Consider the following 1,108,270-nt stretch of genomic DNA (forward strand, 5'->3'; position numbering starts at 1 on the left):
CCAATGTCACACTCAACAAGGACAAGTATGAATTTGAAAAATAAACTCTGAAATTATTTGGCCACATATTTTCTGACTAAGGCATGAGGCCGGATGCCGAGGAGGTCAAGGCACTACAAGAATCCCCTCGCCCAATGGACGTGTCGGACCTCGGTCATTTCTGGGGCTCACCAGCTACTGTTCACGCTATCTGGCAAAGTTTGCGACAGTGACTGCTTCATTTAGCGAACTGACCAAGAATGGCCAGGAATACATCTGGACCGCTGAATGTGAGGCTGTTTTTGCAGACATTCATGCTCGCGTTGCCTTGGCCTCTGGCATGGCCTACTTCAGCTCTGCCAAAGACCCAGAGGTGACTGTGGACGTCAGTGCCGTAGGATTGGGTGGACACTGGCGTAATATAACCCCAGAACCCTGCATATCAAGAAAGTGGTGTCGTACACCAGCCGCAGCCTCGCCACCACCGAAAATAAATACTTGCAGGCAGAGAAGGAAAGTCTGGCGGTGGTCTGGGCCTGCGAGCACTTCCATCTGTTTCTATTCGGAAAAGCATTAACAGTGGTCACCAAGCCCTGATCTCCATTTATGCCAACCTCCAGCTCAGATGCCCCGAGGATAGAAGGATGTGGACTCTGTCTCCAGGATTACAAGTTTTCTATTTGTCACAGGCCGGGCAAGAATAAGAATCCAGCAGACTACCTCTCCCGCCACCCCACGGGGCCATCTCTTCCGGAACATTCAATCGCTGATGCATAACTGCAATACATTATCCACCAGCTAAAACCTTTCCCCGTAGCGTGGAAGACGCTGCAGCAACAATCTGCAAATGACCCAGTGCTGGCCATCCTCACCCAGTGCATCAGCCAAGGTAAACTTAGGCATGCAAGGGACCGAGCAAAACACCTAGAGGAGTCATTGAAGAGTGACATAAAAGCAATTCTGCTGGTCCAAGAGGAACTCACAACCACAGAAGACCAGATAGTCATGAAGGGCTGTCGAATCGTCCTGCCCAAATCATTGCGCCAACAAGTGGTCGATCTGGCCCATGAGGGACACTGATGTGTGATCTCGACAAAGCAACTTCTGAGACAGAAAATTTGGTTTCCAGGGCTAGACAAACAAGTGGAGGACACCCAATCTGCAGCGCCATAACGCCAGCTCCACCCCCAAACCCACAACAGATGTCACCACTCCCTCAGGGCGTATGGGAGGAACCAGCGGTCAATTTCTTTGGACCTCTCCGAGATGGCACGTATGCCCTGGTGGTGATCAATGAATACTCAAGGTACCCAGAGGTACAAATAGTGCTGTCTACAGCAGTGACAGCGGTCATTCCAGCTCTGGGCCACATACTCATGGCCTATTGCATCCCTCAAACAATCAAATCTGACAACGGCCCACCGTTCACCAGTCTGGACTTTGAAAATGTTGCCCAGTACATGGGTTTGAAACACGGAAAAATTACACCTCTCTGGCCTCAAGCCAATGGCATGGCTGAGCGCTTCATGGGTAACCTCAAGAGAGCACTGCAGGTGGCGCAAGTGTCCCACAAAGCATTTGAACAAACGATGTACCAGCTCTTACGCTACTACAGCCACACTCCCCACAGCACCACGGGCAAATGCCCAGCCAACGTCCTGTTTGACCGTAGGTCACAGACACGACTGCCACATGGGCCCCTGGAGGGTAAAACCACACTGGAGGATGAGGAGGTCCGGACAAAAGATGCTGAAGAAAAACAGGAAATTATGATTGCGGGAGATGAGAGGATGGGAGCCATAGAACACAGCTTCGAGGAAGATGACAGGGTACTGGTGCGTCAGACCCAGAGAAGGAAGTGAGACTCCAGTTTCGCACCTAGCCCCCTCACAGTCACAAAAGTGAAAGGAACCATGGTCACGACGGTGGACTTGGAAGGACGGACAATCACAAGAAACGTGTCACACTTCAAGGAATGCCATGGTGAAGTGTCACCCTGGCAAGTCTTGGAGGAGTAACAGGAAGTCTGTGAGGACACCTGGGCTTGGATATATTCTGAGGACCCATACTGGGGAGATGAGGAAGTCTTAGGTGGGGAGGTTGCAAAAGACAGTGGTGAGTGGTTTACGGACAGACCCTCCCCGCCCCTCCACCGATACAGACCAGAACTGCCAAGGGCAAGCTGCCCCGTGCGGGCAAAGACTAAACCCATAAGACTCATTGAGGAGATGGGCTAACACCCGACTAAGTGTTTAAAAAGGGGGAAGGTTGTCATGTTCAGACTTTAAGTTCCGTCCACATCATTATGTGGAAATTGGGTTAGGGCGGGACCCAAGGGAGGCGAATTGAGCAGGACAGGAGAAGGGTTAGATTAATAAAGTTTGGAGTTGAAACCGACCTATCCGTGTGGGCCTTCTCATTTATTATGAAGCCGTGTGGGCCTCCTCATTTATTATGAAGCCATGTGATACGGACCGGCCGTATCCCTATGAGCGTTGCTCATACTGATAAGTACATGGGCTCATGAAGCTGCCATTGGCCTTCAATTGTTTACCTGGGCATCCGGTGGATGTACCTGGGCAAGTAGGGATGTGCCTGAAGCAGGTTTTAGCCAGCGTCGCGCAGGGGGAACCCCGTAGCTCCAGGGTGCGGGCCAGTAACCTGTTCCCCATGGTAGACAGGTTAGGGAGAGGGGGGCAGGACACACATGCTGTACGAAAACCCCCTCTCCCTCTCCTCTCTGTCGCAAAGATTCCTGGAGCCAGGCAGGAGGAAGGGCAAGGTGGAAGCAACACCTTAGCCTCCACACCAAGTAGGTGCTAAGCACCTAGGGCAGGGCAGGCAGGAAGCAGGTAGCCAACAACAAAAGAAGCAGCTCAGGGTGCAACATGCCGTTGCTGCCAGCCGCCCAGGGGCTGGACAACCAGCCCCCACACATGCAGAACAAAGCCCAGGGACAGCCTTTGGGACAATATAAGGATATGCAGTTGCAGCAAGAAATCACAATTCAGTTTGGGACCCTGCAAGGAGACACAAACAACAAGTACCTTGCTTACGCAGAGTACTTTTTCTTTACTGAACATTGCCCTGTTCAAACCAAATTCGAGAAACTTGAGCTTTGCCCTGCTCTGTTTTTCACAACTTGTGGCATTTTTGTTTTCCGTCTCCTATCAATGAATCCGGGGCGGGTGCATTTTTCATGCTATTGCTGTCAGGCATCGAGAAGAAGTATTTGGCGGCCATCCACCAAGTGGAGACGAAAAAGCAGGGCTGGCGTTGACTTGAGACAAGGCTCGGGTAGCTTGTGTTCGGTTTCCTGCGGCATCGCAAAGAAACAGCAGGAACTGGCAAGCAGAATCACAAAATGGCTAAAATCAAGACCCAGCACCGTCGGGACCCGAAAGAAAGACCACTCCCCCTTGAAGCGAACTCGCCTGGGCAGGAGCAGTGTTTCCAGATTTCCCGGGAAAAAAAAGAGCCGAAGCCGGCAGAGGGCAGCGACGGATCGCTAGGTGGGAGCTGGAAAAGGGGCGGGTCTTGATCCGAACACCCAAACAGAGACACATTTCATTGTTGCAACACAGAAAAGAAAAACAAGGCCCGGCAGAGGTTGCCAAGCAACAGGTAGCCCAGCCAAGGGTTTTTATGAACCACGTTTATTCTGATACGAAGGAACGGGCAAGTGTCTTGGAAGCAGGATGACAAAAAACAGAGTGCTTTTTTGCACAAGAACACATGCAGCATAAGTCAGCCACGATTTACACTAAGAAAGCCTGAACAACAGAAAAAGACAAATTAATGCATTTGTTTTACCAAACCAAAAGAGCACGAAGAGCACATGGTTTTTTGTTTAAACCACTGATATTTCAGTACCCTGAATACGGGGCACAACAAGTTGTTGCCAGCCCAAGCATGGCAGCCAAGAAGCCAACAGCAAAGAAGAAAACTAAAATGATGCTGTAGTCGGAGGAAGCTGAAGAAATCCATGGGTGGCCATGGGTAAGAAAACGGCTGAGTGAGGCCTCAGAGGACGAAGAAAATGTGGACATCACAATAGTAGGAAACCCTGCACCTCCAGCAGCAAAGCAAGCCAAAGGAGATACAGAGGCAAGCAAGCAGACTCCACTGCAAGAAAAGAAAGGTAAAAAATGTGGCCAAAATATCTGAATTGTTTGATACCTTTGCAACCAAATATTTGACACAACAGAATGAAAACATTGGGAAAATTGAGCAAATGATGTCTGAAATGAGGGAGAGACAACAAATACCTGTAGAGCTAGAAGTGATTGTAGAACAAAGGGGGGTGAGGGGCCTCTAAAGGCATGGACCGGCCTTAACCCTCCACTGGTGCAAGCAGGGGCAACGGGACCTGGTCTCCCAGGCACCACACCAACAAACCCCACAACAGTAGTGGCATTAGTGCCAAACAAAGAAGGCGAGGCAAATATAATAGCAATTCCTGCGCAGAAAGAGGGCATATTGTTTACAAGTGGGCCACTAGGGGAAATGTTAAAAACTTAAGAAACTGGGATTTTAAACAGATATAAAAAAATCACTAGCCTGGAACATTGATCAAACAGTGAAGGAGGCAATCTGGAAAAAGGGATACCTAGAAATATTTTCACTGATAGAAGCCCAGCGAAAGGGCCTGGATGCTTTTAAAGATCCCAAAAAGACAGAAGAGAAAGCAATAACAAGAAATGCATAGGTTGAAAGCACCTGGGAAAATTGATTAAAGGAAAAAAACAGGGGCCGGTTTTAAGATACTAACTTACATAGACAAAATCAGAGAGGTGAAAGTAGTCTACGGGTGGGAAGGGGACATGGCTTGAATATGATGAAAGATTTAGGAGGGCCATGTCGGAGCGACCAGAGATTGACTGGGATGAGGTCCAAAATGATTTATACCTAATGAATGGGAAACCACCATCAGAAGGGGAAAAGGCACAGTCCCACAGCAAAACAGCATATGCTAGCAATAACAAAACTACTGAACCTGAGAAACACAGAAAGGGAGAGCAGCCATTTCGGAAGAAGCAGCCATGGGGGGCTAAGTCATTCACGATCATTCACTGCAGTGTCCCACAGGGATCTTGTACTGCCCCAACACTATACAATCTCTTCACAAAGCCCCTTTTTGACAAACTGGATGCACTTGGGATTGCATACACAAACTATGTTGATGATACCCAAGTGCTCCTTCTACTAACAGGCTCATATCACCAAGATACCACAGCCTTAGAACAAATCTATTCCACCATCCAAGCTTGGATGGCCACAAACGGCCTATGCCTCAACGGGGACAAGACTGAGATTCTTATTCTTGGTCAACTGTCCACCCTAGCCAAGCTTGACTGTCTCTACTCCAACTTCAACATTGACAATTGCATCATCCCAGTCCTAGCCTCTGTCAAGACTCTAGGGGTCCACATTGATGCTACACTGTCCATGAATAAGCAAGTCAGTGCCATTGCCTCTGCCTCCGCCTTAAGCACCAAACTCATCAATGCCATAAAACCTTTCCTAACCAAGGGCAACTGTCTCTAAATAGCAAGAGCTACTATAGGGGCCAAGTTGGACTACTGCAATGCGCTCCTAGCCAGCACCTCCATAAAAGACATAAACAGACTCCAAATCACCCAAAATAATTCGCTTAGAGCAGCCCTACGCATTCCAAAAAGAAACCACATCTCACAAGCAAGAAAGAAAGTTAATTGGCTACCAGTCAAAGACTGCATTACTTTTAAAATTCTCACAACCACACACAAATGCTTTAACCTTGCTTTAACCTAACAGCCCTGTCTTACCTTTCAGACGCACTAGCCAGGGCTATATCAGCTAGGCCCACTCGAACACGCTACACTAACCGACTCATCATACCGCGCATCAACAGGGCCAAAGCAGGAGGGATATCTAGCTCCCAAGCTATGGAATGCGCTCCCCACAGCCCTCAGAGCAGAAACTTCTCTCACCGCCTTTCGTAAAAACCTTAAAACTGCCCTCTTCAACTAACCCTCTCTTTTTCCCACCCTTTCAGCTTACAATCATCCTTCTGATTTACAAACTGTGCTACACAATCTGTACATTAAGTATGCCTGTTTGTTGTTATATGTAACTAAGCTCTGCTCACTCACTGTAACAATTGCCAGATGCCTGCTGGCTGTTGCGCGCTCTACAAATATGAATGAATAAATAAATAAATAAGTAAAATACCCTCAGCCATTCCAAAACACAAAATGCCAGCAAGACTCCCATTTGCTGGAATTTTGAAAAAGGTCAATGTACTTAAAGCAAGGAATGCAGATACAGACACAACTGCTCAAACTGCAGGGGAGACCACCCCGGCAGTAATTGCACCGCCTTCCACTTAAGGGCACCAAAAAGAGGAGTATTGAACCAGGAGAAAAATTTAGAATGGCAACAGGGAAGTCCCCAATCAACATAGAACGGTTTAAAACAGCACTAGGTGCATGCCCAGACAGGAATATCAGCTTAGCAATAGAAAATGGTTTTAAGGAAGGTTTCCAAATCCCATTCCAGGGAGAACGGTCACCAAAAATCCCCAAAAAATCTGAACTCAGCAAGGGATAACCCAGAAATAATGAGGGCAAAAATTAGGAAAGAATTAGAGCTGGGAAGAATCAACCATGGGAAAAAATGCCTTTAAAAAAATATATGGTTTCACTGTTGGGTTTAGTACCAAAGAAGGAACCAAGGAAACTGAGAATGATACGTCATTTATCATACCCAAAAGGGCAGTCTGTGAATGATGGAATCCCAGAAACTGAAACAGCAGTGACTTACACGCATCTCCAAGAGGCACTTAGAATAGTCAGGAAATGCGGAAAGGGGGCTCTGATGGCAAAACTATAGAGTCGGTATTTAGGCTACTACCGTCCACCCAAACTCACAACAGTGGCTAGGTTTCTCTTTTGATAGCCAGTTCTACGTGGATAGATACCTACCAATGGGGTGTGCAGTTGTTACGCAGTTGTTGGTCGTGCAGAGTATGGGCTATCCCTCTGTCCCCAAGTATCAGACTGACAACCACGGTAATACCGCCAGAGTGATGTTTAGGGCCAAAGGTGGTAGTCCGTAGAGTCAGGACGTGGGAACAACCGGAAGAACCCCTGGAGCGCTGCAAGGTAAGGTATATGGTTATGTAATAGTACAGAGTGCAGTAATCTAAGTGTAAACATCCAAAGCACTGAAATACCTGTGAGTGCTGGAGCGTTGTCCCAGGGAGACTGACGTAGGCGTCAGACAGTGGTTTGAAAGTGGCAGCAGGTCCGGGCAGATGTGGCAGCAGGTCCGGGCAGGTGCCCACCTAAGGCAGGACCGAAGTCCCGATGTAACACGTGATCCGTAGAGTATACCAGAGCAGTCCGAGGTCAAAAACAGGAGATCCAAGGTAGAAGAAGGGCTAAACACAAGGCAGTCCGTAGGGCAGAGCGTAGGTCGGCAACAGTGGATCCAAGTTCCAAGCCAAGGAAAGGGCCAAGACACGAAGCAATCCGTTAGGGCAAAGTAGTTCGGCAGCAAAATATCCAAGGTTCCAAAGCAGGCAAGGGTTAGGCACTGAGCGGTCCGTAGAACAAAGCCGTGGTCCGACAAAGGAAAGAGTCCTGAAACGAAGCGTGAGCAACACGTGATCCGGAAGAGAACAGCTGTGAAGCAACGCTTTCCGTAACCGGACTCCTTTTATCCATCGAAAGGAAACACGTGACAACTGTCACGTGACGCATGTAACCAAAGCGTTGCAGTATTGCTAGGCAACGAGTCATGTGCTCCGCGCCGCGCTGTGTCGCGCAGTTCTCCGTGAATGGTGTGTGTTCCTGTGATGAAGGAGCCTCCAGTTCGCTTGCCACAAACGTGAAGGGCGATACACTCCAGCCTTGCCAAGCATGCCATGCCGTGTCCTATAGCGTGAAACATGATGAGGCAATAAGGTACCCCTGTCGGGACGTGTGTGTTTGGGTGCTGGTTGGGAAGAGGCTGTGGACGTGGAGGGGGCGTGTCTTCATAGGAAGAGTAGTAGCCTGTGCGGGGAGCGGTGTGACAGAATCCCCCCACAAGGGCCCACGACCCCGTGGGCTAGCCGGGTTATCCCTATGAAACCGCGACACCAGAAGTGGGGCCTGGACGTCACGGGAGGGAACCCAGGAGCGGTCCTCGGGACCATAACCCAACCAGTCCACCAGGTACTGGAGGCGACCCCTATGGAAGCGAGATCCATGGATGGCACTGACCTCAAAAACATCCTGGGAAGACACAGAGACGGGGGCGGGAGGAACAAGGACACGAGTGGAAGCAAGGTATGGCTTAAGGAGGGAGACATGGAAAACCGGGTGGATCCGCCAAGCACGCGGAACAGACAGTCGCAGGGCCACGGGATTCAGGATTCCGATGATCCGATAGGGGCCCACAAAGCGGGGCAACAGCTTGCGACAACCAGGGATTTGCAAGTGTCTGGTCGATAGCCACACCCGATCGCCCACATGATACACCGGCGCCACAGCCCACTTACGGTCCGCCTTAACCTTCATCACCGACTGAGCCTCACGGAGGTGGACCAGAGTTTGTGCATGAACACCGGCTAGATCACGCACGCAGGCGTTAGCAGCAGGAGTGGCAGAGGAGAAATCAGGGAGCGGTAGGGCGCGTGGATGTTGCCCATGCAGAGAATAGAAGGGAGAGAACCCAGTGGCCGAATGACGGGAATTGTTGTATGCGAACTCAGTAAGGTAGAGCAGCTTGGACCAGGAGTCCTGGTATTGAAGGGACAGACAACGCAGGTACTGTTCTAGGGCTTGGTTAACCCTCTCCGTCTGCCCATCGCTTTCGGGGTGGTATGCCGAAGAGAAGCGAGCATCGATACCCAGGAGCTTGGTAAGAGCACGCCAGAAGCAGGACGTGAACTGGGATCCCCGGTCCGATATAATGACTTGTGGTAGACCGAAAAGACAAAAAACCGTCTTGAAGAACAGGCGAGCCAGTGTTGGGGCCGATGGTATGCCTGTGCAGGGAACGAAACGGGCCATTTTGGTGTATGAATCGACGATAACCCATATGGTATCGTAACCCTGTCTGCGGGGCAGATCAGTGATGCGGTCCATAGAGATGGTGTGCCAAGGCCTGGGAGGTATGGGTAACGGCAGAAGCAACCCCAACGGCCGTCCTCTGTGTGTTTTGCATTGTGCTCATATAGAACATGTGTTTACATAGTGTTCTATGTCCTTTCTCATGGATGGCCACCAGCACCAGCGATGTAACAATTCAAGGGTGCGTTGTTGCCCGGGATGGCCATTTATGGCAGCATCATGTGACCAGGCAAGCGCCTGGTTGCGTACATCGCATGTAGGAAGGAATAGTTTGCCCTGGACGAACGGCAGCCCGTCCTGGAGTATAATGTCCCATTCAGTGAGTGCATGAGGATGTTGAAAAACCCATTGTCTGATGGCAGTGAGCATGGGTGGCGAGGGCGTACACATGCAAACAACATGGCCTTTCCCTAATAGTGTGTCTGGAAATGAAACCAATGATTCTCCGCCGGGAGATCTGGTCAAAGTGTCAGCCTTGCCATGGATGAGGCCTGGTCTGTGTTTTACAACAAAATCGAAGGCAGCAAAAAACAAGTGCCAGCGTACTTGCCGGCTGTTTACACACTTCAGGGAGGCCAGATCTTGCAGGTTTTTGTGGTCTGTATAAACCACCGTTTGATGCTTTGCCCCCATGAGATGATGTCGCCATGTCTGGAGGGCGTCCTTGATGGCCAGCAGCTCTTTCTCGGTTACAGTGTAGTGAGTTTCGGCTGCCGAGAATTTCCGAGAAGGATAGGCCACCGGATGCAAACTAACCGTGGTTGGACAAGGCTGGGACAACACCGCACCTAGTGCAAACGAAGAGGCATCTGCCTCCAGGTTTAGGGGAGGTCGGGATCGGGGTGTTGCAGGACAGGGGCAGAAACAAACCTGGACTTGAGTGCCTCGAATGCCTTTTGATGCGTAGGGGTCCAAGAGTAAGGGACAAGAGGACTGGTCAAAACGGTCAGGGGGGAAACGATAGAAGAGAAGCCGGCGATGAACCGTCGGTAGAAATTAGCGAAACCAAGAAAGGACTGGAGGAGTTTAATGTTAGCCGGAGTCGGCCACTCCATGACAGCACGAACCTTGGACTGGTTCATGGACAAGCCCCCGGGGGAGATGTGGAAACCTAGGAACTCCACTTCCTTCGAATGGAACGTACATTTCTCAGGCTTGGCGAACAAGGCGTTCGCCTTAAGGCGAGAGAGGACCTCTCTGACATGACAGACGTGTTCCTCTAACGAGGATGAGAAAACCAATATATCATCCAGATATACCACCACGAACATATCCAAGATGTCAGAGAATACGTCGTTGATAAATCGCTGGAAAGTTGCGGGAGCGTTACAAAGCCCAAAAGGGCATTACGGTGTATTCAAATAACCCCTGCCGGGAGCAGAAGGCCGTCTTCCACTCGTCCCCAAGTCGCATACGGATCAGGTTGTATGCCCCTCTTAGGTCCAACTTGGTGAAAATGGAAGCCCTTGTCAACCTGTCCAGCAGTGTGGAGATGAGCGGTAGAGGGTACCTGTTTTTTACGGTAAGGGCATTCAACCTCCTATAGTCCACACATGGACGCAAATCGCCTTCCCTTTTTGGCACGAAAAATATTGGGCTGGCAGCCGGGGAACACGATGGACGGATGTGACCTAATTGTAAAGCCTGATGGATGTATTCTTTGAGGGCCCGCTCCTCTGATTGTGACAATGAATAGATCTTACCCCTGGGTATAGGAGCATCCGGAACCAGATCAATCGGACAATCGTACGGTCTATGTGGGGGTAGACCCTCCGCAGTGGCTTTATCAAACACCATGTGGAATTCATGATACTCGATGGGAATATTAGCCAGGATGGCCCCCACGGTATGCGAAGGCCCAGTGCCTGACGTTACGTCATCAATGCGAGTAGAGGCCATGGCGCCAAGGATCGTGGCAGGAGAGGAGAGCGATTCGTCTTCTACAAGACAAAACTGCTGACACACCTCCGACTCGAACGTGACTTGTCCTGTCCCCCAATTAATCAATGGGTTGTGTTGCCGTAACCAAGGTATTCCCATTATAATACCGAATTGTGGTGTAGTGATAAGGTCGAATGACATGATTTCCCTATGGGTGCTCTGAATCAATACTTCCAAGGGGGCAATCTGGAACTGGATGGGGCCGGAAGACAAGGACGTGCCGTCAACCGCATGTACGGGTTCCGGGTTTTCTTTTCTGACCAGGGGCAGATTGAGACGATGGGCCAAGGCTATATCGATAAAACAACCTGTGGCCCCAGAGTCGATTACAATATGAACCACATGTGTGACCTCCCTAGTGGGTTTCATAAGGGCATGGACTACCACTGGTCTGACAGGGCCGAAGGCGGGTTCAGAGGGGTTTGTAGACAGGCTCGCCGGTGCCCCCTGAATCATGGGCGAGCCCTCTGAAAACCCGGGGTTTTGTTCTTAGGGCGTCGGGGGCATTCCCTTACATAGTGCCCGTTTAACCCGCAATAAAAGCAGGCGTTATCCGCCCTCCGGCGTTCTCGCTCGGATGGTGTTATCGGGCTTCGGATACCACCTATTTGCATGGGTTCGGAAGGGGTGGTAGAAGAGGCTTGGCCGGACTGGCTAGTGAACATTGTTTCTGTCCTTCTCTCGGATCTCCTTGCGTCGATCTGTAAAGCGAGATCCACCAGATCCGAAAACACCGAGGGAAGGGCAGGAACCACTGAAAGCGCATCCTTCATGGTGTTACATAAGCCACGGTAGAACACAATCGCCTTTTTCCTCCTCTGGCCAGGAAGTCTCAGCGGCGAGTTGGTTATACCGAGCGATGTATTCTATCAATGATAGTTTACCCTGTGTTAGGTCCAGGAGTTCCAGATTCCTTGATTGAGCCTTATAGCGTGTATCAAAGACTTTGGCCATTTCTGTAATGAGAAGATCAAAATCATACAAAGCGGGATGATCGTTTTCCAACATTGGATTTGCCCAGGTGGCCGCCACCCCAGATAAATGCGACAGAAGAAATGCGGCCTTTGTGACTGAATCGGGGAAAGCCAAGGGTCTGCACAAGAAGTGAAGCTTGCATTCATTAATGAAAGTACGATACTTCCGAGGGTCCCCCTGGTAGCGTTCTGGGGCGGCAAGAGGAACGGGTGTTGGAAGTAACACAGGAGTGGGTACAGAGGCCGGAACAGGTGCTGGCTGATCCGGGGGGGCTGAGTCCCCGAATTTGGCGTCTGGGGGCAATGGGTAACGCGTGCTCTGTAAGGCGTCAAGACGGTCATGTATGGCGGTCGTGGCGGCGGCCATGTCGGTCCTGAGGGCCGCCACTGCTTGCATCAAAGCGGTCACTGGGTCCCCGGTGGAGTGATTCATACTCTGGATGACCAAAAAAAGGCTTCACAGTCTGTTACGCAGTTGTTGGTCGTGCAGAGTAAGGGCTATCCCTCTGTCCCCAAGTATCAGACTGACAACCACGGTAATACCGCCAGAGTGATGTTTAGGGCCAAAGGTGGTAGTCCGTAGAGTCAGGACGTGGGAACAACCGGAAGAACCCCTGGAGCGCTGCAAGGTAAGGTATATGGTTATGTAATAGTACAGAGTGCAGTAATCTAAGTGTAAACATCCAAAGCACTGAAATACCTGTGAGTGCTGGAGCGTTGTCCCAGGGAGACTGACGTAGGCGTCAGACAGTGGTTTGAAAGTGGCAGCAGGTCCGGGCAGATGTGGCAGCAGGTCCGGGCAGGTGCCCACCTAAGGCAGGACCGAAGTCCCGATGTAACACGTGATCCGTAGAGTATACCAGAGCAGTCCGAGGTCAAAAACAGGAGATCCAAGGTAGAAGAAGGGCTAAACACAAGGCAGTCCGTAGGGCAGAGCGTAGGTCGGCAACAGTGGATCCAAGTAACAAGGCAAGGAAAGGGCCAAGACACGAAGCAATCCGTTAGGGCAAAGTAGTTCGGCAGCAAAATATCCAAGGTTCCAAAGCAGGCAAGGGTTAGACACTGAGCGGTCCGTAGAACAAAGCCGTGGTCCGACAAAGGAAAGAGTCCTGAAACGAAGCGTGAGCTACACGTGATCCGGAAGAGAACAGCTGTGAAGCAACGCTTTCCGTAACCGGACTCCTTTTATCCATCGAAAGGAAACACGTGACAACTGTCACGTGACGCATGTAACCAAAGCGTTGCAGTATTGCTAGGCAACGAGTCATGTGCTCCGTGCCGCGCTGTGTCGCGCAGTTCTCCGTCAATGGTGTGTGTTCCTGTGATGAAGGAGCCTCCAGTTCGCTTGCCACAAACGTGAAGGGCGATACACTCCAGCCTTGCCAAGCATGCCATGCCGTGCCCTATAGCGTGAAACATGATGAGGCAATAAGGTACCCCTGTCGGGACGTGTGTGTTTGGGTGCTGGTTGGGAAGAGGCTGTGGACGTGGAGGGGCGTGTCTTCATAGGAAGAGTAGTAGCCTGTGCGGGGAGCGGTGTGACAGCAGTATCATGCACGCTGTTTGAGCAGTTCAGTTCATTTTTTCAGTGTGCTTTTCTAAAACGAGTACCAGAGGCACATTTAGTTCACCATTTGGATGACTTCATGCTAGTGGGACAACCAAAAACAGGAGATTGTCAAAGGGCACTGACAAAAATGATAGAAATGGCTGCACAATGGGGCATACCATTGGAAACGGAAAAAACAACCAAACCAGCAACAAACAACATTTTCTTGGGAATAGAAAAAGATACCAAATCAGGTTTTTGCAGAATACCAGGCGCGAAAATATTAGAACTGTTAGATAAAATCAGGAAAATTAGAAAAAGAGAAAAAAGCTCATTCAGGGAGATACAATCGCTGGTGGGAAGTTTGAACTTTGCAGCCAGGGTGATACCACAAGGCAAGGCTTTTGCAAGAAGCTTAGAGCTAAGGACAAAAGCCTTTAACAAACCCCATCTACACATCAGGCTGGCGATAGAGAGGTGACAGACTAGGCACAGACTGTGTCATCAGAGAATGGCCAGCCGCATGGCATCCAGCGGGCTGGAGTAAAAACATTACGCTCCTGGAGATCATACCTATCTGGGCAGCATTGCACATCTGGGGCAGGTGTTCGGCAAACACTGGACTAACCGCATGGTCCGACAGTGGTGGGAATTTTCAACAGAAGAACAACCAAGTGCCAGCTGGTACTGAAAGTTTTAAGAGCCATCACCAAAATTACGTTGTTTGAAAATATCGTGGTCAGAGCAACGCATATTGCAGGAACAGACCATAACATTGCTGATGCTTTATTTTTTTTTATTTTTTTTATTTTTTTTTTTTTTTGTATTTAATCAAAAGATTTTTACAAAGTTTGAGGTTTCTGTCTTTGTCTGTGAGCATGGCGAAAATAAGAAAAGAAAGAAAATGAGAAAAATGAGAACAGCTCTCTAAAAATGTGCCTTTGTCGGCCAGTTTATGACTTCCAAGATTTTGTAGGATGCTATTTGCCATGATGTTTTGTCACCTCCAATCAAACGAGACCAACATATTTCTTCGTCCTCTATGATGAAATCTGAGAAAGTTGCTTTTAAGTATCTTCTTCTTATATGTTGGTTTGAGGCACATTTTAGGAGCAAGTGGCGGATTGTTTCCTTTTCTTGTATCTCACAAAATCGACAACTGTTGTTCTCCGACTGGCCTCTAATTGACAAGATCTCATTTGTCTGCAAGACATTTAAACGGGCTCTCATCAGCATGTCTCTCCCTTTCCTGGATGGAAACTTCTTTATGTATTCCTGGAGTTCATTGAGTTTTTTCGTGATTGGCGGCAGGTGTAAGGTTAGTTATCTCATTTTCAGTTCACAAAATGTTGCCACAAAATGTTGCCAAATGCACAAATAGATATGACAAAGATCCCAAAGGACTGCTGTGATATTCTGGAAAAGTAACAAAAACAGCATCAACGCCGAACGGCCGGGGCAGGGATGCAGAACAAGCACCAACAAACACCTTACACACGGGTGAATGCAGTCAAAAGCTGCCAACGAAAAATATAGACCCTGACACAGGGTTACTTTTAGAGCTGGCCAAGAAAGCCCTGGCAGACAACACCACATTACAACATAGTAAGTGTCTGAAAACGTTACTAAATGTGACTGGCTTAACCCATGTAGAGATGTTAACAACAAAAGATATTTTTGGGGTGGGCGTACAGACAGGGCTTCAAAAAGGAATGGGCAAAAAGGCACCTGACAGCAGCAGCTTATTTTGCAAAATTACAAGGGGGCTCATACCCCACCCAGAGGTCCCTAATTTTATATGCCTTAAAAGGCTGGGCGAAGGTGAAAGGACCACAAATAGACAAAAGACGCCCACTAGATTTCCAAAAGCTAGTTAAAGTAACAGGCCTACTGGAAGAGATATGTTCACATCCATATGAAATCTTGCTGTTTAGAACAGCTTTCTCGTTAGCAAATTTTGTGGCATTCAGAGTGACCGAGCTCACAGCATCAAACACCAAAGCCAACAATGGGCTAGGGATGATGGACATAAGGGTGAGAGCAGACAGCGTCACCATTGACGTCCAGAAGTCCAAAACTAGGTACAAAAGAGAAATAAATATCTACTGTATTGATGATGCCAACAACTGTCCATTATGCACCACAAAAAGATATTGCTTGCAGCGCCCTCTAGTAGGAGGCGGATTCCTAATACGCAGGGATACATCTGCTCTGAGCCACTTTCAGTTCAACGGTCTACTGATGAAGGCCATTGGTAAAGCAGGTTAGGATCCAAAAGAGTTTCGGACCCACTCATTTAGAATTGCTGCAGCGACAACTGAAGGGCAAGGGGGCCTGGGAACCCAGCAAGTAAAAGGCATAGGGGGTTGGAAATCAGAATGTTTCAAAAGATACATAAGACCAGAACTAATCTAAAAACCAACCTTTGTTTTTTCACAAACAGATCAAGATGCCCCAATCAGATCAGCCTGGATAATAGGGTACTCTTGTGTTCAGAACAGGGAGATGGGCTGAGGAAACAAAAGAGGGGACAACATTTAAGAACGCCATCACCTCATGGTGGGGCTACAGGGGGCTACTGTGGCCAGATATTCATGAAAAACTCTCAATGGGTAGGAGAAATCTATTGGAAAGCACATGCACCTCTTTAGCAGGCATAGCCCACAATTGGAAGGACACAGCCATTTTTTATTCAGCCATTTTACCCAGAAAAACCTGATTGGGCAAACCCATTTAAAGCAATAGACATTGCCAGGAAATAAACTGAATAGAGGGATAGAGAAATTCTGCGCAGCCAGGGGGCTGGGATTCATAAAACACAGCGCAATATCCCTGGCTAACCCGGAGCTTTTTCACAAAGACGGGACACATTTATCAGTGGCAGGAATGGAGCATTTCCACAGAGAAATAGTGGACAATCTGGCAGCTAGGGGATGTCAGTAGCAACTTTTGGGGGAACCTGGAATGCCAGTAACCCGTCCAGGTGTGGCGGCACAGGCCAGAGGGTGCAACCTCAGGACCTCCTGCCCAAAAATACACATTTTGGATGGCATCCCATGGTCTCTGCCTGGCCAATATCAACAAATTAGGCACAGACTATTCTATGTTTAATATAGACGGCAATAATATCAAGGTCTCTAGGGAAGTAAAAACACTTGGTTTTTATCTTGATTCTACTATGTCTTTCACTAAAAAGGTTAACTCCTTAGCCTCCACAACAGCATATACCTGCAAATTAATAAGAGCAGGTAAGCCCTTCTTATCCAATGATAGTTGCATGATCCTGGCGAGAGCCCTAATATTATCTCGACTTGACTACTGTAATGCCCTCTATAGCGGTGTCAACAAAATCATCACCAAAAGGCTACAAATCTTACAAAATAATGCCCTAAGAGCTGCTCTTGGCATAAATAAAAGGGAACAGATATCCTCCATTAGACACCAATATAAATGGCTCTCTACCGACAATAAAATCCACTTAAAAATGATCTCCCTGACTCATAAAGCTCTCAATAATGCTGCTCCTCAGCTACTTGATGGTGGATAAAAGAAAAAGAAAAACCTCTAGCAGACCGACAAGAACCACTAACTCCAACTGCCCGGTAGTACCCAGATTTAAACTTGCTAAAATTGGCGGTACTAGTTGCCCTGTGCTAGCTGCTAAATGGTGGAACGCCTTGCCACATAACCTGAGGACAGACCAACCTTTCTTACACTTCAGAAGGAATTTTATTGAACACATCAACGCCAATAACGTGTACCGCTAGATACCGTTGTTGTGCTAGTATATCTGGACTGTATGTATGTATTATTAGACTCATTCCATATATGTAGATAATTTATTAACACTGTATATAACTCACTGCTTCATTTCATATCAGTACCATAAACCACTGATTAGGGCTGCATTAGTGTCAAGCATGTACCAACCTTATCTCTGTACCACTGTAAATTATGTAACTTTTAATTATGTACATTATGTAAATTCCTGTAACATTGTAAGCCTTGCATATTATTTTTGCTGCACCCAGTTACCCTTGGGTCTAGCGCGCATTACAAATAAATAAATAAACAAACAAACAAACATTATGTTTTGGTTATTATGATTATGTGTGTGTATTATCACATAATGGTGTGCAATAAAAACCCACAGCCTTTTTATTGCCAACACTCTTGTTGTGTGTGGTACATGGGGGGGGGGGGGGGGGGTATTGTGGGTTTCCAGCTGTCTAACTCTGGGTCCACCGCCGGTTACCTCATTTCGGCTACTGTGTCACTGTAATTAGTCCTTGGGGCTCAGATTATGTATGATGTGGCCATGGTTGAGAACCACTCATCATCACACGCTCCTTTTCAGATCGCCCAGGGCGCCTGCGGACCACTCCGGTGGTGACTGTGCGCGGCACAAATAACATTAACATTACATGTATTTTGGGATAACTATTAACAATGTGGTATGCGCCCTTATTACTTTCCTGTTGCCTATTGCTTATCTTCGGCATTACTGTGGTTTACAAATGTCTAATATGACCACGATATAAAAAAGACCTGTATGTGATCAACACACGCAAGCTTTAATCTAACGACACGGAATCGACCCCATACTGCCTTCGTCAAGGGCGCGCTTGCCAGGGACCCCGGAAGCACACGCTGGAGAGCTACGCCACCCTCGCCCGGCAACGCACTGGCAGCCCGGGAGCTGTCCATGGTGCTGATGCTGCCGCAGCCCCTCATTCAAAAGTGAGAGCCAAGGACGGCCGTGTGGATAAAAAAGGCGGAGAGTGGAGCGTGGCAGCCAATAACCGTGCAGACCCCACGCTGACACGCACGCCTCCAGTGGAAGGGTTGACACGGGCAGCCCCCCTGTGCAGTGGCGATGATGTCACTGTGGGTCCAGCCCCCTCCTCCCTCCACCTCGAATTGACTCAGCACCGGGCAGCGAAGCCTAGAAGCGGGGTGCATATGGCGGGGCGTGCGCCTACCTGCGCTTGATGTGTGTGTGTATCCATACGGTGCGTGAGGGGAGCACCGCCGCCTAGGGCCGCCCTGTAGCCAGAAGCCGGGGTCTGCCTGCTCGTGAGGGGTGGGGGGAGATCAGGCGTGCAGGCGGCGCTATGGATCCCGATTACCCGGCCTTCGAAAACCCCCTCTGCAACGAGCTGAAGCATTTTTGCAAACGGATTAAAGACACGTACCAAGAGATCAGAGAGGACCTGACCCCGTTCAAGGATGACCGCTACTACAGGTAAGCGGGGGCTGGGCGGTGTGTGTCGCCAGGATAAACAGAGGCCCTTCTTGCATTGACATGTCGGGCCCCCTCGATAGAAGCATATGCGGTTTCTGTATTGCATTGGGATGTTACCGCGAACCGCCCCCCACAACCCCTTTACCATTGCTTAAATAACAACAGTATGGGTGGGGGCCATACTGGGGCAAAGGTGAATCAAGGGGGCGTTACGTGTATCTGTCTGGCGAGGGTTGTTGCACTGGGGCAGGCTGTTGGCGAACGGCCAGCTGCAGGCGGCGGGTTATTTGGGGGGGACGAGGGGTTCTGGCCTTATCACTTGGTTTCAATGGGGTTGTTGGGGCCCGCTCGCGTGACGCGAGAGCAGCAGAGACTTCCTGGCCAACAGCTGCAGGAAGAGCGAGAGGGCTTCTGTCAATGCGAGGGGGGGCGGCTATTATACCCAGGTGCTTTCTGCTTGACTGGCTGATCAGCGCGGCGCAGGGAAAGCTATTTTTATCCAGTAAAAAATAAACAACAGTGTGGACACGGGCGAGCAGGCTTGACCAAAAGGGAGGATAGCTCAGCGGCAACGTACTCGCTTTGAAAGCGAAGCAACGCAGGTTCGATCCCCGGGTGCGCGCTTAGAAACATCTGGGTATTTAAGCGTGTTATAAATGTGCAACTAAGACAAAAAAAATTTACACAACTAAAAAATTCCTGTAGCAGCACCTCGATAGCGGGCTGTGTGAGCGCGCTTTAAAAATGCAAAACAAACAAATAAATAAATAAAAAGCCCTGCGTCCTGCCAGGCATTTTCAACATGCTCCACCTACAGGGAACGAGTGCAACAACGCTGGACCGAGCTATAGGTTTACATTCTGGTGACGTTAAGTGGGGTATTCCCAAAGGGCGAGAGATACCGCATGTTGGAGCTCTCACCCGCAGTTGTTAATTACGCACTGCCCGCATTAAGGTTGCCAGTACTGGTGAATAATCAAAGTACTCTTGAAAGTGAAGGGTGGTTGGTCAGCTTTGTATATTCTTAAACCTAATATTCTAGGCCCAGTAATGAAAAGGGAAGACTAATTCCATTTGTTCACGCACAGCAACGGTTGTGAGAGCAGGTGCACTTGCCGTGGACGGCCTTACCGGGCAACCACAAGATGCAAGCCTTGTGTTTCTCCGCGTGACACCGCTGACACAACAAGCAAATAACCCCAACACTGCACTGCCTGGCAAGTGCTGTAGTGTGGAGGCAGGCCTGCGGCACCTAGTGGCTCTAGACCCGAAAGTGGGGGAGTGCATGGAGTCAAAGCGTGCAGGCTGTGCGTGTACGCGCTCGCTCAACAGGAGGCGCATGCGTTGACTTGAACTCATTGGCCGCTGAATCAAAGTGCCTCCTTGACCAGCGAGTTCAAGTGCAGTGGATGCGGCTGACATGCGATCTGGCTGTGTTGCCCACACAGCCGGATCACATGTCGACCGCATCCACTGTCGTGAGGATGTGTCATGGCCGGGAGCCCAACCAGCAAAGATCTTCAGTGCCCCCCCACCACCCCCCTTCATTGGCATTCCAGGATGAGTCATAATGCAGGCTGCCAATCTGCACCCGGGCATGGTCGCATCCAGAAAGAGACCTCGGTTTCCCCCAAAGTGTTTGCGGTCTACCATTTGTGTTCTCGCCTGGTTTTCCCCATCACACGTATTGCACCCCCAGTAAGGGAGTACTTTATTCCATGCATGCAATAGTCTGCAAGAGGACGCTATACCAACATAGGATAGTTACACTAATCTTGAACCCACCAATTGGCTGTGGTCCCCCCAGGGTCTCTATACCAATCATCTAACTGCATAGTTTATACCAAAAATAAATGATCTGTTCAGATCTCCATTTGCGGCCATTCCTACACAAAACGAATTATACTAGCCTTGCTGCATTGCAACTCCACCACGAATCATTATGACAGTGTAGTTTCATGGTAATGTGTACATCTGTTTATTGTGTCACTTTCTGTACCACAAAGAGGCGGGCTGTGGCATGTACACAAAAGCAAATAATGTATAAATCTGGGGCGGCGAGGCTAGCTACGGCTACCCCCTATGGATCCCATATAACTCCTGTGCTGCGCTCTCTCCATTGGCTCCCCGTGGCACAACGTGTACAGTTTAAGGCCCTCTGTATCGTTCATCGGGCTGTGCACGGTATAGGCGCTGAGTACCTTTCTGCCAAATTTGAGCGATATGTAGCCAATCGCCCTTTCCTCTCATCCTCTGCCGGTATGCTTTGCGTACCCCTTTATCTCCGCTCTCGAATGGATGGCCGTGCTTTCTCTGTCTCAGCGGCACTGTAGTGGAACGGCCTTCCTTCCTTTATTAAACTCCTGCTTAATCATCTGGTTTTTCGGAAGGCTCTTAAGACTCACCTTTTCTGAAACTTCTTGTCTCTGGTCCCGCTCTATTTTCTGTTTGTTGTGTTCCTGCCTCTCTTCAGCACCAAGATACCGCCGGGTGAAGGTGCGCTATATAAATAACCATAACAGAACATAACAGATTGAGAAAGTTGCTTCAGTGTACTTCAGTTACTGTGGGGGATGGCCTTTCAAACGCTGCGATCACTACATTTGAACAATAGCCTATCTTACAGCTCGGCATTCACGATGTCCTGGAATATTACTCCCACAATGCCTCAGCATTGACTGCTGGTGGCAGTTGTAGTTCAAAACATCTGGAGGGCCAAAGTTTGAGGGCCCCAGACCTATCTGGACACCTCAATGTATTTACACAATGATTTCAAGTGTAGCAGGTCCACTATTGTTTTGTGATAATAATAATTATATATTATTACCTCCAATTCTAGAATATTTGGGGAAAGTGTTTGATTGTCTGGTGGGTGCATTTTTAGGCAAATGCCGCCACCTGGCGGCCATTTTCACAGCGCCATTATCATAGGATACCTGTTTTGCTAGGTCTACACGCTGGTTAGGCCTTCAGCTGGATAACGGCACTACTGCACAGGCCATACTTGGGTGACCTGAATAGGTCCTTAATTGGGAAGGAACACCAATGGATTTACAACCCAGATATGGCCCAGCATTACTTCAGTGCGGCCACAGAATAGCATCCAATGAATGCCAATTTCTGGGTGTACATGGTCCAATCCGGCAGCGTCTGGATGTGTAGGTTGACAGGGCAAGGGGGTGGTTTAAGCGGAGCATGCCTTTGGATAGTCGAGACCTGCTGGTCCCTTAATTGGTTCTTTGTTGAAATGTACGCTTCCGGGAAGCAGTGGAATGTACTGGACTAGCCCCTCTAGTCCAGTAGGACTTCACAAATGCTTGTGCTGGCAGCAGGCTCAAGTTCAATTATTTGGATGATTGTGAACATCAGCTCGGCAGTAGTTCGAGACTACTGTTACTTTGCAGAGCCTCTACATCTGTGTGGATAGTTTTTAGGCACCCATTTGGCAGAACATACTAAGCTACTGCTAGATGCACCTATTCTGAATTCTGGCCTACGGCTTTGAGATGCTATTCAAATTGTGAATTTCAGTACCATTATGCGCCTTCTGGGCTGCTGTGCAGCTCTCTTTTTGCATTTGAAATGAGCAGCCTGTTGCTTTGGGGTTGGAAAGGCCACGGTTCAAAATGGCTACCTGGTCATGTTAGAGGAATAGAACATTGGCTGGAAATCGCGTTTTGTGCCATGTGGTGAGGAGAGTGGGATTGAGCTTGTAGGGTGGGTTTACAGTGAATGCGGGTGAGTAGAAGGATTTTGCCCCTATATGCATATATATATATATATATATATATATATATATATATATATATATATATATATATATATATATATATTCCAGAGGCATTGCACAAATGACCTGAGGAGCCCAATGTGCCCTGCTGTGTAAGTGTGAGTTTAGTTCTTTTGCAAGACTTTCCCTTCAAGGTCTTATGTCTGAGCTACCGTGCAATGCACAGCCAGGCCTCTAAAGTTCGATCATTATACCAATCGACCAGACGCCCGAGGTTGGCCTTCCCATCACCTGCCAGGTTTTCTCCACCCAAAAGGTGTACATAGTGCAGTCACCATGGCGCCTCCTTCTGGTGCTGCATCAGGACTTTGAACGAGAGACTGCATGACGTTCAGGCATCCACCAAAGACCGCTCCACTTTCAGGCCCTCATTGCAAGTTGGATGGTAAAATTGGTGATAATTCCGCCGGCAGGATTAGCGCCAAGCTCTAAATTGGCAGTGTGGTGAAAGTGGCGGTAACGGCATTACCGCCACTTTCACCCTATCCCGCCTAACTCCTAATGAGGCCCTCTGTCTTTAGACTTCAGCCCTAGCTTTCTCTCATCACCTCCCCTTCCTCCCCACTCAGTTCCTTCTCTTGTCACATAGCGCTTTGAAGTAAAGCAACTTTGCAGCGCTGTGCCAAAGTGAGATGTATGTTTTTTATATGGTTCAGTACTCCCATAAGTCTCCTAACCCACTGCATATCTTCTATAAACAAAAGAGTATACATCACAATACATTTAACAATATTATTGACAATAGATTTCTAATGTTGTTTCAAACAAACAGCAGAACATCTGAAGGGCAATTTGGGATTTTTGTTTTCCGAATCTTTTGATTGCATTGCCATCACATGCAAACATTCCGTCCAATACACCATTTTACCATGCTCAGTTATCACCTACGCTAAAACATCGCGAAGTATTTGTATGTAGAGACGGATCTTTGCGTGAACATCGCTTGCATAAGGATGGCGTTGGAGAAGGCCTCCCTCTCAAAGGCCGCCATCTCCAAGGCCACTTTCTGCATCCCCACCCTCCTCCTCTAAGCTTGGGGGGGGGAGCGGGGTTCCCCCCTTTACCCACCTTGCATACTCCATCCCGCTCCATGGTCCCCAACCCCTCCCATCACGCCCACGCAACGCCCACGTCCCCAACAACCCTTCCCTGTTGCGCTTAGTCGTGTTTCCCGCCCACTGTCTCTGCATTCTGCTCCGGGGAAGCAGGATGTTGCACTATTGCGTGTTAATCTTTTTCCAGCGTTCCTGATGCTTGATTGTCTCCCACCCATCTCCAGTAGCTGCAGGGATCATCTGACTCCTTGCACCAATTGGTGCCTGCCTTTCCACTAGGAGGTGGTCTGCCCAGCTGGGAAAGCTTAAAAACCCGTCCAAGCCCCTCCCCTTTCCAGCGCGGTTTATACGACAGTCTCTGGTGTTTCTCTATCATGCTGCATTGCGGGAACTAGGGTTTTCTGTTGGCATGGTGAGCTTGCCGCTTCTCTGTAGGGCTGGAGGCTGTTGGCTTGGGGCGCTGGTTTGCAGTCTTTATGAATGGCTGCCTTTTGGGCTTTGCGGTTGGTTGGCCCCGCACCTGGTTTGCCTGGGTGTCTGAAAGTGGAGTCTGGGAGTCGTGGTTCTGAAACAGAAAAGAAAAAAAGAGTGGCCAGTAACTGTGGAAGCAGAATAGAGGTGTCAGGATTGATGTTGCCGGCACATGGGGGACAAGTTTCAGGGACTGCGGACCCCCCCAATATCCACTTCACCTATCTCGGGCAGGGCTAGTTCTGACTTTTTTGTTGGAATCCCCCCACCCCCAACTGTATTTAATATCTTTGTATGTATTTTAACTGTTTCCCATCCCCTTGTCCACCCCCCTGTTGCCCTGTGGGCGCTTTGAAACAGTATTTACTTCCTGTATAAGCGCCTAACAAGCGAACAATAAATAAATAAATAAGCTTCCTTCCCCAGGCTGAGAAGGCCCCCTCTCCATTTGGCAATGTCACGGCCTTGACCCTGTCACAATCCAGTCATGGTCTGGCCGACTACCTTTTGTCTTTGATCTCTCTATATTCCCTTGATGCCTCCATCAGCCTGCATCTCAATTCACTTTACTTTACTGGCTCCAAAACACTGGCACGCCTTCCATTCTTTACTTACACATGCTCTTCTCTCTTCCAGAGTAATTCTGTTTATTGGTCGCATTCCTCAGTTATTGTTATCACATTCATTATAAGTGTACCGTTCCTATTTGTAGGGCGCATTGGCAAGGGCGCTCTATACATTCAATCTAAGGAAATTAAATGAAATAATACCCCACTCTCCCTACAGTGTTCTCCTAGTCTTCCATGAACTCTTCTAGGAATCTCTTCGCCTCCTCCAGACAGAAAGAACATACTGCCCTTCACTCTGTGACAGTAAGTCTAGCTGGACAACACCAAAAAAGTGGGAAGCCAATTTACAAAGGGCCTCTATAGATACGCACATCAGATGCGCTGTTTGGCTGCGCTTGGGTTCATAAGGGAGCATTTCTGCGCATTTCAACGCGCATCTCATATTCACAAACAGGATCTGCTTTGAAATGCGCAGACAAAAAAGACATTGCCCCGTGTGTATCTGGAACAGGTGCAGAGGGAGATGCAATGCACGAGAGGTTTCATTGTTGACCTTTCATGCATTTCCTTTGAAGTGAAACTGCAGCAGTGTAAGCCGCTGCATCCCCCACCTAACTTTCTAGTCTTCAAACAAGCATAGAAATGTGCTTTTCTTTTCCTTGACTTTTTACAGTGGCCCGACATTGTAAAATGCGTCCTCTGCACCCATGATGGCCCTGAGGACCTGCCCTACATTATGTGCGGGAGAGGGGGCGGGGAGAATGCAGCACAGCACCATGGGAATGCGCGGGTCTGCTTTGAGAATAAGGTAACCTGGGCATTTCTCAAACTAGCGCAAATATATTTCCCCTGCGCATTTTTTTTACTCGTGGCAGTTTCTGAACATGCTGCCCTCTTGTGATTGGAAGTGCACCACTTAGCAACAAGTCGCATTTGGGAGAAAAGGGGGTTAGGATGGGAGGTGGGAACAAGGGGGTGAAGTACAGGGAACAAGAGAGACTTAGAAAAAGCCATTGATGAAAAGAAGTGGTTTGCGAGGGGTTCCTGGCTTTACTGCACAGGCTAGCAGATTGGAGGAGCATCATTCTAGCTAGAGCCGGGTGCATTCGAGCAGGCGCCATCACCACGTCCTCTGCTAGATATATAGTATGTCCATTGTGCAACACCAGTGGAATAATGTACACACTATGAAAACTTACTGGGAAACCAAGGAGTTTAGATGGAGAAATAGATTCCCACTTTGAGATGTCGAATTCCTTTCAGATGACAATCAACTATAAATCCACCGTTTTCCATGAACTCATGTGGCACCTTGAAATGTTAATTGCTACCATGTACACACGAGAGAACGAATGATTGCTTTGCCGAGGGGACATGAGCTGTATTTAGAGGTCCGAGGCATCTGAGAGTGCACAAAGATGGGGTTTGCACGTCTCTGTGGGGCTTCCAAGGACATCTCTACCGCGATAGGTGGCCGGGAAGGAATGCGCTCCAGCGAATCGGGCCCTTTTCCAAGAGATCCGATGCTCTCACCTGGGCCACAATATGGCAACACAAGCAAAGACACTCTGGAAAAAGATGTAAGCCAGGTTTTAGGAAAAGACTGCAACCACCATGAAGCATCATCTTGGGGTGGCTCCTAAAGACCAGGAGCCGGCGAGTACTACTGTTCGCCTACTTCCCAGGCACTGTCTAACCGCCCAAAAAACAAAAACAAGCCACCACTGCCAAGAGACCCAGACCACAATACAACCACCGCACATCACACAACCCCCCTACTCAATACCTCATTCAAATGCTCCCTCGCAAAACCGACAATGCCCAAAAACTTCTCGGCTGCCTTGACTATTATCATAATTTTCTCAGTCTTATTCTGCGTTTGGAAGGAACAATTAATAACCTCAATCATAAACAGCAAAAACGTCTCCTTCGTCACCATCACACAGTCCCAGGCTCTGAGTGCCAGTGACCGTTGAAATACCCTTAGGACCTTAAGGGATGGCTAAAGATGAAAGGAGGACATAACATATCTTCTCCATTAACAATAGTAATATGGTCATAATGACGAGTATTCGCTTGGGCCTTTAATGAGGGCCCCTGCAATTACCATCCGGAACACCCGGGTAACTTGTCATTATGGCCATTAGCACCCCAGGTTAGGCCTTTATTTGTTTGAAAGAACGGGTCGCGACGAGTGCACGACCCGTTCTTTCAAAGAAATAGTAATCTAACATGGCCATCATGGAAATGGAAGCAAGGCTCCAATCATAGTCTCTCTTCCATTTCCATGGTAGCCAGCAGACATGAGAGAAGCGATGCCACTCTTCTCATGTCGAACCTATTCAGGTACGTGGGAGGTGCAGGGGTGGGGAGTGAAGCAGAGGCGTGGGGAGGGAGGGTATAATGGCAGGGCGGGCGCCGGCAGCTCTGGCGTTGCTTGGAATGCAGGCTTATACCGTGAGGTTCAACCAGCATTACGAGCAACCTGATTAGGTGAGGCGCCCATTCGGGGTGCTAAATATAAATAACAGTACCACTACAAAAAATGCTGGAATACTTAAGAAGAAGAAATAATATTATTAATATTATTGGGTGCATGGGGATGATACAATTCATCGCCCAAATGGAATTGAATTCGAAGATCAAATAATACTTAATCTGGGTGATAGCGTGACCGCCGGATTTAAGGATTACCGCCAAACTCGTGATGAGGTCCTTAATCTGAGATGGTCTAGTAGAATTGCATAACAGACAAACTGTAGAAGATGTGGTGATGACAGTGGAAGCGAACGCTTGCTGTGTTGTGGTTTAGTGTGGTAGGAAACCTCATCCACGATTACTGTCCTCCAAAACATCACCAACATCAGAGTGATTGTGCACCCCAGCTGAAGGCACTCGTGAGACAATACCCTGTAGAATTGCAGGTGACCTTGCAAGACGGCCAGCCCTGCATCTACCACTTTCGTCAATACGTGCACTATTTCTGGACGGAAGGAACTGAGCTTCCCCTTCTCACCTGGTTGGGATGCGCAACCTCAATGTCTGTCATATCATATCATATCATGGTATGATTGGCTGCTGTTCTTGTACTCCTTCCCTCATCTTATCCTGGCAAGCGCTGGCAAGACACCGCCCCTTGCTTATATCATGCGGCCAACACAGAACCAAGGCATTCATGCATGTGCATAGCAAGGAAACTAAAGACAGATTGTGGCCGGCAGCCAGGCGGATCCCGCACAATCCCTAGCAGTAGGTGGAGGCATTGAAATGGATGAAAAGCAACCTGAAAGGGTTAAAACAAGAACCCCCCAGAGGACATTTGCCTGGTGATGAACAGGGAGGAGAGAGAGGAGGCAAACCCCCCAACTGTGAGACATGGTGCAGAGGGACAGAGTTGAATCCTTCCGCTGTGGCACTGTTGGGCATTTTGCCACTGCCAAGAAACGTCCTTCTGCATGGGCATCTCACCTACATGTTCTGTGTGAGGGCAAGGAGGCGGGTTCATTGTGGATAGTGTGACTGGCGAGGATCTTGTCTTGATAGTAAATGACAGCGACAGGGTATGTCGTATGCTTTATCCATGGTGTGTTGTTCCTTTTGGGGAGTGAGCTGATTCTGGAGCAGAACATACCATATTTCCAAAGGCAGTGTATGTGTGAGCAGCGCGGCAGGGGTACCTCAATTGTAGGTTGGGTATGGCAGAGTACACTGAACATCTGATGCATTCTGGGCAGAGTGTACCTGGTCTTGGCTGTGTGCCATGGCAACGTTTCTGAGTTTTTTGGTAAACATGCTGCAGTATTTTCTGGTCAGCCATGGTGTCCGACAGGTTGCCAACTTGAGATCAAACTAAAAAAAAAAAGTGCTTAAGCAATTGCTTGCAAGCTGAGGGAAGGTCCAAATCAGTGCAGAAAGGTGGTGTGATCGGTTAAAAGATCTACAAAACAATGTTGGCTTTGAACCTACAGCCTCCTTTTGCTTAAATGGTAATATTGTTTTTGATTGCCATCAGCTGCCAACCATTCATCAGTTGTCTTTACTGAGAAACACACCTTATTTTTCAACCTTGGATATTGGCAAATTGCTCTTCACTCAAAGCCCACGGGCTCCTCTGCACCTACTGGCCCATTTAGTCTTAAGTGCATGCCCTTTGGCCTGGCAAACGCATCAGCTGTTTTTCGGAAAGCCATGAGTCACATGTTCAAGGCGATGGCTGGCATAACCGATTCATATTTTCCGAGATCTTGCTTTAACGTTGTCAAGTTCTGATTGCTGCATTGAAACAAATGTCGAGCAGTGGACGAACGTGTCAGTTTACAAACTAGTCTGTGGAGGAGTTGGGTCACTCCTTATCACAGGAGGGTATAACACCTAAAGTTGAATTGCTTTCTGGTGTATAGAAAGCCCCACCAGGGTTCGAAATTACTGGGAGCTATTTAGCTTTTCTGCTTCTATGCCTGGAGAGCCTGCTTAGTTTGGCACCAAAAGCAACTAGGAGCTACTTTTGACTCCAGATGCCAACTGGTGCCATACAAACATGCCAATGTGACATTAACTTTCTGTATTTGGGAATATGTGTAAAGGGGCATTTAAAGCCATCATGGATTGTAAAGGTTAATATTTGCAGCTCTCATAAATGTCTTTTTGGGGCATGCTATGTCCTATTTCCTGGTTCTCTAGAGTTATCTTCTCCTTAGTAGCAGATGCCCAATACACAGGAGCTAGTTTTGGCCCCCGCCCATCCATGGAAACATAAGAAACAATTGATGATTTTTTGGCCTCACTGAACTTCATACTAAATGTAGTTGTTATTTTTCAGAAAAAAAACAATTACTTTGGAATGAAATCTTAAATGTGCCTGCCCTCAAAAATGTTCATGCGCGGAGAAAGTCTAAAATTGGTGTTGATGCCAAGGCAGACGGATTGGGAGCAGTGCTAATGTAGGTTGCCAATTGCAGAACATACACTTTCAAGTGCCAAATATCAATAGCCAGTTATTGAGAGGAAGGCTGTGGCATGTCCTGGAGCAGTACACCATGTTTACATGTTCTTATGAGGTAAGGAGTTTGAACCACAAACCATTGGTCAAAAACTTAGCTGTGGATGGCAGTAGACACATTTCACCAAGACCCGCAAGGGTGTCAGTGAAATTGCAGCCCTACGTTTACACTTATGCATGTTAGATGAACACACAGGCTAATTTCCTATGTAGGCACCTCCTGAATGCCAATCAGGATGACGAAGATGTCGAAAAAAAGAAGTGTCACTGGTGAGCAACTGGGTGTTAGCGATGCAAGATGCACCGTGGTGGGATTCTGGTGTAATCAATCCAGATAAGGGGGATAGAACAGGTGATGACCTGGAGTTATCGGACGTAAGGTCACGTTGTGGTAATGGATGACCTGCTGAAAGGAGTGTCATTGCACGTTTACAGTCGAACTGGAAAGTTTCATAGGACTACATGAGGTAGGTGAAAATGTGTTTAGAGTTATCAGTTTGTGCCGAGTCATCTCAGAAGGCAAATTGTGGATTTTGGACATTCTGCTCATTGTGGGATGTGTGACAAATGACTACTGCTCTGCGGGAGCCGAGTAATGGATAAACCTCCTACTCATTCCCACACTACTCCTAAGCCAGCAGTGATCCCACTGATAAGGTGTAAACCCCTCTTTATGGTAGCGTGGGCCGAGGGCTGGCTACACTCTTCAGGAGGGATATGAGCTGGCACAGAAGCAGTCCAAGCAACAATAGTACTGCAATACCAAATTAAAAGAATATCCAACCAAGGTTCTATGAAAATACGAACTTTAAACTAAAAAATACACACAACTAATCAAAAACACTATAACCGACGGGCATGTATTGCAACAGCAATGTCAGTTCACTGAAGGTAGTGAGTGGGGTCTTACAAGGGACTAGGGCCAGTTAACGGTGGGCCGGGGGGCAGAACCACTTCAAGTACTTGTAAATGCTTGTTTATTGGGCTCACCTGCATCGAGTCATGCTTCTAGACAATTTAAATGGGTTGAGTTGACATGCAACCATTTCAAATCAGTGATTCCACTGGATCTCAGGAGTCAAGACTATCAAGTTGGCTCAAGAAGGTCCAACAGTGAGGTGCAGTCCAGTGGGGATTATCGCCTTGAATCGGGTAAAGAAATGTGCAGTAGCACCTGGAGTGTTCCAAGTGCCAGATGGGATTACCAATAAATGATCTCAGGCCTAAATAACCGGACAGACTAAAAGAATATGGCAAAATACTACTTTATTATCAGCTCAATAAAGTAGGGAACCCTGGTGAAGAAACAGATTGTAGCTCTCACACACTTGAAGCATTTCAATTATAGAAAAGTCTTTATACCTCAATGTACATCAGATTGGTTAAGAGAACATATATATACCTATAGCTTATTCAGGTGTTAGTAACATCATTGACTGTCCCTTATTAAGTAAGCACGCCTTGAAATACCTCTAACTGCGTATAATACAGATAATTGCAGAATAACAGCAGCAGATTGGCTTCTGCAACAATGTATAATCCATCATTACATAGGCCCTCATGATTGGTTGGCATTCTCTTCCAAACTTGAACATTCGGCTCATTAGCAGCACATAAGAAACAACACCCAGGTGCAAGGGAACAACGTCAGACAACTGCCAACTTGGCCAATTAGCCTACCATCTCTCATCAGGTAGGCCTTCAGCAAGGCTTCGTCTTTGTAGTTGACCTTGCTGACTGTGTTCTCATCCTCTGAACTTTAAAAAGGGAGTGAAGGTACATTTCTATCTTTGGCTGGAGCTTTATGAATAGGCCTTATTTCCTGGTCTTATACCATGTGTGAGGAGACCACGATTTTGTCCATCTTGCCCTTCTATTTAGTGCTATTTGATTTAATTATACTAGGTGCTATTACTCCTCTTGGCCTCTGGGGACTTGGTTGCTCCATCTTACGTATGCTTTCTGCATCTTTGATTTGTTAAATATTTGGCACCTGCAATTGTTCACTCCTTTGCTTAACCGAAGAGAAATATGTCCTATGCACATGGCTTATCCTCTTTGACTCCTTTCATGCCTTGCAGTTACTTCTTGCTGTGGCACCCTTGATCCCAAGCCAAGCATATATTCTTTGTTCTTGCACAGACCTGTATTCCAGTGCCTGTCAGCTCTGCAGCCTTGGTCTCTTTCTCCTTCAGGCTTCTCGCATACTATTTATACAGAATCAACGTCCATTTTCTCATCATGGCTGCTTTACCCTTGTTATATTTTCTACTGCAGCAAGCCTCCACATATCTTATCTACCTTGCGTTTCTGCGTATATACATCTGCTGCATCTCTTCTCACTTTTCTTTTCATTGTATATGATTTCTTTATATTCACATAAATGTTCCCTTTGTTACTTCAGTCACATCTTCATTCTTCAAGTATTTGTATATAGTTTCAGTGTGTTGTAAGAAAGGCATGGTATCAAAGCAAGACACAAGTGATCACAGTTCAAGGGAGTTTATTAAACGGTAAAATGGGTGAGATAAATGCCTAATCTAAACCTAAATCTAAGATGGGAGCAAGCTACGACCATCAAATAAAAATAATACTGTCCAACTGCAGTCTAGTCAAATAAAAAGGGCCTATACTAAGAAACCTATTGCCAATCCTTAACAGCTATGTTACAAAATAGTGTGGGATAATGTTCATAAGAAAAGAAGGAAGTGTTCACAAAAATGATAAGTCAGGATATTATGGCCGGTGTCTTCCTTCCCCACGTTTTAAGCACAGGACAAGGTGGGACTCTTGAGCACAGCACACTCTTGGGCTTTTCCAGCACGAGGTTACAGTTCCTTTTCCAGTATCATGGCTTAAGTTTCTACTCATGCAAAGTCTCTTGCTTCCGGGGGCCTGATACGCCAAAACAACAAAAAAAAATTCCTTCGGGTAATCTTTACATGGGGTGAATACCTGTTACACTTGGATCCCCCTCAGCCGGGTTCCGATCCTTCTCTCAACCGTCAGCCTCCCTCAGTCGGGTTCAGACAACCACTCACTTTGGACATCCCTCAGTCGGGTTCACACTTGTCATCACAATGTACATAGGTGTTTCAACATGATGCAGGATTCACTTCCCTTGGTTTTCCAGCACCCAGTCAGGCTTTCTCTTAGCCCCCCTGTCAGGATTCACATAGTTCTATCATCACTATGCTTTTTGCAGGCATCCCTCAGTTGGGTTTACATCTGCCACAGTAACACAGTTTCCTTCGTTTAACTTTTATTTTCCCCTACAATAATCACAAGTCTTAATGGCCCTCATTACGACCCTTGCGGAAATCGGAAAACGATGGCGGAAATGCAATACCGCCATCGAATAGCGCTCGGTGCGACTATGACCCGTCACTGCAAAGTACGAAGCCATTAGCGACACCGTAGTGAACGCCAACGCTAACTGCACCAAGCACGCGCGCGCGCGCCATGCGAAACCGCAAACACCACCATGGCGCAAGGGTACGCCAATTCCGACCCTAGCGGACATGTACCTAACGCCATCAGGCATGGCGTAATGTACCATTCCGCCATGGTGAGAAGTACGGCATCGCGAATCAACCGTAAACGGCCCCACTGAGTGCCTGTACACCGCCCCCTGCCCACAAAGTACAACTCCCCGTAGGTGCAATGAAGTCACAATGCAACCAGTGAAATGTACAAGTCACCCATGCATGGCAACGAACAAAAGAAACACAAGAGGGGCCAATGGGAGCTGCAGGGCACAGATGGCACGAATACAGAAGCCATCCCAATGGACATGACCACAGTCCCCCACCAAGAAACGCACGCAAACACAGGCACCTGTGACCAGCAATATTCCGAGAATCACATCATTCCACCAGTCCACCTGGCTGACCGGCATCTGTTACACAAAACCCAATCCCCCGCCCCTGAGCATGACAACATTCAAACTGTCATATTGGCAGCCCCCATCCCTGACCTCACGGGCTTAGTAGGCAAACGCGCCCAGTACAGTACCACGCAACTAAACTCCGAAGCTGGAACCCAATGCAGATCTCCTCACAATACATCGCCCCCCAAATAGGCATATGCCACATCACTTGCAAAGAAAAACGCTACACGGGCCAAATCAGAATAGAAATTTAATGCACATCAAAGTCACCAAGCCCATACAGCCATCAGGCCATGAACTCCAAAACACTAATCACCATTGTGGGCTGCATCCGCAAGAAATGACCAGCCACTACTTGTGTGTCGCCCTGTTCCCTCATGGTACACAGAGCCACATTCAAGTACGAAAAGGCAACATGGAAGCGCACAGAACCGCAGGGCCGTCCCAATGGGGAGGCACTAGTCCAGCTGAAAGGCCGAAATGTTGCTCCGAGCCACCAGTACTGCGTAAGGGCATGTGGGCCATTGGCGATCGTCCCATAAGATCGTAATGCTGCTCCACTGATTAACACGAAGCAGCAGGTGTCGGGAGTAAAAGCCATCTGCAGGAGTGGCATACAGATGGCAGTGGCAAAAGGGGAGGAGATACCTGTCAACCAAAAGAAAAGAAAAAGAACAGAATGGCCATCAGAACCACATTCCAACAACTCACTTCAATGATCACACGAAATCCACAGCCATATGCATGCTAGCCCACTCCAAAGGATCATCACCACCCCAAAACCACTTGCGACTCATAACCATCTATATCGAGGTGCAAACACCATCACAAACGAGTGTACCTGTGCATGCGTCTGTCAAAACAGAATCCATCAGATGGGAATGTTAACGTGCATGGACACAAGTGTCTGAGGGCGCGTCGAGACAGGGAGGGCTCAACAAGGCCAGATAGACGATGGTCCCACTATGGCAGCCCTGCATCACATAGCGTAGGGGAGGCGGATAGATCGCAAGAAGCCCTGTACATGGCAAACTCTGTATCAAATCACCTGCCCATGCATCCATTCATCATTCCCTCATCCCGGAATCAAAACGCCTGAATAATTACTCACATAACATTAGAAACATCCATTGAGTCTGTGCGTTATGCAGCCTGCAAAATCCACAGTGCCCCAGCCCGTAATTCCAGTGTAGTGAAGTAACATGTATTTGGGAACGTCCGGCCTCATCGGCCACGTAGCAATTGCGCATCCCAAACTATTCATATCAATCATTGCTTCCTCGCCATGGGCCCTGTCTCAAGGACATTGAACAATAGAACGTTATATTTGCAGTCAGACCTGTGGGCATCTCCTCGCCGCTAGCTGGAAACCGAAAGCGCCGCCCTTCGAATTCCTCATTTGCAACATCACGCCGAAAAGGCATCTGTGGCCGTTTGAAATCACTAATTATTCCATCGAGTGCGGCTGTGTGTGAAAATGGCAACTGCCTTCACCCACAAATGGGACGCCCCGCCCGTCGTTGCAACTCGGTACAGTGATGCATGAGGGCCCACCGTTACTCGAGTACTAAGTTCCACTGACCCTTCACAAGTCTGTTCGCGACTGCACAGATAGTATGTGCAACAATGGGACCACAGCAGAATGAACATGTCAACCAATGTTACACGGCCATCGGGTACAAATACATGATAGCAATAGCAAGATGCCATTCCCCGATTTGCAGCGTTGTGCGCGGGACGTGCTCGGCCAAAGGGGAGAGCAGTTTGCACAGGTGGAATTAATCACCACAGGTGGAGGCCATACAGCCTGAAAACACATAAATTGCACACCCAGTCTCCTCCCACAACCACACCGAAATGCTACCGGCAGGACTCGCGATGTTGGCCCTGGGGGACCTGATAGCACTGCAACTACTCCAACTCCAAGAAGAAGACGAACACCAACTACAACCGGCCGCACGGAGGAGACGCAGGAGGAGGAGGAGGCCAAGGCAGGGCCAGCAAGGGCCGCCAGCACAGCCACTGCCACCACGCAGGCAGCCCGCAATCCCACGCCTCCGAGCACATCCGTTCGACCTCACTGCTGAGCAGATCCACACCCTCTACCGTTTGGACCGGGACACCATAGCCGCCATTGTGGACATGACACAGGCTGACCTTGTCAGCATGATAGATAGCCCAACCGCCATCCCACCCCTACTGAAGGTGGTGTCTGTACTCCACTTCCTGGCCACAGGCACCTACCAGCACACAGTCGGACAGTTGCATGGCATTTCTCAGCCACTGTTCTCACGGACACTATTTCAAGTGCTCGATGCCCTCCTGCAGCACGCAGACGACTACATCTCTCTACCACGCTCGGAGCAGGAAATTACCAACACAAAAGTGGGATTCCATGCACTTGCCGGCATACCGGGTTGCATTGGTGCCATCGATTGCACCCATGTGGAATTGGTCGTCCCACATGCCATGGAGGCCCAGTACCGCAACCGAAAACAATTTCATTCCCTGAATGTACAAATGGTGTGTGACTCCAACAGGATCATTACACATTGTTGTGCCCGATTCCCTGGTTCAACCCATGATTCTATGGTCTTGAGGAACTCTACAATACCACGCTACATGGAGCGACACGCAGGGAACAGATCCTGGCTACTCGGTGAGTCTCATTACATGCATGATTATGTGGGGTATGTGATTTGGCAATGACCTGGCAGGAAGGGGCGGGGGTGTGCGTACGTAGCAATGGCATTCCACATCCTACGTTTCTCGTCCACATACAGGTGATGCTGGATATCCACTGAAGAGATGGCTCCTCACACCAGTCCGGAACCCACGGGACCAGCATGAGGAGGACTACAACCATGCCCACTCACGTACCCGTGTGGTCATTGAACAGGCATTCGGCCTACTGAAGACTCGTTTCCGCTGCCTCAGCAGGTCTGGCGGGGCACTCCTGTACCGCCATGAGAAGGTTGCAAAGATGGTCATGGCATGTGTCATGCTCCACAACATGTGCGTACGTAGAAATGTGCCCATGCCCCCTGACGCAGAACTGCAAGCACCTGATGATGGTCATGATGAGGGTGGGGATGTGGCAGCACCTCATGGAGTCTGCGAGGCACCGGAGGCCCGTGACATTCGTCAGCATCTCATTGATGTATGCTTCTAGCACTCACGCCTGGTGGCTGATACATGGACACGGGACTCGTGGCACTGTGTGTGTCTGGGACATGCACAATATGGACTGTACGCCTATGATGGCCTAGTACACAAAGATCAATGTCCACACATCTCATTGGTTGATCGTGCACTTTTTATGGCATATGTGATGTCATGTTGAACACCCTATCGACCCGCCACCCAAGTGAGCCCAACACACCCCCTCCACCCTCCTACCTCCCCCCCGAACACCAGTGTCCAAAGATGCTCATTGTCAGTGGGCTGTCGCTATTGCAAGCCCCCTCTGCGGGTATCAGGGGCACCCCTGCCTGTGGAGCGCAGGTTCCTTCCAGATCTACGTTGGGGGCTGCCCTGGACGGAACTTGCAACGGATGATGTGTCTGCCTGCTCACGTCCATGCATGTCCCTAAGGGTTTGCGAGAGCTCAGTGAGCACACGGCGCACTGCGGCAAGTTCGGCACATACGTCTTTGGACGTCGCATGCAGTTCCCCCCTCAGGCTCTCGGTGCTTCTCTCCATTTGGACTCTCAGGCTCTCGGTGCTACTCTCCATTTGGACTCTCAGGCTCTCGGTGCTACTCTCCATTTGGACTCTCAGGCTCTCGGTGCTACTCTCCATTTGTGCCCTTAGCGTCTCTGTTCCTCTCTCCATTTCTGCCCTAAGTGTCTCAGTTGATGTTTCTATGTCTGCCTTAGTGCCCCCACATTCATCGGCATGGTCCTTGAGGAGTGTGGCCAGTTGCTGCTGTTGTACGATTACCTGGTCGAGGGACTGTTGCCTCTGCTGGGCCATGGCCATTTGCGGGGGTGTCACAGAGGGGCTGTTGTCCTCATGTTGCCTTGCCACAGGGCTTGTGGGGGATGGCCAGTCGTCGTCTTGTGGGTGCCCCTGCGTGGTATCCTCATGTTGTACGGGATGGGACAGACAGGGGGATTGGGACAGGTCATGGATGGATCTGACTTCGACATCCCCGTTTTCTGTGTCCGAGCATGCTGCCATCAATGGGGTGTCACCTATGGTGCTGCTGCCACCAGAGGCAGTGCCTTCTGTGGCATCCATTGGGGGGACCTGTGGTGGTGGTGTTGTGGGCATGCTGGCTGCTGGGGTGCCTGTTGATGTTCCCTCCTCTGTGCTGCAACCTGATTTGTGCTGCTGCCGTGTCTTGATGCGTGCAGCTGAGGTGGAGGGTCTCTGGCCGTTGGTCTTAGCCCTCTTTGCAGGTGTGCTGGTAGGGGTGTCCTGTAGCTCGTCGTTTGGATCGGACCCTGTGGTGGAGTAAAGGAGGGCGAGGGTTATTGATGGGTCTGTGGGAATTGGAATGGCATTGTATCACATGCATTGGGGTGGTACCTGAGGGCGATTTGGGTCGGGTCCTTGGAGGTGCTTTGATTTGTGTGTGGAGTGAGGGTGCAGTTGTTTGGCAGCCTGCAGTTTGGGTGTGCCTGCTGCACGTGTAGTGCGTGTATTAGGGGTTTTTAATTATTTATGTATTTATTGTGGGTTTTAACGTGCGCTATCAGGCCGATGTGTGTGGACGTTCTCCTGGACATGTGTTTCTGTTGCACTATGTGGACGCATGGTACTTCACATGGATGGACTGTGTGGATTTGGCATTGTTTTATCTGGCCCACCTACCTGAATCTTCGGATGTCTGCACTCCTTTCTCCATCCCTCCGACTCCCTCTATGCTCTCCATTCCGATGGTGGAGGCACAGATTTCTTCCCAGGGGGTCAACTTGATGGGTGATTCAGGACCTCCCCCGGTGGCTGTGGCAATGTTGCGGTTGGCAGAGAGTATGCTGCGGACGCGTATCCGCAGGTCGTCCCATCGCTTGCGGCATTGCTGTGGGGTGCGGGGTGCGGTCCCCACCGCACTTACCCGCTGTGCCACCAGAGCCCATATGGTCTTCTTGTTTGCAAGTGCCGTTCTGGTCATTTGCGTGGAGAAGACGACGGCAGCATTCTCCTGGAGGGTCTCTGTTAGCACGGTGAGTTCCTCACGGGAGAAGTGGACCTGCCGCTTGCGGTCGCACGCTTTCTTCGCTACTTTTCCCATTTGTCTTGGTTTCGCTAGGGTGGGTGACGGGTTGGGGTGTGTTTCAGGGTAGTGATTTTAGTGGTTGTGTGGTTTTAGTGGTTTTATAGGTGTACGCCGGGATGTTTCCCGTTCCGGGCCCATGTTTTTACTTCCGTTTCCGTATATTTCCGGTCACCGTACTTTCCGGTAGGCGCACACTGCGGTGACCGCTAAGAGGGGTGGCGGTATTGCACCTAGGGCGCCGTACGGCGGCGGTGTGGGCCGTTTTGGGGTCATTTCCGCCATCGCGGACTTTGCACTTCCGCCGTGGCGTGGTGCTCGTGCCCGATGGGTCGGAATGGGCCGCACTTTGCTCCTTCGTGCAATGGCGGAAACGCTATTTACGCTGTGGCGCTCCGGTCAGTCACTTTCCGCCAGGGTCGTAATGAGGGCCAATGTCTTTTTAAACAGTAGCACATGGTTCAGATTAGGTCCCCCTCATCTAGACTCAGACCAACCAAAGCGCTTGCTGATTCAAACAGAGACTTCTGAGGGCGATCTCGTCTTGCTGGGTCACTCTGTTAGCCGAGGGGAGGTGTGGGGTTTTTACCAGCACAGTTCACACAGTGTTCTCCTCAGCCGGGCACAAATGCCAATTTGTAACAACAAAAACGTATGCAATGTGTCAAGGACTTTCGATTGTACTTGACCTTTGTATGACCAACTTAACACCTTATAGCAGGCCCTTCCCTATGTCCTCTTAGCACTTGTAGTTTCCCTTATCTGTAACATTCAACGCAGTATCTTTGTTCAGGAGAGGGGTACCAGCCAGAGACCTTCGACTGAGGGCCTACGTGACGCTGGACTACTCTGACTCCGGCACCCAGTTTGTTTGTTCACAAACAACCTTTGTCTACTTTATCTTCTTACGGCTGCTACTGCAACCTTGAGCCTAACAAGCCGGCCGTCTATCAGGTGCTGCCGGCTCACTGGCTGTGTTGAACTCATTCTGTCCCATTTTCCGCTGGTGTCAAGGACGGTACCTCGACGGCTACTATGCTTCCCGCCTTGGCAATCAGTGCGGGAGGAGACCATGTACCTCTGACATCCGTCACACCACCTGTCAGCTGCGATTCCCTGTTTTACGTATCTTTCATCAGGGACTTTGCTGATCTGGGTTGGCAAGGGCAACTCCCTCCTTGACATCGATTCAGGTCTTGCTGCCTTTCTCTTCCGTTTGAATTGCAGTCCTGGAATGGCTGCTTCCTCGTGCATTCGGCCTTGCTCGGAGTGTGCCCGTGTGCTCCGCCTTTTATCCCTATGAGGAAGGGAAAGGGTGGTCAGGTGTGTGTAGTTGTCGGTAATTGCCTGACTGCCCGACCCTTGTGTTGGGATATGTCAGGTAAACGGCTCAGGTATTAGTCTGTTGTTGTTCACGCTGTGGGAAATTGTTTGTGTTAGAAAGGGGGGTGGGGGTAGAGTTTCTGAGTATCCTACCGGGCAGGATGGGGAAAGGGTGTCATATGGAAGGGGATACCGCGTCTCACCCTTGAGTGTCCCAATTCCACTCCCGAGGACCCCTCATCCAGTTGATCCTCCTTCACAAGTCCACCCCCAGGAACTGGATCCAATAGCAATGGCCGTGTCCTGGCCACCTGGATGACAGGTCCCCGGGGACTAGTAAGTGAGACACCTTCAGGTTTCTCACAGCATCCTCGAATCTTCTCTTTATGACACCACTTTACACTTGCCAGATTTCAGTTATAGCTCTTCTATGTTCAGTGGTGTCTGCAGACATCCTTCTAACACCTCAGTACGAGGGTACATTCGATACGGTTGTCTGAGCGCATAACGTCTCTCATATCTTCGATGTGGTATAGGGATGATATCTGGTGTCATGCACAGTGTCTTCTTGTTATTCTTCCAATATGAAAGAGTGTTGGTGTTAGGGTTGCACCTGTATGTTTTTAAATCATTGCACCCCCAATTTTGGACGATCGTCTTGTTTTTAACATATTTTATATATGTGTAGTACTATTTACTTTATTTCTTTGCTTGAACCTAGGGTCGTTTTCAGGTGCCGTTTTAGAATCTTCTGCCTGGTGATGTCCTGCCCAGAGTGCTTTGTCTGCAGCAAAACTGCAGCAAGTGGGGCAAAGGAACAAGACAAAATGCGAGCACTAGGTATTCCTAAAATAGTGGAACCCTTATCTTACTGAAAAGTCCTCAACCAAGCTACTCTACTTCGCCCCCTCCCCATGTCTGCCTACATCAAAGAGTTTCTGTTAATTACTGCACTGGTGTGATTTCATTTGGCCTGGAAGTGCCTGCCCTTTGAAGCGCTGGGCTTCTCTCTTCCCCCAGAGGGCAGTTTATGTCTTCTTAGGAGGTAACCTTCCCTTTCCAGGGAAGACAAGACTGTTGCTGGGGGAGAGCCCAAAGGGTTTGTTTTGGGTGCAACTCAGTAAAATGCACAGGAGGCTTTGATATGAAGATCACTTTAAACCAAGCTATACATAAAAAGACACCAAAAGGTTTTGGCCAGTATAATTGTGCAGTTCCAGAGACTACCTTGTAATAACCAGACATGGCTTACATTTAATTTCTCATCTTCCACCAGGTCATGGGGCCCGCAACTATAGGATTTAATTTGGATGCAGGACTGGCTACGGTTAAAGCCACAGATCCTGGATGCTGATAGTTTGGTCCCAACAGCTTCTGGCAGGAATGTAAATGTTACCTCTTCACTGCCATGTTGCTAAATCACAAGGCAGCTGCTGAGAGGTGTCAGTAGACAGGCTCAGCAGAAGTGCATGTGTCCTATGCTTTTTAGCAGAGAGCATTATGAAAGAGGGTCTAATTAACAGATATCACATTCAGAGACTGAGCTACCCACATCAGTTCATAACTAAAAATCTCAGGCCATTCTGCCCTCACAGATAGCATTCCATCACAGATGTCTGCCCTTGAAAAACATTTATAAAGACTCTTTGTGGCCTAGCATGGATCACACTATTGAGCACGTTGTTATGTGTTGTGTAGTCTGTTCTGCTAGCGATATGACCTTCACAACTATGGTTTGTCCTTTAATTCGTATAGAGGTTCCATCCAGGTCATGAGAAAAGTGAGAATGGATATATTGTGCATCCTTTCAATACTTTGCCTGAGGATCAGGGGTTTATATATGCAATTATTGACTATTATCATGGCCTTTTCTTGTTCCTGTGAAGAACTTGTTGTATGTTTTTACACTATACTGAATATTTCTGATTTGGTAGTTTTATAATAAGTATGTGGTTTCTAGCTTGTAACGGTTTGAAAGGTCTTATAAATTCTTTTTTAAACCAAATACAATTTAAAAAAAATAAATGATGGACTATTGGACATGTTGGCCTTATGTTTGGTGTATGCCAGTGGGTAACTATTCCTGTCAAATCAGCTCTGGAGGATTTACTGTCAAAAACTGTTACAGATAATTGGGTGCAGTTTGTCACCTCTGAGTTTAATGACTTTTTGAGGATGAGGGGATGTCTGCACCACTACCACCATCAAGGTAATTAAATGATGGAATGATTAAACTGTGCCTTAAAATATCAGGTTATCCTAGCAGTGGATAATAGGTGGATATGGAAAAAAAAACATTGCAGATATTTCCATTATCTTACCACACCACGCCCCAATCTGCCTAAGGGGTTTCCCCTTTTAAGTTACTTCATGGACACTTAGCTTATAATATCTTATCTCTTTATACTTAGTCAGGCTTCATGTTCTCAAAGCTAGGCAAAGAAGATCAGCTGTGTACTCCACAATGGATTCAGAACTGCTTCGTTTCTGAGAGTAAAACGTGACACCACATTGGTCTTGCCCTTAAACCTGGCTTCCAACCTTTTCATTGAAATTTCATACTCGTTCAGGCCAGCATCACCTACCTCCGGAGGAAGATGTTCAAGCCCCGAACAGTGTTTTAAAACAGCTTAATATTTTTTATATGCACGAATCTCTTCCTCTATTCTGAGCCTCAATGTATGCCGCAAAACAATTCATGCCACACCACCAAAGATGGATGTGGTAGGCCTAGCGCTGACAGAAACATACTTACTCACCTGTTCAGTGAGTAACAATATCCATTGATGAGGATGACGACTGAGCCTCCACTATACTACAGTGTAGTCCACGCTACATTACTGCTCAGTAACAATTTCCTATGTCACACTTCAACACCCAGAATGTGCTTACAGCTCTTCAAAGCATGTTAGTGCATTGGCACAGTACACAGCCTGTCACATCGCTTGAATAGGCACAAGGGTAACGCAACAGCGTCTTATGAGCAATGCTACAGCTGACAGAACGGTCAACCTTTATGCACCTCATGTGTGTCTGCAACAACAACCAACTCACTCCGCTCCCTAACATAGTGATAGGCTTAAATGCGTAACTTCCTGGGCAACGAGTTCTCATCATTTCCAAGCGGCAGCTCCGACTGCTATAGCCAGCACACCCAGTCACCTGACTCGAATGAGGAAAAATACGTAATGGCTTCACCAACACCATGAGGTGAGCATCTTGGGTACAGCACTCATCATCACCATAATATTTTTTTTTTATTTAGTTGGTTGATAAAATCAACCTTTCAAAGGTTTTTCTTGACAAACAAATTAAACAAATTGTGTAATATATCAACAGTAAATCTAATAGTTGTGTATAAAATGAACAAAGGCATCAAAACATCAATCAATCATATCACGCCCAAAATCAAAACATCAATAAAATCAATAGATATCTTCCATAGTTCACAACTTCATATACAGTAAATTGTGCACAATTATGCAGGATCATCAGGAAAGATGTGATCTAAATACTGTACTATGGCCACTCTAACTGCTAATTTTGTGTTACCAAATAGCCATTTACACACATCATTTAGTTCTATTGCACAATTGTTAACAAATACATTTTTAAAAACCAGCTTACGTTGTTCAATTCGTTTTGAGCAAAATACTAGGCAATGTTCCAGTGTTTCTTTTTGTGATTCATTTTCACAAAAGCGACAGATGTTATACTCTTTCGGAATCAACTTTCTTTTAGCCATCACATCTAAGGTGGGCCAGAGATTTAGACGAAAGTGTAAGAATTTATTGCGAATCTGTGGCGAAGGGCATTTTATTAGGTAATCCGCCATTTTGCAATATTGTTTATGGCCAAATAGTTTAGAGTCAAAATCCTTATAAAGTAAACATTTGTCTCTATTCATGATCCAATTTTGGCTCGCATTGGGTTTTGCAGAAGGAGCTCCACATAGTGTGTAACGGCACCAGATTTTGGAAAAAAGCTGGTTCTGGGCAAGTAAATGGTGTGCCATTACACCCAAGATGTTCGGAGAATCTAAGCCCATCAAACATTTTCTTAGCAAGGCACAGAATTTCCAAACTACATGTGAATGCAAGGTAAGGTATTTACACTCTTTAGGCTTTGCGGCTTCTATGTCATAGGTTAGTATTGGGATTACCTTTTGCTGATAAAAATGCATCACATGTTGTATTGAAAATGTTCCATCTTAGCATAAGGATTTTTGCCTGCAATATTAGGCATGTTGGTTTGCCGTTTAATTCTTGCTCATGGGACAAACTTGACACAATGTCTTGTACTGTTATACCTACGTATTTGTATTGGTGTACTCTACTGAGCTCAGCATTCTGTATTTTCCAATTGTAGAAGCGTACTGGTTTCGCCACATTTGGTTTACAGACCAATATTTGTGTTTTGTCTGTATTGATCTCAAGATAATTTTTTTCAACATATGCATTTAGATCATTCAGCAGGTTTTGTAATCCAGCATGAGTCTTGGACATAAGAACAAGGTCGTCTGCGTATAGCAAGTAGCAGATTATTTGGTTACCCAGACTAGGACTGTCACTTACAACCTTTCTAAGCGAAATGCCCAAATCAAACAGGGACATATTAAAGATTGTAGGGGCAAGAATACATCCCTGTTTGAGACCACGATAGGTGGGCAAAATAGATGTTAAATGTCCTGCCAGGGATAACCTTACTTGCAGAGATGTATTCATATGCAATAGCATAATAAGAGCGCAGAGTGATTGAGGACAGTTGTAATGTGCCAATTTCTAATAGAGCTTTAGGCGATCAATAGAGTCAAAGGCCACTCGGAAATCAACAAATGCTAAATATAGCAGTTGATTCCGAGTGGCATAGTCCGAACGAATCATGTTTATCGTGATGATATTTGGGATCGTACCAAGGCCGGCCACAAATCCTGATTGAAAAGGATCTCTTAGTTGAGCATGGAGCGACCAAGCATTTAGCTCTTTTAGAATTATTTTCGAGAAGATTTTCCCCGGTGCATCTAGTAGAGCTACAGGTCTATAGCTACTAGGCAATTTTCTATCGCCCTTTTTATAAATAGGGACTAGGATAGAATGTCTCCACGAAGGTGGTAAGGATTGGGTTCTATTACTAGTTGAAAAAATTGTGAACAGAATATTTGCCCATATCTCAGGATGTTTCTTCAAAGTCTGATTGGATAGACCATCCGGGCCACACGCTCGTGACGGACTAGCTTTTTTAATATAAAGACGAATATCTTCTAGATCGAACTTTAAGAAGAAATTCTGGGAAACTTGGAGCAAATCTAGGCTTTGAGCCCTCTTTGGTAGTGAATATAGGTTTGTAAAGTGAGTGATGCAGTTTGATTCTGAGACCCTGTTACTTTGTACAATAGCTTGCGGGCCATGATTTGCTTGATTCAATAAAGGCCAACTTTTAGCTAGATTCTTAGTTTGAAGAGCACTTAGCATATGCGCGCTGTCAATTTGATATAACTTAGTACGTCTTGATTTTAACCAATTTTTATATTTTGTTTTGATGTTAATTAATAGGCTAGATCTATATTTGTAAAGGTTGTAGCATAGCATCACATTTTTGCATTCTAAACAGTGCTTTCCTAGCTTGGACATCATGATTGTACCTATACATATCAGGGTGGATGGTACTCTCTATTGTACAGTGCACAACGTCATAATTCCCAAATATCACGTAACGTGACAAGACAAGGTAGACATTATAAAAGAACCACTTTCTACTATCCAAATATCAAAAAACAAAATTTTATTATAATTGGATGTCACCAAAAACATATATATCTATACATAAAAACAATCAATATTTCACAAATTTATAACACATGATAAAACACAAAATTGATATATGGAGGGGGTATTTGTCATTGGTACAAACAAACTACTTTGAGTTGTAGCAGTTAATTGTAAGACTTCCAGTGTTCTCTAGTCTTGTACGGTAGTCGACATGTTTCGGCCCTTGGGTAAAGTTGGGCACTATCTCTAGTGCTTGTCGAACCCTTAATTTTATGGCCTTCTTCAGGACAAATAAATTTCTTCAAAATAGTGTTACTACGTTCATATACCCCATATACAAATATACGTGTATATAAGATAAAGGCGTGAGTGCACCTAGGCTCGATTGTAGCCCGTGCTATTTTATTTTCAGGAAAGCTGCTGTTCATCAGTAAACAGACAAAGTCTTTGCTTCATGGATGTATTAGTCCACCCTCAGTTGGATTTCTTTTACCATCTACATCTGGGCGAATCCTTCAGAACACTATAGAGGTCTCTTAAGTCTGTATGTGTGTTCCGCGTGTAAGCTCATCAATCAACGGCGACTTAATTCACCCACGTTGCTGTGTTGGAAAAACCTCCTTGCATTTCCATTAAGGCTTGATGAATCCCTGCGGTCTCAGTGTCACCGTAGACAGGAAACGCAGGAGCTTTGGCAGCCGTGCTTCTGTTCTTTTTCCAAACGTGTTGACGTGGCCTCAGAGTTCTAGTATATTTAGTATATTTAGCTTATTTTGGCTCTCCCGTTCTTGAAACAGATCCCTCTTTAACAAAAAAATTAGGGAGATTACCTTAGGTGAGGTAAGCATCATGATTGTATACATGGAGCTTTGGGTGTGAAATGTTACAATCAATTGTTCTCGCTTTAGTTGAGCCTTGAAAAACCTGCATCAGATCAGAATAAATCACTTTGTGATTGAATTCTTCACATTCTAATTTTTTTGATTCTGCTGTAAGATACAAATAAAGATTTCCCAAAGACTCCTCTGACCATCATAGCCTATTACATTTGACATGTGTGGTTATACAGCCTTGGTGAAACATTGGTCTAGGATGTGTGCTACCCTTGTTACAAGCCCATCTCATAGTCAATTGCAGATGATCACTAGCTGTTGTTTCTAAGATTGTGAAATCTATGATCGCAAAAAACAGTTCTTCGTTGGTATACATGTAATCAATTGTCGAGGAACTTTTGCCTCTCAGCAAGGTTGGATGGGGGGGAGGTATATCCGTTTTAAATGCTCCATTGACCCTAAATAAATTATAAGATCTATAAAAAGGGTGATTGGTCTTTACTATCTAGTTACAGACCAATCACCCTGCTTGATGCTGACTCAAAGATCTTTGCGTCCTTAGTCCTGGAACACATCCAGGTTTGGATGGACGAAGAGGCAGTACTCTCACCACAGCAGTTTGACTTTAGGGAAGCTGTTGGTACTGATGCGGGAGGGCTCCTATTGACTATCATGTAGCATCAGACCAGGCCAAGAGGTACCCAACCAATATACTTGGTGCCAATTGATCTTTGTTCCGCTTTTGATTTAGTTGATAGAGCCACACTGTGGCGTAAACTGTCTGCCCTAGATATTCCAGCACAGCTCTTAGCTATCTTATACCACCTCCATGTTGAAAACAAAATCAGGGTACGACTTAATACTAAGGGAAATCTCTCGGAGGAAATCACTACAAGTAATGGTCTCAGGCAGGGGTGTATATTCGCGCCAACTATCTTTAATTTGTATCTGTCGGATGTTGGTCCGCATTTGGAAGATGCATCCTTTGCTGCCCCAAAAGTGGAGGGTACCAAGATAGTCTGGAACGCCTATGCGGATGACATATTACTGTTTGATTTAACCCCCTTAGGCCTGCAACGCGTATTGTCATCATTTAAGAAATACACTGTGGAAAATACATTAGCTATTAATCGTACAAAAACATTTATCATGCGATTAAGCTATAGGAAGGAATATCTTCTACATCTAACTTTAAGAAGAAATTCTGGGAAACTTGGAGTGAATCTAGGCTTTGAGCCCTCTTTGGTAGTGAATATAGGTTTGTAAACTGAGTGATGCAGTTTGATTCTGAGACCCCGTTACTTTGTACAATAGCTTGCGGGCCATGATTTGCTTGATTCAATAAAGCCCAACATTTAGCTAGATTTTTAGTTTGAAGAGCACTTAGCATATGCGCGCTGTCAATTTGATATAACTTAGCAGGTCTTGATTTTAACAAATTTTTATATTTTGTTTTGATGTTAATTAATAGGCTAGATCTATATTTGTAAAGGTTGTAGCATAGCATCACGTTTTTGCATTCTAAACAGTGCTTTCCTAGCTTGGACATCATGATTGTCCCTATACATATCAGGGTGGATGGTACTCTCTATTGTATTGTACAGTGCAGAACGTCATAATTCCCAAATATCACGTAACGTGACAAAACAAGGTAGACATTATAAAAGAACCACTTTCTACTATCCAAATATCAAAAAACAAAATTTTATTATTATTGGATGTCACCAAAAACATATATATCTATACATAAAAACAATCAACATTTCACAAATTTATAACACATGATAAAACACAAAATTGATATATGGAGGGGGTATTTGTCATTGGTACAAACAAACTACTTCGAGTTGTAGCAGTTAGATGTAAGACTTCCAGTGTTCTCTAGTCTTGTACGGTAGTCGACATGTTTCGGCCCTTGGGTAAAGTTGGGCACTATCTCTAGTGCTTGTCGAACCCTTAATTTTATGGCCTTCTTCAGGACAAATACATTTCTTCAAAATAGTGTTACTACGTTCATATACCCCATATACAAATATACGTGTATATAAGATAAAGGCGTGAGTGCACCTAGGCTCGATTGTAGCCCGTGCTATTTTATTTTCAGGAAAACTGCTGTTCATCAGTAAACAGACAAAGTCTTTGCTTCGTGGATGTATTAGTCCACCCTCAGTTGGATTTCTTTTACCATCTACATCTGGGCAAATCCTTCAGAACACTATAGAGGTCGCTTAAGTCTGTATGTGTGTTCCGCGTGTAAGCTCATCAATCAACGGCGACTTAATTCACCCACGTTGCTGTGTTGGAAAAACCTCCTTGCATTTCCATTAAGGCTTGATGAATCTCTGCGGTCTCAGTGTCACCGTAGACAGGAAAAGCGGGAGCTTTGGCAGCCGTGCTTTTGTTCTTTTTCCAAACGTGTTGACGTGGCCTCAGAGTTCTAGTATATTTAGTATATTTAGCTTATTTTGGCTCTCCCGTTCTTGAAACAGATCCCCCCTTTAACAAAAAAATTAGGGAGATTACCTTAGGTGAGGTAAGCATCATGATTGTATACATGGAGCTTTGGGTGTGAAATGTTACAATCGATTGTTCTCGCTTTAGTTGAGCCTTGAAAAACCTGCATCAGATCAGAATAAATCACTTTGTGATTGAATTCTTCACATTAAAATTTTTTGGATTCCGCTGTAAGATACAAATAAAGATTTCCCAAAGACTCCTCTGACCATCATAGCCTATTACATTTGACTTTTGTGGTTATACAGCCTTGGTGAAACATTGGTCTAGGATGTGTGCTACCCTTGTTACAAGCCCATCTCATAGTCAATTGCAGATGATCACTAGCTGTTGTTTATAAGATTGTGAAATCTATGATCGCAAAAAACAGTTCTTCGTTGGTATACATGTAATCAAATGTCGAGGAACTTTTGCCTCTCAGCCAGGTTGGATGGGGGGGTATATCCGTTTTAAATGCTCCATTGACCCTAAATAAATTATAAGATCTATAAAAAGGGTGATAGGTCTTTACCATCTAGTTACAGACCTATCACCCTGCTTGATGCTGACTCAAAGATCTTTGCGTCCTTAGTCCTGGAACACATCCACGTTTGGATGGACGAAGAAGCAGTACTCTCACCACAGCAATTTGGCTTTAGGGAAGCTGTGGGTAATGATGCGGGAGGGCTCCTATTGACTATCATGTAGCATCAGACCAGGCCAAGAGGTACCCAACCAATATACTTGGTGCCAATTGATCTTTGTTCCGCTTTTGATTTAATTGATAGAGCCACACTGTGGCGTAAACTGTCTGCCCTAGATATGCCAGCACAGCTCTTAGCTATCTTATACCACCTCCATGTTGAAAACAAAATCAGGGTACGACTTAATACTGAGGGAAATCTCTCGGAGGAAATCACTACAAGTAATGGTCTCAGACAGGGGTGTATATTCGAGCCAACTATCTTTAATTTGTATCTGTCAGATGTTGGTCCGCATTTGGAAGATGCATCCTTTGCCGCCCCAAAAGTGGAGGGTACCAAGATAGTCTGGACCGCCTATGCGGATGACGCATTACTGTTTGATTTAACCCCCTTAGGCCTGCAACGCGTATTGTCATCATTTAAGAAATACACTGTGGAAAAAGCATTAACTATTTATCGTGCAAAAACATTTATCATGCGATTAAGCTATATGAAGAGTGCAATTAAATGTGCGTGGTTCTTAGATCAAGCCAAACTCTCAATATGTTACGCCTTTTGTTACCTTGGCTACCCTATTTTTCAGTGTGTAACCAGGGCAAACGTGGGTACTTGGACAAAAAAATAACTCCACTGATATCCCAACTTCATAAAATTGATAACAAATACGGGAAATTCTCTATGTTACCATGTTTAAAAGTGTACCGCGCCAAGACCATTGCACAGTTCTGCTATGGGATGGAACTGGTTCCGTCGTGGTTCAGGAATGAATTTCCAAAATATGAGGCACATTTGTTAAGGTCTTTGGTCTGGTGCCTTCCGAAGTGTGTCCCACTGGCGGCAATACGCTGTGAACTTGGGTTATATTCCCTGTCAAGTATAATTCTCTGCCGAAGAGTAGCGCTTTATAGGAAGTTGCTCGTTGGTAAGGACTCTAATCTATACAGAATCCTGGGTCGGTGCTTGGCTGCTGGCCAGGACTCTTCTGTGGTACTACGGGAATTGGAAAGGGAGGTTCAGGAAAGCCTTGCAGAAGTAGGGGTTTCGAAAGAATCACTTATCAGGAACCCCATGAAGGTTAAGTTACTCTTGCAACATGCAGACTGGAACTTGACGGTTAATCTAATTCAAAGTAAAAAATTGTATGCACATCTGGTCCACAACAACAAAAAAATGGGTACAACAGAACCTTTTCTCATGAAATTCCCCTGTATAGGGCTCCGACAGGAATTCATGCGATTTCGCTTCAATGTTTTGGCAACTGACCAAATTATGAGTATAAGGCGATGTCTGTCTACCGGAATGGCTGAATGCCGATTTTGTAACCTAGACATCAGGGAGGTAACTTTGCAACATCTGCTGACTCCATGTGTGGGACTTAGACAAGCACGCATTGATTACTTTCTTAATTATGTGCCCAATCCTGAGTGTGTTAATCTGGAAGCACTCTGGATAGATATGCTCCATGGTTACAGGGTTAAACTGCAATTGGCAGTGTTACTTTTTTTAAAACTAAATGTAAACTGCAAGGATGAATGCTGGTTGGAAATCTTGGTTGCTAATCTAGCAGAGCAATTGGTCTGAGTGCTAATGAAAACTGGGGAAAAAAAGTATTGCATCAAGGACAAAGATCTTACCAGATATGTAATATGAAAGATATGTAATATGAAAGATCATGGAGGAAAGAAAAAAGTTATTAGACATGTAATATTATTTCTTTTTATCCGTTTATTGGTATATAGTATGTGTTCTGTTATATATTATGTACTGGATTCCATGTATTGTAATTTTAAGGTATTTTATTATGAATTTCTATTTTTGTAAAGGTTACTGTGTAGCCAAAACAAATGAAAAAAAAAATATAAGATTTTACAAATAAGTTCCACTTTGCCAACCGAGGTTTAATATTCGGGGTTTGTTCCCTGACACAGTCTAGATTCAAATCCCCAGCAATAATAACGTTCGAAACTGTTGAATCAAGTGTAATTAAATTCAGTAATTCACTCAGGTCTTTTAAAAAAAGTGTATCGGATATACCCACCGGATTGCAGTAGACATTCAACATTGCATATTTGACAGTGTGGATTTGAATTTTCACCAATTGCATGAAATTATTTGGGGTAGCCTATAGCTTTGCGCTAATACCTGGGAGCATTTTCACAGCTGTTAACAGGCCAGAGGTGGGTCTTCCACAAACTCCCTTTTGTGCGGGATTTTAAAAGATGTCATTGTTGTCCCATATTGGGCTAGTCGAAAGCCAAGTTTCCTGCAACTTGAGTATATTATATTTGATTAAGGCGCTGTTGTCATTGTTAACCAAGTGGGAAAACCCTCTTGTGTTCCAACTAAGCAAGCTAATTTCACCTTCAGTCAGAACTAAGCCTAGTTAATTTTGTGCAGACTTACAATTACATTGAGAACCCGTTTGAGTGTGTAAATCTTGATTGTGTTGCGGAATTTTGGCACTACCGTTGTATTGATTTGGTAGCGCTCGATTCTGATCAGAAGGAGAAATCTTCATCGCTGTTTCAGCTAGAATAAGTAAACCAATCTCATACAATTGGTTTTTTGCCATCCATATTGTATTTTGAATGACCCTGGAATTCATCCATAATCTAACTGAATTGAGGTTTTGGCTATTTGGAAACTCAACTAAAACAATATCGGTAGAAATAATGTCTTCCAGCTGTGGTAAATCAGAAAAGATGGCCAGGATTGAACGGCGGTTTAGATCATATTGGGTGAATGGACTTGGTCTACATGTTACATCCAAAGAGTAGGTTGCCGGGCGTTTCTCTACTCGCTCTGCAGCTTTTTCACTTTTTGCAGGTTTGGACTTTTGAGAGATCTTTGTTTGAAGGATCGAATTTGTAGAATTTTTGTTTAATACCATTTGCATCAATTGAAAAAGCTCAGGTGCAACTTCCGCAAGCAGCATGCGATTTTTCTCTAATATAGTTTGTGAATCTGTGCAAACTTGTGCCGCCACAATTGGATGTTTCACCAAAGTATCATGAATCTGAGGTAGACTATCCGTATGTGTTTGCGGAATTATTGGTGTAGCAATAGTGGGGGACTTAACTGCACTCTGAGTGGTGGCCACACATATCAAGGGGATCTTGGGCAATGGTTGTTCAGTTGGAGTTGGAGACCTATTCACTTGCCTAGTTGAATGAAACCCATTGTTTGCCAGAGCCCCCCCTAACGTTGGAGGTACAGAAAATCCAGCCATGTATGCATCAACTGCACGTCTGATTTCTCGACGATGATGTTCTTTTACCGCTGACTCTGAGGTAGCTATACTGTTCGTAGGCTGGACACTAGATTGTATCGCTGAGCACCGGATCTTATTAAAGCCTACTGTTTGTTCATGATCACTTACCTCACATACTAGTTCATCTAGCGGAGGATAAGATGGAATAATCTGCTTTTGTTTTGGGAGAAATCAGTGCGGCTCGAGCTTGGGCCTGTTGATGGTATTTTTTTGTGACAGCGTTTGATGCAATTGTCACACTTTTGGTGGGTGCATTTATGCTTTTTAAAAATTGTTTGGTATTTGTGTTATTCTTCTTCAAATCTTTCATATTCTTTTGGTTCATATTTTTTGGTAATTTAGTTTGCGCAGTTGTACATGATTTTCTTTTGTCACTCTTAGTGAAAATAGTGTACGCAGTTTTCTGAGTTTTCCCATATACAGAATGTGATACAGCAACATTTTCTGTACCAGACATCGGGATATTATTTACTTTGGGATAATGTATAACACATTCGATCCTCGGCGCCAAATTATCCCGGTTTGATGTATGTGATTTTAGTGATTGCATTAGCAGGGGTTTTTGCAAATCAATTTGAGTAAATGCAACAACAACCAGCGTTTGAGGTTTCAGAGCTGTGATCAGTTCCATGTTTTTTTGATTAGTCTTGCTCTAGCTTCAGGATGCCACAAAAGCAATTTGTCATATTGTTCTGTTTGAACAGATAATAATTTGCTGTCCATAGATACAAACAATTTATACAAGGATTGTAGAGCTACATTCATCGCATTTAGCGTAATTTCCACCAAATTTGTCTCTGATTCGGTTTTATTTGGAAGACTAGGCGCTACTAAGGGAATTATAGGGCGCCGTGGATTTGGTGCAATAAAAGAAAATTCAATGTCAGAACACGCATTCTTGATATCAGAAAACATGATAGGAGATTTTGAAAGGCCATTTGACAAATGGTTTGACAAGTGTTGGGGTTAGAACCAAGAGTTACCCGGGTTAAGGTCTATTATAGCAACATCAGAGGATGAAGATTTTGCTTGGCTAATATCATTGTTTCTGTTTGCTGTAGCAGGGACATGATTCAACAAAACACTATCCGATACAGAAGTATTATTTATCACCCCTACAGCTCCTTTTGGAACAACTTTAGTTAAAGGTAGATTCAACTTTTCATCCGTACATACAGCAACAGCTTTCGATGTTATTTGTTTAGCAGAAGAACATTTCAGCACAACCCTAGGACATAAATTAATTGGCAACAGTGTAGGATTTAAGAGCCCATCATGTTTTGACATTGTTGAGTTAGCAAAGCAAAACCTACGAATGTCAGGAGCCACTAGATCTGTGAACAGAAATTTGGACAATTTTCGAACTCTGTGTTCAATTGGCATAGAGCATGTTAAATTTAATGGTCGTTTCTAAGATTTCGGGGTGAACGTTTTTTTGACTTCTGGTGGTTGTACAGGCAGCATATTTTAAGGCATGCCTGTTTTAAGTGATGGAATTCGCAGCCCCGACATATTCGCACCGAATTATTGAACAATTAGCAGAGAGGAGCGGAAGAGCCAACTCGCCACAGCGCCACAGCGAAGCGGCAAATCGGTACTTACGAGTACTTGCTCGTGTGCGAGCGTGCTGTGCGCGGGTGAATTGAGTTAAGTAGCAAGGCAGCCTGGGAGTGTTCCAGGAGCCAATCCCCACAGTTCAAGGTGGAGCTAACAAAATGTCAATCAAATTCATAAAACGTTGTTTGAAAGTTGCTCTTGTGAAGTCCTCACTGATAGACAGTAAATAGCAGACAGACAGGAGGCAAAAGGTCCAGCCCACACGGCAAAGCAGTACTTACGAGTACTTGCTCGTGTGCGCGGGTGAATTGAGTTAAGTAGCAAGGCAGCCTGGGAGTGTTTTGGGAACCAATCCCCACAGTTCAAGGTGGAGCTAACACAATGTCAATCAAATTCACAAAATGCTGATTGAAAGTTGTTCTTGTGAAGTCCTCACTTTTCACAGGGAAGATGGCAGGATACACATTTTGTGGGCGTCACACCATTGCAAGGGTGCTATTATTGTGGCGTATTATCCTTTCAGTTGACACATGGGCTCATGAGTCAGGTTTGCCATCATCACCATAAATATGGGGCAACACAAACAAATGCACTCAGGTAAAGATGTATGTCAGATTTTAAGGAAGTTACAGGATAAGAGCACGTTCACAGGCTCTGAGTGCCAGTGACCGTTGCCACACACCGTTGGCACCTTGTGATACAGCACACAATTTTGCAAGCCACTCATTAGCATATATGTGCGCACTAATATCTAATAAAGGGCATGGGTTCGCAAGGGAAGGTCCATGATTTAAGAAGCTAGGCCCATCGCCCATCTTCAAAAAACATCTCACCAATTTCTGATCACTCCACTCAAGTCTACGTCTCCCCCTCTGGAGGTTCCCCACTGTTGGCCCTTCTACCTTTCCCAGCTCCTCTGTTACCCCTGACCCCTGTCACACAATGTTATCTAATTTGCATATTCATGCGCTGAGGCTCATGTGCCGAGGTACCCTCTGGTCCAACACACCCCTACCACAACAATGCCATTGCAAACTTCTGGGACAAGAACCAGGCTGCTTTTGAAGGACAAAACTACACCATCCAGGTCTCTTGGGGCTTAATGTACAGATAGACGGTATGGCAAAAGGAGAAAGATTACTGGGTGACACGCTAGGCCTTGATTCATTTTCTGAAAACAAGTTCATCAATGTCCCTGATGGTCAGAGGAGAGGAGTAAGGATTGGGAAGTCATGTACACCAGGCACGGCTTTGCAATCCTGAGAAATCAGCAGGAGTTTGTTGGACAAAGAGAAACAGGGTTTGGTTGCAGTGTAGTATTTTCTGGGGTTAAGGAGCAGGTGACTTAAAGCACAAAAGTTATTTTCACTGCACTGCCTTTCCATTTTGAAGAAAAGGTATTTGTGGTGTGAGGAATCTGTGGGTGTCATCACTTCTTTTTCCCCAGATATCCTCCTCCCATGTGGCCACAGAAAGGACGTTGCTATCAGATCCTGACCCTGGGGGTGTATATGCGAAGGAGGACTACCTGGATGGAGGAGAATTGGGGAGTGGAGGTGAGGCACCCTCTGGTGAGATGGAGTATCCCACATTTCCCTTTCATAAGGAGTCTGACATTCCCCAAGCCTTTATAGGCTGTTGGCAGTCCCTTCCGTATTTATCCAGTAAGATATTCCCCAATAGATACCAGTTAGTTACCGTGACGAGACAAACTAGAGCAAGCAAGCAAAAATACACACACACACACCACCCCCCACCCCCAATGCTGGAAGTTTAAAAGCGGCAAGTACGGTGAAAATGGTGGCAGCTGTGAAAGCAGACCTACGGACTGCGGGACAAGAGCAGGCCTCTCCTGGAAGGCGGCGTGGCAGACAGAGCGCTCGAGAAGCCTTGTGAGATGCAGGGTGTATGCAGCTGGAAGCGAGGCTTAAGGAAGCTGGAGCCCTGTGCCGAATCATGGAGAAGGAACCAGAGTGAGCAGGCAAAGTTGCAGAGTGAAGCCTGAGCTATGAGAGATGCATCAGTGGTGGGAGCGAAGCCATGGCGAGCCGCTGTGGAGACGGAGCGAGGCATCGCACGAGAGAAAGCTTGTGGCAGCTGGAAGCCTCACTAGAACGCCCTAAGCACCAACCAGTGAGTCGGGCTGGGCAGGGGGACACCGGTACGGCAGGTGAGCATATCAGACTTGTGAGAACTTTAACTAATGTCAGTGTAAATGAAAACAAGCACTTTTGAATGCCGAACCAAATGAAAGCAAGCATTTTGAACACCGATCTGAATGAAAGCAGTTTTGTGGAATTTTACAATTTAAAAAAACATAACTTTGAGAGAAAAAGTATGGCAAGAGCCATGAGAATATAAAGGAACTATGTAACTTTGAGAGCAAGCATTGGTAAGAGTCACAAGAGTATGTGAAAATGCAACATTTGAATAGTGTATTTGGCAGAAATCAGCAAGTTATCATTCAAATAACTGTACTAAGTCACTGTGGCCACACCAACCAAGAAAGACTGGGGACTCTGGGGGCCAGGGAAAGTCACTGGCCCCTAACGGTGGTAAATGTGGGTTTCACCAGTCCTCCAAAGGCTGGCAAAAGAAACCTAGTGCACACATATCTTCTACAGATAGCTGGCAGAGATTCCATAGCCAGGTGTGAACCCCCACCCCGAAGAAGGGACAGAAACGTGCATACCTTATGTTCCTGAGGCACAGGACTCCCAGCATGGCCTGTGCCCGATGGACAAAGCCCAATATAGATTGCTCACAGCACCCTAAAGCAAGGAAGCATAGATAGGAATCAGGAATTCTGTTAAAGGTGCATGATCAGATAAGAGAGAGCAGGTTGTCCATATCCTTGCCAAGCAGAGTGCTTGGTTTGGGAGAGCCAGTTCCCATTGAACTTTCCCAGACAGATCAGTAGTTCAGAAAACAGCCATGATAATCCGGCCTGTCCTTAACAAGGTTGGCACATGAACAAAAGCAGAAGGGGAAGGTCGGCACATGGGGATAGAGCCACTCGGGGCAAGGGAAGCCCAGGAAAAATCTGAGGTGTCAATCAGAGCTCTTATTGCCACAATCACCCTGTTATCCACAGTAAAAAAAGAAAGCCCCTCTCCATTAGCTTGGTGGAGGAGAGGGCAGAGTTACTGAGAGCTGGTGTTACTGAGAGAGAAGGAGACTAGATAGAGGTTGGAGGTGGCAGCATAGGAAGTGTGGAAGACAGAAGATTGGTTAAAAGAGGAGAAGGGAGAGCAACAGCAGGAGAAGCAGTAAAAACAGAAAAAGGGGGTTTTGATGGAGCAAGAGCAGAAGGAGAAGGTGACCCAGAGAATAAAGACCAGATGGTCACCTGAGAGCAGAGCTAGGGACTAGGAGGGATCACCAAGGGCCGGCAGGTATCCACCACACAGGTGAATGTACAAGACAGCAAGAGGCCTAATGAGGACCTTGGGACAGCAGTTTACAGGCGTCAGTACTAGAACATTTGCTGAAGTGAGTCTGGGGTGCTACATCCCCATTCATTAGCAATTCCAGAAACACAGGATGGGGTTCTGTGTAGGTTTGCAGTGAGCAGGCTATCAAAATTACCCCAAGACCCTAGAATAAAACCCAGGTAGAGGGAGTGAAAATTCTACCCATCCTAACCCAAGTAGGGAAGAGATCTTACCAAAGTTGTCCTGGGAGGGACAGCTAAGCCTAGGAGATCCCTAGCCCAAAAGGGGCAACTACGCAGCTGCCCAGTCCAGACACCGGAGGACACAAGTGGTCAAACAACCACTGGAGGTGGTCTACAGACCCAGGCAGCACTATTCCCAAGACTCAGATGACCCGATAAGAACAGGTTCTTGGAGGACCAGAACCCACCATGACTAAAGTGCTCAGGGACAGTTTATTTCCCCAAGTCTGAGTAGCTTTGTTGGACTCTATCCTCCGAGAGGACCTCAGAATCCTTGCTTTATAGAACAAGATGTGCACTTTAGGGCTCAGGACCGGTGGACTGAGAGTAGAGGATATTGTGAGGGGTCAGAAATGTGAGGCGGCCAACTTTGTGAAGGTTTTTCGAAAGATGCCATTTTATTAAACTCCAAAGGTTGGATAAACACCTCACTATCGGTTACCCTGATGAGGATTTCCCTGCCTAAAATAAACTAAGGTAAACACTTGAACAAAGGGTTTCTGTCCCTCACACTTGTATACACACCAAATCAATAAGGAAATATATGGCAGTTCAACAATAACAAATATATCAGTACAATTCACACCACAACAGCTGCTTCTTTAAATAATCCGGGTGAACTCCCAAACCCCAGATTCAAGCCAGCTTTTCTTTCAATATTCACAAAGGATAAGGAAATACTGTATCATAACAATAAGGTCCACTTCAGTTCTCTTTCTAATCCAACTTGACAGCACAAAGTTCCAATTTGGATTGCAAATGTGATTCACAATTGCTAACAAAGCTTTCCTCTTTCCACTTGTAGTCAAGGTCTTGACATAGCTTCTTGTCATCAAAATTGCATACTTCATAAAACAGTTTCTTGTCATCGACAAAGAATATTTCAGAACTTCATTAGTTTCAAAACAAATGTCTTTGTCAGGATATTTTGGCACCACTTTAGTTTCATTACTACTTCACCAAAACACTTCAATTACTCTTCAGTTACTTCGTCATGAGCGTTACCTCGCCACAGTACTTCATGAGTTTCCACCTGGCTTGCTCTCATGCAAAGGTTTACTACTAATACAACTCTCTGCTCTGGTGTTCTCCTGCCACAGCAGAACCAAGGGTTACAAAAGCACTTGGTCTGGTAGTTCTGTGTTCGGGTATACACCTCTGCCCAAACAGAACCAATTAAGTACTTATGTGGTAAGGATCAACTTCAAAGGTTTCAACAATGTTTTCTGCTTCACACAATTTGGTTTTGATAATTTCCTCACGGGAAACAAGAATCACACTGGTGATGTTTGCCAAACATAAGACAGGCAATGCTTCCTTCCTCCTGAACCTCTTATCAGAAGGGCAGCCCTCCTGCCAATCCTTTTCCACTTTTGTATTGTTAACCAAATGCTGATAATAGCTCTTTCTCTCCTTCACACTTTGGCTGTTGGTGTAAGACATTCTCTAGACCTGGGCAATATTCTTCACACACTCCGTTATGCTCAATTATGTTCTTTTGGTTAAGGAAACCTGGTGTGTTTATCAATTGCCTTAGTGTGTGTCCCTTTTGGCTTTGGTAATAGTGATTTGGGTTCCCTTCTCAAGATATTTCCCCATTCGTGTGAGTGTCTGTTATTATTACCCACTATATAACAATCATCTCCTTCAGGTGGGATCAGTAAAGTCTCTTTATGCCAACTGCTTTGGTTTACATCAGCTTGGTATGCATCAAAATAATTAACTTGGTTAATACTAGGTCGGTATTCAAAATGGAGTCTGGCAACGGGTAGTCACAGAGTGCTTCGGGGTCCCAATAGAACAGTGAACTCACTGTGTTTGGCGTGCGCTTCACTGTACCTGGCTGCTTATCGTCTGCTTCAGTGCTCCTAAACGACCTGGCAACCTCACCTGCAGGGCTTCCCACATCTCGCACCTGCTTCTTTCAGAGCCCTCGCGGCTCACCCAGCGCTCCGGTGCTCACCTGCCATCACTGAACGCTTCGCAATGGGGAAAGTTACAGAAAGGTGCGCTTCCCGCTGCGTGACTCCTGCAGCTGAAATCTGGAGCCCATATGACCCTCTCAGGACTGGGATACATTTCTCTCGTCACTCTGGTCCTGGCTCTTCTGCAAATTCTTCCTCTTCTGCTTTGTGGAGTGTTCAGAACTCCTCCACACTCTACTATTACTACTGCCCACCTGCTGCTGCTGCTGCGTCCCCTTCTTCCACCTTGGTTTCATGGCCTGCACCTGAGGGGGCCTTTTATGCCTCTCAGTCACCCTCAGGTGTGGGCTATCAATCATAATGGGCTGCACACTGCAACCTTGTGCCTCTGCAGCCCTCTTCTTCGTCCGAGTACGCTGTGAATTCTGGGACTTGAAGTCCTCAACACAAAAGTTAGTTTTCTCAATAATATTTTTTCCACCAAGTTCTTTTCTCTCCTTAAACATATTCCGTAAAGGAGTATCATAAGGATTAAAAGACAGATTTGGTTTTACACAGGATTTTCCCGATTTAAATTGGTACATTGTAAGGACCTCTCTGCATGCTTTTACTGGGATCATAGGTTTTTTTTTTAATTCTAGGTGTGTTATAACTTTGGCAAGAGCTTTTCTCACTCTTAATACATGGCCGGTTATACTTGTCTTCACTCATACTGTTACTGGGAGTAACCATTCTCTTTGACAGCATGCTATTGTATGTGTGGGCATTAATCATATTCCCCTGCTTGAGGTAGGCAAGAACCACGTCTCATCCCATGAAGTCCTTCTGTTTCCCTGGGGCCCTTCTCCTCCCAGGCGATCCTCCTGGGCTAATACGACCCCCAGGGTCAGGATCAGGAAGCGTCTGCCTTTCCCTGGCCACCTGAGAGGAGACTTTATATTACGCTATAGAACTACGACAGAAAAGTCGATACTGTTTCCCACAATGAAAGCGAAATGTGATTAATCTCACCTTGACAGAATGAGGAGACCACCAGGAAACAATCAAGTGCAGCTGTGAAAGCTACCCTAGGACAGCCCTGCCCTCTCCGACCCGGAATGAGATTAACCAGGGGAGAGAACAGGGTAGCCAGGGAAACCCTCAATGGGGAAGAAAACCCTGGTCGAATCTGGATGTGTTGAGAATCCGGATGGTAGCTAACTGTCTTCAACAAGTGGCTGTGGGCAGGAAGGCTTCGTCAGCGGAGGGAATGAGAGGATAAATTATTTAAGGCTTCGAAGGAGAAGAGATCGGGAGATGAGAGCTAGCTAGCGGGTGTATCAGCAAGATGAAAGTTGATTTTGGCGAAACCGAGACGCCGAAGGATATCTGGAAGTGATGAGAAATCCCGAGAGAAAGCGAGACCGGACTGGGAGCAGGAGCCTGGAGATGGGAAGGAGCGTCTGTAGAAACAGTAGCGACGCGAGGAATCGCCGGCTTCTGTGTTTGATAAAGGATCACGTGAGCCAGCCGGAACGTCTCGGAGAAACGTGAAGAGTCTAGACCGCTACTTTCAAAACGGAAGTCATCTTGAGAAGGATTATCGGGATTAGCGTAGAGAATGTTACTACACAACTGGTTGCAAAACAACCGATTGCGAGCCCATATTGACCACCTCCCACGATGTGTAACAGTTTAGGCAGGGTTTTCGTGAGGACTCCATAGGATTCATCACAGTATCCTGTGTTGGGCCCATCTGATGCTTTGTTTTGATTGTAGAAAAACTCCTTGCCTCTGTTTAAAGGAACCCACAGGTTCCATGGGATTTCTCCCACACCAGTCCCTGTGATCCATTCTGTCTGGGTGTTGAGTGTGATGAATCTAGGGAGATAGCCACCTCTCCCTAAGGGGTAGTCAACACCTTTGGGATTAGGGGAGTGAGCCCCCTATGCTCAACATCCAATGTGGGACAGGGTAAACTGGATGAACAGGAAGAGAGGAAGAGAGGGGTGTGCCCGGCGAGAGAGAGAGAGCATGCCAATGTCTGCATGTCCCAGTGGGAGATGCACACCAGAGTTCAGTGCTGCGGAAGGTCTGCCATCAGGAGGGCTTTGGAGAACCGGCATGGAACCGAGCTAAATGGACGTGTAGGCAACGCTGCCTAGCCTAAGGAGCTTCAAGAGTGAGGCAGGAGAGCTTTGGATAATTGGTGCTGAGCCCAGCTGAAAAGATGGCGTAAGGGACTATGCCCAACCCTATCCACTGCACTTGAAGTGGGGACAGTATTAGCAATATGTCCGTAAGGAAGGTGTTTAGTATTCTCTGACAGAAGATTGTTGTTGAGGTTCTATGAGAATGTACAGCATATAATTATTGACTGCAAAATATATTTTCTACAAAAATATGAACTATAAAAATATCTACTGGCGTGGCCAGGAGCACCAGCTATGTGGCAGCTCCTCTGATGGCCTCTGTTCAGGACCCGTGGCACACGTCGAATATATAAGGCTTCTGCTGTCCATTTAAAGCTGATGTCATAGCGTCAGCTGTTGGAAGGTTCGGAGCGTCCTCCAAAGGCAGAATGGGTTCTTAAGGCCTCCGAAACGGAGCCGGTGAACCTAGCGCCCCCGTCTGCTGTCCTGAATTCAAAATGGCAGATGGGCCGAAGGGAAGCGGCTGTTGAGCCTTACCCACAGCCCACAAGTGAGGAGAGAGCCCGACACAGATGATCGTGGCCCATGAGTGAAGTGTGTGCTCAGCACGGAGGATCGGGGGTGACGGGACCCCACCTGTTCAATTTGCCCTACTCAGAGCCGTCTCGGCACCTCTGGCCACCCGCAGGCACATCCATGGAATACTCCCACTCCGTTGCCCCTGCCTTGACCCAGACGGGGATTCTGCCTTGCTGAAGCAGCGACGGGGGGGGGGGTGGCAAGGATCACAGATCCCACCAGCGCCCTGAGGCGACCTCCTGTTCTCCCGCGGCCCCGCACAGACTGCATCTCCCTGGGCGGTCCCCGCTTCCTCAGCAACGTCCTCCTCTGAGCCCGATAAGGTGCCAGTGGCCTCCAGCGTGGCTGGCGCTGGCTCCATGATTGTGGAGGCAGCCACCTGCAACGCCGGCTTCCAGGCACGACTCATGAAGGAAGAGCGCCCCAGTGAATATCTCTGGCCCCGCCTCCGCTTTGAGACGGTCACATGCGCACCCGCAGCCCCACGCAGCCTACAGTACCCCGGTGGGCCCCAACGTGTCTGACCCTGGCCCCTGAGTCTCTGAAGTGGCCACCGTCAGCAGCAGCTCTCAGGCCAACTCACAGCCTCACCCGCCACTGGCTGGAGCCTTCTGGTAGCCGGGCTCTTTACTCCTTGATCTTCCTCACAGCTGAAGTGCTCCGGTGGCTTCATGATACCCCAAGCCAGCGGTAATCTCAGCAAGCCGCACCACAGCTCTAAGGAGGCCTTCTCCCTCCCCCTAATTTGGCGGGCTCCCCCTGCCAGGCTCCGTCTCCCGCAGCCAGTTCTTGGAGGTGTCCGCCTCACCTTCTACTTCCTGGGGCGCCCCGGCCCACTCCCCTGTCACTGCCTGGAAACCTAGGCCCAGCGCCTGCCTGCCTAGGGAGGGATTATTTCCTCCATCCCCTGCAAGCCAGCAGTAGGAGGTGGCCCCCTTTGGATAACCCAGCAGCTGTCAGCCAAGCCCAACGGGGTCCTGAAACCGAACGCCTGATCCCACAGCCTTTAATAACAAGTACCAAGGTGACCCAAGACTTACTTCCAACGTCTGACGAGCGCTAGCCGTGGTTTCTTCCTCCATCTTATCACCTACCCTATGGAGACTTTGTCTGGGGCCTTGCCAATCACCTAAGCTCCTGCCCCACCCACGGTGCAGTACCCCAAAACCCAGCTTCTCACACCTGCTGCCTTACTCTACTACACGGGGCGGAACGGAAGCCGCAGATCTCGCCCAGTGGCCTCTAGTGACAGTCTCCTCCAGGACCCCCTCATCTTTTTCTGCCTGAGCAATGGCTAAACATCTCAAACCGCCTAAGAGCTCAGACATTTCTACCATGTTTCTTTCGGCAGACAAAGGGAAGAAATCCGATCCCCCCCAAACTCACGCCTCAGAAGATCCCAGAAGAGAAGGGAATGTTAGCAACTAAAGAAGACATCCAGTCCTTCATGTTCAGATCCTGCATGTCGGACCTCACCACGAAGCTGGAGCGAACTGATCAGAGTCATGGAAGCGGTACAAAGACTTGGAGAGGTCGAAGACCTGACCCAGGGACACGCTGCGACTCTGTTGGAAATTGTCGATCCGGCCCTGCAGGACAGGAGTGAGGTTCTTGAGTTTAAACAGGAGGACCTTGAAAATACGGCCAATAATGCCGTAACAACCTCTATGTGGTGGATAAGTGGAGGGTACTTTACCCCAATGAGTGAACTATTAATTCTACTCATATGTCCACAGGACCTATTCCCGAATTGACCTCCTATTGGCCGCCCCCCCCCCAAGTTTTGGCCTTCACTTACCATGTCACCATTGGACCTAGGGTGCTCTCTGATCATGCCCCAGCAGCCTTAACACTCCGGGCCTATGACCCTGACCCTCGTCCACAACGTAGATGGAGCCTGTACGACCCTATTCTTGGGGAAATGCCGCTGAAGGATTCCATAGCGAAGTCCATTAAGAATTTCTTTAAAGGAAAACCGGAGCGAGGATACCTCCCCGACTGATACCTGGGATTCAATGAAAGCAGTGGTGAGAGGGGCACTAATTGCCCAAAGAGCAGCCTTTCACAAACGCAGGTGGCAGGCCTGCCTGGCCCTGCAAAACGAGGTCCACGAGGCAGAGGCAGTCTGCAAGGCCAAAAGTTGGACCCAGAGATCCCTCCGGGCCCTACAGACAGCACGAAAGAGGCTGGAAGCACACTATGGGGGTAATTACGAGTATCGCGGTAGGGGGTTAACGGCACTGGTAAGGATGCCAGTGCCTTTAACCCCCTACCACCATATTCCCAGGTCCCTTAGCGGGTCCCACAAGGAATCGGCTGGTCTGACCAGCCGTTCTTAGCGGGACCCGTTAAGGGACCAGGGAGCTAATAACGGGACTGCCATTAGCGGGCCCGTTATTTGCTCCTTCCCCATTCCCATTGAGCCCTATGGGGGCTCAAATGGGAATGGGGAATGGTTTACTGAATGGGGACTTACTGGGTCCTCCAAGGTTGGAATGACCGGGTAAGTCCCCATTCAGTGAAACCGGACCCGGGTTTGGAGGCAGCCATGGCGCTAATAGCGCCATGGCTGCCTCCAAACTCGTAAATGACCCCCAATGCCGAGGACACGGCCCAGCTACTAGCTAAAACTAAGTAAGGCTACTATGCCAAAAGCAATAAGGCGAACAAACTTCTGGTAGATAAACTCACCAAGGCTAAGAAGCGGAATACTATTTTGGGCCTGCGCGACGCTCAAGGCAGAGTCCAATTTGCTGATCAAGACAAGCTACAACTGGCAGTCGCCCACCTCACAGACACCATGTCAGCAACCCTGCGGATGCTTGAGGAACAACAGGACTACCTACGTGGCGCAGCCCTCCCTCGTCTTGAAGGCGCAACGAGGGAGAGCCTAGAGGCTCCTATTACAGGTGAGGAGGTCGGCGCAGCCATCAAGAATCTCAAACCCAGGGCCGCAGGTCCGGACAGATATACAACCCAATTCTATAAAATCTTTCGCCCCCAACCCTTGGCCCCCTTGACAACTCTTTTCAAGTACTTTGCCACCTCGGGGACTATCACTCCCTCGATGCAGGAATCAATCATAGTCCTCGCCCTAAAACCGGGAAAATACCCCAGGGACAACACTTCGTATAGGCAATCTCGCTACTAAATCTCAACGCTAATATATACTCCAAGGTCCTGGCAAACCGCTTGGCGGGTGTTCTCCCCAATATCATAGACTCAGACCAGATGGGATTCATAATGCATAGATAGACCGCAGATAACATCCGCAGAGTCCTCAATTTGATAGACGTCGTGAATCAGGATTCGCAGAGGCTAGCCTTACTGGCCCTAGACGCAACGAAGGCATTTGACAAAGTGCACTGGGAATTCCTGCAACTCACCCTCGAGTCCTTCCACTTTGGGCCCACCCTCCAAAGATTGATATGGCCTCTTTTCCGATCCAATTCCGTTGACCTGTGGAACCAGACAGGGGTTCCCCTTCTCCCCTCTACTCTTTGCTCTAGCCATGGAACCCCTCGTCCAGCGAATCCGTCTAAACCCCCGGGTCAAAGGCCACCAAGTGGACCCCTACCAACACAAGATCGCACTTTATGCGGGTGATGTGTTGCTATCCATAACGGACACTTCTGCTTCACTCGCGCCAGCCCTTGCTGAGATCGATAGGTTTGGGAGGGTATCAGGTTTTACCATCAACTTTGGGAAATCGGCAGCATTGGGGATTGGGCTGGAGCCAGGGGACCGGGAGTCCTTTAGATCCCTATGCCCGATTCAACTGAGCGAGAAGTCTATTCCCTACCTGGGGGTCCAGATTCCCGCCCGCCTGGAAGACATCTATCGGGCAAACTTCCCTTCACTTTTCAAAGACTTAGAGAGGGACCGCAACCGATGGCTTCTGCAAGAGCTCTCGCTCCAGGGTCGTATCATGGCTTGTAAAATGAATCTCCTCCCACGATTTCTCTATGCTTGCACATCCCTCCCCACTAAAATCCTGCAAAGGAAAATATTCTGCTTCATTTTCAGGGGTAGAAAGTCGCGGATCCGCCAGAGGACCATGATGAGCAGTCCCAGGCTGGGAGTCTTAGGGGTCCCTGACCTCCAGAAGTACCAGGTGGTGGCACAGAAAGCCCACACCCAGGCCTGGGCCATCGTCTCGTGCCATCCGAAATGGGCAGAGATTGAACAGTCTCGCTTGCCCCTCCCCCTACGCTTCCTTCCACACCTCCCCGCTCCCCTGCGCTTCCTTCCACACCTCCCCTGGCCAGGCACGCTGTCCTCCACTAGACACACCTTGAGAGCATGGGATTGGGCTCGCAAATGTAAAGGCATCCCGGGAGGCTTAGGCCCTTCTGCCCCAGTCTTTCACAACCCAGCCTTCGCACCAGGATCTTGCCCCTCGAACTTTAAGAACTGGATTGCGGGTGGCCTTAGTTCCCTGGGTCAGCTTTTTGAGGAGAACCAACCACGCACCTTCGAGCAATGCAAGAATGCTTTCTGACTAGCAGAAGCAGATAGGTTCACCTATTCACAACTCCGACACTGGTGCTCCCATCCGCTGACCCGCTCAGCTGCATCACAAGCCCTTAGCCCCCCCGAACTCACAGTCGCAGACCCACCGGCTCGGGGGGAAATTTCGGCCCTCTATATGTTATTACAGGTAGACTTCCTCGTCGCTAGGTCCTCTTATATGTTACAGTGGGAAGCAGACCTGGGGAACCCTAGAGAGGACCAGACCTGGGTGGACATCTGGTTGAGGACACACTCATCCTCTTTTTGTATCAGCACCGGGAGTGCGCACATAAACTACTCCTACGATAGTACTACCTCCGCTCCGCCTACACCACTTCAACCAGGCCCTAGACCCCTTATGCTGGTGCCACTGTGGCCTCCCCGGGTCCTACCTACACATGTGGTGGACATGCCAAGTGATAAAGGAGTTTTGGTCCCAATGCATTGCTATCATTGCAGACATCATGCATGTGGCGATTCCATTGGAGCCGGAACCTATCCTCTTGGGAGTCCCAATCCCAAGTACCTATCCGAGAACCGTCAGGAAGGCGGCCCTCTTAACACAACTCCTCCTTGTCGCTAAGATCACGGTGGCACGTACTTGGAAATCTCCAGGCGGCCCCCTGATGATCCTATGATGGCTAAAACTCTGGGACATTTTGATAGCTGAGAAAATTACAGCAGCTAACAGTGGCCTCCTCCACCCCTTTTGAAACACTTTGGTGCCTGTGTTGGACCATGACCAGAACTTCACGGCATTAACTTATAAACCACGTCTGGTTGCAAGGGCCCTTCAATCGGACGGCAGGGGGCCAGCCCTGGCCCTTGCGACGTTGGATCCCGACAACGGCTGGGGGAGGGAGCGGGAGCAAGGGGTCAAGGGCATGCTTGGGTATTGAACTGGAGGCGACTGGTTGTCTAATGTCTGTTACCTAATTGTCATCTGTGTGCTGGTTTTAAAATAAACACGTTTAAAAAAAAATCTACTGCTTATTTTTTATTTGAAAATTCGCCAAAAACGTACTTTTTGAATTGTCTTCAAAGCCAATCAATTCTATGTACCCCTGTGTTTCACTGTTAACTCCTTTCCCCCACATTTTATCTCAAACCCATTGAAGCTCCTTCCCACCTTCATAGATAACCATGAACCAGGGTGGCGCTTTGTACCCCTTGTCAGATCACCCATGCTCCTACATTTTTAGATTTTGTGTAGGTCAATATATCTCTCTCGATGTTTTTGTAGTTTTTGTGTAATAGTCACGATCTTCAGGGGATACTGTTGCTGACGGATATCTTCTAACACAGAACTAACTAAAATATATTTTTCTGAAAAAAGAGGCTCTGTGTGGAATGTGAACTCCTCAGATCAAACACCCTGGTGGGCACGCGGGCACAAGGTTGTGTAGTGCCCCATCAGTAGACTCCAACATCTCCCAGTCCCTGTGTGCTCTGGATGAATGGAGGGTCCGCCTGGGGGGATAGTGTTTATGAGGGTGAGAGAAAGCAATGACTGCTTTACGATCACAGCCACAATGAACTGACCTTGGCTGTAAAATGTCCCCTAGGGCTATAGTTAGAGCACTTACAGAGTACTGGCTGGCTGCAGATAGTTTCCCAATAAAAAGGCTGAAAAGAAATAGGACGTCTACTGTTGCTGCAGGCTCCTGCAATTAAGAAGTATTGATTCACTCGAAGCCGCGCCACGATTCGATATCTGTGGACAGCAGCTGTTGTTGTACCACTGCATATGTACATTTATGCCATGAAGGCGGCAATGCTTAACCAACGATATGACAGCGCATAGAGTTGCATTCCATTTCATAGAAATATTGCCGCTTCCCACGCATGTCAGCAAATATTTTTGAGAATTTTATCTGGAAAACACAGACATCGCCAATAGAAATAAATCTCGTCAAAACATAGATTCGGGCAAATGATGCGTCCCTTCCATTGGTACCTGGCCTTGAATGATTTCGGAAGAGAACCCAAATAGTATTTTTATAGTGGATTGCGTACAGCTCATTAACTTAAAGCCAAAGCAAGTAAAAGGTATGTCCATGGCATACATAACGCTACACGGATTGAAGAAATGCAGGGATAACTGTGTCACTCTGTAGTGTTTGTGAAATAATCGCAGAGCCTAGTTTTTAAAGATTCATACACGTATGTGATTTGCTTACAATGTGCTAGCCACTGAGTCACAAAGTGACATGCGCGTTGCGAGTTGAATGGCAGGACTATCTAACGATGTGCATCACTCCCCATAATGAAAGTGAACGAGAAGGGCTTATGATCTCTCCTCCCACACAGCTATTGCTATGTGGCCATGGTGCTTGGAGCAGCAAGCCAATCTCCATGAGCATGCAGACGCAAAGGCTCCAGTGGGGGCTGGTGAATTATTTTATTGGAGCGGCATAAATGTATTCCATGAATGTGTGGAAGTGACTGATTGTAGTGAGGAAGCACGGAGCAATGCATGGGGGATTGGGGAGAGGTGGGGGGGTTCTCCCCGCAAGAGAATTTTAATAACACTGTTTATTGAATTTTATAGTAAACAATATGAACATGAACAAGTAGCAGGGTCAAAGGAAATACAACACGTACTACCAATCTGGAACAATTCTTAATAGCACCAAAGTCCTCAGTCGCCGGGGGAGGGGTCCCCTTCCCCAAGGGCTGTTGATCTTTGTTAGGAATTTCCTTAAAGATCCGGGCTCCCACCACCATTGGGGTGCTGTGGGCTCATCAATCATCCGCCCATTTCCCCCAAATTTTCAGAAATGTTTTGGGGCATCCTCTTGCTGTGTAGAAGCGTCGTTCCATGGATGCACACCTGCTTATTATGTTGGACCATCGGTTTATGCACATTGTCTCTGCAGAGCCCCAGGTTGCAGCAATGAATCGCTTCCCCACCCCAGTGCCACCGCAAGGAATGATTTTTCAATTTGGTAAAGTCCACCTCTCCCCTGGAACCCAGTAATATCAATTTCGGGTCTCGTGGAACTGGGGAAAACCCAATGTCCTGGAAATCCTGCTAATGGATTTGTTTGTTTGTTTAATTTATTTGTAGAGCGCTCCGGACCCGTGGGTAGAAGGGCGCTATAAGGATACGGTTACAGTCATGAAATATGCATTAACATTTACAGGGTACATCAAATTTATAAAGAAGGATTTACATAATATGACAATTTACATATAATACAGGTGTGGTTGGAGATGAGGGTAAAAGCTACTCATTGTTCAGTAGCCAGCCAATAACCAGTTTCCTAAAGATCGGGAAGGACTCAGTGGTTTTAATTTTGAGTGGTAAGGTGTTCCAAAGTTGGATGGCTAGCACAGTGAAGCTAGCGCCTCCTGCTCTTGTTAAGGCAAATCTGGGCACTAGTAGGCTTAAGGAGTTGGTTGATCTGGTGGTTCTGGATGAAGATTTTAAAGTAAATGTGTTGGAGAGGTACGGTGGGGCTAGATTGTTTAAGGCCTTATAAGTGAGGCAGATAGTTTTGAGGTCGATTTTTTGCTGTATGGAGAGCCATTTGCATGCTTTCCTGGTTGTAGAGATGTGTTCACGCCTTGGGATGTTGAGTGCGGCGCGTAGAGCATTGTTCTGGAGAACCTGGAGTTTGTTAATTATGGATTGGTTGGCTCCTAGGTACAGGCTGTTGCAATAGTCTAGTTTGGATTGAATGAGTGCTCTGGCCAGAGTGAGGCAGCTGTCGGGGGATAGGAAGGGTCTGCTAGCCCTGATTAGCTTACCTGTATATGCAGTGGCCGAGGCGGTTGAGTTGATTTGTTTGGCGAGGTTGGTGTTGGCGTCAAGGTGGAAACCTAAGGTTTTCACACTTTTAGCGATAGGGATGGTGTTACCGTCTATGATGATGTTCTTGTAACTGGGGCTGAGTTTAGACAGGTTATTAGGAGAACCGACCAGCAGAAGCTCCGTCTTCTCATCATTCAGGCAGAGGCCGTGGGTGGCCATCCATGCCTGAATGATGGAGAAGATTTTGTTAATCTGGGTGACGTCCGCATTGTAGTTGCCTGAGATGGTGAGGAGAATCTGGGTGTCATCTGCATAGTTGGTGTAGGTGACACCCAGATGGTCCAATTTGTCGAATAGAGGCTTCGTAAATATATTATACAATGTGGGGGAGACACAGGAACCTTGTGGGACTCCGCAGGTGATGGGGATCGGGTCAGCAGCGGCTATTGTGGAGAAGACTTGCATGGTTCTATTCGCTAGGAAGGATTGTATCCATGCGGAGGCAGAGTAGGAGAAGTGGGCAGTGATCTCCTCCCAGAAGGTCTGTAATACGTCACAAGCCCAGATCATGTGGATAAAGGTGCCTGCTTCTCTTTTGCATCAGAGATTCCCCTCCATCTGTCCCGCCCCTTTTAGCCAAGATTGTTCGGGAGTAGTATGACCGGTGTAGTATTCTAAGCTGTATCAGCCGTAGCATGGCATTAATACCCATGTCTCGGTGGGAACATCAATGCGTCCACCCATTCCTCCGATTCAAGCATGTCCAGATCCCTTTCCCATTTTTCTTTCAGCTGAGTGAGTTTGCTGGTACCAAAGGAGTTAAGGGCCTGGTAAATCGTGGACGTAACCTTGGAAGAGATGCATTCCAGGAGAACATTAGCCTCTAGTGGGGAGCAGGTGGGTATATCAGCCAAGTTCGGGAATTGGGCATTCATGGCGTGAGTGAGTTCTGTATGTCTAAACCGTTCTATCAGTTGTAACCCTTATTTCCCATTCAGAATCTCAAAATCCAGAAGGCGCCCCTCTTGGACTATGTTCGCTAATGTGCATATGCCTTGCTTTGTCCAGTTCCCGAAGTATCCCATTCTCTGTATTTCAGGCAGGTATGCATTGTGCCATAGGGGTTGAGTCAGTGTCGGTTTTGCGTCCCATCCAATGTGTCGGTGTGCCTCCCTCCAGATTCGACGGATATGGATGGTCATTCTTGGTATTCCCGACACAATCTTAATGTCGGAGTATAGAGTCTGGAGTGGGAGATGGAGTTCATAGCGCCCAGTTCAGCACGGATATGCGGGAGTGTGGGGGTTGCTGTGTTGCCAATCATTACCACCCCCATTTGGGAAGCCCAGTAGTAGGTGCGAAGGCTTAGCAGTCCTATGCCGCCCTCCCATACTGAGCTCTGCAGCGACTTAAGAGCGACTCTGGGTTGTTCCCACACCCCCCCCAAAACAGTGTCCGTAGGGTCTTGTCTATTGCTACGAAGGTTTGAGGGGGATGGGGAGTGGAACATTATGTAGGACGTATAAAAGTCTCGGAAGCGTCATCATTTTAAACATCACCGCCCTGCCCATCGCAAGAGAATTTTAAAAACAATAGTTTGATTTGTGCAGCAGACTTTCTGTGAAAAATTGGGTAAACAGCCACATAATTTACAATTGATTTTGTAGGGTAATACATGAAAACATCCAATAGACTCCATTCACGAACAATGCACATGAGCATTTTCCAATGCATTTCAAGATACCTGTTCCTGCAATATATGCCAGTATAAAACAAATTTTCATGCTGGCTGTACCAATATATGCTACTATTCCCATATAAGAACATACTCAGGTTTGCTTTACACTTAAAGCCGGTAATGATACTATAGTAAAACATGTCCATGCTGAATCTACCAATATAGGCCAGCATCCTTAATTAAGAACATACTCCTGTTGGCATTGCCAGTAAAAATTCCGCACCACAGTAAAATTAAATGTCCAGACTGGCTGCACTAATGTAGGCCCGAATGGCCACGTAATAATACTCATAATTTTTGCTTTACCCTCAATGTCCAGTAAAAAATGCCATGCCACAGTAAGAAAACGTATTATGCTTGTTTTACCCTTGATGCCCAATATTAAATGCCATGCCGCAGTAAAACATATTTGGGCTGTCACTGCACAAATATGACCCCATGCCACAATCAGAGTCCCACTCCCTGGCACACATACTCAGGTTTGCTTTACACTTAAAGCCGGTAATGATATTATAAGAAAACATGTCCATGCTGAATCTACCAATATATGCCAGCATCCTTAATTGAGAACATACTCCTGTTGGCATTGCCAGTAAAAATTCCACACCACAGTAAAATTAAATGCCCAGACTGGCTGCACTAATGTAGGCCCGTATGGCCACGTAATAATATTCATCATTTTTGCTTTACCCTTAATGTCCAGTAAAAAATGCCATGCCACAGTAGGAAAACGTGTTCATCCTGCTGCACCAATGTAGGCCACTATAGACACTTATTAAAACGTATTATGCTTGTTTTACCCTTGATGCCCAATATTAAATGCCATGCCGCAGTAAAACATATTTGGGCTGTCACTGCACAAATATGACCCCATGCCACAATCGGAGTCCCACTCCCTGGCACACATGAAATTATACAGCCATTAATTGCTCTCATTCACTTGAGCTCATATACAACACAACACTCTCTCATTCACACACACAAACACTCAACCACAGGTACACTTACAAACACAAATGCATACACATACCTTTTTTCTTTTTTACCTGCAGCCCCGGTCCAAACTTTAGATGCTGCCTGCAGCGCAGCTACTCTGGCTCCAGCACAGCATGCAGCAGGAACTAGGAAGCAGGGAGAGCTTCCTGGTTCCTGCACATGAGTGGTGGAGCCCAAGCGTCTCCATCACGCTCCCTAGAGAGACTTAAATATGCGGGTAGGTGCAGGGCAGCATGTATGCACATTTAGGCCTGCAGTTCTCCAGTTTACATCCCTTTTGGGCCATCAGCCCATTTCTCGTTTGACAGTTAAAGCCAGCCAAGGGCCGCTTCCTAAGCTGCAGCACTCAGTCTTTTCAGCGGGCTGGATTTGGCTCTTACATAATGGGTGACGGGTCTGCACCAATGACACAGGTTCAGGCATATAGGTGCAGGGAAGAAAGCAGAATAAACCAATAAAAGGGTTAACAATATTACAGTGGTGTATTCAACCAAATTACAATTTCTATTTTTACTCATCTACATTGAATATTTAATGTTTGTGATAATTGATTTGTGCATATCAGCCTGGAAGAAGACCTTGTGGTCGAAACACGTGTCGGCTGCTTTCACCTTGATTTAATATTCTTTTCAAGTTGGCTGTTTTCACCTTGATTAAATATTCTTTTCACCTTGTATCAGTGATCATGCGCAGTGTGGTTGTGTACCTGTTGTAATTATTTATTGTGCGCCTATACACAAGTGTTTCAAGGTGCAACTAGTCAAGGGAGGGGGGAACGAAGGGAGGACAAGACAACAATCCTACTAGGCCTCGTGTCATTGAAATCTTGCAAGTGCACAACAAGAAGTGCAGAGGGGAGGGTATAGGGGGAAGTGCACCAGAGCAGCAGGGCCCTGAGTTAAGTGCAAGGAAGGTTGGGACTACATAGGGCAATCCCAGCCCGGTAGTTCAAGGTTAGCCAGGCGGCTTTGCAAGTTGGGCCAGGCGGCAAGTGCAGGGGGACTCGTGGGGGAGGGCCTAGTGTCCTGTAAGACTCAGAGGTCACCAGAGCAGCCAGTCAGCAGATGGAGCAGAAGCAAGGGAAGGTTAGCAGGGGAGAGAGGGTGAGAAAGAAGAGGAGAAAAGGGAGGTCTTGAGGAGCTTCCGGAACGTAAGAAGATCCGGCTCAAGGCAGAGAGAGGCAGGGAGGCCATTCCAGAGGGAGGCACCTGCAGAGGAGAGAGATCTAACCCCCATTCTCTGCTAGTGGAAGCGACTTACCCACAGAGAGTTAGAAGTAGACGAGCAAAGGGCTCTAGGAGAAAGGTACTTCGGAAGAGAAAGTTGAAGGTAGTGAGGGCCCCAGCCCCAGAAAGCCTTGTGGACGATGCAGAGGGTCTTGAACCTGATCCTTGCAGCCACCGGGAGCCAGTGGATGGATTTCAGGGCCAGAGAGAGGCGGTCCCTGGGCTTGAGGCCAAGGATAAGTCTTGCAGTCCTGTTCTGGATGAGTTAAAGAGGGCAAAGAGTAGAGATAGGCAGATTGAGAAAGAAGCTGTTGCGGTAGTCCAGCCTAGAGAGAACAGGGATCTGGGGACAGTGAGCTTCTGGGGAAGGTGAGAAAAGGGAGAATACCTCTGAGGAGGAAGAGCTGGAAATGGGCCTCCTTGGCAAGGTCTGTGATGTGTGGAGAGGAGAGAGTGGAGTCGAAGATGACTCCAAGGTTTTTTGCCTCACAAGAAGTAGGGCGGCCAGAGTGAGAGAACATAAGTGGGAGATGGGGTCCCAATGAGAAGGTTCTCAGTCTTACTGGCGTTAAGGCAGAGATCGTTAGGGGCGCACCATGCCTGAATAGCGGATAGACAGGGATGAGCGAGGAGGACGACGCCGAGGGTAGCCTGAAAGAGAGCTTTATGCCATCTGCATAACACTGAAAGATAGAGGAAAAGGTAGATATCAGCAGGGCCAAAGGGGCCAGATAAATATTGAAGAGCTATGGGGTCACCTGTTTGGATGAGACTTTCACAGACCGGTCTTGTCTGGAAACATCTTCAGGTGTTACAGGAGAGAGGAAGGACAGGAGGGAGGCAGCGAAGGAGGGCCTGCGAGAGGTGGAGGGAAAGAGAAGAGGAGGAGAGTGCTTACTGAGTTTTAGTGGTGAAATGAGAAGACGAGCCATACAGAGGGCCTGGGTAAGTGTAGAAGAGGTAGATACTGCAGTAGGATTGCCAGTTCCTTGCACATTTTGAAAGGTTTGGCCGTGTTGTGAGAGGCCGGGGAGATTCTCAGAGAAGATGGAGAGTCTGTATTGCTTTTGGAGCACGTGGCAGACCAGTTTGTCAGAGGGTGCACCCGAAGCTCCCCACTTCTGTTCAGCTACTCTGCACTTGCGTTTCAGAGCGGCCAGATCGGAGTCATACCAAGAATTGCACTTGGCGGCAGGCTTCAGGCGGATCCTCATAACAGGGGCAAGGGTATCCAGAGTGTTAGAGATGGAAAGATGAAGGTTGGAAAGGGCTGTGTTAGGATGGGAGTCAGCCGCAGGAGTAGGTGGGGGAGAGAAAGTGGAGGCAAAGGCGGCCACTGACACTCGCTTCATCGGTCGAATGACCGCAAAGGAAGGTGGCAGTGCTGGGAGGGCCTTTCTGAAGGGAACAGGAAACTTCAAGTGAGAAGAAAGGAAAAAAGTGGTCAGTCCAGGAGAGAGGAGTAGTGATTGGATTAGAGAGGGGATGTCTGAAGAGATGAGAACATCCAAGGTGTGGCCGGCAGAGTGAGTCGGACCAGAGGGTAGAATGGAGAGGGGAAGAGAGTCTAATAGGTTGTGAAAAAGCCCAGAGGAGTCTGGGGTGTCCAGGCGGATGTTGAGATCCCCAAAGAGGAGAAGCTGGGAGGTAGAGGAAAGGAGAGAGGAAGTGAGGTCAGCCTATTCAGAGAGGAAGAGTGTGGTCTGGCCAGGTGCCCTGTATATGGTGGCCAAGGTGAGAGAGAGGCCAGGAGAGATAGAGAGCCTGCAGACCAGGCATTCAAAGGAGGAATAGGTCTGAGTGGGGATGATGGAAGCAGGGATCCACTCAGGAAAGATCAGGGCCACTCCGCCTCTGGGCCTATTGGACATGTGCTCGGAGAGGATCTTGTAGCCCCTGGGGAGTAGTGTGTCAAAACTCATGATAGAGATGGCCTTGAGCCATGTCTCGGTAAGAGTGAGAACATCCAGGTCTAGGAGTTCAAGGAGGTGACAGATGTAGAGGAGTGTTTGACAGCAGAGCGAGAGATGAGAGTAGCCAGCCACGTGGAGCAGGTTTCTACTTTCCAAGTCTTCCGGGGGTGGGGGGCAGGGGAGAGGGATACCACTCGGAAGTAGCAGAGAAGTCAGAGAAGTGGAAGGAGGAGGCAGAAGAGGAGCCGGAGCGGTAGTGGATGACAATTGAGCTAGAGAGGTGGAGAATGTAGGTAGCCGAAGAGCCAGAGCGGTAATAGATGGCATAGGGGCCAAATGTGGCACTGGCTAACATTCACAATCCTGCCTAGAAGTGACGCAAGCTAATATTTACAATCCTGTCTAAATGTGATGGAGGCTAATATTCACAATTCTATGTAGTTGTTAAGCTGGTTAGTATTAACAGCTTGGCGGCTATGTTCTGAGGGTAGGTAGAGTGGCAGGGCTTCCGGAGTACAGTGATTGGTCTGCTCCCCACACAGGCCACATCTACCTTGATGGTCGCTATGGTTGACAGCTGGCCCTGGCATCCCATGCTGACACCTGCAGACACAGTTTGGATCCACTGCTGTAGGAGCCGCCCTTTGCCTTGGGGCCTGGGACAAGAACGGGCACGACACTCACCTACACCAGGAAACTAAAATGGTCAGGTGGGTGTCGTAGATGGCAACAAATCCTCTCGTGCAGCTAGCACAGAACTTGGTCCAATCAGGGGAGAGGGGAGGGACGGGAGGCGGGATGAGGAAGGGAAAACACACGGGCAGCGACCCGGAGAGCGCGCGGAGGCTGGGGGAGCCTAAATACTTTTTAAAAACCCCAAAATGGCCGGGACAATAACGGCACACCACTCACCTGCACCAGGGAACTAAAATGGTCAGGTGGGTGTTGTAGATGGCAACAAATCCTCTCGTGCAGCTATCACCGACCTTGGTCCAGTCGGGGAGGGGGAGGGGACGGGAGGCGGGATGAGGAAGGGAAAACACATGGGCAGTGATCCGAAGAGCGCGCAGGGGCTGAGGAGCCTAAATACTTTTGAAAAGGCCAAAAATGGCCCAGACAAGAACGGGCACGACACTCACCTGCACCAGGGAACTAAAATGGTCAGGTCGGTGTCGTAGATGGCAACAAATCCTCTCGTACAGCTAGCACAGAACTTGATCCAATCAGGGGAGAGGGGAGGGACGGGAGGCGGGATGAGGAAGGGAAAACACACAGGCAGTGACCCGGAGAGCGCGCAGAGGCTGGGGGAGCCTAAATACTTTTTTAAAATCCCAAAATGGCCGGGACAATAACGGGCACAACACTCACCTGCACCAGGGAACTAAAATGGTCAGGTGGGTGTTGTAGATAGCAACAAATCCGCTCGTGCAGCTAGCACCGATCTTGGTCCAATCGGGTAGGGGGATGGGACGGGAGGCGGGATGAGGAAGGGAAAACACACGGGCAGTGATCCGGAGAGCGCGCGGAGGCTGGGGAGCCTAAATACTTTTGAAAAGGCCAAAAATGTCCCAGACAAGAACGGGCATGATACTCACCTGCACCAGGGAATTAAAATGGTCAGGTCGGTGTCGTAGATGGCAACAAATCCTCTTGTGCAGCTAGCACAGTCCTTGGCCCCATCAGGCGAGGGGGGAGGGACGGGAGGCAGGATGAGGAAGGGAAAACACACGGGCAGTGACGCAGAGAGCGCGTGGGGGCTGTGGGAGCCTAAATACTTTTTCAAATGCCAAAAATGGCCGGGACAAGAACTGTAACGCTCACCTGAGTATGCATCATGACAAGAATGGGCACAACACTCACCTGCACCGGGGAACTCATTTAAGTACACATTATATCACTGGCTCTCAAACTATAAAGCCCTTCGTTATACGGCCCTCTATAATTGGTTGGCATGCTCGTGCTATGTCTGAAACATTTGCTTCCCTTAGCAGCACGTAACCCAGACCCAGGTGCCAGGAGGTGGACTTGGCTCTACCTCCCCACCCTATTAGCTCATCATCTCACATCACCCATGCCTTCTGCCATGAAGATTTGAACTTGGCCTTGCAGAGTATTCTTGTCTCTGGGAATATAGCACGCACTATCGTTGCTCTAGAACTCCACGCTCAACTCTTTTTCCATCCTTGGCTCACGTGACAGGAAACCACGATTTGGTCCATTTTGCAGTATTTAAATGTCTTAATTGAATAAAACTTGGCAAGATTGGTGTTCTTTCTTTGCACCTTAACAGGGGATGATTGAGCTTCTCATGTTCACTGCCTTCAAGAAGAGATAACCAGTTTTGGCTGCTTCAGCTTTGACACCAGGCCAGACAGCCTCGCCATTCGTGTCCATATCATCAACTTATTCTTGCTTCGACAACGTTCTCGGCCTTTCCTCTCCATGGATCCGGGCTTACTAAATTCATGACACCAATGTGTACTTTCTATACAATGGTGGCTTCGCCTGCAGACTATTCAATACATATAGCCAGCTTCTATGTTCACTTAGTCTACTTGCGTTACAGCATCTGTACAGTTATTGAACGGCTTGCATTTTCTGCAGTGCATCACATGCGTGTAATCTTCTTTTCACATTTGAAAGTTTACTCGATTCTTGACTTTGTCATTAGTTTCTATACGCTCCATGCATTCTCTTCAGTCAGTATTCTCAGGGCATCACGTTCGCCTTTCGTGACGTCGCAAGCTCCTCTTTTGCTCTTTTTCATATTCCTTCAGGAAGTTCCTCCTTCAGATTGTCATCTCTTCAGGAAACATTTGATAAGGTATTTTTTAGTGGATGCCTTCTTTCGAATATTTGCCGTGGTATGGTCACAACTGCTGGTGTCAAGTATGGCACAATCTCAGGCTTCCAACATGCAGGTGGTAGGGGGATGGGATTCCCTGCAGAGGCTTGTAACTGCTCCTCTACATTCGGCCCTCTGGTGGAGTCATCGACCACCTCTCCAATGGTCTCCACATCTTGGTATTTTCTCTTGAAGAAGTGCTTCTTCGGAGTCCAGATCTTCATCACCCACCTCAGGGTGCTGGCTGATTTAACATGTTCGTCCACACTCCAGGTCATGTAGTTGCACTGTCCATTTGGATTACAATAGACCCATATGCCACATACTTATTATGATTCTTTGGATACAGGAACTTCGTTCCCTCAGGTGCTACTATGCTGGCCTCTATGTATTTTCTGACATCTTTATCAGTCAATTCCTAAGGTCCAAACACTGATTCGACATTGATCATGATCTTTATTCCTACTGCTTTCTTTGCTGTCTTCTTACATTGTGCAATTATTATCCTGATCACACAGAATCCAAAACATCACCATCACCAATATTGCTCCAAGAAACTTGAAGATGTTTGCCATCCACTGCGCAATCCATGAGAATATGGAAACAAACCAATTGTCATCTGCAATGTCCTCTGTCACGGCTTCCATCTTGTTATGCAGATTCGTCAGCAATGTTATGGCCTCTGTCAGGGTCCCATTCTCATCATCATGAGAAGGTATGAATGTGCAAGGTGATGGCCTTATATTGGCGCAAACTCCTGCTTCCATTGCTGTGATCATGACAAGGACTTGCAGGGTCATTAGTCGTATGGCACTCAGCTCTTCTTTGATAGCATTGAATACCTTTATGGTGGTGTTGATTGTCTGCAGAAGCTCCTATCTCGTGATCTGCAACCACTTGGCATTGGCCATCGTCTGGATCCCACGCATTAATATAGTCGTAAATATTGAACATGTCTTGCTGAACAACCTGTGCTCATAAGGAATAGAGTCAAAAGCTTCTATCGATTTGGCTGAGAAGTAACTCTCTCATCTGGTTAGATTGAGAAATTCAAGCGCTCTTCTCTTTCTCCGATGGGCATCTACTGTTGGAAATTCTCCAATGTCCAGGTCACTCTGAGTAATCACTAATGCAGGAACATGGATGTACACCAAGGAGCACGTCCCTCCCCAATCCTTGGGCAGCTTCATATAGGCCCTAGGCCCACAAGCCCAATATCGATCCATCAGGACGGCTGTCCCTGCACCCCCATTCTGGAAACGTCAAATGTAGTTCTGCAGTTCTTGTTGTCTCCCACATTATTCTTACCATGTCTCCAGAAGCACATTCACCAATGGGATCACAACCATTGGACCCAATTCATCTTCTACCCATGTCAGCAGTTTGCCATGCTTACTTCAAACATCCATCGTTCACTCTCTGCACCTCTTGTACATATTCTGGCTTCGGCATGAGCTGCACAGGACATCAGTCCTTCTTCCCACCCCTTCTTGGACTTTGTCATGATGTCTACCCCCGGGGACCCAGACCAAGTCCAGCAACCCCGGAAGCAGGCATCATGTTATCCCAAGCAAGCCCAACAACCCCTGCTAGGGGCTATTTGGGTGCAGTCCTGGCATCTATGGCGCCAGGCTCATATGGAGAGTCAGTCCTGGCGCCATAGGCGCCAAGCTCATAGATTAAAACTTACCTGATGCAGACCATGCTGCAAACTTACCTGATGCAGACCATGCTGCAAGAGCTCCAAGCCAAAAGGGGCTTGGAAGGGACTACTTTACCTAGGGACTATTTTGTTTACTCGGGTGGGGCTGGGGAGGAATACTTACCTGGGACTACTTTGGAGGCTATTTAAACCACGCCCGAAGAGCAGCACACTCTTCGCGTTATTCTGCATCCAGCAGCGTAACGCTCACCGTGCCTGCAAGTCTGCATCCAATCTTCTGCCACGCCCGCCTCGAGTTTGGAGCTCCTAGAAAAAGGGAGAAAGAAGGAGAAAAGGTTAGAACAAGAGTAATACCTTTGATCCTTACCTGCATTCCCGATCCATCGCGTCTTCGAGCTGGAAGAAAGAAGTTATTTTATGCGCGTCACCTCGCCTGCTGCAGCGCTGCGCTGAACTCACCGGCCTTCGCAGCATCTTCACATTCCACCGCATCCTCCTGCATGTTCCCGCCTCACTCCGCCACCTAAGGAGAAGACAAGAACAGCAAGGTGAGCCAAGGGAATACACAGAGGAATATTAGTTACCCCCCATATACTTACCTGATTTTACCACCGGGGGTACTATTCCTCTTCACGGGTCGGCGCAGCTTCCACTGCATCTTCGCCGAACCCCGGCCCCTAAGGGGAAACAAAAGGACAGCAAGGTGAAACAAAGGGACTAACAAGGGGAACCCTCCTCACCACAATAGACTTACCTGATTTTACCGCCAGAGGTATTATTCCCCGAGACTTCATACTTTCTCTCAGCGCCTGAATAAGGGAGAAAGCAACAGGTTAAATATTGACATTATTTTATCGAACTGTGTTGGAAAATACAAATCCTTACCAGAATATTACCGGTTGCCACGAGGAACTCTTCACTAGGGTCAAGCTGCAACCTGCAAGGAATCGGACAAGAGTGAAAGTCAGGCATTTGAACTCTTACGAACTACATACTTACGACGTCTTGCCGGGAATCTCGGAGTCAATATTGTTCTGGAACTCACCAATTCCTTCGAGCCAGTGAAGCAACTGGTTATCAACACGCCCCTGCGCTCAATGCAGGATGGAGAACTCATCTTTTCAAACCATCAGGTGAGACTATAAGAGGGGACATCAAAGGTGATCTGTGGGGAGAACAGCGGGGGTGGAGGGATTTACGCTCAACTCCACGGGTGGTTAATTCCCTTTCTCCATTTGCAGAAGAATATTCCTATGGGCCAAGCAAACGAAGCTAGGTGGGCCAGTCCAGTCCGTCATCTCGGCCCTAAGCGTCACATTGGTGGAGACCGCAGCTGTCCAGTTCAGATCGACGCCTCTGTGGGAGCCAGGTGAGCGTAACAGACTTCACTCGTCCATAGACTAAGACTTGATTTAGCGCCCAACATCCAGGCGATCCAGCTATTTCTGTCATATCAGGACAGTTCATTCTCTTCATCTCTTCAATTACCACCTTGTCCTGTCCTGCTGCAGGATACACAAGCATCTTGCTCTTTCATCCAGGTTCCTTTTCCATCTGTGTAGTCTTGCTATAATCATCTTGGTATGGAAACAACCAATTCGATCTCCATCGTAAAGTGGGCCAACTTCCCTGGAATTGTCCTCTGGTCCTACATGCTGCAAGATGAATGAGGCATCTGGCATTCTATTCTGAACTTCTCTGGAGATGAAAGTTTGCACCGTATTCATGGCATAGGGTATAAGAGCACAGACGTAGCAACTCTCCTTAGATGTTCGCTCTCCCACCTTTCTCATGTGCTGATACCACATGTTATTACCCAAGTGTGCTGCATTGTCTAGATAGGTATTTACCCCCTCATTATCTTCCTCTGCATTTCTCTTATGTCTCCCATTTGCAAAGTTTGTGTAATAATCATTAAGCAAATAAAAAGCAGTTCTCATAGTGGGGAGAGCCATAGGGGCCTCTGCCTCAGTGGAAGTACAAGTACTAACATGATGAAACTGTGAAAAATGAGGAACAGAAAGACAAAAAAGTAATCATACAGGCATACATTATGCACAAAAACATGGGCCTTCACTTTTTCGCGCCATCCTGGTACTTGTTGCACATTTTCATTCCCTAGAACCGTGCCAGCTACTTTATTTCTCATTTTTAATACAATCATCAAATTTGTTTATACTTGTAACTGTAAAATGTGCTCAATTATTGCAACGAGGAACCTTCTAATCACAGGGCCATTTTTAGGATCCTGTAAAAAAGTGAGAATATCAACGTCGCTTCTGACAAGAGCAGGATACGCTTGAAGTATACATTTTAAAACAGCAAGCACATGCCGATGAACATCACTGTCAGTAAAAACCATATGTTTAACTGCTTCGAACAGGTATGGAGCACAAAATAAATCTGGATATTGATCTCGTTTCCAATTTCTGATCAAGAACAGACGTTTAGGCATAACTTTGATATGTCAATGTGCTTCTAAGGTTCATTTTTGGCCTACATTTCTCAGCAAGTCTTTGCACTCCTGCGAAGATATCTATAAAGAAGTGTCCTCCGAATTTTAGTCCAAGCTAAATCTGTCTCATCCACTGGTCATTGCTTTATCGTCATCGATCGAGTCTGAACACGCTGAAATTCTTCTTCTTGTTTTGCTTCTTGCCTTGCTTCTGGATCGGCAATGGTGGGAGGGCGGATCTTTACATGCCCTAAGTGAAGCCAAGCTCATCTCCCTTGGACCTCCACAGCTGAAGGGCTTATATTTTAAACACAAAAGGGGCTGTTAAATCGAGGCTCATACAACTTTATAGTAAAATTCTTGATTAGCACTAGGTCTCCAACATATAATTTAAGTGCTGATAGTAGTTGAACTGGGTTGTTGTTGAATTGTCTTCTTCTGGGTTCTGAGATCAACCTCCCTTGCGCTTGACTTGATCTGAAATGAGAGAGATGCTAGAGGTCATACATGTCAAATAGTCATGCAGTTCATCACCTAAAGTTTTAGCTACACTCTGGGCATCACTTCTACTTCTAGATGGAGGAGTGAGAGGCATTCTCATACGTCACCCTGTCACTAGTTCATGAGGGGTGAGGTGATGGTCTGATCCTGGCTGATTCCAAAGGGCATATAAAGCTAAGGGTAGGCAGTGTAGCCATCCCTTCTTTGAAGTCAATTTAATCTTGGCAATCCTTTCTTTAAGGAGGGTGTTGAGTCTCTCATATATCCCGTTTGATTGCGGGTGACAAGTAGAAGAAAACTTGTGTATTATATTCAATAGAAGCCATATCTGTTCAAACAGCTCATTAACAAAATGTGGCCCATTGTCAGATCTCAGCACTTCACACACCCCATCTCGGGAAAACTTTGCATACTAAAAACTTTGCTGCACAAGTGGCATCAGGGTGTGTACACGGACTTGCCTCGATCCACCTAGAGAAGGGACACACCACCACTAATAGATACCTATATCCATTACATACTTGCAGCCTATAGACATTGTCAATATGTAAATGCTGAAACTGACCATTCGGTCAAGGTATTACTCCTCTAATTGTTCTCAGTGCATGCCCAGCAGTAAATTTTTGACACACAATGGATGCAGTTTACCATAAATAGTGTAACGTCTTCTAACAAATTTGTAATGAACCAGTCTTCCGCAATTGTAGCAGCAAGACTCTCCCTAGTTACATGCGCGGGGTAATGCAGCTGTTCAAGTGCGACCTTTAATAACGCTTCTGGCATCACCAGCTTTCCAGTGCTATCTTGTTGACATAATGCTTCTGTAGGAGATAAAGAACCCCCCTTCGTTTCCACAATTCCTGCTCTTGCTGCGTTGCACTCCCTTGAATCTCTATTAGTTGGGTTATCCACAATTTATTAAACCTTTCTTGCACTAACATGGTTGTAACTACTTTTTCTTTAATCCTCTCAGTATCAAAACTCGACATATCTGGGGAATATGCAACCCTTTTGGCTTCTGTGTCTGCGGCTTCATTCCCGCAAGAGATAAAATCTGTTTGCTTAGTATGAGCTGCGCATTTAACGACTGCTATGGCTACTGGGAGTTGTAGTGCCTTAATAAGCCTATCCAATAAAGATGCGTACTGCACTGGAGTGCCGTCCGCACGCAGGTAGTCCCTCCTTTTCTAACGTGCTAATCCTGCGTGTACAGTTGACATCATGTAGGCGGAGTCACTGTACACCATCACTTCCTGCCCTTCGTGTTTCTCAAGTGCGACAATAAGCGCCACTAATTCTGCTGCTTGCGCTTAAAAGACGGTAGTCTGGCCCTTGCTACAACTTCAAATTCTCCATTTAATCTGTGTCTCACTACCGCTACGCCTGAATGCCTTTCCCATTAGTCTGGTCAATAAAGAGAATGTCCCCTCGTACTAACACATTTTCCTTCACAAAGGGTATATCATCATAAAATTCAACATAATTAACACAGTCATGCACATGATTGCCTTCTGCTATTGGTTCAGCTATAAACGTGGAGGATTCATTTTTTTACATCTTACAATCTTAAACATTGGGTTTGAAATCATTACCTCTCAAGCTGAAGCTCTTTGGGATATCAATGTACCCTTTGGTTTATCTAAAATGGCAAACAGAGCATGCTCCACGAAAAGAATCATAGAGCAGCCCATAACAATACTTGTAGACTTCTCAATTGCGAATGCGGCAGCTGGCAATGACTGTTCGCACAGAAAGTATCCTCTCATAACAGGGTCTAAAGTCCCGCTGTAATATGCTAAAGGCTTGTAGCCCAATTTAGTTCTCTGCGTAAGCACTGCTGTCATTACTGTCCCATTTGTGTGCGAAATAAAATAAAATTCCTCAGCATAATTGGGAATTCCTAAAACAGGGGCTGTACAAATTGCTCTTCATCTCTTCAAACCCTTCCTCCATTTATTCAGTCAATTCTAGTTTTACTTTATCCACTTGTGCTTTCCTTAATACATTTATACTAATCATTGTGGATTCATTCACAAAAATGGCTCAAAGTTACCCTCCGCTTCGACCTTGGCACAATAATTTCTATAACACGTGTTTCGATTACATGGACTTCCTGTAGCCATTGTCACTGACAGGGTACTCCGTTTGTGTCTGAGTTTTGGAAAACGGTGAGCAGGACAATGGGAATTGAGCTAAGCTATTTATCAGCTTACCACCCGCAAAGCGATGGGCAATCAGAAAGGGTGAACCAAGTCACCAATCAATACTTTAGATGTTATGTTGCAGCCTGTGGTGAAGATTGGGTTTGGTTATTACCCATGGCGGAATTCGCTTATAACGATGCTCATCGCACTTCCCTGCAGGGACTCCGTTTTATGTGTTTTATGGATACCATCCGGTTTCCTTCCCTCTCTCCCACATGAAGAATACCCAAACTCCAGCCACCAGTGACAGGAAGATCACTCTGGTGCAACTATATCAGAAGGCAAAGGTGCATCTTCAATATGCTCAGGAACAATACCAAAATAACGCTGACTGAAAACGCCAACCAGATCCACTGTACCAGATCCAGGATCACGTTTGCTTGTCAACCATGAACATCCACTTACCATCCTGCCATAGAAAGTGGAAGCCCAAGTACATAGGTCCTTTCGGGATCAAGAAGGTGGTCAAATCGGTAGCGATGAAACTAGACCTACCCTCTAACTGCAGAATCCATCTGGTCTTTCATGTTTCCTTGTTGAAGCCTGCCTCTCAATCCAAGATGTACGGAAACCAGCCTTTGCAACATCCCCCGCCTGTTGACTCTCAAGACGAATACGATGTCTGTAGGGTGAAAGACTCATGTCTTTGGAGCAATTTGGTGCAGTACTTGATTGACTGGGTGGGGTATGGCCCAAAAGACAGAACCTGCATCTCGAAGAAAGAGGTGTTTGCTCCCGACTGGTCCAACTATGCCATAAAACTTACCCAGGGAAGCCAGGGGGGTGGGCGTTCTGTCCTTTTTGGTACTCGTGGGGAGGGTTTTTTTGCAGGGGGACCTAATGTCAGGAATCCAGTTCCTGACATTGGCCTTAACACTCAGGTAAAACAGACTGCTTCTTATAGCAGACTATTGCCTGGCCATTTGTGGCAACCTAGATGGACCTCCAGGTATGGACCAAGATAGTTCCTAAATACAAACATTCAGAGTTACCCCTTCCAAGGTGGCAGCATTGTAGAACATCCAGGCCCATAGAAAGATGGCCACCCTATCAGACTGTTGACCTTCCCATACCCAGGGTGCCACAGACATCTAATTTCCTAAAGGTCTTATTTAAATGTGTTGCGGCAGGAGCCCAGCGTCTTGCAATCCAGAAATCTACGATCAACGATTCCCGCCTAGTGATCTACAAAGGACACAGACCCGACTTCCAGGCTTTAGGTAATTAGCCTGGTACTTAGTTTCATTTTGTTCTTTGCGAGTGCGATGTTACATGATCTTGTTTGTTTAAACACGTTGCAAGAAGCGGCGTCGGCAGAGTTCATTATACTCACTGCTGTTACTGCAAGTCCTGCAGTACTCATTATAACTGTCACTATTCCCTTGCCATAACAACCGGATTTTCGAAACACACGGATTCCTTACTTGTGTAATCTGCAAAAGGAAGCTCAAGTTAATTAAAGGGACGTACTCCAAGTTACGGCATCCACAATTCCTGATGGTTTCTTCTTATGTTTGTTCCACATATAATTGCTTACTGGCAATTACATGTGAAGCAACGATCTTTGGAAAGTCTTTTATCCAGTGGATTGACAGTCCATATCAGGTAGTATATTATACAGGGGTTTAACATATCAAAAAGAAAACACAGACCCATTCTTACCATTGTCCCCTCTCACCCGTCCTGTGTAGATGCTCAGCTGATCCGATCCCTTCTCAGAGAGCGCCCAGCTGATCCAACATCTTTAACAAAGTAAAAAGAAACTACCACTCTTCAACTTCTGCAACCCCTAACACGCAGTCCAGATCAAGGGAAGCCAGGGCATCTGGTTCATAATTGTTGCAAAGCTCTTGTTTTTCCATGGTTTTGGCTTGTGTGTGCTTTCTTCATGGTTCCCGGGAGCAGGTATTGGGATCTGACACAGATCAGAAGAGACCTCCTGGCAGGAGAGTACACCAGGAAGTTGTAATTGAGTAAAGAATCCTGGCAGGAGAGTATATCAGGAATTTGGAATTGCATAAAGAATCCTGGCAGGGGAGTATACCAGGCGATTTGCAAAGCTACCAGAAATAAAGAAGAACAGTGTTTTCTAAACAGAGGAGAATTTAACAGACTATTACAGAATGTTGGTGCTTAAACAGGAACCTTGTGAATCAAGTAGAAAACACAAAATTACTTATAGTAAGAGACAATTGCCATCCTACTTAAGAATCCAGGTGAAGGTGAATACCCTCTGGATCCAAGCTGTTCCACCTAGGAGAACATTTCTGTTGGAAGCATTGTTATTTTTAGTTGTGAACACTTTATTTGCCAATATCAGGTTGAAGACATGTCCTTGCACATTTGTTTTGTTTTGTTTGTGAGAGCCAGGATAGGACGTTTTGGACACAAGAACGGCTTTTCAGTTATTGACATCCTGACACAGACAGATCCTTAGTTTTGCTTTTTAGATAGGGAAACACCTCTTTAGAATATCATCAGCAAGGCATTTTCCCAACCCATTTTCATTTAATAAAAATCTTTGGCCAAAATCTGGCAACCTTGTGTCCAGCTCTCATTGCGGACTCTTCACACCACCAAAACATAATTCCCTCTGAAAGTGGGACCATTAGCTATAACATGGCTTGGTTATGCAGATGACATTGGCCCTCATTACGACCCTGGCGGAAAACGATGGCGGAAATGCAATACCGCCATCGAATAGCGCTCGGTGCGACTATGACCCGTCACCGCAAAGTACGAAGCCATTAGCGACACCGTAGTGAACGCCAACGCTAACTGCACCAAGCACGCGCGCGCGCGCCATGCGAAACCGCAAACACCACCATGGCGCAACGGTACGCCAATTCCGACCCTAGCGGACATGTACCTAACGCCATCAGGCATGGCGTAATGTACCATTCCGCCATGGTGAGAAGTACGGCATCGCGAATCAACCGTAAACGGCCCCACTGAGTGCCTGTACACCGCTCCCTGCCCACAAAGTACAACTCCCCGTAGGTGCAATGAAGTCACAATGCAACCATTGAAATGTACAAGTCACCCATGCATGGCAACGAACAAAAGAAACACAAGAGGGGCCAATGGGAGCTGCAGGGCACAGATGGCACAAATACAGAAGCCATCCCAATGGACATGACCACAGTCCCCCACCAAGAAACGCACGCAAACACAGGCACCTGTGACCAGCAATATTCCGAGAATCACATCATTCCACCAGTCCACCTGGCTGACCGGCATCTGTTACACAAAACCCAATCCCCCGCCCCTGAGCATGACAACATTCAAACTGTCATATTGGCAGCCCCCATCCCTGACCTCACGGGCTTAGTAGGCAAACGCGCCCAGTACAGTACCACGCAACTAAACTCCGAAGCTGGAACCCAATGCAGATCTCCTCACAATACATCGCCCCCCAAATAGGCATATGCCACATCACTTGAAAAGAAAAACGCTACACGGGCCAAATCAGAATAGAAATTTAATGCACATCAAAGTCACCAAGCCCATACAGCCATCAGGCCATGAACTCCTAAACACTAATCACCATTGTGGGCTGCATCCGCAAGAAATGACCAGCCACTACTTGTGTGTCGCCCTGTTCCCTCATGGTACACAGAGCCACATTCACGTACGAAAAGGCAACATGGAAGCGCACAGAACCGCAGGCCCGTCCCAATGGGGAGGCACTAGTCCAGCTGAAAGGCCGAAATGTTGCTCCGAGCCACCAGTAAGGGCATGTGGGCCATTGGCGATCGTCCCATAAGATCGTAATGCTGCTCCACTGATTAACACGAAGCAGCAGGTGTCGGGAGTAAAACCCATCTGCAGGAGTGGCATACAGATGGCAGTGGCAAAAGGGGAGGAGATACCTGTCAACCAAAAGAAAAGAAAAAGAACAGAATGGCCATCAGAACTACATTCCAACAACTCACTTCAATGATCACACGAAATCCACAGCCATATGCATGCTAGCCCACTCCAAAGGATCATCACCACCCCAAAACCACTTGCGACTCCTAACCATCTATATCGAGGTGCAAACACCATCACAAACGAGTGTACCTGTGCATGCGTCTGTCAAAACAGAATCCATCAGATGGGAATGTTAACGTGCATGGACACAAGTGTCTGAGGGCGTGTCGAGACAGGGAGGGCTCAACAAGGCCAGATAGACGATGGTCCCACCATGGCAGCCCTGCATCACATAGCGTAGGGGAGGCGGATAGATCCCAAGAAGCCCTGTACATGGCAAACTCTGTATCAAATCACCTGCCCATGCATCCATTCATCATTCCCTCATCCCGGAATCAAAACGCCTGAATAATTACTCACATAACATTAGAAACATCCATTGAGTCTGTGCGTTATGCAGCCTGCAAAATCCACAGTGCCCCAGCCCGTAATTCCAGTGTTGTGAAGTAACATGTATTTGGGAACGGCCGGCCTCATCGCCCACGTAGCAATTGCGCATCCCAAACTATTCATATCAATCATTGCTTCCTCGCCATGGGCCCTGTCTCAAGGACATTGAACAATAGAACGTTATATTTGCAGTCAGACCTGTGGGCATCTCCTCGCCGCTAGCTGGAAACCGAAAGCGCCGCCCTTCGAATTCCACATTTGCAACATCACGCCGAAAAGGCATCTGTGGCCGTTTGAAATCACTAATTATTCCATCGAGTGCGGCTGTGTGTGAAAATGGCAACTGCCTTCACCCACAAATGGGACGCCCCGCCCGTCGTTGCAACTCGGTACAGTGATGCATGAGGGCCCACCGTTACTCAAGTACTACGTTCCACTGACCCTTCACAAGTCTGTTCGCGACTGCACAGATAGTATGTGCAACAATGGGACCACAGCAGAATGAACATGTCAACCAATGTCACACGGCCATCGTGTACAAATACATGATTGCAATAGCAAGATGCCATTCCCCGATTTGCAGCGTTGTGCGCGGGACGTGCTCGGCCAAAGGGGAGAGCAGTTTGCACAGGTGGAATTAATCACCACAGGTGGAGGCCATACAGCCTGAAAACACATAAATTGCACAGCCAGTCTCCTCCCACAACCACACCGAAATGCTACCGGCAGGACTCGCGATGTTGGCCCTGGGGGACCTGATAGCACTGCAACTACTCCAACTCCAAGAAGAAGACGAACACCAACTGCAACCGGCCGCACGAAGGAGACGCAGGAGGAGGAGGAGGCCAAGGCAGGGCCAGCAAGGGCCGCCAGCACAGCCACTACCACCACGCAGGCAGCCCGCAATCCCACGCCTCCGAGCACATCCGTTCAACCTCACTGATGAGCAGATCCACACCCTCTACCGTCTGGACCGGGACACCATAGCCGCCATTGTGGACATGACACAGGCTGACCTTGTCAGCATGATAGATAGCCCAACCGCCATCCCACCCCTACTGAAGGTGGTGTCTGTACTCCACTTCCTGGCCACAGGCACCTACCAGCACACAGTCGGACAGTTGCATGGCATTTCTCAGCCACTGTTCTCACGGACACTATTTCAAGTGCTCGATGCCCTCCTGCAGCACGCAGACGACTACATCTCTCTACCACGCTCGGAGCAGGAAATTACCAACACAAAAGTGGGATTCCATGCACTTGCCGGAATACCGGGTTGCATTGGTGCCATCGACTGCACCCATGTGGAATTGGTCGTCCCACATGCCATGGAGGCCCAGTACCGCAACCGAAAACAATTTCATTCCCTGAATGTACAAATGGTGTGTGACTCCAACAGGATCATTACACATTGTTGTGCCCGATTCCCTGGATCAACCCATGATTCTATGGTCTTGAGGAACTCTACAATACCACGCTACATGGAGCGACACGCAGGGAACAGATCCTGGCTACTCGGTGAGTCTCATTACATGCATGATGATGTGGGGTATGTGATTTGGCAATGACCTGGCAGGAAGGGGGGGGGGTGTGCGTACGTAGCAATGGCATTCCACATCATACGTTTCTCGTCCACATACAGGTGATGCTGGATATCCACTGAAGAGATGGCTCCTCACACCAGTCCGGAACCCACGGGACCAGCATGAGGAGGACTACAACCATGCCCACTCACGTACCCGTGTAGTCATTGAACAGGCATTCGGCCTACTGAAGACTCGTTTCCGCTGCCTCAGCAGGTCTGGCGGGGCACTCCTGTACCGCCATGAGAAGGTTGCAAAGATGGTCATGGCATGTGTCATGCTCCACAACATGTGCGTACGTAGAAATGTGCCCATGCCCCCTGACGCAGAACTGCAAGCACCTGATGATGGTCATGATGAGGGTGGGGATGTGGCAGCACCTCATGGAGTCTGCGAGGCACCGGAGGCCCGTGACATTCGTCAGCATCTCATTGATGTATGCTTCTAGCACTCACGCCTGGTGGCTGATACATGGACACGGGACTCGTGGCACTGTGTGTGTCTGGGACATGCACAATATGGACTGTACGCCTATGATGGCCTAGTACACAAAAATCAATGTCCACACATCTCATTGGTTGATCGTGCACTTTTTATGGCATATGTGATGTCATGTTGAACACCCTATCGACCCGCCACCCAAGTGAGCCCAACACACCCCCTCCACCCTCCTACCTCCCCCCCGAACACCAGTGTCCAAAGATGCTCATTGTCAGTGGGCTGTCGCTATTGCAAGCCCCCTCTGCGGGTATCAGGGGCACCCCTGCCTGTGGAGCGCAGGTTCCTTCCAGATCTACGTTGGGGGCTGCCCTGGACGGAACTTGCAACGGATGATGTGTCTGCCTGCTCACGTCCATGCATGTCCCTAAGGGTTTGCGAGAGCTCAGTGAGCACACGGCGCACTGCGGAAAGTTCGGCACATACGTCTTTGGACGTCGCATGCAGTTCCCCCCTCAGGCTCTCGGTGCTTCTCTCCATTTGGACTCTCAGGCTCTCGCTGCTACTCTCCATTTGTGCCCTTAGCGTCTCTGTACCTCTCTCCATTTCTGCCCTAAGTGTCTCAGTTGATGTTTCTATGTCTGCCTTAGTGCCCCCACATTCATCGGCATGGTCCTTGAGGAGCGTGGCCATTTGCTGCTGTTGCACGATTAACTGGTCGAGGGACTGTTGCCTCTGCTGGGCCATGGCCATTTGCGGGGGTGTCACAGAGGGGCTGTTGTCCTCATGTTGCCTTGCCACAGGGCTTGTGGGGGATGGCCAGTCGTCGTCTTGTGGGTGCCCCTGCGTGGTATCCTCATGTTGTACGGGATGGGACAGACAGGGGGATTGGGACAGGTCATGGATGGATCTGACTTCGACATCCCCGTTTTCTGTGTCCGAGCATGCTGCCATCAATGGGGTGTCACCTATGGTGCTGCTGCCACCAGAGGCAGTGCCTTCTGTGGCATCCATTGGGGGGACCTGTGGTGGTGGTGTTGTGGGCATGCTGGCTGCTGGGGTGCCTGTTGATGTTCCCTCCTCTGTGCTGCCACCTGATTTGTGCTGCTGCCGTGTCTTGATGCGTGCAGCTGAGGTGGAGGGTCTCTGGCCGTTGGTCTTGGCCCTCTTTGCAGGTGTGCTGGTAGGGGTGTCCTGTAGCTCGTCGTTTGGATCGGACCCTGTGGTGGAGTAAAGGAGGGCGAGGGTTAATGATGGGTCTGTGGGAATTGGAATGGCATTGTATCACATGCTTTGGGGTGGTACCTGAGGGTGATTTGGGTCGGGTCCTTGGAGGTGCTTTGATTTGTGTGTGGAGTGAGGGTGCAGTTGTTTGGCAGCCTGCAGTTAGGGTGTGCCTGCTGCACGTGTAGTGCGTGTATTAGGGGTTTTTAATTATTTATGTATTTATTGTGGGTTTTAACGTGCGCTATCAGGCCGATGTGTGTGGCCGTTCTCCTGGACATGTGTTTCTGTTGCACTATGTGGACGCATGGTACTTCACATGGATGGACTGTGTGGATTTGGCATTGTTTGATCTGGTACACCTACCTGAATCTTCGGATGTCTGCACTCCTTTCTCCATCCCTCCGACTCCCTCTATGCTCTCCATTCCGATGGTGGAGGCACAGATTTCTTCCCAGGGGGTCAACTTGATGGGTGATTCAGGACCTCCCCCGGTGGCTGTGGCAATGTTGCGGTTGGCAGAGAGTATGCTGCGGACGCGTATCCGCAGGTCGTCCCATCGCTTGCGGCATTGCTGTGGGGTGCGGGGTGCGGTCCCCACCGCACTTACCCGCTGTGCCACCAGAGCCCATATGGTCTTCTTGTTTGCAAGTGCCGTTCTGGTCATTTGCGTGGAGAAGACGACGGCAGCATTCTCCTGGAGGGTCTCTGTTAGCACGGTGAGTTCCTCGCGGGAGAAGTGGACCTGCCGCTTGCGGTCGCACGCTTTCTTCGCTACTTTTCCCATTTGTCTTGGTTTCGCTAGGGTGGGTGACGGGTTGGGGTGTGTTTCAGGGTAGTGATTTTAGTGGTTGTGTGGTTTTAGTGGTTTTATAGGTGTACGCCGGGATGTTTCCCGTTCCGGGCCCATGTTTTTACTTCCGTTTCCGTATATTTCCGGTCACCGTACTTTCCGGTAGGCGCACACTGCGGTGACCGCTAAGAGGGGTGGCGGTATTGCACCTAGGGCGCCGTACGGCGGCGGTGTGGGCCGTTTTGGGGTCATTTCCGCCATCGCGGACTTTGCACTTCCGCCATCGCGGACTTTGCACTTCCACCGTGGCGTGGTGCTCGTGCCCGATGGGTCGGAATGGGCCGCACTTTGCTCCTTCGTGCAATGGCGGAAACGCTATTTACGCTGTGGCGCTCCGGTCAGTCACTTTCCGCCAGGGTCGTAATGAGGGCCATTGTGTTATTCAATCTTACACCAAAAGGGTTCATGTATTATTAGACTTACTGATGGCTTTTGCAAAAACACACAATCTCAGAATGAACCTGAATAAAACCAAGATCACTGCTTTGCAGTACACAAAACAAAAGGAAAAAAAGAACATACTTCTGAACCCGACTAGAACAAGTGGATGAATACAAATAATTGGGAGCAACCATCGACAGCCGATTAAACTGGGCAGCTCACATAAACACATGTAGCTAGAAATAAAGCAACAACTAAGGGCTCTAAAAAGATTTGCAACACATTGCTCGGGCTACACTCTAGTTGCCCTAAGCGCGATATATGAAATGAAGCTTTTACCAAAGCTCTTGTACAAGGCCATTGTTTGGTGTTGGAAAAAAGACAAAGACCTACAAAGAATTGAGAACTACTGTATTGGGTCACTATTGAATACAAATACACCCATGAAATTCCCACTTTGCAAATGTTACAAACACAGAGATAACATGGCCTTAACAATGCAACAGGCCATGTATTATAAGAATGTTACATACCAAAACAACAGTCCCTGGCGATTGTCCTCAATAGCAGCCACAATCAAATTGTTGGACTTAAATAAAAAGACCACCTGTACCATCACCTGGAAGACCGGAGCCCGGTACGAAACTAAACTGGGCTTTACTTCTATTGAGCCCACAAGTGTATTTTATCAACACACGTTGAAGTTCCTTTTACAGGAACACGACAGAAAGCAGACATGGATCCACTTAGCTGCACAAAGTACCAGCAAAGATGATATTAATAGTCAACATGCGGCGCCGGCTCCAGAGCGCTACATTAAAGAATTCCCCAACTAATTAGTACGTATAATAGTATTTAAAACATACTCCTCACCATCGAAGCCTGCTGTTCAAAAGAATTGAGATTCACCGGACCAGTCAGTTATCTTCTTGATGTCTTTCAGGCGGACTACTACCTAGAACGCTCTGGAGGCCATGGCAACCTAACCGAGTGTGCATCGAAATGGGACAAGTCCACATCTGGTTGTGCTAGTGTCCATCTCACCCTGAGGGCCAGCATCGGAGAGGATACTGCCCTATGGGGCTTCCTGATTACAATAAGCAGCTGTTCCCAGAGGTCTAATATGAGAGTCTCTGTCATTGATTCATAAGCTTTGAGACATTTCACAACGCACAACTTAGGGTGATCACGAAAGGTTGGATAAGAAATGACTTTTACAAAGAATTACATTTAGTGCGCTCACCTGGAGAGTCAGGTTTTTGTTGTTTTACTTGTAATCTTGAAGATTTGAGAGTCTAGAACACCTGTGATTGGTGTAATGGCAATCACTCACCCTTGAGCAAAGACTCTGCTGCCACTGACCATTTATAGTAATGTACCCAATTTGACTGCAAGGTTGAATTGATGTAAACTAGACTGTATATACTCACCATTACACAGGGTTTTTATAATGAGAGTGTAAATTAAATTATAAGTGTAAAAATGATGTGCCTCTGCATGATTACGCACACAGCACAGGAACTCTGAAAAATACAATTGTGCAATGCTGGTTTGTTTTCACTGGGAAAAAAAGCAGAACTTGTTGCAAAAGATTAATTCTCAATTGCCACTTAGTTTTCCATCTTGTTAATTATACAATCCTAAAATGTTAGGAAAATAAATATGCAGAGTGCCCCTGTTTGCTCCATGAGCATCTACACAAAACAAAACAGATGCTGAATGGAAAGAAACCATTCCTTTTATCAGAGTGTGCAGTTTCTTTTTTTGACAGGGTTCAGAGAAATATATTCTGTTTCAGAGGCTTTTCTCCATGTAATTTTCTTGCAATTACATCCATGTATATAAAAATCAAAAGAAGTGTTCTGGTTTCTGTCAAGTACCCTGACCTTTGCAATGCCCTCTGCTCTAAACGTGTGCATAAATGTACAGAGGAAAATAATAAAGCTGTTGTATTTACAAGATTTTCATGCGTAAAAAGGCCTTGTACGAACCTTATCTGGACGCCTGTATATACATGTTTTAATATAAGTAGGGTTTCGAGTGGGACTATGGTAATAGTCGTAGTAGAAGGATTAGGCTAAGTGAATGAGGTAGTTAAGGCTCTGGTATAGAGTGGTCAGGTAGGTAATGACCAGCCAAAGGTCATCCTGGGAGAGGGGTCACCCACTGGGACCATCATCTGGCCCCACACCTATGTGGCTGGAACAGGATAACATAACAGGGTATGTTCACCCTGGGAGTCCCACCTTGACTCCTTTTACGGGGGGGGGGGAGCTGACGGAGCAGGACCCTGGTAAAGGGCTTACACAATTGAAAGATATTTTAGTGAAAGGTGTTTAGAGGGAAATGAGACATTTGAGTAAGATTATTATTAGTATCATTATTGGTTTAATAAAGCAAAGGCCTCCTTTTGGTGTAAAAACATCACCTTGGTGTCATTTGTGTAGAGAAAGGTAACAACACAGTAGTGTATCTGTCGGTGTTAGACCATTTTCTGCTTGTGCAACATAGTTTATTTTGCACATTCCTTAGGGCACGTTTCTCTGCCGCTGGCTGTGGGAAGGCTGGTCTCACCCTGGTCTGGGGCAGGGGTGCACAATGGCCGCCAGGCCAGGGCAAAAACACCAGGGTTATGCTGCCATCAAGTAGAGCAGGGGGCCTGGCAGGACCTCGCAAACAACTTTTCAAAACATCTTATTGTGATCAGCTGCATGTTAAATGGAATCGTGTTGCAGAAGGACGTCAGCCACAGACCAGCATGAATGCTGGATGATCCTACAAGCGTGAACGCTGGGTGATTTGGCATCTATCAAGCCAAACAAGTGAATTTTAATTACAGAATCCTTGCAGCTAAACTCAGCTCAAGGAAGCTGTTCTTAATCCTTCATGAATTGGAGGGTAATTCTGCGCTAAAGCACCCATTTTGGTTGACACAAATCCTGTCCAAATGTTGAGAATAAGTTTTCGAGGAAGGTTGTGATTCACCAAAAGGCTATTGCCGAACAGGTTGTACTGCTTGACAAATCTGCTGTTCTTTGTGACACTCCAATAGATCCAGCATCTCAGTCACACTCTTGTTTTTAAAGAGATGTCTGAGAGGGAAGTTCAGAGTATTATTCAAAATATGAGACCTACTCCATGTCAAGGAGATGTTTTTCCTGCTTCCCTCTTTAAGAGCTTTCTTGCTCCACTGTTACCAAGGGTCACAAAAATAGTCAACACCTCGTTTGACAAGCACAAATGCCGAACTGTCTCAAGGAGGCATGGATCTCACCACTCTTAAAGAAGGATGGCTGAGACCCCACGATTCCTGCAAATTACAGCCCGAAAACAAATATTCTGTTTATTTAAAAGATTTTAGATCAAATTGCCTACTATCAATACAGTGATTTTACCAAGCAGCATCCAAGTCTGAATGTTGGTCAGTCTGGCTTTCGTAAAAAGCATGGAACTGAAATGGCTTTGTTAGACCTTAAGTCAAACATTGTCAGGATTGTTGAAAAAGGTCGTCTTGCCCTACTTTTGTTGCTGTACCTGTCTGCAGCGTTTGACTTGGTCGACCACTCCCTATTGATCGACAGACTCTGTAAAGTAGGCAAATGTTCTAATAAGGCTGCTCAGTGATTCAAGCCTTTTCTAGGTCCAAGGAAAGCTATTGTTACTAAGAATGAGTTTCTCTCCTCTGCTCCTTAAATTGTGGTGTGCCACAGGGATTCTGTCTTTCACTCTTTTATTTAATGTTTTGTCACGTGCTTCCCCCCATGGCACCCACAGAGCACGTTGAAACCAGGGCGCCATTGATTGTTCAGTTTCCTTTTGTTGCTTCCTGTTGTGTGGGTCTAGTCTTTTTCCTCACGAATGTTTCGTTTTCCTTAAAGCCATGACCCACCTTCTCTGCGGTGCGTTGCAACCGTACGCTTTCTCCTGGGTTTTCACGCTTTATCCTAGTGCTCTCTTCCGTGTTTTGCTTCCACTCTATTTGTTTTGTATTTTTGCCTGCTTCCTCTCTGTCATAGTGGCTCTCTTCCCTTCTAGTGTTTAGTTTCTTACCGCGGCTCTCGGAGCGGGACTTTCCTTGCGCCCGCGGTCGCGTTCTTCTTTGCTCCCCTTCCAGTTCTCGTCCCGCCTCTGCTTCTACCTGACTACATTCCGCTACCCGTTAGCGGAACTTTCCTGTCTTGCTTCTTTACTTGCTTTTCTCACTCCCCCTTCTGACCCTCTTCTGTGCTCCTCTTTCACCCTCGCTGGATTCATCCTCCCACAGCCAAACCACTCACCGTGTCACCTTTGGGTCCTCATCCCCACGAACATCCTTCCTTGTTTCTCCCTTGGTGGTTGCTCCTGTACCATTGGTATACCTTGGAACTTCTCCGGTCCTCTTACCTTCTGCAGACAGTCCCTTACAGGAAACAACAAGCAACAAACAACTCTGCCTTGCTACTACAATCAGCCAAGCACTGCAACATACCTGAGAGGTTTTTTCTGCCTTTGGCTTTTTTCTCTCACTGGCTCTCTCGGGTGGGGGTCCTCTGCCTGTCAGTTCAGAAAAGGCGGCAGAGTGGCTTCTACCCGAGGGAGGCCGTACCTCTGCAAGGAAAAACATCAGCCTCGAAGGAAGAAAGTTCAACATCATCAGAAGATACAGGTAAGGAGGAGGGGGAAAACAAACTAAGTGACGACCAAGAGGTCACCAAGCCTGACGAGCGTGACATTTTGCAACACCAGAAGAAAACCATCATGGCCACAGTGGAGAAGATCCAGGAACTAGTGAACGCAGTACAGGGCCTATCTCAGGAGGTTCAGACCCTTACAACAGAGAACGCTACCCTACGCCAAATGATGGCCAATCGTGACCAGCTACGGGCTGAACTCCCATCCATGTCGCTAGCCTCCGGGAAGTATGATGGGGCACCTCAGAGATTCAAGGAATTCATGGAAGCCTGTATAATCCACTTCAACTTCCGGCCCCAAACCTATGCATCAGACCAGGCCTGAATAGGGTTCCTCATTTCCAACCTTACAGAGAACGTCCTGGCATGGGCTACCCCTCTGGTTACCAGCACCAGTCCGCCTCTACAAGACTAAAGACTATGCCACCTTTACGACACAGTTCAAACAAGCCTTCGAAGGACAGGAATCAGTCCAGGTTGCTAGTGAGGAACTGCTGGATATCCGGCAAGGATCGCTGGATTTGTTAACATACATTTCACAGTTCAAGAGAGTTGCTGCCGAGACTGGATGACCGGAAGCGGCTCAATACACAATATTCCAGCGGTGCCTCCGGGAGGAGCTTAAAAACGAACTGGCCAGAACACCTAGACCTACCACATTCGCCAAACTGCTGTCTACAGTCGTACAAGTGGACTACCGCCTTGCCGAAAGTCCTACAAGTGGACTACCGTCTTGCTGAAAGAAGGGCTGAGCGAAAGAAGGGTCGCAGTCCACCCTTCCACCCTGATCCCCTGGTGTCGATACCCTCCTCACCTCGACCAGCCAAAGAAGAGCCTATGCAGATCGGAACCGCACGCAGTCTCCTGAGCCCCGAGGAACAAAAGAGAAGAAAAGACAACAAGCTTTGTATGTACTGTGGATCAGACAAGCACATGCTACGCGACTGTCCAGAAGTCCCACCACGTAGGCCGGGAAACAGCCATCCTCAGAACTAGAAGGGATGAGTTTTTGAGGAGGACTCTCCAGTCCTTACTTTTCTATGTCTGTTTCTTCCATGGCCTCTACCGAAGATAACCGGCTAATGGTGGTAGCGGTACAGGTGCATTATGAACACAGAATCATAGATGCCTTGGGTCTTGTTGACTGTGGAGCAGCCGGTTGCTTTATGGACACAGTTTGGGCTAAAAAGACGGCAATCCTTCTGCTGGAAAAAGAAGAAGACCAAAAAGGGAAGGGTGTTGATGGGAGACCTCTGGGCTCTGGATTGATCACTCACGCCGCGACAGCTCTCACCATGACAGTACTGCAACACACAAAAGGGATACAATTCGACCTTATAAGGGCTGCTCATTTTCCTGTCATCCTTGGTGTTTCATGTCTTCTCAAGCACAACCCCGCAATTGACTGGGCCAAGAACCAAATGGCCTTTACCTCGGATTTCACGGAACCAATTATGTCACTGTAAAGACTCTTGCGGATTCCCTACTACCACAGACTGCTTTGAGGGTCCATAATATTCCCGCCAGTTTATGTGAATACAGTGAGGTATTCTGTGATAACGACCCACAAGAGCTGCCTCCACACAGACCTGAGGACTGTGCAATCAACCTCATACCTGATGCCCTGGTGCCCTTTGGACTCATGTTTTCTTTATCCTTCAAAGAGAAAGAAGTCCTACGGAAGTATCTTGATGACAATCTGCTGCACGGTCTCATCCGACCATCGTATTCACCAGCTCGGGCATCTTTGTTTTTTGTCCTCAAGCATGACACTCACGAGTTGAGACCGTGCATGGACTACCGTGGCCTTAACCAAGTGAACATACGGATAGATATCCAATGCCAGTTAATAAAGACATTCTAGAAGCAGTGCAGGGGGCCGTGGTCTTTTCAGAACTTGACTTGCATAGAGCATACCATCCGCTCCATGTCCGTGCGGGGGACGAATGGAAAACAGCCTTCCGCACCCTGTACGGGCACTTTAAGCACCAGGTCATGCCATTTGGGTTAGTGAAAGCCCCATCCATATTTCAAAGATTCATGGATCACCTGTTTTTGGATCTTCTGTACCACAATACCGTTGTGTACCTTGCAGATATCTTGGTTTATTTGTCTTCTCATCAACTTCATCAAGAACACCTCTGTCAGGTGCTACAACAGCTCAGAGATAATCATCTACTGATCAAACCAGAAAAGTGTGCGTTTCAAGCTACCACGGTTCCTTACCTAGGATTGATACTATCAAGCGCCGGGGTTCAGATGGATCCGCAGAAGGTAGAGGCTATTCTCAAATGGCTTGCTCCTGTTTCAGTGAAGGAGGTTCAGAAATTTCTAGGACTACCGAACTTCTACCGCAAAGTTTTAGCAGCCTTCTCTGAAACCGTCTTGCCTATCACTGCTCTTCTGAAGAAATCCTCGGAACCGTTCATTTGGACCAGACCGGCGGATGAGTCCTTCCTCCAATTTAAACAGCTCTTCTGTGCGGCTCCTCTCCTTTGGCAGCCTGATCAGGGACGGCCTTTCATTGTAGAGACGGATGCCTCGGCAGCAGCTCTAGGAGCCGCTTTGTTACAAGAGTTCCAAGGTAAGGAACATACGGTGGCCTATATTTGAAAAACTCTCACACCCAGTCAGACCAACTATTCTATAATAGAAAAAGAACTCCTCACCATGAAGACCGCCTGTGAGGAATGGCGTCATCTGCTCCAAGGTGCTGCTTACCCTTTCATCCTAAGAACAGACCATAAAACCCAAAACCAAAAAAATCATTCAACAGATGGAATTAACCAATTCCAGGCAAGCTTGGTGGGCGCATTTCTTTGCCCAATACGATTTTTCTATTATGTACCTACCCGGATCCAAGAACGTGCTTGCAAATGCACTCTCCTGCGAACCTATACCAGGGGTCTCCTTGGAGCATCTACCTGAGCCGATCATCCCTTCATGCAAAATAGTCAACCATGTCTCTACCGTTCTGCAACAGGTAAGGATGGCTACTGGTCGTATTTCCATCCTTCCAGCTTAAACTCATCAAGAGGTAGTCAACAAACAAGACGGTTTGCTGTTTGTCAACAAACGGTTGTTTCTTCCGGATCTTGACACTCGGCGTCTCGCTTTGAAGTGGTGCCATGACAGTCCCTTGGCTGATCATCGGGGAGGACCCAACACCACGGAACTCCTCAAAAGACAGTTCTAGGGGCCTGGTTTAACTTCAGACGCCAACAACTACGTCCAGTCCTGTCCCGTTTGTTGCTGCGCTAAATACTGCCTCCAAAAGCCTATCAGTTTGTCGCAACAAGCGACCCTTCCAACAAAACCCTGGAGTGTCTGGTCTACTGACTTTATAGTAGATCTGCTGCCCTTAGTGGGCTGTTCTTGTATAATGGTCACGGTTGACATGTTCACCAAGATGGTACACTTCTCTCCACTACCCGGACTCCCAACCACCACAGAAATGGCTGCTGTATTCACCATTTTTCGTCTCCATGGACTACCTGAAAAGATAATATCCAATTGGGGTAGCTAGTACACCTCACGCTTTTGGGGGGCCCTCGGTTCCAAACTAAGAATAGAAAGGGCATTGTCCTCGGGTTTCCACCCACAAACGAATGGGCAAACGGAGAGGCTTAACGCCTTACTAGAACAATATCTCTGATGCTATATCAATTCACAACAGGACAATAAAGATTACCCCTGCTAGCTGCGCAGGGAGTATTAATTCTATTAAAGACTAAGGAGGCGAGCATTATGCTTCATCTTCATTTATTCTACTCTTCAGCAGTTCAACAAAAACACAAAATCAGAAAAACTGTGAAAAGTGTTAGAACAAACTTTTCTCTTCTTTTTTTTTTTTTTTTTTTTTTTTTAACTACAACCCCCATGAGTCTCTGTAGTCCATGCTCCATCTACCAGTCACAACCCACTTCCTGTGCTTGGACTCCTCCTCTGCTTTTACTCGCTCTGACAGCTTCTCATGTAATTAACTTGTCCTCGCCAACGTAGCGAAGGTCCTCTAGAACTGTTAAACTCAGCCGCTGGTGCCTTCCGGACGTCTGTCGCTCTCCTCTGCTATACAGCTTTCAGCTATTCTTCTGGTCTTCTCCTATGCAAATGAATAACGATAGGAGATATTAGGGTGGTGTGTACGAACGTACTTGTTCATATAATGCACTGACAATTATACAAGTACCGAAAAAAAAACATGGGCGGGAATTTAATGCTCGCCTCCTTAGTCTTTAATAGAATTAATACTTCCTGCGCAGCTAGCAGGGGTAATCTTTATTCTATGGCAAGACTGGAGGCGAGCATTATGCTTGTTCAAAGCTTCCCCATCACTGTATTAGCTAAACTCTCAGATGGCTTAAAATAAAATTCTTTAAACGTTTGCTCACTCGACCAATCTGCGGCTAGCATTATCTCGCTCAAAGGCACTCCCGCTCTTGCGGCCGAGGAGGCCATTGCTCCCCTTACTGAATGAGCTCCATACACGCTCACATTCACACCAGCTGCTTGCATGATCTCTCTAACCCATCTGGCGATGGTGGCTGTCGTAACTGCTTGAAAAGGCTTTCTGCGCGCTATTAATAGCTGAGTGGTATGCGCTGCTCCGTTCTCAGCAGTTCTATTCTCGTACTCCTTAATACACCGTGCTACGCACCATTTTGAATTGTTCGGGAAATAAGGATAGTGCACTGTGGATGTTCCCGTCTTGGTCCTCTTTACAATAGAGAACGTAACGCCTTCTGGGCCAAAGGACCGTCTATTAATCTCTAGTGCTCTTACGTCCGATACTCTTTTGCAAGACACTAGACATAGCAACATAGCTAACTTTCCTGATAACTGCTTGCTTGACAGGAAACTATCCGTCGGCCAGCAAGATAGTAGGTTTAACACAGATGCAACCTCCCAAGTCGTCTTATACCTGGGCTCTGGAGGAACTCTGAATCTTGCACCTCTGATGAGCCTCACCACTGCCGGATGTTCCCCGGCGGGGACGTTGTCTATCGGTATGTGCCCGGCTGAAATTGCCGATCTGTAAACTCCTATTGTGCGAAAGGCTTTCCCATTCTGCAACAGGCTCGCTAGAAAGTTTAGAATCTCCACTAGAGGTGCAGAAACGGGATGAACACTTCTGTTCTTACACCAGCTCGTCCATTTTGCCCAAGCTGCGTCGTAGCTCCTCCTAGTGGATGGAGCCCAGGATTCCGCGATGAGCTGAGCAGCCTGATCCGAAATTCCCGGCAGCGCCCAACGCTTCCTGATATCCTGCACGCGACTAGCGGGAGTGTCCCTCTCACTCTCAGAGGATGACACGATCCAGCTGGGTCCGTGAGGAGTCCCACTCCTTCGGGGAGAATCCTGGGGACGTCCGTCACTAACTCCATTAAGGCGGGAAACCACACTTGAGCCTTCCATAACGGTGCAATCAGTACCAACTCCGCCCTCTCCCTCCGACATTTCGCTAGTACTCTGCTCAACATCATGAAGGGAGGGAAAGCGTAGTGCGGCCCTCCTGACCACTCTTGCAGGAATGCATCCGATCCCAGCGCTCCTGGGTCTAATCTCCAACTGTAATAGCGGCTCGTCTGAGCATTGAGGCGGGATGCGAAGAGGTCTATCTGCAGCGGTCCCCATCTCGTGTTCAGCTTCTGAAACACCGCTGGGTCCAGTTTCCAATCGCTGGAGTCCGTCAGGTAGCGAGAGTTCCAATCCGCTACTGCGTTCAATGACCCCGGTAGGTACTCTGCCGTCACTGACGTCCCTGATTGTAGACAGAAATGCCACAGGTCTTTTGCCAGCTCCGCTAACATCTTGGACCTCGTCCCACCTAGGTGGTTGATGTATCGCACTGCTGAAATGTTGTCCATCTTCAGCAGGACACAAGAACGCACTCTCTCTTTCGTAAAAACCTTGATCGCGAACGATCCTGCCAGAAGCTCCAGGCAGTTTATGTGCAGCTGGAGTTCCTCTTCGCTCCACTTGCCTCCGGTCTGCAGCTGACCGCATCTGGCTCCCCAGCCCTTTCGGCTGGCGTCCGATTCTATGATTAGATCCGGCTTGTCCCCGAATATGGCGCGTCCATTCCAAGCATCCATATTCTTTAACCACCACTCTAGTTCTGTAATGGAATCTTGATCTAGCGGTACTTGATGGTGGTATTTCAGCCCTTGCTGCAGGTGCTTTATCTTCAATCTCTGCAGCGCTCGGTAGTGCAAGGGACCCGGAAATATGGCCTGGATCGATGCTGCTAGCAGCCCTACTATCCTCGCTAAGGTTCTGAGCGATACTCGTTTCTTCTCTAAGCATACTCTGATCTCTCTCTTGATATCTTTCATCTTCCGAGCTGGAAGTTCCAGTGTCGCTTTCTTGGTGTCTAAAACGAACCCCAGGAAATCCAGCCTCTGTGCTGGTGTGGTATCCGATTTCTCGGTATTTACAAGGAAACCTAGAGAGGTCAGAAGGTCCTGTACCCATCTCGTCTGGTATACTAACACTTCCCGATCCTCCGCCATAAGTAGGAGGTCGTCCAGATAGACAATTAACCTGACACCTTTCTCCCTGATCGCTGCTGCCACCGGCTTCATCAGCTTCGTAAATGCCCAGGGAGCGGATGCAAGACCGAATGGCATTGTCTTGAATTGCCAGAATTGACTCCGCCAGCGAAAAGCTAGGAACGGTCTGAACTCCTCGAGAACAGGAACCGTGAGGTAGGCGTCTTTCAGATCTAATCGCGTCAGCCAGTCTCCTTCTCTTAAGGAGTCTCTGAGCTGATGGACGCCTTCCATCTTGAAATGCCGGTATGTTATCCAGCCGTTCAGTTCCTTGAGGTTTATCACCGGTCGAACCTTCTCCTTCCTGTGCACTAGGAACATATTGCTCACAAACTTCGGTGCTGTATGGCATTTTTCTATCGCTTGCTTGCTGGCTAGCTGCGCTATCTCGTTGTCCAGACACGCTTGCTCTGCCTGTGCTAATGTCTGCCCCTGTGGCTTGCGCTGCTGCACCGGGGTCTCTATAAAATCTATCTGAAGGCCTTTGACAGTTTGCAAGACCCAGGAATCGCTTGAAAGCTTGCGCCAATTCCTTAAAAATATGCGCGTCCTCCCCCCAACTGGCGCGTAGTAACTCTCTCTCACCTGGTGTGAATCCCTGGCCTCGTCCTGAACCTCTGGACCAGCGACCTCTCTGGGATCTCCCTCTGGATGGGAAGAACGAGTCTTGACTTCTATTCTCCCAGTATTGCGCCCTGGGGTTATGGGGTCTTCTTCCTCCCTGACTGCGACCAGCTGCGCGACCCCTGTAGCGGCTGGTCCCTCCAAAAACCCTACTTGGGAAAATCTTTCGGATTGATGCTTGTGCCTTCTCTAGGGAAGCGAAAGTGCCGACAAACCGGCCCATCTCCTTTCCGAAGGTCTCGCCGAACAGTAGGCCTTGGGCTCCTTCCCCCGCTTCGTATGAAGATAGATCGCTAAGCTTCGAGTCTATCTTGAGTAATAGGCCTTTACGCCTTTCGGACGCGATGGCACAGTTTGCGTTTCTGAGCAGGCAGACTGCTCTTTGGGCCCATCCTGCTAAGGCATCTGGGTCCACTTCCTCTCCTGTGTCCTTCGCTCTTTCTGCGAGGTCCATAATTTTGGCGAGAGGGCCTGCTAGATCTAAAACCTTCTCCTGGCAGCTCTTCCAGGATCTATCTATGCCCTGGCGGGGGTCTTTGCTCGTCTTCGACACGAAAGTCAGCATTTTCGGGTCTAGCTCTGGGGCTTCCGCTACCTTCCCCGGCAATTGGGGGCGTGGGCACTCCGCTCGCAGGCGCTGCCGCACTTCTTTGTCTAGCGGTTTACGTAACCTTGCTGCCATATACTGCGTTACTCGGGGGGAAGGTTGCCACTCCGTGGATCTAGGATTGTGGATGGCGTCTGGGTCGAACATATCATCCTGAGCCTCTAGGAGGTGCTTTTCCTTCTTAGCTCTCTTTCCTCCGCTGGGCTTGGCCCAGTCCTCCTCCTCGGCCTCCTCTTCCTCGAATGAGGCCTGATCCTCAGTTAGCTCCTCTTCCGAGCCAGGGTCTTCTCCAGTGTTGTCCTCCCCTGGAGCGGGGGTCGTGAGGTTCGGCACTGCCTGCCTCTGCAGGTAAGCTTCTTTAAGCTTCGCAAAAGCGTCAGGCACCTCCAAGGCCAAATCTGTCGCCTCTTCCAATGGGCCCCGGGGGTCGTCAGAGGGTTTCCTCTTGAGGGCCAGCTTACTCCCCTTATGTCCCTCCTTCAAGGGTTCCGTGGGCGTGCGCTTATCGACTTTGGTGCTTGTATTCGGCTGAGAAAGCATAGCTTCCAACGTCTCCAGCCTCTCTTGTAGGGGTCTTACCCCTTCCGCCACTGCATCCGTAAGAGAGCTACCCAGCACATGCTTAAAGCTGGCAGCGAGGTCATGGGATTGCTCTTCCTCGCTCCATTCGAATTCCGACATTCTTTTCTTTTCTTTTTTTTTTTTTTGTGCTGTGTGCCTAGTGTTACCTTGAACAGGTGTCTCCGGCACGCCCACTGCTCTCTTATGATGTCCTTATAATTTTATTATATATTTATTTCTTTTAGTGGCTGCACCGTCGTCCGTATTTCGCCTTCCGGCTCCTGTGAGGGATCTCACCCTCACTGCGTCATATATGCTGCTCCTCGGCAGCGTCCCGGTCTACAGACCTGTGTCCTCTTAGAGTTCGCTGGCTGCTGAACTGCAGGGACAGTGCTTTATCTAAGCCTTGACGCACGCGACCGAACGATCGCTGTAATCGTATGACCGTCTGTCTTTCGACTCACAATGCTTCTTGCTCGGCTCCTGGGATTGCCTGTTATGTAGAGGCGTCGCCGGCATTCCCTGAGATGGTACAACGCGATACTTCGCGCTTAGCTCCGCCCACCCGCGGGTGGGGGTCATGTTGTGTGAGCGCGAGGCTCCATGCTTTGCGCGCTAGCTCCGCCTCCTCGAGGGTGGGGGCTGTACGCTCAATGTTATGAGCTTGGCTCGCTGCGGGCCTCCGCTGTTTCTGACTGGACAAACCCCAAAGGTGTCGGGCATTCGACACGGGGCCGACGGCCTCGCGGCCGGGAATATGTCTAAAAATTCTCCCGAGAAAAACTTTCTCTGAGTTCCGCGACAATCCTCCGCGGCTAGCGAATACTAGACTTCTAAATCGCTGCGCGGACGCGCACCTGTGAATAGATACCAATAAGGCTATATTCTCGCTTTCAAATAATCATTCTCACGCTCACATTGAAGTGCAATCACTCTCAGCTCCTTATTCCACACCTTTGACTAAAAATTCTCCCTCTCACTCAGTCTGCTTTGCGCGGGCATACGGAGAGGAAAGAAATAGTACTTATCTGCTTGAAGAGCAGTAAAAGAAGAGGAGGAGTCCAAGCACAGGAAGTGGGTTGTGACTGGTAGATGGAGCATGGACTACAGAGACTCATGGGGGTTGTAGTTAAAAAAAAAAAAAAAAAAAAAGAAGAGAAAAGTTTGTTCTAACACTTTTCACAGTTTTTCTGATTTTGTGTTTTTGTTGAACTGCTGAAGAGTAGAATAAATGAAGATGAAGCATAATGCTCGCCTCCAGTCTTGCCATAGAATTGGGTGGCCTTACTCCCAACCACTGAATTCTCCTATAATAACTCCAAACACAGCACCACCACCCTGAGTCCTTTCTACTGTTTCTACGGTTTTCACCCTCGTGCTCTGTTACCCGAGACTTGCAGACATTCGCTGTCCCGTCAGTGGACGCTATGTTCTCTAATATCTCTGATGCACATGCCATCCCCAGTAAAGCACTCCAAGCCACTCAGTTCCGCTACTCTATGCAAGCCGATCCACAAAGTCAACCCTCACTGATTTGGGAGAAGGGAACCAAAGTCTGGCTTTCGACTAAATACCTTCCGCATTGGTTGAGGTTGTCAAAATTGTCGCCAAGGTATTTGGATCCTTTTCCGATATCAGAGCGGATCAATCCAGTGGTTTATCGTCTACAGCTGCCTAAGCACATGAGACGCATACATCCAGTCTTTCACTCATCGTTGCTCAAAGAATACCATCCCGATCCTTACCAATGTCCATGTCCTTGGAACCAGGTCATCAAAGATGTCACACCGGATGAATACGAGGTGGCCAGATTTATGGACTCCAGATATAGAAAAGGTTGCCTAGAATACCTAGTTCATTAGAAAGGATACCCTCAATCAGAAGACTCTTGGGAGCCCAAGTCCCACTTGCATGCCCCTAGGCTGCTACACAGATTTCAACAATGCCATCCCAGAAAGCCAGGTGGTCCACCCACAAGGAGGGCGTATACTGTCATGCGCTTCCCCCCCTTGGTGCCTATGGAGCGTGTGGAAACTAAGGCACCATTGATTGTTCCGTTTTCCTTTTGTTGCTTCCTGGTGTGTGGGTCTAGTCTTTTTCCTCATGGATGTTTCATTTTCCTTAAAGCCACGTCCCGCCTTCTCTGCGGAGCGTTGCAACCCTACGCTTTCTCCTGGGTTTTCGCGCTGTATCTTGGTGCTCTCTTCTATGTTTTGCTTCCACTCTATTTGGCTCGTATTTTCGCCTGCTACCTCTCTGCCCTAGTGGCTCTCTTCCCTTCTGGTGTTTCGTTTCTGGTGTTTCGTTTCTTACCGTGGCTCTTGGAGCGGGACTTTCCTTGCGCCGATCGCGGTTCTTCTTTGCTCCCGCCTCCGCTTCTACCTGACTACATTCCGCTACCTGTTAGCAGAACTTCCCCGTCTTGCTTCTTTACTTGCTTTTCTCACTCCCCCTTCCGACCCTCTGCTGTACTCCTCTTTCACCCTCAGTGGATTCATCCTCCCATGGCCAGACCACTCACTGTGTTACCTTTGGGTCCTCAGCCCCGCAAACATCGTTCCTCGTTTCTCCCTCAGTGGTTGCTCCTGTACCATCGGTATACCTTGGAACTTCTCGGGTCCTCTTACCTATTGCAGACAGTCCCTTACAGTGAACCTGCCGGTCCCTTCTCCTTCGGGGATTGATCTGCAACAAGCAACAAACAACTCTGCCTTGCTACTACAACCAGCCAAGCTCTACAACATGGTGTCCAGTCATAATTTCGGAAACATAATTTCGAAAGTAAAAAAAGTCGAATCAAAAATGTCGAAAAACAAAATGTCGAATTGTTTTTTTTTTCGATATTTTTTTTTTGGCTCTAGTTTCTGTGAAAAAAATAGGTAAAAATAAAAAAAGGGGGTTGGGGGGAACCCCCCCATTTCGAAAAAAAAACGTCATTAAAAAAAAATTCGACATTTTTTTTTTCGACGTTTTTTTTTCGACTTTTTGACTTTCGAATATTTTGTATTCGAAATTATGTCTATGAACCCTACAACATAGCTGAGAGGTTTTTTCTGCCTTTGGCTTTTTCCTCTCACTGCCTCTCTCGGGTGGTGGTCCTCTGCCTGTCAGTTCAGAAAAGGCAGCAGACTGGCTTCTACCTGAGGGAGGTCGTACCTCTACGAGAAAAACATCAGCCTTGAAGGAATAAAGGGAAACTACTTTCAACATCACCAGAAGATGCAGGTGAGGAGGAGGCGGAAAACAAACTAAGTGACGACCAAGAGGTCACCAAGCCTGACCAGCATGACATGTTTACATTAGGTCCCTGTGTGACCTTTTGCGTGGCCTGGGTGTCCAATTTCCACATTACGAGTATGATACCCAGGTCCTCCTCAAGCTTTCTGGGGATTATTTCCAGGATGTGGTTAGAGTGAACCAAATGTCTCAGGCTATCCAGTCTTGGATGGCATTTAATTATCTTGCCCTAAATGACTGAATTGATCCTCATTGGAACTGAGAAGAGGTTGAGGAACTTGGACCCTCAATATGATCAATTTATGATTGCAGGTGAAACTATTCCAGTTGTTCTCCATGTCAAGACGTTGGGTGTCTACTTGGATTTGCAACTAACGGTTACCAGTCATTTGGTCGACAACCAAATGGTCGAATGACCATTTGGTCGACACCAAATGGTCGAAATCCAAATGGTCGAATTTTTTTTTACATTTTTTTTTTGGGGGGTTCCCCCACCACAAACCCCCTTTTAATATATACATTTTTTTTTAACCGAACAACACGGAAAAAATATATATAAATAAATAAAAAAAAATGCTAGACCATTTTTTTCCGACCATTTGGTTTCGACCAAATGGTCATTCGATCTTTTTTTTTCAACCAAATGAGCAGACACCGCAACTAACATCTAATAAACAAGTGAGATACCTCAGATTGTTTTGTTCATACTTGATTAGCCTACTGTGGCAAATTCAGCCCTACCTTACCGAGAAGAATAGGGCGCTGGTGGCCTCTAACACCATTAAAACCTAAAACCAAACTTGATTATTGCACAAGCCTTTTAGCGAATACATCTAAGACGAATCTAAACAAATTGCAAATTATTTAGAATGGGTCTGCACGAGCAGTCTGTGGACTAGGGGAGGGAGCTCATGTCTCTGAAGCACGTCGGAAGTTGAGCTGGCTCCCGGTGGAGCAGAGAGTGCAATATAAAGCTCTCACTGACATGTGCCTATTTGGTAATGCACCTTGTTGCATTACTGCACGAATCAAGAAGGCACCTATTTGGCGAACTCTGCTCTCTAATAAATATCTCCTTCTCAAGTGTCCCTGGTGCTCTTTGAAACTTGGCTGCTCCAGTTTTCAGGTCTGGCCACCTCTCTTTGGAATGCCTTGACATCTGCTCTGAAAGGGATTACTGTTTTTGGGCAGTTTAAAAAAAACATTAAAACCTATTTCTTTGACACAGGTAAAGACCAGCTACCCTGCTGAAATCTTTTCTTCCTCTTTTGGGTTTTCTTGTTTGTGAACGCTCTGAGGCCTTTGGGTGGGTGGCGCTATAGAAATAACAAATAGAAATACTCTTCCCAGATCCCTGGGCAACTAACCATGCATTCTGCCAGGAAAAAATGCTGGGTTATTTACATATCTGCTGTTTTGACCCAAGCACACATAGTTTGCTTTTTGAAAAGTGCATTACTGTGTCAAACAATTACTTAAAGTAGGTGACCTTGTTACAAAATGTTGTTATTGTTGTGGGTCTAAAAGTATTACCCGTACCACTGCAAAACCCAAGGGGGCAAGTTATCAGATTGCAAAACTACAATCATACTCGTTTTGCTTCATGTAAGGATTTATATGTTCATTAGATTCATTTGTAATTGGATTTGTATTCTTCCCAGGACAGGGCACAAAATAGAGTATTATTTTACCTTAAGAGCTGAGACTGTACGTGGTCATACTCTAATGTGCCGAGTGGGTTCAGAACCCAGCGTCATCTCCTAACCAGAGTGTGCGATCCTGGCAATCCGTTGTATCTCACTGTGCATTATCTGATATACTTAGAAGGCCAGTTCCATGATTTTCCTTCAGTAGGGAATGTCGATGGAGGATGCCCCAGGTGAGTTATGTGCTATGAGGGATGGGGAGGCATGACGCTAGGTGCAGATTTTGTTTTGGAAGGTGGGGATGTTGGACATCCGGTATGGGTCTGGAGTTGTGGGGGCCAGGGATATTGATTTTGCGTTGAAAGTACTGGGGGCAGGGCGTTGTCAGGTATAGTGCTTGCATTCAGGGTTAGATAGGCAGGATGCCTGGTATCATTGATTTTGTGTGACTGTTTCCAGGACAAGACAGCAAAACGTCACCATCGATCATATACAGCTACGTTTCTTATTGGCTCTCAAGAGCCAAGCCAAAGACCCTGGCTCACTGTTGTAATGTGACTTGGAGAGTAGCTGTGTGTGATGTCATGAGCTGGTGCAATGTTAGTGTTGGAGGTTCTACTGGGTGACCGTTAGACAGAGAGAAAGCTGAGAAGTATGGGTGTGGGGGTGAGCCCGGTGTTTCCCTTGTGAAGTTGTGTCTTCAGTGTCCTCTACCATCCCCATGTTTAATCTGATGGAGTACAGGACCAGGACAATAAATCATCATGAACTTACCTTTGGTATCCGGACATCCACTTTGTTACACTGGTGACGAGGATGGGATGGTAGGTGGATTGCCTTCTCCATCGGTGCTGCTGGGGGTGGAGGGTGCAGCACTCCTGGAACACCGCCCCCGATTAGGTCCCCCCAGACCCAGGCGGGTCCGTGTTGGCTGGCCCGCCGTGTAAAGTTTGTTGCCCCTCACGTGAAACGAGGGGCACCCTGTCGGCAGTTGGTACCTGTGGAGTTTGTGAGTGCAAACTCCCTGCCGCATGGTTGGCGGCGCTGGATGGTGAGCCGTGTTGGAGCCGGCGCTCCCCCGTCCTGAGTGGGTTGAGCGATGCCTCTGCTGTTCAGCACGCCGCAGAGTGAATGCAGCCCTGCGCCACCTGCGTTTTCCGGATCATCTGAGGGGCAGTGCCCTGGCATTGGAGATTTTAGTGTTGGCCGCAAGAGGACCCGTGCTCACAACCGGGGAGAACAGTGTCCTGGCATTGGTGGGTGCCTGGCGCTTTTCCAATGGCGTTGCGCAGATGCCAGACCCTTCCCCGCCGGTGCCAGCTGGCGTAGGGGTGCCGGATATCTTCAGAAGGTGAAATGCTGCGTTTCATTTGGCTGCCGGGCACCCGGGGAAGCAACGTGCCGGCGTGCGTGGGTGTCTGGGGTCTTCTCTTGTGTTGCGCTGATGTAACACACTTTAGCCTATGCCGGTTGAAGGGAGCGTAGAAGTGTCTATAGTTAGTCCCGATGGAAGTTGCAGGGACTGTGCCCTGCTGTGAACTAGTGACGTCGCAACTGGGAGAGGCGTCCCCAGTGGTCATGTGTGCAGTGATCGTTTGTTTTTCTGAGTGTCAAGCCTCGTTCTCAGCGTTTCGGAAGCTTCTGAGAGAGAGCGTATCATTGGAGCATAGACTGGCTGTTGTTAGGTGATGATCGCAATCCAGTCAAACCATCTTGGAGCAATTTCCTGTAATGTTTGCTGATTTCGGACTAGGCACAAGAGTTTCGGAGCTGGCCTGGTATTCATCATGCCTATGGGGCAATGGTCAGGTTAGTGCTCGGGCCGTGTGAGTGGGTGTGAGTACAGAGTACATGTTGTGGCCCATGTTAATATGATAGGTACCCAGCGCCCTCATTTAAGTCCTGGGGGTATTCTATTATTAGTGTTTGAAGGCCATTGTTTGTTGCCTGTGGTGTCCTTTGTTGTGGCCTTCTGTGGAAGTATAGGGCCCTCGGTAGTAGGGAAGAGTGCTTCTGCCCCATTTCATCCCCAAGGTAAGGGTGGGGGATGAAATGTGATGATTTTTCGTAAATTACTGTTTTAATTCTTTTGTTCCATTGAAGGGATGGAATGCTGTTCCAAAGAAACCGTAACTTCAGGGAGTGTAAAACCGTAACTTCAGAGAGTGTGATCAGAGGTTTACTCGTGAACTGAGTAATTTGAACATAAGTTCTTTAGGTGTGGTTTCTTTCATATGGAACTCAGACTTTCTTGCAGCGTGGAACATCCTCTCATGGCATCCGGTCATCCCAGATATTTCGCCGGATGGAGTTACCCAGGGTTGGGTGACATTTCAAGTATTGTCTGCGCATACCACACCTTGCACATTTCGAGTGTTGTCTGCACATATATTTTATTTTTTCCATGCATTATGTAATGAAATGTGCATTTCATAGCTGTGTAATCTTATTTGTGTGTGCCTTGTAGTGTGGGTGTGGTGAGTAGGTGCGTGTGCAATGAGTTGGTGCATGTGTGGGGTCGCATGTTTATACTTCATTGGGGTTCATAGTGCCTGGTCCTAGTGCCAGGGTAGGTCGCTATGTCTGTGTGCTAAGGCATGTGTTGGAGCAGTTAGAGTGTAGGTGTTGTCTTTTCCCATAGTGCCCGGTTCTAGTGCTGGGGTAGGTTGCTATGTGTTTTGGTGTAGGGGTTTAGTTTGATTGCCCATGTGTGTGTTCAGAGTGCTTGGTGTGCCTGTTCTCATTATGTTGTTCTGTTTACGTAGTGCCTAGTCTAGTGCCGTGGTAGGTCACTATGTTTTGTGGTGTATCTCAGGGCGGTGTTTTGCTGTTGTTCCATAGTTCCTGGTTTGTCCCCGGGGTAGGTCGCTATGGTGTTGTGTATCTCAGTTGTGCCTGATTCCTGAGTGTTGTGGTTGGAGTTGATTTAGTGTAGCTCTGTGGTCATAGTGCCTGGTGCAAATTCAGGCCAGGTCGCCATGGGTGTTGTTCTCAGGGCAGTGTTGTGCTGTTTTGTTTCATAGCACTGGTTTAAGTGCCGAGGTTGGTCGCTATGCCTGAGTATGTATTTAAGTTTCTTGTTGTTTCGTAGCGCTTGGTCTAAGGGCCGAGGTAGGTCGCTATGTTGAGGGTCATCAGCTTTGCCTGTTTCCATAGGTCCTGGTTTTGCACCAAGGAAGTTACTGTGTTGGATCTAAGGTGTGCAGTTTCCCTCCCGATTCCTAGTTTGGTAAATCAGGTTGTCTTGCTGGTGTGTCTAGAGGTGGTGTAGTGAAGAGAGAGAAAATGGCCAAAGGTTTAGTGGTAGTGGAGCAGTATTGTGGGTGCGGTTCTTCGTGGTACTGCAGTCAGAGTTGTGTTGTGTGGGTCCCTTGGTTGCTGTTGGGCATTTGTTGTTGTTCCGTTTAGGGGGCGGTTGGTTTGTGCTCAGAGGTGCAGCTCTGATACTCCTGGGGGCAGACCGGAGTGGAAGGTGTTTAGTTCGTAGGAGGGTAAGTTTGGTTAGGTAGTTGTGTTAGTGTTATCTAACAATAGTATGTCTAGGGGTGGCAGCCCTAGGTTCTGAGGGGCATCTCAGGACAGGCGTAAGTGCACAGTTTATTGTTTTTAGTTCTCGAGGGTGAGAATCGAGGGATTTGGGGAGTAAGTGTCGAAGGTCGTGGCATGTTGTTGTCATGGAGTTAATGTGCCGTTGGCATTTTCTACGTGGTCCGGTTTGGCCTGTGATTGGTTCCCTTTGTGTGTGGTTCCTATCTGCTGAGGTTGCCAGGGGTTCTGGGCATAGTCGGCCGGTGTGCGGGATTTCTGGTACCGTGTTTGTGTTTGGGTGGCCAGGGTTTTGGTGCTGGTCGCGTTACCTTAGTCATTCTCTTGTGTTTCCCTCGGGAGGGAGAGGTGCTGTAATGTGACTTGGAGAGTAGCTGTGTGTGATGTCATGATCTGGTGGAATGTTAGTGTTGGAGGTTCTACTGTGTGACCGTTAGACAGAGAGAAAGCTGAAAGCTGAGAAGTATGGGTGTGGGGGTGAGCCCAGGGTTTCCCTTGTGAAGTTGTGTCTTCAGTGTCCCCTACCATCCCCGTGTTTAATATGATGGAGTACAGGACCAGGACAATAACAATAAATCACCATGAACTTACCTTTGGTATCCGGACATCCACTTTGTTACACTCACCTCTATATGTTAAAGGAATGGTTCGGTCAGACATTTTTATTGTCCCTACGGGTTGGCCATGTGTTTTTAAGCCTAAGTCGGTCAATATTGGAAATATTTCCTATGGACCTTACCCGAGTTTTTGTCCATTAAACACACGCAAAAACAGGCAGTAGGGCGCCGCCATTTTGTGATAATCTTATCACTTTCCGCATCGCCCTGTGTGACCTGCTTTTGCGGCACTAAATCATATCCCCCGCCCCTGAGCCTGACATTATCAAAACGTTCATATTCCCCGCCTCTCTCCGTGACGTTACTGTGCTGCGTAGGCAAACGCACCCAGTCGTCTTCTACGCGACTTCACACAGAACCCGGAAACCAACACAGATCAACTCACAACACAGCGCGCCACAATTCGGAATATGAAACTGTACTTTAAAATCAAACAGCAAGATTGTACATTTGGTAAAGTACTTTATTTGACATTAAATGTTTAGAGAATATTCAGCAATTGGCTTATTAAATCGAATGGAATTTTTTTTCTTTGCTCTCGATCCGCAAATCCGCTAAAGTTTATCGTGAGTCACGCGCTGTTCCTTTATGGTACATAGGGTGTTGGTTTTCGTTAAAAGAAGCACTTTGGTCGCACGGTGAATCGCAAGGCTGTTCCATCAACTAGGCACTAGGCCACCGTAAAGGTTGATATGTTGCTTCTAGCCGCTAGTACTGCGTAAGGGCATATGGGCCTTTGGCGATCGTTCCATAAGATAGTCAATGTAGTGCAGTTGTTTACAAGAAGCTGCAGCTGTCGATTGAAGAATCCGTCTGCCGGGGTCTGGAATAGGTGGCAGTTGCAGTACGCTAGGATGTACCTGTTTGAAAACATAAAAATTGAAATTAGTCTCGCCAGCCGATCTTTATTACTGTTATTCATTTTATTTATTAGGGCCGAGGTGAAACTATTTGCTTGCGAGGATAGTGCAATGGAGTATGTTCGGCTCTAAAAGCAATGCGAAAACTGACGAAAGAAATCGGGGTTAACACACAAAGTAATGATTTATTAACATTGAACCACTGAGAAACGACTATTTGTCTACATGCGTGTCGAATGGGCAAATGCATGCCCATGTGCCCGGTAGAAAGACGATCCCACAAATGTTTTACTTGCTCTTCATTGTAATATGCCACCCAGAATGAACAAGCACAACTTAACCTGTCTTTAACTGAACGCTATTGTTATTATATTCCCGTATAAAATCGTCTAAAGAGTTACTTACATTATATTTACTATTTCCATTGTCTCTGAGTATGCAGTCCGTAATTGCACTGTTTGTGGCAACGATTTTTCATATACTGAACTAACATGAAATTCGGTGTAGTTTCAGAATTTTCAGCCTTATCGGCTCTTACGTTATTGCACCCCTCCTTCAAATTAAGTCCTTTCGGCATGGTCCCTGTCTCTCAAGGTCAAAAAACAATAGAACCTTATACTGCCAGTGCGAGTAGTGGGCCTCTCCAGCCCGCCAGCAAAAAATCAAAGCTGCTGACCTTCATTCTGCATGAGCATACATTCTTACTTTGCAACATCCCGTGTAAAGCCATCTGTGAGAACTTGAATTTTCGACTCCATCTTTGTACTAGGCCTCACTGTGCTAATGCGAACTGGCTTCTCTCCCATCTGCAACGCCTCGCTTGGCGCGTTCCAAGGCCCCCAAGTTTGTCCTCGTTGTCCGCAAGCTTTGCAGCCCTAGAGAACCATAACTATGGAGACATTGGGACTCATTACACGGATGGCGGTGGACCAAGGTGCTATTAGCACCTTGGTCCATGCTGGTAAAATACCGGCACCGCCTTGGTGGAAAGGGGAATTGCCGCCCTATTCCAAGGTTGGCGGGGCGGTCATTTCCCTTTCCCCCATTGCCCTTCCCCATTCCCATTTTTGCCCCATAGGGCTCTATGGGAATGGGAAAGGCGCTAATTACGGTGCCGCAAATTGCGGTACCGTAATTAGCTCCCTGGTCCCTTTGCGGGTTGGTTTTTAACGCCTGCAAAAAGCAGGCGTTAAATTCTCCAACCCGCAAAGGGACCTCGTAGTAAGGCGGTATGGGTTTAGCGGTACCAGTAAAATACCGGTACCGGTAAACCCTTACCGCCTACCGTGTAATGAGGCCCATTGACTTTTTGGGGGAAGGTGAGGTAAAGTATAAAGTACTCGAGGAGTTGAAAGTGAGATTTATTGTTTGTTTGTTTTATTATTTGTAATGTGCAAGCCTCCCCCCAGGTAACAGTGTGCAGCATTTACATGAGATTGCGAAGCTTAGTTACAACAACAAAAATATATTCATACACATATTGACATGGTCAGCGATATGAGGTGAATAGACAGAGAAGTCAAAGATGACACCCAGGTTGTTCGCCACCCAGGATGGTGAAGGGAGGGGTTAGGGTTAGCATACTTTTTATGTACACTGTACAATAACATTTCTTTCAAAAAGACAATCAGATCATAATGATTTCAACCGGGATTTGTACTTCTCAACAAGCTCTTCTTTGGGTGGACATGGCACAGTGTCAATGTTTGGTGGCAATGTATCTGTGCTCTGCACAGAATCGCTCAAAATTCCATGTGTGCGCTTCTCTAGTACATTAACAATAAGGCCTTTAACAAAGTTGAACTCCATTTCCTCATATACTGGTTTGACCACCCATTTCTTACTTCTTTTTGCAAAGGCCGTAGTGTAGCGAAGCATCCCTACATTTCCCGTAGTCCTAGATTGTTCACGGCACACATTCTCGTTATGGGCTAAGACCGCTAGTAGAGTCCTATGTTTCATGCCCTGTATGCCGAAATGCAATCGCTTTGGCCTGTACTTTAGGCACATATTGTGGAACACCTCCAAACCTCCTGTGTGACAGAATTCTGTCAGTCCCCTCAAATCTCTTGATAGAGTTTTATCAAAAACAATCTTCTCAATGGCTTTGTGTGTAGGTGAAGATGGAATCAACCACTTCTTCTTCCGTGCCTCCTATGGGGACAAAGGGCCATGTTCACATTGGTGGAAATGTTGGTTTTCTGTCCAGCGTTGAACGTTGGTACAGTGGTGCATCAGTGACCGCCATTTTTCAAGTAGGATTTCCACTGACCCCTCACAAGTTTTGGAGCTCCACCATAGATGGTTGCTGATAGACTGTGACCACTGTGAAATACTTTCCAAACTTTTTTTCCCTGCAGCCGAGATTTTCTTATTGATTGATTTAGCAAGGTGCCATACGTCAAATTGATGTTTAATATGTGGGAACTGCTCTCTCATTGTCTTGGCTATTGAAACGTGTCTGTCCGTAGCTATGAGTTCGATGTGCATTCCCCTCGATTGTAGACATTCCAATGATTTTATAAATCCTAGTTTCTCCATGGCCACTGAGGATTTACATTGGGACATCTACACCACCACCGAACTAACAATTTTCTTACTATCCATGTTGTGAAAGTGGTAGGTGCAGTACTTGGCAGAAAATCCAGGGCTGAATCGTTTGCCTTCGAATGTACTTTCTAGAGACAATTGTTCAATTTTCCAAGCATCACTAATGGCCGGAAATAGATAATCATGTTGGAATTTGTAGTACTGCGTTTTAGAAATGAAATGGAGACCCACAAACTGAAAGAAAGACTCGGACCCACTAAAAAATGAGGCAGCTGCACACAGTAGATTGCCTGCTGGCAGTTTCCCCAGCATCGGCTGTGCAGACCATGAGAACGTATGATGTAATGTACAGGCAGCATGTATTTTGACGTTACTGCCTTGTGTTTGACGAGTCACATGAATCAATGTCTTCCCACATACTTCCCCTCTGCCCACATTTAAGCATACTTATAAATATCCATCAAACAACTGTCGTATACTATGTATTTGCTCTCTTGCATTTGACTGTCATCCTGCATCACAGTTGTTTCGGACTGTATCGTTGTATACATATCACCAGAATTGAAACTAATATCGCTGATATCATGTTCTGATGCATCGGTGAATAGTGCTGCCGGTTCATTCTCTGTCATTTCAACATCTGTTACTTGAACATTGATGGGAAAACACAACAATGTCGATAGCTTTTTGGGTTGCATTTTTTTTGCTGGTGTAGATTGTGTGAATTGATCTGCGACTACTTCAGAGCTATCGTGAATACCTCCAGTATCATCTTCTTGTGGTGGTGCAGTCGCACTGTAGCAGTGGTCCAATAAAACTTTGCTGGATTCTCCGGACACATTCAATTCATGTTCTGGCCATTGGACAATCGCATCTCGAGTCTGAACACGCCACGCCTGAATTATATTTCCTCCATAGTGTAAATGGTCTGGCAAGCAAAATCTCTCATTTGCTTCACTGTCTGTGTATGTATAGTTCGTACACCCACGGGTAACTAGAGGACAGATTGGAAAAGGGATGTTCAGTTTAAACACAAGATAAAGTATAGTACAATTGACAGAAAAAAACATAATATAGTCCCCAGCACAAAACAATGTATAAAAATATGAACTGTTTGTAACTAACCTTATTTTGTTTTCTTTTCTTTGCAACTTTCTTGACTCAAACTTCAATATCTGCATGCTGTTGCTCCGATTGGTTTCCACATGTCTTCCCTTCCTCTTGCGCTGCAACGACTATATTTTCTGGATCCACATAGACAGCACGGAATGACGCTTCATCGACTCCCTGAAACATAGTAATTTCATTACTATGTATCACAATATTGAAAACATAAAACACACGTGAGGACGACCACACAGGTACATCTCAATCGCTAAACACAAATTAAACATTGTGTAGAACAATCAAACGACAAGTATTCGAGCTCTGATGATCTAGTTCGATGGAACTGTCAGTTTCCATACCTCTGGCTCTGCAAAGACTGCCATGAATGATTTTATTGGAGAGGACGCCTCAGCAACTCCCTGAAACACAGCACTAGCATTAGTATGGTTTTCAATTTGTAAACATAACACACACTTGGGGTTGACGGCACAGGTACATATAAAGAGATAACCACAAATGATGCATTGTCTAAAAGAATCAATGGATATCTAAATATGATCCGATTTAATTTACTTATTTCTCCGATTTATTTACATCTGCAACATCTAAATTGGATGTTGTGATTGTAGAGGAAGCTCCGTCTTCTCCCTGAAACACAGTACTTGCGTTAATAAAGAAGAAAGTACAGCAAATGGAATAACATTATATGATCATGCTCGATGGAACTGTCAGTATCCATACCTCGTGCTGCTATGGATGTTGTAAATGTAGTGCGCACTTCCGAAAGCTGTTGCACCGATTCGTATACGCATGGTCCCGCTTCCACTTCCCCTGGAATTACTTGAATGTCAGGCTCCGCATCAAGTGCAGGGGTTGACGCTCCATCTACCGCCTGAAACATAGTACTTGCATTAGCAGGATTACAATATTGAAAACATAACACATAGTTGGGGTCGACCGCACAGGTACATATCAATGGCTAACCACGAATGAAACATTGTGTAGAACAATCAAACGGCAAGTATTCCAGCTCTGATGATCTAGTTTGATGGAGCTGTCAGTATCCATACCTCGTGCTGCTGAAGAATATCTATGGATGTTGTCAATGTGGTGGATGCTTCAGCATCTCCCTGAAAGACAGTACTTGCATTAGTATGGATAACACTAATTATAACTGAAAACAAACACTAGGGGACGACAACTAAGGTGTATATCAATTGGAAAGCACTAACCAAACATTCAGTAAAATAATTACACGATACATACAAACTATTACTTGACATGCATAAAACAAGTCTGTAGCATAATAGCTAAGTAAGATTACCTAATACGCGCTGGAAGTGGTTGATAACTGCGAGCACGTCACTGATGTAGAATGTTCTTGCTTCAGATTCAGTGGATAGTCAAGCAGTTGTAAAAGTAAATTATTGTTTGATAATGAAATGTCAATATAAAAAATTGCCACGTAAGGCGACAGAATACTTGAGAATAATGCTATTGAAAGTCTGCAATATAGCACAGTTCCCTGTGCTCATAAATAGATTTCTTTTGAGGGTTTTAAAATCGAAAAATAATTTATTAATAAATGTCATTATTCAAAAAGCTATACACGCTTATAAATATCGAAAGTATTACAAGGGACACAACACCTAAAATATCAATTAATCCATTTGGCTACCTACACACTACCGCAAGGCCTAAAGCTAAATCCGGAAACTTGACTCACCAGTGGCGGAATGTGGACGAATAGAGTGGGAATAGCATTTGCAAGCAATTTTCGTGTCGTTCGCCGTTTATTCTTCTTTGTTACTCAAGATGTGGCGTACATGTTTGAGGAAAAGTGCCGGCTGCAGATGCGGTATCGATCACCCCTCTTGTCCTCAAAGATTTGTTGGACTCTACTTTCAAGCTCTTTCGGTGGATATCCGCAATTTCTGACCCATTCTCTTAATCGATCAACAGTTTTAGGGAATCCATGCATTGTAGTACCTTCAGATTTAGCATGGGTCTTCGAAGGGCAGCCGCTAATCGAACAGGCAGGCATTGTTGAAAATTCTGAAAAGTAAATATCAAGATTATTATAAAACCTTGATGGATAAAAATGCCATAAAAAAATAAATGAACCATACAATGTTCAATGCAAGGTTTGTTTTGGTCGCCGAAACTATACTAATTCATCAAGTGCAGATTAGTATTTGCACTACTTTCACAAATTAAAAAATGATGGAACTAAACTCTGAACATGTGACTCGTCCCTTCGATGTACTGTCTTGCACGAGAAGGAAACATGCTTACATTATAGACAGGACCCGCGAAGGATGCAATTCGATGACAATTGACACAGATGAAAATAAATAGATCTATTGATAGCAAACTCAAGTCAATAGCAATGAGACCAATGAACATAGCACTATTGAGTACTCTACTCGCAAATAGACAGAAATTTAAAAATGACCGAAATATGACTGTGATACATGGCCTTACCTTGACCAACAAACAGTTAGATTCAGCAAGCCCAGTAGTTTGTGGCAGGAGAACAGGTAAATGGCCACAGCTAGCACACTGACGAGTTTGCTCGAAGCGGTCACAGAAGTTCACAGATAGCACGACGACGAGCAGATTAGCATCGATCTCAGTGGTTCTCAGGTAGCACGTTCAGGAGTTGACTTGCAAAGCACAAAGATGTTCTCATGAGACATATCAAGTGGTTTATAAAGTATTAGAAACAGGGGTGTGTTTGTGAATGAATGACGTGAATATGTTGTGGTATTACGTGGTTTGCTGGGGGGCGGCCAGCGTGAGGGGGGATCCTGGCCGGAGACACAGGGTCTGAGGAGGCCATGTGAGCAATGGCCCCTGGGCATGGGATACCTTTTGAAGTGTACATGCTGTTTGGCACCTTGGCCGTTTGCGCCCCTGACAGCCCCCCATGGTAGCGCACACCCACTGGCGCGAACCGCCTTTGATAGAGGGTGGTGGGAGGGATGGGCCTGGGGCGTGCAGACAAGGCACAGGAAGACTGCTGAATGGAGACACACTTATGTGGATTGCAGGGGGGCGGCCTGTTTCAGGGGAGGCCTGCCTGGAGACACAGGGTGTGAGGAGGCCATGTGAGCAATGGCCCCTGGGCGTGGGATACCTTTTGAAGTGTACATGCTGTTTGGCACCTTGGCCGTTTGCGCCCCTGACAGCCCCCCGCATCCACTGGCGTGAACCGCCTTTGATAGAAGGTGGTGGGATGGATGGGCCTGGGGCGTGCAGACAAGGCACAGGAAGACTCTTAAATGGAGACACACTTGATTCATTTAAAAAAATCGAAACAACCGTTGTTAAAATATATGTGGTGTTTTATTTTGTTTCTTATTTTGATGGCACAAAAATACAAAACTTTACACATTGTAAAGGTCAGGTTGCAGCACAGCGAGGGAAAATCCCCTGTACTGACCGCTGTCACTGGGGAAAGTTTGTCTTGTGGCACGAACGGCACAGGCGGGTATTACTCTTGGAACGCGGTATCCAATCCTCCCGTGAAGCCACCATGTAAAGGAACGATAGGCCACCAGCCTGTACCACCTGTGAAAAAGAATGATACAAACTGTTTTTAAATGACCAAGATAAGTTTATTAAACCTTTGTTGTCAATGACAATTCTTGTAACTAATGGCATTCTGCTCAGACAAATGCTATCTAGACACTGCACACTATTGAACGACTTTCATGCGTTACAATGATATGTAGATGTAATTTTGAATATAGGAGATGACTATGAAATAGTAGTGGCATCACAACCAGAGTATACTTACTCGTTACTCAGATTACGAGGACGAACAGTTGCGCGAGGTTTGTGCATAAGCACCATCATTATCCTCATCACGGACCGTGTGAGGCAGGCTGCCCTGAAGTCTGGCAGCTTGGTGATGCATTGCGGCCGTGGCTCGACTTCCGAAATGTAGGCCACACATCCAGAGTTTTCACAGCAGCAGCAGTTCTCGTCCTCGGTTGGCATTACCTCGCACCGATTGCATTTGCACCAGGTGGAAACACCGTCCATGCGATTAGGTCCAGTGTCTTCATCCGTTGATTCGTCCTGCCAACTGCTGTCCGAAGCCCCATCGTTTTCGCATGTTTCCCTTTCCAGTAGTTCCTCCTCGGTATACTCGGGCTTGTACATGTAGGGCATTATTGTAGCCATTGTGTGGTAAACAAACTAAAATAATTTATAGCAATGGTACTGGTATCTGTTCACACGGGCTACAAGCGGCGAATGTAGCTGACCAGAGCACAGAAACGAGTCACAGAATACTCAAAGTAACACAGAGAGAGGAATGGAATCGAAAATCTGCTGCTGTGTGTTGTCAAACGGTCTGTTTATACTTATTGAGTAAAGAGGCGTCCTGCCATTTCCATGGCGACACGTCATTAGCTGAAGCGCAGCGAATGTTGACATGAGACGTGCTTTTGCGTTGTGAAATGGGCGGTACGCGTCTGCTGATGACAGGCTGAGGGGCGGGGGATATGATTTAGTGCTGCAAAAGCAGGTCACACAGGGCGATGCGGCAAGTGATGAGATTATCCCAAAATGGCAGCGCCTCACTGCCTATTTTCGCGTGTGTTTAATGGACGAAAACTCGGGTAAGGTCCATAGGAAATTTTTCTAATATCGACCGATTTAGGCTTAAAAACACATGGCCAACCCGTAGGGACAATAAAAATTTCTGACCGAACCATTCCTTTAATTCTCTGGCTACTGACTCGCTATTTATACTTGAACTACACAGCTTTACACGATAAGAGTAAATAGCTCTCACAGTAGCAAGACTGTAGTAGAGGCAATTTAGTATTTATGTAGGCCCATCTAAAATGCAATGGGTTGGGAGAATACTTGTGGGCAGCAGCACAAACCTGGCCAATTTTAAGACTACGAATTTTGGTTGGCTGGGGACTCTCATTCACAAGGGTCTCTTGAAAGCCACTGCGGTCTGGCTTGAACTTCTCCTAGAAAGACTTTAAAAACTGCCAGGTCAGGTGCATGTTTCACTGTCACCTGTAAAGGTTTAGAAGGGGGGGTAGCTGGGATGAGGCCTAGTGGCCCAAGCCGTCAACGGACTTGTGACTTTGGCCTGCAATAAGAGACCAAACTCTCGAGGACACAAACACTGTCAGGAAACCTGTGAGCAGGGCAGGCTGAGAAAAAAAAACATCATCACTTACTTAGTGATGATCCTTTTACATGCAAAGCGAGTGTACAATGGATTTGCCAAGGTCAGCCATAGATGTTTGATCTCTTGAGACCTCCTAATGTTTGTAGATTTCACAACCCAGAAGTGTATAGCCTTGCTGTCACATCTCCAAAAAGACAATGTAAGTGCTTTGGGTAGCAGGCACACAAGTTATTGGTGGGCATGGGTTTAAAAAAAAAAGAAAATTCTGATTTGTGAAAATAAACCATGCACTGACATACAAGTGTTTACAATTCAGAATCATGGTAATAAGATTAAGTGTTTGTCAAACTAAGCACAGGTAAAGTCAACTGGAGAAATGTCACCTCTACAGCTGCAAATCCACGTATCTACGCTATTAAACACTTTTTAAAAAAGTCCAATAAAATGGAATTCTGCTGGTTTTTAATACCAATGAAATTGTCCTCAGTATGGTGGATTCAGACCACATGTTGTCCTTGCAATGAGGTAGGCGGGGCTACATTTTTGGAGTGTGTGCAAGGGATATGTGACACTCAAGCCCACTGCGAAAAGTTGGCATCTATGAGTGGATAGGTCTGCACGCACACGGGAAAGGTTTCCACAATGCAACTGAACCGAATCTGTTCACCTGCATGAGGTATGCGCTGACCTCAAACTGTTCATACCAGGTGCAGGTGCGGCATAATTGCTCTCCACAGCTCGAGTTTGGGAAAAACCCGCCCTCCCGCTGCTCAAGGCGCGGTCTGTCAGAAACAGAAGGGGCCAGAAACAAGAAACGTCCTAGACAGGTTTCACCCTGCGGCCGAATTAGGTGCCGAATGGCGACGTTTGCCTTTGCCTGCAGCGCCCATTGCGATTGGCTGCCGCTCCCGGACGACGTAGGGTGACGGCAGCACGCTCCGGGGAGGAGGCACGGATGTGAGGTGGCGGCCTGAGAGACAGAGTGCAGCGGGGCCGGCGCCGCTCCGTCAGCGCAGATCGCGATATGGAACCGTGAGTTTTTATAAGTACCTATGTGGCGCAATACTGGGAAAGCCTGTTGCCTGTAAGGTGGCTCTGGTTAGCTGAGCAGGGTACATGGGCCAAAATCGCCCAGTTCCCCGGAAAGTTGGATCAACAGTGATAACTGACTGTGCCTTTGCCGTGCCCAAAGCCCTCACCTGCAATCAATTCAAGTGTAGTGAACGAATTGAGTTCTCGGTCTGGCATGTCCTACAAATTTGTCGAGTTGCTCATCAAATCTTAGTCTCGTTAGATAGGAGCACGAAGCGTCCCTGAAATCAAAGAACACCTCCTGGACTTGAAAATGATCTCGTGCCCGAAGTTATTCCTGCAATTAACAGCATGCAGTGGATAATGTAGACATCTGCAGTTTTTTCAAGCTACAGCTATATACGTTTGTTAAGTGATACAAGTAGCGTGCCATTAAATCGGTTACTAGCATTACCGCCTTACTCCAGAGATCTTAATTTAAGCGACTTTTAATACTATCTTGCGAGAGGTAATGGCTACACGCGCACAGTCTCTGGCAAGTCTTATTTATTCTCGGCCCATGCATGAAACTGTCATTATTTAGTATTGTGTCTAGAGTTTTTTTTTTTTTTTTTTTTTTTTTTTACTGGGGTTAATACCACGCACCATTGTTCACTTTTAACATGCACAACGTGTTGTAATGAAAGTCGATGAGTAAATAACACTGAGCGTTTTCTTTCACGTTCTGCCCCCACTGGGTAGTCCCTAATTTTGGCATGTATGATGATGTGTTATTTATCTAGCGCTTTAGCCAAGGTGCTTTACATAGAACCTATGTATATACAATATCGCAGAACTAAACTTGGTACTCATTTATCGACCTCGGAAGAGAGTTGGCCTTGTCAGCATTCCAACCTGCGACTTACAGATTACACACAGATCGCAGCAGTGATGGCTCAACCAGCTGAACTATCTTACAGAATGACAGTGTAATGTGTATGGGATATCATGCTAGGAGTTTTCGTGTTCATCTTGCTATCTCGGCTATTGTCAGTCTGCCTCACATCTCACATCTCTAGAAATATCTGCTCAGCATCTTCATTGTCTTGGCAACAGGACACGTCCCGCTCGGAACCCTTATTGTTCGAGCTTTGGGCAGCAGAGCTGCTCTCCAAGGGCCTGACACGTGCTCTGTTTAAACAGCGCTTTACAGTGAGAAGCATTAGGCAATGATTGGAGGGACGGGATACTATTAGCCAGGACTTTTGTCCCTTAAGAAATGTGAATGGGGGTGATCAGAAAGAGAGAAGGGTGCATAATGCTTTATGCAGTTTTTGAAATGGAAAAAGTGTAAAAGGGAGGGAGTGGAGAGGGGCGTCCCACAAGGGCCTGGGTGGGAATAGATGGCAGTTGAACGCCACTCGAAGGAAATGTTTAAACATGGTGCAATTTCTTTCAGCTGCTTCTTTCCAAATTCCACACTGTACGTCAATTCCACTTGAAATCCTTTCCATGGCAGTGTTGCATTTAAAATACTGTTGGTAATGCAGTGATTTTTAGTGCTTTAAGGGATCTATACCCACACTCTACAGTAGAATGCTAACAGGATAGCTCAGCAGGTTGAGACTATTGCGAAGATGTTATATATTAAAAACCGGTTGTTAATCGTATGACTTTTTGCAATGCTTTAATAAACCAGTGCTATAAAATGCGTTTTGCCAGGGGATGGGTTGGATGGTCGCTTGCTTGTATTCAGGTGGAGGAGGGGATATTTCAAAAGTTGGCAACCATAAACCCACAGTTTAATTTCCTAATAAGTGCTGTCAGCACAAGCAAATGTGTGCTTAATCAGTTTGACAGGGATATAACATCTTTTATAAATATAACCTGTGATAAAACACAAAGGAAGGGGCACACAAATTACAGGGTATTTGTGTGGCAGTCCGACAAAAAAAAAACACAGTTCAAAGAAAACTAGTGATTGTATGAAATAATGACTTGCTTTAAAACCCAAGGGGATTTGTTAGGCTCACGTTAATCTGCATGATGCTATTGTAATTGTGCATGCAGGATGGGGACAATAAAACTAAAGCCATACTCTTATATTTCTATGATGTAAAGTTAGTTTTATATGAAACGCTAGTTTATTATGTAATGTGGTTTGCTTCCAAGACATTGCTATAAATAAAGTATTATTTAAGCACATGAAATGCAAAGCAACACCTTTAATAAATATCTATATCAGCTAGACCTGTGAATATGTGTTCAGTTGCTTAAATTGCCCACGTCCTGGATTCACCATTTACATAAAGTGTGTGATCCTGGGCAAATCATTTAATCACACCATGTCTTATCTGCAGCTCTGTTAGTGATTCACTTCATAGCTTATGTTAATATATCATGCAATTTTTTTTTTTTTTAAGCCTAATGACTATAGAGTTGCTCCATATATAATAGTGCAATTTAGGTATTGTGCACCAGTTATTTGCCACTTGGCTTACTTATGGCAATTTATTCTAGCCACCATGGTTCCTCAAGTGTCAACGACTGATGATTCTCTTTGCAATGTCCTTTTCTGTGAAGTCACTTGGTGCAATCCATATGCAAATTAGGAGGTTTGCATGTATTTTCCCACAGAGCCTGCCCAGGCTGTAATAGATGAGTTTCCTGCGTCTGTAATGGTCCTGCAGTTTTTTGTTTGTGTAGTTTTTTGTTTGTGTATGTGTTAAAATGCCATCTGCCACTAATGTTACCAAAAAAGTAGGTTTGGGGGAATGCGAATGATGCTGTATGGAATTGCGCGCACTGTCTGTGGGGTGCTTCTGATGCACTACCACATACAAAGTGTACTGCAAAACCATTTTGTAAAGTTGGTCACCCTAACCATGACAGTGCTGCCATTCGAGCAGGAGCAAATGGGTGTCCATGTCCCACCCCGCTCCGGGCCACTGCTGCCTGGTGCTCTGTGCTCTGCTTTCAGCTCCAGTCTTCGTGCACTCACTAGTCGGGACTTCTTAGTCTGACTTCATTAAGAAGTACGGGTGCGTTTGGGTGGGGAAGTGGCTTAACACCCTACTCTTGTAATGTGGGATAGTCCCCTGTTAACTGCTTAAATGACGATGATGTGAACATCTCCTACTTTGCTTTGCACGCTAGGGTAGCTGGTCCTACCTATGGCAGGAATTCCTACCCTGATAATGCGCCTCTATTAACTAAATCCCATTGCTAAGAAGTAAACCATTTCTCTTATATCTACCCCATGTACTACAAGGTGGCCTCATACAAAATATGTACATTTACCCTCGAACAAACTCTCTATGGTAAATACATTAGGCAATCTCTGTGTGGACCCCATGCACCTTTTTGTAGGGTTGCCATCCGACCAGTCTTTTACTGGTATGTTATGGCTGGCACACAACTTTGGGAAAAAACAGATAATCTAAATGATAAATATATAGCAAAATAGAGAATTGAATATACATAGTTAACAGGAAAGAAGGATTTTATGAACAATCTTATTAAATGATCATCATCTGGCCCGCAAGAAGAAAAGAATACCAGCAAATAGCTTATTCACTTCTTCCAGAAAAGTGGCAACTGTTGGCCCAGCTGCGATAGGCTTTCGACTAATATTAGGGAGACTATCTGTGGAGATGCCAGCGTTCGTTGCACTCCTTCACCTTCTTGTCTGCAATGTTGTCTTTCATAGAACATGTCCAAGATCGTCAAGGACATATTTTGTCTGAGTTGCTTCTACTACCGTGCGGCATTTGGAGTAGATGGAATGAGCAGGGCATACGACGGTGAATGCGAGCCCGTACCCACACGTTATTTAGTCACTTTTCCAGTGATTGCATCAAATTGTCACTCCCTGCTTTGAACAACAAGGAAATCTTTATCTCAGTGGTGCACAATATGCGAGCCAGATGCTGCCCTTCAGGACACCATTTATGGCCCTCCAGGTCATATCTTTTCCGGTCATATCAGGTGTGAAGCCTCTGTTGTCCAGTTTTTGTCTTTGCATCATGATACATGCACTAATCGAAGTGGTAATGCTATTATAAGAAAATATATTACACAGGTTTCAATTCTACCAGAGCAATAAATTAAAAAAGTACATCTCAAAACCATCTCGTGGGTCTTGATGGACGTGCATGCAAATATTCTGTAACCAGTTTGTACAGACATTGTTGCCTGGAAATCGGTACCATCCTTTTGTGACGCCTGCAGGGTCTATGGTACATCAAGCCAATCTAAAGTTCTGATGTTGGTGTCTGCAGTTGTTTGTTCCCAAATGAATGGACTTTATTTCTTATGTGTCGGTTCCGGAATAGCCTTCTGCTTTTGACCTTTCTGCTAAACCTTCACATTCTCGTATTCCTCACAGAAGTTTGGTGAAGGCTGCATAGTTCCATCTTTATTCTCTCACACTTTGGCCTTTTAGTTGGCTGTTTCGCAAATATTTAGGGAATTCTGTGTTAGCGGGTCTTCCTCAAGCCTCCCTCTCTCCCCTAAAGGTGTTTTTCCGTGCTGCCTGCTGGTTAGTTGTTTGGGTCTGGAAATTTGAGTGGATTTTCCTTATCTGCACCAGCTTCCTCTGGCTACCTGGTTTATGTTAAAAGTTGTGTGCTTGCCGACGCACAAGGCCATTCACTCTCCTACTTTCAGGTATTTGGCAGCTAAATTGGCGGTTCTTAGTTTGTTTGGAGACAAATCCCCCTTGTCGAGGATCCTAGGTTTTGGTGGGCCTCCAGATTTGTCACTGGAAAGGCTGTTTGTGTTGGAACACCCTCTTCTCCTGGTCTTCGCAGACCACTACTATTTTGAGATTTCAGAAACGGTTGAAATACGGATTTTTGAATATATATCTTTTAACGTGTTTTTTTTAACACTATATTTTCAATTGTTTATAAAATAGATTTGTCTTGTTTATGCTTTGATTCTTTGCTGTTTTTGTTTTTTATAATTCTTTATGCCGTGCATCACTAACACACCTGTACTATATTTGCCCTCAACAATGAATCTGCAATTTGCAAGTCTCTCGCGCCTACAATCCTGCTCCCTAGAAAGGTATGTTTTATGTGCGTTTTACGGATAAAGCAACATTTCTTGATGCCTTTCAATGGGGAGAATTCAGGAGTCAATGCTTCCTCTCGCTTTCTGACTTGCTGGCAGTGTATAACCGGCATATGAAGTTCTCCTGATACGCCGTTTACAAAGAACTTGCTTAGATTAAGAATTACATGAAATTATTTGCAGCACCGTGTAGATATTATTTTAAGAGATTGACTCTCGGGGTGTAATTTGCTGGCCACCCTGATAAAAACGCCAAGAACATTGGTGTCAGGGGGTGGGTGGGGACCAGCCTTTGTTGATAAATTCCCTACTCTATTCAAGCGTGTGGCTGGTCAAACGTCCGCTTTACTCTTGGACTCTTGGGGCGGGGGTGGGTTCGGGGTTGGGGTGGGTGTTTTAATGTGAGTCGTGTTCCGGTAGAGATTCCACAATCCCCATGCCGTGGGTTTAGCTTTTGCCCATTAATCGCGTCTCGTTTTCCTCCGCTGCGGTGACTATATCCCAAGTCGGGTGCTTGTGCTTTGCCTCGTTGGTGGCACTGCACGTGTTCTGCAGCGGAGGTGTCAGCCTTCGCTGACGTGTTCCATAGGAAAGAAAGCTCACACAATCACCTGTTTGAACAGTGTTTTTTCTGCGTTATTTCCACCTTTTTAATATACTTTACTTGTTTTCTTTCATCAGACGTCACTCTTACCAAGGTGTCTCCGTTTTCCGAATATGTCGCGCTTGGTGCTGTGGGGAGTAGGACTGTGCTTTTAACAGGAGGCATTAAACCTGGTTAGTGAAGGCAACTCCCACTTTTTGAGGCAAAGCACCGCATGCTTTTAATACTTGGCTCATAAAGGGCACGGCTCTCCTCTAAAGTTAATCGTGCCGCACCCCGGAGAACCCCGGCCACGCCTCGTGTTTTTAATGCCGCCTTGAGGAATATCTGGGTTCAGCGGTTATATAAAAATAGACTTCCTATTGTACATTAGACACTTTTGTTTCTCTGTGACACGTCATTACATATGAATAAAGCGCCAAGAGCGCCAAGAGCAACAATGGTGCCGAGCTTGGTCAAACTGACAGCTGCTAAACCCGTTTTCCTTGTCTATCAGAGAATCGAGACAAGATGTCATGATGTGGCAGCTCTCTGAATACGCGAGCAAAATGACGTTATGAAGTTATTGTTCAATGTTACTAAAACTGATCGCCTTCTAAAATCTAATGTGGTGTGGGGAATGAGGTGAGCACAGCAATTTCTTCTTTAAGTACATTTTATTGAATGGGTTCCAACAAATGCCCCTCTCCACTGCAAGGATATAACTTTCCCAGCTTCACCAAGGGCATCACTTTTATACAGAGCAAATTCTACTAAAGCAATAGAACCCGAGGAGGGGGCATTACCAGAGAGTTACAAGCCAGAGCAAATAACGTAGCTCGGGGGGCATTACCAAACTGGTAATGCCCCCTTCGAGGGTCCTATTGCTGTCAGTACCTTGGCACGTTGTACTGGGGTAGTAGTAGCATTTTTTTCTCAAGTTGGAAAACGGCGTGCAAATCGTTGCGCAACTCGAGAAAAAAAAATGGCTGCCATGGATCGAGGCAAAGGGGCAACATCTAGTCCCTTCTCCCTTTCCATGGCGTCTAGACGCAGATCAGGAATGGTCAGCGATGCACGTGGCCACAGCAGGTACATCTTTGTGGGGCTGGTAACCACCTGGCGAGTGCCCATCGGATCGACTAACAATCTGATTTGTCCCTCGCCGGGTACTAATATGTGATAATGCAACAGGCTGGGCAGGAGCCCCAGTCTGAAGATAAACCACTTACTTTAAAATAACGCATTATGTCAAATCTGTCAAGTAGCCAACCAGGGAAATTTAAATATAAAAAAGGATAAATACATAGGTGCAGACAATAGAACACATATCTCCTTTTTTCTAAAACTTTTTTTTGTTGTTGTAATTCTTTACACACCCGGGAAGAAGTACTCCTCTCCTAATTGCCACACTGGCGTTATCCTCCAAAACTACAGCCCTACTCAACTCTCATCATTGTTATGGGACCTTTAAATCTGCTGTCTCTTTTGGATACAAATCCAGGTTTCTGGATCCAAACCTAGTCCTCTTCTGACACACTAATAAGCCTAATCTTTTTCTGGACATCATACCCCCTCTTCATTGACTACCTCTTGCAATCCACCTTATCCATCAAAGCACACAGATCCCACTCAACAAATGTTGACCGTCCCAACCAAACGAGACCTATATAGTCAAGGGTTACCTCAACGGCACTAGCCTCGTCGTTGAATATAGAGCTGCCTCTATGTGTAAACCCTATTGTCAACCTCCTCTTCCCAGACCTTGCCTTCTATGACCACCATGCTCACACCCTGCATGATCGTACTGTTGAATCTTTCGGCCATTCTGTTGGTCGCGGGATGGAAGGGAGATGACCTGTGATGGGTGACACCTGTACCTGCCAGAAATTGCTTCATCACACGGGAGGTAAATTGTACACCATTTATCTGAAAGAATCTTGCTGGGAAAACCCTCCCTCTGGAATACACGATCCAGAAATTACACAACTACGCTAGTCGGCCTCATGAACAACACAAGTCTCAACACACTTGGAGTACCTGTCCAAAAGAACAAAGATATATTTCGTCACTCTCTGGGCTCTTTTATTGGTTCCAAAATGTCAATGGCCACAAATTCCAGAGCATCTTGGGAAATTCCAAAAGCTTCAAAGGCTGGACACAACACTGAGTTTTTTTTTTTATCAGTCACCAACAGTCCTTCACAAACTTTCCACCTGTCTTTGTCCACCAATAGTCAGCCCCCAGTCACCCTTTGGTTTTTGACACTCCAAGATGACATTTGTGGCCAATTTCCATAAGCTTGTCCCTGATGCCTAACAACATGACCAGACCTTAGAAGACCACCCTCCTCTTCACTGAGTTCATCCCTAACTCTGTAAAAAGCGCAAAGACCATCCTCACTTTTGCAACCTGACCAGTCATTAAGGACAAAATCTTTCACCTTGCTCAATTGATCATCCCTTCCCTCAGCTTCCTTCCACTCATTTTCTGAAATGAAGGTCCCGTAGATATCCCCATCTGTCTTCTTCAACACCTGTTTCACCATCAATACAACAACTCTTATTTCTGGACAGAAAATCTGCAATCACATTATCCTTGCTGCTTATATATTCTACAATAAATTGATGTCCCTGTAATGCTGTGACCAATCTGGTGATCATCTTTGGTGTGCTGGGTATAAGTCTTAGAAGGGCACAGTGGTGGCACGAGTTATTGTTGCTTAGCTTTCCATGGCGAATTTCTGTGGTTTTTCAAGTTTTACTTGAAACCATAACGTCCCTTTTTTAACAATGTGTTTTTACCAGTACACCATAATTTGCTACAACTTCCTAATATCATACTTGCCCCTAATATAGCCGCCTTTTCAGCCGATATAGAAAGTGTTAACTTAAAACTGTGGCATTCCCCACCTCCTAACATTTTTAACACTTCTATAAACCTTTAGCAAATTTTTCCACTGTTTTCATGTTCGCTGACTTTGCCACACACTTTCTGATAAGTGTCACGTGACCTTGCTTGCGCATGGCATGATGATGTGCATCACTTCACCAACGGGTCTGTGCTTCGCGAACAGTACGAAACTGCATTTTCAGCTGATGTGGGAAGTTTTAAACTGAAAATGTACCCTTACGCAGCTCCTACACCGATTCTTACTGATTATCCATTTGCAATCCAGAACATAGCACATGCTTGGAAGAATATTAGCACAACTGCTATTTATCTTCAAAAATGGCATCAGCTATTGCCATCCCTCCTCCCCAGGAACCACCACCAGCTGGCGGGTCTGGACAATGGAACAAGCACAATAATTCAAAAAACAATTGAGAGGTTCCGGAAGTTGAGATAGAGGAAATGCCTAACTCTAGCACCCAGAGAGAATCCTGGTTGTGGCAGTTCTTTACCAACTTTGTGGATGTACCTAAGGCTACTCAGTCGTGGACAACTTGGGCAGTACTCCTATGGGACTACCTCCATGCGCCGTTGCACCAAATTCAACCACTGGGATGCTCTGAGAAAGGCTGTCCTTTCCCGGAAATAGTAGGCTGTCTTCCTCGTCCAATACTATCACCTTACAGGCTCCTCCTGTGGGGGCGCAATACCCCCCCCCCCCCCCCCCAGCTACCTTTCAAACCATAAAAGAGGCTGTTGATCCATATCTTTCAAAGACAACTGTACTCTGTATATGCTGCAGCCCTCCACTCTGGAGGGGGGAGCAGTTCCTAAGTGGTTTTGAGGCTGCAATCAAAGAGCATGAGAAACACTGCCCACTACCTCTTCCCCCGCCCCTCCATTTCTTTGCTTGTTGCCCCTTCCCTTATTTCCATCCCCACCTTACTTCCTGGCCTCTTCTGTAAAAAAAAAAAAAAAAAAAAAAAAAGAAAATGCATTTTTTAAAAAAAGTTTCCTCAATAGACTCCTAAATGTTTCTCTAAAGTAGTTGGACTCAATAAGATGCCCCAACATCCCCATTAGCATTTTCTACTATGCTAATGGACAATTGTATACTAGAGAAAAAGAAAAAAGCGCAAGTCTCAAATACTTTTCTCTAGCATACAATAAGGACCATAATCCATGTCCCTTCATGACTATCCTCGGTCTCCTCTGTAGGCCATGCTTTATAAAAAAAAAACAGATTGCACATACCCACCATTGTAAAAAAACAGCCATTCTACCTTTTTTACTGTTATGCTTGTAGCACTCCTTCATTCCCTGCTTTGAAACAGTCACACATATCTACGAATCAGTTTAACAAACTCTACATATAACCCTTTTCAACGTATTAAACTTCCACACACCAACTGTCGCTTAAAAATGTTCACACATCTTTTTCATATGCATTGTGCAATAAAGTAAGTGCATGTAGGGAAGTGGTCATAGAAGTGCCAAGACATGCCAGAGTGTCTTACCACAGACTACCTGCTGGGGCAAACGAGTCCCAAGGGTGTGGTACACAGCCGCCAGGCGGTACACCTGGAAGGACCGTGCTGAACGGTGTAGATGTGTACTGGTGACGACTAGCTATAGGACCTCGATCCTGTGAGGTTTATGGCGCACCAGGCCATCGGTCTCGGTGGCAGTGGTATCAGTTAGCAGGGAATGCATTAAGTAAAACGGGAACACAAAAGCTTGTCTTCAGAAGTTTTCAGAACTTGAACAAGTCCAGTTCAAGTATAAACAGAGCAGGAAGACTGTTCCAAAGAGAGGCACCGGCCGAAAACAGACATGCCTCCCGCTCTCTGTTTCAAAAGCATTTGGCAAGCAGAGTATTGGAGTTACAGCAGCGGAGGACTGTAGCAGGGCAGCAATTGACATATTGTAGTCCTTGCAATTAGCACGAGCCAGTGCACACATCTAAGGGCTGCAGGAATACTATCCCTGGGCTTGAGGCCAAGGATAAGTCTTGCAACCCTAGTCTATATTAGACCAAAGGGTGGGAATAGACAACAAAGGGGGAGGTTAAGGAAGAGTCTGTTGTAGTAGTTCAGCCTACACAGGAGCAGGGCTCTATAGACGTTCAGCTTCTGGGGGAATGCAAGGAATGGTACAATGCCTGTGTAGAGGAGCAGATGTATAAATGCACAGGAGATCCTACCCGTCTGCCCCCCTACCTCCCCTATATTGGAGACATGAGACCGTAACCTATCTAACACCAGCTTTTGTATTGTATTTATTTATATAGCACCTATACACATGAAAGTGTTTCAAAGCGCTCTGAGTGTGGGAACAAGGGGGGGGGGAAGTCGCTCAGAGCCCTTGAAAATCTGAGACGATAATAGTCTGCCTAGGCAGAACACGTGCTTAAAATACATTTTAACAGTTGAGACACAGCAAATGGGCCTGACGGCGATTCTGCAGTTTTACCAGTGCAATTAAGGACAGAAGACCAAGGATAACAGACTCATCAGGCACGTTGAATTTGGGTCGTGCAAGTGCATAGAAGGTTACTGGGAGGGGAGAGGTCCAACTGCACCCAGGCGGAGACTGGGGTAAGTGCATAGAGAGCCACTCTCTTGGGTTATTTAAGTGCAGTGAAGGTGGGTGGGAGTATGGCCCTGAGACAAGTGCGAGAGGGGACTGGTTGGGGTGCCCGGGACCGGTGAGAGACTGAGGTACACCAGGCGGCCAGTCGGCAAGCTTTAAGTAAGAGGAGGGAGAGATGGAGAGAGCAGCGGGCTAGGTTAGCAGGGTAGAGGGAGAACGAAGGAAGAGGAGAAGAGGATGGTCTTGAGTTTTCGGAACTTGTGGAGGTCAGGCTCAAGGCAGAGGGTAGCAGGGAGGCTATTCCAGAGGGATGCACCTGCTGAGGATAAGGATCTCCCTCCAAATCTCTGATTGGAGAGCCGGCTCACTCGCAGAAGCTTGTAGGTAGATGAGCGGAGGGCTCGTGAGGGACAGTATTTAGGTAGGTAGCATTGTAGGTAGGTCCCAGGCCCCAGACCAGTACCATTGGTACATTGCTGCAGTATTGGTGCAAGTATTTGGAAGACGGTATCCGTTAAGGCAACCATATCGAATGTACCCTTGAGTTGATGTCAGCCTACAGGAGGAGATTTCTGAAGCCATAAGAGAGAGCTAAGAAAATGGACTGATGACATCATAAGAAATTGTGCGCAAAGTTCTATGTATGAGTCCTAGAGGAGAAATGACGAAGTAACGAATCAAGTGAACCATAAACGTGTAAAAGAACATTACATAGTAAAAAGTGCTGCAGAAATCAGAAGTATAATGAAAGTACATACGCTGAAACGCAAGATGGATCAAGTCATCGTATAGGCTAGCTACAAGTAATGAATAGATTGCAGACGGAGCCACCATTGTACGTAAACTGGACATTGGTATCAAGTAACGAGTAAGCCAAAGAACCATGAAGAGAAAATGGAAGTCTGAGTCGCAGTAGGCTAGCAGGTTGTTGGAGATACGTTGGGACGCTGTCTGGCCTGAAGTCAAAAACAGAGAAGTTGAGGTCAGCTATCTACGCTGAAGAGGAACATGTGTTGAGAAGATGAATCCTCTCACGTTAAGGTACAAGGAAGAACAAAGAAGATGCCAAGTCCTAATTCATTAAAACATTTGAAAGCTTGCAGAATGAACATAATCATGGTAGCTTGTCATGTGAGTCGAGGCTGAAAATAGGTCTTGAAGGAGTTGCAGACACGATAGCGAGTGCCCTCACTCCCATTGCGTTCCCAGGACAAGAATACTCTTGTCCTAGGAATCTAGGAGCCTGCCAGGATGTTGGTGCTATACAGAAATTCTTTAGAATAGACTCTGCAAGGCCAAGTACAAAGAGAATTTCGTGGCAGAAGGCATGGGTGATGAGAGTTGTTGGGCTAATTGGGTGGTAGTGAAGCTTCATGTCCTATATACTTGCACCTGGGTCTTTGATTATGTGCTGCTAATTGAACCGAATGTTCTAGACTTGGCACAAGTGTGCCACCCAATTGTATTAGTCCATATAACGAAAGACCTCATAGCTTGAGAAACCAATGAAACACTGTGTAACTGATTTTTCTTAAATGACACGTGTGAAGAGGTTGGCTACCTGATATTTGACAGCTAATAACAAACCTAGCTCCTATATGGTTGTATATCTAGATGTGACCATTAACCAATCCCAAACCTTGATGATTTTTTTGTCTTAAATGTTTGTTTACTATTGCCATGTAGCATGATGTCATTCTGACGCATAAGTATATAATTATATTTGATGTGTAAATCGCTGAGCGAATGAGCGTACCTCCATTGATGTTCGCTGTAAACTCCCTGTTTTAGATTTTTGCAACCAAAAAAAAAACAGCAACTTGCCACCTTGAGTTTTTCTGGGTATTTGGACTCAGAACTATTCCGTTGTAATCCCACCCAGTAAGTATGCTGAAAGAGCAGGAAGACCCATTACCCCAAAACAATACACTGAAAGAATTTGTCCAGAGGACAACATTTGGTAAATCCATATCAATAATAATTTAACTTTATACAAAAATTTCATGTATGAATCACTAGTAACAGCAGTTAGATTGCAGGTAAAATCACATTAAAACAATCTAGATAACATTACTCATTTCTACACCAAAAGATGCATTCATTCATTCAACACACATCCTCATACATACATGTACAGTAATCCTTTCACATATATTTTGTATGATATTCAAATGACAAGAGAAAAGTGCCAAATATTAAGCAGTTATTCAATACGTCATCATTTGGAGTGGATCTTAATGATGGTTATAATATACATGATGCACATCCCCGATTAATTTCCGTTTCTGACCGATTTCGACGTGTGGGATTATTTTGACCACGTCTTCTTCTGGGAATCCAAATAGTATACTGATTAGTCTGCCACTTACTCCATGGAGCTGTGGCTGTGGTGTATTTTCTGCAACCATGACCTTGACATTTTACATGAGGAAAGACAGGACGTATATTTTGGTATCAATGGCATGCAGCAGGCAGTGCTCCAGATAAGATTTTGAGGTGGGAGTATTTTACTCCCCATTTTTAAACTTTGAGAGTAAATGTGATTTTAAGAGAGTAAAAATGACTTTTCCCCTTTGCAAGAGAGTAAATTGTAGGTGACACCCTGCAGACGTCTGCAAAAAAATGCATTGAAATCATTACTATACGACAGCTTTCTGCATTATAGCCGGTCATATAGAACAGCGAGTAGAGGGCATGCTTTGACATCCTTACTTTGAGGGCCAAACTCAGCCTTTCATCCTTCCGAGGTCGATAAATGAGCACCACACTCTGTGGGTAATTAGCAGCACTCGGATGCCTGAGGGTTCATTGCGCTATATAAATGCAAATTATTATTATTGTGACAGGATACACCTTTCATTATTTCTCTATGGTCTGGCCATTTGATCGCTCCTGTATATGTGTACATGTTGATAACACAAAAACCTAGCAAATTACATAGTGAAGCAAACATGAATTGTACTGTGAAAGCGCTGTACAGAGAACATATTTATCACCATTATCACCAAACCGAAGTCGGTACTCCTTTATCGACCTCTAAAGGATGAAAGGCTGAGATGGCCTTGCTGTGATTCGAACCTGCAACCTACAGCTCACGCACAGATTGCAGCAACAAGTGCTCAACCAGCTGAGCTATCTTATTGGCTAACATCCTTCAGAGGTCGGTTAACTGAGCATCGTCTCAGGTATAAAAATCACAGAACCTAGATGTTGGACAAACCATGTATGAAGTGCTACATCAAGATAAATACCTATCTGGATTATCACGGGGACAGGTTTTGCTGAGTTTCTATTTCAATTACCAATGTAATTCATTTGTTTGTTTTTGAACAGAGCTTGCTGGAGAGTCTGGTTTTGGATGTTTTAATTGTAGTCTTGAATATTTGAGAGGCTAGAACACCTGTGATTGGTGTAATGACAATCACTCACCCTTGAGCAAAGACTCTGCTTCCATTGACCATTTATAAGCAATGTATCCCATTGACTGACTGCAAGGCTGAATGAATGTAAACTATACTCTGCATATTCATCATTTTACATACTATAGACTGTAAATTAAATTAGAAGTGTAAAACGTGTAAAAATGATCTGCCTCCGCATGATTATGCACACAGCACCAGAACTCTGAAAAATACAATTGTGCAATACTGGTTTGCGTTCACTGAAAAAAAAAATAGCATAATTTGTTACAAAATATGAATTCTCAATTGCAACTTAGTTTTCCATCGTATTACTTATACAATCTTAAAATGCTAGGAACAAATATGCCAAGTGCTTCTGTTTGCTCCGTGAGCATCAACACAGCAGAAGCTGAATGGAAATAAACCATTCATTTTATCACAGTGTGCAATTTTTATTTAAAGGCTTCAGAGAAATTCATTCTGTTTCAGAGGCTTTTATCCATGGCTTGCACGTACAACCATATAGATAAAAATCAAAATGAAGCATTCTGGTTTGTCTCAAGTAACCTGAACTTTGCACTGCCCTCTGCTCTAAACTTGTGTGTAAATGTACACAGGAAGATAATAAAGCTGTCGTATTGACAAGATTTCCATGCGTAAAAAGGCCTATTACGCACCTTATCTGCGGGCCTGGCAGCAGGTGTTGTCAGCGTAGGAGACGCTGTTAATGGGATATGGGTCTGCTTGCTATCAATGGTGATTTATATGCCAAATAAAATCAAGCATTGTCACAATTGCAGTTAAGCAAGTGCTCCATAACTGGGGAACATCTTGTGAATGTTCCAAACGCATGCAGTGTCCGTCCTGTAAGGAGGTCGAGCTCAAACGATGGGCTTTTTTTTTATTTTACAAGCTGCAAAATGTAAGGAGAAAAGGTACTTAAAGATAACCCCAAAGTTTATGGCCTGACAGAATGTTGCGAGTAGAGGGTCCAAACACAACGGCCAGAGGGTATGAGAAAAACGGGTCGCAGGTGTCATAAGAAAGATCTCGGTCTTCCTAGCATTGAGACCGATTGTTAGCCGCACACAATGCCTCGATGGCGGTGAGACAATTGGGGATTAAAAAAACAAGGCGAACCATTTAGGTCAGGAAAGTTTAAACAAAGCTGTGTGTCATTAACATAACAATGGAAATAAGAAAAGAAGAAAGATATCAGGTGAGCCAGAGGCACGAAACAGAATGGTTTTTAAAGTTATCTTCGAATGGATCTGGAAAAACCACAAGCCACAATTATAGGATAAAACCCATGGGTACTCTGCAGGTACACAGTGAGGTGGTGGAGTACCAACAGCCCAGTTCCAGCTGGGAAAGGCGGTTAGGGAGGAAAAGAGATCAGCCAGCCTGTGCCCGGTCAATGATGCTAAAGGTGTTATGTAACTGTTTAATGAGGATGCAATGGTTGACCGTATGAAAGGCAGAGGAGACCTTGAGGAGCACTATCCTCAATTGTACTACAATTATGAATACCATATACACTTATATCATTCCACATATTACAAATACTGTATTCCCCCTTACAGTACCATGATTACTATACACCTATTACTATACTATGTGCTCCCAGTGGCCAGATTCTTGGGGCATTGCCACGGCCATGCCCACAAGAATCTTATCACTGGCCACAACCACCACAATATAAACCATATAACAAGTACGTACAATACACTTTCAAATGACAAAGCTCACCCGGAACCCCCTGCAATTGAAATGTCTGCGGACACAAATCTTGTCTGCGAACTCGGCGGAATCTGCAAACACCTTTTTTCACCCAGAGAAACAACTCCATATCATCTTTATTCCACTCCTCTGCCCTTTCCACGCCCGCTTTAAGCCATCAAATAACTCCAAATGTGTTTTCCAAACTATTTGTTCACAGCGCTGTCAGTGTGCTACTGCGGTGCCCGTGGAGCGGGTGGCACCCGCACCCACTTTTCTCACCAGGAAAAATAGCTCCATATAATCTTCCACTCCACCACCCTTTCTAGACCCTCCATCGGGCACTAAATGACCCCAAATGTGTTTTCCAGACATTTGCCCCACCGCACTATCCGTGGGCACCAGCTGCTGTCCGCGGATCCAACATGTCGACCGTTCCAAAAAAAAAAAAATGTCGCACCTCACACTTTTCACCATCCAATCAGCGGGCTAGTCCTCCCTGGACATCACAACTCCCCCTAATTGGTGCAGGGGGATGCCTGTGGACAGGACCCAGATATTGGTACAATCTACTTTTGGCCTATTAAAAAAGAGAAAAAATAAAGAAAGACTGAACTCATTTACACCAAATTTACAAAAGCACGCTTTCGGGACCAAGCCGCCGCTCCTGCTGCAAATTTGGTGAAAAATCTATCCAGCGGTTTGGCCTCTAGGTGTGAGCAATTCTTTTTATTTTTTCCCATTACGTCTGCGGTTTTCCATAACTTTGGGACCCCCCCCCTCCTATATCTTTGCCCTCAGACTTCACAGAATCAGTCTGATGGTGCCCCCATGAGGGGACGAAGTTAAAAGCCACCCACAAAGTGCTCTTCCTATGGGTTGAGCAACATGACCATAACTGCAGTGCCGCTACCGGAATCTCTGTTTTGACTGTATGAAAGGGAACCAATATGATTTTCTATAATGTGCATGGAAGAACTTGTCTGCTTAGGTGAAAAATGCCCAGTGCAAAACCCTAATTTAAAGCTTCAAAAAGTACTGGTTTATGAATGAAGTGTGATTGTGAACTGAATATATAAAATGATGGACTTCCCCAGAAAATCTCACACATTTCAGATGAGAAAGGTCACAATTGTTAGTCTCTGTGAAAACTACGACCTGCAACCATAACCATTAGTGTACCCAATGAAACCTGAATGAAAGGTTATGGTTTCACTGGGTTTGGGAGTTCGCTTTTGGGAAAATGCATTGTCAGAGTAGCTATCAGATGATTGTACTGCTGTCTGCATGATGCAGCGCCTTGTCCCTTTAAAGGGAGCCCACACTTAGTCTGGCATGTTTTTTTCATTGGAAGTGGTTATTGGTTCTTCCAGTGTTCGCTTTCCTAGTCCCTTTGCTCATAGATGGGAAGAGTCCTCTGCTTATGATCGTATATATTTGGGAAGATTCAGTCACCTGCACCTAGTCCAGATCGCTCCTTCCAATCATAGCAGAAGATGCTTTTGTGTTCTGTTCTTTTTGAGCCCACTCGTGGATGATGAATCCTGCAACCCATCCCCTCTGTACATAGCCCTTGTAGGCTACATCATATTCTTGAGGACCAGCCACACTGGATGATGTTGAACAAAGCCCTGTTGTCTGGACGCTGTCTAGCATAGGATGACAAGTGCCCGAAAGCTTGCATTAAAGTCTTACTTGTCCATCACTGCCGTCTCCATTACTGTGGACAAGAAACTCGCCCCATTTGTCTTAGACCATTGCATCCTAAATGTTAAAAACTCTACATGTCACGATGATAAAACAAAGACATTTTATTATTTTCATTATATATGTATATATGTATATATATATATAACACTTGTGTATATTGAAACTACAACATCCATTTGGCCTTGTGGTTCAGTCGTCTCGCAGCCCTGCGTGCCAGGGGTCGCAACTGCACCAATTATTTTAATTCATTTTTTTAAAAAAAGACTGACATTCCATTTCGTCGCACCAAGACCTACTGGCACAGTAACATCCCTGCGCCAAAATGCGCACCAAAATGGGTTGTGCGTCCTAATTGGCGTGCCGAATCGCCCCACCGAACTGGTCACGCCAAAATGTCCTGCTTCGACATCTGCATGTAGATAATGTGGGCGATGAAACAGGTATGGTATTTTTTTGGGCAGTTATTAATGTCTTTTTATAAATGTATTTAGGTGTTTTGTCAGCAATAAAATCACATATAACCATTCTTTCCCAGGCACCCAATGTTGGTTTTGAAATAACCAAAGCACTAAATTCGTGCACCACCATATGCACTCGCCTTTACTTTGGGTTTGCAAAGAGATTCTTCCTTGACTCTTCTTCCATACGTTATAATCTAAATGGCATAATCTGAGCCAGAGACTATCAGCATATTCAGTTTCCCATTGGCAGGGGAATGTCCACGTGGGGTTTTATCCCTTTCTTATTTTTAACACCCACTTCACTGACGGACCAGGCAAACCGTACATCCAGGGCTTCATCTTTCTCTTCCCCACTCTCACCATTGAGACCAGTAGATATTTCCTTGATAAAACCCTTTGTAAAATTCCTAGAACACCTAGCAAAGTGGCCTTTCTTGTTGCATCTCAATCCCACAACAGTTAATGTTGGACATTCGACGGCATTGGGATAGTAGGAGAAGCTACCACATGTAAAACACTTCCTTGCTTTGGAAGACCTAGACATCCCTGGGCTGCCTTCCATGCTTTGGCAAGTTCTGTAGGTTTGTTGCCTTTATTCTTGGCAGCAAAAGGCTGAGTTTTCTTTGTAGACCGAGTGTTCCGGACGGAATTCACCACATTCACAGTGCTCGGAGTTGAGTATTACTATTTTTCAAATCCAGCTCTTTAACACATGCTGTTGTGTGTTCTGTTCTTATAGCTATGTCCAGCCCTACAAATAAGGGGTGTATTGGTGCCCTTTACTGCCGAAAAATAGGCAAATGCTCCTAAAAAGATGATTATGGAGTAAAAATACACCCATCAAAAATAGGAAACGGACACATAAGGTGCCTGCCCTCCTGCATTCACCTACACAGCACCATGGATAGATTTGGAATAGTGGTACATGTAGCACCACAGGATAATTACTGCCTGATCTGAAGAGGTAACAATGTACATTTTAATCTTTATGGAACACAGGGTGAAAATAAATATTTACAGTTTAAACATTTTTACTCGCTAAGAAAATACTCTAATTAGAAAGGGCACTTACATTTTTAATCCCTAAACTTCATTTTACTCCTTACTTTTTAAGAAATGGCGAGTAAACTACTCCTGATTCAAAATCTTATCTGGAATACTAGCTATGTCAAGGACTTCATCTAAAGGGGGGGTCCACCTCAGTCCCAATTTCTTCTGATTCACCTTGAGCACAAACTGGTCTCTTAACTTGATCAAAATTGCCACATGCATTATTCCTATGATCAGGCATTTATAACACGACTATACACAAGTGTTTCAAGGTGAAACGAGGCAAGGGAGGGGGAATAGAGGGAAGACTGAGACCACGATCTTACTAGGTCAGGTAACAATGAGATTGTGCATGGGAGGAGGGAAGGGGAAAAGTGCGAGAGGAAAGGTGAGGGGCAGTGCAGTACATAGGTTAAACGGTGAAATAAAAGGTGCGGACAGCTGGTAAGTGCAGACATCAGGTGTCAAGTGCTGGTAGGGGGCTGTAGGGATACAGAAACGGGCCCCCATTGCAAGGATTGCCAGGGGGGCAGTGCAGGTGTGCAACTGGAGTGGAGGGGACCTGTGCCCGAGATCGGAGGGTAGACAGGTGACCAGTGCAATTTCAGTTTCAGCCAGGAGTTCAGCAGGGGAGAGGAGGAGAGAAGGCAGAAGCAAAGAGGAAGCTCTTGAGGTGCTTCCGGAACCAGAGATGGTTCTCCTCAAGTTTCAGAGAGGCAGGGAGGCTGTTCCAGAGGGAGGCCCCAGCCAAAGAAAGAGATCTACCACCAACTTGTTGCTTGGTGAAGCAACTTACCCTGAGGGAGTTGGAGGCAGATGAGCGAGTTCAAAAAGGAAGATACTTGGGAAGAGAGACTTGAGGCCTCAGGCCACAGAAGGCCTTGTGGACAATGCAGAGGGGGTTTGCACTTAATCCTCACAGCCACTGGGAGCCAGTGCAGAGATTTCAGTCCTGGAAAGATACAATCCCTGAGCTTGAGGCCAAGGACCAATCTCCCAGTCTTGTTTTGGATGAGTTGCAGAGGGCGCTTAGTAGACGCAGGCAGATTTAGAAAGGGGCTGTTGCAGCAGTCCAGCCTAGAGAACACCAGATCTCTGGAGACAGTGAGCTTCTGGGGGAAGGAGAAGAAGGGAAGAATACCTCTGAGGAGGTGCAGCTGGTATTGTGACTTCTTAGAGAGGTCAGAGATGTGAGGGGAGTGTGGAGTTGACGATGACCATGAGGTTTTTAGCCTCTCTTCTGGGAGCAGGAAGAGCGCCGAAAGAGGCCTGTCGGAGAGTGACCGGAAAGGAGGGAGCAAGTGTGCCAATGAGGAGAATCTCTATCTTACTGGCATTAAGGCAGAGATCATTAGCGGCACACCACGCCTGCATAGTAGACAGACCGTCAGAGATGAGAGAAGAGGTGGCTGAAAGTAGCCTGTAAAAAAGCTGAATATCATCTGCATAGCACTGAAAATTGGGGCAGAGAGTGGCAATGCGGTGGGCAAGAAGGGCCAGGTATTGGTTGTACAGCCAGGGAGAGGGGTTAGACCCTTGGGGAACACCACAGGTAGAGATAGAGGAGAGGAAGGACCCAAGTTGAACCTGGGTGGGTCGATCGGAGAGGAAAGAAGTCTACTGAGCCAGGGCCTGATGGTGATGCCCGGGTTATCACGGAGACGGTTGAGCAGGATGGCATGGTTGACTGTGTCAAAGGCAGGAGAGAGATCAACTAAGACAAGGACACAGGGTGTTGGAATCGAGGTTGGAGAGCAGGTCTTCACAGAAGTTCAGGAGAGCAGTCTTGTGCTTCTGGCAGCTCTGAAGCCAGACCGATGGTCATGGAGACAACCAACAGATTCAGTGTGAAGATTATGCTGGGAGATGGCGTGCTTTTCCAGGAGTTTGCCCAGGAAAGGTGTGATGGAGATTGGGTGATAGTTAGCTGGGCAGGACGGGTCAGCAGAGGGTTTCTTAGGAGGAGGAGGCACAAGGGAGTGCTTCAGGCGGGAGTGAAGACTCGAGTGGCGAAGGAGTGGTTGCAGAAGTCAGCCAGAGCAGGAGCCAGGGTGTCAATGTGGTCCTTGGTGGTTTTGGAGGCTCAGGGTGAACCTGTTTTGACGAGATTTTCATAGCTCAAACTGGTCTAGAAACCTTGTCTTAGGAGAACAAGGGAAAGGCTGAGAAGGAGGGAGAAGAGGTGGCTGAAAACGTCCCCGAGGAGAGGGGGAGGAAGAGGACCGGATGTCCTGAGTTTTAGAGATGAAATGAGAAGCCAGGCCCGTGCAGAGGGCCTGGGAGCGGACATGAGAGGTAGACTGCAGCAGGATTGTCCAGCTCCTTGCAGATTTTAAAGAGTTCGGCCAAGTTGTTAGATGCCGCAGAGATGCAGCCTTGGATGTGGGCTCTCTTCTTGGTGTGGACAGAGAGCCGGTATTGTCTTTGGAGCAGGCGGTAGGCCAGTTTGTCAGAGGATGTACCGCAAGCACGCTATTTCCTCTAAGCCACCTTGCACTTGCGTTTAAGGGTGACCAGGTCTTAGTCGTACTAGGAGGTGCTCTTGGCTTTGGGCTCACCATATTTGCAAGTTCATGAAGAGCTGTAATAAACACTTCCACAGATTCACCCTCCACCAGGTCCCTGGTACTGAAATGGTACCGTTGCAATCTAACTCTTTTCTTGTAGTGTTTGTCCAGTTTTTTGATAATGGTGTCAAAAACATTTGGGGCTTCGGCAGACTCGTCATATCCAGGATCATGAACACTTAAATTTGGCAAGCTTTTAAGAATCCGCCTGCCCTCGAACCCCAGGCTGTGCTGAAGTTGGGGCCATGAACAGCCATAATGTAGTCCAAGAAATCTTCCTTCCATGCATCCCATTTATATAGTGCCTACTGCCATAGTTATTGCTTCGAAGTGCTGTGTGGTGGAAGGCCCTTTGGAAGATTACAGTCTGTGCAAGCATTGACCTAAAAGGAGCATCACATTGTATGCGATTCGTAAATAGAATGAAGTGACTATTCAGCTACTTGCAGACATGGCTAGTTTGAAACATAAACATCATGCAAAGCATGGTGTTCAGGTGGAGAAATGGCTGTCAGTGACTGACATATTTTCGTTACTAAGCTAACTATTAACCAGTCAGTATGTGTTAACTTTCTTTTTTATTAAAGACAGTCCTGCAATTAAATTCCTAAAAATGTAAGTTATAATACTACTGTTGTTTCCATGCTTTACAGTAAAATTTAGGTTAGTGTATCATCTCAGCGTCCACTGTATTTCATTTCTTATGGGAAAGGTGCATCATATAACACTTTTGAAAAGGTGTATAATCATATAGACAAATGCTTTTGATGGCAAGCCTAGTTCTGTAGCCTACTGGTTGCATACATCTGGGCAACTGGTGCTCAACCCATGAGTTGCTCCCATAGTCTTTGATGTTCTCTCTTATCACCCTGTTGCTTTATACCAGCTATCAGAAAGTGAGATGGCCACAAACTACAATGTTCCACCTAGTTTACCCGGTTCGCTGTATTCTACACCATCCGCTCTGCTTGGTCTCTTACTTTCTTCCCTCTTACATAATGAATACACAAAGCTAACTAGATGTGTATGCAAAGTAGCGATCAATAGTTCCATCCGCTCTGTACATTTACAAACCTACTGCACTACCAACACTGTAGTTAGCATCCAGAGCTTATATTGGCACCGACACAAGAGAGCTGGCCAAACTGTTTTCAGAATATTCACAAAAAGTTGAGTAGGTTACCCTGTCCTGAACAGCATATCGGAGCACAAGTTCCCATACATTTCTTTTTTGGCAGATTTAGTCTGGTCAAAAGGGGCTCATCCCATCCAATTCACAGATAAGATTGTTACATATAACCTTTATTCATTTTTAAGATGGCAATGAAAAAATGTTTCATAAAAACCATATTGGACAATTTTTTTAAAGTATCCCAATGTGATTGAAAGCACATCAGTGTTAGTAACCAGAAAGTGAAAGTGCGTCGAAGTGAATATCAAGTATTAACATGCAGCCTTTATTCATTAAGAGGAAAGATGGGTATCTCAGCCACCATTCAGGCATAAACGCCGTATTCGTTCTTACATAGCCCATACAACACACACATATTATTTCAAAAATGTCTCTGGTATGCCTGGTTTGTTAATTACAAATGCCACAAGATCATATAAACAGTCTTATGGCGCCAGTTTTCACTCTGTATCTCAGCGTCATCTTTAGATACAGTAAGCGATGTTGACGCTTTTGTTTTTAGTCGATTTTATTATTCCCCCACCCCCAAGAAGTGCACCTATCCTTGGTTTCCCCATGTACTGTATAGCACGGCCTTCATAAGCGCAAAAACTATAGCTTTAAACCAGATTGAATCCTTAACACTCCTTGGTGTGGAGACTCTCCAATTCCCCAACCTTAGTTAGTGCTCCCTCTATGCGACTGGCTGCAGAAATAAACCTTTTTTTCATTTTGAGGGGCATCTGTATGTGCACACGCTCCCAGATGCTGTCATGACTCCTGTCATTTATTATTTCTTCACTGCACTCCTGCTTAGGAACAGGAATCTGTATGCTTAAACCAGTGGTCTTCAAACTTTTTTGGCCTGGGTCCCCCCTGAGCAAAGTTTGGGCAGGACACCCCCCCTCCCCCCCAAGTGCCAGATGGACAGTATGTAGAAATCGCAATGAACCTTTGTGTGCCGTCATCGCACCCTATACCCAGTACGGACCCTGGGCTCTCCCCACCCTACTCCCACCACTATCCTAGTGCTGCCGCCCATCCTGCTCCCACCACAGTCCCATAACACAAGCATACACGCATCCATGCACATTTATAAATCGCCATAAACGTACCCTATAAACCGGGACCTAGAAGCTGGGCGGCATGGCGATACATGGCTGCTTGGTGAGTATAATTGCATGCATGTCAGATACTGAGTAATGTCACAACCCCACTAATGATACCCATCATCACCTCCCCAGGGGACAGTGCCTACCCTCTGAGCACCCACATGATGACGCCAATTTGGAACCCCACCACAGCACCTGAGGTAAGATACAACACAGCCCATATTGCAACCCGGGGCATAGTGGAGCGCACATTCAGAGTGCTCAAGTCACGCTTTCGCTCATTTGACCGCTCTGGTGGGCAGCTGCTATATGCGCCCCCAGTAGTGTGCGTGATCATAGTGGCAGCATGTGTCCTGCACAACGTTGCAACCCGCCGGGGCCTGCGGGTGGACATGGTGGGGCCCCCACATCCCCAACCACATACACGGCTGCTGCGCATGGGAGGTGAAAGGGCACGTGGTGAGGCAGCCCGTACATAGCTGGTGGCTAATTACTTCACCTAAAATACTACCCCTGTGGAGTGCACACAGCCCTGGCACATACCAGCTGACAATCAATGATGATGACGTAAGGGACAGTCAACTGTCACAACCATAACAACCTGAGATTGGTCACCTGGCAGTGTTAAATTGTGTGCATCCCTATCTATTTAAATACAACCAATGGCGTGTTAAAAAGACACACATTCATGCTGCATGAATTACTACCCCCTTGAAAAATACACCATGAAAATAGTGCCATGTCACCCAACCCCTCCCCATCTCAGCTACCCAACACACCATGGCATGTCATGCAATGTGAAAGCTACAAAATAAATGCACAACACATGACACAAGTGTCACAAAGTGCACTGTTCCAAATGTAAACAGGCCACAGACGATATGCTCCCAGTAATCAATAACAGCACACATGAACAAATACTTACCAGCAACACAGAACAGCAACACAGGATGAAACGGTGTTAAAATACGACAGTACAAAATCAAAGTAGTGCAAGTCTCACAACCTGACTAAGCCAGCACATCGACCCCTTCCAGCTGCAGAGTGTTGCTGTCCGGTAAATGTGTCAGTGTACTGCATACAACATGAACTGCATCTGCAAAGTAGACGGCTTTGTAAAGACATGAAGAAGATACATGTCAATAAGGAGTAAGGCATGAATGCACAAGCACATATCAATACACCATGCAGTGTTCAATCCAACAATACCCACTAGGGATGTACATACAGTTTTGTCTACAGACTGCCCACACAACTCATGGAAGCCCAATGTCACTGTGTAAGTTACTGTCACTTGGTCACACCCTTTGCAAGCCCATGGAAAGGGGAAGCAGGAGGGGTGTGTGTGTCAGGAACCCAAGCATCTAACCCAAAGACAGGACAAGCCTGCATGTGCCCAGCTGGAATACACAGTGGATGCCCATGGAAGCCACACAAGGCAACACACTGTTAAAAAATAAATAAATAAATGGCCATGTGTGGACCAGGGGAGGGGGGAGGCCACCCAGGAGGTTTGAGGACAGGGTGCACCCCAATACTCACCTGCGTGGATGTTGCGGGTAAAAAGAAATACCTCCATGGGCTCATGGCCTGCACGGCTACGCTAATGTGGGAGAACTGGTGTTGCCCTCTTCACCCTCTGCTGCTACATCAGGAGGTGCCAGTGCTATGGGAGGCAGCCCACGCAAAGCCCTGGTATGGTCCTCCGTGGCAGCAAGCATGCGGGTGTGGAAGGTCTGGTTCTGGAGGATGATAGTACGGAGATCCCCATGCAGCACCTCACGGGTTGCCTGCATTTCTGCATGCATGGCCTCGCGTGATGCCCGGATCTCCTCACGTGTTGGCTGGAGCTCATCTGAGAGTGAACGTGTGAGCTGCTCCAGCTGCTGTTCTGCCCTAAAATTTCGGGAAACCTCATATTCAACCAGATTCTCCCTGAGGAAATGGAGTTCTAACCTCAGGGCTTCCCTATGGCCCTGGGACTCTACAGATATGGCTTTGCGCAGAGTCTCCAGTGCCGCCCGTCGGTCCCTGTTGGACGCCAACATGTCCTCCCTGTGTGATTGGCAAATGGACTCTGTTGTCTACTGCTGGAGCTCCATCTGCCTTTCAGGGGGGAGAATGGAAGTGCCCACCCTATCCATTGCCTGAGCCATCATTTCAACCAATGCTCCCTGTTGTGCTGCTATACTGTACATGGAGTTTTCCCATACAGTATTGCCTGGTGGCGCACGGCCACCGCGTCGGTGGGCACCACACCTGTTTGGGGCAAGGCAATCTGCACCTTGCTGTGCTGGCAATGCCTGAGGCTGCAGGACTGCATTCCCCTTCTGATCTGCTGGAACAGGATCAGATGATGTGGAGTGTGACCCTGCCTCCGTAACCGCCAAAGGCGGAGTTACCAACACTGACATCCCCATAGAGGGGTCTACCCCTGGTGCAGGTGGGTTGGACAGAACCGCATCCCTGCCAGAAACACTCACCTGCGACAGCACATAAGTCTCATCGTCCGATTCAGCACCTGAATCATAGAGGTCTTTGGATGTGCACCCAGAGACACCCCTGGACAGTATGGTCGGCAGGAGGATTGGGTTTTCACCCACCACCACCCCACGTCCTCCACTGGTGCCCGGTCGTGGCTGAGATTCCTCCTGGGTCTGCACCATCTCCTCCACCTCAACAGCATCAAGGGCGCCATCACCTGCAAAAACGTGAAAGGCAACAAATGGAAACAGGCATGAGCACCACAGCGCACACATAGGCCTGACAAGCCATAGATCCAGTACATGAATTACACATGTTCCACTTGACTATAACCCTGGTATGCATGCACTGTCAATGAGTTGGAAGGGGAGGCAAAAAGCAGACACTGAGGACTCCAAGATGGAAAAGCAACACATGTGCTGCATGCTGGATAGCACTGGCAGCACATATTAGCCTGTGAGTGGCATGGGCAATCTACATACATGACACATGCCAGCACGTAGCATAGCCATGGTACATTTGACAAGTAATGACATATGTTACTGAATGAGTACTGCCACCCAGCCATGTGAGATGGACATGATGAGATGGAAAAAAAAAGCAAAATTGTGTGACAAAATACGCATGAGCCACACACTGCAACACATCCAGTGTACTATTATACATTGATGGCAGGCAGATGGATACATCAATGGCTGGTCACTTCAACATGACAGGAAATGACAATCATGTTCCACGTTCAAACGGGCCCCAAAAATCTATGTGAGCAGGCCCTTACTCATCAGCCTGAATGGTCAAATCATTCCCATTACAAGGTAATAAATGTCGCCCATTGTGGGGTGTAATATAGGACAGAAGCATGTCACATATGTGGCATTGGGGCTGAAAAATGCGTTGCAAAAATGGGAGGATTGAAATAATCAGGCTGAATGAACACTGAAAATTCTGAACAATGTTGTTGCAAGATGACAGTTCAAGGGCAACTGCAGTAATGTGGTGCTAATTGGCTACTGTGGTCAGAAGGGATACTGTCATACCCAAATCCAAGGGCGGTGAATGGTTTGGAAGAAGCACATGGGTGACCCATACCACTCAGGACTACACACCCTCACCTGGCACTCAATTAGAACACGTCACCCAAGCAACATACACATGGATTACACACACATGCATGGGCACTCGCCGGACAATGCTTCGTAATCTGGCAGGTCTCCCACGCCTTGGATCTGTTCCCCTGTGACGAAGGTTCCAGCAACAGACTCATGGTCAGTGAGTTGGTCGTCCTCTGGTGTAGACCCACCGCCAGTCATCAAAGTAGAGGCATGATTTGAAGCCAGCTTGTTCTTTGCTCTGCGTTTCAGGTCATTCCACCGCTTGTAGCAATCATCAGCTGTGCGCCTCACAAATCCAAGGGCACTAATGTGGTCCGCGATGGTCTGCCAGTGGGCCCTACGTTGACCAGGCGTAGTCTTGCACCCTGCAGTCACCACCATTTTGCAGCTATGTGCCGACACATAGGCCACAAGTGCATCATGTTCGGCGTCATTAAAGCTAGGCTTCCTTGACGTGCCAGAGTCTGTAGCCATGTCTGGGGTCTCAGCCTGTAGTGCTAGAGCACCCTTCTTCTTGGAAGGTGGTGCGGATCCTGATTGGCTTAAGCCGCTCTGGACAGTAGGGGCAGAAGCGGAGGTGGACTGGGTACTTGAAGCCTGTAAAGGCACAATGACCAAAGGTTTTGGTGCAGGCATTGGCTGCAGGGTGATGTTGGCAGGGCCAACGTCGGTGTGATGGACCTGGACCAACACAGTCCCGGCTGGGAGATTCGGAGCTGGGGTGGATTGAGCTGCAGCTGCCCCTGCAGCCTCCCCACCCTGGCTACTTGGGCAGCAGATGACATTGCTGCCCCAGATCCACGTGGCCTGGTGACAGCAACTTTCACCGCCACATGTGGCTTGGACTTGGTGACCTGGGAGTCATCCTGTGCCTGTTCAGTTGACAAAATGGGCCCGTCCAACAATGGCTGAGCTGGGATGGTGTCAGCTACGTTTTCCCACAACCATTGCGGGGGGGGCTTAGGTGGCCCCGATTGGTCCTCCACACACGGGGCTCTAGGGGCACCCTGAAAATCCTGGCCATGTCCCCTACTGCGCCCACCACGCCCACCTCTTTGAGATCGGCCACCTTTGCCTCCCTTACTGCTTGGTCGCCTCCCAACCATGGCACTGATGTTGTTGTGCGTATGGGAGTTGCAGTAAACAATTGTCCTAGGCAATTGGGGTTAAAGGGGTAGGGTACTAGATGAAATTCGTACCCTAGTGCTCTAGCAAGGCTGTCTGTGACCCCTGTGGGAAGATGACGGGTCACGCAACGCACAGACACCCCAAAAACAAAAGTGCACGCAACCCCTGGTAGATCACATGCATGGAAAAATGAATCCGCACTACGCTGTGGCACCCAGAAACACAAAAATAAGCGTACACGTGTTACACACAGCCTACAATGACCTCTGAAGGGGTACACGACACACGGGGCAACCACAGTTGGAAAATATGTGCGCGACTCACTGTCTGCCTTGAAAAAGACGTGCGTGTGCGAGTTGGCAACACCCCCACCAAAAGAAGAAAATAATGCTGTCTGAGGAAACGGAGTATGAACTGGAAACGTTGTGAAGTAATCGCGTGTGAACCGACAAGAAGTACAAGAATCGCCCGCTCGCTCTCCACAAAAAGCACGTACAAGAAAATAGCGTGCTACTCGTACCTTTTAAGCCAGCCCACATGTGCAACGTCACTTACGCGCTAAGGCCCTTTTCCCCCCAATAGCAAGGTGACGTGCAGTTTTCTCACGTGCTGATTCACTATGCACCCGTGTAGTGGGGAACGCCCACACGCGTAACGTCACTTACGCGCTTTGCGCTCAGGGCCTTTCCTCAGATTTCATGCTGACGTGCAATTTTTTTCACGTGCCAAATCACTCCGTATCAAGCTGGCCACGCAACAACAAACGGAAGACCACGCTCCTGCCCAGAAGGCCGAATTACTGCCCCTCTGAGCCCTGAGCACGCTCCCACCTGCCATCTGCTGCTGCGCGCCTGCTGCCTACGTGCCCTGCTATTTGGTGCCTGCACGTCAGCCAGGGGTGCAGTTGCTGTGACCAACCCTGCTGCAACAGAAGACTCCTGACTGGGATACCATCGCTCCACAGCCCAACCCCAGGACCCAGTTGTCCACCCACACCTGCCTCTGGGGTTGCCATGTCGGGCACATCATCTGGCACCACTGGCAACCCACAGCCAGAGAGGCAGAGGGCCACCAGCTTCAGTGCCAGGGAAGTTGGTGTCCTGGTGGAGCAAGACCTGGGGCAGTATGATGCCCTCTTTGGAAGTTTGCGCGCCGACAATGAAGGACGGATGAGGATCTGGATGGACATCATGACTGCCATCAACGAGGAGGGGGTGGCAGTCCGTGACATCAAACCTGTCCGGAAGCGCTGGGAGGACTTCAGGTCCAGGATCCTCGACAAGGCCCGGCGCCTCTTGAAGGCAGCGGATGCCAAGGGGTGCCGGGACCACCTGTCCGACCACCAAATGAGGGTCCTGGAACGCATACGCCCAGCGCTCCACATCCAGGTCCTTGAGAGGCAGACCCGTCTGGAGTCGAGCGGTAAGTGTACATGCCTACTGATTGGACGCTGTGCGTGTTGTGGTGTGCTAGGAGTGTGCAGGGTTAACATATGTCTTTGTAGGGCCATGTATGGATGCATATGTACAGGGACATGAACCAGCCACATGTGATTCCTCTCATGTGTGAGACACATGATGGTGTATGTGTTGGCAAGCATGCTGGCCAAATGCATGTGTGTGTGTGCACATGTGAAAATGATGTGTATGTACTGTGGCATGGTTGTGGTCTCACACATGGATGGGGGTTCCTGCTGCATGTATCTGCACGGTGTACATGTGTATGTGACAAGTGTGCAACTGTGATGCAACATGGATGCATGTGACACTGACATGTAGGAGGCTGATTGCCAGATGTGACATGGATGGTGACGTTATCACTGCAGTGGTGATGTACAGGTGCATGTCAGTCTGGTAGCGTGTGTGCATGTGTTGTGCCCTCCCTGTGTTTCATGTGACGTCAGGCTCACCTTCACCTGCTCCTGATGTTGTTTGTGTATGGACGGTGCTGCCTGGCGCAAGAGTCCTGTTGATTTGCTCATGTGTGTGAGTTGAAATGACATGTGTTGGGGAGTGTGATGCCATGTCTGTAGTTTTACACTGCCACTCATGTGCAACTGCCATGTGTGTATCGTCCATTGTACAGTGCCCTGATGCCTGTGTTCTGATGCCTGTGTTCTATCTCTCCCTGTCTGCAGCGTCAACTGATGAAGAGGGCGGAGAGGGTGCTGTGGAGCAAAGCGGCAGGGATCGCACCACCAGCCGGAGACGAAAGGCCCGGCTCCCCTCCCAGGTTGTCATCTCGTCGGGGAGTGAGGAGTCTGGTGCCGCGTCCCAGGCCGCAGCTGCCGAGGGTATGTCCAAGAGGCAGAGTTCGGAGGTGGACTCCTCTGCAGCAGAAGGGGGAGCTGAGACCCCACAGGGTCCAACGGAGGAAGATGGCATGGAGTCATCCATGTTGGTGGGGGGGTTTGGTGGAGGAGGAGGCCGTTGAAGAGACACACACGGGGTCTGGAGGTGGGGATTGCACTGGTGCTAGTGGTGCAGTGCAGGGACAGGAGGCAGCACAGGCTTCCGCGGAGGTGCCTGTGTGTAATCCTGTCCCCGATCCTGTGACTGCATCATCCTGCACCAACAGGGATGCCTATGTCCAGACCTGTTTTCAGGGAGGGGATGAGCGCACAACAACTGGCCTTCCTCTCCCTGCGGACGTGGCAATCCGGGATCGGGTTGAGCCTGTCCTGTCTGGCATGGCGTTGCATCAACAGGGCATGCGAGGTGACCTGCAGTGTTTTCGTGAAGACACTGCACGTCATCTTGGATGCCTCGTTGACCTACTGGGACGGGTCAACAGGGCTGGATTCCTCCATAGGCTGGACCTTATTCCGACCCCCTCCTCACCTGAACCCCCCCCCCCATGCGCCAGTCGTCCATGCCATCTTCCCACCCATGTATCACCTGGGTACCCTGTGGAGCTGCCTTTGACCCTGCGGCCAGGCTGGTGGAGGACACATCCCTGCCACAGTATGGAGTTGGACGTCCAGCAGGGATGGCCACCTCAACAACTGTACTCCAGCCGGAGGAGGACGTGCAGGCAGCAAGAGCCAGGGCACAGGCATAGGCACATCAGCAACAAGGTGGGAGCCATGACATCCGAGGGGCAGGCATCGGCCAGAGGGCAGGAGGACCCAGGATTGGAAGTGTCTTCTGTGTGGCAGGGGTTGGGCCAGTCCATAGATGCGGAGCGTCGGCGGGCGTAAGAGGCACGGCTCACAATGGTCAGGGCGGAAAACTCTATGTGGAGGGCACTGAGGCGGGCTGAGTGCCTCGAGGCAATTTGCAGGGAGTTGGAGGTCAACATGGCATCGTCCCTGCGAACCCTCGGTGCCATGGAAGAGGACCGCCTCCAGGACATTGAGCAGGAGTTCGATGATGCCCTGGCCCGGGAAATCGGAAAGTGAGCCATCGGACTAGCCCGCCGCCATTGTATATAGTTTTTTGTGTTTCTGTTTCGTTTTCCTTTTTTTTGGGGTGTTTGGACTTTGCCCCACACATTTGTATATCGTTTTTTTATTAGGTAGTTTTTTTCATAGGTTTCTGTTCTTTCGTTGGGCTCATGGACCCTTGACAATGGATTATACATAGTTGGACAATGGATTTATTGGAACTTTTTCTTTGGATTTCACCATGGATTAATGGATTTTACTTTTTACGGTTCCTTTGGATTTGCTTTGGTGGGGAGAGTTTGGAGGGAGAGTTTGGACTATTTTTCTTTTGGATTTCTTTGGATTGGTAATACTCTTCATGTACTCATCTTTTGGACATGCTTTTCATTTCATGTTTGCAATTTTTTTATGCTTTCATTTCATTGCTTTATTTATCTCCATAATTTTGATATTTTACTTCCATGTGTGTAATTCGCTCATTGAGTTCATGCATGTGAAAATGTGGGTTTACACACTCAATGCCAACCAGTGTGTGTGACGGACATGTGTTGATGTACATAGTTGACTTTTGGTTTGTGTCTTGAGATAGGCATGTCAATGTGGGGTGGATTGGGAAATAATTGCGTCTCAAGACTGGGGTGGCGTGCTGTGGTATTTTGGTGGAGATGTGGGCCATGATTGTGCATCTTTGTCATGTAGGGGGGGGGCATGAGTCTGGGCCTGCTGGCAGGTGCCCGTCAATGGTGGGTGGGGGTGCTGGGGGACCTGAGTCGGGGCCTGCTGGCAGGTGCCCCTCACTGTTGGTGGGTGGGGGTGCAGGGGGACATGAGTTGGTGATCACTAGTGCAAGGTGACATGTGGGCTGGCTGGGGGCATGCCCATGGTGGATGGGCTGCCTGCGAGACATGACCAGGGGTGCTGGGTAGTCCCCTGTGGTGTGGGCTGCCTGCAGGGGCCATGGAGGGGGGCAGAGGGCACACCTGGGAGGACCCACACTGCCAATTCACGTGTGGGACTCCCCGTGAACCCCAGTAATACACGTACCCCGCTCACACAGGGCCACTCGCGTGTGATTCTCCCCGCGCTGCGCGGTACGTGTATTCGGAGGGGTGCGCGGGGAGTTTTACAGGTGTTTTCGTGGTTGGGGGCCTGTATGCTGGTCCACTGGCCTGTGTGCCATGTATGGGATTTGTGCGCTGTACATGGTGCACGGGGAGGGGTTGGGGTTGTAACTGGCGCTGTAACTGGCGATGCTGCAGGGTCCATGCGCCACGGCTGATAATGGATGTTAAAATCCATCAATACTCTGTGCGCGGAAATGGATTTTGGCGCACGCGGCTGCCGCAGACTGTCGCACGCGTACACTGTGCGCCAGCCGCGTGTGCCACTTGTGCGCTGAATTCTATGAATTACCCCCTTTATGTTTAAAAAAAAAAACCAGTTTCATTGTCATCTGAAAAATTAATAAAGGTTGTATGTAACATGTTAATCTGTGGATTGGATGGTTGTTTTGCTTAGCATACATTAAACTATTAAATGCAACTAGTTATACATGAACAAGGACAAACACAACAAGTCTACATCGCCGTTAGGGACAAAGCTTCATCTCTGCCTGATGCATCTCGGCGGAATGCGCAGGCATCAGGCCTTTTTTATCCAAGGAAAACTACCTAACAATTGCATGAGTCATAACTGTGTCAATACTTGATTACTGTAATACCCTCTTCTTAGGCACATCATCAAAAAACATGGAGAACCTGCCGGGTATCCAAAACTGCACTTTCTGTGCAGCTTTAGACATCCATAAAGGGGAACACATCACTGCAGCCAGGAAACTGGCACACTGGCTACCCATTAGAGGGCGCATCCTCTTCAAGACCCTGGCTTTGACCCGCAAATGCGTACACCAAACTGCCCCTCCCTACCTGCACCAAAGAATGCACCAAGCCACGTCCACCAGACCAATCGGAACTCCCTACTTCATGCGAACAGTTCCCAGAATCAAGAGTCGGAGCAGGCGGAGCCAGCTTCCCATACCTGGCAGCCCAACATTGGAACACACTCCCTACAGCCTTCAGAGGAGAAAATTCACACATCACCTTCCGCAAAGTGGTCAAGATGCTACTATCATCTAATCACCTTGTCTTGATCCCATCTGTCACATATACTGCTTCTTCAAAAATGTACTGTATGTAACTAACCTGTATTGATGCCAAATGTGTCCCTGATGCCCCTGTAACTAAGTTCCTTGCATGTAACAGCACCTCGATGCTAAATCAAATCATCTCAGCGCAGACAACATTGCCATCGGACGCAATATGGAAAGCACCCAGTTTGGCATCAATGGAAGTTACCATGCAGACTATCCATAAGGACTGATCTTCCGTGTTCACATGCTCTAATCGCCCGCGTCACGTGTTTTCGGCTGTTTCGCTGATTGTGCGTGACATGTAAACCCCGCCTTCATACCGTTTAAATCTGGCGCTGGCGTTTACACAGCGCTTCTAATTGTGGCGTTACTCTACCACTTGTTTTGCTAAAGCTATACCTGACCTAGCGATTGCATCTGGATTCCTCTACATCCTAAACCCTATTGTTGCGACGCTTGGAACTTCTGACCCGTCTTCGGATTGGTTATTCTTCAGCGCTTCCATACGCTGTTATCCGAACTTCCTGGTTACCGATTGCAGACCGTCACCGGCCTGCTACGCATATTGCTGACGCTGCTTTTCTTGAAGCTTTGTTGCCAAACTCTGAGTACATTCCGGATTGCTTTGAGACTGAACAAAGTAAGTTCTTCATTGACTCTGACTACTGCGTTTTATCTCGTTTTCCTTACACCTACGCAGTTTGCTAATTCAATATCTCTCCTGCTAAACTGTATGACTGGACTCTAGTGGAATTAACACTTCTTTGAAGAGCATTCTGTTTGGGAATTAACCAACGTACTGCTACTTTGAACCTATTTTGTACTGGATTCCATTTACTATCCACAGCATAATGCTTTGCTGCCTAGTGCACCAACCCGTCACTAGTTCGTCCCTCGTGCTGCCCGGGTTAGTATTCCTTTACTAATATTCATGTTTGTTATTTTGTCCTTTCGTTTTCTGTTTGGATTAACTCACTTCCCCAACTCAATTCTTCAGTAGGTAAGATCCTGTCATCGCGTTAGAGTTGTGGATTAGATATTAGATCACCTTACCCGGGGTTCAATATTTTGTATTCCTCTTTTATAGGCTCTGTTTCTACCCCTCCTATCAAGCTATATTCAACAGGTATTAATGTAGTTGGTCTAGGGGGATTCTTGACCTTTTTACTTTGTATTGGTATTAATAGCTGTGTGGATTCTTGCAGCATTGGTTTGGCGGTGCTTGTGTTCCCTGCTCTTTTATACGATCAACCTCTGTCTGTTTTTGATAGAACAGTAGAGGGGTATATCGTAAAGAAGAGTTCCCTCAGGAGGTTGAGGTGGTCAGAATTCTTGATTCTTCTCGAATTCAGACTGAATGGTGTTCTGGAAGACATCTACTCACTGTTCTACACCTTGATCCACTCTGCTGATTTGAGGACGTCTAACCAACAGCCCCCGAGCATTGTAGGAGTGGTGAGTAACTACCACAACACCACCCAGTCCCAAGGCATGTAAGCGGCAGAGAGATATTTCTTTAACTAACGGATTCTGGAGCGGGGCGTCCTCCTCTCAGTGAGACTTCATCACCCAGGGTTCTAGTTCTGTCACCTCATTGGACTACCATAGTGCGCTCAAAAAATTGATTGTCTTAAAAGATGTGCAATAATAAAAAACATATTAAACCTCTTCTTATAGAAAGTTCCTATGTAAAATTTTGCACAAATAATGTTTAAACCTTTTAATTTCAAGCACTAAGAGGCATCCATTTTGTGACATGGATGATCCTCATGTGATTGTGTTAATCTCTGCCCTTGCAGCAATAATGAAGCAAGTGTCACCTGCTGGTAGCTTTTATTACAGCAGCTTTTGCTTCATTAGTGCCGGAGAGCAGAGAATGCAGGCAGGCAGGAAGGCTGCTGCAGGTAAGTGCTTATTTTCTTTTTATATGAACACCAGGGCATACATAAATACAACATTGTTGTAGTATTTAGAAATCCCATGGTTTTCTTCTCAAGTCTCCCGGGCTCCCCCAGTCCGGGGGAGCCTGGGAGACGCAAAGCGAAAGCCACTGCAATTATAAATACAACTTTGTTTTATTTATGATTTCCATGGTTTTCTAATCACGGCAATCATAAATGCAACAACGTTGTATTTATAAAAGCACGTCTTTGCTCTCCTGCACTAATTAAGCAAAAGATGCTGTAATAAAAGCTACCAGCAGGTGGCATTTTCTTCATTATTGCCGCGAGGGCAGAGAGTAACACAAGCACAAGAGCCTCCTCCATTTCACAAAATGGATGCCTCCTAGTGCTTGAAATTAAAGGGGTTGAAACGTTTGTGCAAAATTTTATATAGGAACTTTCTATAAAAAATGTTTTTTTTTGTTATTGGCCATCTTTTAAGACAATCAAATTTTTGAGCGCACAAATCCCTGCCCCCCTTCTGTTACCGACTGGCCCCGGCAGAAGGACAGACCGCAAGTATCGGAGCCAAGAGAGGAAAAATCGAGACAATGGAAAAAACCCATCTCGTCTCCCGCGCCCTCGGTCCCAGCACCACTTATCAAAGCACCCGCATATCTCTGACTCCCCTGTCGACTCGTCCTTGAGCGAGCATTGCGAAAACTATTCTCCACAGTAAGCTCATCTGCTTCACACTAAAATATCCTAACGGTTGCAGAAATCATGTCTGCCTTCTACGTGAGCTCACAGAAACGTAGACTTTCATTGCGGTTCGGAAGTGAATGTTCAAAATGGCCCCCACAGGCACCCTGTTTTTAGCTCATTTTCGCACACGCACTACAATGGTTTGAGCCTCTTTTGACCCGATAGAATCTGGCAAAAAAGAAATGTATGGGATCTTGTGATCAGATATACTGACAGTGAACTACAGAAAAAATAATTCAATAGAGGCTCAAGGAGTGGTAGGGGGTTGTGGCCGGCAAATTCTCAATAACTATTCATTTATTGATATATATATTTTTAATTTAAACAAATCACCTGCAATATATTAGCCTATTGTGCAAACAGTTGCAATACAAATTGTGCAATTTCGCAAAATATATATGCCACCAGTATTCAATAGATGAAGGCTAAAAGCATAAACCACACTGTACCAACATACATACACTATTCTAAACAGCACTGCTTAGAAAACTATTAATCTAAAGTGCAAACAAAACCCACTCAACTTTCGTCAACTAAAGTTTGTCAGGAGGAGGAGAAACCTCCAATTGGAACTGCTCCTCAACATTCGGTATGTAGACCTCCCGTTCTCTTAGTTTCAACGGCAAAACATCTAATTCAACATTAAAGCAGATGCTAGTTTTCAGGACGTAAATGTAACCTGGGATGATTCCTTGTGTTTTCTAATCCTCTCACACCATCCCGTATAGTCACTATGAATGCTAGAATGACCTAAATAAATGTACAAAACATTAAAATCAGCCATGCGTTTTCACAAACGCCACACTCCCTCACTGGCTGCCATTATTCAAATTACAAGGAGCCTTTACCATTCGCTCACTCGTGATTATATAGCAGGGAACATCTCCGTCTTCAAACAAGCACGAAAACAGACCTCCAACAACATAATGCCTAAAATGGGTATCAACCTCTAATTTGCATTTGTGGTATCCTAAAAATGCATGCATGCATACCCATGTCACTAACCTCCACTGCAACCATTATTCTGCAGTTAATATGGTATGTTCATATTGCTTTTTCTTCCTTTCTCTTGGCAGCTCATATGTCAAAGGTTCAGTGGCAATAAGCATATATTCTCTATGCAGCCATATTAAGATCTGTAATGACAAATTCCAGGTGCCTTGTAACTCATCCCATAAATCTATATTGTAATCAGACCCTCCAGAAAATTGCGGCATGAAATGGAAAATATTGCGGCACAAAAAAGAAAAAGATTGCGGCACCCAACTGCGTTTTTTGCGGCATTTTCTAACGTTGAAAAATATATCATTTAACATCTTTTTTAGCCTAAAACCAAGTAATTGCAAGGCTTTTGTTAGTGAGGAACAAAATGTGTTCTGTCTGGCTGCGCTCTGTAGGACAGCCAGGTCGAGTCACCACAGCCTAACATTTTGGATTGTGGTGGGGGAAGGGGGATACAGCCTGATGAGCTCCAAGGAAATCGTGCTGTGCCACTACTTCCAGCAGACAAGTGGAAAGCAAATAAACAGATAGGCTTGAATTCAAAAGTGTAACCCTGGTTGAAGCCCATAGGTTTGCTTTACGCTTGTCCTATGACCCCAGGAGAGAGGGGGAACAACTCTACACTTCTCCATGGAAGGAATCCATGAGGCCAAGACACAGGGGCAATGCAGTGGCAGTAACTGCAAGCCCATAATACCTAGCCAAACAATGAACTCTCTTGGGTGGTCATAATTCCTTGGTTATGCCACCCACACATGGTGACTAAACACAGCCACAAACAGAAATGAAACATCACAACACTACCAGGGGTCAAGTCCTACAAATTAAAGTGGGGGAGGGAACTCATTAACAAATGCAATGGCAAGTGATGTCATCAGAAATTACCATATCAAGGTGAAATATGCATATATCATTAAATTGGCTTTGCATAACCACCAAAATTGCACAGGACGAATGGCATTTGCCTTTCATAAATTTTAACACCCAATTTTGTGCGTAATTGGTGTCATACAGCCCAGCCTTGATTCAAGGCTGGGCTGCATGATACAAACGCTCGTAGCTGTATTCATTTCAAATTGCTTTACGATTATTGTAAAGCAATTTGAAACGAATACAGCTACGAGAGTCTTCAATTGGCATCATGCAGCCCAGCCTTGATTCAAGGCTGGGCTGCATGATGCAAACGCTCGTAGCTGTATTCGTTTTCAAATTGCTTAACAATTGGTATCATGCAGCCCATGATACCAATTGTAAAGCAATTTGAAATTAATACAGCTACGAGAGTCTTCAATTGGTATCATGGGCTGCATGATACCAATTGTAGACGAGCGTCAGGAAGCATTAAGTTTATGCTTTCTTTTCCGGCGCTCGACAGGAAAGTAATTTACTTTCCTGTCGAGCGCCGGGAATGAAAACAGTCCAGTGGCCTCTTTGGGTGCTCTGAGTTGGGGGCAGATGAGTGGACAGGCCAGTGCTTACCTGGCTAGCTTCACCAACTGTCAGCTCGGGCACTCAATGAGCCTTGGAGGTGCCTGGTGTCACAGCCAAATGCTGTGCATCTCCCAGGCCTGCTTGACCCTCCCCCAATCCTGGGCCTGCAACGCAGAGCCGAGGTGTTAACCCTCAAGCTGCTGCAATCAGCAGCCAGCTGTGTTCGCTCTAAATCATTAAATGAGCGCGAAAAAAGACACACTAAGCTAACATGTCTTTTTTGCGCTCATTTAATGATTTATAGCGGCAATTGCGGGAAATGGCAAATTTTGCGTTTTTTTTTTTTTTTTTTTTTTGCAAATCGCCATAAGGTGGATGGTCTGTGTAATAATGAGGTATTATGAGTCGTACTACACCCTACAGAAATACATACAAATAGGACCCACCAGTTGTCAAAAATTAAAGACCCACTCATTTAGAGTCAATAGGTGGGTATTCCCTTCTTCGCAGGTATCTGGGGCACAATACTAATGAATTACAGAAGTGATACCTCCCGGAACAAACAAGTTATAAATATTCAATAGAGGCTCAAAGATGGATTGCCGGGGGGGGGTGGTTGTGGCAGGCAAATGCTCAGTAACTATTATATCTTTTTTTGTATTTAAACAAATCACAATTCATATAAAATCCTGAATGCTTACAAATTCACAAACCATGTGTCCACACACGCCTATATTAGCATGTTATGCAAAAATGTGCAATACAAATTGTGCAAATCCGCAAAATATATATGCCACCAGTCTTTAATATGTGAAGACCTAAAGGCATACCTAAGTCGCTAAGCTCCACTGCAACCATTGTTCTAGTTGCTGAGGCATGTTTGTATTGCTTTTTCTTGCTTTCCTCTTGGCAGCTCATATGTCAAAGTTCAGTGGCAATAAGCCTAGGTTCTCTGTACAGCCATATTAAGGATCTGTAATGACACATTTCAGATCCCTTGTAACTCGTCCCACGAATCTATATTGTCTCATTTATTCAAAGTAAAACAGAAATGACACTACTGCATGGCTAGTACTGCGCTAACTCTATTCTCTATTTTACATCCAACTCCACGTCTCTCGTAGTAAATGAGCACCAATTCACACAGAAATCACGGTAGTAAACGCTATAACTCTCGTGTTATAAGAGGGACTTGGACTCACAGAAGTGTGGTCAAAACTAACTCGCGATCAGGTGCGCCATGTTGAAACATCATTGCGCTCATTTATTTCCATAGGAAATAATTCAGTTGCTCCCAAAATACTAAATGTATAGAGCAAAATTTTAATGAGGAACTTTGTTTATTTATTTGTAATGCGCGCCAGTCCCAGGGGTAACCGGGCGCAACAGAAAGAATATGCAAGACTTAGAGTTGCAGGAATATACACAGTACATAATTTACAATGATGCATAAAAGATGCAATTTCGTGATACTAATGTCAAAGATACAATGGGTTATATAGTGTTGATAGTTATTTACATTTGAGGTACAAATTCTGATAATACATATATACAGTTCAGATATGCTAGCACAGCAGATATACACATCTAATAGCATATTTACAGGTTGTTAGAATTGATGTGATTAATGTAATTCCTTCTGAAGAGTGAGAAGGGTTGGTCTGCTCTAAGGTAGCGAGGCAGAGCATTCCACCATTTGGCAGCTATCACAGGGAAGCTAATTCCACCAATTTTGGCAAATTTAAATCTGGGTACTACCAGACAATTCGAGTTGGTAAATCTTGTTGGTCTACTAGAGGTTTGTCTTTTTATTTTGTCCATCAGGTAGCTAGGAGCAGCATTGTTGAGTGCTTTATGTGTTTAGGAGATAATTTTTAAGTGGATTTTGTTGTCAGTAGAGAGCCACTTGTGTTGGCGTCTGATATTGGATATATGATCCCTTTTATTGATGCCAAGAGCTGCTCTTAGGGCATTATTTTGTAAAATTTGAAGCCTTTTATTAGCACCCCTGTAGAGGACATTGCAGTAGTCGAGTCGGGAGAGTATTAAGGCTCTCGCCAGGATCAGGCAACTATCATTAGAAAGGAAGGGCTTACCTGCTCTTATTCATTTACAGGTATATGCTGTAGTAGACGATGGGGGAATTAACCCGTTTAGTGAATGACATGGTAGAGTCAAGATAAAAGCCAAGCGTTTTTACTTCCCTAGAGACCTTAATGATATTACCGTCTATGTTAAACCTAGAGTAGTCCGTGCCTAGCTTATTGATATTGGTCTGTGTGCCTAGGATAATCAGCTCTGTCTTATCATTCAGGCAGAGGCCATGGGATGCCATCCATGCCTGAATGATGAGATGCACCCTATTCACCAACTCCCCATCCCTACTGTGATCCCCAGAAAGCGGGAGGAGAATCTGTGTATCATCTGCATAGTTAGTGTAGGTGATACCTAGAAGGTCCAGATCGTCAAAGAGGGGTTTGGTGAATGTTGTATAGAGGTGGAGAGACACATGAGCCCTGGGGGACTCCACAAGTGATGGGCATAGGGTCTGCTGCTGCCGAGGGGGAAAAGACTCTCATGGTTCTCTCACTCAGAAAGGATTCTACCCATCTAATAGCTTGAGTGGAGATGTGGGCGGCTGAGTCCAAATGTCTACAAAGGACTTTAATGTTCACAAGATCAAATGCAGCAGAGAGGTCGAGTAAAAGGAGGAGTGCTGTCTTTCCTTGATCTCACAGCTCATCTATCTGTGTCTTTAAGTCAATGAGGGCAGTTTCAGTCCCATGGAGAGGGCGGAAGCCAGATTGTCTAGCTCCCAGTCGTTTGTGTGATTCAAGGTGTCTTTGAATTTGTGTATATGCAACTTTGTCCAGTATCTTCAGAAGAAATGGTACTGTGGTAATGGGATGGTAGTTGGTAGGGATGAGTGGGTCTAATGTCTGCTTCTTGAGAAGCGGGAGCACCCATGATTATTTTAGGTTGGCCGGGATGTTGCCTGTAGAGAAGGAGGCATTGATAAGTTTGCAAATGAAGGATGAAAGGTCTCTGGCAGCGTCTTTTATTATTTATGCTGGGCAGATGTCACCCTTGCAGTTGGAGGGTTTAAGAGAGAGGATCATTTTCTCTACCTCTATAATGGTAGTTTTGGTGAAGGAGAATTTGTTGGTAAGGCCGCCATTATAAGTGTCAATGGACGGAGAGTTATTTGGGAGATTAAGGGATTCTTTTTTTTGTTGGATTTTGTTTTGGAGAGTGTTTATTTTATTTGCTAAGGCATATTGATATCTGTACACCACGTCTGATCCTTAGTGCAGGTATCTGGTGTGGCGATGGGGACTCCAGTTCTTTCATTACGGAGAAGAGTTCCTTCATGCGAGTTAGACTTGGTAATGCGATCGTTATAAGAATTTCGCTTTGCTAGACAGATTTCATTTTTATAGTGGCGGGAGATCACCAGGAGATGCAATTTACTTTGTTACACCAGGAGATGCACTTTACTTTGCATTATCTCCAATGTTGCTTAATACGTTTTCGGCAATGTATTGTCCCTTTCGTTAATTTGTTTCAGACCAATTATTTGTTTGTGTCTATTCCTGCAGCTAGCCTTTTAGATTTTACAGACACTCATCCAGGGCTCGCAAAGTCTTTTTGCTCATTCTTATAATAGAGTAAAATTCTTGAAAGGCGCGTACCATTTGCTGTGTATGTTTGAAACTTTTATTTAACATTTACTTTGTTTTCATTAAATGTCAAATAAAAGCTGGCCTCTGGTTGGCAGTAGCGTGCCAAACATAAGGTGGGTTTGTGGTGACATGCACCATTTTACAAAAAGCACATTTAAATATGTTGCCATTGGTCGAGTGCATTTCTCTTAGGTCAAGTAGCTAAACTAATGTACCCAACCCGCATGTCTAGCGGAATATTAAATGTGCAAGGCCGGAATCATCGCACTGTCTTACTTCAGCGGTAAACAAAACTGCTGAATTGTTTGTCTTGGGTACAAATAACTCCTGGTGATAATAAAAATGAGTACAACATTGCTAATCATGGGTTTGTTTGCTAATCAAGAACATCCTAATTGGCAAACTCCTAATCAATTTTTGAATACTACTTTATCCCTTGGAATATACAGCACCCAAGACGCACTTCATTTCAGTTCACTGGAATGCTACATTTTTTTACGATTTGACAATCTGGCTTATTTTAACTGAACTTTAAGGAGCCTACATCATAATCTAGTATAACACAATATTGTACTACTGAACAATTGGCCCTGGCCGTGCTGCTGTGGTGCCAGTCATACTACTTAAACTGCAATCCGCCTCTGCCCTGAAATACTCCTTGCACACACCCACCCCACTAATGGAAAATCCCTTAGAAAAGCAAACGACGATGGGTGGAAATGCTTGCTCCAGCATTTCTTAACCACTTGGAATGTCTGTGGATGCTTGTGTTCTTGTACAGAGGGAACGTAGTCTTGCAGTTTGCAACTTTTCACCCAGAGGATGTAGTCAAGACTGTACCGATTGGCCTATCCTTTCTGCATAGGACCACAAGCAACCCAAGATGTTACCAGTGTTTAAATGGGTGCAGAGTTGCTTCCAGCCATTAATTTCTGCTTTGCACCTATTGAGTTAACTCGTTAAGTGGCAAAAATTGGCTAGTGGTGAATCTTAGTTGTATAATTGAATACATACATTTTGTTTAAGTACTATTTGTTTCCAGCCTCTTGTTTTCAAATGCAGTACTCTAAAAATACGTTTCCAATTGCTTAATCATGGAGATTCACGAGAAACTTGCATTTCGAATATATCCATCCGTGCATTTATCCAAGTCGGTAGTAAAGAAAGTTCTGCAATACCAGAGATAAAATGGGGAACTTGACCATTTTGTAGTTAAAATGGCTCCTTTATGCAAGTATCTTTAGCTGAAAAATGAATAGTAGGCTGATTGCTTTACAAAGTGTGTACCTTGTATATTTGTTACGTTTACTGTTCTAGACGTACTCTCCATTCTCTAGGCTACCCTTGCATGATGTGCACTTGCTCAAGTTAAACATGTTTGCGTGAATTAAAATGCTGATCGTTTAAGCATTGAAAATGTTACATTGCATAGGCCTCTGTAATGTTCAGCATCTTCACCCTGCCTTGCCTTTTCAGTCGAAAGAGCTTTGCTCTTTTCCCTACGAATATAAAGATAGAAGTCCATGCATGCAGAGAGCTGATGGTAAAAGTGATCTATTGTGACAAACCAGATATTTTAAATTCTATGGGACTCTGACCACAGGACTTTGCACCTTCATTGACAGTAGCCAAAGAAGAGCAGGATTGAGAGGAAACCATTATCAGCATTTGAGTGAGAAGACGTGTGGCAGGAAGGCTGCCCTTCTGACAGAAGGTATTCAGGAGTAGAGAAGCATAACCTGCATGTGGCAATCAAAAGTGTGGAACAAACTGCACAAATGTCTCATGGCTTCCTAGTAGTAGTAGTCCAAATTTGATGTTGTGGAAAGTCAAGAGACTATACGTTGTGTGAAGTAAAACTGTACCACTGAAGTACTTGTATTCGTTGGTTTATAGTGATCACATTGAAGAAAAAAAAGACAAACCAAAGCATCTAATAAAAAAGGATTGAATGCCAAAGCATCGACAGGCTACCATTTATATGTGAAAGTGCCTTTCCATCTAAACCAGTCCACCGAAAATAGAAATGGACTGGTTTCAATGGAAATGCACTTTTACATGTAAAAGATTGCATTTCAATCCTTTTTTGTAACTTTAAAATGTTACATGGAGCTGTCCAGTGCAGAAGTTTCGGCACTGGCCAGCTCCTTGTAATGTTTGAATTTTATTTTTGTGTATATTGGGGGGTGCAGGGGGTTCTTCCCCCTAACCCCAATGTAACCCTTAATCTGACCCTAGCCCCAACCCTAACGTAACCCTAATGTAACCCTTAATCTGACCCTAGCCCCAACCCTAACGTAACCCTAATGTAACCCTTAATCTGACCCTAGCCCCAACCTTAACGTAACCCTTAATCTAGACCTAACCGTAACCCTTAATCTGACCCTAGCCCCAACCCTAACGTAACCCTAATGTAACCCTTAATCTGACCCTAGCCCCAACCTTAACGTAACCCTTAATCTAACCCTAATGGTAATCCTAATGTAACCCGCCCTAGCCCTAACCCTAATCTAACCCTAGCCCCAACCCCACCCCCACTAATTTCGATGGATCCATCGAATTATTATATACAACGAAATGGCTATTCGTTGGAATGGAATTTAGTTGCATATAATTCGATGGTATGGATGTCGATGCTTTGCTTGGTCAATGGATTGACCAGATACGTATTCGTTTCATTAGTCCTGGCAGGAGAGTACACAAGGACGAGAGATTATGTAGTTGGCGACCTGGCAGGTGAGTGGACCAGGTGGAAGTCATTGAAGTACTGTGGTATGGTTATGTGTTGAAGACCAAGTGCTAAAACCACGGAAGTACATTGTGAATAATTGTGGAATCCTGACAAATCAATATTGCTGATGCAAGTATTTAGTGAACTGTTAGAGAACTATTTTGACAGAAGCCTTTTTGTTACTGATGACCTGTGGAAGTTTACTTTTCTGAGGAGGAGTTTTGTAGAACTCTCTGCCACAAATGGGGAGAAGACTTGTTGTACATTTTGAACTGTTGGTCAAGTCCATGTGAGAGACTTATTGGAGCAACAGGTACTTTGTTGGAACTTTGTTGCAAGACGGAATTTCCCTGTTTCTTTTGAACTGTTCATTGAAATCCTGTTTTGAATCTTGGGAAGGGGAAATCGCCCAGATTACATGGAGATAGTTATCAGGTTTTGTACATGCATGGCAATTTATTTTACAGTTATTACCATGTTGAGTTTGTTGGATGTACAAGTGTGAGGGATAGAATCCTTTTGTTAAGAGTTTCCTTTAGTTTATTTTGGTAGGCAGGGAAATCCTAGTTAGGGTAGTGATAGGCATTTATCCAACCTTATTGAATTAATAAAAGGGCATCTTATGAAAAAAACTTCACAAAGTTGACCGCCTCACATTTCTGACCCCTCACAATAGGTTCATGAAACGCCTTTGTCCTCTGCGTAATGCTTTTTTCTTCCCTGCAGCAAACTCAGTGTTGCTATCCAGGGCCTATAAATGGGTATTGAAAGCATGTTTTTATTGGGTTTTTTTCATGCTTCTGTGGGTACAATTAGCAACACAACGGAGGTGATGGCTGGAAGGTTTAGAATTAATCCTAACCTCCTGGCATTGCTTTGGTTAATACACCAGGCCATCATTCTTCAGCGTAACTAAGTCATTACAGAAAGGGGACAGGCCATATGCAAATCAGGCTTGGCTCCCAAAAGAGGCAAATCCAGCCCAAATTGCTTGATGCTTCTGCGGTTACTTCCTCCATCGTTCCTAATCAAGAACTGTTGTGACTGGGTCAGGGATCTGATCTTGTTGAGGGAATGGGAACCCCACTCCATCTGGGGTGGGATGCTTACCAGTGTGTTCACCATAGGCAGAGTTTGGTGAGACGTCTCTAGTCCTTGTCCTTTTACCTGTGCTTGCATGACTGAAAAAAGTACCACCTTTTCTTGCCCCATATGTATATTGCACAATGCTGGTCAGTTTCTCTGTGTCCTGTAGTTCTTAATAATCCTGGGGGTGGAGGAGCGAGTGAGCAACCCAATGGGGAGCAGGGCAGTGAGTAACTTTGCACCGGAGAAGCAGTCCGGTCATCAGACCAGTGATTCCAATGCACCATGTGCGGAGGACTGACACTTCTTTGACCTTCACACGTGCCAGGGAGGAGATGCGTGTGGAGTCTGTATCCCAGACACTCGGCTGAATGTCAACTGCAGCACTATTGTTCACTTCAGCAGGACCACAGAGCAGTCCCCATACCAAACTGGCACAGCAGAGACTCTGTTCTTCCTTCCTATGAACTCTGCCTTTGATGCTCGTTTGAGGGGTGGGAGTCCTATTTCCAAATGCCGATGGACCAGCATTCAAGGTGTGGACAGGGCCACCCCCACCGCTATTATGTTTTGCTTACGTGTAAATCGTTCCCAGCTGGAACAGCAAGCCAGAGGTTGGCCCAGGGAACCATCTGAGGGAGAGAACCAACAGAGGAGTAATTGGGAGGATAAAAAGGGGCACAGAAAACTGGAAGGTTTGGGTTGCCCAGGTGAGGTCAAGGGAGAAGAACGAGCAAGCAGAAAAGGGACTGTGCAGAAAAGCATGAAGAAGGATTACTGAAGGAGTGGGCAAGGCGAGGTATTAGTTGGTGGGAGAAAGTGGTACTTCCGTGTATGTGTGAATGAGTGAGGCTAATAAAGGAAGAGTAGAGTGACGGACGGACTGAGTAGAAGGAGGATGACTTGGCCAAAAGGTGTGGAGGGTAGTGTGGTAGTATTAGGCGAGAGGAGGAGTATTGGTGGTGAGGGGAGAGGGTGGTGGAGGGGGAGTAGTTGAGGTGGAGGGGGAGTAGTTGAGGTGAAGGGGGAGTAGTAGTATTAGTGGTGGTGAAGGGGGCGAGTAGTAGTATTAGTAGTGGTGGTGAAGGGGGCAACTAGTAGTATTAGTAGTGGTGGTGAAGGGGGCGAGTAGTAGTATTAGTAGTGGTGGTGGGGGGATTGGTGGTGGTGGGATTAGTAGTAGTGGTGGTGAAGGGGGGCGAGTAGTAGTGGTGGTGGTGGAGGGGGCGAGTAGTAGTAGTGGGGGGCTAGTAGTAGTGGGGGGCAAGTAGTAGTAGTAGTGGTGGTGGAGGGGGGCGAGTAGTAGTGGTGGTGGTGGGGGGCGAGTAGTAGTAGTAGTAGTAGTAATAGTGGTGGAGGGGGAGAGTGAGAGACGGACACAGAGTTGGGTTGTTCTTGAGGCCATCTATGATAGCGTTCAAACATGGTTTTCTATTACTCAAAATTGGTATGGTATGTGAGGGCATCCATTCTAATCATGATGATATTGGAGTTACTCATTATGTTATGAATTGGCTATGCATCATTCTAATCATTCAAACACCTTGAATTTCATAAACTCTACAAATAATACTGGCTCCCCTCCTCATTTGTTGGAATTAATCCTTCAATCACATCAAATTCTGCCCTAAATTGACCGTTTCATTAATCATTCCTTAGACGGGGCTTTCTGCCAGCAGAACCAAAAGGTAGTTGTTTCCCTACTACTGAATAAACTATCTCTAGATAGCAAAGAGTTAAGTAATTATTGCCCCGTTTTCAATTTGCTTTTTTTCTCAAGTGCTGGCGCAAGTTGTTACTTTGTGAAATACAATAAGATGTTGGATACGTACCAAGCAGGTTTTACCATGTGGAAATACTGACCTGTTTGTTTCAGTACCAGATCATTTGAGGTTTTGTAATAAGATAGAGGTCTGGGTATTCTGGTTTTACTTGATCTATTAGAAACCTTTGACACCATAAACCACCCGGTATTCTGTCTGGACTAAGAAACCTGTGCATTGGAGGAGCTGTTCTACAGTGGTTGGGCATCATTCCTCCCAGATCACAATCAGGGTGTTGCTGTCCCTGCATTCTCTTCTACCCCTATTCGAGTGACTTGCGGGGTATCTCGGGGCTCCGCCCTATCCTGATCCTCTTAACATGTATCTGTAAATCTAGATGGGACAGAAGATCCTTTTAATTTTTGGCTTCTCCTTTGTGGAATAATAGATTATATAGTGCTGCACACCTAGAGGTCTTGGAGCACTGAAATAAAAGAAGACCGTATTATCCTATTTATTATCACACAGTGTGGTACTTCATTTATCGACCTCTGAAGGATGCAAGGCTGCGTTAACCCTGCCCGGATGAGAACCTGCCACAGCAGGCTGCACACAGATATCGGGGGTTAGTGCTTGGCTCACTGTGCTATTTGACTAGCTATAGTCTCATGTGTGGTCTATGAATGAAAATAACTTATTTTAGGAAAGTGACTTTTTAAAAAACACTATGGGTCTCTTTCTTGTGATCGTTCTTGGCACCTTGAGGCCAACGGATGAGCTCAACAAGAACTCTGTCGCATAACGTGTTGTGCTCCAATATTGTTCAGGCCTCTCCTACATCAAAGATGTTACGCAGGTGGTATGCCGTAGGGTAATGGAATTGCCTTGTAGTACATTTGTTTTTGCTTGAACAGTTACATTCTTGCAAAAATTGAGAACCTTAAATATATATATTATTTAAACATGGAGATCAAAATCCGTAGCATCATGGAGGAAGTGCTTTAGTGAATTTTTGCAGTGTTGCAAGAAACTGGTATTTATTTTTGTAACTGAACTGCTGATTTTGTCCTCCAAATGCCGACCCCTCATGTTATGTTACAGAGATGAATTGTGTTCTTTATTGGTTTTTTCTTTTTTCTCCGGAACTTCATGTGGTCTTTGTAAGGCCATTAGCCACCTTTCTATGACCACCACAATCGCATTTGTTTCAGGAAGTAAGGACCGGATCAAGCTTTCTGTGTGCGGCTTAGGCAGCTGATGACCAGTCGTTATTAATAAATTAATCCCTTTCCTTATAAACAGGTTTACTTCCAATGTATTGGCATGCTAAGGTTAGCAACAGAGAGGGTACAATTTGACTTTTTAATGAAGCAAGCAACAAGAGTAATTTACGTGTTTTTCGTGGCCTTGTATATCGGATTCCATTGCTAGGGCTTAGTGTGTGAGCAGAGTTTACCACTACTTTACTTGTCCTTGCCATAGTGCAGACTCCCCATGAAAAAGATGAATCACACATGACATGAATGTGTACGCAATTATTATTTTTAGTTTTTTTTACTCGGAGTGGCACCAAATGTAGCCACACCTAAAGCTGTAGAATTGATAGAAACGATATGGCATGGAGCGGACTATGCACACTTTAGTTTGCGTTGGTTTCACTGCATGCCAAATATTTGAACTATGGGGAGCTTAGTGATTTATCCTGGTGACCATGTCTCAGCAGGTTACGTGCAGCAGGAGAAAAAAAGATAACTGCGGGGGAGGGTGGCTGTAGTAGAGGCAGGTCTGGGTCACTCATGGGGCACTCTTACACTCTGCCTTGCTCCCCTGTGGACTGCTTAGTATCAGAGGAGCCACTCTATAATGCACTGCATCCCGGCTTTTTCCATGGTCTGCCTGTTATGCAGCCAACGTTTGCAGCACTGGGTAGATTTGCAATGCAATAAATGTATGTGCTCACACATATATATATCTCCATCAACAAAGGAAAATGAAAGCCCTCTTATGGTCCTCTTTGTCTACGAAGTCAAGGCCTCCATTCAAGCAGGCTCTCCTCGCTTGCACGTTACTTCGAACAAACCTACGCTGTTTTCCCTCATTTGACTATCACTATCTAGCCCATTCCTTCATCCGCTCCTACCATCGTTTGAATATGGCTCTCACCAGCTATCCAGTAGCTGAGGATTACCATGCACCTCTACTTACTCTTTTGGCACCAATCTTGCTACCCTACTTTCCTTCCTCTCATCCCTTCCCTAGACCATGCCAAGTACTCCTACGTTAATCATGTATCCTCTGTTCAGGTTCTCGAAAGCTGTTCATGACGGTGCTGGTCATGATTGCCTCTCCAAACTTCACCACATATCATCCTCCCTATCTGCTGATGGCTCTGCTTCTTGCTTCTCCAAAATGACCAAAATATGAGGGACCCTGTCCACCCCTTTAATTGAAATCCCTACTTCTCTCCTCCACTCTACCCTCACCCTCTTCTCTATTGTGCTTTTCTCCCACTTCTCTTGTCGAGTCGACACCATCTCCATTCAGCGAACCCATCCTTCACTCCTAGTGATCCCTTATCACCCCCATCAATGAAAGTGGCGCTTGTTGTTGCCACCTTCTCCCTCATTAATCATCTATTCAACTGGCATCTTCCCAGCCTGCTAAAAGGAGGCCACAGTCATAACCTATCTTCAAAAAACCTACTGTCGACCCTAGGAATCGCTCACTATGCAGAACTGTCTAAACTCTGCCCCACCAAAATCCTTAAGAGAGTTGTCTTAAATTTCGTTGTCCTCTGTCTTGAGGCAAACGCACAATACGCAGCCTCTTCCATCTGGGGAACGAATCCCTGGTTGGCGCTAAGCTACAATCCAGTTTTTAGTACCTTGTGAATCCTGCAACAAGCTCTCCCGTTTAAACCGGCGGTTGACCGTCCAGCGGTGATCGGCGCGCTGGTGAACTCCAACTTTATTATTGTAACAGCTTGCTTTTGGGTATCCCATCCCATCCACTGCCTGCAAAAAGCACAAAACACAGCTGTGAGACTTCTATTTGGAGTACCAAAATTCTCCCCGATATTTCTATACTGGCTCACCTTAAAGGATATAATTTATTTGTCTTGTTTGGTTTTTTTTTTTTTTTTTTTTAATACGTTTCAACAATCTGGCCCCTTTATACTTATCTAAAAATAACTCAATTTCTCAACCCATCCATCGGCTGCGGGCAAGTGATAAATTGCTGCTGGAAATTCCGCCTTCCAATTTTGTGTCCATAGGGGTACAGCAGATTTGGAGTATATGGACCGAAACTGTGGAACGGTAAACCCCTGAAGATTTTTGCTCTCCAATCTCTCCTTGAATTTCTTACTGCCCTAAAACCCACCTGTTTAAGTAATACAGGGGTGGGAACTCAAGGTTGAGATGTTCGGCGTTCTGATTTCCTTCTTCACATGTGGCTGTTACTTTCTGCAGTGTTTGACTCTTTCCATTCTGAGCCACATACCATTTAGTTTGTCAAGTGCACTATACAAATGCATCGAGATCAAATCCATTTGGGTTTGGCTTCAAACCTTACACAAACTGCTCTGTCCCATGTCTTCAATTTTCTCATCACTGCCCACCACTCCCACCTCGCCTTCCTCCTAATTCGACTTAATTTGTCTTCTGACTTTTAAGATCCTTCGTCCATAATCTTAAAAAAACATTGACCTGAAATAGGTTGCCTCTTAACTATGATTTCTGCTTCTCCATCTCCTGTAACTCTAATCGCTCCTCCATGTTCCCTCCCAGCCACCCCACCAACTCCCCTAAACCCTCCTAGTTTGGATCAGCCCTGTGTCCACTCCTCTGCACCTTCTCTATGAGAAAAATAATTTGCTTCTGTTACTACCTCTTTGCCAATAGACACCCGAATCCTCTTCTTTCCTTCCCTGACCTCTTGGAGCACACCACCTGCTGTCTGACATTCGTCATTGGCTGCCACTAGATTGCCTGAGGCTAAATTTCCGGAAGACTGAAGTTCTCTTTCTGCCCAGCCTTCAATGGCTCTTTCATTCAGATCTCCTCACTACTTTGATATGATAGGTTATTTATAACCCGCTTAATACCCAGAGGTTTCTAAGCATGGACCCGGGGATCAAACCTGTGGTGCTCCGTGCCGTCTTGCTTCCAAGGTGAGCACGTTGCCCCTGAGCTACCCTCCGTAGACTTTACCTAAGACTCTCAATTTTGGGGTCCTCTTGGACCGTAAACTTAAACTAAATCACTACATCTTTGCCATTGCAGCCAGTAATAACCACCTAAACCACACTCTGATTTAAGGCTGCCAAGGAGTATTTTTTGCAAGTTGCAAAAATAGTTTGCAGATACGTGCCAGTCATTATCGTTCTAGCTTACAGAAGGTGCTACAGGTGAGTATGTATGTGAATGTACATGTGCTTCTACGCAGGTCTGCAGAAGTCATGGAGCGTGTTTCTCCTCCATAGGAAGGAAGTCTCACCGCTTCAGTATCCCCCCCCAATCCCCTAACTACCACTATTTTGCTTTCCTCATTGGTTCTTTTCTGGCACTGGCTATGCACATGAGTCCAGACGTTTATCGAATGGTAAATTTGAACATCACGTTAGTGTTTGTACACATTTGTTTTTAAGTTTGAGAGATCTGGACAGAGAAAAGCTATTAAACTATAAAACAAATCTAATGTGTGAAAAATGAAGCTCCAAGACGGTTAGGAGGAAGTAAGGTCTCAGGGCCTGCTGGGGGGTTTTGGGGGGGGGAGATTAAGGGCGACAAGAATTGAATTGCCTTAATTTGTTCAGGTTTGGGAGATGCTGGGGGTGCCTGCAAGCAGTACAGGTAATGGGTGGGGGAGGGCTGCAGTAAGGAGGCAGATGGTCGGAAACCACAGCTACCTCCACACTAGAGCCCCACCTAACCTGCCTGCTCTGTCAGGCTTCTGAATTGAAACGGTCAATTTGCATGAGAGAACACGCAACCTCAAAGTTTTTTTTTTTCTTTTTTTTTTTCCCCTCTCCTATTTTGGGGCCTACATCATTTAGTTGCTTGTGGTTGCTTGCTAGCTGCAACAGACCTACTTTTGGGAGGCAGCGCTGAGAGCTTTATAGTTGCCCCCCCCCCTCAATAATGGCACAAAAGGAATGCTATTACGCCCGTTGGAATTCCAAGCGCTTGTGATTAATTCGTTAATTAAAAGGTTTCCATCCATCCCTTTCCGGTGTTTAGAACGCATGCTTCAACGTATGTAATATAGCATGGTCCGTTAAGGAACCTCTTGCAAAACTTTGTAAGCGACTGTGGGTCACAGGCTTCAATACCCGCAAAAGTTAAGATGCCTGCTTCAGACCTTTGTTTAGCCTACCGGAGGTCATTCTATGAAGGCTAACTTCACCTGTCGTGCATACGGTTTGTTGTGTTCCCAAATTAGTATTTCCCTACTTGTACTTAGCTCTTAGACACGGGCTTTGGGGGCAGTACAGTATATAAAACCGGGCACTCAGAAGGCTCAGTCCCACTAACCACCTCACTCCAAGATGTGAACGAGTGTGTACGTTGTTGCTTCCCCACTTGATATACGAAAGTATTTTCCCCATCTTTCCCACTTAACAAATTTGCATTGTCGGGGACAAAGCATGTTACATTGTATTGTTTATTTGTATAGCACACCAAACCCTCGGGTATCTAGGCGCATTATGGCAGTTACATTTGTACACAAACAGTTACAGGTTACATAAGTACATGTAAATTGTATGCTCTTAAGAGGCCAGTCAAATGCTTGTAAAAAAAAAAAATGGGCTCTTCCCTGGACAGACCAAGTGCACAAACTCAACCGTATAAGCGTCACATCTGTAAATTGTGTACTACCTATTTTTTCAACTCTCTTAATAAAACACAAAACAAGTATACATGCTCAATAGCCACACACTTTTTTCCGTTTTATAAAAGCCAGATCTGTTGTGTTGGCCTATGCTTACTCCTTATCAACTACAGCTGGACTAGCTGGTGGTGATCATAAGGTTTGTTTAAGATTATGATAGAATGGTGCAGAATCTGTTCACGAACCCCAAAAGGACTGCTTGCAACAGTATGTGATGATCAGAAGATGAAGTAACTACAATGATGTTAGGAACGTAAACATTTGCAGGCCGATTCATGGAATTAATGTGCGCCGAAAATTCCGGCGCAGAGGTGCCAAAACGTGCGAAAATCGCAGGGAAACCAGCGCACATCGATTCATGGAAGTCTGTGCGCGAGAAAAATATTGGATGTGCGCTGAAAAAGTGCGCGGCGCACGCCGGTGCACAGGTCATCCAACAGCGTGCGCCACGGCCACAGCGAAATCGCACATAGCGAGGCGCACATAACAAAAGTAGGCGTACCACGAGGCGTAACACTCGGAATGGGGAACAACGCGTGAAAATATGGGCGTCACGGGGGAAGTACAGGAGGCAAGTGCGCAGAACGCCCACACGCTCGCCTACAACTCGTATTCATGGAATCGAATAGGGCAAACCAGCGCACGGTCAAAGATGCGCACAGGGCCAAACAAGTCCGCCACAAGAAAGCAGGCGGTAGCGTCCATGCGCCTGAAATAAATGTGCGCCAAAATGTGCGCTTACAAAAAGCACCTATATACAGCTATGATGAATGATCCATACTGTGGTCCTCTAGGACAAATGAGGTGCAAAGGGGTACCGACAAACACGGACACCCGCTGTGTGAAAAATAGCGTGTGCGTGTATTTCGGGGTGCGCAGGAAATTCCACACGCAAATCCAGCAGCCTACGTGTATTTCGGGGGTGCCGGGGAGTCCTACACGTGAATTGGCCGTGTGGGTCCTCCCAGCTGTTACCTCTACATCCTCCACGGCCCCTGCAGGCGGCCCACACCACAGGGGACTACCCTGCACAGCAGGCAGCCCATCCACCATGGCCATGCCCCCCAGCCAACCCACATGTCACCTTGCACTACTGCCCACCAACGCATGTCTCCCAGCACCCCCACCCCCCAGCATCCAGGGGCACCCTCCACCAGGCCCCCACTCATGTCTCCTTCCCACCCCCCACCATCCAGGGGCACCCTCCACCAGGCCCCCACTCATGTCTCCCTGCACCCACACCCCCCCAGCATCCAGGGGCACCCTCCACCAGGCCCCCATTCATGTCTCCTGCCCCCACCCCCAGCAGTCGGGGGCACCCTCCACCAGGCCCCCACTCATGTCTCCCATCCCCCCACCCCCCAGCAGTCAGGGGCACCCTCCACCAGGCCCCCACACATGTCCCCCTGCACCCACACCCCCCCAGCATCCAGGGGCACACTCCACCAGGCCCCCCACACGTGTCTCCCAGCACCCCCACCCCCCAGCATCCAGGGGCACCCTCCACCAGGCCCCACTCATGTCCAACTCATGTCCCCCTGCACCCCCACGCCCCAGCAGTCAGGGGCACCCTCCAGCACCCCCACCCCCCAGCATCCCCACCCCCAGCCTCCAAGGGCACCCTCCACCAGGCCCCCAAGTCTCCCTGCACCCCCATGCCCCAGCAGTGCGATTTGCCTGGGTACGTGTATTTCAGGGGTGCGCGGGTAGTCTTGCACGCGATTTCATCAGGGTACGTGTATTATGGGTCCGCGTGAACTTCCACACGCGACTGGGCCTGGGAGAGCATGTTACGTGTATTCCTGGGGTGGGCGGGAAGATTTACATGGTCGCCTCCAACGCGCCAAAAAAAGGTCCAATCCGGAAACACGTACGCCAGCATGAAACAGGCGCATGTCCCGCGCAGCATAAAAGTGTGCGCAAACAACAAACAAGCTCAGACGCCAGGATGAATATACCGTTCCTAGCAGCAGTTGCCATGGGATACCGCAGGAGGAGGATAGTCGGGGCCAGAATCTTCACACCCAGAACCAGCCTTTTTGGTATGCCTGATGACCAGGTGTATGGGAGGTACAGGTTTCCATCTCACATAATACTCGACCTGGTCAGTGAGTGGGAGGATGACCCTCACATCACCCACCCTGTGCTCCCAAGCACTGAGCCCCCTGGAGAAGGTCCTCAATGTACTGCACTTCTTGGCTACCAGATCATTTCAGCGGACAAGTGCCATAGTGGGGGGGGGTGTCACAGGCCACACAGTCACGGTGCCTACACCAGGTGTTGGCCATCATCATTGCACGCCCATCAGTCCGCAGGCACATATACCTGCCCAGAACGCCCAGAACACAAGGCAGGCTGTCAGCCAGGATTTCTACAGGGTGGCACAATTCCCAAGTGCTAGGTGCCATTGATTGCACCCATGTGGCTCTACGTCCCCCCCAGGGCATCTGAGCACATCTATAGAAACCGCAAGCACTGGCATTCCATCAACGTCCAGGTAGTATGTGATGCCAAGGGAATGATCACCTCAGTATATGCCAACTATCCAGGGTCCACCCACGACAGCTTCATTTACAGGATGTCAACCATAAACCGGGACATGGAAGCTGGGCGGCATGGCGATGCATGGCTGCTTGGCGAGTATAAATGCCACAGCACATGCATGCATGACAGATACAGAGTAATGTCACTACCCCACTAATTCCCACCACCACCTCCCCAGGGGACAGTGCCTACCCTCTGAGCACCCACATGATGACGCCAATTCGGAACCCCATCACGCCTCCCGAGGTAAGATACAACACAGCCCATATTGCAACCCGGGGCATAGTGGAGCGCACATTCGGAGGGCTCAAGTCACGCTTTCGCTCCCTTGACCGTTCTGGCGGGCAGCTGTTATACGCTCCCCCAGTAGTGTGCAGGATCATAGTGGCAGCATGTGTCCTGCACAATGTTGCAACACGCCGGGGCCTGGCTGTGGACATGGTGGTGCCCCCACATCCCCAACCAAATGCACGCCCGCTGCGCATGGGAGGGGAAAGGGCACGGGGTGAGGCAGCCCATACGCAGCTGGTGGCTAATTACTTCACATAGAAATCACACCCCTGTGGAGTGCACACAGCCCTGGCACATACCATCTGACAATCAATGATGACTCAGTCTGACAATTCTGATGAATTACGGGACAGTCAACTGTCAGAACCATAGCAGCCTGAGATTGTTCACCTGGAAGTGTCACAATGTGTGCATCCCTACCTACACAAACACCACCAATGTAGTGTCATCAAAAGACACACTTCTATGCAGCAAAAATGAATACCTGCTTGCAAAATACAACATGAGAACAGTGCCATGTCACCCAACCCCTCCCCGGCACCGCCAAAAACACACCATGGCATGTCATGCTATGTGAGAGCAAACAAATTAATCCCCACAACATGACACAAGTGTCACAAACTACAGTGTCCCTAATGGAAACTGCCCACACATGAAATGCTCACAGTAATGCAGGACCAACAACACACATTACCAAATATTTACCAATAATACTAATCACCTACACAACCTCCAACCTACCATAAACATGACAGTACGGATTTAAAAAATTGGTAGTCTCACTACCTGATAATGCCAGCACTTTGAACACTTCCAACTCTACAGTGTTAGCGCCACGCAAAAGTGTAGGTGCACTGCTTACAACATGGACTCCATTTCCAAAGTAGACCGCCTTGTGAAGACATGAGAAATGGACCTGCAACTTAGGAGGATGAGATGGATGCAGAGGCACATATCAATACACCATGCAGTGTACAATACAACAACAATATGCACTAGGAATGTATACACAGTATTGACTACAGACTGCCCACACATCAAATGGGAGTCCAACGTCCCTGTGTAAGTCAATGTCACTTGGGCACACCCTTTGCAAGCCCATGGAAACGGGAAGCAGGAGGGGTGTGTGTGTCACACAAACCCAAGCATCTAACCCAAATTCAGGACAAGCCTGCATGTGCCCAGCCACAATACAGCGTATGCCCACAGGAGCCACACAAGGCAACACTGTCAAAAAAATAAAAAACCCAAAATCATAAATGGGCCGGGGGAGGGTGGGGGAGGCCACCCAGGAGGTCCGAGGACAGGGTGCACACCAAAACCCACCTGTGTGGATCTTGCGAAAAAAAATGGGCTCATGGCCTGCACGGCTACCCTATTGTGAGAGATTTGCTGCTTTCGCTCTCCTCACCCTCTGCAGCTGCATCAGGAGGTGGTGGCACTATGGGAGGCAGCCCACGCAAAGCCGTAGTCTGGTCCTCCATGGCAGCAAGCATGCGGGTGTGGAAGGTCTGGTTCTGGAGGATAATCGTGCGGAGGTCCCCATGCAACAACTCACGGGATACCCGGACCTCCTCCCTAGTTGCCTGCATCTCAGCTGAGAGCGTACGTGCAAGCCTCTCCAGCTGCTGTTCTGTCCTCGTGTCAGTTGATGCCTCAAGCTCAACAAGAGTCACCCTGAGCTGACGGAGTTCCACCCTCAGGGCTTCCCTGTGGCCCTGGGACTCAATAGAAATGGCTTCCTGCAGAGTCTCCAGTGCCGCCCGTCTGTCCCTGTTGGACGCCAACATGTCCTCCCTGTGTGACTGGCAAATGGAGTCTGTTGCCTGCTGTAGTTGTTCCATCAGCCTTTCTTGGGGGACAATGGAAGTGGCCACCCTATCCATGGCCTGAGCTATCACCTCAGTTGATTCTGCCTGTTGGTTTCCCATACCGTATATGGATTGCTCCCATGCGGTATTGCCAGGTGGCGTACGGCCACCGCGTCGGCGGGCACCTCACCTGTCTGGGGCAAGGCGAACTGCGCCTTGCTGTGCCGGCACTGCCTGAGGCTGCAGGACTGCATTCCCCCTCTGATCTGCTGGCCCAGGAACAGGATCAGATGTTGCAGAGTGTGACCCTGCATCCGTAACCACCAAAGGCGGACCTACCAACACTGACATCCCTATTGAGGGTTCTACCCCTGGTGCAGGTGGGTTGGACAGTACAGAATCCCTCCCAGAAACACTTACCTGCGACCGCACATAGGTCTCATCATCCGAATCGACACCTGAATAGAGCTCGGGGGAGGTGCACCCAGAGACACCCCTTGAGATAATGGTCTGCAGCAAGTGTGGGTTCTCACCCACCACCACACCACGTCCCTCACTGGTGCCCGGTCGGGCCTCAGAGCCCTCCTGGATCTGCACCATCTCCACAACCCCAGCAGTATCAAGTGCGTCATCCCCTACAAAGACATGAAAGAAAAGAAATGGGAACAGGCATTAGCACCATGGCACACAATTAGGGCTGAGAAGCAACAGAAACAGTACTTCATTGACAAATGTCCCACATGACTACAACCCTCCCATGCATGAACCGTCACTGCGAATGAAGGGGAGGCAAATGGCACACATTGATGACACCAAGTTGGAAGACCAACACATTTGCTGCATGCTGGCTAGCAGTGCCATCACACATTGGCCTGTGATTGGCATGTCCAATACACATACATGACACATGCCATCACACAGATGGCATGTACCATAGCCATGTCACACATGTGACAATAGGACTGAGAAATGCCTAGTGAAAGTGGTGGAATGTAAACAATCAGCCTGAATGAACACAGAATAATACGCAACTATGTTGTGGCAAGATGACACTTCAAGGGCAACTGGCATGAGGTTGGGCTGAATGTCTACTGTTGCCAGAAGGGATACTGCAATAACCAAATCCTGGTGCGCAGAATGTATTGGATGAAGCACATGGGTGACCCAAACCACTCAGGCACACACACCCTCATCTGGCACTCAATCAGAAGCCCTCACACACACACACCATGCACATGGATGACACACACATGCATGTGCACTCACCGGACAATGCCTCGTAATCTGGCAGGTCTCCCACGCCTTGGATCTGTTCCTCCGTAACGTAGGTCCCAGCAACATACTCATGTGGAGTGAGTTCAATGTCCTCTGCTGGAGACCCACCTCCAGTCACTAGAGTTGCGGCATGACTTGAGGCCAGCTTTTTCTTTGCCCTGCGCTTCAGGTCATTCCAGCGCTTGTAGCAATAATTAGCTGTGCGCCTCACGAATCCAAGGGCACTTATGATGTCCGCGATGGTCTGCCGGTGTGCCTGACGTTGTGCAGGTGTGGTCTTGCATCCTGCAGTAATCACCATTTCGCTGTCATGTGCGGACACATACTCCACAAGTGCATCAAGTTCGGCCTGATTGAAGCTGGGCTTCCTTGGTGGGCCGGACTGTGTAGCCGTGTCTGGGGCTTCAGCCTGTACTGGACGAGCGCTCTTCCTCTTCCGCTTGGAAGGTGGTGGGGATCAGAGTGTCCTACGCCGCCCTGGACACTAGGGGCAGGAGACCCGGTGGACTGTGGGAATGAACACTCACCATGGGACTTGGTGCAGGCATTAGCTGATGAAGTGTGATGTAGTCAGGGGGAACGTCAGCAGGATGGACTGGGACCGACACTGTCCTGGCTGGGAGACTCAGAGCTGGGGTGGATGGAGCCGCAGCTGCCCCTGCAGCCTCCCCACCCTGCCTACTCGGGGCAGCAGATGACATAGTTGCCCCTGATCCACGTGGCCTGGTGACACCAACGTGGACCGCCACACGTGGCCTAGACCTGCTGACCTGGAAGTCAGCCATGGAGTCACCCTGTGCCAGGTCTGGTGCCACAATGGGCTGGTCCAACAAGGGCTGAGCAGGGATGGTGTCAGCCACGTTACCCTCAACCAGGGGGTTGGCATGGGTGTCCCTGACTGGACACCCACACGGGGGGGGGGGGGGACTAGGGGCACCCTGCAAGTCCCGGCCACGTCCCCTACCGTATCCACCACGGCCACCTCTTGAGGCTCGGCCACCTTTGCCACCCTTACCGCGTGCTTGCCTCCCAACCATGGCACTGATGTTGTGTAAACTATTGTCCTGGACAATTGGGGGTCAAAGGGGTAGGGTACTAGATGAATTCGTACCCTAGTGCTCTAGCAAGGCTGTATGTGACCCCTGTGGGAAGATGACGGGTCACGCAACACACAGGCACCCCAAAAAGGGAGATAATGTGCACGCAACCCCTCCTAGACCACGTGCGTGGAAAAATAAACCTGCACTACGCTGTGGCACCCAGAAACACAAAAATGAACGTATGCGTGTCACACGCAGCCTAGACTGACCTCTGAAGGGGTACGCAACACACGGGGCAAGTACAGATGTTAAATACGTGCGCGACTCACCGTCTGCCAGGAAAAATCGCGTGAAAAATACGCGCGTGTGCAACACCCCTGCCAAAAGAAGAATTGTACCCTGTCTGAGGAGACGGGACAACAGAAGAAGTGAACGCTGTTTGAGGAAACAGGCCCAGGAAAAAGACAAAAAGCTGTCAGAGGTAACAGGGATTACGAACTTGGAACGCCGTGAAGTAAATCGCGTGTGAACCGACAAGAAGTACAGATTTCACCCACTCGCTCTCCACGAAAAGCACATACAAGGAAATGGCGTTCTACACGTATCTTTTAAACATGCCCACACGTCCAGCGTCACTTCCGCGTGTACGCGCTAAGGCCCTATCCTCCAATCACACGAGCTGACACTCTGACGTGCAGTCATTAGACGTGTAACATGCACCCGTGTACAGGGAAACGCCCGCGCACGTCACAGACGCTCATACGCGCTGAGGCCCTGTCCAGAAGGCAGAATTACTGCCCCCCCAGAGCCCCGAGCATGCTCCCACCTGCCATCTGCTGCTGCCTGATTGCCTACTGCCCACGTGCCCTGCCATTTGCTGCCTGCACATCAGCCAGGGGTGCTGTTGCTGTGACCACCCCTGCTGGAACCAAAGACTCCCGACTGGGATTCCATCGCTCCACAGACCAGCCCCAGCACCCAGTTGCCCACCCACTCCTGCCTCTGGGGTTGTCATGTCGGGCACTGCAACATCTGGCACCACTGGCAACCCCCGGCCAGAGAGGCAGAGGGGCACCAGCTTCACTGCCACCGAAGTTGGTGTCCTGGTGGAGCAAGTCCTGGGGCAGGATGATGCCCTCTTCGGAAGTTTGCGCGCCAACAAGGAAGGATGGACTCGGATCTGGACGGACATCGTGACTGCCATCAACGCGGAGGGGGTGGCAGTCCGACTATTCCATCATGTCAAGAAGCACTGGGAGGACTTCAGGTCCAGGACCATCAACAAGGCCCGGCGCCTCTTGAAGGCAGCGGATGCTAAGGGGCGCCGGGGCCACTTGTCGGATGATCAGATGAGGGTCCTGGAACGCATATCCCCAGCGCTCCACGTCCAGGTCCTTGAGAGGCAGACCCGTCTGGAGTCGAGCAGTAAGTGTACATGCATCATGATTGTAAGCTGTGCGTGTGGTGGTGTGCCAGTAGTGTGCAGGTTGCACATGTGTTTTTATGGGGCCAGGTATGGGGGGGGTGTACAGGGCCGTGAGGCTAACACATGCAAGGGCTCTCATGTGTGAGACATGGATGGTGCTTGTGTGTAGGCTTGCATGCCAAATGCAGATGTGTGGGCACACATGTTTGGATAAATGTGTATGTAAGTAGGCATGTTCGTGATGTCACAAATGGATGTTGGTTTCAGCTGCATGTATCAGCACTGTGTGCATGTGTGTGTGTGTGTGTATTTGACAAGGGTGCAACAGTGATGCAACATGGATGCATGTGACAGCGGGATGTGGAAGCCTGATTGGCAGATGTGACATGGATGCCAATCTGAACACTGCGACAGTTGGCAGAGGTGTACACATGCATACTTGCAAGTGTGGTGGTGTGTGTGCATGTGTAGTGCACTCCCTGTGTTGCATTTGATGTCTGGCTCACCTTTGCCTACTCGTGCTGTTGTATGTGCATGGATGGTGCTGGCTGTTGTAATATGGCTGTGTATGGCTCATGTGTGCGAGTTGAAATGACGTGTGTTGGCGATTGTGATGCCATGTTTGAGGTTTGCCAATGCCACTCGTGTACAACTGTCATGTGTGTATGTGTCCATTGTACAGTGCCCTGATGACTGTGTTTTATTTCTCCCTGTCTGCAGCGTCAACTGATGAAGAGGGCGGAGAAGGTGCTGTGGAGCACAGCGGCAGGGATTGCACCGCCAGCCGGAGACGCAAGGCCTGACTCCCCTCCCAGGTTGTCATCTCGTCGGGGAGTGAGGAGTCTGGTGCTGCGTCCCAGGCTGCAGCTGCCGGGGGGAGGTCCAAGAGGCGGAGGTCGGAGTTGGACTCCTCGGCAGCAGAAGGGGCAGCTGGGACCCCACAGGGCCCAACGGGGGAAGATGGCACAGAGTCATCCAGGTTGGTGGGGGGTTTGATGGAGGAGGAGGCCGTGCAAGCGACAGAGACGGGGTCTGGAGGTGGGGATTCCACTGGTGCTAGTGGTGCAGTGCAGGACCAGGGACAGGAGGCAGCACAGGCTGCCGCAGAGGTGCCTGTGTGCAATCATGTCCCTGATCCTGTCACTGCATCATCTTGCACCAGCAGGGATGCCTACGTTCAGACCCGTTTTCAGGCAGGGGATGAGCTTTCAACAACTGGCCTTCCTCTGCCTGCGGACGTGGCTAGCCAGGTACGGGTTGAGCCTGTCCTGACTGGTGTGGCATTGCGTCAACGGGCCATGCAAGGTGACCTGCAGTCTTTTCATAAGGAGACTGCACGTCATCTCGAATGGCTCGTTGACCGCGTCGGCCTACTGGGACAGGTCACCCAGGCCGGATTCCTCCGTTTGCTGGAGCTTGTTCCGACCCCCTCCTCAACTGAACACCCTATGCGCCAGTCGGCCTCCGTGCCATCTTTCCACCCATTTGTCACCTGGGTGCCCTGTGGAGCTGCCTCTGACGGTTCGGCCAGGCTGGTGGAGGACACATCCCCTGCCACAGTCGGGAGTCGGACGTCCAGCAGGGGTGGCCACATCGACTGCACCCCGGCCGGTGGAGGATGTGCAGGCAGCAGGAACCAGGGCACGAGCACAGGCACAGCAGCAGCAGCGACGAGGTGGGAGCCATGATGGCTTGGGGCCTTCAACATCGGAGGGGCAGGCATCGGCTGGAGGGCAGGAGGACCCAGGACGGGAAGTGTCTTCCGTGTGGCAGCGGTTGGGCCACGCCATAGATGCAGAGCGGCAGCGGGCGGAAGAGGCACGGCTCACGATGGTCAGGGCGGAGAACTCCATGCGCAGGGCCCTGAGGCGGGCCGAGTGCCTCGAGGCAATCCGCAGGGAGTTGGAGGAGAACATGCCGTCGGCCCTGCGGACCCTCGGGGCCATGGAGGAGGACCGCCTCCGGCACATTGAGCAGGAGTTCGATGATGCCCTTGCCCGGAACATCCAGAAGTGAGCCGTCGGACTAGCCCGCTGCCCTTGTAAATAGTTCTTTAGTGTTAAGTTTCCTTTCGGTTTTGTTTTGTTTTGGGGCGCTTGGACAATGCCCCAACTTCTTGTATATAGTTCTTCATTAGGTAGTATTTTATTTTATAGGTTTCATTTAAAGGATTGGGCACATGGACCCTGGATGTTCACCTTGTACATAGTTTGACAACGGATTTGGATTTTTGATTATTTTTTTTTCACATGGATCAATGTTTTTTTCTTATTTTGGAACCTTGGATTTATTTTCTCAGACTGACACTTTGGAGACTTGCTTTTGGATTGCCTTTCATTTGGATTTCATGCATCTTTTTCATTTATTGGACATGCTGGATTTCATTTATTATTTTCATTTTCTTCTGTTCCATTTCATTGCCTTGCTTTTCTGTTTAATACATTATAATTTGGTACTTCAATGTGTGGTATTCTCTCTTTGGTTTCATGCATGTCACAATGTATGTTCTATCATTCACATGCTGTCATTGTGTGGGTTTGACGGATATGTGTTGATGTGCAGACTAGCCATTTGGGATGCATCATGTGCTGGTGATTTCTTTGTCGGGTGGATGTCATACCTGGTGGTGTGTTCGGACTGGGGTGGCGTAGGCGGTGTATTGAGTGGGCATGGTGGCCATGATTATGGATCGTCATGAGGTGTTGGGGGGGGACATGTGTATGGGGGCCTGCTGGCAGGTGCCCTGCACTGCTGGGGGGTGGGGGTGCAGGGAGACATGAGTGGGGGCCTGGTGGAGGGTGCCCCTGGATGCTGGGGGTTGGGGGTGCAGGGGGACATGAGGTGGGGCCTGCTGGCAGGTGCCCTGCACTGCTGGGGGGTGAGGGTGCTGGGAGACATGAGTGGGGGCCTGGTGGAGGGTGTCCCACAGTGCTGGTGGGTGGGGGTGCAGGGGGACATGAGGTGGGGCCTGCTGGCAGGTGCCCTGCACTGCTGGGGGGTGCGGGTGCTGGGAGACATGAGTGGGGGCCTGCTGGCAGGTGTCCCACAGTGCTGGGGGTGCTGGGAGACATGAGTGGGGGCCTGGTGGACGGTGCCCCTGACTGCTGGGGGGTGGGGGTGCAGGGAGACATGTGTGGGGGCCTGGTTGAGGGTGCCCCTGAATGGTGGGGGTGCAGGGGGACATGCGTTGTTGATCAGTAGTGCAAGGTGACATGTGGCTTGGCTGGGGGGCATGCCCATGGTGGATGGGCTGCCTGCGGGACATGAGCAGGGGTGCAGGGTAGTCCCTTCTGGTGTGGGCTGCCTGCAGGGGCCGTGGAGGGTGTAGGGGGGGGGGAACACCTGGGAGGACCCACACGGCCAAATCACGTGTAGTATTCCCCGCGCACCCCTGAAATTACACGTACCCTGCTGAATTCGCGTGTGGAACTTCACGCGCACCCCTGAAATACATGTACCCAGGACAATCGCGTGTGGAACTTCCCACGCACCCCTGAAATGCACGTACCCTGCTGAATTTGCATGTGAAACTTCACGCGCACCACTGAAATACACGTACCCTGCTGAATTTGCGTGTGATACTTCCCGCGCACCCCTGGAATACACGTACCCAGGACAATTGCGTGTGGAACTTCCCGCGCACCGCTGAAATACACGTGACCTGATGGAATCGCGTGTCAAACTTCACGCTCACCCCTGAAATACACGTACCCAGGACAATCGCATGGGAAACTTCGCGTGAACCCCTGAAATGCACGTTCCCCCGCTTGGCGTTTGCTGTTTGCCAGCCCTGTGAACTGGTCCAGGGTTGGCGCAGACATTTGCGATGATTTGGGGATTTTGATGGCTTTTCCTTGCGCGAGGGCGTTCTTGGGGGTGTAACTGGCGCTGCTGCAGGGTCGCTGCGCCACTCTGCGCCAGGCTGGCTTCGGAGGGTCAAATCCATGAATACGCTGTGCGATGAAATGGATTTTATCGCACGCGGCTGGCGCAGTGTATCGCACGGGGACACTGTGCGCCAGCCGCGTGCGCCACTTCTGTGCGAAATTCTATGAATTACCCTGTTAGTTTTAGTGGAGTTTTAAAAACCAACAATAAACACATTGCCACTGTAACCTAAATTGCCTTTTTGTTTTGACCAAGTTGGCAACACTTGCTACTTACAATTTGCCCCAAAATGTAGGCCTCCTTCTAAATATTGTAGCACCCCCTTTAGGCCATGGTACAATGGGGCCAGCTGCATGGGCACTTGGAGCAATACCTTTTTTATCTTGCTAGCTCATCGTCTGGCCTCTTCCCTTCTTGTACACAATGTATAATTAGTGATTGTGCGCGAGTTCGTGCAGCGGTATTGCGTTAATTTGTGGTAACTTTTACACTATGGACAGTTGGAGGCAGCCATCCTCTCCCATTATCTAACCATCCTCTTCCTTCAGTCCCAGCTGGTTCGCAGGGGGCTGGCGAAGCATGATTCTTTTATTATCCTTCCCCACACTTCAGTGCTGCGTCAACGTTTTTTGAGAGACCATGTTCAATATATATAACTAACCAACAATAAACAATCTCTGACCTAGCCGCCGCATCACCGACCATTATACTTTGTGGTGTACCCCAAGGCTCCTGTCTCTCCCCCACCCTATACAACATCTTCACATGACCCCTCTTCCTCATCCTCGACGCTATGGGCATATCCTACACCAACTACGCCGACGACACGCAGATCCTCCTCACTCTCACAGGGAACTATGACACTGACTCCCTGACCCTCAACAACCTCTACAACACCATCCAAGCCTGGATGGCAGACAACGGTCTATGCCTCAACTCTGACAAGACAGAACTCCTCCTGGTAGGTTCCCCCACACACTAAAAAATCTAGATGCCCAATTCAGCTACTTCACCATTGACTCCATTAAAATTCCAGTCTCCGACTCTGTCAAAACTCTGGGAGTCTACCTGGACTCCAGCCTATCCATGGATAGACAAGTCCGTGCAATAGCCTCAGCAGCTGCATATCATGCCAAACTTATCAACGCAGTCAGACCCCTTCTCTCCAAAGAGAACTGCACCAACATAGCCAGAGCCATCACCGGCTCTAGGCTAGGCTACTGCAACGTACTCTTTCTAGGAACCTCCAACAAAAACTTAGAGAGACTACAAGTAATACAGAACAATACTCTCCGGGCAGCCCAAGGCATTGCTAAAAGAGAACACATCTCTGAAGCCAGAAAACTAGCCCACTGGCTCCCAATAAAGGAAAGGATCGTATTCAAAGCCCTGACACTGACCCACAAGTGCATTCACCTCACTGCTCCAGCATACCTCTCTCAAAGGATCCACCCCGTCTCCACTACCAGGCCAACCAGATCACCATACACCAACATGCTCTCGGTGCCACTAGTAAAAAGAGTAAAAGCGGGCGGATCCAGCTTCCCCTATCTAGCGCCCACTCACTGGAATGCCCTACCTCCCACTATCCGAGGGGAGGCCTCCCTCACCACCTTCCGCAAAACTCTGAAAACTACCCTCTTCACATAAGACCCGACACACCAGCACGAATAATTATCATATATGTTGTAATATACGTCCCAATGCAATATCTGTAACAACAGTATGATATCTTGTAGTATTCATAATGTGTTATCAATTGCTTTCATGCCTGTACCATGTAACTAAGTTATTGCAAGTAACAGCGCCTCAATGCCCCTGGGCTTCTTGCGCTCTATATAAATATAAATAAATAAATAAATAAAGAAACTGAAGTGCTGTGTTCGTTTTCGTCACAATACCTGTACGCCCGAGGTAACTGATGGACGATTTCTTTGACGAAGAAAAATGCACACATATGACCGTAGTTTGAAAACGGAAAATAGTTATACATTTATTTTCGAGGCCCTGCTTTGTTTCATTGATTATCAGCATGTGCTCTCCTTATCCAGTAGGGGAAGGGAATTGAATGGGCAGGCGCTGTAGAAAATAATGAAAATGTTTATTTCGCAGCTCGTTTCTCTTGTTTCTTGCAGTGGCTGCTCTACCCAATGAGCTGTCTACTGAGCTCCGATTCGATGCTCTGCACGTTAAATACATTCATCAACAAGTGTTCACCCTTGGGAGCTGGGTTATGGAACGTTGTAGCTTATATACAGATCTCTGCTGCATCTGCTCATCCCATTGAGTGATCTTAATGTCCTGAGCACGCATCTGATGCCTGGACTTGGGTGATTTGAGGCATGGAACCCGACCATTGGCAAATTAACCCAAATATCCATTCTGTCCTGATTGCCGTGATAGTTCTCTGCAAAAGGATGGGGGCGATGTGAGCTTACTTACAAAAAGTGAGTCCCCACCAGCATTCTGTGCCTTAATGCACAGGACTTGTCTTTTTACATGCGAGGGTATAGATGCACATAGTGGGAAAGAGACATTTGTGATGGCCTTGAATGAGTGTTTGAGTGAGCAAGGCCCATTGAAATATGTAGGTAATCATTTTCAAGTAGATCTTGACAAAAAATGAGAAACTTCTGAACACTGTTGGAGTATCTCGAATGGAGCCAATCATTGTTTTGGGTTATATTTGGGTGCAAAGTAAAATGGTTAGAAAGAAATGAGGGAAGTTTACCGTGGCATACGGAACGTCTAGCACTGTCGGCGATAGCAACCCTGTAGTTATGGTTGGCGTTTTGGAAGAGCGCTTTTTAGATCTGTACAAAACTTTAATGTAGCCCTAAGTCTGAATTTCTTTTCTCAGTCGCGTCCGATTTCTTAAAGGGGGCGGGGAGTGGAGAGCAGAGTGATAGTGGTCCCAAACTGTGAAATTCATATTGACTTGCACTGAAAAAAGTGTCACACCTACAGCCTGAACCGCTGAATGGGTTTTTATCAAATTTGTGCAAGGAGCTGCACTGGTTGTCATGAACCATCGGACTTGTCACTTCTGGACTTCTTGATCCCTGACCCATAGAGGCTTACACTCAGCAGTACATCCAACATGGCCATCGACCGCGGAACGCTGCGCACCAGTTTCCGTGTTGCACGCATCACGTTCTATAAAGCGGCCATGCCCCCACGGCTCTGCGCGTCTCAACGCTACTGTTTACTGTGGTTGATGTGTGCTGCCGAAGTTCGCTCTCGTTAACTTCTTGTTCCTGGTTCCTGGCTCCATTGAACCCTCCACCTACCTCCTTTCCCTTACCCTCCTTTTCATCCCGGATCTCCGCGTACACTCTGCCGAGTATAAGCTTCGCCGTTTCCAGGAATCCACGGACATTCTGAACGATCCAGGACTCTGATCGCGGAACGCACGCTAGAAGCAGAGGACATTCGCACGGGTCTTGTATAAGACCCGTACTGTACACAGGAAGACTCCATCGAAGAAATGACAAACAGGTGAGAAGGGGGGAAACCTGTGAAACTGGTTTTATTTTGCAAATTTGGTACAGTTTGTTTTTTCTTGGTTTAAATGGGCAGAAGTAGGAAAAAAGATATCACTATCTTGATTCTCTTTGGTGTACCTCGTTCCAGATGGCAGGGCATAGCTGTTCACCTATTATTGGGACGTTGGCTGTGTGTTGCCATAGAAATTGGTCAGTTCTGGTAAGTGGCGCAACTATAACTTGCGCCCACACCATGTGCTGATCGCGCTGACACGCTTGACCTCACAAATGGCATCCTCGCCATGGGATGCCTTTTTACCCCCCAAAAAAACATCAAATCTGCTCCAATGTTAGGGCAATGTTATGACAGTATGTCTGTGCATGGGGTTCAACTGATTATTTTGCTAGCCCTGACCAATTGGACTGCAGGGAGCTGAATAAGTGTTCCCGTCAACCCACCAGGATGCATGGAACCAGGAAATAGGACATTCCTTCTGAGTTTGTAGCTGGGCCAAGGTTCTTAATGAGCCAGGAAAATGCACGGACAATTATAGAGGTAGATTACTTGGGGTTGTTTCCTTGATGACCCACTGTAGAAGGGAAGATGAGATTAATCCATGTTCATTTGGATGAGTCAAAACTGTTTACATGGAGTAAAACACAAGGGAACAGTGAAAAGACAGAACGGACATATGGGGGAGTTATATAAATGATTATCGCTGTGCAAGGGCTGGTGTGGTTCCTTGCGCCAGCATTCACGTCGATAGTCCTGCAGGTGATCCTCTGATGTCTGTGGACTGCATCTTCCAGGTCCAAAGCTGATTGGCAGTGCTGACCATCTGAACTGTGACTCTCGCTTGCCCTGCAGCAGAGTCTGCACCAAATGATAGCTAGCATTAAGCCATGTGTATCAGGGTTGGCGTTTCAACTATAGACGTGATGTCCATCACACAACCCTGTCTAGGCCAGTGGAGTTTAGCAACTAGGGCTACGGGCACCCTATGTGGATACAGCACTTTCTTCGTCTGTAAATGCAGCAGCCCCAGCTCCCCGCCTCACCTGCTGCTAAGCAGCAGAGCGACAATAGTAAACTGGCTGTCTCTGCATTGAAAGCAATGGACGGTTGGTGGGGCAATACAAGCCGACAGCAGCTGAGAGGAAGTGACAATGCAGGGCATGGTCGGGGCACCCAAGAATCAACAGTCTAGACCTGGCAACATGTTTGTTTTGGAATAAAAGCCTCCTTGATGTGCTTGGTCAGTACGTCCATATTTGGGTTTGGATCCACCCATGTGCGATGGAAAAACATCTCGCAGTACGCTGTGGCACCCAGAAACACAATAAAAATGCATAGGCGTGGAACACTTAGGCTACTATGACCTTGAAAATGGGATATGCGACACAGGCAACCACAGTGGGAAAAATGCATGCGCTACTCACCGTTTGCGTGGAAAAATGAAGAAAAACGCACACGCATGTGCGCGTAGGAAACTCCCCTGCCAAAACAAGAAGTACTCACTGCCATAGTAGTGAATAAATCACATGTGAACCCACAAAAATATGAATCTCACGCGTTGGTCTCCATGAAAAGCATGTACAGTGCACTGTTGTCCTATGCAGACCTTTAACCTGCGGTGAACGGCAACGCCCAACGTCCAGCGCACGTCATGTAACTTGCGCGCTTAGGGCCCTTCCTCTAATTGCACGCTAACATGCTGTTCCAGGACGTGCGGAGTCACTCTGCATCCGGCTGGCCACTCAATAGAACAAGGAAGACCCACGCTCCTGCCCACAAGGCCATTTACCTGCCTCAAACTGCCCCATCTGCCTCCTAAAGCCATCTGCTGCTGCCAGCCCACTCTGTGTGCCTGCTGCCCACGTGCCCTGCATTTTGTTGCCTGGTCTGAAGCCATGTCCAGTGATCCTGTTGCTGTGACCACCTCTACTGATCCTGAAGACCCCCGACTGCCATTCCATCACTCCACAGCCCAGCCACAGGACCACCTTTCCTACCCACACCTGCCTTAGGGGGGTTCCCATGTCTGACTCCACACCACCTGAGGCAAGTGGCAACCCCCAGGCAGAGAGGCAGAGTGCTGTCTGCTTTTCTTCCACAGAAGTTGGCATCCTGGTGGAGCAAGTCCTGGGGCATTATGATGCCCTTTTCCCTGGACCATCGCGAGTCGAAAAGGAAGGACGTAGTAAGATCTGGGCGGACATTGTGGGTGCCATTAACGCAGAGGGGGTGGCACCTCGCGACTACCGACATCTCTAAGTGCTGGGAAGACTTTAGGTCCAGGAACCTCAAGGCCCGGCGCCACCTCCAGGCTGGTAATGGAGGAGCGAGGCGCCGGGGCCGGTTGACTCCTGCTGAGATGCGGGTCCTGGAGTGCATCGACCAAGCGCTATATGCCCAGGTCTTGGATTTGGTGCTCCGTCTGGAGTCGACTGGTAAATGTTCGTGTTCTTGTCCACCATAGTGCATGTTGACGTGTGGCTGGAATGTGCACCTTGGCCTTATGTCTGGCATGCCTCCTGTACAGATGTCTGTGTGCATGTCCCTGACAGTGCTGCATGTGAGTCCATTCTAGCATGTTCCACATCAATGGTGTCTGTTGCAATGCTTGAAGTGCACCGGCATGTAACAAGGTGCACATGTTTGCATACTTGTGTCTGGACTGGGGCATGCGAGAGGTGCGACACATAGGAGCTTATGTCACCATCATGGACATGCATGGTGTACGTGTGTGTGTGTGTGGCTGAGTAGTGAGTGTGTGACTGCCCAACACTCCGGGATGTATGTTACCTGAGTTCTTGATTTGTGATTGCTTCACGCTGCCAATTTGCCCTCGAGTGCACTGTGACATGTCTCCATGGCCTGCCTCATGACTGTCGGGTGATGTGTGTGTATGTATGTGAATGAGATGTGTATGTCCCATGATGTGTGTGAGGTGTATACACAATTGTGATCTTGTGTCAGTGCCTTGACCAAGGATGTGAATGTATGTTGTGAATGACAGACTTGTTTGTGAGTGTGTGTGTGATGCTGGAAATGCATTGGAGGGACAGGGCCTCCCTTTCTCATTGTGTTATGTATTGTTTTTTGCCCAGGAGTCCATGTGGGACTCCTGGCAGTGCAGCTCTTCCTGTTTTTGGTTTGGTGTACAGACCCATGGGATACCCTTATGGCCCCCATGGGTGGGGGTACAATCCTGTGCCCCTAGTGTATATTTTTGGGCACCTGTGTGTGGCCCACAGAGCAGGGTACGGGCTGGTGGCAGCTCTGTGCTGAATTGACTGGTGCCCTGAGCGTTCTCCATTTTGGGATTCCCAGGCCCTGTCATTGGAATCGGTAGATTCCTGATGGAGACGAGATGGCCCTGTGGCCACTTGCCCTCCATCGCCTGTTAAAGTCCCGGGAAGCCCTGACTCTGTCCCTTTCCTCTGACTGGCTGTTGGTTGGAAGTTCCATATATGGTAGTGTGGGGAAGTGCCGACCAGACTGGTGTAACGCTCACCTGGTATCCACGGGGACGTCACTCGGCCTGTTCTGATCTCTTACAACCTTGAACCCTTCCCTGGAGTCTACTCGACTGGAGAATGGGCCTGAAACACAAGATTGGTAGAGTTTAACTCCCTATTGTGTCTGTGTGCTTGAACCCCTTCTTCCCCGGGGTCCAACCCTTCCCTTTGATCCACAGCTCACCTTGTTTTCTTGCAAAGTGTGCTCTCCGTCCTGCTTTCAGCGCAGGGGCGCGTTGATTGATGCGGGCTCGTTACTGCCTAGTTACTTCACTGGCAAGAGTCCTACAGGTAAGTATGAGTCTTTTGAACAGTTCTCTAACTTCGTTCCTTTCCTTCCTTAGATGATGGCCGGCGTCCTGGGATGGCGACGTACTGCTGAGATGACTAGTGCTGAAGGTGAGTGAGAACGCGATGCGACCCTTTCGTATTTGTAGTGAACTGAGTTATTTTTCTGTGTTTTAGGTGCCGCAACGTTTTCAGCGTGGATGCCGGTTATGAAGAAGAAATGCAGTGAGTAAGCGCGGTATGCGGCGCCTCTAGATGTTTACACGCTAACCTGGAGTGTCTTTTCCCTCTTGCAGATGGATGAGAACTTCTGGAGACAGAGTTCCCGCGGAGCGGCTGGGATTCAGGTAAGCGTTTGAAGCTCGTACAGTCTTTAAAAATAAGTGAAGATTTGCTGAATGCTTACTAATGCCTTTTTTCTGTTCTTTTCCCTTTTCCTTAGGAAGCGGCGTGCCGGGTTGGGAATGACACCGCCGAAGATGCCCGCAGAAAAGGAGCGGTGAATGATGGGCAGAAGCGCCGCAAGGTAAGGCTGTTCCTAATGGTGTTCTTGTTCTTGCAGGAGCTGAGCGCAGGAGAAAGTTGCAGGCCTACTGGAGACGGATCCGAACACGGTGAGTGTCGAGCTGCAGGTGCAGAAAACACAAAGCATGTTTCTCAGCCTGGGCATGGCTTAAATAGTCTCTGGGTACCCCAGGTGTCTCTGGGCTGAACCACACCCAAAAGACTAGACTGCACATGCAGTTCTGGGAACCGAAATATGTGGGGGCATCCATCTTGTGCCCATCAATGCACTACAAGTCCAATCCCCAATGTTATCCTATGGAAGTGAGTGAGTGGTGCCACGAGCGCAAAGTCTGACTCCAAGTGGGTCTTTGGAGGGATGGAGAGGCCATTGAGGGCCATGTAGGTGATTGTGGCCTGGCTCCAGCCTGACATCTTGTAGGGCTGGGGACATGAGGGGCAGGAATCATGACAACTGGTTGGAGCCTTCCCAATGACCGTATGTTGTGGGTACACCTGTGGGTGGGACCTGGATGAATGGAGTGTGTGACACATCTACACTTCTTGTTGTGGATGTCTGGTATTTAGTGTTTGACACAATGACTGAGACGGCCCTGCCCAAAACTGGAATGTGTGTAGTGTTGAATGGCGTGGTACTTGTCCGAATGCACATTCTGTGTTGTGAGTGTCTGGATGGAGAACAATGGCCTGAATGCACCGCGGGCCTGATTGGCTGGCTGGCTGGCTGCTGAATGCCCTTCGCATTGATTGGCTGCCTGAGTGTGACCCAGCAGAATGAATGGGAGATCAACAGTATATCTGGGGACCTCTCACTGCTAGGAATTGTGTTCAGAAGCTGAAGTCCAAACTACGAAGAGTAACTGGAGTGAAACTGAAGCTTGACCTTGAAGCCCTGCTTGAAGAGAAGAATTGCTGTTCTACTTTATCAATCTGAAAGCTGCTGTGTCTCCAAGGACTGACCAGAGAGGACCTGGTAAGGCGCCCTCTTCACAAGCTACGAAGGACATCGTGCACCAGCTGATCTTTGCCAAGGCTCTGTGGTAGATCGACCTACGTAAGGCTGCCGACCGGGGACGGGGACTGCTGCGGAATTCCAAAAAGAAGTGCCTGGACTGTTGTCGACCGCCGTCGCAGACCGGAGCCGCTGTGCTCCCGTTGCCTAAGAACTTTCGATTCACGGACGTGCTCATCTGTGCCACCGCCCGCTTTATCCCACTGGAGAAGGCCAGGCCGTTGGCCCACCGTGGAGCATCTGCCGGTTGGTTTCCCACCACCCAAAGACCACAGACGCCGACGACTCGACGCCCTTGCTGGGCCACAGTTCTTCAAACTCTTTGCGGTCCAGAACTATCGACATCGAGGAGCGCCGCACGCCTCTTCCTTGCAGGATGTTTACGGTTCCCTGTCGAGGAGCACCGCTAGGAAAGAAGCTGACACTTAACTGCCGTAGTTTACCCTGTTCTTTGCCAACGACCTGTGACTCCTGCCTTAAAGGGAGGGCACTCAAGAAGGGCCGTCGCTTTCCCGACTACTAGGAATGCTACAACGCCAGGTACTTTGGGGTTGCTGAACTATTGGAAAGACTCTTGTGAACAATATAGGACTGGGCTTGTGATCTATTTTTATTTTACAGGTTGCCCAGGTGGGGGGGGGAAATCTCCACAAAGAACTGTCTAGGTAATGGGGCCAGTATTCTACCAATTGTTCTAACCAACTGCTTTCCTCTTATCTATTGTTGGTTTCCTTTTCGAACAGATTTGACATTTAACCGTGCAGTTGATGCACTTTAAAGTGATCGAATAGTTCTGGTGGTACCACGTAGAACTGTATAGATTTGCCATTATAGATAACCGAGTACAAAGTGAGTTATCGAGATATTGTACATAACAGTGAATAATAATGATATAAAGACTGTGTTTTAACTGATAGTGTGCGGCCATTCCTTTGTGGGTGCGTGGGGACTACACTGTACTTAAAAAACCAGCCTGCCTCACCTCCTGAGAAGCTAGGCCTTGATTGCTCATCCATTGCTACGTTGATGGAGAATCTTGGCTGGTGTCCTCTGTGCCTCTCCTCTACCCTATAGAGAGCAGGAGTACAGAACCCCTTAACCCCCCCCCCCCTTCAGTCTTTACAGTGTGAATGACACTTCCGTGTGTGTAGTGGAGGTTGATGGTCTTGACCTGTGACAGTGCCACTGATGTACATTTGCATTATGACAAACACACATTTGTGTTCTAGGTTTCCCTAGCCACAGCGACGATGGGGGGGAAAGAGTGCGGAGAAGGTGCTGTGGAGCACCGCAGCAGGGATGCCTCCACCAGGCAGAGACGCAGGCCCAGTCATCCTCCCAGGGACAGTCATCTTCCGGGAGTGTGGAGACTGGTGCTGCATCCGCGACAACGGCCGCAGCTGCTGAGGGGAGACACAAAAGGGTGAAGTCGGTCGTGGGATCCTTGGCAGTGGGAGGGACAGGTGAGCCCACACAGTGGCAATCCGATGCGGAAGATGGTGGGGAGTTATCCAGGTTGGTGGAGGAGGCGGCCACATCAGCCCTGCCCACGGGGCACAGCGGGGGTGATGAGGTAGGTGTGACTGCTGCAATCCAGGGTCAGGGGCCGGAAGCAGTGCAGGTCGCTGACAAGGTGCCTTTGCCTAATCCTGTCCCTGATACTGCGACTGCAGCAGTATGCACCTGCGGGCATGCCCATCCGCAGGTAGCAGATCTAGCCACGGAAATAGATCTTCCACTACCTGCGGATGAGGCCATTCGTGACAGGGTTGAACCTGTGCTAGCCGGTATTGCGAGGCATACAGGTGGCATTAGTGAGGATATGCAAGCTCCCAATCGGGGGCTTGCATATCATCACGATGAGATCTGTCGCTTCATAAACTGGCTAGTGTGCTGGCCACTGCTTCGAGCCCGTCCTCCGCTGTGCGCAAGTTGTCCTTCCTGTCGTCTTCCGGCCCAGATACCACTAGGGCCCCCTGTGTACCTGTCCTAACCCTGGTGGCCAGTCTGGTAGAGACCACATCCCTGCCACCGTCTGGAGTTGGAGGTTCTGCAGTGGTGGTCACCCCAGCAACAGGACCAGTGGCAATGGAGGCAGTGCAGGCACCTTGCAGCAGGGCACGTGCACGACAGCCAGGGGCACAACTAGCCATCGCCAGGGCAGAGAATGTGTCGGGCAGAGAGGCAGGTGGAGTTCCTCTGAGACCCGCCGGGAGTTTCAGAGGAGCACGATGGAGTCCCTGCAGGCCCTCGATGGGAGAGCACAGGCCCGCCTCAGCGAGATGGACGCAGATTTCGATGATGCCCTGGCCGAAACTCTGGGGGAAAATGGTGAGTCGTACGACTAGCCCGCTGCCTTTTGTAAATAGTTCATTAGGGTTAGGTTTCCATTTTTGTTTCCTTTTTTTATTTGGAGTTCTTGGACTGTGCTGCGCATCTTGTATATAGTTAGTTATTGTAGTACTTTAGGAGGTTATCGGATTTTTGGGGATCATGGACCTGTGGACCTTGTACATAGTTTTCAGTTTTTTTTAACATTTTTCTTTTACCATGGAGCAACGGTTGTATTATGATTTTTCTTTGCGTCTTCATATGGTACAATAGACATGGACCACAATTTTGAGTATTTAATTTTTGCATCAACATTTTTTTTCACTCATTTGCATTTCATATTCATTTTGGATTATCATAATTTCACAGGTTTCATTTTGATATCTTTTATTTGGATTCTTGATCATTAATACATATTGTATACGTTGGAGTCCAAGTGGTGTTTGCTCTCAATGTTTTGGTGCATGTTTCAAACGTCCTTGTCTGTATTACGTGTCCCTGCTGTTGAGCGATCTTGTGCATGTGTGTGCAGACATGCATATGTTTGTGATTCCCATTCCATGGGGCATGTAATGGGGAGCAGGAACAATGGATGAGTGTTGAGGTGCACTGTGTGGGTGTAGCATGTGGTGGGATTTTGGTGAACATATGCTACATGATTGCATGGTGTACAAATGTGAGGGGTAACATGAGTCGGGTCCTGCCTGTAGGTTCGTGTCACTGGTGGTAGTGGGGGGGGGGGGTGTATGAGTCGGGCCTGCCTGTGGGGTATGGTCACGGGTGGTGGCGGAGGGTCTCATGTGGTGGTCTGCCTGCGGGATATGGTCACTGGTGGTGGGGGGGGTCCTGTGTGGTGTGGGCTGCCTGCAGGGTATGTGTATGGGCATGGGTGGTGCCTTGTCGTGTGGGCTGCCTTCGGGGTATGGTCACGGGTGGTGGGGGTCCCCATGTGGTGTGGGCTGCCTGTGGGGTATGGTCACGGGTGGTGGGGGTCCCCATGTGGTGTGGGCTGCCTGTGGGGTATGGTCACGGGTGGTTTGGGCCCCCATGTAGTGTGGGGTATGGTCACGGGTGGTGTGGGTCCCTTGTGGTGTGGGTGTCCCTTGTGGGAAATGGTCCCATGTGGGATGCCTGCGGGGTATGGTCACGGGTGGTGGGGGGGGTCCCTTGTGGAGTGGGCTGCCTGCGGGGTATGGTCCCATGTGAGCTGCCTGCGGGTTATGGTCACGGGTAATGCGGCACGAGGACGGAAAGGCATTACCTGAGGAAAACTGAGGGAAAACGGGGATTAACCCATGACTGGATGAACAATGCTGTGAAGGATATCTAATGCAACTACTGGCCCTGATTTGAAAAAGACGTTTTATACGTTAAAACACGTGTCATCATTAAAGGGCATTGAATTTTTATATAAATCAACACTGTGTGAATCAAATACATAAGGCGTGTGATTTCTTTTATTTCCTTCAATGGAATTCAAACGAATGGGCGCATAAACATACCCCTAGGGTAACCCTCTCCAAAACTGTTTTAAGCATGCCAGGGATAAGGGAAAATGACCTTTATACGTTTTTGTGAATTTCTTTTTGTACAGCAGGTCAAGACCAGATTAAATTCAAAAGAATGTGGCAAGGTTACTTAGCAGTAACTGGTGGTTGAACGCTTTTCTCCTACGTGTACCGTAATGAAGTCAGAGGCCCGATTCTGTCTAAAGTCATGTGGCTGATGCTGCAGTCTAGGAAGGTCGTCCAACCAGGGCATATTCCCCAGATCTGTGAGCAACCTAAAGGCAGTACAGGGTGGGAATCGCAGAGTCCTCCTGTCTCGATCTTGGTGTGGGAAAAATGCTATCCTCCCACCATCTCCCCTCCTCAATACCATCTCCCTGACGTATACATGCCTTGTTGGGCAAGACCAAACTGAGTAGAAAAGGCACAGAGGAGTAGTCGATAGTTGTGGTAAGGCACAGGGAACAGTCCATTGCCTGAGACTCTACCTCTGGTCAGACGCTAGAGACTTAACCCCCCCCCACCTCACCCCCACCCTTATTAAAGTTGACCAGTGGCTAGAAGGTCTGGGGTTTTTCATGAGGCGTACAAGGATCAAGTATAGTCCACAAATGGAATCTGTATTCCAGCAAGTCTTTTTTTTAGGATGTTACTTTTTCTTTTGCAGATTCTCCTCAAATCCCCTTCTGAGCGTCCTGGGTTTTTATTTCATTTTTACATTTGTATAGTCTTAGGATTAGGACATTCATAATGCCCATTAAATTACATCATTTAGATATTTAATGCTTTTACTGTGTGATTATATTTGAGTCACTTTATAGTTCATGTATTTTCTGTCACCTTACTGTTTATTATGGTCAGAGTGCATCTTTTTCTTCACTTAATGCTGCAGCGGAGGTTCGTATTATGAAGTCAGCAGCTTCTGTTGTGGAATGTTATCTTATGGAGGGAGGTTCTCGAATGGAAGGGATTTCAGTTGGAGATTGGCTGTGTGTTAGCTGTGTTGGCTCCTGCTGTTGTGAAGTCTTTATCTAAATAAAACTGTTTATAATCTTTCACTGCGTCTGCATTAATTCAATATATAGCGCACATACAGCCCTTGGGCATCGCGGCGCTGAAGGTTCTATGACCCTCCAAACCAAACTGCTCTGTCCTCGTCATACCACTGCACACCATATATTCTCACTCATCTAAGCCACTGTGACATGCACAGCTGACCCCTGCTTATTTTCGACTCCACAGCGACACAATGCCTTTACAGCTAAACGCTAGTACTTTATAAAACCCCATCACAAATGCATCAGTAGAATTCGAGGAATACGTTAGAGGGCTACAGGCAGAACAGTCCTTACAACACAGCATGTATTGACTGCCAGCCGACATTTAAGGTAGCAGGGAACATGTAACAGTGCAGGGGAGTTGTCTACTCACGGTTTCCTACTTCTGAGGTTGACAAAATGGAGCACCCTGGATTTGAGTAACAGCTGTTATTTACAGTGCTGGGATACTGCAAAATCTGCTGTTGCAAACTTCACCACAGTAGAACAGAAGTTATTGTTAATATTGTATATAAACACGGTATTGCTTTCAGAGTTGGATACTGATGAGAACATTACAGATGTATACTCTGTTTACACATTTGTCTTTCTCATTCAATATGCTGTTATTTTGTCATGAGGTTTCCCTGGGGAGGAGACAAGGTATCCCTTCCTTAATTGAAAAATGTAAATGCAGTGTTTAATGTTCAGCAGCAAGCAGATTTCTAGTCTAGTTTATATTCATTATACCTGTTTGACCAACTAAGGCACGGATATACAAGTGACGTTAATTTTTTTGCCACACTTTATTTGATTTGAATATTAGATTTCATATTTAGCATTTGCCATAAACACTAGAGAGAACGTCATTGTCTTGACAAGCACACACCATATCATGTTGGGGTCGTGCACATGGGCCAGTTTGCCCTCACCCTGTTGCATCTCTCAGCCATTGTTACTGTAGCAACCTTCTTTATCTGAATCACAGGTGTCGTCTTGTTGCCGCAACAGACGCCCCACTACCTTTTTAGATGCTGCTATTTCGACACTCCAGGGCCTTAAGCCTAGGCCCCTCATCTCACGGATAGTGCACCTGATTTAGCTTGATGACGCTTATTCTGGAGGTGAATATAATAGAAGCTTAACAGTGTAAATGGGATGGAGCTGGGTATCACAGGTGGCAGGTACTTATATGGAACACTTATATTTTTGCATAGGACACGTTTATTCTAGAGGTCATCAGCACTGTATCTCAAGTATGGTTTTGTGACTTGTTAAAGCTTCCTCCTAGCCCCTGTAGACATCTTGACCGTCATATGTCACCTTGTGGTTGGATTGTACCATAGCAAATATTAGCTCCACAGTGTTCTATGCCCAGTGGGCAGCGAGATGTAGAATGGTTACAACAACAGTGTAAGTTCGTTTACAAACTCGAAGGAATCTAGTCCCTATGGCTCCCCTTTTCTCTAATTTCTATACTAGTGGAGAACACAACACAGTGCCTTGCCTATCACTTAGCCTACTGTAGTCTTGCTTGCATGATATTCCTGTGGGATCACTCTAGCAGAATATTAGGAGGGTTATTATAATGCACAACTCTCATGGGACCTATAAACAACTTTGGAACCACATTTTGTGGTAATATTGACCTGGAGGGAAGACATTCTACCTAGTGACCCCAGATACGCAAAAGAGAACAGGTTGATCACTCCAAAGAACTAGGATATTGCCGGCAAAAACCATTCGAGGTTGACCAGATGCGTTGGGATATATACCCCAGGAGCCTGCAAGGGTACCACACTAATTGTTCCTGAAGACAAGATATGAAAGGTGAAGATTTTATACACAACAGACGCAAGACAACGTTTGCCCCTGAAGAATGCCCAACATTGATTTGTATATTACGGACAAACTTGTACAAGTTGGGTTGTTGTATAGTATAAGAGGAATAATCCAATAAACGTAATTGGAAAGGAAAATAGGCACCCGTGTGGAGAGTCACACGGAGGAGTTTGGTTGTACCATATGATTAGGACCCACATACATTGGTCAAATTGTGCTGTTTTTAGGTGGTGTTTTTTTACATCTGTTCTATGTAATGCGCTCATTTTATGATTAAGTGAATGTTTGATTAAATTGATTAATACAATGTTTGTATTATGTATGAGAATGTTTTCATATAATTACCCTGTTCTTGGATACCCACTAGATAGGCACTGTGGTACATATCTTTTTGTAGAATTAAGTTAACGTCCATGTATTAAGAAGGTTGCATTCCCTGCACATGGACCTAGCCGTTTGAGATTGTGTCCACAACTATGACATCCACATCTTGTGGGAGCGTAGGGTAATGCCCTATAGGGATATAACGGTATACCGTTAAAGATACTGTGAACCACTCAACAATAAAAACCGTCACATTGTTTATACCAGTATACCGTTAAGTGTGCTTTTCAATCAGATTTGGAAAGGCTGCAGTAAGCAAGTGATGCGCAGTCTTGGTCTTGCACTGTTGGATGTGACATCTGCCAAGTAGTTTCAGTTGGAGCAGTTTTTAATGCCATTCCATAAACCACGTTCCCGACACAAAATCAATAGGTTAGCAATAGGAAGAATGAATACAGTGCCAAGAAGGAAAAGGGTTTACTTTGGGTTGGTGGCTTTGGGGTTTATATATTTATAATGGATAATATTTGCTAAACATATGACAATGCGGGATTTCCCTGGTTCTATCATTGAATTTACATATAATAAGTCGCACTGCGAAATTCACTCCTCTTTGTGGGTATTCCCTGCTGCCATACCAAAGGGTAACATGTCTGTGATTACTGAACACCTTTTGGCCCGCAAGGAAACTAAAGGCTGTAACGTAAAGAGTGCGTGTGTGTATGCGCGCAAGCGTATACTACCATCAGCCTCCATTGATCTGTGGCATGCAGGTTATAAAGATCACAACATGTTCATCTTCAATAGTAGCCAGTGGGGGAGCTAAAAGCCTAAATTACCACTTAACAAAAGCTATTCAGTTTGCTTTGCCAGTCGCAGCAGGGCTCCCCCCTTCCTCCTCTCCACACGTGTGTTTGTGTTTGGTGGAAGCAAGAGGTGGCATTTCAGTGGAAAGTATGTTGAAAAGCCCAATTCTGGCCATGGGTGCCTGGTTTTGTTTGTGATGATAAATTGATAATTTATGACCTTTTAGAAAATGTTTGTTAAGATTGGTTAACTCCACCTGCTATACCGCGATAACCATGATATACCGTCATTTGGCAAGAAGTTTATCGTACCGTCATAAAACGAATACCGTGACACCCCTAATGCCCTAACATACCGAATGCATTTGGTCGCATTGACCATTATTGTGAATGCAGTCTTTCCTATGATGTGATTTAGATCATTCTGATTTGCTGCTTTCATGTGCTATTTTTATTTTATTTTTTATTAAAATGCATTTGGTTTGTATCTTAAACCTTACATTTGTGATTCGGCTAAATTAACATTGTCCTTATCATGGAGTCTTTAACTTTAATACTCTGGGTTACTGATACAGTTTTCATAAGTAATGGTTTCCCAGAATTGGATGATGGTAGCAACCATCTTTCTGTTTCCGGATTTGGCTCCATTGTTCTTCAGTTTCCATTTCGACGGGAGCACTTTGGTATTTGCCGCTGTATATAAGTCGTTTCTGATTAAGTGGCTCGCATTCCGTTATTACATGGTATAAAGTTTGTTTTCCCCAAAGTTGGGCAGAATCTACAATCACTATTTGCAACTTTGTTTTGGGTCCATTTCTCCAAGACTTCTCTTGTGGGGAGAAGATTCAGCATCAGTCTTAGCAACTTGTCACAAATTCTTCGATCTGGATATAGGCTGAGGTAGTGGGGTAATTGATCAAGTGCCCTTGATCCACCATTGCACTTTAAATTCAGCTTATATCGGTCTTTCTGATCATGAGTGGCAATCCAATCTAGCCGTACCATCTTTTTTTTTTTTTCCTCCGTTTTGAGGCATTCGCGTCAGTGTCTCCAATGAAATTTCCTTTTTGTTGCATATGCTCATGGCTACTTCCTTCCATGTTATTAGTACAGTGTCATTAACCTTTAAATGTGAAGTTCTCAAGATGTCCAGGTCCGGGATCTTTTTTTCCGCTGTTCAGCTTTCTGAATAGATTCAATGTTTTCCATTCTACTATTGATTCGAGCGATTGAAGGCCCAGCTCATAGCGTATACGGGACATCGGCATAGCTTGTGGCAGGCCAAGTATTTTCTGCCAGTAAATCGCTTCCAGCTTTGTCCATATGGTTCGATTCAGCTCAGTAAATAAGAATAGCTGTCACCTTTTGTTTGTAAAAGGCTAGCGCTGGCTTGAGAGAAAATTTCCCAAATTTCCTATGGATCATCAGACCCTGTTGTGCTAGGGCTTTCGTTTTGGACTTCAAATGCTGTGACCATGGAATTTCTGTTGGTGATTGGTTGATCCAGATTCCTAAATATTTGTAGGTTGAAACCTGTGCCAATTTTTCTTTTTGTAAATAATATGAAAATATTATTTTTCCCTTTTTGCTTTCTACATGTCAAAGACATTTTTGTCTTCTTGATATTTATTGAAAGTTTGTTTTTGTCCATATATTCTTGTGCTTAGTTGAGTGCGGTTTGTAGCCCACACAGTGTTTTTGCCAGAAGAATGATGTCCTCCTGCGTAGATCAAACAAGGTACCGCAGTCGCGTTTAATTTCGGAGGGTTTATGTTGGGTACATTTATGGCCACTTCGAAATCCGACGTGAAGAGACTAAATAGAGCTGCAGCCAATGGACATCCTTGCTTTAGGCCGTACCAAGTATTGATTCGGTTAGTTATGATGCCATCAGCTGTCATCCTCACTTGGATTTTGGTATTCGTATACAAGAGTTTGATGGGCTCGAGTATGTCGCTGGGGCATCTCCATTCCTCGAGTTTGGCCCAGAGCAAGTCTCGATTCATTTTGTTGTAGTCGAGGCTCAGATCTACAAACGCTACCACTATATGCGTTTTGGACCTTTCCGCTTCGTGCTTCATCAGGTTTAGAATTGTCAGGTTTGCACTCGTGCCAACATTGCTTACAAATCCAGTCTGTCAAACTGCTAAATGGTTTGTTTTTGACTAAATATTTAGTTTTGTAAGTAAAAGGTTGGCAAAGATTTTCCCCAAAGTGTCCAAGAGTGCCAGTGGTCGATAGTTCATCGGATCCTTGGATGATCCTTGTTTGTATGATTAGTAACAATGAGTGTTGCTAATTGCCATGAATCTGGGACGCTTTTGGTGCGATTAATAAGGTCAATGATTTCTCCACAAAAATGGGCCCAGATTTCAGGATTCTTTTTTAATGTGGCGTTCGACATGCCATCTGGTCCAGGAGCTCTTGATGCATTTAGTTTTTTAATTGTGTTGGTCGTAACTCACACTCCATGTCTTTTCCGTGGGGAGCGAGGATTTGTTCACGACTGTTGATCTTTCTTGGTATAGCTCAGTGAAATACTTTACCCAAGCTGAATCGGGGACGTCCACTATCATCGCATCCTCTGAGTTTTTATTTTGTTTCAGTAGTTCCCATAAGCGTCTGGTGTTACTGTTTTTGAGTGGGTCTTTCTTGATAATGCCACGTTTTCCTTTGGAGCGTGTTATTTTCAGTGCCCTTTATGTCATCTTCCATTTTGGTAAATGCAGTGCTTTGCTTAACACAGTTGCTTTTCTGTCAGCCAGCTGCAGTGACTCCAAACCTGCTTAACAAGGATGTGGCCATTAAAAGCCACTTTCGTTTTTTGCTGCTTGTGACTCTCCTGAGATTTAAAGAAATATTTCCCTGCCGCTTGTGAGTCTCTTGCGATGTAAATAATTCACTGCCGCCTGTTATTAATCCCTACCTGAACTGCATTTTTCCATCTGCAGAGATTTGGGGTGGCATGGGGATGGTTGGCTTGTGTCTGGAGGTGTACTGGGATAAAAGATTTGAGGGCTGCAGGGGTGTTCCACGCGTTCCTTAGATTCCAAGATAGTGACCCGTTACGGTTACTAATGTTCACTTCATTTTTCGAAACTCTTGCGTGCGAGAGTTAGTATGTGATTTCTGGATTAGGAAATCGTGTTGTCTTCGGATAAACGCACCGAGGCTTGACCAGTAATTGCATTTTTTTTCTAACGTATTCATAAATGTTATTTACAATGTTTATTCTTTACTGCATACATGCGCAACTTCCTTCCGATCCCAAAAGGCGGGATTCGACATTTTCGCAATGCAAGTTTTCAGCTCCACTGTATTGAGACCCGTCCTTTTTCTGCTTCGGTCTAACGTATGTCCGTAGTCGGCCACGTTTGGGAGGAAGGGACTCCTCAGAGGAATACATGGGCTACCGAGGGCCTGAAAGCATGCCCCATATGTCACATTTTCATGTTGTACAATCCTGTGTAGCTGTTTCACCAGGTATCCCGGTTTGCTTGAGCATCCTGAGCATGTTGTGAGTTGTGGCCTCGGGTCTATTCAGTGCTTTTAAGCGGAGTAAGAAATTGAGGGGGGGGCGGCCTCATTTGGAGGGTGTAGCTTCTCTGATGGGCGTGGCCTAAAACTTGAAGGCGTGGCCTAAAGAAGAGCATATAAAAATGAACAGGGATGGCCTTGTATACATGTCTAAGCGCATACTGCAACACTGCTTGTACAACCAAAACATGTGGTCCTGGGCAAATCATTTAATTGCACTGTGTCTTATCTGCACCCCTTAAAGTCCTGGTGTAGTAAATAGTGACGGAGTGCGATATAATGCTACAGTATATATCAGTGTAGCCCCACAGCGTACAGTAGCACCTCCTCCATGTGAGATTATTTTGCGAGTCCCCTCTTGTGAATGCAGAAATTACAAGAACCAGAATGCAAAGTTAAGGAATCGTAGAATCCAGTAGTGGCTAGTCATTTCATACCTGAAATGGGACAAGTTGCGTTTTTGATAACTGTCTTTGCTCATAGCTTCTAATCCCATCCTCTATAGCACATACACCTGCTCCACATATCTGGGGCATGTCCATGCCAGCGACACATAATGTTCCTTGTGGCTTCTACACTCGTACAGTAACTCAAAGCACAAGCTTTGCTACATACAAATTCCATGTGATGTCTACACTGGGGTATGTACCTTGTTCCTATGGCTGCTGATCTGTGCCCGGTATCTACGCCACAGCCCATATAGTCTCCTCGTGGCTACTACTGTTAACACATGTCCTGTCCCTATGCGAGTACCATCATCGCGGACTGCTAATGCTACCCATACATGACACTTTGGGCAGGTGAAAGGGAACTTCAAGCGCTTTGCCATGCACTTTTAGCCGCTGCCAAGGAGGTATGTACCAGTGTCCGTGAGTGGCGACTGAAACTAATGGGAGAACTGGAATCGCAGATTCTAGGATCACTCATTTTTCTTTGCTTCGGTTGGGGCCCAAAATATGTCCATTACCCAGAAGTACTGTCTTCCTAGATCACAAGGTGTTAATGGGTGCAGTTTTATTATTTTTTTTTCCTGTCCTGGTCTTCCACCCCGTGTCCTTTATGCTTGTTTGATGCCACTGTCCTTGTCCGGTGAAATAGGAAAACAAATATTTTGATATTTCAGACCCATGTCCATGTATGCTGCCTGAGCCTCATGCCTCTAAGCTGCACACAAGTTCACGGACCCTGCTCTCAGCCGGGATATATATTCATATTCCTAAGTGTATACGCGTGCTCGATTCACTGTTAGCGTGCTTTTAATGGATTATCTTCCAAGCGTTGCTGCACATTGCTTCATTTAATCGAAGGTGAGGGTGCTTTGTTTAGAAAGTGCCTCTGAGGCAAGCAGAAGACAAAGGCCAAATTGCACGCTTATGCACACGATAAACACATTATACTTGCATTTGGGAATATGCAACCAGTGTCAAGATTGCAAGCAATGTAAGCAACGTCCTAATGACCCATGTAGAGTTCAGTTTCCAGATGACTTGGAACTTACAAAGGCAGCAAGTATGGCATCACCAAACTGGTGTGCATGTGACCTGCTGCACCAGGTCATTTGCAAAAGGAAATGGGCGATGGCTGGGAGGTGATGGCCTTTCACCCTGAAGTGAAGGCTGTCGGAAGCGAATGTCTCCACCATGGGGGGGGGGTTAATGGGTCAAACATTAACACCCTTTTGTCTACACTCCTGTGGTGCCCATTACAGTGCACTGCTGAAACAGAATTCTTACTCTCAGCCTTGCGCTGTAAAAGGCACAACAGGGAGTGGAGAGTGTTAATGGTCGGGACACTCCGTTTTCTGAGCTGTGACTAACACGTGCCAGCCAGCCGCAGCTTCTTGCAAACTAGTTTGAGCGAAGCTGTGACTGCCCTGCACTTCTGTCCATAACAGCTGCCTGACTTGATGACGGCAGGCTCATCTCCCGCTGCGGCCGTGGTGGGGCAATGACCCGCCAATGCCCTGGCCCACTTAAAGCGCTGGGTCTATCCTGAAAAAAAATTCATGTGGAAATCTTTACCTTGTTGCCTTTCTATCCACAAGTACTAACATCGTGCTTTAGCCCCGAGAATTTCAGGCAGTTTCTCAAAACCAACCTTTTTACACCTTCACAGTGCCAGCCATTAAGTGAGTAATATTTAGACCACAGGACAGGGCTGGCTCTAGGCATGCCACTTCTGTGCCATTGCCCAGAGCCTCCAGATCATGTGCTGGCAGGCACCAGCTGGCAATTGTAAATCAATGGAAACACTTTGTTTTCAAGAGGGACTGCGCTGTAACCATGCTGTTTTCTGCATATCCCCTTTAATACCCCTGTGACTCTCTAAAGAAAGAAAAAAAAAACTCTGCCCCTCCCCCACATCAGCAGCCTATCAAATGTTGCGTAGCAGGTATATATGGAGCCTTGCAAATAAAACTTCTTGCTCTGTTTTGCACATCATTTAAAGTGGGAGCTATTCATATGGTTCATGTAAGTAGCCATTGTTTTTGACAGGAAGTTCTTAGTTTTGGTTGAAAGAACTGAAAAAGGTGCCATTTTCGCAGTTAGCCACCTAAATCACTGCCTTTGTCCATTGTAAAGTATGCTGCGCAGTTTAAAAAAAAAATCTACCCAATGTTCATGTGTTCTTATTTAACACACCAGAAAGCAGATCGTTTTTGTTTGTCAGATTTCCTCACATCCTTTATGAAGCACGCCTTTGTGAAACAATGAAAAACCAGATTACCTAATGACACATTTTTGTTCTGATTACAAGTCTTGAAAATACATTTACAAAATCCACAGGCTATAGTTTTTAGCCTTGTGCGGAATTTCATTCTGGTAGTCTTCCATTCAAGATGGGGTGTGGGGGCTGGGGGGAGAAAACTAACTTCACAATCCTACTCTTTTTGTTTAGCATATTTTTTTAAATGTTTGTCGCAGTACTTTGTGTACTGCTAGTCACCTTTCCAAAATTGAGTATTGTTGAAAGCCAAACATGGGAGTGAGAAGGGTAAAGGAGGAGAGTGCATGTCAGTCATCATTCGATAGGGATGCGGAAAGAGAGATTTAGACTGGTAAGGTTGTTTTCCCTGGCCTGATGCTGATTTTGAGGGTCTATGTGGGTGGACTGTGCATGTGCGAAAATGAGCTAAATAACATGGCGCTGGTACGCGACCATTTTGGACATTCACTTCCAAACCGCAGTGAAGGTCCACGTTTTTGTAAGCTCAGTTAGAAGGCAGACATGATTTTTGCAACAGTTGCAATATTTTAGTATGAAGCTGATGAGCTCACAGTGGAGGATAGTTTTAGCATTGTTCGCTAAGGGATGTGCAGGTGCATTGACCAGGGGTGCTGTGAACGAGACTGCGGGAGACGATATGGGGTTTTCCACTTTTCACTCTTGCCTCCCATGCTTGCGGTCTGTCCCTCGGCCGGGGGCATTCAAAAACTTATGAGTGGTGGGGATTCGTCCCCCTTAAGAGAAGGTCCCAATGAGGTGACCGAGAATTGGAAACCTGGGTTTTGGAGTCTTGCTGAGAGGGAGGATGCTCTGCCCCAGACCCCGTTATTTGATGTGTGATCGCTCTGCCTACCTGCCGTGGGACTGGGTAGTGTTGTCGTGGCTGAGATTAAGCTTTGTCCTACAACTGCCCTAACGGTGATGTATACTTGTCATATTCGTCTTGTTTTATGTAATCATCCGCATTTATTTGTTGCATGTTTTATGAAGTGCCAATAAAGGGCTTTTAAAGGGCCAATTATTTTATAACTAATGGTCTAAGTGTATATTATTGCTTTCCTGAGTCCAAGAAATGTTAGTCCATGTAATAGGTTGAGTAATTCTGAGGTCACTACACGTGTCCGAATATGCCATCTGGAAAAAATATGTGGCAGTGTTTTGCTTTTCAGAGTTCTGCATTATAAGCAATATTTATTTTGCGTTTGTGTGTTCTGCCACTGTCATTTGAGCCCAGGTCGTCGCATTCCCTGGGCAAATGCCTTCAAGACCTCATATCAAAGCGCATCTTGTGTATGGAATTTTGCTTTGCACAGAATATTTCAATATAGATTGTTAGCTTTAAAAGGTGTGCAGCTTTTTATACTTTGCTGGAAATGTTATACGAAACTCTTCTCTCTTAGGTTATGTTTCGGGTGGTGGTGATTATTTCTTTTTGTAAGGCCAATGCTCCTGTTACTGTCTATTAAGAAGGGCTAAATGAATTAAATTAGCAGATTTCACAAAGTTGGACTCACTTCCTGTATGTATATCTGCCAGCCCCCTCACGTTTTTAGGTCTTGAGCCCTGCTGACTTTAACGCGTGAAGACCTTTGAAACTACTTACTGCCTCACACCGTTCCAGTAAATGGGCCCTGCTTTAATCCGGTGAATGGGGTGGTCAGCTTCGATCTGTTTATACTTTGTCCACTTCAGGTCCAATCCCTCCCCTGATCCTTTAAACCTGCAGTCACATCAGGAGACATTCTGTGGTTATGTAGTTTACAATAATAGATGCATTGCTTGGTGATTCATTCAAAATAATCATCCTGTGTAGTTCTGAATAAAAAGAATATTGCTACTTTTGGACAATCTGGCCAAATACATACAATACAAAAATAAAAGCAACCGAGAAACTGCTATAAACGCAACAGTTTACATCAGTTAGCCGAAAGCAATCGCACATTTTGCCTCTGCAATCCAAAGTCCGATGGAGTTTTCAAACCAGGTTGCAGCAGGTCCTGTGGCGAAGAATATGTATACCAACTACATCTATGTAGTAGAGTTCCTGACTGGTCTCAAATCTGGCTTTTCAAAAGTGTGTTCCTGGACAAATCCTTTTCTCCCCTTTCCTTGTTTGCCAAAATTCGGTCTCTAGGACTGATTCCGCTCACACTGTCTGCCTTGCTCTGAATATTTCCAGATATTTAATAGCTAGCCAGGATAATTCATAAACTGACGCCATAGTTTCTCTTAGCTTACTTCTGGCAACTTCTTTTTATGACAATTTTTACATGAACACTGAGTATTACAGACTCCTTCTGCGAATAAGAGCACTACCTCATGTTCTTTGCTTGCCACCAAGGACCTCGCAAATCCTAGGCTCGCCCCTTCCACAGGACATTACTGTATTTTTCAGATACCCACACAAAAAACAACCAACTAAAGACTCTTGGCCCTTTCTGCAAAGGAATAACGTACATATTGTTCTGTAAGTATGTCGATTAAACTGCGGTGCTGTGACTGCAGGGCACGTAATGACTCATAGGGGGCCTGCCCCTGTAGTGACAGCATGCCGGAAATTCGACACCTTCTCCTATTGCTCTGCATGGCTCACAGCAATTAGGCAATCTCGGTTGATTTTTCTCTAATGGTTCTCGGGGAAGCCAGGCTACGTTTTTAATGAGTCCTCATGTTTAAAGACTGGGATGCAGAAAATGAGGATCTTGGAGAGTGACTTAATTAGTGAGAAATAATCCATAAACTGGTACGACAGCCGCAGAGCTGCTCTCTGTTTTGGAAACCGGAACAACGTGTTTTACTCGATGGGAGCATTCGGTTTTTGTACATATAGAATTGTGCCGACGTTTGGCCAGGGGCGTAGCCAGACTTTTTTTTTATTTATTTAAAAAAGGATTTTTTTTTTGTGTGGGGAGGCAGGAGCTGAATGACTCATTTGAAAGTTTAGAGTGACCAGGGCCGGCCCTAGGATTTGTGGGGCCAAGTGCGGCACATTAAATAAGGGCACCTCAATTTGCATGTAGTGACATCACAGGATAATGACCACGTTGTGTTTAGGTAGGTAGTGTGTGTATATATCACCTATTCTCAAGTTTCAATGATGTAAAAGGTGCTGCTAGTAACTTCCATTTGTTACGGGATTGGTAGGTGAATGCCTACCTCGGTTGCCCACAGCATGTTATCCTGGAGGGTTGGAAGGGGGACAGGCCTGCACTGTTGGTTGGAGTCGATGATCACCCCAGCCGGGGCTAGTTGTGGTCCTGTCAGTCTATTTATATTCTATTCTGGTGACGCTTCAATGTTACCAGGGCCGGCCTCGGGGTGGGCCGGGTGACTGCCCGGGTTGCCATTAGCCCCCTGCCACGCAAGCTTGGTGGAGTCTTTCAAGGGCTCCTTTGAACCGATAGTGGGAGAAGGCGCGGCAGACGCCCTTTTGTTATTAAATGTGCCAGCGGGCGCATTTAATAGGGTGCTGATGCTTTGCACCGGCACCCTATTCACATGATTACCTCCCCGCTCCGACACGGGAGCGAGGCACTTTGCATTGGAACAGGGCGCTCATGCATTAGCGTCCTATTCCAGTGATCAACTCCCTGCGAGGTAGAAATAAAATCTGGTGCATCCTGCCCCACCCCCTGTTGACCTGGGGCGTCCGGGGAGGGGGGCCGCCAATTCGCCCAGGGTGCTTAGGCCGGCCCTGAATGTTGCAATCAGTTAACTTCACATCTGAAACCACACACTTAAGGACTGTGAGCATGAGCTGCCTCTTGTCCCCCTACCCTTCCGATCACTTCCCTGATCTGCAAGTACTAACCCCACATAATAGACTTAAGGTGGAGCTCACTATTCATAATTTGTTGAGGGCTTTCCGGATGTATGCTACCATCATGCTGGAGAAGTTTCCACAGGACGGTGTGGCTATGATTGCATACGAGCAATACATACATGAACAGTATCTGAAGCATGGGGGCGATGCCTGGATAAATTATGACGGGGGTTTGAGACTCAAGATGCAGCTATGGCCGGCAACGACCTGGGATGAAGTGGACGTGGGCGGGTACATAGAGAAAATGGTACCACCTAGGCCATTCTGGGAGAAAGGCCGCCGTACGGTAGAGGCAGGTGAGGCCTACTCACACAGAGGGAGGGGGTCCTTTTGAGGGAGCTCATCCTGGAATAACCGTTTCAGCTACCAGGGGAAGCAGGCAGAATGCTGGTTGTTTAGCAGAAGGGAAGTGCACCTATGGGAATGCATGTAGGTTCAAGCACACAATGGGCACACGCTCCGGGGGACGCAGCTTCTCAAGAACAGAACGGAAGTCAAAGGGCAGTGCCAAATCCACGGAAAAAAGCAAGCATGATTAAAAAGCACCTACCAACACCAATACGTTTGCAGGCCATGATTCTGTTTTTAAATGCATATCACGACAGAGGCGATTCAACATTTTTGTGGGAAGGATTCAGGTGGGGTTTTAAGATTCCTTTCAGCGGGAACATCGGGCCAAAGGAGGCTTTCAATTTGAAGTCGGCATTGGCTATGCCCGAGGTATTGGCACAGAAAGTGGGGAAAGAATTACTGTTGGGGAGGGTGGCGGACCCGTTCACCTCTCCTCCTCTTGAGAACTTGGCGATGTCACCTCTAGGTCTGGTGCCCAAGAGGGAGGTTGGCCAGTACAGATTGATCCAATACTTGTCTTTGCCGGAGGGCGAGTCTGTTAATGATGGCAATGCTGAACAATGCAGGGTTCACTATTCATCATTTGATGAGGCGGTGGAATTGGTGAAAGCAACGGGAGGGGGATCCCTCGTGGGGAAGGCGGACATAGTCTGCATTTTGCCTATTACCTATACATAAGGACAGCTAGCCCCTGCTAGGTTTCAAGGTTCTCCAAGAATACTTTTATGACAAATGTTTGCCTATGGGTTGTGCAATTTCATGCTCTTATTTTGAAAAATTCAGCTGCTTCTTGTAATTCTCAGTGCGGCAAAGGTCCAAGGTCGGGGGGGATACTCCACTACCTCGACTTCCTTTTTATTGGGAGAGAAGGAACACAGGACTGTGAGGTCCTCATGGGGGTATTTCAGGGTTTGTTGGCAGAATTTTGGGTTCCTCTCGCTAGTGGGAAGACAGTCGGTCCAGTCACGACATTTTTGGGGATCGAAATTGACACGATGGCTGGGGAATGTAGGCTGCCTAATGACTAAGTGGCCAAACTGAAACGGGTAATTGCAGGGATGTTGGTCAGAGAAAAAGCCACACTGAAGGAGCTAGAGTCTTTGGCTGGCAATCTGAATTTTGCAGGCAAGGTGATCCCAGCAGGAAAAGTTTTTGCAAGAAGTGCAACTGAAAACGGTGGGCCTACAGCATGCAGGGCAGCACGTACGACTAGGGGCTGAGGTCAAAGAGGACCTCAAAATGTGGGATGAATTTTTGGACAGCTTTAATGGTGTGTTGCTGTGGAGAGAGGATTTGGAGCACAACAGGGGCTTAAAACTATTCACCGACTCTTGGAGGGCACTCTGGTTTGGTGCCATTTTAGGAAGGAGATGGTGTGGGCAACCGTGGCCGGCACAGTGGCAGAAGGAAGGGATCACCAGGGATATTACATTTTTAGAATTGTTTCCGATAGTGGCAGCATTTAAGTTGTGGCACAAGCAGCTGCAGGACAAGAAGGTGATGGTCTGTTCTGATAATATGGCAGTGGTGCAGATTATTAATCAAGGGACAAGCAGGAATGGCAGAGCGCTTAAGCTACTCATGGAGCTCACAAGGAGCTTGCTGCAGCTGAATAGAGGTCAGGGCACGGCATATCCCGGGGGTTAAAAATGTGGCCTCCGATTCCTTCTAGTTTGCAGTGGGCAAGGTTTCGGGAAAACCATCCAGAGGCGTACACGTGGATGACTCCTTTCCAAACGCAATGGTGGGGCTTGATTGGGGATATCCGGGTGCATTCAACTCCGCACTGGCACCAGACACTGTGCGAAGATACAGAGGGTGCTTGGAGCATTTCTTAGCATTTCAGAACAGCACCTTGCCTGAGACTCGGACGAATTGACCATGCAGGCCTTTGTGGGATGGTGTTGGCACCAAGGAAGGTCCAGATCTTGGGTTGTTTACCATTTGGCAGCCATTGCGCACTTCTACAAATTAGGGGGCAGGGCCGATCCCACGAAGGAACATATTGTCATGGCAATGAAGGGTTGGGCCAAACAGGTTAAAACCAAGCCTGATGAAAGGCGGCCTATCGATGTGGGGAAATTACATGAGGTGATCAGGAGCCTGGCTGGGGTGTGTAGGGACGAGTACGAGAAAGCATTGTTTCAGCGGCCTTTTCACTGGCATTCTTCGGGTCTCTAAGGGTAAGCGAATTGGTGCCTGTCAGTAAGGAAGGTAAGGAAGTGGGTTTTCTGAGGATGGGCGATGTATGTATAAAGGCTGACCAGGTGTACATTTTTATTAGAAAATCCAAGACTGACCAGACTGGGAAGGGAAGCACCATAACAATGGGGGGCACTCAGGCCAGCCCAGTTTGCCCAGTTGGGTGTGAAACCACTTATTTAAAGTGGAGGCTCCCCCCAGGAAGCGGGGAGCCATTCCTAATGCATAGTGACGGTTCAGCCTTGAGCCGTTTTCATTTCAGGAGAGTGATTGACATGCCGCTTGCAAAGGCTGGGTTTTCTATGGGGGTGTACGGGACCCATTTCTTTAGGATAGGGGCAGCCACATCAGCAGCAGAGATGGGATTAGGCGCAGAGGCTATCAAGCATATAGGAGGGTGGAAATCTGTCTGTTTTAAGATATATCGGGCCGGAGAAAATGTAGTACTAACGGCTTTCCTCCTAATCTCCCCTTTAGTAGCGACGATCCGTCTGGGTGGTGGGCCATTCATTTGTGTCAAGGGCCAGGGCAAGCTGGACGTCTAGGCAGGAGGAATTGACCGCCGGGGAATAACGGGTACAATAGCATGGGGTGCCAGGTATGAAATGGTCACAGGTGCGGCGACACATGCACAAACTGCTTGGTAAGCATTGGAGGCCCGATGTGCTGGTGGTGAACCTTGGGGGCAACGACCTGACTAGTTTAGGGAGAGGAACCTGTTGAGGGAAATTATGTCTTCTTTACAGGAGTTATCAGCACAAATGGGGGAGACTGAGATCGTATGGTCGGAAATCATTCCGAGGCAGGAATGGAGGGGTGCGGAGAGTCACACAGCGGTGGAGAATTCAAGGAGAAAGTTGAATTGTGCAATGGCTAAATTCTGCAAAGGAAGGGGTTTTCAGCACATCAGACATGGATTGATCATCCTTAAATCCACAGATTATTACTTAAGAGACTGAGTGCATTTATCAGCACAGGGAATGGAATTATTTTTCTGGAATGTGTGCACCAAACTACTGGAGCTATGAGCAAGGAAAGGAGGGAGCCACGGGGGGCGGAAACCCATCTTTGGCGTGGCGGTGTTGTGGCAACCAATGTTAAGAGACAGACTCTGAATGAGCCATTGCTAAACTGGAAGGGGCTTCGCTCGTTCTGGACAGCACCTCCTGGGAGCCTAAAACGGCGGGCGTGTCTGGCGGTAGCAATGAGGGCTCAGCTTCCCCCAGCAAACGGCGCTCCCCCAGTCTGGAAATACCGCAAGGGCAGGCGGTTCTCCTAGCGGGGCTAACACCTACTCTTTGGCCCTTACATCATATCAGTTACATGTATAACATGTATAACATTTCCACCCTGCTCACCCCAATGATAGTCAGACTTTCTGAAAGTTGGAAACCTATATAACATTTTATTGGAAAAAACACATGGTTGCGTAAATTTGGAGTCCTCTTATGAGGGCGGCCCCCCAGCCCCTGGTCAGGGCTTATGACTGCCTGGCACCAATCATGGTCCTTAGCCTGGTGGCCCGCCAATCCCGCCTTACAAAGTCCCATGTCCAAAATCCTGTGAGCCATCTCACACCATTCCGTTCTTGCAGAGAGTATGGAGCGAATAAGGCCACTGCTGGTGAGGAGTCCCAACTGTCCCTAGTGGAATCAGCGCCCATGTCACCCCATCCTGCCTGAAGCTGCCAGTGGTTGTAGCTTCCGGCCCAGCTGCAGCGTGCCTCCTTCTCCGGGACCGCCCTCGTAACTCTGCCCCTCCCGCGACCCCAAATGCCCCCACACCAAATTCCTCCTCCTGATAGTACTCACCAACCATTATTTACATACGGTTCTTGCCATCAGTCCCCATAGCCCTTAGTTGAAATGGCCCATCCCGTGCTCTGATGGGTGCACTCCATCTGCTGCAAAATCTATTGGGTTATGTTCACAACTCCCGGTGTCTGACAAACATAAGCCCTTCCTGTTTCATGAAGCGCTCCATGCTCCTTTTTCACCCTCCTCCTAGACCTTTCCATTGCAGCGTTGGACGCCGCTCCCCGCCATACCTTCCTCTGGATCAGCTCTGACGAGGCTATTTACGTTGCAGGCAGCATGCGTGCCAAGATTCTAATGCCCTCTTGCATTACTCTCATCAATCGCCCCCTCCCTAAATCAGCCAGGTCATTTCCTCCCAAGGTGCACCAACAACAACCTGGGGGGTGGGGGGGGGGTTGGCAGGCTCATGTTGATCTACCTGTGCAGTGCGGGTAGTAGTGAGTGCCAACGCGTGCCTGGGCTGCCTAGCCACACCAGCTCGGTATCCCGAAAATCCAATTTGGCTCCCCGAACCGGCTTTGTGCGGGCCCATTTCTCAGCTCCTCTGATAATCGAGTGGCCAATTATCCAGACGGTACGCCCAGCTGTAATAAATCAAAATGCATAGTTGTTAAAACTTTTTACCCTTTCAGCCCTCCCAGATTCCCCCTCCTCCATCCCCACACCCCCATTTTGTCCCCCTGGAACATGACCTATTCCACTGGAGGGGTTGGGTTGTCCTGTCCCCCCGGGCGGATGTAAAGTTTATACCTGTCAGAGTGCCATCTTCCCAACCTCTGGATCGATGGGCCGAGCATCCCAACCTGAAATGCTGTTGTTGCTGCCCCTTTCCGGAAACCATGCGTGGACCATCCTTCCCCATGACGCCCCGCTTTCTTTAAAGCCATGGCCAGTACCTTCCGGAATTGGAACATGGTCAATGGAGGCCCGTCTTTGTATATTAAGAGGTACCTAGCACCGGCTGGCCTCATTGTCATGTAGTGAGACAGTAGCCAAGTGGGGCAGCTGGCCTGATCCGCTGCCCTACGCAAATTGATTGAGGCGCCGCGCCTGATCAGTCTTTGTTCTCCTGTCCTTCACCATGCGGCCACCCTCTGTGAATGTGACATCCCCTGGAGCCAGTGCCCTTCCTGAGTCATCACCCTTCCCTGTTGCCACCAATTCGCTAACCCGGCGAGCCCCGAAGAATGCCAATGCAAATGCGGCCCTGAAGAGCCTAAGCTCAAAACCGTCTGTGCATACCCCTTCCAGTACCACAAGTAACTTCCCCAGAACTTCAAAGTCAATGGGTTTACGGACATCTTTCCTGTACCCTTCTAGTTTCCCTGTAACGCTCACCTGGTATCCACGGGGACGTCACTCAGCCTGTTCTGACCTCTTACGACCTCAAACCCTTCCCTGGAGTCTACTCAACTGGAGACTGGGCCTTGTTTTCTTGCAAAGTGTGCTCTCTGTCCTGCTTTCAGCGCAGGGGCGCGTTGATTGATGCGGGCTCGTTACTGCCTAGTTACTTCACTGGCAAGAGTCCTACAGGTAAGTATGAGTCTTTTGAACAGTTCTCTAACTTCGTTCCTTTCCTTCCTTAGATGATGGCCGGCGTCCGGGGATGGCGACGTACTGCTGAGATGACTAGTGCTGAAGGTGAGTGAGAACGTGATGCGACCCTTTCGTATTTGTATTGAACGGAGTTATTTTTCTGTGTTTTAGGTGCCGCGACGTTTTCAGCGTGGATGCCGGTTATGAAGAAGAAATGCAGTGAGTAAGCGCGGTATGCAGCGCCTCTAGATGTTTCCACGCTAACCTGGAGTGTCTTTTCCCTCTTGCAGATGGATGAGAACTTCTGGAGACAGAGTTCCCGCGGAGCGGCTGGGATTCAGGTAAGCGTTTGAAGCTCGTACAGTCTTTAAAAATAAGTGAAGATTTGCTGAATGCTTACTAATGCCTTTTTTCTGTTCTTTTCCCTTTTCCTTAGGAAGCGGCGTACCGGGATGGGAATGACACCGCCAAAGATGCCCGCAGAACAGAAGAAGCGACGAATGATGGGCAGAAGCGCTGCAAGGTAAGGCTGTTCCTAACTGTGTTCTTGCAGGAGCTGAGCGCAGAAGAAAGAGGCAGCCCTACTGGAGACCGATCCGAACACGGTGGGTGTCACGCTGCAGGTGCAGAAAAAAAACACAAAGCATGTTTCTCAGCCTGGGCGTGGCTTAAATAGTCTCCGGGTATCCCAGGTGTCTCTGGGCTGAACCACACTGCACATGCAGTTGTGGGAACCGAAATATGTGGGGGGCATTCATCTTGTCCCCAATCAATGCACTAAAAGTCCAATCCCCAATGTTATCCTATTTCAGTGAGTGAGTCTGGTGCCACAAGCGCCAAGTCTGACTCAAGTGGATCTTTGGAGGGATGGAGAGGTGGCTCCAGCCTGACATCTTGGAGGGCTGGGGACATGGGGGGCAGGAATCATGACATTCCCCCAATCTTTGATTGCTGCCCTTACTGAGAATATCTTAGTTGGGTCCCCCTCTCCTTTCAGTTTGCAATGGAATGCAACAGCAGCTAAATGGCTTGTGACCCAGCTCCTGCTCTGCCCTTGGTTGTGTGCCCATACAACAAAACGCTCAACCTGGGCTGTTAGACCCAAGTTTGTGTGCCCAGCATCCTGCATCACCCTTACAAACTTACTGTAGCCCTTCTAATACCTGGACTTCACTCCTGGTGAGAGCGACTGCTCCCCAACATTCCAGAGGGTCGGGTCCACCACTCCTGCATGAACTCCGTGCCCTTCTGCTGTGCCCTTGGGTGGTCCTTCCGGAATCTCTCCCACTCAAAACAAGAAAGAGCGTCAGCAGCCACATTAACAATTCCTGGTACATGTCTCGCCCTAAACTCAATATTCTGGTACAAGCGCACTTCAAGTTTCCTTAGGAGACCCAGAACCACTGGCCATGAAGCGGACTGTAAGTTGATGGTCTGGACCACCGCTTTGTTGTCCGACCAAATACGGACCCTCCTGTTGTACAACTCATCTGGCCACAGCAGGAGGGCGATCACGATCGGGAACAGCTCTAGCGCCATAATGTTCCCCAACCTCCCTTTCTTCCTCCATTGTGTTGGCCACCTCTGTGCACACCACTGTGTGCCCAGGATCACCCCAAACCCCTCTTTCTTAGAGGCGTCCGAGTACATTTGTAACTCACTGCTGGTAACCCATGCTTCCCGCCATAGGCTTACCCCGTTGTACCCCTGCAGAAACTTCCGCCACATGACTAGGTCCTCTTTGAGTGCGGCGCTCAGCCTGATGTAGTGGTGTTTGTTAGTCACCCCTGCTGTGGCTCTTGCTAATCTCCTGGCAAACACCCTTCCTGCTGGTACAACCCTGGCTGCAAAGTTGAGTTTCCCCAAGTAGCTGTTGCACTTGACCCAGAGTTGTCTTGTCTTTTGCTAGGATGCTGGCAATCAATTCCACTAGCCCATCTACCTTTTCTTCTGGCAACCTGCATGTGCCCTTGCAAGTATCCATTTCTATGCCTAGAAATGTCAGGACATGGATTGGGGTTTGTGTTTTCTCTTTGACTAGGGGTATCCCCATTTCTGTCATTAGCACCTGGAAAGATGCTAATGCCGCTCCACAGTCCTCAGTACCCTCCTTACCAATGAACAAAAAATCATCCAGGTAATGCATGATCTCCCCCCTTAGCGTTTGCTGCCCATTCTAAAAAGGAGCTAAACTGTTCAAAGAAGGCACATGAAACAGCACACCCCATCGGCATGCATCTGTCAAAGAAGAATTGGCTCTCCCATTTGAATCCTAACCAATGAAAGCTGTCTGGATGGACTGGCAGGAGCCTGAAAGCAGATTCAATGTCGACCTTTGCCAACAATGCCCTTCTTCCCATCTGGGCCACCAGCTCCATTGCTTTGTCAAAAGAAGCATATGTAACGGAGCAATATTCAGGGTCCAGCCAATCATTAACTGAATCCCCTTCTGGGTAAGACAGGTGGTGAATCAACCTGTACTTCCCATCCTCCTTTTTAGGGACCACCCCCAATGGGGACAAAATGAAGTTAGGAAGCGGAGCATCCCTAAATGGACCCGCTATTCTCCCCAATGCTTTCTCTTTAGCCAGTTTTTCACTCACAATACCTTGTAGCTTGTCCGCCAAAGGGATATTCCTTGCCCCTCGTGAAGTCAGTGGTCCTTCATATGGAATCTTAAACCCTTCCATGAAACCCTGAGAGATTAACTTTCCCTCACCAATTTTTGGTTAATCCGTTAGCCATCCTTGCAATGTTGTCATTATTATGGGTGAAGGTTCCTTCCCTCAGCTACCCTCACTGGGTGTTCTTACCTCGGCCCCTACCCCACGGTCCCCTGGACCCTTGATGGCACGTAGAGGCGGGGTGTGACCCCTTAAATTTTTCACAGGCATGGGCAAATATACATTCCCGCCCAAAGCGGCAGTACCCTGATTTAAAACCCCTGCACGTGCCCATGGCTGTGTCACCCCCGGAGGTGCCCCTGCCGCTCCTCCGTGCCCTTGTTCAACCCTGCCCCTCTGTCTGTTCTGAAAGGGCTACCAAGCATCCCTCTTTTCCTTGTTGTACTTAGCCCTGCCCTGCCTTAGTCGTGTCTCTGATTGGCTTGCTGGACCTTTCCTGACCACCCATGAATGCGAACCAACCCTCTGTGTCCTTCTGGGCCCAAGACATTGAGGGCAAATCTTCCATCTTATGCCTAAAACCCCTATCATAATCAATCCAACCAGAAGTCTCATATGTCTTATGCTCTGCCACTATGGTATGCCTGTAATTCCATAGATCAGTCCCTTGTTCTGGGAACTACGCCATCATTACTGTAGCATACAGAGAGAAGGCCTTTGACCAGTTGTCAATGGCTTCCTCCGGCCTGTACCGCTTTTGCCTCTTTTTCTCTCCCTCCTTTGATATATTAACATCTGGGCCCTCATTTTCAGATGTCAGCATTGAAAATGTCAAAGTAATCCTTTGCCCATATCTGTTCTTTTACCTGTTTATAAATGTACCAAGACAACATACTTTTCCCTGTCAGTACTGGGGCTATTGTCACCAATGGAGTCCCGCTGCTTTCCGCGGGTGTCCCAGCACCCAAGGAACTCACTGGTAATTCTTCTGGTGGTACCACCCTATTGAACCCCAGGGAACCCACTGGCATACCTTCTGGTGGTATTACCACTGCAGTTTGGGATACCCCATTGGCTGGTGCCCCTATCCCACTGCCCTGCCCTAGGAGTCCTACTTGTGTCCCTGTGACTGCAGCCGGCCCTGCTGGTTGACCCCCGGCGGAGAGTGGGCCCACCCCGTTACCCGCTTGTGGTGCCACAGGTACCTGTCCCAACCTGAGCATCATCTGATCCATGAATCTAGTAATCTCCAATTTTGCCCACTCCATGGTCTGTCCGATCACCCCGGGCTGTGACACATTTTGGGGCGCTGTTCCAGCGTTTGCTACAACCCCCCGCCCCCGGACCAGTGTTGACACAGGCTACTGGCTGAATCCCCTGGATTGCCCCATTTGACTGCCCAGTACCTGTGCTTGGGGAAATTCCTGCTGGGGACAAAGGAATAGAGACATCGGGAGACACATTCACTACAGTGTTCTGCTCCTTATCCTTTTGCTTTCTGGGCGCGCGCTTTCTCTTGGTCGGGGTGGGTGTCGCCACCACTAGAACCGTTGGAGGCACCCCTGTGTCCGGTAGTCCAGTCGGTGCTGGTCCCCCCCCCCCAGAGACTGCTCCACCATTCTTTTTGCCCATTCTGCACCTTTATTTCGGACCCTTTGTTGGGACCACGCCACCATCTGGGCCGCCTCCTGGCTCTCATAGGACCTTCCACTGTCGGAAGTGCCCTCCCCACTGTCGAACAAGCTTGGTGATCCCTGGCTGGACATGCTGCCCCTGCTGTATGAAAGAAAACAAAATTGTGCAACACGAGGTTGTTGTTTAGTATACTATTGTGCTCAGGTGTTCATATTTAAAACCTTACTGGGGTAATCCTCGGCGCCTCCTGGCTTACTGTTACTTCCACCTTATTGTCAAGTCTCTTATGTTGGTTGTGCCTTGGGCCCATGATCACATTAACAAGTGATTGTCCATCTACATTTGCTGTCCTCCTCCAGCCCCCCAAGTACACCCCCTTCCTTACCACAGATCTTTCTCCTCCTTCTGTGTAACAAACCACTTCTATCCACCATACTGTGAAGATACCCGCTGAGATCTGCAAATATACACATACTTGTTAAATATTGTCATACAGACTCAGCCACTGGCTTGGGCCAGACTCCTTGCGCTCTGTAAGTTGCTAGCGTTATGATGCTCAACCCTCAACCTATACCTCACTCCTACACCCCCTTTTGGGGCGTTGGGGTGTCCGTGCTGTTACCTTTACATCTTCACCTATTGGTATAACATTCTGTTGATGTGTGCATAAATCCCTTCCTCAGCAAGCCCTGAGCTATGCCCCTTCAATAGTACAACTAGGTAAATACTCGTGTATAAGCATATTATAAATCCCTTCCTTGGAATTACCGGAAAAATTCATGTAAGGCAAAACAGTGTCCTGTGCACACATGGTTACCCCTTCATTAGTTACCATAAATCTTCGCCACTCTGCGAAACACTTTTAAAAGGTGTCGCTCGCACTCGCGGTGGTCGTTACCTCTGCCCAAATCGGTAAACATTATATCTTAACATTATAAATTAACTGAAAAGGTTCAGTGGCAAACGGTGGCCATTTGGCTTTCCTCCGATGCATCCGCAATGCAGTTGCAACCGCCCGTTCACCAAGCTTCCCTCATTTTTGGCCTGGCCTGGCCGGTTTCAAACCTAACCTCTTTCTTCTTTAAATTACAATCGCGCGCAGTATGGAAATGGCTTCTGAGTGTTTCAGAAAGACATGCGTAACTGCGGAATGACAAGGCCTCCGCCTTCTGCTAGGTTCCCCGAAAAAGCCTCTGTATTAGGCGCCTGGTACATGTTAACAAATGAAAGACCTGCCCTCAGGCTTCGTTTCTGGTCCTTGAGGCACTTGCGTTCGTGCAGGACGTATATCACACTCCATCACACAATATCGCACTCCCTTCCCCTAGTGTCTCCTTTTTAAATAGTGTACCGAACCATAACCACACATAACCTCTGAAACTTCACCCTAGCGTCCCCTCTTAATGTACAGTGTTCCGACTCGCTTGTTTTCCTTCATATGATAAACTTGAGCCACTTGTGTATAGGCATGTTATAAATTATAAATTCTGTTTGTCACCCGCGGTTTTCCGTGCGCACCTAGAACGACATTTGCTACCTCCATTCCACAGTAAATACAATTTTGCGCGCCTTTGAATGCAGAAATGAAAAAAACGCTTGTGGCTATGCATGTATAAATCCAAATTACATTTAACTGCGGCACTTTCAAGCTGTATGCTTGGTATCCGAATGCATACATCCTCTTAGTGTTTCTTAATCTAAACATGCATCTGTTTCTAATCCTTTATAATCGTTTTGTATATACCATGTGCGCCGTTTCCCCATTTTATGCATTTAATTGCCGCAAACTGTTCCCACCGTATAAAGGAAAAATTTGTGGTCCACAGTTCAAACGTTATATCCCCAAGCGCTGACACTTGCTGTCCTGCATTAGATATCCCCTCCTCCTGTACCTGGAGACGGGCCCTTCCAAACAGTGGTGTCGAATCACTACGGGCTGCCTTTTCCGTGCGAGCCCCGGCCCGCCCGAAATTGCAAAATTATTTACCCTGCCCCCATTTTGTTCAAAGAAATGCCCTCCTGGCCGCCGTGCCTTCGGTCCAGGGTTGGTACCCTGCACCCACCATCCACTCTACCTCGTCCTGCAGCCCCGGTCGCAGCGAGACCTCGCAGCCCCCGGCCCTGAGGCTGAATCAGCCCCTCCAACACAAAGAGTGATAGGAACCTTTGTGCTCCGTGGAGGAAAAGCGCACGGTCTCCCGACCGCGGCAAGGGCGAGCGCCAATGCGCTGCCCATCGACTCCACGCCATACCTTGTAATGACCCTCCTTTGAGCCAAAGCTGCCTCCACGTCCCCCACTCCCGAAATGTCCACTGAAGTTGCTGCTGCTGTAACTCTGACCGTCTGCTGTTGTCGCTGCTGCCAGGGCTGGATGAGGTGTTGCTCTCTCCGCCCTGGCTATTTAAGCCCACCGAGGTGCCAGCCGTTTCCGGCCGGACCCCCGAGGGCACCCTGACTGCGTCCTCCCTAGAGGAGGCGAGTCCACGCAGGGGACGGCCCGCTATGTGTGCTGCGCCTCTAGCGCCCCCTTGCGTGGTCTGGCGCACCTGCTGACTCTAAGGTTTAGGGGGAGTTGGGCCTACGATGGACATGGAAAAAAGGAGGAAGCAGAATGGGGAGCAGTCGCCACACCTTTGGAGCTATTTTCAATATCTGTTTGCTGTGGTTGTCTATATGTGAACATTAATCTGCAGCCTTGTTTTGCCAAATAAAAGGAAAATGTCTCATTCAGCACCTTACTGGAGGGGAAGGAAAAGGGGCTTACAAGAATGAGAAATTGGTGATGCATATGGCATAGCAAAGGGACAAATGCCCAGGTTATACGTGTGCGCTCTACTCGATGGGAGCATTCGGTTTTTGTACATATAGAATTGTGCTGCCGTTTAGCCAGGGTCGTAGCCAGACGCTTATTTTTTGTTGTTGTTTTAAATGTATATATTTTTTGTGTGGGGAGGCTGGAGCTGAATGACACATTTGAAAGTTGGTAGTGACCATGGCCGGCCCAAGGTGCTGCTAGTAACTTCCATTTGTTTTCCCCAGTTGGGGATTACGGGATTGGTGGGTGAATGCCTACCTGGATTGCCCACAGCATGTTATCCTGGAAGGTTGGAAGGGGGACAGGCCTGCACTGTCGGTTGGAGTCGATCACCCCAGCTGGGGCTAGTTGTGGTGCCATCAGTCTATTTATATTCTATTCTAGTGAAGCTTCATTGTTACCAGGGCCAGCCTCCGGGTGGGCCGGGCGACTGCCCGGGGCGCCATTAGCCCCCCTGCCACGCAAGCTTGGGGGAGTCTTTCAAGGGCTCCTCCGAACCGATAGTGGGAGAAGACGCGGCAGACACCCTTTTGTTCTTAAATGTGCTGGCGGCAGCGGGCGCATTTAATAATAGGGTGCTGATGCTTTCAACCTCTTCCACTTCCTTGGTGCCCAGGAGGCTACATAGTCCTTACACCTTCTGTTTGACCCATACGTTGCATCTTTTATTCTATTTTCCGAAAGCGGTGCTAATCATTGGAGGCATGGGCGATCTACAAGCTGAATCCAGTATTTAACTCTTGGTCTTCATTAAAGGGGGTATATTTACATCACCAAGGCAAAGTGTTGCTCCCCCCCCCCCCTGCAATCCATGCTGAGCCATCCCCCCCCATCTCCCCTGCACGGCAACAAATCATGGGTTGCGCCACACTCTGGGCCGATAGAGAGAGAGATTATATATATATATCCCCATCTGTGAGAGAGATCTATCTCTATACCCATTATATATCTGTGTATGTGTGTGTGTGTGTGTGTGTGTGTGTGTGTGTGTGTGTGTGTATATATGATGGATCTCTCTCACAGATGGGAATCTGCTTAGATCACATGCTGTGCATAGGCTGACATCAAGTGGAAGCTGCAGAGTATTAGTTTATTTTTCGAAACTCGAAAATGGGCGTCGACACAGGGCGTGCCAGTAATACTATCCCTAGTGTGACGTCCACTGTACGTACCCATGATACCTCGCGCCTAGGACCCTCAGATTGTTTTTTCTGCCATACTGGTTGGAAGCATCCCGCGGAGTTCCCTGGCCTTAGCCATAATTTGGCAAAAAAATCATATTTCCCCGTATGGAGGGTACCCCTTTCCAATTTTGCCCTAAGTGCAACTGCAAGTACCCTTGGGTTGACATACACGCTACCTGTAACCTCTGATTGCCAAGGGACCACCCCGAGGCGAACTGCAGAGCATGTAGTCGGTTTAAACCGAAGACTCTAAAGGACCGTTCGATCAAACGTTGGGCCCACCACGCCAAGCAACGAGAGGCCATGGAAGCGGAGGGCGCCTTCAGTGATGGCAGCGACGCCATCCTATCGGAAGGCGAGAGCAAAGTGGCGTCGAGACAGCCAAGCGCAAGTCCCCGACCTCGGGAGGTTGTCCGGCAGGGCAGCTATGGGGAACACCCCCTGCGACACCAGCGCTACCCACAACACATCCACTAAGCACGCGAAGTCCAACCGAGACTCTGCGAGCGCGTCGAGTTCTCGGAGAGAGGCATGCAGAGAACGGCCCACCGAATCGGTGTCCTCTGGGCGTTCTCGATCAAGATCGCTGCATGACACCAGGCAACCATCCACTGTTGCCAAGAGTGCCTCTCTCTCTCAAGTAACGGAGGTTCGATCGTCGGGAGACGAAGACGACCACCATCCCCAGGCTGCACTCCAGGAGTCGGCGTCAGCAGACGGCGTAACGGCTGCTCCCTTGCCCCGACCTCTACTCGCTAAGGAAAGGGACACTACCCCCGAATCTCGACACCAGACGTCGAAGAGGTGAAAACACTGGGGAAGCACTCTTCCAGTCACGGGAGGGGGGGGCAAACAGCAGAAAAAGCATTCTCAGCCTTCATCTGCACCACAGACACATAAGGACAAGTCACAATCTTCTGAAAAAATATCCAGGACCCCTGCACAAGGCCATATATCCAGTCAGGATATAGCAGGGAAACACTCCCAGGAGAGGGTAATCCCCAGCTCTAAAGAATGGTCAAGTGAGGATATAGACAGAGTTATGTCTAGAATTTCATCCCTAGCATACTTCTATGCCAAAAATCCACAACACTTCCTCGCTTATACCACTGACGGGGCAACCGCTTCAGGGTCTAAGGACCCGCAACCCCCAGGTAAACCTCGAGTTGAGGCGCCAACGCAAAGTAGGTCTTCTGACCTTTACCACGTTCAGCCATACTCTCATTATGATGAGGATCCATCATTTAACGAGGATCCAGAATTGTCCACGTTGGATGTCCATACTGGAGTGGATTACTATGGGGATGACGAGGGTGAAGATGACACAGGTCTAGAGTAGACTCCCCAGTAGACAAGGAACCTCCGGTTACCGACTCTCCTGTCGACAACCAACCTCTCCGAAATGAGGTTTTATCTAGAGCGGCGGAACACTTCTGCATAGATACGTAGGGAGCACAGGAGGAGAGGGACTTTGCTGAGGAACTAGTGGGAGAGAAGAGACCTGTTGCCCAGGCCATCCCTATTCTCAAGTCAATACAAAGGAGAATAGACCCTTCCCAATCTCACCAGGGCAGTAAACCCCAGGATTGAAAAACTGTTCAGGGTACCCCAATCAGACCCACTCTACATAAGGGGGCAACTGAAGCCGGACTCCCTGGTAGTGACTAATACCTGAAAGAGGGCGGGAACACCCTTATTGTCTGAAGCTCCAAGGAGAGCAAGAAGATCTATGGTTTGGGAAGGAAGGTAGCCTCCACTTCCGCCTACCAGGCAAGGATTGCCAACTCAACCACCCTACTGGCGAGTTACAACTGCCATCAGTGGGAAGAAGTTGCCGCGCTCATTGACTCCGCCCCGGAACCTTTAAAAAGCCAGTTGGCGCAGGTTGCGTCGGAAGGAAGAGCCGTGTCCGGTTGCATCCTTAAGGCAACCTTTGATGCCGCGGATAACGCCGGCAGACTGATGGCAGAGAGCACTGTTATCAAAAGACATGCTTGGTTAAAGGGGTAGTCCAGCTAAAAAATGTATTTAAAAAATAGATGGGCAACATTAAAAAAAATACTAGCACTTTTTTTTTTTTTAAACTTCCTATGTAAAATTTTGAGCTATTCAAGCTCAAAATTCGCAAAAGCAAGCACATGGGCGCATCCATTTTGTGAAATGGATGCCCGCCTGTGCTGGCTTTTGCGGCACTAATGAAGGAAAAGCCAGCCAGCTGTAGTAAACAAAAGCTACCGCTGGGTGGCTTTTCCTTCATTGGTGCTGTACGCGGAGGACGGGCAGGAAAGCTGCAGCTGAATCTCGGTAAGTGCTATTTATTTTTTTTTAAAAATAAGCACTAGCTGTGTTTTTTTTCCCTAAGTTTTCCGGTTTTCTGTTTTTTCTTTCCAAGTTTCTCAGGCTCCTCCGGTTCGGAGGAGCCTGAGAAACTCGGAAAGAAAAACCGCAGCATTTTCAAACACAACCAGGGGAGCACCGGAGACCCAAAGTGAAAGCAAAGGCAGGCAGAAACACAACGCGGTTGCGTTTCTGCCTAAATCTGCTTTCCCATTTGAGCCCGAGAGCCCCAAATGGGAAAGCAGATTTAGGCAGAAACACCGCGGCATGTAAACACAACGGCGTTGTGTTTCTGCCTGCCTTGGCTTTCACTTTGGGTCTCCGGTGCTCCCCTGGGGGAGCACCGGAGACCCAAAGTGATAGCCACAGTGATAGCCACAGCAGGCAGAAACACAACGCGGTTGTGTTTGAAAACGCTGCGGTTTTTCTTTCCGAGTTTCTCAGGCTCCTCCGAGCCGGAGGAGCCTGAGAAACTTGGAAAGAAAAACTGCAGCGTTTTCAAACACAATAACGTTGTACTTATGTGTGCGGTCGCTTCAAAAGCGACCGCAAACATAAATACGTTTTTAAAACTGCGGTTTTATTTCTAAGTTTTCCGGGCGCCTCCAGAAAACGTAGAAAAAAAACGCAGCTAGTGCTTATTTTTTTTTTTTTTTAAATAAAATAAATAGCACTTACCGAGATTCAGCTGCAGCTTTCCTGCTCTGGTCTCCGGTCCCCATCCTCCGCGTACAGCACCAATGAAGGAAAAGCCACCCAGGCCAGTCGCCAGATAACGGTGCGCAAAGTGATGCCTTTGCTGGGCATGATGGCGTCATGTATTTACCTGGTCGCCGACGCGCGCATGCGTCCCATGCAAGAATGGTTGGCGAAACAGTGGTCTCAGGCAAGTGGTCAGTGGGACGATCTAGTGGTCGTTTCGCCAACACTTGTACGAAGTCTTCACTGGTCGACAAGAGAGAACCTGTCAAAGGGGAAACCCTGTTACGATCCCGAGATATAGGCTGTAGTCACAACAGACGCATCCCTGTCGGGGTGGGGAGCACACCTTCTCCACCACACAGCTCAGGGTCTCTGGTCTCACTCAGTGGCCAAGAATCATGTCAAGCTGCTAGAGCTTCTAGCAGTATTCAGAGCACTTCAAGTGCAAGGAGGGACTCGTTCGCCAAATCTGTCCAAGCTTGCCCAGAAAATTTGGATACGGGCACTCGGACGGAACATCTACCTGTCATCTCAACATGTTCCAGGGGATCTCAATTCTCTGGCAGACGCTTTGAGCAGGGATTGCCTCCCACAAGAACACGAAAGGTGTCTACACAGAGAAATCGTAGATCTCTTTTCTCAGTGGGGTTTCCCCACTATAGACCTATTCGCCACCAGCGAAAACAGACGGTGCCCAGGATTCGCATCCAGGTTCCCCCAACCAGACTCCCAGGGGAACGCCCTGTGGATGAACTGGTCGGGGATGTTTGCGTACGCTTTTACACCAACCCCCCCTCATCAGGAAGGTGGACAACAAGATGCACAGGGAATCGATAACGCTCGTCCTAGTTGCTCCCATGTGGGCGAGGCAACCGTGGTTCCCACACTTACGCAGACTAGCGGTGTGCGAACCCATCACGCTCCCGTGCCGGTACAACCTACTGTCCCAGCACCAAGGTCAGACAGTACATCCTCCACCCAACTCAATGAACCTGGCAGCATGGCTCCTGAGATCATAGAGTTTGGACATCTCAATTTACCTCAGATGTATGGACATCCTAAAAGATTCTAGGAAGCCAAACGCGCGGTATTGCTACTTTGACAAATGGAAAAGATTTGTTATCTGGTGCCAGAATAAGCAAATCAACCCAGTTGATTGCACTCCTTCCACTATAGTCACCTACATGCTCCACCTGCTGGACGCAGGGTTGGTATTTAATTCACTGAAGGTACACCTGGCAGCTATGTCCGCTTACACCACCTCGCATAACAAAGTATCGTGGTGGAAAGTACCAGTGGTTAAAGCCTTGATGGAAGGAGTAAAGAGACTTCACCCTCCAATTTCTAACCCACCGCCAGGGTGGGACCTTAATGTGGTGCTTGGTGGTGCTTGGTGCTAAAACTCATGGGCCCTCCCTTCGAGCCCATGCATAAGAGCAGTCTCAAACACCTGACACATGAAACTGCCTTCTTGGTAGCCATTACGTCTATAAGAAGGGTCAGTGAAATTCGGGCTGTCAGTGCAGGATCCTTTCTTTACTGTCCATAAAGATAAACTGGTTTTATGAACACACCCTAGGTTCTCACCTAAGTTTATTTCCAAATTCCACGTGACCCAGTCCATCGAGCTTCCGGCTTTCTTCCAGGACCCACAAAGCTCGGCTGAGGTGAAGCTACACACCCTAGATGTGCGTATGGCTGTCCTATACTATGTAAACAAAACCAGACCACTAAGGAAAACAGACCAACTCGTTGTCTCCGTAGCTACAGGCAAAGAGGGAGATTGCGTCTCTAAAGGTGCCATCTCTAAGTGGATTATAAACTGTACCCAGCTGTGTTACTCCCTTTCTGAAAAAACTCTGCCTGTCACGCCAAGAGCCCACTCTACAAGAGGCATTGGGGCCACTCTGGCTTTTATTGCAAATGTACCCCTTGACACCGTTTGCAAAGCAGCTACCTGGAGCTCTATTCACACTTTTACTCAGCACTACTGCATTGACACCCATTCCAAGACAGATACTCAAGTGGGACAAGCGGTTCTAAGACATTTATTTGCTCATGACCCTTCTCACATCCTACCTTCTTCTAACACTGCTTGCTTATCTATGCATAGCATGTGATCTAAGCAGATTCCACAAGCCTCAGAAGGGATACATTACTCACCGTAATCTTATTTCTGATGTTTGTATCTGCTTAGATTCACATGCGACCCGCCATTCCTCCCCTCTGAGAGAAGGTGCATGGATGCTTGTAGTCTTATCTATCTATCTATCTGCCTGGATAATCTGTACTTGCACTACTCTTCATGCTACCTCATGTCAGAAAAAATACAATCTGAGGGTCCTAGACGCGTGAGGGCTCATGGGTACGGTGGACGTCACACTAGGGATAGTATTACTGGCACGCCCCCCTGTGTCGACGCCCATTTTCGAATTTCGAAAAACAAACTGTAATACTCTGCAGCTTCCACTAGATGTCGGCCTATGCACAGCATGTGAATGTAAGCAGATACAAGCATCAGAAATACGATTACGGTGAGTAATGTATATGCATGCTAAAAAGCCAGAGCATTTGCAATTGTTTTGTAGGGTAACACCAGTCCAAAAACCCAATACATGCAAGTCACCAACAGTGTACAGGAACATTCATGCTTTAATGCTTTGCTATTAAAAATGCCATGCCACAATGAAAACATGTTTAACTGGCTGCACATAATAGACCAGTCTAGATACACAACATATTACAGTAAAGCATGCCAGACCACATTTAGACATATTTAGACTGGTTGCCCCAAAATGTCAGTCGAAGCAATCACACTTATCATGGTGGTTTTATCGCAGATGCCCAGAAAAATATACAATTACTGCTAGACTAGCAACACCCAAATGCCAGTCTAGCCAGGAATTACACTTGGCAGAATTGCTTGATCAGAGATGCCCAGTTAAAAAAAAAAAAAGTCAAGCCAAACAAAGAAATGACAAGACTGGCTGCACCAAAATGCCTCTAGCCACTAATACAACATAGCATGACTGCTTAGCCTGGAGATGGATTGCCATTACGATTTATCACACAATTCCCCCCTCCCACACCCCCACCCCATGCCCCAAAATCATCACATCGGCCCAGAATTACCTCCACATCCCTCTTCCTTGTCCCAGTGCTGACATGATGCACCTTGCCTCATAGGTAAGTACTAGAATGAGGAAGAGTGGGGCTTGAACGAGGAAGAGTGGGGCTAGAAGTAATGAAGATAACTAAGCCAGGCATTACCTCAGTGTCCCGCTACCTCATCCCAGTACTTGTGTATGAGGCAAAGTGTCACATACACACGTAGTGGGATGAGGAAGAATGGTGATACGAGTAATGAAGGTTGGCAAGAAGTAATCATGGCATTTAACGCACGCAGTGGCACAACACTATTGATTTGACTGGGCTTCCGTCCTCTTTCCACCACCCCCTGAAATTTTGAGCTATGTTGACTCGACCTGGCTGACCTACAAAGCCGTTGACAGAACAGGACACAGATGTTAAAATGGCAGCTGTGTTTCATCGTTAGCAAAGGCCCAGCAAATACTAACGTAAAGCATTTCACGGTTAGTTTTTAGGCAGTTGAATTTGTGATGTGGGTTTAGCACTTGCATGCCAAGGGAGTAATTGGAAGGGTAGAGGGGGGACAGGAGACCGCTCATTCTCACTGCAGTCTAGAAGTGGATGCTGCTGCTACATTAATTCTTTAAAGGGTAAGTGAATGCAGTGTGCTCATAGGTGAGACATTTGACAGGCTGCCATCTGCCTCAAAGCAGAGGGTGCTGGGGCTGGGGAGGAGGGGGAGTTTCGGCCCTTCCTCGCCAGGGCCTGGCGTCACGCAGTAGCATAGACCTTTGGTGAAATTACTTCATATATTAGGCTGGTGTTTTAAGTGGGATCCATGTGATTACTGCGCTGATTTTGCTGTGCCAGCTGAAAATGTTGACATTTTATCCGCCCCCCCCCCCCTTCACTGCATGTATGCGGGGGGAGACCTCAACACCCCAATACTACCCCAACATTAATGATTTACTGTACCAATTTCCCCACATATATATGCAGTGTAAAGGAGGGGGACCAAAATAAGTCACATTTTAGGGCCATCGCAGGAATTGTATTATTCCTTTTTAAGTATAATGTTAAACGGAAGTGGATGAAAGCGGGGAACTAACCAGCAGACTGGCCTAAAGGGGGCACCCACTTGACCCTAACCATAAACCATTAGACACTGCAAACATGTTCTTTCGTTCTTGCAGCATGGCCTTGAATGGAATTGTTTGCATCCTGTCTGCATACATTAAATCACTCTCTCGCTCCATATATAAACCAATCAGTGAGTTAATCACCTTTATTTAATAAATTAATCTCCCATGTGAAAGGGGAGTGGTGGGAATGGAGATGTGGATGCCCAGGGATTTGCATAAAATCAATGAACGTTTTAGGACTATAAGAATGGCCATACAATTTTAGATTTGATATGTCTTTGATAGTGATTCAGGCACGAAACCCTTTTGAGCGTTTTTGTGGTATATTTTAATCGAGCGACATCCAATTAATCGGGCCCCCAAACCAGGTGCGCACAAATTCCCTTTACTTAATAAGTTCTTTTTATGGATCTGGGACCCCCAGTTTAATGAATTCCTTACAGGCGCCCTCCTTTTTCTGGACAAACGCACAGGGTTGTACAGAAGGAATATCAACCAGATAGAAATAATTGAATCGGTTTAAAAATATCAGTTCTGCCTTCATGACATGGCAATGATGAAAAAGTTAACACACTATTCACCTCAGTTTTCAATGCTACAGTTATAGAAATATTGACACCTATAACACACACTTCACCACTTATATATTTTGTTGTGCGCATGCACCATAGATTTATGAATGCATGAGAATCAGGATAAGACTTTTTTGTAATATATATTTTCTCTTCCCTGTCTATTCAATTCCCCCAACTTCCCCTTAATTGCAAATGGATACAAGCCCTCCCCACCCCTCAGTCAATGGACATTTCAGAATTTCAACAGCATTCTAGTTTCAACAAACTACTGGACCTTCTTGTATGTAAATGGCTTGTAGAAAGGAAAAAAGGAAAATGCATGTAGGCTAAATTACTTTCAGTGATGTTTCTATTTAATTACTGTGTAAATGTGTATCTTATCACTTTCAATTGTCAACTTAAAAACGTGAAAACTAGTATTGATAAATTCCCCTTTTATGTGGAACAACTTAGAATGAACAATGTTTTGCTTGATGGCGTAACTAGGAAGTAACTGCAATTACTTTGTCTAGGTATGCACACAGTGAGCTGTCCTGTGCTCTTCTGTTCTTTTATATTGGCCAGAATAGCAGTCCCTGTATACCCACCATAGGATCTATTTAATTAAATCTATAATTCCAGAAGCACATAAGCTTATGGAATATTTACTTATTTCCTGGGATGTAAAGTCAATTTATGTACCCCCGCCCCTCAGTACTTAAAAATAACAGGGCCAGCATTTAATCCAGTTAATTTTATAGTATCCCTCTCCTCCTGGATTTTGTCCTTTTTATATTATCCTTTTATATGAATTTCATTTAGCTGTCTCCCAGCGGGTGGGCACCATCATATAGACTGGTTCCATTCTCCCCCCTCTAGAGACTAGTGGTAATCAATCAGCAAGATGGGACCAACTTTCCTTCACAGCCTGTCTCTACCTCTGAGTAAGGCCTGGAACTAGGCCTCCCTTACAGGGTTGTGGCAACAGACCAAAATGGGTCCAAAAGGAGAACAATCCTTTCCTTCTCCTTATCAATTCCTCTTTCCCTCCATCAGGTAGTGAGCGAGTGAATCCCTAGTGATTGTATGTTGGAACCTTTGTTATAACAAATAACTCTGTTTTGAGGTGTGTATAATTTCTTCAATCTTATTGGTTTGACAATGTTCCAAGAGTGACATCACAGTAGACCTACCCATCCGTGGTCATTTGGCATGTTAATGAAGGGGGCAGTCTGATGGGAGTAACTTTTACACCCAGTGTCCCTCCCCATTTAATGTGATTTCATTTTAGAGATTTCTTGCATTAAGCATTGTAATATTTTGAAATAGTAAATTCCTCATATATGACCACTCCACTAATCGGCTCGCCAGATTGCTCTCTGGCACTAAACAAATGAGTTTTCATCACGACAGCACAAATGGTTACTGACTTACAGATTTTCCATTTAACTCTCAAAAATGAGCTTGCTACAAAATTTCTTTAGGAGCTTTCACGAGACATATGAATCCAATATAGCTTTTTTTTTTTCTTTATACAAAATATTTGGCATCTGGAGTTGGGTCTGCTAACGGAATATGTGGGGTCTTTAGTTCTTTAGCTGCTAGTTAAGGGCTAAATGTTTTTGACTTTCACATGGTGGTGGTACAGTTATTGAAGCGTGAAGTTGTGCCTCTCTTGGACCAGTTCCCGGGTCTTGCAGATTCTAAACAAACACTTTGTTTTCCAAGTATCTATTCTGTCCTTCAGGAAAAGTCTGGGAGATTGAAGTGGCAGATTGGGCAAAACTGATCCATGGTAACGCTGAACTTAAGCCCACTATCCAGATGAAGCCCATAAAAACACCCCCTTAGACTTAATTGCAAATGTGGCATCCCTGTGACCTAGCTGCAGGACCATAATTATCTTTTATGGTTCAATCTATTCAAACAAAATCCAATTCCTTTAGAGGGCAATGTAGACCAATTCTGTTTTGGTTTGCTGTTGAATTAAACCGAATATTCAGTCCTGGCTTCATTTGAATTTGGGCTCATTCACAATTGCCACTTAAATTGTCATGTCCTCCTTGATGTACCCCTTTTCATAGCATGGCTGTTTGTTTATCCATTGTATTTGCTTAATATACTCTTATCAAAGGTCCACATTTTCAACATCTGTGGGTTTCATAACCATGACCCTTGATTTTTGTAAAGGAAAATTAACACAAATGGCAGTAGAAAATGCAAGTTCAAATCAGTTTTTCCTGTCACTTTAAACTACTGAGCTTTCACCTTGGATTCAACAAGTCTACATTTAAAAAAAAAATGAAAAAAATTGCAGAGTGCTTTCTTCACTGCATGTCGATATGGGGCGGGGATGTAAAAAACATATGCAAACAAAATGTGCAATATTTTCAACTGGTGTGCGGGCCGCTGTTTAAGGTTTTTTTTTTATCATGGCGCTGTCACGACTCGCTCCCTTCGCTCCCGTTCCCACCATTTGGGGGCATGATTTGGGGTGTATTCCCTACTGGACTTTTCCTCCGAACTTTATGCTACAGTGCTGTGATGATTTGGGAGCGCTAAATCCCTATTTTCCCAGCTACTTCCCTTCTGGATCCATTCCAGGTTTTTGGCAGCCAGCATGCTTCTTTAACCAAATGACTATGTTTCCCGGAATGCCTTGGCTCACTGCTTCACCTCCTGCTTCCCAGAATGCCTGGCTCACTGCTTCATCTCCTCTCTGGCAGCCAGCATGTTACTTAAATCAAATGACTATGTTTCCCAGAATGCCTTGGCTCACTGCTTCACCTCCTGCTTCCCAGAATGCCTGACTCACTGCTTCGTCTCCTCCCTTGCAGCACAAGGCTGGGTGGAGGATAGGCAACACCTCTGGCTGCAGGTGCAGCAGGCAGCACGCCTGAGGGGTGTGCTCGTTTAGCAGCTTTAAAAGCCTCAGTCTTACTTCAGTCCAGCGCTGGTCATCGTTTGCAGTGTTCCTGTTTTTGACTAGTCCCTGGTTCTTTGCCTTTGTACCTACTTCCTTGTTCCTGTTTTCTTGTTTCCTCCGCCCTGAATTTCGGATTCATGCGCTAATTGATTTCTGCTCCCTTGATTCCCTTTTTGCTTTCCTCTGTTTGCAGGCAGCTATTCTCAGTGCTTTCCCCTTTTTGATGCAGCCCAGTTTGTCTGTGTTCTATATTTCTTTGACTCTGTCCTTTGCTGCTGTTACCCATTTGCCTTAGCCTTCCTCTTAGTTTAGTTTCCTGTCTTTTCCTTGGAGGGGTAGGGAGAAGTTTGCATAGGTTATTTTGTTTTTCCCTGCTCCTGATCCTTACTTTCTAGAGGATCCATTCCATGTTTTCCACTGCACTTCTGCATTTATTTTCCCTTTGATTATTAGGTGTGGTGTGCGGTAGTAGCTAGCTCCTGTGTGAATGCTTATGTTTTCCTCACTATTTTGTAGACACTATTCCCACTTAGGTATTTAGTTTTCCTTCCATTGCTGTTCTAGCCTTTCGGGGTCCCAGTTTCTTCAACAGGATTCGTGGGCTAGCTGACATTCAAGAGGTTTATCTCGTCCTCGTGAGTACAGTTCTTAAGTTCCCTTCTGTAATACCATCAAGAGTGTTAGTACACAGATCCTGTCATTGCTTGCCCTCCACGTGGGTTTAGCGCCGTCAGTACCTGTAACAGCAATTGGGGGTAAGGCGCTTGCCGACTTTCCTCGCGGTCAGGTGCTTACCCCACATCCCTTTTCATATATTGGTTTTGATGTCACACTCTATTTGCACTCCTGGGTTCTAGCATACCTGAGTCGTAGTTCCTGGGCGCACATTTCCCTTGCCATATTCGCTGCCTTTGTACTCGCCTGACTAATCCTGACAGGCGCATTGCTCTGAATCTTTTCTTTGAATAAGATTTACATACAATTTAATGAACATTGGATGTTGTGCTAGTTTCATTTGTCATAACACTTGCCCTAACTGTAAAAACTCTGAAAATCACATGCCATGAACACGCATTTGGACAAAGTTCGCTTATTGATTGGTCTGCTCCACTTGAGTGGATGACGACGTCTTGTTCCAATATACAGAGAACCTACGTAGTTTAACCGTTTGTGTTCCCTAAGGACTTGCATAGACAAATTAGGAAGTTTATTTTGCCCTTCAAACCTCTGTGAAATGTCTAAATTGCATATGGGGAATGGAGCAGATGGTTGCTATTTGAGAGAAGTCCTTGGCACAGGTGTCCACCGATAACTCCTGTTTTTTTTGGAGGGAGCCACCAGGTTGTTCAGTCCCTAAGGTCAATATTTAAATAAAAAAGAAAAATGCACTATTCCATCTAAAATGTACGTTACTCCAATGCAAGCCGTTAGGGAGGAAGACCTTTGAAGGGTGACTTTTTTTTTTAAATGTATTTTTCTTTTTCATTCGGCAGGCCCAGTCTTTACAGTACTTTTCCATGGGGAAAATGATATCTAAAAGTACCAACTTCATACATAAGCACTGAATTAACTCTATCTGTTGAAAGGATTTTTGCGCACTGGTAACTGTAATTGATGCAAAATTTGGTTAGGAAATGCAAGTCAAGTTCTTGGCAGTGGAAACGTAGTGCCAAGAACTTCACATAGACATTTCCAGTGGTTTGGGGGAGTGTAGTCTTAAAATGAGGTCTAATGCCAGCATTTAGCTTGCACCCCGTTTTGAGCAACTCTGAACTTTAGCAGATGAGGTATTTTGCAACTTGAGCACATTCAGGACTAGATATTGGGGCTGTTGGTTCCACAGTTGAGCACATTTACCAAATCCTGTTCCTCTTTCCCTTAGACGGTCCTGGGCATTGGGCTATGTTCCAAGTTGGGGACGTGGTTCCATCTGTTATTTATCCTTCTATGATTTTCTTTGCACTGTCCAAGAGTTTATTTTTACTTTTTAGGCGGGGGTTCATTTTGCAGCAAGACAACCTCATTTTACCTATCAAAGCGAAACAGTGACGCTACAGTGCTTTCAGTAATCTCCTCTTGCCCTGATATTTCCTTTTTTGGTTTTTGTTCTTCCCAGATTGGCCCCCATGCGGCTGTATACACTCTCCAAGCGCCATTTCGTCCTGGTCTTCGTGGTGCTCTTCATCTGCTTTGGTTTAACAGTCTTCATTGGCATTGCGGGTAAGGCTACTCTTTGTGTATTGTGTGTACATGTTTATTGCAAAAGCTGAGAAGAGAACCTTTCCATGTTGCTCTCTAAATGCGACAAAGTACTGTTGAGCAACCCATCCTGCCTATAAATAACATATAAAGCTATCTGAAGATTTTTGAGCTACCACACCATAACACAGATTGCCCTCGCAGGCTTTTTCGAATACAAAATGTAATACGAGTGCAATGGTGAAAAAATCTTGGATTTGCAATGTGCTTAATCATAGGCAAATTAAGCTGGCTCCCAAAAGTTGCATTTCCCAATTAAAATCCCACACAGAATACTTTGCTCTCAGGGAAAATTGCTGGTTCGTTATGCCCCAAACTTAGTGAGGACTTGGTGTCTGGACTAACTCGCGATCTTCACGTTGTCAGCCCTTCAATTTTTAATAAATAAATGGGGCAAAATGCTTTAGGCAATATTTCGGGTCTCTTGTTCTTTCTTTTTTTTTTCTTGTTTTCCCCTCCTTTTTCCCATTTCTTTTATCTCGCTCTCCCTTTCTCTACAACTTTATGCCGACTGGGAGTTTGGAAAGTAGTGTGTACCTTTGCAACATTGGAGGACACTGATCTGCCTCTTTCCTGGTCTTGTTCTTTGCCTTTTCTTCTTCCTCTGTTTAGTCCACAAGATGCTCTTGACTCATAAGATATAACAAGGGTGCCAGGTCTCTTAGGTAGCCTGGTAGAATGAAAGGTGTTCTGGGGGTGAGTGTCAGAAGATGGGGAGAGAGACTTCCCCAGCCACCCCCAAAACCTAATCGCAGCAGGGTAAACTTCAATCGCTGCATATAGCCCACCTCTGGTTTACAGATGCCATGGTCTCCTGTGCAGGAGTCTCTCCCATTACTGCCTCTTAGGGTAGGTGCCAGTTTATTGCTTCATGTGTGAATCTTCTACCTTGGCACTCTCCCATTTTTTTTCATGGGTATCCGCTAGCCATATGTGCCGCTCACACATCCTACCCCAGACATACCAAGGTCTCTACATGTGATTTTTCTCTCTGCTATGAATGTTGCCATATGTGACTTGCAAATGTCAACACTTTCCTAGCCTTCGCCCAAAGACTCCAAGGTCTAGCAAGCTCTCCATGTCTGCCTTTGCCACATTAGCATTCCCGTCCTTGTCTAGGCAGTGTAGCCTTCACTTGCACACAGAATGGGTACATCAGATGGCATCAGTGGGGCCAGCCTTTACGACCAGATACAGCAAAAACAGCAGTGTAGTCTTCTCTCGGGCAACAGGAACCGCACAGACAGAATTACAGTGTTAAATCAAACGCTGACAAGGAGCACAAGGGATTAGGAGTGCACACTTGACCTACTCGAGCTTTAGAGAATGTCCTGCGGAAGATCATTTTCCAGTGCACCATGTCCGCTATGAACTGAGAGGCACCGTTGAATGGTCTGATGTTGGGTAAAAAAAGGACTCATTTAAAGTGTAGAGAGCTCTCGAGTTTCCTCTTGCCATGGATGAGAAGGCATCTAGTCCTTTGTTTTTTTTTTTTCCTTTTAAATTCTGGGGTTTTAATTTCTTTGTTTTCCCTTTTTAAATTTAGGGAAAATAAGTCTCAGAATTCCAGGAAGGAAACAGATCTCTGTCCTTCACATGTATGGCAATGGGACTCTTGAGAGCTTGGAGTGTGTGAAACTTGGGATTTAAGAAAAAGGGAGACTTGAATGACATGCCCGAGATCCGTGATGTAAATAGTGGGATTCTGATGTTGCGTTTGTTGGTAGTGCTGTAAAGGAGTGCTGCAGTGTGGTTATGAATGAGACTTCATTAAACTGTACGAGACTAGTGATCGGAAATGAGTCCAGCTATACTGAAGTGTATGAGGTCAGTAGTTAGAAAAAGTGTGGCCCACTCCTCTGCAGCATATAAAGGCAGTAATGGGATGAGTGAGTCCAGTGATGTGTGTTAGGCGCAGTTTCCCAGAAATAAGCTAGACTCCATTGAAGTGTACAAAGCCAACGATTTAGACTTGAGCGCCACTGCATGGAGGTGCATTAGATCACTGGTGTACGGATGATTGAGAGTCCATTCATCTGTCTGATGCCAGTAATGTGAATGAGTGAGACGCTACAGTATAATGTAGGAAGGAGTAAGACTTTGTTGTTGCATCTGTGATGGAGGAAAATAAACTCTTGAAATTAATGCGTTGTTAATGGAGAATGTGAGCTTCCACTTCATCTTATGAAGTTAGTCATATTTGCTGCAGTGAGATTATTACATTGTGTTGGGTCAGTTCTGGGGAACGAGTGGGGCTCCATTCCAGCATGTGTGGCCAGTGATTTTGGAATACGTTGGTCTCCGTGGACGTGCAAGAGAAAAGGTTTTGAAAGAAATTGGACACCCAAGTTCATAACAATTTGTAAAATAGCATAGAACAAACTTAAAATGTAATGCGCAGCAGTGGCGTCTCTGGGGGGGGTCGGGCAGTGCCCCCCCCTCTGAAATCCTATGGCCCCCTTGTGCCCCCCTACCTAAGGGGAGCGGTTCTCTGTTCGTGGTGTTATTTGTGACACTCACTGAGGAAAATGTCTGCAGATCACACAAATACTCCTTTCGTCTCAAAGCTAGTAGTGATTGAGCAGCTTGCAGCCCCTATCAGAATGTAGTCCAGGAAAGTGCTAACGATGGGCCATTAGTCATTGAATTGTTTCGTGCCTGCATTCTGATGGGAGGGGGAAGTGCAGTTGGGTGTGGGTAGTTGGTGTGCACAAAAGCCTCTCTACAAGAGGGCTTGTGACCTCACACATTACCTTTTCATAGGTGCCCCCCCACTTTTGTCTTTGGCCCCCCACTTTTGTCTTTGGCCCCCCTCTGTGCACCTCCTAAATTTGATTCCTGGCAACGCCACTGATGCGCAGGGATGTTTACTCAGAAATAAATATAAAAAACCCATAGAAAGGTGTTGGGAGAATAAACACACACGTTGGAACTTTTAAGATACTTATTCAATGAAGAGTAAAGCCATGTCTTCATGGAACATTTTTGAAATGACAGAATATGTACATTTTAACTCACGTTAAGTAAAATGACCTACAGTTGATGTGAAGGCTAAAACTCGGGTCGGGGGGGGCGGGGGGGTTTCTAGGCTTTTGTTCAAAGGTAAGGATTTGTAATTTGTGGGGGTGGGGGTGGCGGCGGAGGTTCGTGGGGGCATGCCAGGAATGTGAGTGGAGCAGGCATCAACTACAGTCATATAAGATAGCAGCAGGCCTTGAAATGCGGTCGAAGGAATATAAGCGTTCAGTAGCTGACAAAATGCTTCAGACAGTTGAATGCTTTTCGTTTAAGCCATCCATGGAAAATGTTCTGGCACTGTTAAAACATAAATACGTCCTTGCTTTTTTTAATGTTTGTAAGCAGGGCTCAAAGTGTGCACTTGCCACTGGCTTTTGGTAATAGACTTTTGGCAAGTAAGAAATAGTGTGCTGTCTGTATGTATTCAATAGTGGTGGTGAGTAACTAACTTTTTATGGCTGGCTAGTAGTTTGCAACTTGGACATTTTTTACTTCTGGTTTTAGGAATGCCATTACAATGATTGTGTACACTTTGAGTGGACTGAATGGGCGTGATTTTTGACATTTTATTTTTCGGATTTTCCAGCTTGGGGAGATTTAGTGTTATGCTTCATCCCCTCTCCAAGTGAGACCCCCAGCACGTTTTGCTGGACTTCTGGATCTCTTTCTTTAATCCTGAATGAGTGGCGCCTTTTCCACCGATAAATTCTTATGGGCTCTGTTTTGTGGTACTCTTCTTTGTATTTTACCTGTACTATGGCAGCTGTCTGCTCCATAGCTCCTAAAGGCGTCTGTATTTTCCTATTGTAGCACACAGCTCTTTGTGGGCAGTGTTGCTGAGGGCCCTTATGGTCTTCCTTTGAGATTCTTTTCTTTATCCTAAATTAACTACAGTTTTTAAACGTTATAGTCTGAGAGATTGGCGCACAACACCTCATGTGGAGTGCCAAAGATACCCAATAGAAACCTTCTTTCTGCTCCTGTGACTTTTTAGTCACATAGACCATCTCCCAGTTATGGCTGGTGGCAGTGGATGTGTTCTACCAACTATTTTGTCATTTTTGTATCGTTTGTGTGTTTGTGTGTTTGTGTGTTTGTGTGTGTGTGTGTGTGTGTGTCCGTCCGTCCGTCCGTCCGTCCGTCCGTCCATCCCCCCCCCCCCCATCCCCCCCCCTCCCCCCTTGTCCTTTTTCTGCTAGAGTTCCTGAATAGAACCAGCTCCCACTGGGGGGGTCTGGCTGTCCTAATTGGACAGCCAAATGCCCCTTTCTTTAAATTACTGAGAGATTGCAGAGGAGTGTGTGCTGGAACTGTGTAAAAGGTGAGGCTCCTGGAGGGGAAAAGGAAGTCAACCACTGGAAGCTGAAGTAACCAAAGACGACGATGACCAGAGGCACCTGCAGACCCTTTGCAACACCGTGAACCGACCACTGCTGTCCTGACCCAGTTTTCTGTGCGACAGAGGAACTCGGAATACGACGGCTCCTTCCCTTTGGCTGGTGCGAACAACCAGTCCCAAGACTAATTTTGATTTGAGCCATCTTTTGAGGTACTGTGAGTTTCCAGTGTGAAAACAGAAATAAAATATCAAGACTGAGTACCCCAAAAGGAAATACACCAAACACGGGTTACAAAGGAACATACAAAGTACTTTATTCTCTACTGAATTCAATTACAAAAACAGTGCAAAGTCAGATAGCTTTCAGCCCTCCGTACAACACAATGACCTCCAGCGTGGTTCAGTGAGAGAGTGTACATTAGAATGCATTCGCTTTTTATACATTTTGTGGGCACTATGTCCAGCCCCACTTCGGGTTAATATTCTACTTTATACATCACCAATTCTAGGGTTCATGCCAAGTCTCAAATAACCGCATATAACTGGTTTGCCTTTAATACATGTATCAACAAGCGTATGCATTAACTGTGTATTCTAAAGGTTCGCATCCACGCCTTCTTAAACATAAATACAATGTAGTAAGACAGATGTTCTTCGTTCAGTATGCAAACACATTATCTTCAATATATACTTGTGGATTAGTTTCATCGCGCGAGTGACCCTATTACACATAGGTCAACGTCTCAGTTCATGACCTCAACAAGTGGCCTGCAGGCAGATTACACCTTAGCTATGTACAGAGGTCAAGACGACCATGTTGTATTTTGCAATGACATCGTCCACCATTTTAGCTCACAGGGTGACTTTTCCACAACGAATCCTAAAATGTCGGTTTGACCTAAAATGGCGGCCTACATAGAACAAAGGTCAGGACCTTGTAACACAGATCTCGCAAGTGACTTTCGAGCAGCTTGGCGTAGGCAAATAGTAATATATTTATTACAATAGGAGGCACGATATACTTTCTATTCCGACACCAGGACCTGCTGCCCATTTCGAGTGCATTGTTGTGGAATGGCCAAATCCGTTCAAATCTTATCTGAGCCCTCAAGGATATTCTAGAGGTCCGATCCAACTTTCCCCGACCCCCCCCTCAACAGAGTGCAGGAAGTGAAGACGGACCGGGTGAATCGCGTCCTTTGTTGGTGCTGCAGAAAGGTGCCAAAACCACATAGTGACCAGAGAAGTTACTGAAAGTCATGCCACAGATCCTCCCTCGAGACTGCTGCTGAGAGATTCCCGTCCATTGTCCTGCCTTCAGTCATCAGACCAAGAAATCTGGAGGTCTGGTCCAAAGCTGCAACATCGTTGAGCATTTTCTTCTAATCTAAGGTATTGCTTACCTGATGCCAGAAAGTTGCTCCAGAGCATTGCGGTGCACATTCAGGTGTACAGGGCAATCCTTCTTGCCTTCGTCCCAAGCCGCTGCTTGTGTCCCTTTAGAGTCCCCTTACATTGTCTCTAGCGTTGGTTAAGCCTTAGAGACTAGAAAGAATCCACAGGAACTTTTGATTTCTACTGCTTTGGAAGACTTTAAGCCGCTACGTATTGCCCTATAGCTAGGGTTGCGATTTTGATGTTGAAAGACTTGCCGTGCTGCAAAACTGCCTCTAGAACCCAAAGCTCTGCTAGGATAACACTAACTGATTATTTTCCTTCCCAAAAATCATTATCTTCTATGTATGCAGACTGAAAACAATTACCATATTATTTTGTTAGTGCGCAGTATTACCGATAGAACTGTCAAACTCCTGTAACAATTGAATACGTTCAGCAGCTAACTAAGAAGTGACCCTTTGAACCGCACCTTTGTGTGTTGGTCTATTGTGCTAAGTATTTAACAGTGACTCTTGTGTATATAATTATCTTTTAATATAAATGTATGTTCAAGTGTTTCTTTGAGGTGCATTACTGGCTGGGTTCAGTGTACCTACCTACAGCTCACATCTTCCACTTAAGATGAGCCTGACTGCTCTGCCACTCTATCAAGGTCCTTGACTAGTACAGACTGATACTAAGAGTTGGATCTACAAACCACTGGATAGCTTACTAAAGTCTTACTGTCAAGTGGGACTTTAGGAAAACTGTCCCAACAGTGAGTGACTGAGTCATGGGTGGGCACACCAGGATAGCTAAAAGCAAACTTTCTGAGGTGTTTTCTCAGAGCACAGCGTGTCTACCACCAGCCTCTAGCTCCCTTAACCCTCCACATTTGCAGGTTGCCACACTATCATAGGCATTGACTGAATATGGACGTACAAGTCAGTGCATTATGCAAATCCGGCCATTTTAAACTTAGGATCCTCCGAAATGTTCTTCCTTTTATTCCGGCCGCTAACCAGGCTCCTTTGGTTGCGGTTTTGATGTTGAGTGTGCTGGATTATTTCAATTCGCTCTATCTGGCGCAACCTGCCCATCTGACAGGACGGCTACAGCTTCTGCAGAATGCTGCTGCCAGATCCATTCTCCATCCCCTTTTGGCGCCCACATGACCCCATTGCTGCGCCAACTGCACTGGCTTCCAGTTGCCCATCGAATTATGTTTAAATCGATGTGCATGATACACGGGGCCTTCTATGGTATTGGAGCCAAATGCCTGCAGGCAAAATTCCCTCGATACCAACCCACTCGTGTCCTCCGCTCTCAAAGGACCTGCCGATTAATGGTGCCCCGCTTCAGACTTGCTCGTAAAGGTGGCCGCTTGTTCTCGGTAGCGGCTGCTAAGGGATGGAATAATCTACCTCTCCCCCTGTGTGAGACCATCGACCATCTCACCTTCGGCGCAATCTGAAAACTTTGCTGTTTAAATAGTTTTGTTCTCTGTCTGCTTTTTCCATCTCCTCCCTCTATCTTAGCGCCATGATACCTCTGGGTGTACGTGCGCTTGATACATCCATAACATAACATGACATTGGTAAGAACTCTGGGAGGCATCAGTGAAGCATCTTCACATTGGTTTGTTTACAAGGCATAGAGGGTTCGGTATGATGCCCCTTAATGGTGCTGCACTTGAGACTATTGCAAGCAGGTTAAAGGATAGTTCCGGGACTTTTTTTTTATTGTCCCTACGGTTCGGCCATGTGTTTTTAAGCATAAATCGGTAGATCGTAGAAAACTTTCCTATGGACTTTACCCGACTTTTCGTCCATTAACGCACTCGAAATCAGCCGCCATTTTCTGATAATCCTATCCTTTCCCCCCATCGACCTGGCTCACCTGCGTTTGCGGCACTAAATCAAATCCCCCGCCCCTGAAACAGACTTTATCAAAACATTCATATTCCCCGCCTCTCTGTGACGTTTCTGTGCTGCGTAGGCAAACGCGCCCAGGCGTCTTCTACGCGACTCCACACAGAACCCGGAAACCAACACAGATTAGCTCACAACACAGCGCGCCACAATTCGGAATATGAAAGTGTACTTTTAAATCAAACCGCAAGATTGTAAATTTGGTAAAGTACATTTATTTGACATCAAATGTTTAGAGAATATTCAGCGATTTGCATTTTTATTTGCTCACGTTCCAAAAAGTTCGTTTTGAGGCACGCGATGTTCCTTTGCTGTACACAGGGTCTTAGATCATCTCTCAATACAGCGCCACAATTCGGAATATGAAACTGTGGTTTAAAAGCAAACGGCAAGATTGTACATTTGGCAAAGTACATTTATTGGACATCAAATGTTTAGAGAATATTCTGCGATTTGCATTTTTCTTTGCTCTCGATCCAAAATAGTTCGTCTTGAGGCAAGCGATGTTCGTATGCAGTACACAAGGTTGTTGGTTTACGATAAAATAAGCTCTTCGGTCGCACTGATAATCGCATGGCTGTTCCAACAACGAGGCACTAGGCCACCACAACGGTCTGTATGTTGCATCTAGCTGTTAGTACCGCGTAAGGGCATACTTGTACTTGGCGATCGTCCCATAAAATGGTCAGCGTGCTAACGTTGTTCACGCGGAGAAGCAACTGGCGGTTGAAGAAGCCATCCGCCGGTGTCTGGTACTCGTGACACATACAATAATGAAGGATGTACCTGTTTTAAAAACATAAAAAAATGAAATTAGTCTCACCATCAGATCTTTATTAAAATTATTCATTTTATATATTAGGTCGGGAAATTATTTCATAGCTAGGACAGTGCAACTGGGTATTATACGTCAAGGTGGGGCTGTAGGATACTGAGACAGTCCCCCAGTGCAGGGGTTGACAGGGAGGCAGTGCAGGTGGAGAGTGGAAGGGCCCAGGACCGAGGTCGCAGACAGTGGACCAGTTGTAGCAGGGGAGAGGGAGAGAGAAAGCAGAAGCAAAGAGGAAGGTTTTGAGGTGCTTCCGTAAAAGGAGATGGTTCTCCTCAAGATAGTGTGCGGTACAAAACAATATGCCACATAGAACGAACAAGTACAACTTAACCCGTCTTTAAAGCTACTGTATAGTAATTAAATTGCGGTATAAACTCATCTAAAGAGTTACTTACATTATATTTGCATTTTCCATTGTGTCTGTGCGTAGGGCAGCCCCGAAATACCACTCCTTCTATGCCGACGTTATTTCTTCTAATGAGCGAACATTAAATGGCTATTGTTTCTGAAATTTTATTCATTATTGTTTCTTACGTTATTGCACCACACCCCCAAAAAGAAGTCTTTCGGGATGGTCCCGGCCTGTCAAGGTCAAATAACAATAGAACCTTATACTGAGTCGTGGGCCATTCCGGCACCCGAGCAAAAAATCAAAGCAGCTGACCTTCACTTTGAACGAGCACACATTCCTAGTTAGCTACATTCAGTGTAAGGCCATCTCACAGGACTTGAAATTTACACTCCATCTTTGCATTTTGTCTGCGTGCTTTGCAGCCCCAGAGAACCATAAATACGGAGACATTCTATATTTTTTGAAAAATGATTTATATTACTGTTTGGTTTAATTTAATGCGCAAATGAACAAGGTTGGATAGACACATTGCATGTACACTGAGGAATCACTTTTATTTACACAATACATAGCTACACATATTCAATGGGCCTGCGACATGAGGAGACTCGAGAGCAAAGTCACAGGTGACACCCGGGTGGTTCGCACTACTGCACGGTGAAGGGAGGGGCAAGGGTGGAGAGACACATTGCATGTACACTGAGCAATCACTTTTATTTACACATTACATAGCTACACATATTCAATGGGCCTGCGACATGAGGAGACTCGAGAGAACAGACAATCAAATTGCAATCATTTAAACCGTGATGTGTATTTCTCAATGAGCTCTTCTTTAGGTGGACATGGAACAGAGGCAATGTTGGGTGGCAATGCAGTTGTCCCCTGCACAGGTTCGTTCACAACTCCATGTATGTGCCTATCTAGGACATCAACAATAAGTCTCTCAATAAAGTCATATTGCATATCCTCAAACACTGGTTTGATAACCCATTGTTTACTTCTTTTTGTGAAGGCCTTATTGTAGTGAAGCGTCCCTAAAGTTCCGGTCGTCCTACTTTGTTGACGGCCAACATTATGGTTATTTGCCAAGACCGCTAGAAGAGTCCGATTTATCATGCCCTCCATGCCAAAATGCAATTGTTTTGGCCTGTACTTTAGGCACATATTGTGGAACACCTCCAAATCTCCTGTGTGGCAGAATTCCGTGAGTCCCCTCAAATCTCTTGTTATAGTTTTATCAAATACAATCTTTTCAATGGCTTTGTGAGTGGGTGATGAAGGAATCAACCACTTCTTCTTCCGTGCCTCCTCTGTGGACAAATGGCCATGTTCACAATTGTGGAAATGTTGGTTTGTGGTCCAGCGGTGAACGTTGCTACAGTGTAACATTACTGACCGCCATTTTTCCAGTAGAATTTCCAACGACCCTCCACATGTTTTTGAGCTCCACCAAAGATGGTTGCTGATTGACTTGGACCACTGTGAAATACCTTGCATATCTTTTTTTTTTTTTTTTACCTGCAGCCGACATTTTTTTATTGATTGTTTTTGCAAGATGCCAAACGTCAAATTGGTGATTTATATTTTTGTACTCTTCTCTCATTGTCTTGGCAATTGAAACGTGTCTGTCCGTGGCTATCAGGTCGATCACCATTCCCCGCGATTGTAGTTCTTGCAATGATGCTACAAAGCCAACTTTCTCCATGGCCACTGAGGATGTACTTTGTGACACCTGCACGACCACCGAACTCACAATTTTCTTACTTTCCATGTCCAGAAAGTGGTAGGTGCAGTACTTGGCTGAAAATCCTGGGCTGTCGCACTGTCCATCACCGGCTAGCCTGAACCGTTTGCCCGCGAATGTACTATCAATAGACATTTTTTCCATTCTCCAAGCTTCGCTAATGGCTGGAAATAGATAATCGGTTTGGTATTTGTAGAACTGAGTTTTCGCAATGAAATGGATTCCCACAAACTGAAAGAAAGACTTACTTTTTAAAACTTGAACCACTAAAAAGTGCAGCCGCTGCACAAAGTAGATTGCCTGCTGGCAGTTGCCCCAGCATGGGTTGTGCAGACCATGAGAAAGGATGATATTTTGTACAGGTGGCATGTATTTTAAGGTTAGTGCCTCGAATTGCACGAGTCACATTAATCAATGGCTCCCCACATACTTCCCCACCAACCGAATGCCCACATTTCATCCGAATAATAATATCAATCAAACAACTATTGAATTCAATGAATTTGGCCTCTTTCCTTATACTGTCACTCTGCATCCTAGCTGGTTCGGCCTGTAACGTTGAGGACATGTCACTCACATGAAAGGTAGAATCTCTGATATCGTCTTCCGCTATGTTCAGTGATATTGATGGTGTTTCATTGTCGTCCACTTCATTCTCTTCCATTGCAACATCTGTTCCTTCTCCAGCGATGGGTAAATAAAACAATTTCTTCAACTTTCTCGCGGTCTTCGTTTTTGCGGGTGTGGATTCTGTGAATTGATCTCCGACTGCATCCGAACTACCAGGAGGACATTCACTATCAATGGCTGGTGGTGGTATAGCTCCGTTGTCAATCACTTCATATTCTTCCCATTGGCACGATGCATCTCCAGTCTCAAGTCCCTGCCAAAAGGTTTGACAAGCAACATCTCTCGTTCGCTTCACTGTCTGTGTAGATCTAGTTCGTACACCCACTCGCAACTAGAGGACAGATTGGAAAAGGGATGTTCAGTTTAAACACAACTTACAGTATTGAACTATTAACAGTGAAAAACAACATAATATAGTGACCAGGACACTAACCTTCTTTTGCTTTCTTTTCTTTGAAACTTTCTTGCCTCGAACTTCAACATCAGGACGCTGTTGCTCCGACTCGTGTGTGCATGTCTCCACTTCCTCTTGCGCTGCAACGACTATATTTTCATGATAAGCACATCCATCACGCACTGACGCTCCATCGACTCCCTGAAACATAGAACTTTCATTAATATGTATAATAATATCGAAAACGCAAAATGTACTTGGGGACCAATACACACGTACATCTCAATAGCAAACACGAATGAACGCTTTGTGTATAACATTCAAACGACAATTATTCACGCATTGTTGATCTAGTTAGATGGAACTGTCAAGATCCATACCTCGGGCTCCTCATAGACTTCCATTGATGATATTATTGAAGATGATGCTTCAGTAACTCCCTGAAACACAGTAATTGCATTGGTATGGTTTTCTATTTTGTTAAAAAGAACATACACTTTGTGCAGGCGTCAACGGCTCATCTAAATAGACCTGCACAAATGATCAGTTGTCTAAAATAAATAATGGATATGTAAATATGATTCGATTTGCTCGATCGTTGGAAGTGTCACCACCAAGAGATCTGCATCAACTACTAGGGGTGATGTTCTTGTAGAAGAAGCTCCGTCATCTCCCTGAAACATAGTACTTGCGTTAATAAAGAAGGAAGTATAGCGGATATAATCACGTCATATGATTTCGCTTGATCGAACTGTCAGTATCCATACCTCGAAATGCATAAGAACATCAAGGGACGATGTAACTGCAGTGCACACTTCTGCAAGCTGTTGCGCCGACCCGTAACTGCATGCTCCCCCTTCTTCTTGGACTAATGCTCCATCGACTCCCTGAAACATAGGACTTTCATTAGTAATGAACACAAAGGCACATAGGAGGGCGACGACAGAAGGACATATCGATGGCTAAAAACGAAAGAAACATTGTGTGTAACAATCACGCTACAAGAATGCAAGATCTGATGATCTCCATCGATGGAACTGTCCGGAAACGTACCTCGAGCATCTGAGTGACATCAACGGTTGTCGTCAATGCGTTGGACTCCTCAGCATCTCCCTGAAAGACAGTACTTGCATTATTTTGGATAACAATAATTATAACTGAAAACAAAGACTAGAGGACGAGTACAAGGGTGTACCATTAGGTAAAATAATCACACGATAAATTAAAACTATTGATTTACATGCCTAAAAACAAGTCAGTGGCAGAATAGGTAAGTAAGATTACCCGATAGGCGCTTGAAGTGGCTGATGACTGCAATAACGACACGGATGGACAATCTTCTGCCTTCATATTGAGTGGATACATAAATGGGGAAATTATTGTTAGCTAATGCTACACACTACCGCAAGGCCGAGAGCTAAATCCGTAAACTTGACTCACCAGTGGAGGGATGTGGACGAATGGAGTGGGAATAGCGGTTGAGAGCAATTTTCGCTTCGGTCGCGGTGTGTTCTTCTTTATTAGCAATGATGTGGAGTACATGTCAGAGGTAAAGTGCCTGCTGCAGATGCGGTATCGATCACCCCTCTTGTCCGGAAAGACTTCTAGGACTCTACTTTCAAGCTCAGACGGTGGATATCCGCAATATCGGACCCATTCTCTTATCTGATCTATTGTCTTAGGGAAAACATGCATTATAGTACCTTCAGATTTACTATGAGTCTTCGAAGGGCAACCGCCAATGGAACAGGCAGGCATTGTGGAAAGTTCTGAAAAGTAAAGATCAACAATTCTCTATGAATACCAATGTGTTAAAAAATAAAATGACACATAAAAGGTTCAATGCAAGGTTCGTTTTGGTTCTTGGAACTATACACGTTATTCACATGCGGATAAGTATTTGAATAACTTTAAAAACATAGAAAAATAATTTCACTAAACTCAGAACATGTGACTAGTTCCTTGCATGTACTGTCTTGAACGAAAAGAAATAGGACGCAAAATGATTATGGTACATGGCCTTACCTTGACGAACAAACAGTTAGATGCAGGGATCAGAGTAGTTTCTTGTCGTAGAACAGGGAGCAGTTCACAGGTTGCAAACTGACGAGTTTCCTCGAAGTGGTCACGGAAGTTCACAGAGACGAAGAGCAGATAACCAGCACCTTCACAGGTTGACTAGCAAAGCGCAAAGAAGTTCTCATTAGAAATATGAAGTGGGTTATAAAGAATTCGAAACAGGGGTGTGTTTGTGAATGACGTGTATATGTCGTGGCATTATGCGGTTTGCAGGGGGGCGTCCAGCGTGAGGGGGGATGCTTGGCAGGAGACACGGGGTCTGGAGGTAGACATGGGAACAACAACCCATGCTCTATAGACCACTTTGAAGTGTACATGCTATTTGGCACCTCTTGGCCTTTATCGCTCCCTGACAGCTCCACTTGCCAGCACAAGTTCCCCGGTGCGAACTGCCTTTGATAGGGTGGGGGGTGGATTGGGGCGGTGGTCGTGCAGACAAGACTCGTTTGCCGCAGGGCCTCACCAAGGAGAGGCCATCTAACTGCATGTAAGAGGCAGGCTACAGGATCTAGTACATGGAAGGCAGGGGGGTGAGTTTATAAATACCTCAGCCTCCCAGGAGAATATATGGGTGCAGTTCACCCTGGAGACCCTGGATGCCTAGGCAGTTAGTCAGCAGCAGGCTGGCCTGTGGTGGCAAGGCGGCACGGGCCAGAGGGGGTCATCTCTGTACCCGGTGCCCAAAAGGATGATTTATGATCAACCATATTGATTATTTACCTATAACCATGTTTTGTATCAATAAAATCCAACGGCCTTTTATTGCCAACGCTTGAACAAAGTGGTGTGGTAAGTATTTTTGGGGGAGGAGGCAAGGCCGGGAGGCTTGATGCCAACTCGCAAAATAACATATGTATGTTTGCTGCATATGGGTTCAATGGTTATGTGGATTGCAGGTGGGCGGCCAGCGTGAGGGAGGATGCTGGCCGGAGACATGTGGTGTGACAAGACAAGACAAGGCACAGGAAGACTATTCAATGGAGACACACTAGATTCATTTAAAAAATCAAAACAACCATTGTTAAAATATATGTTGGGTTTTATTTTAGATCTTAATTTCAATTGAACATAAATAATAAACATTACACATTGTAAAGTTCCGGTTGCAGCACATCCAGGGAAAATCCGCGGTATTGTCCACTGTCGCTGGGGAAATGTTGTCTAATGGCAAGTACCGCACAGGCAGGTATTACTCTCCGAACGCGGTGTCCGAGCCTCCCGTGAAGCCACCAAGTGAAGCAACGATAGGCCACCAGGCTGGTGCCTGTACCACCTGTGAAAAAGAAAGATGCAATGGAACCAATTTACATGCGTTCGAATGATATGTAGATGTAATTTTATATGTGGGAGACGACCATGAAATAGTAGTGGCATCACTGACATCACAACCAGAGTATACTTACTCGTTACTCGGATTACGCGGACGAACAGTGCCGCGAAGTTCGTGCACAAGCACCATCATCATCCTCAACACGGTCCGTGAGAGGCAGGCTTCCCTGAACTCTGGCAGCTCGGTGATGCATTGCGGACTTGGCTCGCCTTCCGAAATGTAGGCCAAGCACCCGGAATTTTCACGGCAGCAGCAGTTCTCCTCCTCAGTTGGCATTAGCTCGCACCGATTGCACGTGCACCAGGTGGAGACGCCGTCCATGCGACATGGTCCAGGCTCTTCATCCGTTGACTGGTCCTCCCAACTGCCGTCCGAATCCCCATCGTTTTCGCGTGCTTGCCTTTCCAGTAGTTCCTCCTCGGTGTACTCGGGCTCGTACATATACGGCATTATTGTAGCCATTGTGTGGTAAAGAAAGTAAAATAATTTACAGAGATGGTACAGGTGTTCAAAAGGCCTAGAAGCGGCGAAGGTAGCTGACCAGAGCACAGAAACGAGTCACAGAATACTCAAAGTAACACAGAGAGAGGAATGGAATCGAAAATCTGCTGCTGTGTGTTGTGAAACGGTGTGTTTATACTTATTGAGGAAAGAGGCGTCCTGTCATTTCCATGGCGACACTTCATTAGCTGAGGCGCAGCGATTGTTGACACGAAACGTGCTTTGGCGTTGGGAAATGGGCGGTACGCGTCTGCTGATGTCAGGCTCGGGGGATTTGATTTAGTGCCGCAAAAGCAGGTGAGCCAGGTCGATGGGGGGAAATGATAGGATTATCAGAAAATGGCGGCTGATTTCGAGTGCGTCAATGGACGAAAAGTCGGGTAAGGTCCAGAGGAAAGTTTTCTACGATCTACCGATTTATGCTTAAAAACACATGGCCGAACCGTAGGGACAATAAAAAAAGTCCCGGAACTATCCTTTAAGGTGAAACCTAGAGGCTAACTGCCAAAATATGATTTAGGTAACTAACTTGTGAGAAGCAAAGGAGCTGTTTTAGATGGGCTGTAACTAATTGCACCATGTGAATGTTTCTTTCTTTTGATTCAGCACTGTGCTGCGCACTCTTACTCCATATCTTCCATGCCTACGTTCCTTGACTTGGGTTTAAACTTCTGGAAGATGCAAGTAGTCAGTGTGATTTTGCTGAAGGCATCCGTTACAAACGGTGCCCATCAGTCCACAGGCACTGGTGACTGTTGAGAGGGATTTCTGAAATCTGACCTGGAGGGGCAGAGGTTCAGAAGGCCAACCTAGTTTCTTGGAACATGGTAACCTCTGGACAAGCCAGACCAATCAGGGTAGCTATGGCAGGCGGTCAAGACTAAGTCTCAAGAGGGGTGAGGGTGACAAAGACCTCAATGAGCACACAAAGCAAGGACACTTACAAATTACTCCAGACAGGTGTTATATTAAAAATACACATTTATTACAAGGCCTTTGTAATATAGACCATAGCAAAGAATCGCAATAATACTGATGTAAACCAACACATCACAATCAACACAAAATATATACATACAAGACCAGAGGGGCCTAACGGATTAAGAAGCACGAAATAAGTAGACCACCTAGATGGGGAGGAAAACCGGCAGTGCAAGTAATCTTTAGACCCAGTTCCACATCAAGAATACACCTAACTAATAGGCAGTCCAAGCACTACGAAGAGAGGAGCCTTATGCTCAATAGTACATGCACACACTTGTGCCAAGGGACAAAATAGGGTCTCTTCAAGGGTCACTAGCAGCTCACGAAGGTGGATAAGGTCGATGAAGAACAAGTCCCCACTATTCAAGCAGGACTTCCACTTGCGGGCAGAGTCGCTATTTCGCAAATGCGGTGGAAAGGAAAGGGGCCCTCAGGGGCCACTTCGTGCATAGAAATGGGCTCCTGTGCTAGGGGCCACCGGTTGGGATATGGACTACTCACCGGTCCCTGACGCAGGCAGACCCAGACTTCGCCAGTTCAGTCCACTTCGCTAGCAGGTTCGAATGCGACAATCGGGACGTCTCAACACCGTGTAGTTTCCGCGGTAGCAGGCTTCAGGGTCAAGGGGGTCACAAGTGCAGTGAACTTGCACAGGTCGTTGCCACAGCAGGGCAACACGGTAACCGCGTTTACTCCGGTCTGGGCGCACTCGTCTCACTTCAGACCTGGGAATGCCAAGTGTACGAAATTCGATGTGAGGGTGCAGTGGACACAGAGCAAGCAGTATACCAAGTTTCGAGGGCTTCCTCGAAACCGCGGCGGTGACAGGGCAAAAGTCCTGTGTAAGCTGGTCAGCCCACTCGTTGGCCCAGGGACACTTCCAAAGAGGCTTACTTGCAGGGTTTGATGATGGTGCCGAGAATAGTTGGTCCCACTATTCCAGTGGGTCCATATACTCCCATTTCGGCATCCACTTCTCAATTTAGTGAACAAAGTGTAACGTTCCAGATGTACCAAATGATGACACCTATGCAAAGCATATGAATATAAATCGCACAATCTGCAAAATGCTTTTGCATGTAACATGTCCCATTTCAATTAAAGTTGGGGTAAAACCAGAGCTTGTTATGTAGGCAGAGCCCCACATTGATGGTGGCATTGAGGTTAACCTATTGTGGTAAGAAAAAGTAAATATTGGGGCTCACATTTGCACCATTTGTGTATGCTCATTCCATTGCTTCAGTTTAACCATGTGCGGTGCTTCAGACATTGGTGCTATGGTCATCCTATTTTGGAAGTTGACACATATTTTTCTCTTCAAACTAGTTAAAATGAGTGGCAGTTGGGTGAAACACTACATTTTGCAACTTTATAGCAGTATTAGAGATTTTGCGGCACTTTTTTAATGGAAACGATTTATTTTTGTGAATGCAAAATTGCTATAACTGTTATAGCCTGGGCACACATGGCAAACACTGGGCACATATTCCCACCTAGACTGCGTTCAACCTAGAGGCGGAGGCGTGGCACCGTAGGTATGATATGATAGGTTATTTATGACGCGCTTAATACCCAGAGGTTTCTAAGTGCGGACCCAGGGATCAAACCTGTGTTACTCCGTGTCGTCTTGCTTCCAAGGTGAGCACGTTGCCCCTGAGCTATCTTCCCGAGATTGAGTAGTCCCGAGGTAGTATTCTCTCCCCAACCCCATCCCGCACATGGATGTCTACAAAGGTTTAGATAGCTAACTGGTTTTTCATTCAGCTGTACCTCTCATTTCCACATGGTCAAGGTTTCGAAGCACCAAATAGTATGCAAGAGACATGTCTTAACAACTGAAATCGTGCAAATAACAAGGGGGGGTCCTGGGAGACTCTCTGCCAGTCCTGGTTTACAAGAGCCTTACCCAGAGTCTTTAGCTCACTATCTTTCACAGATGAGAAATATCCTAAACACCTCAGTCTTTGTCCTGCCCTGGGGCAGTCCAGCACCGAAATGCTAGGCAATTCTCCTCTGAACAAGAGTACCAACAGCAATCCCAGAAGTGGACCCCTTGCTCACGATTCTCAGAGAGGCACAGCTCCACCCTACTGATGAGGTCCAACCAGACCGAAACACTTGTCTGGGGTTGCTGTTGGTACTCTTGTTCAGAGGCTCTGTACTCAGACCTTTCCTCTTCTCTCTCTATACCTCCCTTCTTGCCCCCGTCATCTCCTCTTTCGGAATCTCCCACCACTTCTCGCAGGACGACGGCCAGCTCTCTTTCCTTCACCTCCGACCTCCACCACACTCTTCCTGCCTCACGGCCACCAAAAACTGGATGTCCTCCCACTTTCTTTCCCTCAATTCTGACAAGACCGAAGTGCTTTTCTTCCCTCCTAACACTCTCACCCTCCCCTCCTCCTTTCATCCACTTCCCCTCTTCCAATCTCCCCATCTCTACCCATGCCCACAACCTTGGCCTCCACATCGACACCGCTCTCTCCTTCTCTACCCATATCTCTCACCTCTCGTGCCTGCCGATACCACCTCTTCAACATCGCAAGATCCGCTCTTCCCTCACCTTTCACGCCTCTAAACTCCTAATCTCCCTTATTTTCTCCCGTCTTTTCTAATGCTCCCGTCTTTTCTAATGCTCCCGTCTTTTCTAATGCTCCTGTCTTTTCTTTGGCCTGTCTTCTCTTTGGCCTCCCTACTACTCACCTGACTCCCCTAAAATCCATCTACCACTCCTCCATCCGCACTCTGTATTCTCGGCCCTCGTGACTCTAGCTCTACCTCTCTCCCCCAACTCGGCTGGCTCCCTTTTCTCTCTCAATTGAAATTTCAATCCTCTGCCTCCATGACCTAGCCCCCCCTTATCGCTCCTCCCTCTCCTACTCTCGCTCAGCTGAACTACATCTTCTTAATGTACCCCCATCCCCTTGTGCCTCCTCACGTTTCCGCTCCTCCCAACTCTTGGCCCCCCTCCGCTGGAACTCCCTACCCCTGTCTATCCGCTCCTCCCACTCCTACCCATTTTTTTTCCGCTCCTCCCTGAAAGCCCTTCTTCTCCACCCCCCCCGACTCTCCTTCCCTCCCCTTCCCCTATCCCTGCCCTACCCCTCCTTCCCTCCCCTTCCCCTATTCCCACCCTTCCTCTCCTTCCCTCCCCTTCCCCTATTCCTACCCTTCCCCTCTTTTCCTCCCCTACATCCCAACGTCCTAATCTCAAACACTGAATGTACGCCCTTCCTCTTCAATCCCCCCCCCTCCCGACTCCTTCCCTACCTCTCCCCTCCTATCCTCTACCCATCCCTTCCCCACCCACCTTCCTCCTCATCCCCCTGACCTCATACAGGAAGCTGTAATCGCCCACGGGTGTTATACTCAAACAGTGAACTCCTCTCCTGCCCCCTTCCCCCCTTTCCCCGCCTCCTACAGAGTTAATTGTTCCATATACTGTATCACTGATTTGTTTCAATTTTGTAAATTTGCTGCTTCTCATGTACTGTTATTCTGTAAAGCGCTTTGGTGTAAAGCGCCATATAAACTCAATTAACATAACAAAACAAATCAGCAATAACAATCAATGGGAGGCTAAAATCCTGCCAAAGGTTTAGCAAACAAACTGCTAATCCACCCGGATCAATGCAGTTTTGTGTCGGGTAGGACAAACGGGATGAATATCTGGAGGTTGCACAAAGCGTTGAGCGCAGCCTCCTCCCTAGATGGAACCACATGCCCTCATAGCAATGGACTCCGAGAAGGCAGTCTACTCCGTGGGCTGATAGTACCTTTGGGCTGTTTGGACCCAGATTTGTGCGTTGGGTGCAACGTTTAAACACCAATCCGTTAGCCAGGGTCAAAATTAATGGTTTTATCTCGGGAACCTTCCCGTTACAAAGGGGAACTAGACGGGGATGCCCTCTTTTCACCGCTCCTGTTCTTTCTGGCGATGGAGCCACTGGCAGCGAAGGTAAGAAGGGATCCCCAATTGAGAGGCTTTGCTTGGCCAGAGGGAGGGGGGGACCGCATATCGCTTTATGCAATCGTATTCTCATTTATGTAGGGGAACCCAAGCGGACTGGACTGAGAGTAATGGAGGTGTTCAGGGAGTTTGGGGAAGTAAGCGGCCTCTGGATAAATTGGGAACATTTGGTGCTCAAGCCATTTAAGGGAGGGAATGAGGCGACCCCCGGAGCGGTGTCTGCTCACGATTGCGAGAGAATACCTTAAATATTTGGGCATTAGAGTGGGGGGGTGTGGGGTGGAGATAGTTTCTCCGGAACAATCTAGACACAGTACTGGATAGGCTGAAGGGCGAAATTAAACACTGGGCGACCCTCCCGATATGATTGGCTGGCATGGCGGATCTATTAGATGATGGTGATACCGCCCCTCCTCTATGTACTTCAGAACTCTCCTGTCAAGGTGCTGACCAAAGTGTTTTGAACCCTAGAGCGGTTACAGAGGGAAACTATATAGGGTAACAAAATCCTGAGAGTTGTACTGAAGACGCTGACCAGGTCGGTGTGGGATGGGGGTCTGGGTCCAGAACGTGCAGCATTATTATTGGGCATCCCGACTGATGGTGAATGAATGGCTGTTTGGCAGGAGGGAACTGCCCCATATTGCGCTGGAACTAAGGAAGATGGGACCATGGACGACTTGGCAGGGGTTATACAGGCATAAGTCTCCACAGAGGATGATTCACCCAGGGGTTTGTACAATGGATACCTGCTAGGCAGCCCCCTCAGAGGGATGGGTTGGGGGAAGAGTAGTGACCAGGGTAGCACCTGAGAATGCTGATCTGCTAGAGATATATACACTGGGGGAACAAAGAAGGTGGCAGGATAAAGGGGTTAAGCAAATGAAGGACATCATGGTGCAGGATCGACTTGCCCCTTTACAGAATTTCTAAGAGATTTTTGGTCTACAGGCTAGGGACGGCTATATCTATACTAGGCTGCACCATGCAATTGCCCAAGAAAGACAGGACACATGGGACATCTCTGCAAGATCACCGATTGATGCCAACCTCCTGGAGGGAGCAATCCAAGGGAAGGCTACAAAGCAGCTATATCTGATGCTCAATGGGTTCACATCTAAGCCCCTACAGACACTTGGGAGGAAAACCTGGGGTGCCTTGGGGGAGGAGGTCTGGGTTGAAGCGCTGTACTCATCAAGAGGCCAGCATAAGCATGCAATTGCGTTTGATAGAATACAAGGTCCTACATAGGACATACGATAGCCGGATTGTAGCCGGGATCGGTTACATAACTGGACAGGGCAGCGGACCCCCAGTGTCTAAAATGTGTTAGTGGGCTCGTTCTTCCATATGATCTGGCAGTGCCCGAAAGTGCAATCTTTTTTGAGGAAGGTCAGAACCGCCTTGGAACCAAATAACGTATGCAATCTCAACATATTTTGAATGGATTGAGTCTTCCCACAGATTCCTCATCTTAGGTATACTGGTTTCCTGCTTGCAGTCTCAGAATCTTTTTACAGCAGAGGGTGCTGTGTGGCTTATTCTGTCCCTTGACTGTTAAGATTCCTGTGCCTGGATGGGATGTTGATGACAGTATAAATGGCACTGCGCCCGCTGACTCTGTTCCGAGAGCATGCTGAAAAACGGAACGGTTTGACTCGCCTCAGTGAAACTCTTGACTAGCATCTTTACCCTTTGTTGAGTGAAATCTTCATGATGCCTATGCTGATGACTGGCTTCAAGAGATGTGTGCACTGTGACTCAAAGAGGTCGATTGCTGATCTGCACAAGATTTGGCTCTGGTGCCTCGGCGAAGAACATTGTCATTTGAGTGCAGCTCCAGCAAGGACTTAAGGAGAGAAGAGCGAAGCTCACCCCTAGGTCGGTCAGTTTCCAAGTTTTCGTCTCCCACACTGTTAGCCTTGTTCTGGCATGCGTTTAAAAATGGATCTTACTTTAAGATGCTGATTGTCAACCAATTCCTGAAAGGTCTGACGAATACTTTCCCACCGATTCCTTTTCTGGTTCCGTCCTGGGATTTGACTATAGTTGTTTTTGAGGTTTTCAAACTGTACATAATAGGTTAACCCCCAACAGTAGCCCCGCTTCCAGCACATCCTTTGTCTAGGGCGTCATCCCCCTGTTCTGTACAGCAGCCAAGCACAATTCACAAAAGATCCATTGTCTGTAAATTCTGAGGGCACCATTGAACCTGATGGTCCCCCTGCAGGTACACCAGGACCAGAGCCCAGTCCCGCCTAAAAGCCTCCTGCTCCCCCTGGATCCTGCAAGTGACCCATTCCTTTGTAGGGAATTTCCATACCTTTTGAATGATACTAGATGGCGTTTTACTTTGCTTCCACAGTTGGGCTACCGTGAGCCAGGCAGCAATCACAATGGCCATGAATTCCTTCTGCTGTTTTTTTGGACACCAGGACATCCTGGACTTCGCTCAGCCCCAACAACCATTTCCCCCCGCCCCATATCTAATCCCTTCCCAATAATCTCATCCAACTTCCTGCCAAAGGAGCTGAACTCCCAGGCAATCCCACCAAATGTGAGCCCAAGTTCCCTTATCCACGCAACGCTGTCATAGGATTACTGCAACGTTGGGGATCATTTTGTGTAGTAACTTGTGGGTATGCCACTGCACCATTACTCTGTACCAAGCCTCTCGTAACTAATTAGAGCGTGTCAATTTAGGTATACTACGCCATGTACTGGCCTAGTGCTCAACCGCTATCTCACAGCCCAGGGCCATTTTGGGTTTTGGGGGGTGGAGGGGTGCGGAGGGTAGGGTCCTCCGTTACCAACCTCTATAACGAGGAGACCAGGCTTTTGGCTCCACCGTGGGTAGTTATACATTTTTCAAAAGGAGTCAGTGGCCTAGTTGCCATCTCCTGAATTGTTGGGCTGACCACCCAGTGCCTCACCTAAAAGTATTGATGCCTATCCCAATCTGTTAACTCAATGTGCTGTTTACATTGCTCGAATGTCAGTCCCCATGAGCCCTCCTACATATCTCCTGCTTTCAGGCACACTGCCTTTTCCACTACTAAAATTCCCCCGATTCTAAACCTGGGGAGAACCGTGGATTTTCAAATAACGGTGATAAGGGAGGGTAGAAAGAATCCCTCAAGCTACTAGTGAGTCCCACACATCTCACTGCTCTCCTACACCAGCTAATACGCATGTTGGCTGGCCTATCCGCCTTGCCCACCCACAGGACTCACTGCAGCGACATCTGTGCTACCACTCTGTCCCTACCCAGCTCTCCGTTTTCTCTCCCTGTCGACCATTCCCTAATGACCCTAATCTGGGCCACCTCGTACTTTATGAAGTTCGGAGCACCCCCCCCCCCCCCCTTTTCTCCCTTCACCTATCCACTACCGGAGTTCTGTACGCTACCCTTGGGTGCCTGTTCTGCCAAATAAAGGCCAAGATTATTTTATTGAAGGCTCTGAAAAATGTGTCGGGAAGGGGGGGAACGGGGGAGGGCCTGGAAATAATATAGCACCCTTGGTGGGATCACCATCTTTACCGAGGCTATTCAGCCCATCCATGAGATATGCATAGGGTTACAGCTAGCCGTGGTCTCCTTGCACAGGAGAGCTGTGTCGTTTGCCTCATACAGTTAATTATATTAGTAATCGTGACCCCCCCCCCCAGGTACCTGATTTCACCCCCTCAACCCCCAGCCCAACGGAATGGCTGTTTGCTCTGTGCTCTAGATTCTTGCCTTGTCTAACTGGTCCAAAGCCAGGCTCAGGATCTCTGATTTTTGTTGGTTTACTTTCAGGCCTGAGACCCTGCCGAGTTATATCCCCAACTCTTCTAACGAGGTCTATGGGTCTGTAAGCGTTAGTAACCTATCGTCCGTATAGGCCATGATCGTATGCCTTTCACCGCTGAACTCTATTCCCCCCTCACCCTGGTTGCCGCCCTGATTCTAGCAAGAAAGGGTTCCAAGAAGATGGCATGAGGGATCAGGGATAGGGGCAGCCCTGTCTCCTGCCCCGAGTAAGAGTGATCTGTCTAGAAATGTGACCATTGATGGCGAGCCATACTGAGGGTGAGTGGTAGTTGGCCCTTATCTCCTACACAAAGTTTGGTTCAAAGCCCATACTGGCTAGGGTTCGAAACGGGAACATCCATTCTATGCGATCAAACGCCTTTTCCACGTCGACTGCCACCACCCCCAGTGGTGTTTGCTTGAGCTCTGATTTTTCTATAAGGTGGCAGACCCGGCAGATATTGTCTCTATATCTCCCTGGTACAAAGCCGACCTAGTCAGGGCCTATCTACCTAGGAAGCAGTGGCGCCAATCCATTTGCCAGTACTTTGGCATACATTTTTCCAACAATATTCAACAATGCTATGGGTCTGTAAGACCCACAGTAAGCTGGATCCTTTCCAGACTTGGTGCTCTGAAGGTATTAAATGGGCGTGTCATCATGGATGCCAGTTGCCCCCTAAATCTTTTTTTTAAACGGGGATGTATACCTGTCTGGGCCTGGTGCTGTGCTATGGGAGAGCTATTTGATTGCACGTTCTACTTCCAAGTTAATCTCCCTCCAAAGAATCTCTCAACGTCATTGAGCTGAGTCAAGGGAGCCTTCTCCAAGTAGGAGTCCTGTTCCTGCTCTTCATGGAGGTCAGTGGAGTACAAGTGCCCATTTCGGTGAAGCTACCTTCATGACTGTCCGAGCAGCCGCTCACAGTCGAACAGCCTTTTTCGCCCCTACATAGTAGCAGTGCCTTGCAGCCAGCAGGGACTTCTCCACTGTGGCTATGCTGATACTCCATATGCAGTTTCCACGACTGATTTCCCACCAGGGACCGTCTATCAATCAGCCGGTCCTCCAGCTCCCTCTCCGTGCTTTTCCTGCGTGGCTTTTATCGCTATGACCTCTCCCCTTTGAGTCCCAAATCGTAGCCCGACTCGCGTCCGGGTTATCTATTTTCTAAAAATATTGTGGGTTTTTGCCCCAATTATCTCCATTAGGACTGGGTCCCCCAGAATGCTGTTGGGGAAACTCCCATCCCCAGATTTGCCATCTCCTCCCAGGGGATCTTAATGTAAATTTCAATGGGGCATGATCGGATAGTGATATTGTCCCAAGTTCTATGTATACTGCCCTCCCTATGTGCCTTGGGGTCATCCAAATATAGTCCATCCGTGACAGTGAGCTTGGGGGTAACCTGTGCATCCTATTTCAGCTCTTTTAAGCACCCCCCCTCCAGTTCCCACCGCCTCCTTTCAGCCTGAGGGTCCCAGGCTAGGTTGAAATCTCCCACCACAATGATATCCCCATCTGCAAACCTCTCTAGCAGCGTATGCACTTTCTTCAGAAAGCCGATTTGGCTATTATTGGGGGCATATATGGAAACTAGCGTGTACATCTGTTGATTTAGCTGGGCTCAAACAAATACCGACCATCTGTATGCCCTTGCGTTAACTGTGCATTACGAGTGGATTTAAATGCCACCATTACCCCACAAGTTTTCCCCAGCACACTGGCCTGATCTACTTTCGAGTATTGAGGTAGCTTTCGCAGACCCTTATCTCTCCTGCAGTAATAGAACATAGACTTTCTCCCTGTTTAGGAGCTGCCCCATATCTTTCCGCTTAACCAGTGAGTTCATCCCTCGGATGTTGTAATACGAGGTTAAAGATTCTTGACCTACTCCTCCCCCGTCTAAATCACTGCTCCATTGCTACTACAGCCCCTACCCCACAGATATGCAATTCTCAACCCCCCCCCCCCAACCTCCGTTCCGCCAACCGTGTCGAATCATTTATCGAACAGGACCCCCTGGATGTGACCCAGTTGAACACCCAGGTTACCAATCCCCTTGTTGCAGAGGGGGTCTTCCTCCATCGGCCCAAGACAAACTCATGCCCGACTCCCCTCCTCTCGCCTTCCCCCTGAGCCAACTGTTCAACCCACAACATTTTCAACTGCTTCAAGATGACCTAAGCTCCGCTCCGTTCATGCGGACGGCCTCCCCTCGCTTTTTGAGAGTCCTCCTCTTCTCCATCAAACGGCAACTCTGTCTTGCGAAGGGCTGGCCCCTTGTGTTCAATGCTCATCTCTCCACTCTTCCCATCAGTCCACTTCATCTCTCCCATGGTTCTTCTTTGGGATGACTTCCTACTCCCAACTGAGTCTCATGTCGCCAGTTGGTTTCCTCTGCGGTTTCTTTCTGCGCCGTCCTCTCCTCTACAAGCTGTAGTATACTTTCTGCTTCCTCCACTGTGGTGATTCGATGCTATCTGCTTTCCCAAGTGAACAGTGAACAGGAGGCCGAACGGGAAGGTCCATCCATCTCACACCACCGCCCCACCCCCTTTGTGTAGGAAACTTGGTAACCTGCCCCATTACAGCCCTCTTCTGTAGGATGGATTGTGCCAAATCTTGGCAGTGATTTTTCCTTCCCGTTAACTGCAAGGTGTTGGATCAGATCTTTTCGGCCCCACTCTGTATCTTTTCTATGCCGATCTGCTCGGGTGAGACATCGGCAAGCAACCCCCCCAAAGCACTACTGCTTTGTAGCTTTGAGGTCCTTGTCACCAATGTCTTCTGACTGATCCTTTACCTTATTGTTCGATCTTCGCAACCTGTTTTCCAGATCTTCACATTGGTTTTCAAAATTTTGCGACTGGTGAGGCCATCCAGGGTTCCATCCGTCTTGCTAGCATCCTCCACCAAGTCCTGTACTGCCCTTCCATTGGTATCAATCCACTCTTCCAATTTCCAAATCTTCGCTTTCAGTTCCTTCATGGCTATCTCAATCTTTTTTCAGCGCTGCAAACTGGTCCTGGAAGGAGGTGGCAACTCTGTATTGGAATTTGCTCAGACACTAGACCCGCTCCTCCTTGCTGGCTGCCATGACTCCTGCTTCTTCACTCGGCACTGGCGTCTTTAACGATCCTTGATTCTCCTGATCCAGACGCCTGCTGTCGCCAGCACCTTTTGAAGTCCCTCCCGCCCCCCCTCCTTGTGACCAGGGGGCCGATTGCTGCAGTGGCGAGGTGTTCAACCTCCTCTGGGTTTCCTTTGCCTTCAGGCGCTGCATCAGCCGAGTCTCCCCCACAACGTGCCTCCTCAGGATGGTCGACTTGTTGTGGCGTCCCCTCTACCTTTTCAGGTTCTGTGTCTTAACCCTGTATTTGCACAGGACTCCCCAGCCCGACTGCCACTCATGTCCTGCCGCAGCAAGCCGCCTTCTCACTTCCTTTTGGCCCAGCTTCCTACAACCTCTCTTTGTGGGCTATTCACCTGCAGGGAGGGGCCCTTCCTGGCTGTGGGAGTCCGGGGCGGTCTCCCAAGCCTGCTGGGGTTTCCCTTGGTCTCACCCTCTCTAGCGTGCTCCTTCTCGGATCTTCCGATGCAGGACCCCACCACAAGATCTAGTTTCTGTCCCGTGATCGCGTAATTGCTGCTGGTGTGTGGTCTAGCCCCCCCTCTCCTACCTCTGCCCCTTTTGTGCCCCTTTTGAGTCTGCTCTATTTGCCAGGCTGCCTTAACCTGCTGCAATGCTGTGGGATAGTGGAGGGGGAGCAACTGTGTCTAAATTACATCTCAGAAAGACGATGCCATTACCAGCTTTATATCCTCCTCCACATTTTTTTAAGGATGAAAAGAGGTTACACAGGCTTGACCCGAAAAGGGCTATTACTTTCTACATTTCTAGGGTGGCAAATGTCAGACAAGATGAACAACTATTATTGGTTATACCGGGTAACCGGTTAGGGCAGTGATACCCAAGGTGTAGCTCAGGAGCAACATGTTGCTCAGGGCTATTGTGCGGAAGCCAAGAAGGAGGTGGTGCTACAGTGATACATCAACAATGGCCGTGTAGGATGAGCCAGGGAAGTGAGGGAAATTGCCTCATTCCCCCCCCCCAGCAAAGAGACTTGACATATTGCTTTTTTGAGACCTCGCACTAAGCTGAAGATCAGTGGTTTGGAGGGTCTAGCAGATTCTGGAATAGGCATGATGGTGCACTATCGCAATGGGTGGTCGCATGAGTCTGAACAGTCAGGCTGTAGATTAGGCCAGCCTCATGTAGATCTAACTAACAAATAACCACGTCCAGCTGCACCCACACTTCCTAGGCTGTGTGCAACGACTGTTAACATTATGAGGCGGCCTTTGTGCAGATTCCACGGGTCAAACACTAGGTCATCATGGCAAGGGAAAAAATGCTACAGCTGATGTTGTCATCAGTAAAACTGTCCATTAAACCTCATTTACAAAGCCAGTGTTCCTGAGCAACACTCCACAATAACTATGCCACTCAGTTCAGCAACCACTATATGCACATGAGCCTTCCCTTTCTGTAGGCTGACAAAGGGAAGCTAGCAGAAGCTTGGCCGGGGCATAATGGACCAATGAGTGACATGAATGCCTAAACTGGCCTCAATTACATATATTCCAATTGTCATTTTTGTACATGCAAGATTTATGTTTGTATGCACTATTAACATAACTTGTTGGAAGTATTCCATATTCCACTCCAGTGGGCAACATAAAGGATTCAAATGCCCATATTTGTTCCCTGATGAGTGATTGCCACCTTCTGTTCCTAGGAAACGTTTAATGGATAGTTGACCAATATGCAACCTGCATGCCCAATGTTAAGATTGATTTCCAAAGGGAGCCCTGGCGGGGGTGGAGGGGGTGGTGATTAAGCTAAGGTGGAGGAGCAGTCAAGTTTTAGTTTCAAGAAAAGTATGAGGGTGGTCTAGGGCCACAGTGAGTCCACACATCGCAACACCAGTAATTCAAGTTAGACAGTAAGTATATACAATTGTTATTTATTTCATCTTTTGTTACACACTAAGGGTATGAAAATAAGAATATGGCCAAAGAACAAACAAGCATGTGGCACCGCCATTTTAGGGCGTTGGCCACCTTTTTAGTAGCGATTTGCAATAAATGCAGAAGTGCACAAAATAGGTGAAATCACAGAGCTGCCACCAGCTTCTTTTAGGGACATTTTCAAAGTAACCAAAAAGCCATTTTATAAAAAGCTACAAGGAATCGAACAGGGCTCACCGGCGTGCAGAAAAAGACGGGCTAATCTGGAAACGCATCCGCCACGCGAAGGCAGGCGTAAGTGTCACTGCGCACCAAAACAATGCATAAAAAAGAGTGGAAAACAAACTCGCATATACAGCTACGATGAATGTGCCATTTTTTGCTGCAGTGATCGCGGTACACCGCAGGAGGAGGAGGATAGCCAGGGCACGCATTTATTTACCCAAGACCAGTCTTTTTGGGATGCCTGATGACCAGATCTATGCCAGGTATAGGTTTCCACCTCATATCACATTGGACATGGTCACAGAGTCGGAAGATGACCTCGCGTCACCAACCCTGTGCTCACAAGCACTGAGCCCCTTGGGAAAGGTGCTCAATGTCCTGCATTTTTTGGCCACTGGGTCATTTCAGCAGACAACTGCCATTGTCGGGGGTATCTCAGAGGCCACACAGTCACGCTGCCTACACCAGGTGTTCGCAATCAAACTGTTCACCCCTCAGTCTGCAGGCACATATACATGCCCAGAACACTCGCAGAAAGGCAGGCCGTGGTCCAGGACTTTCATGGGGTGGCGCAATTCCCAAAAGTGCTTGGTGCCATCGATTGCAAACGTGGCCCTACGACATCTATCTCACTGGCATTCCATTAACGTGCAGGTCATATGTGATGCCAAGAGAACCATAACCTCTGTGTATGGCAACTATCCCGGGTCCACCCATGATAGTTTCATATTCAGAATGTCACCCCTACACTGAGCCCTGGAAGCTGGGAGGCATGGCAACACATGGCTCATTGGTGAGTACAGATGGCTCTGCAAATGCATGCATGTCTCAAACAGACCAAAACACACCACTGACAAACCTTGTCACCTCCACAGGGGACAGTGCCTACCCTCTGAGCACTCACATGATGATGCCAATAGGGAACCCCACCACACCAACCCAGGTAAGATAACGCAGCCCACATTGCAACTCTGGTCATAGTCGAGCGCACATTCGGAGTGCTCAAGTCACGCTTCTGCGACCTCCCTGGTGGCGAGCTACTATATGCAACACCAGTAGTGTGCAGGATCACTGTGGCAGCATGTGTCCTGCACAATGTTGCAACACGGTGTGGCGTACCGGTGGGCATGGTGGTGCCCCCACATCCCCCAACCACATGCACTGCGGCTGCGCATTAGAGGGGAAAGGGCACATGGGGAGGCTGCCCGTACCCAGCTTGTGGCACAATTTCTCACCTAAAATCCAACCCCTACGGAGTGCACACAGGCCTGGCACAGTCTAGGTCACAATCGATGATGACAAAGGGGCAATCATCTGTCCCAACCTTAACACCCTGAGAATGTGTCCTTGGAAGTGCTACATTGTGTGCATCCCTTACAACTCAAACTGGCGTGCACAAAAAGCACACGCAGAAGATGCTGTGTGCCATCAACCCTATGCAAAAGTACACATCCCTATGGCGGTATGTCACATAAACGCTCAAAATCCCCATGTCACCTCCTTGCCAGCACCATGTCATGCAATGTGAAAATGGAAAAAAAAAATGGCAACCACATAACACTACTATCACAAAGTGCAGAACGACAAACAAAACTACTCCTGAAACAAATCACTCTCACAAATCAAAAGAAAAATGTATCCTAGAACATAAATTGCCCTGTAGAACATACCCCAAACGCTGGAGCGAACAGTGACCCTGTCTGATAGCGAGCAATCTGAATACGACAGTTGCCTCAACGTGTCCCATGGTACACTGCCATTGTCAGTGTAGCTCCGCTAACTAAAGTGGTCATGGAAGTGCAAACAGCATGAAGGCCACCAACAGTGGAGATGGGCAAGTAAATACCTGAGAAATCACAATAAAAACATAATGGTCCGCAATATTTTTTTTAAAAAAGGGATGTCAACCATGCACAGGCCAAACGATCATGAATCACATTTGGGGTCTATACACCATAGACTTCAGACTGCCGACATATATCATGGAAGCCCAGTGCCCCTGTGTAAGTTACTTTTACACGCTGCACTCCTTGCAAGCCCATGCAAAGGGGAAGCAGGAGTTACAAGTATGTCCGGACCCCAAGCCACAAACACGAGACAAGCCTGTATAGGCATTGCTGGAACCTACACTGGATGCCCTCGGATGCCGCACAAAGCAACACACTGCTACATAAATGGACAAAACGTAATACAAAATTCAAAAATGCCCACGGTGGGGCGGGGGTGTGAGGGCCACCAGGAGGGTGGATGGGGCACGGTGCACCTCAACTGACACATGTGTGGATTTTGAGAAAATAAATACCCTCCACGGTTTCATGGTCCGCACGGCTAGCATGGATGGGCAGAGCTGTCGCCACCCTCTGGTGTAGCATTAGAAGGTGCAAGTGGTAAGGGAGGTTCACCACGCAAGGCCCTGGCCTGGTCCTCCATGGCAGCAGCCATGCTTTTTTATTTTATTTATATAGCGTGCCTGACCCAGAAGTATCTGGGCGCTTTTAGTAAACGGTTACATGTACAGGCAAACAGTTTGGCAGAAGATAAAGTACATACATCCTTGAAAACAAAAGAAAAAAGCCAGAATACAGACAGGTAACGGGTATGGTACGAACGTGGAGTGGAGCTAAATATGGTGGATGGGAGTTAAAGAAGGAGCTGTGTGGTGTGACAAAGGGAGATGGGGTGCATGGTAGTGAAGATAGAGGGTAGTGAAGAAGTTACAATAAGAGGAGCGGTAAGTGTGTTCCAGTCTAGAGGGTGGCTAGTGGTTGGACTAGATAGAGGTCACGATGGGAGCTAAAAGTGTCCAGGAGATGACGCTTCTTGTGAAATTGTCGAATACTTGTATGGCCCTGATGTCAGATGGGAGGGAGTTCCATAGTTGGGAGGCCAGTACTGGAAAACTAGATCCACCAGATCTTTTTAGATTGTACCTTGGGACTGTCGGGCAAGAGGTGTCAGTGGATCTGGTAATTCGTGTGGAAGATCACCGGGTGCATTTTTCGGTGAGTTGGAAGGGGGGGGGGAAGAGGCTGTATAGGTCAGCGCTTTGAAAGTGAGACACAAGGTTTTGAGTTCGATCTTTTCATTTATAGAAAGCCATTTGTGTTGTTTCCTTGTTGCTGAGAGATGTTAATTTCTGGGTATGTTTAAGGCAGCTCCAAGTGCATTATTCTGCAGAGTCTGAAATTTGTTTATTACCGTTTTGTTGGCTCCTAAGTAAAGCCCATTACAATAGTCCAATTTGGAGCCTATAAGAGCTCTGGCTAGTGTGAGGCAGCTTTCTGAAGACAGCATAGGTCTACAAGCTCGTATCAGTTTGCCTGCATAGGCTGAGGCAGTCATATTCACTTGTTTGTTAAGATTGGAAGTGGCATCGAGGTAGAAGCCGAGTGTTTTTACTGCTTTGGCAATTGTGATGTTGTTCCCATCTATGTTGAATGTGTCATAGTTGGGGCTTAGTTGGTTTTAAGTTAGCTGTGGAGCCTACTAGTAAAAGTTCAGTTTTATCATTCAGGCATAGGCCATGGATGGCCATTCATGCCTGAATGATGGTGTAAAATGTGTTCAAACGACGGACATCTGTCATAGGAGCCTGTAAGGGGTAGGAGTATCTGGGTGTCATCTGCATAGTAAGTGTAGGTGACACCCAGACAGTCCAGTACATCAAATAACTGCTTTGTAAGTGGGCGAGACTCGGGAGCTTTGGGGCACACCGCAGGTGATGGGTATGGGGTCAGCTGCTGCAGTAGGCGAGACTTGCATGGTCCTATTGTTTAGGAACGATTGTATCCATGTGATGGCTGACTTGGAGAAGCAGGTAGCTGTCGTCAGGTGATCGAATAGTACCTTGTGATCAACCAAGTCAAATGCTGCTGACGGATCCAGAAGGCGCATGCAGGACTGAGATGTTCGCATCACAAACACGATGGCTCTGAGGTCTGCATGCAACACCTCACAGGATGCACGCAGTTCTGCTTGCAACACTGCATGGCTTGCACGCAGTTCCTGAGATGGTGTCAACTGTTGAATGTGCTGTTCTGACCATCTACTGTGGGCTGCCTCGAGTGCAGCCAGTGTAGTTTGGAGGGCCCTATTCCCCACCCTCAGGGCAGCTCTGTGGGCCCGACCCTCTGCAGCCATGGATGCACGCAGAGCACTGTTCTGCCCGTCGGCACCTGTTGCTGCCCACCATGTGGAGGGAGTCTCTGTGAGCGGCATGTGGACTGCAATGCCTGCTGCTGGAGCTCCACCTAGCTGCGGGGATAATGCAATTGGCCACCCTTTCCATGCCCTGAGCCAACACCTTATAGCAACAGAATACATGGCCTGCTCCCACAGAGTATTGACTGCTGACTCATGGCCACCGCGTTGGTGGACCCCACGTCTGCTTGGATCAAGGAAATGTGGCCCTTGATGTGCTGCCGCTATCTTTGGCTGCAGGACTGCATCCCTCCCTTGACCACCTGCCCCAGGACCAGGAGTCAATGTTGTGGAGTGTGACTCTGCACCTGTAACCACCACAGACTAACATTCCAACACCGACTGGCCCTGTGAGGGGTCTCTTGGCCCCGCCCCCCCGGTCCCCCTGCAGAAGTTTGGAATGAACAGCACCCACAGTTGATTCACTCACCTGCAACAGCAATGTAGAATCCACGTCAGTTTCACCACCCGAGCCAAGGGCTTCCTCAGAGTCAGACTGACTCATGGCCAGGATGGCCTTTAGCACCATAGGATGTTCGTGGCTGCTACCAACCCACGTCCTCCACTGGTGTTGGGTTGCGGTTTAGTCCCGGTACCACCTCCACCACCTCCTCTGCATCGAGTGCCTCATCACCTGCACATTGACAGAAAAATACATGAAGACACCTGTAGGCCCCCCTACTTTGGAACTCCCTCCCGCTCTCATCCGCTCCACCCCTACTTACTCATCCTTCGCCACTCCCTGAAAGCCCATCTTCTTCACTCACCTCTCCCCCCCCCCCCCCCTCCCTCTAATCCAGTGGTCTTCAAACTTGTTTGGCCTGGGCCCACCCTGAGCAAAGTTTGGGCAGGCCGGGCCCCTCCAAGTGCCAGATGGACAGTATGTAGAAATCGCTATGAACTTTTGCGTGCCGTCACCGCACCCTACTCCCAGTACAGACCCTGGGCTCTCCCCACCCTACTCCCACCACTATCCCAGTGCTTCCGCCCATCCTGCTCCCACCACAGTCCCATAACACAAGCATACACACATCCATACACATTTAAATAAAAAATAAATCGCCACAAACGTACCTTCTGAAGGGGCCTGCATGTGGTTGCTAAAATGCCCTGCTCCAGGTTGCTCTGCTCGTATGTGCGAGGAGGCGCAGGAGCACCCCCTCGCACATACGTACATGCAGTGCCCCAGCCAGCATTTCCAATGAGCTATGCAAGGCTGGCGAAGCAAAACACTGCCAGCGTTGCATGGCTCAGTGATCATGTGCGGCTGGGGAAACTAACTGTCAAAGGCAAACGCTGTTTCCCTTTGACAGTTCAGCCAGCCCAGGAGCACTCCCTCAGCTGGAAAAAGCAGCTGAGGGAGTGCTCAGTGTTTCACTGGGCTGGCTCCTCGGCTCCTCCATAATGGGTGAGGTGGCCAGTGGGCGGACGCTCCCTCACCCATTATGGATGATCCGGCAGGCTTAGACTGGCCTATAGGGCGATGACGTACCAAAAATAAAAAATCCTAGTGTAGGCCAGTCAAAATGGGCCACTTTTTTGGCCAATGTGGGCCAGTTTGAGGAGTTACTTCACTATGCAGCTAGTAGTTTTGACCATTGTTGCTGAATAAATATTCTTTAAATATCACAATTTGTTTACATTTGAACAAAAAATAAACCCTTGGGTACTAATCAAACAGTCTGTGACTAATGGACTGAATATCCATTTGCAACTGCTGGCCCTTTTTTCATTGGTGCCTAAGACCGTTTTATGGTCCAGTCTGACCATGTGAGCCTCCCCTTCCCATTTCCTCCAATCTAAAAAAAAAAAAAGAAAATAACTTTTTTTTTTTTTTACATTTTTTTAAATTTTTTTACACATTTCATGCTGGTTTTGGCGCCCCCCCTGGGATGCGGCTGCGCCCCCCTGGGGCGGCGCGCCCCACAGTTTGAAGACCTCTGCTCTTATCAGATACCGTAAATCCCTTCTCCTACCTCCCCCACTCTCTTCCCCCCTCCTTGTAAATTGTTCTACATATTGTCCTAATGACGTTTCATGTTTGTAACTATGCTTCTCTCACTTTTGTACCTGTTGCACTGTAAAGCGCTTTGGCTTAAAGCGCTATATAAATTCAATAAACATAAATACCATAGGCCATGCACATAGGCATCACAATGTTGTCACGCAAAACATCATGCTGCACGCACAGTCAATGCACATGCTCACGCACGTACGCAGTCTCAATTGAAGAGGAATGTATCATGAAAGCAGCCACAGAAGTGTGTTAAAGGCTTCGCAAACGCATGTAGTGCATGGTGCCTACCACCTGCATCACACCCAAGCACCGGACCTGTACAGTCGAGTCACCAACATCCCCAGTGCAAATACACAGATGGCACGTAGCACGGCAATGCGCGACACGACAAACACCACAAGATGTAACTTGAGTACTGTCCAAGACCCATGTCAAATGGCTGTGACCTGACAGGACATGGAAATATCACTAGTCAGAAAAACAAATGTGTCACAATGAAGCTATGGTGGCTGACTAGAGTGAAGCACATGATTCCAGGTCACATTGAAGGCACGCAAGTGAAGTGCCATGCATAAATGGACATTTTGGATTGGATTTGGGAGGGGGCAGTGCATCACATGTGGACGTGCGAAAATAAGGACATAACTACGTAACCTGCACTGTAATTTTGCGGGATGATGCCAGTGGAAGGGTATGTACAAACATCGTGTCAAGTCTTGGTAGTGGGTCATAGGGATACAGGAAAGACCATCCCACTGCCCCTCCCCCGTGCAGGAGATGTCCAGGAGGCACTGCATGTGTACAAACATTGCCTCAGAGGACCGTGTTGCAGATCAGAGTGTTAGCAGGTGACAAGTTCATCCCCGCAGTCATCCCAGAGTCCAGCAAGGGAGACGAGGAGAGAAAGCACAAAACATGAGGAAGCAACACAAGTGCCTACAGCCCTGGAAAAGGCACACCACCAGTTCATTGAGGTAGGGAGGCTGTACCAGGAGGAGGACCCAGATCAAGATGGGCATGAACCACAAAACAATTGCCAATGAGTAGGTACTGAGGCTGAGGGAGTAGAAAAGGGATGATTAAATACCATGAGAAGGAATCAAACGTCAATGATAGAGGTCAACGAACAGCGGCACCAGGAACAATACGGCCATGTGGACAATGCACAGGAATTTGAAATCCACCTACGTAGGCACTGTGATACAGTGACATCACATTCCTAGTGAGATACCTGGCCCCAGGAGAACAGGACTATCCCCACAGTGCAGTCAGGGGTGACTTGCAGAGGCAAAAGAGTAGAAGCACATAAACCCACTAGAAGCCTTTGTAGTAGTCCACCATAGGTATTAACTGTACTCTGTAGACTGTGATCTGCAGGTGGAAGGAGAGGAAAGGGAGTAAACCTCAGAGGAAGTGTAGCCGGCAGGGTGACCTCCCCGAGACATCACAGTAGTGATGAGAAAAGGCGATTGTGGAGTACAAGCTCATGATGGGCCATCCGCCATTACAGGTTGGAGCAGGAAGAGGACCGAGATGCTTGACGGGGAGCAACATGCAATTAGTGACCCGGTGTGGTGATGAGGATTGTCACATTGTGCAGCAGATCGTTCGTATGCAGTCAGCACAACAAGAAGCATGGATCACTCCACATTCACATGTCTCACCCCTGCCACTCATGTACATATAGGCACATCTGACAATCCTCACACTACATCCAAGCGACATGCACATGTCCCTGACTCGCATGTATCAACACTCACCGGACATGTCCTCATAATTTGGCAGGTCTCCCACGCCTTGGACCTGCTCCATATTGATCATATCACTGACAATCACTTAATTTGGAGTGAGTTGATCGACCTCTTGCGCTGGCCCACCTCCAGTCACCATAGTATGGCGTAGGCGGAACCCAGCTTGTCTTTGGTTCTGCGTGTGAAGTCATTCCAACGCTTCTTCACCTCATGCGGTGTGCGCCTCTCATAGCCCAAGGCGTTTATATGATCCGTGACACGCTGCCAGTGAGCCATATGCTGAGCAGGCACATGTGTGCTCCCTGCCTGCACAAGCATGTCATGTTCGTTTTCCAACACGTACTCCATGAGGATGTTCAGTTCCTCATCACAGAAGCTCCTCTTCCTCGACGTGTTGGTCTGCTGTGCCGTGCTTGGGGTTTGAGCCCTGTCCGCTCCTGCACGCTTTTGCTTCTTGCAAGGTCGTGCAGACCCTGAGTGGCTGGGGCCACTTGTGTCAGTAGGGGCTGGAGTACTGGTGGACTGTGCCGTGGCCTCAGTCACTGATGGCATGACAGTAGCTGCCCTGGCAAGTATCTGTACCTCGGTGCTGGTGCCAATAACTTGCACCGTACATCTCTTGCCCTTACTGACAAGGACATTTGCGCATGGGTCTCTGTGGACCTGTGCCACCACAGCCCTGACTTGCTGGCGCTGAGCCTGGGTGGTGGTAGCTGCAGCTGCCACTGCACTCTCATGGCCGTGGCTGCTTTGGGGGGAAGGGAGGTGAAGGAGGGGGGGGTAGAGTGGTACAGCTCTCCATGCATGGCCTGGCCACCTCGGCCACTTCTGGGCCTCCCACTCGTGGCACTGATGGAATTATGCAATGGGAGGCACAAATATGAATTGTCCTGGGCAATTTCAGTGAGTGGGGCAGTGTACGTGATGAAATACGTACCACGATGCTCCCGCTAGGCTCAACGCACAGGCAATCCAAAGCAAAGAAAAGTGTACGCAACCCTGCGGTAGCCCACGTGTGAAGTAAAAGCATTACGCATTACTCAGTGGCACCCAGCAACACAAAAAAATGCGTCCGATGTACACGTAGGGTACTATGACCTCGAAAATGGGGGTACGCGTGACACACGTGCAAGCACAATATGAAAATTGCGTACACGACTCACCGTTTGCCTGTTACAAAAAAACACACGCGGAGGCAGCTCCCCTGCCAAAACAAGAAATAAGCACTGTCACAGTATTGGAGATTTTGCGTGGGACCCCAGAATACTACGAAGTCCACGCGTCCGTCCACAATTAAATTCACGTACAGTGCAATGTTGTCCTACGCACACCTTTAACCCGGATGCCCAACGTACAGCGCGTGTCACATAAGTTGCACGCATAGGCCCTTTCCTCTAAATCCACGCTAACGTGCTGTTTCCGGGTGGCCACGCGAGTTCCCCGGCAGACCCACGCTCCTGCCTACCAGCCATTTTACCTGTCTCCGTGTCCCGAGCGGCCTCCTATGAGCCATATGATGTCGCCCACTCCGTGTGCCTGCTGCCCACGTGCCCTGCAATTTGTTGCCTGCTGTACAGCCATTGCCAGTGCTCCTGTCACTGTGACCACACCTGCTGATCCCGAAGACTTCCGACGACGTGCAATACGACAGCCCAGTCCCAGGACCACCTTGCCCACCCACACTTGCCTCGGGGTTGCCATTTCTGACCCAACATCACCTGAGGCAGAGGGCTGTCAGCTTCTCAGCTAGGGAAGTTGGCATCTGGTGGAGCAAGTCCTGGGGCGTTATGATGCACTCTTCCACGGACCATCGCAAGTCGGCAAGCAAGGAAGGAAGGAAGGAAGGAAGGACGGACGGAGGAGGATCCGGCCGGACATCGTGGGTGCCATCAACACGGAGGTGTTGGAACCCCGCGACTACACACATGTCCACAAGCGCTGGGAGGACTTCAAGGCCAGGACCCACAACAAGGCCCAGCGCTTCCTCCAAGCTGGTGAGGACCAAGTGAGGCGCCTGGCTGGTTGACCAACGACAACTATCTGGTCCTGTAGAGGTTCTATCTGTACACCCAGGTCTGGGATTTGGAGCTCCGTCTGGAGTCGACTGGTAGGTGTCCATGTGTTCTCGTACACCATGGTGCATGTTGATGTGTGGTTGGAGTGTGCACCTTGGCCTCATGTCTGGCATGCCTCTTGTACAGAGGTCTGTGTACATGTCCCAGACAGTGCTGCATGTGAGTCCGTTCAAACATGTGTGACAGCAATGGTGTTTGGGTTGCAATGCATGATGCACGCAAGCATGTAGCGACATGCACATGTTTGCATGCATGTGTTTGTACTTGGGCATGTGAGTGGCAGTACACGTGTGCTTTCATCAACATCACAGCATGCATGGTGTGCATGTGTCGGAAGTGAGTATGTGACTGGCCAACACTCATGGATGTATGACACATGGCCATTTGAATGTGTGATTGACTCATGCTGCCAAATTGGCCTCATGTGCACTCTGACGTGATAGCTGCGTGGCTGTTGCATAACTGTCAGGTGATGTGTGTGAATGAGATGTGCAAGTACCATGATGCATGTGAGGTGGGTACATGATTTTGAAGTGCTCACAGTGCCTTGTACATGGATGTGAATGTCTGTTGTGCATGATATCTACCTTATCAAAGGCATATAGTACCCCTAATGGAATACTCCCTCTCTCACGGTCAGGGGATGACCACAAATTTATATCATATAAAGGAGACAGTAATTATGTTCACCAATCGTATATTGATCTATACACCCAGTATGATATAAGAAATACCCTCCTTGTACTAACAGTCTTGAAAAAATAGACTTAGTACCTAGTTACTTTTTCACAGTATCAAAAAACATTTTATTTTAATAAGGTTTATCACAACCAGGTTTTCTTTATAAAACCAACTCTAAAATCAAAATTTTTTTTCTTAAAATCGACCCAACAACACAAGGTGGACGGTAATACAATACACATTTTTCACACACATCGATTCCTATAACAATACAAAACAGTACATAAACATATATATATATAACAAATTAAACACTTCTGATCTCTGAGTGTTATTAACCCAGGTTGTACAGTCCCAACAGGTTTCAGTTCCTCTTTGCGCTCAATGCATGAACCTTCTTCAGGGGAAAACAACTCTGTTATACTTATTCTCCACCATGTAATACAGGGCCAACTTTATGTTGTGCATGATATACATGATTGTGCATGTGTGTGAATGCCACTTCCCGGTGTGTAGTGGACAGTGATGATGGTTGTGACCTTTGACAGTGCCACTGATGTACATTTGCATTGTGCCAAACACACACATGTTCAGTCCCCTGATGTTTGTGCTCTCTGGTTTCACATCCACAGCGTTGATGAGAGAAGAGTGCGGAGAAGGCGCTGTGGAGCAAGGCAGCAGGGATGTCTCCACCAGGCAAAGGCCCCGCGGTCCTCCCATCTACTATCATCTTCCGTGAGCGAGGAGGCTGGTGCCACGTCAGTCACCAGCTGCTGAGGGTAGGTCCAAGAGGGCGAAGGTGGTGGACTCCTCCTCAGCAGTGGGCGGGAAAGATGAGCCCACACGGGCAAGACTCTGTGGAGGCATCCAGGTTGGCCGGGGATGAGGATGAGAAGGAGGAGGAGGAGGAGGAGGATGAGGAGGAGGAGGAAATTCCTGCCCCAGGGACTGTGACTGCATCTGTGTGCACCTGCAGACATGCCTCAGGAGGGACCCATCCGCAGGTGGCGGATGTATCCATGCAAACAGATACACCAATACCTGCGGACGAAGCCATTGGGGACCGGGTGGACCGTTGCTAGCCGGTATCGCAAGGCGTACAGGCAACATCTGTGATGAGGTGAAGGCTTCCAATTGGGGGGGCTTGCATGTCATCTCGATGAGGTCTGTCGTCACTTGAACTGGGTAGCACAGTTCCTGGTCTTGCAATGGGTCAGTGGGCTGGCCATTTTTTTTATCCCCCCCCCTCCCCCTCCACCCCTCCTCATCTTCATCTACTGTGCGCCAGTGGTCCTCCCTGCCGTCGTCTGGCCCAGATACCAGGGCCCCCTGTGTATCTGTCCCAACCCCGGCTTCCAGTCTGGTGGAGATCACATCCCTGCCAGAGTCGGGAGTCGAGGTGGAATCGGCAGATGTGGTCACCACAGCAACAGGAGCCATGGCAATGGAGGAAGAGCAGGCGTCAATGAGAAGGGCAACCGCCCCAGGGATTGTCATCATCCCGGAGGCTGTCCTTGATGAGCAGCCACCGGGCATATTGGCAGCGGCAGGCTCAGAGTAGGAGGCGACAGGACTCGGGGGTGGGGTGGGGGTGTTTCAACAGGAGAGGGGCAGGTATCGGGCAGGAGGCAAACATGGGCAAAGAATTCACTGTCGGGCAGAGAGGCGGGAGGAGGTCCTCATGGAGACTTGTAGGGAGTTCGAAAGGAGCATGGTGGAGTGTCTGCAAGCCCTCGAGGGGGGAAGCGGAGGCCTGCCTGGTGGAAGTGGACGCAGTGTTCGATGATGCCCTGTCGGGGAGACTGAGGGAGCATGGTGAGGGGGAGGACTAGCCCGCTGCCATTGTGTATAGTTCTTTAGGCGTAGTTCATTTATTTTTCATTTTTGGCATTTCTGGACTTTGCTCCACATTTTGTACATAGTTCTTTTTTTAATAGTATTTTTTAGGATGTTAAGACCTGTTGTGGGACAATGGACCCTGGTTGTTTGTAAATAGTTGTATTTTTTCAGGATCAATTTTAGTTCACCATGGAGGAATGGTTTTCTTTCCATTTGTATTTTTATTTGGATTTACAATAATGGACCTGGACCACATGTTTGAGTTTTTCATTTTTAACATCCGATTTATTTCTGTTTCATGTTCTTTTTGTTTTTTTATTTTAATTCATTCTGGTTTTTATGTTTTTTTACTGAGTATGACTTTAATACTGATGTTGTAAAAAATATATTTTTACCCGTTGAAATCAAAGTGGTGTCTGGTCTTGATGGTTTAGTGCAAGGTCCCATGTGGTGGGCTGGCTGCGGGGGTGGTCACGGGTGATGGGGGCTGGGATGTGGCGGTCCCGTGAGGAGGGGCCATCTTCCAGGGGATTTGTGCATGTTTTGCAGGGTACGAGCTGATTTTCCACACGATTTGTCTGGGGTGCAGGTGGAGTGATTGCGTGGAAACTCATGTACCCCGGACGCACCCCAGCCATATCGTGTGGGAACTCATTGCGTACCACGGACGCACCCACGCCAAATTGCTTGGGAACTCATTGCGTACCCTGGACGCACCCCAGCCAAATCGCTACTAGGTGCGTGCCCCGTCTGCAACCGATTTTCACGCAATTTGCCTGAGGGGAGGGGGCTGCATCCTGGACCAGGGATCACGCGGGGGCTTGCGCCGTGTTGGCCATTTCACTGATTTTTTTGCTGCGCGTGCGGGCATGTTGGGGGCGTTACTGGTGCAGCTTGATGTTCCTTGCACCACGGCTAGTGATGCCTCGGTTAATCCATGAATACGCGTGCCGCGCAATTGTTTATTTGCGGCATGCGTGGCGTACACTCCTCGGCGCACAGCGCTTGCACCTACCCAGTGCTTAATTCTATGAATCGGGCCCAAAGTATCAATCTGCACTTCACTGTAAGGTGATGTGTGTTATTGTAAAAATACAAGAATCCATACTGACAGTCTTTGAGACAAGTCAGTTTCCCCACAAGAATGAGCAAAACAGGCAAAGGAAGTAAAGCAGGTGGCTTTACTGACTGCCCAGAAAATCAGGATAGGGTTCAAAACAAGCAAAAAGAATGTGTTTCCATAGAGGGCCCGGTGCAAAAAGAACATCTTTCCTAACACCGTTTCCATCATAGAATCATTTGCATATGCCTAATTTGTATTGGCAAGGTTTGTGTTTGATGCATTCAACTATGTTTAACAGAAATATTCCATGCTCATTGCTGTGTCCTGGTTGAAAACAATCTGATAATTTGCACATATGGCCTTTTGGATAATGTGCAAATAAGATCTATGCCTAATTTCCCATGTTTCAACACATTGCATGAATGAATTTCAATCATTATGCTACTGTTAATAATTTTTAAAGTAGAATGCTCATCCAAATATGAAATGTACAACTCCCAATCCATCGTGTGCGCCCTGAGGCCCCCGGGCATGTGGCACATTGAGAAAAGTTCAAATAAATAGATCATGTACAGTGATATTTGTATGCTCCACTATGTAAGCAACATTGCTGGCATAATGTGCTAAAATGCACCATCTACCACTACTTTTCCCAAAGATTTCTTGGGCAATAACCCTAAAGCCCCCAATAAAGTGCATTTGAAATCCTACATGTTTGCACACGTGTCAATTGTGTGTGCTTACAAATGACTTACAAATGACCCCTTTTCCCCTTACTTTACTTGCAAATACCTACTGAACAAACTGAATTAAAAACTATTGCAAATGTATCTTGCATAGATTTGCACCGCAAATTAACGGTAATGCCTGTACATGACCATGTTCTATTTATAATTTACTAACAATATATTTGGGTTACAAAAATTTAGCAATCACCTGAAGACAATATGTTCTGTCAAGGTACACATGTTGCTCACCCTTGTTGCCCATTGCCCACAAAAGGTTGGGGGGGCCCCTGGGCTAGGGCAAGCTGTGACCAAAAAAACGTTATCGCATTTGACTCCTCCATTTTATGCATTTCAGAGTGCTACTCCATTGTAGGAAAAGATGTCCCACAAAAGCGAAGAGCCCATTCCCCCAGAATCGAGGCAACTATTTCGGCTCCCGAAAGAGGTGTTCCAACGCTGGACATTTCGACTGCTGCAATTTGGTCCTCACTCCACACTTTCTCAAAGCCCTACTGCTTGGATACTCTGTTGGCGCAAGACACTACCTTTTTGAAAGGGCGTTTCCGCACAATATCCATCAATCAGAAAATCATACTAAATCCAATTCTCCAGTTCCATCTCCAAGGCTGCTATGAGAATCTAAGATGAGGAATCCATGGGAGGACACCCTCCATTTGAAGAACAAATTACTTGCCCCTGGCAATGTTCTTTCTACTGGATGTTCCTGCCACGGATTGCTCCTAGCCCTCCAAGCCTACCCCTCTGAGTGTGGGTGAATGTTTTAATATTCTTCTCAAACGCCAGGCATGTTATTTAATTCTCAAGTCCGATGTGCAGAAAGAGGGAACCACTAGGAACTGAGGCAATGGGGCGCAGTGCGTGCTATTTATGCGGTCATCAACGTCTCATCCGGATATAGGAATGGTAACCGTTGAGGGACAACGACTCGAAGGCGCATAGCTCCATCTGCTGTCAAAACATTTCCGAGACTGCCAACAGGATATTGGCATATCTAAATTGAGGAATCCGAGGGAGGAATATCCAGTAGAAAGAACATTACCAGGGGTAAGTAATTTGTCATCCATGAGTAATCCTTTCTCAAACTTTCTCCAGAATGCGATCCATTTAAAATGGACTGACATGCATCCATTCTTGGGTAAAACACTGCCCAACTGCCCAAATTGCCTTCTTCCCTTCTCGTTCTCACTCATTTTGGTCACTATTCCTCAAGCAGAGTAAGGTTTGGAGCACCCTGAAGGGGGTCATATGTCTCCAAAAAAAGGATTTGGCACAGTATAAAAGCAGAGCAACCTAACATAACTGAGGAATTTGAAAAGGGACATTGTTGCATGCAAGCCACCCCACTTGTGAGGTGATGTGTGGAGGTGAGTGAAGAATGTGCCTGTTTGGAGAGTACGGGGTGGCAATGTAAAGTATCCTGGATCAGGAATGAAGGGTAAGCTCCATGTAGAACCTGCAACAGTAGTGCCATCTGCCGATGAGTTTCTGTTTTTGCACAGACTAAAGTGTGGTGTGGGGAGGGTGTTGTTACTGGGTTTATCCAGGCTGCAGTGGAACAGTTGGGTACTACCATGTAGAATCTATGGTGACCACCATTGGGGCATGGGTTGAGGACATGAGGGGGGGAGGGGCATCTAGGGGAGCGAGAGATGGGACATTATTTGGAAAGGGTAAGATCAATATCGTTTTCGAAGAGTTAAACATTGGTGAGGAAACCTAGGAGCCAATCCGATTAAAGAGGGCTGTAGTGGAAGCAAAGATAGCCGCACAGTGGCTAGATACATGCATATGTATGGTTTACAGTGTCTAAGGCAGATAATGGATCAAGAAGGATTGGTGAGAGTTTAAAGTAGTGATGTGGTTATGAAGTTGAGGGCGTGTAACGTCTGTGGAATGACAGCTGCTAAATTCCGAGTGGAGGTGGAGGGCAGGGGGCAGCTCAAAGTTGGTAATCTTCCCTGTACGATTGGAAGTGGTTCAGCACAACCCGTTCCAAGTAGTGGTAGAGAAGCCACTTTCCTGGCAAAGTCATCCAGCAATGTCATTCCAGTCTCGTATTTGACCTCTGTTCCCTGAAGATGGAATGTTTGAAAACACATAATCCTAGCCATCATGGCACAGTGATGGAAACTATGATGTATCTAGCAGGTGTCCTGTGCTGAGCCATGTACTGTGGTGAGCAAGGGCCTTAAGCACTGGTAGGAAGGCCGGCACCTCAACGCTGTACCTCATTGACTTCCCTTAAAGTGAAAAACATGGGTTGTGTGTGACAGTGACTCGGGAGGAATATTCCCTGGTTCTCGGACCTCAAATTCAGTCCCAAGAGCACTCGTTGTATCTGGATGTATTGTGTGTGCCATTAGGGAAGTGTGGCTGTTCCAAAAAGACAATCCTGCACTTTGACCCTGGGGTTTTATCTGGCCCTAGCGACCCCCCCACTCTCATGTAAATGAAACTGGTTCTGCTGACTTGGTACTGGTAGTCCATGTCATTGAATCCCAGTCATGCCAGAGTCCTAGTACTTCTTATTAGTTGATTCTGAAGTCAGATGAAACTCCTACCAAATCCCTCAACACAACATATTCTTCTGTATACAACAGTAGATACAGGAATAGAAAAGAGAGGCTGAAGCCGGATTTGGATCTGGTGGCATGCTCTATTTTGTCCAACAAACCTAAGCTTTTCATGCCATCAAGAAGAACAATGTGAAGGTCAAGAATAATGAGCTGTCTAAATAATTGCCTTTCTCCAATATGGGTTTGCATATGATCTGTGCAGTGCTGGGCCTTTGGTCGCTGTGGATAATGGTAACCCGAAAACATGATGGCTTTGAGAAGGTTGAAGGGAGGCCTCCTGTCTCCCATTAAGATGTCTGTTTTTTTTCTTTCTTTCTATTGTTATGTTAGAATTATTAGTTGAAAGTTACATAAGGGCAGTGAACAAGACATTGTACGTAGGTATTCCTATAACGTAACACATTGAAGTCATTATGAAGAAAATGTGTACATAAGAGATACAAAAAAATGGTCTTGGGCAAATGCAGTTTACACATTTTCTATCAATGACATTTGCTAATGTTGTTTCTAATATAAAGTTTGAAAAGATGCAGATGATTTTGCCTCTTCAATGTCCCCCCTCCTTTTGAGAATAGCTCTATCGCCGCCTCTTTCGGCGATATTGGACTGTTCTTATCACCCGATCCCCATTTCCTGCATGTCTATGGGAGAATCCCAACTATAGTGCACCTCTGAGCATAACACAGCTTGTGTTAAGGGAGCTCGAATGGTGACCCAGGGTTACGTTGTATGCAGGGCCAAATTGATTACAGGAGGCTTGCACCAAGATTGCCTAGTGTTGGAGAACAAGTGCTGATTGGACGTGGTGGGCCCAAGGAACAAACACTGCAGGATACAATATGCCTTAGGAGGTCACTGTTATGAGCTCACTGTTGAGACCAGCATCCTGTGCGAACACTGGGGGTTGTGGGGAAAGAGGAACAAGAAGTGGTGGTATGCTGCTCTAGGGTCCTGCTTGCAAACTGGGGTCTCTGTAAATGCATGCAAAGCCTATAGATGTATAGCGCATGCAACAATGCAGAGATGGTGAAGGAAACCAGGAGTTGCGGGACAGCAACCGGGTGTATGGTGCGATTATTTATAGAAGTCGCACCATACAAAGCTAAATCCTTGGCTTTTCAGCCAGTGCTGTCTACAAATGGCATAATAATGATCATCCCATACAAAAACGGTTACTTGACTATTACCAATGACTTCTTTAACTCGAAAGAAAGCATTTGTTAAATGTCCTCATTTCCTTGAGGGCCTTCTTGTACTGGATTCTGCCATAGTTAACTTTAAATAGATCTATTGGATGTTTTTTACTGCCTTCAGTAATTGCTTTTGTTACATAGTTTATAATTGGTATCTAGTCAAGAACGCATAGTTTTGAAAGTTGGTCCATTCATTGGTCTAGTTTGTCTTTCCCAAGAATTGTCCTAAAATACTGCAACTCGTTGATGGTCAGAGATGTCTTGGGCAAGTCATTTACAGATTTCCTTCATGCCTGCTGTTTGCGAGGATTTGTAGAGGTCGAGATGTACAGAAAAATCCCATCTTGCGGTCATTTATTAGCCTAATTTGTTCTAATATGGCTTGAGTAGTATTCATAACAGCCCTTAGAACTTTTCAAATATATCAATTTCTCAGTTGCTTTCTCTGTTTGGAATAGCTTCAAGGGCCCTAGCACAGCTCCACTGTCCAATCGGAATTAAATAATGATCAATAGTCCTACAGTACCTACCATTATTAAATGCATATTAGGCCGACATTACTATTTTATTGCTCCACATCCAAATTCAGGCATGGTATCAGTCCCTCTGGGCTCTTTTCTCCATCAACACAACTAGTAGAATATCAAAGATCACTGCCTACAATGGTGAGATTCCAGACCCTAGCATTCAATATTTATTTAGTTTGTATCAACTAGAAAACCTCTCTTCAGATCAGTAGCTCTGGCCCTGGTTTCTCTTTCCCTCTTAGAAGTGAACCATAAAATAGTTGACAATTGGTACAAGATCATAACTAGCAACTCCCTAGTTTTATAAAAATGTTATCATGTGATCCCACTAGTCTTGCCAAAACACAAATATTCAATGAAGTCCACCCCCCCATTCCCATGTGATCCCTACTCCAGTCTCTCCCAGCAGTCAATGAAGAAAAGGAACCTTGAAACTACTTTCTCTAATGCCTATGTTTATTGTAGACCAAACAATGGCTGTATTCTTCTCCCATTGTCACCCACATCCTCAAAGTTATGCAAAGGTTCAGAGCAAGTATACAATGGGATGTTTTGACCATTCATGGGAAACGCTAAAGGTCCTTGAGTCCTCCCCATGCTTGTTGAATAGTACACCATTCTGTCCGCTGCCCAAACCCCCCCCCCCCTCCTCTCACCAGCCTTCTGGTTTAAACGCCCATACTCTTAATCATCGGAATGGGCCTGCCGAGAACATAACACCCAAGACTTTGTTCCCACATATAAGAACAAGCTGGTAAAAACCTCTCATACTGGGTTTAGGACATCTTTTGACCCCTATTGTCCGACTGACTCATATAGGATAATGAACAGGTTAAAGAACCAGAAGGCTCACCTAGGTTGGGCCGACATGCTATGCAGACTTTCCATCGGAAAATGTTCCAATGGAAAAATGTGCATCAAATACATATTTTTGTGGGTCAAGGGTAAATTTTGTTTGGGGTGTCTTTTTAAAGGGTTAAAAACAAAGGGTTGGGGGACCCCACGAAAAAATAAATGCATTTGATGCACATTTTTTCATTGGAAAAAATATGATGGAAAGACATGTAACCGGCTGACATCTTTGTAATAGTGGGAGCTCACCCACCCTATGTTTCAAAGTTGTCCAACCCTCAAGTTGGATGCCTCTTTACTGTGACTAGAGCAGATATCCTTGCTCGGACAAAAAAATTGAAGAAATGGAATAACACCCTTGGCGCAAAGTGCAAAATGTGCTAGGAGGCGAATGGAAATGTCCAACATTTCCACATTGCATGCCTAGCTTATGATCCTTTGAGGTCATGAAGTATCAAACTCATTGCAGGGTGGTCGCTCGGAGAACAGCAATGCATCCATGTCTCTTCTCCTGGCGGACTTTGGCTAAATAAGTTGCAGATATTATGTACAGGGCTTGTGGTCATAAATAAACTATATGCAGAGCGTCCAGTGATCATAGGTTCTTGGGTTGCCTCGGGCGCTGAGAGAGAGGATGATTTAGAACACCTTTAGCCTCCGACTATGCCCTGGGTTATGTCCCCTGGTTTATGTCTATGCATCTGGAGTAGTCTACTTTGGGATGTTGTGCAGGGTGGCCAGGTGTAAGTATGATCAGAATGATGCCTTTTGTTTTAATTTTGATTTCCTTTTGAGTATTTTACTCTAATGTATTGTGTGAAATCCGGTTCCTTTTGTATGTACATACAAATTATATAATTCTAAAGTTGTGTTTGTAATTGTTTCATCTTGCATTGAATTGAACACATATGGCATGTGTTATATTATTTTGAATATTACTACATTGCTATATTGCCATGTCTTTCACTTTATTCCCCACTGTTCTGTTGATTTCACCCAGTCTCTTGCGGTGTTGCGCTTTAATTTCTTCACTTTTACTTCCTCTTCACTTCGCCTTTTATTTCTGTTTCACATTACTTTCTTGTCCGTTCCACTTTCTTGTTGCTACTGCTCATTTAGTAGTTACCTTTCCTTGCTGCTTCATCCTTTAGTCTGCCACTTCATCTGTTTGTTACTGCATTGATCCCTCCTTCTGTCTCTTTACTGCCACAAAACGTTTCCCTGCTGCCACCAGTCTTGCTTTCTCTGTTGCAAAATGATGAGCCAATACAAAGGGTGCCAAAAATCTAAACTTCACATGAAATGCAAACTATAGAGGTGTGTAGTATGAGTTGCTGTACTTTAAATATCTTCTGACCTGTTTCACCAGTCTTCTTCGGGAGTCAAAAATAGCTTTTGGTAGCTGCTGGTGTCCATCTAACCAGGCCATTCTAGGCTGTACATAGAAGCTAAAAAGCTCCCATTCATTTTAAAACCCTGAATCTATGTACAAGTTGTGGGTACCTGAAAGTTGGAGAAACTCGTGCTCCAGGAATATCATTCTTTCCTTAGCTGAATCCATCCCGAGCATTTGCCTGTGTGTAGCTCCAAGTTAGCTTGCAGGCCAATATTAAAGTTCCTATTGACAAAGAACGGGCCTTTATTAAAGATACAGTATTTTTCATGTTTGCTCTCCTGAGGGGGAGGTTGGGACATTAACGAATATTACAAGTATAGAAGTTACTTGGGGAGGCAGGTGTGGTCGAAGCATAGATTTTGTTTCTGATAATGGTCTGCTTCCCTTGCCTGCCCTTTTATTGAAGGTAGGCAGGACAGAACAAACTTTCTTTGTTTGATCAATAACCTCTGGAGGCAGCTTCCTTTCTTTTAGCTTGAGGGGGCAAAGATGTTGTCGTAAGATTATTGGAGTCATTGGGTTGCTGGGCCGTTTCTTAATAGTTGAAACCGGAGGACTCCCTTGGATTGTAAAATTTAAGTTGTCGAAAAGAGGAGTTCAGTATGTTTGTATCTTTTTAAGATACCTTTTTATATGTATTGTTCCATTCTCTGTAGATGTTAATTATGTTTGTTTTATTTTTTTATTCCTTTCCTCATAGTATATTATGGATGTGTTTCTTTAGGCCACTGGACTAATAATATCCAGAGGTTTGGAGCTAGCTACACTGATGAGATTAATCTGTTTTATGCTGTGCCTAACACTTTTCTCTTTAGGCTTGTTTTCTATGGGCTCACCCGATACAGTTTAATCATTTTGTCTCAACACTGCTTTCATTTGATTGTTTTGAGATTATTCTCGTTACTAAATATACTCTGCCCTTGTTCTAAATCTGGGTTTTCCTGGGTACTATTAAATTGATCAGATTTCAGTGAATGGATGTTATTCTCGAGTCGTCTACTTTGTGTATTTTCTCTTCTAAAGACACCTTCTGCTATTTTAAGAAATGTGTCAATGAACTGAATTGTTTTATTTGAACTCATTACATACAAAAGAGTCCTAAATTAAAAAGATCCTCAATGTAAGAACAAAGAAATAGAAATAAATAGGGTAGTAAGTAGTGGCAATTAACCACACAAACCCTCTGTTACTTACAATCCTTGTAGTGCTTTGTGCCCGCTAATATAGACCATATTGATAATGTGAGCAATATTAATATAATATAGACCGTTAGGATGGTGTAAATGTTTGGTTTTAGCACACTTGCAGCAGGCCTACAGGTGAATTCTTAATTGTTAACTTATAACTGTCCATCACACTTATCAGTCCAAGCTCTGTCGATACTGCAATCTGTGTCTTTGAACAGTGTAGTGTGGTCTGGATAAAGAGCAGTAGATCAATATGTAAATGGACTGATTCTTGTACTTGGTCTTAACTGACAACTACTGATCGGTTTAAGCGGCTACCTTACTCTGTTCTCCCTGCACCACCAAATGAATCCCCCCGAACCCCCCACACCTCCATTATAGGCAGTGGGCTGCACCAACTAAGTGCCACATGGTACAAGTATGCAAGCACTATGCTGCTAAGCGTCAATCGGTAACCAAGGGTGTTGTACTGCTGTCATCCAGTGTGCCCAATGTAGCCAAATGAGACCAAGTTAAAACTCATTATCTACAACAAGGAATAGAAGCTTTTCTCTGGCTGAATACTGAGAACGCTCTATGACCTATATTCTATTGCATTTATTTCCATTTGGAGGCATGGCTATGGTTTATAAATCCAAGTTGTGTGTGTCTCTGATCCCACTCACCCATGTCGTTGCTATGGAAGCTCTTCTGGTGTGGATTTTTATATCCGCCTCATGCTCTCTTCATAGTCTGTTCATTCATAAACCACCTGGGCCCTATCCAGTGTCTCTTAATTATTTTCTTTGCCTGGTAGCTGAACTTCAGGTTCAATTTGCTTATTTTCTTCTTTGAAATGTTATCTTCCTCTGGCTCCTATTCTTAGCCAATCTTTTTTATGGTGTTTCTGACCTTGGGCTCCATCAAATTGTTATGTAGGCAGCAAAATCACTGTGAAATACGCTTGATCTGATGTTTTCAAGGGTCTCTGAGCTATGTGCTCTTCAAGTAGAACCAGTTTTGTTGTCTGATCACCGCCTAGTGCCCTTTTTGCTTAAACTCCCTGGCCCACAGCACAAGATATTCCCCCCGTCAGTTATGCGGTGCAACTGGCGCTCTGCGGATCTTGACTCCCTGATGCCTATAGTTAATACAAAGTGTGGTTTAACCTCTGCAGTCGATTTTTCTTCCCTCACCCATTCCTTTAAGATGGCAGCTGATTTATTGGCCCCAGTGCAGAGCTGAACCTCCGAGCCTTGGTTTTCGGCTGGGCTTAAGGCCATTCACCTGCAGCTCAGACAGGCTGAGCATAAGTGGCACAGTTCCTATGGGACTACAGAAAGAATAGCCTATAAACAATGTGCAAGCCACTATTATGCCACAATTGAGCCTAAACTGGCGTTTTCTACCCAGAAAATGGACCGAGCTCTCAACCACCCTAGGGAACTATTCTCTGTAGTAAAATCACTTTCATCAGCATCTAACATTACAGCCCCAGTTATCCCGGCTCAGAAACTTTGCAACTCTTTTTCCAGGTATTTTGTGACAAAGATTGAGGCTATCCTATCTGACATTCGCTTGGCCACTCGGGTTGCTGCGTTTCTGGCTCTGGTTATTTGCTCCTTTTGGGGCTGTTCTCATTCTGAGTGGTCTTTCTCCCTGTGCTCCATGGAAGTTGTTGGCAAGGAGGTTGGTCGCCTTAAATCTGCGGCCCCGTCTGATCCTATCACATTTTTGGTTCTGAAGGACGTTTCTCCTAGTCTTATGTCCTGAATTACTCAGGCCATTAATTTATCCTGGGATATGGGAGTTTTTCAGCCTTGCAGCAACTTGTGGTGGTTTCTATTTGATTAATATTGAATATTTAATTGTGGTTGTTCAGTTGGCTGCAGACAGATTCCTGATACTGAGGCTGACCAGTATCCTTCAGATATAGAGGAGAATTGGAATCCGGTAATTTGCGCCAAACTTTTGCTTATCATGCCACAAACATTTCCCGAAGCCAAAAGGAAAACCCACGAGCGAATTTATCAACTGTCAAGATTCACGCCCTTGCAACATAGATGAACAGAACTGAAGTGAGAAAGATTTGAACGGAAAAGTTAGCTTCAAATTGGGGAAAGTAGGAATGCCCTGCAGTGTCCAAAGTTGGGATCCTGATAACCCTCCTGATGAACCGCTGAAATCTCTAGACGGGGAAACACGTGTTGAGGCAACCATTATTTCTTTTCATTTTGAATATAGCCCATATGTACCCAGGGCTAATATGAGCTGAAAGCGCAAATCAAGCTATGTGTTAGAAGAAAAATAAAAGCAAAAGTTTGGCGCAAATTACTGGATTCCAATTCTCCTTTTCCATTAACCTATCCTGTCAGTCTGGCCATATTCCTATAGAGGTGAAACAAGCCACCGTCATTTACTAAAAAAAGTTCCTTGGATCTCACTCACGGCTAGTTTTCTACCCATTTCTCTCTTGCCCTGGATTATTAAGCTGTTGGTAGCGTTGGCCTCTCCTCTCCTTTCTTGAAACTTATGGATTCTTTGACCCCTTTCAATCCGGATTCCGCCCTGGCCAGGTCACCGAGACTGTGTCCTAGTGTCGGTTATGGACGGCATGGCCAGGCTGGTTGACAGTGGTGGGGTTGGTGCCCTGATTTTGTTAGATCTTTCAGCAGCATTCAACACAGTTGACCACCCCACCTGGGTGTCCGACCTGGTCGATGCCAGTCTTTCTGGGCTTGTGCAGGCCTGTACCTCTTTCCTGGCTGACGGGGGGGGCAAACACTTTCTTCCTTCTTTTAATCTTCCTGTTCACTTTCTTGTGCTTTTCCCCACAGCTCCGCCTTGTTACCAGTGCTATGTAATAGCTACATCCAGCCTCTTGTGTCTTGTCCACTCCTTTCGGCCTTCGGTGGTGTTCTTATACTGACGCCCAGATGCTGGTCCATTTAGATCTTGACCAGTTTGAGGTGTCGGCGTGCCTCTGTCGATGCCTGGCAGCCGTGGGAGAGCGAATGAACCACAACTGGCTGAAGCTTAATGGAGACAAGGCAGAGGTTCTGCTGGTGGGTGCCCCTCCTATTGCCCTCCCCATCGGTGTCTTTTTGGCCATCTACAGAGTCTTCCTGTTCTAGTGACAGTGGTAAAACAAATGTTGTTGTGGCACTCTCCTCCTCTCTCTTTCCATGGCCACCCAGGTTGCCACGGTATGTAAAGCAGGACACTTCCATTTGAGGATTCTGCGGAAGGTGCTCCCTCCTATACCTCCTCTCACTGGTTGTGGCCTCCTTAGTTCTTTTGACTATTGCAACGCATTATATCTGGCCCAGCCTAAGGGATTAGTACATGACTGCAGCTTCTGCAGAACTCTGTAGCTCGAGATAGCTATGAACGCCCCTTGGAGCTCACATTACTCCTATTCTCCGCTCTACACTGGCATCCAGTGACCAGACAAATCAACTTTCAGTCCCTGTCTGGGTCATCGTGCTCTTCATGGCCAAAGAGCCAGTTATCTTCAGGGTAAATGTGTGCGCTATTCCCTTTGCCATGAACTTTGGTCACAATCTGCCTGTTTAGTATCAGTCCATAACACTATTGGCCTTCTCAGTGTCAGAATTGCCTTTACCATTAAAAATATAATTAGTAATTTAAACCTGTTTAGAACCATTTTGGGCCATAATGCATTGCAAAATACTATTCCCTGGAGATATATCGGTCATTGATGCAGCCGGGAGGCCATAGTCGCAGGTTAGGTATTTGTGCAACAAATATTAGTATAGGGGAATTAGTTCTATCAAATAAGAATTGTGCAAAGTGTTATACCCCTGCAGTCCCTTATCCTTCAATGCACAAATAGACCTGGGAGTGATGTAGACGGCTAGGGGATTTTTACATTGTACGTGTTCCTGGAGAAGGTTACAATGTCATCCCCAAAACCGATGCATACACACTAGAATTTGTACTTGCATCCATCCATAAATTGATAGTTGCATACACACATAGATTGAAAACTGTAACACACAAGTGAAATTAAAGCTACATGTATATCTGTATTCAAAGTCCCACACTAGGAGTGTAATGGTATTGATTTATTGACAGTATTATAACCTTATAAAATGATCGTCTACCATGGTTATTGTGGTATAGCACACACCACTTCAACCATTGTCTTAAATATTTTGCTAGGAAATTGAATGAATACATTTTTTTTTATGACATCAAACGCGTCAGTAAAGTAGTAGTAGCGCTTTTTATACTAGATCACCCCACAGGACTCCGATACCCTTTTGGTCTGAGACCACCACGCTGTTTAAAACTGCAAAAATAATCATATCAAACAACCTATCACAAACACCTTTTGCAAGGGCTGCTTAACCTATTAAGGAATGGTGATCGCTTTAATTGTGTAAAATAAACTGCGCAGAACTTGTTCCCCCTGAATTGCATTCTTTTTTATCATCCAGAATGAAGGGATACCTGGCATGTCCTGCACCCCCACTGTAATAAAAGAAAATACTCTCTCTGTGCAAGGTTAAGTGACATTCTGGCACTGTTAAGACTACTCCGAATTGGAACTTTCCTCCTGGAAATTCATTTTTGATTATCTCAAAGTGGAGTCAATGAAGTGTGATGTCTAACCAGGAGTGCAACTTTCCACCTTCATTACAAGGGCAGAAATTTCACTGCTCTGAATATAAGCAAGGAACCAAACTAATAAAGGGAGCATGGCCCCCTAAACAGAATGAAGCAAATCAATTTAAAATCTGTTTTTCTTAAGGAATGGGGCAGGGGAATGTCCAAGAATCTGAAAGCAGCACTGAACATACAACATCTCAGCAACCTGCTATGCTATTACAGCTATCTGGTTTGCACTTGTATGTCAACGTTCACTGAACTCCATAATGCTGCTCAAAATCACTGCATCACATGCACGTCATTCTAATTTGCCATCAAAGGCAATATACCCCTTTATCTCCAGCAACATCGACAATGCGCATACAGAACACTTGGGATTTACTTTTAGAAACTAGAAAATATCTAAACATCTGTTAAACGCTCCACAGGGTTAAAGTAAGGTTATTGCCTCCGTTGCTTGGAAAAAAAAAAGCATTTCAGGACATTTCCCCCAGCCTCTTTGTCCCCAAGTATTCACGCCTATGTGCAAAACATTTAAATCTTGTGTGCTTGCTCAGGCACAGACCCTTTATTGAAAAATAAACACTGGAGGGACGTGACATTGGTTCACTAAAATGACAAAGGATGTAGAATCATTTTCCCCTGTGCCCCCCCCCCCGCCCACCTGTGTTGGCATTGCAGCCTGAAAAGTAGGTTTTGCATTATTAGCGCAGCGCTGTCTTTTACTTTAAAAAAACATATTTTTATTGAATTTCAGATGAACACAATACAAAGATACCACTTTGAAATCAAACAAAAAAAAAGAAACTACATGGCATCGAAATTTTGGTTTTTGTAACTGTTATGCTTAACGCAGCCATCTAATCATCAAGATGTGAGGGAAGAAAGAGAAGGGAAAGAAGAAAAAATAGGAAGAACACATTGCCGACGGCATGGGCTTGAATGATATGATATGATTGGTTATTTATAAACCGCTTAATACCTTAGAGGTTTCGAAGCGTGGACCCGGGGATCAAACATGTGTTGCTCCGTGTCGTCTTGCTTCCAAGGAGAGTACGTTGCCGCTGAGCTATCCTCTCGTGCACTGAGGAGTTCCGTTGTTGAATTCGGCTTGTATAAAATCATGGCTTGGTGAGATGCTTCAGTTTCGTATTCAACTTTTCTTTACTTGTACTGGGATGAGTTTCTTGAAATGTAGCCCTTTTTGGCTTCCCGTTCTTCCAGTTACCTTCAACAACTTAGGGGAATGTCTCCGGCCTCCATGCCTGTCTGAGAATTTCTCTCTCGCTCCTAGTTGCTGTTGGCTCGGTGTCACTGGCGTCCTCTTCTTGGGATTCTCTCTTGTTCCCTAAGCGTCCTGATGTTTCTTCAGGTAATCTGGTCGATTGCTGCTTCGTTCTCGGCATGTTATCGATGTTGGTTTGAGGGCTGCCTGCCCACCAAGTATTTTTGTCGTTACGCCACCACCTTGTTTTGTGCTCCAGCCTTCTCTGCTTTCTGCATCTGGGATACTCTGCGTCTCTGGCTTCGCCCCTTTCCATCCAGCGCAGGCTTGAATGTTGCAGGCTTTGCAGGTCGCTTCTGCTCCTCCTCCTTAAGGTGTTAAGCAGGAAGGGAGCCTTCCATGCCTGCGTATGTGTGCCACTCTTTCCACATTGTTCAGCATGCATTTGCTATTCAACATACTCATATACGTTGATTGGAGACTTGTATTTAAAGGGATACTTTCTCTTCTCGTTAATGGTGTAGATTGGCTTTTTCTTCACCCAAGTCTTGGGACTTGTAAGTCCTTAATATATTTGAGAGTCCCATGTATGCCATTATGTATAATGGTTCCAGGCGTTCCTCATAGGAACGGGAGTCCTTTTCCCCTAAGGGGGACTCCCGGTGAGGTCCCACTTGCCTCCTCCCTAGGGAGGGTGTTGCGGAGTGGGCTCACCTACCTAGCCTCACTGGGGAGTGTGGGGGGGGAATCTCCCACCTTGGGGACAATGGGCGAATTCCTTTGATTAGTCACAGCTTTTTCATGATCTGTTTCTGATTTACTTGTAATATCTGCGTTTGATTGTGATGGTCAAGCCATCTTGCCTTTTATTTTTTTCATAATTTTTTGTTTCAGTGAGCCACATGAACACACCACTCTGAAGAAATGAAAACCCTTTAACTGTCGGAGGGCTCTCTAAGGGCCACCCCTCTTATGTCCTAGAGATGGGTGTTCCTGCCCTAACCCAAGGATCCCTCAACCCGGGAAGAGTCACTAGAGATCAGTATCCCCCTACTGTCTAAAGCCTACCTGACTGGTGGTGATGGCCTAAAGGCAAATGTCTCTTCTGGCCAGTCTCCCTCCAGCACAATCTAGGTGATCCATATTCTACCCCTGTGGTGGTTTGGAGTGAATCAGGGGCGCCTTCCACTCGAACCACGCTGCCTCCTCTTGTACACCTCCACTTTTTAAACTTGGTCTAATTTATCTCATGCCAAAGCACGCAGGCATCGGGCGCACGCCAAGAAAGATGCAAAAAAAAGACAGGACACAAAGGAAGTCTTGGCGGGGGGGGGGGAATCAGTTATTCAAATTTAGACGTTTCTGAAAAGAAAACAGATTCCTCTCCTGCTGTAAATCAATAAGCAAGTATGGGCAGCCTGTTCCAGAAAAGACTGACTGTTCCCCCATCACACGCTTATCTCTAGGACATACCAGAAGATTGGGGTTGGTGGAACGCAGAACTCTCCTTTGCTTGTATTGCTCTATGCTTTGTTTAAGGTAAGGAGCCGCACCATAAATGCACTTGTGTGTTAAGGTGCACTCTGGCAGCTACAGGCAGCCAGTGCAGATCTTTTCTGAAATTAGATAGGAGTTCCACAGGGTACATTTTTGACAATCTGGACTGCTTCGTTCTGCACCACCTGAAGCTTTTGTATGCTTCCCTTACTGGGTCACTCAAATGTCCATTGCAATAATCAATCCTGGGCATGATTGTAGCTTTAGCCAAAGTGTTAGTCTTTATTGGAGACCAAAGGTTTGGTTTGTCTTGAAAGTCTCAGATGGTATTGGGAATTTCTTTTTATTAAAAAAAATTATAATAATTTTGTGGCAGTGCTGTCAGTGTGCTCCTCCGCACTGAGAGAAGGCTCAAAATAAACTGTGTCTTCAAAACGGAGATACTAGTATCCTCAATACTAAAAGTGAAATATCTTGGATCGAGCTTAGCTGTAGCATGAGTTGATCCAAAAATCATAAGTTCTGTTTTTGAACTGTTCAGACGCATCCAGTGTTGAACAGATCTGTAGATGGAGGTTAACCTATCGGTCATTAGCATAATTACCACTCTGCTTTGTCAACAACTGGGTGTCATCGACAAAGTTGGCAAACTGCACCCCTGTTTGTGTAAGCAAATTGCAAATAGGCTTAATGTTGCAGCGTGAGGTGGGGAGGGGCTGTGGCACAAGGAGCCTTGCTCCTCTACATGGCCTCTCCTCTCTACACCTCACTACGACCTCCCCTCCTGACTACTATCACCCCTCCTCCTGGCGGGCGGGGCGCAGCCCCTCCCCTCGGCGGAGCGCAGCCCCTCCCCTCGGCAGGGCACGTCCCCTCCTCTCTGCAATGCTACTGCTCCCCTCCACCACTGCATCCCTTCTCAATTCCACACACTGCAAGCCCCCTCCTGTCACTACACTATATACTCCACCCACACATTCTCTCTAGTCGCTCTCCTTTCACTCTCTTCTCTCCCACCACTACTACTATTAACACATTATCACACACATTCAAGCTTCACTATCACTCTCTCCCACCAACCAATACCTCAACTTGTACACTCCAGTAATCTCCCTACTCCTCTGTCCTTTCTCCAGCTGATAACCCGCTGGCTGTTCTTTACTCCAGGAGGGTGAGAGAAGATTGTAAGCACCGCCCCCTGTTGTTCCTCCTCCTCCAAGGGGGCCCACCATAATCAATGTCCAAGTTTGTGTGTGGTCTCCCGGCTCCTCAGGCATGCCACATTAGGGAGGGTTCTGCAGCTTGGCCTCCATGTAGGTAAACGTTAAATCGACATTGTCTTAGTCTCGCCAGGCTCTCCGCTCCCAGGCTTGTACTGGTGCAATGCCGGCATAGACTCGTTAATGGCGGGTGGATTGTAGGAGAGCACTCAATGCTCCAGCTCGTCATGATGCCTTTTTCTGAGTGGATCGCGTAGCAGCAGATTTCATCTCTGTTGCTGTGCGGCTCAGTCTGCTTCTTGGTAACAATGGTTCTCTTTTGGGGGGTTTTCTGCTAGCATCCTTGCTGCTGATGGGGGTCACAGGTTCTGAGAAAGATGCAGGTATGAACTGATCCAGTGGTACAGTTGTCATACAACCAGGCACAGCAGGGCAGGGAAGGGCAGGATCTGGGGCCCTCTCTCCTCCCACAACCCACCTCTGAGGAAGCACAGGATCTGGTGTTAACCCTGGTAGGCTTTGCTAGCAATGTGCCACACTTCTGAACATTAGCCTGCACCACATCTTGAAAGGATGGTAATTGTCGGCAAGTGCCACATTTAGATAGAATTGTGAACATTAGCCTGTGTCGCATCTATATAGGATTGCGAATGTTAGCAAGTACCACACTTGATAGAATTGCTAATGTTAGCAAATGCCATGCTTAGAATTGCGAATGTTGGCAAGGGCCACGCTTAGATCGAATTGCGAATGTTGGCAAGGGCCACACTTAGATAGAATTGTGAACATTAGCCTGCATCACATCTAGATAGAATAGCGAATATTAGCCATCCATTGCCACATTTAGATAGAATTGTGAATGCTAGCTTGCTTCACATCTAAAGATTTTGAAGGTGGGCCAGTGCCACATTTGGATATAATTGTGAATATTGGCATGCATCATATATAGACATGATTGTGAATATTAGCCAGTGCCGGATCCAGATAGAAATGCAGAGATATTCATGCGCCACATCTAGAAAGAACGTGGAAATTTAGCACATATCACTTCAGATAGCGAGGCTGATAACCAACCCACTAACAATTTCACCCCTCTGCATACACCTCTAAAACCCTAACACACCACAACCCTAAAGCACAACAAACCGCACAAACTGTACTACACTGCAACAACAAAACAAACCACCCATCGCTTCGTACAACAGCACACAACTGCTACTGACCGGAAAGCACCAAGCTCAGCGAACGGTGTTAACTGAATTCAAGCTGTCAACAGCACATCACTGCTCTCTTGCACTTACCCTGCTCGTTCCCACCAACTCGCACCCCAACCCCCTTTCCTTTTCAGATCCGCCAGAGCGCCAGGGGACCGCTCCGGTGGTGGCAGTGCACGGTACAAATATCCTTTAACATTAACATCCCAGGCTGAGGGGGGGTCCCTACCCCCCTCTAACATAGACTGATCGCTGACCCCGTTGCACTTCTTTATCCATTGAAGCTGTGTAGGTTCCCTATGTCATTTGTGAAAAGTGACTACTTTTCCCTTTAAATTGTCTTCCCTTTAAATTGTCCTTTTATCGCGTTGAAATATTCATATTTTGGTTTTTTGAATCTTTAGTAAATTGGTTTGGTATTTCATCCATAATTTGTTAATTTCTTTAAGTGACTGGTCTGTTTAATATTTGAATTTTTGTGTGTCCTATTTCTTCCATTATTGCAGTGTGCACCTTTTTCTGCTTGTTGTGGTGGGTCGAAAGGAGTCTGACACTGATGACACATTTTTATAAAAGGTTTATACATAAGAGGCATATCTTACCATGTTGCTACAGGGATGTTCCCTACCTAACCAAACTAAGGGTGCTCATCTGTCAGCAGGAAGTACAACTCAAAAATGTCCTTTTGTCCAAAATAAATGTATATCACAGAAGCAGCACTCTTTCGTTCTGCTCCACTGAACAAAACGCTGTCCACACTAGATTCATTTGAATAAAAATGCTGTTTTCTTTATTGTGGCATTAAATAGCCTGCAGACTGGCAACTACCCAGCAAACATAGCAACGCGGTTAACAGGTGTGTATATTTATATCTGATGTGAAAATGTAATCCTCCTAGAAAGCAAGTTCATTACGATGGGCTCTTCTGGCTCTCTCAGATTTCCTGCTAACTACTAATGCAAACTGCTCATAGGTCTGGTCTTCTAGATGGTGTGTTGTATTCTCAGTACTTAATGTTTTTCTTGATGGTCTCCTACAGTCCTTCCTCTGACTTTGAGTACTTCACTCTTTCCACTCGCCTTCTGGGGATGTGCGATATCCCTATCACGAGTGAGACACCACCACTCCTGGAGTTTCTCCATTAGGCTCTTTCTCTGAGCCCTTGGCGCAACATATAATCTTGGCTCATTGCTTTTCATAGTCTTTTCTTAAGGGATTCCCCCACTCTTCAACATTTAACTTTGGCAACTTTTTCCATCCTTCATAGGATACTCTTTTTGGCTCTCTCAAAGCCTCATGCTCCTGATTATATAATCATGCCTTTTCAGTCTCCCAGCACCAATGTCGTAGTTTTCACAAGTGCCTTAATTTAAGGCATGTTCCCTCTGCAGCCTCCCTCTTCTCCATTCCACCCTGGTGCCTGTGCTCATCTTGGGTGGGATTTCGGGGTTTGGTGCTTGCTCAGGTCTTCTCTGAACAGACACCTCAATGCTCATTGTGGTGCAGGTTCACGGGTCAAGTTTGCGTATACATAATGTTTTTGATATATGAATTCCATCGCCCATTTTTTATGTCCTGCGCAGGTAATCCCATTGAAGGCTGTCGTAGCTGCCCATATTCTGAAAGTGTGGTGTGAATTCCTTTGCATCCAAGCCTGCTGCAGAAGGGGCAGAATTGAGCAACTTCCAGAATTGGAAAAGCGAGAGTGGTTGCTTGTCTGTGTGCAAAAAAGTAGCCAGGACCCACTAGGCAGTACCTGTTGTCGCCAAGGGTCGCTAAATGCAAAATGTTCCGTCCCCGCGATCCCTCTCATCCCCCGCCCCGATCCGTCTCGGGACCGCCAGACAGTGATGCTGGCGTGGGTCCCACTAAAAACCTTCACACTCCCCTCCCCCCCCTTCTCCCACCCCCCGTCTGTGCCCTGTGGCTGTTGTTGCACTTACATTTAGCACAGCGCTCGCTGACCCTTAAGACTCCAAAAAAGACAGTTGCGCAGGCTGTGGCAATCAGCAAAGCCTCACATGTGGAGCTGTAAATGGTCTGCCGGCTGTCTAATAGCACTTTCAAGGATCAAATGTGTATTGGGGCCCTGTGATCCCTTAGCTGCTGTTCCGACCTGGCCCATCCTTTCAGTGCTGCGCTGATGGGAAAGGACCGTTTGGTGGAAGCCCCCTTCCAGCTTCGTGTAGAAGGCCACTGCGGCTAGATGGGCTGACACCCATGACTTGGACTTGCCCTGAGCCTTTGCCCGTAGTACAAATTCCTGAATTTGCTCTATTGCATTTGTGGTCTTGCCCTTCCAAAGCGAGAGTTCTTGGAACGTACCATAGTTCTTATGGTATTGGATCCTTGTCCCCGGGATGAGCGATGGCTCTGCCAGTGTCTAGAGTCTCTGGTTCACTGCGCCAATCTCCACAGCTCGCTCGGTAAAGGAGTCCTCACCAAGTCTGCTTTTGGCCATGCAGCGCAAAACCTTGACACCTGAAAATGAGAAAGGGCGTCTGCTGCCACATTTTTGACACCAGTGATTGGTCTCGTTCTAAACACCACATTCTCGTACAGACAAAACTTCACTAAATGCCTTAGTAAGCCTAACACTGTGTGACAAGTGGCTGATTGATGTCCTGCTTGACAAACCTGTCAGACCACAATAACACCTTTCTGTTGGTGAATGCCTTGAGCCATAGGTGTAGCGCCATTATGATGGGGTAACGGCTCCAGAACCATTATGTTACTAGTAAGACCCTGCCCGTGCTATGGTGCATCACACCATGCTGGTCGTAGGATAATTACAAAACCTGTGGCCCCTACCGCCTCAGTGAAATGTTGCAGTTCGCGGATGGTGACCCATGTGATTGCTGTAATTGGATCTTGTTGAACTGGGTGAGCAAGTCAAACTACATGCGGAGGTTGTTTTTGGGGTTTGCCCGCAGGTGGATAAAATGGTGTTGAACCGTTATGCCAGAGGTGGCCCTTGCCAGTCTCCTGGCAAGTACATGTCCTGCGGGTATAAGGCAGGCCGCAAAGTTGAGTTTGCCTAGCAGTCCTTGTATTGTTCCCAGGTGGCCTTTTCCTTTTTGAAGTCCAAGGTTATGCCTTGGGCTGAGCCTCTACTTTGTCAGTTGGTAGCCCGCACAGTGCTTGCTTAGTGTCTATTTCAATGTCCCAAAACGTCAAGCATTCGGTTGGATTGTGGATTTTGTTGGGGGCGAGGGGTGCACCCAGTGACGCTGGCTTTAACATGAATGCTGTTAGTGCCGTTTGGCACTCAATGGTGTTCGTTATCCCCCACAAAGTGAAAATTGTCCAAGTAATGGATTTTGTCCCGCCCCCCGCTGCCCCAAACACCAGTCCTTTGGTCTCTCATGCAACCCATTCCAAGAAACGGCTGAATATTTGAAAGTACGAGCATGAGACAACATCCAATGGGCATTCATCTGTCTTAATCGATATTGCCATTGAACTGAAACCCCAACAAATGAAAGCTGTCGGGGTGAATTGGCAGACGCCGGAATGTAGATTCAATGTCTACTTTTGCAAGAAGTCCCCCTGCCCCCCGCCCCCCCCCCTGCTCTCCTGACCAGCTCTACTGCTTTTTCGAACAAGGTGTAAGACACCGAACAGCAACCCTCATCAAACCAGTCGTTGACCGAGTCCCCCTTGGGGGTAAGACAGGTGATGCATCAGCCTGTATTTTGCATTTTTCCTTTTTGGGTACCACTATTAAGGAGGGATATAATGAAGCGATCAAGAGGACGGGCACTGAAGGGGCCATAAGTGCAGCCCAGTAGTCGCTTTTTCTCAATTTTCTCCACTATAACCTCAGGTAGCACCATTGCAGACTTGTTTGCACTCCTGTCAAGTGCGGGACCTGCGTAGGGGATTTTGAAGCCCTTGCTAAAGCTGTGAAAAAAATGATCCCTTTTCTTTTGCCGTGGGTCATCTCTTCAGCCAATATACTATGGGTATCTTCTCCAAAGCCCTATCTTAACCCATCTTTCATCTGCTTTCTAGCTAACACTTTTCTCTCGTTTCTTACCTGCTCTGCCCCTCACTTTCTCTGCCGCCACTCTTCATCCATAATGGTCACAACCTGAACACAGCTGGCCATGCCGCCTACTGCACTTAAATTCTATTGTTGCTTGTCCTTAATTTATGCATGTCCTGGTGATTGTTGCATTTACTCCCCTCCACTTCCTGGCCAGCCTGTCACTGGAACTGCCCCCTCATGCCCCCCTGAGTGCTTCCTGTCAAATCTGAATTGTTCCTTGTGCACATAAATAAATGTGTAGCAATGGTCCTTGGCTTCTGCTTACTCTCTGGCTCTCATGGCCATGTCCGGTCTTTCCCTCAGACCTTTATTTCAGTATACTGGCTCTTCACTTCAGTACCTGCTGGATGGTGGTTTGTACAAACGCCACCAACCTGCTCTGTGTTTTGTAGTTTGGAACAAACTTTCTGGCTTCAGGTTGCCGAACTCCTGTGGTCTCTGGCACTCTTGCTCTGGGCCCTTGCCATTAAAAGTGTCAGAAGGAACAGCCTCTGTATCTGACATCAATCTGCCTCTCACTCACCGGCTTTGCTTCACAGATTCTTTCTGCCCCTTTAGGGAACTGGATAAATTGGTTTCAAATCCCAATCTGTTGCTGATGCTGTTTCGGGCTTTTCTCTCTCACAGACTAGCTTTCTCAACAGGTGGATGAAGACCCTGCCCTCAGTTCACTGTGGGCTTCTTAAGGCAGCTGTGGTGCAATTCTCTAAACCACCTGAATTCCCCCTTTTAAATAGGACATCTCCAGGTTGACTCCGTGGGCAGCCTGTAACTATGATGTATCACAGTATAGATACAGGACTCCTCAACAGACACGCATCAAACACTTCCAAGCACTTGCTTCAAAATTCTATGCTCGCCCACCCAAAGGTCATCACCGGCATGCCATAGTGGCAGCATTCATGCAGATACAGACAGGTCTACATATGCAGTAGGGATGTGCAAAAAAGGCGACCCAATAAGAACATAGAACACCACATATACAGCTCCTGCCATTACCAACCATACACATGACCTCACAGGCATTGCATGCAGTAGCATTTATGCAAATGCAGACAAGAACACTACAAAACCTACTGTCTTGGGGTAAAATAATGTGAGGCACATTGAAGTTGAGCAATGAAAGAAATTGGCCATCCACTTACTAGAATGTCACATTTTACACTCTTGCTCACCCTACGCTAAAAATCGGAAATGCCAAAAAAATTGTCATATTAAAGGTTAAAGGCCACACCCAGTGATCACAAGGAAAACCCCACTGCTTGCAGTTGATTTTATAAGGATGCGATCACCCACATGGTAACAGTGGACTCTGTCCAGCCTTGATCACTAAAAGGTTTAACTCTTTGGATGGGCAGATTCCAGGTGCAACTATTTAACATTTGCAATATTTCATTACTCTTGAAGTGTTGTCAGTATTTTGTTGTTAAATCTGATCACCTTAACAAATTTTTTTCTTTTCCAGTCAATTTCAAGTTTTTTTTATAGTTTATTCAAGGGCAAGTAGCCATGGCCTTTGGCCACGCCCACTGTACATGTTGCACCAATCGGTTTCCTTCAAGCCCACTGTCATGTCCTTTGGCCTTGTCCGCTGCACACGTTGCACCAGTGGGTTTCTTTGGGCCCACTAGGTATGTTTTTCTTTTTTGTTTTTCTTCACTCTTAAGATTCCCACAGGATTCCCCTGATAACGGCAATGAACTGCAGAAACTGCAATAAAAAACCCAGGTGTGCAGTGTTCCCCCGGTATTCCTGCGATCGTGCTAAAACACTCCCAAATTAAAAAAAACTTTTCCCTGCACCCACTAAGTGCCCCAGTCCTCTTTCCATTGTCCCGACCACCAAATCCACTTTTTCGCACCATGGCCCTCTCCCATTACCCCCTTTCACTCTTTGCTTCGTGTGATGCATTTTCTTTTCTGAATGTCTTTCGTTGTTACCGCGGGAATCTCACGAGAACCCCCCCCCCCCAATAATCCAAATGCGTTAAAACTGTAACTGGCTCCCCAGACCACCACACCCCCACCCCAACTTTCCATTTTCACATGGTATCCTCTTTCCACCCTCCGCACCACTAGCTTGATGCAATGTTATCCTTTCTCCTCCCTCACATAGCTTTTTTTTCACTTTTTGCTTTCGTATTAGTGCAGTAATTGCTCGCATCGAGCGGAAAAAAATTGGTGTTCTTTCATTTCTGAAGTCTGCAAAGCACTATGGAAGATAAAGCTATATTTTTGGGGAAAGGGGGGCCCTTCCCCATCAAATATCTTAAAAACAAATGGACAAAATAACCTCATACCCCTCCCGGAAATAGTCAACGCTTCGTGCCCAAGTTGTTTTGTACCTGGTCCTTCTGTTCAGCAGTTTTGGTTGTGCTCTTGAGCAGGAATTGAACTTTTTCTCTATCGGGGGGAGGGTGGGGGGGGTTCAGAAAGGGGACTAGGCCGACAGCTTTTTAAAAAACTTTATTTATAACTTGGTTATTTTTTAACAGATCTTTCCCAAAATTTGCAGTGGGTGCGGGAGGAGGTGAATTTGTGAGTACAATTTGTTTGCAAAATTTCAGCCAAATCAGTCATACGAGTCTCATTATTAGCAATTATATTTTCAGGAACTCATTACTCTAGTGCGACGACTGCTGCACTAAAATATATATCTCACACACAACACCTTAATATAATATAATATACATAAGCATTGAAAGCAGCATTTCTTTAAAAGAAGCAAGTAAAGCAATGTAAAATTGTAGTGCACAATTTTCATGGTTTTCTGTATACCAGATCTCCCTCTCCTCCCTTGAAAATGATGGTTAGAAGAGATGTCACTAGCTGCACCACCACTGCTTCATCCAGAGGATTCTATGCAACTAATGGAAATATGAGTTTGGGTTTAGGATGAAAGGATACATCCCTCTTCCTGTCTATTGTGGGACAATTGTAAGAGTGTCTCAGCAACTTGCCTTACCTGTGGAGAGGTGGTCTTTTTCTCAGGGACGAGGAAGGGCCAATCTCCCAGAGCAGCCGCATTGCCCCTGAATGGGCACAGGAAGAGAAATGCTGCCCTGGGAATTTTGGTGTGCAGGAGGAAAACCTTATGAATAAGGAGAGAAAAACCTCATGAATAAGGAGAGAAAAACCTCCTAGGTATTGAAGATGGTAGCAAGTAAAGAATAGAAGAGATGCCACAGCATGGTCCGGAGATGATCTGGAGAGCAAGGTAGGCCATGGCACGAATGACAGAAGGGCCAAGCAAATCGAGCCACAAGGTACTGCAGGAGGTGGGGCACAGAGTGGACAAAAACGAGTAGGCAGCACAGAGTAGGAACAATGAAAAGGACAGGGAGACTGTGTTCCTAAAGTACAAGTTGAGATGCATACCGGTGCCGCATTCGCTTTACGGGTGACTTCCTGACCACCATCTTGACGTTTGCCCAAATATGTTACCCCAATGTCATTTTTGGAAGGTCGGAAAACCCTAGGATGCCACTTTGGAGCGGGTGGACAGAACCGCCCATCTGTGTCATAGCAATGCTTCTGGGATTTGGAACCCTTTAACAGGAAGCACCGACCAGTGTTCCTTATAGTGTTAGGGGTGGTCCAGACTAAATCATTGGAAAAGGGAATATAATGACGCAGTGCAAGTAATTTGTTTTGCATGTTGTGTTACAAGCAACCTAAATAAATAAGGTGGCTGCTTCAAGATATGGTTATCTTTCTTCCTGTCCTATAAGTGATGGCATAAAGGTATCTGTATGAAAACCTCAACTCTAGGAGCTCAAACATTTCTACACTGAATAACGCCCTTTGGTGGGCTGGGGAGGGAACTTGCATGGCATTTACTGCTCTGTACAAAGGAATTGTTCAAAGCAAACAAATGATTGACCCTACCACTGTGCTATGCACTAAAGGTTGAGAAAGTAATGATCAACCACACAATGGATACAGTTTTCAGTATGTACTCCAAGTAAATCTCCCGGATATTTCCATGGCCACTTGAAGCGGGAGACGCTATTCACCTCAATGGTATTTTCTTTTAACAAAATATTTTATAGAGTGCCTACTTAAATGTGGTAAGCTGATTTCTTGTTTATGTTCTTACATTTTATTACTATTTAAAGGGTTTTGTACGATCGGACCGAAACAAAAGGTCAGACCGTACAAAACGCCTGAAAAATGCTACCACCAAAGGTTCGAACACCAAAAGTTTGAACCTTTGTTGGTAGCATTGCAGGTAAGTATATAAAAAAAGACTGCGGGGGACACCCCCGCATCACACCCGCAAAAAGACAGGGCCTGGGGGAAACCCCTGCAGCCCCCGTAGTATGTAAGTGTGTTCGCATGAGAAAGGTGCAAACTTTTGGTAGTTCGCACCTTTCTCATGCAAACTTTCCGGCCGCGGCAAAATCAGCCGCAGTCGGATTGCTTAGAATCATTTAAAGACTCAAGCTCCGATATATATATATATATATATATATACACACACACCATGACCATGTGATTTGTGCATATACATGACTTATTTTAAATGGATAGATGTACATATTAGAGCATCATGTTCACTTTCTCTTGCAGGCCCTAAAGTAATCGAGAGTTCCACTGTACAAATAGAAACAAATGCCAGTACACAGGTAAGAGCTACTAGCACACTGCTATGGCTGTATATACATGAGGGCCTACCTGCCATATACTAATAGCTGAGTTCTTTGTGAATCTGCTGGGTTAACACATGTATACCCTTTCATGATGAGCTGTCCCATGCACTGTACCTTTAGTTTCTCTTTAATTGAGTGAATGCTACGTTGTTTATATGTGTTAGGTTTGACATGCTTGGACTAAATGGTGCAACTACACTACACTTTTATATTGTTGCACACATCAAAATTACTTTAAAAAATAAGATGCAGGTCCAGAATAATAGTATTATACTGACTTTATTTTGTGTGCTTTGTTCAATAACGACTGTGGCCCTACAGTTGACTGAAAGCTAGTTTTCTTTGAGTTTTATGGGAGTTCTGACTAAGTAATAAACTCTTTAACAGACTTTCACCTTTGCTGCTGTCCTGTTCCACAGTCGAAGGCACGCAAGTGATTAGGTTACCTCTTAGTTTAGTGTCAAGAATATTTTACAGGGAACAATTGCCCTTGTTCAACAAACCAGGTTGCCTTATTTGTATAGATTCTGAAGCTCTTTGGTGGAAGGAAGCATATTTTGAGGATGTTGATTTTTATTATGTTCTAATGTTCCTGCTTGATTAGCATGTTTTTGTATTGGAAACCTCAGAGTATGAGGTGCGACGGAAATGCTTGATGGTACAGGAGGTGAATAAGAAGAGCGTGAAAAAACGTAAGATGTGAATTGTTTGACGAATCTTGCAATGCCGTCACTACTTCTCTGGAGGGAATCTTCCCTCATGTGGCCACGAAAGGGCAGAAGGTACCAGACTCAAACCCTGGGAGTGGCTCTCTGTGGGAGGATCACATGGGAAAGGGCCTCCCTCTTTTACCCGTGGTAAACTCACCTGAACCACCCCCGCTCCATTCCTGTATGGCATATTGTAGTGATGGGTGTGGAACTCATGGTGGCAACAGTACAGGCACGTGATCACAGCTCAAAGGTGTTTATTAAACTGTATAGATAGGTTGAAAAACACCTAACCTAAATCTAAGATGGGAGCAAGCTACGACCATCAATAAATAATAAGGCAGTCCTAGTGGCATCTTGTCAAATAAAAGGGCCCATACTAAAAGAGACACCTATTGCCAATCCTTACAACTAATACAATAAGTGTGGGATAGTGTTCACTAGAAAGAAAAAGGTGTTCACAGAATGTCGGGATGTGGTAGCCGGGGTTTCCATTCACCAAGTTGTGAGCACAGGACAAGGTAGGACTCCTGAGCACAGCACACGCTTGAGCTTTCCCAGCATGAGACTACAGTTCCATTCTCCAGTATTGGGACCATCGGTGGGTAAGTCACTCTTCTACAAAAAATCTCTTGCCTCTGAGGACCTGATGTGTTCAAAGTAAGTTACTTTCCGTATGTACGTTGGGTGATGCCTTTTCACCCCTTGCTCCCCATTTCCGGATTCAGATCCACAAAAAGTTCCTAGTGATATCAGGACCTTCAGTGGTTAAATCTCTTGTTTCCAAGGGCCTGCTATGTTCAAAATAACACCGTTCCTTACAGATTGCAAACTGGGCGATGATTCTTCACCCCTTGGTCCCCCTCGTCTGGGCTCAGATCCCTCTTGAATGTCAGCCTCACTCCATCTGGTTCACTATGGCTTGTATTCAAAATATTTAATTTGCTGCATTCGCGTGCCGTTGGGTGATGGTGTTTAACTCCTGGATCCCCCTCTTCCGGCTCAGACCCCTCTCGACTGTATGCCTCCCTCTGTCTGGTTCACTATGGCCTGTATTCAAAGATACTTTCACCTTTCGCATTCACAAGTCTTAATGCCTTTTTAAACAATCCTCTGTGGACATCGCTCTGTCGGGTTCACTCTTGTCAACCACACAGCTCCTTCTCCTTTCTCACAATGCAGGATTCAGCTCCCTTGGCTTTTCCACTGCGTGCCGGCCAAAGACTTTCGACTGTACAGGGGGTTTTGCTAGACCCGTGTATGACCACTTTGACCTTCTCCTGGCTTTCCTAAGGTCTTCATGTATTGGTAGTTTCAACAGTAGGGGAACTAAGCAATGTCTCCCAAGTGAGCACCCATGTGGTGCCGGACCACACTCTGCTGCTTGTTTTGACCTGAAGAGTTTAACAGTTCTCTGTTTTCCCTTTAATTTGTCACTTTCAAGTTTCGTTCCAACGCAGTTCAGTTCTTATCGGTTCTCCCCTCGACTCACCGGCTGTGATGAACCGCTTGGCTTTTCTTGCCTCTGGAGTCAAGGACAGTACCACGGTCGCAAGCATCTCTCCCCGTCTTTTATCGGTGTAGGAGGGCTCTGTGTATCTTTGACATCTGCTGCAACACATGCTGGCTATTGGCAGTCTTACGATTCCTTTCATGGAGGCTTTGGGGGTCTGGGTCGACAATGGCAAGGTTGCTTCTCTCCTTGTTTCCCCCTCGGTTCTTGCCGCCTTTCTCCTCCTCTTGAACTGCCTTACTGGGATATGTAAGGAACTCATGGTGGCAACAGTAAAGACAGACACCAGTTATCACAGCTCAAGGATGTTTAATAAACTGTAAAGGTAGGTTGGAAAAACGCCCAATCTAAGACTCATTCTAAGATGGAAGCACGCTTCAACCATCAAATAATAAGGCAGTCCTAGTGGTGGGGTGTCAAATAAATAAAAGGGCCTATTCTAAGAAAAACCTATTGCCAACCCTTACGCTAAATACAAAAAGATGTGGGATAATGTTCTTAAGAAAGAAGGTAGTGTTAACAAATAAGTCAGGATGCGGTACTTGTCTCCCTTCCCCACGTTTTTTTAGCACGGAACAAGGGTGGACACGCGCTCGAGCTTTCCCAGCACGAGCTAACAGTTCTGCTTTCAGCAATCAGGGTATTTGGTGGTTGTCTCTTTTCTTACCAAAATTCTCTTGCCGCTGTGGGCCTGATGTATTCAAATAATCAAACCTTCCTTTTCACATATGCTTTGGGTGATGTTTTCACCCATGGATCCCCCTCTTCCGGATGAAGATCCTTGGAAAGTACCTTAATGGTACCAGGACCTCAGATGGTTATGCTCCTGGACCTGTCCAGTTTAAAATGATAAACAAAAGTTCCAACCTCCTTTCTGTTTGTACGTAATCTTCGGGTGATTGCTCACCCCTTGGATCTCCCTTGTTCAGGCTCCCACCCTTTTGGCTTTCACAAATCTTCAGGTGATGGCTGTTTACCCCAGAGTCGTCCTCTTCCGGGCTCTGACCCTTCTCAATTGTTAGCCTCCCTCGGCCGGGTTCACTCTTGCCAATCTTGTCTTTTCCATTCAACTCTTACGATGTGGGATTCACTTCCCTTTGCTTCACAATCACCTGTCGGTCAAAGGCTCAACTGTACAGAGGATTTTACACGACCCCTGTATGACCACCTTGACCCCTCTTCTCGCCTTTCCCAAAGCCTTCTGGCTATAGTAGTTTCAACAATCGGGTAATCGCCCATAGTTTCCTGAGTAAGCACCCGCGTGGTACCGGACTCCTCTGCTGCTGGTTTTTTTCCCCCCTCTTATAGCTCTTTATGCTTTTAAAGTTCAGTTATCCATTTGCTTTTCATTCAACAGAGTTCAGTTTCTTATCAACTCACCGGCTGCGATGAACCACTTGGCTTTCTTTCTCTCTGGAGTCAAGGTTGGTACCAAGTCTCTCCCTGGCTTGGTTATCAGCAGAGCAGGTTCTTATCTGCTGCAACCCTTGCTGGTTATTGTTCGCAGTCTTACGATTCCTTCTACTGAGATTTCACGTGCCTTGGTTGGAATGGGAAAGGTCCTTTCTCTATTTGTCACCCTATGCGCCGTCTTTCTCCTCATCTTGAACTGCCTTGCTGAGTTAGTTCCCTGGACATGCGGTCTGCCTTGCTCATAGTGTGCTCTTGTGCTCCACCTTTTATCCCTGTAGGGAAGGAAAAGGGCTGTCAGATGAGTGTGATTGAAGTCCATTGCCTGACTTTGCCTGACCCTTGTGTTGGGACACATCAGGTAAATGGCTCGAGTGGTATCCGTCGTCCTTCGTAATGTGCGTGTAAGTGTTCGCTTCGAAAAAGGGGGTGGGTGGGTATAGTGTTTGTGTATCCTACATGGAAGGTTGGGGGGAAAGTTCTCATGAGATGGATACTGTCCCACTTTCACACCCTGAGGACACCCCCCTAACCGCCCTGCCTCCCCCATCCAGGTGGTCCTCACCTCACTGGTCCAACCTCAGGAACTGGACCCAATTGCGATGGCCGTGTGCTGGCCACCTGGATGACCGACCCCTGGGAACTAGTCCAGGAGACCCCTTCAGGCTTCTCACAGACAGCTGTCTCGTTGTGCGATCTTCCTTGCTCGTAGTGTGCTCTCGTGCTCCACCTTTATCCCTGTGGGGAAAGGAAAGGGCTGTTGCTTGTGTTCTTATTAATTGCCTGACCCTAGTGTTCAGACATGTCAGGTAAACTGCTCTGTTAGTCCTTGGTTTTCCACAGTATGGGGAAGTGTGTCGGAAAAGGAGGTTGGGGGCGGGGGGTTAAGAGTTTCTAAATATCCTGCTGGGCAGGATGTGGAAAGTGTCATAAGAAATTATATTCCTCGTCCTAGAGTTTGTGGTGAGCTCCGAATGGTGGGTTTTGTGAAACGAGTCGGAGGGATTGTGGAGACTATAGTTTTTTTCTCAGTCAACTGGGAGTTTGGATAATCAGAGGGACGTTGAGGAGAATGACTGGAAATACTCGGGTAGGTAGTCAGAAAATAGGGATTCTGGGAGATGTAGTTACCCATGGTAACGTTCAGGTTCCTAATTGGTTTCACAGATGAGGAGGGGTTATTGGATTTTGATGAGGGAGAATGACTGTGGGGGGGAAAGGGTTTAATTTGGAATAGCCTCTGAAGGCCCTCGTCCCCTTCCCTGGTGTACCGCGTTTTTCCCCAAGCATAACCCTGGGTTACCCTACCCAGGTGATCCTCCCTTGCTCGTCCACCCCCAGGGTTGGCATCTGAGCGCGCCAGCCCTTCCCTGGCCACCTCAATAAGGGATTCTGTCTGCTCGGGAGAATACCCTCCAGTTTCTCACATGGGAGAGAACCTACAGTCCATGACTAATCACCAACCATACCTACATTCCCCTTTTAACTAACAACACAGAGGGGGAAGAGGTCTGGAGTAATGAAGATACCTAGAAGCGGAAGCAGACACTGTGGCCTAGTGGTTGGAAAAGGTTAACAGATGCCGTGACTTTTAAATACACCACACCTGGAGAGAAGGGAAGAATCACTTTTGTTGGTTGGCACACGCTGCAGTGTGGAGGGGAGAAGCTGCTCAGTGTCGTCCAGGGAAGTCTAGCAATGGAAGGTTAACCGCGCTTGTGCTACAGATAGCAGGAGCTGTCGAGTGAGGAAGGAGGCAAGGCGGGTACCGGAGTGCTGACAGGGCGATCTCACAGCTGACAAAGCAGCAGTGGGAATGGTGTAACTTGTGGGACACCGAAGCCTCCAACTGAGACCAGTAAGCCCAGAGAGAGGTTGCGACACATGGGCGCTTCGTGGCAGATGCTGTGTGCCGTTTAAAAACCTGGTAACCCCCAAACAAGGTAACTGGGATACTGGGAAAAGTGAGCAAAGAGGCTGAGACGACTGAAAAGGGGTTGCTGACCCAATACATGAAAAACATAGTTAAAGAATCTTGAGACCGGATAAGACGGAAGGTTATTGCAGATAAGAAGTGTGAATCTGGGACTTGCACCCAAATACTGAGCACAATAGAAAAGCCCTGGCAGGAGAGCAAACTAGGCATACAGCCATTCACGGACCCTCATACATTCAAGATTGTCAACTTGCGAAGAGGGTAAAGAGACCCCCCACCCCCATAAATAATAATTGGATCTTTGTTTGGAACTTTGGAAAGAAGCTGCAGGTGTTTAGCTAAACGACTTGCGCCACTTCACGTTATAGCAAGTCTAGTATGCGAGAGTCAGTTTAGGATTTTGGACACAGGACAGAGCCATTTGTTTTGGACTTTCTGACACACGCGTTTCTTAGTGTTGAGGCAGGGAAACCTCTCCTAGAGTTAGAGATGGGAAAGATTTCCTCAAGCCCTCTTTTTGAGGAGTCTTTAACCAACACCAAAACTGCCACTGTGTCCGAGGCTTACTCTTGATCCCTTACTGTTGGTTGGTGCAGTAGTGGAGCCTTAATGGATTTCTTACCAGAAGGCAACATTGCAGGAAAAGCTGAAAAGTAATAGTTTCAAGTGGGTGATGTCCTTGTTTGTGTCTAACAAAAGCCTACGGAAGGTTCTAAAACACCCAGCCTGTACTGCACATTGTAGCCACCAAGGAACTGATTAATTAGAAGCTCAGTAAACATTGGGTTTTGCAGAAATGTCAGGACACAGCAGTTATTGCTTAGTCCAATAGTTTTGGGCACGTTGAAGCTTGTAGATTGGAGAGGAAAGGCTGAAATAAATGACATTTAAATTGTCCAGCCTAGTGAACTCCTTGCCTTTTTGAGAAATGTTCCTGTTGAAGTTCATTTGATAGTTGCAAGCTTTCCCAAATGTGTTCATTTACTTTGATGTGGAAATGTTTGTATCAAGCATGGCATTTATATTTGAGGCAAATTGTCTGTAGAGGAACCATGAAAGGGCCGGCCTGTGCAATTGTGAAGTAGTTGTTTGGGTGGTTGCCCAGCAACATATGTTTTTGTCTTTTGCTGTTGATATAATTTGTTTTCTAATGGATTGTGTCCTGCCACGGATTCCTCATCTATTTGTATCCTGCTTTGCAGTCTTGGAATTGTTTCCACAGCAGGGGGTGCTGTGCAATGTCATTGTCCCTTCGGCAGTTACCATTGCCGCATCCAGATGTGACGTTGATTGTATAAATAGCACACACTCCGCCCCTTGCCTCAGTTCAATTTTTCTGCATGTGCATAGCAAGCTCTCAGAACGGTTTGACTCTCCTAAGCAAATTTCTTCAAATGTCGTAATATTTTTTAATCTTTCAGTGATTTCAGCACAATGTCTATGCCGAAAATAGGATTCAAGAGCTGTGCGGACTGTGATTCGAAGTTGTTGATCACTGATCCGCACAGAATTGCTCTCTGCCTCTGGAAAATCATGAAGTCATCGAATGCGGCTTCTGCCGATCGATGAAGGGCTTGGAGAGAAGGTCCAAGCTCGCCCCACGTCGGCCACTTTCAAAATCTGTCTTCATCACCTTCAAAAAGAAAATCCTCGAAGGTAGGAGTTCAGCCAGAGACGAGTCTCCCTAAAGGCCCAAAAAAACAATCTACACAAAAGCGATCAAGATCCAGGAGCAATTCCTGTCACTCTTCATCTTCACAGAAGACGAATAAAAAGCAACATGATCATTTGTAGTCTTCAGATTCCTCTTCTGACAGTTTGGAAAGACTGCCTTGGTGGCCGAAATAGAAAATTAGGTGTTTTCAAAGGCGGTACCTCAAGAGCTAAAGAAGGCTGTTGATTCCACTGAATCCTCCAAGACTGGCAGGGAATTGAGTAAGGCTTTAACCCAGGCTCCCAAAAGCCATCAAAACGCCTCTGAGATGTCTACTCGAGTAGCGTCTTCTGCATCATCTGCCGAGTTGACAGCAAAGCTAAAGACATCAGTGCTATCCTCCTCGAAGAAGTCATAGGGACCTTTGACGTCTACAGAGTCGACTTCAAAATTCAAACCCCAATCTAAAACTGATTTCTTTAAATCCTTCAGATCCATTTTCGAGGAGGAAGATGACCTCTTCCCCTTTGGGTATGAATGTTTCAGAACACCAAATGTTCCAGAGGAATTGATTTCAGAGCAATTCATCTAGAGCACCTAGCTTCATGCTTGAAAGATGCCAATGCTTTGGATACCTCCCCTGAGGTTGAATTTGACACATCAGATGTGCACTCTCACGCAAATGCAGCCTATACGACTGACGTGAACAGGGTGATGGAATATTTGGGATGGGGTAGTGCTGCAAAGGGCATTACCCAAGATGATCGAACACCTGTGCTCCACTTCCATACAGCACTTAAGAACCCAATTATGGAAATCTGGAGAAAACTAGACACCACTCAAAATAAGGAGTTGGTGTAAAAGTACAAGCCTCCCACGGTGGACCCGAATTTTCTCTCTATGCATCCAACACCAGAGCTTAGCTGTACAGGCAGCAACTTCAACTTCCACAGCTTATTCACCCCATCCCTCCAGAGAGGGACGATGAGCATTAGGACGCCCTTGTAAAAAAGCAGGAAGCATGGCATTGAAAGCCATTAACGCATCTTGTGCATTGGCAAAATATACCTACACATTATGGAATGTGACTGCACAATCTGTGGGAAGTATTCTTGAAGGGGAGATGCGAGAAGGGCTTAATAACTTGATTAGTGACAGTAAGGAGGCTCCTTGTCAATCCTTTCTGCCAGGACTAGATGCATGAGATTTGCGTTGGCAGACGCGTGGGGTCTAGTGCAGTAATTGAATGGATAGCATGGCTGCGTAGATCTGGCTTTACCCCGATGTCCAATCAAGTCTTTGAGATATGCCATTTGATGGGTCCAACTTGTTTGGCCCCAAGTGGACGACAGTTTAGAGAAACTGCCTCCAAAGATTTTGCTGCAGCCATCCGCCAGCTGCAACAGCCACCCTTGGAGAGCTGTAGAGGGCGGTCCTTTAGTTATTATTCCTCTTTTGGCCAAAGGGGAAGAGGTCCGACAAGTCAGAAGGAAGGGCAAAGATGGTTTACACGTCCCCCTAGAGGTCGTGGAGGAAAAACTGCTCAGGCAGCAACCTCCTCCTTGTCCCGAGCAGCAGCCACAGCCCCAGAACCTCTCCGAGCACTTTGATCACAGGGCCCCAGTGGTTGAGGTTTGCTGACCCAGCATCTGCAATAATGTCCTCTCACTACATGGCGCAAGGGTGCTGTATCCCATTTCTGCTTAGGCCTCCAGATTGTCCCCCGAGTGAACCATCTCTTCTAGATCCAGGTCTGCCGCTCGTACAGGAGATTATTTCCCTGTTGGAGAAAGGTGCTGTGGAGAAAGTACCTGTAGCAGAACAAAACCAGGGTTCCTAGTTTCCAAGAAAGACTGGGACCTGAAGCACTTGAAGTTAATCAGGAAGGACAGTTTCAAGATAGGCACTGTTGCGTAGATCCTCCAGGCCCTTGATCTGCAGGATTGCAGGTGTGATGCAGGAAATGCATTGGAGGGACAGGGCCTCCCTATTCTTGTCCTGTAGTTCTTTTTCATATGTTTTCTGTATTGTTTTCCACCCAGCAGTCCATGTGGGACTCCTGGCAGTGCAGCTCATCCTATTTTTGGTTTGGTGTACAGGCCCTTGGGATGCCCTTATGTAACCCATGGGTGGGGGTACAACCCTGTGCCCCTAGTGTGTTTTAGGGCACTTGTGTGTGTGACCCACAGAGCAGGGTATGGGCTGGTGGCAGCTCCATGCTGAATTTGACAGGTGCTCTGAGTATCCTCCATTTTGGGGATACCCCAGCCTTGCCATTGTAATCGGTTGATTCCTGATAGGCAATAGCAAGGAAGAGGCCACAGGGGCCATCTCGTCTCCTGTTACCTTGTTTTCCCAAAGACCTGGGAAGCGCTGACACTCTCCCTTCCCCCTGACTGGTGGTTGGATGCAAGTTGCATATATAGTATTGTGGTGGGGGGGTGGGGGAGTCCTGGCCAGACTGGCTGGAGCCTTTCCAGGGACTGTATGTTTTGGGTACACCCATGGGGTGGGACCTGGGTGAATAGAGTGTGTGACCAATATGCACTTCTTGTTGTGGATGTCTGGATTCTGGTATGAAACGCAATGCCTGAGCCAGCCCTGCCCGGAACTGGTATGAATGCAGTGTGTAGTGCTGAATGGCTGGGTACTTGTCCCAATACACATTCCTTGCTGTGAGTGTCTGAGAGGGAGGAGAATGGTCTGAATGCACTGTATGCCTGATTGGCTGACTGACTGCCGAACACCCTTGTGAGTGATTGGTTGCCTAGTGTGACCCAGCAGAATGAATGAGAGACCAACTAGTGCATCTGGGGGGCTCTCGCTGCTAGAATTTGTTCAGAAGCTGAAGTTGATACTTGAAGCTTATCCTTGAAGCCCAGATGGAAGATTTGCTGCTGCATTTGCTTTGACCCAATCCAAAAGCTGTCGAGTTTGAGGATTGATCTGAGAGAGGACCTGGTTAGTCGCCCTCTTCCTGAGCTCCGAGGGACCATCGAGCACCGCTAACCTTTGCTGAAGCTCCCTGGAAGTCAGACCCTCGACAGGCAGCCGACCGGAGACCGGGACTGCCAAGGAGAACGAAGAGAAGAACTGGACATTCCATCCACGGACATCGACCTGTGTTTGCAGGTTTGCTATAATCGCTGGAGGTCTGTCGAAGCAGTGTTGCCCAGAAGAGGGGACCGCTTGACGCCGTGCCATCAACGACCGGAGCCGCACGCTCCCTTGCCTAAGACTTTTGATTCACGGACGTGCTCGTCCGCACCGCCGCCCACCTTTTCCCACCAGAGAAGGCCAGGTTGTCGACCGTGTTGCCCAGAAGCGGGGACCGCTTGACGCGTGCCGTCGATGACCGGAGCCGCAACGCTCCATTGATTAAGACATTCGAATCGAAGGAATATCTCGCCAGCACCGTCGACCACTTTGTCCCGCCGGAGAAAGTCAAGGCAGCCGAGGAGAATCCGCCGGTGGGTTTCCTGCCACCTGCTGACCGACGACCAATACGACTTGACGCCCTTGCTGGGCCAAAGTTCTTCATAGACACTTTGCGGTCCCGACGCTGAGGTGCCCCACATGCCTCATCTTCATCTTCGCAGGACGTCCACGACCGATCGTCGACTAGCACCGCCAGGAGCGAAGCTGCTGCCTCGATGCCGTTGCTCACCCTTTCTTCGAGGGATCTCGACTATCCATGGCTTCTGCCTTAAAGGGAGCCACTCAAGAAGGATCCGTCGATGACCCAACGTCAACACCTACTATTCCAGGCACATTGGGGTTGTAGAACTATTTAGAAGGAAATAAGACTCATTGAAACAATCTATGGACTGGGCTTGTACGATATATCTTTATTTACAGGTTGCCCAGATTGGGGGGGGGGGATCCTCGTACAGAACTGTGCCTTGCGGTAGGGGCTCAGTATTCTGCCTATTGTTCTAACCAACTGCTTTCCTCCTATTTCTATTGTTGGTTCCCTTTATTAATTGATGTGTCATTTGACCAAAGTACAGTTGATGCACTTCAATGAAATCTGATACTAATTGTGGTACCACGTAGAACTGTGTATATATTTGCCTTTTGTAGATTAACCGAGCACAAAGTAAGTTATTGTGATTGTGTATATAACCTTGAACCTTAATTATATAAAGACTTTTCACTAATACAGTGTGTGGACATTTCTTTGGGGGGCTTGGGGACTACACTGTACTTAAGAACCAGCCTGCATCACCTCCTGAGAGCTAAGCCTTGATTGCTCGACTAAGTTACCAATGATGGAGGATCTTGGCTGGGGTCCTCTGTGCCTCTCCTCTGCCATATAGAGAGCAGGAGTACAGACACCCCCTCCAGTCTTTACAGGAGGATATATCTTCATGATGTTTACTTTCTTGCGACTATACATCCATACATAGTATCTGAGGTTCGCCATTGGCAGTGCTAACCATCCATTTCAAAAACTGCCTTTCGGGCTCACCTCTGTCCCAAGGGTCTACACCAAGTTGATGGTGGTATTGGCAGCAAATCTGAGGTGGGAAGGGATTCACATCTTTCCATGCCTAGACGATTGGCTGATCGGAGCCCGTTCTCTTGAACAGGCACTGGAACATCTCAGCAACACCTGCCACTCTCTCCACAAACTGGGCTTCTCCCTCAATCTTAAGAAGTCCCAGATGACACTTTCTCAAATGCTTCAAATTTTTGGAGCGGTCCTGGAGTCTTCCTCGGGAAAGGCTTCGCCTCCCAAGTTTAGGGCTAAACATATCTTGCAGATGTTAATGAGAACACCCAATATATACCTGCTTTTGTCTTTTTGCGGTTGCTGGGCCTCATGGCATACTGTATTTTCCTGGTGCTGGAGACCTGCCGAAGGATGATGTCACTTCAGTAGGTCTTGTGACGAATCAGAGTATCTAGTCCCTTCTTTTAGGGAAGGAATCCCACCCCCATACCCATACCCAAACCTAGGTGTTTTTATTAAAAATCCCACCATTATCCCTTTTTTGAGCCCTCCTATATTACATAGACCAATATATTCTGCAAGATAATGCTGGTCTCAAGTGAATAGCACTGGGGCAAAAAAGATTAAGAAAGATCCCATATATAATCAAGATTGCATCACAGACGAGGAGGCAGAAAGTTATCAGAGTGGCACGGCTGGTATTCCCAAAAAGCGTTAGGTTGAGCAAAGGTACCTCCGACTCAAGTAGAGCTATCGGAATGTCTCAGCCCCCCATAGACACAGATCCTTGCAGAACGCAACCCGTTATTTGCGATTACAGTGTTGGGGGGGGGGGGGGGGTTTGGGAGGGGGGAGCAGAGAGTGTGCTCGCAGCTGGAGCTGTCGCCGATCTAAGATAAGATGCAGAACCCTTGCAGAGACTGCATTCGATTGGATTGTGTCCTCCAACGTATTCCTCATCTTAGATGTAGTCCATCCAGTTTGCTGCTCTTCGGAAATGTTTTCGGCAGAGGGCGGCGTGCGTCAATTTCGTCGAGTCGATGGTCCCTCGAAGGCCTCTGTCGAGGGTGACTTTATCGGGTATGTAAGTAGCACGCGCGGCGCCCGTTGGCCTCGGTTACGTTTTTCCACAGTATACGTTGCTTCGGAGATTCGGCGCGCCTCGAGTTCTGTGAAGATAATAAATATAACGAAATATGTCCTCGTCATCGATGCTGACCATGACCCCCGAAATCGGGTTTCAAAAAGTGCAAGTCGTCCAGTTCAAAAATGTCGATCACGGACCCGCACCGAGAGTGTTTGTGGTGCCTCGGAGAAGGCCACGACATGGAGGCCTGTACAAAGTGTCAGGCGATGACGGGGAAGGCCTTGCGAGAAAGGAGAAGAAAACTACAGGTAGGTCGCAAAACCGATCGTAAAGCCTCTAGAGTCGAGGTCCCGTGAGGAGAAATCTCCTCGACGCGAAAGGCATCGATCCAGGTCCCGAAGTGATTCCCATCGCTTGTCGTCTGCGACAAAAAAATCGAATAAACGATGCCACAGGTCTCCCTCCACCTCGTCGTCAGACAAGTCTCCGAAAAGAATGAAATGTCCCACGAAACATTCATCTCCCGAAGAGTGGGAAGCATTCAGGGTCAAAATGATGCAGGTGTTTGAGAAAGCGAAGCCTCGCTCTGCACCTTCTTCGGAAGCCGGCCGGCCGCTTCAACGCTCCGACACTCACGCGCCTCGAGCCTGAGTGATCGAAAAAGGAAGGATAGGAAACCTTCCAGGATGCCGAGCGAAAAACGCTTGAGTCGACCGTTCGTGGTCACCGACACCGTCTGAGATCCATCACACCTCAAAGGGAATATCTTCGAAGAGCGCCTCGACGCCCTCGAAGCAAACCCAGTCAAAGACCACTATGTCGTCGACACCCTTATCAACGTCGACGCCGAAGCCCTCGGCGCCGAAGGCTCCAGCCGGGGCAGCCAGAAAAAGGGAAAGATAAGGTTACAAGACCTGTAATATCCTCAGAGCCCTCTAATACACCTCTTCCTCTCCCAGAGAAGGTTTTCAAGCCTCTTCCCCAGGAAGGAGTTTTTTAAGTCCCTGACCTCAATTTTTGAGGAACAGGAGAGATCTGATGAGGAGAATGTACCTTTTGGGCTAGAATATGGCACCCCAAATGTCCCAGAATGCTTGATTTCAGAAGAAAGCAGAATGAGGGACTTGGTGGAATCATTACACAATGCAAGTGGCATTGACACATCTCCTGAAAATGGCTTTGGCAGACCAGAACCAGGAGAGCACGCCAGTTCATCATACCATCAATTAATGACAAAGGTAGTTGATTACTTAGGATGGGCTAGTCGGGTTCTGCACTGGATGTACAGAACCGCCTTCTGAACATGCCTTTCGACGGGTCTCACCTTTTTGGCAACAAGGCTGACACAGCCTTGAGAGGTTGCAGACCTCAAAAGCAGCTGTCAAATCTTTAGGAGCTGCTATTAGGCAACCTCAGCCTTTTCGTGCGCAAGGACAATTGTGGAGGGGACGATCCTATCGTTACTGCTCCTCTATGGAGTAGGCGAGAGGAATGGCCAGTCAAAGGGGCCAGAGAAAAGCCACTCGCGGTGGACGAGGAAAATGTGCAAAGCCAGCTCCAGCTGCAGCCTCTTTGCCATCAGCGGCTGCAACAACCGCCACAAAACCACTTTGAGGACTTGCATCACAAAACACCTGTAGGAGGCAGGCTGTGACAGCATCTGCAAGAATGACGAGCCATTACTTCAGATGTTTGGGCTCTAGAAATAATAGCCCAAGGCTACTGCCTTCCTTTTCTAACGCAACCTCCAAGCAATCCACCAGGGAGACACCCGTTGAAGTTATCTGATCCGCTCCTACAGCAGGAAGTTCTAACCCTGCTGGAGAAAGGTGCTATAGAACCAGTACCTGCAGCAGAGAAGAACAATCCCTAAAAAGGACGGAGGACTGAGACCCATCTTGGACTTAAGAAACTTGAACAAGTTCCTCAGGGAGGACAAGTTCAAGATGGTTACCCTTTCTCAGATCCTTCAGGCCCTTCAACTTCAGGACTGTTTGGTGTCATTGGACCTCCAGGATGCTTATTGTCATGTGCTGATTCATCTCAAACACAGAAAATACCTAAGGTTCGTAGTTGGCGACTCACACTATCAGTTTCGAGTCCTGCCATTCGGATTGACCTCCGCCCCGAGGGTCTTCGCCAAGTTAATGGTAGTGGTGGCAGTGCACCTCAGAAGAGGGGGGATTCATGCCGAGCAAGCACTGGATCATCTGAAAGTCACCTGCCACTTCCTGCACAGACCGGGCTTCTCCCTAAATTTCAAGAAGTCGCAAATGACACCTTCTCAACAGCTTCAGTACATAGGAGCTGTATTAGACACATCCTTGGGAAAGAGCTTGCCTCCCAAGTCGAAGGCTCAAGACATTCTTCAGATGGTTTCCAAAATGCCCAAAATCTCCAGGTTTACGACTTTTTAAGGTTGCTCGGCCTAATGGCATCCTGCATCTTCCTGGTGCCAGAGGCACGCTTGAGGATGAGATCCTTTCAATGGGTTCTAAAGATTCAGTGGTCCCAGTTCTTGGGTCAAATCTTCTCCAGATGCCGAACAAGGTTCGACAAGATCTTCTATGGTGGACTTGCACAGAGAAACATCCTAAAAGGAGAAGCTATTTGGCAACCATGGACGGAGATCACAGTAGTGACGGACGCCTCACTCAGGGGGTGGGGAGCTCATGCCAACGATCTGACAATCAACGGTCGTTGGTCTCCATCGGAGTCCAAACTACACATCGACCTTTTAGAGCTGAGGGCAATCAGACTAGCGCTGAAGGCTTTCCTGCCATCTGTCAGGGGAAAGAATGTCCTGATAATGACGGACAACACAGTGGCCATGCATTATCTAAACAAGAGGTGTGGGGTCACTACCTCTGTGCAGAGAGGCAATGCAGCTATGGTAGTGGGCAATTCAGGAAGGAATCTCTTTAACAGCAATTAATCTAGCAGAGGAGGAGAATATGACGGCAGATGCTCTGAGCAGGCGGAGCACCGTGTCCCACGAATGGGAACTAGCTCAGGAAGTCATTCAAGAGATCTTTGCCCTTTGGGGAACCCCTCAAGTAGACCTATTTGCAACCGGTATCAACCGAAAGTGCGAAAGGTATTGCTCAAGGGAATTTCCCCCGAGAGGAGCCCTGGGGGACGCGTTTGTGGTGGAGTGGAATTTCCCACTATTGTATGCGTTCCCTCCGATTCCCGTCATTCCTCAGGTAATCGGGAGGCTGAGACGCTTCGGGAGCCGCATGATCCTAATTGCCGCAGATTGGGCCAGGAGAACGTGGTACCCGGACCTTTAGACATGTCCATCTGTCCTCCAGTAAGTCTTCCTCGGAGAGAGAACCTTCTCTCTCAAATGGAGGGTCGGGTTCTCCATCCAGAGGTCAAAACGCTCAACCTTCATGCTTGGTATCTGAAAGGCTGAGATACAGGGATTGGAACCTTCCAGATGATGATGATATGGAGGTGTTGCTTTCAGCAAGAAGGCCAGCAACAAAGTCTCTATACCGTTGCCGTTGGAAAAAGTTTTGCAACTGGTGCAGAGAAAAGAATGTCGATCCTTTTCTATGTTCTATTCCGGAAGTACTATCTTTTATTCTGACCCTAGCACATAGAGGTCTGAATGTTGGAGCAATAAAAGGTTACCTTGCGGTGCTTTCCGTTTTCAAGCGCTCATCAGAAGAATGCTCCTACTTCAAAATTCCTTTGATAATACAATTCTTAAAAGGACTGTGTTTTCTCCTCCTCCCATTTCAAGTACCGATTTGGGATCTCAATTTAGTTCTAAAATTCTTAATGTGTGCTCCTTTTGAGCCTATGCACACGTGTCCATTAAGAATACTGACATGGAAAACTGCTTTCCTAGTTGCTTTAACATCTGCAAAAAGAGTGAGCGAATTGCAGGCACTGTCTTCTGGGCCACCCTATACTGTGTTCCATAAGGACAGAGTTGTGTTGAGGGTTAACCATCATTTTTACCGAAAGTAGTATCTGATTTTCATTTAAGTCAGAAAATTGTTTTACCCGCATTCTATCCTCCACACCATCCTACTAAGGAGGAGGAAAGATTACACAGGTTGGATCCAAAAAGAGCTTTAAGCTTTTACATCTCTAGACCATCCAGACTTAGAGTGGACAACCAGCTGTTTATAGGTTACACAGGAATGAAACTGGGTCAATCGGTGACAAAACGGACAATTTCACGCTGGATTGTGCTTTCCATTTCAGAATGCTACAGATTAGCACAAAAAGACCCACCAGAAGGGTTAAGGGCTCATTCCACCAGAGACATCGCCTCTTCGACAGCCCGTCAAAGAGGTGTTCCAATAAGGTCCATTTGTGAAGCAGCAACTTGGTCTTCACTACACACCTTTTCAAAATTCTATAGCCTGGATGCTTCCAGTCTAAGGAACTGAGTTTTGGAAAAGCAGTGCTTTATTCCGCCATGTAAGGGCATTGAAAAATCTAACCCCTCCTCCAGAGAAATTATACATACTGCTTTGGGAGTCTATCTAACATGAGGAATACGTTGGAGGACATAATCCACTCGAAGAACAAGTTACTTACCAACTGGTAACGTTCTTTCGATTGGATGTTCTGCCAACGTATTCCTTATCGTCCTCAAAGCCTACCCCCTGTAGATTTTTCCGGGTTATTGCCAACTCAAATCTCGCAAGACTGATACCTGTCTGCAGGCACAATCTGCACAGTACAAAATCAAAGATAAAAAGGGGAAAAACGGAACGGAGGCTAACGGGCGCCACGCGTGCTACTTATATACCCGATGACGTCATCCTCGACGGAAGCCTTTGAGGGACCATCGACTCGACGACATCAACGCACGGCGCCCTCTGCCGAAAATTTTTGAAAAGAGCAGCAAAGCTGGATGGAATACATCTAAAATGAGGAATACGTTGGAGGAACATCCAATCGAAAGAAAGTTACTAGTTGGTAAGTAACTTGTTCTTCTCAGAGGATTCCAATAAGGAGTTAAGGCCCATCAAGGCACTGACGAGCCCTGGCATTGCTCTATGTTCACCGAAGGATGTGCAGTAGCTGTCGGCAGAACGAGAAGCTGACCGCAACCAGAGCAGGGTTGAGTGGAGACGATGCTGACCCGAGGCAAAAAATCTTCCGTATTCCAGCCCCCACAAGAAAGACAAGGCGCCCAACAGAGTAGAAGCGGAAAGGTATTTACCTACTCAAAACAGTTCCATGTTGCAAAAAAAGGGGAGGGGAGTGGGCTCTGACGTAATAAGTAGGGTGGACCAAACACCAAGGATAAAGCCTTGGAATACCATAAATTACTTATTGGGATAGTAACAAAGGCAACAAGTAAAGTTGGCCAGGAAAGTAAACTCAACCTACCAAAAGAGCAATCAAATCAGAGGCTCATACAGACCTTGGCAGGAGAGTAACCAAAGACACTAAATCAACCTAAAATTGAATAAAAAGGAAGGACGTCCTTAAAGCCCATAGAGGTTGTAAAATGGAAGGGAAATGACCCCTTTGAACTGTATGGAAATTTAGTTTTGGAGCACATTTGTTGTTGGAACCTTTTTTTGGAAAACTCCACTTTTCGTGGGAACTTCTTTTTGGAACTGAAGAAGGCAGTAGTGCATCAGCCAAGATACATTTTTCCCCTATTGCACCTTTTGTTGAGTTTAGACTGTGAGTGACAGATTAGGTTTTGGACACAGGAATGAGACTTTATTTTGGACATTCTGACAGACATTAGTTTTGTTGAGGCAGGGAAACTCCTCTTGGTGTTGGGGATAGTGAAACATTTCCCCAAGCCCCCCCTCACACCCCCCTTTCTTTTACTTTGAATAAAAGTGTACTAGGCAAATGAACACTCCTGTGTCTGACTCCTACCCCTGTACCCTCACAACCCTCAGATCATAATGGCCATAGTTCTCCAGCAGGATGTCTGACCACCTTCAGGTCCTAAGCAAGGTCTCAGTTATCCTGTGGTGGGCCTGCAAGGAGAATGTGATGACAGCAACCCTGGTTGGAGAGAACTGTAATCGTGGATGCTTACCTCACGGGATGGGGTGCGCACATGAGTGAGCAGGCTTTGGTCCCCTGCAGAATCAAGACTACACATAAACCTGTTCGAGCTGAGGGTGATCAGACTGGCGATGATGGCCTTTTTGCCTTCTATCCGGGGAAAACTTCTGAGAATGACAGACAACACATTGACCATGCATTACCTCAACAAAGGAGGAGATATAGGGTTTCTGCCACTGTGCTCAGTAGTAATGCAGTCCTGGTTTTGGGCTCTACAAAAGGGCTATCTTTTTGGCCGTTCATCTAGCTGGGAAAGAGAATACAACGGTGGAAACTCTGAGCAGGCAGAGCACGATCTCCCATGAGTAGGAATTGGCTCAGGAAGTTCTTCTACAGATTTTTGCCATGGGGGGTGTGGTGGGGAGGGGGACCCAAGTGGATCGGTTTGCGTCTAGTATCAACAAGATATGCAACCTTTTCTGCTCCAGGGATTTTCTTCAGAACAGCTCTGGGGGGGGGCGTGTTCATGATGCACTTGGAATTTCAGCTCCTATGTGTTCCCGCCAGTCCCCGTCATACCTCACGTCATCTGGAAGTTGAGGAAGTTCAGGAAGTTCAGGAAATCCATGATTTAGATTGCCCCGAATTGGGACAGGAGGACGTGGTACCTGGACCTTCTAAACCTGTCCATCTGCCCTGCATTCCGTATTCCCCCAGAGGGTCTAGTGTCTCAAGAGGGAGGCAGTCGTCTTCACCCAGGAATCCAAACACTGATATATATAAAATTAATTATTAATAGGGGGAATCTGTGGGGGCTGATCTGCATGGGGGTCTCCCCCTGCATATATTTGTGGTGTAAAGGGGTTTTAAAAAAAGCCGGTATTTTCGGCCGTCGCAATAATCGCATCTGTTTCTGAGAGGCTAACATATAAAGATTAGGACCTCCCGGAAGACGTTATGGAGGTGTTGCTTTCGGGTTGGAGGCCAGCAACCAAAGCCCTATACTGATGCCTTTGCAACAGACCAATGAGGCTAGTGATGGGTATTATCCCTAACACACCCAATATTTTTTTCACACAAACAGTTTCAGGTCACTGATTATTTTCTTTACCTGTTTTAAGGTACCCTTTGTGTAACTGCTTGCTCCCCAACATTCTATCTGTTCCCTAGTGTGGTGACTCACCCTAGATAAGGCCAGTGAGCCGCTTATCTAGGGTTAGGGGATAGAAAAGAGACTTGCCCTATACCTATCTCTGCACGATCACTGCTATTTTTGATCACATCTAAAAAAGCACAACCTGTGGCAATTTTCCCAATTGTGTGTATCAAGCCTGTCGAGTGAAGTAAATTTATTTCTGATGCTTGTTAATCTGCTTAGAATCACATGCTGTGCATATAGTCCGACATCTAGTGGTAACCGCAGAGTATTGGATCTTGTCTTAAGAGGATCGAAAGGGGATGTCGGCACAGAGCTGTGTCTAACACTATCCCTAACGTGACGTGTGATGTACCCAGAAATCCTCTTGCGTTGAGGTCCCTCAGATTTTGTTTTCTGTCAGCTAGCTGGTCGCCTTATGCAGAGCTCTATACAAAATTGCAATTTGTAAAAAAATCCCCACCTTTGGTCATTTTACAACATTCATCCCCTCTTCGATTACTGAACTGCCGCCGAACACAGAACAGATTTCGATGGCTGGTGTTCCGGTCGACGCTGTCGACCACGTGGCCAGGCCTTCTGGCGAGCCTACACAGTAGGGAGAGTGGGGTTTGGGGGTATCCTCCTTTTAAGAATGTCTTTCCTTCTCCCCTCTCGTTGCCCTTTTGGTATTGTCGTTGCTTCTGTTAACTTGCGCTATGGACAAGACTGAATTTAAAAGTTGCCGTTCCTGTAAGGGAAAGTTTCCTTGGAAAGACCAGCTCCCTCTGTGCAACAATTATCTTCAGCGTGGTTGAACAGAAGGGTCCTGTTGGCACTCTACGCTCCTTTGAGCTAAGACTGTAAGGGAGTGTCATATAAACTGGTGGGTGGCCTATGCAATGTTGCAGGCAGAGGGTAGCTCCCTTGTGGCTGAAAGTGGTGTGGCCCATAGCGACAACCATGGCTCTGACACAGACGCCATTGACCTGCCAACGGAGCAAGCTCGTTCCAAGACTTCCGTTGCCGGCCCGATAGGCATGACGCATGTGCTTCTATGGGGAGGTTACACCCCGGCGACAAGGACGCACCCTCATCACATGGGACTAAACGCACAACCCCCGGGACCGTCGCGGCCTATCAGTCGAAACAGTCAAAGGCGTCAACGGGTGCGTTGGGGGCCTCGACGAAGCCTGCCGATTCGCAGGATCGGCAGTCCCCTTCAACTGATCAGCGGCATGCTTCCGGGCATTCTGTAACTAAGGGCTCCAGCACCAAATCCCAGGTCGGCGCGCCTTCTAAAAGTGTGCCGTCAAAGAAAACGCTGGTCGCGCTGAAAATTTCGACACAGCCGCCCTCTCAGCCTAAACAGCATCCCATAACGCTGAACATCAGTGAAAGCCTGGCGAAGATTGCCTCGGTGGCTGCTAAACGCAAGGATACGTCGAAAGACTCATCCGAATGTCCGGAAGGGCGCGATAGGTCTAAAGTACGTCGAAAGAGACGCCAGAACGCCCCAAAGAGCATTAGGACTAGTAACCAGTTTCTGTCTAAGACTCTCAGTGAAAAAGCTCGACTTTCTAGACTACAGGATCCTTTAGACACTTCAGGGTCATCTAAAGGACTAGGGAGAAATTTGAGGTGTATGAACAGGCTAGAGACCTTTTTTTCAGAGGGGTTTACCCCAAAGAGGCCTCATGAGGTACCCTCAGTAACTAAATATCAGAGGACCTCTGACCCATCCATGAGGAGGTCTTCAATCTTTCAGACCCTTATGCACAGGACCCTTATGCACAGGGGGATGATCTTTTCGATGATCCTTGTGATCACACCCTGAATTGGGGAGATGACCAACCTGTTGGTGAGAGCCCACCATGGCTATCCCTGACTCCAACCCCAGACCAGGGTGCCATTGGCCTTGACTCTTTATCGCCCCCCCCCCCAGCACCCCCAACACCCCCTAGGTGCGTCAGACTTTGCCTGTGGATGACCAAATGGCGTTAAATGCCATTCCCAGGAAGGAGGCAGAGCACTTCCCGATAGCCACACAGCAGGCTGTTATTGACTGATTTTGTGGAGGACATTTTAAAAGAGAAGCCTCCGGCTAGGCATGCTATTCCCCTCTCAATTGCATTGAGGCGTATAGCCCCCTCTTTATTAACACCCTCTCACACTAGAGCTGTTAATCCCAGAGTGGAGAAACAGTTTCGACCCTCCCCTACCGATCCCCTATATATCGGAGGTTATGCTACGCCAGACTCTCTGGTGGTTATGAGGAAGAGGGCAGGGGCCCCTTGTCTACAGGCGAGTCACCACCAGACGAGGAGTGTAACAGGTTATATGCTCTGGGCAAAATAATAACCACAGCTGCGGCTTACTCCCCGTGCATAGCCAATAATACCACCCTATTGGCCAGTTGTTTTTTTTAAAGATTTTATTAATTTTCAAACAAAACAATACAAACCAAACACGCAGTGCATTTTACAACAGTTCAATTGTCAGTTACTTAATCATGGTCACTGCTCCCCCCCTCCCACCCACCTCATGAGCCTATTCATACCTTGCACTCTGTATTTGCTGCCCCTGGCGGGGTCTCGCTCCCGTGGATTCTGTCAGGTCTTGCATCGTTCCAAATAATTCTGCTATTAATGATCTCCATGCCATCAAGTTTCCCGCTTATTCCTCCGACCCCTGCGTTACTCGCCTCTTGCCATACCATAGTTTCAGCCTCCGCCCATTTCTGCAACTCCTTCCACCACACCTCTACCCACGGCTTGTGACACGTTTTCCATCCCATGGCAATCCTTCTTTTAGCAAGCACATATGCTAAATCTTTCAGTTTCCCAACATGTTTAAGTTTCTGTGATCTGGGGTACCCTCCCAGCAAACGGGCCCAGGCTGTGTCTATGATGATCGTAACTCCCTTAGCCGCTAGTTTCTGTGCCACTTCACCCCAGAAACACCCGATCACTGGGCATGACCAAAACATGTGTGTCATGTCAGCTTTTGCCTCGTCGCATTTGGGACATGCCTGTCCAGCATTCACAAACCTGGATATCCTGAAAGGTGTCATGTATGCTCTGTGCGTCACATACAATTGTATTTGTTTTAAACTTGCATTCCTTGACACCTTCTTATGGTATCCTAGGGCACGTTCCCACATCCCATCCTCTATCGGGGCTCCCACTTCCTCTTCCCAGTCTAATCTCAATTGTGTCAGCTCCTTCCCGACCTTAATCATCGCCATCTCATACAGTCTAGAAATCTCATGCCCCCCTTCCGATATATCATATATTGTCCCCATGATAGCATCTGGTTCTTCTTCCAATACTGTTTCAGGCCACGTTCTCCGAATTCTTTGTACCATTCTATGATATGTGATATATTGGCCTGTATGTAGCCCTGTTTCTTCCCCAAGCACCTTGAAATCCCTCTTGCCACATGTCCCCTAACGTTACCAACCCCACCGATTCCCAGTGAGCCCACCGATTCCCAGTGAGCCCTGATAATCACCCTCAGCTGCCTATCTTCCCCAGCCAATGCAACCAGCGGTACCTGCGGGGAGCATGGGAATGGGTCCTCCATCATCCTGCATGCCCTACGCCACATCTTCCACCCAAGCATCATCATTTTTGAACGCCCCCTCATTTCTGACTCAGGCAGGCAGATCAACTCCTTCAGGTGAAATGGGGTGCAATCCTACCTGAACAACCACAATTCCGGTGTCATGTCATCTGAGAGCCATTTGGCCACATATTGCTGCTGGCTCGCCACATAATACACCTCGAAATTATGCAGTTTGATCCCCCCTTTTTCATGGAAGTTCTGTAACTTCCATAGCGCCACTCTGTGTCGGGTACCCTGCCACAGGAAGTCCCTGCACATACTGTTTAGTTTAGCAAAGAACTTCTTGGGTATCATGTATGGGATATTACTAAAGTAATGCAGGAGCCTAGGTAGGACCACCATCTTCAGCATCGCACCCCCATCTTCAGCATCGCACCCCGTCCAATCATTGCTAGGGGCAACTTCACCCAGAAATTCATACATTTCTCGATTTTCACAATGGCTACTTCGGTGTTATGCTCATGTTCCTCTTCTACTGTGTGGTACACGTCTATCCCAAGGTATCGGAAAGAGCTAACCGCCCATGGTACTTGCAGCACCGGTAACCGTCCCACATGGGTTCCCTTATAGCTGCCCAGCGGAAAAATGCTAGATTTTTGAGGATTCACCGCTATCCCAGACAGCCGCGCATACCTCTCCACCTCCAGGATGTACTGGAGATTTTCTTCCGGGTACCTCAAGTATAGTAGCAAATTATCCGCATAACCCTATTGGCTAGTTATTCAGATGTCCAGTTCAACCTACTGCAAGAGGGTCTTCAGGAGGTTGCAGAACCAGTGCACCCTTGCCTACTTGCAGTCGGAACGGTGGGCAAACAAGTTAATCACATTCTGAAGAATACCTTGGATGCTTCTGAAACAGCTGGTCGCTCCCTGGCACAAGGTACCCTGTTAAAGCACCATGCCTGGCTGAGAAATTCCGGGTTTAAACCCAGGACTCGGGCATCATTTATTAACTAACAAACCCGTGGAAGATTCCAATCTGTTTGGAAAAGCGGTGGACGAGGCACTGGAGACTGCCAGAAAAGAACCCGAGACCCTCAAGTCCTTGCACCAAATTACCCAAAGACCTTTTCAAAGAGTGGGAAGTTCTCACTGCTCCTTTTGCTGCCAATCCCATCAATGTTATCCCTCCACCCCTCCATAATCAGTATGGCTCAGGGAGCAAGTGGTCTTCGGGACAAGGTTCTAAAACCCCACTACTTACCCTCCGAGAGCAACGCCACCCCTAGAGGCTCCCTGGCCTCTGGTCAAAAATGACTCTAGAGTCCGAGTCTCCCCTGCCTCCCCAGTCGGGGACGATTAACATCTTTCCTGCATGCATAAGAGGGGATCACATCGGACCAGTGGGTGCTCAAGACCGTCACCCACGGGTACTGTATAGAGTTCAGCCGGCCAGCGAAAGTTTGTCAAACCCGAAAGGTCTTGCATGGTGACGCTGCAAGAAGTAATTCCTCTTCGCATGAAGGGGATTACATGGCAACATTGGACATGAAAGATGCATACTTTCATATTTCAATGTTGCCGGCACACAAAGTACCTAAGGTTTATGATAGAGGGTAAGCACTATCAGTTCAAGGTCCTATCTTCGATATTGCCTCAGCCCCAAGGTTATTTACAAAGGTACTGGCAGTGGCAGCGGCTCACCTGCTCAGGCAATCAATCCCAGTTTAGCCTTACCTCGACAACTAGCTCGTAACAGGGGACTCCTACGAAACATGCCTAGCAAATACTCAAAGGACGGTCGACCTTTTATTCAGTCTGGGATTCTCCATAAACGTGAAGAAATCCAGCCTCGGCCCCAGTCAAGTCGAGCAGTGTCTAGGGGCTCTTATTCGGACAGAAGACATGCTAGTCTTTCCCTCCGAGAGGGTTCAAAACATGCTGTTTCAAATTCCTCCGTATGTAGCCGGTTGCAAGGTGATGGTACGCAAGGCCCCTCATTCCGAGGTTGGTGCTAGTCATGGCGTTATTAGCGTCATGACTTGCACCAATACTGGTACCGCCACCGACCTGGTGGTATGGGGATTTATCGGTCCAGTCCGACCTTGGCGGGACCGGTACGGTCCCCATTTGAAAAGCCATTCCCCATTCCCATTTGAGCCGCCATAGGGCTCAATGGGAAAGGGGAAGGCATCAATAACGGTACCGTAAATTGCAGTACCGTTATTGACCCCGGTATCCCTTTGCGGGTCCCGTCCTTAACGCCTGGTAGAACCAGGCGTTAGGGGAGGGACCCGCAAAGGGATTACCGGCACCGGTGCCATTACCGTGCCCGATATCTCTTCGCGCCCAGGTCGTAATGACCCCCAAGATGTTTCTATTGTCAACACGTTCCAGGGGAACTCTTATCTTCTAGCAGCCGAGACTTCCCACTGCCCTTACAGTAACAATGGCAACTACACGAAGACATAGTCTCCAACGCTTTCGCAGAATGGGGTTTCCCAGAGATCGACTTGTTTGCAACTCTGGAGAACTCGCAATGCCCAGATTACACCTCCAGGTACCCTCAGAACTGGTCCAAGGTGAACCAGTCTCTGGATAACTTGATCGGGGAGAATTGCTGACGCTTTTCCCACAACTCCCCTAATCAACAAGATTGTGCACAAGATGCGCCAGGAACCAATGACCATTTTTATTTTATTTTATTTATTTGGATTTGTAGAGCGCACATCTGCCCAGAGGCATCGTGGCGCTAAAGAAGTCTTACTTGTTACAGGCAAACATAGTGAGTATACAGATGCACAGATTTGCATAGAAGCATATTTTCATACATTTGCTGTTATTTCCAAACATACAGTGGTGAGAATACAGGTGAGGTAGGGTTAGTTGAACAGCGTGGTTTTGAGTAGTCTACGGAAGGCATGGTATGATTTTTCATTCCTTAAGGCGGTGGGGAGTGCGTTCCAGTTTTTGGGTGCTAGGTGTTGAAAGCTGGACCCTCCGGCTTTGCTTCTTTTAAAGGTGGGTACATAGGTCTGGTTGGACATGTGACCTGGTAGGTCTAGTGGAGGTATGGGGGGGGGTGATCCTTTCAGAAAGATAGGGTGGGGCATTGGCAGAGAGGCATCTGTGGGTGATGGCCATGGATTTGAATAGTATGCGCTCTTTTATAGGTAACCAGTGTGCTTCTTTTCTGGCTTGGGAGATGTGCTCCCTTTTTGGAATGCTTAGGGCTGCTCTTAGGGCATTGTTTTGTGTGACTTGCATTTTTTTAATGTTTTGTGCAGACGTGCCCAGGAAGAGGGCGTTGCAGTAGTCCAGTTTGGTACCTACTGTGGCTCTGGCTACATTCAAGCAGTTTTTCGAGGATAGGAAGGGTTTAACGGCGTTGATTATCGTAGTGGTGAGTGCAGCAGAAGAGGCTACGGCATTGACTTGCCGTGCCATAGAGAGAGTGGAGTCAAGATATACTCCTAGTGTTTTTACTGCAGTGGAGACTGAGATGGTGGAGTTATCAACGTTAAAGGATTTGTATAGAGGCGGGAGTTTGTTTAGTGTTTCTTTGGTGCCAACTAGTAGGTTCTCTGTTTTGTCCCCGTTAAGGCAAAGTCCATTGGCTGCCATCCAGGTTTGAATGGCTGTGTATATATTTGTTAGTGCCGCGGCGTCTTGTTCATATACCCCAGTAAGGGGGAGCAGGACTTGTGTGTCGTCAGCATAGTTGGTGTAAGCTGTGTGGCGATGGTCGAGGTCATTGAACAGTGGGAGGGTGAAAATGTTGTATAAGTTGGGTGCAGTGCAGGATCCCTGTGGGACGCCACAATGGATAGTGGTTGGGGTAGCGTTTGCCGAATCAGAAAAGACTTTCATAAGTCGACCCTCGAGGAAGGATTTGACCCAGGAGACGGCTTCAGGCGAGAAGTGAGCTTCATTTTTGAGTTGCGCGCCTAAGATGTCATGGTTGACCAGGTCGAAGGCAGCAGATGGGTCTAATAGTAGGAGGCGAGCCGGTTTGCCTTTGTCCATGATGTCGTTAAGTTGGATTTTAAGGTCTAATAGGGCCGATTCGGTCCCATGCCCCGGGCGGAAGCCCGATTGCCTTTTGCCTAACATGCGATTTTTTTTTTTCGAGGTAGTGCTGTATTTGTGAGTAGGCGACTTTGTCGAGGATCTGGAGCAGGAAGGGAACTGTTGTGATGGGTCTATAGTTGTTGGCGTTTTCTGGATCTAGAGTGGGTTTCTTTACAAGAGGGCGCACCCAAACTTCTTTTCGGCTGGTTGGGACTGAGTTTGAGTTGAAGGAAGCATTGATGAAGGATTTGTGGAATGGTGCTAGTGTTTCAACGCAGTCTTTGACTAGTTTGGCGGTACAGGCGTCGCCTTTGCAATTGGAGGGTTTGATTCTGTTGACGATATCGATTACCTCTTTATCTGAGACTTCTCTAAATTTAAAGGGTGTAATGTGACTTATCTTTTTGTTCTCATTCACTGTTTCCTTTAGGGATGCAGCTACGATTTCCTGAGTGAGATTTTTGTGATGGTTTAAGATTTTAGCTTGGAGGAGTTTTAGAAGGGCTGATTGTATGGTGTTACACCAGGCTTGGTCTTTGACAATCTCTTGTGACTTAGTGGCCGGTGTGGAGAGTTCCTTGAAGATAGCGAAAGAGCTCTTTGGATTCTGAGGTGGCGTTGGAGATTCTATCATTATATGATGCAGATTTAGCTGCTGTAATGCTTATTTGGTATTGGGTGGCCAGTGATTTGTAGGACGATAGTGAGGAGGCATTGGGCGCTTTTTGCCATAAGTTTAGGGCTTTGCGTTTTTTGGTTCGTAGTTCTTTTAGTTCTGCTGAGAACCAGGTATTGGAGTTTTGGGATTTTTTCTTTTGTAGGGGGGCGATGTCTATGGCAGTGCTAATGGTAGTTTTGTAGATATCTGCCAGTGCAGCTGGGTCAGATGAGGCAGGGAGGTTGTTCGTGAGAGGGACTAGATGGGGTGAGATGCTTTCTTTGGTGAGGTTCTTGGCGCTCCTGGCCATGGCTGAGGGTGCGGGCGTAAGTTTTCTTTCCGAGTTCTTAGGTAGGGGGATGAAGAAGTGAATGAGAAAGTGGTCGGACCATGGGGTAGGCGTGGTGGAGCTGATGTCAATGCCGCAGTTGTGGTCAGCTACCCAGTCAAGAGTGCGCCCTTTACTGTGGATAGGATGGAGAACTTTTTGTACAAAGCCCATTTCTTGGAGAGCTTGTGCTATCTTGGTGGATGGTTTATCTTTCTGGTCGTGGAGCCCCAGGTTAAGATCTCCTAGGAGAATGGTTTTGGTGGTGGTTTTAAGGTTTTCACCTAGCAGGTGTGTGAAGTTGTCCTGGAAGGCCATTAACGGGCCTGGTGGGCGATATACTAGATTAAGAGTGATAGTGGTGTTGGGAGATAGTGCGATCTTGGCTGATAGTCAATGTTGTCCCCTAGTTTGGAGGGAGTTTGTCTTAATTCAAGGTGGTCTTTGACTATGAGTGCCACTCCTCCACCTGTGGATAATGTTCTGTCCTGTCTGAGGATGGAGTATCCAGGTGGGATGGCTAGTGAGATGGCTGGGCCGGCGGCGATGTGTAGCCAGGTTTCGGTGATGGCGAGAATGTCGAGGTCAAGGTTGGTGAGAAGGTCATGGATTTCGGTGGCGGGGAGGGATCTGGCATTAATTAATGCACACTGTAAGTCTGGGCAGGGTGTGGGAGTGGTATTGGGCCTTTTGGCTACTCTCTTGGGAGTGGACAGTTTCTTGTGTTCAGGTGTAGCTTTGTTTTCAAATCTGCTTGGAGGGGTTTGCTGTGAGTGTCTGGAGCGGAGGCCTAATTTTTGATTTCTAGAGTTCGTGGTTCTGGGGCGTGTTGAGAGTTGGTTGGGTTTGTGCTCTGTGGGTTTGGTGAAAAATGATGGGAGGAAAGGCGTAGGGGGGATGAGTGCGGATGGTGGGGGTGTGATGTTGGCCATGATGGGTGAGCACAGGGTAGCAATCATCCGTGGGTGCAGTCAGTTAAGGCACAGTGTGGCAATCCGGTAACAGAGGTTTGAGCACAATGCTGCGGTTCACTAGCAGTGTAGGGCAGAGGCACAATGCAGCAGTTTACTAGCAGTGTAGGGCACAGGCACAACATGATTTTGGTGGCCCCATTATGGGCACGCCAACCCTGGTTCTCCCATCTGATGGAAATGTCTCTCCCCCAATGAAGCTGCGTTGCCCTTACAACATGTTGTCTCGGGACAAGGGGGAAACACTACATCCATGCCCGCAAACGCTCAACTTGGCGGCCTGGCTCCTGAAATGTTAGAGTTTGGGCATCTCCAGCTTCCTCAGAGATGCATGGATATACTCGGAGAGGCTAGGAAACCAAACACCAGACATTGCTACTCCAATAAATGGAAACACTTTGTCATATGGTGTAATACCAAAACATCAATCCCATTGAATGTTCGCCTAAACATATTGTGTTCTACTGGTCTCACCTCCTGAAGATCGGCCTTGTATTAAATTCCCTAAAGGTTCACCTGCCTGCACTTTCAGCCTACGCTACGTCCCAGCAGAAAGTGTCTTGGTGGAAGATCCCAGTGATTAAAGCTTTTATGGAAGTGGTTAAGAGAATGTATCCTCCCATTTCCAACCCAGCTCCCGGATGGGACCTTAACGTGGTGTTAACCACACTTATGGGGTCTCCCATTGAACCTATGCACAAAGCAAGCCTTAAAGCACTCACAAGACAGCCTTCCTAGTGGCAGTCATTTCCATACGAAGAGTTGGTGAACTAAAGGCCCTTTCTATTCTAGACCCTTTTGTGACAATTCAGAGAGATAAGATAGTTCTGCGCACTCGCCCAAGGTTTGCGCCTAAATTAATTTCAAAATTCCATGTGAAGCAGTCTATGGAACTGCCTACACTCTTCCAGAACCCTACCAAAGTGGCACTAAACCACTAAGGAAAACAAACAAGTTTTTCATTTCGGTTGCAGCTGGTAGAGAAGGGGTCCCTGTCTCTAAATCGGCAAGCTCCTAAATGGATTGTCAGCTACATCACACCCTGCTACAAACTTGCCAAGACAGAACTGACCTTCTCCAGCATTGGATCTTTCATGGATTCAAATGCTGTGAATATTTCCCGTCGTTGGGCTGGGAAACCTCGGTAACTTTAACCTAGTGTTTTCCTATTCAAAACTTCGACATTTTATTGACCTTTCAACGTCTTTTTGGACGCTTTAGGCTACACCAGTAGGACGTCTGGTATAAATAGCCCTGACCCCGTGGCTTCCCTTCTGATTTCAACCGTCTCCAAACAGTTGGGATCACCGTGTTTACTCTTGGTGTTCTGCACGTACTTTTCGTACTTCGGCCATAATGTCATCTGTGGCCCAGAAGAAATCGCTGTTTAGGCCTTGTGCAACCTGCGGCCTAAAGGTCTTCGAGGGGGACAGCCATGCAGATTGCCTGTATTGTCTATACCTCAACCATTCTGCAAACGCCAGTGAGATCTGTTGTGGATTTTCTCAGAAAAAGCTGAAAGACCGCAACCGCTAGCTGATTTGTTGGCTCAACGGGGGCAGTTACCTGTCCAAGTTGGCGAGACCAGACAAGTCGAGTGGTAGGCCTGAGAAGTCTGGGCAGAAGTCGAGGGCGCGGGTGTCTTCCTCCTCGAAGCACTTGTCGTCCAAGGACCATCATAGGTTCCGACTCATCGACACAGTTCCGGCGCTTCATTCAAGCAGTCCGCTTCGCTGGAGAAGGCCAGGCCTGTGAAGGTCTTAGTACCGACGACAAAGTCGTCGACTGAGGCTCCGTCGCCAACTGTTGTGGTACAGTCCTCACTTTCGCCCGCTGGAGACTGATGGTGGTTTGTTGCCGACAGCAGTCTGGGGCCGGCTTTGGGTCGTTGCTTCTGATGGACATTCTTCAACAGGACCCGGCTCCATATTCTGTTTCCTTGGGTCTGGAGGAGGAGCATGAACCAGGTTTCAATCCATCGGCGCTGGGTCTGCGGGAGGCAGGCCCGTCTAAGACTAGTGGGGAGGGGGCGCCCCTGTACACATTGGTGAACCTACACTCTCTGCTTTCCATGCAGGTGTTAAGTATGCTCCAGTCGTATTTGGGACAATTGAATGCAAGACTTCAGCTGCTCTGAGCCCGGGGCTCCAGTAGTCCATAGTGTGCCTGTAGAGGCCCCTCGACCGAGTCTCCCCGGAATTTGACCCTGGTGCGTCCACCATTGCCCGCGTCGGTGGGGTTGGCCCTTCCCCGAAGTCATCCAGAGGAAGGGGAGCTAGTCTATTCGGATCCGGTGAACGGTCCTTGTGACACGGTGTCCTCGTTGCCCAGGAGAGACGATATCTGGGATACAGAGCCTGAGGTGGAACCGCCTAGTGGCCCTGCTCAGCTGTCCCTTTGACGCTATGATGGCGAAGGCGTGCCAAGTATTTGGCCTTGCTCCTGAGGAGGAATGCAAGGACTGTTTTCTCTTCGATCACATGGGGAAGCGACAGAAGGCAGTCTTCTTGGTCCCCATTTTGGACCATGTGTGGCAGGAGGGTCTGCACACGATGTGCCACCCTTTTTCAGAACCAGCCGTGATGGGACATCTGTAGATGTTTAAGGCACCTGAATCGACCCCCAAGGGCCTCATGTTTCAGCCAACGCCGGAGTCGGTGGTTTCGGCGGCGGCTAGTCGGAAGCAGAGGAGCCAGCACAAGTGTTACGCCCCCGAACAGTGAGGCCAGAAAACAAGATGCTTTCGGGAAGAAAGTCTTCACGGTGGGCACTACAACGGTGAAAGCGGCTTATTCCTTGGCCATTATGGCCCGGTATGACAGGGAGATGTGGCACCGGTTGGCCCCGCTCTTCGATCATCTCCCGGAGCAACAACATAAGTAGGCTATGTTGCTGGTTCGAGAGGGGGAGGAGGCCTCCAACCACAGTATCAACATTGCAGTGGACTTGGCGGAGTCTGGCTTCAAATGAGTAATGGTGGTGTTATCCGGAGGCAGGCATGGCTGCGCTGCACTGTATTTCGTCCTGAGGTCCAGCATAAAGTTGTGGATATTCCCTGTGAGGGGGAGAAGCTCTTTGGTGAAAAAATCGACGAGGCGCTAAAGAGAATGAACAAAGACTCTGAGACGGCAAAGTCCCTGGGGGTTCTGCAAACAACCCTTTATTTTCACCCCTTTTGGGTGTTTTGGGGGTCCTCTGGTAATGGCAGATTTGCAAATCTGGTTACAGTTGCTCTAGTTACTCTTCCCAAGGCTTCAGGCGCTTGTTCCAGTCGGCGCAGAAAAGCAGGGACTATTGGGCGCACCGTAGGAAGGGTCCTGCCGCCTCCACTGCTAAGGGACGGCAGTCTGTCTCAGAAATGACTGCCATGCGGGCTGTTAATTTGGGGGCAGTGTGTCGCGACACGTCAACGAGTGGAATCTTATTACTATGGACCGCTGGGTGCTGGATGCGGTACGTCTCTGCCACTCGAGTTTCGGCATCTTCCGTTACCAATTCCACTGGTGCAGGTGGTGCAGCCGCACCGGTCAGTCTTGCGGCAGGAGGTAGAACTCATGCTGGTGAAAGGGGCGATTGAACCAGTCCCGGTGTCGAACGGGGTGAGGGGGTGTACTCCTGGTATTTTGTCATCAAAAAGCCCAATGGAAAGTGGAGGCCTATTCTAGATCTTCGGCCGTTGAACAAGAAACTACAACGCCTGAAGTTAACTATGCTTACGCTGCAGGATGTAATCCGGACGGTGCAGCCGGGAGAGTTCCTGGCGTGGTTAGATTTGGAGGATGCTTACTTAGACATCCCGATACGACAAGTTCCTGCGCTTTCTGGTCTGGGACGGTCATTACCAGTTCCGTGTCCTCCCGTTTGGGCTGTAGTCCGCTTCCAGGATGTTCACAAAATGCCTCGCTTCGGTGGCTGCCTTACTCCACAGGGGAATGCATCATGTGTGCCCGTATCTGGATTACTGGTTGGTACGTGGGCTATCGCCATAAAGTGCGTTTGATTCTCTCCAGGCATCCATGAGCCTGTTACAAGGCTGGGGTTCACCGTCAACTTTGCAAAATCCTATCCAACGCCATCCAGGGAGTTGATTTTTCTCGGTGCTCAGTTTCTTACACAGGAAAATCTGGTGAAGCCTTCGGACGTAAGAATGGTGTAGTTGCAGTCCAGGGCGGTCGAATGGGGCAAAGAAATTATGGTCTCAGTCTGCAGTTACATGTCGCTGCTAGGTTCTATGGCGTCCTGCATTCCTCTTATCCCGCATTGCTGCCTGTTCATGCGGCCGGTGCAGGAATTTCTCAGACAGGTGATCGCACAGTGGGTGGGGGCAGGGGGGGGTTATGGTCCGATAGGGTGGTCATCTCCCACGGGATGGTGGAAGCCCTGAGATGGTAGGCTTGCACATACAATCTTGTACGGGGCATGCCCCTGCTGGAGCCGGGCTTTCAGTTCACGATAGTGGCGGACACTTCCCAGGTGGGTTGGTGGGGGGGGTCACACCTCGACCAGTCGTAGGTCCAGGGCCTGTTGGCTCGGGAGGAGGCGTTATTGCACATCCACATACTGGAGTGAGAACGGTGCACTGGGCCCTGAAATCCTTTCTACCTCGCATCCAAAGTGCAGTGGTTCGTGTGTTGACGGACAATACCACCACAATGTTCTATTTGAGGGCGCAGGGAGGCACGCATTCTCGGCTCCTGTCCAGAGAGGCTCGGGAGGTGTGGCATTGGGCCATTCCACAGGGAATTCACATTACAGCTTACCATCTGCTGGGGGTCCAGAATGTGCAGGCAGACGTTCTCAGCAGAGATGGGGAGCAGTTGCACAAGTGGAAGCTGAAGGTTGAGCAGGTGATGAGGATCTTCCAGAAGTGGGGGATTCCCTCTCTCGACTTGTTTGCCACAGCAGAGAACAAGCAGTGCCCATTGTTTGCCAGCAGAGTGGCTCATCCAGAGTCAAAAGGAGACCCGTTCCCGTGGACGAGCCTCTTCGGGTATGCATTCCCACCGTTTTTGCTGATTCAGAGGACAATCCAGTTGGTGGACAAGTACCGGTGCAGTGATCTTGGTCGCCCCATTCTGGCGCAGGCAGACGTGGTTCTCAGATCTCCTTCATCTTGCGATGGAAGTGCCACTTGGTCTGGGTGCGGAGCAGGATCTGCTGTTGCAGGACAACGGGAGAGTGTTGCATCACGATCCGGCATCTCTCAGCCTAGCTGCATGGCTCCTGACCACTCAGAGTTCGGTCATCTAGGTATCTCATGAGTGTCGTCAGATCCTGAATGCGGATCACCTTCCACTAATATATCTTTCAGCAGGAAAAGGGCGAGATTGTGTGCCTGGTGCGAGCAGCAACCGGACGTGCGGCCGTTGGAAGTTTTGCTCGCCCAGATTCTCCCATACCTGCTTCATCTGACGCAGGAAGGGCCTGACGTTGTCTTCAAAGTACATTTGGTGGCCATTTCCAGATTCACCAGACAGCGTCATGCTACTCCTCTTTTTAATGATGGATTGTTTAAGCACTTTCTGAAAGGGCTTTTTCTGACATTTCCCCCAGAGAAATGGTTTGCTCCGGTAGGAGTCTCAATGTGGTTCTTTCTGCTCTCATGAAACCACCGTTTGAGCCTGTCGACGACGTCTTTGAAGTTCCCCTTTGGAAAGTCGCATTTCCGGTTGCAAGCGCATCTGCCAAAAGGGTTTCGGAGCTTCAGGCACTGGTTATTGACCCACCGTACCTGCGATTCATGAGAGACAAGGTTCTCTTGTCAACTAATCCGTACTTTGTACTGAAGGTGCCTTTGGCGTTTCACAAACACACTACAATTGCCTTGCCCTCGTTCTTCACTAAGGCGACTACGCCGGCGGAAAGAGCCTTGCTTTCCCTGGACGTCAAGAGGGCGCTGAAGTTTCATTTGGCCCGTACTCAGGACTTCAGGAAGTCGAAACCGCTGTTTGTGGCTTTTGGGCCCTCCAGCAAAGGGATGACCCATTTCCAAGCAATGACTTTCCTGTTGGGTCTCATCCACAATTTCATTTTGTCATGGGAAGGCTGGCAAGCACTTGAGCGGCACTCCTAAGGCCCATGGCGGCAGCCCTCTGGGCTTTAATACCGCTCAGTGACATTTGCCAGGCCACTTCTTGGGCGGTGCCGCATACCTTCATCCAGACTCTGTCTGGGACAGCAACATATGCAGGTGGGACGGGCGGTCCTCCAACGCCTGTTTCAATAAGGTAAGCCCTGCAGCTTCCAGGGTTTTTCTTTTACTCTAACACTTGCTGGTTCTGTTATCATGCATGTTGGATGTTATTCTTTGTGTTTGTGGTTATGGACTGGGTTTGGTTTGCCTGTCGTGCACCTCCAGTGGTTGGTCATACTGCTATGTAATCTATTCCCAGTATGTGGATACATGAAAGATCCAATGCTGGAGAAATGGAGTTACAGGTAGGCACCTACTCCCTTCAGGCCTAGAGCACGCTCTACTCTGGGCACAGGGGCTTCCATAGCATTCATTGCAAATGTTCCATACCCTACTATATTTTAAAAATCTCTCCAAAGGTTATGTATTGTCACGCAACCATAAACCTCTCAATGTGGACAACATTGCTGCACTATTAGCTCTTGACTCCATCTATTTGCTGCACGCTACACTACTGTCCATGTCACAAACTCTCACTTCCAACATGGCTAAACTATCCGAAATTCTGGCACCGCTAAAACGCAAGACGGAAGTGTCCAGACCAAATAAGCCAACCTTGGTTCTCAATTGTACTTTGGACACTTAAAGCCACAGTGCTTAAGGCAAATTACCTATGGAAATCATAGCCGTCATCATATTTGTTATTATCATACAAGAATCTTGTAAATCAGCAATCCTACAAGCTAAACAAAATTATCATAATCGAAGAATAGACAAAGCAGCCTCTAATACAAAGGAATTTGTTAAAATTTTAAAAGGACACAAGTCCGTTCCTTTACCTGCAGACCAACCAGAAATCCGAGATGCTGCCTTGTGTCAGAAAATCCAGAATGGTATGCATAACAAACTTCTAGGCATTATGGCAGGTATACAGGACAGAAAAAAGACTCTTCCAACAACTTCTCTTAGGAAGGCGTGGAACCTTTATAAATGTCAACCAACCATCCCCCAATTCAATTTCCATCCAATTACATAGGAGCTACAAGTAGTCATTGAGAAACTGTGATGCCTGCGCTTCTGTGATTGTAAAAACATGTTCCCTTTACTTGTTAAGGCAATTTGTAAATTAGTTAATGAATCTCTGGACAAAGGGGGTAGTTCCCGATAATGTGCAACAAACCATGGTCACACCCATTTTTAAGAAAACTGGACTAGACACTAACAATCTCTTGAATTACCACCCTATTGCAAACACACCTTCTTTTAAAGATCTTGGATAGAGTGGCCTACGCACAAATCTCAGAACACTTAAAGCTATACCCCATTCTGACTTAACACCAATCAGGCTTTAGAAGCGGTTTCGGAACTGAAACCTCACTTCTCGAATTAAAATCTAACCTGCTTAAGAGATTGGACAAAGGTTCACTATCCCTTCTAGTTTCACTGGATCAATCGGCAGCATTCGTTTTAGTCGATCACTGAATACTGAAATATAGACTCGCCGATGTGGCCAATTTTTCCCCCATGGCGTGCTCTTGAATCGTCTCCTTCCTGGAAAGTAGAATCAACAGTGTCTGCTCCAATACAGCAGAAGCATCACCAATACAGGTACTGTTCGGTGTACCTCAGGGTGCCAGCACCTCTGCTTGCAGCTATAACCTGTTTATGACGCCGTTCTTTACTGAACTGGAAGAGGAGGGCATAATGTTCTGCAATTACGCTGACGACACCCAATGTGCCGTTCCTCCATCTGGCATGGACCACACCTTCTCGGCCATCCGACCCATGAAGCGCGTGTCAGTTGAGGCTTTCGCTGCCACCTTTTTGCCCCCCCCCTTCCCCCTTTGGCTGACTCCCACCCTGACACAGCCCTCTCCATGCTCCACTCTGCTATATCTGATACTCTTGATATCCTTGCCCCTGTCATGAGAATCCGCCTGAAGCCCAAAGCCAAATGTAACTCCTGGTATGACTCGGATCTCATCACCCTTAAACGCAAGTGCAGGGTGGCAGAGAGGAAATGGCGTGCTTCGTGTTCATCCTCTGACAAACTGGCCTGCCGCCTGCTCCAAAGGCAATACCGTCTCTCTCTTCTCATCAAGAAGAGAGCCCTTATCGAAGCCCGCATCTCTGCGGCTTCTAACAACTCGGCTGAACTCTTTAAAATCTGCAAGGAGCTTGCCAACCCTGCTGCAGTCTCTACCTCTCCTGTCCCCTCCCAGGCCCTCTGCACGGCACTGGCCTCTCACTTCATCTCTAAAACTCAGGACATCCTGTCCTCACTCTCCTCCTATCACCTCCCTCCCTCTCTTCCCTGCTCTTCCTCTGGCCCTTCTGCAGCCACCCCTCCTCCCTCCCTCTCTGCCTTTCCCCTTTTTTCTGCTGACGAGGTCTCCAGACAAGTCCGATCTATGAAAGTCTCGTCTAAACAGGTTCACCCCTGTTCCTCCAAAACTATCAAGGACCACATCGACTCCCTGGCTTCCGCCCTGGCTGACTTTTGCAACCACTCCTTCGCCTCTGGAGTCTTCCCATCCCCCCTCAAGCACTCCCTTGTGCACCCTCTTCTTTCTTAAACCCTCTTCCGACCCCTCCTGCCAGGCTAACTATCGCCCAATCTCCATCACTCCCTTCCTGGGCAAGCTCCTGGAGAAACTGGCCATCTCCCAGCTTAACCTCCATGCTGAATCTGTTGGTAGCCTTCATGACCATCAGTCTGGCTTCAGAGCTGCCAGAAGCACGGAAACTGCTCTCCTGAACATCCGTGAAGACTTGCTCTCCAACCTTGATTCTAACACTCCTTGTGTTCTAATTTTGCTTGATCTCTCTTCTGCCTTTGATACTGTCAACCATGCCATCCTGCTCAACCGTCTCCGTGATAACCTGGGTATCACTGGTCAGGCTCTGGCGTGGCTGACTTCTTTCCTTTCCAATCGACCCTCTCAGGTCCAACTTGGGTCCTTCCTCTCTGACGTCTTCTTCTCCACCTGTGGTGTTCCCCAGGGATCTAATCTCTCTCCCTGGCTTTTCAACCAGTACCTGTCACTCCTTGCCCACTGCATCGCCGCCCACTGCCCCAACTTTCAGTGCTATGCGGACGATACCCAGCTCATTTTCAGGCTACCCTCGGCCTCCTCCTCTCCTTCCCTCATCTCTGACTGTCTGCTATCCAGGAATGGTGTGCCGCCAATGACCTCTGCCTTAATGCCAGTAAGACTGAGATTCTACTCATTGGCACACCCACTCCCTCCTTCCCTGCAGCTCTCTGGCCGGCCTCTCTTGGCCCTCTTCCTGCTCCTACCTGCAAGGCTAAAATCCTCGGGGTCATCTTCGACTCTACACTCTCCTTCTCTCCTCACATATCTGACGTCTCTAAGAAGTCACACTACCAGCTGCACCTCCTCAGAGGTATTCTTCCCTGCCTCTCCTTCCCCCAGAAGCTCACTGTCTTCCCGAGCCCTGGTTCTCTCGAAGCAGGACTACTGTAACAGCCTCTATCTTAATCTGCCTGCCTCCACTCTCCGCTCTCTGCAACTCATCCAGAACAGAACTGCAAGACTTGTCCTTGGCCTCAAGCCCAGGGACCGTATCTCTCCAGGACTGAAATCTCTACACTGGCTCCCAGTGAATGCGAGGATTAAGTTCAAAACCCTCTGCATTATCCACAAGGCCTTCTGGGGCCTGGGGCCAAAATACCTTCAACTCTCTCTCCCTAAATATCTTCCTTCCCTAGCCCTTCGCTCATCCGTCTCCAACTCCCTCAGGGTCAGCCGCTTCTCAAAGCAACGAGCTGGGGGGTAGATATCTCTCCGCGGCAAGGGCCTCCCTCTGGAACAGCCTTCCTGCCTCCCTGAAACTTGAGGAGAACCATCTCTGGTTCCGGAAGCATCTCAAAACCTTCCTCTTTGCCTCTGCCTTCTCTGTCCCTCTCCCCTGCTAAATTCTACACCTGAAATTGCACTGAATCTGCAACTGGGCCACTCTCACCGACCTCAGTCCTGGGCCCAGCCACTCTCCACTTGCACTGCCTCCCTGGCATTGCATCCCCTGCACTGCGGGACTGTCTCTTATCCCTACAGCCCCCCCTTCCCAGCACTTGCCTGCACTTACCTTGCACTTGCCACCAGCTGGCCCTATTTATTTATTTTTATTCTACTTACTTGTACTGCACTTCTCCCTCCCCTTCCTCTTTTCCCTTCCCCTACCCCTGCACTTGCGTGGTCTGAATGATACCTGGCCTAGTAGGATCGTTGTCTGTCTTCCCCTTGTTTCCCCCCCCCCCTGCCTCGTCGCGCCTTGAAACACTTGTGTATAGGTGCGTTACAAATGCCATATCATATCATATATCCACACGCAAGATGAAAAGGAATTAAACTGAATATTTTCCATTATAGAAAAATTGATGCTTAATAGTAACTTGGCTCTTAACAGAAATAACACTGAGTTTATGATTGTGAGAAGTGCTATAGCCATAAAAAAAAACTAGATTGCAATTATGGACGGTTCAGACTCTGAACCGATACGATCACCCCTGTATCAAAAGATCTTAAGTTTTCCACTAGACCAATCATTGACCATGGAACCTCATGTCTCGAGTATAACAGCCTCCTCCCCTTACTACATTAAACTTCTGCACCATCTCAAGCCACTCATTACCCAACAATGCGCTGTGATAATCTTTTGAGCTATAATTGGCGTGAAGATAGATTACTGTGGTAGTCTACTAGTGGGTATCAACAAACATGAATTACAGACTTAAAATAACACAGAACAGAGCTGTTAGAGTGGTTCTGGGTCTCTCTAGAAGAGACCATGCTTTGATCGCCAGAAGATCCCTGCACTGGCTCCCTATTGAAGCTTGCATAACTTTTAGGTTACTGACCATAACCTTCAAGTGCAGGCTGGGGTACCATGCCCATCTATTTACGAACCTCCATCGACAAAACGACTAGTAGGGGCCTGCGGTCTGGCTGCCAAAATGTGCTCTTCCAGCCTAGATGCAGAACCACAAAGCCGAGAAGGGCTTTCTTTGCGGCTGCTCCTAAACTCGAACAATTTACCAAAAGAATTAAGACTCCTTGGGTCATTACCCATCTTTAAGAAAGCTTTAAAAACACACCTTTTTGCATAAATATGACTCCCCTCCAGTCTTATGGCACAAACTTTTTTGTTAAATGTTTTCACCATTAGCGCCTTTATGCCTGAGGGTCCACAGCACGCTTAACAAATGTTGTAAAGTTCCTCTCAAGTCCATTTGCAAAGCGGCAACCTGGAGTTCTGTACACACCTTTACAAAACACTATTGCCTGGACACTCACTCTAGGTCTGATTCTCAGGTGGGGCAAGCAGTACGAAGACATCATTTCACTACTGTTTCTTCTCACATCCCACCTCCAACACCGGGTACTGCTCACTAGTCTATGCACAGCATGGGATTCTAAGCAGATTAACAAGCATCAGAAGACATGCATTACTTCCCGCTCGGATGGAGGGAACATGGACGTCTTACTACTTCTCTCTTTCTGTACTCGCTCACAATAGTCAGAAAAAATACAATTGGAGGGACCGCGACTCATGAGGATTTCTGGGTACACTACACGTCACATTACGGATAGTGTTACAGACACGGCTATGCCGACGTCCCGTTCGATCCTCGAAAGACCAGATGCAATACTCTGCGGTTACCTCTAGATGTCGGACTATATATGCACAGCATGTGAATCTAAGCAGATATAATCATCAGAAATGCTATTACAGTAAGTAATGCATGTCTTCTTCTTTTTCCCTTAGGCTACTAAAATAAGATTAAAAAAATTGAAAAATGCCATTAATATCTTAATTCTGCTTCGTAATGTCCCAAATAATGAATTGTATGGTGAAACATTACAAAAGTAACATCCGTCTCCCACAGTTGTTGTACTATTCACTGGTGACAACCTCTGGAAAGCACAAATTGTCCTTTGTTTTTAAGCGGTCTAAAACGGGCCTCCCGGTTTCAGTGGTGTGATAGATATACCACTTTCTTCAGGGGCACAGCACTCATTCGGTGCTGTCACAAAAAGACAAATTGAGTGTGGACTCTACACTGCACCTGTACCATAGAGCGAGGTAGGGAAGGATGGGGGGGGATGAAGGCGAGGAAGGCAGGAAAACACTGTGATTGTTCAATATTTCTTATCCTGTGTATCTGCTTATGAATATGTTTACACATTGCCCCTTTGCGGTTAAAATCCACTTCTTCCTCCTTGGGTGTCCAGCCAAACCAAGAAGGACGAAAAATAATTATGAATTTTTTCTCAAAAGTGCCGATATAATCTTAACGTCCTGTTGGAAACTGTAAGGGTGCACAACGTTTCTCTTTTAGGTTCATTGCATGATAGAAGGCTACTTTAATTCAAGCTTTTATATTCTTACCATAGCAGTATATCTAAGAGGGCTGACAAAATGTGAAGCCACTCCTGTCCGGGTTTCCCAGTATCTCGAATACGAGAATATACATATATATACATATACAATATATCTAAGAATGCAACCGGGACTTGCCTAGTTGGCATCCTATGGCCAGCACCCTTCTGTGAAAAGCAGCTTCGCAAGGTATCAGCTGCGATCGTCTGTACCTCTGTTATCGGGTGCTTTCACAGAGCGGTACTGCATATGTGCGACTAGTATTCAAAAGACTCAGTTGCGAGAACCAACAAAACCTTATGTGTAGCTAGTTGTATGTGTATAGACTTGCATTGCAGTACAATTGAATTTGTTTGTTTGCTTACTTAAGCGTTACTCCAGCGCTGTTCTCTTTCTGCATCCCACATTGGTGCGGGCCGATTTTATTAAATATATTGCAGGTATTCGACCATGCGCACATGGCTACAGTTTATCCTGCTCATATTGGCCCTCGGTGCATGCTATTATTTGCTGCAGCTTCTGCCAGATTGGATTCTCACGGGTGTGATCTCCTGAGGCAGCATGGTAAAGCGAGTGCCAGGGATGCTCTTTTGTCAGTCAACTTATTAATGGATCAAGTTATTTTCTATTCTATTGATAACAGTACTGTATATCATCCCCTGGCTGGCAGCTGATGAATTGCAGAGTGTCATGCCAGATTCACGGCCAACCTCGTGGTCTAAGTTCATCATATCACTTGAAGTGATCTGACATTTTATGGGACACCTGTCCTCTGTAGTCAATATTGGACGTTATATCGGCACCCAGGTCTCCAAGAGTAGCTAATGTCTGCCAACTGGTGCGCTCATTGAGGCCAACCTTGTCTGTCCTCAAGCAGAAAATCCAAAGCTGTTCTCTCCTAAATAGGAGGTTATGTAAGTTACCACCTCTACGTGGTACCATAATTTTTTCCAGCATTGTCCACGTAAAGTCGGTTGCTTATTGTCCCATAAACCTTTGGTCGAATAATTATGACATTTTCAGTCACCCTATCCATCCCTTATTTCGACGGCTGTTAGACCTCCCGCGAGACCTTCAGAACTCGATGGACGGTGATCCAGTCGGTGCTGCCGACCTCGTGCCTTCCGCTGGCCTATACAGTAGGGAGAGTGGGGTCGGGGTGGACGTTTCTATACAAACTGAGAAGGCCTTTCCCTTTCCTTCCTCTTTCCCTTTTGCTCTTCATCACTCCACCCATCCTCAGCTATGGAGAGGACTCCATTTAGGTTTTGCCCTATATGTAAGAGCAAATTCCCTTGGAAAGATGAGCACAGATTGTGTAACCAGTGCTTGTCCCTTGATCACAAGGAAGGATGCACGGCTTGTAAGCTCCTCCGTCCTATTAAAGGAGCGTAAAGTCAAGCGGTGGGCAGCCTACAGTATGACAAAGGCCAAATGTTCCCCCGCTGCTGCAGCCACCATATGTGACGATGGCGAGAGTGATGCTCACACCTCTGAACCGGAGGTTGTTGACCTTTCGACAGAATGCTCGCGTTCTGCATAGTCTGCCCCCGGCCCCGCTAGGCACGGCTTAGGCACTGCTATGGGGAAGTCGCACCCAGGCGACAAAGCCGAAACGTGTATACAGCATAAAGAGCACAACCCCAAGTCAATCTTCAGCCAAGTTGAAGAAAACTTCAGCGCCAACGGGTACACAGGAAGCTCCTGCGGCACCCGCCGAGCATAAGGATCGGCAGCCCTCCCTGCAGCCGCATATGCGCCTAGCGACCGGGCCATCGAAAACAAAGGGCGCTACCACATATCTATCAGGTTCCGTCAAGACGCATCGCAAGAAAGCATCCGGCGATGACAGGGTTCCGGTTCCGCCGAAGAAGGTGGTCGCAGAAGACCAGGACCAGGCCCAGGCACCGCTGAAGAAGGCAGTCGCGGAGGACAAAGCCATGGCACCGCCGAAGATGATGACCTCGCAATCGTAGGCTGAAGCTATGTGCCTCCCGATCGCGGAGGACGTTGCCGTCAGCTTATCTAGGATTGTTGCCGCCGATTCTCAGAAGCGGCAGCCCGGGGATGCTCCGAGGCCTACGGAAAAGGCCAAGGATCCGCTGAGGTCCAGGGATGGCCTAAGGGGGGGGTACCGGAACCCACCCATAAGTCGAAAGAGAAGCACAGAGACGTCTCACCTCTGTCGGTACCTCACGAGGAGCTCTCTGAGGGCGAAGGTCTGTTCTCGACGATGAGACAAAAATCTCGACTCTGTTCGACGGATGAACGCGTTCAAGACCCTTTTCCACCTCTAGACCATTCTAGGTCCTCGGTTTGGACTAGAGAAAACTTTGAGAATTGCATGGAAAGGCTGGACAGGTTTGTTTCCCATTCAGAACAACCCACATCAAGGAGGCCAAGGGATGAGCCCTCTGGACCCCAAAGCAAAATTTCCAAGGCTTTTTGACCCCTCTTTAGAAGAGGATATATACAACTAGGACCTAACTGGGGATGACATTCTTGTTAACACTCAGGATGAGGAATTCATCAACCCTGAGGACAAGCAGTATCCCAAAGAGGGATGGGAGGAGATCCCAGATGTGGGTGACCCTCAACCATGGCAGTTGGCGGATCCTAAAGATTCTGATGCCTTGTCTCTGGATTCTCTCCAGTTCACCCCGACTAGGCAACAACCCTCGCCAGTGGATGATCAATTGACTTTTGACGTAATGTTGCCTAGAGCAGCAGATCACTTGAAAATTGCTGAAGCAGTCGCTGAAGCGGAAGTCGTGGAGGACATCCTCCAGGAGAAACTCCCAGCCAGGCTATTTCTCTCCTCAGTTCAATTAAACATCTGGCGCCCTCCTTATCGACACGTCTCTCACAAGAGGTGTCAACCCATGAATAGAAAATCTTTCGTCCTTCTCCATCAGACCCTCTGTATATCGGGTCATTCCACCCCAGACTCCCTGGTGGTGACGACTACACGAAAGAGGCCAGGGGGTCCCTTTGTCAACCGGCAAAGCACACCCTGATCAGGAACGACTCTACGCCCTTGGGGGAAAAAGATCACGGTCGCAGCAGCGTTCTCAACGCGCATTGCCAAAAACACCACCTTGTTGGCCATCTACGCCGATGCCCAGTGGGCCTTACTACAGGAAGGCATACAGGAGGTTCCCGAACCCCCTACGTACTTGTCTCCTCACCACTGTCACTGAGGGCAGACAGGTGAACCAAAGCATTCTTAAGAATACTTTGGATTCTACAGAAACGGCTAGTCAATCCCTGGCTCAGGGCACACTCCTGAAGACATGCGTGGCTACGGAACTCTGGATTCAAGCCAGAGATACAATCGTCACTGATGAAACCCTTGGAAGAATCCAACCTGTTTGGGAAGGCGGTCGATGGGGCCCTTGAGACTGCAAAAAAGGAGCATGACACCCTAAAAACACTGGACCAAATTACACAAAGACCCTCTGCAAGGCGAGGATCTCGGTCCAAACTGATTTTTCGTGGCCAACGCTTCCCTCAACAACAATATCCCTCGGGGAAACAATTGTAATTCTACACAGGGAAATAGCGGATACACCTCCCCGTACCCCCAAAGGGGTCAGCGTCATGGCAAAGGGAGAGGCCGAAACTCTACTCCCAGAGGCTCCGCGGCCTCCGGTTTGAAATGACCCGAAGATTCGGGTCCCCTCCCATGCCTCCCGGGTTGGGGGCCGGCTAACGTCGTTTCTTCAGGCATGGGAGGGAATAACTACAGACCAGTATAGAGTTCAACCGGTCCCCAACATTCAGACCTCCACAAGCAAGACGACGGACACCAGACCATCTTTGCATTCTTCATCAGGAAGTCGAGACACTACAGGAGAAAGGAGCCATAGAAATCGTATCTCTGTCACAGGTAAAAGAAGGTATTTATTCATGTACTTCCTTGTAACCAAAAAGGATCTAACCATGCATCCTGTTCTGTTTTAGATCTGCGACCAGAGAACAAATTTTAAAGCCACAAAAGTTCTGCACGGTCACTCAGCAGTGGAATTACTTCCTGCAATCACAGGGAGAGTACATGGCAACACTGGATATGAAAGATGTAAACTTTCATATTTCAATGTTGCCAGTGCACAGAAAATACCTCATATTTATGATACGAGACGAGCATTATCCGTTCAACGTACTACCCTTCGGAATAGCATCTGCACCAAGGGTATTTACAAAATTACTAGCGGTGGCAGCAGCACATCTGCGCAGGCAATCCATCCCTGTCCATCCTTACCTCGACGACTGGCTCATAACAGAGGACTCTTACGAAAGATGAATGTCAAATACCAAAAAGACGATAGATCTTTTATTCAGTCTGGGATTCTCTATCAACGAGAAAATCCAGCCTAGGCCCCAGTCTGTTCAAATTAGAGCCCCAAGGAACTGTTTGACCTAAGGACGGCCTCGTCTTCCCCTCCAACGAGAGGGTTCAAAACATGTTTCAGATCCCTCAGTATGTAGCCTGTCGAGAGGTGACTGTACGAAAGGCTATGCGACTGCTAGGAATGATGGCGTCATGTATCTACTTGGTTCCTCGCGCGCCTGCGCATGCGCCCAATGCAAGAGTGGCTCAACAGCCAGTGGTGTCAGGCCAGCGGACGGGGGACGTTCTAGTGGTCGTCTCGCCGGCCCTCGTTCTTTCGCTGCAATGGTGGTCGAGGGACAACCTCTTTAAGGGGAAATCCTTCACCACCCCTGCAGTGGAAGCCACTCTCACTATAGACTTGTCTCTCACAGGGTGGGAACTCCCCTGCTTCAACAAACGGCGCACAGAGTTTGGCCATCAGACATAGCATCCAACCACATAAACCTGTTGGAACTGCTGGCAGTGTTCAAAGCCCTGAAAGCTTTCCAGACGCAACTGCAGGGGAAGACGATCCAGATAATCACAGACAGCAGCACGGCCATTTGCTATCTGAACAAACAAGGGGGCACTCCTTCTCCAGGGCTGTCCAAGCTGTCCCGGAACATTTGGAAGTGGGCTCTCAAACGCAACATGTTCCTGTTATGACAAGATGTTCCAGGGGTAGACGTACTCCGCAGAGACTTTCCGTTGCCCAGGGAGTACGAATGACGATTACATGGAGACACCGACTCCGTTTTCGCAGAATGGGGCTTCCCAGAGATAGATCTGTTCGCAACTCTGGAGAACGCTCAATGCCAAGATTACACCTCCCGGTACCCCCAGAGCCGTTCCAAGGGGAACAGACTCTGGATAACTTGGTCAGGGAAATTAGTCTACGCTACCCCCCCCACCCCACCCCCGACTCCCCTCCTCAACAAGATCGTGCACAAGATGCACCAGGAACCAGTCGCGATGATACTGGTGGCCCCAATGTTGGCGCGCCAACTCTGGTTCGCTCATCTGATGGAGATGTCCCTGTGTCCTCCAGTCAAACTGCCTTGCCCGTACATTATGTTGTCGCAAAACAGAGGGGAGATGCTTCACCCATGCTCGCAGACATTGAACTTAGCGGCCTGGCTCCTGAGGTCTTAGAGTTTGGACATCTGCAACTCCCTCAGATGTATAGACTTTCTCAGGGAGGCAAGAAAACCGAACATCAGATACTGCTATTCCAGTAAATGGTAACGGTTTGTTATCTGGGGCAACTCAAAGAGAATTAACCCGATTAACTGCTATCCCACACCCATTGTTTTATACCCAACTCATTTACTTGACTCAGGCCTGGTCTTTAACTCCATAAAGGTGCACCTAGCTGCGCTTTCAGCCTACACTACATCACAACAGAAGGTGTCTTGGTGGAAGATACCAGTTATTAAAGCTTTCATGGAGGGAGTGAAGAGAATTCAACCTCCCATTTCTAACCCAGCTCCCGGATGGGACCTAAACGGGATGTTGCCTTGTGCATGGGCTCGAAAGGAGCCCCCCATAAGCGTAGTCAAGTCTTAAAGATCTCACCTATAAGTCTGCTTTTTGATAGCTATTACCTCCATTAGGAGGGTAAGTGAACTACAAGCGCTCTCGATCCTAGAAGGTGGTTCTGCGCAATCACCCTAGGTTTGCGCCTAAATTCATTTCTGATGCTTCTGAATCTGCTTAAAATCACATACTGTGCATATGGTCCGACATCCAGTGGTAACCGCGGAGTATTGCATCCGGTCTTTCGGGGACCGAAAGGGGACGTCGGCATAGGCGTGTCTGTAACACAATCCCTATTGTGACGTGTAGTGTACCCAAAATCCCTCACGCGCCGTGGTCCCTCAGATAGTTTTTTTCCCCCCATATAACTGGTCGCCCTATAGCAGAGCTCTTACATAAGAGACATTGTTTATCTTATACCGACTTGTCGGTTATTCCCGGTTAAATCACTTCGGTCACAAGAACAACTTCGGCAAAGACTGCGGGGGATTTGTCTACGGCGGTGGATTTCGGTGCCTAAGATCCGGCGGCCGGAGCTTCTACGTGGTCTGGCCTTCTGGCTGACCTTTACATTAGGGAGAGTGGGGTCGGGGTGGCCATATTTTCAGTGTCTTTCCTCTTTCCCCCTCTTTACCCTTTAGGTCTGGTCATCTTCCCCTTTTGCTATGGAAATGACTCCTTTTAGGTTCTGCCCCAAGTGTAGGGTCAGATATCCTTGGATGGATGAACACAGGACGTGCAACGCTTGTCTCCCCTTAGATCACAACGAGAAGCGGTTTGCGGCTTGTAAACTCCTAAGGCCTAAGACCCGTAAGGAGCGCCGTGTAAATCGGTGGGCCGCGTACGCTATGTCACAGGTGGAATTCCCCCCCCCACCGCCACACACGCCGAAAGTGACGGGGGGGACCTCCGATGACCACACATCCGTTGCGGATGTGATGGATCTCGAGGCGGACACTTCTAGGTCCGCCACGCCCATCCAGGACCCTTTAATGCCTGACTCTGGTCTCGCTTCAGGAACACCCGGCGACAGGGGCGTACAACCGCATTTCACTAAGCACACAACCCCTACACCTATTTCGACGGGTATGTGTTACGCTCACCTGGTCTCTGCAGAGGCATTGGGGCACAGTTGCAGCCCTCCCTGAACTTGAATCACTCCTTTCAAGGCCTCTTCCTCAGTAGAAAAGCTGGGAGTGGTGGTATGTGGTGATACTGCTCCTGTGAATTATGGAAGATAAGCTCTCCATCCTGCTACTTCTGTCAGGTCGAATGGGATCTAGTTCCTTCACTGATTGCTGATGAGGATTAGTCCACTCCAGCTGCGACTATGCTTCTCCTCATGATTGGTAAGTCTTTCTTGAGCTCTTGTGATGCTGTTCGTTCTGTTCAATGTCTTTATATGTTGCTCCTATTTATGCCTGCAATAATGTCTCTCCTGTTTTCTTCCCTTAGATGGAAATGCGGCCTCAATGCAGCTTTGAGACGCGGCCGGATGGAAGATGGCTGCTACCACAATATTCGACAGCAGGTAAGTGATGGTTTAAGGAAAAGTGCAAAGTGTGGCGAAGCGCAACCTTAAACTGACTGTTTTTTCGATGGCTAACCTTGTCTTCTGTTTTTCCTTGCAGGTGCTGCTGTCGACGATGGAGTGTGTCGTGCTGCGGTGCCAATATGAAGATTTTGGCGTTCCGGAAAGGGTAAAAATTAATACTTGGTTCACCAAAGAGATGGTACAGGTAAGAACAGCTTCCCCCAGTTGGTAAATATGCTGGCAGGAAGCAGTATGTCCAGGAAGCAGGATCTTCAAAGGTAAGTCTGACCTCAGGCGACGGTGAGCGTTACGCTGCTTGCAAGTGCAGAATAACGCGAAGCATCTGTCTTGAGGATCGGGGCAGCTTATATAGCTGAGATCATAGGCACGCCCGTTGGGGCTGGCTCAGCAGCCACACCCTGCCACTCCTAGAGTGAGCATGTGCAAAGGCAATCCATTAGCAGCCACACCCAAGAATACACTTGGGGCTGCTTAATGGATGGAATGTTCAAGGTGAATGCATCCTGCTTAATGGATGGAATGTTCAAGGTTAATGCATCTGAAGTGCAATGTCCATAATAAAAGCTTTTTGGTGTTAAAAGGATGTTCTTGTTTACCTTTGTTCGTGGCGCCTAAGGCGCCAGGACAGTGTCCACCCAGGTCTCCGGTGCATGTGACCCCTGCATGCCTGTGCCCCTGACTTTGTGACCATGACAGTACGTCGAAGGTGAAAGCACCAACTGTGCTGTCGAAGATTTTGGCGGATTCCTCGGATCATACAGATCCAAAGCCTTCCCTGCTTCCGCAGCAGCGTCTTGCGACTGGGCATTCAAAAACAATTGAGGGCACTACCCCTAAATCAGGTTTACACGCCGAAGCGCGGAAATCTCACGTTACATCGGACCCGAAGGCCGTGGTAGGCCCAAAAATCACGACTAGGCCCCAAGTCGAAAAACCAACCGCTTGGCCCTCTAACGCTGCAAAAGGCAACAAACCTACTGATGGACCATCGTCGATAATCGAAGATCGCATCGAGAGAATTACTTTGGCGGTTGGCCTTATTCCTGTTCCGCTGAAAAACATGGGGCAGGCCGAGGACAAATCTTTGGATACGCCATGGTGCCCCAATTCTCACGATACCCATGAGGACAGTCAAGAGTCTCTTTCCAACACCCTGAGAGACAATTTTCAGCACCGTAGAGCGGAAGACGACACTTTTCCACCCGTAGGCCCTTCTGGGTCCTCTAAATGGACAAGGGAAAAGTTTGAAGGGTGTATGGGCTGTCTGGAAAGAATTCAGTTTTTCTGAACATCTTTCCCCAAAAAGGTCTCGTGGTGAGCCTAATCTTCAATCTACTTCACATTACCAAGAAGATCAGCCTTCTGTCGCCGTCCAACATGAAGACATCGTCCAGATGGACACTTATAGAGACATTTACAATGAAGATGAAAAACCTTCCTTTCTACAGAATTACGAAAGGAACAGGCGTATGCCACAGACAATTGGGAAGAAACCCAGCAAGAGGGAACTGACCCATGGACGCTTCCCCATCAAGATCAGGACACTGATGTATTGTGCCTGGATTCCCCTGCGTCCAACCCGGCTCGCCAGGCCTCGCCCGTAGACGACCAGATGGCCTTCAATTCCATGTTAAAGAAGGCAGCTGAGCATTTTCAAATCTCTACTCAAGAGGCAGTGCCTGAGCAGGACTTTGTAGAGGATATTCTTAAGGAGAAACCTACCTCTAGCCAGACCATTCCCCTCCTTAATTCCATCAAGAGAAGATTGGCTACCTCCCTGGTATCACCAGCTCAAACCCGGGCAGTGAACCCAGGAGTTGAAAAGTTATAGCTTCTTCGGACCCACAATACATTAAAGGACACACCACCCCTGATTCTTTGGTAGTGACTACCACCCGAAAAAGGGCAGGAGTAGCCCTTGCCACGGGGGAGGCACCTCCGGATAGGGAATCAAAGAGGCTGTATGCCTTAGGCATGCGAGTCACCTCGGCTGCTGCATATACCACAAGTATAGCAAATACTACGCTGCTGGCGAGTTATGCTGACGCTCAGTGGAACCTACTTCAGGAAGGCCTCCAGGAGGTCCCAGAACCCGTTAAGTCCAAGCTTCTTTTTATTGTGGCCGAAAGAAGGCAGGCTTACCAGAATGTGATAAAGAACACACGGCTGAAACAGCAGGCAGGTCTCCAGCCCAAGGGACCCTACTCAAAAGCCACGCTTGGCTGCGCACCTCAGGGTTTAAGCCCAAAACCCAGGCCTTGCTTATCAATAAACAATCGAAGAAGCTAACCTCTTCGGAAAGGCGGTCGATGAGGCCTTAAACAGCCAAAAAAGAGCATGAGACTCTTAAGTCTCTGCAACAATTAACTCAAAGGCCTCTCCCCCCGCAACCCCCCCAACCCCTGAGAGGAAATAACTCTCAGCGGTCCTTTCGAGGGCAGTCCCATGCAAGTCAGAACAACTATGGCACGGGGAACTTCAATACCGGACAAACATCAGGAAGCCCTGCATACCCTATAAGTGGTCAGCGACCCGGCAAAGCCAGAGGTAGAGGCCCCAATCCTAGAGGAACCGCAGCCTCCGGTCAGAAATGATCATTTGATCCAGGTCCCCTCCCATGTCACCCAAGTCGGGGGGCGCTTAAGATCTTTCCTCACGGCATGGGAGGGGATAACTTCAGACCAGTGGGTTACTAAGCTCTTTCAAGTAACAGCGCCTCAATGCCCATGGGTTACTTGCGCGCTATATAAATTTAAATAAATAAAGATGGTTGCCCACGGATACTGCGTGGAATTTGCTTGACCTCCACAATTCAGTCCACCGAGCTCACGGCACCTTTCACAGGACCATCTGGAGATCCTGAATCAAGAGGTGGAAGCGCTGCTGGGAAAGGACGCCATAGAAGCCGTCCCTATTCTTCAGGTAAACTAGGGTATTTATTCAGTGTACTTCCTTGTACCCAAAAAGGACCTCGCCATCAGCCCTGTTCTAGATCTGCACCCAGCGAACAAGTTCATAAAACCTCAGAAGTTTCACATGTTAACGCTACAGGAGGTGATCCCACTGTTGAAACGGGGATTACATGGCAATATTGGACATGAAAGATGCATACTTTCATATTTCAATGTTGCCAGCACACAGAAATTATCTAAGGTTCATGATGGAAGACAGGCATTACCAATTCAAGTAACTCCCTTCGGCATTTCCTTGGCGCCAAGGGCGTTTACGAAGGTCCTGGCAGTAGCTGCAGCACCTGTGCAGGTTATCCGTCCCAGCTTACCCTTCCCTCAATGACTGCCTCATAACAGGGATTCGTACAACACATGTTTTTTGAACACCCAAAAAACCGTAGACCTTCTCTTCAGTCTGGGATTCTCGATCAACAAGAAATCCAGTCTAGTCCCCAGTCAAGCAAAACAATTTCTGGGAGCTCTAATCCGGACGAAAGTCTACCTAGTCTTCCCCTCCCACGAGAGGGTTCAGAACATACTTTTCCAGATCCCTCAATATGTAGCCAGTTGGGAGGTGACGGCACGCAAAGCCATGCGCTTGCTAGGAATGATGGCATTGTGCATATACTTGGTTCCCCACGCGTGGCTGCGCCCCATGCAAGAGTGGCTCAACAGCCAGTGGTGTCAGGCCAGCTGACAATGGGAAGATCTGGTAGTTGTCTCGCCAGCCCCCGTTCTCTCTGCAGTGGTGGTCAAGAGAAAACCTCTTGAGGGGGAAAACCTTCACCACGCCTGCAGTGGAAGCCACTCTCACGACACTCATCCCTCACGGGGTGGGGGGGGGGAAATCACCTGCTTCTGCAGACAGCACATGGAGTGTGGCCCCCTCAAGTAGCGGCCAACCGTATATATTTACGGGAGCTATTAGCGGTGTTCAAGGCATTAAATGCCTTTCAGATGCAACTACAAGGGAAGACAGTGCTGATTCTAACAGACAGCCCTACAGCCATGTATTACCTGAACAAACGGGGGCGGCACTCACTCTCCAGGGCTATCCCAAAACATTTGCATATGGGCTCTCAGACACCAGATGTTTCTTTTATCCCAACATGTTCCAGGAGAACTCAATCTTCTGGCAGACTTGCTCAGCAGAGATTTTCCTCTGCCTGAAGAATACGAATGGCTTCTGCACAAAGCCATCGTGTACAACGTCTTCGCAGAATGGGGCTTCCCAGATATTGACCTGTTCGCAACTCAGGAGAACGCCCAATGTCAAGACTGTCTGACTCCACTTCTCAACAAGATAGTGCACAAGATGCACCAGGAACCAGTTACCATGATACTGGTGCCCCCCATGTGGGCCCGCCAACCCTGGTTCGCTCATCTGATGGAAATGTCCCTCTCCCCACCAGTAAAATTGCCTTGCCCATACAACATGTCTCAGGACAGGGGGGGAGACCCTACACCCATGCTCACAAACTCTGAAGTTAGCAGCCTGGCTCCTGAGATCATAGAGTTGGGACACCTACAGCTCCCTCAGAGGTGCATGGACATACTCGCGGAAGCTAAAAAACCTAACGCACATTATTGCTATGCCTGCAAATGGAAACGTTTTGTCATCTGGTGTAATTCCAAGGGCATCAATCACATGGATTGCTCAACCACACACATTGTGCTGTACCTTACCCATCTGTTAGAGGTCTTCAATTCCCTAAAGGTTCATCTGGCTGTGCTCTCAGCCTACACCACATCACAACAAAAGGTGTTGTGGTAGAAGATACCGGTGATCAAGGCCTTTATCGAAGGGGTTTAGAGGATTTATCCTCCCATTTCTCACCCAGCTCCTGGGTGGGACCTAAATGTGGTTTTGACCAGGCTCATGGGAGCTCCTTTTGAGCCAATGCATAAAGCAAGTCTAAAAGACTGGACTTAAACGGCCTTCCTAGTGGCTATCACTTCTATTAGAAGGTTTAGCCAACTACAGGCTCTTTCTGTTCTAGACACCGTTTTTAAAGTCCACAGGGATAAGGTAGTTCTGCGCACTCACCCCAGATTTGTGCCTAAATTTATCTCGAAGTTCCATGTGAACCAATCGATTGAACTACCTACTTTTTTTCAGAATTCCACTAGCATGGCCGAAAGAAGCCTACACACACTAGATGTACGCAGGGCTGTCATGTTCTATCCAGTAAGCACTAATTCACTGTGGAAAACAAACCAATTTTTCGTTTCAGTGGCACCTGGTAGAGAAGTGGATCCGGTCTCTAAATCAGCTGTCTCAAGGTGGATTTTCAAATGCATCACACTGTTACTCTTGCTAAGAGAACTGCCCTTCAAGCCTAGAGCACATTCTACTCTAGGCACTGCGGCATCCATAGCATTAATTGCAAATGTTCCCCTTGAGTCCATTTGCAAAGTGACAACCTGGAGTTCTGTACACACCTATACAAAACACTATTGCCTAGACACTCATTCTAGGTCTGATTCTCGGGTGGGACAAGCAGTACTAAGACATAGTTTCTCTACTTTTCCTTCTCACAACCCACCTCCACCTCCGGGTACTGCTCGCTAGTCTATGCACAGCATGTGATTCTAAGCAGATTAACAAGCATCAGAAGACGTGCATTACTTACAGTAATATTTCTGATGATTGTATCTGCTTAGATTCACATGCACCCTCTCTACCTCCACGCTCTGGGTGGAAGGAACATAGACATCTTACTACTTCTCTCTTCATGTACTACCTCACAATAGCCTTGGGCTCCCTCATGGCAGAAACAATACAATCGGGGGTCCCCCCCCCTCGCGGGAGGGATTTTGGGTACACTACACGTCACGATAGGGATAGTGTTACAGACGCGCCTATGCCGATGTCCCGTTTGGGTCCCCGAAAGACAAGATGCAATACTCTGCGGTTACCACTGGATGTCAGACCATATGCACAGCATGTGAATCTAAGCGGATGCAACTGTCAGAAATGCTATTACGGTAAGTAATGCATGTCATTACTTTGCTGCTATTGCAGTTTGTCTGGGTCTTTTGTTTCCACAGGTATTTCCACCCGATATCTATCGCTGTAGATCTCATTGTGGTGGGACATGCAATGCATTGGCCACATGGAGTATGTCCTACCGGTGTTCATTATTTCCATAAAGTATTCAATACTTGTTCATTGGGCTCTTTGTATGTCTGTATCAGGGAGTCACGCAGGTTGCGTCTCCTTTTTATCGCAAATCTGTGAGTTTCCATTTGGTAATGTCCTACATTCAATATAGACCATAACTTTAGTACTTCCTTCTTGATTTTATTGACCAGTGGAGAGTAACTGAATACTGCTGTGATGTCGCCATTCCCAGTTCTTCTGCCATGTTGCTCCAGCGTCGTCTCTCTTGGAATGTTTTTGGCTCTCTTCTTGGCTTGTCTAAGGACCCGTTTCAGATAGCCTCAGCTCAGTAATTTGTCTGCCAAATTGCTCGATTGTTTTTCAGAGGTTGTTCCTCAGACTCAGTGGATGATGGCTGATGAAAAGCAGTAAGGAGTTACGGTCTGTTGGTTTATTAAATACCATACTTGTTAGACTGCCTTCTTTGGTTTTTAAACATGGATCCAAGAAGCAGATACCATCTCTGCTATGGGTGTCGCTAAATGGCAGGAATCTGTTGTGTTGAGTTTTTCCTTGTTTCCATTGAAAATCATCAGTATGTCGTCGATGAACCTAGACTATAGATTAAACTTTTCAGTGAAAGGATTGTCACTGTAAGTGGTCTGAGCTTCAAAACCTACCACATACAAATTTGCCAGACTCTGGGCAGATGTGCCCCCCATCGCATTCCCAGATATTTGTTCATAGAACTCGTTTTCATAAATGAAGTAGTTTTTCGTGAGGGCAATTTCTGCTAGTTGCATAATCAAGGACATTGGTGTCATTACAGGCGAGTCTCTGTTCCTTAGTGCTTCAGGATTGAACTGCTGATCTTTAATTAGGCACAGAACAGCTGTCTTATCTTTTAGATATGAACGCATTTTCATGATCTCCGGTTTTAAAAAGTCAACCAATTGTGGTAAAGGTTCAAGTATCGATCCTATCCCAGACGCACTCAATCTTCCTGTCGGTGGGTTTTTACTTTATATTCTTAGGCAAGGCATAAAAAAGCTGGCCACTTAGGTGTAGTTGTAATGAGGAATTCACTTTCTCTCTTGCTGATATGGCCTTTGGCCAATGCTTCCTCAATAATGGGGCTGATAAGCTGGTATGTTTTCCGTGGGATAACTGTCCAAGCACCTATAGCTCTTCGTTCTCTCGGGTCTGTCAGTCACCATTTTCTTACACTTGGAGGAGTCCATTATCACTGTCACACCACCTTTATCTGCTTTTTTTTATCTCAATATCAGCATTATTAGCTACAGTTTTTAAAGTCACTTGGTCTTTTTTGGAGAAGTTGTTAAAACTTGGTGATGGACTCTGCTCCAATTCGTCCGACTTTTTTAACGGGGCTTTTTCAAAGGTTGATTCTGGAGTGATGCTGTTAGGCGGTGGGTAGAATGTAGATTTACTCCTTAGACTGGTAGCGCCTATGTCCTTTATTGGCGTCTTATCTTCAAAGAATTGTTTTAGTCTGATTTTTCTTACCAATTTCGCTGTTTCGATTCGAGTTTGGAACAGCTCACGTTCTGCCGTTGGTATAAAGGAGAGGCCTTTTTCGAGGATACAATGTTTTTACAGGCTTAATGTGGTTTCTGAAAAGTTTACCACAAGGGACACGGGATTATGGCATCTAAGTTGTCTAGTTGGTACTGTATTCAGGTGATGTCACGATCCTCGCCCAAAACCCCCTCTAGCAAACCCATTGGCCAGGTGGAGTCAGGACTCGGGCCTCTGGAGCCTGACATCCTCTTCAAAAGCCCTCATGGGGCCAGTCCTGGCGCCTATGGCGCCAGGCTCATACACCATGAAAAACAATGTGCTTGGGAACTACTTTATTGTATTGTCAGCCAACACAGAGGCATCCACATAGCTTGGTTCCAAGAACCAAGCTATGCGGTCTAGTATTTTGGGTGTGGTAGCCTAGGGACTAATTTACCTGGACTATTTTGTTGGGGCTATTTAAACCACACCCAACCAAGACAACACGCTTCATGTTACTTTGCAGCTTGCAACGTGACACTCGGTGTCCAGCTATTCCTTCGAACCTTGGAGAAGCAGAACCTGCAAGGAGACAAAAGGAACATCATTAGCAGCAGCATCTTACGTGGAGTCTTCATCTTTAAACACTCGCAGCTACTGAGAACAGCTTCCTCGAATCTGCACGCCTCCCGGACAGAACGACATGAAAGAGGAAGATAGAGGCAACATTAAAGAAAGCAGTAGAGACAATTACAAATTACGAACTGCTCAAAAGGCTTACCTGGCTGGTCGCCTTTCGGCTGCCACCCCTCCAGACATTCCACTCGCGGTGAAGAACACGCGACCTACAAGGAAGGAAAACACGTTAGCAAAGGCAAGACTTCGCAGCGCTGCGCATGGCGCTTACTTACCGCATCATAGCGCTCTTAATGCGCCATCATTTACCAGCGGGGCTCAACCATGCCAGTTCGCCACCCTGAAGCTCCGCTTACCTAAGGGAGAAAAGAGTCATTTTAATCAAAGAAAGGCATGCAGGATAGCAGCAAAACTAAAGAACAGCAATAAGACCTACCTGAACAATATCAAACGGGCCGGCGTCAGTGAAGTAACTGGACCGCACTCGCCCATGAAAGACAACGTGCCCCTGCAAAGGCAGGATGGAGAGCACGCCTAATTCTACTACAAAGTGAGAAGAGGGCGCCAGAGGCACTGAAATCATACGGGGTAGAGGGAGGATACTTACCCCAGTCGGTCAGTTTTGAACAGTCTCCTGTATTTTCAGGCAGAACCTTCCCCGCAGACCACACCAGTGCAAAGCTGAGAAGCATACCAGCGAGTAACCCGGCTGGGTGGCGTTCCTGTGGATACCAGGTGAGCGTAACAAGTGATTGCTCATCAGTGGCGCACTGTCCATGGGTCATTTCCATCTTCACTTCTAGAAGGTGTTAAGGTGGTGGGGATTCCATCCTCTTCCTCTGCTCCGTGTGATTCGGGGCAATGCACTTTACTGTGTCTTGAAGGAGAGGCATTTGTCGATGTGGAACCTGAAGGACTTGTTGCAGGAGGTGGGCTTGGGTGTCAACCCCACAGGTTCATGGTTGATGGCCAGGTCTGTATTTCTTGGTGTTTCGGTGTTGGCGAGGAGTAGGAATTCGGTCTTGGAGGGGTGAGCTTCAAGTATGCACTGGACATCCAAGACTGGATCAGTGAGAGGCAGGTTGTGAGCCTGTGGATGCCCTTGGCGGTGTTGATCTTGAGGTATAGCATTGTGTCGGAGGATTGGTGGATGCTGTGTGTGGCTAGAAGGGCTCCCAGCGGCTCCATGTAGATCATGAAGATCATTGGTGAGAGGATGGAACCCTGCAGGACTTCACAGGTGACGGCTAGTTTTGTCGATCTAGAGGAGTCCATCTGCACTAACTGCTGGCGGTTGGCGAGGTAGGGCTTGAACCAGCATAGGACAAGGTCGTTGATCCCCATTGGCAGATATAGGGTGTCCGTGAGCGCCTGGTGATTTACTGTGTCTAAAGCAGCTCAGCAGTCGAGTAGAACCAGTACACAGGGGTGGCCATCAAGGATGTGGGGGGGCCTCTTCGACCACCTGTATGGTTGCTGAAAGACCTGTTATGGTCTCTGTGCTGACAGAAATGGCCAGGTTTTTCAGGCAGGGCAAATAATATTGGCTATCAAAGGGGATTGCTCTGATGGAAAAATGTGGGTTGAGAGATTTAGTTTAGTTAGGAATACTGTCAAAAGGGCAATGAAAAAGTTTGATTATAACGTGTGCCAAAAAAGAAAACTGGGAAAATACCCAGCAGCGTATGTCACAGCTTTAGTTTCTGAAATTTACAGGGAGTTATGTTCTGAGATGACCCCCGCAAAACTTTATTATACAGTTAAAATGCCACGAATGCAGGAGAGTAATGTTAATGATTAGGTTAAATGTTTTACCGGTACGTACTAGAACCCCATGGCTGGGATTATCTAGGAAATGCCCATGTGGGTTGGGGTTAGATGTAAATCTAGAACATATTCTATTCATATGTAAATTCAACATGGTGTTCTGAAGATGGCCACGCCTATTAAAGTAATATTAGAAGCTGTTCAGAGGCCATATTTTTATGATGCAGTCTACAGATGACGAATTTGTTTCATATTTTATCTTTTTTTAAAGAATCTCCGGCTGGGCGCATGCGGGTTCATCGAATCCGACCAATTACTAATAGGTTTTGATTTTATTTGTTTATATAGTGCGCTGAACCCTGGGTTAGCTAGGCGCTTTGACTTGAAGTGTTAGACATTTTATACATGATGGTACAGAAACATATACAGATATGGTGCAATAGTAGGAATGCTGATTTACAATAAATAGATGGAGGTTGATGAGGAATGCTAGATTTTACAGGTTGCAATCATCGAGAGATACATTGGTATACTTCATACATATTTCGAAAAATATACAGGCTGAAGGTGGTTGCTGGGGAGATAGTTTAGGAAGTGGTGGTTGGTGATAGGAGCCATTCTTTGACTTTGAATCTGAATGCTAGGAAGGAGTGTTCATCTCTTGAGCGTGGGGGGTAGTGTGTTCCATGTTTTCGCAGCTAGAACTGGGAAGCTAGTTCCTTCTGCTTTGGAGTCTGAATTTGGGAATATTAAGGCAGTGGGCATATTTGGCTCTGGTGGGTCTAGAGGTGTTTTTCCATGTAAGTTTATCGGTCAGATTTTTAGGGGCAGAATTGTTGAGACACTTGTGGGTGATCCTGAGTGTTCTGAAGGTGTTTGTCTTTTATGGGTAGCCAGTTAGCCGACTGTCTGGCATGGTAGATGTGGTCGGAGTGTGGGATATTGAGAGCTGCTCTAAGGGTGTTCTTTTGAAGTATTTGGAGCTTCTGGATGTTTTGTTTACTGGTGCCTAGATAGAGGGTGTTGCAGTAGTCAATTTTAGATAGTATCAAGGCTCTGGCCAATGTGATACAGCTTTGTGTAAACAGGAATGGTCTGCAGGCAGTTATAAGCTTGGTGGTATAAGCAGATGAAGAAGCTGTGGAGTTTACTTGTCTAGATAGAGACAGTGTGGAATCGAGGTATACCTCTAAGGTTGTGGCGTTGTTGGAGACTTTGATAACATTTCCATATATGTTGAAGGAGTTGTATTGAGGGGTGAGCTTGTTTAGGCGTAGTCTGGATCCAATGAGTAGAAGCTCTGTTTTGTTGTCCAGACGCAATCCATATTTGGCCATCCAGTCTTGTATTTTGTTGTATATTTCATTGAGGCGGGAGGAGTCGGTGTCATAGGAGCCAGTGAGGGTGGTGAGGATCTGCATATTGTCAGCGTAGTTGGTGTAAGGGACGTTCATGTCATCTAGGGGGTCAAATAACATCTTGGTAAAGATGTTGGAGAGTGGGGGAGATGCAGGTGCCTTGGGGGTCTCTGCATGAAATGGGCGATGGGTCTTCTGATGCTGTCCAAGAAAACCCTCATGGATCTTTGGGAAAGGAAGGATTGGATCCATTTGGCTGCGTTCGGTGAGAAGGCAGCTGAGGAAGTTAGGTGTGATGTTAGGATGCTGTGGTCGACTAAATCGAAGGCCGCAGAGAGGTCCAGGAGTAGGAGTAAGGAGGGGTGGCCGTTGTCTTTTGCCTCATCCATTGGATTTTCAGATCAAGAAGGGCTGTCTCGGTGCCATGTCTTGGTCTGAAGCCAGACTGACGGAGGCCTAGAAGGTTGTGCGATTGAAGGTGGCTCTGGATTTGACTGTATGCAGCTTTATCAAGGATTTTGAGCAGGAATGGGACGGTGGTGATAGGGCGGTAGTTAGTGGGAATGTTGGGGTCTCGGGTAGTTCTTGATCAAAGGTTTCACCCAGACGTCTTTGAGGTTCTCGCTAACTGTACATGAGGCAAAGAAGGTATTGATCAGTGAGGTGATGAAGGGGGCAAAATCTTCGGCTCCTTATTTGATAATGGAGGCTGGGCATATAACGCCTTCACATTTGGAGGGTTTGAGACAGGCAATTATGGATTCTACCGGAGTAGAGGTGACCGTTGAGAATTCAAAGACGCTGGTGGTGTTGGAGCGTTGATTATGGCAGTGCCTTTGGTGGCTAGGAGGGTTCTCTTCATTTCAATTTTGGTCTGGAGAAGCGTTATTTTGTCCAAGTGCCTTCTGGATGTTTGCACACCATAAGGCATCTTTAGGACATGTGGTCTGAGGCGGTATGGGGGATTCCATTTTCCTGAGGATTGTGAAGAGTTCCTTAACATTAGAGCTGGCGTTTTGGATTCTGTTGCTGAAAGTATCGCTTTTGGTTTTGATTAGGTTGTTTTGTAGTTGGTTGCGACTTTTTTGAAGAGGGCCAAGTTTTGGGGGTGGGGTTCTTTATCCATTTAGTTTCTAGTGCTCTTTTAGTTTTCCTTAGTGCTTTTAGTTCCGGGGTAAACCATTTGTTTGTGTCCATGTTTAGCTTTCCTGGTTTTGAGGGAGGCTATTTGATCGAGTGCTAGCAGTAGGCAAAGGTAGGATTGATGATGGAATGGATGAGAGGACAGAGCAGTTTAGGTGAGCGACCCAGTCGAGGGTTCTGCTTTTGCAGTGGGTGGGCTCAGATAAGTGTTGGTTGAAACCTAAGTTGAGAAGAGATTGTTCTGTCATTGCTGCAAGTGAGTCTAGTGGGTCTTTGTATCCTAAGTTTAAGTCGCCAAGTAGTAGGATTTTGGAAGAGTGTTTGGTTTGATGTGAGAGTAGGTTAGAGATGTCTTCTTCGAAAGGTCGCGGATGGACCAGGGGGGTCTATAGATTAGGTGTATTAGTATCGTGCTTTGGGAGGAGATGGGCAGTTTGACGGACATGAGGTCCCCTGAAGGGGAATGGCAGTGAGGTGAATTCACGTAGGCCTAGTTGTGTTTTGGAGATGATGGCAATACCACCCACTTTGATAGTGATCCTGTCTGTTCTAGTGATGTTGTAGTTATCTGGTATAGCGAGCATGAGGTGAGGGCCGGCAGCTGGATGAAGCCAGGTTTCTGTGATGGCAAGGATATCTAGGTTGTTGGCTAGTATGAGGTCTGCTATTTCCAGGGCATGTGCAATTAGGGATCTGGCATTTGAGAGCACATTTTAGATTAGGTATTGGGGGGGTTGAGGGAGGTTTTTGGACGGATTGAGCTTAGGTAGAGGCATGATATGTTTGTCGGGTTGCTTGTTCTGGGGGGTGAGGTAGGGGCTGGGGTGGTTGGGTCTAGTAGAATGTGCGGAGGGACGGTAGCCTAGTAGGTGGTTTCTATGGGTGGTATTAGGAGTATTGTGTGTGTGGTAGCAGGATAGTGAGGTATAGGGGCGTCGTGTGTTATTGTGGTGAGAGGTTGCATGTCTGCCTTTTGGTTTGCGGTATAGGTGGTAGGGATTCAGTGGATGACGATGGCTAGAGTGAAGGTGTAACTGGCAGGTGCCATGGAGGTGCTGGGCCGTGGTGATGGTGCGGTTACCATCAGTGGCAGAGTTTGTAAATTCAGTAATCGGAAGTAGGCTATTTTGCTTTCAAAGGCACTAATGGAAAATGCAGGCTATTCCAAATGCCGGCTTTTGCAATCAGTGGCTGTGCTTACAGATTAGGTAGTAGAGAATGGGCTGTTACGCTTACAAAGGCTCTGATGGTAAATGCAGGCTATTCTAGTCAGTGGTCGCGTATGCCGGATAAGTCCTAGAAGGGAGGCGGTTTCGATTTCAGAGGTTATGAAGGTAAATGCAGGCAGTTTCAGTCAATGGCAAGACTTACCGAATACATTACAGCCATAGGCTATATGAGTTGTTTAGGTGGTGTGCACTCTGTGAGAGTGGTACAGTGTGTACTTGGTGTATATAGGTAATAGTGTGTGTGTACTATGCACGGTGGCAAGAGTTACTGATATGGACAAGGGGAATGAGACTGGCATGCGGGCAGTAGGGAGTCAGGCGAAGGTAAGAACGTTCGGCTGTACTTGGCGCGCGATCAGTTGAGGTGATTGAAGAGCCTACACAGAGTATGACTATGAGAGATTAGAGCGATCAGGTGCAGCAGAAGAACTGCCCTGATGGGCGGACACCTAGTCGGCAAGGGACCGGCTGATATAGATCATCTGTGGGTAGGAGTTTAGCAACCTGTACATGCGAAGGTGGCAATCAAACGCGTGGTATACATGCAGGGATGGACAAGAACATGCTCAGAAGTAAGTTACAGAAAGTTACCAAAAACAGATGTTAAATACATGCAATGGTAATGACGGCTCTCCGGCTCAAAGGAACACCGGCATTAATGGGCGAGCCCATGAGCGATTCTGAAGCTGCTGACATGAAGCATATGGGTGCAGAGAGTTTAATTACATGAGATGGTACAAAGGGCTTAAAGACTTTGAATAGCGCAGCGCATAAGGCTGATTAGTAGGAGAGCCAGTTTGGAGACCATGCGCGGCTAATGTATATCAACCCGGAATAGCATTCGAGAATGTAAACAGAGTGCATATACACGTTCGGGTGCGCTGTAGAGTCTGGAGCGCAAACAGTCTTATGGTGGGCGTGTTCCTTACCGCACTGAGGGGGCTGAAGACTGCGCAGGAGTGGGTGCAGTCGAGCTCGCAGTATTGATCTTGGTGAGAGCAAAGAGTTCGTAGGTGTGTTGTCCGCATAGAGAAGGGGCGAAGGGTGGATCTTGTTTAATCACTTGGGATGAAATCAGACAGCGTAGCGGGCTATTCGGGCGTTTTGGCTCAGACAGACTCGGACAGATCTGAGCCTTATACTGGGAGCCTTAGTGGTTGGGGGCCGGTTCTCGCCATCCGGTAGGGTCAATCATCCCAAATACAGATGGGGAGCCAATCGAGCTGCAGGTCACTCGTCGAGTATGGTTGCCTAGCAACCAATAAACATACAGGCTGCGGCGGCCATTTTCTCAGGTGCACACGGAGAAGAGCCTGATTAGATCTGGATTTCGGCAGAAAGGTGGAAGTTAAGGTAGATTTTTGGCACTGCACGCAGTATGATGCAAGATCACAAGTAGCAAGGAGTGGATGATGAGAAATGCTCCTTCAGGAGTTTTGCTTCTGGCGTTGTGGGTGGCACGGCAAGCAGGGTCGTGAAGGGGACGGGCTCCTGCCCTCCCTGGAGAAAGCGGCGAACAGAGTTGAGGATGGATCTTAAGACATTTTATTGTTTAGGTTTAATGTATTGTGTTTTATTGGCAGTCGGGGCCATGATTTTACTGTATTTAATTTACTGTGATCTACATTGTGGTTTTGATGGAGAACCGGGATAGGTAGGTTTAGAGGAGATTGTTGTGGATTTGTTGCTGCAGTTGCATGCCTACCGCTTTCTCGATCTTACTTGGGAAGGGGAAGATGGGTGATGGCCGATAGATGCTTAGATTTTCTGGATCCACAGTGGGTTTCTTTAGAAGAGGGAGGGTTTGTCCTATCTTTAGGGTCGATGGGGAAAGTGCCTTGAGTTGTGGAGCACTTGATCTCCTGGCAGGGAAGGAGAGATTCTGCTGGGAGGGTCTGAGGATGAATGCTGTGTGGATGTCGTCTGTATACAATGTGGCTTTAAGGGCGATGCTCAAGAGTGCCATCGAGCTCGTCCCAAAGACTTTGGGGCTCCGGGGTCTACTCAAGATACTTTCTCATAAAGAAGATGGGAGGTTGGCGTCCCATCCTGGACCTGCGGCGACTAAACAAGTACATCAAGGCTCAGAAGTTCTGGATGGTCACCCTCCAGCACGTGCTGGGACAGCTGGAGGAGGACGATTTCCTGTCGTCGTTGGACTTGGAGGATGCCTACTTCCACATCCCCATTCTAAAATGACACCGGAAGTTCCTCAGGTTTGTGGTCCAAGGATGGCACTACCAGTTCAAGGCCCTCCCGTTTGGATTAAAGTTGGCACCCAGGGCATTCACCAAGTGCCTAGCACCGTTGGCGGCATGGCTACCACTGCAAGGGATCCACGTCTATCCCTATCTGGACGACTGGCTCATCCGAGCAAGGACAAGGGAGCTCGTCGTAGAACACACAGCGAAGACCGTCCAGCTACTCACGGACCTGGGGTTCTCCATCAACTTCCCCAAATCCCACCTGGTCCCTTCGCAGGTCGCCCTGTTTCTGGGAGCCAAGCTCGACACAGTGGACGGCTGGCCTCGCCGTCCGACGAGAGGACGAAAGCCATCCTGGGCAAGGTGCAACGCCTGCTAGCCACGGACGGAGCCAGGGTAAGATCCATCAAATCCCTTCTCGGGATGTCCTCCTGCATCTATCTGGTACGCCTGTGCAGACTTCGAATTCGTCCACTGCAAGAGTTCCTCGACGCACGCTGGGTCCAGGCGACGGGCAGCTTCGAGGACAGGATACCGCTCAACGAGACCTTCCGACGAGCGATCCGGTGGTGGGGGCACCCGCACTCAACTGACGGCGGGCGCAGACTTTCAGACCCCAGCTCACCAGGTAACGGTGATGACGGATGCCTCCCTGGAAGGGTGGGAAGCGCATACCGGAAAGCTCCACACGAGAGTCCTTTGGCTCCCAGAGGAAAAACCGCTTCATATCAACTTTCTGGAGCTCCGCGCAGTGTTTTGGGCCCTCAGGTCCTTTCTTCTGTCCCTCAAGGGCAAGGTGGTGAGGATCTTCACCGACAACACCACCACGATGTTCATCAGGAAGCAGGGTGGAACCAGATCCCCAGCCCTGTCCAAGGAATCCCAGGATCTGTGGCACTGGGCCGTCGACCAGGGGATGTTTCTGGTACCTTTTTAATCTGGCAGGGATAAAGAACACCATTGCTGACTCACTCAGCAGGGAGCTGCGCTCGTGCCACGAGTGGGAGCTATGCCAGGATCAAGTGGATCGACTCTTCAGGCTATGGGGCAGACCCCAGGTCGATCTCTTCGCGACGGCGACAAACTCCCAAGTGCCAGAGGTTCGCCAGCAGGTTGCCCCAACTGAGGAGCATGGGCGATGCTTTCTCGTTCCCCTGGGACAACCTGTTCCTCTATGCTTTCCTGCCATTGCCACTGCTACTCCGGCTCGTCAACCAGCTCAAGAGGTCCCGGTGCAGGATGATCCTCGTCGCACCGGTGTGGCCGAGACAGATCTGGTTCCCGGACCTTCTAGACTTATCGGCGTCCCCACCAGTCAAACTGCCTGTGGACGTGGATCTTCTCTCCAGAGACTTCTTCATCACGACCCGAAGTCGCTGAACTTGCAGGCCTGGCTCCTGCAGCACTAGAGTTTGGAGGATACGATATACTGGCCGTCTGCAGAGAGGTTCTTGCAAAGGCCAGGGCATCCTCAACTCTCAAGTGTTACGGACACAAATGTCTGGTGCCGGGCACAGAAGATTAACCCACTACGGATTACGGCCCCTCAAGTACTGCCGTACCTACTGTCGTTGGCCAAGGCTGGACTAGCTCATGCCTCCATCATACATCTGGCTGCCATCTCCAGATACAACAGGACGGGTGTCCTTGTGGTCTCATCGCCTGGTGACGGAATTTATGAAGGGACTATTCCGCTCGTTCCCGCCGGTGAAGGCCCCAGCCCCGGCGTGGGAGCTCCGGCATGGGAGCTCAACGTGGTGCTGACTAGGCTCATGGGGGCCCATTTCGAGCCTATGCATACGGCACCGTTGAAGTTCCTATCGTGGAAAACAGCTTTTCTTGTAGCCATCACCTCTGCACGGCGCGTGGGAGAGATTCAGGCCCTATCTTGCAATCCTCCATACTTGACTTTTCACAACACGAGGGTGGTGCTCAGGATGCATCCCTCCTTCATGCCCAAGGTGCCGTCGGACTTCCACCTCAACGAGCCCTTGGTGTTACCAGTTTTCTTCCCGTCGCCTTTGTCGCCGGCCGAGAGGACTTTGCACTCGCTGGATGTAGCTAGAGCGCTGAAGTTCTACGTGGACCATACGAAGAGTTTTCGGAAGATGTCACAGCTTTTTGTGAACTTTGGACCTGTGAATCAAGGGAAGGCTCTCTCGAAGGCTTCCATTTCCAGATGGCTCTCCGGCTGTATCATGCACTGTCACCGGTTGACAAACCGACGGCTGCCCGGCCCTCCGAGAGCCCATTCGACCAGAGCGATTGCTGCTACCACGGCGTTCTTGTCTGGTGTGCCCTTGCTGGACATCTGCAGGGCTGCTACGTGGAGGTCGACGCACACCTTCACGAAATTCTACTGCGTCGATCGGGATTCCAGGGAGGAGTCCAGGGTCGGCCAAGCAGTGCTGCCCAACCTGTTCGCCTGAAGGGCCTGGTGAGGAGGTAAGAGTTGCTTAGTGTCGAGTTTATGTATTGCTTAATGTTAAGCCTTTTGCCACCTCCCGTGGTTGTGCATGTGTGTAATGCTATGTAATCTTATATTCATGAGCATGTGAATCCATGCCAGACCCCATGCGGGAGAAGGAACAAGTTACTTACCTGTAACTGTTGTTCTCCAGCATGGGTCTGGCATGGATTCACATGCGAACCCTCCCGCCTACCCCTCTGCGGCTCTTCACTTGGTCATACTGCCAATTTACATGCTACCAAATCTGAGGGTGGCTGCTGGAGGTGGGGCTTAGGGAGAGGGCAGTCATTGGCTGTGGGCAGTATGACCCAGAGATAAGTGATTGGTTACTACTAGGAAAGACGGATCAGAAATGTAACTGATACTGATTTTTTTCTGTACCGAGGATTCCCAGTCTGACGACGGGGAATATTCATGAGCATGTGAATCCATGCCAGACCCATGCTAGAGAACAACAGTTACATGTAAGTAACTTCCTTTTATTTCAAAACTAGTATGAAGAGGAGCATATAACATGGTTAGAATAAAGGATGGGATGAATGAGAAACCACGTTTAATAACAGATGGGGCACTGCAAGTACGTGATACCGCAGCCACATTTAAACGCCTCATTAATGCTGTATATCCGGAATGAATGGACTTTTTTATTGTGTACTTGGACGATATTTTGATAGACTGAATCCAGGGAAGCCCACATTACAACACATGCAAGGCGTCTTGAGTAGATTACAAAAGCACATGTTTGCAAAATTAGAAAAGTGCCAATTTAAAGTTGACCTTTGTAGCATTCAGGAACAGGGCCAAGAAGATAAAAATGGATTCAGAGAAGGTGGAAACTACTGAATGGCCAGTACCGAATTCAATGTTAAGGGTTCAGAGGTTTTTGGCAATTCCTGTAGTAAATGTATGCATAATTGTGCAGCTATCGTAGAACCCCTTACCGAAGTTTGTGTGGAGAACTGGGGAAGAGCATGCATTCATTCACATGTTTAAAAAAGGCTTTTACTTCAGCACCCATCAATCCTTTGCAATCCGGATTTACACTTCCCATTTACAGTGGAAAACCATGCCTAGACTACTCTATTAGGGCCACACTCCAAGGGATGAGGGGTCTGATGAGTTTCATCCTGTATATTTTCTTTTTTTTTCTTCTTCCTGAACCTTCTCCCACCCTCAACACAATTCTACTATACACACACCCCATGAGTTATTGGCCATCAGTGAAGCATTTGTGCAATGGCGGCAGTTTTTGAAGGTTTCCGTGGTCCCAGTACAGGTGTGAACGAATCACAAGAACTTTAATTCCTTTGAATGATAATATGCTCCTACCATAGATCTGTGCAATGAAGCTTCTCTGTTTTGCTAGTCGAGTTGCAATGGCAATCAATAGGCAGGTCAGCAATTTAGATACCATTCTGAAAGAGTAGTTAAGGTAAATTGATATAAAATTATGGATTAGAAAAGAACCAGGAAAGCATCAGTTGGAAGAGGTTAAGATGTTTAGGTAAAAAGCCTAATTTTTACCCAGACTCTCAATGGCATTAAAATAGTGTTCTGATACACCATTAACTGAATATTCTGATATATTGCGTGTCATAGTTCTATTTGCACAATACAATATTTTTAATGGCCCTTGATGAGGAAATAAGTGTGCAGCCCTGTATGGTATGTACCAGAGCCAAGATCACTCCTGGTGGGGTGGGATTGTCTGTTATCCACAGTGAGGCAACCATGGCATCAGATCTCCTTAGATTTTGTTAGTAATATCAGAATCCGAAGGCAGCTCAATAGTGTTTGTGCTCGTGGACAAGTTGACTAAACATGCACACTATATTTCATATGAAAAATTACCCACAGCAGGGATCTTGGCTGGTCTATTCATAAGAGATTATGTGGTTGCACAGGGCATCGGTTTGGGCATCTCAATTCCTAACAAGGTACTGAACAGCACTCTGTAAAATGTTACTATCATTTGTAATAAATAGTCTGGTTATCTCCTGCAACCATACGGGCTGGAGGAGAGGATAAATGAGCCCGTGGAGCAGTGCTTAGTGTTTTTTGATGCAGTTTCAGGACAATTGTGCCTCGTGGTTACCATTTATCAGTTTGCCCATAACTAGCATGCAGCCGCTACATTTTCACAATTCTTTGCCACATTTAGATTTCACCATAGTATTCCCTGCAGCGGTCCCTACATCTATAGTTTGCAAGCAAACTTTCAGGCAGTAATATTAGATGCACTGGAAAAAAGGGAACATGCACGTCAACCCTAACAAGACTACAAAAGGTGTGTGGATAGAAAAAGCATAGCAGCACAACAATATCAAGTAGTCCAAGGGATATGGTTGTCATCTAGATATTTAAGAATCCTGGGATTCCCTCTGCCCCCGCCGCCCCCAGATTTGCACCAGTTTGTGGGACCATTCAGGATACAATTGATAATCAATTCAGTGACAATACAGTTGAAACTACCATTCTCCAGCATGGGGTCTGGCATGGATTCACATGCTCATGAATATTCCCCGTCCTCAGGCTGGGAATCCTCGGTAAAGAAAAAACCAGTATCAGTTTCGTTTCTGATCTGTCTTTCGTAGCAATAACCAATCGCTGGTCTCTGCGTCATACTGACCACAGCCAATGACTGCCCTCTACCTAAGCACCGCCTCTGGCAGCCATCTTCAGATTTTTACCGCACGTTCATGTGTTGGGATCCTCGTGCTATTGCTCTCGAGCGTTAGTGCTATTTTTTCACGTTTTTCTCAAAAACTTCGTTTTTTTCGGTCAAAAGAGCCTCAAGCTCCACCGACTCTCCATCCGATCAACGGGGACCCGTGTCGGATTCGTCTGCGCCCCTCAAGGGTGAAGATTTCATCGAGCTATGCTTTTGGAGGTTTCCAGAAGTTTCTCAGGCCCGGACATGGCCCAGGAGAAGGGAAGCTCGACGCCCGGAAAGCTGTTCAGGATCTGCCCTGGATGCCAGCTGCAGAACGTCTTTAAGGAGGACGAACACTCCTTTTGTCTCTACTGCTTATATGAGGACAAGACGCACGTGGAGAAGGACTGTGCGTTTTGCGGCAACATGTCGGAGCGGACCATGAAGGACCGCCATCAACGTCTCGCCAACTGGCTGGAAGGGAAGAGCCCGTCAGGCGAGAAGAAGAGGAAGAAATCCGAGCGGTCTTCTAAGACCTTTGAAGACGCCCCGGCGACGGGGGTCCAACACAAGGCCAAGCACCGCGAGTCTGCTGGCACCGGGAGCGCCGAACGGTCGGGCTCTACGGGCGCCAGGCAGGGCGCACCCTCCCCGGCACCTTCAGCCACGAACCAACGCTCTGGGTCGGGTAAGAGGAAGGGCGAGCACCCGGCGAAGCTCCTGGAGAGGCCCCGGTCGAGCTCGAAGGCCCCATCGGAGGGGGAGCGAGGCAGTGTCCCCCCCCTCAAGGATAAGGCGGTGAGCGCACCTAAGGTGGTGAAGGCCTTAATCCATCCGGCCAAGCCCTCTATCGATACTGTCGCGGCGGCCCTGGCTCAGCCTGTGGAGGCTACACCAGTGGTGGCGACCTCGGGGCTCAGAGTCTCCCTGCCACCTCGGAGGGAGTCCTCTTTTGTGCCCATCGATAGGACCCCCGTGTAACCCCCAGCGGGGAAGAAAAAGGGGGGGCAGGGCGTCGTCGTAGATTCGGCCTCAACCTCAGAGGAAGAGCTGATCGAGGTCTTAAGCCACGGCCTTGGCGTGGAAGAAGACCGGCCCGTCGGGATGGATCCCGACGCAGGTGACGACGACATCGTCGAGGGTGCCGACGGGGCCCCTGATCGACCGTCGGATTCCCCTCTGCCAACGCCACAAGACAACTCGGCTGCCATTTTGTTGGCTATACAGTCCTTATGTTCAGAGATAAGGACGAGACTACCGTTGCCGATGGAGGAACCTCTCCCGTCGGGAGATCCTGAACCGGGACCTTCTGGCGCTCCCCCGCCCAAGAAAAGAAGGATTCACCCTCCACCTCCTTTTCAGCCGTCGCGCCCCGTCCAGCCCTCCTCCCCGTCCACCCGAGGGGATGATACGGGGACTGACACGGCAGCGACGGGTACGGACGACGAGGTATACGACGAGGATCTACCGTCGTCACCTCCCACCAGGGCTTCTCCGCCCGACGACATTGGATCGTTCCACTCCATGATCGCCAGGGCATCTGAGCTTTTCCAACTCTGCCCTGAGGAGAAGAAAAAGGAAGGATTCCTTTATCAACGGCGTGAGGCCAAGAGGAAGACGGTCCTCGCGGTGCCTCTACTGGATGACATTTGGGATGAGGGCCTCGCCCTCCTCAAGAACCCTTCCACGACGCCAGCTAGAAGAGACCGGTACGAGAAGAAGTACCGGGTCCCGGACGCAGCCCCCCTGTGCCTCCGGGCGCAGCCTACCCAGGACTCCGTTGTCTCCGCGGCGGCCAGGAAGAAAGTGGGGGGGGGGGTGCGGCCTCCACATCGACTTCCCCACCGGACGGCGAGGGAAAGAAATTGGACGCTATGGGACGCAGGGTCATCTCGGCAGCGACGACGATTAAAGCGGCCAACGCCTTGGCTATCGTGGCCCGCTACGACAGGGAGCTATGGTACAAACTGGCTCCCCTGCTGGACTTCCTACCGGACGACAAGAGGGCGGATGCCCTGGAGATCCTACAGGAAGGCGAGGTGGCGTCGGACCACGCCATCACTATTGCGACGGACATCGCCGACACTGGGTTTCGCCAGTTGGGCAACGGCGTGTGCCTTAGGCGGCGTGGATGGCTCAAGGCTACGGACTTCCGTCAAGACGTACAGACCAGAGTCCTGGACATGCCGTTCGATGGGAACAACCTGTTTGGGAAAACAGTGGACGATTCCCTCCAGGCCATTAAAGCGGACACTGAGACGGCCCGGGCCCTTGGGGTTCTGCAGCAACGACGGACGCCCTTTCGGAGCAGCGGAGGCAAGGGTGCCTCCAAAGGTTCCGGCGGCGGTTTCTCCACCTACCGTCAAGCGGCCCGCTCGTCGTCTCAGGAGGCCTACAGAGGACGAGGCAAGTCCGGCGGAACCCGCCGTCGTCGCCAAGGAGGTCAAGGCGGCAAAGCCTCGTCGAAACAGGATTGAACTGGCCGTGGGGTCGGGCCCCCACCGAAGCACCCCGGTGGGAGGCCGGCTGGCGAGCTTCGTCAGCGTGTGGGAGTCATCTCCACCGACCGTTGGGTGCTGGACGCCTTAGCCCGGGGCCACGCGCTTGAGTTTCAAAGAAGGTGCCCGCGCGCCCACCCCGTGGCCAGGAAAGAGCTTCACGTCCCTCAGCTTCTCCTGGAGGTAAAGGCGATGCTCAGGAAGGGCGTCATCGAACTCGTCCCAAAGAGGCTTCGGGGCTCCGGAGTTTACTCAAGATACTTCCTCGTGAAGAAGAAGACGGGAGGATGGCGCCCCATCCTAGACCTGCGACGTCTGAACAAATTCATCAAGGCGCAGAAGTTCCGGATGGTCACCCTCCAGCACGTCCTGGGTCAGCTGGAGGAAGGAGACTTCCTGTCGTCGTTGGATTTGGAGGATGCCTACTTCCATATTCCCATCCTAAAGGGGCACCGAAAATTCCTCAGGTTTGTGGTCCAAGGGCGTCACTACCAGTTCAAAGCCCTCCCCTTCGGACTACGGTCGGCACCCAGGGTATTTACCAAGTGCCTTGCACAGGTGGCGGCGCAGCTGCGCCACGAGGGGATCCACGTCTACCCCTACCTGGACGACTGGCTCATCCGAGCCAAGACGAGGGAGCTCGCCGTGGAGCACACGGCAAGGACCGTCCAACTTCTCACGGACCTGGGATTCTCCGTGAACTACGCCAAGTCCCACCTGGTACCCGCGCAAAACGCACTGTTTCTGGGAGCGAAGCTCGACACAGTGTCCCTTCTGGCCTCCCCGTCGGAGGAAAGGACCAGGTCCATCCTGGGCAAGGTACAGCGGATGTTGGTTTCCGACGCGGCCAAGGTGAGGTCCATCAAGTCCCTCTTCGGAATGATGTCTTCTTGCATCTACCTCATTCCCATGTGCAGGCTCCGGATGCGCCCGTTGCAGGAGTTTCTGGACGCGCGCTGGATCCAAACGACGGGCGGCTTCGAGGAGAGGATCACACTCGACGAGAGTTTCCGGCGAGCGGTCCAGTGGTGGGGCACCCGCGCGCATCTGACGGCGGGCATGGACTTCCAGACCCCAGACCACCAGGAGACAGTGACCACGGATGCCTCCCTGGAAGGGTGGGGAGCGCACACCGAAAATCTGCACGCGAGAGGCCTTTGGCTCCCGACGGAGAAGTCCCTCCATATCAACGTCCTGGAGCTCCGTGCAGTGTTCTGGGCCCTCAGGTCCTTCCTTCTGGTTCCCAGACCTTCTGGACTTATCAGCGTCCCCGCCAATCAAGCTGCCGGTGGACGCGGATCTACTCTCCAGGGAAGGAGGCGCCATCCTCCACCACGACCCGAAATCGCTGAACTCGCAGGCCTGGCTCCTGCAGCGCTAGAGTTTGGAGGATACGACATACCGGCCGACTGCAGAGAGGTTCTTGCAAAGGCCAGGGCGTCCTCGACTCTTAAATGCTACGGACACAAATGGAAGAGGTTCTCTGTCTGGTGCCACGCACAGAAGATTAACCCTCTACGGATTACGGCTCCCCAGGTACTGCCGTACCTGCTGACGCTGGCCAAAGCTGGACTGGCACACGCGTCCATCAAGATTCATCTTGCTGCGATCTCCCGATACACCAGAACCACGGGCCGGACGTCCTTGTGGTCTCATCGTCTGGTGAAAGAGTTCATGAAGGGACTGTTCAGATCGTTCCCGCCGGTGAAGGCTCCGGCCCCGGCGTGGGAGCCCAACGTGGTGCTGACCAAGCTCATGGGACCTCCGTTCGAGCCTCTGCACTCGGCCCCGTTGAAGTTTCTGTCGTGGAAAACAGCGTTTCTTGTGGCCATCACCTCCGCACGACGGGTGGGAGAGATCCAGGTCCTTTCCTGCAAGGCCCCGTACTTGACTTTTCACGACACGAGGGTAGTGCTCAGGACGCACCCCTCCTTCATGCCCAAGGTACCGTCGGACTTCCATCTCAACGAACCCTTGGTGTTGCCTGTGTTCTTCCCGTCGCCTTCGTCGCCGGCTGAGAGGACTTTGCACTCGCTGGATGTGGCTAGAGCGCTGAAGTTCTACGTGGACCGCACGAAGTGTTTTCGGAAGACGTCACAACTCTTTGTGAATTTTGGACCTGTCAATCAGGGGAAGGCTCTCTCGAAGGCTTCCATTTCCAGATGGCTCTCCGGCTGTATCATGTGCTGTCATCGGTTGGCAAACCGACCGCTGCCTGGCCGTCCGAGAGCCCATTCCACCAGAGCGATCGCAGCCACCACGGCGTTCCTTTCTGGTGTGCCCCTGCTGGACATATGCAGGGCTGCTACGTGGAGGTCGACGCACACCTTCACGAAATTCTACTGCGTCGATCGGGATTCCAGGGAGGAGTCCAGGGTCGGCCAAGCAGTGCTGCGCAACCTGTTCGCCTGAGGTGAGCCTGGTGAGGAGGTAAGGTGCTTAATGTTGGGTTTGATGTAATGCTTAATGTTGAGCCTTTGCCACCTCCCGTGGTTGTGCATGTGTGTACTGCTATGTATTCTTTATTCATGAGCATGTGAATCCATGCCAGACCCCATGCTGGAGAAGGAACAAGGTACTTACCTGTAACTGTTGTTCTCCAGCATGGGTCTGGCATGGATTCACATGCGAACCCTCCCGCCTACCCCTCTGTGGCTCTTCACTTGGTCATACTGCCACTTCACGTGATTCCAAATATGAAGATGGCTGCCAGAGGCGGTGCTTAGGTAGAGGGCACTCATTGGCTGTGGTCAGTATGACGCAGAGACCAGTGATTGGTTATTGCTACGAAAGACAGATCAGAAACGAAACTGATATTGGTTTTTTCTTTACCGAGGATTCCCAGCCTGACGACGGGGAATATTCATGAGCATATGAATCCATGCCAGACCCATGCTGGAGAACAACAGTTACAGGTAAGTAACTTGTTCCTTAAATTGACTCATTGTAAATAACTGCAGATGCACTATTGTGTGCAGGGCGTCCCCCACCAAACATTGAAAATTCCCTGTAATAGGAAGTACAAAATGGTTAGACTCTCAGATATGTTGCAGTCGGCAGCAATAGCTGGAGGACGGAAAGGTTATTGGCTAGAGGAGCTATGTTGAGGTCAATAGAATTTATGCATAGCCCTGTTGGGCCTGCAGACTTCACCATAAATCCCTAAAGCAGCACAACTGGGTGGGCAAGAGCAGGAATTTAGAGGGCATATCGTCAGACAGCCCTACAGTTAAAAGGTGTTTGAGTCACTTTTACACCCTGCAAATAGGCACATAATTCCAAAAAAGAATAGGGAGTATGAATACTCCTAATTAAAAAAAGATTGTTAAGAGATGCACAAGGTGGCTGTACCCCTGATTTCACCCACACAGCTCCATGTATATGTCTGGACCAATAGTACACACAGTGCCAGAGGAGGAATCTTCTTTTATCATCCTGATCTGAAGAGGACAAGTGTATCTCTTAATATGCATAAATAACTAGGTGTAAAATATTTAGTAGAACAATATTTCAGTTTGAGTTCAAACACGTTTCTACTTATCAAAATTCCCATCACTACTGGGACTTATTTTTTACTCCCTAATAAATACTCTTAGTTGCAACTTTAAAACGAAATGGGTAGTAAAGTACTTGCACTTCAAAATCTTACCTGTAGTATTAGGAGTTCGGAGGGCCTGAGATAAACTGGGAGGAACAGTATGATGGACTGGAAAGGTTATGGGAAGTCTGTCTGAGGTGGAAGTTAGGCTGTTAAACTGTCAGGAGACCAAAGTGCAAAAGAGATCCTGATAGTTCTCAGAATAACATGTTTTACATTGAATATCATTCCATGATGTTTCTTAGATGGAAGATTAACCAAGGACTAGCTTATTATGGGATTGAATGGGACTATAAAGACCCAGGAGTTGCATGGGAACGTTCTTTGGTGGATTTCACTCTGTTTCTGTTCCTGCCCATGCCCCTTTAAGATTATTTGCAGGTTTTATTTGTATTACTAAGGGCATTCCTTCGTCTGCCTGGCACTGGGTCCGATCCTTTAGTTCTCTCGCTCTCTCCTTGCGTTCCTGTACGACTCTGGACGATTTCCCCCTTGACTTTCTTTTCCACGTTGCTTCGGACATGTTGCTCTCCACCTCTGCAGTCTTATTAGCTGTCGTTATTCCGATGCTACCACCCCGCAACATCCGTGTCCTCTCCAAACCTATCATGTCCCTGTGGAAGACTACCTGACTTATTTCCCACACTTGCTTTTTCTGTCCATTTGCCCCACAGTCGTTCTTTCCCCAGTGTGCTCATATTCACTGTGATGGCAAGTCTTTTTCTCCTGAGCTTGTTTTAGTGTGGCACTTTTCCGCCAGTGCATCAGCACTTTTCTCAGCCTTCTCTGATTTGGATTATGAGGTTAGGAAGGGGCAGGGAAAGTTTAGAGTGGCACCACGGCGGAATGACCCCTCCCCGACATTCTGTGGCTACGTCTTTAAAGCTCTTGCTCAAACTAAAGTGATTGCTGCTTCTCTACTGGCAACTAACGTATGCCATTTTGCTTTCACCAGGGATCTTGTCAACAGTCTGCTTCTGACCTTCCCTTGCTTTGTCCCCCCACACTCCCCTTCCCTTTCTCCTAAAACTTCAGAGTATAGTATTCATCCGGGAGATCTATGGTTCAGCAGGAAGACGGAATTGGCATCTCTGTTCTCAAGAATTTCCCCCAAGTAGCTCCCAATTGTTAGTGAAGAAAGAAAGTGGGGCAAGTGCTAAAAGCCCTCATAGTTTGAAATGGCAGAGGAAAAACGAAAATGTCAATTCCAAGAAGGGTGAAGAGGGAATGGGCATTCAAACAGACTCGGTCTGGCCTGTAGAGCAATGCTCGAACCAAAAATGCTAGTGTGCGCCCATTTTTCTTTTTTTTGTCAGTGGCCCACTTTTGTGGCCCATGTGGTCAAGTTGTTACTTAACCATGCGGCTAGTATTTTTGACCAGTGTTGCTGAATAACTATTATTTAAAATGCACAATTTGCATCACATTTCCTCAAACTTCCCCCTTGGGTACTACTCGAAGCCTGTCACAAAAGTAATGAATTGACATTTGCAATTGTGGGCCACTTTTTCATGGGTGCCCAAGACAATTGTATGCCACCGTCCGACTCTGCTTTCAAATGGGAGTAATGCTGGCCATTCCTGGAGACTAAATGTTCTACTTATAAAAAGGAATACCGCCGTTTTCCAAAAAGTTCTCCAAGTTGAATTGAGGCAAAAGTCACATTTGTTTTAATCCGATAAAGTAACCGTCCGAGCAAACCTGTTCAAGTTTCTGCAGTTTGCAACAAAATATATATAGGTGTCAGAACATGGAAAGTGATGCGAGCCAGTCAGTTTCTCGTGCAAGCTAATCTCCCATCCACGCTGTAATACATAATTTGCAAAAAGTTTGAGCCCTTGAAATATACTGCAATCCAATATTCCGACATAAGAGAAAGTAAGGAATTGTAAAGGTACCAAAAGCTTTCGGTCACCAACACGATCGCAATTAACTGTAATCGCAGCAGCAAAATTAAGGTAGTGGGGCTTTCCTGGAAAATGCGCACATTTTACTTAAAAGCAAAAAACAAATTGCATGTTCCGACAGCAAGGCAGACTAGTTATGAGAAGTCTCTTGATTCTGTGTGTATTGCTGCATGTTGGTCACTGCTTGCACTGTCTATGGTGATGTTTGTTCTCAAATTCTTTGCTTTCTTAAAGCAAGGAACTGTTGCTGCTCTTCATGTGGCGTGCTTCAGAATCTTCCTTTTCCTCTTTTGAGCCTGTAACATGCGGTTTGTGAAAGGGGAACCTATTTGCATCAACAAGAGGGGGTACTGAGCCCATTGCACCCGTAATTTCCGTTCTAGTTTTTCCGCACGTTGCCTCTGTTGGCAGTTCCTCACTGGCTCTCTCCTCTCCTGATCTTCCTTCCCAATCATGGGGGTCTGGGGGTGAGCACAGTTTTCACAGGCACACTAACTACAGCTTCTTGTTCACCGCAGACCTTGGTTGCTATCTTGCCTCTTTCAGTTCATCGGATGCAGATTGTCTCCCGGCTGCATCAGTAGTGACTATTCTCCAGCATGGGGTCTGGCATGGATTCACATGCTCATGAATATTCCCCGTCGTCAGGCTGGGAATCCTCGGTAAAGAAAAAACCAGTATCAGTTTCGTTTCTGATCTGTCTTTCGTAGCAATAACCAATCACTGGTCTCTGTGTCATACTGACCACAGCCAATGACTGCCCTCTACCTAAGCACCGCCTCTGGCAGCCATCTTCAGATTTTTACCGCACGTTCATGTGTTGGGATCCTCGTGCTATTGCTCTTGAGCGTTAGTGCTATTTTTTCGCGCTTTTTCACAAAAAACTTCGATTCTTTCGGTCAAAAGAGCCTCAAGCTCCACCGATCCTAAACCCGATCAACGGGGACCCGTGTCGGATTCGTCTGTGCCCCTCAAGGGTGAAGATTCGTCGAGCTACACTTCGGAGGACTCCAGAAGCTTCTCAGGCCCGGTCTCGGAGATGGCCCAGGAGAAGGGAAGCTCGACGCCTGGAAAGCTGTTCAGGGTTTGCCCTGGATGCCAGCTGCAGAACGTCTTTAAGGAGGACGAACACTCTTTCTGCCTTTACTGCCTTCATGAGGACAAAACGCACGTGGAGAAGGACTGTGCGTTTTGCGGCAACATGTCGGAACGGACCATGAAGGACCGTCATCAACGTCTCGCCAACTGGCTGGAGGGTAAGAGCCCGTCTGGCGAGAAGAAGAGGAAATCCGAGCGGTCTTCTAAGACCTTTGAGGGCGCCCCGGCGACGGGGGCCCAACATAAGGCCAAGCACCGCGAGTCCGCTGGCACCGGGAGCGCCGAACGGTCGGGCTCTACGGGCGCCAGGCAGGGCGCACCCTCCCCGGCACCATCAACCACGAGCCAACGCTCTGGGTCGGGTAAGAGGAAGGCCGAGCACCCGGCGAAGCTCCTGGAGAGGCCCCGGTCGAGCTCTAAGGCAGAGGAGGAGCGTGGCAGTGCCCCCTCCCTCAAGGATAAGGCGGTGAGCGCACCTAAGGTGGTGAAGGCCTTGATCCATCCGACCAAGCCCTCTATCGAAACGGTCGCGGCGGCCCTGGCCCAGCCTGTGGAGGCTGCGCCAGTGGGGGCGACCTCAGGGCCTAGAATCTCCCTGCCTCCTCGGAGGGAGTCTTCTTTTGTGCCCATCGATAAGACCCCCGTGAAACCCTCCGTGGGGAAGAAGAAGGGGGGGCAGGGCGTCGTCGTAGATTCGGCCTCAACCTCAGAAGAGGAGCTGATCGAGGTCTTAAGCCACGGCCTAGGCGTGGAACAAGACCAGCCCGTCGGAATGGGCCCCGACGCAGGTGACGACGACGACATCGTCGAGGATACCGACGGGGCCCCTGCTCGCCCGTCGGATTCCCCTCTGCCAGCGCCGCGAGACAACTCGGCGGCCATTTTGTTGGCCATACAGTCCTTATGCACTGAGATAAGGATGAGGCTACCGTTACCGACGGAGGAACCTCTCCCGTCGGGGGATCCAGAACCGGGACCTTCTGGTGTTCCCCCTACCAAGAAAAGAAGGATCCATCCTCCACCTCCTTTTCAACCGTCGCGCCCCGTCCAGCCCTCCTCCCCATCCACCCGAGGGGATGATACGGGGACTGACACGGCGGCGACGGGTACGGACGACGAGGCATACGACGAGGATTTTCCGTCGTCGCCTCCCACCAGGGCTTCTCCGCCCGACGAGATCGGATCTTTCCACTCCATGATCTCCAGGGCTTCCGAGCTTTTCCAACTCTGCCCTGAGGAGAAGAAAAAGGAAGGCTTCCTTTATCAGCGGCGCGAGGCCAAGAGGAAGACGGTCCTCACAGTGCCTCTGTTGGACGACATTTGGGATGAGGGCCTTTCCCTCCTCAAGAACCCTTCCACGACGCCAGCTAGAAGAGACCGGTACGAGAAGAAGTACCGGGTCCCGGACACGGCCCCCCTGTGCCTCCGGGCGCAGCCTACCCCGGACTCCGTCGTCTCCGCGGCAGCCAGGAAGAAAGCGGGGGGGGTGCGGCCTCCACATCGACTTCCCCGCCGGACGGCGAGGGAAAGAAGTTGGATACTATGGGACGTAGTCTCATCTCGTCGGCAGCGACGACGATTAAAGCGGCCAACGCCTTGGCTATCGTGGCCCGCTACGACAGGGAGCTCTGGTACAAGATGGCTCCCCTGCTGGATTTTCTGCCGGACGACAAGAGGGCGGAGGCCCTTGAGATCCTCCAGGAAGGTGAAGTGGCTTTGGACCACGCCATCACCGTGGCGACGGACATCGCCGACGCGGGGTTCCGCCAGCTGGGCAACGGCGTTTGCCTTCGACGTCGTGGATGGCTCAAAGCTACGGACTTTCGGCAGGACGTCCAGGCCAGAGTCCTGGACATGCCCTTCGACGGGAACAACCTGTTTGGGAAGACGGTTGACGATTCCCTCCAGGCCATCAAGGCGGATACTGAGACGGCCCGGGCCCTTGGAGTCCTGCAGCAACGACGGACGCCCTTTCGGAGCGGCGGAGGCAAGGGCGCCTCCAAAGGTTCCGGCGGCGGTTTCTCTTCCTACCGTCAAGCGGCCCGCTCGTCGTCGCAAGAAGCCTACAGAGGACGAGGCAAGTCTAGCGGACCCCGCCGTCGTCGCCAAGGAGGTCAAGGCGGCAAGGCGGCGTCCAAGCAGGATTGAACCGGCCGTGGGGTCGGGCCCCCACCGAAGCACCCCGGTGGGAGGCCGGCTGGCGGGCTTCGTCAGCGTGTGGGAGTCCATCTCCACCGACCGTTGGGTGCTGGACGCCCTGGCCCGGGGCCACGCGCTCGAGTTTCAAAGAAGGTGCCCGCGCGTCCCCCCCGTGGCCAGGAAAGAACTTCACGTCCCTCAACTTCTCCTGGAGGTAAAGGCGATGCTCAGAAAGGGCGCCATCGAACTCGTCCCAAAGAGGCTTCGGGGCTCCGGAGTCTACTCGCGATACTTCCTCGTCAAGAAGAAGACGGGAGGATGGCGCGCCATCCTAGACCTGCGACGGCTGAACAAGTCCATCAAGGCGCAGAAGTTCCGGATGGTCACCCTACAGCACGTCCTGGGTCAACTGGAGGAAGGAGACTTCCTATCGTCGTTGGATTTGGAGGATGCCTACTTCCACATTCCAATCCTAAAGGGGCACCGAAAATTCCTCAGGTTCGTGGTCCAAGGGCGTCATTACCAGTTCAAAGCCCTTCCCTTCGGACTACGGTCGGCACCCAGGGTATTCACCAAGTGCCTCGCACCGGTGGCGGCGCAGTTGCGCCGCGAGGGGATCCACGTCTACCCCTACCTGGACGACTGGCTCATCCGCGCCAAGACGAAGGAGCTCGCCGTGGTCCACACAGCAAGGACCGTCCAACTCCTCACGGACCTGGGATTCTCCGTGAACTACGCCAAATCCCACCTGGTGCCCGCGCAAGTCGCACTGTTTCTGGGAGCGAGGCTCGACACAGTGTCCCTTCTGGCCTCCCCGTCGGAGGAGAGGACCAGGACCATCTTGGGCAAGGTGCAACGGATGTTGGTGGCCGACGCGGCCAAAGTGAGATCCATCAAGTCCCTCCTCGGGATGATGTCTTCCTGCATCTACCTCATTCCCATGTGCAGGCTCCGGATGCGCCCGTTGCAAGAATTCCTGGATGCGCGCTGGATCCAGACGACGGGCAGCTTCGAAGAAAGGATCAAGCTCGACGAGAGTTTCCGACGAGCGATACGGTGGTGGGGCACCCGCGCGCATCTGACGGCGGGCATGGACTTCCAGACCCCAGCCCACCAGGAGACTGTGACCACGGATGCCTCCCTGGAAGGGTGGGGAGCGCACACCGAAAATCTGCACGCGAGGGGACTCTGGCTCCCGACGGAGAAGTCCCTGCATATCAACGTCCTGGAGCTCCGTGCAGTGTTTTGGGCCCTCAGGTCCTTCCTTCCGTCCCTGAAGGGCAAGGTGGTGAGGATCTTCACCGACAACACCACCACCATGTTTTACATCAGGAAACAGGGCGGAACCAGGTCCCCAGCGCTGTCCAAGGAGGCGCAGGACCTGTGGCATTGGGCCGTCGCCCAAGGGATTTTTCTGGTGCCGTTTCATCTGGCAGGGATAAAAAACACCATCGCCGACTCACTCAGCAGGGAGCTGCGCTCGTGCCACGAGTGGGAATTATGGCAGGATCTGGTAGATCGCCTCTTCCGACGGTGGGGCACACCCCAGATCGACCTGTTCGCGACGGCGACGAACACCAAGTGCCGGAGGTTCGCCAGCAGGTTTCCCCAGACGAGGAGCATGGGCGATGCTTTCTCGTTCCCCTGGGAGGGCCTGTTCCTCTACGCGTTCCCTCCCTTGCCTCTGCTAATCCGGCTCGTCAACCAGCTCAAGAGGTCACGGTGCAGGATGATCCTCGTCGCACCTGCGTGGCCGAGGCAGATATGGTTCCCGGACCTTCTGGACTTGTCAGCGTCCCCGCCGATCAAGCTGCCGGCGGACGCGGATCTACTCTCCAGGGAAGGAGGCGCCATCCTCCACCACGACCCGAAGTCGCTGAACTTGCAGGTCTGGCTCCTGCAGCACTAGAGTTTGGAGGATACGACATACCGGCCGATTGCAGAGAGGTTCTTGCAAAGGCCAGGGCGTCCTCGACTCTTAAATGCTACGGACACAAATGGAAGAGGTTCTCTGTCTGGTGCCACGCACAGAAGATTAACCCTCTACGGATTACGGCTCCCCAAGTATTGCCGTACCTGCTGACGCTGGCCAATGCTGGACTGGCACACGCGTCCATCAAGATTCATCTTGCTGCGATCTCCCGATACACCAGAACCACGGGGCGGACGTCCTTGTGGTCTCATCGTCTGGTGAAAGAGTTCATGAAGGGACTGTTCAGATCGTTCCCGCCGGTGAAGGCTCCGGCCCCGGCGTGGGAGCTCAACGTGGTGCTGACCAAGCTCATGGGACCTCCGTTCGAGCCTCTGCACTCGGCCTCGTTGAAGTTTCTATCGTGGAAAACAGCTTTTCTTGTGGCCATCACCTCCGCACGACGAGTGGGAGAGATCCAGGCCCTTTCCTGCAAGGCCCCGTACTTGACTTTCCACGACACGAGGGTAGTGCTCAGGACGCACCCCTCCTTCATGCCCAAGGTACCGTCGGACTTCCATCTCAACGAACCCTTGGTGTTACCTGTGTTCTTCCCGTCGCCTTCGTCGCCGGCTGAGAGGACTTTGCACTCGCTGGATGTAGCTAGAGCGCTGAAGTTCTACGTGGACCGCACGAAGGGTTTTCGGAAGACGTCACAACTCTTTGTGAACTTTGGACCTGTCAATCAGGGGAAGGCTCTCTCGAAGGCTTCCATCTCCAGATGGCTCTCCGGCTGTATCATGTACTGTCACCGGTTGGCAAACCGACCGCTGCCTGGCCGTCCGAGAGCCCATTCCACCAGAGCGATCGCAGCTACCACGGCGTTCCTATCTGGTGTGCCCCTGCTGGACATATGCAGGGCTGCTACGTGGAGGTCGACGCACACCTTCACGAAGTTCTACTGCGTCGACCGGGATTCCAGGGAGGAGTCCAGGGTCGGCCAAGCAGTGCTGCGCAACCTGTTCGCCTGAGGTGAGCCTGGTGAGGAGGTAAGATGCTTAATGTTGAGTTGATGTGTTGCTTAATGTTGAGCCTTTGCCACCTCCCGTGGTTGTGCATGTGTGTACTGCTATGTATTCTTTATTCATGAGCATGTGAATCCATGCCAGACCCCATGCTGGAGAAGGAACAAGTTACTTACCTGTAACTGTTGTTCTCCAGCATGGGTCTGGCATGGATTCACATGCGAACCCTCCCGCCTACCCCTCTGCGGCTCTTCACTTGGTCATACTGCCACTTCACGTGCTTCCAAATCTGAAGATGGCTGCCAGAGGCGGTGCTTAGGTAGAGGGCTGTCATTGGCTGTGGTCAGTATGACGCAGAGACCAGTGATTGGTTATTGCTACGAAAGACAGATCAGAAACGAAACTGATACTGGTTTTTTCTTTACCGAGGATTCCCAGCCTGACGACGGGGAATATTCATGAGCATGTGAATCCATGCCAGACCCATGCTGGAGAACAACAGTTACAGGTAAGTAACTTGTTCCTTTCACATTGTATTGAATGGTATTGTGACTTCTGTCGAAACGTGAAGCATGTTGCCAGGGACGTAATTTCACCAAAATGCCAGGAGTAGCGGAAGTGACATCACGACATTTGACCCCTGATGACATCACAGGAAGGGATGACAAATGACCTTCAGATTTTTTAGCTACATCTAGCACCCATGTTTTTCAGCCAGATATAAGAACTGAGGCACAGAGGGTGGCATGATTTGTCCACGATTACACATTCGGGGAATGCCATTTTCCAGATTTGATGTGGGGTCTATATGTAAAACATACATAATGCAGTATTTCTAACAGGGTAACCGAGATCTGTAACACAGGCTACAGCTTGTGTATGAAACATCTATAGATCAATGGACACAGAAGTACATGTTATCTGTGGCATTGCTGTATTAAACAAGCCAAGAAAAGCACTGAACTGGGGAGGTGTGCGCTGCTATTTAGCCAGGAGAAAATTCTACACGAGCAAGCCCTGAAAATGAAATAATTTACCAGGATTTAATAACCAAATTCCCTGGTTATGTATGCATATGATTCAGCTACCAGTACGATAGAAGGCAACCTATTAGACTGGTCTGCATGCACAGAGGGGAATGCACCTGATGTAATATTTGCCAGAGTATAATACCTGGGAAAGTTTCTTTCAATATACCCAAGACCCACCCCCATAGTTTTTATTATCCAAGCATAATACTGGGGGCCAGAGGACTTTTAACAAAAAACACCATTTATGTAATAATATTGCTGCACACACATTCATAGCACCACAGTTATTTAAAATTGAAGACACCCACAAGTTGCTTCTCACCCGGGGACTCACTGCGCGCACTGCCCCTTTGTCAGACCCAGTGGTGCCCAATAGCGTAGCACAAAATTTGGCAGCTCCCCTGCGAGCCATGCTGTCCGTCTCCCCCCTCCTGCCCCCCGTCCCATAAAGCACAGGGCACACCACACCCTGGGCCAGTCCGGACCACCACGTGTGCAGAATGTCCATGATGATTAATCCCTCTGCAGGGGCATGCACTACTGCAAGTGAAGGAAGTGAATGGCTTTTTTAATCAAAGCTTAAATCTTTAACGTACCAGAGGGAAGGGGGTCAGTGCCTGGTCCACATATATAGGGGCCACCAGTGGTGGCTGGTGAGTTTTTTTTGGAGGGTGTAAATATTTGCCACAAGTATGTGATTGCGACTGAACATAGCGAGGGAGCCTGAACTAATGAAAATGGGTTTGAGGGGTGTTGGGGGGGCAGGGGGGGATGAGGGGGGGGCGGCTTCTTGTCCCTCCCCAGAGTAAATGTTTTGAATAATGGGTTAAAATGTTGCATTACAAAGCACACTTTCTGGGAAAATGTGGGTAAAAGGCCAACAATATTGGTAAAAGGCCAACAATATGTTTTGTACAGTGTAGGGTCAATCATGAAAAAGTACAATAGATGCAAGTTACCAAAAGTGCACAGGGCATTTCCCAATGCATTATCATGCTGGTCCATGCAATATATGCCAGTATAAAAAACATTTGTATGCTGGGTGTGCCCTTAAATTTCCATGCTGGCTCCACCAACATATGGTAGTATTCCCATATAAGAACATACTTATGTCCGCTTTCAGACTTTTTTCTATAGTATAATTACTGGCACTGGGCACAACTGGCTCTGCCAATATATGCCATTACTCCTATGCAAGTACATACTCTTGTTGGTTTGGCCATTAAAAGTGACATGTCACAATAGAAAAACATGTCCAAACTGGTTCCAATGTAAGCCAGTCTAGACCCATAAGAGCACTTACCTTGCTTGATTCCTCATAGATGCTCTGTTAATAAAGTCGTGCTATAGTGCAGAATATACAGGCCACTATGCCAAAACATCAATCTAGCGAGGTAACACTACTTATCATGCTTGCTTTTTTAAAGATGCTGAGTAATAAATGTCATGCCACAGAAAGCAATGGTTAGAGTGACTGCACCAAAATGCTAGTCTAGCCAGGGAATGGCACACATGAACTTGCCTTTGCCCAAAAATACATGCAAAGTCAATAAAGGATGTGACAAAAATGCTCCTGTGACCCCCAGTCTCCGAGGGCCTTACACACACACACACACACACACATCCCCTTTCACCCACTGGTCACTCACCCATACATCTCCCCTTGCATTCGCTCACACTGGATTCACCACACTGGCACACACCAAACCCCACCCAGAACTTTCGAACACATCCTACCACATGTATGCTAATTCACCCACCAGTCACTCACACCTTCTCTTCCATCCACTCTTTGCATTCTCTACATATGCACAGACCCACCCAGAACTTTCAGAAACGCACATTTCGAGGGGATTGGGTCCTCCGACGTATTCCATATCTATGACAGGTAATCACCACAGCTGTGCTGCTTCGGAAACTTTTCCGGCGTCTGCGTCCTGCTTCGATGACGTCGATGCGCCGACGTCGAGGACCTCCTCCGACGTCCGACGTCATCCGATGTGATAAGTAGGACGCACGACGCCTGTAGCCTCAGTTCCGTTTTTTCCGCGAACGTGTTGCTTCGTGTTTCTCGGTTCTAAGCCTCGACTCTTTGGAGTTCTGTTCTTTCTGGTTCTTCGAACCTGTTCGTTTGTGAATTTCCTTCGGCGATGTCTTCCACTTCGTCTTCAACCCCGCGTCCGGGCTTTAAGAAGTGCGGGGAGTGTGGGTCTAAGATGTCGGTGACTGACTCGCACGACGCCTGCCTCTGGTGCCTCGGGGAGGCCCACGACACGGATGACTGTATCGACTGCCAGTCGCTCACGTCCAAGGCCTTACGCGAGCGTAAGAAGAAATTGTCGGTAGGTCGGGTGTCCAAGCCCCGGAAATCGAAGTCGGCGGGGCTTTCGACGGATGATTCGAGGGGTGGCTCTCCGCGTCTTCGTCGGAAGTCTCGTCGGTCTTCTTCTAGGAGTCGGTCTCGCCACTCCTCAGCCTCTTCGAGGCATTCTCGGAAGCGCCGACACCGGTCGCCTTCCAGGTCCTCTTCAGAGGACTCTGCCCGGCACGTCGGTTACCCCACCAGCCGTGCGACGCCGGAGGAATGGGCTTCCTCCGGGAAGAAGATGTTGGCGATTCTTGAGTCGCAGGGTACTCAACCGTCCGCGCCCCCGAGTGGGGTCGGCCGTGAGAGGTCGAGAGCCACCGCTCGCAAGAGTGGTCGGCACGAGTCACGGGAGAGGTCCCGTTCGGACAAGGAGGCTCGTTCTCGCCGTACCCGTTCCAGGTCCCGGTCCTCGACGCGATCGAGACCGTGTGCACCTGTGATGTCTTCGAGGAAGACATCGACGTCTGAGGCGTCGAGGGCGTCGACAGGTTTTCTCGAGGCTCCGAGGAAGTCGTCGAAGCCGTCGATGGTCAGGTCGTCGAGGGACACGCTCGGGGCTCCGGCTTCGAGGGCTGTGTCGACGCCGCCGATACTGGAGGCGCTGCATCTGACGTCGACGCCGATTTCCTCGACGCCGATCCTCTCGGCGCCGTTGCCGGTTTTCTCGACGGCGGCGCCGATTCGCTCGACGCCATCGACGCCTTTCGTGTCGGAGGTGCCCCGTGTCTCGGGTGTACCCCCTAGGAAGGCTCTGGCTAAGAGCAGGCACTCTCGGGTGCCTTCTTTTCACCACCTGGAATATATTTCAGAGGCGGATGAGGATTCTGATGGCCTGGTTCCTCGTCGGGTGCCAGATGACATTGTCTCGAGCCATAGTCAGTTTGACGATTTGAGGCAGTCTCTGCATGATGCCAGTGGACTGGACACCTCTCCGGAGGTGGAATTTTGTAGGCCTGAGCCTGGCTCCCATGCCGATTCCTCGTACCGGCGCCTTATGGCTAGGGTTTCTGAGTATCTGGGATGGTCTGCTCCCCCAGGGGAGTTTGTGCAGGATGACCTGACGGACATCCTGGATGTTGGTCCCCCAACTGACCCGGTACTGCCGTTCCATATGGCTTTACAGAGAAGGGTGGCGGCGGCTTGGACTGCTCCGGAGAGTCTCCCGGCGGTGGGCAAGTCCTTGTCGCATAAATACCGTCCAGCCAGTAGCGACCCCTGCTACTTGACCAGGCACCCCACTCCGGAAAGTTTGGTGGTGCAGGCGGCCACGGCCCCGGCAAAGCAGGCGTCGTACCCTACCATCCCTCCTGATAGGGACGACAAGCGTTTTGATGGCTGGGCGAAGAAAGTGTTTTCTTCTGGTGGTATGGCGCTTCAGGCGGCCAACTCCATTTGTGCCTTGTCACGTTTCACGCACACTCTGTGGAACTGTGTTGCGTTAGCGGCTGAGCATATTCCCGAAGGGGATGAACGGGATGGTTTCCTTGCTATGGTCCAGGATGGTAAGGATGCCATGTGTGAGTCCGTTCAGTCGGGTCTGGACTTGGCTGAATGCGTCAGTAGGTCCATGGCGGCGAGCACCGTGATACGCAGGTTTGCGTGGTTGCGGAAGTCGGGGTTTGCTCCTGATGTGCAGTCCCGGCTCCTCAACATGCCCTTTGACGGTGAACACCTTTTTGGCAGCAAGGCTGACGAGAGCCTTGAGAGGTTGCAGACCTCAAAAGCTGCAGTGAAGTCGTTGGGCGCTGCAGTTCGCCAACCTCCGCCTTTTTGTCCTAGGGGACAGCAGTGGAGGGGTGGTTCCTTTCGCTTTTACTCGTCCTTCAGTAAAGCGAGAGGGGCTGGCAGTCAAAGAGGCCAGCGCAGGGGTACCAGAGGTGGACGACAGGGTACCCGTGGTGCCAAGGCCGCTCGGGCAGTTGCCTCTTTGCCCTCAGGTAACGCCGCAGCCGCTCCTACTCAGTCATGAGGCCATGTCCCATGGTTCGCCGGTTGGGGGAAGGCTGACGCTGCATCTTGTAGAGTGGCAAGCCATTACTTCAGAAGTGTGGGTTCTGGAGATCATAGCCCACGGCTACTGTCTTCCCTTTCGGCACAGGCCTCGCGACAATCCACCGGGGAACCTCTCTTTGAAGTGTCCGGATCCGCTCCTTGCGCAGGAAATTCAAGCCCTGCTGGAGAAAGGCGCTATAGAACTGGTGCCTGTAGCGGAGAGGAACAAGGGATGGTATTCCCCTTATTTTTTGATTTCGAAGAAAGACGGGGGATTGAGACCCATCAAGGACTTGCGCGGTTTGAACAAACTCCTCAGGAAGGACAAGTTCAAGATGGTTACTCTCTCTCAAGTCCTCCAGGCACTTCAGCTTCAGGACTGGTTGGTGTCTCTCAACCTCAAGGATGCTTACTTCCATGTGCCGATCCATCCCAAGCACAAGAAGTACCTGAGGTTTGCGGTTGGCGACTCGCACTCAGTTTCGGGTCCTGGCGTTCGGATTGACCTCCGCCCCGAGGGTTTTCACCAAGCCAATGGTGGTGGTGGCAGTGCATCTCAGGCAAGGGGGGATTCACGTCTACCCCTACCTGGACGATTGGTTGATCAGGGGGAGCTCTCCCGAGCAAGTCCTGGATCATCTGTCCGTCACCTGCCACTCCCTTCACAGGCTGGGCTTCTCCCTCAATTTAAAGAAGTCCCATTTGACGCCAACGCAGAGGCTCCAGTACATCGGAACAGTGCTCGACACTTCCCTGGGGCAGTGTTTTCCTCCCCAGGTGGGGGCTCTTCACATTCAGCTGATGGTGCGCAAGTTTCAGCATGCCCAGACGCTCCCAGCGTTCGAGTTCTTGAGGTTGCTCGGCCTCATGGCATCCTGCATTCTTCTGGTGCCAGAGGCTCGCCTGCGAATGAGATCTTTGCAGTGGGCACTCAGGATGCAATGGTCACTGTCCTCCGGCAGGATGTCGGACCCGATTCAGGTGCCGCCCTCGGTCGCCCGGGACCTTCTGTGGTGGGCCGTCGAAGGCAACTTGATGAAGGGGGCTCCATTTTGGCTCCCCTGGCCGGAGGTGACGATCGTGACGGATGCATCCCTCACGGGATGGGGAGCTCATGCCAACGGGCTGACAGTCAGCGGTCGTTGGTCTCCGTCGGAGTCCAGACTCCATATCAATCTGTTGGAGCTGAGGGCCGTCAGGCTAGCCCTGAGGGCTTTTCTGCCGACTGTGCGAGGAATGAATGTCCTGATCCTGACGGACAAAACAGTGGCCATGCACTACCTCAACAAAAAGGGGGGGGCAGGGTCACTTCCTCTGTGCAGGGAGGCGATGCAGCTCGAGTTCTGGGCCATCCAGCAGGAAGTTTCGGTCTCGGCAGTTCATCTGGCCGGAGTCGAAAACGTGACGGCGGACGCTCTGAGCAGGCAGAGCACGATCTCTCACGAGTGGGAGTTGGCTCAGGAGATTCTCCTGGAGATCTTCGCCCTTTGGGGGACCCCTCAAGTGGATCTCTTCGCCTCCAGTGTCAACCGGAAGTGCGAAAGGTTTTGCTCGCGGGAATTTCCTCCAAAAGGAGCCTTAGGAGACGCGTTCGTGGTGGAGTGGTCGTTCCCGCTGCTGTACGCGTTTCCTCCAGTCCCCGTCATCCCGCAAGTGCTGCGGAGGTTACGGAAGTTCGGTTCCCGGATGATCCTCATTGCTCCGGCGTGGGCTCGGAGGCCGTGGTTCCCGGACCTTCTCGACTTGTCCATCTGCCCTCCACGTCGTCTTCCCTACCGAGACGTTCTGCTCTCACGGGAGGGGGGTCTGGTTCTCCATCCAGAGGTCAGATCCCTCAACCTTCACGCTTGGCTTCTGAAAGGTTGAGGTATAGGGATTGGGACCTCCCTGAAGACGTGATGGAGGTGTTGCTTTCGGCCCGAAGGCCAGCAACTAAGTCTCTGTACCGTTGGCGTAAGTTCTGCGACTGGTGCAGAGTTCGGAATGTGGATCCTTTTGCATGTGACATCCCCTTGGTTCTGTCCTTTTTGCTTTCTTTGGCCCACAGGGGCTTGCAAGTGGGTACCATTAAAGGTTACCTGGCGGCGCTGTCCATCTTTAAGCGCTCGTCTGATGAGTGTTCTTACTTTAAGATCCCTTTAATTTCACAGTTTCTGAAAGGGCTCACTAATGTGTTCCCTCCGTCACCTTTCCTGGTGCCTGGTTGGGATTTAAACCTTGTTCTTAGGTTTCTTATGGGTGCTCCGTTTGAGCCTTTACATTCTTGCCCTTTGAGGCTGTTAACTCTGAAAACTGTGTTTTTAGTTGCGGTTACTTCTGCTCGCAGAGTGAGTGAGTTACAGGCACTTTCAGTTAAGCCACCCTTCACTGTTTTCCACAAGGATAGGGTTGTCCTTCGTGTTCGTCCTTCTTTTCTTCCGAAGGTAGTGACGGAATTTCATTTGGCCCAGAAGGTTGTTCTTCCGGCATTCTATCCTCCTCCGCATCCTGGTAAGGAAGAGGAGAGGCTCCATAGGCTTGATCCTAGGAGAGCTTTAAGCTTTTATGTTTCACGCATGTCCCGGGTCAGAGTGGACGATCAACTCTTTATTGGTTACGCTGGTAAGCGTTTGGGGCAAGCTGTGACGAAACAGACTTTGTCCCGCTGGATTATTTTGGCCATCTCGGAGTGTTACCGCTTGGCGGGTAAGGACCCACCGGCTGGCTTGCGGGCCCATTCTACCAGGGGTATGGCTGCGTCTACTGCCCTGCAGAGGGGTGTTCCTATTCGCAACATCTGTGATGCAGCCACCTGGGCTTCAGTACATACATTTGTACGGCATTATTCCCTCGATTCCATCAGAGGGCAGGATCTGGCCTTTGGCAAGGCGGTCCTTTGCTCTGCTGTTTGATTGGCTATTATAAATTTTGTTTATAAATTCTTTCCCTCCTCCTTGCTCTGGTACTGCTTTGGGAGTCTGTCATAGATATGGAATACGTCGGAGGACCCAATCCCCTCGAAGAACAAGTTACTTTCTTACCTGGTAACGTTCTTTCGATGGGATGGTCCGACGACGTATTCCATATCGCTCCCGCCCTGCCTTCCCCGCTGCAGAATTTCTTTTGCGATTGCAGCTTACGTTCCGCAAGGCTTTGTGTCTGACTGGCAGTTGACTTATGTCACACGTTCTGGGGGAAAAAACTACAACTGAGGCTACAGGCGTCGTGCGTCCTACTTATCACATCGGATGACGTCGGAGGAGGTCCTCGACGTCGGCGCATCGACGTCATCGAAGCAGGACGCAGACGCCGGAAAAGTTTCCGAAGCAGCACAGCTGTGGTGATTACCTGTCATAGATATGGAATACGTCGTCGGACCATCCCATCGAAAGAACGTTACCAGGTAAGAAAGTAACTTGTTCTTCTGATTCAGCCACCATTCATATCTGACATGCACTTCATGCAAAACATGCATCATATTACAAAAAAGCCTTCCCTTTTTCTTGCAGCTTTGGTCTGTCCTTCCAGGCCCCCTCGCCTCCTCCATGCTGCTCACAAACAGGAACCAGGAAGCTCCGAGCTTCCTGGTTCCTTGAGCTGCAAGGAAGTCGACGGAGAAGGGGTTGGAACTGAACGTGGCATGTGACATGTGCCACATGTCGCGGTCAGCTCAAACCCCTATTTGAGTGCCTCCCCGGCCCAGCCTCCACCCTGATTGGTGAGGACTGGGCCAGGGACCCACCAGGAGCATCCGTCTTTTGTTTTTGTTTTTGGGGTGGGGGGCAACAAAATAAAAAATTATTTTCCCTATATTTAAAAAAATAAAGTTGGGTTGCAACTGTGGTCCCAGGGGTCGCAGTTACGACCCCCAAATGACGTCCCTGCATGTTGCTATGTATTTCTGGGCAAATCAATCGTAGCAGCTGTAAAATGCATGAAAGAGCGTGGATGGCATGCATATCCCCTGCTAAAAACACATAGATAAGTTTTCCCTGCACATTGGTTTTACAGTCAGAGACGTTCCTGTGCCATGTATGTCTTTTGGCCCACCTCCCATGTCAGTCTTGTCCCTCTCAGCCTTCTGACCCCTCCTACTTCATGATGGCAAGCAAGGAAGCTGGCGAATTCTTCCCTGTGACTAGCCAAAGGGAGACAAGCGTCATTAGTTCCACTACATCATGGACGTCTGGTAGGACTAGCCTGATTGGCATTGCTGTGCTTGCAGGTGAAACAGGTAGGCAGCCATGCTAGGTGTTGATCAGTACTTAAAGCCATGAACTTCATTTAAAACTAAACGGGCACAATCCTGAAGCAAAGCAAATCTGTAACTCTTGCCATTAACTGCATTGTCAACCAATTACATCCAATCCGCACGCACAGTGTTCATTTTTCAGCAGGTCACATTGTGAGACGCATGCAAAATGAGGGGATAATAACTCGAGGGCAAATTTGTTTTCATTTGCTTTTAGGACTATCTGTCCATACATTCTCACACTTTCAAATGCCCTTGTACGCAATTTATCCATCTTCAAAAACTCCAGCAGCATAATGTGTGCCTTGTCAAAATGGGGTCAGGAACATCTCTTTGCTGGTGGTGGGAGATCTTAAAGGGTGATTGCCAGAGCCAGTCCTACCCCTGAGCTGGACAGGGGCAGCAGATGGGGCCCCATTTCCTGGTCCCTCGCGACCCCTAGTGCCAAATTGTTCCTGTGCAGAACCAGGTCCACAGGCTTTCCTCAAAGTAGATGTTTGCCAGTTGTCTCTCGCCTTTACAGAAGGCGAGATCAAAGAACAGCCTGAAACCAGACGCAAAAAGAAACTAGGTGAATGAGTCGCCTGCTGCACAACCAAAACACGCACGCTGCAGAGTTCCTTTCATCAGTGTCAGTTTGAGATGGAGAGGAGCCAACTCTCCCCGCACCAAAACGCAACCGCTGCACTGGACGCAAGCGAGGCCGCTGAACAGTCTCCGGCGGCTATCTTCTCAATGGGACTGGCAGAGCTTTCCAGCTGTCCCTCGTCAAAGGCAATATACTAACCGCAACTAAAGGGGGAATAATTCCCCAGACTTGCATGCAGGGCCCGACAGTGTTGGGCCCAAAAATCAAACCTTTGTACTTCTGTATCTTCACCATAAGATCTCCTGGGCAACATACTCGTGTGGAAGTAAGTGGGGGCGAAGACCTCGTTTGAAACCTTTCCAAGCCCCTACACACCCAGGGGGGGTTGGAGGGGTAAACAGACAGGAGATTGGTTAGGGACAGTTGGCCAACCCTCAGCATGTGGGAGGGCTATGGAAGTAAGGAACAGAACACAGGACGCAGGGGTGAAGTGCGAGGAGGATGGCGACCAAGAGGACAACAGGAGGAGGTGAGGAATTGGCCTTGGAGTGTTTGTGTGTGTGAGACACAGGTGTGTAGAACGGACAGGACAGTGTAACGTGTGAATGTGAGAAGACTGATACTGAGTGAAAGTAGGGTGACTGGATAGTGTGTCGCCGTGGAATTAGGTGAGTGGCGGTCATGTGGGATGAGACGAGTGGTGGTGGTGGTGGTGGCGGCAGAGGTGGCGCTGTGGGTGATGGTGGCGACGATGATGATGATGGTGGCGGCGGCGCTGTGGCTGTGGGGGGTGGTGGTGGAGGCGGAGATGGCAGCGCTGTGGTGGTAGGGCAGCAGTGCTGGCAGCGCTGTGGGTGGCGACGGTGGTGGAGGCAGCAGGCGGTGCTCTGGGTGGCAAAGGAGGTGGTGGTGGTCGAGGAGGCAGGTGGCGGTGGCAGAGGGCGGTGGTGCAGTGGGTGGAGGTGCAGTGGGTGGAGAAGGGCTCTAGCAGTGTGGCAGGAGAACAGCAATTTGAGGAGTTATGGAGAGGGGAGAGTCAACATCAAGGGTGGAGGCAGGAGTAAGGTAGAGTGGAACATCAGATGGACAGTTGGTGGGAGAGGAGACGAATGGAGTAGAAGGGCGAGGTAACGCTGGTCGTGAGTGGACCAAGGGTAAATCTTCCCAGCGAGTGTGAGACACAATCTCAGTTCCCGTTAGAGTACTTAACTTTGGTACGAGCAGTGAAAGCTTGGAAGCCACAGAGTGTTGGCACAGATGTTTCCCTAAATCCAAGTTCACTAAGAAGTAGCCAGATAGTAGGGGTTGCTGATTGTTCACACTAACCAGGAGTTAGATGCCTGGGTTAGGGAAGATATCTCACTGGAGACGACAGAGATGGACGAGCAGTGAAAGCTTGGAAGCCACAGAGTGTTGGCACAGATGTTTCCCTAAATCCAAGTTCACTAAGAAGTAGCCAGATAGTAGGGGTTGCTGATTGTTCACACTAACCAGGAGTTAGATGCCTGGGTTAGGGAAGATATCTCACTGGAGACGACAGAGATGGACGTCCCTAGGGACCACAGAGTTGCCAATTAAAAACCCTTCAACCGTCCTTGAGACTGTTTTCTGTGCCAGCTGTGACAATACCCTTACTCATTCATGTATACTACTAACCCTTAATTCACACATCCTCCCTTCCTCTTATTCATGGCTCAATCCCCTTATATGTACTCCTGAATCATCCCTCCTTCAGCCTCTCGCTACTCTCCACTTCCTGCTTTCCCCTCGACTAATCCTCCATCTGCCTGTATCTGCGTGCACAAACTCAGTCTTTCTTTTCATACAAAAGCCAAACAATTGATAGTGTTAATGTGTGTCGTCCCTTGCATAAAGCATAAGGTCGCTGGAAAACAGTGCATTAGTCCCATGATGAATGCTGTTATAAAGCTGAATGTGGGTGCTACCCCACTCAGTGAATACATATAATATAACTGATGTGCATAGACGTTGGCTAATGTATCCACTGTAGGTGATGAACTTTAATAATCTGGCGCACCCGTTGCTTTCTATTTATATAGCGTGCAAGCAGTCCAAGGGCATTGAGGCGCTGTTACTTGCAAAAAACTTAGTTGCACAGGCATAGTGGCGGTCGTTGTTACATTGTGAATACTACAGAACATCATACTGTGACAGCCATTGCAATTGGTACTTGTGTTACAACTTATGCATTGGGTCATGTGGTGAGTATTCCTGCTAATGTGCGAGGCCTTATGTGAAGAGGATGGTTTTCATAGCTTTGCGGAAGGTGGTGAGGTGAGATGTCAGGTGGACCGAAATCGCACTCTAAAAAGGTGTAGATCAACCCCTTTGCAAAGCGCAAAAGGCCAGAGGAGACCAGATCTTTGCAGGAAACCTGAAGTTTATATTGCTATTTGGCTATTTAAAAAAAAGTACCCATGCTCAGCACAGGTTCTGTAGACTGGCATGATAACACTAAAAAATGGTTGAAAAAGAATAATCCTGTAGGCCGCTGTCCGGAGTCGCTTATCGCTTGATGTGCTTTGCACTCTGAAGTAAACTGCACTGACAACGGGTGTGTAACTGGCTGACCTGCCACACAGCAGACTTGGAGGGGAAGCAAGAGTTTGCGTGCTGCAGCATACTGCCACTTTTGGGGGCTCTCCCCACCTGTCGCCTCACCCTGGTGCAGTGCATTGCATTGTGGTGCAAATATCTTGGAAATGGTGCGTCCTAGGACCATGCACGTGGTTTTCGAGGTCCCATGGGGGACATAGTTTTGTTCCTTTTGTTGAGACTTGTCCTTGTACGACAACACTGATGTTTCCCCGATTTCAGGCAACCTTCTCGTGTGTGAAGGGGCTGAAATCTGGGGAAAGGGGCGGGGTGTCCAAATGTCATGTAGCTAGTAATGTCTGGAGGGTTCTAACAGGTCACTATGCGAAATGTGATGCAGATTGGCGGAACTGTGTGTAATTCTATGAGGAACATACACACACATACATTTTCGGTTTTATAGATCACCTATCTAGAAATGTGTTAATGTACAAGTTTAACTCCAGCCCTAGCATGTTTAAGGGATTGTTTTCTCCCTCACTCTTTGTCTCTTGCTTCCTCTCAACGTTGTTAAAATTCCTTCTGCAAGTTCTACCAGCTTGTCAGTGCGATAATGGATTTGATGAAGGTGCTTCAGACCACTGTTTTTTTTTCCTTAGCCAGATTCGTCCTCTCTGCCTCATTAATTCTTCTGTACTCGCTGCCCCAGAATGCAGTGTTTCATGCACTCGCCTTATAAATGCTTTGCTGGATAAAGAGAGATCTGGTTCCTCACTCCCATTATTCAGCGTTGCTTCCTTGAAACCACAACATTCTTTTGCTCTCCTTTTTGGAGTTTTTATGTTTGGTTGCCGTGTTAATTTGCAGACCTTCCAGTTGTGGGTGGTTCTCCTGTTGGCTCCACGGGATGGTTGGATGGCCTTGCCTCCCCCAGTGGGTATTCTCCCCTATCTCCTTTTGGCTTAGTGATTTCGCATGTGGGGGTGTGCTGGCTCAGATATTCAGCTGATGGTCTGAGATCTCTTCTGCAATCTGCAGAGCTTGCTCTCGATCATCTTCACTTGAGGATGCACCGCCTTCGTGTCAGTCTTGGCAGCCCTAGAGTTTGCTTCTTAAAAAGACTCCATGCAAAAGAAATGTGAAGCATAAACTTGGAAATACTCATTGGAGTCTACCCCTGCATCCTTCGACACTGCTCCTCGGATATGTTCGGATCAGTGGTACCAGCAGTGCTATTGTCACACAGAAGAGCACTACTAAAAAGCCAGCCCGAAAAGGTACTTTAAATTAAATATGCATAATTAGCTGGTTGAAAAGTAAGGATTAGAAAAAGATAGTTATATTTTTTTTTCGCAGATAAATCGGTGTGAGGTGTATGGCATGATTAGTTCTTCTAGGTTTAGAACGTACGTTTGTGCTTTGATGATTAGTTCGACATATAAAGCTGGGTAATGTGTATTTGACTGGATGTAAACTTTGTATAACAACTGAAATAAACATGGGTAGATATGACTTTTTTTTATTTGTAGACTGGCCTATGAAGTCCACGTACTTATTTAAATGCAATCCCAATGTCCCACGTTCAATATTAAGATACTTTAAACTATAGACGTTATCATTCCCCTTTGACAACTTCTAAGAACAATTACTGAAGCTAGTAAATTAAGTGAATATAAATATGATTTAAACCTTTCAAACTGGTTTGGCAAGGGAGATAATTGAAAGCAGAACACATTTATGATTGGCTAACAGTTTTACAAAAATTAATTAATACTGGAGAATGTCATATTCTCAAAGCCAAAAGAAAGTAAAAGATAATCCAAGTTAAAATGTTTCCTTACCTGAAAATAACTTTGAATTACTCATGGACTGCCTAGAAAGTCATGTGACTGCAAACTTCACAAAAGAATAATTACAATACTCCTATTTAGTCTTCTCTGGAGCCTTGTGTCTTGGTGTAGGTTTTCTCCTTCAGTCTTTGCTTCTCTCTATGCAGTCTGGCCTGTTTCGGTGGTGGTCCTACAGTCCACTCCTGGTGGGCTTTGATGCAACTGCTCAGAAGAGTGGTCAAAGTGACTTATCACACACAGTATTCTAATGGATTGTGTCGTCGCACATATTCCTCATCTTAGATATAATATCCTGCTTTGCAGCACTTTATGAAACATTTTCACAGCAGTGTGCGCCGTACAGTCTGGCTTCGGGAACGGATGTGGTATCGGGTAATGTTAATATATATATTCGCCGGGAAAAGGTTGTGGCGACATTATATAGGTGTCCATATACCTATAATTCTGATGCACTCCTAATTCAAATGACTTCATAAAACTCGACTGTCTCCTCCTAAACATTCGAGTTTTAAGAAAGAGTCACTATTGCAACACTAAAACTTTGTTGACTGGCCGCCCTACAGAATCTGTGGTGCCTCGGCCATATTGTGGCAGTGAAAGCAAGCCCCTGAAAGCTCACACCAGAGAAAATTCAACCCGATAGGGAAGAAGGGCTCAAGTCGATCTTGTAAGGATAACCAGTTTTAATCTCATGTGCAGATGAGAGCAACAGCAAAGAACGTTCTGCTGAAAAGGGGTACAAGCAGAAACCTTGAAGGCAATGCATCTAGTACACACCAGTGCGGCAGATTGGATGGACCCTATACAGGTGCTGCCTTTATCCATATGGGATGGCAGTTTATTTGTCCCAATCCGTCTTTCTTCCATCACGTCAGCATTGCGGGGCTCATCTTCTCACAACGAAGGTCAGAAAACAAATGAACTACACTCCTACTATACAGCTTATTTATCACTCATACCATGCACTTGTCAGGCTTCAAAACAGAGGCACATGAGGTTCCAGGGCACTCTAACCACGCATACATTTCACTCACTCCCTCCACGGCATCAGACTCCCAGGTATCCACCCTCGTTTGAACTAGAATTGATTCCTCCCAGCACCTCGCAATACAAATCAAACAATTGTCGCTGCAACGCTACATCCTGTCCATCCTCTTTGAACATTTCAGGACTTGTTACTTTGGGGTTGGTAAAAGGGCCCCTGGCGTCATGGAATTCGGGGATCTTAGGATCAGTCAGTTATATGGCTATAACTCGTGGTCACTCAAAGAGAAAGACCATCGTCTCGGTCCCACTACTGGGCGATGTTTGGGATGAGGGGCTGGCTCCGATGGAGAACCCCCTCTACGGCCCCAGTGAAGAGAGACCGGCAGGCGGACACAGCACGTGCTGTAGGCATGCTACAACAGCGACGGCCGTCTTTTCGTTCCTCAGGAGGGAAGTATAGCCGGTCTTTGAGGGGTTTCGGCAGGGGCTCCACCTCTTACCGCCAGCCCTCTCGCTCCTCCACCCAGGATGCCAACAGGGGCCGCTCCAAGACCTTCGGAGGCGGTTGCTGTCGTCGGGGACCACAGGGCGGCCCATCGACCTCCAAGCAAGATTGAACCGGCCAGGACATCAGGCCCACACCGGTGCACCCCGGTGGGAGGCTGGCTTGCGAACTTCATCGTGTGGAAGACCATCTCGACTGACCGTTGGGTGCCAGACGCTCTTGCCCGCGGACACACACGCGTGTTCCAATGAAAGTGTCCCCGAATACCACTGGTGGCCTGACAGGAAAACCACGTCCCTCAGCTACTGCTGGAGGTGCGGGCCATGTTAAAGAAAGGGGCGATAGAGCTAGTTCCAAAGCAACTCTGGGGCTCTGGAGTTTACTCAAGGTACGTCATCGTACGAAAGAAGACCGGGGGCTGGTGGACCATTCTCGACCTAAGGCGGCTAAACAAATAGTCCCAGAAGTACAGAATGGTCACGCTTCAACACGTGCTCAGACAACTGGAAGAGAGAGACTTTCTGTCGTCGTAGGACCTGGAGGATGCGTACTTCTATATCCCCCATCCACAAAGGACACTGCAAGGTTCTGTTCTTCGTCCTTCAGGGGAAGCATTACCAATTCATGCCCCTTCCTTTCGGACTGAAGTCGGCGCCCAGAGTCTTCAAGTGCCTGGCCCTGGTGGCGGCCCATCTATGGCTGCAAGGGATCCACGTCTACCCCTACTTGGACGACTGGCTCATCTGGGCCAGATCAAGAGACCTTGCTGTCGACCACAGAGCCACGACTGTCCACTGACTGACGGATCTGGGGGTTCTCAGTGAATGATGCAAAGTCCTGCTTGACTCCATTGCAGGACGCTCTGTTCCTGGGATACCGGCTCGACGGTGTTGTGCCTGGCATCTCCGTTGGAGGAGAGGATATTGGCCATTTTGGGCAAGGTGCAACGGCTGTTAGCACTGAAGATTGCCACGGTCTCTTCTTGGCATGTCGTCATGCATTTACCTCATTCGACACTGCAGGTTGCGGATGCGCCCGCTACAGGAGTTCTTCGATGCCCATTGGGTCCAAGTGTCTGGAAGCTTCCAGGACAGGATTGTGCTCGACGAGGAGTTCCGTCAAGCGATAAGATGGTAGGGTGTGCGCTCCAATCTAGTCGGAGGCACGGATTTCCAGACCCCCCCTCCCTGTACCAGGAGACTGTCACGACGGACGCTTCCCTGGAAGGATGGGGAGCCCACAGCGCCCGTCTTCATGCCAGAGGCCTGTGGTTACCGGAGGAGAATACGTTATATATTAACGTTCTGAGCTACGGGTGGTATTTTGGGCCCTTGGGTAGTTTCTGCCATCCTTCAAAGGCAAGGTGGTGAGGGTCTTCACGGACAATACCACCACAATGTTTTACATCCGGAAAGGGGGGGGGGGGGCACCAGATCACCAGTGCTCTTCAGAGGTGCAGGACTTATGGCACTCGGCCGTCGGCCAGGGGATGTTCCTCATTCCGCTTCATCTGGCAGGAGTAAAAAAAAAAACAGTTGTCGACTCTCTCAGCAGGGAGCTATGCTCTTGCCACGAGTGGGAGCTTCGACAGGATCAAGTGGACTACCTTTTCCTCAAATGGGGCAATCCCCAGATCGATCTGTTTACGGCAATGAACAGCAAGTGCCGGAGATTCGCCAGCAGGTTCCACCCTTTAGCTGGGTACATGGGGGGGGGGAGGGGGAGGGGGAGGGGGAGGGGAAGATGCCTTCTCATTCCATTGGGAAGGCCTGTTTCTGTATGCGTTCCCTTGGTTGCTGTTGCTTCTTTGAGTCATCAATCAACTCAGACGGTGCTGGTGCAGTATGATCCTTGTTGCACCAGCGTGGCCGAGACACATCTGGTATCTGGACATTCTCAGCATGTCGGTGTCACCGCCAGTCAAGTTGCCAGTGGTTGCAGATCTTCTCGCCAGGGAAGGAGGCGCCATTCTTCACCATGACCCAGGGTCTCTGGACCTGAAGGCCTGGCTCCTGCAGCATTAGAGTTTGGTGGCTGTGCTCTTCCGGCGGACTGCAAAGAGATTCTTGCCAAGGGCAGGGCGTCATCTACTTTAAAATGCTACGGACACAAATGGAAGTGCTTTGTAATTTGGTGCTGTTCTCAGAAGATCAACCTTCTGTGTGTCAAGGCCCCTCAAGTATTTCCCCATTTACTGTCGTTGACTAAATCACCACTGGCACATGCCTCCATTAAGGTTCATTTGGCGGCTATCCCCGGGACGGTCTTGTATGTGGTTGCACCGTCAAGGAGTTCATCAAAAGACTGTTCTGCTCGTTCCCGCCGGTGAAGGTCCTGGACTGGCGTATGAACTCAATGTGGTGCTGACTAGGCTCATGGGGGGGGGGGGGCGCCCATTCGAACCTATGCACTCAGCTCCGCTCAAGCTTTTATCATGGAAGACCGCTTTCCTCATCACCTATGCAAGGCGAGCAGGTGAGATCCAGACCCTATCAAGCAAGCGGCCTTACATGACTTTTCGAAACTAGGGTGGTGCTGCAGACGCACCCCTCCTTCATGCCCAAGGTTCCATCAGAATTTCACCTCAACAAACCCCTTGGTGTTAACTGTGTTTTTTCCCCCGACTCGTTTGTCGCCGGCTGAAAGGACTTTGCACTCGCTGGATGTGGCTCGAGAGCTGAAGTTTTACATGGCCCGCACGAAGAGTTTTTTGGAAAACCTTTCAGCTTTTTGTGAACTTTGGTCCTTTGAACCATGGGAAGGACCTGTCCAAGGCTTCGTTTTCCAGGTGGCTCTCCGGCTGTATTGCACACTGTCACCGGTTAGCAGACCGACCATCCAATAGCCCATTCTACCAGAGCCCATTCTACCAGAGCGATCACTGCGATGAGTGTTCCTGTCTGTTGTGCCCCTGCTGGACATCTGCAGGGCTGCTATGTGGAGGTCTGTGGACACCTTCACAAGATTCTACTGCGTCGACAGGGATTCCAGAGAGGTGTCCAGGGTCGGCCATACAGTGCTACGCAACCTGTTCGCTTGAAGGTGAGCCTGGTGAGGAGGTAAGAGCCTTGCCACCTCCCGTGGTTGTGTATGTATGTACTGCTAGGTGTTCTTTCCTCATGAGCATGTGAATCCATGCCATACTCCATGCTGGAGAAGGAACAAGTTACTGTTGTTCTCCAGCATGGGTCTGGCATGGATTCACATGTGAACCCCCCCACTCCCCTTGCCCCTCTGTGGCTCTTCTTGGTCATACTGCCACTTTACGTGCTACCAAATCTGAAGATAGCTGCCATAGGAGGGGCTTAGGGAGAGGGCAGTCATTGGCTGGTGGCAATATGACCCAGAGCTCAGTGATTGTTTATTTATTTGTATGGCGCACCATACCCAGGGGCAACAGGGCGCAGGCAGAAAGATAATTCGAGGCTTACAATGTTACAGAAATATACAGTTGAAGTAAAGTTAAATACATTCAAGGATTACAGGAATGAGAAATGTACAAATCTTGATACATAAAAAATATCTATACAAGGAGTGAAATATACAGATATGTACAGGGACAGTTTGAGGCGAGAGCAAAGGCCGCAAACAGAGTATCAGTATCTATACATAGGTATAGAATGTACAATTAAATACAGGGGTTATTGGAGTTCAGGTGACTGATGAGGTGCCTTCTAAAGTGCAAATAAGGTTGATCAGCTCTCAGTTTGTGTGGCAAGGAGTTCCAAAGTGTGGCAGCTTTCACCGGGAAACTGTTACCACCAATGGTGGAGAGTTTGAATCTGGGAATTATCAGACAGTTGGAATTGATAGTTCTTGTTTGTCTGATGGAAAACTTTCTCTTTACTTTATCCATCAGATAACTAGGGGCAGCATTGTTGAGGGCTTTATGGGTTAGGGAGGCCAACTTTAGTTTGATTTTGTCTGTGGAGAGCCATTTGTGTTGGCGTCTGGTAGTGGAGATGTGATCTTTTATTAATGCCGAGGGCAGCTCTCAAGGCATTATTTTGTAGGATTTGTAGCCTATGGGTAATGGCTTTGTTAGCACCGCTATAAAGGGCATTACAATAATCGAGCCTGGAGAGTATGATACGAATGGTCTGCCTGCTCTTATTAATTTGCAAGTATACGCAGTGGTAGATGCTAGTGAGTTGACCTGTTTGGTAAATGACATAGTGGCATCCAGATAAAAGCCGAGGGTTTTTACTTCCCTGGATACCTTGATAAAGTTGCCATCTATGTTAAATTTGGCATATTCAAGGCCTAGTTTGTTATTAGGGGGGGTACCCAGGATGATGAGCTCTGTCTTGTCATCATTCAGGCATAGGCCATGAGATGCCATCCATGCCTGAATGATTAGATATACCCTATTCACCTTCTCTCTGTCCTTACTGTGATCCCCTGAAAGTGGGAGGAGAATCTGAGTGTCATCTGCATAGTTAGTGTAGGTGACACCCAGATGGTCCAGATCGTCGAACAGAGGTTTGGTGAAGATGTTGTATAGTGTGGGGGAGACGCATGAGCCCTGCGGGACTCCGCAGGTAATAGGAGAGGGGTCTGCTGCTGCTAAAGGGGAGAAGACTCTCATTGTTCTCTCACTCAGAACGGATTCAATCCATCTGATGGCTTCTGGGGAGAAATGAGCAGCTGAATCCAGGTGTAAGCAGAGGACCTTGTGGTCGACAAGGTCGAATGCCGCGGAGAGGTCGAGTAGGAGGAGGAGTGCTGTCTTGCCCTTGTCCCTCAGATCATCAATTTGGTTTTCAAATCAATGAGAGCTGTTTCTGTGCCGTGTAATGGGCGGAAACCTGATTGTCTGGAGCCTAGTAATTTGTGTAGTTCTAGGTATTTTTGAATCTGGACATAGGCCGCTTTATCCAAGATTTTCTGTAGGAAGGGTACCGTGGTGATGGGTCGGTAGTTGGTGGGGATGAGAGGATGAAGCGTCTGCTTTTTGAGGAGGGGGAGCACTCAGGATTGTTTTAAGTTGGAAGGGATACTGCCTGAGGAAAAAAAGGCATTTATGCGTTTGGAAATGAAGGGCGACAAGTCTATGGCTGCGTCTTTGATTATCAGATGTCAGGGCAGATGTCGCCTTTGCAGTTTGAGGGTTTGAGAGAAAGAATGATTTTCTCAACCTCCAGGGTGGTGGTTTTAGAGAAGGCGAATGAGTTAGTGTGTGTGCTTGGTAAAGCATTAGGCGGAGATGTGGGAGGGTTCGTGAGGTTTAAGGAGTCTTTTTTTTTTTTAGTTGAATTTTGTTTTGTAGGGTGTTTATTTTATTTGCTAGTGCCTGTTGGATGTCTGTGCACCAAGTCTGGTCCTTGTTGCAGGTGTCGGGTGTGGCAATGGGTGATTCAAGTTCCTTCAGTATGGAGAAGAGCTCCTTCATACTTGAGTTGGAGTTTTCAATGTGGTTGTTATAGGAGTTCCGTTTAGCTAAGCAGATTTCAGCTTTGTAATGACGAGAAATCGTGTCGAGGATGACTTTCTTTTCACTGGAGGGGCATAGTTTCCAAGCAGCTTCACATTTTCGCTTTTTTAGGCGGAGGGCTTTGAGTTCAGGTGTGTACCATTTATTTAAATGGGTTTTAGGCTTGCTGGTGCGAAGTTTAAGTGGGGCAATTTTGTCCATGGTAGTTAACATAATTTTATTATATTCGTGAACTAGTATGTTGGGATCTAGATTGTCTGGCAATGCGTTTAGCGTTGGAAGGATGGCTGGGATCATTTTTTCTACTGATATATTTTTCTTGTTTCTTGTGAGGCAGGGTGGTGCCAGTGACACGGTTGTGGTAGGTGGTCTGGAGGTCAGTAGGTTAAATGAGACCAGCGAGTGGTCAGTCCAAGGTAGTGGTGTGGTGGAGGAGATGACCGCTGAGCAGTTAGCATCAGCAACCCAGTCTAGGGTTCTTCCCTTCAGGTGGGTGGGTAGGTTGACTTTTTGTGAGAGTCCGAGTGATGAGATCGTATTGGCTATGGTGGAGGCATGTATGTCTGCTGGGTCGTTAAACCCTAGGTTGAGGTCACCTAGTAGCAGTAGTTGTGAGGTGGTTTTCGCATTGTTGGATATTAGGTTATGCAAATCTTCCTCGAAGGTCCCGAGCGGACCAGGTGGTCTGTAGATCAGGTGGATGGTGAGGGATTGGGTGTTGTTTATAGGGAGTTTGGCAGTGAGGGATTCGCACGATTGCAGGGTTTGGGTCGGGGCTAGTCTGAGAGCTAAACTTTCTTTGGATATGATGGCGATGCCACCGCCCCGGTTGCCCACCCGGTCCTGCCTGGTTATGGTATGGCCATCCCAGATGGCCAACATTAGAGACGGGCCTGCTGCATTGTGGAGCCAGGTTTCTGTTAGAGCAATAAAATCTAATTTATCTTTAATGATTGTCTGCTATATCAAGGGCATGTGCGACCAGTGATCTAGTATTGAGGAGAGCTCCTTTATAGGAATGTTCATTCGTTTTTACCGAGATGTTTGTATGAGCGATAGGTTTGGACTTGGTTGCGGGGATGGTGGGGCCTTTAGTGGTGGGAGGGGCAAGCTGGTGGTTTAGGGCCATGGGTTTTCTAGTATGGTGGCTTTTGGCTTCGCATTTGGAGTCAGAAAGGAGTCTTCGGGGCGGCTCATAGTTTAGAGAGTCTAGCGCGAAGTTTGTTTCTTTCGGTGGTAGGGCAGGGGTGGGAGGCAAGGGTTATTGGTCCTGACCTGCGATGATACCTTGGGCAGGAAGGGTCAGAATAGTAACTAGTTATGTAGGAATCGTTGGGGGGACTGGTGCCTGGCTGGGAGGGGGGAGGCTCCCGAGTCAGTATCCTGAATGGGAATATCTAGGGATGCGGGCGTGGCCATCGCACAGAAGATGAGTAATATAGTTAGCATTTTCTGCAGAACAGCGCTGGCGTTGTGTGAGCAGAGTGGGAATAGCAATCTCGGAGATGGGGTATAGGCAGGAAAGATAGGGTAGGGTGGCAGTCTAAATGTCCAGCTGCAGGTCAGTGGAGTTCCGAGGTGCAGTAATGGCTAAGTTCAGTGTGCCGTAGCATGGCGCAGTACAGTAGTAAAGCAAGGGGATAATGCAATTCAGTGGTATGGCAGTTAGGGCACAGGGATACTGCAGTACAGTGGGAAGGCAATTCAGACCAGGGGATAATGCAATATAGTGATATGGCGATTCAATGCCGTGGCTGTTCAGAGCAGGGCGAAGTGCAATACAATCACGTGCAATTCAATTCAGGGCAGGGCAGCATAAATGCGGTATGCAGATGGGCAGTGCTACCTAGATTCAAAATTAGGCCTATGGCACAAATACAGAATGCGGGTCACTAGCATTAAGGAGCAGCTCTAGTGCTCGCAGGTTGGCGGGTAGGTGAGTTAGTTCAACGATGCAGAGTCACGTGAGCAAAAAGGGTGCCGTAGGCATGCTGGAGTATTGCTTACCAGGTAGTGGCCTCGAGCGAGGTCGCGTTTGCACTTTCACCGTGTGGCTTGCCTGCCTGTGAGGGCCAGGGGGACTGGCAGACGGCAGCTCTGGCAAGCAACAGGCAAGAAACAGGAAATGGCCTTGCAGTCGTGGGCCTTGGATGGAGTGGGCCGGCTACGCCAGCCGGCTACCAATCAGGGGGTTAAGGATATTGCCGGCCAATCAGCTGCAGCATGTGGCTGATGTGGGCCTGGTTAGGCTCTCTGGTGAGCAACAAAGGGACGGGCAGCCATCTTTGAGTGTGGTGGGCCGTGATGTACCTGGGTGGAGGACAGGTGTAAAGATGGCGATTCCCGCTATTTCAGGCACGGCAGCCTGTTTCCTTCTCTGAGCGTCGGCGCAGCTTCATTTATGGAGGCTCCGGCGCTCGTAGGATGAATTTGGCGTGTGTGGGCGCTCAGGCCAGAGCGCTGCTGAAGAAATTTGGCACAGGTCAAGCAGCCTGCAGGAAGGGTGCCCCCTGCTCCTGCAGTGGCTGGGCCTGGCCGGGGAGCTCCTGCTCCTCGGTTGTAGGGGCGCCAATGAACACCCCTACACCACACCTACATAATTGGGTTTATAGGCGACAGTTTGTAAGTGAAAGTGAAACTGTTTTTTTCTTTTACCAAGGATTCCTGGCCTGAAGATGGGGAATATTCACGAGCATGTGAATCCATGCTGGAGAACAGTTACAGGTAAGTAACGTGTCCCTTACTTGCCCCAGGTAATGTTCTTTTTGATGAATGTTCATCCCATGGATTTCTCATCACCCTCCCAGCCTACCCCACAGTTAAGGAGCTTCTGCCTCTTGATTTTTACAGTGACTCTCCTAGTTTTAGAGCTCTTTGCATATTATGGAAGTCATCCAAATGTCTGAGGCGTTTGTTGGATGGGGAATAAAATAAAGAAACCTTTATCTCAGCAGCCGCTTTGATTGCTTGCATACATACAAAATATCCTGTTACTAACCCATTTCTACCACATTTGTTGTCTGGTTTACATGTATATTGGTGAGAGGCAATAAAACAATTTGAAGTCGGCACTCTACCTTTTTATTTTTGGCATTTCTGCCATCTGTGTTAAGCTTCAATAGTATGGTGGTGAAGAGTTGGTCTAGTGCATGTTTCTCCAGGTTTAGAGCTGCTTTTAAAAACATTTTTTAATAATTGGCAAGACACCAATGTGTATTTTCTGTGCTTGGATTTTATAGGTTGGTCCATATCTATTGGAATCCCAACCGCTCTCCACGTATGATCAGCAGCTTTGGCTAACCTGTATTGTTGTTTTGAAGCAACCAATTGGTAAGTGGTCTCTCACTTTTGTACTGCTCAAAAATGTATTTACCTAACTTGCAATAGTAAGCAGTTGTGTATTTCAAGCCAATCTGACATGTGGCACATTCTTACTCAAAGCAATGTTGATTACCAAACATCAATGAAATAGCTTCACAAGCCTTGCGGAACATCCCATCGCGTCAAAGGGAAACTGACCGATATAATTGAGATTGGAAATTGAATAGTTTCCATATCTTAAAGATAAAATACACCACCTTGCATCATGTTGCACTGTATTTCTTATCTCTGGAGGCCTGGCAGTTTCAAGATTTAGTTTTAAAATAATTGTTGGATGCAGGCTTTCTCACAGAATCAGTGTGTTGTCATGGTATTTATTTTTCTGCAGTGATTATTTCTAATTTTTTCTTTGCTTCACATTTTTAGGAGTATGTGGAATGCCTTGTTTCAGAACGATTGCTCCCAAGTCTTCTGCTTGCCATTGTTTTCTGCGGAACCTAGAGAAATGTGTTGCCTTTTTGTTACAAACTGGGGTTTTGTATGCTGAAAGGTGCCCTATTTGGGAAGCAACCATGGCCCTTGAAAGGAAGGTTGGTGTATGAGTAGTGATGAGGTATATTCCATGGGTAGGGTCAGGGTTGAGGCCTATATCATCACTTTAAAGGTCTTTATGCACTTGGTGATTCCCCTATTGAGAGTTTGAGAGCAATGGGTGCTGTCAGTAGGTAGACAGCTGATGGAGAGAGTGGGAATTCCTTTGCTTCACAATAGTTTTGTGGAGTAAAACTATTAAAACTATTGCAATTTAATGTTCTCTGTACGGTATACATTCATGTCTCAGACAAACACATGCCTCTTATGCAACGAAACGATTACACTTTCATATAATGTGATCAGATGTGCTGTCCGTACTAGAAAGCGACACTGGGCAATCACTCTGCAATCCCCCAAGGTTTACCAGTTAGCTATCACACCAACCGGTAAGAAGCATGGGGATTCATAATAATAATTTGATATGTATATAGCGCTTTATATAGCACATATTTACATACACTATTATTACCCAATCGAAATTGGTACTCATTTTGGATAAGCGCTATTTGGACAAGGGCTGTCTACGGCTGGTTGTGCTGCTACGTGCACTGTTAATTTGCTGGTTTCCTGAACCAAGCTGCTACGAGGAAAACTTCTGCTACTGCCACTTTAAAGGGTACGGACATTGGCACAGATACGAACTATGAACTGTGGCAGGCAGACCGTGTGTTCCATACATTGATACATTGTTACTATTGTGTTCCCGTAGAAAAGTGAAGGCAAGAAAGGACACCGCCTGGTGCACTGCTGATTCCGCCCCCTCTTCCCACAATCCATTTAACCCAACAATCTTGCGCTTTTTGCGCGCACGCTTTTTGGAGAAGCGCGGTCTACGGCTGTCCACGGGTGGTGAGGGGGTGTAAGGGCCCGGTATTATTTGATTATGATTCACTTTACTGTTCATCATTTTTATATTTTTTTATTTTTACTTCTAAGTTGTTTTTAATTGTCTTAATCCTGTACAAAACCATAGTCATCAGCTTAGTGTCCTATCATGTATACCTTGAAATCTAACATGCCAGTAATGCTAGTTGGTTCCAAAATGGCGGCGTGTGTTTCTACACCACGCAAAATTGCCTAAACGCACATTATTTTGTCGCCGGTGGTAAAAAAAAAGATGTCGCCATGAACGATATAAGAAACTACTGTGCGTTACGTAGCATGAATACAGGTGCCGGAAGATCAGGGGGGTGCAAGAGGTCTCGAGCTGCGAAATCTGCAGAAGAGTCTCGCATTGATCATGGCAAATTTAATTCTGGTGGCGAACTTGAACCTCACGAATTCACGAGCCCGCCAAACATCAATAACGGACTGAACTGTATTTCACCAAGTGCCTCAGGCAACAATACTAATCGAAGCTCTAAAGACGATACACATGTCTCAATCTCTGACACATCAGAGCTAGAAGATCATAATACCTTCCCTACCCCCATGATGACCAGTGGGGCTCCGCCACTTGATCTGGCCCAAATTTCCATTTCTGATTTCTCTTCATGCCAGTTTTCCAAATGATTTATTCGATGAAAACCTAGCAAGCTCCCCGCCATCACCGATTGAAAGGCAGTCCGCTTCCATTTGTCCGTCAGTCTCCTTCATAGCACCAACCCCAAGGCACCCTAAACCTGTGCCGCTGGTACCTGATTCAGTAGCTCAACACCCTCTACTTGAAATAACTCTAGCTGCCATTAATTCAGCTATTGTCACCCTAGGTCGACTATTCGAGACGCTTGATCAGAAGATCTCGTCTCAAGCAGCCCACATTGACAGTATTGCTGAATGGATGGAAAAAGAAATGACTCACAGACACTGTCCACGAAACGGTGGTATAATGACTTGATCCAATGAAATGATACTCGCACCTCATAAATCTCATGAAGACACACCTATAGTGCATACTCCAATTCTCCCAATATTTTCTAATGTCATTCGTTCTCCCAGTTCCATAGGCGAGACTGTGGATCCCACAACTGATCCAGCCCCTACAAATAACGGACTGAAAGTTCCATCGCAAAAGATGTTCCCTATATTTCAAACGAAGGAAAGTCTCAGGAAACCCTTGAAGACGTATTCCAAAAAGACCACTCCTCCTGTTATAAAGGAAAAGAAGAAGCCAAAAAATATTAAGAACTCGGAAATAATCTCTAATCCATCAATTCATTAAGAGATTACAGACGATACGTCCTGCAATGGCATGGCAAGTGCTGCAGTTACAAATATAAACCATTGCGAAATAATGTAAGGGGTACAGTGAACTCCAACATCGAAGTTGCATCACATCAACCATTAGATGAGTTAGTTGATGAGAGAGACAAAATGCAGCCACCTCCAATGGAATGCAATAAAGTTGTGGCTATTACATCTTCAACAGCTAAAACAATCAGTGACCAGTCTCGAGCGAAGTCATTGGCTGTACAAGAAAGTCTAAACCAAGTCCTACGTAGAAAAGGGATCCGGGAAGCGGTTGATGCCTACCTAGAATCACAAACATTATTTAACACCCAGCTGAATTTGATTAACTCCAAAAATCAAGATGGAAATAATGAACGCTCTGGCATGCATCTAGAAAATCAAATGAGATGTGCCGACTCATTCTACGACTTGTTCTTGTCAGCCAATCCACAGTGGAGACACCCCAATGGTACAAGAGAGAGGAGTGACCTATGCAACTACAGCAACAACTTCCCAACACATCAGAATACCAGAGACTGCGGCTGTGAACATTGATCAAAACAGAAAAAACCAAGTGATCCAATAAAAAAAAGATCAATTCACTTTTATCGTAAGATGTCGGCCCGCCCCTTTCCAGCAATACACCCTGTGCTGAGCAAATATCTTGAAGATTTTCAAAGGCACGTCTATGCTTACTGACTTGTCCACTGTAGCTCTAGCTCAGGTGGAATTTCCGAACCTGTTCCGACCAGAGACGGTGAGACTGTGGATTTCCTCAGCCTTGGTGGCGAGAACAGTCTGGGAAGCGAAGGAAGAACTGTTTGAGTTAGGCTTTATCATCATGCGAGATCAAATAACATCTAAAACCCCAGAGCAAACCAAAGCGGTAATAAATATATCAGTGGTTCCCGGCAAACTACGACTGGATTAAGTTGCGCAGATCATCAATCATAACCGAAGAATATCCAAACTAAGGAGCCCCTTGAGTCACTTAATATTAAATTTGCAAGTTGGAACACCAGAGGCCATTTACATCTAACATCCTCCTTTGCAAAACTTCTTGGGGACTTTGATATATTAGTTTGTCAAGAAACTTGGTTGAGGAACCCGCCGCTCTGGAACAACTATATCTCTCTGGTCCCAGCAGTATGGGCCTCGAAGGGTAGACCCACTTCGGATCTGATGGTGGCAACTAAATCCAGTTCCTTGTGTATTTTGAGCCCATGGGCCTTGTTCAATCAATCCATTCAACTAGTTAAGATCATAGTCGGGGAGCATGTCATTGCCATGGTCAATGTCTATCGGAACCCTTTAGCCATCTGTGACAACCTCTTTCTTAGGAACTTTATAGATACTCTTGATCTAATAGCCATGGACAACGAGGTCACAAATATCATTGTGGCCGGTGATTTTAATATGCACTATTTAGATAAGTGAACCGAGGAAATCAATAATGGTGAAATGGGAGAACTTAATGGAAGAATGACAATTAAAAATGTTGACTGGTGCGACTAAAGGTGATATGCCCCCGCAGGCAACATGGACAAGAAGCTTTAGTGCAAGTATTATAGACTTTATATGTACTGACATGTCTTTATTTAACAAAATCGACCAATTGATGGTGATAAAGCAATGTTTCAGTGACCATAATATTTTAACAACATCATGGTCATGGGAATCAAAGCATCCAGTGCTTCAAAGAGAACATTATACACACATTCTGGCAATTAACACCTACAAATCGAGATTTCGATGGAACGAAGACAAATTGATTCACTTTGATTCCATATTGAAGAGGAATGTTGAACATTTTAAAGACTCGCTTTACACAACGGCACTATTGGAATTTAGAAATAACAATGAGCATGATTTGAAGTACAAATTGAAACAAAACTCATTGTTTTGATCAAGAACAAAAGGAAAAAGATACAAAACAGCGTGAAATTAACTCATTGAAGCTGTTGCCCATGGCGGATAGAGAACTGGCCCTGCAATCCATTAAATGTCGTAAAAGAAATTGACGAGGGCAAGAAGAGCTTCAAAATATCAGATGGCGAGATTATGTTAAGAACTTGGTCTTCGAAAAATGTGGCTAACATGTGGTCATTGTTGAACAACATAACAGGGAAACAACTCGCCGCTCAAATTAACGGGCTGTCTGAAAAACAATGGCTTACTCACTTCCATGAGTTATATAATGTGTCCTCATGGCCCCAACAAACACGGCCAGTAATTATGTGATAAGTGGTTGCTAAAAATTGAAATAGAGGAGATTGAAGAATTTATTATAAAATCCTCAAAATCACGAGCACCGAGGCCTGATGGTCTTACCAATGCCATTCTGAAAGCACACCCACATGAATGGGCTAAGATCTTATACACCATCTTTTTGAATGTGATTAAAAAAAAAGAACATCCCTGTCTCTTGGCGTAAAGCAGTATTATCCCAATATACAAAAAGGGAAATCGACATATGCCTCAATTACAGACCCATTTCACTGCTCGATGTCATTGGAAAAATCTTCTCCTGATGTGTGTTGCGCGAATGTAACTCTTGGACCATCTCTTATCATAAGAGAAACCCATGCCAAACAGGCTTTGTACGAGGGCTGGGAACTAGTGTTAATTTATCATTATATGCAATTCAGCATCAGGCTGAAATCACTAAGCAACCCTTGTACCTTGCCTATATTGATTTTCATGCGGCCTTCGATTCAGTCTCCCGGGACATCTTGATGCAGAAATTGCAACATGCAGTGTCCTGTTACAGTTATAGATATAATTAATAAATTGCATTCTGACACATCGATCCAAGTGAGACTGAATATGGAAAGTCTACTTTCAGACACTGTTCCCACCAAAAAGGGGCTGAGGAAGGGTTGTATTCTTGCATCTGCACTGTTTAATTTTTTATTTACGATATGCCTGACATATTTCAAAATCTAACTTGCGATCCTCCTTCATTAGGCTTAGTAAAGATTCCAGCCTTAATATATGCTGACGATTTGATTTTAATATCAAAAACCCCGAGTGGCCTACAAAAAGCATTATATGCCTTGGAAGGTTATATATCGCAGAATCAACTTACGGTCAATACTAATAAAACAAAAATTATGATTTATAATGGCCAGCCAAGGCTGTCAAATTTAAATGGTCACTACAAGGGACCAACCTAGAAATAGTCCATCAATATACCTTCTTGGGAATGCAGATTAGATCTATGCAACCTAACCAAGCACATTTGATGCTTCTGCACCAGAGAATACGAACAGCCACTTCACAATCAAAAATCATATTGTACAATTATGGGAAATTCTCAATAAAACCGATAATCACCTATTATAACCAGAAGACCGTTCCAATAATCTTATACGGTCTTGAAACGTGGATAGTATTGGAAAGACCTATTCTTGATAAACTTAAAGGGAGGTTTTGGAGGAGGGCCTTAAACCTCCCGCAGTGTACGCCTTGTGCACTGATTCGGTACGAACTTGGGCAGTTATACCTCTTCTCTAGACTGCAGTGGCGTCAATATGTGTTGCTTAGGAAATACCTGATGGCAGATAAATCTGGAAACTTGCTATCAGTTCTTGCCGAACATCTTTTTGCAGTCCAGTGGTGTAATAAGGCTCTAGACATTTTGCTAGCCGCAGACATTTCTGTGCAAACCCTCTTGGAAAATCCAGACAGAGCAAAAAAAACGTTTTACCTACACGATTGGACTGAAACGCAGCAATCGTGCCAGAGGTACAAAGTGTACAGAAATAATCCCTTTGTTGAGAAGAAATTTGGTCAATGCGAGCTTATCTGCTACGTTATCCAAACCCAGTGTTTCGCTCTGCGATACTGCGCTTTCGACTTTATTTGTGGAATACAGGCGAAATATTGGTCACTCGTAAAATCCTTGATAAATCATTAGACTTGTCGATTATGTAAGCAAAGAAGAGAATCCTTGTGGCATTTGTTTGACATGTCCAGGTGTTGTAAAATAATAAATTATTCTTACTGTCAATCTCAAACTCTTGACTTAATAGAAACATTGAATTTATTCTTCTCAACAAAGCGGATCCCAGTTCACATTGCTATTATGAGATTCTTAGATGCAATTTTTGGTAAACTAAGTGATATGAAGTGTAGCTATGAGTAGGTTTGTACCATTTGTGATTGTAAAATGAATTGTGGTTTTATGTATTGTGTGTAATAATTGTATGTTGTAAAGTTGATTTAATCAGCTATACCAACAAATAATAAATAAATAAAAATGGTACTCATTTTATTGACCTCAGACGGATGAAAGGCTGAGTTAACGCTGCCAGGATTTGAACCTGTAACCTGCAGATCACAGCAACGAGCGCTTAACCCTCTGAGCGATCTAACAGGCATATACATTCGCACCCTTCGGTCTCTGATCTCCATGGGTTGGATGGTGCCTACCAGATCGTTGGATATTGGACTTGGTTAGGGACATGAATAGTTAATTCACTCATGAGCAAGAGGTTTTAAGGCAGGTGAGTAGGCCAGGTGACTGGGTGCAAAGCTCTCTAATCCCTATCCTCAATGTGTTATCAGTGGATATGCTAAGGTGAATCTGCTTTTCTTTTGGGATGGGAGTAGGATTTGGTACTATATCGAGTGCACATATTTCCTCTAATTGTGTAGAGACGCAAACTTTACTCTGTTCAGTCATGAAGGTAATCAGCCACCACTGTAAATTTAAGTTTAAGCTGCTGTTCTATGACTTATACATTAGTTTGCTATTTTAATTTTTTTCCAAAGTCCATCTTTGTGATCAGCTCTGGTTTACGCTGTGAGAAACCGGGAATGAGCCACGGACAGAGAATTATGGTTTTGGCCATAAACCTTTATTGATAAAAGAAAAGTGGGTTGGGAAATGCCTTTGTTCGTACACTAAGAGCTGTTTCCCGACCACGAACAAAACTAAGGGTCAGAATGTCAAAAGCAAAACGACCTGTGTCCAAAGTCCTATTCTGGCCCTTTCATTCTAAAGATCCACTCTAAGGTGAAAGGGAAACCTTTCTTTGGCCTTGTAGTGTACAAATGTTCAGAAAGTAAATGTCTTAACTCCAACACAAAAATTCCAGAAGAAAAGAGTTCCTTGTGCCAGAGGGTGGTTCCCCTCCCCCTAGATTTGTCTTCACTCTGTTTTATACATTCAAGAATATTAGTTCCTTAAGTTTCTCTTGATCAACATTACAACTGGCACACTAAACAACGTGGTTAGTCTGTATCTTGGTAGGATACCTGGTGTACTCTCCTGCCAGGTTTTCACGTTTCAATCTGTTTTAACACAGCCTTTTGCTAGTCCTGATGTTCCCTTCTCAAGACCACTTTAAGTGTTGTATTTGACACACACTGTTCATCTTTTCCTTGCCTGGTATGCTTCCCTACCAGGGTAGATTTCACAAGAACACACTTGCAATATGCATCCGCCTGTATATTCTCTGCCAGGGCTTTATTGTATGAACACACTTGCAACTGCCTAGTATATGCTCTTGCCAGGGCATTCCTCTTGTGACTTTAATCCGACTGGTATACTATCCTGCCAGGGCTTCTTATGAATGTACTTGCAAATTTACAAACTTGACAGTCTTGTGTATTTACTTCGTTCTGTCTCTTTGTGCCTTTTACTTGCGTGTCCTTTCTTATATATTGCATTCACTGTTATTTGCTTTTGGCATGTTTGCCGATGAGCCTCGGTGTCCCCGCTTCCCTTGGGTGGTCTCGCCGGCTCTTTATGGCCCTTCCAGGTTCTCCTGCGGTATACCTGAGGTGGCTCTTCAGTGTTCCGCTCCCTTCTGCCGCCTCATCGCTGCAGCTTCGGTCTCTCGTGCAGCTCCTGCTCGTATGTTCGGCTTCTCTCCAGGCTCGGGTGGTGTGGAGACTGACTAATGGTACCTGCAAATGCTCTGGAGCCTTTCTCCAGCTTCGGCATGCTCGCAGCACACCGTACCCTTCGGTCTGCTCACCTCAGACTCTTCAGTGAGATGGTTGGCTGCACACACCTCGTACTGCAGTCCCTCGGTTGCTACTGAGAGGACTAGACTTTTCCAGCCAGCGTCTGCTTGTCAGCTGGTTTGCCGGTTTAAATCTCCCAGCATCAGGCATGTCCCTGCAACAACTAGAGTGCAGCTTGTTTTTGGCCTTCATTGATCATTACTCTGCTCACCTTCGTCACAGTACTTTTGCATTTAGGGTAATGAAAGTCAGTTCTTGATAACTGGTCTGCAGAGTATGGGAATGTGCCTTCAGGAGTCTTGAAAGGCAAGTCTGGTTTTGGTGACTTGTACACAGATCCTGTACAAGTGTTTACAGTACCCTTCCTAGGTCGGTGTTTGGGAGGTATGACAATATGGCATTAAGGCGTGCGGGTGGGGGTATCCTCAAAAGAGAAGGGGGATATCATATCTCGTCTGAGGATTTGACACTGCCCAAGGGACCCCCATGTGATCTTCTGCCCCCAGGATCTGGTAGTGGCTGCCGTCCCCTGGCCACATGGTTGGAGGTTGCTGCTCGGAAAGAAGTGATGACACCATCTGATTCCTCACAGCCTTCATATCTCAATGAGAAATTAGGGGTCCTTTTAACACTCAGTTGTTCTGCTGGCTGCCAGAAATGATGACTATCTGATCTTGCCATTATAGGAAGAATCTGAATAAGTACTGCAATTTCTAGAGAATTTCCATGATTTCAAACTACAAATGAAAGTTTTGAAAAATGTGAGTGGCCTGCTATTCACTGATGGCTGTCTTAAACCTAAGGGGGGAGGGGCTTACTATGTCGTGTGTGGACTGGGAAATACATAAACTGGTCCAGATTCTTCTGTGGCACCCTGTCGTGTCAGCATGGACACTTCTTTGACTACTTTTTGAGTGATCCTGTAGGCAGAAAACATTGGTGACCCATTTGTCCCCTCTTGATAAGATGATGTATGGTGAAGATGGCAGCCTTGATGCACTGGTGCAAAGGGATCGCTTTAGGCCCTGTGAACCATTTCCTGAGTTACAGTAGGAAACTGACAAAAGCATACAAGGTGGAGTTCCAGCTCAGGACTGTTAGCGGATCACTCCGCACTGGAGACACAAGGGGCAACTTGCGTAGTGGTTGCAGCTTTGTGGTAGTACTGAGCAGATGAGGTGCTGGATGGACTGATGACTCCTCTGTAGCCCACCATTTTGATACTGGATGTGCAGCGTGGCAGTCGTCTTTTAGTTGGTGACACTGACCGCTGCGAAAGGAGGGCACAGCTCCGAATGTGACGAATCGAGGGAATTCGTCCCTTCTCCCCAAGGAGGAGTGTCCCCCTTTGAGGCTAGGGAGGTTAGGCTGCTCTACAGGACCCTTACTAGTGGTCTGGGAAAATGTGACCTCACTGGGTGAGACTACCCTTTGGGGGGGGGGGGAGGGGCGGAGTTCGTTCAAGGAACTACCTAACCCATTCTCCATGATGGCATACATGGGATTATCTGAGATGCCGAACAGCAATAAAAAACACTGGTCCAAAGGCACTAAACATGTACCATGATTACCAGAGAAAAGAAGCGGTCTCTTTAAGGACAAACCTAGACTTCACTGTGACGAGGAAGTTTAAAGAATAGGACACGTTCAGATTGGAGAGCGAGATAATCATACGGCAGCCGGGATGCTTTTGGGCTGCATTACACAAGCTGGATGCGGAGCCAACAAAAGCCAAGAAATTCAGAGCTGCTCTGATCTAGAGTACCAGACGTTGGGGAGATGGCGTATTGAATCAGCGAGAAACTGAAGGTGTGAGAAACCGAGAACCGTTGGTGACATGACCATGAATAGGTCGTGGTGGGTTGGCGGCCTAACCAACTACACCAACACCAATTTGCAGACACATCCGCAGCGGCACCAGTTGCCTCGAATCCCAAACCGTTGCATGAAGGAAAAGCCAAGAGGCGGCTAGGAGACTCTGACGGAGCAATCAAGCGAGAAAGAGAAACCAAGTAAGCAGCAAAGTCCCGAGCCAACACGGGCACCAGAGACATTCTCCAATGAAAAGAGAGGAAAAGGGGAGGACTGGCGGACTGGGAGGCCAAAAGGGAATAGTTATGCGAGTTAAGTAACTCGACCCAGTGAAATTGTTGAAACTCGAATTACAAATGTTAATGAATATTAACTATAACAATATAAGACAAAATCTGCTCGTTAAATCTGAGTCTATTAATCAGTGGATAAGACCCCCCCCTCCAACCCCTCCCCTGTTAGAGGGGAGTATATCTCAACACTTAAGGGACCTAAAAGGGAACCTAGTAAAGAGAGAATATATGCTTTTGTCATAATGGCTCATCAAAACATAAACCTAAAGTGGGGGAATTTAAACAATCCAGAGGAGAGAAGGCCGATTAGGAGAAGCCCGGAGAACAAGTTCACTCCAGGTCGACTAATAGTATCCTCGAATGGGCAGAAGAACTCAATTGGAGTTGGTTAGAGCGACAATACTATATAGTACAAACAAAGGAACTGAATCAAACGCATACTAACCAGGACAGGCTAGAAAAGAAAAAAAGGAACAGTAATAACCAAGAGAGACCCCAGCCAAAAGCAGATGCCACAAAAGGTTGTACCCGGCCAAACCATGTGGATCAATCAAGCTTCACGAAAGAACCCTTTGAAAGTAATCCTACAAGGCAAAGGGAGACCGAAAAACATTATTTAAGAATCGCAAGCCCTAGTACAGAATGTGGCTTAAGACTATTTGAAAAGAAGATGCTAAAAGAGCTCTAAAAGAAAGAACCCTGCTTCACCAGGAGAAGGGAATCCTTCTCTTGGCATTAGTTTGGTCTGAAAAGTGTCGGTCAGATGGGGATTCGTTTTTGGACAGCATACGGTTTTGATTTGGACATTTCCAGACAACGGACTAGCACTGTAGTTGGGGGTAACACTCCTTTGCTATAGGGAGAGATGTGCCTTCTTATTTACTCAATCTTATTGGAAATGTCTTCAGAGTGTCTGCGTCCTAATTCTCCACAAGACTCCAGCTCAGAGACTGTTTGGAAGGGAGTATGAGACTGCCTAGCTGGACATGCACATTCCTGGGCAGAAACTCATTTTAAGGTATATTGTTATGCTTGGAGAGAAGTTGGATAAAGCTCTGGGGCATGTGGATGCTTTTGTGGATAGTGCTCTGAGAATGAAGAAGTCACCCGATGGTGTTTGCAGCATTAGCACCTCCATGGGATGTAAGTGAATGAAATTACATGGTGCCTGAAGTGGACCATTCGGAGATGGGCTAGTTCTTTGGAGAAAGTAAGCAAGACTAGCCCAGCATCAGTAATAAATGGAATTCTCTCATTTTGGCTGATTAGAGAGTTGATGGTTGGGTGCACAGGTTTGGATGTAGCTTTACTTGAGACATTCCTGTGGGGATAATAGATGGTTGTGGCTGAGCCAACTGTGGGGCCATCTACATTGATGGTGAATATGCAAGGGGCTGCTGGATTGGTGAATGAGCAATTTGAAACGGGTGACCAGTTAGAACTGTATGGTTCACTTTGTCTTGAGCTGTATGATTGACATCTGAACCAATTTGCTATTTTTGGGCTTGTTTCTAGTGGTGTCCTATTATCTAGGATACTAGGAAAGTCAACTGCCTAGTCATGTCAACCAGCAAGGGGTTGACTCAGCAGGCTAGGGGCCTCCTCAATCCAGTGGATGATTGTCCCAGGGGTGGTTTGAGAATCCCCTGGTCACCCTGCTTTGGTCAGTCCTAGGGCTGGAGACAATTTTGGAAACCTTGACCCTTCCCAGCACCCCAGTCATACCCATACAGGCCAGTCCTGGTAACCTTCATCCACGCCAGACCCATAGTCACTCAACCTGAAAAGTCCACAGTAACATGGGACCTGTGATGCTCTTGAGATGCAACTTCCAAAGCCTGTCTTGGCTCAAATCATCCGAAGCAATTTCCGAGTTTCCAAAGCCTGCGTGTGATTGGTCTCCAGGTAGGCCCTTTGTCAAATCCGGAGTCTGTCATTGGGCACAATGCCATCTCACAGTTTTTCAAGCATGAGTAATTGAGTGACATAATTCTAATTGTCCATTGTCTCCCACTAGAGCGTTAACCTGCCGAGGTTACATAGCTGTGGGTGGAACACAAGCCTGCATTCTATACACATTCGAAGGCAGTAAAAGTTGACAAAAGCATTCCCATCAGTCTGTTTGCATGCAAGGGAAAATGAAATGCCAGCGTCGTTGCAAGAGGGTGCAAGTCAGAAAGAGGGATGTGAACCCCATGACTGCCAGTAGGCCCGATAGGGCTGGGGGCTTTAACAAGCCTTTAAAGTAAGCACAAGTGAGCCTGAAGAAGGCAGCGACAATTACAGAACACAGGTGCAGATGGACATGGGGCCCAACCAAAGGACACGTGCACCCTAGTCAGCCGGGGTGGTTAGTAGGAGGCCCAAGTTAAGAGGTGACTGGGTAGAGTTCGAGAAAAAAATTGAGTGCAGATGAAGAGAACGTTGGAATGATGGTAGCAGTCAAGAGGATGTAGGCGGTGGTGGCATCGCGAGGGGGGATCTAGGCGGTGGCGGCAACGCGGAGGGTGGGGGCGTGGATGTCGGCGGCATCACGGGGGGATGTCGGCGGCATCGTGGGGGGTGGCGGCAGCGGTAACACCAAAGCAGGTGCTGGTGATGGGAACGGATGGAAGTGGTGAAACCAAGCAGGCAATCACATGTGAGGTGGTGATGAAACCGAGGAGAGAGCAGACCCATAATTAACTGAGCAGTACATTTCCCCCAGGTCAGGTTGACCCTAGACGAGCGGAATGAGAGTGGGCAAGAAAGGAACTGATGAGGGTTGATGGTAGATGCCGGAGCAGATCTGATATGGGCAGGTTTAAACGTATACCTCTTAATCTTTTGCTGCTGGCCGTTCCTGCTGACTCGTATGCTGGCAGGTCTGTGTGGTAGGGTCAGCCTGGTGGTCCTGACCACGGAATGCCTGCTGCTGGTCCTTCATCTGAAGGATTTTGGAAACCCCAAAACCCACAGAGAACTTAAAGGGGTTAGGGATTGTTTTTGTTTTTTTGTTTTTTAAGAACATGTGAAGCACATTTGGGAGCAGCAAGAAGCTGTAAACACCAGACCCCCGGCGAACAACTTTAACTTTGTTGGCCCAAATTTTATAGATGTTCCTAAATAAAAGCTTGAACTCGCTGGCAGTGCTATAACAAAGGTTCTTACTTCATTGCAGGAGTTCATGCGATTTCCAATTATTTTCCATGCCGCCCATGCCCCTCTTTCGCCTCTTCCACTTGGATGGTGGGAGGTGGAGAATGTGGTGAATAATAAGTGGTTTGTCTGCAGTTAACAAAATGAAATAACAGAAGTTCTAATTAATCTATGGTCAACAAGGTTTGGGGATCATGTGTGAGGTGGTGCCATTGTAAATAAGTGGATTGCTTCTACTTGGATATTGTTTGTGTAAGCATCAATGTCCTGTTTAAAATAAAAAAAATGTAAAGACTGCCCAGTTGTCCTCTGCAGTAATTAGCGGATCTTCATGGGATGAAAACTGCAGTGAATGTTGCCTTTGCATGATGACTACCCATGGAAGATGGGGTTTACAGGATTTATACCTATATATTTTAGGTGTTCAGCCAAAATGGGTAAAATAGAAAATGTCAGAAATGTGCTGGTGAAAGTAGGAGGGAAGTAGGATGATGATTCTGAGAAGAAATTATCCACTAATCATTAAAGATGAACATTGACATGTTGTTAGACAAGCTGATTTAAAAAAAGCAGCAGCAAACGTGTGTGTGTGTGTTAGTTTTGGGGAAGCCAATATGAAACGCAGAAGGAAGTAATTGCAGAGGGACTGAAGGAAAGTGGTTTTGTAGGAAAGAGGGATTTAATATTGGGTCTCTTTAGCCCTAGTTTTCCTTTCATATGTTTAGAGTTATAATATTGTGCTTCGCTAGGAAACTTCTCATGTATAGGTTCACATATTCTCAGTGTAAAGTTTTGGAGAGGATATATTATAATCGATGTTCTTGTTGTCTACTATGTTTTACTGAGTAAATTGAGCCAAAATCAGATGTTTGCAGAGTTTTTGTACAACTGAAAGGTGTAATGTTTTTGCTTTCTAATCATTAGTTCAGGATGAATTAGCTTGTGCAGTTGTTCTCCACTTTCGACTCGTTACTATTTGGTCTCCACACAATTGTGACATATGGAACAAGTAGGGGCGACTTGTCAATAGGTTATGGTGCACCGACCCGCCATCCATTATTGACGAGCAAAGCTATCCCAGGTGGAAACATGATCACGTCCTGAAACAAGCAGGTGAGGAGATACGCTCCTTATCTTGCTTTTGACTGTGGAAGAGAAACATGGTTCACCTTTCATGAGTACAGTTTCCAAGTGTGCATGAAGAATGGGCCATGTGAGGCCAGGGGTGTTTTACTTTCCTAGTGTTTCATGGCCTGTTGGGAAACTGCTAGGCCAAATGTGCGTTGGGTTCGTTCCTATACCTCCCCGCACATTTACAGGGCTGGGGCAGGGAGTTGGGACCCAAAGTTACTTAAATATGTAAATTAACAAGGGGGGTCCTGGGAGTCCCTCAGCCAGACATTCGACCTGGTTATTAGAGACTAATGACTGATGAGGTCCAACCAGACGAAACACGTGTCTGGGGTTTCTGTTGGTATTCTTGTTCAGAGGAGAATTGCCTAGCATTTCGGTGCTGGACTGCCCCAGGGCAGGACAAAGGCTGATATGTTTGGGTTATTTCTTCTCTGTGAAAGATAGTGAGCTAAAGACTCTGGGTAAGTCTCTCGTAACCAGGACGAATGTCTGGCAGAGGGACTCCCAGGACCCCCTTGTTAATTTGCTTATGTGGGAATACTGACATATATTGGTGCAGCCAGTATGGATACGTAAGTAAACAACCAGCATAATATTTAGTATAAACCTGCCGAATATTGGCCTATATTGTGGGGGGGGGGGGAGTCATGAGAATGTTTTTGTCAGATCTGGGAAAAGTTCCTTTACACAGTTGGTAACTTGGCATCTGTGTTTTTTAAAATGTTTTACCCTACAAATACGTTTGTGAAAAATTGGGTAAAAGCTACAGTTTAGAGTGTTCTGTAAAATGCACTATTTTTTAAAATGTTGGGTGGTGTTTGGGGGTTCCGCTCAAACCCACCAGGGTCGTTTTGTGCTCCCTTGTTACTCTCACTTGTGAATAGTCATGGGAAATTAATTTTCACATTTTTTGGTTAATCGAGCCTCAAGCTCCACCGTTTCTACTCCCGTTAACGGCTACCCGTTGCGGGATTTTCCTACGCCCCTCAAGGGTGAAGATTTCGTCGAATCAACTTCTTGGAGGATTCCAGAAGATTCATGGCCTACTACGAGATGGCCCAGGATGCGAGTTCGTCACCCGGTCCCAAGCGGTTTCGCAGCTGCCCTGGATGCGGGCTGCAGAATGTGTTTAAGGAAGACGAACATTCGCGATGCCTCTACTGTCTTCATGGGGACAAGACTCATGTAGAGAAGGACTGCCAGTTCTGCAAGAACTTGTCGGAGCGGACCATGAGGGACCGTCGATCCCGTCTCGCAAGCTGGTTGGAGAAGGGCTCGACGGGTGAGAAGAAGAAAGGGTCCGAGCGGGCTTCTAAGTCCTGTGCGGGCGCCCCGGCGACGGGGGCCCACACCAGGTCAAACCCCGCGAGTCCGCTGGCTCCGGGAGCGCCGAAAGGTCGGGCTCTTCGATCGCCAGGCAGGGCGCACCTTCCCCGGCACCGTCGACCACGAGCCAACGCTCCGGTTCGGGGAAGAGGAAGTCCGAGACCCCGGGTAAGCTTCGGGAGAAGCCCCGCCCGATCTCGGAAGAGGGGGAGCGAGACGTCACCCCTCCCCCTGCCGCCAAGGAGGGAATCCTCTTTTCAGCCCATCGTTGTGGCCGCCATGATGGAAGAAGCGAGGGGGGGGGCACAGTGCCCTCCTCGAGCTCGGGGTCAGCCTCGGAGGAGGAACTGACCGAGACCGTGAGGAACCTCGAAGTCCGATTCGAGAAGGTTCGATCCCGTCAGGAAGATCCTCGGGAGATAACTGAGGAAGACGATGATGGTGAGGAAGAGCGGCCTTCCCTTCCAGCGCAGCCGGATCCTAGGCCTCAGCATGGCTCGGCGGCCATTTTGTCTGCCATCCAGTCCTTATGCTCTGAGATAAGGACGAGATTCCCACGGCCCAGGCCGGAGGACCCGCAACCTGGCCCGTCAGGAAGTCCTCAGAACAAACGACAGAGGACCCAACCCTCTCCTCCGCTCGCCCCCGTAAGGCCTACAGTTCCCTCCTCATCCTCCCACGAGTCGGGAGATGACGGTGCGTTGGGCTCGACGACGGGTTCTGAGGGCGACGACGACAGAACGGGTCTCCCGTCTCCCGACGAGATTGGCTCATTCCACGCCATGATCGCCAGGGAGTCCGAATTGTTCCAGCTCTGCCCGGAGGAGCAGAGAAAGGAAGGTTTCCTCTATCGGCGCCGGGAGGCCAAGTGGAAGACGGTCATCGCAGTGCCCCTAATCGATGACATCTGGGAGGAGGGCCTGTCGGTTCTCAAGAACCCCTCCACGGCACCAGCCAAACGGGACCGGTACGAGAAGAAGTATCGGGTCCCCGAAACCGTCCCCCTGTGCCTCAGGGCCCAGCCAATGCCAGACTCGGTCGTCTCGGCGGCAGCGAAGAAGAAAGCGGCGGGGTCGGGAGCCTCGACGTCGAATTCCCCGCCGGACGGCGAGGGAAAGAAGTTGGACGCCATGGGTCGGCGGGTCATTTCGTCGGCGGCGACGACGATCAAAGCGGCCAACGCCCTGGCGATCGTGGCTAGTTACGACAGGGAGCTCTGGTTTAAGCTGGCCCCCATATTGGACTTCCTGCCGGACGACAAGAGGTTCGAGGCTCTGGAAATACTGCAAGAGGGCGAGGTGGCGTCGGGCCACGTCATAACGGTGGCAACCGATATTGCCGATACCGGGTTCCGCCAGCTGGGCAACAGTGTTTGCCTACGACGACGGGGTTGGCTCCGGGCGACCGACTTCCGTCAGGACGTCCAGACCAGGGTGTTGGAAATGCCGTTCGACGGCAGCAACTTGTTCGGGAAGGCGGTGGACGAATCCCTCCAAGCCATAAAAACGGACACGGAGACGGCCCGCGCCCTAGGAGCCCTTCAGCAACGACGGCCCTTTCGGTGCTCCGGAGGCAGTCAGGGTGCCTCCAAGGGATCCAGCGGTGGCTCGTCGTCCTACCGCCAGGCGGCACGCTCCTTGTCTCAGGAGGCCTACAGGGGTCGCGGCAAGCAGGGAGCGCCTCCCTGCCGTCGGCAGGGCGGCAAGGCCACCACCTCCAAGCAGGACTGAACCGGCCGTGGTCTCGGGCCCCCACCGAAGCACCCCGGTGGGAGGCCGGCTGATGAACTTCGTCGGCGTGTGGAAGTCCATCTCCACCGACCGTTGGGTGCTGGATACCCTGGGAAGAGGACACTCTATCGAATTCCTGAAGGAAGTGCCCTCATGTTCCACCTGTGGCCAGGAAGGAAAAATCACGTCCCGCAACTGCTGTTGGAAGTACGGGCGATGCTCAGGAAAGGCGCCATCGAGCTCGTCCCCAAGAGGCTCCGGGGTATACTCAAGGTACTTCCTCGTCAGGAAGAAGACTGGCGGCTGGCGCCCCATCCTGGACCTTCGTCGTTTGAACAAATACATCGGATCACAAAAGTTCAGGATGGTCACCCTCCAGCACGTACTGGGACAGCTGGAGGAAGGCGACTTTCTGTCGTCGTTGGACCTGGAGGTTGCATACTTCCACGTTCCCATCCTCAAAAGTCACCGAAAGTTCCTCAGGTTCGTCGTCCAGGGACGCCACTATCAATTCAGAGCACTGCCGTTCGGATTGTAGTCGGCCCCCAGGGTGTTTACCAAGTGCCTAGCACCAGAGGCGGCGCGGCTGCGCCTGCAGGGGATTCACGTCTACCCCTGCCTGGACGACTGGCTCATCCGCTCAAGGACGAGGGAACTCGCCGTCGAACACACTGCGAGGACCGTCCAGCTACTCAGACCTGGGATTCGCCATAAACTACCCAAAGTCCCACCTGGTGCCGTCGCAGGTGGCCCTGTTTCTGGGAGCGAAGCTCGATACAGTGAGGCGCCTGGCGGCCCCATCGGAAGAACGGACGAAAACCATTCTAGGTAAAGTGCAGCGCCTGCTTGCCATGGACGTGGCCAGGGTGAGGTCCATCAAGTCCCTCCTGGGGATGATGTCCTCTTGCATCTACCTGGTGCGCCTCTGCAGACTACGGATGCGCCCTCTTCAAGAATTTCTCGACGCCCGTTGGATGCAGGCGACGGGCACCTTCGAAGACAGGGTCCCCCTCAACGAGGTGTTCCGGCGGGCGATTCAGTGGTAGGGCGTTCGAGCGCACCTCACGGCGGGCAAGGACTTTCAGACGCCGGCGTACCAGGAGACGGTGACGACTGACGCCTCCCTGGAAGGTTGGGGCGCCCACACCGGAGATCTCCACGCAAGAGGCCTCTGGCTCCCGGAAGAGAGGCTCCTGCACATCAACGTCCTGGAACTCCGAGCCGTGTTCTGGGCTCTCAAATCGTTCCTCCCGTAGCTCAAGGGCAAGGTGGTGCGGATCTTCACGGACAACACCACGACAATGTTTTACATACGGAAGCAGGGAGGCACCAAATCCCCAGCCCTATCCAAGGAGGCACAGGATCTGTGGCACTGGGCGGTCGCCCAGGGGATGTTCCTGGTTCCCTTCCACCTGGCAGGAGAAAGCAACACCATCTCCGACTTGCGCGCGTGTCACGAGTGGGAACTGCCCCAGGATCAGGTGGATCTACTCTTCCGACAATGGGGCAAACCCCAAATCGACCTGTTCGCAACAGCGATGAACTCGAAGTGCAAGAGGTTCGCCAGCAGGTTTCCCTAGCCGAGAAGCATGGGCGATGCGTTCTCGTTCCCCTGGGACGGCCTATACCTGTATGCGTTCCCTCTGTTGCCTTTGCTGCTTCGACTCATCAGCCAGCTCAAGAGGTCCCGGTGCAGGATGATCCTCGTCGCACCGCCGTGGCCGAGGCAGATCTGGTTCCCGGACCTTCTGGACTTGTCAACGTCACTTCCCATCAAGCTGTCGGCGGACGCGGACCTTCTCTCCAGAGAAGGAGGCGCCATCTTCCACCACGACCCGGCGTTGCTGACCCTGGAGGCCTGGCTCCTGCAGCGCTAGAGTTTGGAGGCTACGATATACCGGCCGATTGCAGAGAGGTTCTTGCAAAGGCCAGGGCGTCCTCGACTCTCAAATGCTACGGTCATAAGTGGAAGAGGTTCTCTATCGAGCACAGAAGATCAACCCTCTACTGATTACGGCCCCTCAAGTGCTGCCGTACCTGCTATCGCTGGCAAAGGCTGGGCTAGCCCATGCCTCCATTAAGATTCATCTGGCGGCGATCTCCAGATATACCAGGACCACAGGACGGACGTCCCTGTGGTCCCATCGACTGGTAAAAGAGTTTATGAAAGGACTGTTCCGGTCGTTCCTGCCGGTGAAGGCCCCGGCGTGGGAACTTAACGTGGTGTTGACCAGGCTCATGGGGCCCTCATTCGAGCAGATGCACTCCGCACCTATGAAGTTTGTGTCGTGGAAGACTGCGTTCCTGGTGGCCATTACCTCCGCACGACGAGTGGGAGAGATCCAGGCCCTATCCTGCAAAGCACCGTACTTGACTTTCCATGCCTCGAGGGTGGTGCTTAGGACGCACCCCTCCTTTATGCCCAAGGTGCCGTCGGACTTCCATCTTAACGAGCCCTTGGTGTTACCTGTTTTCTTCCCGTCTCCTTCGTCGCCGGCCGAGAGGACTTTGCACTCGCTGGATGTGGCTAGAGCGCTGAAGTTCTACGTGGACCGCACGAAGAGTTTCCGGAGGACATCACAGCTGTTCGTGAACTTTGGACCTGTGAATCAAGGGAAGGCACTCTCGAAGTCTTCTATTTACAGATGGCTCTCCGGCTGCATCATGCACTGTCACCGGTTGGCTAACCGACCGCTGCCAGGCCGTCCGAGAGCCCATTCGACCAGAGCGATCGCTGCTACTACGGCGTTCTTATCTGGTGTGCCCCTGCTGGACATCTGCAGGGCTCCTACGTGGAGGTCGACGCACACCTTCACGAGTTTCTACTGCGTCGATCGGGATTCCAGGGAGGAGTCCAGGGTCGGCCAAGCAGTGCTGCGCAACCTGTTCGCTTAAGGTGAGCCTGGTGAGGAGGTAAGAGATGCTTAATGTTGAGCCTTTTGCCCCCCCCAGTGGTTGTGCATGTGTGTACTGCTATCTATTCTTATATTCATGAGCATGTGAATCCATGCCAGACCTCCTGTTGGAGAAGGAACAAGTTACTTACCTGTAACTGTTGTTCTCCAGCATGGGTCTGGCATGGATTCACATGCGAACCCTCCCGCCTACCCCTCTGCGGCTCTTCACCTGGTCATACTGCCACTTCACGTGCTACCAAATCTGAAGATGGCTGCCAGAGGCGGGGCTTAGGTAGAGGGCAGTCATTGGCTGTGGTCAGTATGACGCAGAGATCAGTGATTGGTTACTACTACGAAAGACAGATCAGAAACGAAACGGATACTGGTTTTTTCTTTACCGAGGATTCCCAGCCTGACGACGGGGATATTCATGAGCATGTGAATCCATGCCAGACCCATGCTGGAGAACAACAGTTACAGGTAAGTAACTTGTTCCTTCTATGCATTCAGTGCAATAACATCGACTTGCTTGCTCTTTTTTGGCTCATTATAAGTGGTAAATACTGCACCTGCATTCACTGCCCCTGTTAGAATTGCTGATAGTGGGGTGGCTTTTTCCCGCTTTCATTGGGCCCACCAAACTTCTTCCATTGGCGAGGCTTGGTTGAGCCCATGCTACCTCCCACCTGTTGGTTGCCTCCCCTGCTTCTCTGATGCCTTTCTAGTGATGGCGGTCTGTGAACCAGTGATTTCCCCGGCTTGCAAATCAAGTAGACACCTACTCATCCTGATGTGGGCTGTAGGACTGTTTCTAGGTCACACCCCGTCGTCCTAACCAGACAAATTTACTTTTCAAGCAGTCTCAACGTCCATATTCAACAATGAACTCGATGGAAGACTATATTTTGCTTTTTTCAGTTGCTTCTCCTTTTGTTATTGTTATGTCTGTTTTTCTTTATTGCCATTACTTTGTAATATTCCAGATCTACAACCAAAAAGCTCCTTCAGGTTTGCACTACTCTGTATAATAAATTGTACTAATCTCCTTGTTGGCAAATTGACCTTTTTATTATGAACTTTCCTTCTGAGCCTACTTTTCACACTGAGATCTCAAACATACAAAGGTCACGGGAGGACAAGTGGGATCAAGGAAGAATCCAAGATAAAGTATGGTTAGTTTACTATTTTGTTTTGGAACTGTAAAATGCAGAATGGATATTCTCTTACAAGCAAGAATAATAATCAATTTGCTCCAACCCTGTTTCTGGTGGTTAGGCCTTCGGGCCACTGGAGACAAACACTACATCTATACAGTTCATAGGATGGTCCTTCACCCTTCTCTATTGTAGGCTTAAAGGTGACCCAGTTCCTATGGTTTCACTGTGATGCTGGAAATGCATTGGAGGGACAGGGCCTCCCTGTCCTTGTCCTGTAGTCCTTTCATTTGTGTTCTGTATTGTTTTCTGCCCAGGAGTCCATGTGGGACTCCTGGCAGTGCAGCTCTTCCTGTTTTTGGTTTGGTGTATAGACCCATGGGATACCCTTATGGCACCCATGGGTGGGGGTACAATCCTGTGCCCCTAGTGTATGTTTTTGGGCACCTGTGTGGCCCACAGAGCAGGGTATGGGCTGGTGGCAGCTCCATGCTGAATTTGACAGGTGCTCTCAGTAGCCTCCATTTTGGGATACCCAGGCCCTGCCATTGTAATCAGGTGATTCCTGATAGGAAACAAGATGGCCCCTGTGGCCTCTTGCTTTTTATTGCCTGTTACCTTGTTTTCCCAAAGTCCTGGGAAGCCCTGACTCTGTCCCTTCCCCCTGACTGGCTGTTGGGTGGAAGTTCCGTATATGGTGTTGCTGTGCCTTCCCAGTGACTGTATGTTGTGGGTGGGACCTGGGTGAATGGAGTGTGACCAATATGCACTTCTTGTTGTGGATGACTGGTGTTTGACACAATGACTGAGACATCCCTGCCCGAAACTGGTATGAATGCAGTGTGTAGTGTTGAATGGCTGGGTACTTGTCCCAATACACAGTGTCTGAGGGAGGAGAATGGCCTGAATGCACTGTAGGCCTGATTGGCTGGCTGACTGCCCTTCTGAGTGATTGGTTGTCTGTGAGACCCGGCAGAATGAATGGGAGATCAACTAGTATATCTGGGGGCCTCTCACTGCTAGAAATCGTTCAGAAGCTGGAGTTGAAACTAACACTGAAACTGAATCTCGAAGCCGAGTCTGAAGAAGGTCTCCCTTCGCCGAAAGCCGTCAAGACTGATCCAAGAGAGGGCCCGGTTAGGCGCCCTCTTCCCGTGCTCCGAGGGACCATCGAGCACCGCAAACCTTTGCCGAAGCGCCCTGGAAGTCAGACCCTCGAAAGGCTGCTGACCGGCGACTGGGACCACCGATGAGAACGAAGATCAGCACCGAACATTCCATCCACTGTCGTCGACCAGGGTTCGCAGGTTTGCTATAACTGCTGGAGGCCTGTCGAAGCCGTGTTGCACAGAAGAGGGGACCGCTTGACGCCGTGCCATCGATGACTGGAACCGCACGCTCCCTTGCCTAAGACTTTTGATTCACGGATGTGCTCGTCCGCACCGCCGGCCACCCTTTCCCGCCGGAGAAGGCCAGGCTGTTGACGCGCCGAGGAGCATCCACCGGTGAGTTTCCCGCCACCCAAAGACCATAGAGATGCCGGACGACTCGACGCCCTTGCTGGGCCACAGTTCTTCACAAACTCTTTGCAGTCCTGAACTATCGACATTGAGGTGTCCCGCACGCCTCTTCCTTGCAGGACGTTTTCGAATCGTCATTGATGAGCACTGCTGGGACCAAAGCTGCCGCCTCAATGCTGAGTTCAATTTCTTCGAGGGATCTTGACGATCCGTGGCTCCTGCTTTAAAGAGCCACTCAAGAAAGATCCGTCGACGACTCGTCATCAAACTCTGCTTTTCCAGGTACATTGGGGTGGTAGAAACATTATAGAAGGAAATAAGACTGATAGAACAATACATGGAGTGGGCTTGTGATATAGCTTTACTTTACAGGTTGCCCAGGTTGGGGGGGGGGTAATCTCCACACAGAACTGTGTCTAGGTAACGGGTCCAGTATTCTGCCAATTGTAATAACCAACTGCTTTCCTCCTATGTCTATTGTTGGTTACCTTTATTAAGTGATTTGTGACATTTAACCAGAGTACAGTTGATGCACTTTAATGAAATCTGATCATAATTGTGGTACCACTTAGAACTGTATATATTTGCCATTGTAGATTTACTGAGCACAAAGTGAGTTATTGTGATTGTGTACATAACCTTGAACTTAATTATATAAAGACTGTGTTTTAACTAATAGTGTGTGGACATTCCTTTGTCGGGCCTTGGGGACTACTGTACTTAAGAACCAGCCTGCATCACCTCCTGAGAAGGTAGGCCCTGATTGCTCGTCCATTGCTACCAACAATAGAGAATCTTGGCTGGGGTCCTCTGTGCCTCCCCTCTACCATATAGAGAGCAGAAGTACAGATCCCCCCCTTCCCCTTCCCTCCAGTCTTTACACTCACCCAGGCTAGTTGCATGCTTTCTGGGGTCCTGTACCCACGGTTGATTCTGGCACCAAGTCTTGTGAGCATGCTGGATTGTGGTTGTTGCTGGTATGGGCAGCTAGAGAAGGGTCCAAGGGTCAAGGTCACCATACTCTGGATTCCTCCTTTTTCTATCTTACTGCTCTCACCATAATTTCCCTTTCCCAGTCTCGTTAATCCTCCCACGATCTGGTCCTGCCTAGAGCCGACTTGGCCTCCCTGAACATTCATGTTCTTGTTGTTTATGCCCTGGCCTTCCTTATGCTTTCCTCCACTCTTCTCCTGATGTTACCACCTTCTACGCCATCCTCTTTGCTTTGACCACCTCCTTTCTGCTCATTGCTGCCACCCCTCCAGCCTTTTCCTTCTTCCCAGCCTCTGCTTTTTTCACTGCTTTACAGCTTTCTCCAAACGTGAGCCTACTTCTCCGCAGCCCACACCCGGCAACTGGGTCTGGTTGTGCTCATACTGTGTTCCATCCTCGTACTGCAGTGGTTGTTTCACTGAAGGCCTACTCTGGACCGTGATAATTTTCTGGGGGTTCTGGTTTGCTGGCTTCTTGGAGTGCACCAGGTTTTTCTTATTTTTTTTATGAACACGGAGTTGGAGTAAGTGTATAGCTGGCCTGTCCACCATCTTTTAGTTTTACTGGATAAACTTTGTATACTGTCTGGTTTACTGGTAGCATTGTGCGAGTCAGGCGAGTGAAACATAGTCTATTGCAGAAGAATACTGGAGTTGGAACACCGCTTTGTGTCCTTTTTCCTGCGTTCTGGTCATCGTGGGTTTGAAACATTTTATCCTTGAGACTCTAGTGTTGTGTGTCCTGTAGACCTTCAAAGATCATTCCTGTGATAGGCAGGTGAACTGGCAGCATTAACAGTGTCCGTGCAACAATGATCCGTCGCAGGAAGGGGTTTCCTTAAAGGGGAAAACGTTCCTTTTCAGGATTGGAGATTTGGGGGGAAGCGAAGGTGAGCTTTAGGTTCCCTCATTTGGGGCGGAGAGCCTTTTCTTTTGCGTGTAGAGATTTTTAAAGAGCTTGGATCATGTGTTAAACGTTTAGGCCCAGTATGCCCAGATGGGTCAGTGGAGTCGGGAGGGGCTAGACCCCTGGGAATGGGCTGTGGTGAAGCTTTGTGATTGGCCCTCTGCTCTGTGGCAGGGACTATGGTAATATGACGAGGGGATCCTTCACATTGCTCCCTCAGGGCCTGTCCCAGGATATCACGTGCCCCCTGCCCTGGTGTTTCCCAGATCAGCCAGGGTGCTTTGTCACAATACATACACTCGATGCATGCAAACCTCTCCAAATGGTCAACATCTAGCTTAATTGTCAAACCACGCACGGCACAATCGACAGGATGAAAGGCAAACTCCATCTCATCTATGTAGACCAGCTTGTCATCACTCCCCTCGGCAGTTAAAGAACAGGCCTCTATTGAGGAAGGTCCTTTCAAAGCTCTGCCAGCTAAGTTGAAATCTGCCACAAGTGCATCAGCGTTCCCTTTTCTTAGTTGGTGGAGAGAGCTATTTTGGTTTGTATTTATTTTTGTTACCATTTTCTGTGTTTATTAGCGGTAGGGGACAGTGCTTCCGTCAGAAATATGGTACTACAGGTTGTACAAAGGGTGTCACTTGATAACATTTCTGGGTCCTTTTCAATGAGTGAATATCGATATTAGAACATACCATGAACATGCTTGTTGAAGGGGTTGGGAACATGAAATGTGTGCAATAACATTTGATGTTTAATTGAGAATGGATGCAGTTGGCAAGAGGACAAACTAGTCTGGGTTAATGGTTGCATGGACGCAGGAACCTAGTTAAAAAATTCAGTTTGGGGTTTGCAAGGTATCCAAACTTTGACCAGTTTGAATACCTAGGTGCAGAAACGTATGGAAAGCTTTGCCTTCTGTACAATCGACCAACAAAATGATACGGGTAGAAATATGAATGTGGCTCACTTTCAGTTGCTATGAATTCAAAATAGCCGGTCTGATAGCACAGTGAGCTAAGCGGTCGCCCCTGACATGTGGCAGGTTCGAATCCTGGGAGGGTCAACTCAGTCTTTCATCCTTCTGAGGGCGCTAAATTTAGTACCACTCTGTAGGATAATGTCATCTGTGATTTCAACGCTGAGACCTACGGGTGTGTAGGCGCTATATAAGAAATTCCTTAGTATTAAATGCAGCCTAATAAAAGTATTCAAATTGATTAATTTTGCCTTCAGTGTATTGAGGTAGTGTAAATAAGAATACCATTTCCATAGAAGTAAAAAGAAGTGGAACAAACTTGACAGAATGGTCGTTTGGAAATATACTTCTTGAATGTATTGCGCACGTGTATTTAACTATTTTAGAGTAAGAATAAGCAAAATGAAAACCCTGCCAGCCAGAGTCTGTATATTCTACATTTTCCAAAATTGCTAACCAATCAAGAGATAGTAGAAATGACTGAGCCCAATCTTGCAGAGTTTGCCATTCGTGTGATTGCTGGCAGCAGATAAGGGTGCCAGTCCAGATTGCCTTAATTCTGAACAGTACAAAGGTAAAGCTAAGTTTGTCGAATGGGTTTATACATATAGTGGGCCAGTCTCTTGTGAACATAAAATTAATTCTTATAAATCAGACTGTATACTGCATTTCGTAGGGAAAGCATTTACTGCCTGTAAGCCAGGTTTTTGTATTGCCCAGAAGACTAAGGAAGTTCCTTAAGATATAAGGTTGGGCACATGTTCAGTGCATTTTTGGACCTGATCAAGGTGTTACATTCATTTCCCTGGCTGGTTTCCGAACTATACAGATGAACAGGAAATTACTAGAAGATTGTGTGCAGGAAATGTCAGCTGGCGTGCTAAAGAGGATTATTAATACTAATATTTACTAGCACACTACTTATTTTTCCTCTTGATTGTATTTTGTCTGAAATATTGGTCATACTATTAATAACTTGATCACTTCTCTGACAAAGGTCCATCCCTCTTGATTTTAATACTAAGCAGTCCACTGAACAGAATAGCACATATACATAATTTAGAGAATTTATTCAATTCAAGAACACGTTTTGGGAAGAGTGAATTACATGTCTCCGAAATCGATCTAGGTATTGCTTTTGCTTGGTGAGATAATTTATGTCAGCATATACATCCGTTTCAGACTAACCTTTTTGAAAATGGAGAGCAGATCTATCCCTAAATTCTTGCAGTAGTTTGTACAGAGGTGACCACCATAAATGCACTTGTGGAGAGTGGGGGCATGCACATGTCTAACAAAAAAAACCTTCTGCAAATGACTTTAGTACAATATAATGGATGTTTAAGTCCACATTTGCACTTGCAAATTTATTTTCCTTGGAAACAGGAATGGCATTGATTGTATCCATTACAGCAACTGAATTATCTTCGTGTTCAGCAAAAAAAAAAAAGTACCAAGGTAAGACATCCTCTCCTTACCCCACTTCTGTAGCTTCTGTGATTTACTAGTCATGCCTGTTCTTTTGCAACAACCCAATGGTCGTACTGTTGCCAGCCAGGCTTGGCTTCGTTGACTTGCTCTTCTGTCTGGGTCAGTTCCAAACCTTTGACACTTGCAAAGCCTGCACACGTAACAGTTTATTTACAATTCCATTGTCTTCTCTGGCTCAAAGCAATACTACTGAATAGAAACAAAAGTACAGTGAATCCAGAAGTTATTTCAGATTCTGTTGGGCGTTGTCTTGTAAGCAGATGAAATCTTGTCTCCTTTTTAAAAGAGGTTGCATCACAAAATCTTCCATTGTGACAGGTTGCATGCCCTCTTCAGCTCCTTTTCTTCATTATGAACTTTGAGAGGAGCTGATTTTCATTGCACTGAATTTTGAGTCCCTTCTCACCTCCACTCCTCCAAATTGACCTCCTTTCATACTGGGTCTAGGCCAGTCTTGCCATACTTGTCTGCCTTGGTAGGCCTCAGCCACTCAGTCATTACATTTATTCAAATGCCTGAACTGGTTTCAGTTAACGTTCTGAAGTCCACAGCCCTTAAGTCCTCACTTGGGAAAGTAATTAAAGAGGTACATTCTCCACTAGCAGACACTGTGCCTGCCTCAGATAGAATTTGTCTTCACCAAAGGTCCCTCTCAGCCTGAAGTGCAGCCTTCCATTGGTTCCACAGAGCTTGGCAGATCATCCACCAGCTTTGTCTCCTTCACATAACTAGGATCCAGGTAACTGTTCTCCTTAGTGTAAACAGTACGACAGACACAAGTGACCACAATACAAGTGTGTTTATTGAACTTCAATTGGGTTTGAAAAACGCCTATCTAACCCTAAATCTAAAATTGGAGTGAGCTACGACCATCAAATAACGCAGTCCTAGTCGAGTCTGCCAAAATAAGACGCTATACTAATAAACCTATTGCCAATTGTTACTCCTAAATACAAATGATGGGGGAAATAATGTTATGCAAAAAGAAGTGTTCAAGCCATTGGCTTCCCTTCCCCACGTTTTCAGCATGGCTCAAGGCGGCACTCTAGCTTAGCACTATCTGGCTTCTCTAGCATGAGGATGCAGTTCGAAACCTCTGCTTCAGGGCCTTCTTCGACCCACTTCGACACAATGTTCTCAGGATTTTCATGTATCCAATTTCTTGGGTGGTTCACTGTTCACCCTGGGTTCCCCTCTGCCGGGCTCAGACCAGATTATCTACTTTAAAAAAAGTTATTTACTGAATCAACATCGAAGACTTTCGACTGAGCAGGATTTAGCTTGACCCGTTGCAGGACCACTTCCATTCACAATTTCTTACAACTCGTTAACTTTCACTTCTGCCACTTTTCAGCTGGATACCTTACAGCGACAATCGATTGAGCACAAACGCGGTGCCGGGCCACTCTGTCAAAGCTATCTTATCTTGTTTTCAATCACTCATCGGCAGCTCAGCTTTACTTGTGTCTTTTATCGCGAACGTTTTAACACTCCAGCACTCGTCATACAACACAGACCCGTCTTGTATCTGTCTCCCCAACCCACAAGCTGTGTTGATTTCACTGGTCCTGCTTTTTTCTTGCAGCCATGGACGGTACCACGGCGGCTGGTTCTTCTCCCTGCCTTGATTGATGCTGGAGGTCCCCGGGTATCTCCGACACGAAATGCATGATTCTTCAGCCTGGTTTTCTGGTTTTATGCTTTCTAATGGCGCGGTTTCCTGAAAGTAACGGTTCCTTGTCAGAAAGGTCACAAGTTCTTCACTCTTGTTTTGCCGTCTTTCTGCTATGGTTCAGCTGCAGTCTCGAAACTGGTTTCCTCATGCTGTTTCCTCGTGTGCTTACAGTAAGACACACAAGTGACTAGAGTTCAAGGGTGTTTATTGAACTTCAAAAGGGGTTTGAAAAACTCATATCTAATCTTAAATCTACAGATGGGAGCAAGCTACGACCATCAAATAACGCAGTCCTAGTGATATCTTGTCAGTATAAAAGGGCCTATACTAATAAACCGATTGCCAATCCTTACTTCTAAATACAAATAGTGTGGGAAACAGTGTTGCGAAAAAGAAAGAAGTGTTCACAAAATATGTCGGGATTATTAGGCCATTGGCCTCCCTTCCCCACATTTTCTGCATGGGACAAGGTGGTACACTCTGGCTTAGCACAGTCTTTTGCTTCTCTAGCATGAGGATACAGTTCAGTCATTCACATCAGGGCCTTCCATGCCCAAGTCTTTGTCGCATCAGGCCCTCTGAAAGAAGAGACTTTGGAAGGCAAAGTATTTTTCCGCTTTCAGATTTTCACATGTACTCAATTTCTCAGGCGATTCACTGTTCACCCTGGATACCCCTCAGCGAGGATTGGATCCCTTTTCCAACACACTATTCAATTAGTCTCCCTCGATAGGCTCGGACCAACTTAATCTACTTTATCATCAACTTTCTTTATGCTATTACTATCAAAGACTTTCGAATGTGCACAGGGTTTTGCTTGATCGGTTGCAGGTCCACTCCGATTTCACAATTCCTCATCACTCTTTAGCATTTGCCACCTTTCAGTTGGATACCTGACCGAGACTTTCGAATGAGCACCCACGTGGTGCCGGACCACTCTAGGTATCGTATATTAACTTCAACGTTCAATCACTCATCTGTTTAATTTTGTTTGCGTCGCTTGCCATATGCGCTTCATACACTGTTCTCTTCAGCTTTCAGTATACACTGTTGCCTTGGCTTCAACACAGACTGGTCTGGTATCAGTCTTGCCAACTCGACAACTGGGTCTGACTTCACTGGCGCTGCTTTGTTGCCTTAGTCAAGGACAGTACCACAGCGGCAAACAATTCTCCGCGCCTTGACTATTGACGCGGGAGAACCCTGGGTACCTCCGACACAATGCAGGATTCTTCTGCCTTGATTCCTGGTCTTACATTTCCTATTATCAAAGGTTCATGAAAGTAACGGTTTTTCATTCAAAAGATCAAAGGCACTTCACTCATTGGCTTCCTCTACAGTTTTGCTGTCTTGTGCCTTGTATTAAACTACCATCTTGGAACTGCTGCTTCTCGTGTGCTTTGCCTTGCTCAGAGTGTACCCTCTTGCTCCGCCTTTTATCCGTGTGGGGAAGTGTAATGGAAGCCAGATGTGTGTAATGGTCGGTAATTGCCTGACCCTGCCTGACCATTGTATTGGGACATATCAGGTATACGGCTCGGGTTTGTCTGTTTTCTCTTGTAGTGAGCTGTCCATGAGCAAGTGTTCGTGTTGGGAAAGGTGGTGGAGGGATTTTAGTTCCTAAGTATCCGACCTGGTAGGATGGGGGTGAAGGTGTTACAGGGAAGGGGATACTGCGTCTTGCTATCTGGTGTGCCTCTCCCTGAAGGACCCCACCCCAGGTGATCCTCCCGCACTAGTCCACTCCCAGGAACTGGATCCAAAAGCAATGGCTGTGTCCTGGCCACTTGGATGACCGATCCCCGGTGACTAGCGGGTGAGACAGTCTGGGTTTCTCACAATGGGCACAATGCTTGCAAACAAATTAAGACACATCAGCTGCTGTGTGACCAGGATTAAAGATCAGGAAAGGAAGGCATGGGCATATCCCACTAAAAGAGCACACTGTTTCACCAGGTTTTATCAGGCATTTTACGAAAGGGGGGTCGGGTGTAATCGGTAGAGGAAATTAAGGATTGTTTGAGATAACTAGACCTCCTCCCTATTCTCTAGAGTCAAAAGGTGGAAGTATTAGAACCCATTTCCCTCTGGGAATTCAGATTGTTATCCTGCAAATGACAGTGGGAAAGCCAGAGGAGTATGGATATACAGCTGCGTTCTGTAAGGGATTCATGGGGATCCCGTCTCTGCTGTTATCAAAGATGTATAATAGCACTTTGGTAGAGACAGTGATTCTACCATTTTTTAAAAAAAAAACATATTTTTGTTTTCTTGTACATCACATCAACTCCTTAATTCCACACAGCCACACCCGCTCTCCCATTTGGTCTGCAACTGGGAATATTCTTGTCATTTCCGTTTGCACTTCCCCCCCAGAACCCCCTTGCCCCCGGACAGTGACACTAGATGTGCCTCCAAGTGCCAGTTTCCGGGCACCCCCTCCAGCACCGGTCCGACCTTTCCGGATACATTGATTTGAGTCTCTCTGGAGTGTAGTGCCATTGAGTGATGATTTTAAGCCACATTTCTCTGGTTTGGACTGCTTGGGTGAGCCTTGGGATGCCGACCCATAATTCCTCCCATTGCTGTCTGGTTATCCCCTCCCCCAGCGTGTCTTCCCATCTTTTCATGTATGCCCATTTGATTTCTTCTTCTGGGGTATTAATAAAGTGATATAGTGTTGACACCAATTTTTTGTCGCCTGGGTTAGTTATTAAATTTTCTGAAAGGTGTTAGATTCCTTGCAGCAGCCTGATATATCTCTGGAGTGGTGCGGCAGTGCTTTATTTGCTCGTATTTATACCTATCAGTATCTGTCAGATTGCACATTTTTTTGCTTTCCGCAAAAGACCTTAATTCTTTGTCCTGGATCATTTCACCGATTTTCCTGCACCCTGCAGCTTCCCATTTTTCAAATCCTCCGGAATCGCATCCCGGAGGGAACAGAGGGTTTCGCCAAATGGGTGTAAAGGGGGCCAAAGGGGTGGTCATGAGTCCCTTCCTGGTTTGATCATCCCATGCCTGAATGGTGGTTTTCATGACCTCACTAATGTGAAGATTCAGGTGTCTGTGATGTTTGAGTTTCCACAATGGGTTCTCCAGGGTCTTGTGTAACCCAAGTAGTATGTTGGTCTTCCGCCAGCCATTCCCTCAGGACCCAAAGTTGTGCAGCTTGGAAATATGTCTTGAAATGCGGGAGTGATAGACCCCTTGCCCTGGTTGGTGCTGTGAGGATGGCCCTGGCCACCTTGGGGGGGGGGGTGGTTCCTGTTCCACACATATAGCGAAATGGCCTTGGACAGCGCTTTAAAAAAGGAGTTTGGAACTGTCACTGGGAGGGCCTGGAAGAAATAGAGCACCCGGGGAAGAACATTGATTTTTACTGATTGGATTCTGCCCCACCATGAAACCCTAAGCAGGGACCATTTGTCTAGATCCTTCTTTGCTCTATCTAGCAGGTGAGGATAATTGCTCTTGTAGATCAGGTCTATACTACGCGTTTGTGTCACCCCAAGCTACTTGATACCCTCTTTTGCTATTTTTAGATCAAGCATGCCTGCCACTCTGTCCAGAGCCCCTTTGTCTCCCGCTAGGCACAGAATTTCAGACTACTTCCTGTTTATTTTTAGACCTGAAATCCCCCGAATTCTTCCAATTCTTTTAGGGTTTGAGCACAGGAATTCTCTGGGTCTTCCAAAGCCAACAGCATATCATCAGCGTAAGCAATAGTTTTGTTGTCTGCCCGCCATCTCGATCCCCCTTACCCCTACCGATTCCCTGATTTTAATTAGAAGTGGCTCTAGGAAAATGGCATATGAAAGAGGGGAGAGAGGGTATCCCTGTTTCGTACTTCTTGATATCTCAACCCTGTCCGTTACTTCCCGTTTATTATTATTCTCATCGATGGAGAGTTATAATTGGCTTTCACCATGTTAATAAATTGGTCTCCAAGACCCATGTGTTTCAATGTTTTGAATAGGATGGACCATTCTACCCGGTCGAAAGTCTTTTCGGCGTCTAATGAAAGCAATACTGCTGGTGTGTGGGTGATGCCTATTTTCTCTACCAGATGGATTATTATTCTTAGGTTATCATGTGTTTGCCTGCCAGGGATGAAGCCTGATTGATCAGTGTTGATTAGAGACGGGAGGAGGGTGTCATGATCTCTGCTTCCAAAAGGTCAGGGTTTTCCCAACTCCCTTGGAAGCAGATCCATAACCCAGGTTCCGAGTGCCAACCAGTCCCAATTGGGACCTTTTGGACCCAGTCCTGGCGCCAGTGGCACCAGGCTCATAAATATGCCCAGTCCCAGCGCTGGAAGCGCCGGGCTCATAATGCTTGGGTGGACTTACCTGCAGCAGACCATGCTGCTTACTTGCCTGCCAGTTGAGCCTCTGATCCTCTTCTGTTTGGAACTACTTTTCCTGTTGGGTGGGGCAGGAGCCACTCCCTAGATTCAGAACACTGGAACTCTTCTGGAAAGCAGGAACTCTTTTCTTACCTAGGCGTGGCTGGGGAAGGAGACACCTAAGCACTACAGGAGGCTATTTAAACCACACCCGATGGATGAATCTTGCTTTGCGTTATTCTGCATCCTCTGCAGCAGAACGCTCATCGTGTCTTCTGCATCTGATCCTGGGCCTAAGGAAAAAGGCTTACCATCCTGAATCCAGTCTTCAGCAACACCTATAAAGACAAGAAAGAACAGGTTAGCATTACGGTCTTCAGTGACAGCTCTTCACTTACCTGGTCCATCGGCTGTCACCAGCGCCTCGCGCTGCATTCCGGCATCTGAAAGACAAAGGCTTACCTACTCTTCGTGCGCTCCGGAGGTCTTCACACTGCATTCCGGCATCTGAAAGACAAAAGCTTACCAACTCTTTGCGCGCTCCGGAGGCCTTCGGCGCTGCATCCCGCATCTGAAAGACAAAACAAGGTGCGTTTTAAAGACATTGGGGAACTTTAATACTCAAGTGCCATTACTCCTTTCCACATCTAACCCAGTGGGTATTCCGGCACCCTGCAGCCGCTCCGAACTTGTACCTGCAAAATAAAAAGACAGTTAGAGCGCATCGTGAAGCAGGCAACAAGCGCTTACTTACGTGCTTCCAGGCGCTTCTATTCATCACACGGGCTCCATCTTCAACTCACTTCAGCCCGTCATCCGCCATCGCCGGAACCCTGCAAAACAAGAAACATCATTACTAAAGACTTTAAAGACATTAGAATTACTCGAAACTTACCGTTTGTGCAGTAAACGACAGACAGCAGTCCTCTGAAGTCAAGAGGCCTGCTCCCCTTATCCAGTGAAGAAACTGGTTACAGCACCCTGCCCCGAGGCAGATGGAGAGCACAGCGTTCACTTACCTAAGGTGATAGCGTTAACCTTTGGGGTTCTACAGGAGAAGAGAAAGGGAAGAAGAGAGAGACATTCAATAACCCAGTTCCTTAATCCCATATTTTCTATCTGCAGACATCTTACCCTTCGAGCCAGACATACAGTGCACAGAGGTCCAGCCCAAAGAGCCAGCCGTGTGTTACACATCACCTTTGAAGATACGGTATACGCCCAGTCAAGACCGGCGCCTCTACGGGAATCAGGTGAGCGTTACAGAGGGGTGACAGCCTGGTTGCGAGTACTTTGGTGTATATTTTTGCATCCAAGTTAATCAGGGCTATGGGGCGATATGAGCCTGTGAGAGTGGGATCTTTGCCTGATTTATGGAACACTAGGGCTTTCGCCTCGTTCATGGAAGGGGTTACGTTTCCTCTGTCCCTGAATGAGTTGAATAGCCTTGTGAGTACCGGGACAAGAGTGTCGGCATATTTTCTGTACAAGGGGGCCGTAAAGCTGTCTGGGCCAGGTGTTTTATTGTTCGGGAGGTCCATTATTGCCCTGTGGACTGCTTCCTCTGTAATCCTGGAATCCAGCATTAATTTGTCCTCCTCTGTTATAGTTGGGATGGGGAGAGAATGCAGGAACCTATCTTGTTCTGCTTCATCCGGGTGCTCTGTCGCGTAGAGGTCTTGGTAGAAGGCCCTGAAGGCCTCCCCTATGTCCCTATTGCGAGTTTGAGTCTTTCCGTGTGCATCTTTAACCTTCAAGATTGCCATTGAATTTTGTTTTCCTCTGAGCTGTCTTGCAAGGTATTTATCCGCCTTGTTGGCTTTGATATAATAACGTTGCTTTAGGTAGAGTAGGGATTTCTCTGCTTTTTTTTTTTTTTTTAGAGCATATCCAGTTGTCCCTGCACATGCTTCAATCCCTTCTTAGGCTCCTTGTGGGATGAGCTACCATCTCCTCTAGGATGTCCGCTATTTTCTGTTCCTTGTTCTTTCCCATTCGAAGCACTGCTTGTCTTTGGTGGCTTGTGTCCACGGATCACTGCCTTGAAGGCATCCCACACATCCCAGTGGAACTTCTCCATTGTCGTTTAGGTCAAAGTATTCTTTAATTTTGTCCCCAACAGTCTCTCCCAGCACCCGGTCCGCAAGAATGTCTGATGGTAGACTCCATTTCCAGAGGCCCCTTCCTCTTCCTGGAATCTGGAAGTCCAGGCATAGCGGTGCGTGATCAGATAGAGCTATAACTCTCAGTTCAATACCCTGGATCATCCCCAGTAGACCCACCGACACCCAGAAGTAGTCAATCCTCGACATCGTGTTATGCACGTGCAAGTAGTACGTGAATCCACTGGCTTGTCCCTTCATTTCTCTCCAGGCATCGTGCAACGCCAATTGTTCCATCTTTTGCTTAAGTTGTTTGGACGGGGCCCCCTGGCCCTGATTTCCCACCACGCTCCTATCCAGCTTGGTTTGCCAGGCCCTCCTTTCGCAAATCCCTTTAGTTTTCCTAGAGTATCTCTGAGAAACCCGTCCTGACCTGTGTTTGGCGAATATATTGCTGCTAGGGTGAGCCGGTATCCCTCTAGTGTGAAGTTTGCAAATGCGAACCTCCCTTCCCCATCCACCTGTGTATCTGAGGGTTGCCCCCATTCCCCCCTTACTGCAATCATCAGTCCTACTCTTTTTTTCCCCCTGCATTTGCCTGCGCCCAGATCTTATACCCTCTCAGGTGTGTCTTGTTTCTATCTAAGGCCTTAATGTGCGTCTCCTGAAGGAGCAGAATGTCCACTTTCTCCCTTCTAAGCAAAGCCTCCAATTTTTACCTCTTCACCGGCGATTTCAGCCCCCTTACATTAAGTGAGAAAATGCTGTATTTCTCATCCTGTCTAATCTGTTAATGTTGCCGTCTTTCCCGTTATCTGTATTCCCTTTCCTCTTCGAGTCTCTCCCACCCCGTTTACCCCACAAACTGTTCGACTTACCACCAACTATCAACAAAAACTCAACTTTGATCCCGAGGAGGGCCCAGGCACCTAAGGTTGTTAAGGCGTTGCGCCTATCGCTCCTTGCCCTCTCTAGACTCAGGATTAACTTTGCGGGGGATCCTAAACCCCGCATCTCCCTCAAACCCGGATCTTTGTCCCTTCCCGAAACCCCTGCCGGGTCGCTGGGTATTTGGAATTCCGTAGTTCCTATGGCCTATTCTTCTCCCGCCTTCTCCATTCCGGATACTTAACTGTTTTTAGTCAGAGCTTTCCTATTTGTCTCCAGTTGGGTGACCTGCTTTCCCCCAGCCATGTTGTCTTTTTGTGCCGCACTACCTCCCATCCCCTCTTGTGTGGGTCCGCCCTAGTCCTGTCGCTTCTTGTGATGACCTCCTCCGCCTGCAGGTCCATTATTTGGAGTCCTTCCTTGCAAGTGGTCACTTCTCTATTTACCTTCCCACTCAAACAGTAGACCATATAGAAACATCCACGCCACCAACTCTTTCACCAGTGGGGCCATCTTCCTTCTTTTTAAAAGTGTTGCTGAGGCCAGGTCCTGGTACAGTTGAATTTCCACCCCATTCATCCTTATGTGATCTAGCTGCCTCGCCTTCCGTAGAATCTGCTTCTTTTGTGGATATGATGAGGGCTGCCAGGACATCCCTTGGTCTTTCCCCACGGGCGCCTGTTCTTTTCGGTCCCACCCTGTGGACTCTGTCGATCCCAATGTTCTCCGCATCTCGCTCTTCTATTATGTCCCTAAAAAACTTCTTGCACCGCTCTCTTTAGGTCTTTGTCAGCCACTGATTCCGGCATATATTTAATGCGGATGTTGGATCTCCGAGAGCGGTTTTCGAGATCTTCGCATTGGATTTCCAGGTTATGGGTTAACAGCACTAGGTGTTCCTGTGTTTCGCTGCTCTGCTTCGCTTCCTCTTCCACATTTTGCACAATTCTTTCTAGGGTGTCTGTCCTTTCCTCCAAATTGGCCACATCGATTTTTAACTCTTGAACTGCCTGCTTCATGCCATTCCGCAATGAAGTAAATTGTTCCTGCACCGTGGACATGAACGTGTCCTGAAGCTCCACAAACCAGTCCCACATTTCGTCCTTTGTCGGTAGAAGGGTGCCCTGGATAGCGGGGATAGTGTCCAATGTGGGTTCTTCACCCGGTCGGTCTTTTGAGATCACTTGTGCATCTGAGGACCACATTTGTATCAGATTTACGTCCTGTCTGAGATGTTGCTGTGTGTATTGGGCTGCACCTCCTTTCCCTTTCGTCCTAGACATCCTCCCTTATTTGTGGGTTGGTCCTGCCAAGTCTCTGGATGTCTCCCAGGTGCTTGTGGTGGAGCGCCTCTGAAACCTCCACGCGGAAACTGGTAGTTTTCCCCTGCTTACCGCGCACATGTGAGCCGGGCCCCTGAGGCTTTATATTTATGGCTGCCTCGAATTAGAGTGGCCTTACGGTGTCTCTTATGCCTTCCCAGGATATGTTAGATGGATGGACGTTGTTAGAGTGGGGTCGTATTCCCCCTCCCTGGACGCCGCGGCCCCCCCCTTGTGAAGTAGCGCTGTGATTGTTGAGAAAATTGAAAAAGCGGGGGGGGCGGGGGTGGGGGGGTGCGCAGCGCTTATGATGGTAGACTGGCGCCTTACTATTTGTTCGAGCCTATCCTGGCCCTCAAGCGTTGGGGAGAGGATTGCTTGTACCGGTGCACTCACCTCTGTCTCCGGTTCGCCGCGCCTCTGCCGCTGGAGCTCCTTCGTGATGGTCCTTAGGCAGGCGCCTCCACCTCACGCCGTGGCTGTTGGTGCCGCTGTGTAATCCATAAGGCTACCTGCAATCGGCGGAGTCCCCCAGCAGTGTGTCCCAGTGGGGGTCTGATTGAGGCCTCGTGGTCTCCGATCTTCTCCAACAATCCGCTCGCAGATCTCCACTCTCTGTCTGAGAGGGAGACACCGCTTGCTCCCACCTTGCCTGGTCCCCTGGGAGCGCCTCCCAGCTGGATCACAAGGGCTCCCGGTCGTCGGAGCAGTTGTAGCCTCTCCCGAGGGGTAAGTGCTGTTTGTTTGTGGACCCCCCCGAGGCCTCCGTGTAATGTTCTTCTCCAGGTCCGTCACCGCCCGAAATCTTCTTATTTGTGGCAGGGTTTCTCTCGGTGGGGGAGGGGCAGTCGCTTCTCTCGATTACTGTTCTCCCCCCGATATGGGGTTCGCGGGTGTTAAGGTAAGTCGTCTCTGCGCCTGCCACTATGCGAGAGGTGCTGGAGCGATTCCAATGGAAAATCGCACGGAAATCTTCAATTGACGTGCTCTTTTGTCGGCGGCCCGGCGGGAGCGCGACTCAAACGCGACCTCTCCTGCCGGCGGCCATCTTGGGAGTCTCTACCATTTTTTTTAAGGCTTTAATAACCGTAATCTCCAAGAAGGGGAAGGACCCCACTTGTTGGCCATATAGAGCACTTTCCTTGCTGGATATTGATGCCGAGATATTCACTAGAATACTGGCTTCTAGATCGGGTGGGGGGGGGGGGGAGTCCCCCCAAAGTTGATACACTACTGTTCTTGTGGGATTTGTCAAGGGGAGTTAAAGGGCAGACTGTGTGTAATACACAGGATCTTATGGTGTGGAGGGAGCGAAGGTCGGCAGACAGTGATGTTGCCTCTTGATGGGGGGAGGGAAAAGGCATTTGACCGGGTTCGCTGGCTTTTTTTGGAGGTGGTTCTCATTCGCCTGGGATTTGGGAAGACCTGGGGAACATTGATTGGCGCCATTTACTCCTGCCCTGCTGCTCGGGTAGGGGTAAATGGTGTGGAGGTCTGATAGTTTTGCATTCCAAAGAGGTACAAGGCAGCGGTGGAACCTCTAAACAGCCAGTATAATAGATAATTATGAAATGAAGGTATTCTGAGTGGGTGACTAGGATTATAAATTGGGGCATTTTGCAGAAAATGCATTCATATATATTCGGGACCCCAAGATTTTAATATCTTTGGTTTTGATAAGAGATCCAGAATTGATATGTTCTCTAGTTTTAAGATTAATCAGGCATAATTAATTGTATTCCTAGTGGGGAGATATTAGAAGAGACCAGTGAATATTGAGATGGTCTCCCTTTTTATTGTGTGGGGCAAACAGAAAATGTTTAATAGAAGAACAAGTTACTTTCTTACCTGGTAACGTTCTTTCGATGGGATGGTCCGACGATGTATTCCATATCTGACAGGTAATCACCACAGCTGTGCTGCTTCGGAAACTTTTTTCGGCGTCCTACGTCGATGCGCCGTCTTCGAGGACCTCCTCCGACGTCATCCGATGTGATAAGTAGGACGCACGACGCCCGTAGCCTCAGTTGTAGTTTTTTCCCCCAGAACGTGTGACATTAGTCCACTGCCAGTCAGACCCAAAGCCTTGCGGAACGTAAGCTGCAATTGCAAAAGAAATTCTGCAGCGGTGAAGGCAGGGAGGGAGCGATATGGAATACGTCGTCGGACCATCCCATCGAAAGAACGTTACAGGTAAGAAAGTAACTTGTTCTTCGAGGGGATTGGGTCCTCCGACGTATTCCATATCTATGACAGACTCCCAAAGCAGTACCAGAGCTAAGAGGAGGGAAAGAATTTAGAATCAAAAATTTAGAATTGCCAATCAAATAGCAGAGCAAAGGACCGCCTTGCCAAAGGCCAGATCCTGTCCTCGGATGGAATCGAGGGTATATTGGCGTACAAATGTATGTACTGAAGCCCAGGTGGCTGCATCACAGATGTTGCGAATAGGAACACCCCTCTGCAGGGCAGTAGATGCAGCCATACCCCTGGTAGAATGGGCCCGCAAGCCAGCCGGTGGGTCCTTACCCGCCAAGCGGTAACACTCCGAGATGGCAAATAATCCAGCGAGACAAAGTCTGTTTCGTCACAGCTTGTCCCAAACGCTTTCCAGCGTAACCAATAAAGAGTTGGTCATCCACTCTGACCCGGGACATGCGTGAAACATAAAAGCTTAAAGCTCTCCTAGGATCAAGCCTATGGAGCCTCTCCTCTTCCTTACCAGGATGCGGAGGAGGATAGAACGCCGGAAGAACACCTTCTGGCTCAAATGAAATTCCAAAACCACCTTCGGAAGAAAAGGACGAACTCTAAGGACAACCCTGTCCTTGTGAAATACAGTGAAGGGTGGCTTAACTGAAAGTGCCTGTAACTCGCTCACTCTGCGAGCGGAAGTAACCGCAACTAAAAACACAGTTTTCAGAGTGAACAGCCTCAAAGGGCAAGAATGCAAAGGCTCAAACGGGAGCACCCATAAGAAACTGAAGAACAAGGTTTAAATCCCAACCGGGCACCAGGAAAGGTGTCAGAGGGAACACATTAGTGAGCCCTTTCAGAAACTGTGAAATTAAAGGGATTTTAAAGTAGGAACACTCTTCAGACGAGCGCTTAAAGATCGACAGCGCCGCCAGGTAACCTTTAATGGTTCCCACTTGCAAGCCCCTGTGAGCCAAAGAAAGTAAAAAGGACAGAACCATGGGGATGTCACATGCAAAAGGATCCACATTCTGAACTCTGCACCAGTCGCAGAACTTACGGCAACGGTACAGAGATTTTGTTGCTGGCCTTCGGGCCGAGAGCAACACCTCCATCACGTCTTCAGGGAGGTCCCAATCCTTATACCTCAACCTTTCAGAAGCCAAGCGTGAAGGTTGAGGGATCTGACCTCTGGTTGGAGAACCTGACCCCCCTCCCGTGAGAGCAGATCGTCTCGGTAGGGAAGACGACGTGGAAGACAGATGGACAAGTCGAGAAGGTCCGGGTACCACGTCCTCCGAGCCCACGCCAGAGCAATGAGGATCATCCAGGAACCGAACTTCCGTAACCTCCGCAGCACTTGCGGGATGACGGGGACTGGAGGAAACACGTACAGCAGTGGGAATGACCACTCCACCACGAACGCGTCTCCTAAGGCTACTTTTGGAGGAAATTCCCACAAGCAGAACCTCTCGCACTTCCGGTTGATACTGGAGGCGAAGAGATCCACTTGAGGGGTCCCCCAAAGGGCGAAGATCTCCAGGAGAATCTCCTGAGCCAACTCCCACTTGTGAGAGATCGTGCTCTGCCTGCTCAGAGCGTCCGCCGTCACGTTTTTGTCTCCGGCCAGATGAACTGCCGAGATCGAAACATCCTGCTGGATGGCCCAGAACTCGAGCTGCATCGCCTCCCTGCACAGAGGAAGTGACCCTGCCCCCCCCCTTTTTGTTGAGGTAGTGCATGGCCACTGTGTTGTCCGTCAGGATCAGGACATTCTTTCCTCGCACAGTCGGCAGAAAAGCCTTCAGGGCTAGCCTGACGGCCCTCAGCTCCAACAGATTGATATGGAGTCTGGACTCCGACGGAGACCAACGACCGCTGACTGTCAGCTCGTTGGCATGAGCTCCCCATCCCGTGAGGGATGCATCCGTCACGATCGTCACCTCCGGCCAGGGAAGCAAAAACGGAGCCCCCTTCATCAAGTTGCCTTCGACGGCCCACCACAGAAGGTCCTGGGCGACCGAGGGCGGCACCTGAACCAGGTCCGACATCCTGCCGGAGGACTGCGACCATTGCATCTTGAGTGCCCACTGCAAATATCTCATCTGCAGGCGAGCCTCTGGCACCAGAAGAATGCAGGATGCCATGAGGCCGAGCAGCCTCAAGAACTCGAACGCTGGGAGTGTCTGGGCATGCTGAAACTTGTGCACCATCTGCTGAATGTGAAGAGCCCTCACCTGGGGAGGAAAACACTGCCCCAGGGAAGTGTCGAGCACTGCTCCGATGTACTTGAGCCGCTGGGTTGGCGTCAAATGGGACTTCTTTAAATTGAGGGAGAAGCCCAGCCTGTGAAGGGAGTGGCAGGTGACGGACAGATGATCGAGGACCTGCTCGGGAGAGCTCCCCCTGATCAACCAATCGTCCAGGTAGGGGTAGACGTGAATCCCCCCTTGCTTGAGATGCGCTGCCACCACCACCATTGGCTTGGTGAAAACCCTCGGGGCGGAGGTCAATCCGAACGCCAGGACCCGAAACTGAGTGCGAGTCGCCAACCGCAAACCTCAGGTACTTCTTGTGCTTGGGATGGATCGGCACATGGAAGTAAGCATCCTTGAGGTTGAGAGACACCAACCAGTCCTGAAGCTGAAGTGCCTGGAGGACTTGAGAGAGAGTAACCATCTTGAACTTGTCCTTCCTGAGGAGTTTGTTCAAACCGCGCAAGTCCTTGATGGGTCTCAATCCCCCGTCTTTCTTCGAAATCAAAAAATAAGGGGAATACCATCCCTTGTTCCTCTCCGCTACAGGCACCAGTTCTATGGCGCCTTTCTCCAGCAGGGCTTGAATTTCCTGCGTAAGGAGCGGATCCGGACTCTTCAAAGAGAGGTTCCCTGGTGGATTGTCGTGAGGCCTCTGCCGAAAGGGGAAACAGTAGCCGTGGGTTATGATCTCCAGAACCCACACATCTGAAGTAATGGCACTCTACAAGATGCTGCGCCAGCCTTCCCCCAACCGGCGACAATGGGACCTGGCCTCATGACTGAGTGGTAGCGGCTGCGGCGTTGCTTGACGGCAAATAGGCAACTGCCCGAGCGGCCTTGGCACCACGGGTACCCTGACGTCCACCTCTGATACCCCTGCGTTGGCCTCTTTGACTGCTAGCTCCTCTCGCTTTACTGAAGGACGAGTAATAGCGAAAGGAACCACCCCTCCATTGCTGTCCCCTAGGACGAAAAGGCAGAGGTTGGCGAACTGCAGCGCCCAACGACTTCGCTGCAGCTTTGGAGGTCTGCAACCTCTCAAGGCTCTCGTCAGCCTTGCTGCCAAAAAGGTGTTCACCGTCAAAGGGCATGTTGAGGAGCCGGGACTGCACATCAGGAGCAAACCACGACTTCCACAACCACGCAAACCTGCGTATCACGGTGCTCGCCGCCATGGACCTGCTGACGCATTCAGCCATGTCCAAACCCGACTGAACGGACTCGCACATGGCATCCTTACCATCCTGGACCATAGCAAGGAAACCATCCCGTTCGTCCCCTTCGGGAATATGTTCAGCTGCTAACGCAACACAGTTCCACAGAGTGTGTGTGAAACGAGACAAGGCAAATATGGAGTTGGCCGCCTGAAGCGCCTTACCCCCAGAAGAAAACACTTTCTTCGCCCAGCCGTCAAAACGTTTGTCGTCCCTATCAGGAGGGATGGTAGGGTACGACGCCTGCTTTGCTGGGGCCATGGCCGCCTGCACCAACAAACTCTCCGGAGTGGGGTGCCTGGTCAAGTAGCAGGGGTCGCTACTGGCTGGACGGTATTTTTGTGACAAGGACCTGCCTACCGCCGGGAGACTCCGGAGCAGTCCAAGCCGCCGCCACCCTTCTCTGTAGAGCCATATGAAACTGCAGTACCGGATCAGTTGGGGGACCAACATCAAGGATGTCCGTGAGATCATCCTGCACAAACTCCCCTGGGGGAGCAGACCATCCCAAGTACTCTGAGACCCTAGCCATAAGGCGCCGGTACAAGGAATCGGCATGAGAGCCAGGCTCAGTCCTACAAAACTCCACCTCCGGAGAGGTGTCCAGTCCACTGGCATCATGCAGTGACTGCCACAAGTCGTCAAATTGACTATGGCCCGAGACCATCTCATCTGGAACCTGACTAGGAACCAGGCCATCAGAATCCTCATTCACCTCTGAAATATATTCCAGGTGGTGAAAAGAAGGCACCCGAGAGTACTTGCTCTTAACCAGAGCCTTTCTAGGGGGTTCCCCCGTGCCACGGGGTACCTCCGACATCCCGGCCTCGAAAGGCGTTGAGGGCGTCGAGTAAATCGGCGTCGACGTCAGATGCAGCGCTGCCAGCTTCGACTGCGTCGACACAGTCCTCGAAGCCGGAGCTCTGAGCGTGTCCGACGACCTGAGCGTCGACGGCTTCGACGACTTCCTCGGAGCCTCGAGAAAGCCTGTCGACGCCCTCGACGCCTCAGGCGTCTGTCTTCCTCGAAGACAACACAGGTGCACACGGTCTCGAACGCGTCGAGGACCGGGACCTGGAACGGGTACGTCGAGAACGAGTCCCCTTGTCTGAACGGGACCTCTCCCGTGACTTGTGCCGACCACTCTTGTGAGCGGTGTCTCTCGACCTCACGGCCGACCCCACTCGGGGGCGCGGACGGCTTAGTAACCTGTGACTCGAGAATCGCCAGCATTTTCTTCCCGAAGGGAGCCCATTCCTCCGGCGTCGCACGGCTGGTGGGGTAAGCGACGTGCCGGGCAGAGTCCTCAGAAGAGGACCTAGAAGACGACCGCTGTCGGCGCTTCCGAGAATGCCTCGAAGAGGCCGAGGAGTGGCGAGACCGACTCCTAGAAGGAGACCCACGAGACTTCCGACGACGACGCAGAGTCACCTCTCGAATCATCCGTCGAAAGCCCCGCAGACTTCGACTTCCGGGGCTTGGACACCCGACCTAGCGACAACTTCTTACGTTCCCATAAGGCTTTGGACGTGAGCGACTGGCAGTCGATACTCATCCGTGTCGTGGGCCTCCCCGAGGCACCAGAGGCAGGCGTCGTGCGAGTCAGTCACCGACATCTTGAACCCACACTCCCCGCAGTTCTTGAAGCCCGGACGCGGGGTCGAAGACGAAGTAGAAAACATCTTCTTACGAAGGATTTTCGCACAAAAACGAACGGGTTCGAAGAACCGAGAAGAACAGAACTCCAAAGAGTCGAGGCGTAACCGAGATTCACGAAGCAACACGTTCGCGGAAAAAACCGAACTGAGGCTACGGGCGTCCTACTTATCACATCGGATGACGTCGGAGGAGGTCCTCGACGACGGCGCGTCGACGCAGACGCCGAAAAAAGTTTCTGAAGCAGCACAGCTATGGTGATTACCTGTCATAGATATGGAATACGTCGGAGGACCCAATCCCCTCGAATGATATATTGTATAAAACAAATTACTTGTTCCTCTGGTACAAAATTAAGCCGGATGTGAAGTGGACCAGAAGGACCTTCTCCTGGATGCAGAAGTTTCATATTATTAAAATGAAAATATTACATAAAGTAGCTTCTTTTCCAGATGTTGTCTAGACGGGTACCAGTGAACCCTCTTCAGTCATTCATAAAGTTGATGAGGATTTGTTTTTGCAATAATAGACCCAGAATAGCATACAAGGTGTATGCTCCCAAAAGAACCTCTGGTCTTTAGTTCCCAAGTGCCTCGTGTTGTGTACCCCTCTCTCTTGGATATTTGGTGGTCTTCCCCCTTTTCCAAAGCTATCAACACTCCAATTATATTCCTTTCACTCTTGATGCTTTCTGTATTTCTCGTTACCACATTGATATAGTTCAATGTTACCAACTTGCTTTTCACACTTTCGTTATTTGTGCTGGGACGAGTTTGTTTACTTGCATAACAAGTCCCTATTTGCTTCTCGGTATACCTGTTCTCCCCATTACCTTTAGTATTGTAGGAGAGCGTCTCCAGTGCCCCTAGGCACTTGGGAGCTGGTCCTTCCTGGAGTTTGCTTCTCGTTTTGCTTTCTTGCGATGTCTGCTTCATGTGCATTTCTGTCTCCTGTTTGGTTTCTCGATACCGCTGTGGGTAATTGGTTTGTTAGGTGCTTCCTCTCTGAGGTGGTGTGGTTGCAGAGAGGGCAGCTTGCCCACCATGATTGCTTTGTGGTCACACCACCATCGAACTCTCCACTCCAGCCATATTGGCTCCCTGTTACTCTGCCACGCTGGCATACCTGCACGTCCTGCTTTAGCTTTAGCTGAAGCAGGTCTGCTCTTTGAGGGCTATGCGGTCTGCATCAGCTACTCCTCCTTTAGGTGTTCTCCATACAGGGGGCTTCCCCTGTCTGTCTTCCTCTCCTTCTCCGCCTCTCATTGGTGTCCCCTCTCAAACGTACTCGACACAGTCCTTGGAGATTGTGATTTAAAGGGACAGCTTCTCTTTAACGTTGTACGTTAATTTTATCTCCATCCCATTCATGGACCTTGTAATGATTTGCTCTATCAGGCCATCACATGGAGGGCACCAGGGAGTTCCTCATGGGAACGTGAGCTCTTGTCCCCAAAGTGGGAGGTACCACTTGCCTCGACCCCTAGCGAGGGTGATGCGGAGCGGACTCACCACCCCTAGCCTCACAGGTGGGTAAGTTGGAAGCTCTCCCTTAGGGAGAAGGGACAAATTCCCTAGATTCGTCATACTAGGAAGATGGGGAACTTTAATGTTTGTTTTCCCTCAACTGATATGTTGGAATACACCTTTCCTGCATCCCCAGACCCCCAAGCAATGTCCACAGAATGAATTTTGAGTCTTCTGTTTGACCTGATGATGGATTTTAAACCCCAAGAAACATGTGCTCTAGCATGAAAAGATTCATAACGCAAAAGAATATAATTGTGTAGCCTAATATAAGAGCATAGGATTTCATAGTCCCTTTCAGAATGTTTGGTTTAATGATTTTTTGTGTATTTTAATTTGAGGTAACTTTGTTCTAACATCGTTGTACAAGAGAAATCGCAGCAATCTGACCAATACTGTTCCAAGTGCCTCATGATTGTGGGGAGTTGCACACAGGTGAAACCAAAGCCAGTTGGGGTTGGGATGTTGGAACATGAAAAGGGAATATTACATACAGTTCAGTTAATCACAGCACATATGTTAACAGGCAAACTGTTTAGTTACAGGGTCTATAATCACTGGGGGAAGAGACCTATTTAGCTCATCGTTGTAGCCTAGCAGAACCTGGTGATTTGATGGGAAAAGCTGCCAGGATCTAGATCTGGCTCCCAGGACAACTGGTGCTATACAGACAGACCTTTGTGACGTTCATTCTGTACCTGTGTGTAAATGAACATGCAGGCACATCAAGGCATTTAAAGCATAATGTGTCCTATGTAGTGGAAGAACATTTTAGTTTAAAGAATATGCAGCATGCTGCGTACTAGCTCCTTGTTCCCCAGTGGTAGTTCCTACTCCTGGGTTGATGCCGAATACCAAGAGCTGCTTTTAACTCCTGCCTGTCCAGTGTTTATTTCGATCCCTGAGATATATACAGTTAATCACATTTATGTACAGTAGGGAATGGGGAAGATGATCACGGGATCGGGGTCGATGCTGCAGTAGGCCACAGAAGCTCCTTTTTAAGGAATAGAAAGTGCTTTAAGTGATCCTAAAGTCCTGCATAGTGTTTATTTTATTACTGGGTGCATTGCATTGCAAGTGCATGGTATCGAGGGTGAAGGAGAGAAAGCAGTGGTCAGCAAATGGTTGAGTGGGAACAGAGGAGTTAAGCCGAGATTGAGATCGTAAATGGTGTGAGCAACCTGGCGGCGTCCTCACATTTTCTCTTTTGATCCCATGCTCAGGTGGCCAGAGATGGGCCATCGCTAGTGGAGCCGCATGATGGCGGTGGACAAGTGAGGGAGGATCACCTTAGTAGGAGGTCCCTGGGGAATGGGAAGAGGATACCTGAGGATAAGACAGTATCCCCCTTTTCCATTTATCCTGTCCCGTTTCCCCATCACCATTTTCAACACATGCTGAGATGAGGAAGAGGCAACTGAGTTAGAAAGATTACCTAGGAGAAAAGCACTATGAGGAGGAAGATGAATGGAGAGGCCTACTGCACTATACTACTAGGTTGTCCCTTTAATGAGGTCAGGCAGAGTCGAGCGCTTAAAAGCAGTTATCCACACCTGCAACACCACTCTACTACTGACAAGGAGAAGAGGAAACCTAAGGGTCCAGCGTGTCCCATTCACTGGCCTAGTGAGAGTTGGGCAAGGGAGGCCCAGGACTCGAATCTGAAACCCCTTGGTGGGGCTTAAGTGTATAAAAGGTGGGGCACTCAGCAGTGCAGTGAGAAGCATTTGGGAGAGCAGAAGGGAGGCTATGTGTCTGAGGCCAGCCAGGGGGGGATCCCTTCTCAGTCCCAAGCCAGGGTTTGCCTGCAAAGCAGTGTGAGTAGGGAGAAGAGCTGAAAAACCGTGGTTGCCCAGGACCAGCTGGAAGAGAACTGAACGCTGAGATGCTGAAGGTCTGCAAGGTGAAGCAGGAGAGAAAAGCGTTGCGAGTGAGCCGTGTCTCCAAGGAGCCAGTAGAGTCCATGGAAAGGAGCCAGGAGGCATTCTAAGCCCTTTTGAAATTTGTAACCAGAAATGCTCATTGCCCTGGGCCAGGACCGGAGCCCATGAGTGTCTGAGGGGCAGGCGGTGAGACCCAGATAGCAAAGACACTGACAAAGAAAACACAACCAGGGAGTGACGCACAGCGAGAGCTTCGTTTGTGCATTGACAAGGATACAAAGTGGCAGAGTGGTTGCGTGTATGATTACACGTTCTCGAATGATTGTGTAAAGAAAGGAGGTGTCTGCAAAGAGGGGAGCTGTGCGCGGACACCAATTGTGAGCGAAATCGAGACCCTAAAAAGGGAAGCTGTGCGACAAATGAAGTGGGAGCAAAATTCTCAAAACTAATGAAATGTTGAACTAAAGTAAAGCGTGCTGGAAACACATTGGGGTGGCCTCGAGGCGGGAGACTGCTTCGTGAGGGCCACAGAAACCCCACTATAAAGAGAAAAGCAAAATACATGTGTGAACTTTGTGACAAGTTGGTACCAAGTATCTGAGGGGCAGGTGGGGAGACGATAACCTCAGAGAAAGTTGAAAAATGGGGAAGAACCACAAAAGAAGCCAGTTGAACTTTTATGAAGCTTGTGTTTTGCAAGTTTAACATTTGTTAGAGAGTGGAACATTGTGAAACCAAAGGGGGGCTTGAAACTTAGGCGAGGGAAGCCTAAGAAGCCCAGTGTATGGTCCACAAGGTTTTGAATGCAGGGAAAGGGAACCTGTAGAAACCCAAGGAACCTTGTGTAAAGTGAACTTTGTGACACCAAGAGGAGTCTGAGCAAGGGAAGCCAGAGAGACCCATTGTGAGGAATAAGGTACTGTGAACTTTTCAATCCTGAAAAGCCTGTAGAACTTTGAGATCCTGAGTGCTTTGAATTTGGGGAAGGGAGCTACAGAAGAGCTCGGTGCCATCCTATTTTTACTTGGAACACTATTGAGTTATTCCAGTACCCTACACATTGTTCTCATATAGAAGTGAGGGCAAGCATGGGTTTTGATACAAAAACATTTTGTTTTGGACTGACATTTAGATTTCCCTTAGCTTACTTTCCTTTAGTGAATATTCCCACCTAAGAGCTAGGGCAAGTTAGGCATTACACCATCCTGAATGGCAAAATAAAGGTTTTCAAACTGTTTCACTTGTCCGCGTCCTCTCTTGATACCATGCCTGTCTCACATTGGGAATCTAGTGGGCTATAGTTGGCTAAATAACTGGCTAGTTCATGGATGGAATACAGTTAGACTGCGCCACTCTAAATGTTTACACAGAATATATTGTCCACTCTTATTGACATTGATATTCAAGCAAATTTATTAGTTAATTTGCTATCCTTGCCCTTCGAATATTGTTGACACGTGTTTCAGCCTCACAAGGGCCTTTCTCAAAGCAAACTCATTTGAGGGCAATATTGTTCCTAGATAGTCCTTACTATCCGTACATTTAACTCTATACAAAAAAGCAATGACATTACATATGTAAAACATTGACAAATGTTCATAGCAAATCACGAATATGACGTCATGGCATAAGAATATGCATTTGTGAGTGTAAATATATCACATAATCAATGAGTTGCATGAATCAATGAGTCGAATGCATCACAAGGAGGGAAAGGAAAAATTGAGAGAGAAAGATAAAGAAAAAGGAAAAATATTTGTTAAAAGATATGAAAAAGGAAAAATCAACATGCTTTTCTGCCATACTGGCCGTACTAAAATAAGTTCCCAAATTTAATCAACTCCATTGTATAAGTAAGGTCCCCAAGCACCTGCATACTTTGTTGTCGCACTTTTTCACCATAGTAATATTGACAGTTTCATAATTGACTATACTTGTTAATAGTTCACTGAGAGTTCAATTTAACCATGCAAGTGCTTAACATACAGAATACATCCACTTGTCACCTATTTGCGCTGCATCTGTTAAATTCTCTTAATTACCACTCCTAATGCTACATAGAGCATAAGTTAAGTGACCTTCTGGCTTACCGGAATCCAAATACGTAAATGTCATGGGTTAAGCCCTATGAAATAAGGAAAAATATCTGTGCAAATACAAGAAACTTAAACATTAAACTGTAAAATTGTGATTAACCGTCTACCCGCTCCCATCTTAACATGCTTGATGGCCTGGATTTGAGGTACGTCTGTACCCGTTATTATTTATCCGATTGATTTGATAAGAAATGCGCCCCCATTACTGTTAGATTCCCATGTTGCGGGATGAGGCCGTGCATAAACGTCTTACGTCCGCCGCTTGCCTTCTATCTTTGCGTGCTGCCCTGTATTACACGCGTCGGCCCGAACTGTTGTGGAACAGTGTCCTCTGCGCTCAGCCATGTTTAACAGTTTCCATGGCTACCTTGGTTATTGTCCCTTCCTACTGTCTAGTAACGCCGTATTAGGCGGCATCCATCTTGTAACAAGGTTTTCAAACAGTGATTGTATCAAGACTTGGGTTGTACAAATTGCAAGCCTCCCATTTCTAAAATAAGTTACATTTTCACTAAACTGGGTAAGTTGTTGAGTCATATCGCTGAAATTAAATACATTGAATAATTTTAATGTCGTTGCTTGTACTATTTGGACAATTATATTTAACACGATGTCGTGCAAATGGTTGCAAATTTCCTATTAAATGGGGTTAAGTCCTGAGCTCCTCGCCCTGTTCCTATGATAAACCATGTGTTATAATCCACATTTTCTAGACATAATGTTTCATGTGTGGGTGTTATGCCACATTAACAAAAACGAACTCTACCATAGAATACAAAAGCAAAGTTGATCCTTAAACTACGTTATGACACTAATAATATTTACTGACCATGTGCCTTTGGTTCTTTCCGCAATCTTCAGTCTGTCACTTTAAGGTAAACTTCACCTATATCACGATTGCACTGTTTAGACCTACAGTACACATTGATTGTAAAGGAATACTTAAATATCTTCAATGTTTAAACACTTCGTTTAGACATGTACTCAAAAAAGCATTATATCTCCCAAACCAACATTTACATGTTTGAATAAATGTTTATAATCACAAAAAATGCTTTTGTATTCTATGGGGTTCGTTTTTGTTAATGTGGCAGAAACACCCACACATGAAACATTATGTCTAGAAAATGTGGTTTATAACGCAAGGTTTATCATAGGAACAGGGGGAGGAGCTCAGGACTTAACCCCATTTAATAGGAAATTTGCAACCATTTGCGCGACATCGTGTTAAATAGAATTGTCTAAATAGTACAAGCAACGACATCAAAATGATTCGATGTATTTAATTTCAACGCTATGACTCAACCTTATTTCATAGGGCTTTTCCCATGACATTTACGTACTTGGATTCCAGTAAGCCGGCAGGTCACTTAACTTATTCTTTGTGTATGCTCTATGTAGCATTAGGAGCGGTAATTAAGAGAATTTAACAGATGCAGCGCAAATAGGTGACAAGTGGATATATTTTGTATGTTAAGCACTTGCATGGTTAAATTGAACTCTCAGTGAACTATTAACAAGTATAGTCAATTATGAAACTGTCAATATTACTATGGTGAAAAAGTGCGACAACAAAATATGCAGGTGCTTGGGGACTTTACTTATACAATGGAGTTGATTAAATATGGGAACTTATTTTAGTACAGCCAGTATGGCAGAAAAGCATGTTGATTTTTCCTTTTTCTTTTTCTTTATCTTTCTCTCTCCCAATTTTTCCTTTCCCTCCTTGTGATGCATTCGACTCATTGATTCATGCAACTAATTGATTATGTGATATATTTACACTCACAAATGCATATTCTTATGCCATGACGTCATATTCATGATTTGCTATGAACATTTGTCAATGTTTTACATATGTAATGTCATTGCTTTTTTGTATAGAGTTAAATGTACGGATAGTAAGGACTATCTAGGAACAATATTGCCCTCCAATGAGTTTTAGTTTTGAGAAAGGCCTTTGTGAGGCTGAAACACATGTCAACAATATTCGAAGGGCAAGGATAGCAAATTAACTAATTTGCTTGAATATAAATGTCAATAAGAGTGGACAATATATTCTGTGTAAACATTTAGAGTGGGGCAATCTTACTGTGTTTTAACAAACCCTATTGATACCAAGGGAAGGAGGGGGTTGATCCTTCCCAAACCTAAAGCACACAAGCGCGACACTTGTCTGAAAAAGAGTACGAATTAGGTCGCCGGAACAAGCCAGCTGCAACCATAACAAAACCCCAAACACCACCATTAGTTCATGGATAGGTTCGTAGACTAAGGAAAATTAGTGCCTGGTGTTGCAGGGAGAGCAAGGCAGGGACGACACATTGATGGATTTGGGACTGAAGATGTGTAGATGGTACAAGTGTCAAAGTTGAATACTTAGTAAAGGGAAATAGAGGGGTGTCCTATTAAGAGTGTAAGGGAGGTATCAGAGAGAGCCTCATGCAGCAGAGTGCCCTTGGGTGTTTCAAATTGCCTCACGTGCCAGCTATAATAGTAACATGCTGGATACTGCCTCACATGCTATGCACTTCTGTAATATGTGAAGCACAGCCTCATATGTCAAAATAGTGTGGTCTCTGGAGGATAGGTCAGGGGCAACACGCTCGTCTTGGAAGCAACACGACGTGGAGCAACACAGGTTCGATTCCCCAGGTCCGTGCTTGGAAACCTCTGGGTATTAAGCATGTTATAAATAAATTACATTTACGTCAAGTTAAGCCTGAAATACCATGCATGGTCCTCATACACAAGATGCAGCCTCACAAGCACAAATTATGTGCTCCTAAGCCAGGTATAGCTTAAATTTCCCAGGTGCTGGCCTCTTAAGGCAGTTAAAGTGTGAGTCTGACAACTAATAACTTTTTATTTTGGTATGGTGCATGTTGGACTGAATCACTTCTAAGTGATCTCAATTTAAGAAGCAAAGCAAAGTTAGGTTCTTAAAGAAAAAAGTGATTTACCCTGGGTCACAAATGTTGGTCAGTTGGTGGAGGCTCATGTGACCAGCTTCACCTTCTTAAATGTAACCATTGGACTGCATTTCTTTTTGGCCTTTCATGAGCAGAACCAGTTTGTGTTTAATAAAGTGAATATGCAAAGCATTCTAATAAACTCAAAATCTAAAATGTTCATCAAAACCTGTTGGTTAAAGAAGTATAATATATGTTGGTGTTATGAGGTAAGCACTGAGCTTTCTCCATAACTTTTTGCATAGTACATAAAAAGGAAATTTCCTGAATATATGAAAGTACATGGAGAGAAGTACTTTGCTTGCCATCCCAAGCCATCAGATATTCCCCAACGTTTTCTAAAGCACCGTAATATCTTCTGTCTAGGTCTTCTCTAATCTGGAAGTGAAACCTAAAGGCTGTGGCCTTCTGTATCTAGTTCCCTCTGGGAATTTCTAAATTAACCCCTCTTTTTTGGCAGCAGACTGGTTTCCCTGGGGTATATCCACTGTCTCTCCCACTCTTGCACACTCCATCTCCAGCTTTTCCTCTGTCTCAATCGCCTCTCTCCTTCCTCCCTGATCTTCCTTCTCACACCTCCCTCTTCTTGCCCCTTCTGTCTACCTCCTCTCTCCTTCTCCTCTCACCTCTCTTCCGCCACCCTCACTGCTTGCCCCTTTACCCCTCTGCTCCCCTGCACTCCCCTCTCTCACTTAACCGTCCACCCTCTGCCTGGTCAATTTGTCCACCACTGCTCCATGTGATCTCGCCCAAATTCCTTTCAATCTCCTTACTCTTTCCAGATCCCATTGGTCCCCCTGGCCAATCTCTGGCTAGGCTCTCCCTCTGGGGGGGTTAGGACTTGATTTGGGAGAAGTTTTTAGCTCACTCTCTTTTCAATCTCAATTTGTGGGGTGGCAGCCATGTGCTCTGGCTGCTTATTTTCCTGGTGGCTTTCTTCTTAGGGTTGGTGAGTTTTGTGTACGCTTGTGGTTGGGGAGGATTTCTTTGCCTCCCCGGTAGTTCCTTTTCACTTAGGTCAATTTCTGTTTAGGTTTGCACACTGCCACAAACCCTCCTTCGCTTTTTCAAAATGGATTTATGCACCGTGAAGTTGTCATTGTTTGATTAATTTGTAAATGTTGGAGCGTTTGTTCATGTTGTATTCATTATTTGTCTATTTTGTTGTCCAATTCCTGTTAATATCTATTGGATATCATTTTATTACATCAAATTCTTCCCTTTTTGTACTGAGCATGAAGAATGAACAACTGTTTAGAGTTTCTTGAGAAGGTGATGGTAAGGCGATTTGTAGTGGGACCTTTTAATGTACTAATCTCCACGTAAAACAAATTAGATCGAAACCACAATCTGAGAAAAAAGTTCCTACATACCAGTGCTAGTTTCTTTTGTTTGCGCCAATTTCTGTTGCTCCGCAATACCTTTTGGTTTCCTTCTGGGCTTAGTTGGTTCTCTTTTGGGACAGAAACTCCCAGTCCATTCCATATCTGGTCTCATTCCCCTTCCTCTGGTCCCTACTGGGTTTTCTTTGTTGCAGTCGGGTGCATTCTGAGATTTGCAGTTCTGAAAAAGCCAAAAGAGAACTCCGAACAGAGGCCTTTGTGGAAGGGACAGTGGTACTGTGAGTCCCATAAGTTGCATAATAAGATATCAACTACAGAAAAGAACGCAGATTTGAAACATGGGTTGTTGCTAACGCTACCCTGCTTGATTTACGAGCATTAAGAGCATAGTAAACTCAGAGGAAGGCTTAATACCTGCCTCTTGCCACAAAAATACGTTGAAGGACATAAGACTATACACCTTAATGAATTGTCTTTTTGGTTCTCTGAAGAAGCCTTTTGGTGGCAAAGGGTGCTTTAAAAATATCTTTTATTCTTTTCTGAAAGTCCATATGTGTCCCATTGCTAGTATTGTGATTAAAAAAAAAGGAATCGCTCAACTCTTCACTCCCCCTTGTTCACCTATTTCAGTCTGACCCTACAAATGTACACTCTCCTTGTAAAAGTTTTTTGTTGGAGAAAATATGCTTTTTGTCTACCTTCACTTCCACCCTCCATGTACACACATTTGCTTATTAATTGAACATTTGACTATACATTATTTCATCACCTATACATCCAGACTCCTATTTTCAGAAAAGATGCCAAATTGTGTTGTCGTAAAATCCACATTCAAATTTGTTTGTTTTTTTGCACTGGACTAGGTCAAATCCCTTAAATATACTTTAGCAACAGTGCATTTCTTTACTGTCATTGCAGACTCCATCATCAAAACCAACTTTATGGTATCTGTTAAAATTAATGGAGTCGTCGGTGATGCTACTACAAAGTTGATCAGTAGTCCAGCGCATAATCGTTCAAGGACACTGAACTGTGCAAGGGTAAGTTTAATGTACTCTGGTTAAAACTGTGGTAGTTTTATGAATATATTAAATATCATTCAGCATAGTCTTTGCTCTTTGAAGGGACATGTGTTGAACAGACACGTTATGAGCATCATCTCCTATTCATCCAAACATGTGTTCCCAAATAGTTCTCAGGCAAGCAGACAATTCTGTGTGCATAAAGTAGACGCAGCCATAAAATTTCAGCCTGCTTTGGGTGTATGACAAACATTTAGCAACCTCTGTTCTAAGTAGTGTGATGAATCAAGGGATTGCGTCACTTCTCCCCATGATGGCGGGGGCTACCTTTCCCCTGTGCGACTAGGGAGGTGAACCTGCTACTTAATACCCTCCCTACGGTGGATAGAGGCAAGCAGCACCTCACTGGGAGAGACTTTCCCCATCCCTTCATGGGCATAACTACTCCCATCCCGATGAACTACCTGCCCAACTCGTGCAACAACCCAACTTAATTATGAATCCTGTTGGGAGAACACAGGAACAAACACTATACATCTGCTACTGTGATGTGCAATATGAGGAAAAGTACTTGCCTGGTAGCGTGACTAAGAAAAGCTATGTTATGTTGCATTAATTTGATAAGCGCACGTTCGCCCAAAAGAACCTTGGCGCTGGAAGCAGGAGACCCCAGCTCGGCTACCACAGGGGCCTGATATTTAGCCGGAATAAAAGTAAGAACTTTCTGAAGGATACGAAATGGCCGGTCTTGCCAACAACTGCCACCTGTTCCTCCATGTAGAGGGATTAGGTGATTTTAATCCCCAAATTCCTCAGAGGGTGACGGCAAGGGGCCAATAGATATAGGCCAAATGTCTGTGGGCCAAGAGAGGAGAGGTGGTTCCAACACCCAGAACCTTTGTCTTGTTGTCTTTTAACTTTAACCAGTTGGTCGCCATCCATGAACCCAAATCCTCCAGACCCCTCCTAAGCCGTGCCGCTGTATCAGATCTTGTGAGATGCAGGCGGACCAATATTTGTCATCGGCATAGGAATAGTATCAGAACCCATGGGACAAGATAAGAGGCAGAAGGGACCTGATGTAAATATTGAATAATGTGGGGGAAAGAGCAGATCCCTGAGGGAGTCTGCAAAAGAGAGCAATACAGATTTAGACCGAAAAGGAGGAAAGGAGAGCGACTGAGCGATCGGCCAGGAAGGCCGTGGACCATCCGAGAACTTGGCCAGAAAGACCAGCCGCAGAAAGACTGGAGATCATGGTGAGATGGTCAACACTGTCGAAAGCAGCAGAAAGATCTAACAAAAGGTCTGCTACGACGCCACCCTGATCCACGAGGCGGGCAAGGTCATCCAGCACAGAGTTCAGGACTGAGTTCGTGCCCCTCTCAGGCCGAAACTCCGATTGAAAGAGTCGAAGAACCCAGAAGATTCCAAGAACGTAGAGAGCAGAGCAGAAACCAAAGCCTCCAGAAATGGGCCGAAAATTGACAAGCACCTCGGGGTACAAGGAGGTTTTTTAAACAAGGGGATTCTCAAGGCGTGCTTCAAAGTATTAGGAATAACCCTGTCGGCAAACGAGGCATTAACTGCGGCAGTAATTTGAGAAATCAAATTACCCGAAATCTCCAAGAGGGCTGGAGGGATGGCATCCGCCGGGTGAGCTGATTTGAGACGATGAATAGCGTCAAGTATATCTTGGTCAGAAACAAATGGGAAAAGTAGACCAAGTCGAGTTGGGGGGTGGGGGCGTAGCACCTGCAACCAGATGGCCTACCCCACCGGAGACGTTTTCACCAATGGTCATGATTTAAGTATAGAAAAAAGAGGCAAGTGAGTCGCAGAGATCCCGTGAGAGTGGCACTTGACGGCCCGCCTTAGTAGGGGTTGATGGAGATTGGACCAGTTCAAACAGAGCCTTTGGTTGATTGACAGCATCTTTCACCTTGCGACTAAAGAACTTTTTTAGCGTTAATAATTGCTTTCTGGTAGGCTGTCAGTGTCGAAAAGCAGATTAAGCTTTGATCGAGGAGGTAACACGCCATTTTCTCTGTCTACAGCGTAGTTTTACAGCCCTGAGTTCATCAGAGAACCGGAAGCATGGCTTTTCTATTTGCATAATCTGAGGGGGGCCAGAAAGTTAGCAATTGCTGTAAATGAGGCCTCCAATGGATTGATGAGCACCAGTCCAACACAGGAGGAGGATTGTAACGTTACACAAGGGAAGCCCCAGCACAACGTCCTAAGCATTGAAGGCAGAGGCTCTGGGAGATAGAAACCCAGTAAGTTCAAAGCTGCGGTGGCAGTGGAACGAGCCAAGCTGCGAAGGAGGCACGGCTTCCTACGAGCAAGAAAAGCTTGTGCCTGAGCAGCCATACAAGTGAGTCTGGGCCATGATGAAGAGATGTCCAGCCTGGACAAGCCAAGAGAGAACATTAGGGGAATGCGCCCCTGGCAGAGAAGCCAAACATGAAGTGGCGCCACAAAGCATGTCAAGGAGAAAGGGAGAGAATACCGAAATTGCCAACCTGACCCTGGGAGAAGAATCTGTGAAACGGACTACCAACCCAGTGACGCAGTCTCAAGACCACAAAGGTAACGGGAAGAGCGGGAGACCCAAGGAGGGTAGCGAGCATACATAGTATGATGCTCCTCTCACTAAGATGCAAACTAACCAGAAGTGAGGAGCATTATTGGGTCAATCATGCATGTCCCAGTAAGAGAAAGTAACCAAGAGAGCGAGAGTCATTACTGGGACAATCGTACTCCTCCCAGTGAGAGACAAAGTAACCAGAAGAGTGAAAATCATCACTGTGATAATCGTACTCATCTAAGCGAAAAACCAAGTGATAACAGAATTGAGAACTGTACCATAAGGTTGCTTATAATTCTGAAGATACGAGATGGTTATCAGAGAAAGAGAAACTTTCAAGTATATGTGAGGGAGACCGATTGAAAGAACCTCCGGGGGGGGCGGGGAGCACCTATAAAGGAACTTGAAAAGCTAGGAGAATGGGAAGCCAGGTAGTTCGAAAGTCCCCTAAATGAACTGTTGAAATTGATCCCCAATAAAGATTGTATATTGAGAATAACTTGCTGAGAGAGCTGCCCCAGGAGAAAGGGAGTCCTTCTCCTGGGCTTTAGTTTTGCATTAGTGGTAGGGTCAGAGTTGCGTAGTCTTGGACGGAGGACAGACTATTATTTGGACTTCACAACTGATGATGATCACCCTAATTAGTTGTGTTAGATAGAGAAATCCATAGCTCAGGGAAACTGAGTCATTTTTCTTACAATTTGAATACAACCTTTTTGAAGATGGAAACATCTAGCCTGTCTTCCCCCTGACCCTTCACAATAGACACCATGCTAATGCTCTGCATTACTCAGTAGACTATTCACACATTGTCTATTTGGAGGGTTTTAACCTGTACTGTTGTAAGGCACTGCCTGCAGAAAATTGCACCTGACCTTGGAATTGACCCACAGGATTATGAATTTGTATATATTTTCTGCCGACAGGCCTTCTAGACTCTTCCCTTAAAGCGCCAGTATCTCATCTCTTTCATCGCATGTGATGAACATGGTCTGGCTGACATAGAAGTGGTCAGAACGTACAGGTTTTAGATGCAAACAATAGAAGTTGTCGGAATCCTTTCACTACCCAGTCCCCATATTTGGTCTAGATTCTGTGCTGACATTTTTTCAGACATTTTCTTCTACATTTATTTAGCACCAAGAAATGTGCTTTCATGAAAAATAGTGAGAATTCAGAAATCCAAAACCCTTCAGTCTCGGATTGAAAACGTACATATGGCCATGCCAAACAGCTACAATGTTGTAATATTTAAAAAAGTTAGAAGTTGCACCTTCTAGAACAGTCTTCCTGCAAAAATATTGTAAGGTGATGAGAATTGTCGCTTTCCTTAAGATGCTGGCAAAAATAGTGGGTGTAGTACAGAGAGAAGTGTAGACCATTGTTTTGGAATTAATTTGTAATGTGTACGCCCATGTATAACTCCAACTTAAAATAAGAGATTTTTGCTACTAGATTTAATTTTATAAGTATGACCACATATGAAACTGTAACCTAAAACAGTGTACATCTCTTGGGCTAAGAATGGCAAAGGTGGTAACATTTAAACCAATTATGTTTCAAGTGTACACACATTAACGATTAGATTCACATATAGAAAACTAGGAATTTAATGGTAGTGGGGAGCCAGATCTCAGACTTTAGATAGGTTTTTGTCGCATTATAGAAGACCTATATATTTAATTTCTATCGTACCCCAGCTCCCTTGTTTTACCACAGACTAGTCTCTTGAATCGGTGGAGAAAAAATAAAAGAATTAGAAAAAATTGAACGCTGATCTAGCAACGTTTTCTAGAAAACCATACAATGAAACGAAGATGGGCTAAATGCATTCAGCCACTGGGTCTGAAAAAGTCTTGTGTACTGTAATAACCATAACTCGTTTATTCTGAAGAATAGTTATGTTCATTTCGCAGGACAGTTGCAAAATCCGGTTTTAGTTGCAAGCCATTTTCCCTCAATCTTCATCAGTTGGCTAGTAAAAGAAGAGGCATTTGTTTTGGGAGCAAATCTTTCTTCAGGGGCAAAATATGTGCAGTCTATTGGATATCACTGTAGGGTTGGAATTATCAATAGACCTGTGGACAAGGTGCATTGATTTAAAACTGAACATTTGGTAGTGTGCAGGGTCAGAAATGAGAGGTGGACACGAGGTTGTAATATTTGCATTATCAGACATCTTTATTAAAACAAACGGTTGTCCCTATCCTGAAGAGTTTCTCTACCTAGGAAACGAACACGAAAGATCAGCCTGTCAGTTCAAACTGTGTATCCAAAACACATTAATCTGTCCCTTACACTAGAAATAAACCACTAAGAGTGCAAGAAAATATGAGTTATGTTTGACAAAATGTTTTCATAATTATAGCAAATGGATAAATCCAACAAACAGTATTTTCCTAGGAGAAATCCTTGGATAGTGAAGGTGGTTCCCTTCCCCTGGATATTTAGGCAGGATGGCAAAAAGGGTCTCTTTTTTTAAACTAGTTTCTTTGATTCTTTCTGCTCAGTTCAGAATTTCTTGTGAAAACAATGTTCCAGAATGTTTAGCTCTTCTGGGAATCCTCCTGTGAGCTCTTCAGGTCTCCTGGAATACCCCTCTGCCCTGTATATTGGTCTCAACATGGAAAGGTCTTTGTTCAACTTCAAATGCATGGGACATCTGTCCACCAATATCTTTTCCATGTACTGTCTCATAGTCTCTGGTATACTTCTCTGTCATGTGCTTTACAAGATAAGTAAGTTTCCTTCTACGACTTTAGTGGATCTCCTGGTATACTCCCATGTAAGGAATCTTTAGTAGGTTCTTCAGGTCCCCTGGCATACTTTCCTGCCCGGCATCTTCCTACAATTTTAAAGTTCTATGCCTTTTTGTATTTGATTGGCAGGGCTTCCTTTCATTGGCTTCTCAGATCCCCTGGTGTGCCCCTCTGCCAGGAATCCCCATCTTGCAGATCTTCCCCTCAAATGTCCACTGTCTTAATTGCTCATTTCACCATGAACTTCCTCTGTTTCACTGTCCTTCAGTAGAGCACTGGAAACCTCTCCGGCCAAATCATCAAATAGTTTGACTCTTTCCTTTCAGAGCGGCACAAACAGCTAAGACTGGGAGGGGTTACATCCGATCCCATAATTCAGCATTGCTTAGTCCCTCAGGTATCCTTACTATCCCCCTTCTCTTTAATTTATATCTGCGCCCTCTGATAGATATATTTAGGAGGCATGACGTCATTTTTCACTCCTATGCTGACGACAATCGGCTGTTCATCAAAATAGGAATGTGGATGAGGCCTTTCAGAGGGTAGAATGATGTTTGGAGGAAGTCAGGGGGTGGATGTCATCCAATTGGCTCCTATTGAATGCCAGAAAAACGGAAGTAGATCTGTTCAGACCCAAACATCTTCTTGATTAGAGCAGACATCCACACACACACACACCCTGTTTCATGTGCTCTGACCTACTGTTTTCTCCTAAAATAAAAAACTTGCGGTGCATGTGGTTGGAAAAAAATAAGTTTTTGGCACCTTGCGGCTTCTAGCTCTCCCATTTGTCCCGGCAGCTGACCATCCAGCGGTGGTCGAAGTGCTGCTGAAATCCCATCTTGATTGTTACAATGGCCTGCTTGCAATTATCCCACTCGCACAACTCCTGCAGAAGGCACAACACGTGGCTGAGACTTCTATTTAGAGTGCAGAAATCCTTCCCGATCTCTAACCTACAGCGATCTTTACATTGGCTCACTGTAAAGGACCGAATTGATTAAAAGTCCTGTGCTTGATTTTAAAATGCATAAATAAACTGGCTCCATCATATTTATCTAAAAAAGTCCAGTACTCAACCAACCCATCGGCTGCTGTCCAGTGACAAACTGTTGCTGGAAATCCAGACTTCCATTTCTTTGTCATATTTGGAGTATATGGACAAATTGTGGAACAGCCTCCCTTTGACGATTCGTGTCCTCAAATCTCTCCTTCAATTTCGTGAGTACCTAATAACCTACATATACATGGGCGGGAACTCAAAGTTGAGACTGGGGCAGTGGTGACTCCACAGGATTCAGCACAGTAGGTTCAGTGCAGTTTAGCAAGTGCAGGCAAACATGATCGCACTTGTATATTCGCAACTAAAGCTGGATGGCAGCTTACTTTTTTCACACTTTCTTGATCACAGCGGAGAAACTCAAAGAACATTCGGTATGTCAGTGAGACAACCTACCAGAATACAAGCGTACAGAAGTGGCACAGACATATTATACTTGTATATTACATATGTAGGGTAGACCATGTACATATATAGTAGGGAAAATAACATTAAAGTTGTTCCCATGTAGGATGAGATTGAGCAAAAGTGGAAGCAAAATGAATCGTGCACGTTATTCTTCAAAATAAAAATGTTACAGTAATCCAGCAGTCAGTGAGATTCACTTGAAGTTGGGGAGAAAGATGGGGTAGGTACACTGGCACCCTGCTATCTCTGTGCTGGTAATTTGGGGCAAATGAGATTAAAGCGCGTGTCCGAGCAGTTGTTGCAGTCGTCTTGGCATGGAAGTCCTATTCTTGTTATGTAGCAGCAGAGCAGTGATGTCCAGGGACCTTTCATAGAACCAAGCTGTTCTATCCTGGCAACAGGAGAAGTCCCCACTTCAGATGGTGGATACCAGCTATAGGCACACGTCTATTCAGGGCTCCAGTAGAGTGCACTTGGTGAAGCAGGATTTGGAACTTGTTAGGCCCACAAGTTCAAGGGAGGGGAGGCACTGAACTTTGCCTTGAGGTAGGCTGTTTGGGCAATGGCTGTTAAAGCAGCAGTTTTCCAGCATCTCTCAGGAGCCTTGTGCATTTCAGGATTGACTTTGGTTATCTAAAAAATGGCTGCACATCTTTCCCTGATAAAAAAAAAAGAAGAAAACCCTAGCTCACAAATCTGGGGTGGGGGGTGGTGCAGTCTGGGGGGGACGGGACAATCTGCAATATTCAAACTCTAGGCAGCTTTCCATTCATGGATGGCCAACTCCGCTACAAGCATGACCTCACACATTTAGAGTACATAATGGGGCTGTCTGCAGCCCCATACCCAGTTCAAACAAGTTGTGCTCTAGCCAGAGCCCACCAAGATCATGACCATATAAGGCCTTTTGTTACCCCTACCCTGGATAAAGATGGCCAAAAGGGCATTGAAGCACAAAGACTGGTCTTAAACAAGTCTCCTGTAACCCTGCCACCGATGGAAAGCAACATTAGTCCACAGAAATGAAAGCATCACAGTATGATATTAAATAGCCTATCCAACCCCTTCTCAATACTTGTCAGAGAGGAAGGTGATACCAGAAACCTATAGGTAGCAGAGGGGGGAATCCTATCTTCACGACGGCATGCAGATGGAAAGGCCACCAAGGTTTCATAGGAAGACCCCCAGAATACGTGAATGAAGTAAAAAGTCCATCAAGGTCCTTCTTCCAGGAAGGGTTGTTCAATAGTCAGTCAGGGTAGGATATAAAACGTTTCCGGGTTTGAAAGGGAGGGAACCAAACCTCTCAAAGTTCAAATGTGAGCGCTAGGAAGGAAGAGGTGAACGATGAAGCAAGAGAAATGTCTAAACTAAAGTGAAGTGCCAAAAGACTGAGCACGCAAGTCCAAGGGCCAGGCAGTCGACCAAATGGACAGAACAAGCACTAAGAAATTCAAGGGGATCTTACATGTACTTTAAATAGTACATGTACTTTAAATAGAGCCATCATGTCAATAGAACCCCTTTCCTTCAGACCATTCAAAGAAAACGACTGTTACGTTAACTAGAAAATAACTGATTGAAACATACCCAAAAGCCCGAAAATAGCAAATAGCCATGTTTAAATGACTGCAAACTACGTATAAAAGTGTAAATGGATTAACGTGTGCCTTTAAATCTAATTAGATTCTGTTGTGTATATACACACCATCGTAGTTCTGTTATTTTTTAAGTAACACAGCCTTTCTACTGTTGTGTATTTCCCTTATCCAACGTGTTAGGAGCCAGGAATGAGACTCTGACTCGAGGGATTCATGGTTTTCGCAAAAGACTTTTATTAAAATAAAAAGGGGGTGGGCAAATTCCTCCCTGTCACTGCTCTAGAGGTGTTTCGCTATCTGAAACCAAAGCGAAGGGTCTGTCAAGGTCCGAATGTCCTAAGCAAAACCGGCACATGTCCAAAGTTCTATTCTGGCCCTTACACTCTAACAAAATAAACTCTAAGGTGAAAGGGTAATGTCTTTGGCCTGGAGTGGAAAATGGAAAATGCGTAACTCGAGCAACAATGTTAGAACAGGCTAGAATTCCTTATTCCAGAGGGTGGTTCCCTTCCCCTGGATTTCTTTGTTTGGTGGGTTATATCACAATGTCAGTTGCTTGGGTTTCTTTTGATCAAATGTACAAAACCAAAATGTCTGTCTTGTTAGGATAACTGGTGTACTCTCCTACCAGATTTTCACTCCTTTTCATTTGGTTAGCAACCCAACTGGTAAACACGACTTCTTTATTTTTATCTTGTGAGGCTTTCTGGTGTACTCTCCTGCCAGGTTTTCACTCCCCTTCCTTTGATCAGCACAGCCTTTTTTTTTTGGTTGATCCTGAGATGTCTTTCTTGGGGTCTTTCTAAGTTAGATATTTTCCTATACAATGTTTAACTTGTCGCTGCCTGGTTTATTTCCCTACCCGGGCTTCCTTTTATACACACACTTGCAACTGCCAGGTATCCTCTCCTGCCAGGTCCTTCTTAGATGTACACAATTGCAACTACCTGGTATACACTCCTGCCACGGCTTTCTTGGATGCACACACTTGCAACATGCTGGTGTACTTCCCTTCCAGGGCTTTTCTCAGGCGGATTCTGCTCACCTCTCCAAAATGTAGTGTTTCTTATTTCTGCTTTTCACATGTGTATCACGTACATTCACAAGCTGGAAAGTCTTGCGTTTTTCTACTGTTGTGTAAACATTCTCTCACTATTTCTGTTTCATAAATACTAATTCTGTGTTGGCATGGCTGCTAATATGCCCCAGTTTCCATGCTTCCCCCTCGGTGGACTCGCAGGCACTGGCTGGTGTATACTCCTTCCCCCGGGGTAAGCGGGTTACTGTTCAGCGTTTCCTCTTCTGTTGCTGCATCCATTACTTGGCTTCTTCATTCCAAGGTCCCTGCTAGACTCGTCTGCTTCGTGTCTTCAGGTTCCGCGAAGGCGAAGGCTGCCTCCAAACACCTGCCCAGGAGCCCTGCGTTGGCTTCTGGCGTTGCTGCAGCGTGTTTTTTCTTGCCGTCAGCTTCCCTGTATCTGCTTCCCAAGCTGGTTCACTCCACGTCTCTTTCTCCAGCCTCGCCTTCAGTGAAGTGGCTTCCTCTCTCCAGCAGTGTGCCTCAGTCAGCTGCTTTGCTTTTTTATATCTCCCAATCACAGGGATGCGCTTGCAGCAACTAGTGCGCAGCCTATGCTCCCACCCTTCCTTAATCTCCATTACTACATTCATCTTCCTCGTTGCAGTTTTCTGGCAGTTATGGGAATGGAAGTCCCTTCTTGAAGTTTTACAGGTAAAGGTTGGATAATTGTTCTTTAATGGTAAGTCAGTTATGGATGACTTTGTAGGTAGAGGCTGAGAAGGTATTTTCATTAATTTTAGAAGGTAAGTCAGATGGTGATGTCTTACACACAGATCTTGTTAAATGTTCAGTGCCCTTCCTACGTGGATGAGGGGAGGTGTAGCAATATTCCCTTAAGGCATTGGGTATGGATGGGATGTCCTCAAGAGAGGAAACAGAATACTGCATCTCACCCAATGTCGTGTCACTCCTTTGAGGGCTGCCTCCCCTATGTGATCCTCCCTCACATAGCCGTCCTGGGGTCAGGATCAGGTAGCGGCTGCCGTCTCTTGGCCACATGGGGAGTGGACACCGCTGGAAAAGGAGCTATGACATCGAATTCATCACAAAGGATGGAGCTTAATTCCTGGGTTACATTTCGATTGACCACAATAAATTCAAAAATAATCCTTAGTATTTATCAAAAGGTTTTGGTTGGTTATTCTTTTCTCCTGCCGACACATGTTTCACTTAATAGGTCTAACATACATTTTGAATGGATTGTCCCCTTCCTCATATTCCTCCAGCTACTCGGAACATTTTTTTTTTTTTGCCAGAGGGCTCTGTGCATTGATGCAGTCGACTCAATGTCCCTCAAGGGCCTCTGTCTCTAGGATTAAGTGTAAAGATGTTGCTTACTGATCCGCATCGAGTATGCATGTGGTATCTCGGTGTGGAGCACAAGACCTCGAAATGTCAATTGATGACAGGAAAAGCTATGTAGGAGCGTAAGGGGAAATTGTCCGCAGGTAGAAACCCTAACAAATCCCCATCGAGGACCCAGTCGAAAAAACCTTCTGACGATGCGAGAAGTGACTTTCCATGAAGAATGAAGGCGAAAATGTCCAGGTCAATGAGTGGCTCCCACCACTCCTCGTCTAAGTCGAAGAGGCACCATAATTCGCCCACTTCGTACTCGTCTGACTTCTCCTGAGAGAGCTATATCTTGTCCCACTGAAACCTCCACTCCTGCCGAATGGGAAGCATTCAGGTTAGAAGTGCTCAACATCTTTGAAAAATAAAAACCCTGGACAACCCATGCTCCCAACGCGCCTTCTAAAGCCGGTAAGGAAAGTGCTCGAGCCAAATCCTGCTCGCCCTTGAGCTCAGGACGAAGGACAGATTCGCATCGAGAGCCGTCGAGGCCTTGACACAATGAGAAATCATCAAAGTATCCGAGTCACAAGTTAAATAAGTCGAGGTCGTCGACGCCAGCTGTGCCCATCGAGGCCAGCCTGCCCATTGACGCCATTGACGTCGAAAATGTCTTCGACTCAAGCGTCAAGCCCAAACATTAACGCCGTCAACACCCTTACCAGAGAGAGCTTTGACTCCTTTACCAAGAAAGGATTACTTTAAGTCACTAACCTCTATTTATGAGAACAAAGAGCCATCTGATAATGATGCGCCATTTGGGTTACAGTATGGTACACCAAATGTTCCTGATGGTTTTTATATTAGAGGAATCCAGGCTAAAGGACATTTTATTAAAATTTGCAAACAGCCAGTGGAGTGGACACCTATTAGAATTTGGTAAGCCGTAGTCCGATGAACATGCAGATGCCTCATACAGGCAGTTGATGTCTAAGGTAGATTACCTAGGATGGACAAGACCTGCCCTCCCCTTCGAGCAGGATGATCTAACAAACATCCTTGATAAAGGTCCGCAAAAGGATGACCTTTTACCTTTCCACATTGCTCTTCAGAAAAGTGTGAGTGCCAATTGGGAGACGCCGGCAGTTAACAAGAACTCGACAAGAAAATACCACCCATCTAGTAGTGACCTTAACTACTTATCAAAACCCCCCCACACCAGAAAGTCTGGTGTTGCAGGCAACAACCTCAAAACCAGCAGTTTATCCAACCATCCCACCAGATAGGGATGACACAAGGGTAGATGCATGGGCAAGGAAAGTATTTTCTGTGGGGAGCATGGCTCTTAAGTCAGCCGACTCCACATGTCCCTTAGCAAAGTTTTCATACGCTCTATGCGACTGTATTTCTAGGACGGCTGAGCATATTCCTTAAAGGGAGGAAAGAGGGTTTCTTGGCCATTGTTGGGGATGGCAATGAAGCCATATGCAAGTCTCTTCAGTCAGGTCTGCATTCTGTCAGCAGAGCCATGGCGGCAAGCACTGTGATTCGCAGATTTGCGTGGTTAAGGAAATCTGGATTTGTCCCGAACGTGCAATCTATACTCCTTAACGTGCCTTTTGATGGTTCTCATCTTTTTGGCAGCACGGCAGACGGAAGCCTTGTGAAGCTGCAGACCTCAAAGGCGGCAGCCAAATCTTTGGGTGCTGCTATTAGTTAGCCTCAGCCTTCCCCCCCAAGAGGCCCTTCTTGGAGGGGTAGCGCTTTTCGCTACTACTCCCCAATTAGAAGAGCGAGACTAGTGGCTGGTCAAAAAGGCCAAAGAAGATTGCCTTGTGGTGGACGAGGGAGAGGTGCAAAGCCCACTCAAGCAGAGGCATCTTTACCAACAGCCACTGCATCATCCACCTCAAAACCTCTCTGTGGTCTTGAGTCACGACATCCCGGTGGGAGGCAGACTCTCAGCATCCGAAAGAATGGCGAGATGTTACTTTCGATGCTTGGTCATTAGAAACCATAGCCCAAGGTTGCTGCCTTCCCTTCATTCAAAGATCTCAGAACGATCCACCGGGGAGCCATTCTTTGAAAGTTCCAGATCTGCTCCTTGTGCAGGAAATGTTGACCCTGCTAGAGAAAGGTGCTATAGAGCCGGTACCTGTAGCGGAGAGGAAAAAAGGATGGGACTCTCCATATTTCCTAATCGCCAAGAAGGACGGAGGACTGAGACCCATCTTGGACTTGAGATACTTGAGCAAGTTCCTCATGAAGGACAAGTTCCAGGTGGTGCCACTTTCTCGGATCCTTCAGGACCTCCAACTCCAGGATTGGCTGGTGTTATTGGACCTTCAGGATGCTTTTTTTTCATGTGCCAATCCATCTCAAGCACAGAAAGTATTTGCAGTTCACCGCTCGTGGTTGTCATTATCAGTTTGGAGCTCGTGCTGACCTCCGCCCGAAGGTTTTCACCAAACAGATGACAGTGGTGACGACGAGTCTCGGGAGAGGGGGCATTCACGTCTACCCCTACCTGGAGGATTGGTTGATCAGGAAGCATTCTACAGAGCAAGTCCTGGATCATTTCAACATCACCTGCCACTGTTTTGGGACAGATGTCCCATATGACACCATCTCAAAAGCTCCATTTCATCGGGCTGTACTGGATACATCCTTTGGAAAGACCTCGCCACCCGAGGTGAGGGCTGAAGACATTCTGCAAATGTTCTCCAAGTGTCAGAGTGCCTTCAATGGGCTCTCGGGACACAATGGTCTCCATTCTCGGGCAACATGTCAGACCTACTTTAGGTTCTAAGCAGGGTCGTGCGGGATCTCCTGTGGTGGGCCTGCAAGGACAATATTCTGAAGGGAGAGCCTTTTTGGCAACCATGGCCGGAGACAACAGTAGTGACGGCTGCCTCACTCATGGGGTGGGGAGCCCACGCCAACGATCTGACAATTGGCGGTCATTGCTCTCCATCAGAGTCCAAACTACACATTCTTTTGGAGTTGAGGGCAATCAGACACTTGCGCTGAAAGCCTTTCTTCCTTCTGTACAGGAAACAAATGTCCTGATAATGACGGACAACAGTGGCCATGTACTAAAAAGAGAGGTGGTGTAGGGTCACTACCACTGTTCAGAGGCAATGCAGCTACGGTACTGGGCGGAATCTCCCTGTCTGCAGTTTTCCTAGGAGGAAAACGTGGCGGCAGGCGCTCTGAGCAGGCAAAGTACAGCCTCCCACGAGTGGGAACTAGCTCAGAGTCCTTTAAGAGATCTTCACCCTTTAGGGAACCCCTGAAGTGGATCTGTTCGCAACCGGAAGTGCAAACTGTACTGCTCCAGGGAATTTCCCACAAGAGGTCTAGAAGACTCATTCGTAGTGGACTGGGAGTTTCCACTCCTGTACAAGTTTCATCCAGTCCCCGTCATTTCTCACATGGTCAGGAGGTTGAGTATGTTCAGGCAACACATGATCCTAATTGCCCCGATTGGGCCAGGAGGATGTGCTACCCGGACCTTCTGGACATGTCCATCTGCCCTCCAATACGTCTTACACAAAGAGGACCTTTTTTCGCAAGAGGAGGTCCAGGTTCTACATCCAGAGGTCAAGACACTCTACCTTCATGCATGCTTTCTGTGAGGCTGAGATACAAGGCATGGGACCTCCTGGATGACGCAATGGAGATTTTGCTTTCGGCCAGAAGGCCAGCAACTAAGGCCTTGTACCGCTGCCGTTGAAACAAATTCTGCAACTGGTGCCGGGACAAGAATGTAGACACTTTACTATGCATAACACCAGATGTGTTATCCTTTCTACTGTACCTAGCCAATCTGGGGCTCCAGGTTGGAACAATTAAAGGCTATTGGGCGGCGCTCTCCACCTTTAAGCGCTCGTCTGAAGAAACTTCATTTTTAAAAATACCACTGGTGATAAAATTTCAGAAGGGACTCGCCTGTGTCCCTCCCTCCTTACCCCCATCTCCTCTTCAGGTTCCCGTTTGGGACCTTAATTTGGTGTTACAATTTCTTATGTGTGCACCATTTGAAACACTACATTCACGTCCTTTTAGGTTACAAACTTTCAAGACCATTTTGTTGGTAGCACTAACTTCAGCCCGTAGAGTGAGTGAGTTGCAGGGACTATCATCTAAACCACCCTTTACAGTATTTCACAAGGACCCGGCCATCCTGAGGGTTGAGCCTTCATGTTTGCCTAAGAAAATGTCAGATTTTCTTGTAGGATAAAATATTGTTACCCACTTTGAATCCTGCACCACCCCCCAGCAAGGAGGAAGAGAGGCTCCACAGATTAGATCCACGTAGAGCTCTAAGTTTTTATATTTCTAGATGGACTTTTTATAGGTTATACAGGTCACAAACTGGGTCATGCTGTAAGGAAGCGGACCTCATCAAGATGGATTATTCTAGCTATTTCAGAATGCTACAGGCTGGCAGGCAAAGGTCCTCAGGAGCAGAAAAAGGAAGGTTTCCTCTATCAGCGCCGAGAGGCCAAGAGGAAGACGGTCATCGCGGTGCCCCTAATCGATGAAATCTGGGAGGAGGGCATGTCGGTTCTCAAGAACCCCTCCACGGCACCAGCCAAACATGACCGGTACGAGAAGAAGTACCGGGTCCCCAAAACCGCTCCCCTGTGCCTCAGGGCCCAGCCAACGCCAGACTCGGTCGTCTCGGCGGCGGCGAAGAAGAAAGCGGCGGGGTCAGGAGCCTCGACATCGAATTCCCCACCGGACGGCGAGGGAAAGAAGTTGAACGCCATGGGGCGGCGGGTCATTTCGTCGGCGGCGACGACGATCAAAGCGGCCAACGCCCTGGCGATCGTGGCCCGTTACGACAGGGAGCTCTGGTTTAAGCTGGCCCCCATATTGGACTTCCTGCCGGACGACAAGAGGTCCGAGGCTCTGGAAATACTGCAAGAGGACGAGGTGGCGTCGGACCACGCCATAACGGTGGCAACCGATATTGCCGATACCGGGTTCCGCCAGCTGGGCAACGGTGTTTGCCTACGACGACGGGGTTGGCTCCGGGCGACCGACTTCCGTCAGGACGTCCAGACCAGGGTGTTGGACATGCCGTTCGACGGCAGCAACTTGTTCGGGAAGGCGGTGGACGAATCCCTATAAGCCATAAAAACGGAGACGGCCCGCGTCCTAGGAGCCCTTCAGCAACGACGCCCTTTCGGAGCACCAGAGGCAGACAGGGTGCCTCCAAGGGATCCAGTGTTGGCTCATCATCCTACCGCCAGGCGGCACGCTCCTCGTCTCAGGAGGCCTACAGGGGTCGCGGCAAGCAACGAGCGCCTCGTCGCCGTCGGCAAGGTGGCCAGGGCGGCAAGGCCCACCACCTCCAAGCAGGACTGAACCGGCCGTGGTCTCGGGCCCCCTCCGAAGCACCCCGGTGGGAGGCCGGCTGACGAATTTCGTCGGCGTGTGGAAGTCCATCTCCACCGACCGTTGGGTGCTGGATACCCTGGCAAGAGGACAATCTATCGAATTCCTGAAGAAGTGCCCTCACATTCCACCTGTGGCCAGGAAGGAAAATCACGTCCCGCAACTGCTGTTGGAAGTACGGGCGATGCTCAGGAAAGGCGCCATCGAGCTTGTCCCGAAGAGGCTCCGGGGTGTACTCAAGGTACTTCCTCGTCAGGAAGAAGACGGGCGGCTGGCGCCCCATCCTGGACCTTCGTCGTTTGAACAAATACATCAGATCACAAAAGTTCAGGATGGTCACCCTCCAGCACGTACTGGGACAGCTGGAGGAAGGCGAATTTCTATCGTCGTTGGACCTGGAGGATGCATACTTCCACGTTCCCATCCTCAAAAGTCACCAAAAGTTCCTCAGGTTAGTCGTCCAGGGACGCCACTACCAATTCAGAGCACTGCCGTTCGGTTTGAAGTCTGCCCCCAGGGTCTTTACCAAGTGCCTAGCACCAGTGGTGGCGCGGCTGCGCCTACAGGGGATTCACGTCTACCCCTACCTGGACGACTGGCTCATCCGCTCAAGGACGAGTGAACTCGCCGTCGAACACACAGCGAGGACCGTCCAGCTACTCACAAACCTGGGATTCGCCATAAACTACCCGAAGTCCCACCTGGTGCAGTCGCAGGTGGCCCTGTTTCTTGGAGCGAAGCTCGATGCAGTGAGGCGCCTGGCGGCCCCGTCGGAAGAACGGACGAAGACCATTCTAGGCAAAGTGCAGCGCCTGCTTGCCACGGACGTGGCCAGGGTGAGGTCCATCAAGTCCCTCCTGGGGATGATGTCCTCGTGCATCTACCTGGTGCGCCCCTGCAGACTACGGATGCGCCCTCTACAAGAATTTCTCGACGCCCGTTGGATACAGGCGACGGGCACCTTCGAAGACCGGGTCCCCCTCAACGAGATGTTCCGGCGGGCGATTCAGTGGTGGGGCGTTCGAGCACACCTCACGGCGGGCAAGGACTTTCAGATGCCGGCGTACCAGGAGACTGTGACGACGGACGCCTCCCTGGAAGGTTGGGGCGCCCACACCGGAGATCTCCACGCAAGAGGCCTCTGGCTCCCGGAGGAGAGGCTCCTGCACATCAACGACCTGGAACTCCGAGCCGTGTTCTGGGCTCTCAAATCGTTCCTCCCGTCGCTCAAGGGCAAGGTGGTGTGGATCTTCACGGACAACACCACGACAATGTTTTACATACGGAAGCTGGGAGGCACCAGATCCCCAGCCCTATCCAAGGAGGCACAGGATCTGTGGCACTGGGCGGTCGCCCAGGGGATGTTCCTGGTTCCCTTCCACCTGGCAGGAGAAAGCAACACCATCTCCGACTTGCGCGCGTGTCACGAGTGGGAACTGCCCCAGGATCAGGTGGATCTACTCTTCCGACAATGGGGCAAACCCCAAATCGACCTGTTCGCAACAGCGATGAACTCGAAGTGCAAGAGGTTCGCCAGCAGGTTTCCCTAGCCGAGAAGCATGGGCGATGCGTTCTCGTTCCCCTGGGACGGCCTATACCTGTATGCGTTCCCTCTGTTGCCTTTGCTGCTTCGACTCATCAGCCAGCTCAAGAGGTCCCGGTGCAGGATGATCCTCGTTGCACCGGCGTGGCCGAGGCAGATCTGGTTCCCGGACCTGGACTTGTCAACGTCCCCTCCCATCAAGCTGTCGGCGGACGCGGACCTTCTCTCCAGAGAAGGAGGCACCATCTTCCACCACGACCCGGCGTCGCTGAACCTGCAGGCCTGGCTCCTGCAGCGCTAGAGTTTGGAGGCTACGATATACCGGCCGATTGCAGAGAGGTTCTTGCAAAGGCCAGGGCGTCCTCGACTCTCAAATTCTACGGTCATAAGTGGAAGAGGTTCTCTATCTGGTGCCGAACACAGAAGATCAACCCCCTACGGATTACGGCCCCTCAAGTGCTGCCGTACCTGCTATCGCTGGCAAAGGCTGGGCTAGCCCATGCCTCCATTAAGATCCATCTGGCGGCGATCTCCAGATATACCAGAACCACAGGACGGACGTCCCTGTGGTCCCATCGGCTGGTAAAAGAGTTTATGAAAGGACTGTTCCGGTCGTTCCTGCCGGTGAAGGCCCCGGCGTGGGAACTTAACGTGGTGCTGACCAGGCTCATGGGGCCATCATTCGAGCCGATGCACTCCGCACCTATGAAGTTTGTGTCGTGGAAGACTGCGTTCCTGGTGGCCATTACCTCCGCACGACTAGTGGGAGAGATCCAGGCCCTATCCTGCAAAGCACCGTACTTGACTTTCCATGCCTCGAGGCTGGTGCTTAGGACGCACCCCTCCTTTATGCCCAAGGTGCCGTCGGACTTCCATCTTAACGAGCCCTTGGTGTTACCTGTTTTCTTCCCGTCTCCTTCGTCGCCGGCCGAGAGGACTTTGCACTCGCTGGATGTGGCTAGAGCGCTGAAGTTCTACGTGGACCGCACAAAGAGTTTCCGGAGGACATCACAGCTGTTCGTGAACTTTGGACCTGTGAATCAAGGGAAAGCTCTCTCGAAGTCTTCTATTTCCAGATGGCTCTCCGGCTGCATCATGCACCGTCACCGGTTGGCTAACCGACCGCTGCCAGGCCGTCCGAGAGCCCATTCGACCAGAGCGATCGCTGCTACTACGGCGTTCTTATCTGGTGTGCCCCTGCTGGACATCTGCAGGGCTGCTACGTGGAGATCAACGCACACCTTCATGAGATTCTACTGCGTCGATCGGGATTCCAGGGAGGAGTCCAGGGTCGGCCAAGCAGTGCTGCGCAACCTGTTCGCTTAAGGTGAGCCTGGTGAGGAGGTAAGAGATGCTTAATGTTGAGTTTTGTTGTATTGCTTAATGTTGAGCCTTTTGCCACCCCCCCGTGGTTGTGCATGTGTGTACTGCTATCTATTCTTATATTCATGAGCATGTGAATCCATGCCAGACCCCATGCTGGAGAAGGAACAAGTTACTTACCTGTAACTGTTGTTCTCCAGCATGGGTCTGGCATGGATTCACATGCGAACCCTCCCGCCTACCCCTCTGCGGCTCTTCACTTGGTCATACTGCCACTTCACGTGCTACCAAATCTGAAGATGGCTGCCAGAGGCGGGGCTTAGGTAGAGGGCAGTCATTGGCTGTGGTCAGTATGACGCAGAGATCAGTGATTCGTTACTACTACGAAAGACAGATCAGAAACGAAACTGATACTGATTTTTTCTTTACCGAGGATTCCCAGCCTGACGACGGGGAATATTCATGAGCATGTGAATCCATGCCAGACCTATGCTGGAGAACAACACTTACAGGTAAGTAACTTGTTCCTTATTCTTCCTATTGCTAACATAGTGATTTTGTGTCAGGCACATGTGGTTTATGAAATGGCATTAAAAACGGCTCCAACTGAAACTACTTGGCAGATGGCACATCCAACAGTGCAAGACCAAGACTGTGCAGCACTTGCTTACTGCAGCCTTTCCAAATCAGATTGAAAAGCACACTTAACGGTATAAACAATGTGACGGTTATTATTGTTCAATTAAGTGGTTCACGGTATCTTTAACGGAATACCGTTAAATCCCTAATGTGTATCTACCTGATCAGGCTCTGCAGGTTGTGGATGCGAACCCTTCAGGAATTCCTGGATGTTCGGTGGATCCAGGTGTCCGGAAGCTTCACGGACAGGATTGTTTTCGATGAGGAGTTCCATTGAGAGATAAGGTGGTGGGGCATGCGCTCCAACATGCTGGGGGCATGGACTTCCAGAGCCCCCCTTACCAGTAGACGGTCGCCACAGATGCTTCCCTGGAGGGCTGGGGAGCCCACACTGGACGTCTCCACACCAGAGGCCTGTGGCTACCGGAGGAGAGGGATCTCCACATCTCTGGACCTGCAGGCAGTGTTCTGGGCCCTCAAGTTGTTCCTTCCGTCCCTCAAGGGCAAAGTGGTGAGGGTCTTCATGGAAAATACCACCACAATGTTCTACATCAGGAAGAAGGGTGCCACCAGATCCCCAGAGCTCTTCAGAGAGGCATAGGACTTGTGGCACTGGGCTGTCGCCCAGGGGATGTTTCTCATTCATTTTCACCTGGCGGGAGTCGAGAACACTGTCGGTGACTCTCTCAGCAGAGAGCTGCGCCCTTGCCACGAGTGGGAGCTTCGACAGGATCAAGTGAGCAACCTCTTCCTCAGGTGGCGCAGACCCCAGATCGATCTGTTTGTGACGGCGACGAACGCCAAGTGCCAGAGGTTCTCCAGCAGGTTCCACCAGCCGGGGAGCATGGGAGAAACGATCTCCTTTCTGTGGGAAGGCCTGTTCCTGTATGCGTTCCAGCTGCTGCCTCTACTGTGAGTCATCCGTCAACTCAAACGGAGCCGGTGCAGGATGATCCTCGTCGCCCCGGCGTGGCCGAGGCAAATTTGGTACCCGGAGCTTCTCAGCCTGTCGACGTCTCCCCCAGTCAAGCTGCCAGTGGTCGCGGATCTGCTCAGAAGTGCAATCCTGCATCACAACCCAGGATCGCTGAATCTGAAGGCCTGGCTCCTGCAGCCTTCGAGTTCGATGGGTACAAGCTACCGGCAGATTGCAGGGGGGTCCTTGCCAGGGCCTGGCATTATCTCTTAAATGCTACGGCACAAGTGGAAGCGGTTCATGACTTGGTGCCGGTCGCAAAAGATGAACCCTCTGAGGGCCACAGCCCCTCAGATCCTTCAGTATTTGTCGTTGGCTAAGGCGGGGCTGGCGCACACCTCCATCAAAATGCATCTGGTGGCTCTCACGTCACACCAGGTCTCGGGACGATCTTCTCTTTGGTCACACCGTCTAGTCAAGGAGTTCTTCAAACTACTGTTTCGATCATTCCTACCGGTGAAGGCGCCTGCCCCGGCGTGACAACTCAACGTGGTGCTCAGAAGTTCATGGGGTGGGGGGGGGCCTTTCAAGCCTATGCATCAAGTTCCTTTTGTAGAGATAGCTTTTCTCGTGGCCATCACCTCTGCCAAGAAGGTGAGCTCCAGGCCCTGACCTGCAACCAGCCTGATCTGACCTTCCACGATAGGAGGGTGGTGCTGCGGACGTACCGCTCATTCATGTCAAAGGTCCCGTCGGAATTCCATCTCAACTAATCTTTGGTGTTGTCTGTTTTTTCCGATACCTTATTCGCCGGCTGAAAGGGCTTTTCACTGGCTGGATGTGGCTTGAGCCCTGAAGTTGTAAATGGCACGCACAGAGTTTCCGGAAGACGTCCCAACTTTTCGTGAACTTTGGTCCTGTGAAACATGGGGAAAGTTCTGTCCAAGGCTTCCCTCCAGGTGGCTCTCCAGCTGTATTACTCAGTCACTGGTTGGCAAACCGACTGCTGCCTGGCCGTCCGAGCAGATTCCACCAGAGCGATTGCTGCGACAGCGTTCTTGTCTAGTATGCCCCTGCTGGACATCGGCAGGGTTGCTACGTGGAGGTCCATGCACACATTCACGAGATTCTACTTTGTCGACAGGGATTCGAGAGAGAGTCCAGGGTCGGCCCAGAAGTGCTATGGAATCTGTTCGCTTGAAGGTGGGCTTGGTACAGAGATGAAAGTAATTGCTTCTGTTGAGCCTTGCCACCTCTAGTGGTGGTGTATGCATGTACTGCTATGTATTCTTTATTCATGAGCATGTGAATCCATGCCAGACCCCATGCTGGAGAAGGAACAAGCTACTTAACTGTAACTGTTGTTCTCCAGCAAGGGTCTGGCATGGATTCACATGCGAACCCTCCCTCCTGAGCGGCTCTTCTTTGTCATACTGCCACTTTACATGCTACCAAATCTTAAGATGGCTTCCAGAGGAGGGGCTTGGGGAGAGGCAGTGATTGGCTGGGGGCAGTATGACCCAGAGCTCAGTGATTGGTTTATAGAAGAAAGACAGTTTGTAAGTGAAACTGGTTTTTCTTTTACTGAGGATTCCCGGCCTGACTGGGAATATTCATGCGAGAACAGGTTCTTCAAAAAGTTGCTTACCCTCATGAGATCGCCATAAATGGCCACCATCCTCCAGGTCCTCATTCAAGAACTGCTTCCTCCTGTACCGCCTCAACCTCCTGTCATGCCCCCAGTACCGGTCCAGATTCCCGCACCACCGCAGGTGCATGTCGTCATGCAGCCCCTGCTCAAACTCCGGCACTGCCTGTCAGTGTCCCACAGCTGCATGCAGCACCCCGAGCACCCCACCTGCAGGTCAAAGCAGGGGACAGACGACGAGGAGGACCAGGACACTCCCTCAGCTATGGCTTTCCATGAGAGGCTGGCAGGCGTTGTCGAGTATTTTGGTATCCCACCGCTGCAGTATGAACAACCAAAGGCGTGGGTATTGGTGGAAGTGTTAACGACACGCTGAACCACAAGAATCGGCATACCTTTGCAGAAGGATGCTGACGCTTTCGCCAAGAAAGGCTGGGTGAAGCCACATTCGACACAGCCTACCAATATGCGCCTGTAGTATAGGCAGGTTGAGGTGGGAGGCGGATGCTCTAGTTCTGTCGGTGCAACTGCATTCCTCAGTTATTGCAGCAGCCTTTATGTATTTTAAGCCTCAGGCCTCCACGTCTGCTCCTACATCAGCTCTCCTAGGAAAGGAGGAAAAACTCCTGGAGGCATATGGGAAGGAAATCTATTCCAATGCTACACTCCACCTCCGACAGGCCAATGTGGATGCCATGCTTGCCACGGTTAATCAAAAACTTTGGTGTCAGATAGCGGACTTCCTCCCAGAACTTCTGGCACACAGTCGGGCCAGATTCGAGGCTGGTCTGGCAGAGGCGAAGATGGTGGCCCAGGATATTATGAAGTCGACGGTGCACACAGACACTGCAGGCAGGTTTATTTGTGCCGCTGCTACCAACATTAGGGGGACAGCTTGGCTTAAAGCAATTAAGTTGAACCCTGATGTGCAGGCCTGCATCCTCGACCTGCCCTTAGAGAGGGGGGGGGGAGAGTTTGTTTACTCAACGGACTAGGAGCTGGACAAAAAGTAAACCCGCTTCCAAACAGCCAAGTCCCTGTCAATTTTAACTTAGTCTGCCACCAAGACCTATAGCCGGTCACCCACGCACTAATGGAGAGGTCATAACTTCCGCAGCTTCAGGGGCTTTCAGGAGCGCCTCTCCAGGCAGCGGGACAGGTCACCCAGACAGCATCGGTGCCGGCAGCACAAATCATCTAACAAGGGGTTCTTTCAGTACCCCTCCCAAGCACTAGCCTCAGAAGGAAAGAAAGTGACGGTGCCATCCAGATCCACAGTGCTCCGGTGGAGGGGTGGGGAGGCTTGCCCTTCACATTCACTCCTGGCGGGCAAGGTTTGCAGACCCACGGATCCTCTGTAGTTTCCTCAGACTTCAGCCTGCTGATAGCTCCATTTCCCCTTTCCTCCCCCTCTCCAACAGATTGGGACAGCAACTCTTCTGGTGGAGATCCGCTCGCTCATGGCGAGTCAGGCAATGGAGGAGGTTCCAGCCTCACAGCGAGGCATGGGCTTCTATTCCCATATCTTCGACATACAGAAAAAGAACCAGGCTGTCCTGAGAGTTGTTCTAGACCTTTCACCCTTGAACCTTTCCCTAATCCTCCAAAATTTAAGATGGTTACTCCAGCACTCGTTGCGGGAGACACTGTGTGGAGGAGACTGGATGTGCTCTCGATCTGTAAGATCCGTATCTGCATGTCCCGATTTGGGAGCCCCATTGTTTCTTCCCCAGCTTCAATTCAGCTCTGAGGGTCTTTACAACATTAATGAAGGCTCTAGAAGCCTTCCTCAGGGCGGAGGGCCACCACATTTATCCATACCTCGACGTTTGGCTTGTCTTCTGCACATGTTATATACCTTGGGGTTCTCCATCAACCTCAGGATGCCGCAGCTACTTCCCATTGAGTCCTTAACGTACCTGGGGCTTATTTGAATACAAGGGTGGAAAGGATCTTCCCCTCGGAGGACAAGATCACGGCCATCATGAAGGCCACAGGGCATGTTCTCAGCAGTCCAGTAACTTTCGACATGGTTGTACCAGCACCTGCTCGGACTAATGGCAGTTTGCATCTTGGCGGTGCCAAACAAGGCTCAAGATGAGGCTGCATTTCTCAGCCTCTTGGAGTCGGGAGACGGGCTCCCAAGCCTCTCCAGTCAGCTGACTACTACACCTTCACCAGGCTCTTTTGTGGTGGAGGGCAGATGCCAACCTGTTAGTGGGCAGGCTGTTCAGACAGCTGCCCCCCGGAGATCACCATTACCACAGACTCGTCCCTAGAGGGAGGGGTGGGGTTGGTCTACCCTGGACAACCAGTGTACATGGAGTCTGGTCACGCCAGAAACAACTGGAACACATTAACTGGCTCGAGAGATCCATCTGGCTTGCTCTCAAAGCATTCCTCCCCATGGTCAGCAACAAGTCGGTTTGCATTCAGTTGAATCCAACTTGGTGGCAGAAAGACTCAGCAGGCTGGGGGGTCGACAACTAAGAGTGCCAGTTCAACGAGGATGTCCTAGGGGAGATGTTCATCAGGTGGGGCCACCCACAGGTGGAATTATTGACCACCAAGAGCAACAGGAGAAGCCACCAGTTTGCGTCCTGGATGAGGCAAGGTAGGGGCTCTCTGGGGGACGCATTGCAGATTCAGTGGAACAACATGTGTGTACGCTCCCCCCCACACTCCGTTGATTCACAGGGTCATCTGCAAGGTAAAGGCGTCACTGAGGCTTTGGCTCATCTTGATAGCGCTGTGGTGGCCAGGCAGACCTTGGTTCTCAGAACTCCTCCAACTGTCGGATCAACCTCCGGTCCCACTTCGTTGGGGTCCAGCCCCCCCTACTCTCCCAGCAGGGGGGCATAGTGGTTCAACCCGTTCCGCAGAAATTGGCCCTGGCAGTGTGGTTCCTGAACAAGTCACCCTGAAACATATGCGCCTGTGACAGGTCAACTTGGCTATCATTTAGGGGGCAAGAAGCAATGCCACAAGGAGTTAGTACAAAAGCAAATGGACCAGGTTCTGTCACTGGGCCAAGACAAACGAGATGGATCCTCTGGCATGCTCACTGGACGATGTGTTATCCTTCACAATGCATCTGGCTTACTCCGGTGTGCAAGAAGACACCCGTCGTACTTATCTGGCGGCGAAAGGGGTCTAAAAGAACAACAGACAACCTCATCTCCTCCGCCAACCCTGTGGTCAAAAAGCACTTGGTGGGTCTGACCATATTGTATGCCCCAGTCAAGCGTCTACATCCGGTCTGGGACCTTAACGTGGTGCTGGGCACCCTGGCACCCAAGCCCTTCGAGCCCATGGCATCCACGGATATCAGGCTGGTTACTATAGAGACTGCTCTGCTAGTTGGCCTTGCATCAGCACACAGAATCGGTGAAATACAGGTGCTGGTGACTTCAGAGCCATATGCCACATATCACCGGGACAAGGGGGTGCTCATGATGCACCCTGCCTTTCTCCCAAAGGTTGTCATCGTTTCACCTTAATGAGGAGATGGTACTTCTGACATACTTTGCAGATCCAAAGGATGAGGCTCGGAAGGTATTGCAATGTCTGACCTCAGATGTGCTCTAAGATTTTACCTGAACTGGACAAAGAGCTTCTGTAAATCTGATGTATTGTTCATCACTTTTGGCGGGTCAAAACGAGGCTGTCGAGCCTCCAAGGCTTCAATAGCTAGGTAGATGGCGATGGCCATCAAGGAGGCGTATGAGGGGAAGCACACGTCTTTGCCAGCAAACATGCATGCACACACCATCCGATCCAAAGACAAGACCGTGGCCTTCCAGAGACCCGTTCCATGGCGGACGATCAGCAAGGAGGCTATGTGAGCTTCCCCATCAGCCTTTTGCAAGCACTACTCCTTGGATGCCAGTGCCAGATCTGACGCAGCATTTGGCCAGGCAGTTTTGAAAAATATGTTCTCAGCGGGGCAACTCTCCTCCTTAGGGCTGCATTCCGTTGTAATCGCCCATACAGTATGGAGGAACAGGACGTAGGAGTAATTGTTACTCACCATAGTGACAAACGTACTCCTAGTCCGTAGTCCCCTTTCCTCCCGAAGTCCCATCCTCCCCGTAATAAACCAGTCAGTTGTAATATTGTCGATGCGTCAAAGGGGACTGAGGCGTGGTGCCAGTGGGCGGAGTCGGGGGGGGCACACGCTCCGGCACGCATCTAAATTTAAAGGGGAAGCTTTTTTCTTGTGGAAAAGGTGGTTTCCCGTCGCTAGCGAGGGACGCCCTTACAGTATGGAGGAAAGGGGACTATGGACTAGGAGTAAGTTAGTCACTATGGTGAGTAACATAATTTCTGATGTTTGTTAATCTGCTTAGAATCACATGCTGTGCATAGGTCCGACATCCAGTGGTCACTGCGGAGTATTGCATTTTGTTTTTCGTAGTCGAAAAAGGGGACGTCGACAAGGCGTGTCTGAAACACTATCCCTATAGTGACGTGCATTGTACCCACAATCCCTCACGCGTCGAGGTCCCTCAGATTGTTTTTTTCCGCCCAGCTTCTGGTCGCCTTCACGCGGAGCTCCTCGAGAGACATTGCAACCCTCGACCTTTGGTCGTTTTTTTCTACAAATAATATTAAACCCTCCCTCGACGCAGTTGTAGCTGTTCTCCGCCGAGAGAAAATCTTCGACGGAGGGTCGAGCGGAGGAAATCCTTCGGCGCTGCCGAACACGTGGCCTGGCCTCGCAGGCCATATACAGTAGGGAGAGTGGGGTCGTGGGACATCTCTGGGTCTTTCTGAGAATGCCTTTCCCTTTCCCCTTCCTTTCCCTTGGGGTGCTTATCGCGATTTATTGCCTCGGCTATGGAGAGGACACCCTTTAGGTTTTGCCCGCTTTGCAAAGGCAAATTTACTTGGAAGGACAAGCATTCACGGTGTAACCGCTGCTTGCCCCTCGATCACAAGGAGGAAGGTTGCGCGGCTTGTCGGCTTCTTAAGCCTAAAACTCTAAAAGACCGTAGGGTTAAAAGGTGGGCGGCCTACGCGATGTCGAAGGCCGAAGGTTCACCCGCCGCTGCTACCTCCGAAAGTGACGAGGAACGCGATAACACGACCTCTGCTACGGAAGTCAAAACCCCCTCTAAGGAGCGCTTGCGCGCTTCGTCGTCTGTCCCCGGCCCCGACGGGCTCGGCTCACGCCCTGCTTATGGGGATGAACACCCCGGCGACACTGACTCACACAAAGTCACACATAAGCACACAACCCACGGCTCTTCTTCGTCTAAAACGAAAAGAGCTTCGGCGCCCAAGGAGACGCAGGTTCCACCGGCAGACTCCTCGGACCGTTCAGGTTCAAAGCCCCTCTCGCAACCGCAGCCGCGACCAGCGACTGGGCTTTTGGCGAATAAGAGCGCCGCCCCCAAACCATCGGCCGGCGCGCATCAACAGAAGGCGCAGACCGCCGTAGAGCGTTCGACACCCATAGCGTCGAAAACACAAGCTTCCGCCGACAAACGAGTCGCCGACAAACGAGTCGCCGATAGCTTGGCAAGGATCGCTGTAGCCGACGCCCAGAAGAACACGTCGAGCGCTACGCATAAGTCAAAGGACACGCCGAAAAAGCCCGAAGAAAGGCAGGGACTACCCCCTTTAATCGGGGGGTCAATCGGCACACCAGAAGGTTTTTCGGAGGGCGACGGGACACTTTCCTCGACGCTTTGGGAGAGGTCGAGCCATTTCCAGCTAGATGACTCTATTTTTCCCCCGCCAGACCGCTCTGGGGTGCCCCATGAAACCATGGAAAGACTCCACCTCTGTATGGAGAGGATGGAAAAGTTTGAGTACCCAGACCTCTCTAACTCACAAGAGGTCTAGAGAAGGGTCTCAGGAGGACCCCAGGGCCAAAAATCCGAGGCTAGTCGATCCCCAGCAGGACACAGCCTCAAACTTCCATAAGGTATACGACCTCACTGGGGAGGAACAATACTTGGAGGAAGAAGATGATTTCATGGACAATGAAGGACAGTACCAGGAGGAATGTCTGGAAGACAGCCCAGACATTATAGAAGAAGGCTTCGGAGAAAACCCAGAAGAAGGACCTTCGCACCCCTGGCAATCCCATCAGTATATTCTGACACTGATGTCCTAAACCTAACTCCTCCAGACATTTCTCCGGTTAGGAACACGTCTCCAATCGACGATCAGCCCACTTTGAATGCACTGTTACGCAGAGCAGCAGCGCATTTCGAACTGGACGCTGGGGAACTCTCTCCAGAATTGGACTTTGTAGAAAGAGTTATTAAAGAGAAACCCCCGGTCAGCCAGACCATTCCCCTCCTCGCTTCAGTGAAGAGAAGAATTATCCCTTCGCTGTCCACTCCCGCATTGATCAGAGGGGTCAATCCGAGAATTGAAAAACTTTTCACTCCTTCACCCTCAGACCCGCTCTACATTAGGGGACATTCCATACCGGATTCCCTAGTCGTTTCTAATACTAGAAAGCGGGCAGGGGTACCACTTTCCACCAGTGAGGCACCCCCTGACAAGGAGGGCAAGAGGCTTTATGCCCTTGCAAAGAGAGTAACTTCCTCGGCTGCCTTCTCCGCAAGAATTGCGAACAACAATTCCTTGCTTGCTAGCTACGCAGACGCGCAGTGGACCAAACTGCGCAAGGACGCCGAGGAAGCACCCGAGCCTTTACGTACACGCCTACTTTCGACTATTGGCGAAGGAACCCAGGTGAACCAGAGCATTGTAAAAAACTCTCTGGACGCGGCAGAAACAGCGGGACGTTCCCTGGTGCAGGGAATACTCCTAAAACGCCATGTATGGCTGCGCAACTCCGGCTTTAAACCGGAGACACAGGCGTCTTTAATAAATAAACCTGTCGAAGACTCTAACCTCTTCGGGAAAGCGGTGGATGAAGCTCTAGAGATGGCTTAAAAAGAGTTCGATACTATCAAGACTCTTGACCAAATCTCTAAGCCCACTACCAGACGCGGCTATGGCAACAAACGCTTTTTTCGTGGCCAACGCCAGCAACAACAACAAAGTCAACATCAACAATACCCTGCCACCAATTACCAGACCAATAGTGGGCAGTACAGCCAAAGAGGCCAACGCCGGGGTAAGGGGAGAGGTCGGGGATCCACCCCCAGAGGCTCCCAAGCCCCCAACAACTCCAAGTGACGCGAAGATTCGCGTCCCCTCCCATGCAACACCGGTCGGGGGCCGGATAACATCCTTTCTTCCTGCATGGGAGGAGATAACGTCGGACCGTTGGGTACTTTCCACCGTAGCCCACGGATACTGTATCGAATTCAACAGTTCCCCATCCTACAGACCCCCGAGGGGACGTCGCATGACACCAGAACATCTGCTGGAAAAAGGAGCCATAGAGGTCGTGCCTCTATCTCAGGTAACGGAAGGTATTTATTCAGTGTACTTCCTTGTACCCAAAAAGGATCTAACCATGCGCCCTGTATTAGATCTGCGCCCAGCGAACAAGTTTATCAAACCCCAAAAGTTTCGTATGGTAACCTTACAGGAAGTGATCCCACTGCTTTCTCAGGGAGATTACATGACAACATTGGACATGAAAGATGCATACTTTCATATTTCAATGTTGCCAGCGCACAGAAAATACCTAAGGTTCATGATAGAGGGCAAACACTACCAGTTCAAAGTGCTACCCTTCGGTATAGCATCAGCACCAAGGGTATTCACGAAGGTGCTGGCAGTGGCAGCGGCCACCTGCGCAGGTTGTCCATCCCAGTTTACCCTTACCTCGACGACTGGCTCATAACAGGGGATTCTTACGAAACATGCTTCTCCAATACCCAAAAGACAGTGGACCTGTACCCGGGGAACTCAATCTGCTGGCAGACAGACTCAGCAGAGATTTCCCCCTGCCCGAAGAGTACGAATGGCGCCTGCACGAAGACATCGCCTTCGACATCTTCACAGAATGGGGATTCCCAGAGATAGACCTGTTTGCAACCCTGGAGAACTCACAATGCCTAAGTTATGCCTCCAGGTATCCCCAGAACCAATCCAAGGGGAACGGTCTGTCGATGCTATGGTCAGGGAAATTTGTTTACGCTTTTCCCCCCCGACTCCCCTTCTCAACAGAGTGGTGCACAAGATGCACCAGGAACAAGTAACCATGATACTGGTGGCCCCAATGTGGGCACGACAACCATGGTTCGCTCACTTGATGGAGATGTCTCTATCTCCCCCAGTAAAACTCCCCTGCCCGTACAACATGCTGTCTCAAGACAAGGGCAGGACCCTGCACCCATGCCCCCAGAACATGAATTTAGCAGCTTGGCTCCTGAGATTATAGAGTTCGGACATCTACAACTCCCGCAAAGATGCATCGACATCCTCAGGGAGGCCAGAAAACCGAACACTCGCCACTGCTATTCTAGCAAGTGGAAAAGATTTGTCATCTGGTGCAGGAAAAGAGCATCAACCCTATTGACTGCTCTCCCACACATGTGGTCCTATACCTGACCCACCTATTGGATTCAGGTCTAGTGTTTAACTCTATTAAAGTCCACCTAGCGGCACTTTCTGCATACACCACTTCCCAACTCAAGGTGTCGTGGTGGAGGATCCCTGTTATTAAGGCCTTCATGGAGGGAGTAAAGAGAATACACCCCCCGATAGCTGACCCAGCTCCCGGATGGGACCTTAATGTGGTACTTACCAGACTCATGGGCTCTCCATTCGAACCCATGCACAAAGCATCTCTTAAACACCTCACTCTTAAGACTGCTTTTTTAATAGCTATCACCTCCATCAGGAGAGTAAGTGAACTTCAGGCTCTTTCTATTCTAGTCCCCTTCGTTACAGTTCAGAGATAAGGTGGTTCTACGCACTCACCCTAGGTTTGCTCCGAAATTTATTTCTAAATTCCACGTAAACCAATCTATAGAACTACCAACGTTCTTTCAAAATCCTTCCAATTTGGGAGAAAGGACTCTGCACACACTAGATGTACGCAGAGCGGTCATGTTCTACATGGAAAGAACCAGACCACTGAGGAAGACTAATCAGTTCTTCGTCTCGGTGGCAGCAGGAAGAGAAGGAGATGCGGTTTCAAAGCCCACTATTTCTAGATGGATTGTTCAATGCATCACTCTCCGTTATACTCTTGCTAAGAGAGAACTGCCCTTTAGGCCAAGAGCACACTCCACTCGAGGCACGGGGGCATCCATAGCATTCATTGCAAATGTTCCCCTTGAGTCCATCTGCAAAGCGGCTACCTGGAGTTCTGTGCACACCTTTACAAAACATTACTGTCTAGATACACACTTTAGATCTGACTCCCAGGTGGGGCAGGCAGTATTACGACACCTTTTCTCTACTGTTCCTTCTCATAACCCACCGCCAACTCTGGGTACTGCTCGCTAGTCTATGCACAGCATGTGATTCTAAGCAGATTAACAAACATCAGAAGAGAATGCATTACTTACCGTAAAAGCATTTCTGATGGTTGTATCTGCTTAGATTCACATGCGCCCACCCTTCCTCCCCGCTCGGATGGAAGGAACATAGACTTCCTTTATATATCTCTCTCTTTTCTGTACTCACTCACGTCTAGAAGGCTCCCTCAGGGCAGAAAAATACAAACAGAGGGACCTCGACGTGTGAGGGATTGTGGGTACAATGCACGTCACTATAGGGATAGTGTTTCAGACACGCCTTGTCGACGTCCCCTTTTTCGACTACGAAAAACAAAATGCAATACTCCGCAGTGACCACTGGATGTCGGACCTATGCACAACATGTGAATCTAAGCAGATACAACCATCAGAAATGCTTTTACGGTAAGTAATGCATTCTCATATGCGCGTAGATAAATCGGGAGTAAAAGTGGAAAAGCTAATTTGGCTGTTGTTTGCAAATAGGTGGTAGAAGAACCCAACAGAGGGGATTAGTTGCATGAGGGAGGAGGCATAAAGGATGAATAGTAGGAGGCAAAGGGTGAAGCTTTGAGATTTACTAATAGGGGATTCATTTGAAAGGGGTAGAAAATTCAGAGATGAGTGTGAATCCAAAGTCTTCATGGCCCTGAAGAGATGAATCGTCCGCCATATCTAATGTGGAAAAGAGGTTGAGTAGGATCAGGCTTTAGGATAGCTTGGAGTGGTGAGCAGTAGCTGGAGAGGTGGCCGAGTTATGATTCAGTGCAATGCCTACGGTGAAAACCAGATTGGAGAGGGTTTCTAAGATTTCTAGCGTCCTGGTAGGTTGAGATGCTGTTGAAAATGAGACGTCCAAGGATTTTAGGGTAGTGAGGCAGAATCGATGCAGTCAGATAGTTGATAGGTAGGATTGTCGGGGTCAGTTGAGATTTTTAAGGATTTAAAGGATAGTGGGCATCTTGAAGGGTTTAAAAGACACCAACTGAAAGGGGGAAGTTGCAAAGGAAGGAGAGATGGGCACGAGTGAGTTGCAAGGTCCTTCACTGTATGAGGGACACGTGTCACCAGGGGCACAACAGGGATTTGCAGTATTGAGGATTGCGCCAAGGTCAAACTAATTTGGGGGAATGTGCAAAATGAGCAGGTAGAGGTAAGTGGGGGAGGAATAGGAGGTTGGTAATGGTGTTCTAAAATGTAAGAAAATCCAGAAGAGAAGTAGTATTTGCAAAGGTCTTGTTGTTATAGAGGGTGGATTTCACCCTAGGGCGAGGTGTTGTCATAATTGCTTGTAGTGTGGAGGAGAGTTTGCGGGTATGAGAGCCTTCAGTGATTTATTTCGGTGAAATAGGCTACTTTAACAGAATGAAGCTCTGTGGTGAAAGAGAAAGGCACTCTTGTTGCTAAGATGAGATAGGTCTGATCTTTGTGATAATTATGAAGATGTTGCACTTCTGTTTAGAGGTGGTGTATATAAGAGATAATCCAGGGGTGGGGATGTGGAGGGAGGAGGGAAAATATGAAGGTGATAGTGGCAGTCAAAGGGTTGAGGGAGAGTCAGATTTAAGTCATAGAAGGCCTGTTAAATGGAGGCCTGGGGAGGAAGAGTGCATGGGAGGACCAGACTTAGTGATGTAATGAGCTAGGGTGTCAGATTTTAATGTTTAGAATGAGGGAGACGGTGCTGGGGTGCTGTACTAACGTGGAGGATAAGTGGTCAGTTGGGAATATGTTGTTGGTGAGGTTTAAAGTTGGGGATAGGGGCGAGGAAAACAAGGCCTGGAGAGTTGGATTGGAAGTGAGTGGATAGCTTGTGACAGGGATGTAAGGCAGTGGTCAGAGTAGAGTTAAAGATGGGTTGTAGGGGAGAATTTGGGGAGGTTGGTCACCCATGATTGCTAAACGGATTTCCGTGGGAAGGATGTCACTGAGGAGCTAATAATTGGAGGTGTTTAGAATACCTGGGGGAATCACTAGATTACGTCAGTGACATGGGTAGTTAGGAGGAGTTGAGTGACAGTGAATTCAAGAGTGTCAAAATGAGAACGTGAAAGGGGTGAAGAGATGAGCTTTTTTGACCATTAGGCCAACCACCCCACCTTTTTGCATGAGCAGTAGGAGCGACAGGAGGTGGCAGAATCTTTGTGTAAGGCAGCAGGGATAGCAGAGCCAATGGGAGTGATCCAAGTCTGATTCCCACAATCTCCCTCGGCCCGCCTTGGTTATTGGTGATGAAGGAAGTGTTTTACAAATGGACTTCTTTGTATTTCCAATCTCTAGCGTCAGAATAGGAGAAGGAAGGAAAGGAAGGAGAGCAAAGTGGTGTGGTGTGGGGGGGGTAGGGGTGTTGATGGAGGAGATTAGAAAATGTAGGCTGGCCAGAGGGCCTTTCGTGAAGCTGGTGGAGGGCAGTGATAACATAGGAAAGGGTGAAGAACATTGATGTCAAGATGAGTGGTATTAGCAAGGGAGCTGAGATGAGAATTGTAACAAGAGAGGGTATGCGTGGTAGTGAGGGAGCCATACTGAGAGGAGTTAAAGGAGTGAGCAATTGGAGAAGTGAGGTAGGGTGGGTGTGGGCATGGAAGGGAGGAGTGACGGGTCGATTGGTGAGCAGGGCACAGTGCAAAGAGGAAGGAATTAACTTGCAGCAGGAGCACAGTAGCAGTTGAAGGTCGTCATCTAAGGCGGAACCTTGAGCTATCAAAATGCAGCTTATGAAATAAATATAGGTAGCCGGAAACGGGGTCATGGACGCAAAATGTATTTGTTAGGAGAGTGGTACAGTGGAAGAGGCTATGATGTGTGGCCATGGGTACAGGCAGGTTGTGTATAATTAAGGTGGATGGAATCTCAGGTTGAGCCTAACAGTACAATTTGGAGACGCAAGGCCTTTAAGGTACACATGGTTAAGGTTGAGCAGAACTAACACTACTTACTCCTTTCACAGTTGCAGTAGCGCAGCAAAGTGACCTATCCAAGGTGAGGTCGTTTAACTTGGGGTGGGAGCCGTTTATTTTCTCATGTCAGTGTGAACGTAACCGAAAAGAAATATAACTGCTGAGAAAGGTGTCTGTGTTGCACATACTAGATAGAGGTTTAATATTGGATCGAAATGATGTCCTATGAACAGCTATGTAGACAGTTCCTATGAGGCAGACCTGTACAAATGTATTTACATTTTGTTTAATTAACTGAACTGAATAGTTCTGGCAGACTTGTACAAATGGATTTATATTTTGTTTAATTAATTAATTAACTGAACTGAATAGTTCTTTCTCTTTTTTTCTTTTTGCTTTATACAACGTTTCTGGTTTTCATTCAGTCAACCAGCAGATTTATTAAATGAAATTGTTTCGTGTTTTTTTTGTTAAATTCATGTATTTGTTAAAAGCAATGAATTTTATGCATTTGTCAAATATACTCACTTTTGTGAAATAAAAATTAGTGAGTAAAATTCTTGAAAAAAGACGTTTTCATTGTGGCATTACATTGCTCTATGCTTCTCATGCTACCTTGGGCTGCTTTAAGTAAGAATAATCAGGATATCCCGTATCGGATACCATGTGAATTGCAACTATAATTTTCTAAATTTAGTTTTTACAGCTTTTGAAACTCTGTTGTATGGACAGTAACTTGATGCACAGACTCAGGTTATCCTTCAAGACTTCGATCAACCACTGGCCATACTGGTCTGAAAAACCGAAATGATTTGCTGCATAATGCTAAAAATGGTACAAGGCCGCCCAAATGTAAAATCTCCCTTAAAAAGTAACCTGACCCCAACTTTTTACAAAAGTCTTCCTTTCTGGGTGGATGGTGGCTGAAACTAGGGCAAAAAAACGATCTGCTCATTATAAAGTAAGAGAATTGTTTGAAATTAAGGAAAGCGCTTTAGACCAAGCTCATTAAACTTGTATTATATAACTAAGGACTCAATGATGGCGTCTGCGTAATCCAACATCTCTGCACTTAACTATTTGATGAACCGGGAATGCACTTGCTAGATTCTGGAAAGTGGCAACGGTAATTGAAGCCTGTTCGTGTACCTCCTCAACGCAACACACCACATCGTGGGCTTGATTCACAGAGCGTTTTCCTATGGGATTGCACCATTATAAAACGCTTCTGTGAATCGGGCCCTTTGTCTGTAATCCTGTTCTGGCCTGCCTTCTCTGGGAGACAACAAAGGAACTTGATCACAATTTTGGCTGTGCCAATAACCTCAAAGATACATTAAGAAATATAAATGGGCAAAAGGGGCCTTTTCAGAGGATTGAAAGAAGATTTTCTGCAAATTCATTTAACTTTGACTTCTGTTGTTCGAAAAGACTCTTAGATCTATTTGTTTTTAGAGAAATATGTTTGCATTTATTTACATCTGTATTGTTTTTTTTAATCTTTACAGCAATGTGCTGAAATTATTGTGGTCCACCTTGGCTACTTGAATTACACTCAATACAAAATTGCAGTTGGTTTTGAACATCTAAAATACGAAATCCAGTCAGTTAATTTCACAGTGAGTAAATCTATATATTTTGCTTTTGAAGTTACCCTTTTTAGATTCTAAAATGCGATCTACTGCCTTTTGTAAATTGCATATAATTTAAGAAAATTCCTTGTAAATTATCTGTGTGTTTCTTGAACCATAACGTGCATAACGAGGCAACTAGAATGGCAGAAATGTTCTATCCAAGACCACTTTATATTATGTTACTTTACAAAAAAGTAAATTCTGTAACCCATTGACATATGCAGCTATGAAACCGTAGCAGTTAGTCTCGTCATACTTTAATTAGGAGTTTTACAAAAATCTTTTTACTTTTGGGACACATTTTTTGTTTCACCTTTGTTATATACAGGTGTTCACTTGTACACCTTTTAGCACATGCTTGCACAACTATTACTATGTAAGCAAACACTCTGAGCACTCGCACTCTGATTCATCCCATCACATAATTTCTTAGCTTTCTAAAATGTTTGGAAATGCTATGTGTTGTAGGGCTTTCATTGGCATCCATTACCAGCAATACCTATTTTGCAAAGGGCATGTCTTCTGTTGACATTATGGCAGATAAGGATGGCATCTGGGCAAGCAGATATGGAATTTTCCAAATGTCTCTTGAGACCTGAAGGAAGCAGCAAAAGCACACTGTCAAGTGTCAGCAACTCTCAACTTCCCAGAGAGGGAGGAACTTTGAATTTGACACTGTCAGAGACGCAACTCCCTTCGGATCAAAGGCTGGTCTAATGGGAGCCTGGGACTTACTAATTGGCAGACTCATGGCGCCCGCTCTCTCAGGGAGCCATGATGGAAGTGGGTGGCAGGATAGCAGTTTGTTTTTTATTGATCACAGGCTTTGTGATGTAGCAAATAGCCAGAATCGTGAGAGCCAAGGGAGGGTGGCAAAATGGCAGGTACTTTGTTTTCATTTGGGGGAGAAAAGAGGGTGGATAAGCAAAAGGAAATCTGGGGAAAGAGACAGGTTTCTAGGCATAATTATTCATTTGGGAGCTGGGGATGGGCGAAGACTGCATGACTGAGGTGGGGCAGAGTCGCAAGGTACATTGTTTCCTGTTGTGTACACAGGAAGGGTAGCTGTGATAAGGCCATTGATCTGGCCTCATCAAAAGGGGGATGGGAACCCCTCTCAGCTGGGGTGGGAAGCCTACCAGGGAGGGATCAATATTCAATCCTACCTCTGAGGTAGACTCAGGCAGCAGAGAATGTCCCAATTCCTGTTCTCCCTCCTTTTTGTGAAAACTGTATTTGTGCATAATTTCTCCAGCCACCCCTCTGAATGCATATTCTTGCTAGTTTTCTTTTACCATCATAGATGCGTGCACTGAAGTGAGAAGCGAATGCGGGGCACCCGAGAATTGTAACCTGCATGAAGAAAGCTCAAGCGCGCACCTAAATGCCAACGCTGCTGTGAAGCAGCGGACAAGAAAGAGGTGCAGACGGACACTGCGGAACAGCACAGAGTGGCAACTCAGAAGCATCTTTAAAGCTTGCAAGTAAACCCGCCACAAATGGAGACATCCACTTGACCACCATGGACTCAAAATGGGACGGTTTCTCGAACTGACCAAGTGGGTCCCTGACAACAAGCTCCAAACCACGAACTGTAATACGGTTGTTCCAATGCCCCAATGTCTGATGCCCCCACAGAGAAAGTGGACAGGCCTAATCCCTGCACATATACACCAGAGGAGAGGCTTGAGAAAAGAAGATCGATTAGGGACAACTGACCGGCACCAGTGAAGTGATACCTAAGCAGTGGACAGTAAACAGCAAGTGTTGGTGTATCTGGTGAAGTCAGAGGAGGAATTGGACTGCGACCAAGAGACCTGCAGGAGGAAGAAAGGATCAGTGGATTGTGGAGAAAGCGTTTTGGATCAGATGAGGCATTGAAGTGCTTCTGCAATGTGAGTGTGCACATGTGTGAAAAGTGTAGAATAGAGAGTGTACAGTGTTAATGTGGGAAGGCTAGTTGAATAGTTTGTGTAGGGGAGGAGGAGGAGTAGTAGTAGTAGAGTGGAGGGGGAGAAGAATGAACATCGAATCTTTACGGCAGGAGAAAGGAGTATTGAAACATTGGAGGGAACAGAAGGTTGGTGTGTAGGAGTCAAGGAGAGGAGGCAGGAAGAGTTGAGTAAGGTAACAGTGATCGTGAGTGGAACCAGGTAAATCTAAATGCAAATTGCAGTGCATCATACATAACCAATTAGAGCACTAACCTGTGGTGAAACTAGGGAGAGTTAGGATGTCCCTGAGGGAGTCTGTGAGCCTGCTGTTGGGGAAATCACCAATAGCATGATCTGGATTTTGAACAGTAGTAGTTGGCCTTCGATTGCAGGAACCGAGACGAGAGAGAGGTACAGCTGTAGTCCTCACAAGGAATTAAATAGATCCTTGAACTGTTCTTGAAATTCTTGTGCATTCTGTGCCAGGGTACACCTGAGGAGAGGTGGGCAGGCTTGGACACTAGGTGTTTTCATTCTTTTTTTGGATGGGGAGGTTTATTTATTTTAAAGTTGTGTGTGCATAGTTCTCTCATGCCGACACTCCTTTTTTTATTTTTTAAAACCTTTTTTTAATTGGCAATTTGACAAGTAAAGCAGAGTATATATCATCTTCCCAACAGCATACCATACATACATCAAAATGGAAACACCATATAACAGAATATATCATGTAAAGGTTTTAACAGACATAAGTATCTATTCAGTTATATAGTACTGCTATTTTCGCCTCATTCGTCAGTTGCCATTCTGGCCAGGTGGAAGCGGAAGTCTGCCCAGATATCTCAATGTCTGGAAGAAACTGGGAGGGTGCATGCATACTGCTCCTCGTTCTCTTGGTCTGAGGTCAGAGCAATCAGACAGTCTTTCTCGCTTGGGCGGATTCTTATTTTTCAAATTTAGAAGCATGGTTGCTATGCAACCCATGTTAATGAAGGCTCTGTGCCTTTTGCTCTGGATGTTAGGTCACAACCCAAATAATGCTCCGCGTAGGCTCTTCTCTATCGGGGTGTCCCCCTCAGACATGATATTGAGTTTTATTCCAGAAATTTTTCATCGGGTGACAGTCCCAGAACATATGTAAGTGGTCTGCTGAAGCGGAGCGGCACCGGGGGCAATGCTGCTCAGTATGTAAGGATATTTTGGAAAGTCTGGTGGGGGTGTAATATAGCCTGTGCAGAATCTTAAATGACATGAATTTGAACCTGAAGTTAATAGATGCCCTCCTAGTCTGCGTGCACATATGGGACCATTGAGCGTCAGTAAGTTCCACCTGCATTTCGTTGGACCAGCCAGCTCTTGCTCGCAAGCTGGGGCAAGAGCTTTTTCCCAGGATGATTTTATATAAAGTAGAAACAATATGTCTGCAGTCACCCGAGTTCGCTATGTACACCAGTATAGGTGTCTGGGCACGTTCACAGGGGTAGTCCGGCCATGTAGACGAGATCGCAGATCGAATTCTATAATATTGGAATCTTTCACCTCCGTGTCCCCATGTCCGGGCCTCTAGGTCTCAGGGGTAATTAACTTCCCAACCGTAAAGAGGTCTGCACGTGCCCTCTACCCTAGCCCATGCCATCGTACTTCGATTGTCATGTCGTGCAGAGGTTGTAGCCCGGGGAAGTTCCAGATCGAAAGCCACTGGTAGTATGGTTGGTCGGCACCTATGAGGGTGAAGATTGTGGACCAAGCTCAGCGTAGAAGATCCCGGGTCAAATGGGGAATCCTCTTTATACTTTCGATCAAGCACCAGTGTTTTGAGGTCCATGCAGCCTGCCGCTAATGCTTCTAACTCGGCATGTGGAGGAGGTCGCTCCGGGATATACCAGAATGAGGCAAATTGCGCCTGGGAGGCCACCGAATAGAGTTCCAGATGGGGCGCTGACAACCCTCACTTCTCATATGGGAATTGTTAGCTCCACCCATTTATTTCAGACCGCCCCAGAATGCCACAAAAACTGCAAGGAGGGAGTGCAGCTCTGCGAAGTAGGATTTCCCGGCCCATATCGGGACATTAGCGAAAATATGAAGCAGTTTAGGCAATAGCGTCATTTTAATTGGGGAAAGTTTGGCAACATTAGAGAGTGAGAGGTATTGCCACCTCTGTATCTTGTTTTCAGCAATTAGTGTGGCTGCTTTGTAATTGTCTTGTAGTAATGCTGTGCTGGTCCTAGATACCACCACCCCCAGGTGTTTAACGTGGTCAGGAGACCATCGCAGGGGAAGGAGACCCCGATATTCATGGGAATTGTCCGTTAGTGTGAATTCTTCAGATTTGGAAAAGTTAATCGTAAAACCATTGTGTTCGCCAATATATTTCATGTCTTGTAGAAAGGAATCTAGATTCACGTTTGGATCTCCGATGTTCAACAGCAGTTTATCCGTGTACAGGATATTCTTTCTGGTGTGCAAGCCAGGCGGACTCCACGATGTCTATGGCTTTCCCTGATGGTCGAATTAACAAGGGGGGTCCTGGGAGTCACTCTGCCAGACATTAGTCCTGGTTACGAGAGACTTACCCAGAGTCTTTAGCTCACTAGTAAGTCTCTCGTAACCAGGACTAATGTCTGGCAGAGGGACTCCCAGGACCCCCCTTGTTAATTTGCATATTTAAGTAACTTTGGGTCTCACCCTAAGTTACTAGGGGAATCCAGACGTGGACCCCTCGCTCACTATTGTTAGAGAGGCACAGATTCACCCTACTGATGAGGTCCAACCAGACCGAAACACGTGTCTGGGGTTTCTGTTGGTACTCTTGTTCAGAGGAGAATTGCCTAGCATTTCGGTGCTGGACTGCCCCAGGGCAGGACAAAGACTGATATGTTTGGGATATTTCTTCTCTGTGAAAGATAGTGAGCTAAAGACTCTGGGTAAGTCTCTCGTAACCAGGACTAATGTCTGGCAGAGGGACTCCCAGGACCCCCTTGTTAATTTCCCTGATGGTGGGCCATGGGCTCGGTGACCAAGGCAAACAAGTTGGGAGAGAGTGGGCATCCCTGGCGGGTGCCTCGGCCCAGCTGGAATTGGTTGGACAAGGAGGAGTTGATGAACACCGTAGTGAAGGGTTGTGTGTACAATAACTTGATATATCGAATCATGTTCGGTCCTATCCCCATCTTTTCCAGTGCTACCCATAAGAATTCCCATGACACCATAGCAAACGCCTTTTGACCATCGATGGTCACCTGCGCTGCCTGGGGGGGGTCCATCCTGGCCATGACATTAAATAGTCACCTGATATTAAGTGAAGTGGATCTACCAGGGATTTACCCCGCTTGGTCAGGGTGGACCAGATATGGCATAAGGGGGAGAAGGTGATTAGCAACAACCTCAGCAAAAATGTTTATCGCATTTCGTTAGTGATGGCACTCTATAGGAGCTGCACTTGTCCCTAGGCTTGTCTTGTTTGAGGAGTACTGTAATCACTGCATCCCTCAGTGACTCTGGGAGCAGCGAAACCCTCCGATTCATCTCACACAATGAGGATGGGAGCTAGTACCGTCGCATATTCACGATAACACTGCAATGAGGCCATCCGGACCAGGGGTCTTCCCTGTAGGTAGGTAGGTTAGAAATGACTGCCACAATTTCTTCAACTGTGACAGGGTTGTCAAGTGTCTTTTTAGATTGGGAGTTAAGGCGTGACAATGGGATGCCCTCTAGCAATGCATGCTTCACTTGACCACCCTGGGACTGCTGTGCTGAATATAGGTTGCAGTAGAAGTCGCGAAAAATCCCAGAACTTCAGTATTTGCCCACTTGGTGTTGCCTGCCTCATCGAATAGTCAGCCTGAGATCCCCCTTATTCAACTTGTACCGTGCCATATTTCCTAGCTGCCTGCGGTCGGGAGAAGTAATGCACTTCCCTCGTAGGGTGTACCTGAAATTATTCAAGTTCTTTATGTATCTGTAAGAGTCTGGGGGTCAGGAGACTAGGAGTATTCGGTTTCAAGCCGCTTAAGGGTCTCTTCGGATTTCTGTAGATCCCTCCGTATGCATTCAAGTGCCCTGGCCTCCCTAGTTATCACCATCCTTCTAATATAGACCTTAAAGGCTTGCCATCTGATGCCATGGGAAGTGGATCCCTCTGTGTTGCAAGTGAAGAACGTATCTACATCGGTTTTAATCTCCGCTCGGAGCACTGTCCTCCAATGCAGCCAATTTAAACCTTCAGGTGCCGTTATTATGCCTGCCCCCTATCTGCAGTGTCGGGAGCACAGGGGAATGATCTGACAACGTACGCAGACTGATATCCATGTTGTAACCTTACACATTAATGAGACAGTAATCAAGAACAGGTCTATACGAGATGACATATCATGCACTGAGGACCAAAACGTGTAATCTCTTGCCTGGGGATGCGCTATACGCCAAGAAACGCATAGGTTCAGTGTATGTATAAAGGAGTGTTGTCGCCCGGCAGCTCTGGGGTCTAGGTATTGAGTTTGTTCCATCGAGTGATCTATCTAATATCAAGTTCTTACCCATCACCCCAACCAAAATATCAAAGGTATTCTGTCATATGCAGACAATAGCTTCTGAAAATGATCGAAGAACTCTGGGGAGTCGTTGTTGGGGCACTATATGTTGGCAAGGATCAGTTCATTACATTCTAGTATAGAGTGGATCACTACATATCCCTTCAGGGTAGATTGGTACACAAGACCCTAAAATTTGTAGATAAAAAGGGTACACGTCCTTACTCTTCTGGACTGGGAGGAATAGGAGGTGAAGTACCTGCTCCTACCCCATGCAGGGACCACACTCCTATAGACAATTTCCTTGGCACGTTTCTTGCAAGAGCAGCACATTTGTTTTGGCAGTTTATATAGTACATAATCTTACAGGTTTTGGTGAAGTTACCGAAACCCCGGACAGTCCAGCTCTGTATTTTCAGTTGCCATGCCATAACCCACGCATTGTCTTCTCGTGTGCCCAACGTGGTATATTAGCCCAATTTGCTATGTAATGTGAGGTTGACCCCTCAGAGTACTTGATTGCCAGTATGTTCTCCCGCCTACTCCCCAAAAGTGCGCAACAGGGGCCAAACTTATTGCAGGCCACGTGTTCTTATGGCCGTGCCCTGACCTCCCCCCACTGCCGCCCCAGTCTAGCAGTGCATATACCCTGCCCTCGCCCACCCCCAACTACTCCCTTGGTCCAACGGGGATCGGGGCACCTTTGCCACTTAATAAACACAAATCAACTGCAAAGGGGTACGCTATTGCCACACAGCATCATACATTGTACTTGGGACGTAACGTCCTAGCTGTGTATTGTGAAGAGGAGACTGTTACATAATAAACAATACTATCGGCTCATGTTGAATTTGGGATCTTGATCCTGGAGGGAGATAAATGAACCAAGCTCCATCAGTCAGGTAGGTTCCCCTCAGCTGGATCTGTGCCTGGGTTATCCAAAGGTATCTGTGCTTCAATGAACTTCGCAGCCTCACCCGGGACCGCGAAGAAGTAAAGTTTGCTGCGGAACTGAGTTTTTTTGGCGTGCCGTGAACAGCATAGCATACTGAATGTCCCTCCTATAAATTCTCAATGTTCTTGCTGCACTGAGGTGAAAAAATCGGGGAAAATTTGGATGATTTGGTAGCCCAGTCTCATTGTTTTCTTTTCACAGGCCAAGCAAAGCTGATGATCCCTGTCTCGATAGCTCAATATTTTCGCTGTTAGAGGTCTGGGAACGTCTCCCGGCTTGGGCTGGGGGGGGTTGGAGCATGGTGTGCCCATTCTACTGTAAAGAAGGGGGGATGGGTCTGGGTTCCCCAAAAGGTCTTGCGTACGTTCTCGACGGCCAATTGCATTCTTACTGTAAGTGTGTCCTCGGGTACCCCGAATATGCAGATATTATTCCTTCGGGAGCGTGACTCGAGGTCGTCGCACATGGCCACCATGTCTTGGAGTGCATGCAGGCTGTCTTTGTTGGCCCCAATTCTAGTTTCAGCTTCCGTAATTCTGGCTCCCTTGGGCCAATTGGGATCTCATGGATGCCGCATTTGCGGCTATGTCATCGAGTTGCTTGTGTACTGCCTCAAAGCCTTTTGCCATAGCCTCCATCATACTGATCAGATCTGGAGTGGAGGAGGGACCAGGATTTGATGTAGGATGTTTGGCTTGACTGCCCCCGTTTGCCTAAGGGCGTTGATCTCGTGAATTTATCCATTGCTGTTCGCATTGAGGCCTTCGAGTACATTCGGGGGGAGGGGGGTGGTCCACATGTGTGATCCAGAAGTCACTGGAATTCCAGGGTTGGGTATGTGGGGATTATGGGCTTCACCCCAATGGTCAATGTGCGGGGGAGGCGCTAAGCTGATGGATCCATTATGGAGGGCCTGTAGTGTCAGGAGCAGCTCCCAGCCCACCGAGCGACGGGACTTCAAAGACCGCCGGGCCTCCCGTCTGTGCTGTTGTCAGTGTGTTGTGGCTCCTTAAAGTGATCTAGTGGGGATGGAATTTGGCAGATCCCCAGGGCGCAGGGCTCTTCCCGCCCTATGTCTTGAGGAGAGGTCTTCCCGCCCTATGTCTTGAGGAGAGGGGCGGCGTTCGCACCCCAATCCACTCTCATCTGAGATCAGTTTCACTCCATGCGTCGCCAATATGTGGTGGGGTCGCAGTTCTGGTGGAGCCAGTGAGGCATGGCACAGTCAGTCCAGGAAATCCGCGCATACCCCCGACCCCACTCATGCATTTATAGCTCCAAGGAGGTTCAGAGCGGGAGTCGCAAAGGGTGGATGGCTGTGTCACCCAACACAATCCCCAAGTCAAGGGGGGTCCTTATCCCTTTGCTGTGCAATGTCTTGCTCAATGCTCTCAGCATCGCCCAGCCAGAGTTAGGAGTGCATTTCCCCCATGTAGGAGTAGATGGCTAATTTGGGAAACATGTATTTACCCTGCCGATGGGTCCTCGGCACAATATCACTCTACCTAGCACAGGCCTGGTCAGAGCTTTAGAATAGGGGGGCCCACCTTGTCAGCGTGTGAAAACTTGTGGTTTCGGAGCTGGAGTGCTTAGTTTAGGGGATATATCGCTGGGACGCTGTGCACCAGCTGCACCGGTAAGGGTGCTGCAATCAGATTACGCCCGACGAGGGCTCTGTGTGCCGGATCAGCCTGGAGGCACATGGTCTGTTATGTGGTGTGGGATGGGGTGGGGGGCACCTCACCTTCTGCTTGTTGGGGCGAGCTACGCTCCGGTCCACCACTGACCACTCGATCACCGCCCCAGCCCGGATCAGCCTCTAGATATCTGGCACACCTCCTTTTGTTGGTCCCTGCACAAGCCGCGGCCCGGAGGGCGGTCATCCAAGCGGCTCCTCCACCTGGGAGTATGAATGGGACCGTGCACAGCACACGTCTCCACTCTGGTCCACCACACCAAGTCCTGTATGGCGGAGTTGCAGTTCCCTCCCTCGTTGGGCGCCGCCATCAGTCCATTCACGTCAGGGGGTTGGGGGCAGCCGAGGTGCATGCCACACGCCTCCCTCACTCGCGGTGCATCATCATGGTCCCACGGGCCGGGCTGCAGTCCCTCACCTCGCCTTATCCGTATGGGTGCACACAGTGGAGCGGAGACACCCTGGCGGGGACAGATGATGATAATATGCAGCCTCAAAGGTACACCAGTGCTTCCGGTGGCAGGTCTTGTAGTGTGCAGGGTGGCCTGTGCTCGCCACCTGTTCCTTGCCCTGGCTGACCCTAGCATGCAGCAGGTGACAGCTCGGAGCTCTGGGCTTCCTGGTGTCCGTAACTCCACTCAGCCCTTCTTCAATATCTCGCCAGCTCTGTCCGGGATTTCGAAAGTAATCTGAGGTTGAATGTCACCACCTCTTCAAGGATAACTTCCTGTGTTGCAGAGATCCTGCACTAAGCAGCCATTACGCTTGGCTGCTCAACAGCACCCCATTCCTACACTCTTCAACCCCTGCAAAATCTGATCCACTGGAACATGTATTTTTCTCCCATCTCTGTCCTCCCACCCTTTCCCGCAATAAATTGCAGTTGAGAAACTATCCACTCATTTCAGTACTTCATAGACAACATTGGTTTTGCTCCCTTCGATCGGATGTCACATTGAACACCTCGGTCTAATAGATCCTTGGAGTTGACACTTAACCATGTATAATTCTATCCAGTTATGTGTTTTGCTTACATATCCACTGAAGAAATCACGTCATAAACCACTTTAATCAGACTCACTAACATTTTGTAGAACATGCTTGTTCTGTTTTCTCTTATACCCGCATGCATGTTTGCTCAGATAACCTCTAAATTGCACTGGCTAGTCCTTTCTGGATGACAAGAAATTGGTGTCAATGCTAATAGGTGAATTATTTGGTCAGGAATGTGCATTCACCTGCATAATCTGCCTTATAGTGGTCCGTCCGCAGTATTTACCAGGCTTTTGCTGTACAGTGACATTTGTACGTATTGTTTTTTTTATTGCTCGAAATTCTAGACTCATACAGAAAGCCCTAAGAATCATTACCACATGGTCTGGGCTTTGAAATGCACATATGCTCATCGAGCATATGACAGCCGTCCGAATGCCAGTTACCCTACGATGCAGTTTTGTTTCTGCCATTGGTTAGGTCACCGAAAAGAGGAGTGGAAAATCAACTGAGAGAAAATATTACATTGAAGGTAAAATTCAGCAACCTCTGACATCCAGATCCAATTCACAGGTTTTTTTCCTGCTGCGGCACCCAATGCAGGCCACATAAAACATTAATGTTTTTTCATTTATTCTGCATCATATATCAAAGACCAAAACTCTGTTTTGCCCTTCTCTCAGTCACAGGTTTGGATACCCCATTAGTGTTTCTAACTGTCCGCTAATAGGAACAGTGCGTTTCTTGGAGGTTTCAACCCAGAACATGGAAGGAAAAGGTGCTTGTAGGTCACCAAGGTGGTGGGACTTGATGCTAAAATGGAGTTGGGTTCTGAAGCTCTGTACTAAAGAGGCCACTTCAAATGACTCAAGAGTCAGTTGCTTAAATGATCTCTCTGTCTCTGTCTCTCTCTCTCTCTCTCTCTCTCTCTCTCTCTCTTCCCCCCCCCCCCTCTCTTTCGGCCCCGAAAGTGCAGACAACAGTCGTCCCTAACACAACATAGAGCATTGAAACTCTCCCCCAAAACCATGGCATTGATGTATCTAGCTTTGAAAAATTATGCTATTTGGTCAGAAGGCATAGAGAGGACCTGTGGTGCCAAAAAGCACAGGACTTAAACTTTCAATGGCATATATATATATTTTTTTTTTTATCGAAATCCAGCACAGAGCTGTTACTGTACAAAGAACAGGAATCATAGGGGCTCTGGCTCCGTCATTGTTGCGGCATGCAAAGAACAGGATAAACACCCCTTCAAGATTGACTTTTTTCAAGGACTTGTTACACAACCTTGTTAAGACCATGACGGCCCAGTTTATTAAGTGCATGGAAAGACTCTATGTAGGCCTTTAAATACTAGAATATCATACTTCTGCAGAACGTCTTATATGAACCTAAATGACTAGTACTTCCATAAAGTGAAAGAGCACCTTCTAGATGAGGAAGAATGTATGTGGGAGTTTTATATTATGGATTCTCTAGAGCAAGCCGAACCACCTGTGTCATCTTCCCTAAATAATGACAAAACGTAATGTTATCTGTACGGCAGACACAAGCTTCAATATATGGAATAGATGGATACACAGACAGCGACACTGATTTCTTTATGGGTACTGTTGGTACTCCACAGACCCATTTGCAATCACCCTACTAGTGGTGTCTGTAAAAAATGCAAGTGTACCCTATCCAACTCAGCCACATTTTGTCATGTTATCTGCAGGAATGGAAACCAATCTAAGCTTGCACTGCAACACCCTATCATCATTAATGCTCATCCAAAGTCTGATCATATGATCATGGCCGCTTCTAGGAGATTTAGGGCCCTGCCATCCAAATCGGACTCTCCAAATGGCAAGGAAATTAAAACAATGTGTTCACTCGGAAGGCAAATGGCCACCACTACAGCCTACATCATCTGCTTTACTAACTGAATACCCTTCTTGCCAGGCATGTTCGATCCAAATCAGACCAAATGGAGGCATTCATTAAAATGCTCCCTGATGAGGCTCGAGCATGAACTCCAGCCATTTTGCAAAGGGGACAAATTGCTTCCAATACAATTATCATAAAAAACTTAGATTATGGAGAAACCTTAGGTATTCAGGCAGCCATAAGATTGGTTATCAAGAGATATTCTTGGAAGAAATATTTCAGACTGAGTTACAGGCAAAAATCAAATTTCAGAAGTAGGTATATTGGAATCTGTAGAAGCCTAAGAAATAAATGTAAATGGCTGTGGGCCTGATCATGGGTTGGGCGGTAGTTCTTAAATGTGGTGGTGATGCTAATGCCATTACCGCCGCATTTAAGGCTCACCCAATGCAGGGTATGGCCACATGTACCTCCAGCTGGAGGTAAATTCGCCGACCGAATGGGCTTTTTCGGCACTATTTTCTCCGGCGCAATTTGCACTAGTGCTAATAGTACCCCCAGCCCCATTGGTTCCTATGGACCCAATAGGGAATAGGCAATAACCGTTACCCCGCTACTCTTGATCCGGCGTTAATAGTGCTGCACTGAGTAGCGGTAATGCTATTTGCCCTGGTGGTATTACTCCTGGGATACTGCCAGACCTGTGATCATGTAAGTCCCTAGCAGCCTCGCATCTATAGCGTTCAATTAAAGGGGCAGCCTTTTTAGTAAAGGGGAATAATAGAAGCCATTCTTCACCTGGTTAAAATCTGAAACCTGCAGCTTTCCTCCCTCGCCACCCTGGTAGGGACAGCATAACCTATTTTGGCGACCATTGAGAGGAAATCACCAGAGTTGGGGGTGTTGGACACAGTATGCCATGTTTATTGCATCACATTTCTGAAGAAACCGTGCTAAATACCATCCAGGCAACATAAGATTTCATTACTGTTAGCAGAAGACCGAGCCAATCGAACAGGTGACTAGAAAGGAACGGAATTGATGTATTTATTCCACCCCCTTCCTCATAACAAATAAAGTCTGCGGTTTCTGGAGAGCCAGGAGGAGGACGCAAACACTTTGTAGACATGGTTCACGAGTTAATAAAGTAAAAAAGGACCTCCTTAGATGGGATTGGATAAGTACAATTCAGAAGATGAGAGAGTACAAATTATATTCTAGGCTCTCTCCTCTTGATAAGCCACTGGGTGCTTTACTGAAATATCTAGCAAAGTTCCCAAATGGCATTTGGGCCAGTCCGTTACTTTGATTTAGTTGGAGATATATGGAACATCAGAACTCTTCTAGATGGAGGGAGAAGGGACTGTCCTTTGCCGTGACAGGGATGTGTTCCAAGATCTGTAGCATATAGTTTTGTTCTGTCCTTCTTTACGATTAATTAGAGCTCTGCTATTGAAGCAGGTTACACATTATTTTAGCATACTGGATTCAGATTTTTTTTTGTTATCAAGTATTTCGAGTGGGGAGGATAGTACGACCACAATTGCTGGAGTCTGGTGTAATTAATCGAAGTGAAATGGTAAAATTGGGACTGAATAATAGTGAATACTATTGCTGTAAATTAATCTGATTGTAGATGTATAGCAAGCTGTTTTTAAAGCAAATGTTAAATGTGAATTTGATTTGTGTTTTTTAACAATTGTAACTTTTGTACGGGAATTATTGATTTGTGTCAGATTTGTGTAAGTTTGAGTATATGCAACCATTGTCACAATGAAGTGGAACACAAATTAAGATGTATCGAACTTGCCCTATCTATATGGGTGGTCCCTGCTTATGTTTTGAACTGAGACACTAGTCAGTCGTGAATGTCCAAAAGTGGAAAAGGTCTGCTGTCCAAAACTACCCTAACTGACCCAGCGACCATGAACACTAACCTATATATGGAGAATGACTCCCTTCTCCTGAGGGTACTTCTAGTACCAGTCTGTAGGATTCTTTACCAATATATAATCCTCTTGTTTCTTGGGTCAGTCTCTCTAACTCTTAAATTGCGGTCTGGAGTTTTCCCTTCTCCTTGGGAGTCCCTTTTGAGTCCTTTGGGGATTCTTTTACAAGCTTTAGATTCTTGGTTGCGGTCTCCGTATATCTTGGGAAGACATTATTATTCGGATGGTCTCTCTCCTGGCCAATTATAGCTTGGCTGGCTTTGGCCTGTTTGACTCTTTACTTAGTATTGTTTAAAATATTCTCTCCTTTTGATATTCTCTTGTATAAAACATCCAGTAGCTTTCCCCTTTTCCAAGGGTTTTGTTATCCATTGATCTTTTCTTATTACTTCTTTCTCTTGAATCTCAACACTTTAAGTTGATTTGCCTCAATGGTAACTTTGTCTAGGGACTTCTACTGTGATTTGTGTTTGAGATATACTGATCCCTTTTCGTTGTCCCGTTACCGTCTGTAGCGGAATAATGACCCAAAAAACATGCACAAAAAATAATCAAAAAGGTTAAATCATTGCACCATTTTGCAAACGGTCTCAGTCCTGTAGAACTGAACTGACATTAAGCTAGTCACATCCCACGGAGTTGCACTTTATATAGTGGGAGAATACCAAATTTGATTAGGTTATCCCACCACCCTCATTGGCTACCATCCATAGAACATACTAATGTCCTCTAATAATGTATTTCTTCTATAGCGCTACGCACCCATAGGTCTCAGAGCGCTGAAATAAGTCCTCATTAGTCCTGGACCGATTGGCCACAAACTATCTAAACTCGCTCCCTTAACACGTGGTCCCTCTACATAGTCACTGTCGGATCCAGGGTATGGGATTGGTTACTCGAACATGATGGCATATTGATAAAGCGAGACTGCCACCTGATGTGCACTCCTCCTGAGACGTGATCAGAGTAAACTTGCGAAGCCAACTCTGCTTTGATCAGACAATAGGTCGTCTCATTATGCCCGACGCCGTGCCGCACACAAGATGCCTCCCTGACCTTGTACTCAATTTACTGGCATCACCTCTGCTCCTCCTACCCCAAATCGCAGGTTGGTCCAGACACATCTTTCTTTCCATGGGTGCCCAGTAATGATGTGACTGGAGCACTGCGTTTGAGTCTGAATTTCACATTTATTTGCTTAAGTTGTGTCTCTACACATTTTCATGTGGGATGTCCACTTTTGGGGTAGGTGGGGCAGCAGTTGTCTTAAATCGTTGCTTGGCCTCTTGGCATCCCAAACCCTGGTGCCCTGTTCTCATGAGTTTGTCCTTCAAAGGGCTCATCCCTACCAGCTCACATTCTTTTCCCACCATGTGCAAGCCCTACAGCTAGATACAATTAGTGATTATCTGTGTAACGTGGGTGTCTCTGACCTTGGCTTCTCTCCTGGGAAACGGTGAAGGAAATTTGTTTTTCACCCTAACTACACAAAGCCACAGCTCCACATCAGGGCCCAAGTTCTATTCTGTTCATAACTTTCTTATGCCTCAACTTCTGTCATGCCAACACACAGACCTCACTTCCACCATAGCACGTTTCTGACTCTATCTTCCACCTGCCTCGGCTCTTCCCTCACACCTTAATTCAGACCATATGTTTGGATACAACAACTAAACACAGGGCATATAATACTTCCCTATTTATAACCTGAAGTATGTGAGTATCTAATGTGTCAAGCCTTACTAAAAACAATGGGCCTCATCACAAGTTGGGCGGTAATAATGCAGTGGTAATAGTTACCAAAGCATTGCCGCACTGCCTAATCACGAGTTTGGAGGAAAGTTCGAGGATTCACCTCCAGTTATCAGCTGGCGGTGAATGCATAGACTTTCTCATCCATTTTTGGCGCAATTACTGCTGCAGTAATTGCTGCAAAAATGTCCTTTCGCCTAACAGAAATGGGAATTTACACAGACACCACCACTTGTAATCCACCAGTAATGCCGCCGGACCAAATGGTGGTAATGGTAATTGCGGTGGGTGGTATTCCCGGCGGATTTAAGGCCCGGATACCGTTTAACTTGTAATAAGGCCCTATATATGCTCCTTTCGTGTGAACCCCAATCTGTTCCTGCGATAATTCATGCTAATAGGCCCTTCTCAACTTGTACCTTTTTGCCCTGTGTCAAGGCTGGGTGTGCATCCCAATACTTCTGTTGTGAAGAATGCCTTTGGGCGCCTTGTCCCGTGGTGACATTCTCTCAGGTCTTGAACCGCCGTTACCTGGCCTTCATCAGCGGGTTCCTCCTTGCGGTCTCTTCTCTACTCCGGTGTGCCGGTCTTCGAGGAGTCCGACACCTTGCGACTCTCTATGCGCAATGGTATCAGCGATGGTTGTAGGGCTTGGCTGTCCACCACAGGCCTTCCGTGGTCTTGCCACCACCTTCCTCCGGTCTCCTGCCCTGCTGGTTTCTTGTGCATGGGTTGCGCTGCGGCTCCGTCATCCCTTTCTCTGGGCTACTTTCTCTTGCTGGGGTTGTGCTGTTACTCTGGCATCCCAGTAATAAGGATTTCAATCAGGCGGCACACACACCTTGGTCTCGGCCTAGTATGTAGCGCCTATCTGAAATTCTTTCCTCCTTATTAATGTGGATTCAATTTTGGGATGATTCACCACTAATATCACACCCCCTTTTCAAGTACCCCGGGTCACAATGGACCCTGAACCAGGCTGGTTGGTCTATGCAATATTTATTTAAAATTCAAAAGAAATCACACTTTTTAATATGGGGCAGCAATCGCCAATGGGGTGATGGTTTTAATGAGAATGTGAGCAATGCACTGGGTTTGACTTTAGTGGAGCATATACACAGCACAACAGGATAGGAGCACTTTGATTTAGGATAGATGGCACCCAAGCTAGAATTTCCCCCTGCAATGTTCCCTCAATCCACCCAAAGATCAAGTCTGAGTGGATACAAAGAGGCAGCAGGTACTCTGGAATAAGACTGAAAACAGAATCTAAATCTGACCTCCCTCCCCAAATAAGAGAACGGATTTTAAACCCCTTTCAATGTGGTGAATTGACACTCGGAAATGGATAAATCAAGAATGAATGTGTGTTGAAAACCTTTCAGCAATAGGATTCCTTACTAAAGCAACAATGCAGAGATACCAACAATCACAAAGAATGGATTACCAAAAGCATGCAGTTGGAAATGAGTGGAAAGTTTAAAACCGATTGTAGTCAAATAACACGTTTAAAATGTACACTTTTGCAATTCCCACCTAAAATTACCCAAACAGTTTTTAATAACAACGGGTGAAATGCACTGTTTTGGAGTGCGGTTTGTATGACAGATCACAGGTACCAAATGGAATTGAAAGTGTCTAGCTGGTAAATTGAAAGAGTTGTGCAATATAGGAGGCGGCGCACTTTGAGTTTTAACCTTTAATTTCTGATCTTAGATCCAGAATTAAAGCAAGCCGGTTGCATAAAATAACCATGTTATATAGTCTCGCCAGCAACAAACCCAAGAGTTTCTAAAGGCTGGCAGGCTTTCATTCACCAGTGTACTGTTCCAACACACAGGCATTTGTTTTTCAATAATTTGCAAAGGCCCAATTGGTGCTTTGAGTAAAATGAAGGGTGACATTGAAAAGGAATCAGTTTGTGAAAAGAACAGTTACTTTAAGCTAGATTTAAGGACTAAGAAAAGAGTAACGCCACCCGTGAATTCTATAGGTTATGCTGCAGATGTAACCCTTCACGCAGAGTACCACTTTTCTTTAAGGAAAATTACTTTACTTAATCAAAATATTGCTAATGACATCTGGGCTATGCAGGACAGAAATGAAGAGAAAAGTAGCGCTGATGCTTGGAAATTAATGACACAATGCACAGAGAATTCTGACAGTAGCACAAGTTATCAGGATAAGGATAGGATGACTGAACGAGTGGGATGAGGGCAAGACAAGGTATACTAGGGATTTCTACGGGGTGATAAAATACTCGCAATCCACTTTTAGTTTTGGGCTTTTTGGACAGTTAACCGGGTCTGGTCACTACACAGCGGGGCACCTGGCAAACAGCTGTGCGGTTCTGGGCGCCGGCTGGCAAGGACTGGACGGGCAATTCTGGTTTCTGGATACTACGGGTCATCAGGATAGCAGGAGGGCAGGATGCAGTGAGTTGCAGCAAGCCAGGCTGAATGAGGATACCAAAGGTACCACAGCTTCCCCCTTGTTAAAAGATTTGTGTCCTTGCTGGGAATGGGATCGGCACTACTTGGGTTTTGCAGCGGGCCCTGGAGTATGATCAGCAATGCTTGGCCTTGTAGTTGGAGTCTGGATCTGGAAGATGACTGGTATAGGAACGAAGCGCAGGAAATCAGGAAGAGTGTCTGTCGAGAGTCTTGTCAGGGACCCTTATTTATAGTGCATAATGACATCATCAAAGTAGAGGCTGGGCAGGGTTAACTAAGCACGCCTCTAAACTATTTGGATTGGACAGGGGTGCTAATCTCTGCCTTGCTCTCAACTGGTTGTATTTCCAAGGGAATGATGTCAGATTTATGAGGTGAGTTTTATAATGTCTAAAAACTCCCCAATTTACTTTACTGAAAATCTGATTTTGCAAAAAACATACATTTATACAATTGCAATCTCTTAGCAACTCCTATCCACAGGTTACATATTGTGCGCATTACATAGCAGTCCAATCCTCCAGTCTGCGGGACCTTGTTTCGCCCTTCTGATACATTTTGGTAATTTTAAACATGAAAGATTCGGCCTAAAATTCCATAACTTTATACACCGATGCAAATTATCCCAAGGAATGTATGTACAAAAATGTACATTTGCAACATTGATACTTTTCGGTTTATCCTCAATACTTTGCCCTTTTTTTGTCCCCAATGTGTCAGTGACTTCTACCGTGTCTCAAAAGAAAGCACAAACAAATCACTTTTAAACTGCAAAATATTTACAATTTTTCAGTCTTTTTTGCAAAGATAGAAGTCTTTAAAGTGTATTCCTGAAATGGTCTTTGGGAACAAATGGCAATCCCTTTGTCCCTGGGTCATTTGTTTTTCTTTCCTGCAACTGCTGCCAACTTTCATTTCCTTAAGAGCATGGTGTGGGTTTCTCCCTTGATTGAAGTTATATTGCCCCTTCGCACTTCAGACTTCCTTCCCTGGGAGCTTCATTGTCACGGTCTCAGCAGACAACGAAAGTCTGTCCAACCCTGTAATTATCAGGGGGTTGTCAGTGTCTGCAGAGAGAGCCCTCCTTTTGGTGCCACCCCTCCAAGCAGAAAACCTGTTTTTCAACTTGCAACACCAGCCACCATAGTTTTTAACCTTGAGTTTCTGATCTTAGATCCGGAATCAAAGCAAGTCGGTTGCATAAAATAACCCATGTTATATAGTCTTGCCAGCAACAAACCTGAGAGTTGCTAAAGGCTTGCAGGCTTTCATTCACCAGTGTACTGTCCAACACACGGGCATTTGTTTTTCATTAATTTGCGAAGGCCCATTTTGTTTACACGTGTTACACCTGGCCTTCCTTCTTAAATTCAACTTTTCATCTCCAGCAGATTCACGCACTGCCTTGCAGCTATAGTTATTCTCTTGAACTGCTGGAGTTGGTCTGAAGCACAGATACATTGAAACAGGCATGGCTCAGCTAGTTGGTCTCTCTCTGAGCAGCTGAGTTTTGGATACTTTTGCAAAGAAAATGACTGTGTTTCCCGTGTAAGTAAAAGTAAAGTTCCTGGTTGTGTGTGTTTTTTTTTTTTGTTGGTTTGACTGGGCTTGTTCATTCAAAATCATGCCAGGTTTTGCTGAGGCGCAGGGGGATGCACAGGACTTGATAGTGCTTATTAATCACAGTGGCTTTAATGAACAGGGGGAATTGTCGTCAAAAGCGTATTTTTTAAAGGTGAAAAAGGGTTACTCCTACGTCCCGTCCCCTTTCCTCCATACTTATGGGACATCTCTCCGTCCTGTCGGACGGGACCGGAGCACTTTGTAAAAAGCATCCAAAAATGTTTTTCAAAAATGTGTCCTTCCTCTTTCTTGTGCGGGGCCTGGCACGCGGCCGCAACCCTGCCCACCTTGGCTCCGCCCCGCGCATTGCCCATCAGTCCTTTTCTCTGCATCGTTCAGGACTGGACGCACTTGCATCCGCTGATGATTTTCTTCCTTTTTTTCTCTCTGGCTCTCGCTAGCGATCGTGTACTAGTCTGTCTACGTCATCCAAACTACACTTTCCAGATTGTTCATCGTGTCACCGACGCTTCGCGAGGGCGGATCCCCATCCTCTTTGTTTAGAGTGTTTGGGTCCGGATCACTGTTGGGACTCCTGTTTTTACTGTGATTCCCTTTCGGTCCGGGTTCTTCAGCGTTGGTTGGAGCGGTGGGAGGTGTTGTTCCGACAAACTCCTCCTTCGCATTTTCAAGCGTATATCGACGAATAGAAGAGACGGCCGGTAAGTTCTTTACGTTTCAGAGCACCCCGGCCGGGATACCCTTTCCGGGTTCCTCCCGGGCCAGGAGGAGCGTTGATCGCTCTGTCACCGGGGTTCGCCCTGAGGTGCCCGTTGGGCCTAATAATTCTACCCGAGTTTTCTCTGAGGGGCCTGTGGATACCGGTGTACATTCCAAGGCCCCTCTGTCGGCTTCCCTCAAAAATAAGACCGGGGTTCGCCCCGAGGCCTCGGCGGGGCTTGGTGTTACCGAACAGATGTTCGAGGCCTGCGCCAGTAAGGCTGTTACCGGACCTGGGTCTGAGGTCCCTCGCAAAGTTACCAACATTTCTGAGAGGCCTGGCAACAACCTTATCGGTCAAGGTTGTTTCTCACCGTTCCCGCTCGTCTGGCGACGCCAGATCTGTTGTGGGGGCAAAGAAGGAAAGTTCTTCCTTTACCGGCAGTGCCGAGGTCCTCCCTGGGAAAGCTAATTTGGCGATTGGTATGTCGCGGAAACATTCCAGGCCACATAGTACCGGCTCTGCCGAGGTTCCTTATGTTAAGGCTAAAGTTAAGACCCCCTGATCCATCGGGGACCCCTGCCTCACTTCCTCACGTGTCGCAGTTCCCCTCAGGTGATGACAAAAGGGTGCCCGTTCCCACCACGGCGGCCATTTTGGGTGCTACCCTTACAACTACCCCATCGGCCTCAGGTGTAGGGCTTGGTTCCGTGGGTGAACATAGGGTTCCTTGTGCGCATCCTTATCGGCCAGTTTATGATTGGAACGCTCAGATGCCCCTTACGCACAATGTTTCATTGCCTGCAGGGTCGGCACCTTTGATTTATGCGGCTACGTCGGTGGAGGGACCGGTGTGGCACCCTTCCCCGTTACGTCGCTGGAATTGTCCTCAGAGGTCTCCTCTGGTTCCAAAGCAGTCCCCGGAGGACGCCTTTTTCGGCAAATTTCAGACGCTCGTGCGTACCGACCCCATGAGGGAATAGTTCAAAGGGCTTTTTAGGGAGATATGTCCGCCCACGCCTCCGGCCCCACCCGTTCCACCGGTGTTTCCGCCCGCGCCTCCCTTGCCTACGGTGCCTTCCCCGACTCTTCCGCCTTTGCCCCCATTGTCCCCCGTGGACAAGGCAGTGGACGACAGGGTTCAGCAGGATCCTGACCTGTCGGAATGACGCGCAAGGCGATCGGGGACGACGAGGACCTGCCCTGCTCTATCAGAGCTTTTCATGACCGGGTACTGGACATGATGAGTTTCTTAGATGTTCTGGTGCCCGAGGCACCCGCTCCGCAGGAGGGCATGCTTTCTGGGGCGTTCACCCTGTCTCCTTTGGAGCGTACCGGCCTGTTCTTGCAGAAGGACGTTCTGGCCGAGGTCGGCAGGCTCTGGGAAAAGCCACACTCTGGACTTTTCGGCAATAAGAAAATTGACGCACTATACAGGCTACATTCTCCGGAAGAGGTGGCCCTGTCTTGTCTGCCCCCCTCCTCCACACTGGTGGCTGCGGCCACTTTGCAGTCCAGGCCTGCAGCATCCTCTTCCACGACGGCTACTCAGGTTTTGGGAAAGGAGGATAAGCTCCTTGACTCCCTTGGGAGAAAGATTTTCGCCAGCTCGGCCTTGCAGCTCAGGCAAGCCAATGCCGGACTGGTGTTAGTGGGGGCTAATATGTGGATGTGGAAAGGTCTGTCGGAGTTTGAGTTCATTCCGGTCGAGAAGCTGGAAGACTTCAAAGTGGGGTTATCCGACGCCAGGGTCTTGGCCCAGGATCTCCTGGAGGCTGCAGCTCATCACGTAGACACCTCGGCTCGGGGCCTTATGCTGGGGGTTGATGCCTCACGGCAGGCGTGGCTGCATGCTACTAAATTCTCAAAAGAAGTGCAGGACAAGGTGTTAGACCAAGGTATAAGGAGCTCTTTCATTCTACAACAGATGTAGAGCTACCCAAGAAGAAGGATAGCACTCAGACAGCTAAGTCCTTGTCGGTCCTTGTTAAAGGCCCTTTCAAAACCCAGAGACCGTTGTCGAAAAATCCGACCCTCCTCTGACTTTAGGGGCTTTAGGGGCTTCCTCGACTGGAAATCTCGCAGAGTAGATGCCCCTTTGGGGAATAACCGCCGGAGGCAACAACGGACCCTACAAAATGAGGGTTCTCCGCGCTCGCACGTGACCCCGGTGGGAGGACGCATTATGTCTCATTGGGAGGCGTGGCAGACCATCACCTAAGACGGATGGGTCTTGTCAGTCGCTCGGGCGGGCTTCCGCTTACCCCTACCCCACCTTTAAACATTCCTTTTCAGCTGGCGGGCTCGCCCCCCCTCAAAGCCGAGGTTCAAAAACTTCTGGACCTCAGCTGTGGAACTCGTTCCTCTCGGGGAACGAGGGGAGGCCTTCTACTCCCGGCTGTTTACAGTGCCCAAATCCAACCAGGCTGGCCTGCGCACCATCCTAGACCTTTCCCAGTTCAATCTTTTCCTATCCCAAGAGAAATTCAAGATGATCACGCCCGGCCAGATACGGTCCTCCTTGCAGATGGGCAATTGGCTCAGCGTGGTGGATCTTCAGGATGCGTACATGCATATTCTGATTTTGAATCCACACAGGAGATACCTCTGTTTCTCTTTGGGAGAGGAGCACTTCCAGTTTCGAGTGCTTCCTTTCGGCCTCAGCTCTGCGCCGCATGTCTTCACGAAGATGTCAGTGATTGCGTCCTATCTTTGTCTGCAGGGTATCCATGTGTATCCGTATTTGGACGACTGGCTCTTACGCAGTCCTTGCCCGCTGAAAGCCACGTGTCAGATGTTTGCGCAGTCGGAGAGCATGTTGGCCTTGTGGTTCCAGAGGCTTCTGGGCCTCATGGCCTCATGCGTGTTGGCTCTTCCTCTTGCTCGTCTCAAGATGAGGCGGACTCTGATGGCTCTTCGGAGTCCTTGGTGTCAGGCTGTGGACCCGGATTCCAAGCTGATAATGATTCCGGCTTCCATGAGAGTGGACCTGGAATGGTGGTCATCTCTCAGCAACCTCTCGGTGGGTGCGGGGTTTCAGGACCCAGCCCCTACGGTTACGATCACCACAGACTCCTCCCTCTTCGGGTGGGGTGCGACGTTAGATACTCTTCAGGTCTCAGATCTCTGGTTGCCTCAGGACAAGCTCCTCCACATAAATCATTTAGAGCTTCTGGTGATCTTCCTAGTGCTCAGGGCGCTCAGACCGATCATAGCCAACAAGGTGGTCCGCATACGCACGGACAATGCAGTGTTGATGTATTACATCAACAAGCAAGTCTCCCCCTCTGGTGGACCTATCCATCCAGTTTTGGGAGTGGGCTGTGCTTCATGGTGTTTGGCTGCTTGCAGTGCACATCCCGCACAAGCTGAATGTCACAGCAGATGCCCTCAGCCGGCAGACAGTGGTCAGCTACGAGTGGGAGTTGAAGGTGGGGGTTCTCTCATGGATTTTCTTGCGTTGGGGGCACACCGGAGGTGGACCTCTTCGCTACGGCGGTAAACAAGAAGCTTCCTCAGTATGCCTCCAGAGGGAGGCTGGGAGCCTCCTCTCTGGGGGATGCTCTCGAGATTCCATGGCACAACATGAGAGCTTACGCCTTCCTGCCTCTGCCTCTAGTTCATCGAGCAATTTGGAAGCTGAAGAACTCGGTGAATTGTTCACTTTTACTCATAGCCCCGTGGTGGCCGGCCAGGTTTTGGTTCTAGGAACTTCAACACCTATCGGTGTATCCGACGATCGGGGGTCACTGGTAACCTGATCTTCTTCATCAGGGGGAACAGCAGATGTGGCACCCCTCCCCACAGTCGCTCAGCTTGGCGGCATGGTGCCTGAGTTCAAGTGTTTAGAACATCTTAACTTGTCCGCGGATAACATGCGTATTATCCAGGCAGCCAGAAATCCCTCGACTAGGTCCTGGTACAGAAGCAAATGGCTCAGGTTCTGTCATTGGTGTTTAAACAGGTAGTTGGACCCAGTGGGGGGTGGGGGGTGCTACAGTTGACACGTTTTTGTCCTTTGTATCCTTCTTAGCAGAGTCGGGTGTCCATGTTCTGTCATGCAGAACTTACCTTTCAGCGGTTTCCGCTTACCTTTCTGACCAATGCCCTTACTCCCTGAGTAACCCAGTGGTTAAGAGGCATTTTGCAGGCTTGACACGCCTCTATCCTCCAATTCGTAGTCCGCACCCATCGTGGGATCTAAATGTAGTCCTGACGGCGTTGTCATAAGCCTTTCGAGCCAATGGCCACGGTGGACCTCAAGTACCTGTTCTGGAAAGTGTTGTTTTTGGTCGCCATTACGTCAGCAAGGCTGGTGAGTGAGCTCCAGACCTTGTCGGTGGAGCATCCCTTTTTGGCCTTTCACAAGGATAAGGTAGTCCTACGGACGAATCCTGCTTTCCTGCCGAAGGTGGTAACTGAATTCCATCTGAATCAGTTGATCTCCCTGCCGGTCTTTTTTCCGAACCCTACCTCAGGGGCAGAAAGGGTTCTGCATTGCCTCGATGTCAGAAGGGCTCTTAAATTCTATCTGGTCAGAACTTCCGAGCTTAGGAGTTCTTCTCAACTGTGACTGTTGATAACCCTCGGGGTAAGCAGGCATCCAAGGCGACTTTCTCAGTGGATTGCTGCCTGCATTACGTAGTCTTTCAAGGGCTGAAACCTCCTAAGGGTATTCATGCACACCTGGTGCGGGGCAAGGCAGCTGCAGTTGCTTTTCAGAAATATGTCCCCTGGGAGTCCATTGCTAGGGCAGCTACTTGGGCCTCCCCATCTGCTTTTTGTAAGCATTATTGTCTTGACATGAGCTCAAGAGCTGATGCTCAGTTTGGTCAGGCTGTGCTGAAGAATCTTTTTCAGCAAGGGGTATTTCCAGCCACCTGTAGTTTCTGTTAGGAGCGCTTGGGAATCTCCCATAAGTATGGAGGAAAGGGGACGGGACGTCGGATTATAACCAGGTTACTCACCGTAGTGACCAGCTTACTCCTAGTCCATAGTCCCCTTTCCTCCATACGCCAGCCCGCCGTCCCGTCTAATAAGGTTCCTCTGTTATTGCTGATAGCTCACTGAACTGGCGATAGAAAAGGACTGATGGGCGATGGGTGGGGCGGAGCCAAGGTGGGCGGGGTTACGGCCGCGTGCCGGGCCCCGTGCAAGAAAGAGATGAAGGACACATTTAAAAAAAGTTGGATGCTTTTTACAAAGTGATCCCGGTCCTGTCCCACAGGACGGAGAGATGTCCCATAAGTATGGAGGAAAGGGGACTATGGACTAGGAGTAAGGTGGTCACTACGGTGAGTAACCTGGTTATTCTTTTCAATGTAGATTTTGGCTTTTGCAATAAAGACAGGCTGTTTTTTTCACTTTCTTCCTTTTATGTTGGCACACACTGGCAGTGTTTTTCAATGTCCTCCCTTTGTTCCATCCTGCTCAATGTGTTCTTGGCAGGACGGTGCAGGTGCAGCCATTTTTGTTGTTGCAAAACGCAGTTTTGAGCCATGGCGCTCAAAGGAGCCATCACAACCATTTTGTGCTCTCTGCGCTACTGCAACTTGGTGATGTGGGGAAATGCTGTTGAGTGGGTTATTATATCCCCCACCAGTCTCTTCCTTAGGGTTCCTTCCCCACAAGTTTCTCATGCTGGGGTTGGGCAATGTCTGTGGCATCTGTCTACAATATAAGACCAGTTTGAAACTTGCGCGCTTCCTGGCTTGTTCTTACTCTTATTCAATGTTATTCGTCGAATGCACGTTATTTAACATACTCAACCCAGTAGATTGGGTATTCGGATTTAAAGGGAGATGTTCCTTTTCTGTAAGATATTGGCATCTATTAGGAGTTTCTTCGTCGTGATATTTAAATGTTTCTGCTTTTGTGGGGCATGTCATGTAGGCCAGTGTGCACAGGTTTAGGGAGATCCTCACAGGAATGGTAGTCCTTATCCCTTAAGGTGGAGTCTCTGCCGGTGAGGTCCTACTTGCCTCGACCGCCTAGGAAGGGTGTTGCGGAGCAAGCTCACCTTCCTAGCCTCAGGAGGTGTGGAGAAGGGACAAATGTCATTGATTCGTCACAGGCCCTTCCTGGGCCTGCAAGTACAAAACATGTTTGTGATGGTGCTGAAGGATGAGACTGCTCCTACATCAAGGCAACGGCATTAAAAAAAAAGAAATTATATCGCGCTTCATGCTGGAGTCCAGCCTCTGAGAGTGGGACTGGGTATGAATGTGTGCTGCTCCAAATTATCTCATTTCCAAGACCAGTGGGTTTCCCCTGAGTTATCCTCTTGGCCCTAACTGAGGATAGCTCCATGTTCGCAAGTTCCTCAAGGATCCCTATTTTCACATTTCAAAGCATTGAAGAAATACCTATGATTTAAAGTGGGTGCATCCCATTACCAGCTCAGTCATTCCATTCAGCATAACATCAGCAAAGGTGTTCAGAAAAGTGGTATGGTTGTGACAGCACATCTACGCATTCATACCTTGACTGGCTGATGAATCTGAACAGTCTCGAAACTCAGAAAGGTCACAACCACAACTGTGCAGCTTCTACGTTATCTTGTTTTCATGGTCAACATTGCAAATTCTAACCTAATCCCAAATTTGTGCAAGCAATGTTTGTGAGCTATGTAAAGTTTGCCAGGCTTTGGCCTGGTGAGCGTTTATCGGAGCTCTGATATTTCATGAGACCTGTAAATAAATGCCTATGAAATGTTACCAGTCATAGAGGAAAAGGGGAATCTAGTGTTTGAAACAAAGTAATTGAGTTGCTGAAATGTTGCCACACACAAATCCTAACAATCTGGCCACTTGCAGTTCCATATCAAGTGACCAAAACTGATGTTTGTTTGGGGCCCCTCTACCATGTATGACGACAAAGGTAGTGTTTACCCAGTAAAAAGCAAACTCTGCTTATTAATTTGTTCGAGATAATGAGAATCTCCCTTGCAATTCAAAGTTCCCAATCTCAAATAATGGTAAAACATGTCCTACATAAATATACAAGAGCAATTTTATTTGTCAACTTGGGAGAGCTCACTCCAAACACCTCCACAAAATAGCGCACACTATTTGGCACTGGTGTCTTTTTAAACAAACCTCACATAAGTAGCCAGGCACTTGTCGAATTTCCTTGCGCATGATCTCGGACATGACCTGCTGCAGGATCAATAATGAGTAAGAGCATAACCGTACAAAACCTTTTCTCACAATGTTTGTCTTCAGAAGTAGATTTGTTTGCAACAAAGGTGAATGCAAACCGCCATTCCTTCGCCTTCAATTGCCTATGACCATTGTCGATGGAAAATGCAACGTGAATCAACTGGTTGCAGATTAGTTGCCAGTGCTTTGCCCCTGAGCGCATTAATTCCAAAGATTTACACAAGATGCAGAGGAGACATGAGACTCCTACTTATTGCACCAACCTGGGCATTACAAGCATGTAACCCATATCTTTTAGAAATGTCATTGGCACCTCCAAGCAAACCGCAAACAATTTAGCCTTCTCACACGAAAACAGAAGATTACATGCCTCAATGCACATACTATTGAAGAGGAAAAATGGGAGGGTCCCTTCCCTCAAGCCACGCCCAAACTTTGGAAGACGACTTCACGGCCAAAGAACCTCCGGCTACACGAGTTTGCACCTCTGCCCACTGCCCCGGATGCCAACGCACATCGTGACGATGCTCCACCTGCGAAACCAGGCTGCCAAGACACGCAGTGGTAACCAAGACTGAGCTGGGACTGATCGCATGGACCAGCTCGACTAAACGCTTCGCAACCTAAGCTGCCATTGTTGGAGATGACATGATGACATATCCGCGATAGACAATCGCATGTGCTACGATCATTCATACACCAATCCACACGAATACGCTCAGTGCTATGACTTGGCAGATCGCGCACTCAGACGTGCATCGTTTTTATTTTCCACATATGCCAGCAACCGCATCGCAGAAATGCAAGACGCCGGAAGAGTTCATGCATATGCTTGCAGAGGCTTCATGCTACTAACCCTGGGGATAAGACCCTATAGATGGACTGATGTACAAGGAACCACACTGCGCCCCACACCCCCTTGCCCTATGGACATTATGCCACAACATACAACCAAGCCGAAGTAGGCCTCAGGACAGGGCCGACGGGCCAGAAGCAGCTCATACGGAGCTACAAGGTGCTGAGCATGCAGAAAAGACCTTGGCTGGAGCCACCGCAGCCATGGTTGCGGTGTTGCAATCCACATTCCGTGCTCTCCAAGCCAAGGTGACACCTCCCACTGCTGCGACTACCCGAGGCAAAATACAAATGAAATCCCAGTGATTCTGCCTCAGCCACGGTCTCTCAACACGTGACCAGGCCGATCTGATACAATGCCAATTCCCTAAGACTGAAGATGCACTGGTGTCCCACGTCTGGGACTCCTCTTGCAACAAAGCCGTAACAACTCAGACACAGGCGGCGATGGGGAAAGGAGCACTCTAATGGTAGTAGCAGAACCGGTCCATTGTTTTTCACTGACACATAGTCAAACATTGTTGCCAGCACCAGGTACATCGCGGGCTGTGAACGACTATGGTCCCAGGCCTGGGGGCTTGCTGATGGACCAATCGGGACACAGGGGGGGTTTGGGGGTGGGGGAAGAAACCATTGACGACAATACCACACAACCAATCACTAACTCTCTCCATGTATCATTTTCAAAGTAACAATTTCTAGGGGCGAACCAAACGTACCACCTGACCTCTGATCCACCAATAATTCTTTCCACTATATGGTCCTGTATTGAACCTACCACTTGGGGAACCAACCCGGCGAGGTGATAGGTTCGGGGATGAGCTTACGCAGGTGACGCAAACTGTTACGTCACTCAGGTACAAAACTGGCCTGTGAGCCCGACTATAAGTTGCCTAGAACCTACGCTCCATGTATTTGTCCCTGCTTGTTTCTTCTAATAAACAGCAGTAACTAATTGCTCTTGTGTAGCCCCTCTACTACTTTGGGACGCGGAAGGAGTTGGGGCCTTCTGAGAGCTGGAGGTCTGCAGACCCTGGGTACGGCTCTGCCGACCACCAGAAATTACCTCAACACTATGAATCGAGCAGCTTGGTTCCTGAAGTAGAGAATTGTGACATTAATCTTTCTTTACACTTTTGGGATAGTTGTTAAAGTGAAAGAGGGGTAATGTTGTGCTAAAAAAGCAGTTGACCCACTTCAACCGGATATTGTCAAATATCTTCTACACTTTCTAGTAGCAGACTCTTAGGATTTGCCATATGTTCATCTGTTCATCTGTCAGCCTGATTTGCTTATACTTGTAACAAACCGATTCATGAAGGGAGTAAAGAGGTTGCATCCCCCCCATGGTCAAACAAATAACTACAGTTTTATACAGACCGGTGCGTCATCTGTTTGAAGCATTTGATTGGGTGACTTTCTTAGTGGCTATTTTATCTATACATGGAGTAACCGAACTGCAGGCATGCTCTGTTGAAGAACTTAGTCTTCAGCTCACCAGGATAAGAGTGCTTACAGAAGAAATCCATGATTTTCACGTACATGCCATGTTAACCAAACAATTGAGTCGCTGTTTGTTTTTCAAAGAACCACGTTTTTATTGCATAGAGAAATCTGCTTGCAGAAGATGTGTACCGGTCTGTTCCATCTTTCAAAGTATTTTTATTGATGTGTTACACCCGATAGACAGAAAACATTATCTGCACAGTCGAGCACATGTAGAACATGAGAATATATAAAATGGGCTTTGGTACAGGTTAATACATGACAGCCCACCAGACACCCACCCTGTCAGTCCTGCACCTCTTGAGTTGCACAAATGATGTACCATGTCACTACTGAACTAACACAGTACACATTCCAGTTATTGTGTTCCTGAAGACTCCTCCATAAGACGTGCATCTCTAGATGTAGGCAGCAGTAGTTCCTGTATGATATCCTTATGGCTTTATGTTTAATGTGCATTTATTTGTCCTCTAAACAGTGTGCTCCATTGTGAAGCCAAGCTCTCCCAGTCTGAAGTGGGCGACTCCATGTAGTTTTGGCCACACAGCGACATGAGTGTCACACTTTGCCTGAAATCTCACCTGTTTGTCTTTCGATGTGTTGGACTGGGTCTTTTCCTTCTTCCGGACAGCTCGGGACTTGTAGAGACACGATCGCGTATCCTCCTCCGCCAGCATGCAGGCGGGTCCGACCGAGGTGAGTATGCGTTCAATTCCAGGGAGGAGTACGAATAATATGCAGAGTCCCAGAAGGAAGGAACCAGGATAAGAACAAGGTAAGGAGCAAGCGCTACGGGCGAAGGCCCTAGGAAGGAAAGTGCTGAAAGATGGCTTAGGGTAGAGGAGGGCTAAATTAGAACCGGGAAAGTTAAGGTACGAGCTCAGGGAAAGTACGACTACACTTGCTGAAGTTCGGAAGTTAGCGTTGAGGAGCAAAGCGCCGCGGGGGGTGTGTCTCTTTTCAAGGAACTGGCGAACTCTTGAAAACGCTAGATCGGTAATCGCGCACTAACGTCGGTCATGTTTGGTGTACCTTGGAAGGAATGTAGCAATGTCTTATGGACCATGCAGTCCAGAAGGGGCTGAAACGTCGGATCATGACAAGGGCAGAACAAATAATAAACGGAATGCATTCAGAATAAACCACCAGACCTACCCATGGAGAATGTTGTATACTCCTGTCCAGAATCTTATGAACAGTTTAAAAACCCCTGTTTGAATGGATTGTCCTGCCACGTATTTCTCATCTTTGATATATGTATCTCGCCAGCTTCACTGCTTCGGCAAAAGATTTCTCGGCAGACGGCGATGTGCACGATGTCGTGGCATCGATGTCCGTCAAAGGCTGCTGTGGCGTGTCAACGTCACCAGTAGTATAAGTAGCTTGTGCCGCGCCCGTTGGCTTCAGTTCTGTTTTTCCGATAGCTTTGCTTCGAGTAATAACGGCGCTCTTAGTTTTTCTTCTGTAAAATGTCTTGTTCAACCCCTTCTACACCTAAGTCTGGTTTTAAGGCGGGGTAAAGATGTCGATAACAGATCCTCACCATGTCTGCCTTTGGTGGTTGGGTTCTGGCCACCGGACCGATGACGGAGGGTCCTGTCAGTCTATGACTGAAAAAGCTCTCCGGGAATGCAGAGGTAAATTGGCAGTGGGGAGGGAAGCTTCGAAGGCTACTTCGAAGAAGTAATAAAAAGTCTGGTGAGTTTAAGGACTCCACTCGGCATAAACATTCGAAGAGGTCCCTGATCGAGGAGTTGGTCGAGACAATCATTGTGTTCTTCTTCGAAGAAGACCATAGTTCTCCCTCTTCGTCATCGAATACCTCTACAGAGGTTATAAGATGCCCAACTAGGTTGGATTCCCCCAATAAATGGAATGCTTTTAGGGTAAAGATGATGCAGATCTTTGAGAATGCGGTGTCGACCCCTCAAGAGTCATGCAAGAGCCATAACCCGGTCGCTCCTTTGGACGACTCAGGAAGGTCAAAAACTACCTCAGCGAAGAAAAGTAGTAAATCTGAGACTCGAGATACTCAACCCGACAAAAATGTGTCGAAGTTATTGACTCGTGAGTAGAGTCCGTCTCAGATACCATCAAAGAAGCAAAAAACATCAAAACCTTTGATTTTGTCGACGCCATCGGCGTAGATTGCTTAGACGCCAAAATCAAGGGATACATCTACCCCTTTATCGAAGATGCAGTCGACGGTATCTTCGATTCCATCAAAGCACATAGCGGCTCAGGAGAAAATATTCAAACCTGTACCGAAGAAAGACTTTTGTAAGTCAATGTCCTCCATTTATGACGAGCAAAGTGCTTCAGTTGAGGACATTTCTCCATTAGGAGTGAAGTTTGGCACTAGAGAGGTGCCTGAAGAGCTAATTGACCCAGAGTCAAAAATGAAATATCTGACTCCCTCCACTCTGCCAGTGGTCTTGATACATCACCAGAGTTTGATTTTGGTAAACCTGACCCATCAGACCATGCTGATTCAGGTTATACAAATCTTATGAACAGGGTCACTGAATACATGGGTTGGAGTAGGGCTTCACCAACTTTCGAACAGGATGACAAAAAAAGACCCAATTTAAGGCCCTTCAGAGGAAGGTGGTGGATAACTGGGAAGCTCCAGAATCTGCTTATTATATGCCTTGCACTGTTTGAGGGTCTATATTTCCTAGCAAAGTTCCGGTTGACAGCAGGAGCAGTGTCGTATAGCAATTTGCTATGGAATTCTGGAGGCTTACTAATTAAATTGAAACTTGTGTAGCAAAACTTGCTATTTGTTTCCCGTTCAATGAAAACATACCTCCCCCTGAATTCTTCTCCCCCTCAAGGCTCTCTGCACCCACTTTTCTCTGTGCACTGCAAGTTTAAAATCAGCTAAGACAGATTAGGGTAGTATTCATCTGCTCCACTCTTAAGTGCCAAAGGCCTGTGTGGGAATGCTAGGCAAGATTTTGTTCTTTTTTAAACGATTGTAAATCAGAAGTAATTTTTATTGAGCTAATTATATCCTGTCTGACAGTATGTGTGAACATTTTTTTTTTTTTTAAAGACAGTCATGCAATAAGTTTACACAATGCATAACTAGAGTACTGCTAATGTAAAACACAGCATTGTCTCCATGCTTTACAGTAAAGGTTATTGTATCTAAATCTTATGTCAATTATATTCCATCTTGTTGGGGGAAGATGGATCATATTGACACATCAACACTTTTGAAAATGTACATGATCATACGGCCACATGCTTTTGATGTCAAACCCAGTTCTGTGACATGCTGGTTGCATACTTCTGTGAAACTGCTACTCTACCCATGAGCTGATCCCCCAAACTCCTTGACATTCTTTCTTAACACTCTGCTGCTTTATACCAGCTAACCTGAAAGAGAGCTAGCCACAAACTAGGATGTTCCAACTAGTTTCCCCCAGTTCTCTTCCTGCTATGCGATCCACTCTGCTTAATCTTTTACTTTCTTATCTCTTACCTAATGAATACTCAAAGCTTAGTAGATGTTGCTGCAAAGTAGTGATCCATAGTTCAATCCATTTGGTACATCTACAGATCTACTTCAATAACGTAGACTGTTAGCCTCCAGAACTCGCTTTGCTCTATGATTATGATTGCATTATATATTAGCACCTGCGGGAGAGCTGGCCAAACTGTTTTCAGAGTCTCTTTTTATTATATCTATTTATGGGTCCATTCATGCTGCTAACTTTTTATATTTTACATTCTCATCCATGGATTTCACAGCCTACTCGCCCACTCGCATAGTTGAGTAAATTTAATGAAGGGCTAGTACCATTTGCAATCAATGTTTGACACTTCTAGTCAACATTTATTTTGTTTACAGTAAATGTCAAATAAAAGTTGCACTGTGCATGGCTAGCCTCTGGGTGGCAGCAGTGTGCCAAGTGACATGCACCATTTTACAGAAAGTAAATTTCAATCTTTTGTCAACCATTGCCTTGGGTTGAGTGCATTTGTCTTAGGTCAAATTGGTAAACTAAGTTTTGAACTGCAGGTCTAGTGCGACTTTGCAAGTCGCAAGCCCCAACACATCACTAATGCCTTACTTCACCAGCGGTACACAAACATGCTGTATCGTTGCTCCTTTTACGTCTTGGGTACAAATACCTTCTGGTGACATTAAACATATTAGTACAGCATTGCTAATCAAATGGGCTTGTTTGCTAATCAAGAACATTTTCATTAGCAAACTCTGCTAATCAATTTTTGAATGCCAATTTATCCCTTGCCTTGACCCTGACTATCTCAGTAAACATCCTACGCCTGAGTTTGGTAGTCCAGGCTGCAACTTCGACCAGACAGTCTGCCTATCCCTCTATTCCCCCGGATAGAGACGATCAAAAAGTGGACCCATGGGCTCGCAAGGTTTTTACCTCGGGCAGTATGGCCCTGAAGTCCACTAATGTTACCTGTACCCTGGCCAGGTTTACTTATACCCTGTGGGACTGTTAGTTTGGTGGCTGATCATATTCCAGAAGGCGAGGAAATGGATGGCTTTCTGAACTTCGTTAAGCATGGCAAGGAGGCGATGGGCGAGTGTCTCCAATCAGGACTGTATACTGATCACAGCATCCGCAGATCCATGGCTGCAAGCACTGTACTATGCAGATTTGCATGGTTGAGAAAGTCGGGGTTTGCACCGGGCGTGCAGGCGAGGGTGCTCAACATAACCTTCATCTTGAGGTTGTTCCGCAGCAAGTCTGGAGAAGCTGCAGACCTCCAAGGCGGCGGGTAAGTCCATTAGCGCCTCCATTCGGCAACTTCAACAACCTTATTCGGGCTCATCTTCCTGGAGTGCTCTTTTTTTCTTTTTTTTTTTTTTTTTTGCTTCTATGGTAGTGGAAGAGGCCGCCTATAAGCCACTCTGAGGCCTTGACCCACAAGACCCCGGTGGGCGGCAGAATCTCTCGGCATCTGAAAGAATGGCAGGGCATTACTTCAGATGCTTGGGCACTGGAAACAGTAGTTCAAGGTTACTGCCTTCCTTTTCTAAAAAGTCCTCGGGATCATCCACCGGGAACCAACTCTGTCAAAATTCCAGATCTGCTCCTTGTGCAGGAAATCTTAATCTGCAATAGAACAGGTACCTGTAGCGGAGAGGAACAAAGGTTGGTATTCCCCTTATTTTCTGATACCCAAGAAGGACTGAGGATTGAGACCCATCTTGAACTAGAGAAACTTAAGCAAATTCCAAGATTGGTTGGCATCATTGGACCTACAGGATGCTTACTTTCATGTGCTAATCCATCTCAAGCACAAAGTACCTGAGGTTCGCGGTTCCCATTATCATTTTCGAGTTATGCCATTCGGGCTGACCCCTGCCCCAAGGGTTTTCACCAAACTGATGGCGGTAGTGGCAGCAAGTCTCAGGAGAGGGGTGACTCATGTGTACCCCTATCTGGATGACTGTTAGATCAGGGCTCGTTCACCCGAGCAAGCGCAGGAACATCTCAGTATCACCTGCCACTCCCTCAACAGATTGGGTTTCTCCCTCAATTTCAAGAAGTGCCATATGACACCATTCCAGAGACTCTAGTTCATCGGAGCAGTCTAGGATACTTCCTCTGGGAAAGCCTCACCTCCCGAGGTGAGAGCTTAACACATTCAGCAGATGGTAATAAAGTTCCAGAATGCCCAACATCTTCCGGCCCTCTATATTTATTTAGAGGTTGCTCGCTCTCCAGAGGCCCGATTGAGAATGAGATCCCTTCAATGGGCGCTCAGAACTCGGTGGTCTCAATTTTCAGGGAACATGTCAGAGCTTCTGCAAGTTCCGAGCAGAGTTGTTAAGACCTAATTTGGTGGGCTTGCGAGGACCATATTCTCAAGGGACAATCTTTTTGGGAACCATGGCCAGAGATAACTGTAGTGACGGATGCCTCACTCACGGGGTGGGGAGCCCACACCAATGAAGTGACAATCAGCAGCCATTGGTCTCCATCGGAGTCCAAACTACACATCTACCTTTTTAAAGCTGAGGGCAGTAGGACTAGCGCTGAAGGTCTTTCTGCCCTCGGTACAGGGAAGAATGTCCTGATAATGATGGACAACACAGTGGCCATGTACTACCTCAACAAGAGAGGGGGTGTAGGGTCACCACCACTGTGCAGAGGGGCAATGCAGCTCTGGTTCTGGGCAATACAAGAAGGAATATCTGTGAGCAGTTCACATAGCCGGAGAGCAGAACACAGCGGCAGACGCTCTGAGTAGGCAGAGCAAAGTCTCCCACGAGTGGGAACTAGTTCAGGAAGTCCATAAACATAGATCCTCACCCTTTGGGGAACCCCTAAAGTGGATCTGTTCGCGACCAGTGTCAACGGGAAGTGCGGTCAGTACTGCTCAAGGGAATTTCCTCCAAGAGGAGCTCTAGTGGACGCGTCCGTAGTGGACTGGGAATTTCCACTCCTGTACGTGTTTCCTCCAGTCCCTGTGAATCCTCATATATGATCAGGAGGTTGAGAAAGTTCAGGAAAACCATGATCCTAATTGCTCTGGGTTGGGCCAGGAGGACGTGGTACCCGGACCTCCTGGACATGTTCATCTGCCCTCCAATACGTCTTCCACAAAGAGAGGATCTTCTCTCGCAAGAGGAAGGTCTGGTTCTCCATCCAGAGTTCAAGACACTCTGCCTCCACGCATGGTTTATGAGAGGCTTCGATAGAAGGATTGGGACCGCCTGGATGGCGTAAGGGAGATTTTGCTTTTGGCCAGAAGGCCAGCAACCAAATAATTGTACCGGTGTCGTTGGAATAAATTCAGTAACTGGTGTAAAGACAAGAATGTGGACCCTTTTCAATGTGGCACTCCTATGGTGCTTCTTTTTTGTTGCATCTGGCTAATCTGGGACTCCAGATTGGAACAATAAAGGGATACCTAGTGGCGCTTTCCATCTTTAAGGGCTCCTCAGAGGAGGTTTCTTATTTCAAGATAAGCATTAATTGTCCAATTTCTGAAGAGACTCACTAACTTGTACCCTCCAGTAACATTTCATGTCCCTGGTTGGGATTTAAACCTTAAGTTAAAGTTTCTAACATCTATTCCCTTAGAGCCTTTACATTCCTGCCCGTTAAGGCTCGTAACACTGAAGACTGCTGTTCTTGTAGCACTAACATCAGTCCGCAGGGTAAGTGAGTTGCAGGCTCTTTCAGGCAAACCTCCTTATACTACTTTTCATAAGGTAGTCCTTGGAGTTAAACCATAATTCTTGCCGAAAGTAGTTTCTGACGTTCATGTGTCCCAACTTTCTACCCTCTTCCTTATTTTTGCAAAGAGGAAGAGAGGTTGCATAGACTAGACCCAAAAAGCTCTCTGAGCTTTTACATTGCGAGAATGGCAAAATTTCGCTATGACAACCAACTTTTTGTGGGTTATACCGGTCCTAAATTAATACTAGCGGTAACAAAACAAACTATATCCTGGTGGTTTACACTGGCTATTGGACAGTGTTACAGACTTGTTGGAAAGGACCCACCGGGAGGGCTTCAAGCTCATTCCATGAGGGGCATGGCAACTTCCGCAGCTCTTCGAAGGGGTGTCCCCGTAATTGACATTTGCTCAGCTGCAATTTGGGTGTCAATTCATACATTTGTTAAGCATGACTGCTTAGACTCCTGTTCGTCTCAAGAAGGCCTTTTTGCCAAGGCAGTCCTTCATTCCATTCATGATAAATCTAAATAGTACTCCCTCCTCCAAATTGTCCCTGTTTCAGGAGTCTATCAAAGATGAGGAATAAGTAGGAGGAAACAATCCATTCGCAGAACAAGTTATTTAACAACTGGTAATGTTCTTTTGACTGGATGTTCCTCCCACGTATTCCTCATCGCCCCTCCTAGCCTACCCTGCTGTACTATTTACGTGAATTACACTCTACGTTTCCTGAGAGCTTGCAGTCGGGGGTACGCCTGGCTATTTCCTAGAGTTATGGAACGAAAAAACAGAACCGAAGCCAATGGGCGCGGCACAATCTACTTGTACTACTGGTGACGATGGCACGCCACGGCAGAGGCGGCCTTCAAGGGACAACAATGCCACAACATCGTGCATAGTGCCCTCTGGCGCGAATTCAATTTTTCCGATGCAGCAAAGCTGGCGAGATATGTATATCAAAGATGAGGAATACGTGGGAGGAACATCCAGTTGAAAAAACGTTACCAGTTGGTAAGTAACTTGTTCTTCTCGAACATGGGTACCTCGTGACATGACCACACTAGGTAGTAAAAAAGTTGGTCTGTCCAGCCAGCCACATTCAACATTAGTCTTAGCATTTGGACATTTGCAACTTCCAAAAAGATGTATGGAAAAACTAAAGGACGACACAAAACGGAACACTAAACACTCAATTGTAAACTTTTTGTGGTATGATGCACCCAAAAGGTTAACCTAATGGACTTAACGCCTGCAGGTATTGTACTATACCCATTACACTTATTAGGTTCAGGTGTAGCTTTTTACTCAAAGTTCGTCTAGCAGCCTACACTAAATCTCAACAGAAAATATCCCGGTTAAGTCACAGCTTTCATGGAAGTGGTTATATGCATCCACCCCAGAGTTGCACACTGGCCCCCTGAGTAGAACTCAACACAGTAATGCAAAGACACATTTATGCTCTCTTCAAACCTATGCCTGAAACATTGATACCTTGCATATTAAGTTGCTTTTCTAATAGTAGTTACTTCATTAGAAGATTAAGTAAATGACATTCTCGTTTTGTTACAGAACCCTTTGTACCCGTTCACAAGCACAAGATGGTTTTAATCAATTCCCCTTCGCTTTTCTCCAAAATACATAACAAATATTCCATGTCAACCAATCCAACAGTTTTTTTTTTTCTTTCCAGATTCTAAAAGAGCTTTGCGCACACACTGGATGTCTGTAGGGCGGTAATGTTCTACCTTTAACAAAGCCAAAAATATATACGGAAAAGCAGCCAACTCTTAATTTTCCTTTGCAGTGAGGCGAGAGGGCTCACGCCAAGAACCCATTACACATGTAGCATTGCAGCAACATTGGCCTTTCTTGCTAATGTACCCCTAGATTTACCATTATGCTACGGGAAGTTGCTGGACCAGCTTTATCCCAAACATCTGAAGGACTAAGTGAAAACACTTCAAAATGGAGCAATTGAAAAAAAGTGCCAAAAATCAGCTAAACCAAGGTTTTAATCAAAGTACTTCCTTGTGCCAAAAATAAACCTTACGGTGAGACCTAGTGTTCAACATGTGCTAAACCAAACAAGTTTGTCAAACCACAAGTTCAGAGTGACAAAACTGCAGGCAGTGATTGTGCTGTTTAAAAGGGGAGGAGTTACAAGTGGACTCTGGACTTGAAAGATCGTTCAAATTAGGCGCAAGTAGTTACCAGGGCAAAGTACTTCTTTTTGTAATTGCATCGGCACCATGTGTGTTCCCAAGTGTTAAGGTTAGTCGCAGCATACTTTCACAGGCAAAAGATCACAGTATTTCCGTATCTGGACAGTTGGCTATTAAAGGGAACACCCCAGCAAATTCCAAGAAAGCACAGAAAAAGAGAATTCATTGCATTTATCAACTAACGTTCGCAATAAATGTGCAAAAGTCAAGCTTAGTTCCACGTCGACACAAGGTTTTTGGGGGCAATCCTGGACATACAAAAGGCAATGGAGTGCCCATCACAGCAAATGGTTTAGGCCCTTCTGCTGCAAGTGCCATTTCCTCAATCCAAGCAGTTGAAACAGTGCGCACAGTAATGAGAGGAATGGGAATGATGGTATCATGCATAGACCTTATTCCATTTGCACACCTGTGCATAAGTCCCCTGCAGGAGTGGCTGTCAAGCTAATGGTCACAAGTAACATGCTACTTGGACAGTCTCAACCTTTTGTTTCACAAAAGGTTGAAGGACTTAAAGTGGTGGACTGTGATACACCTGTTAAGAGGAAAACCTTTGTGACTCCAACAGTGCACGTGTTAATAACGGATTCATCACTGCCTGGCTCTCGGAGCACATGGACACCTAAACAGGCATCCCTACATATAAAGTGGGAAGAACTGCTGGCGATCAAACATGCTTGATGTATTTTTCAGACACTAATTCACAACAAGAGCATCCTCAAATACGGACAATGCAACAGCCATGTTCTACTTGAACATGATGGAATCCACTCGCTGACGCTTGATAATAGTTCAACAAATATGATGGTGCATACACCGGCCAGTGTTCATTCAAGCAAAGCACATGTGCCAGGACTGCACAATTGTCTCTCAGATAGCCTTAGCAGGCTACTGTTTTAGAAGCATGAATGGGAACAGATCTGCTTGACATGGGGTCATCCAGACATAATTTGCAGTGTATATATAAATACAAAATGCCTCATCTTTGCATCCAGGTACCCACAACCAGGTTCTCTATGTATCTCAGTATAGATTAATTGTTTATGGATATTTGCTTGTGCTTTTGCCCCCCACTTACCCCTCCTGCGCAAGGTCCTCACAAATTACTCGAGTTAAGTTTTAACGCTTATCCTTGTTCAATTTATTTATTTTATTGTGCATTTGTAAGGCACTTATACAATTAAATTGTGTTTCAAAGCACCCACAGGGCAACAGGGAGGGAACATGGGTTTGAAAATCAACAAAACAATGAAAGATGGAGGCGGATCTACTAGGCCTTGTGAGCATTCAGAACGTGCAAGTGCAGAGAGAGAGCGAAGGATTGAGGGGTGGGGGGGGGGGTAGAAGTACAAGGTTTACCATGAGGGAAGTGCTAGGGAGTGATCCGTTGTAAGTGTCTAGGTGAGTGGTTAGCTGCCTATAGATAAATAAGTGCAAGCCTGTGGTGGTATAGGCCAGTGGGGGGGGGGGGCCTAAGGCAAGTGCTGGAAGCGTACAAGGGTTTAAGGCGATTGGGTATGGGAGGTAGGGCTCCATCGGACACATAAGGGCTCTGGTTACCAATCTTAGCAACTGTGGTGTTTTAGCAGAGGAGTGATGAAGGGAAGGAGGAAGTGAAAATGAAAGTCTTGAGGAGCTTCCGTGTTAATTAAACATAATCAGCAGAGACCACCCTTCAATCCACGATTTATGAACTTGCCAGCCTGGCTCCTTATCAATTTAGTCAATTGAGCTTGTCTCAGCATGGGCATAGTATGTGAAGTCAGGAAACCAAACACAAATCGCTGCTATTTCAATAGTTTGAAGGGTTTATAGTCATTGCATCGAATGCAATAGCATCAAATGCCATACCAGAGAAAAAAAGCATTGAATGCATTTTTTTCATTTTTTTTCTCGATGGGGGCCCTGTTTTTTTAACCTTTAAAACCCATTTTAATTAAACTAAACCCTTTACCTTTAAAAAAAAAAAAAGCATGCAATGCTTTTTTTTCGATGCTTTTTTTTCCTCTGGTATGGCATTCAATGCTATTGCATTCGATGCAATGACCAGATACCAATTGAAGTAGTTTGTGATATGGCTCAAAAAGAAACTGATCAGCCCCCTTGCCTGTTCTCCAGTAGACATTGTTGCCCATCTTCTGTTTCTTTTAGATTCCGGTTCAGCATACAATTATCATGTGGTATATTTAACAGTATACACTACCTCGCAACACAATGTGCCTAGGGAAAGTGCCGGTGGGCAAAGCTTTCATGGTAAGGGTAAATCACATATTTACTCCGGTGGCACACCCACCGTTGGGATGGGGTCTAAATACAGTATTACATAGGCTAATGGGTTCCCCATTTGAGCCTATGCACAAAGCTTCCCTAAAGGACCGTACTGATATGGCGGTTGTCATGCATGCCAATCATATCAATAGACTGGTACGTGAACTTCAAGGTCTCTCTGTAGAGAACTTTTGTCACAAATCACAAACAAAAGGTTTTGTTTGGAACTCCCCCCGATTTTTCTCGCAAGTTCATTTCGAAATCTCCTTGTCAAGAGCCTCTGATTTGGCGAACCGTCTTCCTAAAGGGAAAAAAGTTAATTTTTAAACAGGGATACGTTAGGAGCTACGGTGTGCATTTAAGCTAACTGCCATTGCTATATACAGAGAGCCCCTAAGTGTGCCGTGGCCTCGGGAAGGTGGAGCTTCTAACATATCCCCGTTTGAACATTACCTTTTTTTGGTTAAGGAAGATGGTTCATCAAATCAGAGGCTCTTAGTCTAGCCTGCTCCATTTCCGGGTAAGTGCAGACCTATTTTGTTAAGTCTATGACCAAGTTCCTTTTTAGGACCTGTGTACTAACTAATGTCAGTGTCCCGCAGGACATCCCGAACCCCATATCTGTATAGCGGTCTCCAGACTCGGGCGTCACTGACAGGTAACATTGATATTCTGTTGCGCCTATTCAAGGGTCTGTGGTGCTGCCTTATTACAGATTCCTAAAACACAGCATTCCAAATTTAACTCCTACGTGCACAAGTTTTACCATGCATGGCAAGTGTCTTGTGTCCCCTTCTGGCGCACTTTTAGAAGAAATTTGCTATTCAGCAATGACTCCAGAATATACTACCCACATCCACCAGTTCTATATTCTTTGTAGAGCACCACAGGAAATTCCATCTAATGACATTCTATTTCAATTGACCATCCTGATGAAGGCCCATCAACTACAGCACTTCAACTGCTCTTACAGGCAGAAACGCATTGTGTCGACAACCAAACAACCATAGAGTGTTTATCTTGCACACTGTTTACCCAGCTGATTAAGCATGCATATTGTAATACGTCTCCTATAAAATGCAGGGGCAGTCTCGCAATAGTATAATTCATCGTTTGTGGATTGTATGACGAATTTGTTTGTTAATGTTTGATTATTATCCTGTTCCCCCTCTTAAAATGTATTCTACTGCTTTAATTTGTTGATTTTGCATGTCTCATTTAGTTGAGCACATTAAAGAGAACATTTTATTAGGGGGGTACAGTATATTCAGGTTCGCCCTTATTTTCATGTTTAATACATGGGTCTACCTGTTTAGATCAGGGAATTGCCAGGTCCCCTCCATTATATTAAAATTCCAAGAAGGGCAGTGACTGAGACTTGCGCCTTCTTGTTCAGCTTCATTGTTTTTTCCTTGTGGTGGGGCAGCATCTTCAGAGCCTTGTAGGGCTCTTAGATAGCTGGCTTTTGGCAGGTTCCTCCTCCTGGCTCTCCTCTGGGTACAAGTGAGCAGGGCTGGGCACATCTGGATCCCATCCTTGACTGGGGTTTCCCAGAAGCGTTTATCCTTCTCCCCATTCAGGTTTGTAATGCTAGAGGCTGATTGGTCATTTTCCCTATATCAATACCCTCCCTTCAGTTACTTCCTTATTTGTATCTGATCCAGATTTGTTAATTGGGGTAGGGTCTTGATCCCCTCAAATGAGGTCTCCACGGTTTTAAAGGGTGGTGTGGTAGTCTGCGCCATCTTGGATTTTACCTTGTTGAGCAACCTGCTGTGGCACACCCACACAAGGGCACCAGAGCAGATGAAGTCCGAGTGCTACATGTGTATGCTTCTGCGTCCTGTTCACAGATCAGCTAAAGCGCGTTTTAGTCCATAACGAACTTCACTGACTCCCAGCGATGATAAAAGTATTGCTGGGTATGTAATATCTGCCATATGATCTTATGTTTTCTCAGAGGCGATTTATTTACTTTAAAATATTAGTTGAGCGTTTTATGCAAAACAATCCTGTAGGAATAAAACATTTTCAGATAAGTTATGACTTGGGTGCCGTTAAATGGAATTTCATGAAACATCCCAAAATAGTCCATATGGAATTCTTTTGGGCAGTTCTGTTCAGTTTTCGCCACTGAGCGCAAAGTTAACTGGGGGCGCGGGGGGTGTGGGGTCCGACGGGTCGAAAAATGTTTTTCCAATGTGAATTCTCAAAGGCCAACCACTACTCAACTACTGCAAAAAATGGAGGGACGGATTTGCACCAAATGTGCATGAGAAGCTTGAGTCTTGACTCAAGTGTGTCCAAAATCCTATATTTTGAGGGGGCGCTGTTGAGCAACGTTCGGGAGGCGGAGTGACAGCTCTGTAGTCGGGAGCTCTGAGACCACCTGCAGCTTGATCGGCCTGGGAGGATCTTGGCCAGGTGCAACCAGGCAGGGCAGTCTGTCCTGCAGCTTGGGAGAAGGCTGGTTGTCGGGAGTGGGCCCATTGGTCCCTGGCCCCTGGGTGGCCTGGAAGGGCTGACCGCTCTTGGAACTGTGAGCGGAGGTTGTGGAGGATGAGCTACAGGACCCACATGGTGGTGCCTTGCCATGTCAGGAGCAGGGAGCAGTTCCCCACAGGGCGGTAACACTGGTATTGAGCTGCAAGCCTGCTAGGAGAGGCGACTGAGGCCTGGGCTCCTGGGTGTGCGCTTCGGGCTGTAGGACCAAGGGAGCAGCGTGAGGCTGGAGCATCATGGGGAATCATGTGCCTGTGTGCTAGAGCAGCCTCGGATCTGGGCAGGAACACGCAAGGCCCTAGCCCTTGAAGTCGTTGGAACGGACTACGAAAGCCAGGAACACTGCTGGATGCTTGGGGGTACCTAGATGCAGTAGAGTTGCTAAACATTGCAATACTGCGTTATGAGCCCTGGGCGGCTGCATTAAGAGTGGTCTGGAGTGTGGTGATTCAGCCAACTGCATCTTTTGTACCACAGGGGAGAGGCAGTGGTGTTGGTGCCTTGGACCTCTGCCTGCCTCCAGAAAATGCCTGAAAGTGCACTGAAAGCATGGACAAAACAAGGTCCCATGGACGCCTTCATTCTAGTAGAACTGAAACTGACTGAAGGAGGTGGAGATGCCCCTGTGGGAGAGAGCCCCCGTTGTAGCAGCTGAGCTTTTGGAGCTGCAGAAAATTCTAACTACTGAGGTGAAGGAAGGTTTTACTTCTGTCACCTCCAAGTTAGACGATAGATCAGCAAATATAGAAGCTATTAACTCTAAGCTGCAGAAGGCGCATGGAAGGATTTTCGCAGCAAAAAACGGGGTGAACATTGTGGTGGATGTCCTGGCGGCTCTGACGTCCGAGGTTACGGCACTTACTAAGACCGCTGCATCACCCAAAAGAAGTGCATGGAGCTGGGATCAAGATCAAGGCGTAATAACATTTGCATATTGGGTGGTAACGAAGGGCCCCGTCAATGGGAATATGGAAGCTTTTGTTGAAGATACACTGAGGTCGATTCTGGGCCAATCCAAACTATACCCCATGTTCATGGTTGAGCAAGCACACAGTTGACTAGCTCGGCCTAAGCCTGGTGCTGCTCCGTGCCAGCTCATTGTCAGAATCCTCAACTTCAGAGACAGGGATGCAATACTGAAGCCTGCAAGGAGCAAAGGAGAATTGTTTGGAATCCAACCAGGTGCACATATACCCAGACTTTTCAGTCGCGGTACAACAGGATCGGAATACATTTCTGGAAGTCAAGAAAATGTTGCAAAAGCGATAAATCTTATTCCATGCTTATTCCTGCCAAGTTGCGCTTCGAATTCCGAAATAAGACCTATTTTGTTTACACTCCCTTAATTGAGCACAATATACCGAAAGCCAGGAATTTGTACTTATGGGTAAAAATGATGGCCTCAGTGAGATAGTTGCACTTGGCGAATGTTTGTTTACTGGTGCATGTGGGCAAGCACTTTTGTGGAATACTGAAGTTAGAGTGGAACAGTGGACTGAGTATTGCTATATCTGTATGGCAGGTGGGGTACGATGTGTCAGCTGGAATAGTGTCAAGATGCGCAAATTACAGGTATACGCCCAAAGACATGGCGTTGGCATTACGTTTTTGCAAAAAACGCATAATATGGATAACAGCAATTTCCGGTTTTCACATACGTGGGGAGGAAACTTTTTTCACTTACTACTCCATGCAGTTTAGAGGGGGTGCTCACATAGAGTTCAGCTCTAGAAAATCTGTGCACTGGTGGATCCTGTGGGGCAGTATGTGGTTGTGTATGGTAGGTTGAAGGGGAAAGAAATGTTGCTAGTGAATATGTATGGTCCAAACATCGATAATCCCCTCCACCCCAATTCTGTACATCTATTGATATTTGCCCCACTTTCCCACTGGTGCCAATAATCTGGGGAGGGGACTTCAACCTGATCCTAGACACTACATTAGATCATACCGGGAACAGTGTCTCTTCCAACCTCCAGGACAAAGTGGATCAATTCTTTGAGAATAATGTGAGATCTGTGAAACAGGCAAGAATTCTGTGGGAGGCATTCATAGCCTATATCAGGGGGATCGCCATGTCCAGAGTTTGGGGTCTTAAAAAAATGTAGGGACATGTAAAGCAATGAAAACAAGCATCGCAAACTGGAATTGGAACACAACACTCACCCATCTGCGGACACACGAGTATTGCTGAAGCACTAACAGTTTGAGTAAGGGAACAGAACTTTTTCGGGACCTCATCAGCAGCTCGCAGGTATGGAGAAGGTGAGAAGTAGGGGAGGGCATTGGCCAATTGGTAGCAGAAGATGGAGGCGGTATTAGTATATACTGGAAAGTAGATAAGTGACACTTTTGCCGATTCTTATACAAACTTGTGCGCACAGCCTGGCACATACACACAAGCAGACAATTGTGGCTACCATGGCAGCTTGCTGTTGACACAGCTAGCTGCGGAGACCAGGATGCTACTAGATCAGCCATTCACAACAGAGGAGATTGCAAAGGCTATAGATATACCGTCTGGTAAAGCGCTGAGGTCTGATGGACTCAATGGTGAGTTCTATAGATGCTTCAAGCTGGTGGTCTGTAAATATCTGCTGGAGGTTTGGGAGAAGGCATTAGAAGATCTGATGCTTCCTTCTATGCTCCGGGAGGCAATCGTCACAGTACTTCTTAAGCCAAACAAGCCAGGATACGATTGTGGCTCATATAGGCCGCTGTCGCTCATCAACGTGGACGTCAAAATATTCGCCAACCCCGGTCATGGCTAATAGGCGCACACCCTCCATGTCTTATATCATTCATCCAGACCAATCCAGGTTTATCCCTGGTCGCTCCACTAGCTTCAATCTTATGGCACAGATTGACCCTGGGTTGGAGGTGGTTAATGGCCACGCTTGATGTGGAGAAACAGTTTCATGCCGTCTATTGGCAGTTTGTATGAGGTTGTATGGAACTGTGGGTTTGGCCCTTGGTTAATTTCTCATCTGTGATTACTGTATACCTCTCCAGTGGCTAGGCTGTGCACCAATGGAGAACTATCGGACCTAATCCCGAGGGATGCAGCAGGGATGCCCACTGTCCCAGCTACTATTTGCGATAGTTATTGAACCACTGGCTGATATGATCAGGCTTAAACAGACTGGGCAGGGAATACGGTTTGGGGGTTTTGCCAAATATATTGCTGTATGCAGATGACATCCGCAGGAAAATCTCAGACAAAGGAAGACTACTAGGCCCCAGATAGCCGATGAATTCACTTGGGCCCTGCAGAATATAACTTACCTTGGCATTCAGGTATCGCATACGAGCAACCCTCTTCAAGGGCAATTATGGTGTATGCTCGTAGATATTTGCACGCAAACTACACAGGTGGGCACAGCTCCCTCTTACGATTGCAGGCAAATGTTTGCTCTTAAAAATGGTGGTGCTTCCAAAGTTGTTATACCCATTCTCAAATATCCCTATTTGGCCAGGCCAGTCCTTTTTCAAAGACCTGGATGCATTGGTGCTGAAATTTGTAGCACACGGGTGCAGTCGACATGAAATGGTTACATGTAAATGAACATTATGAACATGGAGGGTTCATGGCCCCAAACCTTTAAGCTGTATTATATGCTAGCGCTGGGTCAATACGTGGCATACTGGTATGCAATTGGCATCACATTACCGCACGTACAGATTGAAAGAAAATCCACAGGGAAAGATGAAGCTAGGTCACTGCTACTGGCTCCATCACACTCGGCATTGGGGCCCATTTGACCTGGTTAGAGCTATAATGCAATAACGTGGAAACATTTGTTTCAACTACTGCAGGTGTAGGACCCCTATTGCAGAGAGTTCCCCTCTGGAATTGTCGAGTGCTGCCACCCACCAGAGATGTTATGCAGCAACATTAGACGGCACTCTAATACAGTACACTCAGTAATGTACACAGGCAGGTCATTCATCACGATCATGGAGGCGACCTCTGGTATACGCCGTAAATCAATGATGGTCTTACAGTATTAACGACTGCAAGTGGCCTTCTGTGTTCACTGGTCTCTTTCCTGAGGCGCTTCCTAGCATTGAACCGCAGGCCTAGTGGTGATTCTAGTTCGTGCCAAATGGCATAGGGACCTCGGATCATGCATTTCTGATATGTGGCAGAAGATGTGTACACTTGGGGGGGCGCTGTTGTGCACGTTGGAAATGGCCACCTGATTCCAGAGCTCCCGCTCCACTGAGATATCCTGCGCCATATAATCTGTTTTAACATTGCCTGCGTATCCTAAACGTTCTGGGAAGGTTGCCCGGCCATCCGTGGAGGGTCAGTCGAACTCCTGTGAATTAGAGGCCAGGAACGCCGGAGATACAGCCCCAGGCAGATCGGTCGACACACGCGGCTGAATGTATCCGGCGCCGAGTTCCAGGGAGATCCACGCGAGTGCTGCTGCGTGACTGAAGGACCGAGGCCCCTGATGGGAGGAGCCTGAACTGCAGCCCAGGCCCTACGCCCTGCTGGTAATACGCTGCGGCCTCGGGGTTGGCCGTGACGCGGTGGTTCAGTCGGACGAACCGACCCACGTTCCAGTCCGGCCCCGGTGTGTGGCGGGCCGCGGCCGTTGAGCTCCAAGGGAAAAGCCTCCTCCGGAACCTGCATTATAACACCGGGGCGAGGCGTGCGGCGGGCCTGTGATTCAGGACCGCGAGGAGGCCCGGAGACGGGAACGTCCGGTAAGGAGTCACAGCTGGGCGGCGGATGAGTTGCCGAAAAGGGACACATTATTTTCCCGGGGCGGCGGTTTACAGACCCGGCGACAATCCTCACTGAGCCGATATACTTTATCTGCCGTCCCGTTGAATACGGAGCACGTCCCGCGTCGGGGACCGGGCTGGGTCGTGACCCCCAACATATACATCAGCTGCGGACCGGAGCAGCTCAGAAACCCCCCATTTGGCCCACCACGTTCCGGCTCAGGGCTCCTTGTTTAGCCTTCATAAAGTCTCTGGCTCCTTAATCTGATCCATTCCCAGGGCTCGGACACTGCATAAGGAGCAAGGAAAGACGGCAAATAGAAATTCGGCTAACCGTGCACTGCACCGCTTCGGAACACGATTCCGACAGTATCAGGGTGACCCACAGAAGTCGGGGAAAAGTTCCAAAACTCCGGGGAAACAGAAGGGCCCAATGGATGCTTACACGGGCAGTCAGACTCTGGCTATGTCGGCTGACGAGGCCGCCACTACTGAGCCTAGTGAGAATTTAGACAACTTAATTTCAGCACCTTTTCAGAATTAGGACTCACCCACCATATTGCACAACCCACACACAACAAAGGCCGCATCCTTGACTGGATAGCTGACCTTAACTGCAACACTACCATCCTTTCCAACACTCCATGCGCTTGGACCGATCACCACCTCATTACCTTCACCATCAACAAAGGCACTCAAACACCAGAGCCTTCCCCCAATGCCCCACCCACACTCACAAGAAACAACAAAAATATCACAGTAGAGAAACTCCTCCCGTTACTCCAACCCATCATCGACTTCTCACCCACCATGACCAACCCTACTGAACTAGTAGTTATACAACACAACCATCCTTAAGGCCATAAACACCATAGCACCACTCAAGCTTCGGAAAGCCAAACCACGCGCACACCTCAATTCTTGGATCACCCCCGAACTAAAAACACTCCGCAAATCCAAAAGACAAGCTGAATTAGCATGGAAACAGTCACCATCCACTATTAATAAGACATCTTACGCACTGGCCTCGAATATCTATAAGTCAGCCATCATCCAGTATAAAAAAAACATGTACAATGAAAGAATCTGCAACGCCAAATCCAATACCAAAGAGCTCTTCAATATCCTGAGAGAACTCGAATCACCCTCCCCCATTCCAGACACTTGCAACAAAGACATCCACTGGTGCACGAACATTCAGGAAGCACTCCTAGGCAAAATTGCCACGCTACAAGCCAAAATCCTGACAAAGAAAGAAAGCCTCACCCTCACTGATAAGATCACCCCCTCTACACACACCTACACCACCCCCCAAAATGATGACAATAACCTCTTTGAGTTTTCCACCATAACCATCAAAGAGGTTGAAGAAATAATCTACTCTTAAACCGTCCAAATGCCAAGGTGACACTTGCCCGGTCACAGTCATTAAAGATGCAGCCAAACAACTTGCGCCCTTCATCACTTCCCTCATCAACTCATCTTTCACATCCAACGTAGTGCCCAACAACCTCAAGGACTCCTGGGTTCTTCCTTTACTTAAGAAGCCCACCCTTGACCCAAATGTCCCCACCAACTACAGACCCATTACGACTGTACCCTTCCTACTAAAAATCCTTGACAGAGCTGCCTATCTCCAGATACAGAACCACCTTGAGAAAAATAACGTACTAGGACTCAGACCATCAGGATTCCGCCCCAAACACTGCACTGAGACCGCCCTGATTGACCTTAAGACACAGATGGACAACATTAAAGACAATGGCAAACTGGCCCTCCTTCTCGACTTATCGGCCGCCTTCGACCTGGTCAACCACGACATCCTCTGCAAACATCTATCCTCAGCAGCCAAATTCTCAGATAATGCCAACGCATGGATCCAATCCTTCCTTAACAGATCCATGAGTCTTCGCACCCACAGCCTCTGCCAACCCAGCCCCAGTCACTTGCGGTGTCCCCCAGGGCTCCTGCGTCTCCCCCACTCTATACAATGTGTTCACGAAACCCCTCTTTGACATATTGGACTGCTTGGGTGTCGTCTACACCAACTACGCAGCTGACACCCAAATACTGTTCCCTTTAACAGGCGACTACTCCACCGACCTCACTGCTCTCAACAACATTTACTCCATTATCCAAGAATGGATGGCCAAGCATGGCCTATGCCTCAATGACAACAAGACCGAGCTTCTTCTCCTAGGTTCCCAACCCAGACTTAATAAACTCGACAAACTCTATCAGGCATTCACTATAGATGGCAATAACATCGTCTCTAACAGCGTCAAAACCCTAGGAATCTACCTCGACTCCTCCCTCACACTGAGAAGACAGATCAATTCCATCTCATCCGCCACTGCTTACACCTGTAAGCTCATCAATGCCAGCAGACCTTACTTCTCACCATCCAACTGCACCACCTTAGCCAGAGCGCTAGTCCTCTCCAAAGTCGACTACTGCAATGCTCTATACTTGGGCACCAGTCAGAAAAACATTAACAAACTACAAGTCATACAAAACAACGCCTTGCGAGCAGCCCTGAACATACCTAAACATGAACACATTTCGGACGCCAGACGCTCCTGCCATTGGCTATCCATACCACAAAGAATTGAATATAAAACCATCTCACTCGCACACAAATGCCTAGCTAACCAAGCACCCAGTTACCTATCTGACAACCTCACTCACCACACCCCAGCGCGCCCTACCAGATCAGCTCAAACACACTGCTTCAATATCCCAGGATTTAAGCTCCAAAAAGCAGGTGGCTCTAGCTTCCCCGTGCTTGCCTCCAAACTCTGGAATTCACTTCCACTCGAGCTGAGATCAGAACCGTCCTTTCACAGATTTAGACATAACACCAAAACATGGCTTCTATCCAAAGAAACGTAAACTGCCTAGCCCTACCTTACCAGCATGCACCAAGACTGTACATTTGTAAATATGTAAATCGGTCTGTACATTACCTCTAACTGCGTGATAATGTCCCAAATGTATTGCTCTCATCCACCTTGACCATGCTATACCATATATGTAACTATCTGTAATTGAAACTGATTGACAACTCCCTCAATCTCTGTTACTGGTCCCCTAAGACCATATTTTATCATATTGTACTGTTGTATTAATCTTGTTGTATTCTTTGCAAGCGCCTGGATGCCCCAGGTCCAGGCGGCGCTATACAAATAATAAACTAAACTAAACCACAATAGTGCAAAATGGTTTCCGCGCAGTCAACACGAAATTAGACAACATAGTTTTCCACCATCGGCTCCTTAAAGGCTAGAGTGGAGAAAGAAAGTTTGCGTATAACAGAAACCGAAAGCATGATAAGTACTAACGAAGACACTCTCGCATCACAGCCGCGACATCACCCAAATCAAAGAAAACATGGCGAAACTACAGAACAAATGCAAGAACTTAGTCGCGCTCCAGGAAAAACGATATTCGCGTGGTGGGCATAGCGGAATCTTTTGGCAAGGGTCAAATAGAGAAACAACTCGAGATACTGCTTAAAACCCTGTTTGGACAGGAGACATTCTCTGAACATTTCTTGGTGGAACGAGCACACCGTACATTGGCCCCAGCACCCAAACCAGGCGCACCACCACGTACTATAATCGCACGACTCCTCAATTACAGGGACCGAGATACAATCCTATGTAAGGCAAGAGAGGCGGGCACCCTCCAATATGAGGAATGTCGCTTCCACATTTACCCAGATTTCTCCTCGGGAGTGCAGGCGAGCAGGAGATCCTACGAGCGATCCCATATGCTTTGATGTTCCTGGCAAAAATGAGGACTCAGCACGCGGGAAGGGCCCATTTCTTTGAATCTCTGGCCGAAGCCACGCAATGTATTGAAACGTCCATACCCCTTCCTCCTAGAGGGGGCAGACCGGCACAAAACAGACCCAGACCTGCAGACTAAGAAACACTTGACTGTCAACCCTTTCTAAGGCTATATTCAAGATAAGTATCGGATCAAGCTGTGCCAGGCAATTTGGTTGGTGGAGTTGTTGGACCTGATCGGCGGATGTGAAGCAACATGGCCACCCGTGGAATATTCCATAAGTTTTGTTGGGCGCATCGTCGAGTTGGGGGTGACGATGAGGGCGGGGGATGGGACACGGTGGGGGGGGGGTTTGGTGAACTCAGCTCTTGTATTAACTTATGGTGGCATCTTGTTGGGGGTTCGTGCCACTCTACGGAGCCATGTTCATGTGTGAAGTAGTTGGAGGGGACTTGTTGGTTGAAAAGTAAAAATATGGTGGCATCGAGGCTGGCACAGATTGCGTTGTACGATTACTGTAAACTTGTTGAGTTTGACCATGGCTAATGCTCCTTTTCAGAGCCTCGGTGTTGGACTTGCGGTTAAACTCCTGACGTCGAATGTGCAGGGATTAAATAATCAGGTTAAGAAGATTTTCAACTATGTTGCCAGGCATAATCCCCAAATCCTGATGCTACAAGAGACCCATGCAGTAGGATTGAGCATCGCCCACATATTGCCCAGGTGGGGTTCCCTCCGGTTCTACACTGACTATTCATCCCAGTCCAGAGGGGTGATCACACTTATTCATCCAGGTCTTGGGTTCAGGGTGGGTGGTCACAAGGCTGATCCCCTGGGCAGATATGTCATTGTCTGGGGGGAGGTGGCTACTCAACAAATACTCCTGGTCAACACATACAGGCCTAACATTGATGACCCTGCCTTTTACATGGATTTATACCAGATAATTATGTCACTTGATGTTCCAAATGTGTTATGAAATCTGGCTTTGGACCAGGTTCTTGATAGATCCTCGAAGGTGGTTAGAACCCCAAGTAGGGCAGTACTTAATTTGCAACATGTTTTGTCACAACTTTTGCTGGCAGATGCATGGCGTGAAACTCATCCTGATTCCAGGAGATGTACGTTTTATTTCTCGGTACATGACTCTGAGTCTAGGATTGATTATTGGTTTGTGTCCATGTCTTTGATGGCTGTGGTGGGGGCATGCGAAATCCTTCCTCGAACATTGTCAGATCATTCCCCAGTGATGTTGGAACTAGTGTTCCGGAACGCCCCATGCCCTGCTAGGAGGTGGAGGATGCCGGGTGGAATGTTGGGGGACCCGGAACAGTAGAAGCACTCCATGCTGAGATCAGAGTTTCTATCCAACAATGTGGGATCGGTTGACAGGTACTCAACGGTGTGGGAATCCTTCAAGGTCTGGATAAGGGGTGTGTTGATGTCCAAAACTACAGGTATGCTGAGGGCGATGAGAACCGAGTTGTCAACTATCGAAAGCAAACTAGATGTTCTGGAGAAAACATACACGAACACGCAAGACAAAGCAGTATTAGCCAATATACACACGCACCTTTAAGAGTTTGATAAGCTCGCCATAAGGGAGCTCTGATATGTGGCGGCCCCTATACGCACGCGTAGATACGGGGAGGGTAACAAGGCTGGCGGGACGCTTTCCAACTTACTCAAGCACGATAGACAACCTACACAGATCACAAGTATACGCACTGTACAGGGGAGGGTACTGCTCAGAAATGAAGACATTAATGGGGAATTTTTGGAATTCTACAAAGAATTATATTCAAATAAAGATGAGAAAACACCCGCCGAAATTAAGATATACCTTGAGGCTCTCTCCCTCCCTAAACTCCCCGATGAAGAACGCCTAGCGCTAGATCAACCGGTGACTGTGGAAGAGATTGTAGAAGCGGTCAAAGCCTTGGCTTCGGGCAGGGCACCAGGGTCGGACGGGTTGGGAGCAGAATTCTACAAAGAATTTCACGAGGAGCTCGTTCCGATACTGCTGTAGGAGGCACTTGAGTCCGGCAGGATGCCCCCAACTATGAGAGAAGCTATAACCGTACTCCATAAGCCTAGGCGACCACCACAGGACGTTTCGTCCTACAGACCCCTGTCACTTATAAATACCGATGCGAAGATATTTGCAAAGGTACTGGCGAATCGGCTTCTGCCGGTGGTCCCTACCCTAGTACATCCTGATCAGAACGGGTTTATCCCTGCACGATCTACGGCCCTGAACCTCCGAAGACTCTTTGGCATAATGGCACAAATAGATCCCGCGAGGAGCGCAGTGGCCATATTCCTTGACGCTGAAAAAGTGGTTGATTCTGTCTCGCGGGTCTATCTCCTTGCGGTTCTGGAGGCGTTTGGGATGGGGCCCAACTTCATAAGATATGTGAAATTACTGAACACAGAACCTGGGGCTCGTGCCCTGACCAATAGAGCCATTTCCCAGATGTTCCTGTTGGAGAGGGGAACCAGACAGGGCTGCCCGTTTTCGCCCTTGTTGTTCGCATTAACCATTGAGCCAATGGTGGCCGCGGTCCGTCTCAGACATGTGGATGGAGGGATCAAAATGAAGGGATCTACCCAGCTCGTATCGCTCTATGCGGATGACACTTTATTATATGTTAAGGAACCGGAACTCAATATAATGCGCATTATGGCAGAGATGCAGGAGTTTGCAGATTACTCTGGGTACACGATAAACCAGGCCAAATCGGAAATATTTCCGCTTACACCGGCCACCCAGTGCCCCACAGTGACAGGCGGGCTCAAATGGTCTGAAGACCGTATCAGATACCTGGGAATTCTCGTCTCCAGAAATAAGCTTACACTATATTCAGATAATCATGAAAGCGCCCTGCAAACTCTAACGGCCAAGCTCCAGATCTGGGGGCGACTCCCGATCTCTTAGCCGGACGAGTCGCTATTCTTAAAATGGTTATCTTACCTAAGCTTCTTTATCTGTTTGTCAACATCCCTATATGGCATGGCAAAGCCTTCTTCGGCAAACTCAGATCTATGGCGGTAATGTTTCTCTGGAACGGTAAGACAGAGAGGATAAGCTGGGAAAAAATCCTCGGGGGGGGGTATATCAGCCCCTGATTTCAAGCTGTACTATTATGCAGCCCAGGCGCAATTTGCTAAATATTGGTGCAATGACGAGTACAACACACCACATGCATGGATAGAAAAATATACTACACATCCCACAAACATACAATCAGTCATTTTTTATCCACACTATAGAGGCACGTGTGAATACAATCCAGTTGGCTGCACAGTCAGGGCATGGTAAGCTATAAACCAAAGGCTTAGACTTGAGGCCCCCTATAACCCTGATATACCTCTGTGGAACTTTCCGGGAATCCCTCCTACATATGACAACGAGCAAACAGGAATCCTGGGACCCTAACTGTGAAATGAAGCTTGGTGACATGTTTGTCAGTGGCACTTTTTCAGACTGGGGTCTGTTGCTGGGAGATGGTCCACTAAAAACGCTGCAATACTATCGTATGAGATCTGCATTTCAAAAAAGGTGGCCTCTCTTCTCGGACGAACCTCCACCACATCCATGTGTACAACTAGTGACGGCTAAAAATGGCCTGGGAATCTCTAGGCTATACACTGAAGTCCAGACCCACACCCCCACAGCGAATCAGATAAGGGAGCGGTGGGAGGTAGACTTCCAAGCTCCCATCGAAGAGAAGAAATGGGCCAGATACTGTTCACTGACTAAAACGATCTCACTTAACTCTGGCCTGAGGTTGATCCAATTTAAAATTCTAAATAGATTACATTACACGCCGGCCAGGATCGCTAAGTTTGTGCCGGATGCCTGCCCCAAATGTACTGCTCCTCATGCCGGTTCCTTTCATATGTACTGGGACTGTCCGGTGGTTGGGGGTTTCTGGAGGGCAGTAGCAGAAATGTTGGAAGAAATAACTCGGGTTCCCCCTGATTTGACTCCTCAGAAATCTGTTTGGGGAAAAATCAGAAGACTATTCAACATTTCATGTGCGGTTGCCAAAAAATGTATTTTATTGAAGTGGAAAAGCGATCTGCCACCCAGCATGAACCAATTCCTACAAGAATTGACACATATCAATGAGTCAGAGGAGCAGTTTGTTTTGACACAACCTTCGACGTGTAGACCCAAAGACATTTGGGGCCCGTTTAGAGTTTACCTGTGCAATATGATTACTGATGATGGCCTGTCACCATGATACTGTTTTGTTAAACTGCATTGAACCAATTTATCCCTGTTAAATCTGTGAAATGAACTGTGCAATGGTGCTGTTGGCCTTTTTTGTTACCACTAATAAGAGTTTAAAAAAAAAGATGTGTACACTTAAGAGGGAGGTGTCCCTAAACTCCAGTTTCCGACTCATTCAATTGAAAGTCCTTAATAGGTGGCATTACACGCCTGCTATACTGTGCCGGTTTAGCCTTGAAGGCACCAGACAACGTCCCAGATGCGGAACTGAGGGTGCTAACTACATACATATGCTCTGGTCTTGCCCACAGGTGTTTAGGTTCTGGCAAGAGGCATGTGCTGTACTTGAGAATGTTTTGAATGTTCGGCTACAATCATCGCTCAGGCTCTGTTTGGTCAATATGAGGTGCATTACAAGCGTATAAATTGATTACTTAACCTATGCTTCCCGCTGGCAAAGAGGTGCATACTTAGACGCTGAACACATTGAAGAGCCCCCACGAGGGACCAGTGGTTGCAAAACGTGGTTTGGGCTAAAAATATGGAAGAACCTTGAATATCTTTGATGCCCAACACCTGCCGCCCTAAAGATGTATGGGCACCATCCAAATTGTATGTCCTAAACAGAGCCAGACTGAGACCTGGATCATAAACTAATGCATGGTGAGCTTCACTTCCATAATTCAGTCTAGCTATGTCTTATCGCACAACCCTCGTCCTTGGGATCCCAATGTCACTGAACTGCTCCCAGGGGACTACACAAGAACGTAGATGCCTGTATGTGCTATTGCCTTGACTTCATGTGTTTCATGTTTATCATGGCAAGTAATAAAATGTTATACATAAAAGAATTTGTATATTTCGAATTTGCAGAACTATTTGTGGACCCAGAATGCAATTTCTAAGGCCCTGGTTTGCCTTTTGGAGCCCAAGATTTTGGGCCAGTTCTTAAGACCTTAGTAAATAGCGATCATACTGACTGATTAAAATACAGCCATTCCAATTGGTGGACTTATGAAAATCTCATTTGTGGATCAAGCACCGGGTCATTCATACCATACACTACAAATGCATTTTAAAGAAGCATGTTTTAGACCTGTCGCTTGACTTGACCCTCGAGCGGTGGGGGTGGGTGCGACTCATACTGATACAATATGATGCAAACCAAAATATACCTGCTATTTTGGCCAATGAGCCCACATGCTTTGTCTTGCGTCCCTCATGGTCTAAGGTTCAGGAGCATGAAGGGATTCCACCTGGAGCTGGATCACTGCACTCAAGGTATGAAAAGCTTGGCACGAGTCTGGGTACCAGCTCCAGATTTTAATGATCAATTGGCTCTGGAGTTCTAGGGGCAGCGTGGAATGACCCCTGGACCCCCGCCCTCCTCCATTCATTCCAATGTAGCCCCTGTGCATGCCTTAAGCCATCTCCAGTGGACACACCGGTTGGCTTCAGTGAACAACAAGGCCAAGGGTGATGTTCTCCCGGTCAAAGTAGCCACTGGGCATGGCCTCACAACATACCTAGTGGTCCCTCTGGGTGGGTGAGGGCTACTCTGCAAGGGCCACCACTGTTCAATGCTCATAACTTCATGTATGCCCACCACAAAGAAATGTGTGTAAATCTGCTTCCAACACGACTTGAAGAATGAAACTGAGCGAACGAAAAGATGTGGTAGGTCGGACACGGGACAAACAACTAGACATGAATCCAACTGATGTATTTAAACTAAAGAAGAAACCCTCTCGATATGTTGAAGGTTCCCTATGCTAAAGAAATAAGTTGCTTTTCCAGAATGAAGTATTAACTTGTTCTCTGCCCAAACCTAAGAATTCATACTATCGGACCGGAAAAACAAGTTGGTATTTCTCCTTCCCCTTCTTGGCTTGTGCTGGCTGCTGCTTGACCTGCTCGCATAGTCCCCCTCTCTCTCTGGCCTTCGCCGGATCGTACATTCCCAAAATATCTCTGGGCTCCTCCTTGGAGCTTCAGGCCAAGGGTCTACTTGTACAGTTCAAAATGTCAAGTCTGTTGCTTTCCTCCACATGAGGGGGTGGGATTCTGACCTCTTCTAACAAAGTCTCTTCAAGATAACTATTTCTCATCTTCTGCAATTTGGCTTTGAAAGACTTGTAGACTAGGTCCAGCTTTTCTCTCATAATTTCAGTTACTCTTGATGGAGTATTGCTTTTGCTTTCACTCACTGTATTTGTGTCTCGTGGATATTCGGTAACCCCTCATGGGTTCTTATTCTCACTTTCACCCCCTTGGAGTGTTCTTTCCTCTTGTCTGTATTTGATTAAACCTTTGTGGGTTTTTCTTTTTAGCTTCACCCTCGTGAGGTGGGGTGGTGGGTTCTTGGCATTTGGTAACCACTTGTTGATTGTCGTTAGCTTCGCTATCTTGGAGAGTCGTTCTTTCTTGGTGGTATTTGGTTACCTGTTGGGGTGGGTTATGTTTAGCTTCACATCTGTGAAGTTCTCGTCTCTTCTGTCAGTGTTCCGTAACCCCTTGTGGGTGATTCGGTTTATCTTCAACCCCTTGGACTCTCACGTCAGAATTTGGTAAGCCTTCCTGGGTGATCATGTTTTGCTTCACTCATTGGAGTCGTCTTCTTTTTTGTCAGTAATCTGTAACCCCTCATGGGTTGTTGTTTTCAAATTCACCCCTCGCAATGTTCTTCGTTGTGGATATTCGGTAACCCCTTATGGGTTACTCTTGCCTTAAGCTCCCCCCCACCTGACCCCCCCCCCCCCCCCCCCCTCACCCTGCCTGAGTTACAATCCTCTTCAGGATATTGACTGTCTTCATCCTCTTGGGGGTTTTCTCTGTCTTTACTTTTCAGGCCTTTACTTTTTGGGGCTAACCTCGCCGCGCCCTTTGGATAGCTGATCCACTTTCTTGGTGTCTTGACCTTCCTCCAGATGGAGTCTGAGTTCTTCAGCCATCACCCCTCTCCTTATGGGACACTGCATACCTGTTGTCTCAGTGACTGCCGTCAGGGGAGGCGGCCGCTCCTTCCATCCGAGATCTACACTGTTTGGTTCTTGGGTTGCCTTGTGCTTCACTTGGGCGCCTCAGTTCGGGTGCGCCGTCTGCTGTGGGGTTGCAGCTTCTTCTCTCTGCTCCCTTGGGCTTGTGATTCGGGGCTTCTGCTGCTCCTGGTTTCGGCAGAGTACCATGGGCTATGTTAGAGAGGTATCGTATTAAGAGAGACACAGACTCAATGTTAGTTTCAAAGCCTTGTATTTACTAGGGTTCCCTGGTTGCTGCAATACATAACTGGCCTTAATCTAAAGGGATGGTTCCGTTAACTGATGTTTCTAAGGGCCATCGATGTCAAAGTCCAAAACAATCTGTGTCAAAACCTATGCTTGCCCACACTCTACAGAAATGTGTTGGGGAAGTCTTTAAAAAAGGAAAAATAGTGGTTCAACAAAAACAGGAAAAACCAAGGTTAGTTTCAGGTGGTCTTCTCACCAGGGATAGGTTGGTCAATGTCACAACCAAAAGGGGCTTTTGCTAAGACCTTCTCCACAGAGCCTTTGCATTACTCTTCAATACCTTCAATGTCTTTGGTTCCTTGGAATTCCCTTCCCCAAACTTCATCTTGTCCAAGTTCAAAACACACAACCCAAAGAAATATAACAGTTACTCTTTCTTCTTTCTTTTTTTTTTTTTTAATTTGGATTTAGTGCATAAACACCTTTACAGACCAAAATTTAAAAGACTTTACAAATGTATACATATTAACATAAAATGTCATAGCATCAAAGGAGCCATCATCCCATTCCCTATGATAAATTAAAAGTATCTCTAAGTGCAACACTTGGGGAAATCTAAAAATATTTCTTATTTCAGAACTTTTCCATCTCACGAAAGTAATATGAGGGACAGATTTCCTAGATTTTGCATGTTGTAAACAAATCCAAATACAGCTTCTATAACAGTCTGGATATGTAGTATACAGCATTGTTCTTCCCATACAAATTACAGCTCTATTTATTTTCCAGACATAGTTATATTAAAAACATACGGAAAGTAAGATTGCCCAACACATTTCAAGACCAAATTACTAAAATATATGCTCATAAAATAGCCTTCTAATGGCATCAAAATACGCATCGCTTAAATCATACCACAAGTTCAGTTACTCTTTCAATTTCTCGGGGTTCCATTCCCCAAGCTTCAATTCCTTCAGTATTAGAGTTGTTAGGCTTCTTAGGGTTCCCTTCCCCAATCCTCGGCCCCTTGACAGTTCCAAACACCAGTTCAATCTGTCAGGATGTACCGGTTTTCGTATGTACAGTTCTTTCGTACACAATTCACTTGTGGGATACAATCAAACTTTCGAAACTGCCGGGTTCTTGGATCCTCCTAGGGGTGACCATTGATTTGTCCCCTCTCTTGATTTCTTGTACTTTCTTTTGATCCCTTTTCAGGTGCTTCCTGCACCCCTTTACTGTCTTTCACTTTACTGTGCACACTTTCACTGTCTTTTGACCTTTTTTCCCCCTTGTCGTGCCCCTAGTACCTTTTCCTTCCTTTGCCTCTTGCACCCTTGTGCCTCTTGCACCCTTGTGCCTCTTGCACCCTTGTGCCTCTTGCACCCTTGTGCCTCTTGCACCCTTGTGCCTCTTGCACCCTTGTGCCTCTTGGACACTTCTCGTGTTTCTTTTCCACTTTTCGTGCTCACTTGCACCCTCCTTTTCTTAACTGGTCACTCGCACCCTCCGTACATCTTTCCTTCTGCTCTTAGTGCTTTTCACTTTACCAGTTTTCACTCCCTTTTTGCTTCGTTCTGCTTTACAAACAGTGCCTTTCTCCCGCTCCGCTGCATTCGAACACTCTCCAGCGTGTCTCTCACTCTGACTCTCAGGAAACTCACTGGGCAGCGTCGCATTTACTGGCGGTCCTGTCAGGATATGCAGGGTTGAGGTCAGAGTCTTGCCACCTGCCCCTCAGGCACCTCAGCCGAATGCCACCAGCAGGACACAGGCTGCCATAGGCTCCTTGGACGCACGGCTCCCTAGCCACGCTGCAGCCCCTCCCAAACAATGGGCCAGCGTCTCGGCACGCCGTCCTTCTGGCTTCCACTGCTCCTTAGCTTGTCTCTGGATCGCATCCCCAGCTCTCTGTCCTTGTAAAAACCTCAACCTTTCATAGTTTCAAACAGTCAAGTGTGAATGGTCAGTGTTGAATGCCTGACACTGCCAGACTTAGTGGGACAACTTGAGTTCTTTCTAAGTAAATTTCCCTTACTTTCCCCATGTTTCTATGGGTAATCTTTATTGCTCTTATTTGCCACCTCCTCGTCTCAGTATTTGTTCGAAATGGGGAGGAGGTGAGAGTGAAAATACCCCACGAAGTCTGAGGGAGAGTGGGTCGGGGTATTATTTGGACTGGGCGAGTACCATGTCTCGCCTTTGGGTATCCTCCTCCCAATCCCCTGTGACTCTCCTCTCAGGTGATCCTCCCTCACTTGTCCACCCCCAGGGTCGGGATCCAAAAGCGATGGCCCTTCCCTGGCCACCAGAATGGAAGTTCATGAGGGAGTAGGTGGGAGAACAGTTGTTTCTCACAGCTACCAGCACTCTACGCCCACCATGCATATGTTGTGGACCTGCCTCCAGGGTGCTGCCACTCAGCTCTGTAGTGGCAGCTTTCGCTATGCGCTGCACCTCTTCTACTGCCTCCTTCCCAGTGGTCTAGCTGCTCTGCACTGATTCTTTGCATCTTGTCTGTTATATGCTTCTCCCTGTAAAGAAAGACCACCATTGGTCTTGTGGTTCAGGCCTCCAGGAATGGTCATCAGCACCACCAAGCACATTTCAAGGGCTGTTGTCCTCAAAATTGTTATCCGTCCCCATCCAAGCAATAACTGTTTGGGACACTGGTAGGGAGGCGCTAAAGATTTGTTCACTGGGGAGTCCTTGTCCCCTAAAGGGGAGTCTTCCCCCAGTGTGCTCCTGCTTGCCAAATCTCCTAGGGAGTATTTTGTGTAGCATGCTCACCTCCCTAGTCCCAAAGTGGGTGGCTCCCTCTTGGGGAGAACGGACGGATTCCCTGGCATCGTCAGTGATACCCCGACTAGCAGGGACTTTTTATTGTGATGGGCAACACAACCAATTGTACCCCAACAACTAAAAAGGGGAATAAAGACCTGATTTGTAATGGAATGACCATGCAGAAATACACCATGTTTTTTATGGTGGTGGCTGAATTATGGTTGTTTTACAATAGTCAGGGCGCAGTTATGGTTACTTCAGAAACGGTAAGTGGCAAAACATTTAGGGTTTTGTTATCTTGTTACAATCATAAGCTACCTTAAAAACAGAGTGGGTGTTGCTCAATGTGTAATGTATTGGTCCCTTAAATTCTCGTTATAAATATGCATACTGGTAAAAAGAAATAATCTGAGGCATTGACTAACAAGAGCTTTGTGGATAGCTGGTGCATGTCATGCCTGGATCATATTTATTTTATCACCCATTTGATGATCAGCTAAAAACATAGTAAAACGTCTAATACTAGAAACCAACTACTAGAGGGAAGATTATGCGAAGTATGGGAATCTCAAACGGCTACGAACTGCAAAAATTCTGTTACAGGGAAGTCATGTTTTTCTTACAGTTCATTAGAGCATGAGCTGGTGTCTGCAGTGTTTACAGAACATGTTTTTGCTTCTATTCTCAGTGCACGTGTTAAGTTGATATATCATTTTGTTTTTCAGTGGAAATCTTACAACCCAGCTTTTTCACAAGTGGAAATATGGTTTCGATTTGTGTTTGTCGTGCTTACCTTTATGGTCACGGTAAGTGGTAATTGATAGATTTTTTATTCAGAAATCGCCTGTGGATTAGAGAAACTTTGAGCTATTGCTCCAGTTGTTTAATTCTTTTATTTTTACCCTGTAATTGTTTTTCGGCTTTGTTTATAGAATGCTGTATCCTTTTTTTAAAACAAACACTCAATGTATTTCAAAGTGGAAAACAAATCGCCTATATCGGCATCACATTTTTGGGAGGTTTTCGCCACAGAACTTAAGCTAAAGCTCTGCTGGTACATTTTCTTCAAGGACTGCATAATGTTTACGTCTTATTAGTTTCACTCGAAATCTCAGAATTATTTCATAATAAAGAGCATTGTCCCTTCAAGCATGCCTTTCTCGGATTATGAAATACTGCTTTCTTTACTGATGATCAACTGATCTGTTAATCCCCATAGCCATTTTATTGCTATACTCTAACTTTCATGCTTTGAGATCAGAATACAATAAGGCTGTAAGTATGTGCAATTTATTTGGTATGCTTTGCAATGAAAGTCCTTTGCCGCAATCATTGGTTCTGAAGCCATGTTTCAAAAGATTACTTTTTTATTCTTTAGTTACAAGGTAGAACCGCATAGAGACTCCGATGTATCACAGACCCACTGCCAAGTCCACACCTTAGTCAGCCTCATACCAACTGTCTCTCTAGGAACACCCGCACAGCACGCTTGAATCATTCACTGACCTTTCCACTGACCTGCATGACATCACAAAGCACTTCACATAATCCTGCAACCATCTCTCCAGGACAGATTACAACACATTTTTCCCCCCTAGAGAAATCTGAGAGAAAAGTAGGAAGACCTCAGAAGTGACAAACATTAAAAGCAAAAAAAAAAATCAGTCGCACATACATTCTGCCATTCATGAAACACCTAGTGCTTAACTTACACAGAGACAAAGCCCCACCATCTACGGACAACATTGATCACCCACTGCACTGTCATACAAAGATATCCTACCGCTACAAGCCAGGTAAACTCCAGTCACCACTATCTCGCATGCCTGTGGACCACAGCAATGCCACATCCTCTTAGAGAGAAGCCACAATGGTTCAAATCAATAAAAAAACATTTTGGAACATGATCTAAACTGTCATTCCGTCTCCACAGGCATGCATAAACATACTTTTGATATTGCAACTACCCAGGAACTGGCCACTCAAACTACTCTCCCCCTCTCCCCCCCCGCATAACACTCCCCCTTCCCCCCCTGATCATCCTCCCTAAGCCCCCCCCCGAAACCTGACTTACCCAGATCACCACCACAGCCCATTGGCAACTTGTATAGAAACTGGTCAATGAATGCAAAACCATAAACACTGTCCACCCAAGAAGCACAAACCCATACCACCAACATTCAGTGGAATTCTGCTCACAGTGCAAACAGACAACACACTACTCGGCGATGCACAGCTTGGTAGGAAGTGTACTCCCAAATCAACACCGTGGCAATAATAACTTGCAGTCGTGGGTTGACACTGAAACTACCTAAAACCTATGTCAACGGAGAATACTGAAAAAGGAACAGTGCTCTAATAGATAATCCTACGGTCCCATCAACAATAGCTCCAGACTGTTAAAGGGGCAACAGCAATAACAGGATAAGAGATATATACTCCCTCTAAACACAGCATAATGCATAGCCCACTAAACACAGGCAGAATAGTTAACCACACCTGACCCTTAATACCTGAATATTAGAGAATCATCCTGCTGCGCTTTCCCATCTGCCCACTTGTAGTGCTAAGACCTCCATCTTAGCCGCAGCCATGAAGAACTCAAAAGGACATACAAAAACCACCTTTTCGCAAAGCCTTTGCTAAATCCAGCCCAAGTCCAGTGTTATCAGTGTCTGTCTGCAGCGACCTGTGTGACTTGCATCTCTTCACTCTCTGCAATTCTAAAACTATATAATATGCCTTGGGCCACTTTCTTGCTTTACACAATGATTTCTCTGTTCCCTGCCGCTTGACTGCTTTTCCAGTCATCAGCACCACAGATTCCTGATTGCATCCCCAGAGCCTTTCTTGTCCATTGACGTCTACATACCCGGCCACAGTCGGGATGACTATTTTCAATCATTTCAAACCTGGCATGTCTTTCCCTCGCATTACTGTTAATCAAATTGTCTATTCTCTTTTGCTTGCTCTGTCTTTTCAACATGCTTATAATATTCCAGTCCACTACTCTACTCTTATTTCCTCATACACACAACTCCCTCTGACATAAATAATATCTTCCTTACTATTTTTACTTAATTTCCTTCTACTTCTCGTTGCATTGCTCTCTGGAACGGACAATCAATTTGTAATAAGACCCATTCAATTCTTGATCTATTTCTTTATCTTAACTTGCATTTTTTATCTAGCTGAGACTTATCTCCCCCCTTTCTGAAGCAGATATTGCTACGTAACTCGTGCTCACCTCACTGCCACACCCTACAATCCAATACCTTGAGTCTTAATTCATAGTGTCGACCCTTTTCTTCTTCCATACTTTACTACTGTCAAGCACCACCTCACATCTTTGAGTACCTGTTCTTTGCAGATTTTCTGGGTGTCACAAGTAGATGCCTCTTCTCTGGTCACCAAGAATGAGTAAGGCACGTGTTAATGTGGAGATGGAACTAGTCTGAGTGCTCCCAGAGAGATCAGAGTAAACGGAAACCAGCACCACAATTGCAGCTTCCCAGGATTAATGTGATGCAAGGAAAGCGACCAGCACTATAACAGGAAGCTGCGCTGCTGGGTGCATGGAAAAGACTGGCCCGCAAAGAGGTGGCGCCTAGATTCAATTGGGGGCAAGCCAGGCAAGAGTACACAGGCAGCAGTGAGGCTCTGGAAGAATGAATAAAGACCAGATGAAAGAAGGCCCAAAGTCAGGCATAGAGAAGGGCCATACATCACTTGAGTAGGAGGGTCAGGCAGGAATTTGAGGTGGACAGCAAAAGGGAAGAAGGGGCTCAGACAGGCTGGCAGATAGGTCTAGAAAAGGAGGGCTGTAAAAACATAAGGAAGGAGCTGAACCGGGCAAAGTAGGTTGGGAAAGTGCGACAAGAGCCCCAACAGAACCCGTTAAACTGGTTGGGGGTTTGTCAGTCTGCGTGCGGTTTAAATCTCACCGCAGCGAAAGAGGCCATACCTTCCAGGCAGGTTATTGCGGCAATGGAGGATGCTACCCAATGCGCTTAGGCAGTGCCGTTCCTACATAATTGTGCATGCCTGTGATATGAACACTGTTTACCTTGCTGCAACCAAGCCGAAGACAGAACTGCTGCCACAGTTCTCTGCCTGGCTTCCTGAACCCTGGGTTGTGGAGCTGCCAATGAGGGCAAAACTTCCACGTAAATAGGTGATGGGCATAGCAGAATGCTCCAGCGGCGCACAGATCACAATGCAGGACACCTCTCTGTAACATATCCTTATCCTCCGCCACCATCATATCCTTATCCTCCGCCACCATTCCGCTGAATTCAAATGGGCATCCTCCCTATCCTCAAAAAAATAAACTCTTGACCTCTTCGTCCAATTTCTCTTGTAAGTTTCTGGAACATATGGTTTACTTCCAAGTTTCTTCACACCTTAATTGCTTTTCTCGGTTGCTCACCAAACAATCTGGTTTCCATTCTCATCACTCTACTGAGAATGCACTTCTATATGTCACTAATTATCTCCTTTTAGCCTGCTGCTCTGAACAATTGTCCGTTCTTGCTCTCATTGACTCATCGGCAGCATTTGAGACTGATGGCCACTCTGTCCGCCTTTCTACCTCTCACATCTGGGCTTTCAGAAGACTGTTTTCATTGGTTCAATTGGATCTGTTAATATCTGTCGAATCCCACTTATTTTTGGGCTGGCACTACTTCTGCAATTACTCCCAATTTGGTGCATTGTTAGGCTGTCTTCTTTGCTCACTCTATACTATCCCACTTTCCTCCATCAATGTCATTTGGATTTACTTACCACTTTCATTCAGATGATTCGCACATTTTTCTCTTCCTCTTTTACTGATTCTCCTTTGTTCACTTTCAAACTGTTAATTGGCCATTTAAGGTGGATTTCCAGAATTAGCCTTGTCTTTAGATTGATAGGCCTACCTATTCTGATGAACAAGGGCAAACACTAATGTCTAACCAATTTCTATCTGGGTAGTGTGGCTGAACAGCAACACTTAGACTTAGGGTGGTGTGAGAGTGGTGAAGTGTTCATTTAAGCACACACAGACCACTCAATAATACAAGTTAGGCAGAATGTATCATAGTTTCTTTTCAACAATCAATTAAAAACCACAGGTAAGTCACACTTCACTATTCATATATACACATTTCTCTGCTAAGAGCACCACTCTTTTTAAACAGTTTGAAATACTTTTAAAGAAGAAAGAAGTTGGCAAACACTTTAAAAACACCATTGAACTAAGATTCTAACCTAAAGAGCCCTTCCCTTACTAGAGAACAAGGGGCCTAGTGATCTTGGAGTTTTTTTTAAATTTTCTTGCTTTAGGAAGCCGAACAAGTCAATGCAAGTGTTTCAAAGTTCAGTAAAAACTAGATGCATTTTTAAATGACCCATTACCAATTCAGCCTCCTTTGGAGACCCTGGGGAGTATAGCAGGCCGGAACACTACCATTTATTGGTAGGCTAGAAAGAGATTGACTAGGACATTACAGCCATACATCCCTATAGAGACGGAGGGTGCAAAACGGTACATGTACTCGCCACCAGCATGCGGATTCACTCGGGGACAATCGTAGGCATTCCTGAAATCACTGGCCCTTCTAGGTTCGACTATTGGTAATGTTGGAGGAAGCCCAGTGGTTACAGGTACAGAGGTAACTTCAGGCGTTGTCTTCTTGTGTCTGACTAGTTCTCGAATCCATGCTCTATTGGACTGGATTCTGGACACATAGGACACACCGACCTTCACCACCAGTCCAACGATTATCTCATAGGACCCAGAAGCTGGTGGCTAACAGCAATTGCCACTTGGGCAAAATTGCGGCAGGCAAGCCATGTGACGAGAAGCGAGACACTGGTTACTCAAAGCCCCTCTTTGTGGTGGAGAGCTGCAACTTCAGGGAAATGTCTTGTCCCATAGGCTGAGGGTCTGCAGAGTCCCAAGGCTGAACTGACGGCAACCATTGCAGCTTAGTAACCCAGGACAATGTCTGACTATCCCTGAGGATAGTTCCTGAGACTGTTCCGAAAACTTTCCGCTGTTCGATCTTTGACCAGAGTTCGGGACTGGTTGTTCCCGCAGCTCCAGGGGTCGAAACACTGATGAAGATATTATTTGGATCTGCAGAGAGCTGGGCCTGTAACGATCAAGAGAAGGAAGGGCTGTTGGTGATCTTTCAGCGACTCTTTCTGGGTCTTTAGCGGGCTGCTCCTTCGTACGGATTTTGGCTCCAATGATCTGAAGTGTGGATGTAGGAGGAGTCCTTTTATCCAGAATGCAGGCTGGAGTTGCCCCCAGCCCTCCAATGGCAAGGATCTGCACCATTCAAACTGGCAGGGGTTGTCCAATCTGAGTTTCTGTATCAGTCCAACAATATACCCACCTGGACAGGATGTGGACCCGTCCAGACCGACCCAGCCCCCAACATCCAGCCACACACAGACCGCCACTTTGCCCGTGTAACTTTCCCTGGGAAGGGGCTTGCCATATATGGAAGATCCAGGCACATCTGGGCAGGAAAAAGGTCAAAAGACAAGATGCCAAAGGACATTTTAAAATCTCGTGGCACTGGCATTTTAGAGTATTTGGTACTCTATATGGCATTAAGGGGTCAAATGCAAAGATGCACGAGACTGCTAAAAAAACACTGTAAAAGTATCCCCCCGACACCAGCCTATCCGGTACACATCATGCAAGTAACCAAAAAGTAACTAAAACCAAGTTACAGGGACACTGTCTCTTCTGCGCTTCACTGAAACTGAAGTGTGCAGGAACAATAAACCAATAGCTTTACAATGGAGAACAGAGTTCTTCTGCACTGATAGCCATAGGGACTGCTCAGTGCACCCAAAACAGATGAGCCTAGTAAGGGAAGTCGAGAAAAAGGCTTCACTTACCTCCAAATGTCAGGAAATTTTTAAAACCGTAGCAAAAAGAGATTCCCTGATGTCTTGTGGAGGTAAAGTAACAAAGTAAAATCCTTCTCAACACTGTTTGATCTTGGATGTCTGCAAACTAACTCCATGTTAACCAGATCAAGACTTCTTTTCTCCCCCCTCCCTTTATCATTACCCCATTACTCTCCCAGTACCCCATTCTGCAATTAATCCTGGGTAATTCTTTATTCTCCACTCGCCTCTTCTTCCCTTATTTCGTCCACTGCCCATACTTGCTGTTTTCAACATTTGAAAGCACACCCATTCCTTTCCACGCTACCAAACTTTTGATTACTGCTCTTGTTTATCTTCTTGACTATTCAGCTCTTCTCTTTGATCTTCCTGCTAATTGATTGGCCCCCTTGCTCTCCATCTGCAACTTTGTGGCATCTCCTCAGAATTCTACCCTTCAAGTTCTAGCCTCCCTTTGATGGCTTTCCTTTGAATCTTGTGTACTTTTCATTTCCTTTGCGTTTCATTTTTTGTTTAATGGCTCGGTGGTCTAGGCCTCCCACACCCCCACTGTCTGTCAGATTTGGTTTCTTTTTACTCTTCCACCTTGTTTGAGTTCTTACTCTTAATTTCTTCTATCTGTATCACGTCCAACTGGGTGCCCAATCCCATTTCCGCTCTTTCTCGCTAGTCTTATCAAATCAGTCACCTTTTTTTACGCTCTCATTTAAAGAACTATCTACTTTTGGTGCCTACTACATACCTTGTAATGTTTTTCACTTTTTGTATCATTAAATGTTTGTCAGGCGCCTTTGCAAAAGCACTATAAAAATCAAATCAAAACAAATCATACACCATCCCTTCTGAAGTGATAATTGCAATAAACACTTTAGCATTTCAAGGGATAGCACAACACCAACTAACTCCTCAGGTCGTATTGGTATGACACTGCATGACGATTTCCCACAACTAACACAGTACATGTTGTGTTGGGACCATTCTGTGCTGTGGAACAACTGTGAATTGCATCTTTCAGACTTGTTCCCACCAGGCTGCAATGCAGCTTTTTTTCCCCACACATCAGAAGTTAGCTTACACTCCAGAGGCAGCTCTGGCAGAATGTTAGTCATGACAATAACATATACATTGGAATACTCTCCTCTGTGACATGCTCTTCTGCAGAACATTCTGCGGAATGGTCCACTCCATTCAATTCCCAAGTTAACTGCTGCTTGCTGCCAGCTAGTCCCATTTCTATTTCAGCTTCTGCTTGCCCACATTACAGCCACAAGTGGCCAGGGGACAGCAGCTTACCTGCTCATATGGGCAAAACGTCAAATACTATGCCCGCTGCTCTCCAAAATTAACTACCTATACATTGTAGAATACCTTCACATATGGCTCAAGGCTTTTTAATTAGATTTCTCAAGCCCTAGGGCCATCCCTCTCACTCATCTAGCAAGCACCAACCTCCCTACCACCGGTGTTCCCTACTCCTCAGGTTAGTATGCACAGAATATTGACTCCTAAAGTCTTCGGTTTCGACTTGCGCTAGAGGTGAAAACCTAAACGTTCAAACCTCCATCGGAGACTTCCTAGACTGACCCTACACTATCCAGTGGTTAGTTGCCTAAAAAGGAATGATGGGTTGTGCCTTTTTGACACTCTGCCTGATTTGGTTTTCTTGCCATTATTCCCACGTGCTCTTCTCGCTTTCTGATGTTCCCCCTTTCAACTCTGCTCCTTTTAACTCCACCCTCCTCCTCTTTCTCCCTGTGTCTTCCTCCTCTGCCCCTTACTATTTATAGGCCTTGCCTTCACCCTTTGATGTTACCGCTTCTCCCACTACTCCACTGCTCCTGTCCTCTGAACCACTGCTCCCATAGTCGGCCCGACTGCTCTACCACACCTTTTACTCGGACACCTTCCTTTTACTCCTACACTCCCTCGCTACCTACACTCCCTCAACTAATTACGCACTCCAGTCTTTCACTCACCTTCACAAGGCATTACCACTTACACTCACTAGCCAATGCCTCACCTGCTCCAAAGCTCGCTTCCACAACCCATACCACAATGCTTCCTCCTGCTGATCTCTTGTTCTGCCACCTCCACCTCTGACCTTACCCGAACAACCTACACCTTCCTGGGGTTTCTTTTAACCATCTTCCCTATCCTCTGGTTGGTCTGCTGTCCCTGGCCAGTCTGACCCTTTTTCCCCGCCCAAGTGGTTACATGCAGCACTGTTTTCATATAGTGCTTTAAGCCTTGGTCCCTTTTTGGACACAGATGACATGGAAGAACAATTGTGGTTCATGTTGCCCAAAGTGCCCGTTTGTGGGGGTGGAGGGGAGGGAGGCAGGGGGGTTCAAAGGGATGGTGTAGTGCAAATTGATGCTGCGGAACTGCACATCTATCACTGGCACTTAGAGTGGATAGGAAATGGGGCACACCCAACTGCAACAGTCCTCCTTTGGTGTAGGACTAGCTCTGGATTCCTTCCTGGTAGGCCTCCCATCCCAGGCTAAGAGATGATCCCATCCCCTTTTGACAAGGTCAGCGTACGGTTCTTGTCACAGTACTCTTAAGGCTGACCTCCACATGCCAACTGGCACAAAGTGGTCCACATGGAAAAGGGGTCCAAAGTAGTAAGCATCATGACCAAAGTAGTTTAGGGGTTTTGCCACACATTCGAGCCAGCCCTGGAAAAGGGGACAACAAGAGATTTGCAAACCGCACAGGACAACATATTTTTTATGGACAAGTTGCAAGGGAGAGTAGGATATGTCTGTTCCAGGTTAATACCTGAAATGAGATATGATTGCAGTTTATTGGGGGTGGGTGGTAGAACTGCTTGGCCGGTGGACCTCGCCCACTCCCGGGACAGCAACAGCAAGAAACTGGTTCACTTGTTGCCATTTTTCTAGCAAGGAAAGTCCACTGTCTTACTGATGGGTTCTGGAGCAAGGTTACAAAGGGACTTTTATTTTTATTGGTTACAGGTATTTTAGTGCAACATAGAAATTCAGATGTAGCAAAGCTACCCTCGGGTATGTGCTTGCATCTGTTCTCCTCACTCCAACTGTCAATCACAGAACACTCTGCTCGTGATTCTTGTATCCATCTCTCAGCATTTCGTTCACATGCATGGCCTAACACAGCTCCCCATATGATCTTTGAACCATCACTATAGTCCAGATTCCAACACCATGCTTCATTCTTGCATTAATGACATTTTTGTTTTCCCCTTGCATGTCATTCTTAACTCTTGGTAGCACACATTTCGAGTCCTCAGCCATGGATGACAATCAGGTTTTGCCTATGCCTTCTGGATGTGCAAACAGTAACCTTTTTTAGTGTTTGTGAGTGCCCTCTTTTTTATTGCATTCCCTTATTAATGTCTGTAGAACTCTCCAGGACTAAGGAGTTCTGACCCAGTCTGCTTTTTTCTACTTTGCATTAATCAGTAGATTTAATTCACTGTAGTGGGTGCAATTGCTTTTAATCTTATACTAAGTTAGTGTACTTAATGATGTTCGTGTGTGCTTAAAAATGCTTGGAACTCCGTGCATATGCCTGTAGAACAATTTCAGATTTTCCTTTTTCTTTGTAGCATACAGCAATTTGTGAAGCCCTGTCAGTCTCGGTGCTTTTAGTTTTGAGATGAAACTATATAACCATTCAGCATCATTGTACTTGTTCAGATTGCAAAAGTGTTTCTTAAATATCCACTCTAGGAGAAATTGGAGAAATATTCCAAATGAATAGACGGTATGGGTAAATAGAAATCTGTGCAGTTTAAAATGTATTTTTAACTGTACAGATATATTCATTTTTGTCCAATGGCAGAAAGTCTAGAGGGCATTTTGATATTCCTCCCCTCCGGCACACCCTTAATGCATTCCGTCATACCGAAACCTTTGTATTACTCAACTTGGGAGTGTGATTCTATAGTGCGCACTTCAAATCAAATTGCATATTATCCAGGGGACCACTTGTTAGGAGTGTATCTAACTTCTAGGATGTAATTCTGCATAGCCAACATTAGGAACTTTAATATTGCACTCTAAATGAGTGGAGAATATCCCAACTATCAAGCCTTCCAACAAGAGGATGCCTCAGTCTGCAAACCTTTGGCAACAGTTTGCACTCTTTTCTAGAGAAATGTCTGGTGATCTTCAAGCCCTGCCAAGTGCGCAAGACAGCACATGGCCTTGGAGTACAATCGGAAATGCACAAGAAGCCAATGACTGAATTACAATTTTACTAAGACTTAAATCCTGAAGCAAGGTGATTCTGTTTTGGGAAACTAGAAGGCAAGCAAAAACCTTTTACGGGGTGGCATGCATCGAAGTGGTTGCAATAACAAGGGCAGCCAAGTGAGGGTTTGCTGTACATATAGTGTGCATGAACAACACAACTGTGCTGGCAAGTTCTTGTGACGAGAATAAAATTGCAATTTCAAAACGCACAACTAATGTAATTTTGCATCGCTCTGAAGCACCAATAGGAATGTGTGAATCTCCATTAAGAAAAGAAAAGCAAGTCTTCCATAATGTCTTGGGTTGGTCTCAGTTGTGCCATTTCCTTGGGCATAGACGGTCATTATTGAATACATTCAGAACAATGTCATAAGTCACACCCCATGACATTCTTTTATCCAGTTGGTCGTATTGTCTGCAGGAAAAGGTTTAATAATTGCCAGACTAAATTTGATATGCTGTGGCTTGACTGGGTGGGATCAACCATGTGACATCCAATTTGTTTTCTCCCAAATATCCTATCTGAAAACTCCTTTTTGCACATATTTGTTTTTGTATCTTTCAAAGTAGGAAGTGCACCATTAATAAGAGTGCGTTTATCCATGCCCTGGGAGATCATTTAGCAGATGCAGACTAAAGCTTAGTCTGCCATATTTGCCTAGCGCCTGCATTCCCCCCACAGTGAAGGTGCTGTCTTAGTCTGTTCAAATACTGAAAACTGGTTTCTGCCAAAAGTAATGCAGTGTACATCTTCCATCGAACATTCCCTGTTGAATCAAAGCTCCAAAATATTGTATGTATGACCTTCTCTTAAGTCTGGGTCCCTCCTTGGAACACCCTATTCTACAAAGCAATGATCAAACAAGGTGACCAATAGGAATTTCTAAAATGTCCTCTTTTAGCCTCCTAGATACCCTAATCTTTCAACACAAATGTTCCAATGTTTGGTCAACAAAGTTGTCCTGCTTTCATCAGCTCTAAAGACCTCTGAAGTGTCGGTTTCATAGTTTCCTTGTGTTGGGCTCAGTCTTTAAGACTTTCCCTCAGCAGCTGATTTCTTCATTGCACGCTAAGCTTAAGTAACACTCCTTGCACGCAATGGTCTCTCCCAGACATTGGGTTTCACATCATTTACTTCAATGGGTATCTCCACCCCCCGCCCCCATTCAGGGTCCTTTTCAGGAAGACAATATTATATTGCCCTCCTGCCACCGGTTTCTCTAGTTAAGGAAACGCTTCCCCTTCAGGATTTCTGCAACTTTACACAGGACCACCCTATTGAGTTGGCTCTGCCCCTGGTAACTGCTGCAAGTGAAACACTTGTGTATGAGCACGATATAAATAAAATCATATATCCTATCATAAGCTTGCCAAGGCATGAATTGCCTTCTGCCTAGGAAGGCTGATCCCACTGTATCAAGGGACCGTTTGGAAGTATGCTGGCTTCTTTATAAACTTCTCTCTCCTATTCTCGCCCTCTTCCCCCCCACCCCCTCCTGTATAGTGATTCCGGGGAATGGGCACTTGTTTGGCTCTTCAGTGTTTGATTGGTTCCTTGCTTTTACTTCCCCTAATGAATATTTAAATTGGTGCCGAGCTTGCTCTGCATTAATTAATCACCTGTTCCTTCACACGTGAACAAATACTGATTGTAGTGTTGCTGCCATCTTGGAATTCCTCATGTTCCTGCGTCTTTTCCCCTGGTGTTCTGTGTACCAGATGGTGCTTTGCTACTTATGGCTGCAGCTCTTTCCGATGGTGACCATCTGAACCCTTCCGTTTGTAAGTTCAAGGTCTTCTTTGTTTCTTATGTGTGGCCTTCGCGCTTGTGTCTTCGAATGCTATGCCAATTGTATTTTGGGTGTTCTTTTTAGTACCAGCAACTAGCTCCAACAAGGGGAGCAATTACTATATTATGCTCCGAATAGTGAGGCAGTACAAAGCAAGGTTGCCTGAGAGTTCTGTTCTGGGTTTTGCATACACATTCATGATATTACTCTTGGTTTTGAGAAGCAGGCATCTCTATCACCTGGGTGGGTTCCATATTGTGCCTTTTTGGCGGTGGCAAACTTGTGGGATCCCACGCTTCCCTCTGGAAGGCACACTCGCAGGTTCTTGCTATTCACCACATTATTTACTGTTTTTTTTTCTCTCTCAGATGAGGCATATTTAAGTGGCAGTGTCTTAAGTAGTCTTTAATTTTACTCAACGGGCCGGAAACCACACCTGCATTTAAACAATATAGCTTTTTGTACCATTGTGTGTTCGTCTCATTATTGCATTGTAATTCTGAATCGTGTAAATGAGTGAGGTGAATTGGGTGGTGGGGTGTGCATTCTGAGAAAAGGACCTTGGCCTTGGGGATTAGTCCCAATGCAATCCTTTTTTATATGGCAGAGAATATGAATGTTTGCAAGAACAAAGAAGAAATCTGTTTTATGAGGGTGTGTAGTTGTGATTTTGGGGTGTATCTGGTAAATTAATTTTTAAAACTGTTTGACCCACTTCATTGTCATATCACATTGGTTTGGGCCGTTTGCTGAGGCTTGAACGTATGACTATTCTTTTTTCCAAATGAGCCATTCCGGCTTAGGATGTTTATGAAGAAGTTGATGTCTCTTTGAGCTAACACGTGTCCCTCATTTTGGTGTAACAATCGATTTTGTTTTCTAGTGTCTATTTGCTCATTCCTTGCGGAAATTTTCAATGAGAGACTGGGGAATAGAACAGAAATGGATGTCCATACTCTTGCCACTTCTGCTGCTTTACAACGGTATGCTGCGCTATTGTGATTTGTCATCGTTAAATCAACTTTCATGGTGTGTTTTTATCTCTTTAATGAATGTCAGGAGTCTATTAACATATTGTACAGTACATGTACAGCCAAGAGGTAGATTGGAGATGCTATTGTCAAACCGAGTGCCGACTTTTCTGGATATGTTAAGCAAAATCTTTCAGTCCCTTTACTCCCTCCACATTATTGCATGATTTTTATTTTCCAGAAGCACTTTATTTACCATATTGGTACAAATGAAGTTGTATTTTTGCATTTGCTAGATTAGTAACAAGCCACAAATGAAACAATGTATCAAGGCGCTAACAATAACTTCTTATTGCCAAGCAAACTCCTAGAAGAGGTGGACAGGGCAGCTGTAGTAGCAGAAGAGCCAGGTTTTGATACGCTTCACTGAAAGCCAAAAGATTATTTATAGAGCAAATTTAATGGCAAGTCTGTTTTAGGCTGCTACTAAAAAAACCTATCTTCTCTATTTTTAAAATGACTTTGGGATCGCCAAAAGCTGGACTCTGGAGTGCAAGGTTCCTTTATGCCAATAACAGAGAATTTTCTTTTCTACTTAGGGGAGTGGGGGGGTGGGGTGTAAGCCATGAAGAAATTTAAAAAAGTGAGGCAAAGCACTTTGAACGTGATCCTAGCTGTGAAAGGGGGCCAATGCAGTGCTTGGTGGACAGGGAAACCTTGTGGGAAACCTTGTGTTGCAAAATCAAGCAAATGGCAAAATTTTGCAGTGTTCCGATTTGATAATCAGGGATACTTGGGTAGAGGGAATAGTACTTAATTTAGGAACCCAGATTCGGACCATAATTCCATAAAACCACATGTTTTACTAGATAAAAACAGACATTGGTAAATCAAAAATTGCAAGCGGCTAAGGGGGAGGGGGGGGGGGTTTACCAACTCTGTAAATTTTTATTTATCGGGCACTGTGGGTTCTTTCAGTGGTTTGTTAATTGAGGTAATAGTAGATTTGAGTGTGGCCAGAAAAGTGCCCTTGTAGGAGTGTTTGCTTGAACTACAGGCCTCTGGCTGGCCCTTGAACCTTGCAGAGCACAACTAAAGGGGGGGCAGTGACCCACATTAGGGCAGCTATGGGATGGGTCCCTGGAAGCCACCATGAGCACTGCAAAGCTTACAGAGAGGCAGTATACTGGGATTGCTATATGGCCTCCACCTCTTTCATAATATTGTGAATTATGCTCCTTGCTACAGAGAACCTACCCCAGGGTATCTGAACATAAGCTGTGTTATACATTGAGAAATGTTTGGTTCTCGTGCTTGGTCTTGCCAGTCTGTGCCTGCAGAACTCCATGTGAAACGTATTGCAACAATCAGAAAGCAAACTTCACCTCGGTCACTCATGGAGAACATAGATCAGAGTAAGCCACGTACGTTTTCCACACGCATAGTGGGAAGTTCATGGTCCAAACCGGTGAGGATTGGACCACATCTGCAGGGAAGCCCATCAACTGGATACTCTGGCAGTGCCGTCCTAGAGTCAGATGAACAGGGACACAAGGCCCCCTGACTCTAAGATGGCTGACAGTTAAGTGAGGTATATAAAGGGGGGCCCAAACAGAATGGTAATTGTGGAATTTTGGAGCTATTTGGTGAACACAGAAGCTAGTGGGAGGGTAAGAAAGTGAAAGGAGAGGATGGGGTGTGGTAGAGAAAGGGCAGGAAGAGGAACAGAGAATAGGCGGTACACTAATACAGAAAGGAAGAGTAGGAGAAGAAATAGCAAAAAGGGCGAAGGAACGTAGATCGAAGCAAGGAATAGGTGAAAATCATAATTGAGGTAGGAGCAGCAACATCAAGATACAGAGGAGAAACATCAAGGAAGAGAAAGGGGGACAGACGGTGAGGAGGGAGGGGACAGTATACCAGAAGGAAACGAGGGACCGGAGTGTTGTGGAACGACACTGCCAGGAGGGTGAGCTATAGCTATAGCTGTAGGAGTAGTTGACAGGCACAAGGTCATTTACAAATTGTAAAATAGATCAACTTTTGTGTGTACCTTATCTTAAGAGGCTACCCAATGCCCTACCAGGAGGGGTACAAGCAAGTTCCCTGGGGTACGGCTGTTCCTGATGAGTGTGATTCCTGACCTCCACAGATGACCTGGCATAAGGTTGCCAGGGGGTGGTGGTGCCACATAGATGAGAAAAGACCCAGAAGACCAACAAAACGTCCTGAACTGGTTGCCAGCCAAGAAAGACCCCAAGTGAAGAAAGTGCTTGTGAGCACTATAGAGACCTTGAGACTTAATAATTGATCTTCGCAGTGCTCCAGCCCTCTGATAAAGAGAGGGATGCACTCGTGACAAGTGGGGAATCGAGTAGAAACCCTTTAACAGGCTATTATGAACCAATCCCAACCACTGTTTGTGGGATGTCAGAAGGGGTGAGCTTGATTTTTGAGGCACTGCTGGGATGAGTTGTCGGAGAAGATCAGTCTGGATCATTGTTGGAGAGATGTGTATATTTGTTGACTCATACATGTGTTGGCCTAGCTGCGTTAAATTCAGGAAGATGGTTTTATATGATGGCAGTTTCATTGAGAAGTGAATGCTGGTTTCAGGGGTTACCACTGTGCTTAGAAGTAGTTTGTTTTATTAAAGTTATCCTTCCCACCCCCTATGTTTTTCTTCCCTCTGAGTTGATTGAGTGAAGGGGGGAGAATGATTGCAGTATCCGCGCAGCTAGGATCTCGGTTGAAGGAGCCCATTTCTAAGACTGAGTGCCAGGGCAACATGTGTTGGGACTGTAAGGACCTCATCTTGATCGCCACCATGTCCTTCATTATACCGTCATTCCCATTTCTTGGAGAACTAGTATTCTATGTGTACCAAGCCAGCGTGATTGCTTTGGAATGCTATACAGAATAATATGGCATGGGAGTAGTGCCACCTCCAACACCTTCCTGATGACAGGGTTATCGCCCACATTAATCTGAGGGGAAAAAGTTCCTGAACACCCTCTTTTCTGAATGGCGATTTGTATGGCATAGTGCATGACTGAATTTGCGAATGTTGGTGCTGACACGGAGGCATGGCGATGGGCTGACAAGGTATGGTGAGGTGGGTTGTGGCGGTTGAGCACTGGGATGGGGCAGATGAGGATGGCTCTGGAGTGTGGAGGCAGGGGTGATGAGGAGGTGGAGGCAGAGGAGCAGGATCTGGCAGGGGATTCAGGACTTTCAGTTACGTTTCCCCTCTCAGCTACCCAAACGATCATCTTGCATCTAATTTACCACCCCCCAGGTTCCATATCCTCCTTTGAGGAAGATATTACAGACCTACTAACAAACCATACTAAACCAGGCTCGCAAATCATCCTGCTAGAAGATTTCAACTTAGGACTCCATGACCCTAATGCTACATCACTTGAAAACTCTATTTCCCAGCTAGGTTTTAAACACTGTATCACGGGGCCTAAGCATAACAAAGGACGAACATTGGACTGGTTAGCAGATTTCAATTGCTCAACTACAATCCTCCAGAATGAAGCTACCGCATGGTCTGACCATCACTGCATCTCCTTCGCTATTCAGGAGAATGCACCCCCTAACCTCAGTTCTACCATGGCCCCCCAAATTCTTTCCAGAAACAACCGGAACATAACGCTACAAAACCTACGGCCCCTAATCCATGATATCTTGGACCCGACTAACTATAAAGACTTGGACTCAAAAATTAGTAGACCGCTACAATGACACCCTAGACTCAGCCATAAACATTATTGCCCCCACCAAACTAAAATAAATCCAAGCCAACAGCCCATCTCAACAAATGGTTCACAACTGAAATGAAAACCTTATGGAATGCCAAAAGAGTGGCTGAATCCACATGGAGAAAATCACCTACTACTCCCAACAAGACGTCATTCACCTCGGCTGCTGCCACCTACAAATCTGCCATTCTCAATGCTAAAAAGAGACCTATAACAATAGAATTCTAAATGCTATATCTGGGACCAAGGAGCTCTTCTGTATCCTAAGGGAACTAGAGGACCCAACTCCACCATCAGCTGTTTGCGTAAAGGACGCAGATTGTTGCGCCAAAATACAGAAAGCTCTTGCCGACAATCACATTGTTACAAACTAAAAAAGCGTCAAAAAAGAATAGCCTGGCCAGTAACTCCAATACAATCAGCTCACTGAACCATCAGGTCCCTCTCTGCCCACCTTTCGCCTTCTCTCCAGTCTGACCAAAAGAGGTGGAAAACATTATTCGAAGCCTAAAACCATCAAAATGCCAAGGAGATCTTTGCCCTGCTACCATCATTCAGGAAGGCACCAATGACTTGGCACAGTTCATTTCCACACTGATCAACTCTTCGTTCAAATTTGGCACAGTCCCTAACAACCTCAAGGATGTCTAGGTTATGCCTCTCCTTTAAAAAAAAAACAAAAAAAACAAAATTTAAAACCCTACACCCAATACACCAACCAATTATAGGCCTATCACTATTGTCCCTTTCCTCCAAAAAATATTGGATAGTGGCCTATCTCCAAATCCAAAAACACTTGGAGGATAATAATTTGCTTGAGCTTAGACAATCCAGCTTTAGGCCAAGACACGGCACAGAAACTGCCCTCTTGGTGGCTCCGTATGGGGCAAAATGGGAGCGAACTCGGGTACACTGTGTGAGGAATTTACTTGTTTCTTGGTTCTTATTATTTTGTTCTTTCTTGGCTGATTTCATCCATGAGGCTGATAGAGATGATATGTGAGTACAATAAGATAAGGAGTAATGTTACAACGCGATACCGTTAATTGCATTATATGTACTGTACATGACTAAATGCCAATAAAAAGATTGGATCTTAAAATCCAAATGGACGAGGCCAAGGATAAAGGCAACTTGGCCATTCTCCTGCTGTTAGACCTCTACAGCATTCGATATAGTCGATCACCAGATCCTCACAGACCACTTGACCACAGCTGCTGCATTCTCCAGTGACGCCACTAACTGGATTCGATAATTTCTATCAGCTGACCCAGTCCCCATTCACTGCGGCGTGCCACAAGGTTCATGCATCTCTCCGCTTTATAACATCTTCACGAAGCACTTCTTCGACCGCCTTGATAACATGGGTGTGTCATACACAAATTACGCTGATACCCAAGTTCTCATTACGCTGACCGGGTGCTACGAACATGATTCTAAAAGGATTCATGAAATATACTTGGAAATCCGGGCGTGGATGGCACAGCCTATGTCTCAATGATGAGAAGACAGAGCTCCTGATCTTCGGTTCACAAATTCAGCTAAATAAACTTGATCCTCGATACACATCTTCCGATATCAATGGGAATTCCATCAAAGTTGCCAAGGAAATCAACACGCTGGGAGTCTACCTAGACTCCACCCTCTCTCTTAACCCTGTAAGTGCCATGGGTATTTCCTCCCCAGTGCCAAGGCCTTTTTTGGTGATTTTGGTATGTGGCCATTCAATGACTTGTAACTTTTTTGTTACATGAGATATCTCGGCCAAATGTGGCTCCTTTTTTTCCCACATGTAGGCGGTCGTAACACCACCCAAGAATCCTAGGTTGCTGTAGGGGGGTGAGAGAAAATAAGCAAAAAGGGTGAACATTTTGTGTTTTTTCAAAAAATGCCAATAAAATGATGTACAAAGAAGCCTGTTGTTTTTTCCTTGTAAGAGCTAGGAACAAATGGTTTGCTGTGCTAAATTCCCCAATTTCCTGGCTTTCAAGAACAGGTTGAGTGGAAACGAAAGAAAATTATTTTGATGTGGTTCTCAACTGTTTTGTGAGAGGTAGGCGATTTTGGCCATTTTTGCCAATTGGACATGCATGGACGGAATGGAAGAAAAGTGTAGGAAAGCCGAATTGGAGGACAAAGGCATATATTTCTGAAAAGTAGACAAAATTCCAAGTTTAGGAAGGGGTGATTTGCGTAGGTCGGGCAACAACTAGGTAGGGGAGAAGGCCATAGATTGGGGGAAAAGCGGGAAAATGACCGAAAAAAAGTTGTGGTGGACATGGTTGGCTTGGTACGGCAATGGCTTCTATGAATTTTGAGAAGCAATACTCTGCTACATTCCCCCTACTCTTGCAGTTAGGAAAGGGCACATTTTTTGTAATGCTTTACAAAACAAGCAATACCACAAGCCAAACACTGAGCCATGGTACACAGGAGTTTTATGCTTACGGCCTGAACAGACACACTTAGCATGTGTAAATCAGGATAACCAATGTGGTGAGGAACGGCAAGCATACTTTAGCACAGGCAGACCTTTTCAAGTGTAGGTGACTTGTGCAGGTTACAAAAGTGTATGGTGCCTAAAGCAGCGACTAAATTTAGGGCACATTTGGGAAATGAAAGGGTTGTGTGACAAAGGGCAGCAGCGAATGAGTCAAAACGTTATGAAAACACAAACCCAACAAATGCTATACCTTCCTGCGTTCCCACAGGTGTCCCGATGAAAAAGGTACCTCGTGTGGGTGCACCTACCTGGGCGCCATGGGGAAAGCTTAAAACACAGGTAACACCAAGTCTGTTTTGACACGTGAATTTCACACTTTTTGCAGACAGGCACACCATACAGATATGGGCCTCGGGTCTCCAAGCCACCAAGGAAAACGGGGAACCCCATGCATTTCCGAAAAGAGGACACCCGTGGGAATCCGCAGAGGTATGATTTGCGCAAATCGGCCCAGAATTTATTACCCAGACACCCCCGCAAAGTCCAAAATGGGGGGGGGGACGCATTTTCCGCACATTTCACTCGGTTCACCCATCGAAACACGCCACCAACAACACATGGCCTACCGTCCCGCGTTCCCACAGGTGTCCCTATGAAAACGGTACCTCACGTGTGGGTGCACCTTCCGGGGGCGCAAAAGGAAAAAGGCAACCCACTGGTAACCCCAAGCCTTTCGGCACAGCCCATTTTGTTCATGTGGGCAACCTACAGATTTGGGCCTAGGGTGTCGAAGCCAGCAAGGAAAACAGGGAACCCCATGCATTTCCCAAAAGAGGACACCTGTGGGAATCCAGAGGTCTGCCTTGCGCAAATTGCCCCAGTTTTTATTAGCCATAATCCCAGACAAAGTGTGATATTTGGTGGGGGGAAAAAAACACAATGTTCACTTTGTCTGGGGTTCTGGGTAATACACTCTGGGCCGCTTCACGCAAGTCAGACCTCTGTGCATTCCCACAGGTATCCTCTTTTGGGAAATGCATGGGGTTCCCCATTTTCCTTGCTGGCTTCGACACCCTGGACCCAAATCTGTAGGTTTCCCACATGAACAAAATGTGCTGTGGCGAAAGGCTTGGGGTTACCAGCCATCTTCCTCCAGGGGGGGTCCTAACCTGCAGCCCTATCCTTTGGGTTGCCTGCACACTTATTTCTGGTGGCCCTCCTCCCCACACCCCAATTGGATTGGGGGGGGGGCACCTCATGCCTGCCTGAAGGCATAAATCTGCCCCCAGGGAAGGCTACAAGGGGTGCCCTTTCCGTATTTTGTTTTTTGCCCCCTTCCCAGCCATCTGCCCCCAGGGTTGTACACGTGCCCCATGCTTTGGGTGCCGGGGGGGCGAGGGCTGCTTACTGTAAGCAGCCCCCCCCCGCATTCAAAGACATCACTGGTGTCTAGTGGGCATTGCTGCCCGTGCATCGAGCGCCCTGCGCCCGATCCGCAGGCAGCAGTGCTGTCACAAAGGGTGTCTTTCGACACCTCCCTTGATCTCTGGTTTGAAATATAGCCAGAGATCGAGGGAGAGAAAGGTGAACACAGTGAAAATTACTTTCACGTCGGCGTGCTTTATGCACGCCGACGTGAAACTGAAGGTAATCAGCCCCCTGGCAGTGAGGCGGGACCTCCCCCTCACATAGCCAGGGGGTTGGATTACTGTTTTGAGAGATCCCTGAGCTATCTCGTCCTTGGCACTTAAGGGGTTAAGATACAAGTGAGTGCCACTGCTTCAACTACTGCCTACACCAATAAATTGATTAATGCCTGCAAATCTATCACCTAACAGCTGCATTACACTAGCCAGGGCCCTAGTACTCTCGAAGATCGACTACAGCAATACCCTTTTTCTAGGCTCCTCTGAACGGAACCTCAGCAGACTTCAGGTCCTACAAAATAACGCTGTGAGATCAGCGTTAAACATACGTAGATCCAACCATATTACCAGTTTCAGACAGGATGTCCACTGGCTCCCGGTGCACGACAGAATTTCGCTCCGCACCGTAGTCCTTGCTCATAAATGTTTCATCTAATTCTGCCCCCAAGTACCTGTCGGACACATTTTCCAAACACCAACCATCTAGACCTGCTAGAGCTCTGTACTCCCACTGCCTCACCATTCCGAGTTATAAACTAAAAAGAGCTGGAGGAGCTAGCTTCCCAGTGTTGGCCGCCAAATGTTAGAACTCCCTTCCTCTGACCATCACAATGGAACCCTCCTTCTGGTCCTTCAGAGTCAAAGTGAAGAGCTGGCTTTTAGATAAGAAACACTAACTATCAGCCCAATTTACAAAATCTGCACACCGTCTTTATGCGGCCCTATGACTGTTTTCTGTCTTTTTTGTACTGTCGTCTAAACTGTAACCACTGGCGACGTTTAACATGCGCTTATCTGTATTCACTTGCAAATCGACTAATCCTGTAACCCTCAGTCGACCAGCACTTCTGTTTTATGTATGCCTGTAACTCTGTCATAAGTTTCCAGCACCCAAGTTACCCCATGGTCCGGTGCGCGATACAATTAATAAACTAAACTTTGGGGCGCCCCCCCACCCACTACCCAGATGACTGGGGGAAGATTGTTGGCTGAAGAGGGTCAGGGTGCCTCAGAGGTTGTGTAGATGACCCCTGTGACGGGTCAGACTTGGCTTTATTAATATAATAAAGATGAGGCCCATCTTTCCCTATTGCTTTGTGGATGTTCCCGGTCTATGTAAATAGCTAAGGTGGTTGTTGGTCATCAACGTATCAAATGAATCAGTCCGCTGTCAAACGAGTTCTAGATGACCCTACTACTAGTCTAACCATCTTAAGATCAGGAGAATGTCTCCCTTTTCTTGATTGTGTTATGGAAATGTCTCTTCTTCACTTCACAAATCCTTTTTAGTAGGCTATTCTTAAATAGTTTCTGGTCACTTCCTGTGTCGGTTCTTGGCACTCTTTCACAATGTCTTTGGGTCTTGCATCCGCTTTTGGAATAGTTCTCCAATGCTCCCTTTTTGGTGTCTTTATTGTTCGCTGATTCAGGTGGCTATAGCCTTTTGAGTTTGATGCCTTGTACCTTCGTGGCTGTGAAATGCCTTCTTGGATCTTATGGATCCCCCTCTCTGAGTGTTTTACTCGGAGTATCTCTTCCCTTAAGTGGTACACTTGGCTTTTCTTCCCATTCAGAGAATTCTCTGATATTCTCCACTCTTTACTTCATGAATTATGGGCTATTTGTCCCTCTTCTCAGGGTATTTTTACTGGGGTGGTAGAGATCTTGTTTCACATTAATACAGTTTAACCTTACCGGCTTTAAACTCAATGTCTCATCCATTCTACTGGGATGAATTTCTCCTGCCCTATAACGATTCGCTGACAGCCTCGCAATTCTCTGGTTCTCCCTGTTACCTTTGATTCTCCCAGCGAACGTCACCGGGGCTCGTACTGACTTGGGTTCTCTTTGTTTGCTTTGCTTCTCTGTCTTCTCAACTCTGCCGAAGTTTTGCTCTTGGTCCTCTTTCAGGTATAGATGCGTTTAAGTGGACGTATTGCTGTTTCAACCGAGTTGTGGTTTTGCATAGGTGGGCGGGTGCCCTGCCCACCACGAAAGGGTTGTGGTCATGCCACCACTGTGATTTGAAGTCCCGTCTCCTCTGTGTCTTACTGCATGTAAACGCTGGTCCTCCAACATTTTGTTCTTGGTTTCAGGCCACTTCTGAAAGTTGCAGGCTCCCCGGTTCTCATTGGCTCCACCACTAAGAGGTGTCGCGCTGTAAGGGGGCTTCCCCTGCCTGCCTGCTCATGCTCTCAGCGCTCTCTCGACTTTGCCTCTCTACGGCCTGTGTTGCTCTCTTCAGTCTACTCAACACTGTTTTATGGAGGTCTCTTATTAAAAAGACAGATCCTCTTTCTTGTTTGCAAAGGTACATTTTAGTTTTGTCTTCTGCTAAGTCCCTGGCTTCTACAGTCTTCTTCATATCTGACAGTCGCACATATGCCACTATGGGAAATGGCTTAGGGAGTTCCTCACTGGAATGTAAGTCTTTGTCCCCTAAGGGGAGTCTTTCCCACTTGCCCAGACCCCTAAGGAGGGTCTTGTGATACAGGCTCACCTCCCTTTCCTCAAAGGAGGAAAAGAGACATATTCCCTCTATGCGTGACATCCCCCACATCAGAAAAGAGGGAGGGGTAGGGTCCATGGAGAAGTGTATCCCCACCGCGCCAAAGCCGGACCCAGGAGAATAGTATTCAGCAAGATTCACTGTGGGGAAATCACATGAGACAGTGATTGGTGCGTGCACTAGGACAATCCTCAACACACAGGCCACTTATTCGGTCATGGTTGAACAGGGAGCCAGACCCTTATTGAAAACGGACCCATTCTCGCTTCCACCAACAGTCAAACCCGAGACTGTGAGAGGGCTGAGCTAGAAGCACCATAAGATAGCCCGGACACTGGTGCAACCCCCATACCTGCATCATGCATAGGTGGGGCAACTTCCAGATGGTCCTCCCCTCCTCCACAGTTAGGAGGGGTGCTCAAAAGGGGCATCCTGCAAATCCAGAACATAGCCAATGCAGTGGTTCAACCACAAGGTCCTCTGTAGACACCTGGACTCTGCAGCTCATTTCTCTCCTGAGGCCATCATATGGATAGAATCATTCCTGAGTGAGAGAACATAAGGGTATTTTCCCCATCAGCAGCTGCAGACCCCACTCCCATCTTGTGCGGTGTCCCTCAGGGTTCATGTGTCTCGCCAACTCTATACAACATTTTCACCAAACCTTTGGTCGACGATCTGGACCTTTTGGGTATCGCCTACACTAACTATGCAGATGATGCACAGATTCTCCTCCCACTTTTAGGGGATCATAGTTAGGACACAGAGTTGATGAATAGGGTATATCTTATCATTCAAGCATGGATGGCCACCCATGGCTTGTGCTTGAATGATGATAAAACAGAGTTGATAATCCTGGGCACACACACAAACATCATCAAACTAGGCCAGGAATACTCCTCATTTAATATTGATTGAAATATTATCAAGGTTTCCAAGGAAGTAAAAACCCTTGGCTTCTACCTTGACTCCACTCTCATTTGACAAACAAATAAAATCTTTGGCCTCCACCACTGCCTACCCTTGTACGCTGATGAGAGCTGGCAAGCCATTACTCTCCAATGACAGTTGTATAATCCTGGCTAGAGCTTTAATACTCTCTAGAATTGACTACTGCAATTCCCTCTACAGCGGTGCTAATAAAACTACCATCCAAAGACTACAAACACTACAAAATAACGCCTTGAGAGCAGCGCTTGGCATAAACAAGAGTACATATATCCGCCTTCAGACGCCAACATAAATGGCTTTCCACCGATACCAAAATACAATTAAAAATGATCTCGCTGACCAATAAAGCCTTAAATAACGCTGCCCCTAGTTACCTTTTGAATAAACTACATAAAAGAACGTCTATTAGACCAACCAGAGCTGGTAACGCTAACTGCCTAGTTGTACCCAGGTATAAGCTAACTACCATTGGTGGCAACAGTTTTACAGTGAAGGCCGCTAAACTTTGGAACTCGTTACCATATAATCTGAGAGCAGCCCAACCTTGCCCTCATTTAGAAGGAACGCCATCCAATATATTATCTCCAAGGAGCCCTAGTCATTCTATCTCCCATGCCATTCATACCCCCAGTTGAATTATATCGTACTACCGGTATTATTTTGTGTATTCTGACCCGAAACCTTGTGCTCCATGTACTTTTACTGTAACCTGTATCTTTTTTTAACTTTGTAAGCTTTGCATTTTCTTATTGCTGCGCCTTGTTACCCATGGGTTTGGTGCGCATTCAAAATTAATAAACTGCTGCCCTTAATGTGACACCCTTGACTTGCTAGCGCATGGTGATTAAGATCAAGATTAACACTTTCTGCCTTCTGGTGTTTCACCAGCTGGTCTTAGGAGCTATTGATCACTGGAACACCAGTTTAAAATGGACTCTTACAATCTTTGAAGCAAATGCCGCCTGCTACTTCAAGCCAACTCCAAGGCGCAAGCCCACTCCTTACTCCAAAAACATTGAGTGAAATTTGATTGTGTCTGGCTTAATTCTTTGGCCACATTTATGATCTGACCTTCAGACGCTACTGATGCCTGGACGACCCCATGATGGGCCCTGGCTTCTTCGTTTTTCTGTAGAAAAATCCAGCAGGATGAGACTCTTAATGGTAAGAGGAGCCGATAGATTCCGCAGATCCTCTGCTGTGAGCCCTTAGTGACCACAAGGAAATGCAATGGGCCAGGTATGCTGCCTGGAATAACGCCTTTACATGGCGGCAATATTTGTTAAATACATTCCCAAGGGTTGCCAAATTGTTCACACAAGAGGTAAAAATGTCCATGTGTAGCTGGTAGAAAAGGACAGCACAGAATAAGGCAGCCCCCCCCAATAGGCAGCATGATACACTTTGGCTCACGTTATCAAGAAGCAGTTCAAAACGCGGGTCAAAGCCCGCTTGGCCTTCCACGTTAAAGTCACTGGTTTTCCAGTTCACCAAAGTTCTTTCACAGTTCTATAAAAAGTTCACATAGTTCACCCTCTGTCAGACTTTGACCTCTCAAACCAAAAAGTACCTGATTCAACTTAGATCTCCCTCAGCCAGACTCAGAACATGCAATCACAGCACTTGCAGAGGTTCCCTTCTGCAAGCTGTATTCACATTTGTTAGGGGTTTCCTACCATTAACTTATTTCACATTCCAGATCTCTGTCGGCCACGGACCTTTCACCGATGTCGAATACTTTTAAATGTACAAGGCATTACTATGGTCCTCCTCAGGACAACTTTGACTTCCACTCTCCTTTTGTTATTTGTCCCAGTGTCTCTTGGTAGTTCTGTACCAAAAGCAGAAAGTTCAGAAATCTTACTCTTTAAGCATGCACCTTTTGACTTCCCTTTTGCTCGGGTTAATCTTGACCATTATGCATTTCAGCATTCATTCACTTTGCGGCTTCAATTCAGGAGTCTATTTAATATCACAGGCTTGGCCTTGCCTCCCCAACTGTCGTTCACCCGGGAGGGTCGTTGGCGTCCTTGAAACAATGTAGTCTTCTTGTCTGGGTTTTGGCTCTCTCCCGGTTTTTAAAAGACAACAACCTCCTGCGGAGAACTTCAAAGTTTACCAACCATTCGCTCTGGTCCCTCGATCAGTTGTTCTGCTCCAATGGGTTCGCCTTTGCCCCAGAAGTTCTGCTCCTTCGCGTGTTCCACCCTGCTTCAATTGTCATGGGGCTCCCTCAGTCGGGCTAGGATGCTCTTTGCACAAAAGTTCAATAAGTCTCTGGACTTCAAGGTCCACAATGAGTCAGTCTCCATTTCGCTCCCACTTCGCCAGCTAGCTCCCCAAAAAGGCATTCGAAGGGATTGTCCTCCGACGTATTCCTTATCTTAGATAATTCGTCTCCAGCTTGCTGGCCTCGGAAATTTTTTCTCTGTAGAGGGCGCTGCGCGTCGATGTCCGCCGAGTTGGTGTCCCTCGACAGCCACCGTGTCGGTGCCGACGTCACCATGCCCATAAATAGCCACGCGCGGCGTCCGTTGCTCAGTTCCGTTTTTCCGCGCTTTGCAGGGCCTCGGAATATCGTTGCTCAGTTCAGTCAGATAAACCTCTTTTATATTTCCTCGAGAAAACCAACTCGTACTTGATGGCTTCCTCATCCGAACCGACGACTCCGCGGTCCGGCTTCAAAAAATGCCAAGACTGCAGAAAGAAAATGTTGCTAACGGATCCTTACAGGATCTGTTTGTGGTGCTTAGGAGTCGAGCGCCATTGTTCGGAGTGTGAGGACTGCATGTCCATGACGGCGAAAGCCTTGAGGGAGCGCAAGGGGAAGCTCGAGAGGTAAGTCGGTTAAAACCTCCTCGAAAGTTTCTTCGGCCGAAGCATTCGTCTCCTCGCCGTCAAAAGCATTCATTCTAGGTCTCGAAGTAGCTCCCACCACTCGTTGAGATCTAGACACTCAAAAAAGACGTCCCCAGAAAGGGTCTCCTGCCCCACAAAACACAGCTCTCAGGCTGAGTGGGAGGAATTCAGGAAAAAGATGCTGAGCGTCTTCGAGAAAGTGGCCTCGACCCTCTCGAAGACGGCTGAGGGTGATACCGTGGGTGAAAAACCCAAAAAATAGAAACCCTGCGAGTCGTTGCACCCGGCGAAAGAGTCCACCCGAGAGCACCACGGGCCATCGGGTAGCAAGGCACCATCTTCGACGCCATTGGCGAAAGTCCCTTCGACTCATGGATTGGCGCCATCGACGCCGTTAGCGAAAGGGTTCTTCGACGCGTCGATCGAATCGACGCCATCGTCGACGCCAATAAAAGATAAAAACACAGCTACTTCACAGCCAACGGTTATACCCAGGGCCTCCAGCACGACTGAGAACGTTGTCGACATCCTCGAGCAGGATCCCGATCCTCTCGAGTTCCTCGAGGCCTCTTCCAGTTTTCTCGACGCCTTTCTTGGCGCCTTCAAAGCCTTTCACATCGGCGTCGATGACATTGACTTTTTCTCGACCAATAATGACAAGTTTGGCTCCTTCTGCTTTAGAAATGGGTTTTACACCATTTCCGAGGTCAGAGTACCCCAGAACCTTATCTTCAATCTAGGAAGAAGGGGAGGATTCTGATCAAGAAAGACCCTTCGGGCTGCAGAGGACCACACCACCTGTTTCAGAGGTTTTTACCTCTGAGGAAAGAAGGTTGAAAGACCTACAGGAATCCTTACATGAGGCAAGTGTGTTGGACACTTCCCCAGAAGTGGAATTTGCCAAACCAGACCCAGGGGAACATGCCGAAACCCCCATAGAACCCTGATGGCTAGAATTATTGAATTCATGGGTTGGTCTGCGCCTTCACCTGTTTTTCAACAGGATGACCTTACAGACATAAAGGTCCACAGGAGGATCCTGTGGTCCCTTTCCATACAGCTTTACAAAGGAAATGTTAATCAAATTGGGAAACTCCTGAGGTTATCCCTGCAGTCAATAAAAAATTGTCAGCCAAGTATAGGGTAGCTGCGGCTGACCCTGAATATTTATCAAAACACCCGACTCGAGAGAGCCTGGTGGTTCAAGCGGCAACTTCATCAAGCAGCAGATCCACTTATCCTACTGTTCCACAGGATAGGGATGACAAGGTACGATTCTATGGCAAAAAGTCTTTTCTGCTTGTAGTATGGCGTTGAAATCAATCAACGCCACTTGTACGCTTGCCAGGTTCAGTCACACACTGTGGGAGTGTGCTTCATCAGCGGCTGACTGCATACCGGAAGGAGATGAAAGGGAAGCCTTCCTTAACATCATTAAAGATGGCAAGGATGTCATGTGCTAATCTCTTGAAACTGGCATCGATTCCGCTGACAGTATCAGCAGGGCCATGGCGGCAAGTACTACAATCCGCAGGCATGCGTGGTTACGAAAGTCTGGCTTTGCTCCGGATGTAAAGGCCAGACTTTTGAATATGCCCTTTCACGGCTCTTCTTTATTCGGTTAAAAAGGCTGATGAGTCTGGAAAGGTTGCAAACAACTAAAGCAGCAGCAAAATCTTTAGGAGCTGCAATCCGCCAAACTCCTTTTCGCCCCTCAGGAACCTCTGGGAGAGGAAAGTCCTTTCGCTATTATTTTGCATTCGGGAGAGGCAGAGGACAGCCGGCTCAAAGAGGCCAAAGGAGATCCACCCGAGGTGGACGGGTCAAAAGTACTAAGGCCGCAGCAGGTGCCTCTTTCACCTCGGCATCTGCATCAGCCGCCCCCAAACCACTCTGAGGTCTTTCCACACAAAACACCTGTAGGGGGCAGGTTAACTCACCATCTGACAGAATGGCAGGCTATTACGTCAGATGCTTGGGCATTGGAGACAGTTGCCCAAGGTTACTGCCTACCCTTTCTACGCATCCCTCAGTCATCCACCGGGGCACAGCTCTCTAAAAGTTCCAGATCCGCTCCTCTTGCAGGAAATTGTAGACCTGCTAGAGAAAGGTGCCATAGAACCGGTACCTGTAGCAGAGAGGAACAAGGGCTGGTACTCCCCCCCCCCCCCCCCCCCCCCCATCCCCACCCTACTTTCTCATACCGAAGAAAAATGGAGTACCGAGACCTATCTTGGACTTACGAGAATTGAACAAGTTCCTCAGGAAGGACAAGTTCAAGATGGTAACTCTATCTCAGATCCTTCAGGACCTCCAGGACTGGCTGGTATGTCTGGGAGGGAAGGGATCCACGTCTACCCCTACCTGGACGATTGGCTGAGCAGAGCTGTATCTTCGGAACAAGCTCAGATCCAGCTAGATTGTCTGCCACTTCATTCACAAACTGGGCTTCTCCCTCAATTTAAAGAAGTCACAGATGATACCATCACAGAGACTCCAGTTCATCGGAGCGGTCCTGGACACTTCCCTGGGAAAAGCCTCGCCACCAGAGGTGAGGGCTCAAGATATTCTGCAGATGGTCAACAAGTTTCAAAATGCCCAACATCTCCCAGCCTTCGACTTTTTGAGATTGCTAGGCCTCATGGCATCGTGCATCTTCCTTGTGCCAGAGGCTCGCCTGAGAATGAGATATCTCCAGTGGGCACTAAGAACCCAGTGGTCACAATACTCGGGAAGAATGACAGATCTCCTCCGGATTCGGGACAAGGTAGCCCACGACCTTCAATGGTGTGCCTATCCAGAGAACATCTTGAAAGGAGAACTGTTTTGGCAACCATGGCCGGAGATAACGGTAGTCAGACGCCTCACTCACGGGGTGGGGAGCCCACGCCAACGACTTGACCATCAGCTGTCGTTGGTCTCCATCGGAGTCCAGACTACACATTAACCTATTAGAGCTGAGAGCGATCAGACTAGCGCTGAAAGCTTTCCTGCCATCAGTACAGGGGAGAAATGTCCTTTTAATGACGAACAACACAGTGGCCATGCACTACCTGAACAAAAGAGGAGGCGTAGGGTCACTGCCACTGTGCAGAGAGGCAATGCAGCTCTGGTTTTGGGCAATTCAGAAAGGAATCTCTCTATCGGCAGTTCACCTAGCCGGAGAGAAGAACTTGACAGCGGACGCTCTGAGCAGGCAGAGCACAGTCTCCCACGAGTGGGAGCTAGCTCAGGAAGTCCTTCAAGAGATCTTCGCCCTTTGGGGAACCCCTCAGGTGGATTTGTTCGCCACCAGTACCAACAGGAAGTGCGATCTGTTCTGTTCAAGGGAATTTCCCCCGAGAGGAGCTCTGGGGGACGCGTTCGTAGTGGACTGGGAGTTTCCACCCCTTTACGCGTTTCCACCAGTCCCTGTTATTCCTCAAATGATCAGGAGGTTGAGAAGATTCCAGAAAAACAATGATCCTAATTGCCCCGGACTGGGCCAGGAGAACGTGGTACCTGGACCTTCTGGATATGTCCATCTGCCCTCCAATCCGTCTTCCACTCAAAGAGAATCTTCTCTCGCAGAAGTGAGGTCAGGTTCTCCATCCAGACATAAAAACCCTCAACCTTCATGCTTGGCTTCTGAAAGGTTGAGGTACAAGGATTGGGACCTCCCTGATGACATCATGGAGGTGTTGCTTTCGGCCAGAAGGCCAGCAACAAAGTCTTTATACCGCTGCCGTTGGAACACATTTTGCAGCTGGTGTAGAGAGGACAAGATCGACCCTTTTTCATGCGGTACACCAACGGTGTTATCGTTTCTACTCTACTTGGCAAACTCAGGCCTTCAAGTTGGCACTGTAAAAGGCTATCTCGCGGCACTATCAATCTTCAAGCGCACTGCGGAGGAACCATCGTATTTCAAACTATCATTAGTAATACAATTTCTCAAGGGATTAACTAATGTCTATCCTCCAAGACCATTCCAAGTTCCCTTATGGGACTTAAATTTAGTCTTATATTTCCTAATGGGTACTCCCTTCGAACCACTCCACTCTTGTTCGCTGATATTTCTCACTCTTAAAACTGTCCTATTAGTAGCACTAACATCTGCTAGGAGGGTGAACGAATTACAAGCTCTATCTTGTAAACACCCCCCCATACAATTTTCCATAAGGACAAAGTTGTCCTACAGGTGAAGCCTAATTTCCTCCCAAAGGTGCTTTCTGAATTTCACATCACTCAGAAAATTACCTTACCTTCGTTCTACCCTCCTCCCCCATCCGGGGAAGAGGAAGAAAGGCTACATAGGCTGGACCCAAGGCGAGCTCTAAGCTTTTACATCCGCAAACTTGCTAGGATTAGGCAAGCAGACCATCTGTTTGTAGGCTACTCTGGTCACAAGTTGGGACTACCCATAACAAAACAGACCATTTCCATGTGGATTATTTTGGCCATTCTGGAATGTTACAAACTGGGAGGGAAAGAGCCCCCTCAAAATCTTAGGGCTCATTCAACCAGGGGTATCGCAGCCTCTTCGGCCCCCCAAAGAGGGGTACCGGTCCGAGACATGTGTGCGGCTGCCACATGGTCGTCCGCACATACATTCACAAGATTTTACAACCTGGATTCCCCCGCTAGTCAAGAGACCAGATTTGGCAAAGCCGTATTACATTCGGTTCATTCCTAAAAGGGATACATGACATTCTTACTCCCACCTCCAATTACATACCACTGCTATGGGAGTCCATCTAAGATAAGGAATACGTCGCAGGACAAACTCCCTTCAAAGAACAAGTTACTTCCTACCTGGTAACGTTCTTTCGATGGGATGTTCCTCCGACGTATTCCTTATCGCCCCTCCCATCCATCCCCACAGTAATACTTCCCTTGTGGTTTCAGCTCACGCTCCTTCAAGGTCAATAGCCAATTCATGCAAGACTTATCTTATGCTACAAAACGGAACTGAGCAGCGGACGCCGCGCGTGGCTATTTATGGGCATGGTGACGTCGGCGCCGATACGGTGGCTGTGGAGGGACACCAACTCGGCGGACGTCGACGCGCAGCGCCCTCTACAGAGAAAACATTTCCGAGGCCAGCAAGCTGGAGACGGATTATCTAAGATGAGGAATACGTCGGAGGAACATCCCATCGAAAGAACGTTACCAGGTAAGAAGTAACTTGTTGTTCTGCGGGTTATGGAAGTTGTGGGGTTTACAGTGGGACTTTTCAAGAGTCCGGGTCGTCCAACTTGCCCCTTAGAGGCCTGGGTTTAATGTTGCACCCTAGGGATGAGCCTTGGCTTGGGTCCTGTCAACTCCAGCTGCCATTGGTCTGGCTGCCTGGAAGCACAGCTATCCTGCTACACTGCAGCGTCTCCTGTACTCACAGGCCCAGTGACTTGGCAGCCTGTCCTCCTTCTCAGTTTTCCTTCCCAGGGTCTCTGCAGCTTCTCTTTGGCTCCTCTGGACAGCACAATCCTCTGAGCCTCCCCAGCTTGCTTCAAGTGTGCCTGTGTGCTTTGTCTTTTATACTGACTGGGAGGCTTAAAAGGTTTCAGATGGGAATGATTGTGGAGGGACCCCTGACCTTGCCTGGCCTCATTATCTGGACAAAATGGCGACTGTGTTAAAAAAAATATGGGCGGGAGAGGGTCGGGGGGGGGGGATATATGTAATGACACTGCACATATTTCCTAAAGGCAGAGTGGGCGTGATGGTGACTGAGCGGCTGACCCTGCTCGGTCTTATTAGTGGGTCAGGGCCATTGCATAGCATGAGCAATCTTCCTAGTCTCGGTCTTTGGGTTTTTATAGTGGATGAAGGGATTGTGGGAGTTGTAGTTTTTCTTAAGGCTCAAGTAAAAGCCATGTGGGTTTTTGTCAGGGTGAAGGGGGCAGATGTGTGTGTGTGTGTGTATGGGTTTTGGGGCGATATCCCATGATGACTGAGGGGATGTTGGGTAGGGATGTATTGGAACAGGGGATACAATGTCTTGCCCGAGGGCGTTCCTCCCAGTTTCGAATGGTCACTTTCCCAGTTGTTCCTCCCTCGCTTGTCCGCCCCCATGGTGGGATCCAACAGCGATGGTCCTCCCCTGGTACCTGAGTCAGTGATTCCAGGAAATAGCATGTGGGAGAAATGCCTCTGGTTTCTCACACCAGGCCTTCTGGAAAGAGGTCCTTTCACATATTAAACCTATGCCCATGGTTATGCTGCCCCTGGGCCCTCCTGATTATCATGCTTAGGGACAATGGAAACGAAGTTGATCTGCTAAAAGGCAATACCTCTAAATTGATTATACCCACCTCTTACTAGTTGCCATGATCCACCTGGCCCCAGTCGTGGTGATGTGGTGCGGAAAACTTTTGGACATTTTAGCTGTGGATAAAATCACACCTCTAGCTGAGAGAAAATATTCAGCCTACGTTGCAACTTTGCTTCCTTTTATCAGTTGCATGCAGGACTCCTACTAATGGGGTATAAACCAATGCTATACAAACATCTAGTTTTGTTGTAGTGCTCTGTTGCGTATCTCTTGACCGGTCATTGTTTTGAACACTTGCTGTGTACAATCTGTTATGTATAATTGGATTGTCTTGACGCCCGATTAATTTATGCTTTTACAATGTATACTGTCCTATTCTCTGAATTTTGATGGGATGCGGTCTCCCTTCCGTCTCTTGAAAATAAAATAAAATGTGTTAAAAGAAAAGTGCCAGGGGCATTCTTTACGCCAAAGACAATTTCCCTGAGCTTGTAAAGTCCATAAGGTGTTGAGAATTCGGTCTTCTCCTTGGCACTTTAGCTGGGCAATACCCTGCAGTAAGGTGTGTGAAAAACCAGAGGGTGACCACAACCTAGTCCCTGGGATCCCCTACTCAGGTGGCCAGGGAAAGTACATCGCTTTTGGATCCCGACCCTGGGGGTGGACAAGCGAGGGAGGATCACCTGGGTATGGGGTCCTTAGGGAGTGGGGGAGAAACACCCAATGGCGAGACATGGTATCCCCCAATAAGAAATAGAAGTACCAAGAGGCGTTGGTGCTGCAAGAAAAGAATGTGAATTTAAGTAATGTGGTGTGAGAAACTGGAGGGTATTCTCCCAGGTAGAGCTCACAAATCCCTTATCCAGGTGGCCAGGGAAGGGCTGACACTCTCCTACCCCAACCCTAGGGCTAGATGAGCAAGGGAGGGTCATCTGAGTTGGAGAACCGGGGTTCTGCTTGGGGAAATAGCCCAGGTGAGACACAGTATTACACTAAGAAAGAAGGCGAGGAGGATGAAGTCCCTGAGGCTTTTATAGGCTGTTCCAATCAACCTTCCTTCCACCCAATGAATCTCCCTCACTGAACGGAAAATCCAACAACCACTCTGCATATGCTCAACCTATTAGGAAGCCAAACCCAGTTGCATTGGGAAACTACATCTCCCAGGATCCCTATTTTCCTGTTGACTACCAGAGTACTCCCAGTCATTCTTCCCCCCCCCGTCCCTCTGATTATTTTCTGAACGCCCTATCTGCTTTTTTTTAAACACTACAGTTGCCACAATCCCCCTATTCATTTTACAACAGTGTTCCTGGTTATTGCCTCCAAACTATTATTTTACAGGTGTTTCCAATTAATTCCACAAATGCTACAATTCCTCAGATTCTCACCCTTCCAAGTTTATCAACCCTTCTAGGATGAGGGTTAATTAACTAGGCAACAAAGAATCCCCATAGAAAAATGAGGGCTATAACTCTCTGAGAGCCCGCCATTTCCCAATTGTCAGGCCAGGCAGGATCAGTCAATCAACGGAGTACACACACCTTACTTCCCTTTCTCTTCCCCACACAGATAAAAGGTGGAGCACGAAAGCACACTCTGGGCAAGGCCAAACGCATGAGGAAGCAGCTATTCTGGGATGGCTGTTTAAACCGAGGAGAAAGGCAGCGAGACCAGAGAGGACAAGGAGTGAGTTACCTTTGCCCTTTTCAAGAAAGGATTACGACTTACAGGAAGCCTCAAGGAAAAGAAACATAAGACCACAAATTACAGCTGACAAACAGTGTAGCGTATAGAAGCGATTGCCACTCTGGTACAGTCCTCGACTTCGACAGCAAAGCAATGCCAACGAGTTCCGCACAGCCAGTGAGTCAGGAGAAACCAATAGCAGACTGGACTGTTAGGCTTAAGGTTGCAAGCAGCAACATTGTATGAACAAAACTTGTGTGCGATTGAACTTTATGAAACCAAAATAGGTACCAGATAGAGTGATCCGGCGCCACATGTGTGCTCACTCAAAGGTCTTTGTTTGGTACCCCCAGAGCGTGTAAATGTCACGACCCTTACCCCAGACACCCACTGGCAAGTCCACTTGCCAAGTAGGATCAGGACTTGAGGCCCCATTAAGGCCTTGAAGGCCTGGCACCCACTCCCAAGACTCTTTTGGAGCCAGTCCTGGCACCAGGCTCATACTCTTTGAAGAACGTGTGCAAAAGGGGACTACTTTTTTATTTGGGCCTGCAGCTAACATGGAGGCACCCACATAGCTTGGTTCCTAGGAACTAAGCTAAGCGGCATAGTGTTTTGGCTGTGGTGGCCTGGGACTACTTTACCTGGACTACTTTGTTGAGGCTATTTAAACCACACCCAAGCAACAAAGCATGCTTCGCGTTACTTTGCAGACTGCAACGTGATGCTCACTGTGTCCTGTGATACCCATGAGCCTCGGAAAAGAGAACCTGCAGAGGAGACAAAAGGGACATTGTTAGCAGCATCTTTCCTGCAGTCTCCATCCTGTCATCCGCTCCCAGCTCCAGTGAACGGCTTGTTCTGGACACCGCATACCTTCCGGATCAGAAAGACCTGAAAGAGAAAAGGAGAAGACAATATTAGAAAAAGGCATACTCTGGCATTGCTAAGCTATGAACAGCACAAGAAGCTTACCTGGCTGGTTGCCTCCCAGCCGGCATCGCTCCGGAGTTCCACAAACGCTGGAGAAGCACTGCAACCTGTAAGAAAGAACGAACACAGGTTAGCAAAGGCAATACAAAGCAGCGCTGCGCATAGCGCTTACCGCATTACAGCGCTCATCACGCGCCATCATTTATCGGCGAGGCCCAACTTGACCAGTTCGCCACGCTGAAGGTCCGCACACCTAGGGAGAAAGAAAAACATTAACCAAAAGAAAGGCATGCAAGGATAACAGCGCTATACAGAACTGCTGCAATAAGACCTACCTTAGAGACATTGAACGGGCACGTGCCAGTGAAGTAACTTGGTTGCCCACGCCCACTGAAGACCACGTGCCCCTGCTAAGAAGGCAGGACGGAGAGCACGCCTAATTCCACAACAAGGTGAGGAGAGGGCCCAGAGGGCCTGAAGCCAAAAGGGGTGGTGGGAGGATACTAACCTCAGTTGGCCAGTCTTGAACCCAGCCCTCCTGTGTTTTCAGGCTGAACATCCTCCGTAGACAACATCCAGGGTAACTGGGGAGAGGATTCCAGCAACCAACCTGGGCTGAGTGGCGTCCCCGTGGATACCAGGTGAGTGTAATAGTAAATATTAAACAGTGAAATCGAAGTGGTCCTGCAGCGGGTTAAATTGAATCCTGTGCACATTCGAAAGTCTTTGATTGCCTACGAACTGAAATTGATCTGAGCCCAGAGGAGGGGGACTAATTGTTTAAAAGGAGACCTGAGCACGAAAGAGGGGGATCCGGGGTAAACAGTAAGACTCACCTGGAAAGATATTTTTTTGGCAAATGTGATCCCAACTGAGGGGATGTCTGCAAATTAAAGTTGGTCCGAACCAGACTGAGGGAGGCTAATTGTGAAAGGAGGATCCGAGTCCGGCTGAGGGGGAATCCCAGGCGAAGAATAAAGAACCTGACTTGAACATTTGGAAAGGAACGTTTTTGTTGGTTTTGGTATATCTGGCCCTCTGAAGCAAGAGACTTTGGCACAGAAAGCCCTGATGTTGGTAAAAAAAATAGTGAACTTGTGCCGAAGAAGCCCAAGAGTGTGCTGTGTTCGATGGACCCGCCTTGTCCTGGGGTAAAAAAACGTGGGGAAGGGAGGCCAACGGCATAAACATCCTGGCCTATTTTGTGAACACTTTTCTTTTTGTGAACATTATCCCACACTATTTGGTAGCATAGCAGGAAGGATTGACAATGTTTTGTTTTGTTTCTTTTGGTGTTTTTTTTTTAGTATAGTCCCTTTTTATTTGACTTGACTCCACTAGGACTGTATTATTATTTGATGGTTGAAGCTTGCACCCATCTTAGATTTAGGTTTAGATGGGTGTTTTTCTCACCCCAGATAAAGTTCAATAAACACCCTTGAACTGTTATCCCTTGTCTCTTACTTTGATACAATGCCTTCCTTGCAGTGGAAAGAGAGGTCAAAGCGGTCATGCAGAAGTCTAATTCCTTGCAGTTTCTGAAGTCTTCCACCGTGAAAGATATCTTTGATAAAACGTGGGGCAGGGAACCCCTATGAAAAGACAGGCTTGAACCAGGCAGAGGTAAACCTGTGCAGAGCTGTGAGATTGAAAGCATATAAACAAAGTATTGATGGCAAGGCTACTGAAGCCTAAGTAAGTGATTGAATTACCAAGAGCTAAGAGTCTGAGATTGAACTGTTGAACTGTACCAGTAAGCCAAAGTATAGAAGACTGATGGAATTGTGCCATCCACCTACTCTCGGTTTGAGCGATGCTCTAGACCTCGTGGGATTGAATTTGGGAAGGGAGTTGGTGCTGAAGCCATTCTGACATTTATTTTTGACGCACTACTTTCCTTTTTGTATTCCCTTAACACATTTGTTAACTTTAGAAGGAGGGCAAGGTTAAGTTTTCTTAGAATATGCCTTTTTGTTTTGACCAGACTGGCTTGGACGTATTAATTATTGTTTAATGGTCGAGATTACTCCCATTTTAGAGTTAGGGCAAGTTAGGAGTTTCATTATCCCAATAAATTCATAAATAAAGGTTTTCAAACGTGTATCCATTGGCTGTCTACTGCTTGATACCGTGCCTTCCTCATGGGTCCAAGGTGCTGAGTTACCTGGCCGCACCTAGCTTTTCCACCAACTCATCAGTTTGTGGGAGATGGGTGTGCATCAGTCTTGATGACTGCATTTAGAGCTCTGTAGTCCACACAGAATCTTAAGTCAGAAGTTCCTGTGCTTGGTACCAGAATCGCAGGGATGCACCAAGGACTAGATTACCCCTAGATCCAACATCTTGGTGACCTCAATCATTCTTTAATTTGCATAGCGCCATATAACAAGCCCAGGGGCATCCAGGTGCTAACCTACATAAACATGCATACAACACACAGACATGGGAACAAAGCACCTGCCTACTTATGAACGGAGCGCACAGAAGACTTTGCTAGGTTGACGAAGAAATCATGCAAAGATGTACATTTTCAAGGTGCGTTTGAATGGTACCAGGGCACAACAGCCCCACAGCTAAGATGGTAAAGCATTCCAAAGTTTAAGAGCTGCATAGTCAAAAGGCACTTTGGCCACAGGAAAGCAGCTTTCATCTTGGCACAGTCAGCAGATTGGTAAAAAAAAAATAATCTAAGATTCTTCGTGCTGGTAGCCAGATTTTAACCGATAGCTAGGGTTATTAACACATAGGCATTTGTGTGTTGATGGTAAGTAGTCGGAAAATAACCAAGCTTTTAATGGCAACCAGTGTAGTGCGCGCCTGGCCTGAGACATCATCTCCATCCTTCCCAGCCCTTCAACCACTCGCACTGCACTATTTATCACTTGAAATTTAGTGATATTACCCTTGTTTATTCCATACAACAGCCTTAGACAGTAGTCCATATTGGCTCCAAGGATTACTTTTGATGTGGCGGCACTGCTTTCCTTTGAAAGAAATGGTCTGATTTGACTCGACCACTTACGATCATTTATTTGCATTTGTTAGGCACCTATACAACAAATGGTTTTTCCAGGTGCCACAAGGCAAAAGTGGAGAGGGAGCAAAGGGAATAAATAACAGAGGCAAAAAAGAGTAAACATACGATAGTGGTCCTACATTCAGACGTGCAAGTGAAGAGAAGTAATGGAATGGAATGGAAGGTTGAGGATAGGGGTACATAGGCAAGTGCTGGTGGGAACCCAGGAGGGAAGTGCCAAGAGGTGCCAGGTGGCAGGCCAACTGGCTAAGTGCTAAGGCGGAGGAAACCCAGGGGTGGGATGCACCGCAGCCAGGCGGTGGGCCTGCAAGGGCAGTATTGAAGGGGGGGAGGGAGCTGGTATCAAATAGGTAGAGGGCCTGGTACCCTATGAGGTTCATAAAGGACCAGGCCGCCACCAGTCTGTGGCAGTGGGATGATTAGCAGGGTAGAGAAACAGAGTTTTGAGAAGTTTCCAGAACTTGAAGGTCCGGCTCTGTTTGAGAGGGGCAGGGAGGCTGTTCCAAAGAGAGGCACCAGCCGAAGAGAGACCTGCCACTATTTGGAGAAGAGTTTAACGAGCAGAGAGTTGAAGTTAAAGGAGCGGAGGGCTCTAGCAGGGGAGTATTTAGGGAGAGGACGTTGGAGATCGTGTGGTCCTAGGCCCTGGAAAGCCTTGTGGATGGTACAGAGGGTTTTGAATTTGATCCTTTTGGCCGCCGGGAGCCAGTGGAGAGATTTTAATGCTGGAGAGATGCAGGGCTGGAGAGATGGAGGCCAAGGATAGTCTTGCAGCCCTATTTTGGATTAGCAAAGTGGGAGGTTGAGAGAAGAGGCTATTGCAGTAGTCCATTCTAGAGAGATTTACCAGAGCTCTGAAGACATTGAGCTTTTGGGGAAAATTAGGAAAGGGAGGTGAATCTAAAAGTGAGCCTTCTTGGCAAGGGGCAAGTTGTGAGGGGTGAAGAAGAGGAGTCGAAGATGACCCTTAGGTTTTTGGCCTCACTGGATGGTAAGGGTAGAGGGCCCAAGGAGGGCGATCAGAGGGTAGGAGGGAAACGGGGCGCAGGTGTCCCAATAAGGATCTCCATCTTACTGACAATAGTTTGCTGCACACCATGCCTGTATGGCGATCAGACAATCTTTGAGGAGAGGAGGAGCAGGAGGTAGTAGAGGGAGGTTTGAAGGAAAGCTGTGTCATCAGCATAACACGGGAAATGAGAGGAGGAGGAGGAGATTATCAGTGAGCCAGAGGGGCAAGATGGATATTAAAGAGCCAGAGACTATGTTGTTAACATGAGCTTTCATAGTCCTTTCTGATTCTAAATCAACCCCAAGGGTTTTGACTTTCTGTGGTGGCGATGGTACAGCCCGGAATGGTTAAGCTTTTATTCTCAGAACTACATTTTTTAAGTTTGATGTTAGTGCCTGTCTTTGCAACACTTTGACTGCCTCGCAGTCCTGCTTATATTCCCCTGAAATGGGAATCTGGCACAAAGTGTAATCTGCATCGTTAGTATAGGTGACACCCCGGGCATCCAATAGATCGAACAGTGGCTTTGTAAAGATCCTGTATAACGTGGGTGATAAGCAAGAACCCTATGGTACACTACACAGTACTTTTAAAGCATCTGATGCTTCAGTCCCACTGAACACTGGCTGATCAATCAGACAGGAAGGATTTAACCCAACTCGCAGCCAAAGCAAAAATGTATCAGAGTAAGATAGTCTATCCACCAGAATTGTGTGATTGACTAGGTCAAACACAGCCGCTAAATCCAGTAGCAGCAATAAAACGATGCCGACCTTTGTCCATGGCCTGTAGTTTCAGGTACAACATGGCAGTTTATGTGCCATGTGCTTAACTAAACCTGCTTAGTGTTTGCCCAGGATGTTTTGTCTGTTAAGTTCCTGGACCTAGAGGTATGCAGCTCGATCTAGGATTTGTAGCCAGAAAGTTACATTAGTAAACCGTCTATCTAGTTGCCTGCAACATTAGGATCTAGTTTCGCTTTTTAAGTCTAGATGTAATCCAAGCCTGTTAATGAGATCCGGCACAAGTACCACCGAGAACGATTTATTAATAAAGTTTGTGATGAGGGACCAGCAGTGGAGCACATGTTTTAACCAGGATAGCTGGACAGTTATCCCCTTTGCAGGTGGTAGGTTTAAGTTGGGCAATAAAGTCCCAGACTTACATTTGGCTTAAAGCGCTATATAAACTCAATAAACATAAATATTTCAGTCATTGACCTGAACACCAGAGTATGGCCTTCCTTCAGATACCATAACAGGAACTGTACTGTATGCAGGGTTCCAGCCCGAGTAGAATAAACAGTCCTCCTTAGGTTTATCCTTGTTGTTCTCTCTAATGGTTTGCACCTTATTTACCATAGCTTCTTGGATAGATGCACACCAAGAACTATCTCTAGTCTGTTTTGCTTCCAAGGGTATCAGATTTTTTAGTTTCTTAAGGATCTTAAAAATTGCACCTGTATCGGATCGAGCGCTATTAAATGGCACATCATAATTCAAAAAAGTTTAGCTTCAATGATGGCATGCTTACTTTTTTGCTGAACTAGTATAAGCCAGTTCCTGGCTTGGCATGTAGTGCCAAGTAACTATGACAGTGTTAACTGCACTATGCTAGGAACCAGTAGGCTGGCTTCATCTTTAAATAAGAGAAATACACAATGGCAGGGCTAAATAATAGCAGCACGACATGTCAAGCTAAGAGCTAGGAAATTGGTGGCCTCCACATAAGAGATTAATATTAATAACCAGCCTTGAAGCCAGGAAAGGGATAAAACATAACCAGAATTATCGATGTGCAGAGTAGCGGCAATGGAGGATTCATTCATTTTAGTGAATTCATTTACACCGGCAGATCCTTGAAAAAGGACTCTGTCCGAAATGCATCGTATCTTCATGCAATAAAAGCCCGTTCTCTCATAAAAAGGAAGCCATTTTTTATTAACTGACCGACACAAAACAGTAATTCAAGCTTATGGTTAATAGATGGAACATGTTGGAAACAATATTGGGCTAGTCCAGTGGATGTTTCATCCGTTTTCTAAATGATCTCTTGTTAGAATATTTCAGTGATTACACACTAGTGACCCACCTTTTTGTATTCTTTGCTTCACACCGGGCTCTCCCTCTAACTGGAAGCATGCCTTTCAATGGATTTCATATTCCAACAAGTTCCTAATCTGATATCCTTCCAGCATCGGCTGCCTTGGCAATTTTTCAACCAGGGGCGCAGTACGACTCGACATAGACTCCTTAACTTGGCCATGCCACTCCTTGACTCCGGACCCGTCGTCAGCAGTACATATATAGTCGCTCCGCTCCTGTGCCTCAGTTGCTTTTTTCTGCGTGCTCAGCAAACTTTTTTCGGAACGGTTCGCTTCAGTGAGTTTTTTTGTTATTGTTTTTTTTTGTCAATTCATCACTGATCTGTCTCACCCTAAAGCTCTGGGATTCAAATGCTGCCAAGACTGCGGCTCAAAGATGTCCATCATGGACCCGCACACTATTTGCGTGTGGTGTCTCTGGACGTAGCGCAACGTCGAGCAATGCGGTTCCTGTCAGCAGATGGAACCCAAGTCAATCTGGGCATGGTCGGAAAAGTTGGCGCTTGGGCAGATTATGTTGAAGTCTCCGGCACGTTGAATAATCTGGTAGTCCCTGACACCGAAGGCTCCACGCCCAAGGAGGACAGACACTGCAAGAAAGCAAAGATGGGATCTCACACTAGAAGCGGGTTACACCATTCATCGTCCTCGTCCTTACGTAAGACTCAATCTGTGCAAACCCGATTCTGACTTTTCGGAGGAGCGGGCTAAATTCTGCCCGGCGGCTAGTGCCCCGAGTGAAGAGTGGGAGGCGTTTAAGGAAAAAATCCTCCAACCCTTCCAAAAGGCCACAGCAGGTACGGCTCTGGCCTCGATGCTGTAGGCGAGTCGGGCACAATTTGCACCCGCTGTTACCTGCGCCCTCAAGCTCCACCTTGACTGCAAAGGAGATACCGGTGCTGATGGGCCCCCGAGGCATCTGTAGAATTTGAATGCTAAGTCAGTGACCAAACCTGGCGGTACCCAAGACTTTATCCCGACTTCTGGGAACCAACTTAAGATGGATTTCTGAAATCTGGCCTGGTGGACAGGTTCTAGGAGGCCTCCCTAGTTATAGTGAACAGGGAACTCTGGAAAGTTAGCCAAAACCCAAACAATGTAAACGTGGAGAGCAGTCAAGGTTATTCTCAGGAGAAGTGAGTGAAGGCCAGGGGTCCAGAATGAGTTCACACAGTGAAGCACACAATTCCATTTAGGCAGGAATGTATAAAAATACAATATTTATTCTAGGCATGAAATACACACAAAATAATTAAGCTAGTAGATGACGCACAAAACGCATTGTTAAACAAGTTTACATTCACCATAGGTTCTTAAAATGCATCAGTTGACTTAAATCAGCACAGGCGGTAAGTAAAGTGATGCAGTAAGGATGGAACCAAGTCACAAGTGGATTTCCCGAACGTCAGCAGTCCAATCCTTAAGAAGAATGGGGCCTTGTGCCCAAAAGTCATAGGAACCACAGTGCTTCTTCCCAGAATGTATCTGTAGCAGCGAAGTTGTGTATTGGTGATTGTTCAAAAGAAGAGATTACCAAAGATACTAGGTAAGTCAAATCTGTTTTTATCTTGCAGATGCCCTTCATGATACTCGCCGGTGTTAAGTAAACCTTCTTGTAACAGCGCCACGATCCCTGTGGGCAGCTGTGTGCTTTAAAAATGCGAATAAATAAATAATAATGGTACTACTCAGGATCGACAACCAAACAGCAGTGGAATGTAATGGTAAAATACAAATAGACTGGTTCTTAATGTTATCCTATGGAGGACCGTGGGGCAGGTACAAATGCTTTGCTTTTACTTATCCCCTTTTGATTTTCCCGGATGACTTGATGGGTCACTGGAGGTTGGATTTCCCGCTGACAGATGCCCAGGAGCTGCGGCTGCAAGGATTCTTCTGGTTGGATCCAGGAACAGAGGGCAATGGATGAAATGCAAGATTCACTGGTGCAGGCCCCTTCAGAAAACTTCACAGGATGGGAGAAAGCAATTTCTAGTGACGGCCACCGCGCACAGATGACTGCAGGCATCCTTGCAGTTGTGGTTGAAGAAGCTTCTCCAGGACCGGATCCCTTGAGGCTGGGAGGCTGTATGTTGCAGGGAAGGCAACTTGCATCACAAGCTGGCAACCACCAAAGTTCCTGGTGCAAACACAGACTGCAGACGCTACTGGTGAGTTACCCCATGGGAGACCTGGCCAGTCCACTGTGGTCCAGGGACACTTCTGATGGGTCTAGACGGCTGGATCTTTGAAGTCATCGAGACTACTTTACCATCGTGTAGTCCAACAGGGATTCATTGGGCCAGATGCAGGAAGGGTTGTTAGGGTTCTTCAGGCATATTCTTTGGATCTTCAGTCGGTAAATTCTTGGCTTCAATGCTGATCTGAAGAAATGGCTGCAGGAGTCCTCTTATTCAAAATCCAGCCTGGAAGCAAGTGCAAGCCCACCAATGATAAGGGTCTGTACATTGCAACAGACAGTAGTTGTCCAATCAGGGACAGCTGTTGGTTTCACTCCTGCGTCTCACTTATACTCACTGGCACCATAGATGTGAAGTTGGGACCAGACGGTCCTACCCGCTTCAAGCAAAAAAGAGGAATGGGCACACTACAATTAACGCAAACCTTGAAAAAATATATCTGCTGCACCAGTTTGTCAATGCTCCCATATAAAAATAACTGAAAAGGTACCGAAAATCCCAAGTGTAAAAAGCTAGGCTGATCCAAAAGTATCGCCATTACAGTACATTGTAAGATGTGTTCAATGTAAAAAATGTTTCAAAAATGTAAAGGTGAAACCTATTTTCCCAGTACTGATAGTCTGAAGGACTGATCGGGTTCCCCATTACAAATGATTAAAAGGCAGGGGAAGTGAAGATGAAGGCTTTATTTCTATTCAAAGTCCAAACAGGTTAAAAAACAAAGCAAAATGATTGAGGGTCCATAGAACCTACAGCAGGAAAGTTTCCAAAGAGAAATCTTTCCCAAGAGTTATCTCCTTCTTGGGTAGTGCCACCACCAACTGTATCCTTGAGCATACTACCTCTTCCTGCCTCTCAATCTCTCCTCCTGTTGTCACATCTTCCTGCACCCTCTCTCCTCAAGTTAACACATCCTCCTTCAATCTCTAAGCTTTCACCTCTTCCTCCTGTTGTCCACTGCTGCTATCTCTCCAAGCACTGGAGTAGTCTACTCTTGCCTCCCTCTTCGTGGCAAGACTTGTAGGGTTCTTCATCTTTGGTCTGCAATTCAGACAGGGCTGTGATTGGTTTTTGTTCGTGAGTTCAACTGGGTCTACTTTGGGCTTAGGGGGCCAGGCCCAGTCTACAACTGGGCTGTCTGCTTTCTTGAAATTTGCTCTCCCCTCTCTCACCACCCTTTTTTTGGTGCTTCCTGTTCCTCCAGTGTGTCGATTAAATGCTGGTGGAACGCTTGGTATGTTTAAACTCTGCATTTCTAAAGGTTAATTTAGCTTTTCCACACGGTACAATTTGCTGTCTGAAAGTTGTCTGCTTGTAACATTGTATCTGCAGTGGGCTCTGGTACACCACACATCCTTATAAATCTGAAATGACTTCCCTGATGTTTCGAGCTTACTTGGAACAATATACTAACCATCTTTACTAATGCATCATGAGTGAAACTCACCTCTATTAAAGGTACAGGTGTATTTTCCAGTTTTTAGACTTTGGATCTGTATAGGAATGTCAGACCACTCCCAGTTGGGGGCAGCGTGCATTACCACCCTGCATGGTCTTGCAAAGGGTCTGGAGAGCGCGGGGTCTGTCAAGTTTGTTCTGATCTAACTGGTTGAACTTCAGTGGGTCAAGACCCCAAAGATTGGCTTGGAATGAGGCACTGTGATTGGCCTCTGACATATGACTTAGACCAAGGAAAGGGAGACCAGGTGATCCCATCCATATCGCCTACCTGCCAAAAATCTACTGGCTTGATGTGTCACACAGCCCCTTGAGTACCCCTCCTTGTTAGTCTCTAAAACCATGCACGGAAATTAATTACTTATACCCTTTTTTAGTTATTTCTTTTAAATATGGGGAAAATGCACTTTATGGCACCCTTTGTTCCGAGTGTAACATTTAACAATCTGTTTTCTCGCACATTCATAACCACAATTATATTGCGGCCCATGGTACCAAGGAGAAGTATTACCACCCCCTACCCCCCCCCCCCCCCAAGCATAAGTAACCATCCTTTTCTATGTTGCGCTTTAAAGTTTCCACTATGAGATTAGAAAGGTCCTGAAGAAAGAAATATCCAAGCTCTAACGTTTGCAGAAACGTCCAGTCATTAGGTAGTTGGGCTTTCCTCCACTGTCAATGTGTCAAAAGGGCACTTTGTAATTTTTTTTGCTGACTTAGACCTGCCAAAGGATTAAGTAACACAATCACCACTTTAAAATATTAGTGGCTCTGAACAAATTCAGAATTATATGTATGTTGGTTTATATATATGTTGTGTTTCATAGTTGTACTTGCTTAAGACCATTTTTTTGCACTTTCCACCAATTTCGTTTCTCATTTCTCCAGCATTGGATCTTTCATGGATTCACATGCTGTGAATGTTTCCCGTCGTCAGTCTGGGAACCCTTGGTAACTTTAATATAGTCGTTTCCATATTGAAATAATTTGGTGAGTGTCCTATCGACGTCTTTATGGGTGCGTTAGGCCACACCAATAGGACGTCCAGTATATAGCCAGTATCAGCCATCTTCCAAACTGTTGGGATCACCTCGTGTTCTCTCCAGAGAATTCACTCTTTTTTCTACGTAGCCTTTGCTGTTTCCATTGCAGTACTTCTAGGCCCCGTCATGTCATCTGTGGGTCCGAAGAAGTAACTGTTTTGGCAGTGTGCGTCCCGCGACCTCAAAAATGTGTATGAAGGGGACAGCCATGCGGTCTGCTTGTACCCCAACCACTCTGCTGAGAACTGTACCATCTGTCGGGGGTTCTCCCAGAAGACTCTTAATGACGTAACAGTCAATTGTTTTGCCTGCTGAACGAGGGCACATATCCGGCAGGTCCTATACTCGTTCGGCCCAGAGATCACCATTCCACCACCTGGTGTGGCCGGCAGAGCCAACGCCTAAGAAGCAATGCACGGGAACCAGGCTGGCATCGGATTTGGGAAAAGGCAGTGGGTCTTCAGTGGCAGGGCCGGTGCCGACGAGTGTGGGGTCGGGCTCCCCCCCCACCTCAGGGCAAGTCTGCGCCAAGGGCGGATACACCGAAGGACTCGGGTTCCCGCCCGCTGAAGCCGGCGGAACCGACGCACAAGACTTTAGCATCGGACAAGGAGAAGTCCAGGTCTCATTTGTCCTTCACGTCGACAAAGCAGTAGTCTTCCAAGGACAGGCGTCGCTCCTCTTCGAGCCATGAGTCATCGAAGCACCGTTCCAAGTCCTCATCCAAGCGGCCCTCTCGCCTAAGGAGGTGTCTGTGCCACAGACTGCACTGACGGCTGGTCTGTTATTGTCCGTTCCATCTACAACATCCTCGGCGAGGGACCTTCCATCGACGACCGCTTAATCTGCGAACCGTTGATGACCCCGCTGGTCATGGCCCCGTCGACAACCCTGCTGGTGACAGCCTTGTTGACCTTGCTGATGACGGCTTTGTCGTTGGCCACCCCGTCGATGACTGCTCCAGCGACTGTGGAAATGCAGAAGTCCACGGCGAAGCTGGTGGGCGTTGTGGATCCGTCGTCTCCCAGGGATACAACATGCCAGTCAGGGGCAGGATTTAAGTCCATACTCCTGATGGCTATTCTCCAACATGAGCCGCCCTCTGCCTAGGATTTTGACTCCGATCCAGAGGAGGAAGTGCAGCAGTTTCTGATCCTTCGGTTTTGGGCCTGTAACCTTCTCTTCTTCCACACCAGTGGGCCTGGAGGCTGTCCTGTTTCAATATCCTCTGGTCAATCGGCACTGGTTACACTCCATGCAGGTGCTGACAACGTTGCAATTGCTCCTGGGGCAGTTGGATGCCAGGCCCCCTGTGTCTCGGGCTCCAGCTGTTCCGTTGGTAAAGGACTTACCTACCATTCCTCGTCAGAAGGATGTATCGGAAGCCCCTTGCAGTAGAGACCCTCATCCCTGAAGGTCTTCCCCGGTTCGGCCTCAGCCCTCCTCAAAGGGATCAGGAGGAAGGGGGAACTGGTGAGTCTGAGCCACACAGCGTTCTGCAGGACACTCTCTCGATTCTCTTCCACACCCAGACGGGCGGATACCTGGGATACTGATCTGGATGCTCAGAGTAGCCCAGCCCAACCATCTCCACCAGATGATATTAGAGCCTTTCATGCAATTATGGCGAAGGCCTGTCACGAGTTTGGCCTCATCCCAAAGAAGGAAAAGAAAGACTGCTTTTTGTTTGACCATATGGGGAAGAGGAGGAAGGCAGTCTTCTTGATCCCCATATTGTACCACGTGTGGCAGGAGGGGCTGCAAACAATGTAACATCAGTTCTCGGAGCCTGAGGTCAAGGGCTGCTTCTGGAGAAGAAGTTTAAAGCACCAGAGTCTTCAATCAAGTGCCTCACGTCACAACCCACACCGGACTCGGTGGTGGTGTCGGTGGCGGCTGGTCGTAATGTGTACAGTCAGCACAAGTGTGCAACGCCCCCGGACAATGAGGCCCGAAAGCATGATGCGTTCGGCAAGAAGGTGCTTACCGTGGGGGCTACGACGGTCAAGGCGGCCAACTCTTTGGCCATTCTGGCCGATATGACTGGGAGATGTGGCACCGTTTGGCTCCACTCTTGGATCATCTGCCTGAGCAACAAAGAAAGGAGGCAATGTTGCTGGTTCGAGAGAGGGAGGAAGCCTCCAACCACAGCATTAACATTGCGGTGGACTTGGCACAGTCAGGGTTCAAACAGATCAACAATGGTGTGATTCTCCATAGGCAGGCCTGGCTGCGCTGTACTGATTTCCGGCCTGAGGTGTAACACAAAGTGGTAGACATGCCATGTGAAGGGGAGCAGCTGTTTGGTGCAAGAATTGACGAGGCGTTGAAAGGGATGAAGGAAGACTGATACTGCGAGGTCACCGGGCATGCTGCAGAGTGGATGTGCTCTTCGCCCCTTTCATGCATTTAGAGGCACCTCGGGGAATGCCAGATTTGCACGACAGGTGCTATGGTCTCTCCAGTTATTCCTCCCAAGGGTTTCAGCGTTCTTTCCAGTCTGCACAGAGGGCCAAGGACTTTAAAGCGCAATGAAAGACGTGTCCGACGGCCTCGTCTAGTAAAGGCCGGCAGTCTAAGCCTCAGCACTGACTGCCATATCGGTAGTCAACAAGGGAGCAGGGTGGCGCACCATATCGATGTTTGCCAGCAGGGTGGCTCATCCAGACTCGGGTGGGGGGGGGGCGTTCTCATTACCATTCCCGTGGACTGGCCTGTTCGCATACGCGTTTCCTCCATTACCTCTGATCCGGAGAACGATTCAGATGGTCCGCGAGGTCCAGTGCAGGGTGATCCTGGTGGCCCCATTTTAGCCCCGCCAAACTTGGTTTTCAGATTTTTTTCACCTTGCAGTGGACGACCTGCTTCATCTGGGGTCGGAGCCGGAACTGCCATCACAGGACGACGGAAAGGTGTGGCATCACAACCCGGGTTCTCGGTCTTGCGGCGTGGCTCCTGACCACTCAGAATTTGGACATGTAAAAATGCTGCAGGATTACCGTCGGATCTTGGCTGGGGCAAGGGCGCCATCTACCAACGTGTCATACAGTCGAAAGTGGACCAGGCTCTGTGCCCCGTGCGCAGAACAATCGGACTTGCAACCATTAGAGGTGTCACCAGCTCAACTTCTGGTGTATCTTCTACTGCTGGCGAAGGATGGGCTTTCATTATCTTCAATCAACGTCCGTCTGGTGGCCATTTCCAGGTTCACGAGACGGCGCAACTCTATGCCTCTGTTCAGTGACAGATTGGTCAAACACTTCCTCAAGGGTCTTTTCAGGACATTTTCCCCCAGAGAAGTTGCTTGCTCCGGTATGGTGTCTCAATGTGGTTCTCTCGGCTCTCATGAAGCCGCCGTTTGAACCGATGTCGACAGTGACAATGGAAGTTCCTCACATGGAAAGTCGCTTTTCTGGTGGCTATTACATCGGCCAGGAGGGTCTCTGAACTTGAAGCTCTGGTCATCGACCTACCGTATGAGGTTCATGAGGGACAAGGTTCTCCTGTCTACTAATCTGCACTTTATCTTTAAAATGCTGTCTGAGTTTCACAAGAACTCACAATTCGCCTTGTCTGCTTTTTTTCGCTAAGGCTACCACTCCCCTGGAGAAAGCGCTGCATTCTTTGGGCGATAAGAGGGCATTGAAGTTATATCTCGACTGGACTCAAGTCTTCAGGAAGTCAAGGCAGCTGTTTGTGGCGTTTGGCCCCTCCAACAGGGGGCAGTCTATTTTTAAGCAAGGACTTTCCTGTTGGGTCTCCTCTACAATTTCCTTTTGCCACGGTAAGTCTGGCAAGCTTTTGCGGGCCACTCCTAAGGCCCATTCTACGAGATCCACAGAGTAGTCTGCGGCGCTGTGGGCGGGCATACCGTTCAGTGACATTTGCCAAGCAGCGTCTTAGCCGGTGCCGCATACCTTCACCAGACACTGTCTTGGGCAACATATGGAGCATGTGCAGGTGGGAAGTGCACATCCTCCAACGCCTGTTCCAATATGGTAAGCCCCGCAGCTTCCAGGGTTTAGTTTGTTCTAATGGTGTTACTCATGCCTATTTTGGGATTTTCATTTTGTTGCTTACTGTGACCTGGGGGCATGGGGTTTTGGTTACCTGTCATGCACCACCAAGTTGTTGTCATCCATGAAAGATTCAATGCTGGAGAAGGGAGTAGTTACTTACCTTCAACTCCATTTCGAGGGGATTGGGTCCTCCGACGTATTTCATATCTATGACAGGTAATGTCCGAGCTGTGCTGCTTACATTACCTGTCATAGATGTGGAATACGTCGTCGGACCATCCCATCGAAAGAACGTTACCAGGTAAGAAAGTAACTTGTTCTTCTCCAGCGATCGTATCTTTCTTGGATTCACATGCGCCCGCTGACCACCCCTGCACCCTTGGTTTGTTGTTCCTCTACTTTGGGAGGTTAAAATCTGAAGGGAAGCCGTGGGGGTGGGGGTGGGGTTGGGGTGGGGCTATTTATACTAGACGTCCTATTGGTGCAGCCTAAAACAACCAAGACGACGTTGATAGGACACTTGGTTTCAAAGTTTTCCATAGGAAAACGCTATGTTAAGGTTACCAAAGTTTCCCAGCCTGAAGACTGGGAATATTCACAGCATGTGACTCCATGAAAGATACCAACGCTGGAGAAATGGAGTTACAGATGAGGAACTACTCCCTTGCGGTCCACCTGGCAGAGACTGGGTTAAAGCAAATTAATAATGTGGTGGTTCTCTGGCGTCAAGCCTGGCTTTGTTGTGCTGATTCCCGGCCAGAGGTTCAGCACAAGGTGGTGGATATCCCTTGCAAAGGGGAACATCTTTTCGGAGAGAAGATTGATGACGGGCTGAAGAACATGAAGGAAGACTGTGAGGTCCCTGACAGCCCTGCAGAGCAGATGTTCTTTTGCCCCTTTTCTATCCTTTAGTGGGGTCTCGTGGAATGCAAGGTTTGCAGGTTCTCGCTACAAGGGGTATAGTAGATCTACCTATTTCTCCCAAGGTTTCCGGCGGTCCTTCCTGTCCGCAAAGCAGAGCAAGGAATATCGAGGGGTTCCTCCTCCTCTCAAAGAGGCTGTCAGTCCAAGCCTCAACAATGACTGCCACAAGGGCAGTCAACTTAGGATGGATGGTGGCGTACCACCTCGGCGAGTGGCGTGTGATCATGACAGATGGGTGCTTAATGCAGTCCAAAAAGGCCACTTGTTGGAGTTCAGTTATCCGCAACTCCATATTCCACCTCTAAAAAGAGCTCAGCCGCACCTAAAGGTCTTGCATCAAGAGGTGCGTCTGATGCTGCAAAATGGGGCTATCGAGAGGGTCCGGGTGTTGGGAAGAGGAAATGAAAATGGTGCCCCATTCTGCAACTGCAGCCGCTCAACAAAAATGTAAAGCGACAAAAATTCAGGATGCTAACGTTGCAAGACGTCATACGGACTGTTCAGCCGGGGAATTTCTGGCGTCATTGGATCTTGAAGATGCATATTTTCACATCCCCACGCAACCCAGGCATCGCACATTTCTACGGTTCATGGTCGGCGGCAGCATTAACAGTTTCGGGTTCTTCCCTTTTTGGAAGTGCCTCGCTCAGGTGGCGGCTTACCTCCGCAGAAACAGACACCATGTTTATCCGTACCTGGACTACTGGTTGGTCAGGGGGGCAACTTTTTAGCGGATCGTCGGAATCTCTCACTGCAGCTATGCTCCTTTTACAGTGACTGGGCTTTGCAGTCAACTTTGGCAAATTCTGTCTGTCGCCCTCAAAGGATTTGGTTTTTCTGGGGGCTCATTTTCAATTTGCACTCAATCAAGTCAAGCCGTCAAAGGAAAGGATAGTGAAGCTGTTATCCCTGGCGGGCTGAATTTTACCGGGAACTTTGTTCACGGCCCGCTTGTACATGTCTCTTCTCAGCACCATGGTGTCCTGCATCCCACTCATTCCGAATTGTCCCTTCATGCGACCTGTACAGGAGTTTATCACTTTAAGATGGTCACAGATCCACAGCTCCTGGTCCGACAGGGTACTTCTCTCCTGGTCTCTGGCAGACGCCCTGCAGTGGTGGTCTCCCCCCAGCAACGTCGTAAGGGGCATGCCCCTGGTGTAACCGGATTTTCGGTACACAATTGTGACCGATGCCTCCCAGGTCGGATGGGGGGCTCACCTAGACAAGTTCCAGGTCAAAGGCCTGTGGTCCCTCGCAGAGGTTTTGTTGCATATCAACATTCTGGAATTGAGGGCAGTTCACTGGGCACGCAAATATTTTCTTCCCCTCATTCAGGACTCGGTGGTACGGATTCTCACCAACGACACCACGACAGTTCTATCTACGCAAGCAGGGGGGCACACATTCACAGCCCCTGTCCCAGGAGGTTCAGGCCATCTGGCACTGGGCCATCGCTCACAAGGTTCAGATCTTGGCTTTCTACTTACCAGGGATTCAAAAGCGTTCAGGCAAATGCCCTCAGCAGGTAATCCACTCAGTTGCAAGAATGGCAGCTGAAGGACGACCAGGTGGCGAGAATATTTGGGAAATGAGGGACTCCCCCTCTGGACCTATTCGCCAGCCCAGAGAACAAGCAGTGCCGTCCTTTCGCCAGCAGTGTGTCTCATCTGGAATCCAGGGGTGACAGGTTTTCATTTCCATGGACAAGCTTGTTCGCTTACGCGTTTCCTCTGTTTCGGAAAACAATAGTTGAATCGCAAGGTTCCATGCAGGGGGATGTTGGCGGCCCCGTTCTGGCCCAGAGAGAGATGGTTCTCAGATCTTCCTTCACCTAGTGGTGGACGACCCTCTTCACCTGGGGTCAGAGCCGGATCTTCTGTTGCCGAACAAGGGGAGGGTGTGGCATCATAATCCAGGCTCCCTCAACCTTGCAGCGTGGCTCATGATCACTCTGAATTCGGAAGCTTAAGGATTCCTCAGGATTGTCACAGCATCTTGGCTGCAACGAAGGCGCCATCTACCAATGCGTCATATGCCCGTAAGTGGAAAAGGTTGAGGTTGTGTGTCTGGTGTTTGCAGCCATTGCAGGTTTTGCCTCCACAGCTCCTTCTTTGGCACCGAGGGTCTGGCATTGTAGTCCATCAAAGTCCACTTGGCAGCAATCTCAGGGTTCACGCGGCGGCGCAACTCTACACCTCTATTCAGTGACAGATTGATTAAACATTTCCTCAAGGGCCTTTTTTAGGACTTTAACCCTGAAGTTTTCTCTGGTCTGGAGTCTTAACTTGGTACTCGCGGCACCTCATGAAACCACCGTTTGAGCCTATGTCGACGGTGGCCATGAAATGTCTCCCGTGGTAGGTAGCTTTTCTGGTGGCCATTACATCTGCCAGACGGGTTTCGAAACTGCAGGCTCTGGTCATTGACCCTCCATACCTACATTTCATGAAGGACAAGGTTCTCCTCTCTACAAATCCCCACTTTATTCCTAAGATTCCATCAGACTTTCACAAGAACACTACGGTAGCCTTACCAACCTTTTTTCCTAAGGCTTCCACTGCAGCAGAGAAAGCATTGCATTCATTGGCTATCGAGAGAGCTTTGAAGTTCTATCTGGACTGGACGAAGTCGTTCCGGGCATCTAGGAAACTTTGTGGCTTTCGGCCCCTCCACCAAGGGGAAGCCGATTTCGAAGCAAGGCATCTCGCGATGTCTCACCTACAATATCATTCTCACATGCAAAAAGCCTTTACAGTCAACTCCCAGGACTCACACTACGGGGTCCACAGCATTTTCAGCGGCTCTTTGTGCGGGCATACCGCTCCGTGATATTAGCCAGGCAGCTACGTGGGCAGTCCCGCACATGTTTACCAGACACTGTCTGAATCAACAACATACTGAGGACATGCAAGTGGGGCGTGCTGTGCTTCAATGGCTGTTCCAGTAAGGTAAGCCCAGCAGCTTCTGGGGTTGTGGCTCTGGTCATGTTTTTTGAATAAATGAAAGTTGTCTTTCTGTTTATATTACCTGTGCTATCGGTCCTGTTTGCCTGTTATACACCTCCAGGTCCTCTTACTGCTATGTAGTCTATTCATCAAGATGGATAAGGGAGTAGTTTCTTACCTGCAACTCCATTCCTCCAGCGTTGGTATCTTTCATGGATTCACATGTGCCCTCTGGCTTTCCCCCTTCAGGCAAACATCCTCTTAAGGTATCCTCCTTGTTAAAATCTGAAGGGAAGCCGTGGGGGTGGGGCTATATACTGGACGTCCAATTGGTGTGGCCTAAAGCCCCCATAAAGATATTGATGGGGCACTGAAGGTGTCGAAGTTTTTCCATAGGAAAAACACTATATTAAAGTTACTGAGGTTTCCCAGCCTGACAGCAGGAAATATTCACAGCATGTGAATCCATGAGATTCCAACGCTGGTGAAATTGAGTTATAGGTAAGAAACTACTCCCTTTTTATTTTGTTTCTTTTATTATTTTTTGTGCAAAATTTTTCTTTTTTTTGTTGAAAGTTTTATTTATACATTTTGTTTTTACATAAACAATGCCACAAAATACAATATTAATGTACAGGATAATACTTATTCAAATGCAATATAATCTAATTTTAAAAAGAGCAACACGATGCATAGATAACCAGATAGACTAAATAGTAAGGAAAGAGAAAAGGAGAAAGAATGGAAAAAATAAATAAAAAAAACAACCCTAGAATGCGAATAAACAATTATGCATAAAGGTCATTATTCGCACCCCAAATCCTTTCATATTTATCAACTTGTTCCTTGGCATTAAAGGATACTTTCTCTCTCCTAGACAGAAGAGACAAACTCTGCAACCAATCATCCACAGTGGGGGAAGCATCACCTTTCCAGAATGTTTGTATTGTAATCTGTAGGTGGTTAAGGAATTCTTCTTATTCCTCCACTTGAATTGAATGTTATAATTTGCCTTTATATGTATATTTTTAGTACTTGGGACCAATACAAAACATATATTCTAAAAGTATGCATTGGTGAATATATAAAAACGTGCAAGAAAATAGAGAATTTAAAGCATTATCAACTTTGGTTCCATTTGCTAAATCTCAATGAACCTTTAGGTATTTGTGTAATCAGTTAAACGTATGCCTTTAACCACGAGGAGATGTGTTGGGAACCAACCCATGTGTTTTGTGATATTTGTTTGACACATTGTGGCCTTGAGTTTTAGTCGAAGAGTTTTTCATGTGACCATACATGAAAGGAGTTGACCAACTGGGTAACTTGTACTCTCACCTTAAGGACTGTGGATAGAAATGGGAACCTAGGGAAATTAATAAGGGAAGTTTGAGGACCCTCTCAGGGAATGTATACTAAACTGGGCACTGGTAGCGATCAAGGATATGGGTAAAGCTTAGGTATTTATATTTAGAAAATGAATGTGAAGAAGTATGTTTAAACAAACAATGTCAGTGTTTCATGAAGAGGCTAAGTGTGACAATTTTGATGTATGCCCTTTAGATATTTGTTCAAAAGAAAACCAAGGCATGAATTTGAACCATATAAGTATTTATAGATACAAGTTCAAGGAAAATAATATTGTTATCCTACTTTATCCTTTTAGCACCTAAAGATTCGACTGTACTTTAAAGACCAAAGGCATCATGAAAAAATGTTATAAAATGAAGGTGGGGTCAAATCCCTATTATCTCACTTGGGGGTTATTTAAAAAGAACATTAAGGGGAAAGTAACACGTAGTTATGTGGCTAGGAGCGGGCAGTATGTGTCCCTTTCATTTGTTTTGTTTTTTATTTGGGGCAGCAGTTCCTGGCATACTGAGTCAGTTTCCATTTCTTCCTTTGCCCCCTTACCGTGATATCACTCCCTGTGGTTAGTTTCATTAGTGCGCTTTGGTGTCAGCAGTGGTGCTTTCTTACCAGTAGGCGGGGGCGCTGTTAACTTTTTGTGCTGTGTAACCTGGAAAGTGTCAAACATGAGATCAGTGAAAAGCTGTTTGATAGGTCGCTGTGGCAGGATTTTGGTTTTGAGAGGAGACTAGGAGAAGATTCAAGGGAGCAGTGTCATTGGGAAAGGGTCTCCCAAGTTTTTCCCTGTGTGAGTTTTTAGTACCAAACTTCAGGGGCACCATCCTCTTAGAAAAGGTGCACAAGCCCCATTAAATACAAATGTAGGTGTCTTACAATCTGGCATCTGGATGGATGTCTGACATTTAGAATGACCATTCAATAGGGAGAATGTCTCTGTAATAGAGCATAGCCCCTGGCAAACCCAAGGAACTGATTGATTGTTAGGGGATTTAACTGACACTGACTGATAATGCCAGAGACTAGTTAAAACCTGCAAGAGGTGTGAAGTGTTTAAGGGTTTCACTCAAAACATTTTACTAGGTTGCTTCAGTGAGCTCCTGTTAGTAGACTGGCTTACTCAGGGAGTCTGTAGGGCTGGCTGTTTGCCAACATGGCTGTTTCAGCCACTGTTTAATAAACATTGCTCACTTTAGTTACAAGTGTCATATGTGGTTCCTTTATTACTAGGAAGGGCTGATCCCACGTATAATTTCACTGCCTACTAAGCTAAGGGGAAACCACAAGTGCTACAGTCATAGGTGTGCGCTGCTGGTCGAGTGTCTGAGTTGGAATGCTGTCATATGTTTATATCACTAAATACAATCTAAGATTTTACTGGGTGCTCCCCTTTGGGAATTTCCAGTCTGTTGGCTTGCCTGGAACAAGATCCTAATGCTGGATTTCTATGCCCCATGTCCGCCATGGGAATGGAATAACGTTGTATGCCTCCACGTTTACCATTATTCAGTACAAGCGCTACCAAATGATGTTCCTGTTAAAGTTTGAAGTTAATTAAATTCAACCTTGAGCTAAGGGTGGCACAATCATTATTCATCCCTCCTGGTCCTATGGTTACACCACCGTTATTTGCTTGCAATTCAGGTGCCAGGTGGAACATTGATTCTTATTTATGTAAATACTGTGTGTACTTGATTTGTAATTTTCCTATTAATCTAGAGGCAAGCAATAAAATGAAACAGAATTGTGGAGTTCTCCAGCATGGGGTCTGGCATGGATTCACATGCTCATGAATATTCCCTGTCGTCAGGCCGGGAGTCCTCGGTATAGAAAAAAATCAGTATCAGTTTCGTTTCTGATCTGTCTTTCTTAGTAGTAACCAATCACTGGTCTCTGGGTCATACTGCCCCCAGCCAATGACTGCCCTCTCCCTAAGCCCCGCCTCTGGCAGCCATCCTCAGATTTTTACCGCACGTTCAAGTGTTGGGAGTCCTCGTGCTGTAGCTCTCGAGCTTTTGCTGCGTTTTTGCGCTTTTTCAGGAGATTTTTCTCTATTTTTGGTTAAATAGAGCCTCAAGCTCCACCGTTTCTACATCCGATCAACGGGGATCCGTTTCGGAGTTTTCTACGCCCCTCAAGGGTGAAGATTTCGTCGACTTACGCTTTTGGAGGATTCCAGAAGTTCCGAGGCCTACTCTGGACATGGCCCAGGAGAAAGGAACCTAGACACCCGGGAAGCTGTTCAGGACCTTCCCTGGATGCCAGCTTCAGAATGTTTTCAAGGAGGACGAGCATTCGTTATGCCTCAACTGTCTCCACGAGGACAAGACGCACACAGAGAAGGACTGTGCGTTTTGTGGGAACATGTCGGAGTGGACCATGAAGGATTGCCACCTCCGTCTCGCCAACTGGCTGGAAGGGAAGAGCCCGTCAGGCGAGAAGAAGAAAAAGTCCGAGCGGTCTGCCAAGCACCGCGAGCACCGGGAGCGCCGAACGGTCGGCATCCTCCCCGGCGCCATCAACTACGAGCCAACGCTCTGGCTCTGGTAAGAGAAAGTCCGAGAACCCGGCGAAGCTTCTGGAGAGGCCCCGGTCGATCTCGAAGATTCCGGCAGAGGGGGAGCGAGGCTCGGACCCTCCCCTAGAAGGTGAAGGCCCCAGGCGTACAGAAGGTGACGATGGCCTTAATTCACCCTGCTAAGACCTCGATTGAGGATGTCGCAGCTGCCCTGGCTCAGCCTATGGAGGCGACGCCAGTGGAGGCGACCTCAGGACCCAGAGTCTCCCTGCCACTGCGGAGGGAGTCATCTTTCAGGCCCATTGAGAAGACCCCCACGAAGTCCTCGTTGGAAAAGGTGGGGGAGGGGCAGGTGGCCATCGTGGATACAGACACGACCTCTGAAGAAGAGCTCATCGAAGTCGTGGAAGAGGCCCAGCCCATCGGGAGGGATCCCGACAAGGGCGACGACGAGAGCGACAGTGTCGCCGACGAGGTTCCTCAAGAGCCCTCGCGTCCGTCGTTTCCGGTGCTGCAGGACACTTTGGCGGCCATTTTGTCAGCGATTCAGTCCTTATGCTCGGAGATAAGAACAAGGTTGCCCCTGCCAGAGGTACCTGAGCCAGACCCGACGGGGGAACCGGAGCCGGGACCTTCGGAAAGTCCACCGCATAAGAGGAGGATGACGCATCCTACGCCACCTATCCCACCTCTGCGGCCTGCTCTGCCTTCTCCCCGGTCTACTACCCACGGGGATGATACAGGCACGGACACGGCTACGACAGGTACAGATGACGACGGAGGCGACGACAGGACGTGTCCCCCGTCGCCTCCTGCTCGGGCGTCCCCGCCCGACGAGATTGGATCCTTTCATGCCATGATTTTCAGGGCATCCGAGCTCTTCCAGCTTTGCCCAGAAGAGAAAAAGGAAGAGTTCCTTTCCCAACGGCGCGAGGCTAAAAGGAAGACGGTCCTCGCCGTACCACTTCTTGATGACATCTGGGATGAGGGGCTCGCTCTCCTCAAGAACCCTTCCACGGCGCCGGCAAAGAGGGACCGGTACGCGAAGAAGTACCGGGTCCCCGACGCTGCCCTCTTGTGCCTTCGGGCGCAGCCTACCCCAGATTTGGTCGTCTCGGCAGCGGCAAAGAAAAAAGCTGAGGGGGCATCTGCCTCGACATCAACTTCCCTGCTGGACGGCGAGGGCAGGAAGCTGGACACGATGGGATGACGGGTCATCTCATCCGCAGCGATGACTTTGAAGGCGGCCAACGCCCTGGGTATCGTAGCCCGCTACGTCAGGGAGTTGTGGTTCAAAATCGCCCCTCTGTTGGACTTCCGGACGCCAAAAGTGCTGAGGCCCTTGAAATCCTGCAGGAAGGTGAGATTGCTTCGGACCACGCCATCACGGTGGCAACGGACATCGCCGACACCGGTTTCCGTCAGTTGGGCAACAGCGTTTGCCTGAGACGACGAGGATGGAACAAGGCGACGGATTTCCGCCAGGACGTACAAACCAAGGTTTTGGACATGCCCTTCGACGGGAACAACCTGTTTGGGAAGGCGGTTGATGAATCCCTTCAGGCCATCAAGACAGACACGGAGACTGCCCGGGCACTGGGAGTGCTCCAACAACGACGGCCGTCCTTTCAGAGCTCCAGAGGCAGACAAGTTGCCTCCAAGGGATCCGGCAGTGGCTCCTCCATGTACCGCCAAGATCTTCGTCCCAGGAAGCCTACAGGGGACGCGGCAAGTCAGGTGGTGCCCGTCGTCGTCGACGGGGAGGTCAAGGAGGCAAGGCGGCCTCCAAACAAGATTGAACCCACCGTGGGGTCGGGCCCCCGCCGAAGCACCCCGGTGGGAGGCCGGCTGGCGAAGTTCGTCAGCGTGTGGGAGTCCATCTACACCGACCGCTGGGTGCTGGACGCCCTGGCCCAAGGACACGCCCTCGAGTTTCAGAAGAAGTGCCCTCGCGTTCCACCCGTGGCCAGGAAGGAAAATCACGTCCCTCACCTACTGTTGGAAGTAAGGGCGATGCTCAAGAAGGGTGCCATCGAGCTCGTCCCAAAGAGGCTTTGGGGCTCCGGAGTTTACTCAAGGTACTTCCTCGTAAAAAAGACAGGGGGATGGCGCCCCATCCTGGACCTGCGACGACTGAACAAGTACATCAAGGCACAGAAGTTCTGGATGGTCACCCTCCAGCATGTGCTGGGACAGCTGGAGGAGGGCGATTTCCTGTCGTCGTTGGACTTGGAGGATGCGTACTTCCACATCCCCATTAAAAAGACACCCGAAAGTTCCTCAGGTTCGCGGTCCAAGGGCGGCACTACCAGTTCAAGGCCCTCCTGTTCGGATTGAAGTCGGCACCCAGGGTGCTCACAAAGTGCCTCGCACCGGTGGCGGCGCGCCTGCACCTACAGGGGATCCACGTCTACCCCTACCTGGACGACTGGCTCATCCGGGCAAGGACAAGGGAGCTCACCATGGAGCACACTGCGAAGACCGTCCGGCTGCTCACGGACCTGGGATTCTCCAACTTTCCTGGCCTCGCCATCGGAGGAAAGGACCAGGACCATTCTGGGCAAGGTGCAGCGTCTGCTGGCCGCGGACATGGCCAGGGTAAGATCTATCAAGTCCCTCCTCGGGATGATGTCCGCCTGCATTTATCTGGTGCGCCTTTGCAGGCTTCGGATGCGCCCCTTACAAGAGTTCCTCGACGCCCGCTGGGTCCAGTCGACAGGCAGCTTCAAGGACAGGATCCCTCTCAACGAGACATTCAGTCGGGCGATCCGGTGGTGGGGTACCCGCTCATCTGTCGGCGGGCACGGCCTTTCAGACACCAGCTCCCCAGGTGACGGTGACGAAGGATGCCTCCCTGGAAGGTTGGGGAGCGCACTCTGGAGATCCTCACGCGAGAGGCCTTTGGCTCCCGGAGGAGAAGTCACTCCACATTAACATCTTGGAGCTCCGTGCAGTGTTCTGGGCCCTCAGGTCTTTTCTTCCGTCCCTCAAGGGCAAGATGGTGAGGATCTTCACCGACAACACCACCACAATGTTCTACATCCGGAAGCAGGGCGGAACCAGATCCCCTGCCCTATCCAAGGAAGCCCAGGATCTGTGGAATTGGGCCGTCGCCCAAGGGATGTTTCTGGTGCCTCTTCATCTGGCAGGAATAAAAAACATGATCGCCGACTCACTCAGCAGGGAGCTGCGCTCGTGCCACGAGTGGGAACTACGCCAGGATGAAGTGGATCGACTCTTCCGACGATGGGACGAACCCCAAATCGATCTCTTCGCGACGGCAACAAATTCCAAGTGCCGGAGGTTCGCCAGCAGGTTCCCGTAGCCGAGGAGCATGGGCGATGCTTTCTCGTTCCCCTGGGACGGCCTATTTCTTTATGCGTTCCCTCCGCTGCCGTTGCTGCTCCGGCTCATCAACCAGCTCAAGAGGTCCCGGTGCAGAATGATCCTTGTCACCCCGGCGTGGCCAAGACAGATATGGTTCCTGGACCTTCTGGACTTGTCAACGTCCACACCAGTGAAGCTGCCGACGGATGCAGATCTTCTCTCCAGAGAAGGAGGCGCCATTCTTCACCACAGCCCAGAGTCGCTGAACTTGCAGGCCTGGCTCCTGCAGCACTAGAGTTTGGAGGGTACGACATCCCGGCCGACTGCAGAGAGGTTCTTGCAAAGGCCAGGGCGTCCTCAACTCTCAACTACGGACATAAATGGAAGAGGTTCTCTGTCTGGTGCCGTGCACAGAAGATTAACCCTCTGCGCATTACGGCCCCTCAAGTATTGCCGTACCTACTGTCATTGGCCAAGGCTGGACTAGCTCACGCTTCCATCAAGATACATCTGGCCGCCATCTCACGATACACCAGAACTATGGGACGGGCGTCCTTGTGGTCTCATCGACTGGTGAAGGAATTTATGAAAGGATTATTCGGATAATTTCCGCCGGTGAAGGCCCCTGCCCCGGCGTGGGAGCTCAACGTGGTGCTGACCAGGCTCATGGGGGGCCCCATTTGAGCCTATGCATTTGGCACCGTTGAAGTTTCTGTCATGGAAGACAGCGTTTATCGTGGCCATCACCCCCGCTCGACGAGTGGGAGAGATCAAGGCCCTATCTTGCAAGCCGCCATGCTTGACGTTTCGCGACACGAGGGTGGTGCTGAGGACGCACCCCTCCTTCATGCCCAAGGTGCCGTCGGACTTCCACCTTTACGAACCCTTGGTGTTGCCAGTTTTCTTCCCGTCTCCGTCGCCGGCTGAAAGGACTCTGCACTGGCTGGATGTATCTAGAGCGCTGAAGTTCTACGTGGACCGCACAAAGAGTTTTCGGAAGACATCACAGATGTTTGTGAACTTTGGGACTGTGAATCGAGGGAAGGCTCTCTCGAAGACTTCCATTTCCAGATGGCTCTTTGGCTGCATCATGCACTGTCACTGGTTGGCAAACCGACTGCTGCCCGGCCATCCGAGAGCCCATTCGACCAGAGCGATCGCTGCTACCACGGCGTTCCTGTCTGGTGTGCCGCTGCTGGACATCTGCAGGGCTGCGACGTGGAGGTCGACGCACACCTTCACAAGATTCTACTGCGTCGATCGGGACTCCAGGGAGGAGACCAGGGTCGGCCAAGCAGAGCTGCGCAACCTGTTCGCTTAAGGTGAGCCTGGTGAGGAGTTAAGAGATGCTTAATGTTGAGTTGTTGTATTGCTTAATGTTGAGCCTGTTGCCACCTCCCGTGGTTGTGCATGTGTACTGCTATGTATATCTCTTAATCATGAGCATGTGAACCCTCCCGCCTACTCCTCTGCGGCTCTTCACTTGGTCATACTGGCACTTTACGTGCTACCAAATCTGAGGATGGCTGCCAGAGGCGGGGCTTAGGGAGAGGGCAGTCATTGGCTGGGGGCAGTATGTCCCAGAGACCAGTGATTGGTTACTACTAAGAAAGACAGATCAGAAATAAAACTGATGCTGATTTTTTTCTATACCGAGGATTCCCGGCCTGACGACGGGGAATATTCATGAGCATGTGAATCCATGCCAGACTTATGCTGGAGAACAACAGTTACAGGTAAGTAACTTGTTCCTTTTCTCATTCTGTTGATTTCTTTACAGAATTTTAATATTAACGAGTTGGCACACGTTTATGAAGGTTTATATAGTGAGGTACATGCCAGCCTCATTTAAACTTTGGTAGGTAGAGGCACAAGGTTATAAGAACCATCATGTTCAAGGTGAATGACCCTATTGTACGCCCGTAATGGCACCAAACATCGCCTGGTGGCCCCACAGGTATTCAAGCACCTCTCTCCTCTACCACAGGTTAGCGCTTTGTGTTGTTGCCCTCTCATACCATAAAGATGCATAATGTCACTTTAAACCACAAAAGATGTTCGATACATACGGGTACTTAATAAGCTCTCTCCCCTCCCAACAAAGAAGCCAGGCAGCCCAGTCACGCTACCAGTGTGAAAGTCAGGATTTTCTAAAGACCAACCCTGCCCAACACTACGGGTTGCATTTAAGTGATGAATTGTACATGTCTTATGTTTGCAACCCTCAGGCTAGGAATCAAACTCTTCTCCGTCAACTGCCCTTAGCACCTAACCAGGCAACCCGGAAAAATACAAATGATTTGCAATGTCAGTGTGATATGTTATCTCTGATGACAAATAAACCTGACATATTATTTTGTACAATTAACACAACTCTCCACTAATCGGTGCTCTTCTCAATCCCACATAGAAGACTTGTAGAATATCTCCAGACCAAGTAATGGCAAGCCGTCCCATGAATGGAACTACTCGAGGTTCTTAGTTCAGATTTGGCTCCTTCTCAGTTTAACTGCTTGACTTCAAAATGTCTTTGTAAAATGTAATAAACTGCTTTTGTCTGGTCCGCAAAAACATAGTTTCTCCTCCCAGTTTCTGAAAATGCAGGGACTTGGCTAGTAATATCACGGGAACTCCAAATTTGCAGATTATGCTTGTGCCATGTTGAAATTCAGACATTCTCACCAACTGTGCGGTACTTAAAGGGGAATATAAGAATGGTTATAAGAATTTTAGGCTTGTGTCATCAGACCAATTCTGGGCCAAGATCATGACAACAATCATTGGCGATAGTTTCTGCTGCATTGCACATCTGACAACGGGCTTTGATGCAGTCGAATATCTCAATTTAATTAAACCTATTTGGGATAATCATTTTAATGTGTGTACTATGTATTTTAACATTGTTTATTGAAATGTAAAATGATAAATGAATTTAATGCGAGATTGTTTTAACTGTATTACTATGTACATGTGTAGTGTAAAAGGTTGACAATGTTCTTCCAAATGCACTAAATAAAATATTAACATATTTTCTAACGGTTCTTTGCTTGTCTTGTGGCCAGTTTTGCTTTGAGCATGTTTGCTAGTCCAGTACGTATTCCCCCTCCTTCTGCAGCCTGCCTCACATTTTCATATGGGCGCTTTTCCTTTGTGCACATTCTTGCACCCATTATCATTCCCAACATTATGTCTAGACTTGAGATTGCAGAATACGCTACATCTACATCATGGCTGTTCTTTCCCCCTTATTCAATTCTTTCTCCTTCATAAAAATAGGGACTTGCCTACAGGGCTCCCTGCCTGCTGAAGTGCTTAGATTCAATAGCATCCTTCAACCAACGTTTTCATGCTGTGCGTTATGTCGGATACCAAATTAGGGTGGGCCTGGGTGTCTCCAGGTCTTATTCAGCCAACTCCTGTATACAGGATTCAACCCTCTAATGAAGATTAATCTCAGCAGAGACTTTTGTTAATACCAGAAAGACGTGAAATCCTTGTGGTGCCCACTCAAATTTGCTTCCTACCAAATTAGGGTGGTGGCATTTGAGTCCATCTGCCAAGCACAATTGTCGAGCCATAACACTAGACCATAAAGTGTAATTTAGTTGATTCTAGCTTATTGTGTAAATGTAAGAATGTCAAAGTACATGTTTTATTTTCTAATAGCTTATGGAACCAAGTGCTCATTGTAGAAAACACACATTCAAAAGTCATGTTTTTCTGCTATAACAATGCCGGTATATATTTGTTTTACTGTCTGCTTGGGGATTTTACATTTTCTAGGTGGTGGAAAGTCTAGATTAGCAGGCAAGTACTGCCAGTCTCTAAAATGTATATTTCCGCATAAAATCTGTATTTTATCCTACTGCTTTCCAATGTCTTGAGTCTCATTTTGCAATCCCAAAACAAACTTGCTTTAACAGTCGTGATGATTTTTTATGGAAAGTAATGTGTTTGCAATGATTTACCTGCTTGTGTTCAGTTTTAAATATTCAACAACATATGATCTTCTTATACTGTGCTGGCTTTCTCATGGTTTCTGTAATCTGTATTTATTTCTTATTCTAGATCCGTTTTTCCCACTTTCCTTTCTGGTGAACAGTTGGTTTCCTGGGATGCTCGATGATCTTTTCCAGTCTATTTTCCTCTGTGCCCTCCTGCTTTTCTGGCTCTGTGTCTACCATGGAATACGTGTACAGGTAGGCAATGGATATTTTATGTAATTTCATGTTGCATTGGCAGCCGTCCGTTTTAAAGTAGTCTTGGGTTTCAAAATATTTCCCAATGATGGATGATCTTTGCTTCATTCATATTTCTTGCCCCAGAAAATGTCTTAACAAGGTATTGCAGTCTTCAGCTATAACTTTGTAGTTTTACTTAACAAGCGGTAAAATTACTTTGTTACAGTAGTCGGGGCGTTTTCAAGTTTGTGTGAGCAGTGAACCTACTTTTTGATGACAAATGCCTAATTTTGGGAGGCCAGCGTTGGGACAAGAGGATAGCTCAGGGTGGCAACATGCTTGTCTTGGAAGCAAGACAAGGCATAGCAACGCAGTTTCGAATCCCGGTCTCATGTTAAGAAACTGGTCTCCGGTTTTAAGCATGTTATAAAATAACAATTATTATACTTCTAAAGGTTTTAAAATGTCAGTGATCCTGAAACTAACACTTCTTGCTGTGTAAGAGTTGTCGGCAGATCGCTGCATTTGTCCGTTTTAGATTTCAAGTTGCTGCCAGCAAAATTATCAAAGGAATGTCCAAGAAAGATTCACAACAAAAAGTCCCCACACCTCGAGGGTATTCATTTACATGAGTTCTGCTCCTGTTGTCACGGCCCACTACATAAACAAGCATGGTATTTGGACAAATGAGGAAGAAAGGAACTATATGGGAGAAACAGCAGATGGCAAAGAAGGTGCAAGGGAAAGAAGCCTAGAGAGAATATTATTGTGAGATAGTTGACCTATTGGCTGCCTAGTATGCAGTGGACCACAGGCTCTTACAAGGAGTGTTGAGCTAAAGGGACACTTGAAAATGTTTGAGCGAACTTGCTGGCGTGGCGCCTGGTTTTAAGTGGTATGCGTATTGCTGAAATTTCCCATGAATTGAGCTTCCTAATGATCCGGCATGTCAGCTCTACCTTCATTCCCAAATCCACTATCTAATCAATTAGTACAAAGATATTTGGCGATTTGTATGACCTTATGTGAAACAAATTTAAATATTGTTCCTACTAAAGAATATTAAGACATGAATGAGGTTGTCAGATATCAATCTGACTCCTCAATGGACCCACTCCTATTTAACTGACTGTTACCAAAGTTGTATTATTGGTCTGTGTTGCATATTGCAAGGTTTTGTGAGCATTGTACCCCAAGGCTCAGCATTATCCCTGCTCCTATTCAACATTTATGTATGATTTGTTACAGTGGTGATAATGCACTAAATAGAATTTCAAACTTATGCGGAAGCCGGGCAACTATATGTTTGTTGAAAATGGACGAGTTGTCCACAGAAACATCACAGAATGCATTGCACTGGGGGGGCGTTTGGATGACTGCGAAAGTCCTGTGTCTGAACAGAGCCAGATATACCATTCAGATTGCCACAAACCATGGTAACAACTCTGGGACCTTTTGGAAAAGTCAAAAGCCATGGGGACATCTAGTACCCTGGCCTCTCCTTCACTTAACAAGTCGAGGTCTTCAACAAAACAAACCTGCAGCTGAGGCACAAGACATCATTCCAAGTCATTCAAAGAACCACTGCGTGTAAATTGCAAAATCACCAGAATATTAACCTTTTCACTGCTGGGTCTTCTGTGCTTGTCTGTAGCACTACTAAAAAGGTCTGCCATACACTTTGGCATAAAGATCCAAGGAGAAAATGAAGATAAACCTTGTAGGAACCTGGGCCAATAGCCCAATCTATATTGATCCCACAATAGTTCCTATTGTGGTATCAAAAAAGCAGATGCGCCTCAACATGAAAACACATGCTACTGCTGAATCCATGGATCAAAAGAAGTAAAAACCATCTCCCTTGGGTCCAATAATTGTATGTTGACTGTTAGAACCAGATTCAGTTTTCACAACTGCACGAAAATGCTATGGGGTACCACCAACCACAACTGACAATGTAAGTAAACATATCAACTCAATGACTAGCATGATGGTTAGAACTGTAGCATATACTGTCCGCTTGGCAATAGGTAGGTATGCCCGGGCACAATGGGATGGCATGCAGACCCCACAGATGGACATACCAGCGGGCGCAAGAACCCAGGCTATAATTCAAGAAGGACAGTCTGTAGCTAATGCAGCTGCCAAGAGCAGCCTGGATTCAGTAGATACTGCAGGGTTTCAGGCAGCAAAGGGGGCCTTCCAAATACGCTATCTGTATCTGAGTAACTTGATTTCGACTTAAAACACAAGCAACACTCGTATAAATAAGACCCTAGATGGAGAGCATCTGTTGCAAAGTCATTTAACCAGGCTTTAAAGGCAAAAAAGGACAGGATATTGTGAAGTCGCTAGGTGCATTATCAGGACCCACCTTCATGCGAAAATAACCGTCCACCACCAGGAGTTGTAAATCCCAGCATGCCCGTGCTTGCCAACGTCCTTACCAGGATTTCCAAACAACTCAGAGCAGCTAGTCAATAGGCCAACATGATTGCTCACAGTCCCCGTTTCATCAAGGCCAAAAGCACCAGCAAATATATGGTAGAGATGCATGGCGAAAGGCAGAAGGGACCCTAACAAATGACTCCAACTAGCTGGTGCGGTCTCATGCCTCCCCCAAAGGGGAAAAGCAATTTTGCCCATGCATCAAAGGCAATAACCTTGGCCCAATGGGTAATGGACAACGTATGGTATGGGTACTGTAATAGTTCCTTATGCCACAGTACAATATGCAATACAAATCCACAACACCCCTGGTTACTCGATGCAGAGGGTATGGCTAGAAAGAGGCTATAGATTACATACCTCTACATGAAAGAAACGAGAGAATTTACTGAAAAGGTTAACTGGTCCCAAAGGAAGGCAAGAGCCTACACTTCATGCTCTTGTTAAGACTGGCAAACAATTTTGTAAAGCCACACAAATTCATAATGATTGCACTACAAGAAGTGATCCTGAACTGAGGAGACTTCATGGCAACACTGTACCTGAAAGACTCATTCTTTAATCTTTCCATGTTCCACAAGTGCAAAAGATACCACTGGTTCAAGGTAGGATCCTCGCACTACCAATTTAAAGAACTTCCTTTTGGAGTAACACTGGTGCCATGTTATTTCTCAAAGGTAATTTCCATACTTGTAGCTTATCTGTGCAAACAAGGTTAATTATTTTGATCATGATTTGTTATTTATAAAGTGCTTTCGCCAAGTACTGTACCCAACTGAAATTGAAAGTATTAAATGCTAAATTGGCCTGGTCAGGATTAGAACCTGCGGTCTGCAGATCACACAGATTGCTTCAGGGATTGCTTAACCCACTGAGCTATGTAAACGACAATGAGTCTGTTTTCCTTTACCTGGACCTGTGACTCATATAAAGGATCACCTCCATCAGTGTTGCAAGCATACATAAACAACGCTAACACTATTGTGACATGGTGTTTTCAAGCAATGTGGTAAAGTGAAGACTGAACGAAAAAGTTCCTGCAGGAAAATCTCAACACAAAGCACGTTCTTGCCTTCCCGTTATGAGAGGGGGTTCAGTGTTACCTGGTGATTGATCCCATTTATCAGCCATTCAAAACTGTCTTAGTATGCAATGTTTTGAAGCTGCTTGGAATGATTGCATCTTGCATTTATCCAATACCATATTCCAGACTAAACGAGACCTTTCAGAAATCTCTGTGCACAGTGGGCACAAGCAACGTGGAATGGTAGGATTCAGTCATGGTAACGCAAAGGGCTGTCATTTCTCTCTAGTGGTGGAACAGAAAAACATGGAACAGAGACCTCCATTTACATACGTGTTATCATGAAATATAATCTGTGGCTGTCAGGTCATCAGTGTAATGATTGGCGGTGGGGGGGCTCGTAGGTAAGATGGCATAGCTTGCAACACATGCCAAATGTCCTAGAGGAAGCCTTTTGTGATGTCATCTTTGTCCTGGGTGTTAGTCTCAGCAGTGTATGGCGGTGGCACGAGTTATGGTTGCATAGCTTACTAGAACTGCCGAATTTGTTTGGTTTTTCGATTTTTCCTTGCAACCATTATGTCCCTTTTAGTGTTTTTCCTTAAATTTCATAGGTTTTTATTAATGCAACTTAACCATAACGTCCATTTAACAAAGTTTTTTCCATTTGAAAAAACAAAATATATATATGTCCATTTGAGGCAAGTCACATATTCCATAGCACAAACCAGTAGCCGTTGCTAGAAGTACAAGTTCACCTCCAAAGTCCATGGCTGGTGTGATCTGGTTAGTTACTATGTAGGGGGGTGATTGGCCTGGGCCATCATCTTTTTTAATAATTGAGGCGAAATACAGTGGCCGTGGCCCTTATCCATAGCCAGTGGAGCCTAACGAAACCCTTGGAATTAATTGAAATAATTGTAGCTAAGTTAAGATGATCAGATTTATTGCAACAAACCTATGATATTCGGCCGGTCTATGATGTGACGACCATCTTAAGTCAGTTTTTTCCCCCTCCCTGTTGCTCAGTCCATGAGCATGATCAAGTAATCACAGAAGAGAACATCACATTGTGGGGGGCATCTCCGGAGGGGGATGTTGCGATAATTCTTATCTTAATTCTGTCTTAAGTGAAATTTTTTTGCTGATGGGTGTGCGTACAATGGTGTCCGGACATTTCATCGAAAAAAATTCGTCGACAGGACATTTGGTCGACGTAATTTCATCGAAAACCAAATGGTCGATTTTTTTTTCTTATTTATATGTAAATATATATATTTTTTAGGTTGTAGTTAGTGGAAAAAAAGGGTTTTTTTAGAAAAAAAAAGGGGGTTGGGGGTGGGACCCCCCCGAAAAAAGTTCGACCATTTGGTTTTCGACCAAATTGGTTCGACCATTTGTCCAGTCGACCAATTCTTTTCGATCAAATGTCTGGTAACCGCGTACAATGATATAAAAATACTTTTAAAATAAAGAGTTAAGGTTAATCTAACACAAATTAAAATCTACAGCAATTGGAAATAACCACGTCAAGGTACAAACTTTCCCTCCATAACACTACAATTCTAACCTTGACACTCACTTCAAATATTAGGCAGGTTACATCAGTACTATAGTTGAATTGTTAAGGTTGAATTTGTAGTGGTATGCAGTGAGTTTGTGCTTCAACGTTACTTCCACTTTTTGTAGGCTTTACTTGTTAGATTAACCTTAACTCTTAATTGAACTAGTTTTTTTAAAACTTTATTTTCAAATAAACCGATATCAAGAGTATTACTGGTTTGACATGCTTAATGACATATAACAATTGGGTCGAGCTTATAGTAATATTGAGGGAGTACACTAGACCATTTCAACATTATTCTTGCAACTCCATTAATCCCATCACTGAGTCTCTTGCGGGACTTCTCCCACTGCTTGTTAAGCCTGCACCAAATATACCCAGAATGTGTCCCAGATGACCTTGGGCCTACATGTTATGGACACTGTGGCCACCTGCTCCTCCTCCCTCTCACTGGTGTAGATCAGGTCCCATAACCATTCTGACCATGTTGGGGCAGCCCTAGACTGCCCAGTTTCTCAGTATGCATTTCTTGGCAATGATACAGGCGATATTGAATAACCTTTGAGTAACTATCGATCCAATAACAATGTCCCCTAGTAGATATTTTAAGGCACTCATGGTGGCAACAGTAAAGACGACACAAGTGATCACAGTTCAAGGGTGTAAGGGTGTTTATTAAACTGTGTGCATGGGTGAGAAAAAACGCCTGATCTAAACCTAAAGCTCAGTTGGGAGCACCCTACAGCCATCAAATAATAAGGCAGTCCTATTAGCGTCTTGTCATATAAAAAGGGCCTATGCTAAAAAGATATTGCCGATCCTTACCACTAAGTTACAAAAGAGTGTGGGATAATGTTCACCAGATAAAAATAGTGTTCACAAAATAAGTCGGGATGCTATTGCTGTGTCTCCCTTTCCCCACGTTTCAAGCACGAGACAAGGCGGAACTTCTGAGCAAAGCACACTCCTGGGCCTCTCCAGCACGAGCCTCGCAATTCCATTCGACGATAACAGAACCTTCAGGGGTCAAGTCTCTTTTCTCCAAAGTCTCTTGCCTGAGAAGGCTTGCTGGATCAAAACAAACACAAGTTCCTTCAGTGGTCTTGCACCTTGGGCGATTGCTCTTCGACCCTAGGATCTCCATCCGTTGGGCTTGGATCCTCCTTACAACGTGGGCCTCCCTCTGCCGGGTTTACTTCGGCTTTTCTCTCTGAATATCAATACTATCACAATGCAGGATTTACTTTTTAGTTTTCCCCTAGGCATCCCTCTGTCGGGTTCACATAGCCATCTTTAAAACAGTTCACAAATTTCTAAAACCGGTAATTATTTGCTTCATCTCATCGGAAAGAGTGGGTTTCCTTCTAGCTTTCTCTTGGCAATGGGTCAGAGACTTTAGAGTGTACAAGGGATTTGAGGTGACCCTTGTAGGACCACTCCGACACCTTACGCTGCCCTTTCTTAGGGCCTTCAGGTACTTGCTGTTTCAACACAGAACAAAAGGGGCCAGCGAGAGTCCTTCCAATTTGCACTCATGCGGCGCCTGACCACTCTACAGCCGACCCTTCTCTGGGCTTTCCCAAAAGTTCAATCACACACAAGTTCTTTGTTCTCATGTTCCTTGCATTCATATAATATTACTCAACACAGTTCTGTTTGCTATCGGCTTCCTCCGACTCGGTTGTGTTGAACCCGTTAGCTAGTCTTGCTTCTGGAGTCAAGGATGGCACCACAGTAGCCAGCATGCCTGCCCACCTGTGCTATCAATGCGGGAGGCCCCCCTGCACCGTTGTCATCTGTTACACCACACACCAGCTGTAAATCCCGTCATATGATTTCCCTTTCGGAGGCTTTGCGGGTCAGATTTGAAAAGGGCAAGGGCAGTTCCCCCTTCGTCGTCCCTCCAGGTCTTACCGCCTTTCTCCTCCGTTTGAACAGCCTGTCCGGTGTAGCTCTTTCCTCATGCGTTCTGCCTTGCTCGTAGTGTGCTCTCGCGCCCCACCTTTTATCCCTGTGGGGAAGGTAAAGGGTTGTCAGGTGTGCGTGGTTGTCAATTGCCCGACCCGTGTGTTGGGCCATGTCAGGTAAACGCCTCTGGTGTTAATGTGTTGTCTGTCATGGTGTAAAAGTGTTTGTCGGAACAGGGTGCTGGGGGTAGAGCTGCTAAATATATTACAGGGTAGGATGGGGAAGAGGTATTACAAGGAAGGCACTACTGCATTTCAACCTTCGGTCTCCCACTTCCACTCCCCGAAGACCCCTCATCCATGTGATCCTTCCCCACTGGTCCACCCCCAGCAACTGGATCCAATAACAATGGCCGTATCCTGGCCACCTGGATGACAGATCTCTGGGGACTAGCGAATGAGACACCTTCTGGTTTGTCACAATATTTAATAGGGGACAGTGTTGGGGGAATTACATGTGTTTATATCTAATGTGTTTTTTGTGGGGAGTATGGTGCATGGTCTATAGCTGTATTTATTTATTTTATTTATTTATTTTTATTTTTTTACATTTATAAAGCGCTCACACAGCCCGCAGGCATCGAGGCGCTGTTACAGGAATTGTTGGTTTTTCTTAGTTGCGTTTTTTTTTTTGTTTCTTTGTCTTAGTTACGTATTTATAACGCGCTTAAACACTCAGAGGTTTCTAAGCGCGGACCCGGGGATCGAACCTGTTGTTGCTTTGTGTCGTCTTGCTTCCAAGACGCGCACGCTGCCGCTGTGCTATCCTCCCGGGACAGTTTTAGTAAGAGTTTTTGCCATAAGAGTGCATCCGCATATATGTGTGAGCAATTTACATCTTCTATACATTTGACAATGTGCATCAAAGTTAATCCACACTTAGTACGTTTTTATACATATAGTAGTGTACTTGTATGTAATGTACATGTCCAGTTTGTGTAGAAGTCTGTGTATTCAGCGCATGTCTTCTATCACTTTCATACGTAGGCGACTAGGTGGCATAAGTATGTATCGTAAGTTAGTGTGCTGTGCAAGGTGTACCAGTGTCTGGTGTGTAAATGTATGACGCGCATGAGTCTTTGGTCGGAAGTCCTATGAAAGGCACAAATCCTATAGGCCTCCTGTACATATGAAAACTTGCATTAAAGTGATGTTTCTCTGAGTTTTTACGTTAAGGGGCATATAAAAGTTTTACACTTTCTACATGTATGCAATTTACATCTCCTATACGTGTCACATACATAGGAAAAAGGATGACAAATTCAGTCTTGACTTTGATGTCAGTTTTCATACGTATATTAGTACAAAATGTACATTTCCTACACCTGTGTACAGTTCATATAGGAGATGTGCATTGGTTCTGAGCATGTGATGAAATGGCATGTATATCGTAAGCATATTTGAGTCCTAAAAGGGTGGCAATGGGGCATATGAGCGATGGTCATGAAATTTCCTACGTGTATGAAAACTCAAGTGGTTTCATTTTGATGTGAGAGTTTGTACACATAGGAGGCCTACACACTGTATAGTTTGTATATGCACGCAATTTACATCTCCTATACTTCAATATACTTTTGAAAAACTTGAGTCGGTCCTGATTTATGGTAAGTTTTCATACCAAACATACATAACAGTACATGTGCGAAATGTAAATCTACATGTATAAAACAGTGATTAATTAATTCTACGCATGAATGATCTATAGATCATTCTTAATGTGACTATCTCAAAACTGGCCTGCTGAAATTTCAAAATATTTTCAAAATTCATAACCTAACATAATGCATTCATTCAGGATATCATCTAGTTGCATGCCAAAAATCATGAATTGAAAAAAACAACTTGTAGGTATTTGGGCCAAATTTATTTTCCCTGTGACAAAACCCCATGTCATAAGCTAATAGTGTTATTTCCAAATGCGACGCGTCAACGGAAAATTGGGACATTTTCCATAGGGGCAGCTGCCTCAATTTTACTATGAATTTGTTTTCAGGGTACGCAAGTTATTTAGAAAAGTTGCTTGAAGCTTATATTATGTCTAGCGAAAGCATATAAAAACCATGGGTTGCTGCAGTTGGGAATGACTTTAGTAAGGTAACTATTAAGACCTCTATGTGGATATAAAACCTAATAGAGAAATTAACACCAGTAAAATTATTTAGATAAATTGGTTCCATTTGATTCCAAGGCCCATTAACGGAATGATCACCATGTTTAAAACACCACTTATTGATAACTGATGCATGCTTTGACATGTTAAAACGTAATTATGTAGCAGGAAGATGGAAAGACACTTGGATGGAGTTTTTTCCCCCCTTGATTTTTAAGGGTTTTGTTGCATTAAACTTGCACCTTCACTTCAACTAAAGTTTTTTCAGTAAATATATATGGGCAAGTAGCACACGCCCCAGTAGCCATCACTTCAGGTCAGTGCCACTTGAGCAAAGCATCATGGGTATGCAAATTAGCCCAAATGATTTCTTTTATCTCCAAAACCATGTCTTTTCCGTACAGGGAAGAGCGATTTTATACATACCTTCTTCAAACCAAGACTGACAGTTCTCCTGATTGCAGACAACTGCATACCTGTTTCCCCCTTATTAGAGAAGTATAATCTTACAACCTTGTGGTTTGAGAATTTGGACATGTAGAGCAAACGCCAGAAAAGTTGCAGTGGGTTCGAAAAGCCTTGAAGAAAAACCTTGCACCTGATAAGTGAACGTAGAATAAGCCATTTAAGCCAAGTCACAAACTTTGCTTATTAACAGCAAAGCCCCTTGTCACTTAGTTATTTTGGGTAACGAGTCAAAACACTAAGATATAAAAATGATCAGGAAAGGTTTAGGAGTGGGATGCAAGGAGATCGATATTGTCTGACTTTTAGAAGGGCAGAGGGAGGTGCGAGAAGAAGACAGAAGTGGGGAGAACATCGAGATGAGGAGCCGACAGAGGAGCCCAGCGGTAGAGAGGGGGTAGTGTGGAGAAAGCCAGAGAGGGAAGGAGCAGAGGATGCAATTGGGGAGGTGCAGAATAATATTGAGTAGTTATCGCATACAATAGAGCATGGTAAGAAAAAGGAAGTGGCAATGTTAAGTTGGGAGAGAAAATGGCAAATCTACAGATTGACTAATCATAGAAGAATAAAGAAGCAAGACCACAAGGTGGTGATGCCAAAGTTACCGAGGACAGAAAGTAGACTATCGGCATCCTGTCGGACATCGCAGACAACAAGTGTGGGGCACTTAAAACTCCATGTGTTCAGCATGATGGAGTTTAAGGAGGAGGGGGCAGACTGAGGGCCAGAGTCCTGGAATAAAGTTTGATTTGTTTTGCTCTGCAGCAGATTACCTCATTCAAACTTAATGCATACTATAACAATAACCATTGGTATTTAAAATGTGGCTTCAATTCCTCTCTAGGGAACGCCCACCCTCCAATCCATTTCTATAGTTGTGTTGATGGTATCGACATACTCATTGTCATCAAGATTTTCCTTCCATGGATATCGCATTCTAAAGAGTAAGGATTCTAGGGCTAATAATGAGTTGCCTTTGAATTTGCAGCTCCAGTAATAGCTACATTTCCTGTCCTAATTGCAAGCTGCAACTACCTCGGACATTCCCGTGAATTTCTGGCGAATTATGAACTAAACCACATTTTGAGAGATTTTTTTTTTTTTTTGCAGAATCTGTTCACCCCGCTCTCTGTATAGCATGTATAGTCTTATCACCTTACAAGGCACTCCATGGGCGCCTGACTGATGTGCAGCAAATTGCATGCATTTAAACTGGATGTACCCTGGTCTCTGAGAATCCTTATACGTTTTTACAGACAACGCAGAAGAATATCCCTCACTCTTCCATCATGGTTCACCAAAAGACTACACTGATGTAGGTCTTTCACGAGGCCTTTCTGTTAAAATTCTAATTAATAATCTAGAATAAGAGGAGGGAAGTGTCTACCTGGCAGCTGGAACAAAGATGCTCCTGATCCAGAAGGCTATGCTATTCATCAAGGCTTTCCCAGAAGACTGAAGGAAACCTCTCCTCGATCTTAATCAGAGCACTTAAGTTTAATTTAAGAAAGCAAGATACTTTTTTCTTTCTAATTCCAGGGATGATTCCTAATGAGATTTCCTTACTCTCTGAAAATAAAGCAGTCACTTTGGAAGGACAGGTCTTCGGGTGGCTAAAGGATTGAAGGAACGTATCCCAACACAGGGGGATCGCTGCTTATGTGCACCCCTATGACAAACGGTTCATCCCACAGGGACACTTCAACCAAGGCTTCACCATGATGTTCTTAATTGCTGAGCAATGTCCCTGTAGTGGGATAACACAAAGTACTTGTGCACTACGATCAAGGCTCTATTTTCAACAGTGACGGCCTCTCACTGTTAAACTGGTCTCCCAACCATCAACATCTGAGCCCTCCTAAACCAAGAACTACTTATGAAAATTGAGTGTTATTGAATGCTTAGAACTTTCTCCCAGAAATAGCAGTAATACCGAGGAATAAACGCTGAAATTAGATGGTATATGCGATTTGATTTATGAGCAAGCAGTACGTGAAAGACCCAAGTGATCCAAATCCTTTGTAAAATTCCATGTTCTGATAAGGGAAAAATTTGGCCTGAAAGCGATATCTTACTTTGCCGGTGCAGCGCATTGTTCCATTTACTGCACACTATGAATTTACCTGTGATGGATTCTCGGTGGTAAAACTGGTAGTGTAGCACCTGTAAGGATAAAGTGGATATTCTGCTCTGCATTTGTTAACGTGGGAACTGTGTATAAAGTACGTGTATGTTGAAAGAAAGGGACCGTAATAAACTGGTAGCACAGCTCAGAGCATTCGCTCAAGGCTTTCTGGTTAATGGAATGGACCTGGCATGTGTATAAAATGCATGTAAACAGTAGGATCCTCGTGTGATCAAGGGCAAAACAGTCTGCCAACAATGCTTAATGCAATCGCAAAGTAAGAAAAATAGCAGTGTTAATAAGAAATAAATACAGTACTGAGCATTCCAAAGCCCTTCAAAGCTACTTGCGTTTTGTTGTCCTGTTGAACAAGGAGTTGCTTGGGGGAGGTGGGTGATTGGATGAGCGACTGAATGGGGACAAGACAGAGGTACTGGTGGTTGGTGCCTCCTTCTGCTTCTTTTCTCTGGACTGCAAGTTTTTGGCCTTCTACTCTCGGCCTTTTTCCTTCTCTGGTTTCTGTAGTTGGGGACCTGAGTGTAAAAAGTGTGGAGGAACGTTTTGCACTATCTTCCTTCAAAGCTGCATGCAATTGTGGTGAGTTCATTGGTTAGGAGTACAGCTGGCTACTGCAACTCTTTATTTCTAGCTCAGCCAGCATATTTGACCCATCGTTGCAAAATTCTACAGCTAGAATTGTAACTAAAACATCTTCTAGATCACATAGTTCTCCTGTCCTTGCCAGATTCCCATAACTAAGCAGGTTCAGGTCGATGTACTTCGTGCTTTTAATGGAATTGAGCCGAATATTTCCAATCCAAATTTCTCCCTTATGTCCCTTAGTTGTCAGAGGAGGCTCTTATTCAAGCGCCCTGTTTCAGACTGACTCTCGTGTAAGCAGTTGTGCTTTCTCAGTAGCTGCTGTTAAGCTCTGGAATTCTCACCCTCTTCCACTCTACTACTGACAATCGCCTCTCTTCGGAAATCTCTAAAGACATTCCTCTTTTTAAGTTCTGCCTAGCTTTGGTCTGTAGGTTCTGCTGGGCCCTGTAGCGCCAAGATGTCCTCTGGTGCAAGTTTGCGATTTAAAATGTAGTTAACATAACTGTGTTATGTAATGCACACAACCACTGTTTTCATGAACTGTAAGAATAACAGTCGTGGAAAGCTCTTGGCCTCAGTTGAGCAGTTTTCACATGCAAGTATTTTCATTAATCTCAGGTTTTTTTTTAAAGGGGGTGGGGCCTGCACCGTAGTCCTACATCCATTTGTCCAATAAATAACAATAGTTGGAGATTACATAAATCGGAGAAGAGCAGCATTGAATATTTTAAAAATAAATGTGTGCATTAAAATAGTTTAATACATGTTATGTATACCCCTGGCGGGGCACGATACAACCAGCCTCCAGACAAGCCAGGCGCTCTGAGACCATTCGTGTTGATTTGGTGCAATATAACAGCCTTGTACCATATCGGTCTTTTCAGTCTGTTTTACTCCCTGCACCTGTGCCTCGGCCCCTGGGTGCATAAGTCATGGTACACTTTAATTGCAAAGGAAGGGCCTTTTACCTTGGGATAGGTTAATGTTCACCCGTATTCCATAAAGCAAAACCTTATACCGTAGTCTGTTTTGTGACAGCCAAAATATTTTCAAAAAGCATTAGGGGCTCCCAAAATGAAGAATAAAAGGCGTGAGTGCCCCCCCGCAAATGCCTGCTACCTTGACGCTGGACTACATGAGGGCCTGCTTGGTGCTGTTGTAGGCTGGCAGCAGTGAAGGCGCAGGGCTGGAGTGATGTGTTATTTATATAACACTTTGCCAAAGCGCTTTACATAGAACGTATTTACAGATTACACCAGCGAGCCCACATCCTGCTGAGCTATCCTACCGGCTTCTGTCGGACCTTGGATCTCTTGGTGGAGATCGTGCCTTGCACTGGGAAACCTAGGGACTAAATGGGCTGTGCAGGCAGCATCTTTATGTAGATCTTCCTTTGTGGTACTGCCAGTTCTTGTGGGGTTTGGTGCAGTCTGTCTGGGAGAGGGGCCAGAGTGGCATTTATAACGCACCTGTACATAAGTGTTTTGCATTGTGCTGTCAGTATTGGCAAGTGTGATAACTGCTCAGCACCCTGATAAATACTGCACCGTGCTACAGTAAAACCACACTTTTGTGTGCACTACACCAAGCGCAGTTCGAAGCTTGCTGTGCTGAAAACTCGCCGCAAGGCACATAGTGTGTCTTCCATTCACTGCACTAGTATGCTGAAACAGGGCTTAGAGGCGCGAGCGGGCCTAGAGGAGCTAGCACAGCAAGTGACATAACCACACACCCTCCATGACCCCTGCAGTGCAGCGGGACCCTGAGAACTTAAGCACCCGCCCCGTTGTTAATATAGGAGTGTGGATGTCATGGTGGGTCGCAGCTACCCCTCTGACTAGGCCCTGGGAGCAGTGTTCTGAGATGCACTGTTGCACATTTGGCATAGTGGCACCAGTGCGGGAGCATGTTTGTATTTCACCTTATTCAGCATGGGGGCCAATGGGCTGTGGGACCCCTTTTCCGTTGGTGATGGCCGTTCCTGATCAACCGGAGCGCTGCACGGCATGGGCAACGATTAATTTTTTATTTTTTGTTTTACTCAGGAACTTTGCCTAGCCAGAATCCTGGGGAAAACTGTGGTCCTCGCCTTTCCTTGCGAGTTTTATTTAGGGATTCCCCCCTTCTCACCCACCGCCCCCCCTCCCCCATCCATTTCCAGGAAACGTCAGAACAGTGAACAGAGCGCAGGCACATCGCTTGATTCCCATGAGGGTTGCTGGGAGCAGGAGTCTATCTTTACAGAAAAATTCCCCTTGGCTCGTTTCATGTTTTTGTCGGGCAGTCTCTATACAGCCAGGGGTGCTGCCTCAATCTCCAGCTGTCGCCAAAGAGGTGACTAGTCACTTTTCAAATCTCCTCAGGCAGGGAGACTACCAATAGTAGCCATTTGGAGACAAATGGCCGATTGGGTGTGCACTGTCATTTGAAATGGTGTACAGCGTTTTTTCCACCGGTTGTTCATTTCCACTTTTTAAAAACATTTAAGCATTTACTGATTACAAAGCACTATAAAAAACTATTTGCATTTCACATTTTTCATGCCCATTTGCATAATAAAGCATGCTTTATATAAACTGGGTCAGTGTTGTAGCTATATTTAATGTGGCAGTCTAAAAGAATGTATATTTCTTAGCGCACTATATACTGTCCACAATTGACCCCCAAATAAATGTGAGGTTACATATAGGTCTGTTAAGCTGGTATTAAATATAAGAAACGTCAAACAAACACCACATTTATAAAGGGAACTCAATAGCCACTTCTAAATGGGTGCAACTAGTCATGTTTGTAAAGGTCTTTCCCTACTCTGATGTTTTGCAGCAATCCAATCTTAGAATGAGTGTTGTCCACTTGTGTTTCCCCTGCAGGGAGAAAGAAAGTGCCTGACTTTCTATTTACCAAAAATCTTCATTGTTGGTCTTCTTTGGATGGCATCTGTGACATTGGGTATATGGCAAACGTAAGTATTTCAAAATATTCAGTTTTTAAAACGTATATTTATTTAATTGGTTGGATAGGGAGCCTAATGTTATCCTGTCATAACTTCAGATCAGTTCTGGCAAATAGTTTGGCTGTCTTCTAAGCAGCCGGCGGGTAGTTGTGACAACACACAGTGGTCAAGTGCTCTGGACCCTTGCAAGTCAAGGGACCGTTTGCCAGTCATAGTTTAAAAAGATAAAAAACAGACTGTCAATGCATGTCTAGACCTAATGTAGGCCCTATATTCTTGTTTGAAGTTTAGTGGGTGCAAGTTCCTTTTAGATTGGAAGGTCATGTGTGTTGTGTATGTTATTTTATATCTTGTCCTGAACACTTTTGAGCAGTACTGGTTTTCTTTTAAAATGACATGCTTTCCAAAAAAGATTAACCATGTGGTATCCCAATATTTGGTTAAGCTTCTCTCAAATTCCATCCTGTTGGGTATCTCCCCATAGTGGATTTCAATACAGCGCAGCCAACGCCTATCGAAAGTGGCGATGGTGGTATATGTATGATGCCATGTGACACCTGATAACTGAACTTACTCTCTTTTGGACATATGGGTCGAAACAAATATTCAAAATTTCACGGTGTTGTAAAAACATTGTTTTTCTAGTTTAATAGACCATTTGGACTTAACTGTAATTTTCCACTAACGTTTGATTCAGACCTTTCCTTTGCATGTTAGGATTTTGAAAAGTTTGGCCTGGTTTCTTCATGTTCGAAGCACCTGTAAGCGATGTGATCTTATAACCCTTGTAGCTTATGTATATATGAATATATATTTTGCACTATTCCGGATTCAGCGACTTGAGATCTACTCGTATGCTTGTTCTGAAGAAGGGGATTACCTTTCAGAGGAAGGACAGTTGACTAATGTGATTTACCTGGGTATAAAGCTTTGGCTCTGAAACAAATGGCGCAGTTGAGATTGTACATCTTGGTTCTGGACAAGGATTTTTATAGTTATCTAAGCGAACTGTATTGTAGATTTCTTGTAGCTGTATCCGATAATTCCAGGCCTTTGTGTTTGTTCCATTAAGGCAGGAGGCACCTTTCTTTCATCCAGTAAAATAAGTTTTCATACATTCTTAATATCTTACTGGCTCCTGGCTTCACTCTAAGGAAAAGTGGATATAAGAGTTCCTTCTGCACTTCTGAAATTGCCTGTCATATAGTCACCTATGCTAAAGGCACAAGTAGGTCGAAAAATTGACAAGAAAGTGGCCTCTACAGTTCATCCTTTTTGGACGTGACGTCTGCTAGTCTGACTGTATTCTGAAGAAAGGGTCGATTCTAGGCTGTTCCTGAGATTCCCACACACGTATGAAAGGGCTTGCTATTGATCTAGGTGGTGCAAACTTGATGGAATATCGGTGTAACTTAATGATTAGTAAACTTTAAGTACAAGTCACTGAAAACTAGAAAAATACCAAAAGAGCTGTTTCTATGGAAATTTCATCGCATCAGCGAATTTCATAGGCACTTAATTGAATATATTGAATTGTGAGGCAAAGGTGTATTTCTGAATGTAGCTGTACTGGTTTTCCCTTTGAAATGATTTGCATGCCAAGAACTGTGATGAATGTTATATCCCACAATCTGTTTGGGCTCTGAGCAAATCCCATCCTGCTAGAGCTCTCAGCTTGGTGTATTTAAATACTATTGAGCCACCAACCATTAAATACCAAAATAATCATGGTATATGTGTGATGTCATATGGCACCTTTTTACAAAACTATCTCCCCTGAAAAAATATTCGTTTCTGTTTGAGAGGCCGTAATTTGCCATTTATTTAGTTTTGACCTTTCATTTTCATTTGCATGTAAGTAATACGTAATTCACATACAAATAAGCACTTCCAAATTAAGATTTACATATTGGTTTGCACATTATAGCAGCAAATGACACCTCCTGATTTTCACTTAGAACCATTTTTCACTGGTTGTACTTTCTCCTAGAGAACATTGTGAATTTCTTTTGAGGCCCGTTGTTTTAGTGACCAGCAATTAAATCGGTGGTTAAAAAAACACTGTTTGGGAAACATTTATTTTCCTTCCACTAACCTGGATTTCCTCCATGTATTCTCGGGCAGGAGTTTGTTGATATAATTGTACCAGTCCTCTAATATGTTGCGAAGTTATTCCAATGTACTTTCACATAGATGAACGGGATCAAGAACTGTAGAGCCAATGAAAACATCTGCTCAAAGTGTGGTTTATTAGGAAACGTAACAGCGCAGAGCAAGCTAATAAATGTGGATGTCGTAAAGTGTGTAACTCAGGATAGGTCTTGTGATTTCTAACACAGTTTTTTGAAAAAAAGTCTTTCATTCTCCTTAAAATGATCCCGGTTTTCCCTTTCTGGGTCAAATGTTAATTATAAACCAAATCAATCGTCCAAGGATGAAAACTATACATTTCCATACTACATCAGGGTTTATAACTCGCATTAATATTTCTACGGTAGCACAATCAATTGGCTCCAGACTTTTAATAAAACCAGTCGCAGGTCGCACCATTGGCATCCTTCGGCCAGACAATGCTTCCAGTCTTTCACGTCCATCGAAGTACTGAAAATTGACAAACTGAGCACTTCCCTGCTAATGTCGGACAAACTGTCACCAAATGTTTTAAGTTTTCTATGTTTTCAGAATCTGAAATGTGCAGATTAAACGTGGCAGACAACATACTTAATAATTATTTGTTCAGTGTAATAAAGATGCCAGAGCAATTTAAAAAAAGAAAATCTCCTCACGAAGTGATTAGGGTAGATAGACGAAGGGAGCAAACATTCCCCAATGTTTCTGGTCTTAGGCAAGATGACTGTTTTGTACGCATGCATTTTGTCCATAATGTCAATCCAATCATAGGTGTGTAATGTTAATTTCACTTTCACTGGATTTCTAACCAGATCGTCTGACGCTTCCAAATCATTTAACAAGCCTATAAAATAATTAGTCAGTTCATTCACATTTTTCAGTTTTCTTTACCTTACTGTGAGAAACCAGGTGTCTCACCCACTAGTGCCTGGGGATCTGTCATCCAAGTGGCCATGACACGGCCATCGCTTTTGGATCCAGTTCCTGGCGGTGGACCAGTGTGGTAGGATCGGCTGAGTGAGGGGTCTTCAGGGGGTGGGAGTGGGACAGCGGATGGGGGGACATGGTATCCCCTTCCCACTAACACCTTTACCCTCATCCTACCAGGTAGGATACTTAGGAACTCAACCCCCCCAACCCACCTTTCACAACACAAACAGAACTTCCTTATGAACTAACCAATTAAAAGAGCTTGACTGCTTCTTTTAAGGTGCATTGCATAACTTTATTTAATTGTATATTAATCTTTAAAACCTGATCAGTTGCAAAAGTGGCACCATATAACTGGTGACAATATGTGCCAGTCGCCAGGACCCAGGAAATTGATGACTAACAGCAATTTGCCAAAACAGAATAGACAAAATAATCTACCAGTTCCTTTAAGCATTTTTAAATAGAACATTGGACAGTTTGTTCGGACCAGGGTCTCACAAGGTGCTGATCTTGCCTAGGATCCTTTCAACAGACTTTTGATTCACTGGCAAATGCCACGAATGCTCACTTTTGTGGTGCCCACGGAAAGTAATGTGGTCCCCAGGATTTTCCTCCTAAAAAAAAAAAAAACACTTGCAAAATGGGATACCCAATCTGATTCCAAGACCGGGTTTAATTAGACATTGGCTTGTCTCATTGCATCATTGATTTTCCAAAATTCATGAGTTATTTTCAGTCTTTCCAACATATTCTCGCAATCTCTCTGAAGCAGCAATGCTCGATGATTCCGCAACCAGTTCCTATAGTAAGATTTTACCTTCTTATTTTCATTTGTTCTTACTGTCAAAATCCAATCAGTTCTACATTTTAGAATTTTAATATGCACTCTCATAAGTAATTTCCCTTTGACCACGGCACTGCGTTAGGTATGGATATGTTTGCGTTTAATTTTACCACATCCAGAGGAAAAAGCCTACAGTGGAATCAACAAAAATTTTTCAGAAAGGGCTCAAATGAGTCGACTGAAAGTATTCAATTTCCATGTTAAAGGGGTTACTTCCAGACAATGGGTGACTGCATCATTAACCAGCTTGCTATCATGTGAATTAAAGGAAATTCCACTGCATGAGGAGTTCACTGATCGGTCACACAGGCCATTGAAGCCTTCACGCACTGCCCCTACGTCGATATCCATGGGCAGCATGCTGTAATCACTCAACGTTGTTGGACAAATGTTTAAGGAAATGCATCGATTAAAAACCAAGTTCCCAGAGAAGATATAATTAGTGGTGTATTAAATAGTGTTGCTACAAGTATCCTTTAGGAGGAATGTCGCTGGGGACTGCACCATTAAACATTTAAAGACCCAAACCATTTAAAGCTTTCATCCATTCTAGCCCAGTTTCCTGGCCGGTATTGAGTTTAACAGGCTTAGGCAAGTTGAGTGACTCAGGGTCGATCTTAACGCGGATTGCATTCAGATCTCGCAATACTATAGAATGACCATCTCTCCTTGTCACACCAGCTGTTTACAAAAATACGTTTTCCAACGCAGTCGGAACGTCAATAATCCCTTTGTGCAAATAGACATTTATGAATAAGAAATGGCTTGTCTGTTTAGTCATTCAGCCTAACGTGGGAAGCCAGAATACCTCTGGATGGCTCGGAAGTGCTTAAAACAGCAATTCTCTCCTCATTGAATTTAAGTTAATAAGCCCCTAGCCACCCACGAGGGTCGACCACACACACTTTGGAGCTGCTTGGAAATGAGCTACATGCCCATCCAACAATGATTTTTCCATCAACCACGTTTCTTGCAGAAAGATTAATTGACACGATTTTAGCAATTCACCCTGAGCAGGGTTGGTGAACAAATTAGTGACACCCGGAATTCCTGGATGCCAGAGAGCTTCAGTTAGCAACAGGTTGATACTGTGCTTACGGATTGTCACCCTTTCCTGATCCTGGTTGAATGGTGCTTTTAAAAAAAATCAGAATTGGCACCAGAGCATTGGGGGCACCCCAAGCAACGGTGATCCCGCTTTCCTGCTGAAATCAGTCCAGTCTAAAATCTCACTAGGCAGGCTTCTTAATACTGACATTAGGTCCCTCTCAGAATGCAGGGACAATTCAAAGCCTAATTGTCTCAGAAGATTAACTTCATTCAAAACGGCGTCTGACAATTATTGAATAATAAACAGAAGTGCTCGGTCAGTTCAGTGTCCATAAAATCAATCCTCTTAATGTCCTGTGGAGTCAATGCCCATCATTCAAGAGTTGCATAATGTTTGATCTGTTTAGCAAGATGCCTTGATTTTCAGGCAATAGGCTTTAAACAAGAATTTTAAGCGGGCCCCTAGAGAACACAGTATTGCGGTTACCATACTTGCCGATATGACATTGTTGGTTAGATTTTGGCATTAAGCTGGACTCTTCCCATCTATGCAAGCCATTTGGATCCTGGAGTTTTTCAGACAACTCAGTTAAGTGCTTGTCCCAGATCTATTCGATACTTTTAAAGGGCCACAGGGAATATGTTGTTCCATGGAATTTGGTTGTGTCCTATTCAGGGAAAGGGGATTAAAACAAGCTGGTTGAACAGGTTCATAACTAGGCAAAGAGAGCTTGGATGCCTTTCCCACATATTACATAGGGCAAATAACACTATGGGAATCAGTAGTGAGTTGAGACTGTTCAGGCCTTCAGTAACAGGCTTCCCTAACTCGGGCAGCAAGTTGGAATAAGCAGCTCGAAAACGTTCTGACAGAGGATGGCACTGGACCTGGGCTATACAGTGGGCACGAATCGAACACATCAGTACTTCAGGCATTAACTTTGAAGTGTCAGTCAGCATGCAGGCATCTCGGTAGACTTGGAGATAGTGTTTGTGGTCGCAGTAGAAGTAGAATTCTCAGTACCATAGAAAATTAGACAGTTCTGCTTGCACCTGTCAGTGCTGCTTTTTTTTCAGAGGTAGATTCTTCAAAGTTGTAGCTACTGATGGTTGATTTTTTAAACCCTCATGCATTTATGTGAGGACCGGTTGGAGGCTTTTGTCTTGAGTTTATTTTTTGATTTTCTCTTTGCAGGAGCATTGGAACGTGCCACTGATCTGGAATTGTGGGGTGGTACCGTTACCACATGTTCCCCAGTGGACAAAGGCTCCCCAGTGTCATTTTCGTCATTGCTCACATCTTGGTCGCCCTCAATCACTGAGTTTTCTGTCGTAGCAACTGAGAGGTCAGCTTCTCCACTGCTTGTAGATGATTGATTTCAGCTGAACCTTTAGAATGAGGGAAAGTGTTTGTATGTTCGATCAAGCAGGAATTTCCTGCTTCCAAATTGAGGATGTGAACACCTACCTGTTCCCCTTCAGAAATTCCCTCAATTTATTTTGAACGCCAAGGTGCTCAAATTTAAAAGGGGGAATCAAGTAATGTCGAGTGAATGCAAGGCTTTGGTTTCAAGCCCTCATACATTGACACCAAGTGTTAGCCAGAATCCTGTGCAGTTCCCTTGGAGAACACTGCAAGAAGATTAAGACTACAGGAGTAAGCAGTAAACCCAATTGGTAGCAGTCTGCACCACCCAGATTTACCTGGTAGCTGTGGCTGAGCAGTCAGACCTCTCAAGATGAGTAGGGCAGTACACAGAGGATACACAATAGGGCTAAAAACACAGTAGAGCAAGCAAACACTGACCAGCGCTTGGTATCAAAAGTATATATTTATTTAAAACACACTTTAGGAAATACACTAAGCACTATAGATCAAAGCAAGTTCAAACACAATCAGAAAAGTATACACACCTCCCTTAATAATTATTAGTCAAGTCTAGGTCAAAACACCACTATTTGTAAAAACAGATGTGAGCGCGTAACTTAGATGGCACTCCAATAATTAAGTTAAAGGGAGAGAAAAGGGCATGCCATGAAAATAAAACAGTCCCAACACTTTTCTAAGACCACAGCAAGTTAGTGAAGGCAGAGTCTACTGTAGAGCCAAGGTTCATAGGCCAGGCCCACTTTAAATGGAGCAAGGCGGAAGGTGCCCAAGATCACATGGTTTAAAATGCACTAAAGTCGTTGCAAAAATGTTCAAAAGAGGTTGGTTTGATGCGAAAGATAAAGTTAGAAGGTCTGGAGGCCAACCCAGTTGGAAAGCTAAGGATTTAAGGGTCACCTTTAGCAAACCGTGGAAAGGAAGGCCCGGTGGAACACACTACCGTTAAAAGTGAGGAAGCTCCAGCGGTGGCAGTTGTTCCTGGCAGCGGGTGCAGTTCGTGGTTTCGACCAGGGGAAGAGAAGATCTCACCGAGGAGGACATTTGGAGTCGTTGCACTGCCCAGGGAAGAGACCAGCCGCGGAGTTTGTTCGGTTAAAAGGTGCGTTCCTTTTATTCGCAGTCACAGTGGTGACGCTTGGCTATCCGGCTGCTGGGGTGCTTGGCACTGGCGATTCGACCAAGGAACGTCCTGGAAGGCGAATGGCGAACTGGTTGTTCCCACCCGCTCAAAGGGAGAAGACTCTTACAGCAGAAGACCTTCTCTTGTCTTAGGGAAAGTGGTGAGGTCGTTGCAGCAGGGCTCTGTAGTAAGGAAGCAACACAGTAGGTAAGGGAACTCCTTTATTGGCAACCAGCCTCAGCCCAGCAGTGCTGAGCCTACAGTACAGCTCTTCAGATAACCACCAACTGTATTCTTGGAATGTAGAACAATAACCATCAGTAAACACATGCAACATGACATCATAGCATGGGTGGAATTCTACAAAGTAGAATTCCACCCAAGAACCATTATAACACTTCTCCCCCCTTTATTCCCAAAAACACCCACCCCAGGTTACTCACTCACACACACACACCACACACAGCACACACCACACACTTAAGCAAGGACACACCTGCAACCAAAGCATGGTGTTCTAAGGAATGAAGAAAACGGACAAATAGGTGCTACTAAACTACAGCACCCAACACAAACTCTTTAAACTTGCAAGGAATCTTCCTCTCCCTGCCAGACCGAGTATGAGTAGGAATAGAGTCATCCACCCCAGAAACGGAGACCTCACTCCCACCCACCGGAAGACTCCTAACACCAGAGTCAGACACAGAGACGGAAGAGGAATGTTCTTCCACTCCCGGGGAATCAAGAACCACACCAGGGACCACAGGCTGCAAATTGACTGGTAACTCCCGAACTGCTAAGTCCTCTAAGGGGCCATCACAAATCACCCCATCATCTCTTGAACTGTCCCCAGGCACACAAGTCTCACTGCCTGCAGAGACTGCTCTCTCTTTATCCACCACCACTACTCGCCTAAGACTCCATGTGGATCTGTCATCAGGTTTTACATAGCCACGGCCTCGCTTGACTACCTTGCGTGGATTTAAGTATCTGCTGAGACCCTTGGCCACAAACCTAGGATTCTTGACCTGAACCCAATCCCCAACATTCACAGCAAGGGGCTTCCTACGGGCCAGTTGTTCATTCAAGAAGCGTTCTTGCTTTCCGCGAACTCTATCCAAAACTCCCTGCATGTCCACCTGGGTCTGAACACCGCCACCAAGGGCTGACACTCAACTTGGAGCCAGGTTTCCTCCCCCGCATCAGCTCAAAAGGAGAATGACCCGTGACAACAGAAGGGGTAAGTCTCTAGGCTTTAAGAGACTGACACCACTTTTCCCCACGGAAGACCATTGGCAAGAGCCAATTGGATGGCTCCTTTGATAAAATGGTCATACGTTCCACCGGACCGTTGGCCTGTGGGTTGTATAGTGCGACTCTATGATGACGAATCCCAAAGTCACTCAAAAATTTCTGCATGTACTCCGACACAAATGGAGAGCCATTGTCAGTCACCAAACCTGCAGGAACACCCTCCCTGTCAAACACCGCAGAGAGAAAATCAACCACTTTCTCTGAAGTAACCGTAGACAAGGCCGTGGCCTCCACCCATCTTGAAGTATAATCCACCATAACAACAAAACATTTTAAGCTTCCTCCCAACGAATCAATGGGGCCCATTATATCAAGTGCCACCTTGGACCACACCACGCTTGGTAGTTCCACCGGATAAATGGGCTGGCAGCAGGAGCTTTGCTCTTGTCACTGGTGGAACAAGCTGCACAATCTTTCACTACGTTCTCCACATCATCATCCATTCCTGGCCACCAATAATCTTCCCTGAGCCTTCTTTTAGTCATGGATCTCCCTATGTGCCACTTATGGGCCAAATCAACAAGTTTCCCTCTAAGGGAACGGGGAGGGACCAACCTTGGTCCCCTAGCCACACCCCATGGACCCACAGACAATTCCTCCCACACATGCCCATAGGATTTAGGCAACTCAGGCCCAACAACTCCACTGCTGAGCTCCCTCTTAATTTCCATCCACTCCGGATCAGTTGCACATTGTGCATTCCACTCCAATTCTGACACTGCGGGCACTATACTGGCCACCAGGGTACAATTGTCCCCCTCCGCCACTTGCAGCTCAACATCAAGAGATCTCGGAAAGCGAGACAGACAATCCGCCACCGCATTTCTTGTTCCCGGAACATATTCAACTTTGAAATTATACACGGCCATATCCGCCATCCACCTCATGATGCGCGTAGACGCGTGAGACAAACCCCTAGTCGTCAACACATGCACCAAGGGCTTGTGGTCCGTACGTAGGGTGTACTCAATTCCCCACAGAAAGGTTCTGAAATACTTGGATGCCCACACAGCAGCAAGAGCCTCCCTCTCAATAACGGCATACCTACCCTCAGCCTCTCTGAGCACTCTGGATGCAAAGGCAATGGGTCGTAGTTCACCCTCCAACCTTTGCTCCAGAACAGCGCCTATACCATACTCACTGGCATCTACCGTGAGAATAGTTTTTCTGGCTGGGGAGAAGGACCCTAAAGACGGGGCTTGTTCAATTTCCTGCTTCAATTTGATAAACTCTGCCTGACACTGATCCGACCACGCAAAATGCACACCCTTTTTCAGTAACGACCTCATACTGACGGTCTTGTCAGCATATGAGGGCACAAACCTGCTGTAATACTCCGCAAGACCCATAAAGGATCTCAATTGGTCCTTGTCTACCGGAGCTGCTGCATCACTCAATGTCTGCACCAATTCTGCCTTGAGATGAATACCCTCAGCATCCAATGAATGTCCCAGATAAGTCACGCAGGGGAAACCTACTCTGCATTTACTGAGTTTTTACAGTGAGACCACTATCCTGCAAAACGCCCATGACCTCCAGAACCCTGCAATCATGCTCTGCCTGCGATCTTCCCCACACAAAGATGTCATCCTGAAAACACTCCACACCCTTAATGGCACCGAAGAGTTTGCATAATCCTCTGAAAAACCGCAGCAGCAGAAGCTAATCCGAACGGCATCCTACAAAAGCGGAACGCGCCAAAAGGGGTTACAAAAGAAGTAAGTGGGCGAGAATCTATGTGTAGGTCTATCTGATGATATGCAGATGAGATCAAAAATAGAAAAACATGAAGCCCCAGACACCAATGATAGCATCTCATTGATATTGGGTAGAGGGTGTCTGTCAACCCAAATGCATGAATTGAAATCTCTGAGGTCTACACACATTCTCAATCCTCCATCACCCTTCCGAGCTAACGCCACCGGGGCCAGCCATTCTGAACGCTCCACTTCTTCTATGACCCCCGATTCCTTGAGTTTGTGCAGTTCTTCTTTTAAAGCATCACGAGCCATGATGGGGACCCTTCTGACTTTGTGAACAACGGGTGTTGAACCTCTCTTGAGAACTATTTTTTGTGTAAAACCTTTCAATTTGCCCAACTCAGAAGTGAAAACAGACGGAAACCTACTCTCCAGGATCTCTGCCGTTATCCCCCAGACCACACATTGCAATTGTTACTTTCAGTCACACTCGTCACCGGAATAGGTTTTCCCGGCCTTATAAGTAGCTCCAGGGCAGCTTGTTCCTCCCACCCCACAACAGGGTCACCCTTGTGGGCAACATACAACTTACCCCTAGCCTTCCTACGTTGAAACTCTGTCAGCCCATTCAAATCCTAGAACTTTACTTTGGTAGGCATCCAAAGGCGTATGGGTTTATGTCTGGAGAAGACAAATCAGAAACTCTTTTCTGGAATTTGGACTCGTATAGCTCAGGGGATATCATGGTATATGGAGATCCTGTGTCCACCATCATCTCCAACGGAACACCATTGACCATAAGGGTCGCCCAAGCTCTCTTCTTGCAACTTCCCACACTCAGCATTGAACCCTCCAGTACGCTCCTTTCACTCCCATCAGAACAACCCATGTATCTTACTATGGTGACATCATCATCTTGAGTGTCCACCATGTTCACCGAGTCCTTAGTGGAGACAACACTCCTGCACATACAGGCATAATGTCCCTTAGATTTGCACTTCCTACAGACCACATTGGCAGCAGGACATCCCTTTACACCCGTAGCATGGCCACGCCACCCACAATTCCTGCACAGGTCCTTCGAGGAAGACCCCGCTCTGGTGTCTTTGTTCCTCCCTCTGGTTTCCGTGGACCTGCGGGGGATAGCAGCATGTACAGATTCTCCCTTGTCAGTCATGACTCTCTCACTTTTCCTGGATTCTTCAATGGCACAAGCTATCTCAATGACCTTATCTAGAGGTGGATCTTTCTCTATCCACAGTCTCTCTGACACCCACATCACTAGTCCGCATCATCACTTGATCACGGTTGTATTCGTCAATGGTGCCTGTGAATTTGCAGGGTGCTATCAAAGTACGTAGAGCAGTGACATAGACATCAATACCCTCACCGGAACCTTGAGCCCCCGAGAAGAAATGATATCTCTCAAGTACCACATTGGCTTTTTTGCCAAACCTCGCTTCCAACTTGCCTAAGGCGGTTTCATAGGCTAGTACTACCCCTGGTAGGGCATCACCCCCTTCCGCGGGGGCAGCATTCACATTGGGACCAGGAAGGGGCCTGAACAGCCTGAGTCCTTCGGTGCCCAAACAGTTAAGTAATGCGGCTTCTTTCTCATTATCTGTGAATTTTGCGCCACCTGCTGCCCTTAAGTAAACCTTGAACGTGTCAACCCATAAGTCCCATATAATTGCAGGTTCACCGAGACTGGCCAGAAAGGCTGGGGGTGGACGGGCATTGTTATGCTGCATGTCATGGCCTATGCAAACCAGCTTCCGGATTCACTGAGCAAGGGCACTATTCCACTTTTCTATGACTGTCAGTCTTCGAAACTTGTGGACGACAAGCAATGAAAACCGTGTCAGGTGGATGGACACAGTATGCGCAGGGTTAATATTGTCTTCAGGCGCTGAAGAAAAATCCACTGAGCAAGGAGACAGTTCAACTTTTTCTTCACTGTCACAGCCTACCAAGCTCGTGAACGACAAGCAATGAGAACAATGCCAGATGGAAGGTCGGTATGCACAGGGTTAACTTTCTCTCCAAGCGATGAAGAAACACTCCTTGGACACGCCCTCCTCCTCTGCGTGTGCATGGGCGGGAACCCTTCTGGGTAAGAGAGCCGTCTCCGCTCACTTCCTGGTGCTGGTTTCCTCCTGGGATGTTGTACGGGGTTAATTTACTCTTGTTCGACGAGAAAACACAGCTCCTACACGCCCCCCTGTGTGCGGTGGGCGGGGTTCTTTTGACCCGAGAGCCTTCTCCGCTCTCCTCCCGGTCGTGACTTCCTCTTTGAGGTTGCGGCTCCCTTGTCTGGCTGCTCGACTGTTGCCCCCAACGACGGTCGAGTAATCCCTCCTTCTCCCCTGCGCTCTGGATACTCGCCGCTGTCTGCAGCAAGGGAAGGTGGAGGGGGGGGCACTGACTGCTCTACCTCTCCTGCCGTGCCCCGACTGCTTAGCTGCTCTTCTGGCTAACGGCTCTCTCTCTCCCCGCGAACGAACAGCGCCGAGCTACAGCAGGGAGGCGCGGTGGACACGGAACCGGTGATGTTCGCTGTGTGGGGAAGGGACGCAGTTGGCGACTCCGGCGGCGTAGGGAAAGACGCTTGCGGTGTCCTCACCTGTGACTGTCCTTGTTCCTCGAGGATCACTGTAAGAGGCAGGGCACTGCACTCGACTCGGATGGGGAGCGCAGACGGAACAGGCCGGTCCCTTCTGGCAGTGTCCGTTGGCCGTGTGCCTGCTGACTCTACTGCTTACTGAAGCAGGACACGGTGCTCTACCCCGGCTGGGGAGCGCAGGCCAGGGACACCGGCCTGTGGCGTAGAGACAGCGCAGGAGGGATCTCTTCTGCGCCTCAGCAAGTCGTTGGACGTGGACAACGTCGGTTGGCACCTCTGCTCGTACAGAGCTCAGGGACGGCCTGCAGATCACGTAAGCAACTGCTGGGCCAGAAGTGGCTGCGTGGGTTGGGAGGCTGGTTGCCCTCGTCGCCAGTGTAGTAAGGAAGCAACACAGTAGGTAAGTGAACTCCTTTATTGGCAACCAGCCTCAGCCCAGCAGTGCTGAGCCTACAGTACAGCTCTTCAGATAACCACCAACTGTATTCTTGTAATGTAGAACAATAGCAATCAGTAAACACATGCAACATGACATCATAGCATGGGTGGAATTCTACAACCCAAGAACCATTATAAGGGGCTCCACCGGTGGTGTCATCGTTGCAGATGGCTCAGCCTCTCCCCTCTTCGGATTTCTTAGGTCCTGTGGCGACTTCTGAAGTTCCAGTCCCAAAAGCCCTGCTTTTATGCAGAAAAACCCCCATTCACCAGCCTAGCTGTCACTCATACATGCCGGGCGGCTCACCACTGGGCCAATCAGAACAGAGTGCGACTTGGGTTGCTAAGGCAACGCAGTCCAGGGTGCCAATTCCCCCACCCACACATACTGTGGAACCCAGAGTGGCACCAGTTGGAGGGCTTCTGTGGAGAAGCCCGCCAAAAAGTGGAACAAAGGGCCCGACCTTGGTTGGCGTTACAGAGACGGACACAAACACCATTTTGGAAAAGAGTTCTGGCGAAAAGACCCAACCGGTGATTTTATATTAAATAAATAAACCGGCGGTATCTTTAACATTGCACCAAAAAAAGTGGTGCGTTTTAAAATCGATGGGAAAATCCCATACGAAATATTCAGTTGGAATATTTTGTGTGGTAACCACTGCCACCAGCCAGAAACTCGACGAGGGGGGACTGGTCCGTGCCCCCTTGGAAACAGACCCAGGGGCAATCTAATTAACCCCTTCCAGTACTTCCACAATATGATGGTTTGTACTGGTTCTGTTCACAATTTTGGACTAATAAAGCCAATGATGACTTTACATGCCCTAGGAGACAGTAGTTAGTCCCAGGGTATGGAGTCTATGTTTGGGGGTCACTATGACATCCCTGTGTTACTGCACTGAGGGTGCTGTGTAACACGTACACTAAAACAGATGATACCCTATGGAGTAAAAGACCCCATAGCTCATAAGCACACAATACGTCAGACATACCCCAAATCATGCCTAAGAGTGGAAGGAAAAGAGTCTCACTCTTAGCAGTAGAAAAAAACAAACCCCAAAAATCCAGCAAAGCTGCTGGGGGACTCACTAGGTTTGGGAATAGCCTTATAAGAGAATTCTCCCTAACACCAAAGCACACAAGACTTGATTTATCTCGGAAAGTAAGCCCACTTGCCCTTCGCGAGCATGGTCATTAATTTTGTTGTCAACACATTTAAGCACTGTGGACAAACCCCCCTCGGGGTACCGGAGCTGGAGTGGAAACATCCAACGTAATTGAAGAGTCAGAGTAATATATTTATGCATTCATCAAATCCAGTATGTTAATAGAATCCTGCTCTGACATTATAGCATGGTAGTCAGGTACACTCAGTAGTAGATAATCTGATAAGGGCCCACTCTTGGTTGGACCTAAAGTAAGGGGGGGGGGGCAAAAGCTGTGTATTAATGTTAAGGGCCCCGATAGCGGTGTCAAGCTTCTGCCGCTCGAGGTACTGTACCCGCATTAGAGTCTATTAATCCCAGGTTTAGGGCATAATGGTGCTACCAAAGCAGGGCATGGAAAGCCCCAAAGTCCTACGTGTGCAGATGGCTAGATTGGGTAGAACAAGAGGGAATGGACAACTACTCTTAACTGTCGCTCCTATGGTTCCTGTGCATCTTGAGTTGTCCTTCCTGGCCCCCACACTACTCTTCTAGTCATCAAGGTCTCAAACAGAACTAGCCTAGCTCCTTTTGTAACTGTATCCAGCTTTCCAATCCTCTAGCTTTTATTCCTGCACCAAATTCTCTTCTCCTGATCGCTCTTATGCACCCCACTATTATCAATTCCTTGTTCCTTTCCTGTAGTTCCTTCTCCCATCATAACCATCTCTTGTGGCTGTATTCTTCTTTACTCTTCCTTTCCTTCTTCACCCCTTTTGGCACCTTCCTTTTTCTACTCCCAAATATCTAAATACCCACGGTCTCCCAGCTCTTCACCCACTCTGGCACTACCTTATTTCTAATACATGTTCTCCAGGCCTTTCCTATCTCTCCCACCCAATTTGCCAGTCTCAGTACCACCCAACATTTTATTGCCCTTCTTCACCCCAACGCACAACTGTTTCTTCCACCTCCTTCACCCCTCTGGGTGCCACCCCTCCCCCCATTGATTTTGAACCCACGACTACATCTTGCACCTCATTAACTCCTTTGGCAACACCCACTCTCGGATCCCATTTACTAACTTTGGCTGTCACTCCTTACCAGCAGTCCCAGTTCTCTTGACTCCTCTGTTCGGTCTCGTGGGTATCTCCTCGAGCTTACAGGCTCCAGTGACCAAGCCTGCTGGACCTCTTCCAGCCTCCTGAGTGTGAAGCTGGAAATGCATTAGAGGGAACCAGCCTCCATGTCCTTGTCCTGCAGTCCTTTTATCATGTGTTTTCTGTGTGAATTTCTGCACAGGAGTCAATGTGGGACTCCTGGCAGTTCAGCTCATCATCTTTGGTTTGGTGAACAGACAATTGGGATACCCTTATGGCACCCAGGGATGGGGGTACAACCCTGTACCCCTAGTGTATGTTTTGGGCACCTATGTGTGGCCCACAGAGCAGTGTATGGGCTGGTGGCAGCTCCATGCTGAATTTGACAGGTGCTCTGAGTATCCTCTGTTTTGGGATACCCAGGCCCTGCTATTCGAATCAGTTGATTCCTGATGGGAGAAAAGATGGCTCCCGTGGCCTCTTGCTTTCTATTTCCTGTTACCTTGTTTTCCCAAAGTCCTGGGAAGCCCTGACTCTCCCTTCCCATGACTGGCTCTTGGGTGTAAGTTCCATACATGGTATGGTGGGGAAGTCCAAGCCAGACTATCTGGAGCCTTCCCAATGACTGTAGGTTGGGGGCACGCCCGTGGGGTGGGACCTGGGTGAATGGACTGTGACCAATACACATTTCATGTTATGGGTGTCTAGTTTCTGGTGTTTGACACAATGAGACAGCCCTGCCCGAAACTGGAATAAATGCAGTGTGGAGTGCTGAATGGCTGGGTGCTTGTCCCAATCCACATTCCGTGTTGAGTGTCTGGATGGAGAAGAGAATGGCCTGAATGCACTGTGAACCCGATTGGCTGCCGGCCTGCCTGAATGCCCTTCTGAATGATTGGTTGCCTGAGTGTGACCCAGCAGAGTGAATGAGAGACCAAACAGTATATCTGGGGACCTCTCACTGATGGAAATAGTTTAGAAGCTGATGTCAAAACTTGATGCTTACCCTTGAAGCCCAACTGGAAGAAGAAGGCTTTGCTGCTGCTTTCCTTCGACACAATCCGAAAGCTGTTGTGTCTCCAAGAACTGATCCAAGGGAGGACCTGGCTAGGAAAACTCTTCCCAATCTACGAGGGAACATCGTGCACCAGCTAACCTTCACCAAGGCTCCCTGGAGGTCAGTCCTCGAAAGGCTGCCGACCGGAGACGGGGACCGCCAAGGAATCTGAAGCAAAGCACCCGGACATTAAAGTCCATCGCCGTCGATGACCATCGCCATCCGGAGCCACAACGCTCCTTTGCCTCAGACATTGAATCAAGGACTCCCTTGCTCATCGACCGATTTGTCCCACCGGAGAAAATCCAGGTTGCCGCCGAACCGAGGAGAATCAGCTGGTGGGTTTCCTGCCATTGGAAGACCTCAAAGACGCCGACAAAGATCTGAAAACCAGCTGTGGTCGAGTCCCAACGCTGATGAATCGACGGCCTTGTTGGGCGTACGTTCTTCATTGACTCTTTGCGGCAACAAACTATCATCGCCGAGGTGCACTGCACGCCTTATCTTCGCAGGACGTCCACGACCGATCGTCAACGAGCACCGCAAGGACCGAAGCTGCTGCCTCGACAATTGTTCAACCTTTTCTTCAAGGAATCTCGATGATCCGTGGCTCCTGCCTTAAAGGGAGTGCACTCAAGAAGGATCTGTCGACGACCCGTCGTCTAACTCTGCTAAACCAGGTACATTAGGGGTAGTAGAACATTTGTAGAAGGAAATACAACTCTGCTAAACAATATATGGACTGGACCGGGATTGTCAATATACTTTATTTAAAGGTTGGCCAGGTGGGGGGGGGTCCTCACACAGAACTGTGACTTAGTAGCTAAAGTACTATTCTTCCACTTGTTTCACCAACTTGTTTTGCTCCCAAGTCTATGGTTGATACCTGTTGCTATTGATTTGTATGTCATTTGAAACTGTCAGCAGTTGGTGCATTTTAATGGAGTCAAAGAGAAATTGTGACACCATATAGAAATTGTACATTTAACATTATGGTATTGCCTGCGCACAGTGTTATTGTGTGTTTATATAACTTGAACCTTATTTATATAAAGTACTGTTATCACTAACAGTGTGTGGACATTCCTTTGTGGGTGCTTGGGGACTACGCTGTACTTAAGAACCAGCCTGCATCATCTCCCGAGAGCTTAAATCTTGATTACTCGTCCACGTTTACCAAATAGATTATCTTGGCTGGGGTACTCTGTGCTTCTACTCTGCCATATAGAGGGCAGGAGTACAGATGCCCCCCTCCAGTCTTTACACTGGTGGCAGCAGTGGGATGCTTATGGTTTTAAGAATCATTGTGTAACCTTGCCACTTACATAATATCCGCACTTTGTTAAACTGAGGTTTAGCTTTGTACTAGATAACTAAATTACAAGCAATGGAATCTATTGTGAATGGTGAATTGAATAGGATGAGCTTAGAGGCTCCCCAGAGTGCTTGGGAAGCCAGGGAGTTGGACTGTGAAGACCCGTCTAGGGCTGGGCTGAAAGCTGTCCTGGTGGACTACCAGACTGATTATGAAGCTCTTAATGAAGGCGGGGTGCAACCACCCAGGACCCTGCCCCTGGGGTTGTTACTGAATCTGTTTCTGGGAGTGCCACCACTCCTGTTGTCTCTATTCCGAAACCCAGCGATGTTTCTTCAGGGAATCCCTTGGACTTGAATTATTGAGGATGAAATTGGCCTTTGAATATAAAAAGTTGGGAACAGAAGCTGAACTGGAGGAGGAGTTGGCACAGCAAGTGATACTCAAAAATAGGGATCTTGAATTTAAGAACAAGGACACTGAATGTCACAGAATCCAGCTAGAGAAAGCTAGAGTGGAGACTTCAGCAAAACCAGTTGTGTCCGGTCCCCTGCCACCAAGTTGGTTTGTGTGTATGTGGAGGGTTCTGATATCCTCCAATGGATTGAAGCGTTTGAAATGGCTTGTGGAATCGATTATGTTGATGATAAAAGAGATTGGGCTAAGTGTTTAAGCATGGGCTTAGTGTTTAAGCAGAGTGCCTCAGACTGGTTATGACTGTATTCTGAAACTGAGTGTGGAAGAAAGGGGTCAGTAGGAGTGCACGAAATCTGCTTTGATTGCCAAGTTTGGCAAGACACCTACCCAATACCTTAAAAGGTTCAGGGAATCTAAGAAAAGAGAATGTGTCTTGGATTGACTGGGTGAGTGCTGCACATATGAACATGGTGGGGTGGATTGATGGTTACAAGGGGAAACCTTTTGTTGAATTGTCCCACCTTTTTGTTTTTTTTAGCATTTTTCGGAAGCCTGCTCCCCAGAGCTGGGTCAGTATGTTGCTGACCGGAACATTTTAGATCGCTTTAAGCTGGCCAGACTGGCTGACAAGTGGGTCTCCCACTGGGTGTCCCCTAAGGAACCCACTGGGAAGGACAAGGACAAAGAAAAGTGGGCCCTCTCAGAAGTCTGAGAAGTCCCAAAAGCAGTCAGTCAGGTAAATCTAAACCTTCCTCTTTTAAGACCCAAAAAGCTAGTGGGGCTAAGCCCTATGTGGGTGGGAGTAAGAATAGTGGTCCACCTGCTGCAAAGCCAAACTTCCAATCACTCCAGTACCGTACCCTGCATTCCTGGCACTTGTTGGGACTGTGGGGCTCTGTACCACAAGAAAGGTGACCCCAAGTGTAAGGTAAGGCACGTGGAGTCCAGGCTGTCAGCCTGACCTACCCTTACTTTCATGCCTCAGGTGGAGGCCACTGTCATCCTCTCCTCTGCAGCAATCGCTGTCTGTGCTCCTGCAGAGATTTCCCTTGTGTCCCTTGGGGCCTGGGACCAGTACGCAGAAGTACTGGCTACAATCCCCCAGAACACCCTTAGGTTTTTGGGAAGTGTCCTCCTGAATGACCAGCCTTCCACTGATCAGACACTGGGGCAAATGACAGTGGTGGACAGGACTCTGCTCATGCCAGAGGACTATGTTGGTGCTCCTCTGAGAGCTACCAGGTTAGCTGGTGGGCCTCCCACATTTTCTCCTGTAGCCCTAGTCACAATCGTGATTGGAGACAAGACAGCAAAGCTTCCTGTCCTGGTTCAGGACAATGTACCTGCTAACACTTTGTTGGGCAATGATCTAGTGGAGTTGGGGGTTGATCTCTGGTCTCCCCCTGACTGCTGCTGCAGTCACTAGGTCACAGCTAACAGCGGGTCTGACTGTGACTCAGGTACCCAAGCCAAAGGGGAGACCCAAGGCAAGAAGGAAGAGCAAGAAGGCCACCTCTGTGAAGGGGGCTCCTTCTCTTCCTGCTGCTTCAGCAGCGCCCACTAGGATTCATTCTCTGGACGTGCTGGGTCCAGTGATAAACCCAGACTCCACTCCTGAGGGAGAAGAGTCAGAAGACCCAGAGGATCACCCCGACCTTCAATGCCTGCTGGCTGAAAGGGGCCCTCTATGGAAGACTTGTAAGGGACGGACAGAGTGCAACTCTCTCGAGGGTCTGAGTAAACGGGCCCAGGCACAAGGTGAAGTGCCTAGATCTTTCAAGATTTATTGGGAGGGTGAGCTCCTTTGTAGTGAGCCTACTAAACCTGAACCAGGGGGCCCTCAAGAGGTTGGTGGTACCCCAGGTTTGCAGCCCCTTCCTCCTACAGTTGGCGCATGAGGTGCCCTTAGCTGGTAATCGTGGGACCAAGAAGACAAAGCAAAGGCAGTCTGCACGTTTCTACTGGCCCTGGATGGGAGTAGAAGTGAGTCCCACTGCAGGACCTGCCCCACTTGTCAGTTGTCTGGCAATACTGGAGACAGTGTCATTGCCCCACTGCAGCCATTGCCAGTGGTTGGCACACCATTTGGGAGGGTGGTCATAAACAGTTGGTCTGCTTGACCCCCCTCCCACTTCAGGTGGACATTGGTTCATCCTGGTCTTGGTAGATCCTGCCACCAGATACCCTGAGGCTATACCCCTGTGGACTGTTACTGCCAAGGTGGCTGTCGGGGCTCTCCTGGGAATTTCTACCAGGGTTGGATTCCCTAAGGAGGTTGTCTCTGACAGAGGATCCAACTTCATGTCGAGTTACATGAAAACGATGTGGAGAGAGTGCAGCGCAACCTACAAGTTCTCCACCTCCTACCATCCCCAGACCAATGGTCTGGTTGAGAGATTTAATAAAACACTCAAGGGCATGCTGGGTGCTTTGGAAGAGCCCCGAAAGAGGAAATGGGATCTCCTCCTGCCATGTCTGCTGTTCACTTACAGAGCGGTACCTCAAGAGGGTGTTGGTTTCAGCCCCTTGAGTTGTTCTTTGGACATCCCGTGAGGGGGGCCCCTTGCCTTGATCAGAGATTTGGAAGCCACCCCTCCATCACCTGCCAAGCAAGTGGGGGAGTATGTGTTCGGCCTCAGATGGAGGATGACACAGATGATGTGCCAGGCGACCGCGAACCTTAAGGCAAGCCAGGAATTAAACATACTGGCATGACCTTGAAGCATCACAAGTGGATTGGACTCCAGGACAGGAGATCCTTGTGATGTAGCCTACTAAGCCTAGAGCTTTGGCAGATAAGTGGACTGGACCATTCTGGATAATCTCCAATATTGGCAAAGTCAATTATCTTGTGGACATGGGAGTCCCTGAGGTAGCCCCTCAAGTATTCCATGTCAACAGATGCAAGCCTTTCCATAGGCAAGCAGAAGTGTCATGCCTCTTGCTAGCTTCAGAGCAAGAAGAGGATTAGAGTGAGCCCTTTCCTGATTTGCTGCGTAGCAACCCTCAGGATGGCTCAGTGAAGGGAGGGTATATCTCTCCAGATCTGACACCAGAGCAGCAGAGGGCCTGCACAGCTTTGCTCTGGCAGTATGCCCCTCTGTTCTCACTGACACCAGGACTCACCTTGTGGTGCCTGCACAAAATTGACACTGGTGACAGTGTGCCTGTCAAAAGCATGTGCTACCGAATGTTAGGCACGGTTAAAAACCACATCCAGGCTGAGGTTGCCAAGATGTTGGATCTGGGTGTTAATGAACCCTCAACCAGTCCAGTGGTCCTTGTCCCCAAGGCAAGTTCCCAAGGATTGGCGGTTCTGTGTGGACTACAGAGGGGTGCATGCCGTCACCAATACTGATGCACACCCATTTCCCAGGGCTAATGAGCTCATGGACACATAGGTGCTGCCAAATTCATGAGCACCTTTTGACCTTACCTCAGGCTATTGGCAAATGGCTCTGACGGACCATGCCAAGGAAAAGGCTGCATTCTCAACACCTGAGGGACTCTACCAGTTTAGATACATGCCTTTTGGGTTGAAGAATGCACCTGCCACCTTCCAAAGATTAGTCAACCATGCACTGTGGGCTGGAGTCTTTTTGTGTGGCCTACTTAGACGACATTGCTGTCTACAGTTCCACCTGGGAAGAGCATTTGACTCATCTGGATAAGGTGTTGCAGGCCTTGAAAAGGACTAACTTCACTATCGAGGCTACCAGGTGCCAGATAGCTCAGGGGAAAGTCACGGATCTTGGTCATGAGGTAGGAGGGGCGTCGAATCCAACCTCTCCCCAGTAAAGTACAGGATGTACATGACTGGAAGACTCCCACTACTCCAACCCAGGCGAGGGCCTTTTTGGGCCTCACTGGGTATTACTGCAACTTCATGGCGGACTATGGGACCATAGCTGCCCCTCTGACAGTTCATACTTTCCCCCAAACAACCGAGGAAGGTTAATTGGACAGAAGACTGTCAGAGGGCCTTTATTGGCTTGAAGGAACGTCTGTGTAGGGCACCTGTGTTGGGTGCGCCTGATTACAGCAAACCCTTTATCCTTCAGACTGACGCCTGCGACACCGGAATTGGAGCTGTCTTGTCCCAGTTAGATGACAAAGGGAGGGAACATCCCATCATATTAATCAGTAGACAATTCAAGGGTAGAGAACTTAGGTGGGCTACTGTTGAAAAGGAATGTTTTAGCATAGTTTGGAGCCTTAGGCGTTTGAGGCCCTACCTTACGGGGGTCCACCTTCAAAGTCCAAACAGACCATGAGCCCTTATGCGGATGAAGGGTGAAAACCCAAAACTGCTCACGTGGTCCATTAGCCTGCAAGGGCTGGACTTCACCATTGAGCATAGACCAGGGAAGAGTCATGATAATGCAGATCGCCTTTCCAGAAAGTATGTTGACCGTCTGGATGAGAGTGTCAATCTTGTGGGAGATTAGACCACCCTAACCTCAGTCTGGTGGGTGGTGGGGTGGGGGGTGACTGTGATGCTCGAAATGCATTGCAGGAACAGGGCCTCCATGTCCTGTAGTCCTTTTATCAGGTGTGTTCTGTTATTTTCTGCACAGGAGTCAATGTGGGACCCCTGGCAGTGCAGCTCTTCCTCTTTTTGGTTTGGTGAACAGACCCTTGGGATGCCCTTATGGCACCCATAGGTGGGGGGGTACAGTATATGTTTCTGGGAACCTGTGTGTGGCCCACAGAGCAGGGTATGGGCTGGTGGCAGCTCCATGCTGAATTTGATAGGTGCTCTGAGTCGCCTATTTTTGGTTTACCCAGGCCCTGTCATTGGAATCAGTTAATTCCTGATAGGAGACAAGATGACCCCCGTGGCCTTTTGCTTTCTATTGCCTGTTAGCTTGTTTTCCCAAAGTCCTGGGAAGCCCTGACTCTTTCCCTTCTTCTGGCTCTTGGGTGTAAGTTCCATATATGGTATGGTGGGGGAAGTCCAGGCCAGACTATCTGGAGACTTCCCAATGACTGTATGTTGTGGGTACGCCCGTGGGGTGGGACCTGGGTGAATGGAGTGTGACCAATATACATTTAATTTTATGGGTGTCTAGTTTCTCTTGTGTGACGCAATGAATGAGACCGCCCTGCCTGAAACTCGTATGAATGCAGTCTAGAGTGCTGAATGGCTTGGTGCTTGTCCCAATCCACATTCGAGTGTCTGGATGGAGAAGAACGGGCTCAATGCACTGTGAGCTTGATTGGCTGCAGGCCTGCCTGAATACCCTTCTGAATGATTGGTTGCCCAAGTGTGACCCAGCAGAGTGAAAGAGAGACCAAACGGTATATCTGGGGACCTCTCACTGATGGAAATCATTCAGAAGTTGAAGCTTTGCTGCGGCTTTCCTTCGACGCAATCCGAAAGCTGTTGTATCTCCAAGAACTGATCCAAGGGAGGACCTGGCTAGGAGAACTCTTCCCGAGCTATGAGGGAACATCGTGCTCCAGCTAACCTTCACCAATGCTGCCTGGAAGTCAGTCCTCTAAAGGCACCGACCGGAGACAGTGACCGCCGAGGAATCTGTAGCAAAGCGCCCGCACATTGAAGTCCATTGCCGTCGATGAACATCATCGCCGACGGAACCGCAACGCTCCTTTGCCTAAGACATTGAATCAAGGACTCCCTTGCTCATCATTCGACAGCTTTGTCCTGCCAGAGAAAGTCAAGGTCACTGCTGAACTGAGGAGAATCTGCCGGTGGGTTTCCCGCCACCCGAAGTCCTCAAGGACGCAGACCCGAAAGCCAGCCATGATAGAGTCCCGATCGGTGATTCCAAACGCAGACGACCCTACGCCCTTGCTGGGCCTACGTTCTTCATTGACTTTGCGGCACATCTCATCTTCGCAGGACGTCCACGACTGATCGTCGACAAGCACCACAAGGACCGAAGCTGCTGCCTCGACAACATTGTTCACCCTTTTCTTCGAGGAATCTCGACGATCTGTGGCTCCTGCCTTTTTAAAGGGAGCTCACTCAAGAAGGATCCGTCGACCAGTCGTAGAACTCTGCTAAACCAGGTACATTAGGGTAGTAGAACATTTGTAGAAGGAAAGAAGACTCTGCTAAACAATATATGGACTGGGCTTTTCAATATACTTTATTTACAGGTTGTCCAGGTGGGGGGAATCCTCGCACAGAACTGGGAGCTAGTAACAAAAGTACTATTCTGCCAATTGTTTCACCAACCTGTTTTCCTCCCAAGTCTATGGTTGATACCTGTTGCTACTGATTTGTATGTCATTTGAAACTGTCAGCAGTTGGTGCGTTTTAATGGAGTGAAAGATTAATTGTAGTACCACATAGAAATTGTACATTTAACATTATAGTATTACCTGAGCACAAAGTGTTGCTGTATGTGTATATAACTTGAACCTTATTTATATAAAGAACTGTTACCACTAACATAGTGTGTGGACATTCTTTGTCGGGGCTTGGGGACTACACTGTACTTAAGAACCAGCCTCCAACACCTCCTGAGAGCTTAAGCCTTGATTGCTCCTCCACGTTTAACAAATGGAGAATCTTGGCTGGGGTGCTCTGTGCGTCTACTCTGCCATATACAGGGCAGTATTAGATACCCCCCACCCCCTCCAGTCTTTACACCGAGCTCTGCTCCCTCTCCAGGTTTTCCTGTTCTTTCCTGCAGCCGGCTCTAAAACTACTTCAGTCTCCAGCTCCTCCTATACCATACACGTCCTCTCTTGGACTGATCCCTTGGGTTTTTTATAGGACTTTAGCTCTGCCTCCTAGCCTCTCTGGTGAAAGGGGACGCTGGTGTGTCCGCTGACATGGTTGTTTGGCCTGTCCCTGGCCTTGTCCTATTTTTGCCTTCCCCTGGTCCTGATTTCCCCTCTAGGAAAACTGAATAACAGTCTCTTTAGGCCCCTGATGTAGAGTTGTACTGGTGGGCCCCACCCAAGAAGACGGACTTACAACTGACTAGTATCTCTTCTTGTGTCAGCCTCTTTATGGTTGTCGCACCTTAGGACTGCCACCTAGGTGGACTACCTGAGCCTATCTAGTCTTAACCATATGATGGAGGCCTTGTACAGTAGTGGGCTAGCTCCCTCAGGCACTGTACCACTCCACCTCATTCCCCAAAACCCACCCACAATGTGTATGGAATCTCGTACCACAGTCCCTTGAATCCCTTGAAGGTTGTTGGGGAGAATTCTCTGTAAAGGCTAATTATCCAAACCTAGTGAGTCCCCCAGCAGCTCTGCTGGATTTTTGGGGTTTATTCTTTTCTCCTGCTAAGAGTGAGACTCTTTTACTCCCACTCTTAGACATGATTTGAGGTGTTCCTTTATCTTTCCATGTGTTTTATGGGCTATGGGGTCTTTTTACTCCATAGGGTCTCATGTGTTTTTTATATGGGTTACACAGCACCCTGCGTGCCGTAACTCAGGGGTGTCGTAGCGACCCCCCAACATAGACCCCATACCCTGGGACTGACTACTGTCTCCCAGGGCATGTAAAGTCACCATTGGCTTTACTATTCCCAAATTATGAACAGAAACCGGTACAAACCATCATATTATGGACGTATTGGTCGGGGCAATTCGATTGCCCTGGGGTCTGTTGTTCGAGGGGACACGTCTCCGTCCCCCTGATCGAGTTTTGGCTGGTGGCAGTGGATACTACTTCTTCTATTCGACCGCGAATATATTCCTATGGGATTTTCCCATTGTTCGAGGCTACCACTTTTTAATATAGCCTCGAACATACCGCCGGTTTATTAAATTAATATAAATTCACCGGTTGGTAATTTTTGCCGAAACTTGGTTCCAAAATGGCGTTTGTGTTCGCTTCTGTGACTCCAACCCAAGTCGAGCCCTTTGTTCCACTTTTTGGTGGGCTTCTCCACAGAAGCCTCCAAAAGTGGTTCCACTCTGGGTACCACAGGGGGTGTGGGAGGGGGTTTAGGCACCCTGGACTGAGTTGCCTCAGCAACTCAAGTCGCACTCATGTGTGATTGGCCCAAGTGGTGAGCCGCCCAGCTCACCACTTAGCATGTGTGATTGACAGCTAGGCCTAATGAATGGGGGTTTTCTGCATAAAACAGGGTATTTGGGGAATGGAACTTCAGAAGTCGCCACAGGACCCAAAGAATCCGAGGAGGGAGGAGCTGAGCCGACCTGCGACGACGACACCACCGGTGGAGCACTGCAGAACCGTCTCACCACTTTTCCCGACGACAGATCTCCAGCCCGGAGAGTCTTCTTCCTTTGACTGGTGGGGATAGCCAGTTTGCCCGTCTTTTCGCCTTCCTGGACCATCTCGTGGCCGCCTTACCCGTGCCAAGCACCCCGGCAACCGGAATACCACGGATCACCACTACCGCGAAGAAGAGAGTGGTACCTTGTAACCGGGAAACTCCGCGGCTGATTTCTTCCCTGGCAGCGCAACGACCTTCAGCTTTCCTCCATGTCGAGACCTCCTCTTCCTCTGGACGAAACACCGACTTCCACCCGCTGCCAGGAACTGCCCCCGCTGGAGCGTTCTTTCCACTTTCAGGTACTGTGTCCCGCCTGACTTCCCTTGCGACAGATTGTTCGGGTGTGACAGTAAATCCTCGACTTTCTAACCTGGGCTAGCCTGGGACCGGTTAACTAACTTTTCCTGACTTGATCTCAATCTTTTGCGAACTTTCTACAAAGACTCTTTGGGCATAACCCCACTGTGTGATCCTGGACATATTTCGCTTGCTCTCTCTAAGAGTGGGTCTGGCATTTGAACTTCCTTGCTCCCCAGTAGACTTTGCCTAACCTGCCTCACTGTGGTTCTTTGAAAAGTATTGAAATATGTGTGCTTTCATAACACTGCCTTTTTCCCTCCCTTTTTAATAACTTATTAGAGTGCCATCTTATGTTAAGCGCTCACCTCTGTCTGAAAATAAGTGGTGTTTCTCATTAAGACTTGTCTAATAAGTAATTAGGGTTGTGTGTATATATATATTTCTGAGGCTTGTGGAATCTGCTTAGATCACATGCTGTGCATAGGCTGACATCTTGTGGAAGCTGCGGAGTATTAGTTTGTTTTTCGAAACTCGAAAATGGGCGTCGACACAGGGCGTGCCAGTAATACTATCCCTAGTTTGACGTCCACTGTACTCAAGATCCCTCACGCGTCTAGGATCCTCAGATTGTTTTTTTCCGCCATACTGGTCGGAAGCATTTTGCGGAGTCCCCTGGCCTTAGCCATACTTTTGCTAAAATATGAATTTATTTACATCCTTCCCCATCCCAACGTCGAACTTTGACACTCGACGCCGGCTGGAGAAGAAATCGACCGTCGGCTGCTGCACGGCGGATTTGGGCCGCGGAAGGCCTCTGGCCTCGGCCCTGCAAGTAGGGAGAATGGGGGGTTGTACATACTCTACAGTCTTGGTATATAGGTACACCTTATACATTTCCTACACTTAACAGCCCGCTGCCTCAAGGTGCGCATGGAGGGTACCCCTTTTCAATTCTGCCCCAAGTGCAATCGCAAATACCCTTGGGTCGACAGGCACGCCACGTGCAATCTCTGCTTGCCGAGGGACCACCCCAAAGCGAACTGCAGAGCGTGTAGTAGGTTTAAACCTAAGACACTTAAGGACCGTTCGAAGCGTTGGGCCCACCACGCCAGGCAAGCGGCCATGGCAGCGGAGGGTACCTTCAGCGACGGCGGCGACGCCGTACTTTCGAACGGCGAGGGCATTACGGTGTCGAAAGACAGCCGAGCGCAAGTCCCCGACCTCGGAAGGCCGTCCGGCAGGCCAGCTATGGGGAAGACCCCCGGCGACACAAGCGCTTCACACACCACACACACTTAACACACAAAGTCCAACCGAGACTCGACGACGTCGAGTTCTCGGAAAGAGGCACAAACAGAACGGTCCGATTCGGTGTCCTCTGGGCGTTCTCGATCGAGATCGTCGCATGACTCCAGGCAATCATCCACTCTTGCCAAGAGTGCCTCGCTCCCTAGGCTAACAGAAGTTCGATCGTCAGAGGACGAAGACGACTTCCACCCCCAGGCCGTGCTCCAGGAGTCGGAGCCCGCTGACAAAATCAGCGAGGCCCCACGCTCGAAGGACAGGGACCCGATCCTCGACGCCAGGCGTCAAAAACCTCCGGAGCCACAAAAGGACAGGGAAAACACTTTTCCACTCACGGAGAGGGCGGAAAACAGCAGAAGAAGCAGCCTTTGCACTCTTCCACACCTGTGAAACACACCACTCCCCCTAAACAGACAGACAAGACCAGGTCTGCTGATATGTCTAAAACCAGCAAATCTACTCAAGATAAATCCCCGAGACTTGTTGAGAGTCTCATTCCCAGTTCCAAAAAATGGTCCAGTGAAGACCTAGATAGGGTCATGTCAAGGATGTCTTCTTTGGCTGATTTTTAGGATAAAAATCCAGACCATTTCCTTTCGTATGATCCACAAGGGGCGACACCCTCAGGCTCTAATGATCCTATCCCCCCGAGTAAGAAGCCCCGGTTTGAAACACTGATGAGGTCTACAGACCCCTTCGAGGTGCAACCATACTCAAGACCATACTCACTGTATCAAGGAGAGGCTTCCTTTGTTGAGGACCAAGAATTTGGCATGGTAGAAGAGCAAACCGGGAGGGATACTATGGGGATGATGAGGACCAAGAAGAGGAAGAGGAAGACCCTGAAACCTACAGAGTAGATTCCCCAGTAGAAAACGAAGCCCCGGTTACCGACTCCCCTGCCGATAACCAACCCCTCCTAAACGAGGTTCTCGCACGTGCAGCAGAACATTTCCATATTGACACCCACGGTGTCCAGGAGGAGAGGGACTTCGCAGAGGAGTTAGTGGGAGAAAGGAGGCCTGTTGCCCAGACCATCCCAATCCTTAAGTCCATTCAGCGAAGAATAGACCCGTCCCTGGTGAACCCGAACCTCACCAGAGCAGTCAATCCCAGGGTTGAAAGACTTTTCAGGACAGCCCAGTCTGACCCTCTCTATATAAGAGGACATCTGAAGCCAGACTCCCTAGTTGTCAAGAACACTCGTAAGAGGGCTGGAACACCCTTGTCATCGTCCGAAGCTCCTTCTGACAAGGAGAGCAAAAAACTATATGGTTTCGGCAGGAAAGTAGCCGCAACGTCCGCCTATCAAGCAAGGATTGCAAACTCCACCACCCTGTTGGCCAGCTACAACTGCCATCAGTGGGAAGAAGTCGCGGCACTCATAGCCTCTGCTCCTGAACCTTTAAAGGGCCAGTTAGCTCAGATTTCCGCAGAGGGTAGAGCCGTGTCTGGTTGCATTTTGAAAGCAACCTTTGACGCCGCTGACAACGCAGGCAGATTGATAGCAGAAGGCACTATTATCAAGAGACGTGTGGTTACGGCATTCTTTTTCTTCATGTTGTAGCGCTCCATCTTCATTAGATTTGTGCCTATGCGCATGTTTCTCTCTGCTTCTTAAGCGGGGGTTGGCCTCCCTCCTCCAGTCTCTAATGACATCAAATGTCGCAGGGCGTGCTTTCTTGCGCAGTAATACTGATTCAAATGCTCTATTCGCGCTATCTCAAAACTCCCATGTTTAGGCCATTGCAAGTCTTCTACGTGTCTGGTCTGCCTATGCCAAACTTCACAAAACATTATTGCCCCTATTCCATACTTTAGATACATCTCAAATACTGGTGACCCTACGGGTGGCGCAGCCTGGCTAGTTTACAAAGATTGTCTACCGCAGTGGAAAAATCCCACTATACAGGAAGACAATTTCCCAGGCATGTTTGATCTTATTCGTACCTTACCCCGGGCGTTTGATCTTGCAAGAGCAACTCTCAACCAATATCAGGACTATTAAGAATCGGGGCACGACTCGCCTGATCAATCAGTTTGTCTCTCAAGATGCAATTCGTCCGTATACAGAAGCAACCAAGGATCGTCATGTCTGCGTATCTGGCTCAATCTGCCTCATTTCGGGACCCTCGCCTTCTTGCTCTCTGGCCGGATGCGTCGATCAGGGACCGCTTGTGTACAGATCTGCTAAGGAGTCTCATCACTTTCACAGGGGCGCCCCAAACACCTCTCGATCCCGGCTCGACGGCTTCGTCCTCGATTTGTTTTTCCACCTTCTTCAAATTTCAATGTACACGATGGAGCAAATGGGGGAGGGTCCCTGTTCGGGCGCCATTTCTTGATGGGCCCCTGGGGGACCCTCGTGCATGGAAACAAGGCACAATCACCACACACAAACTGATGCCAGACACGAGGTTCAATTCCCAAAATCTAGGGTTTATTGCGAAGCAAATAGTCTGTCGGCCGACCGGATGTCACGTCCCGCAACGTGTTACCCAGACCTCGTGGGACGCAAGAGAGCAAACATTTTACATCAGTTAGATATATACAAGACCATCATTATCAGTAGTGACGCATGCAAAACCGCCCATAATGTATCTTCTTTAGCAAGGGTTTGATGATTGACAATTATGACGAATATGACAAATATGACACCCTTAAAGACATTTATTCAGCAACAGTTGTAATCTGCGAAGGTGCAGACACTATTCTTTGTTACAGAGAACATAGTGCTCTTGTTCCATAAGCAAGCGATGTTCGTAGGATGGACACATTCCAAGCCCTGCTATCTCTTGGTTTTCTGTTACTCCTACATCCCGTCCCCTTTCCTCCATACTATGCGACATCTCTCCATCCTGTGGGACGGGACCGGAGCACTTTGTAAAAACATCAAATTTTTTTTCAAAAATGTGTCCCTCTTTCCTGTGCGGGGCCCGGCACGCGACCGTAACCCTGCCCATCTTGGCTCTGCATCGCCCATCAGTCCTTTTCTCTGCTCGATCGGGGCCGGACGCACTTGCATCCTCAGAAGATTTTCTTCCCTTTTTTCCTCTGGCTCTCGCTAGCGTTCGTTTACTAGGCTGTCTATCTTTCAAATTAGACTTTGCAGATTGTTCGTGTCACCGTCGCTTCGCGAGGGCGGATCCCCATCCTCTTTGTTTAGAGTGTTTGGGTCCGGAACACCGTTGGGACTCCTGTTTTTACTGTGACTCCCTTTCGGTTCGGGCACTTCAACGTCGGTTGGAGCGGTGGGAGGAGGTGTTCCGACAAACTCCTCCTTTGCATTTTCAGGCATTCGACGAGAAGAAAAAACGCCCAGTAAGTTCTTTACTTTTCAGAGCACACCGGCCGGGGGGATACCTTCCCGGGTTCCTCTCAGTCCGGGAGGGGCGTTGATTGCTCTGTTACCGGGGTTCGCCCTGAGGTGCCCATTGGGCCTAATAATTCTACCGGAGTTTTCTCCGAGGGTCTCCGTAAGGGCTGTGAACAACAGAGTACCCTCCGAGACCCCTCCTGTGGGGGCTGTTTGTAGACCCAGTTCTACTGAGTCGTGGGGTACCGGAGTTCGCTCAGAGGCCTCTGTCGGCTTCCCTCAAAATCAAAACCGGGGTGCGCCCCGAGGCCTTGGCTGGGCTTGTAGTTACCGAACAGATGTTCAAGGCCCGCTCAGAAAAGGCTTTTACCGGGCCTGGGTCCGAGGTCCGTTGTACAGAGGCTAAAGCTACCAACAGTTCTGAGAGGCCGGTCAAGGCTTTGTCGGTGAAAGCGCACCGTTCCCACTCTTGTGGTGACGCCAGATCTGTTGAGGGGGCAAAGAAGCAAAGTTCTTCTTTTACCTGCAGTGCCGAGGTCCTTCTACGTGATTTCGCCGCCTGATTTTACATCGTGGACTTTTCATCGCCACCCTTTCGTCGCCAAAATTATAATTTTTTTATGCACCCCCCCAAAAAACCCCTTACTTAAATAAACATACCCCAACCCGCACAAACACCCCCCCTAAATTTTTTTTTAAAAAAAAAAACAAATTTGGCGATGAAAGGGTCGGCGGTGAAAAGTCCAACGATGTAAATACAGGCAACGAAATACGTGTATACCCTTCCTTCGAAGGCTCAGTTGGCGGTTGGTATGTCACAAAAACATTCCAGGCCTCATAGTACCGGCTTGGCCAAGGTTCCTTAAGTTAAGGCTAAGATTAAGACCCCTGATCCATCGACTGGGACCCCTGCCTCACTTCCTCACGTGCCGCAGTTCCACTCAGATGACGACAAAATGGAGCGGCAATCTTGGGTGTATCCCCTACAACTACGCCATCGGCTTCTGGTGTAGGGCTCGGTCTCTTGGGTGAACTTAAGGTCCCTTATGCACATCCTTACCGGCCGGTTTATGATTGGAACGCCCGCACAATGTTTCGTTGCCCGCGGGGACGGCTCCTTTGATTTATGTGGATACATCAGTGGAGGGGCAGGTGTGGCACCCTTCCCCGTTACGTCCCTGGATTTGTCCACCTCATGAGAGGCCTCCTCGGGTCCCGAAACAATCTCCTGAGGATGCCTTTTTCTGTAAATTTCAAGCGCTTATGCGCACCGACCCCATGAGGGGTTTTCAAGGAGATATGTCCACCGGCGCCTCCGGCTCCATCTGTTCCTCCGGTGGTTCTGCCGGCGCCTCCCTTGCCCGTGGTGCCCCCTCCCCCCCTGCTCTCCCACCTTTGTCTCCATTGTCCCCAGTGGACAAGGCCCTGCCTGACACGGCTCAGCAGGATCCTGACCTGTCAGATGACCCTCAAGGCGTTCAGGACAACGAGGGCCTTCCCCACTCTATCAGAGCCTTTCATGACTGGGTACTGGACATGAGTTTCTTAGATGTTCCGGTGCCCGAGGCACCGGCTCCGCAGGAGGGCGTGCTTTCTGAGGCGTTCACCCTCTCCTTTGGACGTACCGGCCTGTTCCCGCAGAAGGACGTTCTGGCCGAGGTCCGAAGAGTCTGGGAAAAGCCACACTCGGGACTTTTTGTCAAAAAGATTGACGCGAGGTACAGGCTGCATTCTTTCGAAGAGGTGTCCCTGTCGTCTTGTCCGCCTCCCTCCTCCACAGTGGTGGCTGTGGCCACCTTGCAGTCCAGCCTGCAGCATCCTCTTGCACAACGGCTACTCAGGTTCTGGGAGAGGAGAACAAGCTCCTCGACTCCCTCCGGAGGAAAATCTTCGCCAACTCGGCCTTGCAGCTCAGGCAGGCCAACGCCGAATTGATATTGGCGGGAGCGAACATGCGGATGTGGAAAGGTCTGTCGGAGTTTGAGGAGCACATCCCGGTCAAGAAGCTGGAAGATTTCAAAGGAAGCCTTTCCGATGCCAGGGTCTTGGCCCAGGATCTCCTGGAGGCTGCGGCTCATCACGTAGACACCTCGGCTCGGGGCCTGATGCTTCAGGTTGATACCTCACAGCAGGCGTGGCTGCATGTCACTAAATTTTCTAAGGAAGTGCAAGACAAGGTGTTGGACCTTCCATTCGATGGTAAGGATCTTTTCATTCTTCTACTGATGTAGAGCTCACCAAAACCAAGGATAGCACTCGGACGGCTAAATCATTGTCTGTTCAGGTTAAAGCTCCTTTCAAATCCCAGAGACAGTTGTCGCAAAGTCGACCTTCCTCTGGGTTTAGGGGCTTCCTCGACAGCCAAATGAGGGTTTTCCGCGCTCGCACAAGACCCCGGTGGGAGGACGCATTGCGTCTCATTGGGAGGCGTGGCAGACCATCACAGAAGACAGATGGGTCTTGTCAGTCGCTCGAGCGGGCTTCCGCTTACCTTTACCCCCTACCCCACCCCTCAACCCTCCTTTTCAGCTGTCGGGCTCACCCTCCCTCAAGGCCGAGGTTCAGAAACTTCTGGACCTCAGAGCTGTGGAACCCGTTCCCCTTGTGGAGCGAGCAGAGGGCTTCTACTCCCGGCTATTTATGGTGCCCATACCCAACCAGGCTGGCCTGCGCACCATCCTAGACCTTTCCCAGTTCAATGTTTTCCTACCCCAAGAGAAAATCAAGATGATCACGCCCGGCCAGATTCGCTCCTCTTTTCAGATGGGCGATTGGCTCAGCGTGGTGGATGTTCAGGATGCGTACATGCATATCCTGATTTGGAGTCGACACAGGGAGATACCTCTGCTTCTCTTTGGGAGAAGAGCACTTCCAGTTTCGGGTGCTTCCTTTTGGCCTCAGCTCGGTGCCGCGTGTCTTCACGAAGATGTCGGTGATTGCGGCCTATCTTTGTCTCCAGAGTATCCATGTGTATCCTTATTTGGACGACTGGCTCTCACGCAGCCCTTGTCGGTTGGCAGCAGCGGTCAACCGCCAGTCTGTCCTTCACCTCATGTTCCATCTTGGGCTGACGGTGAACTGGCGGAATTCCTCCATGACAGTCTCACAGGACTTGATCTTCCTGGGTTTTCGTTGGAACACGATCGACTGCAGAGTGTATCTGACCGGGGACAGAATGGCGGATCTGTTGGCCACGTGTCAGATGTTTGCGCAGTCGGAGAGCATGTCGGCCTGGTGGTTCCAGAGGCTTCTGGGCCTCATGGCCTCGTGTGTACTGGCTCTTCCTCTTCCTCTTGTTCGTCTCAAAATGAGACGGACCCAGATGGCTCTTCGGAATTCATGGCGTCAGGCAGTGGATCCGGATTCCATGCGGATAATGGTTCCGGATTCCATGAGTGGACCTGGATTGGTGGTTATCTCTCAGCAGTCTGTCTGGGAGCGCAGGGTTTCATGACCCGGTCCCCACAGTGACGATCACGACGGACTCCTCCCTCCTCGGGTGGGGTGCGACGTTGGATCTTTTTCAGGTCTCGGACCTCTGGTCGCCTCAGGACAAGCTCCTGCACATAAATCATTTGGAGCTTATGGTGATCTTCCTAACGTTCACGGCGTTCAGACCGCTCATTGTCAACAAGGTGGTCCGCATAAGAACGGACAATGTTGTATCAATGTATTACATAAACAAGCAAGGGGGAACGAAGTCCCCCCCCCCCCCTCGTGGACCTGTCCATCCAGATTTGGGAGTGGGCCGTGCTTCATGGTGTCTGGCTGCTTGCAGTGCACATCCCAGGCCAGCTGAATGTCACAGCGGATGCCCTCAGCCGGCGGACAGTGGTCAGCTATGAGTGGGAGTTGAAGGCGGAGGTCCTCTCATGGATTTTCTCGCGTTGGGGCACACCGGAGGTGGACCTCTTCGCTACGGCGGTAAACAAGACGCTTCCTCAGTATGCCTCCAGAGGGGGGCTGGAGCCTCCTCTCTGGGGGATGCTCTCGAGATTCCATGGCACAACACGAGAGCTTGCGCCTTCCCGCCTCTGCCTCTAGTTCATCGAGCAATTTGGAAGTTGAAGAACTCTGTGAACTGTTCCCTTCTACTGATAGCCCCGTGGTGGCCGGCCAGGTTTTGGTTCTCATAACTTCAACACCTGTCGGTGTATCCGCCGATCACGTTACTAGTAACTCCCGATCTTCTTCACCAAGGGGAAAAACAGATGTGGCACCCCTCCCCACAATCGCTCAGCTTGGCGGCATGGTGCCTGAGTTCAAGTCCTTAGAGCATCTGAGTTTGTCTGCGGATAACATGCGCATTATCGAGGCAGCCAGGAAACCCTCGACCAGATCTCAATACAGGAGTAAATGGCTCAGGTCTGTCATTGGTGTTTGGAGAAGAAGTTGGATCCGAGGGTGGCCATGATTGACACGGTGCTGTCCTTCGTGTCCTCCCTAGCAGAGTCAGGGGTTCATGTTCTGTCATGCAGGACTTATCTCTCAGCGGTTTCCGCTTACCTTTCTACAGACCTGTGTTCTTATTCTCTAACCCAGTGGTGAAGAGGCATTTTGCTGGCTTGAGACACCTCTACCCTCCGGTTCGTAATCCGCATCCGCCATGGGACCTAAATGTAGTCCTGACGGCGCTGTGCCATAAACCCTTTGAACCAATGGCTACGGTAGACCTCAAGTACTTGTCTTGGAAAGTGTCTTTTCTGGACGCCGTTACGTCAGTGAGGATAGTGAGTGAGATCCAGCCATTGTCGGTGGAGCATCCTTTCTTGGCCTTTCACAAGGACAAGGTAGTCCTTCGGACAAACCCGGCTTGCTTCCGAAGGTAGTGACCGAATTCCATCTGAATCAGTCGATCTCCCTTGCGGTCTTTTGTCCGAACCCTGCCTCAGAGGCTGAATGAGTTCTACACCTTCTTGATGTCCGAAGAGCTCTTATGTTCTACCTGGACAGGACTTCCGAGTTTAGTTCTTCTCAACTTTTTGTGACCTTCGGTAACCCTCTGGGCAAGCCGCCGTCTAAGGCAACTATTTCAAGGTGGATTGCCGCCTGCATCACGGAGTCTTTGACTGTCCAAAGGCTGAAACCTCCTAAAGGTATCCATGCACACCTGGTGCGGGGCAAGGCAGCCGTGGTTGCTTTTCAGAAATATGTTCCCTGGGAGTCCATCGCTAGGGTGCAGCTACTTGGGCCTCCGCATCTGCTTTCTGTAAGCATTACTGTCTCGACATGAGCTCTAGAGCTGACGCTCAGTTTGGTCAGGCTGTGCTGAAGAACCTGTTTCAGTAAGGGGTATTTCTATCCACCCGTAGTTCCTGTAAGGAGTGCTTGGGAATCTCCCACAAGTATGGAGGAAAGGGTACAGGATGTAGGAGTATTACCAGTTTACTCACCGTAGTGACCACCTTACTCCTAGTCCATAGTCCCCTTTCCTCCATACGCCCGCCCGCCGTCCCGTCTAATAAGGTTCCTCCGTTATTGCTAATGGGTCTGTGACCCGGCGATAGAAAAGGACTGATGGGGGGATGCGCGGGGCGGAGCCAAGATGGGGCGGGGTTACGGCCGCGTGCCGGGCCCCGCGCAGGAAAGAGAGGAGGGGACACATTTTTGAAAAGAATGTGGATGCTTTTTACAAAGTGCTCCGGTCCCGTCCCACAGGACGGAGAGATGTCTCACAAGTATGGTGGAAAGGGGACTATGGACTAGGAGTAAGGTGGTCACTACGGTGAGTAACCTGGTAATTGTGAGCTAGAGATCGGTTCGATCTAAAGGGGCCCAGGAAAGGGGGGCTGTGACGGAGAATATAATTCAAGCCATTAATTGTCTATTTCTACAGCTTCTGCCGTTTCAGCGAGACTAGCTGGCACCTGCTTGGTGATTAAATGCCTTTCTGCTTACTTCGAAGGACTTGTGAGGGAGGAAAACAGTGTATTGCTGTCTGGGCTAGTCTCTCCTCATGTAACTTGTGGCCTTGCTCCGTGCATGAGCAGTGCAAAATAGAATTCACTTTTAGCAAAGTGTTAGAACAGAAGAGCAAGAAAAAGCAAAATGGTGAATTCTGTCGGTTCAAAATGGCTGCTCTATGGTTATGCTGGCGATTCTGTACTGGCGACGCTAGACATATGATGCGGTTGGTTTTCGGCCAACATAATATACTGTCTATGCTATGGTAAGGTATTTTCTAGACTAACAGGTTACTGTAAATAAAACAAACGCACTGATTGGTGTGTTTGTGAGCCTTATCAGATGGTAAGATTCCCAGACCCCCCTTTGTTTGCATACATTAACTTTGGGTTTCACCCTAAGTTAACAGGGCAATCCAGACGTGGACCCCTTGCTCACTGTTCTTAGAGAGGCAACAGTTTCACCTCACTGATGATGCCCAACAAGGCTGAAACACGTGTATGGGGTTACTGATGGTACTCTTGTTCAGAGGAGAATTGCCTAGCATTTCGGCGCTGGACTGCCCCTGGGCAGGACAAAGGCTGATATGTGGGGAAATTTCTTCTCTGTGAAAAGGACAGTGAGCTAAAGACTTGGTAGAGTCTCTCCCAGGGGTTATTCACCCAAGAACAGGTCATTGGGCTGTGTTCGTGCTGGTAGAGAGATTCCCAGACCCCCCTTTGTTTGCTTATCAGATGGTAAGCCTGCTCATGTCTTTGCACATCCCACGCGCCGGTCTCTGTTTTTAATTTGTTTTACTTTATTTTTCAGGCCACCCTGGAAAGGTTCCATGGTGTTCCATGGTGGCCATTTTTGGTGTTTATATTTTTTTCTATTTACTTGACTGGCCGTCATGGAAAGAGAAGGGACTACGTGTAGTCCTTCCCCTTCCATGTTAACCATTTTCTTGGTTTACTATGGCTGCCACGGAAAAGGAGAGCGTACTAAGTTTCCCAGTCTGCAGCGTGCATTTATTTCCGGCTGCGCAACACGTCTCGCAACCGAAAAAACCCCATCATTAGTGCCCCCATCTAACGGGCCAGGGTACTAATAGCAATAATCCCCTCACCGGCAGGCCATTACAGCGTAAGTTAATGCCCCCGGGTCCTTCGTTATGCCCTTGTTATGCTCGTAACTATGGGCCCCAGGGGCATTACCTTACCTGGTAATGGCCCGCCAGCTCAGGGCTTATTGGCTAATCGTTTCATAAGAAGGGAGAGATCTTTTTGCTGACAGTCTCACTCTATCCAGGCCTCAAACATTTGCTTTAGGCATGCTGACTTGGCATTTGAAACAATTAAGGTGCCCTACATCGGGCACATAAAAAGGATGAAGGCCTGCAGGATGCTTATAAGTGCATTGTTTGTCTCCCCGTACCCCTGTTAAAGAAAGGTATGTATAGCTGTTATTGTACTTACCACCATCTGTTAGTACCTCAAGTTTTGTTTCTTCTTCACCTTTACTGTGGGAAGAGTTGCATTTGATAACCTGATTTACTGTAGTGACTGCAGGGATGGTGCTCCATGCAGCGGGTGAGTGTTCCATGCAGCGGGTGAGTGTTCCATGCAGCGGGTGAGCTAAATTTACTTTACGGATGGGAACTCTGAGATATCCTGGACATGTTGAGAGAGACCTGGGAGGAAAGAGAGAAAGCCCAATTCCACTCTCTCAAACCACCCACCGTCTTTAAGAATCCATGACTGTAGTAAGATCTTTAGTCCAAACCCATATGGCAAAGGCACAAGAACAGCAGAAAACCTCATACAATCGAAAGGTCACCTTAAGATCTTTCTCGATAAGACAAAAGGTGTTAGTTGTATTGCCAACCTCAGAGAATAAACTAATCTCCAAATGGCATGGACCTTATGAGGAACTAGAACAGACCACCCTGTAACTACAGAATCTCCGAACTGGACCGCCGATTGAAAACCCAGGTATACCATATCGACCTTTTAAGAGTGGAAAGAAATCCCTGTGCAACCGCAGCATCAAGAGGTCAGGGATTGGAGTGAGTGAGCTAGAACCTCATCTCACATGGCAGACTATTAGTTTTGCATTTCTGGAAGGTCAATGAATTCTGGGTCAGATTGGGGATTGACATTATTACTGTTGGAACACTCAAGAAAACCTTCATCGTTCATGTTGCTCTCTGTTCCCATGCTATAGGTTGAACCTACTAGTTCTTCCCTATTGTTGCGTTTCAACGTATAACATCCCTTTTCTATTACTTGAGTGCTACCTTCATTCTTTGCACCATCGAGGCAAGACCAATACATTTGTGGTATTCTTTGCAGATAGGGACGTGGGTCTTGGTTACATTGTTTTTGTTTGGTTTGATAATTCTTATTTTAGCATTGTTCCAGTGGTTTGTCTCTTATTACTCTCACGTTACGGTGTGGTTATCTAGTTGCCTAACTTGCAGACTTAATCATAGCTCTGCTATAACTTGGATACTAGCTTTGCCTTAACCTTGCAGGTTTTCCTGTTCGAATTAAGCAAGAACAAATAAGGTAGGCTACTCCCTCAAGAGATGTGCCCTAGCCATAATACCTCTTCAGGTTGAAGTTGAAATAGCCCAGATGGAAAACGCCCTTCTTTTTTACTGAGTTAACAAATTGAATGAAAGTGATTTCCTGTGCCTTTTTGTTTTTCCTTTTTTCCTTTTTTTTCTCTCTCCTGGTTCTACCTTTTATTTCCGTTACCGGCAACAAATATTCTGGAGTGTTTCTAAAGCTTTCTTAGCATTTTTTGCTATTTGGCCAATCAGATGTCAATCAAACAAAGGCAACATTTATTTTGTCATGCTTATGCGATAATGTTCTGGCATGCTATTTAACTTGAAGGTTGCTCCTTTGTCTTCATTTGTGACCAATGCCTCCTCCATTTAAACCCTAGTTTGAGTGAAGCCACCTGAAATGACTAACATGACGATTGTTGGGCCTGTTGGCTAGAGTCTTGTGTTTAATTTCATCCAACTGTTGGGGTGGTATGTCTGCTTAACTGCAGTGGTTTTTTTATTGGGGCTTTGAATGATGACAAGGTTGTTGTTCACATAGCAGACACCTTGAATTTACATCTGGGATGCTACCAAGAGTTGGCAACAGTCAGATTTACTGGGATGATACAAATTACATCGGTTTTATTTTTTTTAATACTTGTATAATCTGTGCCATACATCAACATAGGCCGGACTGTACAAAATGAATCACAACGCTGTAATTTTTGATCTATTGCCTTGTCATTTTTTTTTATTTGTTTGTTCTGATTTTTTTTTTTTTTTTTTAGCGTGAATGAACTGCGGGATCCAACATACCAGTATCGAGTGGATACAGGCAATTTTCAAGTTAGTAACGGCCATTTATCTCTAAAATCGTGTGTGTTGCTGTGCCAAAATGAGACCTATATTTCGAATGGATTGTGTCCTCCCACGTACCAATATACAGCTTTGGAAACCTTTTTTCAGCAGGGTGCGCCGTTGCTTGTTGACTCTATATCCCTCAGAGGCCTCCGTCTCGGTGTCGACGTTACCGCAGGTATATATAGCATGCGCAGTGCCCGTTGGCCTCGGCACAGTTTTTCTGTGCTTACGCTTTGCGATACGCCTCTTTCCTTGACAGGAATATCTTTGATGCTACTTCGATAATTTCTCCATTCTTCGAGTAGAATAACGCAAAGATGGCTTAGTCTTCGGTGTCGTCCAACCCCAGATCCGACTTAGAAAAATGTGACTGCGGAGCGAAGGTGTACGTGACGGACCCTTGCAGGATCTGGCTTTGGTGCCTTGGGTCAACTCCTCTGTCGTCCGTGTGTGAAGACTGCCTTTCCATGACTGCCAAGGTCCTGAGAGAGCATAGAGGGAAGCTGGCGGCTGGTAGGACCCAAAAATCCCCTTCCACTCTGTCAAAAAAGCAAAAAACTTTGGACGAGTCAAAGTTTTTCTTCGTCGAAGAAAGAACAAATGTTCTTGGTCACAAAATGGTACACATCACTCTTCGACATCTAGACACGGAAAGAAACGCTGCCATAGGTCGCCATCTTCCTCGTCTCAAAGTTCCTCACCGGAACAGGTCGTTTGCCCCACTAAATCTAGTTCACCGGCCCAGTGGGAAGAGTTTCGATTATGGATGTTAAAGATGTTCGAGAACGCAGCCTTGCCCCCCTAGACTACACCCAAAACACATACTCTGGTCGAAACACCTATTAAGCACAAGAGCTGTGTCTCTTCGGACCCGGTGGATAAGACTCATCGAGAGCGATCCAAAAATCCCTTGAGTTGAGAAAAAGTCCCCTTGAGGACTGAGCCATCTACCTCATAGACGCTGAAAGATTCGACACGATCAGGGTCGAAAGGTGAGTCATCAACGCCATTGGCGCCGATGACTTTGGAGAGGCCATCTACGCTTAGAGCATCGACCTCCTCAACGGCTCATATGCTGAAGCCATCTGCGCAGCCGTCGAAGCAATCAATGGTTTCGACTATTTCAGCTCCCCTGAGTACCAATATCATGACAACTACACTGGAAAAGACATGCGTCCTTGCCACTCTATTTATGAAGATGCAGAAGAATCTTCTGATGAAGCCAGGCCTTTTGGGTTACAATATGGAACACCATTGGTGCCTGAGGCATTGATTTCAGAAGATTCACGTATGAAAAACGTACAGGAATGTTTTCATGAGGCTAGTGGAATAGACACCTCAACAGAGGTTGAATTTAGCAGGGCAGACCCAGTTGACCACACAGGTGACATACAGGCAACTGATGTCAAGAGTTATGGAGTACATGGGGTGGTCAAGACCTTCACCAGTCTTTGAACAAGATAATCTTACCGATATCTTGGACAGAGGGCCACAAGAGGACCCAATTGTACAATTTCATCAAACCTTACAAAGGCGTGTGACTACTAACTGGAAAGCACCAGAGGCCATTCTGGTTGTCAATAAAAAGTTGACTGCAAAGTATGGAGTTTCAAGCTCTGACCCTTCTTACTTGTCCAAGCACCCAATGCCAGTAAGTCTGGTGGTTCAGGTGGCCTCCTTCACGAGTAGGCAAAATGCCTATCCTACAACACCTCATGATAGGGACGACAAGCGTCATGACGCAATGTCCCAAAAAGATTTTTCGGTCGGGAGTATGGACTTGAAATCGGCCAATGCTATGTGCACGTTAGCAAGGTTTACACACCCTTTGGGAGTGCATTATGGCGGCTGACCATATCCCTGAAGAGGACGAGCGAGACGGATTAACATTGTCAAGGATGGGAAAGATGCAATGTGTGAATCCCTTCAGACTGGTCTCCACTCTGACAGTATCAGCAGAGCTGTGGCAGCAAGTACAGTGATGTGCAGATTTGCCTGGTTGAGAAAGTCAGGATTTGCCCCAGACGTGAAATCCAGGCTTCTCAACATGCCCTTTGATGGCACTCATTTATTCAGGAACAAAGCTGATGGGTTTGGGGAAGCTGCAAACTTGAAAGGCGTCAGCCAAATCCCTTTGTGCTGCAATCAAACTCCAAACTGCACCACGAGTACACCCTAAAGGGGTAGGTCCTTTCGTCACTACTCCACATTTAGAAGGGGCAGAGGACAGCCAGCTCAAAGAGGACAAAGAAGATTCCCCCACAGTGGATGGGGAAGAAATACTAAGACCGCAACAGCAGCAGCTACCTTGCCTTCAGCCACTGCATCAGCCGCTCCAAAACCCCTCTGAGGTCTTCATTCACAAGACTGCAGTAAGTGGCAGATTGTCACAGCATCTGACAGAATGGCAGGCTAATACTTCAGATGCATGGGCATTGGAAACAGTTGCCTAAGGTTACTGCCTCCCTTTTCTGCAAAAACCTCAGTCATCCACCGGGGAACAACTCTTTGAAAGTTCCAGACCCGCTCCTTACGCAGGAGATGTTAACTCTGCTAGAGAAAGGTGCTATGGAACCAGTACCTGTAGCGGATTGGAACAAGGGTTGGTACCCGTATTTTCTAATCCCCAAGAAGGACGGAGGATTGAGACCCATCTTGGACTTAAGAGACTTGAACAAGTTCCTCAGGAAGGACAAGTTCAAGAGGGTAACCCTTTCTCAGATCCTTCAGGCCCTCCAGCTTCAGGATTGGATGGTATCATTGGACCTTCAGGATGCTAACTTTCATGTGCCGATCCATCTCAAGCACAGACAGTACCTGAGGTTCGCCGTTGGCGGTTCTCATTATCAGATTAAAGTTCTGCCATTTGGGCTGACCTCCATTCCGAGGGTTTTCACCAAACTGATGGCGGTTGTGGCAGTGAGTCTCAGGATGGGTAGAATTTTTAAGTTTACCCCTACCTAGTTGATTAGCTGATCAGGCCATTTCCCCAGAACTGGCCTGGGATCATCTTGGCTACACCTGTCACTCCCTTCAGACTGGGCTTCTCCCTCAACTTCAAGAAGTCCCACATGATACCATCGCAAATACTCCAGTTCATTGGAGCTGTCCTGGATGCATCCCTGGGAAAAACCTCGCCGCCAGAGGTGAGGGCTCAAGACATTATGCAGATGGTGACCAAATTCCAGAATGGCCAGCGTCTACCGGCCTTCGATTTTCTATGGTTGCTCTGCCTCATGGAATCCTGCATTTTTATGGTGCCAGAGAGCCTCCTGAGAATGAGATCTCTCCAGTGGGCTTTCAGGACTCAGTGGTCACAATTCTCAGGAAGGATGTTAGACCTCATACAAATCCCAAACAGTCTCTCACTGGATCTTCAGTGGTGCGCCTGTTGGGACAACATCTTGAAAGGAGAACCTTTTTGGCAACCATGGCCCGAGATAACAGTAGTGATGGACACCTCACTCACGGGGTGGGGAGCCCATACCAACTATCTGACAATCAGCAGTTGTTGGACTCCAATACTACATATCAACATTTTAGAGCTGATGGCAATCGGACTAACACTGAAGGCCTTTCTGCCATCTGTACAGGGAAATAATGTCCTGATAATGAGGACAACGCAGTGGCCATGTAATACCTCAACAAGAGGAGGTGTATGGTCACTACCACTATGCAGAGAGGCAGTGCAGCTCTGGTTCTGGGCAATACAAGAAGGAATCAGTTGGCAGTTTATCTAGCCGGAGAGTACACGACGGAGGACGCTCTGAGCAGGCAGAGCAGTCTCCCACAAGTGTGAACGATCTCACAAAGTCCTTCAAGAGATCTTCACCCTTTGGGGAACCCCTAAAGTGGACCAACCGGAAGTGTGAACTGTAATGCTCAAGGGAATTTCTTCCAAGAGGAGCTCTTGGAGACGCGTTCGTAGTGGACTGGGAATTTCCACTCATGTATGAGTTTCCTCCAGTCCCTGTGATTCCTCGCGTAATTAGGAGGTTGAGAAAGTTAAGCAAATCCACGATCCTAGTTGCCCCGGATTGGGCCCGGAGAACGTGGTACCCGGACCTTCTGGACATGTCCATCTGCCCTCCAATAAGTCTTCCACAAAGAGGACCGCGAGAGGAGGGTTGGATACTCCATCCGGATATCAGGACACTCAGCCTTCACACATGGTTTCAGAGGCTGGGATACATGGATTGGGACCTCCCAGACAACGTAATGGAGATTTTGCTTTCGCCCAGAAGGCCATCCATTAATTCTTTGTACCGCTGCTGCTGGAATAAGTTCTGCAGCTGGTGTAGAGATAAGAATGTTGACCCTTTTATGTGTAATACACTGATGGTGTTACCCTTTTTATTACATCTGGCAAATCTGGGGCTCCAGGTTGGTTCCATCAAGGGATGTTGGGCAGCGCTTTCTATTTTTAAGCGCGCTTCAGAGGAAGTCTTACTTTCAGATTCCTCTAATAGTACAATTATTAAAGGGACTGACAAATGTTTTCCCTCCAATCCTGTTTTAAGTCCCACTTTGGTATCTCAACTTAGTGTTAAACTTATTGATGAGAGCTCCTTTCAAGCCTTTACACTCCTGTCCTTTGAGGCTACTAACTCTAAAAAACATCTTTTTGTAGCAATTGTATCTGCGGAAGGGTGAGTGAGCTACAGGCTTTATCTGCAATCCTCCTTACACTATCTTTTATTAAAAAAAAAAGGTGGTACTGAAAGTTAAGCCCACTTTTCTCCCCAAAATTGCCCGAGTTTCATCTCACTCAGAAGATAACGTTACCATCTTTTTATCCTCCACATCCTGGGAAGGAAGAGGAAAGGCTTCACAAGCTTGACCCTAGACATGCACTGAGCTTTTACATCTCCGAAATGACAAGGTTAAGGCAGGATGACGAGTTGTATATGGGCTATTCAGGTCACAAATTGCGGTTGGCTAGTACCAGGCAAACTCTATCCAGATGGATTATACTGACAATATCGGAATGCTACAACCTGGCGGGGAAAGATCCTCCAGAACACCTAAGAGCTCATTCGACCAGGGGCATGGCAACTTCTGCTTTACAGAGGCGAAGTTCCAATAAGGGATGTATGTGCAGCTGCCACCTGGTCATCTGTACACACCTTCACGAAACATAGTTTAGACTCCTTCGGTTCAAGATTCTGCATTTGGAAAAGCAGTATTGCATTCAGTGCATGCACAACCATAACAAATTCATATCAAACTAAATTCTACTCCCTCCAAATTACTTAGTGTATCAAAGATAAGGCATACGTGGGAGGACACAATCCATTCGAAGAACAAGTTATTTTCCCCTGGTAATGTTCTTTCGACTGGATGTCTCTTCCACATATTCCTCATCACCACTCCCACCCCTGTAGTAGAATTTCCCTTGCGGTTGCAGTCTACGCTTTCTCAGGGGGAGTAACTGTCGGACACAAGATAAATGCTTCACTATTAAAAACAGAACTGAGGCCAACGTGCGCTGCGTGTGCTACATATACCTGCAGTGACGTCGACATTGAGACGGAGGCCTCGGAGGGGCATAGCTGAAAGGCATTGATGCACAGCGCCCCCTGTTGAATTCTTTTTTTTTTTCTGAGCAGCAAAGCTGGATATTGAAAACACCAAAGATAAGGAATCCGTGGGAGGAACATCCAGTCGAAAGAAAGTTACCAGGCGTAAGTAACTTGTTCATCTGGTTGAGATCAATATTAGCCCTGTGATCATTGCACGAAATTCATATCTATTGTTGGGCCTTTGTTAAATGTTTGACATTGGTCAAGTTTGTTTCAGTGGTGTTGCGGACTTGTCTGCTTAAGATTCTTACAATTTTTTAGCTCCTCCTTTGTAGTTCTGTTATGCAACTGGGATTTATACTGCATGCTGCTGCCATTTACACGGTCTCCAATGCACTGGCAGATCTGAAAGGAGTGGGCTTGTTAGGTTAGTCTGGAGTGTGAGAAAATGCAAAATAGATTTGCCTGCTCTCTTGTCCATCTCTTCCTGCTCCTAAACTCTTACTCACTTCTCTCTTCCTTGTTCTCTTCCTTTCCTTCTCACCCTTGTTTGCTCATCAGCCAAAATGAATAAAGTCTTCCACTCGGACAGAACTACCGTGCATAGAGAAGGCAAAATTGGTGTGCCCTTTATGCTATGCTGCCTCAACTGATATGTAATTTGGTTGTGTAGGTGTGGTTTTCTGTCCTGACATCGAGAGAAGTGTTAAAATTCTGTACACAGGTGAGCAGAGTGGGCAAGAGCCCCTTTCTCCAGCATGGGGTCTGGCATGGATTCACATGCTCATGAATATTCCCCGTCGTCAGGCTGGGAATCCTCGGTAAAGAAAAATCAGTATCAGTTTCGTTTCTGATCTGTCTTTCTCAGTAGTAACCAATCACTGGTCTCTGGGTCATACTGCCCTCAGCCAATGACTGTCCTCTCCCTAAGCCCTGCCTCTGGCAGCCATCTTCAGATTTTTACAACACGCTCAAGTGTTGGGAGTCCTCGTGTTTAGCTCTCAAGCTTTTGCTGCGTTTTCGTGCTTTTTCAAAGAGATTTTCTCATTTTTCGGTCAAATAGAGCCTCAAGCTCCACCGTCTCTACATCCGATTAACGGGGATCCGTGTCGGATTTTTCTATGCCCCTCAAGGGTGAAGATTTTGTCGAGTTACGCTTCTTGGAGGATTCCAGAAGTTTCTGCGGCCTACCTGAACATGGCCCATGAGAAAGGAAGCTTGACGCCCGAAAAGATGCCCTGGATGCCAGCTGCAGAATGTGTTCAAGGACGACGAGCATTCGAAATGTCTCTACTGCCTTCATGAGGACAAAACGCACGTGGAGAAGGACGGTGCGTTTTGCAGGAATATGTCGGAACGGACCATCGGGGACCGACACCTTCGTCTCTCCAACTGGATGGAAGGAATGAGTCTGTCAGGTGAGAATAAGTCGTCGTCCAAGCGGTCTTCTAAGTCCTGTGAGGGCGCCCTGGCGACGGGGCCCGATCAGAAGGCAAAGCACCGCAAGTCCGCGGGCACCAGGAGCGCCGAACGGTCGGGCTCTTCGGCTGCCAGGCAGGGCGCGTCTTCCCCGGCACCATCAACCACGAGCCAACGCTCTGTTTCGGGGAAGAGGAAATCAGAGAACCCGGGTAAGCCTCTGGAGAGGCCCCGGTCGATCTCGAAGGATTCGGCCGAGGGGGAGCGAGGCGGTGACCCTCCCCCCGAGGTGAAGGCCTCAAACACGCCTAAGGCGGTGAAGACCTTGATTCACCAGGCCAAGGCCTCTATCGAGGGAATCGTGGTGGCCCTGGCACAGCCTGTGGAGGCTTCACCAGTGGAGGTGACCTCGGGGCCCAGAGTCTCCCTACCTCCTCAGAGGGAAGCCTCTTTCAGACCCATCGAAAAGACCCCCGTGAAGACTGCGGCAGAAAGAGGGGGGGGGGCTGGTGGCCATTGTGGACACGGACACAACATCCGAGGAGGAGTTGGCAGAAGTCCTAGAGGGCCTTCACGAGGGCGTCGAGGAGGCACGTCCCCACGGGAGGGATCCTGACGAGGGTGACGAGAGTGATGGCGGCACTGGCAAGGGTCCTAGTCAGCCATCGCTCCCGTTGCTTCCGGAGCCGCAGGATAACTCGGCGGCCATTTTGTTGGCGATGCAATCCTTCTGTTCAGAGATAAGGACGAGATTGCCCTTACCCCCGACAGAGGACCCGGTACCAGGTCAGGTGGAGGAACCAGAGCCGGTCCCAGTGGGAAGCCCCCCGAACAAGAGAAGACGGATCCACCCAGCCCCGCCTTTCAGCCCTCGCGGCCTGCTCGGCCTTTACCCATGTCCCCCGTCCCTGGGGATGACACGGGAAAAGACACGGCCACGACGGGTACCGACGGCGACGACAGGACGGAGCTCCCATCACCAGCCCGGGCCTCCCTGTCCGATGAGATTGGATCTTTCCACGCAATGATCGCCAGGGCATCCAAGCTTTTTTAGCTCTGCCCCGCGGAGAAGAAGGAAGGTTTCCTTTACCAACGGTGTGAGGCCAGGAGGAAGTCGGTCCTCGCCGTGCCTCTGCTAGATGACATCTGGGACCAGGGTCTCACCCTTCTCAAGAAACCTTCTACGACGCCTGCCAAGAAGGATCGGTACGAGAAGAAGTACCGGGTCCCCCGACGCAGCCCCTCTGTGCCTTAGGGCACAACCTACACTGGACTCGGTCATATCAGCGGCGGCCAAGAAGAAAGCGCAGGGGTGTCTCGTCGCCAGGGAGTCCAAGGCGGCAAGGCGTCCACCAAGCAAGATTGAACCGACGGCATAGTCGGGCCCCCACCGAAGCACCCCGGTGGGAGGCCGGTTGGCGAAGTTCTTCAGCGTGTGGGAGTCCATCTCCACCGACCGTTGGGTGCTGGACGCCCTGGCCCAGGGGCACGCCCTCGAATTTCTAAACAAGTGCCCCCGCATTCCATCCGTCGTCGGGAAGGAAAATCACATCCCTCAACTACTCTTGGAGGTGAGGGCGTTGCTCAGAAAAGGTGCCATCAAGCACATCCCGAAGAAGCTCCGGGGCTCCGGAGTATACTCGAGGTGCTTCCTAGTAAAAAAGAAGACAGGAGGATGGCGCCCCATCCTGGATCTGCGACGGCTGAACAAGTACATCAAGGCACAGAAATTCCGGATGGTCGCCCTCCAGCACATGCTGGGACAGCTGGAGGAGGGCGATTTCCTGTTGTTGGATTTGGAGGATGCGTACTTCCACATCCCCATTCTGAAAGGTCATTGAACGTTCCTCAGGTTCGTGGTCCAAGGACGGCACTACCAGTTCAAGGCCCTCCCGTTCGCATTGAAGTTGGCACCCAGGGTGTTCACCAAGTGCCTCGCACCGGTGGCGGCACGGCTGCGCCTGCAGGGGATCCACGTCTATCCCTACATGGACGACTGGCTCATCCGAGCAGGGATAAGGGAGCTCGCCGTGGATCACACAGCAAAGACCATCCAGCTGCTCTCGGACCTGGGATTCTCCATCAACTTTCCCATATCCCACCTGATCCCGTCGCAAGTCGCACTGTTTCTGGGAGCAAAGCTCGACACAGTGGCGCGCCTGGCCTCACCGTCGGAAGAAAGGACGAAGGCCATCCTGGGCAAGGTGCAGCGCCTGCTGGCCATTGACGTGGCCAGGGTGAGGTCCATCGAGTCCCTCCTCGGGATGATGCCCGCCTGTGCAAGCTTCGGATGCGCCCTCTGCAAGAGTTCCTCGACTCCGTTGGATTCAAGTGACGGGCAGCTTCGAGGATGGGATTCCGCTCGACGAGCGATCCGGTGGTGGGGGGCCCGCACTCATTTGACGGCGGGCACAGATTTTCACACCCCATCCCACCAGATAACAGTGACGACGGATGCCTCCCTGGAATGGTGGGGAGCACACACAGGAGATCTTCACGCAAGAGGCCTTTGGCTCCCAGAGGAGAAGAAGCTCCACATCAACATCCTAGAGCTCCGAGCAGTGTTCTGGGCCCTCAGGTACTTTATCCCGTCCCTCAAGGGCAAGGTAGTGAGAGTTTTCACTGACACCACCACCACAATGTTCTACATCCGGAAGCAGGGAGGAACCAGATCCCCAGCCCTCTCCAAGGAAGCCCAGGATCTGTGGCATTGGGCCGTCGCCCAAGGGATGTTTCTGGAGCCCTTTCATCTGGCAGGGATAAAAAACGCCATCGTGACTCACTTAGCAGGGAGCTGCGCTCGTGCCACGAGTGGGAACTACGTCAGGATCAAGTGGATCGACTCTTCCGACGATGGGGAAAACCCCAGATCGACCTGTTCGCGACGGCGACGAACTCAAAGTGCCAGAGGTTCCCCAGCTGAGGAGCATGGGCGATGCTTTCTGGTTCCCCTGGGAAGGCCTGTTCCTTTATGCGTTCCCTCCGTTGCCGTTCCGACTCGTCAACCAGCTCAAGAGGTCCCGGTGCAGATTATCCTGGTCGCACCGGCGTGGCCAAGGCAGATCTGGTTCCCGGACCTTCTGGACTTGTCAGCGTCCCCACCGGTCAAGCTGCCGACGGACGCAGATCTTCTCTCCAGAGAAGGAGGCGCCATACTTCATCACTACCCGGAGTCGCTGAACTTGGAGGCCTGGCTCCTGCAGCGCTAGAGTTTGGAGGGTACGATATCCCGGCTGACTGCAGAGAGGTCCTTGCAAAAGCCAGGGCGGCGTCAACTCTCAAGTGCTACGGACATAAGTGGAAGAGGTTCTCAGTCTGGTGCCGTGCACAGAAGATTAACCCTTTACAGATTACGGCCCCTCAAGTGCTGCCGTACCTACTGTCACTGGCCAACGCTGGACTGGCTCACGCCTCCATCAAGATGCATCTGGCTGCGATCTCCCGATACACCAGAACCACAGGACGGGCGTCCTTGTGGTCCCATCGCCTGATGAAGGCATTTATGAAGGGACTGTTCCGATCGTTCCCGCCGGTGAAGGCCCCTGCCCCGGCGTGGGAACTCAACGTGGTGCTGACCAGGCTCCCCTGCATTCGGCACCGCTGAAATTCCTGTCGTGGAAGACTGCGTTTCTTGTGGCCATCACCTCTGCACGGCGAGTGGGAGAGATCCAGGCCCTATCCTGCAAGCCTCCATACTTGACTTTTCACGACACGAGGGTGGTGCTGAGGACGCACCCCTCGTTTATGCCCAAAGTGCTGTCGGACTTCCACCTCAACGAGCCCTTGGTGCTACCTGTTTTCTTCCCGTCGCCTTCGTCCCCGGCTGAAAGGACTTTGCCCTCGCTGGATGTGGCTAGAGCGCTGAAGTTCTACGTGGACCGAACGAAGAGTTTTCGGAGGACATCACAGCTGTTTGTGAACTTTGGACCTGTGAACCAAGGGAAGGCTATCTCGAAGGCTTCCATTTCCAGATGGCTCTCCGGCTGCATCATGCATTGTCATCGGTTGGCAAACCGACCGTTGCCCGGCCGTCCGAGAGCCCATTCGACTACCACGGCGTTCTTGTCTAGTGTGCCCCTGCTGGACATCTGCAGGGCTGCTACGTGGAGGTAGACGCACACCTTCACGAGATTCGACTGCTTCGACCAGGATTCCAGGGAGGAGTCCAGAGTCGGCCAGGCAGTGCTGCGCAACCTGTTTGCTTAAGGTGAGCCTGGTGGGAAGGTAAGAGATGCTTAATGTTGAGTTTTATGTAATGCTTAATGTTGAGCCTTGCCACCTCCCGTGGTTGTGCATATGTACTGCTATGTATTCTTATATTCATGAGCATGTGAATCCATGCCAGACCCCATGCTGGAGAAGGAACAAGTTACTTACCTGTAACTGTTGTTCTCCAGCATGGGTCTGGCATGGATTCACATGCGAACCCTCCCGCCTACCCCTCTACGGCTCTTCACTTGATCATACTGCCACTTTGCGTGCTACCAAATCTGAAGATGGCTGCCAGAGGCGGGGTTTAGGGAGAGGGCAGTCATTGGCTGGGGGCAGTATGACCCAGAGACCAGTGATTGGTTACTACTGAGAAAGACAGATCAGAAACGAAACTGATACTGATTTTTTTTCTTTACCGAGGATTCCCAGCCTGACGACGGGGAATATTCATGAGCATGTGAATCCATGCCAGACCCATGCTGGAGAACAACAGTTACAGGTAAGTGACTTTTTCCTACCAAGTGGTGGTGCCGCGTCCAGTTTAGTTTCGAACAGAAAGCTTTGTCCTCATGAAAACTGGGACATAAGCACCCTTGCTCGAAGTTTCTGGAGGGAAGTTAACTTGTGAACAGCTGTTCACCTTTGGCCGGGGGACTTCTTTCGTGTTGCTGGACCTCCGTCCCATAGAATGGCTCCCATCTGCCCAATAACCTTTTTTTCTTGCCGATTTCCCAGACCTGGGTTCGGGTCCATAAACCCAAGATAAGGTCCATACTGCAAATGTTTAGTCTGACCTCCACACATGAAATAACTTTGTTTGATGTGTGAGTTTCGGGAGAGTTCGCCAATTCCATTTATCCATATATGCATGCATCTTATGCATCTTATGTTCTGCTGTCAGGCTGTGCACTGCTTTTCTGTAGCAGAGTGCAAATGTTTATAGGAGTTTGGAGTTTCAATGGAAAAAGTAACCGTTCTGACCGGAGGAAATAACCGCTGCCCTGAATGAATCTGCACATTTTTCCAAGAAATATAAACATTAGTAGACTTTTGTGCAAATCTATCAATCTGTGCCAAAGTAATAATTATCTTAGTGTTTTTTCTATGACAATACACACACTCCCTTAACTACAGAGGCACAATTCCTGCCTCTTGAAATATATATGTATAAGCTCACTTGTGTGCATACACTTCTCGCTCCCCTTTTCTCTGAATAATCTTTATTTTCTTTTCCTGATCACTTGTGTCTCTGCTCTAGCTTTCTTTTCTGCTTCCTTTCTGTTTTCCATCTCTCTTCTCTTTAGCTCTTACTCCCTTCTCTCTCTTCTTAGTTCTTTCTTTCACACCCTTGTTTGCTCTCCAGGCAAAATGAATAAAGTCGTCCACTCGGACAGAATTACCTGCAATTAAGCTAGTCGTTTTGAAAATCATGAAGTAGCAAAATCCAGTAAAGCCTCCTGCAGTAAGCAAGACCTAACACGGAAGAGATGTGAATGCAACCAAATAGTGCAAAATGTATGCATGGGGCTTCACAAATCCTCAGTTTGATATTTGCTTTGAGGGCATACAGGTCCTTGTTCACTATAATAATGCAGACATTTTAAGAAACATACATCTTTAAACTTTAGCAATCCAAGTTATTTGGATGAGAGGGGGTGGTTGGGCATAGATGAAAATATTCTTTTATACTTTTATTTGGTGCGATTAAAGGACATTAGGTCCCTGTCGGGGAGGTAGATTTATTCACTAGTGATCAATTAATTGATACTTTTTTTTTGTTACAGGGAATGAAAATTTTCTTCCTCTTGGTGGCATCGTTGTATGTCTTGTACTTGCTTTTTCTGATTGTACGTGCCTGTTCAGAACTACAAAATATGCCATATGTTGGTAAGATGGATTTTATCGCTTTGAACTGTCTCTGTAAACTTAATTTGTTCTAAAACATGCTCCAACTTAAAGGATTAACTTTCTCTGCCCTACAACCCATTTTATTTATGAACCAGGTACTTCTAGTATGTGCATGGGTTTATAAATCTCTTAAACATCTTATACCAATATGGTTTATTTTTTTTATACCAAGTGAAATCCAAGATCTAAACACATTTGTTTTCTGTATGGCCCACATTTCTAACTTGGTTGCCTCTAAGCACAGAAATTGATACAAGATTATATACTGCAAGGCTTTGATAGCAAGGGGTGGAAGTATCACAAGGCATCCATGGATTTAACAATTGGCAAATGAAATACAGCGCTGGCTAAATAATTCTTGAGGTATGATTGTAGTAAAGGGAGTTGTGTTACAGAGAGCCAGCGAGATGAAGGATGCAAATGGATGGCCTGATGACAGGAACTTGTTTTGATGGATGATCTGTTGAACATTAGCCTGCAAGCTGCAGATGTTTACATGGAGTGTTCCAGTGGCTGTGATTGGTGGAAGATAAAGATCTGTCTCATCGATGTTTGCACCTTTGGGATAGACCTATTTGCATCAGTGGATTGCAAGTGGTGACCTGGCCAGTATCTCTTGATTCTGTTCCGCAGGTATGAATGAACTGCACTTGATGAATTTGTGAGGCAGAAGGCTTTGACTGATTCTAGCTTCAAAAAGTCAAGCTTAGTCAGGTGAAAGGAGACAGCTGCCTTTTCCTCATGCTGAGTGTGAAAGTCCGTGCCACGTTTACACCTGCTGTCGTCTGCAGATCTGGTAGTTGAGGACTTCATAGTGCATTTGCGTAGTCGAGATGAGATGGTTTTAAGGATAAGTGGGCACATTTATTTTGTTGAGAAAAATTTATTTTAATTAGAAGTGTCTCAAAAGCACAATAAAAGAACATATCAATTGTATCTCATTCCCACTGCCCTAGTAGACGCACTAAAGCACACTATCAATTTCTGCAGTAGATAAACCTGAGGCACAACCGGTCTAAAAAGCAGAAGCTAGATTGACGTGGAAAGAAAGACACATCAAGCCTACATCTTATTAAAGGGGTCTATAGCGCCTTATATTTGACCTTTTCTACGCATCCATTACACATTATTTCCTCATGTTTGGAGAGCGTATCCATATCCGTTCAGTCACAAATTTCTCTGTTTTCCACTTATTCAAGATTTACATTTTTGCAAATATAAGCTGCGACAAACTCCCTTGTTTTGGGCTGGCTGATGGGTCTAGAGGAACTACTCTGTATGTGATGTATGGGCTGGAGGTGGAAGTCGGTGAGTTCCCCAGATTCAGCACATCAGCATCCTAGGAAATGTTTTTTCAGGGGACATGGCTCCGCCTGGCACCATGTACTACTCTTCGCCCTCTAACCATGGAACAAAGAGCTCAATGCTCAGCAAACTGCATGCTATAGGTGGCAGAGTTGATACTGCAGGGTGGGGGGGGGGGACTGCGACTTTTGTTAGCTCGATGTGGGATTTGGGACTATCCTTGAATGGACAGCCCTTAACTGTTTGAATTGGGCAGATCCTTGCTACTGGTGGGCTGAAGCAGCCCCAGTCAGAATTTGGGATAAGGAGAGCCCTGCTGCCGTTCAACTTAAGCCAAGACACTGAAGAAAAGCACCATGCTCTAGCCCCAGCACACTGCTACTGCGGATGACAAATATTGCCATATCAGTACTAGTGATACATGTCTCTCTTGCTGCAATCCAAGAAGAGACTTGTTGATTTTCCAACCCTTGGACTCGTTGAACCAACTACTCTAGGACCCTGCTTAAGAATCCTGCCACCAGAAGCTGGTAGAAGTGCCTTGATACCATTTTGCAGGCTTATCGGCTTCTGCAAGGCCGTCAGTGCTGCATCGGTCGCCATCCTGAGTTGGACTCTGCAGACCATTGTGACAAATCTTGTGATGTTGTCCCTTCTCCCTGGGGGGTGAGAGGGGTGAGACCCTTCACATGAGGCCAGGGAGGTGAGGTTGCTACCCGATAGTGCCCCTGGGGGTGGTCCTCAATGGGAGGATCTCATGGGGAGGGATGCCCCCTCTGGGCTACAGGAAAGACATTGTGAGCCAACGTGGTATAATCAGATATGGGTTGTTTGACCTAAAAAAAAAAACCTGATCTACTGCCCATTTGACCTAATTTTGACCACCTGTGTAGGGAGACCCCCCTGCAGCCCCCAATGAGAGGAAACCTCTGCACCACCCCCCCCCCCTTCAACCGATGTGGGAAGTCATGACCAGTTTAACTGTGCGCTCCCAATGATGTCCCCCCATAACGCCATTTTGTATGTCATTGTGAATACCGTCTTTTATGTTAGGTTTATGTTTTGTGCTCTTAGCCAATGAGGAGGCTCAGAACAGGGCTTTATCACACGGTAAAGCCCCTGCTCTAAGCGTCCCCGTAGCTGGAGGCCGCCATATTCCCCCGCCGTATGAGGCAAGTGCGCCCCCACCGCCCCGCATCTCCACCTCCTCCCTTTTGCCACAAATTTTGCCCCATCCACCACCTGCTTCCATGTCCCTCGCCGGCACCGGGAATATTAGTGTTCCTGGCGCGCGACTTACCGCCATGGAAAGGGAGAAGGGACTATGTGTAGTCCCTTTTTCCCCCTGATCCATACCAGTCATCTTTTTTGTATTTTATTTTTAGTTGAGAAATGGCCTATGCGTCCTTTCTCAACTTATACATGCTCATGCGGTCTGCAACGGGAAAGCGCAGAGTTCAGCTGGTCATGGATTCACACAGCCGCTGAATTTCAAGGTTTTTGTTGCATTCAATCTGGTCAACTTAACTGCACTCAGTGTTTTCAGTGAATTTCAAGGGTTTTGTTATACCATCGGGTTTTTTTTATGGGCCACTAGCCATTGCCTTCTGCCGTGTCCACTGTATATTTTCCCCCAATATGAAGGCCGTAGCCACTATACATGCTGTACCAATACACCCTATTCACACCATTCTTAATAACTTCATCATTTTTTGATGAATTGTGCCCAAAATGTCCAGTTTTAGTGGGGGGGGGGGGAGAGGATCCTGATAATCCCTTGGTTTAGAAAATTGCTCAGACTCTCCTCTAAAAAGCACAAAGTCAGATCTAAAGGTTTTAAGAAGCATGCTACTGCCCCCACCCCTTCGCTGTCAAATATTTTAGAAACTACTGGCTGGATTGACCCCAAACCAGTCAAGACCTTTAAATCATCGCTTTGTGCCCAAGTTGTTTCTCATTTTGTCAAAATCTGCCCAGCGGTTTTCACGCTACTGCTGTTCAAAAACGGCACTTTTCCCTATGGGAAAATCAATGGGCTGAAAACTGAAACTCTGGTGTTTTGGAGAGGGCGTAAGTGCCGGGGAGTCCGAGCTTGTGGAAGAGCCGTAGACTAAGTGCTAGGAATTTTGAGTGCTACACGGACTGGGTCGCGGGAGGTGTAAGTGCAAGCCTCCAGAGTGGGGGGTGTGCAGATGCGCAAAGTGCTGTGAATAGACAGGACCTGGGAAGAATTGGTGTGGGAGGTCAAGGCCCAGATGATGCATAAGGGCCAAGGACAATTATTCCCCACATTTTTTGGTTTGGGTGGGGAGGCCTTGACAAACTTTGTTTTTGAAAATGTCTTCCAAATCCATCCAGCAAGCCAAAATGAATTAGCAATAGACTTTTGGGGAAAAATTGCTACTTTTTCATTTCTGAAAATGTTGTTGGCTCCTCTGCTGCAATGCACCATGGGGATTGGAGCGATACATTTGGGAGAAGGGCGCGCGCCCCCTTCTCCTTCAAATATTTTAAAAACAACTAGATGAAGTAACTCCAGACCCTTTACTGGAAATCGATTCAATGCTTAGTGTCCAAGTTGTTTTGTACCTGGTCCTATTCCATCCAGTTGTTTTGATTGTGCGCTTGAGCATGAATTTGACCTTTTCTGTATGGGAAAATTGATGGGGCTGGGCAGAAACGGGGTTTTCTTTTCTTTCCTAACTTTTTATTTTTTTTACAGATCTTTCCCAAAACTTCCTTTGATGAATCAAGGGGTATTTATCCCATCTCCCCTAGGGGGAGCCTCCCCCTTGGCTATGTAATACCCTCCCTAGGATTCTGGGTAACTGGGACCTCTCTGGGAGAGACTCCCCCTTAGGGGACAAGGACTCCCGTCCTGTGAGGAACTCCGTAGCCCATCCACCATATCGGCATATATGGGGCTATCTGTTGTGAAGAGCACTCTAATACCTGGATGTTTGGCTGAAAAAGGAACTAAAATAACTGCTATGCACAAGGAAAAGGATCTGTCTCTTGAAGTAGACACCCATTTAACTGATCAGAGTAGACCGGGGAAGGAGAGAGGGGATCGTAAGCAGGGGAAGCCCCCCCCCCCTAACATCACACCTTGGAGAAGCAGAGCAAAGGAGTGCCACAGGGCCTGCGATTTATGGAGAAGCACAAAACGCCAGAGAAAAACGCTAGAGGTCCAGCATTTACGAGGATTGAGAAACAGCAGAGACTGGAATCATAACCCCAGTGGTGGTGTGGCCACAAGTTCATGGAGGGCCATGCACCTGTGGAACTACGCCAAAACCAATCCAGGTGAAGACAAGACTCCCTGGTGCCCGCAATCCTAACCGGTCACACGGAGAGAGAAGACAGAGGGTGGAATTCCGGCAGTATCGAGAAGCATGAGATCCAGAGTGGAGGAAGAGAACCAGAGCAAACGCTAAGCCCGACAATGTTCTCTTGCAGACAAGGAGGGAACTGGGAGAACGGTGTCGCTGCTGAGGCATCGTTCTGAAGCAGGACAAACTTGACCAAGTGAAATTGATGATGAACTGAATATAAAACCATATAAGTGAAACTGTGATAAAGCAATAATGAGAATAACGAATAAGCCTGAAAGGCGTACTTAAGGACTGGGCACCAATCTCTTAGGAAGAGGGGAAGTATCTAGGCTGGGGACGGGAGTACACTCAAACAGTAGTTATGATTTAAGAATCGAGCTTGAAAAAAATGTAAATGTTTCACACAGAATCAAACTCGGATAAATCTGGTGATAGAAGTAATGGAAAGGTTGACTCCCAAAGCCCTCAAGAGAACAATGCAGTTCATATGTCGGGGCTAGGGTAGCCCAAAGCGCTCGCAGCATTCACTCTTTGTATGTGAACCCTAGATTCTACTACTCGCTAGTAATGTTGGAAAATAAAATCTTCAACAATCTTCTGAAAAACCTAATGGGTTTACAAAAAAAGAAATCAATTGACAAAGGAAAAATACAAAACTTAATATCTTGGTTTATAATCCAAAAATTGCTTACAAACATATTGTCGCATAAATCATAGAACAATTTAGATAACAAATATGAAATTTAATAGAGTGCCTGAACCACAAATAAGGCACTCTAATGTATGGTCAGACTTATACCAAACAAGCAGAAAAAGGAAAACAGTAAGAGAATGGAATATAAATCTCATTGAGCCTCTAGTTCATCATAAATAGTAAGTCAATTGGTGCGTACAAAAAACTTGTTTGAACACAAATTAGGGTTTCAGGCTGGTACCACAAATGCTGCGCGTTTCGGGACCTCATTCCCCATCGTCGGGGAAATGCCCTGAAATACCTAGAACATAACATAATAAGATACCCAATTATTATAATGTGGAATTAAGAATGATCTCTTAAGAACACATCTTAAACTGTTAATGAAACAAAATGCATATTACTTTAATCACCAGTTAGACAGCAGGTCATTCCTAGTCACCCAAACTGAAGACCAACTCAGTAATCCTCAGATATTCAGGAGACAGGAGACCACCTCTGTTTGATGTAGGCCCGGTTAGTCAATGAAACCAAAAAGCAGGAGGAAGAAAAACATTCAACAAGTAATTTCCAGACCAAAAAATAAAATCACAGAAACCAAAAAGAAAAAATCCCACAGTCAAAATCGAAGTGCACCAATAGTGTCAGTCCTTAGTGGCTACCAATACAAGGATGAGTGAAGGAAACAGACGATTGGGAACTCTAGAATAGTCCTACAAAACTAGTGCAAAATCACAAGAACACCTGTTGAAACATAATATAAAACAGGCCACAAAAAAAGCCCTCTGTAAAATCGCGTATCAACTAATAAGGTTAAAGAAAACCCCATCCACTGCAGTAGTTAAAGACCCCTTCCCGTGCTCATCGGAGAACAGATAGACGTTGGAAGTCAACACCCGCTTCATTGAAGTCTGTGTAGCCCCGTCTATTCCATCCAAACATATGGCCAAATCTAATGTTCATAACATCCACTCCTCCAAAGACGTGGGGGTTGCTAGTTTGAGAACGTGGACCGATTATTTGGATGATCGTACTTTTTCTGTTATTTTGAAATATTTTTCTGGGAGGGTGGGGGAGCAAAGCACGGTTTGCCTAACTGCTTCCTTTACAAGAGGTCACTGGGCACCCAAGCACCTCCTGGGAGTAGTCTGGTTGCACTTAGTGAGGTTTTTCTTTGTCACAGTATCTGGTGGCAGGAAAACAAATCTGTCAAACAGAATCAAGGACCCACTACAGGTTGGAAACTAATCCAAACCCCTTTTTTTTGTGTACAACTGTGCCTAGTGAAAGGGACCCACACTTACCAATTCTTCAAGGTCTGAAGATTCCAGAATGGTCTTTTGTCCATGGGACGGGTACCACTACCTTTGGCATGGAAAGACCAAACTTTTATTTTGTTTAGATTTACTTTACTTTTACTTTAATAAATGTGTTATGCGCAGCCATGGACCTGTGGGCTTAAGGGCGCAACAACACAAAAATACAATAAAACAAAGGATCCATAAAGATACACGGAATACGGGTACACGAAAGGTCATACTCAGAACTCCAGTAGTAGGTCGTTCCAGGCCCTGGGGGCAATTGAAAAGAAGGCTCCCTTGGAAACCTTCTCGGTCCTACACCCGGGGACGATTAAGTAATTCTGATTACTAGATCTCAATGCTCTACCACAAATGTTATTTGCTTGAAGATTTTGGATATATGCAGGCATCTTTCCTTGTCTATAATTCTGCGTGATAACCAGGAGTCAGAAAATAATTCTCGACTCAACCAGCAGCCAGTGAAGAGCGCATCTTGCTGCAGTAATATGGTCTCTGGGAGCAAGCCCCATCACCACCCTTACAGGTCCATGTTGGGAGACCTGTAGCCTATTGAAAATAGTTGTATTGATGCCTACTAGTAGACTGGAGCAGTAATCAGTTTTCGCTCCTACAATTGCTCTTGTGATTGCCTCCGCATTAGCCTCAGAAATTAAGTCTTGGGTGAGCCAGGAACTTGATATAGTAGGCGCAGGAAGACACCAGACTACATACATGCAGCATCATGCTGAGGCATTGGTCGAAGATGACCTCCAGTGTTTTAACTTTCTTAAGCGGAATGATTTTACAGCTCCCAAATGGAAGCTTTCATATGTAGGACCCAGTTTCTGTAGCACGTAGGGTGATCAACCACACCAGCAGGTCGGTTTTTTTCTTTGTTCAGTGCCAACTTAAGGATCATCCGAGTTTCAATAAAGGCATATATCTTATTAATCAAAGCTTCATCCAAATTGTAATTACCAGTTAAAGGAATGACGCACTGCTTATCGTCGGCATAGTTTGTGACTATCACACCCTCATGAGCTAACATAGCAAATAGAGGTACAGTAAATATATTGTACAAACAGGGCAAAGTGCATGCTCCCTGTTGTACCCCGAAACTAATGTAGAAGGGCTCAGCTTCAATATCCTTGAAGAAAACTCTGCTTTCCCGATTACCGAGAAAAGAAAAATCCAATGGACTGCTAAAGGTGAAAAATTAGCGACGACCTTCAACCTGGTGGACATGATAGAATGGTCCACCATGTCGAAGGCTGCCGACAGATCAAGCAGCGTCAGCAAAGAGGCTTCATTTTTGTCTGTGGGTCAGTAACTTAGATTTTAGCTCTAAGAGAGCTGTCCGAATTCAGCCCGAAAGCCCGACTGATGGTCATGTAAAATAGGATGTACTTTCAAATACTCCGCTATTTGTCTATAAGCCACTCTGTCCATACGTTTCAGGAGACATTAGGTATGTGGAACAGGCCTGAAGTTATTGGGCAAATCAGCCGATAAACCAGGCTTTTTTTAGGATGGGCATAACCCAAGCATTTTTCATATCCTGAGGAACAATCCCCGTTTCCAATGATACATTAACAAATTTGCAAATTGCGGCCAGCAATGTGGGAGGGCAGGTTTTAATAATCATGGCCATAGAGGTGTTGTTTCTGCATTTGGTAGTCTTTAGTTGATTAATAATTAGCGCCAATTTGTATATAGAGATGAGGCTAAAGTTAAATGCAGGAATTGAGGGGCATCTCTCAAAAATACAGCCCAATTTCTCCGCCTCAGTACTCACAAGATTGATGTTTTTCTTGGCAATATCAGCCCTAATAATTTCAAGCTGGTCTTGCATGGCCTGCTGAATCAATTCACACCAGGCACTATCTTTAGTAGTTCGTCCTGTGTCTCTGATTCTTAGATTCTTGCTCCTTCAGGATTTTGAAAAGTTCCTTAGTCGCTGACCGTGCCTTTTTTTATCCTATTATTAAAGAAGCTCTTATGGCCTCAATTATAGCTACCCTATAGTTTGGCTTTTTTACTGCAGCTACCAGGGAGGACTGAGTTATGTGAGATTTCCAATCATAAAAAAGTCTAAGGGTTAGAGATTTTAAGCCCTGTAGTCCAGGGGAGAACCGTGGATTACATTTAAAACCTTCCTTTATCATTTTTCTCTTTAGTGAAGCTAAGGTATTCACAGCTATATCCAAATAAGAAGATATAGCCCTTGACCACGCCTAGATTTGAGGGACATAGTTTGGATGCTGACATTGAACATTGGGACTTTTGCTTTGGACATTCTGACACTAGTTATTTCAGTTGAGGCAGAGAAGCCCCTCTTAGAGTTGGGGTGGGATAGCGTTTCCTTTTCCTTTTTGCACTTGAATAAAAGTTTGTAAATATCACCATAACCCCTCTGTCAGTCTTACCTCAGCATCCTTACAATTGTTAATCATTGTAAACCAATTAAAGAATGTATGAAGCTGGGGTATATGTTTCTGAGGTGCAAGAATATGCATACAGTTGTTGAAATGTGATGAGAACTGATGATTATGCAGGATGGGCGCTATTGTTTTCTGGGTTTGTCCTACAACTGTTCTGCTTTTATTGCTGAGATGAACTCTACTCAGTTTGTGTTGAAGTTTTCTTTATGGTTTTATGTGGAGTGACGTATGTTTGGAGTTTCCTGGTCCTGAGTGGACTGGTCCCGTGAGCAATTCTTTTCACTTGGCCCAATATTCTACCTTTGCAGTTTAGGGCTGAATTACTGAAGGGGAGGGGATGTTGAGGGTGTATAATGGTTATTCTGTTAATACTTCTGTGTTCACTGAAGCATGAGAATTTGGCTAGTTTTATTTATTGAGCATTTATATGGTGCCCATACAGCAAAAAGTGTTTCCAGGCGTGCCACAAGACAGAAGGGGGGCAGAGGGGTGGGAGAGGGAGTGGACAAAAATAACAGTAACAGTCCTACTTGGCATTGTGACATTCGGATTGCGCAAGTGCAGTAACTGCAAGTGTAGGGGGGGGATGATTGGGGCGAAGGGATGGGATTAGGGATAGGGAGTGGGGGAGAGGTGCAGGAGTGCGAGGGTCCAAGGGGCAGTGCAAGGGCCTCGAGAAACAAGGATGGGGGTAAAAAGTGCAGGGGGAGTGGACCAGAATATGGAGGCTAGTCTGGGGAGGGTGTCGCAAAGTGCTGGTAAAAAGGTGTGAGGGAGGACTGGTCGAGGAAGGTCCTGGCCCTGGTAAGGCTCATAAGGAACACAGGCAACCAGTCGTAGCGTCAGGTGGAGACTAGCAAGGGAGGGGGGGCAGAGGGTAGGAGGAGGAAAAAAGGAAGGTCTTGAAAAGCTTCTGGAATTTAAGGAGAACCAGCTCAAGTCGGAGAGGAGCTGGTAGGCCGTTCCAGAGGGCGGCTCCTGCCGAAGAGAGAGATCTACTCCCCACTCTCTGCTTGGAGAAATGTGACCTTCAGAGAGTTGGAGCTAGAGGACCGAAGGACTCTAGCAGGAAAGCCTTTAGGGAGAGAGAGTAGGAAGTATCGAGGTCCCAGGCCCCAGAAAGCCTTGTGGATGATGCTGAGGGTATTGAACTTGATCCTAGCAACAACTGGGAGCCAGTGAAGAGATTTTAGGGCTAAACAGATGCAGTCCCTGGGCATGAGGCCAAGGATAAGTCTTGCAGTCTTATTCTGGATTAGTTGAAGAGGGCGGCGGGAGGAAAGAGGAATATTAAGGATGACTGTTGCAATAATCCAGCCTGGAGGGAACCAGAGCTTTGGAGACATTGACTTTCTGTTGGAAGGTCAGGGAAGTTGTGTTTAAAGGTTCTAAGGTATCGGTTTTGACTATCTTTTAACAGCATTATGGTGGTTCAATGATATGATGTGGCATTTTTTAACATGCCTGTACACATGTGTTTCTATGCGTGATTAATTACTCTTAACATCCCCATCCCAGCCACCAGTTCTCCCTGAAAAAGGGTTTCTGCACTAAAGCAATTTTAAAAGAAAGACTTGGGTGCATCAGTTCTTCTGCTTCAGGAGAAGCATCTGTGTCCCAAAGACTAATTTAAGCTCCATCATCAAGGCTTACTGTTTTCTGCATCCAGGGCCCTTGAATCTCCTTCAACAGAAGCAACAGCAGAAGTTGCAGCAGTGATTTTGAGTACCTCGGGGGTGGTCACTCGAGAAAGCGGAGTAAGGAGCGTGAGTTTGCTTACCTGTTTTCTCGCCCCCCCACCATAGGGGATTGCAACTGTATCGGACCTATTGGCTTTGTCAGAAGATTGTTCTGGGGACACTTTCAACATGTACTGCTCTCTACTCAGTTACTTACTTGGAACTTTCACTATTGAGGCACTAGACCTAGGTGCCTGGCAGGGAAGAAGTGTTAAAGCTATGGGGACATTAGAAGGCCAGGGTGACAATCATGACAATCAGTCTGCTACATGCTCCGAATGATAGACATGATATAATAACACATTATCATTTGGCCATGGACGTCTGCTTTCACAGTAATTTGGTAATATGGGCCTATTCACACTGATCTTAACGATACATATGTCGATCCATTCTTGTATGAAATGTATTTCACAATATAGTGAGATCGTAACCATATTTTTCGTAATATACTTGGGCACAATGGTATGTGATGCCACTTCCTGGTTTGTCAATGGGTGAAAGGTTGTGTTCCATTGCTTCCCACAATATCACTTAGGGGTGGGGTCAAATGACATTATTTCCTGTGATTTCATCAGAGTTCAAGGGCTGTGTGATATCACTTCCCCTATCCCTGGCATTTTGTTTAAATGACGTCCCTGTTTAAATTCTGTCCATCTTGTAATCGGAAGTATCCCTGGAAAGACACCGCAAAAAGATTTGCAAATCCTGCAAACTCTTCCGTCCAAAGACTTTAGGACAGTCGAACTAAGCGCTGGGCTGCCCACAGCATGCAGGCCGAGGCATCCATAGAGATGGCGGATGAATCCAGCAATGGTAGCATCGACATCCTAAGGGACGCAGAGGGCAATGGGGGTTCAGAAGAATCCCATGTGCGTGCCCCCGGCTCCATTAAACAGGCCCGCGGGCCTGTTACGGAGAAACACCCGGCGGCGAAAGCACACACACCACAACGACCTAAGGACATACCCCATGGCCGAACACCGACCACATTGGCGACCTTTCATGACCACGTAGTGTCTAAGGAGAAATCTTCCAAGTCCTCTGGGCCATCGCAATCGCTGCATGACGGGTCTCGAACAAGTGCCGACTAGGCCCGTTTCAGACACTGTACTTAAAAAGGCCCTCCTTTTGCACGTCGATATACATGCGTCAAAATCAAAACCTTCAACGTCCTCTTCTAACGCGTCAAAAATGCAGGAATTAATCAAAAATTATGTTGTTATGCCATCTCAGCCCCCTCCCTCCCTCTGAGCATAGTGGCTATACTTCCTCTAAAGACACCCTATCAGGGGCCCTGAGTCGCAAAGAACATACAACCCTTCAAGACACTCCTGCCCCTTCTGTCTTTCATAGGTCGACTGAGTAGACACCTGAAAGCTTTGACCGGGTGATGAGTAGGATATCCTGGTTCATGTACTCGTGTACTTTATGGACTGCCACCATGAAGAGTTTACAACCCTGCAGGGCTCTGCACAGGGGAAAAGGGTAGCCAGGTGTGAACCACCTTCTAAAGTGCCATGAATAGATACTTCCCCAGCCCAGCACCTCTACCCAAACACATGTTACCACACAGTTCCAAGATTCCTCACAGGATCTATATATTTTGGAAACTGCAGATTCTCAAGATCCAAGTTCCCAAGGTGATCTGTATCGTCTGGACCAGGAGCAATACAACGACAATGATGATCCGATATCTAAGTCATCCAATCCCCATATAATCAGAATCGGCTGGTGGCTGCCTCACCTATAGATAATCCGCTCCAGTACAACAAGCTGCTCCTCATTGCCACCCAACACTTAAAATAGATACTTGGAAGGCCCAACAGGACAAATATTTGTGGAGGACGTCCTGGGAGACAAAGTCTGCAACACAATTCATTCCCATCCTTCAGTTGATTCAAAGGCTTATTCGCCCTGCCCTCCAAACCTCACAAAAGCGGTCAACCCCTGCATTCAGAAGGTGTTCACACCAGCCCATAGCGCGACCCACTGTATATCAAAGGTCAATTAAAACCCAACTCCCTGGTCATCACCACCACCAGTAAAAGAGTAGGCACACCCCTGGCATTTGCTGAAGCACCAGCTGAGTCACCACCTGACAAAGCAAAAAGATGTATACATTCGGCAGGAACGTGGCATCTTCAGCTGCCTATCAAACCAGAATCGCCAATAATGCCACTCTGCCTAGCTATGGTTACCATATGGTGGACTCGGATCAGCAGATTGAAACCGTCCCAGATCCACTCCATCTCGGCTTGCAAAAACAATTGCAAGGGTCAAGCAAGTGGCCAATTGCATTCTGGAAAATAATTTAGCTGCCTCAGACTATATGGGCCGCATCATATCTGAAGGCACTTTAGTTGAACCCCATGCCTGGTTAAGGCAGTCACGCTTCATGCTGGAAACGCAGGCCACATTAGTTAATGTGCCCATCAAGCTGAATGCCTTGTCCGGCAAGGCCGTTGAGGATGCACTGAAACGTGCCCAAGAGGAATAAGACATTAGGACAACTGTCTAACAAATCTTTTGTCCAAAGAGAGCCATTCAACACTAGAAAACATTTTTTGTGGACGAAGTGCACAACGCTCATTTAACTATCTCGGGAACCATTTGCTATTGTGGGGTAACTCACAGGAACAGTCCTCCGCGGTTTTCAAAGAGGCTTTGGAAAGCCCAGGAGTAGAGATGGGGCCTCCACTGCCCCCAAACAAGGACACCTTGCTTCCGTGCCCCTCCTATGCTACTCCAGTAGGAGATTGCATCTCTCAATTCACCCACGTATGGGAGGGGGATCACTTTGGAAAAGTGGGTGTTATCCACTGTGGCAGGAAGGCACTGCATAGAACTTCTGCAGAAACCAATCAACTATCCGCCAAGACACAGAAAAATGACACCAGAAGAAAGGCTTGCATTACTGGAGGAAGTGAAGATTCTGCTGGAAAAAAATGCCCTAGAAACAGTCCCGGTGAACCAAGTAAACTAGGGTATCTATGCAACGTACTTCCTTGTGCCAAAGAAAACGTAACAATGCGCTCTGTACTAGACCTACGCTCAGCGAACATATGTCAAGCCACAAAAGGTTTGCATGACAACACTTCAAGAGGTAATTCCCATCTTAAAAAAGGGGGATGTAATGACATCGGAGTTGAAAGATGCATACTTTCATATTTCAATGTTCCAGCGCACAGAAAATGCCTGTGCTTCCAGATAGTGGGAGAACACTACCAATTCAAGGCGTACTCCCCTTCGTATAGCCTCAACTCCTAGAGTGTTCGCAAAGGTACTAGCAGTGGTAGCAGCGCACCTACGCAGAGAGTCATTCCCAGCATACCCTTATATAGATGACTGTCTAATAACAAGAGAAACTCCTCAAATGTGGAAATAAAACATCCAAAGAACAATCAATCTGCTGTTCCAATTCGGTTTCTCTATCAACGAGAAAATCAAGTCTCATCCCCAACCAAGTAAAACAAATGAGAGCACAAAACATGTTTCGGGTGCCTCCTTATCTAGCCGGGTGCCAGATAACCGAATGCAAGGCAATGCGCCTTCTTGGTATGATGGCCTCCTACATCTACCTAGTTCCAGACACATGACTGCAACCACTGCAGGAGTGATTAGCAAAACAATGGTCTCAGGCAAGCGGTCAGTGGGACCATCTTGTGGTTTTCACTAATCCCAGTACAAGCTCTTCGCTTGTGGTCCAAAGACAACTTTCTGAAAAGAAAACCGTTTCGCAACCCACCAGTTAAAGTGATACTAACACACGCCTCGCTCTCAGGGGGAGCCAATTACCTCCATCACACAGCATACGACTTGTAGACACAGACTAAAGCCCCAAACCACAGAAACCCTCTTGAACTCTTAGTTCTCAAGGCACTGCAAGCTTTTCAACAGCATCTAGTAGGTCAGACAGTGCAAGTCCTCACAGACCGCACCACTGCCATGTTATACCTAAACAAGCAGGGAGGCGCATACTCTGTCTGTCCAGGCTATCCCAAAGAATTTTGAAGTGAGCATGCAAGCAAAACATGTTCCTAGTCTCTCAACACGTTCCATGGGGAACTCCATGCTCTAGCAGACACTCTGAGCAGAAGTCGTCTAGCGGAGGAACACTCGGGGGCAAATCCACAAATGCATCGTAAACGACATCTCTCTGTGGGGTGAATGTTAGGGAAAATTCTCTGTAAGGCTAATTTCCCAAACCTAGTGAGTCCCCCAGCAGCTTTGCTGGATTTTTGGGGTTTATTTTTTGCTCTCCTGCTAAGAGTGAGATTCTTTTTGCTCCCACTGTTAGACATGATTTGAGGTGTTCCTTTAACTTTCCATGTGTTTTATGGGCTATGGGGTCTTTTACTCCATACGGTCTCATGTGTTTTTTTATGTGGGTTACACAGCACCCTCGGTGCCGTAACCCAGGGGTGTCGTAGCGACCCCCCCAACATAGACTCCATACCGTGGGACTGACTGTCTGCCAGGGCATGTAAAGTCACCATTGGCTTTGTTAGTCCCAAACTATGAACAGAAACCAGTACAAACCATCATATTGTGGACGTACTGGTCGGGGCAATTAGATTGCCCCGGGGTCTGTTGTTCGAGGGGGCACGTCTCCATCCCCCCTGATCGAGTTTTGGCTGGTGGCAGTGGATACTACTTTTTATATTCGACCGCGAATATATCTCTATGGGATTTTCCCATTGTTCGAGGCTACCAACTTTATTTGATTCTTATAGCCTCAAACATACCGCCGGTTTATTTATTTAATATTAATTCGCCGGTTGGTATTTTTTGCCAGAACTCGATTCTAAAATGGCATTTGTGTTCTCTTCTGTGACTCCAACCAAAGTCGAGCCCTTTGTTCCACTTTTTGGCGGGCTTCTCCACAGAAGCCTCCAAAAGTGGTGCCACTCTGTCTGGGTACCACAGGGGGTGTGGGAGGGGGTTTAGGCACCCTGGACTGAGTTACCTTGGTAACTCAAGTCGCACTCTTGTGTGATTGGCCCAAGTGGTGAGCCGGCCGGCTCACCACTTAGCATATTTGATTGACAGCTAGGCTGAGTGAATGGGGGTATGCTGCATAAAAGCAGGGCTTTGGGGACTGGAACTTCAGAAGTCGCCACAGGACCTAAGAATCCGAGGAGGGAGAAGCTGAGCCGGCCTGCAACGACGACCCCACCGGTGGAGCCCTGCTTAACCGTCTCACCACTTTTCCCAACGACAGAGGAGATCTCCAGCCCGGAGAGTCTTCTTCCTTCGACTGGTGGGGATAACCAGTCTACCTTCTTTTCGCCTTCCTGGAGCATCTCGTGACAGCCTTGCCTGTGCCAAGCACCCCGGCAACCAGGATACCACGTTTTCACCACTACCGCAAACCGAAAGGGTAGTACCTTTGTACTGGAGAACTTCGGTGCTGGTTTCTTCCCTGGCAGTTCAACGACCTTCATCTTTCCTCCACGACGAGATCTTCTCTTCCTCTGGACGACACTGCGACTTGCACCCTCCGCCAGGAACAACTGCCCCCGCTGGAGGATCCTCTCCGTTTAAGGTACCGTGTTCCGCCTGGCTTCCCTTGCAACCGATTGAACAGGGTGTATTAAATCCTCGTCTCTCGAACCTGGGTAAGCCTGGGACACCCTAGCTAACTTTTCTGAACTGAACTAAACCTTTTTCGAACTATCTCTACAAACTTGAAAGACTCTGTGTAACTGTCTGATCTTGGGCATCTTCCGCCTGGTTCCCTTGAAAGTGGGCCTGGCACCTAAACTTCCTTGCTCACCAGTAGACTGTGCCTTCCGAACTTGTTGTGGTTCTTTAAAAAGTGTTTTGTGTGTGTGCTTCCATAATTCTGCCTTTTCCCTCCCTTTTTATTTAACTTGTTGGAGTGCCATCGAACGTTAAGCGCTCACCTCTGTCTGGAAATAAGTGATGTTAACTAAGACTTGTCCAACAAGTAATCAGGGATGTACATATGATAATAGTGATTGTTTTGAACTGATCTTAACAATGTTGTGCTAGTGTGTTTTATAAGTGTGTTAAATAATTATATACTTTTACACCCAAGCTCTGGTCAGTGTTTGCTTGTGCTACTGTATTTCTGTACCTATTTTGTATGCTCTGTATACTGCCTAACTCTTCTTGAGGGAAGTCTGACTGCTCAGCCACAGCTACCAAGTGAATCTGTGTGGTACAGACTGCTACCAAATGGGTTTACTGCCAAACACCTGTAGTCTTAAATCTTTTGTAGTGGCCCTAAGGGAACTGCACAGGTTTCTGCCTAACAGTCACCCACCTCTAAATTTATTTGCAACAAACCTAAGCGCACAGTGCCCAAACTTCGCATCCAGGTTTCCCCAACCAGGATCCAAGGGGGAACGCCCTGTGAATGAGTTGGTCATGGACATTTGCTTGCGCTTTTCCACTGACGCCACTCCTCAGCAGGATAGTGAAAAAATGCACCAGGAAAAAGTCCCACTGATCCCAGCCGCTCCAACCATGATTTCCACACCTACTCAATGAAACCTCCGTGCCCCTTCAACATGCTGTCCCAGCACAAGGGGACAACACTCCATCCACACCCTCGGTGTATGAACTTGGCAGCTTTGCTCCTGAAGTCCTAGAGTTTGGGCATTTAAACCTTCCTCAAAGGTGTATGGATCTCCTCAAAGAAGCACGTATACCCAACACCAGACACTTTTACTTTAACAAATGGAAAAGGTTTGTAGTGTGGTGCAGATCACAAACCTTAAATCCAATTGAATGTTCACCATCTAACATTCTCCACTATATGCTTTACCTACCAGACTACCAGGTTTAGTATGTAATTCCATCAAGGTACACTTAGTGGTCCTGTCTGCTTACACTACTTCTCAAAACAAGGTGTCTTGGTGGAGGGTATCTGTTATCAAGGCATTCATGGAAGGAGTGAAGAGTCTATACCATCTGTTTTGCTTTCTATTGGCCACCTGTGGAGATCTCATACCTATGTTCTCCTGACCCTTGCAAAATTAGTTATTGGACTCAGATAGGCTAAGAATTGCACATAACACGTTAGTTATAAGAAAAATTGCGTGTTACAGGCCCTTTAATCAATTACAACATACAGAAAGAAAATATAAACACATCTGTCAGATATAGACAAAGATAAAATCCATCACTGTTATGATCGCCACAGAAGACACCTTCATCTCGGCCACTGTTTAGTCCCACAGCAAGTAGTCAAAGAGATTGATTGTTCTAACTGGGCCTGGAGCGGAGCGTCCTTCCTCTCAGTGAGATTGCATGACCCAGGGTCCAAATTCTAATCCTATTCCAAGTGGAATACCCTCGTCTCTTATGGGGCTGCTTTCGATGCCCGCCCCTCATGGGTTACCATGCAGCCCTCGGCCAAAGAGCAGACAGTAAGTATGAGGCGCAAACAGAGTGGAATATTCCAGTTAGAAGTGGAAAAAAAACATCTTCCCTCCTTGCCGTCGTTCCTCTCTACACCTTATCACTTCACCTGCAGAGTGCTCCGACTCCCTTCCTAGCTTGTCCTTCGGTGGACAACACAATAACTATTCTCCCCGGCTTGGTCATCTGACATAAATATGTGACTGTCTTTGCGGCAGGAATGCATGTTGACTGGCTGAGCCCAGAAAAACATAGGCTTTCATTGCAGTAAACGGAAGTGAATATCCAAGATGGCCACACATCAGCGCCATGTTTTCTGGCTCATTTTGCACATGCACTACACTCCACCCCTTGGATATTCAACTGCCATAACCCAATGGGCGAAAAGGAGGTTCCACACAACCTATGAAACAAATGCCACAGATTCAGAATACAAGAAACACAACAGCAAACTAAAACAGCAAAAATGCCAAAAACCCAAACCAAAGCCGAACGCAACGCCTCAGGAATCCAGGAAAACATCTGACCACACCAGTCCCAGGTCTTATCCTGCGTCACCCTTGCAACTAACTCCAAGTCCTTCATATGGTCCTCAATAGAACGGGAACGATCCTCCAGGTCAAAACACATTCCTTCCACAGCGCTACTTCCCAAATTGTTTCAAAAACAGATAATCAACAGCTGCTCTATTTTGTAAAATAGCTTTCCTAAAGTTTCTCTCATCTAGCAACAACTCAGTTAAAGCCTGCAAAGTCTCATTAAGCTCCTTAACTACCAGGCAAGCCAACCTAATCATGGTTTTATATCCCCCAGCCCCCAAATCCCCACTAAGGAAAGGGCCAATCCCAAAACTGTTTCAGACAACAAATGTACATCAGAATTGCAATTGGGTGATAGGGCATTATAGCAGGCGGATCGCGTGAACTGCCGAATAGAAGGGCATAGACGGAATAGCATTAAGCCAAGGCGTGTTAGAGTACAAGGACCACCCAAAATATTAGCCGGAATATATGAATGTTTGATTCCCATAGGAAAATAGCCAACCTGCAGGAAGTTTCACATGGCTCAGGTGGCTGTCAGAATAGTAAAATTACACCACATATTACTGGAAATGTCAATGCAAACAGAAGTTGGTCAAGCGCATAGGCGGTGCTCGTAATCAATCCTCTCCTCATCACGGTTTAAGTCCAACTGTTGGCGTTTGCCAACAAAGTTCGAATCACGGGTCATTTGGTAACAGACATTGGTAGGGGTAATATTGTAATACAGGTCATACTTCTCCACTTACGGCCCGTACCTGCACAGAATTTACAATATTCATACACAGAAAAGGAACCTCGCACATCAGAGTTCTCAACCAAAGGACCCTTATGCTAAACTCTAAACAAGGTCCGTAATACTGGAACAGGCGTTGGTATTGCCACAAGCCATGTGGAAACCAAAGTAGCGGAATCATGTACATCTGACATACAAAAATGTGAATCGTTCAGCACTCGTTGGACCGGGTACACCCATATATTATCGCTCTAGCTGACCAGCGTAGGATAATTATTTTGCACCGACGATATAGAAAGAGCAGAAAGGTGTACATCATCATGTTTTCGTAAACGTTGTTTCCTCATAGCGCTGTGGTATGCTGCAATGGATGCATCATCAGGCTCAATAGTAGTAGCAAGCATGTCCGTCTTGATCCGGATCCCCGACTCCAACGGCAGGATGGAGACATTTGCCACTTTTGCAGCATGTCCCCGGACCCTCCTGAAAATACACGACCGCGCCTCACACAGGCACTCTGCATACACACGATCTATAAGCCAAAGATCAAAAACGTGCATCACTCACGGAAATAACATTTGTCAGCGGGAATATGAATCTATTTTCGTTTCTCCGGTTCCATTACAAGAACAACCTGATCTTCCCCTGCTGCAATCACATCCGTGGGAACGGGCGAACCACTAGGTTTTTCGGCCCATACTTTTGCACCCGGCACCCCAGTATCAGACGAGGCGAAACCCTTATCCCCAAGAATGGTTACTACCATGAGCTGCTCTCCTTTCCTCACCATGGGCAACTTTACAGGCACCAATATCAATTGGGCCACTCAGTCTCCTTTATGAACGGGCAACATGTTTTTGCCACCATTTATGAGAATAACCTTGACTTCACCTTGATAATCTGCATCTACAATTCCCCCTTACACCTGAATGCCTTTGCGGGCGAGTCCGGATCTAGGGGCAATCAATCCCATATGTTCCTACAGAATTTGTACCCCCCCCCCCCCCAATACCTGTGTCAATTACCACAATCTTACTTGGCTCATGTCTGATTTATTCTCTTGCATGCAAATTCACCCCTGCTGATTCAGGAGTGGCACAATAAGGAGCTAATGCACCAGGAGATATTTGCCAGTACAACCAAGTTTCCACAGCTCTATGGGTTCTGAATTGTAAGGTTGCATGCACATTAATGGAGTCTCGCCGTTCGCAGTGGGACGGTTAAGTATTTGCACAGCCTTCACGCTACCATTTCAAGGTACCCTCCTCATTTTTGCGTAACTGCTTTCAACAAACCATTCGTTCTTTCAGTTAACCCAGAAGCCTCCAGGTGATGAGGGACTTTAAAAATCCATTCAATTACTTTTTACTGACAATAGTCTGAAAACAATTTTCCTTTAAAATGGGACCCATTGTCATTTGGATCTGCAATGGAACATCATAATACATTGCCACTTGATCTGATAATTTAATCATATTCAATTGTGTGGCTCTTTTACATGGTAATACCACCAAGTAACCGGAATATGTGTCCACAATAGTACATGCATATTGACCTCCCCTGCTAGTGGGCATTGGACCGATGTAATCAATTTGCCATTTTTGTCTGGGCAATTTGGCTCTTTTCAATGTGCCATGAACAATATGTGGGATAGATCTTTGCTTCTGATGTTGGCACATAGGACTCTGCAGAATTATTGTTTTCACAACTTCTAATGGGATACTAATTCCCCCATCTTGTGCCCACCTGATAGAAGCTTTCTCTCCAAGATGTCCACTCTTTTGGTGGGCCCATTTAGCAATCCATTCCAGATCCTCCTCCTCAGCCCTTGCATCCATGATTGCAATTTTTGCATGTTCATCAGCAACAGAATTGAACCACCGTTCTAATGAGTCCGTTACACAATTACTGTAATATGTGCTAGCATCTCAGCAATCTCTTGCCACACTTCCTTTCCCCATACTTCTGCCACGTAGGCAACCACATCACCAAGCCATTGGCAACGGACCATGAGTCTGTATAAATGTAACAACTCCCATGCATCTCTTGTTTCAAAGCCTGATGCACTGCATATAATTCGGGGGAATTGGCTACTCTTCCCTTTACCCGAGGTGGTTAACACATTTTTCAGTTTGGGATTGTAAGCTACTGCTTTCCAATGTCGTTCAACTCCCAGGTACTTTGCTGAGCCATCCGTAAACCAGGCATGTTCAACTTGCTCATTCGACAGATCTCCATACGGAATTCCCCATTTAACTAGAGATTCATTAAATCTCCCTCATTTTGTTCCAAGTTAGCTAACGGAACGCCTGCCACTTGTTTGTGTAGCTTGGCCACAGCGCCTTTTCCTGTTTTGGCACGATCTTGTATGTACCATTTCCATTTAATAACGCTCGCCTCTTGTACGTGCCTGATCCAATGGGTTTTAGGAGAACTCGGCACCCTTTGCATAATTGGTATCTCTGGTCAGATCAATACATCATGACCCACCGTAATTTGTTCCATGTCCACTAGTGCCCAATAACAAGCCAACAGTTGCTTTTCAAATGGAGTATATCTGTCGCCAGCTTCAGGTAACTTGCGACTCCAAAACCCTAAAGGCCTTCGTTTTCTGTCCTGTTTTTACCACAAACTCCAGTTGGCATATGCATCCTGGACAGATGGATTTAGTTTAACCTCGCCTTTCCTCAATGGCCATAAATCGAGCCCTTTCTGAAAGGTGTCTTTGGCTAATTGGAACGCCCGGTCTTGTTCCTCACCCTATTCGAAATTGAATTTCTTACGTGTTACTTTGTAAAGGGGTGCCAAGGTTTGCCCTAAATAGGGTATGTGTTGTCACCAAAATATCAACAGCCCAATGAACTGTTGAGCTGGTTTCTTGGGTTTCAGAGTGGAAAGCTCAATATTTTGTTTGGCTTTAGGCACCATTTTGCGATGTCCATTGTGCCACTGAATCAGTCTCTTCTGGACCTTGTGTTTTGGTTTAATTTATTTCCCATCCTTCCTTCCTTAAACCATCCCTAATTGTATCCAAGTGCACTAGCACACTATTCTCATCATGCCCTTGGATTAGTATATCAATATTATGTATAATCTGCACATCTGGTTTGCACAGGATTTTGTCCAAATGTTCTGCCACCAGCCGGTGACAGATGGTTGGACTATGGATATACCCCATTGGGAGACATTTGAATGTATGCTGCCTCCCATTCCAGTAAAATACAAACTGCTCATGACATTCTTCAGCGATTGGAATGGTGAAGAAGGCATTAGCCAAATCTAACACTGCATACCATGTTCCCTCAAATGTCTGTATGTTTTCAGTTGGCTTCACTGCATCTAGAACTGCCAGTATCAGCAGAGGTTTTTTTTTCTCAATTGGTGATAATCAACTGTTATCCTGTACCTTCTGTCTGGTTTTGACAGGCTGATCAGGTTGTTCCATGCCGTAGTCACTGGTTGCAACACACTGGCTTCTACATACCCTTTAATGGTTTCTGAAATCTCCCCCCCCGGGAATCCGATATTGTTTCATGGACACTATTTTAGTGGCTATCGGAACCTGCACCGGGGACATCTTCAGTTGTCCCACATTCACGGTGGTACAAGTGAACACACTGACCCCAAACTGATAGTTTCCCTCCTAATCCAAGGGTTAATCCTTCTAGAATATCAAATCTGATAATGTATTTGGGAATTGGGACCACCAATACTTGATAGCCATCCCTTTTCAAGCTCCCAATTTTCATATCTATATTTGTTTGTACGGCGGGGATCTCTTTGCCCCCCAATCCTGTTATCGTAAAATGTCACCCTTTAAATCTCAAAGGATTTCCATGTATCGATGAGGCCTCTGCCCCGGTATCAATTAAGGCATTTACCTCTTGTATGTTCCTCATTACCAAAATAATTTTACTTTCACATGAGGTTGTCTGTCTATCTTGATTTGGGCATTTGTTACCAGAGTTTGACCATCATCCTATTAATATTTCGAGTACAGGTTTCTGGATTCCATCCCCACCATTGCACTCATCATTTCCCTCAGATCAGCGTACATCAGCTGAGATTGCTTCGATGTATCTGGGGACACCTCATCTCCCGTCTCCAGGGTTGATGTAAAAGGATCCTCCCCTGTCTCTTGTTTATGGGCTTCTCGGCGTTTCACCTGTTTATAACACTCCTTTCCATCCAAACCCCGCTTTTTGTACAATTGATGCATTTCTCATGTCTCAAACCAGTCTATTGCCTCGCGGTACCCCATCTTTCAGTAACGCTAGGAATATATCCTTTCTAGACATGCCCGAATTGTGACTGTCGAGTGACCTTTCACTTAGCCCCTCCGTCTCCCGTTCTTGGGGTCTTTCCTCAACCTTTTCCCACTCTCCCAAATCCGCCAGTTGTCTAATAGCATCTACCACCTCATCTGTTATTTTAACTGTCATTCCCACTAGTAGTCATTATAATATTCCTATATGCTGGAGGGGCGCCCTCGGATAATGCTACTAACCCCATATGTTCGGGATCATCTAAATGGATTCTCTTTCATGGCATGTTCCCTCAGTCTTTGAATATCCACTTTCACTTTGTACTGTTTCTTTTCCTCGGTCGGCCATGAGGCAATAGGATACTTGCAATTACATCCTTGAGCCGCCATTTGCAGCAAGGACATTTGAGAGACTCCCCCGTCAGCCTCTCCCAGAGGGCCTACACGTAGAATCTCCTATATTTTGATCTCCTGAGTTAAAGGTAAAGACCGAGCAGAAGACCCGCTGCCCCTCCAAGTAACCTGACCATCTATGTCAGCAAGGGTTCTCCTGCCCTTTGCTTTAACCGGCTAACTATTTCCCCAATTGCTTGCTGTGAATAATCCTCCAGTGCGGTCATATCCACTACCCCTCCTCCGTGATTGTTGCGATTACGACCCATTGTCCATTGTATCGCCGGGTTGACCACTACCTCTTTACGAGTAGGTTCTGATTTGGGTATAGTTTCTGGTTCCGACCCACTCTCTGTACTAGTACTATCTAATATGTCTCCATACCAGTGATCTGGGTCCCAGTCTACCACTGCGGTGGCAGCCACAGTTGCTACCTTGCGAGAATTCACTCCCCCCCCTTCTCTTCTTGTATTTATAACGGGCCACTCTCACATCAGCTCGCTCAGCTAACACCTGATATTTATCTGCTTTATCATGATATAATTTCATTTCGACCTGTTGCATTAATGCAAGTTGTTTTTCAGCTGCCAGCTCTTTTTCTAATTTCAGGACATTCGCCTGTAATTCTACATTCTGCTGATGTAGTTTTTGGAAGGCATGTAACCTCGTGAGGTCGAGTGGGCTGGAGCCCATCTCCCTCCCCTGCTGCCGAGCTGATCAAATCCAGATCAGGCAGAAGGCCTGTCCCTGCTAGACAGCTACATCAGCCCTCTCTTCGAGGTATTGACCCTAAGACCCATCAGCCCTACCAGCGGCTGGATGCTCCTGCTGCATCGGGTCTACAGCATTATTGCTTGACATCTGTGTGAAAATCGAATCACCCAATGTCCACTTTTGCCGCTCTGTCCGCGCTGCCCACATCAAAATGGCCAGCGCTGCTCGGGCCCATAGTGAGGCTCCCCTCGGTTGCTAAGCAACCAGCACGCTCCTTGGGCCAATCCGCATCTCTGGCAGGCAGAAGCCAGCTGCGGAGGAAGGACAGAAGAAAGGCCCTGTTCGCTGCTGTGCGTGGCAAGAGGCAAGTTTATTTGCAGTTTGTACAGCTTTAGCCCTGCACAATACAATCCATTTCCGCACACACGGCTGAGCCCCCCCTACCGGTGTTCTGCTCAGACGAGCTCGCCCTCCAGTCAGTAAGTACTACGGTCGCCACATCTGTGTGGGAAAACGCCCTATATCCAGTGTCACTGCCTTCGATTAACTTGCTGCAACTGTGGCTACTGTTTGCATTGGGACTCAAACCGGTCTTCATCTCCTAATTCATACCACGATTGTGACTCTTTGCTAGGTCGTATTATACCCTTCCGCTTATCCTGATAATGCCCATACTACCGTCCTCATTTACCGTATAGCAAGTGTTGCTTTCCATCAATGTGCAACTGTATACTGTATCACTGCTGCCTTACTTTTATACATGTATGCCTTTTAATCGGTAATCTTTACTGTTTGCCTATCAAAAACTTAGCCTCGAGTACCATTCCCAGATCTGAGCCTTGATATTGGTACAGCTTTTGGTTTCTCTTCCATCTGCTCATTCACAAAACGCCCTGACTTAACCGTCGGCCTCGCCTGTACTGATTGCAAATGTTGACCTCTGCCACTTTATCAACTGTTTTAGCGCCCATTGTGTGTGCCAGCTCTATCTGAGCTAGTCCTTTATGTACTGCCATTATCATATGTACCAATTCTATTTGAACTTGCATAGTCCCTGTGTATTGCCATTATCATGTGCACCATTACTATCTGAACTAGCCTAGGATTGCACCTCAATCTCCACCTATAGACCTCCATATCTAGGGACCCTAACACACCCCCACTGAGTACATGGCAGCCCTTCGCAATTCTGCACTAATCTTAGCTATGATACTTCCTCTACTTAACTCCTTTCCCCACTACCCCTTCAAAAACCCACCACAACTACTATCTCATCCACCCCTGACACTCACCAGGACCTATGCCCACATAGCCCATAATCAGGCACTCTTGCTCAACCAGCCACTCAGCCCACTAGAATGGATTCGCCGTTTTGCGGTTCCTCCCACACCTTGGAACCCATGCCCAGTGAAAGACAGAAACCTGAGACTTGGCTCTTTTTCCAACCCCACAGGACACCCAACAAAAAACACCCCCATTACTCTTATCCTAAGCAACCACAAGCTACCCCTGTGCACATCTTGGACAACACCAAAAAAACACCCATCAGCATAGTCGAACACATGCTGATTAGAGGTGCTCTCATCAATGCTCGGTCGCTGGTCGCCCATGCACTCGACATTGCAGACTTTATCTCAGCTAACAACCTCTACTTCCTAGCCATTACTGAGACCTGGTTGCATCAGGCAGGAGGCCCAGCCCTGTCACCATCCCAGAGGGCAACTCAATACTAAGGAATGACAGAAATTCAGGTAAAGGAGGAGGAGTAGCCTTTATCGCTAAAACATCCCTTGGCCTTAAAGCGACCCCCTTGGCCAGCTGCGGTCCGCTGATTTCTATCAGTTAAGTTCCAACACTCTGCAGCACAAACTATCCTTGTGCACCTCATTTATAGACCACCAGGCATCTCCTCATTTGAGGAAGAGATATCCGACGACCTGACCACTAATACCAAAACTGGATCTCAAATTATCCTTCTTGGGGATTTAAACCTAGGTCTCACTGATACTAATGACGCTAACACGCTATCCCTGGAAAATACTATATCCCAACTAGGGTTCAAGCACAGGCTTAGATCCCCAACACATAACAAACGCGGAACCTTGGATTGGTTAGCGGATCACAATTGCTCCACCTCCATCATGAACCAATTGCCTGGTCAGACCACCACGTCATCTCCTTCTCCATCCAAGGGAAGGCGCAGCTGAACATCTCACCGGCTACTACCCCACAAACCATCTCCAGGAATAATCGCAACATCACCCTGGAAAGCCTTCGCCCTCTAATCTACAATATCCTGACCCCTACAAACGACTAACCTAGATGTGGAAAACCTGCCGACCTCTATAATAAAACACTTGAATCAGCAGTAGAAATAATCGCTCCCATCAAACTCGCTAAACTGGCCGCCCACTTGAAAAAATGGTTCACTCCTGAGCTTAAAACCCTTCGGAACGCCAAACATACGGCGGAAGCCACCTGGAGAAAAACGTCCAACCCAGCCAACAAAACTCTATTCACGGAAGCAGCCACCACTTACAAATCTTCAATCGGAGCCAAAAAAGAGACCTGTGATAAAAATCGACAGCGCCAAATCAAAAACAAAAGAGCTCTTCATTAGCCTCAGGGAACTTGTGTCGCCCGCTCCACCCACAGAAACCTGCGTGAAAGATGCAGACTGGTGTGAAAGAATCCAAAAAGCTCTGGCTGACAAAATTGCTGTGCTACAATCCAGAATCGAACAGAAAAAGGCTAGCCTAGCCAAAAAAGCAAACTCTCCTCTACCACCCACATCTAAAAATCCAGCCTGCCCTCCCTTCTCTTTCGCCCCTGTCGCAACGAAAGAAGTGGAAAGCATCATCAAAGGCCTCAAGACCTCCAGATAGCAAGGGGACTCCTGCCCAGCCTCCATCATTCAGGAAGGCGCAAACGATCTGGCCCCTTTCATAACAGCCTTAATCAACACCACCTTTAAATCCAGCTCAGTCCCGAATGGCCTCAAGGAGGCTTGGGTCATGCCCCTTCTAAAAAAAAAAAAAACAAATCTAGACCCTAAAAACCCCACTAATTATACGCCCATCACCACGGTACCGTGCATCCAAAAGGTCATAGACAGAGAGGCCTACCTACAAATCCAGAAGTAACTGGCAGAGAACAACCACCTGGGCCTCAGACAATCTGGCTTCAGGCCAAGGCACGGAACAGAGACAGCCCTTCTGGACCTAAAAATTCATATGGACGAGGCGAAGTACAAGGGCAAGCTAGCCATTCTCCTGCTGCTTGACCTATCGGCAGCGTTCGACCTTGTTGACCTCCAGATCCTCACGGAAAATCTGACGGCTTCAGCTTCACAGGGGGGTGAAGAGGAGAGTGGAGGTAGTTATGTGGAGGGAAATGCAGTTGGAGGGACACAAACAGCAGTCGCAGGATGTACAGGGTCCTTACATTCTTGACTGCTCAAGTGTAGCAACATGGTCTTTAGCGCCTTTTTGTAGCGGGCATGTTTGTATTGACAAACTGTCTCAAAGTGTCTCAAATGTTGCAGAGATTAAAGTGGCAGAAAATTTCTTTATTATATTGAGGAACCTGTTACACAACTGTGAATTGGTACTGAAGTGTTGTTGCTTGTAGTTTTGAGATCTGGTTCAGCATATAAGCTGTTCAGTGTAGGTAGTGTTGTGGACTCAGTTTTGAGAAAAGTAACTCGAAAGCTGCTTGAATGCCTTTTTCCACGCATTCTTTGTTTTTGTACTGACACTTATTGCAGTGATGAAGCACAGTTTGCCCAAAATGAACACGGGACCCTTTTTCCAAGGAGATGGTGTGCTCCAAGTCCACCCTTTCTGTTTGGGAACTGCTTCGCTTCCTCTGTAAAGGATGTTGCACATGGGAGAATCTGGTGATAGAAATAAATAGTTGCTTAATCAGTAACCACTGTTCTCACAGCTTGGATGGCTTTTTATGGATCTGCACCATCCACAAACATTTGTCTGATTTTTGATTGATTGGTCTGTCTTTGGAGTTGACTTAATTGTACTGTCTGGTAAAGGATGGAGTAGAATGGCGGAACTGATTTGTGTTCCACTTACCGTTTTAGTTTCGTCCCTATTCATGCAAAAATACTGTGTGTGAGATGTAAGGTCAGCATTGTGGGGGCAGAAAACGCCATTCGTCGTGTTAGTGTTGGCTAATATATGCATATGGTGCTTTATCACCCCTGTATGAGCCATATACGTTTTACCTTAAAGGAAGTGCTTCTGCACTACCATTAGTTGGGACTCATCTTGGCATTATCTAACCAAGCTACAGAGTTCCATTTAGAAAAGGCTAAACTATTTGCTTTTCCAGTGTTTGAAAGTATCCTGTGGTTCCTTTCATCGAGTTGAGTATATTTTAAGACTGGCATTGCAGAAGGCACTCTGCATAAGTAATACTATGTTTCCTATGCAAATAATGTGTTTCGAAGTATCATGTTCGCAAGCTGGTATTGGTCTAAATTCATTTTCTTTTCCTTTACAGATCTTAGGTTAAAGTTTTTGACTGCACTGACATTCGTGGTACTTGTAATCAGGTAAGAAATATTAGTTATAGGAGTAGTACTTTCAGATAAGGACAGGTTTACATTTTAGCAGTGCAATACATGAATGCAAGGTCCTAAGAAAGTCCTGTTTGTCTTTAATACTCCTCCTTGTTTGTCTTTAATACTCCTAAAGTGGAACTTGCATAGAGCGCCTTGGTCGCTTTTCCTGTTATGTCATATGTCTGGGCATGCACATCAGAATGCTCATTACTGTAACGAGTAAATGTTAATGTGCGTCATTTGTGCTAGTGTCATTTTTGTATAGGCTTCTATAGGCCATAATTTCATTACTCAAGAAAAATGCAGCGTATCCATATTTATTTTCATCTTCCAGCCCCATCATCTATGTATTGTGAAACTCTACCTGTTTTCTCTTAGAATGTTAGTTACAGACGTAACGAGATTATAAATACTAGATAATTTCTTAATTTGAATAATAAAGGCATTTATTATTTCATTGTCCCATGTTTCTGTCATCTTATGTAATTGTATATATTGTCACACTCCCTTTAAGTTCCTATTTATTTGAACATGGAAATGTTATTTAACTTGGACTCGCCTCCTAAGTATGATGGTCTTATAGAACATTATGCGCAGGCCTTGCTTCAGGTTTGCCCACACGATAATAAGTCCATAGCTCCACAGTCTCTAGAAAGACATGTCTGGAATATGACAATGCTGTATAAGTTTAGCACTGTTTTGGAGATCCTGCCACAGACTACAGGACACTGCAGCTTCAATGCTGAGTTGAGGTTCTCGCTTAAGGAACATGATTAACTGTATAACGTTTGCATCTCTGCGGTATATGGGCCCTTTGCACATTAACTGTAATCTAATTTGTAATTTCGAGGCATGGGGCTACAACCTTAGATCATAGGTTTGTGGTTATCAACTTCTAGTGCATTAAGTCTGGATTTTGGAGGGAACGCTTCCCAAAGTGTAGTACCAGAGTCATGAAACTCTTCTCCATGTCCTGAGTTTCACATACTCGCTTTCATCCTTGCTGCGAGGCGCATTTTATACTAATATCCTTACTCCGTGAATGTGTTTTGAGATGTCCATATTATTTTAAAGGAAGCACTTGCCCAGATAGATGTGGTTCAACTTAAAAGGTAATATTCTGACTTAGAAACCAGATTGCTGTTCTTATAACCAGGAGATTTAATTTTTAAACCCAATTTAGCACTTAGCCAAGTCCTTGTGGGATTCTGGTCAAAAGCAATTTATTTGCCTTAAATTTTTAAAAGTGTAATGCAGATATGGAAAACGTAACCCATCTATTGGACCTTATGAAGATTATGGCAATAAACGTGTTTACCTTTACCGCCACTCATTCTGGTGGATTTACCGCTGCATTACGAGTGGTTGTAAGGCACTGTTGGAACCGTTTTTTTGTGTTCATAGGAATCGATGGTGGATTTCGGCAGATTTCCAGTGAGACGTAATTCTGACACTGTAAACGTTTTGATTTTTGGATGTAAGGCAGAGGATTCACCTCCAGGATTCAGCGTTGCTTTAAAATGGGCAGTTATTCAATTTCTGGTCAAAAAGATGCGTTAAAGGAATTACTGCTAAAGATGTACTGCACTGCGAAACGTGTAATGCTGCCCAGTTAGCCATCTAGTACGGTCGCAATTACTTGTTTCTAATCCACTGTATTTCTGCCTCAATCTTTCCCCATTGCCCACACGGACTGCTTTCTGTAACCTGATGGCAACCGTTCTCACACAGCAAACTGTATACTGCTCCTATACGTTGCTACTTTTATCAGGAAACATTTCAAGGTGCAAGCTATTAGCCAGCCATAAAGTCACTCACCGCCTCAATTCTAAACATACAGCGCATTTCTTACTTGTCAAATAAGAATGATCTATTATCACTAACCAAAGGCTAATGGCGCGTACACATTTTGACCCCTGCTTTTATCATAAATCTTCTCTAAAGCACCTGTTGCTCATTTAAGCTAAGTGAAGCATCTAAAATGAATGTATGATCAAATAGATTCATTCTTATTGTCGTTTTATTTGCATTTCATTTCATATGCAAATGTAATGAATTGCAAACAAATATTTATATATATCGTGCCAACAACTTATTGCAACTTGTAAAGTATCACTGTATGGTAAACGTACATTTTTCTTCCCAGCCTCCTAATTCCCCTGTTGAATCCTCGTATGTCACAACAGCCAGTCTTTATATGTATTAGTCGCCATTGAGTAGGCGCAAGTCCTTATATTTCCTTAGTAATCGATTAGTTAGCCTTTCCTCTGGGGATGTCCTGTTGTCGTCGGGACCCGTCTCTCTTCCTTTCTTTGTTGTAGAACAGTTTGTTGGTCTATTCCTTTTACGGGGGCTAATCATCTGGGGAGGATGTGAGCTTTTTATGGTAGTTGAACCCAGTCCATTTCCCTGCCTCCTGCCGCTTCCTTTTTTTTTCTTTCTTCATCTGTAGTATTTCTTTTTCTGCTGTAACCCATCTTTGAAGAAGTTTTTGCCATTGTTCCATTAGTGGAGCCCTCTAGCGTTTCAAAGATATAGCCACTCTCTGGCCACAAAAGCTAGCAAAGCAGCTATCTTTTGTGATGTATTTTTTTTTTTTTGCCTTTTTTTGCCCACTGGAAAAATCCCTAAGAAGCATGTGCAACATAACATTTCATGTGTTAAAACCATGAAACCAGTATTTCTGTATTACTTGGCATATTACCCCTCTCTTCCCCTTTCCCCCCCTCCATTTCAAACCACTATATTGAAAGTAAACCAATATATTTCTGTAGTTCCTAGGGTAAAGCCAAGACCAACAATACTAGGACGAAGAAGAGCACAGAAAACATGAGGATTACTAGACTGCTAGTACTGAAACGAGGTGGCTCACAGGAGGCATGAGGAATATCAAGGAGCCATTGATGACCAGTGTTGACGTTACACTGGGGTGGAGTAAGCCCTATGAAGTGAAGAGAAGTACTCCATCTTCCTTTCTCGTCAGAGAACCCAGGAGTTTGAGGGCTCTACAGAGGATGCCAGTGAGTAGCTGAGAGGGTCTGACTGGTCCTGCGTTGGCAGGACCAAGCCCAGCGGTAAGCAGGTGAGGTAGTGGCACGATCTCTAGAAGGAGGTGGATTGCGCTGTCCCCTAACTGTGCCATGACTGCAGGGAGCCACAACACGTAGAGTCGCTGCAGAAGCAGTAACTAAGCAGACAGCTGCAGGAAAGAGACTGACCCCAGTCACTGTAGAGACTGGTGCCATTTAAGAAAGTCCCAGAAGGTAACTGGCGGACCGGTAGGGACGTGGACGGGGGGAGTAGAGGTGTCTGCTTCATGCAGGGGCAAGCATTGGGCCTATCAGAGGGGCCATCAAGGGTCAGTGCCCCAAAACAAGACTAGGAGTGCATCTGAGAAAATCCTCCTTGCATAGGTGGCATAGGTAAGCCCACTGACCACCAGAAAGGGTCTGGGACTCCAAAATAGTTCCAGAGGAAGGTAGTTCCCCCTGGCCTAGGTTTACAAGAGTACGTTTTATGAACACCACCCGCATAACAGAAGGAACTTTCTTTTGGATTATATTATTCTTTAGTTGTAGTGCACTTCCTGCACTCCTCCAATTAACTAAAATATCACTGCACTCCCCACGCTACTTATTAATGCCACTGCGCTCAAAGCGCTATTAGTTTCCTCCCGCTCCATGGTAACACAGCATCTCTGTCACGTGCTGCCACGCTGAAGGTTTCTTTTCTTAATCCTTCGCTTGCTCTGCAGTTCTGCGTAGCTTCAGGTAATGAATCGTAAATGGAGTAACATACCAAATTCCAATCTTCTATTGGCACAAAACTAGATGTTCTGAATATTTTTTTTACAAGAAAAGCTTAGCCTTTTCGGTACACATGTTCCCTCAACTAGTTAAAAACATTTAACAACTATTTACCGCTTTTAAGTCATCTTCTGTCATAAAAGTCAAACCCAGATACTAGCTGTTATGCTAGTTTTTCACTTCTCTGTGCTCCAGCTGGAAATTAATCTTCAGTTCTTAGTTTCAAGAAATTACGGTTCTGTTCTTTAGTTGCTTTCTTTTTATTTGTAGCTAAGTTACTGTGGCCTCTCTGCACCCCCATCTTTTCTGATGAAAGGCAGTTTAGAATCTTGGTGAGGGTTCTAAGTAGTGTCACAGCTGCCCTTCTCAAGAAATGTTAGGTGCATGCTGAATCCCTTAGAAGAAATTGTTTAGTGCATGTTGCTAGTGGTCATTGCTTTGGGGTGTTATGCCGGAGTGCTGAAATGTCTTTGAAAATGTTTCTTAATGCGAGTTTACAGAAATCCAAAATACCCCCTGTGCTGAAAAATCGAGCTTGTGGAAGATGAGCAGGAGTCCCCAGTAAAGCCCTCACGCTTCAATGTTAAACCGCCTTTAAACCTATTGGTCACAGCCCACACTTCGCCATTCCAACCTTTATTTATACTTTAACGCCTCCCCACCACCCAGTACCTTCGCCCTCACTTCCCCAGTAACGACTCCATAATTGCCGACCACGCAGGTTTAGTGTGTACACTAGTACCACAGCTGCTTTATTGGCAGGAGTTGATTTACAGGTGATCTGACTACCCAGCTGCAGTAACTATGCTCATCTGGTGTCAGCCCGCCTGAAGGCAAGATGGATTACCTCCACGAAGCGCTCACATTGCTTAATTTCTTAATCCTTTAGCTTACTTTCCTTGCAACATCAAGTCTTCCGCTCCACTTTTTCTCACGGCTCTGGCTTCCCAAAGGTCTTGCACCCGGGATGCCGTACGCGTAACTCCTCCATCCCCCATAGCTGCTGGACCCTTTTGGCCATGACTGCATTTCTTTTTGGATTCACCGGGTAACTCTGCCAAGACTCCACGTTGGCTATTGCCGCTGTTGAGTTCTCCTACCTTGGTGCTTATTTTCCTATTTGTTATAACCTGCCTACTCCCATTGTCCTCTTCTCTCCCTTTACTTTAGTCAGACCTACCTTGCCCCCTTCTCCATGGTCATATTAGGCCAGTTTCCCATTTCTTGCCTCTGGTGCTCCCTTATATTCCTACCTCTATCCTCCCACAAAATGACCTTATTCACCCTTCCTACCGGAATCCCATTGTGCATAGTGTCCCCTTTTGCCAACCCCAACCGGATCCCTTCCTCATGTGTTAAGTTGTACCAAGGTCCACCCCAAGCACCTGGCTCTTATTGCATCTCCCAGCCTCCACCATCCCAGCACCCTTTCTACCTGTTCCCCCACATGCTCCTTTGCGCCCTTACTATATATTGCAGCTGCTGCCGGTAATGCAATTGCCACCTTCCTTGTACTCCTTGATATGCCCAGCCTTTCACTCAGGAGTGAAGGCCTTGCTATTGCGCTTTCATTCACCTTCCAGGTATTGGTGGGCCTTCACCCGGGGGGTGATGCCGTCCTGACGTCATTCCCTCCCTACCGTTTCCTCATCACATCGCTCAACCAGAAGCTATTCCATGCCCCCTTGCACACCCCTTAATGGCTTTCCTAATATACCAGCCCTACACTGCGGGTGATAGCATTTTGCATCCTCTTTCTCCCCAAAGCTTTTTATCATGATGCACGGCCCCTCAGAATTTCCCTTTTTTAGTCATCCCAATATAACCACTCCTAGCCACTTTTGATGGCATTTTGCACCCTCTCCCCACCCCCACTGCGCACTCATTACAGGGCTCGATCTGGTGCCCATTCACCCTTTCCTGACATTGTACTCTGTTATATTGCATACACCAAATGTCTTGCACACGCACTTGTGATCCCCATATATTACTGTCCTTGCTTTGTTGCAACACTTTTTCTTCCTCGGTACATCCTGTTCATATCTGCATGCCCATTATAGCGTTTTGTTCCTCCCAGTGACTATGCATTCAAGACCCCTGTGTAGTAACTTCTTGATATGACCAGCCTTTCACTCTGTGGTGATGTTGCAATTGCAGTTTCCGTAACCTTCCAGATATTGGTAGCCCTTCACCAAGGAGCTGACGACTTATTGAAGTCTTTCCTTTCTTACTATTTTCCCATCAGAGCTTGACCAGAAGCTATTCCACAAACCCCTCCCACACCCCTTACTGGCCTTTTATGTTATCCCAGCCGTTCACCCTGGGGTGATGGTGTTTTAGGGCCTTTTCCTCCATAATGCTGCTTGTTGCAGGGCGCAGCCCCTCCTTCCTCCTATTGGTCTGTCGTGAAAGTTGACACTCTTCCCCCCCCCCCCCAGTATTCTCCATCCCTCCCCCAAATATCCAACCACATTGTAATCTTTCTGACCCATCCCATCGATACCTCTGCCTGACGATTTCCTTTCGTCATGGCCAGCACCCACTGTCCTACGCCCTATTCCCCGACCCACTTCAGCAACTAATGCCTAATTGCCTCCTTTTGATGTTGTCCCAGCCAGCTACCAAACATAATGATTTCATATGGCCAACTGTGCAGTGATTATTGTCCGATCCCTCCTCTTTTGCTACCTTTCCATCTCCCCCCTGACCCCTTTACATCTGTTCCCGTCTAGCATACACCAAACTCTAGTGCGGTATTTCCATTTTTTTGTTTTCTTTTTTTGTCCCCTTTCTTTTTCGCCTCTCTGCATGCCAACTCCACTTCCCTCCTCATACCATTCAGTGCTGCCCATATTCCCCATCCGCCTTCAAATATGGCAGCCCTTCGTAGCCCCCATGTGTCTAGCTCTGCGAGTCATTAGAATGGCCAACCTCAGATTAACGGTGCCTTTAAAAATACCCCCATACTTTCACTGCTAATGAGCTTAAGACTGTTCCAGTCTCTTGAAAAATGCCCCCCAAAACCTAATCCATGGTATCTACGAGAAACAGATGTATCGGCCAAAGAAAGAATTATATCCCCACCTCGAAAGTCAAACATTTCCTTGTCAACTTACACAAAAGCACCCCCTTCCCTTTCTTTCTTCCTTAGCCTGTGTTCCTTCTATCATATCTTCGCCATCCTCATATCCCATCTTCACGATCCTCCAATCAACTTTTAGGCCTACCTACCCACCCTCCTATGACCACGCTCATGCCAACAATGAACCAAACTCGACCACTACCGCCAATCGCACCAAATCTAGCCAACGTATGTTCCCCGCCCACTACCTTCTACATAACCAGATTTGCCTGTATGTTAAGCTCACCTCGTCTCTGCGAAGGCATTGGGGCACGGTTGCAGCCCTCCCAGGGATGAAACTCTGCTTGTCTGTTCCTCCCACTGCGTCTGTGTGGGGAACTGCGGTGATGAGCAGTGCGGTTCCTGTGTGAATATAAGGGTTGTATGAGTATGCAGCCTGTGGTCCCTGACCCCTTCTCCAGACCGCTTCTCCCTGGATGGGGCTTGCCTGGGGTTGCACTACTCTTGAGGCTCACCTGATGAGCTCTCCGTCCTGCTGCTTCTGGCAGGGGCGCTTGTTGAAGGGAACCAAGTTCCTTCACTGGTCCCTTGTCGTGGAAGTCCAGGCCAGCTGCGACTAGTCCACTTCTCTTGTAGGTAAGTGTTTCCCTTGTTTCTGCTTGTCTTCTGACTGTTGTAATTGTAAAGTTTGTTCTCTGTCCTTTGTACGTAATGTCTCTTTTCTCTGCTCTCTCCCCTTGCAGGTTGTGCAGCGCTGCCGGCGGTAGCTGCGGTAGAAGAAGCGGAGCCGGCGGTACGGAGGAACGGGGCTGAGATGGTCCGAGAGCTGGTAAGTAGTATTTAATGGTGCCTTAGGGTTCGCGTTGGGTTTTAAATGCGGCGCGAACATGGGTTGAGTGTTTTCGGGAGTTCTAAACTTGTCTTGTCTTCTTTTCTTGTTTCAGGACTTTGGCTTCGTGGGACAGAGCGCAGGTGCTGCGGCGTTGATTCGGGATCTGCCAAGAAGATGAAGCGTTGTTGTGAGATGCGAGCCAGGGTCCAGGTAAGGATGCTGTTGTTGCAGGATCACGAGGTAAGTAGCTGGTCCAGGGGGCGCTGAGCGTCAACGTTACACAGAGGTGCAAAGTAACGCAAAGTGTTTGCTTGAGGGATCGGTGGGTTTATATGGTCTTGTTCCTGGCCACGCCCACTAGCTCTGGCCTGCCTGCTGCCACGCCCTGCCACACCTGATGAGTCAGCACCTGAAGACCAGGCCTAGGGAGCCAGCCCCATGAGTCAGCATCTGGCGATGTTCTCTGGAATAAAGGCTTTCAGCGCCTGTAAAGTTCTTGCAAAGTAAAAGCACTCCAGCACTGAAGTAAAATAAAAGCACTCCTGCACTGAAATAGTGTTCCTGCTCGCATCTCTATATGAGCCTGGCGCCAAAGGCGCCAGGATTTAGTCCAGCGAGGGCCCCTGTGTTTGAGTCCCGAAAGGACATAAATAAGTCAAGTGACCCATTGCCCCCATCACTAGATGGTGTGGTTTTTGTGTTCTGGGGCCTGTGGTCATGACATTGTAGTTACGTTAAAGATTCTTATACCGCACATGGTCACCACCTGCATGCTCCCTTGGCGCTCTGGCGGATCTGTAAAGCAAGAGGTTGAGGGCTTGTAAGTTAGTAGTACTGAGAAAAGAGCAAGAGAGCTTTGATGTGCTGTTGGCAGCTTCAGTTTGGTTGACACTGCTGAGCATAGGTGCGTTTTTCGGTTGTAGCCGTCATGTGTTTTGTTAGACTGTGTGTGGTTTGTTGTGTTGAGGTGTAGTGAAGTGTATCCGGTTTGCTGTGCTGTAGAGGTATGGTTGTGTTTAGTTCAGAGTTTGGGAGGTGTATGCGTACAGGTAAGTTTTCTTTTTAGTAGGGTTGGTTAGTGGCAATCCTACAGCCACAGTTTTGATTGACTATGGCCCATCTTTCGTCCCCTGTTGTATATTCTGGTGTGCTAAACTTGCTATTCCTAGGTTGTGTGCAGATGAGTGGGTCCTCAATGGGCTTTTCAGTGGCAGTAATGTTCCACCCCAGCGTTCAGCCCAAGTGCTACCCAAATACCTTCCCCGCTAGCACACCCTGGTGTGCAGTTACCACCACCCCATGTGCTGCATGTGTCAGGGGCTCCATCAGTTCCGAGATTGGGGATGCCTCTCGTCCTATTTATTCTCTAGGCCCTCTGTCAGTGGTCCAATTAATTCAGACCCAGCTCTCTCCCTGTTTCCGGTTTGACCATCTATAGGGAAGGGTATACCCAAGTCTCCCTCCCATTTGAACAGCTGTCTGTCTTCTGTACACTCCGCTCTGGCTTACTCCCCAGGTCTTCTCGTGCGAGAAATGCCTACATTTCTACTCAACAGCAAATGCAGTGACAACTAGATTGAAGTACCTGGATAAATGGAGAAAATTCTACATTTGAGAGTCAACAGTACATGGTAAAACACATAATTTGAGTATCAACGGTACATGCATAAGCACCCAACTTTCGGATACCTGAGCAATGGGAGACGCACCTACATTTTGGAATCAGTAAATGGCTGAAACACCTTCATTTGATATACAGGATAGGAAATTAATTACTAGCTGATCATCAAGGGTGTGCTGTTTTATGTAGGGCAATAAGAGTGGTAGGGCCTTAATGGAGTATAGTAACTGCTACTGGTTGACAGCGGCAGGTTTCCCAGGTGAACATGGGCAAACACTGGGTGGAGCTGCTTCTTTGGGAGTTGCCCTTTGCCTCTGGCCCTTAGCCGAAGGCTGCCCAGGCAAGGCTGCCCTGGAAGGGCCTCTGAAATGCTGTTCTAGTTGTGGGGTGGCACAGACCAATGAGAATCAAATAGGCAGGCGGGGGATGGGTCTGGTGATGGATGAGGGTGGATGTGAGACGGCAGAGAAACATGGATGCCCGGACACAGGCAATGAGACACCTGACTGACATAACCAATTGCAAGGGGATGGGTGGGGAAAGGAAAAAAAGCCAGAAACTAACAAAAGCCTACACCACAAATGCTGGTTAACCTAGGCAAGATGAACAAGCTGGGTGGGAGTCAAAGCAAAACACCAAATAAACCTCACAGAAAACCAAAAAAAAAATTGCAAAATGCACACAAATACCTCCAAAAAGGCACCTAAGGCAAGTCAAAAAACGGATGGAAATCAAAGTAAAACTGCTCACATAGCGCTGCAGCCCCAAAGACTCCATACCGAGTGGTCTCTGTGCAGGATGGATCCAGATTACATTCTGGAAGAGAAGGGCAAGGAGGGGGGGGGGGGTGATGGCTGTCCAGACAGAGGCAAAGAGACACCTGACTGACTTGGCCATTTGCAAGGGGTGGGGTGGGAAATGGAAAAAAGCCAGAAACAAGCAAATGACTACACTAACTTAGCGTTTACATCATCCGATCTGCCATTAACCTCACCCACCCTCCCTTGTCAACTGTCACTCCAACGCGAAACCAAACAGGTTAGGAATCACCACTGCAGTCTATTGCACTTAATCACATTCTGACTGCCCTACCTATATTCGTCACCCACTACCTCCACAATACCACTGTTGTCTGTGGTTTTCCCACAATCCGATCTGCTCTCAGGCCTATACACCCTCCCATGACCACTGTCTCAGACTAGCCAAGAACCAAAACAACAATCCGCCCACCCCCACCACAGGTGGACCCATTGCACCAAATCGCATTCCGCCAGCCCTATTTATGTTCAGCACCCAACTTCCACAATACCTGAAGCAACCTCACCCCCCCATCCTCTAAAAGTTACCCTGCCTGGAGACTAAATGATGTCCCCCACAGTGCCCAAAACTAATTCAGCAGTACAATACTATGGCACAAGAGTTTCAGGCCTCGCCCGATGAGCCTTCATATGCAAGGTTGGAACGGATGACCGGGTATCCATGCATGTCCACGTGAATTCTCCCCACAACCCCATAATCATCATTTTATTTATTTTGTTTTTGCTCCCTTCTTTCTTGCTTCCCTTCCCAAACCCCATCCCCACCAAAGCCTCCCGCTGTCCTCAATCTCTTCCACCCCCCCCCTCCTTCGTAGGAAGCTCATTGCTTCCGTTGCCTCGAATTTCTTATCTATGGTACGTTCTTTTGTGAGCTAAAGACATTGTTCCCCCCTGTATATACTTTTTCAGAGGCTTGTGGATCTGCTTAGATCACATGCTATGCATAGGCCGACGTCTAGTGGTAGTCGCAAAACATGATTTGTTTTCGAAACTCAAAGGGACGTCGACTGGGTGTGTCAGTAATACTATCCCTAGTGTGAGGTCTACTGTACCCATGGTCATGCACACATCGAGGTGCGATTGTTTTTGTTCCAACATCATGGTCAGTCACTAATTGCAGAGTTTCCTTTCTGGCCAGCGCCTTTTGTAAGACTGTTTATTTGTCGACTTTATCTCTATCCTTTACCAACCACCCCTTTACCGTGGAATCAACTCCATCGTTGACGACGCTTGACTCTCGACGACCGAAGACTGTGACCTTCACGGGCCTCAACCATTCACAGTAAGGAGAGTGGGGCAGGTTTCATATAGTTGTACCTTTTTTTAGAGAATGCCTCTTCTGACCCCCTTCCCTCTTTTGTCACCCCCCCACCCCTTCCATTAGCAATAGAAAATACCCCTTTTTAAATGTTGTCCTTCCTGCAATAGATAGTTCCTTTGGAAAGATACGCATAGGGTGTGCAACCACTATCTTCCCACAGACAAACCCAAGTAAAGTGCAAGTCCTGCAAACATTTCCACCCTAAAACACTAAAGGACTGTCGGGTCCAATCTTGAATCTTCCTGCAGGAGTCATGCTGGCCCACCAGACCCCCCAAGTCTGCCTGCCTAACAGTCTCTCAGCAGATAAAACTACCAAGCTGGCAAACCCAAGGGGAAAGTGGAATTGGAGAACGAAACAAAGACAGATCTTCACTGGACTGCACTGATGCCCTCTGGTACTGGATTACTCGTCTGTGTTCTCAGTGTCTGTGAAATCTAGGGGAAAAAATAACATATATATGTTGATGTATAACTGATAAATGTCTACCTTTTCTTTTACTATAATTTGCTTTCTTTCTCTTAAATACCTGTAGTCTATGCTATAATGCTTATAGACTTTCTTTTCAGATGATGTAGAGTAGATGCTTCTGTAGATCTTGAATAACTGTTTCTTAATATAGGTTTCCTAAACTTCTTAACCAGGATCTTCTCTCGAACTTTAATAAAATACTTGTTTCCAGAATTCTAATTAACTTCCTCTGAAAATGTCTTTCTATGCTGCAATAGTTACAAATGTCTATTTAAATGGAAGGAATTGTAAATACCTTAACTGAATTGCTTTTGACTTAACAAAACTTATATTGCGTAAAAATCAATTAAAGTCTGTTCACTCCTCTAAAAATACTCTGCTGATGTCTTTAGCCTTGCGTGCACATAATGATGACTGTTGTACTTAGTTGGATCCGCGCAAGAGTCTTATGTTTTTCTTAAGATAAACGTACCGCGCTTCCTACCGACGCCTTCTATGAAAAAGTACTCAACCGCGCTTTCAACTGTCACTTTGTTTCTTGACACACGAACCGCGCATCATCCGACTCTTGAATTCTTGATCCAACGAGCTGCGCACTGCTTCCACAATAAAAATGACGTGTACGCGACAGCACGTGATGAAAGTAAGGTACTTTACTCTAACCTTACTAATAACGACAAAGCGAGACCAAAATACGCTTGCGCACGTAACTACAAATAAAGTAATAACAAGTACAGCCCGATCTTAACTGTATTTGTAAAAAATACATTTAAATAAATCCGCGCATCAGTTAGAAAAACTACGCGAAATAAACGTTATGAACACAAATCTATGTACGCAATATGCAGATATCAGATAATAAAAACGGAATCAAATTGATAATAGAAAATAGACTTTCGTAAATAAAAGTCTTATTAAAGTAAAAGGCAAATTAACTTCACTCAATTTCATAAGTCTTGAAAGAGTGAATCACTTAGCTTGCTTCATCTGTATCTTCACTGCTTCTTTGAAAGTCTTGAATTCAATGTCTATTCTTCTGAAGTTCTGGAAACCTTAGTAACTCTTCTTAGTATAAGCTAACTATAAATATTTAACAACATATTCTTAGAGCTAAGTAGACTGCGACCTGCCACTAAAACGGCTAAAATGAAAGGCAGTTTAGAACTCTGAGCAACATTCCAAACGACCTCAAACTATTTATACCAATCACTGCTACAGAAAAGACACTCCATCTTGCTTTGGGGAAATAAGCGATTCCTGAATTTAACATTAAGGAATATTTATACAAGTTCTATTTCTAATCCAAACATAACCCAAACATCACACTTCAAAGTAAAACTACATCCAAAGGGTTTTTGTGCTAAATGATGATTTCTTAACTTAATGTGTAAGTAAATGAAGTCTATGAAATTTACCTTGGAATTGTAACTATGTCTTTTAAGGTTGTGAACCCTTGAAACTCTAGAAATGTACCATGGAATCCTGACCAGGACCTCCAAACTAAACGCTGGGCTGCCCATGCCGTGCAGGCTGAAGCCTCCATTGATGGACGGAGAATCCAGTGAGGGCAGCATCGACGTCCTTAGTGATGCCAAAGGCGACCATGGTTCGTCGGAATCCCATGTGCAGACCCCGACTCAAATAAGCAGGCCAGCGGCCCTGTGACGGATACTACACCCAGCGGCTCAGGCACTCTCACTAAGCACACAATCCACAGTCGACCGTCGACAAAATCGACAGCCACGCGGTGTCCATGAAGAGGTCCTCTAAATCATCCCTGTCTGGGCCATCGCTATCACGTTTGCTGCACAACAGGTCTCCAAAACAGACACGGGAAGCCGTTTCAGACTCTGCGACTAAAAAGCCCTCCTTTCGCATGCCAAAGGGCATGCGTTGAAAGGTGCTTCGGCTTCCCCAAGGCACAAGCCTAAAATAAAAACTCTTAAACACATCCCGCTACTCCTTTTTAATGACAAAGATGTCAAAAAAAGGAAAATCTTATATGCCCTCTGTCTCCCAAATACAAGACTTTCTTTCCCTGCATACAAACTCTTCGGGCTATGCAGCACAAACATGCATCCTCACTACATATACTTAACCCCTCAACTCTCCCAACATCCTCTGAGTGGACCCTTGAACAGTTCGATAGAATCATGAGGAGAATATCCTGCTTTGTCAATTTTATGGACGGGCATCCTGATGAACTTGGGCCTCTTTGGGACTCTTCACAAGGCGGGGCTGCTAGCAATCCGCCCCCTACCAAAAAGCCACGTCGGGATGTCTCTCAGCCCAGCACCTCCACCCAGACCCTGTCCACCACCAACACCATCACCCCCCCCCCCCCCCCCCCCCTCAGGACCTGTATGTTATAGATCCCTAGGGATCTCAGGACCCCAGTTCTGACGGTTATCAGGGGATAAATATAATCAAGACCAATATTATGACGCTGATGGCATCGGTCACCAGACCACCAAGACCAGCCCAGTGGACAATCGGCTCCAATACAATGAATTGCTCCTTAAGGCTGCCCAACATTTTAAAATAGACACCCAGGAGGCTGAGGTTGGCAAGGACTTTATGGAAGACATCCTTGGGCACAAGAAGTCTGCCACTCAGTTTATCGCTCTTTTGCAGTCGATCCAAAGGCACATCCAGCCTTCTCTGCTTACGCCCAATCTCACAAGGGCTATTAACCCTCAGATTGAAAAATTGGTTCAGGCCAGCCCCTACAAAACACCTGTACATCAGGGGTCAGCTCAAACCCGAATAGCTAGTCATGACCACTACCAGGAAAAGAGCTGGCACACCTCTGGCCTCTGCTGAAGCCTCACCAGATAGAGTAAAAAGATGTACACCTTCGGAAGAAAGGCCGCTTCCTCGGCTGCTTATGAGGCCAGAATCTCCAAAAACACCACCCTGGCTAGTTATAGCTGCCATAAATGGGACGAGCTAGAACACCAAATCGAGGCTGTCCCAGAACCCCTAAAGTCTCAACTGCTGAGCCCTATATCAGAGGGCAAGCAGGTATCAAACTGCATTCTTAAGAAAAACCTTGACGCCGCAGACAATGCAGGTCATATCATTGCGGAGGGCAGTTTAATCAAACGCCATGCCTGGCTAAGACAGTCGGGGTTTAAATTAGAAACGCAAACCACCCTGCTCAACATGCCTGTCTGTTAAGGAGAATTCTCTCTTTAGGCTGAATTTCCTAACCTAGTGAGTTCCTCCAGCAGCTTTGCTGGATTTCTGGAGTTTGTTTTTTTCTCCTGCCAAGAGTGAGACTCTTTTTTTTCTCCCACTCTTGGACATGATTTATGGTGTTCCTTTGACTGTTAATGTGTTTTATGGGCTATGGGGTCCTTTACTCCATAGGGTCTAATGTGTTTTTACTATGTGTTACACAGCACCCTCCGTGCAGTGACACAGGGGTGTCATAGTGACACCCCACCATAGACTCCATACCCTGGGACTGACTACTGTCTCCCAGGGCATGAAAAGTCACCATTGGCTTTACAAGTCCCAAATTATTAACAGAAACCAGTACAAACCATCTTGTGGACGTACTGGTTGGGGCAATTCGATTGCCCCGGGGTCTGTTAGTCGAGGGGGCACGTCTCCGTCCCCCCTGATCGAGTTTTGGCTGGTGGCCATACCAACATACCGGCCGGCTCACCACTTAGCATGTTTGATTGACAGCTAGGCTGATTGAATGGGGGTGTGCTGCATAAAAGCAGGGCTTTGGGGACTGGAACTTCAGAAGTCGCCACAGGACCTGAGAATCCGACGAGGGAGAAGCTGAGCCGACCTACCACGACGACCCCACCGGTGGAGCCCTGCGGAACAGACTCGCCACTTCCCGACGACCGAGATCTCCCAGCTGGAGAGGCTTCTTCCCCTGACTGGTGGGCACAACCAGTTTACCTTCTTCTCTTCGCACCCCAGACCGGCTTGTGGTCGAATTGCCCGTGCCAAGCACCCCGGCAACCGGATAGCCACTTACCACTGGACCGCGAATCAAAGGACTACTCCTTTTACCTGAGCAACTCTGCAGCTGGTTTCTTCCCTGGCAGTGCAACAGACTCCTGTCTTCCTCCCCGACGAGATCCCCTCTTCCCCCGGACTAAGCACCGACTTGCATCCGCTGCCAGGAACAACTGCCCCAGCTGGAGTATTCTCACCACTTTAAGGTACCGTGTCCGCCAGGCCTCCCTTTCTAAAGATTGCTACAAAATAATAATAACCCCTTAACCTTCTGGACTGGGCTGGCCACCTTGACCTTCTACCTGGTCCCTTTCTTTGGTCCAACCCTTTTTGAACCTTTTCAAGACTTTTGTGCACTGCAACCGTGTGACCTTGGACACATTTTGTTTGATCCTCTTAAAGTGGATCCAGCCTACTGAACTCTAACTGCACGGTTTTACTTTGCCTTCTTCTCTTGTTGTGTTCTTATAAAAGCGTTGGGACCTGTTTCAATTTATTCTGTGTTTCTCTCCCTTTTAAAACAAATTATTAGAGTGCCATCTGCGTTAAGTGCTCACCGCTGTCTGAAAATAAGTGGGGCTTTACTTTAGACGTGTCTAATATTCTTCTAAGGGAGTGTATATCTTTTAGTGACCATGTTTTTGAATTGCTTACTATTAGTGCCTGTGTGTTTTTCTAGATGTGGTTTTAAATAAATAATTATATCTCTTTTACACCGAGCCCTGGTCAGTGTTTACTTGTTCTACTGTGTTCTTTTGACCTATTGTGAATACTCTGTATACTGCTTAACTCTTCTTGAGGGAAGTCTCACTGCTCAGCCACAGCTACCAAGTGAATCTGTGTGGTACAGACTGCTACCAAGTGGGTTTACTACCAAACACCTGTAGTCTTAAATCTTTTGCAGTGTTCCCAGAGGGAACTGCACAGGTTTCTGCCTAACACTGTCGAACCTAATGGCCTTTTCGGCAAAGCAGTGGAAGATGCCCTGACAAGTGCAAAGGAGGAATACGATACGCTTAAGTCTCTTGGACAATTAACGAACAAACCCTTTGTCCAACAGGGTTCCTTCAATACTAGAAGGTTTCTGGAGCAGGGCCCACAACGATCTTCTGCGTTCAATCATGGGGGCCAATCATTATCACCGTGGAGCTCCTCACAGGGACAGTCCTCCTCAAGAGGCTATAAAAGGTCCAGAAGCGGAGGCAGCCTCCCATGCCAGAGGCTCCACTCCTCCCGAACAATGATGCCCCACTCGAGGTCCCCTCCCAAGCCGCTCTGGTAGGATGTCACATTTCACTCTTCACCCACGCATGGGAGGGGGAAATCGCGTCAGACAAGTGGGTGTTGTCTGCCGTGGCGGGGTGGTCAGTGCATAGAACTACTACAAAATCTGGCCAACCACCCTCCAAAGCACAGAAAGATGCCAGAAGAGAGGCGCATATTACCTAAACCTGGGTATTCAATGAACTTCCTTGTGCCAAAGAAAGACCTCACAATGCATCCAGTACTAGACCTGCACCCAGCGAATACATATGTCAAAAAGTTTGCATGACCATGCTCCAAGAAGAAATCCCACTCATGGCAACCTTACACATGAAAGATGCATACCTTCATATTTCAATGTTACCAGCGCACAGAAAATATCTGCGATTCCAGATAGCGGGAGTATACAAGGTGCTTCCCTTCGGCATCGCCTCAGCACCAACAGTGTTCACAAAGGTGCTTGCAGTAGTAGCGGCGCACTTTCGAAGTGTCAATCCCAGTGTACCCTTAATTAGATGACTGGCTAATAACCACAGGGTCTCCTCAAATCTGCAGATACAGCACCCAAAGAACTATCAACCTTCTGTTCTAATTGATATTATCCATCAATGAGAAAAATTGTTCCCAGCCAAATAAAACAATTTGTGGGAGCCATTTTAAAAACAGAGGAGCTAGTTTTCCCCTCAAAGGAGAGAGCACAAAGCATACTGTTACAAGTACCTCACTACCTAGCTGGTCGCCAGATAACTCTACGCAAAGCAATGCGTTTGCTTGGCATGAAGACCTCATGCATACACTTGGTTCCACGCTAGTATGCGCCCAATACAGGTGTGGTTAGCGAAACAATGGTGTGAGGCAAGAGATCAGTGGGTCGATCTAGTGGTTGTTTCACTAACCCTGGTACAAGCTCTTCGCTGGTGGTCCAGGGGCAACCTGCTAAAAGGAAAACCCTTTCGCAATCCACTAGTTCAAGCGATACCATCTACAGACTCCTCACTCTCCAGATGAGGAGCCCATTACTTGGTGTAAGGTGCTTAATAAATAAATCAATCAACTTCACCACACAGCTCACTGCCTATGGGCGTACACCACAGCCCAAAACCACATCACCCTCCTAGAACCTCTGGCAGTTCTCAAGGTTCTGCAGGCTTTTCAGCAGCATCTTGTAGGTCAGACAGTGTGAGTCCTCAGACGGCACCGCTGCCATGTTTTACATAAACGAACAAGGGGGCACACTCTCCCAAGTCTGTCCAGGCTGTCCCAACCTATTTGGAAGTGGGCACTCAAGTGAAACATGTTCCTAGTCTCACCGCATTCCGACGGAACTCGATGCTCTAGCAGACTCGCTGAGCAGAAACCCACTTCCAGAGGAACACAAGTGGCAACTCAACAGATATTCTAAACGATATATTTTCCCAGTGGGGTTATCCCCCCATAGACATGTTCGCCACAAGCCAAAAAACACAATGCCCAGACTTGGCTTCCAGGTTTCCGCAACCAGGATCCAAGGGGGACGCCTTGTGGATGAATTGGTCAGGGAAATTTGCCTACACTTTTCCACCGACACAACTCTGCAGGATACTGCACAAGATGCACCAGGAACAAGTCACTCTGATCCTGAGATCTATTTGGGCAAGGCAACCTTGGTTTTCACATCTGCGCAAACTGGTGATATGCAATCCAATCAAGCTTCCGTGCACCTCCAACATGCTGTCCCAGCAGGAGGGGACGACACTCCATCCACATCCTCCGTCTATGAACTTGCCAGCCTGGCTCCTGAAGTCATAGTTTGGGCACTTTATTCTTCCTCAAAGGTGTATGGATATTCTAAAGGAGGCACGAAAGCCCAACACCAGACACTGTTACTTCAACAAGTGGAAAAGGTGCAGATCCCAGTCCTTAAACCTTACACTACATGCTTGATCTATCGGTCTCTGGCCTAGCATTTAACTATATCAAAGTACACCTAGTGGCCTTGTCGGCATACACCGGCTTGCAGAACAAGGTTTCTTGGTGGAAAGTGCCTGTTATCAAGGCTTTCATGGAGGGTGTAAAGAGATTATACCCTCCCATTGCTAACCCTCCACCAGGTTGGAACCTTAATGTGGTACTTTCAAAACTCATGGGTCTGTTCTTTGAGCCTATGGACAAAGCCACCCTAACACATTTAACGTACTGTGAGCGGGCGGCTAACCGAGGCCGTCCCGGACTCTTGCCAAGGAAGCAGATTCGGAAGCGAATAAACCAGAAATGCCAGACTTACATAATGGGCTCCAAGCAGCACGTGTCGAGAGAACGCCGGGAGCAACAGTACAGAAACCCAGAGACACTGCGGCACCTAGCGAAAGAACGCTGAGGTAGTCTAGTGCAGGTAACAAAGTGCAGAACCCCGGACCAACACAAACGCCACCAGGCGATCAACACTACCAAGGGAACAGACACTGGGCATGCTACCGCTGCTCGGGTCTGCGGGTTGCGAGAGGAGCAAGAAGACAACTAGCGGTCGGCCTGCAACAAACATTAATGAAGCACCGGAGGATGGTTTCGTTAGACTAGCAGCTACCCTTCGTGAACTCGTTCAAACAAACACAGTAACTCTTACCAAACCAGCCCCAGTGGTTCGGAATCCACAGCCCACAGTCAAAAGTCAGCAGTTGCACGTGTTCTGCGAGAGTCGTGGGTAAGGCAGCATGGAAAACTTGAAACAAAGGAAGGGGGTGGGGCTTGGGGGGGGAGGTTATATAGAAAATCATGCCACTTAGAAGCTGATTGGCTAGAATCGCTCCAGCCCCTATTTAAGCCAGAAAGCAGACTGGTGTTCATCCATTCTCTTACAGAACCAGCGAGGAGAGGAAGAGAGCCACACTAGAAACACTCTGGGCATATAGCTTCAGAAGGAAAGGTGATTCTTTTGAGAGAGACTGAATCTCAAGTCCTTGAAGTTCAGATCAAGAACTCTTTCCGTTCATTTTTTTTTCTCTTTCGTAAAGTTTATGGTGCAATAAAGAACCACTCAACTTATTCCACAGCCATTCAGCTTCATCATTACACATACAAAACCACCTTCCTAGTAGCCATCACCTCAATATGACGAGTCAGTGAGATACAGGCATTATCTGTACAAGACCCTTTCTTTATAATCCGCAAGGACAAGGTGGTCCTTGGGACACATCGTAGGCTTTCACCTAAATTCATCTCCAAGTTCCAATTCAACAAATCCATTAAACTACTTGCTTTTTCCAAAATCCATCTAAATCGGCTGAAAGGACCCGCCATACATTATATGCAAGGAGGGCGGTCATGTACTACGTAAACAAAACCAAGCCTCCAAGGAAAACAGACCAACTTTGTTTCCATTGCGCCAGGTAGAGAAGGTGATCACATTTCTAAAAATGCCATCTACAGATGGATAGTCGAATGCAAAAAGCTCTGCTACTCACTATCCAAAAAGATCCTTCCTTTCACTGCTAGAGCTCACTCATAGATGTTTCTTGCTCTATCGCTATTTTCATCTGTTTTCATGCTACCGCATGACGAAAACAAAACAATCCAATAGACCTCGATGCGTGAAGGACCATGGGTATAGCAGACGTCACACTAAGGATACTATTACTAACCCGCCCAGTCGACATCCCTTGTTGGGTATTTGAAAATAAATCCTGTAATACTGTGCGACTACTACTGGATATTGGCCTATGCGTAGCATGTGAATCTAAGCGGGTACAAACGTCAGAAAAAAGATTGCGGTGAGTAATGTATGATAGATGTGTACATATATCTATCTATATCATTAAATAGATCTGTCATCACTAGATTCTTGCCCAGAACAGCCTCACCTGTGGCAAAAGGTAGTTCAGATGGCACAACCTAGCCAGGATTATGCTCCCGTATTGCAACGTCACTGTAATGTGGTGCCTGTCGCTTGTTTAATTAATCTCCACTTAGTGCATTTATTTAACCACACCAATATACGCCTACATTGTTCTACAAGCAACATGCTTTTATTTCTTAAGTGCTCCACCGAGTGAACACCCATCCACTCATGGCACCAATACACATTACAAAAATGTATCTCAATACGGTGATTGCGTTGATATTGTAATGCTTCATTAGCCCTCTCAATGTATCTTCCTTTTTATCCAGGGGTAACATTTGCACCTTGTTAGTCATTTCACCAAAATCCCCAGGGTAGTGGAAATGTCATCGCACGGCCCTTGACCTGACATCACAGGAAGTGATCTCATTTGACCCAACCCCAAAGTGACATCACAGGAACCTATGAAAACTACCTTTCACCCCTTGACATCCCCGGAAGTGACATTACATTGCATCAAGTACACTATGAAAAATATGGTTACGAGATCACCAATGTGATATACATTTCATACAAGAAGGAATCACTATATGTATCGTTAATCAGTGTGTATAGGCCCATATTACCAAATCACTGTGAATGCAAGCAAAAGTCGGGGCCAAATGAGAATGACGTGTTATATAGCACTTGTGCTTAAGCGCTTTATACAGAACAAACATACATACAATATCACTCAACGTGTGTTACTCATCAACCTATGAAGGATGAAAGGCGGAGTGGCCTTGCCAGGATTCGAACCTGTAACCCACAGATATCTCTCTCTCACACTCACACTCTCTCACACTCTCTCACACTCTCTCTCTCTCTCACTCTCTCTCTCTCTCTCACACACTCTCTCACTCTCTCTCTCACACTCACTCTCTTTCTCACTCTCACTCACTCTTACTCACACTCACTCACTCTCTCTCTCACACTCACTCTCACTCACTCACTCTCTCTCACACTCACTCACTCTCACTCACTCGCACTCTCGCTCTCACTCGCACTCTCGCTCTCACTCGCTCTCACTCGCTCTCACTCGCTCTCACTCGCTCTCACTCGCTCTCGCTCTCACTCGCTCTCTCTCTCTCACACTCGCTCTCACACTCGCTCTCACACTCGCTCTCACACTCGCTCTCACACTCGCTCTCACACTCGCTCTCACACTCACTCTCACACTCACTCTCACACTCACTCTCACACTCACTCTCACACTCACTCTCACACTCACTCTCACACTCACTCTCACACTCTCTCTCACACTCTCTCACTCAGCGAGCGTTTAACCAACTGAGCTATCTTACCAGCTATAGCTATCTTACCGGCTGCAGTAAAATGAGCAATTACATGTCTGAATGTTCTCAGTCAGAAAGCAAATTACACTCTTTAGTGGATACCATTAAACTTGTAACTGAGATTCAACAGCAGGCATGTTCAACTGTAGGTCTGGTGCAAAGTTGGCAACGTGTCAAGCCTGCGTAGATTTACTTTTCAGGCTTCAGAGGTTGGCAAAAATACATAATATTAGGAGGTTTCATAACTGTTTAAGAATTTAGAGTAGCGCAGGGAAAGCAACGCACTCACACGTCATCCCGTACTTTAAGTACACGTTACCTCATACATGCAAACAAATATCCTGAACAGATGTTAGGAATGGAGATAGGAAATATACAAATATTACAACAAAGCAATAATTGTAGCAAAATGAAATCAAGGGCCACTTTATGTGCTATGGTCCTCCTTTCTACACTGTGCACAAGCTTTTAGGCACAATGATTGGCCAAGGACACCAAGATGGAATGTCTTGTGATCGTAACGGAGACAACAGCAGAAAATACATGCTATAACTGAAACTTGCGAAAAGCAAAATACATTGTCTGAAATAGATACTTATTCTGTTCTAAATGATTTTTGGATGTTTTTGTCTGCATTGTGAATATGAGGGGTTTAAGAACAGACTTAATCAGTGACTCACCCACTGACGTGTACATGAAATAAACCTTTAATGAGTCTAGCAATTGTATAGAATTCCAGAAAGACACATCATTTGTTAATACTATTCTCTTATTTCGTGTCGCTGCTCAAAGTGTTACACTTGTGGAACCCCCTGTTTTTTTTTTTAAGAGGCCTGAACAAGAAAGCCAGCCACTCCAGAAACAAAAAATCCACATGGCGCTGGACACAGCCCAGGAGCTTCCATTTAAAAAAATAAATATATATTCTTTTTTTAGGAGTAGCAAGGGAGACTGCAGGGATCGCAGGTGCGACCCCTGGTCACCTCCAAATGACATCCCTGTTAAACCACGACATATTAGCTTCTCTGCCCCAGGTAGTAATGGTTTGGGGTGTTGGCAATATTTCACTTTCAACCACGCGACGCCCCCCTCTGGCGCTCCCTTCCCTGCCTCCCCAACCCCCATCCAATTTGGGATTTTTTTTCCAATGTTGTATACAAGTAAGTTTAGCTGGCCCTTGTATTTCTGTATCCATAAATGCTCTGTGACCCATTCACCTTCACCTTCCCCTTCCCACCCTTTGACTCACCCGACAATACTTTACCCCTGACATGTGGGCAGTTCTTGCTTTTAGGAGCCACTAACCCTATCGTTGTAATGAACCCTTTTCCCCACTAACCCCATTGTTTGCCACAATGCGCTCAACCAGCTATTCCTTCCTGCTCTCCATCCCCATTTTTTTTGCCTTGATAGAAACCTCAAGGCTTTTTTACTTGATAACCATATATTGCAAAAACATCACATTTTTTGTGACTGTTTACTCTAGTACCGAATGTGATGCTGGAAATGCATCGTTGGGACAGGGCCTCATATCCTTGTCCTTTACTGCTATTTCTCGTGTGTTCTGTCGTGTTTTCCGCGCAGGAGGTCATGTGGGACTCCTGGCGATACCACTCTTTTGGTTTTGGTGAACAGACCCATGGGATACCCTTATGGCATCCATGGGTGGGAGTACAACCCTGTGCCCCTAGTGTATGTTTTTGGGCACCTGTGTGTGGCCCCGAGAGCAGGGTACGGGCTGGTGGCAGCTCTGTGCTGAAATGACTGGTGCCCTGAGCGTCCTCCATTTTGGGATGCCCAGGCCCTGTCATTGGAATCGGTAGATTCCTGATGGAGACAAGATGGCCCCCGTGGCCTCTTGCCTTCCATCGCCTGTTACCTTGATCTTCCCGAAGTCCTGGGAAGCCCTGACTCTGTCCCTTCCCCCTGACTTGCTGCCGGATGGAAGTTCCATATATGGTAGTGTGGGGAAGTGCCGACCAGACTGGCTGGAGCCTTCCCAACGACCGTATGTTGTGGGTACACCTGTGGCTGGGACCTGGGTGAATGGAGTGTGCAACGAATATGTACTTCTTGTTGTGGATGTCTGGTATCTAGTGTTTGACACAATGACTGAGACAGCGCTGCCCGAAACTGGTATGAATGCAGTGTGTAGTGTTGAATGGCGTGGTACTTGTCCGAATCCACATTCTGTGTTGAGTGTCTGGATGGAAAAGAATGGCCTGAATGCACCGTGCGCCTGATTGGCTGACGGACTGCTGAATGCCCTTTGTAGTGATTGGATGCTCGTGTGTGTCCCAGCGTAATGAATGGGAGATCAACAGTATATCTGGGGACCTCTCACTGCTAGGAATCGTGTTCAGAGCTGAAGTCCAAACTGCAAAGAGTAACTGGAGTGAAACTAACGCTTGACCTTGAAGCCCTGCTGGAAGAGAAGAATTGCTGTTGCTCTCCTTCAGCAATCTGAAAGCTGCTGTGTCTCCAAAGACTGACCCAGAGAGGACTTGGTAAGGCGCCCTCTTCCCGAGCTACGAGGGACCATCGTGCACCAGCCGTTCTTTGCCAAAGCTCCCTGGTAGACAGACCTTCAACAGGCTGCCGACCCGAGATGGGGACTGACGCGGAATCCCAAGGAGAAGCGGCCTGGCTGTTGTCCGCCACTGTCGACGACCGCCGACCGGAGCCGCCGCGCTCCCGTTTGCTTAAGAACTCTTGATTCAAGGACGCTCTCGTCCACATCACCGCCCGTCTGATACCGCTGGAGAAGACCAGGCCGTCAACGCGCCAAGGAGTATCCGCCAGTGGGTTTCCCGCCACCCGAAGATCAGACGCCGCCGACTCGACACCCTTGCTGGGTCACAGTTCTTCAAACTCTTTGCGGTCCAGAACTATCGACAACGAGGTGCCCCGCACGCCTCTTCCTTGCAGGACATTTACGCTTCTCCGTCAACGAGCACCGCTAGGAACAAAGCTGCCACTTCACCGTTGTAGCTCACCCTGTTCTCCGTCAGACGTTCGACCTGTGACTCCTGCCTTAAAGGGAGGCCACTCAAGAAGGGCTGCCGATTCCCCAACGAGGAACGCTACAACGCCAGGTACTATGGGGTTGCAGAACTATTGGAAAGGCTCTTGTGAACAATGTATGGACTGGGCTTGTGCTATCTTTATTCTACAGGTTGCCCAGGTGGGGGGGGGGATCTCCACACAGAACTGTCTAACGGTAGGTGCCAGTATTCTGCCAATTGTTCTAATCAACTGCTTTTCTCTTGTATCTATTGTTGGTTTCCTTTACGAACTGATTTGTGTGACATTTAACCGTTCAGTTGATGCACTTTAAAGAGATCTAATAGTAATGGTGGTACCACGTAGAACTGTATATTTGCCATTATAGATAACCGAATATAAAGTGAGTTATCATGATATTGCACATATCCTTAAATATTAATTATATAAAGACTGTTTTAACTGATAGTGTGCAGACATTCATTTGTGGGTGCTACACTGTACTTAAGATTCAGCTTGCATCACCTCCTGAGAAGCTAGGCCTTGATTGCTCGACCATGCACCAGTAATAGAGAATCTTGGCAGGGGTCCTCTCTGCCTCTCCTCTACCATATAGAGAGCAGAAGTACAGGCTCCCCCCCACCCCCCCCTCTTGCGTCTTTACACCGAGCACCTTATGGATCATCCCAATCTTTTATTAATGGCTGTAAAAGTACAACCTGAGTTGTTCTAACACCCTGAGTTGAATTGTGCACTGCTTTCCCCACCCATGTCCGATGCTCTCCCCCCCACACAGCTATATGCCTTCCCAAACATGTCTTACAGAATAGAAACCTTTAACTATCTCTGTTAAAACATGTATGCACTGTCAAAACAATTCCACCCCTTAAACTAAGCCCCCTCTCATCCCTCGGCTGGATCTCTTCATCCCATGCAGTGGTATTCAAACTGTGGGGGTGTGGGACCCCAGCCTGAAATGGGGGGGGGGGGGGAAAGGGGTTCAAACAAAGCTGGTGTAGGATGGGACATGCATATTTGTGCATATCCCATCCTACCATGGCCCCCATCAAACATGCTCAGAGTGACAGAACCAGGCTTGGGGAGCGGGGGGGTCAGTGGGAGTGGCTGACCAAGGAAATGGACACCCTAGAAGAGCACACTCTATCCCTTTCTAGAGAGCACAGTCTCAGGGTGTTTGAAATCAGCCGCAGGAATTAAACGGGACCAGGATTATGATATAAGGAGGGGGGGCAGTGTTTTTTGTGAAGAGTGTTGGGGTGGGGGTCTTTTGGGTTGTTTTTGGAGCGGGTGGGGGGGGGACCTGGGGCTAGGCGGGGGGTGTTTTGATTCTCCAGCGCTGCATAGCTCATTGGAAAAGCTGACGGGGGAACGGCATGTCTGTATGTGGGACCACACATACATACATACACACACACAGAGCAGGCTGAAGTGGGCGTTTCAGCGCCCATGCTTATATATTCCTTTACATGATGCGGGAGCTGGTGCAGGGGGGGAAACTTCAGGGTACGGGCAGAAGGTATGTTTATGTTAATTTGTTTTACTTAAATGTGTATGCTTCTGTTATGAGTGAGGATATGATGGGTGTGTGTGTGTGTGTGTGTGTGTGTGTGTGTGTGTGTGTGTGTGTGTCCATGGAGCTGATTTTGACGAGGGGGAGAAAGAAGGGGCGTGTACAGCAAAGGCATTTTTAAAAAGTCCTTAGTTGGACAATCTCCCTACCCACCTGCCAAAATCGGCTCTCCTTCTGACGCTCTGTGGAGCCCAGGAGACAGGGATGGTGGTGTTTTTTTTTTACTGGACAACCAGCACCTATTGCAAACTGTAAAAACAAATGGGGGGTGGGGGTGAGGCGCGCACTCCTGGCCAATATACTTCCTGAAAAAAGAAAAACTGGGTTAAATTCCAAAGTGCCCAATTCACTGGGTTAGATCCCAAATGTTGCACAAAATGTTCACAGGGTTGGATCCCTTCTGCTCCATTTGTACTGTTGTTCTCCTCCTCCTAGCGCTTTAGTGTCCCAACACTCTTCAGGGAGGCTGTGTTGACTTTCTTTTCAGGTGAATCCAATTAAGTTGCTAATGCAGTCTGAGGAATATGGGAGCTGTAGTGAAATAATTTGTTCAATTCAGGTGACCAAGGAAATACTCCCCTCCAGGAGCACACATGTTACCCATAGCGGGGTGGGGGGGAAACCATAACTATGGTTAACCACTGTACGGCAAAATGTCCCCGGTGCTGCAGCCTCTGGAGTCTGGATCTCAACAAATTACATGTAAAAACAAATGGGGGCTGAGGTGCGCGTGTGTTTTTGGAGGGGAGTCTTTTCTTGGTCACCTGAATTATTAAAATGGTTTGACTACAGCTACCACAATTCTTAGAGACTGCAACAGCAATTATATTGGTTTCACCTGAACAGAAAGCGCTAGGAAGAGAACATCAGTGCAAGAAGGGGGAATGAACCATGTGAACAATTGGGCAGCAATTGAGATTTGACCTTGTGAATGAACTGGACACTGGGATTTAACCCAGTAACTTTTTTTCAGGTAATATATTGGCCCGGAACTGGAGTGCACGCCTGGCCTCTTCTTGTTTTACCCTATTGCAAACTGCTTGGCTTTTTACCCAATTATTTTTAAAAGTATGCTATAAAATGCAACATTTTAATCCATTATTTTGATATAATTGCTGGGGGGGGAACCCCCTTCCGAACCTCCCATTATTGGTTTGGGCTCCCTCACTACATTCCGTCGCTGTGGCATATCTGGGGAAATGTTTGTCCCTCCACTTAAGAAATTTACTAGCCACCACTGACCCTGGGACTGTTCTGGGCGCAGGGTGGGGTGCCCCAGGGCTGTGGTGGGAGCAAGGTGGGGGGAGCCCAGGGTGGGTATCTGGTGGGGTGCAGAGAGCCCGGGGACTGGGCTAGGAGTGGGATGATGGTGCACCATGGGAGTAGGGTGCGCTGATGGTGCGCAATGTTTCATAGCCATTTGGACTTACTGTCCATTTAGCATTTCTGTAAGGTCCCGGCCTCCCCACATTATGTTTAGGGGTGCGCAAGCCAAACATGTTTGAAAACCACTGCCATACAGTGTCCAGGGGTCCCAATCATCCCTTACTCCACTGCCTTATCACCTTGAGCCTGGGGCATCGGAATGGGCAGAATGCTTTGCCAATTAACTTTCCCCGGGCCTGGCCTCAACTACCCATGCGCCTGCACCCTTCCAAGTCATGTTGCATAACCAGGCTATTTTACTTACTACAATGACCCGTGCAATCCCATTGCTCCCTTTGTAGGTTTTCCTAAAACCTCCCTCAAAATTCCTGTTCTCGGGGCGAAGGAAACACAACTGGTGTCTGCACCTAGTGATTGCTAAGCACTGGTAAGAGGAACAATCGTACTCCCTATGGCTTTTGCTGCTCTTTCAAAACCTGCAGACCTTTTTCCCCCCACTTTCATCTCAGCCACAACCAACGTTCTATAAACCTGAAGCACGTACAGGCCATGAACCCACCCAGAGTAATAAGGGCTGTGACGACTTTCCAATGACACAAGTGCTGTCTAAACAGAAGCAACCAAATTGTCCCACCAGGGTCGCTGAGACACCTGAGGATATTCTCACTTCCATTCCCTTGAGACCTTCAACACAGGTGGCCAGGGGAAAGCCTATCACTTTTGGGTCCCGACCCCGGGGGCGGAGGAACGAGGAGGATCACCTGGGTGGAGTGTCCTTGGGGATTTGGAATGAGACCTACTCAGGCAAGACACGGTATCCCATATTATCCCTTCAGGAAGAAAATTCCTTTTCCAGAAGTGGTTATGGGATATTGTTCCCCATGTTCCATTGCGTCAGAAAATTACATTAAATATAAGCCTAAGCATGTTGGGAGGAGGTAAAGGACTAAGAGTAATCTGGGTGAGACATTGTCTCGGGAGGATAGCTCAGCTGCAACGTGCTCACCTTGAAAGCAAGAAGACATGGAGCAACAGAGGTTTGATCCCCGGGTCCGCGCTTAAAAACCTCTGGGTATTAAGCGCATTATAAATAACCTATCATATCATATCCCCCCCCTTTTCCTAATGACAACCAACCTAACCCTTCCCCAGCCTTTATGGGCTATTATAAGACAATTCCCCTCAATCTTCCGCATAGAACACTTGACAGTACTGGGACGAATGAGAGACCAAGAGCAGTGAAGATTACCTCTTTTCACCACTTTGGTAGTGGGCCGAAAGAAGATGCCTACTAAGAGTTGTAAGGGTCAGGTATGTCCCTCCGATTATGGTCAGGCAGGACTGAGTCAGCCACACCTGCAGCCTGTCAAGGGGGGCTGCTGGTGTATAAATAGAAATCAAGCAGCCAGAGGAAGAGCGAGTGAGCGCAATACGGGGAGCAACATGTTAAGAGACAGCTGTGGTGGAAGTGGAGCAGCACAAGCCAGGAAGACACCCAGCAGAATTGTGGGACCCGAAGCAAGTGGGCTATGCGACTTGCCCAAGCCTGGGAACTTCAAGACTCCTGAGAGCGCAGCAGGAGCTGCCGTGAAGCCGGAGCTGAGAGGATGCTGCCTGCGTGCCGACTGATGCATTGGAGATGGTGGCGTGCGGAGAGAAGCACAAGGCCAGCGAGCGGTGCTCACACCAATAATGTACAGAAAGCTCCAACAAGACCGCAAAGGAACTCCATTCTAGAGTATAGAAACAGTGTGGTTTTTGAATACTGAGCGAATGAGAAACGTTACTTCGAATGGATTGTGTCCTCTGTATTCCACATCTTTGACATGTAATGTCAAAGATGTGGAATACGTTGGAGGAACATCCAATCGAAAGAACGTTACCAGTTGGTAAGTAACTTGTTCTTTGAACCATCAAATTCTCATTTAATACTGAGCTAAAGAAAAAGTTTACTTTGAGCAACTAAAGACTTTGATTCCCGACCAGAAGGAACACTTGCATATTAAAATAAAAAAGGTGCACATTGAATCCTGAACTGAATAGGACTTTAAAAATGTGAGCAATAAAAGTGCACATTTGAAAACAGTGAACCTTGTGTCAGTGAATGCAGTTTGACTAAGCCATAGCTTGGCAAGGGGGTGAGTAACAGATGGTGGCATGACCACAAGGCTAATGAGGAGAAGCCAAGGAAGTGACATATTCTCCTCAAAGCCAAGAGGCCAACAAAAGTAAGATGTGAGCTGGAAGAAGCTCAGAACCTTAAGTTGAACACTATTTCCTTTGACTGTGACATCCCTACACATTGGTTAATTGTAGTTGTGAGGGCAAGGATAGGTTTTGGACTCGGACAGACTTTGAAGTTAAATTCTGACTCGGACTTTCCTTGGTTTCACTCAGGTAGGGAAATATCACCTTAGCATAGGGCAAGTTAGGTCGTCAACCATCTTGACATTTAAGTAAATAAATATATTTTGTTTGAATTTTAAGTCTGTTGTCTGTGTCGTACTTCATGATGCCTTCACAGAATCAATATATGTGACTGGTTGCTTTGGAAAATGAAGGCATCCACTCTTTATTGTCTTGGCAACTTCAACAGAGTGGCCACTTCCGAGCTGAGCTCTGTCCTGGCTGCCGTCTCTCCTTCTCCCTCTATCTGCATTACCACATAACCACGAATTATGCCGCACAAAATGTCTATGCTGGACATCTTTAATGTCTTGACAAACTCCCTTCCTACCCTTTTAAAACCGATTCAGATTGGACTCTGAGGTATTTAACCATACTCGTCTATCAATTCGACAGTTACACAAAGCTCGACTACCTCCCCAAATGAAAACATGCAGTCCTGTTGACACTTCGTCCTTTTACAAACCAGTTTCTAGCATGTATTATTGACGTTACGCTGGTTCCTTCCACTTCTGCAAATAATGCCCTCGGAGACAAGGTCTCGCGAGTGCAGCAGAGGACACTAGTGATGCAACTGGGAGTCTCGAACAATGCATGCCAGATGACATTCCGCCCCTACTGCAACAATTGCATATCCCAACCCCCTTCCAAACTCCCATCCTTAGTAGTTGCGTTATCCTCTTAGCAACGGAATTACTAAACCGCATCCAACCTGTAGTGCTGCATAATTTATCCTTACTAACATCCTCATGCTGGAGGAATGTTGCGAGGTAAATCTTGAGACAAACTGTAGGGGAGGGTGGGTGACAGAGCAAACTGGAATGCCATGGTGAATCGGGACCTGCAACAAGAGCACTGCAGCGAGAGAAGGCCGCAGGCAACCAGAAACGGGTTGAAAGATTGGTACAGACAGTAACGGCTAACAATTGGACAGTGCTTAAAAGCTTTCCACAAGAGATCGGACTGATAAGTAATATTAGGAATGGTTTCAAACTATGCGAACCATCCCAGGCACTCGCATTCTTAGCCTTCCTCACCCCATGTTAATGAATGACTGCAAATACCAGAATGGACATCGGTGTGATAGCCTACTACAGCCCATCTCTTTTGCAAATGTTATTTCATGACTTACATGCTGCTATCCTGTGGAAAGGTAGCATCTAGACACCGACCAGTGCGTTATTAGTGTAAAAGCGACCATAGCTATGCCCAGCTCCTCAGCAGAATGCAGGCTGTCTTCCAGTGACATGCGTGTGTCCCTGGTCTACCTTTTTGCACGGAAATGGCTTTACTATCCTGGTCTGTTTGTTTCAGTCCGCTTCTCACACAGTGCCAGCCCCTCTATGCATGTTATTTCTTTAAAACTCGCCAGAACTTTCTTTCATATGCGTGTTACAACACAGTCCCTCAGACCCTACAAATATCTTTAAAACAAACTTGCACAGACAAAGCGGCTGTTCAGCCCCTTTGCTTTCTGCTTGTCAAGAACAGCTGTAAGAAATTCTCCAGTTACAGTTTGCAGTGAATCGTGTCCAGTTGCTACCTTCGGCGATCTGTCGCGTAGGGCCCTGCACTATATTATCACCCCTTGGTGTTAAATCTTAGCGGGTAGCCGCCGTCCCCTCCGGTGCACAACATAGTCGCCACTTTCCAACAGCCCAACAGGAATAGTTAAAGACCTTCAAATACAGATGACACTCATAATGTGGCATAAAGGACTCATCGTCTGTAATGTGCAGAAGCAAACGCTCCGCTATGGAACGGTGTATGAGAACAAATGGTAACAGTGCTTTAAGTGGGTCGGCCCCGGCAGTCTCTAAAAAGTGGCCGCAGTTGCGATGGGAGAGGCTCCTGCCAGTTTCGAGTCAGGCAAGCTGACAGAAGTGCCAGCCAGCCACAGCTGTCAGTCAGTGTAATTGCCTCCTGAGACCATGTGTGCGAAGTATCACAGGAGGAAGTTGGTGTCCTTTTGTTTCACCCTTCCCCTGGTGTCCGAATGTCTCTTTGACCCTCAGTGAACCTGCCGACCCAGTGCCATATTTCTGTGTTTCTCCAGCATGGGGTCTGGCATGGATTCACATGCTCATGAATATTCTCTGTTGTCCGGCTGGGAATCCTCTGTAAAGAAAAAAATCAGTTTCACTTCTGAACTGTCTTTCTCCCAACGACCCATCACTGGTCTCTGGGTCATACTGGCCCCAGTCAATGACTGCCCTCTAGCTAAGCCCCTCCTCTGGCATCCATCTTCAGATTTTTACTGCACGTTCAAGTGTTGGGAGGCCTAGTGCTATAGCTCTCAAGCTTTTACTGCCTTTTGCTATTTTTCTAAGAGTTTTACTCTATTTTTTCGGTCAATCGAGCCTCAAGCTCCACCGATTAACCTTCCGATTAACGGGGCCCCGTTTTCGGATTCTTCAGCGCCCCTCAAGAGCAGACGTTCGTCGAGTTTCTTCTTGGAGGATTGCAGAAGCTTCTTCGAGGCCTACACCGCGTGGATATGGCAGAGAAGGAATCAGCGCCTCTCTTCAAGGTTTGCCCCGGCTGCAACCTACGGAACTTCTTTTCAGACGATGGACATTCCCTGTGCATTCTACTTTCTACTGCCTGCTTTAGGACCAGACGCATGTGGAGGACTGCATGGCTTGTCGGGAGATGGTGCCAGGCCTGATGGCCGACTGACACAAGCGCCTCAACGAGTGGCTTTTGGCCAAGGCCCCTGCTCTGGGTGAGTCTCGGCAGCATGCCTCACCTGCCCAGAAGAAGAAAGCGGAGCGGTCTTCTAAGACCTTTGAGGGCGCACCTCCTGCGGGCACCCAACATAAGGCTAAGTACCGCGAGTCCACTGCCTCGGGGAGCGCCGTTGTGACTGGCTCCTCGGCGGCCATGGTGAGTTCAGAATCTCCAGCACCTTCCACCACGAGCCAGTGCTCAGGTTCTTCAAAGAAGAGTAAGTCGGACCATCGGGCAAGCTTTTGGAGAAGACACAAGCCGGACCGATGGAGAAGACCAAGGGAGAGCAGGGTTACGACCCTCCCCTTAAGGTGAAGGCCGCAGACGCGGTCAAGACCACGAAGGCACAAGTGCATCAGACAAAGACCCACACTTCCATCAAAGTAGTCGCTGCATCCCTCGCAAAGGCCGCACGACGGATTTGCAGGGCACGGCCCCTAAGGTGAGGGTATCCCTGCTTGCCAGGAGGGAGTCCACTTTCCAGCCCATTGAGAAGACTCCGGAGAAGGTGATGCCCATCATTTCACTGAAACCGTCGCCACTGGTCGCAGAGCAGGGGGTGGGGGGGGGCACAGTAGTTCTCCAGGGCACGGACATTTCCTCAGAGGAAGAGCTCACCAGCCTCCTAGTCCTCCAGGAGGGAAGATGTGGATGTGTCGAGAGCAGGCCCTACTGGGGGTGGGGGGGACGAGGGCGTCTACGAAGGTGTCGTCGACGAGGAGACCGACTAGGAGCAACAGGGCGGTGACGACAGAGCGGATCAACCTAAGCCGCAAACTCCCTGGTCCCCGTCGCCTCCACCCCAGCAGCCACCTGGGGATAACTATGTGGAGATTCTGGTGGCTCTGCATAACCTGTGCTTGGAAATCCGAACGAGGATGCCTATTGCGTCAGCGGCCCCACCCGCGATTCCGAGGCCATCGGAGGAACCACCACCCAAGAGGAGGAGAGTTCACCCCCTTCGCCTTTTCAGCCCTCGCCTCCCTCTCCCCCCACCGAGGGATGACACGTAACCGGACACGGTGACGATGGGCACTGGCACGGATGACGGTGGCCTGCGGGATCTCCTGTCTCCGCTGGCCAGATCTTCACCGCCCGACTAGATTGGCTCAATCAACGCCATGATCTCCAGGGCCTCAGAGCTGTTCCAGCTCGTCCCAGAAGAGGTTTCCTTTACCAGCACCGGGAGGCGAAGAGGAAGACCATACTTCTGGTCCCCCGAATGGATGACATTTGGGACAAAGTTTTGTCCCTCATGACGAACCCTTCTTCGGCTCCAGCGAAGAGGGATCGCTACGAGAAGTACAGAGTGCTGGACTCTGTGCTCAAGTGTTTACGGTCCTAGCTGTCTCCAGACTGGTTTCGGCGGCGGCCAAGAAGTCTTCTTCGGCAGCCTCCTCCCCTCCGGACAGTGAGTGGAAGAAGTTGGATGACATGTGGCGAAGAGTGATCTCGTCTGCGGCAAAGACCATCAAGGCCACCAACGCCCTCGCCCTTGTGATGCTTTACGACAGGGAACTTTGGTTCAAGATGGCCCCCCTCCTGGACTCACTTCCTGACGACAAGCAGGCTGAGGTGTTGGAGATTCTACAGGAAGACGAGGTGGCTTCGGACCATGCCATTACAGTGGCCACGGACATTGCCGACACAGGATTCCGCCAGATGGGCAACAGCGTTTGCCTTTGTCGGCGAGGCTGGTTGAGGGCCATGAATTTCTGCAGGATGTTCAGTCGAAGATATTGGACATGCCCTTCGACGGGGACAATTTGTTTGGAAAGACTTTGCACGAGTCTCTACAGGCCATCAAACTGGACAGACGGCTCGTGCCCGTTGGCATGCTTCAGCAACGACGGCCGTCCTTTCGGACTTCTGGAGGGAAATCCCAGAGTTCCTCTAAAGGATTCGGAGGAGGTGTCTCGTCCTACAATCAGCCGCATCCCCCCCCCGCTCCCCCTTCTGCTCATCGGCCCAGGAGACCTACAGGGGCTGCGGCAAGTCTGGAGGCAGATGTCGTCGCCAAGGCCCCCAAGGTGGCGCTTTGACGTTGAATTAAGTTTGAACCAGCCATGGAGTCGGGACCCACCCGTGCACCCCGGTGGGGGGCTGGCTGGCGAACTTCATCAGCATGTGGAAAACCATCTCCACCGACCGTAAGGTGCTGGACGCTCTCACCCACGGACATACCCTAGAGTTCCAATGGAAGTGTCCAAGGTTACCACCAGTGGCCCGTCAGGAAAACCACGTCCCTCAGCTGCTGCTGGAGGTACGGGCCATGTTAAGAAAGGGGGCAATCGGAGCCCCGGAGCTTCTGTACTCTCGTTACTTCCTTGTCAGAAAGAAGACCGGCGGTTGGAGGCCCAATCTGGACCTCCGCCGTCTGAACAAGTACATAAAGTCCCAAAAGTTTCAGATGGTGACCCTTCAGCACGTGCTAGGACAGCTGGAAGGGGGGGGGGGGATTTTCTATCGTCGCTGGAATTGGAAGATGCCTTTTTTCACATGCCCATACACAAGGGACACCGCAAGTATCTACGCTTCGTGGTTCAAGGACAACATTACCAGTTCAAGACCCTTCCTTCGGGTTGAAGTCGGCGCAACAAGTGTTCACCAAGTACCTGGCCCCGGTGCAGCTTCGTCTACAAGGGATCCATGTGTACCCATACCTGGACGACTGGCTCATTCAGGCGAACTCAAGGGACATCGCTGTCGACCACACGACAAAGACAGTCCAACTCCTGTCAGAACTGGGCTTCTCGATAAACTTTGCAAAGTCCTGCTTGACTCCATTGCAGGACACACTGTTTCTTGGAGCCCGACAACAGTGTCGGGCCTGGCATCTCCGGAGGAAAGGATTGCGGCCATCTTGGGTAAGGTGCAATGGCTGTTGGCCCTGAAGGTCGCAAGGGTAAGATCCATCAAGTCCCTACTCGGCATGATGTCGTCAGGCATTTGCCTCATTCGGCTGTGCAGGCTGCGGATGCGTCCGCTGCAGGAGTTCCTCGACGCCCACTGGATACAAGTGGAGGGGAGCTTCGAGGACAAGATCACGCTTGACCAGAGGTTCCGTCGAGCAATACGGTGGTGGGGAGAGCGCGCACATCTGTCCGTAGGTGCATATTTCCAGATCCCACCTCATCAGGAGACGGTCACAATGGACGCCTCCCTGGAAGGATGGGGAGCACATTCTGGAAGTCTTCGTGCAAGAGGCCTGTGGCTGCTGGAGAAGAAGTCGTACATCAACGTGTTGGAGCTGTGGGCAGTGTTTTGGGCCTTCAAGTCCTTCCTTCCGTCCCTCAAGGGCAAAGTGGTACAGGTCTTCACAGACAACAACACCACCACGATGTTCTACACCCGGAAGCAGGGGGTTACCAGAACCCTGGCGCTCTCCAAAGAGGCACAGGACCTTTGGCACTGGGCAGTAGCCCAGGGGATGTTCCTCGTCCCGTTTCATCTAGCAGGAGTGCGGAACACTTATCGCAACTCTCTCAGTAGGGTGCAGCGCTCTTGCCACGAGTGGGAACTTCGGCAGGACCAAGTGGATCCCCTCTTCCGCAGATGGGGCAATCCCCAGATTGATTCGTTTGCAACAGCGACGAACACCAAGTGCCAGAGGTTCGCCAGCAGGATTCTCCAGCCGGGGAGCATGGGGGGCGCATTCTTTCCCCTGAGACAGCCTGTTTCTGTATGCGTTCCCTCCGTTGCTTCTTCGACTAGTCAATAGATTCAGACGGTCCCGGTACAGGATGATCCTCATCGCACCGGCGTGGCCAAGACAGATATGGTACCCGGACCTTCTGGACATGTCAGCGTCCCCTCCAGTCAAGCTTCCGGCAGACGCAGATCTTCTTGCGGATCACCCAGGATCGCTGAACCTGAAGGCATGTCTTCTACAGCACTAGAGTTTGGGGGCTACGATCTCCTAGAGGATTGTAAGGCAGTGCTTGCCAAGGTCAGAGCTTCATCTCCTCTCAAATGCTACGGCACAAGTGGAAAAGGTTCACCGTTTGGTGCCGTACCAAGGAGATCGACCCTCTACGAGTCACTCCTTCGCAGGTGCTTCCGTATTTGTTGTTGGCCAAGGCAGGACTGGCCCATGCTTTCATCAAGGTTCATCTGGCAGCTATCTCTCGTTACATCAGATCTCCTGGACGATCATACTTATGGTCACATCGTTTGGTCAAGGAGTTCGTCAAAGGACTATTTTGCTCGTTCCCGCAGGTGAAGGCTCTGTCCCTGGCGTGGGAGCTCATTGTGGTGTTTACCAGGCTCATGGGTCCACCGTTCGGGCCTCTGCATTCGGCGCCACTGACATTTTTGTCATGGAAAACAGCGTTTCTTGTGCCCATCACCTCCGCATGACGAGTGGGAGAGATCCAGGCCCTCTCTTGTAAACCACCTTACTTGACATTCCACGAGACGCACCCCTCCTTCATGCCCAAGGTACCGTCAGACTTTCATTTAAACGAGCCTTTGGTGTTGTATTCTTCCTGACGCCTTTGCCGCCAGCAGAGAGGACTTTGCACTCACTGGATGTGGCTAGAGCGCTGAAGTTCTATGTGGACCGCACAAAGGGTTTCCAGAAGATGTCGCAACTTTTTGTGAACTTTGGCCCTGTGAACCATGGAAAGGCCCTCTCCAAGGCTTCCATTTCCAGGTGGCTCTCTGGCTGCATTACCCATTGTTACCGGTTGGTAAACCAACCGTTGCCTGGCCGCCCCAAAGCCCATTCGACCATTGCGATCGCTGAAACTACGGCATTCCTGTCTGGTGTGTCCCTGCTTGACCTCTGCAGGGCTGCTACTTGTAGTTTGACGCGCACCTTCACGAAGTTCTACAGCGTCGACAGGGATTCCAGGGAGGAGTCAAGAGTCGGCCAAGCAGTGCTGCGCAACCTGTTTGCTTGAAGGTGAGCCTGGTGAGGAGTTGAGAGATGCTTAATGTTGAGATGCTTAATGTTGAGCCTTACCACCTCCTGTGGTTGTGCATGTGTGTACTGCTGTGTATTCTTTATTCATAAGCATGTGAATCCATGCCAGACCCCATGCTGGAGAAGGAACAAGTTACTTACCTGTAACTGTTCTCCAGCATGGGTCTGGCATGGATTCACATGGAAACCCTCGCGCCTACCCCTCTGCGGCTCCTCTTGGTCCTCCTGCCACTTTACGTTCTACCAAATCTGAAGATGGCTGCCGGAGGGGCTTGGGTAGAGGGCAGTCATTGGCTGGGGACAGTATGACCCAGAGACCAGTGATTGGTTGTTAGGAGAAAGACAGTTCAAAAGTGAAACTGATTTCTTTCTTTACCAGGGATTCCCAGCCTGACGGGGCATATTCATGAGCATGTGAATCCATGCCAGACCCATGCTGAAGAACAGTTGCAGGTAAGTAACTTGTTCTTTATAAAAGATGGCTTGAAAAGTACACAATTCAAGCCATCTTTATAATGCTTTCCTGACGGACAAAGACGCCTCAGACTTTCAAAGCTTTATAAAAGATGGTTTGAATTGTGCACTTTTGAAGCCATCTTTTATAAACATAGAATGATTTTTATTTTTAAAAAAATGGCTTGAAAAGTATGCAAACCATAAGGTACGCACACAAATATATAAATGCTATATATTTCTAAGCTATATATTTCTAAGCGTACCTTACTATGGTTTGTATACTTTTCAGGCCATGTCCAGCCTGAAAGCCATGCCCTTATGAGACACCATCCCCCTTGATCTCTTGAAGCACTGGTAACAAATGGTAACACCTGTTTGTCGTTTTTGTTTTAGCACTTTTGGATCTAAATCACTTCCTGCCCTGTGACCCATCCCGATCGTCAAATCTGGGTGTGTGGTTGCCTGCTTTAGCATAGGGCAGTTTTCTCCTTTCTCCTCCATGCTGCACTGACCCATGTATACTACTCTGCTGCCCCCTTCTTCACGTCGCTATCAGCGTGCTGCTTGCGGGCGGTGATATAAATGTAATTTTGTGTGCATGCCAACGAAAAACCCCTTAAAACAAATATCTCCTGTGTTTGTAATGTGGCAGAAGCCAGTGGATAGCCCGAGAAGATGGCTCCCTCTGAAAAATCAATTTGTCAGCGTCCCCTTACACTTGTGCCATGGCTGCTTGTTTCCTCTCTCCCCTGCCGTTGAAATGGTGGATCAGCTGGCACAGCGCACCTAATCTGGTCAAAAGGCAGTGCTGATAACTCACAGCGCCGATGAGCACGCTATACCTTCCCCCTGCAACAAAACCTTGGACCCAGTTACAAGACCCTTGCCTGCCTCTCTGAGCCCCAAAACAAACATGGTGACACGTAGACGATCTTGACACTTTTACACAAGGTCTTTGACACCCCATCAGCCTTCTCCTACTCAATACATCACAACGGCAAACCGTCCCCCATGTCCCAATGCCTGGTAAGCGGAGGGAGGGTGTACCAACAAAGGAGCTCTACAAGCCACGAAACAGGTAAAGTCCTGTTCCCTGCCCCTCCCCACTTGCCTGCTGAACTGCATCCTGAACTCCAAACAATGCAGGAAAACCTTCTGCTGTCGCAAACAAATAGGGGTTCTACCGAATCCTGACCCCCACCCCTATGTAGTCACCCCCTGTATGCAACTCCTTGCACCTCCACTACCTCCCTCAAGCTTCTTTCTTCTTCTTTCTGACACATTTTATCTCATTGGCGATTATTGGAAGCTGAGGCTTGAGCCTCCTTACTCCATCCTCTTGGGTTGAGTGTGTAGTCGTGGGTTGGATTTCTTCATGGTCTGTGTGTACTTAACACAGTAAGGCTGGTTTCACTGGGTCTTCGCCATGATGGGCCGCGGGTAGCCGTCGAAAGGATTTACAGTGGCAGTCTTCTGATCAGAGGGGTCCTCCCCCTTAGTGGGGCCTGGGCAGTGGTCGAAGTGTAAAAATAAAGTAGTGGAACAATGTTCCCTCTGCCCTGCCCCTCTTCTCCCCCACCCCATATTCGGCATGACCCCATCCCCTGTTCAAACCCCATACCTGGGTCTTTCCTTTGCTCCACTCCACAACATTTTGTTTTAGATTAGTTCTAGTAAGACTGAAGAAAACTCAAAACAAAAGGCATTTAAATGACCCCCATTATTGTGCCATTGTCACCTTCAGCAAACACCTTTTTATGCAGCCTCCCCTTCACCACCCACCATTCGCACCTCAAAGAACACGCCCTTCGAATAGATTGTATCCTCCGATGTATTCATCTTATGATACCTTTGTTTCCAGCGTCCGCTTCTTCAGAAAAATTGACGTTCTTGGCAGAGGGTGCTGTGCGTCGACACAATGTCCCTCGAGGGCTTCAAACGCAGTTGCCGTCATAGTCGAGTATATATACCACACGCAGCACCCATTGGCTTCATTTCAGTTTTTTCCATGAATGTGATCGCTTTGAGAATTAGAGACTTCAGGTTTCATCAGAAAACATTTTCGATATGGCGTAGTCTTCGACACCTGTTACTCCAAAGACCGGTTTTAAAAAGTGTCTAAAGTGTCCATCACGGACCTGCATAAAATATGCATTTGGTGCCTGTGCGTCAAGCATGAAACCTCACTGTCTATATTGTCAGTCGATGACAAATAAGGCCTTAAAAGAGCGTAAAGCTTAACTATCAGTGGGTAGGAGTGCCTCAAAATACCCTTTCACTCGATCAAAATTTGTGTCGCCCCTTGAGTCGAGAGATTAATCTCCTCATTAAAAAAAAGATTTTAAAAACGATCTCACTCCAGGAGCAGACACTCCATCTTCAAAAATGTCGAAGAGAAAGCATCGTAGATCATCCTCTTCTTCCTCAGATACGTCTTAGGAAAGAAGCTTAGTCTGCCTGGCTAAATCCTCTACAAAAGATGAGTGGGAATATTTCAGGAAACAGATGGTTAAAATCCTCTAGGAGGCGTCCCCGTCCTCCTCGAAACACAAAGGCCATGCTCCAGTTGACGACTAGCATAAGGCAAAGGCAAAACCCTGCGTGGCCTCGAGCCCGAGTCTTGAGCCTAAAACCTCTCTAGGTTCTTGGAGTACTCGATGACGAGAAATCGTCCAAGACCCTGTCTGGTCGAGTCCCATCGACGCCACAGATGTTCAAACTGTCATCGTCCATACAGTCTAAGACCAAGATATCGATGCCTTTACCACAAAAACCAAAGGAAGACACTTTTAAACCTTTACCTAAAAAGGACTTTTTAAAGTCTTTAACCTCCAATATATGAGGGTTATGAGACGTCTGATGACACCCCACCTTTTGCCCTTCAATTGGATACTCCTAGTGTTCCACAAAATGTAATCTCAGAGGAAACCAGAGTCCGGGGGCTACTGGAGTCCCTACAAACAGCTAGTGGTGTTGACACTTCTCCAGAATTAGACTTTGGGAAGCCTGACCCGGCTGATCATGCTGATGCTTCATTTAGAAGCCTTATGACTAGGGTTATAGATTTTGAGATTTGAGATTTTTTTTTTTCTTTAAGGATGGACCAGACCTGCTCCACCATTTGAGCAGGGTGATCTCATGAACATTATGGACAAAGGTCCACTAAGTGATCCGATACTACCTTTTCATTTGGCACTCCAAAAAAGAGTAATGGTGAACTGGGAGGTTCCGGATTCTAGACCTGCAGTTAATAAAAACCTGACCAGGAAATATAGGTCATCCAGTAGCGCCTCAAGGTACCTGTCAAAAGATCCGATGCCAGAAAGCTTAGTGGTTCAGGCAGCTACGTCTGCTTCTAAGCAAGCTGTGTACCCTACTATCCCTCAGATAGGGATGATAAACGTATTGATTCCTGGGCGAAGTGTTTTTTCTGCTGGAAGCATGGCTTTAAAGTCTGCTAACTCTACATGTTCACTGGCAAAATGTACATTCACCCTGTGGGACTGTGTAGCTATGGCGGCTGATCACATCCCCAAAGGGGAGGAAAGAGCTGGCTTCATGAACCTGATAAGAGATGGCAGAGACTATATGCGTTTCTTCAGTCTGGTCTGGACTCTGCTGACCGCATCAGGAGAGCCACCGCGGCAGGCACTGTAATATTCAGATTTGCATGGTCGAGGAAGTCTGGATTTGCACCTGATGTACAATCTAGACTCCTCAACATGCCCTTTGAGGGCTCTCATTTATTTGGTAATAAGGCTGACGAAAGCCTTGAAAAGCTGCAGACCTCAAAAGAGGCAGCCAAGTCCCTAGGTGCCGCCATCAGGCAGCCGCAGCCATTTCACCCCAGCGGATCATCTTGGGGGCGTGGGGCATTGGGGTAGGTCCTTTTCGTTTTTATTCCTCAGTTGGAAGAGTGGGGACAGACTGGTCAAAGAGGACAAAGAAGATTCCCTCGTGGTGAACGAGGGAGGTGTGCAAAGCCTGTTCAAGCAGCAGCGTCTTTACAATCAGCCGCTGCTTCAGCTGCTTTAAAACTACTGAAGTCTTGACTCACAACACCCCTGTGGGAGGCAGACTGTCGCAGCATCTGAAAGAATGGCGAGGGATTGCTTGATGCATGGGCACTGGATACAGCCCAAGGCTAATACACCGGAAAGTCATTTGCTAAATGTTCCATATCCATTCCTGTTGCAGGAAGTTTTGAGCCTGTTCGAGAAAGGTGCTATTAAGGCAGTACCTCTAATGGAGAGGGGCAAAGGATGGTACTCTCCCCATTTCCTGATCCCCCAAGAAGGACGGAGGACTGAGACCCATCTTGGACTTGAGACAGACAAGTTCACGATGGACACACTGTCTCAAATCCTTCTGGCCCTGCAGCTCCTGCATTGGATGGTGTCATTGGACCTTCAGGATGCTTACTTTCATGTGCCAAACCATCACAAACACAGACTACCTGAGGTTCGCCGTTGATGATTCTCATTATCGAGTTCTGCCATTCGGGCTGACCTCCACCTGAGGGTTTTCATAAAGTTAATGGCGGTGGTGGCGGCGATTCTCTGGAGAGGGGTATTCATGTCTACCCCTACCTGGACGATTGGCTGATCAGGGCACGTTCACCCGAACAAGACCTGGAACATCTCAACGTAACCTGCCACTTTCTCCACAAACTAGGCTTCTCCCTCAGTTACAAGAAGTCCCACATGATACCATCTCAAAAGCTCTAATTAATCGGAGCGGTTCTGGGTGCATCCTGTGGAAAAGCCTCGCCACCCGAGGTGAGGGCTCAACACATTCTACAGATTGTCACCAAATTTCAGAGTGCCCAGCGTCTTCCGGCCTTCGACTTTTTGCGCTTGCTCAGCCTCATGGCATCCTGCATTTTCCTGGTGCCTGACAATGAGATCCCTTCAATGGGCTCTCAGAACACAATGGTCTCAATTTATTTTCGGGCAGAATGACCTACTTCAGGTTCCAAGCAAGATTGCACAGGATCTCCTGTGGTGGGCCTGCGAGGACAGCATTCCGAAGGGGGAACCTTTTTGGTAGCCATGGCCAGAGATAACCGTAGTTGGACGCCTCACTTGCAGGGTGGTAAACCCACGCTGACAATCAACGGTTGTTGGTCTCCATCGGAGTCCAAACTACACATCAACCTTTTGGATCTGAGGGCGATCAGACTAGCGTAGATGGCTTTTCTGCCTTCTGCACAGGGAAAAAATGTCCTGATAATGACCGACAACACAGTGGCCATGTACTACCTGAACAAGAGGTGGTGTCCCTATCACTATGAAGAGAGGCAATGCAGCTCTTGTTCTGGGCAATTCAAGAAGGAATGTCCCTGTCAGCAGTTAATCTAGCTGGTGAGGAGAACACAAGGACTAGCTCAGGAAGTCCTTCAAGAGATCTTTACCCTTTGGGGAACGCCTCAAGTGGATCTATTTGCGTCCAGTGTCAACCGAAGTGCGAACTGTTCTGCTCCAGGGAATTTACCCCAAGAGTTCTAGGGGATGCGTTCGTGGTGGACTGGGAGTTTACACTTCTTTACGCGTTTCCTCCAATCCTAGTCATTCCTCGCGGGAATCAGGAGGTGGAGAAAGTTCAGGAAATCCATGTTCCTAATTGCTCCAGATTAGGCCAGGAGGATGTGTTAACCAAACCGTCTGGATATGTCCATTTGCCCTCCAATGCGTCTTCCACAAAGAGAGGACCTTCTCTCGCGAGAGGAGTGTCAGGTTCTCCATCCAGAGGTCAAGACACTCCACCTTCACGCATGGTTTCTGAGAGGTTGAGATATAAGGATTGGGACCTTCCAGATGACGTAATGGAGGTTTCGCTTTTTGTCAGAAGGCCAGCAACAAAATCATTATACCACTGCCATTGGAACAAGTTCTGCAGCTGGTGTAGGGAAAAGGATGTGTACCCTTTTCAGTGCGATACACCATTTTGTTATCTTTTGTGTTACATTTTGCAAATCTGGGACTCCAGATTGGAACAATTAAGGGTTATCTGGCAGCGCTTTCCATATTCAAGTGCACCTCGGAGGAGACCTACTTCAAAATACTGTTAGTAACTCTGTTTCTTAGGGGACTCACAAATGTGTTTCGTCCTACACCTTTCCGAGTCCCAACTTGGGACCTTAATTTGCTTTTAAAGTTTTTGATGTGTGCTCCTTTTGTTCCACTCTATTCCTGTCCATCAAGGTTGCTAACTTTCAAAACTATTTTGTTGGTTGCAATAACATCAGCCCACAGGGTGAGCGAGTTGCAGGCCTTATCCTGTAAACCTCTGTTTACCACCTTTTGCAAGGATAAGGTTGTCCTTCAAGTCAAACCCTCATTCCTACCTAAAACTGTATCCGATTACTATTTGGCACAGACAAATTGTGCTTTGAACCTTCTATCCACAACCTCATCCTGGCAAGGAAGAGGAAAGATTTCATAGACTCGACCCAAGGAGATCTCTAAGCTTTTATATTTCAAGAATGGCAAGCATGACCAACTCTTCATTTGGTATGCAGAACGTAAGCTAGGTCTGTCAGTTACCAAACCAACTTTATCCAGATGGATAATACTGGCTATTTCAGAGCTTTACAAGCTAGCTGGAAAAGATCCCCAGTAGGCTTAAAGGCTCATTCTACAAGGGGCATGGCAGCTTCCTCTGCCCTTCAAAGGGGAGTTTGATAAAGGATATCTACAAAGCAGTACCTGGTCTACTATCCACACTTTTACAAGACAATGTCTAGATACTTCTAACAGTGAGGGAAAAGTAAAAACATTTGAAATTCATACAACCTCCTCCAAAAATGTAATACTGCTATGTGAGTATCATAAGATGAGGAATACGTGAGAGGAAACAATCCATTCGAAGTTCAAGTTACTTACCCATGGTAACGTTCTTTCAATTGGATGTTCCTCCCACATATTCCTCATTGACACTCCCAACCTACTCCGCTGTAGAATTGGCAGGCATTAAACTTTACGCTCCTTTAAAGTCTGATAAAGTAAAGGCACTTAATAATGTCGTTAAGTCTGCATATGGGTGGCGTAAAAACAGAACTGAAGCCAATGGGCGCTTCACATGGTTTATATATACTCTACAATGACTTAAACCGAGATGGAAGCCCTTGAGGCACATCGGGCCGAGCTTGTCGACGCACCGCACCCACTGGCGAGAAGAATTCTTTTTCCAAAGCAGCTGAACCTGGAAACAAGGATCTAAGATGAGTGAAATATGTGAGAGGAACATTAAATCAAAAGAACGTTACCACAGGTAAGTAGCTTGTTAATCTACACACACGCACCACTCTCATTGCTTGTAAACAAAGCTGATCCTACAGCCATTCATGCACAGATTGCTGTAACGCAGTATTTTTTTGACTGCCTACGAATGGGTTCTATATCCCAAGCAGTCTATTGAAATAAATGATGCCAAATCCACCACCTGTGAGATAGCTCATTGTGACTTTACACTGGCTTCATATCCGCAGCAGCTCAGATTCAAGGCCCCTATAGGGGTGATGTTTAAAATGAAGTGTTTTTTTTAAAAGTTGCCGTCCTGGAACGGTATTGACAGTCGCATAAAGTAAGGGAACGATGAAGGATTGCCCCGGATAGTAAGGGAATGTTGTACCCTTTAGTTCCACGGCCATTTTGACCTCTGGACTTCGGTGTTGGGAGTGTCTGGTAGGCATCCCCACTCTGTGAAGGGCCTCCAAGACGTTCCTGGTGGCGGCGCTGCCCCTTGGCTTTCTCGCTGGTATAGGCATTTTGCAGCACTATGAGTGACAATCCGATCACAACTCCATATTCTGCCCCTGGGACATCTTTATTTGGTTAACTACTTTCTGAGGGATGTTGTAAGGAGAGGGTTTGTTCCCAGTCAGTGAAGTGAATGTACGCCACAGCTGGCAGTTTGGTTGAGCAGCAAAGTGCTGCGCAGGCTTATTGAAGCGTTTGTAAATAATATTCAAAAGACACTAATATCTCGACACTAATATCTCTCAGTTTAGCATGGTTGGAGAGGGTCGATGAAGATTAGTATTCTCTTGGTGCCCATTCACTAAAAAGGAGTTGTTTTTGTGCAGGGTGTGGCTTAGGAGAGCAAAGAATGACAAGATTAGAACAGTTATTCTTATGGGCAAAATCATGAGAAGGAATTGAAAAATGTGTAAAATAGCAAAACGACTAAAGAAAAATCTCTAGGAAGCTTTCTACTTAGGAGGTTTTGGCATAGTGTTTGATTCAAGTTAAAGGTGGGTATGTTTCCTATAATAGGCAGGGAAATGGTAAACTAGTTCAACAATCGCTCAGTCTCTGGGGTAGTTAGTCAGTGGCACTTCTCTGATCATGGCGCTGGTTCTCCAAGACCTTAGCCATTGCTCACCATTTTAGTCTTGACTGCATCACCTCATGGGACGGTAGATGGCTTCAGACGGTCATTGGACTTGTTGGGTCTGGAATGGTCCTGTGTAGTCTCACTCCCTTACCCTCTTTGCTTCCGGGAGGTATCTTGGGCTTTGCTTTCCCACCTTTATCAACTCTGCTGGTTATTGCACCCCATCTTGGATTGGTAGTTGCTGTAGCAAACCTCTGCCAGCTCCTGTCCTCAGTTCCTGAATAACGCTCTTCCTTCACCTGGATTCTCCCTCTCTATACTGGATCACTGGGTTACTCTGTAGCTGACCCTCTTAGTCCTTTGCTCCACTCTCAGGTCGGTATACTTCGCTCTTGCCCTTTTCCTCCTTGTTCCTCCCATCCCCTGCACCAGCTCGTCGTCCTCCACCGCCTGCTCTCTTGCCCTTTTCCTCCAACTTCTCAATTTCTTTCCATTCTTTAATACTCACTCTCGCTCCAGCTCTCTTCTCTCTAAGCTCTTAAACCAGCTCCCACGAAGAGGGTCTCGCCTCCCTCTCCCCATCCCCCACAAAGCTAGGGAAGTACTGGCACTTTTTTTATAGTGGGTGTAATAAGTTGGGTCAATAGCACTCAGATTGGTTGCCCCATGTCTTCAGTGGTTTCCCACACCCTGATTGTCCCTTGCCAACCTCCTCCGCTTGCACGTATGCCCTTCTCATCCTGATCTCTAGGTGAGGAGTTTTCATTGATTAGTTTCTGTGCCCACCATCTTGGTTTCAGGCAGAAGTCCCATGGCTGCTTCCTGAACCAGTGATGTGAAGTTTGAGAGGAATAGACTCCCTCTTCTTGGATCATGTGCGTTAATGTGAATGCTGTAGATCACGTTAATAGTTTATCATTTTGATGTTTGGCTGTCAAATCTAGTCTGCTATCCATGTTTGCCTTTGTACCCATTTGGCACATGCATGTGCTCACAAACGTTGGGCAGGCTAATGTAAGGAAGGCATGGTATCAACAACAGACACAATAGATGCAAGTTTTGAAAACCTTTTATTTTTGTATTTGCTAAGGTTGGGAAAATTCCTAACTGGCCCTAATTCTAGAATGGGAGTATTCTCGATCATTAAACAAATAACATCCAAGTCAAAATAAAAATGCCTATACTAAAAAGAAAAAAATTAATAAATAAATTTCCCTCCTTAGTTTACAGATGTGTAAAAGGGATGTCAAAAGGAAAAATACTGTCTTAAAATGTCACAATGACTTTGGTGGTAACTCCCTTCCCCATGTTCAGAAGCACAGCAACTCGGATGTTTCTTACAAGGATAGGTGGCTGACAGAGTTCTATCCACCTGGCACACTTTGGCTTACTGGTACAATTCAACAGTTCAGGCTTGGGATTCACTCTTTTGACAGTTCCATACATTATTTAGGTTTCGTCCACTTTGCCATAAATATGCAGTTCAACTCTTACTTTACCACACAATTCAACCCAGGCTTCCCTCTGCCGGGCTCAAGCCCGTCTTTCTTTTCACATTCAACTTTCACTTTAGCACAGTTCTGCACAGGCTTCCCTCCGCTGGGCTCAAGTATGTCTTTCCTCTCTGTGGGGTTCCTTTCCCCACATTTTGTTTCATCCAGCTTTTATCTGTCGAAGACTTTCAAAACTGCAAGGATTTTACGTGTACCTCTACATGACCACTTCGACAATTTGTCAACCTTCATCAACTCACAAAACAGATGCTTCTTGCTACTTGTAGTTTCCTAGAATTATTTCTTTACTTTGCCCTCATGACGTCTTTAAATGTCCATATCTTCGCTTTTCACTTTATCAACTCCTATTCGGGATCGCAGTTACTTTCTTGCCCTTGTTTCCTGCTTTATCACAACTTCAAATATTTCAGACTTTTGAATGTGCGATTCCGCGTCGCAGGACCACTCTGTTACTTTGTATACTTTCATTACACTTCTCCATTACGTGGTTTATCGGCACACGCGCAACCTTCAACTCTTAGTCACTTTTGCTTTTAAAACACACCGGCCTTTGTTGCCTTTGATAACTCACTAATCGTGTTAATTGGGGTTTCTTCAACGCCTTTCATGTGGCAGTCCAGTCGTTAACAATACTGTGATGCTGTAATTGCATTGGAGGGGACAGGATCTCCATGTCCTTGTCCTGTACTCCCTTATGTGTGTTCTGTTTTCTGTACAGGAGTCCATGTTCGACTCCTGGCAGTGCAGCTCTTCCTATTTTTGTTTGTGGTGAACAGAGGCCCTTGGGATACCCTTATGTTACCCAGGGGTGGGGGTTACAACCCTGTATCACTAGTGTGTTTTTGGGCACCTGTGTGTGTTGCCCACAGAGCAGGGTATGGGCTGGTGGTAGCTCCATGCTGAATTTGACAGTTGCTCTGAGGATCCTCCATTTTGGGATACCCAGGCCCTGGATTCCTGATAGGAGGCAAGATGGCCCCTTGGTTTCGATTACCTTGTTTTCCCAAATTCCTGGGAAGCCTTGACTCTGTCCCTTCCCCTGGCTGGCTGTTGGGTGGAAGAACCATGTATGGCATTGTGGGGGAAGTCCAGGCCAGACTGGCTAGAGCCTTCCCAGTGACTGTATGTTGTGGGTACACCCTTGGAGTGGGACCTAGATGAATGGAGTTTGTGACCATGTTATGGGGGTCTGGTATCTGTGTGTGTGACACGAGGAATGAGACAGCCCTGCCTGAAACTGACATGAATGCAGTGTGGTGTGCTGAAAGGCTGGCTGCTTGCCCCAATCAACATTCCTTGTCATGGGTGTTTTGGTGGAAGTGAATGGCCTGAATGGACTGTGAGCCTGATTCGCTGCCTGTCTGCATGAATGCCCTTCTGACTGATTGGCTGACTGAGCTTGGCTCAGCAGTGTGACTGAGGGACATATGTGCATATCTGGGGACCTCTCACTTTCCACTTTGTTCAGAAATCGAAACTTGAAGCTCATCCTTGAAGCCCAGCTGGAAGAAGGTTGGCTGTTGCTTTCTGTCTACGAAATCGAAAAGCTTTCGAGTCTGTCAAGGGACTGATCCAAGAGAGGACCTGGCTAGGAGGCCTCTCCCCGAGCTACAAGGGAACATCATGCAGAAGCTGATCTTCGAGGCACCATGGACGCCAGTCCCGAAAGGCTGTCGCCAAAGACGGGGGTCCACTGAGAAATCTTGAAGTAAAGCACCGGGACATCGTGGCTGGGGTTCGGAGGATTGCCTTAACCGATGGAAGCCCGTCGAATCGTGTTGCCCAGAAGCAGGTACAGTTTGACTCTGTGCTCCTCGACGACTGGAGCCGCAAAGCTGCACCTTTGCCTAAGAACATTTGAACAAAGGGCTCCCTTGCCATCACCGCCAACCACTTTGTCCCGGAGAAAGTAGAGGTCGTTGACGACAGGTGGGTTTCCCACCACCTGAAGTCCACAAAGGCGCTGACGAGTGAAGATCGAAATCCAGCCGTGGTAGTCTCTATTGTAGATGCCGACGCCTGCTGCCTAGCCTACATTCTTCACCGGTTCTTCTTTGCGGCACTGGTCTCTTTACACCGAGGTGCACCACACGCCTCGTCTTTTGCAGGGCGACCACGATCGATCGTCAACGAGAACCGCGAAGGTCAAAGCTGCTGTCTCGACGACGGTGTTCACATCTTCGAGGAATATCAACGCCCTGTGGCTCCTGCTTTAAAGGGAGTCACTATTCTAACTTGAGTACATAGGGGTAGTTGGACATTTTAACCAGAAAACAAGACCATTTTAAACATTAATGGACTGAACTTGTTAATACACTTTATCCACCCCCTCCCCAAACTGGTTGCCCCTGTGGGGGGATGGGTGTCCTCACTCAGAACTGCCTCTAGGTAGAGGTCAGGATTCTGCCATTGTCTAACCTAACTTGCCATTTTTCCTATCATCTATGCTGATGCACATTGGTATGACTTGTATGGCATCGTAACTGTCTGCAGTTGATGCCTTTTAAAGGAGTCAATAGCTAAGTGTATTACTACATATACATGTATATATTTGCCATATTAGACTTGCCAGAGTACAAAGTGTGTTTTAATTGATGTGTATGTATCTTGAACGTTATATATATATAGAACTGTTAGTACATAAGTGTGTGGACATTCCTTTGTGGGGGGCTTGCTGGGCTACACTACTTAAGAACCAGCCTGCTTCACCTCCTGAGAGCTTAAGCCTTGGTTGCTCGTCTATAGCTACCATATAGAGAACCTTGGCTGGGGTGCTCTGTGCTTCTACTCTGTCATATAGCAGGAGTACAGATACCCCCTCTAGTCTATAGAAATACCTGCTCTGCTCCTTCCCAACTCCGCCGTTTACCCGGGAGGGTAGTGGGCCACCTTGAAGTATGTTGAAGGTATATTCTTTTGCCTCACTCTGTTTCAATCCTGGAGCACTTACGGCTTCCCGAAAGTATGGAATTCTCGCCTGGCTCTCCCTCGTTCTCTGCAACTGCCCATCAGCCCCTTGGCCTTCCAACTTTGATAGCCTGGTTTGCATCAGCCCCGTAAGAGCTGCTCCTTCTCGTACCCAGCCTCACTCTGTGTGCTTGTGCGTGCCACCTTTTTATCCTGACAGGGAGTGTTAACAAGTTGAAGGTGAGTATGTAGTTAGGATTACATGCCTGACTCTGCCTGGTCTCGTTAAAGGGGCAGAGCCATAGCTAGTCAGTAGAGGTAATCTTCCTGGCCTCACTACTCATCTTCCTCGGCTCAGTAATGCTGTCAGTGTGAAGTGGGTAGGAATTATGGGAGCTGTCGTTTCCCATAAAATAAGTAGGTATAGGGGTTAGATGAGTTGTGAAAAAAGGGGATACCATGGCTCACCATCAGGTGCTTCTCCCCCAGGACCCAGGTGATCCTACTTCACTTATCCACCCCCAGGGTCAGGATCCAAAAGCGATTCCTTTCGCTGACCACCGGAGTACGTGATCCCCAGGTACTAGGTTGTGAAACACTCTCTGGTTTTTCGCACTAGGCAGGTATGTTTTTCTGTGTGTGTGTGCGCGCGCACATGTGTCAGAGAGACTATGGCTCGTAGCTACTTATTTTGTGGTCCGTTTTAGATGTTTTGTGCTACAATTCCCATGATCCTTCATCACTGATTATATTGTGTAGCGATATTGAGAGTTATCCAAAATGTTTGGAGGACCACGTGAGTAACAATACTATGGATCCTCTATTGGCTATCTGTGAGAGGTACTTGTGCCCTAGGTCTCTTGCCAGCCCTGGGAAGACTAGGAGTGCTTGGGGGACATTACCAGAACTTCCACTACTAAGCTATTATGGGAGGAGTGACTAGTCAGATGTGGGTGGAGATACTTGATGAAGCAAATCACTTGTCACACTTTGCTTAGCTTTGTTCCAAACCACTATTGCATCGCAACTAGAACTGTCTGGAGGTATCGGTGCACAAACGGGTGCGGTTCCACTCATCTTGCCTTTTATCAAAATGCTTGGGAAAGTTTTCCACCTGCCAGCTTCACTGCTTGAGTACCACCAACAAAGTGGGTAATACCATTCTTAAAGCACTTGGAATTAATAGTAAATATCATGAAAGCGTAATATTAGTTCTAGGTCTAGATCCTTAGTGGTCATCGCTTCAAAAACCCTGAAAAACCTTCTTGACTCAAGTGCCAACTCGGAGGTTGTTACCTGGCTGCTTAAAAAGTACATGTTGTCAGCTACCAATTTAAAGTGGGTTTTGAACCACCAAGTAGGCTCTGCAACGTGTCCTTTAACACTCATAAATGGTAGGTAGTCTGCTTCCTATATTAGAGGTTGGGGATCCCAGTGATATCCATCCTTGTGTCAGGTCAACCGTAAACTCTCCTCATTACCTATTTTATGTCTATGCTTAAATGGTGCTTTGGCAAATGCTTTACTACTGGATTCGAGAAACATTTTGTGGTGGTTTGTATACGTATTCCTGCTAATCTTAGTGATTCGAGAGATAAGATCGCCCATCTGACACAATAGTTCCTGGTTCTTGTTTAGTCTTTCCTTTTGGAATTCTTCACAACTCAACATGGAAAATCTTCGCTCTTCCTCTTCCTCTCCCTCTCCTCCCTCTCCCTCTTTCTTCCCCCTCCCTCTCTCATTCGTGAAACCTAGTATTCAGGTAAACTTCATCCAGTTGAGATACCCACAAATTGTGTTTTTCAAATCTAGTGCTCGCCCACCTCCATGCATGTTGTCCAGCACTGGGACTACAGGTTCAGCTTATAATGCCTATTTCCAAGCTTGAAAGTTCATTATTGCTTTGCTGGTAAACAATGTGCTTCCACTTTGACATGACCAGAACTCCCATGAGTCTAGAGGAATGAATGGGGAATGAATGACTGTAATGCAAGATAAACTATGGCACGCGATGTATACTTACTTTCTGGGGCAAATGCAGTAAGCAGATTGTAGTTCGACCACCTCAGAAATTGCAGTAGAATTGAGTACTTTATATAAATAATAATAAATAAAGAAAATGGTCTCTTGTAGAGTTCAGATGGATTTTCCTCAGACTCCATCACATAAAACATTCTAAGTGGATAAGTCTACAGTTCTCCGAAGTTAGACTACATTGTTTATTTCGCTGATCGCATTGAGCGCTAGATAAGGAACAGGAACATTTTGTATGTGTGTGTGCGCGTTGTATTGATTGTAAATGATTTAAAGAGTTTGACGGGGAATTAATTTGTTGTATTAAAACAAAATCGATCGATTGGAAAACACATTTGAATCATATTAGGTTATTTAACCTTGTAAACGGGTATTGAAGAGCTGGAAATCAGATTTCAAACGTGTTAACCATTTCTGTTTGACTTTTAGCTATGTTGCATATTTTGCATATTTATCTACATGCCTGTTCATCTTCCCGTTAAGTTAATCCGCATTTCTGATTTTATGGTTCATGTGGCAATTCAGATTTAATCCTGGAAAGAGAAGAGTAAGTCTTAATTATGCATGATTCATTTTTGTGATCGGCCCCAGTATTTAAATGATCACAAATGTGAATATGCTATTGCCAAATATACATTCTTCTAGTGTTCTTTATTGTATCCACCGTAGAAATATTCTTTTAACTGTTAATGTTTGTTACCTGTCGTCGCCTGGGGAATATACTTATATTTATTTTCCTGTTTTTTTTTTCAGCATCGTTATACTCTACCTAAGGTTTGGAGCAAGAGTTCTGCAGGATAACTTTGTAGCAGAGTTGTCAACTCACTATCAGAATTATATCCTTTATTGTGAAATGGTTGTGGCTTGTTTAAACACATGATTCTGTATTACAGGGCTTAATGCTAACCATTCCCTCTAGCTATCCTGATAATTAGACAATAGTAAAATCCCATCTGCGCTGAAACTATTTCTTCTAGCTTAAGAATGGAGAGCTTTGCTCGGATAGTGGTGCCTTTGCATCTATAAAACAGTTGTTTGTGAGCTACTCCTCCTGATCCTTGAGGTCTGGCGTCATGAATTTTGCATGGAATATTCTTTATTGCATTGCCGAATTAATGCACCTATTTCTAGCTTGATGGGTCATCCCATTCCCAAGATAATTACTTTTTTGTTTTTTCGTCATTACCTTTTGTGGTGTTCTGCGCACCGTCTACAGGTCATTTGTATAAAGTGCTAATCGCGCTGTCTGTGCTAAACTGGTCTTGTAGTTTGTTTGGTTTTTTTCAGTTTTATTTTTTAGGAGTTAATCTTTCTTTTTATTGGTTTGTTTTGCAGTAAACTTGATACATGTTCATTTCACTAATTAATTGAACACCACATTTTTATTTACCTCCGATTTTAATTCTCACCTGAATGTCCTATTTGTACGCTTACTCTTATTTGTGTGTTTAGCAGCGAAAATGGCCACCACTACTAACACTGCAAATAATCAGACTAAGCATACATATATGATTTTGAAGGGATTGTGTCCTCCAACGTATTCCTTATCTTGATAGATTACATCCCAGCTTGCTGGCCTCGGAATTTATTTCAGTAGCAGGCGCTCCGCATTGACGTCCCTCGAGCTGGTGTCCCTGGACAGCCACCGTCTTGGCACCGACGTCATCGTGCGTATACATAGACTTACGCAGCGACCGTTGCTCAGTTCTGTTTTTCCGCGCTTCGTGGGCCTCGGAATCGTGTCGCTCAGTTCTTTCTTCAAGTAGATTCAATTTATTCCTCGAAGATATCATCTTTATTCGAATGGCTTCCTCATCCGAACCGTCGACCCCACGGTCCGGCTTCAAAAAGTGTCGCGATTGTGGAAGAACATGTCGTTGACGGATCCTCACAGGATCTGTTTGTGGTGCCTGGAATCTGAGCATCACAGTTCGGAATGCGAGGACTGTATATCCATGACGGCGAAAGTCTTGATGGAGCGTAAGGGTAAGCTAGAAAGAGGTAAGACTCTTAAAACGTCTACTCCTTCGAAAGTTTCTTCGGTAGAGTCGAGACATTTGTCTCCTCGTCGTCACAGGAAACATTCCCCTTCAAGGTCTCAAAGCGGTTCCCATCAGTCTTCAAGATCGAAACAGTCGGAAAAAGAGGCGTTGTAGATCTCCCTCTTCTTAGTCGTCTTCCGTTTCCCCAAAACACAGCTCTCCAGCTAAGTGGGAGGAATTCCGTAAGAAAATGCTTAGCGTCTTCGAGAAAGCGTCCTCGACCCCCTCGGAGATGGCTAAAGGTAAGACCCGAAAAATCGCCGCGAGTTGTTGCACCCGGCAAAAGAAACTGCCAGAGAGTGTCATAAACCCTCGAGTAAAGGCAGTAAAACCGCGTCATCTACGCTGTCGTCAAAGGTTTCTTCGACTCATAAATCTGTGTCATCGATGCCTTTGTCGAAGGATCAGTCGACGCATAAATCGGTTGCTTCGACACCGTCTTCGACGCCACTGTTGACTCCGATAAAAGACAGACCTACTACTGTTTCTACATCTCAGTCAGTAGAGGTGCCGAGGACTTCAACCATGTCCTCGAGGATGCCGTCGACAACTTCGATGACTCCGAGTAGGATACCGATCCTCTCGAATACTTCGAGGTCTCTTCAAACTTTTTCGACTCCTTTTGTGGGTTTGTCGAAGCCTTTGACTTCCACAGCGACAACTTCGACTTTTTCTCAACCGGTGACAACAAATTTGGCCCCTTCTGCTCTAGAAATGGGTTTTAAACCATACCCTAGGTCTGATTATTTTAGAGCTTTGTCCTCTATATATGAGGAAGGAGGATTCCGACCATGAGAGACCCTTTGGGTTGCAAAGGACCACAACAACCATACCAGAGGAATTGATCTCTGAAGAGAACAGATTAAAGGATCTTCAAGACTCTTTACATGAGGCAAGTGGTTTAGATACTTCTCCAGAAGTACAATTTGTTAAACCAGACCCTGGAGGGTTCTGATGGCCAGAATAATAGAGTTCATGGTGTGGTCTACACCTTCTTTTCAGCAGGAATACCTTATTGACATTTTAGTTAAAGGTCCACAGGAAAATCCTGTTGTTCCTTTTCATACTGCACTGCAAAGAAAAATCTCTGCTAATTGGGAAACTCCTGAAGTTATCCCAGTAGTTAACTATCTGCCAAATACAGGGTATCTGCTTCAGACCCTGAATATTTGAGCAAACATCCAACTCCAGAGAGTTTGATTGTACAAGCAGCAACTTCATCAAACAGTAGATCTGCAGCATACCCTTCTATTCCACAAGACAGGGATGATAAAAGGTTCAACGCTAAGTTAAAAAATGTCTTTTCCGCATGTAGCATGGCGCTTAAATCTATTAACGCCACTTGCACGCTTTCAAGATTCAGCCATACACTTTGGGAGTGTGCTTCATCTGCGACTGACTGTCTGCTGGAAGGAGAGGAAAGGGAAGCATTTTTAAACATCATTAAAGATGGGAAAGATTCAATGTGCAAGTCCCTTCAAACAGGCATTGATTCTGCTGACAGTATCAGCAGGTCCATGGCGGCAAGTACTACAATCTGCAGATTTGCGTGGTTGCGAAAGTCTGGTTTTGCTCCAGATGTACAGGCCAGACTTTTGAACATGCCCTTTGACGGCACTTTCTTATTTGGTAAGAAGGCTGATCACAGCCTGGAGAAGTTACAAACATCTAAGGCAGCAGAGAAATCTCTTGGAGCTGCAATCCGTCAGACCCCGAATCGCCCTTCAGGAACCTCCTGGAGGGGTAGGTCCTTTCGCTTTTACTCCGTATGCGGAAAAGGCAGAGGACAGCCAGCTCAAAGGGGCCAAAAAACGATTCACCCGTGGTGGACGGGTTAAAGGTACAAAAGCCGCAGCAGCAGCAGGTGCCACTTTACCCTTGGCATCTGCGTCCGCCGCTTCTAAACCCCTCTGAGGTCTCTCCTCACAAGACACCAGTAGGGGGCAGGTTAACTCAACATCTGGCGGAATGGCAGGCTGTTACGTCAGATGCTTGTGCATTGGAGACAGTTGCCCAAGGTTACTGCCTGCTTTTTCTACACACCCCTTAGAGTCATCCACCGGGGAACAACTCTTTGAAGTTTCTAGATCCTCTCCTTCTGCAGGAGATTCTAGACCTGCTAGAGAAGGGTGCCATAGAACCGGTACCTGCAGTGGAGAAGAACAAGAGTTGGTATTCCCCCCAACTTCCTAGTACCGAAGGAGGACAGAGGACTGAGACCCATCTTGGACTTACGAGAATTGAACAAATTCCTCAAACTGTTCTCCTTTCAAAATGTTCTCCCGACAGGCCCACCACCGAAGGTCTCAAGCCACTCTATCTGGGACCTGAAGGAGATCTGTCATTCTTCCTGAGAATTGCGACCATTGGCTTCTTAGTGCCCACTGGAGGGATCTCATTCTCAGGCGAGCCTCTGGCACTAGGAAGATTCAGGATGCCATGAGGCCCATCAACCTCAAAAAGTCGAAGGCTGGAAGACGTTGGGCATTTTGAAACTTGGTGACCATCTGCAGAATATCTTGAACCCTCACCTCTGCTGGTGAGACTTTCCCCAGGGAAGTGTCCACGACCGCTCCAATGAACTGGAGTCTCTGTAATGGTATCATCTGTGACATCTTTAAGTTGAGGTAGAAGCCCAGTTTGTGAAGGAAGTGGCAGACATAATCTAGCTGGATCTGAGCTTGTTCCGAAGATACTGCTCAACCAATCGTCCAGGTAGGGGTAGGCGTGGATCCCTTCCCTCCTTAGACTTGCAGCCACTACCGACATTAGCTTGGCGAAGACCCTCGGGCGGAGGTCAGCCCAAATGGCAGAACTCAAAATTGATAGTGAGAGATGCCAATTGCGAACCTCAGTTATTTCCTGTGTTTGAGATGGATTGGCACATGGAAATAAGCATCCTGAAGGTCTAGAGATACCAACCAGTCCTGAAGCTGGAGGACCTGAAGGATCTGAGAGAGAGTTACCATCTTGAACTTGTCCTTCCTTGGCAAGCATGGCCAGAGATAACAGTAGTCACGGATGCCTCACTCACGGGGTGGGGAGCCCATGCCAACGACTTGACCATCAGCGGTCGTTAGTCTCCATCGGAGTCCAGACTACATATCAACCTGTTGATGCCATCTGTACAAGGGAAAAATTTCCTAATAATGACGGACAACACAGTGGCCATGCACTACCTCAACAAAACAGGAGGTGTAGGATCACTGCCACTGTGCAGAGAGGTAATGCATCTCTGGTTTTGGGCAATTCAAGAAGGAATCTCTCTATCAGCAGTTCACTTAGCCGGAGAGAAGAACTTGACAGCGGATGCCCTGAGCAGGCAGAGCACAGTCTCCCACGAGTGGGAGCTAGCTCAGGAAGTCCTTCAAGAGATCTTTGCCCTTTGGGGAACCCCTCAAGTGGATCTGTACGCCACCACTATCAACAGGAAGTGCAATCAGTTTTGTTCAAGGGAATGTCCCCCGAGAGGAGCTCTAGGGGACGTGTTTGTTGTGCACTGGGAGTTTCCACTTCTTTACGCCTTTCCTCCAGTCCCTGTCATTCCTCAGATAATCAGGAGGATGAGAAGATTCCGGAAGACTATGATCCTAATTGCCCCAGACTGGGCCAGGAGAACGTGGTACCCGGACCTTCTGGACATGTCCATCTGGCCTCCGATTAGTCTTCCGTAAAGAGAGGATCTTTTCTCGCAGAAGGGAGGTCAGGTTCTCCATCCAGACATCAGAACACTCAACCTTCACGCTTGGTTTCTGAAAGGTTGAGATACAAGGATTGGGACCTCCCGGATGACGTCATGGAGGTGTTGCTTTCGGCTAGAAGGCCAGCAACAAAGACTTTATACCGCTGCCGGTGGAACAGATTTTGCAGCTCGTGTAGAGAAAAGAATATCGTACTCCTTTTGAACCACTCCATTCTTGTTCATTAAGATTTCTCACCCTTAAAACAGTCTTACTAGTGGCTCTAACATCTGCCAGAAGAGTGAGTGAATTGCAAGCTCTTTCTTGCAAACCTCCTCATACAGTTTTTCACAAAGACAAAGTTGTCTTACAAGTGAAGCCTAATTTCCTCCCAAAGGTGGTCTCTGAATTCCACATCACTCAGAAGATAACCTTACCTTCATTCTATCCTCCTCCCCATCCAGGGAAAGAGGAAGAGAGGTTAGATAGGCTGGATCCTAGGCGTGCCTTGAGATTTTAGATCAGACTTACTAGGATAAGGCAAGCAGACCAACTGTTTATAGGTTATGCAGGACACAAATTAGGATTGCCAATCACAAAACAGACCATTTCAAGATGGATTATTTTAGCCATTCTAGAATGCTACAAATTGGCAGGGAAAGAGCCCCCTCAACACCTTAGGGCTCATTCAACCAGGGGTATCGCAGCCTCTTCGGCTCTCCAAAGAGGAGTACCGATTCGGGACATATGTGCGGCTGCCACATGGTCGTCCGCACATATCTTTACAAAATTCTACAATCTGGATTCCTCTTCTAGCCAGGAGACAAGATTTGGCAAAGCTGTGTTACACTCTGTTCATTCTTAAAGGGAAATATTCCAATTTTACTCCCACCTCCTTTTTCACATCACTGCTATGGGAGTCTATCAAGATAAGGAATACGTCGGAGGACACAATCACTTCGAAGAACAAGTTACTTCTTACCTTGTAACTTTCTTTCGATAGGATGTTCCTCCGACGTATTCCTTATCGCCCCTCCAATCCATCCCCGCAGTAAAACTTCCCTTGTAGTTGCAGTTTACACTCCTTCAAGGTCAATAACCAATTCAAGCACAGCTAAATTTCAAGCTTCAAAACGGAACGGAGCAACGGTCGCTGCGCGAGTCTATTTATACACACAATGACGTCGGCGCTGAGACTGTGGCTGTCGAGGGACACCAGCTCGAGGGACATTGACGCGCAGCGCCCTCTACTGAAAAAAATTCCGAAGCCAGCAATCTGGGATGTAATCTATCAAGATAAGGAATACGTCGGAGGAACATCCCATCGAAAGAACGTTACAAGGTAAGAAGTAACTTGTTCCTTCATGTGAGACTTTAAATCAGAGAAATGAAAATTTGGTGTTCAATCAACATGTATTGCATTTTTCATTTGTGACAAACAATATTCATCTTCTGTGGCATATGAAATCAAATCTGAGAATGGACATCCGGGGTGAAGCTGTGTTCTTATGCTAGTTATCCATATCTTTCAATTGCAGGAAGATCGGCAGTTCACCGTATCTGAAACAGGCAGTCCATTCTGCCAGTATACGACCAGAGTCCTCAATCTCTGTGCACCGCCAAAATCCTTTACCAGTGTCATAGTCAGGTTTGACCTTTATTTAGCCAGTAACGTGTCATGAAGCTGAGTGGAATCATTGAGACATTGTGACGCTTTGGGAGTTTTAACAGGGCTGATTTATATGGGATGGTTGCAACAATTGGGGCAAGTTAGGAAAAAGTAAAAAAGGATGGCGTCTCATTATGTTTCCAATAACAAAGTCTCTGGATACGACAATTCTTTCTAGAATGTATACATAAACTGGAGTCCAGCAAAGTCTTCGCTAAATGTATTTGCAATTCTTACTAACTCCCATTCTGTGATGGAGTGCCCACCCCCCACACTTTTCTTGACTCCTGGTGATGAATGGGTCTTAGGAGAACCTTCATGTGGGCCTCAGCCCCACTGCATGCTTGCATGCTAGTCCGGTGTAGATGTACAGGGTTAGAGCTAGGTAAACAAAACATGAGGCCTATATTTCCACCCTTGAGATGAACATTGATGCAGGGCTGCAGGTTGGGTTTTATCCTCTTCTCCCTCTGATTTTCGTGTGGTCCTGTCTCTAGTCCCCAGCACCCGGTCACCTTTTGTGTTCGAGTCTAAACGGGCTTGTGCCTATGGGGGCCTCCTATGCCTCCTCTCCTCTCCCCTACACTATACTCCTGCTTCTGCACTTCAATGCTCCTCCACATGTTTGTGCCTACGCCCTTCCTCAACTTCTGGTCAGGACTGTAGTGTGCCTACTTTTCCTTGACTCCTTTTGCCTCCTCTTCTCCTGCTACTTTTTTGTCTTTGACCTCCTCCTTTGGACTCTCCTCTCCTGCTATGGCTCACATCCTGCTCCAAAATACTCTCCTCTTGTACCATTTAGCTACTTCCAGCCTCCCCTCTTCTTCTTCCTCTGTGTTGTACTCTTTCCCTCCACCTTACTCTTTCCCTCCACCTTACTCTTTCCCTCCACCTTACTCCTACTGATGTCTTCTGTTTCATTACCAGCACAGTCTCCTTGTTCTTTATCCATTCCGCATCCTTGTTCTTTACCCCTTTCTTCACTTTATTGTTCCTTAGCACCTCATTCACATTGTATTTGAGTAACAGGAAGGTTCTTGCAGGTCGGAAATGGCATGCATAGGAGACAGTACAGAGGACTGAGGCAGTCCATGGGCCGGCTTACCTTATAAATAGGTAGGTTAACATGTGAATGAGGGCAAGGCGGTTGGCGAGAGTATAGCATGGAGGGTCATAATCCAGGGACAAAGACAAGGGACCGCTATAAATAGACCAGATGTGACATAGTGCCACAACAGCATTTCGGCTTTCAGTGCCTTGATTGGGATAACCATGGTAGGATCAGAGTGGGGTCAGTACATGGATGTGAAGTCTGTTCCAAGGCATAGGAGTGGGTTTTCATCACGTTTGGAACATTTCAATTGATGGGCTGGCTTTGATTAGGCTAAGGCATTCCAGTGGAGGGTGTGGAATCTGGAAGCAGTGACGAGAGCAAGTGACTTTGAGGTTGAGGAGAGAGGATTGCATGGAGGTAGGAGGGGGGGGTTAAAGAGAAATGCAATCAGTTATGTAGGAAGGAACAATTTATTTACTTATTTATTTATTAAATTTATATAGCGCGCAGGCAGCCCAGGGGCATTGTGGCACTGTTACTTGCAAGGAAGACTTAGTTACAATGTGAGCAGGTTGTGCCTTGGGTTACAGTAAGGCAGTGACCTGTGATCAGATATATCACATAATACATCATACAATACAATTATGAGGGCTAGGCCATGTAATTGTTAGATGAACAGGGTCGTTTTCAGGGTTTTCCGAAAGGCGGTCAGTGAGGGTTCAGAGCGCAGGGAGCTAGGGTGGGTGTTCCAGTGTATGGCAGCAAGGTACGGGAAACTGGAGCCCCCTGCTCTGGTCCTTTTTACCCTGGGTACTGAGAGCATGCTGGCATAGGGTGATCTAGTGGGTCTTGTGGAGGAGACCAGGTGGATCCTCTGCGAAAGGTACATTGGGGCGGCAAGATGGACACATTTGTGGGTGATGCTTAGAGCCTTGAATAGGATCCTCTCCTTTATGGGGAGCCAGTGGGAAGCTTTTCTGGCAGCGGTGATGTGCTCTCTCTTGGCAATGCCTTGTGCAGCGCGTAGGGCACTGTTCTGTATTACTTGGAGCTTCTCAAGATTTTTGTTGGAGGTCCCAAGGAAAAGAATATTGCAGTAATCAAGTCGCGAGCCGGTTATGGCCCTGGCTATGTTAGTGCAGGTGTCTTTTGACAGATAAGGTCTGATTGCGTTAAGGAGTTTTGCATGGTAGGCGGCCGAGGAGGCAATGGCGTTTACTTGTCTGGTCATGGATAGATTGGAGTCTAAGTAGACGCCTAGTGTTTTTACCGTGTCAAGTACTGGGATCGTGATTGAGTCACTGGTGAAATGGCTGAACTGAGCGTCAAGTTTCTTGATGGTGTCAGGGGAGCCTACGAGTAGGAGCTCAGTTTTGTCGGAGTTAAGGCAGAGTCCGTTGATGGCCATCCATATTTGAATTGTGTTGTAGTACAATACTGGATGAATTTTCAGATGAGTAACAAGAATTTAAAGAGCAGTTCTACAAATCAAGCCATCATGGTGATGTGGCAAGACTAGGTATGGGAGGCGCTTTTGAAAGGTTGTGACAGGTTTGTGTAGCAAAGTTGAGAACCTTGTTGAGTGTAGAGGATTGAAATGGGAAGACCAAGTTGATGTCTGAAACAGTCCAGCTTACTGTGGACAAGGTTTGATATGATTGTCTTGGTAGAGTGGAAGGTTGAGGTATGGGCACATTATTCTTGTGTTGAGGTTGCACCAGCCTGTAAAGGCTGTTGCCAAGATAAATGGTTGCAGTTTAAGTACTCTCGAAGAGGGCCTCAAGGTAAAATGAGGTCAGAAGGGGACAGTGATGGGCGTGAGACTAGGGATAGCAATAGAGGCCGGGAGAAAGAGGACTCTGTTTTTGCTTGGGTTTAGCATTAGGCAGCGTAGAGCCACCCAGTGGCGGATGTTAGTGAGGCCCTAAGTGATGTGTTCAGTTAGAGTGGGGGGTGCAGGAGGGAAAGGAGATGGTAGGTACTCTGAATCTTGTTGACAAATTGGTGATATTGTACGTCAAAGGAAAAGATACGTTTGCCCAGTGATGAGGCATAGTGGGTGAACAGGAGTGGGCCGAGGATTGAGCATTGCGGGACAGTCTGTCAGGGGTGTAGAGGTAGGAGGTGTGGAGTTTCGTGAGATGGAGAAGGAGCAGTCAGAGTCGTTAAGTGCCAGCCAAGTGAAGTGTGATTTCTTTGTAACCCAAGGAGGGGAGTGTCCGGGCAAGGAGGAATGAGCAAGAGTGTTAAAGGCTGTGGAGAGGTTGAGAAGGATGAGTATGGAGCAGAGGTGACATGGATGAGTAGTGGTTAGGAAGTTTGAGACATGGGTGAAGGCTGTTTCGGTGTAGTGTTAGCTTCAGAAGCCTGATTTCAGGGGACTTCAGTGTGTCTGGTCCTCAAGATTGTTGACAATTTCTTTGAAGACAAACCCTTTGAAGGATTTTCGAGTGATGAGGTAAGAGGGGGACAGTATGGTAGAAACTGAAACAGCTGAGGGTTTCTTGATCATGGGGAGGACCGTGGTTAGCAGACAAGAGGATATTGAGGTTGATGGGGAGGGATTGAAGTGGGAGAAGTAGGAACAGGTGCATAGGTGAAAGCTATTTGATTAATTGTGGTGCAAAGAGGACCATAGGAACACAGGACAGGAGGCTGGATTTGCAGAACATAGGACAGGTAGGTGGTAGGGGGTGAAAGCACAAGCATGGCAGCATTTCTATAGGTGGTGAATGGTGTATTGCATTCATCAAAGGCATGTTTGATGGAGGAGGGAGAGTTTGCAGGACAGACTAAACGCCAGTAGCTATGGGGCCATCAAGTTGGTATTCAACTTCCCTTTGGTGAGGATGGAATGGGTGAAGAACGGGGAATGGAGGTAGTGAAGTGGGTCCGTGAGTAATGTATGAGGGGGCTTAGATGGAGAGAGCCGATGAGATTGTGGGATTTACCACTAGTGTGGGTTCGAAGGTTGTGTGAGCTGATCTGATGAACTCCATTTGTAATTAGTGAGTCGTGATAAAGTTAGTTTGCCGTCACCCCGTAAGACCCACAGTTATTTGTTGGAATTGCTTCAAGTAGTAGGTCCAGTCCAGAGAAAAAGAGCTGGGGGTGCGTAATGGGAAACAGATGGAGAAGAGGATGATGGGTGGTGGAAGAAGGAAGTTGGACAGAGATTTGCTCAGAGGGGGGCAGAACACTTCCATCTCAATATTCCTTTTTCTCACTCTGCATCAGTTGGGTACCTAACGGAGACCTTCGAATGAGCACTCACGTGGCACCCGACCACTCTGTGATTGGTATCTTTTCTTGGCGTCCCAAAGTTCAATTATACATTTCAACTATCCTTTTGGTTTTCCATTATATTCGCGTCGCTCATCACAACACCTCACACAGTTCTCTTTATACAGTGTTGCTACTTGGTTCAAAACACAAGATGGTTTGGTATCAGTCTCTCTGATTCACCGGCTGTGCTGTCTTTTTTGACGTGGCTTTGTTGTAGGAGCCAAGGACAGTACCACAGCGGCAATCACTCCTCCCCGCCTTGGTTATAGATGCAGCAGTCCCCTGTGTACCTCTGACACACTGTGCAGGTTTGATCAGCCTTAGTTCCTGGTCTTAGGTTTCTTACTTTCCAAGGCTCACGAAAGTAAGTCTTTAGAGGTCAAGGGTACTTCCTTCCTTGCGACCCTCTGTTCTCACCACCTTTCTCCTTGTATTAAACTGCCATCTTGGAACTGCTGTTTCCTCGTGTGCTTTCATGCTCCCCCTTTTATCCGTGTGGGGAAGTGTGATGGAGGTCAGGCATGTGTAATGATCCATAATAACCCGACCATGGTGTTGACATGTCTGGTACACAGCTCTGGTGTCTGTTGTCACTCACTGTGAACTGTCCATGAGAAAGTGTTTGTGTTGGGAAAGGGGAGGGAGGGTGTTTGGTTCCTAGGTATCATACCGCGTCTCACCCTCTGGTGTCCCACTTCCACTCCCCGAAGAACCCTCATCCAAGTGAGCCTCCCGCACTGGCCCACCCTTAGGAACTGGATCCAAAAGCGATGGCCTTGTTATGGCCACCTGGATGACAGATCCCCGGGGACTAGCAGGTGAGACACCTTTAGATTTCCCCATAACACATGGGCAAAAGGCAATGATACATTTACTTCCCTTAAAAAATTCAGGATTGGGCCAAAAACAGAGCAAAAAGAATGGGGTGAGCTGCAAAAAGAAAATCTTTCCTAACAATGAGGATCGCTGGGTTGTTTCAGGTGATGAAAATGTAAATGCTGTGATTTAGCACTGGTTACTTATGTGGCTTCCCAGATGTTTTGGACTAAAACTCTCATGATTCCTAGCCACAATACTCCACAGGGAAGGATTTTGGCTGCTGCAGTATAAAAGTGTCCCCTGTTCGTTCACCCCCAGCACGGATCAAAACACCTCCTTGGGCTCCAAACATCCACACCCTGTCTAATTGCTGGTGGTTTATATTGGGGTGTGGCCCTGCCCCTTAATCTTATTCGGGTGCATTTGTTTAGCGTTTGCAACTGGATTGCTATATTCAGAGTTGGTTCTTCCAGCCCCCTTCCGCTCCATCTCCAAATGCTTCAGGATGCAGTAGAAGCTTTAACCGGGACATCCTTCATGTCGAATTGACACTTCTCACGGAGCAGAGCTGCTGCAGCGGCGCTCATCACTCCCAGTCCCTGAGGGTATTGTTGAATCACCCATATGGTTTGAAAACCTGAAGACTCCTCAATATATTGCTTCCTTGTGCAGTCTGTGTTTCAGTGGTTCTGCAGCTGGCAATGTGCTTCCTTGATTCTAATCATGTTTTCCTTACATTCTCGGGTTTGGGTACTCTGGGCTTCCTGGAGCAGCCTAAATTTATCGAACCAGCAATTAAAATTGGTTTGCCATTTTGGTTGGGGGCTTCGCCTAACCCTTTATGAAATGCCTCTTGGGTCCAATTGCAAAATAGAAGAGGTTTGATAGATTCGGAGCTTCCTTAAAGGGACAGAGGAATACTCTGTAGTCATCCACTTCCAGCCATGGGTACCTTGCCCCCATGGCCACCCTACCATCTACCCCAAAATCAGTCTAATCACTTGGTTGCAAGCTTTATTTGGGTCATTTGAGATGGCAGTCTAGTTTGAGCATTCAGCAATGTAGTCAAAAACTGTAGTCAACAGGCGTCATAGATTTATTTCTGGAGTAGGTCTGCTACTCCACTAGAGGATATTTTAACTTCCAATCTGCTGTCGAAGAGGGACTACTTTATGTATTCATAGGTTCTCCAGCATGGGGTCTGGCATGGATACACATGCTCATGAATATTCCCTGTCAGGCCTGGAATCCTTGGTAAAAGAAACTATTGTTTCACTTTTACTTACAAACTGTCTTTCTCCTATAAACCAATCGCTGAGCTCCGGGTCATACTGCCTCAGCCAATGACTGCCCTCTCCCTAAGCCCCTCCTCTTGCAGCCATCTTCAGAATTTTACTGCACATTCAAGTGTTGGGAGTCCTTGTGTTTTGCTCAGAGATTTTCTACGTTTTCGCGCTTTTTTTCTTTCTTCCTTTGCCCGGCAAGCAGGAATCTTTTTTGTCAAAGTTTTCAGTCTTCCAGCACTTCTCAAGGGCAAGAATCGTCGAGAGTTTCATCGAAGATTCCAGAAGGCCATCGGGCCTACACCGCACGCCGGACCATCTCTCAGGAGAAGGAGGGAGGATCCCTCTTCAAGCTCTGCTCCAGCTGCAGATTGAGGAACGTGTTTGTGCTGTGCAAACACTCCCAGTGCCTCTGTCTCCATCTGGACCACAGGGAAGCGGATTGTGAAATCTGCCTTGGTTTCTCCAAGCACACCGTCCAGGATCGGCACAGTAGGTTGGTGCAGTGGCTCAGCGCAAAGGCCTCTACCCTGTGCGGCAAGCAGGGGCATGCCTCACGCAGGACTGGCCAGTCCGAGGAGCGGGCTTCTAAGCCTTTGAGGGCACTCCATCCGTGGGGGCCCAAGACAAGGCCAAGCACCACAAGGCAGTTTCCTTCCGGAGAAGACCAGGACGCAAGGAAAGGTGTCAGACCTGCCCCTGAAGGCCCAGGTGGTCCAGACAGTCATCCACGACTATCGAGCTAGTGGCAGCCGCCCTCTCGATGGCGAAAGGGGCTGACCTGGCCCGGGGGACCCCAGCTGCTCCCAGAGTGGCACTGCCCCCAAGGCAGGAGGCCAAACCAGTGGAGAAAGCGCCAGAGAAGTGGATGCCATCCCTGAACCCGAGACCAACCCCTCGGGGTTCAAAAAAGTGGGGGGTTGAGGGAGGAGGTGGAGGCCCCGACCAAGCTCCAGGGCATGGATATTTCTTCCACAGACCAGGAGAACCTGGTGTCTGTTCACACAGTCCCGGAAGGCGTGGGGGAATGACTACAGTGGAACTCTGAGGACGACGGCAGAAACAGGAGGGGTATGATGGCGGGAATGCCGATGTGGGTGCTGGGCCCAGCAAGCCTACTCCCCCGACACCCTCCCAGGGACGTATCGCTTAACATTCTTTCAACTCTCCACACCCTGGTGTCTGAGATCCAGAAGCGGATGCTGACGGCACCTCTGGCCCCGGTGGCACTAGGCCCGCCAGTGAAGAATAGAAAACTGCACCCTATGCCACCTCATCAACCACCGCACATGCTCTCCCCACACCACCCTAGGGATACGGAGACGGACACGGCTACTATGGACACGAACGGTGGCGACCTGTCTCTGCCGCGGAGGGCTTCTCCCTCAGACAAAGTGGGGTCGTTCCACACCATGGTCGCCCGCGCATCTGAGCTCTTCCAGCTGACGCCAGAAGAAACCATGAAGGAAGGTTTCCTTTATCAACGGCGTGAGGCTAAGAGGAAGACCATTCTGGCGGTGCCTCTCCTGGACGACATTTGGGATGAGGGCCTGGCCCTGTTGAGAAACCCAGCAACAGCCCTTGTGAAGAGGGATAGGCTGGAAAAAGTAGTGTGTGCCAGAGTCAGCACCCAAATGCTTACAGGTCAATCCCTCCTTGGACTTGCTGGTCTCGGTGGCTGCGAGGAAGAAGTCTTGAATCCCTAATCTTCAGCCTCCATTCCCCCAGACAGCAAGGGGGGTAGAAGTTGGATGCCACGTGTAGGAAGGTGATCTCCTCTGCGGCGACAGTCAAGGCATCTAATGCGCGTGCGATGCTGGCCAGATACGACAGGGAGCTGTGGTATAAAATGGCCCCGCTGCTGCAATTTCTGCCAGACAACAAGCGGGTCGAGGTGGTTTAGATCCTCCAGGAGTGCGAGGTGGCATCGGACCATGCCATCACTGTGGCCCTGGAAATAGTGGAAACGGGGTCCTGACAGATGGGGAATGGTGTATGCCTCTGCCGTTGAAGACCACCAACTTCTGTCAAGACGAGGGTGCTGGACATGCCCTTTGACAGGGACAACCTCTTTGGGCAAGCCGTTGACGAATCGTTGCAGGCCATGAAGACGAAGACGGGCCGTGCCCTGGGCACGGTTCAGCAGCATCGTCCATCCTTTCGTGCCTCTGGCAGAAAATCAGGCAGATCGTAGAAAGGGTTTCGGCAGAGGGTCCTCCTCATACCGTCCACCCTCGCAGTCCACAACCCAGGAGGCCTACAGAGGCGTTCCAAGGCTTTGGGAGGTGGCCGATGTCGCTGCTCCCAAGGCAGCACGCAGACCCCGAAACATTGAACCGGCCAGGACTTTGGGCCCCCACCCATGCACCATGGTGGGATGCCGGCGGGCTTTGTCAGTGAGTGGCGAAAAGAGCTCCACGACTGATGGGTGTTGGACGCTCTCGCCCACAGACACTCTAGAATTCCAGCCGAAGTGTCCACGGATACCACCGGTGGCTTGGCAGGAGCAGCACATCACTCAGCTCCTGCAGGAAGTACAGCCATGCTATGAAAGGGGGCGATGGAACTGGTTCCAAAGCGACTCCAGGGCTCCAGAGTCTACTTCAGATACTTCTTGGTAAAGCAGACTGTGGGCTGAAGGCCCATTCTAGACCTGCGGCGCCTCAACAAATACTGGATGGTCACGTTGCAGCACGTGCTCGGCCAACTAGAGGACTTAGACTTATTGTTGTCACTGGATCTGGAGCAATTATACTTCCACGTCCCCATTCACAAGACTCATCGAAGTTCCTGTGCTTTGTGGTACTGGGAAGGCACTACCAGTTCATGGCCCTTCCCTTCGGACTGAAGTAGACGCCCAGGGTGTACACGAAGTTCCTGGCGCCAGTGATACATGTGTACCCATACCTAGAAGACTGGCTCATCCGCACCAAGTCCAGGGAAGTAGCCGTAGAACACACGGAGAGCAGCGTCTGGCTGCTGACGGATCTGGGGTTCTCAGTCAACTATCCAAAATCCTGCTTTATACCATCGCAGAACGCGCTGTTCCTGCGGGCCAGGCTCAACAGTCTCTTGCCTGGCAGCCCCCTTGGAAGAAAGGATAGCGGCCATGATGTGCCAAGTGCAACGGCTGTTGACACTCTAGACCACCACGGTATGGACCATCAAGTCGCTTCTCGGCATGATGTTGTGTATTTACTTGATCGACTCTCCAGGTTGCGGATACAACCCCTTCAGGAATTCCTGGATGCTTGGTGGATCCAGGTGTCCGGAAGCTTCGTGGACCAGATAGTTCTTGACGAGGAGTTCCATTGAGCAGTAAGGTGGTGGGGGCATGTGCTCCAACATTGCCGGAGGCACGGATTTCCAGAGCTCCCATACCATGGACTCTTCCCTGGAGCGCTGGGGAGCCCACACCAGACATCTCCGCGCCAGACGCCTGTGGCTAATGGAGGAGAGGGATCTCCACATAAATAACCTGGAGCTGCGGGCAGTGTTCTGGGCCCTCAAGACGTTCCTTCTGTTCCTCAAGGGCAAGGTGGTGAGGGTCTTCATGGACAATAGCACCACAATGTTCTACATCAGGAAGCAGGGGGTGGGGGAGTAGTACCAGATCCCCAGCTCTCTCAAGAGAGGTGCAGGATTTGGGGCACTGGGCCGTCGCCCAGGAGATGTTCCTCATTCCTTTTCACCTGGCGTGAGTCAAGAACCCCAACGCCGACTCCCTCGGCAGGGAGCTGCGCTCTTGCCACGAGTAGGAAGTTCGACAGGATCAAGTGGACAGCCTCTTCCTCAAATGGGGCAGACCCCAGATAGATCTGCTTGCGACAAATTCCAAATGCCATAGTTTTGCTAGCAGGTTCCACCGGCAGAGTTGCATGGAGGACACGTTTTCCTTCCCTTGGGAAAGCCTGTTCCTGTACGTGTTTCCTCTGTTACCTCTCCTGCTGCAAGTCATCAATCAATTCAAACTGTGCCAATGCAGGGTGATCTTTGTCACCCCTGGATGGTCGAAGCAGATTTGGTACCTGGACCTTCTCAGCCTGTCAATGTCTCCTCCGGTAAAGCTGCCAGTGGTTGTGGATCTGTGTGCCAGAGATGGAGGTGCAATCCTACATCATGACCCAGGATCGATGAACCTGAAAGCTTCGCTCCTGCAGCCTTAGAGTTCGGGAGGGGTGCAAGCTGCCAGCAGACTGGAGGGAGGCCCTTGCCATGGCCCGAGCGTCGTCGACTCTGAAGTGCTACTGGCACAAGTGGAAATGTTTCACAACGTGGTGCTGGGCGCAGAAGATCACCCCTCGGAGGGTCACTGCCCCTGAGATTGTTCCATACTTTTTGTCCTTGGCAAAGGTGGGGGCTTGCCACCGCCACCATCAAGTTGCATCTGGTGGCTATCTCCCGCAACACTAGGTCTCCCGGACGGGCTTCTCTTTGGTCCCACGGTCTAGTCAAGAAGTTCCACAAAGGACTTTTTCGATTCTTTCCACCGGTGAAGGCGCACGCCCCGGCGTGGGTAATCAATGCGGTTGACAAGGCTCTTGGGGGCTCCCTTCCAGCCCATGCATCAGACCTCTCAAGTTCCTTTTGTGGAAGACAGCTTTTCTCGTGGCCATCACCTCTTCCAGGAGGGTAGGTGCGATCCAGGGCCTTTCCTGCAAACAGCCTTATCTGACTTTCCACGACACGAGGGTGGTGCTGCAGACGCACCCCTCCTTCATGCCGAAGGTTCAGTTGGAATACCACCTCAACAAGCCTTTGGTGTTGCCTGTTTTTACTATAACCTTTGTCGCCGGCTGAAAGCACTTTGCACTCGCTGGATGTGGCGCGTGCGCTGAAGTTCTAGGTGGCACGCACAAAGAGTTTCTGGAAGACATCACAACTATTCGTGAACTTTGGTCCTCTGAACCATGGGTAGACCTTGTCCAAGGCTTCCATCTCCAGGTGGCTCTCCTGCTGCATCACACTGTCACCGGTTGGCAAACACACCGCTGTCTGAGAGCTCATTCCAGCAGAGCGATCGCTGCGATGACAGCGTTCCTGTCTAGTGTGCCCCTGCTGGACATCTGCAGGGCTGCTATGTGGAGGTCCAGACACACCTTCACAAGATTAGACTGCATCAATAGGGATTCAAGAGGAGTCCAGTGTGAGCCAAGCAGTGCTACGCGACCTATTCGCTTGAAGGTGAGCCTGTTCCTGAGGTATGAGTATTTGCTTCTGTTGAGCCTCGCCACCTCCCGCGGTTGTGTAATGTTGTACTGATATGTATTCTTTATTCATGAGCATATTGAATCCATGCCAGACGCCAGGCTGGAGAAGGAACAAGTTACTTATCTGGAACTATTGTTTTCCTACGTGGGTCTGGCATGGATTCAGCTGCCAGAGGAGGAGCTTAGAGAGAGGGCAGTCATTGGTTGGGGCAGTACGACCCAGAGCTTAGTGATTAGTTTATAGGAGAAAGAGTTTGTAAGTGAAAGTGAAACTATTTTTTCTTTTGTGGAGGATTCCCGGCCTGACTGGGAATAATCATGAGCATGTGAATCCATGCCAGACCCATGCTGGAAAACAATAGTCGGACTTAAGTAACTTGTTCAAGCCTTGTGCTGGTTTTCACTTGCTTGTATAGCTCAATTTCAGACTGTAAATGAATGGTGCACTTCTCCAGCATGGGGTCTGGCATGGATCCACATGCTCATGAATATTCCCTGTTGTCGGGCTGGGAATCCTTTATTAAAAGATTCTCTAAACCAATCGCTGTCCTCTGGGTCATACTGCCCCACCCAATGACAGTCCTCTCCCTAAGATCCACCTCTGGTGGCCATCTTCAGATTTTTACTGCATCCTTCAGTGTTGGGAGTCCTCGCGTTGCTCACCAAGCTATTTTTGTGCATTTCGAGTTTTTCCATAAAATATGAACTCGTTTTGAACAATTTTTGCTTATTGTTTTCGGGCCGCTACCAACAGCGGGGATCCAATACCAGTAAAGATCCTTCATCCACCATGGGATCGTCCATCGGAAGTTTTGAGAAGGTCTGGCCTTGGGCCTACTTTGTGCCTTTTCAACCATGTCAGAGGAGCAGGAAGGCAGGAGCCTCTTCAAACTCTTCACAAGTGTGGATTAAGGAACATGTTCATAGAAGATGGACATAAATGATTATATTAATTGCATATGGACCACGATGAGGGATGAGGTGTGCCGTGGTTTCTCAAAGAAAACCAAAAATAATCGCTACAGAAGGCTGGAACATGGCTCAATTTGAGCAAAGCACCTGACTCTGCCTCTAGGCAGAGTCATGCCTCACCCAGGACTGGCCGGTCCGAGGAGCGAACTCCCTCCGGCAGGAGGTTGAGATCCTTTGAGGACGCCCCGGCCGCAGGGCTCCAAGAGAAGGTCAAGCTCCGCGACGCTGGCTCCTCTATGGTGGATCCACTGGGTTTGCCACTGATGCGGCTCCCAAGACGGGCAGAGCTTGATTGCCATCATTCTCCACGGAGAGCTTGCTGATGAAAGGAGCCTCTTCAAAATCCATAACCGTGTCTAAACTCTGTTTATTAGCAGACAAACCAGCGATCGAAGTCCGAGGAGGACCCCTCAAAATTAACTAAGCCTTCCAAGTCAACTGATTCGAGGACAGCCCCATCGACAAGCACATAGTCGACAAAGTTGACATCCACCACGATGACATTGAAGGAGAGCGAGTCAGTGAAGATGGTGCATACAACAGCCACCCCATGTGTATCCTTATCCCTGAGGCATGATACAGCTGTGAAGCGGGCAACGAAGCATGGGGAAAGGCCCTGTGACCGCATCGGCCCAGAAGCCTCCAGAGAAGGAAAGGGGGGGGACAAGGCACCCCAGATGGAATATCCACGGAATCTGGACCCACGTGATGCTCCAGGAAAACCAAGGCAGATTTATTAAAGGTCAGACGACGGCAACAATGATTTGCCTGATGATTACTATGCAGACCGCAAAGGAAGAGAATCTCATGGTGGTGAGCCTACGCCCCTTGCATGCAAAACGAGGTGCGACAGTCAAGACCCTGCCACTGGCTCCCTTCACCCCTCAACCGAGACGTGTCGCTGGATACTCTGATGAAGCTACGCACACTGGCCACGGACATCCAGCAGAGGATGCCCCCTGCACTGGGGTCTGTGCCACCACAGGGCCCTCAGAGGTTGAGCCATCCTCGTCGGAAGAGGTTGTCTAGTGGGAGTGCTGGTCCTAGACATCACCTCACTCCTCCACCGCAGTGTTGTGACCTGACTCCACCTGGAACTGTGGCTCCGCACACAGGCACGGACACTGCTACTACGACTACAGGCACAGACGAGGAAGATGACTTTGTGCCTGCTGACGAGGAAACACCACATGCGGACAAACCCCATAGGGCCTCCCCGCCAGACGAAGTTGGATCCTTTTGTTCCATGATGTCCAGGGCCTCTGACCGGTTTTCAGTTAGAACCTGAGGAAACTTATAAAGAAGGGTTCCTGTACCAGTCCAAAAGAAAGATCATCATATACGTTCCTTTACTAGATGAGATCTGGGAGGGGGGGGGGGGCCTGGCGCTAATGAAGTATCCAATTATGGCCCTGCCCAAGTCTGACAGACTGGAGAAAAAGTACAGGGTACCAGATAGCTCAGCCTTTGCCCGACCCGGTTGTCTCAGCCACAGCCAGGAAGCACTCGGCAAACCCATCGTCGGCAGCCATGATACCTCTGGCCCAGGAGGGGTAGAAGCTGGATGCAATGGGCAAGAGAATAATCTATACAGCAGCCTCTACCATCAAGGCGATCAATGACCTAGACATTTTGTCCCGATTTGACCAGGAACTATGGTACAAGCTGGGACCTATTCTAGACTTCCTGCATGAGGACAAGATGGTCGAGGCACTGGAACTGTTTTGGGAAGGGGAAGTGGCTTCGGACCACGCCATTACAGTGGCGGTAGACGTCAGACACAGGATTTCGCCAGATGGGGAACTGTGTCCCTTTGTCGACAAAGGTGGTAAAGGCTACAAATATCTGCCACAGTGTTAAGGCTAATATGCTGTTTGACAGTGACAACGTCTTTGGCAAAAACATCGGCGAGTCTTTACAAGCCATAAAGACAGACGCAGACGGTGTGCTCCCTGGGATCCCTGTAACATCGGCTGGCCTTTCATTTGTCTAGAGGAAATCCCGGCAGATCTTCCAAAGGATGTACTACCAGTACCGACAGCCTTCACGCTCCACCCTTCAAGCATACAGGGGTCGCTCTCAAGGCAGCGGAGGACAGCATCGTGCCAGCCACAGGGCAGGGCCCGACCCCCTCCCCAAGCAGGCCTGAACCGGCCATGACCTTGGGCCCCCACTTATGCACCCCAGTGGGAGGTCAGCTGGTGAAGTTGTTCAGCACATGGAAGATCATCAACACAGACAGATGGGTGCTGGACATTCTCAGACAGGGGCACGCCTTGGAGTTCCAGCACAGGTGTCCTCGTATTCCACTGGTGCCTCGACTAGAACATGGGCCACTGCTTCTGCAAGAGGTGCATGCCATGTTACAGAAGGGGGCGATATTACCCATTCCCCAGCACCTCCAGGGCTCTGGCGTATATTCCAGATACTTTCTGGTTCGAAAGAAGGGGGGCTGGAGGACAATCCTGGATCTGCATCCTCTCAACAAGTACTTAAAGTCCCAAACATTCTGGATGGTCGCGTTACAACACGTGCTCGACCAGCTGGAGGAAGGGGATTTTCAGACCTCTTTGGAACTTGAGGACACCTACTTCCACATCCCCATTCACAAGAAACACTGCAAATTACGATTCGTAGTTCATGGTCAGCACTACCAGTTCAAGGGTCTGCCCTTCAGCTTAAAATTGCCTTTGGGTAGAGAAGGGGGTTACCTAGTGCTTGGCCCTGGTGGCAGCGCATCTTTGTCTGCAATGCATCCACGTATAGCCTTACCTGTATGATTGGCTCGTGCGAACCCGCTCACATGCTTTGGCGAGCAAGCACACATTGAGGACCGTACGTCTGCTGACGAAGTTGGGGTTCTCCATGAACTATCCCAAGTCCTGCTTGACGCCACCTCAGAACGTGCTGTTTCTGGGTGCCTGTGCCCGGTTCAACAGAGTAATGTTTGGCGCCCCCCCTCAGAGGAGAGGGTGGTGGCCATACAGGGGAAAGTACAGCGCTGGTTATAGACTGCAACGGTGCAGGCCTTCTGAGGTCGTTTCTGGTTGGTAAAGGACGACTGTGGATACAATTAAGGAGACAAGAATAGAATATCCTGTTCAGAAAGGTCAAGATAAGCCACATATGGTTGAAGACTGGCAGAATTAAATCAAATACACGAAAATACATGAAGAGGCTGATTTCACGGTGTCCTAATCACGTGACGAGGCAGGCTGGATGAGTAAGATTTTCACACCTACGCATGGATCTCTGCTATACACATACTCCTAAGAAGTTCTCAGACCAAGAAGCAGATACTAGGCCAAACTACAAAGCAGTAATTGACGCATGATCACTGAGGTGATGATTGATTGTAACATAATTGGAGGAAAGCTGGGGTGCAGACAAACTCCCTGCACCTGGCTAGTTGTTCTGCATGCTGCTAGACGTAAGTGGAAAAGTAGGAGTGTGGTTGATGCCAACCCAATCATAGTGGACTGTGTAATCTAGGGTCCTATAGAGAGTAGAGGCAATGGGACGTCGTACTTTGTAACGTTCATAGTGGCCATTTTGAAGGAAGGGCTTAGTAGCCCCACCTGACATTGATTATCCAATCCCCTCTCCCCGTTACCATATAGATATAGTACCTATGATAAAGTTACCTTCCTATGACCAATCACGTTGCATGTTAGGTTTTTAAGATTGCACGTCCGTGATGACGAGGTTTTGCCATAAATACTCTAAAATTAAGTGGAGTTGGAAGAGAGAGAATATCGAGCGGTTGCTGATATTCATTGTACTCCCCGTTTTATGTACTTGTCATTAAACTGACTCCTTTTGCCAAACTATTGAGTTGTCAGTTATTTGGTGCATGAGTACGAATCTGCATCCCCATCTATCTCGAGAGTACGGCTACTCATCTTAAAAGGCTGTGTGGGGATCCCCAGTCAGAGGGCTGGCTGGAGACCATCCAGTTCACTACTCTAAATACTTATGGTCACTAACCCTCTCTAAATGTACCAAGGAGAATTTTCCTTACTCACAATTCTACTTGGACTTTTTTTCGCAAGTTCACCCGTGAGACTGGGAGCTGGAGAAAAATGGCAATCTCCGAACAGGAGATTTCTATGAAAAGGACTGAATCCGGACTGGAAACTCCAATTGCTCAGCTGGAACTTCTCTCCAAACGAGAGCCCCAAGAGACCACAGGGAATAGTGTCTAGACACGCCACTTGCTAGCCTGCATTTCTGGTTGTAAGGGAAAATCGTAAAGTCACTGATACAACAGTGTCTTTTGAATGGATTTTAACCTAGCACGTATTCCTCATCTTTAGATATCTCCAATATCCAGCTTCAGAATTTTCTTTCAGCAGAGTGGCATTGTGTGTGGATGCGGTCGACTCGATGTTCCTCGAGGGCCTCCTTCTCAAGGATGTTATCGTATGTATACATGGCACGCACAGCACCCTTTGGCTTCCATTCAGTTTATCCGAGTAAGCTTTTGCTTCGTGAACTACGGCCTGCTTCAAATATTCTTCAAGAATTATCAAAAATGTCTTCGTCTTTGGCTCCGACAAACCCAAAGACCAAGTTTAAAAAAATTGCCAAGACTGCAACACCAAGATGTCGCTTATGGACCCACATCAAGTATGCTTGTGGTGTCTCGGTGTGGAGCACAAGACCTTGGCCTGTTGGAAGTGTCAATTGATGACCGGAAAAGCGCTGAAGGAGCATAAAGAGAAATTGACAGTAGGAAGACTCCCCCAAAAATCCCATTTGACTGCCCTGTCAAAATAAACGTTCTTGTGACGAAGCACAAGACTACTCTCCTTGACAGAAGTTCGGAGTGGCTCCCATCCACTCCTCGTCGAGAAAATCGAAGAAAAGGCATCACAAATCACCTACTTCTTCATCCTTGTCCGACTCCTCTCCAGAGAGGACTGTATCACGTCCCACTAAAGCCTCTACTCCCGCTGAATGGGAATCATTCAGGCAGGAAATGCTAAAGATGTTTGAGGGCCAGAAACCATCGATGCAAGTAGGCCATGCTCATACCATACCTTCTTAAGCTGGTAAGGAAAGGGCTCGAGCCAAATCCTGCGCATCCTTTAGCCCGGGACAGAGGCCAAATTGACATCAAGAGCCATCAAGGCTTCGACACAATGAAAAGTCGTGGAATCCTTTGAGCCATCGAAGTCTGTCATTGAGCAAGTAGACGTCGAACTCTTCTGCGCCGTTTACCCCACCAGTGGCATCAACTCCACAGGTGCTATCAACATCTAAGTTGTCTTCATCGAAAACATTGACCATTCCATCAGCAAATTTCGGTGTGTAGCATTAGATCTGCGCACCTTCAGCTTTGCACTGTTTTGCTGCCTCCATTTTAAAATCGAATTCAGGTGTGTTTACCTTTTAGACCTGTGCAGCATCTGCTTTGCCTGTTTTAGTTTTACATCTGAGTAACACAGCATTGTTTTTGTTGCCCCGTTTTCAAAATTGAACTTAGGTGTGTATAGTTCATACATTTCTGTACCACTTATCTGATGTAATTCTATTCCTTCTGGTTTGCAGTTATTCGTTTTCCGACTTTACTTACTAGGCCTCCTGGTGAGTTTAGCTAGAACTGTGCTGTGCAGCCACTCCTTCATTCCTTGTCTAAACATTTGCCGACCTAATGGCTCTCTGTTGCTCCTATATTCTCTATCTGCTACACTATCACCTATCCCCCTCCCCTCCTCTCTCTTTCTGTCTGGTAGGAAAAAAGCACAAAAAAGGCATCTTTAGTGCAAATCCTGGACTCCCCAATGTAGGCACCAATGTCATCGCTTCCTCTAGAGATTTCCTTTAGAGATGTTTTGACTGATATCCTCTTTTCTGCCCCCTCTCCATATCTGTGGACCCCCATCTCATCTCTACTCTCTCCTGCCTTATGCTCTTCCATTAACGGTGGCACCAAGTGGGAAGTTCTCTTGGCCGGTGTCTCATTCCCACGTGGCTTTGTTAATGTCTATCACACTGGCATCATCCCCATTCAGGGTCCACAAGCCAACCTCCTTCCCTTTGACCGCTATCCTGCCTTCACTCATTAACGTCCTTCCTTCTCATTCTCTTTCTCTTTGCGCCCCTATACTCCACCTCAGAAAACCTTCAAAGGTACAGACCTCCTCCACCTGGCAACTCCTCTGACCTATGTCTTCTTCTTGAAGACATTGATCTCGACATTCTCGCTCATACCGAGACTTTGTTCAATGCCAGCTCAGTCACTGCCTTTGGCTCCCTCCTTCCTGACTGCCTCAAGATCATCACCAAGCCTCGACCTCACCGCACTGGCAGTGGGGTTGCCTTAACTTCGCAGAGTGGGTTCCTTACCTACCCAGTCCTATTCTTCCTTTGAAAGACTGGTTTGCAAGTTTGTCATCTCTCCCATCTCCACCCTGACCATTGCTACCACTTACCGGCATCCAGGCGCCACCACCCTGTTCCTCTCTGAATGGGCTGACTTCTGCTCTTCCTTACTTTCATCCACCTCTAACCGCCTCCTCCTGGGTGACTTTAACATTCAGCTGGACTCCCCAGGCTCTGCATTCATTCTTTTCAATGACCTCTGCACCTCGCTTTCCCTCTCCATTCTGGGCATACCCACTCAGCTGGACATCTTGGGGGCCCTCATACATTCTGACCTCTCTCTCTCCACCCCACTAGTCTCCCCTCTCTCCTGGACAGACCATTCTCTCCTCTTGCCCACCTGAGTCCTTTTGACCCCCTGACGGCCGCCCCCTTAATGTCCCACCAATCTCGTTGGCTAACATCCGCCCGATGAAACGAGTGACTGCGGCTGCTTCCACCTTCCCACCCCAAACCTCCACCTCTACCCTCAGCAACCTCCACCAGTCCATCACCAACACTCTTGACATGCTTGCCCCATTCATAAGGATCTGTCTGAAACTTGCCTCTAAGCGTAACACCTGGAACGACACCAACAGGTGGCAGAACGGAAGTGGCTAACCTCAAGTTCATCCTCTGACAAACTGGCCTACCGCCTGCTCCAAAGGCAAAAGACTTGCCTTCCGTGCAAAGAAAAGAGCCCACATACAGACGGGGGTCTCTGGCACATCTAACAACATGGCTGAACTTTCAAGATCTGCGGGGAGCTAGCCAACCCTTCCTTAGTCTCCACCTCACCTTCTTCCCAGGCCCTCTGTAATGCACTGGCCTCACACTTTGCCACCAAAACTCAGGTCATCCTACCATCCTTTCTACACCATCACAACCCATCCCACACCCCTTCGGCTCCATTCGCCCCTCACCCCACCCCCCCCCTCCCTCTTCCTCCATGAAGTCTCTTCTAAACAGGTCTTCCCTTGCTCATCCAGGACCATCGAGGATAACATCAGCTCTTGCCTCTGCTCTCACTGATTTCTGCAATCACTCTTTGCCACTGGATATTTCCCCTCCCCTCTTAAGCACTTCCTTGTGCGCCCAATCCTGAAAAAAACATCCTCGGACCCTACTTGCCCTGCCAGCTACTGTCCTATTTCCATCACCCCTTTCATGGGCAAGCTGCTTTTAAAAGCTGGCCTTGCCCCAACTCAACTCTCTCACTGAACTTGGTGGTGGTCTCCACGGCCATCAATCTGGATTTCGGGCATCCAGAGGCATGGAAACCGTCACCTGTGAAGAAATGCTCGCATCTCTGGACTCAACTCCCCAGCTGTCCTTATCCTTCTCGATTTCTCTTCTGCCTTTGACGCAGCCAACCAATCCATACTCGTACAAAAGCTCCACAATGCTCTTGGTATCTCGGAACAGGCACTGGACTGGCTGACCTCTTTCCTCACTAACGCTCTTCCCAAGTCATCCTCGGCACAGTCTCCTCTCATCCTTCCCTCTCCATCTGTGGTGTCCCCCGGGGCTCTATACTCTTCCCCCTGGCTCTTTAACATCTTCCTTGCTCTACTTGATTGCATCATTCTCTCCTCCAACTTCCAGTGTTACGCCGACGAAACACAGCTCTTTTTCAAACTCCCTGCTGACCCTCTTGCACCATCCATCCCTTCATCCCTGACTGCCTATCTGCCATCCAGTCCTTGGCGCGCCTCCAACAATCTCTGCCTCACGCCTGTAAATCTGAGATCCTTCCCATTGGGACCCCTGCACCCTCCTTTTTCCCCTCCCTCTGGCCTTCCTCCTTGGGCTCTCCCCCTGCGCCTTCAACTGAAGCCAGAAACATTGGAGTCATCTCAGACTCTCTCCTTCCTCCCTCACACACAGAATATTACCAAGAAGTCCCACTTTCAACTATTCCTTCTCAAAGGAATTTTAACTTTGCTCACTTTCCCTCAGAGGCTCAGTGACCCAAGCCCTAGTTCTCTCTAGGCTTCACTACTGCAATAGCCTCCTTCTGAATCTACCTTGTCCCACTCTGGGACCCCTCCAGCTAATCCAGAATAGGGCGGCAAGACTTATCCTTGGCCTTAAGCCCAGGGACCACATCTCTCCTGCACTAAAATGTATTTACTGGCTCCCGGGTTGCTGCACGGATTAAATTCAAATCCCTTTGCATCTTCCACAAGCCTGTCTGGCCTGGGGACCACACTATATCTTCAACTTTCTCACTAAATACTCTCCCTCTAGACCACTACGCTCCTGTGGCACCAACTCTGTGTGTAAAGCATTTCGCTAAACAGAGTGGGAGGTCGTTCACTTTCCTCAGCAGGCTCCCTCCTATGGAATAGCCTCCATCTGCGTGTTGAGCAGGATCTTCTCAAATTCCGGAAGCTCCTCAAGACTTTCCTCTTTTCCTCCTCCTTTCCTCTACTAATCCCACAATTGCTGCGATCAGTGTCCTGGGCCCTTATGCATCCTCGGAGCCCTGACCTCCCACACCAATCCTGCCCAGCTCCTGTCTATCCACAGCACTTGCATCTGCACACCCACCACCCTGTAGGTTCGCACTTCCACCTCCCGCGGCCCAGTCCGTGTAGCACTCAACATTCCTAGCACTTCATCTGTGGCTCACCCATGAGCTCGGACTCCGCTGCACTTACCCCCTCTTCCTTGCTGCACTTGCACATTCTGAATACTCCCAAGGCATAGTAGGTTTGTCCTTCCTACCCTCCTCTGCCCCCCGCCTCTGCTCTTAAATATTTTTTTTTCCCCACCCTTGTGCCCTCCTGTCCTGTGGGCACTTTGAATCAGTATTTTCTTATTGTATAAGCTCCTAACAAGCAAACAATTAAATCTGTCCCGAAACCTTCAAAGTCATCAATGCCTTTGCCATCAATTAAGAAAACCTTCACTCCTTTGCCTAGGAAGGATTTCTTCAAGTTACTCACTTCCATTTATGAGGACAATGAACCATCCGATAATGATGCATCCTTTGGCTTGCAGTATGGCACTCCACATGTCCTTGATAGCTTCATTTCAGAAGATTCTAGGTTACGGGGCCTGCATGAAAATGTACAGACGGCCAGTGGAGTGGACACTTCACCAGTGTTGGATTTTGGTAAGCCAGAATCAGATGCGCACGCAGGTGTCTCTTACAAGCAATTAATGGCCAAAGTAGTTGATTATCTGGGATGGAGCAGGCCTTCCCTCCCATTCGAACTGGATGACCTCACGGATATCCTGGACAAAGGTCCTCCAAGGGATCCTATCCTGCCCTTTCATGTCACTCTACAAAAGAGAGTAAGTGCTAATTTGGAAGTACCGGATTCAAGGATGGCAGTCAATATAAATTTGACTAAGAAATACAGTCCGTCAAGTAGTGACCCCTGCTACTTGTCAGAACATCCTACCCCAGAAAGTCTGGTGGTGCATGCAGCAACCGCTACCTCAAAGCGGCTGCCTATCTGACCATCCAACCAGATCAGTATAAACGTATAGGTGCCTGGTCAAGGAAAGTCTTTTCTGCTGGGAGCATGGCCCTCAAATCAGCCAACTCTTCATGTGCCCTTGCAAAATTCACTTACTCTATGGGACTGCGTATCTATGCCGGCTGAATATATTCCCGAAGGGGAGGAAGAGACTGCTTCTTGGCCATTGTAAAAGATGGCAAAGAGGCCATGTGAGTCTTCAGTTCAGTCTGGTTTGGATTCCGCTGACCGCATCAGCAGAGCCATGGCAGCAAGCACATGGTACGCAGGTTTGCATGGTTAAATATGGATTTGCACCAACGTGTAGTCTAGACTCCTTAATATGCCTTTTGACGGGTCTAATCTTTTTGGCTGCAAGCCTGACTAAAGCCTTGTGCAGCTGCAGACTTCGAAGGCGGCAGCCAGATCTCTAGGTGCTATTAGGCAGCCTCAGCCCTTTGACTCCAATGGAACGTCTTGGAGGGGTAGAGCCTTACACTACTACCCCTCAATTGAAAGAGTGAGAGGAATGGCTGGTCAAAAAGGCCAAAGATGATTCCCTCGTGGCTGATGAGGGAGAGGTGCAAAGCCCGCCCAAGCAGCAGTATCTTTACCATCAGCCACTGCTTCAGCCACCTCAAAACCTCTGAGGTCTTGACTCGCGACACCCCAGTGGGAGACAGACTGTCTAACCATCTGAAAGAATGGCAGTGTATTACTTCAGATAGTTGGGCATTACAAACCGTAGCCCAAGGTTACTGCCTCCCCTTGATTCAAAGACCTCGGAATCATCCAACGGGGAGCCATTCGTTAAAGGTTCCAGATCCGTTCCTTGTGCAGGAAATGTTGACCCTGCCAGAGAAAGGTGCTAAAGAGCCAGTACCTGTAACGGAGAGGGACAAAGGATGGTATTCTCCATATTTCCTGATCCCCCAAGGACGACAGAGGACTGAGACACATCTTGGACTTAAGATACTTGAACAAGATCCACATGAAGGACAAGTTCAAGATGTTCACACTTTCTCAGATCCTTCAGGCCCTCCAGCTCCTGGATTGGATGTCGTCGTTTGGCCTTCAGGATGCTTATTTCAAGGGGATTGGGTCCTCCGACGTATTCCATATCTATGACAGCAATCACCACATCTGTGCTGCTTCGGAAAATCTTTCGGCTCCTGCGTCGATGACGTCGATACGCCGTCCTCGAGGGCCTCCGTCGAGCCGACGTCACCGGATGTTATAAGTAGGACACACGATGCCCATAGCCTCAGTTCCGTGTTCGTTTCGGAGATCTCGGCGCGCCTCGATTCTACTGAATCCTGTTTCGGTTTTTCAAACCTGTTTCTTCATTGCTAGTTGTAAGCATGATGTCTTCAGCTTCTTCCACCCCGCGGTCCGGGTTTAAGAAGTGTCGGGTGGGCGGGTCCAAGATGTCGCTAATGGATACGCACAACGCTTGCCTCTGGTGCCTTGGGGAGGACCATGATACGGACGACTGTGTCGACTGCCAATTGCTCACATCGAAGGTCTTTCGTGAGTGTAAGAATAAACTGTCGGTCGGTAAAGTGGCCAAGCCCGGAAGTCGCGTTCCACTGGTCTTTCGAGGGACGATTAGAGGGTCGACTCTCTGCATCGTCATCGTGAGTCCGGGGGTTCTCGGTCTGGGAGTCGGTCCTGCCATTCCTCTGTCTCGTCGCAGCACTCCAGGAAGCGCCGTCACAGGTCGCCTTCCCCGTCCTCTTCCGATGACTCCGCCCATCGGCGGGTTGCTTGTCCCAACAAGCATTCCGCTCCAGAGGAATGGGATTCCTTCCGAAAGGAGATGTTGGCGATTTTTGAATCGCGGGGGCTCCGGTCCGTCCGCGCCATCTGAGGACGCCGGTCGTGGCCGTGTTAGAGACACAGCTCGTCCGCCTTTGGGCTCGAACAGTCGTCGCGACCACCGGGCGCCTTCGAGGTCCCGGTCAGACACGGAGGGTCGCTCTAGGCATGCCCGTTCCAGGTCCCGGTCCTCGACGCCCTCGAGACCGTGAGAACCTGTGCAGTCTTCGAGGAAGACTTCGACGCCGGGGTCGTCGACGGACTCTCTCGAGGCCCCGCCTCTGAGGAAGTCATCGGCGCCCAGGCTATCGAGAGACACGCTCGGGGCTCCGCCCTCGAGGCCTGTGTCGACGCAGTCGAAGCTGTCGGCACCGCACTCAATGCCGATTCCATCAACGCCTTTCAAGGCGGCTTTGTCGGTGATGCCTCGTGGTACGGGGGAACCCCCCAGAAAGGCTCTGGCTAAGGCAAAACGGGTCTTTGTTCCTTTTTCCAGTTCCCTCTTTCCGGCCTCTGGATTATATTTGAGGTGGATGAGGGGTCTGAGGAAGGTGGGGTTCCTGATGACATTGTTTCTGGTCATAGTCAACTTGAGGACCTGCGTCAGTCGCTGCACGACGCCAGGGTCTAGACACCTCTCCGGAGGTGCAGTTTGGTAGGCCGGAGCCTGGCACGCATGCCGAATCCTCATACCGGCGCCTCATGTCGAGGGTCACGGATTACCTGGGGTGGTCTGCCCCGCCCCCCCCCTTGGGATTTTCAGCAGGATGACCTGACTGATATCCTGGACCAAGGTCCTCCAACTGACCCGGTGCTGCCATTCCATATGGTCTTGCAGAGAAGGGTGGCTGCGGCTTGGATTTCTCTGGAGAGTCTCCCGGCAGTGAGTAAGTCCGTGCCGAAGAAAAATCGCCCAGCCAGTAGCGACCCCTGCTACTTGACCACGCACCCTACTCCGTAGAGTTTGGTGGTGCAGGCGGCTATGGCCACATCAAAGCAGGCGTTGTACCCTAACATCCCTCCTGATAGTGACGACAAACGTTTTGACGGCTGGGCAAAGAAGGTATTTTCTTCTGGGGGTATGGCACTTCAGGCGGCCAACTCCGTTTGTGCCTTGCCTTGCTTCACGCACGCTCTGTAGAACTGTATTTCCTTAGCGGCTGATCATATTCCCGAAGGGGAGCAACAGCATTGTTTCCTTGCTATTGTGCAAGATCGCAAGGATGCCATGTGTGAATCCGTTCAGTCGGGTCTGGACATGGTTGATTGCGTCAGCCGGTCCATGGCGACAAGCACCGTAATACGCAGGTTTGCGTGGTTGCGGAAGTCGGGTTTTGCTCCCAATGTGCAAGCCCGGCTCCTCAACATGCCCTTTGATGGTGAACATCTTTTTGGCAGCAAGGCTGACGACAGTCTTGAGAGGTTGCAGACCTCCAAAGCTGCAGCAAAGTCGTTGGGTGCTGCTGTTCGCCAACCTCTGCCTTTTCGTCCTAGGGGACAGCAATGGAGGGGAGGTTCCTTTTGATATTACTCGTCCTTTAGTAAATCGAGAGGAGCTGCAAGTCAAAGGGGCAACCGTAGGAGTGCCAGAGGTGGAAAACAAGGTCCTCGAGGTGTCAAGGCCGCGCAAGCAGTTGCCTCTTTGCCCTCAGGCACTGCTGCAGCTCAGTCATGAGGCCCATGCTTCTCCGGTTGGGGGAAGGCTGGCGCAGCATCTTGTAGAATGGCGTGCCATTACTTCCGATGTGTGAGTTCTGGAGATCATTGCCCAGGGCTACTGTCTTCCTTTTCGGCAGAGGCCTCACGACAATCCACCAGGGAATCTCTTTGAAGAGTCCGGATCCGCTCCTTGCGCAGGAAATTCAATCCCTGCTGGAGAAAGGCACCATAGAACTGGTGCCTGTAGCGAAGTGGAACAAGAGATGGTATTCCCCTTATTTTTTGATTTTGAAGAAAGACGGGGGGGATTGAGACCCATCATGGTCTTGCGCAGGTTGAACAAGCTCCTCAGGAAGGACAAGTTCAAGATGGTTACTCTTTCTCAAGTCCTCCAGGCCCTTCAACTTCAGGACTGGTTGGTGTGTCTCGACCTAAGGGACGCTTATTTTCATGTGCTGATCCATCCCAAGCACAAGAAGTACCTGAGGTTCGCGGTTGGCGACTCCCACTTTTAGTTTTCGGGGTCCTGCTGTTCGGATTGACCTGCGCCCCAAGGGTTTTCACCAAGCTCATGGTGGTTGTGGCAGTGTATCTCAGGAAAGGGGGGATTCATGTCTACCCTACACCGGGACGATTGTTGATCAGGGTGTGTTCTCCCGAACAAGTCCTGGATCATCTCAGCGTGACCTGCCACTCTCTCCACAGACTGGGCTTCTCCCTCAATTACAAGAAGTCCCACATGATACCATCTCAAAATCTCCAGTTCATCGGGCGGTACTGGATACATCCTTAGGAAAGACCTTGCCACCCAAGGTGAGGGCTCAAGACATTCTGCAGATGGTCACCAAATTTCAGAGTCACCAGCGTCTCCCGGCCTTCGACTACTTGAGGTTGCACGGGCTCATGGCATCCTGCATGTTCCTGGTGCCACAGGCTCATCTGAGAATTAGATCCCTTCAATAGGCTCGCAGGACACAATGGTCTCAATTCTCGGGCAACATGTAAGACCTACTTAAGGTTCCAAACAGTCACACAGGATCTCCTGTGGTGGGCCTGCAAGGACAATATTCTGAAGGAGAACCTTTTTGGCAACCATGGCCGAAGATAACAGTAGTTACAGATGCCTCACTCGGGGAGTGGGGAAACCACACCAACGATCTGACAATCAGCGTTGTTGGTCTCCATCGGAGGCCAAACTATACATCACTCTTTTCGAACGGAGAGCAATCAGACTTGCGCTGAAGGCTTTTTTGCCCTCTGTACGGGGAAAGAATGTCCTGATAATGACAGACAATACAGTGGCCATGTACTACCTCAACAAGAGAGGTGGTGTAGGGTCACTACCACTGTGGCTAGAGGCAATGCAGCTCTGGTTCTGGGCAATTCAAGAAGTAATCTCCCTATCAGCGGATCACCTAGCCCGAGAGGAGAACACGGCAGCGGATGCTCTGAGCAGGCAGAGCAGTCTCCCACAAGTGGGAACTAGCTCAGGTAGTCCTTCAAGAGATCTTCACTGTTGGGGAACACCTCAAGTGGAACTCTTCACTACCAGTGCCAGCCGGAAGTGCGAACTGCTCTGCTCCAGGAAATTTCCCCCAAGACGAGCTCTAGGGGACCCGTTGTAAGTGGACTGGGAGTTTCTACTCCAGTATGAATTTCCTCCAGTCCCCGTCATTCCTCACGTGATCAGGTTGAGAAAGTTCAGGAAATCCATGATTCTAATTGCCCCGGATTGGGCCATGAGGACATGGTACCCAGACCACCTGGACATGTCCATCTGCCCTCCAATAAGACTTCCACAAAGAGAGGACCTTCTCTCTCGAGAGGTTTGTGTTCTCCATCCAGAGATCAAGACACTCAGCCTTCACCCATGGTTTCTGAGAGGCTGAGCTATAAGGATTGGGGCTTTCGTAAGCAACCGAGGGGCATCAGTGGACCGGTCTAATAGCATGTTTTGGATAGTATAGAAGTCCCCATCCCAAATCACTTAGGTCTCATCTAGTGGGAGAAGCATGTCCACAATTGTCTTGTAAAATTCTGGGTCCTCAAGGTGGGGTCCGTAAGTGTATACCAGTTCAACTGTGTCCAGTTATTTCCCCCCACACAAGTACATATCGGCCCAGAGGGTCAACTTTGCTTTTCGTGAAACTGAAACCCAATGAAGGATGAATAAGTTTGACTCCCCTAGCCTGTGTAGAGTATTGTGTATAATAACGCAGTGGACCCCAATTAGCGGCAAAAGCAGCATGAACTTTCTTTAAAGCATGCGTTTCCTGCAGCATCAGGATCTGTGGACCATGTCGCGACACATACGCACCAACTTTCTTAGCCCACCACCCGCACCGTCACCCCCAACTAGATGTTTCTCCCATAACTCTTGGACCTTTCCTGAGGTGCGTATGCTGCAGCAACTATGTCTGCCACAACTGCTCGCCACCGTCCGGGCATCTTCTAACACTTTTGTATTGGTACCACCCATTTGCATCCCCTTTTAGTAAGCATAAAGGGCAGTGCGTATAATTCAGTCTGCAGGGTCTCCCTTGTCGTTGGGTCGTGGGCTTCTGTTTTGTCCATATCGCGGTCCCAGGGTGGAAGTGGAATCGGGGATTCAACATAGTCCATGGCCACAGTAGGGTTTTCAGAAATGTGCGCCCTGCCCCTGTGTTGTATCCGCCACTTAGGGAAAATCAGTGCATATGGGATACGGCGTAAATAAAGCTGCCTCATCACCTGTTCGCAGGACCTTCTCTGGGCCTGCACCCTTGAAGCAAAATCGGGATATATGTGGTTTTCTCCCCTCGTACTTCAACGTTCCCATCTCTCTGGGCATTCCAAGGATCAATTCTGTGTCTTTAATTCAACAGCCTGGCTATAATGGTGCAGGGAAGGGCAGCAGCTTGGGTGTCTGGGTTAGGGTTCGATGGGCCCTTTCTACTAAGAAAAGATCCAAAAATGAAGCCGCACCAAACAGGGACTTGAGGAGTTTTTCAAAGAAGATTTCCATTTGAGATTTGGATGAGGATTCAGGAACTCCGACGATTCGTACATTGTTCCTTCAGGATATTCGAAATCCTCGCACTTGCCACGCATCTTGGATAGCCCTCCCTTTAAATACGTTATGTCGCGGTCATGCTGGTCTACCTTATCTTCGGTCACGCTTATTCTGACTCCAGTTTGTTTTCCAAGCACTTTCCTTGTCCAGTTTTGCCTTGAGCAACCCAATAGTAGCTACTATGTTGTCCAATTTGACATTCACGTTTAGAAACCCTGTCTGCACAGTTGTTAATAAGTTTTCTCCAACATGGGGTCTGGCATGGATTCACATGCTCATGGATATTCCCTGTCAGGCCGGGAATCCTCGGTGTAGAAAAAATCTGTATCAGTTTCGTTTCTGATCTCTTTCTTAGTATTAACCAATCACTGGTCTCTGGGTTATACTGCCCCCAGCCAATGACTGCCCATCTCCCTAAGCCCCGCCTCTGGCAGCCATCCTCAGATTTTTACCGCACGTTCAAGTGTTGGGAGTCCTCGTGCTGTAGCTCTCGAGCTTTTGCTGTGTTTGCGCTTTTTCAGGAGATTTTTCTCATTTTTTGGTTAAATAGAGCCTCAAGCTCCACCGTTTCTGCATCCGAGCAACGGGGATCCGTTTCGGGGTTTTCTACGCCCCTCAAGGGTGAAGATTTCGTCGAGTTACGCTTTTGGAGGATTCCAGAAGTTCCGAGGCCTACCCCGGACATGGCCCAGGAGAAAGGAAGCTCGACGCCCGGGAAGCTGTTCAGGACCTGCTCTGGATGCCAGCTTCAGAATGTGTTCAAGGAGGACGAGCATTCGTTATGCCTCTGTCTCCATGAGGACAAGACGCACACGGATAAGGACTGTGCGTTTTGTGGGAACATGTCGGATCGGACTATGAAGGATCGCCACCTGCATCTCGCCAACTGGCTGGAAGGGAAGAGCCTGTCGGGCGAGAAGAAGAAAAAGAAGTCCGAGCGGTCTTAAGGCCAAGCACTGCGAGTCCGCAGGCACCGGGAGCGCCGAACGGTCGGGCTCCTTGGCTGCCAGACAGGGCGCCTCCTCCCCGGCGCCATCAACCACGAGCCAACGCTCTGGCTCGGGTAAGAGGAAGTCCAAGAACCCGGCAAAGCTTCTGGAGAGGCCCCGGTCGATCTCGAAGATTCTGGCAGAGAGGGAGCGAGGCTCGGCCCCTCCCACCAAGGTGAAGGCCCCAGGCGTACAGAAGGTGACGATGGCCTTAATTCACCCTGCTAAGACCTTGATTGAGGATGTTGCAGCAGCCCTGGCTCAGCCTGTGGAGGCTACGCCAGTGGAGGCGACCTCCGGATCCAGAGTCTCCCTGCCACCGCGGAGGGAGTAGTCTTTCAGGCCCATTGAGAAGACCCCCACGAAGTCCTCGTTGGAAAAGGAGGGGGAGGGGCAGGTGGCCATCGTGGATACGGACACGACCTCTGAAGAAGAGCTCATCGAAGTCGTGGAGGAGGCCCAGCCCATCGGGAGGGATCCCGACGAGGGCGACGACGAGATAGACTGTCACCGACGAGGTTCCTCAAGAGCCCTCGCGCCCGTCATTTCCGGTGCTTCAGGACACTTCGGCAGCCATTTTGTCAGCGATTCAGTCCTTATGCTCGGAGACGAGGACAAGGTTGCCCCTCCCCCCGACGCAGGAACCTGAGCCAGACCCGACGGGGGAACCGGAGCCGGGACCTTCTGAAAGTCCACTGCATAAGAAGAAGAGGGCGCATCCTACGCCACCTCTCCCACCTGCTCTGCCTTCCCCCCCCGGTCTACTACCCACGGGGATGATACAAGCACGGACACGGCTACGACAGGTACAGATGACGACGGAGGCGACAACGGGACGTGTCCCCCATCGCCCCCTGCTCGGGCGTCCCCGCCCGACGAGATTGGATCCTTGCATGCCATGATTTCCAGGGCATCCGAGCTCTTCCAGCTCTGCCCAGAAGAGAAGAAGGAAGGGTTCCTTTACCAACGGCGCGAGGCTAAAAGGAAGACGGTCCTCGCCGTACCACTTCTTGATGACATCTGGGATGAGGGGCTCGCCCTCCTCAAGAACTCTGCCACGGCGCCGGCAAAGAGGGACCGGTACGAGAAGTAGTACAGGGTCCCCGACGCTGCCCCCTTGTGCCTTCGGGCGCAACCTACCCCGGATTCGGTCGTCTCGGCGGCAAAGAAGAAAGCTGGGGGGGCATCGGCCTCGACATCAACTTCCCCGCCGGACGGCGAGGGCAGGAAGCTGGACATGATGGGACGACGGGTCATCTCATCCGCAGCGACGACTATCAAGGCGGCCAACACCCTGGCTATCGTAGCCCGCTATTACAGGGAGTTGTGGTTCAAAATCGCCCCTCTGTTGGACTTCCTTCCGGACGCCAGAAGGGCTGAGGCCCTTGAAATCTTACAGGAAGGTGAGATTGCTTCCCACCACGCCATCATGGTGGCAACGGACATCGCCGACACCGGTTTCAGTCAGTTGGGCAACAGCGTTTGCCTGAGACGACGAGGATGGCTCAAGGCGACAGATTTCCGCCAGGATGTACAAACCAAGGTTTTGGACATGCCCTTCGACGGGAACAACCTGTTTGGGAAGGCGGTTGATGAGTCCCTTCAGACCATCAAGACACACAGAGACTTCCCGGGCACTGGGAGTGCTCCAACGACGACGGCCGTCCTTTCAGAGCTCCGGAGACAGACAAGGTGCCTCCAAGGGATCCGGCAGTGGCTCCTCCACATACTGCCCAGCGGCAAGATCTTCGTCCCAGGAAGCCTACAGGGGACGCGGCAAGTCAGGTGGTGCCCGTTGTCGTCGACAGGGAGGTCGAGGCAAGGCGGCCTCCAAACAAGATTGAACCGACCGTGGGGTCAGGCCCCTGCCGAAGCACCCCGGTTGGAGGCCGGCTGGCAAGGTTAGTCAGCGTGTGGGAGTCCATCTCCACTGACCGTTGGGTGCTGGACACCCTGGCCCAAGGGCACGCCCTCGAGTTCCAGAAGTGCCCTCGCGTTCCACCCGTGGCCAGGAAGGAAAATCGCGTCCCTCAACTACTGTTGGAAGTAAGGGCGATGCTCAAGAAAGGTGCCATCGAGCTCGTCCCAAAGAGGCTTCGGGGCTCCGGAGTTTACTCAAGGTACTTCCTCGCAAAAAAGAAGACAGGAGGATGGCGCCCCATCCTGGACCTGCGACGATTGAACAAGTACATCAAGGCACAGAAGTTCCGGATGGTCACCCTCCAGCACGTGCTGGGACAGCTGGAGGAGGGCGATTTCCTGTCGTCGGACTTGGAGGATGCATAATTCCACATCCCCATTCTAAAGAGACACCGAAAGTTCCTCAGGTTCGTGGTCCAAGGGCGGCACTACCAGTTCAAGGCCCTCCCGTTCGGATTGAAGTCGGCACCCAGGGTTTTCACCAAGTGCCTCGCACCGGTGGCGGCGCGGCTGCGCCTGCAGGGGATCCACGTCTACCCCTACCTGGACAACTGGCTCATCCGGGAAAGGACAAGGGAGCTCGCCGTGGAGCACACTGCGAAGACCGTCCAGCTGCTCACGGACCTGGGGTTCTCCATCAACTTTCCAAAATCCCACCTGGTTCCGTCACAAGTCGCCCTGTTTCTGGGAGCCAAGCTCGACAGTGGCGCGGCTGGCCTCGCCGTCGGAGGAAAGGACCAGGACCATCCTGGGCAAGGTGCAGCGTCTGCTGGCCACGGACATGGCCAGGGTAAAATCTATCAAGTCCCTCCTCGGGATGATGTCCTCCTGCATTTATCTGGTGCGCCTTTGCAGGCTTCGGATGCGCCCCTTACAAGAGTTCCTCGACGCCCGCTGGGTCCAGTCGACGGGCAGCTTCGAGGACAGGATTCCTCTCAGAGACGTTCCGTCAGGCGATCCGGTGGTGGGGTACCCGCTCTCATCTGTCGGCGGGCACGGACTTTCAGACCCCAGCTGGGGTCTGAAAGTCCGTGCCCGCCGACAGATGAGAGTGACGACGGATGCCTCCCTGGAAGGTTGGGGAGCGCACTCCGGAGATCTTCACGAAAGAGGCCTTTGGCTCCCGGAGAAGTCACTCCACATCAACATCTTAGAGCTCCGCGCAGTGTTCTGGGCCCTCAGGTCTTTTTTTTCCGTCCCTCAAGGGCAAGGTGGTGAGGATCTTCACCGACAACACCACCGCGATGTTCTACATCCGGAAGCAGGGCGGAACCAGATCCCCTGCCCTATCCAAGGAAGCCCAGGATCTGTGGCATTGGGCCGTCGCCCAAGGGATGTTTCTGGTGCCTTTTCATCTGGCAGGAGTAAAAAACACCATCGCCGACTCACTCAGCAGAGAGCTGCGCTCGTGCCACGAGTGGGAACTACGCCAGGATCAAGTGGATCGACTCTTCCGACGATGGGGCGAACCCCAGTTCGATCTCTTCGCGACGGCGACGAACTCCAAGTGTCGGAGGTTTGCCAGCAGGTTCCCCCAGCCGAGGAGCATGGGCGATGCTTTCTCGTTCCCCTGGGACGGCCTATTTCTTTATGCGTTCCCTCCGCTGCTGTTGCTGCTCCGGCTCATCAACCAGCTCAAGAGGTCCCGGTGCCGGATCCTCGTCGCACCGGCGTGGCCGAGACAGATCTGGTTCCCGGACCTTCTGGACATGTCAGCGTCCACACCAGTCAAGCTGCCGGCGGACGCAGATCTTCTCTCCAGAGAAGGAGGCGCCATTCTTCACCACAACCCAGAGTCGCTGAACTTGCAGGCCTGGCTCCTGCAGCACTAGAGTTTGGAGGGTACGACATCCCGGCCGACTGCAGAAAGGTTCTTGCAAAGGCCAGGGCGTCCTCAACTCTCAAGTGCTACGGACATAAATGGAAGAGGTTCTCTGTCTGGTGCCGTGCACAGAAGATTAACCCTCTGCGGATTACGGCCCCTCACGTATTGCCGTACCTACTGTCATTGGCCAAGGCTGCACTAGCTCACCCTTCCATCAAGATACATGTGGCCGCCATCTCACGATACACCAGAACTACGGGACGGGCGTCCTTGTGGTCTCTTCGACTGGTGAAGGAATTTATGGAAGGATTGTTCCAATCATTCCCGCCGGTGAAGGCCCCTGCCCGGCGTGGGAGCTCAACGTGGTGCTGACCAGGCTCATGGCCCCATTTGAGCCTTTGCATTCGGCACCGTTGAAGTTTCTGTCGTGGAAGACAGCATTTCTCGTGGCCATCACCTCCGCACGACGAGTGGGAGAGATCCAGGCCCTATCTTGCAAGCCACCATACTTGACGTTTCACGACACGCGGGTGGGTGCTGAGGACGCACCCCTCCTTCATGCCCAAGGTGCCGTCGGACTTCCACCTCAACTAACCCTTGGTGTTCCCAGTTTTCTTCCCGTCTCCTTCGTTGCTGGTTGAAAGGACTCTGCACTCGCTGGACGTAGCTAGAGCGTTGAAGTTCTACGTGGACCGCACAAAGAGTTTTCGGACGACATCACCGCTGTTTGTAAACTTTGGACCTGTGAATCAAGGGAAGGCTCTCTCGAAGGCTTCCATTTCCAGATGGCTCTCTGGCTGCATCATGCACTGTCACCGGTTGGCAAACCGACCGCTGCCCGGCTGTCCGAGAGCCCACTCGACCAGAGCGATCGCTGCTACCACAGCGTTCCTATCTGGTGTGCCCCTGCTCGACATCTGCAGGGCTGCGACGTGGAGGTCGACACACACCTTCACGAGATTCTACTGCGTCGATCGGGATCCAGGGAGGAGTCCAGGGTCGGCCAAGCAGTGCTGCGCAACATGTTCGCTTAAGGTGAGCCGGGTGAGGAGGTAAGAGATGCTTAATGTTGAGTTTTTTTCATATTGCTTAATGTTGAGCATGTTGCCACCTCCCGTGGTTTTGCATGTGTATACTGCTATGTATTCTTATATTCATGAGCATGTGAATCCATGCCAGACCCCATGCTGGAGAAGGAACAAGTTACTTACCTGTAACTGTTGTTCTCCAGCATGGGTCTGGCATGGATTCACATGCGAACCCTCCCGCCTACCCCTCTGCGGCTCTTCACTTGGTCATACTGAGGATTCCCAGCCTGACTACGGGGAATATCCATGAGCATGTGAATCCATGCCAGACCCATGCTGGAGAACAACAGTTACAGGTAAGTAACTTGTTCCATCTTCTCTGTGATTCCCTGTTGATGTTGTTGGGGCCTCGCCAACCTGGGGTGCCGCAATAGTCTCACAAGAGTCTGGGAGTTTGTAAATGAATCCATGGGACCCTTTTTCTTACCGCCTGCACCTTTTGTCATTGTTGGATTACACTGAGGCTGGCTCGGGTGTGGGAACGCCCTGCCCCTCCGGCGCCTCACCTCGGTCCCTTTTTCCGCACGGATTGTGTCAGATCTGGCAGCTAAGCGCAGAGACTTAACTTTCCGCTTGCTCCTCTGTGTTGTGTTTGAATCTTATTCACCTCTGTTCAGTGCCTCGCCTCCCCAGCCACATGTCGGTTGCAGGAGGATACAAAAGGTGCCTCATGTGACCGCTCGTTCCCGAACCCGCATGCACTCTTTTGTGCTTGAGGCCCGACCACCACTGGGACGCGTGCGCGGCTTGCAGCGCTCCGTCATCGTTCATTGAAGAATCTGTTCTCGCATTGGAGGGAGATCTACCAAACTTTTCCTCCAGCACATCTTAAATTCTTAATCTCCAGGACCTCTCGTCAAGACATGGGCACGGGTTCCTTGGATTCCGGTTCTGGCCGGACAGAGGCCTTTAAGGCTACCGGCTCCCGAGACGAGGGGCTCAGGGGCCCCAACGGCTGTCCTCGGAAGGACAATCAAGTTCATCCTGTTCTTTGACCACAAGGGTAAATGATCGTCTGGTTCTTCTGCAAAGAGTCTGTCCGCGGCACGATCCAGCAGGACTACCGGCGCAGGTGATGAGGACGCACAGCCTACCGGAGCTCACTCTGAGGTTGTTAGTCGGGGTGTTTTGACTACCAGCCAGCCGGATGAGCGCTCAGTGCCTACCAGAGTGATTTCTGAGGTTGACTCTTCTGTTTCGGGTTCGGGCCCAAGGCATATCCTCCCATGTCTGAGCCGGCATGTGGCTTGGTGCTTTCACACCCTCTCGCCCACGGCCTGGCGCAAGGCCCCAACATGGTTGGTTGGCACGTGGTGCAGCCTGCTAGGCCGGTAGCACAGTGGGCCCTGAGTCGAAGCCAAACTAGCCATCGCCCATTGAATGGGCATTGCAAGAAAGTCCCAGTCCCCTTCCCACTGGAAGCGGCGGCAGGCTTTATGGTACAGGCATCTGGTCTCCTCAGGAGCACATTTACCTTTTGCAGACTTACGGCTACGCACATTGTGCTTTGACCAGGAGCGGAGACCCAGCGCTTCAGAGGGCCGCCCCCCTAGGGATTCGGCAACTAGTGAGGACCACTTCTTTGAGCGCTTCCTCCGCCTCATGCATTCCCCGTAGATGGGGCTCCTCAAGGACCTGGTGAAGGAGGTTCAGGTAGTGCCTCCCCGGCCTCCTCCTGTCCTCCACCTGTTCCTCTAGTGCTACCGGTGCCATTGTCTGTCCCTCCGCGTTCCAGGCCTTACCGGTTGTTCAGACCCCCTCCACCACCTCCTGTTCTACCAACACCTCCTCCTCAACAGCTGCTTGACCTGTCGTGGGCTCTGGACCTAGGGAGGACCGCAATGACATCGATGACGACCTGGACGATTAACCCTCTGCATCTATTAAGGCCTTTCATGACTGCCTTCAGAGCCTGGTGGATTTCTTGGGGTACGATGGTTCCCCTTCCTGAGGAAGTCCCCCAGGATTCGGGAGTGCTAGCAGAGGTTTTGGGCAAGCACACTATGATCCAGTCTGGCATCCCTCTCTAGAAGGATGTCCTGCAGGTGGTGAGAAAGTTCTGGGAGATGCCCAGAGCCAACGCCTAGATGAACAATAAGTAGGACAGCAGGTTCAGGCTGAGGGACGGGGAGCCAATCCTCCTGGCCTCCCATCCTCCGCTGCATTCTTCACTGGTGGTTGCAGCCTCCCTCTATTCTAAACCATCATCTAAGTCTTCCTCCTCGGGAGCCACCTTCACTTGTCTGTCCAAGCAAGAATAGGTCCTTGAGTCTTTGGGCAAACGCTGTTATGCCGTAGCAGGACTGCATCTGTGGCAAGCCAGTGGTGACGCCCTTTTAGCCGCGGCTAACCAGAAGCTGTGACGAGATCTCAGACTTTCTGCCTGACCTCCCTTTGGAGAGGAAAACCTTGAAGGCCGGTCTGGTGGATGCCCAGGCTGTTGTATAAGATCTCATGGACTCTTCGGTCTCCCACATCGACAAAGCCAATAGAGGGCTGTGCCTGGGTGTCGGCATGAGGACAGCGTGTCTGCATGCCACTAAATTTTCATCAGATGTGCAAGACCGGATCCTAAATCTGCCCTTTGAGGAGATCTTTCATTCATCAACCGATGATGAGTGATCAAAGAAGAAAACCTCCACTCAAACCGCCAAGTCCTTGGCCATTGCGACAAAACCACAGCAGAAGTCCTGTCAGTCTCATGGCTGGCCCGAATTCAAACCCAGCGCTTTCACCGAATTAAAGGGGTTTCTTGACAGCGGTACGCAGAGGTCTGACAGGTCACCCAGCAACAGGAGGGAGCAGCAGAGAACCATGCACAGGTTTTTCTGCTCCCCCTCCGCTGCCCCCGTCTCTGAAGCCAGGAAGCAGTGACGTCATGGTTGGGGAACACAGCTCCCCTGTAGGGGGGCCGGCTGGCTCTTTTCCAGGACAGCTGGTAGCGTTTTTCAAGAGTCCCCGGATCCTTTCTATAGTCTCCACGGGCTTCAGTCTTCCTCTTACTCTACCATCCTCAGCTCCTCTGTCAGATAGGGTACCTGGTCAGGTGGTGGAACCGGTTACTCAGTCAGACAGGGACTCCGGTTTCTACTCCAGGATTTTAACAGTACCCAATAACAACCAGGCTGGCCTGACGGTAGTCCTGGACCTGCCTTTCCTCAACCTGTCTTTACCGCTCAAATGCTTCAAGATGATTACTCCCATGCACATAGCGGACTCTGTGTGCAGGGGACTAGATGTGTTCCCTAGACCTCAAGGATGCATACCTTCATGTCCCCATTTACCAGCCCCATCGGAAGTTTCTGCGGTTCACAATTGCCATAACATTTCCAGTGCAGGGTGCGGTCCTTCAGCCTCAATTCGGCCCCTCTGGTGTTCATGAAACTGATGAATGCGGTAGCTGGTCTCCTCTGTCTGGAGGGCCACCTCTTACACCCTTGTCTGGACGACTTGCTGGTCAAAGAACCAGCTCCCCTAAGGGGGTGGTGTGCACTCCTGCCAATGGCTATCAGGTGTTCTTCATCAGCTGGGCTCTTCCCTCAACCGACTCCCGTCCAGAATCTGGTGTTCCTTGGAGCGCGCTGGGACACAGCGGTTCAGTGCATGTTCCCCACGCCCCAAAGGCTCCTCTGCAAGGCGGTAGAGCACTTTCTGGCCAACTCGGCAACCTCGGCATGGTGGTTCCAACACCTTCTGGGATTAATGTTTCCTCATCCACCTTTGCTACAGCTGACTTTCTGCAGATTCTGGACTTGGGTGGGCTGCTTCATCATCGTGATAGGTCCATACTTGCCGTCGAGGGTGTGGTTCACGGACCTTCTTCAGTTGTGCTCCCAGGGGCCTATCCTTATACTGGGCTCAGCAGGGGCTTCCTGAAGCAGCAGGGCGGGGCAGTGGAGCACCCAACCAGGCTGGCCCTTGTGGCCTGGTTCCTGACCAGCTAAGGTTGCAGCATGCTCAGTTTTCAGAGGACAACTGGGACATCATAGAGGAGGCCAGGAGGCAGTCTACTCGATCCGTGTAAAAGAGCAAGTGGACTAGATTTTGCCACTGTGCTTGCGACAAGGGGCTAGATCCCCTCACCTGCTCCCTGGATGACTTTCTGGTGTTTTCCGCTCATTTGGCTCTTCTGGGGATCAGGTGGACACCTGCTGCACCTATTTGGCAGCCATTTGGGCTTACAAGAATTCCTGAGCACAACTTTTCGGCAGCCAACCTGGTGGTTAAAGCTTACCTTAAGGGGTTGTCTAGGCTCTTTCCTTAGGTGCGTAGGCTGCATCCAGTCTGTGACCTCAATGTGGTTCGTGCGGCCTGGCGGCCTGGCAGCCTTTGAGCCGATGGCCTTGGTGGACACCAGGTTGGTGATACTGAAGACCGGGCTATTGATGGTGCTTACCTCGGCACACAGGGTGACGGTCCTCAAGTTCTACCTCTCTCGAACTAAATCCTTCAAGAAGTCTGAGGCATTGTTTGTCACCATTGGGTGCTCATATCCTGGCACCCAGGCTTCCAAAGCTTCTATCACCCGTTGGATGGTCCAGGCCATTTCAGAGGCATATACAGCCATGAGCAAACCAGTTCATGAGGGGTTTCATGACCATGCAGTCAGAGCGAAGGCCACGGCTGTCGCGTTTCAGAGGCATTTTTCTTGGGATGGCATCAGCATTGCGGCTACTTGGGCCACTACTTCTGCTTTCTGTAAGCACTACTCCCTGAATACCAGCTCTAGGCGCGATTCAGAGTTTGGTCAGGTGGTTCTGAACAACCTTTTTGCTTCATCTGAGATGCGAGTCAGGTTGTCACGGCTCCACCCTATGGTCTTGTTTGGTGGAATCACCCACCATGATGGAGGAACGGAGACGGGACGTATGAATAATGAAATTTACGGTAGTGACTAGAGTACTCCTAGTCCTTAGTCCCCTTTCCTCCATGCGTCCCACCCACCTTCCACAGCTTGAATGCCAGGGGCTAATATGTAAAAAAATGTAGCCAGGTTTCTAAGTGGCCGATGTGTTAAAAGGGGACAAAGGTGAGATGCGGGGAGGGAGACTGTTCTCATGTCAGGGGCTGCACCTGTGCACTATAATAAATTGAAAGGGGAAGCTCAATATCTTGCTGCCAAATGTCTGGTTCTTGTCACGACCCTCGCCCAAAAACCCCTCTGGCAAACCCATTGGCCAGGTGGAGTCAGGACTCGGGCCTCTAGAGCCTGGCATCCTCTTCAAAAGCCCTCATGGGGCCAGTCCAGGCGCCTATGGCGCCAGGCTCATACACCATGAACAACAATGTGCTTGGGAACTACTTTATTGTATTGTGAGCCAACATGGAGGCATCCACATAGCTTGGTTCCCTAAGAAGCAAGCTATGCGGTCTAGTGTTTTGGGTGTGGCAGGCCTGGAACTACTTTCCCTGGTACTACTTTACCTGGGCTATATAAAACACACCCTGACTGCAGAACATGCTTCGTGTTATTTTGCAGCTTGCAACGTGACGCTCACTGTGTCCAGCTATTCCCTCGAACCTCGGAGAAGCAGTACCTGCAAGGAGACAAAAGGAACATCATTAGCAGCAGCATCTTACATGCAGTCTTCATCTTTAAACACTCGCAGCTACTGAGAACAGCTTCCTCGAATCTGCATGCCTCCCGGACAGAACGACCTGAAGGAGGAAGATAGAGGCAACATTAAAGAAAGCTGTAGAGACACTTACAAATTATGAACTGCTCAAAAGGCTTACCTGGCTGGTCGCCTCTTGGCTGGCACCACTCCGGACATTCCACTCGCTCTGAAGAACACCGCAACCTACAAGGAAGGAAAACACAGGTTAGCAAAGGCAAACTTCGCAGCGCTGCGCATAGCGCTTACTTACCGCATCATAGTGCTCTTAATGCGCCATCATTTACCAGCGGGGCTCAACCAAGCCAGTTCGCCGCGCTGAAGCGCTGCATACCTAAGGTAGAAAAGAGACATTTTAAACAAAGAAAGGCATGCAGGATAGCAACAAAACTAAAGAACAGCAATAAGACCTACGTGAACAATATCAAACGGGCCAGCGTCAGTGAAGTAACTGGACCGCACTCGCCCATGAAAGACAACGCGCCCCTGCAAAGAAGGCAGGAGGGAGAGCACGCCTAATTCTACCACGAGGCAGAACCTTCCCCGCAGACCACATCAGGGCAAAGCTGAGAAGCATACCAGCGAGTAACCCAGCTGGGTGGTGTCCCTGTGGATACCAGGTGAGCGTAACAGTTCTGTCGCTACATTGGGGACGCTCACAAGGATGGAGGAAAGGGGACTAAGGACTATGTCTAGTCACTATGGTGAGTAACTTTAATGTTTTGTCTACCTGGGCTGTGGGTATGCCCGATGATGGGCGAGATGTCACTGATAAAAGTAGGTTTTCCAGCCTGAGAACCGAAACTTTGATCCCATGCGTGCCACAAACAGATCAGGTCTTATTGCATATAATGGAAATATCCGCTAGAGGCAGAGAATTGTATCATGTGGGTAGGCAGAACAGAAATTGCAGGTCCGACATTGCATGGTGCTGTAAACCAAACCTCTGCCACCCCCAAACGCCTAGTTCAAAGGCGTTTCAGCTAGGAAGCTCATTGTTATTGTAACTAGCAACATTTTCATTATTGATTCTTCTGTACGAACTGCATTGGGTAGAATCTTATAAAATCCCTGAGGTTTGTGAGCTCAGGGGCCACACTTTTTGGACGGGTATACTCTCCCAGTTTTCCTGTCCATTTTGCACAGCTGTATGGAAATGAACGCTACTAGCTTTGCCGCTTGGGTTGCATATTGAACTATTGGCTAACTGGGTTTTTACAACCATTTGTTCCCTGTTGCTAGGACTGACATTCTCAACATCAATTTTAACTTAACGTTTTACTTAGCTTATGTATTCTCAGCAGCTTCCATGGCATCTGTAGTATTTATTTTATTTATTTCATTTGTTGATATCGCCAAGGGCCCAGAGCTATCACAACGCTAGATGTTAACATTACAGGCAAAACAGTACATAGGAACAGATACAGTACATAGTGTACAGGTTGTGGATGTAGGCAATGTAGAAGCAGAAATGAGGTGTTAGACATATTTGTAGATTAGTGTTTTGATGTTTTTGCGATAGGTCAGGTAGGAGGGATCGTCTCTGATGTTGGAAGGGAGGGTGTCCACAGGGTAGGGGCAGTGGTGGTGAAGCAGGTTCTTCGGCCCTTTTTTGGTGAATCTAGGGGTGCTGAGTAGCGTGGAGGAGGAACGCAGGCTGCGCATGTTAGGTTTTTTGGAAATGCGGTGGCTAAGGTAGGGGGCAGTGTTATGAAGGCAGCAGTGGGTGATGGAGAGGATTTTGAAGTCAATGTGTGCCTTGGTTGGTAGCCAGTGGGCTTCCCATCTAGCTTTGGAGGTGCGGTTGGATCGTTTCAAGTCCCAGACAGCTCTCGGAACATTTTTCTGGAAAAAACATCAAGAAGCTGCAATTGTTCCAAAAGTGCCTGTAAGGATGGCATTGCAGTAATATTATTTACTCCCTATGATGGCTCTGGCTAGTGTGAGGCACTTGGTGGGGGTGAGAACCTTTCTTGATGGGTTGATGAGTTTAGTGGAATATGCTGCAGATTACACAATAGCCTTTGTGTTTATGCATGTTTAATTCAGAGCCAAGGTACACGCCCAGTGTTTTGACATGGGCTGAGACCAGGGTAGTGTTTCCATCAATAGAAAAGGAGGAGAAGGCGGGGTCAAGATGTTTGAGTCGGTGCTGGGAGTCAACGATGAGGAGCTCCGTTTTGTCATCGTTAAGGCAGAGGTGGCGGTTAGCCATCCAGGTTTGGATGATGCTGTAAACTTGGTTGATATTATTGCAGTGAAGTTTGTGGTTGCCGGTGAGCTTAAGGATGACTTGTGTGTGTGTCATCAGCGAAGTTGGTGTAGGGTATTGTAAGGTTGTCCAGGTGGTCAAAGAGTGGCTTGGCATACATGCTATATAGTGCGGGCGATGGGCAGGAGCCTTTGGGGACACCAAAGGAGACAGGATGGGATCGGCTGATTGCGACCCGGTGAAGACCAAGGAGGTTCGATCACTCAGGAAGGATTTGATCCAGTCGACTGCTTTGGGAGAGAGGTTGAATAGGCCAGTGAGGTAGTGGCACAGGATATCATGGTCGACGAGATTATACGCTGCCGAAAGGCCAAGTAGAAGGAGGGTGGCAAGATCACCATGATCACAGATGTGGTCAGTTGGATCTTTAGATCAAGAAGGGTGGATTCCGTGCTGTCTTACACTGAAGCCTCATTGACGGGTACCAAGTAGGTTGTTGGTTTCTAGCTTAGTTTGGAGTTGTGAGTAGGCAGTGAGCCCAAGGATTTTCAAGAGAAAGGGTACAGTCGTGATGGGGCGGTAGTTTGTAGGAAGGGTGGGGTGTAGAGTTGTTTTTTTCAGGAGCGGTGTAACCCAATCTTCTTTGATAGATTTGGGAAGATTCCAAGTATTAAAGGAGGCATTAATGAATTTGGCGATAGTGGGGGCAAGGAGTCTGCACATAGCTCAGTGGGATTGTCTGGGCAGATATCACCTATGCAGTTGGAGGCTTTAAAGCATTGGATAGTGGAGATGACATCGGGCAGGGAGACTGGGAAGGTGGGGAAGGGTGTGGTAGTGGGCTGCGGTAGTGTTCGCATGTGAAAAGCAGAGATTTCTTTATGATGGTTTTGTCAGAGTTTTGAGGTTTTGTTAGCTAGGGCTGATTGTACAAGTGAGCACCAAGCTTTGTCTTAAGGGAAGCTGGTGGGATGGGGGAAGCGGGGGCTTTCAAGCTCCTTGAGGATCTTAAATAGTTTTCTTGTGTTGGAACTGATACGAGTTTGTAGATACCTTTAGTAGAAATAATAGCTTTTTTGTAGGTGGTGGCTGAGTAGGAGAATGTTTCTTTGTTGTGGGCGGTTGGGTTTCTTCTACAGAGATGTTATTTGGCCTGTTTTAGTTTACGGGGGGTGGTTGGCTCTTCAGTGAACCAGTTATGATGGGACTGTTTTTTACATGCAGTGGTTTTGAGGGTGGCATGATGGTCAAGGGCATTGAGAGAGGCATTATGAGCGTTAAGAATGACTTCAGGGTCTGTGCTGGAAAGCCCTGGCTCAAGGGAGGTTAAGATATTCGGTACCAGTATATCTTTAGTTTGCTGGTGTTCCTGGATGGGTGGGTGGGTATGGGTAGGTGGGCGGTTGGTGGGTTTAGAGGAGATGGGGGTTGTGGGGGTGATGGAGAATTGGATCACAGAGTGGTCAGTCCAGGGAACCGAGATAATTGAAGTGACTAGGGTTGGGATGTTTAGTGCTAGGATCCAGTCAAGGATGCGTCCTTTGGAGTGGGTCGGGGAAAGGACTGCTTGGGCCAGGATCATTTCAAGGAGAGTAGAGGCAAGGGCTGTAGATTTCAGGTCTGAGGGAGCTGTAGGTTGAAGTCGTACAGTAGCAGGAGCTTAGTGTTGGGTTTCAATAATGGGGTCATATGCAATGGTATTTCGGCCTCAGGGGAGCTGATGTTTGGTTGTCTGCAGAGTAGGAGGAGGTTGATAGTTTGGGTATGGGGTTCAATTTTAGCGAGTAGGAGTTCATAGCGTGGCAGGTGTGGGAGGGGGAAGGCTCTGATGGGGAGGGAGGCTTTAGTGGTGATGGCAACTCCTCCACTGGGGAGGCATATGTCTGTTCTAAGGATGGAGTAGCCAGGTGGGAGGGCAAGGGGTAGTGTGTGGCCTGCTGCATCGTGCTGCCAGGTGTGAGTGACAGCCAGCTGGTCAAGGTTATTGTCCAGTAGGAGGTAATGGATATCTGGTGCATGGGCACAAACAGAGGGTGCTTTGATAAGGGCGCATGTAAGGTGGTAGAGCCTGGTAGGGGTGGGGATGTGTGAGAGGAGAGGTTTGATGGCGGTTGTGGGCGATTGTATGTTGTGGTGGGAGATGGATAAGGTGTGATGTCAACTGTTAGTCTGAGTAGATAGTGTTCCGAGATCATGAATCTGGATCGGAGGTGGTGCATTCTGGAAATGCCTGTGCATGTATGCGAGGAGGGTGGGGGGGGTTGGGGTAACTGGGAGTGAGTATAGATGTGTTGGTGGGGTCTAGACAGTCTGGTACCGAGTCTAAGTAGTTGTGTGGCACCCAGGAAGGGTGCGAGAGCGTAATTAAACGCCAAGTGGGAGTGGTGAGCGGGGGCTGTGCGAATGTAGAGGGCATAGGGGGATGACTGATTGGTGCTAAGTATTTTGGGTGTTTGTGTGCAGGTAGATTTCTGGGAGGCTGGAGTGTTGTGCTGTGCCTGGTAATCTGGTATGCCAATCCATTTTAGGTTGGGAAGAGCGGGGTCAGGGGTTGAGTGGGGGTTTCGGGGAGTGTTGAACTGCAAGAGGCTGGGTGAGAAGTGATTGGGGTGGTGTTAGTCTGGTGGGTGCAGCAGAAGGTACGGCCTTCTTTGGTGGTGGGGATGAGGGGGTGATTACGAACACTATGGGGCAGGAGGTCAGAGTCCAGTGGATGTAGAATGTCGATGGGCATTGCTGCGCCCGATGAGGCGAGGAGTAGCTGGCAGCTTGTTACGTGTTCGTGGCAGGGGCTGAAGTAAGTCTAGCAACGGAATTGTGTGGAACAACATTAAGAAGCTTAGCACATATGTTTGTCGTTGAGGCTATGGCGGTAGATGGCATAGCAAATACAAAACTGTTTGAGGCTATAGTGCATTTAGCATTAGTGTCATACAGGATGGTAGTATGTACCGAAGTTCAGTACAGGCATGATTAGGATAGTGGGAGGATTAAGTAGCTTCAGGTAGTGCGTGGACAGCAGGCGGTTTAGCCCAGATATTTATGTCCACAGGTGGTACAGTGGAAATAGTTCGTTTCACATGGGCCAGTGCAGTGAGACGGGGCAGCTGGTGGTTTGGTCCGGATAAGAGCGGCTGTATGAGCACCATGCCCGGCGGGCCTGATACATTTGGGTTGATCATCACGGACGGGTGAGGTAGGAGACATGGTGTTGAAGGCAGAAGGCAACAGGGCTCCTTATGGGGTGGGTAGGTCTGTTGGGGGTGGATTGTGGTGTGGTGGCGAGATCATGGATGGTGGCGGCTTAGTGTTGGCTAAGTACTCGTTGCAGGGGTGCGTGCTAGAGCAGATGGCGGTGTATGGGAAGAGGGTAATGGGCATGTTGGGAGGCACAGTGCCTAAGAGGGTCCCGGGAGAGGGGTTGGTGGGCTGTGGGGGGGGGGTCTTGCAGTTGGGTGGGCAAGAATCTTGTGGGTGGTGGTAGGACAACGGCCATAGGGGGGGAGAGGGACGGGCGTTTAGGGGAGGAGGCTGAGATCCGCGCTATGGGATGTGTGAGCCACTACTTGTGGGCTAGGCATGGTTCTTCTTGGCGGGTGGTAAGTGTGGTCATGCAGGTAGTGACAATAGATGAGCAGGTGCACCTCTTACCTTGAGTCAAGTGTTTACTCCAGGTTGGGAGCTCAGAGGCTGTAGAGGGGACGACGGGAGACAAGGTGGCTAGAGGCAGTCCATAGTTCCTATGCAGTGCGGCAGCTGAGGCAGCCAGAGGATGACTAGGAAAGACCAGGGCTTTTGATCCGGCCTTTCGGTCTGGGGCCGACTTCGCTGTGCTTCCAGATTCGATGGATGCAGAGGCCAATCACTGTGTGCACTGGGGCCAGGTGTACCTCCATCAAAACAATAGATCTTTTTTTAGCACATTTATGAAATACAACCAGGGTAGCCATGCTTATCCCCAATTGCTCGGAGGGTGTCCTGGGCTTTCCAGATTCATATCCCATGATCTAACTTTCTAGATTACCTATGCGGAAACTCTACATGCCAGCATTATTTCCTGTAGCCCTCATCAGTAATGTCTTTAGTTTTGATCAAGTTTACATTCTGTTTACTGTCCCATGTCGAATGGAGGGAACTGAGATTATTGTAAAGCGGATTCAAGGAGGATCTGCATGCAAATACTGTACTATCTGTATTAGCGCACTGCATGCTCTCTGTGTACTGTTAGATAGTTGACATTGATCAAGGAGACCGGCCAGACTGGGGAATATGCGTGAAGATTTTTATTTTGCCAGTTCCGGCAACAATAGCAAGAATGTTTGGGTCTGAATAAAAATTAAGTCAGGATGGTTATTCTCCATGGTTGGTTAGTACTCTGGGACAACTTGACAAAAGAAAGTGACTCTCTTGGAAGTAGTTCTAGCAGAAGTAAGTGTTCAAACAAAGTTTCTCCCAGTTCTTAGTAAGCCCACCTAGGACCTCTCCCGGACAACCCTTTTAGTTTCTCGTTGTGTGTATCTGAGAAGTACCGGAACCCTTTCTCTGCAGTTCTCTGGCGCTGAGAACAGTTGAGGAGTAGGAGATTCCCAGAATTGGAGCCTCTGGTTGAAATCTGCATGGATCAGAGCCACAGGTTGACAGGAGGCTGCCCTATAGTTGATACAGGGTTGTCACTTTATCTCACACTGCCTCCCTCTCCCCAGGGTTCTGCTCCTCCAGCCACCTGCCCTAATCTATCTCTCCACTAATGTCTTGTTCCCCCAAAGTGTATTCATCTCTTTTGGTCACAGGTTCGATACCCTGGTCCGCGCTTGGAAACCTCTGGGTATTAAACGCGTTATAAATAACCTATCATATCATATCACTTCAACAAAATCTCACTCCATCCCCTTTACTCGATCCTTGTGGGGCGTCCCCCAACATGGCGACTATAGTGGAACCTTTGGCAGTAAAAAATTGAGCTTCCCCTTTAAATTTAGTGCAGCGTGCAGCCTCTGGTGTGGGAACATCCCGCCCTCCAGCACCTCACCTCAGTCCCTTTTTCCGTACGGATGGTGTTGGATCTGGAAGCCAGCGCAGAGACTTTTTTAGCTTTTGGCGTGCCCCTTGTTTGCTTTTTCGGTTCTTATTTCACTTCCCTTCAGTGCCTTGCTCCCTGCAGAGCATGTCGACCGCAGGAGGCTGCACGAGGTATGCCTCATGCGACTGTTCGTTTCCGACCCTGGACCCCCATGCCCTCTGTCTTGAGTGCTTGGCGCCTGACAACCTCTGGGACTCGTGTTCGGCCTGCAGCGCTCTTGGTCACAGGGCATTGAAGAATCGCTTGTTGCAGTGGAGGGAGCTCTTCCACACTTCTCCTCCTCCCCACCTTAAGGACTTCGTCTCCAGGACCTCTCGTCAAGACAAGGTAGGCACTCTGTTCAGCACGGCTCCACAGCACAGCGACTCCTTCCCAGAGGGTTCCCACGGATCAGGGTTCCTCAGATTCAGATTCTGGCAGGCCCAAATCCTCTAAGACTACCGGCTCCCAAGCCGAGTGGCCTGGGGGCTCTTCCGGGCGGTCCGTGGACAGACCTGAGGCCTTCCAGGCTACGGGCTCCCCAGTCGAGGGGCTCAGGTGCCCTACCAGGCTGTCCTTGGAAGGATAATCAGACTTGTCCTCTTCTACCCCAGGGGGTAAGGTATCATCAAATGCAATCTCCAAGAGTCTGAACTCTGCTAGATCCAGCACAGGCACAGGTGCCAAGGTCTCCCTGCCTACTGGAGCACGCTCTGTAGTCGTGAATCAATGAGGGCGTTATACTACCAGCCGGCTGAGGGCTTAGTGCCTACCAGAGGGATCTCTGAGGTAGACTCTTCTACTTTGGGTGCAAGACCCAAGCTGTATCTTCTCTTGTCTGAGGCCTCTCTTGGCTGAGGGTGTTCGTGCCCACTTAGCCAGGGCGGGCGCAAGGCTTAAATGGCAGAACGGCAGGTGCCTGAGCCTGCCAGGCAGGCCCCCATTTTAGAACCAGCTCGTAGCCTGCCAGTGCTTTTGCCCATCGACTGGGCTTTGCAGGCTGATCCCAGCCCCTTCCCTCTGGAAGCGGCAGAGGGATCCTACAGTGCAGATTTTGGGTCCCCTCAGGGCTACATCCAACCATCACAGCCGTACAGTTACACACACACACACACCAGGCACTTCAACGCTATGACAAGGGGCGGCGGTCCCGTGCCTCGGAAGGCCAGGCCCCTAGGGATCAGATGGCTTGTGAGGACTGCATGCATTCACCTCAGATGAAGGGGCTCCTGAAGGACATTGTGAAGGTCATCCCGCAGGTGGTGCTGCTTCGGCCCCCTCATCTGGGTAATCCTCCTGCCCACCCTGTCCCAGCCCCTCCTATGGGTCAGGCCCCACCGGTTGTTCTGACCCTTTCCTTCCTCTTCCTCCTGTAGCACAAACGCCTTCTTCCCCTCAACAGCTGTTAGACCCGTCCGCGGCTACGGACCTGACGGGTGGGGGGAGACTCTGCCAGCACCTGTGTTCCAGGGCCTGGATTCCCCTCAGTCTGTAAAAGAAAAGGGGGAGGGGGGGCGGTGACTATGACGCCCTGGACGATGAACCCTTGGCATCCGTTGAGGCCTTTCATGACTGCCTTCAAAGCCTGGTGGAGTTTTTGGAAGTTCCTCTCCCTGAGGAAGCCCCCCAGGAGTCAGGAGTGCTAGCAGGTCTTGGGCAAGATCACCACGATCCGGTCTGGCATTCCCCTCCAGAAGGATGTCCTGCAGATGGCCCGAAGGTCTGGGAGAGAAGCCAGAGGCCAACTCCCAGATGAAAAAGTAGTTGGACAGCAGGTTTAGGCTGACGGATGGGGAGCCAATCCTCCTGGCCTCCCACCTGCTACCCCGTTCCTCTGTGGTGGCTGCAGCCTATTATTCTAAACCATAATCTTCGTCTTCCTCCATGGGATCCGCTTCCAGTAGGCTCTCCAAGGAGGACAAGGTCCTTGTGTCCTTGGGGCGGGGGGGGGGGAAGCTGTTACTCAGTCTTGGGGTGCATCTGCAGCAGGCCAATGTGGATGCCCTCTTGGCTGCGGCTAATCAGCTGTGGCGCAAGCTCATGGAATTTCTGCCCGACCTCCCTTTGGACAAGCAAGCCTCCTTCAAGGTCGGTCTGGCAGAATCCCAGGCCATTGCGCAGGATCTCATGAAATCTTCGGTCACCCACATAGATACAGCCAGCAGAGGGCTGTGCCTTTGGGTCGAGATGAGAAGGGCGGCATGGATGCACACAAAGTTTTTATCTGATGTGCAGGAGAAATCCTGGATCTGCCCAATTAGAGCGTGGACCTTTTTCATTCATTCACTGATAATTCGCGAAGAAGAAAACCTCCACTCAAACCGCCAAGTCCTTGACCATCCTGACAATCCCAGGCCAGAAATCCTTCACTCCATCCCACTGTAAGACCGAGTTCAAACCCTGCGCTTTCTCAGGCTTCAAGGGGTTCAGAGACTGCAGTACACGGATGCCTGACGGGTCGCCTAGCGATAACAGAAGGAAGCAGCAGAGGACATTGTTGTTTTTTCTGCTCCCCCTTCTCTGCCCACACCTCCGACACCAAGAAACAGTGACGTCAAGGTCTGAGAACACAGCTCGACTGTGGGGGGTCGTTTAGCTCTGTTCCAGGACACCTGCAAGTGTCTATTCAGCAACCCATGGATCCTATCCGTAGTATCCACAGGCTTCAGTCTTCCTCTTCCTTTGCCTCTACCATCCTCTTTGTCAAATCGGGTCCCCGTCTCTTTTACAGGAGGTGCTTTCGCTCTTGGAGATGCAGGCAATAGAACTGGTGGTTCTTGTAGATAAGGGCTTCGTTTACTATTCCAAGATTTTTGCAGTACCCAAGAACAACCAGGCTGGCCTGAGGGTAGTCGTCCTGGACCTGTCATTTCTTCGCTGGAACGCTTCAAGCTGATTACTCCCCGCACATAGCAGAGTCTCTGTGTGCAGGGAACTGGATGTGTTCCCTGGATCTCAAGGATGCGTACCTATATATCAACCGCATCAGAAGTTTCTGCAGTTTACGATTGTCATGCTACTTCCAGTACAAAGTGCTGCCCTTCGGCCTGAACTCGGCCCCTTGTATCTTCACAAAGTTGATGTATGTAGTGGCAGGCTTTTTCTGCTTGGAGGGCCACCATCAATACCCTAATCTGAACGACTTGTTGGTGAGGGCTGGGACACCCAAAGGGGTGGTGCAATCCTGCCAGTGGCAGATACCCCTCATCAGCTGGGGTATTCCCTCAACCAGAGGAAATCAGTTATGCCCGTCTTACGAACTGGTCTTCCTAGGGGTGCATTGGAGCTCTACCGTTCAGCGGGTGTTCCCCACGCCCAAGAGGCTTATGTCCCTCCACAAGACGGTGGCGCACTTTCTGGCCAACTCGTCCACCTCCGCATGGTGGTTCCAGCACATTCGGGCCTGATGGCCTCCTGCGTGCTGACTGTACAGCACGCCCGTCTCAAGATGAGGTACCTCCAGTTTTACCTGGTTTCCAATTGGGACCAGGAGATGGGGTCTCAGTCGGACAGGATCCCAATACCACCGCTCCTTCTGCCCGATCTTTGCTGATGGATGGCAATGTTTCACTGGGAGCCCCCTTCACCTGAACGGCGCCTACCCTGTGGTGATGACTGACTCCTCCTATCTTTCTGGCTGAGGGGCTACTCTGGAGGGCTATGCGATTCATGGAGCATGGTCCAGGACGGAAGCCCTCCTACATATCAAGAAACAAATAGCACTATAGGGAGTAACAATCTGGGGTGTGCCCAGTCCTCAGTGATAACTCTATAGTCAGCCGCAGCAGAAGCAACACACGAGGTTCCCCTAGGCCTCCTTATAAGAATATTGTTAAAGAGGAAAAGTGTGTGTTGCAAAACAGCGCAGGAGACTCCCAGGTCAAAAGTTCAACATTAAACTTTTGACCTGGGAGTCTCCTGCGCTGTTTTGCAACAGACACTTTTCACCTACATATCATTAGGGCAGTGGGCCTGGCGCTCAAGGCATTTTTGCCCCTAATAAGGGACAAGTCGGTTCTGGTCAGGACTGACCATTCTATTACTGTTTTATGTGAACAAGCAGGGTGGCACCCGTTTCACTCTGCCCTTTGCATGGATGTGGTTTCGATCTAGGTATGGGCCCTTACAGAAGGGATTTGGATTTCGGCAGTCCACCTGCTGGGGAACATCAATGCAGAAGCGGATCAGCTGAGTCGCTTGGAGTTCAACACCTACAAGGGGTAGTTGCACAGCGACTCCTTGAGGCCCCTGTTCCTGCGTTGGGGTTTCACTGACCTGGATTTGTTGGCATTTCCCTTTAATGTCAAGTGCCCCCAGTTTGCCTCATGGGCAGGTCGGGGGTCACTGGGAGACACCTTCCAGATCTGTTGGCACGGCCACAGGTGTTATGCGTTCCTGCCTGCCCCTCTGCTCCAACTGACCCCTCCGCAAGTTCCAGGCCTCCGGGGATGCAGCCTTATCCTGGTAGCCTCCCACTGGCCTTAGAGACCCTGCTTTTCGGATCTACTGCAGTTGTGGTCCCGTCCATCTTCGATCTCCAGCAGGGGTTTCCGACACAGCAGGCCGGGCAGTGGAACATCTGGACCTGGCCAAACTGGCCCAGACGGTCTGGTTTCTGATCCGCGTACTGGCTTTTTGAGCACACCTGGCTCACTCTAGAGTTCAGGTGGATACTTGCTGCACGTGTTTGGCGGCCATTGCCCCTTACCAGAATTCCCCTCAGCATGTGTTTTCAGCAGCCAACCTGGTAGTTAAGGCCCACCTTAAGGAGTTGTCGAAGCTTTTTCCTCCGGTGCATAGGCATTATCCAGTCTGGGACATCAATGTGGTTCTTGCAGCTTTGCAACGCAAGCCTTTCAAGCCGATGGCCTCTGTGAACATCCGCTTGGTGGCGCTGAAAACCGTTTTATTGGTGGCCCTCACATCTGCGTGCAGGGTTAGCGAGCTGCAGGCATTGTCTTCGTGCAAGCCCTTCACTACATTTCACAATGACAAGGTCATCTTGCGTACTCGCCCAAACCTCTTGCCCAAGGTGGTCTCTCCGTTCCATCTGAATCAAGAGATCTGCCTGCCGGTGTTCTTCCTGAACCAGTCTGAGTCAGATAGGGCCCTACATCCCTTGGACCTCAAGAGGGTTATCAGGTTTTAACTCTCTTGGACGAAATCCTTCAGGAATTCCTAGGCATTGTTTGTTACTTTTGGGGGCTCCTCGCCGATTTCTCAGGCTTCCAAGACTTACATCGGCCATTGGATAGTTCAGGCCATTTCGGAGGCGTACACGGCCATGGCCAAACCTGTTCCTGAGGGGATTCATGCCCATGCAGTCAGAGCTAAGGGTAGGGCTGTTGCGTTTCAGAGGCATGCTTCTTGGGATATCCTCAGCTAGGTGGCTACTTGGGCCACGCTGTTGTCCTTCTGTAGGCACTACTCGCTGGACACCAGCTCCAGGCACGATTCAGAGTTTGCTCAGGTGGTTTCTTAAGAACCTTTTCGCTTCGTCCTAGATATGAGGCAGGTTGTCACAGCTCCACCCTATGTTCTTGTTCAGTGGATTCGCCCTCGAGGATGGAAGAAAGGGGACGGGACATGTGTAATTAAAATTACTCACCATAGTGACTAGAGTACTTCTAGTCCATAGTCCCATTTCTTCCATACGTTCCACCCACCTTCCCCTGCTAGTATGCCAAGGGAATATATGTACTAAATGTAGCCAGGTATCTAAGGGTCCTATGTGTTCAAAGGGGAATGAGGTGAGGCGCCGGAGGGCGGGGCTTCGGCAGGGCATTCTCACGTCCGAGGCCATGCCCCCACGTGCTATACTAAAATTAAGGGAGACGCTGAATTTTTTGCTTCCAATGGTTCTGGTAATGTCCACCAGGTTGGGGGACACCCCACAAAGATGGAGGAAAGGGGACTGACTATGAGGAGTACTCCAGTCAATAGGAGTTTTATATACCTGAAATTATGATGGCTTTTGAACATTTCTTTAAACACCAACTTCCACCAAAAGGTCTGACACCATCAGGGGCCCCTTTTGCTTAATTCATGGCTCCAGGACTCTGCCCAGAGCCCTCCCAAACAGGGAAAACATTACCAACGTTCAGTACGTTAGTTTATTTTAATTTTCTATGTTGCGGGTTGCAGAGATCTTTCCATCTTCGTCTAGGTCAGAATTCCTTTGCAGCTACATAAGAGTATTAAGAATGATCCTTTAACATGTTTTAAAACTATTTTTAACCAGACATCAGACTTTATTTTAAATGCAAGGGAATGCCACACATCTCTGAACATCGGGTAATAAATGCAGTAAGAAATGTTACAGAAGGGTTATATTTGAGTATGTTATAATAGCACACCATTGTTTCATCCTTAACGCTCATTACCTGCAGAATTTTTGTCCTTCTATGGGCTGTTGAACTTTTATCTCTACACTCTAGCCTTTGTTTATTCGCCATCAAAGAATGCTCTGTATGGTAAGTTAACTGTCCTTTTCTACCATGTTTGCATGGTACTGGATATTCTTCATTGCGCTATATTGAATCTGCAAAAATGCTGCCACCATGCTTTGTGATACTTTTTTCTGATACATTTCTAAACACTTGTAATGGGATTTATTAACATAAATGTGTGCAAAAAAATCAATCTTTTGATTAAGATGGCATTGTCTATATGTTCCCAGGTTTCCTATCCACCTTTTGTTGGACCTTTTTACCAGTCCCTATGTAACAGAACCAAAGGTCTTCTAGTCCCATGTGGGTACTGTTTGACACTTCCCTTCTTCTACAGTGTCAAATCTAACCTCATATTTGGCATTGGGTCTGCTATTGTTAATAAAACCTGCTTTTGAGCCCACAGACGAAGATCTGTTAAAGACCCTCTTTTTCAAAGAAGCTTTTCTAATGGCAGTTTCATTTATCAGGCGATGTAGAGAAGCAAACTTGGTTAACCATTCCTGTATGATTTTCCACAACAATGGTGGTGCTGCAAAGAAACCCTAAGTTCATACCCAGCACTGTCTTTCATTTGAATGAGTCCGTACATCTTACTATGGTCTAGAAAAATAGCAAGCAATAGCAGTTTTGTAGTATACTTTATCTAGAAAATCTATTTAGTTCTGTTCCATTCCAAGAGAATCTGTTTAGTTTTAATGATGTAGTTGTATAGAGCGCAAACCAAGCATACAAGGGTGCTGAAGCACTGAGCAAAAATTAATTCTTTTTAAAACTCATGGGGCGACGAAAATCTTAAGATGTGCAATATAGAAGATGTGAGCAAAAGCACAAAAAGGCAGTGGTCTTGGCTGCCCTATCAGTACACTCCTAGGCAAGGGGCATTTGTGTTAAAGTGGAACCATAGTTCTTGCAATAATGGAATACAGTGTTCCTAGATGTTAATAGTAATTTTTCTTCTGCCTACTTTCCAGAGGAAAAATAGATCCCAGATTTTTTAAACATGAAACATTAACAGTTAGGAACAACGTATTTTACTTTTTGTTAAACCTGAATGTGCCTTTTACTTGGGCAGGAGAAATGACAGCTAGATCTCATCACCAATACTGCAAGTCTTAACTGATAAAAAATTCGTTTTTTTTCTCTTACCTCCCATTCCAAAACATCCTCCTTGCCCTTCATGTACTCCGTTGTCTAGACTTTGTTACCCAGATTCCCGAACACCACATGCTTCTCTCCTGCTCCCCCTTCACCACGTCCATTCTTGCTGGCTATCCATGTGTAACCTGCCCATCTTCAAATGATGATCGTCAACTCTATTTAGGGACACCCATCCACTCCCACCCCTACTGGTCTGCTTCTGTCTCCTGGCACTCACCACCTGAAACTCTGTGCACTAGCACCTTTCCCATGTCTCCTGCTTTGTGCACATTCACATATTCACTGCTTCCTCCTTGTCCCCTATCTCCAGAACACGCAACCATCTGTAGACATCCTTGAAGTTCAACTCCTCCTCTCGTATGTGTCCTATATTATGCAGTGATTCCCCCTCCTTTACAAACAGTAATATCACTGCTACCACTAATGCGGATAGGTTGTATTCTCCCTGCGTACTCCTCCCTAGTCCCTTGTGTGTTCATATTCTTCCAATTTCTTGCCCTTCTTCCTCAAAGAAAATATTTGCTGGGTTATTGGCCATTTCACATTTCCTATTGTAAGTCACCCCAGTGAGGGACTGCCTTGACCACTGTTTTTATCGAAACCGTGTATTAAATAAAAATACAAAGTAGGGTTAGAGATTGGGAAATGGGGGGAGGAGATGGTTTGTTCACAAGAGGGGGAATGGGCTGTGGGTCGGGGCTTTTTTTTGTCAGACCTCAACCCTTTTGCTAAAGTGCATTACTGCCTTTGGCAATTGTAACAATTCAAACATTCACTCTGACACCCAACCTGACACCCAATAAATTCCTGCACATTTGTACTATATCCCTACACCTCCCGTCTATTCCCCTTATGCAAATGATTTTGAAACTGTTAGCTAAATACAACACACCTTGCCAGGAATATTGCATTTCTGCTGAACTTTTTTAACCTATGCATGACAATGTATGTAACCTGACTAAGTTAGTAACCACACCGCGTAAATGCCTAACCTTTGTCTGCAGTGCCTGTAACCTATGAAAGAAATGTAACCAACTTCGTAAGCACAAGCACCCAGATGCCTCTGGGTTAGGTGTGCTATATAAATGTTAAAATAAATATTTAAAAAATGTTGGGATCTTTCCTTAGACTGTGGTAAGCAGACCCTGAAAATGTGTAATCTTGATTGCCGGCAACCACATTTTTGTGGTCCAAGCAAGTGCCATGAGGTCTGCTCTCATGCTACCCTTGATTTCCTTGCCCACTGTTCATGAGATGTATGTAAGGAAAGTCCTCCAGGTGTTTGACTACATTTCCTAAAGCAGCGGTCACCCAAAATATTCTATCTATCTCTACCCTAGAGAGGGGCAGAACCTTATGTTTTTCTCCAGAGGCTAAATGAACCTCATCTGTGAATACTCCGCTGAATACTATTATCCAGTGTTCTGTTTTATTTCTCTGTTTAGGTGCAAAGGTTCCGCCCGTTGGAGTCTGCTTCAGCATTCTCTTGCCATTCCAAAAGAAAGAGCCAAGGGTACTAAGTTCTGAAAGCCCCAATAACATGTGACAAATCCCCATATGTCATCACGTCTCCCCTAGGTAGACCCCCTTCCCATGAGACCAGGGAGTAGAGGCTACTACCCGATACTCCCCCCTGGGGGTGGCACCCAGCGGGTAGATCTCATGGGGGTGGGGAGGGGGAGACACCCTATGGGATTAATGACGACTGTCCCGGGCGAATGCAGTATAGGCAGGAGCAGGCACCCTCACCCCACCCTGTACCCTGTCGACACATAAACATGTGCTGTATACAAATTATCAAGTGTGCTGGAACGAGGATGAGCAGGCAAACCAGGGGAGGCCCATAGTATGAGTACTGGGACCAATAAGAGACAGGTATACCTTATAGAAAGTGATCAGAATAATACTTGGATGAAGAGGAAGAGCAAAGAGTACTCCTAAGAACCACAATAGGCATTCAATCGTACACCGTCCACAAAAAGACCAAGCAACTGAAACGTACAAACTATTCATTTGCTTTTGCGCACTTTGAAAAGAAACCTCTTAATGTATTCATTTGTTCAATTGCATTCTTTTTTTCTATCTAGAGTCACAGTTGAAAGACAATCCTGCCTTCTCCATGCTGAACGATTCTGATGATGATGTAATATATGGGTAAGTAAAATTGATGTACAGATGTTCAATAAAACAAAGAAAAATATTTTATTTTCATTAGTATATATTTTTATAGTGCAAACCTAGATTGGGAGCAACCCGGATTGTACAGGTTGTAGAATTGGTAATGAAAATTTTACAAGCAAGCATTTCAAATAATAAGGATGGGGGTGTGCACAAGATAGCCAGAATCTAGGTTACTCCCAGGTGCTGTTGGTGGATCCAGGTTTTTGGTTCTTTCCTAAACATAAGGACATTTGGAGACGTCTGGATTGTCAGCGGGATGGAGTTCCAGAGGACCGGAGCTTAGCATCTGCAGGACTTTATATTTTTATCCTTGCTAGCAAGTCTAATTTCAAGTCTGGTGATTTTTCTTACTGTGAGATGACCCTGTGCCGGCCAATGTTTTTAGTTTGGCCTTCAAGTAGGCCGCCTACTGGCAGTGGCTGGCTTATAGGTGAGGCCAGCAGTTTTGAACCAGTGTTGCCCCCCTCAGCGCCATGATGCCCCAGTTGCTGAAGATTGCGCTCTATAAATGGTTTAACATAACATACCAGTGTTGCATTCTTGCATGTCAGGCTCCATCGTTGCTCTTGTTGGAAACTCCAGAGTTGTATCCTGAAATGGTTCAGAGCGAAGATATTGCTGGGGGAATGTTTAGGACTGGGTATTGAGTAGGTGGAACAGTATTGGGGCATTTAAATATTCCTTTGTCTCCTCCAGAGGTGATCCTAAAAAACGTTCTCAAGTATTCATTACCCAGTGTGAGCTACTTTTTTGTCATCTAGAAGAATTTCCTGCAGATATGGCAGTGGTGGCATTTATTTTGTCTTACTTTACAGGAGATACACCTTCATGGTCCATCCTTTTGGTAGACCAATACTTGGGTCTAGTCTAGTTTAAGGCTGAGGTTAAAAGGATGTCTAATAGGCGATAAGACTTAGATGTTGGATGGGGGAGCTTTTACAATGTAAACAGGGGAGAGATCTTATAAGATAAATGGCTCAGTTTAAGTCCTTAGTCTTGGAGAATGGTTGGCTGCGGTAAAAAAACAGGCCTCCCTGGTGTTCCGGGGATTGTAGGATGAGCTAAAAGATGCCCTGGCAGTAGTGGTGGAGAGACCCTCTTCCTAGGAAGAATTGATAAACTTGGCCATACAGCTAGATTTTGGATTGGAATGTGGGCATGTCATCTTCTGAGGGGAGACCATTGCAGCGCTTTAAATGGCCTTGAGAAACCATGTGGTCCAATTAGGATTGTAGGCAAAGAAAATGCCATCTTTGTATTGTGGTAAGGAGGGACATTTTGCTTATGATTGTCCACTGTGCCCCAGAATAATTCATCCAGATGGTCAGACCCAGCAAGTGGCCAATAGTATGCAAGCAACAATGCCTGATTTCACACTCTAAATGTAGCCTTCCCTGTTGCAAGGGAGTTAAAATGTCCAGGACCGGTAATGTTCAATTCTGTGGCCACAGGGAGTTGGCAAAAGCAGTGGGCATTCCTGGGATAAGGAGATATAGAATGGAACAAGTACGGGCGGTAGACAGCATACAACTATCTTGGCCAGTTACTCATGAAAAGTAATTGTGTAAATGATAATACAGGGTGGACATTGACAGTAAATCCTTTTCGAATGCGCCTCAACTTCTTATCCTGGGAATGCCCTGGTTAGTCCAACATAATTCTGCAGGGAAATCTGTCTCAAGGAGAGCTCATAATGGGATTCAGCAGAGGCGGCCAAGACTGGTCTCGCAGTAGGTTTAGCAGAGCGTACGTTATTGGGGCTACCGTAGGAGAATTAACTTCCTGTCATCAACATTTTATGGGTATTTTCAGTGAAGCAGAAGCCTGTAAACTCCCACCACATCACCCTTATGACTGCAAAACTGAATTTGAATTATGTGCACTTATTTCCTGTAGTATCATATATGCCCTTACCCATGACAATTCATTTTCGAAAACATACTTGGAAGAAAAGACTCCTAAAGCAACATCCTAAATTTTGTATCGAAAAATCATCTTTTTTGTGCCGAAAAAATATTAAAAACTGAGGACGTGTATATATTATAGGCCCTTGAAATAAATCGCAATTTAGAATCAATACTTCCATCTTTGATTTCTGTTTTGCTGGATCAGATCCAAGAATCCACTGTACTTTCAAAATTAGATATGCATGGAGCTTGTTTGAGTGAGGACAGTGAGTGGAAGACATGGTTCAGAAAAAAGTATGGGCTATTTGAAGATCTAGTTATGCATTTTAGTTGTGCAAAGGTGCATCATTCTTTCAATTTTGTATAAGTTTTATGGGAATTTTGTTATGGGTTTGTATTGGATTACATTGAAGATTCTTAATTTGATCTCAAGACTTCAACATCAAGGACGTGTCCAGTTGGTGCTGCAGAAAGTAAGAGAAAACCATCTGAATGGTAAGTTGGAAAAGAGACCGTTCCATAACGACGCAGTGGAATATTTGTTTTATTAAGGTTAAGTAGTGAGAGAGTGGCCAACCCCAGCATATGTTAAACCTCACATAAAGCTTTCAATATCTTTATCAAGGATTTTTCTTGTCACGTTAGACCTATCACAAAGTTGTTAACCAAGCAAACTCTGCTCCTTTATCAGACTCTAGAAGCATTTCAGAGTTAGTTTCTGTAGTGGTGCATCATTTTTTGCATCCGAAAGTCGAAGAACTATTTTTTGTGGAAGCCAACACTTCCAATCTGGCAGTGTTATCCCAGCGTCATTCAGTTATTGGTCAACTTCATCCCATACCCTTTGTCAGGTGAATGGCTGCCACCACTTACTAACTTCAGGCTGCTCCAGGCATTCTCATCTTGCTTCAACATGGCTACTATTGGAGTGAGTGGAGACTTCCATGGCATCTGGGACTAAGATCCACAGCAGGTGCAGGACGACGCTGCATTGCGCAGTGTCATCCTGATGCCAGAAGCCCCAAGGCATTTAGACCAGATAATATAATATCGACCGAAGAACCTTCCCATGTGAATCTAACAGGAAGCCTTTGTTTCAGTTCCTGGTGGTGCAAGCCATGTTCCGTCTCTCCCAGGTAACATGTTTGGGGTATGGGAAGAGGCTTACCTAATATCATCCCTGATTATACAACACTGCTTTCTTGCTCCCCTGCTACAGCTCCTGACCTCTGTTACGCGAAACCATCATCCCCAAGGTGCATCATATCAGCCGTCTCAACCTTATTAGGTGGTGTACCTGGGCAGGTGTTCTTCTGTTTCACCCCCAAGTTCCACCTTCCAGCGTTGGGTTGTGTGCAATTCTTCAGGGGCTCCCAAGAGGATCAGAGGTACCTGTGGAAGTCTTAGTTTGAGTACCATAGTCCTGACCGAGTGGCAGTCCCAACAGCCAACGACTGTATCCTGACCCATACGTATTCATGGACCAGACGCAATCCCATCTGTCCAGAGCCCAAGGAGAAAACAAAACAATGCCTGCGAACACAGAGCAGAAGCACCCGCATATAGTCTGGTTATTTACTAAGGACTTAGTTTCAAAGGCTGCCACAGATCACTGCCTAAATACCTAGGCCCATACACACTGTCCCAGACTGAACCCTTTCGCCATGGAATTGCACCTGCCCTGCTCATGGAAATGTTTTCCATGTACCACTCCAGAAATCCTTTAAGAGGAACACCTGTTTGTTGCACGATTCCGAGGAATATGATTCAGTGCATTTTGGGTGCACGACTTGGTAAAACCTATCGAATGATTGGAAGTAATACAGCCCACAGGACCAATCCTGGAAACCCTTAAAAAGCATTCATGCTTCTCGTCTTCAGCGTTTTTACATCGAGCAGGACCACTCGCTTGTGTGGTCGGCCGTGGGTAGGATCTTGTTTTCCCTGGATTTGCTGTGATGCCTGATTGTATGGATTTTTACTGTCTTCACCCGTTCTGCCTGATCTGCCCTTGTAAGTTCCCTTGAATTGAAATGCTGAGGACCAGCACCAGTTTTCTTTCAGAACCCCTTTTGGTTCTTCCCCCTCAGACCACTTCAGTGTACCTGGCCTAGGACTGTTTCCTTTCTGCTGTTTTAACTACTACTTTTCCAATCCCTGGACTTAGCATCATGTTGCAGCCTTGTAGTGCCCATCGTGCCACCTGGGAACCTCCTGTCTGTTATTTTTGTCCTCATGCCGTTCGGGGCGGTTATCCTTACCGTCTTAGGGACTGCTGTCACTTCATTGGTGCCCTGCTTGTAACCCTGAATGTGGTTTCTTATTTTTTATTAAACGTTATTTATTCTACTTGACAATACAACAGAAAACAGCTAACAACATGCAAGTAATCAGCAATGCCATAAACAAGGTACATGGTGTGGTGCAGTGGCATTGCAGGACCATGACAATAAGAGTGTGAACCTTGTAGTCAGTGAAATAGGCAACCAAACATTCCTATAAACGGCTCACTCAGGAGTAGGAACAGGGGACAGCATGTTACTGGAGACTTCTTCATCTTCACTAGAGAGGGAGAATAAATAGGATCGAAAAGGGGTCCAGATGTTTCCTGGTCTACAAACTGCAGATTGTAGGCTAGCCCAGCGTTGTTCTATGTCAGAGGCCCAGGTGACAGCCTGGAGCCATTGGTTGAGGGTGGGGGGGGGTCTAGGGCGGAGCCAGAGTAGCAAAATGCAGCGGGTCGCAAGCAGCATACATAGACCGAGGCGGGCAAACTCGTGGAAGAGGCAGGTCATTGGTGATGGCGTAATAGGACAATCAAGTATTTTAGAGACAGTAGCACATATTTCTTCCCAAAACAGAAAGAGCCGCGGACAGGACCAAAGCATTTGTATATAGTCAGCATTCTCCGCTCTGCACCTGGGACATTTGGAGGGATGTTCTGCTGACATATGATGCAGTCTAACTGGGGTGTAGTGGTATCTGTGGAGTATTTTGAATAGGATCAATTTAAATCTAAAGTTGAAGGAGACTTAATCAGTATGAACGCAAATGCGTTCCCATCGTTGATTTGTTATTTCCACACCCAGCTCCCTACTCCAAGTCCCCAAAGTTTGTCCAGAGGGGGAACTGTCCTACCCTGGATGAGGGCATACAGTCTGGAGACCCTCCCCCTGGAGGCGGTGTTCGTCATAATCTCAGACAGTATTGAATCATCAGGAGGTAGGGGGGATTGAGGGGAATTCAGGCCACCTGTTTTTGAGGAACCGTCGCAGTCTGGTATACTGTCAGTGGTAAGGGCAACGCCGCACAGCTAATAGCAGGTCTGGCGATTCAGTGAAGATTCCTTGGGTGAAGACTTCATGCAAAACCTGCATCCGACCGAGGAAGTACCGTTGCAGCGTCCACTCGAGGAGATTCAGCGAGGAAATTCCACAGGGGAAAGTCACCATGGAACGGGCGTGGGGGTGCCTGTCAGTCTCCATATTTAGTTCCATGCCACCATCATGGACCTGGTAGGATCCAGGGGGTCTAATTTGAAGCCAATGGTTGGGAGAACCAAGGAGTGGGGGGACTGGACTGGGGGGGGTGAGAATCACTGGATGCAAACCAAAAAGTGAGCCTGCGCAGCGATCCAATATCTTTCAAAACTAGGGGCGCTAAACCCGCCCAGAGCCATTGGAATAGCTAGTGTTTCTAATTTCAGACGGACCACTCCAGAGTGCCACAAGAAATCATTGATCGTCCGGGTCAGTGTCTTGAAATATTATTGGCCTGGCCATAGCGCTACATTTTGAAATGTATACAGGTGGTAAAACTATAATTTTTAGGATTGCGACCCTGCCGGCCAGCGTGATTAGTAATTCGGCCCAGTCTGTAGACTTATTTATAAGGGTGACCAGATACTTACCAAAGTTTGAATCATACCGGGGTCTGGTGTTGCGCAGCCACCACCCTAAAATATGGAATCTCTGTCTGAGACCAGGCAAACCCTCAGAGATCCACAGAAGGCAAGGTGGTATCAGGGGGAATAAAACAGATTTGGAGCAGTTTACCTCTAGAAACGACAGCTCGCCAAAGAGGATAACGTCGTCCAGTATTGGGGCCAGATTATCTTCGGGGGAGCGGATGTAGCGCATCATCCGCATAAAGAGAAATGGTCTTGGGAGCCCCTAACAGCCTCATCTCTGGCAGATCCGATCCGCCAGGGGTTCAATGACTAGCGCGAATATTAATGGCGAGAATGGGAAACCATGTCTTGTGCCTCTAGCTATTTCAAATTGGGTGGAGCAGCGGTCTTTTTTGCAGACTCTAGCAACCAGGCAGGAATACAAAAGTTTCTCCCGTGATCAGAAAAGGGGGCCAAAATTACATTTCTGTAGGAGCAGCCACAGGAATCTCCAGGAGACCGAGTCAAAAGCTTTTTGCATATCCAAGGTGGCTGCCACAGCCTGAGCATCTGAGTCGATTTGGGCGAGGATGTTAAACAGTGGTGCAGGTTGAGAGAAGTGGAATGCCCCGGGATGAAACCTGACTGGTCCAGGTGGACAATGAATGACATATATGGTGCCAGCTAGGTGGCCAGCACCTTGGCATATATTTTGACATTGCAATTGATGAGGGAGAGCGGCCTGTACGAACCACAGTGGCTGGCTGACTTATCCGGTTTGAGTAATACTGAGATAACCGCCTCTTGAAGTGAGGGGATGGGGAGTACGCCGAACCCACAAGCCTCATCCACGCAGCCTTCAATCGGGGGACCAGGCATCCTTATAGCATTTATAAAATTCGGTGGAGAGCCTGTCGGTGCCAGGTGCCTTCCCAGAGGCTAACGCATCTATCGCATTGTTTAGCTCACCAGGCAACAACGGGCTGTCCAGGGCATCTCAGGTCTCTGCAGATAGGATCGATAGCTGGAGACTAAAAAGGTTTCGATGTCCACCGTGGTGGGCAGTGTCCGTATTAGAATGAAGTGTTTCATAAAAGAAGCGGAACTCGTTTATCTTCTGAGACGAGGGCGCCAGGGTACAGTTTGCCCTCTCAATAGTCGGGATGTGTGGTGCTCCCCTTTCATGTCGTATCAGCCTAGCTAAGACGGTCAGGGTGCTCTCCTTCCCCATATTTCTAGGCAGCCCGGGGGTCATCAAAGAACCTCGGTTCGCTGTCCGCATGGACTCAGAAGGCATCCAATGCTGTACCAATTTCACAGAGTGTGACAGTGGATGGTGTTAGTCAGAATTATATGCAGTACCCTTTGGGAACACCACACACAATTAAGACTACAAGTGACAGTACAGATTCACCTTTGGTACAAGCCTGTACTACACAGTTAGTGGTAGCGATGGCTGAGCAGCCAGACTTATCTCAAGAGTAAGTGAGCGGTATCAAATAGTTACACAAAGGACAGCACTTACTATGATTCAGGCAAACACTGACTCAAGGTTTTCAAGTAAAAGAATACACATTTATTTCACTCTTCAGTTGTATAACATTACACTATAATAAGCAGTTTAAAAATCACACTCTTAATACATCACACCACTCCCAATAAGTTTCAGACAAGTTAAGCTCACAAAATGTAGTGGGAGCAAAATGGCACTCCAGCAATTTAAAAGGGAGGGAAAAATAAAGGTAATAGAAATTGAACCACACCAACAGGTAAGTACTCGGGGCAATTGAACAAGAGAAGCTACAGTGATAGAATCAGGTAGAAAAGGCTTAGGGCCAAAGTCAATGGGTCAAAAGTCTCTTGCTCAAGATCACACAGTTCAGTGTAGTTCACGGTAAAGTTTGTGCCACGGATTCCGGACGAGGTTGGCTGGTAGAAAAGTTGGTTCGAAGAGAAGGACAAGCCCTCGAATTGGAGAAAGATTTCAAACTTTCACCGCGGCTGAACGAAACGAACAACCGGATTTGCACAGTACCTTAAAACGGAGAGGAAGCTGTAGCTGAGGCGGACGTTCCTGGTAGTTCCTGCAGGCTCATGGTTCCTGAAGCGACTGTCGAACTGACAAGAAGTAGGAAGACTGGAGGGTCCTGCACTACCCAGGGAAGAAACCAGCAGCAGAGCAAAGCAACGAATTAAAGGTGCGCTCCTTAAAACCCAAGCAGGGTCCGACCTTCCTGGCTATCCAGCCCACTGTAGCTCTGTACAGCGAATTCGACCAGAGGCGGGGTCCTGGCTTGCAGTTTGGGTGAACTGGTTGGTCCCTCCAGCTCAAGGGCAGAAGTTTCCTGGAGGGTCTTCTGTCGTCCGATTCTGAAGATTCATACCTGCAGCAGGGCTTCACCGGGCGGTTTAGTCGTGGTAGGGGTCCTCTTCCATCAGCTCCTCGTTGGTTCTTTCGTTCCAGTGACGACTCTGCCTTTCCAGTCCCAGAGACCTGTTTTTATGCAGTTTTCCCCCATTCATACAGCCTGGCTGTCAATCACACAGCAGTGTAGCTGTCCTGGCAAGGACAGTCACTCAGCCAATCAAACTGGAGTGTGACTTGGGTTACCAAGGAAACACATGGCAGGGGTTCTAAGACCCCTCCCTCACATCCTGCCTACCCAGACTTTCAGACACCTTAAGGAGGGCTTCTGTGCAGAAGCCCGCGAAAAGACGAACAAAGGGGCCAAACCTGGTTTGGCGCGCAGAGTAAGACAAGAGAAAGACTTTAACGAAAAGAAATGGCGACTAAACCCAGCCGTAGACGAAATAAAATATATTTGGTAAAGCGGGTTTATGTTTGAGGCTAACATAATAGCCTAAAACATTACCACTTTTATATAAGATAATCGCGGTAGAAAAAATAGGGTAGTTACCACTGCCACCAGCCAATTCTTGATGTAAAGAGTGAAACAATGCTCCAAGAGACGCAGACAAAAAGGGATAAGAATTAACCCTTTCCAATACTCCATGTAAGATGTGGTGTACTGGGTCTGTGGTTTAAAGTGACTAACAAAGTTAACGGCAACTTTCTCTTTTCTGGGGGACAGTAGTCAGCCCCAGAAAAATGGAGTCAGTGGGAAGTCTCAAAGACAACCCTGTGTCACTGCACTGAAGGTGCTGTGTAACGCACATAAAAATGATGCTCATGGAGTAGGTGAGGCTCCAGTGCCCAAGAACACACAAATGGTAAAAAATGCACACAGCAAAACACATGTAAGAGTGGGAAAAAGGCTCGCACTCTTACCAGGTGAAAAGAATAAACCCTACAAATCCAGCAAAGCTGCTGAGGGACTCATTAGGTAAGAGAAATTAGCCATTTATGAGAATTCTCCCTAACAGATGGGGATGAGGCGTAGCAGGTTTTGAGACTGGCAAGCAGTGACTCACTCTCTGCGATAGCCCTCCAGATTATCTTGAGGATCCCTGCCTCTTTAGCTAGTGCGATACCCTGGATGTAAACCTTAAACGTCTCCCAGAGCGTGGCCTGAGACTCCACCGATCCAGTGTTTAGTAGAAGAAATGTCCATACTGGACCCTAGTTCAGATTCGAATACTGAGTTTAGCAGCACCTGCGGCTTCAATCTCCACGATCGCGTCCCTCTACTTTCCTCGCCCCATTTTAACGTCTTCAGGTCTTCAGCCCAGATATATTTTCCATTATACATGTCAGAGTAACCATCCGAGAACAAGCAGATGGATCGTATAGCATTTGTGACTCCATCATAGCCTCATGTCCAGTCTCCGGTCTAATTCAATGTGATATGGCGTATCCTCTATTGGTGTACATACAGAATTTGTTGCATATGTATTCCAGTGTCGTGCCATGGGCAGTATGAGCTTGGACGTAGTAGCATATATCCAAACCTGCCATACCCATGTAACAAAGAAATCCCTAACCATTGAGGTCGAATAGTAGGACCCCAATAAGAAAATGGTCAACCCATGCAAGAATTGAGGGTACGGTCACAGAAGCCTGTCCCGTAGCTCTATGCATATTGCGAATCTTAGACTAGAACAAAAACGGACAAAAGATAATGGTTGTTCCATCGAGGAAGCTAGATGAACTGCCTTTCATGAAGAAGCTCTATAGTTCTTCAGATGGCGTGAACTGCCTGGTAGACAGGCCATCGTCTTTGATTTATTCCCTATGTGGATCAAGGGCACTCCGACAACCAGCCAAGACAGCCTATGTGATGGGAAGTCTCTGGCATAGAGGTAAGTTTACTGGTGGAAGCAGTTTGCTGCAGTGGTCTGTAATTGAATGTTCATGCCCATGTGATTAATGGTCTACTAGGGTGGACTGTCATTGTCTTGGAACGTGTGATGAGCAGGGCAGTTGCTAACATGTTTCATCTCCTGGCTGTTATATCCATACCTTCTCTCATGCTACTTGGCCATTGTTCAACAGTTTTGGGAGGCCAAATAACTTTGTGATTGCTGGTAGACATCCTTTTGTTTGCCTGGGTGCACTAATTCCGGTACACGGCCCGTGTCGATTACTTTGTGCTGGTGCAGGAATTGTCCGGCGTCCCCCCGGATTTCAAACAAATGCCATTGTTGCACACACCGCAAGACATTTCAGTGGTGTCAGTCTGACCCTTTCAGCTCCTCGAACAACTGGTTGAATTCCTTTCATAATCTATAGACTTCCACAGGTAAGTCATGGAACAAGCATATTGTTGCGCCCTGTATTTTTATAGTTAGTTTTGTTTGCTATGCTTTCATTGCCGGCTTGTGTGGAACATTCAAGATTCTCAACGTAATTATCATTGGGCGTTCACCTTTATTGGGTTTAGGCACTGGTGTTTCGTGTGCACACGCTGATATATTTGTGTGTGTACGCAATTCGATCACTGTCCCGAAAGCATGCACATAAGAACTCTTCCATATCTGTATTTTATGTGCTCTCCGGGACCCCCACCCGGTGAAGGTTGTTAGGCCTACAGCGATTTTTCTGATCCTCCATTTCTTCATTTATCCGTTGAACCACTTTGATGGTCGCGTCCAGTTCCATGCAGAAGTATGGAACTGGACTGTTTGTGATTGTCCTCTAGTGCACTTATTAGTCTTTCATTTTCAGTTAGTGCGTTCAGCATGCACGTTTGTGTCCATTAATGTCTTTTTTTTCGTGAGGCAATACCGGTAGTAGAAAAGCCTGGATGCAACTCCATCTCGGGAGCATTGCTAATAAGCGGCTATCTTGCTCGGGCTGTAGAGCACCACCCCCCTTGAATTTTTTATTAAAGTATAAGGTGGATATGTTATGCCTTATTGGTTTTGTTCCTTCCCCAAAAAAAAGAAAGGTGGTTATGTTTTCTCTATCGACTGTCAATAGAGATTTTTCAGTCCTCTTCTGTTCTGGCACAAGACTTTTTTTTTTTTTATTATTATTTTTTTCTCTCTCAAAGGCTGGGTCCAGGGAGAAAAAGGTGGGGAACTTGGGTGTGGGAGGGCGTAGTGCAATACTTATCTACGACTGACGTTGCGTCTTGAATTGAGGAGTGGTTTGTTCGAGACACAATCGTCGAGAGACTGCGTTGAGCCTCACTAAGCCCCCTGTCAATGTTTTCCAAGCGGCTGACAGTGGATGGGATATCGATCAAGATGAGGAATCTCTGGGAGAAGAATCCATTCAATGATTGCCGGTAAGTAATTTCTCCTTTGGAATATTTGAGAGAGAAATATGTGACAGTGAGTCACAACTAGTCCTATTCAGTAAATAATATAATTGTTCTTTTATAATATGCTTAATACCAGCGGGCGGTTTCCAAGCGAGAGATCTGGATTCGAACCTGTGTTGCACTATGTTGTCTTGCTTCCATTACAAACGTGTTGCCCCTGAGCTATCCTTCCTCCCTATACTAGTGATTCTAGGAGCTGCTTCCTTTTTTGTTACCTAACCTGGAATTAGAATAAAAGTGAGTGTTATATCAGCTAGTGATGGGGATGGTAGAAAGCGGACATAAGGTGCATAGATCACCTATTTACTGCTAAAGCAACCCATAGTGTTGGGGGAAGAAGGGATTTGAGAGGCAGAAAATTATCTTGAACAAAAATAACAAGAATAATCATATGTAGAGCTCAGTTTTCAGACCTTTCCAGTAGTCGACAGTGTTTTATAAAGTTAGGTTTTGTGGAAGACTTAACAAGGTAGATTGTCCCACATCGTGAGGTTTTGTTAGCAAGAAACTACATCTAAAACGGTTGTATTTCAGAGACCTATTTAGTTTTCAATTTGGGGAGCAAGGACGGAATCCTGTATATCCCCCGGAAAGTTAACATCTCTGAGAAATGTTCTTTCACCATCACTCCACTTAGCTGATTAACTTAAGCCCAAGTTCCTAATTTAGCATAAAATCATGAACCAGTTTGTTAATGACATTGCTCACATATGAGTAAGTAGCAGTTGTAATGGTATCATTGTATAAAATCAAGCACCTTCCGTTTACTTTGTCTAGTGAGGCTGTTGGTGGGCTTATTGATGTGTCTCGAGGTCCTATGTTCTGTGAGAAACATAATGGTAATTTGGAATTGGACATTATTTTTGCCACAAAGGAATCCTCCAGCTACTTGTGTGCCTGGGACCAAGAGGTCACTCCAAGACCATTTGCTTTTGTCCAATATCTCTTATTTGGATAGTTCTTACTAGAAAGACTGAAAGTAAAGGAAAATGGGATACTCTCAAACAAAACAGTCAGGATGTTTCTCCCAAAATTGATTCTGCTCCCTTTTCACACGGTCTCTTCCTCTGTTTTTTTATTAGGCCTTTTGGCCTGTGACTTTAATTTTTGAGTTAACATAGTTCAATAGGGGTTTCTTCACTCCATCCTGGCATTGCAGGCTCTTAGGAGACCCAAAGTCCTCTTCTGTTTGATCGATACATAGGCTTTCTGAGGTTCTGTATGCACAGACTCACTAGGGTGCAAAGTCTTTCAAGCAGATGGGTTAATGGACTCAGCCAGCAAGAACACCTGGAGAGGGTTCTCTAGGTTCTGGGCTCCCCCCCCCTCTTCTCTCATCTCACTGTACTCTCCCTATTAGTCTCGTTTCTCTTCCCACCATCTGGTCCTGCTTGAAGCTGGCCTGGCTGCTGGAACCTTCCTGGTCTGATTAATGGGTTGCTCTGATTTCACCTCGGTCCTCCTTCGTAACCTGATGTTATTTGTATTCCTCCTCTGTTCTTTATTCCGGCCTGTCTTGGTTTACCCACTCACTCTTGACAACTCCAAACCTCCTACACCTCAATTTTACCTTGTTTAGGATATTTTTCCTCCCTTCAATGTTAGTTTCAACCATATCTGTACTACCTCCACCCTGTGATGTGATACTTCCTCTGCGTCACAACCAACCTCTAATGTGATTGCCTCCTCGTTCCCCTTCGGTTTCACTACTTCCTCCTTTATCCTAGTTCTCTCCAAGTCCTAGCTTTCACTCCCTTGTTTATCACCTCCTGCAACCATCCTTTTTCAGATCTTACCACCTACTCTGCCTTAACTCACCATATGTACCTGCCTCAGCTCACCTGTCCTGTCTCCCTCCAGTACCATCACCAACTCCTGTGCCCTCTTGGCTCTTACCAGCTTGTCCTGCTCTTCAGTGCTGTGACCATGCCGCTCTCCTCAGCCACTCCAGACCCAGCTTCATCCACAAGTGTCCAGTCTCCAGCCTTCTCAAAATACAAGCTTCCTGCTACTGTAACCCATACTGAGCAACTGGGTTTGTGTGCTTTTAAATTCTGTGCTATTCTGCCCCTGTGTTGAACTTTTGATTGGTACCTGAGAATTGTAATTGAGTGAGGGTGTGGATTGATCGTGGTCCCTGAGTGCACCCAGCGCTGTTTTTGGTTCTGGGGGCCCAACCAAGTCTATAGCTGAGCTATCCATCATTTTGAAAGTTAGTTTTCCTCCTCTGACCTTCCCTGGTGCGGTCTCTGCTGAGCTGAAGTCTCCTATGCTTCCAGCGGTTGAATTATATGCTGGGAAGACACTGGTTAAGCTCTATGAAAACTTGATTACCATCATTATTTTTCGCGTACAGTGAAATTGAAACATTGTATAACTGGCATGAGGATCTCATACCAGTGATAAATGCTCCTGTAGCTTTGGGGCAAGTGAGGACTTCTCAGTGTTCAGGAAGTCATAGGCTTTTAACATTATATCCTAAGTGCTTTGGGTTTCACTGTTAGTAACACAAACTCCAAGAAATGCATTTCATTTAGTGTGGCAATGACAATCATTTTAAACACACCCTATCATTGTCAAGTGCAGGGAAATGGTTTCCCTTAAAGGAAAAGGTGTCCTTCTGTGCAGTGGTTTTTCGTCTGCACAAAGAGAGCTTCATACTATTGTGAGGGAGTGCCTTATTACCTTTCAAGGTCTCAAAAGGTGTTTGGGAGAGTAAGGACTTTTAGGGCTTTTGTTTCCTAATAGTTTGTTGAAGTGGGAAGATTGCAGCCCACCTCTCCCCAGGACTAGCACTATGATTGTCCCTTGCCATTTGACCTTGGGAACCAAATTTGGGTGACCAAGAGATCCTGCTAGGTCCATAATCCACTGGTTTGGGATTGCAACCGGTCCCCTGATTCACCACCTTGTGTAACTCCCAAAGCCAGGGAGGGGTCTTCATTACAGTGCTTTGTCAGGAGACGACCACTAACCAGAGAGACATTTCAAACTTTTATCATTTTACAATAAAAGTCTCTGGTAATTCTGTGATGTGCAGTTTAATAGATGCCCCAATGCTCGCACTTGATCCAAAGCCAACCACTTGCCACTCCCTGTGATGTCTCCAATGAAATGAATACCTCCAAAAAACCATCCAGGCCAGAAAAGCATCTTATTGTTCTCCCTGATCTCTGGATTGTACCAGATAGTAGGTGTGTTTTATACATGTTTTCTCCTAGCAAAGCTAGCATACTTCTCCACGAAGTTCTTAAGAACTATGAAGTAGGGTCCACCATGGCAACCTGCATCGACTTGGTCGTTAAAATACCCAACAGGGTTAAAGGGCCTAGCAGACTGGCCTCAGCGATAGCCCAAACATCTGTATCTTGGTTCAACAGCAGTGTTAAAAATCTGGCTGAGAACGCCAGATGATGCATATGAAAATTCAGTACACCTATACCCCCTTTTTCCAGAGGCAATTGCAACTTCCAAAGAAAACTCTGAAACAGAACATCAAAATCATCCCTAATCCGTTGCATTAATTTTGGAATAGAATTATCCAGATCTCTAAGCACTAACATAATTTCTTTTAAGTACCCCTCCATAGTGAACTCTATAAATCCCTTCCTCATGTGTAATCGCAGAGACTAGAGGCTCAATGGCAATCACAAATAGCAGAGACAATGGACAGACTTGTCTGGTGCCACTCTGCAGGAGAAAACTTTCCGATCTCATGCCATTTGTAGGCACGTCAGCAGATGGTTAAGAGTATAGCAAATGCACCCATTTTACAAAGGGCTCACCAAAGCCCATTATGTCAAGTACTGCATATAAGAAATCCCAATTAACATGATCAAATGCTTTTCTCTGTGTACAAGGAAAATAATGCAGCATTATCATCGCAACTATCCATTTGTGATTATGTTTGCAGCAACTTTCTCATTATTCATGGCATGTCTCCCCTTCTTTAAACCGGTTTGATTCTGGTGGATCACACCAGGCAACACATTTTCAAGTCTTTTTGCCACAGCTTCTGCTAAAATCTTGTCTGTGTTCAATAGACTAAATGGACGGGAATTTGAAGGAGAGGTCTGGTCCCTCAATTTATTCAATATTAATTAAATTGACGCATGACGTGTAGTCTCTGGTAGCATTGCTCTGGACAATGAAGTTACATAGCTATCATGCATGAGTGCAAATACTGTGTCTGGCATTAGCCTGTAAAATTCCATAAGAAGCCAGTCTGGTCCAGGGATTTTCTCTGGCTTCAAGCAAGAGACGGAATTCCTTAACCCTTCTATAGCAAGATCACACTCCAAGGATTCCTGTTCCATATCAGATATAGAACCTACTTGTGATCTAACTCCGAAACCCTCCAGCTTCCCAGAAACGGTGGCTTCATTTGTATAAAGTTCCTTATAGTAGTCCGTAAAAAAAACCCATTGATTTCAATAGGATTATAGGTAATGGATTCATCGGGTTTGGCAATCGAAACAATCACTCTTTCCGCCTCCTGTTTCTGCAAACGATGAGCCAGCCAGCTGTCACATTTCTCATCCACTTCAAAGCAGGTATATTTAATCCATTACTTCCTGTTCTATCTTTTTAATCTGTATATCCTAATCATTTACCTCATTCAAGTTTTTCTTTTTCTGTCCACAAGGCAGACCAATCAAAAGGCCTCTCATGGTGCACTTAAAGGTTTCCCAGACTGCTCTCAGATCTAGTTCACCTGTATGATTTTCTTCAACAGTGATTTGCCTCACTAACATTTTTCTCAACACGATCTTTATCCTCCAATAGGAAGGTATTCATCCACCATATCTATTTCCATGCACTATTGAATCGTAAGGCCAGCATAGTTTCCACTGGACCATGGTCTGATAGGTGAATATTACCAATTCTGCCCCCAGCATAATTTGACATTGCCGATGAAGCTGATAAAATCATGTCTATTCTTGAATAACTACTGTGGGCATTCGAAAAGAAAGCGTAGTCTGTAGCGGATGGGTGGTACAGTGTCAACTAAATTTGTGTTCCTTGATAAGTTCCTTCAAGGCTATTGATCGACCACCTCTAATCCATAAATTACTGTTATTGATGCTGTCCATCAGTGGGTCTAGTACTTCATTGAAGTCTCCTCCTAGGATGATATTTTTATTTGTCTGATCCTGTAAAGTATGTGCGACATATCTAAAAAAGTACATAGTCTTTGTTTGTGGACAAGAGAGAATCTTTCAAAGGGGAAACCCTTTTACGATCCAGAAATACAGGCCGTTGTCACAACAGACTCCTCCCTGGCAAGGTGGGGAGCTCACCACCTTCACCACACAGCTCAGGGTCTTTGGTCTCACACAGTGGCTCAGAATCACATCAATCTGCTAGAACTTCTGGCAGTCTTCAGAGCGCTTCAGGCATTCAAACCCCTCCTATCCAACCTGTCAGTGCAGATCCTAACAGACAGCACGACAGCAATGTTTTATTTAAACAAACAGGGGGGCACTTGTTTGACAAATCTGTCCAAGCTTGCTCAGAAAATTTGGAAATGGGCACTCGGACGGAAGATTTACCTGTCATCCCAACATGTTCCAGGGGATCTCAATTCACTAGCGGACGCTCTGAGCAGAGATCCCCCTCCCAGAGGAACACGAATGGCGGCTACACGAAGAAGTCGTAGACGATCTCTTCTCAGTGGGGTTTCCCCACTGTAGACCTATTAGCCACAGAAGAAAACACAGTGCCCAGACTTTGCATCCAGGTTCCCCCAGCCAGGCTCCAATGGGAACGCTCTATGGATGAATTGGTCAGGGATGTTTGCCTATGCTTTTCCATCAACCCCTCTGAGAAAGGTCCGGGCCCGTCTGTGTCAGGCAGCTCAGGTATGCAGCATTAGACACTGCTCACTGAGGCTGGCCTGGATACTCGGATCACCCTGCACCTCTGACGGCTCTGCCCAAAGGTCATCTTTTCGTCATTATTGTTTGGGGGAGGCTCAAGCCCCTCCGTGCCCATGATCTTCGCTGCCCCGGCTAGTAGTAGTTTTAAAAGGTTTCACTGGCAATAGTCTCATTCCACGTCCTCTGCAGGTGTCCTGAACTCAAGCTGCTTCTTCCTATGATGCATTGCAAACAGCAGACTTGCAGCTGTTTTATTTCAGCATGTTACTTACTGAATACTATTACCCCAGCGCCACTTTGGCCGTTTACCGACTGGCCACCGCACCCTCATTCCACTGACCGTGCAAACCAGCCACTGCTAACAGTCACGGCTATTTGAGGGAGGCCAGAAGGATGAAAAAAATGCAGCATTAGAATGAAGCCTGCATGCGAGACAGAAAAGGTGGCAGTATTCATGTGGTGGAATGAAGCGGCATAAAATGAAGCAGTCTTATTCTTCCAGCAGATTAGACTAGAACAGTTTTTTCTTTTTACATATACCACATGTTTGCTTCTTTCACCAGAGCTTAAAATGGTGAACATGTAGGTTAACTACCAGTCATTAAATTTTAGGGTTAACATAAAGTAGGGGCAACTGAGAGAAAGCCAAAGTGAGAAATCGAGACCATACACGTAAGTAGTAAGATTCATCTGACTTTGCAAGGTTTGGACTGGGGTTTCACTGTCCCCCGCCAGGACTTCTGTGAATATTTGGAGGACTGTGGAGGAAAGATCTTTGTCTTCCAGTAGGTTTTTGATTTTGATGTTGGATCTTCTTGATCTATTTTCCAAGGCTTCACATTGGATTCATAGGTTGTTGGATAGGCGGATCAAGTACCTCATCTGATTTTTGGGTGTAGTCTTCCATATGCTGGGCCACTTTTTCCATTGTGTCGGTTCTTTCCTCCAGGTTCGCAATGTCCATCTTTATATCCTGCAAGGATTGTTTCGTTACCTCTTTCAAAGTTTGAAATTGCTCCTGGAAGGAGAGTAAGAATTGGCTCTGAAATTCTTTGTACACCAAAGCTAGTATTGTGGTATACTTTTGTCTCCCTTATGGTGACACTCCCTAGCCTAGAATGTAGGCTGCTTAGGGTTGGTCCCATGGCTGGGACCCTCCTACTGTGCGTCCCTGTAATGTTTGTCGATGCAGCCCTGTATCTGGCGCTGTCCACTTTGCCGCACTTATCCCGCTCTCAGGGGGCAGAAGGGGTATCGACCCACCTTAGTTTACACTGCCCTCCTTGTTGGGGGTCAGCATGTCGTTATTACTCTTGCCTTGGTTTATGATTGTTGTTTTTGTCTGAGGGGATGGCCTCTGTATTGTTGGAGCAAGTATGGAACTGAGTTGTGGCCTTGGCTCCAGTTTTGGGCCTCCCCTTGACCTGCTGCAGGAGGCACACTGTATTTCCTGCCCCCTCTGTGATTGCGCTCACACTGCTTCCCCTCACCTCTGCCTTCGCGCTGCCCCGCAGACCCGACTCTCTTTATGTGTTGCCTTCCTTCTCTGGGGAGTGTCCCTCCTGCCAGGTCCCCCCACCCCACAGTGCTTACGATGCTGCTGGGTCCCGCCCGCGCCGGGCGCCTACCGTCCGGTGTTGTGTGTGGGCTGCAGCCTTTGCTGTCTTTTTTCCCTGCAGGCTGGTCCCCGCAGGGTGTCCCTTGCGCTTCAGATTGCTGCACACTTGTGGCCGTTACCCCTTGTTTTCCTGCTGTTCCGGCGGAGGGTGCTGCCTCCCTCTCACGGCAGCGTCCATTGCTTCTGGGCCACCCTGGTTGCTCTGGTGGACCTTTTCTGGGAGCCGCCCTCACCCGGTTATGTTTGCCCGCGGGATTAACTTAACCCGCGGGTGCTTCGCTTTGCTTGACGCTGGGCGACACTTTCTCCCGGTTCCCTCACCGTCTGTATTTGCCTTCCTCCTGTTGCCTTCTCGTGTGCCGGGGGAGAGGGACTCCAGTCGGCTCCTTCTGCTCCTGGTTAGGCGCTACTTTTGTTTCGCTTGCCTGTGGGAATATGCTTCGCATGTGGGTATGGGCTGCACTGCACCTGGATCAATCTCCGTTCCTCGCCACCCGGGGTGTTTCCAGTCAGTGATCACCGGTTGCAGCGGGTACCCTTATTTGTAGCCTAGGACGCGGCCTGGCAGGGAGAGACACCTACATGCGTCGTCCTCTGCCGGCCGCCATCTTGGATCCCTGTCTAGGCTTTCTTAAGACTGTAACAAGTCATTTTCATTTTTACAGTTTAACGTCATTTAAATGGTTTTAGCTTGCCATTTGCTGCCCACTAGTCTGAGATCAGAAACCCTTTACAATCTGTTTGTTTCCAAGTAAATCATCACCAGGACTACCACATGTGCTATATATACACACGCTTTTACTGAATGCTTCCATGAATTGTAGCCGGTCAATTAGGGATTATTTCTGTTGAATTCATAGTGACCTCAGCATTCACTAGCCTGTATATGTAATGCAGAGTAATATATTTCAGGGTGTAAGAATGCAGTAACAAGATAAAACTGTACTTCCCACCAATTCTTTCCATGAACTCCAATTTACTGAGCGCCCTAGCCAGACGCAGCATTTGTTTCTTCCTCTTACAATACCTCACTGTGCTGTAACCTACAGGTACTTCTCAATCCTCAGTAGGTTGTGCAAAGAAATGTGGTGTTAGTCTTGAGGATTTGGCATGGCTAGAGTTCCACAGGTCAAAGCTGGATAATTATTTTCTTGTTTCGTCTTGATGCCTATTTTTTGACGGGGAATGCATTCATTTGGCACCCGAATATGTCAATAGTAGGTATGTTTAAATAAATGATAAAATAATTTTATTAGTAATAATTACTAATAGGAAGCCATATTCTTGTCTGGTAGGTTGGCTTTTTGTGCATCTGTTGTATAGCTAATATAATGAACACTGCCAATTCCTGTAAAAAAAAATTATTGCTTTTAATAAATTAATAGTGGAAACTTTTCTTTACAGGAGCGATTATGAGGAAATGCCGCTTCAGAATGGCCAAGCCATTAGAGCCAAGTACAAAGAAGAATCGGATAGTGACTGAAGTCCAGAAAGGGGAGATGTGCTCTTCAAGAGGAAAAGTGATTGTGAGACCTTCCTTCAGGACCTCTTCTTCACTTTTTGAGGATCTCTGCAAGTGCTTGCAGCACTTTTTCCTAAACGAAGGAATTTTAGAACTTTTGTTTACTGCTCTGTCAAGGACGTAAGAAAAACATAAATCAAGAGGAATCTTGAAAAAAAGACTTTTGGCTAAGAAAATATATTAATTTTAATTTTAGGCCTATTTGACATGAGCCTATTCCATGGCATCGGACAATTTTCATTACTATGCAGCAGTTTGTTTACTGGAGTCTGTGCACATCAAAATCATTTTAAGGGCCTTTTGAAATTATTACGTGCAGCAGTTCATTTGTTCGTGTTGGTGGTGAAGGCCTTGTACAATGTGTTTCATGAGAAATCAGATAGAAATCAATTTTAATTAGGAATTACATTTTCATATATAAAATCCACTAATCTTCCGCAAATCTATTGAAAGATTAGGTTTAGCATTTTTGGATTTTTGATGTAAAACAGTTTGAAAGTAATTATAATTATTTTACAAGCTTATTATCCAAACTCGAAATAATGGTTCAAGTACACCTAATAAAATGTATCCCTTTGGTAGAGGACATGGAAAATGTTCTCAAATACTACTGGAAGTAATATGCAAAGCACAGATGGGCATATCAATACATGCAGAGTGTGATGCCCCGCCTGTTCTTGTGAGGACACTTGACTTTCCCTCAGATTTCACACTACAGTTGTGTGTATTTTTAACAGCCAGGTGTGTACCCACCCACATTTTGTTGCTGACTAGAAGAATGGATACAGATACATAAGAAATGATTGCCAAAGGTATTCTAGTTCTAAAGTGCTTCAAAGGTTTGTCATTATGTTAATGTGGGAGGCTGTGAAAAAGGGTATTTAGCTGATAAAGAGTAATCATACATTTGCCAAATTTAAAAATATCAAGCGACGTGAGGTGTAACATAAGCTTCTGCAGCCAAATCAGTCCTTTCCATACGAGTACATTTTCTAGAAAGGGGCCCAGTGTTGAAGTTTAAATGGGAAGTGTGACATAGGATTCAGTGTGAGCTTGCACCTGCTGTGTAATTTCTACAGTAATTGTTCCCAATGTTTGTCCATGTAAAGCAAAGTATCTAGAAAGGAGCCTACATTGTTCCTGTTTATGTGAATGCACAATGTAATCACAGATGGGTTCAAAACTTTCTGCTGATGAACTGTAAATGTAATTTCGGTAAACTTTCCTTGTTTACAAGCTCCCATACACATGATGTCCATCAGAGGTGAGGAGACCTATAAAGTGCCCTGTTGCAGAACCTATGAACTCTCCCTGATGTTTTCTTTGCATAGATAAGTCACACCAGGAGCATACTGCATTTATTTTGTAAATGTCAATGGTCCCAGCTTCCTTTGCACAGATTCTGCTAAACGATCTTCATTTGTATTGTGCAGCTGTTTGTAAACATTCTGATGGCTGTAGTGATTCAATATGCTTGACTTGGATCACATGGCATTGTTTAAGTAGATGTGTGATTGTTTGCTGTATTATGGGTTGACATCATTCAGCTGTAATTTGCCGTACTAATTGGTTTGAACATGCAGAGGCAAATCTCAAAGCATGCAGCTGGTCACGGAATAGGAAAATAGAAACCGTTCAATGTTTGACTTGTGAGAACATGCGTGTGTGTTGGTTATGCCACGGTATAACTTTTCTTTTTGTAAGACTGTCTTAAGTGTTCCCATATGGTTATTCATGTTTTCTTGCACTACATGTAAAGATATGGGAACTTCATTTTCTATTTACTTTGTCTCTTTCTGTATGAATTGTAATATGTTTTTGGGCCCATTGGAACCATAACCTCTACAACTCCATGGTAGCCCAGGATCAGATTGTGCATACACAGGATGTGGTGTCAGTGGCAGACATTTGCAATTTCTATAGCACCTATCTCATAATTAACTGGACTATCATCAATGATCATACATGTCTGCAAAAGTACTTCTTGAATTGAGGTGCTTAATGAAAATCCACTTTCAAGAAATACTTTAAATATGTATCACATGGATAGATGGCAGTGATTTGAATAAATACAGGGAAAATATTAAACCATTATAGAAAGGAATTGTATAATCTAATCACTTGAGGTTCTCCGTCCCATTGAGGAAGTTTCTTCTTATGAAATTGTTTTGTTGGGCATTTGCTTTTATCGTAATGCTTCTAAATTTGAGGGTAAGTTTTGCTTAAGGGTTTGAGTAGACTTGGTCGTAAGAAATACTCCTGTATTTCTGTGGTGTTTTGAAGTGGAACTTGATGGTAGATAAAGACCACCAGGAAATGCATTCTGTTCCAAATCTGCAGTATAGCTCATATAGCATTTTAAATTGTAAGGAATATTAGACTTCACGTTTGCCATGGCACAATGATATTCTATGGGTCCGCGTTCCATCTCAAATTTAGTTGTAAGAAAATTGTGTGTTTAGGTGGAGATCAAGAGATTTTAGCAATGCACTCTAGCTTGATCTATGGAGGATTTATATAATCCCTGAATTATCCACTTGACCTAATCTGTGTTCATAGCATGCCTAACATGGACTTGAGCAGTTCCATCAGCTATTGGCGCTTGTTTGCCTAGTAAAATAAAAGAAGAGCTGTTTTATGATGGGGTAATTTTAAAAAGATGAACTTAAACCTCTATTGAAAATTACACTTTCTGTGAATCACTTCTTCTCATTGAGAAAATGTAAAGTTTCATTTTCAGAGGACCCTACATTTTAATGTGTTTAAGTTAACCACTACAAAGATGATTGATGTCACAAATTAGATGGCATTCAGTGTGTGCTGCTCTGCTAATCGGACATCTTTTATAATTGTTTTTTTTCTTCTTTTTTTTAAACTTCTCTAATGAAATTGCTTTTCATGGCTATAGTAGGGAGTAGCAATGCCAGTTTCGATATCGCGTTTGTGCTAAGTAGCTAGGATGATGTGGATTCAATGAAGGACATTTACATTTTTTTCTAAGTAGGGCTTTTTAAAAAAAAAAAAAATCTCCATTTTAAATAAGCGATGAGTCGAACTGACTTGTTTATCACAAGAGGTTAGTGTTTGTGGCAAGACCTAAATTCAGCTTCTCTGCATCCAGAATAGATCAATCCACCTTTTAGAGAGTAAAATGTTTTTGGAGTGAAGAGTTTAGGATGACTTTTACAAAAAGTGAATATACCTTTACTCAACCTGTTAAGTAGATGCTTTTTGAAACATTCTTTTGTGGTGGTTTTTTTTCATGCGTATGGAATGTCTAAGAAAGTTTAGGCCAAACAGACCATTCCCTAGGGTTGCATTTATTTTTTATACATGAATGACTACTTTACCGAATCAGACAATCTCAGGCATGACTGTAATTCAGCAGACTGTACTGGGCAATACCAGCGTCCTGAGGTAGTATTCGACCAAGGTTTTTTTAAAGTTTTTATTTTTTACTATAAAGTGATCACATTCCTTGCTTAACTGCAGTGCATGGCTTGGAGGCCGTGTATAACTTTTGTTAGACCTGATAAAGTTGCAAGCTTCTAGTTGTATGAAATCTTGCAGCGTAACTATTAGTGTTTATCATTAATGAAAAATAACTGGGCCTAGATTAGGGTGAATATTTATGAAAGTACTTTGGATAGAAGTAATCTAGTGCATTACGTTTTTCTTTCGTGCAACATAAGATGCTTATAGTCTTCAGGTTAAGGGTTTGTGTACTCTTATCCTGATCGTCAAACTACAGTTCACTGAAAATGTTCATCGGTTTGAAACATCTTCGATGCAACCAATTATCATAGAAATGTTTGTCATTATGTCAAATGGAATTGTGACCCAGCAGTAGGGCCCATACATTATTCTAGTTCTAAACCACACTGTTGTTGATGAAAGGCATCTAGAAAATCAACCTGTACGTATGGCTAGTGGTACCTGATTTTAAGGCTGATAAAATTCAGTTACATAATTGATTGCAATGATTATTGGTTCGAAGCTGCATTTCTGCCTCCCAATGGCACTTCATGTTTATTTATCCACTTTGTGAATTGTTCATTTTGCGTTCTCTAAACTGTAAATATATGTACAATGAAATTGATATGGAAAACGGAAATAGGATGTGTAAGATATATGGTTTACAAAGATGTGCAAGACATGGGTTGTCTGTGTGCGTGTTGGGGGAGCGCATGCGAATGAGTGGGTAGTGCAAATCACAGGTTTTACATGAAATGACAATATAGGAAATAACGCTAATGACGGTTTACATCTTGCAAATGTATATTAAGATTTTGGACCAAACTGCACAAATATGTTAATAAAATGTTTAACATATTTTGTGGTGTACTTTTTATCCGGTTGGAAAAATCCAAGGAGCAATATAATGTATTTTAAGAACTGGAATAATGCTGTAGTGTTTAGTTTTTTTCCTTTGTTTTGTACCTGTACAGCTTCAGTTTGACTTGTTGAAACCGCAGATGGCAACAAGTACTTTATTTGATAATTATTTCAATGTCTTCGGTATTCACAGCCTTCAGAGAGGCGAGGAGGAGTTTCGCCAGGGGTGGGTGGAACTCAGGAAAAATGTATTCAAATGGCAGAGAAAGCTGCTGTCCTACAAACCAGCCACCATACCTTATGATGCAAGTGTATATTCGGCTTGGGGTGGCCAGGTTTGAAGGCCTTCCACACCTTGGTTTCCTGTCCAGGATACTAGTGACTGTTTTTTTTTATTTGCCGGTTTTAATCAGGCACTTATAAAACACTGGTAGTGCAACCACATGGAAATAAAGAAATCAAGCAAGAGAAAGCTGTGTCAGCAGAGGGGGAATAAGAGAAGTACATGTGATAGCAAATTAATGATTGAAAGGCAAAGGATGCTATTCCTTCACAATAATTTACTTTCATGCAGTAGATTTGTATTTCCTTTTTGTCCTCTGGATTTCTAACGTTGGTTTGGAATACCCAGAAAGTCTGCTTCCTGGAGCCAAAGAATAGGGTGAAAGGGGAAAATGCTTGCTTCATGGTTGGGTTTGTGGGGGGAGAAATACGGATCGCATAAGAAGGTAGAATTGTCAATAGTGAATTAGTGTTGTAATTGGATGTCACTGAAAGATGGCAGTTAAAATAAAGATGTATAGTTGGAACTTGCTTGCTAATTGTCAGATTTTCTTTTATGGACAGCATTTTACCACTTGTTAAATAAACTGGCCTTATTAACCTGTACTTGATTTGATGGACTGAGATGTATGCTGCTTACTGGTACTCAACGGTCAAGTATTGAACTGCCCAATTCATGCACTGTGGCAACTAAACTTGATTTGCAAGATGTTTGGAGGTATGAACTATGGATCAGATGGGGATTATACACGTTTCCATGACTACGTAGTTGGTATTCCTGCAGCACCTTAAATGGGCTCTCCTCTTATACGTAATAGTACAGTCATAGCATTTCTGTTGTCTGTTCTGACCGTGCCCTTGTTGCGGCTATCGCTGTTGCCAGAAATGGATTCCTATGTACATTTCAACACACTCCATTATGTATGCCAGCCTTTCTACAAATATGGAGCTTGAAATGCAGGATTATTTCATTCTGAATTCTCTCAGCCCACGTGCTTATGAAGCTTTAAATTTGTTTTTCGGTGAGGATCCAATTTCAGATCATTGAACTCTCAAAACCTGCAATAATAAGTGTTGGACTTTTTATGTCATGAAAGCTGGAAAGGCCTTGTCTGTTTATCACTCCGCTGTTGATGAAATGGAACCGCAGTCTAATGCTCATACCAGGAACATGAGTCTGAAGAGACTTCTAGAAGGGAAATGTAGCGTGTTGCAACCTTGAATGAAAAGCCCATTAAAGAACATCCAAAGGTGAAGATTATCATTGACAAACTTAGTACCGCACAGGGGGTGTGGCTAAGGGAGCCATGAAGTAGGACGTGTCCTCATTGAGGCTCCTGCTGATCTGCTAGAAGATCCTGCAGAAACAGAGTTTGCAGGGCGAGGTTGGGCTCAGAAAGGGACAGGCTGCTGTGTGAAGGAGCGGCGCACATTCAGAGAAAATCTGGTGCCTGATGAGTGGATTCATAGTAGCACGGTGATAGCAAGATTGTGTCCGGTGACTCGACATCCCAACAAAATGGCTTGCGGGAGGGAACAAAGAGATGCAAAGTGGCTGCTGTGGAGGTCGGAGGGCTAATGAAGAATTAATGCTGCAAGTCACGACGTAGAAGCGACTTTGATGTGGCGGAGCTTCTTCGTTCTGACATTTTCGTCCGGGGAGTGTCATTGTTACTGTGGAGCCTGGAAACATAGAGAGGCCCAGCCGCGGTGTGGAGGAAGCGGAGAAAGGCTGGAGCCCCTACAGTGTGCTGCAAACAGCTGGTGTAGATAACCTAGATGCTGCACAAAGTTCTTCATTGCCCAACAAGCACCGGCCTGCGTTTTCATTTGTTGCTGCTTACCTTCGGATGTCCACGCAGTTGCACTCCACACAATTACCTCCTCTCAGGATCACCCCCGGCGTTGTCTCCCTACAGAGCCTGGCGTCCTGCTCCTTAACTGATCCTTTGGAGGGGGTTGCAGGATATTTTTCTGCCTTTACTTGGCTGGATTTACTGCTTGTCCCCATGGTACAGGGTTCTGGAGCTACAATGCACACCTCCATACAGATTGTATTTGTGAGGCCATTTTATGTTGGGTACTAATTTCGACCTGGGCCTTGTGGATGCCTGGCCTGTGTGCTGCGGTGCTTTGATGCCGTTAACCACAAGTGGTGGCCTCCACTGAAGACAGTTGTCTGATAAACTACGTTGGCCGAAGTGGTAACTGCCCACATTGCCATTACAATGACATAAATTTGGGCCGTTTTCCAACAGCCCTTGCGGAAGGTAGCTGCTGCCTACAGGCGGCGACTGTAAGTAAAACATAAAAGGTCCGTGCTCGAGAGCAGCCGAGCGTGAGCGGAGAGCTGGGGCCATGGCTAGAACACACGGTGGCTACAACGGAATGTTGGTGAGTCCGAATTCAGTGCGGAGAACGGCAGCACCTGGGATAGCCGCAGCCACAAGCTGGACACAATAGACGTGGCCCCAGGACAAGGAGCACTGCGGGTAGGTGTGCACACACCTCTGACGGGGCACCATAGCGCTCGGGGGCCAACAACAAAGTCGTTTGTCGAGATACACAGCCGCAGAGTTAGAGGAACGCAAACTCGTCCAGGGAAGGCAGAACTGAGTGTTCCAGCAAGCTTGGCCTAGGAGGGCCTGCAGAACTTCCATAATAGCTGGGGAAAGTGCCTCTGGGCCACTTAACTCTTGGGGCTGCACATAAAGCCCAGAACGGCGGTGAGCCAACGCGTGTACATTCTAGGGGCCGACTGAGTGCAGGACGCCGAACTTTCAAAGCTGGGCGCATGACCACACAGAACAATGTCTCTCCACATAATAGACGCACCGTTGACTTTTGAGGCCTGAGGGCCCATAGACAAGATGCTCGGAGGCAGCTGTTAGTGTGCTGCTACACTGTGGCGACCTGCAGGCGAGGGTACGGAGAGCAGATGCACCCAGAAAGAGCTCCCGAATGGAACCTGAGGGACAGGCACCAAGCAGCCGCAACTTTGTGATGGAACTCCGGTGGAGAGGAGGTGCGAGTCAAAACCGAATAGATGGCAGGCAAAGGCAATAAAGGAAAAGGCAAGCAGCCTACCATGGAAACCTTTGCGAAGAGACCAGAGGGGACGGAGAGAACACCGACAAGAATGGTGAAAGACCACCAACCCAGAGTCAGAAGGAGGGTGCTGATCACTGCCATCAGGTGATCCTCAATGCTATAGCGGCTTCGCAGGCCACGATAGAAGTAAAAATTGATGAAGTTAGGATTGATGTCGGCCTGTTGCAGCAAAATGTCAGTGGATTAGCAGAGCGCACAACTGAGCTAGATAAACAGGTGGAAGAAAACACCATTGATAAGAAGCAGATGTCGAAGGAAGTAGACATACTGAGACAAAAGGTAAGCTACTGGAGGACAGGGCTGTGGACGCTGAAGGTAGGGCACGACGGAACAACATAAGGATCGTTGGCCTATCGGAGGTTATATCGGAGGGAGCTGACATCCCTCACCCCACTCCGCCCCCCCCGACCCTCCCCAAATTTGTCAAATTTGTTGCTGCAGGAGCTGGACATTTGACTCCGGGGTTCACCATCGAACACGCTCACTGCTCCCTGGTGAGGAAGCCACCACCGGGGGCCCGCCAAGGCCCATAATAGGGAAGGTCCTCCTCTACAAGGATAGAGGAAAGGTCCTTGCTTTCTCCAGGAATGGGGGCGATACACAGAGGGCCTCTGCAAAGTTGGCTATGTACCCGGGCTATACCTTCCAGATACAAAAAAGCTGCGCACACTTCATCACCACAAGTGAGACTGAAAAAAGACAGCATCAAATATATGCTGATATACCCCGCCAAGTTAAAAATAGTATACAATGGAAAGACCTTGTTCTTGGAGGGGCCAGGGGAGGCCCAAGACTGGATGGACAATGCTCAAATCCGAACAATTGAGTGAACACTGGGCGGTAAGTGGGGGGTTGAGGGGGAGGCGTAGAGGAGCCAAACGCCCGGCGGCAACTCTGAAATGTCCGGAACAGATTATACATAGAAGACCAGGGGGACTCCCGTACCGGACTATTGTGAGACTGATTAACTACTAGTGCAGGAAGAATGACTGATGCCATGATAGGCAGCTAAAAGCAGGAACAACGAGAGAAGACCACCTACTACCCCATATCCTTTTTGTTTTGTTTAATTACAGGGTGCACTATTGTACCCACCTGTTGGTCACCTGGAGCCCCAGATTATTGGGGGTTCTGAAGAGCGGAAGCAGGGAGAGTCTAAGCATGCAGTGCATTGCTGGACAGTTACAGTTGGTGGGGGTTTTGTTATGTGTTGGGATGGGGGAAGATGATGGGAAACGGAGGGGCGCCTGTCACAATAGAGAATTTGCAACACTGTCTGGGAAGAACGGGGAGCAGCCCTGGGGCTGCGTTGGACGGTGGGGGGATTGCACAAGATGGATGAGGGGATAAGAATCATGACATGGAATGTCCGAGCCGTAAATGGTTATGTCAAGCGGCTGAGGGTGTTTGCTTATTTGAGAGAACAAAAGGTTGGGATAGCTCTGTTGCAGGAAACTCATCTAAATGCACAAACTTGAATTGAGATGCACCGGTGTTATGGTGGGCTCTACGTATTCAACTTGTGCAAGAGGGGTTTTAATATGGGTAAACCCCACTATCCCATTCAAGAGATTGGGTATCAAGACGGACGACGAGGGGAGGATGGCTATTTTACACGTCATGCTGGAAAATCAGGAAGTATGCATAGTCAACATTTACGCTCCCAACTATGATGCTACTGTATTTTTCAGGTCATTGTATGTGCGGCTGGGTCCCTACAGGGTGGGAACAGTTACATAGGGTAGTGATTTTAATTGTACCCTGAATCCCATTATTGATCGGTCTGACACTAAAAGGCAAGCCCCACCTGCCAGGTTCCTGCGTACCCTCATGCAATACTTTCAGTTTGAAGATGTGTGGAGGTCTATACACAGTGATAAAAGAGAATATTCACATTATTCTGCTCCCCACAAGGTCTATGCGCGGCTTGATTATTTGTTCACGGAGCAGGAATGCGTAGGGGAATTTGCAGGGGCGGAATACCAGGCTAGGGTCCTGTCAGACCATGCTCCCCTGTTGGCAATTTGGAGTGTATCTCCCCCTAGACCGCCCATACCCACATGGAGCTTGAGGAGTGAGTCATTACAAGACAAAGCGTTTCTAGAACATTAAAATAAAATCACAGCTGAGTTCATGGAAGTGAATGAGGGCAGCGTCAAACGGGTAGGCACGCTTTCAGAAATATATAAAGTTGTGATTAGAGGAGAGATGATAGCCACAGCTGGGAGAATACATAAGATCATAATTGATGACCTAAATATTGTGGAAGGGAAGTTGTTGGAAGTGAAACGGGAGGGGGTAGATTCAGGGGGCCAACTAGAGGAGATTAGATTACGGCAGGTGTGCATTACACACTGGGAAAGGCTGGGGAAATTGAGTTATGCAAGATAACTTGAAAGAAGTCGTGCACAAGGGGATAAACCTGGGAGGATATTGGTCTGGTCATATAAAGATAGGACAGCGAGATCTCTGATTAAACGCCATTCGGAACACAAATCGTGAAGAGGTTAACACACTGGATTGCATAAACGTGGTCTTCTCAGAATATTACAAAGAATTCTACACTGACCCATGTAGGGCCCATACAGATGAATTACAGGACGTGTTGGACCTAGTCTCTCTGCCCAGGTTAGATGAGGCACTTTCTAGAGGAGCCTGTTACTCCTGAGGATGTCATAGCTACCATCAGAACATTGCCCTTGGGAAAGGCCTAAGGGATGGATGGACTACCGGGGGAGTTTTATAAGGCTTATGTAGATACGTTGGCACCATTACTTGCCAGGGTGTACAAAGAAGCATACGAATTGGGTATTCTCACCGGAAGCTTGCATGAGGCAGTTTCCTCAAACCAAACAAGGAAGACCTGGATTGTAGCGCTTACAGACTGTTGTCCCTATTAAACCAAGATAGCAAGATCCTGACGGCACTCCTGGCAAACAGGCTAAAGAGGGTGATGCTGGTGTTGGACCATCAAGACCAAACTGGATATGTCCCTGGGATCAGTATAGCTGGAAATTTGAGAAGGTTAGACCATGTCATCTATTGCACGAAGGACCGGGTGGAGCAGTGCACTGTTGCCTCATTGGATGCTGCCAAGGTGTTTGATTCTGTCCATTGGGACAAGTTATTCGCTACTATGGTAAAGGTGAGAATGGGTCCGACATGCATGAAGTGGGTACAATGGATATACACTCGGCCGATGGCCAGGGTGAGGACAGGGTTCACATTTTCCGATCTATGCGAACTGCATAAAGGGACGAGGCAGGGGTGTCCGCTGTCCCCAATGTTATACATAATTGCTGCAGAGCCTATTACAGCTCTCCTGAGGCAGGAATATAGTGGTGCAGGCATAGAAGTTGATGGTGTGTGGCACATAGTGTCGATATATGCGGACAAAATGCTGCTGTACCTCGGGGATACTTTGGTAAATCTGCCATTCGTTTTGGAGGTGCTGGCCCATTTCAGTATGCTGACTGGGATCCGTATAAATAAGAGCAAGTCCTGCCTATTCCCAGTGGCAAGGATGGCGACCCTTGGAGCAGAGGATCTGCTGGTCCTACCCTTACCGTGGAGTAGGCACTCCCTTAAATATCTGGGGCTGAATATATACCACGACCCTAAGCAGGAGCATGAAGCCAAAACAGTTTGGGCCAAGGAGGGCCTGATCAAATCAATAGAGTTCTGGGGCAGGCCACCCTTGTCTATGGCGGGCAGGACCGCGTTGCTGAAAATGGTGTGTTAGGGAGAATTCTCTGTTTAGGCTGAATTTCCTAACCTAGTGAGTCCCCAGCAGCTTTGCTGGATTTTTGGGGTTTATTTTTTTCTCCTGCCAAGAGTGAGACTCTTTTACCCTCACTCTTGGACATGATTTGAGTGTGTTTCTTTGACTCTAGATGTGTTTAATGGGCTATGGGGTCTTTTACTCCATAGGGCTTCATGTGTTTTTGTGATGTTGCACAGCACCCTCAGTGCAGTAACACAGGGGTGTCATAGTGACTCCCCAGTATAGACTCCATACCCTGGGACTGACTGTCTCCCAGGGTCTGTAAAGTCACCATTGACTTTACTAGTCTTAAATTCTGAACAGAACCAGTACAAACCATCATATTGTGGACGTACTGGCTGGGGCAATTCGATTGCCCCGGGGTCTGTTAGTCGAGGGGGCACGTCTCTGTCCCCCCTGATCGAGTTTTGGCTGGTGGCAGTGGATACTACTTTTTATATTCAACCGCGAATATTTCTCTATGGGATTTTCCCATTGTTCGAGGCTACTATCTTTATTTATTTAATTACGATAGCCTCGAACATACCGCCGGTTTATTTAATTAATATTAATTCTCCGGTTGGTATTTTTTGCCAAAACTCAGTTCTAAAATGGCGTTTGTGTTCTCTTCTGTGACTCCAACCCAAGTCGAGCCCTTTGTTCCACTTTTTGGCGGGCTTCTCCACAGAAGCCCTCCAAAGTGGTGGCACTCTGTCTGAGGTACTTGGGAGGGGTGGAGGGGCATTTAGGCACCCTGGACGGAGTTGCCTAGGCAACTCAAGTCGCACTCCGTCCTGTTTGGCCCAAGTGGTGAGCCGGCCGGCTCACCACTTAGCATGTTTGACTGACAGCTAGGCTGAGTGAATGGGGGTTTTCTGCATAAAAGCCAGGGCTTTGGGGACTGGAACTTCAGAAGTCGCCACAGGACCGAAGAATCCGACGAGGGAGAAGCTGAGCCGACCTGCCACGACGACACCACCGGTGGAGCCCTGCTGGACCGTCTCACCACTTTTCCCAACGACAGAGGAGATCTCCCGCCGGAGAGGCTTCTTCCTTTGACTGGTGGGGGTAATCAGTTTCACCGTCTTTTCGCCTTCCCGACGTATCTCGTGGCCGCCTTGCCTGTGCCAAGCACCCCGGCAACCGGGATCCCACGTTTTACCACGACGGCGAATTAAAGGGTAATGCCTTTAACCGGAAAACTCCGCGGCTGGTTTCTTCCCTGGCAGTGCAACGACCTTCATCTTTCCTCCAAGTCGAGATCTTCTCTTCCCCTGGACGACGAGGAGACTTGCACCCGCTGCCAGGAACAACTGCCACCGCTGGAGGATCCTTCCCACTTAAGGTACCGTGTCCCGCCCGGCTTCCCTTGCCACCGACTGTACGGGGTAGATTTAGCCCCCGGCTTTCGAACCTGGGCTAGCCTGGGATACCCTGGCTAAACTTTTCTGAGCCTCTCTAAACTCTTCCCGAACTCTCTGCAAGACTTTCAAAGCCTAGTGTAACTGTGTGATCTTGGGCACATTTGTGCTCTGCTCTCTGAGAGTGGTCCCGGCCTATGGAGTTTGGCTCACAAGTGACTTTTTGCTCTTCTGCCTTGCTAATAGTGTTCCTAAATCTTAAAGGATAGTTCTGGGACTTTTTTTTATTGTCCCTACGGTTCGGCCATGTGTTTTTAAGCATAAATCGGTAGATCGTAGAAAACTCTCCTATGGACCTTACCCGACTTTTCGTCCATTAACGCACTCGAGACCAGCCTCCATTTTGTGATAATCCTATCATTTCCCCCCATCGACCTGGCTCACCTGCGTTTGTGGCACTAAATCATATCCCCCGCCCCTGAAACAGACTTTATCAAAACATTCCTATTCCCCGCCTCTATCCGTGACGCGACTGTGCTGCGTAGGGAAACGCGCCCAGGCGTCTTCTACGCGACTCCACACAGAACCCGGAAACCAACACAGATCAGCTCACAACACAGCGCGCCACAATTCGGAATATGAAACTGTACTTTTAAATCAAACCGCAAGATTGTAAATTTGGTAAAGTACATTTATTGGACATCAAATGTTTAGAGAATATTCAGCGATTTGCATTTTTCTTTGCTCTCGATCCAAAATAGTTCTTCTTGAGGCAAGCGATGTTCGTGTGCAGTACACAGGGTGTTGGTTTACGATAAAATAAGCTCTTCGTTCGCACTGATAATCGCATGGCTGTTCCAACAACGAGGCACTAGGCCACCACAACGGTATGTATGTTGCATCTAGCCGTTAGTACCGCGTAAGGGCATACTTGTACTTGGCGATCGTCCCATAAAATGGTCAGGGTGGTAACGTTGTTCACGCGGAGAAGCAACTGGCGGTTGAAAAAGCCATCCGCCGGTGTCTGGTACTCGTGACACAGACAATAATGAAGGATGTGCCTGTTTTAAAAACATAAAAAATGAAATTAGTCTCACCATCAGATCTTTATTAAAATGATTCATTTCATAGCTAGGACAGCGCTACTGGGTATTATACGTCATTTCCAGTAACCCACCCCCTCTCCTCCGCCTTTTTCAGAGCCGCCTGAGCGCCAGTGAACCACTTCGTCACTGATATGATATAATATGGCATTTGCAACGCGCCTATACACAAGTGTTTGAAGGTGTGGCGAGGCAGGGAGGGGGGGGGGACAAGGAGAAGACAGACAACGATCCTACGAGGCCAGGTGTCATTCAGATCGCGCAAGTGCAGGGGTAGGGGGAAGGTAAAAGTGCAAGGGGAAGGGCAGGGGGGAAGTGGAGTACAAGGTAAGTAGCATAAAATAATAAATACATAGGGCCAGCTGGTGGCAAGGTAAGTGCAGAACAAGTGCTGGGAAGGGGGGGCTGTAGGATACTGAGACAGTCCCCCAGTGCAGGGGTTGACAGGGAGGCAGTGCAGGTGGAGAGTGGAAGGGCCCAGGACCGAGGTCGCAGACAGTGGAGCAGTTGTAGCAGGGTAGAGGGAGAGAGAAAGCAGAAGTAAAGAGGAAGGTTTTGAGGTGCTTCCCTAAAAGGAGATGGTTCTCCTCAAGATAGTGCGCGGTACAAAACAATATGCCACATAGAACGAACAAGTACAACTTAACCCGTCTTTAAAGCTACTGTATAGTAATTAAATTGCGGTATAAACTCATCTAAAGAGTTACTTACATTATATTTGCATTTTCCATTGTGTCTGTGCGTAGGGCAGCCCCGAAATACCACTCCTTCTATGCCGACGTTATTTCTTCTAATGAACGTGGCTATCGTTTCTGAAATTTTATTCATTATCGTTTCTTACGTTATTGCATCACACCCCCAAAAAGAAGTCTTTCGGGATGGTCCCGGCCTGTCAAGGTCAAATAACAATAGAACCTTATACTGAGTCGTGGGCCATTCCGGCACCCGAGCAAAAAATCAAAGCAGCTGACCTTCACTTTGAACGAGCACACATTCCTAGTTAGCTACATTCAGTGTAAGGCCATCTCACAGGACTTGAAATTTACACTCCATCTTTGCATTTTGTCTGCGTGCTTTGCAGCCCCAGAGAACCATAAATACGGAGACATTCTATATTTTTTGAAAAATGATTTATATTACTGTTTGGTTTAATTTAATGCGCAAATGAACAAGGTTGGATAGACACATTGCATGTACACTGAGCAATCACTTTTATTTACACAATACATAGATACACATATTCAATAGGCCTGCAACATGAGGAGACTCGAGAGAACAGACAATCAAATTACAATCATTTAAACCGTGATGTGTATTTCTCAATGAGCTCTGCTTTAGGTGGACATGGAACAGAGGCAATGTTGGGTGGCAATGCAGTTGTCCCCTGCACAGGTTCGTTCACAACTCCATGTATGTGCCTATCTGTAACATCAACAATAAGTCTCTCAATAAACTCATATTGCATATCCTCAAACACTGGTTTGATCACCCATTGTTTACTTCTTTTAGTGAAGGCCTTATTGTAGCGAAGCGTCCCTAAAGTTCCGACGGCCAACATTATGGTTATGTGCCAAGACCGCTAGAAGAGTCCGATTTATCATGCCCTCCATGCCAAAATGCAATCATTTTGGTCTGTACTTTAGGCACATATTGTGGAACACCTCCAAATCTCCTGTGTGGCAGAATTCCGCGAGTCCCCTCAAATCTCTTGTTATAGTTTTATCAAATACAATCTTTTCAATGGCTTTGTGAGTGGGTGATGAAGGAATCAACCACTTCTTCTTCCGTGCCTCCTCTGTGGACAAATGGCCATGTTCACAATTGTGGAAATGTTGGTTCGTGTTCCAGCGGTGAACGTTGCTACAGTGTAACATTACTGACCGCCATTTTTCCAGTAGAATTTCCAACGACCCTCCACATGTTTTTGAGCTCCACCAAAGATGGTTGCTGATTGACTTGGACCACTGTGAAATACCTTGCATATCTTTTTTTTTTACCTGCAGCCGACATTTTTTTATTGATTGTTTTTGCAAGATGCCAAACGTCAAATTGGTGATTTATATTTTTGTACTTTTCTCTCATTGTCTTGGCAATTGAAACGTGTCTGTCCGTGGCTATCAGGTCGATCACCATTCCCCGCGATTGTAGTTCTTGCGATGATGCTACAAAGCCAACTTTCTCCATGGCCACTGAGGATGTACTTTGTGACACCTGCACGACCACCGAACTCACAATTTTCTTACTTTCCATGTCCTGAAAGTGGTAGGTGCAGTACTTGGCTGAAAATCCTGGGCTGTCGCATTGTCCATCACCGGCTAGCCTGAACCGTTTGCCCGCGAATGTACTATCAATAGACATTTTTTCCATTCTCCAAGCTTCGCTAATGGCTGGAAATAGATAATCGGTTTGGTATTTGTAGAACTGAGTTTTCGCAATGAAATGGATTCCCACAAACTGAAAGAAAGACTCTAACTTTTTAAAACTTGAACCACTAAAAAGTGCAGCCGCTGCACAAAGTAGATTGCCTGCTGGCAGTTGCCCCAGCATGGGTTGTGCAGACCATGAGAAAGGATGATATTTTGTACAGATGGCATGTATTTTAAGGTTAGTGCCTCGAATTGCACGAGTCATATTAATCAATGGCTCCCCACATACTTCCCCACCAACCGAATGCCCACATTTCATCCGAATAATATCAATCAAACAACTATCGAATACAATGAATTTGGCCTCTTTCCTTATACTGTCACTCTGCATCCCAGCTGGTTCGGCCTGTAACGTTGAGGACATGTCACTCACATGAAAGGTAGAATCTCTGATATCGTCTTCCGCTATGTTCAGTGATATTGATGGTGTTTCATTGTCGTCCACTTCATTCTCTTACATTGCAACATCTGTTCCTTCTCCGGCGATGGGTGAATAAAACAATTTCTTCAACTTTCTCGCGGTCTTAGTTTTTGCGGGTGTGGATTCTGTGAATTGATCTCCGACTGCATCCGAACTACCAGGAGGACATTCACTATCAATGGCTGGTGGTGGTATAGCTCCGTTGTCAATCACTTCATATTCTTCCCATTGGCACGATGCATCCCCAGTCTCAAGTCCCTGCCAAAAGGTTTGACAAGCAACATCTCTCGTTCGCTTCACTGTCTGTGTAGATCTAGTTCGTACACCCACTCGCAACGAGAGGACAGATTGGAAAAGGGATGTTCAGTTTAAACACAACTTAACAGTATATGAACTATTCACAGTGAAAAACAACATAATATAGTGACCAGGACACTAACCTTCTTTTGCTTTCTTTTCTTTGAAACTTTCTTGCCTCGAACTTCAACATCAGGACGCTGTTGCTCCGACTCGTGTGTGCATGTCTCCACTTCCTCTTGCGCTGCAACGACTATATTTTCATGATAAGCACATCCATCACGCACTGACGCTCCATCGACTCCCTGAAACATAGAACTTCCATTAGTATGTATAATAATATTGAAAACACAAAATGTACTTGGGGACCAATACCCGCGTACATCTCAATAGCACAAACACAAATGAACGCTTTCTGTAGAACATTCAAACGACAATTATTCACGCATTGTTGATCTAGTTAGATGGAACTGTCAAGATCCATACCTCGGGCTCCTCATAGACTTCCATTGATGATATTATTGAAGATGATGCTTCAGTAACTCCCTGAAACACAGTAATTGCATTAGTATGGTTTTCTATTTTGTTAAAAAGAACAAACTTTGTGCAGGCGTCAACGGCTCATCTAAATAGACCTGCACAAATGATCAGTTGTCTAAAATAAATAATGGATATGTAAATATGATTCGATTTGCTCGATCGTTGGAAGTGTCACCACCCAGAGATCTGCATCAACTACTACGGGTGATGTTCTTGTAGAAGAAGCTCCGTCATCTCCCTGAAACATAGTACTTGCGTTAATAAAGAAGGAAGTATAGCGGATGTAATTACGTCATATGATTTCGCTTGATCGAACTGTCAGTATCCATACCTCGAAATGCATAAGAACATCAAGGGACGATGTAACTGCGGTGCACACTTCTGCAAGCTGTTGCGCCGACCCGTAACTGCATGCTCCCCCTTCTTCTTGGACTAATGCTCCATCGACTCCCTGAAACATAGCACTTTCATTAGTAATGAACACAATATTGAAAAAAAGAAGACACATAGGAGGGCGACGACAGAAGGACATATCAATGGCTAAAAACGAAAGAAACATTGTGTGTAACAATCACGCTACAAGAATGCAAGATCTGATGATCTCCATCGATGGAACTGTCCGGAAACGTACCTCGAGCATCTTAGTGACATCAACGGTTGTCGTCAATGCGTTGGACTCCTCAGCATCTCCCTGAAAGACAGTACTTGCATTATTTTGGATAACAATAATTATAACTGAAAACAAAGACTAGAGGACGAGTACAAGGGTGTACCATTAGGTAAAATAATCACACGATAAATTAAAACTATTGATTTACATGCCTAAAAACAAGTCGGTGGCAGAATAGCTAAGTAAGATTACCCGATAGGCGCTTGAAGTGGCTGATGACTGCAATAACGACACGGATGGAGAATCTTCCGCCTTCATATTGAGTGGATACATAAATGGGGAAATTATTGTTAGCTAATGCTACACACTACCGCAAGGCCGAGAGATAAATACGTAAACTTGACTCACCAGTGGAGGGATGTGGACGAATAGAGTGGGAATAGCGGTTGAGAGCAATTTTCGCCTCGCTCGCGGTGTGTTCTTCTTTATTAGCAATGATGTGGAGTACATGTCTGAGCTAAAGTGCCTGCTGCCGATGCGGTATCGATCACCCCTCTTGTCCGCAAAGACTTCTAGGACTCTACTTTCAAGCTCAGACGGTGGATATCCGCAATATCGGACCCATTCTCTTATCTGATCTATTGTTTTAGGGAAAACATGCATTATAGTACCTTCAGATTTATTATGGGTCTTCGAAGGGCAACCGCCAATGGAACAGGCAGGCATTGTGGAAAGTTCTGAAAAGTAAAGATCAACAATTCTCTATGAATACCAATGTGTTAAAAAATTAAATGACACATAAAAGGTTCAATGCAAGGTTCGTTTTGGTTCTTGGAACTTAAAAAAAATAAAGATAATTTGACTAAACTCAGAACATGTGACTAGTTCCTTGCATGTACTGTCTTGAACGAAAAGAAATTGGAAGCAAAATGATTATGGTACATGGCCTTACCTTGACAAACAAACAGTTAGATGCAGGGATCAGAGTAGTTTCTTGTCGTAGAACAGGGAGCAGTTCACAGGTTGCAAACTGACGAGTTTCCTCGAAGTGGTCACGGAAGTTCACAGAGACGAAGATCAGATAACCAGCACCTTCACGGGTTGACTAGCAAAGCGCAAAGAAGTTCTCATTAGAAATATGAAGTGGGTTATAAAGAATTCGAAACAGGGGTGTGTTTGTGAATGAATGACGTGTATATGTCGTGGCATTATGCGGTTTGCAGGGGCCGTCCAGCGTGAGGGGGGGATGCTTGGCAGGAGACACGGGGTCTGGAGGTAGACATGGGAACAACAACCCATGCTCTATAGACCACTTTGAAGTGTACATGGTCTTTGGCACCTCTTGGCCTTTATCGCTCCCTGACAGCTCCACTTGCCAGCACAAGTACCCCGGTGCGAACTGCCTTTGATAGGGCGGGGGGGGGTGGATTGGGGCGGTGGTCGTGCAGACAAGACACAGGAAGACTCGTGAATGGAGACACACTTATGTGGATTGCAGGGGGCCGTCCAGCGTGAGGGGGGATGCTTGGCAGGAGACACGGGGTCTGGAGGTAGACATGGGAACAACAACCCATGCTCTATAGACCACTTTGAAGTGTACATGGTCTTTGGCACCTCTGGGCCTTTATCGCTCCCTGACTCCCTGACAGCTCCACTTGCCAGCACAAGTACCCCGGTGCGAACTGCCTTTGATATGGGGGGGGGGCGGGTGGATTGGGGCGGTGGTCGTGCAGACAAGACTCGTTTGCCGCAGGGCCTCACCAAGGAGAGGCCATCTAACTGCATGTAAGAGGCAGGCTGCAGGATCTAGTACATGGAAGGCAGGGGTGTGAGTTTATAAATACCTCACCCTCCCAGGAGAATATATGGGTGCAGTTCACCCTGGAGACCCTGGATGCCTAGGCAGTTAGTCAGCAGCAGGCTGGCCTGTGGTGGCAAGGCGGCACGGGCCAGAGGGGGTCATCTCTGTACCCGGTGCCCAAAAGGATGATTTATTATGATCAACCATATGGATTATTTACCTATAACCATGTTTTGTATCAATAAAATCCAACGGCCTTCCTTTTATTGCCAACGCTTGAACAAAGTGGTGTGGTAAGTATTTTTGGGGGAGGAGGCAAGGCCGGGAGGCTTGATCCCAACCCGCAAAATAACATATGTATGTCTGCTGCATATGGGTTCAACGGTTATGTGGATTGAAGGTGGGCGGCCAGCGTGAGGGAGGATGCTGGCCGGAGACATGTGGTGTGACAAGACAAGGCACAGGAAGACTATTCAATGGAGACACACTAGATTCATTTAAAAAATCAAAACAACCATTGTTAAAATATGTTGGGTTTTATTTTAGATCTTAATTTCAATTGAACATAAATAATAAACATTACACATTGTAAAGTTCCGGTTGCAGCACATCCAGGGAAAATCCGCGGTATTGTCCACTGTCGCTGGGGAAATGTTGTCTAATGGCAAGTACCGCACAGGCAGGTATTACTCTCCGAACGCGGTGTCCGAGCCTCCCGTGAAGCCACCAAGTGAAGCAACGATAGGCCACCAGCCTTTACCACCTGTGAAAATGAAAGATGCAAACTGTATTAAAATGACAAAACTTTCTTATCACTGTTGATTCAGGTAATAAATGTCATTCTGCTTTGAAAAAAATTCTATCTAGAAAATGCACAATATGGAACCAATTTACATGCATTCGAATGATATGTAGATGTAATTTTATATGTGGGAGACGACCATGAAATAGTAGTGGCATCACTGACATCACAACCAGAGTATACTTACTCGGATTACGCGGACGAACAGTGCCGCGAAGTTCGTGCATAAGCACCATCATCATCCTCAACACGGTCCGTGAGAGGCAGGCTTCCCTGAACTCTGGCAGCTCGGTGATGCATTGCGGACTTGGCTCGCCTTCCGAAATGTAGGCCAAGCACCCGGAATTTTCACGGCAGCAGCAGTTCTCCTCCTCAGTTGGCATTAGCTCGCACCGATTGCACGTGCACCAGGTGGAGACGCCGTCCATGCGACATGGTCCAGGCTCTTCATCCGTTGGCTGGCCCTCCCAACTGCCGTCCGAATCCCCATCGTTTTCGCGTGCTTGCCTTTCCAGTAGTTCTTCCTCGGTGTACTCGGGCTCGTACATATACAGCATTATTGTAGCCATTGTGTGGCAAAGTAAAATAATTTACAGAGATGGTACAGGTGTTCACAAGGCCTAGAAGCGGCGAAGGTAGCTGACCAGAGCACAGAAACGAGTCACAGAATACTCAAAGTAACACAGAGAGAGTAATGGAATCGAAAATCTGCTGCTGTGTGTTGTGAAACGGTGTGTTTATACTTATTGAGGAAAGAGGCGTCCTGCCATTTCCATGGCGACACTTCATTAGCTGAGGCGCAGCGATTGTTGACACGAAACGTGCTTTGGCGTTGGGAAATTGGCGGTACGCGTTTGCTGATGTCAGGCTCAGGGGCGGGGGATTTGATTTAGTGCCGCAAAAGCAGGCGAGCCAGGGCGATGGGGGGGAAATGATAGGATTATCAGAAAATGGCGGCTGATTTAGAGTGCGTTAATGGACGAAAAGTCGGGTAAGGTCCATAGGAAAGTTTTCTACGATCTACCGATTTATGCTTAAAAACACATGGCCGAACCGTAGGGACAATAAAAAAAAAGTCCCGGAACTATCCTTTAAGAGTGGTGTATCTTTCCATATTCTGTCTTTTTCCCCTCCCTTCTTCATGAACTTATTGGAGTGTCATCTATAGTTAAGCGCTCACCTCTGTCTGGAAATAAGTGATGTCAACTAAGACTTATCTGATAAGGAATACGGGTTGTATATATTATAATAGTAACTGTGTTTAGAGTGTTTTACAATAAGAGTGCTGGAGTGTTTCAAACGGTGTGTTTTTAAATAAATAATTATATACTTTGATACCAAAGCTCTGGTCAGTGTTTGCTTGTATTATTGTATCTGAGTGCCTATTGTGTATACTTTGCATACTGCCTAACTCTTCTTGAGGGAAGTCTGACTGCTCAGCCACAGCTACCAGGTAAATCTCGGTGGTACAGACTGCTACCAAGTGGGTTTACTGCTAACACCTGTAGTCCTAAATCTTTTGCAGTGTTCCCAAAGGGAACTGCACAGGTTTCTGCCTAACATGGTGCGTTGCCAAGACTAATGCACTGCTTCAGCAATGTCCCCTATAATATCCCTAAGAAGTTCTTTACAGAATTAGACAAAAACATGTAGGGGCTTCCTTTGGAAATGGGGAAGGAATAGAGTGGCATTGAATGTATTACAGAGACCATTTGCACAGGGAGGACTGAAGATGCCGAACTTTGAATTACATTTCTTGGCATGCCAGCTACAGTATGTGGTGCAATGGATGGTGGACGACCCTACAGGGGACACTGTGCTCTTACAACCTGCAATAAAAAGATTATTCCTTATGGACTTGATTTGGACTTCCTAGGAAGCGCAGGGTAGGTACCCCTATTTAGTGAGGATGGGAATACAATTATGGCGGAGGACATGTAGAATCACTGGGAGACCCAATAGCGCCACAGACACCTTTTGGCTGCTGTAATGTCAGATGGGCATAGGGCTAGGAAGAGAGTGAGGACACATTTAGGTGCCAATGGGATAGCAACGATAGATTTGCGGAAAGATAACGTATGGCTAGATTTCGCAGAGTTGAGGGAGAACACAAATATACATGAAGGCCAATTCCTGCTGCACAGAACTATATTATGTACGATTAAAGGCAGATGGCCAGCCGTCACGGATGAGGCATTTCAGACGGGGGGTATGCTTTGTAGAATGTTTGAAGTATTGATCGACTGTTCCTCGAGAGCACAACTGAAATGTAAGGAGAGGTTGGAGGAGGACTTGGGGACAATGTTTGAAGAGAATGAATGTAAAAGAATAGCTATATATCACAAAAAAAAATCTAGGAACACAAAGTTACAGATGTACATTACACAAAGGGCATACCTCACTCCTGCAGCCATAGAGAAATTTAAAGGAGCTAACATTTAACAAAGAAAATGCAGGATTGATACATATGTTTTGGGGTTGTCCGGCGATACAGGCCTTCTGGGGGAAAGTGGCGAGTAAAGTAGCTCTGAGGTTTTCTTTGAATATCCATACCCCAGATGCCTGCATGATGGGACTGTTTGAGGAACGCTAAACAGAAAACCTTGGCAAAGATGAAAGCCCTAATCTACATATTACCTAAACGTAGCATAGCATTGAGATGGAAAGCAGTCACAGGGCCTAGCATTGATAGGAAGTGGCCAACGGGGGAAACGGGTGTGGGAAAAGGCGCTGGGGGAATTAGTCAGGAATTGGGAACAGACGTTCTTTAATGGATTGCATTGACAGTCACACTGTTTGATCAACACGAAACGGATGGTGCTACCAAAAGCACACAAGAAGTTGGGGACAGTGTGGTAGCATGAATAAAGTAACGAATGTACAGGCCATGGGGAGGGGGCTGGGGGTCTTTAGGGGAACACTATGAAGCAATTGTGATGCACATGATTATGTAATGGTTGGTTATTGTTTGTAGTTATGGAAAATTAATTAAAAAACATGGAAGAAAAAAAAGCCTAGTACTGCAGTTTCATCAAGATGAACTTTTCTCAAAATAAACTTGCATTGTTTACTTTAACACCAAAAAGAAAGCTTAAATCTTCACTGCACTCTTACTCAAAATGCATATTGGCACTGAGATCTTCTGGTGCTATGAGAAAGAAAACTGTATGCTACATAGACACCTAAAAGTGACATTGAAGCTTCTCCCTAAAACAAAAAACGCCCTATTTCCCCACTTTATAACACCAAAAAGACAGATGGTCTAAACATTCACTCTAGAGACGTTCTTTGTGGCTGATCTTTATGCCTAGGAGCCTGTCCTTAGACTCCTAGACATCAAGGGAGGGAGGAAGAGCAAGCTACACAACATGCCGATTTAAATTCCGAATCCAAGTGTATTTGGGATACAAACTGCCACTTCAGGGCTGATTAGAAAGTCCTCTTTTCCTGAGACCCTACTTACTCTAAATGAATAAATGATGACCGGTTCCTCAAAGGGGCCAAAAGAAGCAATTGATGTAACCTGTAGAAAGGCTACAGGAGTACTCTAATCCCTCTCTAACCATACAGGAACGCAAGACACATGAGGAACACTTTCTATGATGTGGGGAATAAATCCTAGATGAAGAGCAAAGTGCTTGGAAGGGCAATATTCTTGATGCCCCAGACGAAAATTAATATCTTAGAACATCACTTGAATGATGAGAATACATCTAAATTACTATTAAAAAGATGCAAAAGGCTCAAGTATTACACTCTATCATGAAGAGCACACTGGTGAAACTTCGCACTCCTCCGAAACACAATTACAATTCTTGTCCATTATGGTGCCTACAAATAAACAGTTGAAGTAAGCCATGCTGGCTTCAATTAAAGCTAGGTAAGTGAACCACTGGATAGGAAAAAGTTCCAGCCGAGAGTCGTCCAAGAACCGCTCTAGGACTTCAACCACACGGCTGGCATTCCCGGAGAAGGCCAGGTCGGTAGAGGCCTTGGTATCGTCCACAAGGTTGACAGATTCCGTTGTTGACTATTGTGGTACAATCCTCACTCCCTACGTCGACGGTGGTGTCATCGGCTCAGTCTACCGCTGTGACTGGTCCGTATTTGCTGTCGATGACACCGCTGGAGGCGGATGTGGGAGATCTGTGGCAGTCTGGGGCCGGCTTCGGGCCGTTGCTCCTGGTGGACATTCTCCAACAGGATCTGGCTTTGTATTCAGTCTCCTCAGGTCTGGATGAGGAGCATGAACCAGGTTTTCATCAGTCGGTGCTGGATCTGCGGGAGGCAGGTCTGTCTATGTCGAGTGGGGCTGGGGCGGCTCTGTACCCGTTGGTGAACCCTCACTCTCTGCTGTCTATGCAGGTGTGAAGTACGCTCCAGTCGCTGTTGGGACAATTGGATGCACGACTTTCAGCGGCTCTGAGCCCGGTGCCTCCAGTGTTGCGTAGTGTGCCTGTTGAGGCCCCTCGTCCAAGACTCCGTAGGGATTTGCCTCTGGTGCGGCTGATGTTGCTGTCACTGCTGGGGTTGGGCCTTCCCAGAAGTCCTCCAGAGGAAGGAGAGCTGGTCGATTCGGATCAAGAGAGCAGGCCTCGTGACATGTTGTCGCTGGTGTCCTTGTCGTCCAGGAGAGACGATACGTGTGATACAGACCCAGAGGTGGAACCGCCTAGCAGCCCTGCTCGGCCGTCTCTGCCCGACGATATAGGGGCGTTTGACGCTATGATGGCGAAGGTGTGCCAAGAATTTGGCCTGGCTCCTGAGGAGGAGCCAAAAGACTTTTCTTTTCAACCACATGGGGAAGCGACGGAAGGCAGTCTTCTTGGTCCCCATTTTGGACAATGTATGGCTGGAGGGCCTGCGTACGATGCGCCATCCCTTTTTTGGAACCAGCCGTGAAGGGACGTCTGGAGAAAAAGTTTAAGGCACCTGATTTGACCTGAGTGCCTCATGTCTCAGCCCCTGCCAGAGCCGGTGGTTTCTGCGGCGAGGAGCCAAAACAAGTGTTACGCCACCGGACAGTGAGGCCAGAATACATGCTTTTGGGAAGAAAGTCCTCACGGTGGGTGCTACGACAAGGAAAGCGGCAAATTCTTTGGCCATGATGGCCATGTATGACGGGGATATGTGGCAATGTTTGGCCCGCTCTTGGAACATCTCCCAGAATAATAATACAAGGAGCCTATGCTGCTGGTTTGAGAGGGGGAGGAGGCCTCCAACCACAGCATCAACCTTGCAGTTGACTTGGTAGAGTCGGTCTTCAAACAAATAAATAATGGTGTTCTCCGTAGGCATGCGTGGTTGCGCTGCATGCACCTTCGTCCGGACGTCCAGCATAAAGTTGTGGATATGCCCTGTGAGGGGGAGCAGCTCTTTGGTGAGAAGATCAATGAGGCGCTCAAGGGCCTTTTGGGCGTTTCGAGGGGCCTCTGGTAATGCCAGATTTGCCACCTTCCGCGACCGAGGTTACAGTCGCCCAGGCTACTCTTCCCAAGGTTTCAGGCGCTCGTTCCAAGCGGCTCAGAAAAGCAAGGACTACCAGGACCAGCGTAAGAAGGGTCTTGCCTCCTCAGCTGCTAAGGGATAGCAATCGAAGTCTCACCAATGACTGCCATGCGAGCAGTCAACTTGGGGGCTGAGTGTTCCGACACTTCGACAAGTGGAATCTTATCACTACGGACCTCTGGGAACTAGATACAGTACGTCTTGGCCACTCAGAGTTTCGGCGTCTTCCACTCCCAATTCCACCTTTGCATGTGGTGCAGCCGCACCTGCCTGTCTTGCGGCAGGAGGTTGAACTCATGCTGGCGAAAGGGGCGATAAAACCAATCCTGGTGTCAGAACGGGGCTAGGGGGTGTACTCCCGGTAATTTGACATAAAAAAGCCCAAGGGAAAGTGGGGGCCTATTCTAGTTCTTCGGACGTTGAACAAGAATCTGCAACGCCTGAAGTTCAAGATGCTGATGCTGCAGGATGTGATTCGGGCGGTGCAGCTAGGGGAGTTCCTGGCGTCATTGGATTTGGAGGATGCTTACTTCCACATCCCGATGAGGGAAAACCATTGCAAGTTCCTGGCTTTCTGGTCAGGGGCGACCATTACCAGTTCTGTGTCCTCCTGTTTGGGCTGAAGTCTGTGCCCAGAACATTCACAAAATGACTGGCTCCAGGGGCTGCCTTCCTCCGAAGGGAGGGGCATCATGTGTGCCCATATCTAGATGACTGGTTGGTATGGGGGCTGTCGCCGGAAAAGGCGTTAGTCTCTCCAGGCGTCCATGCACCTGTTACAACGGCTGCCCTTCGCAGTAAACTTTGCAAAATCCTTTCTGACGCCATCCAGGGAGTTGGTTTTTCTTAGTGCCCAGTTTCTCACACAGGACAATCTGGTGAAGCTGTCGGAAGAGTGGTGAGGTGGCAGTCCAGAGCTTTCGAATGGGGCCAAGGAACGGTGGTCTAGGTCCGCAGTTACATATCGCTGCTGGGGTCCATGGTGTCATGCATCCCCCTTATCCCGAACTGTTGCTTGTTCATGAGACCGCTACAGGAATTTCTCAGAGACAGGTGGTCACAAAGTCGAGACGGATTTTCAGTGCACGATAGTGGCAGACAACTCCCAGGTGGGTTGCGGGGCGCCCCTCAACCCGTCGCAGGTCCAGGGCCTGTGTTCGTGGGAGGAAGCAGGATTGCACATCAACGTACTGGAATTGAGAGCAGTGCACTGGGCCCTGAAATCCTTTCTCCCTCGCATCCAAGGCGCAGTGGTTCGAGTGTTGACAGACAATACCACCACAATGTTCTACTTGAGGAATCAAGGGGGGGGCACGCATTCTCGCCATCAGTGCCTGACCATCTATATCCGTGATTTCATCAACTGTAAATCTAAGTTTGTTTATGCTATCTTATGTGTTTGCAAAAAAGTGTACGTTGGTAGTACAATACGTGAACTCCATATACGGATAAGAACATTTTTCAACTCTGAACAGTCAGGACCTAAAGCTACTGTTTGCGGTCCACTGGTAGAATCACCATCAATGGGACAGCAAAAAGGATATTCGCTTTGTTGGATTACAGCAGGCACGTGCACATCTCAGAGGGGGTGACCGCCAGCTACTCTTACACCAGCTAGAAGCTTGGACTTCATGTAAATTGAGGTGTACAACGCTCGGTTTGAATCAAGAACGTGAACTGAATGTTTTCTTATGATTACTCCACTTATATTTTGATTGTTTTTCAGCATTCATAACTGGCTTAGCGTAACCTAGATGATCCATCATAGCACGTAAGTACATATAGTGCCATCATCGCAGTTTGCTTACAGACAATCCAATAACCAACTATGGGCCCATATGGCACGACTCATCAATCTCGTAACGCAATAATAGTAGACTCTGACATTAGATGTTTTTCTATAGACTAATTATGCAATAAATATTCACTATTTGTGAGGGAGGTCTTCAGCTGGTCTTCAATGTATCTAAAACCCATGACACAATAAAGCACTAACCAATATTGGTAGGTCCATTTTTAGTGGGCACCTAATGATACGTTGAGGTTCTTTTCAGAGGTATTCTTACTTTTAAATAACAATATCGCTACATGCAAGCCTCATTGGACATGAGACCAACCATGTAGCTGTGCCCTTTTCGCAACATTTAGACTTTACATCTAATTCTTGGTAATTTCAGGTGTATTTAAATCACATAACCGGATGTCCTGTTTCTAAAGGAAAGTAAACCATTCTGTGGTATTAGTCACGTGATTGGTCCTCATCACGTGACACTTTCCCGATTTGCATATAGATATTCTGAAAAGTTGGTTTACGAGAAAGACCATAGTAGCAGTAACGCTTGAGCTTTTATAACTTTCAGGTGGTACTAATTTAGCATTTGAATAACAAAACAAGATGCCCTCTTCGATCAGGCTAACAGTCTATACCGTGGCAGTACTCACATGACTGGTTGTCATCACGTAACACGCCCCGGCTTCGTACACAGTTATCTTGCAAAGTCGGCTCACAAATGTATTTCTAGCAGTTGAAACGCAAGATTTCTAACCATATTCAGGATGCGTAAATGCGGCTCCCTGAAACAATTCGAGCGGAGCATTAACAACATGCTTTAAGGTAAGCCCACTTGGACTTTTAGACGTCATGGAACTTGGTGATGCTCTGGCAGCACCAGAATCAGTCACTCTTAGCTATTTAATTATTCATTCTCTGCAGGTATTAAAATCGAATATAACTTGATGACCTGCAGCTCATCATTTATAATATCACTTTGCACGAATTTTTGAGAATATGCTTCTCCAGCCACTACTCTAAATTCCCGGGAGGAAACAGGATTGCACATCAACATACTGGAGTTGAGAGCGGTGCACTGGGCCCTGAAATCATTTCTCCCTCGCATCCAAGGCACAGTGGTTGGAGTGTTGATGGACAATACCACCACATTGTTCTACTTGAGGAAGCAGGGGGGCACGCATTCTCGGCTCCTGTCAAGAGAGGCTCAGGAGGTGTGGCATTGGGCCATTGCTCAGGGAATTCACATTACGGCTTACCATCTGTGGGGTGTCCAGAATGTGCAGGCAGGCGCTCTCAGCAGAGAGGGGGGGCAGTTGCACGAGTGGACGTTGAAGGAGCAGGTGACTAAGATCTTCAGGGAGTGGGGGTCCCCCCTCTCGACTTGTTTGCCACGCCAAAGAACAAGCAGTGCCCATTGTTTGCTAGCAGAGTGGATCATCCAGGGTCAAAACGAGATGCGTTCTTGTTCCCATGGACGGAACTCTTTCAGTATGTGTTCCGTCCGTTTCTGCTGCTTCGACAGATGATCCAGTGGGTGTGCAGATAATCGTGCAGAAGAATCTTGGTCTCCCAGGCAGATGTTCTCAGATCTCCTTCAGCTAGCAGTGGAAGAACCACTTCGTCTGGGGGCGGAACAGGATCTCCTGTCGCAGGACGAAGGGAGAGTGTGGCATCACAATCCGGCATCGCTGAGCCTGGCTGTCTGGCTCCTGACCATTCCAAGTTTGGTCATTTAGGTATTTCACAGGAGTGGTGTAGGATTCTGGAGGCGGCAAGGGCACCTTTTTTTTTTTTTTTTTTTTATTGGTTGTGTTTTGTCAACAAACTTTTATAACGTTGATGTTAGAAATATTCTTTGTTCAAAATGTACATTCATACTTTACAAGATATTCATAAAACATAATATATTATCAATTTATCAACTTTACATGACAACCTCAATGCCTGCATACGAGTAGTCACTCTATCTGTTTGAATATTTATTAAATATCCACTTATGTGAAACGAGCTTAATTGTTACATAAAATCACAATAACATAACCTATCTCCTGCTCCTTACTAAAACTTATATGATGTCAACAAATCTACAACATTCCCCACATTTTAGTCAAGCAAGGCCTGTAGCTTATTTACCAATTTGTCAATCTTTGCAAGCAATGTTGTCAATAAGAGAATCATTTCAATTCGAGTCCCCCACATACATGTATTCCAAAACCATTCTCTGGATAAGTGTTACCTAATCTCTCAGTTCCAAGCAGTTCACTACGTTGGTCTTCAAAGTATTGCCAGTAGATAACCAGGTGTTTAATTGTTTCTTTCTGAGCTGAGGCATTACAAAATCTACAATTGCTCTTTTCGTAATTTCTAATGCAAGGATACCATTTCTTGATTCTCTCAAGAGTTGGAATTTGATTCAACGTGAATCTTAAGTGTCCTACAATTTGTTACACAGAAATTATAATGGATATAATTCGCGAGGTAATCGCCTTGTAGCAAATTTAGCATTTTCCTTATTTGATGACAATAGAGCAATGCGATCAATTGTGTGACACCCATCTAACTCCGTTTTATTGAGGGAAATGGGGCTTAAACCAGGGGATTTGGAATTTAGTATTATCTATACCAAAAAAAACTACCATTCTGTCTAAATATTTGGCTATTGAGCGTGGGATTACGTTCCTTGATCATTGCTCCCAAATTCTCATACAATGAGTTGGGGGGGGCGGAAACAACATTTTAGCCAGAATTGATAATGAACACCATTGAAATCTCGCAGACAAAGATGAAAGGCCCAGCACGTGCCTCAGAATTACATTTGGCAGACACTTTGTTAATCTTAAAGTGTGCTTCCACAGGCCCCCCCCCCCCCCCCGAATTTGATCAAGAATATTATCAATCTGTGTTAAACACATGTGTAGGCTATAAAGAATAGATGCCTCTACCTTGAGAGTGTAAAATTCAATCAAGGGTACCATAGAGTACTGACTATGTTTAAGATGGACAATGCGCATCTGTGTGGTTGACATTCACCTTTTTATCAAGCTCTGCTTTCTACATTTTTGCAGAGTTAGTGTCCACTAAATCATACCCAAGGTACTTGATGGAGACTGCACGTGGTACACATTTCATTAATAGACCAATTCTGCACCGGGGTTCTTTTAAGGTTTCTAAATATGATCACCCTGGATATTTTTACATTAAACTGTAAGTTATGAGCCTGTGACTAGTGGGTGAATATATTTAGCTTGGCTTGATGGCCGAAAGGCGTTCGATCGAATAACAGAATATCATTTGCAAAGGTGAGCCAATGCAATTTGAAATGGCCAAGCCTTGCCGGAAAACTGATGTTCTGTTACCAGAGATCGTCAATATAGAGTTATAAGTTCAACAGGGTTGCAGCTAAATTGCAACCCTGTTTAACTCACACCTCTGTCGGTATCGGCTCTGTGGTCGCGCCAGTCTGATTAACTCTTACTAACTAGGCAGTATTCCGATGTAATTATGCAATGAGTGTAATCAGATGAGATGGAATTCCCAGGCGTACTATTTTATTCCCACAACAAACTCCGAATTACACGGTTAAACACTGCAGTAAGATCAATTGAGGCCATATATAATGGGCCAGCATTACATACTTTTGTTTTTGCAAGCAGATGGGCCAAAATGGTGGCATTCAGTTATGTGCCCATATGAGATTGGATCTGAAATTGTGATATAATGTTATTATGGTTGATGTGTGCTTGAAGTTCTCTTAAAAGTTCTCTTAAAAGCAAGATGGAAAATACTTTTGCAGACCCGTCAGATTGCCTTTTTTAAATATCGGTACCCCAATAGAATGTAGCCATCATCGTGGCAAGTTTGTCGTAGTAAGGATTTTGTCAAATTGCATTTTTTGGATTTTTGCCCAAAATAGAGGGTTGCGTTTCAGCACACAATGCGGTATACAGTTGGGGCCTGCTGCTTTGGAGTAATTTAAAGACATTATTGCTGATTCAATGTCATCAAGAGACCATGGAGATGATGCTTGGGATATCTTCAATGGGCAAATTGAACTCTTATTACAAAATGAACTTGGTAGTTGGAATTTGGTTGTAAAATAATTGTGTCCATACTTCTGCAGCAATAAATGCAGATTGGGTTTTTACTTTTTATTAGTGTATCAGCCCTGAGCATGGCCCATACGGATCTCCGATCATTGTAACATAAATTAGCATATCATCTTTTGATTGTTTAAGTTATGAATGTGACGCTTGATTTTGATACAATTATTGTGATAGGTATTACAAAGGATTTTTTTCTTCGCACAGAACTCTACTTCAGATAAATTATTAGATTTTCATCATCTCAATTCATGTTTTTTCAAGCGTTTTATCAAAGAAATCTCCTTGCTGAAAGCTTAGGCATGATTTACGTTTGGCTAATTTGCCAAGTTCAGTTCAAATTATAAACATATGCCTATCTACTCTGTTGTAGTGAGCCAAGTTGAAGGCCTGTTGTTGTGTCAGCAACCAGTTGTTTTTCATCATACTGGTTAATTTGTCGCATAAGTAAGTGCTCCAACGCAGGGAAATGCCCGGGCGATCCCATTCTAAAAAAAATTGATTGCGATCAGTCGCCAGCGCTGCCACCCTTTGTTGAATTATCAACCATATAATTAGATGGTCTCCTACACCAGGCTCTGATGTTACTATATGCTTGCAGAATCCCAGCAAATTTGATGAAACTGCAAAAAAATCTATGCAGGAGCTTCTTAAGCTGCTCCTCCAAGTAACCAGTAGAACCAGCTGATCGAAGCCCAAAAAAGAGATGTCCCAGTGCGAGAAATACTCAACCCATTGCTGCCCTCGTGCTTTTGCTGGAGAAAAATCATTGAGGGCTTGAATGCAAGAGGATGTGTTGTGAGAATGTAAGCACCAGGCATTAAAATCACCCCCTATAATTATTCTACAATCAGGGTTGAGAGTCAGAACCGCTTAGAAAATCATTGTAAATAGATAAACATAGTGTTCAATTGTATTTGAGCTGGATTCTAGTACATTGAAATCATGAGGTAAGCAACTTGGGGGTCAGGACCAAAGGATACCATAATAGCTAAAAGCACAGATGAATTATGGACGATGTATGTTTTTACCTCAAGATTGTTATTGACAAAAATTGGAAAGGCCCCCATAAAGCCTTTCGGTGTTGCCCCTTAATGCTTCAGCATGAAATGCAAAGAATCCTTGAATTTGAAACTTATGTCTGTTCATGGTTTCTTGGCAGAATATAAAGTCAATGGATTTATGGGGAAAGGTGTCTTTAGCCCATGCCAGCAGGTTGGAGAACCCGCAAGAATTCCATGAGGCAATTTTTATGGACGATTTTCTACTATGTAGAGGAGGGTTTCTGGGCTGTATTCAAGCTAACAGCAAGCGAAGTTAACCATGACCAATCCTTGCTGATATTTGAAAGAGCTGCAAGTTGGATAATCACCGTCTAATCAGGCAGTCCAGTAATCAACGGCCTGGCTTCAAATGCACTTGGTTCACGTTGTAGTTCTTCATATGTTTCATTCAACGTGATTGCCTCATCAATAGAATCGAATAGATGCAGCGTTAACTCGATCAGCTTAAGTTCAGCCCAGTATTTCAACACCAGATTAGTTGGGGATTCAAATTGGCAGGCCATCCAGTGATTATTGATGGCCGGCAGCGTAATCCATTCAATGTCACCTGAGTTAGAGAGTTCTAAGTGCAGGAGTTTTGTGAAACGCTTGTAGAATAAATGATCTGTTGAGCCGCTTATTACCGTTAATACTGGTGTTACTCAACCAGCCAACTGTCTTCAATGTACTTTGATGCTCGCTATTATTCTCCACAGGATTAGGTAGCCATTTTTGTCGGCATAATCGGTTGATCATTAACATCAACAGCATTTATTTGTAGCAGTTTGCTTGTATGGTTGTTCTTAGTATTGTTTTTTAATTCCTTTGGGACAGTTTCCGGGAGTTTGCCGACTAACTCTGCTACTGGTGTCGAGTTGGCTTGGTTTGTCACTTGTCCAAGATTTCCCATAATCTTCAATCAGTTGGCCTCCCACGTTCGTTTTCTTAAAATTTGAAATCTGTTTATAAAACATTGACAGTTGCGTTTGTTGTGGAACTGTCAAGTTAGTAGTAGATTCCATTTTATTAGTGAAAGATGATTTTTCCACTTAAGTGGTCATGGTTGTATTAAGAGCTGTGCTAACCCCGTTTTTTTTTTTTAGTAGGGGTGACTCCCTTCAAAATCGTACCATTAGTAGAAGAATCAGTATGGAGCCTACTATTTAATTGTGGGGCTATCTTACTTTCTTCTGTAAGTTCGGTTAGGTCATTAACCGCTTCTGTGTTAGATGTGCCTTTCCCCTTTGTGGTGAGCTCCAACCCTTTTAATTTTGTGGCTAATATTCTTGGGGATTTTTTGCCTGTAGCTTGCTGGGCAGCTTGGTGGGTCGTAAATGCAAGCGTTTCTCTTTCCTAGATGAAAACTGATTAGTTGGCCCAGAGTTACGGGCCACTTCCGGTCCCTTGTTGGCCTCTCTGTGCTCTAGTTCGCTACGAGCCTCTGCATCTGGCAAATTGGTAAGAGCCGAAGGACTATCTATTTGCTCGAGTTCTGTGGGCATGGAGTTTGAGGAATCGGCAGTCTGCGCGACAACTTGAGCAGATTCTTCGATCTGAAGAAAGAAGTGTATCTGATCAATTTTATCGCTATTCTCGACCACTTTTTCGCATAATTGTGCATATTCCAATACCTGTGTGGAGTGAGTACTGTCCATTCCCCCCTTTACATTTGCATAGCTTCGAGAAGCGTTATTCAGGGGTACTAGTAAATCCTGCACTTGGGTTGTTTGATCAACATTAGCGATATTGCCTGTTTGTATTGCTATTGACTTTGTAATGCAAGTCACTGGATTAGAACACATGAAGCAACCTCCCTCATGCCTATATTTTTCGGCAAAGCTGAAACCCTCCAATTTGTGTAATTTTGACAAAACTTCAGACCGTGTTACTTTTATGTCACGTAGTTCGTAATGGGTATAGTCATGCCCCTTATCCAATAGATTCAATATTCTTTATCACTGGATATGAGGCTTCTAAATTCAACAAATTCTCGGCTGGGTTAATCTGTCCAGCCACTGAAAAGGAAGTACCATTTGTGTTTGAAAAAATTGGTAGAGGTTCATCTATGTTCTTAGAATTACTCAAATCATCACAAGACGGGCTATCTTTAGGAAAACTTGCCGAAGGCACTGTTAGTGGATCACCCTGGGCTACGTTATTCTGTGAGTGATTAGTACTAAGTATACTGTCCACATCTCTATAATGAAGGTGAACGTTTTCAACCTTACCTGCCGATGCAGTGACTGGCGTGGATGGACCCACAGAGTCTCACATGTTTTTCTAATACTGCCATCACTTCAGGGGCAAGGATTGATATATCAGAAGGTGGTGGCCCTTTTAAACCCTCTGAAGTTTCAGCGATAGATGCATTTGCAGTTTATTGGGCACACTCAAACTTTTTATTGGAGTAGAATCGGGGTCACAAAGTTCCTGAGGTGGGAGAGGGTGGGGAACTGCCATTAATGCTGCTGGCCGTTCAATTTGCGCTCGCATGTGCGCAACGGCTACCTCATGACAAATGGTGTTTTCACTCTGAGGCAAAGGCAGGTTAGCTGTAATAGGCTTAACTTGAGCTCCATTAACACCTAGCGAGTCAGCTACTTTGATTATGATATTTTCAACTTGTTTTAAATCCAGGATGCTTGCCCCACTAAGCCTGGGTGGACCCAAGTGTTTTTGTGGCATGGTTTTAACACTGCGACCAATTCCTGGCTGTCAATCACACAGCAGCCACCCTGCTGTGTGATTGACAGCCAGGCTGTGTGAATGGGGGAAAACTGCATAAAAAGAAGGTCTCTTGGCTTGGAAGTCCGAGTCGCCACTGGAACGAGGGAACCGAAGAGAAGCTGGAAGAAGAGGATCCTTACACAACTGAACCGCCTGGTGAAGCCCTGCTGCAGGTCCGAATCTCCAAAATTCGTCTACAGGTAAGATCTGCAAGGAATCTTCTCCGCTTGAGCTGGTGGGACCAACCAGTTCGCCAAACTGCAAGCCAGGCCTCCTCCCTCTGGTCGAATTTGCTGTACAGAGCTACAGTGAACCAGATAGCCAGGAGGATCGGACTCTGGTTGGGTTTTAAGGAGCGCACCTTTTATTTGTCGTTTTGCTCCGCTGCTGGTTTTTTCCCTGAGCAGTGCAGGATCCTCCAGTCTTCCTCTTTCTTGTCAGTCCGACAGTCGCTTCAGGAACAGTGAGCCTGCAGGATCTGGCAGGAAAGTCTGCCTCAACTACAGCATTCTTCTGCTTTTAAGATACTGTGCTAACCCGGTTGTTCGTTTCGTACAGCTGCGGTGAAAATGTGTGAAATCTTTTGCCAAACTGAGGGCTTGTCCTTCTCTACTCTTTAAAGTAACTTTTCGCCCGGCCAACTTTGTTCTGAACTCTTGGCAAAGACTTAACCGCAAACTATTCTGAACTGTGTGATCCTCTGCAAAGACTTTGGTCCATTGACTTTGGGCCAGGCCCCTTGAATTTGATTTCCTCACTGTAGTTCCTTTTTCTAGATTGCCTTGCTTATTAACTCGTTGGTGCTGCTCAATTTCTGCCTAACTTTTGTCTTTCCCTACCTTTTTAAATTGCTGGAGTGCCATTTTGCTCACACTTCATTTTGAGCCTAACTTGTCCAGAATCTATTGGTTGCGGTGTAGTGTATTAAGATTGTGATTTTTAAACTGCTTGATTATAGTGAAATGTTTAATAACTGATGTGTAAATAAATGAATATTCTTTTACTCAGAAACCTTGAGTCAGTGTTTGTTTGAATCATAGCAATTGCTGTCCTTTGTGTAACTATTGATAATGCTCACTTTACTCTTGAGATAAGTCTGGCTGCTCAGCCATCATTACCACTTTACTGTGTAGTACAGGCTTATACCAAAGGTGAATTTGTACTGTCACTTGTAGTCCTAATTGTGTGTTGTTGTGTTCCCAAAGGGTACTGCATATAATTATGCCTAACACAGATGCACAGTCAGTGCAAATGAATAAACACAGTCAGTTTTAACCACTTTCTTACGCGGGATCCTAGGTAGAAAAATGAAATGATATTTTATTTATATCTCACTCGTACACAAGTGTTTCAGCGCGACCAGTTAAAAAGGGAGGGGAACAAGGGGGAACAAAAAAATAAAACCGTGATCTTACTAGGCCCATGACCTCTAAGAAAGCGCAAGTGCATGGAAAGGGGGGGCGTGGAAAGTGCAGAGCAGAGGAGAGAAAAACAGAATAAATATTAAATAAAATAAATAAGGGCGATCAAACCATGCTAGTGCAGCCAGAAAGTGACAGGTGAAAGTTGGTCAGATAAGGTATAGCTGATAAGTGCAGAAGAAAAGTGGAAGGGAAACTGTAAGGGTACAGATAAATAACCCTAGTGCAAAGGGTGGCCTGGAGGCAGTGCAGGAGGGTGGCAGGGTGAGCAGGTAACTGGGCCCGAATGACAGAGGGTGGCCAGGTGCACAATGCCAAGATTAGAAACAGATTAACAGGGGAGACGGGGGAAAATGCAGAGACCAAGAGGAAGGTCTTTCAAGGTGGCCGGGAGGCTATTCCAAAGGGAGGCACCAGCAGAGGACCGAGATTTACCCCCAGCTAATTTCTTTGCAAAACGACTAACCATGAGGGAGTTAGAAGTAAGTAGATGAGCAAAGGGCTCGAGAGGGAAGGTATTTACGGAGGGATAGTTGAAGGTATTTTGCACCCAGGCCCCAGAAAGCCTTGTGGACAATGCAGAGGGTTTTACATTTAATCCTTGCATCCACTGGGAGCCAATGAAGGCATTTCAGGGCTGAAGAGATACGATTTAGGCACTCAAAGCAGGTTTGAGTGCCTAAAACGGAACATGCAATGCCGGTTTCCTTTGATGGTTGTTTGCCTGCAGGAAGGAGAGCGAGTTGGTGGGCAGAAGCTGCAGTTTTTGGTTGGAGATTAGGTAGCAATTTTTGTTCTTGCCAGGGATTGATGAGGATTGTGTGCTGTGTGAAACATTTATTTTTTTTTGTAGGAAAACCTTGTTTTTCTCCTGGTAATGATTGACTGGGCTGCTGGTGACACTGTCACTCGTGTTGATGATGGGGCCCGATATAGAGATGGTACAAAGGGAGGAAGAGGAGCATGCAAGTGAGAGGGTGGTGCAGGAGCATCCAGGAGTAGTGGGTGAAGAGAAAAGGGAAGGGAAGCATGCAGTGATGGTGTCGGAAAGGGAAGACGATTATACTGGAGTGTTGGAGGAGAAGACCGAGTAGCATGAAGGTGAGAGGGTAGTGATGTCTGTAGCAGTGATCAGGAGGACTAACTTCGCCCAATAAAAGGGTACAAAGCAGGCCCAGGAGTTCAGGAACCACCTCCTCCTTTGCCATCATCCTTCAGTGTTTGGGATTATTTGAAGGTGTCTGAGGGGGTGTTGCCAGTTGAGGTTGAAACCAAACCATTGTTTGAACCTAATGCCAGGTATTGTTCAGGAGAATAGGCTCTTTCCCAGATATTCACTGGGTACATTGGCCCTCATAAACCACCTGTGACCTTGGCAATCGTATGACCCCGTCTACCACCCCAACTGTAAATGAGTGTGGAGGAGAAGACTGACCATTGTGGGAGAAGTGTGAATGGGGCAAAATAGCAGACAAGGGACAGGTCTTCATCTTCTGCCTCAGATTGGCCTCTAAATGGGAAACAATCACAAAATGATTTCCTCTGCTGCACCCTTCCGCAGACCATCCTTGCACTAGAAGCCTAACCAACCCGGGATCTCGTGTAAGCATTGGGGAGGTTCTTTGAGCTGCTGTTTTGGATGGTAACCAAGGAAGAATCCATAGTCATGCTCCAATGGAATTGATTAGAAACCGGAATTCTGCTTCGTTTAGTGGACTATAAGGCAACAGAGTCATTGTAGCACATTTCAAAGAAGCCTATTCTCCTGTCTGAAGAACTTCATGAAGCTTGTATCCCCTAAAGAGTTTTACCTGTAGTAGTCTAGAAACTAAACTTCTCAACTCTGCACATCTAAATGACTAAGTGTTCTTCCTACAAGGGATAGGAAGTGTTCATTTAAGGTACTTAAAGCACCAAGTGCATTGGAGTCGCCACAGGAACTCTAGCAGGAGCACCCGGTGGGGTGTGGGGGGTGGATTACAGAGGGAAACTAAAATAGTCTGTGGCCAGGAAGATGGCTACATGCCTTCTGCAAGACGCTGCTCTGACAGGGTCTCCATGGTAGCGCACCGCCACAAGGGATGTGTGCAGGTGCACCAGTGGCTCACGGGAAATGCGTAAGTGAGCAACGAATGGAAATTATTGTATCTCCCTTTCGCATCAGGGAGCTATCGCAGCGGTTGACCTCCCGGACTAACGGTTGTTACCTTGACGGTGAGGAGCAATGGCGATTTTAGGCAATATAGCGCCCTGAGAGAATTCCTAATACATTACCTCTAGACATGATCACCCTGTGTCTTGGCTCACCCTCACCAAGGTTAAAGCTATGATTGAGACGCGGAGCTGAATGACTATGCAGCTTCCATTGAAGATATTTAGCTGAGGTTACTGTTCTCATACCAGTAATGGTGTGGTTTCCTTGGTAGAAGGGTATTGAAATCTTACAACTGAAGCTGGAGTGAGTCTATGAAATATGATTAAGAATAACTACCTCAGACACCCCAATGTAATTATCCAACCAAATCCTCCATTTGTGCACCAGTTGGGCCCAACCTATTGCTTGAGCTACTGGGTTTTATAAGAAAGGCATGGCATCAACAGCACGACAGACAAGTGGCCACAGTTCAAGGGTGTTTATTGAACTTTCACAAGGGTGTGATGAACACCTATCTAAATCGATAGATGGGAGCAAGCTACTTTCATCAAATAATAATAATGCAGTCCTAGTGGAGTCTTGTCAAAATAAAAAGGCCTGTACAAAAAAATAGCTAATCCTTACCGCTAATTTTCAAATAGTGTGGGGTAGTGTTAACAAAAAAAAAAGAAAAGAAATGTTCACAAAATGATATGTCATGATTTTCGGGCCGTTGGCCTCCCTTCACCATGTTTTCAGCACAGGGCAAGCCAGTTCCCTTGAGCAAAGCACACACTCTGGCTAATATGGCACGAGGGTACAGTTCCATCATCAGGACCTTCTGTGTACAAGTCTCTTTACTTCTTAAGTCTTTTGATTCAGAGGGCCTGACATACAAAAAAGAATAGTTATTTTTTTTCTTACTATTATCCAATTCGGGTGATTCACCCTGGAACCCACTCAGCCGGGCTCAGATCCCTTCTCCGGCATTGGATCTTTCATGGATTCACATGCTGTGAATATTTCCTGTCGTCAGTCTGGGAAAACCTCAGTAACTTTAACATAGCATTCTCCTATGGAAAACTTCGACACTGAGTGTTCTATCGACGTCTTTTTGGGTGCTTTAGGCTGCACCAATAGGACATCTAGTATAAATAGCTCCGCCCTGCGGCTTCCCTTCAGATTTCAACCATCTCCAAACTGTTGGGATCACATCGTGTTTTCTCTCGAGAAAATTGCTCTTCGTGTTCTACACATGCTTTCGTGGGTTGTTTCTTTCCAGGCCCAGTATGTCATCAGTGAGCCCGAAGAAATCGTTGTTTCGGCCGTGTGCGGCCTAAAGAATGTCTGCAATCGGATGGGCATGTGGACTGTCTTTATTGCCTATATCACAATCATTCTGTGGACTACTGTGAGGTTTGTCAAGGATTCTCACAGAAGACGCTGAAGGACAGCAATCGGCGGTCGATTTGCTGGCTAAACAAGGGGACTTACCCAGGTTCGAAGGTTGGTTCGGCTCGCAGGAGCAAGTCCTCTACCACAGAGTAGAAGGTGTCATCTTTACTCCCGAGGGCGGAACCCCTCTCTAAAAAGCAGCGCATAGCAGGGCCGGCGTCGGAGGTGGGGAAAGGCGGGAGTCATTTGACAGCAGGTTGGTGCATCAGAGTAGAGGGTCGGGCAGTCACTCTCAGGACAAGGCAGTCCCTCTCAGGACAAGGCTCCCAGAGTTGGAAAGTCGAAGGACGTGAGTTCCAGGCCGGAAAAGTCATCGACTCTGTCGCACAAGTCTTTGGCAGCTGATAAGGAGAAGGAGAAATCTCAAGCGTCCTCTTTGTTGATGAAGAATCTACACCATTCCTCTTCAGTCTCCTCTGTAAGTCTTCAAACATCGATCCAGCTCCACTGCCCAAACGGTCCACTTTGCCGGAGAATGCCAGGCCGGTGGTGGCCTTGGTTCTGTTGCCAAGGGGCTCGTCTGCGGAAGTCCCTCCGTCGCCGGTGGTGGTGCTGCCCTTTCTTCCTTTGTCGACTGTGGTGACGACTGCTCCGTCATCGACCATACTGGATTCATTGACAACCACAACGGCAGGTGCACCATTGACTTTAGAAGTACCGTGGAGGTCGGGGTCCGGTCTTGCGCCGTTGCTCCCATTGGAGATTCTGCAGCAAGACCCAGCGACGTACGACTTGGACTCTAGTCTAGAAGAGGAAAGTCATCCATTTTTCGATCCGTCTGCATTGGGTCTGCAGCCGGCAGGGCCATCCATGTCGGCTGTCCTGACTGCTGTCCCACCGCAGTACCCTTTGGTTAATCCGCACTCGTTGCTGTCCATGCAGGTGCTGACCACACTTCAGTCGCTGTTGGGGCAGGTGGATGCACGGCTCCAAGTCCCGCTGAGCCCGGTGGGTCCCATGGAGAAGGAGGTGCGGGTTGTGCCGTGACAAGATGGGGGTGCGGGTGCCCCTCGTCCAGGCCTCCCATGTACGTCACCTACGGTTCGGCCACCGGTGCGGTCTGCGATTGGTTTCACCCCTCGCCGGACACGTCCGGAAGAAGGGGAGCTGGTGGATTCTGATAGTGTTCCACGTAACACTCTATCAACTTCGTCGTTGACGCCCAGGCGTGCGGGTACCTGAGATACCAATCCAGAGGTGGATCCCCTGAGCAGCCCGGCTCAGCCCTCTCCACCGGATGATGTCGGCACTTTCAATGCAATGTTGGCCAAGGCTTGTCAAGAGTTTGGTCGTACTCCAGAAGAGGGGCACAAGGACTGTTTTTTTTGTTCGATCACATGGGAAAGATGCAGAAGGCGATATTCTCTGTCCCCATTTTAGACCACGCGTGTCAGGAGGGGCAGCGCACGATGCGGCATCTGTTTTCTGAGCCTGTTGTCAAGGGCCGCTTGGAGAAGAAGTTTAAAGCACCGGAGTCTTCACCCAAGTGCCTCACGTCCCAATCCACTCCGGCGTCGGTGATGGCGGCGGCTGGTCATAAGGCGCGCAGTCAGCACAAGTGTGCGATACCCCCGGACAATGAGGCCCAAAAGCAGGATGTGTTTGGCAAGAAGGTGCTTATGGTGGGGGCTACGACGGTAAAGGCGGCCAACTCTTTGGTCACTATGCTTCGATAGGACGGGGAGATGTGGCACTGATTGGCTCCACTCTTGGATCATCTTCCTGAGCAACAAAGGAAGGAGGCAATGCTGCTGGTTTGAGAGCGGGAGGAAGCCTCCAATCACAGCATTAACATTGAGGTGGACCTGGCAGAGTCAGAGTTCAAACAGATCAACAATGGTGTGGTTCTCCGTAGGCAGGCCTGGCTGGGCTGTACTTCTTTTCAGCCTGAGGTGCAACACAAAGTGGTAGACATGCCATGTGAAGGGGAGCAGCTGTTTGGAGCAAAAATTGACGAGGCGTTGAAAGGGAAGAAGGAAGACTCTGATACTGCATGGTCCCTGGGCACACTGCATAGTGGATGCTCTTTTTGCCCCTTTTGTGCATTTCGAGGAGCCTCAGGAAATGCCAGATTTGCAGCTTCCTGCGACAGGCGCTACAGTCACCCCAGTTATTCCTCCCAAGGGTTCTGAGGTTCTTTGCAGTCTGCACAGACGACCAAGGACTTTCAAGCGCAGCGGAAGACGGGTCTGGTGGCCTCGGCTGGTAAAGGCCGGCAGTCCAAGCCTCAACAATGACTGCCATATAGGCAGTTAACTAGGGGGCAGGGTGGCAAACCATGTCGATAAGTGGCATTTAATTATGACGGACAGATGGTTGCTGGATGCAGTACCTTATGGCCACTCGGAGTTTCGATGCCTGTAACTCCCTATTCCCCCAGTGAAGGTGTTGCAGCCGCATCTGTCAATCTTGCGGCAGGAGGTGTCTGATTTTGGAAAGAGGGGCAGTCAAACCAGTCCCGTTGTCGGAACGAGGACAGGGGGTGTACTCCCGGTATTTTGTAATTAAAAAAACAAATGGAAAGTGTTGCATTATGCTGGACCTTCGGCCGTTGAGCAAGAATTTGCAGCGCCTGAAGTTCAAGATGCTGACGTTGCAGGATGTCATACGCTTGGTCCAGCAAGGACGCCTACTTGCACACCCCGATGCTTCCCACACATCGCAAGTGCCTAAGGTTCGTGGTCGGCGATGATCATTACCAGTTTCGGGTTCTCCCGTTTGGCCTCAAGTCAGCTCCCAGAACCTTCACCAAGGGCCTGGTTCTAGTGGTAGCCTTCCTCCGCAGGGAAGGGCATTATGTTTACCCATCACTGGACGATTGGTTGGTCAGGGGAGCGTCTCCTCAAAGGACGTCCGTCTCTCTCCAGGCAGCAATGCTCCTTTTACAGCGGCTGGGCTTTGAAGTCAACTTTGCAAAATCTTGTCTGACACCATACAGGGACTTGGTATTCCTAGGTGCCCAGTTTCACACGCAGCTCAATCTGGTGAAGCTGTTTGTCGACAGAATACAGAAGCTGATCTCCAGGGCAGCCTTGTGGGGGCCAGGAACGTCTGTCACGGTCCGAGGGTACACCCCGCAGCTCACCCGAGCCAAAAAAAAGAAGAAAAAAAAAAGCCGGGGGCTGCGGAGGTGTCCCCTGCAATACCCTGCTCACTATACTATGCAGTATAGTGGGCAGGGTTTGTGGGGGGAAACCCCCGCAGCTCACCCGAGCCAAAAAAAAGAAGAAAAAAAAAAGCCGGGGGCTGCGGAGGTGTCCCCTGCAGTACCCTGCTCACTATACTATGCAGTATAGTGGGCAGGGTTTGTGGGGGAAACCCCCGCAGCTCACCCGAACATAAGTTTTAAAAAAAAATACAAAGAAAAGAAAAGGACCCTGCGGCGCCGGTTCCCGATCACGGAAGTGAAAGAGGTCCGGCGCCACAGGGACACAGCGCATCTGAAGGAAAGGTAATTAGAGGTGTGGGGGTGAGAGTGAGGGTGTGTGAGAGGGTGTGTTTGAATCTGTGTGATTTTCAATGGATTTTCGCATGGGAAATGTATGAACATGTCTGTGTTGCGTACATTTCCCATGTGGACATTTCTATCGCGGACCATTCCGCAATGGTAAAATCACACATTCTCCTGGGAGGCCCAGGCGGTCTGACATTGGGCTGTTGCTCACGGGATTCCCATCACTGCTTACCATCTATCGGCAGTGCAGAATGTTCAGCCGGATGCTCTCAGTAGGGACACAGGTCAGCTGCACGAATGGAAACAGAAGACTTGTTCACCAGCCCAGAATACAAGCAGTGCCTGCTTTTTGCCAGCAGTGTGACTCATCCGGACTGTAGGGGGGATGCGTTCTCGTTCCCATGGATGGATTTGTTCGCATATGTGTTTCCTCCGATCCGGTGAACTATCCAGATGGTCCACAAGGTCCATTGCAGGGGGATCCTGGTGGCCCCATTTTGGCCCCGGCAAACTTGGTTTATGGATATACTTCACCTTGCGGTGGACGACCCACTTCATTTGGGGTCGGAGCCGGATCTGCTATCAGAGGATGATGGAAAGGTGTGGCATCACGACCCAGGTTCTCTCCGGCTTGCGGCGTGGCCCCTGACCACTCCAAAATGTGGACATCTAGAAATCCCGCAGGATTGCCGTCAGATCTTGGCTGCGGAAAGGGTGCCATCTACCAACGTGTGTTACATTCGAAAGTGGACCAGGTTCTTTGCCTGGTGTGCAGAGAAACCAGTCTTGCAGCCATTAGAGGTGTCACCAGCTCAGCTTCTGCCGTATCTTCTACTGCTGGTGAAGGGTGGGCTGTCGTTGTCTTCGATCAAGGTCCATATGGAGGCCATCTCCAGGTTCACAAGACAGCGTAACTCTACGCCTCTGTTCAGTGACAGGTTGGTCAAACACTTCCTCAAAGGTCTTTTCAGGACATTTCCCCCGAAGAAGAGGTTTGCTCCGGTATGGAGTCTCAATGTGTTTCTCTCAGCTCTCATGAAGCCACTGTTTGTCGACCGCGACAATGAAGTTCCTCACGTGGAAAGTGGCTATTACATCGGCCAGGATGGTCTCTCAGCTTCAAGCTCTGGTCATCGACCCGCCGTATCTGAGGTTTGTGAGTGACAAGGTTCTCATGTCTACTAATCTGCACTTCATCCCTAAAGTGCTGTTGGAGTTTCACAAGAACTCTACAATTGCCTTGCCCACTTTCTTCGCTAAGGCTACCACACCTGCGCAGAAAGCGCTGCATTCCTTGGATGTTAAGAGGGCGTTGAAGTTTTGTCTCAACCGAACTCAAGTCTTCAGGATGTTGAGGCAGCTGTTTGTGGCTTTTGGTCCCTCCAACAGGGGGCAGTCCATTTCTAAGCAAGGCCTTTCCCGTTGGGTCTCCTCTACAATTTCCTTTTGCCACGGGAAAGCTGGCAAGCCTTTGCGGGCCACTCCTAAGGCCCATTCTACAAGATCCACGGCGTCGTCAGCGGCGCTTTGGGTGGGTATACTGCTCAGTGACATTTGCAAAGCAGCATCTTGGGCAGTGCTGCATACCTTCACCAGACACTACTGTCTGGAGCAACAATATGTGGAGGATGTGCAGGTGTGACGTGCGGTCCTCCAACGCCTGTTCGAATAAGGTAAGCCCTGCGGCTTCCCGGGTTTAGTTTGTTCTAATGGTGTTTGTTTCTCATGCCTATTGGATTGTTTTCATTATGTTGGTTACTATTGTCTGGGGGCATGAGGTTTTGTTTGCCTGCCATGCGCCACAAAGTTGTCATACTGCTATGTAATCTATTCACAGCATGTGAATCCATGAAAGATCAAATGCTGGAGAAGGGAGTAGTTTCTTACCTGTAACTCATTTCTCCAGCATTGGTATCTTTCATGGATTCACATGCGCCCACCAGCCGCCCCCTGCAGGCAAACCTTGGTTCGGGTTGTCTCTACTTTGGGTGGTTAAAATCTGAAGGAAAGGCAAGGGGGCGGGGCTATTTATACTAGACGTCCTATTGTTGCAGCCTAAAGCACCCAAAAGGACATCGATCGGACACTCGGTGTCGAAGGTTTCCATAGGAAAACGCTATGTTAAAGTTACTGAGGTTTTCACAACCTGATGACAGGAAATATTCACAGCATTTGAATCCATGAAAGATACCAACTCTGGAGAAATGGAGTTACAGGTAAGAAACTACTCCCTTTTCTATCACGATCGTTACTGTGGATCCCCCACTTCCGGGCTCAGATCCCCTTTTTGCAATGTTCAGAGAATATTCTTTCTCAAGTGACTCATGGTTCACCCTGAATCCTCTTTAGCCGGGCTCAGATCCTTCCTCTTATCCAATTAGTCTCCCTCAGCCGGGCTCGGACCAATTGCAGTTCACATTAAACTATCAAAGACTTTCGAATGTGCACTGGGTTTTGCTTGGTGCATTGCAGGACCACTTCAATTTCAAGATACCCTTTTCAACACTTAGCATCAGTTGGATACCTAACAGAGACCTTCGAATGAGGTGCCGGACAACTCTGTCTGCGGTATCTTTCTTGGCCTCCCAAGGTTCAGTCACTCCTTTGGTTTCCAATTATATTTGCGTCGCTCATCACATACGTCTCACACACTGTCCTCTTTGGATTTCTTCATACAATGTTGATGCTTGCAACCTTGGTTCAAACACAAGCTGGTTTGGTATCCGTTTGTCCGGCTCACTGGCTGTGCTGTCTTTACTGATGCTGCTTTGTTGTAGGAGCCAAGGACAGTACCATGGCAGCAATCGCTCCTGCCTGCCTTGGTTATCGACGCAGGAGAGCCCCGGATGCCTCTTATGTACAGTGTAGGGCTGTTCAGCTTCGATCTTGGGTTTCTTACTGTCCAAGGTTCATGAAATTAATGATCTGAAAAGGTGAAGGGCTCTTCCCTCCTTGCAACCCTCTCAGGTCTTGCCATCTTTCTCCTCGTATTATACTGCAATCTTGGAACTGCTGTTTCCTCGTGTACTTTGCCTTGCTCAGAGTGCGCTTTCATGCTCTGCCTTTTATCCGTGTGTGGAAATGTGATGGAAGTCAGGTGTGTGTAATGTTCAGTAATTGGCTGACCATTGTATTGGGACATGTCGGGTATACGGCTCTGATGTTAGTCCGTTGTCACTCACGGTGAGCTGTCCGTGAGAAAGTGTTTGTGTCGGGAAAGTGTGGGGGGGGGGTTAAGTTCCTAGGTATCCTACCTGGTAGGATGGGGAAAAGGTGTTACAGGGAAGGGGATTCTGCGTCTCACCATCCAGTGTCCGACTTCCACTCCGCAAAGACCCCTCATCCAGGTGATCCTCCTGCACTGGTCCACCCCCAGGAACTAGATCCAAAAGCGATGGCTGTGTCCTGGCCACCTGGATGACAGATCCCTGGGAACTAGCGAGCGAGACACCTTCAGGTTTCTCTCAGTTTCATTCTATGTGATCCTTTTCCCTGACATTATATTCTCCTGAGAATAATGAGATTGACTACCAGCACTTATTTTGCATTTTCACAACACCTCTCTTTAGGACCATACCGCCTTATAGTAATCAATATACACCAGTCTCCTCCTCACACTTTTAGAACCTACATTTCCCTGATCCTGGTTGTTCCTTCAACTGAGGAGAGTGGGGGTAGTTTCTGAGAGTGTGGTTGCAGGTGAACTTTCTTTACTTGAATGGCATGAAAGACCGGAAGAATCCTTAGAAGAGAAACTTAACACCTACAGGGTTCACAATCTTAACCACACCAAATGGGCCAAGAAGTTGTGGGGAGAATTTGCTTTTGCCTTTTAGGTATACTCTTCTTGTGGATAACCAATCATAATCCCCTTGAGTTCTGGAGCTGGTCGACACCCTTTGTCCACAACCTTCTTGTAAATCCTTTTGTTTTTCTTAAGGGCCATCATTGCTTGCCGCAGCCCTGTTTCATTACGAAAGTCATTATTTAGCTCTGAGGCAAGTGGATTCTAAATTCTCAATTGATGGAGAAAATGAAGATGGAATGCCAGATTGTAGTAGCAGGCTGATATGAGTGGATTCCTTATAGGTATTATTGAAGCAGAACTTTCTGTCTGGACCACATGAAACATCTGCATTTTTCCAGCTCTTGATCAACTCTCTTCCTATTTTTTTTATTTCTTTATTTAAAATGCATATGGTTTATAACTTTAAACCTTACATTTATCAACAAAGAAAAATTCTCATTAAATTAGTTCATACAAAAAAGTTTAACATATTAATCTGCATTGATGCAAGGCAAGGCAATTGTCCGTGACCAGGCATTAATTGTATCTGGATTGTTTGCCAGAAGCGGATAACCGCAGTTGTCATAGAAATGTTGTTTCCAGATAAAATGTGTGCCCATCGTTCTTTAGGGTCCATAGATTTATTGAATTTCATGTACAGTGTAGCGACTGCAAGGCATTTGTCTGCCAAAGCTGGGATTTGCATAAATAAATGGTGTAGGTTTTCAATAGTGTCATCCTCCTTGCAATACCTGCATGTTTGGTGTCGACAGGTTTTCTGTGCACGTATCCCAAGGATTTGCTGTGTTGGAAGTACATTAAGACACAGCCTCATGAAGGTGTCTCTAATAAGGCGGTCAGGAAACGGCTTTAGATAACGAGGGATCACATTTAAGGCTCTTACTTCGGTGGTACAATTTAGCGTAAGTTTGTATACGTTTTTCTCTTTTATTGTTGATATCCAATCGAGTCTTTCAATTTGGAGTTTGGCTCTTTGTGGTCTACAGATTAGGGTTTCAAGTGAAATGTCATATCTTATCCTTTCTTGGTTAAGAAATTCCTTCCATTTATTCAGAGCCATTGTGTTGATATTTCCAGCGATTGGACGAAGAATATTCAAGGCAGGAATCTGGTCGTTGTTGTTTATTTTCCTGAGAAGATCTAGTTGTTCCATCGTCTGATTGGAGGGATTGGAAGCCAAGTTCGAATCGATTTCTAGATGCTGGAATACATTTCGGAATGGCTAAGACCTTTGTCCAAAAGATTCACTCCAATTGATCACATACAGTTGTCTGTAGGTTTATCATTGACTCTCCGCCATATGTCAAAATGGGTACAACTTTTTGTATAAAGAAAATTATGATTGGTTTCGTGGAGTATTTCCCAAATTTTGTATGTAGTACTAAGCCCTGACGCGCTAGAGAATGTGCTTTACTTTTCAGGTGGTCAATCCATGGCCATGGTTGTTCGACAGAGGATTTATTGAGCCAAACCCCTAGATATTTGATTGTTTGAACTCCATTTTTTCCTTCAGTAGAAAGAATGATGGTGTTTTCTGGGAAGGGCCCTTTTGAGTGGTTAGTGACATGATCTTGGTTTTTCTGGTATTTATTTGCAACTGTTTTGTATGCATATATTTAATGTTATTCAGGGCAGTTTGCAGGCCTCTCAGTGTTTTGGCAAAGATTGCAATATCTTCAGCATAAAGGATCATAGGAATTGATGTTGAGTTTAATTTAAGCGGATTCATTGGTGGAGTAGTTATAGTCTCTTCAAAATCTGAAGTGTACAAATTGTACAGGGCTGCAGCCAGTGGGCAGCCTTGTTTAAGTCCATGCCATGTTTTAATTGTTGTGTGACAAGACCACTTTTGCTCAAATGGATCTGCACTTGTGTATTGGAATATAGCAACTTTATTGGTTCCAGTATGTTTGGGCAGCCCCATTTTGATAATTTGTCCCATAAGATGTTTCTATTAATTTTATCAAAAGCGAGATGGAGGTCGATGAAGGCTGCATAGGTCGGAGTACTGGATCTGATGGTTTCATGTTTGAGCAGGTTTAAGATGAATAAGTTGATATTGGTCCCAACGTTCTTAACGAAACCAGTTTCCCTGATGGCATGTCTGTTTGCTATCGTGGCCCAGTGGTTCAGTTTTAAAAGAAGGATGTTTGTGAAAACTTTGCCCAATGGGTCCAAAAGCGCAATGGGCCTGTAATTTAGTGGATTCTCAGTTGGTCCTTGTTTGTAGATAGGGATTATTGTCGCTCTTTGCCATGATGCCGGGATTTTTTTATGTGCGATTTATCAGCGCGAATAGATGGCTGCAGAAAGCTGCCCATGTGTCAGGATTCTTTTTTATAATGGCTTTTGATAAGCCATCCGGACCAGGGGCCCGAAATACATTTAGATGACGTATTGCATCATTTATATCCGCAAGCTCCCACTCGAACAACCATTTTGGTTGTAGGGTTGTTAATTCCTCGTAGCCGACCACGGGGCGTTTTTGATATAGATGGTTGTAGTGGGTGATCCAGCTTGTTTCAGGGACCTCAGAGATCATATGGTTGGCTGTATTTGTTGTTTCATTCAGCAGTTTCCAGAGATCTCGTGTATTTTGCGTCCCCATAGCTCTTAACATGGTCTCTGCGTCATTTTGTTCGAGTGTCCTCTTCGCATTTTTCAAACAATTCTTGTAGCTTTGTTTTAGGTGTTTAATCTGAATATATTTAGTTGGATTTAGTTGTTTCTTCAGTTGCCTGATCTGAGATCTTACGTCTTTTTTTCCTTAGTGCTATCATGCGGCTGTAGGCATGATGATGTTTCCTCGGTTGATGTCCAGCAGTTGGACATTGATGGAAATTTTGTAGTATCCATTCGTAGTTTAATTTGGATTCGTCTATCATCGTTGTACTGATGAATTTATCTGGGAGAGACTTTATTTCAGGTTGTGATAATTTGTTGCCCTAGAATTGACTTCCAACTCAGGTAATTGACGTCGCAGTGATGGTTCTTTGATGTTGGACCATGATCTGATCAAGATGTAATGATCGCTGTCTTTTGTGGCAATATTTTCCATCCGGCAGGCTCTTTGATGCTCCGTGAGCGATAAATATAGTTGATGATCCCAAAACTGGTTCCGCGTGACCACGTTGGAGTAAATGAGTTAGAAGATGCATTTAGGGTGTCAAGCCGCATCATGTTTCGATCTGTCATTTCTTTAGACCATCGCCACGCACAAGGTTCTAGCAGGTGGTCAGCGAGCTCTTCGCCATTGGAGGAAAAAAGGTGGATGTTCAAATCACTGCAAATGATAAATGTGATTCCGAGGTGTCTTCGTCCATTGTTGTAAAGAAAGAATCTAGGAAGAGGTCGTCAGATATTTTGTTGGGATTCCAATATAGATTGAAAATACCCATGTAATGCTTGTGGCCGGGTATCAAAAGGTCTTGTACAGAATTCTTCTCAGGAATCCATTCTTGTTGTATGAGTCTCTGGATCAACGGAGTGATATCTTGCGCTTCTGCTACATTAAGATGAGAGCCCATCTTGATGAAAGTTAGAAGACCAGCTGAGGGGCGTCCTTTTTGCTGGCAGATCGCTGGGTTCATATAGGCAGTGTATCCATCACTTAATGGTTTTTGGTGAAGCCATGTTTCCTGAAGACAGATTGTCAGAATTTGTTCGTTCGGGTCGCGTCGAGTGGTACAGATGAAGATGACCACGGGTGTTCCATGAGCAAATTGTCAAAGAGCATAGATGTTGAGCCGGTCATTGCTAGGTGGCTTCTTGGACGCTCATGTTGGTGGATGTAGATATGTAACTTATGTCTCTCCAAATTGGCTGTCGTTCCTTTGTCATCTGATGCCTATGATGGCGGGCGGACTCTGTCACAAGGTTTATTGATCGCTCGTGGGAGTCATCTGGTTTTCTGAGAAATGGCTATCACTGGAGCTGAATGAGGAGTATATTGTTGTATTAATCGTTTCAGCTCTCTCTTGTTCAAATTTAGAGTCAATTGTCGTGTCTGTGACTGTGAGATGAAAGCCCAACGCACGGAGATCTTCAGTGTGGGCTTCAATCAAACGTAGAGTCTTCAATGTAGCACATTCAATCGCAATTTTGTCACGTTTTTTATGATCCATGAATTCGATTAGCTGTATGTCTTTAGTAGTCACTCTGGTCAGCGCTGGAATGACGTGGAAAAGCCTTAAAGTATTTGTCCTATTAAGGATTAAGTTGTCATGTTGGATGTCAATTCTTGCAAGTTGGAGTCTGTTTTTTGATGATTTCTCTCATGGATTGATGAGAGGGAAGTTTCAAGGTGGCAGGCACCGGTTGGTTATCAAATGAGGTTTGCGAGATGGCAGAGCCATCTAGATCAATAGTAGGAATTTGAAGAGAAGCATCTGTGGGTCTCATCAGCTGGATCTGTCGTGGATTGGAGGTCTGACTGTGTCTGTTCATAGTGATCGATGGTAAGTTGGGCAGATTCATCTAATTGGATCTCTTCCTGATCCCTGGCTTCATTATGATTACTTGAATATGTAGATACATTTTGTAAAAGTTCTGTCTCAGCCTGCTCTATTTCAGGTAAGTCTGCTTCACTGATGATACTTGATGGTATTGTCAGTGGTTGCTGTTGCTGCAGAGGCCTAATTGTAAGATCCGATTCTGTACTAGGTCGGGTCAAGGTCTGTTGCGGTGTGGATCTTGGTGATTTAGTGGCATGATTAATTGGGAAATTGAGATTGCGCAAGAAAGCTTGTGAGCCTTTTTGATGCTGTTTATATTGTTTTGGTTTTCGGGTGACTGGGATTGACGTTGATATGTGGCCGCGTTGGATCAAAGATACTGAAAGAGTCCTTTGTTTTTACGGGGCACTCGGAGAGTACTTATGGACAGTTAGCTGGCTCTCTTATTGTAGCTTTCGGATCAATAGTTAAGTCGATTAAAGAATCTACAATGCTTCCTCTATTGTTGAAAATCAAGGAAGAGCCCGTGTCTGTTTCATGGGGGCGTTGATCGTGCTGGGCCGTTTGTGTTGCCATATCTTTTGGACTATATGTCGTGTCTCGCTGAGAGGCTAGATTTCGTGCAGAATTAGCTATTTTGGTATGCACCAATTGTATCAGTGCATCGGTAATGTGTGCTTTTTCAATTATTTCCTTTTGTGCTATGTCAGCTAGCTTTTGTTGCCAGGAGGCACTGGTTGCGGCCTCCGCTTGAATCCAGCCTTCTATTTTGATCATCAGTACCTCCTGGATTTTTTGCTTCGAATAGATTGAGGCTAGGATTGAGGCATGGTCCCGTGCTGTATCAGCCTGTGCTTCTTGTAGTTTCATGTACGGAATTAGAGCTTGGGTACAAACTGTTACCAACATATTTTGAAGATCCACCATCGTCGTAGGGATCGAATTTTGGTGTTGAGGTGTATTGGGCACAGGAAGGGCTTGGTAGGGATAAGTTGGGGAAGGTATATTCTCACATTTAGGCTGCCGTAGGGGCTGCATGTTTGCATTCATGGCCGGCAGTGGTGTGCTTGTAGTTTGATGTGTTTTAGCACTTGTAAATGGTTCGCAGCTATCACTATTTGAAGTTTGCAGTTGGTCCCAAGTGTTTTTAGATGTCTTCCTTTTATTTTCTTGAAGCTCCATGAGGGCTTCAATCTCTGTTAGGTCTAACGATAAGCGCTGCAGACGTTGCTTCGAGGCTGCTTGGGGCAGCAAATCATGCAGTTCTGATTTTGTTCTGCGTTCATGCAGAGATTTCCATCTCGCTTTGGCCAGTTTTGCACTATCTTTTTGGTATTCCCGAGTTTGTAAGGGAGCTGTGCTAAGTTGAGAATCTGGTTGATGGCTAAGTGGTGGAGTTGCTTTTGATTGATGAGTAGTAAAATGTTGTAAGTTGAAATGGATAGAAATGTCAGGGTCCACTGATCTTGAATTCTGTAGTTGAGTGCTGCTATTTGGATCTGTGCAAGGGGCACCCTTCTTCTGCAGGTGACTTTTCCGAGATGCGGCTTCTGTGTGCTTGAATTCAAAGACTGTTTGTGGTTTTGATTTGGATGACTGTGGCAGGGTTGTCTGTAATGCGGTGAATAGCACAGAGGAAGTGTCATCAGTAACTGCTGGTTCAGATATGGAATCTGCAGTAGAGGTTTGTTGAAGGGCTTCTGACGTCTTCATAACTGTGGTGGTTTCACTAACTATTTTTTTTCGTATGAGACAGATATTTTCATTAGGCATAAGTGTAGTATTTTGGTTGGTGTTTTGGTTGGTGTTATTTGCACATTGCATTGTATGCAATTTGCCAGATTGCTGTCTTGTTAACCTCCGCAGTGTGCTGGCTTGGCCACTAAGGGGCTGGTTTATTGGAACTCCCTGCTTGTCTAGCATAGCAGGATCTTGACGTTGAGTCGTGGGCGGGGCCTCCTCAGCACCAGGAATCCGCCGAGGTCGCCCGAATCTCCGCACCGGGAGAAGAAGCTCCACGGACAACGGGTGCCACAGGTCCCAGCACGGACCTCGCAGTCAGCACAGGGACGGCCACCGGCAGACACGCCAGGCAGGCCTCCCACACACAGCCAGGCACCAGACGGCCCAAATGAGACACGCGGCCCCAGAGGACACCTGCCGCCCACGCAGCCACAGCACCCCTGAAGCAGCGAGGGCGGGAGGTGAGCCCGACCGCCAAAAGGAATTGCCGGAACGAGGTGAGTCAGAGGGGTCAAAGTTGCAGCTGAAAGATTTAGCTTGGATGGGCCCAATTAAGTCTGATGAAAAAACAGTCTGTGTCCAAGACGAGGACAAGAGGTTGGAAGTTTTCAAAGGTAAAAGAGTTGCCAAAATACTGGGCCGTGAGGGTCAAAGGATAGTTTTCCCGCAGTTCCCTCGCGGTCACTTAAATTCGTGTAGATGTTGATCGGTCTGGGAGAAGATAAAAAAAAATATATATAAAGAAAAAGGGCTCCTAGAACACTGCAACGGAGCACAAACGTTATGTCCCACAGTTCCACACGTTTAAGATGTTAAACGTTTTCTAACTTTTCGCTTGGAACCGTTTGGTGGACAGCCACGTGGGTCAAAGTTTTCCCTGCAGTCCCCACGTGGCTTAGCTTCTGAGTATAATGAGTTCAAGTAAAATGCCAGATGGCCCAAGCGTTGTACCATGTGGCTGCTGGTGCTGTAGGTGTTAGGGGCACCCCGCAGACTTCCGTGGACTTCCAGGGACTCCTGTGAATCTGCACCGACTCCGCTCCGCGGGTCTAGGTGGTTTTTGAGTCCTGGAACATCCTTCTTGCAGTAGAAAGAGAAGAGACTCCAAATGGTCAAAGTAGGCAAACAAAGGTTCAGAGCAGCAAAGGTCCACGCTTCCACTCACTCCAGTGACTCTGCACCGACTCCGCACTCTCTTCCTATTACCTTCAATATGTGGGTGGTATCCAGATGACCATGCCACCTGGACCCCTAATCTCGATCAGAAAGCCTTTTGAAACCAAAAAAATAAATGAGCCCCAATCACAAACTACCTTCGAAGGAGCTACTCAGGATGTTTGACAACATGAGCTAAGAACAAGTGGGTGATCATTGCAGCACTTGCTCTTCCCTTTTAAGTGATGAAATAACTCTTTTGGTAAGTAAATCTACCTCGGCAAGAAATGCCAAATGTCCATTGCCATTAGGCAAGTCCACATGAGGCCTATCGTGGCATGGTGCCAAGGTCTTGTTGGAATAGGTAAAGGAATTGGCAACACTGCTGGTTTCTGTTGGTCTATCTTGGCTCTCACAAGTAGCAAGTTTTAGCTGAGCGAAGGAGCTCTACATTGCTATAATCAGTAAACACTGGGACTGTGCAGAGGGCAACGAACAAGTGATGTCTTATTTTTGAAAGACCGCTTTTATGTCAAAGAGAACATTGTCAGAAATTGTGTAATTCACTCGTGCCACTATTTGCTTTATTGAGTAAAACGTGTCTGGTTACAGGTATCCTGTTATCAGAAGACATTGAGAAATAGCCACTCCCAGTTCGATGGAACTGCTTCAACATAAAATGGCTGACACAGGGGTGCAAGAAGACAGCAGTTATCCCCAAATTAGCATAATTTTTCTAGTTAGCAATTTTCTATCTTCACTAGATACATTTGAATGTGCGTTCAATTTGTTGCACTGTAGAGGAGCAATCTCTTTTGTACTGTTTTATTTCAAATTCAGTAAACAATCATAGGTCATCACTTGTTCAGTGGGTTTTTACATAAAAAATAAAATCTTAATTTGTGCTGCCTGAACTTTCTATTCAACACCACGTACATCCTGGAAGATGGTTTTTAATTACTTGGTATGAAGGATACTTCTTTATTAAGGGCTCCCTCTTCAGCAGTAGTTAAAGTGCAGCTTAAAATATTCACTGCTAGTGACTGATGTTGAGATCTTGTTTACCTTTTGTTTCTCAAGTTTCTACCTACCCGAATACTTTTGAATCTCAGCAAACAGTACGTTATAACGCAATATTGGATGAAAAATGAAGATATTACCTTCAAGGTGATTCAGGTTCTCTTAGTTTTGCTCTCCCTCCTTCGCAACTGGTTGGGAACGTCTGCATCCGCAGGCGGGTCAGAAAACAGCAGACTCAAAAAAATAGCTGCCCCTTTAAGAACTTTTGAGTGATGGGTCTATATCGTGCATGTGCGTCCCTACATACGCCAGTTCCTTCCTTCACCCGTACGCCACCAACAGCCACACTCGGTTCCCTTGTTGTTTCTGATTTAGCCTACTGGTGGTTGTGAGTAGGTATATGCTTTTACAGGGGATGGCTGGGTGTTGTGAAGGATGGAGAGCAAGGAATAAGAGAACATGAATCACCATGGAGATAATTTTTAAATTTCTCTTACGTTCTGCTCTCCCTCCTTCCCAACTGGTTGAGACCAGAGTAAAAAGCCTCAGTTATGGTAAGGGTGGAGGAGACTGCATATATGAGATTCAAGCAAATAAATTGTGAAGCACCTCGTGGCCCAACCAGAGCCTGCAGCTCTCCTAGCTGATGTAATGGCTACTAAAAACTCCATCCTGCAAATTACGAGATCAATCTCACAAGAGGCAATATGTTCAACTGGTTTGTGCATGTATGCTGACAAAGAAAAATTTAGATCCCACTGAGGTGGAGATTCTGTTCAGATAGCTGTAAATGCGTGAAGGTCAGCTCTTCAGGAACCAGGCCTTCAAGTTCAGTAATTGAGGGGAGGGGTGAAGCACCTGGCCCTCCTGCTGAGTCCGAAGATCTTCTGTCACCAGAATATCTACACTTGCTGTTCCTGCTAGATCCAGCAGATCTGCAAACCAAATCTGACGTGGCCAGAATGGGATTATGAGGATCATTATAGAACTTAGTTACTTTGAACTTATCAACGTCTTGTCTATCAGGGGAAGTGGAGGAAACGCATACGGTGTCTTGTTTGACCAGTCCAACTGCAGGATGTCTCCCAAAGAATGGCACCCCTGTTCCCCTCGCCCCCAATGGGAATAGGTGACAGAAGGAATTGTACTGGGTTGCAAAAAGATCCACCATCAGACAACCCCACTTCTGGAAGAGCATCCTCACAACCAATGCTTTTATTTCCCGTTTGTGTGGAGCGGATTCGAGTCTGCTCAATTCGTCCACTAAGACGTTCTTCTTTCCCTCCAGATAAGACACCATGAGAAAAATTTGGTATTGCCTAGCCAAATACCATAATTTTCCCATGAAAATACAAAGAGAACAGGAATGAGACCCTCCTTATTTGATCACATAAAACATTGCAATGGTATTGCCCTGAACTGATGGAAGAAATGACTTTAGAGCATACAAAATAGCTTTTAGCTTCAAAACACATACGTGGTCTTGCCTTGCCTGCATAGAGCAAAGACAGTGAGCGCTCAAGTCTTCACAATGAGCTCCCCACTGGTACCCTGATAAGTCAGTAGTTACTACAACTTAATGTAGCAGTGTTTGAAAATTAAACCTGACCAACAGATTTTCCGAGTTGATTACCTAATTAGGGATTTTTTACTATGATTTGGTACCGGAATCTCCGTGCTCTGAGGGTCCGATGGCTGATTCCAGTTGCTGCCGAGGTGCCATTGAATAGTTCTCCTAAGTCTTGTGTAGGGGTCTCGATGGATGCAAGATGCCATCAACCCTAAGACTCTTTGGTACCACCAGGCCGACAGTATGATGTGTCATGAAAACGGAGATTATTTGTTTCGCCAAAACCCTCCCCAAAGGGGCAAAGGCTTTTCTTAGTGTAGTATCCATTACTGCTCCAATAAACTGAATCCTCAGGGGCGGGATTATTTGGCCATGTTTATTGAGAAGCCTCGATCGTACAGTGTGTTGCATGTCAACTGCACATTCTGCAACACTTCTTCTGGAGATTGGGCCTTTATCTGCCAATCGTCTGGGTATGGGTAGAGATTAGCCCTTTTCAACTTCAGGTAAGCTGCCACAGCACCCAGAACTATGGTGAAGACTATGGCAGCCGAATTTAGCCAGAATGGAAGCCAGGTGTGTTGATAGTGTAACTCCCCTATGGTAAACCTCTGGTATTGCTGGTGGTCCTAGATCTAGAAATGCCACCCAGTCATGCTGGAGTGCCGCTAAAATCGGATGTACTTTTACAATGTGAAAAGTCTCCACTAATAGAAATTGGTTCAGATCTGAACGATCTAACATAGGTCGAATTGCACATGTCTTTTTTTGGAATTATAAAATGGTGGCAGTAAAACCCTAGACACATTTCCTTTCCCATAACCAATTCCATTGCCCCACAGGTAGAAGTTTTGAAACATTGAGAAGCTCTGGAGATGATTTTTTTGAGCTTTGGAGGAGAAGATGGTGGTGTAGCCAGAGGTCAGGTCCCAAAAAAATTAAAAGTGGGGGGGACTCTTTAATGTGCCAATCAAATGTGGTGTCACCAGAAATTAACATATCAAGGTGCCCTCTGAAAAAAGTGGGGGGACGCCATCCACCCGAATGTACCCTCACCATTAGCCCTAGGTGTTGCAGGACGGGCCAGAGAGTAACCTTGACAAATGATGATCAATATCAATCTGCATGCAGGATGTTTTTCCATTGATGTAGGAATTTTGCAATCCTCCCTGTTGCCAGGGATGTATGCTGCTTGATGTAGATTGGAGCAGATGGATCGTACATAATCGTATTTGAAGAAAAACAGGCTTTCCACTGATCCTGAGTGGTGGAAGAAGGGGTAGCCATTGACTTAACCTTTGGTCTGTATTCTCCTCTTGTTTATTGAGGAATAGAAATGCTTATTTGAGGAGGGTGAATTAATATTCGATGTAGAATGTGGTTTAAAGCTTCTAACATTTTGATGGTGGGGTTGTTTCTCTGAGACAGAGCTCAGAGATTTTGCTGCAGTGACACATCGCCTTGCATGTTTGTAGCACTTTGTCTGTTAATGGATCAGACAATGTTTTATCATCAAACGGTAGGTCTGTTACTTTGTCCTCTATGTACTGATGCAAGGATGTTCCTAACAAATATCCGTGTCTACGCATGCACACCACCCGTGTCATGGCTCTTGCTGTAGTTTCAGTCAAATCTTTTATGACCTTTAATTGCTGTATTACGGCTCTCAACCTTCTGAGACACAGAAAGAGAATTGGTCTGCTGGTTCTTGTGGGAGAAACTTGGAAAAGGGATCAAACCTCCCAGAACCATGGCCATATTGACCTGTCTGAGCTGTAACAAAGCATTAGTATATGATTTTTTACCTCGAGCCACCCAGGCATTGGCGTTTCTGTCCAACACTGTAGCAGGTGAAGGTGCCGGCCCTTTACCCGTTGATCCTAAAACCACAAAAGATTGCGCTGGTAAGTTACCCATCAATACTAATGGTGGATTTTTGGAACCTTATAACTAGCATCCAGAGCTTTGGACACATGAGAATCGGAAATGGTGTTTCGCCCAGTGACTTAATGCTTGTTCCATGACAGACAATTCCACAGGTAACAAGGACTTTATCTGCTGAGAAGGTAGTTTCCCAAAATCTCCTGCAGTCTGAAGTTTGTCCTTTGGCACAATCTCCAAGGCATGCATAGCCTTTGCTACAATGTCATGAAGAATCTTTGAAGGTGAAAACAGACACATATTCATCTTCAGAATCTGAGTCTACTTTCTGCTTCTTGTTCGTGCAGTTCCCTCTCCTTCAACGTAACAAGTGTAGGCAATGGGGATGTTTCTGTGGAACCCACCTTTAAGGGACTTCAGGAGACCCCATTTTGTCCTTAATGCTTTGAGATAAAACCGCATGGTCTCAAGCAATGTAGCTGTAAGTTCTTTAGCCATATCAGAAGATTCCCCTTTGGATACGTTCTGGTCTCATAGGAGATGTAGAAGAGTCCATCCTGGATGGTTGTGCGGGATTATAAATCATAAACACAACAGGTCTGGGTACTTGTAGATTGATTTGGCTCAGGCAAAATCGTCTCAGTCCCAGGAGAAAATTGAGGCAAAATCTCTGGTGTCTTGGGCCTTACTGGCTCCTGAAGTGGAACTGTGAAACATTTTGAAGGATCAAATACCTCAGGGTCCGAAATAAGATCAATGTGCTCATTCTGAGTATCCGGTACTGATACCATATTGGGACATCTCTCCTTCGAAGATTTATTTTTCTTGTGCTTTTTTGGAGTAGTCTGTAACAAGCTGAATACCAATCGAAAATGTTCCTTATACCTCTTGTGAGGGGTTTTCTCACCTTTCTTTGGTAATGACCTAGAAGATTTTTCTGTGGTTGGAAATTTGGGTGCAGGTGCGGATGAGTCTGTCGGTACCAATTCAACCCTGAAGGCTCTTGCTTCTATAAGGCCAATCTTGCCTGTTCGGCTGCTATCTGAGGCAGAAGAGCCCTTTCCCGGAACTGTAGTGATTTTGTCGGGAATTAACAAATATTTTGGTACCGGGTAGATCTTTTCAGATGCCTTCCCACCTGAAGGTACTGCCATTTTCCCACAAAGAGGTACTAACGTTTTCCCAACCAGCAATACTCGCAGGTGTAAGTGCACAGGGTTTACGCCTAAACACACCTGTGAAGACCTTGGAACTGGAGTGGCGGACTTCACCTGGGTACCAAGGGCTGGTGCTGAAATGCATACCTCTCACCTGCTGGTACAGTCTCCCTCTTGCCAATATCGGCCTCTTTCTTGATCCTAATGAAGTCCTTTGTCACTTTCAGTACTCGTCCCAGCTGTGACATGGAAAGAAGATGACTTTGCAGAGACCTTGGGGGAACTGAACGACAGAAAACACAGAACTCACCGGGTGATAAATCTCCAGGAATCGGACACGGGCATGATGAGGATCGACCGCAGAGAACTGCTTCCTACACCAGATGTATTGTTTGAATCCCATGGTAAACGGCATGCGTCAGAGGGAGGCACTGCGTAAAAGAAAAAGAAAAAAAAAAGCACCATTCCAAATGAAAAGGGGAGTGGACAGCCAATAAAGTAACACCCCACAGCAATTCTGACCTGCCCAGTTGGTGGAAGAAACAAGAACTCTGTGTGGGCGGTTGGTGACGTAGGGTAGAAGAGTGGGACTGGCACGCGCAATATAGTCCCATCACTCAAAAGTTCTTAAAGGGGCAGCTATCTTTTTGAGTCTGCTTTTTCCGATCCGCCTGCATATGCAGCTGTTCTCAACCAGTTGGGAAGGAGGGAGAGCAGGATGTAAGAGAATGATGTAGATGATGGTGTCTTTTTAATTTCTGGCTGACCAGGAGGCCGTCAGACAGTTATTGCCTCATTCCTTCCAGCAGAAGATTCCTGTTTGTGAGTGGTCAGAAATGAGGCAGAACATTCCTGTGTGTGAGGGGTCAGAAACGAGGCAGACAAAAAAGTGATGTTGTCTTCAACATCACACATCTTTATTAAAGTAAAAGGATCATATAACATCCTCTCTGTCCCTATCCTAAAGAGAGTTTCCATTACTAGGAAACAAAAACTAAAGATCGGTCTTTCTTATCGTCAAAATTATATGCACTGTCCTTGTGTCCAAAACCTACTAATATAACCCTCACACTAGAAATGAACAACTAAGGGTGAAGGGAAGGTATCTCTGATGTAGATTTGACAAAAAGTGTACACGACCAAATAGACAAATCCAGCAAAACAATCCTTGGCTCTAAAGGGTTATTCTATTCCCCTGGATGTTTCAGTTAAGATGGCAAAAGTGCCTCTTTCAAACAGACGCTTCTTTGGGCTGGCCTGGTATACTTTCCTGCCAGACATCTGCCCACAATGTCTTTTTCCTTTGTGTATTTCAAATTGATGGCCTGGTATACTCCCCTGGTAAGAATTAATTCCTGGGGCTTGCAGATCCCCTGGTATGCTTCTCTGCCAGGTATCTTCCTTCCCAAATGCTCACTGCCTGATGTGCTTCTTTCACCAGGGCTTCTGTTAATGTTCACATTGGTTTCAGCATAGCACAGTTGTATTCCTTCACTGACTATACTTCCTTTGCTTAAGGCACTAATAGCCGCAACTTTCCCCACATTGATATCTCATATAGGGAGTCTTGTTCAAGCTTGGACTTTAACTTCTTCAGTAATATTCAGCTGCTTTTGAGAACACTTGCTCCACTAGTATTCATTGGCTTGTGGCAATACTTGCTCCAACCTTCCCTGTATTTTTTTATTTTTATTGTGCATTCTGTTTTAAAACAAGTTAAAAGCTTACATAAATTCATCAAACACAACATTTCACAAAATTCATAAAATTCATATAAATTAAAGGGGAAGTTTGCTCAGAAATGTTATTGTCCCAATCGATCGGGCATGTTTTTTTAAGCACACTGTAATCGATCTTAAAAAGTTTTCCTATGCATCTTACCTTAGTTTTCCTCACATTTACACATGCGAAAACAACTGGTTGGGCGCTGCCATCTTGTGCTAATCTTATTTGTTGATACATTGCCCTAAATTCAAGTGCCCTTGTGGCACTAAATCAGATCACCCGCCCCTCAAGCTGACATCACTTTTCCAAACGATTTGCTCCACCTATTTTCATGACGTTCGTGGCCAGCGTAGCCAAACCTACCCTGTCATCACCCACGCCATAACGTTACCTAACGCAGAACCAGGAAGATAAGCACACACATACTCTTCACAACGTAAACATTTTCTTTCTTTTCACAAATCTGTCATGATGCCCGCTTCCGGGGAGCCGGTTCAAGCCCTGCGTCCCCGAAAGCGGACATCCAGTCCCCAAGGAAGGACCCAGCAACCCCATATAGGGGCCCTTTGGACAGTGTCCTGGCGCCTATGGCGCCAGGCTCATAAAAGACATCAGTCCTGGCGCCATAGGCGCCAGGCTCATTATGGAAGTGCTTGGGTGCACTTACCTGATGCAGACCATGCTGCAGGATCCCGGCCTCCTTGAGGCCTGAAAGGAACTACTTTACCTGTGGGACTAATTTACCATCCGGGCGTGGTCAGGGAAGGATACATACCTGATTGGAGGAAGGATACATACCTGGAACTTCTTCCAAGGCTATTTAAACCCCACCCGAACAGCCACACGTGCTTCGCGTTGTTCTGCATCTAGCAGCTGGATGCTCACCGTGTCTGCTCCTGCATCCTGACTTCTGCCACGCCTGCTAGCATCCACTCACCTTTACAGGGCGCCTCCATGGTCAGCAGCGATCATCCGGATTCGCAGTCACGCCCCAGCGCCTAGGGAGAAAAAGACCAGAACAAAAGGTGAGAGAGAGAAGGGAATAAGGAAAGCTAAATCTCCATGTTAAGACTTACCTGTTGATTCATTCCCTCTTCATTTCGGGTCCGCGCCGCATCCTGGCATTTCCGGACCCCGGCCCCTAAGGGGAAAAAGAGACATCAGCCTTAATGAGCGAATGAAAAGACATTACCAAAAAACGCTCATTAAAGATTTACCTGATTTCTACAAGGATTTCACCTCTCATCTCGGTGCCTGTTCCCCGGCATTCCGTACCCCGGCCCCTATGGGGAAAAAGACACTAGCATTAGTACATTAATGCATGGACACAAGGGGAATCTCTTATCCAAAAACTTACCTGGCAGCCAAGCAAGTTTGGTTCTCACCAATCCGAAAATCCAGTGAAGTAACTGGATACCAACGCGCCCCTGCATCAGAAGCAGGATGGAGAGCTCTTCCTTCCAGACCCTAAGGTGAGACGCTACGAGGAATCACAGAAGGGTTTCGAGGAGGGTGAGAGGGGAAAGTGGGAGGCTGATTGCATTACCCCGCAGACAGTTAATCCCCTATTTTCGCCTACAGAAGGATACTTCTGCGAGCCAGACAAGCCAGATTTGGGGGCCCGGTCCAGTCCGTCTTCCGAACCCTGCGCATCACCTTAGAAGAGGTCACAGCAGCGCGAACCAGGCCACCGCCTCCGTGGGAGTCAGGTGAGCGTTACAGAACGCGAAGCCTTCCTACAAATTCCCACCCAGGCGCTATGGAAAGTTCTGAAACTGATCAGTTGGCCCAATTACTGGGGGAAATACGGGCCGAAGTACATGCCACTCGTCAAGAGACTAATGCCCTCAGGAGGGAATTAATAATATCAAAGGAAAGAACTGATGACCTGGCCAGACAGCTTTTGCAAGGTCAAGCTGGGCAAACTCCTCTACCCGGTTCTGGAGGGAACCCCGCTCCTGTGGTTTCCAGTAACCCTGTGCAGATTAATCTACCTGGAAACATGCCGCTGGCCCCACCCGAACGCTTTGCTGGGGACCCCAAACGATTTGCCGTATTCATGAATCAGTGTCGTTTGCACTTCCTATGCAGACCTGGGGCCTTCCCTAATGATCAGTCCAAGGTAGCCTTTGTATTGTCATATCTCAGCGGCTGCGCTGCCGATTGGTCAGTTCCACTGGTTACTCAAGATGACCCGATTCTCCGTGATTTTCAAAGGTTTCAAGCAAGCATGGAAAGGTTATTTGCTCGACACTCTCAGGGGCAGGCTCTGGATGACGAACTTCTATCCCTGCGACAGGGCAATCAGGACCTCCTATCCTATATTGCAACCTTTAATAGACTAATTGTGGAAACGGGATGGCCAGAGGATAAAAAAGTCACGTTGTTTTATCGAGGCCTACGCAGAGAACTTAAAGATGTCTTGGCCCAAGTTGTAAATCCGCCCCAAGAATGCACAGAGTATATAGACTTAGTGGTCCAATTGGATCACAGACTTCAGAACAGAAAAGCAGATCGGTCCAGGTTTGAGACCCGGGTGTTGGTCAAGACCCATGCTAACCCCACGGGAGTTGATGTCTCTGAACCTATGCAAATTGAGGGGTTAAAGTACCCTTAACTCAAAAGGAACGTGAAAGGAGGCGGCAGTTAAAATTATGTCTTTATTGTGGGAATTCTGGACACTTTCTACGAGATTGCCCGGCAAAACCGCCCCGAAAGGCAGTAGGAGCCGCTGATAAAAACCATGAAGACTCTGTTTCGGGAAATGACTCCGCCCGACAAGTGTAGGGGTCCACTTGCCGAGCTTGAAAACTAACTCTCAGACCTCGCATTTCATTGTGCCATTGGTTCTCGTAGATCCAGAACAGCCTAAGCTGTTGCATGCAATAAAGGCATACATCGATAGTGGGGCTATTGGAAACTATGTGGATCGTGAATTGGTCTCTAGGATTAACCTCCCTCTCCGTCCTAAAACCAGCAAAGATGTCATCACCACAGTCGATGGAACTGAAATTGCCTTTGGACCGGTAACACATTCCACTACTGAGGTGACTCTTATTGGTCCCGACGGCCATCGGGAGGGTGTTGTGTTTGATTTAATCAAGGCTCCACAGTTTCAGGTTATTCTTGGAATCCCTTGGTTAGAGACACATAATCCTCGAATTGATTGGCGAGCTAAGAGAATAACCTTCCCGGATTGTACACAAACCTGCTACCCAGAAAACCTGAAGATTAATCTAGCATCTGTAACCTCTGCCTCCATGCAACTACCTCCGGAATACCAAGACTTTCAGGACGTCTTCCAAAAGGAACAGGCCAACACGTTACCTCCTCACAGATCGTACGATTGCCAAATCGATCTGGTGCCCGGTGCACAACCCCCTTGTAGCAGGATTTATGCCCTTACCGAACCTGAGAATCTGCATTTGAGACAATATTTGGATCAATACCTAGCTAATGGTTTTATTCGCCCGTCAAAGTCCCCGGCATCCTCGGCTTTGTTCTTCGTGCCCAAAAAAGAAGGTGACCTTAGAACTTGTATCGATTACCGCGCATTGAACCAGATAACGGTTAAAAACCGTTATCCTCTGCCTCTGATCCCTGAACTCCTTGACCAGGTGAAGGACGCTTGCATATACACCAAGTTAGATCTCTGGGGGGCTTATCATCTGGTACGAGTTAAAGAAGGCGACGAATGGAAAACTGCCTTCCGTACTAAATACGCATTATTCGAGTACCAGGTGATGCCTTTCGGATTGTGTAACGCGCCGGCTGCCTTCCAATACTTCATGAATGATGTCCTTCGGGAACTCATCGATGTTTGTGTTGTCGTATATATCGATGACAATCTGGTGTACTCCTCTTCGGAATCTGATCACAGAAAACACGTCAGGGCAGTACTTGAAAAACTGCGCCAACACAAACTATTTGCTAAATTGGAGAAATGTGTTTTCCATACCACAGAAGTCGAGTTTCTAGGTCTCATCCTGACGCCCAAAGGAGTCCGAATGGACTCAAGAAAAGTGGATGCCATCCTCAAATGGCCATCACCTAGCTCTGTAAAAGGGGTTCAAAGCATGCTCGGCTTTGCCAATTTCTATTGCAGGTTTATCCCGTAATTTTCACAAGTGGTACAACCCATTACTGCACTCTTGAGGAAAAATAAACGTTTTGAATGGTCTGAAGAAGCCGAGCAGGCCTTTCAGGAGTTAAAAGCTAAGTTTACCTCTGTACCTATATTGAAACACCAGCGTTCAGATCTCCCTTATGTCGTCGAAACTGACGCATCCAGCCTAGCCATGGGAGCTGTCCTGTCCTGTCCCAAAGTTATCCCGAAACCAACCAACTGCATCCCGTAGCATTTTGGTCCAGAAAATTCTCGGCACCCGAGGTTAATTATGCAATCACGGACAAAGAACTGTTAGCCATTAAGTCCGCTTTTAAAGCCTGGCGGCATTATCTGCTTGGCGCTCGACATACCATCACAGTGATCACTGATCACCGGAATTTACAGTAGTTGAAAACCGCCAAGGCTCAGTCATCACGGCAGCTCCGATGGGCTTGGTTTTTCGCTGAATTTGATTTTGTGATTACCTATCGACCTGGCTGCAAGAATGGCAAAGCAGACGCCTTATCCCGAATTGGAATGGGAGAATCTGATACAAACTCAGAACCAGTACCAATAATTCCCGAACAGAGGATTCTAGGCATGACTTCGTTACAGACGCTTGAAGACATTCAAGCCAGAGTGAAACAACTCCTGGACCCTACAACCTTACAGGATTGGATACAAAAGGGATCAGACTTTACCATAGATAATGGTTTACCTTATTTCCAAGGACGCTTATTCCTGCCACATAAGGAATTACACAAACTAGTTATTTCCGGTTATCGTGATGCATTAATAGAGGGACACCCCGGTATTGCCAAGACAGAGGAAAAGGTGAAACGACAATTTTGGTGGCCCTCTTGGCGAAAAGATGTTAAATCTTTTGTGATGTCTTGTGGTGTTTGCGCCCAAAATAAAAGTCAAAAGAAAAGACCAGCCGGTCTCCTTCAACCTCTAGACATACCGCCAGCACCCTGGCACACCCTATCAATGGATTTTATTACGGACCTGCCTCCTTGTTCGGGGTACAATACTATTCTGGTAATTGTGGATTTGTTTTCCAAAATGGCCCACTTTATTCCTTTGAAAGGTTTACCTTCAGCTTCTGTCCTAGCCAAAGAATTCCTCGAAAATATTGTTCGGCTACATGGATTCCCATCTATACTAATCTCTGACCGGGGAAGCCAATTCATTTCCCACTTCTGGCGCAAATGTTGTCAAATGGCGCAGATCGATGTAAGATTATCGACCAGTCACCACCCTCCGACCGATGGTCAGACCGAGAGGACAAATCAGACCCTTGAGCAATACCTACGGTGTATGTTACAGCAATCTGAAAGCAACTGCAAAGACATTCTTTGGATAGCCGAATACGCATATAATAATTCGGTACACTCTGGAACTGGCCACAGTCCTTTTTATACTTTGTTTGGGCATCACCCTCGAACCTCAAACCTTGACTCACCTCAGAACCTCAGAATGCCTGCAGTAGAACATCTGCATTCTACAATTACCCAAACCTTCAAAGAGGCAACTACGCATTTACAACAAGCCAAGTGAAAATACAAGGAGAATGCTGATCTACATCGGAGTGAAGCACCTCCGTATCAGATTGGGGATCAAGTGTGGTTAGCTACCAGACATTTACCACTCAAAGGGCTAACCCAAAATATCTGGGACCTTATTCTATTACGGCAATAATTAACCCAGTGGCTGTTAAACTTGATTTACCAGCTAGTATGCGAATTCACCCTGTTTTTCATGTGTCACTTCTGAAACCAGTGGTACCCGGAAACCGACTACTCAAACCTCCAGAACCTATTCTAATAGATGGGGAGCCCGAATTCGAAGTGAAGAACATTTTAGACTCAAAAATGTTTAGGTCAAAACTGTTCTACCTAATTGATTGGAAGGGGTACGGACCTCAGGAGAGATTGTGGGAACCCAGCGACCATGTGCATGCACCTCGATTAGTCAGGAAATTCCACCGACTCTTCCCAGACAAACCAAAACCCCCGGAGGGAACAACCTTGGGAGGGGCCTTGGGGGTGAGTGCTGTCATGATGCCCACTCCCAGGGAGCTGGTTCAAGCCCTGCGTCCCCGAAAGCGGACATCCAGACCCCAAGGAAGGACCCAGCAACCCCATATAGGGGCCCTTTGGACAGTGTCCTGGCGCCTATGGCGCCAGGCTTATAAAATACATCAGTCCTGGCGCCATAGGCGTCAGGCTCATTATGGAAGTGCTTGGGTGCACTTACCTGATGCAGACCATGCTGCAGGATCCCGGCCTCCTTGAGGCCTGAAAGGAGCTACTTTACCTGTGGGACTAATTTACCATCCGGGCGTGGTCGGGGAAGGATACATACCTGATTGGAGGAAGGATACATACCTGGAACTTCTTCCAAGGCTATTTAAACCCCACCCGAACAGCCACACGTGCTTCGCGTTGTTCTGCATCTAGCAGCTGGACGCTCACTGTGTCTGCTCCTGCATCCTGACTTCTGCCACGCCTGCCAGCATCCTGGATCACCTGCAAAGGAAGAGAAGAAGAGAACAGAAGAAGGAAAAGTCCTTACCTGCTAAATCCGCATCCCGGAGACATCTCGCCGACAATCCTGAAAAGGAAGACTTTTATTTAAAAGCTCATCGCGTCAATCGCTGCAGCGCCGCATTCCACTCACCTTTACAGGGCGCCTCCATGTTCAGCAGCGATTATCCGGATTCTCAGTCACGCCCCAGCGCCTAGGGAGAAAAAGACCAGAACAAAAGGTGAGAGAGAGAAGGGAATAAGGAAAGCTAAATCTCCATGTTAAGACTTACCTGTTGATTCATTCCCTCTTCATTTCGGGTCCGCGCCGCATCCTGGCATTTCCGGACCCCGGCCCCTAAGGGGAAAAAGAGACATCAGCCTTAATGAGCGAATGAAAAGACATTACCAAAAAATGCTCATTAAAGACTTACCGGATTTCTACAAGGATTTCACCTCTCATCTCGGGTCGGTGCATTTTCCCCGGCATTCCGTACCCCGGCCCCTATGGGGAAAAAGACACTAGCATTAGTACATTAATGCATGGACACAAGGGGAATCTCTTATCAAAAAACTTACCTGGAAGCCAAGCAAGTTTGGTTCTCACCAATCCGAAAATCCAGTGAAGTAACTGGATACCAACGCGCCCCTGCATCAGAAACAGTATGGAGAGCTTGTCCTTCCAGACCCTAAGGTGAGACACTACGAGGAATCACAGAAGGGTTTCGAGGAGGGTGAGAGGGGAAAGTGGGAGGCTGATTGCATTAGCCCGCAGACAGTTAATCCCCTATTTTCGCCTACAGAAGGATACTTCTGCGAGCCAGACAAGCCAGATTTGGGGGCCCGGTCCAGTCCGTCTTCCGAACCCTGCGCATCACCTTAGAAGAGGTCACAGCAGCGCGAACCAGGCGAGCGCCTCCGTGGGAGTCAGGTGAGCGTTACAAAATCAGAGAAAAAGTACATTCATCCATCACATAGTTGGTCATCAAGTGCACAACACACAAGCCATTTTCAAACACCAAAATATTATATAAAGTTAATCTTACATAATGTCAGGGTGTTCCATTCTCTCGATGTCACGGTGAACAACCACTCCGAACAACAGAGCTCATAAATGGGAGCGAAAGTTTCTTGTGTCTACCTTTTAATATAGTCAATGTTATCAATTCTATGTGGGTATTTGACACATTGTGTCTTTCAAAGTGTTAGTGCGTTTCATTGAAGGACAAATAACAATGCCAGCCTGTATCCAGTGAAATAAGCCAGAGAGGGGTAGGTTACGTTTTGGAGAATGAATGCCACAAAAAGACAGACCGCAGAAGACCTTGCTTCAGACACGTGGTTTGCAAAACTAAGGATAGCTGAAAACAGCGAATTACAGTATGTGCCGCAAGAGTAAAGAAATAATACACCAGAAATGTATGTATTGCTGATCCCTCAGGGCTATATTTGTGCTGTAAGAAAAGGAGATACATACCCCCTTTCTTGCTCGTCCCGCACTCTTTCATGGCCCAAACCATACTTCTACTCCTACTCTCCTACAAACCTACCGACCTTCATTACTAAGTACCAGTTCCGCCTTTGATTTGTTTGTTCGCAACCCAAATTTCTGGCATATATTGAATGCCTCTTACTATAATTCCTGCATTTCCGGCCATGCTCACATGCACACCTGAAGCAGCCCTGTGTACCATCAGGCGTAACTGAATGAGACTGCGTACTCGCACTACATATGTCTCCCGTGTGTTTATTCTCATGCGAAGTAGCCACATGCACCACAAGGTGAGGCTTTAGAACACTGTGTACTCGTACCTAATTTGTCTCTAGCCTTTTGGTGCACTCGAACGGACCCCTTCTGCCATCATGGATTTCAATGTGATGTAATTATCTATTTTTTATTTTATTGAGCATTTGTAAGTTGCTTACAGTATCATGTTTCAAAGCGCCACAATGCTTATTGGGAACAGAACCTGGGAAATAATAACAATGACAAGAGCATAGGGGTGGACAAGGGTCTGATGGATGGCCCAAGAGGGAGGTGGCATGCTGAGCCAAGGAGGAGAACCTCGGGCTCAGTGCTAGAACAGGCAGCTCTCAGTGGAGGTATGTCGAGCTATCAAGCAGGGGCCCGCAAGGCAGTATATTGGGAAGGGGTTCTGGTATCCTGTCAGGTACATGATGATCAAGCCCACTGGTTTGGTAGTGAAGAGAGCGATGCAGCTCAAGTCTGAGAGGAGCAGAGAGACTGTTCCAAAGATGGGCACCAGCTGAGGAGAGAGACCATCCCCCTACCACCTCTTCTTGGAGAAGTGTTTGACTGTAACACATTCTGAATGTGTGCATCTGGGATGCCATCCTTTTCACCACTTTCAATGCCACTTTCTGAAAACTTTTAGTCTCGGAGGAAAGCACCTCCACTTCGTACAGATGAGAAAAAAAAATGATTACTGATCATACTTATTACCTCTGCATCACCATATCCACGGATGAATTTCCACACGCTTACCTATCCGTCCATTCATTGAACTATGCATCAAAGTTCAGAAAAATGTGCTATATGTCTGTGCAATAATTGTCAAGTGCACTGAGTGTCTTTAGCTCAGTTGTTTGTGGGTAGTCCCCATAGATAGATACAAGGGAAGGAGTTAAACCTGACCCACCCCCAGTAGGCGCTTCACAGTGAGATGAGCCCCATTAGGAGAATTGTAATGGACCAAGGGGGGAGATAGGCATTGTAATATCCCAGCACGACCACAGATGATATGAGCAATATAGAAATTTAGACATAGTGTATGCATGTGAGCCAACACCATTTTGTTAGATATAGCCAAAGCACGGTCACAGGGCATTCAGCGTGTCAGGATAAGAGGCTTCAAAGTTGCATTGGGAAACCTGACCAGGCCCAAACCATAGTGAGAAGGGTCATGCAGCCAACCCCCAAAGAAACTCCTTTCTTGTACAACATGCTACCAATGTGTCTGTTTGGAAGGAAGGTGCCCTGCAAGGCCACGAGACAGTTCAATTTCACGATAGTAGTTGACCCCAGACCACCACCCATAAACCAGCTGGCCAGGCACATGCCCTGATCGCCTCGTTTTGCCAGACATCACGAGGTGAGAGCAATACAACCTTCCAGACCCTCCTAGGTCTGGGAATCAGCTTGAAAATATTTATTTTGAGGTCCGGCGTGCTTACTGCAGCACCGATCCCCTTGTATGTTCCTTTCCCCTTCCGCGTCCTCCTCCCGCCCCTTTCTCCTTATAGGCTGTTTTCCATCCAGCCTGCTGGCCTAGTCGCTGCACGTGCCCCGATCACCTCGTTTGGCCAGCCATCACAAGGTGAGTGCAATCCAACCTTCCAGACCCTCCTGGGCCTGGGAATTAGCTTGAAAATATTTCTTCTGAGGCCCGGTGTGCTTACTGCAGCACTGAGCCCCTCGTTTGTTCCTTTCCCCTTCCGCGTCCTCCTCCCACCTCCCTCCCCTGATGGGCTGTTTTCCATCCAGCCTGCTGGCCTAGTCACTGCACATGCCCCGATCGCCTCGTTTGACCAGGCATCACAAGGTGAGTGCAGTCCAACCTTCCAGACCTTCCTTGGCCTGGGAATTAGCTTGAAAATATTTCTTTGGAGGCCCAGCGTGCTTACTGCAGCACCAAGCCCGTTGTATGTTCCTCTCCCCATCCGCGGCCTCCTCCCGTCTCCTGCCTGCCCCCCCTCCTCCCCTGATAGGCTGTTTTCCATTCGGCCTGCTGGCCTAGTCGCTGCACATGCCCTGATTGGTCAGTCTGCTGCTTTTAACCGACCTTCCCAGGGCAGCCCTCTGCCCAAGCAGCCCCTGCGGATAAGGGCCTGAGACAAAGGGCGGCTCCTACATTGGTAGCTCCAAGACTTGTCTGCAGGTGTCCACAGGGGAAGCCTATGAAGCCAGCAGTTAACGGACACCAGCAAAAACTGTAAGCGTGGCATGGGTGGGGTGTAGAGCAATTATTGTACTCCAGAAAGCCCCCGCCACTATCCATAACATAGACTGCCATAGACTTACACCATGCATACTTAGAAAGATATGTGACCACCAGCCTAAATCTATTCATGGCTGGACTGTAAATGTTACCTGCATTACATACTAATGTAATTGCCAATGTTAACTAGTGCCACACCTAGAGAAAACTGTGAAGATTACCCTGCGTTGCATCTAGATAGAAACATGAATGTCGGCATGCGCCACACTTAGATTGACTTCTTAACTTTAGCCTGCATCGCATCTAGATAGAAATATGAATATTAGCATGTGCCACACTTAGATGGAATTCTTAGCCTGCGTTGCATCTAAATAGAAACGTGAATGTTAGCATGCGCCACACTTAGATGGAATTCTTAACTTTAGCCTGCATCGCATCTAGATAGAAATGTGAATGTTAGCATGCGCCACACTTAGATGGAATTCTTAACTTTAGCCTGCGTCACACCTAGATAGGATTAAGAATGTTAGCATGTGCCACACTTAGATGGAATTCTTAACCTTAGCCTGCATCGCATCCAGATAGAAACATGAATGTTAGCATGTGCCACACCTAGATGGAATTCTTACCTTTAGCCTGCGTCGCACCTAGATAGGATTATGAATGTTAGCATGTGCCACACTTAGATGTAATTCTTAATCTTAGCCTGCGTCGCATCCATATAGAAACGTGAATGTTCACACAAAGAAATTCTAAAGCTGTAAAGAAAATGAATTAATAGACTATAGTCCTAATTTGCAAGATATCCAAAAAAGGATACCCTAATTATTCTTCCTTGAAGCAACCCGAGATAACCAGTGAGAAATCTAACACAATATAAAACCAAACTCAAAGGACAGTTTCAAAAGGTTTATTTCACAGACACGGAAAAAAGAAAATTGTGATAAGAAACTGACATAAAAACATTTCAGTGAAAAATAAGATGCATTTAACAAATGCATGAAATCGCCAAAATTCATTTTCTTTGGAGAAAAAATATACGAAAAAACAACACATCAATGAAATTTTCAAAAACATATAAACCAAGGTGTACATTGACAAATTTGTAATGGTTTACCATTTAAATGAAAACAAGAAAATTGTATAAAAAAGGGGAAGCAATGCCATTCAATTGGTTTATACAAAAATGTAAATTCACTTATACAGGTCTGCCAATGTAAACTTTTCACAATATTCAAGTTGAAAAGAAAGGGTCTCAAAAAAGGATGGTGTTGGAAACAAAGTAAAAGTTCCAACAGAAAAAGACCACATTTATGTTTCGGCAGGCCACCTGTAAGGCCACTAATGTTAAAGAAACGCCTTCCTCGGGGCAGAGTAAGTAGTGATAATCCCTGCAGGGAAGCAGACAAAACATAGACAATCAAAAAATGAATGTATAAATAAAAATAGGATGTGACTTGCTATATACTTCTCAAATGAAAATCTCTGGTTGCCAAGTTATCAAAACAATTGCTATTTATAGAGAAGAAAAAAAAACATGAATGTTAGCATGCGCCACACTTAGATGGAATTCTTAACTTAAGCCTGTGTCGCATCTAGATAGGATTATGAATGCTAGCATGTGCCATACTTAGATGGGGTTCTTAACTTTAGCCTGCGTCGCATCTAGATAGGATATTGAAGATTAGCAAGTGCCACACTCAGATGGAATAGTCGATGATAGCAAGCATCACACCTAGACATAATTACAAGTAAGGCAATGCCAATTAACCAATCCACTAACAATTTCACCCCTCTGCATACACCTCTCAAACTCTAACCAAACACAACCACAAGCCTACAACACAACAATCTGCACAAACTTCACTACACTGCAACAACAAAACAAACCGCACATAGACTTGCACAACAGCACACGACTACCGACTGTAAAACACCCCAAGCCCAGACAACGGACCCACTGGTTGAGGCTGCCAACAGCACATCACTGCTCTCTTGCACCTTTCCAGCTTATTCCCACTAACTCACCCCTCCTTCCCTTTTTTCAGAACCGCCAGAGCGCCAGGGGACCACTCCGGTGGTGATAGTGCGCGGTACTAATAACCTGTAACATTAACATTAACATAAAAGATCAAAGAACATGACAAGATTTGTAATATGAGGTACTAGGAGTAATAAATTATAGTCCAAAATGAGGGTGGAAGCCTTTGGTTCAGACAATGCAATAAGGAGTGAGTGAAGGATGTGTGGTTAAGTGTAACCTAAGACTCCCTCTTTGCCAGTCCCCAAGCCTCCTAGGTGCACAGTGCAATGATAAAGCAACATTGTTTCATAGTCTGCAATTAATTGCTAGCTCAACCTTGGTTACATGCAGATGATGAGCCCAGTAGACCCCATATGATGGAAGATGGACATAGTGGGCTGTGGCCAAAGGCCTGGCTTCTCCTATAGAGCAGGCTACACATGAATAGGGTCTCTCGAACCAGCCATGTGGGTTTTTACTGTATATGTGTGTGTCACTTGTGATCATTTTTGGCTTTATACGTTTCTGCTTATAGTTGTTTGGCAGAATGTTCTGTAGCAGTAGAGTTCTTTGCTGATACCTATTTTTGTGTGAAAATAAAACTTGTTTTCCTTGCAAGAGTTTCTTGGGCCTTTTTCTCTAGCGGGTTGTATCTTTTCTGGTGTCAGAGAACATGGGCGTGCCTTCACCAAGTGCATGACCACAACTTCTTCTCGTTTCTCGCGTCACATGAATGGTAAATAAATGTATCTACCATGTACATGTGAAACCAGGGCCATGGCGGGTGGTGAGTTGCAAGCAGATTGATCAACTATCTACGTACAAACATTAGTGCCCCTATGACATCCGCCTGGTAACATTGCTTGAGTAATATCAACCAATCAACTAATAGTTATAGTTCCTTCGATCCTTGGTTGTATTTCAATTATTTTAATATTTTTTTGGGGGATGTGTGTAATGCGCCTACACAACTAATGCTGTTCCAAGGCCACGCCGCCTCTGGACCACTTAGGTGAGGGTTTAGAGTGGATGTTGTAGCCCCCAGTGAGGAGTGTGTGAAAAGCAGTAACAGAGTTGGCTGTGAAGCACGTCTCAGTGAGGCCGAGAACGTCCAAGTCTTGAAGGAGACAGATATCAGAGGAATGTTTTACAGCATGTCGAGAGTTGAGGCCGCTTGGTGAATCTGGTTGCCACCTTTGAGGCTGTTCCAAGCAGGGCTACAGGTATGTGGTACCCACTTTGGTAGTGGAGAGGGGGCAAGAGGGGAGGCAGACAGAGTAGTGGTGGGATCAGTGAGGAATATGAGAAACAGAAGAAACTATCCATAAGGAAGAGGTTTGGCTGAGAGCCCTGGGCCATGACACTGCCATTCTGATAGACAACAGTACTTACCATCTGGTGCCACCATTGATGTGTGACGAACAGAAAGGGGAGAGGACAAAGACCATGTGGGTAGTCCATATGTCCGGAGAGGGAGCACCAAGGATGATGTCTGTGACAGTCTGCCTGGAAGCAGCATTGACATTTGTGTCAGCGACGGGCATGCCAGGATTGTTTGGTATTCACAATAAATTCTAACAATGTCAATATTACATCTTGGTTCTGTTGTATTATAAATATTCAGAGATGGGATCTCATTATTGACAGTACATTTTTTATTTGTCGTAATGGACATTTTACACAGACTTTTCACTATTATTTGTAGAATCGGAAAAGCATCATCAAGAATTTCAATCAATACATTATTTTCCATGATTTTAAACATCATACTTTAAATAAACACATTGACATCTTTGGTTTTTATATATGTATATATATATATATATATATATATATATATATATATTGATGACAGGAAAAGCAATATAAAGAAAGGAAAGGTAAAAATGAAACCATCAATGCATATTTAACGATTACATCACCAAAAATAAATAAATTAAAATATACTATTGAACATTAACATTGCAAGTGTTACACCATTACATTATTGCTTTAATTGATAGTGTCCAAATATTCAAACTTTCTTGTGAACATTTGTTGATGACAGCTACAAATCATTTAAATCTGGGAGTCAACCTTAAACCAGATCTTCTTTTGGAGGACAATCCTCTTTTGCAATGTTCTGCGGCGTAGTCCGTACCCTGGGAACAAAATCTGTAGCCATTCTATGCGTAGTCATGGGCAGCACAGTTAATGTCAGATCTTCCACAAATTCAAAATCCATTTTCTGGAATATTGGCTTGGCACCCACTGTTTGCTGCGTTTTGTAAACACTGTGATGTAACGAAGCATCCTGAAGGTTCCTGCAGTTTTTGCTTGTTCCCTCCCAACGTTCTCGTTGAGTGCAAGTACAGCAAGTCTTGTTCTTGTCTCCATACCGTCTATGCCGAAATGCAACCTTTTTGGCCTGTACTTTAGGTAAATATTATGGAACACCGTCAAATCTCCAGTGTGGCACAATTTGGTGAGTCCATTCAGGTGTCTTGAAACCGTTTTGTTGTACAGAATTTTCTGTAGTGCTTCATGAGGAGGGGAACCTGACACCAACCACTTCTTCTTACGATATTGCTCCTTAGTCGAAGGTTCATGTCCACATTCGTGGACATTTTCATTTTCTCACCAAGAGTGAAGGTTGGAACAATGGTGCAACAATGAATGTTTTTGAGCACCACCAAAGATGGTTGCTGATAGACTGAGACCACTTTAAAATGTTTTCTGAACACTTTCTTTACCAGCAGCTGTAATTATTTTAGAAAATGGTTTTTCAACATATCGTACATCAAATTGATGCTGTATGTGTGAGAACTGCTCTTGGATGGCCTTTGCTATTCCAATGTGCCTTTCAGTGGCTATCCGGTTTATTTGCATTTCCCTGGATCACAGAAATTCGATTGATTTAATGAAACCATGTTTCTCCATGCCAACATACAATGTACATTCAGACACATGCACGATTACCGAACTCACTATTTTGTTTACTTTCCATGTCTTGAAAGTGGTAAGTGCAGTATTTATTTCCAGAAATCCTGGACTGTCACACTGACTGTCGCCAGCAAGTCTTACACCTTTGCCAGTGAGTGTACTGTCAATTGATATCTGTTAGAGTTTCCAGGCATGGCTAATAGTGGAGAACAATAAATTCTTCTGATATTTGTAGTACTGTGTTTAAGAAAGGAACTCAAGTCCCACAAATTGACAGAAACTTGACATTTTACTGAACGTTGATCCGCTGAACAGCAAACCAGATAAACAAAGCACATTTCCAGCAGGCACCTCTCCAAGCATAGGTTGTGCTGACTATGGAAATGTGTTATGGTGGTGGACACAACTAGCCTGAATTTTCAGGCTGGTACCTTTTGACTACACGAGTAACATTCACTAATGGCTCCCCCTATATATACGCCTATGTCATTTTTCATCACAATTATTCTTTTGTATACTCTTTAGCAGGCAGCAGTCGAGTACAATGCATTTGTGCTACTTTAATAGCCAATCGTCCTGCAGTACTGTGATTTGCGATTCAGCCGTGGTGGACAAATCCCCCAAACTAGGAATACTAAAGTCGAGATCATGAGCAGATTCGTCAATCAATTGCAAAGATGCTTCAGTTATTTCAGGCTGTGATATTTCCGCATGTATTGGAGAAACAGGTAAAATCAAATGTTTTGTTGGTGGACATGTTTTAGAGGGTGTAGATTTTGTCAACGGGTCTGCAAGCAATTCCGAGGAATCTTCTGTTTTTTCACTTTCATCTGGGATATGATGTGCAATGTAGCCATGATCCATGGTTGCTTGAAATTCATCCTACCATATTATGTCCGTCTTAAATGGCCCTCCATCACAGAAGCTGTTGCTTAATAGGTCACCACGCCAAATGGGCACAGCAATTTAAATTATGTGCCTTTTGGAAAAACACAAAATAAAATCTTATTTTTTTAATGTACATATTTAGTTACCTCGTACTGTATAGCACCAGCCTTGCCACCTGGTAACCACTTTAGAGTGGTAAACATTGAGTAAGCAAATCATTCTGAGGTAAAGGGTGTACTAGACCAAAGTTACTTCTCCAAAGTATATTGGTGAGCAGATCAGATCAAGCTCAAATCATTTTGGGGCCTTGACCTAGACATGAACCCCCACAAACAATAATACATCTTATATGTCCCGGGAGGATAGCTTAACGGCCACGTGCGCGTCTTGGAAGCAAGACGACGCGAAGCAACACTGGTTCGATCCTCGGGTCCGCGGGTCCGCGCTTAGAAACCTCTGGGTGTTTAAGCGCGTTATAAATACGCAACTAAGACAAAAAAAAAAAACAATTATGCAACAAAAAAAATGAACAATTCTTGTAACGCCTCGATGCCCGCGGGCTGTGTGAGCGCTTTAAAAATGCAAAATAAATAAATATAGTACAACACACCTCGGAAGGATGAAAGGCTGAGTTGACGCTGCCGGGATTCGAACCTGCAACCTGCGCATGGATATCTGGGGTGAGCGCTGTGCTATCTGACCAGCACAATGAAGATAAGTAGTAGAAACTGAATGTCTGCATGACGGATTCCACAGTAGGGAGCTGGTCCCCTCAAATAATGATGCATTCTGGCTGGGACACCTGCTACTAAAATAACCAGAGTGAGAGTACACAAACATGCGGCACATTTTAAAGCTGAGTGCATAAAGGCGCACTTGGGTAGCCATTACATTTTTATTTGAATATTGGTTGGCATGGGGACAGAGATGGAACAATATTTCCACATGATAGTGCAGGTACTTCAGGTCCCATTTGACTCTGTGTCCCCTCTACCAGGCTAGTAAGTGTTCATTTTAGAGTCTATTGTACTGACGTAACTCTTTAAATGTAACCTAGTTTCACAAAAGTAGTAGCAGGAAGATGTGCACTACTGGCTTACCAGTCTGATCTCCATTTTGAGGAAGTCATAGGAATTGTTTGTGCTAGAAATCCAGGACTCCATCTCCCATAATGCAAAGAAGAATAATGGACTAGACAAGCACAACATGTTGGCACGTAAAGTGGAGGCCATGATCGATAATTCTAATTGCTTTGTTTGACTGAATAACCAGGTGATAGCTAAAGAAATGGGCGATGGGTATGGTCTTCTTGGCATTTAGTAAAGCCTTTGATGTTGTTACACATAAAGAAGATCATAAACAAGCTTGGCAGCATTGGGATGCAAGCCCTTGCGGTGTATAGGGCAAGGAGCCTGCAGAGTGACCTGCATACCAGAGGACTAATCAATAGAATCAGGTTGCAAGGGGGGCAAAACCAAGTAGACTGATGTGAAAAGGGTGGGCACACAGGCTTCATGATGGTAGGAGTTGCAATGCTCTCTCTCAGCCTTCCCATATTGTTATGGTGTATCTGCTCTGGGCAGTTCCTTACAGTTTGCATGTCTGCAAAAGGGTAGAACTACTAGAATGCACCAGTACCACTGAAGCAGAAATCCTGCAAGATCATGTCAAAACAACACCACAATATCATGCAAATGTGCTTGTTCTAATGTGTTCCTTTCTACCCAAAAGTTCCACAACACAGCATTAACATGATTCGGATCAGAAATGAGTTGATATTAAAAAATATTGACTTTTGAAATGTTACTCTGACCTAAACTTACTTGTTGGTGTGGTGGTCCGGATTAGGATCACAGCAGCAGGTGCGCCGGCGGCGCTGCTTATAGGTGGCTGGCTGCAGGCAGGTGCGGCACTGCGGTGTTGCTGCGGTGTTGCTGACTGCGGTGGTGCGGCGGTGCCAGAAGCAAGAACTTGGTCGTGGTGGGGGCACCGCTATTATTGCGGTCTGGTTTCTCATATGCTGCTGCTGGACAGTGCCTGCCTGCACGGACCGGTCCGTGAACACAAAGACTGCCCCATGCCTACTCTTCTTCTGCCCTGCTCGCTGTGTGTGTGTGGCTGTCCTGTCTGTGCAAAATCATGCCCGGCAACAGCCCGGGCCCAGCCCAAGGCCCATACCCTATCACATCGAGTGTCACTGTGAGGAATTGATCTCGGAATTGACCTCTGGCTCTCCTCCTCCTCCTGGTGGCGCGCAGTCTGTCTGCATGCAGGGCACTGCATTTTCATTGGTTCCCTTACCCGCCAACCCCCCCAGTCCCAGGCACAAGTTGCTTTCAACTTTGCATGCAATTGCAGCAAATGTGTTGTTACTTCCTGTAAAGTTGAAAGCAACTTTATGTAGAGTGAAGTAGTGTGAACTGTGTGTGCTGCGGGCATGTTCGGTCACAGTGGGTGGCCCAGCCAGCCAAGAGATCACTCACACCCACACTCTCTCTCTCTCTGTTACCTTGCTTTGATGAATGCTGCCACTTCCCAGGGCCACCCCAGCCCCTGGCTGCCTGAGTGAGGCTGCCAGTGCCACCAGTTCATTCCATCACGGCACTGCACGCGGGGCGCCTGGTGAGCTGTTCGGGCAGCGGGCCAGCCATTACAATAATTTCAAAAACACCTGAACAAAACCGGCCCAGGGGTGGCTTGAATCAAAACCGGCCCCCAGGTCCTCAAGGTCGTTCGGCCAGTGGCCGAACGACCGATAGCCCAAGTCTGATCCTGACTCCACAGCTCACCCTAGTAGCCATTGCTGGAAGTTCACCTCCAGTTTGGGCTGATTTGCATACCCACAATGCCTTCCTGTTGTGGCTCAGACCTGGAGGTGAACTTCCAGCGATAGCTACTAGGAGCGCTGTGGAGTTTGTGACTTCACTGCAATGGATTTTCAAATATATATATATATATATATACATTTATATATATATATATATATATATATATATATATATATATATATATATATATATATATATAATGAAGCAAAAAACCCTTCGTACCAAGTATGTGAGGCCGAGTGGGCTGCACTCCCAGAGCAGCTGGGGAATGAAATGTTCTTCCAGCAAAGAAAAGAAAACAGCACAAAATTCAAGCAGTCACTTGTATTTTATTATTAGTGTGCTGAAAGGGAAAGAAACCTGTAAAAAAAAAAAAATGGACACGTTTCGCGGTACTCCGACCACTTGATCACGTGGTTAGAGTGTGACACAGATGATGGACTTTAAGTATACATATTACTCTATGGTAGGCACAGAATGTCTACATTCCATGTGAGTATTTCCTTTCGTTTCGTAGGTCGGCCATTATGGAAAGTCTAAGCGTAATAGCCATATACATTGACAGCAAAATATCTAGTTCTGAATACAAACTGTAATATCCCAAACCGGAGAAAAGTATATCTGAATAATATATGGATTTCGGATAGAATGGCATGTGTTCAGGCATGGGGTTAAGTGTAAAATGAGGTATTACTCATTTTGTGGCAATTAAATATTACCATGAAGGGGCCCTACCATTACTAATGTTATATTATCTACTGGCTACCCCTTTCATTAAATACCATCCGAGCTATATACAGGGATAATAGTAATAAAGAAAATCCCATGCCCGATACAACTTGTCATTCTAATCCGTATAACTGCTGAAATTGTGATAGATATGTGTGCAAAAAGTCCCCAATGGAGGAATAAGGGCTATAACTTGAAGTTAGAACCTTCAAATTAGAAAAGGCATATAATGTCTAGTGCAAATAAGCATGTGCAAATAAGCAATGTGGGAAACCACATAAAGTGCATAGTGCCTTAGATATAATACTGACAAAGTGCATAGTGCATTCAAGTATTAGCCAGAAAAGTGCCTAGTGCATAATACATGTTTTATCTTACATAGCCCAATCTCCTATTTTGCGTTTGGGGTGTGGGTCTTAAAAAACACTGCATATTAATATCACAAACTGAAATGTGTACATTACTACATAACTATACATTAAAATCATAATTTGATGTTCCAATGGCTGTATGCTTAAAAAGTCCCAAAAAAATCTGTGTGACAAAACCAAATACCTATTACCACTGATACAAAGTCATATTGTTAAAATGTCATAATTGAGGTAAATAAGAATATAAAAAGTTAATTCATACACTTTGTGTAGAAAGACAATCTGAAAAGCAAGTGCATATAATGTTCAAAAATGACAATGCAATCGTAGAAAAACACAACAATTTCGAGACGCCAATCACAGAAAAACCAGAATTGGAGAAATAGGGCACACAAAACTGACATTGGAAACCCCAAATGTTATCAGGTACCTAGAAAGGTATACAATTCTTCATCGAGGTTATGCCCCCGGGGTTTTTTTGTTTCAAAGTCTAGGATGCTCTTGGTTTCTAGCTGTCTTAATAAGAGTTCACGATTCCCTCCTCTGGGGGATTTATGAACAGTTTCTATACCGAAAAAGGAAAAACAATATAATTTTCCACCATGTTCCGTTTGAAAATGTAGTGCCATGGGGTAAGTGGGATCAGCATTTTGTATTGCCCTGATGTGTTGGAGCATTCGTAATTTAAGTTTGCCTATTGTACTCCCTACATACCATTTCTTACATGGACAGTTTAGCACATAAAATACAAATTCTGTCTCACAAGTTATGCGAGAATTGATATCTATTTTCTTGTTGAGAACAGGATGTTGATAACTAGATATATTCGTAGCATATTGGCATGCCTTGCATTTTTGACATTTGTGAAACCGTGATGTTCTAGTTTTCAACTAGGTGTTTTCAAGTGTGTTGTATATCGGGCTCATGAAACCTGGCACTAGCATATCTTTCAGCGAAGTGGATCTCCTGAACGTAACATTCACTCTCTCGCCTAGTATTGTGTTCAGTTGCTCATCTAGCTTCAAGACATGCCAATGTCTATACATAATCTTTCGTATATGAGAAGCTTTTTTGCCAAAGGTCAAAATAAGCCTTGCATCAATGGTTACTAAAGTGTTATGCATGGTGGTGTTATCTGTCAGGAGAGAGCACCGGTCAATATTTCTTGCTTTTAGATATGCTCTTTCCAACACCTTTTTCGGATACCCTCGATGTTTTAACTTATGCGCCATCAAGGCACATTCCATATCGAAAGTTTCAATCTTTGAGCTATTGCGTCATATGCAGACAAATTCCCCATACGGATTGCTCCATTTTAGGACTGTGGGGTGGCTGCTGTTGGCATGTAGCAGAATATTGGAGCTGGTAGGTTTTCTGTATAACTCTGTAACAAGTTCTCCTTGGGATACAGTTACCTGAACATCCAAAAATATGATGTTGGTCTTACTGTGGCTCTCGGTCAAACTCAAGTTTAACTCGTTAAGATTCAATATTTTAACAAAGTTAAGCCACTCTACGCTTGTCCCATCCCAGATAATAAAATAATCATCAATGTAATGTAGCCATAAAACAATGCTGGCCGTATATCTATTGTTACTGGGATGCCACACCACAAACTTCTCCCACCAGCCCATGGTGAAGTTAGCATATGGGGGCAAACGTCGCGCCCATGGCAGTACCTTGCAATTGGATAAAAATCTCTTTGTTAAAAAGAAAACAATTGTTGGTCAAACAAAGATTAATCATCTCTAAAATCATTTGACTATGTTGTAAATAGTTCATAGATCTGGTGTAGAGAAAATATTCACATGCCCTTAGTTCATCTACATGTTTTATCGCCGTATAGAGGGAGACAACGTCTAGTATTTTGAGCAGGTAAGTTCATTCCCAAGGTATCCCCTCCACTCTACTTAAAAAGTCTTTGGTGTCCCTTAGATCTGATGGTAATGCGGTCACAAAGGACACCAAGGTTTCGTCAATGAATTTTGAAATATTTTCTAGCAGAGCCTCACACAATGTCACAATAGGTCTGCCCGGGGGTCTGTTTAAGTTCTTATGCACTTTTGGTAGAAAATAGATAGTAGGGAGGACCGGGAATTTAGGATGTTAGAACTTGCACACATCATCATCCAGAAGATGTCTCTCTTTCCATGTCAATAACAAGTTCCTGAGTTTGGCATACATACTTGTAGAGGGATTCTCAGTAAGTAGGGCATAACATGTTTTATCTCATAATTTTCTTTCTGCCTCCTTAATATAGCTATCTCGATCCATGATAACTATGTTTGTCCCTTTGTCCGATGGTTTGATGATAATACCAGTTCGGGCTACCAAATGTTGGATAGTGTTAAATTGGGCTACTGTTAAATTGTTGGCAAAGTAAAAACGTTGTTGCCTGATCTTTTTGAGATCGCTAATCACCAGATCTTGGAAGGCTCCTACATGGCCTCCTGGATTAAAAATAGAATTAAATCTTGATTTGACCTTCAGTTCAGTTTTTACTGGCCCGCTAGTATCAATATTCATTTCATGCCAGTCTTTATCTAAAACATCCATGCTTTCATCACTTTCAGATTGAAGCTATTCGAGATTGCGCATTGTTTGCATATCCAATATCGAGATATTTATAGAACCATGAGTGTGTGGCTCAGGGATTTTCGTTGGAGGATTAGTCGCAAAGAATTTTTTCAGTCTTATTTTTCTCATGTATCTATCAAAGTCGATACGAGTGTCTGCATAGTTATAGGATGACATCGGGCAGAAGTTGAGGCCCAATTGGAGTATTTGCGTTTCTTGGGTAGTGAGGGGATACTGGGACAGATTAATTATAGACATATCTGGTATTTTCATAGAAATGTCCGCTACTTTTTGGTCCCAGAGCGCGTTAGCATCTCTGTTTTGTCCATTTCCGATGATGAGGCCGCGTCTCCCCCTCCTTGTTTTTTTCTTCCTCTTTGTCCAGTAGGTTTGCCTCGTCCTCTGCCTCTTGTTTTTTTTGTTGTTGTTTTGTCTTCCATCTATGCCTAGCAACCTCATCTCCTCTAAAAAATAAAATCTGTTTCCCGGAGGGTTGTTCACTTTCGCTCTCAGTTGTATCTACGTCCGTGGAGGACAGTTCAATAGGTGTTTCATTTGTTACCACCTGTTGGCTGGTCGGGAGTTTTTTCCTCAAAATGTCAAATATATATATATATGGTTCCCCCAACCCTCTTCCCTATATTTGTATCCCTACCCTTTCTATACCCTTATCCCACCCCTTATTTTTCAAAGAGTTTTTTCGAGGTACATTTTTCATAAAAATACATTAAAAACTCCCATCAGTAAAACAACTCTATATCATTTTTCTCTGATTTTATCAAGGACTTTGGGATTTTAACCCACCGGTTTCACAGGCCAGCTTTGGCTCCACTGGTCTTGTTGTGTGACCCTCAGCAGTCCCTAGCCATCTTGGTACGGCTGATGCTGGTTCTCTGCACTGGACCTTTTCATTCAATACCATTTCCCCTCTGCTCCTCCTCCATCTTAAACCGCTCTTTACTCCCACTTCATCTTCCATATGTTCTCCTCCAATCTCCTACTGTTTCACATCTGATGTCCCTCCCCTCTATGTCCTCTGCCTCGTCTCCCCACTTCCTTCTCCTCTCTGATCCTGCCTCCCACCAACTCGGTCCTTTTCCCGGTCTTTCATCCTAACTTTTCTCTGGTTTTGTCCGCCACCAACAAGTGCGAGAAGTGCCATCTTGGATTTAGGCAGCCCTGTCATGGCAGCCACCCGATTCCATCATTGTGTCCTTTGGACCAGGTGCATTCCACTTGCTGTCCCCCTAACTATTGCCAGAATCTATCCACAGCTCTCCCTTGGTGTCAAACTGAAGCAAACATGTGCTGCAATAGTCTATGAGTTTATCCAGAACTGCACTGGCTTGGAACTTTGCTCTATCAACTTCTATCTTATATTTGTGGTTTGGGCTCAGGACTCTTGGTTTTAATTCTGAGCAACTAAGCTCTCACACAAATGGCTTCTGGAGCAATGTTTGGCACCCAGGTGATGAGGTGGGGAATGAGAGCTTCTCCCTGAGGCATCATCCACACACAGTCCCTGGAGATGCCATCACAGAGCAGACAGCTTTTCTCAGGAACCAGTGTCCTTCTCACCTCAGTGCCAAGCCCCACTTGCAACTCTGTCACAGATACCAACAGGAATTATGGTCCAGGTGGAGGTCTGACCCTCATTTTTACCCTATCGGACATGTGAAAAAGAATGTGTAGATTGTGGTGAAATCAAAAGGGGTATGGGGATGCAGAAACATCCATATATTTCTAGATCTGGCCTGAAACTGAGGCAGAAGCTAAACAGAATTAAGAACAAGGTGCGCAGTGTGCTATTCGTGTTTCGTGGACTAAGGACCTTGCTGTGGAGTCTGTCTTTACTTGCTTTCACTACCCTCAGGAGAGGGCGGAGCCTTAAAAAGGGTTCCCTACGCGGAGCGCGCGGTGTGCGCAGTGTGTTATTCGTGTTACTAGGGGAGCGAGGAAGGAGAAAGCCTAGATCAAGCTCCTGTTTTTACATCGAAAGGCTCAGGTACTCTTTTTTTGAAAGCCAAACATTGTAAAACTCTCCCAAATCTCTCCATCCGCTCTGTGTTAGCCCGGTGTAAATAACAGTTTGTCGTAAATTGCTGGACAGCTTAGGCAACCCTCTGGGAGTGTGGCAATAATATTGTCATAGCCTTAGGAAGCGGTGTTACTTAAAGGTGACATTCTATCTGCTGTCTTCGGTGGCCTCGAGTGGAGCAAAAGAAAAGAGTTACAACTCGAACAATCCTTACCCTCCCTCCCCTTTTTCCCTCCATTTCCACTCTTCCCCACACGTTTCCATCCCCTGCTACTCCTCCTTTAGTTCGGCTTAACCTGACAAAACGCTAAAAATGCCGGGAAAGACAACTAGCCGAAATAAAACGGCGACTGCAAGGGGAAGGAAACCATATGGGCTACGCTCAAATAAAGGAACATCAGCGGATATGGGCAAAAATCCCACGTCAGAAAATGGAGAGAAAAATGCCCCAGGTGGAGAAGTGGTGGTCCCCCAAAAGGGCCCCTTGGACGCATACTTTCCCTGTAAACCCACGGTGGGAGGGCCCGCGACTGGACCTAAAAAATGGAACTCCTTGCAACTAGAAGGAGAAGGCAGCTACCTCCCATTAGATCTAGATAATGACTCCCTTCTACAGCTATGTTACGCCCTCCAGGAGCGTGTGGGTACACAAGAGGGGAAACAAATGGAGGAAAAAGCTGCAGGGTCCCCCGTAACTAGTAACCCTATACTTGACACTCTGGAGGAAATAGGTCCTACGATGCCGTCACTGGAGGAACTTGCAAAAACCCCTGTGTTAGGGGACGTTGAACAGCCTATCCTTGTGTCCTCGGCTTCACAAACAGACCCCCCCCTCCCTACCTAACATTATCCTGATAACCTCACCAAAGGAACCACGATTATCGGCCTGCCCAAACATGGCTTTTGAATCTGGAAATTCAATACACAACCTTGCACCACCAGATTATAGTACCCATGAAACATCACAATCTGGAAATGCAACCCTCAACTTTGCCATTAAAATATTACTAAAACTCTGTGGTACGATTCATGAAGATCAAAAAGCACAGGGGAGAGTGGTCCTTGCTCTCTACAACCTATTGAGAGTACCTACTAAAATACCTAATATCCCCTGTATTGACCTGAGGGAAATCCCGTCCACTGCCATTCCATTAAAGGGACGGGCCAAGACAACCCTGGTGCCAACCTTGGATAAGGAAACCACGACGGAGGAGGAACATGGGTCCCTTCTTACGTGAGAGGGGGTGGTGGAAAATAGAGCCCAACCCTCCAGAAAACAGAAAAGACAGGCAAAGAAAAGTGAGGAGAAAACCAACAATCCCCCCCCAGAAATTCTACCCCTCGGCCACCAGCCAAAATCTTATCTAAAAAACAACGTAAACGGGCTGCTAGAAGGAAACGAAGATCAGCCCAAACAGTGGGCACCCTAACCAGCTGGCTAATGGATGAGCAACTGGGGCAAACTAGTCAGCATTCGGAAGCCCAGTTATCAATTTGTTCTGATCCAGGCACTGCGTCGCAAAATTCTATATCTCTACCCAGGCAGGTACCTGAGGCCCCCCAACACATCCCTTCTCAAACAGCCCACTTGTGTGTGGGGGGCCCCCGAGGCCTGACAAATTGGACATTAAAAAAGTTAAGCTAGTGCCTACTGAGGGAGGAAAAAAGGGCATTCAATTAAATAGATCTACACTCTTCGCCCTTTTTTCAAAAATTCCATCACTAAGAATATTAAATACCAGTGACGTTGACTTTGTTGAACCTTCGTGCCTAAAGGAAGTAAAACTTAAAACAATTAATTGCTACTTACCTGAGACAGCTGCTATGATAAGGGCAAATCGGTCATCCTTAGAACACTTGGGATACGAATTAGACGTATCCATACCCTCTGCCTCGATGGTGGATAAGTGCCAAAAATGTTCCTGCGCTTGTACCGCTAGCGCGGCCGTACCGACGACAACAAAAGCTGCTCTTAGACTCAGTGATGAACAAGGGTGGGGGTGGCTACAAGGAATGTTTGCCCAGAAGAAAAGAGAATGAACCTCTACTATTATCAGTTGGAACACGAGGGGACATAGCCACTGGATAAATGAGGGAGCCTCTTGCAACATTTTACTATCTGCTGACATATTCTTATTGCAAGAATACCTTTGATCTGGTATTTGATGGCTATGTGACTTTCCAATGTATGGCAGTTAAAGGAGATAGGGGAAGAGCAAAGGGGGGTCTCCTAATTGGTGCCAAGTCTTCATATAACCCTAAACTGTTCTATCAGAACAGCCCAGGAGGAAATGTTTTGCCGATCCAAATAAACCCGCCGGGCGGTTGGGCAGGTTGCAATGAGATTTTGATAATTAATATTTATGACCCACCGGGTGAGCAGAATACAGAACCTATTGGGGATAAACTGGACACTTTGATGACCGCTTGGTGTACTGGGGACAATAAGCCAGCAGTCATACTCTGTGGGGATCTGAATGCAAAATGCCTCGATCTGGAAGGGTGTGGGAATTACTGATGTGTTCAGAATATGTGTGATATGCCCCTACTTAAGAGTAATAACAAAGGGAGTCTCTGGTTAGATATCCTCAAAGAATGGCATCTGACTATATTAAATGGTCGCGCAAGGGGGGACACACCAGGGAAAGACTCCTGGACAGTGGGGGAAAAGTGTGCTGTTCTTGATTATGTGGCCGTTTCAGAGTGTATTCTTCCACAGGTTATACAACTAGACATTAAGCTGAACGACTTTAGTGATCACGGAACCCTTACACTGTACATTGAGGGTGGGGAGGATAGTACTAAGGTGGACTCTTGTAGAGAGTTGGCATCTAATCATGCGGCCAACAAGATTAGATGGACCCAAAGATACATTGAAAAAATGATCACCATTTCCTTCCCTAGTGATAAGACTATTAAGCAACTAATGTGGGGGAAGAACCCCGAGGAAATTGAAAGCTGGATCACTCATCTGACACACTCACTCTTCAAAACTTACCCTACCCCGGGGATACGTTGGAAGAGTGGGGGTACTCAAACATTTGATGCAAACATCAGAGACCAGAAACGTCTCATGCGACGAGCCATAAGAGCCTTAAGGGCACATAAAACTACAAATATTGAGGTAGACACATTTAATCTTAAATCCCTAGAGATTAAACGCAAATATCGTAGTTGGCTAAAAAGATATCACCAGTCTCTAAAAAGAAGCCAATGGCAAAAGTTTGCTGAAGCCCTTTGTAGTAAAAATAGCCGTAGGATCTGGCAAATACTGGCAAGGGCGGGGGGAGAACAGAAGCTGAAGGTCTTAAACCCCATCTCGGGAGAAAAATGGGTTGATTATATCTCGAATAAATTCCATAGAGAGAACACGATCAACACACAAAGCATTATGGGGGTTTTAAGTTGGCCACTCCCCCTGAGCTACAGGTGCATAAAACAGACTATACTGAACCTAAAATCCTCAAATGCCCCAGGACCAAATGGCCTGGCCAACGCAGTATTGAAGCAGGATCCTCATAACTGGGTGCAGATATTACTTACACTATATTCCAGGATCTGCAGATCATGCCAAATCCCCTCTTCTTGGAAGAAGTCTGTGTTAATACCAGTTTATAAAAAGGGAGAGCGAATTCTACCTGCCAATTACCGCCAACTCTCTATGCTGGACGTTAGCAGTAAAATCTTTAACACTCTGGTCCTCAAAGAGTTTGAAAACTGGGTCTCTGAAAGACAGATTTTGCACTAAGCACAAACAGGCTTTAGGCCAGGGGCAGGCACTACCCATAACATCAGGGTCCTAGATCAGTTAATAAATAACACCATGAGCTGTAAGGACGCCACACTCTACATTGTCTTTGTAGATTTCACCAGTGCCTTTGACCTGGTGGGTCAGGACACACTATGGCTCAAGTTAAAAGATATGGAGTGCCCAAGTTGGATCTTGAACATTCTGATAGCCCTGCACAGTAACACCTCAACAAGGGTACGCCTAACGACCGAGGGGAGGTATCAGAGGAGATCTGTACCAATATAGGAGTCACGCAGGGTTGCGTAACTGCATCCATGCTATATAATTTATATATAGCAGACCTGCTGGCCCGTATGGCATTAAAATCCAACTGCCCTCCTAAATTGAAGGAAACACCAATTACGGGAATGCTATATGCAGACGACCTGATCCTCTTTGATTGGACTCTATCTGGTATCAAGAACCTACTCAATGAACTTCAGGTCTACTCAGCACAATTGGGACTGGTCATAAACCTGGAAAAAACAAAAATAATGGCCATTGCAAGACAAGGGCCAAGACGATCTGGCATTGATAACAACCTGGGAACAATTGCTGTGGTGGAGCAATACCCATACCTGGGGCTGGATTTTAAGGCTCTATCAGATTACGAAGCCATTATTAGAAATAAAAAAAGGAGAGCTAAATTGCTTACCCTCCAGGCCTGCAGATTTGCTAAGGGTACTGCAGGTTTTAGTATGGCTGGTATTATGAAGTTGTACATGCAGTGCTTTGTACCTGCAGTGCTATATGGCTTGGAGGCCTTAGCAATGCAAGATTTGACGTGGCTAAACACCTTAGAGGAACACTACTGGCGCAGTGTCTTTGGCCTGGGACCTTCTTGTTCAGTTCAATATCTAAGATTGGAACTGGGCCTAATTTCCCTGAGAGGGATGGCACTGCGGGCACCAGGTTCCTTCTAATTGAAAGCCTTAGCAAATCCGCAATGTAAATTGCTCAGGCTGGCAGGACAAAGCTATGATCTAGAAAAACACCCCAGGGGTAGGTCATATAAAGAGTTGAATGAATAATTGTTTGTGAGATTGACTGGCCACATGAAAAGCTAAAACACTTACCATTTATTTATCAGAAAAGAGCATTCCAAGATAACCTAAATAAGTGGGATTGGTGTGTGAACTCAGAGCACTTAACTACACTCAAAGGATATGAGGCAGTCTCTCAAGTCACCCACAGATATTTAAGACCCCAGGTGTACCTATTGTTATCCCCGGCGCCTGAAGTTAGATGCTTTATGCTGCAATTAAGAACAAACCAGCTAACGGTGCTTACTATAATTGGGCCAAGGTTAAACATTTCCCGAGAGTCCAGGATGTGTAGAATCTGTCAGGTGACAGGAGCACTTGAATCTGCTCGGCACGTTCTAACACTTTGCCCAAAACTTGGCCCGACATATATGAACGCATATGAAAAATGGGTCCACAATTATGAGGAGATAAAAGATGTAGCTTTCTGGTATGGATGTTTGAATCCAGTTTCCTTAAGTCTGCAGCTAGCTCTCTTTAGGGTTTGGAACCAAATAAAGCCCTTACTCCAGTGATAAAACCCCCCTCACTTTAGTCACTTTAGTAATAAAGTGATATCTATTGGTCTTTCGATATACTGCTATATTGGGATTGTGAAGCCCATGGTCGAACGAAAGACTGGAATGATAATAATAATATTGCTTGTTTTTACTTTTTATATGGTGCATACAATGGCAGTGTAATTTACCTATGCTGTTATTACGTTTTATATGTTGTACTTAATTGAGTTGATATACATGATTTGTTTTGAGATGTATATATATGAGTTGTGTAAAATCCAATATCTGGATTGTATCACAATAAAGTATTTATTATTATTATTATATTAAGAACAATCTTAGGGGAAAAGAGGTTCAAGCTGGATTGCTGCATGCAGCAAAGCTGCAAATAACTTGGATGGAGAGGGGATACATGTTTTATGATCCAAGGGGGCTGGAGGCTTCCTGGAAACAATGACTGGACCATCAAACAACATGCCATACGTCTACTCAGTAGCCCGTAATTGAAGCGCACTTTGTTCCAATAATTACTTTACCCTCAGATGGTTCAAAAGAGGCACAGTAACTATAAGGTCTTTTTAGTCTGACATGGTAAAAGAAAGAAAATAATTCTGGGTAGCAGCGTTTTTTGTTTCTAATTGCGGTCTAGAACCAAACTAAGAGGTTTAATGAGATCATTCTGTTTGTCAGGCCTTGCTCTGTTTAAAAGCGTTGATACCGTTTCGAAGATTAAATATGTGTTGATGGTTCTCACCCCCATTTTCTCACAAAGAATACTCAGCAAATGAGAATGAGATGTGTTGGATCACATAGAACATTGTAAGATGTTTTGGATTTCTACCAGTTATGGGAGGTTGCACTAAACATTTGCCGCTCCTGATGTACAATACATAATTCAAGTTACTCACCCTAGCAACTACTGCTGTCCCAGTCCATATTCCCCCTTCCTTGCACTATTTTTTAATGTGCAGCTACACAGCACACGAAAATACTTACTGTTGACGGTCAATTTATGCAGTCCCTTCAGTCTATGCAGGATTCGGGTCTTGTTTTACCGGCAAAGGTGAGTGGGCATTTGGAGAACATGGGACTATCGACTAAAAGTACAGTAGGTACTATCGTGAGTACTTTTTACTTACTCCTACACAACATCCTCCTTACTCTTCGGTGACTGCCGAGCAGATTAGCCTAGAGAGCAGGAGAAGCTAGCCTGATTTTAGTCAAACAACTTCTGAAGTACAGTCTTGCCAAATCTAGAATCCACCAGGCCCCTTCCCTAGCAATGACCTTTCCAGGGGAATCTGACATTTGTAACTTTACACACTGCAGGTGATTATGAGGACACGCTTGTCACCTTTGACACAAGTTGCCCGCACAAAGAACTACCACAGAGTACTTAGCAATGCTTCTACGAGCGAAACTCCGTCATCCTATCCAGATAGAATTTTAAAGCAAGAATCACTTCAAGGTTGTGAACACTCCTTTACACCTCACAAGATTGACTGGGGAAAAAAATATTGCAAAAGAAATGTCCTTATTTATATGCAAGTCAAAACGTATTTTTGGTACAAAGGCAGGATGATTCCAAGGAACCACCTTTTCTTTGAAGACCTTTTAAGACTCTAGCACAAAAGGGCCTGAAGTTTGCCAATCGTGCAAGCTGGTGTAAACACAACTAAAGGTGTAATCCACAAAACCAATTTGCTATCAGCTGACACCTTAGGCTCAAAAGGCTTTAAGCCAACGCTGCCAGGACCACATTCAAATGCCACAAGGGCAATGAGCCTTTATCAGTGGAAACAGGTGAAACAGACCATCAAAACGTTTCTCATCTTTAGGGGGTTTGATGAGCAATTTGAAACTTCGTTAGAGCTTTTGAATGCTCCAATGTTAGAGAGGCAAGTAAGATGCAAATCTGTTGATATTCCAGATGAAGTCAGGCTAGACATGAAGCACAGCACAGTCTCAAACTACAAGAAAAGGGATTAAAAGACGTATTGATGCAGGGGGGCGTGGCCTGGCAGCCATGGAGTAGGCTGTGACTCCATCAGGCTCCGAGATCCGAGGATAGATCCGTCGTAGCGTGTGCTACCAGTTGATAAACTGCTATGTGAAACTGACACTATCGATGCATGAAGGTGACTGCTACAGAACGCGTCTACCCGCGAGCCAGCTGTCCCAGGAGAACGGGAGATGTGCTACATTGTGTAGGGAGCAAACGCGGCTGGCTGATGTTAAGATGGCGGCCGCCTAAAGGAAGAACAAAGGGACCAGAAGAAGTGACGGGCGCGAACGTGAGGTGGACTGCCGGAGCTGCGAGCGTTCGTCTCACGAAGTGGACGTGCGGAGGCCTGTAGTACCGGGCTGACAGCGGGTGCAGGAGAAAACGGTGAGCGGCACCCAGAGGAGAGCGCAAGCCGTGCAACACGGGGCGGCGCTGGCAGAGAAGTGTGCTGCGGCCAGCTGCCGTTCGAGGTCAGACAGCCGCGGACTCGACCCCCTGTGGTAGCAGGGAGCTGCCGGGTCTTTCCCGGCGACGGAGCCGGCAGCGCGGACACGCACGCAGGGCTTGCGGCTGCTGGTGATAACGCCCGCTGGGCGAAACGGAACGAAAGGGGCCTGCTGCCCGCAGCTGCAAGTTAAGTAATGCCATTGCGAACGTATGGCATATAAAACAAGCACCTGATCTACATCAAAAGGCGGATGGCATTGAATATTATTAAGATGCCCCCAAGTGCAATGTGCTGGGGGGCCTTGCACTGACGGATCCTGTGACACCTTATTTCAGCAGATTGTGCAATATCAATGATGTAAAATGGGGGGGACCCTGCACATCAAGGAGCTACTGATCTGAGGTAACCGGACTGTGACATTGCAGCTGAGACTCAGCACTACTGTGGCTGTGGAAGGTGGCCGGCACCCCTGCAAAAACTTGTGTGAAGTCAAGCAGGGCAACGAATAAACATTCACATTAAGGGACGTGATAGGAGGATCACGTACCCCCCCCCCCTTCTGGAGGTGGGCAGAAACAGGCTCTCCTTAAGTGGCGGATGGGACTACAGGTTTCCCCCCTGGGAAGTGACACATAAAGAGGAAGGGGATTAGACATCCCTGCATAGGTGCCGCGGGGAGAGTGCGAATGCACCGACCACACACTAGGAAATAGGATACCCGAGTAGGGTGAGGCGCAGGAGACGACAGAGGGAGCACCCCGAAAGAGTGTAATCGGCAACAGGCTAGGAAAGTACGTGGGAGAGCACAACCCACATGAAATCGTAGGGCAGCGCATGCCACCATACATTGCGGCTAACTGAGGAAAAAGTGCCCGGACCTGGACTGTGCTGGTGCCGCTGAAAGTTGCGGGGAAACAGTACGGGCACGACGCGAGATCACTGGAGCAGGTCACGCAGTCAGGGGTGCAGCATGTCGGTTAAAGGCCTCAGAGCCAAAAGCAAACAGCCCACAATGGAGGCCTTCGCCAAGACCCCGCAAACCCCTACTGCCCCGACACTGGGTGCAATGGCAGTCTCTGCAGACAGTACTCCAGGGGGAGAAAATCACCAGGTCCTTGCAGCAATAACGGAACTGAGGAATACATGGGGAACAGCAATGGCGGACCTACGGACGGCCCTTGAGAACAAGATTGACGCAGTGGGGATAGAAGTTACCCTGCTGCGGCAAGACGTCAGGGCGCTGGCGGAAAGAACAAGTGGACTGGAGAGTGTGGTAAAAGTCAATACAGAAGCCAGCACAAGTAATGCGAAGGAAGTCCACGTATTAAAGCAGCAAGTAGCTAACCTGGAGATTCAAGCAGAGGAGGCGGAGGGGAGAGCGAGACAGAATAACATCAAAGTGGTCGGCTTGCCGGAGGGGGAGGAGGGCCAGGATCCCACAGACTATGTGGAGAATATGATCCTGCTAGAGATAGGGGCGGACAAGCTCTCGCAAGGATCTGCAGTTGAACGAGCACATAGGGCCCTGATGAGAAAACCACGGTCCGGGGCCCCTCCTCGGGCGATAATCGCGAAGATATTAAACTATAGGGACAGAGAAAAAATTCTGGAATACTTCCGAAAAGGTGGGACGATAGAAGGAGCATCTGCTAACATCACAGCGTATCCAGATTACACAATGTTGGTGCAAAGACAGAGGTACAGCTATATGTCAGTCAAGAGGAGATTGCCCGAGGCTATTTAGTATATTCTTCTGTACCCTGCGAGGCTAAAAGTTTTTCACAAAAGTGAAGCGTTCTTCTTTGAGACCCCAGAGGAAACGGTGGCATGGCTTGACCTGCTGGGCTGCCCGGATCGAGATGAGGAATGGGATCACGCAAAGCAAGATAAGTGAAGGGGATGCAGTGAGGCCGATGGACCGTTAAGGAGAGGGGGCCTGCTGAGTCATGTTTGAACACTTGTATTGTATTATGTCACTTTCGGACTTACGGATTCTGTTTGACTGGAATATAGATAACTAATTATGAGCTGACTGGGAAACACTAGATGGTGTAAACAGGAGCAGTAGAATGGAGGCGGCCCACCCCCCAGAAGTCAATAGTAAGACAGCCACTAGGGCGGTTTGACCCTGCTGAGCCGCAAGTACGGGCTATTGCCAGAAAGGGCTAGATGCGGGGGTACCTGAGATCCAGGGATGGAGCTGGGCAACAGTTGGGTGGGGTGTTGTTAGGAGGTGTTTGGGGGGAGGGCGGTTGGGAAGTTGAGGGGTTTGTTGTGTTTTTAATGGGGAGTTTAAGTTGGGGTATGAGCCTACACAGACGATTTAAGAAATGGGGTCTGGACCAGACAAGCGAGGGGGGGAGTGGGTGTTTGACAAGCTATGGGGGATCTTAAAATAGTTACCTGGAATGCCAGGGGGCTCCATAGTTATTTGAAGAGTAACAAGGTTATGCTATATCTACGTAGGCAAAAGATAGACATTGCTCTGCTGCAAGAGATGCATCTGACGCGAGATAAACTGGAGATGGTTGGGAAGAAATGGAGGGGGACTGTGGTGGGTTTGACATATTTGGCGTATCCCAGGGGTGTGATTATCTGGGTGGCGCCACACATCCCATTTCAGTTGCTACAGATGGTGGTGGGAGTGGATGAGAGAATGGTTATAATGAGAGGACTGGTGGAAAACAGGGAGATAAGTGTGGTGAATATGTATGCCCCGAACCAGAATACGGCAGCATATTTTAAAACATTAAGTAATCACCTCAGCATGTGTGCGGGGAGTGCGGTGATCTGGGGGGGGACTTTAATTGTGTACTGAACCCTACATTGGACAGATCGGATGGGAAAATAGATAGACCTACCCCAGCTGCTAATTTTATTTTTATTTTTAAATGTTTTTATTGGCATTTATGTATATATGTGCGTTAAAAACATCATGAACATGGTGAGGGTTGAGTCACCTAGTGTATAACATATATGCAATTTAAGCTTTGGTAAGATTAAACAACTGACAAACAACAATAGTAACACTAACTGTCCGCGTGTCCTCTGAGTTGTTGGGCTCCTCGCTTCGTTTTCGAACCCTCGTCTCGGGTCTGGTGGGGTCTGGCCGATCTTGGTGGGGCGTAATGTGGGCTACCCCAGCTGCTAAAGCGCTGCAAACATTACTAAATGATTTTGGGTTTGAAGATATATGGAGAGCGCGACACCCCCTTGAGAGGCATTATTCGCATTACTCTGCCCCGCAGCAATTACACACGAGGCTAGACTATGTTTTTGGTACACCTGACATAGTGGCAGAGACCACGCATGTTGAATATAGAGCAAGAGTCCTCTCGGACCACTCGCCCCTGATCCTCGGATGGCAATATCGTCCCCCGAGGGCGAGGATACCGACATGGCGCCTTAGAGCGGAAGCGCTAAAGGACCCCCTTTTTAGGGAGGACATGAGGGAGGAGCTTGTGAATTATTTTGAGACAAATACTGGCAGCGTGGACTCGGCGGGTACACTGTGGAAGGCCTTTAAGGTGGTGATGCGGGGAGTGGCTATATCAAAATTTAAAGGACTGCAGGGAGGGATCCTGGCAGACCTGCGGGCAACGGAGAGTGAACTGGAAAGGGTACAGAAGGGGGGGAATAATACTGAAGAAGATGCCAAAAGGGAACTCATTCTGCAGCATAAATGCGCTGGGCACTGTGAGAGACTGTGTAACCTCAACTATAAAACTATAAAAAATATATAAAAAGACAGCATGCGGGAGGGGATAAATATGGAAGGATCTTGGCATGGCTATATAAGAGTGAAACCCCTAGAACCATGATCAGGACAATAATAAGAGAAGACGGGAAGGTGGTTGATACTCAAGAGGCGGTCAACCAGGAGTTTGTAGACTACTACGGGCAGTTATATGGAGACGATGGGGAGGATAACCGTGGGATGATTGTGGAAACGCAAGAGGACATAGGATTGCCACAGATTAGTGCAGAGGAGAGGGGGGAGCTGGATGAACCAATCACCCTGGAAGAGCTGGAGGAGATGGTGAGACAGCTGCCCACTAGTAGGACTCCGGGGGCTGACGGACTCCCAAGTGAATTTTATAAGACATTCAAGGGAGAGGTGCTTCCCCCGCTGCTGGAGATGTTGAACAAGGCATATGAGCGAGGCAGGCTGTCTGAGTCCCTTAGGGAGGCGGTCATAATACCGCTACCCAAACCAAATAAGCCAGGGCATAGCTGCGGTTCATATAGACCCCTATCGATGTTGAACCAGGACAGCAAAATACTGACGGCTGTCTTGGCAAATAGATTTAGGAGAGTCATCGGCATACTAATACATCCGGACCAGGCAGGCTATATCCCCAATAGAAACATAACCCACTACCTTCGGAGGCTCCACAGAGTCAATGAATACGGAAACGAAAATGAAGACGAGCTAGCAATCGTTTCATTGGACGCGGTCAAGGCCTTTGATTTGGTGAAATGGCCATAGCTGCTGGCGGCAATGGCCGGCTATGGGATGGGTCCGGGATATTTGCAGTGGGCCAAGATGCTATACAGTGAACCGCTGGCTAGAGTTAAAACTGGGGCAGTGATATCAGAGAGATGGCAATTTAGCAGGGGCACCAGACAAGGTTGCCCATGGTCCCCTATGCTGTATATATTGGCCCTGGAACCTTTGGCGATTTACCTGAGGCAGCAATACGATACGATAGGTATTGCTGTCGGGGGTGAACGACATCTGATATCTCTATACGCAGATGATGTGCTGCTGTATCTACGACATCCAGAGGAAAACCTCCAATATATACTGGAAGTAATGGGAAGATATGCGGAGCTGTCTGGGATAGCTGTGAACGCTCAGAAGTCTAGCATGTTTCCACTAGGTGGATATAAAGGGACCCCCTCGGAACAATTGCCGGTGCTACAGATACCATGGGCGGTAGACACGTTCCGCTACCTAGGGATAGACATATACCACACGGTGACGGAAGAGCATAGGTTGAACACAGAGGTAGCTATTAGAAAAATCGAAAACTGCATGAGGTTCTGGGTAAAGCTGCCCTTAGCAATGATGGGGCGGGGGGCAGTGCTGAAGATGGTGGTTTTGCCTAGGCTTCTGCATTACTTTGGGAACATCCCGCATTGGATACCTAAGAAATTTTTCACCAGACTGCACAATATGAGCAGGGATTTCCTATGGCATGGCACACGGAACAGAGTAGCCCTGTGGAAACTTCAGAATTTCCATGAGAAGGGGGGGCATTAAACTGCCCAATTATGAAGCCTACTGTGTAGCGAACCAACTGCAATATGTTGCTAAATGGCTCTCAGATGAAACGACTTCGGAATCCAGGCTGTTTGGACAAGATTGTGCCCCATTTTATTTGAAAGAAATAATGTGGTTGTCCAAGACAGAGATGGAAGGGCGTCCAAAGATGCTGGTACTTGTGTGGAGGATATGGCGTAGGGCGTGCCAGATGATGGAGAGCCCATCCCCGTGTTCCCCGCAGGTGCCACTAGTTGCATTGACGGGGGAGATAAACAACTGGGGATGATAATTAGAAGCCACTGGGAACCGTTTGGGTTAGCAACAATGGGTGATATGTGGCAAGAAGGAACCATCATAGATTTTGAAACGCTGGGGGAAGAAAATGGGTTACACACGGGCCAGTACATCACGTATCATAGAATGGTGCAGAGAATTAAGAAAACATGGCCTGAAACGGTACTGGCAGAAGGACCTGATGCTATTATAGACACGATATATGATGTGGCGGAGGGGGGACATGAGATATCCAGAATATACGAGATGTTGATGTCTAGAGTTGGTAAGGAGATAGTACAACTGAGACTGGACTGGGAGGCGGAAGTGGGAACCCCGATGGATGACAGGTTGCGGGAAAGAGTCCAAGGGTATCACAAGAAGGTCTCGAGAAATGCGAGACTAAAACAGATACAATTGTATGTTACACATAGGGCGTATATAACACCCCAGAGGATATCAAGGTTTAAAAAACGTGGGACAGCAAGCATTCCCCAAATGTGACGAAGAGAATGTGGGCATGGTGCATATGTTTTGGTCATGCCCGGTCATAGAACGCTTCTGGAGCGAAGTGGCACAGAAGCTAGCTGGAAAGGGGGTTAAGATAGAGGTGGATAAAGTGTGGGCCTGTTTGTTGGGGGTGTTCCCCAGACCAAGGGAACTTCAGCATGTGAACAAACTAAAAGACCTGGCATATGTGCTCGCAAAGAGGAGAATCGCTATGGGGTGGAAGACATGCCACAGGCCACGATTAGAGGTGTGGTGGAGGGATTTGCAGAAATGGGCGGAGGCAGAAACCATGGTATGGCAGGAAGTGAGTAGTGCCGGGGGGGGGAAAAGAAGCAGAAACCCTGATGGCCTGGAGATTATTAATAGCGGAGTTGTTTGGATCAATACAAGACCCAACGGAAACAGTAGAAGAAGAGACCCCACTATAGGATGTAGGAATAGAACACAAGGAGTAGTAGGCTCGGGTGGGAGGGAGGGATAAGGGGAGCAGTGTACATCATCAAACGAATATTGTGGAAATGTTGTAAATATGCTGCAAGTTTGGTTTGTATTGTTTGATTGTATAAACTAATAAAAATTGTTTAAAAAACATAAAGACGTATTGATGCACCAGTGACAAAACCAGGACCACTTACCTTTATACTGGTCTTGGGTGGACTTTTTCCTGGGTGCCATTAAAATAAAACATGCTGTCCTGGAATAGGCCTAGAAGGCCACTTAACAAGTCAGATACCTAGCCGATAAACAGACTAGGGAGGATAGATCACCCGGTGGATGAAGGAGCAAGAATCTTTCCTCTTGCAGGCTCCTGCTAGCAAACTAATGGCCCCCCTGACCCTTTCATATCTTAGGCATTAGCGTTTCACGCCACCTCTCCCGCCCTGCCCACGAGCACAAGTCTGAGCAACAGCCTGACTTCAACAGCCCTACAACTTTAATTGACTACTGTGTTACGTGGCCCTGATTAACTGTACTATGCCTGCCCCTAGCGGCCCTCATCAACTGTGTTGTTGCCTGCCCCTAGCGGGCCTGATCAACTGTGTTACTGCATGCCCCTAGCGGCCCTGATCAACTGTGTTGTTGCCTGCCCCTAGCGGCTCTGATCAACTGTGTTGTTGCCTGCCCCTAGCTGCCCTGATTAACTGTGTTGTTGCCTCCCCTTAGTGGCCCTGATCAACTGTGTTGTTGCCTTCCCCTAGCGGCCCTGATCAACTATGTTGTTGCCTGTACCAAGGGGCCCTGATTAACTGTGTTACTGCATGCCCCTAGCGGCCCTGATCAACTGTGTTGTTGCCTGCCTCAGCGGCCCTGATTAACTGTGTTACTGCATGCCCCTAGCGGCCCTGATAAACCGTGTTGTTGCCTGCCCCTAGCGGCCCTGATTAATTGTCTTGTTGCCTGCCTGTACATCTGTTGTCTACAAATGCAGCCCCTTGGCACACACCCCACAGCGCCTATGCACCTCCCTTCCTCTTCCTCCATCTTCCTAATTTCTCTCTCCTTTCTTGCCATCTGCAGCATGCCACCTGCGCTCCCAGGCCAGCATGCTCACCCATGCCCTACACCACCATTTGACATCATACACACTACATCATCGTCTGCACTCCAATCCACATTCAACCACCGTACCAATCTGATCAGACATCACCCACACCACCTCAGGGTCTGTAGACTAAGAACACGCACTAAACCCCTCCTAGCTCACTGCAGCAAACCACCCTCTAAACTCCTTAGGAACAACAGACTCAGCTCTCGCACCCATACATCAGTCACCCAGTTTCACCTTTCTGACCATGCTCACTACCCTAGCACCCATCACACCGCATCTATCACGCCCCAGCCTCCTACACCCAAACACGCACTTTCCACCTCCAGCAACCCCAACGCCAACACACATACTCCACTACCAGATTTAAGATGTGCACTCATCAATGCTCGCTCTGTCCATGCCCATGCCATCGAAATCAATGACCTTATCACCACCCACAATCTAGACCTACTTGCCATATCCGAAACCTGGCTCCATGAAGCTTCCAGCCCATCCATCCACCTCGCCCTCCCCCAAAATTATACCATCCTCAGACAGGACCATAAAAATTGTAAAGGTGGCGGCGTTGCCCTCATCTTTAAAAACACCCTCACCATGAGAATGTGTAACCAACAATGGGACAACAACGCTGATCTCCTCACTGCTAAACTAGCCCTCTCCCCTAACTGCACCATAAACTTCTTTATAACCTACAGACCACCAGGATCACCCCTTGACTACCAAAAGCAACTCCTCCAAAACATAGGCAACAACCTTAAAACCACCACCAAAAGCATCCTTCTAGGGGATATTAACCTTGTTTTATCTGACCCGAAGGACAAAGCAGCTGCAAATTTAGCCAAAGAACTATCACACATGGGTTTCAAACACAAAATTACTGCACCCACTCATAACAAAGGCAGATCCATTGACTGGTTAGCTGATCACAACTGCTCATCTGCAATCACCTCCATCTCGGCCCTCCCATGGACGGACCATTACCTCATTCAATTCTCCATTCCTACCACGCCCACCCATAAAACTCTAACTCATGCCCCCCCGCCAAAGTAAGAAGCTCAAAAAAACTCACTGCCTCCAACCTCGCTCCTCTCCTCGATATCCCTGAACTCAAGCCTCCATTTATCCATGACCCTACCTCTCTCATCAACATCTACTCCAGTGCACTCACTGAAGCCATCAAATCTATTGCCCCTCTAGAAGAAAAAAAAGAAAAGACAACCATGCACTGCAACTCTTGGTTCACTGAAGAACTATCTGCCCTTCGCACCAAGAAACACAACGCTGTGTCCAGGTGGCAATCAGCACCTAACCAATCTTCTCTTAATGATTTCAAAGAACTCTCATTGACCTACAAAAAAGCTATATTCCACGCTAAATCTGAATCCTATGACCAGAGAATCACTAATGCCAGTTCCAAATCTAGAGAAATAGTCTCCATATTCAAAGAACTCACCACACCTACCTCGAGCCCAGGCAAAATCATCAAGGATGAAGCATGGTGCACAGGCATCCAGTCTGCCCTCCTCAATAAAGTCAACACACTCCAAAACAAAATAGCCTCCCAATGCAAAGCTCTCAACACCGCCACCAGCTCTCCTACTCCTCCCACTAACAATACTCTCTCACAAACACCCCTTTTCGCTTTCAGAGAAGTCTCTGAGACGGAAATCAAGGACCTCCTCAAAAAAATCAAACCTTCCACCTGCAAAGGGGGATATCTGCCCACCTTCCATGATCAAAGAGTGCTCAGAATCCCTCACCCCCATAATCACAGCTTTCATCAATGCTTCATTCGCATCTGGAACCGTACCACAATGCCTAAAAGAAGCCTGGGTTTGCCCGCTCCTGAAAAAACCCTCTCTTGATCCTTCATCCCCCAATAACTATCGCCCCATCACCACCGTCCCTTCCTCCTCAAAATCCTAGATAAAGCTGCACACAACCAAATCCAACACTACCTGTAAACCCACACCATCGTAGGCAGAAGACAATCAGGTTTCTGCAAAGGCTGTGGGACTGAAACTGCCCTTCTAGACCTAAAGAATCAAATTACCAAGATAATGGACACAGGCAAACCTCTCTGCGGCATTTGACCTGGTCGACCACAGCATTCTCACATCTCACCTCTTCAATGCTGCACACTTCTCTCACAAGGCAACCACTTGGATCACATCCTTCCTTGAAGGTAGGGCCATGAAAGTGTACTCAGACCAGGCCAGCGCTCCCCCCACCACTATCAGTTGTAGAGTCCCACAAGGGTCTTGCACTGCACCGACCCATTACAACCTATTCACCAAACCCCTCTTTGACTTACTGAAGTCCCTCGACATAGCTTAAACAAACTATGCCGACGACACGCAATTTCTCCTCCCCCTCTCCGGAAACTACAACCAAGACTCAGAAGCCCTCCTCAAAATCTATTCCACTATCCAAACCTGGATGGCTTTCCATGGTCTCTGTTTAAACGGAGATAAAACCGAAATCATTATCCTAGCCCCCAGCGAAACACTCACTAAACTCACCCCCGACTAATCTCACATGACTATCAACAGTATTAGCATACCTGTCTCCTCTGCCGTCAAGACTTTAGGAGTCTACATAGACGCCACACTCTCCATGACTAGACAAATCGGCGCCATCGCCTCAGCATCTGCTCTGACCACCAAAATCATTTATGCCATAAAAACCTACCTCAGCACACCCAACTGCCTCTCCATAGCCAGAGCTACTATAGGAGCCAGATTGGATTACTGCAACGCCCTCCTAGCAGGCACATCGACTAAAAACCTAAGCAGGCTCCAAATAGTGCAAAATAATGCCCTCTGCGCTGCACTGCACATCCCCAAAACTGACCATATTTCACAAGCCAGAAGACTCGTCTATTGGCTCCCAGTCAAGGAAAGAATCAACTTTAAAATTCTCACTCTCACACACAAGTGCATCAATCACACAGCACCCCCCTACTTATCTGAAACAATAACAAAGAACTCCTCCATCCGTCCTAGAAGAAGCCATCACGCTAACCAACTCCGAGTACCCACTGTAAGAAGAGCCAAAGCCGGAGGCATTGGCTTCCCCCGCATAGCACCTAGGCTCTGGAATGCTCTCCCCAACTCACTCAGAGCAGAACCATCACTGTACTCCTTTCGCAAATCCCTCAAAACGACACTATTCAGTTAACCTCTTCCCTCCTCCACCTACACTTGCTCTCATACGCCTGCTATGAAATGTGTCCTGTAATGAAAATTGCCTTGTAACCATCTTCCTTCCACTGTAACCAGATTATGTTTACCTGTAACAGCGCCACGATGCCCCCGGGCTGATGTGCACTTTAAATCAATTTGAATAAATAAAATAAATAAAATAAAGATGAATGAATGGAAGGGATAAAGTAATAGAACATCTGTGACGATTCAATTAACTCTCATCACTTCTCCCCAGAGGGGAGCCACTTTCCATGAGGCTAGGGTGGTAAGGCTGTCACCCAATATTCCCCCTAGGAGTGGTTTAATGTGGGAGGCGCTCATGGGGAGGGACTCCCCTCCTGCAGATAAGGAAACCACCTGGTTAAAAGTCGACGTAACACTCCAAACCTAATCCTCTCAAACCTGTTACCACCTTTCCACCAATGTCCCCTTGATAGCACTTCCATTTGTTATTGTAACATTATACCAGTTATTTCTACTGAGACAAAGAAGATTACTAACAATACGGAAAGTATGACTAACTCCAGTACTGACACAGAAAAGATCACCCAAAGTATGAAGATTACCAGCAAAGCCAGTACTGAGACGAGGTGGCCACCAGGATCCTCAGTTACAGACATTCTAACAGACACTTTAGATTTTAGTTTGAGGTAGGGAAGCCCCTCTTAGAGTCAGGGAGAGTCTTTGTCAACCACCATAACACCTCCTGGTCAGTCGCCTTCTTCGTAATCTTTACATACGATGTCAGAAGTGGAATCCTGCCCAACTGAAATAAATTGGGGGACCATTGAGTGCAATAGATTTTAACACTAAAGCTTCTAGCCCCATTGTGGCTACACCAAAAAAAAACTGGCCCAGAAGATCTTTTCCACCAGCGCAACGCCCCCTGTAGCAACAGAGGCAGATTTGATCCACTTCTCGCTCAGACGAAGATCTCAAGGCCATGAACAACGGAGAGTCAGCAAAACCCTCGACCGCCCAGGCCCTAATATCGGAGTCAGCTTTATTCCATTGACTTCACAAGCCATCCTACCGATTATGAATATCAAGGGGATCGATTACAAACTTTTCTTTCCCCAAAAATGTTGGGTTTCCGGTAGGAATAAGATTGTCATTTCCTTGGGGGTTGGGAATAGATATTGCAACCTTCTCAGTGGTTTATATTATGCCCCCTGGAGGAATGGTCCAGAAGAGAAAACTAAAAATGCTCCCCCTCCTGTTCTATAGAGACGAAATTAAATGTGTTCTTGAATTTCTCATTTAAATCTTTTCCGGTTAAGAGGGGTGAGTTGGTAGGATATTTAATGCATGAGACCTTATGGGAACCTCCCTCAAACAAGAAGAATAGAGAGCGATGAGGATAACCCAGAGAAACAACCTAATGGGAAGATGACTCAAGAAAATGTTTTCTGTTACCCGGGCGCTGCTGAGCAGCCAAGGAAGATGGCTGCCTAGTCTGTAAGCTCCGTCCTTGCCCACCAGCTCATCCGACATATCGGCGGTTACCTACAACTTTTCGACAAATTACTGCAGCGTTTCTGCCGCTACAACTCTCCTACACCTGTGGCCGAAAACTGGGCGGAAAACGCTGCTGCCATCCGCGAGTTCTGGAGGCTCGGCCTGCTGCGGCTGCTCGGCCTGCGCGGCTGGGTGGCGGCTCCTGGGACCCTGTTGCCGCTGCCTGCCAGTGGACGGCCTCCTCGATCCTGCGGTCCGCTCCGGGTCTGGGCCCGCGGGCGCTCTGACCCGTCTTCGCAGGACTCCCCGGTGATTGTCGGGAGGAGCGGCCTGGCCTGCACACCCTGGGCCGGGCGCCATGCCTCGCCGGAGCGGGCGCGTCGCCTGCTCGCCGGCCGGCCCCGGAGCTGCCTGCGCTCGCTGACCGGGCCGCGGCTGACATCGCCGCTCTCGTTGGCCTGCGGGCCGTTGGGACGGGAAGACCCCCCCCGGCTCGCCTTCGAGACCCGCCGGGAGACCCTCCACGCTGACATCCTCCTCATCGGTGGGCCCCAGGGGTGCCCAGATTAATCACCGCGGCTCCCGGCTCGCCTTCAGGACTCGCCGAGGGACCCTCCGCCTTGCTTCCTCCTTGTCGGTGGCCCCCAGGAGTGCCCAATTAAATCACCGCGGCTGCGGCTCCTACTAAGCACGCGGGCCCTCCCGGCTCGCCTCCAGTATTCACCGCGGGGCCTCCCGCACCGGGAGAGAGGCTCGTGCTTGCGAGCCAGACATCACCACCATCAGCCCTCGTACGTCCCCAGGGAGATACACGGATAAGCCACCCTGCAAACTGAAAGAGGTGGGTGCTATTAACTTTATTGTGGCTGCCTATTGCTAAACATTAATGCCTGCAGATAGCCCGGCTCTACCTTTCCCAGATACTCTCGACTGATAAGGACTGTTGAATTAACCTCCTTTGTTAAGGAACAAGACCCTTTGGCTCCTCTCCCGTGTCCCTGAAGTAGGGGGGGGACTGCCCGCGGGGGGGAACACGGAGGGGTGCGGTGCCGCCGGGACACGTCAAGTCGAGATTCCAACGCCACATCCCACCTACCCTTCCTAGAGGTGCGCTCCAGGTCTCCTCCACCACGTACTTCGCTGAGCTGGCCCTGACCCTGCCCCCGAAGAATGGCTAACAGATCGCGTAACACTAACAAAGCCGGGGCTATGGACAAATACGCCAGGGCGACACCCAGGGGAGACCAGGCATCATCCGCTACAACCCAGGAGGAGGGCGACCCTAGGCCGGACCCCCCGCAGCCAGACCTGGCCGCCATGATGGAATCCATGGCCAAAAACTTTGCAGCATTCCATGAAAAGCTGGATGACATTAATGCAAATGTAGCGTCATTACGGGCTAAACACCCGACCAACACGGCGCCAGAATCACTGAAGTGGAGCAAAGGACGGGCACCACCGAAGACAATGTCCACGAACTGCAAAATACAGTATCAGAGCTTGTCCGAGACATGAAGCAAGTCAAGTCCAAATGCGATGACCTCGAATCGAGGTCGCAAAGAAATAACATTCGCATAATTGGGGTCCCCGAAAATGCACTTAAAGGCCTATGGAACTGGCGGTGGAAAAACTCATCAGAGACCTCCTGGATGATCCCGTGCTCTCACCATTCTTCACGATCGAAAGGGCTCACCGCTCCTTGGCACCCCGCCCGCGTCCCGGGGACTTCCCCAGACCTATTATAGCAAAACTGCTCAGCTACAAAGACAGGGATCATATACTCCGCCTGGCCAGGGAGAAGGGAGAATTAAGGATGGATTCACAAACAATCAGGATCTTCCCCGATTTCTCAGTGGGTGTCCAATCGGAAAGACGCAGATTCACTGGGGTGAAGAAAATGCTACGGGACAGGAAGATTGAATACGCTATGCTCTTCCCCGCACGCCTTAAATTCACTCACCGGAACAAGCTCTATTTCTTCACAGTCCCGGACGAGGCTGTGAAATTCATTGAGGCACAGATCCCACTGGCGGAGCCGCCTGCGATCCCGATGGACAACGATCAAAACTGACTGCTGCCCTTATCATATGAATCTGTTTTTGTTGCCCATTAAGTTAGGCATCCTTGATCTGTAACCTCATTTATGAAAGCCGAACCTATGATTATGCTACTTATCCAGTACTCGTATCAACACTGGTGGACAGGGCGGCAGCGGTGGCCCCCACTGCAACTGCAATTCCTGTGAGATCTAAATGTTTGTGTTTTTGCCCCAGTTGGGCTTTCTTTCAAATACTGCCAAGTTGGGGATGGCAGTTATTGGTTCACGCTAAGGGTGGGTATACACACACTGCTAGTTGGGACAGGGCGGTGAGGGTGGCGGGTTGGAAAGTTGGGTTAGGTTATACTCAAAATGGCATGGGGGCTGAGACGGGCCACACGCGATGGCAGCGGTGCTGCGTGGCAGCGTTCATAACGTACATCAGAGGCAGGGCTTTCACTTGGGATGTCCCGTAGGCCACCTACATGGCAATTAAAATGATGTCATGGAATATACGTGGCCTAACAAACTTCACGAAATCCCGAAGGATCGCGGCCTACGCTCAGCGACACGGGGTCAAGGTTCTCCTACTACAAGAGACACACGCCCTTAAACATCTGTCATCGAACATTGCACAAACTTGGGGTGCCAACAGATATTTCACCCAATACTCCACCCAAGCTAGAGGGGTCCTGACTCTCATCCATAAGTCTACCCACTTCAATCTCCGCTCATCACACGTTGACCCTGAAGGCAGATATGTAATCCTACACTGCACCTTGGCTCACGAAGAATGCCTGCTGGTCAACGTGTACGCACCCAACATCGACACCCCCGAGTTCTTTGATGAAGTGACGGCCATACTTATGAAATACATAGACATCCCCATAATATGGGGGGGGGGACATGAACCTCACACTGGACAGTCTTCTGGACAGGACGACGTCCAGTCGCAGACCCACACCAACAGCAACCAAGCGGCTTCTCTCGCATATGGCCTCCCTCAACTTACATGATATATGGAGAACGCTCCACCCCCACGACAGGGACTATACTTTCTATTCCACGGTCCATGACAGCTCCTCTAGGATAGACCTGTTCCTACTCTCCGGCAGACTGGTTGGGAAAGTCTCAGATGTCACGATACTTGCACGCACGCTATCTGACCACTCCCCGGTACTCCTACAGATCCGACTCGGCGATGCGGCGCCCCTAAGACCCCACTGGCGATTCAAATCCACCGCCCTGTCAGACATAGTCTTTAAAGCTGAGATCCTAGCTGACATAACCACATTCTTCGAAAAGAATACAACAACCGATACGACCGAGGGGATCCGATGGGAGGCGTTCAAGGCGTACATCAGGGGGATGTGCATCTCAAGGGAAGCTGGGGTCCTAAAAGCCATAAGGCAGTCCTTAACTAACTCGGAAACCAAACTTAAAGCACTTGAACAGGAATATCTGACCACTCGGTCCCCAATAACCCTTGCTGCGATCAGATCAGAGTTGGAAGAGTTTGAATCACACGCCATAAGGGAGGTACAATACTTTACACGCCCGATTGCGGCCCACAGATATGGGGAGGGGGACAGACCAGGTAGAACCCTGGCCAGGCTAGTCCGTGCTGAGACCGGTGGAACCCGCATTGATAGCATCATTGATAGCAACGGAGTGCGACACTGGTCGGATCGTTCCATACTAGACACTTTTACTAACTTCTACGCTAATCTGTATGGCCCCCAACCCGAACACTCGGCACAGGACCTAGATGATCTCCTGGAGAGCATCCCTATGACCCTTATCTCCCAAGACACCCGCGAAATATTAGACGCCCCAATCACCCTAGAGGAGATAGTTCAGGTGATATCGAACCTTCCCAAAAACAAGGCACCAGGCCCAGATGGGCTCACCTCCGAATTTTACCAGGAACATGTGGCTATACTGGCACCTGTGCTACACGGGGTCTGGGCCGAATCACTCCGTCTGAATTGCCTCCCTCCCTCCCTCAGAGAAGCCTTGATAACTGTCCTCCCCAAACCAGGTAAACCCCCGGACGAGTGTGGATCTTATAGGCCTCTATCCCTTATTAATACCGACATAAAAATCTTCGCTAAAATAATCGCCCTCCGGTTTCTCCCCTTCATGTCCCACATGATTCACGAGGACCAATGTGGGTTCATCCCGGGCCGGTCCACGGCACTGAACATACGTCGCCTGTTTAACGTGATGGCTAGAATTGATCCATGCGCGGAAGCTGTGGCGGTCACATTGGATGCCCAAAAGGCTTTTGATATGGTCTCATGGCAATATCTGTGGGCCGTACTGGAGAAAATGGGTGTAGGCCCCAAAATGACCTCTTACATAAAACTATTATACACAGATCCACGAGCTAGGGTCCTTGTAAACTCTGCGCCTTCCTCTCCCATCACGCTGCACAGAGGCACTCGTCAGGGATGTCCCTTTTCTCCCCTCCTGTTTGCGCTTGCCATAGAACCTATGGCGGATCATGTAAGGGGACGGCATGGCAATAAAGGCATACGATTACTGGATGCACCAGAGATCATCTCTCTATATGCAGACAATGTCCTCCTGTATGTCAGAAATCCTTCCACACACCTGGACCCGATCATCCGCGACATCACCAAGATAGGCACATTCTCAGGTTTCACTATCAACTACTCTAAGTCCGAAATCTTCCCCCTCACGGCGGCGACCCCACGACCATCCTGTGAGTACCCGCTGCGCTGGTCCCCGGACGGGGTGAGATATCTCGGGGTACAAATATCACTAGCCAGACCCTCTCTACTCTCAGACAACTACGAGGCAACAGCTCGCCTTGTCTGCTCCAGATTCTCCAGATGGCGCAAACTACCTTTGTCACTAGCGGGCAGACTATCACTGATAAAGATGGTGGTGGTCCCTAAACTCCTTTATGTCTTCGCCAACGTCCCAATTTGGCCTGGGAGCCAATACCTCAAGAAGCTCCATTCAGAGTGTGCACAATTCCTCTGGCATCCAGGCTCAGTCCGCAAGAAGTGGCAACACATGACACTGCCCTATGACAAAGGTGGGTTCACGGCCCCAGACCTTCGCCTATACTGGAATGCTGCACAGGCCCATCACGCCTCTCACTGGTACATATTCCAAGACCCGCCGTGCATGTAAAACTTGAAAAACAGGCGGGAGGTGGAACCAATATAATGTCCTTGTTATTAAACCGCACATTCCAGACAAACGCTCAGGCGGACCCGGTGGCCGCTACACTTAGGGCCTGGAGGAACATCCTGGGCTCTGACCGGGAACAGCATCCATACTACAAATGGCTTCCCCTATGGCAGTTCCCTGGCCTCCCCCCCACACACGACCCCAATCTCATGCGCCACTGGGAAAACCTGGAATACCATGCCCTCGCAGATCTCTTCCCCGATGGGGTTTTCATCACCCCCCAGACATGGCGCCCTGGTCACTCCAATTCCGCACTCGAAATGTTGCAGTATTATAGGCTTAGAGCTGCAATACGGACAATGTGGCCTTCATACCCTACTGAACCCCCAGATTCTCCGGAAATACAATACATAGCAAATTCCGGCAGCGCCAAAGGCATAATCTCGAATTTGTACAAAATACAACTGAACAACACTGCGGACAACTCCCTTAGACCACGCGAATCTTGGGCTAAGGAGCTTGGAGTCGAAATCACAGACGATCTCTGGAGTAAAATGTGCACACACACACGTAGGGTCTCCCTGAGCGCCAGATTTCGATGTATACAATTTAAACTCCTCAACAGACTCTATTACACTCCGTATAGAGTGGCGTCTTTCACTGGCGCCCCGAACCACTTGTGTCCCAAATGCAAGTCGTGCGAGGCGGACCACATACATATGTTTTGGACTTGCCCTGCCCTTGACACATTCTGGACGGCCGTGATAGAGGCACTCTCCGAAATAGCTGGGTCCCAGTTAACTATGGAACCACTTGCCATGCTGTTTGGTCTATGGGAGGGTGAGAATGTAAAGAAAATGTCAAAGTTTCTAAATGTAAGCATCATGGTGGCCAAAAGATGCATATTGCAATGCTGGAAGCGCCGCAATCCCCCCACGTTCACGACGTGGCTGCAAGCTCTTACATGGACACAAATGTGCGAGGAGGAGTACATTGGATCCCTACCTCCGACATCCCGGCCCCAAAATGTCTGGCCGGAATTTCGCAGCTACCTCAATGGCAGAGAGGTTGTAGAGCTGACCTCATCTCCCCCCCAGGACAACCAGACAGGCCAAGCGTGAACTATCCTCTATTTTTGTTTTTCAATCTTTGCTTTCTCCCTGAACGGCTTTTCGCCTTCCTGTGATGTTGAATGCTGCTATGCCATGTAACTCGTATTGTGCCTGTCTTGACCCTTATGCCAATAAATAAAAGGTTAAAAAAAAAAAAAAAAGAAAATGTTTTCTGTTACCCAAAATAGGAGACTGAGTTAAGCTCTGACTTCGGTGACGGTAAAATCGAGTTTAAACCCTCATTGGCCTTTTCCAACTCAATGGGCCTCATTACGACTGCTGCTGTAAGGCAAACAACGGTGCCGGTAGTTCTACCGGCGCCGTTGTTGCCATGCCGCAATATTACGAGTGTGCTCGCGGGTGCTGCTCTGGACGCCTGGTCAGACCAGGCGTGCAGAGCGGCACCTGCGAGCAGACCAGGATGGTAGCAACGGTACTGTTATAAACGGTACCGCTGCTACCATCCTCCCCATTCCCATTGACCCCTATGGGGGCTCAAATGGGAATGGGGACGTACCGGCTGAGGGGTCCCGCAAAAGAGGATTACCGGGCCCTCCAAGGTTGGAATGGCCCGTTAAATCCAGTTTTGCGGGACCCAGAGCCGGACACGAGTTTGAGGGTAGCCATGCCCTTATTAACTCGTAATGAGGCCCAATGTTCCTTGTGCCCCCTGTGCGCAATTCCGCTTTTTGCTCTTCCCTAAAAACTCATTTACATCAGTCTTCTGTTTGATTGTTATTGGTTGCTTTTGAACACCACCTTTTATTGCTGATTTTAATGTATTGCTGACTGTTCTCTGTGAAGTGCCTTGGAAAAAAGTGCTATATAAAATATAATAAAATAAAATACAAAGGCAAATACAAAATACGGGCACATCCAGTTCTCCAATGCACAGGAAGATGGAGAACTTTGAAGCTTCAAAGGTTACAGCCTCCATGGCAGCTTACCAGAGTAATAACACTGAGAATAGCGCGCATGGCGTGAGGGAGCAATTCCACTGAGCTCCCGTCCTTGATCCTGGCAATGATCCTCTTGCAGACACACTTTGGCATCGATTTCTAAAACTGTGCATATCGTAAGCCACAGGACCCTCCTCAGTCTGCTGGTGCTTTTCCCCGAAGAAAATCGGAACACGCAAGCAGAGAAAACCGCCTTTAAAGACGTCTCCCCCCCAACCTCCAAGATGGCGCTGCGCGCCCATGGGACCGGATAGGGAGTGCAGGGTCCCCGCTGGAGGCGCTACACTCTCCGTCAATGCTGAATTTGCAGAGTAACCGGGACCACCACTCCGCCTATCGTGCATCCACCCACCAAATCCCCTCGCGCCAGGAGGCGAAGCGAACCCTGCAGGTGGCACCACCCTGCACGGCAAGGTGAGGCGAACCGGCGCACCCCCGAGGCAATTGCCGCAGGCCCATCGTGAGGGAACGGGGGCCCGTGCCGAGCTGTATGACAGTGCCGCCTTCATACGCATAGCTCCCCAGCCCTGTCGGAACGACCCAGCATGGCAATCAGCTGCCACACTAGAGGACACGGCCCCCATCGGCACCTCAATCCAGGGCCACGTCTACTGTCACAGACACTCCTGCTCTCGGGAACACAGGCTGAGCTTACCATCCCCACTGATTCTATTAAAATCAAATTTCTCTTCACCCGTGGGGCACCGGCTTACGTTGCCCGTTGAGTGGACCTACACCATTGGGGTCCCGCTACAAACCACGGGCCCGCACCTTGTCGGCTGGACCACCTGGGCACCTGTTGGCAACGGGGATCCTAACCTGCACAGAGCCGCCAAGACCTCATTGGTCAAAGATCACACTGCCGTGATCGAAGCAGACCAGCACCAACAGTCCACAACAATATTCTCAGTTTCAGACGGAAATAATGCCCTTTCTCTGACACATGGGTTTGTCTCAACGCGCTTCATTACAGTTGTTTGCCTTGTGTTTAAACATTATACCATGTTTCTTTGTATTCATTGCACATTTAGGCAAACCACCAATGATTGTGCATTTGTATGTTTTGTTTGTTAATTTTTCTTAAGCATGTGCTATTGTTTCTTTGATGCATTTGTTAAATAAGATGAATGTGCTTTGATCCATATGTACACTAAAAAAACGAAAAAGTTTTATGTTAAACTGAATGCAGAAAATTCTCTCTGCACTTACTAACACTGGCTAAATAAAAAGCTATAGTGCACTCTTTAAGGGCTTAATTGCTCGTCTTTTTGAACACGTATGACAGTTAGCTTAATGAAATGGCTTTTGTCATACTAAGCATGGCGAACAACCTAACCTTTACTAAAATGTATATGTAAAGAGACTAAAAGTAAGTGGCAGGACGCCATCCCTTTTGTTTCAAACCCACACATGACCGAGGCAGGTCGAGCCCGAACCAACCACCATCTTGCACCACGCCGGCTGCCGCTGCTACCAGGACCCGTTCTCACTCCCATAGGGCCTGGAATTCATCACAGGGCGCTCCGGCCTACAAGAGACTGATCCACACAAGCATTCCCTCTTGCCTAGTGTCAACCAGAACCGGCTGCGTGCTGCCCCCCTCCCGGGTAGCAAACCCATTCCAACCTAGAAGACCGCCTCGACCCTAGTACATAATACGGAACCCCCACACGACAGAGTTGGATTTGTGGGTTGCTTCGGTCAGGTCACCTGAGCCTCTAATATACAGTGACAGGGAGGAGGCTGGGCAGAGTTACTATTTCGTGAACGCTTGTACAACCCCACTCGAAGTGAGCAAAGGAAACCCCCTACGTGCAACGAGGGAACCGTAAGCTTCTCTACATATTATATCCACTGGCAGAGGACCGCGAGCTGCGGTCTGCATCTCCACACACCACTATTGATTAACCTCTGGAAACAGAGCCGCTTCACATCCCATATACCTGTCCAGGGATAGAATGAGGCGCCATGGGGGAGCGGACCCTGCATATCGGCGACTGGAGAGAAGTCAACGCTCTTACCCATGACTGGGGCCGGCTCTGCTGAACACCTACCGCACATCTTCGCTCACATTGCATCACAACCCGAACCATGCCCCCTACTCACATTGCTATACAATCTGGGAGAAGGTTGGAAACCAGTTTCCCAAATATATGGTCACTTACGCGATGTCCCTAACCCCTGCAGTTCCGAATTGAAATCCAGCTGGGAAATAGATCGTGGATCAGTAATAACTGATCAGGAGTGGGACAGAGCACTTGCATTTCCCAAGGAAGGGTCCAGGAACTCTAGGTTTCGACTTTTTCAACTAAATGCACGTTACCGCTCATATCTAACTCCACACAGGATGGCAAAGTTCAACGGACAGACCTGCCCTAACTGTACATGGTGTAACGCTGACAAGGCAGATGTTATACATATGTTCTGGGAATGCAGAAAGGCACAATGACTTTGGACAGAAGTTGAACGGATCTGCAGGAGGGCAGGTGTATCCCGATACGCCTGGACCCCAGTGAATGCCTCTTGGAAACTTACCCCAGATTAGCTAAATCCAAACACATAGCGAAACTCATGGATATTGTGTGCCTGTTAACCAAAAGGACCATTACAATGGCCTGGAAACGACCTAACGGCCCACAATATAACACATGGTATGGGGAGATGGAACGCTGGGTGGGCGCCAAAACTAAAGCTTGGGAGGACAGTGTCGCCAAATTGGCAGATGAATGCAGTGTGACACTAGATGCCTGGAAGAAGTTGACGGGGAGTATGTTTCACCCCTCGGATGACAAACCCCCATGAACACAACCACAGAGTTGTCACTGGAACTCATCACCCCTGGTGTCTCCCACAGAGGCATACCCCCTGGGTCCTGATTGAGGCTCCCCTCCACCTTCCTCCCCTCCCCTTTTTCCCCTCCCTTTGCCCATTGCACATTCCTCTACGTGTAAAATGTCCACTCCAAACTAACTGATCAAGCACAAGGAGACAGTTAATGTTGTTTGGTCTCCCCCCTTTTTGTTATTTTTTTTGTTCCCTCCTTTGTTTTCCTTGTTATATGTTCCTGTTCCGCTTATACAGCAGTTTGCAAGCTCAGTGTCAACTGCAAACCAATTGTGAAATACTACTGTTGTAACCTTGAAGAAATTCCAATAAAGAAATATGAAAAATAAAAAAATAACACTGAAAACACAATTACCTACCTTGAGAGATTTAAAAACACGTGACCCACCGGAGAATAAATCCTGGTTAATTCCCCAAGTTAGTGACTCCGTTGTTACGACTCCCATTGGAGAAACCAACGGCGGTCATGTCCCAGTCTGTCTGCCATTACCATCACTTAAGCGACCAGTATGCTGTTTTGGCTGGGAATTGGATCAGTATGAAGAAAGCTGTCCCCCAAAGCCTGCATTCTCCTCCCACCTCCCTGGCCACCCAAAATATCAAAAAGATTCAGAAAAACCCTGGGGAAGCCCCACAGCTACCCTTTGTTACCACCAGAGAGGCCCAAACCATATCCCCAATTTTTCGGGCTAAAGCTCTAGACCTATCTTTTCCCGTCCGTAAACTGGAGACTCCAGACCATAAATTCCCCATGTCATCACTCCAAAATATTCTTTTCAGGGAACCAGACAAGGAAGAAACACCCCTTTTAGTAGAAAATGTCACCTATGGAGGTGCAGGAGAGAGACTCCTAAATTATTTCTAGAAGTAAATACCTATGAGACATCTCAATTTAGGAAACCTTAAACAAGGGGTTGACTTTTTGTTCATACCTCCCAGCCAAGGAAAAACATGCTATTCATGTGGGAGAGCTGGTCATCTGACGAGAGGTTGTCCTCTTAATCTAAAACCTATCCCAGCTTACTAATTGAGCCCAGTCCCCAAACGTTAAAAGTCCAAGCAGAAAATTCTACCCTGTTTTTTACCACTGTTCTTTGTGAACAGACATCAACCCTAGACTCAGTTGTCAGGAGGATGGGTCCATCTTGTCCTCTTTCTAAGGATAGGAAATTAGGAATAAGGGATAAAATCAACTATCTTTATATGGGAGGTGAAAACATACATAGAATACCCGTAACCCTTTACCAACAAAGTGTGGTCAGAGTTGGACAGAAGAAGCAAGGGATGTGCTGCACATCCCAATGTATTAGTGACAGAGTGGAAGAAAATACAGTAGGACGAAGTGAACTGCATCCATGGGCACAGTGAAACGTACCCCCAAATAGAAATACCAAATAATATCCTGGGGAAGGAGCTATGGATCATAGCAGCAGTCATTCCGGACCTTCCTACCCAGTTGGTCATAGATAGCCCGGTGCCACAGATTAACCAGTGGATATCCAAAATTGCCCACATAGGCCAGAAGATAAAATCTCTAGAAGGTGGTAACCACAAATTTATTAACAGAAATTCTTTCTTGGAAAAGCAAGAAACACAATTCTCAATCTTAGAAGGGGAAGCCACAAACATAAGGGCAAGGGTAAGTGACGATTTACTTACTCTCGTCACTTCTCTCCAGAGGGGAGGCCCTTTCCACGAGGCTAGGCTGCTACCCAAAATTCCCCCCATGGGTTGTTTAATACAAGGGGAAGATATCATGGGGAGGGACTCCTACCCACACCCCGGGGATAACAACGACCACTTGGGTAACATTCTGTGTAGTGCGTGCAGAGTGGTACAGTCGAACAGTCAGGAACTGCAGTGTTACAATCAGCATTGGCGCCTGGAGCCCTTGTGTGAGAGCAGCACTATCTTCAAAACACTCCTTCTCACGCATAGCGATGTGCAGAGTGCGTCCAGAGTGGTGCAGTCTGGTAAAATCCTGGCTCTAAAGCCAAACTATGGCGACTTCCATGAGGTACAGTCAGTACACACCTTTGGATAAACAAGAAGATAATTTCACTTCCTGCAGGTTTGTGGATTAGCTTTAAGTGTGACTGAGACTGTACGCAGTGATGACAAAAAAGCGAAAGAAAAAGGTTACAATCGCCGGAACAGAAAGCCATACACCAGAGACTCTACCATAAGGTTGAGTAACAATGGTATTATCAGCCAGGAGGGAGTTTTGGCTGCTACCTTGGGCAGCCCAGAGTTAAAAGAAAAAGGAAAGATAGAGTATTTCCAACAGGCACTTAAGGAGGTGGGACACATGGATACTCTTGTGATGGCTAACAACAACTCACTATGTAATATCTCTTCCCATAGGATGATTGCTAACTATTAGTTGTTAAATGTATGCATTTTGCTGCAACAGGAAGCAGCAAGATTAACTCTCCAGGCTCTGGCGTCTTATGGGGTTTCTGGTGTGGCAGCAGAAGGAAAAACCCTGTCAATCAAGGGCCTTACGTGACACTCCTATTTGGTACTAAACCGGAGGAAGATATACCATCTCTGATAGAGTCAAGGGGATTGGAAGCTCATTATGAAACAGTGACCTTTGCACTGAAAGTAATATTGAAATTGATTTCAAATATATAATATGAAGTCACGAGCCGTATGTCATAATCTGTGCTGGGGCCTGATTATGGGCTATACGTTGTATGATGGTGTGGTGATGTCACTGACATAGAATGTGGAGTGTTGGAGTGTTGTTGGATGTTTGGAGTTGTCAGTTGGACCTAATGTGCTGAGCTGGATGGATGTCCCAGTGCTTTCTCTACTTAATAACTGGAGAATAAACCTACATGTAAACTGCTTACCTTCTGGTTCATGTTCTATGAAGGAGGCCTAGTTTATAACACTGGCGATGAGGATGTTTTCTTTGCTGATGGGAAGGGGCAGCAGGTGAGAGGCGCTGCCTTCCAGGGAGACATCCATCCAGCACCAGGAAGCTGCAGGCGGGGCGGTGCAGTGAAGGTCCACCTTATGGAGTCCTGTTCTGGCGGATGGTCCATAAGGTGGAACTGCCAGACGGTGCCGGGGCTGAGGTGGCCCACTGCTTGGAGTTGCGGGCGGTGTGAGGACCCTGGTGAGCTGTGGTCCAGTGGTGTCCAGTAGTCCAGCGCAGGTGACGGAGGGGGCGGCGGTGGCTCTGAGGGCAGTGTATTGGCTCTCGCTGGGTCACCACGGTGGAGGGCACAGAAGAGCGCTGTGGATTCGGAGGAGGATCCTGACAGTTCAGTCCGTGCAGCCTGTGGTGCAGCTGTTGTTATGCTGCAAGCCAGGCGGTTTCAGAGGCTGTGGAGGGACTAAACTGTGTGGCCCTGTGGAGTCGGAGGAGGAGCTGTCCAGGTCCTGCGCAGGTTGGCACGTAGGGCTGTGAGGCACTCCAGCAGGTGGCCCATTTCCAGACGTGATAACCAGGTGGTGGGCGAGCAAGAGGAGAAGAGATAGCAGAAAGGGAAGAACAGTTAAGTATGCCAGTGCCCACTTGACGACTAGTGGCACGGGGGACATGGTCGAATGAGGTCAAAGATGCGGTTAAGGAGGCAACAACAGTAGTATCATGAGGAAGAATGGAAGAATCCATGTTTCTGTAATGCACAGAAAGTGAAGATTTAGTCTAAGGAATAAGTCCAAAACTGTGGCAGATTTGTTACAAGTGGCCTGGCATTCCAAAGTCCTGGGTCAATAGCAGCAGTGTTTACATAAACCGGGGGGTGGGGGGGAAGGGTAGATGAGATTGGTATTGATACAAGTGCATGTTGGTCTTGAAGCAAAGTGAAGGTATTCTGGAGGCGTTAAGCTAAGTACAGTCAGAGTCGGGCGTAGTGTTACCAGCACCTTGATGGAAATAAACTTGATACCAGGACATGGCACTGAAGCAGGATGATATGGTAGCAAGATGTAACGCATCCTCACCACGGACCCCGCAGACAGCCAGGGTCGAATTCGTCCGACTTTGCCTGGGCTTTGCCCAGGCCGGACATGATACATGAGCAGTTGGGATGAGAGTGAGGCAGGAGGTGTGGCCTCTGGCCTCAGGCGTTGCTAGGCAATGCGGCAACAAGTCACTTCCAACAGACGAGCGGGCCCAGGATGGAAATGCAGCACTACACCGTGCGTGCAGCAGATGTACTAGGCAATGGGCCTCATTACGACCCTGGTGTTAACCAACGGCGCTATTAGCGCCATGGTTAATGCTGGTAACTTACCGATTCCGCCATGGTGAAATGGGGAATTACCACCCCATTCCAAGGTTGGCGGGGCGGTAATTCCCCATTTACCATTGGACCTTCCCATTCCCATTTTTGCCACATAGGGCTCAATGGGAATGGGGAAGGCGGTAATTACGGTACCGCAAATTGTGGTACCGTAATTACCTTCAAGGTCCCTTTGCGGGTCCCTACCTTAACGGCTGGTACAGACCAGCCGTTAAGGTCGGGAGCCGCAAAGGGACCTCGTAGTAAGGCGTTAAGAGGTTAACGGAGCTGCAACCTTTTACGGCACTGTTAACCCCTTAACGCCTGGGTCATAATGAGGCCCAATGCCTTCTATGCCCTCACAACCAAGAAAAGACCTGCAGTAAATGTTCCACATCCAGGAAGTGCTCAACTGTCAGAAATGCTGTCCTCAAGGGCTTGCTTCAATCCTGTTAGCAAGGAAGCTCACCCAGATTGCGATGGCAAACCCCCTTTCTCCCAGACTATAGAACTCTTGGATGAGGATCACACCCTAGAATTCTATAGTCCAGTGAAAGGTGCGTGTGACAAAAAAAGGGAAGATAAGGATCAGGCTCTTTAGGGGTTTCCTGTAGAGGACTCAAATTCAGAAATGAGATGACAGCATAGAATAACAATAAGCAATGATAAAGTGACTGTATCAGAGGACTTACCTGGATAATTGCTTAAGGCACGGTACCCAGCGGACACCCACTTGCCCCTCCATGTCCCCCATAGTGATAAGGAATGGCGAAAACCCCAAGAAGTCATGGAAAAACTGCTGCTGTAATACTGCATCCTCTGAGAGGGGATGGAGGATCCCTAGTGTGGCGCTGCCCCGTGATGTGACTCGCACGTGGCAGCGTGACGTTGCACGCCGCCGCGTGCTGTATAAATAAACGGGGCGTTCCCGGCCACGTCAGAGCGACCGGGAAGCCCGAACCGGCAAGACGTGTGTGTGTGTCTGTCGGGAGCGGGGGCTTACGGGACCGCATGGGGGCCCCGACTGACCCCCAACAGTGGCGACGGGTGGATGCGGATGCCCGGGCCCGGGAGTGATCGATGTCACAATTTTTCTAAAACGAAACGGAACGGATGACATTTCGTTTCACGCCGTGGCTGTGGATCGCATACGCGGCTGGCGGCCATTTTGTCAAAACAATCGTGGAACTTCTCCAAGCTCCGGTTTGGATGGGGAAGGTGATACAGGTCTAATTTTTGGACAAGCTGCGTGCAGGCAGCCTAACCTGCATACACATGCCCAATTTTTGATTTTTACTTCACATTTGGGCCTCCTACGTCGAGTGAGAGCAAGGAGAAGGGCTAACATGGCAGGGCCTGCCTAGCCCAGTTTTTTTCTTCTTCTGTCCTTCAACCAATTTTTGGAACATTGCAGTGGAGGGGCACTGTGCTTCTTCATCCTCTTCATCATCAGGCTGCTGTGGCCTCCGGTTCGTCCTGTTCATCATTAGGCCGGAGTACTGCAGTGGGCAGTCATCTCTTCTATTCATCAAAGCCGAAGGCAAGATTCCACCATACCTTTCCCAGGTTGGACTGTCGCTGTGCCTGTGGAAGGGGCATCCAGGTGCGTGGTGGTGGTGGGTGACTGAGTTGCAGCCCCCAGGTCCCAGTGTGGGGGTGCCTGTGCGCTCAGTCCCATGAGTGGCGCTGGTGGGCAAGACGGTGGGCACCTTGAAGCCGCACCACCTCCCCAGGACGGTGGCCAAGCGGGAGGTCAACAACAAGCTCCTCAGGCTCCAGTGATTCCAGCTATACAGCCAGTGGCCGCTCCACAGCCACCCCCTCAGCCTCAAGTAGGCGGTCAAGCTCCTGCGCCTCAAGGGCCAGTGATCGTGCAGCCAGTTGCCCAGCCAGGACCTCCCATCATGGCCCAAGCGCGAGCCCATGCAGTCCTGCAGCCCATCCCAGAATTTGATGCGTCGGGCCCGCCGTCCAGCATGGGGCCTAGGTGGAGGAGATGGGTTGGTCGTCTCGACATGTACTTCCGGGCTGCCCAGGTGACGGATGACGACAGCAGGGTGGCCACTATGCTGTACTCCGCTGGGCCGACGGTCCAGGAAATTTTCGAGTCGCTTCCTGCGGGGGATGGCAGCTATGACGCAGCCAAGGCGGCACTCCTGGCCCATTTCCTGCCCCTTGAGCAACGTGGACTATGAAAGGTTTGTCATGCTCTCGGCCAAGCAAAAGGACGATGAAACATTGGACACTTTTTATGGACGCCTGCGTCACCTCTCGCAGGGCTGTGCGTGGGGAGACGCGGAGGACATGATTCGCACAATGCTAATTCAGGCGTGCTCCTCAGGCAAACTCAGGAGGCAGGTCCTGAGAGAGCCGGGTATCACTCTGCCCCGCATACTGGAACTGGGCCGCTGCCATGAGGTGGCAGAAGCTCGAGCAACTAAGATGGAGGCGGGATCCCGCTCAGTAAAGTCTGAGGAGGTGTGTGCCATGTGGCGTGGTGGAAGAGGAGTGAGAAGACCTGGGGTGGGACCCCGGGACAGAGCAGGGAGAGCAGGGGAATCGTGCCAGAAGTGCGGATACGACCTCCTTCACCCGACAGAGTGTCCAGCAGCTGGAAAGACATGTGGTAGGTGTGGCCTGCCTGACCATTTTTCGAGGGTGTGCAGGGCAGCCCTGCCTGTGTTGGTACCGAGAGGACAGGCTCGAGTTTGGGTCCCGCGCCAGAACCGCCCACCGAATGTGGCCCAGGTGGACCAGGTCGGGGGGGATGCCCAGGAGGAGGAGGCAGAGGAGGAGAACATTTTCTTTGTCTCCAGTGTGGAGGTCCTAAAAGGAAAGAACAGAAGGCAGCCGAGGTGCGTGGTTGAGATCAATCATTCGCCTCTCCTGGTGCTGGTGGACACGGGAGCCTGGGTCAATGTGATGGCCAGGGGGCACTATGATACCCTTGAATCCCCCCGAATCTGCTCACACTGAGGGCCCGTATATTTGCGTTTGGTGGACTGGAACCGATACCACTGGACGGTGCTTTCGTAGCGAAGGTGGAGCATGAGGGCTCGCAGATCAAAGCCCGGTTCTACGTGACGCCCGTGAGCAACAACACTCTGATAAACTGTGCGGCTGCGGAGGCCCTCGGAATTGTCAGCTTCGCGTACTTGGTGTATCTCGAAGACATCAATGACTTACTCGATAAATATGCCGCCGTCTTCAAGGGCATTGGAATGATGACTGGTGACCCGGTGCGGTTGCACATCGACGAGTCTGTGCAGCCCGTTGCCCTGAAACACCGGAGGGTACCGTTCCATCTCAGGGAGCAGATGGATAAGGAGCTGGACAACCAGGTGAATTTGGACATTATTGAAAAAGTGGAGGGCCCCACTCCTTGGTATCCCCGATCGTTGTGGCTAGGAAGCCCAAGCAACCTGACTGTCCGCATTTGTGTAGATATGAGACTCCCCAACAAGGCCATCAAGAGGGAGCGGCATCTCACCCCTACCATCGATGACATTAATGGAGAGGTGCAAGGGGCTCGTTTCTTCTCCAAATTAGATCTCCGAGCATGATATCACCAGGTCGTTCTCCATCCGGAGTCTCGGTATATCACCACCTTCACCACTCACCGGGGGCTCTACCGATACAAGAGACTCAGCTTCGGAGTATCATCGGCTGCAGAGGTCTTTCAGAATATTATTCAAGGTGCCCTCGCAGACCTGGAGGGAGTCTTAAACATCAGTGATGATATTCTGGTGTTCGCAAAGACCGAGGTGGACCATCTGAGGAAGCTGGGGAAGACTTTTGAAAGACTGCAATCGCTAGGTCTCACCCTTCAGAGGGACAAGTGTGAGTTCCTGCGCCCTTCCATCGAATTCTTCGGTTTTGTTTTTAAAGAAGGGGGTGTGTCACCAGACCCGAGGAAGGTCCAGGACATTAAGAAAGCACAGCCTCCAGAGTCGGCGTCGGACATCAGGAGTTTCCTTGGCATGGTGACATACTGTGGGCGCTTCATCCAGAACCTTGCCTCGAGATCAGAACCGCTCAGGGCCCTGATGAAAAAAGAGTCAGCCTGGCACTGGAGCCCGCTTGAGCAAGCGGCCTTTGAAGACATTAAAAGCGCCCTGACAGCGGAAGACACCATGGCGTTTTTCGATCCGACGCTAACATCGGAAATCGTTGTGGACGCCAGTTCATTTGGTCTAGGGGCCGTCTTAACTCAGGTCGACCGGGAGGGGAGCATCCGGCCAGTGGCCTACGCCAGCAAAGCGCTCTCCGAAACTGAACAAAGATACTTGCAGATCGAGCGTGAGGCTCTGGCGGTCCTCTGGGGCTGCAGACACTTTTGCCTCTACGTCTTGGGGCATCCAGTGACGGTGGTGACGGACCACAAGCCCCTGCTGCCCATTCTGGCAGGGTCATCCTCCAAACCACCGGCCAGAATCGAGAGGTGGATGCTCGCCATTCTCGAATACGGAGTGACACTGGTGTACCGGCCAGGCGCTAACAACGCAGCAGATTACCTCTCACGACATCCGGGAGTGCGTGGGGGAGAGGAGTACGACACCTGCGAGGAGGAAGCCGACGATCACATCCAGATGGTGGTGGAGGCCGCCACGCCTAACGCGATGCCTCTCTCAGAGCTGGAAGCGGCAGCTGCCGAAGACGAGTGTTTCAAGATCCTCCAGCACTCCATGCAGCACGCCTCCTGGAAGTCTGTCCTAGAATCCCTGGCGGGGCGGACCCAGGAGGCCAAGACAGCACTCGAGCAGCTGTGGAAAGTTAAGGAGGAGTTCTCGTTCTCGGAGTCTGGCCTGCTGCTGCGAGGCGACCGGATCATGGTCCCCCAGGCAAAGGTGCAAGATGTGATCGCTCTGGCTCACCATGGGCACCAGGGCGCCGCCAAGACCAAGGCCAGGCTGCGTCTGAAGGTCTGGTTTCCTGAACTAGAGCGCAAGGTCGACGACTTTGTGGCGGCCTGCATATGGTGTCAGGCGGTGTCTCCTTTACAGCGAGAGCCAGCAATTGAAGAAATGCCCCTGGGCACGCGGCCGTGGGAGGTCGCCCATGCGGACTTCGGGTCGACGTCTGTGGGCACCCACTTTCTGGCAATGGTGGACGAATATTCCCGATATCCGGAGGTGGAGTTTGTCGAGTCGGTGGCCTTCAAGCATGTGGTCGTGGCTGTGGAGAAAGTGTTCGCAGCTCATGGGTTTCCCCACACCTTGTGCTCGGACAATGCATCGCCATTCCAAAGTGAGCATTTTGCGGAACTCATGGAGAGCTGCGGGGTCCAGCACCGGAAGGTATCCCCGTTGTGGCCCAGGGCCAACGGAGATGCTGAGAGACTGATGCGGACGCTCAATAAGACTTTCAGAATTGCCCAGGGACAAGGACAGTCACTACAGCGAGCCCTGTATCAGTTTCTTAGGGTGTACCGCAACACCCCCATGCATCCACGGGGGTTGCTCCAGCAGAGGCCCTGTTCAGGCGGTGCCCCCAGGGACAATTCCCCGAGGTGGGAGAGAAGGAACCGGGGGCAATTGACAATCAACAGGTCGAGGCAGACCGGCGGGTGAGGACTGAGCAGGAAAACCTGCGAAGTGGGCTCCGCCCCCAGCGGCTGGAACTGGGGGACGAAGTCCTCATCCGTAATCGACACCCCCATAGAAAGCTGTCGCTCCCCTATGAGCGGGAGCCGTTGGATGTGGTGGCCGTAAAGGGGTCCATGGTAACGGCATCCGACGGAAGGTCTGCTGTCACCCGCAACATCAGCTTTTTCAAGAAACTGGGTGACTCAAGAACTGAACCGCCGCTGGAACCGGACGTGGGGTGATACCGGAGGACGGAGGAGGTCCCTCCGGCACCCCTGCATCCCCTGTCAGGGAGACGCCTGCTGAAGGACTTCATGTGCCGGAGGTGAGCGGGAGGTACCGCCAGAGGGCTGGGCGAGGGAAACCCGCTTACCTCAGCGATTATATTATGGGACTGTTGGTTAACCAACCTGAGTAAGGGGATCCGGGTGGTTGACAATAAAGGGGTTTTGGGCAAGTTGTGTTATTGAGTGAAGCAGTTTGTGTTTGTGTGGATTATAATGTGATTAACGTAGTTTTGTGTTCTCCTGGAAAAAGGAGGAGTGTGGCGCTGCCCCGTGATGTGACTCGCACGCGGCGGGGTGACGTTGCACGCCGCCGCTTGCTGTATAAATATACGGGGCATTCCCGGCCGCGTCAGAGCGACCGGGAAGCCCGAACCGGCAAGACGTGTGTGTCTGTCGGGAGCGGGGGCTTACGGGACTGCATGGGGGCCCCGACCGACCTCCAACACCTAGGAGAAATGCAAAGAAAAGATTGCCCAACAGTGAGAGGGCGCGGGGACAGACCACGAACTAAAGAGGACATGCAGAAAAATCTGCATGACTTATGAGACACATCAGAGGTGGTTCGAAAGCGTACATGAAAGTGTGCGCTGCAACTAAGGAGGCAACGGCAGCACAGGTTAAACTGGAGCAGAGTTTCAGTAAGATGGGCGGGGGTGAGCGCTGTAGGGATGGCACGAATGGGGAAGCAGGTGAAGCCCAGCGGAAAGCCAAGAAGCAGAGCAAAGGGGGAAACAGGGCAAACCTCTGACCTGTCTGAGAGGAGGGTTGGAGCAACCAAAACAAATCCAGGACACAACCTGCGAGAGTAGCTTTGAAGGGCAGCGACAGAACCATGCCCTAGTCACTGAAGGATGCTGCCAAGCAACCCACCAACCAGTGTCCAGGTTATTTATGGTTGTCAGATTTACTTAGTAAACCTAGTGATTCATCTAGGTTTTCTCCAAATGTCCAATATGGGCACCATATTGGACTGGTCAATGGTTCCATAGAATACTTTATGCAAAACCTAGGGGAGGAATTTTTTCCTTGGTCCCCTCACTGCCTTTTAGTCCATTCTCAACCTGGTTCGAATCTTAGAACCTCCCTGTACTCATCTTCTTGTCGAGCTCTGCTTTTGTCTTCAATTTATTCCTATGTTCTGGACAACTTCCGCTTTGAGATTTTGCCGTCCCATTGTCTTTCTGCATTATGACTGCATTGTCAGGGAAATGGTGGAAAGGACTTAAAATGCATGCCTGACTGCTCTCTTCTCTAGGGCACTGATGGGTGAAGGTGGCTACTTGTTTAACACGTTGCCCAGTGGTCACTTTGCATACATGCCAACCCTCCCGATTTAGGCGGGAGACTCCCGATTTTCCAGGGAAAAATATTGCTATTTTTCACGTTCTCCCACCTAAAATAACTGTCGCCCCAGTGCATTGCTATGGGGAAATATACGTCTCCCAATTTTCCTGTGGAAATCTCCCTCACAACATTTTAACCTGGTCTTATTACATTGGCCCTCATTACGACCCTGGCGGAAATCGGAAAACGATGGCGGAGATGCAATACCGCCATCGAATAGCGCTCGGTGCGACTATGACCCGCCACCGCAAAGTACGAAGCCATTAGCGACACCGTAGTGAACGCCAACGCTAACTGCACCAAGTACGCGCGCGCGCGCCATGCCAAACCGTAAATACCACCATGGCGCAAGGGTACGCGAATTCCGACCCTAGCGGACATGTACCTAACGCCATCAAGCATGGCGGAAAGCACCATTCCGCCATGGTGAGAAGTACGGCATCGCGAATCAACCGTAAACGGCCCCACTGAGTGCCTGTACACCGCTCCCTGCCCACAAAGTACAACTCCTCGTAGGTGCAATGAAGTCACAATGCTACCAGTGAAATGTACAAGTCACCCATGCATGCCAACGAACAAAAGATCCACAAGAGGGGCCAATGGGAGCTGCAGGGCACAGATGGCACGAATACAGAAGCCATTCCAATGGACATGACCACATTCCCCCCTCCGAAACGCACGCAAACACAGGCACCTGTGACCAGCAATATTCCGAAAATCACAACATTCCACCAGTCCACCTGGCTGACCGTCGTCTGTTACACAAAACCCAATCCCCCGCCCCTGAGCATGACAACATCCAAACAGTCATATTGGCATCCCCCATCCCTGACCTCACTGGGCTCCGTAGGCAAACGCGCCCAGCACAGTACCACGCGACTATACTCCGAAACCGGAACCCAATGCAGATCTCCTCACAATACATCGCTCCCCAAATAGGAATATGCCACATCACTCGCAAAGAAGAACGCTACACTTCCCATATCATAATAGAAATTTAATGCACAACTAAATCACCAAGCTCATACAGCCATTAGTCCATGAACTACAAAACACATATCACCATTGTGGGCTGCATCCGCAAGGAATGACCAGCTACTACTTGTGTGACGCCCTGTTCCATCATGGTACACAGAGCCACATTCACGTACGAAAAGGCAACATGGAAGCGCACAGAACCGCAGGCCCGTCCCAATGGGGAGGCACTAGTCCAACTGAAAGGCCGAAATGTTGCTCCGAGCCACTAGTACTGCGTAAGGGCATGTGGGCCATTGGCGATCGTCCCATAAGATCGTAATGCTGCTCCACTGATTAACACGAAGCAGCAGGTGTCGTGAGTAAACGCCATCTGCAGGAGTGGCATACAGATGGCAGTGGCAAAAGGGGAGGAGATACCTGTCAACCAAAAGAAAAGAAAAAGAACAGAATGGCCATCAGAAGTACATTCGAACAACTCACTCCAATGACCACACTAAATCCACAGCCATATGCATGCTAGCCCACTCCAAAGGATCATCACCACCCCAAAACCACTTGCGACTCATAACTATCTATATCGAGGTGTAAACACCATCCCAAACGAGTGTACCTGTGCATGCGTCTGTCAAAACAGATTCCATCAGATGGGAATGTTAACGTGCATGGACACAAGTGTCTGAAGGCGCGTCGAGACAGGGAGGGCTCAACAAGGCCAGATAGACGATGGTTCCACTATGGCAGCCCTGCATCACATAGCGCAGGGGAGGCGGATAGATTCCAAGAAGCCCTGTACATGGCAAACCCTGTATCAAATCACCTGCCCATGCATCCATTCATCATTCCCTCATCCTGTTATAAAAACGCCTGAATATTTACTCACAAAACATTCGGAATTTCCATTGAGTCTGTGCGTTATGCAGCCTGCAAAATCCACAGTGTCCCAGCCCGTAATTTCTGTGTTGTGAAGTTACATGAATTTGGGAACGTCCGGCCTCATCGCCCACGTCACTATTGCGCATCCCAAACTATTCATATCAATCATTGCTTCCTCGCCATGGCCTCTGTCTCAAGGACATCGAACAATAGAACATTATATTTGCAGTCAGACCTGTGGGCATCTCCTCTCCGCTAGCCGAAAACCGAAAGCGCCGGCCTTCGAATTCCTCATTTGCAACATCACGTCGAAAAGGCATCTGTGGCCGTTTGAAATCACAAATTAATCCATCTAGTGCAGCTGTGTGTGAAAATGTCAACTGCCATCACCCACTAATGGGACGCCCCGCCCGTCGTTGCAACTCGGTACAGTGATGCATGAGGGCCCACCGTTACTCGAGTACTACGTTCCACTGACCCATCACAAGTCTGTTTGCGACTGCAAAGATTGTATGTGAAACAATGGGACCATAGCCGAATGTACATATCAACAAATGTTACACGGCCATCGGGTACAAATACATGATTGCAATAGCAAGATGCCGTTCCTCGAATAGCAGCGTTGTGTGCGGGACGTGCTCGCCCAAAGGGGAGAGCAGCTTGCACAGGTGGAATGAATCACCACAGGTGGAGGCCATACAGCCTGAAAACACATAAAGTGCACACCCAGTCTCCTCCCACAACCACACCCACTCCGAAATGCTACCGGCAGGACTCGCGATGTTGGCCCTGGGGGACCTGATAGCACTGCAAGTACTCCAACTCCAAGAAGAAGACGAACACCAACTACAACCGGCCGCACGGAGGAGACGCAGGAGGAGGAGGAGGCCAAGGCAGGGCCCGCAAGGGCCGCCAGCACAGCCACTACCACCACGCAGGCAGCCCGCAATCCCACGCCTCCGAGCACATCCGTTCAACCTCACTGATGAGCAGATCCACACCCTCTACCGTTTGGACCGGGACACCATAGCCGCAATAGTGGACATGACACAGGCTGACCTTGTCAGCATGATAGATAGCCCAACCGCCATCCCACCCCTACTGAAGGTGGTGTCTGTACTCCACTTCCTGGCCACGGGCACCTACCAGCACACAGTCGGACAGTTGCATGGCATTTCTCAGCCACTGTTCTCACGGACACTATTGCAAGTGCTCGATGCCCTCCTGAAGCACGCAGACGACTACATCTCTCTACCACGCTCGGAGCAGGACATTACCAACACTAAAGTGGGATTCCATGCACTTGCCGGCATACCGGGTTGCATTGGTGCCATCGACTGCACCCATGTGGAATTGGTCGTCCCACATGCCATGGAGGCCCAGTACCGCAACCGAAAACAATTTCATTCCCTGAATGTACAGATGGTGTGTGACTCCAACAGGATCATTACACATTGTTGTGCCAGATTCCCTGGATCAACCCATGATTCTATGGTCTTGAGGAACTCTACTATACCACGCTACATGGAGCGACACGCAGGGAACAGATCCTGGCTACTCGGTGAGTCTCTTTTCATGCATGATGATGTGGGGTATGTGATGCGGCAATGACCTGGCAGGAAGGGGGGGGGTGTGCGTACGTAGCAATGGCATTCCACATCATACGTTTATCGTCCACATACAGGTGATGCTGGGTATCCACTGAAGAGATGGCTCCTCACACCAGTCCGGAACCCACGGGACCAGCATGAGGAGGACTACAACCATGCCCACTCACGTACCCGTGTAGTCATTGAACAGGCATTCGGCCTACTGAAGACTCGTTTCCGCTGCCTCAGCAGGTCTGGCGGGGCACTCCTGTACCGCCATGAGAAGGTTGCAAAGATGGTGATGGCATGTGTCATGCTCCACAACATGTGCGTACGTAGAAATGTGCCCATGCCCCCAGACGCAGAACTGCAAGCACCTGATGATGGTCATGATGAGGGTGGGGATGTGGCAGCACCTCAAGGAGTCTGCGAGGCACCGGAGGGCCGTGACATTCGTCAGCATGTCATTGATGCATGCTTCTAGCACTCACGCCTGGTGGCTGATACATGGACACGGGACTCGTGGCACTGTGTGTGTCTGGTACATGCACAATATGGACTATACGCCTAGGATGGCCTAGTACATAAAGATCATTGTCGACACATCTCATTGGTTGATCGTGCACTTGTTTATGGCATATGTGATATCATGTTGAACACCCTATCGACCCGCCACCCAAGTGAGCCCAACACACCCCCTCCACCCTCCTACCTCCCCCCCGAACACCAGTGTCCAAAGATGCTCATTGTCAGTGGACTGTCGCTATTGCAAGCCCCCTCTGCGGGTGTCAGGGGCACCCCTGCCTGTGGAGCGCAGGTTCCTCCCAGATCTACGTTGGGGGCTGCCCTGGACGGAACTTGCAACGGAAGATGTCTCTGCCTGCTCACGTCCATGCATGTCCCTAAGGGTTTGTGAGAGCTCCGTGAGCACACGGCGCACTGCGGCAAGTTCGGCACATACGTCTTTGGACGTCGCATGCAGTTCCCCCCTCAGGCTCTCGGTGCTTCTCTCCATTTGGACTCTCAGGCTCTCGGTGCTACTCTCCATTTGGACTCTCAGGCTCTCGGTGCTACTCTCCATTTGTGCCCTTAGTGTCTCTGTACCTCTCTCCATTTCTGCCCTAAGTGTCTCAGTTGATGTTTCTATGTCTGCCTTAGTGCCCCCACATTCATCGGCATGGTCCTTGAGGAGCGTGGCCAGTTGCTGCTGTTGCCCGATTAACTGGTCGAGGGACTGTTGCCTCTGCTGGGCCATGGCCATTTGCGGGGGGGTCACAGAGGGGCTGTTGACCTCATGTTGCCTTGCCACAGGGCTTGGGGGGGATGGCCAGTCGTCGTCTTGTGGGTGCCCCTGCGTGGTATTCTCATGTTGTACGGGATGGGACAGACAGGGGGATTGGGACAGGTCATGGATGGATCTGACTTCGACATCCCCGTCTTCTGTGTCGGAGCATGCTGCCATCAATGGGGTGTCACCTATGGTGCTGCTGCCACCAGAGGCAGTGCCTTCTGTGGCATCCGTTGGGGGGACCTGTGGTGGTGGTGTTGTGGGCATGCTGGCTGCTGGGGTGCCTGTTGATGTTCCCTCCTCTGTGCTGCCACCTGATTTGTGCTGCTGCCGTGTCTTGATGCGTGCAGCTGAGGTGGAGGGTCTTTGGCCGTTGGTCTTGGCCCTCTTTGCAGGTGTGCTGGTAGGGGTGTCCTGATGCTCGTCGTTTGGACCGGACCCTGTGGTGGAGTAAAGGAGGGCGAGGGTTATTAATGGGTCTGTGGGTATTGGAATGGCATTGTATCACATGCATTGGGGTGGTACATGAGGGTGATTTGGGTCGGGGCCTTGGAGGTGCTTTCATTTGTGTGTGGGGTGAGGGTGCAGTTGTTTGGCAGCCTGCAGTTAGGGTGTGCCTGCTGGACGTGTGGTGGGTGTTTTAGGGGTTTTTAATTATTTATGTATTTATTGTGGTTTTAAAGTGCGCTATGAGGGCGATGTGTGTGGACGTTCTCCTGGACATGTGTTTCTGTTGCACTATGTGGACACATGGTACTTCACATGATTGGACATTGTGGATTTAGCATTGTTTTATCTGGCCCACCTACCTGATTCTTCTGATGTCTGCACTCCTTTCTCCATCCCTCCGACTCCCTCAATGCTCTCCATTCCGATGGTGGAGGCACAGATTTCTTCCCAGGGGGTCAACTTGATGGGTGATTCAGGACCTCCCCCGGTGGCTGTGGCAATGTTGCGGTTGGCAGAGAGTATGCTGCGGACGCGTATCCGCAGGTCGTCCCACCGCTTTCGGCATTGCTGTGGGGTGCGGGGTGCGGTCCCCACCGCGCTTACCCGCTGTGCCACCAGAGCCTATATGGCCTTCTTGTTCGCAAGTGCCGTCCTGGTCATTTGCGTGGAGAAGACGACGGCAGCATTCTCCTGGAGGGTCTCTGTTAGCACGGTGAGTTCCTCACGGGAGAGGTGGACCTGCCGCTTGCGGTCGCACGCTTTCTTCGCTACTTTTCCCATTTTTCTTGGTTTCGCTAGGGTGGATGACGGGTTGGGGTGTGTCTCAGGGTAGTGTTTTTAGTGGTAGTGTGGTTTTATAGGTGTACGGCGGGATGTTTCCCGTTCCGGGCCCATGTTTTTACTTCCGTTTCCGTATATTTCCGGTCACCGTACTTTCCGGTAGGCGCACTCTGCGGTGTCCGTTGTGATGGGTGGCGGTATTGCACCTAGGGCGACGTACGGCGGCGGTGTGGGCCGTTTTGGGGACATTTCCGCCATCGCGGACTTTGCACTTCCGCCATGGCGTGGTGCTCGTGCCCGATGGGTCGGAATGGACCGCTCTTTGCTCCTTCGTGCAATGGCGGAAACGCTATTTACGCTGTTGCGGTCCGGTCAGTCACTTTCCGCCAGGTTCGTAATGAGGGCCATTGACTGTAGTGGGCTGCCTGTGGGGTTGATCTCATCACAGCTGTTACCTCCTCCAGGAACCATTTCTGACATAATTGTGCTGAATAAAAGTGTATGTGCATTTGTTTAATGTGTATTGCAGTGCTATGTGTGTTAGCTGTTTCATTACTACCAGTCACTGACGTATTTGTTTTCTTCCCGTGTGTCTGGGTCTATTTTCATTTCTGTCCAAACACCTGCTAATCCATTTTGTCTAATCTGGGGGTGGAGGTCGTGTTTTCTCTCTTACGAAATGGTGGGCGTTGGTACTTTCCATCACTAGGGGGAACTACAGCGTTCCTGAGGAGAATTGGGAGTTTGTTGACAGTGGCTCCCCCTGCTGCTGAGTTTGTTAGCTATGGGCCTGGGGAAAGAAAGCCCGGGAGCCCTGGAGAGAGAGAATATGGTTGGCGAACGTGCTGTCGGTTTGTGACAGTCTGCGTTTGGGCAGGCCTTTCCGGCTTGTAGATTAGGCAGCCGTGTGTGTTTGGCAGCATGCCCTGGATTCTATGTCATGACATGAGGCTTCATGTTATGCATTTCAATCTTTACTTCTGAAACCACAGCAGCAGAGAAAAAACTTTTACAAACAAAAAAGTTTCAAAACAGAACTAAATAGAGTTCAATGTCATTGTGGAGGGGGACTCCCCAATCCATCATGGAGGACAGGTCATGCCCTGCAGGAGACCAATGGGCAGGCACCCTCCTCTATATATGTCCTTTACTCTAAACCCAACCCCTCTTTCTTTGCTGCTGACACCACAGCTAAGTCACTCCTTGTAGTTGTGATTTGCAGTAGTTGTCACATTGTATATTATAGGATATTATATTATGTAGAGTGTTTGTATTACAGTATGTGCTTACTGTTCTTCACTTTTAGAAGGTTTCTCCGATGAGCATGTTGCTGCCGCTTATTTTCAGTGCAGTCTTTTTCTTTTGTGTTTGTTTCTTTTGTGCTGGTCTCATTGGGCCCACCAAGACCGTCCCAGTTGACCTTGAGAGGCGAAGAACCACAGAATTATTGCACAGCAGCTCTCAGGTCACCATAGTGTACAAGCCTTACTATCGCCAGCATATATTGCATCTACGGTTGGAACCTCTGGAAGGGCTGTATTTGATTGAGTTGGAGATGCTGTCTGCAGATACCGTGGCTATGTCTGTGTAAGAATTAATCTAACTCAAGAAGTGGCTGGAGCGGGGGGTCGCTGTCAGGCAGCCGAGGCGATGGCCGTCTAGCCTCGGAACTCATACGTTGGCACTTTTATCCTGGTAATTGTGGCAGAATCAGGACTCACGGGTGCTGGAAAATACAACCTTTGGTCATCGGAAATCGGGGTGAAACCTATGTTTGTATGGAACTTGGGAATCTCCTGATTCCCGTGTAATCGGCTGCGCGGTCCGTCTGTGGGGCGAACTGCGCAGCTGTATGCTACCGACGAAGGGGCAGTGTCCTTCCTGCCTACACACCTCCGGATGCCGGCGGTCTCCCCTGAGGGACCGTGAAAGAAGTCAGAGCTGCCGTGGGAGTGAACCTTCCTCCCCCCTCTGACGGCCCGAGCTACATAAGGCCTCATTCGTCTGAATTCGGGCGTCGGAGGCCGGGTCGACTATCCTTCCCGACCCAGGCTAGGCTCCCTCACATAACCTTGGTATGGACAGTGCCACCTCTTTTCTCCTTGCCCGGTGATACCGGACTCAACGGCCCACTTGACAAACAAGCGATCCTCCATCTGTCCCACTGTGGTTCCTGTCTTCCAACGCCTGCATCCGTACTCTACAATCATTTCCACCATCTTGGAGCTGCATGGCCTCCCCACCGGTGCCCTAACTACATCCCGTGACTGGCTCCCTAGAACGCTACTGAAACGCTGGGCAGGCCTTGAGGCCCCTAACCGCTCTTGGAATTGAAGGGGGTTCAACTCCTGGTTGGTGAGTGCCCTACTGTTCCTCCCAAGAAATTCAAATTGGCTGGTTGTGCCATCAGAGTCTGCATCGGGCACCTGCTACCGGGGTGCCCCTGGTTCCTTGGAGCGACTTGTGGAGAAGCTGAGACCACCCGAGTGATAGAACCCTTGAATATCCTGTTGCAACTACCTGCGACCACCATCCCTCAGCCCTCTTTTCCTCTGGAGTTGAGCCCTCAACCCTGCCCGCCGTGGGGGCGGCTGCCACACAGAGCTCTGGCAGACGTTCCCCACGGCGATTCTGGTCTCAACGACCCACACTACAACACGGGAAACCTCTTCCGGAGTGAACCCCCTTCCCAATGCCCACCTCAGTTGGGCCCTCAATTCATGCACCCCATTTTCAGACTACGCAGCCCTAGTACCTGTGCCCCACGTCCACTCTACGATTGGCCCCCCAAGGTCTGTATCTACTTCATCTGAGCCACCGGCTGCTGATCACTAGCTTGAGCCGCTGCCCCTTCTCCACGGGTGAGTGCCTTGCTATTCCTCCTCAGAGGCATACACCGGTTTGCTACATCACCCGCCTTTATCTCAGCCGCACCAGGGTGTGTCCCCCCCTGTAGTACCCCACCTTGCACTGTGGCCCCCACTAAAGAACAACAAAAAAAGCAGCCTGAACCATATGGCCCATTCTGATTATCTGGGGGGTGTCTCCAAAACACCCTGCTGGAAGCTCATTCTGTGGAATACAAAGCACCTTGGCCTGTGGCGTAACACTGAACACTAAGGGCTGCTGCTCTGGAGACCGCGCAATATGCTCTTCCACTACCCTCCAACTCATACTCTCCTGCATTTCTAATCATGACCAAAGCGGCAGGTGGAGGGAAGAAAACCGGCGCCATGGACAAATTCTCTAAGGTGAACTCCCGGGGAAAAGCGGGTGGGGAACCCCCTACTCCACCTCCAGTAGACCCACCACCCGAGGCATCTGCTCCAGACCTTAAACAAATGATGGAAGCTATGACGGTAGGTTTTGCGGAGGTTCATGAAAAATTGGATGACATAACAGCAAATGTCTCCTCCATGTGCTCCCAACTTGCTAAAGAGGTCCAAAGTATTAATGAAGTGGAGGAAAGAATAGGGGCGACTGAGGTTAATGTACATCCCTCCATGAAACGGGTCAAACATAAGTGCAATGATTTGAGTCCCGTTCAAAGAGAAACAACATTTGCAATGTGGGGGTTCCTGAGGACGCGCTGCCGGGGGGGGGTGGATTGGAGCTTGCAGTGGAGCGCCTGCTTATGGAGCTCTTAGATCATTCATAACTCTCTCCATACTTCGCTGTCGAGCTAGCACACTGCTCACTCACCCCAGACCTAAGCCCAGTGACTTCTGGCGTCCGATCATAGCTAAAATCCTAAATTACCGTGGCAGAGACCAAATACTTCGGCTGCCCAGGGTCAAGAAAGAACTAAGACTAGGATCCCAAACTATTCTAATCTTCGCCGACTTTTCTGTTGCGGACCAACAAGAACATTGGGCCTCCTTACGAGGTGGGCGCTAAGGGATTACCGGCACTGGTAAGGGCACCGGTGCCGGTAATCCCTTACCGCCCTATTACGAGTTACCTTTGCGGGTCCTTCCTTAATGCCTGTTTTTTTCAGGCGTTAAGGAAGGGACCGCAATTTGCTGTACCGTTATTAGCGCCTTCCCCATTCCCATTGAGCCCCATAGGGGCTCGAATGGGGAGTGGCCCTGGTGAATGGGGAATTACCCTGGTGAATGGGGAATTACTGGTCCCGCCAACCTTGGAATGGACCGGTAATTGCTCCATTCACCAGGGCGGAGTCGGAACGAGTTTGGAGGCAGCCATGGCGCTAATAGCGCCATGGCTACCTCCAACCTCGTAATGAGGCCCATTGTCTTTTTACTGGAATCAAGAAAATGCTGAGACCGCGATATTAAATATACGCAATGTTATTTCCTGCCCGCTTGCGTTTTCAATTCCGTGGGAAGTTCTACTTTTTTCCTGTCCCAGAAGAAGCAGCAAAATTTATTGAGTCCCAGATTCCGGCAGACAATCCAGAGGTCGCCCCTCACTAGGAACAGCGACCTGGCTGAAAAATTCCCCTATCGGTTCCACGTATGAAGTCCTCTACACTTCTTGTGCAAAATACACATTTGTTTGTAACGCCGCAATTTCCAATATGCTTCTAGTAACATGGTTGATGTGCTGACACAGTGACAACTTACCCCTTAGCAACTGCTCTGTATTTAAGTTCAGGGGTCTGCCCACTAGAAGTTTGTGGGCTGACAAGAGGTGGGAGGGGGGAATGTGGGGGAGGTCAGTACACTGCTGGTTGGGGGGGGGGGCAGTCAGGGTGGGGGGCGTTTATCTAGCTGGGGGTTGGGGTTGTTTGATATGTATAGAGTGGGTTGAAAGAATGTACCTGTAATATACACTGGTCGACAATCTGGTCTAATGGGTGAAAAACGTGTTAATATAATGAGCTGGAACATTAGGGAACGTTAGGGGAATGGAAAACTATACCAAATCAAGGAAAATAATGGCCTACGCTATTAGGCACACGGTCAATGTGCTTATGCAACAAGAAACTCATGCTAGGGCCGATATCGGTCGTCGTATAGCTGCCACATGTGGCGGGAACAGATACTTCATCTCCTTCTCTACATAGTCCAGCGGTGTCCTAATATTGGTGCACAAAACTGGTAAAGTTGTTGAAAAGAAAGCACACATTGACCCGTTTGGGAAAAACGCCATCGTAAATTGGATCCTTGAGGGATTTGAAACCGTGCTGCTAATCGAATTTTGCACCAACATTGACTCTTCGAAATACTTTGATGGGATTGTAGAGATATTGGGCCTCATTACGACCCTGGCGGTCCGGAAATAACGGTGGCGGTAAACCCGCCGCCACCGTTGTTTCCGGACCGCCTGATCCCGACCCCTGCAGGCGGGAGGTGATGTTCCCGCCAGGTCTGACCTGGCGGGTTTAACACCTCCCGCATGCAGGCGGACGAGGAAACACCGGCAGCATTACGAGATGCTGCCGGTGTTTCCATGATCCCGATTCCCATTGAGTCCCATAGGACTCAATGGGAATGGGGATTTACACCATTCCGCCTCCGTGATTCCCGGAAAACCGGGGTTGTAATGCCCCGGTAATTCCGGGAATCACGGAGGCGGAATGGTAATACGAGTCCGGCGGTAACCAGCCGGTTTTACCGCCACGGTTACCGCCGGACTCGTAATGAGGCCCATTGTCTTCATATGTGGGGGTTCCCATCTTGTGGGAATGGGACATGAACCGTATTCTTGATCTCGATAGAACTGGCACAACCCCCAGTCCCAATCTAGGGCTGCCCACCGCCTTACAGTACACATAGAATGCACTATCTCTAAAAGATGGCTGGAGGCTCACACACCCGCAGATATGTGAAAATACTTACTATTCCTCAGTACACAACAGGGCCTCTCGCATTCATTTCCTAGTATCCAGCTATCTTTTGGGCAGGATGTGCGGGGTCTAGATCCAGCCTCACACACTATCTGATCACTCCCCAGTAATATTAAATATGAAAACCGACAAACCCCATCTCCCTGTTCCTCCGGGAGATTCAAATCGGAAGCTCTGAAGGACATAATTTTTAAGGCCGATATTACATCTGACATAGAAACCTTCTTTGCCTGTAATGGTAGCTGGAGACATCCTTGGGAACTAGGTGGCAGGCCTTCACAGTCTTCATAAGAGGGATGGCCATATCCAGGGAGGCAGGGGTCCTAAAGATGATCAGGCATCACCTACGTCTTAGTGAAACACGACTAAAGTCCCTAGGGACTGAGCATGGCTGTGTACTTGAGCCGAAAATGTTAGCACTAATACGTACTGCGCTGGAGAGGTTCTGCTCACATGCCAAGCGTAAAGTCCAATTTCTCGCCAGGCCAGTGGCCGCCAGAAAGTACGGGGAGGGAGAAAGGCCTGGTAGGACACTTGCTAAGGCAGTGTGCGCCGAACGCAAGAGAACCCAAGTAGACAGTATTCTCAATGCTCAAGGGGAACTCAAATGGGAAGAAATAGTTGACTTGGATGTGTTTTGACGCTTCTACGGGGCTCTATACAAATCAGACCCTCAATATGATCCCATTTCCATTAATGCCTGGTTGGAGGGAATACCCCTATCTAAGCTGAGTCAACAATTTACTGAGAGCCTCAATAGCCAGCTTACTGTAGACAAATTCCTAGCTGTCATCAGGGACCATCCCAGGGGAAAGGCTCCAGGCCCTGACGGTCTGACAGCCGATTTCTATCGAGAATTTGGAGCTCTCTTGGCCCCACACCTCCTTGGAGTCTAGGAGGATGCGCTAACCAACTCCCTCCTGCCCGAATCCCTGTGCAAAGCTGTAATAACTGTACTACTCAAACCTGCAAATCCAGCAATGAGTGTGGGTCCTATCGACCTCTTTCACTCATGAATGTAGACACATAAATCTTTGCTAAGGCCCTAGTGAACCGCTTATTACCATTGATGTCTCACATTGTCCATCAAGACCAGGCGGGGTTCGTCCCTGGCAGAGCGACCTCTCAATATCTGTAGATTATTTAACGTGATGGCCAGACTGGACCCCGATGTAGAAGCTGTTGCAGTGACAATCGATGCTCAGGAAGCATTCGAAATGGTGTCATGGAAATATTTGTGCCTGGTACTGGGAAAAATGCGTCTGGGGCCTGAGATGCTTGGATACATTAAACTATTATACGCTAGCCCCCTGGCCCGAGTTCTCGTCAACTCCAAGGTCTCAGATCAATTGGAGCTGGAAAGGGGTACCCGCCAGGGATGCCCCTTGTCCCCTATCCTGTTCGCACTTGCGATTGACCCGATGGTGGATTTAATTCACTTCCATCACAGCAGTCAAGGTCTACGTCTCTGTGGCCCCCCTAAAATAATCTTGCTATATGTGGATGATGTCCTGCTCTATATTCGTGACCCGCAAGCCAATGTGGACCCTATTATCCAGGATATTACTCTTTTTGGCGAGCATTCAGGATTCATTATAAATTACACCAAATCCGAGATCTTCCCCCTGACGCCCTGCACAAAAGAACCTTGCAGGAGCTTCCCCCTTTTATGGGCTCCAAATGGCATCAAATACTTGGGCATGAAGGTGAAGAATATGTCAGAGACAAAGTCACCAGGTGGAGGTTGTGTCCAATATTATTGGCGGGCAGGCTTGCCCTAATCAAAATAATTTTACTTCCCAAATTGCTCTATACATTCGTTAATGTCCCTCTATGTCCCGGCAAACCATTTTTTATGAAATTACATGTAACATTATCGCAATTCCTATGGCACGCTGGGGCGGCCCATAAAAAGTGGTTACACCTGACTTACCTATACTCGACTGGTGGATTGACGGCTCCACACCTTGAATTATATTGGCTAGCTGCCCAGGCCCAATTTGCATCCTATTGGTACGGAGAAGACCCACCCCCTCCTCATGTGAGGCTGGAAAGCCTGGCTGCGGGATAAAATTACCTCTGGTCACTAATACTAGAGGATAAATATACTGACGACTGCCCCTATGCCCCGGTAGGGACAATCTTGACCCTGTGTCATTCCATCTTTGTTCAAACTGGGATCATACACTCATACTCCAAGTAGCTCCCATTATGGAAATTCCCTGGGTTGGCCCCCACATGGGACAAGTAACTGAGCTTACTCTGGGAAGGATTGGGAAACCGGCTATTGACTGACCTGTATCCAAATGGATCATTCATTACTCCACAAACCAGGAGACAGGGCCATGGGGCCCCGGCCATTGAGCAGATGCAATACTACAGGATTAGTTCTGCTGTCACTGCGTGGTGGCCGGATTACCCTAATGGACCCCCAGAAAATACTGAATTATCATACATTTTAAATGCCACAAATTGTTGCAGCCGACTTTCCACACTATATAAGATGTTATTGAGTAAAATATCAGCGAATATACAAGGAGTTAGGTTGAAATGGGTAGAGAGCCTAAAAGTGGAAGGTGACACCCAATAGAAAAACATGTCACTTCACACACGTAATGTCTCCCTGAACTCCAGATTTAAGGTCATGCAATTTTAATTGTTAAGCAAACTTTAATACATGCCCGGGAACCTGAGTAAAATACTCAAGACTGGGGAATAATTATGCCTGAGTGCCATGCAAGTGGGCCGGCCACATCCACAAGTTCTGGAGCTGTCCTTCCCTGGCCGGGTTTTGGGAGTCAGTCCTGAAGACACTCTCAGATATTGTGGGGACCGAACTGGAACGCTCCCCCTTGGACGCACTCTGTGGAGGTTGGTCCACACTTCCGCCAAAACGCCTTAGACAGAGTTGCGATCATACCTGGCCAGCACTACCACTGACTAACCACCATGCTAACTAGTGGAACTACCCCCCAAACCACACTGTCCTACACCCGTAGCTGCTGTGATCTCGAAATGTAAATTCCCACCACACGTGATTTATCTTTGTATCACTGTAATGCTGCGTATTTTAACATCTGTAGACTCATATGTGTCCTTGTCGCTGCCTGGTACCTGTTAATGTGTCTTCTGCATTGGCTGCCAAGAGTTAATAAATAAAAGTAAAAAATAAAAATAAATGCTGAAGCCAACAACACATTGAACACCTTGGCGTTGGAGTGCACCATGAAGAACCCGAATCCTGAGGTACCGCTGATCATGGGCACCAACACTGCATTTTTTGCTATGTTAGCAAAGCTGTGTATGGAGATAGCCGGCCCACAGTTCACCAGAACTCTGAAGATGCACCCACCTGCCAACAGGCCTACCTCAAGAGAGGCATGGAGAAGCATGATCGACCTGAAGGGCCCATGGGAGATGTGACCACCACCAATCATGATCAAGACGAAATACCACCTGGCAAGACTGTAATGGTGCCTGGCTACATGAGCCTCCGAGAACATGACCATTACAGAAGCTTGGTGATGGAGGCTCCCGAGGGTTAAAGCATGTCTGGTGGTCTGTTGGTGCAGCACACTCTAGTAACCGACAATGGCCAAGGGCTGAAGAACATCAGAGTCCCTATAACCAACATTACCGACAAGATCATACACATGCCAGGGGGCCTGAAGATTGCCCCATTCTATCTCACCGACTCATGGCCCAAACCAATATAGCACAGAGCGTCTATCCTCCCTTTGATGTCCAGAAAATCATCTTTGGAGACTCACCTTTGTGAGAACGAGAAAAAGAAAATCTGGAGTGGCCACCAGGGGGCGCACAGGCAATGCCAGCCTGAAGTTGCTGCTCCCGTCGAAGCTGAGCTGTAAAGAGTGATTGAGCCCCCCCCTGCAGTCCCCCCAAGGGACAGCCACGGCCTGCTAAAGCAGTGAGCCTCGGGGTCCCCCCCTCGGCTGAAAGAGAGAACGGGACCCCGCGGCCCAGCGAGAGGAGCCACAAGCAGCCCGAGCAGCACCAGGGCGGTGAGGAGGGACGCAGTGAATCAGAGCCGCGGGAACCTGCCGGCGCGCACATCCTCTCCCCCCAGCCCCGCTCCAGTGAACACCGGTGAAACCAGGGAGGAACCCACTAGTGGAGGCCTGCAGCGCTGGGGGACGGCGCCGGTGCAGAGCGGGCGCCCCTCCCCCTGGGCAGCGGTGCACTACGCTACAGGCCCGGACCGTTGGCGGCGAGGGGGGGAGGGATCGGGGAGGTGCTCAGTGCATCGCGCAGGACTAAGAAAAGGGGGGTTGCTATATTGCTGGCAAAGGACGTTGGCTTTGAAGTAGAAGCCATGTTGAAGGACCCGGAGGGCCGATATCTGTTGGCGAGGGGCTCCCTGCGGGGCTCCCCTCTGACTCTCGCGATGGTGTATAGCCCAAATGAAGGCCAGGCTCAATTCTGGGAAGAAGTGAAGGATAGATTGAAGCTTTTTGTTCACGGGATGATGGTGGTGGGGGGGGGGTTTCAATATGGTCCTGGACCCGGCCGCTGATAGGAAACGCTTGGGGCCCCAGCCCACCAGGGTTATGGACGAAGCCATGGCTCAAACCTTCCAGAGGGTCAACACGCAGCTGGCTCTTGTGGATACTATTCCGAGTCCCAGAACTGGACTCCCCTCCTTCACATACTTCTCAGTAATCCACACGTCATATTCCTGAATAGACTATATCCTAGTTGATGAGCCCCTACTCCCATATGTCTCTGGCCACAGGGTCGACCCAGTCCCTTGGTCTGACCATGACCTGGTCCGTGCCACCATAGCGGGGGGATGGCGGAGTGGTAATAAAGGGCGATGGAAATGCACTGACTCCCTGCTGAAAGATGAAGTCCTGGCACAGGAAGTGCTGGACGCCATCACAGAGTATTTCGAGCTAAATGACAATGGTGAGGTGGGCACGCATGTACTGTGGGACGCCTTCAAGGCGACCATGCAAGGAGTCCTCATTAAGATGGGAGCCCAGAAAAAAAGGGAGAGAGAAGCCCAGGAAAGGTCCCTGAGAGAAAAAATAGCCCAACTCCAGCCGAGAGGCCCCCCAGAGGAGCCCTTGGAAAGGGAGCGGGTGGCCTCCTTGGAAGACTATAAGCTCCAGCTGAAAGACCTCCTGCTGTATAAGACTGAGCGGAGTCTACAACTAGTGAAGTAAAAGTACTATGAGAAGGGGGACAGAGCGGACAGAATCCTAGCCTGTAAGCTGAGGGAGGTGCAGAGAAGCAGGACGGTGAAGGCAGTGAGAAATGAACGGGGGTCATTAGATCATGGTACCCCAAACATAGGAGCGGCCTTTTGCCGCTATTACGAACAGTTGTACTCGTCAGAATACGACGGGGATGACACCCAGATTGAGGGTTTCCTGGACTCTATTCGGGTCCCGGCCTTGTCAGGAGAAATGGCAGAGGGTCTGGAGGGCCTGGTGACAGAGGAGGAAGTGGAGCATGCGATTAGCGGGATGAAGGTGTGGACATCTCCTGGAGAGGACGGCTTCTCAGTATACTTTTACAAGAGGTTTCGGTCCACCCTAGCTCCACACCTGGCGAGGGTTTTCAATGCGGTGCTAGAGGGGGGTACACTACCGGAAACCATGATGAGGGCCATAATAGTGGTACTGCCCAAAGAGGGCAAAGACCCCACTGAATGCTCCTCCTACCGTTCGATATCCCTCCTCAATATAGATGTCAAAATCCTGGCCAAAGTGGTGGGAAAGCGAATGGAGGGGATAATGTCCAAGCTGGTTCATGGGGATCAAGTGGGATTCATAGGGGGCAGGCAAGGCTCGGATAACGTCAGGAAGATGATAGACTTGATCCATTATGCCCAGGAGTCAGACCTCGAGGCAAGCTTGCTTTCACTGGACTCCGAGAAAGCTTTCGACAGGGTTGAGTGGAGATACATGGAACTTCTTCTCTGAAAAATGGGTTTTGTGGCACACATCAGGGACTGGGTATCCACCTTATACAGAGCCCCAACGGCGAGGGTGCAGGTGAACGGAGAATTGTCCGATTCATTTCCCCTCACGTGGGAGACGAGACAGGGATGCCCACTCTCCCCTTTGATATATGTCCTAACGATGGAGCCCCTGGACATAGCGGTACGTGCCCACCCTGACATTAAAGGGATTATAAGAGGGGAGGTGGGGTTCAAGCTCTCCCTGTTTGCCGATGACATCCTGGCCTACTTGGTGGAGTCCGCCTCCTCGCTCCCCCCTCTCCTGTCCCTGATGGCGACTTTTGGGCAGTTCTCGGGGTTAAAGACAAATGCATCGAAGTCAGTGCTACTCCCTATGAGGGTCCGGGACCCAGGGTTGGACCGCTTGGCTAGGTGTGGGGGAATTGCAGTGGGGAGCGACTCCATTAGATACTTGGGCGTGCTCCTCACCAGAGACCTTTCAAGACTGGCCCCAGCAAACTATGACCCTATAATGGCGAGGATTACATCGGACCTGAGGAGGTGGGGGGGATGATCCTGTCCTGCTATGGGCGCATGACGGCAGTGAAAATGAACATCCTGCCGAGACAGCTGTATCTCTTCACGGCACTCCCAACGGGGGTCCCCGACCAAACATTTCGGGATCTACAGAAGGCAGTTCAGGAGTTCATATGGCAGGGGAAGACCCCGAGGATAGGGAGGGCCACTCTAACGTTACCCAGAGAGGAGGGTGGTTTCGGGCTGCCGGACTTCCGTCTCAATTACCGGGCTGCCCAGTTGCGCGTCCTTTTGGAACACATGGAGGAGGGGATGGGCACCTATTGGTCATATCTGGAAGACATGGACGCCCACCCTCTAAAAGTGCGCAACCTTCTGTGGGCGCCACGCAAGTTCATCCCGAGCAAACTGAAGACCCACCCAACCTTGGGAGTACTCTGGTCAATCTGGAAGGAGGGGCCCACGACCGCACATCTCACTTCATGGCCCTCCCTGATGTCCTCGCTCTAGGGCCGCCCGCTCAGACTCGGCAGCAGGGGATTCAGGAACACCCAATCCTGGTCGGATGGGGGGATGGAATGGGAGGGTTAACTGTTCAAGGAGGGCGAGTTTCTCGATTACGAGGAAATGTGTGGGGCTCTTGGGCAGGGGTCTCTTTCAGTTTTCGAATCTCTGCGCCTAAAGGGCATCCTCTGCAACCAGTCATGGAGACAGAACCTGCGGAGACAGCTGACGCCTTTTGAAAAGTTATTGGACATGGCTACAACAAGGAAGGGAGCAGTGTCCAGGATGTACCAAATTTTGAACACCGAGAACCTAGAGGGGAGGAGAGGATTTTGCGGGTTTTGGAATGACTTAGTGGGAGAGGCTCTTACAGAGGATGTATTGTCCAGAACATTCAAAATAGCATTTCATGGGAACCTATTCACATCAGACATGGAGCATAACTTTAAGATCTTGCAGGGGTGGCACAGGGACCCGCTGAAACTGTGAAAGATGTTCTGTGGGGTGTCCCCCAGATGCCCAAGAGGATGCGGCCAAGTGGGAACAAGGGGTCACATGTGGTGGTTCTGCCCAAAGGTACAGAAGTTCTGGGAGAGCGTACGGGTGTGGATGGCGGAGGTCACCGACGAACTACTCCCACAAAACCCATTGACAATTTTGTTGGGCCTCCCCCGGAGGAAGCGGAAATATATAGGTACTTAAGAATGTGGAAATCAATGTTGCGGGCAGGAAGGGTGGCCCTGGCACAGAGTTGGAAGAGCCCGGAGACCCCCTCAAAGGAAGACTGGTTGAAAAAGCTAAAGAACATGTTCCTCATGGACAAGCTGACGGCCATGGTCAACAGCGATTCTGGCTCCTTCCAGGCAAACTGGTATGGTATACACCAGGCATGGGGGTGGGACACCCACTGAAACCATGGAGTCACTCTGGCGTGGGAGGGGCGGGGTGCCCAAGGAGTGCCACCCAAAGACTATGATGCAACCCACGGCCCGAGGGCCAACAGACACAATACAGCCGATACTGATGTGAACGTACAGTACTTCTCCCAGGCACCGAGCTGATGATTACCGACGAATGCTCCCGCGGTTGACGTTTTGATGGGATATTGTTTGGGGGGGAGGGTTGGAGTTGGGGTGGGGGGATCAGAGGTGGAGGGGTTGGGTCCGGGGTTTGATGACGGTGTCAAATTTATATTCACAATGCACCCGGTTTTGTCATATTGAAAAATGCTAATAAAACCAAAGTTTAAAAAAAAAAGAAAATCTATGAAACCAGTTGCTACGAGCAGACATATTTTCCACAAGTGACTGGGATCTGGGTGAAGCTCGAGTAGTGGAGCACCACATCCGGCTGAATGACGATACCCCATTCCGAGTGAGGTCATGGAGATTAGCATCTGCTGATGTGGAGGGTGTACAGCGGCATCTCAAGCAACTGTTAAATGTCGGAATCATTCAAGAGTCCAGAAGTCCATATGCTTCACCCATAGTGGTAGCTTGGAAAAAGAATACTGATGTGCAGCTGTGCATGGACTATAGGCACCTGAAAAGCAGAAGAGTCCCTGACCAATATACCATGCCTCGAGTAGACAAAGCCCTAGATTGTCTGGCAGCAAGCAAGTGGTTCTCGGTCCTGGATCTAAGGAGTGGATATTATCAAATCCTGATGCTGCCAGAAGACAAAGAAAACACTGCTTTCATTTGTCCGTTGGGGTTTTACCAACTCACACAAATGCCTCAAGTGTTATCCGGAGCTCCAGGCCCTTTTCAGCAATTGATGGAATGCATTGTGGGCGATATGAATTTATTAGAGGTACTGGTCAACCTTGATGATGTTATTGTTTTTTGGAAAGACCCTGGTAGAACATCACCAAAGGCTAAAGATTTTGGATTGACTCCGGCAGCAAGGCCTGAAAGTGTTCGTAGAGAAATGTCAGTTTCGCCGAACCAGCATGAAGTACATCGACCACGTGGTATCAGCAGAATGGGGCTAGTGAGGACCCCACCAAGATGTATGCTCTGAGGACCTGGCCCAGACCACAGAATCTGCGGGAGAAATAGAATTTCCCGGGATTTTGCAACTATTGTAGAATATTCATACCAGGGTTCGCCAATATAGCCCGGCCGCTCACACAACTGACCAAAGGCTAGCCGAAGACTGAGACTAGTAGTGGAATCAATTGCAAAGCGCTATATATCGCGCTAAAGAAAATTTCAGGTTGTGGTGGAGTGATGAGTGTGGCCAGGTATTCACCCCTCTCAGAAGTGTCCATTTTGGCTTTTGCAGATCCTCAGCTGCCCTGCATTGTGCATATAGACGCCAAGAACCGAAATTCAGATAACTGTGACATTCCGAAACCCGACATCAAAAGTGACATATACACCCGTCGACCGCCAGAAGTCGAAGGGTCCCAGGGGTCTTACTTTCATCCACCAAGCCTTTAAGGAGCCTGCAGGAAGTTTCATCTTCACATGACTTCTACAGTCGGAGAAATCGTCGACCGAAGGAGAGCACAGCAAAGAGTAAAACTGCTGCACTTCAGAAAGAATTTGGTTCCTTTTCATTCTTGGACTCAGCATCCCAGTGGCTCCTTCTCCCAAAGGGAGTCCATCCTCGTAGGGAATCGTCGAGTGAAACTGAGAAACTCTGCCATCTTGCCTGCCAAGGCACAAAAGGTACTGTGATGAAGAAGAGCATCTTCTAGCCTCAGGAGTCGTCCAGGGGTCCCAGAGTCATCTTGGATCCTGTGGTCTCTCAGGAACTTTGTGGTGGTAGAACCTTTTAAGGAAAGCACAATGGTGTAGAATATTATTGGACTGGGCTGTAAAAGACAGAATGAGTTACACCCTAACTTTTCTATTACAGGCTGCTCAGGTGGTGGGATCCTCAATCAGAATGATCTATCTTTCCAAAAGAAAATATTGTGCCACCGTTCACCAGTAACTTGCCTTTCTTCCCTATTCTATGATGTTGCACCTCAATTAAGAATCTACCTGCGTATTTAAAACTGTCTGCAGTTACTGCATCTATTACTGGATTTAAGTAATGTGTGGTACCACAGAGTGCATATACTTGCCATTCTTTGAATACGTGTTCCCAGTACAAAGTGTTATTACTTATATGTATATGCTTATGGTAGAGATAGAAGACATTATTTTATGTAAAGAAGCCGTGTTATCACCCAATATATTGTGTGGACATTCCTTTGTGGGGGCTTTGGGGAAACACTGTTCTTAAGAAATTGGCTGCATCACCTCCTGAAAGCTTAAGCCTGGCTGCTCGCCTTGCTTTACCAAATTGAGAGCCTTGCTGGTCTGGTCTGTGACTTTACCCTACCATATAGAGGGCAGAAGTACATATACCCCCTCCAGTATTTACACCGAGGGAGTCAGCATGTGTCAACATTAGTTCCCGCTTACAATTGTACAAAAAATGACAGCACCGGTTTCACGCCTTATTAACTAATGTTTGGGAGAGATGCCAGATTGCTGATAGACTTATGTTTTGCAGTCTGTTTGGATGGTACTGGTGTGGAAAACTACAGCAAGTACGTCAAAGATCTTCAGGATCAGCTAACCCAAGAGTTCCAACTGGCACAAGCCGCTCCTGGACACAATGCTAAGGAAAACAAGAGAAGATATGATGGAAAAGTCAGGTTCCAAAACCTGCAGCCTGGTGATCAGGTGTTAATAAGAAGTTTGGGAAAAAAGGACGTAAAGGTTGGGAGTCCCAGCCCTATATTATCGATCGCCAATTACCATGACTACCCGTGTGAGAGAAAAGGGAAATCCCCAATATGTGAAGACTCTCCACTGGAATCACCTCCTTCAATAGAAGATGATGTGAAAATTAATCTGGCTGTAGTAGAAGTTCTGCTCTTCCCCCCGAAAGGAATAGATCCGAGGAGTCTGGCTGTGAGAACATTTTTGAAGCCCACAAGGCCGAGTACTGTGCCGTCTGTAGTCTCTAGCCCAAAGAGGGAAAAACATGATGGGGATGAAGAGCCACTCCAACCAGGAAGTGGCTAAGAGTCCCTCAGGGTTTCAGACTAGTCAAGAAGAAGAAGAGGAGGAAGAGAGCCACAGTAAATCAGAAAACCCTAATGAATATCTGAGGAGCTGTAATCTATCCAAACTAAACCCCCAGGAGAGAGCAGATCTGGTGAAACCCCATCTCCCTTGGGGAAGTAAAGAAAGCTATCGCCTCATTACCAACCAACAAAGCTCCAGGCCCTGATGGCTTCACAAAGGAGTTCTACAAAACCCTAAAAGACCAGATAATCCCCCGATTAACGGCCCTCTTGAACCAATTCAGAGACGGCAAGAGATATCACCCACCTTGGAGGAAGCAAGCGAAAGTGGTGCTGCTCTCTACACCGGGAAAAGATCCCACTATTTGTAGCACATATAGACTGATCGCTTTAATCAATACCGATGCAGAATTCTACACCAAGATTTTGGCTAACAGAGTTGCGCCCATACTAACGCACCTGGTGGAGCCCGATCAATCGGGGTTCATTGAAAGAAGGCAGACTCACGACAACACCCGTAGAATAGCCCATCTGATCCAAAAAGTTAATAAAACCCACATCCCGTCTCTGCTAATTGCGCTGGACACTGAGAAAGCACTCGACATTGTAGAGTGGCGCTTCCTACGACATACCATAGAAGAAATGGGCTTTGGGGAGGCCTTCCTGGAAAACATCTTCGCTAACTACCGCAACCCATCCCTGTGCCTCCTAGTCAACGGGGAGCTCTCGGCTCCGGTAAGGGTCTCCAGGGGAACTAAACAGGGATGTCCCCGCTTCTCTATGCACTCCATCTACAACTGCTGCTAAATAGATCAAGAGATACAAAGGAAATAGAAGATATCCCGTTTGGCAAAGGGGAACATAAAGTCACAGCATTTGCTGACGATATGTTACTAACGATAACATACCCAGAGACATCCCTAAGAGCCATAGAGGAGACACTGGTCCACTTTGGAGAAATAGCAGGCCTGAAAGTAAATAGAAGCAAATCAGAGATCCTGAACCTCTCAATCCCGCAGGAGAGAGAAATGGTTTTGAGGGGGACGTTTCCATACACCTGGGCACCAAACAGCATCAAATTCCTGGGGGTGAGAATCACCAGAAGGTTAGATCAGTGATTCACAGCTAGCTACCCGCTCTACTGGCCTCCATTAAGAGCTTGCTAGCTTCCTGGGGTCCTCTGTCGATATCGTGGATGGGAAGAGTCAATGGCCCTGATTCATGGATTATTTGTGCCATTCTGCCCACAAATCCCCATTTGTTAAACAGGGATTTACGGGCAGAATGGCGCACAAATCCCGTTTTTTTTTCGGTGCAAATAATCCATGAATCAGGGTAAATGTATTGAAAATTGCCGTATTGCCAAAGCTACTATATGCCTTCATGGCCCTCCCGATACAAAATCCCTGCATCACACTTCAAAGCCATTTGAAGTATAACCAATACATTTATTTGGGCTCACAAAAAGCCTAGACTTTCGGGTGCAAGTATGAGGCTGCCGAGGCAAAAGGCAGAAAAAAGAAAGGGAGGAATGGGAGATTCAGACCTCAAGGCATACTACCAAGCAGCACAGATCAAAGTCATCAGGGACTGGTTCAGGGAGGATAGAGGGAAGAAATGGAGAGACATGGACAGAGCGGTGATAGGGGACTACCTGAGAAATGTCCTCTGGCTGCCAAGGGAGGACAGGCCCATCGACATGTACCGTAGCAAGATCCAGACCCTAGTAGCTAACACCTGGGACACGTTGGTAAGGAAATCAAATCTGACTTCCTTTCCCTCGCCACTTACCCTGATTTTCGGGAACCCAAAATTCAACCCAGGGCTCGCAGAACATGGTTACCAGAGATGGCAAGAGGGGGGTTGCCACAAACTTCAACATGTACGAGGGAGGGGTGAAGAAAGGTACAAATATGTCCAGCTGTGACACTGGCTACTGCACCCCAGCATCAGGGAGGCAGCGAGTAGAGAGATAACCCCATTCGAGAAATGTATAACTACTAATACATTTGATAGTCACTTGGTGAGGGCACTTTATGGGCTCATCAAAGACGGGAGGAGGTGGGAATTAGAAGCTTCATGACCAACTGCGAGAGGGAGGGGGAACATGCCATAGAGGTCGATCAATGGAGGAGCTTCTGGTCCAACATCCCCAGACTGGCTAACTCGTTGCAAAGACAGGAAATCTGGATGGAAATGATGTACCAATAGCACATCACCCCAGCCGGGATGGCAACATTCTCCCACTCAAACTCCTCACAGTGCTGGAGGGAGTGCGGGGAGTAGGGGACGTGGAGGCACATGTGGTGGCAATGCCCAAAGATCAAACGATTCTGGGACACGGTGCAGGGAACAGTCACAGGCATATTGGGAGAGTCTCCATGGGCCAACAGGGGTATGTTCATCATGGGGCTGGGGGAGAGCTGGAATCGCTACCCACGAGGGCCCAGTGCAAAGTATATGCAACGCTGGTCTTGGCAGGGGCCCTGTTCATAGCTCAGAAAGGGAAGTCCAAGGCTGCACCCACGGAACATGGATGGATAGGCAGTGTGGGAATTGGCGACTAGGTCGTGGGGAGTGTAGAGGAGAAGCCAAGTACCCCTACCTTAACTGTTCCGCCCCTTTTAACTTTATGCTGGAAACCAGAGTATGTGACATACACAGAAAAGTTGAACCAAAAAAGAGCAGAGTATGGACTTTGTGCGGTACCAGTGAAAATACAGACAGCAAAGAAACTCCTGGAGGCAAGGTTCCCATTGAGAAAACCATGCCTGCATACAAGAAAATATGATGGTCATTTGAATGAAATCCCAGAAGAAGCGGAGCCAATAAACGGCAAAGAAGAATGCTAAAGTCACTAACCATCGCCAGTACACATCACACAGAGCTGAGATGACGTACATAGAAGAGATGCAGACACCAGAGAATGCAGATATTCTAGAAGGCATCAAGAAAAGTATCAAGGATAAGTGACATCTTGGGATCAAGGTGAAGAAGCCTATGCCACAGAAACAGATGAAGACATGAGTCATTTTAAACGTGAACAGATGCAAAAGAAATGCAAGCAGACAAAGTAATCTTAAGGCTGGCTTTATAGTGAATAGATTGCGGCAAGCGCCTATATATATATATGGGTAAGTGAAGGATGGATGTTTCCATTACACATTATAGCAGTGCTGGACAGTAGCAAGAAGGCCTCATTTCTTGTGTGTCGCAGATAAAAAACAAATTGAATTACAAAGTGAATCTCAGCAGATGAGGCTGTACGAGCCAAGAAGCCAAGGTCTGGAGTAAACTGACATTGGATACAAATCGTGTGAAAGAACAAAACTCCTGTTCAGAAGGCATGAACATAACAAGGAAGACATCAGAGGTTTATTAAAAAATAGTATTAAATACACCAAAAGGCTCGATTCAATTGCCTCTAGTCTCATGGAAGCATGAAGTTGGACAAACAAAATGGTCACACCTACGCCCGAGGGCAGACCGTGCTTCTCACTCCCTAAATTTCTCAGAGCATGCTCAAGGCCGAGCTTCAAAGCCTAATTGACAGTAGATCAGTGAGGGGATGATGGATTGATATGCTAATTGGTGGGAAGCAATAGCTAAGGCAAGCTCACCAGCACCTGGATGGCCAGCCTGCATGCTGCTAGACGCAGATGGAAAAGTACTGACGGAGGTTAGAGTGCCAACCAATTGTAGAGGACCGTGTATTTAGGGGTCCTATAGTTGTGTAAACCAATGGGACGTTGTGTATTTAGTGACATTCATAGTGGTCATTTTTAGGGGAGGGCTTAGTTGCCCCACCTGATGTTAAGTAACCAATCACATATTCACCACACTTTTTTAGACTAGTATGGAACATATACTTAGATGTTCACTCCGAGCCAATCACCCATACTCGTAGGTTTTTGTAGTTTGCCACGTAGGATGACGTTAGTACATACGTAGGTTAGCATCACTGATGACAAGTTTTCCTTATAAGATCTCAGTTTTTACTAAGAATGTTTGAGTAAGAGGATCAAGCGAGTTCGTTGATGTTTGTTATGCTCCCTGTTTTAGATAATTGATATTAAAACAGTCTTCCTTTTGTCGTTTCGATTATTGATGTATGAATAAAAATCTGCATCCCCATCCATCTCCAGGTAATTGCTACTCATCATGGTAGCTGAGAGGATGGTTCAGAGCTATCGACATGAGTAAACTTTAGAGTCCCAGCAATACCGGCAAAACCGGACAACCTTTGCCATTAGGCTTAAAGGATGTGAAGCTCCCCGTAGATAGTGGTTAGTGTAATTTGATAAAGCCTTGCAAGCTGGGTGTGACAGGTCCCCTAGTTTCCATAGAATCCCATCCCACGTGTACAAGAAGTGGCACGATCGGAAGGTTGAAGAGGCGGTAAAAAAGGCGTACGATCCTGAGAGTCAGAAGACGAAAATGATATTGGCAAAAGTATGGGTGATGAGTGAAGAAACAAAGTGTCACGATTGTCGGTTAGGTCTTCTTCTTCTGATGAGATGACAAGTTCTCCCCCTTCCCCCAACTCCTCACCTTCCTCTTTCTGTTTAATCCTTCCGTCCTTATGTCGTGGAGGCTTCTCTTTTTTCTTGTGAAGATAAGGACGCCCTCGATAGGATGCCACCGTGCCACTAGATAGGGGCAACGGGGGTTATCCTACCAAGAACGCCTCACAGGGGGAAAAAAGCCAGAAGGCACAAAAAACCCCTGAACGTAGTATTGTAAGTGGAGGATCCCAGAAGATGAGTTAGCCGAAGAGAGTGCAATCCGATGAGCTGGCACCGAATCCGGAAGAGAAATATCCCACGGACACAGGGGATAAATCACAGGCAGTCCAGTAGGCAGGCAAAAGGTCTGGCAACAGGAGAGTTCAAAGGGATACTAAGGATAATCACAGGCAGTCCAGTAGGCAGGCAAAAGGTCTGGCAACAGGAGAGTTCAATGGGATACTAAGGATAATCACAGGCAGTCCAGTAGGCAGGCAAAAGGTCTGGCAACAGGAGAGTTCAATGGGCAAGGAGAAAAGGAAGTAAACAAAAATAAGGAAAATAGAAAAAGGCTAGACAAGGGCGAGAACAAGCACTGGGCAGGATGGAAAAACAGCTGAATGGGAAACAGCGAAACTGAAAGCAGAAAGTCAAGAATATCACCGGGAGATGGAGCGGCAGCAACACAGGAGGAAACCCGGAAACGTTGCAACGCGTATGCGACCCGGAAGTGAGGATATTTATACTTCCGGGTCACGGACGCGTACAACGACTAGAGCGGTAAACGGAAGATGAGGGGCGGAATGCTATGGCGGACAGAACCGCCAGCGATTCCACTTCCGCCAACCCTGCCGCGGCATGACACAAAGTGAGTAATGGAGGGTGGTGGGATAAAACATAACGTGAGAGTAGGAGTGTTATATATATATATACGCCGTGAAGTCAGTGCAGATGAGTTTGAATATATATATATATATATATATATATATATATATAGGGAATGAGATATTGACTTGAGTGTGCCCAAGCAATAGAATATTGTGAGAGAGGCCACGATAAGAGAATACGCCCTGCCCTGCTTTTTTTTACAAACGTAACAGTAGACATTTGAACCTAGAGTCCTAGAGAAAAACAGAAAATCATTCAAGGAGGGTGAACTGAAATGACTACGCGAGATTTGGACACTTATCTACTCTTATGTTCCTCCAAGAAGGTGGAGATGCCACTTCTGAAATTATTGAGATTGATCCGGATGGACATTAATATGGAGTGGTACAAAACTACTAAGCTCAGAAATAAATCCAAATTCACTCCACCGATCATAACTGGAAGTTCCATAGACATTCCAGAGCCTGGTTATAGAAGACCTGAAGAAAATGAGACTTAAAGAGGCGAAAAAATACAAACCCAATATAGGGAAGGAATATACAAAAGCTCTTAAAGAACTGAACCCCTTGCCCAATTGTATCATCAAGGCGTCGGATAAAGGCTGAAACATTGTACTGATGGACAGAGACCAGTATGCACATGAGGCCAACAGGCAACTGAACGATAAAACCTGTTATGAGAAGCTAACTGAAAATCCTATGAGAAATTTGGAACTGAAAGTACAAAACTTTCTGAGTGAATAGTCAGAAAAAGGAATGTTGGAAGATCATGATGTTAAGTTCCTCTACAAATCTCACTCCACAACACAAACGATATATTTTCTTCTCAAAGTACATAAATGTATCTCCAAGCCTCTGGGTAGACCCATTGTCACACTCAGAGGGTCACTGTTAGAGAATATGTCAAAATACATCGATGAACCTCTCTTTCCCTTTGTTTTAACATTACCCTCGTATTTAAGGGACACCAAGGATTTCTTGTCCAAAATCAATGAACTGCCATGTGACTCAGACATCCTTTTAGCAATGATGGACGTTGTTTCCATATACACGTCAATAACACATGAACAAGAAATGAAGGCCTGTACTTACTATCTGAACACCAGGTCATTGAATTACGCCAGACATTCAGAAATTATCATGGCCATGATCCATCTGTGTTTGACGAACAATGTATTTTTATTCAATCAAAAATACTACAGACAAAAACAGGGAACTGTGATGGGTACTACCTTCACCGCACCCTATGCAAACCTTACAACGGGTTATTGGGCTTGGAAAGAAGAAAGTGAAAGGTTCACAAGCAAAGTCGTCATGTGGCATCGCTACATTGACGATTTATTTGTCATTTGGAAGGGTACTCCCGGAGAATGGGTGGACTTTGTGAAACAGTTAAATATCAATGAATTTAATCTACAATTCACTGAGACCCATAGTACTAAAGAAGTAGTTTTCCTGGATGTGACAGTTCTAATAGAAGATGGGAAAATCAAAACTAAACTGTTTCGGAAACCAACGGGAGTCAATGCTCCATTACATGCTAAAAGTGCGCATTGTCAAAATCTGATGCTCAATAGTACATGCAATGCAAGCGCACGCAGTTGTTCCAATGAGCAAAATAGGGCCTCTCCAGGGGTCTCTAGCAGCTCGGGAAGGTGGATGAGGCGATGAAGAACAAGTTACCACTATTCAGGGAGGACCTCCACTTGAAGGCAGTTCCAGAGAGTGGGATGGAGTTGCTAGTTTGCACTAGCAGTGGAAAGGAGAAGGACCCCCAGGGGCCACTTGGGCGTAAAAGGGGCCCTTGGCACCAGGGGCCACCGGTTAGTGTTGGAAGTACTCACCGGTCCCAGGCGCACTCTGACCTAAACTTCGCCTGTTCAGTCCACTCGGGTTGCAGTTTCGAACACAACAAAAAGGACATCTCTGCCGCTTTCAGTTCCTGAGATACAGCGATGATTCCCAAACGGACAGGAGCGATTTCTCCGATCCGGGTGGATAAATCGACCCAGTTTCACTGCAGCAAGCTTCAGGGGCAAGAGGGTCACAAATGCAGCGTTCTTGCAAAAGACATTGCCGCGGCAGGGCAACACGTAATCATGTTCACTCCGGTCCTAGCACACTCTTCTCACTTCAGACCTGGGCATGCCAAGTGTACGAAATTCGGTGTGAGGGTGCCGGGAACACAGAGCTAGCGTTATACCAAGTTTCGAGGGCCTCCTCAAAACAGTGGCGGTGACAGAGCAAAGCAACTGGGTAAGCTGGTCGGCCCACTGGTTGGCCCAGGGACACTTCCGAGAAAGCTTACTTGCATGGTTTGATGAAGGTGCCGAGAATAGTTGGTCCCACTATTCCAATGGGTTGAAGCATCTGCACAGACCTTCTAGGACGACCAGACGCAGAGGGGTCCCATGGGACGACAGCGGGCTCAGGGTGCCAAACCTTCCAGTGGGTCACCAGCGGTTCCTCGACTCGGCTTCGTAGTTGCAGGATACTTGAATCCTATCCTTTGTTCAGTGAGAACTCAAGAGATCGACATGGTATGGGTGTTTTTGGCCTCCTCTTATCCAAAGTTCCCTTCGCGCCAAAACGAATAGGACCCAATGGGAGATCTGCTCACAAACACACACTCCATACATGGACCAATCAAAGACCACAGTGGTCCCAGTCATTCATGGTCACTCTGGACTCTCTGGCACCCAGGATGTATATTGGACTCAAACGTTCCAGCCCACATCCTGGAGGCACACACACAAGGCATGCAGAAGCACCTATTTGTGCCAAATGCAGTTAATGAGGTTTACATGGCCGGAGAGGGTTAAAAATAATGCGAAAAGATAGCTGCCACCAGTCCTGTCCATGACACATCTGCACAGTTCATAAAAAGTCCAGCGAGAGTATATAGGGCCTTTGGAAAATGACTATAGACCCAAGCGTGCTGTATGGTAAGATACATTGCACACTTGTTACATGTTGCACAAAAGTTGCAACACGGGTAAAGGACAAAGGGAAACAAAGTCTCCCAGTACTGACTGTCTTAAGGGCATGTCAGTTTCCCCATAAAAAGTGAGTGAAAGCCCAGAGGAGTGCAGCTGAAGGCTGTGCTTCTCTGGCAAAGTCAATGGTGTCTAAAAAGCAGCATAGAGTTTGGGGGTGTACACGTGGAGGGAAAATTACATACAATTATGAAATCTTTCCTAACACACACACCTTTCACCATATATACACACGCACACCCAGCCATCTATGCATTTAAGTGTGCACTCTTTCACCATACAAGCACACCCAGGCAGCCACCCGTACATTTAAGTGTGCAACCTTTCACCATACAGGCACACACAGGCAGCCACCCATACATTTGTGTGCATCCTTTCACCATACACGCACACCCAGCCACCAATACATTTGTGTGCACCCTTTCACCATACACTCACACAGCCACCTAAACATTTAAGTGTGCACCCTTTCACCCTACAGGCCCACCCAGGCAGCCACCCATACATTTAAGTGTGCATCCTTTCACCATACATGCACGCACGCATACCCATCCACCCATACATTTGTTTGTACTCTTTCACCATACACTCACACGCGCACACGTCATGGGTTTTTTTAGGGGAGCCATAATACTTCAAAAATAAATTGTTTCTTTTTGACGTCACTCTGACTTCATAAAGAAATTATTTCCGTTAAGGACTGAACCACAACAGAAATATTTTCTTTATGAAGGCAGACTGACTTCAAAAATAAACTATTTATTTTTGAAGTCATAGTGCTTCCCCCACCCTATGACATGGAGGCCTCCAGCCTAGGGTGTTCATGTCATGGGGTTGGGGTAGCCCCCACACTTCAATAAGAAAGTTCCATTTTGTATTCACTCTGCCTTCATAAAGAAATTATTTCTGCCACAGAAATTATTTCTACCACAGAAATTATTTCTTTATAAATGCAGAGTGAATTCAAAAGGAACCATAAATAAAAGAAAATGTTGAAAACATTTTTTTCTTTTTTTTTTAACTCCAAGTGGGGCCTCCTCCGAGGACATGTGGTCACGGGACCCGCACCGTGGGGGCTGCGGGGGCCCCTGTTACACCAGTGGGATGGAGATGATCCGCTTGTTTACATTCAGAATTTTCTGAAACAGTGGTCCTTGGAGACAGCAAATCTTGGGAAAAATCTATACCTGTGGTCTATCATATATTGTGCCAAGGGCTACCGGACCCTGTACAGAAGCAGCTCAAGAAGTTAGTGGGTATAGAAGCCAAACCGTGGTCGGAGATTCAGCTGACCATTGCGCATTACTGTAGACTCTTGCAGGAAAAGAATCACAAAAAAGATGATGCTAGGAAAAGCAAAGAGGCAACATGAGTACAGAAGAAACTGTCCAAGTATATCATTGAAGGGGCAATGTTGACTAGTGTAGATGGATCGAATTCACAGTAGATTGCAAATATGCCGCAGGTGAATAACCAAAGGCAGTTTGATCAGTCTAATAATGGATTCACTCCGCGAGGTAGGGGAGGACTTTGAGGAAGAGGTTTTCAGAATAATCAAGGGAAGCTTCCAGACCAATCAAGGAGGGTTTCCAAATATACACAATGATGGTCAAAACATTCAAGATGGGCAGATTAGGAGGCCACCTACATGGTGGACATGTGGGATGACAGTGCATTTTGCTTGTGTGTGTAGAAGTCATGGGTTTGTGCGAAACGGACAGTTTTTAAGAGGGGGGACTTCAAACCCTCCTGCGTATTCACAGCAGAGTGGTGATGGGGTTGCTCAGAATCAAACAATGCAGCAGCAGCAGACGCCGAGAGTGCAGCAAGGCTTGGAAACGCAGCAGGTAGCAGTCAATCCGCCGCAAGGGCAGTCGCAGCACTCCCCCATGCAGATTCAGCAGAGCACAAGTACAGGACAGTTAATGGCCCCTAGAGTAGGGGGTGTTACTGTCGATGGAGGGAATCCTTTTACAGGTAATGGAATGAGGCTGTACCCACAGTAGGACAGCTCACTGGGAGACTTGATGTGTTCATTACTACCTGTGATGCCGAATCCTCATGTGGAACCGAGGGTAGACGTCAATATAGGAGGCAAACGTTTTTAATTTTTAGTAGACAGTGGTGCAACGTGCTCATGTATAAGAGAGGGAAAGTTTTCAATGTCTGGCAATGCCATGAATACCCAGGGTTTTTCAGGAGCTACATGTAGAGTTCCTTTTACTGAAGAATTATCAGTCTCTATACGAGAATGCGACAGGAAGGTGCCATTGATGTATTCAAGGCAGACACCCGTCAATATATTGGGTCGAGATTTAATGACAAAATTGAATATGACAATCTTGTTTACCGATGAAGGCATAGTGTGTTCAACACCAGGAATGCATTATTTAAACATGAACAAATTTATTATGGCATTTTCAGGACATATAGCCATGAGAGCAACGCCTTTAGAACCAGAGGTTTTTCATTATGCAGTACTCATCCTATGGACATGGCTACCAGTCCTAGTAGGCAGAACGATGAGAATACCGGATGAATTCCTGTTTAGGCCAAAAATACCTATGCGTGAAGAAGAGGGACAAGTTTTTCCCTTAGAGCTACCAGCAGCTATAGTGCAAGGTGAAATGGCTTTGCTTGATGGAAACGATGACAGAGGCAGACAATGGTGCGCAGTAATGGCCATCAGGGAAGATTACAGATTGACGGACGTCCCTTTGACGATCTATTTGAAGATCATCCATCTGATGACGAAGTGATATTTGACATGAGTATTACTTATTGGGTGAGCGCAATTAAACGAGAGGTGCCTCAGAAAATGATGCTTGTACAAAACCATCCTGATTATTTTGACGAAGACATGAAAAATGTGCCAACACATTATGGACTACAGGTCCCTATGACATAGGACTATTTAAAGGGGTTGGAGAAGTGAAAATTAAATTGAAACCAGGAGCAATTTTACCTCAAGCACGACAGTATCCCATGTCTTGAGAGGTAGATAAAGCTATTTGTAAGACGATTTCCGACATGATGGATCAGGGTATCTTAGTGACGTCAGAGTCACTGTGTAACACTGCAGTGTACCCTATCAAGAAATCTAAGGGGGGCGGGGGGATCTTGGAGACTAATTCAAGATTTTAGGCCAATAAACCAGATTGTAGAGGCTGAGTTCCCTCTAGTTCCTAATCCGGCTACAATCTTATGTAATATACCTGTTGGAGCACAATATTTCACTGTGATTGATTTGAAAAATGCGTTTTTCTCAATCCCATTGCACAAAGACTCTGGATCTGAAGTCATTTACGTTCAGACAGACTACGTTAAAAAGCAGGAGATTACCTCAAGGGTATTGTGAGTCTCCATCGATTTTCAAAAGAGTCCTGCAAATGGATTTAAGCAATATCGATTTAGAATGTTTTGTGTTGCAATACGTAGATGACATTTTGGTATACAGCACTTCAGAGGAAGAGTGTAGACGCTATTCTGTTCAGCTGATGATTACACTTGCTGACAAAGTATATAAGGTTGACAAAGAGAAGTTACAGTATTGTGAACAAGAGGTATGGTACATTGGCCAATTGATTTCACGTGAAGGAAAGAAGGGTACTCCTGAGAGAGCTGAGGCTATTTTGAAAACCACAAAGCCACACACAATAGAGCGCATGCAGAGATTTCGGGGATTATGTAACTATGTCAGAGAATGGGTCTTTCACTACAGCTCATATATAAGGGCGTTATTGCAGGCTTTAAAGAAAACACAGGCAACGCAGGAAAAGATTGTGTGGACTGAGGAAATGGAAGAAAGTTTTGACGAGTTGATAAAAGCAATTTGCCCAGCTCCAGTTTTAGGGATTCCTAATTATGCTGAGTAATTCTTTTTATTCTCGCATATAGATGCCACTGTTATGACAGCAGTCCTTAAACAGAGAACCACATTGGGGTACAAGCCACTTGCATATTATATTGGGATTTTGGACCCAGTAATGAGAGGTCACTGTCCGTTCGAACAATCGCTGGCAGCCGCCGCGTTCGCCATAGAAAAAGCTGAAAGTATAGTGATGGGATGCTCTATGATGTTATTTGTCGAGCACGCACTATTTGCCATTCTAGAGAAACCAAAATGTACGTTGACTTCTCAAAAGGCTTCTGCCTATGAGGTAGTCATATCAAATCCAGCGATCAAAACAGCGCATGACTGTGCAAATTATGAAGGGTTCTATGACAAAATCCCTAGGATAAAAGAAAATGCCTTGACAGGTGGAGAAATTGTTTTTATTGACGGTTCTTCAAGAATCGATCAAAATGATGTACAAAGATACACGGGTGCCACTGTGGTAAAACACACAGCCAATGGGGAGTTCCAAACATTGTTAAGTGCACAACTCCCGTCTCACTATTCAGCACAGGCTGCACAGCTAGTGGCGCTGATAGTCATGCTCGAAAACCATGCAGACCAGGAAGCAACAGTGTATAGCGACTCTACCTAAGTGACGTCAACAATGCATGCAGGGTTAGCACGTTGGAAAAGGAGGGGCTATCTCCGAGCGGATGGCACGCCAGTGCAGCACGCCGCCTTATTGGATAGGCTTATTAAGGCACTGCAACTCTCAGTGGCCATCACAGTCGTTAAATGCACAGCACATACCAAAAGGGCAGACTTTATCTCACGTGGTAACCAAGCAGCAGACAATGAAGCGAAACTCGCTGCATGTTCAGAAAATGTAATGACCTTTGAAACGCCTGATGTAAATGAGAAAATGGTTGTAATGATAAACATGTCTGAAAGATATAGTGATTTGTCTGGAACGCAGTTGATGGAAATCCAGGGGGAAGCACCTCAAGATGAAAAGGATTTGTGGACGCCAAGAGGGTGTTCTTTAAACCCCTCTGAAGCATTGTGGCGATAAGACAGCACTGGTAAACCAGTGATGCCTGTAGCCTTATTAAGGAACAGCTACACTACCCTGCACACACAACTAGAGAGAACCTCGCTGCAACTATTGCAGAGGATTGATTTGTACAAAATTTATTAGAGCATGTTGCATTCTATGTAGTGAACTGCATCATGTGTCAAAGATATACGGCTGGGCATACACTGCGCACAGTTAGGGGAATTATTCTGAGACCTACTGGCCGATTTATGTCGACAGGCTGCAAGTACGGACTAGGTATAGATACATGAATGTTGTAGTTTGTCCTTATTCAAGGTGGATTGAGGCTGGTCCATGTACACACCCAGACTCTACCTGTGCAGCCAATTTCCTAGTATGGGAAGTGTTTCCCAGATGGGGGGTATGTGAAGTAATGAGGTCAGACAATGGCCCAAATTTTGTGAATCAAACATTTGAGCAGATCAGCTTGTTGCTTGGTATAAAGCACAAGTTCTCTTCGGCCTATCATCCACAAGTAAATGGGATCTGTGAATGGCTCAACGGCTTGCTTAAAGAAAAGATAGCCAAGTTGAAGCTTACCTTGAAGAAAGGGTGGTTGCATTGCCTACCACTGGCATTGTATGCATTGCGGAACCAACCAGGTTCGGACCACCAACTCACCACCATGAGATAATGACAGGGAGACGGATGAGGACACCCCTCACGCCTCCATCTACAGTTAGAAGCCTACCGCAGAACTGTTAGGGATGGAGCTATGTGAGTATTTTATGTGTATGACTTCAAGTATCTCTGTCATTTCAGGTCAGCTACGGCGAAAAGGGTGTGGGGGAGTACAGAACACAGAAGGAGATGCTTCAACAAGTAGTGTTCAAGAGCTTTGTATTCCCCAAATATTCCCTGGAGATGCAATCCTAATCTGTAACTTCACAAGGAAGTGGCACATGCCAAGAATTTAACGGCCCTTTCATTGTGTAAAACGTCACGCCGTCTGCCGTCAGAGTGCAAGTCAGACGCGCTTGGACTTTTTTAGACAATGTCAAACTTTACACTGGAGAAACCCCTCTGCCCCCACCCCCAACAGAAGCAAGCATCTGGGAAGAACCTCAGCAAATGCAGACAAGATCTATGACAAGGAAGACGGACGCAGAGGCTGTCGAGTAAAAAGAAAATATTTCATTGGACTGTGGCTTGGTTCGGGACACTCTTTTAGCCATCTCTGAAAGGGTTAAGGGAACCTGATGCAAACACTCTGTGCTGTCATTTCGGGGTGAAAGAAAAATCTTTTGTTCTTAAAGCCACAGGAGCATTATTAACTTTGGACTGAGGCATGCTTTAAGCCTTGATAGGAAGAGGAATATGACAAATTCTGAGTTCATTTTTAATAATTGGAAGAGGGTTCAGTACCCCGATTCATTCCTTAGTGAGGTCCTGTTTGGATTTACCCATGGTGATTCCCAATGACAACGTCTCAAGGATCATATTTGAAGTTTTTCTCTTCATTCTGCGCACGTATCCGGCTATTGTGGGGAGAACTACTAGTGTTTCTATTTTTCTGCAAGATCCTAAGAACGGTCCAATAGTAAGAAGGTTGCTCACAGCAATTATCGTGCAAATTCTGCAGGTGCCAGAGTAAAGTGGGGAAAGGACAAATGCCCCTATCGGCTGATGAGGCTCACAGACTAGTTGGTGTGGTTTTTCATCATCTGATTGAAGAATACCCGCATCTTGTTGGAAGACACACTGATGTGCACACGTTCCTAAGGGATCAGAGAAACAGTGCAGAGCTAAATGAAATCTTGAGAGGCGTCATACTACAAGTGAACGCCTATTCTGCAAGAAATCTGAGATCAGAGTGAAACTTTCCTTCGAAGGACAAATCGAGAGGTTGCTGGTCAGGCAGAACTCTTTGTTTCATACTGAAAGTAGTTCATCATGTTGTCTGGTCTGAGGCAGATTCAAGGAATAGATTAGGAGTTAGTGTATGTCGTTGAACTTGTCTAGACATACTGAGGTCAGCTTTCTTCTAGCTGGAGAGGCATCCACATTTCGTCTGATTTAAAGACTGCTTCCAGGGAGACATCAAGAGTTTGTTCTTATCATCCAGTAAGTAGACAGCAGATCGAGGACGAAATTGCTGAGTCAAGACAGCCGCTTCCAGAAATAGTATGTAATGTTGATGTATTAAAGATTACTTTTTCCTTCCTTAGGCAATTAAAATGAGCAGTATCAACAGTAATATAATAATGGCAGATGCAGAGAGACGTCCATGTTGTCCACGAAAACGGTGCTGCAATTTGACATATTGCTGTGTTATCTATGCTTGCATTTTGGTCATAATCATACTGCTTACACTCACAGCATGCACATCGCACTATATTGATGTACATGGAGCTAAGACTCCTGTGAATCTTCCTGAGCAGAAGTAAGGTGCAATGGTGGCAACTACTAGGTACCCGAGACCCTATGTACTTATTCCTGTTCCAAAGAAAGATGATAATTTACCTGAGTCTGAGATAAGTGTCACTAACAATCGTTCACATGCAGGAAGTGTCTTAGAGACCCTTTTAGGACACAAGAAACGGGTTTGGCAAGACAGGCCAGACAAGAGGTTGTTAGACGATGAGCCTATACAGGTAATGCATGCAAACACACCTGGTCCTGTGATACATGACCCAAAGATGATCCCTAGAAGGCAGACACACATGGAGATTTTGTGAGACATTTTCATGTCCAAATGGTATGTTGAGAGAATGAATCTTTCTGAACTTTCTCCTACAAAACATGTAGGTGTACCCCGTCCACTGATAGATGTGCCTATGATTCATCCGGATAGAAGACGTTATGCTGGTACAATTCATGACATGATTATGGAAGGTCACATGAGAAGAATGAGAACTAAAAGAAGCACTCGAGAAGCTGATTTCGAACTAAATGATTACCTCGACAGTACAGTTCACTTGGGAAACAACATCTGGTATCAGCATATGAAAGAAGTGGGAAGAAGAACCTCAAACGAGGAATGCATTGTGTGTGCACTCCTGCCTTACAATATGGGAAAATCCAAAATCTTCATAGCTATCAAAATAGATGTCCAGACAGCTCATTGTCTTTCGCATGTAGCAATTGAATGGACAGATCCAGATGAAGATCACTATATTCCAGGATACGAAGACCAGAAACAGAGCTCATACTATGAATCATGTGATCAGATATGAGAACCCTGGAGTGAAAGGAGCTGAAATCAGATGGGAGGTTAACAAAAAATTGGAGATCGCAGGGAAATCTGCAGAGGACATTTGAAGATGGAAGAACAGAGGACAAATGCAGATCTGGGGATCAGTGTTATCACCAGACGGACGGGAAGACAGAGTGGTGATCTGCAGAGCCTGGGTGGTCACTGGTTGTTACACACCTGCCATTGACACAGTGCAGAATGGCTGCAAGCCATTATGGCCAAGACTTGCTAAGCTACTGACTTAGGTCGAAGATAGAGGAGGACCCTTGAAGATAGTGCCATTGGAAAGTTCAAAGCTGTGCTTCAGAAATAATGGCACAAGAAAAGTTGGAGAGAATCAGAACTAAGGTCGAATCCTTGACGTTCCAGCAATGTACATGGTACAACAGTTATCATGGATCATCATTGGCTTGTGGATCCGGAGCATACATGAAGTTACCCAAGGATTGGGGAGGACAATGCGCATTAGTGAATGTCCATGTTCCAGCATTGGTGATTCCAAAAAGTGACCAACACTTTGACAGTTTCCTAAAAGCAGATGCTCACCTGAGCAGGAAGAGATCTGTGGAGCTGATAAAGAGGATGAAGAGGGAGAACTATTTCTCAGCCAAGTCAATAGACGCTTTTGACTCTATTCCATAGGAGCACAGGCTATTCAGTCAGACCACATCAGTGTTCACCTTAATTTTCATGCCGAGAATCCAGGTTGGAACAAATACAAAGTGGCTTCAAATCACCAGATGGGAATTGCTACAGACAATTAACACAACTATAAAGGGATTCAATGCTATCAGAGAAGAGATGAGAGCCATAAGACTGATGACTCTTCAGAACAGATATGTTTTGGACATGATTACAGCAATGGATGGAGGTGTTGTGCAAAAATCTGAGAATAATTTTTGCACATGTATACCCTTCTCATGATGACGAGAATGGCATCCTGACAGAAGCCATAGACATTGTTTGTTTGTTTGATAATTTATTTCTAATGCGCACCTGCGCAGCAGTACGAAGGTGCAAAGCTTATAAGGTTACAAAATGGTACACAGAAACACGGAATAAGTTACAAATAACATTACAGGCAATGTAACATTGTTCACATAAAATTCTAAGTATGCAGGTTATATACAATTGAGTAGATTACAGTGGTGGGCTAAGGCAACATTGATGAAGTGTGACTAGAGGTCAGCAGAGTTAATGTAGTTGTTTCTAAGGTGTAGATAAGGTTGGCCTACTCTCAGCTCATGCGGCAAGGAGTTCCAAAGCTTGGCAGCCTTCACAGGAAAGCTGCTGCCTCCAATCTTGGTAAGTCTGAATCTTGGTACCACAAGGCAGTTAGCGTTGCCGGCTCTTGTCGGTCTGATGGATGTTCTTCTGTTTAGTCTATCCATATGGTAGGTAGGGGCAGCATTGTTTAAGGCTTTATAGGTTAAGGAGATCATTTTTAGCTGTATTTTATCGTCAGTGGCGAGCCATTTGTATTGGCGTCTGATGGAGGAGATGTATACTCCTATTTATGCCTAGAGCAGCTCTTAAGGCATTGCTTTGTAAGGTTTGTAGCCTCTGGATGGTGGCTTTGTTAGCACCACTGTAAAGGACATTGCAGTAATCAAACCTGGAGAGTATTAAAGCTCTAGCCAAAATCATACAACTGTCATTTGAGAGGAAAGGCTTACCAGCTCTTATCAACTTACAATTGTAGGCAGTGGTAGAGGCCAGAGATTTCACTTGTTTATCAACATGACATGCTGACAAAGCACTATGGTCAGATGATAGATGAAGTAGAAGACATTGCTGATAACAGCTGGTTTGGATCACTCTTCTTTTGGATTCCAAAATGGATGGCAGACATGTTCAAGTTTCTTGGAGCACTGATCATGTTGGTGTTGCTTGGATTTTGTGTGATCAAGATAATAATCTCACAATGCAAGAAGACAGCAAAGAAAGCCATAGGGATGAAGATCATGATCGATGTCAAATAAGGACAGATGAAGAAATCAGAGACTTTGTGAAGGCCAGTATTCATGCACTTGAGGGAACGAAGTTCCTGTATCCAAAGAATCACAAGAATATTCAGGAAGATGGATCTACAGCAGTCCAAGCGGACAATGTAGTCTCATGACATGGAACAAAGATGAGCATGTTAAATCAGGTGGATGCTTGAAGGGAGTCATAAAAATATGGGTCCCAAAGAAGCTTTTCTTCAGACCTAGATGCTTGGATGTGAAGGATAATGATGAGAGGGTGGTCGATAAATCGCCCAGAGGGGGGAGTGTAGAGGAGGAGCCAAGTCCCCCTACCTCAACCATTCCGCCCCGTTTACCCGTATGCTGGAAACCAGAGTATGTGACATACACAGAACAGTTGAACCAACTAAGAGCAGAGTATGGACTTTGTGCTGTACCAGTGAAAATAACGACAGTAAAGAGACTCCTGAAGGCAAGGTTCCCATTGAGAAAACCATACGTGCATACAAGAAAATATGATGGTCATTTGAATGAAATCCCGGAAGAAGCAGAGCCAATAAACAGCAAAGAAGAATGGTAAAGTCACCAAGCATTGGCAGTATACATCACACAGAGCTGAGATAACGTACATAGAAGAGATGCAGAGACCAGAGAATGCAAATATTCCATAAGGCATCAAGAAAGTATCAAGGATACGTGACATCTTGGGATCAAGGTGAAGAAGCTTATGGCACAGAAACAGATGAAGACTTTGAGTCATTTTACACGTGTACAGATGCAAAAGAAAAGCAAGCAGATGAAGTAATCTTATAGCTGGCTTTATAGTGAATAGGTTGCAGCAAGCGCCAATATATATATACATATGGACAAGTGAAGGATGAATGTTTCCACTATGCATTATAGCAGTGCTGGACTGTAGCAAGAAGGCCTAATTTCTCGTGTGTCGCAGTTAAAAAGCAAATTGAATTACAGAGTGAATCTCAGCAGACGAGGCTGGACGAGCCAAAAAGCCATGGTCTTATCAAACTGGAGTAAACTGACATTGGATACAAATTGTGTGAAAGAACAAAACTCATGTTCAGAAGACATGAACATAACAAGGAATACGTCAGAGGTTTATAAAAAATAGTATTATATACACAAAAAGGTTAGATTCCATGGTCTCTAGTCACATGGAAGCATGATGTTGGACAAACAAAATGGTCACACCTATGCACGAGGGCAGACTGTGCTTCTCACTCCCTAAATTTCTCAGAGCTAAGAGCATTCCGAGCTTCAAAGCGTAATTGTCAGTAGACCACTGAGGTGACGATGGATTGATATGCTAATTGGTGGGAAGCAATAGCTAAGGAGAGTTCACCAACCCCTGGATGGCCAGTCTGCGTGCTGCTAGACGTAGATGGAAAAGTACTGACAGAGGTTAGCGTGCCAACCAATTGTAGAGAATCGTGTATTTAGGGGTCCTATAGTTGTGTAAACCAATGGGACGTCGTGTGTTTAGTGATGTTCAAAGTGGTCATTTTTAGAGGAGGGCTTAGTTGCCCCACCTGATGTTCAGAACCAATCACATATGCACACTTTTTTTTATAGTAGTATGGATCATATACTTAGATGTTCACTCAGAGCCAATCACCCATACTCATAGGTTTTTGTAGTTTGCCACATAGGATGACGTTAGTACATACGTAGGTTAACATCATTGATCACATGTTTTCCTTATAAGATCTGTTTTTACTAAGAATGTTTGAGTAAGGATCGAGAGAGTTTGTTGATGTTCGTTATGCTCCCTGTTTTAGATCATTGATATTAAAACGGTCTTCCTTTTGCCAACTACCTGAGTCGTTTGGATTATTGATGTATGAATACAAATCTGCATCCCCATCCATCTCTAGGGTAATTGCTACTCATCAAAGGGGTTGGGATATCCAGTTCAGTATCCTATTCGCTTTCTTGGGACCAGCAAAGATTTTGCATGGACTGGGACATTGTAATGAGATTCCTCATGCAAGACGCCAGGGGAGCGTGGTGTCCAAAAAGGGTGAGGCTTTTGGGCTTGATATGAAGAAACAGACTGCTCTACGGCCGGGGTGGAAAGTAAAGGACCAGAGGAAGGGCACCCCAGAGGCCCATGGACAAGAAGGGGTATGAGGCAAAGGCCCACCGCAAGAGAGGTCTCTAAGACTCAACTATTACGGCAGAACAAGGAACTGGCAGGGCTGGACCGGGGAGGGTGTGAAAGTTGGGAATGGGGTTTAAGCATGTGTTGTCAAACAGTGTTTTGTTGGACTCAAATTCTAATAAAAAGTTAAATGGAAAATAAAGGCATATAATAAGGACCATAATAAGGACCATAATCAATAGACCTTTATAACTATCCACAGTCCTCTGTCCAGGCCATGGATCATTACAAGACCCAGATGGCACAAGCACACCATCGCACAGGGCAGCCCTTCTACCCTTTTAAATGTTATATTTGTTACACTGCCTCAATGCCTGCTTTCAAACAGTCATACAACCATCCACCAATCACTTCCAAAAACTGTACATATAATCCTATGACCATATTAAGCTTCCACACACCAACTGCTACTTAATCTTATACACATTTTTTGCATCTAAATTTCCCTTACTTATACAAATTGTACACAATGCTCCTATAAATGCACATATGCATTGTGCAGTGAAAGAAGTGCATAAATAGAAGAGGCAGTACGGATAGACAAGTGCTCATGAGAACCCAGGAGGGAAATGCCAAGGTGGGATGGCACTGGCTAACTATTGGAGCAGAGGATCCCCAAGGGTGGGATGCATCTTAACCATAAAATCCCTTTAACTAAGTTTTTTCTGTCAATTTAATACGTTTTTATAAGTGAACATTGTTCATAGTGTTGTATATCATCTATTAATAATTTCTCTTTATATATATATATATATATATATATATATATATATATATATATATGAAAGAACTATAAACCTCCTTTAGGAAAAGATTTTTCCAACACATACTTATGTCTGTCATTATCAGCAGTGCATGCTGGGGATGCAAATTATCGTTCAATTGCCCACGCATAAGGCTCCACCATGACCCCAGCCGAGCCAAACCACCCCTATTCACTGCATCTACCCCGCATCCTAGCTCAGTGTCCACTATACCCTAATAATGTAACCATTGGCCAGTGCTCCTGGTTTGCAGCCATGGCCAGTTTCCAAATACATGGGGCATATGCTTTGGCCATGCCGCATTCCCCAATAAGCAAATCAGAGTAGACATTTACATTTGCCAAGGGCCAGGCGCACTACCCTGACACCAAGGGGGTAATTCATAGAATTCAGCGCACAAGTGGCGCACGCGGCTGGCGCACAGTGTGCGCGTGCAAATCCCTGCGCCAGCCGCGTGCGCTAAAATCCATTTCCGCGCACAGCGTATTCATGGATTCCAGCCAGCAAAACCAGCCGTGGCGCACAGTGGCGCAGCGACCCTGCAGCAGCGCCAGTTACGCCCCCAAGAACGCCTCTCGCGCAGGGAAAAGCCATCAATATACCCAATCCAGCGCAAAGGGCTGCGCTAACCCTGTACCAGCACGGCAAGCGGGCTACGTGTATCACTGGGGTGCGCGGGAAGTACCTCACGCGATTGGCCCCGTGCGAGCAGGGTACGCGTATTTCAGGGGTGCGCGGGAAGTTCCACACGCGATTTCCGCAGGGTACGCGTATCTCAGGGGTGCGCGGGAAGTGCCACACGCGATTTCCGCAGGGTACGCGTATCTCAGGGGTGCGCGGGAAGTGCCACACGCGATTTCAGCAGGGTACGTGTATCTCAGGGGTGCGCGGGAAGTGCCACACGCGATTTCAGCAGGGTACGTGTATTTTGGGGGGCGGGGGAAGATTCACACGCGACATCAGCAGGGTACGTGTATTCCAGGGGTGCGCGGGAAGTTCCACACGCGATTCCATCAGGGTACGTGTATTCCAGGGGTGCGCAGGAAGTTCCACACGCGATTGGGCCCGTGCGAGCAGGGTACGCACATTTCAGGGGTGCGCGGGAAGTTCCACACGCGATTCCATCAGGGTACGTGTATTCCAGGGGTGCGCGGGAAGTTCCACACGCGATTGGGCCTGTGCGAGCAGGGTACGCGCATTTCAGGGGTACGCGGGAAGTTCCACACGCGATTCCATCAGGGTACGTGTATTCCAGGGGTGCGTGGGAAGTTCCACACGCGATTGGGCCGTGCGAGCAGGGTACGCGCATTTCAGGGGTGCGCGGGAAGTTCCACACGCGATTCCATCAGGGTACGTGTATTCCAGGGGTGCGCGGGAAGTTCCACACACGATTGGGCCTGTGCAGGCAGGGTACGCGCATTACAGGGGTGCGCGGGGAGCACCACACGTGAATTGTACGTGTGGGTCCTCCCAGGTGTTCCCTCTACACCCTACACGGCCCCTGCAGGTGGCTCACACCACAGGGGCCTACCCTGCACATGTCCTGCAGGCACACCATCCACCATGGCCATGACCCCCAGCCAACCCACATGTCAACTTGCATTATAGCCCACCAACGCATGTCCCCCTGCACCCCCAGTCACCATTGGCACCCTCCACCAGGCCCCCACCCATGTCTCCCACCACCCCCACTCCCCAGCAGTGCAGGGGCACCCACCACCAGGCCCCCACCCATGTCTCCCAGCACCCTCACCCCCCAGCCACCAGGGGCACCCACCACCAGGCCCCCACCCATGTCTCCCAGCACCCCCACCTCCCAGCACTGTGGGGCACCTGCCAGCAGGCCCCCACCCATGTCCAACTCATGTTCCCCACCACCCCCACCCCCCAGCACTGTGGGGCACCTGCCAGCAGGCCCCCACCCATATCTCCCACCACCCCCACCCCCCAGCCACCAGGGGCAGCCTCCACCAGGCCCCCACCCCATGTCTCCCACCACCCCCACCCCCCAGCAGTGCAGGGGCAGCCTCCACCAGGCCCCCACCCATGTCTCCCACCACCCCCACCACCGAAGCCACCAGGGGCACGCACCACCAGGCCCCCACCCATGTCTCCCACCACCCCCACCCCCCAGGTCAGCCTATGGTCAGCCTCCAAATGCAAAACACCCACCCGAGTATTGCATCTACCCACTCATAATTTGCAATTACATCACAGAACATCAATTGCAAGTTCCGAAACAAACACATTTCCCTCACATACACCCAATGGGTGTCAGTGAATCTCAAAACACATATCATGAAATGCATGAAACCAATGAGATACCACACATTGAAGTTCACCAAAAAAAATATGTATTAAAGGAAACATAAATAGAATAAAAAATGAAGAAACAGAAATGTGAATGTACAAAAATTAAAAGAAGCATGTCCGTGAAAAAAAGCAAAACCAAAAATAAAATTCCAAAGTAATGTTGTCCAAAGTCAATGTCCACAAAACAAAATCCAATGGGAAATAAAAAAGAAAGCCATTGCTCCATGTTTAAAAAGTGAAAAAAAAATACAATCCAACAGTGAACTATGTACATGGGAACAAGCCAGGGTCCATTATCCCAACAAAAGAAAGGAAACCTATCTAACTACACTAACTAATAAAATAAACTATATACAAAAATGTGGCCAATGTCCGAAAGGTCCAAATAAAATCAAAACAAAAATGAAACCTAACACTACCTACATAACTATGTACAAGGGCAGCGGGGTAGTTTCACGGCTCACTTGTGGATGTCCCGGGCCAGCGCATCATCGAACTCCTCCTCAATGTCCCGGAGGCGGTCCTCCTCCATGGCCCCGAGGATCCGCAGGGCCGTCAACGTCTCCACCTCCAAACCCCTGCGGATTGCCTCGAGGCACTCGGCCCGCCTCAGGGCCCTCCGCATGGACTTCTCCGCCCTGACCATTGTGAGCCGTGCCTCTTCCGCCCGCTGCCGCTCCGCATCTATTGCGTGGCCCAACCGCTGCCACACGGAAGACACTCTCTGTCCTGGGGCCTCCTGCCCTACGGCCGATGCCTGCCCCTCTGATGTTGAAGGCCCCGAGCCTTCATGGCTCCCACCACGTTGCTTCTGCTACTGTGCCTCTGCCCGTGCACTGCCTCCTGCTGCCTGCACATCCTCCGCCGGCTGGGGTGCAGTCGTAGATGTGGCCACCCCTGCTGGACGTCCGACTCCCGACTGTGGCAGGGATGCCTCCTCCACCAGCCTGGCCGCACCGTCAGAGGCAGCTCCACAGGGCACCCAGGTGTCTGATGGGTGGGAAGATGGCACAGAGGACGACTGGCGCGTAGGGGGTCCAGTTGAGGAGGGGGTCGTAGCAAGCCCCATCAGACAGAGGAATCCAGCCTGGGTGACCTGTCCCAGCAGGCTGACGTGGTCAACTAGCCATTCGAGATGACGTGCAGTCTCTTCATGAAAAGACTGCAGGTCACCTCGCATGGCCCGTTGACGCAACGCCACACCAGCCAGGACAGGCTCAACCCGGACCTGGATAGCCACGTCGGCAGGCAGAGGAAGGTCAGTTGACGTGAGCTCATCCCCTTCCTGAAAACGGGTCTGGACGTAGGCATCCCTGCTGGTGCAAGATGATGCAGGGACAGGATCATGGACAGGATTGCACACAGGCACCTCTGCGGCGGCCTGTGCTGCCTCCTGTCCCTGGTCCTGCACTGCACCACTAGCACCAGTGGGATCCCCACCTCCAGACCCCGTCTCTGGTGCTTGCATGGCCTCCTCCTCCACCAAACCCCCCACCAACCTGGATGACTCTGTGCTATCTTCCCCTGTTGGGCCCTGTGGGGTCCCAGCTGCCCCTTCTCCTGCCGAGGAGTCCAACTCCAACCTCCGCCTCTTGGACCTCTCCCCGGCAGCTGCGGCCTGGGACGCGGCACCGGACTCCTCACTCCCCGACGAGATCACAACATGGGAGGGGAGCCGGGCCTTGCGTCTCCGGCTGGCGGTGGGATCCCCGCCGCTGTGCTCCACAGCACCTTCTCCGCCCTCTTCATCAGTTGACGCTGCAGACAGGGAGAAACAAAACACAGGCATCAGGGCACTGTACAATGGACACATACACACATGAAAGTTGTACATGAGTGGCATTGGCAAACCTCAGACATGTCATCACAATCCCCAACACACATGTCATTACAACTCGCACACATGAGCCATACCACAGCCATATCGCAACTGCCACCACCATCCATACACATACAACAGCATGAGCAGCCAAAGGTGAGCCAGACATCACATGCAACACAGGAAGTGCACCACACATGTACACACACCACCACACTTGCATGCATGTGTACACCTCTGCCAAGTGTCGCAGAGTTCAGACGGGCATCCATGTCACATCTGCCAATCAGGCTTCCACATACCGCTGTCACATGCATCCATGTTGCATCACTGTTGCACCCTTGTCAAATACACACACATGCACATGTACACAGTGCTGATACATGCAGCCAAAAACAACATACATGCGTGACATCACGGACATGTCTACTTACATACACATTCATCCAAACATGTGTGCCCACACAACTGCATTTGGCATGCAAGCCTACACACACAAGCACCATCCATGTCTCACACATTCCAGCCCTCGCATGTGTCAGCCCCACGCCCCTGTACACCCCCACCCATACTCGACCCCATACAAACAGATGTGCAACCTGCACACTACTGAATAATCACCACACGCACTGCTCACAATCAGGATGCATGTACACTCACCGCTCGACTCCAGACGGGTCTGCCTCTCAAGGACCTGGACGTGGAGCGCTGGGGATATGCGTTCCAGGACTGTCATCTGTTCTTCCGACAAGTGGCCCCGGCGCCCCTTGGCATCCGCTGCCTTCAAGAGGCGCCGGGCCTTGTTCAGGGTCCTGGACCTGTAGTCCTCCCAGCGCTTCTTGACATGTTGTAAGTCGCGGACTGCCACCACCTCCGCGTTGATGGCAGTCACGATGTCAGTCCAGATCCGAGTCCGTCCTTCCTTGTCGGCGCGGGAACTTCCGAAGAGGGCATCATACTGCCCCAGGACTTGCTCCACCAGGACACCAACTTCGGTGGCACTGAAGCTGGTGCCCCTCTGCCTCTCTGGCCGGGTGTTGTCAGTGGTCTCAGATGGTGTTTGCCCCGACATGACAACCCCAGAGGCAGGAGTGGGTGGGCAACTGGGTCCTGGGGCTGGGCTGTGGAGCGATGGAATCCCAGTCGGGAGTCTTCGGTTCCAGCAGGGGTGGTCACAGCAACAACACCCCTGGCTGATGTGCAGACAGCAAATGGCAGGGCACGTGGCCAGCAGGCAGTCAGGCAGCAGCAGATGGCAGGTGGGAGCGTGCTCGGGGCTCTGGGGGGCAGTAGTTCGGCCTTCTGGGCAGGAGCGTGGTCTTCCGTGTGCTTACGCGTGGCCAGCTTGATACAGAGTGATTTGGCACGTGAAAAATCTGCACGTCAGCGTGTAATTCGAGGAAAGGCCCTTAGCGCGTAAGCGCGTCTGCACGCATATGCATTTTCATTGGACAGAAGGCCCCTGAAGCGCAAGCGCCCCTGTGACGTGACGCGTACAGACGTGCATGGGCATTTCAGCGCACGTGAAAAACTGCACGTCCGCGTGTAATACGAGGAAAGGGCCCAAGCGCGTAAGCGCGCGTGGAAAACTGCACGTCCACGTGCAATACGAGGAAAGGGCCCATGCGCGTAAGCGCGCGTGAAAAACTGCACGTCCGCGTGTAATACGAGGAAAGGGCCCATGCGCGTAAGTGACGTGACGCGCGCGTGCCTTTCCCTCAGCACGGGTTAAAGGTGAGCGGGCCCAGCAGTTCGCTGTACGTGCCTTTCGTGGAGACCGACGTGTGTTGCTGCTTCCTGTTGTTTCGCGTGCCATCACAACTTCACAGCTATCAAGGACGTATCTCTTCTTTTGGCGGGGGTATTGGCTACGCATGTTTTTCTGCATCGCGCTAGTCAGACGGTGAGTCGCACACGCTCTTTTTCCCACTGCGGGTGCCCCTGTGTATCGCACCCATTTTCGATGTCATAGTAGCCAGCGTGTCCCACACGTACGCGTTATTCGTGTTACTGGGTGCCACCGCGTACTGCGGGAGGTTGAATCCACGCACATAGGCTGCAGGGTTGCGTGCATGGTTTTACTGCAGTTTTGGGGTGCCTGAGCGTTGCGTGATCCGTCACCACATCACCGGGGTCAAATACAGCCTTGCAGGTGCAGGGGGGCTGTTAACATCTTGCTTCCCACCCCCTTCACCCCAATTGCCCAGGTCAATTGTGGTGTACACCTCCCATTGGCAACACTCCATCTGTGCCAGCACTACTACATCTGTGCCATGGTTGGGAGGCCACCAAAGGTGAGGGGCGCCTCAGCTGGGCGTACTCCTCGTGGCGGGCGTGGTCGGGGACGTGGCCGTGGTGACCAGGGAGTAGGGGGACTCCAGGGTGTCCAAGGCAGCCACAGAGGGGGAAGAGGCAGAGGTGCGCCACTTGAGCACAATGTTGTGCCCTGTGTCGGTGCAGCCATGCCACCACCCCCTGTGGTTCCGGGGGATGCAGCTCCTGCATCTGGCACTGGCACCCATATGACCCGGCAGTCCGTTCCATCGACTGCCACGGGCCCCAGGGTAGTGGTAGCTGCAGGTGCAGCTGTGGACACCGCCACCCAGGCTCAGGGTCTGCCAGCGCAGGCTGCGTTGGCACTTGAAGAGCCCTTGGTAGATCTCCAACAGGCCAGGGGGGGAAACCATAGGGGCAGGCCGGGCTGCTCAGACCAAGACACGTGTCCCTGGGGCAGTCATGTCATCTGCTGCCCCGAACAGCCGGGTGTTGGCAAGTGCAGGGGCAGATGCACCCAACAGCACCCCGGTTGTGAGTCTGCCAACCAGGACCGTTGCGGTCAATGACCCTGCCACAGCTGATGTTGCTGCGCAGGGTCCATTAGTGGGCACCCAGCTGCCACTGACACAAGTCAGGCCTTTGGTCATCCCTCCACCTGCCACTCCCTTGGCTCAATCCACCGAACCCACTGGCCATACTGGTCAGGGCGGCATTAGCCAGCCAGGGTCTGCGCCACAGTCCAAGAGGAGGAAGGTTGCACCTGCAGCACAGGCTGGGACCCCACACACAGCCACGACCTCCTGCACGTCGAGGAAGAAGCCTTTCTGTAAGCAGGAACTGGACTTCCTCGTGGACTACGTGCGGGGCCACAGCCGTGACATGCTAGTGGGTGCCAATAGTCAGACTACGGCTGCCCAACGTGACACCCACTGGAAGCATGTTGCAGAACATGTCAGTTCATTCGGCCATGAGGTGCGCACGGCGCAGGAGTGCAAAAAGCGTTGGAATGACATCAAGCGCAGCACTAAGGCCAAGCGTGCCTCAAATTACAACTTGACTCTGGTGACTGGCGGTGGGCCTGCACAAGAGGAGGAAGAACTCACTCCGCATGAGGCTCTCGTTGCGGAGTTCATACCACCTGAATTGGTCGAAGGAGTGGGAGAGATGCTGGACTTTGATGCCCAGTCCAGTGAGTGTTGATGCGTGTTTGTTGAGGACGTGTGTGTTTCACTTGTGGGATGTGTTGTGCATGATTGCTGCTACATGTGACGTGTACATGGTTCTGATGTGTAAGTAATGCAATGCTACTGTCATGCATGTCTCCTCTGCCTGCATGTGGGACTCCATGTGGGCATGCTCCCTTGCCCCTCCTCCGCCACTCTGCACTCCAGTTCCACCTTTGCACTGGTCTGCTCCAATCTTGCCAATGTGTAGTTTCTTGTTCATGTGTCCTGTGTAGATGCTAACTTCCAGCGTAGAAACTGCCAGACATATGTCGTGTGGTACAGCCTTAGTACTCGATGCAGGGTATCTCACTTGTACTGTGCATGGGTCAGATGTCCCGCAGGGACATGAGTGCCCATTCATGCTCCATGTGCATTGCACGCATGCCCCTATGTGTCCTTGACTGGATGATCACTGTAATATGAGTCCTTGGTTACATACATTGCCTGCCATCTCATCGGCCTCCCCATGTCAACTGTGGCTCAGTCCTGCGTTGCACACATGTTTAGGCCCTGACAATCTGTGTGGCTCACAGGCCTCAGCCTGTTCAATGGCCAATGACTCTGTCCAACTCTTGTGTCTTCTTCACACGTGGGCGGCCTCCGGAGTTTTCATCATGTGTCCTGCCCACTGTCCCAGCATCATTTGCAGTGTTGTAATTTGAATCACATTAAGCTGTTGATGCCAGTCAACACTGCCTGTCAATACACAGGTGTATGGTCAGCCTTTTGATACCATGCTAGGCATCCCTGCTTTGGTACTGGGGTGGAGGGGTGCTTGGCTTCTAGATATGGTACACATTGAATGCACAATGCACGTGATGTCTGAATTTGACATTGCACTGCCTTCACATTTTCTGGCACACACCATGTAGTGCTTGTACATGTAGGTAGTGAGTGGCGTACACATTTTCTGCACTGCATAGACCCACTTCCATGGAAACTGCCACCTTTCAACAGGTCTGATCACAGAAGCTATTCAAAGTAGACCCAGCATGCATGCCAGGTCATATGTTGTGTGTCACATGTCTGCTGGATGCCTTTGCTGTCGGTGTGTGTGTGTGTCGTGTGCTTCTGACATGTGTATTGACCTTTTTCTCTCTATTTTTCAGGTGATGACGCAATGGAGGCGGAGGATGGTGTTGTCATGCCAGACACAGGGTTGGTAACACCACATCAACCCGGCACTAGTGGGGGTCGTGGGGTGGTAGGCCACGAAAACCCCCAAGTGCTGCAGTCCATCTTGTCTCTGGCTGCCTATGAGTCCAGCCTTGATGACGACTCTGACATCCATGTTGAGTTGGATGTGCATCAAGTCCATGTGTCAGGGGTGAGTGATTCTGATGTGGACACTCCTCTGTCTGCGACACCTGCACTGAGGGATCAGACAGTCTTGGTTCATCCGCCCGTGGTGGATCGGGACGCAGGGTCACCCTCCACACCAGTCACTGATGTGCCTGGGACATCACGTCGATGGGGGCATGTAGTCGTGCAGCCGCAGGCGGTGCCAACACAGCGAGGACCCCCGGTCCTTGGGTCCCGCAGGGGTCAAGCCCGGCAACGCGGTCGCCGCGCGCATCCGCTGTATACTGAGTGGGAGCAAGACATGACTGCCAATTCTGAACGGCAGGGAGCAGCAATGGAGAACATCGCTGAGAGCATGGAGCGTGTGGCCTGATCTGTGCTCCCCCCTGCTAGGCAGGTGCTTCTCCAGCAGCAGGCGGCACGGTCCACGGCCCGCTCGCTCAGGCTGGGCATGGCGGCCTCAGTCAGGGCACGCCAGGCTGAAATGTCGTCTCTGCGTCAAGCAATTGCTGCTCACGCAGAGGCGCACATGGATGCCCTGAGGGAGGAGTATGCTTCCCTCAGATCCACTCTGGGTGTCCTTATGATGTCCCAGAGGCAGCAGGCAGAGGAGAGGTTTGCACAGCTTGAGCGTACCATCTCGGCTGAGCTACAGGCTTGTCGGGAGGTGCAGCGGTTGTCCAGCCAGGCCTTGCAGGAGGAACTCCGTGTTACACGTGCTACCTTGCAAGAGGAAGCACGTGTATCACGTGAGGTTCTGCATGCAGACCTACGTCACATCGCCACACAGAACCAGGCTCACCCGTCCGGCAGACTTGCTGCCGACGAGGGGCAAGCTGCAGCCAGGCGTGGCCAGGCTACTGTGCCACGTCCTCCTTTCCAGGATGAGCCAGACTCGGACGACCATCTATCTCCCACATAGGTCTGTGCAGGCGTTGAGCCCATGGAGGATTTTTTTTTTGGCTCAGCATCATCGCATGTGGATGTTGAGCAGCACCCTGTACCTCCCCCCTCCTGGGTGCCTCCCCTCCCCCCCGGGTCGTATGTGGCCATTTTTGATTTTTCTTTTAGTTTAGTTAGTTAAGTTTCTGTTTGATAGTTAGTTACGCGCATGGGCCCTTTCCTCGTATTACACGCGGACGTGCAGTTTTTCACGCGCGCTGAAATGCCCATGCACATCTGTACGCGTCACGTCACAAGGGCGCTTGCGCTTGAGGGGCCTTCTGTCCAATGAAAATGCGTATGCGTGCAGATGCGTTTACGCGCTAAAGGCCTTTCCTCGAATTACACGCTGACGTGCGGATTTTTCACATGCCAAATCACTCCGTATCAAGCTGGCCACGCGTAAGCACACGGAAGACCACGCTCCTGCCCAGAAGGCTGAACTACTGCCCCCCAGAGCCCCGAGCACGCTCCCACCTGCCATCTGCTGCTGCCTGACTGCCTGCTGCCCACGTGCCCTGCCATTTGCTGCCTGCGCATCAGCCAGGGGTGCTGTTGCTGTGACCACCCCTGCTGGATGCGAAGACTCCCGACTGGGATTCCATCGCTCCACAGCCCAGTCCCAGGACCCAGTTGCCCACCCACTCCTGCCTCTGGGGTTGTCATGTCGGGGCAAACACCATCTGAGACCACTGACAATCCCGGGCCAGAGAGGCAGAGGGGCACCAGCTTCAGTGCCACCGAAGTTGGTGTCCTGGTGGAGCAAGTCCTGGGGCAGTATGTTGCCCTCTTCGGAAGTTCCCGTGCCGACAAGGAAGGACGGAGTCGGATCTGGACTGACATTGTGACTGCCATCAACCCGGAGGGGGTGGCAGTCCACGACTTACAACATGTCAAGAAGCGCTGGGAGGACTACAGGTCCAGGACCCTGAACAAGGCCCGGCGCCTGTTGAAGGCAGCGGATGCCAAGGGGCGCCGGGGCCACTTGTCGGAAGAACAGATGAGGGTCCTGGAACGCATATCCCCAGCGCTCCACGTCCAGGTCCTTGAGAGGCAGACCCGTCTGGAGTCGAGCGGTGAGTGTACATGCATCGTGATTGTGAGCAGTGCGTGTGGTGATTATTCAGTAGTGTGCAGGTTGCACATCTGTTTGTATGGGGTCAAGTATGGTTGGGGGTGTACAGGGCCGTGGGGCTGACACATGCGAGGGCTGGAATGTGTGAGACATGGAAGGTGCTTTGTGTGTAGGCTTGCATGCCAAATGCAGTTGTGCGGGCACACATGTTTGGATGAATGTGTATGTAAGTAGACATGTCCGTGATGTCACGCATGTATGTTGTTTTTGGCTGCATGTATCAGCACTGTGTACATGTGCATGTGTGTGTATTTGACAAGGGTGCAACAGTGATGCAACATGGATGCATGTGACAGCGGTATGTGGAAGCTTGATTGGCAGATGTGACATGGATGCCCGTCTGAAAACTGCGACACTTGGCAGAGGTGTACACATGCATGCAAGTGTGGTGGTGTGTGTACACGTGTGGTGCACTTCCTGTGTTGCATGTGATGTCTGGCTCACCTTTGGCTGCTCATGCTGTTGTATGTGTATGGATGGTGGTGGCAGTTGCGATATGGCTGTGGTATGGCTCATGTGTGCGAGTTGTAATGACATGTGTGTTGGGGATTGTAATGACATGTCTGAGGTTTGCCAATGCCACTCATGTACAACTGTCATGTGTGTATGTGTCCATTGTACAGTGCCCTGATGCCTGTGTTTTGTTTCTCCCTGTCTGCAGCGTCAACTGATGAAGAGGGCGGAGAAGGTGCTGTGGAGCACAGCGGCGGGGATCCCACTGCCAGCCGGAGACGCAAGGCCCGGCTCCCCTCCCATGTTGTGATCTCATCGGGGAGTGAGGAGTCCGGTGCCACGTCCCAGGCCACAGCTGCCGGGGGGAGGTCCAAGAGGCGGAGGTTGGAGTTGGACTCCTCGGCAGCAGAAGGGGCAGCTGGGACCCCACAGGGCCCAACAGGGGAAGATGGCACGGAGGTTGGTGGGGGGTTTGGTGGAGGAGGAGGCCGTGCAAGCACCAGGGACGGGGTCTGGAGGTGGGGATCCCACTGGTGCTAGTGGTGCAGTGCAGGACCAGGGACAGGAGGCAGCACAGGCCGCCGCAGAGGTGCCTGTGTGCAATCCTGTCCCTGATCCTGTCCCTGCATCATCTTGCACTAGCAGGGATGCCTACGTCCAGATCCGTTTTCAGGCAGGGGATGAGCTCACGTCAACTGGCCTTCCTCTGCCTGCGGACGTGGCTATCCAGGTCTGGGTTGAGCCTGTCCTGGCTGGTGTGGCTTTGCGTCAACGGGCCATGCGAGGTGACCTGCAGTCTTTGCATGAAGAGACTGCACGTCATCTCGAATGGCTCGTTGACCATGTCAGCCTGCTGGGACAGGTCACCCAGGCCAGATTCCTCCTTCTGATGGGGCTTGCTACGACCCCCTCCTCAACTGGACCCCCTACGCGCCAGTTGTCCTCTGTGCCATCTTCCCACCCATCAGTCACCTGGGTGCCCTGTGGAGCTGCCTCTGATGGTGCGGCCAGGCTGGTGGAGGAGGCATCCCTGCCACAGTCGGGAGTCGGACGTCCAGCAGGGGTGGCCACATCTACGACTGCACCCCAGCCGGCGGAGGATGTGCAGGCAGCAGGAGGCAGTGCACGGGCAGAGGCACAGCAGCAGCAACAGCAACGTGGTGGGAGCCATGAAGGCTCGGGGCCTTCAACATCGGAGGGGCAGGCATCGGCCGGAGGGCAGGAGGACCCAGGACAGAGAGTGTCTTCCGTGTGGCAGCGGTTGGGCCAAGCCATAGATGCGGAGCGGCAGCGGGCGGAAGAGGCATGGCTCACAATGGTCAGGGCGGAGAACTCCATGCGGAGGGCCCTGAGGCGGGCCGAGTGCCTCGAGGCAATCCGCAGGGGTTTGGAGGTGGAGACGTCGACGGCTCTGCGGACCCTCTGGGCCATGGAGGAGGACCGCCTCCGGGACATTGAGGAGGAGTTCAATGATGCCCAGGCCCGGGACATCCACAAGTGAGCCGTGAAACTAGCCCGCTGCCCTTGTACATAGTTATGTAGGTAGTGTTAGGTTTCATTTTTGTTTTGATTTTATTTGGACCTTTCGGACATTGGCCACATTTTTGTATATAGTTTATTTTATTAGTTAGTGTAGTTAGATAGGTTTCCTTTCTTTTGTTGGGATAATGGACCCTGGCTTGTTCCCATGTACATAGTTCACTGTTGGATTGTATTTTTTTTTCACTTTTTAACCATGGAGCAATGGCTTTCTTTTTTATTTCCGATTGGATTTTGTTTTGTGGACGTTGACTTTGGACAACATTACTTTGGAATTTTATTTTTGGTTTTGCTTTTTTTCACGGACATGCTTCTTTTAATTTTTGTACATTCATATTTCTGTTTCTTCATTTTTTATTCTATTTATGTTTCCTTTAATACATATTTTTCTTGGTGAACTTCAATGTGTGGTATCTCATTGGTTTCATGCATTTCATGATATGTGTTTTGAGATTCACTGACCCCATTGGGTGTATGTGAGGGAAATGTGTTTGTTTCGGAACTTGCAATTGGTGTTCTGTGATGTAATTGCAAATTATGAGTGGGTGGATGCAATACTCGGGTGGGTGTTTTGCATTTGGAGGCTGACCATAGGGACCAGGGATCAAGATTGTGATGACATGTTGGCTGGGGAACATGAGTTGGACATGGGTTGGGGCCTGCCCCACAGTGCTGGGGGGTGGGGGTGGTGGGGAACATGAGTTGGACATGGGTGGGGGCCTGCTGGCAGGTGCCCCACAGTGCTGGGGGGTGGGGGTGGTGGGGAACATGAGTTGGACATGGGTGGGGGCCTGCTGGCAGGTGCCCCACAGTCCTGGGGGGTGGGGGTGGTGGGGAACATGAGTTGGACATGGGTGGGGGCCTGCTGGCAGGTGCCCCACAGTGCTGGGGGTGGGTGTGGTGGGGAACATGAGTTGGACATGGGTGGGGCCCTGCTGGCAGGTGCCCCACAGTGCTGGGGGGTGGGGGTGGTGGGGAACATGAGTTGGACATGGGTGGGGGCCTGCTGACAGGTGCCCCACAGTGCTGGGGGGTGGGGGTGGTGGGGAACATGAGTTGGACATGGGTGGGGGCCTGCTGGCAGGTGCCCCACAGTTCTGGGGGGTGGGGGTGGTGGGAGACATGGGTGGGGGCCTGGTGGAGGCTGCCCCTGGTGGCTGGGGGGGTGGGGGTGGTGGGAGACATGGGTGGGGGCCTGGTGGAGGCTGCCCCTGGTGGCTGGGGGTGGGGGTGCTGGGAGACATGGGTGGGGGCCTGGTGAAGGCTGCCCCTGCACTGCTGGGGGGTGGGGGTGCTGGGAGACATGGGTGGGGGCCTGGTGGAGGCTGCCCCTGGTGGCTGGGGGGGTGGGGGTGCTGGGAGACATGGGTGGGGGCCTGGTGGAGGCTACCCCTGGTGACTGGGGGGTGGGGGTGGTGGGAGACATGGGTGGGGGCCTGGTGGAGGCTGCCCCTGGTGGCTGGGGGGTGGGGGTGCTGGGAGACATGGGTGGGGGCCTGGTGGTGGGTGCCCCTGATGACTGGGGGGGTGGGGGTGCTGGGAGACATGGGTGGGGGCCTGGTGGTGGGTGCCCCACAGTGCTGGGGGGGTGGGGGTGGTGGGAGACATGGGTGGGGGTCTGGTGGAGGATGCCCCTGGTGGCTGGGGGTGGTGGGAGACATGGGTGGGGGCCTGGTGGAGGCTGCCCCTGGTGGCTGGGGGGTGGGGGTGCTGGGAGACATGGGTGGGGGCCTGGTGGTGGGTGCCCCACAGTGCTGGGGGGTGGGGGTGGTGGGAGACATGGGTGGGGGCCTGGTGGAGGCTGCCCCTGGTGGCTGGGGGGTGCGGGTGGTGGGAGACATGGGTGGGGGCCTGGTCGTGGGTGCCCCTGGTGGCAGGGGGGTGGGGGTGCTGGGAGACATGGGTGGGGGCCTGGTGGAGGCTGCCCCTGGTGACTGGGGGTGTGGGGTTGCTGGGAGACATGGGTGGGGGCCTGTTGGAGGCTGCCCCTGGTGGCTGGGGGGTGGGGGTGCTGGGAGACATGGGTGGGGCCTGGTGGTGGGTGCCCCTGTACTGCTGGGGGGTGGGGAACATGAGTTGGACATGGGTGGGGGCCTGCTGGCAGGTGCCCCACAGTGCTGGGGGTTGGGGGTGCTGGGGAACATGAGTTGGACATGGGTGGGGGCCTGCTGGCAGGTGCCCCACAGTGCTGGGGGGTGGGGGTGGTGGGGAACATGAGTTGGACATGGGTGGGGGCCTGCTGGCAGGTGCCCCACAGTGCTGGGGGGTGGGGGTGGTGGGGAACATGAGTTGGACATGGGTGGGGGCCTGCTGGCGGGTGCCCCACAGTGCTGGGGGGTGGGGGTGCTGGGGAACATGAGTTGGACATGGGTGGGTGCCTGGTGGTGGGTGCCCCACAGTGCTGGGGTGTGGGGGTGGTGGGAGACATGGGTGGGGGCCTGGTGGTGGGTGCCCCTGCACTGCTGGGGGGTGGGGGTGGTGGGGAACATGAGTTGGACATGGGTGGGGGCCTGCTGGCAGGTGCCCCACAGTGCTGGGGGGTGGGGGTGCTGGGGAACATGAGTTGGACATGGGTGGGGGCCTGGTGGTGGGTGCCCCACAGTGCTGAGGGGTGGGGGTGGTGGGAGACATGAGTTGGACATGGGTGGGGGCCTGGTGGAGGCTTCCCCTGCACTGCTGGGGGGTGGGGGTGCTGGGAGACATGGGTGGGGGCCTGGTGGAGGCTGCCCTTGGTGGCTGGGGGGTGGGGGTGCTGGGAGACATGGGTGGGGGCCTGGTGGAGGCTGCCCCTGGTGGCTGGGGGGTGGGGGTGGTGGGAGACATGGGTGGGGGCCTGGTGGTGGGTGCCCCTGGTGGCTGGGGGGTGGGGGTGCTGGGAGACATGGGTGGGGGCCTGGTGGAGGCTGCCACTGGTGACTGGGGGGTGGGGGTGCTGGGAGACATGGGTGGGGGCCTGGTGGTGGGTGCCCCACAGTGCTGGGGGGGTGGGGGTGCTGGGAGACATGGGTGGGGGCCTGGTGGAGGCTGCCCCTGGTGGCTGGGGGGTGGGGGTGGTGGGAGACATGGGTGGGGGCCTGGTGGAGGCTGCCCCTGGTGGCTGGGGGGTGGGGGTGCTGGGAGACATGGGTGGGGGCCTGGTGGTGGGTGCCCCTGCACTGCTGGGGGGTGGGGGTGGTGGGAGACATGGGTGGGGGCCTGGTGGAGGGTGCCCCACAGTGCTGGGGGGTGGGGGTGCTGGGAGACATGGGTGGGGGCCTGCTGGCAGGTGCCCCACAGTGCTGGGGGGTGGGGGTGGTGGGAGACATGGGTGGGGGCCAGGTGGAGGCTGCCCCTGGTGGCTGGGGGGTGGGGGTGGTGGGAGACATGGGGGGGGGGCTGGTGGAGGGTGCCCCTGTTGGCTGGGGGTGCAGGGGGACATGCGTTGGTGGGCAGTAGTGCAAGTTGACATGTGGGTTGGCTGGTGGGCATGGCCATGGTGGATGGGGTGCCTGCAGGACATGTGCTGGGTAGGCCCCTGTGGTGTGAGCCACCTGCAGGGGCCGTGGAGGCTGTAGAGGGAACACCTGGGAGGACCCACACGTGCAATTCACGTGTGCTGCTCCCCGCGCACCCCTGTAATACACGTACCATGATGAGATCGCGTGTGGAACTTCCCGCGCACCCCTGGAATACATGTACCCTGCTGATGTTGCGTGGGATACTTCCCCCGCACCCTGAAATACAGGTACCCTGATGAGATCGCGTGTGTGACTTCCCGCAAACCCCCGAAATACACGTACCCTGCTCAATCGCGTGTGTAACTTCCCGCGCGCCCCCGAAATACACGTACCCCACTCAATCGCGTGTGTAACTTCCCGCGCGCCCCCGAAATACACGTACCCCACTCAATCGCGTGTGTAACTTCCCGCGCGCCCCCGAAATACACGTACCCCGCTCAATCGCGTGTGTAACTTCCCGCGCGCCCCCGAAATACACGTACACCGCTCAATCGTGTGTGTAACTTCCTGCACGCCCCCGAAATACACGTACCCCGCTCAATTGCGTGTGTAACTTCCCGCGTGCCCCCGAAATACACGTACCCCACTCAATCGCGTGTGTAACTTCCCGCGCACCCCTGAAATACAAGTACCCCGCTCAATCGCGTGTGTAACTTCCCGCGCGCCCCCGAAATACACGTACCCCGCTTGCACAGGCCCAATTGCTGTATGTTGCCACTTTTGTGATGCGCTGGGACTCTCCCGCCTGCCTTCGTGTGGCGGACGTGTTTCAGCTTGTGCGTGTCTTTGGCTGTGCGTGGCTTTGCCCTATTCAATTCCATGAATACGTGTGGTTCGAGTGCGTGTGGGCGTTCCGTCTGCTTCCCTGCAGTACATCCCCAGTTACGCCCTTATTTTCGCGCGTTGTTCCCCATTCCGCGCGTTACGCCCTGTGTCCCGCCCACTTTCTGGTGTATGCGCCGAGGTTGTGCGCTTTCACTGTGCGCGTCGCGCACGCCTTTCGGGATGTTGCAGTGACTTGTGCGCCATGCACGGGTTTGGCGCACATCCCGAGGTGTACACGCACAGGGACTTCCATGAATCGCACGCGTGCGTGTGCACCTGTTTTTTTCCGCTTGCGCCTGCTTGCGCCTGCTTGCGCGAAGATTTTCGGCGCACGTTTGTTCCATGAATCGGCCCCCAAATGTCTATCATTAGTTTTTCTACTTACATTCTTAAAGTTAGAAAAAATAAAACAAGACATATTTCCAAAAACATGCTTTCAGGTCCTTGCTAATGCTTGTCACACAAATTTGTTGTAATCTAGTCCACCACTTCTGGCTGTAAATGCAAGCATATTTTTTGCCATTCAAATTTACCGCTACGACCATGCCGCTTGCCCAATAAGCTAATTACAGTACACATTTCTCCTTGCCCAGACACCAATGTTATATCACTGTGTTGTGTACTTCCATTTTCACACTTTTTTTTTTCAACCAACTTTATTTTCGTTTTTAATTAAGACAATAATTGGCCTTTAATTACACATGTGGTATGAACATTGTTACCCATAGGAACCCCTTATTCAACATTCTTGAACTTTATCGTTGAGTCTAGTATTGTCTTCATAGTTTTCCCAACCCATCCCGCCATCGCCCACCCCCTTTCCTATTATTGTTCAAACCAATATATACCATGGTTGTAACCAGAACTGTTCCATGAGCCCGCCTCTCCACCAAGTCTTCTGTTGTCTTTATCTGATATGGACGTTTCTGAGAATCTGGGGTTTAAAGTATTGAGCCTCCCTCTCCCCCACATAGTCCTGAAGTGGATCCCATATGGCCAAGAATTTCAGATATGTCCCTGATTTTGTGGCGCAGATGTTCTCCATTGCCATAACTCCCCACACTTTCACCCACCACCATGGAGCTGTAGGGCCTTCCACTGTCTTCCATCGTTGGGCCACTGTCATCCTTGCCGCAGCCAGTAGGTGGGTAATGAGGGCTGCTCTGTTCCCTGAAGCTGCATATATCCCTTCTGCCACTGCCCCCAGCAGAATAACATTCGGGGACCATGGTAGGTCTGCGCCCGTTAGGTCTCTAATCAGACTCAGTATTTCTTTCCAGAACACTTTTATCCTTGGGCACGACCACCACATGTGGAACTTGTCTCCTCTTTCTCTTTCTCCACACTGACGCCAACATTCTGGGGGATACGTGGGGATCATTTTGTGTATTCTACTTGGGGGTAAATACCAGCGATAACATAGTTTGTATGCAGATTGTTTAATTGCTGTGTGTTTGGATAGTTTGTGAGCCCTCCTCCAGATTTGACTCCATTCCTCCTGTGTAATCTCCTCTCCTATGTCCCGCTCCCAGTCCTTCATGTATTGGAGGGTGTCGTCTATTTGCGCCTTGTCTAGTAGCTTGTATAGTCTAGTAATCCCTCTTTCATGTGTACCCTCCCGTATTGTTAGTTCGAGGCCTACTGGGGGTTGCAACCCAGCTCTTTTTACCTCTGGGTGTGAGGTCCAGTGACGCAATTGTATATATTTAAATCTGTGATGACAAATCTTTGTTTGCATGCTTCGAAGGTGAGTGGGGCATCATCCTGATACATATCTTGTAGGGACAATGTGTCTGCTTCCCTCCAACCCTTCCAGAACATTTTGTGAAGCCCAGGCGAGAAGTCTGGATTATGCACGATAGGGGATAGTGGGCCCAGGCCTTGTTTGACCCCCCTGCCATGGAAAGCCTTATCCCAGCTGTGCAGTGTCGTCTTAGTGGCCTATAATAGGATACCTCCCTTATCTCGAGCTTTTGGGTTTAGGAATGGTAGCATACTCAATGGGATGTCTGTCGCGGTCTGATCTATTTCCCCCCAAACCTGGGAGAGGGTCTCTACCTGCCCATTTAAATGCCGGGGTCAACTGGGCTGCTAAAACATATCTCCCCATATCTGGAACCCCCAGTCCCCCAAGAAGCGTGGCCCGCATCAGGATCCTTTTTTGGATCCTCAGCTTATTATTCTCCCAGATAAATTTAAACACGGCCTTCTGGAGTTCCTGAATCAGTTTTGGGGGGATCACCACCGGGGTTGAGCTTACTACTACATACAGTAATTTGGGTAGCAAGGTCATTTTTATCGCCGCTATCCTAGCAAACCATGATAATTCCTGAGCGTCCCATCCCTGCAAGTCTTCCTGCAGAGGTGTAATGTTTGCCTTGAGCAGGTTCTTTACGGTTCTAGTGATATGGATTCCTAAATATTCCAGGGACCGCGTTTCCCACTTTAGGGGATAACGTTCCTTCAGGCGTGCTATGTCCCCGCTACCTTCGGTTATATTCAGCGCTTTGGATTTTGAATAGTTCATTGTGAATCCTGATGTCTTTTCGAACTTCTGCAATTCTTTAATTATTCTGGGTAATGTGTGTATTGAGTCTGCCATGTAGAGCATGATATCATCTGCATAGAGGGCTATCTTGTTTTGAATCCCCCCGGTGCGCACACCTCTAATTTCTGGGTCTTCCCTTATTCTGCAGAGAAATGGCTCCATTGCCATGGCAAATATGAGCGGGGAGAGAGGGCACCCCTGCCGAGTACCTCTCCGGATGTTGATTATTTCTGAGGTGTAGCCGTTCACCATTAGTTGCGTAGATGGATGCTGATAATTTGCCAGAACCATCTTGGTGAATGTCGGCCCACAGCCGAAACCCTCCAGTGCCAATCTTAAGTACTCCCAGTCTATGCTGTTGAATGCCCGTGTGGCGTCTAGTGCGGCAATCGAGAATTTCTGGGTCCCCCTGGCCCCTCAATCTATGATGTCAATTATGCGCCTGACGTTATCCTGAGTGTGTCTCCCCCTTACGAGCCTGCCTGGTCTGCGTGTATTATCTCGGGCAGTACTGTCGCTAACCGATTCGCCAGTATTTTTGCATACAGTTTTGCGTCTGTATTAAGGAGAGCTATGGGCCAGTAACTGGTGCATTCTACTGGGTTTTTCCCAGGCTTTAGGGGTAATATCGTGGTCGAATGTCCCATGTCCTTTGAAACTGCTCCCCTATCCCTGATTAAATTGAAAAGGTGAGTGAGGGGGGTTGCCAACTGTGTCTGGAACACTTTGTAGAACCCATTTCCTAAGCCATCTGGGCCTGGTGCCTTTCCCCTGGGTAGCGCTGCTATCGCATCACACACTTCCTGTATTGTGATGAGGTCCCCTAATTTTTCTTTGGGATGTTCCGCTGTCTGTGGCAATTTTATGGGCGACAAATAAGACACTTGTTCTGCTGCATTCAGGTTCTCGCTAGTCAGCAGTTTTTTGTGAAAGTGGACCATCGTTTCTAGTTTCTCCTCGTCTCCCGTTTGCAGTTCCCCACTACTATTTCTTAACCGGGTAATATGATTGCGCACCTTCTGTTTGCGTAGTTTAGCTGCCAAGAATTTACTTGCTTTCCCCAGTGTATGTAATATGATTGTTTAGTGTTTAGCAGTATTTGCGCTGTTCTATCTGCCGTATGGTTTTCTAGTTTGGCTCTGGCCTTTTTAAGGTCCCGCCAGGCTCTGGGCGTCTGATGGGTCTTATGGAGTTTTTCAGCATTTCCTACCTCTTCTTCTAATTTACGCGTTATGAGGGCTTTCCCCCTGTAGTATTGTATTGCTTGTGCTATGAATTCCTCTCTGATTACTGCTTTCCCCGCGTCCCACACCAACCTCCAGTACACCTTCCCATTGTCATTTTCAAGGAAATAATTTCTTATGACTTTTTCCATGTGTGCCCTAAGTGCTATATCCCTCAGTATTGTTTCATTTAGCCTCCATTGTGGTCGGGGTCTATTTATTGTCCCTTGCAATTCTATGCAGGTCACCACTGGGGCATGATCTGAGAGATATTGGACCCCAATTTCTATTTTCTTGACATAGGGGATTAAAGTAGAGGACACCAGAATCATGTCAATTCTAGAGTAACCCCTGTGCACCGCTGAGTGATGTGTGTATTCCCGGGTTTCCGGATGGAAAAACCGCCACGTTTCTATCACCTCCAAGTCTCTAAAGAGTTTTCCCAGGGCCTGTCTGTTTCGCTGATCTGCTGCCGTCGGGGGAGTGCTTTATCTATTTGTGGGTTCATCACACAGTTAAAGTCTCTTCCTATTATCACTCGGTCCTCACACCACCCTCCCACCTTCTGGAGTAGTTTGGGGATATACTGGTCCTGTTTTTCATTGGGGACATAGACTGCTAGAATTGTATAATTTGGACATTGACAGTACCCTTCACACCCAGGTATCTACCCTCCTGATCCTTCATTGTTTGCTGTTTGTGGAAGCCTACGTCTCTGCTGCATAAGATTGCCACCCCTTTTGTTTTTGTCTGGCTTGAGGCAAAAAACTGAAGAGGGTATGTTCTACTATGCAACCTTTTCTCATCTTTCTGGAGCAGGTGTGTCTCCTGTAGGATCGCTATTTTCAATTGCATAGCTTCCAGTCTACCTAGGATCGATCAGCTTTTAGTGGGGGAATTTAGCCCCAGGACATTAAATCGAGACAATGTTCACTTCTTCCATTGCTCCCTAGGTGAAGATTCTCTGCTTCTTGGACCCCATGTTCTGCTGCTGTGCTTTTCTATGTCTGTTTTCCTTCTGTTATTACACGTTTGTGGAGATGGCTCACCTTTATTCATGGTTTTTGGGTTCTTTGCTTTTCTATCCTTCGTTCCCTCCCCCCCCCCACCAACCCCCTTTCTTTTCCCCGATCCTGGGAGTACATGAGGCCTGGGCTCCCGATGGGCCCCCCGCTGGACAAAACGGGCTTAAGGCCTCTAAATTCCCCCCAGTTCACCATAGTCAGGAGTTGTATTACCTGACCCTACTTCCAGGATTAGTGACCTCCTACCTCCTACCTCCGTGCAGGAGCTCCGGAGCAGTTTTGCGGTCTTCTCACCTTTAGGTAGCACTTCACGCATTGTCCGTGTGATGGGCCGCGTTCGGATCTGGTGGGCCTCTTCATTCACGGTCCTGAGTCGGTTTTGAGCTTCCGGTTCTTCCTGTCCTCCCCCGTCTTTGCTTTCTTCCCATAGACCATTCCCATGGTCTGTTAGGCGGGCCAACCATATTAGGCCGACGGCGCGCGGGTGCCTCCGACTGCTCGTCCTCCAAGTGTAGCAGAGCCAGACCCTCTGCGCAATTCCCAATTCTCCTCTGTTTTCCTTCCCATGTAAATAACAGGCCAAACGGGTGCATCCATCTATATCTGATTTGCTGTGCTTGAAGGGCTTTCGTGACAGGTTGCATTAGCCGTCTTTTATGGAGAGTGATCAGGGCGAGGTCCTGGTACAGCTGTATGCGGGACCCGTTAATTGTAAGGTCTCCGTTTGTCCTTGTCGCGCGCAGCACCTCCTCTTTCAGACCATACAATGTCATCGCTATCAGGACATCTCTGGGTCTCGACCCTGGTTCATTGCGTATTGGGCCCGCTGTCATGATGACCGCTCCCGGGGAGCCGGTTCAAGCCATACGTCCCCGAAAGCGGACATCCAGTCTCCAAGGCAGGACCCAGCAACCCCATATAGGGGCCCCTTGGACAGTGTCCTGGCGCCTATGGCGCCAGGCTCATTATAGAAGTGCTTGGGTGCACTTACCTGATGCAGACCATGCTGCAGGATCCCGGCCTCCTTGAGGCCTGAAAGGAACTACTTTACCTGTGGGACTAATTTACCATCCGGGCATGGCCGGGGAAGGATACATACCTGATTGGAGGAAGGATACATACCTGGAACTTCTTCCAAGGCTATTTAAACCCCACCCGAACAGCCACACGTGCTTCGCGTTGTTCTGCATCTAGCAGCTGGACGCTCACCGTGTCTGCTCCTGCATCCAGACTTCTGCCACGCCTGCCAGCATCCTGGATCACCTGCAAAGGAAGAGAAGAAGAGAACAGAAGAAGGAAAAGTCCTTACCTGCTAAATCCGCATCCTGGAGACATCTCGCCGACAATCCTGAAAAGGAAGACTTTTATTTAAAAGCTCATCGCGTCGATCGCTGCCGCGCCGCATTCCACTCACCTTTACAGGGCGCCTCCATGTTCAGCAGCGATCATCCGGATTTGCAGTCACGCCCCAGCGCCTAGGGAAAAAAAGACCAGAACAAAAGGTGAGAGAGAGAAGGGAATAAGGAAAGCTAAATCTCCATGTTAAGACTTACCTGTTGATTCATTCCCTCTTCATTTCGGGTCCGCGCCGCATCCTGGCATTTCCGGACCCTGGTCCCTAAGGGGAAAAGAGACATCAGCGTTAATGAGCGAATGAAAAGACATTACCAAAAACGCTCCTTAAAGACTTACCTGATTTCTACAAGGATTTCACCTCTCATCTCGGGTCGGTGCCTGTTCCCCGGCATTCCGTAACCCGGCCCCTATGGGGAAAAAGACACTAGCATTGGTACATTAATGCATGGACACAAGGGGAACCTCTTATCAAAAAACTTACCTGGAAGCCAAGCAAGTTTGGTTCTCACCAATCCGAAAATCCAGTGAAGTAACTGGATACCAACGCGCCCCTGCATCAGAAGCAGGATGGAGAGCTCGTCCTTCCAGACCCTAAGGTGAGACGCTGCGAGGAATCACAGGAGGGTTTCGAGGAGGGTGAGAGGGGAAAGTGGGAGGCTGATTGCATTACCCCGCAGACAGTTAATCCCCTATTTTCGCATACAGAAGGATACTTCTGCGGGCCAGACAAGCCAGATTTGGGGGCCCGGTCCAGTCCGTCTTCCGAACCCTGCGCATCACCTTAGAAGAGGTCACAGCAGCGCAAACCAGGCCAGCGCCTCCGTGGGAGTCAGGTGAGCGTTACAGAACGCGTAGCCTTCCTACAAATTCCCACCCAGGCGCTATGGAAAGTTCTGAGACTGATCAGTTGGCCCATTTACTGGGGGAATTACGGGCCGAAGTACATGCTGCTCGTCGAGAGACTAGTGCCCTCAGGAGGGAATTAATAATATCAAAGGAAAGAACTGATGACCTGGCCAGACAGCTTTTGCCAGGTCAAGCTGGGCAAACTCCTCTACCCGGTTCCGGAGGGAACCCCGCTCCTGTGGTTTGCAGACTAATCTACCTGGAAACATGCCGTATTCATGAATCAGTGCCGTTTGCACTTCCTATGCAGACCTGGGGCCTTCCCTAATGATCAGACCAAGGTAGCCTTTGTATTGTCATATCTCAACGGCTGCGCTGCCGATTGGTCAGTTCCACTGGTTACTCAAGATGACCCGATTCTCTGTGATTTTCAAACGTTTCAAACAAGCATGGAAAGGTTATTTGCTCGACACTCTCAGGGGCAGGCTCTGGATGAGGAACTTCTATCCCTGCGACAGGGCAATCAGGACCTCCTATCCTATATTGCAACCTTTAATAGACTAATTGTGGAAACGGGATGGCCAGAGGATAAAAGAGTCACGTTGTTTTATCGAGGCCTACGCGGAGAACTTAAAGATGTCTTGGCCCAAGTTGTAAATCCGCCCCAAGAATGCACAGAGTATATAGACTTAGTGGTCCAATTGGATCACAGGCTTCAAAACAGAAAAGCAGATCGGTCCAGGTTTGAGACCCGGGTGTTGGTCAAGACCCATGCTAATCCCAAGGGAGTTGATGTCTCTGAGCCTATGTGTTAAGAAAGGAAGAAGGCATACTATGGCAAAAGGGAAAGTGCACACAGTTGCACTGTGAACAACTCTGAATCTAACAACGTGTATATAATACCCAAGTCTTGTGTATATATGTAAAACCCAGGAACGTCAATAAGATAAAACAGTATTACCAATATAGGAAAAGGGATGTGGGGTAAACACTTAGGACCTCCTTATGACTGAAAGGAAAGTCGGCAAACTCTTTACCCACTATGCTCTTACAGATACTGACAGCGCTAAACCCACGTAGCGGGCAAGCAAGGACAGATTCTGTGAACTGACAATCTGTAGAATACTGATTAAGGCAATTATAAACAGTACTCACGAGGACCGGAAAGACCACTTGAATGTCAGTAATTTCACGAACCCTGTAGATCAAACAGGGACCCAGAAGGCTGTAAAAGCAAAGGGTTAAAGATAACAAAATACATAAACCCTAGTAAAAGGCAAGTCTGAATTGTGATAATAAATCGTGAGGAAAACTAAAAGGGGAACACTCTGGAACTTGTAACAACAAAACCCACACCTAATAATCAATGGAAAATGAATGCAGAAGTGCAAAGGAAAACATGGAGTGGAATAATAAATCGTGAGGAAAACTAAAAGGGGAACACTCTGGAACTTGTAACAACAAACCCACACCTAATAATCAATGGAAAATGAATGCAGAAGTGCAATGGAAAACATGGAGTGGAATAATAAATCGTGAGGAAAACTAAATGGGAAACACTCTGAAACTGGTAACAACAAACCCACACCTAATAATCAATGGAAAATGAATGCAGAAGTGCAATGGAAAACATGGAGTGGAATCTCAATAAAGTTGGATTAGGAGCAGGGAAAATGATATCACAAAAGGAAACCTTTCCCACCCAATCCAAGGAGAAAAGGCAGTAACTAATTCTACGAAAGTAAATAGTAATACATCATGCTTTTCAGTAACCAGGACAGCATAAAGGGACAGAAAACACCGGCAAACTGGGCTGCATCAAATAGTAAAGTACAGAGAAAGGCTGTCTGCAGACAGAGGAAGACAGAAAGGGAAATTCAGAAAGCATAAATCAAATAAGCGCATAAATCCGAAATCCAGGACAGAGGAACAGGACACAGGAACTAGTAACTGGGCACAAAGCTAGGAACAGGAACTAGGTACAAGGCATGGAACTAGGAACAAGGAACTGGAACTAGATACTTGGCACAATATCTATGAACAAGGAACTGGAACTAGGTACAAAGCACAGAAACTAGGAACAAGGAACTGGATATAGATACTTGGCTCAATATCTATGAACAGGGAACTGGAACTAGGTACAAGGCACAGAACAAGTACAGGAAACAGGGACTAGTCACAACAGGAACACTGCTACAATGACCAGCGCCGGACTGAAGCAAACTGAGGCTTTTAAAGCTGCTTAACGAGCACACCCCCAGGCGTGCTGCCTGCTGCACCTGCAGCCACAGGTGTTGCCTATCCTCCTCCCAGCCTTGTGCTGCAAGGGAGGAGATGATGCAGTGAGCCAGGCATTCTGGGAAGCAAGAGGTGAAGCAGTGAGCCAGGCATTCTGGGAAGCAAGAGGTGAAGCAGTGAGCCAAGGCATTCTGGGAAGCATAGTCATTTGATTTGAGTAGCATGCTGGCTGCCAGGGAGGAGGTGAAGCAGTGAGCCAGGCATTCTGGGAAGCAGGAGGTGAAGCAGTGAGCCAAGGCATTCTGGGAAACATAGTCATTTCATTTAAATAGCATGCTGGCTGCCAAAAACCAGGAATGGATCCGGAAGGGAAGTAACTGGGAAAATAAGGTTTTAACGCTCCCAATTCATCAGAACACTGTAGCATAGGGTTCGAAGGAAATGTCCAGTAAGGATTAAACCCCAGAACATGCCCCCAAGTGGCGGGGACGGGAACGAAGGGAGCGAGAACGGGAGCGAAGAGAGCGAGCCGTGACACTATGCAAGTTGGAGGGGTTAAAGGACCCTTAACTCAAAAGGAACGTGAAAGGAGGCGGCAGTTAAAATTATGTCTTTATTGTGGGAATTCTGGACACTTTCTACGAGATTGCCCGGCAAAACCGCCCCGAAAGGCGGTAGGAGCCGCTGATAAAAACCATGAAGACTCTGTTTCGGGAAACGACTATGCCCGACAAGTGTAGGGGTCCGCTTGCCGAGCTTGAAAACTAACTCTCAGACCTCGCATTTCATTGTGCCAATGGTTCTCGTAGATCCAGAACAGCCTAAGCGGTTGCATTCAATAAAGGCATACATCAATAGTGGGGCTATTGGAAACTATGTGGATCGTGAATTGGTCTCTAGGATTAACCTCCCTCTCTGTCCTAAAACCAGCAAAGATGTCATCACCACAGTCGATGGAACTGAAATTGCTTCTGGACCGGGAAAACATCCCACTACTGAGGTAACTCTTATTGGTCCCGACGGCTATCGGGAGGGTGTTGTGTTTGATGTGATCAAGGCTCCACAGTTTCAGGTTATTCTTGGAATCCCTTGGTTAGAGACACATAATCCTCGAATTGATTGGCGAGCTAAGAGAATAACCTTCCCGGATTGTACACAAACCTGCTACCCAGAAAACCTGAAGATTAATCTAGCATCTGTAACCTCTGCCTCCATGCAACTACTTCCGGAATACCAAGACTTTCAGGACGTTTTCCAAAAGGAACAGGCTAACACGTTACCTCCTCACAGATCGTACGATTGCCAAATCGATCTGGTGCCCGGTGCACAACCCCATTGTAGCAGTATTTATGCCCTTACCGAACCTGAGAATCTGCATTTGAGACAATATTTGGATCAATACCTAGCTAATGGTTTTATTCGCCCGTCAAAGTCCCCGGCATCCTCGGCTTTGTTCTTCGTGCCCAAAAAAGAAGGCGGCCTTAGAACTTGTATCGATTACCGCGCATTGAACCAGATAACGGTTAAAAACCGTTATCCTCTGCCTCTGATCCCTGAACTCCTTGACCAGGTGAAGGACGCTTGCATATACACCAAGTTAGATCTCCGGGGGGCTTATCATCTGGTACGAGTTAAAGAAGGCGACGAATGGAAAACTGCCTTCCGTACTAAATACGGATTATTCGAGTACCAGGTGATGCCTTTCGGATTGTGTAACGCGCCGGCTGCCTTCGAATACTTCATGAATGATGTCCTTCGGGAACTCATCGATGTTTGTGTTGTCGTATATATCGATGACATTCTGGTGTACTCCTCTTCGGAATCTGATCACAGAAAACACGTCAGGGCAGTACTTGAAAAACTGCGCCAACACAAACTATTTGCTAAATTGGAGAAATGTGTTTTCCATACCACAGAAGTCGAGTTTCTAGGTTTCATCCTGACACCCAAAGGAGTCCGAATGGACTCAAGAAAAGTGGATGCCATCCTCAAATGGCCATCACCTAGCTCTGTAAAAGGGGTTCAAAGCATGCTCGGCTTTGCCAATTTCTATCGCAGGTTTATCCCAGAATTTTCACGTGTGGTACAACCCATTACTGCACTCTTCAGGAAAAATAAACGTTTTGAATGGTCTGAAGAAGCCGAGCAGGCCTTTCAGGATTTAAAAGCTAAGTTTACCTCCGCACCTATATTGAAACACCCACGTCCAGATCTCCCTTATGTCGTCGAGACTGACGCATCCAGCCTAGCCATGGGAGCTGTCCTGTCCCAAAGAGATCCCGAAACCAACCAACTGCATCCCGTAGCATTTTGGTCCAGAAAATTCTCAGCACCCGAGGTTAATTATGCAATCACGGACAAAGAACTGTTAGCCATTAAGTCCACTTTTAAAGCCTGGCAGCATTATCTGCTTGGCGCGCGACATACCATCACAGTGATCACTGATCACCAGAATTTACAGTATTTGAAAACCGCCAAGGCTCAGTCATCACGGCAGCTCCGATGGGCTTTGTTTTTCGCTGAATTTGATTTCGTGATTACCTATCGACCTGGCTGCAAGAATGGCAAAGCAGACGCCTTATCCCGAATTGGAATGGGATAATCTGATACAAACTCAGAACCAGTACCAATAATTCCCGAACAGAGGATTCTAGGCATGACTTTGTTACAGACGCTTGAAGACATTCAAGCCAGAGTGAAACAACTCCTGGACCCTACAACCTTACAGGATTGGATACAAAAGGGATCAGACTTTACTATAGATAATGGTTTACCTTATTTCCAAGGACGCTTATTCCTGCCACATAAGGAATTACACGAACTAGTTATTTACGGTTATCATGATGCATTAATAGAGGGACACCCCGGTATTGCCAAGACAGAGGAAAAGGTGAAACGACAATTTTGGTGGCCCTCTTGGCGAAAAGATGTTAAATCTTTTGTGATGTCCTGTGGTGTTTGCGCCCAAAATAAAAGTCAAAAGAAAAGACCAGCCGGTCTCCTTCAACCTCTAGACATACCGCCAGCACCCTGGCACACCCTATCAATGGACTTTATTACGGACCTGCCTCCTTGTTCAGGGTACAATACTATTCTAGTAATTGTGGATTTGTTTTCCAAAATGGCCCACTTTATTCCTTTGAAAGGTTTACCTTCAGCTTCTGTCCTAGCCAAAGAATTCCTCAAAAATATTGTTCGGCTACATGGATTCCCATCTATACTAATCTCTGAACGGGGAAGCCAATTCATTTCCCACTTCTGGCGCAAATGTTGTCAAATGGCACAGATCGACGTAAGATTATCGACCAGTCACCACCCTCAGACCGATGGTCAGACCGTGAGGACAAATCAGACCCTTGAGCAATACTTACGGTGTATGTTACAGCAATCTGAAAGCAACTAGAAAGACATTCTTTGGATAGCCGAATACGCATATAATAATTCGGTACACTCTGGAACTGGCCACAGTCCCTTTTATACTTTGTTTGGGCATCACCCTCAAACCTCAAACCTTGACTCACCTCAGAACCTCGGAATGCCTGCAGTAGAACATCTGCATTTTACAATTACCCAAGACTTCAAAGAGGCAACTACGCATTTACAACAAGCCAAGAGAAAATACAAGGAGAATGCTGATCTACATCGGAGTGAAGCACCTCCGTATCAGATTGGGGATCAAGTGTGGTTAGCTACCAGACATTTACCACTCAAAGGGCCTCAAACTTTTAACCCAAAATATCTGGGACCTTATTCTATTACCGCAATAATTAACCCAGTGGCTGTTAAACTTGATTTACCAGCTAGTATGCGGATTCACCCTGTTTTTCATGTGTCACTTCTGAAACCAGTGGTACCCGTAACCCGACTACTCAAACCTCCAGAACCTATTCTAATAGATGGGGAGCCCGAATTCGAAGTGAAGAACATTTTAGACTCAAAAATGTTTAGGTCAAAACTGTTCTACCTAATTGATTGGAAGGGGTACGGATCTCAGGAGAGGTTGTGGGAACCCAGCGACCATGTGCATGCACCTCGATTAGTCAGGAAATTCCACCGACTCTTCCCAGACAAACCAAAACCCCCGGAGGGAACAACCTTGGGAGGGGCCTTGGGGGGGGGGGGGGGGGGGGGGGGGGGGGGGAAGCTGTCATGATGCCTGCTCCCGGGGAGCCGGTTCAAGCCCTGCATCCCCGAAAGCAGACATCCAGTCCCCAAGGAAGGACCCAGCAACCCCAAATAGGGGCCCTTTGGACAGTGTCCTGGCGCCTATGGCGCCAGGCTCATAAAAGACATCAGTGCTGGCGCCATAGGCAACAGGCTCATTATGGAAGTGCTTGGGTGCACTTACCTGATGCAGACCATGCTGCAGGATCCCGGCTTCCTTGAGGCCTGAAAGGAGCTACTTTACCTGTGGGACTAATTTACCATCCAGGCGTGGCAGGGGAAGGATACATACCTGGAACTTCTTCCAAGGCTATTTAAACCCCACCCGAACAGCCACACGTGCTTCGCGTTGTTCTGCATCTAGCAGCTGGACGCTCACCGTGTCTGCTCCTGCATCCTGACTTCTGACTTCTGCCACACCTGCCAGCATCCTGGATCACCTGCAAAGGAAGAGAAGAAGAGAACAGAAGAAGGAAAAGTCCTTACCTGCTAAATCCGCATCCCGGAGACATCTCGCCGACAATCCTGAAAAGGAAGACTTTTATTTAAAAGCTCATCACGTCGATCGCTGCAGCGCCGCATTCCACTCACCTTTACATGGCGCCTCCATGTTCAGCAGCGATCATCCGGATTTGCAGTCACACCCCAGCGCCTAGGGAAAAAAAGACCAGAACAAAAGGTGAGAGAGAGAAGGGAATAAGGAAAGCTAAATCTCCATGTTAAGACTTACCTGCTGATTCATTCCCTCTTCATTTCGGGTCTGCGCCGCATCCTGGCATTTTCGGACCCCGGCCCCTAAGGGGAAAAGAGACATCAGCGTCAATGAGCGAATGAAAAGGCATTACCAAAAAAAGCTGATTTCTACAAGGATTTCACCTCTCATCTCGGGTCGGTGCCTGTTTCCCGGCATTCCGTACCCCGGCCCCTATGGGGAAAAAGACACTAGCATTAGTACATTAATGCATGGACACAAGGGGTTCCTCTTATCAAAAAACTTACCTGGAAGCCAAGCAAGTTTGGTTCTCACCAATCCGAAAATCCAGTGAAGTAACTGGATACCAACGCGCCCCTGCATCAGAAGCAGGATGGAGAGCTCGTCCTTCCAGAACCAGACGCTACGTCCTTCCAGGTGAGACGCTACGAGGAATCACAGAAGGGTTTCGAGGAGGGTGAGAGGGGAAAGTGGGAGGCTGATTGCATTACCCTGCAGACAGTTAATCCCCTATTTTCGCCTACAGAAGGATACTTCTGCGAGCCAGACAAGCCAGATTTGGGGGCCCGGTCCAGTCCGTCTTCCGAACCCTGCGCATCACCTTAGTAGAGGTCACAGCAGCGCGAACCAGGCCAGCGCCTCTGTGGGAGTCAGGTGAGCGTTACACCCACTCGATGTATTCGTTCGAAGCCTATTGTTTCTGGTTGGGCGTCTGCTAGCAGGCTGCTAAAGCAGAGTTGCATCGTGTCTTTTAGATCCTTGTCCTGTACGGACTCTGCTAGGCCTTTGACCCTAATATTGGATCTTCTCAAGCGGTTTTCAAGATCCTCCACCTGGAGCTCCAGGTTGTTTGTCGCGGTCGCCAACTGGTCTAGTAACAAGCTGTTTTGATTAGTCTCTTCCGTAATATTCGAGAGGCCACTTTCAACTATGTCCATTCTTTCTCCTATCTCCGCCATTTCTTTATTGACCTCCTGGAGGGACGATTTCAGGTCCTCCCTTAATTGTTCCATTTGACTATGGAAGGCTTTGGTCATTCTGGCCTCCATACCTTTTAAGCAGTTCAAAAGTTCATCTTTCTCGGTTGCCATTATGCTGGTTGGGAGGTCCTTTGTTTCAGTAGACAGCCCAGGTGGAGGGGATGGCGAATCTGCGTGTGTTTGGCGGCTTTGCCGCCAGCACTTCTCTATCTGCCCTTCCTGGAGTTTCGCTGGGGTCCGTGCTCTTGATGGGCCCGATTTGGGTTTGGTGCCTGGCATCTGAGTCGTTCTGGCCACTGTCGGCTGGTATTATGCCTAGTGCAGTATGTATGTTGCTATTGTAGTCAATGGCCTTTTGACTTGAGTACTCGGGCTGTTATATGTCCATCGCAGTTCTTGGGACTGGTCCACTATTTGTGGTGGGCTCTTCACTCCTCGAGCCAGTATGAGAAGCGGGGTGCCCTGTGCTTCTTTGGATTAAAGTCGGTGTCCGGCGGCTGGGATAATGGTGTAACTCAGTCTTGGGAGACCCCTTAAATAGTCCGTACGCACCTTGCTGTGTGGCCCCTTTAGCTTTCAGGACACTGTGGGAGGAGGGGGGGGGGCTCAGCCAGTGCTCCCGTGTCAGCGTTCTCTCTGTTGGAGGCGTATATCTCGGGCCCGCCTCTCCTATCCCTCTCCTACCGGTATAGTGCCGCTTCTGGCCCAGTCTCACTGCGCTGTTACTTGAGCGGGGGTTGGGGGCTCTCATCGCTATGTCTCAGGCCCCGTGCTATCGTGATGCGAGCCTCTCCACGCCTTTCTCTTCTCATGGGTCGCCACTCCCCTGTGCCCTGCTTCTAGTATGTGTCTCGGGCCAGCACTGCTATTCCTCCGGTGTGCGAGCGGGCCCCGCTCATGGGCCGGTCTCCCCTCGGGGCCTGACTACCGCTTGGCTGCCGAGATCATGCGGGGCTGACGCCCCCGCTATTGTGCCGCTTGGGTTGGCCCAGATCCAGCCTCCAGCACCTCGCTGCTTCCAAAGGTGAGCGTCCGATTCCCCCGGATGGGCCCCAGGAGTTCCTCACCATCCAGGGGGGCCCCAGGCCACCACAGCCTGGAGACCGGCACAACCCCAGACCGCCGGACACGCCCGGCATCAGATCCCTGCTCTTCCGTGGGGGAGGGGGGGGTTCGGACCTCTGCAGTGTTATGCCCCACTCCTCCTCTGCCACTCAGCCCCACGGGGCTCTCCCTCGGTGCCTGTCTGCACTCTTGCCGGTCCGCGCCGAGGGCTCCCTCTCCCCTGGGCACTCGCCTCGCTAACAGCCGCTGCCGGTATCTTGGTTCCAGCAGCAGCCGGCGCTCCGCAGGCTCTCCCGGTCTGCCGTGCTGCTCTGTTGGGCGGGAGATCCTCAGTCATGGACTATCTCGCCTCCTGCTGTTGCTGTGTCCTGGGGCGATTCCTCGAATCGTCTGCAGCCGTGCATTGTCGGTTGCTGGCAATTGCTGCTCCGGTCCTCCGCGCTTCCTCCTGAGGCCTCCAGCGGGGTATGTCCTCCCCCACCGTTGGATGCACGCCTGATTGCTGCAGGGCTTTGGGCTCCGCCACACGCACCGGACCTCTTCCTCCGACCCGCACATCAGGGATGTTCGATCCGAATCTTGTTGTGCTTTCCGACTGCTTATTTCCACTTATCTGTGAGCTTACATGCACCGCAATTTTCTCCTTTTCAATTTGCCTGCATGGAGGACCCGAGGAGTGCGTCCTCACGCTCCGGCGGCCATCTTGGAATCCTGCCATTTTCACACTTTTAAAAACAATAAAAAAAACAGGACATATTTGAAAACCATGCTTTCAAGGTTTTGCTGACCCTCAGTGTGCATATTTGCTGCAAACCCATCCAGCACTTCAACCTGTACCCACAAGCAGATTTTTTCCCCCCATTCAAAACTATCCCAATTTTGAAAACCCTTACCACATAGCCGGTCCCTGGTGGCCATGCCCACTTTAACCCCATTGCTGGTCCCTCGTAGTCATGGCCGGTAGTCAGATTGTCCGGATCAGGACAATCTGGCCACTGGTCATGTCCACAGGCTATACCTCAGTCACCAAAGTTATGACTATTTATTGTACCTACATTATGACACTTTTCAAAAAATAAAAACACGGCCAAATTTGCAAAACCATGCTTTCAGGTCCTTGCCTCTGCTCCTACACGGTTTTGCTGCAAATTCACCCATGTTTTATATTTTGAAAACTGTCAAAATGTACATACATAAAATAGTTATATAACTTTATAATCCATTCAGACTTTCCACCAACATTCAAGGTTGGGTCTATAATCCTTCGGAAAACTATTGTCCACATTCGCCAAGCGGCAACAAAGTTATAAGCCATCTAAAAACGTTGAGACCCTCCCTCTAATTTTGCCCCACTCCACAAAAGCGCACCAAAATATTTTGGTAACCCCCCCAAGTTTTTCACTTTCCAAAACAGCACCACGCTTTGCAGAACCATTCACAGCCAGATATAGAATGATATTCCAAATTATTATGCAGTTTGAGTGTGCCAAAGTTATAAGCCATCCAAAAACTGCTTTTCACCAACCATGTAATGCAAAAATAAGCAGATATCCCCGAACATCTCAGATGTTCGCGAATATCACAGGACCGCCTCAACATATGGACTGAAATGTCACCTGTTTTTTGGGTTTTTCAAGGCCATATCCCATCCCATCCCATCCTCATCACCACTCACCTCCTCAGACATTGTTTTATTAGTTTGACAAGTGAAATGTGTTTAACATGTTAGTGAACGCGATGTTCAGGTACAATGGCGGCTGTCTGCAAATCAAACAAGGTGGGCGTTTTCAAAAATCAGAGACACCGCACACTTTTCAGTGGGTGCGTCCGGTGTCTGCGGATATCATGTCATCCTCTACACCAATCAGAGGCCCATTTTTACAAAAAATACGACTGGACGGATTTACACCAAATTTACAAAAGCACGCTTTTGGGACCAAGCCAATGCTACTGCCGCAAATTTGGTGAAAATGGGTCCAGTGGTTTGGGATGCAAGCATGAGCAACATTTTTTTCTATTGTGTCTATGGGAAAAAAAAACCACACATTTTGGGACCCCCCCCCTGTAACTTTGCCCGCCTATCTTAACAAAACTTTACCAAACTTCAAAGAATCAATCTTACAGGGCCATATACTTTTTTTTGCCAAGTTTCGTGAGGATTCGTCTGGGGGGGGGCGAAGTTATAAGCCACGCAAAAAGCGTTCTTCCTATGGGTTGAGCAACTTAACCATAACTACAGGGCCGCTACAGTCCATCCCCTTGAAGTTCACGAAAAAAGTTGTTGCTCCTGTTGACAAAGTCTTCTGGGATTTTCTTTGGGGAGAAGGTAAGCAGCCTAAAATTCCTAAATTTATTTTGAATAGTCCGGTGAAAGATGGAGGATTTGGATTCCCGAACTTGATAAATTATTGCACGGGTTTTCTCTTGAAGAAATCAACCTCATATTTCTCTGATGTTAATGAATATGTTCCCAATTGGCATATAATTGAGAGTTACCAGTTTTCGCCTTATGCGCTGAGAGACCTCTATTCAATGTCTAAATAACCGGCTTCAGTACAGAAGCTGCCTACAATGGGTGCGACTAGGGAAGCATTGCTGCGCTTTCTGGACACTGAGGGTGGGAATATTTGGATTCATTATGATGCGTCTTTATGGCAAAATGCATGTTTGCAATTAGCGAATAGGCCCTTGTGCTGGAAGAGTTGGATAGGTAGGGGCATACTTAGGATCCGTGATGTGTGGCATAATGGTGACATGATCTCCTTTGAACAGCGGAGAACATCCTTTGGGATTGGAGCTAGAGAAAGAAGTCGTTATGAGGCCTTAAAGGTACTCTTGACTGAAAGGACAGGGATGTTAGATGGGGGCATGAATGAGAGGCCAGCTTTGTGTGAACTTCTCCGTTCTGCATCGTATGAGGTTTCCACTTATCTGAAGTTAATGCCGGCGGAAGAGGTAGATGTGAGGGCATGGGACAAGCTTCATCAAACCTGGGTGGATGATCTTGGTGCGGATATCTCGGTTCGGGAATGGACGCATTTACTTCATGTAGGGGTGCAGGCAAAGATGGATTTGCAGCTGCAATATATTAGACAAAGGATCCTCTTTAGACTATATTGGACACCATCCAAGATGGCTAGGTTGGGACTTTCGGACTCTGATTCATGTTGGGGTTGTGGATGTGGCGGGGGTTCTTTGATATATGTTATGGACGTGCTCGAGAGTTTCTGATTTCTGGACTGGGGTATTGGATAGACTAGACCTTGTATTGGAGGAGAAACTTCCTCACTCTTTCCAATCAATCATTTTGTTATCCAACAGGGGTAGAGGGGACAGAGCTAGGGACTGTGCAGACTGGATTAATAGAGGTTTGGTCTTGGCAATGAAACAAATCTTACAGGTCTGGAAGTCAAGGAAGAAACCGGGTGCGGAAGGGTGGTTATCGGATATTCAGGTCTTGTCGAACTTTGATAAAGTTATGCTATTTGGACAAGGTAGAGAAGGGCGTTATTCCCGGCTTTGGGGACCTTTTAATGACCTATATGGCTGAGGGTTGGGTTCCAATCCTTGGTGGATAATCCCTTACATGGGTTGGGGATGCTTTCTAGTGGTGGGGAACTGTTTGTTGTGTGTTTTTGTTTCTTGTTGTTTTGTCTTATTGGTTGTGTGTTGGGGGGATCTTTTATTAAATTGTAATTGTTATTTACAAATATTATTGAAGTTCATGTGTTCTGTATTATTTTGTTTAATTCTAAGGTTCTTATAGGCATTGCAATTTGAACACGATACGGTGTACTGGAGATTGTTGTTTGTTGTTAACATTTTAAATAAAAAAAGGCCTTTAAGACAGCCCCAGCTTTTCATCAACCAAACACCAAGCCTTTTGTGCTGGAAACTAGATGCAAAACAATGACTACTTAGAACATACTTGTCACAGAACCAGACTAAGAGCAAAAAAGACCTATTTGGTCATCGAAAAGGGGTTCCTGAGCATACAAGAGGCATTTACTGCTTGGGACACATTGCCAGTTTGAAATATGCACAGGCCACAAACCCTTACAAGCTCTGGAAGCCATGCAATGCAAATATAGCAGGCAGGCCCGTTGGGGACCCCATTTCCTTACCCAGCAATCTTTTCACAAAAAGGTCCTCTCAGGAACATTTAATACAGCAACAGATGTGTCCAGAACACGTGGACATACCCCTTCCTCAGGTAAGCCTCGGGATCACAGGTTACTCAAAGCATTTCATACACGTCTTACAGACTTTTATGGACAAAGTGCACATTACGAATAACCTGGAGAAGCTGCTGCCCAGGAGTCTTTGTCCTGGAGAGGTGCCAAGGTGTACATTGTCTCCAAAGACCTCCAAACCCATCACTAAGTCTGTATCACAATCGTCTAATATGCTAGGCAACAGGGAATCAAAGGCACTCGTACTCATGAAATCAGACATTCTGGTGGCCTACATTAATTAAGGAACAATGTCACAGAGTATGTAAATATGATGCACGATATGTGCACACAGGCAAAACAGGATTGACACACATCCAGGTGCCTGTTACATCATCTGCATCTACCTGATCAGCCATGGACTGAGATGACCAGTTTGACCTTCGTTAATCCGGCAGTAACACAGTCATCATGGTTACCGTGGACACTTTCACCACTTATGTTGGCCAAGCATCTGTCTGCTCCCTAAATGGCTGCGGTATTCCTAAAGGGTATTGTTCACTTGCATGCAGCCCTCCAGATAAGGTGCGTATCAGGCCTTTTGATGCAGAAATCCTGTCAATACAGCCCTTTTTAAATCCTCCTTGCATACCACTTACACAGGCTATTTTTGGTAGCACCCCTTAAATGATGGAGCTCACTGGTGACAACCTGGCTAGAGCAGCCTGCAAATCAACCCTTTACTTTAGTAATCAACACAGTTCCTTGAAAGAAGCAACTGGGATGAGTTCTGGTCTGTTTAATCGTTTTTTTTTTTAACTCTCCTCTGTTTATGATTTTATCAAAATACTTCCTGAGTAATTTAAAAAGGAATTTGTGTATTGTTCACTTTGTTCAATTGACTGGATCTTGTAGGTTACAGTGTTATTAAAACATCTTGAATCATGAACATGCTTTTCACTTTGCTTTAGGACACAGGTAGTATTGTGTAAAATTAACATTGTCTTAAACAAGGGCTGCAATTGGCTTTAATAGAGGCAGCAGCATGGGAATTTCATACTTTGACTTCTTTTCATCACAGAAGCACACCAATTGCACAGCTAGCCATGTGGTCTGAACTTAAACTCCCTTTCTGACCACCCACCACAAGCAGGTTTAATGGATACAGGTAGAAGCAGTGATGTATATATTTTCAGTGGCACAGATCGCAACTGTACCTCTCAAAAGGCTGCTATATTCAGGTATCATGGCCACATTTCTTAGCAGGACGGCTATGTTTTAGGACAGTACCTGAATTTCTTAACAGAGCTGCTGTTAAGAAAGCTTGAACATGTGTTAGCATTTTCTGCAGCGACCTAAAGTACAGAGCATGAACAGTGTCAGAGCTCTTCCCACCAACCTCCGACAGTGTGAAAAGATGGCATTGCTGTCATACACTTCAATCCCGTCTACTCGTCTTGCACTTTTCAAAACGTCTGCTTCTCCCATGTCCAAAAATCTAGCACATTTCAAAACCTCACTATGAATCTCCTGACTAATATTGGATAGTCCAAACAGGCTTAGAGCTTTTGACAAGCCATTTATGTCTGGTAAGCCTCACATGGCACTGCCAGTGCCCTAACCCTATGTGCCTTTCAGTGTCAACAGCCTGTTGGGAAAGGCAGCTCAGTGGTTCAATAACCCTGCTGCAGCTATTATTGTGTAACCTGTTGGTTCAAATCCTTTTAATAGGTGAGTTAATGAGTCTGCATCAGAGATATGCATTTAAGATGCAGGTAAGAATCAATTGTAACACAGCTGACTTAACTTTTGACTTATCAAAAGGACTACTAAATGTTCAGAGATACATTACACACATTTTATCCAGGATGCTCTACTTACAATGGTTCATAACACACAACTCATCAGGGCTTGTAATGGCTCAGAACACACCTCATCAGGGCTGCTATACCTGTGATGGCTCGGAACAGACATCTAATTTGGGCAGCCATACTTGTAATGGCTCAGAACACACAACTCATCAGGGCTGCTATACCGGTGGTGGCTCACAACACACACCTCATTGAGGCTGTTACACCTGCAATGGACCAGAACACACATCTCATATGGGCTCTTGTACTTTTAATGATATACAGCATCTGCATTCAAGCAAGTGCTGCATCCGGTCAGACAAACCTCCAACTCTAAGTCCCAGCCTAATGGCCAAAAGAAGGTTTGCACACATCTAAAAAGGAGCACCCAATGTTAAAGCTGCACTAGATTTTTAAATAGAAAAGGCATTTTCAGCTTTTTGGATATTTATTTGTGCCATGTTAAAAGACAAACAGAAAAACGGGAGAGGAAATGCAACCTGAACCTAAGCAATATACAAGAACAAAGGTGTGGCGGGTGGGCGGAGGGGGGTGGTGAAAGGGACAGAAAACTTACTAGAAAATCCAAATCAGGAATTCGAGCAACAGGAAAAGAGAGCAATGAGCTACATGATAGGGCAACAAAAAAAGTGAGAAGGGAAACAGAGTTAATAATAGGACAAACATCTAATAGGAGGGATAGAAGCAAGGCAAGAGAGACATTTGGAAACAGTAAAATAAAAACACAATCAACAGCAGGTGGGGAGAGATGGAAATAGAAAAGCAAGACTAGAGAAGGGCAGTCCAATAACATAACAGTGCAAGAAAGATAATCAAAAGGAGTCACAACCACAACCAAGAAAAGAAAAACAGATATAGCCAGAGTAATGACATGAGAGAGGAAGAGGAGTTCTATCAACCAATACAGCAATATATAGGAGGGGGGAAAGCAACAAAAGAATGCAGAGATAGGAGAGGCAGAGTGACAGAGAAACAAACTACAAAAAGTGGCATCGCAACACTTGGTGAGAGGCAGAGCGTCAGAAAGTGAAAGACAGGGGTAACAAAGTAGCAAAGGGAAGGAGAGATGGAGCAAATACATGGAGTGGCTGTCAAGAAGGTAGTGCCAGGCAGCAACAGTAGGCCCAAGAGGCAGAGAAGTGATGCTGGTAGAGTGAGGGACTTGATTTATGAATCACCTGATGTAACTAGCTGGCTTCTGTAGCAACTCTTAACAGTTTGTGCCCAAGTATCATGAAGATGAAGCTGGGTAGTGTGCATCTACAAGGTTCTTGTGTGGGTGAAAATGTTTTCCACAGGTGCAATAAAATATTTAGAATCACTTTTCACTTATGTTTTTGAACAAAGTTTTCATTTTAGGCACAAATTGGATAGTTGTCACACTTTTTACTCTTGTAAAGGAGGAAAATAATGTGTACTCTTGAAATTGGATTTACTCTCCAATTTAAAAAATTGGGAGTAAAATACTCTCAACTCCAAAATCCTATCTGGAGCACCGTTTGCATGGCCTTTCCAAGAAAAGAACTTCTGACCATGGAGCACACTACATTTTCCTTTTCTGGCAGGCTTTCTGTAAAAACGTGGGTATCGAGAGAGCATGGCTTTTCGGGTACCACCATGATACCATCGGCTTAAGTGAACGCACCAATCACAGTCTAAAGTAGTTCTTGCGTTGTTTTGTGGACACCGCACAGGAACTCTGGAAATAATGGTTACCCCAAAGAAAAATATGTACATAACGCACTACAGGCCGCCACCAAGAAGACACCTTTTTTTTTGCTCTATATGGTTTTCATCCCCGGTCATTCCATGATTTGCTAACACACCGAGGTATCCACCACACAGGGCCCTAATTGATAATTAACAAATATGCAAGAAATACATCAAAAGCTACAATAGAATTTGAAACGAACACAAACTGATGATTAGAGCCAATCATGGACATTCTACTTCCCCAACCTACAATACTGGCGGCAAAGTCCGATTATGCACTAGTTACTTGTCATCAAGACGTTATTGATACTATGGACCCTTTGCAACATGCAAATGTCATAAACCCAAATGTTGTTTAGCTACCGCTGCCTCAGACATGGAACATACGCCTGGCTTTTCATGTGTACATCACTGTCCATCCTAGACTTCATTCTGGTATGTCCCCTCCTCCTCCAGTCATGATAGATGGGAAACCAGAATATGAAGTGGAGGCTATATGTGAAATGGTGTACATGGACGTATATATCTGGGATCAAGTACACTTAATCTACGCTTCATCATCTAGTATGCTGAAATTCCAGCTCTGTTGTGTCTAGGGGTTGTTGCTTGTTGCCTCCCCCCATAATATCACACAGGTCACCAGAGCCTATTTACACACCCACCTGCCACCCTTACCTACCTCCATGACACCATCACAGGAGTCAAGGTAAGAAGCCAAGATAAGAATCCACACACGGCCTGCAAGTAGGATCAGCCCAAGTTCCCACAACAAAGAGACACAAAAGACTGACCTTGGCCAACAAAAAAAAATCCTCCTTGACCAAACCAGATGCAAATATTTAAAGCTTTATTACAATGTATTGCTTTGAGGTTTTTAGGATTCTATGGTATAGTATCAGGTAAATGCCTAGACCATTTTTCTTTACCAAAATAAAAACCTGCTTACTCCACAGCAGTACTTACTCTTAGCAGGAAACCTAAGTTGGACAGAATTTTGTAAACCTTGAATAGACTGAAGGCCATAACTTTAAGATACTAATTCTAAAATCCTCTTGTTCAATTGCAATTTATTCTCAGCCCAGTTAGAGATTAACTGTCCCTTGCATGAAGGTGTTGTAGAAGGGGGAAAACAAGTCAATGTGGCTTGCTATTAATCAGAACTATATCACTTGATGCTGTTGTCTCATGTCACCATTTTAGATAGCATGAACCATAAGAATGTTCATCAAAATGCCCAAGACTATTTTGCTGTTCATGACACACACAAAACATCAAGTGCTTAGTACCTGGGCAAACGGGTTAGCTCTGGGGGAACTGGAGCGAAAAAAAAGTACTCATGTTCTTTTGGAAGAATTATTTTTTTATATCTCTCAGTGAAGGAGTGGTGCCTAAGGACATCAAGGAGGTAACTACTACCTCACTAGTAAAAAAAGCAGGATTGGACCCCAAAGATCCTGGGAACCTACGGCCCATCACTAACTCGAACTTTATTTTGAAGGTGCTAGATAAAGTTGCCACAAACCAACTGCAAAAACATGTGGAAGACCTGAAGCTGTTGCACAATCAACAATCAGGTTTTAGGGCCGCCCATAGCACTGAATCTGCTATGCTGAACCTCCAGTCGCATATGTTGGGCCTGAGAGATAAAGGCAAAACAGGGGTTCTCATGCTTCTCAATCTAAGCGCGGCCTTTGATTTGGTGGATCACCAGCTCCTTCAGGAGGCACTGGCCAACATTGTTGGTTGTTCCCCTAAGGCTTTGGCTTGGTTATCATCCTTTCTCAAAGATCGGAGTGCTAGAATACATTGGGGTGATAATTTCTCCAAGGCCGCTCCCATCCATTACGGAGTCCCGCAGGGAGCTAGCCTGTCACCTCTCTTGTTTACTCTATATCTGAGAAGCCTCTGCGAACTCCTGGAACACATCAGCGTTTTCTTTACTAATTATGCTAATGATACGCAGCTCATCTTTGAACTCACTGGTGATTACACCACTGACAGTGCTAAAATCTCAGAGGTTTATAACATCATAGACCACTGGATGCAACATCATTGGATGGGTTTGAATAATACCAAAACAGAGCTGCTGATTTTCGGCACGCGACAGGCCAGATGCAAACTAGGGAATGAATACAAGTCCTTTACCATCAAGGACGCTAACATCCCGGTGTTGCCACATGTTAAAACTCTCGGGATGATGGTAGAGGCCTCAGTGGGCGCAGAGGTACAGGTAAGATACCTGCAGAAAAACAACACCTACTATCTACGACTTATGAGAGCAATAAGACCATTCATTAATGAAGTCAACGCTGCGACAATCGCTAAGGCCATCATCCTGTCGCGACTTGACTATGGCAACGCTCTCCTGCTAGGAGCCACAAAAAGGGAGATTCAAAAGTGCAAAGTCATACAAAACGACGCAGTTCGCATAGTTAAAAACATAAATAATAGAGAACCTGTGTCAACAGGGAGAAGAGCACTACACTGGCTAAGAGTGGAGGAGTCAGGTTCAAGGCTATGACTATAATTCACAGATGCCTATATGGAGAGGCCCCTAGCTACTTCAAAAAACACTTCTCTTTCTATGCTCCTGGAAGATTTCTAAGATCAGTCGACAGGGGCACGCTGAACAGACCTGGGGCTAAATCCGTACTTTCCCACGCCCTGATGCCTGCGGGCTACCGGCACGTAATAAGCACGCACATAACATAACAAGGTCAACTGAAGATCCAATTAGGTAGTTAGAAAGGAGGAGCCCTTACTCCATGAGGGACTATGCATGACCCAGGTCTAGCTGGAAGAAATAAAATCCAAAACTAACTATCCAAGAGCTCTTTATCTCGACATTAATGCACCAACAGCACATCATTTTGAAGCCAATGTCTTGCATTGACCCGTAAATACAATAAAGTTGAATGGCCAGTTTACAAAATGGAGGCACAATTCTATGCCATTAAAATACCTTATTGAGTGCAGTGCAACGCAGTGGCGAGAAGCAGCACTGCATTCAAAATGACCTCAACAAAACAGTGAGATTTTTGGAACTGCATGATCTCAAAGAAATAGATGTTAGTTGCCAATAAGCTTGCTTTTGCTAAGCAAATTAACAAAGAACAACTGATGATAAAAAGGTTTAAAGGCAAACTGTCTTAACATGGGTACTGTGGAAGAATATCAATGGTTTTCAAATCCACCCTAAACGCTCTTGTCTAAGAAGGCCCTTAAACTCACTCTACGTAAGGTATTTCCTTCCACTTTCCTACTAAGGGCCTCTATGGTGCAAATGAGACGGGATAGATGGTGCTGCAACGTTAAACTGTGTTCAAAGCAGTGCCATTTCGGTAAGAGCCACCTAACCATAAAGTTCTACATCAATCAAGAGGCATTT

General features: G+C 47.7%; 1 protein-coding gene and 1 long non-coding RNA gene across 5 annotated transcripts; one reads left to right on the forward strand and one right to left on the reverse strand.

Annotated features, from left to right (window-relative positions):
* Nucleotides 1-18,306: 18,306 nt before the first annotated feature.
* On the forward strand, nt 18,307-894,182 carry TMEM181 (transmembrane protein 181). 4 transcript variants are annotated; one of them, XM_069607878.1, is made up of 17 exons: nt 18,307-18,789; nt 249,349-249,452; nt 319,527-319,582; nt 429,100-429,190; nt 485,700-485,821; nt 521,883-521,993; nt 585,632-585,712; nt 598,730-598,829; nt 651,895-652,025; nt 667,184-667,275; nt 708,232-708,289; nt 721,242-721,344; nt 750,737-750,788; nt 805,185-805,267; nt 865,902-865,991; nt 869,216-869,282; nt 889,733-894,182. In XM_069607878.1, exons 1-17 carry the CDS (start codon nt 18,659-18,661, stop codon nt 889,809-889,811), a joined length of 1,551 nt encoding a protein of 516 aa, XP_069463979.1. In that variant the 5' UTR covers nt 18,307-18,658; the 3' UTR covers nt 889,812-894,182. The 4 variants fall into 4 exon arrangements, with proteins under 4 accessions (XP_069463979.1, XP_069463982.1, XP_069463981.1 ...); XM_069607880.1 differs by lacking the exon at nt 18,307-18,789 and adding an exon at nt 115,245-115,403; XM_069607879.1 differs by lacking the exon at nt 18,307-18,789 and adding an exon at nt 128,344-128,467.
* Nucleotides 83,817-115,185, reverse strand: LOC138467694 (uncharacterized). Its single transcript, XR_011268128.1, has 2 exons — nt 114,369-115,185; nt 83,817-84,626 (listed from the first exon to the last, which is right to left on the reverse strand). It is a non-coding gene; the product is annotated as an uncharacterized lncRNA (long non-coding RNA).
* Nucleotides 894,183-1,108,270: the final 214,088 nt, after the last annotated feature.

The sequence above is a fragment of the Ambystoma mexicanum genome, chromosome 4q (genome assembly GCF_040938575.1).
Source record: "Ambystoma mexicanum isolate Mex_15411 chromosome 4q, UKY_AmexF1_1, whole genome shotgun sequence".
NCBI lineage: Eukaryota > Metazoa > Chordata > Amphibia > Caudata > Ambystomatidae > Ambystoma > Ambystoma mexicanum.

Bases quoted from the DNA above. Each gene is read 5' to 3' on its own strand.
- TMEM181 (XM_069607878.1), top strand. From the start codon at position 18,659: ATGGATCCCGATTACCCGGCCTTCGAAAACCCCCTCTGCAACGAGCTG. The intron at 18,790-249,348 runs GTAAGCGGGGGC...TGTTCTTCCCAG, and splicing joins AAGGATGACCGCTACTACAG to ATTGGCCCCCATGCGGCTGT. The intron at 485,822-521,882 runs GTAAGTTTAATG...TAATCTTTACAG, and splicing joins GGACACTGAACTGTGCAAGG to CAATGTGCTGAAATTATTGT.